General features: G+C 40.1%; 5 protein-coding genes, 4 long non-coding RNA genes and 1 other non-coding gene across 26 annotated transcripts; 7 read left to right on the forward strand and 3 right to left on the reverse strand.

Annotated features, from left to right (window-relative positions):
- Positions 1 to 1,402: 1,402 nt before the first annotated feature.
- Positions 1,403 to 145,790, forward strand: DCLK2 (doublecortin like kinase 2). Of its 4 annotated transcripts, none has more exons than XR_005292614.2 (18): positions 1,409 to 2,690; positions 19,778 to 20,112; positions 63,385 to 63,487; positions 66,663 to 66,767; positions 68,326 to 68,376; positions 71,834 to 71,928; positions 88,421 to 88,493; positions 91,428 to 91,536; positions 102,462 to 102,519; positions 116,244 to 116,363; positions 119,617 to 119,763; positions 130,772 to 130,905; positions 131,975 to 132,052; positions 134,835 to 134,931; positions 138,130 to 138,210; positions 139,803 to 139,919; positions 141,082 to 141,163; positions 144,595 to 145,790. XR_005292614.2 is itself a non-coding variant. In XM_038399843.2 (18 exons), the coding sequence occupies exons 1-18, from the start codon at positions 2,270 to 2,272 to the stop codon at positions 144,609 to 144,611; spliced, it is 2,154 nt and encodes a 717-aa protein (XP_038255771.1). In that variant the 5' UTR covers positions 1,409 to 2,269; the 3' UTR covers positions 144,612 to 145,790. The 4 variants fall into 4 exon arrangements, 3 of the variants coding, with proteins under 3 accessions (XP_038255770.1, XP_038255773.1, XP_038255771.1); XM_038399843.2 differs by lacking the exon at positions 141,082 to 141,163 and adding an exon at positions 143,100 to 143,112; XM_038399842.2 differs by lacking the exon at positions 141,082 to 141,163 and having other exon boundaries at positions 1,403 to 2,690.
- Positions 145,791 to 157,357: 11,567 nt separating this feature from the next.
- LRBA (LPS responsive beige-like anchor protein) lies at positions 157,358 to 712,709 on the reverse strand. Of its 8 annotated transcripts, none has more exons than XM_043513125.1 (57): positions 712,337 to 712,709; positions 711,543 to 711,993; positions 645,832 to 646,063; positions 645,574 to 645,674; positions 643,568 to 643,663; positions 639,774 to 639,895; positions 639,492 to 639,618; positions 636,768 to 636,887; positions 635,523 to 635,669; positions 633,929 to 634,126; positions 632,805 to 632,938; positions 629,817 to 629,925; positions 629,534 to 629,686; positions 626,273 to 626,441; positions 623,851 to 623,930; positions 622,161 to 622,223; positions 619,862 to 619,959; positions 614,287 to 614,379; positions 612,515 to 612,623; positions 611,877 to 611,958; positions 609,510 to 609,633; positions 609,009 to 609,201; positions 596,834 to 597,871; positions 595,646 to 595,821; positions 591,490 to 591,643; positions 590,920 to 591,100; positions 588,851 to 588,978; positions 586,746 to 586,853; positions 585,630 to 585,801; positions 584,427 to 584,874; positions 568,138 to 568,271; positions 557,726 to 557,804; positions 556,958 to 557,085; positions 553,533 to 553,594; positions 528,965 to 529,029; positions 507,452 to 507,560; positions 476,178 to 476,344; positions 418,117 to 418,241; positions 409,384 to 409,530; positions 406,632 to 406,768; positions 355,841 to 355,958; positions 352,636 to 352,738; positions 348,754 to 348,869; positions 345,980 to 346,092; positions 315,445 to 315,585; positions 314,077 to 314,196; positions 288,993 to 289,145; positions 234,432 to 234,599; positions 205,143 to 205,232; positions 201,614 to 201,791; positions 198,126 to 198,188; positions 193,437 to 193,592; positions 188,466 to 188,633; positions 172,410 to 172,511; positions 170,729 to 170,925; positions 163,503 to 163,654; positions 157,358 to 158,895 (listed from the first exon to the last, which is right to left on the reverse strand). In XM_043513125.1, exons 2-57 carry the CDS (start codon positions 711,756 to 711,758, stop codon positions 158,805 to 158,807), a joined length of 8,553 nt encoding a protein of 2,850 aa, XP_043369060.1. In that variant the 5' UTR covers positions 711,759 to 711,993; positions 712,337 to 712,709; the 3' UTR covers positions 157,358 to 158,804. The 8 variants fall into 8 exon arrangements, with proteins under 8 accessions (XP_043369060.1, XP_043369058.1, XP_043369059.1 ...); XM_043513123.1 differs by having other exon boundaries at positions 201,614 to 201,806; XM_043513124.1 differs by having other exon boundaries at positions 556,952 to 557,085.
- MAB21L2 (mab-21 like 2) lies at positions 399,754 to 403,541 on the forward strand. The gene has a single exon (XM_038398060.2). It carries the CDS (start codon positions 401,955 to 401,957, stop codon positions 403,032 to 403,034), a length of 1,080 nt encoding a protein of 359 aa, XP_038253988.1. The 5' UTR covers positions 399,754 to 401,954; the 3' UTR covers positions 403,035 to 403,541.
- Positions 431,151 to 451,078, reverse strand: LOC122459808. The gene is made up of 3 exons (XR_006280750.1): positions 450,888 to 451,078; positions 444,775 to 444,785; positions 431,151 to 431,162 (listed from the first exon to the last, which is right to left on the reverse strand). It is a non-coding gene; the product is annotated as an uncharacterized LOC122459808 (long non-coding RNA).
- LOC122459809 lies at positions 681,998 to 694,008 on the forward strand. Its single transcript, XR_006280751.1, has 3 exons — positions 681,998 to 682,219; positions 687,766 to 687,916; positions 693,621 to 694,008. It is a non-coding gene; the product is annotated as an uncharacterized LOC122459809 (long non-coding RNA).
- A 78-nt stretch (positions 712,710 to 712,787) lies between the features above and the next one.
- On the forward strand, positions 712,788 to 721,519 carry LOC122459810. Its single transcript, XR_006280752.1, has 2 exons — positions 712,788 to 714,710; positions 719,978 to 721,519. It is a non-coding gene; the product is annotated as an uncharacterized LOC122459810 (long non-coding RNA).
- A 12,985-nt stretch (positions 721,520 to 734,504) lies between these two features.
- LOC122459811 lies at positions 734,505 to 757,065 on the forward strand. Its single transcript, XR_006280753.1, has 3 exons — positions 734,505 to 734,515; positions 739,287 to 739,290; positions 756,381 to 757,065. It is a non-coding gene; the product is annotated as an uncharacterized LOC122459811 (long non-coding RNA).
- Positions 748,332 to 754,463, forward strand: RPS3A (ribosomal protein S3A). Its single transcript, XM_038400239.2, has 6 exons — positions 748,332 to 748,533; positions 749,330 to 749,433; positions 751,098 to 751,285; positions 752,530 to 752,738; positions 753,510 to 753,619; positions 754,301 to 754,463. The coding sequence occupies exons 1-6, from the start codon at positions 748,472 to 748,474 to the stop codon at positions 754,420 to 754,422; spliced, it is 795 nt and encodes a 264-aa protein (XP_038256167.1). The 5' UTR covers positions 748,332 to 748,471; the 3' UTR covers positions 754,423 to 754,463.
- Positions 753,913 to 753,984, forward strand: LOC119855335. Its single transcript, XR_005292837.1, has one exon. It is a non-coding gene; the product is annotated as a small nucleolar RNA SNORD73 (small nucleolar RNA).
- Positions 757,066 to 766,731: 9,666 nt separating the features above from the next.
- On the reverse strand, positions 766,732 to 907,685 carry SH3D19 (SH3 domain containing 19). Of its 7 annotated transcripts, none has more exons than XM_043513127.1 (22): positions 907,401 to 907,685; positions 907,148 to 907,335; positions 868,121 to 868,160; positions 842,188 to 842,228; positions 828,157 to 828,199; positions 825,506 to 825,647; positions 825,070 to 825,274; positions 823,309 to 824,301; positions 800,906 to 801,013; positions 797,496 to 797,608; positions 791,511 to 791,569; positions 788,391 to 788,655; positions 787,736 to 787,804; positions 787,438 to 787,578; positions 784,955 to 785,027; positions 784,411 to 784,541; positions 780,854 to 780,912; positions 777,520 to 777,707; positions 776,794 to 776,846; positions 774,884 to 775,070; positions 773,153 to 773,250; positions 766,732 to 770,404 (listed from the first exon to the last, which is right to left on the reverse strand). In XM_043513127.1, the coding sequence occupies exons 2-22, from the start codon at positions 907,236 to 907,238 to the stop codon at positions 770,297 to 770,299; spliced, it is 3,207 nt and encodes a 1,068-aa protein (XP_043369062.1). In that variant the 5' UTR covers positions 907,239 to 907,335; positions 907,401 to 907,685; the 3' UTR covers positions 766,732 to 770,296. The 7 variants fall into 7 exon arrangements, with proteins under 7 accessions (XP_043369062.1, XP_043369061.1, XP_038256424.1 ...); XM_043513126.1 differs by having other exon boundaries at positions 823,309 to 824,304; positions 907,401 to 907,675; XM_038400496.2 differs by lacking the exon at positions 907,401 to 907,685 and adding an exon at positions 829,326 to 829,366 and having other exon boundaries at positions 823,309 to 824,304; positions 907,148 to 907,169.
- Between the last annotated feature and the right edge of the window lie 49,697 nt (positions 907,686 to 957,382).

Raw genomic sequence — 957,382 nt, forward strand, 5'->3', positions numbered from 1 at the left:
TGAGATACCTGGAGGAACTCACAAATCTTAAAGCTACTATTTCTGACTGACTTCACACTTTTAAGGAATATATTACTTTTTCAAGGTTGTTTTTTGACAACTGTAAGGATTAGAAACTCTTTTTAAAATGAAATCTTAGCTTGTTATCTAGTCACATGACTCCAGGGACTGGGGCTCTAGGTACTGGTTTATAACAAAAATTCAGATCTGGGACTAAAATTATTTTTAAAAATATTAATATTTTATCCCGTCCTCAATGACAATATTTATTTCAAAACAATAAAGAAACCAAGCAACCTGAAGCTAAGTGGACTAGTGACCTAAAACACAAAGCCCAAATTCTAAGATCAATTACACTAGTAAAAAAACCCCCAGAATAATTCCATGGAGGTCATTGTTGTTACAATGTAACTAAAAGGAGAACTCAGACATAAATACTTAAGACAAATACGTTCCGAGCAATAATATACTTTTTATCGAGATAGTGAACTGGATTCTGATTTCACTTACACCACTGAAATACCATTAACATACATAGATGTGAGAGCAAAATCTGGCCTGGTGTCCTTGTGACTTGAGGGGATGTTTTACCACAAGAAGGTAATGTATTTTCCAACTATGCAATTTAATTTTCCTCCAGGACATACAGTAGGTGCGTGCATCAGCAATACGAAGGCACAAGACAAGTGGGAGAATGAAGAGATCCTTAGTTCTTCTCTTGATTTTCCCTGCTTTTTGCCAGGTTTGAGTGGCAGGGCTTGTCTTCACTGAAGTTAACTGGCTTTGACTGGGGAGCTGCTTCAACCTCCCTCCCATCCACATACACAACTTTCCTTCCTCTGTGATAGTGCTTTACACACTAGCTGACTGATCCCTACCAAATTCACAGTCCATTTTGGTCAATTTCATGGTCATAGGATTTTAAAAATTGTAATTTTCATGATTTCAGCTATTTAAATCTGAAATGTCAAGGTATTGTAATTGTAGGGGCTCTGACCCTAAAAGGAGTTGTAGGGTGGGTTGCAGTACTGCTACCCTTACTTCTGCGCTGCTGCTGCCAGTGATGCTGTCTTCAGAGCTGGGCAGCTGGAGAGCAGCGGCTGCTGGCCACCACGCTGCTGCCAGCGGCAGTACAGAAGTAAGGATGGCATGGTATGGTCTTGCCACTCTTACTTCTGCACTGCTGTTGGCAGGGCGCTGCCTTCAGAGCTGGGCATCTGGCCAACAGCCGCTGCTCTCCAGCCACGCAGTACAGAAGTAAGGGTGGCAATATCATGACCTCCTATAAAATAATCTTGCAACCCACCTGCAACTGCCGTTTGGGTCAGGCACCCCCCCCCCCGTTGAAGAAACACTGTGTAGCGTTCAGCGTATAGTGTAACGTCAAAACATACAAAAGAAAGGCGTGGGGGGGAGGGAGGCTAGGGGGCCGGGCGTCTGCTTTTCCACCGGCTAGTTCCACTAACAGCCTTCCCCAGCCGCGGCTCCCACGCGCTGGCGCTGGCGCTGGCGCTGGCGCGGGGCGGGGCCGCTGACTCGGGGGCTGTCCGCTCCCGGAGGAGCCTGGATTTCTGCCTGCCCTCGGCGCCTGGTGGGCGAGCGGCGCACGCGCGAGGCGTCCCCCGGCCGGCCCTCCGCCCACGTGACCCGAGCCCCGCGGGCTCCCGGCGCGCTGTGGTGGGCAATTGGAGCTGGGCATTCCGGATCGGGAGACGCTGGGAGCGAGACGTGCCTTCCCCACCCCCACCCCCCCCCACCTCCTCCGCAGAGGATGGCCTGATTGGGGACGTCATGGCGAGCAGCGTCCTCTTTATTGTGTGAGGCGGCGTGGGCACGGCTGGGAGGCAGCTGCCCCCGCCGCCAACTCCTCAGCCTCCCGAAGTTTGTGCCCCGTGTCCTAGCTGCTGCTGCTGCTGCGTTTGGCCGCGAGGATGCCGAGTTAGGCTTTCCTCGGGCAGCCAGCAGGGATGCGTCTGCGAGAGCGTGCATGTGTGCCGAAAGAGGGGGCAACGGTCAGCGCACCGCAGGACAGTTAGTCCCCAGGGCAACGCTGGCGCTCAGGGGTGTAAATATTGAGCAGCGGAGGTGCCGCGCTCTCGCCAGATCCTTCCAGGCGGGGCGGCTCGGCGTGATGCTACAGTAGGGGTGCGCTGTATTCGCATGCCCCGAGCCCGGCTTAGCGGCAGCTTTCTGGGGTCTCGGCCCAGTGGAGTCCGGGGGAAAAGCAGGGGGACTAGCTGTTGGAAGGGTGCAGCAAATAAAGCAATAAATGGCCAGCAACAGGAGCATCGAGCTGGAGCACTTTGAGGAGCGGGACAAAAGGCAGCAGCGCTCCGGGGCCCGCAGAGCGGGGACCGGCTCGAGTTGCAGCAGCAGCTCCGGGCCCAAGGGGAACGGGCTCGTCCCAAGCCCCGCGCACAGCGCCCACTGCAGCTTCTACCGCACGCGGACGCTGCAGGCCCTCAGCTCGGAGAAGAAAGCAAAGAAAGCCCGGTTCTACCGCAATGGGGACAGGTACTTCAAGGGCTTGGTGTTTGCCATTTCCAGCGACCGCTTTCGCTCCTTCGATGCTCTCCTGATCGAGCTCACCCGCTCGCTGTCGGACAATGTGAACCTGCCCCAGGGGGTCCGCACTATCTATGCCATTGATGGCAGCAGGAAACTCACCAGCCTGGAGGAGCTCGTGGAAGGTAAGAGAGACGCCTGCAGCAGCTGAGGAGTAAAATCCAGGCTGCACAGGATGGCTGGCTCCTAAGAGGGGCATGGCTGAGGTTGGTATGACCTCTTACCTTGCATTCCTGTAAGGCACCTTCTCTTGTTATCCCCCCAGCATGTTGTGCCTTCCCAGTCCCACCCCCTCTCCACAAGGCATTTGCATTCTCCCATTGCGTTTTCTCTGTCTAACCCACAAGGCACCTTAACAAGAGTAAAAAGAAAAAGAGTATTTGTGGCACCTTAGAGACTAAGGTGCCACAAGTACTCCTTTTTCTTTTTGCGAATACAGACTAACACGGCTGCTACTCTTTAACAAGAGTAGTTACTTAGGGTTGAATTCTAACGCCAGTGGCTTCAATCCAGCATTAGTCTGGATTTACACTGGTGTAACTGGGTGGAATTTGGCTCCTTTGCATCTGCAGAGGGTGGTTTAAAAAACAAAACAAAAACTAATGCATCTTCCAGATAGGGAAGTATTAACCTTGTTTTAGAGGCACAAAGAGGACACGGGCACAGAAAAGCTGAGTGGTTGGTCTAAAACCCTGGGCCTAGTCAGTGGAAAAGCTAGGTTTATAACTCCCTTTTTTATTCCCCTACTTACACCATTCTCCTTCCTTCCTATCCCCAGTCTTCTCTCACTGGTGCTTCCCTGAGGCTTACCCAAAAGCACCCCATGGAGGTGATTTATTTGATCAGATGTGATTAGCTAATTGGCTGATAGTTAGTTTGTTTCAACTGTAGGATTAGTAATAAATTTTCTGGATGTATTCCAGATACCTTTTTATTTGTTTGGGAAGGGAAATGTTTTAATTTAACTCCTATAACACTGTTATGTTAATATTGCTGTTTCATCTATGGCGATGCAGGCTTGTTCAGAACAAGAGAAAGCTCTTGCATTGTAAAATACTCTGAAAAAAATCATCCTGTAGGAGGCTTGATATTTATATTTTGACATTTAATGGACCAAACTAGAGGCATAAATCCCTTTTTCAGAAGTGATTTAGGGCTAAGGCCCTAATGACTTTCAGTGACACTTATGATGAGCCAAACTTTTAAATGTGTCTTAAAGATGCAGCTTGGCATCTAGTGGAATATTGAAAGTGCCTAATTCCCATTAAAATTTATGGGAGCCAGGTGCTGAGGCACTTTTGAAAATCTCATTGGGCAGCCATCTGCATTCTAAGTGCCTAAATACATTTTAAAAATATGGGCCATTGCTCTTATTGAAGAAGACTCCTTCTCTGATTTGTAAGGCAATGGCCCCTGCCTTAAGCAGGGATAGGAGAATCTTGTGGAATTCTTGCAGACCAATCCTTTTTGCAAGCCTTCTCTATAACTTAACACCCATAATCATCCTCCAATCCCCTTTTTAAACAAAAGGGACTATTCAGTTAAAAAAAAATTCTACTTAAAAGGTGCCTATGCTGCATATTTGGGTGTGCAATAGCCAGATTGGTACAAGTGGGTGCTCTGCATATGATACATAAATATACTGAAACTATGTTTTCATTAGTTGCTTGCTCTCTACTCATTTTTTTCCATTCTTTCAAAAATTGGACTTTATTCTCCATGTAGTCTCTCTTTCATGGTTTTGTCTAAGCAGAATTTTCAGTATCATTTGAATCACTCTTTCAAATGCCAGGAGTGAAATCCTGGCCCTGTTGAAGTCAATGTGGCCCGAATGTCACCTCAGATGGTTAAGTCAATATGAAATTAGACAAAAGAAGTTTTCCCATCCCTAGTCTAGATCAACTTGGAGACCATCAAAATGGGGACCTAGTAAAAGTAATCTTTTAAATAATAGTTAAATACATTTAATGCCAAAAACTTTGGGTGCTTATTAAAGTGGTTTCATGAAGGAGGTATTGCCTGTTGTAGGTGGCTTTTAGTACGTTTATTGTTAAAACTGATTGATTCCTATCAGGATCATTATAAACTTTCATCCATAGTATCTTTGTTTTTTTTTCATGTACTGGTTAGACTCATCAGGACAAATTCTGTTTCTATACCTCTGCTGTCTTATGAACTTAAGTGGGGTTTTAAGGGTGCAAATGATGCCAGCATTTGGCTCACTGTGTCTCTCTTGTTATATGATCATTGAGTGTGCCCTTTTGCTTTATTCATCAGATGCACAGCAACAATAATAATACCAGGTTTCAGAGTAGCAGCCGTGTTAGTCTGTATTCGCAAAAAGAAGAGAGTACTTGTGGCACCTTAGAGACTAACAAATTTATTAGAGCATAAGCTTTCGTGAGCTACAGCATCCGATGAAGTGAGCTGTAGCTCACGAAAGCTTATGCTCTAATAAATTTGTTAGTCTCTAAGGTGCCACAAGTACTCCTTTTCTTTTTGTGAATAATAATACCGCTATTGAAACATACTTTCATGGTTCTCTTGGTAGAATAAAAGGAAAAAAGATTCCCAATAATTTGCTCATTTATCCATGATCGACACAGTTTACAGGAATATTCAAAAAGTCTTTCAGCATCATGATTGGATTAGCATATGCTCCAATTAGCACACCAAATTGCACCAACATTAGCTTCTGTTATAGATCTGTTTACCATGCATATAGAGAAGAGCAAACCCTGGGGCCGGAAGCATGCAGGGGCAGGGAAGAGTAGAAAAAATGACTCTATCATCCATAAGAGCCCATAGAAACCTTCCTTTGCAGTCAGGACTCCATCAGTTTGTGGAGAATCACTTATTCTTTACTTGTTCTTCCCTTCTGACCAAGCAGACTCGAATGGAAATCCACAGAGGACATTGGCAGTAGGCTTGAATTGTCTCTACACCATTAGTAGAAGTGCATATGTTGTAAAAACAGTGGAAGGCTCTTGTATATGGTGCCTGAGCATCAGGTACCATACCACAGCCAGTGTAGCCACCTACCTCAGTCTTTCATGTCTCTGTTGGCAGGACAAGCTGTTTGTACATCCTGCCTGTTACTTCAACTGATACTTGGAACCACAAGAATTCTGATTTGTTGGCTGCAGCAGCCACTGTATCGGGTGAGCTGAAAGAGAGCTCCCAGCCTCTGTGACCAAGCCAGTAGGTGCTGTGTTAAGCTTGTCTCAGCTTGGAGTCACTCTTTACAGCTCTTGGAAATAGACCGATCCAGTGCAGATGAGCACTTTAAGGCAAATTTGCTATTTGTCAGTTAAATGTCTGTTTGGCATATAAGAACTGGCTGATCAAACCCTGTGTCATGATATTCTGAATCAGCTAAGTTCAGACACTACATGCTTTGTTTTGGGTTTTGGCACATACAATAAGAAATTTGACTGAAATTTTTTTAAAATGTCAATAGATCTGTTGTTGTTTTTTAATGTATATAGAGTGCCTATAACTTATCTATAGCCACAAACAAATTAAACAGCACACATCACAGCAATAAATATAACCTATAACAAATAAATATAACTGCCACTTAAAAATTTCACGTCCTTCAACAAGTCTGGTTAAACATGCTTTGCATCATGTCCTGAAGGGCATGCAAACTCATGCTCTGCTGGATCAGAGATGCTGAGGACATTCCACAGAGAGTGGTCTGTCCCCAGCTCCAGTAGATGTAACTATCTCTGGATTGTCAATTTGACAACTCAGCTGCCTGCATAGAATGTGAAGAGAGAGGAATCTCAAGTTCTGCTTCTTGGAGTTAATGGAAGCAGGACTGTGTCCTTTAATATATAGGACCCAAATGTGAGTGGCAAATTCATCCATAGTGTGATGAGCTGTTGCGAACAGGGAGAATAAGATTTTATTTGAGAGACACCCTCTTGCTAAACCCATGTTTCTAACCTCTATAGTATTTATCCTTGTTTAAGCACAGCAGGATATTGTGTGTATGTGTAAATTTCCCCCCTCCTTCTGCTGTAAATGTGATGCACGCATTTACTATGTGTTACACCAACAAAATATTCTTGGTTTGGGATAACAGGATTCCCATGTGCATTTTTATATTTCACCTTTATATAGCCATAGTGAAACAACCCTTTTTTTTTTTTTTTTAAACTCTCTCCCTTCCTCTCCCAGTGATTAATTGGTTGAGTGCAGGACATAAGATTCGTTTGCAGAAACTGAGGTATATCTGAGACGTCTAGGTAAGTATCTAGTTTTTTAATTCTTGAAATGACTTTGTATTATCACTGTTGTCTAGGCACTAGGAATGGTATGGAAACGCATGATGATTCTTCACAATGGCAGAAACTGGTGCTCATGACTCTGTTTCTCTAGCATCTTCTGTTTTACTTTTTATTTTTTATTAGTCATGCAGCCTCTCATGATCTCATACTTAGATTTTTCTGGAACTTTGGAAAATATTGAGGTTCCTTGGCCTTAACCAGGAGATTATTTTGGACTTCTGGAAGAACCAGGAAAAAGTGGTCTTCATCACTGATGAAACAGGAATTCTGATGTGGCAAGTGATAGGGCATCTTTAGTTCTCTGCATAGAACAAATACTCTTAGTAGTGTTTTTCTTTCAACAGCTATAGTTAAACCTCTTGTGATATGTCAGCACTATTGGCAACACACTCTAAGTTGTCAAGGATGCTAGGCACGTGTACAGAAGGGCTTTGTAAGGACGTAGAAAGATTCTCAGTAGGGCTGTCTTTCTCGATGGCAGGAAGCAATGTCCCAGGACATTGTTTTATCTGTCTGAGGAGATAGTGGTTTCATGTTAGCAGGGTGAAAAAGAAAGCATTGGTGGGAACCAATTAGTGTGTGATCCAAGTACTTTCTGCTTTTGAGTATTATTACTGCAATATCAAGTTAATCCTATTAAAGTACTCAAGATTATAACCAATGTATGCTTTTACCAAGTAGGTCAAGAACATCTTTACTTGTGCCAGAACAACCAGATGCTAGCACCAGCTGGCAATTTGTATCTTCGCTGCTTGCCAAAGGCACAGTTATCTTCTTGCAATGAAGGCAAAAGCCAGGGCACCTCAGAAATCATAAAGAATGTAAAGGGCAGGGATGATCTCACTGGTATAACACAGGAAGGCAGGTTTTTTTTGTTTTTGTTTTGTTTTGTATTTTTAAACAATGCTTCTAAAATATTTGCATCTCTCAAATATATGTTAACTGTCTTGGAGAAATGGTGTTTTCAGTTTACATAGGAAATATTAGGTTTCAGAGTGTCAGCCGTGTTAGTCTGTATTTGCAAAATCACCTTAGTAGGCAAAAATTGTAGTTTATCGGAGTGTTTCTCAGGGTAGGTGCTTCTTGTGGATAAGCCAAATGATAGAATCAGCAAGTTTGATAACGTGTGGCCTTAGTCCTGCCTTTCAGAAAACTGTCATCTGTACCCCCTTACAAAATGGAAGGTGAGAGCAGGGGCAAGCAGAGAAAGGAGTAGGAGAGAATGAGTAAGCATGGCATCCTAGCTTTTCAAAGGGTATGTATCTGAGGAGTTTAAGTAGCTTGAGGTCAAGAGCATGATCATTTGTAGATTGTGCAAGGACCTAAGAAATCAGGAAGGAAGGAAAATTAAGTTTTCTCCTTGTGGTATGAAGCGCAGAAAGGATACTCTCTAATGGTTCTTTAAATTGAAAGGTCAGAGGGAATAGTCATCAGTAGTATCTGGCACTACGAATGGGTGCTCTGAGAATGAGCTGAGGCTTATGAGACTGAAACATGAAGGGCAACCAGATGCCTGCTTTGACCTATGTGCCTCAAAGTGGCACACTTGTAAAAAAGGGGGATTGATGGTCTAGTGGCTCTTTGTCTAGGGACACTCATAACTGTGTCAGCTATTCTACTCTGTTGTGTAGTTTCTCACTGAGAAGCAGGACACTTTATCTCAGCCTCAGGAGATAATAGAAGCCTGTTAACACCTCATAAAGGCAGACCAAGGGCCATATCTCACCCCAAGACTCTTGTTCCAAATCTACTGTTCAGAGATTGAGTAGAATACACTTGTCTCATACACCTCTCGTATTGTCATCTCCCAGGAGTGCACATAGGTTCTTTTAACTTAATACTATCGTTAGACTGAAAATGCTGCTTATTTATAAGCTGACATCTCAGGAGTCTGTACGTTTGCAGAAAAATAGCCTTTTGGGCTGCTTTTTTGATATTGCACTCTGCTCAAAGGCAGATTATTTGAAAATTTCAGTAACTTTAGTTTAGCCACTTTTGTTACCTGAACTTAGGTCTGAATCCACAAAGGGACTTGGCACTGCATTACCTAACTTCTAGGTGCTAGGAAAATCACTGAAACAATAACTGGGATCCACAAAGCTTGTGTTAGAAACCTAGACTCCCTGGCCTATACAATACGTAGAGAGAGAGAGAGGTGTTTAAAAGGGCTTGTCTACACTACCCACTGGATTGGTGGGTAGTGATCGATCCAGCGGGGGTTGATTTATCACATCTATAGATGCGATAAATCAACCCCTGAGCGTTCTCCCTTCTACTCTGGTACTCCACCAGAACGAGAAGTGCAAGTAGAGTCGACAGGAGAGCATCAGCTGTCAACTTACCTCAGTGAAGACACCGCGATAAGTAGACCTAAGTACCTCGACTTCAGCGACTCTATTCATGGAGACCCCCTGTACAAATCCTTTGTCTACAACACTTTGCAGAAGAGTGCTCTGACTACCGAGCTATGTAACATCCCGAGTCTCCCTCAGTTTCTCCTGTTGAAGCTATTTTGTTTGGTAACAATAAAGAGTGATTGAAGTAAGGGGATTGGGCTCTGGGTCTTGGACCTCTGAAGTGCATGCCCTAACCACTGAACTCTACAGTCTGACCACTCTCTGGTCATTCAATGATTTTTGAAGCTATTCCACTGTGTATAAATATTTAAATAAGAGAGATGTTCTCCCACCAGCATAGCTGCCACCGCTTGAGGGGGTTGGTTTAATTATGCCAACAGGAGAGCTCTCTCCTGTCAGCATAGAGTGGCAACATGGGAGAATTTATGGTGGCGCAGCTGCAGCGGTACAGTTGTGCCGCTGTAAGGTCTCTAGTGTAGACATAGCCTTAGGTGTCCAGGGAACTTTTTACCCTGAACATTTAGGCACTGAGTCAGTTTAGGTGCCTGCAGGGTTAAGCAGCAGGTGAGCAGGAGTTTTGTGGATCAGAGTGAAGTGTAATACTGGAACTGAAGTGCTTAAATCGGAGGTTTAAACACCTAAGGCCCTTGGTGAATCTGGGCCTCCATTTCTCTCCATGTATTGGCATTCTGAGAACTCAAGCTTTTTTGTTTTAAAAATTTAGCATGTACTTAATCCTCAGTCAGGAATGTAAACTTTATTGACTTTGAGAAAAAAGAATACTTATTGAGAAATGTTGTAAGCATTTGAAAATAGACTGCACATACACAATGTAGCTTATCAATTTAAGTATGGGTATGCACATATTCATATCTTTTTCATATATAGACACACATTCAAATAAACACAGATAACTTTTGTATGTCTAATATTTGAGTAAATGGACTAGCCTTTGCTCTATATCTGGAGCAGTTCAGTCTTGAATCTCATGTGATGATTTAAAATAAGAGATATTTATAACCAAGGAAGAGAAGCATGAAAAGCTCCATTATTGCAATATTATGGTTGAAGTTTTAATTGCATTTAAAAAAGAAACTGAACTCTGAGGTTCTGGAAATTTATGAAAAAAGATTCTGATCTCAGTTACCTTAATGTAAATCTGGTGTAAATGAGAACTGAATCTGGCCCTTTCATTTCTTGAATTCCCTGAACTTTGTGTAGTTAAAATTTCCATCATAACTTTATTTATTACTTGATAATTGTTGTTTTTACTGTAATTCGGGGGCAGGAAAGAGGAATGTTATTAAATATTAGTATGTGTAAAATTGGAGACAACTTATGGTGGTGTCTAGGAGAACTAGATGGAAGCATCTTGTGATAGTGGATGCTGGTTCATACTTCGTTTCACACTAGATCGTTACGCAGGTTCCAACATATAGGAAGTATGGCAAAGCACTTACTGTAAGCATTTTATCCTGAGGCCTCTAAGACATTTCAACAATCCCAAGATAAACTCCTTGACACTTCAGGAAGTACAGTGAACTGCATTACATCTATTCTGAACTGAGATAGCTGAATGGGATCATCATATCTTGTGAATACAGAGGGTCACATTTTGCTGTTATTACTTGAGTAAAACTTCTATTGAAGTCTGGGGGAATCTAGAACTGTAAGGCTGTGTTCAGAATGGCAAGATTTAAATGGAATATCTGTAACTCTTCCTTTGGGAACCTGTGTTTTTGATCATGAGACATCAGAACACTTTTGGCTTGCTTCTTAAATGTGTAGCCAGTTGGCTGTGATGTATAATATTCATGCCATGAAAGGCACTGAGATATTTGGCAACTACTTTCCTCATGAACATGCATAATCATAAGTCACATACGTTTTTATTTAGTGGTGCTGTTCAAGATCGTTTTTTTCTCAATTTCATGAAGTCAGAATATTTACATAGCCAGATGTAAATATATTATAGAGTATTTATTAATTATAAGAATATTTAATATTTATATCTGCATAAAATCAGAGAAAATAGTATATCCCAATTTTACATGAATCCAGAAAATAGTTGGTCTCAAGAACTCTCTTGATCATAAGGATAGGACCCATCTCTCTCATTTTTTCTCTAATCTGTGTAGTATCAGTTTTTATAGCTGCACAGCCAAATGCTCTGAGTTTTTGTAGGGTGCTCTGAAAACTATTCCTCAAAAGTTTGAGTCTTGATCCAAAAGCCTTGGGTTAGGGCGTGACTGTTTTTTCTGTGAAGAATACAATGTTGGGAAAATTTTTAGTTTCCCAACCCAAGGGCAAATTACTTAGGAATTTAGGTCTTGCAGGCAGGTAATATTTCTTCTTCTTCTCCAAACTCTGAGGCAGAGAGTAAGAAACCATTTAAATTATTTGTTGATTGTATAATTATCCAAAATGTCAACAGATGTTCTATCTTTTTTTAACAAGGGCTCTTATTTGGGGATTTCTTATCACCAGGAGGATTTCTGCACAGAAAAGATGTCTCTTCTTGATTGCTGCAAACACTATTCTAAATCTCTAGATTTTACATATGCCCCATTGATATTAGAATCCCAACTTGTGAGGCGCTTTCATACTTCTGACAAAATAGTTCTGCAGCCTGGCTGAGCTTCCTGCAGAATAGTTTGACTGGATACAGAAGCCAGACTGTAACCTACTTCAGTAGCGCTCATGTTATTTCTGCCTAATACGCCTCTTATTGCTTAACAAAATTTCCTTTCATCAGAGTATAGCTCACTTTTTTATATTTGTAAACAACCATGTAATATCTACGTAACTAATTTCATATTACAATCTAAAATCTGGAGAGTTGATGGATTTATGCTGAATGCCAATGTTGTAGATCAGAGGTTCCCAATTTTTGTTTGTTTTTGGCTGTGCCCCCCTTTGGAGAGTCATGTGCCATACGCACCACATTTTTCTAAGAAAGAGTATTTCCGTGGATGCCTAGGGTCAGGGAGTCCATCCTGGCTGGTGCCCAACTGCTCCCTGGCCTGTGAGCATCCCCTGCTTGGGACATGCTCCAGGAAAGTGGCCCCAACTGGATGCAGACATCCATGCTGTGCACCTCTCCTCATGCTACTGTTCCTGGGATCGCCCAGAATCATTCACAGGCCACAGGTTCCTCTGATCCTGGCACAATCACCAGCACGCAGGTACAAGAGCCTGTGTGGGTAGGCAGGAACTACCTCCCAAGGGGGTGCATGTGTATCTGCCCCTGAAGAGTGGGTGATCTGGTATGGCATCCTACCCCTCCACCTCTGGCTCTGAGAGAGGCCACCAGATCCCCTTGTTCCTCATCCCTTCCCCATTCCTCCAGCCTGACAGCAGCAGGAGCTGGAGCAGGACACTCGGCTAGTGAGAAATTGTAATGTTAACAATATTTTGAAGAAAGAAAAGGAGTACTTGTGGCACCTTAGACTAACACATTTATCTGAGCATAAGCTTTCGTGAGCTGCAGCTCACTTCATCGGATGCATTTGGTGGAAAATACACTGTATACTCTTTTTCTTTTTGCGAATACAGACTAACACGGCTGCTACTCTGAAACCTGAAATATTTTGAAGAAACAAGAAAACATTCTTAACCAGTCTCATGTCCCACAGCTTGAAAAGACTCATCCTTTGTATTTTTAGCAAGGCGATTGCTATTACGTATATGCCATTTGAGGTTGTTATGCATTAGCTTAAAAGTATTTCAAAATGTAGATCAATGTAAAGTTCATTGCATATTAAAGTCAACTGCATGTTTACATACTTGGAAATACAGCTATTATATGTATATGGAATCACGCTCATCCTCTATGGATAAGTTTGAGTGACTTTGAAACTTAGAGTCTGATCCAACGGATTCCCATGATTGCTGTGGGCTTCATATCTGGCCCTTAGTCTCAGATTTGGATAATATGTATACACAGCTGAAATGGGAAAACCTTCCATAGGAAAGTTGAAAAAACAGCTAAACTTATGTTCTATTGGGCTGGAATTGCACTTTTATGTATTTGTTACATTGTGTTCAATGATATATGTAGAAACTGTTTCATTAATATGGGTTTAAATATGGAATGTAACCCTGGAGGAAAATATTTCTACACATCAATGTTTGTATTTAGTGGGAGCTAATAATCACAGCATCAGAGGATTTTTTGTTCAGGAAATCCAGAACTCTGAGTTCAAATGGATTTAAAATCAGTTGGTGTAATGGTAAATATAGCAACATATCAAATTCACTGGTTTTATACATACAGAGTAATCGGTGATCACATAATGTAAAATGTTTTCAGGCAAGTCCTACTCTTTCCACAAAAGAAAGCTACAGAGACAAAAAGGTTCTTAACACAGGAGAGTGACCTTGCTAGAATACACGGTGTTTGTAGAATGTTGCTCAAACATTAATGCTTCCCTATCTGGATGGTAGTGTTCTTTCTTATTTTACAGATGTGGAAAATGGGTGAAGAGTACTAGAGTTTGTGCTGTCTTTTAGAAACTCCACCTGTCCTCCCGCTGAAGTGAATCCTATTTGCAGGGCAGCGCTCATTGCTGGAATGAGGGGTTGCAATTTTCACTTAAACTAACTTCTGCTAGCACGCGTAACCTGCCAGTTTGTCCAAGCAAATCGGTGGCAGATGCAAGATTGTTTGAGAGTTCCTGGCTCCCAGTTCCATGCATAACCCATCAGAACATGCAAAATGGTGTCTTTAATGATCTTTAATTACACCAACTATCGGAACATTTAGCAAGGTCTCTTATGGTATTTAGGAACCTTGAATGAAATCCTGGCCCCATGGAAGTCAATGGGAGTTTTGTCATTGAACTCTCAATGGAGCCAAGATTTCATCCCTTGTCTCTTAAATTACTGAGCCAAGCACATACTCATTTATTTTAAAGAGAGAATGAGAGGGTTTTTTCCATTTTAAAATAGTCATTTCTCTTTTCTGCTCTTATCTTTGATCTTGCCAGATGTGCAGGCATGCAGGTGTGGTAGCCCAATCTGTACCCACGTGAAGAGACGCTACCATAAATAGTATAAGAAAGCAGGCATAGAACTGAAACAATTGACAAATATCTTTAATATGCTAAGGTGACTAAATAATAAGTCTGTTGCATATGAAACTGCTTATTAGATCAGCATTCATGATCTATGCCAGTTTTTGCCTCTGAATGTAAGCTATTCTTTCAAATTCATGAACCTATATGCAGCCTGTGTTTTGAAATGGAGTAAAGCTAAAATATTGAATTTTACACAATCTGAAATGGATTCTGTAACTCTTTACAATTTTCATTCAAAATACCTCCCTGACCCTTCCTATCAAAGGAAGAAAATCGTAACACCCCAACATGACCCACCTTCTCAGAAAAAATCCTAGTAAATAGACCCCAGGACTTCCCCAGATTTTCAACAGACTTGGCCTTATTCAGACCTTGGAAAATGGATCTGATTACCAAAAAAAAAAGTTTTTTCACTGTTCTGGTAGATTAATAGGTATTATAGGAGGACTCTCACTGTTGTGATGAGTGTTCCATTATAAATCTGATAAACTGTGAGTCATGTTAACTAGTGTATCCTGTAAATAAAATATCCTGTAATGATGAGCATCTGTAATGGCAATGTTGAGGTAGCACTGGGAAGATCTATAATGGTAAGCATTCTAAGAACAGGAAGTCTCTTTCTGTTCTGTTGTCCTTTAATTTCATTATAAAAATTAATGCAAGTATTTCAATTGGGAAACCTGTTTCTGTCCAATTTTCTTTCCTCCAGCTTCTTTAATTTAAGCCTTGGCCATCAGGCTTAACTCTGACTTCTGTTTGTTTTTTAGCATTGGATACATGAATGTTATTGAAAGGAAGCAAACATGCAGTGAATGTCACTTGAATTAGCATTTTGTAGCCAAAGGCCCTTCCTCCTTTCCCATTGGATTAATCCACATTAATATAAAAACCTCTATCTTTCTTCAAAGCATCTGTTACTCAAATTCTAAGTGATTTAGAAAATAAAAGCTTTTTGGGTGAAACTGTAATCACTAAAGTTCTATCTGCTTTTGGTACATTTGTGAAGATCTCATGGTGCTACTTCTAAGAATTTGCTCTCCTTGTGGCACTGTAGTGCAAGAGTTATATAGTTGCTTGACGTACTTTACCCCAGAGGTTGCTGATTTCAATGGCTTTATGTAATCACTTCTTTTGGGATATTGGAAATATTAGTATTTCTGTAATGGTTACAAGATATCCTTAACTGAATAACATCATAGAGTAGATTATTAAAAAATGATAGGTGAACTGTCCATATGTGGCTAATAAAATATTTTCCAATTTGGGTGCCTAAAGTTAGGCACCTAAATGAATGGCAGATTATTTTTCCTTCTTCCACAGAAGCTGACCTGGAGATAGTTCACTTCTGAAAAACAAGCCACTGATTAAGTGCCTAAATAATGATTTTAAGTTACTAAAATTTGAAAATGCTGCCCCAAGTGACTTACCCAAGATCACATAGTAAACAATTTGCTGAACTAAGAGTAGAAAACTCGTAATTGGGATTCCTGGCTTCTGGTTTAATCATTCAAAACATTCCCTTTCACGCAAAATATTATTTCCTTTTGTCCCATTATACTATGCCCCTTCCTCAGCAATTTCACAAAGAAATCTGCTCCTTTTAAAACAACTTCAAGAAAAAAAATCGGTCTGTAAAAAAGGTAGTTCTGTAACTTAACTATGGGAGTTTTTTTTTTTTTTTTTTTTTTTTTTTTTAAATCTAACATCTGTTTTTACAACTCATTTAGAAGTGTTTTCCTTTAGCTGCTTGGCATCTATAATTTTAATAAGCCTATTGGCAAGGGTTAAGATAGCTCTCCCAAGTTACTGGGTGTTTCTATTTGGCAATGCAATATTTAGAGACAGAGTAGCCTTATAGCTCAATAGGAGTCTAGCAGAAAATAAGCATGTACCCCTGAATCTAATAGAGTAAAGACTTAGTAGCTTCTGCAAACGTAACATGAAAATAGTGGTGGAAGAGAATGATGATTGATTAAACGAGTTCACAAATTTCTTTATGATGGGTAAAACAGTGATGTGATCTTGCCAGAAAATTGATATGACCACTTACTTTAAAACTCTTGTTATATCAGAGTCCAGATCTGCCCTCTGATACGCACATATTGTTCTCATTAAAATCAGTGGAAGCTGCATGCAGGTATTCAAATGATGAACTAATCACACAGAAAAATGAAGAGAATGGGCCAGATTCTTTCCTGCAACCAAGCTGTACTTGTTGGACATAGAGGCATGGGGTTTCAGGGAGCTGATTTCAGGTTCCTGATTCTTTTAGACTCATAGACTTTAAGTCCAGAAGGGACCATTGTGATCATCTAGCCTGATCTCCTGCACATTGCAGGCCACAGAACCTCACTCCAAAGGTAGATCTATAACCTCTGGCTGAGTTACTGAAACCCTCAAATCATGATTTAAAGACTTCAAGTTACAGAGAATCCACCTTTTGCTCTAATGCAAACCAGCAAGTGACCCATGTCCCATGCTGCAGAGGAAAATGAAGAACCCCCCATGGTCTCTGTCAATCTAACCTGGGGGGAAATTCCCAACCCCAAATATGGTGATCAGTTAGGGCCTGAGCATGTCTGCAAGACCCACTGGGCTGATACTGGGGAAAGAATTCACAGTAGTAACTCGGAGCCCTCCCCATCTATGGCCATTGGAGATGTTTGCAAGATATTCTGATAATTGATCTGCATAAGCCCTGGTACCAATGGCGAGGGCCCTATCAAATTCATGGGCCATTTTGATCAATTTCATGGCCAGAGGGCTTTAAAATTGGTCAATTTCACGTGTTCAGACTTTTCCATCTGAAATTTGAGTGTTGTGACCGTGGGGCTCCCTTTTCTGGCAGCAGGGACTCAAAGCTAGGAGCCCCCTGGCTGCGGTGCTCCCAGCAGCAGTGGGAGATTGGACCCATGTCCAAAACCTCCTCTAGCTGCAGGAACCTTTTGAGGCCCACCAGTGGAGCTTCCTGCAGCAGGGGGATGCACTCAGATGTGGGTCTGATCTACCCCTGAGAGTGGCCATGTAGGAGAAGGACAAGTCCTGTCCCTCCCCAGCCTGGCAGGGACTTGCAGCTAGTAGTCCCCTATCTGGGGTGCTCCCCACAGCAAGGGGAAGATCAGATTCATAGAGAAGGGCTTATTTTACAGTCCGTGATGTGTGTAGGGGGTATTGGGGCTCCTATGAATGAAATGACAAGGAACCAACCTCCCCCCCTTTTCTTATAGCCTACTGTAACCCTCCTAGGGGGTGGGGGATGGGGAATGGATGGTAAGGTCCCAGCAATGGGTTGGCTGGAGGACCTGGATGGAAAATGAAGTGGAGCTGGTGGAAGCCCCGGGTAGTTATTTGGATGATCATGGAGTTGCCTGCACTGTAGACTTTTATCTGCCAAGTAGTCCCAGACATCTAATAATAAAATTGTGGCCTGATTAAATCCATATCAAGAGTCTCCTATCCTTCTTTTGGTATAGCCAGTTAATGGGGCTGGGTTAGATGTTGAGATTCAAAAAGTTAAAGCTTCATAACCGTTAAAACACATTGTCAACATCATATATCAAAATATAGAAAGTAAATGTTTTTTTTAAACTCTACGTTCTCAAGAAACAATTTTCTTTGACTATCTGTAAATTTTGATGATTATCAATAAAAATATTTATTTGTGTGAGTGTGGGGGGGGCGTGAAATGCAAGCCTATGTATTAAATATCTCCAACTGATACATTTCATAGACACACCGCAGACATTGACTGTCTTATCCTTTTCATATGAAATATCATATATAACACCTTTTGGTATTAACAGAGATCTTCAAACTGTCAGCTATAAAAGGACTCTAAACTGCAATCTGCCAATGCATAGTGTCAGATATGTTCCTGTTGACCTCAATGGGATCAATTCCCAATGACGTCAATTAGTAGAACTGGGTTCCAAATTATTCAGAACAAAAATAACTAATAATTTATTTTCTTCAAATATAGCAAGTTAAATAAGCTTCCTGTGAGATTTAGGTATATCGTAAACTAGAAAGGGAAAAGTCACTTCAACTAGATTAAGAAAACAAATAAATTTCATATCATAGTAACTCAAAGGCAACCTGAGGGTTTCTGCAACCTGTAAAGGAAATTTACAGTTTCTTTTGCTATTAGGGTAAACAATGCAACTTTCAGGTCAGGTGTTTTTTCAGGTGGTGGTTTTTTGTTTTGTTTTTTGGTTTTTTTGAGTCAAAGTTATAGGGGAGCAAAGAAGAGGGTTTTGTAATGAAAATTAATTAAACTATGGATATGCTAACACACTTATGTAAAGTGTAACACCATGTATCTAATTTTCTTCACTTTTGAATTCTCTACATGTATCATGATTATCAGTCATTTATTAATAAAACTAGATTAAATGTTTACAAACACTTCATTTCCAATTAGAGAAAGGCCCATTGGGAGCAAATTTAAAACCTAGGTTTTAGCACAGAATATTCTGAAACCTTTTGAACAGATCTATTGAAAACTGGCTGTTTTGTATCCAGTGTTAATTCTCTGGGGTATTAGTATGCTAAATTATCATTATTCAGAGTTCTGTTGCTGTTACTTTATAACTCCCTCTAGCAGTTTTTCCATTTCTCTGGTGTGTGAAATGACCCAACAAAATTCTGTCAACCATGGGACACTGCTTTTTTGTTAGTTTGCATAAGAGTCGTATATACAGCATATACTGGGTTTTTTTCCCCATGAATGATTATAGACGATTGAAATTCTGGAAACTGCTGGGCTTTCTTTGCATTTAATGCCTTAAAGAGTAGGGTATACATATTTTACAGGCCATATGCTGTCAATATTTTAACTAGAGGCTTTTGTAAAATTCCCCCCTAACCACAAAGCCTAGAGTGTTTGGGCTTCAAGAGAGGGAGGAAGGACTAGATAATCTATTAATTTGTTTTCCTATTTAAACATTTAAAATGTTTCCAATAACCTGAGGTGTTAGGGAGGCAACATCACAAAGCAAGGTAACTAATATTGATGTACACTTTTTCTGCAAATTCTTAAACTTTGTCTCCTGAAAATTATCTAGTATATTACTAGAATATCACAGTGTACAACCTGTGTCTGTAGGAAAGCCCAGTTCTTCCTATTGGGTACATTCTACAGGGTGGGTTGAGGGGAGGGTGGTGTTTTTTGTGAGCGCCACAAATGTAATATTTTGCAGAGATAATGTAGAAAGGGAGCTCCGAGAAAATCTCTCCAACTCTCCCTTCGGTTTGGGTTAACAGACTTTTTAACAAGGGGCTCTTGAGGCCCTCTACTATAGCATATCACTGTGGTTTACATTGGAGTCAATTGGACAAGTAGATTGTATTTGAAACCAAATGCATAGCGCTGCTGCAGACAAGAAATTGTCAGTTTGGAGAATATATGGAATAGTTGAACAATCTGTTTAACATAAAACCCTTAATCACAATGTCTTTTTTTCTTTTTTTTTTTTTTCTTCAGGTGAAAGTTATGTATGCGCATCCAATGAACCATATCGCAAAGTTGATTATACCAAGAATGTCAATCCAAACTGGTCTGTGAATATTAAGACTGGGTCTGCTCGATCCTTGACATCTCTGACATCTATGAAAAGCGAAGTGAAGGAGAGTAAAGATTTCATTAAACCCAAACTGGTAACTGTTATTCGGAGTGGAGTGAAGCCACGGAAAGCTGTGAGAATTCTGCTGAATAAAAAGACTGCTCATTCCTTTGAACAGGTTTTGACTGACATCACAGAAGCCATTAAGTTAGATTCAGGCATTGTCAAGAGACTTGTAACACTAGATGGGAAGCAGGTAAGAGAACAAACCAACTTGGATATTGAATACTGGGTACGAATTAAGCTGCCTCTACTTTTCTATTCTGTCATCATTTTCAGTTTTTGTTAACATCTAATGCTACCCTCCTTATGAATATTTAGTATATTTTAGCAGTCATTAATTTTTCCAAAGTCCTCCTTTTTCATCCTAGAAAAGTAGGTTTGATATTCCTCAACCAGCAGATGTAATCACAATTTGGGAGGCTGGAATGGGGAAAAGGAAAAAATTGGGGTGAGTACGCTCTCTCCCTCTCCCTTCCCAATCCAGGTTTCCTGTCTCCAGTAGATGACTGCTTCCACCTACAGGATATTATAGTACAGATTCAGTAGTTGATACCAGCGTGTGCATGTGGGAGGGGGGCCCTCAGGGAAAATGAAAATATCTTCTTGTAGTCTTGCTACCTCCTCCCCCTGTTAGTTCATTTCACCCACCTGTTACCTCTTGTCTTTGACTTTTGCAGGGTCTTTGGCATGGACTAGTTTGTGTAGTGTCTAGCACAATAGGACTTCAATCTATTTCAGGCTGTTAGCCATTTCTATAATATAGATTATTAAAACTCCAGGGTACATTTATGACCTCAGCACATTAGTGATAGGGATGGGGACATTTTGGGTAATGTTATGCTGTGGACTGAGGAGAATCTTCAGTTCTTGGCCCTCTGTGGCACTTGGGAATGCTCTGAAACAGGGCAAAACACATTTGGCTCCTGCACTGACTCTCCCTCATGGTCTTGGGAAGTGGGTATGGCCAGGCTATGATTGGAGTTATAGTGAGGGGGAAGCAGTAAGTGGTCTCAGGCAGGGTAGGCAAACTTCTAGAAAAGCTTTCACTTCTCAGATTTACAGCTAAGGAACAAAGCAGCAGATTAGGAGAGCTGTCACTGTTACCTCTCCATTACTGTGCAGTTTGTTTCAACTGTGGAGGAAAGTAAAGATGGCAACTGCTCTGTTAAGTAAAGAAGATTCAGAATGTTACCCCAGCACAGACTGAGAATTGCCCTACAGGACAGTAATGCACCCAGATGGCTGGGGACAGTAATATCAGTCACTTCAGGCTGAAATTCTGTTTCTGTATATGCATTTCCCTTTTCAAAATGAAGCTGTGGAAGCAGATATTTTCAGCACAACCTGCTCGTAAAAGCTGTCTCTTCTCCTTCCCTGTTCTCCACCCCCAATAAACATAAAGCATGGAGTAAACGAAGGTTCTTAGCTGATACAATTGAATCTGAGTAGGCTTTGCTCTATTGACAGAACTATCCTTCACAGTGCAGCGTTTTTTGTTTTTTCCACTTGTACATATGGACAAAGGTAACACTGAGCCCAAATGCCACTTAACCAATTCCTGACTTCTTTGCAGGTGCAGCATTAGTTTGGCCCATCATGCATTTGAGGAAGAAGTAGGGGTGAGAAGCTGTAAGTTTAGAGTAACATCTGTTGGGAAACAGCTAAACGGTTCCTTCATCTTATGCTGTAGCATTGTTTCTGCAAACTTCAGTTATTCTTTCTAATGAGGGAAATAGCTTCTTGCCTTGCTCTACTTCCACCTGAGTCATATTCTTGGTGATTAGCTAATAATGTGGATGACTGCACAGGTAACCCTATGGGGGCACTGTCTTCAGGCACACTGATTTGGCAGGTAACTGCTCCACCTTCCTAGAGGGGAGAGATGATTCTGCCTTTCCTGTAGTAATGGCCTGACTCTCACTCATATAACTCTTACAGGTTTCAGAGTAGCAGCTGTGTTAGTCTGTATTCACAAAAAGAAAAGGAGTACTTGTGGCACCTTAGAGACTAACCAATTTATTTGAGCATAAGCTTTCATGGGCTACAGCTCACTTCATCGGATGCATTTTGTGGAAATATAACTCTGTGTGGATACGGGTTTTTGGTTTTTGTCTGTCCTTTGTTGGTATACATAGAGGTTGGCACCAAGGGCATTTGTACAGTTTGGCGGATGGGAAGGCGCTTTGGTTCCAATTAGCAGTTGATGGAGATTTCTGAGCCCATTTTCCATAATGTGGTAATTACTTATTCTTCCAAATTTGCTAGGAAGGCAATTCTTTTGTGTTGATGTCTTATTGCTGGCAAAACTTGAAAGGCAACTTAAAAAAAAAAAAGACATTTTGTAATTGTAAAATGCAATTGCTGTTGTGGTTTTTTTTTTTTTTTTTTTTTTTTTTTTTTAATCTTGTCTCCTAGAAAATACTCTACTAACCCTTCTGGCCTCTCAAAAAATAAGAAAAGTATAAATTGTGCTCTGCTAATTTGGAATTGATATAGAATGTTTGTTTTAAGTTAAGACATTCAGCTATTAGTGGCAAAATAATAGTTTTCGTCACAACATTCCTCTTCATTTCAAAGGGAATCCTTAGTTTACTTGTTAATTTATTTAATAGTTTTATTTTCAGTTGAGAGATTTACACTGTGAGGGGGAAATGATCATTAAATTAGTGATCTTTTGAATAAACTTTCCTTTTAATTTTAAGCAGCACGTTGGAAAGAAAAGTCTCAATAATTTTGTCTAATATTTTTCATCTACACATCAGACTATTATTCTTTTACTATAGCAACAACATGACTGTAGTTATGCATAGAGAAGCACTTCTTGAGTTTTGTGTATTATGAGACAGCTATGTATTTTAAGTCATAATTTATAACATCCAATTAAACGTTCTTCATTCCTTTAAACACCAATGGCCTGTAGTTATAACAATAAGATCTGGTCTTTAGATTGTTAGATTCTGTTGAGTTGTTCAACTAGTTCCTGTTTCCCAGATTCTGACAGGGCAACAGAGCAAGACAAAAAGCTCTGGTAAAAGTACTCTGGCCTAGACTTTCTTTTCCTCTCTTCTGGGGGAATTTGCTGGATGTCTTCCTACAACCAGAGTGAGAGCTGTGTCTTTCTTTACTCTTCATTCTTTGCTGGAATCCCTCATTCCTACTCTGAAGTGAGGCTAGACAGACTAAACTTTGTTTAGAAAGTTAATCCTCTGTGCCCCAAATAAAGGATTGAGTGTTTTAGATCTTGTTAGAGGATCTCAGAGTCGTTGCCAGCACAGACTGAATATTGCCCTTCAGGTCAGTAATGTATTCAGATGACTGGGGACAGTAACCTCATGCTGAAATTCTGTTTCCTTGTATGTTCAAGAAAGCTCATTCTCTTGTCAGCTGTATGGTATAGAAATAGAAAGCACATATTGTTCACACAATGGACATAAAATATTGTTTGTCCATCCTCATCTTGACTCACCTCTCTTTCTCCTTCATACCAACTGCTTGGTGGTTTTTATTAACAGTATTATTGGGAATTTCCGTAACAATTCAACAAGACTAAAAAGTTGGGATCCTCCCCCAAAAGTACTGGATAACGAATTATACTGACTGAAAGAACATTCCTCAAACAATAGTTTAATGCTTTTAGCTTACCTTTGGTCCTTGAAAACCAATGTTATCTAGGTAGCTATCTCCATGCTGCTCAGTTGAAACAAATTCTCTGCAATGTTCTTTTAGAACTGCTCCACATAAGGGTCCCATAACTTTATCTGGTGTTAAGTGACCTAGTGTGTATAAATAAATGTTGTCTTGGGGAATTTATGAAGAAAGCCAAATGTACCCGTTAAAACAGCCTTATTGATGTGAGATTAGGCAGCATTTCTTGATGGCAGAAGAAATGGATGTGCAAGAGCAAGAGGAGTAGGATTAACAGTACAGTTGGTATCCAAGATTTGTTCCTTCATTTCTCATCATCTGGTTTCCCCAGGGAATCTGAGAACCCCAGTATAATTCCCATCTGATTTGGGATTGATGCTTTGGCACAAAGCCTAATAAATAACCTTTCGATTTACAGAACATAGTGTAAAATAATTATTTTCTAGCTTTATAAAAATAATGGTGCCTGGGGGGGGAGGGATAGCTTGGTGGTTTGAGTATTGGCCTGCTAAACTCAGGGTTGTGAGTTCAATCCTTGAGGGGGCCATTTAGGGATCTGGGGCAAAAATTGGGGATTGGTCCTGCTTTGAGCAGGGGGTTGGACTAGATGATCTCCTGAGGTCCCTTCCAACCCTGATATTCTATTCTATGATGAGAGGGAAAAAATGAGAATTTTATAACTTTGAGAATGTAACTTCAACAAATACTGGTTACCTATGGTTGGGAAGGAACTGAACCAATGATAGTGCAGGGCTGTTTCTTTAAGACTACATTAATTTTTCAGTTTTAAAAATAAACATTTTTAATCATCAGTAACGCTTTACAATGAAGAAACTAGGCATAAGTTAATGTGTAGTGCTGTAGTGACTCTCATCCCCTCTGTATTTTAAGCATATTTTAATTGCACCGTTACATTGCCATCAGACATCTTACTGCAGATGTTAGAAATGACTATAATAGAGATTTGCCTCCACATTAGCTGGCATTGTAAGTACTCAAAAGCTATTGAAATTTGGAACATCCCCCATAAAAAGAGTGCTTTATCTTTCCTCTTACGTTTCAGGCTCTAAGCCAGTGTTGCCAACACTCTCAGATTTATTGTGAATAGTACAATTTTGGCCCCCTGCTGGAGGCGGTCTCATGAAGATGCAATTTTGGATGAACTGAGAAAGAGAGATGGAGAAACTCCTCATCACATTGCCCTGTAAGCCTGGGAAGTTTCAGTAAACTGGAAGCCCAGAGACAAGTTTTAGTCCCAGCTCTTCCACTGATTGCTAAGAGTTGTGAAGGGCACAGAAATAGTGTAGTGATGATGGACCCTCATGTGGCTACTGTGGTGGGGTTAACTCTCACTCATCCATTTTGCAGATAGATGATTGCAAACTTCGCTTTCATGTAAGAGGTGCTGCTGCTGGCCTGAGTGCAAGGAAGACTCCCAGTCTGAATATGATCCAAGCAATCTTAATGCAGTTTCATCACCATGAACCTGCCACAAGGGAAGCTGGACACACAGTCACACTTGTGGCTTCTCTGGCTGGTTGGTTGCTCCATGAGGAGACGAAGGTGTCTGCCTGAAGACAAGGCAATAGTAGATGTATGTAAAGTAGTGTGGAAGTCAGCCTGCAGAAGAAACACTGTTGGGCCAAGAGAAGAATCTTGGGAGCTGGTGATGGTCACTCTGCCTGATTGGTTGCCTGAGCAGAAAACATGGAGAGAGAGAGAGAGTGTTTTCCATTTAAAAAGTTAATCATTTTTGTCAGTGTTTTATTAATAACACATTTAAAAATCTAAGGATAATGGGCCAAAGTTTGCTATTGAAATTGTGCTGCAGTAACTTGCGACAGTGTCTGCTATACTGCATTTTTTCTTTTTTTGTTGTTCACGTTTGATAAAATAATCCGTCTTTTCACAAAAACTAACCAAAGCACCACCACTTATATAGCACAGACTTGCTATTTAAACAATTCAGTTTGCTTGCACTTCAAACAGATACATTTTATGGCTAATTTTTTGATGAGAGATGTTTAGTTTAGTTTTATTAATATTCCAGAGCCTATCTTAATGACAGTTGCTTTAATGACAGCAATTTAAGTAGTGATTTGCAGAAATGGATTTAGTAGCTAGCATGGTAAATGAAAGGCATGCTATTATGGGCTGCTACCTGCCATTCTGAGATGAAATCACAGAGCTGGGAATTTAAACATTGGGAATTTGTTGTGTCCCACGGACTCTGACCATTAACAGACAATTAGTCTGGTAAAAGCTTTGGAATTTATCCTGCAGCTGTCCTATATCAGATTAGGATTGGTGTCAGCTGCTGACTGTCAGATTCTAAAAGGGCCATAATTAGAACCTTTCCACCAGTAGGGAAGCCTGCCCCTGACTGAGACTTGAACCTTGTGGTGTCAGCTCTTACTAGGCCTCCCTTTGAGCCATTAGCTACCTGGAACATGCATCATTGTCCATGAAAGTTGCATTCCTTGTGGCCATTACCTTAGTCAGGACAGTAGATGAATTGGGAGCCCTAATGGTGGATCCCCCATGCACTATATTTCAGAAGGATACAGTCTCATTACAGCTACATCCCCAAGGTGGCTTCAGAGTTCTGCATAAATCAACCCATGCACTTACCTGTTCTTCACGCTTTCCTTCCCAAACTGCATGAGTTGGAGAGGCGAGAAGGCTTCATTCCCTTGACGTACAACATGTTCTCACCTTCTATCTACAAAGGACAAGATAGATTTGAAAATTTCCCAGACTTTGCCATAGCTGGACCTCAGACACTTTCTGCTATCTCCTCTGAGACGATCTCAAAGTGGATCATGGGTGTATCTTACTCTATCAGTTGTCCCCCATTCCTCCCCAAAAAGGAGCAAGTACTCACTCTACAGGAGCACAAGCGACATCGATAGCATTGCTTCAGGAAATACCTTTGCTTGACATTTCTAAGGCAGCTATGTAGACTTCCATCCATATGTTCGTGAGACATTATACTCTAGGACTGGACTCCACTGCTGACGCATTCTTTGGGACAGCAGTCCTTTATATGGCTCTGCAAACTGCATCCTTGCACCCTCTGCCTGCTTGAGTACTGCTTATCAGTCACCTACAGTGCAATACACCTAGGGACCAACACTCAAAGAAGAGGAGGAAGTTACTTACCCTGTAGTAAGTGGAGGCTCTTTGAGAAGTGTGGTCCCTCTCTGTACTCCGCTACCCACCTCCTTCCCTTCTGCTTCGGACTTCGCTTGGATTTGCAGTAAAGAAGGAACTGGAGAGGTGGTCAGCCCATACTGCCCTTTATTGTGTTGTTTGGAGGCACAAGGAGAGCCAGGGCGCACACAGGCGAACAGATACTACTTTCAAAATTCTTTGATTCTGGGCACATAAAGCATATGCATATCCCACAGAGGCATTCAGATAGGGACTACACATCTCAAAAAGCTCCAGTTACTACAAAGTAAATAACTTTTTCCCTCCCCATCCCCCCCCTTTCTGTCACCACTGCTACACACACAAAAAAAGTTAGTGAGACATGGTGAGTGGGTGGTCGTGAGATTTGTTTGTGATTTGGTTTTTAAGTTATAAATGTTCAAAATTCAGTTAGGATTCCCAAAGTAACTGTAATGTAGCTTGTTGGAGTTTTACAGTATCTGTGTTTGGTAACTTTATGAATTAATATTATTTATAATATGAGAAGTGGGGTTGTATAATGGTTGCTTTGGAAACCATATCTTTGAATAGCCTGACTTCTTTGTGTGTGATCTTCTGGGAGGAAAGGGAGGAACAAATCTGCAAGATTAATTTATTTGAATTTGCAATTACTGTACTATACATTGAAAGAAACACCTGTTGAGACTCAGAATCAGATGCATTGAGGAGTGTGGGTGATTTTTTTTTTTTTTTTTTTTTTTTTTTTTTTGTTAAATCTTGAATCATCCATCAGTCTTGCAATTTATAACAGAATATCAACAGTCTACACTGGATTCTGCACAGAGGGTACAAGATGTATATATTATGCCAATCACTGTGTTTTAAATGGCTAGAAAGTTTACCACCCTGTTTTAATGCCTATATAAGAGAATATGTAATTTGTACAGTCAACCATTCTATTTATGTTCAATAAAAATAATAAGTAATGAAAATTAGTTGGAAAATGATTTTCTAACTCCTAACTTTCTTTATCTTAGTGTATAACCAAAGCATGAGGTGGAGATTCTTCAAGGCAAAATTGAGAGTTTGGCATCAAACTGCTACTAAAGGCAATGGGAATTCAGCGAACAACTCTTACGTGTGCCTTTGAAAATGTTTTCCTACCTTGTGCTCATAAGGAATAAGCCCAGGGCAAGTTTCTGAAGTCTGAGAATCAATTTCTGTCATATTACATAATTTTTTTTAAAAAAATGTCTGAATTTTTCTAACTCGTGTTTTTTAAAAAACAACACAAAACAAAAAAAACGCACCAGCTTATGCTTGAATAGCTAAAAATATTAGTCGCTGACAATGCTGCAACATCCACGTGGATATTTTTAGCAAGCAACCTTCAGCTGAGCTAATGCAAATGTGTCTACCCACATTGGGAATCACATCTCCCATCTGCAATGTAGGCCTACCCACAGGCTAAAACTGGAGATAGCTAGGCAAGGAAAGGATTTTTCTTAAGGTGCCTCTTACAACTTTAAAAACACACTTGTGCAAGGAAGGAACAGATTAGAAGAACAACTCTTAGACCTACAATGACAACATAGGAATGGCCAAACTTGGTCAGACCAATGATCTAGGTAGCCCAGTATCTTGTCTTCCAACAGTGAGTGAGTGCCAGATGTTTCAGAGGGAGTGAACAGAACAGGGCAATTTATCAAGTGATCCATCCCTTGTCATTCAGTCAGACGTTTAGGGATACCCAGAACATGGGGTTGTGTCCCTGACCGTATTGGCTAACGGCCATTGATGGGCCTATTCTCCCATGAATTTATTTAAATTTTTTTAAACCAGTTTATACTTTTGATCCTCTCAGCATCGCTGACAATGAGTGACTGGCGATGAACATTGAGCCATGATGACTCCAAAATATCTTTGTTCAATGGTATATTTCCTGTCTTATCTATCAACTATGAAAGGAGAAATGTTCAGAGATCATAGGGTGCCCTTAAAATATTTTAAGGGTACTCTGTTTCTCTAAAGGGAAGAATTGGGCTTCTGAAAACTTTTTTTTTTTTTTTAAATTGTGGGAGGGTGACTCCAAACACCTAAAAGTGAAGAATCTGTTGAATGAGGAAAAGGACCCAAAAGAATAGGGAAAATGTATTGGGTGCAAACTAGATTGTAAGCTTTTAGGAGCAGGGACTGCAGCTTTCAGTCTTTTTGTTCATCACTTTTTACAAGGATGCCCTGTTTCTGATTGAGACCTGTGTGTTACTACAAACAGTAAATGGGAAGAATAATCTTTTTTTTCCTTCTACTCACTTATTCCCCACCTGTAAGCATTAGCATTTATTAATCTGGTTAGATTTAAAAGAAATGAGCTCCAAGTGGGGCAGTATTTTTGTCATGGTATGTTTAGGGAAAGGTCAGCACAACAATGTCAAGTCATACAAACCATGGTAAAAATTAAACATAGTTTGCTATAAAATAATGGACTTATGCAGAATTTACTTGTATCCTGGAAGGTGAGGCATAGCAATTTTGTATACCTCTTACACGTTGAAACCCCCTGTTTGATTTATTCTCAATGCATCCATGTTGCTCAGCTGTTGCTCTTGGTGGTTTTATCATGCATCAGTAAAAGCGTATGATGTCAGAGCCTATTTCTGTTACTGGCAACAGTGAATAATACTTTTCAAAATACTGTGTGCTTTTGTTTGGATGTAATGTGGAAGAAAATTAAACTGGGCTGTTTGTGTACAGTGTGTATTACACAGTATTCATAAATTAATGTGCACATACTTGAATATTTGTTTTTTGGGGTGGTTAAAACATCAGAGAATACATTATGAGAATATTGCAGTTGTGATTTTAATGCGGACAGATTTCTTGTTTTTAAATTGTAATAGATTATGAAACTATTGTATTCCAATTAGTGCAAATACACACAATTCCATCGTACTACATGGGAAAACTTCTTTTAAGCTTATTTCCCACTGGAGTCAATGGGAGTTGTACTTCTCTGCTTCAGGGCTGAATTTAGTACATCATGTTTAATGTTAATAAAGCAATGAAGTAATTGCATTTCCAGTAATTGCAAGCTGTATTTTCTTGATATAATGGAGACACGAGAAGGGCAACATGAAATAGACTAAATGCACTGTCGGGCTGTTTCTTTTATAGGACATCTGTTGAACAGTTTTATCCAAAGCTGAAACAGTTTCACCAAGTACAGCATACTCTACTTCACCTCCAAATATTGGGAAACAAATTTCAAAAATCACTTTTGGCAGCATGTAGATAGGATGATTGTACTGTAGAAATCAATCCCCCATCTTCCTCTGTAAGGACTGTAGTGTGGCAAATGCTACTGACAAAGGGAACAAGGATTTTTTTTCCTTTCTACAGTGATTCTACTTGAATGTGATTTCCGGGGGTTCTCTCCTATTTGGATTTTTCAACCAGTTGCTCTGTTATTATGATGGCCAAATAATCTCATTTTAATCACACACCATGTTTACTGAGCAGCACGGTATTTCATGCAGACACTTATATTTTAAGTGCTAAAAATCATCCAATATTTAAAAACAGAATTGTATCGAATACTTGGTCATGCAGTATGTATATTCATATATGGATTACGGCAAAGACTGTGCGAGTAGTCACAGGGTCTTGTTTTGCACTAATTGTTTGGGTAAAAGTGTTTTTACTGTGTTTATACCATGTTTCCAAACACCACACAAAATGAATCTGTTTCTGTAAATCATTGGCCTCTGCCCAAAGGTTCCACAAGACTTCTAAGTTACTTAGGTGACGTTTGGTGACGTTATTTGCATTCTCCATTATGTGAGTAATGGTGAGCAAAGCCATGAATGAATTAACTTTAAAATACTCCATGTCCTACTTCCTAGTTTCTTTGAATTCAGTGCAGTTTCCTGAGTTGAGTGCCACTCAGGCCATTCAGTGCTACTCCTGAGACCACTTTCCCCCTTCCCCCTCCAGCTCTTGACCCTTCATTAGGAAGCTTTTACAGTGTTCTGTGATGCGTAGCGTGGTGCTTGGCTTCCCAATGAATCCCGCCTTTGTAATGTGTTTCATCTCTGCAAGATCCTTGGTTGGTCGTCTTGGTACAGACCCATTTGCCTTCCAAAAGACGTGATCTTCCTGTCTAGCTGAGGTTGCCAACTTTGTGGTGTTCAGATCATTGTAGAATTTGTACAGCAGTCCTTATTACCTGAAGCAACAATTTCAGTAGCCCCAGTTTCCCTCTTTTTGATATTGTTTTTGTGATAATAAAGGACAATAAGAGTCCTGAAAAAAGAATCACCTCATGGAAAGTTATTTATTAACACTATTTTATCCATTAGCTGCCAACAGTGATATTGGAATGGAAAAATTCATGTTCTCATACAGAAGCTGTTGGTGTGTGTGCATATGGTTGGAACTGGTATGTTCATTTGGATGACTAGATGCTAGAATTGGCTGGGCACAAAATGGTGGGTGTCTTTCTCCCCTCTTCTCCCCCTTTCAGAACATAAGATGGCCATACTGGTTCAGACCAATGGTCCACCTAGCCCAGGATCTTGTTTTCTGACAGTGTCCAATGTCAGATGCCTCAGAGGGAATGAACAGAACAGGGCAGCCATCAATTGATCCATCCTCTGTCGTCCAGTCCCAGCATCTGGTAGTCAGAGGCTTAAGGACACCCAGAGCATGGGGTTGCATCCATGACCATCTTGGCTAATAGCCACTGATAGATAAATTCATGAAGGATAGGTCTAATTCTTTTTATGAACCCTATTATAGTTTTGATCTTTACAACATCCCCTGGGAACGAATTCCACAGGTTGATTGTACATTGTGTGAAGTACTTCCTTTTTGTTTGTTGTCAATGGGTGACACCTGGTTCTTGTGTTATGTGAAGGGGGAATAACATTTCCTTACTCACATTTGCCACACTTGCCATGATTTTATAGACCTCTATCATAAGCCCCCTTAGTCATCTCTTTTCCAGGCTGACTAGTTGCAGTCTCTTTAATCTCTCCTTATATGGAAGCTGTTCCAGACCCTTAATCATTTTGTTACCCTTCTCTATATCTTTTCCATTTTTCACATATCGTTTTCAAGATGGGGTGACCAGAACTGCATGCTGGATTCAAGGTATGGGCGTACCATAGATTTATATAGTGTCATTAAGATATTTACTGTCTTATCTATCCCTTTCCTTATGGATCCTACTGTTCTGTTAGCTTTTTTGATTGCTGCTGCACGTTGAGCAGATGTTTGCAGAGAACTATCCACAATGACTCCAAGATCTTTCTTGAGTGGTAGTAGCCAATTTAGACACCATCATTTTATAAGTACAGTTGGAATTATATTTTTCCAATAAGTATTCATTCGCATTTATCAACATTGACTTTTATCTGCTATTTTGTTATCTAGTAACTCAGTTTTTTGAGATCCCTTTTTAACTCTTTGCAGTCTTCTTCAGATTTAACTATCTTGAGTAATTTTGTATCATCTGCAAACTTTGCCACCTCACTGTTTATTGCTTTTTCCTTTCTGTTGCAATTCCATAAACAGATTTTTTTGTGTGTGGTAGAGATCAAGAACAGCAACAGATCAGTTGGCAAGTTGGGGTGCCCAACTTATGGCCTGCGGGCTGTACATAGCCCACAGATCATAAGGCCTGTGACCTGTTTCAACACAATATACTAATGACCGATTCATTAGCATTTTGTCATCATGTTTACATCATTTTAGTTTAGTTACGTGTATACTGTTTCTTCCTGTTTTTGTTGTTTAATTGATTTCTTTGTTTCTTTTTAAATAGACAAAACTGTACATAGGTTGTTTCTATCTAAATACATATGACACAGAATCTATTTGGCCCACACAAGGTTGTGCTTAGGTTTATGTGGCCTTCCTGTGTAATAAGGTTGCGCACCTGTGCAAAAATATATTTTCCCATGAACAGTGAAACCAAAATATGCTCTTCTCTTCGGCTCTGCAAAACTTCCTGTTAAGAATTTGTAAAATAAAATGTGCAAACTGATACTGTATGCAGCGTAGTTGTAGCTGTGTTGGTTTTAAACAGCGTGGTTTATCTTGCATTTTGCTGTTGTGCTGAGAGTACCTTTCCCAGATCATAGAATCATAAAAGGTTAGGGTTGGAAGGGACCTCAGGAGGTCATCTAGTCCAACCCCTTCTCAAAGCAGGACCAACCCCCAATTTTTGCCCCAGATCCCTAAATTGCTCCTTAAAGGATTGAACTCACAACCCTGGGTTTAGCAGGCCAATGCTCAACCCACTGAGCTATGATCTGCCAACGAGCTGTGTGTGGCTTGAAAGCTTCTCTCTCTAACAGAAGTTGGTCCAATAAAAGATATTACCTCATCCAAACTAATACTGGATTTTCAGGAAATCAGTGTCTTTTTGGGAAACACTTACCATAGCTGTTTTATATGTTTCATATAAAACAATGTATACAAATCTATATTACAAGAAAGTTAAGGTTGCAAAAACTAGGCAATGCCAGGATTAAGTTGCCCATGCAATCTTAATTTGGCCTTCTGGATTGAATAGATGCTTAGTAAGTGAGCACTAGCCATCCTGTATTGAATTGAATGAGTGTATTTTCTGCAAAAAGTAGTATGTTATTATGTAATTAAAAACTCATAATGCGTACATGCAAGGGGGCCAACTTAAGATTGCAACTGAGCTGAGAGAGGCTTGAGGATGTTCAGTGAAGACAGAATCTTTAGAGTTTGATTATAACTATAGCAACTCTGCTGAGCATGTGCAAACTGTGATTTCCCTCCCCCCCACACTAGTTTATAACTTGGCCAAATTTGGGCAGATTTTCATAAGGATGATAAAAAGCACATCCCTGACAACAAGGTCACCCCTCTGCCAGATTTTAAGTCTCTGCTATAAAGCATGGGGATGCTGGAGCACTTCAAATAATAGGTCTCAATTTTTTTTAACATTGGAAAAATGTTTTTCATTAGTCTTGTTCTCTGAAGCAAATTAAGTGTTTTGGCTGGAAATTTAAATTTAAATTAAACAAAACATCCAGCATGGAGGCAAACATCCAGCATGGAAAATCTCAGACCAAATGGTTTGGAGTTTGGCAAACTTATTAGAAACTAAAAATAGGATTTTGTAAAGGGAAGTGGTAGCCAACCTTAATTATAGGTGGTGCTGTCAACCCGACCTGTGTATAGTATGATTGCTTCTTTTCTTGCTCCATTCAAGATGTCATAAATTCTTGCCATGTCAGTTATGTTCAGCTATTGACCAGGCAGCATCAGTTTCTCACAACATAAACTTTTCTTGTTTTCCTCTATAATCTAGTTTTGAAACATGCTGTTTAAAGTAAAGCAGTTGCACGCCACAGGTAGCACTTTTGATTCCTGGAAGTTGTTATTAAGTGCATGACAATTCCATAGTGGGCAGACAACCATCTGCAAAGTTCTTGGGGGACACCTCACTAACCCATCCACCAGAGGATTGTGATGGAGCTTTTAAAAGGCCTAATCCAAAGCCCATTGAAACCAATACGAGTTTGGCCAGTGACCTCAGTGGAATTTGGATCAGACCCATGAAGACTCTGGGGCTATAAGGTCCCACAGAAAGCACTGTTTTGTTTTGGGGGTGGGTTGCACTTCACTTAGTTTAATTTCTGTGCTCAGTTAGGTTGGGCAAAGGGAGGATGCACTAATAAACTTCATGAAACAATATACTTACTTTAACAGAAGTATTTTCATTTTGCTTTTAAAGCAAACAGTCTGAAACTTCCAAAACTTAATGCTGGATATAAGCTAGGATTCATGGTAAAATCTTTGACTAGGCAAATGATTGTGAGAACTCTTTTTTGTGAAGAGCTGAATGACAAAATATATTGATAAGGGGACTGTGTGATGCATGCCTGAGGATAGATGGATTTGAATTGAGCACTGTCATGGTATCCTAAAATTAGTCCGATTTGCATTTATAATGTTGATGGTTTGCTGACAGAAATAACTAACAGTCATGGATAGTTTTGTTTGTTTTGTTTTGTTTTGTTTTTTAAGAGAAGAGAAAAACAATTGAATAAAACAAGCTGGATATCACGTAGAGAGAAGATGAAATTGTGTGATTTTTAAAAAATAAATCTATTTGATAACAGCATGGGACTCCAAAATTTGTTACACTTCTGCACACACGGCATCTGTAAGTAGGTTAGAAATCTGGGTATATAATATACAATAATTGTTAATCTTACTCCCCTTTTAACCTGACTCTCTTTTTGCTGATGCACAAGCCAAAACTTCGATTTTTGAGAAAGCAATGTGCAAAGTCAAACTCAGGGCTGCTGTATTTATTTAAATCCTGAACTTTAAGGCACACAACCAATGTAAAAAATGCACCTACTGTTGTTACAGTAATCTGAGGTGTTACTAGTAAATGAAATAGATCAGGGAAACATGAACTTTCCTTCTGTTTTCAGTGTGTTTACTTTCTGCATTTGCCAGCATTTTGTGTGATCATTTTTACCATTTCTCCTTTACTGTCAGTTGGACTCTGATCCTGCAAGGAGAACCTATATAGGTCGGCCCTATTGAATTAATTATGGCTCAGCAGTGGCATAGGGATTTTGCCTATGAGTGTTACTTGCAGGAGCTAGACCTTGGTTTTTGTTTTGTTTGGGCCTTTCACACAGCAACAGGATTAACATAAAATTACAAAAATTGCTATGTGGACTTCATGTATGTACATGAAGCTCCTTTTAACTGACTTGGTATAACTCATAACCAGATTTCAAGGTGACAACGGTCCCTTTAAGTTTTATTAATAGCTCCCAGTGACCTTGAGAAAGAGATTACTACAGAACTGCTTATTATACAAATATTTGCATTTAATACATACAAACTAGCAAGAATTTTCAACACTGCTGAAAATGCTTAAATAATTTTAGAACAAAAACTATTACAGTGGTCACCCATAAGCAATTTCAGATATTGCCTTTGATAAAATTAATATGGTATTCCCTACAGTTAGTGTAGAGAGCATCTAGGAAATACTGAGTAAGTGTGGAAGGGAGCATGGGGGCCCTAAATGGCCACACTTAACTTCTACTGTAATGCCATATAGCTTACAAATATTTTTCTAATGCAATACATTTTTATAAAAACATGCTAATATCATTCCCTTAGTTCGGAATAAACAGGCCATCTAATAGCAGTGCCTCTGGCGCTTTCCAGATATAACTGCATTCAGAAAGAATATTATTATTTGCTTTATAAAATGGAAATTGATATCAATGTGGATCCATATCTTTCTACTTTGTTGCTCATGGGATAGCCTCTTTTGGGAGTAGGGGGCCCTCAGGAGTCATACAATTGTGTTCTTAACCATCTTAATACACTGCAGACAGTAAGTGCAGGGTACTACAAAAGAAGAACTAGCAGATAATTACTCTTCTGTACTCTGGATAAGACCTAAGACTCTTGCAGTGAATCAGCTAAAAGAGTTAGGCTGGGGATTCTAAATGTGGAAAAAATAAATACTCAATCAGTGGGTCATTGATGGGGCCCCAAGGAGATCCACTTCACTCAGAGTGAAACTGTACCTAGAGCTAGTAAAAACAGCGTATGTTCTCAAAAGCTGCTTAGAAAGCTTCTTTTAAGAGCCTGGGCATATATAAACAGTAGTTTTAGACTTTGAGAGTAAAAATAAGAACAGTAGTAACCTCCTAAGGTGCCACAAGTACTCTTTTTCTCCTAAGGAAGGAATGGTTGTTGGAACTATACCCTCAATTAGGATAGCTACCAAATGGATTAAAGTTAATACTGTATTAAACAAATACAAAACTTGCTGGAACTTAAAGAAATGGCAAGGGCTTTCTCTGTGGGAAGAATCTGAGAAGAGGGGAGAGTATAAAAAGAATCTAGGTATAGTTGGCACTTAGATTTTGAGACAATTTTCCATATATACTGACACTTTTCCATATATACTATTGATTTTGTTACCCATCTGACCCTTTTTACTGTAACATAACTTGAGCAGAATTCTTGTCTGTGAAGAAAACAGTAAGTTGTTCAAAGACGCTCTTTTTCTGCTCCCAGAAATTACTGCATACCTGTAGCGAGGAGGATGAGGAGAACAACAGTCCTGGGTTTTCTATGTCTGATCCAAAGTCAAAGTGCAAATGAATGAATTTTTACCATGTACAGTATTTATTTACACTCTGTAGTGGAGGGCTAAGTGTGTGTGTGTTTGCCCAACATTCTGCAACATCAACTAGAGTTTGGACTTAGTCGTGGAAGACTGACTCTCTGCTGCACGCACACACGCTGTGTTAAGGTTATTATGGTACCCTTGTAGGCCATGCTAGGCTAACAGTTTAGAAACTTCAAAATGTTGTCTAGCAGCCCTTTCTAGTTGAAGCAAAGTGGTATTAACAAGCTCTGAGGAACCCTATTTAGCCTTGTGCTGGAGTGGGTGTGCTGTAGCATAGCGCATGGAGAGGGGTGTAGGGCCTGATTTTAGCATTCATGGAAATCGTTAGAAAGACACCCACTGACTGCCTTGGTAATTGGATGGGGGCTTAAATATGAAGGCACTTTAAGATTAATTTGGGGAAGGAGAAGTTATCAACTATAATGTGTTGGTTTTGTTTTTTTAGCTTTATTTTTGATTCCTTATGTTATGTTTCTATAGATTTTCATTTGGGGGGTGTGTGTGTGTGGTGTGTGCCTAACTGTACTCGAAGTGAGCTGTAGCTCACGAAAGCTTATGCTCTAATAAATTTGTTAGTCTCTAAGGTGCAACAAGTACTCCTTTTCTTTGTACTCCTATTGTAATATCTTAAAGAAATAATATAGACCATAAATATTTAGACAATAAATATTTTTATTTGTTTAAATAGCTTGCATGCTTCAAAATAGTTGGCTGGTTTATTTTTTATTTTCCCCAAAATACTAAAAACCCTAGCTTACCTTTGTAGACTACATTAAAAAAAAAAGGGGGGGGACCTAAAATTGACAAACTCTTAAGGGAAGTGGCCTACAATATTTTATTTCTCTAAAGCATTTGAAAACTACATCCACATATTTTTCTTTGCCACTCTAATTGGAAAAAAAAAACCTTAAAACTCTTTTTTCTAAAGAGAATAAAATATTTAGGTAGAAAATTTTATTTATCAAAATGCATAGATTTGGAACAGTCAAGCTATAAAACCTTGAAAAACCAGTGTTTATTCTGGCTGCTCAGATTGAAACTAAACTAGCACTAACTATAGTTGCCCAAATCTTGGGTTTCTGAAAAAAGCAAACTTAAGCCCAGTGTTCTAAAAGGACCCCAAAACTTTCTGTGGGCATGTTGTAGTGGAAAGCAACATGTAGGGAAATGACAAAAAAAAAAAATCAAGCACTTTAAAAAGCCATAGCATGGTTTTCAGATTGATATTCTAATATGATCTCTTTTGGTTCACAAATATTATATATGAAGTCAATGTTCTGAAACTGAATTATTGGAAGTATCCAAAATAAACCCCAAACAAAGCAAGAAAAATTACAAGTCAGTTGGCTCTCAGTTCAGAAATGTGGCTTTGACTGGTTGTCAAGGCCATTGATATATTTAGTTGGTTTGGGCCCTGAATTTGAAATAGGGGTTGTTTTTTTTTGTTTTTGTTTTTTTTAAACCTCTACAAATGCGTTCTACCATTTATACTTTGTTTTTCTTTTATCATTTCTCTCCCCTTCACGTGGATAATGAAGATAAACTGTCCGGTCCCAGTTTTGTTGCTATTCAGTTTCCTTTTGTGCTGCTTCTTCACTAGCACAATAGCATTGTTGATTGTATTTATAATTCTGCAGGTGAAAGCTAACTTTAATAATAATAATAATTAATAATAATAAAAACTTTTCATTCGCAAAAAGAAAAGGAGTACTGGTGGCACCTTAGAGTTAGTCTCTAAGGTGCCACCAGTACTCCTTTTCTTTTTGCGAATACAGACTAACACGGCTGCTACTCTGAAACTTTTCATTCAAATCAACAATTTGCTATTCCATTCATATTTTAATATCCAGATATAGGGCCGAACACACGCTCGAGTGCTACTGTTCAGATATGAGCAGTGACAAAAAATGATGACTTTTCCAGCATTTTTACGTATTCCAGTGCCATGTTCTGTTCTTTATTTTAGCCTTGGGTAGCCAATGTTCATGTCTCCAATTCTTGCCAGAGATGAGAATTCTCTAATTTCTATCTGTAAGGTTTTGCGTATTGAGTACAGAGGGTTTTTTTCTTATTTCTGGATTTACTGATTCTCAGTCTGTAAATGTTTTATCAGTGCACTGAAGATGGTGTAGATGTCTGATAAGATCTGGTACATAGTTCAGGCATGATAGAGATTAAGCATGATGAAGTGCCTGGTGAATTGGTAAATTTTAACCTAAAAATTTTTTAACCTGCAAAAAGTGGTAGTTTCCCTTTTCCCCCCACTCAAATTTTTTTTGTTAAGTTTAAATTGTTTTCAGTAATATTTTGAGGCTTCTAAACAATGTTACGTGTAGAAAAATGTGTATCTGAAACAACTGCCATTGGGTGAAAAATTTGCTTAGTGAACTGTGACTTCACTGCAGCGCGCGCGCGCACACACACACACACACACGGGAGATTGTCAGTAACAGTTATTGCCTCAAGTAGAATTTGGGGAAAGTAGAATAAATACAGTCATTGAGAAGACAGGATCAGACAAAGAATGGCCAAATGTCGGTGTCACATTGTTCCTCATGAAATGTAAATTGTTTTAAAATTACATAGAATTTGAATGTTTTTAAGTCTGAAGGGCCTTGTATGACAAGAGTAACTCTGTTTTCCATTTGCTCTTCAGTGGGTGTATTTGTTTAAAAAAAAAAACAACAACAAAACACCAACCAAACAAACCACAATATTGCTGAAGAGAAGATAGTGGAAGACAGTAAAAAACCTTACTGATATCACTATCTGAGTGTGTGCTGTTTTTGTGCATTCAGAGTATAGAACAATAAATAAACTATTTATTTTCTAGCATTTTTTTCACTTCAGTTCACGTAATGATGTGAAACTGAGCAAACCCAGCATGACACATCCTGAAACAGAATCTGCCTCACAGAAACAGATCTGAAAAGAACTTTCTTTTCATATTGGGGTGGGGAGAACTTGTTTCTAAAATTGTTTCTCTTTGTATGCATCAACTGTTACCTAGCTTTCTAGGTTTATTATCTTCAGATATTGATGGCTCATGAATTCTCCAGAGTAGGGATCATCATTCTTAAGTGTATGGAAAGCATCTACTACATAGGCACTAGTGGTTTAAAAAAAAAAAAAAAAAAGGTAATTGGAGCCTGGTACCAGATCTAAACACCTCTGAACTTCAGACTTATGTTTAGATCCAGGTATTTAATGTGCTCACAGCAATTGTATGTGGTACGTTCTTTATCCAGTTAGCTGTAAGGAGGCATTGTGTCTCTATAGGGGGCTTCCTCTGCAATTGGTGGGAGAGAGGGAGGACAGAGAATTTACCTGGACAGAGCAGGAAGTGGCTGAACCAGGTGTGAGTGGGTGGAGGGGAGGGCACTGCCCTTCTAGGTGGCTGAAGATGAGTGGGGACATACTGCGGACAGTTATGGAGAAGTCCTCTATTGCTGCAGTCGGGCTAGCAATTCCCACCTTGGAATCGGAGTAGGGCTGGCTTTCTTCATGACATGTTCTGGGCATTACACTAGTTGCCTTTATGCTTTGGGGGTGGGAAGGAATTTTTCCCTTGGTGCCAGACTGGCTAAGGCAGGATGGGGATTTTTGCCTTTACACGGCACATCAAGGAGCCTCGGGGGAGTCAGGGAGGTTAGGTTAAAACATTATAATTTAATAAGTTAAAAAATGGTGCAGATTTTCAGTGCAGGCACTTGTTACAGATAGGATACAGTTATCAGATAACATGGGTTGGAGGGAGATATAGAGGAAACCATCCCTGAAGGAACCTGGGGAAGGGGAGTTCTGGGCTCCTAACATCTAATATAGCAAAAGCTAACCCCTTTCCTTTTATAGCCCTCTTAACCCTCAAACAAAGGGAGGGTGATGGATCCAAGCAAAGAGCTAGCTGTGACCAGCTTGGGAAGGGGATGATCTGATGGCATCCCTCCCAGATACATGAAGAGGATTTAGGAAAGAGTGATGACAGGTGCTGTATGATTTATTGCAGGGTGTTCCCAGATGTATTAAGTGAATAAACTTGTGGCCTAATTAAACCCCATCCATTGTCTTCCGGTGTAGCCGGACAATGACCCTTGCCCTTTAGGCTGACTAGCAGCCATGGTCCAAACAATCCTCAACTTTGGGATGAGTGAGTTTTGCCTCTGGTTCCAAACTTTGACCTTTGAGCTCATTTCTAATTCACTATGCTTACTGTAGGTAATAAGCAGCTAGTCAGTTGTGTGTTCATACTATGTGTATATAGAAGGAGATGGCAAGCATTTGTGATGATCATATTTGAAGCTTTAAGATTGTGTTTTATTTCCACTAAGCTTTTTTTCTTCTTTATATAACATGCATGCATACATTTTTGTTAAAATACTTTTTTTTTTTTTTAACCATGTATCAAGAACGAATGTGTTGGTGTCTACTATGCTGGTTAATGAAAGCTATCTTTTTAATCTTGTTCAAAAAGACCATTTACATTTTTTTGCAATAAACAGATCAGAAGAACTTTTTTTGTTGCGCTGTAGTCGAGGAAGTGTGTTTTATGAGAAAAGTTATAACTCCAAACTGCACTAAACTAATATTCTGTACAAATAAAACTGATTGCATTACAGTGCCCTGGAAACAGTAATGTTTGAACCAATACTTTATGTCAATTTATTGGAACAGTCATCTCTTTGTGCTTATCCTTGCTTCCCTGTGTGTTTTTTGTATTAACAGTTACATGGAGTAACTAACAACTCTCTGGGCTGTTAGTAGTTTTAGCATCTAAAACTTTTTGTTGTTTTTTCCCCCATAGTTAACTTTTTAATTTGAGAGGGCCAGAATCCCAAAGCATATTTTGCACTATGCATTGAACAGTTTTTAAGAATACTTCTTTGGACTGGAAGTTAGAATTCGAGCTGCTTGCATTGTTGTCATTTCCACACAGGAACTAAATCTGTAAGGGAAGACTTACCCACAGGAAGAGAAGGAGGAGGATCAGTTGGATGGGCTCTAAAATTGACATTTATAAATTTTATGTCCTCTTAAAAACGAGTTATTTTAAAGACCATATTTGATCATCTACTCATGCCTAGCCCTTACTTTATGAAAGACAAAAATCAGTGGATCCACATCTCAGGAAGACTGGGAGACTAATTTCTTTGTAAGGCTATGAAGGAAAGAAAACTTTTCTATAATTGAAAATATGACTGGATATCCGGCTATGACATGGTCGTACATAACAGCATACCACATACTTGTATTAGGCATACCACAAATACTTAGGTTATATTATTAAGTTATCTAAGTCAGAAGCACATACACTATATTTGTGTTTGAGGAAATTGAGGTGAAAGCATCATGAGCAAAACAAGGAAGGCGATAAAAAAAACACCCGCTGAATACTCTTAGATTAGCCACTCATGATTGATCAGGACATGCAGAAGAATAAAATGCATGGATGGATTTTTAGAGCAGAAAGCTGCAACTTTTATCATCTTTAATGAAGGGGACTAACTCTGATCCCCCAAATATCAGGTATGTACTTGGTCTGATGCTATATTATTTGGCTTCCATGCCAAATAATTAATATTCAGGGTTGGCTCCTTTCAGCCTAAGCCCTAGGATTCAACCCACATCTGAATCCTTTTGCCCTCCCCCTGAAAGGGAAAGGAGGATACATGTGATGGGTACTTCAGTGTGCAAAGATGTAAGGTCTCCACTTTTCCCTCTGGCCTAATAGATCAACTAGCCGTTTCCTTGGTTTCTTACTCTGACAGCTGGTCCCTTTGAACATCTCCCCTGCATTAGCTGCAAGTTGTGACAAAATTGTATTTACATGTTTTAAAAAAAAAAAAAAAAAACCCTGAATTTTGTTCCAGGGTGCACAGCAAGCAAATGCAAGTCCCTGTCAGCGAATACCCAGACTACTATTAATATTATGGTAATAAAAATGTAATACACAGTGTAATTTAAAAATGACATTTGAAAAACCCAGTCCAATTCTTAAAACAGAGAGATTGTTTGAGCAATGAGGTTTAGCATCCTTTTTCCTAACTTTGGCTCTTTTTCTTTAATTTGTAATACTTTGTTCAAAAGGAGTACTAGGGTTTCTAGGCATCATGGAAGAAGTGTGTTTTAAAGAGCGGCTGGTGGAAGCATAGCAAACAAGTTCCAGGCACAGATCTGACACTTTTTTGTTCCTGTATTAGTGTATGAAAAGATGTTACTTCTCCCCACCTCTGTAAGTACATGCTGATTCATTTGTCTGCACGTGCAATCTGAAACATTCCTGAATCTTAAATGATTTTATATGGGTTTTCTGCCTTGTCAGTAAAGCTGTTCAGAGAGTCCTAAGAGGCAGTAATTAGGATTGCTTAGTAGTTCTGTTGCATGTTAAGGTGACAGAATGAGAAACTAAACAGAACTGAATTGCTGAAATCCTGTTAACAGGTACAATGTTTGTTTTCTGTATTCCCAATTTAAGTCTTTCCTGTTTTTAAAATGTGTTAATCTAATGAGCTGTCTGCAGGATCCCCATTCATTATACTATATACAAATAGCCCAGTTTCAGTTAGTTGGCTGCCACAGCACATGTGACTGGCAGATCTGTATGGGAATATGGTGCGCAAGTATACCTTGGGTATATTAATGAGTATGGATGTTTACTCTTTGAGTAGTACAGCATTCATAATGCATGACAGTATTCCAGTGCTGATTTTCTTTTATGTTTATCACACTGCCATTAGGTAAGGTGAAGAGAGCATCCCCAGGCTCCATTTCCCTCTTTGCATTCTTTACAATTCACAATTAAGAAAACATCTTTAAATTTTTAAAAAAGAAAAGGAGTACTTGTGGCACCTTAGAGACTAACAAATTTTTAAGTACTTTGGAGGAGAGTGCATACCACTTAAAGGATGTTTGGTAATTTCCATTTATTTGCATTGCAAAATCTTTAAGTGAATGTTATAAAAATAGAACATCATTGTGGGTTAAAAATGCAGCCATTGTGATGATGGCATTTAGAGACAAAATACTGATAAAAGTAAATGTTAGGATATTTCCATCAGAAAATATTAAAATGCTGAGATCCATAAAGGGCCTAGTTCTGAATAAAGACTGGAAATGGTTGGGTCATTAGAAAACCTAAACTTAAAATTTCCCCAATAATGATTTCTCCCTACTGTTACTCACCTTCTTGTCAACAGTCTGTAATGGGCCACTCTCTTACCACTTCAAAAGTTATTTCTCCTCCCTTGGTATCCTGCTGTTAATTGATTTATCTCGTTACTCAAATAGAGTAATATTACTCCAGAGATAGTTCCATTGATTATTCCACAATAAAACTCAGTGAAAAGTACTACTTCCCATGGTTAAAGATGGCAGAATCAATTACTTGTAGGGTTGCCATTTTGGTTGGATGTATTCCTGGAGGTTTCATCACATAAATCTTTAATTCCTGGAGACTTCAGGACAATCCTGGAGGGTTGGCAACTCTAAGGGACAACATGGAGGAAAAAAATATATCCTGTATCCTTTGCACACCCAGCTCTCCCAATCAAGGGGAATTTGAGGGGCAGTCTTGGGTGCACAAGGACAACAGCAGTGACGTGTCATTCCATATTTTTTATGAAAATTATGATATGAATGACATAACTGCAATACTTTATGAAAGATGGCTCATGTATCATTGGAAAGGTTATGATTTACTGAATGTGATTATACAACGTGTATGCCTGTATCATTTCTAAAAAAAACCGAGGAGTCCTTGTGGCACCTTAGAGACTAACAAATTTATTTGGGTATAAGCTTTCATGGGCTAGAACCCACTTCATCAGATGTATGAAGTAAAAGATACAGGAGCAGGTATAAATGCATGAAAGGATGTGGGTTGCTTTACCAAGTATTGGGTCAGTCTAACGAGATAAATCAATTAACAGCAGGATACCAAGGGAGGAGAAATCTCTTTTGAAGTGGTAAGAGAGTGGCCCGTTACAGACTGTTGACAAGAAGGTGTGAGTAACAGTAGGGAGAAATTATTATTGGGGAAATTTTAAGTTTAGGTTTTCTAATGACCCAACCATTCCCGGTCTTTATTCAGGCCTAATCTGACAGTATCTAGTTTGCAAATTAATTCCAGTTCTGCAGCTTCACATTGGAGTCGGTTTTTGATGTTTTTTGTTGAAGAATTGCCACTTTCAGGTCTGTTTATTGAGTGACCAGAGAGATTGAAGTGTTCTCCTACTCATTTTTGAATGTTATGATTCCTGATGTCAGATTAGTGTCCATTTATTCTTTTGCATAGAAACTGTCCAGTTTGGCCAATGTACATGGCAGAGGGGCATTGCTGGCACATGATGGCATATATCACATTGGTAGACATGCAGGTGAATGAGCCCTGGATGGTGTGGCTGATGTGGTTAGGTCCTATGATGGTGTCCTTTGAATAGATATGTGGACAGAGTTGGCACCAGGATTTGTAGCAGGGTTTGATCCCTGGGTTGGTGTTTTTGTTGTGTGGTGTGTAGTTGCTGGCGAGTATTTGCTTCAGGTTGGGGGGACTGTCTGTAAGCAAGCCCTGGCCTATCTCACTAGTGAGAGTGAGGGGTTGTCCTTCAGGATAGGTTGTAGATCCTTGATGATGCGCTGGAGAGGTTTTAGTTGGGGGTTGTAGGTGACGGCTAGTGGCGTTCTGTTACTTTCTTTGTTGGGCCTGTCTTGTAGTAGGTGACTTCTCGGTACCCTTCTGACACTGTCCATCTGTTTCTTCACTTCACCAGGTGGGTATTGCAGTTTTAAGAACGCTTGATAGAGATTCTGTAGGTGTTTGTCTCTGTCTGATGGTTCGGAGCTAATGCGGTTATATCGTAGAGCTTGGCTGTAGACAATGGATCGTGTGCTGTGGTCTGAATGAAAGCTGGAGGCATGTAGGTAAGTATAGTGGTCAGTAGGTTTCCGGTATAGGGTGGTGTTTATGTGACCGTTGCTTATTAGCATTATAGTGTCTAGGAAGTGGACCTCTTGTGTGGACTGGTCCAGGCGGAGGTTGATGGTAGGGTGGAAATCGTTAAAATCTTGGTGGAATTCCTCAAGGGCCTCGTTCCCCTGGGTGCACATGAAGATGTCATCAATGTAGTGTAAGTAGAGTAGGGGCGTAAGGGACAAGAGTTGAGAAAGTGTTGATCTAAGTCCGCCATAAATATGATGGCATATTAAGGGGCCATGCAGGTACCCAAAGCAGTCCCACTGACTTGAAGGTATAAATTATCCCCAATCTGAAATAGTTGTGGGTGAGGACAAAGTTCAGCCACCAGGTTTGCTGTGATGGTATCGGGGATACTGTTCCTGACGGCTTGTAGTCTATCTTTGTGTGGAATGTTGGTGTAGAGGGCTTCTACATCCATAGTGGCCAGGATGGTGTTTTCTGTATCTGAAGTTAGGAATATTGACTATGTATCTGTATTTCAACTATGCTACTTGGCCTTCCTGTGGATCCTCCATACTGCCACTGACTCATGGATGCTGTGATCTTACAGGGTCAGGTGGTCTTGTCACCTGATACTAACACATTACTTAGGACTTCTTGTAACTTTCCACTGTAAGGGAAGGGGAGTCAAACTAGGAAACAAAGGACTCCTGCCTTATGCAACTCCTATTTAAGAATGGGAAGTGAGGTAATCCCAAGTAATCTGTTCTCCCCTGCTACCCCACCCAAGGTGACTGCTGGCAACAACTAAGACTGAACAGGGGGAAATAACTGAACTCAGGCTGGAAGGGTATCTGGCCTGTAAAGAAGATTATTAAAACCACGTTTAGGGTGAGAACTTGCATGTAACCAGTTTCTTTAGTGCATTAAGCTTAGTTTGCATGCTCTGTTTTATTTTCTTAGTAATCTGCCTTGTTCTGTCTGCTACCTCTTTAACTAATTAAAATACACCTGTTTATAGTTAATAAATTTATTTCTGGTTTACAATATAACCTAGTTTATGTGGTTTCTAACTAGGGGAGGAGGGGCAAGAAGTTGTGTACACCCTCCTCTACATTGAGGGAAGAGGTGAATTTCATAATGTATCTTTGGGTCTGTCCTCCAAGGGAGGTGGACATCTGAGTGCTGGAACAAGTCCCTTAAAGTGAGTCTTCCCAGAGCTGATCTGCAGCTGGATTTGGCCCTGCCCCCCCTCCCCCCCCCCCCCCCCCCCCCGTGTGTGTGTTAGAGGAGGTTTTAAGAGCTTGGCTCAGCAAGACAGGTTAAAGGGGGCCCATGCTGGCAGAACAGGTAGACACAGTGGTATCTCAGAGCATCAGGTGGCTTCCCAGAGCTTTGGCACAGCAACACAGATAGCCGTATTTAAAGTATTACTTAACACCACAAAATCTCCTTGGCTTCTGAACCTCCTGATAGATTTAAAAAAATTAATTGTAACTTAATTTTTATTTCTTTATAGGAATCTGAATATACATTTTCTTGTACTCATTTGAATTTAGCAGATCAAATTGAAAGCCATAAAAATTAAACTTCAAAAAACCCTCCCAATTAATTGTAAAAACGTTACATTAACTGCCTTTTAAATGACAAAGGGTCTCCATGGGTTTCCACCTCTTCTTGTTGGTCTCAGTTTATTCTCCTTTCTGTGCTAATCTGAACCAACCATTCCAAGGTTTGTATAACTATGTGGAAGCACAGCCTTTGCCTGGAAAACCACTGTTTGTGTAATGTCTCCAGGGAGCAGTGTACATTTGCAAGCTCCAGGTACTTAGTATGGCAGCAGATTGTAGTGATGTTACATGTGCCACCTAAAGGAACTTGAAAGGAAATCAAGTCAGCCAAGTTCATGCTTTCATTCTTTAGAACACGGGGTGAAAGCTTCTGGTGTTTTAAAAGTATCTTGTTTTTTTGCTAAAGGCATAGGGATGATTGTATGCCTCCCCTCCCCCATCCTACTGAGTATTATTATGTCACAGTGGTGTAGTTTAAGTTTGTCTTTTAGGGGAGGGAGATCTTAAACTTATGACTCCACTAAACTGTATGATTCATCTTTCTGTATTTACACATGCTTTATCTTTTAATTTTATTTCTTAGTGTAAATAACTCTTATTTTTAGATTAGCCACTCCTGTAGTAAGATGAAATGTTGCTGTGCAAAGTCCAACACTATTTCTTGATCTGCATTGGGCTCTGCATTTAAAGCACTTTTGGAAAGAATCTGCTATGCTGTGAATTTTTTTCCCCATGTGCTGCTGTGACTAAAAGTACCTATAGGGAAGGACAAAAGACAATATCTTGGGCACATAATGTTTTCAGGGACTTTTTTTTATGGCCAATGATCACGAGCTACATGTTGTTTAATTGTCCACATCTTCTAGTCTGCACTTTTTTGGGTTTTGGGGTAATTGTCTGTTTCCTTTTGTGTAACACAAACTACTGGAAAACATGGTGTTAACTTTTATTGGAGCTTTTAAAACTAATGACTAAAGAGAGGTGATTAATATTACCCACTACTCAAAAATAACAGGAGTTTAATTCTTTCCAGAGTATGATGATAAATTGGAGGGTTTATCCCAGATCAAAATTGCTTTAAAATGTGAAAAATTGCAGTCTTTCCTTATAGAAATCCAATTGGTGCAATTTCTAAACAGCTGCACGTATTAATATATAATAAGCATTGTATTGCTTTGAATATCCAGACAGATCAGGATTGCTCACAGGAGGATTGGTGGATTGACTGTCCAGAGATTCCTATAATGTTTGGAGAGTTTGAGAGCTAGATATGCATAGGGTCACACTTAGAAATCTGTGTATTTTATTAGGGTTTGTTTTTCTTAATGCTATTCACAGCTATAGTGAGAAATAGTGTGTCTGGTATACATCCTCCCATTTCCACACGTAAGTGTTTGTGGTCTGGAGCAAGCTCAAAGATGCTTGCAAAATATATGTATAAAATCATCTGTTTTAAATTTGAAAGAAATACTACAATGTGAAATGCATTGTGTTTTGGCATGTATTCCTAAGTACAGTGTATCTCTCTGAGCAATGATGACCAACCATTCTGCTCATGAAATCCTTCTGCATTGTCATAATGTATTAGGAACTTCCTGGGCTCACTGCCAAGCTTTTCCTGATGATCAGACAGCAGGCAACAAAGATTCAGCATTTGTTTAAATTCTTACTCATTTTAGATTCCCTGGAGAACAGCAGGAGTTGTCTCTTCCCTTCCCCTGCTGTTCTTCATCATGGGTATTAATGGAAGAAGATTCATTTTCTAATGATGACTATAGTAATGTGACACAACAATTGATTAAATAGTCACTCTGGAGGCTTGCCTGGATGCATTATTCTCAATATACTCTTTGTTCCAATATTCGTCTTTTCTTTGCTTTTTTTTAAAATTTTTTTTTACTTGAGAATGAGACAATGGGCTGCATTCATCCAGAGAAGTCAGTGATTACTGATTTACTTTTAAAACATCTATTTAAGAATTTTTTTTTCAAAATTAAATAACTGCTAAAAATTCTATAGCAATAAGTTCATGAAAGTCCATTTTGACTATGAAAATTTACAAGACTCCTTAAGACTGTTCCCTCATTAAGTCTCACTCACCTCTACCATGATGATCATAAGCTGTAAGTCAGTTATGTATTTTGTGTGTGCATGATGTGACTAAGTGGGACTGTTCTTAATGTTTCCCCTGAATACTATAGGGGTGCCTCAGTTTCCCCTATGCATTTCTTAAGTCTCTAGGTGGTGGGATAAGGGGGTGTAATTGTTGCAGAGCAAAGGGCCAGTGTACATAAATGGCGGACACTCTGTCTCCTGGCAACTGATGGTCTGGGCCCTTCTTTCCTGCAAGGTATTCTCTGAATATTGTGGGGATGCCTCAGTTTCCCCTATGCAGTTCTTAAGTATCTAGGTGGTGGGATAAGGGTGTATGATCATTGCAGAGCCCTAGAGAGCAGGTGTGTCCAGGGGTCTGGACACAGAGAATGGCCACCTATTTCCTGGCCACTGATGGCCTGGCCCTTCCTCCCCCCCCCCACAAGGTGATAGCTAAAGGGTTGGAGAACAAAGGAATCAGGTGACCTCCTGGCCCTGGAAAGGGACAAAGCCCAGAGGAAGAAGGGTTGGAGGGTGAATCAGTTGGGGCTGGCTGGGGACGTGGAGTGAAGTGCAGATGTGGTTGTCTGGCTCACTACCCCCCAAAATGGACCCAGCTGAGGGGTCCTGCTCTCTGTACCTACAAGCTGTGTTTTAGATCATGTTCCTGTCATCCAATAAACCTCTGTTTTACTGGCTGGTTAAGAGTCACATCTGACTGCAAAGTTGGGGTACAGGACCCTCTGGCTTCCCCAGGACCCCACCTGGGTGGACTCGCGGTGGGAAGTGCCCAGAGGGGCAGAGGATACTGAATGCTCCGAGGTCAGACCCAGGAAGGTGGAAGCTGTGTGAGCTTTTTGCCCTGAAGACAGTCTGATCACAGAGAGGAGACTTCACCAGAGTCCTGACTGGCTTCGTAAGGAGCAGTTCCAGAGCATTATCCGGGGACTCTGTGACACACCCATGTGCATTTTAATTTAAAAAACACACACTCTTGTTCTATCAAGAAGATCATGGGGGTTAACTGGGTAACTGTGGTGTTGCTGAATCTCCTGTCACTTTCTGCTTCAGAGAAGTGGACCACTGGCCTGATCCAGTAGGTTGATTTTTTTTAATAGATTTTTTTTAGGAGTTTTTTGCATTGTGCAGATAGAAGATTTTTGTACCATAATGTTGTCATGACCAAATTAGTTACATAGAATATAAAAATCTTCCCTTCTGTGCTCCACCCTTTCCTTGCCAGTGAGACAGGAAGAGGAATGTTCTTAAAGTTAGGTTTTTTTTAACATAGTGTGAAATATTAAGCTATGATGATATCAAAATTGCAACAGTGGTGCACATTTATCCAACATCTTCCTGAGTCAGCTCTGAGAGAAGACCAGCACTTTTTAGGACAGTATACTGATTTGATATTATGTAATTATAACAGGATGCTCCACGGAAAAGCATCCTCATGTCCACAATGTGATAGGAGACCGCTTTAGTCTAGGCCAGGAGGTTTCTCTGCCTCTTTAGTGACTTTCTCCAAAACTTGAGTGGGGACACAAAGGAAATCTTAGATGTTAAGGGGGCAGTTAGGAATGACCTTAATGAGAACTTGGCCAGATCAGATATTTGATCATCATTAGTTTACCCCTTTAAGGGCCCACAAGAAAGAATAAACAACTTTTGCATAATAAATTTAAATTATATACATCTCTGAAGTTTTGGCAGCTGTAACTGAGTCAAAAAGGTACCCCTGAGATTATCTAAACCTATTTCATATGGGCCTGACTAATTAAATTGCCAGAAAGAGAATATAATTTTTTCTGGAAACATGTACAGCCACCAGTTATTGTATCCTTTTGCTCATAGTCGTCATGATGTGGTTACCCATTTTTGAAGGAAATTCTGTGACAGTTTCTTATTAGCAGTTTGATATTATGATTAATCTTGGCCAGTGGAGAAGGATGTTGGGGGAAGAGACTATTATTGGTTAATTTGATTTCCCCATGTCCTGAAATACCAACCTTGAGGATATCCTCTTCTCTGAAGTAGAAATTCTAACCTAATTGTGAGAGTTAGTCTGTTTTTGTTGCTTGAGAAGTATCCAGAGGAGCTGAAAGAAGCTAACAAGTCCTTCCTATTGTCCTTGAGTGTTCTTTACTTAATGTGCATGTAAAAAGAAAAGGAGTACTTGTGGCACCTTAGAGACGAACAAATTTATTAGAGCATAAGCTTTCGTGATGTGCATGTGTTTCTACTGACTTCACTGGAACTACTCACATACTTAAAGTTTGCATGCTTAAATGCTTTGCTGGATTGGGACCATAAAACAGTGATGTTGCAAAATTTTTTGATTGTTCCTTTCTCCTACTGCTGCTGGATGAAATAACCCCATTAATCCTAGGCTGTTATGAAGGATTGTGAAAACCAAGCAAATTGATACAATATTGCCTTTTTTTTAAAACACTGTGTGTGCAAAAATCTAAGTGTTCGAAGAAACAGACATAAAGGACACTTGGGGTCAAATTCTTCTCTCAGTCTAGAGTAACTCCACAGATTTTAGTGGAGTTACTCTGGATTTACAATGGTGAGAAAAGAATTTTGCCCCTGATCTCTCTAGATCAGGCTACAGATTTTGTCCACCCCTGGAACAGAACATTGATACTTTTATGTGTTCTTCCAGTTTTCTTCCTGAAAACTGATCTCATTTCTGTAACTATAGTCTATCACCATATTATACATATATATGCAAAATTTGTAATTTTCACTCCAACATCACTGATTGAAAGGACATCAAACCTAATCTTAACATTAAAAAAAAAACCAGAAAAATGAAGTATTCTATACCTTTTTGCTTAATAACCTTAAAAAGATGACCCTGACTGCAAGGGCAGAAAGTTCATCACTGACTTTCCCAGATAGCATGTATTATTTATTTCATCCATCTACAATCAACAGGGATGGCCTTTAATGCACGGGTGGGCATTTCTTCAGTTCAGCAGGTGGATATTGTAGTTGTAGGAATGCATGATAGAGATCTTGTAGGTGTTTGTCTCTGTCTGTAGGGGTTGGAGCAAATGCGGTTATATCGTAGAGCTTGGCTGTAGACAATGGATCGTGTGGTAGGATCTGGATGAAAGCTAGAGGCATGTGCATCGTCAAGGATCTACAACCTATCCTGAAGGACGACCCATCACTCTCACAGATCTTGGGAGACAGGCAACAAAAAAGCTTCAAAAACAGACTCCAACGAGAGACTGCTGAATTGGAATTAATTTGCAAACTGGATACAATTAACTTAGGCTTGAATAGAGACTGGGAATGGATGAGTCATTACACAAAGTAAAACTATTTCCCCATGTTATTTCTCCCCCCCACCCCACCCCCCACTGTTCCTCAGATATTTTTGTTAACTGCTGGAAATAGCCTACCTTGCTTGTCACCATGAAAGGTTTTCCTCCTTTCTCCCCCCCCCCCCCCCCCCCCCCCCGCTGCTGGTGATGGCTTATCTTAAGTGATCTCTCTCCTTACAGTGTGTATGATAAACCCATTGTTTCATGTTCTCTGTGTGTCTATATCAATCTCCCCTCTGTTTTTTCCACCAAATGCATCCGATGAAGTGAGCTGTAGCTCACGAAAGCTTATGCTCTAATAAATTTGTTAGTCTCTAAGGTGCCACAAGTACTCCTTTTCTTTTTATCAAAAAACTAGTTACTCAAGATGAGTTTGCAGGTAACTCTGTAGATATTCCTCCTCTTTCCCTTTTTTTTTTTTTTTTTTGCAGGCTTCCAGACTTGTCTGCCTGTTGCACACTTTCTTTTTTACCTTCTAGTAAATCTTGGTGCAATGGTTTTATTTAAACATTATGGAACATTTTAACCCTATATGGTCTACAGAATCTACTAAATGAATGAATTGTTAATGAAAAAGAAATGTTAGGAACTTCACAGCAGTCTTCAGATCGGGATAGGGCAAATGTTCAGCCAATTTCTGGTATACCCTGGCTATCAATTTGGCTGGTCTCTCATTACTTACTGAATCAAATTTCCGGATAAAATTTATTTAGTAATTGTAGACCTGTTGGTTGCTTTTAAGCTGATATTGAATATCCTTTGTTGTGGTCTCAGTTTCAGCTGTTAGTCTGGTGGCTTAGTGTTTAAGAACAATAATTAAACACACAAACATCCCCTTTTCTAGGTCAGGTCGATTTATGAAAGTAGAGGCAACTGAATAAAGCTTTGAGGTGAGCAAATCTGGCGTGTGTGAGGGAGTCCGTTGCTTAGCAGGAAACGGTTGAAATGTTCTTTTCACCTCCTTTTTAATGCTAGAGGCTGCCCAGAGGAAATTTTTCCTTTTTGAAGGACGGGTCTGTCCCATTGGTGGTAGTTCTGTAATAGAAGACAGGAGGCTGACCTATTTCTGTAGGAGTGCTTATCTTGCATTTTGCTTTTTGAGGCATCAGGAAAACCCTTGAACTGTAAACCTGACAGCTACAGTCATGAATTTTAATGTGACTGTTGGCATTGTGGTGGGCAGGAGATGGCAATCGCTAATTTAAATGAAGGAAAAAAAAACAAAAAACTAAGGATGAGGATTACAGAGATAACGTAGTCAGATAAATAGACAAAGAATTATTGTTTCTCTCAAAAACGAAGGGTGATGTAAGGGAAAGGGTAATGAACAATGCAGCCATGTAACTGCAATGCATCTTGTTCAGAATGGAGTGGAATTGCCCAGCAGGATTGTAGACACCCATCATATTGGTGGGAGGGGAAGGATGGTCTAAATCAACACGCTGACCCCAACAGGTTATTGACATTTCTTTGCAGCAGTGCACGGAGAATGAACACTGCTTCACTGTGAGGGTTTCTGCTTCAGCTGGTTGTCATTACTGGTCAGTTTAAAAGACGCACACAATTCCAGTTAAAAGAAAAGGAGTACCGGTAGCACCTTAGAGACTAACAAATTTATTAGAGCATAAGCTTTCGTGAGCTACAGCTCACTTCATCGGATGCATTCGAAGTGAGCTGTAGCTCACGAAAGCTTATGCTCTAATAAATTTGTTAGTCTCTAAGGTGCCACCGGTACTCCTTTTCTTTTTGCGAATACAGACTAACACGGCTGCTACTCTGAAACCAACAATTCCAGTTAATACTGTGTGTGCTATACTCCCAAGCTTCCTTTCTTTTGTCCCCTATGTCATATGCTTCCCCTTTAGAATATTTATACCATATCCTGTTTTTTTGAAGCTGGCAGTGTTGAAACTTGTTAGTATTGTTAAAACCTGTGCAAACAGAATTTTGCTATATCCTTTCTAGCTTTGATGTTTCAATTCAATTTGCAACTGTAGTAGAGGTTTTGTTTTCTTTTCCATAGAAGCTTTTTTCACAGTGAAGAGGAACTGCTATCCAGTGCTTATCTCTAAACAGTGCAGTCCTGTTGCCCTTTATTTGAAGTGGGGCAGCCATGTTAAATTGAACCAAATTGTGTTTACAGATCTGCGAGACTGCACTTTGGAAGAAGTGTGGCTCCAGAGCTGAAACGGACATAGTTTATCCGCTGAGTCCCCAGCTGCAGGATGTTTATACGATCCTTCAAGTTGCTTTAGAATGCATTCATTGGACTAAAACAATTGATCTGGGTCAATTGGTTTTTTTAAGTTTGAGTCATAAATGAGATCAACTGTGGTGCCTTGTCCAAATATAACATAGATGTATTTGAAAATTGAATTTTAAATCTGTAGTGTAGTTTAAAACCAATAAATAAAACCTTTCAAGTTGTCACAATTTCCAAAATTTACTTTTGCATGCTGCACTTTAATGTACCATACAGCCACTTCTGGGGTTAATTCACTATTCCAGTGCTTCACATGCTATTTTCTCTTGTTTGAGCTGTTTGGCAAAAAATAAATAAGACTAAGATAAAAATTACCTTGACATTTATAATGCTGTGGAGAGGGAGATAAAATAGTGTTACAGATTTAGATGTACAGATTTGCTAAAAGTAGGGGGGAGTGCTCATTTGGCTTCCCGTTCTGTTTCTTCAGTCTTCGCATTCTGCCTGTGATTTTTCTTTTCTTAAATCACTGAGTGTCACATACAGAGCTACACTGGATATATAAGTTTGAGTCCATTGAGGGATTCTGGTAAAAACATAAGAGTAGCCATACTGGGACAGACCAATGGTCCATCCACCCCAGTATCCCATCTGCCGATAGTGGCCAATGCCAGGTGCCCCAGAGGGAATGAACAGAACAGGTAATCATCAAGTGATCCATCGCCTGTCGCCCATTCCCAGCTTCTGGCAAACAGCGGCTAAGGACACTTCAGAGCATGGTTTTGCATCGCTGCCCATCCTGGCTAATAGTTATTGATGCTCCAGGAACTTATCTGGTTCTTTTTTGAACCCTGTTATAGTCTTCACATACAGTGTACGTCATAAGTGGGCATAGGTGCATTCCCTAATGAAAAAAGTCTTATAGAAATGTTTTGAAGCATCCTACAGAATAATAGAAAAGTAAACTGTGCTACAGAATTCTAATAGCACACTTAAAAATATGTAGAGAGAGGTTAGATTCTTTAGAAATTTCTAAAAAAGATTTCTACAAACTTCATTACATTTCTATAGAACCTTACTGGTCTAAATTCCTATTAAATGCTATAGGATTTTCCCAGAAGAGAGAGCGGGACACTGAATTAATATCCTGTGAGTAGTGATGTCACTGGATGTTTCTCTGCAGCTCTAAGTTAATCACAAAGGATAGTTATTCAGCCCCTATTTTACAGACTAAACATTTTCTTGATCTTCTGGAAGAAAAGGCTAATTCCTTTTTGTGTCTCAGGTTCAGCTCTAACACTGTGATGTAGTTACAAATTATATTTTTCCCTTCCTGATGACTCTGGGGGAAGCGATGTACTTAAAGGCAGCAGGTTATGTTCTGACACTGTAGCTTGATGATGTCATACTGACTGAAGAAGCTTCCCTGTGGAAGGAGCAACCTTCCCTAGTTTGAATGTAAACACTTCTCAGAAATATATTTCTTATGGTTAGATATTTAGGCAAATCCATTATGTTTGCTTTCCTTTTTAAAAGCTACACACTACAGCATGTGTTATGAATATGTATTAAATGACTTGAGAGGCAGTAGGGTCAGTGTGTCTGAGAGCTAGAGCAGGCAGCAGACATGCAGGAGACCTGTGTTCTTTTTCTGACTCTGCCACTGCCTAACTGATGTTTTTGGCCCAGTTCCTTGACTTTGTGCTTTTGTTTCTCTATCTCTAAAATGATTAGAAGAACTTTAGAATGGTGGATAAGTAATATAAATTATGAGAATGCAAATTATTACTACCATTAATAGTGTTTCCAATTTCTATTTATCCTGCTTAGCATATATTTCTGTATAGTGTTATCTATTTCATGTCCTGAGAATTTTCAGAATTTCTAGCTCATACTGTAATTAGTTCTCTCAGAGATCTGTTCAGCAAACAAGTCAGTTTTTGGTTAGTTGGCTTATGGAGCCTCATGCAGGCTTGTTTGGTTTAGCTGTAGTTGAAGCCAGTTATATTTTAGGAACGTTAAGTCTCTGGGTTCTGCTATTGGATCATGCTTTCCTCTAGACTGAAGATGACCATAGTCATACCTTTCTTGTGGTCATCTGAAAGGTGTCCCCCACTTTGAAGTGATGAAATACGGATTTATTTTGAGCCTGCTCAGGGTAGGGATGTAAATCTTGGTTTAAAAAATTAACCAGTTAAACAATTAAAATTATATTGCTAACCGTTTAACTGTTAACCAAGGTAGCTCCAGCAGGGGCGAAGTTGCTCCAGCTGGCCGCTGGGGGCCTGCTCCAGGCGGCCAGCCTGCCTGATGCAGCCGAGGTTGGGGTCCCTCCGACCCTCACGGGGCTCCTGGGTTAATAATTAAGGTTAACCAGTTACATCCCTAGCTCAGGGACACCTGTGATAACACAAGTGAAAAGGCTCTCTGAAAGAAATGATAGTCTGCATTTTTTTTTATTTAAAAAAAAAAAAGTGTTGACTTTTACTCTAACAGGATTTCCAGCACTGGATATTTTTGCTTCTTCACACCAGCATATTGACCTATTATGAGCCACTGGCTGAAAAGTCCAATCTATAGCACACAGCCTCTAATCCACTCTGCTTTGTGGGAATGCACATTCTGAAGAGAGGCAGTACAGTAGCACAGGTCTGGTGCCATTGTCAGAGAGGCACCACTAGACAGTATTTCCTCCTGGCATATTCTCCTCAGGGAAGATGGCAGACATGCACAGGCAGTGTCTAGGCTAGGCAAATTGATTATATTTAAGCACGTAGACAGGGTTTTAAAATGTACTAGTTAAAATGTGACCATGACCCAACCAGCTAATGTTTTAAAAGATGTTTAAATACTGTCTAAACTAGCATTTAAAACATGTTATCTAACACATTTTAAACATTTATTTTCCTAAGCCTAAGCATGACCTGTGACGTAGACCATCCTTGAAACCTTTAAAGTATATTTTTAAGTCCTTGTGGTGCACACCTCAATATTATTGGTTATGATAATTAGCTCCTGTGCAGTTTTATGCATGACAGCAAAAATACTTTATAAAAACTTGGTTCTGTAGACACAAAAAGAGAGCCCACATTTTATTAAAAGAGATGAACTATCTGCTATTGTCACAACCATGCAGCAGCTGGAGAAACTTTCTAAAGACTTTCTACTAGGTTTTTATACAAGACTTTATATAATGGAAATGTATATTCGGAATAAGTATAGAGCCCTTGCGTGTTGAACTAGAAAACAGCCAGCCAAGACTTTCAAAAGTGACTAGTGATTTGAAAACTCCAATTTTTGGCTGCCAATCTGAGACAACTTAAAAGAGGGCCTGATTTTCAGGCAGTGTTGATTACTCTTTTAGGTGTCTCAAGTTAGGCACCCAAAATGACTAATTACTTTTGAAAGAGCTATTCCTTGGACAATATTTATAACAGGATTAATGTAAGAATTATTACTTAACCCATGGGAGTTTTCACAGTTTGCCAGCACATCATGCATTGCTACAAGTTGCTTATATGCAGCTCTGTTGATGCCATCTTCATTGCATTGAATGACTGCACACTGACTGACCTTCTGTTGTTAATAAAAAAAATTTTAATTGAACACTTGTTTTCAGTGACACCCAGGTTTGCATAACAGGCATTTGTTCCCACAGCCAGACTGTTATCGAAGTAACAGGTGTGCATTTAACAAATGAAATGAGCTAATCTAATCATAGTATTTTTCCAGAGCCAAAACCACTTTCACAGACCACATTTTGATGTTCAAATAACATGAATAGCTGACATGCTTTTCATATTGGACTACCCACCAACACATTTCATTCAAAGGATTTTCTGCATAGTAGATGCATGAGTTTTACGTGCTGAGGAAACTGGGGAAAGTATCTTTTAAGAAAATCTCTAGGTTGATGAATCTTTCAAAAAAGCAAACAGTTGAGATACAATTAAAAAAAAAGTAAACCGTATATTTGACTTTTGGACCTTGCAAAAGGGGGGAAGGTTGAGGGGAGGAGTCATTATTCCAGATGTGTCTCAGCCATATGCTAATACAGTGGTTCTCAAACTGTGGGTTGGGACCCCCAAAGTGGGTCATGACCCTATTTTAATGGGGTCGCCCAGGCTGGCTTAGACTTGCAGGGGCCCGGAGACCAAGAGCTTCAACCCTGGGCAGCAGGGCTAGGTTATAGGCCCCCTACCTGGGGCTGAAGCCCTTGGGCTTTGGCATTGCCCCTTGTTTGGGATGGTGGGGCTCAGGCTTCAGTCCCCGCTTCTGGGGTCATGTAGTAATTTTTGTTGTCAGAAGGGGGTCACGGTGCAATGAAGTTTGAGAACTGCTGTGCTAATGGATAATTGAAGGTTGTTACTTTGAATCTCTCACTGTTGGATTATAATATTCACCGGTGTAGTAGAATGAATATCTACTATACTTGTGTTTATGCATCCGATGAAGTGCGCTGTAGCGCACGAAAGCTTATGCTCAAATAAATTTGTTAGTCTCTAAGGTGCCACAAGTACTCCTTTTCTTTTTGCGGATACAGACGAACATGGCTGCTACTCTGAAATATTTATAACTGTGACTTGATTGTGCACCTACCAGTGAATAAAAATAAAACAATGTATATTGAAACAAAATTGCTGTAGTGCTTCAGTCCCTTCTGTGACCTACGGGTGGAGGCACCATAGAAGAGGCAGGCATGCTGTGCCTATGTAGGCCAGGTATCTGCATCAGACTCTGGCTCAAGATGCATAGCTCCCTGACCAAATACACAGAGCTGAAGTCTCTCTACCCGATTCCTGCATGACCCCGCCACCAGCATTGTAGCTGGTTTATAGTACCATGCATGGTGCCACTGTTGCTGTTAATTCCTAATCCATTCAGAGATGAGGGAATTAATACTGTTTAACCAGCATTAACCATGACAGCATTTTAAGCCCTCCTTCCCAGATAAGAAAATGGATTTCCCCAACCTCTCTGATTTGTGCACAGAAAGGATCTTTTCATGTAGATCTTCCACTGTGAACAAGGAAGGAGAGTGTCTTGTCTGTGTGGCACTAACCCCCTTCCCCCCACATTTCCCATAATCCCACAGAAATCCCTCCACAGGGTGCAGGATCCAGATTTGGGGAGCCTGGCCCCTGGGGTGGGAGCAGGAAGATATGTGGTGTTCCTCTAATCACCAATGGTAATTTTTAATGAAAAGTTAATGCAGCCTGAACTGCAATACCAGGAAGGAACTCAGAATAGGGGAGGAGGAATAGGGCCTCTGTGTGGATGACATGGTATCTGTAGCAGATTCCTATAAGATGTGAGGTTTAGGGTGTAAACTTCTGTTCAGTTGTGGGGGAGGGGTAACTTTTTTCCCCAGGCCAGAACTGAAAACTCTGAAGGGTTTTCTTGCAACTGCCCTTTCACGCAGAGACCCTTCCATATTTTTCCATGGAGGAATGATTCCCCCACAATGGGAAGGATTTATGTTAAAGATGGTGGTCTCTTAAAAACATATTTTGTATGAAAAGTTTGGGCAAAGAAGCAACTTCTACCTCTTGGCTTAGGTATTTATCTAAAAAGATAAGAAAGAAGAGGAAAATCAGTACCATCTTAATAAAACTACTTTCTGAAATTTTCAGTCATTGTGATTCCAGGTGTCATTGCCTTTTCATTTAAACTAAAAGCGTCAATATTAAGTACTGGTCAAATAGTCTCCAGTCAACGACAGTAGACATTTATTGTTATCATGGTGATAAAGTAAAGATAAATAGGTTGTGTCATTTGGTAGAGGGAGTGTTGTACAACTGAGCTTTGTAATAGAATCAAACAAATGTTCTAGACAGCATGTTTTAGTATACTGAGAATCTCTTACTGTCAGAGCAACATGCTGTTATCACTGTTTTAGCTGCCATGACAACTGCACAGTTTGTGAATGCCTTGTTTGAATGATCTTGCAGGCAGCTGACTCATTGATATTCTGAGTGTCTTTCTACTGCAGGCACTAGAAACCCTTCCTGTACATCAGCCAATATTTACAGTTATCACAGTGGCCAGTATATGCAAACTTGATTGTTGGGCAGCTGGACCAGAAGGAAAAAGTCCATTCCTTAGTAACAGTAGTTTTTGAATTCTTTATTACCAATACAAAATTATTTTGGTCTTGCTAAATGGTTACAGCTTTCCTACGTGTTGCAGGGTTTGTAATGTTAAAGAGAAAAATACTAGCCATGTAAACTTCATTTCGTATGAATGTTTGTTCTTAAATCTGTTTCAAAGGCTTTCCTCCCTGCCTCCCCACTGTAATATTTAAGGTTGCTCAGGATAGGTCTAACTCAACTCCCATTTAAGTCAGTGATTCCATTGATTTCAGTGGGAGCAAAGACAGACCAATGCTAAACACATCTGAAAATCTCTCCCTATATTTTTACTTGGTTACTAGATCTGTTTATTTACCTCTGACATTAGGATTCAGGATGCGAGTGAAAGGACAGGATTTAAAATGCACTATAGCAACTTCTAAAGTTCCAGTGACACACATCTGTATAATGATGATAAGATTATCTAAAGAGAATACTCTCACATGGAGTTGCTCCCCACTACAGATAATGGTCAGATCCCTCCCCCGTTGAAATCAACAGGAACTTTAGTTTGATTCTGGTAGAAACAGAATTAGACCTAAGGCACTTGAATCTGCAGAAGAGCCTGTTGTCCTGTACGTACTTTGTCAACATGTATTTCTTGCACTCAAAGTCCTTTTTCTTTCCCTCTGCTTCTCAGGATCTGAAAGGAGCAGTGCCTGGATACATATTGCCATTTTCAATGCAATGATCCATAGCTGAAGATTTGGCAATATTTACTTTACAGGCACACATACTATTGGTTTTTATTTGTACGCTGTACCTCTATTATTGTACTCTACAGAATGTTTTGGAATACAGTTTATTTCATATTGACAGGTTTCAGAGTAGCAGCCGTGTTAGTCTGTATTTGCAAAAAGAAAAGGAATACTTGTGGTACCTTAGAGACTAACAAATTTATTAGAGCATAAGCTTTCGTGAGCTACAGCACACTTCATCGGATGCATGAGCTGTAGCTCATGAAAGCTTATGCTCTAATAAATTTGTTAGTCTCTAAGGTGCCACAAGTACTCCTTTTCTTTTAGTTTTTCATATAACACCTTCCACACAAAGAACAGTTTTTGTTTTTGTATGGTATTTTTCATACTAAATTGCATTGTTTAATAAATAGCTATTTATCTGAAATCTGAACAAGGAATAAAGTGTTTAGTATGAATATTGCTGAGAAATGTTAACTCCTTCAGTATCTATCTATAACACTTAGTTCTTCTAGTGCTTTTCATCCATAGAGATCACACTGCTGATATTGAATTTTTTAAGTGTTTTTTTTTAGTACAAAGCATCACTCAGTCTAACTTGCATTTATGATTTGCATATGATTGTACTAATTAATAGATTTTAGTAAAAAGGAAACAATTTTTAATTTGTTATAACTATTTGGTAAAAACATACTTTAATAATCTTTTATATTATTAAAATGCTATTTTGAAAACAAATGTAGGGGCACTTTGCTTATAATGGGAGTAATATGAGTAATTTCGGAAGAAGGATTTTTCTATAAAGAATTAATTTGGAAATTTTAATATAAATGTCAACTTTGGCACTTCAATAATATCTTAGTCATTTCTGTCAAAGCCATAAATATTTACACCAAATTATAAATGATATGTATGCTAGTGTCAGTGAAGACTACTTATTTAAAAATTGAGTAGTATTTTACATTTTTGACATTGAAGTTTTATGGCTTGTTTACTTTAAGGATGACTTTACAGCAGCAGTTCTCAAACTTTCCAGACTACAGAACCCCTTTCAGGAGTTGGATTTGTCTTGTGTACACCCAAGTTTCAACTCATTTAAAAACTACTTGCTTACAACATCAGACATAAAAATACAAAAGTGTCAAAGCATGGGCTTACTGAAAAATTGCTTACTTTCTCATTTTGTCAGTATGAAATTTTAGTTTGTACTGATTTTTTATGTAGTCTATTGTAAAACTAGGCAAATATCTGTTGATGTACCTCCTGAAAGATCTCTGTGTACCCCCAAGGGGACACGTACCCCTGGTTGAAAATCACTGCTCTACAGTACTTGAAAACTGGTAAGCATCTATAATTGTGGAAAAAAAACATATGATACCCAGTGTTGTAGGGAGTCACAGAACTGTGAAAAGAAAGCACAAATCTGTTTGGTTTTGTTGGCTGTCTAGCTATTGATTTAAACTTGGAAATATTTTGCACACATTCTTACTTATTTTGGCTTTTAGGTTACCTGCTTGCAGGACTTTTTTGGAGATGATGATGTTTTCATTGCATGTGGACCTGAGAAATATCGTTATGCTCAAGATGACTTTGTACTGGATCATAGTGGTAAGACTGTAATTTAAACCTATTGAAATGTTCAATTCTCCCTGAACTCCCCCCTTTTTTCCCCTTCCTGATTCAAAAATGTGTTTTTGGAGAAACTTATTGAAATAATTTTTCCAACCAAACGTGTTTCTTTAATAAAATAATTTTCCAAACAATAGTTTAGCTCCAGTCCATTTGTCAGTGTGTGTTTTGTAAACCTGGTTTATTTTTCATGGGCAATGGACCTTGTACTTAAAAGAATATGGTGAACGGCAGTGAACTTTGAAAAGGGTGCTTTTAATCTGCTCTAAGGGCCTGATCACTGAAGTCAATAAGAATATTTCCACTGACTTTGATGGGTTCTAACTTGGTCCCCATTATCTTGTTTTGAGTTTTTTCAAAAATCGCATATGTAGCTGCTGTTTGCAGACCTACAAGAATCATCCCATTCATTCCAAATGTCTATTAAAGACATGCTGCTTAGCCAGTTTATATGAACAGAACTGATTTATTACTTTGTTGTAAACTCATAGAGAAGATAGGTTTCAGAGTAGCAGCCGTGTTAGTCTGTATTCACAAAAAGAAAAGGAGTACTTGTGGCACCTTAGAGACTAACCAATTTATTTGAGCATAAGCTTTCATGAGCAACAGCTCCACGGAAGCTTATGCTCAAATAAATGTGTTAGTCTCTAAGGTGCCACAAGTACTCCTTTTCTTCATAGAGAAGAATGAGCTTGTACATGCATGCTTTCTTTACATCAGTAGATATTTATACCATGGCTGTATTAGCTGCTAAAAGTTGTTTTCCAATAAAGAGAGAAACTCTATAATGTAAATTCAATGGGAGTTTTAGAATTTCTGCAAAGATTATTCAATTTGCAATCTCAAGTAATGTGAAATTATTTATGATGAAATTTGAGACAGATTTACACTATTTATTGCACAGTTTCTCTCACTAGCACTCTCATTATGCACCTTTAATAATAGAAATATTCCAAGTCTCCAATATTAGAAATATTCCAAGGAAATGTGGTGGTCAGAATCTAGGACAGTACTGTAACCAGATCCAGTGTTAGGCTGACGAAGTTTAGTTTCTAATTATTTTTTCTCTTTATTGTGAGTGATCTGCCTCGTTGGTTCTTCCAGTGTATTGACACTAGTTCAGCTACTGAACCAAATTATCCTCCCTTGAATGAAAATACTTGTGAAGAGAGGATGCTTGGCATTGCTCTCCTTATGAAATGCCCACAGATCATTCAGGCTGTGTGTGGGGGGGGGGGGGGAACTCTTTTCCTCTCAATTTTTTTTTTCTATAAACTGAAAATTTTATTGTTGCAAAGAAAAATTGCAACCAACTCTAGTCCTGGTGGCCTTTCCCATCAGGTCTGCTCCCAGGCCTATGTGAGACTGACGGGCCAGCACTGGTAATGCAAAAAGCGTGAATACAATGTCAAGATCTAAAAATGGTTTCCTCATCCCCAACTATTAGTCTTACTTTAGTTATCTCAGTTTCATCGAACGCATTAATTCTATTTCTCCTTGCTTTCCGTTGGTCCCTCTCCCCTGAATCCATTAGGACTTGTCTGGGGTTGGATTTGGAAAGTATTAGCCTAGGGTAGACAAGGCAGCATGCCTTTAATGTGGATTGAACAGGTTGAGCTTGAAGCTTTAACCTCACAGGCCTGAGAGGAGAGCTGACGTTTTAGCTAATATTTTCCAAATCATAGTCTAGACAAGACCATAGTTTACCTTCCAGCCCCAGTCCATCAGTTCTCCCTCTCCCCAGTACCTCACACCCAGGCTATCTGGATTGGGCTCTTCGCTTAGAAGCTGCAGTAGCTCTGGGGGTTTCAGTGGAAGAGAAGGGTAGCTCAAGGTCAGCAATAGAACTTAATTGTCTGGCTGGAGGGAGGGGCAGTCACTAATCCTATCCACCCTTGGTAGCTGGTCAAAAGCTGAAGACTCAGCAGGGGAGGCAGGAGTCTGAGAATAAACCCAAAAGCTGGACGTTAGGTGGTCTGGTGTGAGAACTAAATGACTGTGTCTCCCTTGAAACAAGTGGTGGAAAGAGTATAGGGATCCTAGTCTAAGCCCTGCCACCCTTGCCTGGAGCATGTAAAGGGAAGCAGCAGAAGTCATAGAGAGGCCATTTGAATTAGGTGGGAGGGGACAATCTTAATTGGTTTGGAGAGAAGTAGTAATGTATCAGGGGACAGAATAGCCTGAGGATGGTAAAATGGGGGCCTGGAGAAATGAAGAGGGAAGGAAGGTTTGAATTGATTTGGTAATATGGGAGGAGGGTTGTTTGGCATAAGCAGGGTTGAATTTGTTTCGTGGGGATTTGAATAATTTTGTATTTGATTTTTATAAATTGATCCAGTGGCATGTTTGAATTCATTTGTTGGTGGGTTGGATTGAACTGATGGCATTGGTGGGAAATGGGGAGGAAAACTGGTCTAATTGGGAGAAATGGTGAAAGTTTAGTAATGGGTGTTAACTGCAGGAATGAAAAACTTCCCAAGATGGCAATGAGTGTGTGAATATTGGTTCCTTTCATCTTTGGCTTCCCTTTATTAATAGATGTATGTGAGGTGGGTGGGAGAAGATAACTTTATTGGCTCTGCCCTTTGGTGCCCACAGGCATTTCTCACTTCCTCTGAAAATTGGTAGGAATGGCACTGCACTTCTGGCAAAAATAACCCAACTGCCTTAGAGTTAGGCTAAAATGAAATTGGCTTTAAGAGGCAGAAGGTGCAGGTTTCAGTCCAGTTAACAAGATTTCCAGTGTGTCAACATGTGCTCCAGCATGTGTGATGCTGCATTATATATAACTGTCATTACAAACTACAGAGGTTGGTGAGGCATCAGAAGAACCCCCGTACCACTTCATCCGTTTCACTGTCTCGTATATGTCAAGATACAAATTTGAATTGTACTATATGAATCCAACTTCAAGGCACGGAGAAGTACTGCATTCAGAATATTTCAGTATTTGGCCGGCTCAAAACAGAATTTATATAGTATGTGGGTTAAAGTTTTTTGGATTCTTCTATAAATTAGTTTTATTTAATTTGGCAGAAATGTTTGGAAAATGTCAGTTTGTTTCCTGAGCAATAAACAGCTGCTGTAGGTGATCTGATTTAGAATTGAATCTGTACATTTAAATATTTTCCAAACTCCGTCTGTTTCCTTCCAGAGTGTCGTGTTATGAAGTCATCTTATTCCCGTTCACCTGGTACACCAAGGCAATCTGGATCCAAAAGCCCAGGACCCTCACGTCGAAGCAAGTCACCTGCTTCAGGTACAATTATAAGGAAATAGCTGAATAGTCGGAGCATATGAAACTTGTAATTTGTTGAATGGACTGAAAAGATTTGCCATCTTTTTATGAAGTGCAGATGTCATGTATTTCATGAATAAGAACCTAAAATGCCAAGTTATGTCACATAGATTTTATACACTAATTGATGGCATGAAATGCATTTATTCTGAACCCTGCAAAGAAAAGATTCTTTTTCATTACAAGCCAAAAAAGTTTGAATTTGTGAATGTTTACAGTGGTTTGTGCTAATTGTACATTTAAGGATAAATTTTCAGCATGGGGTTGGATTTGCTGACAACCCCTATTTACTGAAATGGGATCATCTGGTTAAATCCTCATTCATTACACTAAAAATAAACCCTTCTGTGGTTCGAATTTAGGGTTTTCCCCTTTCATATGTTGAACACTGTCAAAATATAGCAGTTTGCTTCTTTGAGCTGTTGTATGTTGCCCTGTGAAATTGCATAAACACGTTTTCTTCTCATACTTCCTGTCATTTTATAGTAATGTCCAAATTATCTCTTCACCTGCTGCTAGTCTGACTGAATAGCACATTTCCAAGCATTGGGTATTTTTACTTGAAAATGAGAAAAATGGGAAAATTTTTGCTTTTGCTTTTTACCTCACAAGTTATTGTCGTTTTCCCTCTCCTCCATCACAAAATACAGCAAAACTCTAATGGTTTTTCTCTCCACTGGGGAAAAGTGATACTGACATTGAGCCATTGAATATAAAAATATATGATGCCTTGTTCTGATTGTGGCTATATGTGCAGCTCCTGTATGTGTATCAAAACCAGAATATGATCCTATTTTATTATTTTCAAATCAATATTTACTGCCTTGCTAGAGTGATTTTCATTGTCATTTTATGTCTTTTGTGTTGCAAGTAAAAGTAGGATATTTTTTAGTTTCAGAGAACAACTGTAATCGTAAGAAAGGGCAGTACATAAAAAGCTGATTTCATAACTGATATAGACATAGGTCATGTAAGCCTGTTAACTTCATTGAAATTGTATGGGGTGTAACTCTTCAATTAATTTAGTTCAAAATGTAGTGATTAGTACTAATATTTTCATTTTATGATTTATTTATATTCTAGTAAAGCTCAGAATGTGCTAAGCAATGTTCATACACCCAAAAAGACAGGCCTTGCACCAAAGTTTTCAGTCTAAAACTTTATTCTGCTCAAACCTTTACATGAAAACAAAGGGTATAAATTTCAAAAGTTCTTAAGTGATTGAGGTGCCAAATGTCCCATTTTCAAAAGTTACATAGGAGCCTCAGTCCTACTGAAAGTCTTTTCATGGGACTCTAGGCTCTGAAATCATGACTGGGACTTGGGCACTTTGATCGCTTAGATAATTTGAGGATTTTATGCCAAATTGTCTGGTATTTATGCTTATACTTATCATATTTTCCCTTTCAGTTTTTGGTGGTGATTGTTGCTTGTGCATTTACCCTTCTTCCTTTGTGTGTATGCTCAATAACTTCTCTCCTTAATGTCTTTCTCCTTTGTGTCAAATGAATGAGTGCAGTAAAGAGGGGTGGCCACTACTTCAGTGCTTATTCTACAGCAAAATCCCCAGGTGAGCCATTATTATTATGGCTTTATCTCACCATTGTGCCTCTTACCTTTCCATTTACCCTTCTCTCCATATCCATGAATGTATTACAGTTTGCCACGCACATTTTATGCTCTGGAAAACAAAAGCATGTTGGATCTATCCTACTTGTTACTGTAGGACTTTGAGTGGGCGAGAGAGCGAGAATGTGAGTGATGTTTGTAACTGCCAGACATCTGCAGACAGTGCAGTAAAATTAGATTTATTAAGGTATAATTTGACTACATATAGAGAAGCAGCTTTATAAGCTATGAATGTATATAGGCATTCTAGAGAGTGTGATAATGAGAAATTTTAACCAACACCACCAGAGAAGATTAGCTGGAGCTGAGTCACTGAGAATTACTGAAAATGTAGCTAAATTCAGAATAATGTGGGACTGATTTGCTTCTAACTTACACCAGAACAAGTCAGGCCCTATATGTTTTCCAACTTTTTGTGAAGCAAATGAAATAAATATAATTTTTTCTTGGATTTTGCTATTTAAGGCTAAGTCCTATATCTACAATCTGGCAATGTATTTATGTGGAAAAATGGTCAGCCATGTCCTTAAAAAAACAAACAAAAAAAACAACCCAAAAAACCCAACCACCTCCTATTCCCACGTAAATATCTGTATTCTTAATTGGCAAGTGGCTTACAATATTGGACCACACTGAAAATACAAATTTTAAAAATCTTTTAGTGTTGTTTAACAACCTCGTATGCTAATGAATTGTGGCATTGTATATTCCATTTAAGGAACAGGGGAAAAGGAAATGTATTTATTTGTATTATTACTCATACTCAAAATGTGCTTGCTGCTGCCCCATGTATATAGAAAGACACAAACCATTCTCCTAAAGTGCCTACAATTGGAGAACTGATTTAGAAAGGAGAAGCTTTGTGTATAAGTGCAACAATCAGCAGCAACAAACAAGTTAGAAATACATCAAAGTATGACTGAGTCTTTTTATTGAGAATGTCAAAGGAAGGTATTGCAGTTTCAACTAGCAGCTGCTTTCCTCCTTTTCCTTAAAGTCTGTCTGTGTGAGATCTCTACTTCTTGGGAGCTGAGGGGGCTCAGCCCTCCCAGGATTGGGTCCTACGGGTCTGTCCTCACTACATTTACAACTATGTTCTAGCACTCATCCAGAGTAGTTGCAGAAAACATGGTTGAGATCTATCCACAGATCCGTCTCTCCTTGTGTTGTCTCCAGTACAATACCATGTAGCTACTAAACATGTCTGGGCAGCTGTCCTATTATTCCTCTGCAAGGGATTAGAGTTGGGGGAGAGCAGCATGCAAAGCAACACCAGCAGCCCAGGGAGCAATGTACTCTGGGATGTCTGTCTTCACAGATTGCTGGGAGGAAGGAAAACCAGTTGGCCAAACCATTGCACAGACCTGGTTAGGGGTCCTTTCCACACCTGAGTTTTATGAACAAGTTAGAGGGAGACAACCATGTCCAGGCCTAGGCCTCTGACAATGGCAAAATATGGCCAGCTGTCACAGTGACTAACAGTGTTTACCATGTTGTGCATGTAGTGGTTTAGAGAGAAATATGGTACTAACTGGTTACAAACCTACTTAAAAGTTATCACATAGGCAGAGCCTACCCAAACATACCATGGCAGGCACAAGATAGTGAGCTTCTGATGAACTAAGTAAAATGAGTTTATGAATAAAAGTGACAATTTCTGCTCCTATAGCACTACTTAGCTGATTTCAGGCAGAATTCTCTAGAAAACCTTCTTTTATGTTCTCAAGCTGTTTTTTTGTTTTTTGTTTTATCAATAGAATTTTAAAATTGAAGTTCTTGTATGGCTTTCCAGGAAGTGCAATATGAAATAATAACTAACACTTAAGCCTTTTCATATAATTTACTAAGTTAAGGAAGCATTATTCTCTCCATTTTACAGAAGGAGTGTCTGAGACACACAGAGAGAGGAGATCTTCCAAAGAGCCTAAGGGACATTCAGTGGGACTTGTGCTCCATTTAGATGCTTTTGAAAATCTTCTTCAGAGTGACTTGTCCTGGGTCATAAGGTGTCAGTCCTGCTCTCATTAAAGCCAATTGTAAAACTTTCATTGATGTTAGCAGTGCAGGATCAACCCCTTAGTGAATCAGTAGCAGAGCCAGGAATAGAACTGGGATGGTCATCAGATTCCAAGAAGACCGATTCCCTAGATAAATGGTGCTTCATTTTTAACCTAGCATCATGCACATTCAGGAGAATATTTTGTTAAGGCTGTGGAGCTGCTGTGCAATCACAGTAATCACTGAGATCACAACTATTCAAGCATTACAAAATACAACAGAGCCTGTGTAGGAAGACTCCTCAGTTCCCAGAGAAGTTTAGTATTGTCTGTTGGCTGGCATTTGCACAGCAAAAAACAATGGTGGTGCTTAAAAGAGTAGCCCATTAGAGAGATTGTTCACACATCTGAAAAAGTGTAGGTGGTTACTTGTGTTTCCATGGAAACAAAATGTCTTGTTGGCAGGTTTTTGTTTTTCTTAAAGGAGAAACTTCCTCCCACTGTGAAGCTTTCTTTTTTTCTCTCTCTTTAGTTTTTTGATCAGTTTTTCCTCTCCTCAGGCAAACAAGGATTGGATGCAGAAGCAATACATTGCATCATTTAGTAGAGACTCCCTTGGTCAATCTTATGAATGACACAGATTTAGCCCTTTTTTGGAAGAATGTAGGATCTGATCTAACTGCCCCTCAAGTCAATAGGAGTACTGTGGAGGTTTTATTAGGCCCTGAATAATTAGAGGGGTTAAAATGGGTAGATTCTTGACATCAGGGGTTGGGGGAGGGAGAATTTTTCTGTCCTCTGAGAATTTTCTTGATACTTATAGTAACTCCTTGAAAGTTCTAAAATGAAATGTTAGCTTTTTTGAAAATGTTTTTCTGACACACAATACTCTATTATTAAGGGTTTAATTGAGAACCTGTAGTCTAGTACTGTTTGGTCCCCAAAATGCACACACTTTAATTTAAATGAAAACACAGATCACTTATAAAGTATTAAGTTGACTTTGCAAATGGGAAAGAGGGAAAGGGAGGTCAAATTTTGGCAACCTGAATTATGTATCACTAATTTATGCAATTTAAAGACCCAATCCTGCAATCTGTGTGTACCCAAACCTCCCACTGGCAACAGGCAGACTGGCTCTCATGAAACTGGAACAGAAATGTAGTGTTTTGTATGTGCAAAGGATGCAGCGAATTTCTAGCCAATGGGAGTTTGAGTGAGCAAAGGATACAGTATTGGACCTTATGATTCTTTGAGATTCTGGTGTTGGGCCTGTTTGGTCTTTATGTGAGTAAACTTGGATAATACCTCAGAGAGGCACATTATATTGCAACAGGCATTTGTGGTTTTATCTTTTAATAATCTTTTCTTCCTCTTGGTTGCCTTTGTTGCTCTGGACAGTCAATGGAACACCCAGCAGCCAGATATCCACTCCAAAATCTACCAAGTCCTCCAGCTCTTCACCAACCAGTCCAGGGAGCTTTCGTGGACTCAAGGTAGGTATTGCACACCTGGATCTTTTGCAGCAGAAACTGAAACTTTCATGCGTATAACCAACCCCTTACTAATTGGACAAAGTTCTAGGTGGTGCTCAAGAAGAATAAAAATCAAAAGTATGTACATACCCACAAGAAATCAAAAACCATTTCTAGTCCATAAGCCATTCTTGCTGGTTTAATTATTGAATTAAGTTAGGTGGGAGATTTGGGGTGAGATTCTGTGATGTCTGTTTCAGAGGTGCTGCACAGAACTCTGAGTCTATGGGAAGGGGGGCACTGGTGGCTTTGAGCCATCTTTGTGCCTACTTGATCCCTCCCTTCCCATGCAACTTAGAAAGCCTAAAGCTACAGTAACCTCCCAGGGCTGCTCTATGGGCTGCAAGACTGCATGCTGCTGCCCCACCCCTGACATGCCCCTCTTGCCCCCGGCATACTCTTACTGCACCTTATATTAGGGCTTTCTCTGAGGGCAGCTGGTGGGCTTCTGCAGTGCCTGCACCAAGAGAATCCTCCCCCAGTGAAACCATGGCTTTCCCTTTACCGGGCTCTGGCCCTGTTATCTTATGTGTGGGGCTAGAATGGTGATGAGACTTTTGCTGCTGTCTTTTGTAGGAGAATTTTCTAGTGAATACATAAATTACAGCATTTCTCCAAGTTCACTAGAGGATTCACTCCCTGATCATTCTAAGTTGCAGCTCCCATTGTTGAAAATAATGGTTGTAAACAGGATGCATAATTTCATCAAAAATTGTCTCAATTTATAGAGCATAAAAAGGACAGACCACAATTAGAGTGGTACTCAGGTTTGGGTTTTTTGACATACTAATTATTATTGAATCTTTGTATATTTCAATTGCATATTGCACTGATTTCTGGCAGGCTTCCCCGGTGAGCCTGCTAGAAAGGAATTTTGATTGACATGATAAGTTCCAGTATATTCTTAAACTGGGTGGATTTGATTTGATTTAAATCATGATTTAAATCACTAAATCGAGTCTTCTGACTAATCATGGTTTTCTACATAAAAGTACATTCTTGTTGGTTGTTGTAACCTTAATACATATTCTTCACAACTCAGAGATGTAGGTTTCATTTTTAGAAGGTACACACTATACATTTTTAAACAGTGATTTATTTTGAAAACTTTTCAGATGAGTTTTACAGCTATATCTGAAAATGAATGATTGTTTGGTTATTTCGTTTACCAAAGGTAATTGAAGCAGATATTTATGAAGTCACTGGGAGGTGAACTATCTTCAATTCAACAGCTTAAATCATTTATTCTTTTTTCAAGGATTTTTTTGCCATGTGAATATCACCAGACAGACGTTTAAATTGTTTTATTTAACTAAAACAACAACCTTAAGTGTTCTGGATTTTTTTTCTTCAACAGCAAGCATATAATATTTTAAAAAAACAAGCATATGTCCCTCGCTTCTTACATTTATCTTCAGACTTCTTCTCCTTGTCCAGATCTATTCCACCCCAACAATCTTCTATTCATTGAACTTCTTGAAACTTTGAACTTTAGAGAGAGGTAAGGGATTGACTCTGTGTACACAAATTTGCAGAGGGACAATAGAGTTGAGGTCCATTATTTCTCACCTCTATGTATTATTATTTAAAAACATTTTTGCTGTTAACAAGCATGTTACCTCTGAAGACAAAAATCCACAGTTTGAGAACTGCAAAACTAAGCATCTCTGATGGTATCTTCTAGACTGAGCACTGAGTCCTATTGGGTAGATAGAAAGATTAATCTATACAGAAGCCTGTGGAACCCCATAAAATTGGGTCCCTAATCCATGAACTATTGGAACTCATTTACAAAACTTTTCTTAAACATTACATGAATATATTATCTCATACTATAGAATTAGAATTTATAATCCCTATTCCATGATGAGATATCTTTGAGCTATAACGTATTTTAATTAAAACGATCTTTAGATAGGTTGTTTTTTTCCCCCAAAAAAGCTTTTTATCCACCCTGGTCTTAAATTACTTGGTTCTTGGTTATAATTTTGATGTGCTTCTCTTGCACTGAGGCCACAATGCTGAGCTATACTAGTTCCTCTTCACACACGGGCTTAGATTGATCTCTTGCTATGCACTGTCTTGAAAAAATGGGTGTGTGTGTGTGTGTGTGTGTGTGTGTGTATAGGAGCAATAGCAGTTTTTACTTGTGAAAATGTGAACTGTGTATCTTAAATCAGAATTTGGCTCAAAAAATCTCCAGTATTGTATGCTGAAGTTGCTTATGGTATAAAACACCAATATTGGTGGAATTGAGGGTATCTTATTTATAAGATTTTTTGGCTCCTACAGTTTAACAATTTCTTCTGCTTTATCTCATTTACCTCAACAAAATTACTAATGTGGAATTATAAATAATGACTATCCTGACTGTTTTAATAGAGATAATTTCTGATAGTAGCAAGCTATTTTTAATCAAGTGGAAAGTCCTTTCTTCCTTTCACTGTCAGTTTCACTCAAGTAGCTTCTGCAGTAATTTTCCATTTTTGACTTCAATTGATACTTAGTACTAATGGATTTTTCATGTCAAATAAGCCATGCATGCTCCATCAAAGAGTTGGAAAATGGCAAAAACAAACTAATAATCCAAGAAAGCATAAAGTACCTACCAAAGTAGTAGCTACCTCTCATTTTTCCCATTGGTATGCAGCTATTCAGAAGTAGACTTCCAGCTGTGTTTTGGTCACTAGAGAGATGGGTATGGTTAGCTGGTTCATCTTGAGGTCAATGCCAAAAGGAGTTAATGCATTCTGTCACAACACTTGTTTCTGTTTCTGGGATACATTCCCAACACTCATCTGTTTCTGGGAAGTACTCCAGCAAGCATGCATGAGGGTCAAAGAATTGACATAAAAATAGTAAGAAGAATATTTGCAAAAAGAAAAGGAGTACTTCTGGCACCTTGGAGACTAACAAATTTATTTGAGCATAAGCCTTCATGAGCTACAGCTCACTTCATCGGATTCAGTTATACCTGTGCTTTTTAGGAAGCCATTACATTTGTGGTTTTTGGTTTGACCTGTCCATCTATGAAAAAGAAAAATTCAGTTTTATTATTTTGTAGGGCCTTTGTAGTCCTTACCTTATCCCACTGGTGATGTCCCCTTTTGCACACTGTTCTCTTACATGCACAGGCTGGCTTCCTGCACTTGTATAAAGCTGCAAGAAATTGCTGTCCAGGAAGTGACAGTAATTGCAGCTGAGAGAAAATGCAAATGTTGAAACAATGGAAGAACACTTATCATACTGAAGGCACAAAACGATATGCTGAGGGTTGGTTTGTTTGAAAAGTTAATGTTTTGGCTGCAGATTTAATTGTAGGCATGTGTATGATTATGTAGAATATTAACTGACAGAACTAGAAGGTATTAAAAAAAATTGCTGGTGGTTTTGTGTGTGTGCACGTGCAACCATTCATGCAATAGCTCTCATGAAATTCAAAGGGCAGTGTTCTCCTATTTCACTTTCCTTTTTGTTTGTTTTTTTTAAGGTTTTTAAAAACCAGATGCAAATACTCATTCTAATCCATAGTTTTTAAAAAAAGAGAAGTTACGATTACATATGAATGCTGTACTGCTGATTGAGCTCCCCTTTTCAATGGCAATTGATATTCTGTATAGAAAATAAACTGTCATTTCTTTGATTAAAGTGGATAACAATTCTGGTAACCGTGTCTAGTGTTGCATAATCATTGGAGACAATTATGATGAGGTCTTTTTGTGTGGAAGAAGAGAACAAATCAGGGTTGATTTTCAACTTATTGAAATGATCATGTAGGAACAGCAGCTGCAAACACATTACCCTTGCAACACCAATATCTTCTCGACCTCCAGAGCAAAGTATATGGCAAATTAAGTACATGGCATATTTCAGCACAGGATTGAAGCTGGATAATAAATGCTAAAGACCAGGGCAGCGCTTGAGTGATAATTTCAGACATCAGGGCAGAAAAATAGGAAATCATAGTGACTTTAGTGGCAATTTTTCTTTCTTGATCACAGACCTTGACCCTTACATCATATTCTTTTCATGCCACTTTTCCTTCAAAGGAAAATGAAGAGTTGTTTCACTCCCCAAGGATTTCCCTCTCCTTTTTAGTGTACTGGATCCATGGAAATGGTACTCTCAGGGACAGAAAACCAATCACAGGAAACAAACTCTTGAAGGAAGAACAGCTTATCTTTTATAGAGGGGCTTTTTTCTGCCCTGATAAACTTTCATCCAGAATGTCATTGTGCTACTAATTCAATGAGCTAACCGACCAGATCATGATGCTGTTGTAAGTCCCCATCCTGCAGTGTTTGTTCAGGCAAAACTTGCACTGGAATCTGTGGGATGATATTGAAGTCAATAGGAATTGAACCTAATAAAGATTGCAGGATTGGGCCCTCTCATAAATAGGTGAATTTGTTCCTTGATGGAAGGAAGGTTACTGTGACGCAGTGGTTTTGTGAGGATGGGTTAGTGAATGACTGGGATACCCATGGAAACAACGCATGCTATCACACACTACTGGGTATTAATATGAGTTTTAACTAGGGCTGACAGGCGATTAAAGAAAGTAATCACACGATTAAAGAATAAAAGAATACCATTTATTTAAATATTTTTGGACGTTATTTTCAAGTATATTCAATTACAACAGAGTGCTCACTTTATATTTATTTTTTATTACAAATATTTGCTGTAAAAACAAAAGAAATAGTATTTTTCAATTCACCTCATAGAAGTACTGTAATACAGTCTGTTTATCATGAAAGTTGAACTTACAAATGTAGAATTCTGTACAAAAAAACCCCAGCATTCAAAAATAAAACAATGTAAAACTTTAGAGCCTACATGTCCATTCAGTCCTACTTCTTGTTCAGCCAGTCACTCGGACAAACAAGTTTGTTTACAAGTTTGTTTACATTTTCAGGAGATAATGCTGGCAGCTTATTGTTTACAATATCACCTGAAAGTGAGAACAGGCGTTCGTGTGGCACTGTTGTAGCCAGTGTTGCAAGATATTTACGTTCCAGATGCGCTAAAGATTCATATGTCCCTACATGCTTCAACCACTGTACCAGGGGAAACGAGTCCATGCTGATGACAGGGTCTGTTCGATAACTATCCAAGCTGAGCAGACAGATGCATGTTCACTTTCATCATCTGAGTTGGATGCCACCAGCAGAAGGTTGATTTTCTTTTTTGGTGGTTTGGGTTCTGTAGTTTTCACACTGGAGTGTTGCTCTTCTAAGACTTCTGAAAGCATGCTCCACACCTCATCCCTCTCAGATTTTGGAATGCACTTCAGATTCTTAAATCTTGGTTCGAGTGCTGTACCTATCTTTAGAAATCTCACATTGGTACCTTCTTTGCGTTTTGTCAATTAAAGTGTTCTTAAAACTAACAAACATGTGCTGGGCATTATCTGAGACTGCTATAATTTAAATATATGGCAGAATGCGGGTAAAACAGAGCAGGAGACCTACTATTCTCCCCTAAGGAGCTCAGTCAAAATTTATTTAACACATATTTGTAACGAGCGTCATCAGCATGGAAGCATGTCCTCTCAAATGGTGGCCGAAGCATGAAGGGGCATATGAATGTTTAGCATATCTGGCACATAAATTCTGGCTACAAAAGTGCCATGTGAACGCCTCTTTTCTTATTTACAATGTCATTTGAAAGAGAGGAGGGCAACATTATCTCCCGTAAACGTAAACAAACTTGTTTGTCTTAGTGATTGGCTGAATAAGAAGTAGGACTGAGTGGACTTAGAGGCTCTAAAGTTTTATATTGTTTTGGTTTTGAGTGTATTATGTAACGATCTACATTTGTAAGTTGCATTTTCACGATAGAGATTGCACTACAGTATTTGTATGATGTAAATTGAAAAATATTTATTATTTTTACAATGCAAATATTTGTAATAAAAATAATATAAAGTGAGCATTGTACACTTTGTATTCCAAGTTGTAATTTAAATCAATATATTTGAAAATGTAGAAAAACATCCAAAAATATTTAATAAATTTCAATTGGTATTCTATTTATCAATGTGATTAAAACAGCAATTAATAGTGATTAATTTTTAAAATCATGATTACTTTTTTGAGTTAATCGTATGAGTTAACTGTGATTAATTGACCGCCCTAGTTTTAATCAAACCTCTGAACTTTTTGCACATCACTAGAAGTTCATTTTACCAGGGATGGGAAGAGTGGTGTTGCAGGCCCTGCATTTTGAAATGAAATGTAGTAATTGTGGGCACCAAATGGAAGATCATTGCACATAATGTGAGAGTTGGGGAGAGGCTTACTTTCACTTTTCAGCATAGATGCTGATTTGCTGAGTCATTCAGAAATTTGACAGTCAAACAAACCATGATAGTGTCTTGGATAATGCAGGATGACTTAACAAGGAGAACAGTGTTCTTTTTTAGTCTTCTATAAGTTGATGACTGACAGTTGAAAAGTGCAACCCTTCTGGTTGGCATCTCCAGTGACTCAGATCTATAATGCTCTTAAAATACATGTTTTCTCCTTGGCTGCAGCAGATCCACTACATCTGCTGCTACTAGAGAGCACTGCACCATTTAAAAAAAAAAAAAAAAAAAAGCAAACTCCCAATTTGAAAGGGTTAATCAAATCTGTCAGAAACATTCATTTAGGGAAAAAGAGGAATAAAGTACTTAACATTATGAGATTTTTAAGCATGGTCTCAGACTTCCCAATCTCCCTTGTGTGTGTTTGGTTATTAATAGACATCAGGATTTGTGAAGTGTTTTTGAAACTCATCTCAGACTGGATAATTCAGCTAAAATGTTTCATTTTCTGTCTGACATTTCAAACTGTTTTTACAATCCATGTGGTGAAAACCATGGTAGCAAACTGGTTTAGGTGATTGGTGTGTCCAGCAGACATTTTGTGTGTCTCTTCTGAAATTAAGTTCCATAAAACCCAGCCTTGCTTTGTAAATTTCTGTAAATAAATGGGCTTTAACTTTGAGGCATAGTTTTGGAAACCTGATTAAGCAACTAAATAGCACTGTGCTCTAGAGTGAGTGAGTGTGAGTGTGTGTTTTCAATGTGTTGAGACCAAATGACTACGGTCAAAGGGCATTACGGCCCACATTCAGCAAATCACTTATGTGCATGTTTAACTCATTGACACCAGTGGGACTAGTCTCATGCTTAAAGTTAAGAATGCACTTACATGATTTGCTGGATCAGAGCCTATATTCTTGTGGGGTTAATTTTTTTTTAAAATTTCCCTTTAAAAATGTTCAATTTTAAAAATGTATACTTCCACAAAGTTGATCATTTTATCCTAGTGAAATAAAAGTAATAGAGCTTGTAAGAGGAATCCTTTAGACACTGCCTTCAGATATTTACATTTAGATAGGCTAAATCTTTCTATCTGTGCTAAAAAGGGAAACATGAGCTTGATACTTAGTGTAAAGCCCATTTACAGCTATCATAGACGGGATCAGAATGCTGAACACTCTTGCTGAAGAGTTTTTTGAGCTGCATGACAGTAATGTCAGTAAAAAGAAAAGGAGTACTTGTGGCACCTTAAAGACTAACAAATTTATTTGAGCATAAGCTTTCGTGAGCTACGGCTCACTTCATTGGGTGCATTCAGTGGAAAATACAGTGGGGAGATTTATATACACAGAGAACATGAAACAATGGGTGTTACCAATGCTGGAAATGACCCACCTTGATTATCACTACAAAAGGTTCCCCTCCCGTCCCCCGCTCTCCTGCTGGTAATAGCTCACCTTACCTGATCACTCTCATTACACTGTGTATGGTAACACCCATTGTTTCGTATTCTCTGTGTATATAAATCTCCCCACTGTATTTTCCACTGCATGCATCCGATGAAGTGAGCTGTAGCTCATGAAAGCTTATGCTCAAATAAATTTGTTAGTCTCTAAGGTGCCACAAGTACTCCTTTTCTTTTTGCGGATACAGACTAACACGGCTGCTACTCTGAAACCTGAGTAATGTCAGTGTAGTTCTTCAAGATTTCTAATGCAGCCCAGCCAAGTACTTCACATTACAGTAGAAAGTGAAGAACTTAATATTTAGTGCACCAGCCAAATGTGGGACTGCTGGGTCCCATTTATATCAGGCTTTCTCCCATTGAGTTAATGATGAGAACCTGAAATCAAGCAGAAGACGAAACAAAAATAATGGAGTCTTTCACTGTAGCATGGGTTTCTGGGACAATAACTGTAATGAGGGAGCAAATATAAAGCAATATGTCAGTGACAGTGAGGATTTTGTCCTGGGACTGTCCTGGCTCAGAGCCTCAGTTTTTTTTCAGGTTTCAGAGTAGCAGCCTTGTTAGTCTGTATTCGCAAAAAGAAAAGGAGTACTTGTGGCACCTTAGAGATTAACCAATTTATTTGAGCATAAGCTTTCGTGAGCTACAGCTCACTTTTTTTTTGTCAGTTTTGTCCCATGAATCAAAATGGATTAGAGCTTAAATATGCAATAGGCTTTATTATTATTTTTTTTTTAAAGTGGGAAAACCTAAAATTACACTATGGTGGCTATTTCACTGCCCCTTTTTAGCACCACGCTTCCATATGCATATGTTTACTCATGGTGGTTATCTTGTCACCTTCTGTCGTGATGAAGACATTCTTGTAATCCTCAGACACTCCCTCATAGCCTTTAACAAATGAGCCTCCTAAAGTGCCATACTACATATTATCTATTTCAATATTCTCTTTCATACCTATCGCACTATATATTCCAAAAGTTAAAATAGTCAAATTCAAATAGTTGGCCACCAACTAGACCACGCTTTCTGCTGACTGTTAGGTGGGTAACCCTCACAGACATTAAAAATCTAGTTGGAACAGATACATCTTCGCCTGAAAGCTGCTGAATTAAGGCTGACTCATCCCTGGAGGGAACAAATTCTAGAGATGAGGACTCTTCATAGAGAATGCTTTGTTGCCCAACCTGTAGGTGCATTCCAGCCGTTTTCTAGTTACTTCATGTAGCCATGTAGGGGAATTAAATATATGAATAATATTCCAGATCCTCAGATGCATAGTTAAGACCTTATCACTCATTTCTATTCAAGACAGCATCCAATTTACATGTCATGTTCAAGTTTAAGTAAACACCTTCGTTTCTAACACCTTAAAGAAAAGTTCTTGCATCAGTGAGACGTATATAAAATTGCAGTACTTTTCTCATAGCCTCTTTCAAGAAAATCTAAACTTGGTTTTATGTTTTTTGGGAGAAGGCTGGGGGAGAGAAAAGGGTTTGTTTTTTTTTTTTTTTTTAGTCTCATCAGCAGGTATCTGCTCATCTTATCCCACATATTCTCTTGTTGGAGTGACTGACTGCATAAGAGAACTATATCCAGAATTAGATATTTACCCATAACTGGGTATGGAAAAAGTTGTGGGGGAGGGGCTATGGGAGTAGTGATAGATAATTTCATTGCTGCTCTCTGGCCTTCTTGTAATTCTGTAAGTCTTATTTTGGGTTATCTCAATGGTACCTGGCCAGATTTAAAACGGCTTTATGAAGTACCACTGACTTTTTCATCACTCCCATCGTGTTCTGTCCTTGTATTGCTGTGGTAGTCATGCAGTTGACTGTTTGAAAGAGTGTGGGGAACACTTATGTCTTTGGAAAAGCCCAGCGCTTGTCTTCACAAAGATGCTTCATTTCCTTTATAGAAATAATATATTTAAACTCATTAAAAAGCAGATTGGAGAATATCAAGAACTGTGTAGTCTTACAGACAACCTCAAAACAATATCAGCTTGTGGGAATCGGAGGGTTCCTCTTAGGTCTTTTGGAAACATTCACCATTTCACCATAATAATTTTTATGGCATGGCTGCTGCCGGGGAAGGGAAAAGGATTTCTTACAACGTAAATTAAATGTTCTTCTTTGTACAGTATTTCTAATTAAATACTGTTAGCAGATTTATGACGACATTGTAATGCAAATTATAAACTATAAAGATGCAAACCACATCCCATTCCACGTGACTCACTCGTCTCCTGAATACTGCAAATGATTATTTTAAATTCCTAGAGCCACTTCTTATGGACTTGCACAGTGGAACTATTCACTGTAATATAATACGTAGAATGTAATCAAATGATTTCACTAGCATTAATTTGCCACAGACTATAACTGTCAGTATTATTAACTCAACTGCAAATGTAGTCATAATGCAATTGTATAGTGTAGTGGCTTACTAAACACTTTCTGTACAAGATGATTTCCTTAGGGATGAACTTAAAGAAACCTTAGTGGTGCAGAAATAGTACTGTATGCTGTGGTTCCTATGTCTCTCTAATAAATAATATTTTACTGTTATAAGCTTAATTTTTCTGAGTCTTCAGTTAATTTAAAATTTCAGATGATAAGCTACAAGATGTGACCAAAAGTGACAGGTTTTTGGGAAGCTGCTGTATTAGAAAAGAAATTGGTTCTTTAAGTTAGTTTTAATATGAGGTTTCCCATGCTTTGTACACAGTACTGGTTTCTATAGGATGGTGGTCTCTCTCTTGATATTAATGAATGACTGAGAATTTGATTGATGGCGAGAATGGTTAGTCATGCCATACCCTTTAGGCTAAAATAATGTGTTCATTGCATCTTGTCACACTGAGCACCAAAATACATGCTTTAAATTCACAGTCAGATCTACAGTGAGTGTCCTTGTTGCAAAGCCATATAGCAGAATATCACCCTACTTCTCCAGCTTTGTCAAACAGCCACTATAAAATAATTCCATATACAGAACAGCATGTTGGATGTTTGTGAAGCTGTGGAAAATTAATACTCTTCCACAGAGATTTTGGTTTTGCACATTTCTTCCTGAGGAACCTAAAATGTTGTTTGGACAGGTTTATGATTTTTAGAACAGATTTTGTGGTGTGGTTTGTTTTTTGGCAGTATAAGTAACACTATATTTGGCTAGTTTTGTAAATCGTGTATTTGTTGTAAAGTGTCTTCTGTGTGTCACTGAATGCTGTGTTGCTTTGGTTTAGTGTTGATTTTGCTCTGGATGTTATGTAAAAACATGAATTGAGGATGCGACTTAAGGAAGGCAGAGGTGAAGATTGCTAAACTGCGCCAAAAAAAAAGTGCTAACTGTCACTGTGCCTCAGTGGGTCACAACTGAGAATACCAGACTCAGGACAAACTGCTGAGAAATAGGGCAGACTCGCCCCTCATCTGGTGGTTATTCTAAACTTCTGTCTTACTACACTGGTTAACAGCAAGTCATAAATGCAGTCTCCTTAGGCATTCCAGCCCTTGCTTCACCACCCAGCCACTGAACTTGATGATGAGTAGTTATTGAAAACTAATTTCATCAAACAAAGGGTTCTTCTGATCTCAAAAGATCAGCTACATACCCAGGTCAATATATAACTCGAAACTTACTCAATCGCTGTTGCCAGTCCTTTAGCATCAAATATCTAAAAGTTTATTTATAAGAGAAAAGAAAGAGGACAGAGTTAAAATGGTCAAATTCTTATACATACAATCATTACAGCGTTCTTGTATCAGGTTTATAGCAGTGATGTTACAGAGTGCTGACTTGTAAAGTCTCTGGTATCTTCCAAAAAATTGGAAGGTCCTCAGTCCATAGTCGATATGCTCCTTTGGTGTAAACCCATAGTCCAGAGATTAGAGCATGAAAGAGGCAAACTGGAGATGTTGGCTCTTTTATACCTTCTCCCATTTGGATGGAATTTTGTCTCAAACAAAGGCCCCAGCTCAGTGTGTGGAAAAGTACAGGCACAAGATGGAGTGCAGGATCACATGAGCAAATCACATGCCATTACCCATATTCTGGCCAAAGCATTCACAGGAAGGCTCACTAGGCAGGGACGAGCTTCTTCTATGGCCTATTGTGAGAGTTAAGTGGGGTTTAATGGGCCATCAATTGAATAGTCTGTTCACAATGTGCAGTCTGGCTCCAATGTGCATTTTACGTGGTGGGTGTTACTCAGGAATATAGCACATATGTAGGATGCCAGCACTAGGGTGTCCATGTGTCTGGTTTTTGACTACAGCACCCGGTCGGAAAGGGACCCTGGCAGCTCTGGTCAGCACCGCTGGCTGGGCTGTTGACTGTCCTGTTGGTGGCACCGCGCAGCAGGGCAGGCAGGCTCCTGGGAAGCAGCTAGCATGTTCCCCTTCCGGCTCTTATGTGTAGGGGCAGCAAGAGGGCTCCACATGCTGCTCCCACCTCAAGCACCATCCCTGCAGCTCCCATTGGCCAGGAGCTGCAGAGGTGGCACCTGCTGACAGGGCAGCGCACACAGCCACCTGGCCATGCCTCTGCATAGGAGCTGGAGGGGGATATGCTGCTGCTTACGAGAGCTGCTTGAGCTAAGCGCCACCTTGCACTCCTGATCCCCTCCTGGGCCTCAACCCCCTGCCCCAGCCCTGAACCCCTCCTACCCTCCAAACCCCTCAGTCCCAATCTAGAGCACCCTCCTGCACCTCAAACCCCTCATCTCCAGGCCTACCCCAGAACCTGAACCCCCAGCCAGAGCCCTCACAAACCCCTAGCATGGAGCCCCCTCCTGCACTCTGAACTCCTCAGCCCCAGCCCAGAGCCCCCTTCTACATTCCAAATCCCTCATCCCCACCCCCACATCAGAGCCTGCAACCCCATCAGCAGCCCTCACCTCCCCACACAACTCCTTGACCCAGCTTGGAGTCCCCTCCTCACCCTCAACCCGTTATTTCTGGCCCCACACCAAAACCCACACACCCAGTCCAGAGCCCCCTTCCATAGTCCTAACCCTCAGCTCCCCCCCCAACCTGGAGCCCCTCTTGCACCCCAACCCCTTCATCCCTGGCCCCACCCCAGAGCCCTCACCCCCTCTCGCATCCCAACCCACTGCCTCAGCCTGGAGCCCCCTTCCGCACTCTGAACTCCTCGTTTCTGGCCCCACCCTGGAGCCCGCATCCCTAACCAGAGCCCTCACCCCCTCCCACACCTCAGTCCCCTGAGCCAGCCTGCTGAAAATGAGTGAATTGAGTGAAGGAGGGGAGAGCAAGCAATAGAGACAGGGAATGGAGTGAGCAGGGGCAGGGTCTTGGTGAAGGGGCAGGACATGGGAGGGGCCTCAGAGGAGAGGCGGGGCAGGGAGTGTAGCAAGGGTGTTCGGTTTTGTGCAAGTAGAAAGTTGACAACCCTAGCCAGTGCATAGCCAATATTTATAACTTCAGATACAAAAATGAGCCATGCATATAAACAGGATAATCATATTTAGTATATCATAACTTTGCCATTGACACCTTACAGGATATACTTTGTACAAGATGTGTTGCAATTGTTTAAATGGCAATATTAATGGCCATATCTCAATCATACAGCATCACACTAACATACGGTACTTTTAACTAATAGCAGAAGTCATCGCAAGATACAGGAATGGAGCCTAGAGTCTAAAGTGTTGGATGTATTCACAATTTTTAAGAGAGCCAAGATATTTCTACTCTTTTAGTTATAAAAGAGATAAGCATAAGATTAAAAAGCATAAGATTAAACTACTGCATGGTCACCCTAGAAACTAGGGCCAAATTCTGCCTTTCAGTATGAATTCTTTGACAGTTGTTGCAGAAATTGGAGATCAGAATAGAGTCCTCTGGGCCAAATCCTTCTCCTCAGAGCATGGTCCATGTGATTGCACTGTGTAAGGGGAACAAGAAGTGGGGAGTTTGTGTGGGCTGGGAGTAGATGAGGATTTCTTCCCATTTCCAGGCTGCAAAACAATAATATATCCACTATATTAACTAAAATAGTCTCAGAGTTACAGGAACCTGCCATAGTTTCTGTGCCTGTTTTTTCCCTTATTACATAGGGAATGGCTGGTAGACTGGTGAGTCTTCTTGTAAATCCCGTGTCCTGGCTCTTCCCCCATTTCATCTCCAAAATCTCCATGTGCATTGTGGTGCAGGGAGTGCTTATGGAGCTGTGCCTGCTAGCTTAATTGGGGTAGCTGGCTGCTGGAATTGTCCCTAAGATCTTCACAGAATAGAAAAATAATTTTCTAATCTGTGACAGTTTTAAAAAATAATCTCTTTAACAAGACTACCCGCAGTATTGCTATTCTATCATTTTGTTGGATAAAAAGAAATTCAAGGGATATTGCAAATGCTGGTCATCCTAAAACATAAATGTAGTTGCTCTGTTTTGTAAGTATATGCATATAGACTATCTGCTTATGTCCCTTCTCTTCCTCATCAATTTAGTGTCTGGGAAGCATTGAGGAATTCTTTCCCTACCTCACTAGAATGCTACAAGGATTATTACCCAATTTTATTGCTGAGGAATTGAGTCACAGAGGATCTGATCCACAGCACATAAACTCCCATTGATTTCAGTGGGTATTGGATTAGGCCTAAAGAAGTTGACTTGCCCAAAGTCATGCAGTAAGTGTGGCAGGGCTGGAGCTAAAACCCTGAGTCCTAGTCTAGTGCCTTAATCACACACACCACCATCCTTCCTCTTACCTTTCCACTATTCTTGCCTGCATCTTTCTAGCCCAGATCACTAGAGAGTAAGATTCTAGTACACTTCTCTAGCCTGCCTCTCACAAGGATGAAGCAGTCTAGAAATGTGGATTGGAGGATGTGCTATCTTCACCTATTATCACTTATTCAATGACATATTTAAATCATAACCAAAAGAGATATTAGATATTTTTGCTGTTGACTCAGACTTTGCAGTTGTACAAAGGTGGGTCAACATTATTATCCACATTTTACTTTTGGAGAAGCTGTGGTTAAGTGACTGACTGAATTACAATCTTCTGTCAATGTCATAAACAGGACACCTGAATTCGGTTCCTAACTCCTTTATAGCAACTACATAATGCTGCTTTCGTTATGAATTAACTTATGCTGTTTAAAAGTTGTTAATAGGAAGTGATAACTATCCAGTTGCTGCTGACACTATCTGACAAGCAGCATTGTTTCTGCAGCTTCATAAAATTAAGTTACACCGTATCTAGTTAGTTTTAGCTGTTTTGGCACTTTAGATGCCACTGGAAACTTGGGCACTCATTAGCATTATGTGAGACTTTAACAAAATCTTTCTGCCAGTTCAGTTACTTCACTGACAGTAGTATTAATGACTTAAAATATTCAGTAATGTAACAAGATAATGTTAGCTGAACTTGAAAATGCTTCACTTGCATTCCCTGGTGTTGTGCAAAGCCTTGTTTCAGCAGATACTGAGCTTCAGGCAGAGAAGTATTTTAATCCTGTGTGGTGAATGGTGGGAACTGTATTAATCCATGAAATAAGCAAGGAAAAGAGCCCCAGAGAACAGGTAGAAGTGTCTTGTAAAGAGGGAAGGAAGGTGTTTTTAAATACCTATTAATTTAATAGAGCACTGTATGTTTTGAACTGAAATGGGAAGAGGTACATAAAACATTTTCACTGTTTGATTGCTTTCAGCTTATTCATTGCACAAGTCCCTGCCCCCTTTTATAATAACACTGTACTGCTTTATATATCACTGTGTGATGTGAGGAAAGAACTTTTCTTAATTAGTTGTGAAGATCCTGTTAACATATAGTACCTGTAAAATGGAGTTACTTTGGGAAATGTCATCTTGTCTGAATTTCTCCTTAAAAATTTGTTTACTCTTTATTTTTATATATAATAGTTATTAAAATCTGCATTGTACAGCTGGGATGTAGAACAGTTATCTGATTTCAGTTTCTCTGAATTCTAAGCATTCACTTCAGTGACAGTATAAAAGAACCACCACTAAATTTAAAGCTAATTTTAGTGTTCGTAGAGGTGCCAGACTGCCAGCCCAGATATCGAAGTTCTCCTTTTAGATATAGAAATTAGTGGTGGCAATGCAAGCCTCCATACACCACTCTTCCAGCATGCCTCAGTGCTAATCTAAAGAGACTATGCATCAGGATGAGAGGAAATTATATTAATGAAACTACAAACAGTACCAGTTGTGGTGATGGATTTTAGGTTATGGCCTGAGACCACCAACTCATTGTGTATTGTCCTCTGAACTATGTGTAGTAATGACTCTTGGCTACTACTGGTTTTGAATCTGGCTTTAGATGTGAAAATTTTTGTAGTCCTTGCTGGTCCCTTGGTTTGCGGGAAGATGGAATTTCCCTACCCACACCGACTCCATAAAGCCGAAGTATCACTTCACAAAAGTAGAGAGTATGTCACTCACAGTGATTAATCCCAGTGAAATCAGTGGTGCGACTCCTCGCATAAATAGGGCCTCAGGACTGGGATCCCAGTTGTTATGGGCAGCCCTAGTGCAAGGTAACAATGTTGAATAAGTATAAAAAATTAATATGTATAAAAATTAAATTGAGGGAAGATAAAATTCGTTTTCTTATTATTCATTTTAGTAACTTTAGTAACTTTGGTAACTCAGAAATAATGGATTTATGCATATTTCCATAGATTCCTCCACACTGTGGCTCTTCTTCCAATGTCAATGGTGTGCCTGAACTATTCCATTGCATAAGTCCTGAAGGTAAGCACTTAAACTGCTGTTTGTTTGCTACTAACCTTCACAAACTTTGTTCACATTTAAGTGACTTTGTTAGCTTAGTGATACTAGACAACTGCTAGCACTCTGTCAGATTTTAATCTTAGATCGGGATGGGTAAACTTTTTGGCCTGAGGGCCACATCGGGGTGCGAAACTGTATGGAGGGCCAGGTAGGGAAGGCTGTGCCTCCCCAAACAGCCTGCCCTCTGCCCCCTTTCCACCCCCTCCTACTCCCCACCCCCTTACCATGCTGCTCAGAGCAGCAGGAGCTCACAGCCCAACTGCCCAGCCAGAGCCAGCCACGCTGCCAGCGGGGCTGTGGAGGAGGGGTGACAGCAGGGGAGGGGCTGGGGGTTAGCCTCCCCATCCAGGAGCTCAAGGGCCGGGCAGGATGGTCCCGCGGGCTGGATGTGGCCCGTGGGACGTAGTTTGCCCACCTCTGTCTTAAATCCTTGACATTCCTTACTTGGTACTGAATGTTCGTTACTGCACTTGCTATATCAAGTCTGTACAGTGAGAGAGATGAATTTGATTTTCAATTTTATTGACCCTTTACCAAACGGTAGCAGATTTTTAGACCTTATAGGTTAGTTTCCCATTGGAAGACAAATCAATGTCAGGCTATTATCACAGTGTTTATTTACAAAATGTACCTACACCCTGTTTCGTTTAACAAAATGTACATAAGCAAATTCCTCTTTCAGAACTGTGAGCTAAAGCACCACTGTCCTCTTACAGAGAGGCAGCTGTCTTGAGCCTCTTTCTCTTCTGAGTTCCCTTGGAATCTAACTGCCCAAAACATTATTGGCTCAGCTCCCTGGAATTTATACCTGGGAAACCCTCTAATACAAAGCTAGGTCACAACCCCAAAGCTAGGTCTTGCAATATGGCCTGGCCATTTATCCTTCTTTTATGCTGTTGTTATGCAACCAAGATGCAGGAATTTCGGAAAAGGTTTCACTGTCCAGAACATGCTTTAATTCACACAGTCCCATTAACGACTGCCTGGATGCAGAGAGAGTTTCATCCTGAGCTTAACCTCAACAACTCATAGCGTGCATGCCATTGCAATATCTTCATTAATACACTCCTCTTATAACTTGATGTAATATGTTACAAGTGGCAGCTCTGGTCTAAAATTTTTCTTTATATATTGACTTCAGGATTGAGGCCCCCTTTAGAAGATGATTTCTTTGTTTCTAAAGATCTGATCTTAGATATTCAGCCTACCAGCATTCGAGGTTTTTCACCCAGTCCATCTTTATAGCATTATGTTAGTCCATATTTATAATCATCTCCTTGCTCCTAAGCAACATTATCCCCAGTGGCAGCTTCACCTGTCATTATGGAGAAAGCTGTAGGATGCAAAACAAATATAAGACCCTGCTCTTCAGTCAAATCCCAGTGGGCACTTTAGAGTGATACAGTCAGCCCATTAATGGAAATTACGAACATTGTGTCTGTGGTAACCCCTCCAAAGTAAGGTGTTTGCAGTTGGACTGGAACTGTAGGCTTCTTCATGATAGCCCATTTTGCTGCAAGTGGGCCCCATCAAACCATCCAGCCCACCTATTCTAAACTTACCTTTTCAGTTCTTTAGAAGATCATCTTATGGATAAATCTCTGTGACCATTGTGGGGACTTTGTTAATCTTTTTGTTTTCCATTACAAAATAAATAATCTATTGAGAATAGGGAGGCTAGTAAAGCATTGATGATCTTGTTCCTACAAAAATACTGGCAAATTGATGTCTCTTTATGTGTGTGAAAGAGTGGCTGTAATCAGGATGGGAGACCAAGGTAAGAAACTTAATAAAGAACAGTGTTTTAAGGCTGTGATCTTGTTTGTTCCTACTTTACTTCACGTCTATTTCCAATGTAGATAGAAGTGTTGGCTCTGATCTAAAATTAGTTCTTGTCTCCCTTAATAAAGTGATTAAGTCTTTAAAATGGGATGACACTATTATACTGTAGAATTAACTGGTTTTAAGGAAAGATACAATGTTATTAAAAAAAACCCTAACATTAGCAGTTATAAAACTTATCTGTAGTTTGGCACTATGACAAGAAATTTCGTACATAGAATTTCAATGCCAAATTTTCTAGATGACTGGGACCTGAGTAGCTCTTTAATGAAACAAATCAAAAACGATGAGATCCATAGGCAATATTGTCAGTAAAATGTAATGTCTCTTGAATGTTTTTGGTTTAATTGTAATACACAAGAAAAGTGTAATTGCAGTCTACAATATTTGGTTGGATATGTTGTTGCACCTTAGAAAAAGTCTTGCATAGGTGGTTTAGCCAAGAGACTTGTATGATAGCTGCTATCTGTGCTAAGCAAGAAGGAATCAAGAGTTGAGTTATGTTTTTTATGGTATAAGAAGGGCCTCAAACAACATAAAATATGTTTCATAAGTCATCTGAAATTTTCCTCATTAGTTAAATGCATAAATAGCTGTCTTTTTTCATTACCAAATTTCTACTGTTTTTCATGAATTTGTAATTCCGTTCCTTTTGAGCATGAAAAAAGGAAAACGCCAATGAAAGATAAGATTTTTAAAAAGAAAGCCCTCTTAATAAAAAGCTAAATGTGTCAGGACATAGCTGGAGTTAAACATTTAACTAGAATTTCTGTCACTTTTGGGATTTGTCAATATAGAAATGATAATATATTGATGTTTTTCCTATATGTTAATGAGGACAAGAAGGTCACACAGCTCTGATTAAGCTTTACCAATTGTTTTTGCTGTTTTGAAATAAAAAACAAAGGGACAAACTGTACTGAACACAGTTTATTTTTACATTCCTATTTTGTATCCAAGAATATATACACTGTACTCTTGAAGTCTGTGGGGATATGCCACATCGCTGATGTCTCTCTCCACCTTACATTATTGTCCTTGCTTTTTGTGCAGGTGTGAATGGAAACAAGTGCTCAGGGTCATCCACTATTCTTGAGAAATACAGAGTGGGAAAGGTGATTGGTGATGGCAATTTTGCTGTAGTAAAGGAGTGTGTAGAACGGTAAGCAAGGAAGTTTTTTAGTTATTTTTCAGTTCTATTTCTTGTAACTGTTGATTTAATTAAAAAAAATCCAGTGTGTACGTCTGAGGCAGTGTGTGTGTGTATGTAGAAAATGTACATAGTATAAATTTATGTCTATAGATAGTATGTTTGACATAACAGTGCAAAAATGAGAAATAAATATGTCTTATTCTTCTTCGAGTGATTGCTCATGTCCATTCAACTTAGGTGTGTGTGCTTGCCACATGCACCAGTGCTGGAAGTTTTTCTCTCAGCAGTATCTGTAGGGGACTGGCTCTGGCATCCCCTGGAGTGGTGCGCATATGCTGCGGCATATAGGGCACTGCCGGCCCCCTTCATCCTCAGTTCCTTCTTGCTGCCAGTGATGGTGCATGGAACTGGCACCGCTTCAGCTAGCGCTGTTGCTTTTCATTCGTTTGAATGCATTTGCCTCTTGCAAATATTACTGTATTTGATTTCCCTTTAGTTTAGTTCAATCTATTTGTTAAGTTAGAGACTTAGTAGGTCCCTAAAGGGACTTCACCTTGGGATGGGGCATGCCCTGGTCCCCAGGCTTTAAACTCTGTGATTGCTGTAAAAGGCCCAGGCCCATTAGCGATCCACATAATAGTTGTTTATGGTGCTTGAGCGAAGGTCACATTAGTGATAAGTGCACTTGGATCGCTTCAAGCCCAGGACGAAGAAGAAGCATGCCATTCATTTGAAGGCGCTCCTGATGCAGTCTGCCCTTACCCTGATGTTGGAGCAGTGCTCCAATTCGGTACTGAGCACTGTGACCTCAGTGCGCAGTGCCCCGTTGGTATTGTCTACGAGCTGGCACCAGTCTCCTTCCGTGGCCCCAGCCAAGAAGCCCAGGACGATCGGGCAAAGAAGGTCTCCAGCTTCCTGCGAGGGAAAGGACAAGTTTGGGGTGGACCAAGGCCCTGTCTCTAGTCCCTCTTCACTCTTTTGGGGATCCCGGACTTCAGCTCAGGTTGAGCAGTGTAGCCCAGCCCACTCCCCGCCGGCTATCCCAGATAGTGGCCCTCGTTATCTCTGAGTGCCGTCCAAAGCAGAAGCCCTCAAAGCAGGCACAAGACATTATGTCCCTCCCAGTGCTGCCCACTCCAGCCCCATGGGGTCCTGGCTCCAAGGTAAACTGGTGTTGGGATCACCACAGTCTCCACCTTTCTGGCGGCATTCCCTGTCACAGGGGACGTCCCACCAACAGTCGCCCTCTCGCAACCAACACGCTTCTGCTCGTGATAGGCAGAAGCTTCTTAGCCCCATCCAGTCTCCGGACGTAGGACAGAGGCAGAGAGGCGCAGACTCTGGAGGCATGCGCCCCTCCCGGTGCCTGGAATCTCCACGGCACCAGTACTGCTGCAGGGACAGGTCGAGGGACCGATGATGCCAATCCCCCAGGGTGGTGTCACTGCGTGCGGCTACATTTTCATGACGTCAAGCCCACTCTAGTTCCCAATCCTGCTCCACATCCCGGTACCATTCGTTAAGCATGAGGCATAGAGTGCTGGCCCGGGGCCATCGTTGCTCCACCAAGCGCCACTGGTCACTGAGGCCCCAATTCAGACACTTGTCAAGGTCAGCCAGATCCACCTCTGGGAGGGGCAACCGATGGGGGGAGTCCCCTGGGGGACTAACATGAAAGGGAAGGGAGTCCAGGAGAGCTGGCTGTATTTCAAGGAATCCCTGTTGAGGTTACAGGGACAAACCATCCCGATGAGTCGAAAGAATAGTAAATATGGCAGGCGACCAACTTGGCTTAATGGTGAAATCCTAGCGGATCTTAAACATAAAAAAGAAGCTTACAAGAAGTGGAAGGTTGGACATATGACCAGGGAAGAGTATAAAAATATTGCTCGGGCATGTAGGAAAGATATCAGGAGGGCCAAATCGCACCTGGAGCTGCAGCTAGCAAGAGATGTCAAGAGTAACAAGAAGGGTTTCTTCAGGTATGTTGGCAACAAGAAGAAAGCCAAGGAAAGTGTGGGCCCCTTACTGAATGAGGGAGGCAAGCTAGTGACAGAGGATGTGGAAAAAGCTAATGTACTCAATGCTTTTTTTGCCTCTGTTTTCACTAACAAGGTCAGCTCCCAGACTGCTGTGCTGGGCAACACAAAATGGAGAAGAGATGGCCAGCCCTCTGTAGAGATAGAGGTGGTTAGGGACTATTTAGATAAGCTGGACGTGCACAAGTCCATGGGGCCGGACGAATTGCATCCGAGAGTGCTGAAGGAATTGGCGGCTGTGATTGCAGAGCCCTTGGCCATTATCTTTGAAAACTCGTGGCGAACGGGGGAAGTCCCGGATGACTGGAAAAAGGCTAATGTAGTGCCCATCTTTAAAAAAGGGAAGAAGGAGGATCCTGGGAACTACAGGCTGGTCAGCCTCACCTCAGTCCCTGGAAAAATCATGGAGCAGGTCCTCAAAGAATCAATCCTGAAGCACTTAGGGGAGAGGAAAGTGATCAGGAACAGTCAGCATGGATTCACCAAGGGAAGGTCATGCCTGACTAATCTAATCGCCTTTTATGATGAGATTACTGGTTCTGTGGATGAAGGGAAAGCAGTGGATGTATTGTTTCTTGACTTTAGCAAAGCTTTTGACACGGTCTCCCACAGCATTCTTGTCAGCAAGTTAAGGAAGTATGGGCTGGATGAATGCACTATAAGGTGGGTAGAAAGCTGGCTAGATTGTCGGGCTCAACGGGTAGTGATCAATGGCTCCATGTCTAGTTGGCAGACGGTGTCAAGTGGAGTGCCCCAGGGGTCGGTCCTGGGGCCCGTTTTGTTCAATATCTTCATAAATGATCTGGAGGATGGTGTGGATTGCACTCTCAGCAAATTTGCGGATGATACTAAACTGGGAGGAGTGGTAGATACGCTGGAGGGGAGGGATAGGATACAGAAGGACCTAGACAAATTGGAAGATTGGGCCAAAAGAAATCTAATGAGGTTCAATAAGGATAAGTGCAGGGTCCTGCACTTAGGATGGAAGAATCCAATGCACCGCTACAGACTAGGGACCGAATGGCTCGGCAGCAGTTCTGCGGAAAAGGACCTAGGGGTGACAGTGGACGAGAAGCTGGATATGAGTCAGCAGTGTGCCCTTGTTGCCAAGAAGGCCAATGGCATTTTGGGATGTATAAGTAGGGGCATAGCGAGCAGATCGAGGGACGTGATCGTTCCCCTCTATTCGACACTGGTGAGGCCTCATCTGGAGTACTGTGTCCAGTTTTGGGCCCCACACTACAGGAAGGATGTGGATAAATTGGAAAGAGTACAACGAAGGGCAACAAAAATGATTAGGGGTCTAGAGCACATGACTTACGAGGAGAGGCTGAGGGAGCTGGGATTGTTTAGTCTGCAGAAGAGAAGAATGAGGGGGGATTTGATAGCTGCTTTCAACTACCTGAAAGGGGGTTTCAAAGAGGATGGCTCTAGACTGTTCTCAATGGTAGCAGATGACAGAACGAGGAGTAATGGTCTCAAGTTGCAATGGGGGAGGTTTAGATTGGATATTAGGAAAAACTTTTTCACTAAGAGGGTGGTGAAACACTGGAATGCGTTACCTAGGGAGGTGGTAGAATCTCCTTCCTTAGAGGTTTTTAAGGTCAGGCTTGACAAAGCCCTGGCTGGGATGATTTAACTGGGACTTGGTCCTGCTTTGAGCAGGGGGTTGGACTAGATGACCTTCTGGGGTCCCTTCCAACCCTGATATTCTATGATTCTATGATTCTATGATGCCGATTGGGACAGAGTCTCTAATCAGCCCCATCTTGGTCACAGGGAAGCGACCACTCATGCTTGAGCTCAGGTTCGGAGCTAGTTCCCTAGCAGCAGGACAGGCTCCGGCACCTATGGTGCAAACTACGTTGGCTGAACTGCAGCAGGGCTCATAGCCTCAGACTCTGTGGACAGCACAGTGGTACCCATAGAACCCATGGGGGTTCATTCAGCCCCCTCAGGCCACCTGCTCGGTATCCAGAGCTTTGGAGAGACCAGCTACTGCCCCCTCTAGCCCAAGAGGCCTCAGCTGCAGGCATCCTGCAGGCACAGGAGGAAGTGGGCGAGCAAGCCGCCGGGCCACCTATGGTTGCAGAGGACCCCTTGGTACTGGCTTCCTCCTCCTTGTCGCCAGATGAGGCCATGGTGGGCCTCCACGCAGAGGAGATAGAGGAACCGGCAGATTCCCTCTTTAATGTTCTCTGCCCCATGGCCCCAGCTAGGGTAGCTTTGCCCCTACATGAGGTGGTCGCAAAAATTACAAATGCCCTCTGACAAAACTCCGCCTTCTTGCCTCTGATCTCCAAGAAGGTAGAGTGCAAGTACTTTGTGCCATCTAAGGGCCCCAAGTATCTTTATACCTACCCTGCTCCCAGTTCCCTAGTGGTAGAGGTGGTCAACCAGAGTGAGAGACAGGGTCAACCAGGGGGCTACCCCTAAGAATAAAGACTAAAAGAGACTGGACTTGTTTGGACGTAAAGTTTATTCATCCTCCAGTCTACAGTTTCGGGTGGCCAACCGTCAGGCCTTACTAGGCCGCTATGATTTTAATATGTGGTAGGCCATGACCAAGTTCAAGAGCGCCCTTCCTGAGGCTTCTAGGAAGGTGTTCCAGGCAATCCTGGATGAGGGCTTGACTGCAGCCAGAGCAGCTCTCCAGGCGGCATCAGATGCCGCGGACACTGCCACCCATACAGTGGCATCGGCCATCTGATAGCACAGGGGTTCGTATCTGCTCCTCGGAGGCTCAGCAGTCAATGCAAGATCTCCCTTTTGACTGGCACGCCCTGTTCGCAGAACAGATGGACATTAAGCTCCATGGCCTGAAAGATTACCCTAAAAACACTAGGCCTGTAAGTCCCTGGCCCTGCCTGCAAGCGGTTAAGCCACAGCAGCCTCAGAGCTAGGGGAGCCACCCTCGCCAGGAGTCTCCCCACAAAAGATCCAGGTGCTACAAGAAGCACCCTGTCAACCAACCCCTGTCTACATCCCAGGTGGGCTCGACTCACAGTAAGCAGATGGGCAAGCACCCGTTTCGAGGGTATGCCTGAGGGTGACCTACCAGACTGACCCCAGATCCTTTCTCTCCTTTGTTTGCCAACGGCCTTTCTTCCTTCCTCCCTGACCTCAGACCGATGGGTCCTCATATGGTGGCACAGGGTTACGGTCTTCAGTTACTTTCCGACTGCCGTCCAAAGCGGAAGCCCTCAAAGCAGCACAGGTTTTGCTCCAGATGGGGTCTGTGCAAGGGCTCCCTTACAACACCACCTTCCTGCCATGGGCAGGAAGCCTGATGTATGTGTTCCCTCCAATTCCGCTCATTAGCAAAGTCATAGCGAAAATCAAGAGAGACAAGGCTCAGGTTCTCATGCTTGCTTCAGCATGGCCTCGCCAGCACTCATTTGGGATGCTGTCAAGCTTGTCTGTGAACCCTCCCTGGCCTCTGCCAAACCGACTGGACCTGCTGTCACAGGATCACGGCCGACTCTTGCACCCCAACCTCGCCCCCCTCCACCTCACTGCGTGTATGTTGCGTGGTTGAACCTGGATGAATGGGCCTATTTGGGAGGTGTGCAAAAGGTCCTCCGTGAGAGTAGAAAGCTCTCAACTAGGCAGATCTACCTGGGAAAGTGAACGAGGTTCTCCTGTTGGGCAGAACAGGGCATCTCCCCTTCGTATTCTTTGGTGCAGTCGATCTTAGACTACCTGCTTCATTTAAGGAACCAGGGCCTAATGCACTCCTCTATTGGGGTGCACCTGGCAGCCATTTCGGCCTTTCATCCACCAATCCGGGGGCAGACGGTATTCTCCCATGATATGACAGTCAGGTTCCTTAGAGGCTTCGAGAGGCTCTTTTCTCAAGTTGGTTCCTGGCCCCTTAGTGGGATCTCAAGTTGGTTCTGCCCAGGCTCATGGGCCCACCCTTTGAGCCTTTGGCCTCATGCTCCCTGTCTCGCCTATCATGGAAGGTAGCTTTCTTGATGGCAGTGATGTTGGTGAGGCGAGTCTCTGAGTTGCGAGCCATGACCTCAGAACTGCCGTACAGGGCTTTCTATAAGGACATGGTCCAGCTCCGGCCCCACCAAGCTTTCTTTCCCAAGGTTGTGACCACTTTCCATGTGAGCCAGGACATCTTCCTTCCTGTCTTCTGCCCTAAGCCCCATGAGACTAGTAAAGAGAGGCATCTTCACACTTTGGACTTAAGAAGGGCCCTGGCTTTCTACCTAGATTGGACAAAACCTTTCTGTAGGTTGACTCAGCTTTTTATCTCTACAGCTGATAGGATAATGGGCCTCCCAGTGTCCATGAAAAGGATTTCTAACTGGATCACATCTTGTATTCGGATCTGCTAGGAGTTAACGGGAGTCCCTCCGCCGCCAATCGTCAGAGCCCACTCAGCTAGAGTGCAGGCATCCTCAGCAGCCTTCCTGGCACAAGTTCTGATCCAGAACATCTGTAAAGCCGTGACGTGGTCCTCTGTATACATGTTCGTAGTCCTCTATGCGTTCACACAACAGGCCAGGGATGATGCTGTGTTTGGCAGAGCTGTATTGCAATCTACATGTCCGTGAACTCCTTACCCACCTCCAGGGTACATCTGGGGGTCACCTAAGTTGAATGGACCTGAGCAATCACTTGAAGAAAAGGCCATTACCTTTTTCTGTAACTGATCTTCAAGATGTTGCTCATGTCCATTCCACAATCCACCCTCCTTTCCCACTGTCAGAGTTTCCAGCAAGAAGGAACTGAGGATGGAGGGGGCTGGTGGTGCCCTATGTGCCAGGGCATACACGCGCCACTCCAGGGAGTGCCAGAGCTGGTCCCCTACAGATACTGCTGAGGGAAAAACTTCCGGCACCAGTGCATGTGGTGAGCACACACACCTAAGAAGAATGAACATGAGCAACACATCTCGAAAAACACAGTTATGGAAAAAAGTAACTGTCTTTTCTAATGTCTACAGCAAAGAGAGTTTGTGAAGAGAGAAAACAGAGAGTGAAAACAATTCAAATAAAAAAATTAACTGTTACAGTCCTGAGATTGTTAGTTATTCATATACTGTAATAGTCCATGTCTACTACTCACATAGATATGTTTATGCTGTCTATAATGTATAGAAGAAAATTTTTAAGCTTTACTTTATGAATATGAGACCACAAGAGAGGGAGAATATCATCCAAAACATTAGAAGAAATTAGGTAAGCAAGAACTATTTAGTAAGTTTGTCACATGTAAAAAGTGTGTGTGTGTGTGTGTGTGTGTGTGTGTGTGTGTGTGTGTGCGTGTGTATTTGGCCACGATTGCTAGTGGAGGGGGAACTCTCTCAACTGCTAACAATATTTCTTAGAATCATCTGACACTGGCCACTGATACAACAATTACATGGATTTCTTTGATTAGTATTATTTTGAAGAGTCTCCAACTTCGCCCATAGCAATGTTTTCTGTTCCAACAAATGCCTATGACACCCTTGGGCTCACAGAAACAATTTTCAGTGTTTAATCACTATTTGCAGGGGTTTTTTTAAGAATTCATGGGAGGCTTTATATTCAGAAGCTCCTGGAGCAAAGGAGTCTTAATTATGAAGTGAAATGTGGTTTCATAGTCTTAACTGCTAAAGAGAGAGTTTTTGAAGATACTTCTGCTGGCTATGCCTGAGTCTGATGCATCTAAGGAAATGTCAGAAGATGCTGGCTACCACTGCTGAACTAGTACCTGCATTCTCCTCTTCTTGGGTTCAAGTTGTTGATCTTAAAAAATGACCCACAACTCTGCTGCCACTATTACGGTTTCCCAGGAGTTTTGTTTCTTGTTGCTAGATCCAGTTAATTCCTCTCCATTAACCAAACAAGTACTGGCAGCCAGTACACCAAAACCCTTAGGATCTTTTCAACCTGATCTAGCCTCCAAAATAGGTAGTGACTACTTGCAAATCCTCCACGCTCTTCCCAGTTAGCTTTCTCTGCTTTCCAAAAAAGCTTTTAAATGTAAATGCATTTGGAGTCTCAGGGCTTTTCTCTGCTCAAAACTTCCTTTACGAATGCAAACACCCCTCAGGCAATGAAAATAAACAAAAAACTGGCAGAGACTAATAACAAATGAAGCAAAAAAGCAGAGCAAAAGCACGCTCTTGCCATTGTGCGTTTCTTATCTGTCACGTGATGGAGTGATTCCCCTTAATGACAATTTCATGCTTAGTTTTAATGCTTAGTATTAAGTAACTTTTTGTTGTCTTCTTTTTACTCATCAGGGAAATCTGTCGTTCAAATATCTAGGCTTATGTGTTAAAGAATAAGAGTTAGAAGGCTTCTGATGGAATTACTTCCTAAACCAAGCCAGATAGCTAAATTTGACCCCAGCATATATAGTTACTACTTTTAAAGGAGCTTTTTGTCACTCATTGAAGCACATTAGGGTTTAGGCTTAATCCTATCTCTCAACATTAACATCTCAGTTCTTGAACACTCGAATAACAATTCTTCCAAAATCCTAGGTTTTTAATAAGCTTCACCAGCTCAACGGGGAAATCAGTGTGGTGCTGCTTAGAAAGCTTAAGGCAAATATACAATCCAAAGAACTTTTAAAATTTATAAACTGAGATAGCCGGTCTTCTAATGACTAGATTTCCATCCAGCTCACTTGGCAGGAAACTATCCATAAAAGACTTGGGTCATAACTGGACACTGTTTTATGGTGTGAAGGCCCAAAATTGCTGTACTGGATGTATCCTGAATCTAAAAGCATTTCAGTGGCTGCACGTAGATTCAACAGTACTTGAAAAAAGGTTTTGAGATCTCAGGATAAAGATGCCTGATAATATTTTTGCAAGTGTCTAGATTTCATTTTCAGAATCACCTACATCCTGGTGAAAGTCGCTTAGACTTGGGCTCCTAAGTGACTTAGGTGCTTTTGAAAATAGGACCTAGGCTCCTAAGCGACTTAGACACTTCGATAATTTTACCTGAATGCTTTAGAAAGCAAGGCTCAGATAAAAGAAAGAGCCCTCTAGTTATAAAGGAAATAGTAGCTAGAAATAAACTGTTTTAAAAAAAAAAACATTAAAAAAAATCCCCACTTTTTCTGTATAAAATTTCATCTTCACATCTAATGATCAGAAATATTATTGAAATCATTTGATGATCAAAAATATCCAATCTATAATATTATTGGGAAAGGAAATGCTAATTATAAACACTCCTCGGTTTGCTGTTTTATTATTTTTGTATGACATAGCACCTAGAAGCCTTAGTCATGGACCAGGACCCCACTGTCCTAGGTGCTGTACAGACAAAATAAAACAGTCCTTGCCCCCCAAAGAAGTTACAGTCTAAGACAACAGATGGATACAGAGAGTGCAGTGCAAGGAAACAATGAAACAGTATGGTCAGCATGATAAGCAGTGGTAGAAGCACACTAGTGGGCTAGGTTATTACAGGTATCATGACAGAGGAGAATTTTAAGGAGGGATTTGAAGAAGGATAATGAGCTAGCTTTGTGGATGTTTACAAGGATCTACTCCCTGTTATGTGACAAGCTCTAAAAATTTTGCACATATCTTAACTAGATTTTGCTGTGCGTTTATCAGGCTTTTGGATAATTTACTTAATGTATCATCATACATAGATTGCAATTCTGAATTGCATGCAGTGCCCATAATAGTTTTACATGGTTCTGTATAAGAAGATGGTATTTAAATCTCAAATGCTGTTTAGATGGAATTTCTTATATGCTACACTGAATGAGGTTGTAACTATGACAACCTAGCAGACACAGCTGCACTTTTAGAGCAGAAGTGCTCTTAATAAACTGTTATGTTTAGTCAGGAAGAGATTTAATGTATGAAATTTAATTCCTTTTGTGAGACATTAGTCTTTATTAGCTGTATCTGAAACAAAAAGTGTTCGTTGGCTATAGTTAGCTATGAACTTAATAAAATATACCTGATATTTCTTATTAAGATACAAAAGCTTGTTACAAAGCAGAATTTGTATAGCACCCCTTACATTAGGTCTGATCTGGCCTGGGGCTTCCAGGTGCAATTGCAATACAAATAATAAATAGTAATAGGAATGGGCTTATTGCATTTATCTTGCTATTTGTAACTTGTTAACTGAAGGTCATTCACAACAATGAGCGGCAATGTTTTCTTAATAGACTCCAAACCAGTTTGTTCTTGTTGCTTTTCTCCATTTCATGTGGAGAACATGTTTAGATCTGGATGTGGGTCACCAAGTGTAAAAGCTTGAGTAAGCTCCTACCTTACGGGAGGAAAAGTCCTCTCGCATATACCAGAAAATGATCATCTCGGTCACTCTAGGTTTTGCAGGACCATCCTGTAAAATTCTGTCAGATAGTTCTAAAATCCTATAGAATTTAATAGCCACTGGTGTGTCTTATATAGTAATTGCTATAGAACCCTATAGTTTTCTTCCCTACTAACTTCATGGGACTTTTTCCATAAAGGCCATCGATATTCCTAGCTGCCTTCTTGCTGCTCATCCTACAAATGAGCTGACAAGCAAACCTGCAGTCTGATCTGTCTTCAAAGTGTGATTACAGGCTGCCAGTTGAACAGAGCTACATGAAGGATTTGGGGGCAAATTTTGCATATGGAATTAGAGAAGTGGCAGAGTGTATATTGGGTCACAGAGTCATTGCTATGGTTTTAGGATTAATGCATACAATAAACTAGGTACTGTAATGGTAGTCATGGAAACAGCAGGCAGGACTGTTACTTGGAGAGAGGAGAAACAAAATGAAATAATTTCTGCCATCTTTCTGTCAGCTGTTCCCCTGAGTGAAAAGATTATATTACGATTACATGTATTCTCACAGATAACCAGAAAATGGGCTGGAATTTCTGGCATTAATGAATGTTTCTCCAATTTTTCTTCTTAGATACACTGGAAAGGAGTTTGCACTGAAGATTATAGACAAGGCAAAATGCTGTGGAAAGGTAGTGTACACCCATTTACATGTGAAAAGAGTAAAAATAACGTTCACAGCTGCTCATTAGTTAAAGTGGCGTGTGTCGAGGGTGGTGGTGTTTGGGTTTGATAGAACTGTGACTGCTTTCAGAATTATCTGTTTCGCATTAGCAGGATTATTTTCCATCCAAAATGCAAACAATAGAAGTAGTAACTGTGTTAATCTAGTAGATTGTAATTTATTCTATTGGACTAACAAAGAAAATGTGCAGTATTTCCACAATTGTTCTCCCTTCATTGGGCCAAAATGGAATAAAAAGAGAAATGTGAAAGTACAGCACAGTGACTTTGATTGTAAAATCTTTGAAGGATGAACCGTGTGTGTGTGTGTGTGTGTGTGTGTGTGTGTGCGTGCGCAGCACCTAGCATAATGAGACCCAATACTGATTATGAAGGGAATTCAAATTATAAAGACCCCAAAGTATGTCATGACCCATATCAACATTAGTAACCACTGTAAGCAAAGTTAATATGGGATAAATTCCGGCAGTCCTTATTCAGTCAAAATACCCTATTCTTTTTCGAGTGCTTGCTCATGTCGATTCCATTTTAGGTGTATGTGCGTCCACATTCACAAGTCGTCTAAGATTTTTGCCTTAGCAGTATCTGTAGGGTCGGCTGTGGCACCCCCTGGAGTGACGCTTCCTTGTGCTGGTATATAGGCGCCACCGACCCTACGCCCTCTCAGTTCCTTCTCACTGCCCGTGACGGTTGGTCGGTGTGCCTTCTCTTGCAATCGCAAGAGCAATAGTGGTTCTTCAACAGCCCATTGTCTGTCATCGTTATATATAGTTTAAGTATTTAGTTAGCTTTTAAGTTAAGAGTTAGGTTAGTTTGGTAATTAGAGTCCAGGCTGGGACTTCGCCACAGAGTGGGGCACGCCCCATTCATAGATACTAAGGTCAGAAGGGACCATTCTGATCATCTAGTCCGACCTCCTGCACAGCGCAGGCCACAGAATGTCACCCACCCACTCCTATGAAAAACCTCACCCATGTCTGAGCTATTGAAGTCCTTAAATCATGGTTCAAAACTTCAAGGAGCAGAGAAGCCTCCCTCCAGTCAACCATGCCCCATGCTACAGAGGAAGGCAAAAAAACCTCCAGGGCCTCTCCAATCTGCCCTGGAGGAAAATTCCTTCCCGACCCCAAATATGGCAATCAGCTAAACCCTGAGCACATGGGCAAGATTCACCAGCCAGATACCCAGAAAAGAATTTTCTATAGTAAATCAGATCCCATCCATCTAATATCCCATCTCAGGGGATTTGGCCTATTTACCCTGAATATTTAAAGATTAATTACTTACCAAAATCACATTATCCCATCATACCATCTCCTCCATAAACTTATCGAGTAGAATCTTAAAACCAGATAGATCTTTTGCCCCCACTGCTTCCCTTGGAAGGTTATTCCAAAACTTCACTCCTCTGATGGTTAAAAACCTTCGTCTGATTTCAAGTCTAAACTTCCTGGTGGCCAGTTTATACCCATTTGTTCTTGTGTCCACATTGGTGCTGAGCTTAAATAATTCCTCTCCCTCTCCTATATTTATCCCTCTGATATATTTATAGAGAGCAATCATATCTCCCCTCAACCTTCTTTTAGTTAGGCTAAACAAGCCCAGCTCCTTAAGTCTCCTTTCATAAGACAAGTTTTCCATTCCTCGGATCATCCTAGTAGCCCTTCTCTGTACCTGCTCCAGTTTGAATTCATCCTTTTTAAACATGGGAGACCAGAACTGCACACAGTATTCTAGGTGAGGTCTCACCAGTGCCTTGTATAACGGTACTAAAACCTCCTTATCCCTACTGGAAATGCCTCTCCTGATGCATCCCAAAACTGCATTAGCTTTTTTCACAGCCATATCACATTGGCAGCTCATAGTCATCCTATGATCAACCAATACTCCAAGGTCCTTCTCCTCTTCCGTTACTTCTAATTGATGCGTCCCCAACTTATAACTAAAATTCTTGTTATTAATCCCTAAATGCATAACCTTACACTTCTCACTATTAAATTTCATCTTATTACTATTACTCCAGTTTACAAGGTCATCCAGATCCTCCTGTATAATATCCCGATCCTTCTCCGAATTGGCAATACCTCCCAGCTTTGTATCATCTGCAAACTTTATTAGCACACTCCCACTTTTTGTGCCAAGGTCAGTAATAAAAAGATTAAATAAGATTGGTCCCAAAACCGATCCCTGAGGAACTCCACTGGTAACCTCCCTCCAACCTGACAGTTCGCCTTTCAGTAGGACCCGTTGCAGTCTCTCCTTTAACCAATTCCTTATCCACCTTTTGATAAAAGAAAAGGAGTACCGGTGGCACCTTAGAGACTAACAAATTTATTAGAGCATAAGCTTTCGTGAGCTACAGCTCACTTCATCGGATGCATTTGGTGGAAAAAACAGAGGAGAGATTTATATACACACACACAGAGAACATGAAACAATGGGTTTATCATACACACTGTAAGGAGAGTGATCACTTAAGATAAGCCATCACCAGCAGCGGGGGGGGGGGAGGAGGAAAACCTTTCATGGTGACAAGCAAGGTAGGCTAATTCCAGCAGTTAACAAGAATATCAAAACCACCTTTTGATGTTCATATTGATCCCCGTCTTCTCCAATTTAACTAATAATTCCCCATGTGGCACGGTATCAAATGCCTTACTGAAATCTAGGTAAATTAGATCCACTGCATTTCCTTTATCTAAAAAATCTGTTACTTTTTCAAAAAAGGAGATTAGGTTGGTTTGGCACGATCTACCTTTTGTAAAACCATGTTGTATTTTGTCCCATTTACCATTGACTTCAATGTCCTTAAATAATTTCTCCTTCAAAATTTTTTCCAGGACCTTGCATACTACAGATGTCAAACTAACTGGCCTGTAGTTACCTGGATCACTTTTTTTTCCTTTCTTAAAAATAGGAACTATATTAGCAATTCTCCAATCATTCGGTACTATTCCTGAGTTTACAGATTCATTAAAAATTCTTGCTAATGGGCTTGCAATTTCAGGTGCCAATTCCTTTAATATTCTTGGATGAAGATTATCTGGGCCCCCCGATTTAGTCCCATTAAGCTGTTTCAGTTTCGCTTCTACCTCTGATATGGTAATATCTACCTCTATATCCTCCTTCCCATTTGTCATGCTACCATTATCCCCAAGATCCTCTTTAGCCTTATTAAAGACTGAGGCAAAGTATTTGTTTAGATATTGGGCCATGCCTAGATTATCTTTAACCTCCGCTCCATCCTCAGTGTTAAGCGGCCCCACTTCTTCCTTCTTAGTTTTCTTCTTATTTATATGGCTATAGAACCTTTTACTATTGGTTTTAATTCCCTTTGCAAGGTCCAACTCTACTCGACTTTTAGCCTGTCTCACTTTATCCCTACATGTTCTGACCTCAATTAGGTAGCTTTCCTTGCTGATCCCTCCCATCTTCCACTCCCTGTATGCTTTCTGCTTCTTCATAATCACCTCTCTAAAATGCTTGCTCATCCAGCTTGGTCTACAACTCCTTCCTATGAATTTTTTCCCCTTTCTTGGGATACAGGCTTCCGATAGCTTCTGCAGTTTTGATTTAAAGTAATCCCAGGCCTCCTCTACCTTTAGATCCATAAGTTCTTCAGTCCAATCCACTTCCCTAACTAATTTCCTTAATTTTTGAAATTCTCCCATTCTCCCAGCTTCAAACCATGCTTGTCGTACAAGAGGCCGATGCCTATTAGTGACCCCCATGACAGTTGTCTGAAGTGCTAAAGAACAAGCAGGCCCGCTGTGTAAGGCGCCGGACCTGGTGAATGCCCCAATGCCTAAGGGTAAGCTGGTCATGGGGCAGCCCCATAGGGCAGTGGAGCACTCTTGGTCTCTGGACTGCAGGTGTAGATCCCCATCTCTGCGGCCTAAGACCCTGGCACCACATTCCGGTCAAAAGGCCCAGGTCCCCGACGCCATGTTTTCTCACTACGAGACATGGGACACTGGAGTTGAGGCACTGGTCCCTGTACCACCAGTACCAGCGAGCGTCTCATCAAAGATCACCACGTTTCAAATCACCTTTGCCCAGACGGTCTTCCAGACATCTGTTCCCACCGGGGCGGGATTGCCCCGGTTGTGGCACCGGTCTCCATTCCCCCAGTTCTGCTCATTGGGCAGGCACCGATCCTCGCCTCGCTGGTCGCCAACCAGGGTGAGTCGGCAGACTCATGCCTCGATGGCTCCGCCATGGTCACTGGAAGGGCAATGGTCAGACTCTGACTGGAAGTTCAGCCGTTTGCCAAAGAGGGGTGATTCACCACTGACCCAGGAAGCCGGTGCAGCACCTGTGGCAGCAGGGACAGTGGCCTGCTCAGTAGCCATACTGGAACCCATGGGGTGTGCCTGTAATGTTGGTCCCGTATTCCCACCAGTCCTCCCTGGCAGCCTTGGACAAACTTCCCCCCCCCCCCGCACCAGAGTTGGAACTCTGTACTAAATCCAACACGGGGGGGCAGCGCATCGGACTCCAGCACCTAAGGAGCCATCCCTCCCCTGGCAGTGCACTTGTCCCTGTTGTCTTCGGATGAAGTGGTGGCGGGTCCCTCCCAAACGGGTAGTCCCCCATCCCCAACAACTTCAAGGAGCACCAGGCCCTCCTTAAAAGGGTGGCTACCAACTTGAACTTGTAAATTGAAGAGGTCGCAGAGGAGTCAGACTTCTTTAATGTATCCTCCTCCAACAGGGCCCGGATTGCGCTGTCCATCCAGCCAGGGGTCCTTAAGACTGCCAAATTGCTGTGGCAGACCCCCTCTTCCATTCCACCTACTTCTTAGAAAGTGGAAAATAAGTATTACGTCCCTGCAAAAGGGTTCAAATACCTGTATAAACACCTTCCAGCAGTGTCACTGGTTGTGTCCTCTGTTAATGAAAGGGACAGGCAGGGCCAAGTCGGTGGCAAACTGAAAAGCAAAGATGCCTGGAGACGGGACTTACTTGGCAGAAAGATTTATTCAATGGCAAGACTGTGATTTTGGGTGTCTCACCACCAAGCCCTGTTAGGCAGATATAATTTTATGCTGTGGGACTCCATTAACAAATTCGAGGCTTTCCTGCAGGATTGAGCCCAGGAGTTTGCTGCTTTGGTGGATGAAGGCACAGCAGTGGGAAGGGGGTCCTTCAGATGGCCTGGGACGCTACTGACTCAGCGGCCAGGGTGGTCGCCTCCACAGTGGCCAGGAGGCGCAGTTTCTGCTTGCAGTCCTCCAGGTTACCCCAGGAGATACAGGCCACTCTATAGGACCTCCCATTTGAGGGGACGGGCCTCGTCTCCAAGCTCATGGACTTGAGACTCCATGGCCTTAAAGACAGATTTCAGAGTAGCAGCCGTGTTAGGCTGTATCCGCAAAAAGAACAGGAGTACTTGTGGCACCTTAGAGACTAACAAATTTATCTGAGCGTAAGGTTTCGTGAGCTACAGCTCACTTCATCATATGCATACAGTGGAAAATACATGGCCTTAAAGACTCCCTTGCCACCCTCTGCTACTTTGGCAACCATACTCCTCAGCAGGCCAGGAAGCTATTATGCCCTCACCTCCTCTGCTTCTGCAGACCAGGTCTTGGGGGACTCCCCAGGTGGGCACCTACAGGAGAAAGGATAGATACAAGGGGTTTAAGTGGCGACACCTGTCGTCTTCCCATTCATCTGCTCATCCTGGATCTTCCAGAAGCAGTCATTTTGAGAGTATGCTCAAAGGCGACACCCCAGTCGCTTCCCTGGATCCACCCTCCCACTCTTTCCTCGACCACCTCCACCCCTTCCAGTCAGTCTGGTCTCAGCTGACCTCGGACCGTTTGGTTTTCAAAGTAAAATCATCATGTTACACCCTGCAGTTCATCACCGACCCTTCCTCCCACCTACCTTCCCCTCCTCCTTCAGGGACTCTTCTCGAGAGCAGCTAGTGGAGGAGAAGGTTCCATGAGAAAGGGGTTCTACTCCCATTACTTCCTGATCCTGAAAGCAAAAGGGGGCCTTAGACCCATCTTGGACCTGCGTCGCCTCAACGAATCTCTCAAAAGTTGAAGTTTTGCGTGGTCTCCCTGACCTCCATCATCCTCTCCATGGATTGGGAAGACTGGTACGCTGCCCTTGACTTGTGCGTATTTCCACATTTCCATTTTCCCAGGGCACAGGTGCTTCCTGAATATTACTCTGGGCCAGCGCCGTTTCCAGTTCATGGCATTGCCATTCAGTCTCTTGTCAGCCCTGAGAGTGTTCACAAAGTGCATAGCGCCAGTGGCCACTTACCTGAGGCACTGGGGTGTTCAAATTTACCCGTACCTCAATGAATGGCTAATAAAGGGTCAATGCTGGAATCAGGTGCGGCAGCATCTTGATCTGGTTTGTTCCACCTGTTGCGACCCAGGGCTGTTAATAAACAAGAAAAAGTTGACCTTAAGTGTAATGCATAGAGTTTATTGGAGCAGCCCTCTACTCTACTCAGGCCAAAGCCTTCCTCCCCGAAGCACAGTTCCAAGCCATGGCGGACCTGATCTCATGCATTCAAGCCCACCTCCTCACCACCGCTCACACGTGCCTGCGATTGTTGGGCCACATGGCTGCCTGCCTTTATGTGATCCGACACACATGGCTCCGAGGCCCCTGCTTGCGTCAGTCTACATCCCCAACAGACACAATATGGACCGAATGGTCAGGGTCCCAGACCATGTACTGTCGTCACTCAGCGGGTGGCAGAATCAAACATTGATGTTGGAGGGGGTTCCCTTTGCAGCTTCATCATAGAATCATAGAATCATAGAATATCAGGGTTGGAAGGGACCCCAGAAGGTCATCTAGTCCAACCCCCTGCTCAAAGCAGGACCAAGTCCCAGTTAAATCATCCTAGCCAGGGCTTTGTCAAGCCTGACCTTAAAAACCTCTAAGGAAGGAGATTCTACCACCTCCCTAGGTAACGCATTCCAGTGTTTCACCACCCTCTTAGTGAAAAAGTTTTTCCTAATATCCAATCTAAACCACCCCCATTGCAACTTGAGACCATTACTCCTCGTTCTGTCATCTGCTACCATTGAGAACAGTCTAGAGCCATCCTCTTTGAAACCCCCTTTCAGGTAGTTGAAAGCAGCTATCAAATCCCCCCTCATTCTTCTCTTCTGCAGACTAAACAATCCCAGCTCCCTCAGCCTCTCCTCGTAAGTCATGTGCTCTAGACCCCTAATCATTTTTGTTGCCCTTCGCTGTACTCTTTCCAATTTATCCACATCCTTCTTGTAGTGTGGGGCCCAAAACTGGACACAGTACTCCAGATGAGGCCTCACCAGTGTCGAATAGAGGGGAACGATCACGTCCCTCGATCTGCTCGCTATGCCCCTACTTATACATCCCAAAATGCCATTGGCCTTCTTGGCAACAAGGGCACACTGCTGACTCATATCCAGCTTCTCGTCCACTGTCACCCCTAGGTCCTTTTCCGCAGAACTGCTGCCGAGCCATTCGGTCCCTAGTCTGTAGCGGTGCATTGGATTCTTCCATCCTAAGTGCAGGACCCTGCACTTATCCTTATTGAACCTCATTAGATTTCTTTTGGCCCAATCTTCCAATTTGTCTAGGTCCTTCTGTATCCTATCCCTCCCCTCCAGCGTATCTACCACTCCTCCCAGTTTAGTATCATCCGCAAATTTGCTGAGAGTGCAATCCACACCATCCTCCAGATCATTTATGAAGATATTGAACAAAACGGGCCCCAGGACCGACCCCTGGGGCACTCCACTTGACACCGGCTGCCAACTAGACATGGAGCCATTGATCACTACCCGTTGAGCCCGACAATCTAGCCAGCTTTCTACCCACCTTATAGTGCATTCATCCAGCCCATACTTCCTTAACTTGCTGACAAGAATGCTGTGGGAGACCGTGTCAAAAGCTTTGCTAAAGTCAAGAAACAATACATCCACTGCTTTCCCTTCATCCACAGAACCAGTAATCTCATCATAAAAGGCGATTAGATTAGTCAGGCATGACCTTCCCTTGGTGAATCCATGCTGACTGTTCCTGATCACTTTCCTCTCCTCTAAGTGCTTCAGGATTGATTCTTTGAGGACCTGCTCCATGATTTTTCCAGGGACTGAGGTGAGGCTGACCGGCCTGTAGTTCCCAGGATCCTCCTTCTTCCCTTTTTTAAAGATGGGCACTACATTAGCCTTTTTCCAGTCATCCGGGACTTCACCGTCTGTGACCCTCATCTCATAGTCACACATCTCCCTGGAGCCAGGGATACTTTGGCAGATCGCCTCAGCAGGGCCTTCTCATCTTGCCACGAGTGATCTTGCCATCCGGAAGTGATCAGCATCATCTTCCAGAAGTGGAGCACTCCCAGGTGGACCTGTTCATGTCCAGGCAGAACAAGAAATGCCCCCCTCCCCTTTTTTTTGCACAATTTGGGGGATTGACAGAGGCTCCCTGTCGGATGCTTTTCTACTTCCATGGTTGGGGGCTCTGTTGTACACCTTCCCCCTCAGTGTCATTAATTCACAAGGTCCTCATGAAGATCAAGCAGGACAAGGCAAAGGTGATTCTCATAGCACCGGCTTGGCCACATCAGCCCTGGTTTGGCCCACTTCAGGACCTCTTGTTGGCTGCTCCGTTACAGCTACCACTCAGGCTGGACCTGCTGTCCCAAAACCACAGCAGTCTTCTGCATCTGAACCTAGTGGCACTGCAGTTGATGACTTGGCTGCTACGTGGTTAAATGAAGAGGAGCAGGAGTGCTCAGCCGCTGTCCTGTTGGGCAGCAGAAAACTGTCTACCAGAGCGACCTACCTGGCCAGATGGAAGTGGTTCGCTTGTTAGACCTCAAATAAAGGCATTTGCCCTCGCTGCAGTTAATCTTGGGACACTTTCTGCATCTCAGGCTCCAAGACTCATCCCTTTCATCTATCAAGTCCACTTGGCTGTTATCTTGGCCTTCCATCTGTCGCTCGAGGGTAGGTCGTTTTTTGCCTGGGACATGACTGCCAGGTTCCTGATAGGCCCCGAGCACCTCTACCCGCACATCAGGAGACCCGTCCCTCCATGGGACCTGAGTCTTGTGCTGTCATGGCTCATAGGGCCTGCTTCGAGCCTCTGGCTTCCTGTTCTCCTCTCCTCCTTTCCTGGAAGGTCATGTTCTTGGTTGCATTAACATCTTCCCACCAGGTCTCTGAGATTAGGGCACATACCTCAGAGCTGCCCTATACGGTCTTTTACAAAGACAAGATCCAGCTTCGGCCTCACCCAGCTTTCCTGCCAAAGGTGGTCTCAGTTTCATATGGGCCAGGACGTTTACTTACCTGCCTTTTTTCCAAAGCCACATAAATTGGAGGAGGAGCATAGATTGCATTCCCTAAATGTCAGGAGGGTGCTAGCTTTCTACATTGGAAGGATCAAGCCATTCCACAAGTCAACGCAATTGTTCATCACGGTGTCTGACAGGATGAAAGATCATCCAGTGTCCACTCAAAGAATTTCTTCTTGGATTACTGATTATTCGCTGCTGCTACGATCGGACACAGGTGTCCCCTCCAGCGATTGTTACCGCCCACTCAACCAGGGCCCAAGCCTCTTCGGCAGCTTTCCTAGTCAAGTGCCTACCCAGGACATCTGTAGGGCGGCCACCTGGTTGTCCATCCACATGTTCACATCTCATTACGCACTTACCCAGCAGGCCCAAGACTATGCAGGCTTCGGTAGAGCAGTACTGCCAGCCGCTAGATCTAGACTGTGAAATCTGAGCCCACTTCCATTGATACTGCTTGTGAGTCAACTAGAATGGAATCAACATGAGCAAGCACTTGAAGAAAAAATGGTTACCTACCTTTTCATAACTGTTCTTCAAGATATGTTGCTCATATGCCTTGCATTCCCCACTCTCCTATCCCTCCGTTGGAATTACCGGCAAGAAGGAGCTGAGAGGGCATAGGATCAGCGGCACCTGATATACCGCCATATGGGCACAGCACATTAGGGGACGCCAGGGCCAACCCTACGGCGAAGGCAAAAATTTCTGACTCTGCACGTGTTTGCACGCACACGTAGAATGGAATGAACATGAGCATCACATCTTGAAGAACAACAGCTACGAAGGCAGGTAACTGTTTGGGGTTTTTTTTCTTCTTTGGGGCTAAAGACTGTTGGAGTGGGCCCTCAGTGATTTGGCAAGCATGGAAGTTTTAAAATAAATAAGACATCTTACTTATATTTCCTATTTTACCTAAAACTTCTGCCTTGTCCCTTGTTTTTCCCTCTTGGTGCACCCTCTTTCTCGACCTGTATACAGCTGGACTTTCAAAATCAGCATTTTATTAACTAGTGACAACATCCCTATCCCTTACAAATAACATTTATTATAGAATTGTTGTTTAAGCTTTAAGCGGTGAATTTAAAAAGTTCAGATTCAGTCAGCTGGAAAACGCATCAAACCCCTTTCCTGTCTTATTTCCACGTGTCACAAGCAAATGTTACAGAATTGAGGCCAGTGTGTTTATGAGCATTGCAGGCACAAATTGGGAGGATTCTCTTGGCTGTTTTCTCTTCCACACTAGGGTAGGAGACTTTCCGGGGAGTTTCTACTGCTATACTGATCCTACCCAAGATCTGTTGATCTTGCCATGTCTGGTTGTCTAGTGGGTGAAAAAGAATAGTATACAGGTGTTTCAGGCTGAAGCATTATAAACACCAGCCTATTGGACTGATTGTGTGACAATTCCTAAGCAGAGAGCCTGAAAGAAACAGAATCTGGATCTACGAAAAATTATTGGACTGAATTTTTGAAAGCACAGATAATAATTAACTATAAATAAAACATTTCTGGGGGAGCAAGGCTGGTCCAGTGTTTGGGGCACTGGCCTGGGATATGGGAGATCCAGATTCAATTCCCTGTTCCACCACAGACTTCTTATGTGACTCTGAGCAAGTCACTTAGAAAAGTAAGATAAAATATAAACCAGTAGAAGTTCTTTTTCTAATGCAATTTACTTAACCCCTGGAACTCGCTTTTGCAATCTATTAAGTTTCAAGAAAGGTTTAGACGCTTTTTTTATCCTAACTATGTACTTGTAGATGCTATTCTTATCCACATAAAGATGTCAGCCCTTATGCTACAGGCACTGATCATCACTTGGGGTCAGGCAGGAATATACTCAAGACATAGTATTTTGGATAAATGACCAGATGCATGATGGAAGCCGCTTACCTTTCTCTGAAGGTAAGAAGTATAGGACACTCTCACAGGCAGGATCTGGGGCAGATAAAATGGTCTGTTCTGGTACGACAGTGTTTGTGTAGGTAGCCCAGTTTTTATGGGATGTTGCACAAAACTCTTTTTTGATGCAACCCTACCTGAGACTACAAAATCCAGGGATATTTGAAGGGATGAGCTATAGTACAATAAAATTATAAATTGCAAATGCTGCATACCATATTACAATGTTCTGCGAGAGATTTAGATAATATTCCTTCTGTTAGGCAGGAAGGTAGCAGCTGTAACAGTGTGTATGTCAATGTGCATTACCTGCTAAATGCATTAATCCTAAACTGTCTGTCAGGAACTAGGAATTTAATCTTGCCCCTACCCCATTAAATAGACACAGAATATGAGATAAGTTAGGATCTGGTAAGGAGACTTAATAATGAATGACCATGGGGAAAACAGTGCTCAAATTGCTTCTGTGAGCTGAATGTATCTGCACCCATTCCCACATGTCACAAGCCTTAAAACCGCCGTCTGGCCCAAATATGCACAACTTCTGCATTGAGGTTGGTCACTCTTGTCCAACACAAGTTTACTGTCCAGCAATTTGTATCTTGGGTGTCATACAACTTTCTCTCATCCATCAGTATACATGTTAATAGTACAATCATTTCTACCTAAATAAATCCATTTAAACTTACACTAAAATCTATTACAGCAATCTTCCTGAGGAAGAGGTTGAGGTAGTTGTGGAAACTGATGTATTTAAAAAGTTTAATGGAATACAGCAAGGACAAGATGATTACAAATGAATAACCATAAATAGGTCATCATTTCACAGGACATGTATCAGGACAGTGATGCAAGAGCATTTTGTAATCTTTTATAGAAAGGTTAATTACAGTAGATTGTTACCTAAACCTATCTAAAGAGAACAATTTAACGGCTCAGATGAGGCTAAGATAACAAAGATGGTTCTGTGCTGCAAGGGTCAGAATTAAATAATGTAATTAATTGATTATGTTAGCTATTTGCTCCTAAAGCTGAGATCTTGTTTATAGTAGGATTCCAGATTTCACTTGGGTCCTTGGCCCTGCTTTATTTAGGTTTTTTCATGAATCCCAATAACCAGCATTTTACAATGGCTCCTTTCTGTGGGTAAAGGTCAACCTTTTTAAACAAAATTGGTTGATTTGTTTTTCTTTTCTCCAGAGCAGGTTTGCTTGGAGCAGACTTAAGTTAGGTTTCAGAGTAGCAGCCGAGTTAGTCTGTATCCGCAAAAAGAAAAGGAGTACTTGTGGCACCTTAGAGACTAACTAAGAAATTTATTTGAGCATAAGCTTTTGTGAGCTACAGCTCACTTCATCAGACTTAAGTTAGTTGCTAAATGACAACTGATGTTTTTGCAAATTGTGTTTCAAAGGTGCGACCCATTTAACCAATATATGCTGCACCACTCTCACAGGATGAGATGCATGCCTTGTATGTGGGTTCTGGGAAATATTAATTCAAATTAACGAATTACACAGCCATGTAACTGAGCTTTGACCAGAAAACAAGACATCTTTATATAGCCCTGCAGACAAATGGTGAAATAATGTGAGCTTTTCAGTCACTGTTCATGTATAGTCTGTCATAATATGTACACATCTACTTCCAGTAATTCTGTTCACAAATACATGAGGTGCTTGTTACTAGTCAGTGTTTTTAATGTGAGTAAGTTCAGATTCCCAGTGAGGTGACTTATCTCCCAAAGTACAAATAACCTCTTGTTTTACACAGGGATGATTATTAGATTTACAATGAACTGAAAGGTCACTGAGGAATGTTTTCAGATATTTTAAAAATGAAAAACATTCATGAATGAAAGGGAATGTGTGGCTTTCTTTAATCTCTAGCATGCAGTTTAGTGGATGGGTGTCTTGAATTTAAAACAAAAAGGGGAAAAAAAACCCCCTAGAATTAACTTATTTTAAAGCCTTTATACCTTCATAGAAGTGGGGGAGGGGCAGGAGAAGGGGAAATAAAACCTAACCCTAGCACAAAATACAAGTTGTTGGAGTCAAACAATTTTTGTACTTAAATGGGTAAGTTAAGTAGTTTTCAGGTTCTAAATATAACTATAAATATTAAACCAAACAAAAATAAAACCCATGAAGTTGGCAGCTATTTTATAAGCGATCAGGTCTGGAAGGAAATACAGTGGTATTAAGTGAAGGTTCAAATGTGTCATTTCACCACAGTTCTGCAATATAAATAATATAGCGAAAGGGTGTGTGTGTGTGTGTGTGTGTGTGTGTGTGTGTGTGTGTGTGTGTGTGTGTGTGTGTGTGTGTGTGTGTGTAAAATAAATAAATAAATAAATACAAAAACCAAGAAAACTATCACCTGAAAGCTTTACTGGGAGTTCATTGTCAATTAAAATAAACTTTCTTTCCTCCTTTTCTTGACTAAACAGGAGCACCTGATAGAGAATGAGGTATCCATACTGCGCCAAGTGAAACACCCCAATATTATCATGCTGATAGAGGAGATGGACACTCCAACAGAACTCTATCTGGTGATGGAGTTAGTCAAGGTAAGACTCTTTCAAGGAATTTTCTTTTTCATTTATCTACACATAATGTGGAGTCTAGGAAGATTCCAATACCACATAGCTCTCTGAAGACATAATCAGATAAGCATTTTGATGAGAACTTCCAGTTAATCATGCAAATACTGTTGTTAAATTCCATTAAAATGAAAAATTGTTACCATGTTTCACCTGGCATTATACTATTCACATAGCAGGGATTTAAGATGCTTTTTGTAAGGGAAGTGACCAGTCTAAAGGGAAATACAGATAACTTCTTGTTCCATATTTGGAACTTTTAAAATTACTTTGTTATATCATCGCAACACGCACAGTAAACATGTCACCAACTTGCAACATTTTTCTCCATCAGCTTTTCTTATTTAATCATTCACATAGAGCTATGTGAATTACTTGGTTTGCAATTAATCTATATCCTCTAGACAACAGACACAATTACTAAATAAGTTACACTCCTCTTCACATACACAGTCCTCTTTCTTCAGTCCAGAAGCACAAATCTATTCACTTCAGCTAGAGGAGATATCCAACTGCTGGCAAATCTACAGCTGGTGGTAGTAATGTTGCTTATCTTCTGTGTACTGAACGCTAGATGTGCTGTCACAGAGAGAAAAATCTTGTGAGCTCCACTTCGCTGTCATTGGAGAGTGATGCTGCACTCTTGTCAATTACCAAGCCAAAGGTATTATGAAGCACCTCTATAGAAATATTTTAATGCATAGCATGAACATGTTACACAAACCATGGGTTTTTGGCATATTACTCAGGCAATTCTGTGTCACTGCGCAAGCGCAGAATTAATGTTCCTGCAGATTTTACTCTTCCCCCCCACGGAAAAATTGATTCATGTGTCCCTCCCGGGTAGTGGTCAGGGGGCAGGAGGGAGTCTGGTTTGGCCCTCTGGAGCAGCAGGGGGAGATGCAAGTCACCGCATAGGCCAGGTCCAGGTCAGACCCATCCCCAGGAACTTCTCTGGGCTGCTGGAAGCTCCGTCCCTGCTTCCTGCCATCATCGCACTCCAGCCGTGGGGGAGGGGGTCATTGTACAGAGAGCTGCACCCCCCAATGCCCAACCACCAGGCATCTGAACTCCCCCTCACCCCTTGCATCCAGACCACCTGCTGGTGAGTCACCAGCACCTCAAATCCCCACCTGCCAAGACCTACCCACCCTGCACCAAAATAATTGAAAATGGTGTGATTATATTGTTGTTTTGACAAAATATGCACAATTTTGCAGGAATTTTATTTTTTGGGTGCAGAACTCCCTCAGGAATATCATATGGAGCAGCAAAGAAGGCAGAATGACATGCACAATTATTGTTTAAAAGGAAACACCTGAAAAATATTATATAGAAGAAAAATAGATTCCCTGTTACAGTACTTAGCATAGGTTTCAGAGTAGCAGCCGTGTTAGTCTGTATTCGCAAAAAGAAAAGGAGTACTTGTGGCACCTTAGAGACTAACAAATTTATTAGAGCATAAGCTTTCGTGAGCTACAGCTCACTTCATCGGATGCATAATGCATAAATGCATCCGATGAAGTGAGCTGTAGTTCACGAAAGCTTATGCTCTAATAAATTTGTTAGTCTCTAAGGTGCCACAAGTACTCCTTTTCTTTTTGCGAGTACTTAGCATATTTTCCCATCATAAATAAGAAAATATACAAATATACTGAAACAATCCAGAAATTTCTATGTGGCATAGGTCTGATATTTCTTAGTCGTTTGTTTTGTGATAAAATAACTAATAATTTGAGTGTCTATGCCATTTGAGTTAGATTTATAAACCCATATCAAATGAGATTTCTCTCGCACATGTTTGCACACGAATGTACATTCTTATCTCTTGTATAGGAACAATAGCAAACATGCAAACTAGTCTATATGTTAAAACAACAGCAGTATACCCAGACTTTATCAGCATATTGGATAAATGTATAAATCAATATTTCAGATTGTATTGCTATCTACAAATTTCACTGTACTCAAGAACCTTTTCCGCAACATCTGTTTGCTTGAAACCCCCTGATGAGGGTCTGTAGCTGCTGGGTCAGTACCACTACTTCATTTCTGGCTATCTCTAGAAACAGTTTTTATGTGGCAGATGGCTTTTTTGTTTTTAAGATGCAACTTTTCCTCTTTTTATAAGTGTTTTTTTTTTTTTAAAAGAGGGGGGGTGGTAATCTTTGCATATATATCCTGAATTGCTGCGGCTTTCATATGTGCTACAATGCTTGGAATTCCACCCCCAGCCCAGCCAAGTCACTTGTATCCACGGTAACCATCATAGTGGCACACAACTTAAATTAACTGCTGCACATGGAAATGCCATATAAATAAAAATATTTTTTTACTACTGTTTTTAAAAATGCTGTTGCATACCCCTGAGCTATAATGGATGCTGGTAGAATATTGCACAACAGGTATGTTCAGAGAACATCAGGCAGACTCAATGCCATATATTACATGGGCGAATATGCTGTAGAATGCAGCACTGTTATCCTGCTTCATCCTTATTTATTTTTACTTTTCATAATGTTTGCACTAAGTATTTCTAATATGTAATTTTTTATGTAATTATTATTGAGTATTTGCTTTACAGCATCACCTAGAGGCTCCAGCTGCTAGGCACTGTACGAACAAATAGGTCTGTAGTACTCTGACGAGTTTATAATGTAAATAGACACAACAATAAAAAGCAGGGAGAAAGGGAAGTGGTGGTATCCTCCTCTTACTGCTGGGGAACTGAAGTGCAGAGTGGTGAAGTGACTTGCCTACCGACACACACAAGCCTGTTGAGAATAGAACCCAGTTACCCTGAGTCCCAGTGCCTCGGCCTATAAGTTCATCCTTCCCTACCATGATAGCTGTTTCCAAGGGCTTGTCTACATGAGGAAAAAGCCTGTAGTAGCTGGTGCACTTTGGAAAGGTACAAAGCTAAACCAGGTGAGGTCACTCTCAGTAAGTGAGTACACACAGGGAGTTAGTGAGGAGTTGCTAGTGTGCTTTAAACTTACACCCTAGCTTACTGTGCACCAACTTCTCCATGTAGACAAGCCTCAAATTGTGCAGCCTATCTTTCCCATATAATACATGACATAGGTTTTTGAGCATGCCTCTAGTGCAAGGATGTTGAAGTATGGCTTTATCTGACATCTTTTCAGCAGTCTGACTAGGGTACTGACACCTGATGATGATTTTTCTTGTCATTGCCTTTGATGTTTTCCCTTACTTTTAGGGAGGCGACCTATTTGATGCTATCACTTCTTCAACAAAGTATACGGAGAGAGATGGTAGCGCAATGGTCTACAACCTAGCCAGTGCACTGAAATACCTCCATGGTCTCAACATTGTGCACAGAGACATTAAGCCAGAGAATCTCCTGGTATGTCACTTGTTTTTTCATGCTTTCCATTGCCTCATCCCCCACCAAATGTAAATGTTCGTATGTAAATGTTAAGAATCCAAGGAGCTGAACAATCAGACATAGAACATGAATTTAGAATGACTGCATGCTTAAAATAAATCTCTTTCCATTAAATATTAATAGACATAGGGAAAGTGATCTGTGCTTAATGTGCACTAGCCTCTAGACCTATCGTTTACATTTTGATTACTGGCTCTGACTTGGATAAGCGCAAAACAGGGTTTAAAAATGTGTTAATGAATTGTTTACAATCCTAATTTCAATTCAAAACAAGAGTTTTAATCCCTTTCTGAAGATCCCAGGGTTATTTCAAGTAAGATATTTCCCCTCCCATTGCCACATCTGGTAAAGTCTTTTTGATGACTTCTCAGTATCCTAGCTACAAACTCTGAGAGTACATTTATTTCCTCAGAAGGAACTATATTTCATTTCCATTAGTTCCCATCAGAGACATAAATATCTACTACCTGGTAGCAACAAATATTGTGGAGTTTGTTTTACAAACTCCAAGTGGAAACTGGCAGTGGAGCGAATGCCTTATTCTCTGCAGCTTTGTACCTTACATAGGCAGAGTATGCAAAAGGTTATTAAGTCACTGACAGCAGAGGTAGTGTTTAACAACCACATTGCACAGGTGTAAATAACTACCTACAATGCAAGGCATTGGACAACCAAGTCCAGAATCCACATCACAGGCACAATGTTATCAGTAACTGGAAGCCTTATGTGATGGGTTATTTAAGCTCTGTTTGTTTGTCAGTCCTGTTAATGGTTTAATGAGATTGCACCACAGGGGAAGCTGATAGAAGGGATTTACGTCTTACTCCAGCAGTGGCATTTGAACAAACACAGACAACAAGGCTAGAATTTGCAAACTCTTAGGCTATGGCTACACTACGCAGCTTTTAGCGACATGGCTGTGCTGAGGGATAGCTCAGTGGTTTGAGCATTGGCCTGGTAAACCCAGGGTTGTGAGTTCAATCCTTGAAGGGGCCATTTAGGGATCTGGGGCAGATGTTGGGGATTGGCCCTGCTTTGAGCAGGGGGTTGGACTAGATGATCTCCTGGGGTCCCTTCCACCCCGATATTCTATGATCTATGAACCCTGCCACTAAGCGCCACACATTGTAGCTGCTGTTCGTTGGCAGGAGAGAACTCTCCTGTGGACAAAAAACTTCCACCCACCCCACAAGCGGCAGCAGCTTTGTCAGCAGGAGAGAGCTCCTGCCAACAAAGCGCTGTTCACACTGGTGCTTTTTGTCAGTAAAACTTTTGTCGTTCAGGAGTGTGGGGTTTTTTTGTTTTGTTTTTTGAACACCCCTGAATGACAAAAGTTTTGCCGACGAAGTTCCAGTGTGGACAAACCCTTACTAAATTAAAGAGTCCTTTCTTACTCCAGCAGTCCCATTGATGACAGCGAGTAAGGATTTCCAGTACTGGGTCCTTCCTTTAGCAGTGAAATTTGAGGGGGAAAAATGTATTCAGACCTTAGTTGATAAATTTTTAGTTGCAAGGTATGTGTACACTGGGTTGTTGATCTGTGGATATAGGAATTCTAACATGGGTTTTTTATTATTATTACTATTGATCATTTATTTGGTACCCTTTATTTTGTGCAAGTATTGCTATTCTTCATGGATGATACTGATTTAAAATTTTATACTAAATATGTTACTTTATGTGAAGTGGCTAGCACGTTGTATAGACACTGCAATCTAAATGTATAGTGACCCTTTAACAATAGGACCTGAATGTTTTCTGGCAAAAAAAAAAATACCCTTGGCAACTATGAGGTAAGGGAGAGAAAAATAGAGACAACCATGGTCTTATCTTCAAGTGTATCTCAAAGCTTAGCCACTCTGAAAATTGCATGTTCATGCTGAATTAATTTCAATATAGTGTGCTGGTCCAGAAGCAAACAAGAGTATGTACAGTTTTAATGGCAGCCCCTGGCATGCCATAGTTGATCTTGTTCATTTTAAAATAATAATGTGGTGACATCAGGATCTTGGATGGATTGGAGTTCTGAGGCTAATCTGACATTTTAAGCCTCCATTAGTAATCAAATCAGGTATAAATAGGCACAAACACCCTTTTTGCCTAGAAAGCTTAACGAAATTACTCAACAGTTGCCAGTCTTATTCATTGTGATTGACATCAGCATGCATATTAAGATAACATAATAGAAGTGCATGTAAATGTAAATACTAACCAACAATTCAATTCTTTAACCTGAGATCATCCAGATGTTTGATTTTCATTCTTTTTAGCAGTCATACACTAATAAATACAAACTGTGTCGTCAGTGACGTGAAATTATATCAGGGAGCACAAAGGTTTCTATTAGAGCTGTGAATTATAACAGGGCGATGACTAAGGCTATGTTTTAGTAAAAGTCATGGACAGGTCATGGGCAGTAAACAAAAATTCACAGGCCGTGACCTAAATTCCCTGTGAGCTGCTTGGCCATGCAGCAGCCTGTTTAGCACCATGCAGACGCTCAGGGAACCAGCCCAGCTGGAACCTGCATGGGGAGGGACACCCGGACCTGCTGGGGCACACCTCCCCCAGCCACAACTCAGCCCCAGATCTGCCGTGGCCAGGAGAGGGGCAGCCTGAACGCAGCCTGGACTGGCTGGGGCAGGTGCTAATTGATCCAAATCCTCGCACCAACTTGGGCGCTGTTTGGTTCGTAGTCTCGCACCTCGTTGTGGAGAGGGCTCTAGTTGGTTTAGAGCCATGAAGGAGCATGGACTATCAGGCATCGGTGGGCGGGCTAGCCTCCCCTCCTGCAGCCTGGACCTGTTGTGGCCGGGGGAGGGGCACCTATCCTGCTGTCCCAGCCCAGAGCTGCTGTGGCAGGGCGGGACACCTCTCCCTCCCAGGTGCTGCTGCGGGGAGAGAGAGCTGGGGGGGTCCTTTCTCCCCGCTGTAGTCCTGGGGCACCCTCCTGCACCCGAAACCCCTCATCCCCAGCCCCACCCCAACCCCAGAGTCCACACCCCCAGCCAGAGCCCTCACCCCCTGCACCCCAGCCCTGAGCCCCTCATCCCTGAGCCCACCCCAGAGCCTGCATCCCCAGCTGGAGCTTCCAACCCTCTGCCCCAGCCCTGAGCCCCTCATCCTCGGCCCCGCTCCAGAGCCCGCACCCCCAGCCGCAGCCCTCACACCCCTTCCCACACTCCGAACCCCTCAGCCCCACCCCCACCACATGAATTTTGTTATGTGCACCAGTATGAAGGTGATGTGTGACACATCACCTCCATATTGGTGCACATAACAAAATTCATTATACACATGTGTAGGAAAAATTAGAGGAAACACTACCTGTGACCTGTCCATGACTTGTACTATATACCCCTGACTAAATCTTGGGGATGGGGTCAGCCCAGAGGGGCGCCAGGGGTAGTGGGGGAAGGGTGGGACAGGGGGACACCATGGGTGCTGGGGTGGGGGGCGGGCATTGGCTCGCAGCTTGGGACCTATACTGTGCTGAGGGAGAATGGTGAGGGGGGTAGTGCTGTTGGCAGGGCTGGTAGCCTCCCTACCCAGCTCTGCACCTCTTCAGAAGTGGAGACATCCCTCATCTCCTAGGCGGAGGTGCAGCCGCACAGCTCTGTGCGTCGCCGCCTCCCCAAGCGCTGGCTCTGCAGCTCCCATTATCCGGGAACTGGTGCCCCTGGCCACGTCTCCCCTGGGGAGCCAAGTGATGTTGCTGCTTCTGGGGAGCCCCTCTGCCACCTCTGCCCCCCAAGGTAAGTGCTGCCCTGACCCCGCAACCCAAACTCCTCCTGCTGCTGGAAGGAAGGACGGTGACCCAAGACTGTCCTAACAGTGGCCCGTGCGGCTGGTCCAGGGGCCACCTGAGCTGCTCAGGCAGCCCCTGGGCCAGCTGCCCTGGCCACTGCAGAAGTCATGGAGGTCACGAAAAATCACAGAAACCGTGACCTCCATGACAAACTCACAGCCTTAGCGATGACTTATCAGTATTGTTCAATTGTTTGAAGAAGCCCAATGATAAATTGAACTTCTGCTGGAGAAGCTGGTGTCAGATACTCTAGCAATTTCTGTCTAAATCAAAACGCGGAAATTTTACTTGGAGAGCAAAACCGAGATTTACTTGCTTTGCATATAATATCTTGATTGTCTCTTTGGTTGTGTTTCATATTTACACAATATGATTGATTTATCTAAACAATTTGCATACATCAAAAGCAGCTCATAATACACCTAGAAATGAAGACACAATTTTCAGGATGCCTAAATCTGAGGGCCAAAATTTAGGGGAAGAGGAGTAATCTGACCATGTGGTATCTTTGCGTGTATGTAAACTGTGACTAGACATCTGCTGAGCTAGTCAAGAATTTCATGCAGGTTACAATAGTAACTGAAACAATCCCCATTTAAATGCTGGGCTTCACCAGTTGCAAGCAGATTGCAATTTCCTCATGTTTATTCAAAATTGCTGAATATTTTTAAACTATATGTATTTTTTTCTCTGTGATAATTAAGGGCCAAATCATGGCTAGACCAACAAAGGACATGAGCGGTAGTAAGACAGCCTCCCTGGACATTAGCTCTAGGTACATTGGGATAAGCAGGTGCCATGCACGTCCCTTGTCCTCCCTGGAGCAAGCAGTCCTGTACTGGGCAATCCCAAATGCACCAGCCAGCACCGTTGATCTGTTGCGCAGATAGTAATCTGCTACTGATAAGGGCCAGAGGAATATGGGGGAGCTGGGAAGAAATATCTGTCCTTTTGTGCTGCTGATGCAATGGTGCAGCTATGCACTTTTACACAGGGCAGATTGTTCACACATGTTCTAGCCTTGAGTTCAAGAACATTTAGAATATTAGGAAAAGGCCCAGAGCCACTTTCAGTTCCTTCCTTGCTACAGTCAGCTCCCAGTGTTAGAACAAACTGCAGGTGCCCTCACATTTTTCTCTCTCGTAATCTTTGGTAAATTGAGGTTTATTGGTTTTGTAGGTTGTATCTAAAAAATAAAATAGTTTAGTGTAGTTAAATGAGTTGGCAAATATTAGCAATATTTTTCTGAGAGTATTTACTCCAATTTCAAAATCTAGCTGTGCTCATGTCTCTTGTATTAATTTTGCTGTGGACGTTCAGGTTTTACTTGCAGAAAGCAAATCTGAAGCTAACACTGAGTTGTTATAAGAGAGACGCCTACAATCACAACAAGTAACACCATGTGACTTGTGACCAATAACAATTCAGATATAGAATACTTGTAGCAAGCTGTTCACAGGCATAGAAGATGGAAAAATCACACTAGAAATTAGACAACATACAAATGAGGAAATGCCCACTATGTGTGAACATTCCACAAGCCAAAAACAGCTATATTTGCCATGAATTAGTCACTCTGCTCTAGTAGTTAATTGGGGTTGAGTAGATTAGCTATGCATCATTGTTTCTTGGTAGGTTGGAGTAGTTGTCCATTCCAATTTTGGTATTCCTGTTGTTTCCTTTCTAATTCAGTTGGTTTAACTCATAGACTTCGGTACAGGTAGCCTAGTGTGGTGTAGTTGGAGTTTGTTGAGGACAGTCGTCTTTGTTGCTATGTACCGTGGGATAGAATGACTACAGATCACAGATTTTTAGAAGTAATCCAGAAGAGCACCCTTTTTCTAGATAGGGAATCTGAGTATCAGAAAGATTGTGACTTTCCACTTGATTCTAAATAGATTTAAAAAAAAACAACAAAAACCCAGGTATCACCATGAGAATTTTGTTTTTCAAACTACCACTTTTGTGAGAATTCTATAACTAATGTTTCTGGGCCTTTTGCTGGCTCTGCAAAAACAATTAACTAATGAATATTACTTCTGCTGACAATCGGCAATCCAGCTGTATAAAACTGGAAAGAAACAAAACTTCTTTGTTCAGTTCTGAACACAGGTGGGTAAAAAACCTCCTCCATGCTTGTTAAATTGAAAAGGACAAATTGGAAAATAAAGATTATCTTCAAACCTATAACCAGTAATTCCAAATCATGGGTAGTTATTTTTTTTAGAAAAATCACTTGGCAATATACTTTAAATAGGATCCTACTGATCTGCTTGTAACACTTCACTGAAAACTTGAAAATAAAATGTTCTCCCCACTGAATGTGTGTCTCTACTTTGCAGAATTGTCCTCTTGCTACCTTCCCCCCCCCCCTTTTTTTTTTGCTGTCACAAATTGACTTCATTTTGTTTGATTCCTTCCTGCATGCACCAGTATAACATATATCATAGGTGATGCTCGCAGGAATATGTACCAGTTAGTTGCCTATTATTGGAATCCTGAGATGATTATTTAGTCAACACGAGTTTTATTTAAGAAATTTAATGATCTGTAAAATATGTTAGTAGGTGGAAAATATTGTGTGAGGTTAGTAGGTGGAAAAATGAGTGGGTTTTAAAACACACTGACTTGGCAAATAAAAACATGTAGTTATATAAGTAAAGGTTGACTATGGCATGCTAATTTGTTTAACTTGCTCTCTTCCTCAATTGATTTTGTTTTGTTTTGTTTTTGTTTTTATTGTAATCTTATTCACTAGTGTAAGCAAACAGGATGGAGTAGAGCGGTCATAGATATCGCTTGCAACAATGGGCCCAATTCTGGCCACTCTTGCATAGGTATGATTTCTCTCTGAAGCTCCAGTGCTGCTAACACTCTCATGTAACTCTACCCACTTGAGTTGTTCCATTGGCTTCAGTAGGACTATTTGCATGAGTAAAGATATGCACATATATAAGAATTTGCAAGATTGGGGTTTTAGTCAGTCCTTACTCATTTTAGTCATTATTACTGCTTACATCAGTGAAGAGAGGGAAAAATTAGGCCCAGTTTTTAGGAAAAAACAATGGACATTTTGTTAAACTACGTAAAGCAATAGTTCACCCTTCATCTACATAAGTATGGGCAGGGATGGTGTCTGTAGCCTCTGTTTGCCAGAAGCTGGGAATGGGCAACATCATCAATCACTTGATGATTACCTGTTCTGTTCATTCCCTCTGGGGCACCTGGTATTGGCCACCATCAGACTACAGGATACTGGTAGAGTGACCGGATAGCAACTGTGAAAAAACGGGACTGGGTAGGGGGTAATAGGCGCCTATATAAGAAAAAGTCCCCCAAAACTGGACTGTCCTTTTAAAAATGGGACATCTGGACACCCAAGATACTGGGCTAGATGGACCTTTGGTCTGACACAGTATGGCCATTCTTATGTTCTTAACATCCTGTCATCTGTAACAATATTATTTGTTCTATACATGGCAGAACAAGTGACTAGGTAGAGACTTTTATGTCCAATCCAGATCAAGAATAGGGCTAAATTCTTTAACCTTTAGAAGATTTTCATGACTTTTGATAATTCAGGGGTAAAGAAATGTGAGTTCAGCTCTTGTTGTAGGGGCATAGAAGCTGGTAGTGTGTTTCATTAGTCCCAACTAGAGTAGCTTTTATATATACAATGAACATTAATAGTTAGAAATGCTTTATTATTGCTATAATTTTAGCCAGATTCCAAAAAGAACCCTCACAGCATTAAGGCTTATTATACATTTCAGAAATCTCTGTGTACAGAAATGATTAGAGGAACTACATGGAGGAATTTGCTCAGAGGCTGAATGTAATGAGTAGTTTTAAACACCAGTACTTCTAAATCAGATTTAAGGGCAATTTGTAAACACGAGGGGCCAATCTCTATTTCAGTTTACTCTGGTAAATTTGGTATTTACAGTAACTGAAGACTAACTCCATTTAAGTTAATGTAGTAACTTGAGGTTTACACTGGTGTAAGTGAAAATAGAGTCTGGCCCAGATTATTCTCATCTGCAAGAATAATAAAGTGTTACTGTTGTGCCTGTATATTTATTCCAGTCACTTTGAGAAGTTATTGTGTATTACTGCCTCGGTGACTTGGAAGATTTACAACAAGTGTTGCAATTCCTGTTTTATAAATCAACTGTCAGCAATCCAGGGAGCAGTTCTAATAATGTTCCAGAGTGTCTGTATACAGTGTAATGTGTTAGGGGCTCCTCTTTTCAAGTAGCCTGGTAATAGGCTTTTATTGCAATTTTGAATAGTGATTTGAGTGTGGTGGATTACAAGAAACAGTTGCTAAATGATGACTTTAGGTGACCCATTGGGATTGAATGCATATTAAGCGTACAAAAACTTTGCTATATTTTTAGAACTGTCCTTAAAGCACCTAGTGCAAATGAAAACTATTGTGTGTACACATTTCCACATAACATACATTCCTTGATAATCTATCCAATAATTCCATAAACATGGAAGTTTAGACATGCATTTTGCACCTAAACTATGGATATAATGCATTTGCATGCTTAAGTAGTCAGCAAAAAATACATGGGCAAACCTGTGGACATGGATATCTCCTTTATGTCCTCAATAGGGCCTGCATTCCTAAGTGCCACCTTTAAAAAATGCAATTAAATCACTTTTGTAATTACCTTTGGCGTCCCTTGAACGAGAGAGTGGGGAGAGTCCAGTGCACTGCTCTCTAACTCACAGGTTCTCAAAGTGGGGGATGGGCCCCGCTGGAGGGCACAGAATGTATTCTAACAGGGTGTGAGAAGCTTTAGGAAAAAGAAACTTCCTGCACACATTTTACCCACAGCAATCTCACCATTTTTGTGGGTTTGGCATGCATAAATAGCAAATTTCACAAATGTTACACATCTGTGAAATTTGCTGTTTATGCCATGACAAACTCATGAAAAATGTGAGCTATCTCCGCAGAGTTTCTCAAACTAGGGGCCTGGACTTGAAAGGGGCTCAAAAGCCTGTTGGGGATTGTGATATTACTACCCTTCTTTTTGTGTTGCTGCTGGCAGGCAGTGCTGCCTTCAGAGCTGGGTGCCTGGCCAGCAGGCATGGCTTTCTGGCTGCCCAGCTGTGAAGGCAGAGCAGCAATACCATGCCACCCTTAATTCTGTATTGCTGTTGGTGGGAGGCTCTGTCTTCAGAGCTGGGCACCCGGGTAGCTGGGCACTGCTCTCCGCTCTGCCTTCAGAGGTGGGCCATAGAGACCAAAATTCACAGTCTGACGCGATTTTCATGGCCACAAATTTGCTACATATAGAGTCTTCAGCTGGCATTTTGCATTTGACTCGAGATGGCGCTGTGCATTTTGACAGATTTCTGTTAAACTTGCATAGCGTTATACAAAGTTGTTGCCATCTGTATGTTAATCCACTTGCTACAACATGGTGTGCACACTTAATTGAAGGTAGAAAGGGATCTCTGGATAGCTGTCTCAAGCATCCAACCCAGGATGGAATTGCTCTGCTCCAAAAAACAGGCACACCCATCAGGTTAGTAACAACAGTTTGATGCAAGTAAGCAATATCTCACTTAAAATTTACATTACAATATATTTAAATGGATCTGTTTGAATCTGTGCATTACTGTTTTTAATGTTTAGTGAGAGTTGTATCTTGGTTTTTTTATCGGTATAGGTACTTGTGTGGTGGGGGAAGTGCATAAACTACTACAGACACAAAGAAGGGGTGTGATCAAATAAGTTTGAGAACCATTGCTCTAAAATGTATCTGTGTTTATGGCTGTTTTTTGGGTAGGTTTCTTTTAGGGAGAGGTTCAGTACTTTGGCAAATATGTGGAGTTGTGTTGCTTGACATAGGGAATACAGACTTCTGAGAAAGATAAGCACAGAGTTTCTATATTGGATATGGACTCTTTAAAGAAAAAGTACAGTTCAAATACTTAAATTTAAATATATAATACACAGAAGGCAAACTCAGAGGCCCAATTCAGGATTGGGAGTCCCATTATGGTAGGCACTGTATGTACACATAATAAGTACTTGCTCAGAGTTTACAATCTAAAAACAACAGAGATGGCATACCAGTAAAGCGATCAGGTTGGTGATAGGTCTTGAGCAGTTTGAAGGCAAGGGAGGCAGTCTTGCAGGTCAGACTGGTAGGGGGGAGAGGAGGGTCTGTGTGTAAGTGGCAGCATGGAAGGAAGCACGGACACATTTGTGGGACAAGTGGACATTTAAAGCTGACAGTGTTGGCTGAGTAGAGGGCAGGGGTGGCTGATGTGATAAGATACTAGATCAGTTGAGTAGCCAGGAAGGAGCAGAGATGTCAAGAACCTTGAATGTGAAGACAAGAAGCTTGAACTTGGTGTGTTGGGGGGAGGAGGGGCAGTGTGTGTTGTGGGGGAAGGGAGATTGAGTAATGTGATCAGAACAGAAGGAAAAGATTTTAGCAGCTGCATTTTGAATGCAGCGGGTGATATGGATGGCAGTGAGGCCACAGAGAAGATATTAGAAAGGCATTTTATAAAATGCAGAGCATAGTTGTCTAGTATTCTGAGGAAGAATTCCAGAATTCTAGTCCTGTCCATTACACTAACCGTTGCTCTGGCCTTGGGCAATAAATACATTGCGAGGGTGTTATGAAAATTTAATATTTAAACCTTAATTTAGAGCGTAATCTTCTCCAGGCAGGAACTTATCATCTACATCTGTCCTTCAGCATGAGTAATACATCATTCTAGAGCATGCTCAGGATGGAAAGCACTATGTAAGTGAATAGTATTACTAAAGCAATAGGAAATTGGTTCTAGATTTTTGTTTTTATTTTTTTTTAGGAGTAGGTGGGGACTAGATCAATCAAGAAACAGAGCAAAATCTATTTTAAACATCATTTAGATTTATTTCCTTTCTCAAATTGAGTCTCATCCCATCAGAACTTTCCAAGAGAGAATTAAAGCTTCTTAAGCACAAAGATGAATCACTGGAAGCCAAAGCCTTCAAGAATCATGGAACAAAACCAATGAAGTGGATAGCTTAAGAATCTCTCTTCTCATCACATTATATCATGTTCAGCCTTTGCTGTTTTACTCCCTCATGTATTGGAAAATATCCTTCAATCCCTGTTGTGTTTTTACTAACCCCAGGTATGCGAGTATTCAGATGGAACAAAGTCCTTGAAGCTAGGGGACTTTGGACTGGCCACAGTGGTTGAAGAACCCTTATATACAGTTTGTGGCACCCCTACATACGTGGCTCCAGAAATCATTGCAGAGACAGGGTGAGGATACAGCAGTTTTGTCTCCTATGTTGGCCTCTGAAAGACTCTGTCTGTCTGTCTGTCTGTCTGTCTGTCTGTCTGTCTGTCTGTCTGTCAAATTTTGACCCTTAGTAAATATTTGATTTCACTGCTCTGTGGGTATGAGTCATTTAAACTGGTCTTCAGCTGCTGGTCTGATGAGTGCAATATATCAGCCTCTTCCATTTATATTTTCTCTGATACCACTCTGCAAAATATTTGTGTGTGCACATGTAACTTGGATAAGAGATGCTGCTGCAGCTAACTGCTTAATTGGGAAGGTGGCTCTGACTTTGTCACAAAGATCCTGGAAGTAAATCACAGACCTCTTGAATGGGGAGAAGGTGATAGATGGCATGAATAATTTGGATTTTCTAATATCAGATTGTTTGATGCACTGCTGCTCTTGCATAGCACAGTTGTTGAAAAGTATTTTTGAGAGCTGAGAGAGACCATGATGTGAAAGGGTATTTGATCCACCTGCAGATCTAGAAAAATCAGACCAAATGTGACATGTTTTGACCTACAATATTTTTATTCATATGTTTAAAAAGAAAAGTCCTGGTTCTTCTTCCTAGTGTTACTCATTCATACAGGAGACTCAAGACCTGGAAGCTTGCTCCCCAGTTTGGCAGTGTCTGGGAATGATGCAGAGGCAGTTTGTCCACTGTGGCAGGAGAGGGAAAGGATTTCCCCTTCTCTCTCAACCATATCCTCCTTTGATTATTATGGGCTGGTGCTGAAAAGAATCTGAATCAGACCAGAAAGCTATTGACTGTTCCATGGAGACTGGGGGATTGAGAACTAAAAACAAAGGAAAATGTGGGATCCTCAAGGCTCTCAATACTCTGGAGGACACCAAGAAAAATATTGACTAGATGCCCCTCTTGTTATATTCCATGGTATTAACTGAAGGACAAACTCCACTCCTATGAAATGCCAATACATCTGCCTTTGGCAGACTCTCAGTATGTATCAATTTAAAAAACAACTAACTAGAGGTGACACGTTTTGGAAGCTTGCACAAGTAACACGTTCTCTTATTTTACAGATATGGCTTAAAGGTGGATATTTGGGCTGCAGGTGTGATCACATACATACTGCTTTGTGGATTCCCACCTTTTCGCAGGTGAGTTTAGTTCCAGGTCAAAGGGAAGATAGTAAAGAATTAATTACCTGAAGAATTGTTCAAATAAGGGGCAGGGGAAATCTGATTGATTGATTTCTCTCCCCATCTCCCATCTAGCAATAGTTGGCTCCAGCTGTTTCCAAACTATTATTTCCCCCAAGATTTTTTTCTCCTTTTCTAACTGGCTTAAGCTGCCCCTAGTTTAGCTATCATCCTGCCCTTTTGATAGCTGTCACTTTTTTTCAATATTTTTCTGTGCACGAGAGAGAGAAGTGCAGTCCTTCCTATTTAAAAAAACAAAACCAAAAACCAGGTGCAGGTGACCAGGTGTTTAGGGGAGGTCTTCCTGTGAGAAGCCAGCTTTCTCTGTCCCTTTGTCCTCCAATCCCATACGCAAGAGCTCAGTGCAGTGAGGATGTATTGTACACCCTCTAGTGTTTGCAGCTGGCAAGTTCAACTTACTGTTTTTATCTTGGAGAAATGGTCACAGGTAAGTGATTCCAATTACAGAGTAGCAGCCATGTTAGTCTGTATCTGTAAAAAGAAAAGTGGCACCTTAGAGACTAACAAATTTATTGGAGCATAAGCTTTTGTGAGCTACAGCTCACTTCATCGGATGCCAGTCCTTGCTTACAGACAGCTCCCAACCTGAAGCAAATACTTACCAGCAACCACCCAACAAAAACACTAACCCAGGAACCTATCCTTGCAACAAAGGCCGTTGCCAATGTGTCCACATATCTATTCAGGGGACACCATCATAGGGCTTAATCACATCAGCCACACTATCAGAGGCTCGTTCACCTGTGCATCTACCAATGTGATATATGCCATCATGTGCCAGCAATGCCCCTTTGCTATGTACATTGGCCAAACTGGACAGTCTCTATGTAAAAGAATAAATGGACACAAATCAGACGTCAAGAATTATAACATTCAAAAACCAGTCGGAGAACACTGCAGTCTCTTTGGTCACATGATTACAGACCTAAAAGTGGCAATTCTTCAACAAAAAAACTTCAAAAACAGACTCAAATGAGAGACTGCTGAATTGGAATTAATTTGCAAACTGGATACAATTAATTTAGGCTTGAATAAAGACTGGGAGTGGATGTATCATTACACAAAGTAAAACTATTTCCCCTTGTTTATTTCCCCTCCTACTGTTCTTGTAAAGTGCTGGAAATGGCCCACCTTGATTATCACTACAAAAGGTCCACCTCCCACGCCCCCCCACTCTCCTGCTGGTAACAGCTCACCTTTCTTGATCACTCATGTTACAGCGTGTATGGTAACACCCATTGTTTCATGTTCTCTGTGTATATAAAATCTCCCCACTATATTTTCCACTGTATGCATCCGATGAAGTGAGCTGTAGCTCACGAAAGCTTATGCTCTAATAAATTTGTTAGTCTCTAAGGTGCTACAAGTACTCCTTTTCTGATTCCAGTTAGCAATGTTCATTTAAATATCTTATTTCTAATACTTGAGCTCTGTAGATATCAACTCTTTTCAGTCTCATTACAAACTTAGTGCCCATCATATGACAGGGTTTGTAATCAGTGAATCAAAAATTTGTTACTCTGCATGTAATATCCATACTTAGATTTAATATGAGATCACTTTTCTTTTCTGTGATTTTTTGGGATGGGAGTAAAATAAAGTAACTGGAACTTGGGGAGGGAAGGAATCAGAAACCACATTTTAATCAGGAAGTATCTAATTTTTATGATCAAGTGACCAGAGTTATCCATTATATATCATTGCCTGTGTTTTTTCAAGGGCATGGGATACAATTACACAGCAAAGGGCACATTTAGATTAGCTTTACTAAAAGTTAAAATTCGCCACTCTCTGTGGCTATGTTGTTCCTCCCAGGTTGTTTTTAAATAATTGTGGAAAGGCAGAGAAGTTGCCATGTAGTGCTACAATTTGTTTTTCAGACACAATTGACTGGCTAGCAATGTTTAGCTCACCCTTCAAAGATGTACCATATCCATTATAATTATTCTGCCATGCTTCTGACTGCAACAATCAGGCATGAACAAATGTAAGAGAATCTGAGCAGTATTGTTAGAGATTTAAACCACTAATCAGAAGTGAGTACAATTGTAAAATTGGTCCCATCTTGTTCAACAGATCTGCTCTGTATGTATATTCTGTTCCTGCTTCCCCTTCCCCCCACCTTTTTGGGCACTATAGGAGCTATCTGTTCCTTTCACTGTTATGGATTATGCCAGTGGCACAGGTTGTTAAATTCAGCATGTGAGTGAATTTATCCCAGGTTTTCCTAATCCTCTCTGTGTACTTAAAAAAATGTCTCAGATTGGCTCATAGGAGAGGATCACATCACTGCTGCTAGTGTGCCTACATACATCACTTGCCTATTATGGCTGGTCCTCTGGAGGCATGGGGATGCTCAGACAAAAGAAAAGACTAACTTGATTTACTTTTCCTCCCCAGCACCAGCAGCAGATTGTGCCTTGTCTGTTACTGCACAGATTATTGTCCTCATGTTACCAATGCAATCCCTACTTGAATGGAAGACAGGTTGAGGCCTTTCTCCTGTGTATTCCCTCCCCATCCTCACCACTACTGCCACCATAACTATGGTGTAATACTGCAAACTTACACTCCTAGAGTACAAGGTGGCAAACTGGGGCAAACTTCTGTAATAGTTGATGTGAATTTTGCTTCTCCACCGCAACAAAAATGTAACTTTAATGCCTGTGACAAAAATTACACCTTTCTCTTGTTCTCTTCCATTGTTACTCATCCACAGTGAGAACAATCTTCAGGAAGATCTCTTTGATCAGATCCTCATTGGAAAGCTAGAGTTTCCTTCTCCGTACTGGGATAACATCACTGACTCAGCTAAGGTACTGAAATAAGTTAGGAGCCCAGGGCTTCAAGATGTGAAATTGTTTGATAAGCCAGTGGGAGTATTGTGCCCTCTTGACTCCACAGGATCTATGCTATCTTACTATTGCTGACTATATTCCAAAACATAATACTCTTCAGAGCATGGCAGTGATGAAAATGCAGGTTTCTCAACCCTACTTTCATGTTGTTTTCTCTGTGAATGATCATAACAGAATGTTGATTACATTCAGTGAGCATTGCATGTTGATTGGTTTATTTAATGATGACTGTTATACTAGGTTCAGTGCTTCAGCTGCAGTGTAAGTAAGTATCTCTCCAAGTTTTCCCCCTCATCACCCTTTTGAGAGAAGGTGCCTTGCTACGTGGACTGGACACTGTTCATTTCACCTGTTCCCGTTTCACCTTTGGACTAGAGACATTAAGCTGGCTAGAGCTCATTCAGATGCAAATAGCTGATTTCCCAGTTAAGTAAAAAAAAAATATTGGTAAGATACCATTTCCTTTTGATTTCATAGATTCAATTATTTAAAGGCAATGTTTGAAATTCTAACCCTAACTCCTACAGAGGCCCAAATGCTATAGTTAGGGCTCTACCAAATTCATGGTCATAGGATTTTAAAAATCATAAACTTCATTATTTCAGCTATTTAAATCTGAAATTTCACAGTGTTGTAATTGTAGGGGCCTGACCCAAAAAGGATTTATGGGGGGGTCGCCAGGTTACTGTAGGGGGGGTTGCGGTATTGCTACCCTGGCCTTCTGCGCAGCTACTGCTGGTGCTGCTGCCTTCCGAGCTGGGCAGCTGAAGAGTGAGCCTCTGAAGGCAGAGCTGTTGCCTGCAGAAGTAAGGATGGCATGGCATGGTATGGCCACCCTTACTTCTGTACTGCTGCTGGTGAGGTGCGGCCTTCAGAGCTGGGCACCTGCCCTCTGGCCGCCCAGCTCAGAAGGCAGTGCAGAAGTAAGGGTGGCAAAACCGTGACTCCCCTAAAATAAACTTCTGACCCTCCTGCAACTCGCTTTTGGGTCAGGATCCCCAATTTGAGAACTGCTGGTCTGGCCCCATGAAATCTGTATAGCATAGGGTAAAAACACACAAAAGACCAGATTTCATGGTCCATGATGCATTTGTTGTTCATGGCCATGAATTTGGTAGGAGCCTAGCTATAGTAGTGTGCCCGAGAGTGATATGTGAATGATTGTTCACAGGATTCATTCCAGGGTCCAGGGGCACATAGGTGCATTGTAGATGAAAATCACAGTTATCGAAGAAAGAAATTGGCTCCATTTCTCTCAATCTCCTAATGGTCCTTTGCTAGAGTGGCATTGGTGGTAGCCTCATAAAAGACCACAATCCCAATTCTTCCTTAAGGTAAACTTGTCTTGCACTCCTCTGAGAGCAAAAGCAACCCTAAAGCCAGCAAGTCTAGTTCCAGCCTAGGAGCACATTCACACAGCTTACAGTTTTCATAGCCGTGCCTTCCCCATTTCTGGATGTTAGTATATGAAGTGTGGCCAGGGGTTCCCAGTTTTCAGCTACCAGAATGGTTCCTTCCTCATGTCAATTGGCAATTTGCACAAAAGAGAACAGCTGTCAAATCAGCACCAAGCAGCCTTAAAGGTGGCCCTCCTGCTCCAAACTTGCATTGAGTACAGTGTGACTAGCATGAATCGTCTAACCCCCTATCCATGGCTCATATTCTTGCTGGGTAATTTGCTGAGAGAGTCATTTTCCAGAACTGGAGGATGAACAAAAGCTTCCTAATTGCACATGTATTGTTTCTCCAGAGAAGTTGCTGTCTACTAGAATAAGTTTCATTGGAATGTTCTTCATTCGGACATAAAGCAAGAGACATTCCTGAGGCTACAGAAACTTTCAAAAAAAATGGGACAGTTGGGTTTTAATTATGGGAATTATTTGACATTAATTAGTTTCTTCATGAGTGTTGTTTTGTATCTGCATCTGCATCTGCACCAGCCAGTTGCAAATGAGAAACTTGAATTAATAAATTCAATAAAAGTTTGAGATGAAAAGTTACACCTCGTGTTCATAACTTCACTGGCTGCCTTTTGTATGACTAATCTCTTAAGATGTACTATGGCTACAGACCCACTTGTGACAGTACTAAACAGAAGTGCCATAGAAATATGCAGTGAACCTAAGGCCATCTGTTGTATAGCCTCTGAACATTTCAAAGGCCTCAATTCAACAAAGCAATTAAGCATATACTTACAGTTAAACATATGGAGAAATCTCAGTGACTTCCACGAAACATAAGCACATCAGCCGTCTAGACAATGCCCCCTTTTTTCCTGGCCTAGCTCTGTCTGGGGATTCCCCTTTCATGGCGGGAGAGGGAGGGAGGAGGGGATCCTTAGCAGATTGGTCAGGCTGGCTAAAGATCCCTTTGTGCTTCTGGAGCAACACAAAGTAGCCATACCAAGGCAAATAATCTAGCCCATAGTATAGATAATTAAAACAAACTAACACTGGGTGCTGTCAGTCATTCCTTTTGAACAGAATTCTTAAGTGCTCTGTGCTGATGGGTAGCTTTCATTTTCTAGCTGTAAAGGAATGGTATCATCATAAATTTTTACAGATAGTTCTAGTGATAGCACTTAACATAAAAAATTATTTTTATGAATTAGTTTACTCTATACAGTTAAATCATCCCTGCTAGTAATAGCTTTAAAATTCCATGCTCATAAATGCACTTGGCTTTTGGTACAAGCTGGTGCTCTTGGCAGGTCCTTTCTGCTCTGCCATCGTCCTCATCCCCACTCAGCCCCCTTCATCAGCTTTATCCTCTGTAAATTACTCAAACACTATCTGCCCTGTCACTTGATTGTTTATAAAACATTATGGGACTTTATTTTTGCATGAGAGTATCTGCATATGTGCTGTACTCAGAGGGTTTAGTGAGGATGCAATTCCATTCTGACTGTTCTGTCCATACTGCCTGCATGTCTGTACAGAAGAATACATTTTATATTACAGCTGCAATTTAGAGTATGCAGGTGAAATCCTGTCCCGGGGGAGTCAAATAGAAGTTTTGCCATTGACTTCAGCAGGGCCAGAATTTCATCCAGGTTGTGGAGAAACACCACTTTGAATGCTGGGAAGAATTCAATGCAAAAGCTACTTCACATTTTAATATTAATGTTCCCTCTCTTCTCACTCTTTTGTTTTTCAGGAGTTAATTAGTCTGATGCTGCAGGTAAACGTAGAAGCTCGATATACAGCAGCACAGATCCTAGGCCATCCCTGGGTGTCCGTGAGTAAACTCTGCGTTGTACTTGTCCCTAATTAGATATTTAATATCTAACTGTAATAGTGCTGTCAGAAGTAGTGACAGAACTCCGCTTGCCCAATTCTGTTTATCAAGCAACTTCTATGTCTCCTCATCAACATAGAATGAATTGCCTATAAATGACACTTCAGAGTATAAGTGCCCTCTGCTGTCTACCCTTCTGTTGCACAGAGGTTATTGTGGGCAGTCTTCGAAGCAAATGAAACTGAATTTCCAAAAAAGCTCACAAGAATAAGGGATGGAGAGGATTCAACTGGGCAAGTTCTTTTGCTAACATGATTTTTCAGTGAACATGAGGATGCTTTAGAGACACAGCTAGTGTAGGTAGTCAATATGTTGGCTGTTTACCCATAGCATAGGATTTTATCATTCTATACCGCTACACAAGGAGGTGGGCTGCAACTTTATATTCCAGTAGAGCAGGGTGAGGGTTTTTTTCCCCCCTAACAGAAAATAGGTTGGAAGGCATTGATTGGGTAGCTGCTCTGACCCCCTCTGTAGCACCAAAAAGGCTTCCATCCCAGACAGTCTTGCTTGTGGCAGAGGGGCCTTATGGATAACTCAAGTGCCTGTTTTTGAAATTTGGCCCATAACATGGTGCTCACAAAATACGTACATGGCAGCACCAGCACCTGCTTTGGTGTATAATATGTAGTCAGTGACATGCTTTACATACACAGTTAACCTGTGTGTAAAATGGAGAGGCACAATGTAGGGTCCCATTTTCAAAAATGTAACTTAACACGGCTTTTGTGTCTATAGGGAGAGACTCCCCTGAGGTCCGTCTTTTGTGATACTAATGTAGAAGATGGTAATAAATAATAAACTGATCTCACCTACCAACAGTAATAATTAAACATTTATTTTCAAATTCATTTCACAGTGTGTCATTCTGTGAACTTTCAGGCTGGAGCACTAAGCAAAATTGGTGCAATTTACCTTGAAAGAGAAGAACTCAAATTAAATCCTGGTTTTCTGAGAACATTAAAAGAAAAAAAAGAAGTGTGTTGCTGGTGAATAACTACCCCCATTTGTTTAGCCACTTGACTATTTATGTCCATACAATATTTGTTAATGATATGATCACAATGAATGGAAATAAAGATCATCATTAGGCTTTATTTAAATACTCTTAGGTCATCAGCATTTTAATGGCTATTACTTTTCCTTTGCAATGTTGCTGTTTGTGTAAAAACATATATGTTACATTTAATGCCAGGAGTTGTTAGCCAGTGTCTTGTCATGGCACACTCCTATTATAGTGTCCTCCCTTAACCTGAAAAACAAAATGCCACATTTTAAACTAAAGTTTCTCCTTCCATCTGCAGCTCACTTGTTTCTCAGCAGCAGAGGACTTTAAAAAGAAAAAACAAGGTTGAATATCTCTCTATTGCAGCTCAACAGTTACATTCTATATCCTCTTAGCATGAGCAGGGATCCCAGGATGAAGGAAAATCCCTTCTGTCGATTTATTTGTAATTTTTCCATTTCCAAACACTTTTTTTTTTTTAAACCCCAAACCTGAGGAGTAGCATGTGTGTGTCTTGTTTACACAGGATGATGCCTCGCAGGAGAATAATATGCAAGTTGAAGTAACAGGTAAACTGAAGCAGCACTTTAACAACGTGCTACCCAAGCAGAACAGTACGACCGCTGGGGTCTCTGTCATCATGGTAAGCAAATGTAGCACTTTTATATGTGGATATAACTTTGTGTATATTTGTCTAACATGTTTTAAGCCAGGAGTGATTATTTAAAGAACCAAAGATACCAATGCACTAGCAAAAACAAACATGCTTGTGTGTGTGTGTGTGTGTATTCTGTCCCCCTGTCAGTCTGAGTTGTTCACTGCTCAGGAGCAGCCAGGCCTGAATTGAGGTGCATTAACTGAGCTGTAGATATTTCTTTTACACTTACACACACACACTCTCTCTCTCTCTCTCTCTCTCTCTCACTGCAAAAATAATTCATAAAGCTCACCTGCTAGTTTGAAAATCAGTGAAATCCTTTCCATTATCATTTTAATGGTGGTTTTCTTGTAGCACCTTTTGTCCCCAAGACTAAATTTGCTGGAGCAAATAGTCTATCTAAAATCCACTTCCTCATCATAAACTGGGTTAACCCTGGGAAACATCCAAAAAATTAATGATTGGCCTTATCTGATCTCTGCTAATGAACGTGATCAGAGGCCAGACTTGATGGGAAACATGGATGCATTAAGATTCTTCTATATAAAATTCATCTAAGTTGAATTTACAAAAGTTGTGCAAAAAAATATTATCCAACAACAGTGAGCTGTGTTGGTGGGCTCAGCCCAGCTCCATTTCCTAGCAAATAGAAGCACACACCACAATTCACCAGTAAACTTGTTACTGACTAGTCATCACTGCAGTGCTCTAACAGCTATGCAGACTGTTCTCACCCCTGCAAGTGGTTGTCTTTTTTCCAGCCCAAGGATGGATACTATGCACAAAATGTGTCTTCAGATACCTTAAAGAAGTTATATTGCACAACTATATATTTGCTATACTGAATATGCCACTCTGGCAACTTAAAGTTGACTCAGTTAGTAGCCAGAGGTTTTTTCCCACTGTATCAATTATATATGATGGCCTAGTAAGTGTAGTGTCACTGTCCCACTTTAATAAATATTTGTAGTTGTCTACACGTGGAAAATTTATTTAAATCTGCCCACTTACATTGTTCATGTACATATACATGAATTGAATAGGTGACAAGTTCAAAAGTAGGGATTGTAGTAACATCAGAATACTCACAAGAGTGAAGACAATACTGATTTCAGGTTGATGCTGTTATCTACATTTCATTTGACAGTTTGACTGGACAGTTTGAGAGGGACTTCAGAGCGTCATTCTTTATAGAGTTGAGACTGGGATAAGCCTGAAGCGGAAAGCTGGTACAAAATTTAATAAGAGCAATTTTAATTCTAACTCTCAGCCCCTCTCCAATTTGCATGCCACTTAAGCTTGTCTCAAATCTCTGACACAGTACGGCATCTGGCTGCTTCTTGGTGTGGGTTTTTTCTGTTACCTATGTAGCCAATGAAAACTTATTTTTGTTTATCTCCCTTTAACAAGTAGTAAGGAAAATTCATATCTGTCTAGTTCTGTAACTGAATATGCAGAGAAGACTAGGGATAATGTCTGAGTCTTCTATAAGGTACTTTGTGGAAAAAGGAACCTTATAAGAATTTAGTCCCAAACCTTTTTTCTTCCTCATCGTTGTGCTGGTTTATCCACAGTTCAGAGTTTGTGTTATCAAGTCCCTTAAATGTAATGTAGCATCACAAAGACACATCACTTTCTCTTTTACGTGTGAGGAAACTGTTCAATAAAAACCCTCTCTAGCATGATGTATCCCACAGGTCGGCAACCTGGGGCATGCGAGCCAATTTTTACTGGCACGCTGCTGCCAGCCTGGGTGAACGGACCCTGGGCCAGCAGCGGGCTGAGCGGGGCCAGTGGTCGGGACCCCAGCTGGCAGGATCTGGCAGGATCTGGCAGACGGACCCCCCGACTAGTGGCGGGCTGAGTCGCTCAGCCCACCGCTGGTCTGGGGTTCTGTCCTCCCTGCAGGAATGTGCTACTTGCGGAGCACTAGGACTGGCAGTAGTAAGTAGTACACTGTAAGTAGCACATTCCTACAGGGAGAAGTTTAATACACTACATTGGCGTAGGGAAGGCTGTGCCTTCCCAAACAGCTGGCCCACTTCCCACCCCCTGACTGCACTCATAGCCCCTGACCGCTCCCTGTCTGCCCCGCTCAGAACCCTTCACCCATCCAACCCCCCTGCTCCTTGTCTCCTGACCGCCCCCTTCTGGGACCCCCCCCACACCATCCACCCTCTTGGACCCCACCCCACGATCCAAGCTCCCCTGCTTCCTCTCACCTGACTGCCCTGACCCCTAGCCACACCCGAGACTCCCATGCCTATCCAACCACCCCTGTTCCCTATCCCTTTACCATGCAGCTCAGAGCACCAGGACTGGCAGCCGTAAGTAGTACACTGTAAGTAGCACATTCCTAGGGGGAGCAATTTAATACACTACACCTGTCCCTGCTCAGCCTGCTGCTGGTCTGGAGTTCTCAAAATATGTTCTCTCACTCCTTATCAAAAATTACACTACAATTAGCTTAAACTTTTTGTATATTACAGTAATCGTTAAAAAAGTTAATAAATACATAGGTTTGATGAAACAAAGTAGTTGTACTTATGTGCCTGTGCTTAATTTGTGTTTTCCATGATTTACCTTCTAAAAAAAAATCTCGCACCCCAGGTTAAGAACTACTGCACTAAACTGATAAGATCTGCATTTTAATTTAATTTTAAATGAAGCATCTTAAACATTTTAAAAACCTTGTTTACTTTACATACAACAATAGTATAGTTAGAGAGAGACCTTCTAAAAACGTTAAAATGTATTACTGGCACGTGAAACCTTAAATTAGAGTGAATAAATGAAGACTCGGCACACCACTTCTGAAAGGTTGCCGACCCCTGATGTAGCCACTTAGTTCTAATACAGGTTCTTTGAAAACCTTGGAGAAGAATTTCAACCACAGTTGAAAGATGGCACCATCTTGTGGTAGATAAGTGGAACTACACAAGAAATCTGGTTCCTGCTGCCTTCTACAGGGAAAGCACTATTTCTGCTGCTAAGAATGTCTTGCTGTACAATCCTTTTATTTATAGACTTTTTTTTAAAGAATTTCAGTATGATCTTTAAATCTAAATTTTGTTTCAATGATGATAGTTCTACTTAAAAGTAAGTGTAGTTTCTATCCCTTGCTTCCTTCCTTTCCCCACGCCTGCATTGCTTTCCTCTGAGTAGGTCCAAGGAAATGGTATGTACTAACTGCAATGTTTTGTTCTGCTGCACAAAATTCATGTTCTGAGTTTGACAAAAAGAGAAAAGGAGAAATAACAGCTATCCTGAAATGAGCAGAATTTTAGAACATCTTTCGGTGATGTTCCAGATAAACATTTATGCCATTTTACTTAGTGACTTTTGTATCTTTGAAAATTTTTGGCAAATCTAGGCAGAGTGGTTATTTTTCACCTTGCAAAATATCAGATTTTGTGAAAGGAAAGGTTGGAGGCAAGATGGCCCATACTGCTTCCAAGTAAACAGCTATCTTTGTGCCTTCGAGCTTGTCTACACATTAAAGCTAGTCCAGAATAAGGTAAGTGTGACTCTAACTATTCCTGATTTATTCTGGACTAACTTTCACATGTTCACAAGATGGCTTGTGAAATGAGCAGTGTTACCCAAACAACTCCCCAAGCCACCCAATTATAGCTTTGGGACTATATAGCAGAATGTAGGGCAGGAAGAAAAAGATCAACAGCACTGAAGTGGGCAAGCCTGCGAGTCATCTCATGAGAGTCAGCACCCAGTAAGCTGGATCCTGTCATGCACCATTGATGCTTATGGCCTTTGTGCTGCTCAGAACCAGTCACTGGAGTGATCTGCAGTATAGAATGATCTCCCTCAGGAAAAACAGCATTAAACCTCCTGAGCTGGGCCCCAGCCAGTTGCAAATAGGTAACCAAATACTAAGTCAGCCCTGTTCACACAGTATTGAAGCCTAACTGAAGATGTTCCCTTCTGCAAGGACCTGCTTAGGGATAGGTACTTCTGTAAATTAAACATTTAGTTACAGTTTGATTTATCTTGCAGAGGCTTTTAGCAGAAGTGTCAGGTACTTCAAAAAAAAAAAAAAAAAAAAAAAAACACTCAGGGCAGATACTCCACAATTCCCCTAGTACATCTTAATCCCCATGCTTCTGCTGCTACATTGTTAATTATCCAACAACTATTTCCAGTAAAATGCAGCTTCATGCAAATTTAATACCCACAACAAAGTATGAGAGGAAGAGTGTTCTAGTTTAAATGAGGAAACAGATTCCCGAGACCTCAATTGCAAGCTCCTGCAGCTACCTGGGATTTGTCACAGGCTAGAAATGTTTGTGCTCCATGTTAAAATATTGGTAGCACAGTCCCACTAGGAATTTTGGGGAAAAGTAATCCGTAGAAATTCCTCCCCAGCTGGTGGTATAACACAAAGTTTTAACTTTTTTTTTTTTAAAGTACTTAATCAAACTTGGTTCTATTAATGACCTGCTGGATGCCATGGCATACATAGGAGATAAGTTATCCCTCTGATCACCAAACCACCCTACAATTCATTAAGATTTCTGATGTTATTTCTCCTTTTTCTGAGTCTAATGCATGCCCCAAAGGTGTGTGTTGTGCAATGGTTTAAGGGGGCAGGTAATATGGGTCATTTGATGTAACTGTTTTTGTCTTCTACCTTCCTTTTTAGAACACAGCTCTAGATAAGGAAAGTCAGATTTTCTGCAATAAGCGCTCTCAGGACTCTAATAGAGCTGGTATGTAGAAAACTTCTGTGATTATTGCTGCAGCTGAAGATCCTCATGTGGCTGGGTCCAAGAACCTCTCCCCTGCTTCTTCTGAGCCAATCAAATCCCCCACGCAGCCTGTCCCGGCATGTCAAGACAACGCTGGGGAACAGCTCGCTCTATAGAAGTGATTTAAACCAAAGCTCACTTCTAGGCCAGTAGACCCCTTCAACTTAATGAACATCCCTCATATCTCATCACAGCTGTGGTTTTTCAGTTTGCTCCTACTCTCTTGTGGCAAGCCCCAGGCAGACTGTCAATAGGTGGGTGGGTGAAGTGTGTGCTGTAGCTTTGAGTGCTCTTCCAGCCTTTGCCTTCTGAATTTTTAGATTTGTTTTTATCATTGGAGTTGGTTTAATGAAATGCATTTCTCACACCCTAGGAATCTGAATAGCTTAAACTAACACATAGTTAAACAGTTATGAGGCCTCACTTGTGTGCAAACAGACTCTCCAAGTCAACAGAACTGGTTTCCCAGAAAAGGGGTATGCCCCCACAAAAAGCTGTATTTGTTTCCTGTCCCAGCGAGCTGAGCTGAAGAGGCAAGTTTCCATGAAAAACTGCAGTGGATTAACTGTACAATATTGAAAGACAAGCTTCTCAAAGAAAAAGGACCCCTTCTCTAATACCAAACTTCAAGTGACTTTAGATATAATAACATGAACTCTGGGCATTTATTGGTCTGAAGACTGCAGTCAAGGAAGCTTTTTCATTCTAGCTATTGTGTATCGTCCCTACACAACTACAGTATGTATTAGAAATAATAAAACTTCTTTGAATGGAAAGCTTGCTGCATGTTACATAAGCTAGGATGGAGCAGTTCTAGGGCAAGCTGACTAACAGAAGAACTACCACTAACCACCATAAATAGCTGCCAATATTTTATTACCATCCCCCTCTTCATCTAGTGCAGGAACTGGAAACCATAATAGGGGAGGCACTGATCTGTAGTCAAGGATGGAAGGTGTTTTATCTTTATCATACTACTGCGTTCAATAATGTATTTCCTCTGCTTGGTCCTAGTTCATTTTCTTTGTTAGCTTTTACTTTCTACTAGAATTGTAACACCTCCAATAATAAACTTTCTTCATGAAAAAACTATTGTCATTTATTCCTGTGAGAACTCAATTTCCAGACAAGGCTGGTAGGTTGAGTGGATCAGTGAGGAACAACTGTCCCTCTTGAGACACTTATTCTGAGCTAACAGGAGAACAGCTCAAACCATTCACAAAAGAACAGTTGGCACTCAGACTGATTGACTCAAGATGTGCTGGTTTCTTTTGGAGCCCATCACTATCCAGCCCTCCTTTTCAAAGGTAATTTGAGTTTAGGACACAGCCTATTGCTGGAAAGGAGTAGTGTTGAAAGTTGAAAAAGTGTTGGCTGGTTAAGCTGTAGAGCAGCAGTCAAGACCGTGTCTATAGTTCATTAAAACAGTTAAACTTGATTTTGTTACTGGGATAAGGTAGCTTGGCCTGGACTCTGTTACACCCTCATTTTTAAAAAAGATCTAGATTAAAGCACTGCTACTAACACAGTTTGACCCTGACCAAACCATTGTATTACACAAAAAGTATATGAAGATAACATCTCAGCCTCAAACTAGTCAAACACCATGAAGACAGTGATGTTAATTTACAAGATGTATACTAAACATGTCTTGGGTAAGGCCTCCAGGAAGAAGTGTGATTTTTAGATGAGTTGGCTATAATGCAATGTAGGGTGTCTCTAGCATAGGGGGCAGTATGCTGAAAGTGACAGATGAGTTGGACGAAGAGAATGAATTGGGTGATTGTGAAGAAGGGAAGGAGGAAGAACCAATAAAGGGCTAGACAGTTGGAGTAGCAGTCAAGGAGAGCAGGGAGACCTAAAGAAGTTGAAAAGTGGTAAAGGCCTAGCTGATTATTTTAGGTCACAGGTGGGTTGTGAAGGTAGCAAGTATTAGCAACAGTATTGAAGTAGTCTTCATAAAAAATGACATTATGGTTTTTACCCCTCATCAGCAATAGTGATGATTGAGCTGAACTTTGATCAGGTTGAGCTTGAGTAGTTAGTGAAACATCCAGAAACCAATGTCAGGGAGGCATATGGAAAGGTAAATCGATCTGTCATCATTGTAGTGGCAGCCATGCAACTAAATGGTATTGCCAAGGATAGAGTCCTGAAAAAAAGAAAAGGAGTACTTGTGGCACCTTAGAGACTAACAAATTTATTAGAGCATAAGCTTTCGTGAGCTACAGCTCACTTCATCGGATGCATTTACAGGGAACCCTGATGTGCACAGTTGCAACACTCACACTACGGGAACTATATTTACAATAGTTTACCTTACTGGGCTAGAGTGTTTGTGACTGATAGACAGAAATAATACAAAATGTACATTTGAAATACTATCACTTGCGGAACAACCTGAAATATTAGCCATTATCTTCCTCATCGCCAGTGACCAGCATTCTGGCACCGCTCAAGGGCTACCTCCCTCTCTCCTCCTTCACACAGGCTGGGATACAACTTTTATATTTTGCTTATATATGTGTCTAGTGCATATTCAGTAGGGGTTTCTTATTCGAATTTCCTCCCCCTCCTAAGATGAGGGTGTCCTCCTTCTATAGGTTAGTATATTAATGAGCTTTTAATATACTTATTATCATATAGGTCAATTAGTTGCCATGGTCCTCTTGCTTAGACATCTGAGAATGTTCTAACCAAAAGCTGGTGTTAGCTCATGTTCCTGCAGTTGGCTGGTGTCATTATGCACAGAAATCTCCCTTATACACACTATTTTCAGTTTCCCAAAACTTAGGGCTGACCGTTGGCCATTTATCTGTGCCAAAGTTGATAGGCCTCAAACCTTATGCTAACTGCTGAAGTGAATACCTCAAAGGATACAGGTCTGTAGGTTCCTTACATTATTGCTGAATAAAATAAATGCTAAAACTAGCTAGCTCTATGGACTACAATCCTTCGAACTTGAACAGGTGCACAATCCTATAAGTATCTATATGGGGCTCAAAGCACTCCTTTCTAGATGTAAAATCTCTCCCCCTCCAAAGCTAAACAGTCAGGACCAAATTCTCAGCTGGTGTAAGTCATCATTACTCTGCCTCCACTTGAAACCACAATGATTTACACTTGCTGAGGATCTGGCTCCCATTCTTTAATATAAATTAAATTAATTACTGGTAAGATAGCATTAAGATACAAGATGATTTATCTACCTGTCACCATTGACTCATGCCTATTAATATCCTGTAAGTATTTCAATAACCTAGTAAACAGACTTTTGACTATCTTAAATGTAGATATACACTTTTCCATGTCACTGATGAACAGAAAATGGGAAAGAGCAATTGCTAAAGTTAGGTATTCAAAATTAACAGATGTTTAGAACAGCTTATCCCTTTGCACCTTCCCTAGTGTTATAAATTATGCATTAGAAAATTAACGTACCAATTTTTTTATTCCTGTTTCTCATTTAGATTCAGATGATACAAGGCAGCGAATGCTGTCAGCCCCTGTTGGTTTCATGCTATTCACTGGATGTACACTTGAGACTGGAGGAAACTCAGCAGCTAGCATGATTATGCTGTTTCTAGAAATAAAAGCTAAGCTGACGAACACTTTACAGCAAGTGTTCTAAATTATTTGATGACTAAACTGTATCTTCATGCTGAGGCCATTGTGAAGCTCCCAGACATTTCTGAATTAATTATCAAATAATACATTCATTAAAATCATTGGAGAGGCAGCACTGGGGGAAACTTCTTCTCTATGCTAAGTTGCTATCAAAAACTAATTGTGATTTTACTGTGGTGCTTTGCAGAATAAACTCAGCTTACATATAGCCTTGGAATTTACTTCTCTTGACCTCTGGGGACTCAAAGTTGCAGAGTTCTGAAGTTCGTACAAACTCTTGTAGAAGAGTGAGAAGCAAATTGCATCAGACTTTTTTTCTATTTGTGCTCCTTTCAATATGAATACAGGTCATGTTTGGGGCCAGACTGAGTGCCATCCACAGTGCAAATACTTAAAGGGGGGAGAAAAAAAACTGTCTCAGAATTTGGACAAACCAACCACTTGTTTCTAGCAGAGTGAGAAAACTCTGTGCCCTTCTGTCAATCAACAGACATTAGCTACTCCTATGCACTGACATAACCTAACAGCAACAGCACTGATATAAAACAAATAGGAAAGTCAATAGAACAAGAGCCTTGCTGGCTTGTGTTACGTAAGAAAGATGGGGGAAGTCATTGTTTGTGACATGGAGAAGTTAGAAGAGGAAGACCTCTCTCCAAAGGTCCCAGTTGCACAGGATCTGTGCTCTTGACTATAAGATGGGGTGCGGGAGAAGGGGTTCTGCCTGCCTAACTCTAAAGGAGTTTGGAGTATTAAGGGCAGCAGTAGGCCCCCTGCTTTGTGGTCACATGCTGCACCAGAGCTTAATCACCACCCTTGAAACCTTCCCATCAGGTCCTTCTTGGCTATTGTGAGTGAAAACCTTCTCTACAGAACCTGTGCTCTATCATCTGGTCCCACTTTGAATCTTTTTGCTGGCCCCTGCCTGTTAGAGCCAGTCTTTTATTATTTTGGTAACCATGTGGCTCTTTGGCACATGACTGCTGAGGAGCACCAAAGGGGCATCAGTGTCCAGGCTTTGGTTACCTTGGACTCTGCGCCCCAGACATTCTGTATAACATCTCTTGGTGCTTTGGTGCCCTGAGCGGCTCATAAGATGCATGTCTCAGGGCTGCTTCCATTATAGACATAAGGAAGGCAGCCACACAGTTCTTGCTCCAAGCATTTACAAAGCACTGTGGCTTTGATTTTGCCTCTAGAAAAGAATCTTACTTCCAGTTCTGCAGAAGTGGTTTTCAACAGGGATGCACAAGCTTCTTCACCCACCTGGCAATTTTTTTTTATATATCCAAAATTTTAGGTGCTACTCACCTGTTCAGACCTGGGAGGTTTTACCACACACTTTTATTCAAATAAAACCACACAGAAAACATTTTTGTTGGCTTTGTTCTGTGGCAGTTACTGTTTCAGTTAGTTGCTCATTTTATTTTGCAACATCCTTCAAGCAGGGTACTCTTCAGAAGTAAGATTCCTGCACAGATTGTACGTTCAGAGAAGAGGATTTGCTTTCCTGAAATTCTCTGTCTCTGAGCTCTTATAGGATTCTCACTCATTCACACACACACCCTCCTTCTTTCAGAGTTTGGAGAAAACTTCTTGTGATTGTGGTTATATTTACATGTTCACTGCTCTACCTATTGAGGTACTAAAGAGAGGTGACTTACCAGTAACTGTTGGGTAGTCACAATTGTGGAATATGGTGCCCTGGCATCAAGCTGTGGATCTGCCTTGAAAAGTTGTGTCCAAGGGAAAGAGCAGGAGCGGTCCATCTCTGCAGCTGCAGAGCTTGATATATGAAAGAGGGAAAGGTAAATGCATAGAGGCAACTCTCAAAGAACAATGGTTGCTAGTAAGTAACCTTTCTTCTTCGAGGACCTCTGTGCATCATACTTGTGGGAGATTAGCAAGCAGCACCCCACCAGGAGGATGGTGAATGAGGAAACTCTTAGCCAAATATGAATAGCAGCACCACTCTCCCAAACTAGGCTGAATGGAGCACAATAATAAATTCAATGAGTAATGTTTACTGAAAGCATGCACCAAACTTCAAGATGCTGCTTTGCATATCTCCACCAGGGGAACCTGCCTTAGGCATACTGCTGAAACTTCAGAGGTTCTCATGGGATGAGTCTTTAAACCAGGAGGTAATGATTTCCCAGCTAAAATGTAACACTGTTCTATGCATTTCCTAATCCTGTAAGAGAATTTGTTTTGTAGTAGGTTTCAGAGTAGCAGCCGTGTTAGTCTGTATTCGCAAAAAGAAAAGGAGTACTTGTGGCACCTTAGAGACTAACTAAGAAATTTATAGAGCATAAGCTTTCGTGAGCTACAGCTCACAGTGAGCTGTAGCTCACGAAAGCTTATGCTCTAATAAATTTGTTAGTCTCTAAGGTGCCACAAGTACTCCTTTTCTTTTTGTAGTAGGTTCTTGCTGGCATATCTCCCCATTTGCTACAAACATCATACTGGATTTTCTAAAGGGCTTGTTTTCATGCAGGTAAAAAACAGAGCATCTTCTTTACCTCAAAGGTAGAGAGATGAGTTTCCCTGGGCATGAATGCAGTTAAGGGAAGATCAGAGAGGGAAATACAGGTGGGTCCTAGTGCCAGTCGTGCTCCCCTTCTGTGTGCTGGGAGCCTTCCTGTTTTCTATGCCACAGTGAGTGCCACCAGTGGGACTGGGTAAGTGGGGGAGTGGGGGAAATGAGGGAAGAAGGGTGAGGGGAAGAGGCAGTGGGGAAAGAAGGGGGTGGAATAGGGCAGGGGGGAATGCGGGAGTGAGGGGAGGGGGATGGAAAAGAAAAGGGGATGGGGAATTGCAGGTGGAAGGGGAGAGAGCAGGAGCCCAGCATGTGGCATCCTCTCGGCAGCAGCTGGGGCTCCCACATTAAGCAGGCCCATCAAACCCCACACCGAGCCCACTTATCCCCAAGCAGCTGCACCCAGACCCCCTCACCAAGCCCCATCTCCCCAAACCCAACCCCCCCAACCACCTTTACCTGGATCCCCTGCAGAGTCCCATTGCCCCTGCACCGGGAACCTCCCAACGAGTCCCTGTGCATCCAGATCTCCCATTGAGCCACCTGCACCCAGATTGCCCCACACAGAAACCTCTACACTTGGATCCTGCTGGGCTGAGCCTGCCCACCCACCCCTGGTGCACCTGGCACGGAGGGGCAGGGCCCCGAGGTATTTCTGGGGTAGGCCCGGCCCAGCCCTTGCCCTGTGTCAGGGTCAGGTGCAGCCTCACTGCAAACATCCTGTACTGGGAGAGGTGGGTGCTTCAGGGTGATCTTCCACCTCATTGCAGCCAGTGGCCTGTGCTCCCCACTGCCATTCTGGAGCCACATTTATTTATTGACAAATACAATTTGCACAATTTTAAAATATTGTGCACATAATTTCAAAATTTTTGGTCAGGAATTCCCTCAGGAGCAACACAGGCTCACAGCATGGGTCTTGCCCAGAAACAGAAGGCTTTGACAGGGGCATCTATTTTTGATATGATTGACAGACAGGAGGTGCATCTCTTGAAACCCTTACGAGGTTTGGACCCTAATATGGTCCACGTGAGGGTTCAAAGGCCTTTGGGACACAACCAGGTTATGTATGCTAAGCTCTCTTCTAACTCTCTACACTATTTACAAGAAAATAATAAGCTAAACTATGGAAGGTGTAGCCTGAAGACATGAAAGTGAGTTCCATTTGCTCTCTGTGGTGGTACAGAAGGAATGGAGGCAATTGTGGGGATGCACTCCTTTATACAGAGTAGGGTGATAATGTCAATCTCATTCACCCCCAAAAGATATAGTTTTTAAAGACATTTACGCAGCCCGATGCCAAGGGGGCTTTAAGAACCAAGGTGGCATGCAATGACCAGTGGGGTAGGGTGGTGCTTCTACCCACAACTGTTTCTATTCTTAATTAAAAAAATCTGTTGGAACATGGGGAGTTTTACTTGAGACAAAGGAGTGAGAATCCTGTAAGATATTATCTTCAGAAAAAGCAGACCAATGCAAATAATTCCCCCTTTCTTTTCAAGAGTTTTAGTTGGCATTATGAATGAGAAAAGAGTAAGCACACTGGTTTATACACCATTTGGAAAGGTCACAGACTATTTTTCACATAGCTCTATGCCTTTAGCTATCAGAACTACTAGTTCACTAGTTCAGACTTCTGCTCTCATAGGCTGCATGTGATCTGCAGGAGGTGATCGAACTTTGCTGAATAAAGCCTTAATTTTCTTCCTCTCACACCTTATGCATACCAACTCCAAAAAGGTATGTTTCACAATAGGTGGGGTATGCAAGTCAAATTCAACTTGCAAAAGTTGGTCTTGAAATGAACTCTGCCCTCATGGCACTCAATCCTGCAAGGCACTGAGCCCACTGCCCTGACCCAGCCAAGCACTTAAGCACATGCTCAGTTTTAAACATTTAAGTAGTCTGTTAACTGCTTTGCTGGATGAGACCAGAGAGCTCAGCACCTTGCAGAACTATGCCCAGGATAAACAGCACACACATTCCCAATGGGAAGGAGAGGAAAAACAGAAAATCCAGAAGAAAATGGTAAATAACCTAACCTAAAACTTGTTCCCTTAGGCAGACAGAAAATAACAGGAAACAACCAGATCCCAAAAGCGCATCTGTTCTTTTTATATTCCTGTGCAATGCTGTATTACTGCCAGAGAAAACCATGTTGGAAAGTTTTTAATCTGCTGTGCTACCTGGGATGCTATCATCAATTAAACCTGTATTTTCATATGCTGCAAATTTTATAAAATGTAAAAACTTCTTTGTATTCCAAGGGCATCAATTCTTGTGGAGAACACTAAGTACATGCTAGTACCTGGATAAACTCCTTTTACAAAAAAAATGTTATTACTAAATTTTCCCCATAAATTTATATTTATTTATAAGGCTTATTAGTGTCATTAAAATCTCTCTCTAAAATTTACACACATTTATACTAATAAGTCTCATCTAAAAATAAACTGCTTACAAGAGAGCATTTGTTCTTTTTGGATCAGCTTTTCAATTTCATATATTCACCCCTTGCTTTTCCCACAGGACTAGCTGTACTTCTTAAATTACAGAGCCTTAGGCCACATGCAGTTAAATTTCAATCAACATAAACAAAAATCAAGAACAATCTCCTATAGTTTTTGATCCAGGGCTTTTGCAGATCAGTCATAGATTATGACATATAAACAAACAATGATTTGGACCTTCAACTGTATCAGTTTCCCAAGTACATACTAAATTAAGTCCACCCAAAAATAAACTATTTTGCATTCCATACTAACATCATTACTGCACAGGAAGTGATGAGGGTATTCAGTTCAGGACTTACAAGATTTCCAACCAGAAATGCCAAACCTGTGAAAAAAAATGCAGAAATTGGCCTTGTTTTTTGGCTTAGTTGGCTTGTAAGTTGCTTGTTGGCTAGTTTTTGGCTTATAGCTTGTTGCTTCTTTTTTTTGATCAGCTCCCAGCAAGCAGGGGCAAGGGATGGCAAGCAGGGGAGAGAATCAGCGGTGCATAGCGAGCCAACCACAGCCCCAGACTGCATGCCAGGAGGTTCCAGTCACATAGAGTGTTGGGGTTCTTAGGGATTGACTTGTTTTGGCCTTGTTTTGAAATGGGATTAGCTTGATATTTGGCTTACTGTGAAAGTTGGGGTGCTTATTTACCACATGAAAGTTGGCAACTGTGGTTCTAATCTGTCTTGGGAAGTCCTCACTGACCTACAGAAACAGCACACCAAGGAATCTCAAATACACCCCCTTTATAGGTGTGATTCAGCCACTTTCCTAGGTGTTGAAATAAACCATAGTGTTAAATTATTTTTATCTAATTTTAAAAGAAAAGTAAAACAAAGCAAAGCAGATATGTCAGTAACAGAAGCACCCAAGGCATCATCACCATCTATGAAGGCAAAGTCCAATGCTCCATCCTGGATATTTACCATTTCTATCTCATTCTAAAACAATATGTCTAAATACAGAAATTAATAAGAGGTATGTCCCAGCCAAAATCACAATGAACTACATTCCTTTCTGTACACCTGGTTTTGGAATATCTCAATTTACTTTTTCTGCTAAAAGAAAGAAAAAATGATTACCAGTCTGCTGACACCAGCTGGTGCTTGGAAAAATAGCCTGCTTTGTGCACGGATGTAGAGGAAATGGAGCAGCCTCTCTTTGTTTGTTTGTTTGTTTGTTGGAAACCCTCAGCTTGAGCTGTGCTGAGAACACTACACCACACAGCAGGAAGGAATCTCCAGAATGTTTCCAAATAAAATACCAACCTGAACACTTTTAGAATTAGAATGCTGAACTCAACAATCATACTCATTTCCTATTGAGACGAGCTCTAAGGATTTTCATGCTACTAAGACAACTTCAAGTTCCCCTTTCAAAGTAAGCCATAGCTGCTTTTAGTGGAACATAAAAATCACTGGTTCTTAACATTTTTATTTAATTCTTTATTTTTTACAATAGCATTGATGGGCCCCAAGCAGGTTAGGGATCTATTGTGCTGGGTGCTATACAGACTTAATAGAAGTCCCTTCCCCAAAGAGACTGCAATCTTAGGTTAAGACAGAGCACTATAGGTCGATGAGGCAGACAAACTGGAGGAATGCGGGACAGGATAACTGTAATACAAACATATTTTCCATAGACTAGCTGAATGCACAATTTGTAGACAGAGGGGTTCTTTTAATTATATAATAGTTGCTGACTGCTCAGGAAAGGCTCTCAGATTGACATTACATTCAATTACCTTTGAATAGAGTACACTGCTGCAGTTCTCAGACTTCAGCATTCCATATAAAAACATAATGGCTACTCGCATACTGTAACATTCAGGCCTTGGGCTTATAAGAACCATAACTGATATGAAGCCACTGAAGATGAGTAATCTAAAATAAACTGTAAAATAAAATAAAATAAAATAAAGGTGCCACAAGTACTCCTTTTCTTTTTGCTAAAATAAACTGAAATCTCTAACTTATTTCTAATCATTCTCAGTGTTACTGGCCTTACTTTCATCAAAAGTTCATATAAAATAATAAAATATTGGTTGGGGTAACTCAGAGATCACATCCATTTCTATGAGAAAATATGTTAATATGAACTTACCAGAGTTTGAGAGAGTATGTGAACCATGCTTGACCTTTCTGAATTTAAAATTTGACCTCTTGGCAAAAATGGAAACTCACTTTCCACCTTGTAGCAGCTCCCTTCTCCCTCAGTGGTGTTCTGGGGTGGGGGGGAGGAACCCAGCTCAAAATTGTTTAATTGTAATTTAATCTCTGTCACCAGTTTACTAAATTGTGTCTAATCAAGAGGGCTAGCACAGGCTTTGCATTGATTGTACTAATGGATAAATAGTATTAGGGAATTTAACTCTTTGTTTGCACACAATATCATATTGGAGGTTAAAGAAGAGTGTGTTAAGCTGTCTTAACCTGTGTTAAGAAGGATTCATTCAACCAAGCATAAAGCTTTCTCCCCTAGCCCCCACCCCCAAGTGAAAGCATTTGGTTTGGCCACAAAATATAGTGCCTGAGAATTAAATATGTAGTCTGGTACCCTCACAACTTTGACACAGACTCCTCTGCCAGTTGGCAGAAGGGATGTTCAAGCCCACCAGAGGCAACAGGGAATGTGTCTAGAACTGATGTAACACAGCTTCAACACTGCAGATCTAGAATTAAAGTGTGTCTGTGGAAGCAGTTAGGAGAACACTGGGTGGAGATTTCTTCTTACATAGGTGGGGTGTGACAAACCTGTATTGTGCTCAAAGCAGGGCTGTAATAAAGGGAGACATCCTGATTCCCCAGGAGGCTCCATGTTACCACCACAGACCACCCAGTGTACATGCAGCAGCTTGGACTCAACCCAAAGAGCACTGGAACATGAGCAATAAATATCATATGAATGTTCCAGTTGGGGAAGGACTCTCCTGACCAACAAGGCCCCAGCAGCTACGTCTGACAGTGTTGTCTGAGATAGCTTAGGTGTTGGGACCCCAGCATAGTATCCCAGTGTAATGAACCAATGCCTATTGCCTATGCTGAAACCCACCAACCATTTTAAAATAAAGGCTGAAATCTCTACCATTTCAAGTGCCCATGAAATAGTTTAAGATCCACACCTTCTTGTCAACTGTTGGAAATGGGCCATCCTGATCATCACTACAAAAGGTTTTTTTCTCCTGCTGACAATAGCTCACCTAAATTGATCACTCTCGTTAGAGTGTGTATGGCAACACCCATTTTTTCATGTTCTCTGTGTATATCTATATCTTCCTACTGTATTTTCCACTGCATGCATCCGATGAAGTAGGTTTTAGCCCATGAAAGCTTATGCTCAAATAAATTTGTTAGTCTCTAACGTGCCACGTTCTTTTTATTGTGTCAGTGAGTAATTTTTAGTGTTACTGAATTCAGTTCTAAATTAACTAAGAAAACTAAAGTAGAAAGTTTTAAATTCTGTATTTTGCACCTGGATAATGTGATACATGATGGACATTCATCTGACCCTCACTGCAAACTTTAGTAACCAACTCATTACACAGCACTTATATATTCATTACGAACATATACAGAGAATATTCCTCCTTATAAAAAGTTCATATCTATGTCTACTTAAAATCTATTTATAAAGAGATATGAATTTTGCAAATAGCAAAAGTTTGTAAAGTACATTATTTTTATACAACCTCATTTTCAATTCAAGGCATTTTATTAGTGGGTGACTATTCCACACTTCATCAGGTGAAGATAATGACTACCACATTTCATTAACCAGATTTTCCATTCTGTTACACCTTAGTGTGTAACTCCACTGACATCAATATAGATATACTGTACCAGCATAAAAATGGTATAACACAATGGAAAATCAGGCCATTATTGTCTCAAACCCTGTGTTTGCTTTGTATTTGCAAATGCATTGGGTGATGGTGGCTGTTTTCTCTTTTGTATGTACATATTGAAAACACAGGAGCCCAATACATTGCACTGAAGGTCTCAATTACAAATGTCATTTTATTTAATTTCTTCACTCAAACTGAGTTTTCTCATTCCAAATCTTTGCTTAAAGAGAAAAATGGGAACTGCTCCAGTAGGCAGCTAGATAAATTGATACAGATATGGAATGTAAGTTTCAACTCATATAGATCACAACATACAAACAATTATTTATGCAATACAGACTTACAAAACAATACAGTTTTTTTCACAAATATTTTCACAGAATTCTGCACAGCAATTTTGTAGAAAAGTAGAATTATGCAACACCAAAATAAGTTATTGTTCCTTAGTATAAATTATTTTTCATTTCCTAAGGGAGGAGATAATTTACTAACACGATTGGACAAGACTGGATTGGATAAGATTGGATTGGATTTGGTGACAGCAGAAACTGAATGGTTTTGTTGCCATACACAGCACAAGATATGGAATCTGCTGTATAACTATGGTGGTTAGTCCTCTGAAGAAAAAAACTAAAAATGGGAAAGAAGTTTGCAAGTCTAGAGCTTCTGAAAAGATGTAGAGGCTGTGAACATTTGAATGCCTGCCTCTTAGTGCTTTCATAGTCAAGCAGCATAAGTGTGCTTTTGTTAAAAATTTAAAAAAAATATTGTGTAGATTGTTAGTTTGAGGACGTGTCCAAACACCCCAAGTTGAAGTTTTGATTTTGAGGAACAATGAACATTTTGGTGTGCTCTGAAGAAGATATCAGGTAAAAACTAGTAGGATTCACATTTGATGTAACACAGACTCTGTTGCTAATTTCTCCCTCTTAACTGCATAACAAAAACATACAACTAAAAAAAGAACTAATTGTCTAGGTCTAGAAACATGCTTGAATAGTAATATTGATGGAAACAATTCCTTGCCATGTTTAAAATTACATTTATCATAATTTAAATATTATTATTGATTCCCAGAAACTTCAGTGCTGAAGAAGTACAATCATTTGGAAAAGTATATCAAGACAAAGTGTAGCACAAATTAAAATCCCCAGTATTATAACCCACTTTCAATTTGTTAAAATCATATATTCCTCAAGGTTATAGATAAAGCTTTAGATGGGAAATGTATTTCTTCATAATATAGCTAGAATAAGAGATTTAACCATCTTTATCTTAAGTTTCTTTCCATACATGAATCAAAATAGACTTCTCAAAATGACTAAAAATATAGATTTTTAACTACAGAACGCAGCAGTCATTTTTCTGCTTCTTTGCCCTTTGCCCCCAAAAAATCATGCAAGGTCTACAAAAATAGCAATTAACTTTAAAAAATAGTTTGCTTCTTCGAGCAAATTTAAGTTACATTCAGATGTAATACAGCTATTTATACAGAACAACGCTGCGGCACGATACTGAATAGCGGCTTGCTATGTTCAGTTTCATTCTGACAGCAGCTGCCCATGTCAATGTTAGTTCTGGTCTGCTGCAACATCAGTATCTGGTTTGATATTCATGATGCCATCGGTTGAAATCATTGTAGAAAAGCACTATGCTCCCAGAAGCCATGCCAGTCATTATACACCTATGAAAAGCACAAAATTCAGTTAAGGGTTAGCCACTTTACATTCAAACACAGCTGACTTACCTTTCTTGGACAGATTTCTTCCACCATATCTAGTACCACCTTTGTAAATCAAATGTCTAAGGATATGTCTACACTTGTGCTTCCCAGCTCATGTAGACATACTCGCACTAGCTCCCATCAAATTAGCATGTGACATAGCTCTGCTAGCATGGGCAGCAGTGAACAGTGACATGGGTTAGTTGCCCTGAGCATCAATCCACGGATTTGTAGTTGGGGTGGCTAGCCCCTGCCAGCAGTGGTGGATTAATGATTTTGCCGCCCCTAGGCCCTGAAATAATTGCCGCCCCCATATGAACTTGTTTTTAGTTATTTTACAAATTTGTGCCGTCATTGGTGGTTTCAATATGCGCTATGATTGGTAGAATTGCAGCATCCATAGATGCTGACTCCGTGGGTGCTCTGGGGCTGGAGCACCCATGGAGAAAAATTGGTGGGTACAGAGCACCCACCGGCAGCTCCCAGCCCCAGCTCACCTCCACTCTGACTCCGCCTCCTCCTCTGAACGTGTCGCCAGGTCCTGCTTCTCCCCACTCCCTGCTAGCGCTTGTGCATAAAACAGCTTTGCACGGCTGGGAGGGAGTGGGGAATGCCGCGCGCTTAGGGGAGGAGGCAGGGCTGGGGCAGAGATTTGGGAAAGGGAATCAATAGGGGCAAGGAGGGGGTGGAGTTGGGGCAGGGACTTTGGGGAAGGGGTGGGAATGGGGGCGGGGAAGGGGTGGAGTTGGGGTCGGCCTGGGGGCCTGTGAGCACCCACCGGCGCTGGGGGAAATTCGCACCTCTGGCTGCTATTATAAATTTGCCGCCCTAGGTGATAATACGCCACTGCCTGCCACCACTCACCACTGCCTGTGCTACTACTGCTACTCTACTATTTTTAGTGCAATAGCTCCATGAGTGTTAGCGTACGTTTACATGAGCTAGAACTCATACCCCTAGCTTGTAGTATAGATATTGCCTAAGAATGCCACCAACTCAAACATTAAGAACCTGATGCGATTCCTACTGAAGTTAATGGAAAGACTCCCATTGACTTCAACTGACTTTGGATTAGGTCTTAAAATTTCCACAGCAATCATACAGTATATTTAAAGCATTTTATTTCCTAGATGATTTTCCTCTACTGTATCTGATCTGAACTGAATCAGACTTCAGGGAAATAGTGACTAATACCATTTTGAAGAATGTATTACTTACCTTCCTTTCCAGATTGAAGTAATATGGGGGAAAAGAATAATTAAGGTCTAAATTTTTAATTTAGGGGTGTACAATTCTAACACTTATGGTCTCATTTCCAGAGGTGCTTAACACTCACAGGAGACAACTGGAGCTGCAGGGGCTTAGCACCAGTGAAAATCAAGTCCCAGAGGCTCTAATTTTGGGACCCTAATAACTGAGGGACTCAAATTAGTGGGCACATTTGAAAATGTAGGGCAAGTTGTTTTGCTACTGGTCTAATACATGGAATTATGGATCAGAGAGGATCAAGCTCAAAGAAATTGTCCTGGCACTCTGGGCACCAAAAGGGGCTCAAGACTTAGATGACAAGAACAATTAACCTTGTATAAAACCAGGGTCACCACATACAGACCACTTCTGATTTTGTTTTCATAATGGCTTTAACTCTGCTGGTGAGAGTGCTAATGAAATAGTAAAATGGAGGGGATCCAGCATGTGCAGATTTCAATTCTTTCTTCCCGAGTTCAAGAGGGATTTAGCACAGGATCTTCATCAAAGAACCAGATGTGCATACAGAATTGAAACATCTCTATTGTTTATACATATGTTCAGCTTCATTTCATGGGCATGTAAACAACCAGAGTGCTGGTATTTGGTATTTAGCACTAAGTAGGAGTATTATTCATGCCATCCACCACAGAGATATTCTGTATTTCCACATCTTTACTATGAGTGAGCTGACTGTTGGAGACATTTTAGCTCCATTTGAACAGCTATGATCCCACTTGGGGCCATTTGAGAGCAGTCATGGCTGCGGAAGTGACATCTTGGCTTGTAATGTATCAGGAGTTGCTATGACAGTCATGTTTATTGTCTCATCTTGTGACATTACTGTTAGAGCTGGTTGGAAATCAGACTCTCTGTTCAGTGAGAAATTCATACATTTTGTAGGAAAAAAATTGTTCTGATTTGTTATGAAAAGCCAAAATTTCTAATTTGAGACAATCAAAACATTTTGTCTGTGTCAAAACATTTTGATAGTGGTGTTTCAATTAATTTCATATAGATGTTTACATTATATTAAATATACTATACATGTATACATAATATTAAATCAAATATATACATATTAAAACTAAATTTGATTATAATATAAAAGTCAAAACAAAATGAATCACTACACTACAGAAATGACATATTTCAACCTTTTCCTGTCTAAAATGTTAATCAATATCAACATGTCCACCCTTCGTTTCGATTGTGATTAAACTGCATTTTTGATGAAAAACTGTTGTTAAAAATTGTGATCAGCTCTAATTATAGTTATTAACACATTATTTCACCATATACCGAAGTGATCCAACAGGTACATCAGAAAGCCATCTGAGTAGGGCCTCAAAGGTAGAATTTGTCTCCAGCCAAAAATGACAGTACCAGTCATTTTAATATCTAGAAAGCTGCCATTTTCCAGAATGATTGCTTATGAGAACATGTACAAGAATGAAGAGGACGATTCAAGGAGACTGAAGGTTTGCAGAAGTTGAGATGGGTAGGGTTTCAAATTGGTAAGAAGTAGTGGGTTAAAATTTTGATTAAAATCCATAGATGTAATTGTTTTTGTTTTAAAGAGTATTTGATATAACATTTTGAAATGTGGATTGTGTTAAGATTGACATAATGAACATATGACAGGAATCTATCTATCTATCTAAAAACACAAAGATTTTATAAAAAGGATGCCTAAATTTTGGCTCTTGCATCCATATTTAGGCACTTCTATAAGATGTCTGATTCTTAAAGGCATTGAGGGATTTCATATTTCATTTTTAATGATTACCATTAGTATAAAAAACTCTACTTCCTGTTTAATCAAGATTTAAAATTGAGCTTTACCTTTGGTTTGTGAGGTTCCTAGTGAATGATTGACTAGCCACAGGACATGGCCGGCCTCTGCCTGTCTTTGGCACGCTTGAGAGTTCAGTAACAACTAAAAACACTTAGTCTAATTTCTTTATTCCCCACTTGGATGCTCATTTGTTTAGAAAAATTTTGTTTGTCCCAGTGGGAAACTAAGAGGACTTGCCTCATTTCATGAACGCTCAGTTTAAAAGTCGTCTCTTTTTTTAATCTCCAACATCCCAAAAAAAGCTAAAGATATTTTGCCCTAATTTGGCTGAGTGTTGGATGAGCACAAATTTTCAAATTCTCTGCTGGTGAAAATGTGTAAAACTCTATTGACAATAATGGAGTCAAGGCATTTACATCAGCAGAGAATTTGGCCCCTTATTGTTAATAATTTATTTATTATTATTAGGGTAGCACCTAGAGGGCTGAGTCAGGATCTGGCCCTACTGTGCTAGGCACATAGTAGGAGAGAGTTCCTGCTCCAAAGATTATTAATGACACATACAATTATATATAGGAGTCAAAATATTCAAAGGTGACCGAGTGACTTAGAAGCCTGAGGGTATGTCTACACTACATGTGTTATAGCTACTCTGCTGTACTGTTGACACAGAGACAGAAGGGGTTTTTCCTGTTCCTGTAGTAAATCCAGCCCCTAGAGAAGTGGTAGCTAGATCAATGAAAGAATGCTTCCATCAACCTACCTTCATCTACAGTGGAGGTTGGGTCAACTTAACTATGTTACACAGGGTGTGAAATTTTTATAGCCTGTCGCAATGTACCTAGGTCAACCTGTGTTTTAGGTGTAGCCAGGGCAGAGTCCCATTTTAAAAGTGGCTAGGATCCTAAGAGACTTTTGATAAGATTTAGTGACTTAGATGCTTAACAAAAGTCTAGATAGTAGTCTGTGAGCTAAAGACAAGCTGGATACAACTATAAACACTCAAGTTATAAACCGGAGAAAGCTATGTGCCAAAAATGCATAAAGACCTTTAACCATAGTGGAATTGGCAGGTGTAATATAGGCAGTAGTAAATATGTTTACTGTTTTTATCCTTTGTAAGAGAAAACAAAATGTAAAAGATTGATGGAAATCTGAGTGAGTGTATATTTTCTTTTTGTTAATGGCTTTGAAGACCTATAATTAGGAATATTTTTTTCCTCTGAGGAAAGAAAAAACAGTACATATTAAAAGTTCGTCAGAGTCAGATTTCCCGGAATGAGTGTTAATTTACCCACCCACCAAGAGCTGCAACTCTGAAAAAGATTATCAGACCTAAATCATAATCTTTCAATACTAAAACAGTGCACAGAATTCTCCATATTATCACTGGCACTTGTGATCAAAGTAAATACAATATTGAAAGGAAAAAAATTGTTTTCACCATAATGATGTTCCTTTTGTAGTTTCTTTATAATAGTACATTCTATGAAATACTTCTGACCCCCAACTGAAATCTCACCTTTGGTCATATGACAGGGCCATGGAACGGATTCCAGCGTCACAGCCTGGGTAAGCAAAAAGTTGCTTGAGGTCACACACTTGCCATACTATGATGACCCCATTGTCTCCGCCTGTAAGGAGATACTGTCCATCACGGCTCAGATGGATTGCCTAAAGGGAAATTACATTAATATTTCCGTTAAAACAACTTGCATTGCTTTTATTCCCCCTCTCACTTCCAGAACACCCGACCTGCACCATCGCAGCTTTATCTCTGAAGACACTTCATATCAGTAGATACAGCTTCTGAGAAGCAAAGAAGTCAATTACAACTTAAATGTAGGGTAAACACTGAAATCTACAGAATATACTGGTTTCTTTACAAGAAGTACAATAGAAAGGATGATCAAGCGGCTTAAGTTTATTTCACCTATCAACTATTCCACACACCAAAAATCAAGTATGAGGGCAACTCAGGAGATTTGATTTTCTAATTGGGTGCATTCACAGGAGGCTGCAGTACTTGCACCTCACTTTCACCCAAACAGCTTTAACCTCAGATAGTTGCCCTCATTTTTTTTTTAATATAGGCCACATTTGGAGGTCTGTTTATCGGCTTTTGTTTTCTTTCCCCCTAAGCCCTGCATAGTTGGACACACAGAACTAAGTTGCCTGGCCTTACAGCTGGAGGGATACAAAAAAGTCTGAATGAAATTAAATTTTTTAATACTCTTTTAATACTTCTAAAAAGATATGTTTAGCTAATGTGTCAGACACAGAATAAATGATAGTGTGCTCTAAAGGTTGACCCCCATTTGGGATGAACTGGGGAATTTACTCATACTTTCACTACTTGTGAGAAATAGTCCATCCCAAACTCATATTTACATAACAGAGTATTGATATTACATATAAAAACTACATTAAAAGAACATTTAGGTTGCAAAATGAAGCATTCAAACATTAGGAATTTACAGAATGAAGGCTGTTTGTGCACGGGCAACTTTAATTGTGGCATTTCCTAAACTTGAGTGTTGACTTGGCAGCCTTAATGTTCTTTAATATAGGGAGAGATGGGTTATTATAATTTTCTACAATTTTTCTATAATTTCCTATAATTTTTTAAGAAGCAAAATGAAAAAAACAGTAATTGTATCACATGGCTCCATAGTGATCCCCACACTGGTAGGCCATCAGCAAGTTTGGGACCTTTGGATCTAAAGCACAGATCTTTACCGCTAACTGCTGCATCTTCCCCCCTGCTTTCCCCCGGCTCGTGTAATCCCTTCCCTGCTTTCACCCCTCTGCATTCTAGTTAAGCTGCTGCTTCTCCTCTTCCTCCAATAGCAGGCTGTTATCTTCTATTTGGCCCAGCCAGAAGGATATGAGAAACACTTTTCTAATGAGTTCCACAGTTATTTTCCTCACAGCTTCCTGGCTGGAATCCTGGCTTCTATTCCAGTTTCTGAAAAGTACTTATAAACCCTTCTGCCCAATTCTCCATTGGGGCTCCCATCCCCCTCTGCTCCTGTTCACTCCTCCCCATCACTGTGACTCATGCCTCAACCTTCACCCTCATCTACTATCCATCCCTCCCATCCTGGCTCCTACTTTCCTCCCTCCCTTCACCTATCTCCTCCCTTCATCCCCACACTTCCTGGCTTCTTCCCCTCTTCCTCTCTGTTTCCTGGCTCCTACTGTTCTCCCAAAAGCTCCTGCAAAATTTAGCTGCCAAGCTCTGACAAGCCTAAGAAGTCTCCATCATACACGTATGACCTGAGATTTTTCAGAGGCTTCCAAAATTCACTAAATTTGGGGAGATTTTCACAAAGACAACAAAAAGCACATCCCTGATACTAGAATGACACCTTTGCCAAATTTAGAGTTTCTGATCCAAAGCATAGAGATACTAAAGTTTTTCAACAAACAGCTGTAAGAATTTAACGTGGTCAAAACAATACATTTTCCCCAAAACCTGTTTTTTGAGACAGCTGAGTCATTTTAAATGCAACTTAAAAAAAAAATCAGCCTGAAGCTGACACCCAGCATTGGAAATGCCAGCTAAAGGGTTAAAGTGAGGCAAAGTTATAAGTAAATGAAAACACAGTCTTATAATGAGAAATATTAGGCAACCTTTCTTACAGGGAAGCTCTGCTTATAATGATGAAGTCCTAACTATTTTAAAATGTGTATGCATAATATAGAAACTCAAGGTGGGTGAGGCAATATCTTTTATTTGAAAAACTTCTGTTGGTAAAAGATACAAGCTTTCCAGCTTACACAGAGCTTTCCTTCAAGTCTGTGTAATCTCGAGAGCTTGTCTCTTTCACCAACAGAAGTTGGTCCAATAAAAGATATTACCTCACCCATCTTGTGTCTCTAATATCCTGGGACCAATATAGCTACAACAACTATCCATAATATAACTTTATTGTTTAGTTCTACAATTCCATCACAATATCTTAGAAAATTTTCTTCATAAACAGTTTTGAAAACCAAAATAGTTTCTTTTGCATTTAAAGATTTCATCCACAGTTTTCAACACAGAAAACTATGGGTGAGGTCTTCACACACGAGAGTTTTCAAAAACTATTACACAGAAAGCTTAATGCTATGGTGCCTTTAAGATCTTGTGGCAATCACAAGTATTTTGCACTATAATCTGTGTTTCTGAGGTGCTCATAATTTGCAGAATTTTTAACATATGCAGCACCTGCTCACAAAAAACAGGGGGAATTAAAATTAAAATACTAAACACACCATTAATGCAATATTAAAGTGGTTATGTTGAACACTGACAAGTGTAGAAAATAAAATATTATGGTCTTCATAGTAATAATTAGTTAGCCATATATTTCCCATTTTTGTGCCTTATTACTGTTATGATGATGCTAAAAATACTCTCTACAAAGTACAGGAAGTGCAGCAGCGCTGAGTTAGGGTTCTTATCAAATAACTAACTTTTCATAACCTTAGTTTTGAGTGTTTATTATGATGACATCTTGTTGTTATGGGAACAAACTCTTTTGTTTAACATTTTATTTAACAAAATTCTTTCAGGACTAATGCTTTTTTTTTTTTAATGAAAGATAATCAATAACATTTTGTATTTACAAGCTATGAAGGAAATGGTGATCAACCCATTCCAGGCAACTGTATTTTGAACTAGGATTGCGACAAATGTACCCAATGCTTAAAAAAGGTAGTGGGCACAGTAATCATTTCCAAGCCATATATAAATATGGTATAATTAAATGCTCAAACATTCTGAATTGAAACTTGTTCTAAATGGTATAAATGTTCCAACTATCAATTATTATTTTTGTCATTTCTTATTTCCCTCTGCACACAAAGATGTGTGATGCACCTCCCAAACCAAAAAGAAGGCATGTTTGCTGCCCCAAAGAGCTTAGAATCTAAATTACACACAATATAACCAGGGTGCAACAAGGCAATAAGCTAGGGACGGAGAGGTAAGATAATAAAATCTGTAGAAGAGAAAATTGCATATACCAAGATAGCTCATCATGAGGTCTAGCAAACCAAATAAAATTATTAAAAAGATTATTCATTAGAAGTAAAATCAATATCCATTTTTTTCATTCCACAAATGGCAATCTCCTGAGGGTATTCTGAAATTGCAATGAAGGCATGACAAATAATTATTTGCTACACTTATAAAATTCAGCTGATGAAAATCCATTAACCTTCTGGTCATGGTTCACTTGTGTTTTATACTTGAGGCTTTTTACTGGAGAAATGCTATATTACAAGGCAAATTAAAGCCATTAATCTTTAACTCTTCCACTACCGGCAAATTTCAATGATTTCTGTGATCTCTTGATTAAATAAAGAACAGTCTGAGGTTTTGCCAATATCTATGCCATTTTCCTAAGTCACCTGCTTTTCAAGAAGACAAGTAGTTGATATATATATGACAAAGGTCACGCTGTCAAAATTTCAGTTTAATGACATAGCCCATAGGAGTTAACAAACTAAAGGATGCATTTACTCTCAAGTACTCCAACTATTATGGGGAAGGCATGAATCAATTTTACTGTTCAGTTTTTCTCCCAGTGAAAGTTATCCAGGATTCTAATAAGTATAAGCTCAAACAGTTCTGCCATCTAATCTTTCTCACAACATAAGATTCAGACATGCAAACGAATCCCCATAGCACTCAATTCAAGCAATGTTCTAAAAGCTTCACTTCTGACTTGTATTTCCTTGAAAAGTCTCAGAAGTTTGTGCAAACCCTTTAACCTCTCAGATTCTTGAAAGGCAGTGCTTCTTAAAAAGTAGAGCTGTCACCATGACAGCACTGGCTTATGGCAGCAAGAGGCTGTTGGGCACCTCCCCATCTCAGGACTCAGGAAAGGAAAATAAATTGGTTCCTTTGGGTGAATTAGTACACTGTCTTTGTTTAGGATAAAATAACTTTACTTCTCTGAACTGGCTGCCCACTTAGATTTAATTTATTTCTTAAGACAACTAAACAATACACGGTAGATGTGCTGGGATATGCTGTTAGCCTAAGCTGCATGAAGCAGTATTTAAAACAAACACAGGTGGAAAATGTTGATTATACCCCGAGTTTCCCCAGACAGTCAAATTTTTCTGGTAGTTGTAGAATGTTGTTCTGAATGTAACTGTAAACTGTTATTTTCATCAACTATATCTTGCAGTCTAAGCCCAAAATGACAAGAAAACACATCAGAATTTTACTTTACATAAGCAACTGCATTTCTGACCCACTATTTCTTCATCTTCTCCGGCAAGAAATAGTGATATCGTCAGTCTGCACAGCCTGTAGGCAGGTCCTACTCATTTTAAATGCCCCTACTTTAATCACACAGTTGCCACTTGCCTTCTAATATGATAAAGTGGAGAAGCTCTGGAAGAAGGTTGTGGATTATTGAAACCTAAAATCCTCGTGGGACTCTTGGGGGAAAAAAACAGTGTGTATTACTGGCCTACAGAGAGCGGAACATTCGCTGCCTCAAGCAATATTCTCCAAGCCGTGGGTACTGACTGAAACACCACAGAAATTGTTTTACCCAGCAAGGGATTTCTAGATATTTTACAGATTTACTAGCATAGTTGACAATATAATCACAACTGAAAGTGACATATTATCAACATTATTATTGTAAAAAGAAAAGCAAAAGAAAACACTCTGATGTGTGCTTGCTTTAAATGAAGTATTGGGATAGAGGCTAGGGTGGGAAACTCACAAGCATGCGTGCAAGGATAGCAAAAGGTGAAACTTGGTTGAAGAAAGCTAATTGAAGAAAGATTAAAAATGAAGCAAGAATCTATATCAATTTGGAAAAAAGGCTGGGATAGGGGCATGCAAATTCTCATGACATATCCCCTACCTCAAACAAATCTGCATTTACAGAGTATTAAGTAATAAATGTGCGTAATTCAGCATTTTGTGACTATTAATCCACTGCAGAACTGGCTATGGAAAACACACCAAATAATACAGCTATTTTAAATTGCATACTCAACAACCTATATATCCAACATTTCAAGAAAATTAGGATAATGGATTAACAGAATTTAATTTACACAAGAGTTTGACGTCAATTTCTAAAAGAAGGAGAAAGGCATAACTGAAACTCCAGTGTTAACATTAAAACATTTTGTCCCAGCTGCATATGAAATCATAAAATGCTAGTTTCTGTCATGGAAAGAGTTAAGGCTAGTAACAGTCTTTTAACATATATTTCAATATTTTCTACCTGTTTGGAAGCTAGTTTCCTTCATTTTGCTCTCTTTTGCAACACAAGTTTTAACAAAATTATGTACCTGTGGGAGTCAAGTGAGGACAAAGGATGCAAATTTAAGACTGCTCACGGATGAAAAACAAAGGTAAAGAATTCTTGAAAGACTGTAGGACAGGTGTGTGAGGGTAAGAAGAGTTCAGGAAGGATATCTTAAATATTGCACAAGTCATGTGATCAGACCTTGTAAGGAAAAGAGACGGTGCCAAAATATCCTTGCCTGCATTAACAACACTTCAGAATTGTTATTATTGTATTATGTATAGATTGTGGTAATCAACTCTTCACCATTTAGTTTACTTTTTTTCCATTGCATTCAGTTTGGAAAATGAAACTACAATGGTCAGTTATATTGTGGTTAATTTCACTTCTTATAGTGCTGCCAACTGCTCTACAAACAAGAAAGAAGACAGGGCTCTTCTTTCTTTAAAGAGTTTGTAATCTAATTAGACAACAGAGTAGGATGGGTTGTGTGACTGAGCAGTGCAAATTAACACCTGTATTGTTAGCTCTTCAAGTTTTGTTCAGTGGTGGGGTTATCTTTCATTTTTATTTTATTTCAGCTCTTTTGTTTACAGTTCTTCAGTGGCTGTTGCAAGGTTTTAGGCCTTTTGGAAGAAGAGTATTTTAGGGAGGAAGATGAGAACCACTTTCTGTTTCTCATGTGTTAGCATAATGCTGTTGTGTTGGGATTTTAGACCAGCAGGAGAATACTTATATTGACATTAAAATAAATCCATACAGTTATTTTATTAAGCATTGCCTCCACTCCCATTTTTCTTTTAAATACAAAAAACCCACTCTATTTTGGATTTAACTACAGCAGTGTTCTTCTGCTTCATCTTTTAAATTTCTACTTAATTTTTTCTCTCTTTTTAAGTAGTTAAATTAAAAATATTCTCCCTTTTTCTTGTTTCGGCTTAGTTCTACCACAGCTGCCAAGTTTTGTTCTGTTCCATGTCACATTTTATGAAAATTTTTGAATGTGTGATTTCGCATATTAGCAAAAACTCAGCCTTTGCATAATATCTCAAATGAGATGCAGGAATATGGACAGGGCTAATGACACACCGCAGTCCTCCCACTGCTGGAGTGACTGGTCATCTTGACTCTTGAGAGGCTGACAAAAATGTAACATCCTGAATTCTCCTGTGTGCGCACACCAGGTATTATTTGTATGTCCTTTTATTCAAGGGGAAAAACCCACAATATATTGCTGGCTACCTAGGCAAAGCCACTGTAAAGTTAAACATGATTTCATGAGCAATGTCTGATCCCTCAACTACATATTTCTTGGAGCTCTTCTAAATGTAGCAGGCATTAGTGAAATTGCATAGATTTCATTCACCATTTGCATGGAAAGAAACCCTGAGCAATTCCAAAATCTCAGAATTCTCCTAAGTTTATTTTAAATATTGACATACGCAACCCTTAGAATATATTTCTGCACACTCACCCTTATTTTGTCATCTGTTTCCATAGTGGCTTGAAGTTTCCCATTCACACTGAATACACAGAAAAGGCCATTTTCATAGTATATGATACAGTGGCCCTCTCTTGAAGCCTGGATAAGTTTTGGTCTCAAGCAGTTTTCAGGACCTTCTAATGTCCTCAATAGGTCTCCATTCATTGAATGTATGAGACATGGTCCTTCTGATGAAACAGAATTAAAAGCACTGGTTATTTTCATATCAAATCCATCCAAAGACATTAAAGGAAATGAGTAATGGCTTTTATTGAATTAACTCAAAATGTGTTATAAATGGAAAATTTAAGGTACATTCTTGTAATACTAAAGTTCTTCACATTGGTAGTCTCATCTCCTAAAAGTCTAGATTGCACTAGGGTAACTAAAGCAATCACCTACTTTAAGGCAATGTCCACACTACCACTCATGTCATTATAACCTAAGCGCTGGTGTGGACAGTGTTATGTCGGTTGGAGAGCTTCTCCCACTGACATAGCTGCCACCACTCATTGGGGGTGGATTAATTAAGTAGATGGGGGCAGAGCTCTCTCCTGTCATTTTAGAGCAGCTCCACTAGAGAGTTTACAGGGGCGTGGCTGCACCAATGCAGCTGCGCCCCTGTAAGCTCTCTATTGTAGTCATAGCCTTAGTCTCTAGGATCTTCCCTGAAAACTTGATAGTTACCACATTTTTCTGCTGAGTGCAACAAAATGAGTCTGTACTGAATCTGAAGGCTAGATTTTCACAGTATGATGCACTTACTTGCATGCTCACAACTGCAGCACCTAACTTAGGTGTACAAATTCCTGATATGCATTCACAAATCAGATGTGTACCCATATATGACTAGCTACATTCTTCATTGGTAATGAACATGGACAAAAACTTAATTAGTATGCACACATCAGGTATTCCCTTGTGTAAGTTACGAGCATACAAAGTGTGTGCAGTTTTGAGTGCCAAACTTTGAAAATGCAGCCTATAATAGCAATTTTTGAACACTGAAGAAGGAAGGTCTCTATTCCAAGGAGGACTGATCAATAGACAAAGGTAGGGAAGGGGGACAACTACAGGCAATTTATGTACAAGTGAACACAATTCATTGTAAGCAGCCCAGCAGAAATGGGTCTTTAAGAAAGATTTAAAGGGACCTTGTAGATGAGCGCAGGGAAGCTGAACCTAACCACTGCAAATTTTAGTTGGGAATGCAAATATATCTTTAAACAACAACAACAAAAATCACTGCTGTTCCCCATGAGGAGTTATCCATAACAAAAACAAAGCACATAATTACATTGCATTCTTGATAGTCTCAGCAGAGAACCAGGAACACATAGAGGATAGTTCGCTCTGTATTGTCTAACAACTATAGGTAGTTAATCTGAATAAACAAAAACAAGGTAACTGGAAGAACAGCGTGGGGAAGATGTCTGTGCTGTACTTCTATAGATACATGTGAATCGGCTTTAATTTTAATGTGTTATGGTCAAAAGATGTTTTTCAAATTGACTTAAAAGGAAAACCTGTGCCAATTAAAACAAGGTTTTTTAAATATGAATCATACATAATTAATATGATCTCCATCATCGTAGACTGTATTCACCTTTAAATAGGACAATAACTTTATGACCAAAATACAGTTTTAAAAAGATAACAGAAAACCTTCTACCTTTAGCACCACTTATTACCAGACCAAGTTCAGCACAAACTGTAGCACAAACGATCTCATAGTCATGTCCTGTCAAGATGGCTCGGGGAGTGGCAAAATCACCTTCAAGGAAACAAGAAAAAAGGAATCTTCAGTTACAATTCATCTCTAAAAGCAGTGTTTACAGTAATTCACATATGTATTTTCTTTGCCCTTGGAATTTACACTTTCAAGAACAGATACTCATGGTATGGACTATACTTTTTGTGTTACACTTGAGATTGACTTCTTCCAAACTGCTGAGCAACAGTACACTTGTAGCACTGCCTTTCAGAAATTCAGCCTGGCCATTTACTAATGAAGAGACACATAAACTCTATATAGACAACAAGTAGTTTGAACCTAAAGGATTCTACTCCCTCTCAGTGGACAAAGTTCACGTCAATAAATATTCTGTAAATAAGTGCAGATGTCACTATGATAAGTAACAAGGGAAAACATTTATGATGTCCAGGTTGAAGGAAGGAGTCCACCTACTGATTTCACTGTAATCTGTTTCCAGTATTGAAACCACAACTATGAGGCTTAACTGAGTTCCTCATAGCCAGTTGGAGCTTTGTCCAAAGCAATTATTTTTTCCAGAATCTGTCTTTAGAGACCACATCAAACATTTAGGGATGCTGTCAATAGAGGAGAATTGTAAGCAGACATATTGTTATGAACTGTTGAACTGGTCAGACTTAAACCTTCTGTCACGACAAATATGGGTAATTAACTTTATTCTCAAAGATCAGACATAGAAAGTGTATGCATGAGTTATCATAAACTTCTTTAAAAATACTTCAGACCTCATCTCATGGATTTTCACTAGCCCACTCTCCCAGAATGCTAGTAGTCCATGGAAAGCACAATGTTATTTTTGCAATTACTGTCTAATTATTTCAATTGGAAGCCTTTTATGAAGAGTTCAAATCATTCAAGTTTTAAGTAATATGTTTTTGATGAGGTTTTCTCACTTAGCTTAATAAAAGAGAACTACAAATAAGCTTTTTGTAGCAGGAAATATTTTTACTTTAAATTAAATTATGACTTTTTTTTCCTGTGGAATGCCAGGGCTATAGAGAAAGATGGTGGTGAAAATCAAATGTTATTTTAATTTTAAAAAATAGTACATGGATTTGCAAAGACACAGAAAGAAGTAATAGTGTCAAGTGATTCCAGCAAGGATAAAGCAGCATGTTTAGATAGCATTATTCAAAAAGTTTTGAAGTAGAAATTTTTTAAAAACCAAATATTAATAAGCACAATCTAATTAATGTGTCTATTCATTTATACTGCACTCTCCAAAGTAGTGTCTGCAAATTTCTAATAAAACAGTCAGATTGTTAGAACAGACCCTACAAACAGAGAATGTTTTCACAGGAACAATGAGTTTTCTCTATGCAGGACTGGACATGTGAAAGTAAAGTTAAAAAGACTTTACTTACTCTTACCAGTGTGCGTTTTAACTCTGGTCATTTGCAACAATTCTGAGACTGTCCATGTAGCTGTCGTGTTCAAATGGTCTTTTTAAAAAGGTCATAATCTATGATCCTATATCAAACCAGGGATTATGGCCTTTCAAAATATGATTTATTCTGCAATTACTGCTACAATACATAATTTATATTATTGTATCATACAAATTTTGCAAAGTAAACAGTATTTTTCTTAATAAATCAGGAAAATATCATTCATATTTATAAATACTTTGGAGCAGCTCAGTAAGTGATCCCTAATCCCCAAATATATAACCATGAAATGCTACAGCTTTTGTTTCATATGGAGTTTGGCAAAACACTCTAAAAATCAGGAAGCATGGCAGACAGTTCAGAAAAAAAATTTAAAAGCATAAGGGATAGACTTATGATCAATAGGTACATCTCAGCTGACTGATTTTACAGAAATATGGCTATATTGAACTTTCCTCACCTAAACACGGAACAAGCACTTTTAAAAGTAAATGAAACAATGAAGACAATCCATGACTTTGCTCAAATGGATAGAAAAAAGTTCTATAAACTTACACTGGAATCTACTATAACAGCCTCATTACCCAGTAGCAAATTCTACTTTATAGATCCCATGCTCTGTCCTATTGTCCCCAAATGAAATGTAAGGCAGTTTTGCACAGTTCCTGGTTTGGAGTATTTTTTTAATTGAGATGCACACATTAGCAACATTAAATAGTCAGTAATAGTTATTATTTAACACTGTCTTCAGAACTTGCATTGAACACAAAACTCCACAGATCATCAAAAAATTAAACTAATTAATGTATTAAATATTTTCATAAAACAATAGTTTTAAAATGGAAATCATGAGAGTTTGAAATGAGCAACACCGACTCGGGGTTAATGGGTTTATATTGTTTGGGTTTAAAAGGACATTTAAGGAACTGTTTAATGTAGTTATTAGAGGATAGAAGCAAAAACCCAAGTGGCACAAGATGTTTACTTTAAATGCTTCTAGTAGTAGTGTTATTGTTGTCTCTGTGGATTAAATGTTATGCATTTCCACAGTCCCTATCCCAATAGTATCTAGGAGTCAGGCTTCTCCTACAACACAACATGGACTGATGATGCAGGTTTATCATAATACATAGTAAAAATTCTATCTATAATACTTATGTTGTTTTTCATTTAGCAAGATTATATTAATATATTATATAAATTAGAATATAAACCTGTGTTACCTAGATTATAAGCAGTGTCTCACAAATCCATTCATCCAACTGTTTACCAAATAGCTTTAGCATTAAATAATTTCGCATCAATAAAAAAAAAGAGAACAACAATTAGAAAAGTAAATTTACAAAGAAACCTCCAGTTAGGCTATTTCTCTCACTACTGAAAAACAAGAATCCTGTGAAAAGTCAGGCTGGCTCTTTTGATAAAAATGTTAAATATTTAGAGGTTTTTAAAACACTGATTTCCCAAATAATGGGGTCACTTAAAAGCTGATTGTAGAGCAGAACAGATTTCTTTAAAAGCTTTTAAACTGTTACTGCTTCAGAAGATTGTCATGGAATGCAGAGAAAATTTTATTTTGTCACTGGTTTAAGGGGCACCTCTTCAAACTTTTCTAAATTGTTTTAGGGGAACCAGCTTCTAGACCCCTTTGAAAAGCTATGGAAATGACTTCAAAGGAAAAAAGAGTCTTTGTCCCTTAAGCAGGTTTACGACCACTGAGGCAAACCCTAACTAACGGGTGAAAAGAATACTCAGGCATCTTTTTGGAGATCCTTAAGGAAGATGAACAAGTCAAATGAGATTAAAGATAGCCCAAATCCTGGCACTAACAACCAAGACACAGCAGTCTTACAGATGTGCTTTTCTCAGCACAGTATATAATAATATCCTTAACCAATATCACTGTTGGAGGACTACTTAAATTTGAATGGTGTAGAAATTTTAGTGGCACATTCACATTGTAATAAATGTAGCCACAACTTATTAAAATCATAGTATATATAAAACTTTTTTTCCAAAAATAGGTAGGATATTTTACCTTTACAGTAACTATTCAAATTATGTCAGAGAACTCTCTTGTGTTACAATAAATAATTGCTGCAAAGTTGTTTTCCCATAGAAAATTACATAAAATATGACTCTTGCTTAAGTGACCAAAGTACACTTTAAATCATAAAACTCAAACTTCAGAAGACAAAAGAACACCACATGACATCACGTGTGCAACATTTCACTGAAAAAGTGCTGGATGCTTGGAAACTACATTTTAAAAGGAATAGTGGAATTATAACAAAGTCAAAACTTTCTTCCAGTTTTACAACATCCAGAAGAAGTCACTCCTTACAGCTAACGAATAACTGTTTAGTGTTTCTGGGATTTCCTCCTCCTAGTTTTCCAGCCTCGGTGGTGTTAAACAAAACAGAATCATGACATCTTAAATCCAGAAGCGAATTCCTTGTTTAATTGCTTGCTATGTTACAACGACTGACTGAAAGAACTGACAAATACAGCAAACTCTGAACATTTCCATCTAACCTGTACTCAACCTAAAAACAAAAGCATATCCCACATTAAAATGTGACATGCCCTTTCCTAAAACTAGCACTTGATGAGATAACATTATGCAACATATTAAAATGTAAATATTTTGACTATGGCTCCTTTCATACTCTATGCTGAGAAGGCAGCTAATTATGATAAGTCACTGACATATGAACAGTAATTCTCAAGTTATGATTCCATGATTGTAGAGGCTGTAGGGCACCTTTTTAAGTGCAAATTAATTATGCAATTTTATGTCTTAATATAAAATTCAAATTAATAAAACATCAATTAACCGAACTATCTTTTACTTACTGTTTGCTAAAATAACTGACTGAGTGCCTTCCCACAAGGATAGCCAAAACCAAACACTTTCTACAAATTTCACAATTTTTAAAAATACTGTTTCTAATAAAAACTGACAAAAATAATAGAATCTTTAAAATAAGGTTACATAACTGTAAAACCCTAATTATGAAATCTGGGAACTATGAGCACAAGCCATATTCCATCCGAATGTAAATAAGCAAAAGAAAAAAACAATCTCAAGAACTCCGCTATGCCATTAGACTTCCACGTTAGTTTTACAACACATTTCAGAGTTTATTTGCCTCAAACTGATTCCTGTTAAATATCTATATAAATACCACATTAATGGAATTCTGCAAAGTGGCTGCCAATATAACAACAAAATTTCGCTGCTACACAAATGAGACTAGCTCTTTCATGAACAACAAATCTTACTGAATGATGAGATATACATATGTTATGAAAGTATAACTGCAATTTTAGTCTGAAGGCTGATTTCTTTTTAAACGCACAATTTTTATACTATATTTTAGTTACAAGGTACATAAAAACTCTGCCTTTATTCTCCACTTTAGAGACAGGAGTTTTTTCCTCCCAACTCCAATCTTTTTTCCTTCTACAGTTGCATGCCATCTATTCAAACTTTTTATAATCTCACAAAATCTCGCACAACCTTAAATCTGGAAGCTAGTTTTGTCTTTGCACATGTTACTTAAAGCCTATAGTTTGCCCAAAGGAAACAATTTATTTGAGTAAACTCACATTCGAAACCTGAAACAAAATCCAGAAATTGAAATGCAACTGATGCGAGTAACATTTCCAACCCTGGCTAGTAAAGTGCTAAATGTATATTTACTTTATCATGTGGCTCTAGCTTACTCATAACCACTGAGGAGACCAAGAGGGCTTATTTCAATCCATCCCCTAGCTACCCCGTGCAAACATTTGAGTGACACGGAGTACTGAGTAAGCAGATGCTATTAGAATGTAACATTTTTTTATTCATCTCCCTTTAGAGTAGTTAATTAGAAACATGAATTTGAATGATTTTCTTGTGTTTACAGACACACTCTCGCTTCAGGATATGGTTCCTTGTATCTCTAAAATGGCACAATATAAAGAGCAAAACAAATATTACAACCTGTATTAATGAAATATTACAATTCAGACTTTTATGCACAAAGTCTGGACTCCCATGCCTCATAATTCCCATCCTATGTGCAATATGAAGTCTTCTGGAACCTTTTCCCCCTCATTCATAGTTTGCCAGTTGAAAGTCCTGGGAAGTCTCTTACTCCTCCCACTAAATATGAACTCCTCTCAAGTCCCTTGCAGACATCAGTGGTATGACTATCCAGTGTCTCCAATGTACATAACATTTTAACATATGCTGTGTACCCAGTTAATTAAACTATCCATCCAAAAAGGAAAATTATTAGGAACATTATAAAGCAACTATTTCAATAAAAATTATAGCAATCGTAAGACAAGGTGCTAACATATGTCTATTTTTAGCTGTATTCTTTGTGTTATATCTAAAGATCAATTCCATCACAAAACAAATACTTTTGAGTTTCTCTCTTAATCAAAAAAAAATCTCAGATGAACGACTTCATACAATTGTGTAGCTCACTTTAAATCTATTAGTTTTGGCTGTTTTTACTATTTTCTGCTTATTAGAATATATTCTACAAAAAAATCTTGTAAAATTTTGTTCCAATTAAGAAAACTTTTTAATCATTTAAAACCTTTTAAAATATACTGCCCAACAACAGTATTAAATAATTAGAGCATATACTGTAGCAATACGATCTTATTTTTAAATAGGTAATTAATTTTAAAACAACTTGTTTTAAATATAGTATTAGATACATGTTTTGAGTCCTTTCATATTGCAATGACTAGGAACGTTGTAGCATTTTAAAAAACAACAACCAGCCAATGAACGATCAGCCTTAAAAAGAAGGAGTTTTGTTTCTTCTTTTAAACAGCAAACAGTATTTTTCAACAAATTTAGTCTTCCAGCTAAGTGGGGCTCTTAATGTATATTATTCCGACTATACAAAGTGTTCTAGTGTGTACCATAGTGAATTTACATCCTGCAATTCCTATGTTACGGAAATTAATTCCAGAAACTCTTTGAAATGTTTCCTAGCTGAGCCTAAAGTATGGTACTTACCAAACATTTTTTTTACAGCAGTAATGTCCGGTTTTGAAGATACTCAAAGTATCAATTCTAGACCATAAATCATGACTTATTCTGTTTTACTCTACTCTCATATCTATGTGATACAGTCTTAGAATTGAATAGTATAGTCATTTTTCTCAGTAATCAAACAATTTAAATAAATGTGATATATTAGTACATCATCCCAACACCATGCATATGGTGCACATTAAGGTTATATTCATTTACCATATGAATACAATTCCTTTTACCACCATCTATTATTAGTTACAAGTTGTAAATATAGCATTGTTTTGCCTGGAACCTGAAGGCCTGCATTACATCATGGAGCACTAAACATCCTGATCCTTCTGGAGAATTTCATGTATATAGTTTATTGATGCCTGAAGCTGGATGCTGCCAACATAGCAGCATCAAAAACCTTTTCTCTAAATTTTTCCATTCAAGAAAAAGATAATGCCTTTGTTTGTATTTGTATAGTATCTAGAACATTGTAGGTAACAAAATATACCACCACCAATTTGATTCAAGAAGAAAACATGAAATTCATTCTCTACTAGCCAGTTGGAAATAATTATATTACAAATGCAGTACTATTTGGAGGACATATTTTTAGTTTAAACTAAAATATTTTTAGTCTGCACAATTAAAAAAGAACCTGCTGCATTTGAGAATGATTTCTGGAGCAGCTACTATTAGGATTGCAAGTTCTGTAGAGACTCCATAGAGCCACTATTGCTTTATTGGCATTATATAAACACAAAATTATAATATTTATATTATGAATGGAGTTACTAGACATACAACATTGCAAGGTCCATCCATCTATTATGTCTTGTCTTTATGACTTAAAGTTATTTGGGGTAGAGGCTGTCATTTACTGTGTGTTTACATAGTGCCTAGAACAACAGGCCCCCATGCACGACATTTTAAAACCATCACCAATACCCCTGCGCCCTTACAGCAGTATAATCTAGAGTCCCATTCTGGAGGTCAGATACATGCAGGCTGTGCCTCTGCAAAACCCCACTGACTTCAATGGTGCTTTGGAGAAGTCTGTGGGGGGGAGGGTGTCTACCCCTGCATCTCCAACAGGCCTATGATCAAAGCCTATGTTTCTTAAACTTCCATGGGAGTTTGGGGTGACCTAGGAATGCAGAAACAGACTCTAAATGTCAGATAGAAATTTAAGTGGTTACTGTAGCTTAAATATATTATTTTGTAGTTACTTTTATGTACCTGTTGCTCTTTCTTTTCTGAGAAACATACATTCCTGAGCTTAAAGTCCAAGTACAGAACATTATTGAACTTGCTAACATTCTAGTAAAAAAGAAGAAAATATTCTACTTTTCTTACAATTACACTTAAAACACTACTGACAGGTTGCACAACAACATTACATTCAGTTTGTGCCTTATTAGAAGGAGACAAACTATAGTACAAATAAAATCCACTGAGTTTCACACCAAATTTGTTGAAGAGTGTGTGTGCATATTTAATATTTTAAGCAGTAATATTTTATGGAGGATCAGTCTCCACATCATTTTCACATCTGCCAGCAGATGGCAGTGTAGAATGCTTGGTTATATACAGTAAAACGCTACTCTGCCCAGCCATTTTTGAGAAACAAAGAGTATTTATTAATGGCTGCAGTGAAACAGTGCTCAAATAAAACCGGTGGTTTTTTTTTTTTTAAAGAAATAATACAAATCATTCAGTGTGTGTGTGTGTGTGTGTGTGTGTGTGTGTGTGTGTGTGTGTGTGTGTGTGTGTGTGAAAGTAAATTTATGTATAATATCCATGGGATTGCATATAGCAAATATATAAAGGTACTCTGACAGTCACTGCTTTTAATTCGCAACATGATACTCTACCTATCTCACAGCAACACGAGGTTTTCTTAACAGAAGGAAGATAGCATAAGTCCTCCTCGGAGAGATCAACTACAATCATTCTAAACTCATTTCAAATATTTGGAGATATTATAATTTTCCAAATAGGTACATATTAAAAATCAATAGCAGGTTTTGCATTACTGACGTGATTGATGATTTATTAGTGCCTAGATACCATGTAGACTGACACTATACAAAAATCATAGTACACAATGAAGTTTTTAGTAAAGAAAAACAATGTATCTACATTATATACTACTTTTAAAAAATCCTTGTTCTTACAATTATAGCTACAATTCCTAAATAAATATTTATGTTACAAACAGTTTTTAAAAATCTGAATTAGTTTTTATAATGGCCATAGTTCTCAAAACTGCAAAGACTTAGGTGCATGCTTAATTTTATACACAATGAGCAGTCCCACTGACTTCAAATTATAGAAATATGATTTGCCTTAAATCAAGAAGACTGCTCACAGGGTATAAAAATTATGCAGGAGTATAAGCTTTTGCAGGATTGGGGCCTAAGAGATTAGGATGTCTGACTGCAAAGAAGTGATCTACAATGCTATATTTTAATCAGTCAAAAGCAGGGTATTAATGTGGTGATATTTCTGGATTTTAATCATCAACAAAAACAGCAATATCTAAATTTTTAAAAATATTTGAATGAAACATTTACAAAATTTTAATTTTCACACTGAAGAGTATTTATAATAGTAGTGGCAGAAAAATATATCTTGCTAAACACAGTAATTAATATAATAAAAAGTACATAGCAAGATACAAAACTTTAGACATGATGGCTTTTGTGAGTTTAAAATAATTTAAAAATGTAAATCTGAATAGACTATATGATGCTTGTGCATGTTAGCTACAGTTGTACTGTTCACATAAACTCTTGGTTAAATCCATTTGTCTGGTTTAAATATTAAACATCCAATGTTATATCCTGCAATATAGCTACAACAACCAGTCACAATAAAAAAAGCTGGAGTTTGTTTCTCTGATATGCCTCAGAAAACTATAGTTTTAGAAGGGCACTACCTTACGATACAACACTATTCACTGAATGCACTGCTGCGTATTGATGATCTTCACAATATATTTGTGATACATACAGAGTAACCTTTTCAAACTTTAGGTTATAACATTAAAGAGGTAACGTAATTTGCTTTATTCACATATGTGTAGACGACTGATGCAATAATTCATAGGATACAAAACGTTAGTTTAGTGGCAGCAATATAGCTACCAACTTTATATATTTCATTACTATTGGATGTTTCTGTGAGTTAACCTTTAATTTTATTAAAGCAAATCAAATTTCCAAAGTAGACATGCTTTCTTGTCTTTTACAATAGGAAAGCTTCAAAATAATTGTAAATATATCCACAGGAAATTTGAAAGCAACAGGAGAAGGTTCTCTCCATCTACTAGAGCACTGCACAGGATGACAGAAAAGCCCTCTGTTGAAAGCTCAACAATACAAACATTTTTTTTATAAGTATGTTAAATACATAAGGCAATAAAATTCACACTCTATACCTAACTGAAACATATGGAATCTCAGACAGAATATTTATAATGCAGAAATTACAACTGTTCAAGGCACAGAGCATAAAATTCAATTCACTAACTTAATTGGCCTCTGCATGAGTGAAGAATGTGGGGTGGGGGTGAGGTGGATGGAAGAATTGTAAAGGTAACAGGTAATCCCCCAATCTAAGACTTGGTGTGGGCTGTAACCAACCTCTCCCAACACCATGGCTGCCACTCCAGTTTACAAGTTGGACCAGAATTTGGTGTAACCTTTGCACACCATTTGTACTTGAATCCTGTCATCCCTTCTTTTGATGCACCTCAACTGTCACCCACTGCACTAACAGGCACAGAAAGCCCACTCCCATCTTTCCTGTTCTGCAGGACACAGTGAGTTCACTGGCATCTTTGCAACATCACTACATCCAGTGCCCTCCACACAGCCCCAAGACTAGGCATAAGTGGTGTAGACGGCCTTAGGCTGGCCCTGTATGTCAGAGTGAATTTCACGCATATGAGGTGTAATTTTCAAATACACCTGCATGGCTATCTACTATTAGCAGCTTGTGTAAAAATAAATAAATAAATAAAAGGGGAGCCCTGACTGCAATGGCTATATGGTATCAACATCATCAATGACATTTTTCAAAAAGCTTTAAACGACGTTCACAAATATTTTCTTGTTTTTAGATAAACATCTCTAAATACATTGAAAGCTAACCTCACATAAGTAAATAACTTGTCTTTTCCTCCCCTTAACTTTGCCGTAAGTGGCGGTTGTTTCTGTCACACATCTACTAGTTACTCAAGAGACTGTGATAAGTCTCAGGACTTTCCTAAAAGATGCAATAGTTACTTCAGATCTGTTGTTCCACTCTTAGTCATTTTTAGAGCTGGCTGGCAATTTTTCCATTAGAAGATGCCAATTCATCAAAAGCAAGACAGCTAGCAGAAACATGTCAATCTTGACAAAATTTCATTTAAAAATCTGACACAAAGCACTTATACATGTGACTTAATTTTCAAATGTCTTTTATTTTAGATTATAAAAATATTTCTATTTAAAAAATGTCAAAATCAGAATGAAACATTTTTTATTTTATTGTAACAAAATGTTCGGATTGACTTGGAAATTTTTTAATTTCCTTAAATTTGCCAGACTAGCCAGAAATATTTTAAAAATGTTTTCATTCCATTTAGAGCAGAGAAAAAAATTGCAGAATTTCCCATGAAACAGAAAATTCGAATCCCATCCAGATCATTTTTATTTTTTTCTTCCTGTTTATTAACTAGTCAGCAAGAAAGGCTAATTTATTACATTTTTATTAATCTGTCTACAAAGAGCCTGAATGAAATGCAGGCCTCTGTATATTGTTACTTGTAGTCTTTTCCCAACTACTTAAGTTGTTGACAATTGTCTATGCTCTTTTCCTATATTATTGCATTCATAATGTAGGAGTATAATACACTTCATCAGTGATTAGTTCAAGTTGAGTTTTAAACAGAAACCTTTTTCAGCACTAACGTAGGGAATATGACAGCGAGACAGCATTTTGTATTAAAAAAACAAAGTAAATAGAGTTTCAGACTAACATCCATCCATCTTCACCTATGTGTTTCAAATTGCTGAATATCCCCACATATAACAACTTTAGTACATGTCCTAGATAGATAGATAGATAGGTAGATAGATAGACAGAAAGACCTGTTGTTGATGATTCAGCCAAAGTAAGCAGTCACATCCCCCAGGAAGAGGACTTAACATAAAATTAAAAAAAGAAAATATATAAATGTAAGTTTAAATAATATTTATTTTGCTAACACATTTCTTCTGTAAAACAAAAAGATGAAGAATTTTCCCATACAGTAGATTTATGGCAGAGCAGTTACTGATGGAAACTTATTCTTTATAAATATTTTGATATAAATAATCAAATGGAACATTTATTTATTAACTATGCCACAACCATAATTGCTGTCAGCTTGGGTTACGTACTATTTTAAAACATTTACAAAGGCAACCAGAGCTCAATGCTTCCTGAAGTAATGAAATAAAATCAAGCAACTTAGGTGAAATGTAGTTGCTATCTGGTGGGAATATGCAAAGGGGGAGTTAAGTCATATTGGTCCACTGAGAGGCGGTTAGAGGAGGAGTAGCGTAGTGGGGAGGAAGGGAAGCAATGCTGCTGTTTTAGATGATTGCTGTTGCAACTCTTAATACTATGGTGTGTAAAGGGGGCCCCTTGAGTGCCCTTTGGTGTGTAGCTGTTATTAAGATTGAATTCACAATAAACAAACCTATTTACATTTTAAAAACTAGAAAAATGCCAACAATATAAAATGTACAATTAAATGATGGATGTAATGTCAAAATCATACATCAATTTATATTATTAAAAACTACTTTGTGGTAACAGATCAGAAGCTTAAAAATACAAAAGACCAAGGAATAACGGTCAAACGGTCAAACGGAAAAACAATCAAATATCTAGAGTGCCAATCCTGCATGTGGTTATATGGGTGGAACCCACCAACTTCAGTGGTGCTCCACACCCATGCAGGTGTCTGCCTGCGTGGAGTCACTTACAGGATCAGTGTCTATAAATCTCTGACACAAAAAAATAGACAATCATATACTTGTTGCTCTTTTCTTTCAGTGGCCGGGCTAGAATTCTCAAATTTCTGACAGAATCAGAACTGGGCAGAAACATGTCTTTTGGGTTTACCTTATTGACTGTTTTGACTAAACACAGAAGTCAATAAAGTTACACCTACAATTAATTTAGACCTCTATATTGTAAGCTTGTTGCGGCATGAACTGTCTTTTCATTGTATGCATGTATAGGCCTAGCAACAGGGGTCTCCAATTGCTGATAGAGTTTCCAGGCACAACTACAATATAAATATTAAAAAATAACAATTTAACAAGTCTAAATAGAAATTGTTGTTGTTGTTGGAAACCACCACTTGGCCAACCTCCAAAGAGATGGGACAATTTTATTGTGAAAAGACATGGCCGCACATGGAAAAGGAAGGCCAGGATACGAGAAAAATGGAAGACGTGTTGTGATCAGTGCAATCTATACGAGGGCTGAAGGACCGATCGATCCAGGTGTCAAATAGAAATATCTAGTAGTTATTATGCCCACCCATCAGGTGGAGCTTTGACAGGATTGGCAGGAGCAGAAAGAGACACCATCAGGTGGTCCTTGACAAAGTCCATAGGAATGTGGGGGGAACCCTCCTCTTCCTTATGCAGCTGGTTGGGAGAGGTGAAATTGAGAAAACCTTCCCCACCACCAGAATTAACTCAGGCTGATCCTCTGACTTTCCAGTTGGTCCACACTCATTTGGTTGCAAAAGGCTGATTTTTAGATATGCACTAGGGCCAAGTGCGCCGGTCACCCACCGAATGGGCATGTGAGCTACAAGGTCCTGTACAGAACGAAGCACCTTTCATCTATATCCATCTCACTGGAAGCAAGGATGGATTTGAATTTCTGATAATTGCTTCCTTTTTTGCCTTCAAGCAATTAAAATTTGAAATGGATACACTTTTTGTTGTTTTCATGTCTCGGTATACATCTATAATTACATCTTTAAAAGATATTTATTCTTAATTCTGTCTTAACAGATGTGGAGGGTGTTGTTTCAGCTGCACAAATCTTTTTTCCTGGAATTTGATTTAGGTTTTTTTATTTTTAAGAGGCCACATGAAAGTTTAAATCAATTCTGGCTACGTCAATGGAAGAGATACCACAATGATGAGCATAGTATAAATGCCTAGATCACAACTTTTAACTTCACTCTTTGCAACATTTGATAGCACTATAGTTGATATATTTTTCAAATGTTACATGCATAGGGTCAAATTCTGCTCTCAGTTACATCCGTGTAACCCCTATTGACTAAAATAGGTGTAACACTGGGTAGAACTGGAGCAAGTTATAGATGAGTTTTATTCCATACCTATCTGCCATGTAGTACATTTTATATTTAATTTGATCTAGAGAGGGGTGCCAAGTGTCTCCCTATTCCCCCACCCATCTGGCTCTTTTGGACATAGCTGGGATGGAGGAGAGACAAGCAGTAATCTCACAGAGCAATCTGTCCCAGAATTTTGGGGAATAGTGGAGTCCTGCTCAGAGAATCATTTTTATCCCCTTACTGGAAATCAGCTCTGAGAATTGATCTGTGAGTAAGGTCAATGGTGAGCAGATGCCTATGCCCTAAATAGGAGTTGAATCCTCAGGAGCTTATTGTAATTTACAAGAAATACCTCAGGTGAGCAAAAATACTTCCAGTTTACCTGCAGACCTTGTAAATACTCAGTCCTAAAATGATCTATTTTCAGAGATTATGAGGTTTGTGAACACTAAAAGGAATAGCTCATGGAGGTTGCCATCTACATCAGCTTCCCTTCTGAGTTTCTAAATACCGAGCCTTTAAATGTATGAAGTCTATCAGTTTATTGGAGTAGCATGTAAACTTTATAAATCCTGGAATAAGGAACTCTGAGAAGGTACTTTACATTAAAAGAGATATCTAATGGGTATACAAAATCCATGGACATAGAGTGGTTGTTAGAGGTGCTAAATCCCACTGTAGTAACTGGTTTGTAATTATCTGAATGGAGCCTACAGCCTGAAGGTCTTGAAAACACTGTACGCAAGACCTGCATGCATAGAAGCAGAGTAATTAGCATAGAGTTCATAAATTCCACAGGATGGGGTTGTAGATCAGTAAAAAATGGGCTTCACTTGTGGACTCTGTAAATATAGTAGGCAACACCCACAAATCTTGAATGTCTCATAGCAGTAAACTACTAAAGTGTTTTCTGAAGAAGACTGTTTTTCTTCCTAGAATGTAAAGCTTCTACCTGATGGGCCTGTCAAACTTTTAAGTTCCTTGAACAAGACTACTTGGGGCTTCCTAAATTTATAAGCGCTGCAAGAATAGTGCAGTGTTTGCCATTTCCCTGACCATCAGATTGCAACTTATGCATATTGTGCCCACAAAGAATCTTTTCTCCTTCAACCAAAGCTATTTATTTTAAGGAGCTTATAAAACTATGCTGGGTGCATCCATGAAGCTCTTCTGTTCTTTGAATCGACTATTTAAAATAGCTTGGTAAACTATTCATGCTATGCGTGAAGATTTTGTAATCTATTTGAGCCACAACCTAAGCAGTCTGTGGACTTCATGAATTTATTTCACAAACTTTTAGATACAGCATTGAGCTCCCGAAGTCAAATACTGAAAGTAATTCCAAAACCAACCAGTCTTTTTTTTCCCCTGAGAGTTATAGATTTGTTAGATGAACCATAAATCTTCCAAATAACTGAAAACGACGTGATTCTTATTTAATTATACTTCAGATTGATGGTTTAGAATCAATTCTGTATTGTTTCTATGTGAACAAGTATAAATTATACTAGATAGAAAGAAGTCTTTTTTGGGGGCTTAATACTTTAAAAAAACAAAACAAAACACCTGGGTGTCTTATGCTTTTATCTTTTGAGGACCCCAAATAATTATCATTATTATTATTATTTTGCCCAAGTCATTGTGTGTCAGATTCTGACACCCTTACTCCCACTGAGTAGTAGCTAACTCCATGAGTATTTTGACTGGGAGGTAAGACACTACTCAATGGGAGTAAAGGTGTCTGAATCTACACATGTATGCATATTTTTAATATATTATACAAGAACTTATAAAGAACAATCTTCACTGAATGTTAAAGTGTTTATTTAAGAAAACCGACACCTTCCAAAACTGCCTGTCCAGTTGATCTGTTTAAAAAAAAAAATCTCCACAGACCTAACAGTAAAGCCAACAAAATGTCAAGTCAAAAGGGTGAGAGGCAAAATTGTACTTGTAATGTTAAGCATCTCAAAAGCTTATTGTAAGAAGTCAGTACTGTGGCTCTATAATATATTTATGTGGTCAAAGCAAGCACTGTTTAAACTTCATCATAAATACTAAAAACCTTATACTTTGATTTTAGTTTTACGTAAAAGCACTGAGTATTTCTGTAATGACTCATCTCATGTCACATGCAGTTTACTCATAATATAGGTTTCACTTACCACTTGAGTTATCACCAATGCTATTGGTTTTGCCATTCCAGTACCAGAGCAGCAGTGTTGCATCACGTGATCCTGAGAGAATGTAACAATTTCCTCCAATGTAGGATTCAGAGCGGGCAAGACAGGTGACAACATCCCAATGCCCAAACACTACTTGTATTAGTTTACCTGAAACATATAAAATCTAAGTTTAAAACATACTGTTAATGATTTTTTGTAGACTTCACTAAACACATTACAAAATGTTTTAGTTATACTTTCACAAGCAATGTTTATAAAAGAAAGTCTAGATAAAAACTTCAATTGCTGCTGGTTGTGAAAGCCAAATTCATGTGTCAATTTTTTATATCCTGATGGGATGAAAACTATTTAAGAACACAGCAGTCTGTATAGGGGCATAGAGTGAATAAGAATCGATTACAGAATTGTATCTTATACTGGCTTGGCAGGATTTAGTGTGTTTCATTATTTTACACATTTAAACTCATGTTGCAATCATGAGTTTAAATATATAGAATAAAGAAACAATGACACAAATTCGCAACAACGGAATTTATTTTAATGCAGTTTACTGGTGAAAGTAGCAGTAAAAATGTAAATCTAAAGACAGTGCATAGAGGTTCCTGAACAGTTAGGACATAGGGAATTGTGAGCGTGACATGGAAAATGAAACAACCAGCTCTTTGAGCATTTATTTAATTACAAAAAATGCATACAGTTCAGAAAGTCTGTATAAATAGTTCCTCCATCACATTTAATATAATAGCCAACCATTTCTACCAGCTTTCTTACCTTTGAGAACACTTGCAATGCCCATAAAAGCTCAAAAGACATAGCTGACAAGCAAAGTTTCTGTTTGTTGTACAAGTATTCAAGCCATTAATAGATACATAAAAATGAATTTGAAAGGAAAACCTAGATAAACTCGACTTTACTCAGACAGTGAAAAACGTGCAATTCATGGATCTTTAAAAATATGAATATGCTTATTACTTTTTAACCTAAACTCAACAGGGTCACATTTTCATAAGTGTGTGTATGTGTACATTCACGCGGGTTGGGTTTGCATGTGTGAGCGAACACATATAAGGCCAACTACAACTCCCCTCTGAAGACCCCCACACAGAGAGAGGGAGATTGGGTGAGAGAAAAAGCTCCTTAAAGTGAGGGCATAGGCACCAGCACATTCATCTTGCTGGGGCTATTGGAACCTGTTAATAGCAGACCATATAGAGATGGGATATATTTAACAACCTCATCAATGATAAAGTAGAAAGATTAATGATTAAGCAGAAACTGGATATTAATTAAACTTACAAATGATGATAAATTGGGAGGAGTTAAAAAACAAAATGATCATGAAACATATTATATCAATATAAGGAGAAATGTGGGAAGCTGTAACACTGAATTGACCTAGGGATGATAGTGGGGGGAGACATGACTTTGTACCATGATGAAGTGTGGGGGGAGAGGGAGAGGAGAAGAAAGAGAGAGACGATACAGGTTTGGGCTGCATAAATAAAAGATTAAGTCATGCAGCTGAAAGATAACAGTTCATACTTCTTACCTATACTGTTTCTGCTGTGATGCCCCTGGATTATTGCATTCAGTTTTGCACAAAAAAATTAAAACAAAAATAATGACACACTAGAGAGAGAGTTTAGATAAAGGGATGGAAGGACAGATTTATAATAAAAGATTAAAGGTATTAAGCAATAACTACGATGGAGAAAACCTAACAAAAAAAATCAGAAGGGTGCAAACACCTGGGAGAGAGGGATACATATAAACACCTGGGGATATATATAGTGTGGTATATAGGAGTGGGGGTGGGGTAATGGGATGAAATTAAGAAAAGGAAAACGTAATCTACCAAAAAATTGCCAGCAAGATGCATTTGGCTGGAAAATCCTCCCATGGACTGTGGTGGGAGGAAGCCCTGTCAAGTTGAGACTTTTAAAACTACTGTAGAACGGACAAAGCATTAGAAAGTGTACTTACTATAGGAAACAATCTTGTTTTAAGAGGGAAAATCTCTGTAATCTAATAAATCTTTCTGTCTATAACCTGTATTATTCCATCAAGGAGGAAATTTTATATAATGAATATATGAATGGGGAATTGATGTTTATAATGAAAAATTATTTCTTGATGAGGTTGAAAAGTGACTGAACGCGATAGTGGGACATAATACTGTTGGAGGCTCACTCACAGGAGGTTATACTTTTTAACCAAGGAGCAAAAATTTTCCTATAACTTGGTGACTCCAGTCCATATTATGTTTTATTATACCATTTAAATCTGTCTTTTGGCTTGAAATGTGCTGCGACATCAGAAGTTACCCCTGTGCTGAGGGTTCTTCACTTAGGTTCCCAGGTCATGTAATTGTCTCAACCAAATTGTTGGATGGTCAACCATTTTAGTCAGCAAAAGCTATTGATCTGCAGAGTTTGGAAGGCAGCAGTGAAAAACTTTCAGCACATATAACTTTATCTCAGGCAATATATTTAACCTCATAGAATAGACAGTTGTTCCTGAACCTTCTGTTGATTCATCAATTATTTGTTTTAAATTTTGTTGTGAGTAAATTATACCATCTATTTTCCAGTTGTATCTCCTTAGTTATTCAACTACTTGGGGTGATTTATATTTTTGATATAGTAAGTTTATTCTTAAAGCGCTACGAGTTTAAGAGATTTTTTCCCCCAGATATTCTGAAGTGAGCTGTAGCTCATGAAAGCTTATGTTCAAATAAATTTGTTAGTCTCTAAGGTGCCACGAGTATTCCTTTTCTCTGTTTTTAGTTTCTGTTTTAGAAAACAAACATTCTTCAAGACTTATTCATTTGACAGCTGCTCATACCTTTGCGCTGCCCTGCTAGTTTTACTTTGTTATTGTCACGGGGTTAAGCTTCACTCAATACAACCCAACCATCAAAACAGAAATTCGCTGCTTCTCTTTATCTTTGTTAAATTACTTACTGAATCTCATAAGAGTTCTTCAACTTTTTTTTATTTCCTTTAATACCAATCCTCCTCTCCACACAGCAATATCAAATATTACCATATGCACTAGGATATCCCTTTTTTGACAGAACAAATTTTCTAGTTAATGTTTTATTTGACAGCTGTGCTACAAATAAAGAAAATTCAAACTCTGCACTAAGCACAAAGCCTCTGCACTGCTGCATCTAAAAGGCTGTCTGAAAATAATTCCCACCACTGGAGGAAGGTTTTATTGTGCCTCCGCTGTACTAACTGTAACCAGAAAGCATGATTTATGTTAAAAGTATTTCCTGTTACAAAACCCCCCTGAAATCTAATAAGAAAAAGATTCTTTTTTTGTTTAAATGCTAAAATATAATTGAATTCCACACTTGTGATAGCTTGCCATTATACATTACTGATCACATCTTTTTCTCTTGCTGCTCCGCCAAGCTCAGAAAAGGTATTTGACTGCTATACTTTTGTTTTAATATTAAAAAAAATTTTAACTGAATTTATTTAAATGAAACTACAACCAGATTTTGTTTGTGTGCTGTGTATTAACAAATTGAAGAAATTTAGATAAAACTTTCTGGTAATTTGCTTTTAATCATATCAGAATCAGTTATGTCAGAATTAAGTTAACTAATAATCTATGATTATGATTTAAATACAGTTGCAATGATTTAATTAACAAGCCATTTGCAGATGAGTTATCAAAACAATATTAGTTTCTCATCATGACACTGAAGTCAGTTAGCCTTAAAAATAAACACGTGCTCACTTTTCAACAATGAAAAAATTAAGAACACATTAGTCAATATATTTTTAATGTAAGGCAAGAAATTATGTGGAATATTTACCATATCCTGGTTATTTTTTCTAAAGATCTCTTTAAAACCATATTTCTGACTTTCACTAAAGAGTAGGACTGAACTGTTAAACTGATGGTTCTGTGTAAAGGATTGCAGTCAGCCAACATACAGTAAACTTCTCATTTACAGTAGTAGTCTATTAAATTGCACAAATGACAAATGCCCCACCTCCAAAGTATGTCGGGGGTCCAGTCCAACTGTTCTGTTGTTTTATAAAATATTTTGGATTGGTAAGTGTGAAACACATTATTAACAAATCCATTTAAGTAATGATGAAGAATATATAGGATAATAACCCTGCTGGAAGGGTTGATGTCCCAGACATATTAACCCCAACTGGTCATTAATCCAAAGGAAGTGCCCTTCAATGAGATTGCTATTCCTATTATAAGGCAATGAATGGGAAGAAAAACATACATATTCTTTCTGTACCTCCATGATTGTCTTCAGCATGCTATCATAGCATGATATGGATGTAACTTTGTCAGTCTGCAGGGATCACACATTTCCACAGAACTAAGGTCATGCATATTGGCCAATTTACATTGTGTGAGAGGATTCATTCTTCAGTCTTTTTAATGGCTCCATTTCTATCCTTGGGACCCTCAGAATTTCAGAGGTTTTCTTTTCTCAAACACCTTCACTATATGTTACTGGACTTATACACTTCGGTATTATTTCAGATGGGCTATGCTGTGTTTCTTAAAATATTTTTCTCAATTATATATAAAGCAGAACAGAATTTAATTCAGGAAAGCACTCAAGAAACAATTAATTCCCCTAGTATGCAAAGCTTTAAACAAACTCAGTAGATTGCTTTTCTTGTGAACCTAAAGAATTAAGCACAGTATTAATTTGTCCCTTAAGTTTTCAGAGACAAATGAATATGCACAAAGCAATAGTCGGTGACTTCTGCTCCTGATAGCATTCTATGCAGAGTGGAGTGGGAAGAATTTAATAATAATTCCTGCCATTCTTTGAAGAAGAAATATATTCTCATCCCCCCAAAAATGTTTCAGGGTAGTAGTGAATGGAAAATAGTACCATGCTCCCCACCTCAAACACATGCGTACTTTCTAGGTTTTTCCATTAGTTAATATTCCACTAACCTGTATCAGTAGAATAGACCCGGAAACTCTTGTCCCAAAAGCCACATACCAGGATATAACGATTGTCAGAGGTGATGACAAAACACTGGGAATGGACCTGAATGCTTTGGTCTAACAGGTCAGTGATTTGTCTCCTGTGCATACTTGTATTGCTGGCTAAAGAGAAGAATGTGAAAAAAAAGACATGGAGCATCAATGTTAGCATCTATGTTCATTGAATTCTAACACCTTTGCAAATTGATATGCATGTAACTAACTAATTTTATTGCTGCCCCTCCCCGTCCTCACTCCACACTCCTTGCATCTTGTTTGATATCTAATTGTACAAGGTCAGAAGGCACCAAGGTAATCATCTAGTCCAACCTCCTGTATAACATTGGCCACAGAACTGCCCACAAAATAATTCCTAGAGCACCTCTTTAGAAAAACCACCCAATCTTGATTTAAAAATTGTCAGTGATGGAGAATCCACCATGACCTCTGACAAATTGTTCCAATGGTTAACTACTCTCACTATTACAAATGCATGCCTTATTTCCAGTCTGCATTTGTTTAGCTTCAGCTTACAGTCATTGGATCATACCTTTCTTTGCTAGACTGACAAGCCCATTATTAAATATTTGTTGCCTACATAGATACTTATAGACTGTAATTAAGTCACCCCATAACATTTGCCTTGTTAGGCTAAACAGTCTGAGCTCTAGACTATTACGACAAGGCAGGTTTTCTAATTCTTTAATTGCTCTTGTAGCTATTCTCTGAACCCTCTCCAATTTATCAACATCCTTCTTGAATTGTGGGCACCAGAACTGGACACAGCATTCCAGTAGCAGTCTCACCACTGCCAAATATAGATGTAAAATAGCCTCTCTTTTCCTACTCAAGATTCCCAAATTTATGCATCCCAGGATCACATTAGCTCTTTTGGCCACAATGTCACATTGGGAGCTCATGGCCACTGATTATCCACCTTGATATTTGTGGATGGAAACAAATGGAAACATGGGAAACATGTCTTTCTAGATGTATTGTACAATGCCCAATATACTTTGAGGTATTCCAATAATAGCAATTTCTTGTAGTATGTATCAAAGATGCAAGTAAACCCCTCTTTAAGTAAAATGGAAAATATGAAAGCGAATAGTTGCACAAAAGGATACACAAAAATATAATGGCTAATCAAAAATGTCTGCTTAACATAGAAAAAAAAGTAGCGCCATTGTAATATAGTTCATGTGGCACAGTGTTATGCAGTGGCTCCATGTAGTAGCCAACACTACAATTTCAAAATCATATAATAGATGGAGTATATCTACCCAAGCACCAATTGCACCTCCACACAACCATTAAAATAAAAATAAATAAATAAATAGTGGTGGTAATCACAAACATTTGTAGTACATTTATATAGAACTTTAGATTTTGAGCACTGTATGAATATTAACTAATTAGTCATCAGAACATCCTTCAAAGCATATATCAGAATGTTCACGCACAAGGGCTGTCTAGGTTACCTGAATTCTGTCATTTTCTAATCTTTGAGTGCTTGACTTTGCAACCTTAATAATGTTATTAAGGTTTAGTTTGTGTGTATTTCCCTAGGTTTTTAAAAAAAGCAAACTGAATAAACAGAAATTCCATCTTGTGGCATCATATTGACACCCACATCGGTCATCAGCAGGGTTAGAACCTTTAGATCCACCACACAGATTTCTGCCATTTGAGCTAACTGAAAGCAGCTATAAGTTGTCATCCTTTATGTGGACCAGCACTAGAGGGGGAGGAGACACATTTTGCCAGTGGGTTTCATAGATATCTGCTGACAACAGAGGAACAGTGAGACTCAAAAACCTTGAGTTCCATTCCAGGCTGTGGAGGGCAGTGCTCTCCAGCAGGCAGACTTTTCTTTCTGCCCATTCCCACCAAATGTGTCCACATTACACCCCATCCCTTCCAACCTGTCCCTATATCATTCTTGTCTGTTCCCAACCCCTGGCTCCTTATTCCAGGCCCATTCTCCTCACCTACTAGTCCCAGTCTCCACTCCCAAGGCTCTCATCCCAGTTTCAGTCTCCTTGCCCAGCAAGTCCAAATCTCACTTCTCTGGACTCTCTGTCCCAATCTCCCCTAAACCCACGCTCCTTAACCCCAGTCATCTTGCCCATGCTGTCCCAGTTCTCCCTGTCCCAGCTCCTCATCCTACCTGTGTCTCTTTCCCATCCTGACCTCCAACTGCCCTTTCCCTCACCTACCTTCCCATCCACCCAGGACCCTCCCAGTTTCTCTCCCTGGGCTCTTTGTCCAAACACAGTGCTCCCCCCTGATGCCACATCCCAATCTACTCCCTCTCCTGCACCCACCTGCAAGTCTGACTCTTGCTCCCTCTGCATTTGAATTGGCAGCTTCCTCCTTCATGTTGCCTTGACCCAGCAAGCTACTGAAAGCACAGGAAAAACAGGCTCCCTGCTCTTCAGTTCAGGTGCCTGGACCTAGCTTCGACTTGGCCTGCAGCAGCCCTAAACTGCAAATGCAGGGAAAATCCTGTGTACTACGTCTAGGGCTGGATCATGCTCACTGCAGACAGATTTTGGGGCAGGGGGATTTAGCTCCTAAAATCTAAGAAGTCTCTACTGAGCATGTACAATCTGTGATTTTTCAAAGGCTTATAACTTGGCCAAATTTGGGCAGATATTCATGTGGATAGCAAACGGCACATTGATGGCAAAAAGGCCACACCCCCGTCAAATTTCAAGCTCTTGCTCCAAAGCATTGGGGTAATAGAGCTTTTCAAAGAACAGGTCATCAGAATTTTTTAACATGGACAAAACAACATATTTTTCACTAGCCTCGTCATTGGAAACTGCTGAACTGTTTTGGCTGAAGTCATCTAAAATAATTCAACCTTAGACAGACATGTGGGACGGAAAATTTCAACCCAAGTGATTAAAGTTATAAATTATAAGCCAGTACTGCAAAACCTTCCCAAAGTGAGGTATAAGTGATTATACATTTGAGTATAGGACACTGCGGGTATTATAAATTCACACATCTGAGAAGTTGTAGAAGATCCATTTGAAAAGAGATAAAGCATGGTCTTGTAGGTTAGGCATTAAATAGACTCAGGAGATCTGGGTTCACTGGGTTCCGCAGACTAAAGCAAGTCAATTAAAGGCTCCCATTGCCTTTACAAGGATTTGGATCAGGCCTTTAATCTCTTTGTGCCTTGGCTCCCCATCTGTAAAATAATGATAACACTTCCTATCCTTTGAGGGCTTGTATGCTCTTATTGTAAGCAATTCAGAGCAGGGACTGTTGCTTATTGTTTGTTTGTACAGTACCTAACACAATGGGGCCTTGATCTCCTCTGGGTCCACTAACAACAACAAACCTCTAGAAATGCTCTATGGAGAGCACTATATTACTTAGATAAACAATGGCATAGATAAATAAATAAATAAATATGTATACATTTATAAATAAAAACTAGGGAATGGTCAACGTGTACTTCCTGTGAATTATTTGCTGTGCATATTAATTTTTAAAAGTAGTTAACAACGATTTGATAGACAAATCATATCACTCTACCATGCACATGATAGTGGAGAGTCAGGCAAAAAATTAATTTAAAAATAAGTAAATCGTCTTGGTTTTTAAATGCAATTATAATTGGTCAGTTCATGTTTTTATTCAATAAACTATCAGCCTGAAATTGTCAGTTTAAAAAAAACAGAGAAATTATGAGGCTTAAAAAATAATAATATTTATTTATTGGCCTCTCAAATTAAAAATAAGGGAATATTTCTTTTCAAATTTGTTTTGTTTTTAAAGAGCCTCCAAGGCAGAATCATCATGTGCCAAGTTACAAACCATGCTTAATTAGAGCCAAATTGCAATCCTCCCACCCAAAAATAAGGGTTTATACTATGAACGACTGAACCAACTATGCTAATATGAAAAGCACCACTATAATAAACCACTCATTTTTTATAAAGATTCATTTAAATGAAAGTGAGACTTTTTTCTCCTCCCTTAACAACACAGACACACACACTTAACCACTGATGGTGATCCAAAAGACTGCAGTGCCCTAGAAAAATGAATATTAATATCTTAACACTAGAATTGGCTGGGCAATAGATTTCAACTTTGGAACTGCTTTCCAATTACGCATTAATCCCCTCAGCGTGAGCAGCAGGTCTAAGAAGAAAGGATTGATCTCCTTTAATGATGAAACCCTGGTGCCACTGTTTTATTTTTCACAACACAGTGCTGTTAAGAACCCCACTGGTATTATGAAAATTTCCTCGGCAAAGGAGCTCCATCACATTACCAGTGCACCAATTCATCATAACGTGCCTCGCTCCTGCTCATCAACAAGTCTGAGTGATGAAAAGATCCAATATTATCCTGACAGTACTTCATGCACATTCTCAATCACACATTATTACAGCATCCATATTAATTTTCACTGACACGCGTCCTAGGCCTGTTCAAATTAGGCAAACCAACGAGGGGGAGTTGATGAAATACCAGCATAGCCACAGCTCATTGCATTCCAATTTGCATGCAAATGGTTTATCAGGAAAATTCCATTCCCAGCAACCAGCAAGTGAAAAACAACCGTAATCTACACTTCAGGGCCACCATACAGAGCTTAATGAATCGCAAAGAGAGAGGAAAGTGACAGACCTATGAGAGGATCGATTTCCACTGGCAGCTGGTATGGCTGGTCCTGTACAGCACCTTGATGAGCTGAAATTCAGGAAAGAAGATTTTAAAAGTCAGCATTATTTTCATATGTTGGGCCACATAAAAATGATAAATCAAACCCTATATGCAACTGTTTAACCATTCAAGTTTCTTTCTTGATTAAATAAAAAAATTTCCAGGTGCTTTCATGGGCTGCTTATTAAACATTTATTTTAGATGAGTGCTATTCTGAATGTGCGCCTTCATCAACGGCTTAGGTCCTTAGCCATAAGCAATAGCAGATGCTTTACTGGCAACCTCTCATGTCGCAACAAAACAAAATTAAATGGTAAAGAGCACTGAAAACAAAATGTGACAACCATCTGCTGACTGTAGCAAATACTATTTTCCTCCCTTTTCAAAGGGCTGCTTTGAACAGCAAAGCATAACGGACCTTTCAAAGAATTTCAGTTTGTGATGGAGACAGAAATCTCCAAGTGACATAATATTTAATGTTTCATCTATCATTGAAAAATACTTATTTGCAAGTTTTAATAAAACTAAATAAATAATTCTGCAGGCCAACATTTTGAATAAATGTCCAAGCACCTGGCATGTCTCTGGAATATTTACCTACTGGATTTTACTTCAACATTAATTTTCCACAGCTTCAGTCAAAAACCCCCAAACCCTCTTGGAATTGGAAGCTACTATAATAGATAAATCATAGGTGTAACATCTCTCATTTCTCCAGTTACCTCATAAAGCATACGCTTTATAAAACTTAATATCATCAGATTGATTTCATAGTTCAAATGCAACTCAACAGCAGTGCTGCAATGAAACATTAATGTTTTATGAAACAGTGCCAGTTCTAGCCCTGTACAAATGTGCTTTGTTGGACACTGATGTCATAAACTGGTTGATAAAGCCACCAGATTGGTTGAGTGAGGCAGGTGTGGGATTTTAAATAGTAGTCAGTGACAAGCGATTACTTGTCAACTAAACATGCTTTGTCATGACGACTCATAGCGCAAGTATTCCCTGTGGACAGTGCTATGATCACAGTAGGAGATATGGAATAGTTGTAGTACTAGCCTCCTACACCTACGCAAAGCCCAATTTTACTACTGGATTTAAAGGTTACTACATCCAAGGCTAACTTCAGGTCCTTCCCATTCCAGGAAGCTATATCCAGCTCCCTCAAATGTGGCATTCCACAACAGCCCACAATAGACCACAATAGTAGTGGTCAGTGTACTAGCTCTCAAAGGAGTTTTTGAAGTGTAGATTTTTCTCCGGCTCTCTACACAGAAAGAACACTTCTGAAGTGCCTGACGGTGTATACAATGACAGTGGTTCAGAAACCTGTCTTACTGTGCTGCCATTTCTGGAGAACAGAATATGGAGGTAGCTGCCTGCAGGCATTTGTTGCTGGCAAATAGATCACCAACTAGCACACATATGGAGAAGCCAAAGCAACTCCTATAATTTTAGAACATACACCAGATATTTTTTCCTGAATATTACTGTTGAATTTTATGCATTCTTGTAGAGATTTTTAATCCATTGACTATTGAAAGTATGTTTAAGGTCATATAGTAGCATGGGAGGCTGTTGTCATATTCCTTCCATCCAAATGCGGAGAGTATTATCCACAGTTTTTAGTCATGTCTTTGTCAGCTATTTAGACAACATATTTTGTTTCAGGTTTTTTTAGAGCCTCTTAGGTGGATGAAATGCTGCTGGAATAAAGCCAAGAGTTTTCCAATTGGACATTGTTGATCAGTGATTTACAACAGCTGGAAAAGAGCACTGGGGTCATCTGGCTTTTTTCAAAATGTAATCAGAGGGATGCGGGTCCAAATTTCTTTACAGGAAATCAGTGATGTAGCCATTTGCCTGGTCCAAACATTAAAAGATTGTCCTCTATTTAAACTATTTGGAAGAAGCTATATTTTTCTTCACAGAAACCCTCTGACCAGCTTTACTGCAGTGCCATCAGAAATGAACTGCCTTTTGTGGGTCTGGCTTGAGGCTGCTGTAATTATGGAATGAGGATGAGTCCCCTCAAGGATTAGAAAATATAGGAATTCAAAACAGAACTGTCTGTATGTTAATGTCCAACAAACTACAAAAAGGATCATTAAGATGAGTGGTCATATTTACGGATATGTTGTTTCTTTTTTTTATTGGCAAAGACTTTCAAGTGTCTAGTGTTTTGGATTTTTTGGGTGTCCACGTTGCAGGAGATGTGGGCATTCTAAATATTTTCAGTTTTGATTTCTGGTTGTGGTTTTCATAACCAACAAGTAGGAGCTAGCACAGACCAACTCAGGAAAGTTGTGAATTCTTCTGTGGCAGCAGTACCTCCCAGACATTAGAGAGGTTCCCTCTTCCATAATCCGGGCACAGGGCTGAAAAGGAGGTCCAAGATGGACAAAAATCTCATCAGGAACAAATGAGGGCTGGCCCAGAGCCATGTTCCTCAGGTACTGGACAGCACTGCCTTGTGCTTTACAAGTCCTTTGTGATGAGTAACTGTTAGGAATATAAGAAAAGGAGTATTTGTGGCACCTTAGAGACTAACAAATTTATTTGAGCATAAGCTTTTGTGAGCTACAGCTCACTTCATCGGATGCGTTCAGTGGAAAATACAGTGGGGAGATTTATATACACACACAGAGAACATGAAACAATGGGTGTTATCATACACACTGTAAGGAGAGTGATCACTTAAGATGAGCTATTACCAGCAGGAGAGTCGGGGGGGAGGAAAACCTTTTGAGGTGATAATCAAGGTGGGCCTTTTCCAGCAGTTAATAAGAACGTCTGAGGAACAGTGGGGGGTGCGGTGGGGGGGAGAAATAACATGTTATGAATGCATAAGTATTCCTTATGAAGTACTTAAGAAAAGTACTCCTTTTCTTTTTGTGACTACAGACTAAAACGGCTGCTACTCTGAAACCTGTTCTCCATGTGTGTATATAAATCTCCCCACTGTATTTTCCACTGAATGCATCCGATGAAGTGAGCTGTAGCTCATGAAAGCTTATGCTCAAATAAATTTGTTAGTCTCTAAGATGCCACAAGTACTCCTTTTTTTTTGCGAATACAGACTAACACGGCTGCTACTCTGAAACCTGTTAGGAATATATTTAGCCTATTGGATGCTTGCAAATGTTTATGACGATAATAAAGTGGTGAACTGTTGCTTATGTTTTCTTGGATATTGCCTGTTAGCTTTGGTAAATAGCTCTTTCTCCTGAATAACTTGTGGCTTAGCAGACCTTGAATTGTAGTATTCAGTTGCACTTTAGAAATGTCATCTTTGTCTAACTGCAATGAATACAATGTAGCAATGAACTGGATTAGCATTTGCAAACAGAAATTTACAATATTTCTACTGCCAATTTTTAAACAAAGCCAACTGAAAAATACCACTTGGTGGTGGTGGCAGTTTCTAATGCTAAAATTTCTTTACTTACCAGGAAGGTTATGCCACTTGTTCACAGCAAATAGCCTGTTGGCAGTGACTGTGATCACAGCAGGAGTTGCCAGACCAGACTGGGTGTTGGCTGCTACATGAGTGACAGGGGAGTTGGATGGGAACTTTAGGACCATGATAACATCCTGTTGAGCTTGGTCTGTGAACATCAATGGACTCTGCAGGAGGAGATACTGTTGAGTGGGCAAACAAGAACCCAAACACATGGGAAAAGAAAAGATAGGGAGGGGGAAAGAAAGGCAGGACAGAACAAGAGAAGTAAGACTGAATTAAAATAAGCAAGAACCAATAGCAGCTGCAAGTAAAAGTAAATGAAGTAGCAGTAAACAAGCTAGTGTAAACAACTATTTTGAGTGGACATCCTTCATGTATGCCATTAAGGTAGCAGCACTGCAGAAAAGGAAATGATCTAAAGTCAATGTTTGCTGCAGGTTCCATTAAAAAGTTTCCAATTGCCTGTCTCTGGCAAATGCATTATCTTCCATGTCTACAGAGGTAGCACATCCAGGAAAGTAATTTCAGAGAAGGCCATAACCAAGAAAGTGAGCAATTCCTGCTCCCAGAGACCATTATAGGCTCCATTTAGTTGGCAGACTAAGATTTTGACAAGCCAAATAAAAAAAAAGCAAATAAATAAAATATATGTGCATACAGTAAATGCATGCACTGTGTGTATTTATGTTGTATAGAAATAAGATTTAAGCAATACATAGACAATTATAACTCTGTTTTTAAGCAAAACATAATTAAATGTAATTATAAAGGAAACATTTATAAAGTGGACAGAATCACACAGACATCACCCTATTATGTTGCAAATACCTTTGCTTCCTACAAAAGCCAAAGAGAGGAAATAAAGCTAGATTCTCCCTAGTCCAATCAATATAATAGTTTTGTTTTCAATTTAATTAATTAGAAAGTTTATAACTATGACCCCCAAGATCACTGCGAATGTTAAAATCAAATATTGATTTTCACAGATTTGGTAAATTCATGTAATTTGAATGTTAAACAGTTACAGAGCTGAGAAAGTAACAGAACTTAACAAGTTTGTTTTCACTAATATATGGTGCACCAAAAAAGTAAAAGCTATGATGACAGAGTTATGACTGTACTGTCCACTGTCATCCATATTCCTTTAATATTTCTTCTTCCCAATAACTAAATTAATATCTTTATAAAAATATACTGATCAGTACACTTGGCTGTTTTCTACCTGCAATGTTCCAGTACATATATGCATATATAAATGTGTATGTAAGTGCGTACATTTAATATATATTTATACAGAACTAATAAAAGAAATTAAATACATTTGCATTTTTATTATCACGCCTTTTAAAAAAGTTATTAAGAGTACTTAGAAAAACATATTGCACTCTGAATTCCTATTTAGTCTTTGCATAAAGGTGTAAATAAAAGCAACTAATAAGCTACCCACACACCCTTCTGAACAAGTGGCTAAAAGCCAATCAATATTATGAGTTAATCCTCCCTGGATGCTCATTCAATTAAAGGTGTCAGTAATGCCTCATCTGATGTGGCCTCAATTAAATCCAGCTATCTGATGGTGTGAAAACACAGGGGGATACAGCAACAGCAGCAAAACCAGACATATAGGCAGACTTCGTGTGACTGCTAATTACTACACCTGGTGTATATTATGGTTTGTGCACTTAACTGCACATGGTGGCTTTAATTTCTGCTGTATTCACACACAGAGAAAAAACCATTGAAACTTCAGTGAATAGTACAATGATTACAATGATAAAGGATTTTTATGTGTCATGGAAAAAAGCCCCTCCTCCCTATATAATACACTGTAATCCCAATTTTCCCCTCATGGAAGTCTTACACTATTTTTTAAATTATTAGAATAACAGTTTGTAAAATTATTTCTTAATAACCAAAGGAGATGGTAAAGTAAGAATGTGAACCACAACTTAGTTTCCGTATGTAAAGCTACAGAAGTTAGATATAATTAACTTCATGAACTGTAACTCCTTTCATTAGATGCCCATCATGTACTATACTCTGATGAAACTGTACAAGTCCTTATTACACAAACTGTTTGTACCACACCAAATTTATTCAGCTAAACCTGTGAGTCAGTGACAAGGAAGTCAATAGACACAGGCTGGTAGTTCATGGATAGGAAGTTTTAGGTCTATTAGGCTCCTATTGTACATGGTGTGTACGTCATGATATATAAATTTTAGGGTTTTATGTGTATTTTATCTAAAGGCTCTTCCCATTCAGGGACTTTTTTAACCCTAACAACATAAGTTTCACAGACCCTAAAAGATAGAATTCCCTTTTTTATATTTATTTTTAAAAACCACAGACCATCTTTGACCATTAAGGGAACATAACATATAGAGACTCATGAATTAATAGAATGTTTGGTCCATTCTGTCACAATAGAATTTAACACACTTAGGTTCTGAGTTCTGTGATGACACATATGAAGTTATTTTAGACCCTAGGGCTGCATATGGCATAAAATGGAAAGTAATCAGTCATAAAAAATAATTGTGTTAATAAAATTATATTTACAAACAAGTAGAGGTAAAATAGAAAGCATGTTAATACTCAGTGCCTGGACGTTATCATCCTAGTATTATTGCAAAACACATTAAAACAAATTCTTCACTATGCAAGTTTCAGCTCAAGAATTTCTAGTTTTTAGGGGAAAGGTTATGGCTTGGGAAAAGAGTAGGGACTCCATCTCCTAAATCCAGAGCTCTTGGGGGAATCTTCCAAAGGCTGGAATAGTCCCTTGTTTCCAGCCTAGCTGCCTTCCACCAGCACAAATACGCATGGAGATGTATATTTTCAGGTACTCCCTTCCCCGGGTACCAGCACCTGACATCCACCTCAGGAGTTGGTCTACATGACAGAGCATAGTGGCTCCCAGTCCTTCCCGCTCCCCACCCATAAATCTTCTACACAGGGTTCAACTTCTGGGGGCTCTTGTCTTCCCCGTAACATTTAGCCTGACTCCACTGGTAAAAGCTCCCTTCCATTCAGAGAAAAGAAGAGAAGCATATGGGCCATAGATACTAAAAGCCAGATCCTATAAGGTGCTGAATGCAATCTGAGAGGTTCTGAGACCCGTCATCTCCATTAATATTCAAAGGGAATTGTGGATGCTTGCACCTCAGTATAATCTCACAGGATTGGGTTTGAAATGCTGAAACATTTGGATCCACCAGTTCTAACACATTAGCAAATTACACTGACACTCATAAGTTTCTGTACTGTGAATTGGCACAACCTTTTTAGCAATCAGTGAATTAATAATATTCAAGCATTGCATACACTAGCAATGACTGATAACTCAAAGTTGTGTTTATAATTCAATGAACAGAATCTTAAATTCCCCCCCATCCACACCCACACCCACACCCACACACACACACCAAAAAGAAAAAAATCTGAACATTTAAAGCAACAGTGCAGAAATAAACAAAAGTGAATGGGTCACAAAGAGTTAATATGATACATACCACCTGCATGGCAGAACTTCTTGGAAGATGTGGCTCTATGAGTAGTTGGGTAGGGGTCTGTCCAAAACTTCGTATTTGAGCTTCAACAGCCTGGAAAAGGCACAGGCAGGTTTGCATGTTAAGAGGTGCTAATTACAGGCAATAGAACCATAACTGTCACCTGAAAATGTCATTCCACACTTCTGGCTTGTTTCATGTTCAAAATCAACCCCGTGTGTTCACTGTGGGGCTAAGTGCTTGGCACTGGTACTGAGAATGAGGTAATCATTTTAGAACTGTGGATGCTATTTCCATGAGAAACTCTGCAAAACCTCATCCTGCTCAGTGATATTAAACAGAAACTGGCTATTATAATCAGTAACCCTCCTTACTGGTTCCATTTCTCCTTTTTAACACTGGCTTATCCTTCTTACGTCATACTTCAGGAACAAAAGCTAATCTTTTACAGGTACTAAGAAAGCCTCCAACTTTTTGTTTAACTTCAAGCGTCCAGTTTCATGTCAATAATTAAGACAACAAAAAAGGGTAACAGCACATATTTTTTCAATATATTTTTATAAAAAAGGAAAACAAATTAATTGCAGGGCGCATTATACTACTAACAACCAATAAGAATGTAGAGGAGATAGAACTGGAAGACAAAAAACAGCACAAACTTTAAATAAGTTCTACCGTATACATTCATCAAGAAATATTTGATTTAAATTGCCAGAATCTCTCTCTCTAGACACCTAATCACTTTAAACAATCAAAGGAAATGCAACCTCATACTTTGTTATTCTTTTAAGAAAACATTTTGAGATGCAAGAACCCTGCCTGCCTACTTTGTCGATCTAGATTTTCTGTGTTTACACTATTGGTCTAAAAGAGACTATGGATTTTGAAAAACCTTAAAGCCTGATTTTCAGAAGCATTCAGAAGCAGAAGATTTTCTTCTGAAACATCAGGCCCCTTAAAGTGATCCAAACAGAGTGCCCAAAAATCAAAGCACCCAAAAACACTAGTCATCTTTGAATGTTTAGGCCGTTATGTTTATCCTCTTCAAGGCCTCTGTTTTCTAGTTGCTTCACACAAAGATCCCCCCACTGACTTCCAGAGAAAAGGCTCTTAATACTTCTACTGCTTACCTGGCACTTTGTATTTTTTAACCACTGGTTAATATTTCTGTGATGGCTGAACAACACCTACAGTGAATTTTCTCTAGTTCATTCATTTCAGATAAGGATAAATTACTACTCTGAGAGATGACATTGCTCAATGTAGAAACAACAAAAGCAAAAAATAAACGCTATTTGAAGCTCTTTCTGAAGATCTGAGGTTTAATTAGACAGACACCTTTATAGATCAGAAATGTGCCATTCCAAAAGTATTTGATCTTACTGCTAAGATAAATTTTTCTGATATATTTGAATAAGCTAAAACAAATGTTGCAAATATTCTGGGAACAGATTCTGATACCCTTACTCATTGAACGCTCCCAGTGCAATGATTTCATTGCGATTGCCCAAGGAGTAAGTGTCTCAGAATCTGATCCTAACCATATTAAAGCTCAATATCTTAAAAACCTGACTTTTAAAAATACACACACACACTTGTGCTGAGACCCAATGGGCACTTTCAAGCCACAACACAATCACAGTCCAAAGCCAAAGTGACATATCTGCCAACTGGTGACCAAACACTGCAACATGCTAAGCCAGTTAGAGTCCCTACTCTCTAGTGGTTGGACATGCTATGTTTGAATGTACTCACAACTGAAATGAAAAGTTGGACCTTTATGGATAGCAGCTCTCTTAGGTGAACCAGAAAGGAAGTGATAGGAGCAGTGCTAAGCAATCCTTGGATGCAGTTTATTATTTGCATATGAAACTATTTAGGACAAAGCTGTAGATCCTATATGAATAATGAACTCCTTATAAAAGATAAGGGTCTCCGATATAATGCAAAACAAGTAATTTGTTCTTCAACCAAAACTTTGTACTCTGACTTTTAGCCAGAAGCGAGCACTAGTTACAGTACAAGCCCACAAAAATGGGTTTCATAATGGATAAGATGATAGAAAAATGCTTCTGGCCTGTCACTTTCCTGTTACATTGTTCCACAACAGACCTACACAATTCCGCCCTTTCCCACATCACAATCCTCATGCAATGCCCAGAGGAAGGATGAAAGAGTTTTGTCATGCCCAACGTTCTTGGTGCATCCTTTAATGGCTATCCCCATAATAGGATGGCGCCACTACATACCACCCTCCCTGCACAGCATCAGAACTCACAACCTCCTCTCCCCTCACAAAGTACTGGAAACAGAAATCAAGAAAGAAAGAAAAGAAAATATCTACTACTAATGCAGCACACTCCACCTACAGCCACCACATTGAACAAAACTGCACTAATTCACACCTTTAAAATATGCTGATCAATGAAATATCAGTGGTCAAGAGCTATTCTCCAATCAAGACCTCATAGCAGTTAAGACTCCCACCTTCACTCAGCAACACAGAAATGCTGTTAGACAACACTATACATCCACTGTTCACCCACACAATCCTCTCAGGATACTTAAGATATCACACTCCCATAATACAGGCAGGGCAGCCGTCCTCTTCCCATCCAGCCTTAAAATGCAGAAAAGGATCTCCAGGGGTTGCAAAAATTATTTGAATATATCCACTTAACCTGCATGTCAACAAAAAAAAAGTCAGACTTACATCCCTCTAATCTACAGACCTCCAAACAAAAGGTTTCCTGTTGGAATGGACAGAGATGCTGATCATTATGACGGTGACTTTGCCAAGGATCATTGCCCTGGAAGACCTCAAACTGCATGCGGCCACACACACACACTTCCCTGAGGCTATGGCCCAAAATCTCCTATCGAACTCCAGGCAATATCTGGACCATGCATACAACCTGGCACACACTAGACCTGATCTATGGATTACAAGTTCACAAAGAGATAGCTCCCCTATCCTGAACCAGGCACATTTCCTCCTCCAACCAGAGACAAAATTCCAAATACCCAAAAAGTGCAACACCCCTAGGCCTATGTCTGATAGTTTATGGAGCCATCCAAATTAATATTAAAGTCATGCCCTACCAAATAGCCAAGGAGAAAAAGATCTGTTGAAACACTATACCCATACACACAGTACAACCGCCATAGACATACTGACACCACAAATACCCTCTTTTCTCCAATTTCTATGTTCTCTGAAGATCTGTGAAAAAGGAGGAAAGAAAATTTGGGTACTGATCTGTAAATTGAAGACAGTAGCAGACAGACTTCAGCACAAGAAATGCTTGCACTCCTTTTCCACAACTGTGTGGGAAGGCAAAGAAATTTTTTCTTTTCAAACACCTGCAGCCTTTTAACTACAACTAGGAGAGCTCTTCAGCACAATGAGCCACTTAGTAATCCCTGTTTGCCTCCAAAAATCACTCCAGAAGCCAGCATCACATGGTCTGAAGAACTGCAAGCTATTGCATAGTATAGATCAACTGAATCCAGGATGACCTCCCCAAACAACAGAAAGTGTATGACCTCAGGACTGGAATCAGTCTTTACTTTTTCCATTCACATAGCAAAAGAGACACTTGAAGTAGTACAGGGCATTTTAGCCATCAGTTGCAACTCAGACTTCTGCTCCTCCTGGTAAGGGAAGATCAGCCAGAATCACATGTAGCCTCTACTGACAGATAATTAATGCCTCTTTTGAAATGGAAAACTTACTACTCATCTTAGAGCATGCAACAGTTTGACCAATAGTCAAGAAGTCATCACCTGACCTTCTGGATCTAGCAAATTACAGCTCAGCATCTAACCTCACTTTCCCGGGCAATTTTGATAATGACTTTAGTCATGCTGATGGATGACTTCCTCTTCTCCGTTGACAGCAGGAGGATATATGTTCTTGCTAAATCTCTCCATGGCATACAGTAATGTGGATAATTATGGATATTAACTATTGTAAATAGAATTTAAGGAAATGACGATAGATAATTTAAAATATCTTCACAGTTATAATTTTAGGATGCTTTAGGGTGCTATTAGGTGATAAAGCTTTCGTTGTGAGATATTAGTATCAAGGTCCCATCATTTATTCATTAAGTAAAATGAAATTTGTGTAGCTAGCATGGTGAAACTTTCTCCAGCGTCATATAACTGGAAAGAAACAATCTTTGTTTGAAAAATTCTGTTAGTACCACATATTTTTATCTCTGAAGACATGTTGCAAACAACAAAGTAAAAGATTGCATTGTCCAATATTCTGTTCCACTGCTTCTCAAATATCTTAGTAAAATAGCCTTCTTCCTGTTAATCTTCTATAACAAATAACTGAGGTATGGTCATAATTGTTCCAGATGCTGTAAAGTGTAGTAATAAAGTGAAACAAGTGATGCAAATCCTTTACAACAATCCACATGATATGTCTCTCAACTTACTTTGACTTTATATCACAAAGGATTTTTCACATTAATTAGAAAACCTATAAATTAATTTATAAACACAAGTATTATGAGCAAAATTTCACCAGTCAGCGGATTCCATTTGTTTATAATGGTAACCATTTGCTATATATTCACAATCTTTTCTTTTCTCCCCCACCTCTTTCTTTGGCAAAATTAAGAGAGAGAAAAAGAGAAGAGAAAAACAAATGATGACTTAGCTTGGTTAAAATGTAGTTTTTGGCTACTGTTTAACACTGATATTTCCAGTCTCTGGACACATTCCCTGATCTAACTGGGAAAAAAGTTAATTTAATAGTATGCAGTACCAACCAAGTAGGGCTGTAAATTATTTTGGGAAGTGGTTGGGGGTTGAACACATGGATATAGTTAAGGTAAAAACAGATGTTTGTTACTTTTCTTTGCAGAAACACTCAGAAACTAAGTCAAAATTGCTTTTTTCATGTTTATGTCTGAAAACTATAAAACCGAATATGAGAGAAGGAGGGTGGAGGGGGAAATGGACGGATACAGAGAAAGAGAGGAAGAATGCAAGCAGCTCTAAAGTTTTAAACTCAAATCATGAAAATGATGAAGGCCCTTCAAATGAAAAGGCAAGTTATAACATTAGATTATCTTCAAATTTAAAGTCCCTTATGGAAACAAGTTAAGAGTTGGGTTTTATCAGTCAGAGTGCACACTCAGTCATATGGCAACAAATTGTCTACGAGTCCAACAGCACAGCATGTCCATGTGAAAATGTGCACCGCATTTTGCATGCACAATTACAATAGTTATACGCCTATTAGTCTTATTATATGATAATGCACTGAAAGGCAGAATTGGAGACCACTTTCTGAAAGTGTGCTTTTATATATCTAACTGCAAGCATTTTCAGTTACTACTATGCCAGTAGGATTTAAATGCCGAACATTTGAAAAACTAGGTGAAATAACATCAAGCATGTGTTAAGTCCAGAAAAGGCTTTGGGTTCATCCTTCCTCTTTCCACCCAGCATTTATGCCCAGGATATAACGGTGCTTGCAAAAATAATTACTTTGGCTTTTTGCCTCCCTTACCTCATCATTGAATATTCAAAAAGGTTTATGTGCATGTTCCTCAGTGATTTCTATTGGCTTGAGCAATATGCAACTATGATTGCTTGCTTTTCCTTTCCTTCCACCCAGATATTGCTTAACAGCACTAGAGAACACTGAATATTGAAGAGGTTTCCATTCAGACAGTGAACATATGTGGCCTAATGGCTGACTGACTAGCTTTGCTCCCTTTTGGGACCATGATTAAAATCAAGCTTTGATAACAGTGATTGAAAAACCATTCTGATCAGATAGTTACTTAAAGGTTCTAAGTTAAGGTTCTTAGTTAAATTCCTCATGAACTACAATCTAGATAACATTAACCATGGAGAACAAGCATGGTTCACAACAATTTGATAAACGTGCTGGAAACAGGCTGAAGATTAAAGAAGAGAATGTCCTCTCCCTTATTAGATCTCAAAACTACCAGATCACAATTATCAATAATTGGCAGAAACAAGCAGTATATTGGCTGTGTACTGGTCCTGGTGATACACTATACTTGGTCTTTAGTAACTTTAGGAGCTCAGTCCTTTTATTTTAATAATCACAATTCTTTTACCTGGAACAGCTTAACTATTCATCCAATTTTGCTGTTTTAAAAAGAATGCAGAATTTACATATTTTGGCGTAGAACTCTAAAAAGTGGAAAAAAAGGAAGGGGTGGGGAAGGAAATGATGACAGATCAAGAATTACACTGTATTCTCCATAGCTACGTGACATTCTTATAAAGCATGTGTTATGTCCTCCCTCCAGTATCTAGTCAACATAGAGAACAACAGCCTGCTACTTACACCAGGTAACTGAGTTACCATTTTAGTTCAAATAATAGAGGTCTGTACTTGGATGTGGAAACCATGTTCAAACCTCCTGATAACCTCTAAGAGTTCATTGGTAACAACACTCTCATAAAACAACTATACATTTATTTAAAATATTACAAATGCCCAAAGTCTATGGCTGAAATTCTGCATTGGGGATAAAATGCTTTTAAAAAACTGTGCAAGCCACATTACATATGAAACCACTATCAAAAGGTAGAAATGAGAACTAACTAATGTCAAATGGACCACAACGATTATAGCATAAATTCCTTACATTCTAAAAACAAAAACTAAACTAAACTAAACCCTAACCAAATCACACCACAGACTTGGTGTTGCCTTAGATAAAGCTTTTATAGAAACTCCAATTTTTTCTCTTAGCTCAGAAAAGTTTCTATACTTGCCTTTTGGGAAACTACTAACTTTACTGGTTGTGTATTATTTTTCAACCCTTAAACATTAAGGCCTAAATTTTTTTCAAAACAAGTTTTGCATTGTTGGGTGCTTTTTCTTATACCTGGTATTGTTAGTATCAAAGAGCTGTACATAAGCATATATGTTGTAACTGAAGGGGAAAGAAAAGTATTATGATGTACTCGGCAGTTTGTAAAAAACACTCTAAGCATACTTTAAAATACTTTAAAAAGTCTGCTGTGACAAAGCAACCATATATGAAAAAGTTATATATTTTTAGTTAGACAAATTATTAGTAGACTATTGTATCTAATTACATGGCAGTCATTGAGGTAAAACAGGAAATAATCACAGTTTGTGAAAATATGAATAGATTTCCCCATTAGGGTCACGTAAATTGCTCCAAGCTGAGCTTATACATTCCAGGCATATTAAACTGAGGCCTAGCACAGCCGCACTGCAATCTCCAGTTCATGCAGCTGTCCATCTACTACAGTGTAATCCCAGCTGCCAATCTGAAAGAAACCAGTTAGTCAGAGCAGACACAACCAAGAGAAACAAATGTCACTCAATAATGTTCAGAGGCACTGGGTTCATGGATAATTTCAAACAGTATCTCTGTCTGGAACACTGATGTGCTCATTCAAAACACCTAAATCTCTGGCTACTGGAAATAAGCAGATAAAAAAGTAGAACTAGAAAAATGAGTCTGGTAGTACTTCAAAGAGACTGACAAAAAATGGCACAAGAAACCAAAAGAAACTAAGTAAAAAACCAATAGATGGGGCAAGAGTGACTAGATTTAGTGCACACAAAAATGTAAATATTTGTGGGAGTGGGGCAGACTACATCAGGAGATTAGTGATCACCATATCTCTTTATATAAACAGTCACACCTTTTGCTCTTCTTAAAAAATGGACACCATCGTCCATAACATAGTTGCTGCAGGTAAGAAACCCCAAGACCATATTAATTTCTAGTATTAATCACTCAGTTTAATGAAAACCACTCTTTTAAATGGTTCAATAAAATAAAATAAAAAATGCTTCTTAAATACAATACATCTATGTGACCCTAAGAATCCCACAATGCCAACTGGCAATGGGATCACAAGAATATCCTGATATGTAAATTCTGGTTCAAAAAGATTATTATGTGAGGTCTTAAATAAAAGCCAGGATCTCACTGGTTCAATAATATTGTCGTGAAATGCACGTACAAACACTATACAAGGAAAGGAGTACTTGTGGCACCTTAGAGACTAACAAATTTATTAGAGCATAAGCTTTCGTGAGCTACAGCTCACTTCATCGGATGCATCAAGTGAAGTGAGCTGTAGCTCACGAAAGCTTATGCTCTAATAAATTTGTTAGTCTCTAAGGTGCCACAAGTACTCCTTTTCTTTTTGCAAATACAGACTAACACGGCTGCTACTATGAAACCTGTCACTATACAAGGAGTTATGTATGTATACTAAAAATATGTTCCTAAAGCTCGTATCATTGCAGCGTTGACAAACAGGTTTCTGCCATACAAAAGATATTTATCATCTGTCTCCATTGGTCCACATGTAAATTAAGCTTTGCAAATTAACGCAAAGGAGAATCATTTACATACAAAATCAGTGGGCGGGATGTGAAGTCACTAGGAAGGCAGCACAACAGAGAATAATCTGGGAGAGGGGTTGGGGGGGGAAGGAGGGAGTGTGCCATTCTGACTCTTAGGAACAATGAACTTTGGAGAACATAAGGTGAAGGCAAATAAGACACTCTTTTCTCCTACACCTAAGTAGTAAATGGACAGCACATTTCCATTCATGAAAACAGAATCTCAACAAGGCTTGTTGGAAATGCTGCAAAGGATATTTGGGTTGTGATAAACTTCTTCAGACAGATTAGCCTCTCTGTTTAGTCTCTAGTTTTCTTATGATTTTGTTTTATAGGTAACCCTGTTGTTCCTTTATCTTTTTTCACTATTTCTTGAATTTTGAACCTTTGACAATAAACTTATTGTTGTTTCCACTCTAAATATATCTCAGTGCTGTGGTATTGTACAAGGAGATGATCCTGAGTTGAATCATTAAAGCTGGCGTATTCACTGTTCCCTTGAAGCCAGCAAACCTAGTATTATTGTGAGTGTTCAGTGGACAAAGGCCTGGATACTACAGCGGAATGTTTCAAAGGGGTTTAGGAACTCCAATACACCTATTGTTAACTTGCTATGGCAATATAAGGGCTGGCATAGCTCAGAGAAGGTTATTTGGGTGGCTAACCAGCTGGTGGTATCAGGGAGCTGACACCCACTTAAGCACCAGCAAGTCTCCCTATGGCTGGGGGGGCAGGGAGGGAGAGAGTGACGGGAGGGGGAAGGGGGAGTGACACTCTGTCCCGGGCATCCCAAGAACTGTCAGAGTCTAATTACAACTAGAGTTGGTTGAAACTTTTCCAAGAGAAAATGTTTTCATCAGAAGATGCTGATTTGTTAAAATTTAAACATTCTGTTTTTCTTTCGAAAAAAGTGAAATGAAGCATTTCAAGAAGGTCAAAACAGAAGGTCAAAAACATTTGACCTTATCAGAATGGGACATTTTGATTTTTTATTTTGAAATGACTTTGTTCTGAAATTTTATTTTATAAGGCATAAAATAAAAAGTCAAAATGTGATCATTAATCTCACAACGTAGTTTGCACTATTCCCACAAATATTTACATATTCTGTGCACTAAATCTCGTCGCCATTGCCCCATCTATGGATTATTTTACTTTATTTTTGAGCTTCTTTTGGTTTCTTGTTCCATTTTTTATTCTGATTTGGGCAAAAAAATGTTGCAATAGCAGAATTTTCTACAAACTGGAAATTCCACTTCCTACACAGTTGTAGGTACAAATACTAGCCATTAACTTGCAGTTTCAGAATCTTCAGAATCCGTGAAAGCTAAAGACAACAAACTAAGAAAAGTCAAACATTTTGGTAAATACAGAAATACAGTTATTTAATCTCACATCTGCATTACGTGATAGTTTAACATCTTGATTGCAAACATTTGGATAGCTGTAATTTTTTTTTATAATGTTGGACAGAGTTTTCCACTGCCCTGAATTAACTATTTTTATCATCTGATTAATTCCACCCACTATGTAATTCCACCCACTATGATTTCCAGTATGGAAATTGCATGGGGATAAACATCTTCAGTGTGAGTGACCTCCTCACTCAAGAAACAGGTTCTTCCCTGATGCACTAAAACAAGTGTCGGCAACCTTTCAGAAGCGGTGTGCCAAGTCTTCATTTATTCACTTTAATTTAAGGTTTTGCATGCCAGTAATACATTTTAACATTTTTTAGAAAGTCTCTCTCTATAAGTCTATATATTATATAACTAAACTATTGTTGTATGTAAAGTAAACTAGGTTTTAAAAATGTTTAAGAAGCTTCATTTAAAATTAAATTAAAATGCTGATCTTATGCCACCGGCCTGCAGAGCCTGCTGCCACCCTGGGGTTCCGTTCATCTAGGCCGGCAGAAGGTCTGAGTGGGGCTGCGGCCAGGACCCCAGCTGGCAAGGGGCTGGCAGCCAGAACCCCAGACCGGAAGCGGGCTGAGCGGGCTGGCGGCCAGAACCCCAGACCGGCAGCGGGCTGAGCGGGCCGGCGGCCAGAACCCCAGACCGGTAGTGGGCTGAGCGGGCCGGTGGCCAGAACCCCAGACCAGCGGCAGGCTGAGCGACTACCTTCTCCCTGGTTCTAGCCCATTCTCTTCCTCTCTTTCTGCACTGAGCTGAGGGTGGGAATGCACTGAGCACAGGGCTGGGGGTGAAGGAGCAGGCTGGGGGTTGGGGTGTAGGGTCTGGCCAGGAGCTAGAATGAGGGAAGGGGTTTAGGGTTGGGGCAGGAGGTTTGGGTGTGGAGTGCTTACCAGGGCAGCTCCTATTTGGTACGAGTGGTGCAGGTGGGAATGTGTGTGGGGGGGATGTGCAAGAGCTCCTGTTTGGTGCTCAGGGTGGGGGTGGGAATGTGGGGGGTGCAAGAGTCAGGGCATAGGGTGTGGGGGGGGGCTGGGTATGTGTGGGGGATGCAGGAGTCAGGGCAGGGGGCTGCGGGTGTGTGAGGAGGGTGCAGGAGTCAAGGCAGAGGGCTGGGGGCATGTGAAGGGGTGCAGGAGTCAGGGCATGGAGGGACTGGGTATGTGTATGGGGTGCTGGAGGCCGGGCTGGGGTCGTGGGGGGTGCAGGGGTCAGGCCAGGAGGCTGGGGTGTGTGGGAGATGCAGAGTCAGGGCAAAGGGTGGGGTGTGTGAGCTAGGGTCCTGGGGGTGCTTCCAGTCCCCTGCCCAGAGTGGCTTATGGCAGGGGGTTGGAGGGGATATGCCCTGATTCCACCCCCCTTCCCCAAGGCCCCGTCCCCACCTCTTCTCCGCCTCCTCCCGGGAGCAGAGCGCGCTCTGCAGCTCCACTTCTCCCCCTCCCTCGCAAGGGCCATCAGCTGATTGGCAGCAGGGAGGAAGAGGAGGAGGGGCAGGAACGCAGCATGCTGGGGGAAGAGGCTGGGGAGGGGAGAGCTTGCCTGCCCTGCAGTAGCAGCCGGCAGGACCAAACTTCTTCCCCTGACCCCATGGGGGGAGGGGCGGGGGGGCGGAGAAGAGTGGGCTGGGGTGGGCAGGATTTTGAATGGCACGCTGCTGCCTGCCGGGGTCCTGGCCTGGGTTTGGCAGTGAGCTGAGCGGGGCCGATGGCTGGGACCCTGCCGGCAGCAGCATGCCATTAAAAATCAGCTCGTGTGCCATCTTTGGCACGCGTGCCATAGGTTGTTGACCCTTGCACTAAAATATTATTGCTTTTGTAAACAAAATAATGAATGCTGGGTATGCACATACAACCAGGGTCTTCATAAGTTAGGTTTTTTCATTCATAATGAACAATTTAAAAGGAAAATATACGAAACAAAGGTAATGTAATGTCATGACTATTTCTTAAAGTTTTATTATTTGTATTATTTTAATATTATTTTATTGTTTATATTATTTATTATTTTTTAAAGTTTACACTAATTTTGATTAGGTCACATTTTAAACTAAATGAAAATAACCCCAGAATGCTGACATAACAAGAAGTCAGTCTAATGTTACATAGAACTCTCCCTAAGTGTTTGATTTTAGGGACAGAGGCAGTATGTGGCTATGATATCCCACATTCATCACTCCCGCCAGCTGAAAAAAGTGGGGGAAATTAGAACATATTCATAGTTTTTGGAAAGGTGGGCAACATTCTGGGTTATTGCCTTATTTAAAACTGGCAAAAAATATACTGTGAATATCTAAAACTCACCAGCCAGACAGGAATGAAAATATGAAGAGCCTATGGGATCTGAAGCCCTCTCCTGTAATGATAGTTCCACAAAACAGATCAAACAGGAAGAGGTGAAAGAATTGGTTGAGCTGAAAATTTCTACCCCTGTTGAATTTTACACAGGGCTGAGAAAATAAGCACTCAGAGTTGAAGAGCTAATTTACATGAGCTCCATACTTTCCAAAAGCTGTGCTAATTCCACGTGTAGAGCAGTAGTGTTGGAATATTATTTTAAATCCTTGTACACCAGAACTCCTAGTCTGGCTCTAAAAGGACATCATTCTTTTCTGCTGGATGGTGACAATAATAGAAAAATAGAACCAAGGTTAATGCACTAAAGAATGAAGTACAAAGCAAATATTCAGAGTCCAAAGGGTTGTTTTTATTATTGAAGTTAAGTCAAAGGCAACTACAACTCATTCTTTATGATATAACAATGTTGCCTGCAGAAAGCAAGTCAGTGTTAAGGACCAATGTTGGTACAAGAAAAAAATGGATATAAACTGCCCATCAACAAGTTTAGGCTTGAAATTAGATGGAGGTTCTAACCATCAGAGGAATGAAGCTCTGGAACAGGCTTCCAAGGGGAGCAGCGGGGGCAAAAAACCTAACTGGCTTCAAGACTGAGCTTGATAAGTTTATGGAGGGCGTGGTATGATGATGTTGCTTCCAGTAGTGCACGGCCCATCTGCAACTACTGCTAGCAAACATCTCCAATGGCCAGAGATGAGACACTAGATAGGGAAGGCTCTGAGTTACTACAGTGAATTCTTTCCCAGGTGTCTGGCTGGCAGGTCTTGCCGACATGTTCAGGGCCAGGAAGGAATTTTCCTCTAGGTCAGATGGCAGAGACCCTGGAGGTTTTTCGCCTTCCTCTGCAGCATGGGGCACAGGCCACTTCTTGGTTTGAATTACAGTAAATGGTGAATTCTCTGTAACTTAAAATGTTTAAATCAACATTTGGGGACTTCAGTAACTCAGCCAGAGGTTATGGGCCTACTGCAGGAGTGGGTGGGTGGCGTTCTGTGGCCTGGGACGTGCAGGAGGTCAGACTAGATGATCATGATGGTCCCTGCTGGCCTTAAAGTCTTTGAGTTACAACTCCCAGGCACAGGTGTACACTCTTGCCTAAGTTCATTAGGTCTGTTTACTCAGAAGCACCACATATTGGCCACAGACCGAGCCAGGATACTAGAGTTGATGGAAAAGTGTCCAAATCATGGGGCATATCTTATGTTCTTACATAAGTAATGCTCCCATTACCAGAGTAAAAATGTTTATCTTTCAATTAAATATAAGAGTTTTACATTTAAAACTAAATTTCCCAAGCTCTAAAGAAAATGTTTTTCAATTGCCACAACTGAAAGTTGACCTGGAAGATTCCCCACCCCTAGTACTTCTCAGTCCTGACTTGATATCACAATAGCATTTACCCACCAACCATGACTAATAATCTTTTCCTTTGTGACCTGGCCAGCAGGAGGGACTTGTACAGCAAATCATTCATCTCCCTCCTACCCATGAAATCATTACCTCTGCAAGAGGACTGCTCTCCACAAGGCTTCAGAGGAAGAGATCAGAGTCCGGCACACAGCACTGTTGACAAGTCAGTCTCTGGCTGATCATGAAAACAATGTGTTTGGTTTTGATTATATTCTTTTTAAATCTGGCACCATTTTATGGAATTTTTTTAATGCTGGTTTTCAATTAAAACTAGACTAATCCTTAACATTTATTTGGCTTTTCACACACAGTTCCTGTGCTGCACTATGTCAAATATACCATCTGTGCAGCACACTTCTGGCCAGTGATGCTTCAAAGATTGTTTCTATAATACTTTGAACTGTGTCTGCATGAATTCTTCACTTACTGTATTCACCACTTCTAAATTTACTATTCCATGACAATGTTGTGTAATCACTTTATTCCATTTTTTAAAACCCACTGCAGCCACAACAAAGATTGTGCCCCACCTGCTGAAAAGAGACACGCAGATCATTTTCCCAACTATTTAGCAAACATTAACTATGCTATAAATACAAATTGTGTTTATACTTTGTGAAAGATTCACTGCTGTGTTCTCCAGCTGAGTTAGAGCTGAAATATGCTATTAACTCCCACCATGAATGTAACCGAAAGGGAGGCCAAAAATGCTTTCCCTGGGATAAGATATCAAGATCTGCTACTGCTGTCATGAAACTGGGGTCATGTAAACTAAACACTGCTGCTGCTCCTTTTGGAAAGCACAGAAGGCTCTCAAACTGTAAATATTTAAAAATAAAAATTACACTTATAAGGGGAAGATCTAAGATGCATAAAATTTACCCACAGATGATACTGAACCCTAAGCTATGGCTAAATTTCAAAGCCAGCACTCATGGAAACGGCACAAGTTTCTTTCTTTTTAAGATGTAAAAAATCCAGAATTATTTTCTCTATATGTACAATTACAATAGGCACATTAAAAAAAAGTCAAATACTCTGTCCACATTGATTCCCTCTGATTATTATAATTCATGATTTTTGAAACTTCTGAGTCTGTAAGAAAATCAATACCAATAGTCAATGGAATATAGAAAGCTGGACCTCTTATTATTATCCAGATTACCTTTAATGTATAAAATATTGTTGTCTCATTCAAGGGAGGAAATACAATCAATAGAACCACTTTAGTCTAAAGAGGAAAACTTTTTTTACTGAAAAGAATTTGAGTTATTGATTTTATGATTTTACTCATTTAGATTCAGTTTTTCAGTCCACTTTGCTTGTATTCATTATGATTTATGTAACATTTTGATAAGTATAAAGATTTCTATAGTCTTAGGATATGTCTACACTATGAAATTAGGTCGATATTATAGAAGTTGATTTTTAGAAATTGATTTTATACAGTTGATTGTGTATGTCCACACTAAGCACATTAAGTCGGCGGAGTGCGTCATCACTAACGTGGCTAGCATTGACTTACGGAGCGGTGCACTGTGGGTAGCTATCCCACAGTTCCTGCAGTCTCCATCGCCCATTGGAATTCTGGGTTAAGCTCCCAATGCCTGATGGGGCAAAAACATTGTCGCGGGTGGTTTTGGGTACACGTTGTCAGTCGCCCCTCCCTCCGTGAAAGCAAAGGCAGACAATCATTTTGCGTCTTTTTTCTATGCAGATGCCACCACGGCAAGCATGCAGCCCACTCAGCTCTGCTTAGCAACACCACCACTGTTGTGTCCTGGGTGCTACTGGCAACAGACGGTGCAGTAGGACTGCTAATTGTCATCATACACCGATTCCACTGTAACTCTATACTGATGCTATTGTCTCAATAGTGAATTTCTCCATGTTGTCTGTCATGGGCTCCCAGGTACGTGTGCTCTTCCTCGGGAAATACGCGCGGTGCTAACCGTCGTCCTCCACCGCTTCCGCTGCAACTCTGCTCTCCTGAATCCACCTCGCAGGTCTTCTCGTCGTTCTCTATAAATATCTAGTCTCGTGGCATTGGTCTTTAGCCACCGCTTTCGCTGCAACTCTGCTCTCCTGCTCTTCTGCAGATGCCGTACCATGGCAAGCATGGAGCCTGCTCAGATCACTTTGGCAATTAGGAGCACATTAAACACCACACACATTATCCAGCAGTATATGCAGCACCAGAACCTGCAAAAGCAGGCGAGCAGGCGATGGCAGCGCAGTGACAAGAGTGATGAGGACATGGACATAGACTTCTTTCAAAGCATGGGCCCTGGCAATTTGGACATCCTGGTGGCAATGGGGCAGGCTCATGCCGTGGAATGCTGCTTTTGGGCCCGGGAAACAAGTACAGACTGGTGGGACCGCATAGTGTTGCAGGTCTGGGATGATTCCCAGTGCTAAACTCTCACATGCGTAAGGGCACTTTCATGGAACTTTGTGACTTGCTTTCCCCTGCCCTGAAGCGCAAGAATACCAAGATGAGAGCAGCCCTCACAGTTCAGAAGCGTGTGGCGATAGCCCTCTGGAAGCTTGCAATGCCAGATAGCTACCGGTCAGTCAGGAATCAATTTGGAGTGGACAAATCTACTGTGGGGGCTGCTGTGATCCAAGTAGCCAATGCGATCACTGAGCTGCTGCTACCAAGGGTACTGACTCTGGGAAATGTGCAGGTTATAGTGGATGGCTTTGCTGCAATGGGATTCCCTGTGGTGGGGCGATAGGGATATGCATTCCTCTATCTTGGGACCGGAGCACTAAGGCAGCCAGTACATAAACCAAAAGGGGTACTTTTCAATGGTGCTGCAAGCACTGGTGCATCACAAGGGACGTTTCACTGACATCAATGTGAGATGGCCGGGAAAGGTACATGACGTTTGCATCTTCAGGAACTCTGAACAGACTTAGGCACCCTGGACAGTAGTAAGGAGCAGTTCAACTGTAGGCCAAGCAAGTGCAGAATGGTGGTAGAATCTCCCTTTGGATATTTAAAAGTGCGCTGGCACAGTTTACTGACTTGGTTAGACCTCAGCAAAACCAATATTCCCATTGTTATTGCTGCTTGCTGTGTGCTCCACAATATCTGTGAGAGTAAGGGGGAGATGTTTATGGTGGGGTGGGAGGTTGATGCAAATCTGCTGGCCACTGATTACATGCAGCCAGACACCAGGGCAATTAGAAGAGCACAGCAGGGTGCGCTACACATCAGAGAAGTTTTGAAAACCAGTTTCATGACTAGCCAGGCTACGGTGTGACAGTTTTGTTTGCTTCTCCTTGATGAAAACCCGCCCCCTTGGTTCACTCTACTTCCCTGTAAGCCAACCACCCTCCCACCTTCGATCACTGCTTGCAGAGGCAATAAAGTCATTGTTGTTTCAAAATCATGCATTCTTTATTAATTCAATCACACAAATAGGGGGATAACTGCCAAGGTAGCCTGGAAACGGGAGGAGGGAAGCACAGGTTGGGGTGGTGGATGAGGGGAGGAGGGAAGGACAAGGCCACATTACACTTCAAAACTTATTGAATACCAGCCTTCTGTTGCTTGGGCAGTCCTCTGGGGTGGAGTGGTTGGGTGCCCAGAGCCCCCACCCCCATGTTTTTGGGCATCTGGGTGAAGAGGCTATGGAACTTGGGGAGGAGGGCAGGCAGTTACACAAGAACTGCAGCGGCGGTCTGTGCTCCTGCTGCCTTTCCCGCACCTCAACCATATGCCGGAGCATATCAGTTTGATCCCCCAGTAGCCTCAGCGTTGCATCCTGCCTCCTCTCATCATGCTGCCGCCACCTCTCCTCTGGCTCCCGCCACCTCTCCTCTTGTTCATCCCTACTGTCCTTGTGCTTATTTTCTACTTTCCTGGACTCTGACATCATTTGTTTCCACGCATTCTGCTGAGCTTTTTCAGTGTGGGAGGACTGCATGAACTCAGAGAACATTTAATCGCGAGTGAATTTTTTTCACCTTATCATCTGCGCTAGCCTCTGAGACGGAGATGATAGGGGGAGTGTTGAAACATTTGCAGCTGCGGGAGAAAAAAAAGGGAGAGTAGTATTTAAAAAAACACATTTTAGAGAACAATGGGTAGACTCTTTCATGGTGAACCAAGTTGTTATTACATCACACATGTGCTTTCGGTACAAGGGCGCATTTTGCCTCTTATATTGAAGGCCTGCCGGTTTGGTGTGAGAGATCACACACGCAGGGCTGAGCAACAGAATTTGGCTTGCAGGCAGCCATGGTAAGCCACAGTCTTTCAGCTTTTTTAACCTTCATAACATGTGGGAATGGTTTCAAACAGCAGTGCCCTCCTTTCCCATACCAAGCACCCGTTGGGTTGGCCATTTAAAAGGAGGGGCTGTACTGGCTGCGAATGCATCCCAAGTCTTCAGGGAAAATTAATCATTAAACAAGATAGCTTTTAAAGCATGTATTATATTTACAAAGGTACACTCACCAGAGGTGCCTTCTCTGGCTTCATGGTCCGGGAGCCCGCCTTGAGAGGGTATTGACTCCAGGATGATAAACAGTTCCTCGCTGTCGGGGAGAATGGTTTCTCTGCTTGTTTACTGTGCTCTATCCTCCTCCTCATCATCTTCCTTGTCCCCAAAATCCTCATGCCTATTGCATGAGACTCCCCCCTTGCATGTGTCCACGGATGGGGTGGGGTAGTAGTAGGGGTCCACCCTAGAATTGCATTCAGCTCATCATAGAAGCGGCATGTCTGGGGCTCTCACCCCGAGTGGCCGTTTGCCTCTTTGCTATTTTGGTAGGCTTGCCTGAACTCCTTAATTTTCATGCAGCACTGCTGCCGGGTCCCTGTTATAGCCTCTGTACAGCATGCCTAAGGAGATTTTTGCAAATATTTTGGCATTTCGTCTTTTGGAATGGAATTCTGATAGCACAGATTCGTCTCCCGATACAGCGATCAGATCCAGTACCTCCCATTCGGTCCATGCTGGAGCTCTTTTGCGATTCGCGGACTGCATGGTCACCTGTGTTGATAAGCTCACCACGCTGGCCAAACAGGAAATGAAATTCAAAAGTTCTTGGGCTTTTCCTGTGTACCTGGCTAGTGCAGCTGAGTTGAAAGTTCTGTCCAGAGTAATCATAATGGAGCAGTCTGGGATAGCTCCCGGAGGCCAATACCATCGAATTGCGTCCACACTACCCCAAATTCGACCCGACTATGTCGATTTCAGAGCTAATCCCCTGGTCGGGGAGGAGCATAGAAATCGATTTTATTAGCCCTTTAAGTCGACAAAAATGGCTTCATCGTGCGGATGGGTGCAGGGTTAAATTGATCTAACACTGCTAATTTCAACCTTAACTTGTAGTGTAGACCAGGGTTTAGTTATGCATAGAATAGGACTTTTAACCAAAAAGCCTGAGTGTGGCTTACATGTAGATTCACCCTCTGTTAGATCTCCTCAGAGATGAAGGATAATTTTACTTCTCTCCCTGGGATGAACTGTAGTGGAATATTCCTGATACAGTCTAAGATCCAAAATAGCTTAAATAAAACAATGTGTATTCGAAAACCAAGAGGAGATGAAATTAAATCAAAAAGGAACAGTACCAATACACAAGAACTAAAACTCCCTAGCCCATACGTGCAGGAACTAGGGGTGCAAGGGTGTTGCAGCACCACCTGTCTCCCAGCTGCCGGCCCTGCATCCGGACTTTGCTTCTGACCTCAGCTTGGGGGGAAGAGGGGGAGTGGATAAGGGTAAGGGGGCTGGCTTTCAGCACCCCCACTATTAAAAATGTTCCAACTTTGCTGCCTAGCCTTGTCCAAATGGGCCAAAACCCTTGAAGCTTCAGAAGAGGCATCAAAAACAATTATGCCCATATTTCTCTAGTTCAGTGTCTGCAAGTTGCTAGCTCTCTCATCCGTCTCTCCATAATACATCATTATCCCTTCTTGTTAAGCCCTTGGAGGTTTTGAAGTAAAAGTGTGACCTAGCATTATCATATTAGTCAGAGTCCTACATTGTATTTGTACAGTTATTATTAATGTTTGTATTAATGCTCTAACTTGGGAAGAGAAAGGAAGCAATCTTTGTTATTTCCCCTCTCTAATAACTGCTGTATCATATTTAATAAAAGCCCCTTTGATCTTGCATCATTCTCAAATAACATATTACCTATGTTGGACAGATGGGGTTTGTTTGAATGTTAACAGTCCAACTCCACAACTTTTGGGATGTTTTTAGCTGACTTCCCCCCCAGAAATATCAGATGTAATAACGCTATTTCAGCCACACTCTTAAAGGTGACTTATGGTATGTCTACACTGCAATTAGATACCTGTGACTAGCCCATGCCACCTATCCTGGGGTTGGGGGAAGGGACTGTTTAACTGCCATGTAGACATTTGGACTCAGGCCACAGCCTCAGCTCTGGAACAGTCCCATCTTGCAGAGTCCTAGAGCCCAAGTCTGAATGTCTACACTGCAATTAAACAGATTCTTAGCCTGGGTCAGCTGGCACGGGCCAACCACAGGTTTTTAAGTGCAGTGTAAACATACCCTCTGAGGTAATATTTCATGATCATCTCATACTCCTTGGTAAAAATCAGCAAATATCGAAACTCCACTGATCAGTTGCCTGATTGAAAGGACTCAATCACTCATAATTTTTCATTCTTGTACAAACATTATGGGCACAGAATAGCACTTGTGATAAGAAGCAAGGAAACAGTGCAGAAAACTCACCAAATCGGTGGAAGGAGGCTAGCTGCACCACTGCAGCAAACTGCTTCTTGCATCCAGTGACTAAGGAAGCCTTTTCTCAACAAGTATATGGATCTGGGGCTCCACAGATCTACAAGAGGTTCTCAAGAACAACAACAGGCACTAAATGCAACATACCCCCACTGGAAGATTATAGATTTCCCAGTGCAGATCTATCTGGTGGTTACTGCTAGTTGACTCAGCAGTAATTTCCCTGTGCACCTGTATCCTCTCTGAGAGAGATGTGCAAACACAAGGATTAGTCAATGGCACTGTTGGTACAAAGAGTTAAGGAGTGGAGCATGGTCCCTTAGAAGGACAGGGTAAGGTGTGCAATGATATGCCAGTAGATTCATTTGGTTTTCCTGGCTGTGGCCCCTTTTCCCCCTGCACTGGCTCAAATTCTCCCTCTTGTCCAACCCAAACAAGAGATTTGCCTTGAAATTATGCATGTTTTTCATTCCCTTGGATTTATCTGCCAGAAGGTAACATGTGGCCCATGGTTTGCATTTTAGTTTAAGAATTTCTATTACAGCAGTCAGAGCTTTTAAAATACTTCACTTCCCCTATTCCCATAGGAAGAAAGAATGGCAGGAAAAATTGTTCACAGCAGTATGAAGAGATGTAAAAGTTGTACATTTTTAATTGTAAACAAGAATGTTAAAATATGATTTTAATCAGGTAGGTTTTCCTCCTAAACCAATGCTTCCTTTTCTTAATATATGTAACCTGACTGGCTGTAAAAATAATGGTGTCAGTTGGAGCAGCTTAGGAGTTCTAAGGAAATTTTGTATTAACCTAAACTCCTCTCCTCCTCAGTTCCTCCCACTATTATTGTGTGTGTGGCCTCCTGATGAGCCAGGTCACCAATACACAGACTGCATACAAGTGAGGATACACCATAAGGCTTAATTTTATTTTTATTTTTAATTTTAGTTACTGATGAGGCATAGATGTTGGTATGTATATTCTGACACACAATATATCTAGAGATATTTCCATGGTTTAAATAAACATCTACTATTTCCATGAGATCATTAACTCTTAGTAAGTTGTACATTTCTGAGTACGCATAAGCTTCTATTTCTTTTAAGTCTGTAACCTAAAATATCTTTCCTACTACATTTGTCATGATTTAAAGTTCAATATCTTGAACCCCTTCAAAACTACAAGGGAGCACTATGCCCATCAGGAAGTTGGGAATCTCCCTGCTGTAATGGTTTAAAACTCTTGATTTTAGATCTGTAGAGTAATGAAAAATTGGATTACATTTATGGCATTTTTTATATTTACAAAATCCACTAATAGTCCAGATTGGATATCTGTCCATCTTGGTCATCTGACTGTGGCAACTTTGGGGAAAAAAGAAAAAAAAGTTTCTTAGGCAAGATGATTAAAGGGAAAAAAACCAATAGCTAACTGAAGAAGCTCAGAGATTGGGAATGTTATGTAAGTCCTCGGGGAGATATATTACTTGGCAGGCAGAAGGTGTGGTTGTCAAAGGTACATGATAAATTAATTTAACACATGATATAGAATGATTATGCACATAGATACACACACTATCTGATTTCTCATTACTTTAATATTCATTCATGAGTAGACAGAATAACTTACCATCGGCAATGACACTAGACTTCACTTTGCACGTCTACTGATAACACATACCACAAATGATCAGCCTTGACCTATTTTTTATTATAAAATACACACCTATATATAATATAGTGTAATACAAAGATTATATATTACACTAAATAAATATATATCAGAAGGAATATCTTGTCCTCAGCTGAAAAATATGAAAGGAAAATGCTGCAGTGGAGGAAACCTCAAATAGCAACGAAGCTTGGAACAAATATTGCTAGATAATACTTGCTTTGCACTGTCCCCTAGATAAAAAGTCTCAGAAGTCTCTTCATCAATGTGGTTCTGATCAAATTCCTCTTTTCCTCCCTTTTGTTTTTTTACCGCTCAGTTCTATATTGCAGACAGTATGGAGTAACTCAAAAACAAGAGGGGCGATGAGGAGAATGAGAACAGATAAGAATAGTACAAATTCAACAGAGTTAATTAAAGAGCAAAATCTTTAGAAAGGTATTAAGTAAAGTGGATGTCACTGTTTAAACTGAGATAACGCCACATTTTTCACTTCTTTACTTCTAAATGATTTTTCCAGGCCACAACGTAAGTGAACATAGATCATGGTTATACTGATAATGCAACTGTTCTTGAAAAATTAAAAACTCCATAAAAGTTTAATGTGCTATAGGCTCTTATGCAGATTACTCCTACTTTGGTTATGATTTCCATAATTTAATGTCCTTTTACAGAGAGATTATTTTTATGCTTTCTCTGCCACATGTATTAATCATTCAGGATGTTAGCTTTGCGGGGTGAAGGGGGGGAAATATCTTGGTAGACAAAAAAAATGGTAAAACGTTAGATTTATAGCATGTTACATGTACCAAAAATACAAAAACTTACCACAATCTGTATTTTCTTTTTTAATTAAAAAAAATTCAAAGACCCATTTATACTGAAAGCTATATTGCACAGATTCAGTACAACACAAAACTAGCCACAATAAACACTCAGTAAAAATTCAATACAAATAGTTCCAAGCATTTGTGGTTGTTTTCCACCTCACATTTTAATCTTTCTAGTACTTCAGGTATGATAAACAGTCTTCCCAGGGGTTGTTTCCTAGATAATGTACAGTGAAGATAATACTGTTCATTACCTCGTGTGAAAAAATGGTTACTTACTGTTGTTCTTTGAGATGTGATGCAGACACATATTCCATATAGGTGGGTGCATGCTCAGCTCACCGGAGCCAGAGAACTTTGCTTAGCAGTACCCATAGGCGTGGCACTCATGCCCTGGAGCCACAGCTCCTCCCTCCCCTGGCCATATAAATTCAGCACTGCCCTGACCTCCTCAGTTCCCTCACGCAGAACGTCACAAGTAGAGACTCTGATGCAGATGAGATGGAAGGAGGATGGTGGAATACACGTCTGCGTGCCATCTGGAAGAACAAATGCCTTACCAGAGTTTGCATCTGAACTGGACACAGCCGTAATGGCACAGTGGTTTGCAAAAATATGCACAGAAGAACAAGCACCATAATGGCATAGTGGTTTGCAAAAGTATGCACAGAAGAACAAGTGGCATCCCTGCAAATGTCCAATACAGGCATGTCACTTAAAAATGCCACTGATGTGGCATAAGCTCTTGTGGAATGAGCTCATACCCATTGTGGAGGCACAGCCCGGACCACTTTGTATGCTGTCATGATACAGGAAGTTGCTCACCTGGAAACTGTCTGTGAAGAGACTGCTTGACCTTCATTCGGTTTGCATATGAAACAGACAAGGTGAGGAACGGAAAAGTTTACTTCTATCCAGACAAAAAGCCAATCATTGCCTGACATCAAATGTGTGAAGATGCTGCTTCTCTGAGGTTGAATGCAGCTTAGGGAAGAAAACTGGTAGACATATAACTGTGAAATCACTTCATACAAGCAGTTAAGGTGTGGCTGCAGGGTTACGTTGTCTTTGGAAAATTTGTATAAGGAGGTTCTACCATCCAAGTCTGTGACTCACACATTCTCCTGGCAGACATGATCGCCACAATGAAGGTAGTTTTCTAACACAGAAGGAAGAAAGAAGTTGTTGCCAGAGGCTTGAATGGAGGTCCCATAATAGTGGCTAATACACTATTAAAGCCCCTTAAAGGAAACAGCTCTTTTACCGGTGGATATAGATGAGTGACTCCTTTGAAGAAGCTCACTGCCATGGAGTTTGAAAACACTGATTTCCTTTGGATGGGTCAATGAAATGCCAAAATCACCAGCAGGTGGACTCTTACTGAACTAAGTGCAAGATCAGCAGACTGAATGTGTAACACGTACTCCAAGATGTCCTGGATACAAGCCAGACTTGGTTGAACTCCTCATGCTAATAACCATACCAAGAACTGCTTTCATTTGGGTGAACAGACTGCCCTGGTGGAGGACTTCCTACTATTAAGCAAGACCTGCTGGACCATTGCCAAATGTTCTTCCTCCTCCTCATCTATCCATGCAGCATCCATGCTGTGAGATGCAGGCCGCTGAGTGCAAAAACCTGATTGTGATGCTGAGTCAGGAGTTTGGGCTGAAGGAAGGGATATGGGAGACTGAACTGATAACACAAAAAGGTTGAAAAATCAACGTTGTCTCGACCACACTGGAACAATGAAAATGAGGTTGGCATAGTCCAATTTCAGTTTGAGAATGACTTACAGGATGATTGGAATTGGAGAAAAAGCATACAGGAATGCCAACGCCCACCCTCAGGTGAAAAGCATCGGTCAAGGAATGTGCACACTCCAAAGTCAGGATCTGATCAGGCTCTGGCAGTTTTGCATCAGGGAAAACATTACCCCTGTGGTCGTTCCCTTACTTGGGATCCAGAATCACCTGGTAGATCACCTCAGCAGAAATTTCTCTGTGAATCATGAGTGGTCTCTGAAGTGCAGAATCTTGTGGTCCATTTTTGAAGTTTTGGCCATTCCAACAATCAACCTGTCCGCTGTGAGAGGCAACGAGAAATGCTGGTTGTTTTGCTCCCAGTGGGGTCTCAGTCCAGACTCAAAGGTGCAGCCTGGCATTTTGGAATACCTGTGTCCATGCAGCCATATGGCCTAGCAACCTCAGTCACTTGGGCTGTGGCTGAGGGTTCAGACTGTCACTCCAGACATAAGTGATTAATCACCTGGAATCGCTTGGTCAACAGAAACACACTCAAACTCACAGAATCTATCGGGGCCCCAATTAACTTGCTTCTTTGAGTTGGAACCAATGATAATTTTGTGCTATTTTTGATGAGACCTAGATGAAGTAGGCATAATGTGAAGTGGACGTGAGGTAGGACTTCCCCTCTGGACTTGCCCCTCAGTAACCCAGAGTCCAGATATGGAAAGATATGAATTCCCTTCTTTCTGAGGTACGCTGTTACTGAAGAGCTGAAGCTGAGAAGGAGAAGACATGCTGAAAGGCAGTACAATATACTAGTAGTGCTGGCCAGTTATGACAAATGTGAGGAACCTCCCGTAGCTTGGGAGGATTGCTATATGGAAATAAGCATCCTGCAGGTCCAGGGCAGCAAACCAGTCATTGTGATTCAAGGTAGGGAGTTGGAAGGGAAACCTTAGGGAATTTCACATAACTGATATATTTGTTGAAATTGCAGAAGTGGAGGTCAGGTCATATAACTCGGGCTTGGGGACCAGGAAATACTGATGCTGCAGGGGAACCTCCTCTATGGCCCCCAAGCCAGTAGAGACTGAACCTGCTCAAGAAGCAGTGTCTTGTAAGAGAAGTCCCTGAAAAGGGACATGTAGTGGTGGTGGGGGGGGGGGGGGGGGAGGTGAGGTGGAGTTGGGAGGAGAAATGCAGAGGAACTGTATGGCAAAACCTGACCATCAAACAGTAAGTCCTCAGTGATCTGCTGCACATGGGACACAATGCCTGACTCCTGAAGCTGTAAGGCCTCTCTCATGGTCAAAGCCTATACCATAAATCTGGCTGAGGCATCCACCTCATCCAGAGCTGCCTGCAAGGAAGTCTTGGCCATCATACAGACTTCTCCAATGAATGCCATAAACTCTTAACTCGAGGGTTTTGGCAACTTCTCTGAGAACTTGGACAAGACTGTCCAATTGACAAAGTCATACTTATAGAGCAACACCTGCTGGTTCATGATGTGAATTTTCAGGGAAGAGGAGGTATAAATCTTTCTCCCCACCAAGTCCATCCTCTTGGACTCTTTGTTCTTGGGTGTGAATTTACACCTGTTCTGCCCAGCCCTGTCATTTGCTGCAGTTACCACCAGCAAGTTGGGGGCCAGGTAGGAGTTGAAACCCTCATATCCTTGCATGGGAATGAAGTACCATTTCTCTGAACACTTCACCATAGGGTAAATGAAGCTGAGGTGTTCCAGACGACCTTTGCAGGCTTCAACAGAGTCTCATTTATCGGCAGAGCTATTCTTCCTAGAGTTGATGATTGGAGAATATGCAGCAGCTATGTGTATTTTCCTGCAAGAGTTATGCCTGCATACGTAAGGAAGCAGCCATATGCCTCAGAAGGTCCTAATATGCCTTAAAAGGGGGAAAAAGGATTCCCACATGGTAGAGTTGTCTGAAGAGTATGAGGAGGTGGTTTGGTGTGCTAATGATTGGTCCTGTTCTTGCATCACAGGATCCAATTGGAATAACTCTCGAGGTCCAGAGGGAATGGGCTCAGTGGTCGTATGCAGCAAAGGTAGTTTGTGAATGGGAGTCACCACCAGGACTGGTGATCTTGTTCTAGAGCAGGTCGAGAAGCATCCCAAGGAGGCCACGGGGCATACAGATAAGGCATTGGTGGCCAAAAGGCCCAGAGCCCTTGTCCTGACTGCAGGACAGATGCCATTCTTGGTACTGATAGTGATCCGAGGGCACTCTCTAGTGTCTATCTAACAAGAAGGGAAAGGACAATCCTGACCTGGATCTTGAGAAGTCCAGGAGGTCTTTTGGTGACAATGGGGGGGAACCAGCCCCAATGAGGCAAACAACTTGTGGCCTCGATGCTGAAGAGAAATGGGAATCAGCACAAGTGGTACCAAATGAGACCTACTTCCCCCTGGCACCAGAAGAGGCATTGGCTTGGAGACTGTCAATGCCAGTGCCAACGTCATTAGTACCAGACTCAACACATGTATTGTGGTCAGAATCAGAATTGATGGTATGGGATGTCACTTCATTTGGTGTGCTACAGGGAGCGGGTGGACAGACATGTTCCATCGTGGGTGCCGCAGGGAGTACTACGCCAGTCAACACTCCTCTTAAAAGATGAGGAAGAGTTTCTCCGAGCCCTGGAATGGTCCCAACTCATATTATGGGACCTTTTCCTCACTGCACCAGAAGATGATGAATAACCAGTCTTCCTCTTAGGGGAAACACCAGAACGCAAGCATAAAACAGCATTACTTGCTGGATCTGAAGGTTACCACCGATCAGACAAGGGCCCCAGTGCCAAAGCAGGCCTCACAGCCTGCTCCAGAAGGTGCTGCTTCAACTACAGGTTTCTTGCCATCTGAGTCCTCTTTGTGGATGACTTGCAGATGGAGTACCACTCTTTAAGGTGTCCCTCGCTGAGGCACAACAAGAACCTTTATATGACGGTCACTGTGGAGAATGCCCGTCCACAACATACAGTGCTTGAACCCAGTGAGGGCACCACACAGGGCAGCCAACTACTCTAACACTAAAACTAAACCTAAAGTACTACTACTACTACCATATACAGGATAAGTTCTCAGAAAACTGAGACCGAAAGTGTGAGGTGAAGGCACCACACAGAGCTCCGACTCTAGCCACCGGCAATGAGAAGGAACTGAGGGGGTCAGGGAGACAATGCTCTTATATGGCTCGGGGAGGGGGACTAGGGCCACAGGGCACGAGTGCCACCACTATAGGTACTAGGGAAAGTTCCCTGGCTCTGGTGTGCTGGATGCACACATATCTACATGAAATATATGGCTGCATCTACTCAGAGAATAGCTATTTCTAATGCAGGTGCTAATAAATTTTTCCCACAGGCCAAATGCTCCAGTCTCTACTTTACTAGACCCTAATTTTATACTATATCTTTTCCTAAGATGTCTGGATTTTAGCTCAAAGACACAGCAAAGAAAAATCTTCTTATGTTTCCGTCAGCTTTCAGACCCATATAAGTCAGTTTCATAATCCTCTTAGACAAATTCATGCTGGAGCTTAGACTGTATGTGCAGCTTGAGGGGCAACAGGGCTACATGGAAGAATATTTACTGATTGAAATGATTATCAGTCTCCACCCTAGTATCTTTTTCAACAAATAGAAAGCAACAAAAACTGGAAGCCTAATGTAAGTCTACAATTATACAATGAACATCAAACCTCACATTTGTGAAGTGAAAATTTCATAGTTTAAATGTTTCTTCATTTGCTTCTTTGTGGCATATATCGAGCCATGCTTTTAAATAAAACTATGTTAAGTGAATATTGGTAATAATCTGTTCTCAGTGATAAATATTTTATTTTAAAACATATGATAAACTGTCACATTTATTCTATAATTAAAATAATTATAACTATATTTGGTTGTAGTTTACAGCTTTGAATAGAGGAAGCAAAACCTATCATGAACCACTTTATACTTTATACTTTTTAACAAAAGCCATACTCTTTGTTTCCCGAGAGCCTACGAAGTAATATTTGGCAGGAGTTCTAAGACATATTTTAGAAAATGGCTTTTTCCTAATGGAACTGTTGTCCCTGGATACAAGACTTCTACTACACTGATATATGGTAGTATCACCAAAGATATTAAGGATTTAGTATTTTGCCTTTTTCTTTCAACAAATGCACTACATTTTAATTTTAATTTCACATCCTGGCAAGGCCAAATAAAAATAATGGTGAATATAACTGTACAGTATTCTGTATATATGCAATAGTACATTAAAATATGCTAAAAGAAAGTTTTTAAAGTTGCAAAGTTGAACACTCAAAAATTAGGAACAGACAGAATTAAGATTATTCATATTACTTTTTTTTACAAGACTCTTGCCTCATTCAGTACCCAGCCAATGAATGGATAGTAGGATGGACAGTACCCAGCAAATTAAACAGTTGTTCAACATTTATTTTTACCTCATCATTCAATGTGTGTGAAATTTAGACAGAGAGAGATTAAGGCCAACATTTGCAGAAATGTCCACTAATTTTGTATGCCTCAGTGACAGAGTCATCAGACTGGGTTCCCCACTGGCCTGTGCCAACCAAAGTCACAAAGCTAGCGCGATGAAGATTTATTGCTGCACTTAGGCAGAACAGAATCCATTACATTCTGAGTATGACAGTGTTTAACAAAGGATTTCCCTTTCCATATTTGAAAGCAAGTTTACCTCTCTCAATACAGGATCAGTTATTGAACTCAGATTGACTGCTCCTTCATAGGTTAAGTAGTAGAATACATTCAAGGATCGGACAGCCTCTGGCCCTTGTTGTTTGTAGCCAAAAATTAGATCGATCCATTGGTGAAGCTGGCATGAAACAAACTCACTCTCCAAGGCCTGCAACAAAATGCAAAATATGTTATTCTGACTTCTGCTATTTTTCTTTCTTAAGAAACTTGAATATTCATAAATAGGACACGAAAGTATCTTTAGTAGTTCCCCTGCACCAACGCTACTAATATTTTAGAAAATGTACAAAAATTTCTAACACTTACAAAAGCATACTAAGGTGGAAAGGACCACCCATGTGGGCCACCTGCCCCTCCCCTCAAAGTCCAGATGGGAGAATTGCTCCTCATCCTATCAATGAAGAGGGCAGGAATAAGACAAACAGCCAAAATGCTCCTGCCCCTCTTTCTGTGGGATGGGGAGGGTGAAAGGATGGTATCTTAGACCAGTTGTGACATGTGCACAGAGGGCTGAAAGATTTGGGGAAATTAAAGCAACTGGGGGTGATCAGGTGAAATGCAACTAAGAAGTTCTGAATACCACACATGTTGCATATATATTCGTTTGCTATTACTTTTGTCTATATATTTATGCTTGTCCAATTTAGGATTGTATGTTTATGCCGCAATTAAACCTGTGGTTGGCTTGTGTCAGCTGGCTTGGGCTGGGGGGCTATAAAATTGCACTGTAGACATTTGGGCTTGGGTTGGAGCTCAAGCTCTGAGAACATCACATCTTGCAGGGTTGCAGAGCCTGGAGCTTCAGCCCAAGCCCAAACGTCTGCACCACAGTTTTACAGCCCGGGAGCCAGAGCCCTGTGAGCTCAAGTCAGCTGACACAAGCCAGCCACAAGTGTTTAACTGCAGTGTAGTAATACCCTTATTGAACCAGGGGCTGTCTTTTACTATGTGTTTGTATGGTACCAGGTACAACAGGTACCAAATTTTGACTGGGGCCTCCAGGAGCTCCAGTAAGACAAATAATAAACTAATTAATAACAACATATTCTTCCATATAACCCAGTTCATATTTAACATACTACTCTAGAACCATATGTTCCCTAAGGCATCAGTTATCAAGTTAATTTAGAAAACCAAGGATAGCAATTCAGATAACTCTACAAAGTGCAAATTAAAAAAAATGTTCAAACGAATTTCCTCTTCTCAAGTTGTGACATGCAGAAGACACTTTGCCAAAATAGTAAGAAAAATGTTAAAAAATTAAGAAAAAATGCATATTGCCTATTACTTACACAAATGAAATAAACATATCTGATTAAAATACAGCTTAAAGAAACCTGCCATTGGGACAGCATCTAGACACTTGATTGCCTGGGATTGTTCAAATACCCAGGTAACTGCATGTGATTGGCTTGCAGGTCCCAGTTTTGAAGTAAGGGGAGGTAAGTCTGCTGGTGATTTCACCTCAGGACATGTGCCAAGAGATCTGACCATGAGCGCATGGAGATTAGGTAAGCAGCAACTTCTAAGAAGCTAAGGAAGGTCCATTCAGATAGTGGTACTAGCAGAATATCATCAGACTTCTTTGTTTACTGAATGGATTTTGGGACCATTTCACAATTTCTTATGCAGATCAGAAGATTCATTTGTAACAGACTTAACCAGTGTGTTGCATATTTATGGCTGGGAACCTGTACTCCATGGTCTCCATGCCTCAAGTTTATCACAAAAAGCTCCAACGGAAGTGCAAGACTGGTCATATTAGCATTTCCTTCCCATTTTTGCCTCTGGGTAATCTCCACCTGCTCTCCCTTAGTCTCATACCCAATAAATTCCCTGGTGAATATATAATTATTCACCCCACCACTAGCATTTCTCAGTTAGAAGTCAATTAATTTGTAAGATTTCTTCATGCACTACTCATCTTTCAGACACACAAGCAAGCCAGACCTCCTTAACATGGAGGCAGGACAAAAGTGGAAAAACCTACTGCAGTTGCTGTCAGTGTACCAACATGACTTCAAGATATTTGGCTTCTCATTCAAAGGCCAATATTACTCAAAGTAATATCAAAATATTACTTTTTGTCATGTGGAAACTTTGGAGCATTCAGTTCTTTTCTCAAATGGGCAAAGGGCTCACAACAATTCTCTCTCTGTTTCAGATGGAGTGGTTTCAGAAGCTAGCCAGTGGCTCAAAGAGAGAGCCAATCTGATGCCAGAATATTCCCATTGCAATTTGGCAAGAAAGATTTGGTGACTAAGCGGGTTTGTTGCGACAAGTAATCTGCATAGTTATAGGGAAAGTTTCAATACATTTCTGCATTTCACCTAGACAGAGAGAGAGTTTATCCATTGCCTGCCCCATACCACTGGTATACATTGAGCAGTTCATTTTGGTCTCTAGGTCAGAGCTATTCATAGTGGTGGTCTGCAGACTGGTGTTGGTCTGCATGCACATTGGAAAAAAAAACTTGCCAGTCCCCCACATCAGATAGCTTGCTCTAGGTGACAAAATTTGTTCACTCCATCACTGACTTTCACTTGGTGGACACATAATTCTGTGCCCAAAGGACTCCACCATCCAGACCATCTGATGGTTATCTGGTGCAGGCCACACAAAGGCCCAAAATATGTTCAAAAGAGCAAGCTGCTTAATTATCACTGTAGCATCATATGGATACAAAGGGATATGTAGCAGCTCTCAACTCGCAGCAAGTGGGATATAGGCAGATAGGTCTGTGTCTCCTGCAGAGAGAAACTTTCTCTTGAGGGATGAACGCTAGCCTATAAGGGTTGGGTGCAGGCATTTCTCTAAGGGAGATCAAATATGGTACCAATAGCAAGCACCAGCTAGATGGCTGCTGTTTCTGCTCTAGGACTATATAAGATCATACACTGGGTGGGTGGGTCTCCCTGGAAGGTTTAGCAGATTTGGGTGTAAGAAAACTATGAACCCCACCCTCCACCCTCTCTTCACAGCTGTCAGGACTTCCAGCTTCTAATCCAGTTAATTTTAGTAGTAGTATAGTTCAATACTTAAAAATAATGATTTTTTTTGGTTTCTATAAAAAGACAGCGTGCCATTAAAATGTGGACCTTTACTGCTCCTAGTAGTTAAGTTTATCATCATATTCCCTATTCTAAATTTAGGGAATACTGAAATATCACGATACAGGAAAACATTGCAGTGCAGCAAACATCAAGATTTTATCATTGCCCACTGAACACATTCACTTTGGATAAACACATACAGAACCATTTTCTGCAATATGCTGGAAGATTAAAACATTGTTCTGAAAATACTTGGCTAATTCACAGAAAGTACACAATTAAATTAACAAAAATGAATCCCTGACCAAGCGAATTAGGTTCAATACATGTTCAAAGGTATTATCTAGATATATTTAATACAACTAATTTAAATTACTGGCAGGATTTGCTTTATCAATCTCGTGTAGAATTCAATTTAGTTTTATTTTTAATAAGTACAGATAAAACAATACAGAGAAGTACAATATTATTCTATGTGACCGACAGAAACTAAGAGCATTTTTCTTTTAAAGGAAATTCCTAATTTTGAACAGCAGAAGTTAAAATTAATCTGAAAACCTAAGAAACTGCTCTGGCATTTGTACACAAAATGATGGGTTGGTTTCATTAACCGATGTCTGAAAACAACATTTAAATTGACACATAAAAACAGCCATTGTCTTAATTTGTGTGGTGTACTCCACACAAAAGCCCTAAATATGTTCAAATTAGAGCAAGCTGCTTGATTGTCACTGCAGTCTCATGTCACATTAATGCATGACAAACATTAAACCATACACTTAAATGGCAATTTATATCATTTAAATGTTTACTGCCAGACCAGCTCATCACTCAGTTAAATGCGACTTTCTGACAGCTAATTTCAGTTAATTTTCCTCGATTCACTTAATTAGAACTTTCAATCAAGAAAAGACTGTACATATCTTCCAGTTCTCTTTTTTCTAATTTGAATTCTCAGCTACTGATGTGCTGAAAATATCCTCTAAAATGGATAATCAGATAGTATGTCATGTCCTACCTCCCCACCCCCCAAAATGACCACATGGAAAAAACCTTACAATATATATGCTTTGACAAGACTTATTTATGTAAAGGTAGTTTTAGTTCTCACACACACTCTCCACAATTAAAACTATAAAAAACAGCAACCAAGCAAATTAAAAATTAATGACTTCAAAATTGTTTAATAAGATAAAAATAGTCAGGAGTCTCATGAGTGACCATAGAGCTACAATGTGAGGCTATAAAATTCTACAAGGCTCAGCAAACGACAATGATGTGAATTAATTTTCTTGCTATCCTGCCAAAACCTTTTAACATTAGAACATACTTAGTTTCTTTTTTATCTATTTCATCTTACATAATTTTTGTTTTAAGGGCATATGATTTTATATGTTCACTACGCAAACTGTGTTTCACTATTTCTCATGAGCAAAAATTCCTAACAGGAATGCAAAGTGAAACATACTATAATGGTCATATTACACCCATAAAACACATGGGCATGGATAACTACTGTAATATTGTTCTGCAATCCCTTCAAGTAACCAAACATATAAATCTAACAATCTCTTAAAAATTACAGTCTCACCACTTATTCATGGAACTGCTGGTGGACATCCTGAATTTGCTTCCCTTTTGCAGTGTTAAGATAAAAATGTTCTTTTAAGTTGCATATATTTAGAATGATAAGAACAGGAAATTAACAATGGAAAGATGATGGAGATTATTTCTTGTATCATTTACACTACATTAGGGCATTTTTAGCATCTTTGTCCACTTGTCAGGACACAAATATGAGGGCTAAAAGAAAAGAGAGCAAGATGAACGTCGGTACTCAGGAGACTGCAGGAAAAGCCAAATATAACATATAATTTCAAAAAGATAAATAAGGTTTTCTGTCATTCTAGGTTAACAGTCATGGTCTTTGGGTGGTTATGAATTAAATTTAGAAGAGTAGGATGTGACTGAGTTTCTAAATGATTAAAAACAAAATAAATTTTTAAGGAAGACAGCACAGTATAATACTAAAAATCCAATTTGACTACAACTAAAATTGAAACCACTTAAAAAAAATGAAAAATATAAAGTACAGCATTCATAATGCTAAAATAAATCTACTATATTCATAACAAATTCTCTCCTTTTAAAAGTGTGGGTGTGTTTGTATTAAATTATTCTCTCAATATTTACCCAGTCAAAAAATAAAATTGAGGCCATGGAATGCTAAACATTTAGGATTATTCAGACCACTAGGACAGACAGTCCTCATTAAGGCCAGAGTTAAATACGGTATGCCGCTATGGGATACTAACATTCTTCCCATGCTGCTCTTAAAACTAGCCAATCAATTGTTAGTACTCCCATAGCAGTATGGATACATCATTTACATCCAGTGCGTGCTCTGAGTAAATTTGTACAAAAGAAAAGAAAAGAAAAGAAAAAAAAAGCCGCTACAATGTCCCACACAATACAGTAATGTTCAACTGTACTGAGTTATTATAAAATAAACCAGTGATTAATGTCCAATTGTTAAGGATCAAATAAGACCATGAAAAGACTGTCATGTGAGACTACACACAAATTGTCTGTTCAGTCCATTGGGACTCATATTAGCTTTGACAAACTGTCTTGGGGCTGATAGCTGTTTTTTTAATGAGATCTATTAGGCAGAGACTAAAACACTTGAGATATGCTAAAAAGTACAGTATACAGATGTCAAACTCAAATACCTATTAGTAACTTTCATTTGTCCATTCCCAAGGTAGAAATGCATCAGAAACATTAACCAAGTGAGGCTTTGATATTACAAGGCAAATTTCAAATTTAAAAATATATTTCAAACGCAAAATGCAATGTTAATAAATAAAATGCAATTTAACCTATCTCTTCAAATACAATTCTGAAATTTGTGATTTACTATGTGGCTTTTTATTGCCTATTTTATAAAAGGAATTAACAGAAAAAAGTATTGAGGACTGTATTTTATATATATTAAAGGTTCTATATAAAAAGCATTAGGCAAAATGTGATCAAAACACAAAAAAAATGCTAAATTAATGTGGTTAGAAACAATTTTCTTTATATAGTTACGTTGCTCACTATACCACATTTACTAAATACCATTATATTTTAAGGTTTCATAGTAGCAGCCGTGTTAGTCTGTATTCGCAAAAAGAAAAGGAGTACTTGTGGCACCTTAGAGACTAACAAATTTATTAGAACATAAGCTTTCGTGAGCTACAGCTCACTTCCGAGCTTATGCTCTAATAAATTTGTTAATCTCTAAGGTGCCACAAGTACTCCTTTTCTTTTTATTATATTTTAAGACTCTGATGCACTTTTGAAGTAACCACCTCAAGGGTTTTTCCCCTATAAAATATATTTTGTCTATTTTAGACTAGGTAACAGTGTATAGTACATGTTTTAAAAACAAATATTGGCAATTAGGATTATTCTGATTTTTCATTTAGACAAATACATTAAGTACACATCATTTCACCAGTATATACACTGTTTAGACAAACTTATTTACAGTGAAACTATTCAGAAATATAAGGCCACATTCCTGCTCACCTTACTCTCCCAATGAGTATTAAATAGCTTTTAATATAACCAAAATAAAAGATGACATCTGATGGACAGAAAAACTATTTTTTGAACATGCACTTGAACTTGTGTATATATGTTTTAGTTCAGTACATTTTTCTAGGAATACATTAATTTGGCACGTAAAAAATTAAATAATTTCAAACCTCTTAGAACATTGGTGTTTGCCAGATGTACAAAAGCAAATAAATGTCCATAGTCGCCAAAGGGTTAACGTATTTTGTTACCACTTTGAAACAAGGCATGCCATTACAATGAGTCAAAATAAAACTGAGTCATTATGAAATTCATTATAAATCTTCAACTCCCAATCAAAGAAAAAGTCTACATATGAATAGGAAAGCTCTAATTAGGTGTTCTAGAGACTGGAAACACAAATAAGAAGATATTTTGATTTATAATTTATAAAAATGTACCCATAAAGAGTATTGCAAAGGTAACAGCCACACTACTCAAGTGCCAGACAACTAATTTAAATATGTTAAGCATATTTTAGATTACACACACACACACAAAAATAAAAAAACAACTGGTTTGTTATGTTTGCATTTGCTGGATTTCAAACACTAGTGGTAATGTTTCTTTAACATTGATATATGACCTTTGTAATTTACAACGAAGAAGGCTGGTTTTTTCAGCCTAATTAGAACTGTTTCAAATTTTCCTGCTAAATATATGATAGAAAATCCTTTCAACTTTTTCTTTTTGTTATTCTAGAATTTCTTTCCATGTCAACTTTGTCCCAATCAAAATATGCTTTGAATTAAATGATTTTGATTGAATATGTGGATCACATTTCACTTCTAAGATTTAAAGTCCAAAAAGGAAAAGTTTAGCCTGGTCAAACAAAGTGAGAGCAGCCACTTTGCGGAAAGCTACTCACATTTACGAAGACTGACAAATTGTTTGTGTGCACCATTAGGTCTAGTTTTTGCAATAGTTGCCAGATTTCCTGTCCTCCTAATAAAATATTAACTCTTTAAATGCTGACCTATAAGTAAGCAACTGTATTTCAATTTTAAATGTAACTTTTCCCATATATACTCTTCTGAGCACAAGAGAAAATAGAAATCTAAAAAAAAATCTAATCTATTATTAGGCATGTATCAAACTAAAGCTAGCCCTGCAGGTACTGCAGGAAGGAAGAAGACAGCAGACCAGCTATTAATGACAAAACTCCACATTCTGTAAGGAGTGATACAAATTTCACAAATATGAAACTGACATTAAAATTTTGCATACAATCGGTGGTCTCTAACTTGCTCTTAAGTAATTTAATTTCCATACCAGTAAATTCTTGGACTTTTATTAATTTATTGTACTTTGTAATTTATTATAGACAAGAAACATTGCAGGCACGATGAGCGATTATTGTACTTTTCAGACTACACAGATTAGATCACTTAGTTTTCATTCTCGTTTTTCATAATCATGTTTAGAAATGCATTGACAATTTGTTCATATTTCTGTCTATCTAGCTAAAGTTTGTATTTTAATTTACATCTCTAAACACTACCAATTTGCCTCTCTCTGTCTCCTTTTCCCCCTGTGCGAAACAGAGATACAGATACTAACCTCTTTTGTAAAGCACTTGAAAATCTATTGATGAAAAGCACTGTAAAAGAGGTAGTTATTACCGAAAGACAAGGAAACAAGACAAAGAACTATATAAGAAATGGGCAGCTGAGGGAATACATACATGAGTATGTATGGCTTTCTAAAAAAATGCAAGTCTTAACTCAGGAGATAAATAGAAAGGTACCTTTTCTAGAAAGAATAATATAAGGCTGTGGACTGTGGAAAATAATCACATTAAAAGATCTTTATAACAGAATTTTTTTTTAATCATCCATTAAGCTAGGTTCACAGAGTTCTTTGGAATAGCATAACATAATAAAATGTGATTTCGCGGCAAAGAGAATTTGGTGCAAACAGCATTGCAATTGAAAAGACACTTTGGAATTTAGTACCTTCAAGATCCTTTCTAAATTTATATAATCTATTACCCAAATGTTAATTAGTACCACGTTTTGATAAAATTCTCAAGCACTTGTGCATTTTTTGTCAAGGCAAGTACTCTCTCTGCAATTGTTATTTTATAGTTTTAAATGGACTAGTCAACCAGCTGTCACATATTTTATACATTTAAGGCTGAATTTCCTTTGAAATTCATAGATTTAATATTAACTGAAGCTTGTATCATTACATGCCAAGATCAAAAGAATTAGGCAAACTTGCAAAACTGTCTTCAATCTGTATTCATAGTGACCGCACTATGTACAGTGGTCACCTTCAAAAATTTGCCAATTGCCTTATTTAATTATTTCCTAGTATACTAGTTTCTATTTTGGCAGCACACTAAGTAATCATAGGGAGGAGTAGGTAATCCTGAAAATATTGAAGTAATTTTCTAAGGCACAAGTAGCATGTTTTTAAGCATCAGCACTGTACACAATCATATATGCACCCATATGTTACAGTTTTACATTGTTTAACATGGAAAATGATCAAACTTACACACTGATCCTGCAAACATTTACACATATACTTAACTTTACTCATGTGGACAGTTTCATTGGCTTCAATGGGACTTCTCACATGAGTGAAGTAAAACATCTGTATGTTTCCAGGATCAAGGCCATACACTTAAGATAGCTGCTGTAAGAAAACATACAGACAAGGATATTCTATTTCTTTCTGGTTTAGTGGGAGACAGGTAGTTGGGCTCATAGGGTATGTCTACACTGCAATAAAAGACCTGCAGCACCAAGTCCCTATTCTAAAGGAAGGGAAATAACTGGGATGTTTCTTACTAACTATTTCTATGTCTTTGTACTTATTTCCTTCAGTGACCAGGGAAGAGGTTCAGCACTGCCCCGAGTCCCGTCTTCAGCTGAGGACAGCTGAGAGAAACTGAGGGGGGTGCGGGATGTGTGCACTCACGCAGATGCTAACGAGGCTGCGAGACAGCAGATGAGCACATGCGTCCCAACCAGGCACTGCTACCGAAGATTTCCGATCAAGAGGGCCGGGGCACATCGTCACCTGGAGAGGAGCACCCACAGACAGCACTCGAAGAAGAATCTGAACTTGACTGCCCCTAGAAACTGAGAACGTAGTTGTGGGAAGCTGAAGCTGGAAGAGTTGTGACAGTAATGAATTCCTCACTGGAACAGAATAATGGGATGACCAGGTGTCCGGTTTTCGAATGGATCACCTGGTCAAAAAGGGATTCTGCCATTAAAAGTCCAGCCGGCGGTGCTGCGATGCTAAGGCAGACTAGTCCCTACCTGTCCTGGCTCTGCACTGTGCCCTGGAAGTGGCCAGCAGGTGTGGCAGACAGCTGGGGGGAAGGGGCCGCACACAGGGCTCTGCGCGATGCCCCCACCCTGAGCACCGGCTCTGCACTCCCGTTGGCCGGTTCCTGGCTAATGGGAGCTGGGGGGGGGGGCGATGCCTGTGGGCAAGAGCCGCATGGGGAGCCTCCTGCCCCCCCCCACCTAGGACCCGGAACTGCTGGCTGTTTCCAGGGCAAACACAGCATGGTTCCAGGACAGGCAGGCAGCCTGCCTTAGGTGGGCTTGTACTCAGGCTGCTATCTAATGCCACCGTCTGTGCCGTCACATTCATGCTGCTATTCTTTTGTACATTAGCTCGAGCAGTACTAGTAGACGTGTGGCTAGCTGGGCTAGGAGGCATGTTGCCAGCTGCAGCATAGACATACCCACAAAGAAATGTCATTGAGCACAGAACCTTGTTTGGCTTGACTAAAACTGGTTTAAAATATGGAAAAAAAAATTGAAGGGTTTCTGTGCAACACTTGGATATCTCTAATTTAAAACAGTTTTCCATTTTGTCGTCAGAGGACTTCTGTTCTGACCTCAAGAGGAGGTGACTACATGCCATCCCTGGCCAACGAAGGTTGGATAGAAATCCCTTTAAGCATATCATTTGCTATTTCTATTTCTGATGCATGAAGTATTGGAGAGCGGCAAGGAGCTCACTCCCCTCTGAGGTTCAGCTGACTGTTTTCTCAGTGCACTTAGTACAGGCTTGCTTGAAGAGCGCCAGACTACATGTCTACACTTAACCACTGCTGCATTGCTTCAGTGTAGACCTACCTACGCTGATGGGAGTGGTTCTCCTCTTAGATCTGGTCTACACTGGGGGGAAATCAATCTAAGTTACTCAACTTTGGCTACATCGATGTACTTAGAGCTACTTACCATGATGTCTTCATTGTGATAGGTCGATTGCTGACACTCCCCCATTGACTCTGCCTGTGCCTCTCGCTCCGGTGGAGTACCAGAGTCGACGGAAGAGTGCTAGGTGGTCGATTTATCGCTTCTTCACTAGACATGATAAATTGACCCCCCGCTGGATCAATCGCTCCAGAGGTAAGTGTAGACATGCCCTCAGTGTAGGTAACCCACCTCCCTGAGAGGCAGTAGCTAGCATCGGGGCTGAAGCATCCACAGGGAAAAATTGGTGGGTGCTCTGCACCCACCGGCAGCTTCCCTCCCCGCTCACCTCTGCCTCTGCCTCCTCCCTCCTCCTTCTCCCCCTGGCTGGCTCCCAGCACAGCTATTTCATGGTGTCAAGTGCTGGGAGGGAGGGGAAGCAGGGGGAATGCGGCATGCTCAGGGGAGGAAGTGGGACCGGGGCGGAGATTTGGGGAGGAATCCAATAGGGGCATGGAGGGAGCAGAATTGGGGCGGCGACTTTAGGGAAGGGGTTGGAATGGGAGCAGGGCAAGGGTGGAGTCGGCGGGGGGGGGGGGGGTGAGTTCAAATGTAATTATTTAACCAGAATCCTCAAATGTGTAGGGAAATTAACACAATTTTTTTTCAAAATGAAAAACTACTTATTCTAACCTGGTATAAATTGATACATTAATATGGTTAGCCACCCTTCATCTTGGAGCAGGGCAGCATTGTTAAACCAGGTTTAAAAGCTGAATTAAAGCTTTTTGCATATTTGAGTAAAAGAGCCTCTTCAAATATGGAAAGTGAACAAGTGTGTGGGTGTATACAAATATTATATTGACCTTTAGATTCAAAATTTAAGCTATACAGGTTTAAGTAAGGGCAGGACTTGCCAGCCCCAGGAGACTAAATCACAACTCCTCTGTCATGTTTTGGAGGAACAGTCTGACTTGGTACTGAGGCCTAGCCATGTATGCTTCTCAGTAGCTTAGCTGAACAAGGAAAACTGTTACGCTACCCACAACAGGCTGATGTTATGCAGAGGACTGCAGACAATTTCTGCTCTAGTCACTGACTCTCTCCTGTACAGACTATAACATTACCTTTTCACATGTAGGAACCAGTTTGTAAAACATAAAAACAACAATGTAGATAACTGGCACAAAAATACAAGGTTACCATTTCTTTGTAATTAAAAGTAGATTCCCAAAGGCATATCTCTTCATGCCTTTTTTCCTATGTGAGTAAAAGGCAAGCGGGGCAGCAAGGCAAGAGTTAATTAAAACTAAAGTGTGTGTTGGGGGAGGAGGGAGAACTCAGAGTTAATCAGGGACCATATCCAGAGCCAGGCATGGATAGGCCTCACTAATGAGCCTCAAGTACCCTGCAGTGGCTTTCAAACCTAACTGGCTTCAAATGATGCCACCCCATGACAGAATGCGGCTAGCCATAAGAGGAAGGTGATTAGAATAAATGACTGGAGTAATTAACTCTGATTTGAAACCACCTGACTGGAAAGAGACGCTAGGAGCTGTTTAGCTGATGGTCTTCTGGTTAAAAAAGGAAGCTTTCCTTTGCTCTTGTGTTTGTGTGTGTTAGAAGAGCTCTTCCTTTCAAATAGGTATTTGGTGGCACTAATGAAAAGCAGCTTTCATTCAAGGGCCTCCCCATTCATTTAGAAAGGAGAAGAAAATAAAAGCTTCAAAGTAGAACTAATTTACTTTGCCCTAAAACCCCTTTGGTGAGTTTGCAATTTGTATTATCAACCAGAAAAATATAATAATATTCTCTTTTAAGAAAACAGCAATTTAAAATTATTTAATTAAAGTATTTATCATTCTCTTTACATAAAAATATTAAAGCTTTAAAGAAATTCAGCCCTCTTGTTTTCTTGAACTATTTTCAGGGCAGTCCTCCCAACATTTCTCCCCTCTTTCCCCCCACCCCAGCATGTGAATGAGGTTTATTCCCTCTGGTAGAAACTTTTTTTTGCACGGTGAAAAAAAAAAAAAAGCAAAAATTCTACATATTTCTGAAATGGGATAAGCAACCTTCAACAGCTCATAGGCAGCATACACAGTTACTTAATGTACCACAGTATCTTGCCACTTTATTTTACAAAGAAGAATTACAAAGAGTGGGGGCATTACTACCTGCTGTTTTACAAGCAATCAGCAATTCATTGTACCAGTGTTGTCCTGTACCTGCTGAGTAAATGCTTTTAAAAAAAAAGTTTCACTAACTGCCCAGTAACAACTACAGTATGGTAGCAAAAGCAATTCACCAAATGTTTATGCTGAGATTCTGATTTATTTGACAGCTTTAAGCCTTCAAGCCATGATATAATTAAATGTTTTGACAACTAAACAAAAACTGTATAAATTTGAAAGCTGTTAAAAAAGCTACAATATCAAATATGAAAATGCAATATAATGTCGAAACCACTTTTTTTAAATGCCCCCTATAAAAATCGATAAAAATTTGATGCAATTTTTACATCTCAAATATTTTCCCTCTCACATTTTCTAAAGTTTTTAAAATATTCCATATAAATAATTGTCTTTTAATCATGATATACACCTTCAAAGATCATTTTAGATAAGATGTTAAAAATAAAGTAATCAGAACACTCCTATTACTTAAATAGAAATGAAACATATAAAATAGTAATAGAATATTTTCAAAGTAAAACCCGAACATTTCTAATATTTTATTAGTAATTTTTGATATTTTAGTTATTTAAAAATACAGATCTACAGCTGTCATGACAGCTTAGCGGACCAATAATGCACTATGATGTTAATCCTGTTTCTCTAAAGGACCCTGGTTCAAGACTCAGACAACCCTTTGTGCTGATGTGGACCAGAGAGATTCAAACTGGCATTTCTTATGGATGAGAAGGGGGCACACAATGCACAAAGAATGTTGAAGACTGAGTCTGGAATCAGAAAAACTTGAAGTTGATCATTTATATCCTCACAGATCACCTAAGTGGGATTCACCACACATAATTAAAATTAATATGAGAATAAAAAGAAAAACAAAACAAAAGGTCCTTAAACTATGATTTTTCACCGGGAGGTCAGTTTACATCTTCAAAATGCAGTTTCGTTATCATTTTTGGTAGTATGTGTATAACATGTGGGCTTATTGCTGAACTGAAAAGCTAATTGTTTAAACAATGTATAATTATATAACCATTATTTAAACATTAAAGCCTTTAAGCAAATATGTTAAAACATTTAGAATCAACTTTGTAAAGCAGCTGAAGAGCACTGTTGCTCTGAAGGAAACTGTAATCCAGCTAAAGGTAACAATGACCAGTTGTTTATAAAACTACTGAAATGTTTGGGAACCAGTTCACATTCTCATGCTATGTTTATGTTTCCATTTATCATCCTTCTCCTTGAGAAGATAGCTCAAAAGAAAGAAAGACTAGAGAACAAAATCTTGTTTAAATTATACATGGAGACATCAGGTAATTTAACAAATTGAGAAAAAAACGGGATGCCGGTATACATCTAAAAACATTATTGCATTAAATCATTCCCCCCCAACACAAACACACTGTCTCTGAGGAACTCATACTTGCAGTGTAGTTTATATTTATTTTGTATATTTGGCCTTGCCAAGGACTTCTAGCTTATAAGATAGAGAGGAGGACCCAAAAACCAAATCAAAATGCTAAAATATACAATAAGTGCAATTTTGATGCAATTGTTATTAATCAAAGATCAGAACTGACCTGTGCTTATAACAGGCTGTTAATTAAATGTATTTCTTAAGTACAACATATGGAGATCTTTTTCAGTGTATTAAGTTCTGTTAGAAATGTATGAGTGTATGGGACAAAATCAGGCTGGATACAGACAGGCAGAACTCCACTGAAGTAAATGGAATAATAGCTATACCTCAAATTGCAGATGTCAGCCTGATTTCCGCAATGATGCATGTGATCACTGATTTCAGTGGAATAGCTTTTGCTTATACCCAGGCTGAATATGGTTCTATAAATTAACATTTTGTTTAATCAAAGGATTTGGTTGTACATTCTGGATACAGTTAGGTACCTCTTTTCCACCCTTCGCCCCCAGTGTTTTTAGAAGGAAATGAATAGGGAAGCTTTAAAGATCAAAGTTAAAGGAGCACTTACAATTCAGAAGTCACTCTTGTTTGAATTTTTTTTTACACTTAATTTTTATTACAATTTAAGATTATTAGAACAGAGACTGGATAAAAAAAATTCTATTTTTTCAGTATGTTCACTATACGTGGGCCCAACATCATTCTGCATATAGTCACTTTCTTTTTCTGTTTGTGTAGATCTCACACAGACAATGGGCAGAGTAAATATTTTCAAAAATTAGGAGAACATAATTGTAAAACTACAGATTTTTCCAGGAGGCATGAAGCAATTTTAAGTACCTAAAGCAACTTTCAGCGCATTTGCTGAAACTGACTAGATTTTAAGTTGACAGTTTCCCTTTAATATTGTGATAAACTGACAGGAGAACCCTTATCAGGCAAATATGGGATATGGGTGTTTGTGAATTAGAAAATGATGTAGTAAAAAATCAATTACATTATTTATTTTGACCTAAAGGAAACCAAAGTTGATGTTAAGACTATACTTCACTCATGATGTTGTGAAAAAAAAATGGTGTTAGTGTATCGACCTTAATTTTGAATATCCTTACTTGTTACTTTATTTCACAACCTTTCAATACTAAAGATCTCTTTTTTTACCTACTCAGTTATAAAAGATGTATTTTCAATAGGTTTTCCTCTAGTAAGAATATTAAGTCCATGTAAATACATAGAAACTTGTAATTTTTTAAAATTAATCAACAGACAACAGATTAAAGGCAATATGTATTTAGCCACTTTTGTACAAGTGGATTTTTGATAAAATAGACTAATTGATTCTTGAGAAGTAGTATAGTCTATTATGTTAATTATCATAGCATGCAAGTCTACAAGATAAAGATTCTTTTAATATTTGGAATGGAAATTAAGTAAAATCATTCTGGAATTTTGACTCTAGAATATATCAAGGTTCTGTAAATCACACTTAGGAGTTACAATTTCCAGATTTTTAGCTAAAAGAAAATTTATCTGTGGTCTAAAAGAAGAAGAAAAAAGGGTATAAATCACTTTTTTTAAAACACGCCCTACCTAAGGATTAGCCCAGCAAATTTTAATCAAAGTAAAAGGAGGAAAAAAAAAGATTTACAAGCCCCCAACCTGAAGCAAATACTCACCAGCAACCACACACCACACAACAGAACAACTAACCCAGGAACCTATCCTTGCAACAAAGCCTGTTGCTAACTGTGTCAACACATCTATTCAGGGGACATCATCATAGGGCCTAATCACATCAGCCACACTATCAGAGGCTCATTCACCTGCACATCTACCAATGTGATATATGCCATCATGTGCCAGCAATGCCCCTCTGCCATGTACATTGGCCAAACTGGATGGTCTCTGCATAAAACAATAAATGGACACAAATCAGACGTCAAGAATTATAACATTCAAAAACCAGTTGGAGAACACTTCAATCTCTTTGGTCACTCGATTACAGAACTAAAAGTGGCAATTCTTCAACAAAAAAACTTCAAAAACAAAGAGACTCCAAGGAGAGACAGCTGAATTGGAATTAATTTGCAAACTGGATACAATTAACTTAGGCTTGAATAGAGACTGGGAGTGGATGGGTCATTACACAAAGTAAAACTATTTCCCTTTGTTTATTCCCCCCCACCCCTCACTGTTCCTCAGATGTTTTTGTCAACTGCTGGAAATGGCCCACCTTGATTATCACTACAAAAGGTTTTTTCCTCCCCCCGCTCTCCTGCTGGTAATGGCTCATCTTAAGTGATCACTCTCATTACAGTGTATATGGTAACACACATTGTTTCATGTTCTCTGTGTATATAAATCTCCTCACTGTATTTTCTACTGAATGCATCTGATGAAGCGAGCTGTAGCTCACGAAAGCTTATGCTCAAATAAATTTGTTAGTCTCTAAGGTGCCACAAGTCCTCCTTTTCTTTTTGTGGATACAGACTAACATGGCTGCTACTCTGAAAGCTAGATTACTGTTTAAGCAGTTAGGAACCATTTAAGAACATTGAAGCTTGCTAGAGAAATCTTGTCACCTTATGAGATAAAAGTAGCACCTTACAATGAAATCACTGAATATTTACAAATATTGTAGCATCTCCAATTATCCTATAGACACAGAGAGAATCTCAGTGGGATAAGATACTTGGTAGAACCATTTTCAATTTCAGTGAATGACATTTAAAATTTACCACTATCTGTCCCAACACACACAGCCTAAGTATTCTAGGATCACCAAGAGACTATCTGGAAAATATGCTGGATTCCCAGATCCATCTGTACATGCAACTACTGTGTTTATGTGTGTGTGTATATATATATATATATATACACACACACACACACACAAATATATACCTGTTTTAAATTCGATTATGGACTGCTCCAAACAAAACACACACACACAATTAATTTCTATTACAACAGTACTCAGAGGTCCTATTAAGGACAGAGACCCCAATCTGCTAAGCCATAAACAGACATACATAGAGAAATTACAGCACATTCAGCTATTTACTAGACAAAAGCAGAATGCTCTGTATGACTTAATATGTGCACTCAGTGAGAAAGGAACCCATAATTCATTCCATATTCAGTCTTCTTTAAATATATAAATGGAAGGAGACAAGACCAGATTTACAGACTATTTTCCAGAATTGCTTTCCTAACATACAAAACCTGAAAATCTGCTCTATTTTGTTATGCATATCCCAGGAAGTCTTGAAACGTTGTATAGTCAATGGAAGCTTCCACTGAGTTTATGTACTTGCAGTGCCATTGAGATACTGGAAGTTTGCCAGTCCTACTATGAAACATAGGCCAGTGCATATACTTAAAGTACATTTTTTATATCCTAGTCACTTCGTCAAATCAAACTTGATTTCCACTGGACCAACAAAAGGCACATCTGCAAGATAGGCCAATTTTCAAGTTTCCATTGCCTTTCCATGAGGTGCTAGCATTGTTCACAAAAGAGGTTGAAAAATGTTTTTCCTTGTAGAGGAAGTTTTCTCTGTTACTCCTTCCATGGTTGAAAATGGCTTAACTATTTTTGATTAAATGTTCAGAAAATAATTGTTCCCTTACTCAGAGCAGGCATACCACATTTCAGCCAAACAGAGAACCTGAGAAACAACTATGGAAATGAAAACAGTGTTATAATACAAGAACTAGGTATCCTTAAATATGATTGTTATAGGTGACACATGTAGTGATTCCTCTACCCAAAGATTATTTTTAAAAATTTGTGCAAAAACAGATCCACTATTCTTGAATATGAAGAATACGAAAAACGCACTTTTTCCTTGTTAAAATAAAGGGGGGCAGGGGGAATATAGAATTAGCACTAAAATGACAGTCCACAATGTTTAAATTTGGCAAGGAAACAGTCCTCATTGCAGAGGGCTTGAGTGCTCTGATGAAAACTGGTGTAAATTTGACCAGTTATAATGGTTTAAAATAGGCACATTTTATATACACAGTACTTTGTCCATAAGTTTTTAGCACTTTTAACAAAAAACTTTTAACTCTAAAGTGGCATGAAATAACCTTAACTCTGCCCTTTGTGTGCATAAGCATTACACAACAGTCCTTAATTACATCATCAAAAATATTTCTTAAAAAATGTAATTCAATATCACACAATGTTTTTTATACTTTTGGATACATGTGTGGCCTCTGTGCTATTCTCTACTTGCTAAACAGAGTCAATTTCATATTCAACTACACAATGAACAATTCTTGCACAAGATAATAAAGATTAAGTATAACTACACAGAAAATTTGGAAAGTTTGCTTGCATTAATTAATTAGCTTCAAATTTATTTGGCCAATTGACTTATCTCTCAAATTGTACATAAGGAAGTTGTGTTGATGGTTGAAATAGTATTTTTTTTGGTAGTATATGATTGCTGGTTAAATTAAAATATGCATCTTAAAGACTTATCAAAATAAAATGTCCAAGACACTACAGATGCACTGGCAGACAATGAAAATTGTGTAAGTATACAAGAATAAAAGTAAATTACAAGATGCAACAAACTGCAGCTAAGGTTATAAAAACGTGTATTTTGGGAGACATGATAGTAACTCCATATTTAAGACTGCACATTGTCATGTTTTCTACACCCCTCTAATGTCTGCTTTTTGCCAGAAAATTGGCGTGGTTAAAGTAGGTTAGTAAAATAATTTTCCTGATAATTTGGTAACCAAAAAATACAAAAATAAAATAGTTCTTAGTCATAACTTAGTTATGTCTTAAATTTTACAAGTGTCATGATTGTCTGGCCACCTTTTCCTCAGAGCAGAGGAAATATTTAACCATGACAAATTTCACATTTTATAGATCTCTATGCAGAGAAGCATAGAGTAATTTTGTGCAAAAAGGCCAATGTAAAGAAGTTTTTAATGAAGCTTAGTTATGAACTGGGGCTTTACTAGGTTTTTAGTGTATCACTGTTTAATTTATAAAGATTCAATTTTTAAATTACTAACCAGTCAGCATTTAACAATTTTACTCCTAAGCACTTAACACTGTTCCACAATGGAGCTGAGCATGAATAAGCACAGAGGAGGGTATGGTGGGATCTGGAGAGGGACTTGGAGTGGGTAGGCTCTGAATTCTGATAGGCAGGAATCAATGGCAGCTAGTAGACATGCTAGGGTCCAACAAAACAGGGTATCAGAGTCCGGATATAGGCAAAGAAGGAAAGAGGACTGTGCTCCCATACTGCCAACCCCAACAGTAAAAAAAAAAAAAAAAAAAAAAAAAATCATGAGTCAGGTCCAAAAATATTAGATAGCTTTAAAAGCATCATATTTTTAAAAGCACATTGGGGTTTTTTTTATTGGCCTTTAGAATTTTGAGCCTCTAGGGGAGGATTAACATTGTCATGCTTTTATTTGCAATCATGAGGATTAGTAACTATTTTTTTTTAAAGGAGTCTCTTCCAGAATCACATGACTCCAGAAGCTGGGGCTTTAAGAAAAACAGTAAAATACTGCAAGACTTGCTGTAAAATGGCATGGTAGGGAACACTGATTTTAGAATGTGGAATAAGCCAATGAGAGAGTCTGTTGGAAGCTGGAAGCACAAAGCAGCTGTGGACTCAAACTTTCACTAACTAACGTGAAGATCTTTTCACAGAAAGATGCAGGAGCTTGGCATCATATTAAATCAGAGATTTACTAAAAACAAAAGAAATTTACAATTGTTACATGCTATACAAGGGTAGATGAGTCATTAAGCATCTCTATTAATAGTATGGAAACAGTCTGCTAAGGTTACATAAACAAGTCTAAAAGCCATTTTAGCATCCATTTCACACACAGAGACATTAAATAACATTCTTAATCATCGGTTTCAGAGTAGCGGCCATGTTCATCTGTATTCGCAAAAAGAAAAGGAGTACTTATGGCACCTTAGAGACTAACAAATTTATTTGAGCATAAGCTTTTGTGAGCTACAGCTCACTTCATCGGCACTGAAACAACCTTAACTCTGCCTAGGTAGCAAAAGCGCTAACCACAAAGCATAAATTAATCATATCCATTTGTTATATAGGATAGCTTCCTATCAGTGCAGTACCTAAATCTTCAATATCTTCCTCTTAGTCAAACATACCTTGTAACATTTTGTAAAATTTCATAAAACCAATAAAAAAATTTCAGACAACAATTTATTCCAACTGAGCAAAATAATCCCATGTACCCCTAATTAGATGAGTAATAGTGGCACAGCTATTATAAGAATATGGGCTAAGTATAATGTATGCCAGATCATAAAAATATATGTATTGGATGAAACCAGGAGCTAATCATGTTGTAATAAATCTCAAACTTGAAACTACATAGCAAATGAAACAAACACAAACACATACTCAAACATCCAAATGTATAATAATAAGAAAACATATGAGTTGAAGGTCTACCTCCTATTAAGTAAAAAAAAAAAATAATAATAAAAAAGACTGCCACTGAGAACAATGGAAGTTTAGTTCAAGCTTTAAATAATAACATAAACCCAAGGTTAAAAGTTAAAGATGATTGTTGTGTTAGTAATCCAGAATATTTTTGTTTCATGGTCTGTGAGAGAGATTTACTAGTTTAAACGTTAATGCTACGGGCCTATCAATTTAGGCAGGAATTACCATGGTTTTAAATAAATGTCCACATTTGTTTGATTTTTTTTTCCTAGACATGTTTAAAGATATACCTTCTATATATGGAGTAACACACAGAATTTCTTAAATTACAGTTAAGTCAAGGAGGTTTTATTTAATTATAGTTTTTGAGAAACCATGAGAAAAAAATTGTTGCATCATAATGCATACAAAAAGGGGCAGAGTTAAGGTTGCATGTGAAACCTTAACTTTATTATTTCCTTACTTTTGAGTGCTTAATCTTGTAAAAACAATGTCTTTATTGTCATTTTTGATCCAACATATACACAGGCTCATTATATTTATTATATATGGAAAACAATATAAATGTAGCTCAACACCAGGTTTATGTAAATAGCAGTACTAGAGTTAAACAAAATATTCTGACATTCTATGCTGTTTACCATTTATCATATTTTAACTGCTTGTGAAAAAATGAGTGAACTCTAAGTTACAGAAAAAACTGCAAATAGAAATCAGTGAATAAATAGAGATACAATGCTCTGAGTGTTTTTGCTCAGCAGTAACTAGACTGTGGGGGAAAAAAATTACAAGGTTGTTTTAAATATGCAGAAAAAATAACCAAAATGCTTTAGCTGCCCCTTCTCCCCAACCCCTCATGTGTCACTTCAAATTCTAAATTCAGTTTTTGTATAAAACATGAATGAGAGGCAGCTACAGTATGCTATGCTTGCTACTGTTCAGAGATACTTAATATGAACCATTCCATGAAACAATAACTTAACATAAATTAGCACTTTTGTCATGATTTTTATATCATTCTTGAACCACCACTATTGAGAACACTGGTGGTGCAAAGTAGAAATTTACTATATTTTCTGTAACTTTTTATATTCATTTATGAAATTTGGTGTTTAGTGTCATATAAAACACTTTTAAAAGCAGCATTTCCAATTTTAGTACAAATATTTAAAACAGTTCAGCATAAAGTTTATGTCCAAATACAATTTACTAACATCCAGCAAGCAGTGGTGCAGCTGCATTAGCTCATGTAATGTTTCACACATGGAAAACAAGATGCAAGATTACCTCATTTATGGTAACACTCAAACTACACAATACACAGTAAACATGTCTATCCAGCAAATTAAAATATCACTGCACTATGGAGCAGCTGAAACTATCCAGAACCTATTCATAATCCAATAGAAACAGAGATTTGTCTTCAGTTCTAGAAGGGGGAAAACAAAAAATTAAATTCCTCAAGTAAAATAAACTGCACTGCAAGTGTCACTTGCCCCAAGACTTCCTGCTTCCCGCAAAAGACATGAAACCCATTTTGGAGATCAAAGGTCATAGCTTTACAATAGAATACGTTGTAACTAGTTTTAAAATAATTGAATACAACTGCAAACGGAATGACCCGTTTATATTGACTAGAAAAAAGTTGAAACTGTTTTAAGTCATTCCACTACTCCAATTTAAACCTGCATTATAAAACTTTATCTGCCCCAAAACAACCAGATCCCCACACGTGTACCAGGTGGATTTGGTTACTCCCCAGCCATCTAAGTAATGAAATATCTCCAAATAAATTACATACCCTCCACAAGGTCACCACTGTTTTGACTATCTTCCTCATCCCCTCCATAAAGGGGAAAGGAGTTGTTCCAGAAGCATTAAAAATGGCAGTACTTTTCACTATCAGACTGATCAACAGTTTGCTGACTCTCAGAAACTAATTTCCTGGATCACCAATAAACATTCCAATCTTTCTATATCAACAAACATTGACATGATCACTGTGTATAATCAGCCATGTGGCAGATTCCCTTTCTTTGCTGTACCATGCAAGATCTATTGACTGCATACCCAAATGCCTAGTGTGTCAGTGCCTTTTAGCAAAAAGAAAAGGAGTACTTGTGGCACCTTAGAGACTAAAAAATTTATTTGAGCATAAGGTTTCATGAGCTACAGCTCACTTCATTGGATGCATTCAGTGGACTGAAGTGAGCTATAGCTCACGAAAGCTTATGCTCAAATAAATTTGTTAGTCTCTAAGGTGCCACAAGTACTCCTTTTCTTTTTGCGAATACAGACTAACACGGCTGCTACTATGAAACCAGTGCCTTTTAGGTTGACAATCTGACTGTGCATGAAGATACGATACTATAAGGTTTCTTCCAGCTCAAGTACTCTTTCCATTCCATAATTCTGTAATATATTCATCTAAATGTCTCTCTTTGTTTTTGAGCTTGCCATAATATATCCACTAAATTGATATCCACTCAATTTTTTTGCCCCCAATGTGATCAAAGAAACAGCTGCTCTAAACATTTGTCTTGTCAGGAACTGTGCAAATATGCCACAAGCCCAACAGGAGATTCCATAATAAGGATATTAATTAATTAATATTAATTAATAGTTATTAATTTACATGCATCTGCTCTTCTGCTTCCTTTCCTTGCTTCCCCCCCCCCTTTTTTTATGGCAACCTGACAACTTGCTAAAGAAGGAAAAGGACAGCAAAATAGATTCCAATTATATATTGCACAAACTTTTCTCTATTTGATTAATGATATACTAATTTATTTAGTCATAAAGAACAGAAAAACCTATATATATACACACAAAACTCTTGCAATTGTCTGCAAGATGCATATTTTTGTAATATTTTCACACACATATATTCTTACTGTCCTGTGGTCAACAGATTTATCCATAGTTTACACCTTGCAGTACTCTGCAATGAAATGGGAGTGGGTATGTAATCCAAGTCTAATTTCAGCATCAACAAGAAATCCTATGGAATTACTACGGCAAATACTTAGTGCTTTACATGTTCCAAACACTGTTCAAAAACTTTAATGGCCTAATCTTCTGACAAATTCTCACCCACAAGATAGGGTTCATTTTACCTGGGGAATACCTGGCATGGAATTGGTCCCATATTAATTAACAAAGCTCAAATATCTTCCTTAAGGACATAATTGATTTTGAGCTTTGTTGGGTTTTCTTAATATATCATTTCTGTCATCAGGATAAAAAAAATTAACTGACTCTAAAGTAATGGCAACACAGTGAAGATCGAAAATAATTCCAGAAAATTTACTTATATTGTTAACCTCAGTAAACCTCCACTAGCCTGGCAATTAATGCCCTAATCCAGATTCCGAAAAAAACACATCACCAGGCCCATCAGAAAACAGTTATTCTAAGGATTGAAGTGATACTGATTTTTACAATGACACATATCCATTCAATGAACAACTAACGTGCCATTTCCCTAGATAATTTTTATGTCTTCTCCCACCAAAACCATAGCTCAGAATTCTACATAATTTTTCAACTCACAGCTGCTCAAACTCTGGTGATATACAATTCCCCCAATTCAGCTAAATACAAGTTTGAAAACTTCGTACAGCTATATACTGAAGATATTTCAACACAGGTTGCTTTCTGATGGAACCCTCTGTAGAGAAGGTCCGACATACTCATTATCTTCTTTTAATTCATTTATTCTGACAAGTGTTTGTGGCTGCTAAAACAGGTCTACGTAATTATCATCTAGTAAGACAGATAAGTTGACAGCATAAGCCTCAGAGTAACCTCCATAGCACACTTCCTACCCTCGCTGACAGATTTTCCAGTTTTACGTTGGACTGACAAAATTCCTTCACACAAAGAATTTAGAGATGTAGGAAGATATGCTAAAAGATACGCTGTCATTCTCAGCTGAAAGGAATCCTAGCTCCCTGTTCAACCTTCTGAAAATGTACAACTTCCTCCCAAAAACTCTTCAACCAAGACCTACAAAGAAGAATTCATCTAAATAATAAGTCTATAAACGTTTTACAACTGGTACTACCTATTGTAGAAAAATCCTATGGTATAAAACTGTATGTATGTTCTATACAAGGCAAAACCTGATGTTCACATTTAAACCCTCCCCCCCACCAAAAAAAAATAGATTATGAATAGCTCACAGGATGCTAAATGGTAATAGCAAGCATAGGGTATATATATTTACATACCATCTACATTAGCAATAAAGTAGTTGTTTTACAGTGTGGAACCCACTTGCAATATGAGAAGTTATTCAAAATGCTGTAGTGAAAACTCATTTGACACAATTTTCAAAAATGTCTAGTGACTTTAGGTGCTGGGTTGCAGGGCTAATAATAGCAGTGCAGACATTTGGACCCGGGCTGGAACCAGGTTCTGAGACCCATGTTTCAGAGCCCAGGCTCCAGCCTCAGCCCGAACATCGACACTGTTATTTTTAGCCCTAGAGCCTGAGTCCCACAAGTCCAAGTCAACTGACCTGGGCACTGAGACTTTGCACCAGGGGTTTTTCTTTGCAGTATAGACATAGCCTCAATCTATGGGTGCCCATCTTGAAGAAGTCTGGTTTTGGAAGCACCCAAATCACAAGCCACTTTTGAAAATCTTAGCCGCTATATCAGGACATCATCTAGTTTACTGTGAATGTGAATAGAGTCCAAATTATTCTTCCCGGGACACACGATGGTCCTCACCAATGTTCACGGGCCTCCTGAACTTGTCCAGTTAAATACAGCAACACATTTTTGTTTGGAAGCATTCACAGAAAACGCTTGCATAAATGGAAATTGCAAGCATCCAGTTAGTTATCTTTACTCAAACCATACTTCTGTTTTTTTCTTCATATTCTCTTTTTAGATTCTCCTATGTTATAAAGCAAATAGATGACTTAATTACTCTTACACACACACACACGCTACAGTGAAATAACATTATTATGGCTGCAAATTAAAGCACTCTAGCGTTAAGAAATGCCAGAATTAAGGATGCCTGTGCAACCATCATTTGGTCCCTTTGTGCTTATGCACTCTGATACAGTTTTCAATTACATGATCACATACTAATGTTTTCCACAGGGCCCTACTTCTAGTAGAGGTGCTCACTTAATGAGCAGCTATTCAGTATTTTTTCTCCCTATTGGTCAATGTGTGACTTACACCATATTTACTGCACATTATTCAAACCCAGCTCAGAAGACAGAATTAATAGTTTCCTCATGGCTTTTTCTCTGAATGACTATTAATTGCCCCTGTGAATGGAAATGAAAAGTGAGAATGACTCTACTGCCTGGTAGGTCCTGCTCCAATGGCTATTTATTTATAGTGATTTAGTCCTGTTGGTCCTAGGATATTAGAGAGACAAAGTGAGTGAGGCAGTATCTTTTACTAGACCAACTTCTGTTGGTGAAAGAGAGAAGCTTTTGATCTTACATTGAACTGTTCTTCAGGTCTGGGAAAGATACTCAATGTCACAGCTAAATACAAGGTGGAACAGATTACTGGTCCAATAAAAGATATTACCTCACTCACCTTCTCTCTATTTAATTATACACAGTGGAACAGTTTCAACAGGAGAGATCATCCCATAGCCCAGTAACTAGAACACTCTCCTACGAAGTGGGAGGTTGAAGTTCAAATTCCTTCTCCACATCAGGCAGGGGGGGAATTGAACAGAGGTCTCCCACATCCTGAGTGAGAGTTCTAATGACTGGGCTAAAGGCTATATGGGAGTTGGCTGCCTCCTCATTATTTTGTTTTGGATGAAACAATTTGGCAAATTTGTAAATAGTTTTGGAGTGACTGAAACTCCATTTTTCAACGAATGAACTATTTGACAAAAATATTTTACCCAGTTGTAGCCACTACACACCTTCCAACTTCTGCAACAAATGAAGTAGGGGTTCTAAAGACAACTATGTTCTTCACTAAACAACCCTGGTTCATCCCCAAAACAGGTCCATCCTGTGCACTCAATGAGAAAAACTTGTATGTGATCATGTAATTAAAGACTGTCATAATGAATACACACAAGGGGCCGAATTAAGGTTACACATATAACCTTAAGTCTTGCATTTCCTAACTTCTGAATGCTTCACTTTGCAACCTTAATCATGCTCTTCTAATGTTATTTTTGTATGTAATTTCCTTGGTTTTTCAAAAAGCACACTGAAAGAACAAATTCCATCATGTGGTATCATATTGACACACATGGGCCATCAGCAACTGTCCACCACACAGACCTCTGACTCTGGAGTAACTGATAGCATATGTACACCAGTTTTGGAGAGGGAGGAGACACTCACTTTGCCACTGTTTTTTGCCAGATATTTGCTGATAGCAGGGGAATGGAGAGACTCGGGTATCTTGGGTTCCATTCCAGGCTCTTGAGGGGAGTGCATGCACAGTCCAGTCACATGTCAGAACTGTGAGAGGCTGGTGCACACAGAGTCTGGTCAGCACTAACCTGTGAGAGGTTCAATCATGCTCTAGTGGGCACAGACTCTTCTGTCCATTCCCCCTCCAAGCTTGATTCCCTTCTATCCCATCTTCCTTAACCTGTCTCTGTCCCACCGTCTCCTACCCACTCCTTGCTCCTTATTTTACAAATTTTGGGGATGTATTTTTCTTTTTTAAATTAGACTGTGGATAGACCAACTGTCTGCTCTTTGGCAATACTGTGTATGTTATTGACACGACTTTTAAATTATTTATTTAATTTTAAAACTTTTAAAACAATCCAGTGATTTGGAAAGGCATTGTGACACGTTACCTTGCACCCTTACCACTTATTGAGTGAGGCCACAGTACACAAATATATTCATACACAGGTATACATGCATATGTATTTTATGGACACATACTCTACAACAGAGACTGCAGGAGAGTCAGCAGTTCTGGAAGCAACAGTTTTTGTTCTTTAGTGAATTTCCAATATTCAGATTTCTATTATGTATGCATCTTTCTCATTACCTTCTAAATAAAATGTTGAAGAAATGAGGCCAGTTTTCACAAATCAATGAATTGTTTTAAAGGTTTTTTTTTAAATTAAATGAATAATTTAAAAGTAACATAATTAAAATACAAAATATTGCCAAAGAGCAGAACAATTGGTCTATCCATAGTCTAATTTAAAAAAAGATAAATACATCCCAAAACTTTGTAATACAAGGAGCAAAAAAAAAAAAACTACAAGCACAGCACACCAACAAAGTTGAGTGTGTCCCTACTCAGTCCATAACCAGAAAATTAAATAGGAAACATAACTGATTTCTAAACTCAATCAAGAAGAATATAAAGCAGAAAATGAACTATAATTATGGTTTTAAAATGACTTACAGCTGCTACAACCAGGACTCCTCTTCCTCAGAATAGTATTCCATGTTAGAGAAGTGTTTCATGTTTTTCTATTGCAGACTTTTAGAATGGTCTTTCAAGACACCAAAGCAAGCAACTGAATGTCATGAATTAGAGATTTAATGACTGTAAGGTCAGCACATGACTGTTAAGCATTCATGACCCCAAATTAAGAGGTATTAGCCTTTATCTACTAATCCTTGGGTCACAAATATGCAACCCACTCCAAAAACATTCAGAATTCCTGAAATTTGTTTACACATCACTGCTTCAAAAATAGAAAGCTAACATGCATGAAATGATCAGATAAGTGAAAAAGCAGTTATCAGTTCTCAAACTGCTTATTGAAAATGTCTCCTCTTTCAGAACACCTTTTCATTTAATAACATTTCATTTTATAAACAGTTTAATATAATTTTTTACATCTCAGAGCAAATATTAAAGGTAATCTAAAATCACCTATAACTCTAAATACACATTTGTATATCAAAGATCCTAACATTTCAAATCTGAAACAGAATTCTGAAGGACAATGAAATTAAAGGTTTACATACAATCCTCTTGCTAATAAATGTGACATGATTGCATTATTAGCACAAACTACTCAAGAACTACCAGTACTAACTTACAACATTTTTTGGCAGTGGCACTAGCTTTTAGCCACATAATAATATATTTTAAAACTACTTTTAATACCTATATGTCATATTAAGTAGCTGCTCACAGTAACTCCATTATGAAGACTACACTTAGAGTAGTAAAATCTCTTTATTTTACATCTTAATGACTAGATTCAGTTAACAAATATAATAAAATAATTCTTCAAAGGACAAATACATTTTCCATAATATTTGTTTGTTACAATATTTACTATTTTACAAAGGAAACTTCTAAAAATTAGCCCTTTTTGAAAAGTTTTCTAGGGTGTGTGCATGCAGGGGTCGGGATGGGGGGGAGGCTTGTCCTCTGGCAATTAAGAACAACTGTCACCACAAATTCCCACTTATCACATACATACAGATCCTCAAAAAATTCAGATACAGGCCACTTCTCAAACTTTGCACTTATACATAAAAATAAATTATTTTTCTTCTTTACTGTATTTAGTGACACAAAAAGCATCAACAGAACTGCCTAGACTCTGCAGCTATTTATATTATTCTGTGTGGCTTCTCTGCCTTATTAGCCACTATCTCCCTCTTTTGCTCATGCCTGCAATCTATACCAGTCCTTTATCCTACCTACCACTATATCTTCCACCATCAGCATTCATGTTGCACCCTCCCTAAACTCCCTTCAACAAAATGGTCTTTGACAGTAGGAGTCCCAGTATGAAAGACCTGCAAAGCTTCAGTAGAGCACTGTGCTCTGCCTAACTGGCTTTAGAAGCTAGCTTTATAGCACAGATTTAAGTCAGTTTTTCAATATACTTTGTCTACAGGTCTCCCCCTCGCTGTGTCTCCCCGCGCTCCCTCATATCACCATGTCCAAGACATACACTATTGGGACAGAAGAATGAGGGGACTTTCAGCCAAAATTGCCTAAGGGGCAAAGTTGTCCTCTGGCAAACCCTTCTTGTTCACCTGAGGGAATCTTAACCAGACAGTCTTTAGGCAAAAGAATAAATGGACACAAATCTGACATCAGGAATGATAACATTCAAAAACCGGTAGGAGAACACTTCAACCTCTCTGGCCACTCAGAAAAATACTTAAGGGTGGCAATTTTGCAACAGAAAAGCTTCAAAAACAGACACCAAAGAAAAACTGCTGAGCTTGAATTAATATGCAAACTACATACCATTAACTTGGGTTTGAATAGAGACTGGGAGCGGCTGGGTCATTACACATATTGAATCTATTTCCTTAAGTATCCTCACACCTTCTTGTCAACTGTCTAAATGGGCCATCTTGATTATCACTACAAAAGTTTTTTTCTCCTACTGATAATAGCTCATCTTAATTAATTAGCCTCTTACTCCACTTTTTCATGTTCTCTGTGTATATATGTATACACACCTTCTTACTTTATGTTCCATTCTATGAATCCAATGAATTGGGCTGTAGCCCACGAAAGCTTATGCTCAAATAAATTTGTTATTTAGGTGCCACAAGGTGCCACAAGTACTCCTGTTCTTTTTGCGGATACAGACTAACACAGCTGCTACTCTGAAATCTGTTTAGAAGGACCCTAGCAGGTATGTTGTACTGGGACTACCGCTGTTAAAGAAAATGGAGGGCATAGATGGGAAGAAACAGAGATTGTTCTTGGACTGATGACCGTGGCAGGTCAGTGGAGCTCCCTAATAAACCACTTGCCCTCTCTGCATATTTGTCTTTAGCCCTCCTACCTAGACCAAATCTTGTCACAATGCCAGCCAGCTATTTAGCTTCATAGCCTTACCCCATTCACCCTCTTTCCAAACCTCTCCAATTCCCCTAGCCACATTCCAGCAAAAATAAAAAATAAATTAACATTTTACAATTTTTCTTGTTTATATTAACAGAGAAGTTTACAAGATGAAAGCATCTCTGAAAAAGTAAGCAAAACATTTGGTGTAGAATGAGGAGACAGACCTGGTGAGTCTCCTTTTCTGGCATGAGACTCTTGGTTTTAGCTACTTTCATCAACAATCTTCTGATTGGAGGAGATGAGGAAACATGTAGGCCACCTCTTTATGGTGTGGCCACTCTATATGGGATTTATATTGTCCCACAGACACAGAATAGAGTATAGTCCCCAAACTCATGTATGATCATAGACTCAGAGGTATGAGGCACCAGGGAGTGCTGTACCCATCTCTCCTGGACACGGGAGAGCAGTATTCAGGGAGTGAGAGAGAGAGAGAGAGAGAGAGAGAGAGACACACAGACAAAAACAAGGAGGAGCCAGAGCCAGTAGCACAACCACAAGAGCGTACCCCAGCCAATCTCCTTCAAACATGTTTCATTCACAAAGAGAGATGCTGAATGCAAATTAAGTTGAATAAGTAGAACTTTATTAAACCCTGTGCACTGCTGCATCCATGTGGCTGAATTTTTTCCAGCCCAACTCTCCATGTTCCCTGGGGTCACATCCATAAAAGTTGCTCCAGGGAACATGGACCCTCTGACTCCAGTTCCACCGATCATGATACAAGTTCTCTATTTTACAAACATTGGAAAACAAACATTAGCACAAAGCCAAGCTGCAATCTCATCTTTACAATAGACTTAGCAAGCTACAAAGTTCTTGAGATAGTTTGTTCTCCTCAACAGATGAGCACACCAGAAAAGATCTCTGTCTCCAAAATGAGCCACCAAAAACGCCTTACAGGATATTTTTCCATAGAGAATGACATAGAAGGTATCTATAGAAAGCTCACAACTTGTCAAGATTCATTATCATTATGTACAGGTAATATTTAAGGAACAACATATTTATATTAAAAGTATGCTTTATGGACCTGGAGTAGAAAATAGTCACCAGGGAATAAAGTGTCCTGGTGATGGCTCATTTTGGCAGGGAGGCGGGGAGTTGCCATTCCAACATCTTCAATTGGTGATGCAATGCAAGGCTCAATTGTTTAGCTTTGTACAGCAGTAAGACTTTCAACTGCAAATAACTGAAACCACTTGAATGTAAAAAACGAATTTTACAACAAGACAGACATTCACCCTATTTGTGAATAGAGACAAATGGCTGTTTTCAGTAAAACAGAGGGTGGAGAAGCACTTTTTATCCATTGAACAAGGAAAACCCCTGTGGAATGGTGGCATTTTCAAGAACGTTTGCATCCTGGTTCTGGAGCAACAAGCCAGCTCTGCAACAGATCAAACTTTGGGGGGAAAACCTACTTTATTGGATAAGGAAGGTAACTATTGATAAGTTTAGACCCAAGTTTGTGTTTTGTGATTTTATTTTGTATTGTAACTATTTATTTCCATCACTTTCTCTCATTTCTAGTTATATCATTACCTTTTTTAAATAAACCTCCATTTGTTTTATTGTAAGTGCTCACAAGTGCTGTGTGATTTACAGGAGTGGTGGTTTAAGGTAAATCTGGTAAACTGGGGTACACAGCAGTTTTGGGGGCAGAGGATCTGGGATTTCTGTGAATAGCCAGTGTCAGGGGCTGGATATCACAGGGGAACAATTCAAAGAGACTGGGGCATGTCTATTGCTAACCTGAAAGGTGAAGACAGGGTGGGCATAGCCCAGAGGAGACTGCTTGAATGGCTGAAAGACTGGTGGTGTTAGGGAGCTGACACCCTACCACCATAAGAAAGACGGCCTCTCATTGGGGGGTAACAAGGTGACTTTCAGTCCTGGATGCCCTGAGAACCATCACAGTAGATCCTTGGCTGGTCTGTCAGACTCTAGTGCCTGCTTTCTCTGCTTCTTGGCCATCTCCTCTTGACAGTGAACCCATCCTTCTGGCTGCAACAGGTCTCCCCTAATTATTAGTGGTGTTTTGGTCCTTTGTCCCATCAGTTCCTACGCTGGACTATTTTGGCGCCCCTGTGATGGGGTATTTCTGTGTGCAAGAAATGCTAACAAGGTCTCTGAACAAAAGAAACAGCCTTGTGTAACAGTCTCTCAGCTATTTTCACAGCTGATTCCACTTCCCCATTACTCTGTGGGTATGCTGAAGCAGAGGTGTTGTGGTCAAACAACAATTTGTGTGCAAATTTCTTGAATTCTTCCTAGACAAACTGTGGTTCATTGTCAGTGAATACAATGTCCAGAACGCCATATCTCACAAAGTGGGCCTTCTGTTTGCTAGTCACTGATTTGCTTCTTCTATCAGGCAGGGCATCAACCCCCCATAAATTTGAATAATAGTCCACTATAATCAAGTACTGCTTGTTCCTTAAGACAAAAGTCCACTACCACCTTTTCCTAGGGTTGGGTGAGCAGCTCATGTGGTAACGGAGTCTCTTTCTGCTGATGGTTATCACATGACCAGCAGGCATCACATCCTTCTACTAAGGAATGCCCAGGTTCGAGGCATGTATTTTTTGAATGATATCCTTACATAATGAGATGGTGACAACAGCTCTCTCCTTGAAATATGATTCCATCGTTGACACTCAGCTCAGTTTTGCTCCTAGCAGTATTTGTTTTTTGTCTTCTGGCCATCCTGCTAATATCGTTCTCTTGACTGCCTGTAGTTGGATGTCCTTTACCATAGCCTCTGATTTCTATTAGCTTTGCAGTTGAAACTGGGAGACCACACAGCATGTTTATGTCCTGATCCCCTTCTTCCAACTAGCTGATTCTGGATACATATATCCTGCTCAGGGTGCCAGTTAACACTGGTAATTGTCCTGGACAACCCTTGGTAGTATAAAGGCGTATCAATGTGCACTGCAATCTCCTTGAAGCACAGAAGGAGCTTTTCCATGACTGTCTCTCAACCTTTCCAGACTACTGTACCCCTTTCAGGAGTCTGATTTGTCTTTCGTACCCCCAAGTTTCACTTCACTTAAAAACTACTTGCTTACAAAATCAGACCTAAAAATACAAAAGTGTCACAGCACACTATTACTGAAAAATTGTTTACTTTCTCATTTTTACCATATAATTATAAAATAAATCAATTGGGATATAAATATTGTACTTAAATTTTGGTGTATAATATATAGAGCAGTATAAGCCAGTCATTGTCTTATGAAAATTTAATTTGTACTGACTTTACTAGGGTTTTTTATGTAGCCTGTTGTAAAATGAGGCAAATATCTAGATGAGTTGATGTATCCCCTGGAACACCTCTGCATATCCCCAGGTGTACATATCTCCCTGGTTGAGAAACACTGCTCTATAGGTTCATGGTCTCATTGCACTATTACTGGGTGGCAACCACTTCATTCCAAATACCACAGTCAGAAGCACTTTATCTGTTTGGGCATACTCCTGTTCAGTCTCTGACATTGTGTGGAATAAGCAACCAACTGTCCTCCAAAAGAGCTATTTCCAATCCTTTCTCCCAAGGCTTTTGCTGCACACCCCATGTCTAAGTTTCTGTCTAGTGTGAGCTTGCCTTCCCAGATCAGCCTCTCCTGCAAGTGGTGATCCCAAGTGCCATAATATCCTGTCCCAAATTAAGGAGTCTGTCAAGTCCCCAGAATTGCATATAGAAGCCAGTATGTAAGCCAGCAACACAGAGGTCTATGATCTCTAGTGAAAAACCTGTGTTGCTCCAGTTTCATTCTGCTTTGGAGAGCAGAAAGTCGTTAAGACTACTGTGATGCAGGTCTCTCTGGCTTGTTCCCCAATAATGTAGAACAGTTTTATTTTCCTGCTGTTGTTGTCCTCCTGCATGGCCAGGTCTGTGTAGAGCTAGAAGCTCCACTGGTTCCATCACTGGGCTAGGTTGGTGCCTGCAAAATCCAGGGCTCCCAGGAGACCAATTGCCATGGCTCACATTGCCAGCTGCTGCACTTCATAGAACCCATAGCTGAGATGCTGCCACCATGTTTCAGTCACAAAGACTGAAGCTGAATACAGGTTATTCAAGTGAAACAAGTGGAACATTACTAAACCCTGTGGGAACTGAGTTATTCCCAGCCTAACTCCCCATGTATCCTGTTCCCCTGCTGTCCTCCAGGGAACATGGTCCCTCTGACTCCAGTTCCACTGATCATGATACAAACCCCAGGGCAAACAACAGTCAGCAAACATTTTATTGGCTAAACTATGTAGTTCCCATGATGCTAAGTCCCATGCGAGCAACCTGAGTTCAAAAATAAACTACAGACTACTGGTCCTGAAGGATTTCTGTCTGTCGAGCTGGGCTCCATAAGAACTAGAAGCAGAAAGAAGAATCTCACCTTTCTTTTTTTTAAAAAAGTTTCTAAATCTTTTCCTTGTGAAGATTGTCTTGGAAACATAAACCTTTCACTCTGGCTGAAAGAATAAAGCAGCTGGGAGAAGAAAACTAAAAATGTTCCCTACCCCCATACTACATCAGATGCATTTGTTGGATAAAATGAGCCAGTGAGATGTATCCTGTGATCTTGGTAGACAGGAATTGGTTATATTTTGGTAGCAAAAATTTTGTTTTGTATGCCTGACCAAAAAACTGCTGTCTCAACTGTATGTGGATTTCTAATATGCCCAACACCATAGTGCTTAGGCACAAATGGGGGCCAGAGACCTACCTACACTTGTCAGAGATTAATTTTAAAACATTTTTAAACAAATAAATTCAAACCCAACTCTGCTCTAAGATGACTCCATGTATAGTTTAGCTGCTAGTGTACGCAGGCCAAACTCTACTCAGAAAAGATTTCAGAAAACATGGTCAAAGCCAGGTCTGAACACAATTTGTGCTAAGGCTTGAGCCAGGCCACACTAGCAGCCAAAGCATGCTGAAAAATATTTAAATAGGAGGTCAGTTTTAACATGGTTTTGGAAAGAATTTTAAACACAGTTCTCTCATTTCTTGTATAGACAGGGCCTCAGGATGTTCCTCAAGTGATGTGATTGGCATCTGTCTGGAAAGAGAACTAAGAGAGTGCAGACATCAGGTCCATTGTTGTATGATTAATCCAAGCAGCCAAGTACTTTTAAAAGTCATTAAAACATGGGTTAATAAAACAACTCTAATTATTTTCCATATCAGTATATCAGAGAGTTAATCAACTCACTCTTTTTATTTTAACACTTTCAGTACCATATATTTACATCCTATTATTTTAAAGTTTTACTTGTTCCTACAAAGTATAATGAAAACAGAATGCATCCAATGAAGTGAGCTGTAGCTCACGAAAGCTTATGCTCAAATAAATTTGTTAGTCTCTAAGGTGCCACAAGTACTCGTTTTCTTTTTGCGAATACAGACTAACACGGCTGCTACTCTGAAAACAGAACAGTCCAGTAACTCTTGGAGCATCATTATACTCCATCTTCCATTCCCAATCCTCATTACAAAATGTTTAGTCTCCTCAGAAAGCAGATGGTGAGAGATAATGTCAGTTGTGATTAGAAGGATGCACTGCCTGTTGCCTTAAGGACTCTTCTAATTTATACCTCAAATATTTTCTATACAAAATTAGAAGCAGAACCGTTTGCCCAGTTTTGTTAGATATATAGATACACACAATATTGTAAGTGTGTATCTATATATCTTACACAATTACAATATGCACATAACATATTGAACATTTTAAAATGTGTTCTAAAAATGTTTATTAAAAAGAATTTTGTTTAATTGTGCAGAACATTGTTTCTAAAATCATACAGAAAAATACTAAAAGCATAAATTTCAACATTGAAAATAACGTACAATTTGGGAAGCCAAAAAATTTGTCATTATCTTTAAGTTGGGACTGCCTAATATTTTAAATGATTTACTTCCTCTTAAATTACCTTCATATACGACTTGCAAGCTACCGAACCCTTTAAGTTTTTACCAGCCTAATCCAATTCCTATCAAAGACAATAGCAGTTGGATTGCACTATATATTCTTCTGAAACACTGGTTCAGACAAACAGAACACATCATATCCATGGGACCTGAAGAATCTCACAAATACACATTTTATGTCTGCTTATCTACAGAACACAAATTCTGCTCAGCCTTTCATCTGTCAATAACCAATTTAGATACTGGTTACACTGCCTCCATTGCTCGTGTCTCTAGCCATGCCTTAATTTTTTTTTTTAAAGCAACAAGAGTACTTCAGCCAAGAAAGACCCAAATGTGGGACCAAGATTTGAAGACAAGAAAAATGCAGAAGGATTAACATATTTAATATAATTAATATTAATGCAGCCCCAATTTCAAGAGTCAGTATATCTGAAGTAAACAGTTTCCCAAAAAACAAACAAACAAAAACAAAAAAAACCCTCCTCTAATTTCTCCCTTCTAAATGGGAGAAGGGAAAATTTGAGTCCAAAATGAAATAAGGAACCTGTTCTGTGAATACACCTGGGAGTTGACATTAACACTAAATTTCTTAGATTTGGTCTTTTATAAGAACACAATAATAATTGTTGTACTGGATTAGACCCATAGTCTGTCTAGTTAAGAATCCTGCCTCTCACAAGGGTAAGCACCATATATTTCAGTGAAAGGTGCAAGAAACCTTGCACTAAGGAAACATGAAATAGTCTGTCATTTATAAAAGTCTCACCCTAGTCAATAATAGTTAGAATTTGTCTTAAATCCGGAACATGGAAGTTTTATATCCCTGCTAAAACTTTTGTTAGCATTGGCTATAACAACCCTGGATAGTCTTGAAATTCATATAAACGTCCAATCTGTTTTTGAATCCTGTTAAGTTCTTGGTTTCAATGACATTCTGTGGCAATGTGTTCTAATTATACATTGTGTGAAACTTATTTTTTTAAATCAATTCCCTTGTTCTCAAGAGAAAAGGAGAACAGAAGTTCCTGATCTACCTTTTCTACCATTCATTACTGTACATGTTTTTATTACATCCCCTCTTCTTTTTTCTAGAATAAACAATCCAAATCTCTCTTCAGATGAGAGTTATCCCAAGCCCTTAGTCATTCTCATCATTCTTCTCTGAACCACAGATGGTTTTAGCAACACTGCTGTTTTTCATCTTGGATTTTCACAAAGCAGAAAGTTGCCAGGGAAAAGCACTCAAAAGCAAAGTCTCAGCTGACTTTTTTTTTTCTTGTATTTCCATATAGGGCACAGATGGCCATGTTTTTGCTTCCCCTCCCCTAGTTCAGTTGAAGACCACAAATTCTCAGTTTATTTCTCCATAGCTCCATATATATAAACCCTACAAAAAGGGTTCATTTTCTTAACCAATAGTTAGGATACAGATTTATTTATGCCATTATTAGATTATGAACATAACACCTCTTAAATACAAAATTGGCAGAGTACTTTCCCATGTGACCAATAAATAACTTCAGATGACCTTGCAAGAAAAACAACAGTAAATGTACCTAATTAAGTCTTTCTCACTAATATGTTTCTACTACTTGGAAGTGCTTCCCCATCACTTCATACTATGGGATAAACCAAGTTTCAGTATTCTTTCTGCAAAGCAACTTTTTCTTCACAGTCCTCACTTTTCACTAAATGAAGTAAGAAGCTGTGACAGCATTTTCAAATGGTCTCCTCCATCACCTGAACCCAGTTCTTACTGCAATTTTTCATATATTTTCAATCTCACTCAACAGAGTTTAACAGGAAGTGTCCAGTCACAGACATTAGGAGATCAGGTAAATGTGAGACAGGCAGATTTAGCGAACACCTATTAAATGTGGTAATAGCTCAAATAACATTGTTTCCCATTTCATTTCACATAGCAATATTTTTTGTCCTCCCTGTTTTTGCTCTCAGACACCAATTTTAAAACATCTAATAACATAATAGATGAAACCAAATTTAGTTGTCTAAATTGGTCCTAATCAACCGTGTGGATTAAAGGACATTTATCTGCTTTTTATTTTCCTTTCAACATTCGTCCTTTAAAAAAATTAATATGCTCACACTTTGTTTTCATTCAGCTTTTTACATTTTTTCCTAACTGCATATCATCATTCTCCATGTTCTAATATTCTTCTTAGCTGCATTAAATAATCACCCTTCATTTCAGAATCTGGCTCTCTCCTCATCCCTTTGAACCACTAGCAGATTTTCTTTTCTTTTTTAAAAACTCCTCCATTCGCAAGCTGGTTCTTTTCACCATTTAACCAGACTCTGGCCTTTTGTTTTGTTTTGTTTCATCTTCCCCACACATCCACATCTGGTGTTCTACTCTTTCCTTTTTCCTCCAGTTCACCTTGTTTTGTATTAGCTAAAGGCAGGCTAATTTTATAACACTGACCTTCTATTTTCTATTTTAACTGTGTATTTTGATTGTAAAATACATGTATTTTTCAATAATGTTGCTTATCTACAAGCTTACCAGGAATTTTCCAAACCAGGGGCCAGATTCATCATCATTCTGCAACCTCCTTACAGCAGTTAGGCTGATGCAAAAGGGCCACAGTGGAAAATATCTTGCACATAACTTCTATGCCCTGGTGCAGAGACAATTCCAATAGCATCATGCTGCCTTCATAGCAGCCCCAGGTGCAGGGGATGTTCTGGGGAGAAGCAGAAGAAGTAGGCCACGCTTTCTTACCTGCCAGTAGTTCTATGTCCCCACAAAGTTCCATAGTAGCATGCGCAACAGTGGCACTACTTTAGCAGGGCTGCCCTGGTCTATGTTGCAGGCACAATGACTAAAGAGGGCACATATTGCCTATCCTCTGTACTTGGGCTGACGCCTGTGCCAGGATGAATCAGCCTCCAGTTAATCATAACATATGTGAGTAGTCAACTGACATCAACAGGACTTTCATGAATGCAGGATCAAGACCTAGGCTTGAGTGTTTTTAAGTTTTCCAATAAAAGATATTAAATAAGTTAAAATACTTCAGATCAAATATAATCAATTCAGTGTGGCACATACTATTTTGGGCAAAAATATAAGCAATTTTACACAATGTAATTTTTAATTTGTACTTGCTTTTACTCCTACATTTTAAAATGCATTCTAAACTATTGCTACCAAGTTTTATACTTACAGGTAAAGTGATTTTAATTTCAAAACACCAATTAATCCTCACAACACCCTTTTAGGTAAGTATTTTCTTTTACAGGAGGAAACTGAAGCAGAGGGGTTAAATGATTTACCCATGCTCACAGAGGTATCTGTTTCAGAAGTGTCATAGTTAGAATTCTGTAGTTCCTGACTCATGGTCCTGGGATCACGCCAATAGACTATGCTTTCCATAAGTGAAAGTTACACAACATTCTATATTCTTGTAACCTTTTCTAATATTTTATGGTTAAAAGAAAAAATATAATTTTATAATATATGGTTAAGGATCATAGCACTGATGCACTAGATTTGGGGAGGGAGGCACTAATGAAACAAGAAGGTGTAAGAAACAATGCAACACAGGAAAAAAATTCCCCATTTCTCCTTTTCATCTAATGGATCTTAAATAAGTGGGAACAAACAAAATGAAGTATTAGAGTATTTCCTGGAGACGCTGTTCTCCAGGAAATTAAGCTCCTGCAGCATCCCCTTGCTTGAGTAGGAAGGTGTAAGAAAATGAAAAGAACAGCTGCAAGTAAACTTAAGAACAACAAGTATATTGAACGAAAGGTTTTGTTTAAAAAGAAAAAAGCACAAAAATTTTATATAGAAAATAGTCCTGGACTAAGGGAAATGCATTAGAATACTCTCATGGAAAATGCTATTAAACTTGTAACAAAATAAGCCAATCACAGAGATGCATTTGATGAGTCCATAAAAGAGAAAAAATTGACTGCTCCAGCAGAAACAGCAGCCTTCACAGTGACTATTGATCGATATAGTAAATCATTAGGCAGCACTGGTTTATTTAATTTACATAAGCATTATTTTTACTGAAAGCATTACTAGTTTTTTTTAAAAAATTTACTGAGACTTACTTAATTTTGTTGTATCTTGTTTATAGTATTTTGTTTTTGAGAATGAATATTACGATTTCACATTTTGAGGCAGACTACTTTGACTTTAACTTCTTCTACCAAGAGAAGAAAGACAGAGACTTCCCAGGAAATCACTTTCCAAAATTTCATTAATCTTACATAGCACAGGCAATTTTGTGACTTAGCATAGCTTCATAACCGTATTAATCTAAACTCATTCATATTTGTTGTTGTATTTTGCTTAAAACACTTACATTCCTAGTTTTGCTGAACACTTTTCAGAGGGTAATCCTATTACTTAGGTTTAAGAAGAAGGTAATATTTGGGAGTAAGATATAATAGAGAGATATCAAGAGAGTACCTTTAAAAAATCCCTTAAAAATCTTATTGCTTTTACACTTAGAATTTCAATAAAAAGATTGAGAGCACTATCATCCTCCCTAGTAAATGATCTAACCTGTACAGTGACCCCTTAACTCATCATGCTCTTTAAAAGGGAAAAAAAGATTCAGAGAAATTTACTTACCTTATATAGTAACCAGAGTTCTTTGACATGTGTGGTCCCTACCTATATTCCACTGTGGATGTGCATGTATGCCATGCATGTGAAACTAGAAGATTTTTGGTAGCAGTGTCCATTGATCCACATCTTTCTCCTCCTCATGCTCGGAGCTGAATGCATAAGAGGTGGCACAGACCAATCAGTTCTTTCGATGGATACATCTACACTGCAATTAAACACTCATGTCTGGCCCATGTCAGCTGACTCGGGCTCATGGTGCTTGAGCTGTGGGGCTACAAAAACTGCAGTGTAGATATCTGGGGTTAGACTTAAATAAAACCCTTTCTCCCCACCCCATCTTGAGAGAGTACCAGCTCTACGATGATGGAGGGAGTTTACCTCTTGAATGAGTATCGTCTCATGAAAGCAGTCCCTGAACAGGGAAAGGAAAGAAGTTTTGGAGGGATAGGGGAAAGGAATTCTATTACAAAGCCAGAATTGAGGATGTTGAGAACCCATTTGTCTGCTGTCATCTGAAAAATGTTGGGGGAACAGGTTAGGTGGCCACCAATTTTTTCTTTTTATCAATTTTTTTCTTGGTTGAAGGACATGACATCTGGGTTGATTTACAGCTCTCAGAGTTCGTACTGGGAGGCTGTGATTGGAAGGAGAGCATTATATTTGCCCTGCTGCATCATTTGTTTTTGTGGTGGTTAATATTCCCTCTGATGGTAAACAGGTTGTGGTGCTGGTCTGGGTTTGTAGTCTATCCACAGGGACCAGAGAGTTTTCCTTGAGTCTTTCAAAGAGTGCAATGACTCATCCATTTTTTCACTAAATAGGTTGTTCATGTCAAAGGGCAAATTGTCTACTGCAGACTGCACTTCCCTAGGCAATCTGGAAGAATGAGGCCAAGACTCTGAACAAATGACAACAGCCGTCACCATCAACTGGGAGGACATCAGCTGCATCAACTGCAACTTAGAAGGAGGATCTGACAACCACCTACATTGCTTAATAAGAGCTTGAAACTGTGCTCTAGTCTCCTGTGGGGGACCGTCTGTAAATTCAGCAAATTTTGAGTAACTGACAAAATTAACACCTGGTAATCAGCTACCTGGAATTGCAGGCTGGTTGAGGTAAAGAATGGACTTCTATATGCCAGGCCATTTTATATACCACTATGGCTACATCGTAACCACATAATTATGCTGCTATTCATGCTGAAGTAAAGACCTTCCTCCTGAGGATGTTCAAATGTTTAGTCTCTTTACTGGAGGGCCCATGATTGATGTTGCCTTATCCTTTCAATGGCAGCTTGTAAAACTAAACAGTTTGGGGCAGGATGTGAAAACAAAATTTCTTCTTCCTTAGCTGGTATGAAGTATTTGTTTTCTGTGCTCTTAGGAATGGGGGTAGGTATTGTGGCATGTGCCAGATGGTTTTTGGGGTTCCAAAATAGCTTCATTAATAGAAAGTGCTACCTTATTGGACCCAGTGCTCTGTAAGGTGTCAAGGAGCTTGTGATGTGTCTCTTGGACTTCCTCCAGGGGGATCTGGAGTATCCTGTAGTTGTCAAGCAGAAAAAGTGACACCAGAGCACTGCCTCATCAGGATATGAAAATATTTCTATTGGGACTGCTGGTTCTGGTTCTTCCTCCTCCTCTTCCATGGTCTCCCGAGGAGTTCACATTCCTCTCTGGGAGGGGAGGGATATTGTGACTTTTGATGGGAATGTATGGATTTGATGTAGCATCTGTATGGATCTCACTGCCCACAATAAAACCTGTGAGAGGGCTCAAACATTGTTTGAGGCAGTTCCCATGGCATAGGGTACTATTGGTCCTGAGGGTACCCTGCATGGTAAGATCACCAGGGGGCCCCGGAGATTCTGGAATCTCAGTCTGGACTAATGTCCTGTCTCCGTGATGAGGTTCCTCACCAACGTCCGACTCCCCTCAGGAGTAAAACATAGGCTCTAATTCTTCAGGGAGTCCCACTGGTATTGTGGACATTGATGTATCACAGATAGTGGTAGGGACACGAGAATGGCTTCTTCTGCTGTACCAACCCTGTACTGATGGTGTTGGGTCTCCTAGTAAGGCCAGGGCCTATAAAATGGGGCACTCTGGATCCAGAGGGATAATAAGGTCCTCTGGAGTCATATATCCGTCTCCACTCATGCAGAGAAGAAGAGAGGTACGTGGTTAGGATGTGGGAAGCCCAAATTGTAAATAACTAACGAGATACTGAAACTTTAAGAACTAACACTATAAAAGCTATCTAATAATAACTATATTTACAGAAAATACTGAAGAGCAACTCCGTGGACCTGAGAGGTTCCATTTCAGACTGTGCAGCAGTAGAAAGGAACTAGAGAAGCTGTCTGTCGACACCATCCCTTATACCCTGAGTTTGGAGCACAAGGAGAAAGGCTCAGGTGCAAACAAACAGACATTGCTAGTAAAAATCTTCCGGTCTTTGGCACATGGAGCACATGCATATCCACAGTAGAATACACAAAGAAACCAGCACTCAAAGAACAACTTTTTCCTTTTATGTTGTGATTAATTTTGCCCCATTAAAAGAATATCTGCAGTGTTTTTCATTTTAAAATTTCATTTTAAAATACCAAAAGAACACTGCTTCTTGCTGTGTTTGCAAATGAAAACCATGGGGGGTTTGAACACACTATTTTTTAAAAGTTATATTCTTATGGGACTTTGTTTGATGGGTTAAAACAGTAAAATGAAACAGTAAATTTTATCCAGATTTCTGACTGGAATCAACACAGTGTTACTATCCTCATTAGTCTGATGGGAGAGGATAGAAACAATTAAATTTAGTCAATAATAATAATATTAAAAAAATAATAATTTCATCTGAAAATTTAAAAAGGAATATTTAACTGGATGAGATCTGAACAGATCTGACCTGATATCTTAGCTATGGTGCAAAGAGAAAAATAAGAAAAATAAAAGTAAGCAATTCATATGCACACAGAATATAATATAAAAATACAAACATTAAATAAACAGAGAAATTAAACTACTTTTATTTATTCCAATACTTCCAAAAGATCCTCTCACTAATGGCAAAAAGAAAAGGAGTACTTATGGCACCTTAGAGACTAACAAATTATGGGTTGCATATCAAATTACTCAGGGAAACATTTCTACTCTGCTTTTCTTTTGCTTACGTTGATGCACCGTCCTACCTCAATGCCTTTAAAATAATACAAACTCTACAACAGGATTCTACTCTCACTTGCAAAAGTTTCACACAAGTGTAATTCTACTGCTTCAATAACATTACTCCACATTTATATCAGATATGAAACATGTGCTCAAAGTATTTAAATGAGGCTACATTTTCCTTCCTTTTTTCAGGCTAATGGCCAAACCTGTTATTTTATACTAACGTCTCCATGAATTCCTTGCATAGACAAGCCTATTGGCAAAGATTTAAGGATGGGACTAGTCTATACTGAAAACACACACCAGCATGAAAAATCCACACCCCTGAAGGATATAGCTCTGCTGACCTCGCTGGGTGTAGACAGCGCTAGGTGAATGAAAGAATTCTTTTGTCAACCTAGCTACTTCCTCTTGGGGAGGTGTATTAACTACAGCAACAGGAGAACCCTTCTGAGACGGGGTCTACACTGAAGTGCTATAATGAGGTAGCTGCAGCGCTGCAGCTGTGCCACTGTATCATTTTAAGTGTAGACATAGCCTCAGGGTTTCCTGTAATTGGTCATCAGACTTGGACTAAAGAGCAGTTTAAAGCTTTAACTGCTGGGAAGGAGAAAGAAAACACAGTTCTGTGAAGTTTAAAATGTTTTATACCTTCTCTAAATCTCCCTTTCAGAATGTACAATCTCTTCACAATACTGCCAAGATTTCCCAGGTGTACACAAAACTGTATGATGAAGATTATGGAATGTACTCAAAATTTGAATGTGACCTTTTTATTGATACATTTAAAAACATGCAAAAACATAAGATTCATGGAGATTAGGGGCTCAATACTGAAAGATGCGCAGACCTTGTACTCTTATTGATTTCCATAGAGCACAAGATGCTCAGCATCTTGCATGTTTGGGCTTTACAACTTTCCTTCAGCTGCAATGAGCACAGATGACCTTTTTTCCCTTGGATTAATGAACATAGCTCTTGTATAACTTATTTTTGTTAAAATTACAGCCTCACTGCAAAGTCAAATAAATGTAGTTTACTATTTTAAGATACCACATCAATCAGTGTGCTAAAACTTTAAATACGTGTTTTGTGACAGTGTACACTATATATGCAAACAGACTCTTTTGTTTACAGACACACACTCTATATGTTGTCTAGAAACACGAAGTGATTTTTGATACCATTAAAACACTTACGGAGTTTACAGATATTGTCCCCCCTCAGCCCTCATGTTGCATGTAGATGACAGCTTCAAAACAAAAAAGCCATTGAAATCACCTATCTGCAGAAATACAAACGGATGTAACACCTACACAATACATCCCTACTTTCCATTTCATCAAATTTAAGAACTGGTAATGAAACTCCTCCTCATTTTCACCATGGTCTGTCTTGAATTGACTTTTGCTATGTCCCTCAGTAATCTGTACCCCAAGGAATCATCATGTTCCCCTTTGTTGCGTTTCCTCCTGCGGGCTGCAAACACTGGAAAATCTTGCATCCTGTATTTGCAGCCTTCATGTGTCTAGTGCAGACCTCTATAGGCTCCATGCTTCTGTCCGAGTTGGAGGACAGCGAAAAGTGCTGCGTGAGTTTGTGGATTTTTTTTAAAAAAGGCTTTAAAATAGTGGGATAGTGATGTCATTAAAAGTGATGGAGAAAGTTGCATGCTGGGAACTTGACATCTAGCTCCAGGAGATCACTGAGCCATTCATTTCTACCCATAACTCATTGCAAACATTTTCCCAAAAGGCACTGCACTGGACAGCAGTGCAGGGTACACTGGAATACCTACCTGTGGATGCACTGCACTTTGCATTGACATACCCATTCCAGGGAATATGTTCAGCACTGATGCAAGTAGCTGAGCAATATACTAACTTCAGCAGATGTGCGCCGATGTAATTTGCATCAACCAAAGTTGTAGTGTAGTCCTGGTCTAAGCCAGGAACAGAATACAGCGACTGAGTCAGTAACAGAACCCAGACCTCCAGAGTTCCAGTCTAGTGCCTTAACCTTAAGATTATCCTGTATCTCTGTTCTCTAACTCAACAAGTACCAAGAATTTTTATAGGTTACAAGTAGCATAATGGCCTCGATAATGTCTGTCAGTTCTCTAACAAATTGACTTCCTATGGATAGGGAGAGTGAAGACACAAAAAACCAAACAGGTTTTGTGGTTGGCAGCACTGAGTATTGTTGCCATGGAAGTTGGCAAGGACTGTTGCCTGATTAATGTTGTCTGGAATGAAGCACAGTAGCCTGCACTAAGGAACAATGAACCACATGGACCAATAATTATTCTCCAATTTTTGCTGTGGACTTCTTTTTACCAAACAGTGCTTTATAATACCCATTTTTCCCCCCTACTAGGATGTATGTTTGGGCAAGTCAAAGGTCTATTTTGTTCTTCTCGCCAGCTTTCTAACTCCAAATGATTGTAGTACTGCACCAGCATTTTTATAATTTGCTTGACATTTTAACAAAATTGAACAAGATGGTTAAACTACTAATTTACAAAAGGAATAATTCTGTAATAAACTAAAAATACTTAAATTGAGACATATTATGGAAAGCTGTCACGATTGATTCTGACAATACTTTTATTTCTAAAATATTCTAATTATCAAAAAGTTGAGGGTGCTATAGAAATTTCTGGATTTATGGATATTACCAGTTGATCAACAGTTTTATTTATCAGCAAGATCTAAAATTCAGCTAACACACAAAGGTGTACAAGTCAAACCTGGACTTTAAGCTGGCCAGCCAGCTTAAAAAAAAAACCAAACTCCTCAGAAGTTATAAAATATACCAAAATTAAACCTTGCCTTTTTGGACATCAGCTCCTAGTTGAAAGATTATATACATCCTCTCCATTTTGGAGCAAGGTGATCTACCTTTATAATAATGATAGTTATAACTGCTCCCAAAGTATCACTGGGAAGTACGTTATTTTAATGAAGAAGGCATTTGCAAAGCATTAGTCTTAATGAATAATAATAATAAAATCACCGATTCCCTGCTACTGTGGTTTCTGGTTTCCTTATGAAAATCATGACCAAGCGAGTATGGTTTCAGAGTAGCTGCCGTGTTAGTCTGTATTCGCAAAAAGAAAGGAGGACTTGTGGCACCTTAGAGACTAACAAATTTATTTGACCATAAGCTTTCGTGAGCTACTACTCAAGTAGGGTATCTGATCAGTAGGCAGGGCCTTGAAAATTTCGACCAAAGTTAACATTAGTAGGGTAATGTAATCAGTTATTTTAACAAGAGAAAAACTGAATTTAAAAGGTAAAATAACAATTTTAAAACAATTATAACACATGACTGTTTACATATTTATAAGACACAACCAACCAACCAACAGGAAATCGGTAGTTAAAAGGATACCTTAAATTTAAATATCTCAGTTTTGTCTGAGAATATTTACACACTATTATTACTAAGAGATTACTATAACAAAGATATTAAAAGATTTGTCTCTTTTTTCCTGATTATTTTGTACTTCCCTTGTTTGCAAAAGTCTTTCACTCAACAAGCAGAGTAGGAAAAATAGAAGACCTAAAAAAAACCGTAGGGGGATTCAGGAGTAGGTTTAATACATGAAAATACTCAAATTATTTTTTTGACATTCATTAGATTTTAAATTGATGCCTATTTAAAGGCAACATTCTTTCCTTTCCTTACATGGTTGTGCCCACATAGTTCAATATTGTGAAGGAGTTAAGTTAGTGATTAAATGACAGCCTTCATTTTGTATTTCTTGGCTTTCCTTGATTTGAATGATAACCCTGAGTATTGTTTAAAAATCTGTTGGTATTTTTATTACTGATGCACGGTTTGCAGCTGGCAATTACATGTGTGTAACTTGAAGAAATTAATTATCTTCCATTGTTGTTTGGAGTTTTGTTGTAGCTTGGTTAGTCCCAGGATATGAGAAAGACAAGGGTGGGTGAAGTAATATCTTTTATTGGACCAACTTCTGTTGTTGAATGAGACAAGTTTTTAAACCTCAGAGGGCTCTTCTTCAGGCCTAAAAGAGGTAACCAGAATATCAGCTAAATACAAGGAGAGACAGATTGTTAAGCATAAGGGGTTAACACATGTTGCAAGGAACCAATTAAAATGAAGTGGGCAATTCACAGCTCTGCAGTCATAGGACAAAGGAGAGTTATAAATGGAAATAATGAGCTATAAAACCAGTGTCTCTGTTGAAATCATGATTTTTAGGGCAGGTCTACACTAAAAGTTAGGTCGACCCAGCTACGCTGCTCAGGGATGTGGAAAAAAAAACATACCCTTGAGTGGCATAATTAAACTGACCTAATCTCCTGTGTAGACAGTGTTCGGTCAACAGAAAAATTCTTCCATCAACCTAGCTACTTTCTCTTGTGGAGATGGAATACCTATGCTGACGAGAGAATCCCTCTTTGCCACAAGTGACAGGGTATTTTTGTCTTTTATCATTTTTCTGTGTGAGATCATTCTAGAGCATAGTGATTATCTGGTTTCAGAGTAGCAGCCGTGTTAGTCTGTATTCGCAAAAAAGAAAAGGAGTACTTGTGGCACCTTAGAGACTAACAAATTTATTTGAGCATAAGCTTTCATGAGCTACAGCTCACTTCATCAGAATGCATCTGATGAAATGAGCTGTAGCTCACGAAAGCTTATGCTCAAATAAATTACTTAGTCTCTAAGGTGCCACAAGTACTCCTTTTCTTTTTTAGTGATTATCTGGTTTCACCCACATAGTTGTTCTTGGGACATTAATGCACTGGATGATTTATACCACATATTGTGATAGGAATGTGTAGAACCCATAGATTTTGAAAGTGTGTTGTGAGGAGTGTTGATCATTGTAGCAGTAAAAATATGTCTGCAGGTTTTGCCAGGACAACAAATGCAAAACCTGTGGTACGACATGTGTTAACCCCTTATGCTTAATAATCTGTCCCATCTTATATTTAGCTGCGACACTGGTTACCTATTTTAGATCTGAAGAAGAGCTGTGTGAAGCTCAAAAGCTTCTCTCTCTCACCAACAGAAGATGGTTTAATAAAAGATATTACCTCACTCACCTTGAAGAAAACATTTTCAAATATTTTAGGCACTAATATATGGCTTTAAGTACTGCTAATGTTTGATTAACTATAAGTATTTTATTCCTAAGGATATGCAACAAGCTTTGAATCAGTTCGAATATTTAAATAATATTTTGCACAGTACGCATTAGGTTCATAACTTTACTAATGGTTACTCTTTTAGCTTTACAGAGAGACTTAAATACTGGGGACAACTTTGAATTATGTCCGATTAAAACTGAAGTCCATTTAACTTTCAAATGTGTCTCCTAATTTTTTTGGTCCTGATCCTTCACAGGTCATCTATCACATCTATGGTGCATCAGTGAAGTCATAATTCTGAATTTCTGATGTGATATAATATTGCAATAACAGCCCATTGTTGTTCGACACAAAATTGTGACTACTCCACAGCATCAAGGAAAACTAGACCACATTTTAAACACTGTTAATTTATATAAATGATCCAAAACCCCTGAACGATGCTGGCCAAATACATTTGTATTCCCTCTTTGGGGGGAGAAGACTGAACAAAAACAATTTATTTTTCAGCTTGATGAAAGACTATTACGCTTTGATCAAATAAAGTCTTCTTTACCAAAAAATATTGATTCATGCTTTCTGTTGTCAAACTATACAAGATATGAAGAGGAAATAAATTTACAAGTAAAAACTGTATTTTACAATGCTAAAATATAGTTTATATTACATTATTAGACTCATTTAGCTGACTGGATGACACTGCATCAATCAAAATGTAGCATTATCCATCCACCATACTCCTCCTTCTCCCAATACCACACACAAAAGACAGCCACATATGCAATCTATTCTATTTAAAATACATCCTATATACTGTTTTTAAAAAGAGGCTGGGAATCAGTTTTAAATAAGTTTGTCAGTCAATTAATGTTCTGAACCCCTGCTATTGACCCAGTAGTGTACAATCTGTTATTATGCACTGACCTACATATCATCTGTTCCTCGTCCTGGTCTGTTCCAGGAAGACAGACAGCTGCAACACTATATCCCTGTTCAACCTGAGGACCATCTGACTTTAATTGTAGCACACAGCTTGATGTGGGTCTGCTTATGAGAAGCCAAAGTATCACACTGTAATAATCTGGAAAAGCAGAAACCTGCCAACACAGGGCTGAAAAGAGGGGCCTGGGCTGTCTGGCTGGCTGACGGGCTGCAGGAAATATGATTAATGAGCAAGGTATAATGATATCAGGAACCTGATTAGCACCACAAAAAGGTCACAGATCAAAGCAGTATGCATTTCATGAGCTCCAATCATGGCATAAAATCTGTGGTCTTGAAAAGGTAAACTGAAATGCAAGAGGAAAAAATCTGTGTGTGATATCTTACAAAAAAGAGCACTTACAATACTATAATCATAATTTAGTCTGATACAGGAAGTTGCAAGGAAATAGTAAATGAATCAGTGCTGTATTGTAACAACCATTTTTAATAATATTTCTTAGACACTGAGTTTCAGGTAACTGCTAGTAAATATACTTATTCTAATTAAAAATAGCTGTTTTGTTCATCATGCTAAACCCACAAATATTAAAAAGAAAATTAAGCTTAGTATTTTTGCATACAAATTGATGGTTTTTATTCAACTGTAAAACAGGAGATCACTAATGGCACTGCCCATAAAAATATTCATGACGGAACCAAGCCTTACTGGCAGAATAAATTTACTTGTTGTACACACCTAGCGTAAACTAGTTTGTTGACTAGTTAGTAAAGGGCTTTAATTTAACACTCCAGGGCTGTTCAAAACTTTCTTTGTTTATGAATTACACTAATATTAGCAGGGATTTATGGTATGGCAAGAAGGGCTATTATCAGAAGCAAAACGCTGAACAAAGAAATTTTATATGGTGCTGCTTTTCAAATCCCTATTTTCTCCCTCCCCAAAATGAGATTATGCCACCAAAAATGCTCTACTGCATCAAATTATAAAATACTTTCAAAATTATACCTTTAGGTAAAGAAGTTTTATTGAGCAAAACATTCTTATTTTTAATAATTAGTTTGCATTTTCTCTCTTGATGAAAGAACTAGTTTAGGACAAACACGTGGAATGAAAATCTTCATTATTAATAAATGCATTATTAATACTGCAAGTTTTACTTTCATGCCAGATATTAAGATGGATAACATAATAACTAACATAAAACCTTTCTAAACTAAATAACTTTAATAAGTCACTTTCATTAATGAACATTTACTTGAAAACTAAACCAAGTGAAAAACAAAAATTAGGTATTTACATCTGAACAATAATCTAGAGTTGTAAGAACATATTTAAGTAGTTTTTAAGATCTGAAAAATATTTAAACTCTAAGTTAAAGCAATGTAAAATTTGAAAATACAAATGATCCAAGGTTAGGAAAACACTGCCCCTTTCAAACCTGAAATAATGTTACTGTTTAATAGACAGTTCGTTATATAATAAGAAACATGGTTTTCATTCTAGTTCTTTTTTTTCTGAAATGATCTTTCAAGGAGTACCAAAATAAAGCAGCACTTACTATATAGATCCTAAGTAGATAAAGAAAAATACTACTACTTAGAATACAGACTGAGTGTATTACTATATAAGAGAAGCTCTAAGGGGATACTACATTTAGTGTCCAAGAGCTTAACACTAATAATAAAAAAGCATCTTCTTCCTACCGATCAGGCACTTCCTCTGAGAATATAGCACAAGTGAGAGATATCAAGTAGAGCTGCAAAAAGACAGAGGTTATTAGCAACAGTCTTGGGAAATGAAAGGGGGGGGGGGGGGATTGGCAGTCCTGAAGGCAGAGAGAAAAAATGGATGCTGGGGTCAGAAAGGAAGAGAAAAAGAAAGAGTGGGTACTGGAATATTGGAAAAGAGAAAGGAGTTGGGGAGTACTGTTTATGTCCCCAGCAGGAAAATTAGGATTTATAATTATCACTGGTGCAACCCTATTAGCAGTGGACAAGACAGATCTGTTGCCACAAGTGGAGCTAAAGTGTTGGATTGTAGGTCTTAATTTTGCCAGTGGAGAGACAGCTTCTATTGTGCAAGTTTAGATTATGGGGTGGTAAAAAATAACCACCCCATAATGGACAGTGGAGGCAGTCTGTCCTACTGCCTCCAATGATGGGCTTAACTTTCTTAAAGTGGAAAATGACAGAAAGATGGACATAGTATATGCAAGGATTAAAAATACTGCTGTGAGCAAATCAAGATGCTAAATTACATTGAACAAGTCTGCAATGGTGTTTTCTGTTCTTAGAATGGTGTTGAATCATCAACGCATGTTGAACTCTAAGAGTCTGAATATCATATTCATAATGCACCAAACTTCATCAAGCTCTGTAACACCCAAAGTTGCACTTGAACCTGCATTGTTTAAGAGGTAGCAGCCTTACTATCTGAAGTCTGTGCATGTTTTAATCTTAATTTGGATCAATTTCACATGTACTTTCCCTTAAAAGAATATACCTGAATTGTTCTAGAATACTTTAAAATTCAAAATCTTTATCACTTGTCCTATAAATATTGCAAGCATTAATATTCTTGATTTCCGTTACCCCAACCATACAGAGAGCCAAGCCTACACCCAATAGTATTTCCAAAGGCGATGACAGCATTACCTCATAAATAAAATGACAGTTAATGACCAATTGCTAAAGAGAGGAACCTCTGTTGAATAAATTCTTTTGCAACAGAGTAAAAAGCTTTAAGACAACCTGTAAAAAAGGTTTTTAATTATGTATATACCTTTTTGCTTCTTCATGAAGAAAAGGTTTTAAGTTTATCCTTCAACAACAGAATAAATGTATTCTTTCTGGTTTGTTTGTTTTTTAAACCTAAGAAATATTAGGAAGGTGAAGTTTGGTGTTTCCTGATCTTCTTCGAAGACATTTTAGCGTCTCTGAAGTGTACAGTGGGATTTCATATCTTAATTAAATATTTTCTATGAGGAGAAAATTTGCAAAGGAGTAGCTGAGTGGGCCATGGACAGACTATCAATTGTTACCTCAATGCTCAGCTTTATTTATTTATTTTTTTTAAAGTTTCTATGTTATGGTTGGCAAAAAAAAGTATGTCACTGATGGAAAGATCTTTGAGTCTGCAGAAAGCCTGAAACAATAGCTCTGAGGTGTGAACTGCCCCGTTCATTTCAGTGGATGCTAAACTCAGAAAACAATGATGTTACTTTCAAAATAGCTCTGTTCAATTATTTCACGGTTCCAAGCATATAAGAAAAAGAGGAAATACTATATTATGAAGACCAACACACCAGGGCTTCCCAACATTTAGGAGGGAAGGACTCCCTGGGAGGGATTAGGGGGAAGAGGTGGGACATAGACAATGTATAAATTAAGATGTGTAGGCCTTTAAAACTACATGTCACAGTTACAAGAGGGTGAGGGGGGTGATTAGTGTTATTTTCCTGAAGGGTAGCTCAGCTTTCAAATGTCTGAAAAACACTCCCTTAATGGAAGGGGCGGGGGCTCTGACTCTTTAAGAAAGACACCAATTCTCCCAAAGGTTCATTAGACACTGGAGTTAAATAAGCGTTAAAAAAAAATCCAATAAAAATATACATTTTAAACAGCCTGCCTGACTGAAAATCAATCAATTTTCAGTCTCTTGTGATAGGATAATTTCATTAGTCCTTCAATCATCGAGTCTTTTGAAGGTATACAAGACCTGAATGTAAAAAACAATTATGTAGCCGCTCCCTACTACTTTTTCTTTACAATATCCCCCCCTCTTATCTTCACAATGTACAAAGAAAGTTTAAAGCAAAGAGTGAAAGGACAAGCCTTCCCCCTCACCCCTTTGTAAGAAACCATTATTCCCTTATATTGCATCCAATTATCATTTTCAATAATAGTTTAATGCAAATTCTATCTATACACTGAGGACAAGGACAAATGGTCATAAGGTATTTTAGTAGAGAAGTTGCGAGAACTGGCCCTCAACTGACAAAAGATGATAGACATCTTACCAGCTTGTTTATGCGAACAAATTCTTCTGGGGTTTTGGCCCATGGTGGAAGTTCAACATCAGATACCACCGTTCCATCATCCATCACACCTAGATTGTAATTGTTGAGGTTGACAAACATCTCTGGGAGATAATAAAATTCAGGAATCAGCTCCTGTATACAAAGGAAAAACAATATCATGATATAAAGTCTAACATACAACATAGTTACATAAAGAATTAATGATGGGGGGCAGAGTGCAATACGGAGAACATTAAACACTCACAGGTAGAAATCCTCTCTCATTACTTCACAAACATTTAAAGCCTCTTCAGATTTGGAAAGCCCTGATCATGCTCTTAACACAATGGAAGGGAGCATTTTTCAGGAAATATATCACATATATTTTGTTGACTAAAAAACATACGTAAAATGTTTTTGGTTACAGGTTTATCTGACAAATATTCATAGACAATCTTTTAAAACCATTTAGGTGGGGAATAAATTAAAACCTCATAGTGCAAACAAATTTTGGCTGAAACCTGAGACAAAACAGCTCCTTTCAAGTTGCATACCAATCCCCATGTTTAAAAGAAAAACTACTAAGTGTACAAAGGGTAATCATAACACTACAGGCAAGCAGTGCCTGCTATAATTGTTATAATGTTGCAAAACAGTAATAATTAAGGCTACAATTCTGTCATGGATATTTTTTAGTAAAAGTCTCGGACAGATCGCGGGCAATAAACAAAAATTAATGGAAGCCTGAGAACTGTACCTGATTTTTACTAAAAAATTCCCTGGAGAGGAGGCAGACGGGGGACAAAGAGCACTGCTGGGGCTTGCAGCTGCTCCAGCCCCACCAGCTGCTCCTGCAACAGGGGCTGACTACTACTACTCCAGTCCCAGAGGGGCTGAACCAACCCTGGCTGCTGCTCTGATGGCAACCCCGGGGCTGGCTGCTGGCCAGCTGTTCCGGTAGCCGCTGTTCCGAGGATGACAGCTGCTCCAGCCCTGCCCCAGAAGAAGTCCCAGAAAGTCATGGAATCTGTGACCTTCGTGACAGAATCATAGCCTTGGTAATAATCCCATACACTCACATATACTTTCTGAAGCATTCACCATTTGGCCTGAAATTATCCATGTTTGGTCCCTGCTCAAAAGTAAATTTTCTGTAAAGTTTGAAATCTATAGAGTTATACCAGATTAAAACTAGAGTAATGCAGTAGTGGATCAGGCCCTCTATTTCTTTTTCCATTTCAAAATCCTGCTAACTCCAACCAAACAAAGGTGACAAGTCAAAAAGTCTTTTGTTGTTGTTGTTGTCGTTGTTAAGTATTCAACAATCCAGTACAACTCAACTGGTGGTGGCAACATCTGGAACGTTCAAGACAGATCCTGCAATGAACTCCATGCAGGCAGACCACTACATCCAGGGGGAGCACCTCTGAAGTCAAAGGTGCTCCTGTGGGAGTGAAGGGGTCTACCTCCATGGAGCTTGTTACAAGATTGAAACTAGAAGTTTTATCATTGTCTATATCTGCTTTGAGTGAGATTAGGACCCAGTGATTAACACAGCAGTGGACTGTCTACATTAGTGCTCTCACTAGCAGAGCTGCAACAGTGGTTACAACAGCAGGAATTTTTCAGAAAAACAATCATGCACACATAGCTAATGAAGTTTGAATTTCTAAGCTTAATTCGAACAATTTTAGTATTAAGAGGCACTTTTTTTTAAACGAAATTTAAAGCAGATAATGGACTATTAAGGGCACAGTTAAACACATGATGTCAGGAAAAGTTAAATTTCAATAGTACAGTTACCTTTATTGCAAATGTTAGAGTTTACTCCAGTAAAAAATATTACCTCACCCACTTCGTCTCTCCAATATCCTGGGAGTAACATATCTACAACAACACGGCAAACCTACTGCATATACGTGATATATATTTTTCCTTTTTAATTAAATGTGTAACTTAATATATTGCGGTCTATTCTGTAATATATATTTACCGCATAATATGTACGATGTATACAATGTGGTCTAGTTAATGTTGCTATTAGAACCATAACCAATTTTTTTTATTTCCAGATTTTTGTAATTTGAACTGGGTGATGCAAACATTACATTTATTTAGAAAATGCCTATGTAGAAATTATGGGGTTTTTTTTTGCCTTGGATGTATTTTAAAGCATTTTTTAAAAGGGGACATTAACATTCAGTCTTAGGAAACACAGCAAATAAAAAGAAAAGGAGTACTTGTGGCACCTTAGAGACTAACAAATTTATTTGAGCATAAGCTTTCGTGAGCCGATGAAGTGAGCTGTAGCTCATGAAAGCTTATGCTCAAATAAATTTGTTAGTCTCTAAGGTGCCACAAGTACTCCTTTTCTTTTTGCGAATACAGACTGACATGGCTGCTACTCTGAAAACGGCAAATAAAGGTGATAAATTTGATAGATTTAGAAAAAATTATGCTGCTAAATTGGAGAATTCCCTCCTCTGAATGGAACAGATCAATATTAATTGCTTCAGGAAATTAATTTAATAGCAAGTCACTAGTGTAAAACTAATATTCCATTTAACAAGTGGAAACTGCATGCCACTTAACAAGCAGAAAAATACAGGCTGTTCTGTTGGCTTTTATGTGCAGTGGACCTGTGTGTAGCTATGTCAGAGGCCCAAGTAGATCAGATTTGAAATCCAGTCTTGACATGGGTCAATGGATCAGTGGTCTCCAGATACCCCCTCAGGGCTAGCTATGGCAGAGCAGCTTTCCAAAGAGCTGAGTGCAATAGGGAGGTCATCAGATTGTGGACAAGGTCAGTCTGAAGTAGCCAGAGCAAAGACAGGAAAGATCTAGCAGGAATTAAGCTATTATCACCTCCATCCTTGTGTGAAACACTGCATGACTTTGAATTGTACATATTTTTGTTTATAGTCACCTTAATTAACTAAGCAGGGTGAGCTTGTATACCAAATGCTAGACAAGTAGCTGATAGGAAGAAGTTTGAAACCAGTTAATTGGACAAATAAGGAAGGAGGTTTTAGCAAAGTTAAATGAAAGAGGTCTAATACCAAAGTTTCAGCAACTTCATCATTTTACATCTCACATAAAGAAAGAAAGGCTACTATAAATTCAATAGCAGAGAAATGCATCAACTTACACCGCAAATATTAGCACATAGTATGATGCTAAATATTTTAAACATAAGCTCATCACATATAAAGAAAAGGAGTACTTGTGGCACCTTAGAGACTAACAAATTTATTTGAGCATAAGCTTTCATGAGCTACAGCTCACTTCATTGGGATGCTCATCACATATGTTACTGATGACTTTTAAAATATATAAAAACACAACTACTCATTTGGTTCTGCAAGATCAGAAAACATTTGGTTTTGTAGAATACACATGGCTTTCATTAAATTATGCAAAAAAGCTATGCTGAAAGGTAGCAACTTAAAAACAATTACTTCTGTTAATTTCCCCCAATTAAAAAACCTTTCATATAAATGATTTCATAACTTTCAATTACTAGTTTTCAGGAAGATCTCTAAACAGATAAAGCTGTTTTTCTTTATAACAAGCAAAGGCCTCTCTTAAATATCAGGGGCCTGATTTTGTTGCCCTAACCAACTGGTGTCATTTACACAGAGGCAAAGTGAGTGCAAAGTAGCTGTAAACTACCATTCTGATTGGCTAGTACTTTATACCCGCTTTACAGTCACTTTGCACTGGTGTAAAGGAGTACACACAATGCAGGGCAACAGAGAATCTGGCATCTTTGCACCTAAAGATAATTTCAACTGAGGCATGTTAAAGGACAATACTCAAAGATTACATCCTTATCACGCTTACATATTTTTACACTTCTGATGATGGCCTCATTAGCAAGCTCAGTACTTTAAAATAATGGCATTGTTTGTGCTGCTACTAGAAGCCTATTCTGGAGGACTTCTTACTTGGCCATAAATGTTTACTTCTGACTGAAAGTAAGTTCAAAAACATTGTTTATGCTACACTTATTTTTTTCTTAAAAGGATCATAGCATGTGCACAATATTGCCCTGATCCTGCAATCTCTTACTCATGTGAGTAGTTCTACTGACAACAATCGGACTACTCATGGGATTGAAGTTAGCACATACCTACCTGTGATAGGGACCTAAATTTGGTTCACCTCCCCCCCCCCCCCAGAGTTTCATACCAAATGGGCAACTTCCACACTAAACTGTAACAGCATTTTATTTATCTATTGAATGAAAATTACTATAGAGTTGTTTGATGCTTCTTTTGTTTGTAAGATTTCACAAGGGACTGCAAAATTGTCTGATTATTTTCATGTGGTAGTCCTAAATATTCATCTTGAAAATCACTTCAAGCATTTTCTTTATTAAAATACTTCCATGGATTACGAAACACAGGAATAAAACAGTGAAATCATTTTTAATGAAAATCAATTCTACAGGGTAAATTTTGCCACTCTTACATTCAGTCTCTACATAAAAGAATAAATGGACACAAATCAGACGTCAAGAATTATAATATTCAAAAGCCAGTTGGAGAACACTTCAATCTCTTTGGTCACTCGATTACAGACCTAAAAGTTGCAATTCTACGACAAGAAAAACTTCAAAAACAGACTCCAACAAGAGACTGCTGAATTGGAATTTGCAAATTGCAAAACTAATTTGCAAACTGGATACAATTAACTTAGGCTTGAATAGAGACTGGGAGTGGATAGGTCATTACACAAAGTAAAACTATTTCCCCATGTTTATTTCCCGGCATCCCCCACTGTTCCTCACAGGTTCTTGTCAACTGCTGGAAATGGCCCACCCTGATTATCACTAAAAAAGGTTTTTTTCCCCTCGCTCTCCTTCTGGTAATAGCTCACCTTAAGCGATCACTCTGGTCACAGTGTGTATGGTAACACCCATTGTTTCATGTATATAAATCTCCCCACTGTATTTTCCACTGAATGCATCCGAAGAAATGAGCTCAAGAAAGCTTATGCTCAAATAAATTTGTTAGTCTCTAAGGTGCCACAAGTACTCTTTTTCTTTTTTACATTCAGTAGTATCTCATTCCTTTTGTAGTGCTTTTGACATCAATGAACTACTGAGAGAGTCAGGTGTTATTCAATATGAATAAGGTGATGGAATCTAGCACATAGTATTTAAATAGGCCTTTCCATGATAGACTTCAGATGTTAGGGCTTACTGTGACAGGAATTTTCATTTCAATGATTTCCTAATTCCATATATGTTGGAATGCAACCTATTTTAACAACTGTCTTTTCCCAAATGGACAACACTGATTTCTAAGGAAACTTGTTTTCTTAATTTTGTTATTATGAAGCAGCATCGATGAGGATTATCAGCTGAGCACTGGGAATTGTTTTTAACATATGCTACAGAGCACAGAAAGACACACAGAATGCAATCTGTTTCATCTTATAGAAGCCCTGTTTTATTTTGTCCTTGATTTCTAGATAAGAGTAGTGGATTTTGAAAGAGAAACAGATGAACTGTAGAGGTATTTAGAATCAGTGAATCAAATCCCCAGCCAAAAAAACATTTTAGAAGAGATCAAATTTGGGACCTAAACTATTTCACAGTCCCTTTAAGCAATATTAAAGGTCTTACTATCACCAGCCAAAAATGCACTAATAAAAGCTACAAAATGCACACTAGAAGTCCAGTCCAGCACTCTCATTGCCATGATTTGTTTCCTTTGCTACAGGACCTAAATGGTGCAGTTGGTACAATTGGTTAAAATACCACTTTAGAAGCTTTACATATAATGTCTGTTTCTTCCATATCAATTGGTCACATCAATTAGTCTCTAATTACTCACAGTATCATATATTTTCTGTTACATATCATAGAAATGTAGAGCTGAAATCAGGATCTCGAGAGGTCATCTAGTCCATCCCTTCACACAGAGGCAGGAACAAGTAGGCCTAAACGAATGGTTCTCAGCCTTTCCAGGCTGATTTGTCTGATTTCTCAGGTTGATTTGTCCCCAAGTTTCACCTCACTTAAAAACTACTTGCTTACAAAATCAGACCAAAAATACAAAAGTGTCGCAGCACACTATTACTGAAAATTGCTTACTTTCTCATTTTTACCATATAATTGCCAAATAAATCCATTGTAATAGAAATATTGTACTTACATTTCAGTAAAAAGAAAAGGAGTACTTGTGGCACCTTAGAGACTAACAAATTTATTAGAGCATAAGCTTTCGTGCCTTGCTTGCCACCCCTTAATGCCGGCCGGCACTTGTGATCCCCCTAAACCCATCCTGTGACCCCCCATGGGGGCTGCAACCCCCTGGTTGAGAAACACTGATCTAGATGAGTTGAGTACTCCCTGGAGACCTCTGCGAACCCCCAGGGGTACGTGTACCCATGGCTGAGAACCACTGACCTAGACCATCCCTGACAGGTGTCTAACCTGTTCTTAAAATCCACAGTGATGGGGACTCCACAGGATCCCTTGGAAGCCTATTCCAGAGTTTAACAACCCTTATAGTTAGAAGGTTTTTTATAGTATCTAATCTGCAGATTAAGGCCATTACTTTTTGTCCTACCTTCAATGGACATGGAGAACAATTATTGATCACTTTTCTTTACAGTAGCTCTTAAAATATTTGAACACTGTTATCAGGTCACCCCTTAGTCTTCTTTTCTCAGGACTTAACAGCTTTTTTTTGAAACCTTTTCTTCATAGCTCAGGTGTTCTAAACTTTTTTCATTATTGTGACTCTCCTCTATACTCTCTCCAATTTCTTAATGTGTGGCACCCAGACCTGGACACAGCACTCCAGCTAAGGCCTCACCAGTGCTGAGTGCAGTGGAACAATTACCTCCTGTTTTTTACATACGACACTTCTGTTTATATACCCCAGAATGATATAAGCCCTTCTCATAACTGCATCACGCTGCTGACTCGTATTCAGTTTGTGATCCAGTATAATCCCCAGATCCTTTTCAGCAGTACTACTGCCTAGCCAGTTATTCCCCATTTTATGTTTTTCTTCCAAAGCGTAATACTTTGCACTTATCTTTATTGAATTTCATTTTGTTGATTTCAGACCAATTCTCTCCAATTTGCCAAAGTTGTTTTGAATTCTAAATTAGAATTCTAATTAGAATTCAAAATTCTAATTTGAATTAGAATTCAAATGTTTGGGACTCCTCCCAAGTTTGGTACCATTTGCAAATTTTATAAAGACATTCTCCAGTCCATTACCCAAGTCATTAATGAAAATATTGATTAGTACAAGACCCAGGACAGACCTCTGCAGAATCCAACTAGGTATGTCCTCCCAGTTTGACAGCAAACCATTAACTACTACTTTTTGAGTACGGTTTTCCAACCAGTTGTGCACCGAAGTTATGGTAATTTAATCTAAACCATATTTCCTTAGTTTGCTTATAAGAATGTCATGTTTCACCGTGTCAAAAGTTTTACTAAAATCAAGATATATTGTATTTTGCCCCATCTCTTAGGCAGTAAACCTGTCCATAAAGGAAACTAGGTTGGTCTGGCATGATTTGTTCTTGACAAATCCATGTTGGCTGTTACTTATTATCCTATTATCTCTTAGGTGCTTATAAACTTATTAAATAATTTGTTCCTGTACCTTTCCAGGTATCAAAGTTAGGCTATAATTCTCCTAGTTTCCCTTTTTAAAAACAAGTATTATGTTTGCCCTTCTTCAATACTCTGAAACCTTACCCATTCTCCATGATTTCTCAAAGACAATCAAAAAAGCTTCAAAAACAGACTCCAACGAGAGACTGCTGAATTGGAATTAATTTGCAAACTGGATACAATTAAGTTAGGCTTGAATAGAGACTGGGAATGGATGAGTCATTACACAAAGTAAAACTATTTCCCCATGGTATTTCTCCCTCCCACCCCACCCCCCACTGTTCCTCTGATATTCTTGTTAACTGCTGGAATTAGCCTACCTTGCTTGTCACCATGAAAGGTTTTCCTCCTTCCCCCCCCTGCTGTTGGTGATGGCTTATTTTAAGTGATCACTCTCCTTACAGTGTGTATGATAAACCCATTGTTTCATGTTCTCTGTGTGTGTGTATATAAATCTCTCCTCTGTTTTTTCCGCCAAATGCATCCGATGAAGTGAGCTGTAGCTCACGAAAGCTTATGCTCTAATAAATTTGTTAGTCTCTAAGGTGCCACAAGTACTCCTTTTCTTTTTGCGAATACAGACTAACACGGCTGCTACTCTGAAAACTAATGGTTTTGAGATTGCTTCAGCTAGTTCCTTAAGCATCTTATCGTGCATTTCACCAGGTCCTGCTGACCTGAATATATCTAACTTACCTAAATATTATTTAACCTCTTCTTTCCCTGTTCTGGCTAGTGTTCCTTCCCCCTTTTTATTAATATTGTGTTAAATATCTGGTCATAATTTATCTTTTTAGAGAAGACTGGAGCAAAATAGGCATAAAATAACTAAGCCTTCTTGATGCTATCCGTTATTAATTCTCCTTCCCTGCTAAGTAGTGGACCTACACTTTCATTCATCTTTCTCTTGCTCGTAATGTATTTATAGAACCTCTTTGTATTGCCTTTTATTTCCCTTGCTAGGTGTAACTCATTTTGTGTCTTAGCCTTTTTCGTTTTGTACACATATGCTTGTGCTATTCTTTTCAGCTATTTGTCCATGTTTGCACTTTCTATAGGATTCTTTTTTGATTTTCAGATTATTAAAGAGCTCCTGAAGGAGCCATATTGGCCTCTCTATTCTTCCTATATTTCCTTTGCATTGGGATAGTTTGCTGTTGTGCCCTTAACATGTTATTTCTCTCAACAAATTGCACTAAATTCTCTCCCTCCCCGCCCCAAGTTCTCATCAAGTTTCCATTTAAGTTCTTAATTTAACTAACAAAGTAATGAACTTTATCACTGGATTGTCATCCTGTTGAAATTCTCTTTTATATTCTTTTTCTGAATATTTGTTAGTTTAAACAAATTATATATTAACATATTAATTATGTTAATGAAAATTATACAAAACCAAAATGTATACAAAGGTACTATATGTTTTTTGATAAATGGCTTGCTATGCTTTTATAAGAACTGGATGAAAATTTCCATTAAACATTGATGTACTTAAGAGGTGATTGCTTAGCAGTTAAACATTGCTAGCCAACACCAGTTATATGAGTATGCAAATATTTTACTCTATTCTATAGGATTTACTGAGGATACATGAGAAAGTTATGCAATGTTAATCACTTACTAGGCAAAAATACAAAAAAAAAAGGTTGAATATATAATTTCAGCCCTTTTCCCCATGTCATTTTAAAAGTGTACTAAATTAGATTTTGAAAATAATTAGTGATGAGGAAATAAATTTGGTAGCCTTGTAACTTCTAGACTATGAAGCTTCTTATTCACAGAGAGTCCAAAGAATACCAGAAGGGCAATTTACATAAACATGAAAATTTTAGGGATTAAAATCCATGGACAAACTGCAAATAAAATGATTAAACTACAAGTGAAATCAGATTTTTATGTGCTTAATAGGGGAGAGGGAAGATTAAATGGTGAATCTTGCTAAAGGAGTTGTCTCTCCCAGTGGCTTGAAGTGCGGCCTACATCACAGATGAATGTATAACTAGCAGTCAGTTGTACCCTAACAGCTTTATCTGACCCAAATAAAAAAATGAAAGAACTGTTACAAATAATATGTGAGTGACAAGATCTCTTTTGGAAAGTATCATTTAGCAACAATTATTCATATAGAAGTGACTTAAAAGCAACATTTCCTGGTACTCCCATCACCTCATACATCCTCTAAGATCTCAGCAATCGTCTGAGGTCTCAGCAATCAGACCATCCTTGGAACAGTTGAAAGGACTTGGAACTTGCATGAGTAAATCCAGATGAACATAGGCTATCATATCCAGAAATCTAGGATAAGGGCAATGAGGCACTATAAGGATGTCTTAAGTACTGAATAGCCTAATTTTTCATGCATATAGGGGATCAAGCAAAAGGAGGCAGCAGGTCTTGGAGCACCATCCAGTCCCAACACAACACATTAATGTAGAAGTCAAAGACCCAAATGCAAAACCAAGGACACTTCACTGATAATGTCTGTGTGCATTCAATATAATCTAATTAATTTACTGTTGATGTCTAACACCTCCTGATTGAAATTCCAGAAAACCTAATTTTTAGGGAGTGACTGAGACTGTAGGTTGTTTTTACCTCTGAGGCATATCACCAACAGCACTACCAAGACCTTGGCAGAGCTTCTGGGGGCTGAGCAAAAGCCAAGATGTAACAATGGAAGAACTTAAAGAACTTAACTTTTGACCCAGTCAAAAGTTCAGAATGCATAGTATGCTACCTTAGTACTGTTAATACAGTGGGTTAGACAGGTTTCTCTAAGTTTTCAGAGCAAGCGATCTCATTCCAAGCTACAAAATGAACTCCAAGATTAACCTTAACTATGAATGAGAAAAAAGATTGTAATCATAATCGTAACAGAATAGCATCCAATTATGAAGTTTTGAAAAGTAAATTTTGATGAGAAAGGAAGCCCCAAATCATTAAAATACAAACAATTCATTGTAATGGATAGGGTTGTTTTGCTACTGGAAGATGTTCCCCATGATTCTGAAAGCAAAAAATACACAACCTACAATTATTTTTAAATCAGCAGCAGGTTGTGATACAAAGATACGCTTCCTCAGCTCTCGTCCCCTAATGCCCCTACTCTACTTGCGCGACATTGATGACATCTTCATCATCTGGACCCATGGAAAAGAAGCCCTTGAGGAATTCCACCAGGATTTCAACAATTTCCATCCCACCATCAACCTCAGCCTGGACCAGTCCACACAAGAGATCCACTTCCTGGACACTACGGTGCTAATAAGTGATGGTCACATAAATACCACCCTATATCGGAAATCTAATGACTGCTATTCCTACCTACATGCCTCTAGCTTTCATCCAGATCACACCACACGATCCATTGTCTACAGCCAAGCTCTGCGATATAACCGCATTTGCTCCAACCCCTCAGACAAAGACAAACACCTACAAGATCTCTATCATGCATTCTTACAACTACAATACCCACCTGCTGAAGTGAAGAAACAGATTGATAGAGCCAGAAGAGTACCCAGAAGTCACCTACTACAGGACAGGCCCAACAAAGAAAATAACAGAACGCCACTAGCCATCACCTTCAGCCCCCAACTAAAACCTCTCCAACGCATCATCAAGGATCTACAACCTATCCTGAAGGACGATCCATCACTCTCACAGATCTTGGGAGACAGGCCAGTCCTTGCTTACAGACAGCTGCAGCGGCACAGGAGCTAGCAAACAGAGCTGTAAACAGGGGAGTTTGAGTGGGAGTTCTGTTGGAAGAGAAGGTATTTGTACTTGGTTTTATATTTTTAGTACTTTGTGTGTGTGTGTAGAGGCTTGTAGGGGCTTTGTGCTGGGAGAGAAGCTGAGCCCTGATTAGGGGGTGGGGCTTTTCTGACTAGAGGTCCTATAAAGGTAGCCAGCCAGTCAGGCAGCAGCACAGACAGCTCTTGTTAGTCTCCAAGGTGCCACAAGTACTCCTTTTCTTTTTGCGAATACAGACTAACACGGCTGCTACTCTGAAAAGTAGAATAAGAACTTTAAAGACTTCTGCAACTAAAGATGAGTAGCACTCCTTTAGAGACAGAAACTAAGCAGACATTGGCTATCTAGAGAAATTAAGTTGCAGGATCTTGTTCCAGGACAGGTTTGTCTTGCAGTGGCCCAGTCAGTGTTGCCAAGTGAACAGCATGTTGGATGAAGGAGTTATTAATCCATCTCTTTCCCCTTTGTGGGTTATCTAAAGACAATCCCACTCCAGGTAAATTCTAACGGTTCCCAAATGGTTCTTCAGCTCCCTCATAGCACAAAACAAGAACAAACAAAGCCGAGTTTCCTTCCTGCATGTGGAAAGACCAACTTCTACATTTTCTTATAGATGTGTCTCCCTGTTGTGCATAAACAGAATATATTTTATTCTGCCTCTAGAGAAGAGTTCAGCTCATTTAGGTGCCCAAGGATGTCAGTAAATTAGATTAAGCCTGCTACCCAAGATGAATTATTAAAGGTCTCAGCAAGTAGATATTGGATTGTGATGTGGAAGGCTTCATATCTTCAGCAGAGAGCATTTCAGACACACTAGATAATATGGTTTTGAATCTGTGTAAAACCATTTTGTATTTTCTTTTCTGAGTCATCAGTGAAGCAATGTTCCATTGTCCTTTTCATGAAAAAAAAATAATACAGTCATTTTATATAGAACTTTTCACCCCTAGATCGCTAATCACTCTAAAGGAAGTATCACTATCCTCTTTGTACAATTGGGGAAACTAAGGCATTGTGAGGTTAAAAACAGTTTGCTCAATGGTAACACAGATGTCAATAGTAATAGCAGAGCTGTGAATAATAAATCTGGGTCTTCTGGCTTCCTGTATAGTACCCAGCAGAACGAAACATAACGGCTATTATCTTGGTCATTATCAGGGAATGAACTCATTACCTCCAAAGCTAAGCCATGGCCTCTATAGCTTAAGATAAAGGATTATGCCCCCTAGTTGGCAACTGTAATGGACTGAGGGTTTGTCTACACTTACAGTGCTGCAGTGGCCCAGCTGCACCACTGTAGTGTTTAGTGAAGACGCTAACTATGCCGATGGGAGAGCTTCTCCCATTGACATTGTGATGTCTACACTGGGGGTTAGGCGGATATAACTATTGTCGGATTTTCTAACCCCTGAGCGACATAGTTATACTGGCATAAATTGGTAGTATAAACCAAGCCTTATTCTCTGCAGAACAAGCACAGAGAGAGAGACATAACACACTCTGAACATAGGGTTATACAAATTCTAGCAATTACTGACTACCATCATGGAAGTCTCGGTAGTGTCCATGGAGCTTTGTTATTATAACCAACACATCCAATGTTTTAGTTTGGTGACATGTTTTCTATGTGTTTGGCTACTTGCACTTTGTCTACCACAATAATGATTTTTGACCTATACTGGTTTGCATACATATAGGCACATATACAGGTGCCAGTTTCATACTATTATTTGCAGAGGTTCTAGCAGCTTGCTGAGCATGCACACATCTTCTACCAGCTGTGGCACTCAAGTTACAGCAACATGGTTGTCTTAAATGGATGTGCCAATACAGCACAACTGTACAGACTTTTTTTTTTTTCTTCAAAATGTACATTTCTTTACAGTCTCCAAAGACCTACAGTTTGAGAAACCCTACCCTGGAGGTCGTTAATTGCAGGATCCTTGAAAGTTCTCACTCCATTATTTCAAGTATGACTATAGTTATAAAACTTCGCCTGCTCATGGTCAGAGTTAGAAGTTTTGAGAGAAAGAGTCACAACGTATTTTTTTGGTCTGGACAGGGGTCCCTAACTTTGAAAATTTGACAAACTCTGCCATAAGGTACCACAAGAGACTCAGTGTGACAATGAATTGCAGATTTGCTGATGTCATTTAAACAGATACGACACTTTCACTTGCGGAGAGGCAGATGAACTGGAGGTCTGAAGAAAAAAGATGTCTTTGCAAACTAGGAACTTTTTCTATTTGGCTAATAAACCTTGCAGGATCTTAGGATTCTTCAGCAACTTAGCGGAAGTTCAAGTTTCTTTACTATTCTGAAAACTCATATCAAAGTTGGGGATTCAAGTATGCACTCTTTCTCACCCTCCCTCCCCAAATCTTGTATTAGAAAAATTTTAACAGATAAAAACTAAGTGGAGGGCTAAGGCTTGGGGCCATACTGTAAATTTCCAATGGTTATACATTAAATAATTTTATTTTTAACTCCAAAATCTTATTTATAGTAAAATTGTATTAATTTTCAGCCTCTTCCTATGCTTCCTGACCTATTGAAAATAGTCTGCTGCCCACCAGGGACACTCCTGACCAGCTGAAAAATTGTAAGTTTTAAATGCGAGTTAGGTCTTGTGCCCCCTCCAAAAGTGTATCCATTTCCCAGTAGCAATTTATCTTTTAAAAAGAAAAGGAGTACTTGTGGCACCTTACAGACTAACAAATTTATTTGAGCATAAGCTTTCGTGAGCTACAGCTCACTTCATCGGATGCATTCATTGGAAAATAAGTCTTATCTTTTGTAGCTCATCCTTAAGAGCCTGAGGCAGTCCACACCAGTTACAGCAGACAATGAGAAGTATTTTGCTAAAGCACAGAGGCACTTTACCCATGAAAGCCGGGTTCAGAGTAACACTGACTCAAACTATGCAATGCTCGTGAGTTTAGCCATGCAACTAGCTCACCAAGAAAGCATTTCTGTGCATGAGCATTAAGCTACTAAATGTTTGCTGCCACCAGCCTGATTCAGGATAATGATGAAGGATGAGTGAGTCTTCTTCATATGATTCATAAAATACTCCAACACCAGTTATGAATTCAGACACCCAGTGCCAGTATAATCTTGCTTTTCCTTACAATGCTAATATGATATGACACAAAAGATACAAGACTGGCTTCCATTTCAAACAACTCCCCCCTACCTGGGACATTGGAGTAGGAGAAGTAGTTCAATCTGCCCACAAAGATGTTGGATTTCCCAAATTTTATACATGAATATAAAATACATGGTGTTTTTATATATTTTCCCCGTAGTAATCCACAACATGCATGCTGGTCACCAAAGCTTAGGGGTCAGCTAACAGAATGTCTCATAACTCCATGATTCCACGTAATAAATCAAATGCTCATCCAGAAAACCAATTTAAAGAAAGTGCATTTAGGGATGTAGCTGCTAGAGCTATATATTTTTAAATACATTTCTTCTGATTTATCAGGGAGGTAGCGGGAGAGAGGTATAAAGGGAAAAAAGATGGAAGCTCCCTGATGCTAGCTATTTCCAAGTGGCACTGGAGTTGGATTATCTTATTACAGCTTGCTCACTTGTGTGTTCTCTCTCTCTCTCTCTCTCTCTCTCTCTCTCACACACACACACACACAGTCTTAAAATTCAGGAGAAATACTATTTTTAAAATATCAGGAAAATCACAGGAGAATGTATCTTTCAAAATACCACAAAGCACTATGCAGTTTTTATGGTGCATAATAATTAATGACTATTATTATTTGTATTGTGGTGGCCCTAGGAGCCCCAGTCATGGATCAGGATTTCATTTTGCCAGGTGCTGTACAAAAACAGAACAAAAAGACTGCCCCTGCTTCAAAGAGCTTGCAGTCTAATCACTGTTGTGGAGAACCGGTAAAACCAAATTTGGAAGTGTTTTATAAATACGTATAAAGCAATGTGGTTTAAAAAGTAATTAATAACGATTCATATTATCTTTCAGTCTTCAATTATTAGAATTCAGTGTTGTACAATGTATAAAACTGAGGATGATTGGTCAGTCTAATTATCCCTTTCACTCTTCAGAGGTAACTGCAGACCAACCACTGATTATCAAACAGACTGAAGTCATGATATATTATGAATTTTCAAGATATATCGATTTATAGCTATAGTGTAGTTACAGAAACAAAAGATGACAAATCTTTTTGTACACAGGTGTGTATTCATTCATTTGTAGAAGAAACATAGTTACAGGCATGCCTCAGAAAAGGTAACTTGAATATTCACAAACCTGCTGTATTTGACATTGCATTGTGCAACTTAATGCAAGCCCAGATCAAGAACATTTTCCATCCTAAAGATTGCAGAACTCTCCTTATTTGCTATTTTATACAGCAGCTCAAAATTATCTGCACTGACAGTCTAATGTAGTTAACAGAGTCAAAGTTCATGTCTGTCCAATACTTTAAATGTAGTTTTACAAAATTAAGTATGTTTTTTATTCATCAGAACAGAATACTAGGCTCTAGATAAAAAACATACATTTCTCATTTTTAAAAGCATCAGTGCTGAACTGATAAGTAAATAACGACAGAGCAGCTTGGCATTTGCAATTTGCACTTTCTTCCAATTTACCAACCAATTTGCATTGCTTAAAGATATAGGTAGGAAAGAGCTAAGTAATAAGGTTTAATGCAATGCATCACCTCTTGAAATCAAAATTTGAAAGGTTCAACTAAAGGTTATACTGCAATTCAAGATTAGTCTGATGCTTTGATCACAAATCCCAAGGCTTTCATGGCATAATGACAAGGATTGGTTGTGACCATACATATGCTTTAGCTTTCTTTATTGAAGTGTGATACCAACTGACACAAATTGCACCAAAGCTAGCCCATATGATTCTTTCGGGTAACTTCCAATGCCTCCAAACAAGATACTATGCCTACCAAATTACATAAGGGCAATAGATACAAATAGTTCAATGCCAATGAATTATTTGTATTTATTTTCATAAGGAAGCCAACATAATTCCCTCTCTCAACTTTCTATTCAATGACTCTAAATGTTCAGTAACTTCTCAGCCAGGAAGAAGAGTAAACCCCTTTACTTTTTTGTTCTCTGTCTCAGTATCTCCTGTTGAAGCTGTTCCACTTTGTATAAATGCACACATATTCAATGGTACAAGGTCTTGCAGTTGGGGGTCTCACATCCCAGATGAGAGTCCCAACCAGAGGGCTATAGAATCAGTCAGTCACTCACTCACTCTTTCTCAATGAGTGATTATTCATTCAAAGTGGAAAAGCTTCAACAACAAAGACGGAGACACTCTACATTCCTGCCTGAGAATACCTTATAGCCCAATGGTTAAGGCACTGTCCTGGAAGTCAGAAGAATTGGGTTTGAGTCCATGCTCTATATCAGGCAGAGTGGAGACTTGAACCTGTCTCCCCCACATCGTGGGTGAGTGCTCGAACCACTGGGCTATTGTGTAAAAGATCTCCTCCTCCATAGTTTTTTGTGAGAAATGGCTGACTTGGTTTAGATGCCTATCTTCAGGAGAGGAGTCTCCAGGGGAGAGAAGTGCCTCTGCAACTAACTTCCTCCCATTAGGGCCCACCCCTACCTATTGGCTAGGATAGGTGGCAGGTTCCTTCCCCACTCTGAACTCTAGGGTACAGATGTGGGAACCTGCATGAAAGACCCCCTAAGCTTATTCTTACCAGCTTAGATCAAAAACTTCCTCAAGGTAAAAACTTTGCCTTGTCCTTGAACCCTATGCTGCCACCACCAAGCGTTTTAAACAAACAGGGAAAGAGCCCATTTGGAGAGGTCTTTCCCCAAAATATCCCCCCAAGCCCTACACCCCCTTTCCTGGAGAAGGCTTGATAAGAATCCTCACCAATTTGTACAGGTGAACACAGACCCAAACCCTTGGATCTTAAGAACAATGAAAAATCAATCAGGTTCTTAAAAGAAGAATTTTAATTAAAGAAAAGGTAAAAGAATCACCTCTGTAAAATCAGGATGGTAAATACCTTACAGGGTAATCAGATTCAAAACAGAGAATTCCTCTAGGCAAAATCTTAAGTAACAAAAAGACAAAAAACAGGAATATACATTCCATCCAGCATCGCTTATTTTACCAGCCATTAAACAACATGAAATCTAATACATTTCTAACTAGATTACTTACTAACTTATCATGTTGGCTTTTGTGAATCCCATTCTTGGGCACCTAACTATTCCCAGGCATTGTATAGGGAGCTTGGGTGCCTACCTCCAGATTGTGGATTCCACTAGGCAGCAGGTCACCTGAAAGTTTAGCATTGCAATGCTGACTCTAGGTCTCTTTTATGGATCCAGTCTTTAGCAGCTGTTCCCACACCAAGGTCTATTACTGAGACTACCGCTTTTCTGAAATTCACCTGTTCAAATGAGCTCTAGTTGGCCTTTATAAGGACTTTTCAGGTTACCACCTGACTCTTGCCCCACAGGCTCAGAAGAAAGGCAATTTACCCATCACAGGTGGGGTTGTGTCCATCTCACAATAAAGGGGCCAGATACCCTGTGACAAGTGCACAAGAAACTTTTAAATCTAAAGGGGAAATATGATGAATATTCCAGATGAAGTCTTGGCTTACTCTTTGCCTTGGGTTAGAATCTCACACACAAAGTAGTGAAAGTAATGACTGTCTGAAAAAAAAAAGTTATATATTTTTAATAATGAAGTGATATAAGATATTCCCCTTAATTGCAGAGATTTTTTGCTCCACCCCAATCCTATACCTTTTTCTGTGATCACAGTCAGTAATAATACTTAATACACATATACAAATATTTCCTTTTCAATGCGTTTCAGGTAATTTGATCAGCCTTGTGAATGAGATATCATTTCCATTTTATATATGTAGAAGCTGAGGCAGAAAGGGTGAAGAATTTGTTTGTTAGACTGAATACAGTAAAAAAACAAGCTTCACAAAACAATCTTACCCACAGTGAAACATAGCCTACATAAAGGAAGAGCACTTAAATTACTGTAATATATTTAAATGTGCACAAGCCAGTCATATTAAGTGCCCTGGAGCATCATTTATAATTTGTGAAAAAGATTTTTGTATGCGCTCTTCAGAAAGCATACAGCACACTGGAGAAATAAACATTTTGGAGCTATTCAGAAGTTTATTAAACATTGGAAAACATTTTCCATAGGAACTGAGGCTAGAACACAATGTAGGCTGCTATATGAAGAAATATGGGGAAATTCTGCAAGGGCAATAACACCATTTACTTTGTTGCTCTTGGTTTAAATTATTTAAATTTAAATTATTCATCACTTCAGTTTTGTATAATTTGCACACACAGGTACAATAATGGAAATAGTTCCTAAGAGAATATGGCATTTTCAATATGCCATTTGCACTCAGATATGATGTTACCATGGGAGTGTTATAAGAACATCGATGTAAAATTAGTTGGCGCCTACACTATAGCACATGACAATGTCTCCTTACTAAGAACACTTTAATTTTAGATTCTTTTCAAAAATACCGAAAAAGGTGGAACTGGTCCTTCAAGTAAATTGTTTTGTTAACCATACCAGCTTAAAAAAAAAAATCTCAACACTTCCAGCAGCTAAGCACGTCACATGGGGTTCAGAGAACAATAACTAATCGGACTCACGAGGAAAAATTAAGAAAGCTAAAAATTGGCTAAAAGACAACAAAGGAGGAACCTGATCACCTATAAACATATGAAGATTATTATTATTTGAATTACATAAGCACCATGGGCCCCAACCACAATCAGATCCCCACTGTGCTGGGCACTGTAGCCTGTAAGTATACAGAGTTGCTTCCTTCAAGTATAAAGATAAGCTATAGGTAGAAGGCAGTAATGCAAGGGACCTAGAGGCATTTAGCGGAAGAATATGAGGCCTATAAGCCTTAGGATAAGTTAGTTAACCAGAAGCTGCCAACCATCCAGGATTGGCCTTGAGTCTCCCAGAATCGGCATTCATCTCCCGGTGACTACTGAAAGCAATCCAGGAGATTTTAATGGGATATTTTAAGAAAATGACATTACATCATGTTGGGGGAAAAAAATCTCCTGGAATAGCTTCAGTCAGAGTTAGCAACCTTAATCAGAAGTGAGATTAGGTCAAAAGCTATAAGATATAATGCTGTGATAAACAAGTATGCTTAAAATGTTGACAGATAACTGCAAGAAATTAGTTGATTACATTTTGTATATTTTACGATAGGAACATCAGCAGATTAGCAATCCTGCGGTTGAATAAGTAACCAACTGATTATATACTAATAAATCTGAGGTCTTTAATATACTAACCTATAGGATAAGGATGCCCCAACATTATCAAAGTGACAAAATTTAGATATGGACAGATGAGGCCAGACATCCTTAAGAATATTCGTGGTTGCCAGCAAACTGTAGAACAGGATTAAGCACGGCCTAGACAGTAGAGATATTTTGGAATGCCAGAGATAGGACAGAACCTTCATGGACCACCACCTGTCTCACCATCTGTGGCTCTCCACAAGGACGGTGTGCATATACTCTTGTTATGATGCTGGATGTTAAAACTGTATTATATTATTGCTGCCAACTTGTTTGAGTTGGAGTGTTTGTGTGTTTAATAATTGCGTTAACAGAACTATTGCAAAGTCAGAAGGTTTTTCCTAAGTGTGAGTGTTGCCACTGTGCACACTAGGGTTCCCAACTTAACAGTAATTCTAGTAACACTGGGCCTGATTTTAGGACTAGACTCTACCAAATCTCAGAGTGTTAATTGGGAATTTTTAAGTAATCAATTTAACTAAAACATAATCAATAGAGAAGGCTACAAGAGACCTTGCCTCAAAGAGGTTACAATCAGAACAGATAAGACAAACAGTAGATGGGGAAGCAGAGAAGCCAAGTGACTTCCTCAAGGTCATGCAGTAGGTCAGTGACAGAGCATGGGGAGAGAACTCAGGTTTTCTGAATTCCAGTTCAGTGCCCTGTCCACTGGACCACACTGCATCAAATATAGATAAGATATATTTAGTTTCAGAGTAGTAGCCGTGTTAGTCTGTATTCGCAAAAAGAATACTTGTGGCACCTTAGAGACTAACAAATTTATTTGAGCATAAGCTTTCGTGAGCTACAGCTCACTTCATCGGATGCATTTGGTGGAAAATACAGTGGGGAGATTTATATACACACACAGAGAACATGAAACAATGGGTTTTATCATACACACTGTAAGGAGAGTGATCACGTAAGATGAGCCATCACCAGCAGCGGGGGGGGGGGGGGGGGAGGGGGAGGAAAACCTTTCACGGTGACAAGCAAGGTAGGCCATTTCCAGCAATTAACAAGAACATCTGAGGAACAGTGGGGTGGGAGAAATAGTTTTACTTTGTGTAATGACTCATCCATTCCCAGTCTCTATTCAAGCCTAAGTTAATTGTATCCAGTTTGCAAATTAATTCCAATTCAGCAGTCTCTCGGAGTCTGGTTTTGAAGCTTTTTTGTTGAAGGATAGCCACTCTCAGGTCTGTAATCGAGTGAGATTGAAGTGTTCTCCGACTGGTTTTTGAATGTTATAATTCTTGACGTCTGATTTGTGTCCATTTATTCTTTTACGTAGAGACTGTCCAGTTTGACCAGTTTACATGGCAGACGGGCATTGCTGGCACATGATGGCATATAGCACATTTAATTAATTTGCAAACTGGATATAATTGGGGAATTCTAGGGAGAGATTAAGGAAGAAACAGACACACTTTACATTCTTCCCTATTAAGAATACATCTCTTTTTAAAGGATTTCCATCACTGGAACTTAAATCCTCATCTGAGAGGATGCTGAGAAAATGTCCTTTCCTGACAAATGAAAGCTTATCCATAGACTCTGTTGGACAGAATGTCTGCAAATGACTTAAGCATTCTCAGTGGATTGCGAAAGAAAAGATAGTGTCTAATGGGAGGAAGACAGAGGTTACCGAAAGCAAGGCCCAGGACCCTGATGTGCATTTGATGTTAGTTGGGAAGCACATATAGAGTCCAGTGTACCAATGTGACGAGCTCTTCTTGATTGTCCAACTCAGGAAGGAGCTACAGCAAGCTGGACTAGTCTGAGTTTTTGTGTGGCCTCTTCATTCAGAATCATGTACAAAGAATTGAAGTAGTCCAGTACAGAGATGACAAAGACTAGGAAAACTGACCATGTCTTCATCCAAGAGGAAGAACAGCAGTCTCCTAGCTAATGAAAGATGTAAAAAAAGCATTTCTCATCACTGGTACGGGCACACCAGTGAGTTTAGCAGAATTCAGACTTCACAAACATCTTGAAAATGAGAAGCCAGATACCCTTGCTAGAGAAGCCATCATTGTTTCTGCCATTTCTTCAAAGTACTTCCCTCTTGCTATCAGCATAATCTCTGCCTTTCTTGGATAAAAGATTGGGTCAGCTACTTTTCATACACAGATTCATTGAGTGTTGTGAAAGTATTATCTGCTTCAGAGAATAAAATAAAAACTGGGTCTCATGACATATGGATGGTATTTAAATTCATGATTTCCCCAAGAGGTCTAATACATATGCTAAAAACTAGAGGAATAAGTTCTGCTCTCATGGGACTGCAAGTGTGAACATTTCGGTGGAAGAATAGATGCCATCACAACTCTATGGAAATCTAGCCAAAAACGAAATAGAGCAAGCTCAATCCTACACCCCAATGGGCCAGTAGTATACTGTGACATATATCTAAGGCTTTTTATAGTTTTAACAGTATTAGAATGGATATTTGTCCATTGTCTGGATGAGACAGTTTACTTTAATGAGCAGAATGATTTCCACATCATATGAAGTCTGATTTGGGTAGGCCAAGAACACTGGTGGAGTTCAGCTGCTAAAACTGGCTTGCCACGACTTTCTCAATAACTGGACCTGGGACAGATCATATAGGAGTCTTTCTTTTCTAACTTCTGCATTTCTATGAACTGTAAAGCCAAGGACTGAATATACACCTTTAGGTACTTGATCCTTTGACACTGCAAGGGCTGATCTCTCCAAAAGAAGGTGGGGATGGAACTTGATTGGACAATGTGAGGAAATCCCTACCGTTTCTGGGGAGAGATGACTTCAGTTCCCATTGTTCTTAAATCAGATACCTCTCAACCTTTTTTCTACACGAAGTTAATGATAATAAACACATTTTCAGAGATAGTCAAAGCTGATGAATAGGACCCTACCAAATTTATGGCCACGAAAAACACCTCATGGACTATGAAATCTGGTCTCCCACTGTGAAAACCGGTCTTTTCTGTGTTTTTACCCTATACTATGCAGATTTCAGCGTTTCTCAAATTGGGGTCCTGACCCAAAAGGGAGTTGCAGGGGGGTTGCAAAGTTATTTTAGGGGGATCACAGTATTGCCACTCTTACTTCTGCACTACTTTCAAGCTGGGTGGCTAGAGAGTGGCGACTGTTGGCCAGGCGCACAGCTCTAAAGTCAGTGCCCTGCCAGAAGTAGCGCAGAAGTCAGAGTGGCAATACCATACAATGCCATCCTTACTGCTGCTTTCAGAGCTGGCGACTAGAGAGTGGTGGTTGCTGACAAAGGGCCCAGCTCTTACCATACCATGATATCCTTACTTCTGTGCTGCTGCTGGTGGCAGTTCTGCCTTCAGAGCTGGGGTCCTGGCCAGCAGTTGTTGCTCTCCAGTTGACCAGCTCTGGAGGCACTGCCGCCACTGCCAGGAGCAGCACATAAGTATCCGTAGCAGTACCGTAAATCCCCTACAATAACCTTGCGACCCCCCCCCACATACAACTCCTTTTGGGTCAAGACCCCTACAATTACAACACATTGAAATTTCAGATTTAAATAGCTGAGATTATATAATTTATTATTTTTAAAATCCTGTGACCGTGAAACTGACCAAAATGGGCCATGAATTTGGTAGGGCCCTACTAATGAGGTATATAAAATTCAAAATATCCTACTTCTCATTAGTTGGACACCCTCCTCTCAGAAAACTCTGAGAATTATGGAAGTGCCTGGGAACAACTTAATAGTAAGAATTGTATCCTAAAATCAGCTTAAAACTGGGCATGAATTCCTGCTTTTCTCTAAAAGCAATGGCCAATTGATGTGAAATTTCACATGTGATAGTTTTATGCCCTTTGAATTTTCTGTGTAGTTTTTGTTTGCTTCCTCTTCATACATTTTTAATAGGAAGTCTTTGAATTTGGGATCTGGCTGAAATATTTCCATGTTGGTCCTACTTTTCAATGCTGAAAGATTTATTTTAAAAATATTATCTAAAAAAAATTAGTAGAGGTGTGAATCAGGAGTAGTTCTTGTGTAGTTTAAAAAACTGGATGTGGGACCAGTTCTAACTATTATTCATATTATGATTGAAAACATATGGCTTGTGCATCTAAACCTGAATGACTGGGCAAAAAAACTTTTCCACAACACAAAGTGTCAGGAGCTACAATTTTCTGACAGATTGTATCTTACAATGGCAACGGATTCATACACAGCAACTCACACAAAATCTCCAACTGGTTGCATTTCTAATCCCACACAGATCCACCCTCAATCACCCTGCCCCATCTCCACTTAACCATTTAGTAAAACAAACCAAGAAATTAATACATAAGAAGAGTTTCACTGTGAATCAGTTAGGTTTGTTACATATATAAACATATCTCACACAAAGTTACCTATGCAAGAAAGTGAAAGTGAAACCACCTAATAGTACACTCTACTCCTCCACCCAGAAAGCAGAGACTTCACTATTACTACAACTACTACCACCAGGCACCATGTCCCAATCTGTGCCCCTACCCCACCTCGCCCCTGCCCTTCCCCTCCCCTCCCCAGGTCCAGATCTTGTATCCTCTGCATTTGAATCAGGCAGCACTCTCCTCCATGTTGGCCAGTCCGAGGGAGGGTGGAAAGTGTGTCACTGACCGCAAAAGGGAGAGTCATTCTACTCTCAGTTCAGGCATCTGGACCTAGTTGAGCCCACAGAAGCCCAGAGCTGCAGTTACAGGGAATGTGGTTCTGAGCCCCAGGCTGGAGCATGCTCAGTGCAGACACAATCTTTGGGGAATTTAAATGATAAAATCTAAGATGTGTAAGGTGATTTTTCAGAGGCTTATAATTAGGCTAAATTTGGTGGATTTTCCTGGGGATGGCAAAAGGTTCCTGACACAAAGTCCCTGTTCCAAAGGAAAGGGGCATTAAAACATTTCAAAGAAAAGGTCACCAAATTTTTTTTTAACATGGGCAAAACAACATTTTTTTCCTTGCCCTGTTCTTTGAAATGGCTCAATTATTTTGACCGCAATTTTTCAAAAAAATTCAACCAGAGGCAGACACCCAGCATGGAAAATTTCAGCCCAAAGAATTAAAGTTTGGCAAAGTTATAAGGAACAGAAAACAAAGGCTAATAATGGGAAGCATCAGGCAACCTTAGTAAGCGGTACTACCTACAAAAAAAAAAAGTTTGCAGGGTTGTAGCTGTGGTGGTCCCAGGAGATCAGAAAGATAAGGTGGGTGAGGTAATTTAGGCAAAACAGAGCTCTTCATCAAGTCTGCTCTTATAATATATAATACAGTGCAATATGTGTTAACAGCTTTCACAAAAGCTAAAAACAGTATTTTACCTTGATATCAGAAGTGTCACGCTGGCTGTTGCGCCATGCTCTTGAAATTGATGAAAAAGTTCTATCTGCATGGTCAAACTTCCCACCTTGTACATGTAGGAAAAATGTCGTAAAGGGCTCCTATGAAAGAAAAAAAAAAGAAGTGATACTTTTTTAAAGAAATGTGATAAAAATGGCAATTGTGATGTCTGAAGTTTACGGTTACTCTTACTTCATTTCCTGGTCATAAATGGTTAATTGGGACAGGTAATTTCTGCTACCCACCTGATGAATAATTCAGACATGGCTGTTTTTGTGTGTGAGTAACCCTTATTTCTACTCTGCTGTGCTCACTGTAAATTAAGACAAATAAAAGCTTGTAAAAAATGGAAGGGAAATATTTATAGATCAGTTGTGACATGAATTGCTTTTAAACATATTAAGAAGAAAAAGCTGAATATTTTTATTATCTAAGGGTTTGTGTGAGTTTGTTTGTTTGTTTATATTTTTAAATAAAGTGTTTCCAAAAATAATTGCATGGCTTAATCAGCTAAGATTTTTTTCTTTTGTTCAAGTTTATCTATTAATGCAAATAAATATTTAATACTTAATGTAACTTTACCATTGTTATGGCTTAATATGTAATTTATGATTTAGAAAAGAAAAATGTTTGAAAGATTTAAAAGCCTCCTCTTAGTTAAAGAACACTTAAACACATATTAGTGGTTAATTGCTTGAAATTAGCTAAGCACTATAAATTACTTCAAGGATTTATGTATGCTTGTACCATTCTAACAAGCTTTAATTAATGATGTGATGCTAATGCTTTCCCAAAGAAATTACTTTCTAGAAGATAAATCACCTTTCAATTTTATAGAAACATGCACTGTTTAACCAATATATTGTCAATACGTTGCATCCACAATGTTACCTGCATATATACTGCAGCATCATTTAAAACAAATATGACAATATGAAATCTTATGAGCATCTTAAGATATCTCATTTTAAGTTTTAGGGATGAAAATTAAATACATCCTTAAGAATTTTAAATTTTTCAGAGTACGCCCCAATGAAAAAAAATCATGTGAGGAAGAGAAGTTAAGCCTATTTAATGTAATACAATGATGTCTACTTGAAAAGCATATTTTAAAGGAAAAAGACCTTTTATACTGATTTGAGAAGGCTACCCCATAAAAATTAAAACATGATGTTCAGAGTTTGCAACAGATTTTATCCTTGGAAATTGAAACAAGTTGCTGACAATCAATTACTTCAAAATCTCAATTGCCTTATATTCTGTTGGGTTTTAATTTACTCATGGTTTCTGATTATTTGTTGCTTTCATAATTATTTAAAAGAAATTGTATTTTTAAGGACTGTACTTACAATTCTCAACAACCAAGTGAGCGCAAAACTTGCAGTTGAGTAATGAGTGCCGTAGTGAAACTTTGGAACCTGATCATCTTCCCATGATTCATATCGCTCTGCGAAGAATGCTGCTCTCTTTGGGTTTAGAGCACCAATTGGCTAAAAGAAAGGAGACAATTGCCACATCATAATCATAACCAGTTTTCAGTGTCTTTCCAAACAAAATTATTAGCACGCATGCAAATATGTTGTCTAGGATTTTTTTTCTTGTTTGTTTTTTGTAAAAGCAGACAGAGTTGGTATGTGAGTGGAGAGAAATGTGGATCTCAGACTTGGATAACATATACACCCAGGAGATGGAAGAAGCTGTTACGTTCCATCAGTATAGTCTAATTTCGGTTGAACACTGATCATCACTAACAAGCATTTCACAGCAGACAGTATTACACAAAGTGGATCGTAGGTGTGTGGTGTTTTGTAGACTATTGAATGAGTTGTGAGCAACAGTTAGAAACATGGGTTTGGATCTTGATGTTTTAGGAAAGGTGTCAGGCTGACCAAGAGTGAGAGGGAATGTCAAGTGTAGCTGGAATGTTGATATTAGAACTAGTGTTTGATTTTTTGTTTGGTTTCTTGTTGTTGGTGCTATTTGTTTTGTTTTTTTAAATGGTAACTCATCCCAAGAGACATTATACCTAAAGAATAAGATATGTCTGCACATAATGCAGGAAAATGAGAAAGCCAAATTATATCAGAAAGTATTGATACCAAAAATTAAACTAAGTTAATTAAATATGCAAAATTACCAAAAAGACTTACCACATTTTTATAAATATTGCTAAAATGGGATTTAATTAATGCAAAATACAAAGTTTTGGTATACATGCCATGTGTTTCTTCAATGGGATTATTCCTATATCAGGATTCGGTGGTCTTTTAATAGTTTCATATGTATAATACTTTAAGAGGTCTGAAATATTTTGGTACATATGGGCAATATTTGATACATTTCTCACTATATGTACAGAGATAGATATAGAATAGTGTTTTCTTATACCATTAAATTAAATGATGCACATATAAACAGATTATAGAAGTGCCTGGTTATAACTGAAGAATACCCTTGCAGAAAAGATATTTTCACATTTATCATCTTACTAAAATAAAATTAACAGATATACTTAACAAAACATACAAGATGAGACAAACATTCAAGATAAAGCTTCTAAGCAAAAGTAATAATCAATAATACAGCTCTGAGTCAATGAAAACAGAGGTTTTCTTTGGTTAGATGTAAAAAATAATTTAGAATCCAAGTAAAGAAATAATCTCCATTGCCGTATTTATAATTTGGAAATATTTGTATTATCTGATTACTACTATAAAAGTATATATTTACTTGCAGATGGCATCTGATACACTATATCAACTGCAAGTAGTTTCTCTTCTAGATAACAGATCAAACAAGGATTTAAGATATAATCTTACTTAAAAGTAGTTTTCACTTTGCAATTTGAAAAAGAAAACATCTTAGGTTGATTACTATTTTTGCAGTTCACTAATTTGAAATGTAATCCTTTTACAAGGAGCGATTGCTGTAGAAAAGGATGTTATCTGATTTAGCAAATGTATTCCAGGGAAGAATGCAACTGACTCCAAGAACTATCTTTTTTGTTACAGAACCATTTTGGAATCTCCATCTGCACAGATTTTCCCTAAAGACTCAGCTATGCTGGAGGGTAAAAAAGGAGAAATAAGATCATTTGTAAAAAAACTGTATGAATTAAAAATAGAATCAGTGCTGTATCTATATAGTACTGTAGCATTTTAAGTATTCACTTAATTTGCTCCTCTTTTTATTACCCTGCAAATGAGTACACCCCAAATCAATAGTTATAGAATTACATTCCTTGAATATGAAGCTAAAACCAATTAGGATTGATTTCATTCTCTTTTGAAAAAATGGTATCATGCAGAGATCCATACAGCTGAAATCCACAGCATTGATTCTCACTATTATTGTTACAGTTGGTTTCTTAAGCCTGCAACAGGACAACCATCAAGACATGCCACATTTATTTTCAAGCAAATAAAAAAAAAAGTCCCCAAATGACAGAAAGCTTAGGGAGGGGAAAAAAAAAACAAACAAAAACAACGAACCACAAAGCTGTGCACTGACAATGATACACTATCAGCTTACTCAGAGAAGTTACAATGGGAATACACACATTGAATTATACATTACACGAATGCACTGATTTATTGTGGTAATAACATCCACCTCATTAAAAGATTCTGCTTTGCTGCAGTCGGAGAGCTACATATTGTTTACTGCTATAAATTAATGGCAGTGCACAAAACACTGTGGAACCCCTCTAACAATAGATCTGTAATGACAGTGCTGTATATCACAGCTTCCTCAGCAGCTTCATAATAAAATGGAGACAATGTATTGGTCTAATACATTCTACCATGCTGGCCCATATTTTTCTGACAACTGCTTTAGCAGACAAGGTGATTCAACAATGCTATAAAGTGCTGGAAACCGTTAACTAAGCTTGAGCCATAGAGGAAATCATTGTATAGTGGCTATTCAAAAATCCTCCCAAGGCTGAATTTAATTAAAAATGTTAATCCAAATTTCTCAGTAATGCATATATTTGGAAACAAATAGGTAACCATTGTTAACTACTGAGGTTGGGGATGATGGCTGATTCTTCTTCCTGATGGCAAAAAGAGGAAATTCACATGAAGCTATATAAATGTATTTATAGAAATGATGGCAGCAGAGTTGCTCACTAGCCAACATGGTTTCCCTCCAGCTACAAATCAGAGAAAAATGACAAACTGAAAGCTATAGCCTTCATCCTCAGTAATTCCATTCTTTGTTGCTGCAATGGATGGAATGGAAGAAGTAGATCTTAGTCTGTAGATTAAATGATCAGATACTCCTACTAGTGTATGAGGAGAAGCAAAAATATGGTGAGTAAGTTTTTGTTTTACTTATTTTAAAAGAGTTAATGATCTTGTGCTCAACCAGAGGTACATACAAAAGCTACATATGATGGGAACATAGAGACTCCAATCTTCCCAGGAATATTAAATTTTTAAAGTGTTTTTGGTGTAGCAGTATTTTTTAAACATAATTCTTGGTCTAGAACTGAATATAGCAAATCCCAGTCTTTGGACCACTTTAAAATTTCCTTCCTTTAAAATAGACTAAAGCAGATTTGGACTGTTGAAAAACAATCAATTACAATGTGCTGATATTTGGTGGTTTTGCTAATTTAAAATATGCCTTGGCACTATGGTGTGTTGCTGTATTCATTAGTTATGAATCTTCTGTTGATTTTACTGCTTTACATGCTGTACTTAGTAGAGCAGTTGCACATCTTGCCTGTGTTTTCAGGTACAGAAGCCTTGTCTCAGAGTCAAAGACCATTATCAGAATGCTATTTGTACACTTCTCTCATCTAGACAAATATAAGACATTTCACAGTGTCTATCACATAAGCACACATTCTAGAGTACAAAAAAGAAAAATAATGGAAGACATTCACTTTGGAGAACGAACTGCTGAAGTCCTATTTAAACAGATTTAAGGTTTACAAGATAGTATGCCTAGTTAAGGTATGTAGTGGCTTTCATCCCTATATACTTTGTTTTGATTTTTAGCTAGCCTTATTTTAAGGATGTCATCTTTTGATGTCATCTGTGTCATCTTTACATTACTTTTATAACTGGATTCCTTTTCATACTGAAATGTAAGCTTTTTCCTCATTAAAGAAATGACACACTTTTTGTTTCACTGACTGTACACCTTTTACAGAGGCAAAATTTGGAGGATTTGTGAAATCTGGTAATTTGTCTTGGTTACTTAAAATCCACAAAGGATTTGAAAGGACAATGAGATGACATTTAGAGGCCAGAGTATTAACTGTTGTAGACAATAGGTGATTATAGTGTTTTAACAGTCTCTTCGCCTCTCTGGTTCTTGGAGAAATATTCCCAGAAACTGATTTTTGGAAACCAATGGGGTCCATGAATTCCCAGGAAGAGAGGGGACAACAGTAATTAGCTAATTGAAGATTTTTGGCCAGCAATTTAATGGTCCGTAGCGTAGTACTGGATTTTTAGACCAGTGAAAAGGTGTTCTTATTCATAGGACTACATATTTCTGCTTTCCTTCATCATGAACAAGTATCATATCAGGTGCACCCCCCTTACGGGCCATCTGAACTGGAGCTTTTTTCTGATCTATTCCATTAATAGTTTCTCTAGTTCTTCTTTCAGAGTGGTAGCCATGTTAATCTGTATCAGGGAAAAAAAAAAAGAGGACTACTTGTGGCACCTTAGAGACTGACAAATTTATCTGTAGTGTTAATCAGGATGGCCCATTTCAAGCAGTTGACAAGAAGGTGTGAGTAACAGTAGGGGAAAAATCTGCATGGGGAAATAGTTTTTACTTTGTGTAATGACCCATCCACTCCCAATCTTTATTCAAGCCTAATTTAATGGTGTCCAGTTTGCAACTGTTGCAAATGGTGTCAACTGTTTGAAATGGGCCATCCTGATTATCACTACAAAAGCTTTTTTTCCTCCTACTGATAATAGCCCACCTTAATTGATTAGTCTCGTTACAGTTGGTATGGTAACACCCATTTTTTCATGTTCTCCTTGTATATGTATATATATATATATATATATATATATATATATATATATATATATATATATATATATACACACACACACACACACCCCTTCCTACTGTATTTTCCACTGCATGCATCCGATGAAGTTGGTTTTAGCCCATGAAAGTTTTTGCCCAAATAAAATTTGTTAGTCTCTAAGGTACCACAAGTACTCCTCGTTTTTTTTTTCTAGTTCTTCTGTTATTTGGTTGACGACCTGTTATTCATGTTGAAACTATCTTTTTCACTTATTTCTGCTCTTGATGACTCCATCTGTTATGTCAGAATCCTCTAACAAGAACTGTCTCCCTCATTTTATATATTTTGGATGGTTCTGAAGATTTTATTTATTTCCGTAGTACCAGATGGAAAACTCTTTGGTCTCCTCATAATGCTTTTTCTGTTTGTAAGTACTATCACTGTCCTTGAAGCAAAACATTTGTCACCCCATTACAACTGTGTCCTCTAAGTCTTGTAACTCCTGTTTTCCTTAAGAGTATTCTGAAGTATGCTGACATTATCTGATTTCTTCCAGGCATTTTTTCCCAAGGTCTTTTATTGTATTCACAACATTTTCTTGTCTTCCTGTTTTTCTTAATCTCAGTTTCTGATTTTCATTAATAATTTTCAGTCACTGCTTACTTGTTTGTTACTTCCTACATTGGTTCCATGGGCGTACTCAATGTCACAACCTATTAGGTTTTCGTTTTCTTTATTGAAGATTTTAGAATCACTCCTACGGATTAGACAACTTCTAATCAATAGGCTTTTTCTAAGAATATTTGGGCTATATTCTTACTGGTCAGTTTGAGTCTCTCCCATTTCACACTTATTCTGAGTTTGCAAAATGGCATGAGACATCATGAATGGCAGAGGGGCAGGACAACGGAGACAGAAAGAACCAGAACTTTATCAACATACTCAAAAAATGTAACTGAAAGGATAACTCTTGAAAGGAAAAAATTCATTTCTGCTTTGCAGACCTCTTTAGGTCCCAGAGAGATCCGCCACAGAACTTGTCATAGGTGATGGGGATTAAATAATGATGGCCCTCCCTTAATGGGGCATCACACGCTACTAAAGAATCATTATTTCCACCCATTCAAACCCTTGACCCACAATGTGCTCCAGCTATAATGGCTAGGATGTTTTAGTCTCTAAGTGTAGTAATGTGGCCTCACTAGTGCCGAATAGAGGAGAACAATCACTTCCCTTGATCTGCATCAAGAGATGGAGAATTCACTCTTCCCTTGGTAGTTTGTTCCAGTGGTTAATCATTCTCTCTGTTAAAAATGTGTGCCTCATTTCCCATTTGAACTTGAGAGGCTTCAGCTTCCAGCCATTGGTTCTTGTTATGCCTTTCTCTGTTAAATTAAAGAGCCCTTTAGTACCCAGTATTTTCTCCAATTACGGTATTTATTCACCGTGATCAAGTCACCTCTCAATCTTCTTTTTCATAAACTAAACAGATTGAGATCTCTAAGTGTCTCACTGTAAGGCACGTTCTCTAGCTCTTGAGTCACTTTTGTGGCTCTTTTCTGCATCCATCCTAATTTTTCAATATCTTTTTTAAAATGTAGATGCCAGAACTGTGCACAGTATTCTAGTATCTGCCTCACCAATGTGGTATACACCTCTATTCCTATTCATACTCCCCTATTTACACACTGAAGTATTGCATTAGCCCTTTTTGTCACAGCATCACACTGGAAGCTCATCTTGAGATGCTTGTACCCTATAACTCCTAAATCCTTTTCAGAGTCACTGTGTTCCAAGACACAGTCCCCTACCCCCCGCCCATTTTGTAGAATGGCCTACTTTCCTTACCCCTGCTTGTAAAAATTTGTTTTTTAATACAGCCAAATGCATTTTGTTTTAATGGGCCCAGCTTACCAATCATACCAGACTACTCTCTGACTGCCTTGTTTTCATCCCTATTTACCATTCTGCCAATCTTTGTCATCCACAAATTTTATCAGCAGTGATTTCATATTTAGTTCTTGTCATTATTCTATACAGTCTGATTCACAGTGGCTGTGAATACCCTAATTTATATTAAGCTCTGGAGCAGGCTGGCAGTGCTTAATCGCAGTGTCTTCTAATGCACTGACTTTATTTTGGGTGCATTGAAATGTCCGGCATAAGTACAGAGCAAATCCTTAAAGTTTATAACTCTGCAGTTAAAACACAGTCTATACTAAGATCCTGTATAGACATTCAGTGTTTTATTTGTTAAGTCACCTTTGGATCATGTGCAAAAACCTAACATTTAGTTCCCAGATATTAAGTGTTGAAGTCATGCTGATAAGGCAAACAGAGAGAGAGCATTTCTTGGGATCAAAGGAAATTAGGGAGCTATTACACAGGAGTTCATATCTTTGGAACATTCAAGCTCAGGGGAAGCTTTGGCTGAGGTTTATGTTGCAGTATCGGAGGACATTTTGGTTTTTTTTCCTGTTACTAATATAAGCTAAGCGCCAAAAAAGGGTTCGGACATTTAAAATATTGTCAATAGGACTATAATTGGAATGAAAAACTCATTGTCCTGGACCTGCAGGAAGAAAGACAAGATGGGTGTGGTTTCATTAGGCCACAACATTATGAATGTCCAATTCCTGTTTGCCAGGGAACTGCCCCCCCCCCCCCCGAACCCTGGACATCAGCAACTTGCTATATTGTGACAACGTGAACCTTACCTGATGCCCTACCCCACTGGGTAGGTCAAAAACTAATCAAAAACTTGATTAGCACAATGCCCACAGCAAAATAAAAAAACCCAGTCCAATGTAATCCTAGGGATGGCAGCTGCTAATCCAGGCATGAGAGTGGGTTCAGGCCAGAGGGATATAGCATATACACCTTCCCTAGAATGTTCAGAAGCCAATGGCGCACCTGAGTCTCACCAGCTTGCCCACCAGTTCTCCCTTCCCCGACCACTTCTTCCCTCAAACCCGAGGGTGGAGGGACCCTTAAAGGAGCCATAACCCCTTTTTAATGTCAGTCCAGACAAAGACCCCATGTCTTGAGGCAGCGGGAGGTGGGTGGGACAATTTGCATTTCAAAGTAACAGCAAGTTTGCTATAGACAACTGCACGTGGTTGGCTTTTGTGTATGGGTGTACCCACAAATTTGCTTACACAGGTTATTTCAGTGACCATGTATGTGACATGGTACCTTTTCTTCCCCTCACCTCTTTATCTGAATAGCGTTATTATGGCATGTTTTGTTAAAGGTCATACTCAGATCATAATTTAGTTACATAGTACTACTGTCAGTTTAGAGGACTTCATTCTTAGGACATTAGTTCTGTCATCTGTTAGAGAGCTAGTAGGGTTGTTGGGTTTGAATAACTCTACGATTCTCTGTTGGAATTGTCCCATGATTAGCATAACAAGTGAGTGTACTCAAATTATTTTACCTCAGAGTATGGCTCTCTTGCAATTGTGCTGCCTTCTTTGCCAATCACTGGAGATATGTACCTTTAACATCTGACACTAATCAAGTGAGTATCCATTTGTTCACATTCCACGTACTTAAACTTCTTCCCCTGTGACACAGGCATATCATTATGCACATGATTACAGGTATAACATATGGTTTTGAATAAAAGTATCTCAGAGAATTATTTGGTATCTAGCATTACAGTCCAACAAACAGGGGTGTGTGTGTGTGTGTGTGTGTGTGTGTGTGTGTGTGTGTGTGTGTGTGAGACGTAAACAGACAATAGTGAAAGTAATTCTTGAAGGGAACAGTTAAACACTAAGTACAGCTGATATTACAATCATTTCCAAAATATAAACAGGTTTCACATGCAAGTGAGAATAATTAAGTATCATCTACAAAATATATATACCAAAGCTCACTATACTAAAACAATTCACAAAGAGAATGGAGGAAAAAAATACCATATTACATAAATGGTCACTGAAACACGGGATCTTCCTGTGTATGCAAGTATGTGTGTATGCCCAGACATAAAAGCCAGTCAAGGGTATTCCTCTACATCAAACTTGCTGTTACTTTGAGATGCAAATGAATTTTTCACTCAGACATTTATTTTATTTTATCCTGGTAAAGAGAGACACAGATAAATGGCCTCCAGTGGGCTCATTTAAGACTTGTATGCACTGTTTAGGGTGCAGACAACTATTTCTCATCAGCTTCTTTATCTAACTGACAAGAATAACCAACAGACCGTGATCAGCATTTTTATCAAATCCAGGCTCTTCGGATATTTTTTCATGTACTGCATATGGATAAAATGGCATAGCACTATCTCAACATATTCTAAAATTAAATGTAATATAATCTAAAAAATACCAAAGCCACTGAGTTTTAGATCCGCTGGACTCTCTCTAATTTGTCCGCATCCCTTCTGTTGTGGGGAGGATCAAAACTGGAAACAATACTCCAGGTATGGCCTCACCAGTGCCGAATAGAGGGGAATAATCGCTTCCCTTGATCTGCTGGCAATGTTCCTAGTAATACAGACCAATATGCCATTGGCCTTCTTGGAAACAAGGGCACACTGCTGACTCATATCCAGCTTCTCATTCACTGTAATCCACAGGTACTTTTCTGCAGAACTGCTGCTTAGCCAGTCAATCCCCAGCCTGTAGCGGTGCATGGGATTCTTCCTTCCTAAGTGCAGGACTCAGCACTTGTCCTTGTTGAACCTCATCAGATTTCTTTTGGCCCAATCCTCCAATTTGTCTAGGTTACTCTGGACCCTATCCCTACCCTCCAGCATATCTGCCTCTCCCCCCAGCTTAGTGTCATCTGCAAACTTGCTGAGGGGGCAAATTCATCATCCAGATCATTAATAAAGGTGTTGAACAAAACTGGTCCCATGACCAACCCCTGGGGCACTCTGCTTGATACTGGCTGCCAACTACACATAGAGCCATTGATTATTACCCGTTGAGCCTGACAATCTAGCCAGCTTTGTATCCACCTTATAGTCCATTCATGCACTCCATACTTATTTAACTTGCTGACAAGAATACTGTGGGAGACCATGTCAAAAGCTTTGCTAAAGTCAAGATATATCACATCCACAGCTTTCCCCATATCCATAGAACCAGTTATCTCATCATAGAAGGCAATCAGGTTGGTCAGGCATGACTTGCCCTTAATGAATCCATGTTGACTGTTCCTGATCACCTTCCTCTCCTCCAAGTGCTTCAAAATGGATTCCTTGAGGACCTGCTCCATGATTTTGCTGGGAACTGAGGTGAGGATGACCCATCTGTAGTTCCCCGGGTTCTCTTTCTTCCCTTTTTAAAATATGGGCACTATATTAGTCTTTTTCCAATCATACAGGATCTCCCCCAGTCACCACAAATTTTCAAGGATAATGGCCAATGGCTCTGCAATCACATCAGCCAACTCCCTCAGCACCCTGGGATGCATTAGATCTGGACCTATGGACTTGTGCATGTCCAGCTTTTCCAAATAGTCCTTAACCTGTTCTTTCACCACTGAGGGCTGCTCACCTTCTCCCCATATTGTGTTGCCCAGTGCAGCAGTCTAGGAGCTGACCTGGTCTGTGAAGACCGAGGCAAAAAAAGCATTGAGTACTTCAGCTTTTTCCACATCATCTGTCACTATGTTGCCTCCTCCATTCAGTAAGGGTCCCACACTTTCTCTGACCACCACCTTGTTCCCCTTCACATCACTTGCTAGCTGCAACTCCAATTGTGCTTTGTGCTTCCTGATTACACCCCTGCATGCTCTAGCAATATTTTTATACTCCTCCCTAGTCATCTGTCATTTCTTGCAAAAGGAGTACCAAAAAATAAACAATCCAGTGAAAATTTGACAAACTGGGTGATTTTTAAACTCTTATTATTCTCTCTGTATCAATTCATTTTTTTAATCAAACCATCATGAAAAATTCAAGCTGTACTCAAAGTTTATATTTTGTTATGGTTTTGCCATTTTAATGATATTTTTCCAAAATAAAGGTTTAAAGCTCTTGTTAAAACTGAACTCATACACAGATCTAACTATAGTAAGCATCCATTGCACTACAACATAGAAGAGCAGAGGTTTAATTAGAGTATAAATTAATGTGAAGAAAAAAAGGACTTTCAAACTAAAGAAGATCTTTATTTCTAGAGTAATTCATTGACTATGTAAACAAAATTATTGAAAGTAAGACCCTGACTACCCTATATAGACAAAGTTCATAAGTGACCAGATAATATTTTAAAAATCCACACTCGCACAGCATAGTATGAGAGGGCTTGCCTAGAAATCACGTACCTCATCAAAAACTGATGGGAATAGCTTTAGTTTCTCAAAGGCCTCTCTAGATTGGTCTTGGGAGGTGCAAGAGAAGGCAAACAATTCTGACTGGTGACTTTATATCCTTCCAGTCCTTTGAATGACCACCAGCTCTCCTTCCTGGTGGATATGTGTCACCAATGGCACTGGGAGAGGGTTGTGTCACCGGGAAGGGGAGTGGGGTGCTTTCTCTAACAGCTTCATGCTATCCAAGATAAATAAGAAAGAGGCCAGGTCAAAGATTGGGTATAAGCCATCATGGCCTCTGGGGCTCCTGTTCAGAGCAGGAAACAAATCATCGTATTCTCCCTCCTGAGCCCCGAAAGCCACAATATGATTCTTATAGATGAAATCAAATTTTTTTTAGGGTCTCAGGATAACTTTGTGAGATGCATCTACTCAGACAACCACCTGAGGGCAGGTCATGGCCTTGTACATGCCATCCTACATGCTTCCCCCACTTTGGTGCTTGACACAAAGGCAGAAGTGGGTTTGACACATAATTTGGAATTAAGTTCCATAAAGCAGTTACCTTAATTGGCCTTTTTCTAGAAAGGAGAATGTGATCCTAATATATTGTGCCCTAGATCTCTGCTCAACAGAATAGCACTGTCATATCCAATCTCTGCCACTGCATCAGTGACCCACTCAATGCTCTGCCCTGTGCCTGGGTTTGTGGTAAAATAGGAGGCTAACCAACACATCAAATTGCAAAGGTTGCAATGGAATATGAGCAATTAGCATGAAAGTACCTCTCACCCTTCTGAGTAATACTGTACTGCTCTATCAAAGACAACTGACAAGAATGTCAGCACCAGATTCATACACATATGAAATCCATCGTCCCTAAAGAATCTTGGGCGATCCTTTCATAACTGTTCACAAATACTGTGATCTCAAACCTATCTTTGGATACCTACTGATTGACAACTTTTCTTGCATTTATCTACTTGTGCTGGCTTAATGGCAGCACACCAAGCCTTCCTTGGAAGCACCTGAGACCAAACCATGGGAGTCAGAAAACTGCTGATTAATGAGACTGAAATTCGCTCTGACCTAAGATTACAAGGCCTACCCTCATTCCTGTTACACAATTGCTTTTACTTGAGAACAATAAGAATCTGCAGCAGATCTAGAGGCTCTACCCTTGGAACAGACAGATGCAAGCAGCTGATCCCAAAACTTTCTGCAAAGGCTATGGCAATGATGAAGTACAGTCTGAACCACAATGCCTAAATGCAATATGATTCTTATACGGGAAATCAAAGGGAATCACGGATTTTTAGTGTCTCTTAAAATCAATCCACTTTTTAAGGTGCCTAAATATGGAGTGAAGTTCTTTAAAAGGAGGTTGAGGCTTAACTATTATTCCTGCCTGGAATCTATTCCTAATTACTTGGTGCCAGCAGCAATGTAGTCTTCCACTCAGCCAATAGCATGATTTGATTTGGAATTTGAAATATTGATTTTAGTTATTCTAATGGCTGATAATCTGGTGGAGCCCAACTGTACATCATGTGGTAAATAAGCAAAGCAAAAGATTTACATACACTTTACACTAAGTAGTTTAGGAAACAAAAAAAAGAATATTCCACCCTGATCACCTTACATGATAATGGAATTATTATCTTAACAGCAAAGCATGTGACCAGTTCACCAGAGATGTGCTATCTACAAAATTAAATGATTTGCACAAACCAGTCCATACCCCAAGTATAAATTATCTATGTATCTGTTCATCTTTAAAAGCAGCAACGAACGAGAGCAAAATCAGTTTTGTAGTAATAACTCTAGTAACTGTGTTTCTTTAAGATGATGGTGTCAGTGAACTCTATTGTCCATGATGGGAAAAGGAATGATTTTTTGTAGTTCACTAGAAGACCCAGCTGAGAGAACAGGAAGAGAACATAGCTGTCAGGAATGGTCTAGATAACACTTAGTCCTGCCATGAGTGCAGGGGACTGGACTATATGACCTCTCAAAGTCCCTTCCAATGCTATGATTCTATATGATTCTTGCCACTGTCTCCTGTTCAGGTCTGCCCTAAATCAGCCAGTCATTAAGATAAGGGTAGACAGGAATGCCCTTCCTTCTGAGGTTGCCAGTACTACTTCCAGGCACTTTGTGAAGTCTCTCAATGCTGTGCAGAGTCTGAATGACAGTACTTTGTATGGGTACTGATTAGATGCTGTGAATCTTAGATACTTCCTGTGGGCCAGATGGATGGCTAAGTGGACGTATGCATCCTGCAAGTCAAGGGACATGAACCAGTCTTGAGCCTGAAGAGATGGGATGACTGAGGCAACCATTAGCAGCCTGAATATGAGGTAGCGTATATATTTTTCAGTCTCCTCAGGTCTAGGATAGGACAAACATCCCCTTTCTTATTTGGGATGGTAAGCATCAGAAATAGAAGCCTCTTCCCTAGGATTCCTGTGGAACCTCTTGTACAGCCCCTAGATGAAGCAATCAGGCCATGTCTGTTTGTAATAGTGAGTCCCTGAAGAGAACAAGGAAGGACAGTGGGTGGAAATGGATAGGGTAGCTGTAGTTGATGATATCTATCGCTCATTTGTCAGCTGTAAAGGCCACCCAGGCCTGATGGAAAAGGACAGGGTAATTCTCAAAGTTGGACACCAGCTCCAAATTGATGGGAGCATTGAGTCAAACTGGAGTCAAATCTGCTGCTTCTTAGAGGGAACCAGGTTAGCTGAGGCAGTGGAAGACAGGCACCCTTTGAATACCTGGGTTTCTTTCTTTGTTGGTATTCTGAGTGTCAATCCCAGGAGCAGGATGTCATCTCTGCTCTACTGGAGGTGATAATTGTCAGGTTTCCTATAAGGGGCCAGAGTGTAAATCTCTAAGGACTTCAGCACTTCCCTTGAGTTCTGAGGAAATAGAGTACTTTCATTTTTTTTCTGGTGGGAGAGCTTCATTCCCTCCAAGGGCAGGTCCTATATGGTATTATGTACCTTGTGTGGTATGCCAGATGCCTGGAACTACAAGGCCTGTCTTAGAGACCGCTACATCTATTAATTGAGGAAACAGTATTGGGAACTAGGACTGGGAGTTCGCCCCCTGGATAGAGTGAAGTTGATAAATATGCTTTGTGCCCAAAGGGTCCACATTTATTTTTATTTTTGTCTTTACATGCATCTTTCATAAACTTCAATTTTTCATGTACTACCAAAACAACCTGAGATCCTGAGTCTGGATGGGCATAAGAGTGTTCAAAGCCCTTTGGGGGCACTGATACCTCTTTTCCACTATTTTCACAGTGGGAGGAAGAGTGGCCAGTGTTTGCCACAATCCTTTGGCCAGTTCCAGGATCCCCTCTTTAATAGGGAAGTCAAAAATTAGCCAGCATTGTGGTGCTCAAGATAACAAAGAGTTGATGGAACTTCTCTTTCCGATCTCTCCACAATGTGCGACAGGAAATCCTGAAATGCTTTAAAGCTATATATCGCCAGTGCTGGGACTGGTGTCATTGTGTCATCCGGCAATGAGGACAATTTTTTGAGTGAAGACAGACAGATCTCTCTTGCTCCTGGCGGCTCTCTTTGGCTCAACTGTGGGTGATTTGGTTAACGATGCCACTGTGGAATGGGATCGCCTCCTCTTTATAGAAATGTGGGAGGGGGATCTGCTCCTGGATGTGCCTGATGATGGTCCCCAGTAAGGCCCTTATATCCAAGATGGCATGACGTATGGGGGTTGGCCTGGTTGAGACTAGTGGCACTCATGCCCCATCTGGGACAGAGTTCTGAATGACAGCTACCTGGTGCCCTCCGTGGCGTAACTCTCTGAAGGGCTCTCTACTCAACACTGGCAACTAAGCCTACTTTTCCTCTTTGAATGGTGGTTCTGTCAGATGCTATGACACTGGGGCCAGTTCCAGTGCTGGCCATCTCTTCAGCACAGGAACCAACTCTGGAGGTCCCTGGTATCTTTTCTCTAGATTCCTCTAGCATGTATCTTGGGCCCTTGGTAGGGTCCATCATGTTCAGCACCAGGTCAGCACCAAGTCTTTCATTCACTGTGCCATTCCCAGGCTGGGCGAGGACTCAGATGATCTGTTCTTTGAGGTGTGATGTTGTGTCTCCTCCTTCTGGGATTCCCTTCACATCTGAGCTATATTTGGGCTCCATCTGGCTCCATGAGTGAGTATCATCTTTATTTATAGGATAGGTATTGATTTTACTGCCTGGGGTGCTAGCATAACAGCAGTCAGTGCAGGTTCCAGAGTTGAAGCTGTCAATACTAAGATTTTGCAGATGTTGAAGCGGTCAGTGTTGAAGTCTCTGGCTCTGAGGGTGAGCTCTCCATATTCTTTTCACTGTCCAATCCCGGGGTGTGATGTATGTGCAAAGGAGCACTGGCTGAAGTTGGTTTATTAGGCTTGCCTGAGTAGCAACAGTCACCTCTGGGTCTGAAATGACCTATATGGAATGTTCTGGCAAATGTTGCTTGAGCCAAGCATCTCTGAATTTGCAGAACCTGACAGAAAAGGACTTGCACGCTGAGCACCTTCTGGGATATAGCTCTCCCCTAGGCAGAAGAGAACTTTAAGGGTTTGGCATTTGCCATTAGATATGGCAGTTGTCACAGAGCCCCTTGCTCTGCTGTACACAGAAGTGTTCAGTGGAGTAGGAGTCCCTGATAACTTTTCTTCCCTTTTTCGGGAATGGGGGTGAGGGGATGGGAATTGTCCAAATAAATGGAGTGTGAAGATGAAGATTTCTTCACAAGTCTCCAAGAAAAGAAGTGGGTTAGGCATTTGCTAGATGTCATATTTCACAACCACGAGTGGTAAGAGGGAATGAAGGGAGGGTCACAGCTGCTCCAACCTTTATGCCCTCACATAGGAACATGAGGAGGCACAGGGCAAATGTGCAGCCCTGACTGACACTGATATTCAAAAGGTTTCAGAGTAGCAGCCGTGTTAGTCTGTATTCTCAAAAAGAAAAGGAGTACTTGTGGCACCTTAGAGACTAACAAATTTATTAGAGCATAAGCTTTCGTGAGCTACAGCTCACTTCATCGGATGCATTAGCTCACGAAAGCTTATGCTCTAATAAATTTGTTAGTCTCTAAGGTGCCACAAGTACTCCTTTTCTTTTTGATATTCAAAAGAATCCGACCTCATGCACATGAGACACACTACACCTACAGTGGGATTGACACTGACATAGCATCAAAGAAGAAATGTCCATTATTGAAGTTTATGCTAGGACAATGGGACAGGTACAACTTGTCACCAAAAAATCTATTACTTCTCGTCCAAGTATACTTTTCTATCTGCAGCTCCCACATACCAATTAAACACCTCAGTTCACTGAATGTGAAAGCTATTTGTTGCTTTTGTACACTTGGATGGAACAGAAGTTATTGCACCCACTGTAAAATACAAAAATTGCTGATATCTAAATAAGATGATTTATCCCATACTGCATGAAAATGATAAAAAAAAAAAAGAGTAAAACATTATGATGTACACATGCACCTGAAGTGAAGACATATGAGGATTTAAGAGAGTTTTAATAATCCTCCTCTAATGAGGTAAATTTATAGTCTTACAAAAGTAGTGTGTACTACATAAAGAAGTTAAACAGCACAGCTTACTTGTGCATTAAGGATCTTAAAAACACTTAAGGTGGATTTTCATCCATAAAGAGTCCTCCTTTGGTATCTCAGAATTTTCCAAGTAGTAGTTATTTCTATATTCTTTCTCTATCCCAAGCCCAGGGGCACATCACAATTTATTGCCTGAACTGAAGGAGGAAAAGGAAAAAAATGTACATCGGGATGATGGAAGTAATATAGAAGATGGGAATTGTTCTGCTGTAAAACACTATATGCTACATAAATAAAATATGTACTGCTTATGAGTAAAATATGTAATGTCCATTCCTAACCATAATCGTCTCTTAAGAAATAAACACTCAAGTTGGAGTGGAATAACTGACGGGTGGTATGTTGCTGGTATTTGTCAGGAGTATTAGCAACACTGACAGTAATATTAACCACAATCCATTTCAGTTGCTTTGGTTTATCATTGTGTGACTGATGTTCAAAACAATGTCGTCAGAAGCTGCTTATATAAAGTGTGGGTTTAACCTATACATTGCAGTTATTTAAATCTGTACTAATTAGCAGAACTAGTTAATATATAAACAAGGCCGTCACCTAGGTTTATCAATCAAAGTGATAAACATTTAAAGTTATAATATTTAGGCATGGATACAATAGGTAATAAATATAAACAGTGTACTATACATACTTTACTGCCAAAAAATAAAACTGTTTTGAACATAAATCCACTGTCTGATATATTATTTCACATTTTAAACTACAATTCTTTCAAGGCATTACACGATCAGACTAACACTGTAAATTCCATAGTGTACAAAACAAAACAAAAAAGGTAACTAATAACTTCTTATGGACCAATAAATCTTTTACAAAATACAAGAGATCAAAAATATCCCTTCTTCAGGTAATCTTTGCCCAAAGCTTGCATTTTTATTTGTTCTGCTGTTTTAACAAAAATTTACCTTGTTTATTCTTTTTTTTTTTTTGGTATCAAAATACAACTTCAGAATGTTTGTAGTTATTTGTTAAAACCATGTGAATGTACTAGAACCCCATAACTTGAAATATTTTCAAAAGTCTTTAACAGTTTAAAAGTTCATAATAGTAAAAAATAATTTATGCTTTGATTTTTAATCTTCCTTCCCAAAATTAAAAGAATGACATGTAGTGTAAGATCCATAATGTACTGCCTTCCCACATTATCTTCCATTAAAATAGTGGTTATTAACAATATGCTGCTGGTTAATGTTGTTTGATCAATTACTGTGAACCTACCACCAGAGAGAAAGAAAAGGTTCAAAATATAACCTATATGTGGGCCATGCAGCTAGAAACATCTATACAGCAACCAAAATCTGAATTACTGCATCTGTGACATATAGATGGCATATTCATTCTTGCTGTATCTGTTGCAGAGCACACCAAAAGCACTGGCATTCATCAGAAACAGCACTTAAAATTTAACAGATAAAGAAGTGTTGTCTGATCAACAGCAGTTAAGCATTGATAGGTAAGGGAAGATGCATGTTAGGTATATACATACACACGCTATCCAAATAGTGAATGGGAGACAATGGCAATAAATCACTACTCAAGGGTAAAATGTTACTAAGAATTTAATATGTTGCCTGAAAGTGTACTTACAACATGAACAAGACTACTTTTACTTTTTCTGTTTTAATTACCACATTACTATATTCCTAGATAGCATGTCTATCTGTTTTATTATCCTTTGGGATTATTTCTTAAAATATTCTCAAATGCTTATGCCCAGGACAGTTAAGAGGTATGCCTAGTACTCAAGATCTCCATTCCCTTTGGACTTGTATCATTTGGCCATCCAATCAGGAAGAGAATTCTTTAACAATCTTCTTCACTTTCACCAAAAGTAAACAGACCATACCATCACTCAATGCATAATCAAGAGTGATCCCTAAGAGCAGTGTTTCCAAAACTTGGGACACCGCTTGTGCAGGGAAAGCCCCTGGCGGGCCGGGCCAGTTTGTTTACCTGCCGCGTCCGCAGGTTTAGCCGATCGCGGCTCCCACTAGCCAAGATTCGCCACTCCAGGTCAATGGGGGCTGCGGAAAGTGGGGGCCGGTATGTCCCTCGGCCTGTGCCGCGTCCCACAGCCCCCATTGGCCGGGCATAGCGAACTGCGGCCAGTGAGAGCCGTGATCAGCCGAACCTGCGGACGCGGTAGGTAAACAAACCGGCTTGGCCCGCGCCAGGGGCTTTCCCTGCACAAGCGGCGTCCCAAGTTTGGAAAACACTGCCTAAGAGTGATGGGGGCTAGTACAGTGCCCAGCATAAGTTAGAGTAGCTTTAGGGTTGCTTTAAGCTGCAATGGCAGGTAAAAGCCTCCAAAGGGACACTAGCTGCATATACACAGAATACGCTTCCCTCGGATACAACCCCTCTATCCTGGAGGAATAGTGACCGACTGTGCTGACTTTATGCTCCTTAGGGATTTTTTCATACTTGAGAAGTCCTCAGCTACCCAGTTTGGGGAGTTTTACGATACTTTTATGCAGGAAAAGTAAAAAAAAGGTCCTCAGGCGGCACAACCTTACTCATTAGGTCAATGCTGAAATGGAAAACAAGTAAGCATGATGGACACATGACAATAAAATGAGATCTTTCAGTTCTCTGACCACAGTTATAGAAGCACTGGCAATGATGCCATTGTTAAGGATAAGTTTCATTTTGCACTTAAATGCAGGGATTCAACTTATATTTTACTAAGAAAAATATACTCTATCCTTCCCAAACTTAAGTATAAAATGAATTTTCTGAGAATGTACAAGTAAATCTGTCAGTTTATGAATTAAAGACTAATTAAAAAGCAGGCCCTTTAAAAAATTTAGTATTTTTGCCAGTTTTTCCTTTGTGCCAAATTATCTTAATGGAAAAACAGACATTTTCCATATAGTTAAAATTAATTGAAATATTGAGCATATGTTATAGTTGAAGAAATTAGGTTATAATTAAGAAGTTAATAATGACTGGTATCAATTTCTATGATTATATAGGCTACAGAGAGGCTCATGTAATTCTTGCATTTGCCTTTCTACCATCAGAGGTAACTCAACCAATCGCCACCCTTTCCTCCGTAATTAATTTGCATGATCTATTGGTTGTAACAACTCAGTGGTATGAGAGAGACTAATCATGTGCCCCGATGAAGTGAGCTGTAGCTCACAAAAGCTTATGCTCAAATAAATTTGTTAGTCGCTAAGGTGCCACAAGTACTCCTTTTCTTTTTGCGGATACAGACTAACACGGCTGCTACTCTGAAACCAGAGTTCTGAGTGACAGAGTAGTGTCCAACTGTCACTTCTCAGAGCTTGAAAAGTTTCTCATGGCACTTCCACCTTGGCTTTACCGCAGACTGAGGTGACACTTGTAACACTTGCCACAGGGAACCCAGAACAATAAGCCACTGAGTCACTTGTCCATGTTAGCAAGAGAAGGCATTGCTGGAGCTTAAACTATATGACAGCTCCCTACTACACCAGTCTGTCAACCTTACCAGCAAACTCCCCAAGACTCTGCCTATCTAAACTTTACCTTGTAGGTAACATTCAGTGAACTCTAGTTCTCAAGTTCCCTTAGACATCTCTCTGTAATATCCAGTCCCTCCCACTGGACACTCATGGAAATTAAGTCCATTGCATCCAAAAATACTGTATATACAGACACACACACAAGCCTGTTAGCCCAGCTGAGGACACACACTTTGCCTTAAGACACAGTACTGAGATGCTTTATAGTAAAACTAAGAATAAGTATATTAATAAAGAACATAGATTTAAGTGATACTAAGCAAGAGAAAAATAGAGACAGGTATAGTTAACAAAAAAAACAACAATAACAAAAAAAAACCCACACTTTCTAGTGTTTAACTTTAGCAAGTTACAATCTTTTCCTAAGCATCTTTCTCACTTACATCAAGCTACAAGCATGTCCAGCCCTTCAGGCAGTAGGATCTACCATTCACAGAATCAGAAGGTGCTGATTTCTTTGTCCTTTGTGATGGATAACAGGAGAGTCCCTTTTCTTCAAAGTCCAGAAACCCTTTGAAATGTATTCTTTGAAAAGTAACTCTAGAAAAAAATTCACTCTCCTGCTGCTTGTTCATGCACCAAGTCCCTTCCTAGTCCTCAGGTCAGTTTGGTTTTTCAATTGGCTTCACCACTTTGTTTACTCTAGATATAAAAGTTTTTTTTATTGTCCTTCACTTGTAATCAAGCCAGGCAGACAGAAATCTACATTCCTTTGTCAAGGGCAGGCTTGTTTATCAACTTCTCCCAAAACAGACCTCCAGAAAACATACATAACTTTATTCACAACATGTACATACGTCACACAGTAGGGTGACCAGATGTAAGGGACAAAATATTGGGACACATAGGGGAAGCAAAAAAAAAAAAAAAAAAAAGCAGCCGGAGTTACCGAAGCAAAAAACCCCAAACAAACAGAACACCATCGGAGTGGCCAAAGCCGCAATATCGGGACAAATGGCATCCCGACCATGCATCGGTCAGGACACAGGACAAAGAACTAAAAATCGGGATAGTCCCGATTTTATCAGGACATCTGGTCACCCTATCACACAATGATATTTCTTTCAGAGTAGCAGCCGTGTTAGTCTGTATTTGCAAAAAGAAAAGGGGTACTTGTGGCACCGTAGGGACTAAAATTTATTTGAGCATAAGCTTTCATGAGCTACAGCTCACTTCATCGGATGCATTCGGTGGAAAATACAGTGGGGAGATTTATATATATAGAGAACATGAAACAATGGGTGTTACCATACACACTGTAACGAGAGTGATCACTTAAGATGAACTATTACCAGCAGGAGAGCAGGGGAGGGGGGGAACCTTTTGTAGTGATAATGAAGGTGGGCCATTTCCAGCAGTTGACAAGAACGTCTGAGGAACAGTGGGGGGTGGAGGGGGAAAATAAACATGGGGAAATAGGTTTCAGAGTAGCAGCCGTGTTAGTCTGTATTCGCAAAAAGAAAAGGAGTACTTGTGGCACCTTAGAGACTAACAAATTTATTAGAGCATAAGCTTTCGTGAGCTACAGCTCACTTCATTGGATGCATTCGGTGGAAAATACAGTGGGGAGATTTATATATAGAGAGAACATGAAACAATGGGTGTTACCATACACACTGTAATGCATCCGATGAAGTGAGCTGTAGCTCACGAAAGCTTATGCTCTAATAAATTTGTTAGTCTCTAAGGTGCCACAAGTACTCCTTTTCTTCATGGGGAAATAGTTTACTTTGTGTAATGACCCATCCACTCCCAGTCTCTATTCAAGCCTAAGTTAATTGTATCCAGTTTGCAAATTAATTCCAATTCAGCAGTCTCTCCTTGGAGTCTGTTTTTGACGTTTTTTTGTTGAAGAATTGCAATTTTTAGCTCTGTAATCAAGTGACCAAAGAGATTGAAATGTTCTCCAACTGGTTTTTGAATGTTATAATTCTTGATATTGCTGATGCCACGAGTTTTTACATGACACCTTACAAGTCATTGTTTGGCTAAATATTTTGATAACAGTGTGTGGAGTATGCCCTTTGCCAGTTGACATAAGTGGCTCTTAGGTTCACAACACTGGCAGGGTAAACTGGGACAGGAGCACTACAGTGACATAATCAAAGGAAAATATGATAAAAATCGAATGCATCTTGAAAAGTCAATTCAATTTAATCAGGAATCTAAAATATTTAAAATGGCTTAATCATAATTACATGATTATTGCATGGCATCACTACAATGCAGAATTAAGCTTGTTTCAGTGCTTTAACTATGCATTTCTTAGCTCAATATGTTTGGATTTCTTTTAACTGTACCCTTATAAATCTCAATTTTGGGGGTTTATGCAGGTTAGTTTTGAAATAATTTTAACATCCCTGTAATATTTTTTAGCCTTCAATTAATATGCACTCAATCAATTCTATTTTAAGGTAGTTTTTCATCTAGAAATATCAATAAAGCATTTATTACACAACTAAAATTCCTTCAAAAATACTGATTCTTTAACTTCAAAAGAGTTGTCAAAATATAAAAATCTATGTAAGATTATTTGTGTCGATCAAACGTTTTAAGAAAGAATACAGTTAGCCAAATTAAATTAGCTAATTAGTCAAATTATCAATTCTATTGATTAATATTATAATAGCACAATATTGTCTCTACATTGAGAATGGTTTAGTTTTGCACTTGAAAGATTCCTCCCTATTTGTTTTGTACAAAGAACAGAGTGCAACTTCCCTAAATTTACAGCACAATCTGTGGGCAAAGACTGACTTTCCTTGAGATTTTCAAGCAGATCGGTACCCAGTTTAATTAACTAAACAACTTAAAAAAGGACAACATAGGATAAAAGGAAAAATAAGATGTTTAAAAATATTTTCTCCTGTGCCTCTCACTTTTTTTAGATTCTTTTTGCTATAAACTGACTGGTGCCTTTTCCTATACACTTACCATATAATTAAAACTCATCGTAATGAATATACATTTGAAGAAATCAGATTGCAATTAACTATCATTTTTTCCTCCAACTTTCCCACTAAGTTAACCAGTTTCACCACCCAAAATGGCTGCCTTTTACTCCACATCATCAGTTTTGGGTATCAGGAAGCAATTTTTCCCTCCAAGAAAGATTGGCAAGATGTCTGGTGGGTTGCTTTGCCTTCATTGCAATTCCCTGATGGCCCAGTTTTAAAGTAATAAGGAATAAAAAAGATAGCAATTTTAAAGTACTAAGTTCAATAAATTGAGTTCATAAGAGGAAGTTACTCACCTCGTGCAATAACGATGGTTCTTCGAGATGTGTCCCCCCATGGGTGCTCCACTGTAGGCGTCTGTGTGCCCTGCGCCTCTAATCCGAGATTTTTGGTAGCAGTGTCCCATTGAGCCTGCGCATGTGCCCTCCCTCCCTCGTGATCTGCCTCGAGGCTATTTAGCACTGCACGGGCGAATCCCCCTCTCTTCCTTCCCTACCACAGAGCCCTATAGAACAGTGGTTCTCAAAGCCGGTCCGCCGCTTGCTCAGGGAAAGCCCCTGGCAGGCCGGACCAGTTTGTTTACCTGCCGTGTTTGCAGGTTCGACCGATCGCGGCTCCCACTGGCCATGGTTCACTGCTCCAGGACAATGGGGGCTGCGGGAAGGGGGACCAGCTTTGAGAACCACTGCTATAGAGAACTCTGAAGTAGAGGGGAGGAGGGTGGGTTGTGGAGCACCCATAGGGACACACATCTCAAAGAACCATCGTTATTACACAAAATGAGTAACTTTCTCTTCTTTGAGTAGTGTCCGTATGGGTGCTCCACTGTAGTGACTCCCGAGCAGTACCCACCACTGGAGGCTGGAACTTCGGAGCAGAGTCTTAAGACAGAGAGAACTGTAGAGTCGAAGATGATGTCAGAGGCCAAATCTTCAGTGATTGCATGTTCTGCGAAAGTATGGGCAGAGGCCCAAGTCGCAGCTCTATAGATTGCTGAGGTAGGGGTATCCCTACGGAATGTGATTGATGTAGAAACTGACCTCGTGGAGTGTGTATGGACGATGGACAGAAGCAAGTTGCGCCCTTGATAAGTGATTAATACAACAAGAGACCCATTTGGATAGTCTTTGAGCCGATATGACAGAGCTTTGGATCTTTCTGTGGACAAAAGGAAGAGTTTAGGGGATTTCCTGAAGTCCTTAGTCCTGTCCAAGTAGAATGCTAATGTCCTTCTAATATCTAGCATATGCACAGTTGTCTCCCAGGTGTCACCATGTGATTTTGGGAAAAAACAGGGAGATGAATCTGTTGATTCATATGGAAAGTACAGAGAAAGTAGGGAGAAACTTGAGATATGGCCTTAGAGTTACCTTGTCTTTAAAAAAAGAAGGCCGTAAATGATGGATGTGCCATCTGGGCTGCTATTTCTCCTATGGGCTTAGCAGAGGTGATGGCAATTAGAAATGCTATCTTCATGGACAGGTGTAAGAGAGAAGAAGTTGCCCTGGACTCGGAGGGAGGTCTAGTCAAATCCCTGAGAACTAGGTTAAAGTCCCACTGTGGAGCGGGTGGTGTCACATGCGGGAAGAGATTCCCAATGCCCTTAAAGAATTTACACATTAGTGGGTGAGCAAACACCAAGTGGGAAGTCATTTTCACCACGAGATGTACCTTAAGGGAGCTGAGTGAGAGTTTCAAATGTAGTGCAAAATCAGAGGGAGGAAAGATGAGTTTGGGTCTGTTTGGAATGACACAAACTTGGAATCATTTCCATTTTGTAGATAAGTATGTTGAGAGGTGAACTTTTGGTTGTGTTGCAACATGTCTTTCAGTTTGTCAGAGCGTTCTGCCTCTAAGCCTTGGAACCAAGACGATGCCAAGCCTGGAGGTGGAGGACCCGTGGGTTGCGGTGAAGGGTCAGCCCATTGTTTTGAGAGAGCAGGTGAGGAATGGGCTGAAGAGAAACAGGAGGATATATTGCCATCTGTGCCAAGTAAGGGAGCCAGACTTGTCATGGTCAAGAGGGGCAATCAGAATAATTCTCGCTTTGTCTTATTGAATTTTCAACAGAATCTTGGATAGAGTAGGAAACTGGGAAAAGACATACAAGTGGGCCCTGTCCCATGGGAAGATGAGGGCAACTGCCAGTGAATGTTTCCCCAGGCTGGCCCTGGAGCAGTAACAAGGACCTTTCTTGTTCCGTTAAGTAGCGAAGAGATCCATAGTCAGGGTTCCCAAAGGGCGGATATATCTTGAAGCACCTCTGAATTCAGTACACACTCATTGTCGTGAGAAAATTCCAACTGAGACTGTTGGTTGTCACGTTTGGTATCCCTTGTAGACAGACAGCTGAGATGAGCACATTGTGATGGGTGCATCAATTCCAAAGTTTGAGTGCTGTCTTGTAAAGGGAAGGAGATGTGGCAGCTCTTCGGTGGTTTATACAAAACATACAGGTCACATTAAGTCCATCATGACCTTTGTCTGTTGTTTTTGATGAAAGGCAGAAAGTGTGCACAGGCACTCCTAACAGCCCTTAGCCCCAAAAAAGTGATATAGTCATTTCTGTGGAACACCATTTGTCCTGAACCTTGTGGTTGTGTAGGTGAGCTCCCCAGTGTATTAGGGAGACATGTGTCCCAGGGTGGTGAATGTGGATAGCGAGAGGAAAGCTCTCGCTTGTATCAAGGTTGGTGCTGATAAAGTCCAGTCACTATACCGGGGTTTGTATGCTGCTACAATGAAGAGAACCTTGGAGAATACCCTGTGTGGAGCAGTCTGTGCTGAAAATGATCCTGCCCCAAAGGTAAGCAGTAGGAAAACTTCTGTACAATGGTTGTATTGAGATATTGAAATAGACACCCTGTAAATTCAGAGCTAGAAATCAATCTTCTTGCTTTAGAGGTGGTCCTAACTGCTGTGAAGTAGGGCAAGGTGACGTCTGAGAGGTGTGACAGGTGTATAGATGGCAGCTGATGCTGTAAGGTATCATTATTCAGGCCCTCGATCAGCTCATCAAAGTGCTTACAAGAGGCAGTTTGAGAGGTCACAGACTGGAGTGCAGACTGTTCCTATTTTTGAGCCCTGGTACTCTTACACTGTGGCTCATAACAGAACTGAGATGGTGGGTATTGAGAAGATTGTGACCTGTGGTGTGGTTGAGAGGTATATCTTCTCTTCTGTCCCACCATGTAGATTCCTAAGGAGTGTAACATGGTCCGAGAATCCTTCAGGATGTGGAGAGAAAATTTGTCTTCTCTGCAAAGAGTTTGGCCCTTCAAACTGGAATTCTATAGCTCTTTGGGCAATATAGAGAGAAGTAGCCTCAGTACCACTGTCATGGAGACTGGGTGGGCAGCTGTAACAGCTACATCCAGTGCTGTCTCTAAGACCAGTCTGGCTACTAACTGACCATCTCTAAGAATAGCCTGAATCTGTTCTTTTTGTGTTTCCAGTAATGTTCCAGAAACACACTAGATTTCCCATAATTAATAAAATTGTATTTGGCCATGTCAGTTTGGTAATTTATGACTCTAAACAGAAATGTTGTCGACAAATATGCAATCTTGCCAAGCCTGATCGTATGGAGTTGACTTGGGATTATGTTGCTTGCTTCATGCATTAACCACATCCACTATGATGGAGTTGGGTTGCGGATGTTGAAAACAAAGTCTGCCTCTTTGGGTAGAGGTGTAGGGTTTTGGTTGTTGGGGGTTTTTTTTGTTGTTTTTTGTTTGTTTGTTTTTTTGGTTTGTTTGGTTGGTTTTTTTACACTGTTGCTGGTTGGTGCGATAGAGGCCAGTGTCTGCCAGATGAGTTTAGTAGGATCTAGAATCCCTTCATTAATTGAGAGGACAATTATAGATGAGAAAGTGGTGTGAAGAATTTCCACCAACTTGTGATTTGTATCTGCCACCTCCTGTAGGGGAATCTGCAGCTCGTCTGCCACCCTCTTGGTAAGATCCAGAAAGTTCTTAAAATCTTCACTTAGTGATGAGGGGTGGGCAGCACAGCCTTGTCTGGGAGAGATGAGAAGAAGTGTGCTGAAGGGGAAGCTTCCTCTTCAGGTTCTTTTTTCCTGTTCTGAAAAAGCTTCCTCCTGCCCTGACTCAGGTGCTCTGGACAGCCAGGCTGTAGCAAACCATCTGGTGGACTCTCCCTGAGAGACACCGTGGATGATTGCGACGTGCGTGTACATCACCCAAGAATTACAATATGGTCTGGGGGGGAGGGAGAGGGAGGGAGGAAGGAAGGCAGGCATGGGCGGTGGGCTTACCTCAGGGGGCCCGTACCATGATTGTAGGTTTGCTTGATGGAATTGGGGTGGACCCTTGTACTGTGACAGTGAACCGCTATGAGGGGCCAGAGAAATGATTTCCTCCTGGCCGGTGTCAGATTCGTCAGGGTAAAGGTGGTGCTGACTGGGGTATTGGAAGCATACAGCCCAGTGCCAAGAGCAATTCTGGGTGCTGGGATGCGCTCGATACCGGGGTTTTGGTACCAAGTAATGGGGATTGTGGTTCTTCCCCAATCATCAGGTCTCCAGGGTACCAGAGCTCATGCAGTACCATGGGTTCATTTGGTACCACAGAGTGTCCGTGGTATGTTATCAGTACCGATAGTTGGGCAGAGCACTTCCTAAATGAGAGTTTTGCTGTGCCCGGTACGGAAAGTTTGTTGGTGCCACTATTTTAGAGATGGTATGGAAATTGTCCCTACCTGGGTACTGAGGCCACAGGTCTCCAGAGTACCAGAGCATGTGTATTACCATGGGCTCATGTGGTACCACAGAGGAGTGTCTGTAGTATGTTGTCAGTATCAATGGTTGGGAAGGTGCAGAACACTTCCTAGATGGGAGTTCTATTGCACCTGGTACCAAAGGGTTTCTCTGTGTCGCTCTTTTAGACATGGTATGGTAATTGTCCCCTCTCCTTAAGGGGCGATATGGTTGCCAGCCTCAGAGCATGACTGCGGAAGCCCTCTCCAGGAACAGCAATGGTGCCACAGAGCAGAGCTCACAGCAAGAGGTCCCTTTTCGGGTGCCTGCTTCAGAGCTGCAGTGCCCCCGGTGCTGCAGCAGAACTCACAGAAGGGGCCCCTTCGCGGGTGCCGTGCTTCAGAGCTGCTGGTATCTACCAAGGTGGCCGCTTTTACTCGGAACCCATATGTTTGGATCAGTGCCAAGATGGCCACACTAGCTAACACCTCTGGCTGGCCAGTTGCTCAGGGGAGCTCTTTTTACAAGCCTTTCTGGGGGGAGTCTGCTGGTGGTTTCTTTTTTTTTTTTTAAATTATAAGAACCCTAAGGAATAAAATAAAATAAACACTAGCCTAACTACTTTTAAGGAGGACAAAGGTAACAAAACAAACACTACTTATGCTAATGACACAGATAAGGAAGGGAGGACTTCTCATTCTGTCTGAGGCCAAAAGCCTAGAGAAGGAAGTGAGTGGGGTTCGCCCCTGCAGTGCTAAATAGCCTAGGGCACACGCAAGGGCTCAATGGGACACTGCTACCAAAAATCTCTGATTAGAGGCGCAGGGGCACACAGACACCTATAGTGGAGCACCCATAGGGACACTACTCAAAGAAGAATAGTAACTTCTGACTACTATCCAGTACAGGTCAGAGGCTCAAAGGCACCAGATCCCAGGGTAAACATGAGAAAGAACCTATGTAGTAACTCCTGGACCCTATTAGCTTCTAGGAACAAAAAGGAGACCTTAATTCGTAGCAGTACGCCTCTTATGTGTACTGTCACTCCTTGTACGAAGGACAGAGGATTAGGAGGTAGTCAAATCTTAGCAGTTAGAGGCCTACTCTGAATGCTGCTAATATGGCATTGTTATTATTAATAATAATTTTTATTACCTAAGGGCTTTTAATAGCACACTGAACCCAAGTAAATATCTGAAATTTAAGATCATGAAAAGGTGGGGGAGGAGCTGGTTTAAAGTTCAAATGTTAATAAAGTTGTGGAATGCCATTTTAAATCCATCCCTGAGTTTGCATTTCATTCTCCTGAGTGTCATAATTGAATATCATTTTTTCCCGCTGGTATTTTTCCAAATTGGCAGTAGTGTATAATTTTGGCATTGTAGGTAGGAGTAATATAAGAAATATTTCCCAGGAAGTTTTACTAAAAAATATCTATAAACTTTCACGTTTAGAAAAATGTTACAGAATATAAACATCAGCAAGCTAAAATTAGAATTTAAACACACACACACACACACACACACACACACCCCTATCTCACCAGCTAAAACTTCAGCAATGCTCATATGTGCACACAAAATCACAAGAGAAGACCTCACAGAATCCCTCAATACTTACTTCTTAGTGTAAATTTCTAAATATAATAATGGGAGCAAACCATACTAACTGTTCTACAAGTAAATTAAGTGATACCCAGCAGTGGCTATGATCAGAATCATCTGACAGAATTCTTTTGAAGACATGACAAAACTTTGTTGAATGAAGGGCAGTGGATTATGGGATGTTTTTTACCTAGATCTCACCAAGACATTCAATAAACTAATGCACTAGAAATTTAAATAAAATTAGAATTTTTTGAGTCAGTCCTATAAAATCAAGACACACAGAAAACCAGCTTAGGATACTATACTACCATATGGAAGTTATGGTCTAGTGTATGGAAGTTGCAAATAAATCATATAGTCCATAAGGCTGAAATAAATGGAGACAGTAAGTATAAAACAAAAGAGAGAATGACTCCACTGAATAAAGCTTAATGAGACCACATTTGCAAAATGCAACATTGTACCCACATTGTTCACTTAAGAAAGAATACCTTAACAGTTTGAATCAAGTACAAAAAAAGCAGCAAGACTAATTTATGGGTATGGAGGAAGAGTTGTATGAAGAAAGGAATATTGAGTTGACAAAGTTGTCTCTGGAGAGAAAAAAAAGTTACCTTCATTATAGTAGGTACTTATGGTACCTAAAGGGGACACCTAAAGGAACAGAGAAAATAGTTTATTTACACACTGGGAATAAGGATGTGACCCAGGAAATACTTAAGGCATAACACCATCACAGGATCTACCTACTAAGAAGAAGGGATTTTCATCAAAAACACAATGAATGGACTAGGCTGATCTTTAGTCCTTACAATCCATGCTTTTCTCTGTTTGTGGTTCTAACTAATGTTCAAACTAATTGCATGTATATTCTAAAACTGAAGGCATCTTCTATTAAAAATAGTCTTAAAATGATATCAATGGAAACTATGCATATTGATAACTCATTTTCCCATAAAACACAGTTGGTCCTTTACCTATTAGCAGTACCTGTGCGTAAATATGATATTCTGCTAATGGTTGTGCATTTAACAGTATTAATATATCTCACAAACATGGAAAAAAGATATGTACAAAAAATGTAAGCTAGTGTGACAGTTACTGAAAACATATGATCTCTGATGACAAATACCTTTGACAAATCCCTGAAGTTGCTAGGAAGTGTAAGGTCCAACTCTTCTGATTCATAGTTAGTGATAACCCAGGGGAATACGGGATACTGATTTAAGTCATTGTAAGTACGTCCTGGTGAAAACAGAAACACCACTTTATTTAAAGGCAATAGAGTTAAACAAAATACTGACCCTGGAGATATGATTTATTATATAATTTGATAACCACCACAATAAATGCTTTTTTATTATAAATCTTTTACAATTGCAATGTCTGAATTTTCTTTGTTGAAAAGGATATGAAAAAGTTTTATTGGACTGCCAGTATTCCATTTTAAATATTGCAGTTCATTCAATTTTAATCGTCAACTCTCTTGCACGCTATAAAAAGTGACAGTTAAATGCATTTGGTTTTATATGTATCTTTTTATTTTTTAGTTTTTGTACAGATCTATAATCTAATCTTCTAGGCTATTCTAAACTGAACTGATTATAGGAATATAAAAGGCCAATGACCTTTGTGCATAGAAATAAAGTGTCAAATTCTCTATTCCAGTTGTGTAACACTTGGGTGCACTGGAGAAGGAAGAGGTGCAGATCTTAGATTTTGAGCTGCATGACACTGGCACAAGATAAAGTCACATCCACCAACTTTCCGTCAACAGAAAGTTCATATGCATAAAGGGAATTCTCCATTGACCATATGAACACTTAAAAACAGACTGGAAAATGTGGCCTGAAGTATTTAAGTTTCATTTCTACATTCATGCCTAATTTAGTCCATCAGTTGAACTAAACTGGTGAAAACAAAATATGCTACCATAATTGTTTCTAGTTCTTTTTTTGATGGATACATTGCAAAGTTTTAGATACGTTTATGTTTATATATCATGAAAGTATAGTCTTTGCTTTCATTGAATCATAAAAGTTAGATAATTCAAACCATCTTCCTGTCAATGCAAGATTACTTCCAACAATACATTTTTTAGTGTTTTGTCCAGTCTTCTTTCAAAAGTCTCAAGTGACAGGTTTCTACCACTTTCCCAGGGTGAGTATTTCACAGCCTAATCTATCTCATTGTCAGAAATGGTTCCTAATACTCAGCCTAAATTTTCTTTTCTTGGTTTTATTCCATTACCCCTAACAATAACACAAATACACCACATTACATATTCTTCCCAACTATATTTACACATTTAAATATGTATATAGCTCTTACTATTTCCTTATTAATCATTCCCTTCAAAGTCCCCTGAAAATTATTTTTGTTCTTCTATGAACTCTCTCAACTTCGTTAATCTCTTTTTTGCAGAATGGGATGCTTCACACAATACCACCTCGGGAAGGAGTAGGTGTACATTGTTCAGGATACTGGAGCTTCCAAAGCCCACTCTTATAGACAGGCACAGCCCAGTCCATAGCCAAGCTCCAGATTCAAGCCTTTTGAAATGCCACCTTACCTGATGGGTGTAGGTGTGTGTTTAATAAAGGTAAAGAGAGCCTTGCTACACCAAACATGAATAGTTTACCCTTCCCTTTGTTCCATAACATTATCTTTTTTACTCCTTCTAGGTTAAACAACAGGTACTACTACCTCACTTTGCTCTCTCGATATTTCATTACAACCCCTTTCCTCAGCAGTAAGGATTCTGGTGCATGGAATCATTCACTGGATGCGAAAAATTTGTGTCATGGATCCCAAGCTAGTTGCCTTAGGAAAGAGTTCAACTCATCTCATTTGGATGGGAAGCTTGCAATGAAATCAACTCAATCCTCTTATTTATAAAAGCTGCCAGGATCTTGGCATTTGTGAGGCAACGATTAATTAAGGACAGATTGATTTATGAAATGTGCTTTGTAGAAGTTGAGGTGTTTATTCCTAGCCATTATTTCCATATTATCTAGGTCTGGGGCTATGCTAGTGTAGTCTAAGCCATAAATAATGGTGACTGAGAATTGAGCGGTTTCATAATACTTTGAGAGCAAGATATTTGGGAAAATAATATTCCACATAGTTGTCTCAGCCTGTGTTCCTCTAATGATGTACTGTTCTTTTATCCCTGACAACTTACTTCAGCAAAGTGTCTTGCATTAAGTCCTGGCTAGAATCTACTGGAATGAGATATACTAAATGAAGCATATACTAAGCATAGGTAAGCAGTATTTCAGACACTAGAGCAGGGGTTAGATCAACTCCCTGATTGAGGAATAAATCAACTGTGGGAGGAGATGATTGGTCTCCCAGGACTGCAGTGGTTGTGAACTTGGCAAACCCTTTCCAAACAACAATGATATTTATGAATGCCCATGGGAGCATTCAGTCTCTCCAACTGAGTGTTCATGATTCATCAACAAACAGGAGATTGCAGTCATGTTTAGACCTTGGGATTAGGTGAACCTGTTTTGTCATAGGTAGAGCTAGATAGTTTTGAGAGTATTGAAAAAAGAATGGTCATAGTAAAGAGGCCACTATCTCCTCTCTGCCTTTCCACTGCTGCCAGGACCTTCTGCACTTTGGGTTACACTGTTCAAGTTGAGTTCAATGTAAACTTTTCTTCCTCTGATGATAAAGAAAATGCATTTTAGGGGAACTTGGATTATCACTGAAAGGTTTTAATTTGAAAAAAATATGATCTATAAGTTGCATGGGAAAAGGTCTATTTTTAGAAAGTTTACACATAGGAGTGAATCTAACACTGAGTCATTATCCTCATGTCCTGAAGATACTATGCTACCAGTAACTGATCAACTAATATTTTCCTTTCTGAAGTAGATAATTGAAGGAGTACATTACCAGCTATGGTGTTTAGAAACATCAGATATTCAAAGTTTGAAATTTCTCTGTGCTGCCACCGCTGGGTCATATTGGAAGCTTTGAAAATCTGGCGTGGACTGGCCAAAGAGATGCGTCTGGAAAACAAAATCTTTACAGTGAGAAATTAATATGAAACCTTTTAAGAAGGCTGGAATCCTCTCTTTTGTACCTATCTACTTTTATTGCAAAACAGAGGAACACTCTTTTTACTTCTGGATTTCATAGCTGTGAAACTTTGGAGAGGGATCATATAGAAATATGAATATTTGAGTGCCTAAATTCTTCTTATGGGAAGAATAAGTACACCTAAATTGTTATATCATATATAGCATATAGACTATTGTTCATATTTTAGTTTATGATTACTAAATGAGAACAGGCTTGGGGCTTGTCTACACAGCATGTTAAAGAGAGCCAGAAAGGTATGATTTGTAAAGCGTTCTGATGTTAACATGAACTAGTTACCTTTTAGAGTACACCAGCAGGTTGTACACTGGGCAATAATAGCACAACATGTTAGAGAGCTTTAAATCAGACCCCTCTAATACACTTCGTGTAAGGGGACTATTGTCCCCTTACTAACATTCATTGGGGATGTTTTGGTTGGCTAGCTCCCAGTACTACAAGGGGAAGGAAGGGTCAATGGGAAATCAGGACCCTGAGACTTGACAGTCCCCATGTATAATGGGGAGAGGCCAATGTTCCAGGTCAGCCTGAATGACAGGGTGGGCATGCTAATCAGGGAATCGGGAGGCGGGGGGGTCCTGTCTTCCATGTAAGCTGGAATTGATGGGTCAGACAGAGTGGGGCTGAGCTAAGGAGAAAGCAAGGGCCCAAGCTGAGCTGGGGAGCAGAGCTGTGCCAGATCCAGAGGGACCAGAAAAGCAGCCCAGAGACAGCAAACTTGCCCTGGGAGGAGAGCTGCAGCAACCAGAGCCAGAGGGGCCAGAAAAGCAGCCCACGAAGCAGAGGGAGCAGAGTCACAGAAGCAACCTGCAGAGCAGACCTGTCCTGCGAGGAGAGCTGTGGCAACCAGAGCCAGGGGGGCCAGAGAAGCAGCACAGGGAGCTGAAGGCAGAGCAGCAGCAGTGCTGAGACAAAGTAGTGGAGCTGGGGCTGGAGCAGTCTGGAGCCGGGTGTGGTGAGCAACTGGGGAGAATGAGGGGGACCCTGGGCAGTGGGCCCAGCACAGGGAGACGCCTCAGCCAAGAGGCTCTGCAGGCCAGGCTTGGAAGGGGATCGCAACCCCGACAGGGCAGGGGGTGACACTGGGAAGAAGGGTCCTGCCACTTAGAGACTAAGAGTGTGTGTGGCCACCACCAGAGCAAGTATCCAACCCACAGCATCTGCAGCACAGATAGGGCCTGAGAAGGAGGCCTGGGACCTACAAAGAACATTCTGTGATTAACTGCCCTGACATTTCAGAGCCACTGTTTGTGATGTTCTCTGCCACAGAGCGGGGTGATGTGTTTTCCTTTAACCTTTTCCATTTTTTTTATTCTTTTTTAAACTAATTGTTGATTAAATAAATTGTATTTGCTTTAAACCATATGTAATGATCAGTGGGTCAGGGAAGTGTCCAGTGCAGAGAGAGTAACCTGGAGTGGGGACACCCTAGCCCCTGTCTTAGGTGACCACAGCAAGATTGGGGGTCAAGCCCCCCAGGAATCCTGCGTCCAGACTTGTTGGGTTACAAGGACTCTGCCAGATAAGAGAGTGGAAGGGGGGGGGTCCTCGAGGGCAAGGAGGCCTCTTGGTAAAGGAAGTGGGAGCGAGGACTCGAATCCTTTCGCTAGCCCACCTCACCGAGGTAGTGCAGAAGCCAGGAAAGTTCCTCACAATAGTGGGACCATTCCCCCGCTTACATTTGCAAGGCAATTCTCCCTATAATGAAAACAGACCTTAAATCAGATGTAATTTACATCAAAAAATGCAACAACATGTAACTGTAGGCATGTTTTATCTTAATGGTTAAAGTGCTATGTTAGATTTGTCTGGTGAAGGTCCAGTTGCTATTTTGGAGATTTCTAAAGTTTATTTTCATGGTTTTATAACCTAATGAGAACAAAGGACTAAAAATCATTTGACAGCTGGATATTTTCATGTGCCATGATCTGAATTCTTGTGAACATTAAACACAAACCTCTATAGTTGTGCAAGTTCAACCAATCCAAGAGATTGAAATGTGTTACATCTACATGATTTATAGAGGTGGTAGATTATTAAATAAGAAAATTATTATATGGCATTTAAAAAATTCACCTTAGAATAAAGCCATCTTTTGGTGTCTGTTTCTAAGTCCCTTGAGAACAAAAGATAACAATCAGATGAAGAAAGGACTTTTATTATAAAATCCACTCTCTTGAGATTTAAATGCTGAGCAACTTTGGGGATTTAGCCATAAATAACTCAAGCAATTAAACAATTAGAGTTTGATGCCAGATTTCTTGAAGTTTGAGAAAGAATAGAAAACTATTCCCTGGAAATTATAAATCAAGCAGAGAAGGGTTGATCCCGAAATTCCATAAGACTATTCTATTCATAATAAAAACACCTGTAAACTCCAGCAGTACATTATTTAAGAGGAATCTAGAATTAGCCTTTACCCGTACCCATTAAACAGAATAACTGTGGCTCACGTATTTATTTGTGCTACTGATAAACTATTAACAATTTATATTTTATCAATATTGTTATAGTAAAAGTATTACATTAAATTACAACTGCATATGCACTAATTGTACCTTTAAAGTGGGCACATTACATTCAATTTTTCAAGCAGTAAAAACCAAATTCTTAATGAAATATCACAATTTAATTCCTAATTTCCCTTAAAGCATGATTGTATAACAGTTGTTACTGTTACAGATCAGCTTTAAGAGACTGGAGGACCTTTTCTGATCACTGTGAAAACCATGTCCAAAATATTTAACATTACTTCATTTCTTCCCATTCATACATGAAACAAAACAAAACAAAACTACAGCATTCACAAATTTGAAGAAAGAACAGTGATACAATTAATTCAATATTGCCATTTCTTAAGAAAATTCTTAGAAATTCTTTTTTTTAAGTTTACTCATTGAAAGTGATGGAGTAAAATAACTGATTATGACTAAATACACCTATAAGCAGATGATGGAACCACTTACTTCGGACCTAATCCAATTCCCATTTAATCGAATGGACATGGGATTGGGCCCCTTTGTTTCATTCAGAACATTGTTGATAACCCAGGCCTAGCCCCTTCTAAAAGGTCAATTGGGCCAGATTCTGGAGCAGTTTTAGATGCAGACAAATAGCCTGAGATCATCAAATTCTCTTCACCTGTAACCTAAGGTAAAGTTTGAACTTTGGCCTCCAGAGTTGAAAGACAAATGCACCAAATGACTACCTCACTCTTTCTTCAACTCATCCACTTCTATACAGTTGTACAGTTTCCTACTGATGAGAAACTGCCATTTTCAGCTAAGCTGAGGTGTTGTGGAGAGTTGAACGATGTCTCAGTCAACCTAACATAATTGAAAACTGCCACAAAAGCTAATCAATCCTCTATCCAGACTCCTACATTTCACAGAGTTGACAAGCATAAAGGGAAAGTGACTGTGTCTTAGTCAGTGAGAGGGCAACTTTCTCCATAATGTGACAGAAATCCAAAACCCTCAAAACTCATTCTCTCTGGTCATATGATTATATAATAAAGATGAGCTCCGCTCTGCCTTTGAAATTCTGCAGTACAACTAAACTGAAATAACTGTGTACAGCAGGTGGGCTGTTTTGTGTTTTTAAACCATTTAGTTAAAAAAAGGAAGAAAATTAAGAAAAATCATACTGTAGCTTATATCTTTCATAGTAAAATACCTGGTCTGTGGTAGCCCAAAGCTAGTGCCAATGCCAACACGTGGTAGACAATTAACCGCTTTTTTTACTGTTGCTGGGTCTGGGAAGTTGAACATGACAGCAACTGTGAATAAACAGAACAGTTAGAACATGACATTGTTTCCTGTCATTTATAGTAGGCTTCCTGGCCCAATAAAACAATCTTGAATTCAGGTGTTTAAGATACAGCATTAAATATCTTTTCCCATAATATACTGTAAGTCAAATTTTTTATACATCATGAGTTATTTCTTTTTAACTTTTAAAACTACATTTTTAGAGCTACTTCTAGTTGTAAACACTAGCAGAAGTTTCAGCAAATGCTGTCTTATTAGCATTAACATGCTAATAAGAGCATACATTACCTACAGCAATTTTTTATTTTATTATAATTGAAGTTATGTTTATTCATCTCTATTTCCAGATTCAGCTTGGCAAAAGAAAAAGCATACACAGTTTGTATAGTAAGTGCATCATACAACTGTGACTTTTGCTGGGAATTTTTATTTTTTTAAGCTAATTTTCCACTTAAGTGGAATTAGCAAAGAAATATTTAAAGATTTTCAACATACATTCATTCTTTTTTTTTCAAACCTCCGCAGGAAAACCTTCATCAGGAAATTGAATTCTTCTTTTCTGAGATATCACATGGAAATAAAAATTAAAAACTATGTGATCCTGTAATGAGATCATCAGAGGTGGACATTTATGCCCACATGGAGTTCCATTTATAGCCCCAATCCAGCAAAGCATTTTGCATATGCTCAATTTAGATCCAAAAAGGACTTGGAGGAAAAAAGCAGCTCTGGCCCAAACCAACTACATGAACAAGGCAGCAATCTATACTAATGTATTATTATATCTTAAGGTAACACCAAGAGGCCAACCGAAAGCAGGTTACATTGTGCTAGGCACCTTTAACACACTAAATCAGACAGAGTCCCTGTTTCAAAGAACTTAATCAAATCTTAATCTAAATAACAAAAAATCAGATAGACGCTGGGGGAAATGATATAGCATAGAAAAAGAGTCAATGATTTGCAAACATCATGTTAGTGCCACAAATCTTTTTTGTTAATTAAATAATTTAGGTGGGTTTCTGTTAGAATGGGACTAGCCAAACAAAAATACAAAAGAAGAGAGAGAGGACATGAGGAGTAAGTGGATGGGAGGAGTTGGAGTAAAAAGCCAAACAGCACAGGGGAGAGAATGTTGAGAGTGAAACCTACAGAAAGCTGACTGTTGACATCATCCGTGTCCCATGGTCACTGCTTAAAATGTTTCTGTAGTTGTTCTATCAGTTTCAGTCTCTCGCTGACTACTCCCTGCAGTTTCTTTCTAAGGCCACATGGCTAGGGGATAGGAAGGTGCCTCATAGGTTCTAGATCCTCTAGATCTGACCTTAAGGAATTATACCTCTAGGTGTCAGACAGTACAGATCAGTCTCCAAAATTTATTTCTTTGCCCGTCTGCTTAGAATACCAAAAATGTTTCCACCTGTGTGATGGTGATTTTTGTGAGGTGAATGCAAGGTTGCTAGGAATTGGACAGATCAACTTATTTCACATAGATCAAATCGCCATCATATGGTGTGGCACATGGATGGATTCATACTGCTGACTTTGATATGTAAAGCTTCATATTCTAGTACTAAATCCTTGAACTATGTAGGACCCACAAAGTGTTAAGATTTCTGAAAGTCAGCTGCACAATTTATAGTTTACAATTATATAGTAATTTATAAATTTATTTATAGAGAAAAAAATGTTAAGACGTGAAGAATCAATTACACTGGACCTTCGCTATATAGCACGAATTCGCATATAACACGGTCGCAGCCATGGATCCCAAATTTAATTACTTTAATTGTGATTCATTTTAACGCAGTCCCTGCTATAACACAGTCCCCACGTTAATACAGTTCCGCGCCTGGATCCCAAATCCCGTGTTCTAGCGAGGGTCCGGTGTATATATTTAATCTGTATTCAGTTCTAGTCACCCCATCTCAAAAAATCACAGGTTTCAGAGTAGCAGCCGTGTTAGTCTGTATTCGCAAAAAGAAAAGGAGTACTTGTGGCACCTTAGAGACTAACAAATTTATTAGAGCATAAGCTTTCGTGAGCTACAGCTCACTTCATCGGATGCAATGAAGTGAGCTGTAGCTCACGAAAGCTTATGCTCTAATAAATTTGTTAGTCTCTAAGGTGCCACAAGTACTCCTCATCTCAAAAAAGGGAGTTGAAAATGGGGAGAGGATGTCGGAGACTGGTGATGAAAATTATTAGAGGAATCAAGAGTTCTCTTTATGAAAAGAGGCTGAAACTATTGAACTTCACAGAGGGGATGAATTAAATGGACATAAAAGAGACATACAAAATAATGACTAGCTTAGAAAAATTCAATCACGTACTCCTGTTGACCCTCCCTCATAACAGAAGAATAAGGAGACATGCAAAAAACAAATTTAAAACTGATAAAAAGATTTGGGTTTTTACACAATGAATAATTAACCTGTGAATTGGATTGCCACAACTGTCATTGAGGCCATGAGCTTGGTAGGATTTAGCAAAGGATTAGATATTTTTATATACATGAGAAGAATATCCAGAGTTTCACTGAACACATTATTTGTTTTTATTTAAAACATTTAAATCTGGTAGATTATTCCATAATTGTCTATTCTGGGATTTCTTTGAAAACACCTAGAATTGACCACTGACAAAGACAGGATGTCAGACAATATTGGCCACTGGTCTCATTTAGTACTGCAGTTCTTATGTTCCCTTGTCCTTAATACTGCATAACCAGCAACTGTTTTCCTACCACAGGAAAATAATACTCTGTTTTAGTACAACAGATGAGAACACAGACATGCTTTAAGCAAAGTAAGTGTACAGAAGGTGCCAACTCAGCATTTGGACTGTAAATAGAAGCAAAAAAATTTACTTGAAAATAAAGTGTGATGTTTTAACCACAAGACTTCTCTCTGGAAAACTTTATACAGGAAAAAGTTATCCTTGAAATCTGAAGTATTTTTGTACATATAATTTCATTTTTTTTAAATCAAAGACACAGCCTATATCCATTAAAGAAAAACAGCAGTAAATTCTAGGCAACAACAAGTGAAATAGCAAACAGATATTGTCAAACCAAAATTCTTCATCCCTCCATTCCAATCCCTTGCTACCTCTGTTTGCCATGAAGATCTCCAATGCTGTATTTTGCAGGAGATAGCGTCGGGAAAAAATTGACCGAATCTCTGTGAACAGCCATTTTCCATGGAGTCCCTCTGTATAAGCCAGAATCTAATGAAATAAAAAGGGCCAATAAGTATTCAGAAGTAGACAGGACATTACATTATAAACAAACTATCAATGTAGGCACCATCACATTTTTTCCAAAAGTACATTTGATCCAGGAAATGTGGAGATTCTAAAACCCGTTAAATCTGCAACTCCAGTAATATTTAAGAGTAAACAAAACAAAACCTTAATTCATTGACTACATCAATAATGCACTTTCAAATTTGGAAAATATGAGAACTATATTTATGCCACTGATTTAAAAGATGAGTTATGCAACGATCAGACTTTTTGTAATTAGTATGCTAGAGGCCAGCCTTTCAAAAGTGCTCAGTAAACAACAGCTCCCAATGAAAAACTGGCCACTTCATTTAGGTGCCTAAATGAGAGCCACACTCTTTGAAATGTCTGGTACCAATTGTTGGTGCCGAGCACTTCTGAAAATCTGCCCTTATTGTTTTTCAAGATCAAATTTTTGATGTGTTTTTCCTAGCCAAGCAATTATTAGAAATTGTATGAAATATATAACATTTCAGGATTAAATGACAAAAATAGTAATTTTTATGGAGGACATTCACTTTTTACATTGGATTGAACTACATTTTATTTTAGCGTTGTAACATATAAACAAGAAAAAATACCTTTTTTTTTTAAAAAAAAAATGACCTTAAAAATTGCTCCTTACGTTTATCGTTAAGGTAATATTCATTCATTCTGGAAGTATAAAGGTTCACTGTATAAGAGGTTAAGTATCATTTTGTCAGCTAAGGTTAAACACAAACCTGCAAATGAACTCGGCATAATCTCTCTATGGAGTAAGCGGTTGTCAAAGTAACTTGTTACAATTCCTGTCATCCCAGCTGACAGACACAGATGCTTAGTCAGCCTTCACAATTCAAACTAATCCTATCTTTAGTCCTCAACCACTTTGTTTCTTTGCTGCACCAGTTTTGCCTTTTCATTTCAAAGCTTAATTATGAAGGTGTTAAGGGACAACAAGACTGGCACTTCTCTGCCCCAGTTTAACAAAGCATAAGCAACAAGAAAAACCGAATTTAGATTTGTCAAAATAATTTCAATTAACACAATTATGTCAGACTTAAATCCACAAAAGCAAGGAAGGTAAATTTAAGACTGGTAGTTGGTGCCACCACAACTCTGCTTAAGCAATATATTATGTTAAAATCACTTTTTAAGACCCTCTGCAAATATTTAAAAGTGTTAAGCCAAATTCAATGCAAAAATATGAGCAAAACTTCTAATGAAATTAGTGGTCTTCAATGAGCACGTAAGGACAGAATTTGGCCACCTACCTGGATACATATGTATGTGTGCAAGTATTATTATTATTATTTATATTCCAGCAGTGTCTAGAGACCCCAACCATTGAATACAAACATAGCATATAACATAGTATCTGCCCTGAAGAGTTTACAACCTAACAAAATACAAGACAGGCAAACAAAACAAACAAACAAACAAATAAGCAACAGCTCAGAAGCACAGAACTTGCAAGGTATGTCTCCTTATGTTTCCTCTTCAACCAGCCTCCCCATAGCTCACAATGAAAAAATTCCCCACAATTGTTATTCTTAAATCAAATTCTTGAGAGGCACATGAAAGGTAACAGTGATCGGTAATGGTTCTAAACCATTTCTGAAATTGAAGATATAGTAGACTTGGGGGACCATGTTAACCCTTTTCTTCACCTCTCCCAGCTAACTCATAATGCTGTGTATCCAGGAAACACCATGTAAGGCTTTGTTCCATTACATGTATAACAAGTACCAATGAGAAAGTATGACAAAAAAGTAGCATTGGTTGAGAAGGCAAAGCAATCAATCCTGAAAACCTTGTGAAGACAAAGATCTCATTTACTTTACTCAGATGAAACTTTCAATAATATTTTCAAATCGAGAACTATGTCTTCAGAGATCATATTTAGGAGGGGCCAATAGAGGTAGATAGATCAAAGCGTGCAATTCACAAAATTGCTTAAGCAAGAAAAGTAAAAATAATTATGACAAGCAGCATTGCTGTATGCACACACATTTTAGAGTCAAACATCAATTACTCAGATATTATGAGTTAAAACAGAAACCTAAACAATTCAATCACATTAAAAGGCTAAATACTCTTTTTTCCCCCCAACTGGAGTCACTTATGACTACATGTGTACAATTAAACCATCAAATGTGAAAGTTTCCAATACACCTAACGATGAAAAAAAAAGGATTTAAAAAGCTAACTTATAAGCATCAGAGATACTTTATATTAATGTCTTTCACAGTCATGACAAAGTTATTGAATCCTATGCCAGAAAGTTTATAATAAAAACTCAGACTCAACTACAGATACATTACGAGGCACCTCTGTAACAATTCTTTATTCATTACAAATAGTTATCAGGAGTGAGAAGCAGCTGAGGCCTAGCTGAGCAAGACCTTCATTTCTTGTTGGAATACTATCTGCCTGGTCTGTAGCTTCACTTCAAAGTCTCTGGAGTTCAATTAAAACTGGATTAGGTGGAAGCAGACCTTCTTTGGGACTTTCTGTTCTCTGAAACTCCACACATACTGACAGCACCATAGACAAAGGTCTAGCCCTCCAATGAACCAGTTGCTATGGAAACTGCATCATTACCATTGCTCTCTGCAGTCATCTTACCAACTCTAGTAGTTTGAAAGATACAGAGAACACACTCTTCTTCAATGTTTGTTACTACATATGTCTTATGAAAACCTGGACCCTTCCTTTGTTCAATCATTTCCGGCCTCAGAACATTTGATTTTACCAATAACTCACATTTCAGAAATATGAAGTATTTACAGAAATCAGTAAAGCAAATATAAAAAAAAGTCAGAATTTGTATTCTATTAAAAAGGGAGCAAAAATGTTTCATCTGTCTTACTTTCTTTGAAATTTTTAATTTTATAATTATAACTTTTGAAAATTAAAGACCGTTTCCCTTAAAAAACCAACATATCTCTTTCATTCATATGCCAGATAATATAGGATTTTGTTAATTTAAAGAAAGTTTCTTTAATGTTACACAATAACCTAAGTTTAAAAGACGACTATTATTGGTTCTAAGGCTTTTTTCTTCATTGCCAATAATTTTGGAGTAACTACTTCTAAAACAAAGAGAGGCTAATGTGACTGTGTATTCTAATTTAATCTTCACAATTGATATAACTTCCCATCTCGAGAAAAAAAAGGAGAACTATTTCTAGGATTTTACCATTTAATGGCTTTAACACATTAGAGTTTCAAAACAGACTGAATAGGCAATAAATATATATTTTATCAGACATTAAAGAAAGAGTACACAACTTAAATGAAAAGTTAAAAATGCTTATGCTAAATGATTGATTACTCTAAAATTCCATAGTTACAAAAACATCCTATGCAAGCCAATACATATATAGGCTTTAGGGATACAATGTAAACAAATAGCATGACTATGATAAACACCACCAGTTTATGTTCACCTCAGTACAATACCCACAAGTTGTCTCAAACAATATAGACTAAGGCCCTGATCCTGCAATCATATCAATTTGGGTGGACCTTTGCACAGCCCTACTGAAGTCAATGATATTCTGCATGGGTGCAGGACACTACCAGAGAAACCGAAGACAGAAGAATAAAGGGCAATTAGCCCCTGACTTGAATTTACATTTTAGGCTATGATTTTATAATTACAGTTGAATCTATATGTGCTAGTTTCACAGCAGTAAAGTGGCTGCCCCCTACATTGTTCTGTCATCTTGCAACGTGAACACAAAAAGCCCTAAAACTAGCTTCCCCCCCCAAAAAAAAATAACTGCTTGAAAGATTAAGAACATAAGAACGGCCATACTAAGTCAGACCATCTAGCCCAGTATCCTGTCTTCCAACAGTGGCCAATGCCAGGTGCCCCAGAGGGACTGAACAGAACAGGTAATCATCAAGTGATCCAACCCCTGTCGCCCATTTCCACTTCTGGCAAACAGAGGCTAGGGACACCATTCCTGCCCATCCTGGCTAATAGCCATTGATGGACCTATCCTCCATGAATTTATCTAGTTCTTTTTTTGAACCCTGTTATAGTCTTTGCCTTCACAACATCCTCTGGCAAGGAGTTCCACAGGTTGATAGTGTGTTGTGTGAAGAAATACTTCCTTTTGTTTGTTTTAAACCTGCTGCCTATTAATTTCATTTGGTGACCCCTAGTTCTTATGTTATGAGAAGGAGTAAATAACACATCCTTATTTACTTTCTCCATACCAGTCATTATAGTATAGATTATCATCATCATAGCAGTCCAACAATATCTTTCCATGTTATATTAAAACATGGGGTCATATTAAATTGTTACAATTTTAAAGATTACTATTATACTCCATAATAAAAAAATCTTTTAATAAAGGTTAAAAGAACATTTTATTTTAAATTTGAATCAAAATCAAACAACTATTGTATACTCAGTTTTAGAATAAAGTATTATTGATCTTGAAAATGTGAATACTCTAGAGGTAATTAAGTCTGCAAATGGGTTATAGAACTGAAACAGTAATTGAATAATTACATCATTTTTATGTGCAAGGCAGCTTAAGTACCACAAGTAAAATAAAAACCAAATAACTGATTTCAACAGCTGCCTCATATTTTTATATTTTGTATTCCAAAATGAAATGTCTATTTGAAACCCATTCCTAAAATAGCCATATATTGTGTGCATTCAGAATAAAGACATATGTTTGCATTTCTGTTTGTTCGTTTTCAATCAAAAGACAACCTATAGTAAATTATTCCTCTGACAAACCAAAGTATGATGGTTATAGTAACCTTAATCTTTTTATGTCAAGTTCGTATAGAAAGTCATGAGCTTACAAGCAGCTAGATTTTTACAAAAAGTGACATATGATTTTCTGAGTAACTGGCTCTCAATCACAGATTTAAGCTCTGTTAACAATATAAAATTCTGCATTTTCACATATACTCTATTTACACTACTTGTACACCAGTAAGCCATATAATTGTAGCTTATCATTATATAGGATTTGTTACTAAAACAAAGTCTTACTGTGCTTCTTGCTTAATAAAGTCCAAACACAGATGACCTAATACCAAAAAAATTACGTTAATGATAATTTAAGAATGCATAACTGCTATTAAACATCACAGGGCTTATTGGCATCATTTTAGATTTTTCATTCAACACACTGCCAGAACAAAACAGAAAACAAATCATATGGGGGGTAAGTAGCAAGAAAATGGTTTATTTTAATCAATTGTTAAATATTTACTCAAGCAGTTGATGAATGCTTCATTCTAGCAGTCTCCCCTCTACCCGCAGTACAGTCTGATATACCATTCTATTCCAAATTTTCATGGGTGACAAATTCAATTAAACATATTCATTACTTTAATGTTCCACTTGGCAGTTTTAGCCAGTATAAAGAATTAAAAATAAATAAATAAATGCTATGTGACCTTTGTATCGATCAGACTAAAATGGTTTAAGCCTGGCTGTGGGTGGTGGAGGGTTTGGGGAAAAAAAGCTCTCATGTTTTCTCTTCCAATTACTGGAGGAGATGATAAAACCACAGCAAATGATGTATCAGCTCATTTTATCTTATCGCTTTGGGGCTAGGTGACAATGAAGTTCATATTTCACTGGTTCCCATTGAAGATTGTGAAAATTACTTGCCCTTATGACCTGAAATTTTACTAGAAGACAGAAATTTCTCTTCTGCAAAGTAATGCAATTTTTCAGATGTCAACCTTTAGCCGAGCTTTAAAAATTAATTTCATTTATATTAACCAATGATATTGATATTTTCACAGAACACTCTTTGATACATGAAGCACTGACTGGCAAATTGATGTTGTTTTAGATGTGTAAAACTATTTGATTTTAAGCTGCCCGTACAGATTTACAGCAAACTGAAATTCCTATATAATAGATAATATTTGTTCTGGCCTGATGCAACTCAAAGCCCCTGGCCTGTAACTAATTCAGAGTCCTTAGTTAGGACTTTATTCCTAATCCTGCTCATATTTAGAAGAATTTGCACAGTAAAGGATATACAAATAAAAACCCTTTCTTTAAAAATAAATAAGTCATGTGCTGCCAGAGGCTGATGTGTGCTTGATAAGGTAGAAAACACCTTTAAGCCTTTAAAAATGGTAGAGAAATACTCAGCTGTGTTTATTGAGATTGAATCCCTCTCAAAATGGAAAAATTAATGCAGGTCTGAGTGTCTAAAGAGGTTTCTTCATTAAGAACAGAAAGGAACCCAATGAACAGAACCTACCCATAGGTTTGATTGTTTGTTTTTAAAATTCGAACAGGAAAATTTTATTCATAACCTTTTCTTAAGGTCAGTGGGGTGCTCCTGGCCTGAAGCACTTCACAAGGGCTCCTCAGTGGGCCTGCAAGTTTAGTACAGATGTCAGCACCCCATATCCTATCTACTCCTCTGCACCCAGTAGCTGGTGTAAAGAATTATTCCTTTAGGCTACAAGTGACCCATACCCTAGCTGGTCTGTAGTGAGCAGGACCAGTGGGTAAAACTCCTTGCCATTGATAGAAGAGGTTGATATGAAAAAACAAAACAGGTATTGATTGCTTCATGTGACTGTTAATGGGACAGAGAGCCTGCAGTTACTACATCACCAGTTCAAACTTTTCTCAGCAGAGCAGTGGCGGTTACTAAGACAAAGGATACAGACTGGTAAATGAAGACTTTACTTTTCAGCTGGGGCAAGAGAATGAAGAGTGAGGTAATTATCTATGAGTGCCATGGTCTCTTCATCTTAGTCAAGATGGTGTACACCTTTTGGATACGGGGAGACAATATGCTCAACATATATATCTTAATATAGGATGAGGTCTGGTTGCTAGCGGGGTATAACAGTTAAGACAATTTGTCCTAGGAAAAAGATGTTAGATTTCTCTCAGCAATAACAGAATTAGTCAAAGTTTTGGTTGGTTCTCCCAATTGTGCCAGGTCAGGACTTGGAGTAACACCTCTTTGTTGCAGATTAGACATCCGGCTCCTTCAAGAAGAAAGGGAGTTGGATTTTCAGGGAGCCCTAAATTCTTATAAGACCAGCCTGAGGCCTTGGTTTTGAAAGCCTCAGTGGATGTGCCAGAGTGGCACTTGAGCATTAGTAGGGTTTGCACATCGAAGGGTAAAGAAGGTCAATAACTACTTGGCATGGCTACAGCCTTCCACCTTTTACTGCTGCCAGACAAAGTTGCCTTTAGGAATTAACAGTAACAAATTTTAAATAAAAGGCTTAATACAGTTACAGCTACTTAGCCAAAAGATACTAATTTCTGTCTCCATTTTCACTGGCTTCCCGTCACTCAGTTTCTACATCACCAATTCAAAGACAGCCCAGATTGGTAGTGAACAAACTTGCTGCTATCCAACAGCTGTTCAGTGGCATATGTGAAACAAATTGGTGATCTCAATCTGCTTCCGGTGAACATGTGTGAAAGTTACAACAACCACTTGGCTCAGACTCAGAGGTCAAAAACTAATTAACAATTTACTACTACTGAGACAACTAAGTGCATCCCTTAAAAGGTGGTCTCTCTTCAACATTAGCAGATGTGGAAAAATAGGTGCTGCTTCTACCCCCATGGATAGAAGGCTTCAGTCTCTAGAGCTGTCAATGCAGCACTTACCACAAGCACTAAATGCATTTTTTATTTAAAAAAAAAACCCAGAAATTCTTGCCTGCTCTCTAGGATGTTATATTGGACAAATAGTTCTCTAGGCAATCTCCGTCTTTGCCTCAGACACAATGATATTTGTCTTATCTACAACACATTTCTGTACGTCACCAGCAAAAAAATTGCAGCAATGCTTTCGGGTCATCAGGAAAAAAAAACAAAAAACAAAAACACACTGCACCAACTATGATATTCCCAACCGGAACTTCTGTCTGTCCACTCAGACTATATCTCTAGCCTACATACACAGGGAAGAAGAATGGTGACTATATGTAGCTTTAACAGTTTCCCTTCAGTTCTTGTCACAGCATTCACAATGTTAGTTATACTACCTTCACATGTGCAATAAAAGGACTGCAAAAAGACTAACTAAAACACATCTTTTAATACACAATCAATAGTTAATCGGAATAAACTGTATTTAAATGAATGTATTGGGTTATCTCAGTTGAGACTGCCACATTAAAATAGGAATCGTTGTTTCCTTAGGAGAAAAAACATGTTTAAAACCAAAGCTGAACAAATGTATGATCATGTATGGATTCAGATACATAGAAAAATGTTTGTTTATAGATCTACATATACATTAGGTGGAGGCCTATGCTGTCGTACCGGTGTAATTCGTAAAATATAAAAAAGTCGAAAATGGCTGAGAACTTAAAAATCTGCCAGTAACACGCTAAATCCCAGTGATGACTGAACCTGGTGATATGCTGAAACAAGAGCTCTCAACCCTGCTTGTAGCTGTCTCCATGCTGACTCAACTAATATTCTAGGCTTCCAAGTGAGGCATAGAGAGTGACAGTTCTGTAATCTTATTGTATAGACATAAGAGAGGGGAAAGGGAGGAGAGAGAGAGCGCGTGCTCATGCACATGAACAAACAAGATTATGTTAATGTAGGAGGAACATAGGAATTCCCTTACTGGCCAGATCCAAGATACATCCAGTCCACTATCCTGTCTCCAACAGTGGCTAGTACCAGTTGCTTCAGAGGAAGGTGTAAGATCCCTGTAGTAGCAAATGGAGGATAATCTGCCCCTCACATTAAATCTCAACTTGGTCTCTCTAATAGTAACAGTTAGAGACTGGCTTAAGCTCTGAAGTATTATAGCACTTCCAAAATCATTATATTTAATTATAACAACTCTGGATATTCTTGCAATACATATAAATGTCCAATTCTTTTTTCTTGGGTTATGAGACAGAATGTATCTGTTAAGGCTCTTCAGGTACACTTTATCCCTAGGTAATAGTAATTCCTTAAGTTCTTTGCATCAAATGCTTGAAGCAGAGAAGTTAGACAATGCAGGTGGTACAGGTGATGTCTCACCATATATGACTCATCGTGTGGATGGGGTTGGTGGGGCGGGGTGGGTAGGGGAAAAAGAATGCTTATGCCATGATTACTCTGCTTGGATTCTGTGCCTTATCTTGTCTGGGTTGGCTGTGAGCTGCTCAATAGCCCAGGATCTCTGTAACATCAAGAATTACAACTAATTCCACACCTCCTAAGGGAGGTTCCTGTCCCCAGGGCTTCTAGAGAGTGGGAAAGAACACAGTGCTATCTATGTTGCCTTACATTGCTCACGCATTTGAAGTTCTCCTCCCTAAACCCTGGTGGCTCATTTACAGCTCCACAAAAGCCGCATATAGAGACCAGACCAGGGGCCAGATACAGTGCCTATGGTCACTAAAGAAATACAGACACCAAATATACATGAACTGAGTAAGAATCACACATCCTGCAAGAGTAGATACTTTTCTGGAGCAAGAAAACTGACCACATCTATCAACCTTAAGGTTTTTTACTATGGCCCATCATTATAGGAGCTCAGCAGCTGTCCTTTTAGGATCATTCATTTAAATAATTTGATATATTAAAAATAAACATCTCACAGAATCATAGAGAATTAAGGGCAATATGGAGCAGTGGGTTAATATAACAGCTGCTGGCTTTCACCTTTGTAGGATTTAAAATAAATGTAATAGGCCTTGATTCTTCAAGCAGATGTCCTAATGCAGACCCCTGCTCTCAGGGCTGTTTAATGCCCAGACATTATAGGCTTGTGACTAGAGCTTCTGGAGTTACATGATGAGGGGATAATCAAATCTTTCAATCTTCCAAGCGATTGGGAAAAAAAAAGAGTCTGAAAATGTGAGTGTTAGTGTTTTTGTTGTGTGGTGTGTGGTTGCTGGAGAGTATTTGCTTCAGGTTGGGAGACTGTCTGTAAGCGAGGACTGGTCTGTTTCTCAAGATCTGTGAGAGTGAGGGATCATTTTTCAGGATAGGTTATAGATGTTTGATGATGCACTGGAGAGGTTTTAGTTAGGGGCTGAAGGTGATGGCTAGTGACATTCTGTTATTTTCTTTGTTGAGCCTGTCCTGTAGTAGGTGACTTCTGGATACTCTTCTGACTTGGTCATGCAGGTGGGTATTATAGTTTTAAGAATGCTTGATAGAGATCTTGTAGGTGTTAGTCTCTGTCTGAGGGATTGGAGCAAATGCAGTTATATCTTAGAGCTTGGCTGTAGACAATGGATCGTGTGGTGTGTCCTGGATGGAAGCTGAAGGCATGTAGGTTAGTATAGCAGTCAGTAGGTTTCTGGTATAGGGTGGTGTTTATGTGACCATCGCTTATTAGCACAGTAGTGTCCAGGAAATGGACCGCTTGTGTGGATTGGTCTAGGGTGAGGTTGATGGTGGGATGGAAATTGTTGAAATCATGGTGGAATTCCTCAAGGGCTTAAGGTGCTACAAGTACTCCTGTTCTTTTTGCGGATACAGACTAACACAGCTGCTATTCTGAAACCTGTCCCAGAATGACAAGTTTCAGAGTAGCAGCTGTGTTAGTCTGTATCTGCAAAAAGAAAAGGAGTACTTGTGCCACCTTAGAGGCTAACAAATTTATTTGAGCATAAGCTTTCGTGAGCTACAGCTCACTTCATCGGATGCATTCAGTCCCAGAATGGCCATTCGTCTGTTCTTAAGTTTGAAGTACAGGATATACAGGTAGTTTATGTATTTATGGCACCTGGAAGATGAGTGAAACACTACCTCATTTCTGAGAGAGGAGCATATCATTCCCTGCACGGGTTAGGAACAAGTTCACAACTATAAACTTTTCAGACTTTACCCATGAAGATATCAGTATCTCTGGCACAAGATGTTGTGCAGTGGAAATGAGGCCGCAGAGGATAGTGAGGACAGTCATTTTGGTGGCTGTCACAGAAGCCCTCATTGTTGAGTTCTCAATGAAGATTAAGGGACAAAGAGATTAGTCCCTTCTTCCAGCGGTATTCAAGGACTACCTGTTTTGATTGTTTGGGATTTTTCAGTGTGGTAAAGTAATACAACTTCAGTGTCTAGCACAAATAGTATCATTAACATGTGTTCAGACACTCCTTTCTAAGTTTTTCAGCCACTGATTGACCGATTGATATAACATTATCTCTGGCTGGCACATTTTGCATTTCTGATTGATTTAATGATATTTATGGATTTTAAAATACAATATAATTAAATGATGAAAAAGCAATTAATTTCAGCAAGTATGAATGTTAGCTTTTGGAACTCTCGAACACTGATGGAGACTGTTGTAGCTAAGGAACCCACTGACAGCAGTAAAACATCTAAAGATGGCAACTATCTGCTTTTCAGTGTTCCATCCAAACAGAATGCCCATGTTGATAGAGTCCACTTTGTTTTAAACATGTGTTTGCAAGTCTTAAATACTGTCATCTCATCTCCCTGTTGGAGTTTGATTGATTACTCCTTTTCCTTATGTTCATTAATCTCATCACCTTATCTTTTATACCACTTCATTTTAGCAGAAAGGCAATAATAAAACCCTCATCCATTATCCTTTTACTCATCTAGTCATGCAGAAATGGTTAATAACATTCTACAAATTGAACTTCAATCACCTCATTTTCTCCTTTGTCGAATGCACATTAAAGTATATTCCAAAAGTGCAATTTGTTTTACCAGGGAATTTGTGTTATATTGCAACAGACAACTAAAATTAAGTGTTTCTCAGTTTGGTTATTAAACATATCCAACTGTCCTTTTATCTCTGATACTAAAACATTAACTCATTTTATTAGGGTATAATAATACTAGAGCCTTATCTCCCAGAACACGGAGACATCTAGTCTGCCTAATAGTAAATGTTATACAATGGGTCATTTATCTTATTTTTTTTTTAAATTATGCTTGTGGTAGTTTATGAATTGGTACATTATTGCAGATGAAATTGCTCTCCATTTAAGAAAAGTTAATTTGTTTACATGCAGGCTTATCTTCAAATGCAAGCCCCATTAGAAAAGCGGTCCATAACTGTCAGACCAAGTGAAAAGGAGGAATAGGTGGATATTGGAAAATTCAGCAGCACAATATATTAATACTTCAATCACTAATTTGTAGTTTGAAGTAATTAACAGTGCGCTAGTTTCACTTTGCAAAAAACCTGTGATCCCCAAAAGGATCTGGCAATTATGTAATTTCCAGCAACAGTCTGGAAACTTTCTTCATAAAGTTTTTTCTCATCTTTATGAACAATGATTCATCTTTATCCAACTAAACTGGACTATGGGTCCTCAAAAATAACCACATTCTAAGGATGCATGCTGGAAAGACATTTCAGCCAGATCACACCACACGATCCATTGTCTACAGCCAAGCTCTACGAAACAACTGCATTTGTTCCAACCCCTCAGACAGAGACAAACACCTACAAGATCTCTATCAAGCATTCTTACAACTACAATACCCACCTGCTGAAGTGAAGAAACAGATTGACAGAGCCAGAAGAGTACCCAGAAGTCACCTACTACAGGACAGGCCCAACAAAGAAAACAACAGAACGCCACTAGCCATCACCTTCAGCCCCCAACTAAAACCTCTCCAACGCATCATCAAGGATCTACAACCTATCCTGAAGGACGACCCATCACTCTCACAGATCTTGGGAGACTGGCCAGTCCTTGCTTACAGACAGCCCCCCAACCTGAAGCAAATACTCACCAGCAACCACACACCACACAACAGAACCACTAACCCAGGAACCTCTCCTTGCAACAAAGCCCGTTGCCAACTCTGTTCACATATCTATTCAGGGAACACCATCATAGGGCCTAATCACATCAGCCATACTATCAGAGGCTCATTCACCTGCACATCTACCAATGTGATATATGCCATCATGTGCCAGGAATGCCCCTCTGCCATGTACATTGGTCAAACTGGACAGTCTCTACGTAAAAGAATAAATGGACACAAATCAGACGTCAAGAATGATAACATTCAAAAACCAGTCAGAGAATACTTCAATCTCTCTGGTCACTCGATTACAAACCTAAAAATGGCAATATTTCAACAAAAAAACTTCAAAAAAACAGACCCCAATGAGAGACTGCTGAATTGGAATTAATTTGCAAACTGGATACAATTAACTTAGACTGGGAGTGGATGGATCATTACACAAAGTAAAACTATTACCCCATGTTATTTCCCCTTCCTCCCCCCACTGTTCCTCAGACATTCTTGTCAACTGCTGGAAATGGCCCACCTTGATTATCACTACAAAAAGTTTTCTTCTCCCACCACCACCCCCGCCCTCCTGCTGGTAATAGCTCATCTTAAGTGACCACTCTCCTTACAGTGTGTACGATAACACCCATTGTTTCATGTTCTCTGTGTATATAAATCTCCACACTGTATTTTCCACTGAATGCATCCAATGAAGTGAGCTACAGCTCATGAAAGCTTATGCTCAAATAAATTTGTTAGTCTCTAAGGTGCCACAAGTACTCCTTTTCTTTTTGCGAATACAGACTAACATGGCTGCTACTCTGAAATTGTTAATTATTGATTGTTTCTTACAGTAAAAAAGTGACAGTGCAATCCCGGCACTATTTAAGGCAGTGGCAAAACTCCGATGGACTTCGGTGGGGCAGGATTTCACCCCGTGTTTACTCATGCTTTGGCCATTAACTCAATGAACTGTGAAGAGCATAGGACTTCAGGTAAGGCCATGAAAACTTGTGTACTTTTACACAAATATAGCCACAATCATTTAAGAAGGCTATTACTGCTACTGTTCTATAAAGATATGTTCCCCAGTATTATTTTCCTTTCTCAATAATCTTAAGGGTTCTAACTACACATCTTCTGTGTGGTCTGGGGTGATCAAATTCTGACCATAATTCTCCCTTCAATGAAGGAGGGAGTTAGGTATAGTTTACTACCATAATAAATGCTTGTAATACTGATGATTATTATAGATTTTATACATGGACATAGAATACCACCTACTTTTCATGTTGAACACAGGTATGTATGCAATTTAAGTATTCTTCCTTATAAAAATGTACCTGCCCATAAATGTTGTGTTTCTTAGAATACAGAGCATCTTGACACTGCTTTGTATGTACCACACAACCACATTCAGCCCTGGCATAAGCAAGTGCTACTCCCTCTGAAGTCAATAATTCTGCCACTCAAGAGTTATGGGACAACATCTTGATGAACATACCTGAAAGTGTCAACAGCTACATTTTCACTTTCTTGGTTCGCCCTGTGTAATATGGGATCCTGATTTAAAAACAAACCAACCCGCTCCAAACCCAGTACATGCAATTGCCATATATTCATTGCAAAGCTACTGAATTTAACAGAACATTAATAGCTACCAACGCCAAAATTTCCAAATATAGGTGCTTAAGGTTAGGTTTCTAAATCCATATTAAGGCACCTAAGTGAAAGTGGCCCAATTATCACAGGATTTGATCTGAGGATTATGGTAACTAAAACAGATCCTAAACATCACCTGAAATGATGTAATTTTTTCAGTCTGCTCACTTTTTAGAATGGTACAAGTAAAGTCGCTCCGTTTAGGCATCTTCTGTTTTGAAAGGTTTCACACCTATTTTTAAACGAGTCTCATAACTGAGAGATCTTCAAGATGCTTTCTATTTCTTGAACTTCTGCCTTAATAAGATATAAGTAAAAGAGCTATTTACATACCTCATGAGAGAGTCTGGTTTTGTGAAAATTGTACAAATCTGATATAAATTGGGAATAAGAGAAAGCAGGATAAAATCCTAAGGATCCTTTAAACTGCTGACTAAAGTTTCCTAGTAAAAATTTAAGTTTAAACTGTACAAATTTAACTCATTTGGCTCATTTTATGCTTTTTCGAAGTAAACTAGTGATGCTACAGAAATCTGATGTGACAATATATTGCAGGAATATATGAACAAGAGAATAGTAAGCAAGTCTTGATTCTAATCTCTAACCACATCCCTGTATAATATAACATGTCATCACCCATAAGTAAATGAGTTCATCAATTTAATGAGGGTTCAGACAAATCGGCTGCCTAATGAGCACTCAAACTGATGTGGCCAGGGTTCTGCTCCAGTGCTGACAAAATCACTTTGATAAAACTGACAAAAGCACCAAAGCACTGTTCCTTCTGCACATTTACCTGCAACTAATCAACATGAAACGATAATCAGTATTTGCAAACTATGTAGTGAAACCCTTTTTCTGTCAGTCATTTTTGGCATTTCGGTGCTTCTGCTTGCAGCAATCACTGCTTTATTCCCCTCCCTTCAGGAAACTCTCAGTATATTACTGGAATTCATTTTGTTAGAACTTTAAACAATTTTCTTGGATTCTTTTAGAAGGCTGTATTTTGGGGGTGGAAGGGAGAGTGGGGAATGGTCTTAAACTCATTTACTTTGAGTATGTGAAGAGAATTTCCAAAAGCAGATAGCCATGCTTCCCAATTTTACAAACATGCCATGTTTTAGTGTAAATACAAAGTAAATTAAAATATTTTCCAGCCTTGGGAGTGAGTCAGGAAAGTAACACTGGTCTCTTGTTAAAAACAAATAGTAAAGATTTCACTTTAATTTTCAAATGAACAGTAATGGCCCCACACTTGTTTCCCAACTCTGTGTTCCAAAACAGCAAAATCCCAGGGGGCAGGAAAGGGGAAATGGGCCTAACAAGAATGTTACCAATCATTGCTTATGCATAAATCCTTAAATCTTTTCCCATGACCACTCAGAGGAATTTCTGATGGCCAAGACTAGCCAACTATTGTGCAGTCTAGTTTCAAAGGCAATGGCCATGATTGGCAAGACAAGTGGAGTGAAGAGTTAAAAAAAAAATGGTGGGTTAAAAATGTTAAACCATACGGTTAAAAAATGCTAATCAGCTTGCCATTATTTATATTTAAAAATAGGGCTAAAACATAGCCTGTCTCCAAGTCTCCCAGTGTGGTTTGTGTCAGACTTACATCATCTGTTTAGACTAAATTCCATAGAGCAACAAGACCATCTTGTACAGTGCTAAGCACAGAGGTGTTATTTAAATAATAAGTGACACAGAGATAGCACAGCAACGTCTTTTACCTGCCAGACCCCTAATTACACAATTACCCCCAAATGGCATTGACAGAGTCATGGTCATATACATCATACAGCCAAGCACTAACTCATTTACCAGAATGCATATCTGAATCTTCTTTTCTTGTATTCTACAGGGGTTTTGTGCTTTAAATGGTAATGCTATTTCTTTTTCATATAAAAAAGTTCTATCTTTTAATAGCTGGTTGCAATTGTACAGGTATTACTGCACAGATGGTTAGGAAATTTATCAGCAGTGTCCATCTGGGTACTTGGGAAGAAGCAGTTCTTAGGTCTTCAAGGTCTAGACACAGATTTAGGAAGCAGTAGAAAATACTGACTTCCACATTTTTTGCAATGCTGTCCTACTGCGGGCTACTTCTCCTTTACCCACTCATGCTGTCTCCCATAGTAAATGTGTTTGTCTCAGAGTCTGGAACCCTGGCTACTGCTCTCCTTTGTTATTGTCTCACTGCATGTACTTCTGGGAGCTAGGGTCCCTTCTGCATACTAGGGCTTTCATCATTTCTCTTGAGCCTTTTACTGCACACCGCATGTCTAAGCATCTGTCTAATGAGAGATTGCCTTCCTGGGGTAACCGTTCCCACAGGTGGTGATCTCAAGTCCCACAGACGATCCTGTCCTGAATCAGGGAGTCTGCAAAGTCCTCAAAATGCCTTATACATACCAGCCTGTAGCAGCCAGTATGTATAATGCGGTAACACAGAGGTCTATTCCCTCCCCTTCAGAATGGTCTCTAGTAAAAAAACCTGTGTCACGCCACAATTTTGTTCTGCTTTGAGGAGTAATACATCCCCATATCTAGGGCTTGAGGCACTGGTGAGCTTCAGAGTGCTGCAGATCTTTCTGCCATGCTCTTCAATAAGGTAAAATATAGTTACACTTTCCTGCTATTCCATGCCCCTATATGGTCAGGTCTGTGTACACTTGAACTCCTCCCTAGGTCAATCACTGGGCTAGGTTTGTATCTTCAATATCCACAGTTCCGAGGGGCTTCAGACTGAATTCCATGGCTCACACTGCCAGTTTCTGCACTGCAGAAAGCTTACAGCTCAGATGCTGCCACCAAGTTTCATCAGTAAAGAGTGAAGCTGAATGCAAATGAAATTGAACAAGTGTAATTTTGTCCACTGCTCTGTCCATGTGCCTGAGTTGCTTCCAGCCATTTCCTGTTCACCCTGGTGTCTAGTTCATAACAGCCCATCCAAGGGAAATGGGCTCTCAGACTCCAGTTCCATTGATCATGATACAGCTACTAATATCACACTACAGTTACAGACTTTGTAAAATGCATCCGATGAAGTGAGCTGTAGCTCACGAAAGCTTATGCGCTAATAAATTTGTTAGTCTCTAAGGTGCCACAAGTACTCCTTTTCTTTTTGCGAATACAGACTAACACGGCTGAGACTTTGTAATGAAAGCTAAATTTAATTACAGTTTATCTGAAATAATATAAGATTATGTACAATCTAGATGATATTACAGATATTTTTATGTCTGATCTTGGGGAGGGGGGGAATTATTTTATTACTAAACAAATGAGACTACTAGTCTACTTCCATGAGGATTAAGGCAAATATTTAAATTAAAAAAATCTTGCATTCTCAGCTCAGATAAAAGTGTTACCCCATCCCCTAACAGAATGCATTCTTAATGACATGCATTCACTCCTTTTCCCAATTAACTACTCTCAGCCAAAGATTTGTAAAGGCTGAAGCTTTATGTACAATTAACAGTCAAACTGTAACAACACAAATTACATGTCATCCTTATCACAGTTTACACATTGAACTCCTGTATCTTGTTGCCAGCAGACAGCCCTTTCTATCAGGGGAATATTGTCATGAATTTGTTCAGTGTCTGAGTACAACATCTCGCACCACAAGAGGGTTTACTACACACTCCATGCCATGCGTGCAGAGAGCCCTATCACCCCATTTCTTCATTCTATTAATAAGTAGGTTGTATGCCTATTGCACAGCACAAGGCCAGTTCAGTATTTCTACAGGCCTATCTTAATACAGATTTCCATATAGTACACAAAATGGGATAATATCACAAGCATAAATACTTCTAATCAGTTGAGAGAGATCTTCTTCTCTTGTCTGAACATACTTCCAAGGAGTCTAAGGATACCAATATGCTATTCCTGGCAAAATTATCCAACTCTAATTGAATTCCAATGATCTGCGTTCCATATTCAAGCATATATTTACGTCTAAGTATATTTGGCTTTTTGCTTGCACTACTACCCCAAACATTCTCCTTTCCCATCTGTGACTGAGCAGTAATCATTAAAAAAAGCCAAACAAACACCTAGCTGCTATTTAGGTACGAATAACCACACTCAAGAGAAATACTTCAATGTTATAATAACTGAAGCACATTAAAAAGTTAATTGAAATTTTTTTCCTAAAAACAATGCAAAAATTTTTTTTTTTAAAAAAAGTATTCTCTTACTAGCATTAAGAGAATGCATGGCTATAATTAAAATAACTAAGTACATCTTGAAGAAAAGTAGCTGAAAAAAACATTCCTTTTCTTCTTACCTGCCATAAGTAGAGGTCAAGATTCTCTATTTTACCTGCTATAGTTGAAGACTTCAACACCTAAAGCAGTGTCAAGAATGTAGCTCTCTATTATTCTTTAGGTGTTTGGGATGTCATCCACTTTCTATGGGAACTCTAGTTTTGGCAGTTAAAATCCTTTCAGTTTACTTTTGCATTTAAGTATGTATTTATCATTTTTATTGACATAATTATGGAACTGAAATATCAGTTAGTGTTGAGGCTTTTAAAATTTTATTTCCTTTGTACAAACATATTTTACAATTTGCCATAACCTAATGTATGCTTTACAAAGTTTTAAAAATATTACTTGGGGTTTGTAACCCATTCCAGTATTTTATATTTAGATATTAAATAATATATTCCATAAATATCCCTTTCCCTGCGTAAGATTTCTACAACAGAGATTGCCTGTTGTTGTTCATTTGTCTTAGGTAAGAAGCAGCTAAATGTAATCCCTTAGCATTTCATTATGTTTTTTCTAAATTCCTCTCTACAAGCTATTCTCTCAAATATATAAATATCTGTCTAGGTTTATCTGTGTAGAGACAAGCACTAATGAACTAACACTAATGTTATACATCATTTTTTCTTCTGAATTATTTACCAATTGGCAAATATTTCAGATTTAAATTCTGGTACTCATCTGACCGATTTCCATGAATATTCAAGCCAATCCAAGCTTCTGTGTTGCTTTTAGCTTCTTTACGTACAACAAACAGTATTCAATTCATGAACAATTACAATGTTTAGTATCATATTTAAAACTACCATTCAAACCTTTTCTTAAAGCTATTATCAGTTTTTTCTTCTGAAACAATTTTGTGTATAAATATAAAAGCACTGGATTTTTATTGATGCTGCCCTCTTTGTTTTCTCCTCTCTGCAAAGCCCTTTTGGGACACTAAGCCTGCATTAACCATAATACGGATTAAACTCTTTGTCCTATTTCACAGAGTTTGTTAGCAGGTTAGTCTTTTTACATTCTTCACAGCCTGCCTGCAGCTTACCCTTTAGGGCTCACAAAATACTTCTGTGGATTTACAAAAATGCCAGAGTGGTCTCAGGGTTAATTGGAAGAAAAGTGAAGCCTTTAACACATTGACTCATTAAACATTTAGCCCACTACAATCCACTATCCTAGGCAAAGAAAAAGGCTCTGTATAGACCTTGGCAATAATAAGGTAGCAAAGTAGCTGAAAATAATGACTACTGGTTGTTCTACAAAATGGAGAAGGCTTAATTTTATCTGGCAAAAAAAAAAAAAAAGGTTTGATGGCACACAAAGAAACATTTCCTGTTCAACTAACTACCTAGCTCAGTACACTGAAAAAGGAGGATAGCTTTAACACTTTGTTAACCGGAGACACTGATTAAAATGGCCAAAGTCCTTCTAAAGTAGCGAAAAGACAGACTTTAAGTTTAATTTTGAGGTATTCGCATCTTTTGAGTTACACCATACTACTGTTGCTCTAAGGTCAACCTGTAGAGGAAGGTGAGAGATGAAGTGTGGTAATGAGGCAAACAAAACAAAAGGTATGCTAATACGGTTTTGATTTTAGCCAAGTTAATTCATTTATTACCCAGCAAACTAGTTTTTATGGGTTTTCTATTCAGTAATCTCTGTAGAAGAAACATTCTAATTCTTGTTTTCAAAGTCTGTTCACTTCATTCATACCTATTATTGCAAAGTCATGCTTATTATTGGCTACACTCAGAGTTTTAAATGACATTTCTTTTCTGACAAAAGAAGAGAATTGAAATATATTTAGCAAACTTTGATATTTATCTGCTTTTATAACATAGTACGAGTTGATTGTTCTCCAGATTAACTTTTCCACCACCTCACCCCTTTCCCTCATTCCCCTCTTCAGAAAAAGAAAATGTCACAAAAATCAAACCAGCCTGGGACTTGAAGTAAAGGATTAGGTGGCATTTGTGCAAAATGCAGATAACGAAAGCAAGAGCGAAGAAAATTGAAGAGACAGCCAAACTCCAACAACAAAATGGTTAAAGAATCTGAATCATTGTTCTTCTTATTCTGAGAGTTTGCTATATTGTGAACAGCGCAAACATCAGACAAGTTAAGATTACCGACTATTATCTCTTTAATTTTCTCCGCTTTCCCTCACATTCCCTCTTGCTATCAACACACTATTTTTCCAAAGCTTCTCTTCTGCTAAGAAGTAAACTTTCCCTAATCCATCTATTATTGAGCCTTTAATTGGATTGGGAGCAGGGTGGTATATAAAATAGCCCCTATTCAGTCAGAAAGACTGTAGTTTTAGAGACTTAAAGGAGAAAGGTATTGTCAAAGAAAACCCACAGGGAATCAAGGATTAAGAGGTGGCTCTACTGAACTCATCAGCTCCACAACACATAATGAATTGTTTCCTTAAACAGGTAGCTTTCTAAATAAATAGACTCTGACTTGCAGTGTAACTGGTCTTTCAAAATACAAAGTAAATTGAAAATAAAAATCGGCTTAGCAGAGAATAAAGAAGCACATGATGTTGCTGCTTCTATTTAGCACCTTTACATTAATAACCATTTACAGTCTCTCACCTTCAGGTAAATAGCTGCACAACAATTACAAGAACATGGAAACATAATGCAAAGTGATAAAATACACATTATGCTCAACTAAGACACTAAATTTATACACCTACATTTCTTTGGGGTAAGTTATAATTTCCAAATCCAGTGGAACCTTCATCTAAAACCCTTCCCTCTCCCCACCTTCCAAAAAGTAACAAAATACTTCAAAGTGAAGTTTCGCTATACAGTAGGACTGCCATTGAAGTTAGCACTACCTGACAGTTGCCACCCACTTATATCTGAAATTATCATTTCCCCCTATATTTAGAACAGAAAATGTCTGTGTTCCTTTTGTGATAATGGTTGGCAAATGCTGATTTTTAAATACATTCTGCCATAAGAGAAGATGACATAGCTGGCCAAAAAGATCTCCCTTTACTTTAGAGAGTAGTGACAGGGCCTTGTTACCTCCTACAGTTGCTGTGGACACACAAAACATATATTCATTCCCAACAGGGAATAACTGTAGCAAACACATCCTACTCCACCTTACTCCATGCTGGAAACAACTACGAAAAATTCAGAAGCCAAGTATTTCTTCTTATCATTCCCTGCAAGGGTAGTGACAATTTCTTCTTTGTTCCTCTTTCACTGGGCATTTAGAGCAGAGGAGGAGGAGGAACAGGTGATAATCCTTTTCAGAACAGAGCAATTAATATCTTGATGAAACCACCATGAAGCAAAACCATGGTGGTTTCACCAAGGGTGTGCATGGGTACACACAGAGTGTGTGTGTGGAGAAGGGTGCCAAAGAGAGGCCAAGAAAACAAACTCCACACACCCCTGTATACCATTTTGCAATGCCTCACCATAGCTCATGCAATGTGCATGGGGATTTGCAAAGATGACAAGTGTGATTTAGGAAAGTGCAGAGGGCTCTTGATTATGTGAATATACCAGCCATCACCTCCCAGGAATGGCAAAGTACAGAGCAGGAGTCAATATTAAATATAACAGCCTATAGGTTTAAGTAGGTATGGGACAGCTGCACTACTGCTCTGTGGCCTAGCAAGGAGATGGAGAATATCCTTAACTCTGAAATGAGAGTGATTCCTATACACAGCCAGTTTACTCAAGCATTGTGCAAGGGACCTACCAAACAGAACACAAGATTATATTAGTGATCAGGAAATAACATATTAACTTCTTATCTGGTACAAACAAGATTATTACACAATAAGACAACTTTGCTTTCAACATGTATATTCATAAACTTGATTCCCAAGAATATTAGCACACAAATTATGTTAGTAGATCACATTATCATTCTTTAACATAACATTTATCAGAGATTTTGATATACAGGAAATGTGAGCTCTAACTGACATTATACTAACACATATTGTATTAGAGCTCCACATGGACAGAAATACCATAGGTGGCTATAGAAACCAGGCCAACTAGTTCACAAAATACATTAATTGATGTTTGATATCCTAACTTTGTTACCTGTAAAAATATCTAAAAACAGTGGCCTGATTTTTCAGAAATACTGAGCACCTACACCTCCCTTTTCAGCCAATGGGAGCTGAGAGTGATCAGCACTTCTGAAAACCAGGTTGTTTAAGGCAACAAATTCTGAAAATGCTTGTCTATGTACATACAGCACTTCACAACCAAAACAGAACCTTTTTCAAGGTGCCGGGTAGACACTAGTGCACTGGGAAAGGGGAAATGTTATCTAAGGGCTCCAGGGAAAACCATTACTTTTATGAAAGGTGCTACAGGATCTCTACTAAATATACAGGGAAGATAGGATCCCTGTTTAAAATTTCTCGTTTGGAAGACACTCATAGTAAAACGCCTGGAAATCAAGTTATGTACCATAGAAAAACAAAGGACTGTGTTAATACTACCAAGATTCAACTCTGTGTTTCTCTGGCATCTAGGTATTAATAATCTGATGTTAAGATACCTTCTGGTTTATTTCCCTCTCTAGCTTGCTAATATAAAGTGATACTTCCCCTATAACAGCTTTTTGAGGTTGAACAGAAAGAAGAAGGAACATACTATAGTTCACCTGTCCAAAAAAAAAAGAAAACAAAAATCTTATTCTACTGCTAAGGTCACTTATCTATCTTAGATAAACACAAGACATGGCACAGGACAAAAATCTCTAAAACTAAAGATTAAGAAAGCACTAACTATGTAAAAGTGGATCTAATGATGGATATTTTATGTATGTAAATCTTTGACACTTTTCATAATTAGATCTTTAATTGCTTTCATCATGTGCTTCTGAAGTTAATGCTTTTGTTTCTACAGATGGAACTTCATATGGGGAGAGGGATAGCTCAGTGGTTTGAGCATTGGCTTGCTAAACGCAGGGTTGTGAGTCCAATCCTTGAGGGGGCCATTTAGGGATCTGGGGCAAAAATTAGAGATTGGCCCTGCTTTGAGCAGGGGGTTGGACTAGATGATCTCCCACGGTCCCTTCCAACCCTGATATTCTATGATTCTATGTTGCCTGGTAAAATGGACACAGACTCTCTTTAATATGGGATTATATAAACACAAATTAACAACTAGATGATGAAGCACAACAGTGTACGGAAAACTGTCAGTAGGTCTTGAATCATCCACAATTCCTCTATGTTTTATATTGATGCCTAATATTTTGACCATAGAGTGGAAGAGCAAGTTTGAGGGTCACTGAATACTGACTAAGAGTGGTACATTAACTGTTTTTTTCCCTGAGGTGCCTACAATGCTCCTGTAAAGAGGGACTATGTAAATAAAAAAAAATATTTTCTCAAAGAAACACCTGCCACCTTAACAACATTATACGAAAATAGATTTTAAATGGGTAGCCCCACTATTGAAGTGAATCACATAAATGCAATACTGTCCAAGCATTCTGTAGGAACACTGTAAAGCCTTTTCCTAGGAAGTATAAAAAGGGAAAATATGAGAGGTTTTCCCAGTGAAGGGGAAAACCATCCCTGTAAGCAGGTGTTGACTAGTCTTCAATTTCCTTGACCCATCCCAGTTCACACCGTGCCAATGATTATTGTCCATTATTTGTTCTTGGTGAATGCTAGCGCTGTCACATTTAGAAGAAAGTGGAAACCACTGCACTGGAAGGGAATTCATCTGGAGTTAGGCCAAAGGCTGACAGAAAAGACAAGATGGGCCTGATTTCAAGAAAAACACTCCCCTCTGTACACGAAGCAAGAATTGCCCAGGTTCAGGGGTGCTGGAACAATGTTTACAGTGAGGGTGCTGAAAGCCATTGAATCAAACTGTAAACCTGGTATGTAAAGGAAATCACTTCAAGCCAGGGGATGCTGCCACACCCCCATCATCCCTAGTTCCAACACCTATGCACAGAGTTGGAGAAGGCCAGAGTCTTCAATAAAGCTGACCCTACACTGGGGAAGGCACCATTTTAAAATGGATGTAAAAACCCATCTCAGAGATGTATATGTATTGTATATAAGCACAAGCACAATACTATAAAACTCATGGTAATAAAAAATAGTTATTTTATATACACGTAAATAAAAGTGAAAGAAAATTGTTGAAAATCGGTCTTAGAACACATCTCATTTAGTCTCAACAGAAATTTACACTTTGAGATTATTTTTTTAAACAAACAATTGTCAGATTAGAATAAACGTTCAAGATCCACCCTTGTATTTTTTACTCAGCCTACTTCCTTCAGCATTGGGGTGTAAATTTTCTTTTAAATATATTGCCCTGTAGTAAACACTGCTTGTGAATATAAGATTTACAGCACATTAATAAAACCATATAGGCTTACTGGCCTTAAAAATATGAGGCACAGTTTAAAGTTTTCATGCCTATCTAGAAAAAGAGCTACAGATAGCAATGTTTCAGGTTTAAATCTATAGAATGGTTATACTCAGACATCAATTCACCCCTCATCAACCTGTATTTATTTATTTTCATGAATGTGGCATAAAATCCTGAAAAGTTGAAAATTATTTACTGGGAAATCTAGTTATTATATTCTTCCTCTTCTCATCCAAAAACAATTCATTACAGTAATGTTTATTTGCAAGTAATAAAAAACGGTCAGTAACCTGTTCTTTGAGATGTGTTGCTCATGTTCACTCCATGCTAGGTGTGTGCGCTCCACGTGTACACAGTTGCTGGAGATTTTTCTGTCAGTAGTATCCGTAGGATTGGCTCTAGCAGCCCCAGGAGCCGTGCGCCATATGTGCTGGTATAAGGGGTACACCACCAGTTCTGCACCCTCTCAGTTCCTTCTTGCCAATAACTCTGACAGAGGGGTAAGGAGGGAGGGTAATGGAATGGACATGAGCAACACATCTCGAAGAACAACAGTTATTTAAAGGTTTCAGAGTAGCAGCCGTGTTAGTCTGTATTCGCAAAAAGAAGAGGAGTACTTGTGGCACCTTAGAGACTAACAAATTTATTAGAGCATAAGCTTTCGTGAGCTACAGCTCACTTCATCGGATGCATGGCCAAATGCATCCGATGAAGTGAGCTGTAGCTCACGAAAGCTTATGCTCTAATAAATTTGTTAGTCTCTAAGGTGCCACAAGTACTCCTCTTCTTTCAGTTATTTAAAGTTAGTAATTGTTTTTTCTTCTTCAAGTGCTTGCTCATATCCATTCCAAGCTAGGTGACTCATAAGTAGTACCGTCAGAGGTGGGCTCAGAGTTTATGGACATGCTGACTGCAACTCCGCTCCTCCTAAACTGGCATCGTCACAGGCCTGCTGGGTGATGGCATAGTAGAATGCGAAGGTATGAACCGACGACCACATTGTGGCCCTGCAGAGGTCTTGGCTTGGTATTTGTGTGAGAAACGCTGCTGACGAGGCTCTCGTGGAATGAGCAGTCACGATGGCCGCAGGCGGAACATTCACCTGTTCATAGCAAGCATGGATACAGGTGGTTATCCAGGAGGAGATTCTTTGGGATGACACCGGCAGCCCTCTCATCCTTTTCACTACTGCTACAAAGAGTTATGTAGATTTGCGGAAGGGCTTAGTCCTCTCAATATACAAGGCAAGGACCCACCTAACATCTAATGTATGGAGCCAGTGCTCCTCAGCAGTCTGGTGAGGTTTCAGAAAGAAAACTGGAGGGTGTAACCAACTGTTATAGTGCTGAGCACTGACGTGGGTACAATGTTATATATGACCATACTGGTTTGAAGGGCGACGGCAGTCCAAAAACAAAAGGGGGGGGGTGGATCCAGAGTCGAGACTGGTATGCCATTCTCAGGCATACCTTAGAAAGTCCTGCCTGGCCCCACCAGGGTATCTATATGAGCCCACGGAGTGAAGTGTGGCCTTGAGTCTTTGAAGCTTGGAATCTGTCTGTTCAGAGAACAGGTAGGTACTCTCGAAGGGGAGGTCCAGGATGGACTGCTGCACTTCGCAAGAGAGGCCCAATGACCGGAGCCATGAACAGCACTTCATGGTGACCGCTGACACGATGGTACTGGCTGCTGAGTCCACCACATCCAGAGCTAGCCATCCTCTTGCCCTCCTCCAGGACAATGAGAACTCCTGCCTTGATTCCAGTGGCAGAGAGTCCTTCAATTTGGCCTCTGAGTCCCACAGGTTAAAATTGTACCTCCCCAGCAGAGCCTGCTGGTTAGAAATATGTAACTGGAGACTGCCTGTCAAATAAACCTTGCAGCCAAATAGATCCAATCTCTTAGCCTCTCTATTTTTGGAGGTAGCACTTGAGTGCCCCATCTGTCCCACTCATTTGCAGCAGACACCACCAGGGACCGGGGAGAGAAATGTGAGTACAGGTACTCAAACCACCAAAGCTCTGCAAAGGGACGTTTACATGCCCTAACTGGGCAACTGAGGTCTCCTTGTGCATGGGGAAATCCTCAGCTAACATAAAGCTGCTGTGACCACTTCTAGCCAGCTCATCTTGCCTACCCGCAGCAAAAGTGACCATAAGGGGGCATACTGGGGCAGGAGGGGACACGGTACTGATGATGGTTGCTGGTGTAATGCCAAAGCAGGTTAGAGCAGACCTGAAGCTTCCACAGATTGTGTTGGAAACTAACTTAGCCCCCCAGGCACCTTTCTAACTCATCCCTCAGCTATATGGAGAAGGAGCCTTTAAAAAAGCACTCCTCACCTAATGGAGGGAAGAAGATAGAACCATTCATCATTGTACAAACATTGGTGCTCTTTACTGACTTCAGTTCCTTATTTCATATGAAAATATGGGCAAAATCTGCAATTTAACACACTGGACAAAGTTTAAAAATTTCTACTATACCCCTAATATGCAGAAGGCAAAAAAACTAAGTTATCTGATATTGTAAACTGGGAGCAATCCTAACCAAAGGCTGACATACTTTCTTTATCCCACAAGTGATAGAGAGAGAGCACCTCAAAGAGAAATCATGATTCAAGGTTGAGTCCCAATGAGGGAACACCAAATCAGACTAAAACAGAACAAAGACCAATCCTAGCACAGGATGGGGAAGCCAAGAAATTCCATACTACTTACTTTATAATAAATCTCAGTGAAAGAGGCCTCCAGCCAGATAACTAATCTTTTGTCATGAATGAGCTAGATAAGAGAAAGGAAATTGTCACTGAGAAAGCAGTACTCTGATCAATGAGAAAACTCTTAAGCTGGTGCACTGCCAGAAAGTGGAGGCCTGGCAACTGGGTTTGTCTTTAGAAAAGTGCTCCTTTAAACCAATTCCCAAGGCAGTATCTCCTCTCAGTTCTGGGATTATTATACATTTGGATAAAAAAAAAAGTCTAGGAATTTGTCTTTCATTAGGAGAGAAGCAAACAAGTAGCAAAGGAATAGCAAACAGTGAAATATGTTCAACTCAGTTTAAAATCTCATAACAGCACAGTTGCCCACTATATCAAAGGCCACACTGGGATGTAATCCAAAGTCACTGAACAGACCCCAGTAAGCCTGTCAGTCAGCAAATGGTCTATTTATGTAAAGAATTAGAGCACCAGGCCAATCTCTGGGTTTTGCTGCCCCGTGATATTATTTTTCCTCATTTCCAAATTCCACAAATTAAAAGTCAACGAACAATCCTCTGGTACTAAGTACTAAATATATCATTTGGCCCACTCTAAGAACTTCCTGCTATTTCAAAGAATTGTAAAGTTGTAAACATGCATAAAGGAGGTGTAAGCTGTCTTCACACAGAGAAAGGTAAATAGAAGTCTCCCACTCAGAAGTGCAAAAAGTTTATATATATGACAATATGTACACATTGCTTAATTTTCAACATTATGACATAAAAAGTTAAACTCCTGTTCTTCGGCACTCCCTGCTTTTGTTTTATTTATTACAAATAAATTATTATTATAAAATGTACACACCTACTGAATAGCTGTTAGTCCCTGTGGTATTTTACTTTTTATGTACCAACACGGGGTTCAAGTTGGTACAGGGAATAAAATGAAGACAATCTGGGTCCCTATGAATTTACAATCTAAAAGTCAAAAGAAAGATGAGGAGACACTCACACTAGGACAACCAGAGAAAGGATTATTACAGAAAATCCAGCTCCACTCTGAAAAGTGACGGTAAAATGTAAACAGTTATTTCTTCCTGGGTGTATTCAGTGTCTGATCTGCTCACCATAGTAACGGGAGTAAGAATTTGCTACTTTTTACTACTGCAAAGACAATACAGATAAAAGATATACATCCTTGTGAATCAACAGGTCAGGAGTGCCTTCACCTGTTGTTCTCCCCCATCCATTTGTTAAACTTTTTAATACCTTGTTTTTTATTTGTAGCCCATTTTATGACTTTGATGTATGGTTTGCATGCAAGATTTATCCCTGTGATTTAAATTTGCATGCTAGGATCTGTAAATCTGCAAGCCTTGCACACACACCCCCCCAAGCCCAGCACCACAGGCGGTCGCCTGCCCCTAAATCCAGCCTTGTGTACTACCCACTTAAGGGTATTACAGGTGTAATTGATGGCATAATCTGAAGACAATGTGACTGTCCAGGTTTAACCTAGGGCACAATTGGGCCTGCAAAGTCTTTGTTAGTGGTGTTGAGATGCAAGGGGAAAAAAAAACACAGATTGACTTCCAGATACCAAGTGGAACTTCCAGGTCAGGCAATTCGGGGGAAAAAAATGTTTGCCTTGCAAAATTGAACATATTTGATCTGGAAGAAATGAAAGCTCAACATGGAACTCAACAATGACATTTTTACAAAATCACCTTAGAGAGCAGAATTGTACTTTAAGGGGAGGGATTTTAAAAAAGTGCTCTATGCTGGCCTGGAGTTAATGGGAGTTACACTATTGACTTCACTAGGAACAGAATTAGGCCAGTGCTGAGTACTTTGAAAAACAACCTAAAAGTTATCATTTTTATCTTGACGTACATAATAAGCACAGAATCAGGCAGATGCAAAATTCTTAAAAATATTTGTCAAATACAATACTTTTAGATGATAAACTCTTTGGAGGAAGGACTCATTTTCTGTATATTTATATAGCACCTATCATAAATGGGGCCCTGTATTAGTTGACCACTAGAGACTACCCAAATAAAAAGCTAAAATAATTTTATTACTATTAATACAGCCTCCTATGTTGGTAGAATAATATAATATACATAACACATTCCAGTCTATTAATTCTTAATTGAGTGCTATTGAAATAATTAATTATGGGTGAAATCATAGAATCATAGGACTGGAAGGGACCACGAGAGGTCATCTAGTCCAGTCCCCTGCACTCATGGCAAGACTAGGTATTATTTAGATCATCCCTGAAAGGTGTTGGTCTAAGCTGCCCTTAAAAATCTCCAATGATGGAGATTCCACCACCTCCCTAGGCAATTTATTCCAGTGCATAACCACCCTGACAGGTAGGTAGTTTTTCCTAATCTCCAACCTAAACCTCCCTTGTTGCAATTTAAGCCCATTGCTTTTTGTCCTAGCCTCAGAGGTTAAGAACAATATTTTTTCTCCCTCTGCCTTGTAACAAGCTTTTATGTACTTGAAAACTTATGGCCCCTCTCAGACTTCTCTTTTCCAGACTAAACAAACCCAATTTTTTTCAGTCTTCCTTAATAGGTCATGTTTTCTAGACCTTTAATCATTTTTGTTGCTCTTCTCTGGACTTTCTCCAATTTGTCCACATCTTTCCTGAAATGTGGCGCCCAGAATGGATACAATACTCTAGTTGAGCCTAATCAGCGAGGAAGAATACTTTTCGTGTCTTGCTTACAACTCTCCTGCTAATACATACAGAATGATGTGTGCTTTTTTGGCAACAGTGTTACACTGTTGACTCATATTTAGCTTGTGGTCCACTATGACCCCCAGATCCCTTTCCGCAGTACTCCGTCTTAGGCAGTCATTTCCAATTTTGTATGTGTGCAACTGATATTTCCTTCCTTAGTGGAGTACTATGCATTTGTCCTTATTGAATTTCATCCTAACTCCTATACAAACATGGTCTTATTGAAGTCAATGGCAAAAGTCCCATTGATTTAAAGGGGCCAAGATTTCACCCTATGTTAGTGTAAGACAGGAAGGAAAAGGAAAAAGAAAAGAAACAAACTGAAGCCATAATCTCTAATAGGTCTGAAATACTGACTATGAAATTATTAAAATAAATTACTATTCATCTTATTCTTTCTAGAGGATATCATTAAATGGTTATTTATGTATCTGAAGTCAAGGTACAGCAGTCTATCAAGGGAAGCAGTCTACAATGAATTTTAACAGTGAAGTCTCTCATACTAAAGTCTCATATTCCAAGCCGCAAACCAAAAATGGAATATTTTAAGATCTTGGACAGAAATCATGTCTTATGTTTGCAGAGGAGCCTTAATCCTGAATGGGACTTTGTATACTAACAATAGAAATAATTTAAACTAATAATTGTGCAGTTTTGAGGATTTCAATACTAAGCTTTCCAAAATGACAGTTTATTGATGAATCAAGATGTCCTAAAGAGGTTGGATTAACTAAAGAGAAATTCTTGATTTAAGAGCTATTTGAAACCAATCTTGTATCCAACAGCACTTGAAGGCCTGTGTAAAACCAATGTGATGTGCAAAAAATGGAGAAATTAGTTTGTGATTTGCTCACTTTCATAAAAAAAACTTAAATACACAGGAAAAAAAGGGGGTAGCTTTTAGATTCTTACTATGAAACATTATTCAAAATAGCATTGCTTTTGAAAAAGTGTATGTAATATTAATTTTGGGAAAGGCACAGGTTGACACATCAAAAGCAGTACACAACTTTCAAATAAGTATATAATCGAAGAAAAACAAATACGTAGTAAGTTCAGTTTTGAAGCCTATTCACTTGGCTTCTTCTAGAGCACTGTAATGATTTCAGCTTTGTTTGAAAGATCACAATATGCTAAGGAGTCACAGCATTTCCTCAATACAAAAAATGCTTGCTCTAAATTTAATCAGCATTTCAGTCCAAAAACTATCAAATTGTTACATTTAACTTTGTTCAATTTCTAGCAAATACTTTAAACTTTTCTTTTGTTTTAATTTTAATGCACTAAGATTAAAAGTTTCTTGGTTTTTTTTTAAAGTAACTTTGACTCATTCAATTATTTAAGGGCGCATACGAGATATTAAATTAGTGTAGCTAACTTATTGCAAACTTTGGTCCCAATCCTGCACACATTTGTACATGTAACTTCATTTACATGAGCAAAGTTACAAATGCACAAGAGTTTATACCATCTGAGCCTAAATGACTTATTACAAGCTTATTTTTAGGGTGGCATTTCTTGTACTGTTTCATTTCTCCATAACCGATTCAAGGAAGTTTCAACACAATCTGTATTTCATCTTCAGTTTTTAATATTTACCAACAGAATGAATCTCCGTGTTTAGATATTGATTTCTCAGAAAGGTAAAAACTATGCAGGTTGTCTCTTTTATAAAAATGTGCAGTTTTTAAATATATTAAAAGTTTAAATATTGCTATGCTAAGCCTATCAATTATCAAATACCTTTTCATTCCCACTTCACTCAGCACCACACTCAGACATCTAAATTATCTAACAATCCTTCTGCTGTAAGAAATTGTTCTTCGTGTGCTAATGCTATAAAGTACCTGTCTTCTTACACGTGCAAAATGTCAGGTTGTTTCAAAATGCAGCCAAGAGGTGGCATAAGTACCAAGTTTCATGGAAATGTGTTAAAATATAAATTGTTGCAGCGTGTTTAACTGGATATTTGATATAACTGATAAGGATTATTTATTTATTTATTTATGTGTGTGTTTTGTTTTGGCTTTCACTATATTAAAGGTTTTATAAGACAATGTGTATTTTTATCACAGATGAGCAAGCTTATGTGATAGACCACTAGAAGCATTTGCCAATAATACATTTTACACAGATTGCATATACTTGAATAAGAAATGCAACTCCATATGTACATTTCAAAAAATCCTAATTCTCTACACTATTATTTACTAACACTGGTTATTCCTGACTGGTTATTGCATGAAAATAACCTGACAAATCTGATGTTACAAACAAAGAGCACACTTCCTGTTATAATATTCAATCTGGAACACCATCAATGTTTTGTTCAGCTTGCATAAGTCACAACTGATTGGACACAGTCCCTGTGGGCATGCCATTTCATCCAGACTGGACGGTTCATTAGTCATAATTACTATAACTGTACAGCGGAGACTGCAGTTTTATCTCATCATACATCTTTGATAAAGCTGCTTCTATTTCTGCTTCATCAGCATGTGAAGTTACATTAACAGAGCTTTTATTTTCCAATCTGTGATTAACATAGATTATGTTTTTTACAAAATGTATATATAAACTCACACAAAACTAAGGCCCTTGTGTAATCATCATTTGAACTTTGTGTTAGAATCATGCACCATTAATTGTAACTGAACAAGAAGTTTTGAAAAGATTGCATTGCTAAGGAAAATTTAACAAAGTATTAACAGTAAGTTTTATAAAGCAATCATAAGATTGTTGTTTTTTAATCTGAACTGTGACACTAGTTCACAAAAATCTATCAGTTCCATTTGAAGCTTAGACATAGGTAATTTTTCAAGGTAACTAGGGCAATTAGTGATCCTAAGAGTTTCAAATTTCAAATGAAAGACTACTACAAAATGTAAAGTGTACTATATAAAAGAACTTTGTGAAAAGTGGAAACCTAAGTGCTACAAGAAGGTTGAAAACATATACCAATAGATTTTATCAAACAAAAGAGCAGAATGTATTGAAATACAAAGGATATTTTGCCAAAATATACATTAAATGGGTAACACTGAAGGGAAAATGACACACACAGGGATTTTTTGTTGCTGTTTTTCATAGCCTATTGTGTGACAACAGGAAACAAAAAGGCCAGTGGCACCATTTGAGTGTGCAATGTGTACCCATGATAGACCACATAAACAGTCATAATCAACGGTTACATGCAGGCACTGAGGCTGCAAAAATCCCAGAGTAATTAGTGTTGTCTGAATGCAATGACATCTGTGTTCTGATGGTCCTCTAGATGTGTCAGGCCAATAAGATGTATACGAAAAAATATGACAAGCATTGCAAATGCCCTTCTGAAAGGTCTCACTCTGGGAAAAGCTTAAAAAAAATGACATATGCCACCTCTTTTTTGCCAATATATTTAACAGCCAAAGCCTCAGAATTTGCAAAGGTCTTTTGAGACATTCTGCATTTGATTACAAATATTCTGATTTATTCCGAATATAGCATGATGATTTGAAAAGAAAATTGCTGCAGGTTTACCTCATTGTTATATTTATATTTAGTTTATTAACATGAGAAATAAAACATGACTTTTTACTGCATTTTACTTCTGATTAGTGTACTTATGTATCAGCATTATCCATATATTTTAATTAAAGCAGTTGACTAGAGAGCACTTATGTAAACATACAGTTTTTATTTTTCTTTTCCCAGATCACCTTTTTTCAACAGTGGAACTAGAACAGTTTTAAAAACTGTGGTTATGTGGCATTAGGAAAGCTCTTTCTCTTTTCTACCAGAAGACTTGGGTAATTCAGTTTGACAGCCTTTGTTTTAGGATGCACAACCTTTTTACTTACTAGTACCTATCCCTCAGATCCTTCTCTGGACTGTAGCAGTATGCTTGAGCATGCCTTTGCTCCAAGAAAGACATTAGTCATCATTAACAGGAGCACTGACACCAAATCTAAGTGTCTCTACACAATGACCAAATGGCAATCATCTTTCTCTTACACTGTCACTGCTGATTAGAGTTTTCTTTCATGAAAATTTAATTTGTTGCCTTTCTGCAGTTCTTTTTTACATTTCTGCAATTACACAGCATGCCAGCAAGAAGCTGCAAATGCAGCAAAAGATGTTGTACCTGTTCGTAACAAAAGATAAAAAGATTAGTATTATTCAGCTGCACTTTTCACCTAGTTTAACAGAAGAAAACTACAAAGATATAGTGAATGACTAGTTGCTGACAAAAGGAAAATTACATATGGAATACCTGAATCAGGCCTCAAACAACACATGTATCTTCTCATTGAGTAATTCCAACTAACTGAAGAAATTTTCCCCCTTGAAGATGGTGAACATTCTGCATCTTCAAAAGCTTTGTTAGGCAACACTATTAGTCACAAAAACGTGTTTACAAAGATTTGCAGCGTCTACTCTTAAAAAAAAAAATTCATAACTGAAAATTTCTACCTTCATTTCTTCAATCTATGTCAACATTGCTTTTTTTAGTTAAAAGCCAAAGAAAATAATTTTAGCAGCTGCAGACAAATGAAAAAGTTTCATATTTGATACTCAGCAGCTATGCAATATACAGAGTCTTAGATTTCTGCTTTGTGTAACATTACAAACATTGTTGAATAAGATACTATAGCAATGAGTTATTTTAAGTAAGATTTTAAAAACATTTACTCTTCTGTTTTATTTCAGTTTAAAGATTTTTTTAATTATAAGCATATGCTATTTTGTTAACATCTGTGCACAGCATACAACCTGACTGAATTCCAACTTCTGAAAGCAAGCAGGATAATTTACATCCCTCAAGTAAAGCAACAATATTAGAGAATTACATACTAGGATTAAATTAAGATGTTCAATTTCATCTAAGGGTTATCGGATTTTCTTCTACAAACATTAAAAAATAAACCTTTTATTACAAGTACACAGTTATCCAAATGTCTTTCAGAATACATTTACTCTTTCTTAATTAAGTGTAAACCTAAAATTCACTTCCATTTCTAGTAAATTCAGAAACTATAACCATCAAAATTCAAACAGTAAAGCTTCCTTCCCCTAGCTTGTGTAGTATACTACAATAATGAACCAGAACAGCAATGCTGCTCAGAACAGAAAGTGCTGTTACTGCTAGCAGTTCAGATTTACAAGCAAGTTTAGATCTCTTTAAATAGTCTCCACATATGAAATGTAAGAAAAGGAAAATAGGAATTAAAAGTGGATTGTGAATTGCAATCTATGATTGCTGTACTGCTATGGCAGTATACCTTGATTAAATCCAGAGCAAAAACAAAACCATACCATGGAAACCTAACCTAACTGTCCTTGCAGACTGTGTTTATCTAGGCGCTGACCCTTTTAAGCTATTCTCCTTGATATAAAGAAACACTGAAATTTTCTAAAGCATAAAATAATGCTATGTTTGATTCCCCCCCCCACACACACACACACGTCTATAAATCTGCTACCAGTTTCGTCCTGCCTGTTCTCCACAGAGCTTAGCTTAACAAGCCATAGGTGCAAATGCTGAGATCTTTTCCCAGCATCCATATCAAGTTCAAGTACAGAAGTTTAGCTCTTTGACTCCCACCTCCAAGTCACTTGTCAGTAAAAGGTTGGGCGATTTATTGACCACCTTTGGATGCATACTGTCAGTGCTGAAGGAAATATGAGGGAGGGTTGTCGCTACTGTTCTGGAGCTCATTGATAATGACATACCTGCCTCTGTCACCCATTACCCATACTACAAACTACTTAGACCTAACTGAAAAATCAATAGCCTACTTGCACTGGTTCCTGTGGCTGCCTCCTTTGATTGTCAGCTCCTGTCTAGGGTCAGCACTTACATGAAAGGGGCTGTGACTGCCTGATGCTTTCAGGACAACCTAACGATATGAAACTAGCCAACAGAACAGTAAATTCTGTCTCCCTGCCCTCCTCATCAATTAGGCTTTGACTAGGCTTGCCTGTAGAAACCTGACCTTTTAAGTTTAGGTGAATATGGACTAGCTGAACACACCACTGCCCTCAGCACTGAGCCAGGAAATCCACTGACAGGTTAAACAAAACAGAAGGTTGTAACTGTCATAATTTGCATTACACTTTCACGCCAACAAGGGTGTTATCAGTAGGGGCAAGCCCTGGAACACACAACTCAAGCACCCCTAAGTCACCCTCCTCATAAATTTTCAAGTGAAGTGAGATAAAACATAAATTCACAAATGACCATGCAGTTCAAGTCCCACTTTTTTTCAAGTTAGCACTTCGGAAAATCCACAAAGTGCATATAAACAATTCCTTGGATAGTCACATTGATACTCAAATGCCACTAATGATAAACTTCCACATAAATGACGTATGAGTAAGTTATCCAACCACAACAGTTAAAAACACTAGATTTTTGTTTTTCTTAATTATATATGTATATGCACCTATACATTTTACTTACACACATGAGTATATATGCATATATTATTTTAAAATCCCCAATGAGCTCTTTACTGTCATGGTTGAGTAATTTTTACTCATACCAATGTGACTATAACACAGGATAGAGGTTACGTATCAATACATTTTCTTTTCCTTCAAAGGATATTAAATATGAAGCAGAGAAATAAAAATTATGTAATCTTAGATCTGAAATGAAGATCTGAACTATTTCCGGTAAAGTTACATTAAGTACCTTTAATAATTGCTTGTATGTAAATTAGAAAAATGTTAATACCCGAATGCCTGCTAAAACAATTGATTAAAAGAAAATGAGAATATTTGTAAACATTTTCTCTTAGGTATTCCCTGATTACTGGCTATCAGTTTTCATGTGGTGGCCACAGTGTGTTCATTCTCAATTATTCCTTCTACTGATACTACCCATCTTCATATAAACACCAATAGGCCACAGAAAGGTCATATATGTATGTTAGGATCCATTTATGGAAGTGAAACATTGGAACGTCTTCATACAACAAAAGGATGAGTCAGTTCTGCAAGCTGCTTTTATTTTAACTCCTGTGAATCCTAAAACTTACAGATGCACTCTGCTGAATAGCTATGACTAACACCTTATAGTGTAAAAATGAAACTGAAAATCTCCAAGATCTACACTAAGATTGCAAGAAATAACGTACTTGCTGCTTCTAACCCCTGTAATTTCTGCAACCTCCTTTTCCTCCCCCAATAAAATATTCAACACCACAAATTGAAACGATTCCTTATTTAAATTAATGTTACTAATCCTGCTGACTGTTTGGCTTTCCAAAGTTAAGATCTAGCTGGTAACAGTCAAATACTTTTGTAAATTTTCTTCTGATCATCTTAATACAGGTTAGTCACTGGATGTAGGTTAGAGCATATAAGCTTTATTGAGGTTAATTTATAATAAAGAAAGCAGCTGAAGTCCATAACCTCCAAACTACTACATAATTTTAATGCATGAATATTTTAAAGGTTAATATCTCTCAATAGTTCTAATACATAACAAAGCAAAGAAAAGCACTGATCTTTGCAACTCTGTACACAGTTCTGTTAAATACAGTTAAATAAGCAGTTACAATTAATACTGCATTCCAAACGAACTACAGAGCAAACACTAGTTAAAAATGGTCGACCTAATTGTGTCTGGATGGATCCCTTTAGAGACTTAATGTGATGATTAACTATGCATCTGGTAGCATGTCAAGTCCTTTTTGTGTGCCTATCTGATAGTGAAGTGAAAGGGCATGGACAGTGTCCAGTCCCAGCAAGCAAATCATTTGAAAGCAGTCATAGCCATAGATCAAAGATTTTTCACTCTATCCAGAGTCGATTTAAACCCACCAACCCAGCCCTTTGCTGCAGACAAAACCAGTTAGAAAATAAGAAAGGCTCCTTAGGATCCAAAGATAATAAAGGAAGATAGAAGGGAAAAATGCAGAAAAGAAACAGACGGGCAGAACCTTGATATCAATAGGCCAAGACAGCTGTTTTACATCCTAGTTTTACTTCAGATGGTTAAATAAAAGGAAAAGTTTCCATCCTTTAGATCACAAAATATTATTTCAATTAGGCTATGCAGATGGCTTTTATACATTATTTGAGCCAATATAGTTTCCCCTTTCCCCGCTATAAGAAATGGCACATAACACTGCATATCAATTTTATCTCATTCATAAAGTTAAAAAGAGAGCAATCTCTGTATTATCATACTGCAGTTATTTTGAAACAAAATATGTATCTCAACAGGAAGTGCTACAACTTAATGCTCTCATTAGAAGTAGCATGAAACAAAAACAATCTGATGATTTTATAAATAGCAATATTTTATATGAAAATAATTCTTTGGGAGGGCAGGGAGGTCAATATTTTGAGGTAAAATAAGCGAAAACTAAAGTAACTTTTCGCTTTCTAACATTTAAACTATGTAATATATGAATAGGGTTGTTTTGTTTTGCTTTTGTAGTATTTTAGTTGTTAGACTGCTCAAGCCAGAAGCTTATAAAGAAATAGAATTTTTAGTCAAAGTTGTACATCTTCTATATTGTAGGCTGATTTACGACATTATAAAAAATAGCTTGTTGAATAGTGAAAAACAGTACATTTTAAGCACACAACACAAATGGGCAATGGTATTACAGGGAAGAATTGGGCCCCCTAAATCTGTCTCATATAAACTATTATAGAAAATTATTTTAATCACAAGAATAGCTTTAGTCTATGTAGTAGTTTGGGAGGGAAGTACTTTATGCTATCTGTATTAATTGACCCAATATTTTCAAAATGTTCAACATATGTACATAAATTAGAAGCTTTTACTTAAAAAGGATCTGGAAATTGAAGCTGACAAATAGTTAAAGCTTTAGATTCAGAATTCAAGGTTGATTCAGAAGTAAAGAATGCTGCATCTCAGCCAACTACACGAAGGTTCTGATCTTAGAAATAAATCAATGTCCTACCATAAACCAAGCTGGGCTACTGTCTGTGGGTGTGAGCATCTGCACATACATATGTACATTGCTGTATGCATCGAAGATAATGGATGCAATCATCAATATACACAAATCGATAATGAGGAAAGCCAAGCCAAAATACACTCTAGTTGAAACAACATTCTGCTTCTGCCATCCCCATTTTACACAGAAAACCCGTAAGTTACTTCCATATTGAATTTTTTTAAAGGATTCATTTTCATTTAATGGCATTTTAAGAACCGTGACCTAGAATATTTCTATACACCATGTACTTCAGTAATCTTTTTACAATTAATTTTAATTACATACAATTCTAGTTCAAGTTGACAAAATCTTGGCATTATCCGTGCTCTCATACTTCTATATATAAATGGACATTATGATTAATCAGTTATTTTAAGAAAAAACAGCCAAAACTCTAAATATGGTTAATCCAATCAGATACATGTGCGCACACAACCACACGTCCAAAAAAAAAATAAGGCCCACAGGATGTTCTAACAAGAATAAAATGTTATCAAAGTGTTAGAAATGTTATTCTATTGTATATTTGTTTGACTTCTGGCAACCAAACTTTTGATTTTACCTGATTGGTTTAAACTTTGGTTTAGGTGGCTAAGAAGAACTTAGTAGCTAAAACAATCTTTTAAAGCTAAAAAAAAAAAATCTCTATGACTCATCAGAAATAATAGTCTACATTTAACAATAGGTTTAGACATTTAAAGTAGGCAGAAGTTATTGGGAACTATTAGAGGTATAACTCAATGTATGAGTATTTGATGAACACCAGATTATGTAAAGCATCCTGCTTACATTTTAAGATTTGACAGGTAAGAACATATACCCAAAATTTACTTTAAAAATATTTGAAAGCCACATCATCCACAAGTGTATCCTAATTAAGGTTTTATAGCCATTTATACATTATTTAACTAGCATATCATCCAATCTGTTTACAAAACAAGATTTATATATGTTCAATAAAGGTTGATGAGATACATACATGATATCTGTAGTAATTAAACATATTTTGTTCTTCCACATAAAGAGTGCATTATAATTAACTTAGTAAACACGTCCTTACAAAAGATCAGCAGATAATGAAACCAATCCACAATTTTGAAGGGGAGATGCAAACTGTATTCTCTAGAATGTAAACAGGATTATAACTGTCAGACCCACAGAAGTATTTACTATAACCATTAGCTTGGTTTTGCTGTTGAGAAACACAATATGCACTACTGAATCATTTCTTTTTAAATCCATACATTCCCTGCAGCAGTTCAAGCTCCATCAGCAGTGCAGGAATGTATGAAAATGACAGGCAAAGGGCATTAGTTCTTTTCCCATACTGTTCTTCTATAAATGGAAGCACAGAGTTCTTCTGCGAAGCACTTTAAGCAGAGAATGTTTGGAGCCAGATCTTCAGCAAAATATAAAATGATCAGAAAATTAAATTCTGTGAACAAGTCAATTACTGTATTTTCCCCAAAACTGGTTTCTTTAAACCAAAGAATGGACAGGAAATCCAAAGCCATTACTTATTAAAGAACTGGAATATATTCACAAAGCATCATCTAGTGACATGTCAGTGACTCTAGAATGAGACTTTATATATATGTTCACACTCCACACACAAAACACATACTTCTGATCCCTCTTGTGAGCACCTATTTCTGACTCTTTTTGTTTTTTACATCAGAAACTGTTTCTTAGTCCCATGTCATGTCTTCACTTAAAATTAAATACTCCATTAATTTTGTATTAAATAAACTTGTAAATAAATTGTTTAGGAATAGAAAGCCTTTTGAAATATGTAAGCTATGCTAGTTTAATAAATTGACTAGTCAAACAAAAAGAAGCACATTAAATTATAATCTAATATAGAGTTGGACAGGTTAACAATTTTGCATTCTAGTTATTTTTCTCTACTGTAAGAATGATTTTCCCCTAATTTTCTTCTGCTCTATAAAAATTGACTTCACATTTGTAAATCATACATATCCTCCCACACAATACTTTTAGACAAATATATTTAAATACACAAAGGTTTTGTTTGTTTTTAAATTTAAGCACATTGTAACATTGTCATGGTTATTAAAGATGTTAAAACTGTATATACCATTTACATGTTTACCGGGAGGGAGAGCAAAGAAAAGAGCATGTGTTCCCCAACCAAAGTCCCCTTTCCAATATCCTTCACAGAAGCTCCTGCTAGCCAAACACTATTGCTCCAGGCAGCAGCATGCTGATGTTGGCACTGCCTAAACCAAACAAACACGATGTTTAACAATCAAATAAAATGTCCCGCAGCCTCCCTAATGAATTTGTCAAGGACCATCAGATCACCCTCCTCCCCTGCCTCATTAACTCAAGTATGATGAGACGGATTATAACGAGAGAATACAGATCAATCCCTCTGAAGACTTCAAGTGGCTTTTAGCCTTGAGAGTTTCTCTCTCACGCACATACTGTATTCTATTAAAAGGACCGAGTGTATCTCCTGCTCTTCAAGGGGCTGCCACTTCGTTTTATACATCATCAAGGAGCTGCTGATGGACTTCTATACTAACATACATAAAAGCAGAGGTGACAAGGGCTCTTCAATTACAGCCTCCTCGGATACTGTTTCCCCCTTCAATTATTCATTCCCGGGAAGAGCAAATTCCGCCACAGATAAAAGAAAAGGAGTACTTGTGGCACCTTAGAGACTAACAAATAAATGCTCAAATAAATGTGTTAGTCTCTAAGGTACCAGAAGTCCTCCTTTTCTTTTTGCGGATACAGACTAACAGGGCTGCTGCTCTGAAACCTGCTAAAGATAAAGCTGCTCTTAATGCAATGCGGCCGCAAACGCAAAGACACAGGAGAAAGGGATTTCACAAGCATTATTTGCTGGAAGTGTTTAAGTTTATTGCTCAAATGATGTTTCTAATTAGTGCTAGAGCAATAAATTAAAGTCAGCTTTTGTTTAACTGATTTATTATTTACTAGAGCGTCGACCCCAGACAGGAAAATTGGTAATGAATTGTTTTTAAATCAAAACATTAGTAACCTTTTATCATTAGTCACCTTAAAAAGTAAGTGCGGGGAGGGAGGGAATCGGTGGCTTCTTTTAACCTTAAAATCTAGGAGTGCTTTTCCCTTCTCCAACCCCGGGGCGCTCTGATCGCATTGTCACTTCTCCCGTACACTCGACACATGAAACATTAATTTCTGGGCTACACAGTCCCTGCAAGAGGTCAGGGCTGGAATTCTGAGGCGCCTGCCCAAGCAGCCAAAGCGAATGGAATCGGGATGCAGGACTATGCGACGGAGTGGGGCGGAAAAGGGACACGAGAACCGGTTACTGGAAACCCCAGTGTGATAACTAAGAAATAGACAAACTGCTCAGGAAGAACGTATGTTTGTTAAATGGATTTCTTAACGGAGCAGAAGCCCACAGGGCTGCGGCCGAATTGTGTGTAGGGTCCTCTAAAATTCACCCCACTAATAAAAAAAGCCACAGGGTAAACTGAGAAACAAAGCAACATGCTCTTCCCTCTCACCACCCCACTCCCCGCCCCTGCCCAACAATTACTCACTGCTAGGTAATTAACATGATGCGCCTTACCTCAGGATAAGTTAAAGAAAAATGTATTGGTTTGTAAAGTCCTTTATTATTTTTATTAATAAGCTACATTTTCCAGCAGGACTACGGACTCCAGGTCGTGGATTTGGTTCTTTGGTGTCAAATACCCAAGCTTCAGAGTGGAGAATTACTTTCTTATATGCACAATTACTACCGGGAATCGTTGAAAACGCCAAAGAAATTTCTTCATCCGAGTTCTATGACTTGTTATCTATAACCCGCCCAACCTTTCTTTCCCCCCTGCAAGTTACACTGCTAGACGCCTTTATTGGGTTTGTTTCAGCTCCAAAAAAAATCTTTAAACCGTGCAAGTGCGAGGAGGATCGGGTGGAGAAGGGGGGGGGGACACACAGCACCTGGTAAACTCCACCATAGCCAAAAGCATCTTCGTGCCTGAATCTCATTTATCCAGTAGCCATCATGGAAGAACAGAGATTCCGCACCCAAAAACTTCCTGAAATACGTGGAATTGGTGATGATGGAGAAGGTGCCTACAACTACCACAAGCAGCGTGATCCTGCTGCTTTCGGGCAATAAAGAGAAGATGATTTATCCCGGGAGAAGAGGTTGTAACCAGTACCAGAGCAGGGCACATTTTACATATTTTATACAACAGGTTTGTTATCGCTCACAGCCATGTTCTTAATTTAAATACACGCGAAAAACAGACGGGTGATATTTTATTTTATTAAATCTCAGTCTCTGTATTCTAACAAAGAAACAGATAAACCAAAAGAACCAAAGAATGACAAAATTCCACTTTTAAGAAATTTTAAATTGAGAATCCTAAGTGACCAATTCAATTTTTATAATCTATCTAAGCTTCTAGAAATATAAAAAGATTAAGACAACGAATTTTGACGTAACCTTTATAATATTTGAGAAACGGCTCGAGATAAACAGAATCTACTCTTCTCACACAAGAAATGTTAAAGTTCAAGGCAAAGACTCGATTTGCGTGCTGATTATTTATAGGTTCAGTGTAAAGTGTTGCCTGCTAAAAATATTATAAGCAGCTTAGCAGCGTAAGAGATCTTGACTTGTACAGTACGAAGTAGGGTGTAGGAGTTCGTTAAGAAAACATACCTAAATATCATCCAAAGAACACACAATATTAAACAGAATTATTGTATTTCAAAAATAAGATTAAAGTAATAGAAATATTTTATTTTAGCTACTTCTCCATTGATTATATTGATAGTAGTTGGCGTTGTTTCTGTACTCTAATATAAAATAAACTGCATATACATAACTGCGTAACTATAATTTTATGTATATTTGACTTGAACAAAATACAAACTTTCGCAAAAATATAGTTAGCTGCAGTTTCAGATAGTTCAATGCTGCTATTTAGAAGGGTGACAGAACTTTATTGCACAAGATTTATCTAAATTAATCAAATAAAACAAGGTGCACTATTCTGTTCCAATGACAGTCTCACTTTCACTGCTGCAGACCAGCGTTAGTGGAAGAAGATTTATGTTTGCAGCAAAGTACCACAAGTAGCCCTCGCCCCCTCCTCTAGCATTACTGCTACTTCTCCTTGCGACAACCGGGTGGAAAAAGCAAACTTAATTTTCCCCCCCTCAGGCTTCCAAGTAAAAGTGATTCAGCTCCTAGGCAGTTCGTGGCGTCTTTTTCTTGCACGACGTTAGGATGCATACACAGACTGCACACCTTTCTGATTCAATGCCACTCTCCCCCCAGTATTTAATTCCCGCCAACTCCAACACCGAGTAATTCTCATAGACCATACTCTTTTTCCTCTATCCTTCTATGGATGGGGAGGCGGCTGTGCGTGTTTGTTTGTGCGCGCGCCTCTGTGCATGTTCCTTAGCATCTCTTCTTCCCTCCCACATCCCCATATGCAGTAGCGGCGGCTGCCCGGCATCCAACATGCACATAGCCTGCCTCGGTGATTGGCTGCCCCTCTGACAGCTCAGAAGGCGATTGTAGGATCTGGAACTCCACCCCTTCGCCAGGGCCCTGGGACCATTCATAAACTAAACAACACTCCTGCAAAGCCAGCCAGACACACACACACACACACACACACACACACACCCCGAGAAGGAGAGGCGCAGAAAGTGAGAGTCTCTGCGTGCAATTTCAAGGGTTGGGGGAGGAGAAGAAATCCTGGGCACCCCTCCCTGCTCAGACAGTCTATGCAAAGAAATATTATATATATAATATAAAACTAAAGAACAGGAATGAATGATCACAGACCAATGGCAGCAGTCTACGCCTGAAGACAGAGAAAGCCAGAACGGGGTTCAGTCAACGCCTCCAGCAGGAAGAAGGAAATCAACAACATCCCTTGACAGTCGGCGAGAGAAGCAGCCAAACTCATGCACATCTCTGGTGGTGCCATGGTCTGAGAGAGTTTTCCCTCTTCCGCTCTTGGCATTTCTCGCATTCTTCTTTTATTGCGTGCGGTTTTCAACTTCGCCACTGCTCGGCTGTGCTGTGGAGACCCGCTGCGAGTCCCGGAGAGAAGTTTTTAAATGAACTGTTGAACCATTTGCGTGTGGGAGGGTGGGTGGCTGCGCGCAGAGGCTGCATACAACCTCCCCCCCTCCCGCCCCCCATCACACCGAAAAGGCGGCACATCAGACTTTGCACTTCAGAGATTTTCCCTCCGTCACCCGTATCGCCCCATTCCCATCGGCTGACAGTTGCATGGGTCTTGTTTTTTAAAAATCACCATCATCCACGATTTTCTTTCCTGGTGTTTGGGGCGGAGGGGCGGAGTGCGTGCGTGTGGCGGCGGGCTGCAACTTGGCGGGTGCCCTGTGCAAAGCTGCAGTCACCGCTAAAGCATTGGATCCCTCAACGTACTGCGAGAGCCCGGTCTATAGCCCGGACCTGTGCCCCAACATGATCGCCGCCCAGGCCAAGCTGGTGTACCAGCTCAACAAATACTACACGGAGCGCTGCCAGGCCCGCAAGGCGGCCATCGCCAAGACCATCCGGGAGGTATGCAAGGTGGTGTCGGACGTGCTGAAGGAGGTGGAGGTGCAGGAGCCCCGCTTCATCAGCTCGCTGAGCGAGATCGACGCCCGCTACGAGGGGCTGGAGGTGATCTCGCCCACCGAGTTCGAGGTGGTGCTCTACCTCAACCAGATGGGCGTCTTCAACTTCGTGGACGATGGCTCCCTGCCCGGCTGCGCGGTGCTCAAGCTGAGCGACGGCCGCAAGCGCAGCATGTCGCTCTGGGTGGAGTTCATCACCGCCTCGGGCTACCTGTCGGCCCGCAAGATCCGCTCCCGCTTCCAGACCCTGGTGGCCCAAGCCGTGGACAAGTGCAGCTACCGGGACGTGGTGAAGATGATCGCGGACACCAGCGAGGTGAAGCTCCGCATCCGGGAGCGCTACGTGGTGCAAATCACGCCCGCCTTCAAGTGCACTGGGATCTGGCCACGCAGCGCTGCGCAGTGGCCCATGCCCCACATCCCCTGGCCCGGCCCCAACAGGGTGGCCGAGGTGAAGGCGGAAGGCTTCAACCTGCTCTCCAAGGAGTGCTACTCGCTGACCGGCAAGCAGAGCTCCGCCGAGAGCGACGCCTGGGTGCTGCAGTTCGGCGAGGCCGAGAACCGGTTGCTGATGGGCGGCTGCAGGAACAAGTGCCTCTCGGTGCTGAAGACCCTCCGGGACCGGCACCTGGAGCTGCCCGGCCAGCCGCTTAACAACTACCACATGAAGACGCTGCTGCTGTACGAGTGCGAGAAACACCCCCGGGAGACCGACTGGGACGAGGCGTGCCTGGGGGACCGGCTGAATGGGATCCTGCTGCAGCTCATCTCCTGCCTGCAGTGCCGGCGCTGCCCCCACTACTTCCTGCCCAACCTAGACCTCTTTCAGGGCAAACCGCACTCAGCCCTGGAAAGCGCTGCCAAACAGACCTGGAGGCTAGCCAGGGAGATCCTCACTAATCCCAAAAGCCTGGACAAACTATAGGGTTAACTCCACAGTGATAAACCCATTTAAAAACTTTTATTTAAACAAAGCAGCTACAGCAAAAGAGGCGGCGACACAAACACCCAAAACCCCACCTGCAGTTAAGCATTTAAAAACTCTCAGACATTTACAAAACCAAAACGATCACCTCGTTGCACGAGAAGAGACTCCCCTTCCCCTTTTTTTCTTCCAATGTGAATTTTTAAAAAGTCACACAAAGAAGCGATCGGACTTTCCATCATCCAAACGAAACGCAAGGTACATTTTCAAATAAATGTATAGTAATTCTTTTCTTATTCTTTTTGTTTGCCTGAATGTTGTCACCAAGTGAAAAAAATTATTTAACTATATGTAAAAATTTCTCTTTAAAAAAAGTTTTACTGATGTTAAATGTATTTCAGTGCCAAGGTCAGACTGTGCCCCAAACTTAATTGTTGAAAACAGTAATAAAAATATTACTTTAACTTTACATTGACTTTTTTTGTGAATTGTTCTTAAATTCAGGCAAGTAGAGAGATTTTTCTTGGCTTTCAGAGAAGAAAGGATTAAAACAAAAATAAAAGGCAGATTAATCACAATATTGAACTATTGCTTTATCTATAAATTCATCAGCATTTTCTAAAGTTTATTCCAATTATTTTCGATTAAAATAGAAATAGACTGTACTTAATGAAAAAATTATCCCCATTCATTCTTTGGTTGCTTTTCTTTCTGTCACTTGAATCTTACTCTCCAAAAGTTTTAGGAATACATGCACCATCACATAGCATTTCAGCACAATTTTGACAGAACTAGGGCAGAGTGTTTCTATAATATAATCCTTAAAATATCTTTATTGTTTTTAATTAAGTTGTTGAACTATCACAATTTGTTCCTATTTTGTCCTTTTAAAATAAATAGATATTTGCTTTATTACACAAGGGTTACTCAACTATCAGTTTTACTTTGAAATGAAAAAAGTATAACATTTCTCTGAATAATACACAAGCAACAATTTTTTTCTAACAAATATTTGGTTTCTCTGGGTTTTAAGTATAGCATAGAACTGCAACACAGCAGCACTGCACATAGGGGCATACAGAGGAAAGGGGGAAATATGCTGTATTAAAAGAAACCAACCAATTTTATGTTCAAACATCTCAACCCTTTATACATGGTGGAGGGTTTTTTTGTTTGTTTTTTTCCCCCCTCAAATGAATGCTAGCTGATTTCCCCCTAATTTTCGGCTGTAGTTTTCTAAGGAAGGTTTACATTTCTAAAACTTTACTGGGAGGTTTTTTTTATTAATTTTGATTATTTGCTTTAACGTCCCGAAATATTCTGAAACTGGTTTGGAGCATTTCAAATTCCTTTTCATGCCCTTTCAGGCCAATGCAAAATCTTGTTCCAAAGAACTACTTCCGCTTCTCTGTGGACAATCCGGAAAGAAATAGCCTTTAAAGTTTGGGTTGGTTTTGTGTTTACGTAAGAATTTTAAAACAACTTAAAAAGATAACTATAAAGTAAAACTGAAACCACTTCGAAAACAATTCCATCTAGTTTACGTCGTGATCACAGAGATACACAAAGTGACCCTATAAAATGCTTATGTCAAATCATCTTTAATTTCTACCTGCAAATATACACATGCATACTCTCACCACCTCAAAATTATGGAAAAGCAAAACTTCTAGAATTGTAAAGTCTTAAAATGTTTCTTTGGGGGGTTTTTTGTTTTGTTTTTGTTTTTTTTTAAGCAACAGAAGCAGACAGCTTTTCTGAGCATTGAACCTGGCTCACCTGACAAAATGGGTTTAACTCAGTGCTTGTAGGACTACTGTGTCCTTGTACAAACAATCCTGGAGTAAGAATATAAACTCTGATCTTATCACTACTGATATTATCTCCACTGCAGGTTTTGCTTCAAAAACTTGTCACAATGTTTTCTTTCCCAGTAGTTCAGACAAATATACAGGGAAGTTGAATTTATCAAACAGATGAAGACTCATTAATTAAACAGGCATTCTGAGAAAATGCAGAATTGGGATTTTCAAGGGCATATTCTACAAAACTCTGGCTACAGATATCAACCTATGGTAATATGGAGTGGGGGCAGGGAAAGTGTCAATGATTAATGGAAAGTTAAATTGTATCTGTGTTTGTCTTTAAAACAAAAGCATTATAGGATTAGTCTTTAGACCACTATACAATGGGAAATCAAGGAGTGTCTTTAAAAAACAAAACTGAATTCCACCCCACATTTCCCCGTCTCCCCCAAACCAGGCTAACTCAAAACACCAACAGACTGACTGCCTTTCTTATAGGAATTCAAGAACAATCTCCCTGCTATAGATTTAGAAGTACAATTGGTCTAGAATGCCCATTTACACTTTGTGAGAACCACCACACATCCAGAGAGAAAGCAGATTAAACTAAGGATAGTCCCTGTAAGTGAAACAGGGTGCAGTGGTGAATGTTCCAAACTGTACTAAATGATCCTATATGCTAAACATGGAACAATGAAACATGCAAAACAGTGGAGACGCATAATTTTCTTTTTTCACATACAAAAAACGAATCAGTACATTTTCTGAGCTAAGACTCTGAAGATGTTAGATTGACATTGCAAGTACACTAACACATTAATGCTAATTATGTGGTTTTGCATTTTTTATATATATATATATAGCCAAACAAAAGAAGGTGTTTTAAAAGAAAATTACTCACAAAATAGGCAAAGATTTCGAAGGTTTACAAATCTCTTCATAATATTATAAACTGTTTCAAAGATATTTTGGCACAACCAAAGGTCTGAAAAGTTAATTTACTGCACCCAAATAAATTAATAGTTCCAGTTATCTGTACCCCACCCCACATAAATCTTTTAATACATAGATATGGTAAAATCCATGGTCTTTTTCCATGTTTATAATACAATAAGAGCATGACTGTAGTAAGAAGGCCACACATCTGTTACTATTTTTTAACATTATGGGGATCATTCCGGGGCAATCTTTATAGTGCTAATTTCATACTGCATGAGAAAGTTAAGCCCTCAAACTGAATTTTACTGCAAAGTGAATCTAATTTTAAACAAAAAATTGCTAATCTGGTAATTAACTCAGGTTACTCAAGTTTACTTATATTAACAAAGCTATTCATAGATACATTTTAAAGGGGAAATAACATTTTCTGCTTGATTATGATAAATACAATGCTCTGTAAAATCTGCTATATAATAACGGGAAATAGAAGCATTGCAAAATAAGAGTGCAGCGAGCAGAGTATTATGTTATATTGGCATTACATTAAAAAAAACAGGAAAGTAAAACAAAGGATTCAGCTAGCAGTTTTGTTGAACTTTCTAGTGTTCACAAAGGCCTTGTGGTCCAAGATGTCTTATTTAGGATGCCTCCCTGGAGCTTTATTTCAACAAGCTAATTAACATCTGAGCGGGATTTTTCCCCCTCCACTTAAATGAACTTTGCTAATGCACATAGTCAGTCACAAACTTAGAAAAACAGAAATACTTGTGACCTATAGAGGTAATGGAGGTTGGATGGAGAATTAATGGTCATGTAATTTGTCACCAGAGGGTGAAGGTCAACAATCTCTTACCTTGGGGTCGATTTTCTTAAAACTGGGATCTTCTTCATCTACCTCAAAGCAGAGTTCAGAAGAGGTGATGGAAAGAGTGCCCTTCACTACTATAGAGGGGGCCACAAGCTGTGCTGGTGTACACAGGCTAACTGGACCTGCCAAAGGAGCAAAACAGCAATAATCAAAACATCCAAACAGATTACACAACCTTGCACAGAAACAAGCATAGGTTATTTGTTTTCTAACCTCAAAATACAAAGTAAAAAGTACCAGAGATCTTAGTTTAAAAAAGCAAACTGTTGTTACTCCAATAAGTACATGTCACAGACTTGCAGCCTCTCTGCATTGCCAAACACCAAAGCAGCTACAGCTGCAACTGATGCATAAGCCAGATAGGTGGTTTTATTGTTAGATCATTTAGTTTTATTTTGACACACTTCAGTTTTGAAACACTTATATAGCCATATATCTGCTGCTATAAATAATACAGTAAGTGAAGGCTTGAAATCTTAATTTCAAATGTATGTATTAAGAACTTCACGGGTTTCAATAAAATTCTAAAAAGATGAACACAGCAGTCTGGGTTCAAAATTGTCTTAACCTGGTAAATGTGTTTCCTCCCATGAATACTGGAAATGTATTGTTAAAATTAAACAGTCAATACTAGGGATTGTAAAGTACAATGTTTTTAACATGCTTTCAATTCCATTGTTAAATACTGTTCAAGGATTCCAGATAGTGTTAGTGTAGCTTGGGGACTGTGGGAGTAAACAGCTGGAGGGTTGGTTTCCAACTGAATGAATTTTTACTGGAATAATCACATCTCCACAGGGCTTATCACAGAGACAAATCAGACTACTAGTAAAACAATAGGCTCAGCACAGATCTGACAACACACAACCTATTATGTAAGAAAACACATACAAGGGGAAAACAGGTTAGATTTGATTAAAATTGAGTTACTTTGTCATAAATCTTTGTAAAAAAAACTGAAAATATGAGAAAGTGACACGTACAACTTTGAATTAATAAAGTGTCTATAAATGAGGTACACACGTTCAGGTAATCAATGGGTGCATAACTGCCAAAAAACTCAGATGAATTGTTATTTCCATCGATTGTTAGGAGGATGATGGTCTTTAATCTCACATCAATCTTAATGTGTGCCAGTAGGACAATAGCAGAGATGCTCTGCTGACATCAGTGCAGCTTTGCCCTCTATTCCCAATGTACAAATACATTGTGTTTGCAGATGGGCATCAGATAGTTGCAGAACTGCCATGATTTCCCAAAGCTCATCCCCACAAATGGTTGAAATAAGCAGCTATGTGTTCTTTTGCTGTCTCCCTTTGCCCTCTGTACATTAGCATGTAATCCAGAGGAGAAATAACATTTTTTCAATCACTCTCAGACATTCAATTACAGGGTGAGCAGACAGCTGCAGAAGCTGGGGCAACCCAGGTCCCGTAGAAGACCCCTGACAATTTCCACTTCATTTCTAACCCACACCACTTTATTAGTGAGGATTACTTCTTAATCCTATTGCCATTGTCAAGATTAAATAATTAATCTCCCCTTTCACCTCTATTACAGTATGAATGTATTACTAGGAGCAACCAATGCATAATAAAAGAGAAGGAAATGGGTGGAAGGCTGTTGAGGAGGAGGCCAGCAATAGACAGGAACAGATTCCATTAAAAAAAATTGCATTATGCTCCAATTACTTCTATTTTATTTCACTGATTAGTATATGACCTTAACATTAGGCTATATTTTCAATGTTCTAAAAAAGAAAAATGGCATGTAGTTCAGACAATGGGTAAATGAATTGCCCTGAAATACAATTTACAATTACTTCACATAGTATCATCTTCCATTTTGATAACTTATTTGCTGCCTACAGAGTCAGAATTTAACTGAGCGACATTCTTCTGTAAATTTAATGGATGTGGATTATGAGCACACATAGAAATCCACATGTAAAGTGGAATGGTGCAAAGGAGTTCAAGTTTTCATGTAAGCCTGTGTTACTCTTTTAAAAATGGAGCTAAATTGGAAGTTGTAGTCCCTGCATATGGAGCTATTGTTTAGCATTTAAACATTATAGGTAAAAGAAGCAGGTTTACACCATTTTGATTGCAAACTCTAACAAAGAGGCTTGCATCCAACACAGTAAAAGTAATCAAGTTAATGGAACTGACCATTTTCAGGGGGAAAAAAACCCATCAGCTATGAGGACACTTTTGGGGGAAAGGGACTGAGGAGAAGGGTTAGAAGAGTTGAACTCTTAATGCAGTAAACAGACCCTTCAACAAAAGAGAAGTGACTGATGTATTTTTATGACTCAAAAATAAAGCTCTCTAAAGCCTCCAATTATAAATAACATAAAATTGCCCACTAGCCCCAGGGTTTTGAGCACTTGGACTAGTCAAAAGTAGAAAAAGGGAGCTCTTGATAATGAAAAAGGCTACTTTTCTACATATGCTTTCTTAGGAAAATGCAAAAAAAAAATTAATTTTTTTTTTAAAACTCTCCCCGGGTAAAAACAATAGGGTTATAAAAGCCGCAGAAGGAAAATTCACTAGTGTGCTAAAGCTGAGTCTCAAACCCTGAGGTGCACAGAAAATTATTTTTCATTAACTCAATTATGGGAAAGAACAATCTATCGCTGCCTATCCCAAAACAATACTCACTGCAAAAATGTATGAAAATAGAGCTAAATGGGTAAGGAAACTGAGGAGCTGGGGAGCAAATAGACAGCTGAAGTTACCAATTAAGTTCTCCAAATCTTTCTCCTCAATGGATGACAAGGTATCATCGTCGCCTTCCAAGAGAATCTCACTCTCCGAGTTCTGATTTCCTAAAACCTGACTCTTGATGGACTGCTTTCCTTTAAGAAGCACGTCTTCGTCTGGAGCTGAAATGAAAGAGAGAAACATTGCTGTCTATCAGCTCTCACAGGCAACGGTGATTGGAAAATAGCCTTTTGCAATGAAGATCAGAGAGGAGAAAACTCTGGCGGAGAGTAAGTATGCCCGGGAAGCTGTCGTTAAACCTCTAACATTAGGGGGACAAGTGGCTAGCTGAGCTAGTTTTAATCCTATTAAACCTGCCTTGAAATACACGGGGCAATCTCTGCAGTATTTAGCGCCGTTTCAGTCCTCCCAAAATCTGGGATGAGAAAACCACCAGACATTTCTCCAGAAGTGAAGAGGCTCTGTCTGCTGGAGATGGTTCTAGACTCTGCAGAGTAACTTGTCTTTAAATGCTACGCTTTAAGCGTCGATTCAGGAAAGGCAAACAGGAAAGGGGCACAATTCCTTTGCCAATCACAGGGCCACGTCGAGCCCTCAGGTTTTAGAAAAATTCCCCCTTGGAACCAATGGAGAGTCCCCATTAAAAGCTCAGGGGCTCGATTTGACCCAGAGAGCCGCGGCGACAACCGCAGCTCTTCGTAGGGCTGCTTCGCGAGCCGCGATCCAGCCTTCCGCGCCCCGCGCGGCTCCGGCCGCTTCTTTCCAATTTACCCAGGCCCCCAGCGCTGCTGGCAGGAAGCGAGAGCAGCAGCAGCCGCCGCCCGACAACTTCTCCGGCCAGTGAACTAAAGCTGTGGATCAACGCAACAGGGAAACTGCTGCGAGCCGACCAGGGTTGGCCTGGCTGTCTCCACGCTGCAAAGAGCAGCAAGTGGAGAAACGAAGCAGAGGAGGGAGGCAGCAGGAGGCCTGGAGACAGGCCGGCAGGGGGAAGCTGAACTAGGGACTGGCTTCTATAGGCTCTCAAGGGGTGCGCGCGTGTCTGCTCTCACTACACAACAGCAAATCTTTTGTAGACAGTGACAACAGCAATACACGATTTCATTTTACAGATACAAACTTGCTCAAGACAAAAGCCAATACACAGTTTACATCGTAGGTTCGCCCTATCTTCCTGTTCAACGTAACCCGATTCAGCGCCTCTTTGATCTTTTATTCTTTACATAGGAGTAATTTATTTATTTCCATTTCTTTACATCTCTCCTTTTCTCTTCCCCCAAAAACAACCCACACACACACACACACACTTGCTAGCCCGCCATGCATCTGATCTCCGCGTGTGCACAATGCTGGGGCCAGCAAGTCAATAAACTTTAGAAAACTGTCGGTGTTGCCAGAGGCTTTCAATACCCAGTTACATTTGATGGCGTCCCAAGAAAGAATTAATGGAAATAATTTCTCTACACTAGGTATTAGCTTCCAAAACAGCTGCGACTTACTAACGTTTAAAATATTTAAATGTAACTAGTAACAGCAAGAGACACACGGCTATTCCAGAGATTCACTTAGAAGAGGTCACTGAGGTGGGGAATTTATTTTAGATCTTCTTGCAAACTAATCCTTGTGAATAGTATTCTTATAATTTCATATTTTATTGTGACTAAACTCGAACTTAATATACTACATTTCAAACCGTTTGCCAATTCACTGCAGAACTAGACGCCAGATTCCTATATTTTCCATTAGTAATAGGAAGAGTGGAAATAAGGAGTTGAAAAAGTAAGTTATATGCAAATTTTACCAACTAGATACACACACCCAGCCTTACAGACATGGAGATGAGTGAGACGTTAAAAAAATCACTTTTAGAATTCTACTGAAGCGTGCACCCACCTGCTTTCATAAGGAGCTATAAAAATGAGACAAGCAAACTCTGAAAGTCTAGAGGATGTTAATAGGTTCGTGGCTGGATTACTAAATATGCCGAATAAAAAAACAAAAATGAAAAACCAACCTAATCTTTAACATCAGCAACAGAAAGCATATTTCATGCTATACCTTCTAATTAAATATTTTATGGTATAGTTAAGCAAACATTACATTGGTGTGACAATACATGTAATTGTAACGTGCCTTAAACAGTTTTCTTCCCTCTCTCTATTTAGAATAGACACAAAGGAAATGCCAATTTTATGGGGAAAATATCTGCCCTATTTTTATCTCTACACTCCCATGATTAAATCTATTTATTTACATTTCAAGCTCACAGAGGCAACAGATAGGAGGCAGTGGTTCATTATATATCAAAGGTATTCTGTGCTGTGGCTACAGAGATACTAAAGTAGGAAATAGTAGTGCAATCATACAATTGTTTTTGACTATCAAAATTCACATAATTGTATATAATCTTAAAAATAAATGATTAAATGAGAGAATACTTGGCCACACTTCTTTTAAGAAACATATGCCTAACATCATGATCAACTAACTTCAGCACATTGCTCATTGCGTTCTCCGATTACTGCCAGAGAGGATTTAAGGGTCCACTGGCTTATTTTTAAAAAAACTTTAATCTGCAAACATTTACAGAAGAACGCAATCCCTAGTGGCAATATACCATGGCTTAAAGTGTTTAAGTACATATATACACATACATTGCAAAAAATAAACTATCCAATTAAGTGAAAAGTAAAAACCCCTACTTTATGTTTAGGCCTTCAGTTTAAAAAAATGGAAGTTTAATTTATAAATTAGTTCTCTTTTGTATGACAGTTTCTTCCAGACCAAATTGCATTGCCACATTATGCATAGGATTTCGTTTACCTGGAAAACACCGAATGCATTGCACCCCATGAAACAACATTTTGTATTAAAATATATCAGTTCATATAACTAAAGAAAACTCAGACTCTGGAATTGTTCAACCTGAGTTGAAAACAGTCCTGTCACAGAAAATATGCAGCTGATATTTAGAAAGGTTTTCCTGTAATTAACTCCCCCTGGAGGATTTTAAGTTAGCAGCAGTAAAATTACCAACAGTATTCTAATGCACACCACATGCACTTGCGTTCAATTCTCAATGGCGTAATAGTACTCTGTTGACTATTTTATTTTTTAATTAGAAAAAAATGATCTCAAGTATAAAATAAAAGATAAACATTTTTTAAATGCGGCTAAATTTTATCTGTTATTTTATAAACCATACCTGGATTGTACTTTTTAAATCGCCATTCACAAGTAATGTCAGATATTTTCACTCTCTTTGGCACATTCTGCCTTAATTACACTGAAGGTCTTATTTCAAACTAAAATTGTACCTGTTGTCCATTTAAGAGTTAATCTGAAATTCAAGATCTGTATGTACCACTTTTAGACACAACTCAGGTAATTTCTGGACAAGTTACTAAAGTTTTCTTCAGTCTTTTTCTCACTATCATTAGAAAAATGAAAGTAAACAAGGGGCTTTCTATATCAAGGTGACTGGGGAATTATAAATATAGATTGGATAAATAGAAATTAACTCTTCCTTTCATCATCTCTTTTCCAATCATTGGATTTCATTTTTCCACCTATGCTAATTGTGTTATAATTATTTAAAATATATCACTATGGATACTCCAAAGAAAACTATGGAAGCAAATTGCATTAATTGAAGATTTGAGGCTATTGGTTGTTTTATTCCTTGTGGGCATTTTAACTTCTATCATCTCTCCTTACCACTCTCTCTCATATATATATATATATAATGTATGAAGAGAGAGAGAGAGATCCACATGTATATACTTATATATGTGAATATTATAACTTCTATACATGTATATACATGAATATATCTATCCATCTATCTATATATCTCCACGTGTATATACGTATGAATACAAAAAAAATGCTTGTTGCTGGAAGGCAGAAAATTGGAATATAATAAAGAATCATCTGTTAGCACCCTGCTAACCTGAATACAGGAATATATACACACACATACATACATTCAATGTACATATACATGTGTGTATTTACATAATTGTGCACAGACAAGATATATTGCACAGATACAATCTATACACACAGCATTCTAGTTCTCTCTCTACAGGTATAAATCTGAGACTTGCGTGTGCAAGACAGAGCATAGTACATATATATCCTGTCTATGCATACTGCGCGCATACACGTACATGTCCATTGCATATATGTGTGTGCATGCACATTTGTGTATTCAGTTTAGTCAAATGCTAACAAACTACACTTCAAAGTAATATGATGTTCTACCTTCAGCAGCTAACATTCTCAACTATGCAAAAAAAAAAAGTGTATGGGGAGGAAGAGATCTCTTAAGAGTAAATCTTTTTAGAAGTATGAATGAAAAGCATTCCCCAAAGTAAAAATTTAATAATTTCATATTTAGGTCCCCAATCCTGCTTTGGTACTGCTAATGCAAATCCCTGTAACTCTCTTGCAGTTCCCTGGCAGAATTTGAGCCTTAGGCCTCAGTCCTGCAGATCTAAACGCATGCTTACATCTTTTCAGAATGAGGCCACCTCTGCAAGGTAGGAGGGTCACAGAGGTTGGGCCGCAGCCCGAGCCTGAAAGTCTACACTGCAATGAAACAGCCCTGCAACTCAAGTAAGCCGGCGTGGGCAAGCCACAGCTTTTTCTTTGCAGTGTAGACATAGAGACTATGCCTCTTGGGGTATGTCTTATACAGCAAACAAGAGACCACTGGCATAATACTTATATGGCACAGTAATTATTCCATTATTTAAAATCCATATTCTTTCCTTCTCCCTCTCCATACTATAACCCTGATCCTGCAAGGAGCTCTATGGAGGCAGATTTCTGAAGCAAGTAGGGAGCCTTATTGACTTTAATGAAGCAGAGCTACTTGGAGGATAGGGGTCTAAAATCTTGATTTATCTTGTGTTGCTGGCCAAATTTCAAGTTTTCATAAAACTAGGCTTGGTTTTTTTGGAGGTGGATGCAACTATTTGTTTATCACTCATTTATATTCATGGTTTAAGGTTAGCAGCTACTTAATTTAAAAATCAGTTTGATAAATCATCAGAAAGCATTATACACCAGATAACTTGAAGTCAAGTTGTAGATTTCTGACAAACTGAAAAAAATAAAGAATTTTTAAAAGTTTAGTATGGTAGTACCCATTTAAAATCATTTAATTTTTAAAAAATAATTTAAAAACAATTTCCCCCTCTTTCACTACCATCACCACTTAGTTAAAGGGAAATATTGAAAATATAATGCTCTTTTGAACCATTTTATTTTTGTGTGTTTGATTCTTTTTCACTTGAGCTTAGAAACAATTAAAATTGATTAGTCAGCTTTGTTTTTGTTCATGGTCAGTTTCTAGTCAATTGCACAATTATGGTGTAATACACTGGCACAATCTGCAATGTTTAAGTTGACAGTACTGCAGCAGTCTATTTTACTCCAAACAGAAAGTTGTTGTTGGTGGTGGTTTTTTTTTTTAATTGTCACTCATGAACAAATTTCATAAAAGTATTTTCCATCAATTAGATTTTGTCAGACTTCAACAACAGACGATTTTTGGCTTAAATTAATTTATTTTAAAGTGTTCATCTTTGCCTGATGCTGCCAATTTCCATAAAGCAAGTTCAGTTTCTATGCCAGTTATTTTATTTTAAAACTTAGGGTTCAACTTCTAGAGAAAGAAAAAATTACATCCCCTCCCCTCGCCTCCCCCATGGGTGGACACACAGTGCCAGACTGACTTTTATAAATAACCATTTTGGAGGTTCTTCCCCCCTCCTACTTTGAAAAATTACCTGAAGCCCTTTTTCCCAAGCAAGTTAATGTGAACTTGGGAAGGGCAATTAAATTGTCAGAATTAAAAATTTGTTTTTAACTAGAAGGTAGCCAGAAGTATAGTCATGGGGCTGGTATTGATTGCCTGAACAGAGAACATTAGTCTTCAGGTATTTACTCTGCCACCTCTACACCAGAGGCTCTCCTTCAAATCAAATCAATCCATGGAAAAGATGGGGTCTTGCTACGAAAACATAACTAGGCTGCAACAGGGCTGATTTTTGTTGCTATTGTTCTTTTTATGTTTACTGTATTATGTCTGATTGCTTTTGGATCTTTTTTGCTATTTCACAGCGTGAGCTTTCTTTGACTGTGAGCTCTCTGGGGCAGGGACTACACCTAGAACTACTGTAATGCAAACAACAGTAGATACAGCCTATCTTAACAGTGATAAGTTAGATGAAAAATAAAATGCTTTTAAAAATACGTTCCATTCAACATTTGCCTTTTTCATTATTTATACTTAAACATTTATCTTAACTTTCCTATCCTCTGGCAAAATCCATATATTTGATTTCAGAGTACGGTCATGCTGTTTAAAAAAAAAAAAGGCTAAGAGGGGGTGCATTCATTATGCCAAAAGTTTATTTGCTTTAGAGAAGTGCATATTTAATTGATATAGAATGATTCATGATACATTATTAATGAGAAACTATAGAACATAAGGACAATTCCATTGAGAATTCTGGCATCATCCTAACTCATGAGAGCATAACCTGAAAGTCTCATCACCAGAATCTCCAAGGGATGGAATTTTCTGCTTTGATATTGTTCATTAATTATTGTTGTTATAATAATGAAAATGTTTTGATGTCCATATTTATAATGCTGTTTTCTTTCATTACTTCAGAAGTCTGTATTAATACTGATAGATGACTGGTTAGCCTCTTTCTAGCTAAATTATTACTAAGTTGACCCACCTATCTGGCATTTGTGTTTATGTTTAACTATGCAATGAATATTTTAACTTAAGAAACTGAAAAATTAATGTAATAATGAAAACGGCAATTAGTAATTATTGCATTAAATTAAAACTTCACGATTAAAACACCATCAAAAATTATACATAACAGAAGTTTGTCAAAGATTTTAAAAAATGTTAAACAGAGGGAATAGCTGATAGGAAATTTAATCAGCTTTACTTTCATTAGCTAGCAATAATATATTATCAAAAAGGGCTATTTGGATTTAGTTTACTTTTGTTTTGGAAAGAGTCTCTCTCCTATGTGAATCAGCTAGTAGAAACAGACAGTAAAAATTGGAGTTTGGTTATTGATAAATATTACCCATCTCTCCAGTTGGTGGAATTGTATTAATCTGTGTTTAATTACATAGGAAAAACTGTTTGTCTAAATAAAGATATGCTCTAAAGTATTAGCAATTAAAATATAGATGTGTATGTATATGTACTTTTATATATCTGATAAATAGAATATAAAGATTGGAGAAAGAGATATTCATATTAAACCACAACATTGTAAATATGAACTCAAAATGTGTGAGAAAAATCTATTTTATTGAAGCTAAACATGGTTTTAAAGGAGGCAGTTCTTTCTAATGTAAAGATCATTAGCTAAAAGGCACCTTATGCCCTTGAAATTCATAGTGTAGAAAAAATCTACATCTTGTTTCTCCTTCTCCTATAATCAAAGATATAGGGGTCTGGGACCATTATTGCTTTTAGATCACTTTATTGACTATTTTCTGTATGGTCATTTATTTTAAAGGACTGATGTCACATTTGGCATTATATCTGCTGACATATTGTAGGCATTTTCCTCCAGAAATGGCTCTTAAAGGCTGAGTGCAAGAGGGTAAGATGCTAGGCCAAGGCCAACCTTTAAGATGATGATGCTCTTCTGGAGCCATATAATAGTCTTAATGATTTAAAATTGATATTAATTGAGAGAGAGAGAAACAACATATTCATACATTAGAAAACAAAAAGAACATGGCTGCTAAATATTTTTAAAAAATACTTCTGGTTCATGAAAACATACTTTTGTGGTTTAGAGTATTCAGCTTTAATCATAACCAATTAATTTTAAATGTGGGGAATGGAATTTTTTTCTACTTAATGTATCTCAATTAGCTCTCAAAGTCATAAAATAATAAGTTTAAGTACATCATCAAACTAAATACATTTTTAAACCCAAAGGAACAATCAGTAGCTCTGCTTATTTATTCCCTTTAGTTTATCAGGGCTTTCAAAACAGTTACTAAATTAAAATTTTAGAGATACACACTATAATGGAAATGGAAACATATGTAGAGCTTTCTCCAATAAAAAGATGCAAATATGAACATATGAAAACATTAAAATCCTATCTCCCCTCTCACTCACCAGGTACCTATGTTACCCTCTAGCAATCACTTCTTTGACTCTACCTTGCACTCTGGTATTTGTTATCATCTCTCTCTGGCTGGATTCTCATGCTAAAATTTAGGAGATAGAAATACACAAGCATCTCTGGAAATCCGTATTGTTTTATAACTGCTTTCCTTTTTACATTACAGCTAACTGAAACAATTCCTTGGGATTTTTCATAGGGAAATATTTATTATTCAACTTGCTAAAATATAAATTGGTAATTTACCACAAATAATATATCAAGGGATTAGTGGAAAAATTGTATCCACATTTGCTTCAAAGTAATGAGAACTGTGTGTACAAACATTGTGTGTAAAACATTTGCACATGCAGGTTTTCTTAAGATATACTTAAGAGGTTTAAGAGATATTAACATTGTTTATGATGAATAGTGGTAAATTTATCTTTTTCTTAAACGTTTGAAATTAAGTGACAAGCCTTCGGAATGTGGTACAATGTCTTGTCGGAATGAAGGTATAGTCTTCATTGCCATGATCTGTACCTGCTACTACTGGCAAGAAGCAGTTTTTACACTGACCATGTTCTACAGCTGCTTTTAGTGTCGCTTCAGGATGTGTCGATCCAAGGGGGTTACGCACAAATCGTCGCCGGCGCCGCAAGTCATCTTCCCAGTAGTCAAGGCGCCAGAACTCACGAGGACGACTACAATGAAACAGAGGAGTCACATATGTTAGCAATTATCAAACAGCATGGTAGCGCTGAATTTCTGCATAAAGCTCTCCTTGTTTGCTCTGCTTTTTTTTTACCTCCCCCCTTTCTGCAATCTTTTACTTAGGTATGTCCTTGAAAATAACAATATCACCTTCCAGTCTAAGGAACTCCTTTCCCTTTTTTCTTGGAAGGTGAAATGAGCACTAAATACATCATTTTGAAATGAATTGCTGACAGTGTGATCAGTTTCCCCACACTCTAGTGGCATGTGCTCCGATTTCAGCCTCATTTCAGCCTCAGCAGGGCACCTTTCTCAGTGACTGCATTTATAAACCAGAATAGGGAAAAGGCTATTATAAATATGGTATAGCATTACCTATATTAATCAAAGTCTGTCCCCTTCATTTTTCTTCCTAATTTGTGCCTTTTCACACAAGGTCAGTAAATCATACCATGAATTCTTGGTCCAGAAAGTGTTAACTTTAATGAATACCTCAGTTACATGGTTATGTATGTGATAATAAAATATTACTGTGTTTAGATGTGCAGGAATTTAATTAAAATAATCTCTTAAAATATTCATTACATTTAGCCCCTGAGGCTTAGAACAACACAAGAAAATGCATTTCTTTTCCATTTACTGTTTTTAAATAAACCATTCCAGGAGAGTGAAATAGCAATCTATTTTCAAGCAAATCAGATTGGATTTCTGTTTTATGTAGTTGTATTTTTACATTTAATTAAAAACTACATGTTATGATGTGAAATAATTGCTATATTGAAGGCATACTTTTAAAAATTTCCATCTAGAAGAGGTTATATCAAATTCATTATTTTCCATTGTACACTTCAAATATTCGTAGATCTTTTTAATATGGTCATATATAAATGCCAGTTACTATCTTGTTAGATGAATGAGAACCATTGTAAAAATATTTTAACCATGAGAATGGGCAAAAGCACCTATTTCAGGTACAGCCAAAAAAAAAAAAAAAGGGCTACTGCACAGCACAATCATTAAAGGTCTTCAGTTAGAAAACCTGTATTCTTCAATTACAAAACCCTAATTTTATTTATTAACGTCACTTATGATGTAATGATAAATAGAAAAATACAGAGTAAAGTCCTACTTCTGTTTCATGAGCTAATAAAAAACTGTGTACCTGTCAAGGTAAAAAATGGATAGCCTTGACTAATTTACAGATCAAAATGTTAAAAATACAAGACATCTATATGTCCTTAGTTTTGTAAATTAAATCTGAACAAAGAAAAGATTAATACCTAAAGGTAAATCCAGCTTTCCAACAAAAATAATCAGTGCCATAATCCATTGTACAATGACACACTTGTACTTAATTTTTAAAACTCTAGATTTCGATGATCAGCTATAAAGTACATGAAAATGAAGTATATCCCAGATTTAATTGCATGGAATTATAATACCTAATTCTATTATTTAAAAAAAGAACATTGGTATCTTAGATCTTGCCACTTCTTGAAAAATATACTAATATATTAGCATTTCTTTTTATTGAAAGTCTTATTTTGGCTATCTATAGCTACGTCATAGTACATTTCAATCATGTCAAAACTTGAACTATTTGATTATAAAATCCAATGAGTTTAGAGAAATGAATAAGAGTCCAAAATTGTTAAAAACATGGGAAGAGCTACATTTACTCAAAGTTCGATTAATAACTTAAAATTCTCCATTAGTGATTATAAAAAAAGGCAGAACACAGCTGGCTATGTGCATGCCTTTGATAGTCGTAGAGCATGGATAGGCACTTCATCATTCTGCCTACATTTATCTGTTAAAATTATTATCAAATATCAGCCAGGATGCAGTCGTGAATCACAGACTGCTCCTCGTCTTCAGGGGAATGATACAATGAGGGTCTATTCATCAGTATGGCAATCGGCACAAGTAATTAGTTCCCTAGACTGAGATCTCCTACAAAGCTTATTTCAGTCAGCACCACAAACATATGACAATGAAAAGCTAATGGAAGCTGCTAAAATTTGTTAACCTCTTCTGTCATCAATCCTTCTGATGCTCTGTGCCACCATATTATGCAAATATGGTAAATTATTAATTTGTTATCCATCTATCTTTCTGTACTTTTGATAGAATTAAGTGATTCTGTTCTTTTTGATAACAATTAAAATGACATGTTAAGCAACTCTACTAAAATTATTAGAAAAATTAGATATAACAGGCTCAGGCACAACAGATCATTCTGTAACATAATTCAATATATCTTTAGCATCTAATCTTATTTTTGATTAAGTGTAAGAAATTTGTATAGGATATCATGCCCCTTACGCATCTGTCAATTATTCACAAACAACAGCAAGTAAACTATTAGGTTTGTATATTTTGGGACTAATCCTCAAGGCAAGCAAATGGAAAAAACTTATACCCTTTCACACAGAAACTACTGAGCAGTTGCATAGCAATAGACCTTCAGGCTCACAATTAAATATTACCTGTTCTAAAAGAGTAGATCCCCTGGTCATTAATACATACTGATATCAATTTAAGTCACATTTAATAGTGTTACAGTTATGGAATTAATCAAATAATTATTGAAATTTATTAAAAATCCAAACCAAAGCAATAATACATTACCTAACCTTCATACCCTTGTGTTAAGTTGAGACTGCAGGCAGGAGGAGACAGACAAGAATATCACTTTGCCAGAATCTGAGTGATAGAATTAGACTGCTAAAGGAGTGAAGCTTTATAGAAGTAAACTGCTAAGATCTCGGACTGCTAGAGAATTGATGACCTCTATAACTGGATGTCTGACTGGAAAACTTTCTGGCCCTGCTGTAGAGGTTGCTACATGGACTGAAGGTGCTATATGGACTGGAGTAATCAATTAGCAAAAATACATGTGCATATGCATGACTGTCTACTTCTCATGTATCTGAAGGCTTATGAATTGCCAGTTACATGATTTGCATAAGTTGGCTAGGGACCCTACTAACACAGTCCAGAGTAATTAGCAGCTCCTCAGTAACAGTATTGAATGAGTGTAGAAAACTACTTCAAATTAAACATTTCCTTCAAAAAATATTAATTTTTTTAAGAATTACTAAGATTCAAGATGACTGCCTGACTGTCTTCCTCTTCCTTAAGATGTCCTCCCTATTCCTGTGCAACTACTGCTGAATAGAAAATTACGGTTATTCATGGATTACATGAAATGTACAACTACTGACATAAAATACAGCACAAGATCATGAACATACTATTACTAGAAAAATTAAAAAGGAGCATTCACTTCACTGTGGTCTACAGGAAATGTTCTTCAAGCTCAGTACACCACAGATGGTCATCTTAAGAACAAGAATATCAAAAAAACCATTTGCTCTCACTAGATACAAGAAATAACTACAAATAAAACAAGATATACTAACTAGGTGAACAGTTTTGTTTCAGTGCTGCAAAACTGGAGTCCTAGGTCTGGGAGTTACCTTGAAACTCTCACACCTGAAGTAATTAAATATAATGTAAGTGACACAACTGGACAATGCTATGAGTGTGTAATGCTATTGCAGAAAAAACACTTCTTGCTACATTATCCCTGGTATAGTTGAAGCTCTTCTTGCACTATCACAAACATAGGGAGGAGCTGGTGACGACAGCTGTGGAGATAGAAAAAGGATTCATAGGAGGGGGAGGGGGAAATGTAATCCCCCAAATGAAAGGGTAGAAGAGTCTTGGAACCAAATCTAGGCCAGCATTTATTTCAAGCGAGACGTAGCACAGAAGAGGGGAAGGTTACTCACATTGCAGTAACTGAGGTTCTTTGAGATGTGTCCCCTTATGCATGCTCCACTGTGGGGGCGATAGCACCCCCTGCGCCTGGGATCAGAGATCTTTGGCAGCAGTGCCTGTTTCCAGTTTCGTGCCATGAGTAGCATCTATATAGCACTGTGTGGTCCAACTGGTCTCAGTTTCTTCTCTACCACAGTGTCCACTTTTGAATTCCAAAGCAGAGGGAAAGAGAGCTGGTAGTGGAGCACCGATAGGGACACACATCTCAAAGAACCTCAGTTACTGCACTGCACTGCACGGTGAGTAACCTTCTCTTCTTCTTCTTTGAGTAGCATCCCTATGGGTGCTCCACTGTAGGGAATTGTAGAGCAGTGCCCCTAGATGGAAGGCTGGGACTTCAAGTGACATCTACCAAGGATGATAGAACAGTGATTCCTAGTAGGGAATCTTATGTGCATGGGTAATGGCATAGCATTGGCTAAAAGTGTCTATGGTCACCCTATTGGCCACTTTGCAAAGGTCAGTAATCAGCATGCTGTTTAGAAAGGCAATCGAGGTGGACAGTGAGCGAATGGAATTTGAGTTTGAGTTCCAGGTGGGGGTTGCAATTTGTATCATTGGTAGCAAAGGAGGGTACACACCAAGATCTATTTGGAAAGACATTGTTTGGATACAGCTGATCTCATTGGTCTTTCAGCAAGAGAGAGGAATAAGCATGATGAGTGCCTGAAAGATTTAGTTCCGTCAAGATAAAAGGCTAATGTTTGTCTGACATCCAAGGTGTGTAGTGTGGTTTCATGTTGTTTGCCATGTGGCTTTGGGAACAAGGAGGGAAGGTAGATACGGTTGTTTAGATGGAAAGAGGATAGCTGGGTTCAAATGGGAAGCCAGTCAGAAAGCATAAACTAGGCTGGTATCCGAAGATAGGGTGGAGTTTCATACTTGAGGGTACAGGTTTTGAAGGCCCTGAAGGAATCTTTTTGTTAGCGTGTAGGTAAATATGGAATGACCTTATATCTTGGGGTGGAATGCAGTGATGGCAGCCAGGGTTACGCAAACAAAGCTCGTGGACAGTCCTGATTTTTAAATTCGAGAACACAGTCTAGAATGAATGGCAAAAGAGCATTCATTGTGGGGATACGTTTGGTGTCACACCAAGTCCGGAATCTTTTTTATTTATAGACATAAATATGGTGAGTTCTATCACTTCTGTGATTTAAAATAATCTCTTTTATCTCTTCTGAACAGGTCATCTCCAAATCCCAGAACCATGAAGGAGCCATGCCTTCAAATGGAGGAGTTCTAGACTGGGATGGAGGACTTGGCCTGCATCCTGCGAGAGAAGGTGTGGAGTCAACTGTAGGGTGATTGATGGACAGACTGTCATGCGCATGAGATAAAGATATCAAATCTGTCATGGTCATGTTGGGGCTATGAGAATGACTGTGGCTTATTCCACCTGTATCTTGTGGAGCTTTGAACTTTGAACAATAGGGGAAAAGGTGGAAAGGCATAGAGTAGAGGTGCATCCCATGTAACGAGGAAGGTGTCCCCCAGAGACCGGTGACCCAGACCCACTCTTGAGCAGAATTGTGGACATTTGGCATTTTTGGCAAAGAGATATATGCTCAGGAATCCCCAGTGGTTGAATATGTGCTGCTGGACTTGTGTCTAACTCTCACTTGTGGTCTTCTGAGGATCTCCTGCTCAGTGAGTCTGTGATGGTGTTCTGGCATCCAGATAGGTATGAGGCAGAGATATTAATGTCATGGTGGATCCACCTGTTCCACAGTTTTAGCACTTCTGAGCACAGACATTGTGACTTCGCTCCCTCTTATCTGTTGATGTAGAAAATGCAGGTGATGTTGTCTGTCATTACTGTTACGGTCCTTTGTCTTATCAATGGCAAAAAGTGTTGGCATGTATTGCGGACTGCACATAGTTCTAGGAGGTTGATGTGCAATGTGAATTCCAAGGGGAACCACCTGCACTGCACAGTATGGGTCTGTATATGTGCTCCCCAACTGATTAAGGAGGCGTTAGTTGTCAGTATCAAGGGTTGTGTGGGTTGAAGAAAGGGAACACCCACACAGACATTTTGAGGTTGTTGCCATCAGTCTAATGAGTCCTTGATCTTGAGTGATATCAATAAGAGTTTGTTTAGGCTATGTCTGTGGGGTATGTATACTATCTGTAGCCATGACTGGAGACAGTGCATGTGTAATCAGGCATGTTTTACCACAAACATGGCTGCTGCTAAATGACCAAGTAGCTGTGGGCATGTCCTGGCAGAGATCCATCATCCGTGGGTTGGTTCTCATGGTGGAGATGAGACTGACTACTGCCAAAAATCTGTGACTTGCGAGGAAGCCTCTGGCTTGTACGGGACACAGGTGGGTCCCCAAAAATTCCAGATGCTGTACCAACTTTTGTATGTTTATACGGAGGCCAAAGCTCAAGAAAAGGTCCATCATTTTACTTATGGCTTCGACAGCATCAACTCTGGACAGCACGTTGAGGAGGCAGTCATCTAGGTATAGAAATATTACAATCCCTTGTTTGCATAGGTGTGCCGCCACCACTGCGAGGGCTTTGGAAAATACCCTTGGAGCTGCAGAAAGGCCAAAGGGTGATACCCTGCACTGGTAATTGTTGGAACCCAGAACGAATCTGAGGAATCACCTACAGGAAGAATATCTGGTGATATTGAAGTATGTGTCTTGGAAGTCAAGAGCAAAGAACCAGTCCCCCTGTTCCTGTGCTGGGATAATTATTGATAGTTTGGCCTTCTTGAAATGTTGTAGTTTTACAAACTTGTTGAGGTTCCTCAAGTCTTGGATAGATCTCCACCTGCTGGATTTCTTTTGGACCGAAAAACAAAAATAAATAAATAAACAAACACGGGAATAAAAACCTTTTATTCTGTGTTGGAATGGGAGCAGTTCTATGGCTCCCAATTTCAGAAGGTGGTTTATTTCTTTTTGTAGAAGGTGTTCATGAAAAGGGTCCCTGAAGAGGGCTGGTAGAGAGAGGAATGAAATGGAGTACCCTTTGTTGATTATTTCCAAGACCCATTTGTCCAAGGTGATTTGTCATCATGCTGGGTAGAAGGGAACCAAGCAGTCACCAAACTGAAGGGGAAGTAAAGATGGTTCCAGCAACTGGATCAGAGGGAGGCATCTCACGGCCTCAACCAAAGCTTCAGAATTGCTGTTTTGAGGTGGAAGTGTGAGGTGGAGCCCCTTGTGCTAGTGTCTGCCTGTGCTTTGGAGGAGGCCTCTGTCATCTGGAGGGTGGAATGTGGTGGTCAAGGCTTTGGGGCAGGCTGGTATCTACCCTGTCTTCTCTTCAGCACTGTTTATAAATGCAAAGTGACTGGACTGTTGTTCTAGAGTTCTTTAAAAGTATGAGAGGATTCATCCACATGGTCTGCAAAGGATTTAGAATTTTCAACAGGGATATCTTCAACAGTGCTCTGCACCAGAAGATATCCTTCAAACTCTCAACGTTGTTACGTAACGTAAAAGGTGCTAAAGCTGAGACCTTTGATGTAGCCATTCAACAACACAGATTTTGGAAAGGATTGATTTGTAATTCTGTACTGTTCAATTCCTCAGGATCAGAAGAATTTACAAAAACAGCAGTAGACCCTCAAGAGGTGGACTGTTGTTTTGTGGAACATCATCCACAAGTTGATTTGAAGATCCCATCTTCTCAAAGTTCACCTTCTCAAGTTCCAAGCGGTCAGGAGGAATTTAACTGGGTCTTAGCATTTCATTGAACCCTCAATCAGAAGATCTTCCATGAGGTTTCATTTGCAAGGTGGGTTTATAGGCATTTCCCGTAGATGAGAAAGCCAGAGCCTGCAAAGAATTATCAGACTTTCCCTGCCTCTGTCTCACCAGAGCTTCCTTTCCACTCTGGCAAAGCAAGGAAAGCTTAAATCCTGCAGACTGATTTCTATCAGGGCCTAGAGCAGAAGAGGTTCTTTTTTTGGCTGGAGACATAACAGATTGATCTTTGGGGTGGTGCCTCACCAGATGAACACCAGGTGAAGAGAATGAAAGCTGATAAGGGTTTGAATATCCTCCCTAAAGCTTCTTCATCTCTAACAATGCCTGGTGCAAGAAGGTTCTGGAGATTGTCCTCACCTCCCAGGAATGAAAATCACATACATTGCCTCGCTATAGTAATGCAAAGGAAGGAAGGTAGAAAACAGCTATGTTAAATAATGAACAGCATTTCTCAGTGAGGGATAGACTACCTCAGAGCAGTTAACACCACAAAACTACAGGATTAGTTCAGGAACTTAATCTAGGACAGAAAAGCCTGAGGGATGTGACATAAAACTGGCTATTTGATGAGCAGCAGTGTCTTTTGTGACGTTGCACTCTATATGATTTTATGAAAAATGCTAATGAGTGTGAATATAATGTAACTGGAATATGCTTCATGCAAAAGGTCTCTTTGTAAGTTATCATTACAAATCTTATAATCTACTGAGTGTGGTCATTCTATTTGTATAAATGTATCACTCTTGTATGCAACTAGAAATATAATTGAGTCCTATTGTAGTTATGCAAAGTGTGGGCCTTAATGGTGGTTTGGAATCTTGATGGCTCCCATCAACCAGGACAATTGACTGTGGATGGCTCTGTTTGCTTGCAGGCCTTCCTATGAGTCAGGCTGGGAGGAATGAAGGCTTGAAGTCTTACAGTGACATGTGATCATGTCACCTGAACTGGAATCCATCTTTAACCTGGTGCTTTTCCATTTAGAAGGAGGAGTGGAAACCCAGAGATGGACAAAGGATTCCTGCCTTGTGCAAAAGATATATAAAGGGGTGGAACAGAACAAAGGGGATGGCAGTCATGGGGAATCTCCTAGCTACTACCTGAGCCAGAACAAGGGCTGTACCAGGGGAAAGAATTGTGCCTAGACTAGGAAGGCATCCAATCTCTGATAGAAGCTTATTGAAACATCTCCGAGGGTGAGATTTTGTCTGTATTCAGTTTTCTTACTGTATTAGGTTTAGACTTGCATGTTTTATTTTATTTTGCTTGGCAATTCACTTTGTTCTGTCTGTTATTACTTGGAACCACTTAAATCCTACTTTTTGTATTTAATAAAATCACTTTTTACTTATTAACCCAGAGTATGTATTAATACCGGGGCGAAGGGGGGAAGAAACAGCTGTGCATATCTCTCTATCAGTGTTATAGAGGGTGAACAATTTCTGAATTTATCCTGTATAAGCTTTATACAGGGTAAAATGGATTTATTTGGGGTTTGGACCCCATTGGGAGCTGGGACAGGAACACTTCTTAAGCTGTTTTCAGTTAAGCCTGTAGTTTTGGGGGACATTATTCAGACCTGGGCCTGGGTTTGCAGCAGGCTAGCGTGTCTGGCTCAAATCAGGCAGGGCATTGGAGTCCCAAGCTGGCAAGAAAGCAGGGGCAGAAGTAGTCAACACATCAGTTGGCAGTTCCCAAGGGGTTTTCTGTGATCCAACCCATCACATCTTTTTCATAGTTCCCATTAAGGCAGGGCTTTAGCAAGAGACAAACTTGTACCAAATAGTTTGACTGAACAAAGTGGAAACATTGATTGGTCATGTGTTAAGGGTAGGATACTTTGTTCAAGTGCTGGCATTGAAACTGATACATTAAATCTAACCTTACAGGATAGGATCAGGAAGAAAAGCCATAACAGGGAAGCATAAATGCAGTACAACAAGAAAGGTTGCCTACTTATATTTAGTGACTTTATTTAGCACAAGCTCCAGAATTCTCCGAAGAGTTCAGGAGTGAAAAGGCAGTATATTTTTGCTTTCATCCTTAAGGCAAACCTTACCAATGGAGTCAAGGAGATGAGCTTTCCTTTCTTGGATGGCCAGCATCTTATTTAATAGAAAGGATAAATTTATCAGTAACCCCATTCAAAAGTTCTGGGTTTTGAGCCTGACTCTCCAAGAGAGAAGTTAGAGAAGGAAAATAATTCACTCTCCACAGAGGCAACAGAGACCTCTTGGGACGCTCTCTTAGAAGCTTTCATAGAGAATTTTTGAACAATTATGGAAGCTTTCTTTCCAACAAGGACAGGGAGGAATTGATGGGATCGTTCATATCTGTGCTTGGAGGCTTATCTCCAGGAACCACCAATATGGCTGGAGAAAGAGGCTGTTGGGTTGGCAGAACCATGGATGTGGGCTCCCTCCAAGAATAATCCCCATAACACTGGTAAGGCATTTTCAGTGGATTGTAATGTGACCCCATAAGGTGCATGTCCTTAAGTTGTAGAAGCATCTTCAGGCATCTTGAATCCACTCTGTGGGCAGAGGGGTTATTTTGCACTGAGTATGGTGTTGCCAGATTTAGGGAGCCAGAGCGGAGGGTGGGGGCAGCGCAAATCACAGGTTCAGAATGGATTCCCTTCAGAGTCTGGCCATAATCCCTACAAACCCTACTTTTGTCTATGTCTGCACTAGACATCACTTCATTCTCTGAAGGTAGCACATCATTCACCTCTGACAATAAGAGCCACATACAATGAGGAGCAAACTTCAGCCAGTCCACTCAGCACCCCGACAGACTCTGCCTGGTGAGCAGTGACATCTGAGAGAGAAAGTGAAGAATGGGGGCAGCCATCACTATTTCTGGTTAGCGTACAATGCCTGCACCCAGGGTGCAAGGTTGCGACAGCACCACTAAGTCCCGTAGGCCAAAGTCCCAGTACAGATCATCAGGAAGAGTGGAAAGAACAGAGAAGGGAAGATGTTTGACAAAACCCAAAAATCAGCGGCCTAGATCCTCAAATTCAGAGCAGAGCTGCTGAGAAGAGTTGTTTACTGTGGCCAGAAGTAGCAGACTTAGGTTATGTCTACACTACGGACCTTATAGCAACACAGCTGTAATGTAGCTGCTCTTTGCCAGCAGGAGAGAGCTCACCAGCCAGCATAATTAAACCACCCCCAATGAGCAGTGCTAGCTATGTCAGCAGGAGAGCCTCTCCTACAGACATAGTGCTGTCCACACCTGCACTTTTGTCAATGTAACTTATGTTGGTCAGGGGGGTGTTTTTGTTTTTGTTTTTTTAATACCCCAACTGATAAAAGTTTTACTGACAAAAGCGGTAATGTAAACAAAGCCTTAGACTGTGATGCAATTCCAGTTTTTATAGGAGAGTAGCATTTTAAGTGCCAAAATAAAAAGTTTCAGCAACTTATTTAGGCCTTAGTTTGATGTCCAGACTGGAGGATTCCTTCTATGTGCTTGAGAATCAGATATATGCATATTTATTACGTAGCAGTTAATCATCACAAAACAAAATGATTGGGATACAGAAAAGGAGAAAGGGGAGATATCTTTAGGGATTCACCTAGGAAACGCCTCATATATATGAGTTATCAACTTAACTCCATAAGCATGAATGGGAGAACAAAACATTCTCTCTGTAACAACTATACCATCCCTTGTATTTCCCCATATGCAATATTAGTTCTTTCTGTATGTAATTTCTTGATGCTGTCACTTGTTGAAGACACTTTCACTTGTAATTTATTGGGCTCATCTTTATGTAGTAATTTAGGTATATTACATCACACCCTATACTGTCATACCCCCAAATGGGTCATTATGGTGGCCTGAATATCCTTAATTTTTTCGTGTTCGGTCATAACATTAAGTACCTGTTTGCAGATTACCACATTCAAATTGAAAAACAGATGAGATTTTAAAATGTGTATTTTCCAATAGAAATGAACAAAATTCCTGTCTTTTGAGACAAATTCAATACTAGTTAATAAGGTACATAAAATGACTTCAAAGCTCTATTAGAACACACTTTATCAGGCTATTATGTCCTCCTAAACTGAATTAGCCTCACTAATATTTACCTTAGTTATAGCAGGAAATCAGTTTTAATAATCCAAGTTATTTTATCACAAAAATGATTATGTTTCATATCTATGCACATTTACACCTATGAGCAAATGCACAGTATAGGAAGAAGACCTTCAACACTGTACATATACAAAGCACAGTGTTATAGCCAATACAAAATTGAACAGAGCAGTATAAGTGCAGTCCCTAAGCAAGGGGAAAAAAATCTCACAAGCTGAAATTTAAAACAAACACTTAGTATGTAAGGAAAATAGCTATATTTTTAAATGAATGGAATCTTGCCTTCCATAGATCTGGTCAGGAAGTTTTTTGTTCCCATGAAAATTTTTCATGAAAATGAGAACTTTCTTCATTTTTGTCAACATTTTTCTTCAAAAGTTAATGAGTTTGCAACAAAAAAACAATTTTTTTGTGGGAATGGCATTTCAACAATGGACAATTTTGAGCTCTCTTTTTTTTGTGAAAAACCTGATAAATTTGGTGAAAATTGGTTATTTCTCATTCTTTAATTAAAAACACATTTAAAATACAAAACCAGCTCTAGTATGTGTGTGTATAATCATCTATATCTTATGATTATATATAAGGCCCCATATCTTCCATAACTACTCAGCTGAAGAAATAACCATGAATGTTCTCCCCCTCCCCCCCTCAAGATACTGGAGGCCCTGTGGAACACTATTTCCTGTTCAGCACCTAAAACATGGGGGATAAAAGAAACTAGATGGAGCGACACAGCGGGGTTGGCACAAGTGTAAGCAAACGGCATGTCAGTAACCCTCCTTCCACTGGAAGAAATAAAAGGTCTAGGAACACTTTTGCAGAAGAACTGAAGTCATTTTACCATAAAATACTAGCTCTCTATTTAGGCTAGAAATTCAAGACTGTCCAATACTATACAAAAATTATAAACAATGTTTTTTCTCATTTCTAAGTTAGTTGCTGAAGCTTTATTAATGCTCCTAATGCTGCTATAAGATCAGACATATTTCATCCTCAATTTAGTTCTTTAAATATAGGAAATATTTTTTTCTGGACACATCTGAAAGTAAGGTAATTCTCGTCAAGCATAAACAAGTATCTTGCATATATGATAGACTTAGAAATAAATCTTAGTTTAGATGAAGAGAAGACTGAAGTAGAATATGAATAGAATGGTGCTTCTGGGGTTTATGGCTAGATAAATAGCCATATAAACAGCCAGTTGGTAATCAAAGTGAGAACCTACAAGAGAGGACTGGTAGATAGCATTACTGGAGGAGATACCCCAGAAGAAACTGATTTTTTTTTAAACTAATGAACAATTTTGATTCCCCATCATGTCAAGTAAGGGAGGGCAATTCATCATCTTCAGACTGAATTAACTCCTAGCAAGCATCTATGTTTATCCAACAAAAAGAGAGACCTACTAAACCATTGGAAAACTGATCAAGACTTGCACAGGCATTATCTTCTTATTTTTGTTTGTGTACATAATGTAGACCTTGTGTCCCTTTGAAAATGAACATATATACAAAGACTACTTCTGACGGCTATGTTTAACTTGTCAACTTCCACCCATCAGCAGACTTGAGCCACAAAAATAATTGAAGAAATATTGCTCTGCTATTTTAAGAAAATTCAAGTTTCAGTGTGTATTTCATATGTTTGTTCAATACAGCATGACTCCAAAATCCCAGAGATGGAGGACGCTGGAAGCCTTTAGAAAGACAGGGTTCAGTAAGACCGAGGAATCACCTATGCATTCTGAAAAGCCTACACTGAGGATTTCCCCAAACCTAGGTAACAGTGAAGAGATGATGATTGGTTGGCTGTAGAAGAGCCTGTTTTCCAATCAGCATTGACCCTTTAAAGCTAGCTAATCTACAAAGCTGGCCAACATCTTCTTCAGTATGTAAGAGTGGAAGCACAGACTTTTTGAATACAACTCCTGAGAATTTTGATTAACCAGAGTTTGGTAAATCAGAATTTTAGAGTATATTCTTTTTAAAGGTAAACATTTATATTAAGGGAAGGGAATGATACATGACTTTTAATTCAGTAGTTTATTTTCATGAATTATTTTATTCTTAATCTTTAGTTAAAATATGAACGGTTAGTGGCTGCATATATGTACTAACCTACTCAACCCCAATCAGAATTCAGAAGTCACTTTAAACACCAATGACAAAATTACTGGTATGATATCAGATCTTCTGTTATAACTTTTTAAGATCATCAGTATTCATTTTCATTTGCACCATTAAGATTTATTCTTTGTTTTTCATCTAAACTGGCACCCAATTTATAGGGAATCATGTTGCTGGACTTTGGAAATGAAAGATGTGTGAATCTGTAAGAGTAAGCAACAAATCCCAGCAACAAATACCTAAGGATAACTTACCAAAACATTTGGTATTGCCCAACAATAATTTTTGTAAATTATTTTTGAGCAAAAGGGACTGAACAACATATGTATTTGATGTAATATAATTTGACGTGGTGCTGCATGATATCTTGATTAAAAACTGGAAGAATATAAAACTAACATGGCATACAATAACTGGATTAAAAGATGGCTAAATGATAGCTCTCAACATGTAATTGTAAATGGGAAATATTCATTGAGTGGGTATGTTTCTAGTGGGGTCCCACAGGGATTGGTTCTTGAACCTACACTAACATTTTTTGTCAATGACTTGGAAGAAAACAAAATCATCACTGACTGGAGGACACAAAAATGGGGGAATGACAAATAACGAGGACAGATCTTGATACAGAGCAATATGGATTGTTTGGTAAGCAGCGGACAAGCAAACATTATGCTTTTTAATATGGCTAAATGTAAACTTGTACATCTAGGAACAAAGAATGTAGGCCATTCTTAAAGGGTGGAGGACTCTATCCTGGGAAGCAGTGACTGGAAAAAAAACTGGGCTTGTGGTGGATAATCAGTTGAACATGAGCCTTCCCAGTGTCACACTGTGGCCAAAAGATGGCTAAGGTAATGCTGGAATGCATAAGCAGAGGAATCTCAAGGAGGAGTAGAGAGGTTACTTTACCTCCGTATGTGGCACTTATGTGACTGCTGCTGGAATACTGTGTCCCATTCTGGCATCCACAAATAAAGAAGGATGTTGACAAATTGGAGAGAGTTCAGAAAAGAGTCACAAGAATGATTAAAGGATTAGAAAATATGCTTTATAGTGAGAGGCTCAAGGAGCTCAATATATTTAGCTTAAAGAAAATGTTAAGTGGTGACTTGATTACAGTGTACAAATACCTACATGAGAAACAAATATTTGATAATGGAAACTTCAATCTAGCAGCGAAAGGTATAACTCAATCCAATGGCTGAAAGTTGAATCTAGACAATTTCAGACTGGAAATAAGGTGTACATTTTTAACAGTACATGTAATTAACCATTGAAACAACTGACTGAAGGTTGTGGTGGATTCTCCATCGCTGGCCATTTTAAAATCAAGATTGAATGTTCTTCTAAAAGATATGCTCGGGAATTATTTTGGGAAATTTCTATGGCCTGTATTATGTAGAAGGTCAGACTAGATTATCACAATGGTGGTTCTTTGTGGCCCTGGAATGAACAAATCTATGAAACATAGTGTTTTATAGTACACACTCCTGCTAGGGAAATATTTATCTCCCCAATATGCATCATACATGGAGTGACTACAACATGTACCAGCTATTACAATTAATTCCTAAAGAAGCACCTAAAATACTGTGTGATATACACTGATAGAGAACCTTATAGTGTATGAGTTTGAATGCTTGAGACCTTAAGCAGCAGGATTAAAATCTATGTGAAAATCTTAACCCAAAATGTCCTTGCTTCCTCTATCTAGGTTTGTGTATCAAAGTGGTACCTAGCTTTTTTATGTTCTATTCACTTTTATGGGCTTCATCTACAGTAGATATTGCAATAATCATTTTGCAGTTATTATGTTGTATACAGAGGCAACATTAGCCTGGAGGAATGAATCAATAACTGGGAATCAGGAAGTTCTGGATTCTAATGCCAGCTCAGTCAGTGACTCATTGCATATCCTTAGGAAAGTCACTTCACCTCTCTACCTCATTTTCCCCTCTGCAGAACAGGGATAACATTTTCTACCCCAAAGAAGTGCTTTGAGAATTTGTAATGTTTGTATAACACTTACAATACGTAAAGAACATTAGAGTGTTAAGCAGAATTATGAGCGCTCAGAAACTGCAGTGAAAGGTGCTGTAGAAATGCATACAGAATCAAAATCTATCCATAAACTTCTCTCAATCATCAGAAACCATTTACACAAACCCTTAATGAACTGGAAGAGACATTCTCATTGTGTAGACAACTGATACTATGTACAAAGTTATGTTCTATAGAGCATGGACTCTTTCTCTACTTATTTTGCAAGGTGCCTAGTGTATTTTGGGGCACTTGTCAAGTAACAGATATTACTATACAGCACTTACATTTTCAAAGAACTTTCCAAACATGAACTGATCTTGCAGTCAGGTAGATAGGCAGGTATCTCTAATTTTACAGATGGGGTACTGAGGATTAGAGGCCTCTTGTCTACACTAGCATTTACTATTAAATAAAAAATCAGCATCATCATCTGTGCAGGAATAGCAACAGTCTGAGTACTAGCATAGGTAGCCACCAGAAGTTACTGGCATTTTAACAGCCATGTCGCCAAGAGTTTTTCTGAGCAGGAACAGGCAACATGGTGTTAAAACACTGGTTAGTGGCATCCACTAGCGATCTCAATTACACCACAGGAGGAGCTGCACTGTTGATAGCACAAAGCCAGGACATTTTTTTTTTTTTTTTTTTTTTTTTACAAAGATGTTTGTGTAGAAAGACTTGCTCAAGGGCACAGAGGACATTAGTGTAAGAACTAGTATTAGAACTCTCTAGTTACAGATTCCCAATTTTGTTCTGAAACCACTAGACTCTGCCTCTCTTTCAGCTGTCTTTTACACTAAAATCTCTCAGCCATTTAATTTTAAAAGTTTATCAATGGAATAGTACACACTAAACAATGAATAAACATTTATTTTTCAACTATACTCCTTAAGAATTTAGAAACAACATAGCGGTAATGTTACTAGACTGAAGTAGCAGTATTTATTGAGCCAAGTGTGCTACGTTAATAATTTTGGAACTTTAGTATTTTAGTAATTAGACCTCTACTCTAATATTTACTTTAAAAGAACTAGAACTGATAAAAACCGTATAATAAAATTCCACAGAACATATGTGATATGGCAAAACAAGTAATTACTGGAAGTCTTTCCTTCCTTTATATGTAGGAAAAAATATTCTACTGCTCCCAGCACCAATTTGTCATATATCGCACTTTATTTAAAAAACAAAACAAAACACACAACTACCCACAACCACATGCTTTTTATTTCTAGAAGTTTAAGCTTAATTAATGAGGAAGTTGACTTGAAGTCCCTTTAAAGTAGTAGGTCAGTATTCTTAGGTTTGACATAAAAAAGGATTTCCATGACTAAGTTTTCCAATTTTTGTTTATTTTATATCTTTTTCTTTGGTTCTTGTTCAGCCTTCTTTGAAGTTAGTCTTCAAAGCTCCAATATCAAATGGAATGCAGCATTAAGGATTTTACGACACTATGCTACTTAAACTTTTATTGTTTTGTGGAGAAATCAAAATCAGAAGGATTAAGCTATCCTATTAGGCTTTTTATTTCTCTTTTCTATTTTTTCTAATTTACGTTTTGTTTTTACTTCCAATTCCAGCATGTTATAAATCTGAAGTATGCCACCTTTAGTCTTACCACGTAGACAAAATAATGCATTTTACACTTAAACATGCTCCAGAAAAAAAATTAACATTCTTTATCATTTCCCAACAGAGACAGTTAATACTCTGAGGCCACATTAATAGAATCTTTCTGCCATTGTAGAAAGTTTGATAGCACTCTTATTTCAATGTCTGAATTTTTCTCCTTTTTTTGACAAAGACAAATGATTGCCATCAATCAAGATCCAATCGGGTATACAGAGAGTCAGGCAAATGCATCACTCTTTACTGGTTTTCCTGCTATTTGTGCAGGCTTTGCTCCATATTATTTTATAGAATGATCAAAAAAGCAGCCATAAGATAGATCATTCACACCCACTGTAAAATTAACTTTCATGAATAATGAGAGTTTTAAACCTCAGATAATGTATATGTTATACAGAAGATATTGCTGGAGTTCATTTCTGGCTGGAGATTATGTAAATGATACTATATGACCTTTATCATTACAAACAGGACATGCAAAACACATATTATTTCATACATCATTCTAAAGCAAGTCAGTTCCTAAAGGAGAAAGAGTCATTTATAATGTTCATGGTGAAGTGTTAAGGTTGAAAGAAAATGATATGAAGTACTTGTTATATTTTTGACTTCTCCTCCCCCTTAACCTGTTACTTATGCTCTCTAAACATACTAATAGTAACAAATATGATTTTATAAGCTTTCATTTCACCACAAAATAGAATGTTACTGATAGCAAAATTTTCTGTCCCTAGATTTCAGGTTATGCTAACCCTAACCATTTAAAATTGATGGTGATCACAGTATTTTTTTTTAAAAATTCATATTAATACATTGAACAGTATTAACCACACAAGCATTGTAGTTCTTTAAGCTTTTTGCTTTAACTATTAAGTCTAACCTTAAAAAGTTTACCTTCCTTTGTTTATTCCTTATTATTGAACAATAGCTATTCTAAGCAAATTTTAAAAACCACAAAAAAGATTTTCATAAAGATAAAATCTATCAGCAAGTCATTAACTCACTTTTATAGAAAGTAGGTTTATATGGACTTAATGACAAACTGTAGCAAAGACCTCCCCACCCAAGCTCAACTCATCAACATTGTTGCAATCTTGTCCTACTTACACGAACAAGAAAACAAAAACATATTAAAGAATCTGATTTAAACCAATTTAGAGAACTACACAACACTTAAGGATGCAAGGACCCTCATTTAAATATTTAAAAATAAGATCTTCATAAAAACACTATCCTGTTCCAAAACTGCAAGACTTTATACAAAGTCATGAAAGTGAGAAATCAAATTAAGACTGATTGTACTTTTCTCTAGTACATGACAAAACCAACACTGGTTGAAAACAATCAATCCACAATCAACTTACCTTTTCTGAGCAACACACTGGAAAAGTAAATTGCTATCAAAACACCTCACTGAATCCTTTATCCATCCCAGCTGCCATGCCCTCCAGACCTCCCCACTCATGGTGTATCAATAACTTCTGCTATTCTACTGGCCATGGCTTCTCCAAACTACTAATCTTACTTGACCTTGCTGCAACACTTGACACTGACCACGCAATCCTCCGAACGCTACCCCCTCTTTAGCCACATGTGTCTGGTGGTCCAACTGCACTTCAAATACAACATTAGGTTGTAGAGGTTTGTTTTACTTTATTGCCTCATCCTATTTACATAGACACCTCCCCGCCTTCCACAGTTCTCAATCACACAACCTCTTTGTGCAACAATAGCAACTGCTTATATAGTAAATTATGTTATGTTAATTGTTCTTCTACTGGCAGCTCTTATTTCTTCTCATGTAGCAACAGTTCTATTGAACCTCTTAAATACTGCATAATTGTGCGCGTGTGCACCCACACACCCCTGCCTGAAGTATATCAATAGCTGGGTATATTTTAATAGTCTTTAATTGATCAAGAAATATTACTTATTTTGATAGTGAAGTACTCTTTTGTTGTATCTCTAGTTCATCCATTTCCCTTCTGCTTTTCAGATCCAGAATCTTGGACTCTGACTTCTGAACTTTCCTTTTCTCCATGCATTGCTACAACCTAAAGATCTGCCTACTATCACCTCACTCTGAAAAATCATGTCTGTGCTTATTAACTTGTAATTTATTAAATGAGTTCAATACAAAGGTTTTGGGGGGCACTTATATGATTTAAAACACTGCAGAAATCATTGACAAGTGTCAGAGACAACAGAGGAAATCCGAACAACAAAACATCCCTGCCCACTTGATAAAACACTGAAACGCTCACTGAATAGTCAGCATCTCAAAATTGTTCTTATACAAACATTAGTCTTTTCAACACCACTTTTTCCACACACGTGTACAAACATAACCACATTATCAGAGTTCTGGAAGGCCACTATTGGCTCTCCACCCAACAAAGACAATTTCCTTTTTTCCTCGGTTCCTTTAGATACATGCTTGTCTATTTCTCTGAGTTCTTCTGGTTTCCTCTGCTTTGTCAATTTCAGACTCGTCTTCAGTTTTTCATTCCCTCCCTTATTGTAGATTGAGCCTGGTAGTTGATATACTGACTCCCTGAAGCTGTTTATTAAACCTCCTTCCACTGCCTTTCCAAATCAGAAAAGAAGGGAATCGCTTCATAGACAGTGCTATAAGTTTTATACTCCCATATATACACGAGAACTGCTACTAGTCATGCCTCCAAATCTGTCCATTGGCAGCCCACTCTCCAAGAACAGATTAAAGAATATTTAGATAAATGAGATGCATTCAAATTGGCAGGATTTGATGAAATTCATTCTAGGGTACTTAACGAATTGCTGAAGCAATCTTGGAACCATTAGCAATTACCTGCCTCCCAAACAGGCCACACATTCCCACTTAGCAACTTAAGACTACATTAAAAAGCTGGGTGCCTACTGGCTTGTCTTGAAATTTGTTACAAATTAAATTGAGTTATTTCACATTAAAATTATTTACATTAGAAGTGGGATCCTAAATCCATATTTAACCATTTAAATAAAAAACAGCCTGATTTTCAAAGGTGCTGAGCTCTTACAGCTTCCTGTTATTTTTTTTTTACGATGATAGCACCAAATGTCCCAATCAGGATTGGAGCCCCATTGTGATAAGTGCTGTACAGGCGGGGGGAAGACATTCCCTGCTCAGAAGAACTTGCAGGCTAAACGGACGGAAGGTGGGAAATAGACATACAAAGAACTAGCAAAGTTTTGTTGCATAATATATATTTTAAAAGGTTAGTTATATGCACTATATTATAGGTAGGGTTGGTACACTTTATATTTTTAACGTTGCCATGACACTTCCCGTTTATAAAACCTGTTTTCAATTGCTTATAACTCTCTCTTCTTTAACCGTTTTGGCTGAAATTTCCACGCAGGGTGTCTGCCTCAGGCTGAATTTTCTGGGCTATTTCTGAGAAAAAGGCTAGAGAAAAATACACTTATGCCCACGTTAAAAAATTCTGGAGACCTTTTATTTGAAAAATTCTAGTGCTTTTATGGACTTGAACCTTGGCAAGCAGTGGCTCTTGTCAGGGATGTGCCTTTTACCGTCCCTGTGAAAATCTGCCCCAAAATGGCCAAATCATAAGCCTTTGAAAAATCTCAGTCCGCACATACTCAGTAGGGACTTCTTATATTTTTAGCAGCTGAATTCCTGGAATATTCCATCTTGCTAAACATGCTCCAACTCAGGACTGAGCAGGACTTTCAGTGCAATTATAACTCTGAGCTGCTCGTGGCCGTGCCAGATCTGGACACCTCAACTGAACATAGGGAGCTCATCTCTCCTCTACTTTCCGCTGGGCCCAGTCAACAGGGGAGCAGAAGCTGCCCGATTCAAATGAAAAAGGAACAGGAGTCAGACCTGCAGGGTGGATGGGGGGGAGTAGACTGGAACAAGGAACCTTGGGGGGAGGGGAAGAAGCGATTAACACTGGAGATGTTAGAGATTGGGGCTGCGAGGGCAAGGAGACTTGAACTGGGAGCCAGAAGGAAAGTCATACCTTATGGGCTGAGAAACATTGCTCTAGAGGGACTATCGTACAATATCATCAATACAAGTACACAATCATGAAGTACTTAGTCAACATTTAAAAAAAATTTGCCAAATACTTTAACATAATTAAACAATACTGTGGTCTTCTCTCACCATAGTTAATATTGCTTTTAGGGCTGTTCAACACAGAGAATTTGTACTGGTATAACTATTTTAGTTAGAAGGCAATTGTCTATCAAATAGCATCAACTAGTTGGTTCTTTAATCTAAAAACAATTATAGAAGGAGTTAAACTTGTGTGGGACTTTATATGTCCCCCCATTTCCCTCCTTCCGATTTTCCAGTTTTCACCAAAATCAACAGGATTCTGCTCACTGATGTCAACAACGTTCTGTGAAACTTTGGAATCAATCAGAAACAACATTCAAAGGTAGTGTTACAGACAAACAGAGAAACGCCATCAAGTTGAACATAAAGCCTTGCTTTGCTCAGCCAATGAAACAAATAGCCCACTTCATAATCTCTTCCAGCAATTTCACATATGCTGAAACAAAGGTGGATAGTTCAGGCACTGTGGGACACCATAAATGAGATCCCTCATAGCAAGAGCAATTGCCCAACACAAACTTCTGGAATTGCTCCATGAGAAAACAGAAAAGCTACCATAAAGCAACTCTGGCCCCTCCTGCCACATCCATAATTAAATCAGCAAGTTGTTTCCAACAGTATCAAAGATCCCAAAAGAGGAAGAGCTTTTATCAGTTATGTAAAACAAAAATCTCTGCGTACTGGAAGGCTGCATTATAATCTAGTTACCAGTATTGAACAAGTAGATCAGAGTATTGAGGCTTATAAAATAAGTCACAGATAAGCATTCAATATAATGTAGTACAATATACTTCACAGCTTGTGTAGGTCAAATTTATTCCACACACCAGGCCTCCATTTCCCCCACCTCCACTGCCCTACACAAGCTCCCTGCCACTCTCCCATCTTCCTCTTTTTCAGGGACTCCTTCTAATTCCTCCCAATCTGCCCCCTGCCAGGGGATCTGTTTGCCCTCTTCTCTCCCCATGGCAGGGGTTCTGTGTGCACCCTTATTTCCCCTAAGCACCTTTCTCTATTACTGGATCTCAGAATCTCCCTCCACCAGGGATTCTGCGTGCCCTCCATTTGCCACTTCCTCCATTCTCATCCCTGTGTGAACACTCATTATTCCTTTCTCCCCATTTCCTCCTTCTCCCCCATGAGACATGCCAGGTGCTCTGTCTCCTCTCCATACTCCCATTTTCACCTGCCCTCCCATGATAGGGGCTGTGTGCCTCCTCTTCTCCCCCATACCACAGTCCCCCACTCTTCTCCTCCCCAACTAGCAGTTCTGTGTGCCCCATTTCCCCCATGCCAGGGTCTCTGTGCATGCCTTCATTTCCCTCTCCTAGTACCCAATGCCCTCTTCCCTGCAACACCATTATTCTTCTTTCCTTCTGGGTGAGAAGTCATTCAGGGTGTCAACATATTAAACAATTGGAAGGCTGAGCAGAAATCAGTGGGATATTTTTATGCTCAAAGGCATTAATGGGTGCCATCAACCAGTGGTTTCACAATTGCAGGGGATGCTTGAAACAGTGGCTATGATTTCATGATTCTAAGGAAAAGGAGGAGTGAAAGCTGCAGAATAAGGACAATGGAGTTAAACACAGACTGTAACAAACTTAGGGCTTGTACACACACCACTTATATCAGTATAACTTATATCGCTCAGGGGATGAATAAGCCATCCCCAAGCGACGCAAGTTACACTGACCTAAGCACCAGTATGACAGCACTATGTTTGCAGGAGAGCTTCTTCCGCCAACATAGCTACAGCTGCTTGCAGAGGTGGTTTTATTATGCCAATGGGAGAGCTCTCTCCTGTTGGTCTAGAATGTCTTCACCAGATGCACTGCAGTGGTGCAGCTGCATCAGTACAGCTGTGCTGCTGTAGCATTTCTAGTGTAGACTAGCCCTTAGAGAACTAGCAGGTAAGGTCCCATGGGAAGAAAACCTAAAGGGATAAAAGGAGTACAGGACAGCTGGCAACTTCTTAAAAGGGACAATATTAAATGTACAACTGCCAACTGATGCAAAGAAAAGATAGGAAGAACAGGCAGAGGCCAAAATGGCTCCATCAGGAGCTCTTTAATTATCTGATTATCAAAAAAGAATCCTATAAAAAATGGAAACACTGATGAATTGCTAAGGAGGAGTACAACAGAGCAGCAGAACCACAGAGACAAAATCAGAAAGGCTAAGGCACAAAAGGCAATAAGAAGAGATTCTTTAAATATATTAAGACCAAGAGAAAGATGATGGAAACCATAGGTACCCTACTTCATGGGAAGGAGCGCTAATAACAAGAGACATAAAGAAAGCAGAAGTGTTTAATGCCTATTTTGCTTCAGTTTTCACTAAAAAAACTGGTGACCAGATACTCAACACAATTAATGTTAACGACAGTCAAAGAGGGAAAGAACAGATTAAAGAATATTTAGATAAAACAGTTCTATTGAAATTGGCAAGACCCAATGAAATGCATCCTAGAGTACTAAAGGAACTGCTAACGCAATCTTGGAATCTTTAGCAATTATCTTTGAGAACTCATGGAGGACAGGTGAGGTCCCACAGGACAGGAAAAGGGCAAACGATACCTATTTTTAAAAAGGGGAACAAAGAGGACCCAGGAATTATAGACCAGTCAGTGTAACTTCAACAGCCAGCAAGATACGACAAAATTTTTAAACAATCATTTTGTAAGCATCTAGAGGATAATAGGGTTATAAGGAATGGCCTGCATGGATTTGTCCAGAACAAATCATGCCAAACAAATCTAATTTCCTTCTTTGACAGGGCAACTGGTCTAGTTGATGCAGAGAAGCAGTAGCTGTGATATATCTTGATCTGGGTAAGGCTTTTGACACAGTCCCACATGACATTCTCCTAAACAAACAAAGTGGTCTAGCTGAAATTACTATAAGGTGGGTGCATAACTGATTGAAAGATGGTACTCAGACAGCAGTTATCAACGGGTCATTTTCAAACAGAGGATGTATATAGTGGGTCCCACAGGAGTCAGTCCTGTGACCAGCTTTAGTCAATTAATTACTTGGGAAATAGAACAGATAGCATGCTTATAAAATTTGCAGATAACACCGAGATGGTAGGGACTGCAAGCACTTTGGACGCTAGGCTTAAAATTCAGAATGACCATGACAAATTGGTCTGAAATCAACAACATGAAATTCAAGCAAAAGTGCAAAGCATTTCATTTAGAAAGGAAAAATCAAATCCACAGCCACAAAATGGGAAATAACTGGCTAGGTGGTAGGCCTGCTGAAAAGGATCTGGGGGATTTATCATCATCATCATCATCATGTTCCCATTATGCCTCTGACATTTAGGGCAGTGACGAAGCTCCTTCACTCCTGTCTGTTTCTGGCAAGTCTTTCAATGTTTCCCCAGCTGTGCCCCAGATTTTTCAGCTCAGCTTCCACAGCTCTTCACCATGTTGTTTTTGGATGGCCTTGTTTTCGCTTGCCTTCCAGTGTCCATCTTATTGCATTCTGATGATGGAATTAGTTCCCTTCCGAAGCACATGGCCATTTATACATGGAGGATTTATAGTGGATTACAAATTGAATACGTCTCAACCGTGAGACGCAATTGCAAAAAAGACTAGTATCATTCTGGACTGTATTAACAGCAGTGTCCTATATAAGACATGGGAAGAAATTGTTCCTCTTTACTCAGCACTGGTAAGGCCTCAGCTTGAGTACTCTGGCCAATTCTGGGCACCACACTTTAGGAAAGATGCGGGCAAACTAGAAAGAGTACAAAGTAGAGCAGGGGTAGTCAAACTATGGCCCGCAGGCCGGATCCGGCCCCTCAGGGCTTTGGATCCGGCCCGCGGGATTGCCCCCCGTGGTGCCGCAGGCCCCGGGCTGCTCTCAGAAGTGGCCACACCACATCCCTGTGTACCCTGGGAAGGGGGTGGGGGGGGGACAGAGGGCTCTATGCATTGCCCTTGCCTCCAGGCACCAGGGAACAGGGAACCGCGGCCAATGGGAGCTTTGGGGGAAGTACCTGGAGGCCGGCGGCAAGGGCAGCGCACAGAGCCCTGTGCCTTCCCCCTCCCCCAGGGGCTGCGCAGGGACGTGGTTCCAGCCGCTACTTGGAGTGGTGCGGCGTGGGGCCAGGGCAGGCATGCAGGGAGCCTGCCCTGGCCCAAGTGCGCACCACTGCCACCCCGGAGCTGCTTTAGGTAAGTGGTGCCGGGCTGGAGGCTGCACCCCTCCTGCACCCCAACTCCCTGCCCTGAGCCCCCTGCACCCCAACTCCCTGCCCTGAGCCCCCGTCGCACCCTGCACCCCAACCCCCTTTCCTGAGCTCCCTCCTGCAGTCCACACCCCTCTTGCACCCCAACTCCCTTCCCTGAGCCCCCTCATACACCTCACACCCTTCCTCTGCCCCAATCCCTTGTCCTGAGCCCATTCCTGCACCCCACACCCCCTCCCGCACCCTGCACTCCCTCCCACACCTCAACCCCGTGCCTCGGCCCTGCATACAATTTCCCCACCCAGATGTGGCCCTCGGCCCAAAAAGTTTGCCGACCCCTGGAGTAGAGCAACAAAAATGACAAATCGTTTAGAAAACAGGTCATATCAGGAAAGGTTAAAAACTGGACATGTTTAGTCTTGAAAAAAAGATGACCGAGTGGAGATCTGATAATAACCTTAAAATATGTTAATGGTTGTTATAAACAGGACTATGATCAATTATTCTTCATGTCCTGAAGGTAGGACAAGAAGTAATCATCTTATTTCTGTAGCAAGGGAGATTTAGGTTAGATATTACAAAAAGCCTTGTAACTATAAGGGTAGTTAAACTCTGAAACAGGCTTCCAGCGGAGGCAGTGGAATCCCCTGAAGTTTTTAAGAATAGTTTGGACTAACACCTATCATGGATGGTCTAGGTTTACTTGGTCCTGCCTCAGTACAGGCACCTGGACTTGATGACCTCTCAAGGTCCCTTCAAGCCCTACATTTCTATGATTCTACCAATTCAAAAGCACTAATGACAAGCAGATGTCATTTTGACCACTATCTTACATCACCCCATCCAGCAAATTTAGTTTATAGTTCTATTTCTCTTGACTGTGCACCTGAATACCCCCATCCCTTCAAACAGAGACTCTGGAATAGCCCTTCAGACATTCTAATACAACAGCAGTTTTTTTACATTAAAAAAAGTATCTGAGTTAAAATTGACCAAGTGGCATGAACTATTTAAAAATAAATCACTGATATAATCTAATAATGGTATTTGCATATACTGCAACCAGTAATTTATAGTGGCTCCGTTCTGCTCCATTCCCTTTCCAGGTACTCTCCCTTTTACTGTTTATGTAATAAAGCAACTTGTACTATCATCAGCTCTGTTCATCTTTAACAAAAAGTTAGTAATAAACTAAGTCTGGACACTCTTCGATGCACTCTCACGATACAAAAATTATTTTCTTCCTAAGTCATAATGTACTTTCAAGATTGCCTTTTAGGGTATAAATTACCTTGGTCTGGGCTCTAGGTACAATTGCTGAACTTTAATGTTTAGTGGTTTTGTTTGTTTGTTTTGTTTTTTTACTGAAACAACCCCCTGGCTAATACTTGATGGTATATTTTAGCATACAATAAAAAGAGGGATTTTTATTTGCCAGTACTTACTTGCTTCCTTGTTTATAGATTTTACATTTTTTTCCTTTTTTTGATCAACAGTATAGGAGTAACAACCTAATCCCTAAAACACTTTTCAAATGGCACTGTCTTCACATCTCATAATTAAATCAATAAATTTTCACATCCCAGTGTTTACTTTCCCTGTGGAAAGAATTATAGCACAAGAACCGGTTACAGTCATTATACTCCTAATGTGGCAAATACTATGGAGTCAGTTAGAGTAAACTCTACAGGGTTACAAGGTCAAAATGAAAGACTGCATAATTTATCAGATCAGGCAAATCATTTTGAAAGTACAGAGTTAAGTGCGGCATTAGCCTGAGATTACTGCCTTTCATGAATAAAGGTTAATATCAGTGTTTATTCAGTTATACAGTACATGGCATGTACTATATAAACTTCATTCATTTAAAGAAATCCCTCCTGACGCTGTCACAGTTAAAATACTGGAACTAAGCTAATGTACAACGTTGTCTTAGGATAATATCTTAAAGCAATCTAGTATTGCTATTCTAAAATATCAAGTCCTACATTACCAAAATTGCATCAGATGACACCATCTCAGTCAGTCAAGAGAAAAAAAACAGTTGCTAACCTTTTGTAACTGTTGTTCTTTGAGCTGTGTTGCTCATGTCCATTCCATGCTAGGTGCGTGCACGCTGCGTGCACTGTTGCTGAAAATTTTTCCCTTAGTGGTATCCATAGGGCTGGCTCTAGCACCCTCTGGAGTCACGTGCTTATGCACCAGTATAAAGGGTGGCACCAACCCCACATGTTCTCAGTTCCTTCTTGCTGGTAACTCCAACATAGAGGTAGGAGGGTTGGTCATGGAATGGACATGAGCAACATATCTCAAAGAACAGTTACGAAAGTTTGGTAACCATTTTTTCTTCTTCAAGTGCTTGCTCATGTCTATTCCATGCTAGGTGACTCACAAGCAGTACCCTCAAACGTGGTGTGAGAGGGTTTTGGGCAAGAACTGCTGACTCAGCCCTCTGTCACGCCAGCCCCCATTATGGGAAGCAAATTGGAACTGGATAGAAAATCCTGCATCTAATTGTTGAATGGGAGACACCTGCCTGCCCAATTAGCCTGGGGCTATATAAAAGCTGCAGGGAAGGAAACCACAGGGGAGGGGAGAGGAAGCAGAGTGATAGCTCTTCCCTCCATCCGATGAAGTGAGCTGTAGCTCATGAAAGCGTATGCTCAAATAAATGTGTTAGTCTCTAAGGTGCCATAAGTACTCTTTTTCTTTTTGTGAATACAGACTAACACAGCTGCTACTCTGAAGCCCTTCCCTCTGAGGAGCAGACAATAGAAACAAGCAGTGTATGGTGAAAAGGTGGTGGGAGCACAACCTGTAAGAAAAAGCACCAGTGGTTACTGAACCCCAGAGTCTCCAAGTGACTTTATCAGCACAGCAGGGGCAGGAGCCAAGAGGGCCCTGCCGTGAACTGCTACAGGTGGGCTTGGAGTTCATGGATGTGCTGACTGCAACACTATTCTTCCAAAACTGGCATCATCACAGGTCTGTTGGGTGATGGTGTGACAAAGGCATGCACAGATGGCCAGGTTGCAGGCCTGCAGATATCCTGGATCAGTACCAGTGCAAGGAATGCTGCTGACGAAGATTGGGCTCTTATGGAGTGAGCGGTCGTGATGGCTGGAAGCAGAACATTTGTCTGCTCATAGCAAGCTCAGATATAGGCAATTATCCCGGACAAGATTCTTTGTGATGACACAGGTAGTCCTTTCATCCTTTCCGCTATTTCTACAAAGAGTTGCATAGACTTGCAGAAGGGCTTAGGTCTTTCAATATAAAAGACAAGGGCCCGCCTAACATCCAACATATGAAGCTGATGTTCCTCAGAGGTCTTCGGGAGGTTCTGGGAAGAAGACAGGTAGAAAAATGACCTGGTTGTTGTGAAATTGCAACACTACCTTTTGGCACAGAATTTTCAATTTTTTGGTGCTGAATGCCCAATTTCTCATTCAAACCATAGCATATTTGCCCATCCTTCACAGTGAGATGTAGCTAGCAAATAATTATCATGAATCTCTGAATATTCTTCCTGGAATTATCATGCATCTCTGCATATTCTTCCTAGACACATTCAATTCTATATCATGATTGACAGGCCACTTATAAGGATTTCTGGTAAGCTTCTTGCAATTACATTTGAAGTTATAAACCTTGAACAAGCATTATGGCTGTGCCATTTACTGCTTTCAATATACTTAAGCAAGGCTCCAAGTACATCCAGGATATACCATGTTATCTCCTTTGAATCTGATGTTTAGGATCCTAGAGTAAAATCTCTTTTTTCTGCATGTTGCTGAGGTGAACATGTCCAGTAATCAAATGAGCATACTATCCTGTCACATACCTCCTTGTTAAATCTCCACTCATTTTAGTCCATTCTTTTTCTGTTGAGTTAGTACACATTCGTTATTAGAACCCTAGTTACGTGTAATGCAGTCGCTGAGTTTAAATTTTATTCTGCCTAGTCAAAGGAGAGTTTAGCCTCCCTTAGTTTCCTGCTCTTCTTTTTCCCTTAGTTGTTGATGTGTGCTACTGAGGTGACTTTAGCCAACTGTATCAGCACAAAGCTCCTTCTCAGCATGGACAACATTTCCAAAGTATTATTGTCCGGGGCTTAAGACAGCTATGACTGTTCCTAGACATCACTTGTGATCAGAGAACTTGGCAGGAGTTGTCCAACTGTGCACCCTACCCAGTCAGGCTATCCTCTGTAGCAACTGCTGTCCACTGTGGGGCTCATACTAGTTTCCTTGTCAAGTGTTCTTTGGATTTTCACCAATCCAGGTCACTCAGTTTTCAAAGGAGGGGTAATCTGTTGAATGTTAAAGGCCCAAATGAGCAACTCTCTCTGCAAATGCCTACTTAGAATCCAAGAAGGTGAGAATCCTTGATTGTTCTCCTAGAGGGATCACAAACCATTCCAGTATCTCCTGGAAGATTATGTGGAGACTACCTCAGGAGGACTCAGGGTTGCTTTAACTTCTCTCCCCTCTTCTCCCCCGACCCCCAAGATGGAAGTGAATTCTTGTTTCTCTTATTCTTCTTGGTCAATCCGTTGGCTCTTGTCTTTGCCTGATGTAGGGAGAGGAGACAATATCCCAGGATGTCTGCCAGAGCTCTGAGAATTGGAGTGAAAGGAACTGGCCCACAATGAGCCTTTCCATTCACCTGATCCTGCCTGTCCTTGACTGAGTAGCAGATGTGTGTTAGATCTGCTTTTTACTCCTCCACATCCTAACTTCCTATACTGCCCGGTTGAAGGGTAAGTGGGGGAAAAGGTGGAGTATCTCCTTATAGCCGAGGCACACATGGCCTTGTTTAGTTTGCTGGTTGGCAGGGGAGGAGGAGGAGGTGCTAGGGAAGGGAAGAAACAAGAGCAGGAAAGAGAAGAAGAATACACTAAGTCCCAGAAGTCTTTTTGAGAAAACTCTGAGGAAGAGCTCAGCATTGCTTCCAAAAGGTTGGTCCCTACAAACTGAACCAGAACTTCTCCTAGTTTCAGTTCAGAACTGCCTTTGAAGACTGCAGTGGGTAAGATCCACCCACCAAATGATAAAGTTGGACATGCTCTCACATCAGAGGGATACTGTAATTCCACCTAACGATGAACATAGCAATATTTTTCAAAGTTCACCTACTCCATTTGTTTGTTCTAATTATAGCTGCACATTTCTTTTGAACACATTACTTTGTAAGTGAAAGTAAGAACTACTGTCAATGAAAAAATCACTATTTACACATGACAGTTTTACAAGATGTGATAAGCAACAGTCACTATTAATAGACTTTCTGACAAAGGAAGAAAAAAACGTTGTGTATGTTACAGATGGTATGGAAATCTAACATTTTAAACAAGTATACTTTTCAAAACTTATTATATGAGCCCATATTGGCTACATTAACACAGATAATCCTATTTTAGTTTTGTTCTTATTGATAGTAATAGTGAATTGGCTTACTACAGAAAAAGATTAGAATATATAAAAAGGAAAAAATACTCAAAATGAAAACAGGTAGAAACAAATTTAAAAAGGAATGAAGTAAGGGATATAACCAAATATTATAAAGTTGTCCTCAGCTGTTTTTCTGTGCAAATGCAAGAGGCTGGGGAAGACAGGGCACTAGAAACAGCATATCACTTCCCCTCACCATTTTATTCATATTTCACTCCTCATTTAAGTGATTAATTTCTATGCAATTAATGCCACAGAAGGAAAAAATGACTGCAAAGAGGAGCAGTAGAAATAGTACTTCGGGTGAACATGGTGGTACCACAGCAAAAACAAAAGTGAACTATGACAACGATTTAGACATTGAAAAAAGTGTCAAAAAGAAAAGTGTGTGACCTGGAGAAAATGGTCAGTCCCAAAAAGCTTTCTTATGCCCTTCAAAGCTAGTGAAGGAAGGAAGGGGTGAAAAGGGAATATAATAAAAAAGCAGCATTGACAAAAGTTTCAGACTTGGAACAGACATATGTACCAAAGACTCAGAAATAACCAAAGTTCAAAAGAAACCCAATGGGATTAAGGATCCAGGTCAAAAAGGGAAGAAAGGATTAAAGAAGAAACATGCCAGAAAGAAGGCATTTGCAAGGAGCAGCAACAGAATCAAGGAAAGAAATACATGCCCCTGAGCATCATTTCTTAGCTGCCTGAAAAGAAAACCAGCCTCATTCGTGTGGGATTTCCTCTCATCAGATAAAAGTGACAGTAGCAGCGCAATCTGATTTTTGTATATAAAGGCACTCTATGATAACTATGCAAAAGAGAAACATCTGCTCAGCATGCAGCAGACCACCACTACTGTAGCAGGGAAAAGGCACAGTAAATGGAGAGAGGACACAAGTGTCGGTAACAGCCATTGCCACTGAGTGGATAGTCTGAATTTGCTCTTTCCTAATCACTACCTCACCTGATGCAAGAGGCCTGGTCTGAAAAGCAAGAGGCCTGTAAGTAAAATGTACATCAAAACTTTTGCAGATATTATTTAATAGGACATCAAACTACAGTAGTAGTAATCCTACAGTCTACATGCTAAATGTAACAGAGATCATAATATTTGCTCTGGAACATATGTAATGTACAGCTTCAAAGAAGAAGAAATAATTGAAGATCCTGCTTTTCCAGCAAAGAGGTCCTGGGCAGTGTATAAACAATGCTGGTGTTTGAGTTTCTCAGAGATGAAAGGTTCAAGTTGAAAATAATATTTTTAATAAAATTCTTCACAACAGTTACAACGTGTACCTTAGGGTATTACTGCAAACCTTAACACATTTTGGAAAGGTATTTTTCACTGTTTACACTGTTTATTTTCTATATTTCTCTCCACTCTAACTGGCTCTTTTGTATCCGGTGTTCCAAGGTATTTACTATCCAGATATGCCAAACATTTGTATGCCGCTTCATGCTTCGGCCACCATTCCAGAGGACATGCTTCCATGCTGATGATGCTCATTAAAAAAATAATGCATTGATTAAATTTGTGACTGAACTCCTTGGGGGAGAATTGTATGTCTCCTATTCTGTTTTACCTGCATTCTGCCATGTCATAGCAGTCTAGGATGATGACCCAGCACATGTTCGTTTTAAGAACACTTTCACAGCAGATTTGACAAATGCAAAGAAGGTACTAATGTGAGATTTCTAAAACTAGCTACAGCACTCAAACCAAGGTTTAAGAATCTGAAGTGCTGTCCAAAATCTGAGAGGGATGAGGTGTGGAGCATGCTTTCAGACGTCTGAAAAGAACAACACTCAGATGAGGAAACTACAGAACTTGAAACACCAAAAAAGAAAAATCAGCCTTCTGATGGTGACATCTGACTCATGATGATGAAAGTGAACATGAGTCAGTCCGCTCTGCTTTGGATTGTTATCGAACAGAATTGGTTATCAGCATGGACACATGTTCTCTGGAATGGTTTGGAAGCATGAAGGGACATATGAATCTTTAGAGCATCTGGCATGTAAATATCTTGCAATGCTGGCTACAACACTGCCATGCAAACACCTGTTCTCACTTTCTGGTGACACTGTAAACAAGAAGTGGACAGCATTATCTCCTGCAAATGTAATCAAACTTGTTTGTCTGAGTGATTGGCTGAAGTAGGACCGTGTTGACTTGTAGGCTCTAAAGTTTTACATTGTTTTATTTTTGAATGCAGTTATTTTTTGTATATAATTCTACATTTGTAAATTCAACTTTCATGATAAAGAGATTGCACTAGAGTACTTGTAATGGGGGAACTGAAAAATACTATTTCTTTTTTTTTTTACAGTATAATAAAAAATAAATATAAAGTGAGCACTATACACTTTGTATTGTGTTGTAATTGAAATCAATATATTTGAAAATGTAGAAAACATCCAAAAATATTTAAATAAGTGGTATTCTATTATTGTTTAATTGTGTAATTAATCGCAATTAATCTTTTAATTGTGCAATTAATCACGATTAATTTTTTTAATCGCTTGACAGTCCTAATTTATTTATACCTATTTATTGACCACATCTGGGCAGGGGAACTGGATTTTTCCATTTCTTGGGAAATTCCATGAGTTCAAAAAAATTTCCATTCCAGAATGCAACAAACCCAAAATTTCCAACAATACAAAATTCTTAAAGTTTTTTTCAGGTTAATTTTTTATATATATAACATGAAGTACATTTTGAAACAAAAAGTTTTGAAATCATCATCTTCTTTGTATGGCTGATGTAAATGTAGAGCAACAACTATAATTTTACGTTCAGATGGCTAAGCCAGTTAATTGCGTCTGGAGTAGCAGAGCGTATTGCTGTGATGCCTCTTTTGTATTTTTGCATCGGGCATTGAGTTGTTTTATGTTCTATAGTCTGTTCTGGATGACCAGAGTCGCACACTGGAGAGTCTTTAATTTTCCATTTGTGCAGCAACCATAGATTTTCCACAATCCTCTGATATTCACAAATAATTGCATCATCATGGCAAATGGATGGGTGAACGATGTGGAACAGCACTGGCGGCCAAGGTGTTGGGGTTGACTTGAGGCGTCCAATGATGCACCACATTGCAGTGTTCAGTTAGACATTAACAAGTCAAGTATGGCTACTTCTGGTCCATACCGGTGCACAGTATTCAGCTATGAAGTACATTTGAAAATGTAATGAAATGAAAAATCAAAACATTACATTCCAAAAATGTCACACCAAGATGGTTCATTATTATTGACACGCTTTGTGTCTTCTTTTCAAAATGAAAATTTGTCAAAATCACTATGCTTCCACACAACAATTAGCTTTCAACAAATTCAGTTTCCAATGGAAAAATGTTCTATCAGAAAATGCCTGACCAGTTCGGTTATATAGTGCCATGTTCCTTACAATCCGCATTAACCAAACAGAGGCAGCTAGGTTTGTCACCTATGGAACCCTGTCCTTTCAGAATTTTATCAATGTGAAAAGCTGTATGACAAAATCATTGCTCAATGAATGGCTTAATCCTTATTTTTCTCCTCCCCACATTTCTCAGTTTGTCACCCTCAATGCTGAGACAAATGCCATTCCTGGTTTTTACCCATATGCCATTTTTACCCATTTTGCAATGATCTCCATTTCAAAAGTCAATGTTTACCAATAGATATATTCTATGCATAGAGGAATCCCTGGATACCACTCTGATTAGTTTTTTTTTAGATTTCTTAAAACATGAATTTCATTTCAATTCAATAACACTTTATTGCCATACCAAGATATAAGAGTGATGCCAAATTGTAAAAAGAAGCAAAACATCTCAGGTATATATGTAATTATATTGCCCCAGAGGAGGCATCACGCTTTGGGGGTTTAATCCCCATGTTCAATGATTCTTTCCAAATCACCATACTTTGCAAAAGCTGCAGATGAAAAATATTCCGAGATTGCAGCCTCTCAAGTAGAGCATAATTGCATGCTCTATATGCTCAAATGACTATGAAATAGAAAGCTATTAATGACTTCCAAGACAAGATGGATGACGTATATCTTTCCTTGGATCAACTTCTATTGGTGAAAAAGACAAGCTTTTGAGTTAGACAGAGCTCTTCTTCTGGTTGGGAAAGGTACTTAGCATGTCACACCTAAATACAAGGTAAAATGGATTGTTAAAGAAGCTTGGCAATGTGGGGCGGGGAGGGGTCACTGGGCAAAGGAGACACATGGAGCGGTCATGTGTCCTCCCCTTTAGATCGTTCCCTCCCAGTATGGGGAGTACAAGTCACCTATGTCTGAACCAGACTAGTTAAATTTTGATATTTTAAAAAGCCTTTGCTCCATCCTGAACCCTTTAAATTATCTATTCAAAAGTATAATGATGCTGATCTGCATCAGATAATAATTCTTCTTTTCCTTTTGTAGTAAATTCTGTTGCTAGAAGAGCACTTTGAAGTAAGTTAACATTGTTGCAGTACATTTAAGTATCCTTGTGCAATATATTAAGTAACCAGATTAGTGCAATCACCATATATTTTAATTACGAAATCCATTGCTATCCTCTCACAGGGTGAGGACAACATAGACTTCTGCAGACAGATTCTCTCACATTTATGAAAAAGTTACTCAAATTCTTTTTCTCAAAGAGATCATGAGCTATAACAGACTAGTGAGAAAGAGATGGAAATCAAATTTGCTTTTTGTAGAAGCCCAAATCTAGCATTTCAGTATATCTAGTGCCATTAGCCATTTATTTTTTTTCCACTTCACTTATATTACACTTAGAAGGATATGGCCCATTGCAGGGGTGGCCAACCTATGGGCTCCGGAGACGCATGCAGCTCTTCAGAAGTTAATATGCAGCTCCTCGGATAGGCACCAGCTCCAGGGTTGGAGCAACAAACGCCAACTTATCCTATGTGCCAGAGGGTGCTCACTGCTCAACTCTTGGCTCTGCCACAGGCCCTACCCTCACTCCACCCCTTCCCACCCCCTCCTCTGAGCCTGCAGTGCCCTTGCTCCTCCCTCCTTCCCTCCAGAGCCTCCTGCATGACACAAAACAGCTGACTGGAAAGTGTGGGGAGGGAGGGGGAGGCACTGATGGTGGGGCTGCTGGTGGGTGGGAGGCACTGGGATGGGTGAGGAGCTGATGGGGGACTGCCGACGTATTACTGTGGCTCTTTGGCAATGTACATTGGTAAATTCTGGCTCCATCTCAGGCTCAGGTTGGCCACCCCTGGCCTATTGCATTAATTGCCATTATATTAATTACTTTGTTCTTGGTTTCAAGAGCTCTTGGCATCGAGCATCAAGAAGGTTATAAGTTTTTTTAAATTTTGTTTTCACTGTAACAGCTACATTTCTATCAGTTGACCTTTTTATATTGTTTACAGTTCTGTACAGTAGGTGTACTGTCTGGTAAAGAGAACAATACCAAAGGAGTAGCTACCCACAGTTTGATCTCCCTCTGCCATTGGACTTACCCTCATGCATTTTTACTGCTTTGAATGCAGCGATTTTCAGAACTAATCAAGCTTCACTTATTCTGGCTGTAAGATCACTTTTCCATAATTTCTTTATACATGTTTAATAAAACAAACAAACAAGATGAGGTGGTTTCTGAACTACCCAGTTTTATATAGCTTATAGTTATATAGTGCTACCATGGTTGCTACTAGCCTTTGCCCTGTTCCATTACATTTCTTTACCCTACTGAAGTACACAGTAAACTATTACACATACATCCATTTGCATTAACTGTGCCAACATTGTGTTCTACAGTGAATGTAATTTTACAGCCTCACCTAGCTCCATGAATTTGGACAGATTTTATTAATACGATTTTTACGAGGACCATTTTCATACTGACACCATTAGTGAATCCTTCTGCAATTTAAAATATTTTCAGCAATTCTTTATTTCAATCATGCAGAACCAGAGAAGGATTTCCTATGTCTATTTACCACAAACGTGACAACGGATGAGGTAGCCTGGTTTACTAGGAATTCATAGGAAAGTATACACTGCATTCAGCTTCATGAATATGTTGAAAATAGAATCTTGCTAAATACATTACTAATTGTTACAGTTTTGTCCAAACTCAGACCAAGACCCAACTGAGATAAAAGCAGACCTTCATTACCCCCACAACAATGAAGATTTACACTCAATGCTACTATTGTTGCTTCTAAGGCAGCTTTTTTCAGTTTATTGGAAGCCAAAAAGAAAATACATCTGACACTAATACAGCTAACTAATCAATGCTATAATCCTTCCAAAAAATCATTAGGAGTGAAAAGCTAAAGGAAAAAATGGCATGTCTGTTATTACTGTGACTAAATAGGATTATCCAATCCTCCTGAGAAAAAGTTATTAATTAAATGAGGGTCTGAATACTAAGAAAATTCGTGGGACGAGAAATGCAAATGGTTTCCTAATTATCTACAGCCTATTAACAAGCAATTCTGATTACTAGCAATTAAAATCCCCTTAAATTTTATGACAAAAGTTCAGTGAAATGTTGAAAATTATATGCTAATTATTGCACTGTAATGCACATGCTTAGTGTGTATTCTGACTACAAACTCAGTAAATAACCAAGTATTACACACATACTAACTTGAAATCCAACTTAAAATGCAACATGCTGATTTCATATTGCAAGACTTCTCATAATGTTCATTACATATTAAATATTTATATAAGAGATAGGGGCTGTTAATGTTTGCCTAATACAAGGTTATCAGCACACATTAAAAACAGGCAAAGCAAAGTCTAAATAGTACTAAATGCATCAGTATTTAAATTGTTCATATTTTAAAATATTTACTGAACAGCTGAAAAGTGTATTTTAAAAGAAACACCTACAAGCTTATAAATGTCCACTCTTAGACAAAATAACTTCTTCTCAAGTAAATATATTTTTGTTTGTCTAAGGGAATCCAAGATGCTTGGAATTTGTGAACCCTTATTTTAAATGAGACAGTATTAATTTGATCTCTGCCTACATTTGAGCCAGTCATATAGAAGGAGCATGGGCTAGTGGTTTGAGCATAGGATTAGAAACCAGGATTCTATTCACTGAATATTGCGAACTTGGACAAGACATTTAAGCACGTTGCCTTGTTTCTCATCTGTAAAACAGGGTTAATGTTTACGTCATGGGGTATTACCAGGATTAAATAAAACATTTGTGATCCTCAAGATGAAATATACTAAGTACAAAGTTTCATCATTATTTCAAATCAATAGTCCACCCTATTCACAGACAGACTGCCCTCAACAAAGGCTTGCTAATTATCTGAAGAGGAAGTGCCAGTATGGATTACAAGGGGGATAGTTGCGCTGTTTGTTGTCATGTCCTTCCTCCACCTGGAGTGCCACACTTGAGCACATGGGGGGAAAAGAAGGAAACATCAGGTAGTCACTGCTGACCACTAGCTCCCTCTAATATTGATGTTTTTGTTTTCTTAGTAATGTGATGGCAGCTCTTGAGGGAGCTGCAGTCAGCAGCATAGAAGACAGAGACATTATGGGTAGAGCAGCGGCTTAATACTTTACAAGGCTGAACCTTTAGGGTAAGAGGCAGGTGCACATACAGAAGATGGGACATGAGACTATGGGAAAGAAAAGAAAAGCACAGAGAGTGGGAGAAGGTGTGGGAGGAGAGAAAAATGGGGAAGAACAATGCAGTGAAAAACTGAAAAGTCAAGTAAAGAGGATAGTTTTGAAATAGGGAGAAAAGAAATACAGGAGGTAAACTCAGGACCTGGGAGGGCATATTTGCATGCATTAGGAAACAGAAATGCTTGAGATTTCCATTTTGGCTATTAGTGCCATCCCCTACCTGCTTTGTGGCTCTCTCCCAATTGAAAGAAATGGCACCAAATAAATGCTTTTACAAATAAGGAAGATAATATATGCCTTACTTTAGATTAGTTAGGATAACATGAGTTCCAAAAATTGTGTTTTGGAGTTCTCATGGATAGGACTCATCTCTCCATTTCTCCTGCCCTGAGTCTACTATTAGTTTTCATGTTTGCCAGCCATAACTGGCCAGCCTTTGTTGGGGGCAATCTGCATGTGAATTGATGGACCGCGTTTACAGTATCACCACCAAAATTACTGAGATATTGGATGCAGTACTGTGGGCCTAAAAACTCAGCTTGTGTCTCAGACCAAAATTCTGAAATAGATATGGGGGCAGCTAGCTAGGTTGAGAACAGGGGAGAAGAGGACTGAGAATAGAAGAAGAGAGGGAATATGTAATAGGACATCACTTGACAAGCAAACTTGGGTTCTTTTACGAAGACCACGTTTGTTTGTTTTTTAATTGAAACCCATGATATTTATGTGCTCTATTGGAGATGCCTTGGGTAGAGGAAGCAGTGGGAAGGAAACAAAGAAACAACTCTTGAGGTTATTAAGTTACACAAATGTTTTAAGATTGAAGAGACCCCTGTAACAACTATACTATACAGAGCTGTATCAAGTAACCTAATATTTGGGATTTAATATATATATATATATAGCTCTCTCTCAGAATATAGCCTGCAAAATCTTTTCTCCAATTGCATTCTTCTGTGATTAATCAAAAGTGATCCTAAACTAGATCCCAATCTCAGATGCATGGCATGAATTATCATGTACCTTAAAAAATACCAAATATGTTTGATTTTGAGATGTGAGTCATGCATCTGAAATTAGAATCAGGATGTAGGTCACAAAGCTGTCTCAGCCCAAGGATTCAAATATAAACATACATAAACTGACTTATGTGTCAGAGTGAGAAAGATTTAGGACCCTGACACACTGCCACATTCTTAAAAATATGTAGGGATACTGTAAAGTAATAAATATAAACCAAAAAGTAGCAATAATTTAATATTAAAAAGAAATTCAACTCTGTAAATATGTTTGTTGTTCAATACAAAATCTAGATTCCAGTATGCTGAAATACAAGAAGTTTTATAAAAATGAATATACAAAAACAATTTTTTTTTCCTGGCTAGTGGCAATGATTTTTGGTTACATAGTGAAATGTGATGCTCAAGAAACTGACATTAATTGCACTGGGAAGAGCTGTGCACAGGTATGTTTGAGACTGAAAATGAATAAATGCAGCTCCTTAATCCTGACCAGCAACTTTCCTGCTATTCTGAACCTAGGCCTCCAAGCAGAAAACTTTCCAACTATATGATACCTTACGATATGACTGAAGTCAGAGGTCCTTCATTTGGGACCTAATCTTAATAGGAATCCATGTCTCAACTATGAGATGACATGAAAAAGTGGTAGTACACTAATCTATTGAGCTTCAGTCTTATTTAACAATACGCATTGGAAATCATGTTAAAAAATACTTTTTACACAATCAGGAAGATAAACTTAATGATTTCAAATAAATTGAAATTATACACTTTTTCCTTTTAAACTCTGAATATTTTTAAGAAGCGATACATTTAAATTGTCAATATTGTGCCTTCAAAGAAAAGTAGCAACCCTTCTATAGCATTTGCTTTTAAAATATCACAAATGAACAATTTAAGATGCCATTCTTTTAACTATAAAACACTGCTAAACATAACCAATGCCATGAAAGAGAAATTAAGTAAGACAGGAAACTGAAGGGAGAAAAAAAAGACATTGTGTAAATGAAAGCACCTGCTGTTAACAGACAAAATACAAAACAAAAACATCCAGAAATAAAAATTAATGTTTATCAGGCACATGAAAAACAGTGGACTGGGTTTGTGTGTTTTGTTCTCTAGGACACTGGAAAAATAGATTTAAAATTATATTAGGTGTTCCTAAAAGGTAAAACAGTTTTTTAAAGTTATTCTTTTAGTGATTTTTCAAACCCTTAGTTCTAGACTATAATGTTTTATGTGCCTTATTTTGCTTTTACTGCAAAAGGAAGAGCTGGCTTCCAAAGATAAAGGAGATTTTTGGTAAATGGTGAAGGTACAGAAATAAATGACCCACTTGGCTAGTGTGTAATTACACTGGCTGAGATTGTAACAATCTATCACATGAAGGAGGATGACACCACGCTAAGGGGTTAGTCAAAGGAGATAGCCTTTGACTAACTACTGGACACAGACGATCGATACTCCACAGATATTGTTCTCTCAAAAGACAACTGAGTTCTAAAAAAGTTTGAAAATAGATTCCCCCACTCCTTCCCAGATACCAATCAGAGACTCATCTTGACCTTATTCTGGAAAAGCAATACTTTCTTTAAAAGGTATATGGAACACATAAATCCTTTGGTATCCTGGAAAACTCTTTCATACAATGGAGGAGGAGGAGTAGTTCATGCTCAAGATTTGTTTTGAGGTTTTTGGTTTCATTTGTATTTTCTATGCTATTTCAATCTAGGAAAAACAGCTACTGAAATGTTCACTAAAAATTATCTCCATTACACCTGGCCATTTCATCTCATTAACAGTGATATAGAAAGTCTATAAAAATATGTTTTTGGGGGACAGAGCCTGAATGTGAGTCAAAAGAGGTATACTATTGATCAATTATTGTGCTAAATGTATTGTTTCATGGTAGGTTTATGCAGAACACATTTTGAAGCTTTATCATTAAATTGCATGGGCAATTTTCTTGTTTTTAGTTAAGGAGTACACTTTTAAAATATAGATAAAATGAATTTTTTGATAACATATTACAAGAGATAAGATACTGACATGCCAAACTAGATTAGAAAATACCTTGTTAGACACTTTCTAAGAACAAAAAACAAAGTTGGAGATTTTTTGAGGGGCGAGGGGGGAGATAATTAAAGAAACTAGGAAAGTTTTTATTTTCCAAATTGTATTTTTTCCAAATACAGCAGAACCTCAGAATTACAAACGTCTCGGGAATGGAGGTTGTGCATTATTCTGAAATGTCCGAAACTCTGAACAAAATGTTATGATTGTTCTTTCAAAAGTTTACAACTGAATATTGTCTTAATACAGCTTTAAAACTTTGCTGCGCAGAAGAAAAATGCTGCTTTTAACCTATCTTAATTTAAATGAAACAAGCACAGAACAGTTTCCTTACCTTGTCAAAAAAAATTAAACTTTCCTTTTTTTTAGTAGTTTATGTTCAACACAGTACTGTATTTTCTTTTTTTCCCCGTCTTTTGTCTCTGCTGCTGCCTGATTGCGTACCGATTTCAAATGAGGTTGTGGTTGACCAGTCAGTTCATAACACTGATGTTCTACTGTATGGTAAATTATCAGAATACTAAGAAACACTATGAAGCATTCATACATCTAAACAGTGCTTAGGATTTCAGAATCTGTGTGCACAGGTGAAGTGTCAGTCAGACACAGTATTTTGTATTATGTCACCATATTATTACTGACTTAAATCATATTGCATATAGGTAAACTCAGAGCAATCATGCACCCAAAAAAATCAATAGGCACTTTGGTACTGACTTTCATAGGAACACAGACCTCTCATACAATAATAGAATAGTAAGTGTAGTGGCCTTACCAAGGGTAAGGAAAAAATAAAAAGCAGACTTTGGAGTGATTTGGTAGAGTTTACCCAATTCCCTCCCCCCCTTTAAAAATACTTCCAGAGGCAAAGAATACACAGAACAGGGGAAACAGCCCCAGCGTAGTTACAGCTATTCTAATTTCACATGATCCTAAAATGCAGAATAGGAAAGAAAGAATATTAAATTTGCTGGGTATTCCATCTACAAATCCCCTTTCTCTGATGGATGACATGATTACTCTTGACAACATCCAGAACCATCATTAAATTTTTACACATTTTACTGCTTTCCAGATAAGAATGTATATCCTTAATCTAAAAAAGCAGAGTGGACTAGAGAAAAAATAGCATTCCCTTTGTCTCTTTGTAAAGAACTTGGTCTCCACAATACTCCAGAAGATGACTTGCCTTATTGGAGGTCACAAAATGAATGACCCATTGCTTAACATGTATATTTATATTATTCCATTTCCAACAATACTAGACTATAAAATAAGGCATCTTAATGTTACATCACAACTGGATAGAGTTTATATAGTGGAGTTTAACTACATACACTCCCTATTCTTAGGTGCCTGTAACTAGGCATACAAAGGAAAAGCATAGGGACTCAACCTGTGGGGAAGCAACATTTGTATCCATCCATTCACACTGAAAGGAGACAAACGAGGGGCGGAGGGGAGCAGAAGAGAAGAGAGGACTGAGGAGAGAAGAACTAGTGGACTACATAATTGCAGTCTGCTGGAAGGGCACACTGCAGAAAGGAGAGAGAATACTGTATCACTGGCACGTAAAAGCAACTGCTGCTGGGGAAAAGCCATTTGCAGGGTTGGAGGCAGTGTCTGTTCACCAGCACCTCCCTTTTCTTGGTGTTGGTGGCTGCCCTCAGATCAGACACCGCTTCTACCCCTTGCAGCTGCAGCAGCTGCTAGAAAGTAGCTAGGGAAACCGTATGGCGCTGTAGTTGCTGCGAGTGGAATGAACGAACCCAGTAGAGACAAGGCACTAGTTTTACCATGAGGCAAACTAGATGAGGTCAACCATAAGTGTTGGGTATAGTGTTGACATAACCTAGATACCTTATGGTAAAAGCTACTGGTGCTTTGTCTTCATTTACAGTAAAAAAAAAAACAAAATTAAAAACCATTATCTTTATGTGCAACGAAGACTTGGCCTGAGATACCCCACACTAGACAGGCACTTCCCCCAGCTCAGCTTTTTACTAGCAACCGTTTGTCAGCAGCCCAGGTCCCCTCTCTCCATGATTCTGCCAAAAGCTACACCCTTTCACTTCACACAATGGGATTATGGACTCCAGAATTCTAGTGCCTCCTTTCATTACAGCTCTGTATCTCTGTCCCACCTTCCCAAAATGACTTCTGAAGATAAGAGTGGTGATATTACTTATGCATAAGCAAATGGAACTCTGCCTTGGCTGATTGGTACTTCCAAGAACTTCTGCATGTGATGCCAAAGCAGCCTATTCAGTACCACAGTCCAAGCAGCAGTCTGAGGAGGAGTGGAATACAATCTTTACTTTAGCTGGCACTTAAATGTGTGTGCATTTTTAAACTGGTGTTTACTATAGATACATTTAAAATGTAAAGTGTGTATTGAAAAGCGAGAATCATACTTTAAGATAAGATTGACTTAGCAAACACAAGAGATGAGAGGCAGCATGAAGTCAATGTATACTAGCATAAGTATCATTCACAACTGTATACTACAGTGAATAAACTGGCAGAAAACAACAGACATGCTGTATAAAGAGACTCAGTCAGCGTACTATCCAGTCACTGAAAAGCATATATTGAATGTTCCCCATCAGGCATCTCTAATTAACGGGGTAGGTATGTGATTTATCAGAGTGTGGATTAAAGAGAATGTTACTGTATGTTACCTCTGCATACCCCGTTAAAAGAGACACTGTTGTATATTTAATTACATTAAAAGTAACTGAATTACACAGATCAAGTGGTCCTCTATTCTTCTTATGCTGCCTCTACACTCCATTAGGAAGATGTCAGCTAAATTTAATCTAAAGCCATACACAAAGCAAAATGAGTATAGGACTTGTGTGGTGATATGGAAAATCATGGATTTATCAATTGCTCTTTGCAATTTGTACAGCTGTAATTTACAGGTAGTAACAAATCCAAAAATTTTAGGTTAGGCAAAGTAGTAATCGTTAGCAGCTCTTGTACAGTATGAAATATAGGAGGCCTGATTCTTCACTGCTTGGCACTCTGCATAGTTATTTACACCTGCACAAGGTGAATGTAAAATGCTACCCAATCAGAATTCTCCACTCACACACATCAGTGTTTTATACTTATGTCTGGTCTACAATACAGACATACATCAGTATAACCACATCACTCAGGGGTGTGAAAAATCCACATCCCTGAGCAACCAACCTAACACCTGGTGTAGACAGCACTATGTCAGCAGGAGAGCTTCTCCATTGGATTTAGCTACCACCTCTTCGCGGGGAGTGGGGGTGGGGTGGGGTGGATTAACTACACCAACAGGAGAGTTCTCTCCCGTCAGTGTAAGAGTGTCTTCATTAAAGTGTTACTGTGGCACAGTTGCATCAGTACAGCTGCACTGACACAACATTTTAAGCATAGACCTGCCCTTACTTTGTACCAGTGCAAGATGCAAAGCAGTGGAGCATTAAGCTCATGCACTATAAAAGTGGTCTATTTCTTTGTTTTCAAAGTGATTCACTGATCAAGACACACGATACTCTATAATCTAATTAGAATTCTATGCATTCTTTAATACAAGTATGAGATGGCAAAAGCAAAGCTTCCCTTACCCCTCATACGTAGCGCATTATTTTCACAACCCCAGCAATAGCTCTGAATTCAAGTTCTTCAGATAGAGTTCGGCTGCGTTTTCAACTGCTGTGTGACTTCATGTAATTTACCACACCTACAAGCCATTTATTCTTTTGTGCTATCTTTGGGCTGAGGGTTTCGGGCACATAAACCTGGTCATACTATAAATGTGTCAATCAAAATAAAAAACCTCAAAGCCCACTGCCAATCCAACTGGTGTCTTACAGCTATCAGGACCTATTTCCAGTTCAAAATAAGAGGTTCCATTTTAATTCATAACATGTCAAAAGCCCCCCTCCCCTTTTGAGTAAACAGGGGCAGGTTAACACCTTGTTAGGAAGTAATGATTGTCTAGATTCAGCATGTATATATATTAATTTTGAGTGCCCAACGGTCTGCTAAATGTTTCACAAATAACGAATACTTGTTCCCTGCCATGAAGAGTTTGCATTCCAGTCATAAAGTTTACAAAGACAAGATTAGACACTACAAGTGAAAGAAATATGAGGGGATGGAGGAATTAGAGAGGACAAAGTTATAACAAAGTTAGCTAGTTAATCAGTTTAGTCCTATGAACTTTTTGGCAGAGTAACAGTATATGCATGTGGATTTTTTTCTCTTCCTTTAAAGATATTTTCCTTTCCTATGAGCATTTTTTAAATGTGTACATTATACCAGCTAGAGTTTTTGTCAAGGGGCAGCTTCATTCGTAGGAATAATTAACTGCAATCATCAAGCCTAGATGTCACAGATGTGTGGATCATCATGGCCAGGTCTGATATGGAAACTTTTGGCCGCTGCTGATGGATGTGGGAATTTTTTGCTATTTTATCAGTTTAGGCATTAATTATTAGAAGCTACATTGTGAAAAATCATGTTTTTTTTTGTTTTGTTTTTTTAAAGTAGCCTCACATTTTTCCCCCCGCGCGCTCTCTCTCTCACACCCTCCCAAAAAGTTTGATTTTAAAAAAATGCAGATTTCTCAGGCAAATTAGTTCTTAGTATAATCTGATACCTTCTGATATCTTTAGCAGTATTTTTATGACTGCATAATGCATAAAAGTAGGTAATGTGTATTTCCTTGCTTAAGCCAAAGAAACAACAGATTTTTTTTCGAGTTCCATAAGAAAATTTTCTGACTTAAGTCCTTTGTATCAAGTTTCAGCCACAAGGGTTTTCCAATTGGTTATGAAATATTTGAAAATAGAGGTTCTTGCAAAACACTGACAACTTCAACATTAGCAATACTATGACGGTTTATAGCAAAATAGTAACACACCAGATGGAAAACTTTACAAACTCTGTAGTACATTCAGCTATTCATATGCTTGTCATATTATTGTTATTCTTGGTAATCTCAGTATAATGTTTATACTTTGAAAGGTAAATGTTATCATAAAATGATTTTCTAACAATTCCTCCCACTCCTGTTTTGTACAACATGTCCATTTTCTTTAGATTCATCAACTCTCAGTCTCTCTGCAGTGTTAATCTTAACCTTTCTACAGCAAGTGATACGCCTGTATGGATACCACTTTTCGGTCAAAGAACATTTTAGCAATTTTACAGTTTTAAAATGTTGAAAGAGAAAAACTAGATTAGAAAAACCTCTGATATAATCTATCATTTTTCTCAAGAACTAATATATATATATTAAAATTAAATAAATTAACTGGCTATAAAATTAAGAAAAACATGTGCCAAAAATCCAAGTAAATCACAGAACACCCTTTTCTCTATGTTATTCTGGAACATAAAGCAATGCAAAATGAAGCAAAAAAAAGTAAAGTATCTATCCACTCTGTCTTCCTCCTCTTCTGCTGCTTTTGACCTTATTCATCACTTTCTCCTCGACATCTTATCCTCATTGAGCTTTCAATAGTCCTTCCCTGGTTCTCTCTCCTGCATCTGACCATTCTTTCAAGTCTGGTCTACACTTGAAACTCACACCAGTATAGCTATACTAGTTATAGGTATGATTATGATTATTATTATTATTACTGATATAGCTATACCAGTATAAATCCTAATATGGATGCAGTTATACTGGTGTAACCATCCATATATCACTATAGCTTATGCCAGTTTCAGGTCTACATTGAAAACTTTTGCCAGAGCAATAATGCCAATTAGAGATGTGATTTATTTATTTATTTAAACAGCAGCTCTTTACTGGCAAAAGCCAGAGTGTAGATGCAGTTATACTAGCAAAAAAGTGCATTTCCCAGTACATCTTATTTCATTTGGAGAACTAGTATAGCTAGAGAAGCAAACCTTCTCAAGGCTTCAGTATCTCTTTTGGTGGGTGTTCTTCTGCCACTCTCACATTCTTTGTGGTGGCCTCAGACCTCTGTCATTGGTTCTTTGCTCCTCTCACTTCACACTTTGTCTCTGGCAGATCTCACTTGCTCACACAGCTTTAGCTTTTGTCTCTATGCTGATGGCTTTCTGATCTTTTCCTCTTTCCATTCAATCCCACATCTCGGCCTCCCTCTCTCTCAGATAACTCGTGGAGGTCTTATTAAACTGAACGTGGCCAAAACCAAAGTACATATCTTCCATTCCAAACATCAGGATTCAATATCTATCACTGCCTATACCAGCAACCTCCCCATCACTCAGGGTTACAACTTTGGGGTTAATTTTGATTTCCCTCACATACACCGTTCAGGCAGTATCTAAATCTGGCTCTCAATATCTCCAAGATCCATCTCCTTCCTTTCATTCCAACAGGCAAATTTTTCATTCAGGCCTTTGCTGTAACCTATCTTAGGGTATGTCTACACTGCAATCAGATACCTTTGGCAGGCCTGTGCCAGCTGACTCAGGCTTGCAGGCTGGAATCCGAGCAAGGTGGGTTGGTCCCAGAGCTTGGGCTGCAGCCTGAGCCTGAAGGTCTACATCACAATTAAACAGCCCATTAGCCTGGCAGGGACCAGCTGCAGGTTTTTAATTGCTCTGTAGACATACCCTGAGCTTATAATAACCTACTCTCTGGCCTCCCAAAAACACATTGACCCTCTTTAATGGCTACATTTTGCTTAAATTGAAGTAATCTTTCTTCCCCTGACTTTTTGTTATTTAATCCATGTCACTCTCCTCTCCAACTGTCTCTAGTCTCTGTCTGCCAACAAACGAACTTTACATTTCTTACTACCACCTTCAAAGGTCTATATTAACTCTGCTCCTCCTGATTTAGAATCACAGAATTACAGAAATGTAGGCCCACAAGAGATGCCTAGAGATCATCTAATCCAACCCCCTGCACTGTGGCAGGACCAAGTATACCAAGACCATCCACAACAGGTGGACAGGTGTTTGTCTAGCCTGTTCTTAAAAACCACCAATGATAGGGATTCTACAACCTCTCTTGCAAGCCTCTTCCAGTTTTTAACTATCCTTATAGTTAGCAAATTTTTCCTAATATCTAACTTAAATTTCCCTTGCTGAAGATTACTTCTTGCCCTACCTTAGGAGGACATGGAGAATAATTGCCATCTTCTTTAAAACAATCCTTACATATTTGAAGACTATTAGGCTATACCGAAAGAAGGACAAGAGACATGTGACATGGGTTTAATCAGGCTGCAATTTTATTATTATATGTCTGGGACTACTCGGCAGAGAAAAGTCTACAGTGGAGGTAACCCCATGTTTATTCTGTAATTAACCAAGGGGCTTTTACCAGCTCCCCCTCTTTTTCCATCCAGGTCCCTCCAGCAAATCCATCGCCAGGATCTTACCATCCACCCCACTTTGTAGGAGGGTTAAGGTGGGCTACAAGAATACGGGGATTGGCTCCAGCATTCCCTCTAATTTTTTATGTCCATGTGAGGAATGAATTTTGTTATGTGCACCAATAACAAAATTCATGTGGTGGGGGTGGGGTGGAGGGGTTTGGAGTGTGGGAGGGGGCTAAGGACTGGGGCAGAGGGGGGTGAGGGCTCTGGCTGGGGGTGCAGGTTCTGGGGTATAGGCTGCCCAGGGGCTGCGATGGAGAGAGAGGACTCCCCAAAGTCCTCTCTCACTGCAGCAGCTTGGGGCTGGTGGAGAGGTGACTCTCCCCAGCTGCGGCAGCTCCGGTGGGGCTGGGCTGGGCCAAGGAAAGGCTCCTCTCCCCCGGCCATGGCAAGTGCAGGGCAGGTCCACGCTGGGGCCAGCGGGGAGGGGTGCCTCTCCCCCGGCCGCAGCAGGTCCACGCTGGGGCCAGCGGGGAGGGGCACGTCTCCCCCGGCCGCGGCAAGTTCCCCTGCCCCAGCCATAAAGCACTGTTTCCCTTCATTCAGCCAGCCAGCTGAATACCTGCCAGCTTAAAGATGCAGGGCATTCACTATCAGGTTCCCTTTTGGTCATCTTTTCTCAAGACTAAACGTACACAGATCTTTTTAACTTTTCCTCACAGGTCCAGTTTTCTAAATCTTTTGTCATTTTTGTTGCTTTCCTCTGAACTCTTTCCAATTTGTGCACATTTTTTCTAAAGTGTGGAACCCAGAATTGGACAGAATACTCCAGCTGAGGCCTCCCCAGTGCTCAGTAGATACGGACAATTAATTCCCATGTCTTATATATACGACATCACTGTTAATACACTCCAGAATGCTATTAGCCTTTTACACAAGTGCATCTCATTGTTGGCTCATATTCAATTTGTGATCCACTATAAACCCGAGATCATTTTCTGCAGTACTACTGTCTAGCCAGTTATTCCCCATTTTGTAGTTGTTCATTTGATTTCTTTTTCTTCTTAAGTGTACTACTTTGCATTTGTCTTTATTTGATTCAGGGGTGGGCAAACTTTTTCACCCGAGGGCCACAACTGGGTATGGAAATTGTATGGTGGGCCATGAATGCTCACGAAATTGGGGGTTGGGCTGGGGATGAGGGTTAGGGGTGCAGGGTGATCCGGGCTGGTAACAAGAGGCTTGGAGGGTGGGAGGGGGATCAGGGCTGGGGCAGGGGGTTGGGGCATGGGAGGGGGTCAGGGGTGCAGGCTCTGGGTGGCGCTTACCTCAAGCAGCTCCCAGTAGCAGCAGCAGTTTGTCCTCCCCCCACATGGCTCCTATATGAAGGCATAGCCAGGCAGCCCCCTCCACAGGCACCGCCCCTGCAGCTCCTATTGGCCGTGGTTCCCGGCCAATGGGAGCTGCGAGGGAGGCGCTTGAGGTAGGGGCAGCATGCAGAGCCCCCTGGCTGTCCCTATGGATAGGAGCCGGAGGGGAGGCATGCCACTGCTTCCAGGAGCTGTGTGGAGTGAGGTAAACCCCTGACCCCACTCCCCAGCAGAAGCTTGAGGGCTGGATTAAAATGTCTGGAGGGCCGGATGCAGCCTCTGAGCCATAGTTTGTCCACCCCGATTTAATTCCATCTTGTTGATTTCAAACCAATTCTCCAATTTGTCAAAGTTGTTTTGCATTTTAACCTTGCCCTCCAAACCACTCCACTCCCCCCAGCTTGGTATCATCCACAAATATTTATAAGCATATTCTCCACTCTATTATCTAAGTCATTACATTATAAACTCTCAGAGTTTTTCATCCCAGATCATTAAATCAGATAGGCAGATACTTGAAGATCCTAGACCAGTGCCCTAAAAAACATGTTAAGAGTGTGAGTCTCTTTCTCTCTTACTTCCCTGCTCCCCCAAACCTTTTAAGCAAAGTCTTTGTCAAAACCAAATTGTCTCCACAAAACGTTTTGACTTCGATGCAACAGCATATTTCAATAACCTCTCTTTTTGTCCAAAGTGTTCTAACCAGCTCCAGTTTAAACCCCAAACTTGCAGCATAGACTTCTACCACTTGAGCTACAGAACTAATTACATTTGCTGGGAGCAGGAAACAGTTGTTATCCTATACAAACTGGCTATCCAAGAAGGATACAATAAAACAAAGTGCATGCACCTCATGCACAGCTGACTCACAACTTAGTCTGAGGTCAGACCTCAGCTTCTGTCAGTGTGCTATGGACCTGTTCAGATTGTCTGCACTCTTGGAAATCAGTGGACTCTCAATGGGTCCTAAATGCAACTTAAAAATAATGCTGTCCACCATTGGGCCATTGAACTGATGGCCTAGCTGGATGTCTTGTGACCACAATCATCAATCCATCAGTCCCAGGCACCTCTGTTTAATTGGCTTTGCAAGTCACTACAGTGACTGCAACAGATGGAGTAACAGGGAATGACAAACAGTGACAAAAAATAGTCTGAAACCAATCATAGATATATAGGGCAGGAAGAGACTTCAAGACATCATCTAGTCAATTCCCTTCCACTGAGGCAGGATTAAGTACACCTAGACCATTCCTGACAGGTGGTTGTTTTACCAGTTTTTAAAAACTCCAGTGATGGGGATTCCACAACCTCTGTAGGTAACTTGTTCCAGTGCTTAACTATTCTTATAGTTAGAAAATTTTCCTAATATATAACCTAAATCTCCCTTACTGCAAACTAAGCTGATAACTTCAACTGATCACTGTCCATGTTATAATAGCCTTTTACATGTTTTATGTCCCCCCCCCCCCCATCATCCTTCTCTTCTCTGTGCTAAACATGCCCAGTTGTTTCAAACTTACCTGATAGATTTTAAAATCTATGACCTCTTATATTTTTGTCACTTTCCTTTGGGCTGTCTCTGATTTGTCCACATCTTTCTTAAAGTGTGGTGCCCAAAACTGGACACAAGCACTCCAACTGAGAGCTCATGAGTGCTGAGTGGAACGATTTCCTCCCATCATGTCTTGTGTACTATACTGCTGTTAATACTTCTGAGAAAAATATCTGCCTTTTTTTGTAACAGCATCATTCTATTAACTCATATTCAATTGGTGATCCACTGTAATCCCCAGATCCTTTTCAGCAGTACCACTGCCTAGCCAGTTATCCTCCAATCTGTATTTGTGAATTGCAACTGATTTTTTTTTATACAATATTTTATACTGAGGTGGAAACTTAGAAGCTAAGAGATTATTCCTTTTCCTCTACTACAAGATTTAGACAAGTAACACTGTTCTGAGTAATGGAATAAAGAAACTCTTATAGCGACTATTCTCTTCCCTGCCTCATCCACATCTACTTTTCAGATAAGATGAATTGGTTCACTGACAGTTTAACGTACTATAGTCAGTTTCAGAGCAGGAAGAGAAAAGAACTCCCCCTCTTCTCCGGTGGTATTTCATTCAGTTTCACCTTTGGTGGCTCTGGATCTGCTAGGTAAGCTATATTCAGCCTCTCAACCACTACTAAGATGACCTCTTCTCAGATGACTAGTGAAAGCTAAGGCAGTGGGACTGGGTCTGTTTTTTTATAGAAACAGTCAAAGTCTCCCTTTGTGAAAGCAAATTGCACATAGCCCTAAAGCAAGTTATAATTAGATCCCTGTTCAAGAAAACTTTTCCTGCACTAAAAAACTCTTGAGATGGGCTGAATTTGAATTGTTCCCTTTTTGGGAAAAGTTATTGAGAAGGTGATGATGAAAACTCCATACCTGAATCCCTTCATAGTCTCAGTAGATCTCAGCATGACATGGAAATTTTACTTACTTCTATGGTTTGCACTCTCCTTATGGTGAAAGACAGAGATCAGGTGTCCATTAGATCTTTCGGCAGCCTCTACACATTTAGTTTATTTATCCAAAAGGTATTGTGTAAGGAGAAATCTGACTGTCTGATTAAAAATTTCCATTTTCTTGGTATCCATTGTAACCCAAACATTGTTTGGGACTAATTATTATAAAATTATACAAAAATATTTTATAAAGGCATTTTAACATGATAGAATGTGATTGTGCAGGAACTTTCACTTATAGTGGCTGAAGGTACTTGGCCACAGGCCTCTATACAAATATAGAACATTGTACCCACAATTCACTGGGAGTTACTGCATATATATTGATGTACACATACTAAAATACAACATTTAAACACTAACTTCTATACACCTACTTATTTCATAAAAGTACTTCAAAAAACCTTATTTCTTTAACTGACATTTACATAGTTCCCTCCCCACCTGCTTCATTTGCTAATGATTTACATTTTTTGGAGAGGGACACAGGGCGGGAGACAAATAGGAAAAATGTTAGGTTTATTAAGCCATTTCACTATGTTATTGTCATTGTAGGCTATAAAGAATTTCCTAGCATCATCAAAGCTCCAGAGAGAGCAATGAATGTTGTTTTACACTGATGTCAAGTGTAAGATCCTCAGGGTCGGGTAGGAGTCAGAATGAAAAGCATGTGAGCCAGTAAGAAAGGGGGAAAATTATACATCTTCATCACGACGTGTTTTATGGGGACATTTTTAAAATTCTGTGCATTGATGCCTATTTAGGAAGAGTACACTGTATAAATCTATGATGAATATCTGGAAATTCTGAATTTTATTAATAAACTCAGCCATACAATTTACTAGAGATGGGGGAAAAGGTGCATCATATTTTCAATTTTTAGACTAATAAAACTACATTTGCCCTGATAAGCAGAGCTCTTAGCACTGTTTTGTTTGGAGTTTTTTCTTGTTCTTTTTTTATTTAAAAAACAAATATTTTGAAATGCATTTTATAGCAAATGCCAAAGGGAACAGGTTAAAAAATAATCATTGCTCTTTAAAGTAATATTGTGTTTTAAAACAGAACACATACGTATCTCACTTATCTACAAACAACTATACAGAGAAAGAATGTGGTTACTTCTTACAAGTAACATTAAAAATTCAGTTTAACCCTTCTCTTTCCTTGGACTCTGGATTCTAAAATGACATACTACAAGATAAAACAGTAATGCTAATATTGATAGTTTATCCATTACAGGTCAGCTAACTGTCCACTGGAACAGTTACAAAGCTGTTAGTTTCGATTTCACAAGGCCAATCAATACAGAGGCATACTGTTTCAATTTTGCCTGCATTGATTTTTTTTTTATAACACCCCAACCTTACAGCATTCATCTTTTTGAAAGAAGGAAGATTTGATTTACTGAAGAAAAATTGGAGAGAGCATCACAAAGATTTTTACCAGCAAGCCTGTGACACAGAAAAAAGATGAATGTCTCTAAGGCAGAGACGCCTCTTGCTTGAGGGCATCCATTAGAACACATTCAACCAATCTGAAAGAGTTTCTTAAGCAACCGAAACCTGAGCCTAAACTCAGTCTCCTAAACTAATCAAAAGCATTCAGAGATCTTGATATACAGAGGTTCTCTTAAAAATTCCTAAACCTTATTGCTTCTAAAATAATTTATGTCTGTAGTTCTACCTTTGCATTTTTCTGAGAAGAGTACCACCCTTTTCCCCTCTAATACCAAGAATGAATTTCCATGGTACATTAGTCAGCCTATTAGAATGCAATGAAGGACGATATGAGAAAAGGGTAGTATGTCCTCTGAGACTTTCATCCAGTGTTCTCCATCATCTCTCCTCATCCTTCTTATATTCAGCCACTTTACCAGGTGTCATCTACATGAAAGATGATTTGTCTCCTGACCCAAATAAACACAATGCCTGCTCTATGCACCAGAAAAAAATTACTTCTGCCACTCTGTTCATTTGTGTCCTCTTTCTTGCTTATTCCACCATTCTTATCAGGCTTTCTCAGTTTTCACCTGAGCCTCACTCCAGGTGACAGTAATGTATGGATGAACAGGTACTTGTCTGTCCCATTATTTCCTGAAATCTCTAAGCATTTGAAAAAATGCAATGACAGTAAAGGGCACACAGATATCAGAGCTCTGTGAAAGGAGTACTTTCTTTGCATGCCAAGGCAATAGCCAGAACTTCAAATCCAGTGGAGGAAAAAGAGCTTGCTTACTCTCTCTCTCATGTGGCAAAAGCTGGTACAATCTGGATATTAAGACACAAATTGCATTCAGGCAGGTCACTATGTGTCAAAAGATATTAGATGCCTGCTGTGAGGAAACAACAATTCACATCTGCTTCTGAGAAAATAATATTTTCATTTTCAGTTTTTATTGAATGGAAACTTTAGGGAATATGTCTGTATAAAGGGTATTAAGTCTAGCAAGTATAACATGTTCAAAATGGCTATAATCATCATTGTGTTATCCATAAAGCAGCAGATTTCATTTGGTTTCTTTAGATGGGATAAATTGGATTCTTTTTTCCCCGGCTTGCAGTTTTGTTGCAGTACCAGATGTTTCTCAAATGCCACATGCTGGGGCTCCTATACCGAATGTAGCACCTGACCTTCTCTATAATTGACTAAAAATATTGATGTAATGGCATGAGTCTGATTGTGATTTATTAAAACCACTGCCGATCCCAGGCCAGCTGCCAGCACTGCAGCCCACTGATCGTAGGGCATTAGAGAAGCCATCAATATTGAAACAAAATAAATGACATTAATGGGAAAGTATTAGGCCTTCAGAGCCATGGCTACAAGCAATTATATGGATTCCAAAGGAGGATGAAAAACAAAATACCACAAACCAAATATTAAGAAGTACTACTAAGATTGAATTTACATGACAAAAAACTAGTACAATTCTTTAAGTAAAATATTAATTTACCCCATTAATACAGCTTTTTATTAGGATGACAATCGTGTGCTTTTTTTTTTTTTTAAACAGGTTTATGGTGGGTAAATGCATTCTGGCTTCCCAATAAAGATTTTTTTTTTCCTCTCTAATGCCATTTAAGTTTCCTAGAATTATGTTAAGTGTATTGCAAAGTGCATTATGTGATATTTCCATTTCACTGTAGATCATTATTTATTATAAAATAGAAATAATCATGTCCATATTTTCTACACTACATAATTTACAAGCTGATTAAGCAAACCTCGTATGAAGAAAATCAGAGAATAGTTAACCCACTCTCTGTGTGCACTACATTTTATCAATTACAGTTCAACCTATCTTGCTATACCAGTATTATCATGATGAGCAAAACATATCTAAAAGGCAAAGAGTTCTTCATACTCCTTATTTAACAGCCATTAAGGACAGAAAGTGTTTTAAGCTAAGGAACACAAACAACTGAACAAAACACTAATGGCACACTCTCTGAAAATTGAAGAGCCACTGATGTATGAAGTGCTACACAAAGTTGTTTGAAGAGACACTGTTACAATCTTAAAATACTATGTTCATAGAAAGCAATTAACTAACCAACCGTTGTTGGAAATGTTTAAGTGTGTAATTATTTTATATTTTCTTGCAGAGTATTTTCATAAAGGCTTTCCATATTTAACACAGTTTGAGCACCACATTTTGGGTTTGTGGCTAAACTGTAATTCTAATATGCTATAATAAAAACGTCAATATTAATAGCACTTAATAGCTAATATCCATCAAAACTTATTATGAAATGAGAAATTGTTGAACATGATAAAATTGTTTTTAATACAAAAGAGCTAATTGAGATTATTGGCAAAAATAATATATTAAATTTTTCACTCATATTTCCTACCTCCAACTTTCATTGCACACAAATGACAGCATTTCAAGAAGCAAATGGACCCAGCATCGTATGTTCTAGCCAAGACAGATTCAGTTTATTTTTAAGTCCTAATCAGACATGCAGTTCTAGGATTTGAACTTTCATTTTAAATATTCAACTGAAACATCAGCTTGACTTGCGCAGAAACAATTAAACAAGTGTCAATGTAATTACTAATCCAATATTCCATAGAATTTCCCAAATGAAAGCAATGTAATTTTCATTTGGTTGTGTTTTGCTCTAATGTATGAGTAGACAATGCAACATAGTAAAAAAACATTTTCCTCTTTCCCGGAGACAAGGGGTGCAATGTTACCTCTCTTCAGAAATTTTCATTGTCAGGTGTTAAATATTCCATTCCACACTTCAGTAACAGAAAATATTTTAGGGAATATTTATTCATGTATTTTCTGTTGTTTTTTTTTTAAAGAAGTGATGCAGTTATATTGGAATTTGAAAAAAATCTGGAGCTCTACATAGTGATGAGGTTTAAATCCAACTGGGGAAGAATTTTTGTCCTATATTGTTGTTGCTTTCACATATATGTTGCACTGATTCTCTACATTCAGGAAAGCAAAATGTATTTTTACCATTTCAGATATGCCTCAGTAATGGTATTTAGAGAAGTCACTAAACTACAAATATTGCTTTGTGAGTAAACAAGACAGTTGAAAAAAAAATGGATTAAGCCCCAATTGTAGATAACATATTGCTGAAGTAAAGTTCTCTGTGTCTTCAAAAATTTTTCTTTAAATATATATTGTTTTACAATAAACAAAATTGTAATATGAAAGTTTTCCATTAGGTTTGACCTCATCTGAAGACAATCCAAATCATCCCATCATATGTGAACAAAAGCCAAATCTTAAAGATCTATCTTTACCTTGATGCAGAATTTCCCCAGGCTCCATGCTTGTCTGTCAGAATGTTGATAATTTTCTGTATGAGTTGGGATGCAGTCACATGATCTCGGAACTTGGCTGCTCGTATCAAATGATCACACATCTTTTCATCCTCTCGTTTATCTGCAGAATACTGGGCACACAGCGACTAAGAAAAATAAATAAATACTTTAATACTTTGCACTTCAACATCTTCCAACCAAGACTCTTGAAGTACTTTACAAACAACTAATTAGTTTTACTAAGCCTTCAAAAATAAGAAATTATCCCCATTTTACAGATGTGCAAACTTGTGGGACAGAGTAGTTATCTATGGTTACAATACATCTATAGCAGAGCTAAATACAGAACTCAGATTAGTTATGTATTTTAGCCACTAAACCGTGTTCCCTCAAGATTTTTTTTAACACATTACTAACCTGACAAGACAGTAGAACATGTCAGAATAACCGATTCTATCACACTGCAAGAGTGTAGATTTTATAGTACCAGTCTCAAAAGGGAGATCTTCAAAGACACAGATTGCAGTTAGACATGCAACTTGCATTAAAAGTGAATGGGGACTGGGCACCTAACTGCTCTATGTACCTTTGAAGATCCTTCCCCTAAATAAAATCAAAACCTTATATATGCTATTTGGATAGTACATTACATACAGTTTTCTTGCTGGAAGTTTCACAGAGGAAAAACACCGAATGGATATGAAGACTGAAGTAGCTTTTCACTGGCCAGAAGGCTGTGATACATTAGCAGCCAGTGTGGGAAAGCAAACACTTTAACTTTATGTACAATAACTGTTGGTAAAAATATTTCATTTTTCAAGGCTGTCAAAACGTAACACCATTAACAAAGACTAATTACATAAAAACGAAATGGTGAAAAACTAAAAACTAAAAACATAAAAACTAAAAACTCCGCTTTCCTGGGTGGTTTTTTTCTTTTTTCTTTATTTTCCTGTTAATGTGGTGTCATGAAAGTCCCCCACCCCCAACTTTAAGACTTCCTGTTCTTCAGATTTCAACCTGGCAGTTCTACAGATTGCATATGCTAGGTAGACAAAGCACTTCAGCCTTTGTAAATGATTGGATTATTCTATGATCTAGTTAGTAGAAAGGACAAATGTTTATCCAAACAAACAAGAAAAATATCTTTTTTTTTCCAGGGGGAGAGCAACCAGTGCAGACTTTAGAACAATTCTTCCAAGCGTAGGTATCAAGATATTAAAAACAAACAAAACTTATACACGTAAAACATTAAGTAGTTATGCCTTATGACACGTATGAAGTAAAGTACTTTTTAATCAGTCACTCTCTTTAATTGCAGCAATTATGCAGAAAATGACTAAAATACATCCAATATGGATTTTCATAGACACTTACATTATATAAACTAGTAGTTAACAAGCATTTAATTTTACAGACACCCTTAAATGATAAAAAAGAAAGAATAGGCTGATTACAAATTCACTTGTAAATTCTCCATCTAGATTTTGCCTTTCACCTGTTCCCCAACTCTCCTATGACTCTTACAATGCTCACCTGATGAACAGAAATCCAGAAAGTGTGAACCATAAGCAGTAGAATTTCCAGTTCAATTAAACATCAGAAATAGTCATTTGTACACCTAAACCCAGCATCCCGCCATCACCTCCCAACCAAAAAAAATAAGTTGGCTAAGTTATGACCACTTCTAAACAAGATTTTTATAGCTCCTTTTAAACACTGCTGTCTTTTCCAGTATATTAACCTATCCTGCACCCATGACAATTTTGAATTCTCTTCACCAGCACTTAGTAAATGTTTGATAAGCTGTTATATATAAGTTGCTTGAAAGGGCAGAATTCTAAGAACAAGTGTCCAAGGTAAGCTAAGTAGTAAAGTGTTTTAAAGTGCTCTTTAATGGATCCTCCTTTACAATTTGAACAGCAACTTTTCATATCTGACATAAAATCCATATATATAAATCACATTAGAGGGTTACTCTTTCCAGATTATCAATCTCTGTCTCTTTATGGAACATTAAAGTCACATTTGACCTTAAAAACATGATAAAATGGAAATCAAACGAGAACGTTTTGTAAAAGATATAATGAACTTGTACCTCTAAAAAAAATCTCTTTCTGATGCAATTTTGAACACATTCTTTATTAAATACCAATAATGAATTTCAGTGTGTAGACATGACATTCAAAAGAAGGGCGAGACCAGTGGCATTTCCTCCTCCTAAAACTTGCATGTACATAGGACAAAATAGCATAAGATCTCTCTTTCAGCAAACCAACATGATGACTCTCTTAAAATTAATTATTAAAAGTTTACTATTTCCCCCATAACCTGTTTGAAAATTGACAGGCCTTAAAATGCAGAAACATCATAATTACAACATTACACCACGCAGGAATCTTAACTGCAACAAGCTCATTAACATCGTTATTACAATAAGACGCAGAGTTGCAGCTCTCTCAGATGTTTGGCACCTGCTCATGTATAGTTGTTAACATCTGAAAAGTTTTGTCGGGGAAAATTCTCCAAATAAACCAAAGATTAGTGGGGCTGTCAGGTCCTTAGAGGCCAGATTTGGGTGCACATTCTAGTGTTTGTTCGGTAATTTTAGTTTTAGAAATGTCATGGAGAGGAGTGGGAGGAGAGGGAGAACAAAGAAAAACAAAATGTCATCAGAATATACATTAATTCTCCATTGGCCTCTGAAATCTTACATGAAAAATTATCCTTGGGAAAAGCATTGATCCTTCCTACCATGGTTCCTCCTTCTCCTCATGGCTTTCCACACCCCTATTTCCCCAAACTTTCATAGCTACCTTCATCTCCCACAATGGCTTCTCCCTCACTACCTACCACCCTGTAACTGATTTCTCTCTTTGCTCATGTGCAGGTTTACTCTCTCAGCTGTTCAGTGGCCACAGTCCCACAGTGCCTGCCAAATGCCTCTATCCCTTATTAATCTAAGCAAAGTTCTACAGAAGCAGCTTTAAGACAGTAGAGCAGAGAGCTGACTCCATGCATGAGACACAGGCAGACAGCAGGAGCTTGGATGATGGGAGGTGGGAGAGATGCTTAGTTTTTAGAAAAAGCCTCTTCCATACCATGCAGCCCAGGGACAACAGCCTGGACTACAGTTACAGATATATTTTTCAAAACCTGGTAGTATCCTGGCTAAAATGACTATTGGCAAGTATCTACACTCAATGTCAGGGTCTGAGTTTGGAACAGCCTGATGTGTTGCACAGTCTGGTAAAAACAGCTCAACACTTCAAATCTCAGACTTGATTTAGGCCACATCCCAATTCCAATTATCTTTCTCCTGATAGTTATGTGGTATGCCAATTCCTTTCCCCCCACAGCTCTTAGTAGTCCCAACAGTGCTACAAGATTATAATATCCCCTAAAAGTCTCGCATCCCAATCTTGGCTAGAAGGGGAAAAGAGAAGATGTCAGAAGGGTAAAATACACATCAAGTATTACTTATCCAATCTTCTTTATGTTCATTTTGATGTTAGCCCTGGTCTTGTATTATTCCTGGATGCTTTCTTCTTTACGCTCAATTCTTAGATGATTTACAGGAAACCAATGAAATAAAAATATCTAATCCTGAATCTGTTCCTTATTGAATAAATGCATTTAAAAGGTAGAAGATTAATCTTAATACAGTACTAAAACTATGGGGTTTCCCCCCCCTAATTTGGTACTAAGTTATATCTTTATTTACCCTCCATTCTTCACTTACAAAGTAATTGCAGAAGTGGCAGTAGCTTTCTTTTTGTTCTAGAGATAAGACTCTGTTACAGGCCAACTTGTCCATTACAATTATCCCCAATAATTAGGTTTCTGACTAGAGTTCTCTCCACCACCATGCAGCCCAAATTGGATAAAAACTTCCCAACAATTCCAACAGTAGCAGTTTGTCCCACCAAAGTAGTTAAAACTCTACAAGTAAATCAGTTTTAAGTTTTGCTTCTAACCAATTTTCACTGAGGTAGATGCTACATAATTTCTACTCCTATTTACAGAGTTTAAGGATAGGAAGAAGTAGCAAAGAGTATATGACTGACATTCTATGAGGCCAATCTGTGAAGTGTAACAGTTGTGTCATCTGCAATGGTTTAAGACTTAGGAATTGGCTAAGGAAATGATTCATTTGGTGCTGTTTCAAAGTTTGGATTAGTTTTGAATTTTGAATGAAAGATTTTGCATCTGGAAAATACATTGAAACTGGCAGATGTCAATCATCAGTTTAAATTTCATATTATCCTGCACATTGTACCACAGAAAAAATCTGAACAAGAATCTACATGACCTATAAGCAAATGACTGTATTTTCATGTGGAACATTAGGATTGGAACTTCACTAGAATCATTTGGATCATGGAAGGTGCATTTTCTAAGGTCTCTAGATGTCAGCATCCAAAGATGAGGGAAACTGATACTATAGTGAAAAGGGCGGAGAGGTCTGGCCAAGCCACTTATTGAGACTGTAAATGCAGCAAACAAACTCCTCAATGCAGGCTTGCACCATCAGTTTAACTCAAGGGAGTTTTATTTTTCCAATGCAAATTTCTTTACTTTCATAGAAGGACAAGGAGTCTGGGAGTCAGCTACCAGATGATTAGTGTACACAATAAAATTGAAGGGTTGCAATGCCTGTTAGGTTAATACTGTCTTCCTTCTAATTATCTAAACAACATATGCTCAAGTATGTCATGCCTTCCGAGACCCAATGAAATTGCCATTGTGGTGAGGAATAGTACTAAGTACCTCACCTCTTATTCCCATTCATTTTGCAACTGGGATATGGAGAATTGATCTGTCAGGGATATGAGTGGTTTAGAAGAACTGCCAGGTTACAATATGAACCATGTGTAGATCGCATGCCCATATCAATATTTGACAAATTATTTTTATGCACATGTACCAATACAGCTAAAATTCAATTACCTGAACCCCTCCTAACCAAAACTATAGGTTGCCTGAAGATCAGCTACATCAGAGATTTGAAATCAGAGGTCATGAACAATGCATATTTTGTTTTTATATTAACCAGCATATTTTGCAAATGTTCATCTTGAGTAAGCTGGTTAAACATTTTGTTTGCATGTAACCTTTTCTACGGTTCTATAAATTATTACACATTTACTTCCTCTGCTTTCATGATGGATAGCCATCATGGTTGCAAACTAGACTACCAACACATGCCTTGCAGACTTCTACATGGTTGTATGTAATTAGACCGTTACATACCTATGAGAAAATTAAACCAAATTAAACTTCCGTGAGCACTGTGGTGCTTGAAACCTGTTTTAAATGGTGTTTTGGGAGAAGGTCCAATGTAAAAACACAACAGCAATGGTTAGAGATATTAGGGAAGGATTTCACTGCCATTGGTCCCAGCCATGTTGGAGCAGGAAATATGAAAGGAGAAAACCACCCTATGTACCTAGATGTAGAAAGGTAGCATGGAGAGAGGAGCAAACAGTATATTCTATCATCAGGGATGATTCCAGATATGCTGTTAAAAACAAATGGTCTGGTGAATTAGTAGATAATCCCCCTAGACTGAACTAGAGACAGGGAGGATCTGGTATTTTAAAGATAACTTTGTTTTTGGTTTATAGAAAAACTTATCAAATAAAGCTGACAGTTAAAGATTTCCTATGCACAGTAACATTTGCATATGTATCACTACAGTTCCTAAAATTACCATGTTGTTTCACAAAAGCTACATCTAACTAACAGCATTTGATAGCAGCAAAGATTTTTAAAAAGACTACATTATCTTACAGTCCATTTTTTGTACTTCAACTTGCCACAAAGCTCTCACTAACCATTTTGAAGTATGCCAATTCCTTCACCTAACTTGGCTCAAAATTATTAGCATCATGAACAACTTGTCCTAGAAAACGTCATTTAAGAGAAAAAAATACTCCAGAAAACAAGGGATAGTCCTCCTGCCAATGCAAATTCCCTTTAAATAAGGACATTGTAGTAAATGAAGGCACTCTTCAATCTTCCGCTTTCAAAGATCTTTGCACTTGATCCCTGACCTCAGGCTTCAAGTATGGACTAAAAAAAATGCTACCCAGGGAAATCTTACAAAGACTCCTGAATAAGACTTAGAAAAATGAAAGCTTAAAAACTCAATAGTGAACAAAAGTCAACCAATGACAATGTCTGACAGCCACCTTCAATTCTGAAGTGATGCCTCTGTCATCCAGCTACTCAAAGTATTGATTTCTCTCAGCATGAAAAAAAGCCTAAGCCAATGAAATAGATATAGCATCATCCCCACGATAATAGCCATCAAGGTTAACACAGGCAGAACACTTATCTGTGTCTGTTCTATTTCTTCTTGTTTTAATCGACTGGGTACAATGTGATGGCTTTTCATCTCTGCAACCTACAATTTCCAAACCTCATTTATCGAGCCTTTTAATTGATTTGGAGATTAAGAAAAAAATCTGCATCTAACTTAATTATCTATGTCACATAATTTATTACAAAATACATGTTCATATCCAGGCATTTCTAGAAGAAAATATGCCCAATCTGCTCTGAAAATGACAAATGAATTTTAAGAAGGAAAGATCTGAAGAGGAGCTCCATGTTGCTTGCAAGCTTGTCTCTTTCACCAATAGAAGTTGGTCCAATAAAAATAATATTACTTCACTCACCTTCTCTCTCTAAAGGAAAAAAACAAAAACAAAAAAAAGTCTATTGATGACAAAATTCTAAGAGTCAGAAATACCAAGCCAGATGCATATTAGTAAAATTACGGACAAGACTAAAAAGACCCTACCAGAAGTAGTTATTTAGGTTAGTGGTTAGACTGAATAGTTGTGATCAAGAGATTTCTGATTTTAATCTGGGCTGAGCCAATTTCTCTGTGATCTTTGGTACGTCAGCCAATATTCTGCTTTAGTAAACGCAACCAAAATCTGGGCAAAGAGTAAATCCAACCAAAAATTAATGGCTGCAAATGAACACAATTTATTAGAATTAATAAATCAGAGTTAAACCAGATACTAAAATATGGCAGCCCAACATTGAGTAGGCAAGTAGTGGTGCCCGGGGAAGCTGTGGGGAGTCTCTACCTGTCTGGGAGGTGTGGGGTGAGAACAGCCACCAGCCCTCTGCCCAGGGCAGGTGGAGAGTCTGCGGCTCCCCACAGATGCCCAGGTGGCTCTTACTATGGCCTGGCTACAGCTCCGAGACCCCGCCCCCCTGTCAGAGCTGGTTAGGGTAAGAGCTGCGCGGGCAGCTGTGGGGAGTTGCAGATCCTCCACCTGCCATGGTCAGGGAGCCCTGGACACAGGCCAGGGATTACTCTCAGGCTCATGGTAGGATCATGCTCAGCCTCACTTCAAGTCCCTTCACTGGCTCCCCGAACACAATTCAATTCCTTGTTCTCACCTTCAAGGTCCTCTGCAAGTTAACTCTTATTTACCAGGTCTTTTGTTCCCAGTCCCAAACCACCTTCCCTCAGCCCAAGTTGTTCCTCTGACTATTCCCTTTGTGTAGTTCTCATCCATGCCCACTCTGCACTTTCTCTCATGTTGGCCTTTACACATAGAATCTCCCTCCTGCACCACGCACCATGCCTACACACTAAATCCATTCTCAAAACACTTGCAGGTGGATCATCCTCAATGCTTCACTTTTACAAGACCATGTCTCTTCATGTTGTTCTTGCCTTAAAATAGGCAACTATCCTGACACAACTCAATGGGCCTATGGATGCACTCCAGAATATGTTATGGCAAGATCAGGATTATCCCCAGTAATCGTCTAATTTGAGACACTTTGCATCTGAATTTGCAGAATACTTAGCATTTTTCTAGCATTTTATATATTGAAAGCACAGCACCGATAGATTTTAATTTCAGTTGTGAGCACTCAGCACTTTTATAAATCTGGTGTTGCAGCTTAGGTACCCAGAAAATAAGGAACACACAATTTGTGACCACTAGTCAAAAATTTGGTTTAAGAGGCTATGTCAATATCACACAGTAACTTTATGATAGAGGTGGGGTCGAATCCAGTTCACCATGGTGGCATTCAACTACCACAATCACTTTCTCTTCCTTCACTTTCCTGACTCATTCACTAATCCCACCAAACTTCTGCAACAAACAAGGCAGGGGTCATAAAGACAACAGCCTCATTCAATACAGCAACATGATTCATTCTCTAAACACTATCCATCCTGTGCACCAAATGAGGGAGAGGACTGTGGAAAAAAACACGTGATTGTCACAGGTGCGGCCACCCTTTGATGCCCCTCTGCTGGCTGAAATATGGCACTGCATGTGCTCCCTAGCTTAATTTCCCTTCACCAGGTTTTTTCATCTCTTCTGAGGATTCACATGGTTCAGCCTCTGGCTGGGTACCAAAGAGTTCAATCCCCTTCTGTGGTAACTAATGTCGAGACAAATAAAAGTTCTTCTGTTCCACTTCGGTTCCTCTTCATCTTGCTCTGTGGGCTCAGGTCCCAACCCCTTCTGGACTATCTTTAAGCCTCTCCACTTTGGGACAGAGCATTGTCTCCCAGCTACTTCCCTCCGCTTTTTCCAGACCTACTTCAGCACCTTTCCATCCAGTTGCTCTCAGTGGTTCTCCTCTAATCCCCATTCCTATTCAGGAATACTGGCCCCAGAGCCACCTCCCTGGAGTCTGGCCTTTTTTCCAAGGCTCACCTATGGGAGATGGGACCACTATAGGAGTTAGCTCCACTCCTGTAGCTCTCTTTTCCTCTCCTGGGCTTCCTCCCTTTTGAACTCGTACTCCCAAGACAGGTGAGGCAGGGGATGCCTAACTTATAGGACTGACTAGCCGCAGGCCTCCTGGCACTTATGGCTGTCTATACAGGCTGCAGCAGTGAGCCTCCGATCCCAGGTCAACAGATTCAGGTTCACGGGGCTCATGCTACCTCACAAAAAATAGCTGTGTAGACGCTGCAGCTCAGGTTGGAGCTCAGGGTCTGAAGCCTAGAGAATGGGGATGGGCTTCAGAGCCCGAGCTCCAGCACAAGCTGCAATGTTGACACAGCAATTTTTAGCACAGTAGCATGAGCCCAGAGAGCCCCAATCTGTCAACCCAGGCTCAGAGCCTCACTGACGCTGGCTGTGTAGTTGTACAACCCTAATGGCCAGGCCACCCTGTTGCAGTGCTCATGTAATTAAAGACTATATTGTAATGCACAAGGGTTGCACAGGTAATCTTGCTTCTTATATATCCTAAATTTTGAGTGTTTGACTTTGCAACTATAATGATTTTCTTTCATTATAGCCTTTTGTACATTTCTTCATGAGTTTAGAAATCACAAGTTAAAAAGACCTTCCATTATGTGAAGTCATATTGACCCCATATTAGTACAGACCTCTATCACATAAGTAGCTACTAGGAAATAACAGACTACTATTGCTATAAGAAAAGGAGTACTTGTAGCACCTTAGAGACTAACAAATTTATTTGAGCATAAGCTTTCGTGAGCTACAGCTCACTTCATCCGATGCTGTAGCTCACGAAAGCTTAAACTCAAATAAATTTGTTAGTCTTTAAGGTGCCACAAGTACTCCTTTTCTTTTTGCAGATACAGACTAACACAGCTGCTACTCTGAAACCTACTATTGCTATGTGAACAATGGTGTACGAGACATGCACTTTGTCAGTGGATTTCACTGTTATTTATTGACAGAACAAGAATTTTGTGATTCAGGAATCCTATGTTCAATTCCAGGCTCTGGGGAGGGGAGGAGGGGAGTGTTCTTTAGTCCCTTCTGCTCCTACCTCCCACTATTCTCCAGCCCCTATCCCTCTCCACTCCATCTATGCCCATCCTCCCACCCACCAGTTCCTTCTCCGGTCCCCTAACCACTCCTGCCCCCTCTGTTCTATCCTTGCTCCTCAGCATTTGAGTCAGGATGCTTTCTTTTTCTCTTCCATGTTGCCTGGGCACAAGCAGGAGGATCATTATAGGAGGGGCAGTTACCCTGCTCTCAGTATCAGTGTCTGGTGTCACTGTGGCCCCAGAAGCCATGAGGAACCATTACACGGAAAGTCTTTCTCTGCCCCTGTGGAGCTGTGAAATGGAACATGCTCACTCTATGGGGATGATGCATGTACAGTCTGGTCGGTATATATATAGAAGCTCCGTGGGGAGGGATCATGCTCAGTGCAGCCAGAATCTTTGGAGAGTTCAGCTGTAAATTCTAAGCCTTACATGAGCATGCACAGACTACGGTTTTTCCAATGTTCATATTGCTGCCAAATTTTTGGTGGGTTTTTACAGATGGCAGAAACCACAACCCTTGTACCAGGACAACACTCCTACTGCAAAGCATGGAAGTCCTTGTGCTTCTCAAGTAAACAGTTGTTAGGTTTTTTCCCCCTTAAACGTGGACCAAATTTTCCCCAATCTTGTTCTAGGAAACAGCTGGAGAGTTTTTGCTGAAACTTTCCAAAAAAATATTTACTCTGAGGCAGACATTTGACATGGAAAGACAAGAGTCTTATAATGGAAAAAGTGTTAGGCAACCTTAACTACAAGTCTCATTACCAGCTCTCCCTATAATTAATTGAAAGGTATTTGCAGAAGTATTTATTTAGCTTCTGTACACATCATAAATATATAGCCACAAACGTACACATCAAAAATATACAGCCACAAATACTTTACACTCTGCAATAAAATGAAATTATCTGAATAACTCAAGTTTTATATTAACCACAGTAAAATGGAAGAAACCAAATATAATATAGTTCTGGTTAACAGTCATCTACATATATGCAGAAATCTGCCTTATTATATCATATCTATGGAACAATGAAAAAAATCAGTGAATATATTTTAATTACTTACCATTTGCTACTGTAGCTGTAGCATGCATGTTCAGTAAACATTTATTTAGAAATCTTCAAAACATAAAAGAATTCTATAAAAGAATTATAGAAATGTAGGGTTGCAAGGGATCTCAAGAAGTCATCTAATGCTGAGGCAGGAACAAGTAAACCTAGACCATCCCCAATGGGTGTTTCTCTAATCTGTTCTTAAAAAGCACCAGTGACATGGATTCCACAACCTCTCTTGGAAGCCCATTCCAATGCCTATCATTATAATTAGAAAGCTTTTCCTAAAATCTAACCTAAATATCCCTTGCTGCAGATTTTGCACATTATTTCTTGTCCTATCTTCAGTGGACATGGAGAACAATTGTCCACTGTCCTCTTTATAACAGCCCTTAATTTATTTGAATACTTATCAGGTCTTATCAATCTTCTTTTCTCAATGCTAAAAATGCCCAGCTTTTTCAACCTTTCCTAAGTCATGTTTTCTAAACCTTTTATCATTTTTGCTGCTCTCCTCTGCACTCTCTCCAATTTGCTCCCCATTTCTTTCTTAAAGCGTTGTACCCAAAAGTGGACAATACTCTAGCTGAGGCCTCACTGAGTAGAGTGGAACAATTACCTCACGTCTTTCATATGCCAGGATCACAGAAGCATAGAACTATAGGGTAAGATGGGTCTGCAGGGTCATCTAGTATAACCCCCTGCCAAGATGCAGGATTTCTTGTATCTAAGAGAGATGGCTATCCAGCCTCTTTTCAAATGATATTTGCCTATTTTGTAACTCCATGATATTGTTAGTTCATATTCAATTTGTGATCCACTATAACCCTCAAATCCTTTTCTATAGTATTACTGCCTAGACAGTTATTTCCCACATGTGAAAAAGTAATTCACAGGTTGCTAAGAGATCTATGCAAATACTTTCCAAAGTATGAAAAATTATTTTCAAAGGTTCTCTAATGCAGCTAACTGTGAATAAAAAACAAGTCAAACATAATACTTGCTAACCATTTATCTAATCAAACCATCCCACACAAAAAAAAACCAAAAAAAGACATTGCTTTGCAGTTTGTTCTGTGAAACTTAGGCTAGCCAACTGCTAGAATATGTTGGGTGGGATTCTGGAGCTTGCATATCCATCCATTTTAGATAGGTACAACAACATCTGCTACCTTAATTGTTCTACTGGATCAAGAGGTTCTGGCCTTGAGCGCCTGGTGTTCCATTTTGCTTTCAGGAATACACTAAATTCAAAGGAATCTTTCTACTCTTTCCCTCCTCACAGATGGGCAGGTTAGCCCCTTCTTCCCTTTTCCGTAACCCATCCTGTTTTTTTTTCTTCCCAATATAAGCTAAATGCAAGTCATAAAATGCAAGTACCTACTTCTACCTCTGTTTTCTACACAGTTCCATTCAGAAACCCTAAAGGACCTTCAGGTCTCTCTACACATGGTCTTAATTTTGGACTACAGCGTCAGTCACCGGGTGAACAAATGAGACTCTGGAAGTCTAATTTCCAATAATACTAGCCTGCTCACTCACTTGCTTTTTGAAACTGGATCATAATGGGATGAAATTTATGCTTGTTATTTATCTCCAATACAGTGCCCTCATTTACCTTAGTTGATGAGACCTGATTACTGGCATCCACATGATTCAACCCTCCTGGTAAAAACACAGTTGAGACATATATACCCAACTGTCAAGTTAATGTGGTCCAACCATTTAGCACAAAGGATTTGGAGGTAAACTAATGTAGTGAACAGATAACCAAGAATGGAGAAGTCACATGTTAATTCAGAGGCAAGACACCTTATGCACAAGGATTTCCTATTATGACCTCTTTTGACCTGAGCAATCAAAACACCAGGGTCCTGCAGGTTGTTCCAGTTAAGAGGAGAAATTGGAGTCTGATACGTTTGATGAAATCTTATTTACAAGGAATGTACAAAGTCCTGCTTCTCTGAATGCAGAAGGGACCAACAACAAAAGGAACAGTTTTTTCACTTATAGGCCTAAGCTTTGTTCAGACAGCATCCTGACGCAGATGTCTCTCTAGGCTTTTCCACAGTCTCATTATGCTTACAGGCTACTGCTTGGCTTTCTTGTTCTGGCCCCGAGTCTCTCTCACTCTGTGTGTTCTGCCTTCCCCTCTCCTACCCAACTAAACACACAAAGTCCAAAACTCCAGGGCAGGTTCACCATGCCTTTTGTCTTGGGTGAGGATTTGTGATTAACTTATCCTGACAGTTATGTTAACTGAAGGGTGTGTCCACTCACCCAATCTCAAAGTGGTTTGTGATCAATGTCGTCAGCAGTACCTCTCAGCATAATATGCTATTCTGGCCTGTTTTATGCCAATGACAGGTACAGCTACAAAACAAGCTTCAGTAATCTTTGATACTGACTTGGCTTGAGGCTTGACTGGGTTGTACCGGAAATGGAGCACCTCAGCTAAAATCAAAGTCGATGGTATGTGACAGATCAGGCCAGATGGCTAAAGCAGAGTAATAGAAGGTAGATATATTAGCCCCAGGTTAAGTAGGTCCCTTTTCCCTGGGTAAGGTAACAGGGAAGGTTCCAGAACAATCAGGAACCTTCTGGAGACAATTAAGATAGACAGGCTGATTAGAACACCTGCAGCCAATCAAGAAGCTGCTAGAATCAATTAAGGCAGGCTAATCAGGGCACCTGACTTTAAAAAGGAGCTCACTTCAGTTTGTGGTGCGCGTGGGAGGAGCTGGGAGCAAGAGGCACTAGGAGCTAAGATTGAGAACTGATACTGTTGGAGGACTTAGGAGTACAAGCATTATCAGACACCAGGAGAAGGTCCTCTGGTGAGGATAAAGAAGGTCTTGGGAGGAGGTCATGGGGAAGTAGCCTAGGGAGTTGTAGCTGTCGCACAGCTATTCCAGGAGGCACTCTAGACAGCTGCATTCCACAGGGCCCTGGGCTGGAACCCCGAGTAGAGGGCGGGCCCGGGTTCCCCCCAAACCTCCCAACTCCTGGACAGATACAGGAGAAGTTGACCTGGACACGGAAACGGAAACAGCCCAACTGAGGGCTGTCATGAATCTCTGAGGCGAGCAAATTCGCCACTAAGCGCAAGACCCACCAAGGTAGAGGAGGAACTTGTCACAGGTATTTGTGGAGGTAATCTTTCTATAAATGTCCTTTGTGCTTTGACGGTATAATCAAAGGTAAGTCAGGCCTTTTGTAAGCACTCCTGTTCTGAACAGCCTATTAGACTGTGGGATAAATGAGGAAAGTGGTAAAGCTTTTAAAACGCAATGAAATTTGGGTATATCTCAATTTGGGACAACAATTCTATTTAGGATTGGACAGACATTAATAATGGGGTAATCCAGGAAACTGAATGCTATGAATATCAGAATAGTTACAGATGTTACAAGGAATAACTGTCCTCTGCTCTTCACCAGCTGGTTACAGTCAGTAATGTTATCTTCAGAGTTTCATTTAGTTGGTTTTACCTTAATTAGTTTGTGGCCTTTTAAGCCCTCTCTAACTTGAAGCTCTGGCTGGCGTCACTGGTACTTGCCCTCCGCAACATTAGTAACTTTGAATTGCTAAACAGGACAAACATTGTATTTGCTGTCATCACTCCATTTAGAAACATTGCTTCACAGTTTCCATTATGATGACACTGTGTGTCTAGCAGCATCTGGGCAAAGGTTTCAATTAGTTACAATACTTTTATATTTGAACTAGTATTAGGGGCTTTGATTTTCTGTCAGAGGGACTTTCACATGACTGTCAGGAACCTCTGAGGGGAAATAAGAAAAAGATAAAGGATTATATAGGATTTTATTCAAAGGTCCATCTAAAATTTAAGATTCTCAGCTGTATTAATTTGTAATTGTCTGACTCTCAATCTTTGCTTGCTTTGAGTCTTACGATAAACAGAAGTACTGGGATATTTAGTCTTTGTATGAACAGAGTATTAAAAAAATTAATGGTTTTGATTTAAGAGGAGATAGAAGAAAACATGGCTGAAAAGGGGAAAAACCCAAGAAGCAAATGGGGAGTAAGGTTACAGAAGGCCAGAACTGTTAGTTTTCAGTAAGAGTCTTCAATGATGTTCCCAGCCTTGTATTTTAAAACTTAAATGTCACAATCAAGACAACCTATAACTTAAAAGCCTTCCAGCTAAAGATGCTATCACTTCAAACTATTAAAAGTTAAATGCTTGAACATTCTAATAGTCTACCTTTTACATTTCATTCTAGCTAGAGAGTGAATCTTAATTATTCAGTTTCCCTTCTGTTTCTGGTTAATTTTGTTTATGGGTCTCATATACTTGCACAATACTGTTTTTGGTTTTCAGACCGCAGAGAAATAGTTAAGCAATTTTAAAAAAAATAATATATTTTCATTCATATTAGGTCTTCTAAAATCCTTTAAAAACCTAAGTCTTGACCTAAAGCTTGTTGACAGTTTCTTTTTAATTTAAAATACCAATGAAATAAATATTGCCAATACACACCTTAACATACATATTGTGTGAAACACTTTCATTACTCTAATGGCCAAAAAGCAACAGGTTCTGTACGTGAAGTGAGAATGGTTCAGATTTAAAATACTATTTCAAACCACCATAAATGGATCCTTTATCTGGGAGTGTGGGGAAAAGGGGTCAAACACTGATGGAATGTGAATGGTCCAAAAGTATAAGCTTTAAACCACCTGGTTTAGAAAATATAACTATGTTATTCTAATAGTCTCCTACATCAAACTATTTAACTGCCTTAAACATTTTATTCAGACATAGGTAGCATTATATGTAGCCATAACTATAGCAACCAGAATTGCTTTACAAACCCTATTTTCAAAATCTGTAAACGCTTTTAAAGTGTAATCATTTGCATGAGGATGGGAACAGTCACATATTAAATCCACTTCATGAGCTCTTTAAAATGGGAAGTTGCTAATACTGAGTATCAGAGGTACTGATAACTGCATTAAAATTAAAGCTCAGATTCTTGTCAGTGGAATGTATTTTGTTTTTAGTGGAAATGTTATTTCACACTTCCACTGGCTAGGATCTTCATTGTGAGCAGGTGTTCAGCTGCACTTATGAATTTCTGCACAAAGGTACAGGAAGAAGAATTACCTACATAAAACTGTATAATTCTGTACAATTAGATTTCAGTAACTGTCCCTAAATTTAAAAGAAATGAATTTAAAACATCATTAAGATCCAGTTTTCAAGTGTTAGAATCAACAGCCAAGCAGGATGGGAACTCTCTGTATATCTCACAAAGAAGCTGAGATTTAATGTGGGCAGATCACGGGCTAAGGTTATTGTTACTAGAAAGTACCGTGAGCAGCCTTGATTACCATCTTCTGGCATGCATGTGGGAAATGGATGTAAAATATTTTGTTTAGAATACGAATACACACACATGATATATCTGATCTACCACAATGCTTTACTATAAATGCAATTTATCATGGTACTTTTAACAGTTACATCTACACGCTGCCCAATAAGCAGCCTCTGGCTACTTCTAGTCTTCCAAACCTTGAGTTGCTCCAAACAGCTATGATTTAAAAACAATCTGCCTGAGAAATGTTCCTCCCTCCATGTCATAAATATAAAGGGAAGGGTAAACATCTTTAAATTCTTCTGGGCAGAGGAAAAACCCTTTCACCTCTAAAGGGTTAAGAAGCTAAGATAACCTTGCTGGCACCTGACCAAAATGACCAATGAGGAGACAAGATACTTTCAAAGCTGGAGGGGGAGGGGAGAGAAACAAAGGTTCTCTCTGTCTGTGTGATGCTTTTGCCGGAACCAGAGCAGGAATGCAGGTCAGAACTCCTGTAAAGAGTTAGTAAGCAATCTAGTTAGATTCGGTTTTGTTTAAATGGCTGATAATATAAGTTGTGCTGAATGGAATGTATATTCCTGGTTTTGTGTCTTTTTGTAACTTAAGGTTTTGCCTAGAGGGATTCTCTATGTTTTGAATCTGATTACCCTGTAAGGTATTTACCATTCTGATTTTTCAGAGTGATTCTTTTACTTTTTTCTTTAATTAAAATTCTTCTTTTAAGAACCTGATTATTTTTAAGATCCAAGGGTTTGGGTCTGTGTTCACTTTATCAAGCCTTCCCCAGGAAAGGGGGTGTAGTGCTTGGGGGGATATTTTAGAGGGGAGACATTTCCAAGTGGGCACTTCCCCTGTTCTTTGTGTAACACTTTGGTGGTGTCAGCGTTTAACCTAAGCTGGTAAGAATAAGCTTAGGGGGTCTTTCATGCCATCTCACTGAAAAAACGGAATTTTTCTGAAAAATTAGGTTGGACCAATGCCCAGTAATGGTCAGCCCTGCAACTGGTTTAACTCCTGTATCCTGTAACCAAAAGAAAGCCAGGATCTCACTCCCCCTCCTCGCCTCCACCCCACGCACAAAGGTTCATTGCTAGCCTGACAAATCACAAGATACTGGACTACAGAAGGTATGTAAATGCTATTTTTAGAGGTTTCTAAAGTGAATTAAGTTTCCATTTTCCTCTCTTGAATGCCTCTGCAATTGGACTCAGGTTACTAGGAAACCTGACATCACAGGTATAAAGATATGACAAACAACAACATTTTAGAAACAGTAACTTTGGAAAATTTTGGAAAGTATGTACTAGGGATAATGGTGTGGTATGAATATTTTAGTGGCACTTATCTGGGATGATTAAGTAACTCTCCAATAGCTTGTCATGCATGATTAATGTGGCCAGCCTAAATTTATGACAATAAAATCTTTATAGCACATTGTCATATACAACTCTGTTGTTATATTATAATTAATTATATAACCTCTACAATCTAGCATATTGTTTTCTATATTATTTTAATTTGCCTCCCTAAAGAAGGGACTCTTAATACTCAATGTCAGAGACAGAATATCTGACCAGATGGACCCTTGGACTGTGATAGCCAATTTCTATATGGAGTCCACTGACTTTTAGAATGACAGAGACCATCTTCTGCACTACATTTTTTCACCACCTTGAAAAAATTATTATTAACTCCACTGGAGCCTTTACTGACCCCGATCACATCCAGCACCACTGCTTGGCCCTCTGAAAGTGCTCACTGTAGCACCCCTATTAATTCCATTCAGGAAATATCCAGTATCATTAGGGTGAAACATGATCCTCTCGTATATCTGTTTACCTCTACCCCAATATATTAATTCAAATTAAAAGCTTTATTTTCTGGTAGTGATAAGAGGTTTCCAGCACTTGACTCTGTCTCTGAAGACATTTATCTTCCATGAAACAGCCACTGATTGTGCTGGGGATCAAAGAGAAAGAATCCTGGGACAACCTGTCCAAAACAAGGGACAAACAGACCTCTCCAAAAAGAGCAGTTCTGAGCACCTGACCCTGCACAACTAATCTAGGGCTATTAAAACAATCCCCACCTACCCTCCCTCTTCCCTGGTTTTCCAGAGGCCAGGTTGTAGGGTGAAAAGAAACAAGAGAGTTTTCCTGAAGTAGCTGGTCCTGTTAAAGTAAATCTTGGCAGATCTTTTCTCTTCCAGGATGTGCCATGCTCGACTATTTGAATGCCTGGGTTTGGGACAAAATGAATGAAGAAAAACAGTTTCCTATCATGTATCGAAGGAAGAGCTTATAATTCTAACAAATGTTTTTGGAGTACAAGTCACGTAATAAGGTTCATGCCTTCTAAAATGAGATATAACCTGGAAACTCTGACCCTCACCATATTCCTTGTGCATTGTGGTATCCCTGGTGAGGAGATAATCCTGGCCTCATATGGGCTTTCAACAGGGGACCCAATCACTCAATGATTGCTTCACATTGCTTTGTATTTTTGGAGGAGTAGCTACAGACTTTTAAGAGAAGTCCCTAAAACTCTCTCTTGTGTGCTCTCTCATGTCATAATCTCTGTGCATGAGATCAAAGAACACAGGAGCTGCCAATAAACAGAGGACATTCTGGTTCTGAAACACCTTGGAAATTAATGCTTGGTCTCACTGAGTCTTTTCTGCATTGACTGGATGTTGGCTTTGTACCCATCTTGAATCTTAAGAGAATGTCCCTGTGAGAGAAGATTAGGGAACTTTCTGTAGGTATGCCTGAACCATGGAGAGTATGATAAATTAAAAATAAGCATAGAGTTCCTAGACTACTCAGCCTGACTGCCATTGCTTATGAACACACTGGGGAGAAAGGATGGACAACAAGAAGATGGAAGAGAGAACATTTTGTACTGGCACAGGCAATTACCAGGTCCACCAGTCTTAAGTCTCCAAGAGAGGTTGAAGCAATAGCGGAAGCTTGAATCTTCATCCTGAATTTCAGTTTGTACCTGTTCAGCCTCATGAGGCCTAAGACCCTCCACAACCCATTATACATATTTCTGATAAGCAAATGAAATAGAGTCCTGAGCAATTTTAGCTTTCAGGGACAGGATCGATTGCCCCATCCTTTGCAGATGAAGTTCTGTGATCATTAATTTTGTATTCATTGCCCATGTACTGTGTTAAGAGGTTCCAAGATACAGTGTCTTAACATGAACTATGCTTTTCTTACTCTAATTTTTATTTCTGAGTTCTCCCTGCTATGCTGCCATGTAAATTAATTTGATTTTCAAAAACAGCCTCCATAAGCATTGGTAATAGCCTGGATGAATCAAACTTTGTTATACTTAAGTAACGTAACATCTGGAAGGACACTGCATTTAGTTGTAAAATCAGACTATCTATGCTCATGATAATTTGATTACAATGAAGTTGATTAAAAAAAAATGTATCTGTTCCTTTACACAGCCAAGTAGAACAAGATAAGATTTCTAAGTGAATAACAGCTTTTTCATACCATATTCCATGTTTTCAATGCTGTCTTGAACAGATCAGGCACTTTAGGGCTACAGGAGCCACATTAGTGTGGTTTTGGGGTGGAGTTCAATCTCTAATTCTGAGGGAGTTTACTCCCTCTTCCATCCAGTGAGTCACAGAAAGGGCATGGAATATAATGCACAAGTGCGTGTAATGAGGCTGCCAAATAAAGAATGAACTTTAGAGAGAGGAAAGTGGGCAAGGCTGAAAGTTTTAAAAATAAAATCCACACATATATTGCTTATATATTTATTTTACATAGTATCTTATTAGGAGATGGAGAGTAATCAAACAAGATAATCTACTTCATGTGACCAACTTTTAAAACACACACACTGATGTTTATTTAGCAGTGATTTGTACCTCAGAAAGCAGAAGAGTTGAGAAACCCTTAAACTGAATTAAGGAGTTTAAGGATTCTAAAATTCCAGCTAGCAAGTAGCTTAACATTTGGGAGAATGTTCGTACGCACCGCAGAGTTGCTGAGTGTTATAGGAAATCTAACTACAGCTGAACAGGGGGCCCAGGCCCCAATAGCATTAAGTCAGCTGACCACATGGTCATATGCTGTATTTGCAGTTGAAGAGTGTTAATTAGCTAGGAAAATTCAAACAAGATAGTGATTACATGCACAGAAGGAAGCAAATAGGAAAAGATACAACTACTGGTAGAAAAAATACTTTATAGTTTTGTGACAGCTTTCTTTAATAAACCTTTCATATAAAAATAACACTTTCAAAAGAAGAAAATTGTATTGCAGTAAATAGATAAAGCTCCTCAATGGTTGCCAAATGCATCTGGACCAGAAGTGACAATATGCTGGATCAAAACCTCTCAATCTAACACCACATTTAACAAACAGCTGCATATTTCATCCCTGATGAAGGCATGGAAAGGAGAGTTCACTTTATTCTGGATGCAGGTATCATAGCAGATCTCACAAAGCAACAGAGGTGCATCATCTAAGGATCTTTTTCACATTAAGAATCCTATTAGAAGGAAAACACTAAAAGGTAATTGAATTTCCCTCAGTTATCTTCATCTCTGTCAGCTCCTGCTACAATAACTTACTCTCAAGAGCAGAGATAACTCAATTCTGTCCAGCAAGCATATGTTATGAATCTCCAAAGCAAACTTGTCTAAATCATTCTGGTCTTCTATCAAGGCTGGCTGTGGATATGAACTCTGACAGAAAGCAAACAAATTTATTTTTATCTTTTCAATAATTCACTTCCTCATGCTTTGATGGAAGAATCTAAAGACATATATGTTTCCACTAATTCTGGAATTATAAAGACCAGTTGAAAATGTTACATCTGCAAACTATGTTATTAAAAATTGCTTAATTAACCATATTATTTTTAACAAAAGTGATGGCGAAGTCTTGCCATAGCACTGTTTAACGTTTCTACAGATTTGCATGAACTAAACTGTCCTTTCATGTTTTATTTCCAAAGTTTGTTTCAAAATGGTTTTGATGTTTACACTTTCACATTCAAAGAAAGTAAATCTTATTTATACAGATTAATGTCAACAGAAAAAAAATCCTATTCTTTGTTTGCTTTATTCCTTGCTTCAGTTCTCTTTTTATGTCTCAAAGTGATTTTTAAGAGTACAAAATATATTGATCAAGTAAAACAGCAAATGACTTTTATAAAAATATACTTAATCACTTTGGATAGGGATGTCTGGTTTGTATATTTTTTAAAATTACACATCTGTATTACAAAACTCTACTCTAACATCAAAGATGGAAAGAAGAAAAGCATTCCCAAAAATGTAATGAGAATACAATTGGAAAAAAATAAAATCCTTTAGATCTGATTATTATTTACTGTTAAAATTTAAATGTATTAACAGCAGTTACTGTTAAGACTTTAGTGGATAATAATAGACATCATATTCTTGGGACCTTAAATTCCTATTATAAACAATGAGTGAAGTAAGGGTTATAATCACCTCAGAACTTACTTCTTCAATGCAACAAACAATACCCTCTGCATTTAAAAAAGCCTTGTTCTTAAGATATATGCATTTGCCTTCTCAATCATACTACCGTCATCCTCGCCTTGCCCTTCTCCTGCCCCACTCGGTTTTAGTCTCCTCCTGCTCTTCTCGCCTTAATTGTAAATCTCTTTGGGGCAAGGAATCCATCTTTATCTGCATTGTGAAGCACTATGCATGTCTGTGGCCCTATGAATGTACTCATCCCAAGAAGTTCTCAATATAAGTTAACACTTTTTTTTTTCTTATTTTACATTGTCATATCTTGTGTCACCCTTGTGGCCTCATGTTGAGAATTCAACATTCCAACAGTGGAAGGGATGAGGTCCCCTCTGAAGCTCATCAATGAACTCTCCTTAATTGATCTCAGAAGTTTGTTGAGAGGCTCTATGGCAATTCCCTTCCCCATGTTCTGAGACCAAATACACTTCACTCTAGCAAGACTCTGCATGTACAGACCTGTTTATCTAACCTAAATCATTACAATGGCCCAGGGGAGCATTATAAGCTACCAAGAATACAGCATAACGGAGTCATAGCAGGGGTTAGGACATCTCCACAGGTCCATATCCCCACTGCACAATGAAGTGTATGATCACTGGCTCTGCGAACTAGCCAGTTTAAGAGAGGCCATGTTAGCTGGCAGTCCTGCAGGTATGTGTTATCTGTACACAGTTGATATATACACTTTGGTTAGCCAGAAGTTTCAGTTAACTGTTGTTAGGCAAACAAGGGATGTACTGTTGATTAGATTGAACTGTATCCCCCCATTTCTTTTCTTTGTTATCCTTCCACACAATACCGTTCCCCAAAGTGATCCAGTTCTAGCTGATCCATCCTTATATCATAAGAGCCTGGGCGTGGTTCCCTCCATAAATGGGCAACAATGATCACTACCTCAACAGAGAGAGTTGCTTAAGGAAGATATTAAAACACTTCTTTCCTAGACAAGGGACCCAGGGACTCAAATTCAGATCTCTTCTGTTGTCATTAAACTGCCTGGCCAGTACCAGTCATGTTTTTTTATTTATCATTCAAGTAATTTAATGTACCTGCCTTGTTCAGGTCAAAGCAATCCTATGCTTAAACTATTTAGCTATCCATGAAGGCTTTCTACTCTTTACAGTGACTTGTCTTCATGACTCATGTACCAAAAAAGCCTCATTAAAGAGGGAAATAAGTACTGCCCACAACTGTCCAAATGTTTTTTTAGATTGAAAACAACAAATCAAGTACAGTAAGATATTAAATACAATAACACTATAAATATGCAATATATGTATTAAAGCCAGTTATTTTAGTCAGAACATATGATCCTAAATTACCCTTTCCTGTACTAATTACCACAAACACTCATACACACATTATAAACAAGGTAAATGCTAATTATTTGTTTTGCATAAACAGTAAGATTACCAAGATTTCTGCTGGGAACGTCTATTTTTTAAGCAAGCATTCTTTCGGGGCAACTGACAGTTTTCATATTATAAGGTCACTAAATATTTTGGGAAGCTAACAGCAGCCTGTTTCATTGTGAGATGGGGGGAAATAATTAATCAACTGAAAAATTAAGAGGCTCTATCATTCCTCTGAGTGGATTTTCTTATCATCAGTACCGACAGAGTTTCTGTTCCCCTAGGGCAAAATGAAGATATACACACCATCGACAGTTCAGTCAAACTTTTCCTATCACCAGCAACCAACAGACTCTGCCTCAGATACCTCAAGCTAAATGATACACATTTTGGCTATATGAGGGTCTACCTTAGCCTTATCACAAAAGTCAGAGTTCATGAAAGAAACTACCCTTGACTTTAGCAAGACCTTAATCCTCCACACATTAATGTAGGAGTAAACTTTCAATTCTTAGATCCTTGTACTAGTTATACTCCTAATATTTTCACTCACAAAGATAACTCACATTAACACACGGAAGACGTTGTTCCAAATAAAAGGACTCTGAAAACTGATTGTTTGCCAACACAACCAATACTTATACCAATGGCAAGAGAACTTCAGGATACTCTAAAGGAATGTTAAATAAAATAAATCATCCTCATTCTGCCATCTCTTAGCCAGGTTCTGCACATACTGCAGTATAATGCGCGAGATGTTTACAATGCTCACAACAGCAGCGGTGAGGTGAGCAGCCTCCATGCATGCCGTGCTATGGCGTCTGCACGGGTAACCCAGGAAAAAAGGCACCAAATGATTGTCTGCAGTTGCTTTCACGGAGGGAGGGGCGACTGACGACATGTACCCAAAACCACTGGTGACAATGTTTTTGCCCCATCAGGCATTGGGAGCTTAAGCCAGAATTCTAATGGGCAGCAGAGACTGCGGGAACTGTGGGATAGCTTCCTACAGTGCATCGCTTTGAGAGTCGATGCTAGCCACAGTAGTGAGGACGCACTCCACCAACTTAATGCGCTTAGTGGGGACATACACAACAACTGTATAAAATCTATTTCTAAAAATCAACTTCTACAAAATCAACCTAATTTCATAGCGTACACATACCCTTAGAGCAAGCCTCTGTCACCTTGAGAAAACAATAAACCCAAATCTTCAATTTGGGGCTCTCCAACATACTGAGCAACACAATACTTAGCATGTTGAGTCCCCAGAAGAAAATGCTCCCAAGCTGTGAATGTCACCAGAATGGTTTCTAATTTATTTTAATGTAACATCAAAAATAAAACATTAAGAAACAGGGTCAAAATACTTTTTTCGTCCTTCTGACAGATGGAGCTATAATGCTTAAACTACCCAATGCAAAACATAGCATTTATTTATTTATTTAAAGCTGTACATTTGAGATGGAATTAAGTTGATTCACAGTGAAAGGTGTGATGTCATACTTTTGGGTGTGACAATACGTCCTATTGCCAGGAAACTACATTTGCAACAACACAATGTGGCAACATAAAGGAGTATGACAGTTGGGCGTCAAGTACTACATAGTCTTTATTCAAACTGGACCTGCAAATAGATAAGACCTCACATTACTGTTCAGAATATCTAGTTAGTTAAAAGTATTTCTAAATACTTTATTTCTACAAATCTGGTCACTGTCATTTAGTGCACTGAAGACCCTTGCATGCCAGGATGCTGCAAAGACACGCAATCCTTTACTTCAAAGTGTCAGCTTGATATAAAAATTCTATAATAAAGCAGCTTTAATTTTAAAAATTAACCTTGGAAATTATATGGAGAGTACAGCTATATAATTAGGATAAACTCCCCTTCTCCCAACCCAAAAAAGGTGTATGTTGCGTATGTAGATTACCAGTTACCATAAATACCTGCCAGATGTACCAAGACACAGAAAAATGAAATTTGAAACAAGTGAAAAAGATTTACAAATATCCTTCTTGGGCTCCTTGATACTCACTGAATTAAGGCTATTCTGCTTGGCTTCCAATTCCCTTTCGTTATTTCCCTTGTTACAAAAGAACATCCTTTATTACATTTCATGCTTAGCTACATGAATAGAATAAAGGGTGGTGAATACTTATGATTGTGAATCATCAGAACTACCAAATTTAGTTTTCTGCCAAAAGAAAAAACAAAATATCAAAATTACCAGAAGAAAGCCAAACAGGCAAGCTTTGCATATTACTTTAGCCAAGATACTATTCATATTAACATTAAGGTTCGTATTTCAGCATGACCCATAAAGTAAAACATTCACAGTTTATTACAGCTAAACTATGTCCTATAAATTGGTACTGAAGAAGAATTAAAACTGTGAGGAAGTCTACGTTTTACGCATGAGGAAACATAACTGAACAGAAAAGGGTAACAAATTTTACAGCAGCTAGAAATACTAGATTTAATTACTGAAGGGAAATCATGCAGAGAAGTTAGCTGCCTAACATGATTTATAAGAAATGCAAAATTTGAATGTGAATTCTCAGTTAATCAACAGAAACCCAGTAATAATCAGACCACTAGTTTTTGCAGTTCCATCTATGATGCAGACTACCACCAAGTTCATGAAAGCAAAAAACAGAAAAAAGTTACAATGGCACTCAACATTTTTAAAGGACTAAAACCAGGAAAAGCACTGGGGCACAGGGTTGGGGGGAGGAGGCATGGCAGGGGGTGGGAAGAGGTGCAGTATTTTAAAGGGCAGCTGTTTGCATCCCTGATAAAATGATTGGCCAGTCAAAGATTGCCACTGTATAGCCCTTGGATACATATTTATTTAGATTTATAGAAAAATAAAAAGGGTGCACTAGATGTGGCAATAAATTATAAAACAAAGCAAAATTAGAAACTGGAACACAAAACTTGCCCAATACCAAATCTGAGTACCTTCCAAAGCCCAACCCTGCAACAGCCTGCACAAATAAATGTTCTGAGACCGAACACAAATCACCAGATTTTCAAGGTTATTTACACAAGGATGACTGGATGGAAGCATGTAACTAACAGTTAAAGCACAGGAGTGAGAAACAGGACACCTGGGTAATATTCCCAGCTCTGTCAATTACTTAGTGTGAAATTTTCAAAAAATGCCTACGTGACCTTTGAGCACAGCGCCCATTGCCATTCAGTGGCACTTGTGGTCCCAAGCCACACATGTGATTTTAATATTTCTACTATCACTGTATAAACTGTGCAATCACACCCTCTGTGCTTCAGTTTCCCTATCTCCCATGGGCACTGGAACAATATTTATAGCAGGGTTGCTGATGATGGAAATCATGTGTTTTATTACTACTTCAAGCCCGAGCACCAGCACCACTTCCATCTGTAAAATGAAGATGATGATAATGATAATATCACCTCACTGGTCATGTCTGAGGCTTAATTAAATTGTAAGATGTGTGTATGTTCCACTCCCTCTGTGCACCACTATGCAGATCTACATAGCCATAGATATATCTTCTCAGAGCACAAAGGAACATTGTTGGTGAAGGAGGAGGACCAGAAAGAGCATAGGAAAATGGGCTGGTCTCTGTTGACTTCTTACAGCCAAAGAAAGCCTTATTCCACACACCCATCTCTCATCTCCAGTGTCTTCCTTTTCCTTATGTCTCCTTCACAACTCCCATTTGCTTAGGAGCAGATCCAGACCTAGAAGAGGCCAGAGCAAATTCTTATATGGCCAAGAGGAAATGATCCCAGTCACCAAAGAGAGGAATGACTCCTGGATTCTTTAGCTTCTCCTGATCCTGAGGGCAAAATTGTTCACATGCCTCATTCTATAACCTCTGTCACCACTCTTTTCTGCAGTGTTCACTTGCTTCTTCATCGGCAAAGAATTTCTTTCTGTATTTGTAATGGAGAAAGGATCACATACTAGGATCCCAATCCTTCTAAACATCTGGAATTTGACATCTACAGAGATGATGCATGCTCCATTACACTCCATCTCTGAATAATAGAATGGTAGGACGGGAAGGAACCTTCAGAGGTCATTCAGTCCAATCCCCTGATCAGGATTAAGTATTATCTAGACTATCCCTGACAGGTGTTTGTCTAGCGTGCTCTTAAAAATCTCCAATGATGGAGATTTCAAAACCTCCCTAGGCAATTTATTCCAGGGCTTCACCACCCTGATAGTTAGAAAAAACTTCCTACAGTCCAACCTAGACTGCCCTTGCTGCAATTTAAGCCTATTGCTTCTTGTCCTATCCTCAGAGGCTAAATTTTCTCCCTCCTCCTTGTAACAACCTTTTATGGACTTGAAAACTTATGTCCCATCTCAGACTTCTCTTCTCCAGACTAAACAACCCCAATGTTTTCAATCTTCCTTCATAGGTCATGTTTTCTAGACGTTTAATCATTTTTGTTGCTCTTTCTCCAATTTGTCCACATCTTTCCTGAAATGTGGTGCCCAGAATTGGACACAATATTCTAGTTAAGGCCTAATCAGCATGGAGTAGAGCAGAAGAATGACTTCTGATGTCTAGCTTACAACACTCCTGCTAATACATATCAGAATGATGTTTGCTTTTTTTGCAACAGTGTTGCACATTGACTTATATTTAGCTTGTGATCCACTATGACCCCCAGATCTCTTTCTGCAATACTCCTTCCTAGGCAGTCATTTCCCATTTTGTATGTGTGCAGCTGATTATTCCTTCCTACTTGGAGTTCTTTGCATTTGTTCTTATTGAATTTCATCCTGTTTACTTCAGATCATTTCTCCAGTTTGTCCAGATCATCTTGAATTTTAATCCTATCCTCCAAAGTACTTGCAACCCCTCCCAGCTTGGTATCGTCTGCAAACTTTATAAGTGTACTCTCTATGCTATTATCTAAATCATTGATGAAAATATTGAACTGAACCGGACCCAGAACTGATCCCTATGGGATCCCACTTGATATGCCCTTGCAGCTTGACTGTGAACCACTGATCACTACTCTCTGGGTTTTCCAACCAGTTGTGCACCCACCTTAAAGGAGCTCCATTTAGGTTGTATTTCCCTAGTTTGTTTTTGAGAAGATCATGCGAGACAGTATCAAAAGCCTTTCTAAAGTCAAAATACAGCACATCTACTGCTTCCCCACATCCACAAGGTTTGTTACCCTGTCAAAGCTATTATGTTGGTTTGACACAGTTTGTTCTTGACAAATCCATGCTGTTACTTATCAACTTATTATCTTCTACCTTTTTTCAAATTGATTGCTTAATTATTTCTGACATTATTGGACTCATGAAGAAGAACAATATCTCCTCTCTTACCCTGGTGTCTGTGCTTTCCCCTCTGCTTCTGCTCCTTGCCTGGCCTCTTTTCGCTCTTGCCTCCAGTGACTATCTAATACTATATACTTTACTTAATTATCAATCTCCTCTCACAATCCTTCGCTTTCCTTCCTCAAGACACCAAACCCTCCAGGAATCAAACCACAAAGTTTTAAATGGTGGGAGTGATATTTTGGCTTCCACTGAAACTGGAAGCCTTAATTTTTTAAAATGAAACCTTCTATTTCTGAAAATAATTCCACAGAAAATTCTGTCTTGGTTCCAGGATAGCCCAAATATGATGACCTTCAGAGCACATTGCAATGCCTATCTCTTTTTCCTGGCTTTGGGAAGGTAAAGATTTACGAGTGAGTAGTGGTAGGAACATAGCAGAAAGCCTTAAAAGCTGTTTTTGTGGTGGCCTATTGATGACTAAAGGTTATTGTAAGTTGTTTCAGAAGCACTAAGAATAAAAAAGGAATGTTCCTTCTATTGTTTATCCATCTAAATAAATAAAAAAATGACAGCAAATCCTTTCAAAGTTGTCAACATTTTGTGAATTCCTCTCCCTCATTATGATACATTGGGCATTCTTTCCCATTTAGGTTTGCTGCTATCTCTCAGTCCTGACCAGAAACAGTTGCCCTATTCCAGTGCTAAGCATTTTCTGAACAGACTGCCAATCACACCAAATTCTGTGGCAGTTTTGTGATAAGTGACTACAGTGGAATCTTGCCAAACAATTTCACTTGTGATTAAAACCAGGCTTGAGTCTATCTTTCTTCAAGGGAAATACTGTTGGACTAACCTACTTTGCCACAACATTCCTAGTCTTTCCCTTTCTTGGAGTTTTTATTATACACATCTGCTCATTTTCCTGGTCTGTTAAAGCAATAGCACAGTGTACTACACACACAAAAAGTCTAAAGATCAATCCATGACACAAACGTGACAAGCCATTCTGGGATTTCTGAACTTTGAGGAATGTTCTTAGAGGAGTGCATATGTGTGTAGCTAGTTATTTCTCCTCCATAGAAAGCTTACAAAGCTGATTTAACATCAAACGAAAATGAATTATATGGCACACTTCAATTTGGCATTTAAGTGTTACGGAATTCCAAAAGTTCTAACAGCTGTATTATTTTTATGCATATACAGAAATGATCCTATAAAGTTAGATTTTTCTAACACATCTTTCAGCAGCAGATGCACAGCAACAAAATTAACCCTGATAAACAAAACAAGACTGCTTTAATGTAATTCCTGGTTAAGTTCAAAATGATACGAGTTAAACCCCTCGAGCCATCATACTGAGATAGCACAGATTCAAAGCAACATCAACAAAGTGTCAGCCAACTGCTGTCCTAGAGAGATCAGGCATAAGCTATACTAACAATAAAGTTCTTGCTCAGCATACATTCCTGACAGACACCATAAAAAAAGGTGTTTTGTGACAGAAATAATGTTAATGGTGATGTTGCCATTGAATCAGTGTATTCATTCATATCCCATATTTGCATGACAAGGCCCAATGCTTTTCACATAGCTTCCCCCACACCCTCACTCTTTTCTTACAGTTTGCAACTGGAGAAAAAAAGGAAGCTGTTCTTCTAATCAATGACACCATGTCATGCATGGAGCTTCTGCTGAAATCCAGAGCATAAAATGTCAAGCATGTCCCACTCCAATGATTATCAGGCACTGAACTAAAAAGATGCAGTTTTCATCTCCACAGGACTGTTGCCAAACCCTGGATTGCCTTGATGTAATGAATGAAACATGCCTACTATTTCACCACCACAGAATGGTCCTATAGATATCTTACATCATCTTTGTTTGCAGGAGGAGTTATCTAGCCTAGATGAAGTGCAGATATGTTACTAAACAACGCACAACTTGATCTTCGGGCCAACACAGATGACCTTCAGACATAAGCACGGTCTAAAATAAATATGCTTTCATCTTTGGGAATATTTTGTTTAAATAAAGATTTAAGAGACAAACAACTTCGAAATACATTGAACACAAGCATGCCTTCATACACTTAATGTTTCACTTTAACAACAAAACCACAAGCAATATGGTGTTCCAGAAAAAAGACTAAGTTCCCTTTAAGTAGAACTGAAACTATATATGAGATATCACTAGTTTTAGGTTTAGTTTTTTTTGTTTGTTTGTTTTTTTAAACAATGGCATAATTAACAGAGTTCTTTTGTGTGTGGTTTTTTTAAGTAGTGCAACTCCAAAACTGCAGATTTGGTTAAATAGGAGTTACAAATAAGATTTGCATTTTTTGTTATAGTTCTATGAACATACATGTTTATATTTCATTTTAAAATTCTCCTAGAGTGACAAAAATAGCAATGCAACAAAACTGTATTGAGCCACATGAAAAAGTGAAATTCTTTAAAAAAGGATCCCAGATGAGTTAAATAAGCAAACCATATAATTTGCTGATGTAAGTTAACACTGGTAAGGAATTTTTTAATTGTGAATTTTATCTTGATTTATGACCCTTTATTAAAATAGTTTTGATGCTACAAAGCTTCATTAACACAAAACACTACACTATTATTTACTTGATGTAAGTAACTAAAGTATTGGTATGCTAGAGACTCCCTTTTTGCCCACCTTCCTCCTCCCAAAAAACAATATTATTTGTAGATTCTACAAGATGCTGAGCACTCCTGCTGGTTTCTGAGAATTCTGTACTTCCACTGAAGTCAGTGGGACTTGAGGATACGCAATACCTCCCAAACATTTTGCAGGACTGAACCTTAGCATTTGCTGGCACACAAGGTTTTTTACTTCTTACCTCAAATTCAGCATGTCTATGAATATCCTCTGCTCTCTGTCTACTCAGGATAAATTCTGCTTCATTTGCCACTCTCACTAAATGATCCTTCATCGTTTGGCTCAGCAATCTGTTGACATAAAATATTTAAAGATTAACCAGTGCTTATGAATTCCAAAAACTAATATCTGAAGAGGCTATTTATATACAAAATGTTTGAGCTTTGCTCCAAAATACCAGCCTTATTTTAACAAAAAAATTGAACAAAATTATTTTGTAAACAACTGATCTGCAGTTTTCTGGCAGCCTACTGAAAACATGGTTTCAAAAAGTTATCAACATGCAATACTAGAAAACACTCCAATCACAATACAAGATGCAAGTTCGTTTGGCTTCAAATATACATGTGTACAATGTAAGAAAACATCCCTGTATGCATATGCACATACTAAATGACACGGCAAATATTAAGAATGGTAATCAACACTTAACACAAACACTGTCATAGGATCACACTGGTCCATAAATAAAGAGTAGGATAGTGCACCTGTGACTCACCAGCTGACCCCAACTGGGCTTAAGAGAGGGTATCTGCAACATATAAATGGCAGAGCCTGATAACAAATGAAGTCAGGAAAAGAGCTGGTGAGACCTCTCTACGTGAGAGATCAGCAGGTGAGAACTGCTGGAGAGCAGGAGCTTGTAGCTGGTCCCTAAAGGAAGCTTTAGGTGGTTGTAGGTAGATTTGCAGCTCTGCTACCCTCAGCCTGACCCCAAGCCAGAGGAATGAGGGCCAGAAGGCAGCAGAGATAATTACCTGCTGACTTCTAATCCAGAGGGCTGAAGGCAAGGGAGCAGCAAAGGGCTTACCTGATGACACCTCCATGCTGGAGTAAGAAGGCCAGAGAGGGCTGAGGGCCAAATGTAAGAGGGATGCTCTCCTGCTTAGAATGAACTCCCAGCAGAAAGACTGTGGTTGTTCCTGCTGAAAAGAGCAAGGCTGCACTCCACTTAGAAGGGGTGGGATGGCTGCCCTTGCAGAAGGACAGGAAAGGACCAGTGAAGAGCCCAGATGTGACAGAAAACACCAGAGTGTGATATCCGATTTGCCAATGAAGTAGAGGTCATGGGATTTTAAGAACTACATGTAATGGGGTATGACAAATGGACAGTATTTGGGGGATTCTTGTTACAGATTATTTGCCCTTTGTTTTTTGTAACAACCAGCCCCAACAAGAGTTATTATTGAGGCAAGAAATCTTGTGTGGAGTTACTGGGCACTATGAAGGAGAGAAACTGAGGCAGGCAAGCCCATTGCAGTCTGCTGCTTGAGGGGGCTGTAATGACAAACATCCAAATACGTCCATTTACCTGTACACACCCAATGTAATTAATACACGAAAAGATAAAGTAATTATGAAATGCACCATTCTTCCCTCATAAATAGGGCCCTACCAAATACACAGCCATGAAAAATGCATTACAGACCATGAAATCTGGTCTTGTGTGTGTTTTTACCCTAAACTATACAGATTTCACAGGGGAGACCAGTTTCTCTCAAACTGGGGGTCCTGACCCCAAAAGACATTGAAGGTTATTTTGCGGGGGGTGGGGGGTGAGGTCATGGTATTACCACCCTTACTTCCGCATTGCCTTCAGAGTTGGGTGGCCGGAAAGCAGCAGCTGTTGACCGAGTGCCCAGCTCTGAAGGCAGCACCCCGCTAGCAGCAGAGCAGAAGTAAGGGTGGCAATACCATACCATAGCACCCTTACTTCTGCACTGCTGCCTTGAGAGCTGGGTGACCAGAGAATGGTGGCTGCTGACCGACGGTCCAGCTCTGCAGGCAGCAGTGCAGAAGTAAGGTTGGCAATACCATATCATGCCATCCTTACTTCTGCACTGCTGCTGGCAGCAGCTCTGCCTTCAGAGCTGGGATCCCGTCCAGCAGCCATCACACTCTGGTCGCCCAGCTCTGAAGATAGCGCCACCACCAACAGCAGCACAGAAGTAAGGGTAGCAGTACTACAACCCCCTACAGTAACCTTGCAAACCCCCCCCCCCCCACAAACCACTCCTTTTTGGGGTTCGACCCATACAATTACAAAACCATGAAAATTCAGATTTAAATAACTGAAATCATAAAATTTATGATTTTAAAAATCACCGTGAACTTGAACAAAATGGACTGTGAATTTGGTAGTGCTCTATTTATAAAGAATGTCTATAAAATGGAAGCTTTACATTAAATTATAAGTAATATTTTAAGGATTACAAAACATCCTCAGATTCATGAACTAAACGCTAAGACATATAGCTGTTCTAGTTTATACAGCAAATAAAGCTGTAATTCAATCTAGCATTTCTGAGGCCTTCATAAACTTTAAGAGCATAGCTTCAGCAGTTTATGAATGGCAGCAAAGCTCATGGTTGAATTACAGCCCAATTATGCAGTGAATTCATATATTGTTTCTAAAAACATTCATACAGATTCTGTTTTTAAATTAGTTAAGAGGAATTTATCAAGTTAAAATTGGCTATACAATGATGTACAATGGGGCAGGAGATATAAATTCTTTCAAGCATGCACCATATGAACCAGCAGAGAATATAGGTGAATTGTGTCAAAAATACAGTACACTATGATAAATATATTTTGTGACATTTTGTGCTTATAATATAGAAAACATCAATGCAATATCACACTTGTAAGACAAAAGGTGTCTTTGTGAAAGATAAAATAACTTATTCAAAGTTCACATTCTATCTAAACTCTAACTCACTATCCCCTTCTGAATATTCAAAACTTGCATACTATTTCTATGCATTTGGCTTGCTGACATTCTGTGAGCAAAGCAATGGTCTCAGAAGTGTTCCTCATACTCGTCAATACACATAAGGCTACAGCGGTGGGGCCCTAATCAAACAGACTGGAGCAACTGAAGATACTTTCCACAGCCTTAATGCCATCAGAATGAATAGGAGAAGAAAGAAGGAGAAACATCTTGGTCTTTCAAGAGCCAAGAGAGAGAAGCTGATATATTATTTAAAAAAGTTGACGTATCCGTGCTTATTTGACACTGGCTGCCTCTTCTGTCTCCTCCTAATTGTTCTGCTGTTGTTGTTGATCTCTCTCTGAAACTCCAGAAAATTGGGACAGCCTTTCCTCATATCTCTGCTTCTGCCTCATCTCATCTGTATGCTCAGCTGAAAAAAAAAAAAAAAAAAAACTTCTTTGCCTATTTTAACACCTCAGTGCACTGGTTAATGCCCTTGGACCAGGGGAGAAGATGAGAGAAACTTGGAGCAGGCAAAGACCTGGGAAGGGGTTCTCTGCACCCATCATGTGGATGATCTGAGAGAAAGACACCAGGATCCCGCTGGGGCAAACTCTCAGATGAAGAGGGCTACGAAGCCCTGGAAGAAGAGCTCTAAAGATGGTGAAGTCCCAGAGAAAAGACCATAAGGAGCAATGAGGCTGTCTGGGTTGCTTTGACTTCTTCAACATCACTGTTGCTGTGTTAAATAGAAGAAACCCTGAGGAAAAAACATTGAAAATGTGAAGCTGTTGGGAGCAAGGTTTCACCTTCCCAGAGGGGGTATAGTGAGGATTCCCTACATATATATCCCAGCTGGGAAGGTGAGACCAATATCTCAATTTCTCTTACCTTCCCTTGTTTTTGAATATCAATTTTACTCCAATAAGTGACTGTAAAAAGAGCTTTTTATTCAACAGATCTGCCACTGTGTGAATTCTTCTGCTTATATTAATGACAAAAATTAAGTTTTCACTGCTTTTTAATTCCAATAGCATTGCAGAGCCAAATACACCCATAGCTTTGTAATGCACATTTTATCCCTTCTAATGCTTCAAAAGAATTAACAAAATTCCAATTCCAAGGCAACGAGATTACAGAGGTGTAAAAGTGAGCACATAATTTTGGCCTGCTATTGAAAATGCATAAACAGTTCTGTTCATGCTTTAGAAGGAATAAATATACACCCTATTTTGACAGTGGTGCTACAAAAGTATAACAACTAACTGGTGACAGAATTTGAGCCCTCTTCCCCCAAATCTTTATTATTCGTTATGCAATAGCCAGAAATATTCATCTGGACTTTTAGATCAAAGGTGGAAGTCTGTAGGATTTGCTGTTGGAAAGATATCTGTACATTTATGATCAAGCTGCTGGTCACAGTGGTATCTTTGCAAGTTTGCTCCAGAGGTCACTGCAGCACAAACAGAACACTATGATGCAATTTTTAATTATTTTTCAGAGCAGACTCACACTTTATTTTCATACAAGAACATTACATTCTAAAGTTATTTGGTATATTGGATAAAGCTGTATAAAGCACAAAAACATTTTCATTGTATATATATATATATATATATATTATTTAATATATATATATTTATTATATATATATCTATAATATCCAAAAACAGCTTCAGGTTCTAGTCTTTGTCATATCCAAATCTCCCCATTCCAAGTCAAATAACCTTTGTTACTGTACTGACATACACTGGAGATTTAAAACTGGAATCTCAGGAAAATATGGTGCTTGATCTTAAGAAGTCTGATTATACTGAAATGTTCTGGGCAGGTGAAGCCTAGTTCATCTGGTGAGAAATAGGGTTGGTAGTAATTCAGAACTACATGGCACTCAAAGCAAAAGGCAACGTTATTATAGATTTTCTCAGCTGTTGTATGCTCAACAATATTTTGAGGCTTTATTGCTCTTGCATTACTCAAAAACTTGAGTTACCCTCTCCTTCGTCCTTTACATGAATGTCTCTTCCCTCTCCCCACCCCCCCGCCCCATACACACACACACAGTCCTTCAGCTTCTACAGGCACTATTCCACAGGGCAAGAAAGTGAGAGGTGGCTGCACTGGTATGGGTGAGAGGAAATGAGTGAATGGTTGTATGCAGTAAAGGATGAGGGTAAGAAAAAGTAAAAGAGGGAGAAAAAGAATGAGATACCTTACCCGGGCACACTCCCATGTTTTTCATTACAGAATCTGGTCATCCAGTTTTCATTAACAGCATGTCAGTGTTTGTCAGACTTAAAGTCTTAACATTAATGGCTTTAAAGCAGTTTCTTATAATAGTGGTTGAAAAGAAGTTTTACCAGGCCTCAGGAGTGATACACATTTATTTTCTTCACTGTAACACCTTTTTGGCCTGCATCAGTGGAATATCATTTTCTGAAATCTATTCTCAGCTGGTAGTTCATCTATCTTTTCTCCTCTGCTTCTTCACTTCTCACTAAGTACATTCTTTTCTTTGCTTTGTTAGCAGCTGGTCTTAAAGAATCTCAAGATTGTATAGTGATTTGTGGTTTGGATCTCTCTCTAGTATTACATGCTGAACTAACTGAGGTCAAGCCAGTCTCCACTCTGATGGATGAAGCTGGATGAGAATTACCTCTGCAGTATGCTAGCACTTCTAACAGAAGATTTCTAACAATTGACTTTAAATGTTATTTTTATATTGGCCTTTAAAAAAAGACAATTTTAGACTCAAAGCAGTCTTACAATTTGGACTGAGACCATAATGGAAACATTTCAATGCAAGTTTTTACTTTTACACGAAAGTAAAAAAAACAACAGAAAATCAGAGTTTAGAATAAGTGCTTATCAATATGAACTTTAAGCATATTAAATATTGTCCTAGGGATATGAAAGCAAAGATTTTATAGAATTTTTGTGAGGTGAGAGAAGGGTTAAACACATCGCTAATGTTTTTCAAATATCCATTTTGAAAACTTGAAAATATTTCCTTTGAACTACTCTTCAGTCAGGAAATTAGCCTTATAGGTTTTTAAAACTGACAGCATTGGCATACATGAGACAAATACTTTGCCCTTTCCCATTTCAATAAGTATTGATACTGGTCATGAGTATCACATGGAGATGGAAGTTAAAAATATTTGTTTAAAGGAATATTTTTAGACTGCCAGATTCACAGTTGTACCTACTACACCTAAACTATTATCTGCCACCAATACTATGTTCAAAAATATTGCCTCTGCCTATTCCCATTTGCATCTGTCCCACAAGCCTCGAGAATCTTCTGGTATGCAGTGTTCATTGGGGCCTCTCCCTCCCCGCTCACAGAGTATTCCCAGAGAATATAAAAGAAAGTGCCCCTCAATTCCTTCTCTATTTCAGGAATTTTTGACCTAAGACTGAATAAATGAAGAAAGTACGTAGGGAATGTGAATATGCAGAGGCAACACTCTCAAAGAACAAAAGTTATTGGTATGCAACTTCTCATATTTGAGTTATCTCTGTATGTTCCCACTACCAGGAGTTCATACAAGCCATACAACTCCCAGGAAGTAGTCTAAGAAGTTCTAGGTAAACAAGACAAGCATCAATTCAGGATGCTGGGTCAAAAAAGTATTAGAAGTGACAGCAATTTCACTCTGACTCTTACCTCAGTGATAGACAAAACTGCTTAAAAAGTGCCTGTAGAGGGTCAAGTAGTAGCTTTGCACAATTATATGGCTAAGACAGCACTAATGCATCATGTGAGTGCTGCTTTTGATTTAGTTGAGTACACATTAATAATTCCAAGTGGCTGATCATCTTGCAAAGTTTAAAAAAAGTTATAAGAGATGCTAGAGGAAAGAGGTAGGCTAGTGGCCTGAAAGACAGAAAACAGAGAGGATTTTAGACTGGAAAATAGGATGAGGACATAGACAAAACCACATTTTCTTTATGGAATACCTCTACTGGAAAATTAGAGGAGATTGCCCATCAGCAGGGGTGGAGCATTTTATGCTCTGCATGCACACCAACAATGCCCTGTGCAGGATGAGCACAGAGTCAGCTTTTCTTTCATTTTAGAAAGAAGACAAACTAAAAACAAATATCAATCTAAAAGGGCAGATGAAAAAGAAACTGATGAAAGCATCAAGGACAGATTATCCAGCAGGTTTTGGACTGCGTACATACCTGGTATGTTTTAGCAAAGAAAAATCTCCTGGAACATCAGGTCTCATTCAACCAAAGCCCAACCAGTCTTCACCACCTCTTTGAACAATGTCCCATGACTGAGATTTGTATGGTAGCAACCTGACAATCTGTTGGCACCTCATCCATTCCACCACACAGCAAATAGTCTCTGAGGCTCTGAACAATCTAGTTCTCTCTAAAAAGGACAATGCTCTAACAACACCCAGTATATTAAGTTTTGCTTTGGCTGGTGAAGAATGAGGTTTGAGGGAAAAGATCAGCAGATGACTCAACTAATCTAGTTGAAAGTCTCATACAACATTAGGCAGCAATTTTGGATGAGGCTTCAGGGTGACTTAATCCTTGTGAAAGAGAGTAAGGAGAATCTGCCATGAAGCCCTGGATCTCTCTAATCCTGGCGGAGATGTAGCGGCCTACGGGAAGTCTGCCTTCATGGAGAGGTGCTGGAATGAGCAGATATCCAAGGACTCAAATGGGGAACCTATTAAGTCAGACAACAGTACATTGATGTCCCAAGAAGGAGAGGGTTCTCTGACTGGTTGAAAGACATGGGTCAGTCCTTTAAGTAACTTTGTCATAGTTTGTGAGAGTACCATGTACGCTGTATTAGGGGTTGAATAGCCAAGATTGGAGCCCATCAGCGAGGTCTGTCTTCAGGTACCCCCATCTGCGGATGACTGTGTGGACGACAGAAGGTTTGAGGGACCACCATCAGCAAGGTATCTTCTGGGCTGGTCTGCTGCAGTGTTCTCATGGCCTGGCAGATGGAGAGCCACCAGGATGATATAATGCCAAATATTCCATGTCCACATGCCTATGACTTTCCAAGAAAGGGAGGAATGACAACAACCCTCCTTGTATGGTGATGCAAATACTTGCATGGTGAGGATCTGAAAAGGAGGAGCAGGAATGTCTTGGATGCCAGGTGAATATCTCCAAGTTCTAGCACTTTGAAAAGAAGCTTTCCATTGAATCTGTGGTTGACCTAGCTGTGCTCCCCACGCATTGATGGAGACATCCATAATTATAGTCTTCCACAGAAGGGATGCGGACTTGCATACTTGATCTGGATGCAGCCACCAGTCTAATGACAGGATTTCCCCAAGGAGGGAGACTGTCTTGTCCATACTGTCTGTTGAGCAGATCCGCTGATCTCAACAACCGTTGCAGAGGGTGAAGTCAAAGTATTGCACGGTAGTGTGATGTACCTGTATGCCACCATGTGTCCCAGAAGATTCAGACAGGTCCTGACCTGTACTGGACTGCTCTTGGAACTTCCATATATCTATCATTATGTGGCAACTCTGTGGAGGTATGTCTTTGCCAACCTGTGAACTCAATGTTTATTTTGGGGTCAGTGTGGATTTCTGTGCAACTCTGAGGCCAGGGAGGCAAAGAGGTCTAGAGAGTTTTTCATAGTGTGTTTGTGGCTTGTTCAGGGGATGAGCCCCATATTAGCTAGTCACCTACTGTAAGGGTACATGTGGATTTTATGTCTCTTTAGGTGGGCTGCCACTACACCAAGAACCTTCGTAAACAGATTGAGGGCTCTAGACAGGCCAAAGGGTCAGGACTCCATATTTGGTAGTGTGATGTTCCTACCAGGAATCATAGGTATTTTCTGATGGCTGGAAGTATCAAAACGTGAAAGCAAGTGTCTTGCAGGTCAAGAGCTGTCAATCAGTCCATGGGATCCAAGGAACGGATGAAAGAAGCTTACCATCCTAAATTTGGAACAACAAATGAAGACATCAGATGTCAAAGACCCAGGATGGTTCTCTAACCTCTTTCTTCTTTGGGATTTAGCAGTAGTGGGAGTAGAAACCTTTCCCACTGAACTCCTGAGGCATTTTTTCCACTGTTGTAAGAGGGAATCTATTTCTGGTATTAGAACTTGTTTCACAAGAAGAGTTCCTGAAGAGGGTCGAGGAGGGATTAGAGGGTGATGGAACAGTTTGTAACTAGACAGGTAACCCCTTGTTCACAATCTCAAGGGCCCACTGGTCCAGCCAAAACTTCTCCAAAAAATAGAAGTGGATGCCAAACTGAATAGAGAGGAGTGTATTAAAACTGGTCGTCCAACCAGGCTCGATGGTCCCATGGACATTGCTTTCTGGGCACCCTTTCCATTCGCAGGGCTGTTGAGGAGGTAGACAAACATCTTTGGAAGAAGCACGGCCTCTTCCTCCATGACTCTGAAGGATGAAATTTCAGATGAGGTCTGTATCCAAATGATGGTTGTTTCTGTCTCAGAGTTGGAACGTGTAAGTCCACAAAGCAAAGGATCGCTCTGGAATCTAAACGAGTGTAATGCCTCATCCGTGCCAGTACTGAATAGCTTGTTTCCCTGAAAAGGCAAGTAATTTATAGTTGCTTAGATCTCTCAAGGGATGCTAGACACCTGGAGCTGAAATCATCTCCTCACTGTTATGGCCATAGCCATGGTCCTGGCCACCATATCTGAGGCATCTAGTGCTGCCTGAAGTACAGTTCTATCAATGAGCCATCCCTCCACCCCAAGGGTTGATTTCAGCTCCTCTTGGTATTCAGATGTGAACATGTGTGTCACTGAGGATAGTCCATACCCCAACAAAATGTCATACATTGCAAAAAGAACTCAATAATTAATTACTCTTAGCTGAAGGCACACCAAGGAATTAACAAACTTTCCAACCAAAAAAGCACAAGTTTTTTGGATTTTTTTCCCTGCTAGTCTGTTTTTCCTGAACTGCCAGAATGATCAGGGATCTAAAGGCGGGATGATGAAAGAAAAACTTGTATCCTTTCACCAGCACTTGGTATCTCCTGCCTGTGCATCTGGAGGTCACAGGGGCAGACACAGCAGTGTGCCATATTAGCTTTAAAAGTTCTAAGAGACTTTCATTAAATGGATAGGGACATTCTACCAGACAGTAAGGGTTGAATAATTTCCAAACGCTTATACTGCTTTTCTTGGACTATCTCCAGAAGGATACCCAACGTATCCAGTAACCTTCTCAATGGATCTTGAAATACCTTCAGCTAGACCAAGGAGGCAGTGGAGGGAGGATTAGTCACCTTATCAGAAGATGAGGACAAAATGGCCAAAGAATGTTGGTGGTGGGGACAGTGTCCCCACTGAGCTCTTGTTCTACCTCCAGTAGATGTTGGTGTCCTGGCATCTGGGCTGGAACTAGTTGCAGTAGCTGTTGTGGGGAAGACAATCTCATTCTGGAGACTGCTGATGAAGCTGGTTTCCTGACATATGGGTTGATACCCCAAGAGAACCAATAAGGCCCAGGCCAGTAGGCACACTCTGGGGAAACAGGACACATAGGAGGGTACCAGCTTGATGATTTTCTTCTGGATTTTGAAGTTTTACAGGTGATTCTCCTAGGGATTCCTCTCCTCTACTGTGTCCCATTGGGTTGTAAACACAGGTGATGGGTCATATTCTGGTGAGGATGGTCTGCTGCACTTCCTTGAGGAGATAAAATCTTCCTCAATAGGTAGGGCATGCCATTCCAGCATCCCTTGCCCAGAAAGGTCTATGTCTAATACCAATTGGTGACGAGAGTGACCTGGTATATTAATTGTCTCTTTCAGTCTCTCCAAGAGTGGAGACTCTGGGTATCAGTCCCACAGCAAAGTCCACCAGTACCGAGAACAGGCTCAGTCCCAGTGAGACTTTTGCAATGAGTCTGTTAGTGCTGAATGCACTGCCTGCACCTCGGTGGTTGGTGCCAAAAGTTTCCTTTAACCCCACTGTAAGTCCTGACAATATATTAACCATTTATGTATGACAGTTGCACACTGGATTACTACCTTTGTCTATCTTGTCACTAGCCCTTCGGTTTGTTAGCCTGATCAGAACAACAAAAAATGTGATCCATTCTTTAAAAGGCCTACCTATATTCTGTTCCAGAAAGCACTCTATACAGTGAATAATTGTTTTACCAATTTCCGATATAGATTTTCCCTTTTTGTTACCAAATGAACACTTAAGTGACCAAGTATGTGATTCTGTACTAGAAAGCACTGACCACATTTACAGAGTTAATGGACTTGATCTAAGGAAATGTCAGCCATATACTTTTATACAGAAACGACATCCTCAAACAGACGAGAACAAGAAACTACATGTTAAAACAATAAACACGATTTTATAGGTAACATAATATTACATTTATTTAATTGCATTTGTTACAAAAAGGTATATTATTAACTAAAAATGTCTACAGTTAACTTAGTAACAGTCTCAGTTTATCATGACAGTCACCATTGCCATTTTAGTCTGTTTTAACCCGAGTTTGTCAAGTTAGCCTGATAGAAAGTTTATAAATAAGCTATTCAATACAATTTATTAATTTTTTGGTTTTCCTGAATCCAGAGTCTAAAACATGCCCTCAGGAAATTGACTGTACAAATGCTCTGTACTTCAGTGAATTGTTTTCCAGTGGGCTGAAAGAACGTAGTGGGATGCACCACATTTTTTATTTTCTCCAGAGAAAGGAATCTAGGCATCAAGTGTTAAAGTTTTGTTTTAGTTTCAAATAGCCTTTTTTTGGCACTGCATATGCTAAGGTTTTTTTTTTTTTTTTTTAAACTCAAAACAATGTTCATATTGTTTCTAAAACAAACGCAAAAAACTTTATCATGACCTAGTCTTTTCTGTGGTTATTCTCTGACAGGAAGGTATTCCCAAGCAGCTGTTTGAGTCTTTAAATGGCTAGGCTAAACTTTTAGAAAGTAAGTGTCTCAGATAGACACCTAAATTGATACTTGTTTATGGAAATAAAAGTGGCATTATTTTCCATAGGTGCTGAGGAACTACAGCTATCATTAATGTCAAAGGCAGCTGCAAGTCCATAGCATCTCTGCAATTCAAGGAACTTATTTAGATGCCTAAAGTAAGATTTAAAGTGTCTACTTTTCAGTACTTAATGTTGAAAATTTTGGCTTTAATTTTTAGTTTCCATTTGATGTAACAGTATTAACATTACTGGAATGCAACATTTAGCTCCAAGAATAGCCTACCACTTTCCAAAAGAAACATCACTGCTTTACCTGTGTCAGCTACATAGACCATTATTAAAGCACCAATTCTCATTCTTTTAACATTAGTTTAACCCCAAGTAGAATATTTTTCATCTCAGAGTGTGAAAATTTACAAACTAAATCAAGAAACCACACAGCAGAGAGATCGTTCAAGTATTTGCATGAGAGCAAAGGTTTTCTGCTAAGCTAAGTCAACAGTAAATTTATCAATAGGAAAACAGATTTTCTTACTAGACACATTTCAGAGTAGCAGCCGTGTTAGTCTGTATTCGCAAAAAGAAAAGGAGTACTTGTGGCACCTTAGAGACTAACAAATTTATTAGAGCATAAGCTTTCGTGAGCTACAGCTCACTTCATCGGATGCATTTGGTGGAAAAAACAGAGGAGAGATTTATATACACACACACACACAGAGAACATGAAACAATACCAATGCCATTGTTTCATGTTCTCTGTGTGTGTGTGTATATAAATCTCTCCTCTGTTTTTTCCACCAAATGCATCCGATGAAGTGAGCTGTAGCTCACGAAAGCTTATGCTCTAATAAATTTGTTAGTCTCTAAGGTGCCACAAGTACTCCTTTTCTTTTTACTAGACACAGTAAGTATATTTAACAGCTTTTAAGACCAGAAGGGACCATTGTGATCATCTAGTCTGACCTTCTGCGTAACACAGGCCAAAGAACCTCAACCAGTAATTTCTGTATCAAGCCCATAACTTCTGTTTGAGCTATAGCATATCATTTAGAATCATGTTGAAAGACTTCAATTGCACCCAGGGGCGTGCACAATGTGGGGAAAGCAGTGATGGACACAGAATAATCAGTGGGGGGGGGGACACAGAACTCCTCCTGCTTCCCCCCCCCCAAAGCGGTAAAATTTAAATTCCTGTGTGTGCCCCAACTGCACCTCTGTAGCATTTTAGTGAAGATGCTACCATGCCAATGGGCAAGCTTTTCTCCCATCAGCGTAGTTAATCCTCCTCCCAAGAAGTGGTAGCTATGTCAATGAGAGAAGCTTTCCCATCGAAATAGTGCTGTCTATATGGGAGTTAGGTTAGTATAACTAAGTCACTATGGGGTGTTGATTTTTCACACCTCTGAACAACGTAGTTATACTAATAGAGGTCTATAGTATAAAACTGGCCTTCAAGTGATTCAGAATGTACCACATCCCTAGGTTACTTCTTCCAATAGTTATTTACACTCAGTTTTTAAAAACTCTGCTTTATTTCTAGTCTGAATTTGTCTAGCTTCAGCATCCACCATTGGATCTCAATGTGCCTTTTTTTCCTAGATTAAGGAGTCATATACTATCAAATCAATTAATCTCTTGGAGTAACTAACCAGATTGACTCTCTCTCACCAGAAAGCAAGCTTTCTAAACCTCAAACCACTCTTATAGGGTTTTTTTGGTTTTGTTTTTTTTTTTAAATATTTACAATTTGTCAACATGTTTTTTGAAGTGTGGACACCAGAACCGGACATAGTATTCCAGGAATGGTCTCACTAAATGCCATCCACAGTGGTAATACAACCACCATATTCCTACTTGATATTCCCTGCATATACATCTTCAAATCTTGTTTTCTCTCTTAGCTACAGTATTGCACGGATTGCTCATGTCCAACTGGTTGTCTACAGTGACCTGTAAATCCTTTTCAGTGTCACTGCATTCCAGGATACAGTTACCCATCCTATAAGGGCGACCTACAATCTTTGTTCCTTGAAGTGTGATCTTGTATTTGGCTGTATTAAGAAGGCATGTTAAATGACTTCATCTTGCCATTGAAAACAGTTGACTCTCTGTAACTGTTATTTGCCACTTCACCAAAATGTCCACCATCTGTAAATCTTACCAGTAATAATTTTATGTTTTCTTCCAGATCATTGATAAAGATATTGAATTGTATTGGGCTGAGAGTAGATCCTTGTGGAAACCGACTAGAAACACTGCCACTGGATGATGTTTCCCATTTACAATTACTTTTTTGCAATATCCATTAACTAGTTTTTAATTCATTTAATATGAGCTACATTCATTTTATAGAGCTTTTTTTTTTAAAAAAAATCAGAATGTAAAGTGGAACTAAGTCAAATGCCTTACAAAAGTCTATTATATGAATAAAACTTGTAACCTCACCAAAAAAGAGAGTTTGACTAGACCTATTTCCCATACAATCTTTTGTGCCTCTCGTACTTAAAGTATTCTCAGCTTTTCTTGTCCAAGGAAGTCAGGCCCACTGCTCCTTAGGTTATGGGTCAGGTCCCTTCCTTACTATCATCATCGGCAGCTACAGCTGTCAGTCAGGAAGCAAGCAGAGTCATAGGACTCTTCCCCCTCCAATTCCTGGTCAGAAATAGATCTGTCATAATTACAAAAAATGTGTGTGTAGAACAGTCAACTCACCAGCCAGCATGCCCCTCAGAGCATCTAGCCAACAGCTATTCCAGCTGTAGTGGGCTGCTATTTCTCGTGACCCTCCAGCTATGTCAAATTTTAATTCCACCCCTTCCTCCTCAGATAGCTTTGCAACATCTTTGCTTGCTTCAAGAGCAAAGTGAACTACTTAAAAATGCCAAAGGTATTCTCTGTCAGCTCTCCCATTTTTATTTTTCATGTCACCGAGTGTTCTTGATTCCATATAATATACAAAAATAGCATCTCTCACGAAAAGCTTACATAATCTAAGAAGGAGATTTTCAAAAGCAACTAGGGGATTTAAGGACACATGTTCCATTGATTTTTCTGTGTAATATATGCCCAAGAAGTTTAAGAGCATTTCCAAAAGCCTCCCTCTAAGAGACTAATGCTCTGGGAAATACAGATGGAGGTGGTGTAGAGAATCCTTTTCACTACCATATTCTAACGAAGGTTTTCAGTATGTACACTGCAGGAGTGGATTTCTAGGAATGATATGCAACGAGGTGGTTCCTTAGTAAACAGATTTTGAGAGATCATTCCAAGCATAAGTAGCAGCAGTTTTTTCCCAGTTGTCACAAACATCCCTGCACCCACTCCAAAAACCATAAGATTAAAAAAAAGTCTTACAATTTTTAAGCCAAACACCACATTTGAGGTTTTTATTTACAGTATTGACCTTCTTTGTAAAGCCCTTTGAGATCTAAAGATGAAAACCACTATATGAGAAATAGGCATTGTTATTTAGGGTTTATATTCTCAAGTTTTTCTCTGAAACAATAAGGTTTAGACTTTTTTTTAAATGAAAACAGATTCTCAGGTAATATATTGATTCCAATAGTTGAAGCTAAAAAACAATGCAAAACAAAATAATGAGAGTTGGTAACACTATTCGTTCAATTACTTCCCTTTCCTGAGGGATTTTTCTTTTTAAGTTTGCTTACCTCCATAGCTGCGCTTGTGCTGTGCTTCTTTTTCTTGGTTCCAAGTTTACTGCTAAATTTATTTCAGTGACAGATATTGCACTGACAACCACTGCATGAGATGCTCAGGCAATATGGGAAGTAGAGGGGGACTGAGGCATTATGGACTTCCTACATTTCTACCATCAGCTGTGCCAAATTCAAGGTCCCAGACAGGCGCTTTTCCCTGCAAGGTGCTGGCCATACTATTCAGCAAAGCACTTGATCCTGTGCTTAACTTTGAGCAAATGAGAAGTCCCATTCAAGTCAATAGGACTACTCAGGAACTCAAAATTAAGCACATGCATAAGAGCTCTTCTGGATTAAGGTCAGACTGTTCAGCACAGGATCAAGCTACAAGTGAGGAGATCAAGCCACAAGTGAGCAGGTTAGGCACTTAGATTCTTCTGTGGTTAGGGTGAAAGGTGCCCAGCCATCTGAAGCAGAGCTAGGAATTTCCTTGCTCTGCACATTGCTCCTGACTGCACAGATAATCAGGTACAAGTTCAGGCACTTTCCAAGATGGGAAAAGCAAAAAAGAGAAACAGCAGAACAGAGAGTTAGGCACAAGTAGAAAAGTTAGAGATGGAAAGATTTTAGAAGAATATTGCCAACTTCAGATCAACAAATTATTAACTTTAGTCCAAATTCAATGCAAGGTCTAATGATGCGATATGCACAGCAACTATGTGGACAGGCATTTCTGATGAGATATTAGAGGGAGAGGTTTATGAATACTCCAGACTATGCCATAGCAGAGAAAGGACCCTATCCATGAGAGAGGCTCAGCAAACATGAGGGATCTGAGGCTAATGCAAATATTCCCATATATATATATATATATATATATATACACACACACACACACACACACATATATATATACATACAGACACCAAGGAGATTCTCTTGCTTTGAGCAGAATCATAAGTTGTACACTCATAAGTATTATTTATGTCTTTAATGAGGTCTGTTTGTATACTGTGATACAAGTTTTAATTACTGCTACAAAAAAGTCTTTAGAACCATTCCAATGGAATAAAGACTTTACAGACACACTGTTCACTCACCAATAAAAGATCTACAAGTTCCTAAATTCCTAAAGGCAGTAGCTTGAACACAATAGAACCTCATTTTTGTCCATTTAACTAAAAAGAAAACAACTAAAAAATAGCAAATGCAACCGATGAAGTGATCTGTAGCTCACGAAAGCTTATGCTCTAATACATTTGTTAGTCTCTAAGGTGCCACAAGTACGCCTTTTCTTTTTGCGAATACAGACTAACACAGCTGCTACTCTGAAAACTAAAAAATAGGTGACTTTTCAAACCAAATCTTGTCATCTTATTCCAGTAAGGAAGACCTGATTGTCAGAAGATTTTTAAAAAATTTAAGAACATAAGACATGAGTAGAAGCCTTTACATGCTTATTGTCTGGTGTAAATAGCTTCATGTTGTTCTAGTTTATTTTTAAAAAGCAGCTATTACTATAACGACCTTGCATATAAACAATTAAGAATTCTCAATTGACATTCAAAAAAGTGTTTTATGACATCACTTTCATGAGGCCAATGAATGAAAAGCATATCCCTTCCATCGAAGTTCACTCCTCTGACACATGCACATTTTTTTAAAAGGCTACTGGCATCCCCAAGCCCACTATCAAGAAGAATGATTTTTTAAAAGGTTTATGAAAGCTTCAAACTTTTTGAAATATATATATTCCATCATGAGCAAAAAGCTTCTATTTCTTCATTTAGTTGCAGCATACCTCATATGTTTTCAATTTACATAAAGATGATGAAACTTAACTCCATACAGAGACAAACAAAATACACTGAACTAAAAGCCACAGATTGTAAAACGCTCACTTGTGTTGCACATGATTTTTTATGAGTGTTAAAATATTCACTATTTGGTCTCCAGAGCTCCAAACAAAATCTCTTCTATCCCTCCCTCCAACATACTGTCAAGTTATAATTTTTAAATTTCAACACCTCTCCAGTACTGTTTGGTGTCTATGCCTTGATGATTTATTGTGGTTCTAACTCACACTTTTAACAAAGCAGCCACTACTATGAAAATCTAACGTGTTGACTGTAAAGAAAAAAAATTGCATATTACAAACCTACAATTTAAAATGGAAAGATATAATAAGCAGAGACATATTAACATGGTAGTCTTGATTTTAAAAGAGAAAGACTGGGATGAATCAGATGCAGGTCCCATATTATCACAATTCCCACAGTTTGGGGTTGGAGGCTGAGATAAAAGTCTAGTCTGGAGTCAGTTATACTATATGATGAATGCGTAATTTCTTCTTCCTAAGCCTTTTCTGGTAAAACTGGCATCAGTGTGGCTATTATTCTCCATTTCTTCATGAACTATCAATATTAACTATATTTTGCTATCGTATTTCCACCACACCATTTGCATCTATGGCAACAAATTCTCTAATACCCTTTTTTCCCTTTTGAGCCAACAGACCATTGCAAGTGAAAAGCAATTAAGGAGTTGGACAGTCTACAGCTATACTCTGTTTTCCAATAGATCAGTGTCACAGTAGCTGACTAACCAGTTTCAGGCCCAAGTATTTTAATTTTCACATTAACAAACGTATCTATGAACAGTCAGAGTGTGTGTATATATATCCTTTAGAAGAAGATACAAAGTGTTATACGTTGAGAATCTGTAAGTACAATGCATCTTGTTGATCTAAGTTAAGATTGTTATGTTAATACATAGGAATAAATACCTTAACAATGTTTGTAAGATAATGTATGGACTGGAAGAGTAAAGCAATTTACCTCAACTAGTTATTTTTTATAATTTTTAACCCTTAGGTTTTTTTTTAAAGGGTTTTGATTAATGTAGTTTTCGATAGACAAAGCTTTTTTTTTTCCCTTCAAATTAAAGTTAAACTGTTTCAGGTCAAACAAGTGTTTCATTTGAGGAATTTTATTTAATCTATTAATTTTTTTAAATAAAATTGAAGTGAATTTCAAATTGAAAATAAAAACATTTCATTTAGAAAACACTGAAACAAAATATTAGAATTTAAAATTTTCTTTTTTCCTTAACACAGCAAATTTGCCACAAAACACAAAACGTTTCTATCAACCTGAATCTGCATATTTTTTCGCAAAAAAAAATTCATTTGAAATATTTTGTGCAGCTCTAGTTGTCAGCTGATCTTTATTGGGGTGGGGGAGGAGGATCTTACTTACAAATTATTTGAGTGATTAACCTTTTTTGTCTGAGATGCACAGCAAATATCTAGTCTAAAATACTATTTGAAATTAGAGAAAGATCAGTAAAATCCCCACTGAGAAGGATCCATGGGCTCTTTTACAATATAGCCATTAATACTAATTTAAACATTGGAAAAACTGGTAACTAAAAGCTCCCATTCAGTAACGAAGTTATCACCCTAGATAGATGGAAACAAAATGTGGAATCCTCTAAAATGCAGTGAGCTCTTTCTTGTGCTAATTTTCAGAAAATACATTTGTGACATAATGACCATGTAAAGCCATATTGTACCTCCTACAACATTTAACAAAGAAACTGCTAAATCTCTCTTTTTTTTTCCACAAAAAGAAAAGGAGTACTTGTGGCACCTTAGAGACTAACAAATTTATTAGAGCATAAGCTTTCGTGAGCTACAGCTCACTTCTGTAGCTCATGAAAGCTTATGCTCTAATAAATTTGTTAGTCTCTAGGGTGCCACAAGTACTCCTTTTCTTTTTGCGAATACAGACTAACACGGCTGCTACTCTGAAACCTTTTTTTTTTTATAAACTAAAGATTGTGTGGTGGGTTCCATGGTTGTGTGTCAATTTCCAGATCAAATTTTCTTAATTTACAAGATAAGTTTTTCCTAACTAACCTCCAACCTTTAGAACTCAACCAGGAATCTAAAAATCAAGCTAGGTTCTTTTCCTCAAACACACCCCATCACCAATAATAAAGGTCTTTTGGACAAATTCTGTCCTTAGCTATATCTCTTAGCTAGATCACACGGTACTCAAATTATGCTACACTGGTACAGCTGCACAGGTAACTGTCTTCTGTGGAATTAGACAGCCCCATAATTGGTCCCATAATTTCTCTATTAAGCTTAACAACCGTGGTCCAGAATCAAAAGCTTTATTTATTAAGGTAAAGCTCTTAGGGTTGCTAAAAATAAGGTTGTTGGAAAAATACATACTCTAGAGATGGGAGATTTAGTCTGTAAATGGTAGTAGGAGGAAAGAGGAGTTATAGAATGCAGTCATATGGTTTATAATAGTATCATTTTAATGATCTTTTAAAAGCCACAAAGCATTAACAAGGCCAATTCAGCAATAACTTTAAAAAAGATTCTCTGAGTAGGAATTGAGGGAAGACCCATTTAGAGGAGGATACAGGGGACATTTTTAGGAATTTCTTTCCCTCTCCCATGAAAGTTGCATTTCCAGTTTATAAAACAGCTCAGTCATTTGAATCAGCCACAGAACAAAGTGACAATGAGACATTTTCTGCTAAACAAAAACAACCTTACTGGTCTTCAAAGAATCATTTGTCTCTGAATTGGACATGACTGTTTTGCTAAATCTAAGCCATAAATTATTAACAGAATGTATTTGGGAGGGTCCATCTGTTTACTAGGTTTTATAGTTTTTAAAAAGAAAATGGTCAAATTAACACCTTTATAGCAAGAATAGCTTCTGAAAACCTGATTTAAATGAGGTGAGTATCTACTAGGTAAATGCTACTTAGAGCACAGCCTTAGAAATTGATTTGTTAATGACACCCATCCTGCCAGATGAACCTTACATTGTTGCTTACAGGCGTGAAGGATCTAGATGTTATCTATACTAATAAAACATTAATCAAGGGCCATATTTATAGTAGGCACTCTATAAATCAGGTCAAGGCAGGTCAGAGCTGCATAATAAGAAACAACTACAGGCTAGATCTTAGTACTGTAACTGAACACCCTTGTTACTTTTCTTTGGCCCTTGGGATCAAAACTAGTAGAGTGTTCCTATCCACCTCCGAATGGTGTTTCTCTAGACATAAACCCAAGTAAACTCATTCATTACGACAGTCATTACTTTTGCACATCTTGAGAATCTCCATAAATTTTAAAAGAAAAAAAAGTCTTAAATAGCCATTTCGCCTACTCCTAAGAAGTTGAAGGATTACTTTCTATTGTACTAGGTTTGACATCTGACAAATTTCACATGACATGCTAAAAGAAAATTTTTTCAGCTGCTTTTCATTCAGTTTGTTTCATCACATCTCAGTCTCTGTCCTGCTACTGCAAAGTTCATTTTCTACTATGATTGATTCTCATTTTCTTTAGTTACCAAGTAACAGGAATCTTTTTTATTTAAAGAAAAAATTGCCTTTTTCACATTGTTCTACTGTTAACTAAAGCTTTTTAGAGAAAAGTAAATATTGCTCTTGGTCTGCTTTAACAATCAATTCCTAATGAAGGAAATATTGATAATTCTGATGAGTGCCACTGCAAGTCAAAGATCATGCTCCTGTCAACTGCTCTGTCATTTTCCATAAATCTCAGCAATATTATACAGATATTGATTGAGCATTAAACCTCATTGGTAATATTAAAAAGGGTTTTTATATATATTTAAAGTAATACATTATATTATGCACTTCTGTCCTACGTATAATGTACTTGGATTATAAAAGGACTAAGCCCTAAATAAATTAAACAAAAGTTAGTGTTACAATTCTCAATTAGAACTCGCTCCCCATACACAAAAGAGTAGCTAATAAAAATTATAGCTTCAGTGATATGAGCCCACAGAAAGAAGAAGAAAGAAAATCCATACGACACTGATGAGATAGAATGCTTATTAAAAATTACAGGAAGAAACTGTTAAGATTCTGTAAGTTGTCATATTTTAATATTACAACTATCAAGAGTATTAAGGAATGCACAATCATGTTTGTAAAACTCAAAATGATTCATTGAAAGGAGAACTGAACTACTGATTTGCATCATAAACCAGGGAAAAATACTAGTATTTGCAGATCAAAAGTCTCAAACCTCACAATGTGCTGAAAGCTACGATCAGGGAGCCATCAAATACTCTGACATAAAACACAAAAGTTACCTTCCTTCGTTGACAAGTTCAATAAATGCTAGGCCTGCATTCTTCTGTATTGAGTTCTGCCACTCCTGTAAAGTAAAAGAAAGAAGCTGAAGCACTTAGTTTTATAAAAATAGGTAAAAAAACAATTTACACACTCTAAGCAGAATTATCAGACTATAATTATTTGAGGAGAAAGCCATGGCATCAAGTCAAAGTAAGCTAAGAGATCCCTGAAAAAAACATGGACTATTACATATTTCTTTAGACTCCAGTTTATCTGCCTATTTAACATCATGTGATGTCACAATCTAATTTCAAACAGGTATCCTAATTCCTCTAGTTCACTGATGCACTAATCTCTGCTTCAACGAATCTTGGTAATGTAGCCTATGTGTTGGTCACACTTCTTTCAGTTTCATTTTTAAGCCCTATCATTTCAAACACACTATGATTTTCCTTATTGTCCAAAGGATTACTTTACATACATATTATATACTGGCAACACGGATGCCATCTTCTCACAAAGGTATAACACCACTCCCGCTCTTCGAAAATCAGTCCTATATTTTCATGTTATCAAATATTAGATCATGGAGACCTGCTATCTTTCCAGATTTTTGTACATATTAACATTTTTCTAAGGGCATGGCTAAACCAGAGAATTTACAGCGGCCCTGTAAACTGTCTAATGTAGCCACTTTAAACTGATTGGAGAGAGCTCTCTCATTGGCTTAGCTACTCCAGCCCCCACGATTGGCAGAAGCTATGTTGGTGGGAGAAGCTCTCCCACCAACATAGCGCAGTGCACATCAGTGCTTATGTCAGCATAACTTATGTCACTCAGGGGGGTGATTTATTCTCTCTCTCTCTCTCAAACACACACACACACACACACACACACAGAGCGACATAAATTATGCCAACATAAGCTGTAGTGTAGACATAGCCTAAGTAGCAGCAGTGGCAGGAATGTTACATATACTATATATTCACATTATGTTTAATGGGGCCCTAATGTGTAATAGCACACCTCCCAATATGCATTATTTTCCCTTGAAAGCACCACACAGCCCAGTAATTCATTTGCTAATTCATGCTCCTATTCATGGAACTCATAATAGTTCATCTCCCCTACAATAACTTAAGCCCCTTTCTTGACAATGCCCTATAAAGGAACCATTCTTCAATGGCAGAGGAATGGCCAGATCTCATGTGTCTTTTCCATATCTAACTTCCATGATTTTTTGCAGTTTGGTCTGGTTAGAATTTTACGTCCACAATGTTCTTAAAAATCACATTCATCACTCACTTCAGCACTGTCATCATAGTCCTTTTAATCTCATCAGCACACACACGATAGACAGAAAATGTAAAAATGAAAAGGTTTCTTGCAAAGCAATGGCATATTTCAAAGCATAGGACTTTTTTTCTGATCTCGAGTCAGCAGGTGAAAAAGTCACATTCCTTCTCAGTTTCATTTATTAAAACAGCATGTATAATTTTAAATTCTCTCTCACAATCATTGTCACAAAGATTAGATCACACAACAAAATCAATAACACAGTATTGTTTCTTTGTGCCTCCAATCCCAAGCAAGACAAAATTCAAGATTTTTTAAAATTCAAGCTATCAAAGAAAGGGAAGAAATGGGAACTCTGAACTTTTCATAGTCCTCAGGGTGCTCTTACATATTGTGTTAACATACTATAGTTTTGAAGAACTCAAGGATAAAGCTATCTTCAGTGAAATGAGTGGGATTAGCATACATTATTTCTCATGAGATGCAATGAATTTTTACTACCATAGCTCAGTACCTTACATCCATTATCAAGCAATTTTAATTATAATCTTACCAATTAAGCCTCTACTTACTCACTGTATTTGAATTTTTTTTTTGCTCCACCTTGCTATGCACTAGCTTTCATTTTTTTCACATAAATCCTGCTGATGTTGCTCCTGTGCTACTTCCCCTAGTCCTCCCTACTATCTTATTACCCTCACCACATTGTTTTAAAATACTTTGTAAGCATCTTGAGATAAGTATTACTCCTCTTTATTAGGAAACACCTAGCACACTTTTGGGTGCTGTTAATATTATCAACAAAAACCCCACAATGATGAATAAATACACAAAAGCTTTTTTCATCTTAAATCAAGCTGTAAATATTTAACATTGTATAACAAAGTTAATATAGTATATAGGGTTCTCCACAAACTTTACAGAAGCTCAGGAAAGGTAAATTAAAGAATTATTTTTCTGTTTATGATATTGTCCATCTGTTTCTTCATGCTAACAATGGCTTTCTTCTTGAATAGCACTGCAATGCTTTAAAACTTAATTGGTGAAGATGGAAGTTGCCAAAAGTGAAGAGAAAGTGCATTTATCATGATATCTTTCAGCATTTTTCTCCACATCAGAAACAATTATCAAAGGAGGCGTTAGTCTAAACAATTTCATAAACCACATCTGAACACGCCCTAAAGCGAGCTTTAATAGTTGAAAGAGACGCTTAATGGTCATCGTCTTTCATGATCAACTCAATATTTCACCACAGCATATACACCCTCTACAACAATAATATTCACTATGCATTGTTATACCAAGATCTTAGTTATTCATCTCCCAAAGGTACTGATGAAAAACATGTTAAAAGGCTCAAACTCAACCACTAATGCAACTAAATAACTACACAACACATTCAAGCACTTTGAAAAGGAACAACTATAAGAAGAGATCAACAAAGTCAATAATTTCATACTTGTTCTAAGCTCTACTTAATTGACTGTCATTTCCTGTGGCTATAAATGTTTACCCTCTAGTAGACATAAGCTACTTCTAATGCTCTTGGTCAGTGTACAATGTACAGTGAAGCAGAAAAGAACAGAAGCATTAAACACCATCATAAGCACTGGCTCCAATGAAAATATTAATAAGCATTTGCAAAAGCCCATGGGTCTGAAATTATATTTTATTCAAATGCTCTAATGAGAGAATTTCTGACCTTATAATGAATATTTCACCAGCCTTTTAATGGGAGATGTAAGCACTTTGAAAAGTATACTAAAAGTGATCTAAATTCACTGTAGTTTTTTTTAAATACTATCGCTTTTCTTGAAATGCTGTTTTATGACTTCTTCGAACAATATCAGTTTCATTAATGCTATAGATACCGGTACACCTCCCGCAGCAACATTACAGAAGGGGAACTATTTCTCTCACAATGTGAATAACATCATCAGCTGTTAGATAAAGCAGCAAGTTGTATTTACACTAATAATCTTTTAAAATATATATCTAAAATTAATTCAAAACTAGCAGTGCAGAGTCAAGTAAGCTTGACAGCACAGCAGAAGCATATAAAGGTGTACTGCTCTTTGAGTTATTTTGTTCTCACTAAAATACTGTTTAAGGGTCAAGACTGAGTTTATTCTCAGCACACTCTTCTTAGCATTAGTCTTCAAAATGAAGAACAAAGGCATAGGAGAAATCCTGGCCCTATTTCATCCATAGTGTTTGTGAGCAAACAATGCACAAATTGATGAAAAAGTTCTTGTAACAATTTGATTAAAATAACCCTGGAAAGCGTGTGGGGGAGGGGAGGAATCTTAGAAGCAGAAACAAAGAAAAAAAGAGGAAGAAAGGTAAAAACAGAATATTTCAGTAACTTTAAAAATAACATTACTACAGGACACTTACACAACTGGAATTTAATTTAATGTCTATGACATTATGAAACCTCCCATTTTAATAAAAAAGGCGAATTCATAAATCAAAATTCAGAGTATTTAATAGCAAGACATATATAAATGAATAACTCATGCAATATAGACAAAAGGGCTTGCAAATTTAAGAGTACCACTCTATACCTCTCAGTTGACATAAGTAAACTTGCAAAATAAGTTCTCATACAGAACTAAATGGAGTAATAAATTTATGATTTTTTTGCTAATTTACTATTAGTCTCAAATTAAATATATTGCGCTAACTAAAAGGTGGCTAACTTCATATTTTCATCTCATGATTTAATCAGGTACTTAGAATATGACCAATCTAATAATAAACACATATTGATAGTATCATATACTACATGCAGAAGCAGATTTATTGAAGCCACAAACACGTAACTAAGAATAAGTGACCCAATGACAATCAAAAGTTTATATATATCACTGCAATTTTTGGTACAGCTAATGGGAAGGCTCCAAAACACTTTCTTACACACCCTCTTTTCTGGATCCGATTCTAGCTGTCATATCATGCTCATGAATCCTATCCAGAGAAGAGCATAAGAAAGAAAATGTTTTGGTGGCCTTCGCACTAGTCATACCAAAAACTGCAGTGATGTTTATGTCAGAAAGCATGCTTGTCCTGAATGCTATCATATAACACAAGAAGCACATATGGGTGGAGCCTAGTGTTAGCCTTGACCAATTAATGTGTTAAAATACAAGTTGTCCTGCCAACACAAGGGTTTTTAAATGTGTTTGCTCATGCTTTCAAAAATTATCCTATTTAGATAAGGCCTAAAAGTAGGCTATCCTAGCTTCTCTTCCAACCTCACCAATTCAAGTTACTGGTGGAAGTAATTGCCAGAATCCCCGTGTCATCATTTCTTTGTTCAAGAGTTCAGTGCTTCAAATAAAGGGCCTCAATTTGTATAAAAGACATTGAAATTAACAACTCCACCCTGCATAGTACATCAGGTCCTGGCCAAAAACTTCCTGACCCTGTGGGTACCATATGCTGGCCTCTAGTCTATGGTTATCTATACACTGCAATTAGCCACACCTGGCCTGTGCCAGCTGACTCCAGCTTGGGCTACAGGGCTGTCTAACTGAGATATAAACATTCAGCCTTGGGAGCCCGAGCTCTGAGACCCTCCCCCATCATGGGGTCCATTCCCTTTGCCAATTAAAGGAGAGGCCTTTAAACATCTGTACAAACCTTTTCTTTCAAAGGTATACCAGTAGCCATTTGATAGCATCAATACCATTGTAAAGGAAATGAATACTCTTTAACACTTAAATTTCCGTACTTTCAGTAAACACAATAAAAGGATGTCTAGGAAAAAGGAGAATTCAGAAAAATGCCTCTTAGACTAGCAGTATCCAACGTTTTTGGCCTAATGGCTGAAATATTTTTTTAAATGGTCAATACTCAAAAGCAGATTCTCTGCTCCCCTTTGCCACTCAAGCAGAAAACAATCAGAAGCCACCCATAAGCCCATGGCATGGGGTGCCCTGTAGCAGACAGAGTTGGTACTGCTATATCCTACACTCCTACACTGCCTTCTCTGCAGCTTATGATGTAGCGCGCATGCCAAGGGTGAGATGTAAGTAGCTGCACTGTGGTGCCCTGAGGTTATCCCCAGCTGTTGTGTGGTCCCTAGAGAACCTTTGCTAGCCCTTAGGCTGCTGAAATCTAAACTAGGACTGAGGCAGAGAATCAGGGAAACACAACTAGTTGATGGTTCTCAACTTCTCTTCTTTCACCTTTCTGAGGCTCCCAAGCAGTTGCGTAGAGAGGGGAGCCATCCTTTGCGAAGTGCTCCCCTAGGCTCAGATACAGCCAGCCACGCTCCATTCTGCTTTCCTTGGGGCTTCAGCAGACTGGCAATAGAGCAAGCACAACTACTCTCCTACTCCTTCTTCCAAGTGTATTCTTGATATTGACTGAAAAGCGAGGGATGGCAGCAGCTCATCTGTATAAATTTTCCCATATATAAGTACGAAATTAAACCAAAACTTCATTCACTATACTGGAGAGTCAATAAGAAGTGTGATCATATCTTTGTGTGTGTGTGTACATATATATATAAAATATACATATATATACACACACACACACACACACACACAAACTTTTTTTTTTATTAGACATCTCTCTTTAATCTGGTAACTTCATCACTGACAAAGTCCAAGGAATCTCCTTTATTATAGTGATTAAACAGTTTAAAAATACTGAATATTACTTGAAACAGGGACAAAGAACATGTGTACATAGCCACAATTAAAATTAATGCCAAAATTTTTATCTCCACACTTTCAGGAAGCAGTTATTCCAAGTACATTTCAAATAAGAAGCCAAACATATAACAAGCTATAACATATACTATTAATTGTATCAAAATTCTGTATATCTAATTAAACAATTTAATTACTAAGCAAATGTGTACATCTTAAGCCAGATATACATAAATACTAGATAGATAGATAGATACTGATTTATTTTAAATTTGCAAAATGCACTACCAATAGCTTTTGGATAATTCCCCCCCTCCCCCATCAATTTTTTTTAAGTTACATGAATATCTCCACTGCTCCATATTTGTATTTTTAAAGCATTTTCCAGTGTGTTTGAAATTTAAATCCAGAAGTGAGAAAAAAAGCTGGCAAATCAGTAGATACTTCATCTTTTGCTATATAACTTATGGGAAGTTTTAATCATTTATTTCAATAACGAAAAAAGTGAGAAGCATGACAATGAAAGCATGAATGAACCACCAAAGAACAGGGTGAGAAAATGTGTTAACATATGGCTAAGACACATATTATACACTAGACTAAAGGTCAGATCTGCACAAAAAAACTTGCTCATGGAGAGATATAGTAATCTTTAAGTGCCTAAAGTAAACTATCAAGAACTTTTCAACAGTGTTTGCACTTGATGTCAGCACTCTCTCAGCACTACATCGACTACAAGCTTTGGTAAACTCGGCAATAAAGAACATAGAGCGAAAAGTAGCAGACTATCTTAGCTGATTCTTCATAGCGTAGAAGAGAAAACTATACAGTAAACCGAACAATTGTCAATCAACACAAATCTACGTACAGTCCAAGTATAGCAAATTGTTTTGACACATGTAGCTGCAACTCCACCAAGGGTGAAATCCTGGCCTCAATGAAGTCACTGGGATTTGGGACCAGGATTTCATCTTGATTTAAGCCAAATAAAACTGAAGAGGGAAACCCTATTTAGAATTTCCACACTAAAAGTAAATGTATGTATTGGTGTAAGCAGATGTTAAGCACTATAAAAGAACTGCAAAGCTACAAAAGTATGTGGTGTCTTTCAAAACAAAAGTACTGAAGAAATAAATCTTCAGATTCACTGACTGTTTAGATCATGCTTAGATACATGATAGATATAGATAGATCATAGATATATGATCTGAAAAATGTCAAGTATTGACATACTATCAAAAAAGGAATTAGACAACTTAGAACTAGATCTGAATTTTGACAATTACACAACACAAAGTACCTTGCAAGAAATATTTACTGCTGTTCCAAGCATGTAGAAAGTTGATGAATTGTTAAAAGAAATATGACCAAAAAATTTCAATAGTTTTTTTTAATTTAAAGATTTACTCATTATGATATTATTCCATACTAAACAATGGCCTCTTTATGTCAGCCTTAACTTCACGTCAATCTAGCCAAGTCAAGTTCTCTCACTAATCAGTAAAGAGGATTTGATTTCAACAAGGGTGATAAAAGTTGCTCTAACCCTACCCAGCTACAAGCTCTCAACAGATGATCATCATTAAGCCTCTATCAAGGGTCCACGTACTGAAGCTCTACAAATGTGTCCTATTAGTACATAGTCCGTCTGTTTGGCAACTCCAGTCTTCAAGAGAAATGGCAGCTGTTGCCCTCCAAGGTCTGAAGTCAAGTCTTTAGGGAATCTGAAAGCCCAACTGGAAAAAGCAAGGCCTGTTCATTAGAGACTGCTCCAGGGGAAACTTGCAGGGCTGCCATTAGAACTATATAAAAGAGCTAATTATTTTTATAAAAGACTTGAAAACTATCAAATGCACTCAGATACAATAAAAAGTATTTATTGCTTGCATTCCATTAAAAATACTTTTTTTTTTTTTTTTTTTTACAAAAAGCAAAGCAGCTAGTGACAGTGTACAACTAAAGCTTTTGTATTAAGCAATTTTAATAAGGTGGCAGAAAAGTGAATATGTCACTGGGTACAAAATTATGTAAAACATATAGATGAAATCAGAATATTTAAAATATTTGGATTTGGTATGAAATTCACATGATTCTATTAAGTACATTTGAAATAATTACATCCAAAGATATATTTTGCGCGCGCGCGTGTGTGTGTGTACACATACTTCCCTGAAAAATGCAAGAACTGGAAAAAAAAATTAAGGTACTGAGAACTGATTTGACTAACATTCTTCTCAATTCTGCTGATGTTTTTAAACCAATAGCAATATGAGTAGTTGGAAATGTTAAGGATGTGTCCAAAAATATATCAACACATCAGTTTTTAAAATTGTATTTGGCCCAATGAGTATCAAATTAACACTGAGCAAAGGACACAGAAAAGAGGAGGAAAAAAATGTTAAAACCATAATGAAACACTTGTGGAAGAGTTGGAACACAGTTTATCTTAAGAAATCAGCTATCCTTGTCCCATCTCACTTTCTGTGCGTTTCTGACAAGTAGATATATTTTATTTACATTAGAAAGGTATTTTTAACGTTTTAATCATGCTATGGAATCAATGTTTCATATACTGAAATATTTTGCCAGCTGTATACACTGATAACACTGTATGTATTGAATTCTAAAAAGGTAAAAACAGATCACTACTACAGAATATTTATTACACAGTAACAAATCTTTTAAAAGTGTTATATGAAATTCATTAGTGTTCCCTAATCAATTCCTGGATCAACATGCACATTAGCTTCTGACAGCCTAATTCAAAAAAGCAATTACAACCCCAGTCCTTATGTAAAAAGACGACAGAAAGCAACTATGTTAAACCAGTTAAAGAGAATGAAAATGTAAAGAAAACAGATTAAGAATGATTTATATCAATGCCTAGTGCTGAAGTTAATTACAACTAACCCAATAAAATAGTGCCTTTATTATTGTACAGCAAGTAATAGCCTTAGACACAGAAAACAGAACTCTTTCTGCTGACTTTTGCATGCTCAATTCCACAGCACACTACATTAAGAATTAAACAAGTAGTAAATAAGCCATACAGAAACAGCAGTTTTTAACTAAAAGCAGAAGACTCCCCTGCTGTTTAACCATTTGGGGTATTCCATTGTGAACACTGCTTCCTATAAACTAGCATTATGTTATGTGGTAAATGCCTAAGATTACCTTATAATGAGAATTTAATTTCAATACCTAAAATTAGAGTTCAACTGACAGGCTTTTATAGATTCTGAAAACAAACTTCATGCATTTAAAATTGTGTTAACCTGCTTACTGAAGTACTAGATTATTCAGTGAAATACTAAGTACAATTTCATCCTGCAAAATAATACACATCAGTTATACTATGAGAATTTTAAAGAGTAACAGGTAATTGATTTTTTCCTTGCTCTGCACAAATTTGTCCTGACAAACACTTACTACATTAAATATTCACACACACACACACACACACACACAGTGGTGACATTAATTTCATACCTCCACAAGATCTTACAATAGGTTGAGCCAGTGTAATCTGTGGTGGTGCACAATATTTCTAAGAAGAGATCTTGCAATAGGAAATGAATTAACTTTTACCACCAGAATGTTCATATAAAATTACCAAAAAAGGCAACCATGTAATACAAGGCTACTGCTCATTCAGCAGGGTGACAATCACTATAGCTCCAGGTCTGTGTCACCAGAAGTCCCTGATAAAATCCTCTATATTACAACAATTTTAAAACCTGATTTTAAAAGTTGCAATATTTATACAAAAGGCGTTTGTAGTTTAACTTATATACATTACTCTAAATCATTACTTGAGAAGTGTCATTACATCCACAAAAATAAGACCACATTGAGAAGTGACAGACTAGTATTTAGCACAGAACAATCCCTCTGCCGTCCAGAGCCAGCAACAGACTATAGATTTGGATAAAACTGAATCCATGAATCACTGGTTTTAGATCCATTGCCTGTGAGGGAAGAGGCAGTGGGCAAGCTACCTGGTCTTTCTCCCTTTCTCTCTAGTTAGCTGTTGCCATGACTCCTCAGGCAATGTCATCAGGGGGTCAGGATTGAGTTCAACTAGCAGCAAAGCTTCCCTACTGCAGAGGTTCCTCCCCAGGTTCTTTCTTCACTGGCTATTGTTAATGCTGAGAGAGGAGGCAGGAACATGAGAAGAAGAATAGCTAGGATATTAACTAAACCTTGCTGTAATCCTCAATATCAGTGCAGGACTCCAGGTGTCAAACAGTTCTACGGGAGATAAAGGTACAATGTAATTAAAGGAAAAAATTAGGGCAGGAAAAGTAGTCAGGAAAACCAATGAGAAAAAAGGACAGATTGAGTGAACATCCCACGAAAAAAAAAAAAGGTTCTATATAAAGAAGTCGTGGGTGAAACATAGTAAATGTACAATTTTTAATTTTTTAGAAAGGGAAACAAATCCAGGGCTGGCTAAATTATGTTAAAACAATTTCTGTTTGTTGATCTGAATGTTCATTTGCTAAGCAGCCAATTTTAATTTTTGAGATTTTGTAAAATTAGTCCAGTCTTCCTTGCAAATGGCAGATTATTAATTACAAGTCTTGGCAAATCATAACACACTTATAGCTGTACAATTGCATTGGTGGTGACAGACTGATATCGCCCAGAACAACTTCCAGAGACAACAGAGCAGCAGCAATTGTCCTGTCCAATGTTAAATAAGGTTTAACTAAGTAAGGCAGCATTCAAGACAGTACCCGGTGAATAGCTTAAAAATCATAAAAGTTCTTCCTTATTACCCCTTCCCTAACTCTCAAATTTTTGTCTTAATATAAATCCTTATCAACAAATTCATTAAAAATACCATGCACAAGACTGGCTGGAACACATTCATATCTGTCAGGTATCAGTATACCCATATATTTGAATGAATAGCTCTTTAGGACTTACCGGTATGCAACCCTTCCCTGGATCACTACCCTCACTGTCTCCAGCCCTCCCCCTTTCTTTTGTCTTTCAACCTACAGAACTGCAATAAAGGAATTTAAACAACACAACCAAACAAGAAAAAACTGTACAACTAACATGAGACTTGTCATCATCACACTGTTGATTCTGCCTATGTGTTCTATTCCTTTCCTCTATCCTTTGTCCGTCTTATCTATTTATACTAAGCTCTTCCATGCAACAAATGTCTCTTATTCCACATTTGTATGTTTTCTAGCACAACGGAGCCCCATTCTCGGTTAGCTTCTACATACTGCCACGGTAAACATGATAAATAATCATGCTGGGCTGTACAAGCAAGCAAGTCTCTCCTAGACTTATCTGGTACAGAGTTTAAGAAAACAAAAATTTCCCTTACATACGAGGAGAAAAATATAAGCAATTCCCTACATAAAAACAAAGGAAGTAAAACTGATTTCCCCCTCCCTAATTTTGTATCATTTTTGTGAACAGTAGGGATCTAATATGCGACACAGATGCACCCCAGTTTCCTTCTTGTGGCAGCACCATTTGTGAATTATAAGATTATGCTGCTTTTTTGAAGGATCTCAAAGCATTTTATGAAGATTAATTAACCTCACAAACATTCCTTGGGTGGATTAGATGTTATCCCGATTTCACAGATATGAAAACTGAGGCACAGAAGGTTTGAGTGGCATGACGAACAGTTAAACAGCAAGTCTAGTTTAACCACTAGACCAGTGCTTTTTCTAGCATAACATTCAGGTTGGAGACCATTTTCCATCCAATCTTGAATTTTTTTTTTTTTAACAACTGTATTGAAAACATCAAGAATTAATGTGGTCAGATAACATGCAAGAAAAATTGCTCTTTTAATCAGTGTAAAACCAGAGACAAGTGTTTCCATACTCTGGACTTTTCATAATCTTGGATTTATCCCTTCACTACCCTCTCTCTCTCTCCATAGTCTCAAATTTAACAGACTAGCTGTAAAACAGCAGGGTGTCAAATTAAAGCACACTTTATTTTCAGAGGTCTCCACACTTATAGGCTGACTTCCTCTCAGGAAGAGTTCCATTTCACTGCATAGCCCAATCAGCAGGGAGCTCACAGAATTAAGTGCCAGTTGATATTACTTTGTTTTACATTTACCACCCATGAGAATATTGTTCAAAGTTCTAGTTAGAAAGCCAGCATGATATCATCCTTCTGACTAGACTGCCAAGCCACAGGGTGTGCTCTCACTGCACAAAATTCACCTTAAATGGTGGTGTTTTTTTAAGTCCTAGTGTGCTGGTGAAGCAACGGGATGCCTTTTACTTCAGAGAAGTCTTGCTTCTATAGCTAAATTATGATCCCCTAGTTCTGAACATCTGCAGCAATGTACTTTCATTTCAAATTAAGCTGTTTTTCTCCAAGCTTCTCATTTATATAAGAGTCTACTTTCCTCCTTAAACATATAAAAATATATTATTTATGAATCATATATGTACAGAGCAGCACAATTTTACATTTTATGAGCTATAATTTCAAGTTGAATAGACATTTTAAGGTAAGTCAAAACCTAAACAAGCTTTTGGATTTCTGACTCTATTCATGTGATTTTCAATTAATAATACTTTTCTTCTCTCTTAAATGAGCCTACCATACCTAGAAAGCCTAAAACCAAAATAAGTAAACTGTATTTAATAAGTTTCAGAGTAGCAGCCGCGTTAGTCTGTATTTGCAAAAAGAAAAGGCGTACGTGTGGCACCTTAGAGACTAACAAATTTATTTGAGCATAAGCTTTCGTGAGTGAGCTGTAGCTCACGAAAGCTTATGCTCAAATAAATTTGTTAGTCTCTAAGGTGCCACACGTACGCCTTTTCTTTTTGTATTTAATAAGGATCATAACTAAATAAAAACTCAAATCATAGTCACTATGTTCACTCGAAAATGTACTGTAAGGACCAAGTGTGCTTTGGTAAGATGACTTCATAAAAGTCTCATCTATCTCTAATTTGTATGACAAATTATTTCAAGCAGGGGATTTTTTTTGGTACTGTACTTGAGACATTCTAGATATATAATCCATATTTCAAAAGCACTATTCAATCCTTAAAGCATACAGTCTCTTTTGCAGAAACAAAGCTTCAAATATAAAAACTCATTCCAAAACAAAAATGGAGCACTAGCATTACTGTGCATGCTGGTTAAAATTGCATCTCCATTTTATCCATTTTTGATACAGTTTAACTACATAATCATGTATGACCTGAAAAATAAAATACAATTATATCTAAAAATGTATCTCCTTGTAATAAGTGTTTTGTTTTTATTTTTAATAAAACTGTGCCGTTAATTACTTTTCAGCCAGCGGCAGTTTTTCTAACGTACAATTCATGTAAGCAGACCACAAAATTAACTAAGGTGACCTGTGTGCGCCAGCAAGTTTTCCTCATTAACATTACAGTTATTCTGTCCCACGCTGCAAAGAATGGTTTAGTAAATACATTTCATATATACAACACTAATAGATATGTCAAATACATATATATGGTTATAGCTGGAGAAATATGTATGCTAGTATATTGCATTAAAGACTGAATGCTTAAATGTAATGTATGGTAGATTTTTCAGGCATTCTTACTGAATTTTTACAAGTAGTTTCATAAGTTATGAATGATGAAAAAAATTCCATTGTAGAATGATTTGCTTAAAATCTGAAATGCCCTATCCCACTATTCACCTTATCAGAATATCATGACTGAGTCCCCTCTCGTGCACATTTTAGGATGCCCACATGAGAGAGGCTCTTTACCGTTAACATTCGAAGCTGTATGGCTTTTACCTTAAAAAAAAGATAGATAGCAAATAAAGCACGGAACTCTGCCTCTTCCACTGCACACCTGCTCTATTTTTTCAGTTTGTAACCGTACCCAGAGTGGCCTTCCTTAGCTGAGTACAATCACCCGCCACCACCTCAGTGCAAAATGCACAGTGTGATTTTTGGTACATCATAACTAGGTCAAATTTCAACGAGTTTTCATTAATAAGCCAGTTCTCTGCTCACTGAGGACTATTTCCTTGTCAAATGTAAACTTTCTACCCCAAGTCATTTAAGCAACAAAAAGTATGAAAAATATTACAAATATTTTTCCTTTATTTTCATATTCAAACACAGTTTTTGCTCATCTTAAAACTTTAAATTTGTATACATTCCCCATTTGGGGAGAGAGTAAGCCTGGAAAATTTCACCCTACAGATAATAGGTATGGAAAGATATAATCAACAACAAACAGAATGGTAGAATGACAACATTCATTCAACTTTCACTGCAGCGGTCACTACCAGGCATAATGTTACTGCCACATAGTCAACGCATCACTAAATCAAGAACTAGGCAATTACCATTCATGAAGTAATGGCAGATCAACCTCAGTACATTTTAACCTATTTCCACAACTTGTGTAATAGCGAGGGTTAAACTATATGCCTTCATTTATTTCTGACCAAAATCTCACGGGTTCTAAATAGAAAGTCAAAACTGTGTTTGCTAAACTTTTACTGAAAAGGTGACTGCACATCCAATGCATGAGCTACACGTTATGTCCATCCATATTAGGTGCCTATATACCTTTCTACACTAAATAGAATTGAATAATAAGGGAGCTAAAATGTTGAAAAACTATAATGTTTTAAGTACATTGTTTGATGGCCACACTGATAGTAAACTCCTCCATATTTTCCTCAAACCACCCACTCCGCAAGTGCCTGAAAAAAGAGTGACTAGAAAGTTAACAGATCCTGGCTCTGTTCAGACCAAAGTGAGAGAGAGCCTGACTGTTCTACAGCTGAGGGCGCTCCATGGAAAATGCCCTGACAGAATCCCCTTCATTTAAACTGGGAAGGACAACTCTATTTCAAGCATCTCCACTGAGCCCAACTGCAGAAGTACTGCACCATGAGAAAGATGGTTTTTCAGGTAACTGGGCCAAAAACATTGAGAGACCAGAAGGAAACCAATTCAGAAGTGAAACTCCATCCAAAAAGCAGGCAAAAACCATTTTACACTAACTTTGGTTTCTAAGTGGTCTTAGAATGCATTACAGTAATGTAGTTTTGAGGTGACAGAAATGGATGAAATTTTTCAAATAGTTTATTCACTGAAAAAATGCAATTTTGTTTGACATGAATTTGTTTGTGAATTTGATAAATAATTTCAGCCCCCATAAAATTTTTGGCCTACATTCACAAGCAGACATGTGCACCATTCACTGAATGGCTGGTGCTGGTAGCATCTTGTCCCCTTTATATTCTTTAGCTTAGTGGTTTGGGCATTCAACTGGGATGTGAGAAACCCAGATTAGACTTCCCCACTGTGGAACAGGAGGATTTGAAGCTAGGTCCCTGGCCAGGTGCTCTAAAGGTTGGGGTGGGGTTGACCTACAATCAACTTTTCTCTACTTTTTTGATTCAACATTTCCAAAAAAGTTTGGATTCAGTCTGACCCAAATCAATTTTCTTTTCTTTTCTTTTTTCACATTTTTAAGCTGTCAGCAAACAAACCAAAACCCGCAGTAATTCTCCCTGCTCTAGTGACAGATGAATGACTTGCTGTAGCAAAGTCTACATCTCATCTTAGTCACAGACAAGAAAATAAACTCAGGCCTGGTTTACACTTAAAAGTTATATCAGCTTAGCAACATCAGTTAGAGGTGTGGAAAAAACCACATCATAGACAGACATAGCCATGCCGATAAAATTCTGAGTATAGATACAGTATGTCATTTGGAGTATATAGATGCTCTTCCTATACCAACAGAAAATCTCCTTTTGTCAGCGTAGGCTGTGTCTACACTAGGGGGCTATGCAGGCACAGTTATGCCAATGCAAAGTCCATAGTGAAGACATAGCCTTAGCCATGGCTAAGGCTAACAGAGTATCTGGTAGAAGACATTACAAATGGAAGTCACAATCCAAGACTGAGGTATGGGAAACAACTCAGAGATTCTATTAGTTTTCAAAGAACAGAGCTTCAGATAGCTAACTATTAACCAAGCTCTACTCTCAGACAGACACTGCGTAACTGACATAGTTGAATCAAGTGAGACAGAGAGCAGTGTATTGTCAGCATCCTACAGACTCCACACTCCATGTGTAACTGCCAGCCGTTAAACATACCTGTTGAGTAAGATAGGTGACAATGAAAGAGCCCACAGGATGGAAGAGCAATTGTCCAGAATTATCCCCTAAAACCTCTCTCTCAAAAAAAGAAGATGCTCAAGGGTGACTCCTTCCCTTTCTGCTAGAGAATGCAGATGTATTCAAAACACCATGTCATCCCTGGTACTGACAGCCAGTTGCAACCTGAAGTGGTTGTCACCGATGAGGCCCAGAAAACAATCAACCTTATCAACGTCACAGTCTCCTTTGAGAACAGGACCCCGGCCTTCCACAAAGGCCGAGCTCATAAGCTGGAAAAATACGCCCCCTGGCTGACACCCTGAGTTGCAGATGGATGCCCTGATTGTCAGAGTCCTGGGTGCTTGGGATCCCTGCAACAAGCGTGTGCTGCGGATCTGTGGGATCAGTCGATGCTAAGCATGGTTCATGCGGCGCCTCATGGTCTTGAACACCATCCGATGGTCCAGGGACATCTACATCAAACACATCACTGGCCACTGACAGTACCAGGAGGTGTGAGCCGGAATGACATCGTGCGTCAACTATAAGAAAGGGACTGAGACTTTTTCCATTGGACCATATGAACTGGACCATAAACTGGACCATAAACTCACTGAACATTAAATCTCATCAAATGAGGGTAAATCTATCATCATCGTATCCACTCATTATACTCCACACCTGAACATAGCCATTATATGAACAACATACCCCCATACCTCAATGTCTGTACTTTGACCTGTTAACCTTTTACCCCCAATCGGGGATATTGCAGATTATGTATTCCTTATGCCACCGGATCCTAAACCAAACTTCACACCCCTTTATAATCTGTACCTTATTCCCTGATAACCAGAAACTTCTACGCTTAAACTCTGTACCATTTTTTTTATTTTAACATCTTAATAAAATTATTAAATCAAAGTGATCTAAAGAATCAGCATGGACACTTGAGCCTCTTCCTTAGCTAGGAGGAGATATCAATCAGGACAGTTTCTAACCCACATACAGTCCCAGCTTCTCAATGACTGGGTTTAAGTGCAATTCATTCATGACACTAGTGGCATTTGCAACTCAAAACAGCTTAACCTCTTCAAAACTCCAGGAGATTTTAAAACTTTCTTTGTAAAAGAATCAGTTTTGATTTTCAACCTCAATGTTAATTTCTCCACACCAGTTGCCTCTCAGGTCTCAGGCAACAGCAGACCCTACACGGAAAACTCACCATGAAGATCAAATACCACAGCATGATCTTCCAGTGCTGAGTAGAGAAAGAGTACGGGGGGACACAACTTTTTTCTACTACCAGATAACCATACAATAGTTCCTCTGACTCTGGCAGAGGGAGCCCTGGTAAAGTTGCCACCAGTGGTTGGCAGCCACCCTGGAGTGACTTATCAGAATTCCATCTTATTGCTGTGACTATGGTGTGTTCTATACTAAGCAATTTCCAAAAACATAGTAAGATTCTGTCCATGCCATGAAGAGCTCAGAATTTAAGAAAATGGGAAGCATCATATAGATCAGAAAGCAGCATCACAGAAGCCTTCATTTCAAATAATTATATATTAGTCAGATGTGCATTAATCTCCTGATTGCATTTCCCAATTGCACTATTTTCTAGCATCTAATGGAACACATATTCTACCCTGCATTTCACACACTATGATTTACATTGGCTTTAGTTAATTCTTTACTAATACCACTTCTGTGACTAGATGAATAGCACTCAGTAGTAGTGTCCCCATCCACCGTTTTAAAAAAGCATACATAATACCTCTAACATGCCCATCCTTAGTTGGTATAAATGAGGCCTGAGGTGACTTAAGCATCTAGAAAAGGAGTACTTGTGGCACCTCAGAGACTAAAATTTATTTGAGCATAAGCTTTCGTGAGCTACAGCTCACTTCATCCAATGAAGTGAGCTGTAGTTCACGAAAGCTTATGCTCAAATAAATTTGTTAGTCTCTGAGGTGCCACAAGTACTGATGAAGTGAGCCGTAGCTCACGAAAGCTTATGCTCAAATAAATGCGTTAGTCTCTGAGGTGCCACAAGTACTCCTTTTCTTTTTGCGAATACAGACTAACACGGCTGCTACTCTGAAACCTGTCATTCAGCATCTAGGTATCTTGAACAGCAGCAGAATAGGTTGCCTTCTTCCCTCAGCTATACAAACAGCTAACTCAAATTATTTTTAAAATAAACTCTACAAGAGTACAAAACTATATACAGATACAGGACACCAGGAAATCTGTAAATCACAAAGTGCTTTTTTGCCTATCTCAATATAATCTCATGGTATGACACAAAATCTTGAAGCCTCAATATGTATAATCTAAAAAGAAAGTGAACAGTGTAGGAAACATCTGTAAGCACAAGTTCTCCAACACCACTTCTGACAGAATTCAGATCCAGACTTGAGGATACATTTTTCTGTTGATTTGTCCCTTAAACTCTCAAACTTTCCTTCCTTTTGTCCAATAAAGCTGTTTCTCTTCTGTCCATTTTATTAACAAAGCAATTTATTAGAGAAGTTTTCATTTTTCTGCTACAAAACAGCTATATCTGATGAAAGCAAAGATTCTATTGGCAAATGATCACCCACAATTTAAATGGTAAAACCTCCAGTTACTCGAATTTTTAGATATATAGGGAGCTTTGAAATTTGAAATATTAATGTTGCCAAGATTACACTTTTCAGACTGAAGCTTTAACAAAAATAAGCTACTAATAGTTTCAAAGGTAATAGTTTTAAAGGATAATTAGGATATGCATTGAAATAACTTTTTACATCTTTCACAGCAAAATCTGTCGTCAGCCACAAGACTTGTGCACTGTGATGCTCATTTTCAAACTCATTTTGAACTTTTTGAATATTCAGACACAAAGGAATTACACGGAAAATATCTTGATTAAAATATGCCCATCTAACATCAATTAAAAAAAACAAATTGGAGAAACATCCAAAACCACCCCCAAGACATACTCTGACGTTGCTCTGCATCTAATCCTTTCATATCTAACCCTGAGAGCTGCTAGCTTGGGCATTTCTGGTGATCTCAACTGCTAAGGGAACACAAAGAAGTGGCTTTTGAGATAACTATAAAGTTTTAGTTGAATTGAGTCTAGGTTATCATTATAGTTAGTCATCACATTACATTTCACTTGACAGTAAAGTAGAAACAGTGCAGATCACAGAGCATGTGTGTTGTCTGCAAGAAACACTATTCAAACAACCAGCAAGTAGCCACATTCTGCACTAGCTGATGTTTCCAAGTAATTTGAGGATTTAGTCTAATGTAAAGGACACTGTAGAAATCAAAGTGGATCACTGTTGCAAAATTTGCCTCTGAAAGAAAAGGCCTGAGACACAGGATATCCAGAAGAAGCTGAAAATGCAACAAGACTTTAGGATCAGGTAATTTCCAATGTATGTGGGGAAGGAGTGTATGCCAAATTATAATACAAAACTAACTCTGATCACATACCTCCTCATGGGAAAACACCATATCAGACTGCTCACTGGTGCATAATTAGAGATATTAAGGAATATTGGAATTATAGATATTAAGAAATATTGTGTTATTATTGTGTTACTGTACATGTTGGAGATATGCGTGACTTATTTATAAGGCATTGGAGTCTGTCGGTGAAAAGTGGTGATTAAATGGTGTATGGGTTAAGTTAAAGAAAGATATTCCCTTGCTTTTGAAGATTTCCCCCTTAAGTAATCTTAAATGATTATGGGAATTTAATTATACGGTAAAATAATGGATATGATAATGGAAATAGATGGACACCGGGATTCTAACCTCCACAGATAGTAAGGTTCACCTTTTGAATATAAATATTTGCTGCTTTAGATGCTTCTAAGTTTTCTATTTTATTTTTGGTTTACTCCATGTACAATGTACATTAACATATGTGCTCTGAGCTTACTCACTACCACCAAATTAAAAATGTATCGTAAGTCAAAAGTGTGTGACATTTAGTGCATTTTCCTTCTCAGCTATGGCCCCTATTCTGAAAGCTGGTCCACAAGACAACTTGAAGGAACATAGGATATGTTAATTCCCCTACCCCACCTACCATACGAAACATGCATTTTATCCATGTTTTACTAAAAATCTAATTGCTACAGTATGTGATTATATTGAGACAAAGGAAAACTATGTTAATTTTCAGAAAAAGAAAATATCAAGATAGAGTTAGTTTTAAAATATTGGTCTTATTTTAAAAATACCTCAGAATGTGTCTTTTACTCAGAGTTATAAGAGGGAAGAGGAATAAGTAAGCACCTAGAGAATTTAATCATTAACAATGAACCATACTATAACTTTTTTTGTTTTCTTCCTAAATGGGAGTTGCAGTCTTTTGAAGGGGCTTTGTGTAGTTTTCCTGGCCAGTTCTGGTAAGTGATGCAATATCCGCATTTGAGTCTGTCAGAATAGACTAATTCTATAGTTAAATCAAGGGAAATTAGATCCACTACAACAAAGCTTCTAAGTCAATGATGAACCTGTCAGACAGAGGCTACTTACTTTTCTTGTGTATAGCCTGTGACAATTTGGTTGATTTGCTGCAAAAAGAATACTTTTAGATTTTTTTAAATATTGCAGATAGTAACAACCTACCATTTTAGAAGCATCAGAAAATTAATAGAACATATTCTATCTAATTCTCTGCTTTACCCCAGATTACTGTATACTTCTCATCCAAGTGCTACAGTAGTAAGAAGAAAGCTTATAAACATATAGAGACAAAAGGACAAATATTTTAGACAGCTTTATTAAAGACTGGAGTTTTTCCAGATCAATATAGTTATTTCAAGGAAACAACTCCATTACTGGATCTGACAAAAGAGTTGTGGCACACAGTGGCATATTTACTTGTGTATATTTACATACACACATTCATGTGGACCCCTTCAAGGGTTTAGTGATACATTCAGAGCAATTTTAGGGGGAAATGTTTATTCAATGATGATTATGTCAGACCTTTAACATGAAGGAACTTTGTCCCAAAATAGCATACACAGCCTCCTAATACATTCTGATGTCATCCATTTAAAAGGAATATCAGACTATCTTAGGACTTCACTCTTTTTGCTAGTTTAATTACTCATACAGGATGGCAGGCTAGACTACATGGTGCTTCTAGTTTCAGCGTACTCTATGCATTTCTGATAAATGGGAAAAGAATAGATGACCTGGCAGAAGGCTCAGACAATAACATGTGATTTACAGGACATGAATGCAGCTACTATAAGATTTATCTGACAGCCCTCTCCGATAGTGGACTGTTGAGTATCCGATGGAATGATTTCTAGTCTGGAAAGTCTACTACTGAGTAGCCATACACATTATTTATTTATTAGATGTTTTGGGTTGAAACCATTTTTAAATGATGCACTTCACAATGCTCAGCCATAAATTTAGCTTTAAACCCTAGAAGGGAGGTAGTGTTATTGGAATGTATGTCAGACTGAATTAGGATGAGCAACACAACGCTTTTATAAAGTGGCCTTGAATGCAACGTCGATTCTTTCAAAAATGATATTAATGTCAAATAAGCAGAAAAACTTTGCCGTAATATTAAAGGAAGGATTCTTTTTTGTTTTGATAGATTTATATAAATGTAAGTACACAAACACAAAGTCTCAAATTTAGTGTGTCAGTCAAAAACTACTTTTTGATAATTGTATGGAGAATAAGGCTTACTCTGGTACATCAATCTGGGTTTTAAATAAGAAATTTGGGTACTGCACAACATTCAATTATTTAATATTTTCATAAACCAGGGGAGATGAGTAAATTTTAATAAGGAGCACAACAACAAAATTTTTACACATAGATGCAAGGGGGATGTCTAAATAGCTGACTTGAAAAACCTGAACTACATAGAAAGATTTTTTTTCCAACAGATGTTGTTACTCCTTAAAAATTACTTTACCTAGGAAATGGTCGATTTTCTCCATTCTCCTGGATAAACAATAATAAAATCTCAAACCTTTTTGCTGCAACAACATATGATTTTATTACTGTATTGTGTGCTTCTTGGAAAAGAAGAAATGTCCCAGTCTTATACATTGAAGTTTTGTTTTTGTTTAAGATATTGGTATGTAATTGGTATTGGCGTAATACTTTAATAGGGCAAGTATTGTGAAAGAGATTAGGTACAAAACACTGAAGACATCAATCAGAACAGCCCTCCACTTTCATAAAATGTCTGACAAATTTTTGAAGTTTTAAATCAAAATTGTACATGCTTAATTTGTAACTATTGCATTATTTATGTGATTAAAAACTAGTTTTTGACCTGATCTTTCGATCTTTGGCACTCCATCCTCTCCATCTCCTCTTAAAAATTAATTATAATTTTAGCAAGAAGATACCACTTCACTTCCCATCCTATCTTGGGCCAAAATATATATAAATATATATCAATCAAACTCAACCCCATCTCCTCCCGGTATCTGTAAAATGTCTAGTTGAAATTCAATTTCATATCTCTCGTGCTCTCATGCAGCAAAAGACAGTTCACTTCTTAACAAAATAAATCACTTTTGTGATTGCCACGCTGACCTCTTTGAATTAGGAAAATTCAAAGTGAAAAATGTAATTATCACCCCCAGAACAATCGGTACACATCTGGAGCTAATTTTGGCTTCATTTCTCGCATCATTTTTCATATTCTGCCAAATATTACAACTGCTATGTAACTTTTAAGAGTTAGGTGTGACTTTATTGGTTTATTTCAACTCTTACTCAAAACAAGTTCATCCTTCGCTACTAACGCTACTAAGCAATCACCATATCCTCCATTGGATTAGATTAGCATTAAATAGCACTGTGACATGTATGACAAATAGGTGCATTAGAGTGGGTCATTTATTCCTTATACTTTCAGTTTCCAACAACCAAGTATGAGACATACTGTACAGACAGTACTATCCTCTGCAATTTTCAATGTGTTTTTTAAAAATAAAGAGATTACCTTACAAAAAAAGTAAATGGCAATTACAACATAACAGACTAATCAGACCATCTAAAAAGAAATGTTTTTAGAATCTCAAATCACTAGTTTTCTAAAAGAAAAATAGAAGAGTATAACAAGTTGTATATAGGTTTTCAAGTAACATCTATTTATTTTTTTAAATAATAAACGGTAAACTTGTATTCTAAGACTGTAGAGTGGCTAGGTACACTTTCAGAAAATAACAGCAATATTTATGATAAGCAATTATCTTCAAGTTCCCAAAGTTCCATGAAAGATTTTAAGTAAAAACTTCCAAAAAACAAATTTACACCCTTGATATTTTCTGCAGAAGATGGGAAAACAAAATTCTGATTACATCCGTGAATAATAAGCCCACTAGAAACATAACTACTCTTCACTAGTTCATTGTAAAATCCATTAGGTGTAATCTCCAGAAGTAATTGTTCTTATTGCACTTTATTGACAATGGAGACTATTGATTTTTCACACCTTCTATGATTCTTTCATTTGTATTCATGAAATGTCCATCAGCACAGTCTAAATAAATTTGGCAATATAGGCACTAAAACGAATAAATCGATATGAAGAAACATTAATTTTGCATTATCCTTATTCGTCAGGCAAGTAAACCATAAGGGTTGTAAATGAAGGTCAAAGGTTTTTAAATGGGTCAGAACCCTTGACCTCCAGACCAATACCCTTCCCATTAAAAAAGGCTATTTTAAAGTTTTAAGTAGGGGAATTTACTACCAGGTATCATTTTTAAAGCACCCAAAAGAAAAGTTCAATAAAAACATTCTTCTATTTAATTACAACAGAGAAAGCAAGAGAACACCAAAAGTACATCCATTTGATGAAGTGCATATAATTCTTTAACTACAATTGAAAGAAGGTTATCCAGGTTCTTATCAAGACTACCCAAAGAGATTTTTAGAGCATCTAAGGTGATTTTGTCTTCAGGAATGTAGAAAATCTCCAAGTGTTGACCATCACAGCCACTTTCATATATTTTCTTTCCTCAGATTCAAAAGTACTTGCCAAAAACAATTAACAACAACAAGGATTTCAAAATTATTTATCACTCATTTTATAACCTCTACACAAGAAAAAAAGCTCACTTATCCCAGAGGATTTCAAGTGCCACTATACAAGATACACTATACACTATGCAGAAATCAATCTGTTTCCCTAACCTTAATATTTTACTTTCTCTTATGAAAAGAACAGCAAAGAATTAGACTTCAAGACTGAGGTTATATAAATGATAGACATTTTTAATGTGACACAAAAACCTCAGTGTCTTAACTCACCTGAAATTTCATAATTAGTATAATGTCATAATCCATTGGCAATCAAAGTGTCCAGGATGTAGTCCTTCTAGACTACAGTTAAAAATATATTCTAATTGTAAGCATGTTTATCATAACTTCAGCTATTTATTAAAGGCAGCAATTTCAGCCACACAACTTTTCTACAGTATTACTACTACTATTATCAATTAAAACTCACCTGAGAGCAAAGTAACATGACCAACTCCACCACTGAACTACTAGATTTCATGCAGACCAGACCTACAAACGGAAAAAGGGATTTAATTATATTTAGGTTTGTATTTATGTGGTATTGGGTATTAAACTTATTAAAATCTAGAACATTTGTTTTAATATATAAAAGAAACTATGTCTTAAACAGCATCTTTGTAATCAATTAAAACTGAATTTTTACACTTGCATTTAAATGTATATTAGCTCCAAACTATATTAGCTTATAATTCATATGCTTAAATTGGAGATCATAATTCAATTACTGTTTTGAAAAATTAACTTATGCCAAAAATGCTACCTCAGATTTATTTAACTGCAATTGCATAAATATTTGTGTTTCAAAATACTAGCATAAGCGTGTATAGCACATGGTATATTGATCCATAGTATCTACGCTTTACTATTTTGGGGAGGATTGGTCGTTATCTATGCAGAGAAGGGAAATGGCTCTATGACCTTTGCTTTCTCCATTGCACTTTCTCCCTTCAACCCCCTAGCTATCAATCAAGTTTCCATTTTGTTTCATGGCAGCAGACATCCCAAACACTCTTATTAGTACTTTGACCCATGACCCCACACTAAACCTTAGCAGAAGTGCAAACAGTTACCTATTATATATATTATATATATATTGTTTATAAACTAATTTGATTATTATTATTATTTACAATTCACATTTCATTTTGGCTTGTCTACAGAACATCAAAGTTGCTTTTACGGCCTAAACGTTGTGTTTTTCTCTATTTATTTTTGTGTAAACAATGCACATGCTACGATTGTTTTTGTTGTAATCCCCTGGTGATTAAATATCTGAAATACATAAGAAGAAAAACCCATAGACTTGAAATCCTTTAGACTACTTTGAAAGGAGACCATCTTTTATCCACTTGTGTACATATAAAACCCATTGCCAGTCTGAATAAAAGTTTTAAGAACAATTTTTGCTTGTTTGTTATTCTTCTGACTACGACGATACAAATTCTGTTTGTGAGTCAAGCATGCAGTCCCACTGAAGTTCTTGATCAGCTAAAGTGAGAGACACATATATATCCAGAAGCAGAATCTGGTTCTGCATAGTTTCAGATACATAGTTTCAGAAGATACATTAATTGTGAATGCTCAAGCAATTTTCCATAGTTACGCATCTAAGAGCAGAAATACGTATGCAAAGTTATGTTTATACAATATGTAACTGTACATTCAACAGGGCTCTCAACATCTCTCTCAACTTTTGCTTTCATCTATTATAGAAAATGTTCTCTTTTATTATGCTTTTGAGTATTATGGAGGCATTGGTTGCAACCCCATAGTTAAGGGTACATTCTGAACTGGGCTTAAAATAGGGCATATATTTCTCCACTTGTAGATGGTTTTTCAGTATGAAATTTCAATATTAGAAAATGTGAAGGACAAATGCTATTTAGTACAGGTTGAACCTCTCTAGTCCAAGACCCTTGGGATCTGACCAGTGCCGAACCAGAGAATTTGCCAAACCACGGGAGGTCAATATGTAGCGAGTGGGTCTCTGTTTATTTTTATCTCACCGATGTGAGTGAATTTCAATAAATTGAACAACGCTTGCAACACTGCCTAGCCAAAGCTTACCGGCTCTCATCATAATAAAGTGTTTGTGTTGTTACACAATTTTATTGTAATGGCACAAGGAAATAAGTAGATAAAGCATAAAAAACATAAAATAAAATCATGCTGGACCATGGATGTTGACGTGGACATGGATGTGGACCAGAGAATGCTGGACTAGAAAGGTTCAACCTGTAATTCTGTTTTGTGTAATAAGGCTCAATAGGAAATGTTTGAAGTTAATTTGTGGTAGCCATATCTGTCTGTCTATATCTATATACAATCACAACAAAAACTGGTAGGGGGTAAATTATCTAGATCTGGTACAATAGGTAGTTCTTAAGAAGATATTTGAGATTAAGGATCATTTTTTTGCTGTTATATTTCAGAACTGAAATTTTATCACCAGAACCAGGCACAAAATCTTCGACGAAGCTCAAGAAATGCCCTTTTTCAAACTGACTACAGGGATCTAATGTTCCCAATACAACTGAGCCTTAGGCTGCTCTAAATCAATGTGGCTGCTATTTTCCTATAAATCTAGGCAGCCCTTAGTAAAGATGGTGTAATCTTTGCCCCATTATGGTGTCCCTGAAGCACTGTGGGTACCAACTCTTCCCTGAAACAATCCTTAATAGCATGTTCTGTGTACCTCTATTCAGACAAACACTGAAGGCACTTGACCCAATGGGTACGAAAACACTGTCTGCTACCACCATGTTTCTGCCAGAGACCCCAGACACCCTGCCTCTGTGACCCATTCCTTCTTATCTAAATTCCAACAGCCATAAACCCTCTGTCTCCAGGAAGAAGAGAGCCATAGCTAATTCACTTCCAGCAGATTCATCACAATTGCTATCCCTCCCATTATTCCTAACAGTTATGAAGTCAAGATAACTCTGAAGACAGCAAACCCTATCTTGTCAGGAGGCAGAGAGAGGGGCACTGTGAAAAGCAGGTGAGCATGCAGTGCAAGATAACATGGTGGGCTGGAGGGGGAAAACTTTTTGTGATTTCCAGGGGAATATGGAGGGCAGGAAGGGTAAGTGGGAGTGCGAGAGCACCTGTGCAGAGAGGGTAAAGTAAGGCTTCCCTCTCACCGAACCAACTGGGGGACGAGCTGGAAGAAGGGGACCAGCATAAATACTACATCACCCCACACAGCAGGATACACAATGGAAGGAGAAGCCTGCAAACCCTCTGAGGACTAAGTGGGGCCAACTGTGCAAGAAGCTTGCTAAGGCCCTACAGTGGGCTGAGTTGCAACCCAGCTCCAAGAGACAGATTCAGAGATAACCCTGGGGGGAATGGGAATAGAGTTCAAAGAACATACTTCAGGGGAACCCTGAAAGACGGAGATAACTGGTGAGTATTTGGGACTTTTTTGTTATGGCCCCTTTTGTATGAGGTTTTATAATAAACCAGCTTCAAAGAGGGTATTATTTAGTCAAGCACTCTCAAAAGTGCCTGAAGTGGAGATACTGGCTTCCTGAGAAGGAAAACTGGGGCAGGGAGTAGGCCTGGGCCATCACACTAACTCAGCAGGGGAGCATTTCAGAGCAGGCACACCCTATAGCAGTCTGAATATTGCTTAAATAATTCCACCTAGCTGAAATACAAATAAAATAAGACCTACATATAAATAGGCAAGAATTGCATGTAGCTACAGTTTCCAATTAAGTTTTGAATTGTGAAGAGGTTTAGTTTATAAAACTAGGTTATTTTAATAGTTTAAATTAGTTTATGTAGAGTTTTCTTTAGAGCCTTCACGTTCGGCGAAAAGAATTAAAAATGGAAACTTACTTGTACCTTCTATCAGCAGCTCCTGCCCATGGCTACCCAAAAGAGTGCGAGAAAGAAAGGGAGCAAAATCCACAAAAATCTCTCTCAGAAGAGGGGCAGCCTTTTCCAAAGCATGTTCAAGCCGCTCTGTAATACTAATTAGAAGATATGCAAGATTAATGAGAGAACAAGTAGTCAAATTTTCATAGGAAGAAGAATTATTTTTGACATATCAAATTTGACATGATACAAAATTTATTAACAGGAATCAGCTCCCAACCAATGCCCTTTCACAAAATTACTTTTTAATATATTCATATTAATAGCCTTGTCTATTATTAAGACATATTAATATTTAATATATTAAGAACATGATCCAGCACCCATTGAAATCAATGGAAATATTCCAAAGTTCAACAGTTCCCAAGTTCACTGAACCAGGCTTTAAATTATTAACCATGTCTTAATAAATAGTTTATAGGAACATGCCAATACATTACATCATCAAAAAAGTAAGCACCAGCAACGTTACCTAAACGAGTGGTCTCCAAACTTTTTGGCTCACGCACCCCCAGGGTGACCTGCTGCAGGCGCAGCACCGACAGAAGAAGACCAGAAGACCTGCCACAGGCACACCGCCAACGGAAGAAGTTCCGCCGGAGGGGAACACCAGCCGTGGACGTGCAGAGCTGCCGCCGAAGAAAAAAAACGGCGGAGTGCCATCCGACGGCGCTACTGCTGCCACGCATCCCAGTTTGGAGAACACTGATCTAAACATTCAATTAAAGTAGTTACCTCATATTTGAAGCAGAATCCTCTGGAACAGAAGAAACTGTAGGCACAGGTGGCAATTTTGAATTAGATGATCCACTGCCTACGAAAGAAAGTTAGAGAGAACTCATCAGATGGGAAGCATGGCAAAAAGGATGGACCACAGGAAAAGAAGTCAAACACTCAAGTTTGAACCCTAGCATACTAATTACTTGCAAACATGTGTGACCTTGGGGCCAGGGTGGCCCTAGGAATTTTATGGAGGCGGCGGCAGGGGCTGTGGGGAGGAATGACGCAGCAATGTGGGCACAAACACCCCTGAAGTTAACACCCATGAGAACTGCCCTGTTCACCTTCCCCTAAAACTGGCCCTCTTTGGGCAAATCACTTCACCTCTTTGCATCTTTGTTTTTTAATCTGTAAAAAAGGAATACCACCAACATACATTCCTACTTCATAGGTGTGTTTCAACAATCATTTTTTAATAATTCTATATTTTAAACATGAATTAAATTTGGGGGATTCTTATGGCCAGGTTACACAGGAGATAAAACTAGATGACGATTTCTCTTATAATCTATGAATGCTTGTGAAAGTTTGAAAAAAGTAAAATTGTAAGCATTATTGAGAGTGCAGGCTTCATTAAGTCCTGGTATCTTACCTAATTTTCATATATACATAAATCTACATGTAAAGTCAAATAGGAGTGTTTTAAGTATATCATATACTTTTTCTTTTTCATTGCTAAAGAGCTCTCCCATCCTCTCTGAGCACATTGAATAGAGAAGCCCACTAATTTTTCCCCCTAAAAGTTCTCTGTCAGCTCAATGTATACTAAAACCACCTTCCTTACAGTTAAGAAACATAGGAGATACAACAACAGATCTAATTTACCATATTTAGTCTAGCATCCTTCTTTTGATAGCTTCTCAAAAATTTTTTCCTGATGAACATGCCAAGCCTGGAAAATTTTGAGCCCAAATTTGACAATTGCAGCTGAAAATGGGTCTTATAATAGGAAGCATCAAGCAACCTTAATAATAGACAAGGCTACCAGCCCTACCTATACTCAAAAACATAAAACACCACCCTCTTAAAATACAAAACACAAAAAGTAAGTAATAGGTCCAGTTCAATAAAGGGAAGATAATCAGAGGGCCAACGCTGAAAAAAACTGTAAGGGACAAAATTAGCCCTGTCTACACTGGGGTGGGAATCAATCTCAGTTACGCAACTTCAGCTACGTGAATAACATAGCTGAAGTCGACGTACTTAGATCAACTTACCGTGGTGTCTTCACTGCGGTGAGTTGATTGCTGCCACTCCGCCATTGACTCCGCCTGCGCCTCTTGCAGCAGTGGAGTACAGCAGTCAATGGGAGACCACTCGGGGGGGTCAATTTAGCACGTCTAGACTAGATGCGATAAATCAATCCCTGCTGGATCGATCGCTGCCTGGCGGGTAGTGTAGACATAGCCTTTGTGCTGAATCTGAGGGTGTGTCTACACTGCAATTAAACACCTGCGGCTGGCCCATGTCAGCTGACTCAGGCTCATTGGGCTGTTTAACTGTGGTGTAAACCCTCAGAGGGCCCCAGAATCCAGGCTCCAGCGCAGGCCTGTCCCTCTATACTGCAATTAAACAGTCCTGTAGCCCAATCTCCATGAGCCCAAGTCAGCTGACATGGGCCAGCCACCGGTGTTTAACTGCAGTGCAGACATACCCAACAGTTCAATATCAGGCTCAACATAGCAAAGCTGATGCTACCTTCAGATGCAAAATGGAAATCCTAACCAGCAGGCTCTGTGAGCACAGTTACTGACAGTACAAGTCTGAAGGAATTGTTTTTAAATGAGGCCAGGACCAACACCAGTATGTAGTTGGGTTTTTTTTTTGTTTGTTTGTTTGTTTTTTTTAAGATTAGGATTTAATTTTCAAACATGGGCTTCTATTTTTTTGAGCAAAATTTTATGGCTGAGATTCATTTAAGCTTTAATTTATGTAAATTTATGATATAATTTTTTATTTGAACATTTGTACATAATTTTGGAAATTATTCAGGACAGAATGAAAGTTGGGAGGGCAGCATAAATTGGGTAATGTGGAAGTGAGTGACGAAGGTTTATATGACAGCAAGAAAATGCTGGATCCCTTAACTGCTCATTTCCAGCCATTATAAGCTTGGCAGAAGGGTGGGGTAGGGGTTAAGAATAATTTTTTAAAGTATCATGTTTTTGGATGTTAGCTGGATTTTATTGAAACATGTTTTCAACATAAACACTTCTTAAATTATTTTGAGAATAAGAAGTAGTTCATAACCATTAATTTTTTTAAAAAATAATAAAAAAGTAATAGTGTTCAGTTTCTTTGAACACTATTACTTTTACATATTCAAAAAAACCTGAAAGTGACATTAAGTACAAAAAAATCAGTCAGATGATGTGGTAAGAATTAAGAGACTAGACTGCTAGATACGATCTTCTGTATAGAGAAGCAACATACAGACAGTGATGAACTTCTTGTAACACTGAATTTCACAGATTGACTCAAATGCTCTGTAAAGGACTATATAATTTACTGTTTTTTCTTTCATTGAATGACCCCTGTTCTTGAACTATGTGGCAGGATTAAAAAAGATGGTCTAATCAGTTTTCATTATATCCTTTATAATAAAATACCTCTTAACTTTTTGCCTTTCCAGGAAAAGCAGTCTGTCTTTGCATTTTCCCCTTGGAGCCCAGCAATAGCCAACTAAGTACTTATGCAGCAAGCCCTCAACCAGTTTTCAAATGCTCCCTTCCTACTCACACCTCCAAGACTGAATACATCTTCTCTATAGCATGCCCAAATCTTGCCACTCCACAATGCTAGGCTGAACACAAGAACTCAAAATGTAAGATTCACGGAAAGTATTCTCAACATACAAAATGCATTTTCTATTAGTATTTCCTTCAGACAGGTCCATCAGCATATATTTAAAATCTAGGATAAAGAGGTTGTTAGAAGATTGCCACAAATACAAGGAGCTATTATGACCTAGTGAGGTTTTAATGTTATCATCTATCAAAGATGTGATGGTATCAAGTATCACAGCAGCACCAGTTAAGGGCTTATATAATCTAATACTAAGGTGGGATGCACATTAAACATGAGAGAGATGGGAGACATTCTAATATTTTTAGCCAAAATGAAAAATCTCTGAAGAAAACATGGAAGAACCCAAAGAATCATCTTTCAGGTTAGTGAAACGGTGTAATAAAATACCACGAGGCTACCTTTGGTTCTGGTTAACTTTCACTATTTTATACTGCTATGCACTGGCATTAGTATAAATGTTGATGGATGCAGAAAGGCCATTACTCACGACACAACTGCTGTTTTTCCTTATAGTAACTAAAACTAATCGTGCACTATAGAGACAGACTAAATGAAATAGCAAAACCTGTTCTATATACTGCATATATTCTTAAATTATTAAAATCAGTATTGAAGTTAAAATGCAAGCCTAAAATGGGGAAACAGCACTAAGCAATTTATGCGTGAGAAATAGCCGTAGGGCAGGCCATTGTATAAACTGAAAATCTATTTTAACAATGTAATGGTATGTATGGCGTAAGCTTCTCCATCTTTAAGAGACTACACTCCAAATTCAGACATGTTTCATTATAAGAAACGGCTTAGATTTGTCAGAGCAGAGATTTCCATGAGATGTAAATGAATGTGCACAGTGGTTTTTCCACCAAATGATTGTGTCATGTAAGTTTTTTGGATACATTTATTAATTTTATAAGCCAATTGGGCTTTCAGTTTCTTTAAAATGGCTTTTTGTGCAGTTAGTCAAAAATGAAGCATTTCAGAAGTATGATTTCATCTACAGCACACATGTGGGTAAGTGTAGTAGCTACTTCAAACATGTGGAACCAAACTGCCTTATCTCTTCCTTATCCTTTCACTGATAAACTGGCTCCTTCAAACTGACAGTTTTACAGACATTTGCAAGAACATAAAAGAAAATGCAAATAGATCATCTGTCTAACACCCTTCTAGTGAAAGCTTATTGTTTATTCAAGGTCCCCAAGGGTCTAAACAAATAATGTCTCTAGCAATAGCGTTATTCAAAACTCCTTATATCCTTGTGTGTCTATGTAACACAAAAAGCAATACATACACACTGCATGCTGTACAATATTTAGTGAGATATGGGACAGGGGTAGAAATAGGAAGAGGCCAATTAAATGAATAGATCTGCTTAATTTTGCCCAACAGACGAAACATTTTAAATGACTATCTAGTAAACTAATGAGCCAGTTCAAACAATAAACTTCCCACGAATACAAAGTAACTATAATGAAAGGGTTTACAAGCTAGAAGGATCTGTTACATAAACATATCTTCTGTATCCTAAGCCAAATAAATTTCATTAAATTGGTGCACTCTGATATGAGCTGCTTTTAAGAATGGTTTTTGACCCAATTAATATGTTTAACTTTCTATTGGGAATGTTTCTATGAAAATAACTGTCAGTACAGATGAAGTAAAACAAACTGACAATATTAAGTCTGTTATAAATCTTCAGCCACTGTTGCGATTAAGTCTCCTCAACTTAGCTGCCACACTTCAAGTAGCTCCTTGAGTGACTTTTACACTGATGTCAATGTGAAGTGAGCAAAACGGTTTCTGGTTCTATTTGTTTCCAATACTTAGCCCTAGTCTACACTACAAATTTACGGCAGTGTAACTATGTCAGGGGTGCATCCTGATGAATGCATCCGATGAAGTGAGCTGTAGCTCACGAAAGCTTATGCTCTAATAAATTTGTTAGTCTCTAAGGTGCCACAAGTACTCCTTTTCTTTTTGCGAATACAGACTAACACGGCTGCTACTCTGAAACCTATGTCAGGGGTGTGGAAAATCCCTGAGCAACGTAGACCTAACCCCCAACGTAGACAGCGTTATGTTGGCTTCTCCTGGCAACATAGCTTCCACTTCTCAGGGAGGTGGAGTACCTACTCTGATGGGAAAAGCTCTCCTGTTGACATAGGTAGCCTCATCACAAAGCGCTGCAGCTGCACCATTGCAGTACCTTAAGTGTAGACAAGCCCTTAGCCCTTAGTCAATACTTTCATCTTAAGACCTTAAGGTGCTTTCACTTACAAATGAAGTAGGTCAGCATTATTCCCATTTTAGAGCTAGGTAAACCGAGGAACAAAGTGATTATTTTCTCATAGCTGAGAATGGAAACCTGAAAACCAGACTCCCAGTTTGTGCATTAGCCACAAGACCATCCCATTTATTGCTGCAATCTTTCCTCCCTTTCCCTCTTTCCAACCTAGTCTCTCCACCAGTCTCCACACCTCTGTGCCTTCTCTGATCCTATCCCCTTCACACTGTAGTTGCTTCCTGGGGTGGAAGATGCTACTACTCAGGGTTGGAAGTATCTATTCTTCCCCACTGTTTCTACACTGTGAGGCAAGGTATGGTGAGAATGCAGTTGAGGGGACAAGACCCAATGGAAGCCTCTGGTAGGGCTGTGGGTGGAGAAGTTTGAGGGGAATTGCATGCATGAGTGAATGATAGCAGGGGCAAATGTGTAACTATCACTTCACATAAATGACATTTGCCAATGTAGTCAGTTCCTTTAACCTATACAGCATCCTCACTTTTTAAAAATAATGCTTGAAAAAAGAATATGGAAATGTCTAGCACTAAAAAGAAGCTAAAAGTCTCAACATTGCATTCCCTACAGTGAAAAATTGGTAACAAGTACTGTGGGTGCAGTACTACAAAGACAGGAGCACCCACAGAAAACAGGGAAGGAAATGCAAAGGGTTTTTTTGGTTTTGGTTTTTTGCACTAAAAGTCTGTGAAATTTACATCAACACGTAATAATTAAAAAACATTGACAAGGAAGACTAAGTGTCCCCAAACACAACACACAAATATCCCATCAGAATACACAAAAATAGCTTCGCTACCTTTGACTAGTCTCACCTCCCTGACAAAATGGCTAGCTGTACCAACTAATGACTAGCTTCCTAGATCATATTCTTCAACTCCACCTAGATCAATTATCTTATAATTTTTTACCACTTCCCCACCCAAGGACTCTCCAGTACTGCTCCAGGTATTTCCTCCTTCCAGGAGCGTTTTCAGTCTGTCCTTCTGGTTTCTTACCATATTACTTTTATTACAGGGATGGGCAAACTATGGTCCATGGGCTGCATCTGGCCTGCCAGCCGTTTAATCCAGCCCTCAAGCTCCTGCTGGGGACTGGGGTCTGGCACTCCAGCCAGGGAGCAGGGTCGGGGACTAGTTTGCGTGGCTCCCGGAAGCAGCAACATGTCCCCCCTGTCTCCTATACATAGGGACAGCCAGGGGGCTCTGCTCCGCACACTGCCCTGCCCCAAGCACCGCTCCCACCACTCCCATTGGCCAGGAACCGCAGCCAATGGGAGCTGCAGGGGTTGCGCCTGCAGACAGGGCAGCACGCAGCAGAGCCGCCTGGATGCCCCTATGCATAGGAGCCGGAGGAGGGACATGCCACTTTTTCCAGGAGCTGCTTGAGGTAAGCGCTGCCCAGAGCCTGCACCCCTGAGCCACTCCTCTGTGCCCGAGCCCTGATCTCCCTCCCACCCTCTGAACCTCTTGGTCCCAGCCTAGAGCACCCTCCTGCACCCCAAACCTCTCATTCACAGCCCCATCCAAGAGCCTGTATCCCCCAGCCAGAACCCTTACCCCACCCTCAGTGCACCAAGTCCTTGCCCCAGCCCTGATCCCCCTCCTGCCCTTCGAACTTCTCAGTCCCAACCCGGAGCACCCTCCTACACTCCAAACCCCGCATCCCCAGCCCCACCCGAGAGCCTGCACCCCTAGCTGGAGCCCTCACACACTCCACCCCCACTGACCTAGCCCAGAGCCCCCTCCAGCACCACGAACTCCTCATTTCTGGCCCCACCCTGGAGTCCACACCCCCCGGCCACAGACCTCACCCCCTCCTATACGCCAACCCCAATTTCATGAGCGTTCATGGCCCGCCATACAATTTCTATACCCAGATGTGGCCCTCAGGCCAAAAAATTTGCCCACCCCTGCTTTATAAGGAAAGAGTGCCAGACTCAAATCCCTTGTAGCAGTCATGAGTTCAAAATTACTTCACACAATTTTAAACTGTACAGCAGGGCCTAATCCAGCAAAAGATGTAAGGACTTGATGAACTTTACATGCTAGTGGTGGTCCCTCTGAAGTCCTCAAAGGAATTCCTCATAGTGTGCAGTTACATACATCTTTTTCAGGATCATGTCCTTGGTCTCTATATCTCAGAAGAATTTCTGAGCCTTTTCCAGCAGCCATACCACATCTGTTGACAGCCTCAAGCGTATGCACCAGCACCAATACATTGAGACTAAGAGTCCTGAGGAACAGTGATTAATGATCACTATGAAACAAAGTGACTAAACCCAAGACATTAAGATTGTGACTATCCTAGGTGGAATGTGTCTGTTGCTCAGCCTGTTTTCTTAGAAAAGCCTAGTTAATCAGGTAAGAGCAGTTATTTGTTAGAGGTTATTTTTAAATAAAATTACATGAAGAAATTAAAATACTATATACAGCCTTAGTGTAAAACATGGTAACATGCAATTTATATTCACTAAATAGACATCTAGTCTGAAAGTTTGTTGTTCTTTTTTTTTTTTTTTTTAATAGATTTAATATGCTTTTTTCTTCATAGCCAGGTAAACAGTCTGAAATTAATGTAAGGCCAAACCTTTTTCTCAGCTACTTTCTTCTACGCTAAATGGGACCTAAAAAATTATGTGGAGATAAAAAAAATTGTGATATGACCTCAGTAGAAAAACATCAATTTTCTTATTTCAGTCCTTTTAAAAAAAGAATAGATAATACTATTACTCATTTTTGCCCACTTTTTTCCCCTCGCATACCACAAGGTTAAAACCCTCATACAAGAGTATTAAAAACTGAAGTGTAGACAATTTACATAATCAACACAAACACAAATTACTTAGACTTTTAATATTTTATATCAGTGGGAACTAGTGTTTCCATTTAATCTTTATTTTTTTTAAAAATAATTTCCAATCAATAGTAATGTTTTAATCAGTTTTAGGCATGATTTCATGTATCCCTTAAATTTTTCCTTTTAATGAATTAGATTGCCAGTTCAAACAAGTCTGGTATTCTTAAATCCTACTTTGTTTCTTTTTATGCATATCGATTTAGATTAGAAGTCTCAGATTTTGCCAACACTTCCAGACATTCTGGAGGTTATACTGGTACAAGTTACATCATTATTGTTCATTGTCTGGATTTCTTGTACATTTTACAGTACAGCAGCATTCAACATAGTCCAAAATCATTTCTACAAAAAAAAGTATATCCCATTTAGAGAGCCTGCAAGTTAAATTCCATTGATGTGATCCTAGTCAAAGTGATTTAAATCATTGCAGCAGTTTCTCAATAATCTAGGCCCTATCTGACTGAGGAAAATAGGGCATGATTTACCATGTTGGCTAATAGATTTTAACTAATGTGCTTTTATTACATACAGAGTGTAAAGCCTTCAAAAACATGCTTCTTGCTCCTGGTCAACCCTAGGCTCCCTCTTGAACTGTGACATGTTTTTAAAACACAACGTATTTTCCTAGTGTAGATCTGCCTCCTAGACTAGTAGACTACTACCTCCTGGAAATTTGAGTGATGAACTCAATTTTCCTTTTTGTATCAGGCAGTAAGAAAGTATTGGATCACGAAAGCTTTTCCTTTCATGTAGCATGGTTGCAATTAAATCTGAACGACCCCCCCAAGTACTTTTGAAGAGAGCTGGAGAGAACAAAGATGAAAATAAATGTGCCCACTAGGGCACTTGGGAAGGGGACTGTACTTGTTTCTAGGTCTTCTTGTTTCTGATACATCATTAGCAACAACTAGCTCCTGCAGTACAAAGAAATGCCCAGTTAACAGGCACGGAGGGACGCTTCCTTGACATAGAGCTTCAATTCAATTAAAAAATTTAGCATGCAATTTGGTGGTTTTGGTGGGCACAGATACTTGGGAGAACACACACAGCCTTGGGACTACAAAATGGCTGACCAAAGAGAGGAGGCCTTCCGCATTGTATTGGAGCGTTGTACAGAAAGAAAGGAGAGCCTCAGGTCTCAAAATACCACATGACTGTGTGTTTATGAACAACTTATGCTAAGTCTGTCCTCAGTGAAGAGTACCACAGCAATTACTCAGATTTCATGATTGCAAATTTGTCAGGATAAAACTTTGTTGCCTTTATAGGGAACATATTCAGACTTACTTTCTGTTAGCATAAATATTCTACATTGCAATATACAAGTTTCATGATCATACCTAACTGGAGAAAGGCTTTTAAAAATAAAAGTACCCTTAAGAAAAAATATTACCTATTAGAAGAAGTGCAACATATCCCTATGCTAATTACAATTGCTTCCTACTGTATGACTTCTGCTTATTAATAATATTCTCATATTTTTTGGAATTATGGGAAGTATTGTTAAAAGCAATCAGATTCTTATATTTGCTCTGCCCTATAATGAGACAAAAAAGAACAAAATGAAATTAACTGCAAGAAACGTAGAACAAAAGTAAGCTTATGCAAATCAACAACATCACTGGTAGTCAGTAAAAATACTTTAGTTTAAAATACTTTAATACTAGTAAAAATACTTTTGTTTAAAAGGAGGTTAGCTTTATAAGAATTTCCAGCTACTGCATGCAAGCTAAGAATCATACGAGTAGTCAAATCTTGTGCTTTAAGGTGTAAGCTGATCACTGGTGAGAGTCAGAAAGGAATTCTCATGGTCACAAATCCAAGTAACACCACTGCATGATTGGCTAGATTTAACATACAGGTATTTTACCTTTTTCTGAAGTATCTGGTACTGGCCATAGTTAGAGATAGGATATCAAGCACATGTTCCCAACCCTGCAAGCTGTCACATGTGTGCATCAGCAGACATATGCAGAACAGCTTGCAGAATCCAGGGCGTCAGAGTTTCCTCTCTCTGATCTGATATAAAAAGTTCTATATTACCTAATACATACAGTTAGGGGGGAAAAAGCATCTTTCTAATATAGATTCAGATAAGTTTTCCAACAGAAAATAAAAATCAATAATTGTTAATATTCTAAGCATAGCGAGATTTTTAAAAAACTAATTCTTTGCTGTCCTACTCTAGGTAGTGATTAAAACATAAGGCCACCAACACGAAATCTTTAGTTACATAATTAGCAAATGATTCACAAATAAATGTGTTTGTCTGCAACGTTTCGGAGGTTAAAACTTTGAAAGTATCTCCCCATCACAGGGAATCTCATTACAGATGATTCCACTTCTATTATATTTTTCTGTTTCTTTTCTATTAAGATATCTTCCATTTATCCTTACTCACCAGGATATTCTCCTGTCAGGTCTGGGGCCTGTGCTGAATCTAATGAAGAAACCACGCTGACAGCGTTTGTGGGTACACTCATGGTAGCTGTAGAAGGGGAAATTGTTGATTTCTTTGGAGCTACAACAACACTCCTACATGGAGAAATACATAGTTAGTAAATAGTCCTTTTTTTTTTTTTTTTAAACATACAGTGGCCCTTTTCGGAAAGGAAAGGAACACAATACATACAGAATTCTGTTTTTCGCAAACCATGTTAGCTAGCAAGTTCAACACTTCTTTCCACATTTTCTTTTGCCAGCCTATCTAAAGATATGCACTGACACTTTATCCACGTTCTCCCTCTCCTCCTTCCAATTGTTTATAACAATTTTGTTATGTTTTTAACATTCATTTCAATCTCCCAGAAACATGGTCAGCTAAAACTGTATGGATATACAACTACTAGGGCGGGTTACTTTGGGATCTATCGCAGTTCCAGTAAAAACAGCTTTTGCCTTTGGTATTACTTATATTGAGTACCGCTTTAAGAGCAACCCCATGCTTTAATGATCTAACATAGCTGAACACAGAAAGGTAGAAAGGGGCTACAATGTCAATATACTGAAAATGAAAGATACTGAAATCTGACAATATCCACCTTGAAAACTGTCTAGATGTGATAGGCTCCTTTAATTCTGTTTTACAATACTGGAAGGCTTCTCAGTGAAGAAATCTACAGTATAAAAATAACTAAAACCATCCTGAAATGCTAATGTATAGTACATACATTAATGTCTTCATTACATTTCAAATGCATCTTATATGGAAATAAATCTATGGATATATCTGAACTTAAAGAAATACTTATTAAAACAAATGAGAAGATTCTTAGAGCTGAAGACAGTGTCACCAGTCTTTACATAAGTTAACTTTCAAGCATTACATTCAACAATAAATATAAAAAGAAAATGATGATGACATGTAAAATGTCAAGTTAGGCATGGAGATTTATCTTGTACGTAACCAAGAATCATAGAATATCAGGGTTGGAAGGAATCTCAGGAGGCCTTCTAGTCCAACCCCCTGCTCAAAGCAGGGCCAATCCCCAACTTTTGCCCCAGATCCCTAAATGGCCCCCTCAAGGATTGAACTCACAACCCTGGGTTTAGCAGGCCAATGCTCAACCACTGAGCTATCCCTTCCCCCCTAAACAAATCTATTTATGATACACCAATTTCAATTAAATTGTAGTACTTTATTCCAAATACCTAAAAGACCTTGTTAAGCATATGTTTAAGGCATTTTTAATTGCAAGTTAGCTCCATAGACATGCAAAAACCCAACTAACGAGGTAAAGAGTGCAGCCGATATATAATGCAGTCCCACAGCAGCGCTTACTTTTAATTACCTGGTGTTAACTCTAAGTTGAAAATCTTCAACATTCAATCTATTTAATCACATCTTCTATTGACAATACTATAACTACATACTGAAATTATTCCCTGAATAATTTTAAAGAATTCAGTTTCTAAATAAAATTACTTAGAAACTTGAACCAAATTCAGGCGTGGAAACAAGGTTTTTGTTAAATATTTTAAAAATAATTTTAATTAGAAGGGGAAAATGGATCACAGTTGTCTTTCTCCTTCACTCCAATGGATGTCACATAAGCTAGGCTGTGTTACTGATTAAATCAACCTTCCAATTGCTAGGAGTAAGGCAGCCACCGAACTTGGGGGTAGTGCATGTCACATCATTATAAGGGTGACTGCTAATGTTAACTATACACTAAAAAACAGACGTAACAACCACCTGAGCCCCAAGCCAAGCCATTGTGCTTGAGCCATGAATTTCTCTCATATGTACATGTCAGTTTCCACCAAACATGTACAATGTATTAGAAAAATAGTTTATATAAATATATACATAGTCTGCTAAATTACACATACGTTGCCGTTAATATACAATGGGGCCTCGCATTTCCTCATGCCTTACATTACAAAGCATAAAACAGACAATAGCCCTCTAGACATGCAATACCAAGACACTATTATTGCTCTTCTTTAGGACAAGTTCAAAAAACAAGAAGGAGGTGGGAGAGCAATATATATTTACTGGGTTTTAGTAACATGGGTATACTATTAATTTTAGGATGGGCCCCCAGCATCTGACCCACACTAGTAAATTTGATGTGTATTGCCTTGCTAGATTTAAATTGTTTTATTGTCAAAATACTCAATACAGATATTTAACTAGGGTCCAGAGATCTATATTTCATGAATTCAGATGTGTTCACATAGTCTGTATCAGACCTTAATGTAAAACATGGAGACATTTGTTTCCTTACCCGCAAAAGAGTTATAGTAGCATTTATAGTATAGAGTTATAGTAGCATATAGTAGCAAGTTCCTACCAACAAACACAAAGTGCATTACAAGAAAACTGGAATGGATCCTAATATAAAAGCAGGGAAATAGATTGGTGATAAAATTCTGGAGCCACTAAAACTTTTGACAAGGTAGTTATTGTGTAGGCGTAATAGCTTGTTGTTGAATAGCTCTCTCTCCTACATCAATGCAATTATTTTAATACTGGAAGGTACCAAAATTAACTTAAGAACAAAACATGTGTTACATTTTCTTTTTTCATTTATAGTGTCATATGTTTTCAGGATTTTTCTAAACCAGTCAGTTCTCAAGAATCATCAAAACAAGAGGCCTTCCACGTTTCACTACTGAGGGAATTCTGTGCAAAAAATAAAAAATTCTATACACAATGTTTTAAAATTTCACAAAATTCTGCACATTTTATTTGTCAAAATAACACTATATAATCACAGCAGTTTCAATGACTTTGGTAATTTATTTCAAAATACCTGTCAGCAGGTATATCTGTAATAATAGATGCACAAAAATTCCCCCAGGAGTATAGTTAAAGAAAACCCTATGACAACCCAGTTCCTGTTTCTCTGCCCCCTTTCCTCCTCCCGAGCCCAGCCAGGGGGCCAGATACCCACACCCCCTCCCCCCTCAGAGACCAGCCATGGCCCCCCCCAGCCCAGACACTCACACCTGCTACCCTTTAGAGCAGGCTCCCCCTCCCCCCGACCCAGACATTCACACTCTCTACACCCCAGAGCCCAGACGCATCCCCCACAATCCAGACACTCACATCCCCTAAAACCAGGGATCCAGAGTGAGAAACAGCCTAATACTGGGTCCCGGGTTTCCACGGAGCTTCCAGTGTGCCACCACCTTCTTCCTTCAGGGTGTGTGGAGAACTGTAGCTGCCAGGAGCCATCTAAGCTCCCTCCCCCGGCCTTGTCTTCTATTTGCAAGCTAGATTCTGCTAGGTCCAGCAGCCCCTAGTGACGGCCAACATTTCTGCAGCCCTTTTCTGTGGGGAAAAAAGGAAATTCTGTGTGCACAACATTAATTTCTGCACAATTCTGCATTGCACAGTGGTGCAGAATTCCCCCAGGAGTAATCTTTAAGATGGCTATGAAAACTACACTGATAGGCCCCTAGCAATTATGAAGCCACTGTAGCTTCTAAATCTATAGGGTAGGGAAAGCCCTGGATTCTCTGAAAGCATTACACATAAATGGTTGATCAGATTCTGTTAATTTTAGATTTTAGGATTTTCTTCTCTATCTTAAGAGCATATGCACTAAGTTTTGAGATCGAAGGAATTTTGGAAGACTTCATAAACCTTCTGTAATAATTGTCTACAAGAAATGTGCTCATTAGGGTTGCCAGGTGCCCAGTTTTCAACCATAACCAATTTTCAACCATAAGGTCCAGTTGAAAAAGGGACCTGACAGTGTTGGGTCAGATGTACTGACCAGACATCAAAAGTCCAGTTACTGCGGGCAGCGAGGGAAAGGCTGCCTCCTACCTGCATCTCTTTGGCAGGAAGGCACGCTCCATGTCAGACTACAGCTCCAAAGCAGAGGGAGACCAGTGGGTGGGGCAAGGAGGTGGAGAAGATCCAGCTACGAGGATGAGGGAGGGCAGTGACCAGTAGGGGGAGGGTGGAAGAGAAGCGAATGGGGGGCAGAGCTTCAGGGGAAGAGGTGGGATAGGGACAGGGCAGAGAGGGTCCAGTTGTCAGCAATTAGAAAATTGCTGATATATGAGTCACAGCACCAGAACTGGACACTATTCACTGCACACAACTATGATCATGCCAAGTTAAGGTTGACCAAAAGTGATAAATACCCTTCCATCAAATGCACCTATACTTAATCTTCTGTAAACCAAGGAGGGAAATTTGAAAATTTCTCCAAAACCACACCCCACAACCTCAATTCTCCCAACCTAGAACTGGCAATTAGCGCTGGAACAAAACCAGGCATGACCAATCATAAATACGAGCTGTCATTTTCTGTGTTGTGTCCAACACAATGCTACCTCATAGTAGTTCTTCATACACTGATACAAACACTACTACTACAGTGCTACGTGTAGCTGAACTTATCAAGGGTTTAGTTACACCAAGTTTCCAGAGATTGCACTGCCATTTAAGGAGAGGTGCAGCTACAGCTAAAGCAATCAGGGATCCCTTTTTTTTCCCCGCGTTGTGATGTGCAGCAGTTCAAAGCAGATGATCAAATGGGCCCTCTTGCCTCTAAAATCATCTGTAGAGAGAATGAGGATAACTATAACAGTAGTTATTTACATTCACTAAGAATATGAAGATAGTGGGATATACACACACCACCTTTAATACTCTATTACACATTCTCAGAGCTCAGCAGACAGCAAAAGAAACAATGAGTAGCTGCTTCACAAATCTGATACTATAACACACACACACACACACACACACACACACACACACAATTATCATTAGGGAACTTCACAGGCTTTTTTTAATTACAATCATTATTCCTTATTAGAATGGAAACTTGCAACTGAAAACAGAAAAGAAAATTAAGCTTTAACTAACCATGGGCTAATGGCTCAGCACCCTAAGTGATCTACTTGAATTCAAGTGGTAAGAAGTAGAGTCATTAAACATCCCAAAGTTGAGTGTACAGAAGAGCATACGTTGCAGTTCAGTAAGAGGATTCATATATATCCACCCTGGAGGATATTAGAAAAACTGCCTCTCAGTTAGGGCTGGTCAAAAACTTTCCATAAAAGTTATTTCAATAAATTGGTTTTTTTTCACAAGAACTATCTGCTTTCCACAGAAATTTTTGAATTTTTGTCAAAATAAACTCCTAATATCTGAAACAGGAAAATGTTTCAGTTATAGCAAAACAATTCAATGTATAAACATGTTGGTGTTTCATGGAAGTTGTAATTTGAGTGTCCCCATTTTCCTCTATAAATCCGGTTCTCCAGAAAAATTGTATTTACCATGATGCACCTCAATCAGGGACATCCACAGTGGCTCAGCAAGAGGGAAGACTGTAGTGCATCATGAGAGATGGAATCCAAGGAGAAAATATTTTCCCTGACCCGCTGTACTTTCAGTGTAAACTGTACCCAACACATAAAGGAGCGAGTAGAGTTCACGATGCTAAACTGGCACCCAGAGAAAATATCAATCAGACATTACCCTCTGAGATGAGCTGAGATGGGCCCAAAGACTTTATGTAGTAAATCTTTGAATGTGCTCTTTTCTCTGTTATCTGCAATTGCCACGGTCTCCTGAGTCAAGAGTTTAGCTGAGAACTCAAAAAGAATTAACTGTAATCTTTAAGTGCCTTAACATATTCCTTTTGCAACTAAACTCTGTCATATTACCCATTTATTTTAAACTGGTATTTAATGTATTTTTATGTAATCCATCTATACTCTGCATCTTTCTTTTATTTTTTATACACAGTTTAAAGAGAGTTATCAAACAAGATTATAGCCACAGGATTTATTTTTTAGAGGTTCAACTCAAGGGCCTCTTGAAGGCATGTTACCAAGGCATGCTCATTATAAGTAGATTTGTTTGCTTTCTATTATCTGGGATGCACGAAAGTACATTTGAATCATAGATCCAGTACTTAAGGGTCCTCTGTTTAAACTTTATGATCCTGTGATAAATTCTTATACAGTTCCTTAGAAAGTGATACTGATATTTTCTCATTCTGAATAGCTAAGTAGAAATATAACAACTTTCAAATAAAGAAATATATGTTACTTGTTTAACTGCTCCATAACTAGTGCAAATGGTTCTGGTGTTTGTCACAAAAAAACAGTTATTTCAATGCTAAGATACTTGGAGTTAAAGAAGTGCCAACTGACAGACCAATTCATGAGGCACTAGAAAACCCATTATTTTAAGATAAATGTCTATATAAAATAGAAATTATGTAGAAACTAAGGAATATGCATCATATTAATCTAATGTTAAACAAAATAATCTTAAGAAATATTCAAGTATTCAAAAACACCTTCTAGTCAACTAAAATTGAGGAGCACCTGCTTTGTCTTTAAGTAGGTTACCACACAAACAAGATGTTTTCCTTTCATTTAGTAAATTAATTGATGGGTGAATTATGTTTTTAAAAGTGAGAAACTCTTGGATCTACAGAAATAATCTATTTACAAGCCTCCACAGTTCCTATTTTACATTTTACCATGTTTATAGGGAATGTTGGGTTATTTTCACACACCAAATTCATGTCCTAGGTTCAAAGATGACCATCATCTTGAGTACCTTGATCACATGCAAGATTACCCATCAATTAATTTTATTCCTTTAACAAAATGGAACCACCTCATTTAATTCTATATTCCTTCATCACCTAACATTTGCAAATTATAATACTAATCGCTTCAGATATGGGAAAGTTAATATAAATTAGAAAAATACCATAAACAAAATATTCTCACACATTTTCTGAGCAAAACTCTGCCTCAACACATCTGTAAACATTAAAAGGGCTTCTGTAGATTGTCTCATTAACTCGACTACTTCAGGTGTTTTTCTTCTTTAATTTAAAACCAAATCTTTAATGTTTAAAGCAAGAATTTATAGCACAAGAACTGATAAACGTAGGTCAGATACAGTGTAGACCAGCCACCATAAATACATCTTAGCCAGAAGGTCAGTGTGTTATTAGTCCCAATTATGCTGAAGTGTAGGAAGGCTTCGTGTTGCAGACAATTATTCATTGCTGAATGAGCACAGATCACCAAACTGAGCAGTGACTTCCAGAGACAAAAGGCTTACAGAATAAGAATCCATTCATCCAAATTTTTTAAACAGTCATCTATTCCTCAATTTTTAGAATGCTTATTTTTATTTGTTTTGATAAGATGCACAATACCTCTAAATATAAAAAAAAAATTCCAAGTACCTTTTCCCCTGCTTATTTATTTGTAAAGTGATAAGCTTACACTTAATTTGAAAAATGTATTGTAAATTGCACAGGTTGCTTGGGCTTGACTCAAAGTAAAAAAATGTGACTCAAGCCTACCTGATGGCTTCTTAATAATTTAGAAATCAATATATTAATTTTTAACTCCCACTGGCATATGGAAATTTACTAGGATTTGATTTCTAGTGTCTCACTTTTCACGTTGGATAGCAATACCAGTGAAGCAGCTGTTTGTTCCCCTACAGAAACAGAAGGTCCTGAGATCCCAGACCCCAGGCTCCAGCCTCAGCACAAATGTCTACACTGCAATTTTGGAGCCCCACAGCCTGAGCCTCCCAAGCCTAAGTCAGCTGACGTGGGCAGGTGTTTTATTGCAGTGTAGACATACCCACATTGTCACCTTACTGGCTCTGTTATAAGTTGTGGATAGTCCCCTTTCCCTCTCTCTCTGCACACCCTAGGAGAAAGGTAAAAAATTAGCGCGCCACACAGCCCCATCAGGGATCAGATGGGCAAAACACTACAGTCTACAGTTGGGAAGAAGGGGGGGAGGGACAGAGTATGGGCTCTATCCCATCATTTTATGGGGGGGCTTTAAAAATCCACTTGTGAGGTGTCAGAGAGAACCTGCCATCAATTTTTTTCTACAACAGAATTTAAGTTTTCAGTTTGTAAATAATTACATCGCCAGCTCTAAATGGAATCCTGTAAGTTGCAGTAAAACACCAAAACCATTTCATGCTGCTACTCAGGAAAGCTATGATCAGAGGCAAGCACTGGAGTTATTCCCAAGAAAAGATTATCCTAAATATTGGAGGCTGAAGGAGAGAAACAGTGCAATCCCATCCTCCAGGCAGCTTGCATTCATCACCATAGATCTGAGCATTTTCACAGCAGCCAGAAGACTCTGGAGGAGAGCGAAAAGACAAAAGTCTCCTTCATATGGACAGATGCTAAATGGAGTGGAGTTTCACATACATTTGACAGAGCTAGCTCGGGGAGGATACAAAAGATGGAGCCCCCATACAGGAGCCACTGCCAGCACGCTGGTAGAAAACCTACCCACTCTCTTAGCCCAGGAGTTGGGTGGCAAGAGAGATGAGCTCCTCACTAGGGAACTACTCCTAGCCTTTGTTAGTAGAGCTCTCCCATGATCACCTTTCGTCCCTACTTCCAGTACTTCTAAGTAGATTTAGTCGTCCAGCTAAACCTTTTCCAATCTTTTCAAACCTTGCCAAGAGATATTTGCGTGTGTTTATTCTGTACATAAATTATGTAAAATCCATATAACTCATTATCTAAAATACAACTACTGAAAAAGGGCACACATGACAGTGGGAAATGCACAAACAGATTGCCCAAACTAAGCAGCTTACACATGACATTCCAAGCAGTAAGCAAGCTTATAAAAATATCTGTTTTGCAAGTTAAAGCTTAGCCTCAGATTTAAGCACCACACTGAAGAGCCATGATTTAAGCATCTGTTTCTCTTATAACCTCAATGTCTGCTTCCCCGAACTCCATGATCACTGACTTTGTCCACAAAGAATAGCAAAAGTCAGGAGAAAGTCACATAATAAAAATGGCAAGTAATAGGTTAATAGGTTGTTAGACTAGCCAAGAGAGAATTCATCAGGTTTTTTTTGTTTTTTTTAAACTCTGAAAACAAGTGTTGCTTTTATTTTTCCATCAGTCCTCTTTTCTTGAGACACTTGTAACATTTTCTTGTCTACAAAAAACTGTCTCAGGACATACTGCAATTGGACTGTGTTAATTAACTGTCTTTGTGGATCTAGTGAAAAAGCCAGCCCAGGCCTTGAACTTTATCAAGATAAACCCCTGGCACCCACTAATCACCATATTGGATCTTCACGTAAGATAAGAGGAAGATTTTTGGCATGGGAATGGACACACACACCTTGTTGTTTGCAAAAGCCTGCAACCTGGCAGCCTTTCAGCAAGGTTTCACTCACATAGCTGTTACTGTATACTCTCCAGCTATGGCTGGGAAGTTGATAATCCTTAAGATATGAGGAGAGTTTTGATTTCTGACACAGCATTCCTGAGATAAATGCAGGATCAGAGAGATGCTTTGAAATTCCCAGAGATACTCCACTGGTAAACTGCTACATGGGAACAACTTTTAACAAGGTGTCTCAAAAAAAAAAAAAAAAAAAAAAGTAGTTAACTTACCAAGCTTTGTGTTTGCCACCAGACAATACATTAAATGCAAACCAGACTCAGTAAGTTGCACAGAGCATCCTGAAATCTGCCCTTCCAAAGTTTCTCACTGTACTGTTGGTATTTTGGTGATCCCTCAGAGATAAAAGCTATTCCTTCTAACTCTGCTACAGCTTCCTGTAAAAAGGTCATAACCTATTCCACCCACCCCAACCAGAAAAACCCCAGTAGATGGGGATATCATTTCAGAGCCAAAACTTACTTTTTAAAATAGTTTTGCACTAATACAATTATCCTCAAGTGTTTGTGAAACTGTTGATTTTCTCCTTTCTACATTTTTAATGTAGAAATTACATACACAGCTACTTTATCGAGTATTATTTACTATGTTAAAAATTGATTTTTAAAACTCTTGATTTATGAGCTAGTTACCTATGTGTCACATTACAAGTAAACAAATTTACTCTAGATGTGAGATTGTGCATGTCACTACTAGATTGACATGTGTAAAGCTTTCACTTATACATTATGCACTTTTGTCTACCTTACACCACGAAAGCAAGGAAATGAAAAGTTACACAACCTAGCAATGCACAGATGCTGACCCAAGGGCTTATGTGTTGCTGCTGATGGATAAAATACGTATATCAGCAGCTACATTTCAACCCTCCACTGGCTCCTGACCTCTTCCTCACATCAGCAGCCCCCCTCAATTAAGCATAAAAAAGCACAGGAAATCAATACCCCAGAAACGTCATTGTGAAGTAGTGACAGAAATCTACAAAAGCAAGGAAAGAAAAAGTTTTGGCACCTAATTGTACACACCTTCTGCTCCTCCATTCAACAGCACACAACTTGACGCCACCGCAACCATACGCATCATAGACCTACCCATCATACACCATACATCACAACCTTAACTCAGCCACCTTTTCTTTCTTCTGCACACACCCTATTACTGGAATATTCCCTCTCTCTCCCTCCACCAACATTAAGACTTGTAGGTTTTAGTACAGTAGTCAGTTGTATTAGGTCAAAGTCATTTGATGAGGAGGTCTGGAAAAACAACAGTTAAAGAAAGCTCATCTCCTTGGGGAGAGTGTGACAGTTAAGATTACAAAGTGTGGTAGCTGTGGAAACGTAAAGGTGTGTGCATTTGAGTGGAGGAGTAGAGGGTATGTCTTGTTAGGTAGCTTATCTCTCCATTGTCTTGCTTTTTTGGGTTTGTCTCAGATGTGTGTCCATGTAGCAATCCTAACTACTTCACAGAAAAGTTTGTGTATTGATTTTCTCTCTCTTCTTTTAAAAAAAAAAAAAAAAAAAAAAATACTTGATTGGATGTCAGAGTTGTACAAGATAGAGGGCACAGACCTACAGGGGATAGAAGTACAGCGGCTGATGTAAAATATTTTATTTATCAGCGGCTGTGCACATACCCTTCTCTATTGGATAAAATCTAACAAGAACATAGCTCCTAACTGAGAAAGTTGTGCGTGTCTGGTCCATCCCCAATATATCAATCAATCAAGCTTGCATGTGGCCCAGCACCTTTCCAGATAATCAATCAGGTTTGTGAACACAGTACAAATATTCAGTTACAATGTTGGCAACAGTTAAAAATGACCGTAAATCCATCACTCACACACACCTTGGCAACAACCCACTACCAATTTTTGTGCCAGTGGACCATTTTTTCCAAGAGATATCGGTCAACAATGAAAAATAAGACTGCCCAGTAAAAAAATTCAGCTAGAGCCCAAGTTTAAACACCTCCTGTTAAAATGCAGACAGAAAAAAAAAATCCAGATAATTCAAGGGCATAAAAACTAATACTGTGTGAAATTTCACATGAGTTGGCCACTTGCTTTTAGAAAAAAACAGGAACATATGCCCTATTTTAAGAGAGTCTTAAAATGCAATTATGAGTATTGAGCAGCTATCATTTTCATTAAAAATACTCTCTAGCTGTTATGATTGTGAGTAAAACCTTCAAAATATGAACAATGTACTCACTTCAAAGACATCTGCTGAGTTTACACAGAGCCTCAAACAATAGGTACTAATTCAAATGACAATGATTATTTGTATGTCTGCTTTGTTATCTGTTTCACTGCACAAAGCACGTAGGAAAGAAGAGGAAATATATAACGAAGACCTACAGCAAATGTTTTCCAAAGTAGATGTAAAGAGCCACAGAAGATGTAAATTGAGGTAGACCTTTAATACCACATGGCAGGGCAAAATTGGTTTTGTTTTCCTGAAGAGAAGAGAAGTTTGAGAAACAATGCTTTAATTGGTTATTCCCTTGCTTTTATCAGTTTGTGTGAGTTTTTAACCAAGGTATTTTGGTTTGGCTCTGTTTTGTTTTTGTGGAAATAAATAACTCGTTCGGTCTGCTCACTGAGCTGAATAATGTATTGGCCTATAAGCAATTTGACATTAACTGAACTTACTGTCAAACAGATTTTTTGTTTAGTTTTATTTCTTAGAGCTAATTATTAAATATTCAGATTACAATATCATCCAAGAGCTCCAGTTATGATCAGGTGCTCATTCTACTAGGCAACATACAAAAATAAGGCCCAGGCTTTGAAAAGCTTTCAAATTAAGGAAGAGACAGATTAAATTGTGTTATCACTTTCTTCCAGTCATGAAACTAGTGGGCAGTACTACCTCACCCTGAGCACATGACTCCAGTGACCCAGGAATTGCTCTTATTTGCTCATTGGCTGCTAGGAGGAGTTCCAAGTGGCAATTTTTACCCTCAATGGATCTGGATTATCCCTATCTAAGACACTATTTCTCTCCTATGCTGTACTGCCACAACTGAGATAAGTAGAGGTAGGCAGCCCCTGGAAACCAACAGAGCTTATTCCCCATTCCTCATTCCCTTACATGTAATTCACTCTCCCTTCCCTGATCTAAAATAGCGCAAACCAATTTTCCTTCTGGGCATATTGTAAAACCCATTTGCTAGCGTAGAAAAAAGGAATGTAGTCATGGCAAGATGATTTCCTTTGAGCTTTGTTTCAGTTAAATGTTAAAAACTTGGGCTAAAACTGTCATCAAAGAAAACCCTCTCTCCTTAACACACTCTTATCCTATGTTAGATAGCTCCACTTTCTTGATGCAGGGTATATTCAACTGATTTGTCCAACTTATAATTTGGATAAGTAGACCAGAATCTGCAAGAATGGTCATGTGCAGGGAAAAAGCCAAAGTTAAAGAAAGAATGGTTCAGCATAACCACAAGGAATTTAGCAGAAGAAATTTTCCACCCAGACAACATAACAGAAAAATTTAATGAAAACAAAAGGTTGAAGCATTATAGTTTTACCATGTATCACAGGATAACTATTAATTTGGTACTGCTTTCAGAGAAGGAAAGACTTCATCAAGACCCAGCAGATGTATCACTGGAACAGAACAGCATTTCAACTAGTGCAGCATGATGATCCTGGGGGCCATGAGGGGGCACCTGCTGGGTTGCATGGCAACTGCTGAGGGGAAAAAGAGAGCAAAATCCTGGACACATTAAGACTCACGGGAAACTAGGACAGAAAAAGGAACAACTTGCTCCCCTCCTCCTGTTCTTATGTTGCCCTTACTAACACTTCCACCCAAATCTCAGCAATTCTTAGGCCCTCCTGTCTTCTTGCTACTAAAACGCACAGCTTCCAGAGGCTGCTAAGTCAGGTCTATAGCCTCTTAAAACAGCACTGCACTAAGTTAATTGGCACATCTGAGATCCAGCACCAATCCAGCACCTCCATTTCACACCAACACTTCCCACTCTCCATTATATCCACAGCTTCTGATGCCAAGCCAAGAATCACCATCCCTAGTACCATCTATTCCTCCAATAACAGCGCCTCTGGCAACCAAATACCATGGAGGGTTCTTGCTGTGACCTAAATGCCCTAATTCTTTGCAGCCATAGAGGACTAGTGTCTCACAGGATTCCTGTTTTTTTTAAACCATTTTACAAGTCACCAACCAAACAAGGCTGGTAAGGTATGGAGAACAATAATCTTGAATAGAAAAGCAAGGGACTGCTGTACTTTCACTTCAAGTGAGCGAAAGTGTGGATGAAGGGTGTTACTCTGAAAGGGGGATTTGCCCCACAGAATAAAAGACAGGCAGGCCAGCAATCATTAGGTAAGTAAACATTGTATTCCCACCATTAATAAACACATTTTCTTTTAGCTTAGAGCAGTTTTTCTTAACTTTGATACCAGGGACCGGCTTGCTGTCTTCCTAAAAAATGTGTCAGAGATATCAGTTACCAGTGCTGGTCCATGGACCGGTCATTGAGAAACACTGGTATAGAGTATAGACAGAACTTTCCAGCGTTGTCCTGTTGTTGGGCCATGCCTTTTCTGCAGACTCTGCAAGACGTTACATCAGTAACAGCAACAACAGGTTGAAACTGCAAGTGAGCAGGCAGCAATCAGGCAAGAGTAAAAAGAAAAAGGGGAGAAGGAATAGGCCTAAGCCAATTTTTTGGCAACACTTTAGAGATTCATAGATACTAAGGTCAGAAGGGACCATTCCGATCATCTAGTCCGACCTCCTGCACAACGCAGGCCACAGAATCTCACCCACCCACTCCTACAAAAAGCCTCACCTATGTCTGAGCTATTGAAGTCCTCAAATCATGGTTTAAAGACTTCAAGGAGCAGAGAAGCCTCCAGCAAGTGACCCGTGCCCCATGCTACAGAGGAAGGCGAAAAACCTCCAGGGCCTCTTCCAATCTGCCCTGGAGGAAAATTCCTTCCCGACCCCAAATATGGCGATCAGCTAAACCCTGAGCATATGGGCAAGATTCACCAGCCAGATACTACAGAAAATTCTTTCCTGGGTAACTCAGATCCCATCCATCTAATATCCCATCTCAGGGGATTAGGCCTATTTACCCTGAATATTTAAAGATCAATTAATTACCAAAATCACATTATCCCATCATACCATCTCCTCCATAAACTTATCGAGTAGAATCTTAAAGCCAGATAGATCTTTTGCCCCCACTGCTTCCCTAGGAAGGCTATTCCAAAACTTCACTCCTCTGATGGTTAGAAACCTTTGTCTAATTTCAAGTCTAAACTTCCTGGTGGCCAGTTTATACCCATTTGTTCTTGTGTCCACATTGGTGCTGAGCTGAAATAATTCCTCTCCCTCTCCTGTATTTATCCCTCTAATATATTTATAGAGAGCAATCATATCTCCCCTCAACCTTCTTTTAGTTAAGGAGCTTGGCTTGTTTAGCCTAAGTCTCCTTTCATAAGACAAGTTTTCCATTCCTCGGATCATCCTAGTAGCCCTTCTCTGTACCTGCTCCAGTTTGAATTCATCCTTTTTAAACATGGGAGACCAGAACTGCACACACTATTCCAGATGTGGTCTCCTTTAATCCTTTCCAATAGGGGAGTGAAAACCCCCTTTAAAAATATTTAGTTTAAAATAACTTATCAGGACATTCTATTTAAAGTGTGAAAATTATATATATTTGAAAAGTTTTCAAAAATTTGACTTGACAGCATCTATAATGAAAATTTACCATCCTTGTTGGTTTATACAAATCAGCACTTCTTAAATTATTGTAGGGATACCCCACTCAGAGAATTTATTATTGCTATGTCAGTGAAAAACATGCACAAGAGGCTTCCAATGTTTCGGCGTGTTTTAGAATTCTATAATCTGACAAATGTAAAGTAAGTTAAGCAGCCCCAGTTTTCACTAATAGCTGATTCTTTCAAGTTCACATGATTCAATATTTAATTTTAATTCCAAGTGATTTTTGTTTTAGACCTTTAGCCAACAAATCTAGCAAGTATTCCATCTTATTTTCATTTTTAATATCTACCAACACAATTTATATTCCGACTGCCTAACTGTATCTGGTTTTACAATAATGGAGAATCCAAACAATCTCAGCCAGTGCTATTAGTGAAAAAAACTAAATCCTTGTTAATAGCAATTGTAACTCATGGGCCTGAAGACAACTTTCTCCTGTCTGACACTTTTTTAAGTAATTTAATATGCTGTCAGTTATATTGTTCAACTTCCCTCACTATGTGTTTGCACAGGGTTTCCAAAGTCCAGAACTACACCAACACTTTGTAGATCACACTCCAATAGCTTATGCTGAATACCTCTTTTGCTGCAGTTTTAACACACATCTCAGGTGATGGCAATGTCACAGCCAGTGTCACACAAATAAAATAATAAGATACTTATCAGTTAATTAGGCCCAGATTTTTACAAGGTATTTAGGCTAACTTTTGAAACTGAGACTTAGGCTATGTCCACACTTAAAATGCTACAAAGACTGTAACACTTCAGCATAGATACTCACTACAGTGATGGGAGGGGTTCTCCCATCGCTGTAATTAATCCACCTCCCCAAGAGGCAGTAGGTAGGTCAATGGAAGAATTTTGTCATTGACCTAGCGCTGTCTAAACCAGGGAGCAGGACAGCCTAGCTATGTGGCTCACGCTGTGAATTTTTCACACCCCTGAGAGATGCAGCTATGCTGATATATGTTTTCAGTGTAGACCAGCTCTTAGACTAATTAGACATTCCAATGCTGAGTGGAGCAACACCTAAACACCTTTAAAAATCTGGGCCCTAATCTCATTATATTACTACAAGGTGAGATTATGCAGATTGTTCACCAGATACACAACCAGGAAACTGTCAAATTGCTATGCAGCAAAACTTTTCTGTATCTTACATTATAATTTAAGGAAAGAATACAAAATAGTGCTCTTTATACAAAATAAAAAGAAAATATATTACCTGTCAAAGGAACGGAATTGCACATGCTGCTCAGCAGCAGTATTACCAAGAGTTCCAAGGAAGGCTGGTGGCAGAAGGGTAGGATCCACTGTGGCACCATCTGCTGGGGTGCTAACCAAGCTTCTGAGGATGTCTTTTACGTTGACATTTTTTGAAGATGGTACAGAAGATGCAGTCTTCTCAGTCAACTCATTTCCTGCCTCACTCCTCTTTTCCTGAGATTTATTGACTTCTAAAGAAAGTGTGCATAATACTTCACTGATAGCGTCTGGACCTGAACTGGCACTCTGTGGTCCTGCTTCAGCAACAGCATCTGAATTGTTTGCTTGACCTGAAGTTGATTCCTCTCCAGTGCCTGAGTCTCTTCTTCGTACAGGTGCTGAACTTTCAGAATCTTCTGTTGATACTGGAGTTGAAGCACCAGTAGTAGCAGATGGGTTTTCTACATCTTGTTACCCCCAAATAAAGAAGGGGAAATTATTTCAAGTTCATTGTTAACAAAACAACATCAACCATATTACTTCTAAGGTCTATCAATAGGTGATAAAGACATTGCTAAAATATTTTATATATACTTAAAGAATGTTGTATTTATCTTCAGGTTTGTTCACAGGATTATACTGAAAATTCATTTCACAGGAAAAAAATCACTTCTACAAGTCTACAAAAACTGTCTACGAGAATAACATTTAAGACAATGAAAAGACGGAGTCAGACTCAATAGTAAAATATGAAAAAAAACAAACTAATTGCTTTTTTGGAAGAATAGAAAGAAAGAACGCACTACTACAATTTAAACAAAGTAAATGAGGCCTTGACTCTGTAAACACTTATATACATGCTTAACTTAAAGTCCTATTAAAGTTAATGATCACTATTACTTATGTGCTTCAATGAGACTAATCATGCACTAAACAGGACCTTACACAATGGGTCCTGGTCCTTGACTATGGCTCCTAGGCCCTACAGAGGTAACAACAACAACAACAAATAGACAACATCAGCAATTTGCAAGCTAGGTTTTTCTCAGTGCTGTCCGATAAAACAAATTAAATGGCACTTTCAAAAGTTTATAGATTCCAAGTGTTTATAATACATATATTTATGTACATCCTTAAGTAGAATTCTATATAGTCCTATAAGGCACTCTCAGTCATAATAAGTGACATGTGATGTGTAACCATACCCACTTGTGTCACTAACCTGTAGATGTTGCCTCACTACTTCCATTCTCTATTCCCTTGAATGACTGGCTGTGATGAGGTTGCCTCCATTCATTCTGGGGTTCCAGTATGTCTCTATATTTTGACACCATAAGGACCGAGATAAAATATACTACAGCCAAGGCCAAGAACTGAGCTTGTTTACTATCCTCCTGTGAAGAACAACATTTATTTTTCCATTACAATTTAAACAGTGGGATACTCTCTTCATATGGTAGCCCATAATCTACCAGAAATAGAAATGAGTAAACAAATGTTATACTGAAACGTCATGGGCAAAATTGACTTACAAGAATTTATACTTACAAACCACTCTTACAGAATCAATCCATTAATACAATCATGCTTATACTGAGGATATAAAACATCTCAAAGAATCTATTGCTCTAGTTTAGGTTTCCTAAATTTTGACAAAGTTTTGAAACGTAATACAGTAGGCCAAATATCCCAGTTTAATTCCACAACTGGAGCTGCATTAGAAGTGAATATGGCTTTCTAATTTAAAGCCCTAACAGAAATACAGATTCTATTGTGCCCAATTTTAAAAAGAAATGAGACTCGGGTTTTTTTTAAGTTTCCAGTAACACTTTATAAGAAATGCATGTGTGTTAACATATTTGCCTGTATTTAATAATTTCTATAAATATGCACTCAGAAGGGAGTGTTTGTGTACACGTGCACAAACACTCCTTTCTGAGTGCATATTTATAGAAATTATTAAATACAGGCAAGTGTGTGTGTGTGTATATATGTATTATATATATGCACTCACACTACACACTAATGAAAATGAACACAACATTTATGAGGAAAGCAGAATTCCAGAGATTCAGGCTCCTAAAGATTTTAACAAGTTCATGCCCCACAGGGACAGAGATTGTACCGCACATACATGTGAACATGCCCCTTAATCTGACCTCAAACCCTTGCTCTGTAACTCTCCCAGACAGGCCACAGAGTTTCATGAGTCATTTATGAACCCCATTAGATAACAGAACACATAGCAGCTGCCTAGCACGTAGCAGCAGCACAGCATTCAGAAAAATACAAAGGAAGACTTAGCAACAAAACAACTATAAGGTTTTTCATAACTCACTATATCTCTGAACACTACTGCTCGAAGCCGGTTAATATCCATATCCTGCAGAAGTCTGTCAAGGTCTCGTATTGGAGAAATTCCACCAGTCACAATGTCAACTGGACTCTATTCAAGAGAAACCAATTTTGTAACTTGTTTATAAAAGTACCACCCCCGAAAACACTAACTGTAGGATATGTAGTGCTACAATACTAGTTTTTATTTTAAAGAAACAAAATAAATATAACAACAACATACAACTAAGGAAATGTAACCTAGATGGAGCTACTATAAGATGAATGAAAACTGGGTTCAGCAGGGATCAGTTTTGGGTCTGGGTCTGTTCAATATCTTCATCAATGATTTAGGTAATGGCGTAGAGAGTGCACTTATAAAGTTTGTGGACAATACCAAGCTGGGAGGGGTTGCAAGTGCTTTGGAGGATAGGATTAAAATTCAAAATGATCTGGACAAACTGGAGAAATGGTCTGAAGTAAACAGGATGAAATTCAATAAGAACAAATGCAAAGTACTCCTTTTAGGAAGGAACAATCAGTTGTACACGTACAAAATGGGAAATGGCTGCCTAGGAAGGAGTACTGTAGAAAGGAATCTGGGGGTCATAGTGGACCACAAGCTAAATATGAGTCAACAGTAGAACACTGTTGCAAAAAAAGAGAACATCATTCTGGGATGTATAAGCAGGAGTGTTGTAAGCAAGACACAAGAAGTAATTCTTCCGCTCTACTTTGCGCTGATTAGGCCTCAACAGGAGTACTGTGTCCAGTTCTGGGCACCACATTTAGGAAAGATGTGGCCAAATTGGAGAAAGTCCAGAGAAGAGCAATAAAAACGATTAAAGATCTAGAAAACATGACCTATGAGGGAAGATTGAAAAAATTGGGTGTGTTTAGTCTGGAAAAGAGAAGACAGAGGGAACATGATAACAGTTTTCAAGTACATAAAAGGTTGTTACAAGGAGGCGAGAGAAGGATTGTTCTTGTTAACTTCTGAGGATAGGGCAAGAAGCAATGGGTTTAAATTGCAGCAAGGGAGATTTAGGTTGAACATTAGGAAAAACTTCCTAACTGTCAGGATGGTTAAGTACTAGAATAAATGCCTAGGAAGATTGTGGAATCTCCATCATTGGAGATTTTTAAGAGCAGGTTAGTCTAACACCTCTCAGGAATGGCCTATATAATACTTAGTCCTTCCATGACTGCAGGGGACTGGACTAGATGACCTCTTGAGGTCCCTTCCAGTCCTATGATTCTATAAACATGACTCTCCTGGAGACTATTTATCCACACACATCAAACTGATGGTACATTGGGCACAGTGACCAATATAGATTTCATATTAAAGGAAATACGGATAGGGGAACCTGGGAAAGTAAGACAGATTCAGACTTTTTTCAACTGGGGAATATTCCCATGTTTATATATTTAAACAATTACTTTAAGATTTAATATTCACATTTCTTTTCTGCTACATGTTAATGGAAAAAAACATAAGGACTTAGCCATTGGTACACATTAATTGCAGTTTTCAGAGTAGCAGCAGTGTTAGTCTGTATTCGCAAAAAGAAAAGGAGTACTTGTGGCACCTTAGAGACTAACAAATTTATCTGAGCATAAGCTTTCATGAGCTACAGCTCACTTCATCGGATGCATTCAGTGGAAAATACAGTGGGGAGATTTATATACACAGAGAACATGAAACAATGGGTGTTATCATACACACTGTAAGGAGAGTGATCACTTAAGATGAGCTATTACCAGCAAGGGGGATGGGGGGGGGGGGGGAGAGAAAACCCTTTGGTGGGCCATTTCTAGCAGTTGTCAACTACAAAAGGTTTCCCCCCTCCCCCCACTGGTAATAGCTCATCTTAAGTGATCACTCTCCTTACAGTGTGTATGATAACACCCATTGTTTCATGTTCTCTGTGTATATAAATCTCCCCACTGTATTTTCCACTAAATGCATCCGATGAAGTGAGCTGTAGCTCATGAAAGCTTATGCTCAGATAAATTTGTTAGTCTCTAAGGTGCCACAAGTCCTCCTTTTCTTTTTATTAATTGCAGTATTAATGTTTGCCTTACTTAATGGTGTCATATACTTGCCTTTGCTGCAGACTTCCCTGTTCCTATAAGGCTCTGCATTGTTTTCTGACTCCTTACAGTTTCTCCAATAGGTTTCATTTGTGCATGCTGCTGGCACTCCAAACAATTTCTTACTGCCACTGCACACACTTAAAGGAATGGATATGTTATGTGTTATACTGGGAAGTAATTTATCATCATCATTGGTGCATCACTGCAAGGAATACAACATGCTTGCATTTACATTAAAAATTAAAAGATTAAATAAACAAATAAGAGAAAAAGATTTACTTTTTAAGTTCCCAAAAACAATGCTCAAGAGATACTTAAATCAGAGTAATAATCAGAGTAATTAAATAGTTATTAGAATTCATATTTCACATATAAATATTTTACATCCAAAAGGATTTGTTAGCATTGCTGAGTCCTCTGATTTTCTCTTTGAAACCTTTTCATTTGCACAACTGGATACACAAATGAGCTAATTTTCTTTTGTATACTAACACTGAAGAAAAATAAAAATGATACATTAGTGTGACATACAAAAAGTACAAATACTAATATTTACTAACTACTTTGTTGCTCAATTGCTCTCAGACTAAGCCTATTCTTCCTCTAGTTTTTTTTAAACTCTTTTGTTTTATCTTCTCACTATTTTCAAATAAGAGAGTACACAGATCTAATAATTTACTTTTCTGTTTGCCCTGATGCACTTGTCCCATGATTTAATTGTTTGGAAAAGGAGAAGCTGATGGTCATGAACCACAGCATGGACACTCAGGCCTAGTAGTCAGAGAAGTGGCCATCATGCTTAGCAGTTGGAGCAGGAATCAGGAACCAGGAACCTGCAGTAAAGCCAAGGGTCACAGCGGGAGTCAAGAAAAGGAGGAAGGCTGGAGCAGTACAGGAACAAGGCAGGCAAGAAGGCAGGCATAGGAGTGATCGTTGCTGAGGGCATAAACCTTGAGCAGCCACTGACCCAGTACTGCTGCTGGGCTTAACAGCAGGTCTGGTGATGCCTCTCAGACAATCAGGGCACCTGGCTGATCAGGGTATTCAGCTGTAGATCATGTAGCTGGTCCCAAGCTCAGTGGCAGCCCTGGTTCCTGACACTCTGTCTTTAGATTTAGAGCTACATTTCAGTCATACAAAGGATACCTTATAATTCCAGAAACCCCTTCTAATATACAATTGGCATTGATGTATTTTTTTCTGAAGCAATTTTGTCAACTGGACCCAGATATTCCTTGTTTGCTGCCATTTCTAGAACATTTCCCCTTTCCCAGATATCTTCTGAGTGATTCCAACACAGACTCTTTCTGCTCAATTCAACTTTATACAAACACTGTATAATTAGAGCCCTGAAAATCTATGGATATTCGCTTTATAACCAGGGACCATAATTGTGGATCGCAGATCGGATGCGATGCAAATTTTGTATCTGCACAGGGCTCTGTGTATAAATACTGGATGCACTGGGGCTAGTATACAATGATGCATTTGAATTACACTCATTTTAAATTTGCATTTCTAGTTGTTATCTCAGTCTACACCATCTCCTGAATTATTTTTACAAAAATTTAAACCCTCCTTAAAGCTTCCTTCCCCTCAGACACTTATCTAAAGATGAATTTTCATTATATATGCTAAAGATGACATTTTCCTGAAACCTAGTATTTTTAAACCCAATTATTTGGGATGCATTTTCAACCCACAGACATCTTTATAGACACAATGAAAATATGCACCAAATATGGATTTCAGCTCACTGTGCCTACCAATACTTAACCATATTCATAGCAATTTTACTTAAATACAGAATAAAAAAGGCTTGTATGTATTATCTGAGTAGGAAAGGGAAGTCTATTATGGGGCAAACTGCAAGTAAATAAACACAACATATGAAAAAAGTCACTGAAAGGTTAGACAACTTCAGATCTAGTAGCCAAAAAGTCAGACATTTGGTTAAGTGAAGTATGATAAACATCTAAAATTATTCTCCTTAAAATATATAAAAGCAAAGTTAAATGGTTGTTAAAATTATTTTGAAGAAATCCATTTTCCTTCATTAAGCACTTTTACTTGCTTACCCAGTCGAAGGCATTGTCTCAGAATTCCTCCAGATGACATATTTTTCTCAGACTCAATATCAGTGAAGCCAAGAGAGCTTGCAAAAATTAACACATCCACAAGGCTGATTAATCTCTGAAGAAATGTTACCGAAGCTTCTATTGAAAGTCCTTGAGTTGGCTCTATATTCTCTAATTCATGCTATAAGAGGGAAAAGTTGAAAACATGTATTCCTATAGAAAAGATTCTTATAACTAAAAATTCCATGAAGAAAACAGGTTTGTAAAAAGTCCATTATTGCTCATTGGCAAAATAATTAGTCATACTTCAAGCTGAAGAATTTAACTGGAAGAATGCAAACAGAATAACCACATCATATTCCAGGCTGCACTGGGGCCTCAAGCCCTCTAGATGGCTCTTCCCCCTCTTCAGGCAATGACAGCAGGAGCCTAAATTCCTTCTAAGGGAACAGCCCATATAGATCCATGCTCTCCCAGGAGGACAGATATTCCTATTAATGTACTATATGAAGAAAGGCCCGCCCACCCCCACAAAGTAATCACTTTTTCAATAAAAAATGAATTTCTTACTGTAGCAGATGTAGCAGCAGAAAGCAATGGCAATATACCACCACAAGCCATGATCATGTTGTCCATAACTTGAGAGATGAGGTGAATTGTGTTGTGTACAAAGATGACATTGTCACTGCTGTTCACAAAGTCCATCACAGTCTTTGTAGAATGGCTGTCCAAAAAAAGTAAGATGTCGGGAGGGTGGGGGTAAAGCATCCATAGATTCATAGATACTAAGGTCAGAAGGGACCACTCTGATCATCTAGTCCGACCTCCTGCACAGCGCAGGCCACAGAATGTCACCCACCACTCCTATGAAAAACCTCACCCATGTCTGAGCTATTGAAGTCCTCAAATCATGGTTCAAAACTTCAAGGAGCAGAGAAGCCTCCCTCCAGTCAACCATGCCCCATGCTACAGAGGAAGGCAAAAAAACCTCCAGGGCCTCTCCAATCTGCCCTGGAGGAAAACTCCCTCCCGACCCCAAACATGGCAATCAGCCAAACCCTGAGCACATGGGCAAGATTCACCAGCCAGATACCCAGGAAAGAATTTTCTATAGTAAATCAGATCCCATCCATCTAATATCCCATCTCAGGGGATTTGGCCTATTTACCCTGAATATTTAAAGATCAATTACTTACCAAAATCCCATTATCCCATCATACCATCTCCTCCATAAACTTATCAAGTAGAATCTTAAAACCAGATAGATCTTTTTCCCCCACTGCTTCCCTTGGAAGGTTATTCCAAAACTTCACTCCTCTGATGGTTAAAAACCTTCGTCTGATTTCAAGTCTAAACTTCTTGGTGGCCAGTTTATACCCATTTGTTCTTGTGTCCACATTGGTGCTGAGCTGAAATAATTCCTCTCCCTCTCCTATATTTATCCCTCTGATATATTTATAGAGAGCAATCATATCTCCCCTCAACCTTCTTTTAGTTAGGCTAAACAAGCCAAGCTCCTTAAGTCTCCTTTCATAAGACAAGTTTTCCATTCCTCGGATCATCCTAGTAGCCCTTCTCTGTACCTGCTCCAGTTTGAATTCATCCTTTTTAAACATGGGAGACCAGAACTGCACACAGTATTCTAGGTGAGGTCTCACCAGTGCCTTGTATAACGGTACTAAAACCTCCTTATCCCTACTGGAAATGCCTCTCCTGATGCATCCCAAAACCGCATTAGCTTTTTTCACAGCCATATCACATTGGCAGCTCATAGTCATCCTATGATCAACCAATACTCCAAGGTCCTTCTCCTCTTCCGTTACTTCTAATTGATGCGTCCCCAACTTATAACTAAAATTCTTGTTATTAATCCCTAAATGCATAACCTTACACTTCTCACTATTAAATTTCATCCTATTACTATTACTCCAGTTTACAAGGTCATCCAGATCCTCCTGTATAATATCCCGATCCTTCTCCGAATTGGCAATACCTCCCAGCTTTGTATCATCTGCAAACTTTATTAGCACACTCCCACTTTTTGTGCCAAGCCAGTAACAAAAAGATTAAATAAGATTGGTCCCAAAACCGATCCCTGAGGAACTCCACTGGTAACCTCCCTCCAACCTGACAGTTCGCCTTTCAGTAGGACCCGTTGCAGTCTCCCCTTTAACCAATTCCTTATCCACCTTCTGATGTTCATATTGATCCCCATCTTCTCCAATTTAACTAATAATTCCCCATGTGGCACGGTATCAAATGCCTTACTGAAATCTAGGTAAATTAGATCCACTGCATTTCCTTTATCTAAAAAATCTGTTACTTTTTCAAAAAAGGAGATTAGATTGGTTTGGCACGATCTACCTTTTGTAAAACCATGTTGTATTTTGTCCCATTTACCATTGACTTCAATGTCCTTAACTAATTTCTCCTTCAAAATTTTTTCCAGGACCTTGCATACTACAGATGTCAAACTAACTGGCCTGTAGTTACCTGGATCACTTTTTTTTCCTTTCTTAAAAATAGGAACTATATTAGCAATTCTCCAATCATTCGGTACTATTCCTGAGTTTACAGATTCATTAAAAATTCTTGCTAATGGGCTTGCAATTTCAGGTTCCAATTCCTTTAATATTCTTGGATGAAGATTATCTGGGCCCCCCGATTTAGTCCCATTAAGCTGTTTCAGTTTCGCTTCTACCTCTGATATGGTAATATCTACCTCTATATCCTCCTTCCCATTTGTCATGCTACCGTTATCCCCAAGATCCTCTTTAGCCTTATTAAAGACTGAGGCAAAGTATTTGTTTAGATATTGGGCCATGCCTAGATTATCTTTAACCTCCGCTCCATCCTCAGTGTTAAGCGGCCCCACTTCTTCCTTCTTAGTTTTCTTCTTATTTATATGGCTATAGAACCTTTTACTATTGGTTTTAATTCCCTTTGCAAGGTCCAACTCTACTCGACTTTTAGCCTCTCTGACTTTATCCCTACATCTTCTGACCTCAATTAGGTAGCTTTCCTTGCTGATCCCTCCCATCTTCCACTCCCTGTATGCTTTCTGCTTCTTCATAATCACCTCTCTAAGATGCTTGCTCATCCAGCTTGGTCTACAACTCCTTCCTATGAATTTTTTCCCCTTTCTTGGGATACAGGGGAAAAAATTCATAGGAAGGAGTTGTAGACCAAGCTGAATAGAATAGAAGAATATTTTATTTTGTGTTTACCAAGTTTATTAAGTTCCTTCAAATGCAAATAAACTGACATCAACCAGAGAGAGCTGTGATGCAGCCAAAAACATCATGTAAGCATCCTCACAAGGCTCAATCAACAGTACTTAAATCTTGACCTCAAACTGCCCTTCCTTTACACTCCTAATCCTCTCTACAGTGTACCCTAGTAACTGGGTCCAAGTGTGTTGTGAATAGTCCTGTGGATAATTATTCATTATAGACTAGTCTGTGATCATCTGGTACAGAAAAAAGCACTGTATAAATCAATAAAATAAAGTTTCTCTGGGCATATTAACTAGATTTGAACTCAAGGTTTTGGAAGAACAGAGTTAATATTAACCAAGTCCTCCACATTACAATTTTAAAGCAAAGAAATTAATACAATACCACAAAAACCTAATTACTGTTAAAACACAGAAAACAGATTTTCAACGTAGTCCTAAATTATCCACAGTATCTTGAGTAAATCTGGTGCTGTACTAAATACATACTTTAGTCATGTCTTAAAACTTCAGTTCTAAAGGCAAACAGAAGTTTCATCTAAATCTCAAGGTCAATTTTATGCATCTTTAAATGGTTTGAGTTTTTTAAAAATAGTTCATCTGTATCTTCTTATCAGGCTAGCATAGCTACGTGGTAGTCAGAATCAAATTTTACCTTCACTATCTCATACTGATAAAAAATAGCACTATAGACGCACTGAAATATCAGTGGCACTACTAGCCCCAATTTTTCCTTCATTGCTACAACTGATTGATATTTTGCAGATTTTGGTTACAATATATATTTTTTTAATACATGTAGAGCAACATAATTTCTTTAGCTCCATAGAAACATACTGAATTACAGAGCAGCACCTGTTTGCTTATGTCAAAGCACTGACCAGTTTTAATTTTAGGGGAAGTTTCTTTAAAGAAATGATATATTCCTGGCTTACACATTGTGAATGCTCTTAAGAAGATGCATATTGTGAGATGTCTATTCAGAGAGTGGGACCATGGTTCCATTGAAGTCAATAGCAAAACCCCCATTGACTTTAACGGGGCCAACATTTAATCCAAAAATGTATATGTAACCCTTCAACCAATACACACATCTTTAAAAAGAAAAGGAGTACTTGTGGCACCTTAGAGACTAATAAATTTATTTGAGCATAAGCTTTCGTGAGCTACAGCTCACTTCATCGAAAGCTTATGCTCAAATAAATTTGTTAGTCTCTAAGGTGCCACAAGTACTCCTTTTCTTTTTGCGAATACAGACTAACACGGCTGCACTCTGAAACACATCTTTAAACATTCCTGAAGACTGGTAATCAATAATTCTGAGATGACCTTGATATAGACCCCAAAATAACTAATTCATACTTTAATAATAGGTTTGAAAATCTCCAAATATAAACAATTTAACCAGTGACATTAGATTTTAGTAATACTTTCTATTTCTGTTACAGTGCAATGCTAGCAAATATGATTTCCTACAAAGCACAGATTTACCTTCTCCACATCTGTATATCCGTTTCTATTGAAAAGAGTAAATCTGTGAGCAAACGTTGATGCATCTGGGACCACTTAAATTCAGGAATACGAAACATAGTCGACCTGGAATCTCTTCTCTGCCCATCAGATGCAGCAGCCAAGTCTTGTCCTGATGAATCTTCCTGCCTTGATATCTGTTTGCATAAAATATAGGCAGGTTCCAAAATAACAAAAATTCAATTTCATCAGTGTTTACTGAAAAAAGTTTCACTTTGGATTTAGTATGTCTATAAGCTTAGATATTATATAAACTCACAAATGCACATAAATTTAAAAATTGAACTAATACCATTGCAGGGCCACTACTGAGGGATTATACCAAAGCTACAAACTACAATACAACTGCACCACCATCTCTGCCAGTCTAGACAAAAATAAGCAGCAACTAGACCGTACCACATGGGGAGGACATGTTGCTGCTGACAGTGATCTCCCTCCTTTGAGGAAGAATGTTGTAGGATGAAGGGCATCAACTGGCAGGTGTCTCTGCAGGAGGGAAGTACTCAGCTACATCAATGTTTAACCATGATCAGTATCACTGAACTGGAAGCAGAAGTCTGAAGGAGCATTGCAGTAAGGGCAAAAACATAAGCCCAATTCATAGTTAAAATTTACTAAACACGTCCTTATGTTGATACTGTTAGCGATAATGAATGCGTTCTCAACTGATGTCCATTAGTAGCAGTTAGTTAAAAAAATGGCTTCTACAACTTTCATTAGAGTCTGAAAAGAATTCACTCAAGCTCTTTTCTGACTGATGGATTTTAACTACAAGACACCTCTGAGGATTGAGAGAGATAGAAGGGCTTAAGGAGTTGGAGGAAATAAGAGGGAAGTTCAGTGAAAAAATAGACGGAATTCAAGGTGAAACCTCAGAATCCACAATGCTACTTTTTATTCTTCAATTTAGAGACTACAGGTGACACAAAATGATTAAAGTTTTAGCTATTTGACTCCTGGGATCAGCAAAGTGCTTCTGCAGGAGCCTACAAAAATCCTATGAACTGTACACAATTTCACCAATTTCTCAAACTGTACTGTTGGAAAAGAGTTATTTTTTTCTTATAAATATCAAACTAATCAGTCTGACCTATTTTTTTTTAGGTACAATTTTAATTTGGCATAAGGAAGGTATATAAAAGTTACCTCAGCTAGGGGTCTAAGAGGCTGAGGTGCTTCCAGGCTTGTGCTGGGTTTTAGTTCCAGTCTCTGGGTGTCTGATGCAACACTGGAAACATCAAGCTTGGCAATTTTTTTCTCTGAGGCCACAGAAGCTTCTGAAGTATGTATGTTTGCATCTCCTCCAATTGCTTTGGTTTCACTGCCATCTGGTTTTAATTCCTCTAACTTCTCATTCACTTCTGAATTTAGTTGACTTGTCTCCTCTTGGACTTCAGAGGTCACTGTTTCTGACAAGGAAGCCAATTCTTCTCTTGTCTCATTTAAAATTTCAGCATTTTTGGATTCTACAGGTATTGACTCAGGTTCCTTCTCAACGGCTTCTTCTTTCGTTGCTATTATTTGGCTTTCACTTTCAGGTGAGGTATTCTCTTCACTGGGTTTTAGTACCAACTCTTCTGAAGATAAAGGCAGATTGCTTTCCTCTTTTAAATCAACAAAGTCATCATCTTCCACCTCTGGTGTAAATTCCTCCAGCATTTCTGGGCTTTCAGGTGTCTCCCCTTCTAAAACAGTTTGTACAGTTAGAGAAGCCCCATCAGTAGCTGCTGTTTCTTCCTCAAGTTCTTTAGCTTTACTCAGAGAATCTGCAATTGCTTCAGCAATTCCAGAAGTGATTTCTGAATCACCTGGTTTTACTGCTTCTGTCTGCGGAGGAAATTCTAAGCAAGGTGCTCTGTTTAAGTCAGGTGATCTCTGACCATTTTCTCCCTCACACTTCTTCCCTTCATTAGATGGTGAATGACTTTGTAGCTCACATTCAGATGAGGCTTTTATCTCATTTTTTTGAGCACTGTGCTCCACACTATCAGCCCCAACATATGCAGAAGCAGCAGCTTCTTTCACCTCCACATGCTGTTGCCTCCTTGCAATTTCAGCTTCTCTGCCAACTCCTGAGATAGTTCTAACAGGGGTAGAAGGAACTGTTCCACTTCCTTCACCTCCTTTCCTTTGGTAATCCCGGTACATTTGGGAAAGGCTCTCTTTATGCATTTCAAACGTTACCTAAAAAACAAAGGATTATCAAGAACATTAGAACTCAAAATTAGAAGACTGATTCTTCTACAAAGTAGATTCAGAGGCAACTGAACAATAGTAGTATCCAAACTGCAAAGTTGAAATTCAACCTTAATTGTGGTACCATCACCACCCCACCATAACGTACAAGTTAAAAAGGCAGCTTTTGAAGGACTCTTGAATGCTTATCTAAAAATTTTGATGTCTAGTACATGTTGTTTAACATCCTCCTTAGTTACTAATGGACTAGAAAACTTACTTCATCTTCTTAATAGGATACGATGACATCGTCTTACTTCTTTGCAAATACAGATCAGAAATATTTATTGAACACTTCTTTTTTTTCTCCAGCATTAACAATTCTACCATCTCCATCTAGTAATGGGACTATACCGTTGCTAGGATTTCTTTTGTTCCTAATATACTTAAACTCTTTCTTATCGTCTCTCTCTTATGGATTTTTTACCTCATGTCTTTAGCCTCCGCATCAATTTTCAACACTTATTAATATCAAATTTCCATTACCAATTCCTATTTTAAGAGTTTAATTCTGCTGTAAAACTTCATTTCAGATTAAAACTTGTATTCAGTGCCCCCAAGGAAAAATCCACAACTTTTAAAAAAATAAATAAAATAATCCTAAAATGAAAGAACATCTAAAAAATTCATGACAGTAATTTAAGATGTCCTTTCATACCTCAGATTCCAAAATGGTACACAGATATTGTGGGAGGTTGTGTCTTGAGTAAATAATATGCAATACAAAATCTGCAAAATTCCTTAAGTTTAAAGAAAGACTTTTTAGATGAAAAGTGAGTGAGGGAGGGGGACAGTGAGCGATGGAGGGAGGGGGACTGAAGTGGAGGGGTGTGGCCTCCAAAGGGGGCGGGGCAGGGCAAAAGTGTTTGGATTTGTGCGATTGGACAGTTGGCAACCCTATTAATACTTGTGTTTTATATTGAAGTCAAGTGTTAAGCTGTATGTGTTTGATGCACATCAGTTACAAAATCAGTAAGAATAAGCTTAAATACATTTCTTCATCTATCTAAGATTGTTGAGAAATAGGGAAACTACAAGTACTGAGCTGTTTGACTTACAGAGGCACTGCACAGCAGCTGCAGGTTATTCATTACCTCATTAAGGGTATTTTAAATATATGCTCTATAGTAAAAATAATGCAGTACAGTTTAGCAGTTGTGGTTTTCTTATCCAACACTGCAAAGAAATGATGGTTTTGGAAGCCAATATAAAGTGATTTGCTAAAGTATTTTGGAAATTAAACTAATGAAATTGCTTTCCAGATTGCTATTGTGTGCTGCAAAAAGTGGGGAAAGGAAGGTCAATACAGACAATTCCCATCTTTAGATGCTGGCCATGTAATCCTATGGGAAAATAAATCCAGACATAATATGGTGACATACACAGACACAAGACACAGAAAAATGCAAGGCGAGTGATACTGTTAAAGCAAGCTAGAAAGCATACACATACAGTAACAGGGAGGGTAAAGGAGGCTTTTTAAAAATAAATGGATACAATTAACCAGCCTTGTTTCTATCACAAAAATCTCAAATCAAGATTACATTTTTAAAATAAATTTGCAAATTAAAGTAGCAAAACCACAAATTTAAGCAAGCTCACTACAATGTTGGACTTTACAAAGCTGCATTTCAAATTAAGGGTTTTCTTTGTATATAAAAAAAATATAAAATGCTGCTTTGCAAAGACCAACATTGCAGCAAGCATACCTAAATTTGTGTTTTTGCTAATTTACTTTGCAAATTAGCTTAATTAACATGGACTCTACATTTGAACAATCCTGTTAAATGTGGAAGGCAAGAACAACTTTTTTCTAAACAAATATTCCATGACATTGAATTTATGAAACGCTTCTCACAAAGCAGATTGTTAGTGTTGTAAAAAATAACATTTAAAAGCTAGGGTTAGGATTAATGAAGGCAACAATTAACAAAATGCACACTCAAATAGAAGCCACCAGATTCTTTTTTAAATATGAAGAGCACAGAGCTAACTTAACTTTAAGATATAAATACTAGCTCATGTAAACTTGTAACAATATGAAAGCTAAATGCCAGCTGAAAAACTTAAATTCACCTATCTTCAGTCATTTTTTTATTTTCCTTAAAGCATTTGCAACTGTAAAGCTGATCATTCACAATTAATTATCAGAAATTGTTCTAAATTAGCAAACTAAAAGGCCAGTCATTAATCTTCACAATCATTTGATGGTTAATCCATAGTCATTTGGAAAGCACATCTACGCACTACTAGTTAAGACACTTGTGAGCTAATAACTACAACATTCTCCTCTGCCATTAATTTTAACTTAATTTGACATTCAACATTTACTAATTGCCAGACAAGAAGATTAGCATGCAAAAAGGTTAAGATGACTAACATTTGTATTAAAACTATTATGTAAAAGAGGCACTTTAGGTGTGTGTTAAGATTTAGTCTAGGTTCCCCGCCCCAACACACACAATATATGCATTTTTGAGGAGTGGAGGGAGGTGGCCGGCCAACCAGCCAGTAACAGAACTGTTGTCTGTAGCAAGGCTAATTGTAAACTAGTTCCTATGCTGCTAACCCCATCAATAAACAGTTCATAATTCCAATATATCTTACTATTTTTACTCAGAAAGCTTTATTAACCTGTTTTTCCTCCCTCCTAGCAGCAATGCTAATAGCTGAGGCCTGGAAACTCTCCACTCCATGCAAGAAACAACTCTGACTGGAGGCACCAATACCTGCCAATACCAATCCCACTTCATGAATCAGTCAGAGAAAAGGGACAGAGGTACTATATACATTAATACCTCCACACAACCTTCCTCAAAAGAACACATTTTGCCATATCCCCAGCAAGCTTCTTACAGAGGGAAAAAACTATATTCTAAACTAATTTTCTCTTATGTTTACACTCAAAATGCAAATGAATTATAGGACAAAGTTATTCTGAATGGCAAATATCAGTCACTATTGACTAATAAAAAGTCTTCATTTAAATGGAAGTTAAATTTGTATGTTGGCTATTCTTGTGATTTGGGGAATGTATCTATGTACAACTTACAAATTCTGTTTTGGATTTGGAACTCTACGTTTAAACCCTTGTGATGATCTTCACTGTTCTTTTGTCTCATACTGCTTGTGCTATGAAGATGAAGTGGTGCCTGAGAGCCTGTCTCTGAACAGGATGGTCATTAATAATTATCACCACCAGAATAGATCTTGCCAAAACAGAACAAAACGTCCACATCCTTGGTGAAACCAGTTTCTTCTCCAGCTTTTCTCCACACAGCTAGGTTTTAAATGAGTGAAAAGAAGGAAACAAACAGAAGTGACAAAGAAGGGTTTTAAAAACAAAGAGGTAGAGGCTTGGTCTACACTGAGAAATTACACTGGCATTATGATGTTGGTCAGGGGTACAAAAAACACCTCACATCCCTAACTAACATATAGACAAGGCTGATAAAACTCCAAGTGAAGACACAACTATGTCAATGTAGCTAATGTCATTTGGGAAGGTGGTGAAAAACTGCTCTCAGTTATAGGCTACATCTACAGTAGAGGGCTTTACCAACATAGCTATATCAATATAGTCTCCATAGCGTAGACATACTCTGAGAAGCTGAAGGGACATAGAGTGCCTTAAAAGGGTCAGTTTTCTAGAATGAGTGGAAACCTTTCTGACTGCTGGACCAGCCAGAGCAGAAAGTCACTGACTGCCTGGTCAGAGAGAGAGATGCTATGATTCTGGAGTATCAGAAGGGTAGCCGTGTTAGTCTGTATCCACAAAAACAACGAGGAGTCCGGTGGCATCTTAAAGACTAACAGATGTATTTGGGCATAAGCTTTCATCTGTAAAACCCCCACTTCTTCAGATGCATGGAGTGAAAATTACCGATGCAGGCATAAATATACTGACACATGAAGAGACTGGAGTTACCTTACAAGTGGAGAACCAATGTTGACAGGAGAAAAAGCCCTGAGCTGGATAAATACAGCTCAGCAGAGGGGCCCTCCCTGCCCTTTTCAGTCTAACTTTCTACATCCAAAAATCTTTTCCTGCAACTTTGACCAGGACATCTCTTTTCCCCAAATGCAGTGGTCAGAGTATATCCAATGAGGCACAGAGCTCCCCACCCACCATGGATGCTGCTTCTCAAAGGGCTCTTCCGCGTGGTTTGTACTCCTGCTTCCCACTCACTCCTGCTGAGGCTAGAGCTCCCATCACACTTAGAAGTTGGTAGTAAGTAGGCCCCTCTATCCATACCCAGGAATAGCAGGGGACTCACCTGGGAAAGAGGGGGGAAGGCGCCAGAAGCCATACTTTCTGAACATACATTACTTTCAGGGAGGCCCCATATTTTAAATTCCAACATAACTTGCATTCCACACAAATCTGGCAACCCCTTAATTTTTGTTGTTGAAAATTATTTACATCAGAAGAATCATGAAACTGAAATTTTAAAAAGAGAGATTTACACTCAATTAATTAATCCCACATTTTAAGTTTGCTGCATGAATAATTAGTCTTCCCCTCTCAGGTTTGGCCTTTATCACACATTGTGGCCCATTTGTGGGCCTTGGCAGATTGAGAGGTATGCCAGTGGGGCCAGGTGGATAGCAGAGGTTCTCCCTCATGAAGCAGTTGCAGAATAGAAGAGCTGAAAAACCATTTATCTAACAGATATTAATAGTATGAAAATATCAGATAATTCTTATACACCTTTCTAAGGAAAGTTGAAAGTTACATTTGTGGAGTCTTTACAGACTCATTCCCCTACTCCAACATTCAGTCTAAACATTCTGCTTTTTAATTTCATACCATTTTTCCTACTTAGCCTCACATCACTTAGCCTTAGCATTACCCTAAAAAAAAATCCTCATACTCCATTTTACACAATTCCAATGCTTGTAAACAGCTATCATGAATCACTGAGTCCTTGCTGAAGAGTTAAACAGCATTTTAGATCAAGATACTGTACAAGATAACTATTCCTCAGCACATCTCTGTCAGGTAGCTAAATATTATTCTCATTTTAGAAATGGGAAAACATTAAGCAACTCGTATTTTAAGCAATTAGCCGAAGACCTCATAGTAACTCGGGGGAGTACTGGAATTCGAATTTAGGAGATCCTGACATCCAGCCCCCTGCTCATTCCACTAGACGATGCTTCCTCCCTTACATATTAAGCTTTTTTAATCTTCCTACATAAATCTATTACTCCAATGACCTAATCATTTTTTCTGACCTGTCTCTCCAGTTTTTCTATACCTGCCACTGCCATGCCAGCTACATAATTCAGCTTAACTCTAGGCACATTGAATTCACTATGTGATACAATCAGTTTTTTCTCTTCTTGAAGGGGAATCCCTTTTTTAGAGCACAAAAAGAGGAAATACAAAAACGATGTATTCAGCGTCTTATCTATGCCAATTAAAATATTAGTTTATTATTTGGGTAGAGAATAATCTCTTAGAAATTAAAAAAACAAAACAGTATTTTAAAACTCATGTTTATTTTGATTAGGATTATCAAATCCCCTTTTATTCAGATTAATAAACAATATTCTGAAACATTTCCACATACAGATTAAAACCGATACAACTTCAGTCTCCAAATGGAAGTATTTTTGACCACTTATCGATTCATAACATTAATGCAAACTTCATTAATTTTATTAAAATATTCTAAGATATTTCCTTATCCAAATGATTTACCTTTAATTTGGTTACTTGGTAACATGACAACTTTTTTTAATTAAAAGATATTTCAAAATACCTGAAATACTTAAATGTTCACACTTTTCAATGTTTTAAAACATTCAAGTAGATTGTGTATTATATTGTATAAACCATTATTTTCTTTAAATCTTGGGGAAATTGAAAGGTCAAGAAGGCAACTTATCCACCATTCTTTACTTGTTTCCTATTATTAACCATGAAGCCATTGGTCCTTTTTGTAAAGTAACAGATCTAGACAGATTTAAGTTTAGGATATAGTTAACATATCTATTAGTCTAGAAAAAATACTTTAACAAAATTGGGTTTTGATCTAAATTTTTCCTGAATATTTTCATCAAACTGTAAGACTCGCTTTAAACCATAATTTTTGGTAAATCATGTTCAGCTTTGAAGAAATAGCACAAAGATATCATATGAAAATCAAGGCAGTGCATGAGCAAGACATAGAAATTCAGCTTTAAAAAGGATACCCACACCTTTTAAATTCTGGGAGCAAAGAAACCAATGTAGTGCAATTATGCTAGAAAAACCATTGCTGCTTATAAGGCATAGTGCAGCTGTTGGAAGAGAGGTTTACAGTGACAAACAGCTTCCCTGCTACAAAGGTGGCAGGAAATCTATCAAACTGGACAATAAAATTGCAATTGAGTTTCTTTGGCTTTTTATAGCAGCTGCATGTATCTTGATGTGTAGCTCTGCAAAACCTATCCAATTCTGCAACACTAGTCCGTTATACACAAGTTCTTTATCGAAGAATGGTGTTATAAATTGCGGGGGGGGGGGGGGTGCAAAGGGCTGTAAAAGGGAAAAATAAGCATGCCCTACAATTAGAGATTAAATGAAAAAAACTGGTTATTTCCTCAACAATATTAAGAAAAAAATATTTGGGTCTCTATGATTGCTGGTTCCATAGTATTTTGAAAGCATGCTAGAAATCAAACAACTCAGTGATGCATTTAGCATCTAGCAATATACCAGCTGAATTATTTCTACACAGTATTATAAAGTCATACAATATAAAGATTCTTGGTAATTTACGACTTTTTAAAATCAGTGTATACTAGAGTATTCAAAATGTAAGTTAATTAGGAAAAAACAAGTTTAAGAATTCATAACCAATTGAATATTAATATCAATACTTAAGGCACAAACCCCCCCCACACACACACACGTCATCATCTCTATCCTTATATCACTAGTTGCAGTATAAAATGTAATGATTACCTTTACCAAAAATTAATTTAATCTGAAAATACACAGAATAAGGTTTTAACCGTCTTATTTATTTTTAAAAAAAATCTTACTTCTTGCAGCATGAGACTATGAAGACAACTTTTTAGGCCCAGTATTCAACAGACTGAACTATTCCAGATCTTGTTTAATTACTTCAAACCCGGAACACATTCTGCAACCCACTCCACTTATTCACCTGCTCATCTCTCTTCTCCCCCACCACTGACCTCCCCTGCAACGCAAAAACAAAACCCCAGGGGAACAAATGTTGGGCTTTGGAAAAGTGAAGCTAGAAGTCTATTCCACAGCTGAGGATCCCTCAATAGGAATTTCCTGGCTGCAAGCCTGCTTCATGTTGGAACCTGGGCAACAGGAGGGTGGGATGGAGGCTCAAGCACCTCACATCCCATTTCGTATGGTATCCCATTTCGTATGGGACCAGTCCTATTCAACATATTCATAAATGATCTGGAAAAAGGGGTAAACAGGAAGGTTGCAAAATTTAGAGATGATACAAAACTACTCAAGATAGTTAAGTCCCAAGCAGACTGCAAAGACTATAAAAGGATCTCACAAAACTGGGTGACTGGACAACAAAATGGCAGATGAAATTCAATGTTGATAAATGCAAAGTAATGCACGCTGGAAAAGATAATCCCAACTACACCTCTACCCTGATACAATGCAGTCCTTGGGACTCAAAAAAAATCTTACCGCGTTATATGTAAAATAGCATTCTACCAAACTTGCTATGGAGGGCCGGGTAGGGAAGGCTGTGCCTCCCCAAACAGCCTGGCCCTGCCCCCTATCTTACCCCCAATCCATCCAACTCCCCCGGCTTCCTGTCCCCTGACTGCCCCCCAAGACCCTCTGACACTTATCCAACCCAATGGCCCCGGCCTGGCCCCCTTACACACCACTCATAGCAGCATGTTGCTGCCGCCATAGGCGCTGACTCCATGGGTGCTCCGGGGCTGGAGAAACCATGGAGATAAATTGTTCGTGCAGAGCACAAACTGGCAGTTGCCCGTCCTGCTGCCCCCCGCCCCCGCCCCAGCTCACCTCCGCTCTGACTCCAGCCTTGAGCGTGCCGCCGCTCCACTTCTCCCTCCCTCCCTCTCTCCCTCCAAGGCTTGCTGCAAATCAGCTGTTTGGCACGGCAATCCTGGGAGGGAAGGAGTGAGGGAGAAGCGGAACAGCGGCACGAGGAGGCGGAGCAGAGGTGAGCTGGGGTGGGAGCGGTTCCTCTGTGGCCCCGTCCCCCCTGGATTACTTGCTGCAGCCCTCCCCACGCCCCCCCTCTCCTGCAGCTCACCTCCGCTCCGCCTCCTCCCGAGCGCACCACCACTCCGCTTCTCCCCCCTCCCTCCCAGCTTGCACAAGCCTGGGAGGGACGGGGGAGGAGAGGAAATGCTTTACCGCATTATATCAGGGTAGAGGTGTATACATATAAAATGATGGGGTCTGAATTAGCTGTTACCACTCAAGAAAGAGATCTTGGGAGTCATTGTGGATAGTTCTCTGAAGACATCCACTCGTGCAGCAGCAGTCAAAAAAGTGAACAGAATGTTGGGAATCATTAAGAAAGGGATAGATAATAAGACAGAAAATATTATATTGCCGCTATATACATTCATGGTACATTCACATTTTGAATACTGCCTGCAGATGTGGTCGCCCCATCTCAAAAAAGATATATTGCAATTGGAAAAGGTTCAGAAAAAGGCAACAAAAAAGATTAGGGGTAGGGAATGGCTGCCATAAGGGGAGAGATTAATAAAACTGGGACTTTTCAGCTTGGAAAAGAGACTTGGAAAATCAGCTGGATTTGGAAAAAGAGATATAATAGAGGTCTATAAAATCATGACTGGTGTGGAGAAAGTAAATAAGGAAGTGTTAATTACTCCTTCTCATAACACAAGAACTAGCGGTCACCAAATGAAATTAATAGGCAGCAGATTGAAAACAAACAAAAGGAAGTATTTTTTCACACAATGCAGTCAACCTGTGGACTCCTTGCCAGAGGATGTTGTGAAGGCCAAGATTAGAACAGGGTTCAAAAAAGTACTAGATAAGTTCATGGAGGATAGGTCCATCAATGGCTATTAGACAGAAAGGACAGGAATGGTGTCCTTAGCCTCTGTTTGCCAGAAACTGGGAATGGGCAACAGGGGATGGATCACTTGATGATCGCCTGCTCTGTTCATTCTCGCAGGGGCACCTGGCATTGGCCATTGTTGGAAGACAGGATACGGGCTAGATGAACCTTTGGTCTGACCCAGTAGGGCCATTCTTATGTTCTTAAAAAAAGCCCTTTCAGATAACTAGAACCAATTCCATTTTAAGAATTTGCATCATCAAGATCTTGTTTTCAGAGATTTTATAACTCATCCAGAATTTGTTTTGAAATATTTAGCCCCTACCAGGTCTCCTACAAACATCTGGGTTTTCTCTACATATTCTGGAATAGCTGGGTTAGCCATTTTAAGTTATAGGTATGAAATAATATATAATTAGTGACCACAAATCCATTTCAGTGTTTGGATTTTAACACTGTATTTTATGTTTAACTTTACCAACCATTAGTTCTCATTGCAGACTGCTGCCTTCTTTCTCCACGCACATCTCACAAACAAAAACTTCAAAACAACCATAAGTTAATAAATTAACTTTTACAGGTATTGTTTAGAAACCAGGGACATACTCCTCTAGTGTGCCAAAGCTGCATGGGCAAACTTCAGGCAAAGGGGTGGCTTTATGCCACATTTCTGCTTACCCCAATCCTGGGGGCAGCCAATGGTTGGTTCAATTCCCAGAAATTTAAAGCAGCCTCAGAGCTGCTTAAAAGTATGCTAACTTTTCACAAAACTTCAGTGGCCTTTACACTGGTCACAGATTGCAGCCCACTCCAATTAAACACGGCTATGCTGATGGGAACTCTTCGGGTTTGATATAGAGCTGGCATAGCAAAAGATTAATGCACCACTATGTCACTGGCGCCACATTTTGGCATGGATTAAGATCTGGCCCCAGATCCTTTGCACCTATAATGTCATGAAATGTTCATTGACTAAATATTTGCAAGCATTTTTAGTATATGGACTTCTATTCTTCTCTCTCACACATAACCACCACACAATAGATTATTGAGCTGTTTATTGGATCAATAATCAGTGATATACAAGATAAACCAGTAGTGCTGTTGTGGTCTAATTAGATTGACAATTTCTGGGAGGAAGTTAACTCATGTAAGGACAGTAATGTGGGATTAAGACATGCAGTTTTATATGTCCTCTATAAGTGGGTAAGAGACCACTTTTAAAAGTATGTAATTTACAATTTACCAGTCTGAAAACACATAACACAAATTCCACAGCTTTTTATATTAGACTTTTTTCTTTTCTTGGTGCAGGGACAGAGAAATGAAGTAATTGCTTTTTTTAGTTCTGTATCTCAATTTGAAAAAAAAAAGTTATTAATAAAATGTGTTTTACAGTGTTGTTCAGGTTGTAACAAGCCAACAAAAGCCATGAAAGAAGGAAGGCTGGCACCTGTATTCGTTCAGTGGGATTCTCCTTCAGCCTCCTTACCTTCCTGTCTCCCTTCATGGCTTACCAGATGGATTGTCAGCCTCTACTCTGATTTCCTTAATTTTGTGAGTTTGTTTCACTGCCTTTTGATGTTACTAAAAGGTATTTTTTGTCTATGCATAGATAAGGTGCGCCACCTTGTGTTTAAAAACTTCATGCTGTTATTAATGCACAGAAATCCAGCATTAAAACAACATTGAAACTCTGATTAACCTGCCCTAGGAAATGTTTAAATGCCACTTTTACTACAAGTGAACACCATCACCAGCAACAGAAAGAATTTTGTGATTAAAGTATTCTGATAACAAAAAGTCATTCAATTTTAAAATATGCTATACAAGCCATACACACTAAACTTGAAGTATATGCTATTATAGACTATTCAAACTACTGAATTTCTACTTATTCAAATGGCTTATTTCTACTAGAAGACTTTTTTTATTTGATCCAATACTTAAAGGCTCCAAATTTCATTGGGGGGGGGGGGGGGAGTTATTACAATTTCCAGAATATTTTTCCAGGAAACGCTCACCTTTGAATGTGTGATTGACAGTGTATCCACCCAAACTCGCCAGCCACCCCACTCATATTTGACTGCATGATAAAGCAAGATTCTAAAAATGGCATACACCATTTCAGTTATCTTCTGTTCTTCAGAGTTCTTGGGGTTGAAATAGCAAAGAGAAAGCATCCACTCCTGCCACACTGAGCACTGCAACAAGCTCCTGCAAAACACATACTCCTGCTGCTAAATCACATCTCAAAATGGACAAGCATATTAAAACATACAAAGATCATTAACTTTGAGACCACACATATCAGGTGATGAATTTAGCATATGTAAAAACACTATTGCATGCAACTTCTCTAGCATTACATGTATAAGCCTAATAGAATACAGCATTTGTTAAATAATGTGGCCTAGACATGGTTGCCTAATGAGACTATTTTACTTTAGTCCTAAGAGAAGACAGATTTGTAAGACATTGTTATTTACATATGGTCTTTGTATGCACACAATGAGCCCTCTTACCTCCTATTTTCTCTGCTGTTATTAAAAAGTTTAATCATGTCTGAGAGAAAAGCTCGACGAACCTCCAAAGTTTCTGAGCACTGGGGAGAGTTACGTAGTAGAGTCGCAATTACTTTCAATACCTCTGTAAAACAGTTCACAAGTAAATTTTAAAAACTAGAAATAAAGCACATCAAGTATTGGAGCTTATTAGACTACATTCACTAACAGGAAACATTTTGGTAAGATAGTCTCTTTATGAAACACTAACTTGTAAAAATATATTTGTTTACACAAAGAAAGAAAAGTATCTCCAGCATTGTCAAAGATGCATCTGAGTAAAGAAGAATTATATTGCTTGTTTATTTCAAAGACTTCCATGACTATTCCCCTTCAGTGGGATTTTCCAACAGGGGCACACCCAGAAATTTTTCACATGGTACACACAACTTTAATTTAGCCACTCACATTTGGCCCAGATGACCCTCCATCATAATTGCAGGGATGGACAGGCCAAATTTCAGTGAGTAGCATTGCAACCCAACATATGGGGTTGTGCCCCACTCAGTTTGGGGGCCCTCAAAACAGGGCCCTAGAGCAAACTGCCCCTTTGCCCCTGCCAATGATATGCACCAGGCATAAGGCTGCCGGCACCACTGTTTACAAATGCTTTCAGTGTTGGCCTAGTTCACAGTGGGAGTGGAGTTAGGCCATTATATAAAATGTTGGAATTAATGATGATCAGGGTTTAATAATCTAATGCCTACTATGTCACAAATGACTGGTTTAAAAGGAAATATTGATATTTACTGACCATCTTTAAGAAATATGTTCTCTGGGAGACTAGGAACTAGGGTGACCAGATAGCAAATATGAAAAATCAGGACAGGGGTTGGGGGTTAATAGGAGCCAATATAAAAAAAAAAAAAAAAGCCCCAAATATCAGGACTGTCCCTATAAAATCAGGACATCTGGTCACCCTACTAGGAACATACCAGCTGATGAATCATGTTGTAAATAAACATGAAAGCCAGGTATACTCTAAGTTTCTCTCTTTGAATATCAATTATACCGAATCTATATAATCTTAAGGGTTTATTTTCAACCTTAAAAATAAGTTTCAGCGGAAACAATGGAAGTTTGAAAAAAAAATTGCATCTTTGCTGAATTTTTCACCCCCTATGTACACACATTGGTTTATACAGTATTTATGGGGGAGGGCAGAATACAGACACACATTCTGATTTTTCGGAAGTGGGGTTGATAAGAAAACCACTGTTTTTGTTACTTAAAGAAAAAACTGAATTAACTTTGAAAACAGACAAAATAGGTCAGAATTTGTGTCTAGCCACTTTCACAGTTTCAATTCAGCTTCTAATTTAAAGTTTCAAAAACATTTTCCCTATTTAATAAAATATAAGCACTGACCTTCTGAGTGCACTCAGGAAAAAGTTACCATTCCTTACATGCCTGAGTGAGTCCAGACTCCTCGGTAACAGTTCTAGGAAGTCTGTGTTAATCTAACAGGGACTCTGTCAACTTGAATGAACTGAGTATATGGGGTTTAGAAACCGACAACGCAACCCATCTCTATACCACCAAGACGACATCAATTCTCACTCCATACATTGACTACATCTACCAGCTTACAATGTTCTTTCAACACAGATCATTTTCCTCCATCTTTATTTTCCTTCCCCAGATTCTGAAGATAAAGGTATCTTCATCTTTATACGATATATTAAATGACAATGCAACTTTAAAAGTGAAAATTTACATTTCTCTATGAATAATGGAATACTATAACTTCATTATATCACAAACAGATTATATCAATACACACATCTCAAGAACAGAAATTTGTCCTGAAATCTAAAGTCTCAAATCAGGATTTTTCTTTATAAAGAAAGTTACCCTAAACAATATAGTAAGCAGATACATTTCTTCCACTCCAAATCCAGGAGTTTCTGCATTGACCGTAATTTAAGATGAATGTTACTTCCATACTTCATGTAATTTAGTCTGACATCACTAAATAATGCAGTCGGAATTGTGTTGAAACCTGAAAATGTATGAAATCAAAATACTCTGTGCATAACAGTCTTGAAAAAACGTCTCATACTATCACCACCACATAACAAAAAGGGTCAGTACTAAATTACGTATACATATAGATACACAAAAGGTCTTTCAAAAAGCTGGAGACAGGCATGTTTCCCAATTAACTCCAACTAAACATGCATTATCTCCTCTCTTGCATGAATGACTCTGTAAAACTAACAGACCACAATTCAGACTGCTGGACGTAATTAATAAGCTGTTGTTTTTTTAAATGACAAACATTTTTTGTTTAACAGTGATGTAATTTAAAAGATATATAATGCTTACGAGGATTTTGTATCTTCACTGTTGAATCTAGGTCAGGATGCTGTTTATGTATTACTAGAGTGCAAATTTGTTCAATAAGAATCTGAGGGAAGGAGGAAGAAACACAGTGTAAGACCAGCTATTCAATGTTCACTAAAAAAGCTTGCCAGAGAATGATTGATCCCTTGCTTATCATAAGGTTTTCTACAGTGCTCATCATCATATCATCTTAGTGCTAAAATTGTACAGAAGTTTCCTTGTCATAGGTTTTAGTAATTGAATCAATCTTATTTTTAACACCAATTTTTGCATTTTCTGAGATACACAATTGGTATTTTAATTATAGTGGAAGAGTTCCCCTAAATTTAATCAAGTTACAACAACCTTAAGCCACGATCTCAAGTGGAATGAAGCTCTCAGTGTAAAAGTATCTGCTTCAACCATTTAATTTAACAGTTATTTTAAAATGATTCACAATGAGCTACTTCTATATCTAAATTAAGCAGAACTTCCAAAGCAGTAAGCTTCAGAAAACTTTACTACATCCTTAGCTATGTTTCTAGCATCATCTGGAAAACATCAGCACAAACATGCAAGCAATTTTATAACATCTTCTAAGTAATTAGGAAGATTGGATTCTAACTACAGTCTATTACTACCTCGAACAGGACATTGTACGTGGTCATGGTGATTAAGCCTGTATGAAGCATCAGCCTCTCAGCCAGCAAAGAGAATAATCCATGTCCAAGCATGACTTCAGCTTTTCTCCTAAAATAACACAGGAAGGCAGATAAAGTAAATTATGGCATCTCTAACTAGTTAGGTATGTGTACACCATAGCAGTGCTAAATTGGTGAAAGTGTTTCAGCATTTTATTTTGTAGCCTCTCAGTTCTGGGGAAGTTGGGACACAGGAACCCTTATCTCCCAAAGTTAACAAGTAAGCCGCCCACTGGGAACTGCTGAAAGTGTGACTACTGGATGGTTCAGTCTCTGAGCCTCTGGGTATGTCTACACTGCAATCAGAGCTGTGGCTGCAGCACATGTAGACCTATCCAAGCTAGCTAGCTTGAACAACAATCGCCTGGAAGCCACAGCAGCACACGTCAGCCACTCAAATACATGTCCAGAGTCCTGGGTATCCAGCCTGTGCTGCTGTGCTCTCACTATTTCTGGTATTTAAATTACCTAGACCAAAGCTAGTGCAGGTATGTCTACACATGCTGCAGTCACACCTATGACTGCAATGTTGACACAGCCTGTGACAGGGGCCACTCACATATTGTGTGCCAACATCCGACCACCAGCAGCCCAAAAAGCCGGACCCAGACCTTGCAGGACCCTTGATAATGATACAGGGAAGAGCACAACCCTCCCCCAGCTCACAAAGATTACTTGATTATGAGCATTAGCTGGCAATCTGTTAACTACAGTTGCAGCAAATTCCACTGTTTAAATAAATTGGTACAACTAGTGTTGTACTTTCTGCTGCAATTGGACAACTATATAACTTCCAAGATCAACAATAAATGCTAAGGGCCAATATTTCAAGACAAAAATTGAAGACCTATGTAAAGTTCATTCTCCTTGCCACTTCTCATGGTGGAAGTCCTAATTACAGACAGATGTCTGTAGGTTAATAGAGACCAGGTGGCTATGTATTTGTGTTCTGGGTGGCTGGGGCATAAGAAAAGGGGAGCAGCAAAAGTAAGTTATGATGGATTAATTTTAAAGATAAACTAGAGTTACTAACCCCAGACTCAGTTTAGGTGGCTTAAGAATCCCTTACTTTATTCATCTTCACTATAAAATTGGCAAGAACAAAGTGAATATTTACAGAAATGTTTCTGCTGTATGCCCAACAACAGATCCTGAATACCTATGTGTTTTGGATCTGAGCTCTGGCAACATCAACTCATTAAGAAAGTATTTTACCATGGTTAAGTTTCAAATCACATAATTGGTCAGAGGTACTTTGTTAAGCATATAGCAAAAGTGCTGGGTTGCAAATACTCACCTTAATGTTTTTGCCAATTTTAAAATAAAGATAAAATAAGACACTTTTAAGATACCTTAAATTGAGTCCAGAGTTGGTAATATTTGTTGCTAATCTCACTATTCTAATTATTACTATATATTTAGTTGGAACTATGCAAGCAGGTTGTGTTAAAAACAAACATATAAACTGACATGTCACAAATCACTAGGTAAGCTTGATGGGAGAGTCTGTTATGATGCTATGACACAATTGTGAGTAATTCCACTAGATAGGGAATGGACTATGAAAAAACAAACTGAATGACACTGAAGAAAACAGTAGCTACTATGGGCTGAAGTGTGTATTCTGGCTGCATGCCAACAGAACACTTTAAATATGTATAACAACATATACAGAAACAGTACCTTTTCTTCAGATTTAAACCAATACTTACTTAGGTGCTAGATGTTTTAAAAAGTAGCCCATCACTTTTAGAGCTTGTACCCTGATCCCTTCACTTTTTGATGCTAGAAGTTTGTAGACAACCCTAAATGAAAACAAACAAAACACTAAGATTTCCTGAAATAGCAACCAAGAGAGAGTTTCCACACTGACAAATTAACTGAAGCACACTGCAGACAAGTTTGTACCTTGGTTCAAATTAAAGTGACAGATATTGATAATTTTTACAAATATGGTGACATTTTAGTACAAGATTTGTACTAAAATTTTTAAGTTATATTTGGGAATTTTGAAATCCAAATTCTGTTAGAGTCCCTAAAAGTATCAATTGATATGAAAACAGTATCTGTGAAAAGGTCATTGTAATTTCAGTACTCAAATCTGTCTTTGGCTAATATCTCACTCAGGCTACAGTACAGAAAAGCAAACAAATTATGTTTGTTGTACTGTCAAGACAGCTGGCTACAGATTAGCTGCAGAAAGCTTAAGTTTCATATATGGGTGGACGTTTGCTAACAGCATTAGTATTTGACATTTGTATCCCTTGCTAGTCCTTTATGACAGCTTTCAGAAGGATGGCAAACAACGTCAGCTGGCATTCTTTTCATTACACTTACACCAGTTTCTGCACCTCAGATTTTTTAATAAAAAACAAAGTTAATGAAACAACACATTAGAATCTTAGCAAAGCTGTCTTACATACAGAATTGCATATGCACGTATACTCCCCCTTCTTTCTGGAAGATAGAAGGTATTATTGATCTTTCTTCAGATCACAATGGAATTTACCATAAAGAAATTCCTATTAGCTCTGGAACGTGCATTGTACCTTACATAGGGTGACAATATGTCCCTATGTTGAATACAGGACACCTAGTAAAATTACTCATATCCAAGTGAGTTCAACAGCAATCAATCAGAACTATGCAGTCCCAACATTCAAACAATATCTAGTTGACTGAGCCCCTGTTAAAAAGAAATACTGTGTAGCTGGATTCTTTTTATTTACCTTCTTATCTTTAAGACTTTAGGGTTCACACAGGAAGAGATGACACACACCCCTATCCCCCCCACCCCCACACATACACACACAGGGAGAGGGGACACACATACACTCCCATACACCTCTTTCACACAGTGGGGTGACCAACTGACCCAACCCTCCCTATCTGGTGCTCTCCGCCCTCCATGCCTGGCTGGGCACCTGGGATGGACCTGCCTCTCCTGGTACCTGGTGCTGTAACTTCCCATGGTAACCCATGGGGGGGCACACAGGGTCACATGCCCCCCCTCCCCAGATTTCTGCCAGGGTTCACACCAAAATGTGGCCAGCAGCAACCTTTCGGCACTGTGCAGAAGGGAAGGGATGAAAGCTGCTTCCAGATGGGGGGTGGGGGGAAGAGGAGGATGACCTGGCCCATGTCTTTGCACAATTCATCCCCCTCCTCTTCCCCCCATCCCCCGCACTGGAAGCAGCTTGTCCCTTCCTGCCCACACAATGTCGAAAGGCAGATAACACTTCCAGGCTGCTGCTGGCCACCGACATAACCCAGCCAGCCACGTCCTGTGTCCCGGCTACAGCATGGGGAGGAAGGGGTTAAGCCCTAAGGATAATTGTGCACCATGGCCCAGGTAACCTGACGGCAGGGGCTTCAGCAAACCTGGCCAGCAGGGAAAGATGTCAGGGGATGGAGCAGCCCTGCGCTCCCTGGGGGCAGGACCCAGGGTCAGGGAGGAGGTCAGAGGGTGCTAAGCCCCTGCCCCGGGGGCTGCTATGGAGCCTGCAGGTTTGGGGTATGAACAGACTAGAAATTGCTTTCCCTCCCGCACCCGACATTCCGGAGCTTAGCTGAGGGGCAGAGAGGCTTCCCCATGCCAGCGCTGTGCAGGGCTTTGACACATGCAGAGCTCAGCTCCTCTTGGCCAGTGCACCGGGCTGGAGGTTTCCCAGGGCTTTCCCAGGACGCCGACCCAGCCAGAGGCAGTGTGGGGAAGGAAGGAGCCTGCCAACCAGGCTGTTGGTGAGCTGAGTGCTCTGACCAGGGGCTGATTCTCTGAACAGTGCTGGGAGTGGGATGCGCCCTGCCAGGGGGCATATAAAAAACCAGCAGGGCTTCAGCAGCGAAGGGGCAACCTGGGAAGAGGAAAGTGAGAGGGGGAGCACGTAAAGGGCCAATGGGCAGCAGAGGAAACACATAGCCTGCCACTGCCTGGTGCCTGCCACCAGCCAACACAGCTCACAGCACCAGCCACAAATGGAATGGGGGCTGCACTGATGGACCAGCAGGGGGAACAGCCAGCCCCACATGCTGCATCTTCACCCTGCCACTAGCCTTGCACATCCACCCCCATTGTTGGCCACTGGAACCTGCCCCACAGCGCTGGTGGGCAAGTAGCTGGCGAGCAGGGATCCAGCCAGGCGAGCAGGGTTCACACCAGAATGTGGCCAGCAGCAGCCAGTACTGGTGTGGGGGAAAAGGAAAAGGGAGCGGGGGATGACAGAAAATATGGACAATTTGCCCATTTTTTAGAAAAAGTCAGGACACCACTTGCAGGAGGACTAAAATACGGGACTATCCCTTTAAAAACAGGACGTCTGGTCCCCTAACCTCACAATACCTGCTCAAGGGGGAAAAAGGCTGGTTAGCTCTGAACAATCCGTTGTTGTTCGAATGTCACATAATTAAAAAGTGACAACATGCAAATATACTGATGAGAAATCTATGTGCAGAGTTTCCAAGTATTACTCCAGAGCATATATCTATATTTGAACTTCTCACTCAAAATTTTAACTGGAAAACAAGCAACACTCATGCTTCCATCTCAGCTAGCACTCAATCAATGCCCCAGTATGTTGCTTAAGGGCAATATGCTGCATCATTCATATGAGATACAAATGGACACTGAGCACTTTGCTTATTCCTTTCTTAATTATTAAAAAAACTTATATAATTTTTAGGTCACACTGAGAAAGTAATATACCAGAAAAACCTATATGAAAATATATACCAAAGAAACAAATGCCAGAATCAGGAAATGCCAGAATTAAGGCTGCCCATGCAACCATGATCTTTAGATGGTCACTTACTATTTATCCCTGCAGGACCTATACCTCACTCAGTGCACAATAAGGATGGGGGCTCAGGGGAAAGGTATACATTAATTATTTCTTTTTATCCTCATCATTAGGCATGCAGTTCCTGCTGCCTTCTCAGAAATGGCTGAATAGATTTTTTTCCTAAATTTTTCCAAATAAAACAATTCAGCCTGAGGCAGACACCTGACATAAAAAAATGTAGCCCATATAATTAAAATTTAGCAATATTATAAGCAACTGAAAGCAGTCTCATAGCGGAAAGTGCTGAGTATAGGCACTGTGCCAGCTGATAATGATTGGTCTGGTGGCCATGCCCTCTGCACACTACTATACTACAATTAATAAGTTAAAACTGTGTCCTGAGAGGATAAATTCTGTCCTCAATTGTACACTTAATATCTTACGATTGCTCCAATGTCGTCACCACCATCGGGACATACCTGCAACCCATTTGATTTTAGTTTGGTTGTCTATGGTATTCACTAGATTTCCTGAATTTGTATCAACCACACTTGGCTTCTGTCCAGATGAGATAAGCTCTTAAATTGTTTTTATGGATTATTTAATTCCTTAATGTTCCATGAAATTATATTCATTACGAGAATGCAGATGACAAAGTCCCACACAGTCTGTACAGTGAACATTTTGGGCTGTGTGCCTCTTTTTATGAAAATATGTTTTTAGAACTTTAAGGAAAAATTCAAAAGATTCAAAAGCATTTCTGCTAGTATCAAAACAAATGAAAAGGACAATTTTACTTAACATACCTACACCTGGCTGTGGATACTTTTAAGAACAAAATAAAATAGACTGCCTTGTTTACATACCCCAACCTTCCCAATAAATTTATTCCATAACCTCGGCTGTCCCCAACAAACCCAAACAAAAGAAGAAAGTCTCCCCTTCTCTTCAGTACCAGAATCAGAGGGTGAAGAGTCAGCAGCGATTCAAATCCAAGCAACCTGGGTGAAGCAGCTGTGGAATGTAACCAGCTAGGCAGGTGGGATACCAGCAGCAGAGTACAAAAGATGGAGGAAGATAACACAGCCCAATTTTCTCTGTCCTTACAAGATGGCAGCTTACAAGACACCATCAGGGCTATCCAGTATAATGGAAAACATTAAACTTCCATACAAGTTATTTCTGAACTAATATATATGTTATTTTTGAATTTTAAGAAAAAACACCCAAATATCTATACAGCCTATGTGAGGGGAAAAAAAATATTTTAAATATGGAAAGTATCATTTAACTCATCTTTTTAAATTTTCTGATCAATTGCACTAGACATATAATCGGCCAGTTAAATGGCTGGAGACAGTACAGGAATAAGGAATATAAAAAATGAGACAGAAAAACAAAGATTTCTCACAGACGACTCACTATTCATACAGAGCTGCCCTCTGCTATTTAATAAAAAGAAAATAGTTTATTGCCAGTTGTTAAGTAAAAACAAATACAATACGTAAGAGACCTGACATGGCATTCAAATATTTTATTATTTAGAGGTTTTATTAGTTTCCCAGAACATAACATTACCATACAAATGAAGTCAAAGCTGAACAAAACCGATAAAATAACTAGCACTGAGAAGAGGGTGGAAACAATTATGAACATGACTGCATGATTCTTGACATAGGGGAACTGGGGGAAAAAGGTAAAACCCAGGATTAACCAGTAGTTGCAACAAAATGTATGAACTGAGACTACACCTTTATATAACAAGTGGATTACTGCTGCAAGTACCCTTCTAGGAACAGTTCTTATATTTGGTTGTATGCTCACACTTTCCCCTGATATCCATACAGGATTCATTTTAAATTAGAAAAGTTCAGTTATCAGGCCACCCAGTGAGAGCAACAAAATAAAATCAAAACTGTAATTTAATGCCATTTTCCTAACAATTCTTCTACTGGGCTTTACTAGAAATAGCTACTTTCCTCAACTACTACTATCCACTCACCATAGCATGAAACAGCATTTCTCAACATATTGAGCATGGCCTCTACATGTAAACAGAAGTTGCCAACCATAGGTTACACAGCATAGGGTGGGGGGGAGGAGGGAAAACAACAACTTTTCAATAGTGAAAAAGCTAACAAGGATCAGAAGAAATCTGTTAACTAGTTTAGCTGGAATTGGCCCATTACTAAATTCTCAGTGAATTGCCGGGGAAAGGGAGGTTTCAGGCTAGATGTTAATGGATAATGATTAACATACAAATATAGACTAACACAATAAACTGACCACTACTTGTCTGAGCACGACTGACAGCTTGGAGGCATTAACAATTCATCAGTAATAAAACCAGTGTCAACTCTGGCCAAGAGAACACAAAAATCACCCAAAAGAAGGCGTTTACAGCTGCAGTACTAGGACTGAAATGACTCAAGGTTGCATGGGAATTCTAGTGCATAGCAATGTCATCAAAATATCGTTCTCTTTTGCCTACACATGAAATTTAACTTACCGTAATCCATTCCTCTGATCAAAAGCAGGAATCATAGAACTGGGATGCTCTGACATCAGAGCAACAAGTAACTGCAAGACATCCATTAGATTGTCATCCTGATAAAAAATAAATCACAGAATTTGAATTTAAAAATTAAGTAGCTAAATTGCTAGATTAGAACATTACTCTAAATTTTAAAAGTCATTGCAAATAATTCAGTATGATCCAGGCCTTGTTTTGGGACCAAGGAAGTTCTCTAGGTAGTAGCTGTAAACTGTAGAGCAGGGCCAGGGAGTTAAACCAGAATCCACATAACTAGGGCCAGGCTCAAAGGAGCCAGGAGAGAGTACTAAGGAACAGGAAGGGTACAGGGAAATTAAAGGGTCAAGAAAATTAAGAATGGATTAGGTAATAGAATTAGTTGATTTGTGCATAGTGGCGGTAAAGTTGCATCATTTCGTATGTAGTGGGAAATTTATGCATATGTGACAGGGAATGGACTATGCAGCAATTCCTCCCATGCACATTTATGTACGTACATACGTACGTGTACACACACACACACACACACACACACACACACTTCGCCCATTCAGTGAATTAAAACAGAACAAAACAAAGAAACAAAGCAAATTTTCCAAGGGGTGGAGGTTCATGAGATTTTTTTTTTTTTTTTTTTTTAAAAAGAGGTGGCCTACACTATGAAAAACTTTGAGAACTCAGGCAATACTAAGAGTGGATAATTTAGGCTTATCACCTGTCTAGCAAAGTTTTTTTTTTAGCAGTTTGTCTGAGGCACATATATTTAACCACAGCTTGCGAATTTGTTCCAAAGTAAATTGTTTTTATTTAAAGGTGACCTACAAAGAAATAAAATGCAACTTTTGTGCCCATTTCTTATTCTTCATGATGTATAAAAAACTACCTTCACAACTTTTTCAACAAAAATGTCCTGCTCATTTTATACATTAGACACTCGGGTCTTGTATATCCTGGAAGACTATGCCCTTCTAAGGTATGGCAACATTATGACCTCACAGATGTTATGGCTGATTAGCCTGATGAAGAGGGTAGGGCTATTGACCCATGGCGTGTTTAGAATATTTTGTTTTCTTTGTTTTGATTAACATCTGTGTACCTAAACCACTTAAGAGAAAAAGATTACTTCATTAAGCATTCAACTACCCTGGCTCTCAGTTTAGACCACACTGGCTCATCTGGTTAAAAAAGAGGAAGAGTGGAAGGCTAACTTCTCCTTTCCATTTACAAAATTTGAATGAAGGCTCCGTGATTTGTTTCATTCTCAGGGTTTGTCTACATGGAGATTTCATGCACAGTAAGCCAGGACAGCAGACTAACTTGCCAAGCAGTAATTGGCCATGTGGACTCTACCACCATGCACAGAAGTTCCATAACGTGCTTTGACTAAGGAACTTTTAGTGATTGGTAGCAGAGTCCACACGGTCAACTACTGCATAGCAAACTAGCACAGTGTAGATTCACCTCCCAGCTTGCCACACATTAAATCTCCAGGTAGATAAATCTTTGCTGCTACCCAGATTATCATTTCTGCATAAAGGAGAAGGATTGGATTGCTTATTTCATGCTGCAGCCAAGCACACTCAATCCAGTACCAGAGTAGAGACTAGAGGATAAATATAGGTGTAAACACAAAAGAAAAATAAATCTGTACTGCTTGAAGTGAAATTCAATTAATTCCTTATTTTACCCATTTCAAGCACCCTTAAAGAGATTAGTTCAGTTAGATTTATGGTCCCATTTTCCTTGTCTTTGATGTTACATCTGGCATAAAGTGCCTTTTCCTGGTGCTAAAATATGAAGATGCAGATATATCAATGGTAACCAACATTTTTTCCCAATTAAGTTTACAAGCTTCTCTTAGACTTCATTAACATTCTTATTTTTAATTCAGATTTTAAATGTATTGTTTTATTTAAGAAGCAGAATAAAAGCAGTGAAAAATAAAGCCAAAAATATTTCGTATGTGGCATAAAATAAGGATTACTTTAAATCACTCTTGCCATCTGTTTTTCTGATTGATAGATTAGTTTGTTGAACAGCATAGGAAACTACTTTGACTTACTACCTTAATGAACTTCAATCTATTATTAAACATAGTGTTTAAATCACTACAGGATATTGGTAATTTAACACACTGCACTCTAGGTTTGGACTCTATTTGTTATTTCTTACTGCAGAGCCATCTTGTGGCAAGAGAGGATATTTTTATTAGAAGAATTGTGAAGAAATTTTGCTTGATTTACCAGGAATAGCAAAAAACAAAACAAAAAGTTACCTCATGAATTGTAAGCAGATAATTGAGGATAGCCTGCAGTTCATCTTCTTTCACTCCATAATCCTCAAAAAATAAAATGTAAGTTGTATCTAGCATCTTTCTTTCACGGCATAACAAAATCATTATTAAAGAGCTCTATATAAGACAGTATCATATAAACAGAACAGCTACATCTTTATCTAAGGTGCCATGATAGCTTCTAAGGTAACAGCTTCTCTGGCCTAAAGGATTCACAACTGAAGGATCTAAGCTACAAAAGTTGCCACCAAAAGTAGAAAGTAACATACAAAAAAAGGGTAAGAGGCGACAACAGATGTATATGAAACAATAAGTGATACAGAGAAGAACAGAGTTTGTTATTATTCTCCCTCACAATAGGAGAGCAAACGGACATCCAATGAAGTTAAAAGGCAAATTTAAAGTACTAAATACTTCTTTGTACAATGCAAAATTAACCTGCAGAACTCACTTCCACAAGATATTGAGACAAAGAGCTTAGTAAGATCCAAAAACAATATGAGACATTTATTATAGGCATCTCTACTAGATCTGCCTGAGGCCTCATTTGTTTGTTCTAGTTTTTTAAGTTTCAGCAATATTTGTTCACTTGTTTCCAGGAAAAATAAGTCGTTTTGGCCATGCTAAAACAGAAGTCTTACAACCATTTAATTTTGACACACTTGTACCTTAATGTTTTGGACCAGAGTCTAAACGTTTGGCAGGGGTTTACCCTGGCATCAGTACTTTTTTTTTTACCCTGCAAAAATCTGCCCAAATTTGGCCTATTTATAAACTGCTGACGGAAAAAAAGCAGTTTACAAATGCTCAGTAAAGGCTCTATAGAATTCGGTGGCTAAACCACCCAGAGGTTTTCATCTGCTATTAGCATGCTCCAGCCTAGGGGCTGAGCAGGACTTTTGCTGCAATTGGTCCTCCCCACTCCAGGGGACCAGAATTGAGAGCAGGGAGTCTGTCTCCTTGGCTCTCAGTACTTCTCCTCTGGTACCTAAGGAGCATGGAGGAGAAAGAGGGAGTATGATTAAAATGTAGAGAGGTGACCAGCATGGTGGAAAGAAAAGAGAAACAAACAGAGAACCTCTGGCTCAGGGAGAGCATAGCACAGGGACATGAGCAGAAGGATTTATAACCACTAGAGAATGTTCCCCTCCAGAACCTAGAAATGAATCTAACAGTTCTCTGTTATCTGGCAAATAGTTGAGAAGCTGACAGACAAACTGTGTTTGTTGTCCTCTAGTGGCTTGTCTGCATAAAGGATAACAGCCTACTACAGCTAGTTATTCTGTCCACGCTAATGCTTCTTCTGAAGCATCTGGTTCCGTCACTATTAGATTTAGGAGATTGAATCTCATCAAATAGAGAGTATGTTTCCCTTGGTAGAAAGCACTTCATAAATTAACTACATACCAAGCAGCTCTACTTTTGACAAGAAACAGTTTAAACAAACATTTATCAATTGGTGCTACTTACATTAGCAGGCCAAATGGGAGGATCAGCCTCAGTGTTGTTTCAAGTACCTTATTTGCTTACAAAAATCACCAAAATTCCAACATACTTTAAAGACTGCTCAAGTGATATACTGCAGTAGCACACAGCAGAGATGGAGTCAGTGTTACACATTTCATGGGAAAGGAAGTACGGACAATAAAATCTCCATTTATAGTCGCCTTACCTTCATCACTAGCTGTTTAATGAACATCAGTAAGAATGCTCGCAGAGATAAAATCTCCTTCTGATTAGGGCGTGGTCCATCTTTAAAAACATACAAAAAGATGGATATATTATACTATCTACTGAATGTGAAATACTGATGGTTATCTTGATACTAAAGCATATAATATATTTTTAACTTAAAAGTTTTGAAAAAATGTAAGACATTTGATATTTTTATATACCAGAGCATTATTTCAAATGCATTGATTTTCTTGCCTTCTCACAGGAAACATATTACTACATGTTGTTTTAACATTTAATAGTGTAGTGAACTGACCACTAATTAAGGCTACAAGATAAGGCTATGTCAAAGTTTTATAAAACCTTATATTAAAAATTCTTTTAATAATTTTTCATTTAAATTAAAACTTTTGCAGTGTCTAAATCAAGCACTGAAACATCATGGATGGGGGCAAAAGAATGAGTTTAAATTGATACGATAACTTTAAATTAGTATTTCCCGATTTTGATATTTAGTATTTTTGTCTACGTTTGTTTTTTAAATAGAATTTCAGCTCCTTAATATTTTCAGGGGATGATTACACTATAGTATTAATCAATATAAAATGGCTTCTTCTGCTTGGGCCGCTACTAGCATATTATAGATAAATACATGATGTTGTGAGGTATCCCTACACCTCTTGTATACAAACATTATCTTGTAAGTTAGAGAAACCCAATTTAGAGACCAAAGACTCTCAGAGAAAACTGTCCTTTCCCTCCCCAAATAATCTGTGACTGAAATATTTTAAAGATCCAAATATAATAGCTCTTTTGCTCCTCCCCAGGATATTCATTGTATTAGCTATGACCAAGGAGAAGTAAATACAACCCCAATTTTAACAAAAGAATATACAAATTCAAACAGCTCTATGAGGCCTTGTGTTGCACCAGTTTAACTACAGATGTGGTTTTAAACCAGTTTAGTTAAACTGGTGCAAGTTTGTGTAGATACACTTTGGTTGGGTTTCAGAGTGCTTTGTTTCAATTTAGCCCAAACCAAAAATAAGCCATTCAACTGAAATAAGAGTATTCCACACAAACTTGCACCAGTTTTACTAAATCAGTAAAGAAACATACCTTTAGGTAAACCAGTTCAATTTTATGGGTAGACAAGTTCTTACCAACAAAAAATCTTCATTCCTTCCAGGGTTCAACACACTACTAAGCAAATGTAATTTCCCTTTCACAAAGTTTGTTAGTGAATTTCTCATTTGAGAAGGTGGTGGTAGTGAGAGGAACAGGATTAACGTGCCCCTGCAGGAGGACTGGCATGAGAGAACTTCCTGGGTACACCTATATGGCCTTCAGCTAACAGATCTCTCCGATCCTCATTCCCACAGTAAGCTGGTAACAAGGTAGCCAAGAAACTATGAGGAGCACAACTACCAGCTGGAGGCAACATCATAGAGAGTACAGTTCAACCCTTGCTCCAAGAAAGGGTGATAGGAACTCCCAGAGCCCCTTCTTCCAACTGGGAACAAAAGGCTGGAGAAAAGCGTGGGGCTCCCCTTGCCCATCAGGAGTTGAAAGGGGAGCTGTAGAAATCCTTCCTCCCTTCTCAAAGCTTCAGGATGGCTTGCAAAGGCAGGAGTTGCCACATTCATCTCCATGTGGTGGTCTCAACTCAATGGATTGGACTCCATGGAGATTAATACAGCCCAAAACACCTCTGAGAGGAGTTAATTTCATAATTCATTTCAATGGGAAGTTCTCTTCCCCCTCCCAATCTCAGTGATGCGTTTTCATTCTGCCAGCCCCACTTTTCAGTAGTGGGTGCCAGTATTAAGCATCAAGTCTCTATGTTCTGAGCTCCTTTGGTCTTAGTGTTGCATGTCAGTGACATGCACTGAATGCCTATTTTCAGCACCTCATCCTATCTCAGCACTGTGCATCTGTAACATGCTCATTCTCATTTCCCATCAACCACCGAGCTCTGTCTATGACATGGGCTCATCATGCCTGTTCTCAGCTCCCACATTCTCATCACTGTGTCTTATTAGGTTCTTGAAGCTTCAAGAGACCCAGTATCTGAATGAGCTCTATAAATAGGTTACGTCTTTGAGTATGTGAAATGCTGATAAGAAGCCTAGCTCTGCACTTTTAACATCATCCCCAGTATGATATATTCTAATAATGTACATAGATACTTTGGGATGAGGGAACATATTTATTCTCTTCAGGGTCTGGGAGGGTGGGGTCAAAAAAAAAAAAAAAAAGCACTCTATGGACAAAGCTGCTTGTTAGAACTGGTGTGCTAATCTTCCACCAAATGAAACACTGCCTGGGATCCCATTGATTCTACACACCACACAAAACAGTGCCCTTCAAGTGGTTCAGAATACTCATGTGTTGATGAAGGGTGAAGAATGTATACGTACCTACACCTTTTGGAGTAATACCACTGCGATCTTGAGGGTTCACGGCCCAGTAGTAATATTTTAAGGAGTGCATTACCAGAAGAACTGTCCCAACTCGCCGAACTGCATTGTATATGTTAACAGTGCCAATGAACTCAGTAGACAGGTAAGTGTACAGGATCAACTGAACCTACAACATCCAGTTAAGAACAAATTGAAAATGTCAGCTATGATTTCACATATACAACAGGGAGGTAAGTCAAAATGGTAGTAAATTAGGCAATTCCATTCTTAATTTTATCCAATTTTTAAAAATTCTAACTTAAAGAGCAGGGTAAATGAAGATAATCACAAGGGTAGCCTCGCCAAATAGTTACTAAACTCTTTTGATTTTACCACAAGTCTCATGATCTTTGGTGCAATTCTAAACGACGAAGCTTCTGGAGTCATGTGAATATGAGAGAATCTCATTTTAAAACACCACATTTTGGCCTTTGGTTGTAGTGAAAAGAAGTCTGAATGTGTGAATCCCCCACTTTTTTTTTTTTTTCATCTCATCATTTCTGGGGGCTTTTTTTTAAAAAAAAATTCTTGGGGCTGGCAATATTGATAGCTACATCTAACTGCCAGAATAAAAATTTTATGTCACTGTCCTTCCCTGGAGCACGATGAAAGGGCAATAAAAAAAGATTCCTGATGCTACTGTTCCCTAAGGGAAAAGTTCCTTTTTTGTGAAGTATCTATGTTATATAGTGCTATAGACATTAGTGTGCGTCTAAATCATACAAGGGACAATGACATTTTTAATGTTTTATTGCAGTGACATTTTTAACAATTCCCATTTCAGATAGAGCACCCAAAACACAACATGGTCTAATTTTTTTATTTTTAGAAGAGTCTTTAAAAATGAGTAAGGGTCCAAGCAGCTCACTTTCCAAAACACAGCCTCTGACACATTTTACAGAGTCAAAACTCACACCCTTACTGGAGTTTGTCTCTATTTACAAAAAAAACAGTAACAAATTCCAGCCCAAGATTTTTCCTATAGTTTCCTATAGTGGCTGTTCCTATATTTTCTTCCTAAGGGAAGATCAGTCCACACCAATCTTGGACACTCTTACTGTGCACTAAAAATGCCTGTATGTGCTTTAGTTTGATAGCTTAGTACGCTTTAAAGTGTACTAAACTAAGGTGCCCAAGTGCACTTGCAGTGTGCAGTAAGTGTCCACACAGGGAGTTAGTCCTTGTGCTGTAAACTCACATCCTATCTTGTACTAACTTCCTTGTAGACAAGCCCTTACTCTGTCTATATAGCCACTCCCACTACCTTATATCCAGGATAGGGTTAATGAACACCATGTGTTCCAAAAGAAGTTATCAGGAATCAATCAGCAGCTCTGCAAGTTCCAACATGATCAAAACAAGGTGAAGCAACAGCAGAAACCTGTCACCCTCTTGGAAAGTGTTTACTTGTTCTCCTGGTTTATGTTTGGCTAGAAAAAACTCACATACAGGGGTGAACACTGAAAATGACAATACACAAAAAGCTATCAAATGCATAAATCAAACTACACAGGAAGAAAAACATTCTCTCTACTAGCTTTTCAGTTATAGTTATCTTAAGTGTTACTAGAGTTTCTAGAAGTGGGATTTTCAAGTGGAAAGTATGCCCTTAATATGAAACAGTTTGTAAAGTTCATATAAACAGTTCATTATAAAGTTACGATCTTATAGATTTGTATTGCTTATTTCCCCTTCTGCAAACATAAAAGATGCTGCCAATACTTTTATAAAGGCTTAATTTAACTGCACCCATATAACATCATTCATTTATGATGCTTCAAAACTTATTTGTATCTAACTTTGGCTCAGCTTATGGAATTCACCACAGAATGTCAAGTTTTTTAGCCTTCTGATGATGGCACTTTTAAGTGAATTTTATGCTCTTGAAATATGTCAGTTTAAAAGCCATGAAAAAAAAATTTCCCCATGTAGCTACAAAACAGGTGCAGCACTGCCTGCAGCATCTTTAAACAACCCTATATTTCCATACTTCTCCTTGAGTACTAAATTACTTGTCTTTTGTTCTATTAAGAGTTAAAAATAATCTGCCAGTGTTCTGGCTTCAATTTTGGCACACTGTTATACCTGTATGGATTGGAAATTAGTATAGGACCACAGGCAAATATTTTTATGCCTTAATATACTTTATGTACATAGTAATTCTACAGTATTACTGAGATGATACATGTTTGGTTTACATTATAGTTAAATCTTGAATTATTTGACACCGATCCTCTAAACTCCATATTCACACCGTAGCGAAAGTGTAAGTGGAACTGAAGTTGGACTATACTATTTTAAAGGGCTGCTTTGTCAGTGGAATGCAAATAGTCTCATGCTACTGATCCAGATCTTCAATTAGAACGTTAACTATTCAGGCAGGGACTGTGTCAGCCTACGTACATACAGCATTTAGAACAATGGAATCCTGATTGAAACCTTTCTCTCCAGGGTGTCTGGGCTTATTCTCTAAGGGCAGGTCTTCACTACCTGCCCGATCAGTGGGTAGTGGTTGATCTATCGGGGATTGATTTATCGAGTCTCGTCTAGATGCAATAAATCAATCCCCGAACACGCTCCCAGTCGACTCCAGCTCGTGAGAGGTGGAAGGGGAGTCAACGGGGGAGCGGCAGCAATCAACTCGCTGCCATCCTCACAGCCAGGTAACTCGACCTAAGATATGCTGACTTCAGCTACGCTATTCGCGTAGCTGAAGTTGCGAAAATTAGGTTGACCCTCTCCCAGTGTAGACCAGGACTAAGATAGGGAGACGAGCTTGGCTATTCAGGAGGGCCTTGGAGTAGAGCCGCTACTCCTCTGGATCGAGAGGAGGCAGTTGGGGTGGTTCAGGCACCTCATAAGGATGATCCCAGGACACTTCCGTTAGAACTTTACTGGGCACATTCCACTGGGTGGAGGGCCCAAGGCTGACCCAGGATACACTGTAGGAATTATAGCTTCGGGCTGGCCTGGGAATGCTGAGGAATCCCACAGGAGGAGCTGGAACCTGTAGCAGAGGAAAAGGAAGTCTGGTCCTCCCTACTTTCCATGTTGCCACCTCAATGCTCACCAGGAAAAGCAGCATAAAAGAAAAAGGAGGATCCTGATTGGGCCTTTGGATGCCACTTCATTAAGAACAAACAGTATCATCATCATCACCACCATCTAGTGTTTTCTAACCTGAACTGATATGTGATTAACAAAACCAAAATATTTTACCTTCGCAGTTGTATGAATCCATATTGCAGGGTTAAGGAGAATGTGATCACACAGCTGTTTAAGCAACGGAATCCCATTGTGCAAATTACTCAGATATTTAGCAAAGGCAAGGCATAGTTCTAGCACAACTCTGGTAACATGGACTTTGGAAGACTGTTTAAATAAAAAAAGGTTTCTTTAGACTCATGTTTACAGAACTGTTTTTAAACTTTGACAATACAGAAAAATATTAGCAAAAAGATTCTGATAAGCTAACCATAGATCAGTAGTGATTTTGTTTTACCTTTTCAAGAGTATGTCCTATCACAAGGAAGCCCTTACAGGAAAGCATCTGCTCTTGCATAGCAATGGAGTTCTTCAGCAACTCCATGATGAAAGCCAGCAAAGTAGAACTGAAAAATACAGTGTATTGAAATCATTCAGTTTCTTAAAGAAATATCAGCTGTTTCAGAGAGTCATAGAAATGAGGTATTCAATTCCCTCACAGGAATATGTTCCCATCTAAGCTCTTTCATCTTCCAGTATATAAGTACATTTAACACAACACTTAAATGGTTAAATTAAGATTTGGAATAAAGTTAAGATTAGAATTTGAAAACATTTAAGACTGCAAAGTTACAAAAAGAACTGGAGTACTTGTGGCACCATAGAGACTAACGAATTTATTTGAGCATCAGCTTTCATGGGCTACAGCCCACTTCATCAGATGCACAGAATGGAACCGATGAAGTGGGCTGTAGCCCACGAAAGCTGATGCTCAAATAAATTTGTTAGCCTCTAAGATGCCACAACTATTCCTGTTCTTTTTGCAGATACAGACTAACATGGCTGCTTTTCCAAAGTTATCAGTCTCCTAGTTGCTACTGGATTTTCTCTACCTCTAAACTTTGAACTTGGTGATACTTTTCCAATGGCAAAACACTCCTGAAACAACTTATCACTGATTACTTCCAATTTTGAACCAGTTCTACCATACTATAGACCTATGTTCCATTTCAGCTGCCATTCTCTTGCTTTCAGCCAGGCCAAATGATGTTGGCAGCACTTCTATTTAAAGCAGGACTAACTGCTTTGAACAATTCCACTCTAGTCAGTGCCACTCCTTAACTACTATGAAGTCTCATCAATTTCTGTGGCTGGAAGATCAGAGGTTGCAAAACAGAGCTGGAGCAAAGAAAAACTCGAATATACTCAAGTTCTTTGTAGGTTTGAAGGTAACAGAGGGGTGGAGGAAGAAATAGACAAGAAGATTTTAGAACAGCAAAAGTTTCTGCATTAAATGCAGAAATATTAATGCACCATTAAGATTGTCCAGTTAAGGACTCAAAAGTCATGAACTGAGAAGCAAACATATTTGTCTTTTCTTTTTACTGTTCCACTGTGAAGATGAGCTCCCCCCCACACCCACCAAAAAAAGTTTTTTTAGTTTGTTTTCTCCCCATCCCATCACAGAGATGCTCATTTCTCTTGTAAGACCATGATAAAAAACATTATGATGTTAGGTTGCAAACTGATATGCATTCTCCCCTTTTCACTGCTCCCACTAACTCACAACCTAGGAATCAGCACATGCATTTAACGAGGTGAAAAAGTTACACTTCATTAATCATTAATTAGTATATGAGCACATAATTAAAAATGATCCTAAGGTCTAAATGCAAGAAGGTCATATATTCAAACTTAGCTTTTGTATTTCCTGATTTTAGAGAACTTAACTGTGTACCCTTAATATTCCATTAAAAGGTTTTTGTACATAATTTTAGCATTATTCTTCTGCCTCTTTAAAAGAAAAAAATTCCATAGTTCTTTAACAAAATGCACATAAAGGTCAATTAGTGCTTTGGTGTCAGTAAAATACACACTGTTAGACTTAAGCCCCTAGCTGGCTCAGGACTGGCTATTGCCTGTTAGTACTGTAGATTACATACATATTTTTGTACATGGACATTAACTGGTATAAACCTTTATCATTGTACACTACACTGATAATGGAGTACTATAAATTGCACATTTATAAGCGTATAACTTATTTCTACTGAATTTCTTTTAGACATGATTTTATGGATCTTAACACAAGAGCCAAGTGGGAGAAAAAAAATCAGTTTAGCAGTTGTGAAGTTACTAACTTTTGAAGTTGATAAAAGAGTTTTATTAATTCATATTTAAATTAGGAATTCAGGAGATTTTTTAAAATGCCTAAAGGATTTAGGAGCAGAAATAAATGGGATTAAATCCCACCCCAAATATGGATTTTTCTTCAAATACATGTCCATATCTTTATCAGTTTTCTAATGCTCATGCCCAGAATATAATTTACAAATAGTAATAACTTTACTAAATGAAAACCATTTTAATCCAAGCAAAGGTACTAGCCCTCAGTAAAGGCTATATGTATGCCTACTGTTAAGGAACGATATTGCTTCATAATGCTCCCACATTCACACCATAAAAATAAAGTAGCCAAAAAGGTAAAATGTGTTTTGGAATGTTTTGAGTTTGTAAAACAAGTGGTTCTAAAGGAAATTTCTTTGCAACCTTAACTACAGAGTCCCTCACAATTTTTTTATATCCAGCCCTTGTTCTTGACAATTCATACCAAGCTTGAGTTAGCCTGGACACATAACACATCTTTCACTCATCATGCACTATAGGTCAGGATCATCAACTTATCTTCCATGAAAATTCAAGAAGCTCGCCCCCGCCCTTATGACAGGAAAGAGCTCATGTAGATTTTTCATACTTCTAATGCCCCAAAAATGCATTATATAACTATAACATGATGTGCATATTTGTTTTCATTTGTGCAAGTTTGCACAGAAAACATGGTGCCAATAATCTTGACCTCAACTCACAGTCCTGTTCACATGAGGCTTAACAACTTCTGACCTTGAGAACAGAAATAAAGCATCCAAATAATAGTGCTACAATTCCATTAGTTGGAGTTAATTCTTTGCCTAATAGCTAAACGCAGACAGACACAGTTTCCAATTTAACCTTCAGTTATTTTATTAACTGTATTTACTAGAAGCTGTGCCTTTCTATCACTTAAGGCAGATGTAATCTTCGGTGTATTGGGTTTATGTAGAGAAGCCTTACGTAAGAAGTCTTCCCTTTACTGCTGCTCTATCTTACTGGGGGGAAAAAAGAATTGTAAACCACGAGAATTCTTTACAACATAAGGTAGCGAGCTCTGTGGCCATTTAAATTAAGCAAAAACCCATTTCACTTAAATTAAAATGGAAGATGAAATGAGGTAGCCATACGTACTCACCAAACAGTTGTGTCAACTTGGTCCAGTGAATATTGCCTATGGTCTAACTGTGCAAACAGTGGGAAAAGTACCTGCACTCCTCCAATTGAATGCATAGCACTTTGGATAGAATGTGTTAGGACTGCTTTCACATCCTGCCAAAGAAGAATTAAAAGATTAAAACTTTTTCTAAAACCACTTTAAAACAGTTATCATTTGATTTAAATATTTAAGAGTATATTTAATATAAAATCAGATTGTTACCACATAAAGAAACTATTACAAGTAATGGCTGCTACTGTTGAGAAGACAACCACTAAAAAGATGTCCCAGTCCCAGCCTGACCCAAAGCCTGGGATTCTAGTCTACTGTGCTGGTCCTCAAAGATGACTTTAGATGGGCCCATAGGTTGTAGCCAGCATCTAAAGCAAAAATGGTCTCTGGTAACAGAGCAGCTCCAAAGCTTGCTGGCCCTTCCTGGAGTGCCCGTGCTCTCCTGAAGTGGAGGAGAGCAAGGTGAGAGGCCCTGGGATGGAAGGAGCGAGAGTTACAATAGAATGTCCTCAAGAAAAAAAACATTGGGGGGCTGTGGAATTTGGGGGGGGGGAGAGAAAGGAAGAAGGCTGTTTTTAAAGTTATTTTCTAAACTTCTGCTGTGTTTCTTTAAAAAATTCTGATGTAACCTTCCTGAAGAAGAATTTAATTGGAACTCTAAGAATGGAAAAGGGAAGGGAAGGATGACATGCTTGTATACTGATGAGAGGCACAATGCACAAGTGTGATGTGGAGAAGGGTTGCTCTATGCAATGAGAAGAAGCAAAATTGGTTAGGAGAATTTGGAAATCCCTCCTTCTTGGGAGGGACCAGAAGTGATAAGAAAGGGGAGCCTGATGTAAGGCAGTAGTAGTGGGGAGAAGTCAGAAGGCTTGATGACAAAGGGAGGAGAGTTACTTTAAAGAGCTGGGAACAATTCTTCACTCCTCCAACTAAAAGGTTGAGGAAGGAGAGGAGTGCTGTTCTCCTAGCTTCTATTGATTAGTCTATTATCTGGGGCCCTCTCACCTGGCACTAAAAATCCTGGTTACAGACTTCACAAGTACAAGCCATGTTTCTCCTCTGAAAGTCTACTAAAAGTGTCAAAGTACCTGAAGCATGAGAGCATGTGGTGAATGAACAAAGATAGAAGGGTTATCCTTGGGGGATGATTCTAGACAGAGCTGTGCATCAGTAGCCCTTGGATTGTACGTGAAAGCAATAGCACTGGACAATTTGCCGTCATACAGTAACAGTTTGTGATGCTCAGCAAGGAAGAGATCACTTTCTGTCTTGAATTTAAACGTTCCCTAGAATGATGGAAGAAAGAAAAAAATTAAGGTGACTAACACAGAAAACACAACAGGAAACAAAACAATTACAACAGCATTACTCCTCTATTCCAGCAATGCATCAGAACAGCCCCACTACAACACCAGGACAGGACAATTTTTGCAGAGTTAGTATTATATAGCATTGTTGTGCCCTAAAGCAGGGACATTGTGGAAGCTAAGAAAAACATAAGAAAATATAGTGTCTATTATTCAGTGTTCACTTAGAAGCTCTTTGGGCAAAGGAAAGGACAAAAAATGTAGTATTTGTTCAGCATGTAGGGGCCACAATCCCCAACTTAGGCCCATTAGGGTTACCACAAAGCAAACAGCAAGTAAGTAAATAGCATAACAGAATTAAACCTCAGTGCTCTTCACTTTTAATATGTTAAATTAGGTATCAAGATACTTTTCTGGCATGAAGAAAGTAAATTTGGTAGCAAGCCTCAATGAAGAAAATGATCTAACCACAGTTAATAGTTAGTACTTTATCCACTTAGACAGCAGGTCCCTCCCCATCACCCAAAAATCCAAAGGCAAGACTCCTGAGAAAAGTCAACGAGAAAGTAAAGACAGCAAACAGAGATTATTATTTGCATGAGCCTTGTTTTAATACCAAATTAAATATATGCCAAGATGGCTAGGGGAAAGGGGTTGTGTTTTGTTTAATACATGTACAATCTATTTCATGTCATGGGAGTGGGATTGGAGTTTTATAGAACAGAAGAAATGGAAAACAAAACACCAGCAAACAATTCTACTACTGTGCTGCAACTCCCACTCGGACAGTGAATTTATATAAAGAATGGTTTTTAATTACATCATCAAATGCTCTCTTCTCATTCAGATGGGCTTGTAGCATTTTTATAAATCAGTTACGCAAGGCAGGCTGTGCATCATGGCCAAAATAGAAAACATTAAATATATAGAAAAATGGAAAAAGTCACAGGGTCACATTACTGAGCAAAATATTTTTTGTAATAAAATTACGCAAAACTGTTTAAAACCATTTAAAAACCCAAGTGACTATAGAAAGTTATATTTATAAAAGTTCATGCTCAGTAGCAGCTGGATGGGGTTACAAAGCCCCCCCAAAAAACCTCAACTGTCAAACTTTTCTCAAGAAAATCATGTCCATGACAAATGTATAGCATTATCTATACGTTCACTTCTTTCCTCATTACACTTTTATAAAATTGAATAGATTAATTTAAATTTTGTGATATTAGATAGTTTATTTCTACAAGTCTACGTAAATAAAAAACAGGCTGGTAAGTACATTGTATATATCATCGTCATTGACATCCTAAAATACTCTAGAAATTGACTTCTTAGAATTAATCTTTTGGGTACTATTCACTCAACTCCAAAATACCTTGTATCCCAGGCCAAGCTGATAAATGGCAAAAATCTGAGCAGCATTGAGAGCGTCACTGAAAAGGTAAACAGCTGTCATCTGCCCACAAAACACTCGATTAGCATCTGCTGTTTCTGAAGAACCCAGGAAACATTTATCAAACGTCTGAAAAGGACAACACAGGATACAGTTGTACACAATAAAAGACAAGAAAGGATTCAATGTGAAGCACACAAGTATTAATCATGTGGACTATGTATTTGTTATCCTTAAGAAAAACAATAATTTATTTTACACCCAAAGCAGCCTTTCAATATTATAACTGATCAAGGTGAAAAAAATATTTTTGGACAGGCAAAAAGCAAAATCTCCCTCTCCCAACTCAAATCAATCTTCATAGTCAAAGCAAGTAAACTGGGTGTCCAAGCTGGTAAAACTTTCATGCTAATTTTGAAAGTCTGAATTAATAAATAAAACGAATGTTTTCAAAACCTGCAGTTTAAAAAAAGGGGTGGGGGTTAAGCAAAATAACAATTATTTTTCATTTTATTTAGCTGTCAGCAATGTTTAAAATTTGTAAAATATATAATATACAATATTAATTAAAAATAAACTAGATGTTCTCTGCAATTTTTGCTCTACTCAAATACTAATAGGACATATCTGCAAATATATACAGGGCGAGAGAGTTAAGAAGCTAAGTTCTAGAATTGTCAAACATACATCATCAGAAAATCAGATATTTCTGTAGTATTAGGGTAACATTAATTGTATTGGTATCTCAATACCATGTTGGAGATCAGTAATATTCGATTCTCTTCCACATATTAGGAGAGTAGAAAGTGAAACTGCAGGAGAGTAAAACAAGTTTTTAAAAGAGAGATGATAGTGTTCACCTATAGGACTCAATCTTGCACACAGTTAAGTATACACATAACTTTACTCCAGTGACTAAGCAATGGACTGTTCATTTAAGTAAATAATGGATGTGCTTAGGTGTTTGCAGAACTGGGCCCATAACTTTTACTGGCCATCTAGCACACTGACTACATTTGCATTCTTAGGTGATCTATTGGTAAAATGCCATGTAGGCTACCAGGTATAGAAGTTTATTGGGTTTTTTTAATTATTTATTCGAAGTTCTGTTGGAAAACCCCTCTCAAGCCAGGTTATCAAAACCTAAAAATATAATCAAGTGAAAAAAACAATTTCAGCCATTCCAAGTATGAAATTAAGTAACAAAATTAAATAAAAGCAACTTACATCACTGGTATTGACAAACCACGTTATCTCTCCATATGATGCTAGCTCCCCATTCACATAGCACCGAAGTTCACTGTTCTTCCAGCGGTTATAGATATGCACTATAGTAACCATATACCACTGAATAATAAGAAAATAATTATTGATTCTTTAAGCCTGTGTAAGTATGTTTTAAAAGTTACTCAAAATAGTTGTATCCCAGAAGATCAAAACTATTGATATTAGTTATGAAAAGGCAGAAAACTTTTTGAAGATGACTTAGGGATTTCTTTAAATTAATATGGAAGAAATGCAAAGTTCACTGCTGGCATAGCCTAATTCACTGTACCCAAAGAGCGTGCCCAGTCACCCTGTGTACTGATAAATAGGTGTATAATCTTAAAAGAGACATATGGTCACAGTACACAACTTTTTCCTGACAACACTAAGGGCACTATTTATGCCAAAATAACTGACAAAAGAAATATTGCATCTTGCTTTGTTAACGTATTTACATTTTCTTGGGCTTAACGCAATTAATTTCTTGCAATCATTCCGAAAGACCAGCAAGGATGACACCAAAGCTTAAAGATTCTCCAAGGACTGTGTCAAATGGTAAACCAGAATCCATATGTACAGCAAGGGATTACTGATAAGAATTACCAAAGTGTGTTTGGAGACCTGCTGTCCCACAGATGTTTACATTTTTTTTCCTTTCAGAAACACTAGACAAATGCTCCATTTGAGAAAGCAAACATTTTTTCAAGTCTACTAAATATGCAAGGAAGCCTTGAACAATGCCATTTAATCAAGTCATGCCATGTTGCTAAATATGATTATTCAATAATGTGGAATAACTCATCATAGTTGAGAACGCCACACTTTCTGGATACACTGAATAATTACAAAGTATGATTCATTTAGTGTATTCTCTTACACATGAGTCTGTGTTCTTGAAACTGCTTGAGAAAAATGTTAAGCTTCTGATTAGATCAGGACAACAAGGTGCGTGTTTCATAACCATGTTAGCCAACACAATTTAATACATATATTTTTAAACAAACACTATCTGTCTATAGCCAGTGTTAAGTGGTGTTTAAAAACATACTAGTTAGTTGTGATCATACTAGGTAGAATAGTTATAAACAGCAAAGAGTCCTGTGGCACCTTATAGACTAACAGACTTATTGGAGCATAAGCTTTCGTGGGTGAATACCCACTTCATCAGATGCATCTGACAAAGTGGGTATTCACCCATGAAAGCTTATGCTCCAACATGTCTGTTAGTCTATAAGGTGCCACAGGACTCTTTGCCTCTTTTTCAGATCCAGACTAACTCGGCTACCCCTCTGATACTAGTTATAAACAATTATTCTTCGGGTCATCCCAGGTAATGAGTGAGGAAGAATAACCTGTGCTTTTTGTCCAAGTTGGTGTACTGATTGCTTTGAGTCCTGTCTGTCCTCATCTACACACACTTCCCTCCTGGGAAGTCTCCAGTAGATTCTTCAACACTCCATCAGCCCAGGAATTATCAGGGAAGAGGTAACATGTATAATAATGATAATACCTAGCTCTAATATAGCACTTCTTCTGTCAATAGCTTTCAAAGCGCTTTACAAAAGAGGTAAGCATCATCATCTCCATTTCACAGATGAAGAAACTGAGACATAGAGGGGAAGTGACTTGCCCAATGTCACCCAGCCAGTGAATGGCATAGTCAAGAACAGAACCCAGATCTCCTGTGCCCCACTTCTCTGCTCTATCCACTAGTCCACACCCAAACTGAGAACTGAGAGAAACTTTGGCTCATAGCACAGGACAGTGAGAGTAAATTAGTCATTTAGGATAAAGACTTTACACAGAATTTATCAGGAAAAAGGAAACAGAAAGACTAAGTGGGAGAAAGTTGGAATAGGAGCAAGAAGAGAGAATATAGACAAGAATAGGTCTTAGAACTTTCAGGTTGTCTATATGTGCTGAGAGTTCTTAGGGACAGGTCATACAGAAACATAAATTTCCCATAATAAATACGTTTTAGTACACCTATAAGTTATTATTTTGCTAATTTTTAAAGGGTTAAAAACAGTAACATTGTGGTGTATATTACTTAGTTTAACCATATAGGGGTCAGCCCTAACAAATTTGAAGTCTTCTATTTATTCACTGAACAGGATATGAATTCCATAAGAGGAACAGTGAAAGTTCTCCTACACTTTTCTAGCAAATTCCCAGATCCTGATATCTATTCAATCTTTACCATTTCTGCTGCACAAATACCAACTGATGTGGACACTTGTCCAGCAAGAAACAAAGACCATCAACTCATTTCACATAATTAAACCATCAGACAGTCGATCTAACTTTCAGTTCACTATTCACCTAGGCCACACGTGTGACTTTAGTAAATTGCATTTTTTTCTTTTACAGTTGGGAATGTATTAAATCACAGTCTTAAAAAATGGCATGTTACTATGTACATTTGTTTAAGTTTTACTTATGAAAATAAAAGTTGGTATTATTTACTTCTCTAAATAATGCCAACTGATACTATTGGTAATATTTTTGCAGACAATATTTTTCTGGGTCATTATGAAGTTAGTGATTAGCAAACAAAACAGAACGTTCCCCCGAGCTTACTAGGACACTGATCTAAATAAAAAATTAGTACAACTAATGGCAATTACACACATGTACTGTGGTAATTTATGGCACTTATTTGAATCATTTACTTGCTTAACCCACCTTCTGTGGCTTGAAATCAAATTTCACACAGTGCTGGAATCCTTTTCCTTTTGACTTTATTGATGTCACAATCAAACAGCCTCCAACAAAGTGAGCAGAATAACCAAGTCCTTTGTTTGTTCGAAAACTACAAAAAAGTTTTTTTTAAAGAAATGAAACTAAATTTGCATGTAAACAAAAAAGTTATTAGGTTATTGGTTTTTTCAATGTAAGCCGAGACCATTGAAAAATGAATATAAATGGGAAAAAAACATTAGAAATGTAGGTTTTCGTTATACATACCAATATAAGTAAGGCTTATCCTTATCCACATTGATATTATTTACAGGATCCATTCTTAACCAAGTGTGAAAAGTAAATCCATTCTGGTAGGGCCACTTGGCTATAGGAGGTAAGGCAATAGCCTAAAGGAAGTAATATAGATATTTAATATAGAAAGATTTAACAAAATCATTTATGAATTAAGATAGGACATGGTGCAAGTTAGACTTCTAATGTCTTACTGCAATAATAAAATGGTCCAAGGTTTGTTCGTTTTTTTTGTTTTGTTTTGTTTTTTTAAAGAATCTTTAGATTATAAAGATTTCATGTCAAAAATATTTGTATCTCAATAAAAATAACTTATAATGAAACTAAACTTTTTTGGAGACACATTTGGTCCAAAATTGCCTTAAGCTCATCTTGTTCTGTTGTGTACTAACAGCAAAGTGAAATTTACAGACTCGTGATCTCTACAATGCTGGCACACCAGATTGTATCCCAAAGAGGAGGAAAGTAACTGATTGTGGAAAGAAGTTAGGCATAAAAATGGAAGTCTCTAGATTTAGCCTGAAACAGTCTTATCTGCAGAAAATTCATGCCTAACTTGGCCCCACAGAAAAATATAGACATGAGAATGTGAGACTTATAACCCTGCTTTCAAAAGAAGACATTATGCAATCCTTCCAGCCAAAATTTTCCCATAAAAACACAGTACCTACATTAACTAGAAAGTCTGTAAATTGCTAACTATATGCTCAACAATTTTTATAGTATTTGCTTCTTTGTTTTGAACAGTTTTTGACCATTACCATTCACCTTTCACCATTTTGCTTCACAGGCTTGCAATGTAAATTTCAACTCAAATTTCCATAACCCTCTGATCAAAGATGCTGTCCAGATGATCAATACCAATGAACAAAAACATCAAAGAACATAAATGTTGCCAGACTCCTCATTATGCTCCCCAACTCTGTGTAGCTATCCCTGCCCAAACACAATGCTATAAATCCTTCTGTAAAGCTAAAAGAAAAGGAGTACTTGTGGCACCTTAGAGACTAACAAATTTATTTGAGCATAAGCTTTCGTGAGCTACAGCTCACTTCATCGGATGCATTCAGTGGAATTCACTAATAAGTCTATATGTCTGAGACTGACAACTTTTTTGGGCTGATATCATTACAATTGGTTTAACTCACAGAGCTTTTTAGGATAGCTTGTGCTAATTATCTAAAATATTAAGATTCCTATAATAAGTTTCTCATTGACTTGAGGCACTTGGATACGATATACAGTATAAGAATTTAATAAAATCATGTACAAGTAGCCAAAATAATGTTAATACTCCCATTATAGTTATCATATAGTGATGGTTTCAGTAATATTTCTATTTTTATCTTTATTTTTCAGTTCCTTAAATTTTTATTTACATAACATACTTAAGCCCAAAATAAATTTATGTTTAATTTCAAGAAAGAAGGTGGTTAGTGTGTGATCTTGAGTGGGGAGAATATATATGGAACGAGATTGTAAGATGATCCAATAACTATCTTTTGAGTTATGTGTGAGGTTGTGAAAACATATCTGTTACTCTTTTAACAACTAAAAGATTTGTGTTATACGAGACAAAATTTTGATTAATTTGATCCTGAGTGAGGACAACTGCATGACATTTTTGAACATATTTCAAGTGTACAAATTCTTTACCATCAATGAATGCCACAGAATTTATACTAAATTCAAGTATTTACTGTGCCATAGTTAGGACCCTACCAAATTCACAGTCCATTTTGGTCAATTTCACAGTCAGAGGATTTTAAAAATTGTAAATTTCATGATTTCTGCGATTTAAATCTGAAATTTTACAGAGTTGTAATTGTAGGGGCCTGACCAAAAAGGAGTTTTGGGGAGGTTGGAAGTTTATTGTGGCGGGGAGGGGTGGGTTGCAGCACTGCTAGGCTTGCTTATGTTGCTGCTGCGAGCGGCGCTGCCTCCAGAGCTGGGCAGCTGGAGAGCAGCAGCTGCTGGCCGGATCCCAGCTCTGAAGGCAGAACTGCCACCAGCAGCAGCACAGAAGTAAAGATGGCATGGTATCGTATTATCACCCTTACTTCTGTGCTGCTGCCTGCAGAGCTGGGCCCTCAGTCAGCAGCCACCACTCTCTGGCCACCCACCTCAGAAGGCAGCACAGCAGTAAGGGTGGCAATACTGCAATCCTCCTAAGATAACCTTGTGGCCCCCCTGCAACTCCCTTTTGGGTCAGAACCCCCAATTTGAGAAACTCTGGTCTCCCCCCAGGAAATCTATATAGTATAGGGTAAAACACACCAAATTTAAAAAGATTTCAAAAGACTAGATTTCATGGTCCATGATGCATTTTTCACAGCCATGAATTTGGTAGGGCCCTAGCCATAGTGTTAGCTTTATCCTGGTGTTTCTTATATTTTCCTTGCGGCAATATTTTAGTAGTATTTCTTATGTGTAATAGAAATTGCAATAAAACAGTGCAGTAAATGCTGATTTTTTTCCATATGGCCAGCATATAAATGAGTCAGCTCATAAAGATAGCATGTGCTGTTATATTCACACATATGATGTCTATCATTTGGGGGGGGGGGGGGGAGTCTCTGGGGAGGTTCTGTGTCTCCAGCCATAAAAAGGAACAGACACCAGAATTGAGCCAACTTTCGATTTGGTGCATTCTGGGGCTCTCTCAGGAGTGCCTCCCAAACGTGTATAATATTTGGAGTTTCACTTGTATGTTGCACACTAGGACAGACACCACTGCTAAGGAATATTGCAAGAAGAAAAAAAGGCAGACAAAGATTCTGCTTGCAACAAAAAAGAAAAGGAGGACTTGTGGCACCTTAGAGACTAACACATTTATTTGAGCATAAGCTTTTGTGAGCTACAGCTCACTTCATCGGATGCATTTGGTGGAAAATACAGTGGGGAGATTTATACATACACATACACACACACACACACACACACACACACACACACACACAACATGAAACAATGGATTTTATCATACACACTGTAAGGAGAGTGATCACTTAAGATGAGCTATTACCAGCAGGAAGGAGGGAATTAATTTAAATTAAAGTAAAACTATTTCCCCATGTTATTTCTCCCCCCCCACCCCCCACTGTTCCTCAGTCGTTCTTGTTAACTGCTGGAAATGGCCCACCTTGATTATCACTACAAAAGGTTTTCCTCCTTTCCCCCCTCCTTCCTGCTGGTAATAGCTCACCTTAAGTGATCACTCTCCTTACAGTGTGTATGATAAAACCCATTGTTTCATGTTCTCTGTGTGTGTGTGTATATAAATCTCCCCACTGTATTTTCCACCGAATGCATCCGATGAAGTGAGCTGTAGCTCACGAAAGCTTATGCTCTAATAAATTTGTTAGTCTCTACGGTGCCACAAGTACTCCTTTTCTTTTTTGCGAATACAGACTAACATGGCTGCTACTCTGAAACCTGCTTGTAACAAGTAAGAGTGAGTTAATTGAACCAATCTCACAAAATGGGCTATGAGCTATTAAGATAGGGGCTATTACGTGTACCCAATCTTTCTTTAGCTTAGATCATTTGTCCTTCCATAAATGTAGTGCATATTTAATAGTAACATATTTCAGTTAATCTTAATGTAGTTACCACCCTGGAAAAATAGTTCTCTCTAGAAACAATGTCAGACTGGTGAATATCACCGTATACATGGAACAAAAGAGTCAAATGAGAATAGGCAACAAAAAAGAGCCAGTAGTAAGAGGAGGATAACAAAGGTATAGAAAACGTATATAACTACTTACTGCAGCACTTTTTCCTGGAAAGTTGAAGAAGGCATCAGGACCATATTTATGAGGCATGTGTTTTAATACAGACAATAATTTTCCAGCATGTGGTGGCTATTAAAAGAAATTATCACAAATATCAAACATTTTTATATTATTCTAATACATATTATAAAAAAGGACGCATTTTGACACATTTCTCATCTTTCCACAGACAAACACTAGACTACCACATTACTCAGGAGAGTAATAGTCAAGGAACAGTATCAACTCAAAATTCATCTTAGATACCAACATCCCAGTTCTGCTCCAGCTAACTTTTCCTATTGAATTCAAGCGGCAATAATCTCCAAATAAAACCTGAGAGCTTACATCAGTTTAATATATCAAGTGTTATAGTTATGGTTGCAGGCCAACAGTTGTAAGACTGTTTTTTCACTTGCCTATAACTTTCCAGAGGCCTGAAACGTTTAATGATTGGGTCTTTCCCTGAGGTGGGAAGTAAAGAAATTCCTTTAAACTCCCTAGGAGTTGTGGGGAGGGAGAGAAAATCATGTTTTTCTTGCTTTCAGAAGAAACTTCAAACTGTTTGAGCCTAGGAAACAAAAAATAATAAACTTCAAACTTCATATGAAGCCACTCACTGAAGACTAATCACTGTGCCATCTTAAAAAGGTATTTCAAAAATAAAAGCTCAAAGCAAATCAAAATGGTTCACACATGTTCACAGAAAATAATGGGGGGAAGGAGGGAGAGTACAGATCACAGATTAAATTGACTGTCTGCAGCACTGTGGCACTGCACAAAAAGTTGAACAACTAGTGCTGCAGATAGTTTAAGATTTAGGGAGCTGTGCAATTTCCTAGCAATGCAGCTATGTTTTTCTCCTCCTTCTCACCTCTGTATTTGTTCTTTAAGAAGAAAATTAAATGCAAACAAGAGAGTCAGAAAATAAAAACATTAACATTACAAAGAGTACCTTAACTCACCCACACTGAACATACGCAATATTTTTAACTACATTAGCGTTAAATTTACACCTTGATACACAGTATTTTCTATGTGATCAATTTGCAGTTTTGTTTAAAAATTGAAATTTTAATTGAGTATTAGCATAGGTTTTTATATTTAATAGGTATTTGTTTTTAATCAGCAAGAAACCAGATCTGTGAAGCCTTTTCTCTATATTGAGCAGGTTATGTTGGAAGCCACCAAAGCAGGATTACAAATATGTTTTCAATGAGCTTAGAACAATTCTTAAAGCAATTGCTTCTGCCATCAAAGTAGCCATTCTGATGTTTAGATTCCACCTGGAGGAGGAAGTACATTTAGTATCATCAGTATCATATGAGGAGGGAGGTTGTCAGGGGTGTTCTGTTCTCCTATTCCACTCCAGGTGGAAACAATAAAAAATTTATGCTAGGACTTTTCACTTGGATTTCGCTTTGGAATCAAGCAGCAAGTGGTATTACAAGACTGCCTTAAATTCAGATCTTTCTACAAATTCTTGCTTCGCTAACCAAATCAGTTTCTGCAATATTTACCCAAAGGAAAAAACAAAGTGAGAAAAGACGCTCTTTGGGTTGTGTATGTGGAAGGTAGTTTTTAAATTTACCTTTTTTAAATGTCTACATTTTTTTTAATCCTCTGCTTTTTTTTTTCTCCTTGATTTCATGTAACTGGAGTTATAAAAAGAAAAACAGGTACCTACTACCATCAAATTATTTACAGGTATATAAAGAAGACAAGTGCGACTGGTTTGTCAGGGGGAAACTGGAGGCACTAAGTATCAGTATTTCTACAGTGACCAAACTTAAATGTAATTGGTAACTTACTCGCACTTCTACACCATATATTTTATTACTAATATGCAAGAAGACATCTATTGATAATACTACTGCGGGGATCCCTACATCTTTGATAGCTTTCACATTTGGTTATTAAAAATGTTTCTAAAATAGCCCTTTTTGTTTGGAAAGATTAGGAGACAGTATAACCAACATTAAGACAACAAAGTTGTTTACCCATTTTCCTTTTTCTCCTTGGAGTTTGCTGAAGAACAATTTTAGCTCCCGGACCGTCAAATTATAGCTAGCCAGCACTCCCAACATATCAACTAAGAGATCTGAAGGAAAAAATATTAAAATGATATACATGCAGCTCTGTACATAATGACCAAATGCGTATTCTTTTATTTTGTCAATAAAAGTGCTGTGTTAAGGTTTTATAATAAAGACAGTCATATTTAGCTCAAATAAATGTATTGCAATCTAAAGTCATACCTGCAATCATATTGTCAGTTTTATCAATTCTATGTAGAACTTGTTCAACAAGCCCTACTTCTGTGCAGACTTGTAGATTCCGTATACTCTTCTTCAGGATTGCTGTAAACATGCTCCATACCTCAGCCTGGCAAGTGATGTCACATTTATCCAACAAGTCTACCATGCAGATAATACTCTCTCCTTCTTGGATAATAAAGTTCATTTCCAGATCAAAATGGCCCCCTACAAGCTTTAAGGAAAAAAAGGCAAAGCATTAGTAACAATCATTTCCAAATATCATTCTACATTTAGGCCTTGCTGTGCATGTTCCCAAGGATGTGGGCTGAAAATTTACAGAGGTTGTGGGGCTGGATTTAGATTAGATTAGGGAAGAGGGATTGGATGGTGGCAGACCGTGAATCCAATTGCTACTTCTGTTATGGATTCACTGTGTAACTTTGATGAAGTCACTTGATCTTTCTGTGTTTCAGTTTGCCCATCTGTAAAAGCACCTCCCAAATAGGTAAGAGAACAGCTGCTGTGAAGAGCTGACCTATCTCACCAAAGTGTGCTCTTTACAAACATTTAGCTGCACTTCGGGTATATTAAATGAAAAGTGGATTGAAGCATCAACTGCAATTTTACTTCATAAGCAAAGGTACTATGAGGTTGGGGGGGTTATTTGTTCATTTTCAAATTATAGCACAAAACAGTTGTATCTGAGCGAATGTTAATGATCATTTAAAAAGTGAAGAACAATAGCATTGGTTGGAGCCCCACATTAATGATTATGTCTCCTCCTACAGATTTGCTAATGCACTTAAATCCAGAAAAGCAACACTTCAGAACTTTCTGTCATGGACTTTGCTTGAACAGAAACTGGTGAGTATACCACATTAGGTGGTTTCTGACATGCACAAGGGAACAGCTACAAAGAAATCACAACTCATCTTCACTTGTGACCTGAACTAGAATTTAATTCTCTTGAGATTAACATACTAACCTACCAGTCTCACCAGGCCCTCATATTTCGAGACTTTTCTGCAAGTTAGATGAATATGAATACAGTACTGTGACATCTTAGATGTAAATTCAAGTTTCTGTTATATTTCCTTCCATTTACAGAAAGACTTTCTAAAAACAAAAAAAATAATTTTTTGGTGAATTCTGTTTCTTTAGATCTTTCAAGTATTTAGGTGGATGTCACAAGGCTCTTTTACCCTTCCTTCCTCCTCTCCTCATCTACCTTCCTAAGAAAATAATGTCATGATTTCAATTTGGGACACATATGAGAAAGTCAAATATCTTGATATGTTTGGGGAAGGGGAGTGAGTAAATCTGAAGAGTTAGATGTGGATATTTTCAAAACTAACTAAACAAGTGAATTATATTATTTGGACAGGTTTGATCAGTTACTTAGAATGACAGCTTAACAGTATCCAATTAGAAATTCAGTTGATTTCCTTCCTAAAGTTATATTGTGACAGAAGTCACCCCCCCAAAATACTTATTCTCTCTTGCCGTCCCATAAGCCCCTACAGCTCCATTCAGTAGGTCAAGTATGTCAAAGAGAACAGAATTGTTGTAAGTCAATATTGTAAATCAAACTTAAATATTGTAAGTCAAACACTCAAATCACTATAGAATATCCAAAAGGTCCTAAATTTTGTTTCCAGGTTGGAAGCTGCACCTTTCAACATTCTGAACATAAAGCAGTGATGTCAAATACCATAAGAAAATTGAGAAAGTTAGCAAAGGTGATTGAGGTTGTACTAAGAAACGAAGAGTTTCTGAATGACCATTTTAAAAAATTATTTATATTTCCCTTCCATTTTCACTTTTTCTGAATTGCAATAATTTAAGTAATTAAAGAAACATCTAAGAGTATTATCTAGTAAAGTCACAGGATTGGGAGTCAGGAGATATGAATTCTATTCCCAGCTTTGCCACCAACTTGCTCTCATCTTTATCAAATAACTCAGTTTCTTTCCCTCAGTTTTCCCCTTCTGTAAAATGAGGTTCATGTCTATCTTAATCTATTAGTGGTTGCCAAGTCCTTTGAGATCCTTGGGTGGAATGGGCTAAAGTAGTAACTTCACAAAATGCATTTTTAAAAAAACTCAGAGAAAAAAGCCTGAAGACAACTGGATCAAAAACAAGGAAGCGACTCAAATTACTATTTATTTTACATTGAATGCAAGCATATCACCCACCCTAATTGATTGAGGCCTTCCTCAAAAGGACAGTCTCCCCAATGAAACTTGACTAAGAAATCAAAAAGTAAAAGTAATTCTTGGTGCAAATACAATGGCTATATGTTTGCTGTCAGCTAAGAGTCACACCATACTTTTTAATTTCATTAAGTATATAGTTTAACTAACCAATCAAGAGCTATCACATCAGAACTGTACAGGTCAACATTTAGTTGCAAATAAGACGACTCCACCTTCACCCTATTATTTCTACCATCAACCCTTCATTTTTGGCTACACACACCATTAACAGTAATCACCCATCCAGGAAGCTGTCAAATTAATTTTCCAATCTAACCAGCGAAAACAAATATTTCAGCAGGTGTTACATAAAAAGTATATATCTAGTGCAGTCACTATGTTTTAAACATTTCTCCTTTAAGCGTTTTAAGTAATACCTTTTGACAAAAAAATCGACAGAAAAAGCGGTATACACAAAGTGGACTATATTTGATATACTCTATGCATGCATACCCATTAGATACACATAAACACACACACTCTACAGTATGTCATATTAACCCTTTCTAATAGTGATTTGGAACTGATCAACCTTCAAAACACAAATTTGTTTCCAACGACAGGGATCATAATCCAGGCCCATGCACTGGCTAGTTATTATCTGAGCTGCAGTAATGGCTGTGCACAGCAAAATGTAATCTTCCCAAATGTCACAGTAAGCTATGAATATCTGAGCAGCTTAATGCACCTTACTAGCCATGAAGTGTGAGAATGTAATCTTATTACTTTTTTATGGTTGTATTTTTTTGAATAATGTAGCCTTTGAACTGATGTATAGTCTTTCCCTGCACTTTAGCATGATTTGGTCTCCTGTGTCATACAGTACATTTTTCAAAACTCTCCAATTCAACGTATTTTAAGTCTTAGGCTGAACTTCATAAACATTCTTTATAGCAACCCACAGGGTGGCATAACATTTTCTTTCTATAGGGTGTAGTATAACGTATAAGCATACAGCAATGATTTTAAGCATAGTGTTCTAAGTATTCCAATACATCTTCACAAATTTTACATTATGTCTTTAACATCTGTCAGTTATATTTACTTTCAGAAAAAAAGTCATAACATCAATAGCTGGAGCTCTTCAGTAAGCGCATGGAATTTCTGCATTTGGTACTCTGAGACTAGGGAGAACGTATACACTCTTCAACTCCAAGCCAACACAAACAGCCAAGCCTTAAGTATGTTTCTTTCTTTCCTAACCTTTCTAGAAATCAGCAGATTAGGAGTGAACTGTGCATATTAAGGTTTCCCTGCATTAGCAAAACCTAGAAATGGAGAGACAATAAAACAAATTTAAAGATGGGAATGAAATGACTGCTAAGAATTTTCCATCTGACTTAAGATGGAAGGAGAATTCACAAGATATAGGAAGAGCTGCTGGGGCTTGTTTATTTGGTGCAGCTACTGCCCTTAGATACAGAAATTTTCAGACTTAACACATTCAGAGCAACCTCCTAATTATATACAGTAGCTACCAAACTCAGCCCTACTGGAAGATCAAGATTTAAGGATCTGGAATCATAATTACAGGGCACTAATCAAAACATTTAAGAAACTTCAGGTAAATGGGGAGCTACTTTCCATGCATGGTGTAGCAAAAGTAACTAAATTAAGTCTGAGACCATGTCAGGGTTCCCTCCCCACTCTGAACTCTAGGGTACAGATGTGAGGATCCGCATGAAACACCCCCTAAGCTTGTTTCTACTACCTTAGGTTAAAAACTTCCCCAAGGCACAAATCCTTCCTTGTCCTTGAATGGGTACTGCTGCCACCACCAAGTGAGTTAGACAAAGATTCAGGAAAAGGACCACTTGGTGGTGGCAGCAGTACCCACCCAAGGACAAGGCAGGATTTGTATCTTGAGGAAGATTTTAACCTAAACTTGTAGAAATAAGCTTAAGGGAAAAGAAATAAGTCTTTCATGCGGGTCTCCAAATCTGCACCCTAGAGTTCAAAGTGGGAGGGAACCCTGACATGGTCTCAGACTTAATTTAGTTACTTTTGCTGACATGCTAACAGAGTGGTGTGATCATTTTGAATCAGAAGCACAAACCTCACGATATTAAAAGGACTTTTTTTTTCCCCTTTTGGCTGCTTGAAAAGCAGGGAGGTTTGCTTTATTTTTATTTTTTTTAAAAAGGACCTTTTTTTTTTTCTTTCTTTCTTTCTTTCTTTCTTTTAGCTGAAAGCAGCTGGAGGTTTGTTTTTTTTCTCTGCCTCACAGCAGAGTAGTTAAATCCTGCAAGAGAATTCACAAGCTGTGGGATTTTTTTCTTTCTAGCTCTCGGGTTAAGTTAGGCTAAGTGCAGAAAGGCTAGGATGATAGAAAGTGACGTCCAGAAAAAACTGGAATTGGCCAGATTTGAAGCTGAGGAAAGACAGAAGGAACATGAAAGACAGCTGGAATTCAGACAGATGGAGATTGATGCACAAGTGGCCAGAGAAAAAGCTACTAGGCAGAAGAGGCTGCCCACAAGAGAGCTGTGGAGGCAGAAACACCCAGAGAAGAGGGCTGCCCATGAGAGCGCTATGGAGGCCCAGCGGGAGGCCCAGAAGCATGCTCAGGAGGAGAGGGAAAGAGAGAGGAAGCATGTCCTGGCTGTTATGGAGTTGGAGACAAAACCCTTCAGCTGCTGACTCCACTTCCCCAAAAATTCACAAATGGGAGCAACTTTGTCCGCAGTATGATGAATCCAGTGACACTGCTGAATATTTTCTCACCTTTGAGAGACTGTGCCCCCTCCATGCAATTCCTGACGATGACATGATGACCACATTGGTAGCAAAATTGACTGGAAGAGCTCTGGACATGTTCAACAAGATGTGGGTGGGAAGAAGGTTATCACATGGAGGGACATTGGAGCACAAGTGTCGGCTATCCACCAATCCTTAGTGGATCCCAACTTAATCAACCCAGAGGTCCAAGTGAGATTCAACCCTTCAAGTCGCACTCTTTTGACTTGCCTACAGCCAAGTTGCCTGTCCAGTACCAGGGCTGGTCAGGAATGTGGACTTTTGCAGTCTATGATGATTATCCCATTCCCACGTTGCTGGGGGAAGACATAGCCAACCATGTGAAGCTAGCCAAGAGGGTGGGATTGTCACCCACAGCCAGGCTAAGCAAGCTTTCGTACCTATCCCTGTTCCTGGCCTTCCACCAGGGCCCCGTCTGTGTTACCAGAGACCCAGACTGAACAGGAAGCAGATGAAAGCTTCCAAAGAGCTTGGATGGTGGCACGGAGCAACCCACTGCCTCTCCGCTCTTATAATCGATCCAGGTTTGTTGTAGAAAGAGGACTTTTATACAAGGACACTCTTTTTGGTGGGCACCAGGAAAACTGGCATCCTCAGAGACAGTTGGTAGTTCCGGGTCAAGCTCTTGAGTTTAGCCCACAATCATCCTAGTGGCCATGCTGGGGTGAACAGTATCAAAGACCGTTTGGGGAAGTCCTTCCACTGGGAGGGAATGGGCAAGGACATTTCTATCTATGTCCAGTCTTGTGAGGTGTGTCAAAGAGTGGAAAAACTCTAAGACCAGGTCAAAGCCTCTCTACAGCCACTCCCCATCATTGAGGTTCCATTTCGGCGAGTAGCTGTGGATATTCTGGGTCCTTTTCCAAAAAAGACACCCAGAGGAAAGCAGTACATCCTGCCTTTCATGGATTTTGCCACCCGATGGCCGGAAGCAGTAGCTCTAAGCAACACCAGGGCTAAAAGTGTGTGCCAGGCCTTAACAGACATTTTTGCCAGGGTAGGTTGGCCCTCTGACATCCTTACGGATTCGGGAATTAATTTCCTGGCAGGAACCATGAAAAGCCTTTGGGAAGCTCATGGGGTGAACCACTTGGTTGCCACCCCTTACCACCATCAAACAAATGATCTGGTGGAGAAGTTTAATGGAACTTTGGGGGCCATGATACGTAAATTCGTAGATCAGCACCCCAATGATTGGAACCTAGTGTGGCAGCAGTTGCTCTTTTCCTACAGGGCTGTACCACATCCCAGTTTAGGGTTTTCACCATTTGAACTTGTGTAGGGCTGCGACGTTAAGGGGCCATTACAGTTGGTGAAACAGAAATGGGAGGGTTTTACACCTTCTCCGGTAATTAACATTCTCTACTTTGTAAACAACAAAACACCCTCCAAACCTCTTTAGCTCTTCCTAAAGAAAACCTAAAAGATGCTCTGGAAGAGCAAAAAAGCCTGGTGTGATAAACATAGCAGAGAGTGTTCCTTCAAAGTAGGGGACCAGGTCATGGTCTTGAAGGCGCTCCAGGCCCATAAGATGGAAGCATCATGGGAAGGGCGATTCACAGTCCAAGAGTGCCTGGGAGCTATTAACTGTCTCATAGCATCCCCCATCTCAAACCTAAAGCCTAAGGTGTACCATGTTAATTCTCTAAAGCCATTTTATTCCAGAGAATTAAAGGTTTGTCAGTTTACAGCCCAGGGAGGAGATGATGCTGAGTGGACTGAAGTGGACTGTATCTACTACAAAGGAAAAAGTGACTGTGGCGTGGAAGAGGTGAACCTCCCAATGACCCTCAGACGTATGCAGCGACAGCAGATCAAGGACTGTACACTAGCTATGCGCCGACGTTCTCAGCCACCCAGAACTGACTGAATGGGCATACCACTCCATTGACACAGGTGATGCTCACCCAATTAGAGCCCAACCTTACCGGGTGTCTCCTCAAGCTAAAACTGCTATAGAACGGGAGATCCAGGACACGCTAAAGATAGGTGTAATCCGCCCCTTTAACAGTGCATGGGCATCTCCAGTGGTTCTAGTTCCCAAATCAGATGGGGAGATACGCTTTTGTGTGGACTACCATAAGCTAAATGCTGTAACTCACCCAGACAACTATCCAATGCCACACACAGATGAGCTATTGGAGAAACTGGGACATGCCCAGTTCATCTCTACCTTAGACTTAACCAAGGGGTACTGGCAAGTACTGCTGGATGAATCCACTAAGGAAAGGTCAGCCTTCATCACGCATGTAGGACTGTATGAATTTAATGTGCTCCCTTTCAGGCTGCGAAATGTACTCGCCACTTTCCAAAAACTTGTAGATACTCTCCTAGCGAGATTGGGCGAATCTGCAGTCGCTTACCTTGACGATGTGGCCATCTTTTCGGATTCATGGGCAAAACACCTGGAACATCTACAAAAAGTCTTCAAGCGCCTAAGGGAGGCAGGACTAACTGTTAAGGCTAAGAAGTGTCAAATAGGCCTCAACAGAGTGACTTACCTTGGACATCAGGTGGGTCAAGGAACTATCAACCGCCTACAGGCCAAACTGAATGCTATCCAAAACTGGTCTGTCCCAAAGTCAAAGAAACAGGTCCAATCCTTAGGCTTGGCTGGATATTACAGACGATTTGTTCTGCACTACAGCCAAACCGCCGCCCCACTGACAGACCTAACCAAAAATAAACAGCCAAATGCAGTTCAGTGGACTGAAGAATATCAGAAGGTCTTTAACCAGCTTAAAGCAACACTCATGTCTGACCCTGTGCTAAGGGCCCCAGATTTTGACAAACTTTTCCTAGGTTTCAGACTAGCAGCCGTGTTAGTCTGTATTCGCAAAAAGAAAAGGAGTACTTGTGGCACCTTAGAGACTAACAAATTTATTTGAGCATAAGCTTTCGTGAACGACAGCTCACTGCATCCGATGAAGTGAGCTGTAGCTCACGAAAGCTTATGCTCAAATAAATTTGTTATTCTCTAAGGTGCCACAAGTATTCCAAACTTTTCCTAGTAACCACAGATGCGTCCGAGCATGGTGTGGGAGCAGTTTTAATGCAGGAAGGACTGGATTAAGAATTCCATCCTGTCGTGTTTCTCAGCAAAAAACTATCTGAGCGGGAAAGCCACTGGTCAATCAGTGAAAAGGAATGTTATGCCATCGTGTACACTATGGAAAAGCTACGCCCATACATTTCGGGACAGAGTTTCCACCTGCAAACCAACCATGCTGCGCTGAAGTGGCTTCATACCGTCAAGGACAATAATAAAAAACTTCTACTGTGGAGTTTAGCTCTCCAAGATTTTGATTTTGAATACAACACATATCAGGAGCTTCTAATAAAGGTGGCTGATGCACTCTCCCACGAAAGTTTCCCAGAATCAACTGGTTAAAATCGCCCTTGAAATGTGGAAATTATTGTTAGTTTTTATATAATCAGTAGTATATCTAGAGGTGCATGTGTCTTATTAACTCTGTTTTCTCCTATAGCTCCAGAAAGAAATCACAGCCAGTGTGGTACAGGCTGTCCAGCACAATCTGTGATTTGGTGGGGGGTGTCATAACCATACAGCTAAGGGTAGCCTAGAATTCCTCCTTACTTGTAAGGGGTTAAGAAGCTCAAATAACCTGATTGGTACCGGACCAAAAGGACCAATGGGGAAAGAAGATGCTTTCAAATCTGCGGGGGTTGGGGGAGGCTTTGTTTGTGCTCTTTGTTTTGTGTGTTCTCTGGAGAAGCAAAGCAGCATCAGGTCAGAAAACTCCTTCTCCTAAAATCATCCTAAAATGAGTCTCAATATTGCAAAAAGAGTAAGTAAATAACACAAGGCGCGTTAGATTATCTTTTGTTTTTAGCTTGTGAATTTTCCCTGTGCTAAGAGGGAGCTTTATCCCTGCTTTTTTGTAACTTTAAAGTTTGATGGAGCTAATGTGCTAAAAATACAGTGTATACTCCTGAGGGCATTCCGTGGCAAAAATTAAAAATTCTGTGGAAAAAAAATTCTGTGCACAATATTTTAAAATTCTGCAAATTGTATTTGTCAAATAAATGTGGAGGCTCAAGCATGGCATTGGGGAGCACAGGCTACTGACTGCACAGAGGTGGGAGATCACTGTGCAGCTTCCCCCAGGGACACCGACTCAGCGGTGTGGCTACACCCAATCCTGACACAGTGCAAGGACCGGGCCTGCCACAGAAATACGCCAGAGCCCTGCCCCTCTGTGCCAGGTGTGGGCAGGCAGGCTCAGCAAGGCAAGATTCAAGTGTGGAGGGGCTTATGTGAGAGGATCCAGTTGTGGGTTGAAAGGGTTCTGTGTAGGCCAATCTGGGTGCAAGCAGCTCAGTGGGGGATCTGGATGCGAGGAGAGGGGAAATCTGGATGCACAGGGACTTGTTGGGGGGTTCTGGGTGCAACAGCAATGAGACTCTGCCGGGGGATCCAGGTGAAAGTAGTTGGGGCTCAGCAGGAGGAAAGTCTGGGAGTGTGGGGGGGGAGATGGAGCTTGGCTGGGGGGGTCGGGGTGTGGGGGGGGAAAGCTTGGCAGGGGGGCTCAGTGATGGGGTCTAGATGCTGGGGGAGTGGGACTCAGTGGGATGGGGATCCAGGTGCATCTGGTTGAGGCTCGGTATGGTGGGGATCCGGGTGGCTCATCAGGGTGGTGCAGGGGGAGTGGGGCTCATTGGAGGGGTTTGAGTGCAGGGGGATGAGGCTTGGCAGGAGAGTCTGGATGCATGGGGGTTGGGCAAATGGGGGAGCAGCTCCCTGTACAGTGATCCCTCCCATGGCATCTGAGGAGCGACAGGTGCAGGAAGCACAGGGGTAGGGTGTTCGCAGAGCTTCCCATAGCCAACAGAGAAATCTGGAGGTGGATCTGACACAGCTCTGGATGCTGTGCAGGGGAAGAGGAAGTCCCATCTAGCAGCTGAGCCTGGCGCAGGTAGGAGCCACCAGCTGGGTCTTCCCAAGTCCTGCCTCCTGCCCACAGTGATTTACCTCTCTACTGGCTGCCCTGGGTACCCAAAACATACTGTGGGCGGGTCACATGACTGTTCTTCAGGCTTCCTTTAGCTTCCCCATCAGAAAGTTATTTTTCTGCAGAGAAGCAAAGAAATCTGAGGGGGGGCATAAATTCTGTGCATGCACAGTGGTGCAGAATTCCCCCCAGGAGTAAGTGTAGCAACACATCCTGAGTACTGTCTGTCCAAGATGCCAGGTATGTACTCAGCAGCTAATCAGTGCCACAACTTGCACCTTTACAGCTACACTACCTTTAGTGCACTAGCTGGATCAGAACTAACTATCTGGATCAGTATGTCTTCTCATTCTGGGAATTACCCCAAGGCTACTTCTACACTGCAACCAGGGGAATAATTGGCAGCTCATATAGAAAAGCTTTTGTCTAGCTAGCTCACTAAAACAGCAGTGAAGATGCAGCAACATGACTGTACAAGCCCACCTGCCCCCCCGCCCCCCTCCAGGTATGTACCTGCAATGTTAGCCTGTGTCAATGCCTGCACCGCTGCATCCTCACTCCTATATTCAGTAAGCTAGTTAAATTAAGAATAGTGCAGGTAGGTCTGCAAAAACTGCAAATTACTCCAAATTGCAGAGTAGATGTATCCTTAAATAAGCACTTTCTAGACCATTTAAGGCTTTGACTTTATAGGTGAAGACCAAACCTTAACTTTATCCCAACAGTAACTGGCAGCCAGTGCACCTCCTGGATTACCAGTGTCAAGTGCTCCCTCTCAATAAGGAATCTGATGCATTTACAACAATTTCAGTCTCTGAATGGTTTTAAGGCACATCCCAATGTAGAGCAACTGTATCATCTTGAAGTGATGAAGGCATGGATAACTATGGCAAGGCCCACATCCAAAAGAAAAAGGTTGCAACTCTCTGTCCAGGCACACCTGGTAAGATGCAGGTACGGTTTTAATATGATCTAACCACAACTGGGGGCCTAAAGGCTCCCCAAGTTGAGAATTCTGGTGACCAATGAGGGATGCAATCAGGGGGCTGATAATACCTTTGCCAACTCCTCCAACTGCTTCCTCCTTGACCTACCATCATCTCAGCCTTGCACATACTCATCCATGCCCTCAAGTAATTATCAGTTTATCCAAACAGCATCAGAAGAGATATTGGTTTTACACCAATAGTGGACTTTCTATTACTTCCCATCATGCTGCTTTTGTTCTTATCTGTACATTTCAGTTTTCAAATTCAAAAACCCCTTTGCAAGAAATCAAGGGTGATAAAGTCTTATGACCTAGCCTGTAGTAATCATCATAGCAAATGGGTACTTTCAGAGCACTATACCCACTGATCCTTCCTGACAGCATCTCCTCCAACAAGAGCAGCAAGTTTTAGTTTCAGACTCTGATCCAAGCAACAGAACTGATGCTCCCTGTCTAGCTCTACACTACTCTAACCCTCTTCAGTATTCAGTGAGCAGAATGTAATGAAGTATACAAATTTAACTATTTTTTTCCATCTTCTCTTCTGAAAGTTTAAAATGAGAGAAAAAGACATGAAAACTGAAAGAAAGTAATTTTTTTTCCTCTCTTATTCTGTTGCTTTCCTTCACCCTGTTAAGCTCCTGTCATTTACCTATCAAATTACATAGGGCTGTAAACTTAGGGCAGGTTGTAGCAAGAGTGGCATCTCCCACTCACTTCACACCCACATTTACCTACCTACTTTTGTATTGTCCATTCAATTTTACTATTATTGACAGTGTGATCAGAAGTGCTGAATCAGAAAAATAAAGTAATGTAGAAACCTTTATAGAGGTTATGAAAAGTGAATCCCACATTTAAATTTCCTCTGCTGCTACATGGGGATCTCTCTCACATTGGAGTCTTGGTAAAATAAAGGTTTTGGGACACGCATTGACAGGGGGAGAGGGTTTGAGTCTCCTACTGACAGTCACCATTGGACCTGTGATGGCCAATATGGCACTACATTTAATTTTTGAACACAGTATGGATCACTGCACAGGTAATTTTATATTCTGAATTCAAAGCCATGATTTCCCTCTCTGGGAGGGCCTTAAGCATTTGCCTACACCGCAATTTAAAGTGTAATTGAAGTGCAGGTATGCCTACCCATACCTGCTTTAAGCTAGCCTGCATAGGTAACAGCAATTGTCCAGATGCAGCAGCACAAGCTTCAGCATTGGCCAGCCACCCAAGTATTTGCCTACCAAAGATCCGGGATATATATTTGAGTCATTAGCCCCTTTTGGGGGGTCCGTGCCACCATCTTCACTGCTATTATCCACACAAGCTAGTCTAATCTAACACAAGTATGCTTATTGCGCCACAATTATACCTTACATTGCAATGTAGGTGTACTGGCAGTGACAATATATCATCTCCTCCCCCTCATCAAAAGGAAGAGGAAAGTTGTGTTTCTAAGAAACAAGACTCTTTAGGATTTCAGATCAATAAGAATGTTTAAGTGTATACGCCAATACTCATATTTGTGGTTTTATGACCAGTTTTTCCTCAACTTACATGCCAAGACTTGAGTTTGTGGTGTTAGGTTTCAACTACAGAAGCTGAAAGTACACATCTGTGTCCTGTCTAGATGGTCAAAAAAAGATGATTCTTTCCTGTCTTGTTAGTCTGTTGTACAACACAGCAACAAAATTGCTAATTTAGACTGCACTCAGAAACAGTGACCCATGAATAGACATGCTATCCTAGTTTTAAAAAGTTGTATAAAATTTTGTTACAAGTCTAATTCTAGATAAAATGTATGCCCTTTTTCCCCAAAAACCTTTTCCAATTTCTGCATTAATAGCCTTAAATATGGCCTTTATTTTAAAAATGAATCTATTTCAGCGAATTTTAATCTGAGACACCTTTTAAATATATACAAGATATGACTCCAGGATATGGTCTAATAATATGCAAATATGTGCCTCCATACAGGAGATGAAATTTCGTAAATCTATTACATCAGATTCATATATGTGCATTGAAAGCCACTAAATCATTTAAACCATGATACAGAGAACCTTTTTAAATTTGCATTTATCTACAGTAAATACTGCCATGTTCTTTAATAGCTTGCTAGTGCAATCTTGGCAAACTAGTGATTTACAGTTGTGACATATTTTAAAAATCAGAAATCTGTCATTGTATGACAGCCAGTAGAAAGTCAGTTCAAGTTACATTTAAACTCACTAGGATGTGAATTTAAACTCACTAGGATGTGAAAAGCACTATGCCATGTTACTATTTTAGTTACCCCACTATTTACCTCCCTACTTTACAGAATTGTATTATCTGTAATATTTCTAAATTTTACACACTATTTTCATTTCAATTTTCAATATTTTTATAAATAGATTATATCAGGGTCTAGGCACGCTGATGTTTTATTAAGACCACTTAATCCCACAAAGACAAATCCAGAAACAAACTCACCAGCTAACAAAAATAAACAGCAATATCCTTAGAACAGAAGATTGCGGTATGGTCTACCCTTAAAAGTTAGGTCAACATAGCTGTGTTGGTCAGGAGTCTGAAAAATCCACACCCCTGTCCAACACAGCTATGTCAACCGAAGAATGCTTCTATCTACATAGCTACCATCATTCGAGGATGTGGTTATCCTACACCAATGGAAAAACCCCTTCTGTTAGCGTAGGCTGCATCTGTACTATGAGGAGGTTATGCCAGCATAGCTATGGAAATATCGCTATAACGGTACAGTCTCCGTAGCACAGATATTCCTCCAATGCCAGGGCCTGGTCATCGGTGGTTGGTGTGCCCTGGTCAGCTGCTAAGTTATGACTGGGAAATGAGCAGCGGGGTCAAGAGCAAGCCAGGTCAAAATGCTGGGAAGTCAGGGTCAGGCACTAAATTGTAGGCAGCAGGCAATAGCACCGTTGGAGTCAAGCCAGATCAGGATACCAGGGAGTCAAGGTTTGGTGCCAGGTTACAGACAGCAATTGAATAGTGAAGTCAGGGACAAATCAGGGTCAGAAGCCAAAGTCTATGGTCCATCACAAACAGGGTCTGGAGCAGAAGCTAGCAGGCAGTCTGTGTTGTTGCTCAATCAGCTTCTCATGATGGCTTCCTTGTTGAAGTATTAGTACTGACTGATCAGTGGGCTATAAGGGTCCGCCACCCAAGCCCTAATGGGCACTACCTCCTGCTGAGCTTAGCCTCATAGGGCTCTCCAGTGGCGATGCAGAGGTGTCAGCAACCCAGAACCCCCATAATCCCAGGTTCTAGCTTTGCCAGTTCTTAAACTCGGTGCCCCATATACCAATCCTCAGAAGACTCTCTCTCCTTCCCCCTTGGTTTTTCACCCCACAGAACAACTAAAAGGATGGGGTTTGCAACATGTTACAAAAATAAGTTCACAATCTGCAGTTTCTTTAGTTTTCCCAAACAAAGCGTAGCCCCACCTTCGCATGCATGGCACTAACCCAGGGGTTGGCAACCAGTGGCTCCAGAACCCCATGCGGCTCTTTGGCTGTCCCCCTGCGGGCAGCCTTTTTTTGAGGGGGTGCAAGTTGGAGGCTTTGGCCAGGAGGCGCTTACCACAGGTGACTCCCAGACAGCAGCACAGCAGGGCTCAGCAGGCTGCCTGCCTGCCCTGGCTCCACGCCGTTCCCGGAAGCGGCTGGCTGCTGGCACGTCTCTGTGCACCCATAGGGGGAAGGGGAACAGCGAGTGTCTGTGCATTGCCCGCACCCGCAAGCACCTCCCCCTCACCAGGGGTGCACAGAGACGTGCAAGCAGCAGCCGCTTTCAGGAACGGCGTGGAGCCAGGGCAGGCAGGCAGCCTGCTGAACCCTGCTGCACCGCTGGTCAGAAGCCACCTGTGATAAGCACCTCCCAGCCAGAGCCTGCACCCCACACTTCTTCCAACACCCCAATCTCCTGCTCCAGGTCAGAACCCCCTCCTGCACCCAAACTCCGTCCCAGACCCCACGCCCTCTCCTGCACCCCAATCCCCTGCTTTGTAATCAAGGAAGACTTGCACCCAGCAGAAAAGGTGGGAGGGGATTCATCCAGGGGATTCGGAGTCTGATACAAAGGCAGGGTGAGGCTCTCAAACACATAATCCACCGCAGCATGGGTGTAGTTATTGTGTCCTCTCAGATACGCAATGCTCCTGGTACCCTCTGATTCAGAAGGGCAGAGACCATTCAGCCCCCAATACACAATATGCACACATATTGTACAGTGACATTGCATTATGGTGACCCCCTGCTTGGATACTGGCCTTATTCAGAGCCTTACTTGAGGGACTGTCGCATCACTGCAGGCCCTGTAGCAAATGCATTTTAACAAATCCAAATCGGAATGCAAGTATTTTCAGGACAGACAGTCCAAACGTATCTGTAACATCAGTATGTCCCAACTGAGATCAGGTCCCTGTTGTGCTAGGTACTGTACAAATGCAGGGGGTGTGCCTACATTGCTATCAGAAGCATGATTGCAGCTCTGCTAGCTTTAATCTAGCTACTCTGGTTAACGATATCAGTGAAGATGCAGCTTCATGGACCCAGCATGACTTAACACCATGGCTACATATCCAGGCTGTGGGCAGTCTGCTACAGTCCTTGCTGAAGCACCTACATTCTAGTCGTATTAAAAGTATTGGTGAGTAGTAGTAACTTTAATATGTTCAATTATTATTAGTTGATAAATTCTAACTCTATAAGAAGCTTTGCATGTGATGCGGCTCTCGAAATATATTGGTCAAAGACAAAAACAAAAAATGGCTCTTCTTTGAAAGGTTGCCGACCACTGCACTAACCTAATATTCAGGTGACTAAATCCCTCTAGAGAGCACAGACAGAATCAGATAGCACATGTTTAAAGATGTTAACCCTATCTATAGTAGGTGCCAGCACATTTTTAAATATCACTTAAGTAATATATGTTAGCTAATTTTAAAATTGAAAAATGCACCTTTTTTCTAGTCAACCCTACCAATTCTGCTGAACAATAAGCAACGATAAGTTAACAATAAGGTGAGTTAACACCAACTTTTGCATGTTTGGTTTTTTTTAAATGAACAAAATGAATGAATATTAGAGCTGGAGACTATTTAGCTAGAGAAGCACAAAGTAATATGAGGAAGACAAATTTTTTTAAAGGACACATTTACATTTTTAAAAAAAAGTTTTTTAAATCTTTCCTCTGCAAAACTTAGTAAATATTTTTCTAAGAAGTCTTATGAAGATGTGCACTTAGAACTAAAATTCTTCTAACTATGGAGTAGCTCTAGATGATTCCATAATTTTTATACACACAAACATTGACAACATTGTAACTAATATTGAATTATATGTATGCACACTTCTGTCCATATGGATAGATTTATTTATACATAGCATATTAATATATTACACTGGGCTGTGAATTCCAATTTTAGGCTAAGACAACTCATAAAATGTTATTATTTAAGGTAAACATATTCCTCCAAGTCTCTCGGTTGTATCTTGCCTCTATGTCCGTCTTCTAGATTGTGAACTCTTTGGGACGTAGTATTATGCATTTCTGTGTACTGTACAGCACCAATTACATTATCCACACTTAAAAAGTAAATAAGTAAAACATTTTCTAATACATTGTTAGTGAGAATTTCAGTAATCCATTTCTCCACTGTGACTCCCTGTCCTTCATTTTCATCCCATCAAAACAGTTAAATCTTAATTTCACTTAAACTTAAAAAGTTAGATCTTGAAATAAGATGTTGCCACTGGTTTCCTTTGATGAGTTGCCAGATATTTTTAGCTCTCTTCTTCATGATCCTACACCCCTCTCTGTAAAGACAAAACAGCACTGACTATAGACTAGTTCAGGAAGATGGAACTTAGATTTTCCCAGCTCTACCAATCCAGTTGTAATTCCAGTACTGAGTCTCACTATGAGGGAGGGACATTTCTCAGTTGTGCCACATTGTGTGGTAATGTGTAATATGCACAGATGGGGATTAAAAGGAAACCAAACTCATTTTCATTTATAAACTGATCAGGATATAAAACCAGGTCTGAGAATACAAAAATCCCTGAATCACATAATGTACATTATGAAAAAGGCAATTTTACTCTATTCTTATGCCACCAACAGACAAGAGATATTCTTCAGTCTGTCCCCTTTTGTCCAACTAAAATCTTTCTATCAGATTCTAAAATCAGGAAATCAACAACTGTTAGATAAGAGGCATCTGAAATAAAAACCTGACATAAGCAAACAATTAGCTAGCAAAATGTTCATTTTCTGTATCCATAATTGCCACTAAAGTAGACTTCTTGGCTTCTAACAGAAGTACTATGAAGAACAAGACAGCAGAGATTAGGTTAATTAACTGATCTGAACAGACTGCAGATCTCCACAGCCAAAAGCAGCATCTGCTGAGGCTTGACCTTTTTTGAAGCTTTATGCAACTTAATCAGCGAGTTTAAATTCCAAAACTCAGACACAAACCCAGATAATCCTGGAAATAATGTGGTTCCCAATATTGCAAGTTATTTTATTTTTTTTATTTATATTTGCAAAGAAAAAGCTTCTTCTGGAATGGCAACCAGCACTAGAATTTAGAAGGATGTTTTAACATTACTTACTTGCTCTCTCACTCGAATCAAAATGAAACGTAATCCCCTGGATGAAGCTACAACAGATATCCCAAAGAAGGCTGTAGCCAAACATAAAATGGTAATATGCAAGGTGGTGTTTCTTAGAATATCCTTTTCTTCTGAAAAGTGAGATTAACAGACAACAATCAATCTTTTTCCTCATCCACCCTTTCACTGAAATATCTGGCCCTAAAAAAATTGCTGGGATGGAACACGAAGAAAGTATCATCTTAAAAGGGAAAGGCTAATGCCACCAAAACAAAATGAAGAAAGGACAATCTCCTTAGCAATAAATTTAGACTCTGATATTCTTTGCTTTAGATTTAATTCTTTTTTAAATTTTGTCGAGAAGTTGCATGCCTACAAAATGTCTTTCATTTCTCTGGTTATTCAGGCAACTTTACATTTAATCCATCCTGGTGAAATTCTACACTTTTACTTACTGATAGCACAAGGAATGACAATTTCAAAGAAAAAAAATCACTCCATTTTATAATATCTAATATAAGCAAGACATCAGGACTTGAAGTGTAGTTCCATTGTGAAAAATACCTAAAAATGGCAGCAGGTTTTGATATTTACCATATCAATGTATCAACTCACAGCAAATATGCTTAGTTTACAAGTAAAGCAATGTTTTATTCAACTGCCCATCCCAAAAATTGAACCTGGGATCTAACAGTCAAGCTAGGTTCTTTCCTTCTGGGATATCACCACGAGCAATAAAATTTTCCAACTGAGTGCATTATCATCTTTGCAAATCCTTAGTGCTTTCAAATTAGGGTCTTGGCAATATCATTATCTTCAACTGGTTTCCACATGTGTAACAAGGTGCCACTGATGCTAGCCTCAGTAGAACAACACTTTAAGGGAAAAATTGAAGAAAAATCTGGAATTACTAACACTAAAACAAGGTATGACAAAGTGGTCTAATGCTGAGAATGACACAAATAGCACCATTATTAGATCATTGCATATATTAGAGTATTTTGATGTTCATAAATATTAGTTTCGAAAGAGAAAGAGTATGAAAAACATTTTTTATTTTAGACCTGGTCTACTAGTATCACTGTTTTGGTTAGATGTGTGATTTATTTTTACTGAAATAATTATATTGGTACAATTAGCGTAGTTATACCAGTATAGCTCATTACCATTCCCATAAAGAAAGAAGCCATACCAATATCAACACCATTATATCAATATATTTACATCCACATTAGGGTGATTAAAGCGGTACAATTTGTGCGTGTAGACAAGGCCTTATTTTATTTTTATTTTACCAATTAAGATCCAAAAATCTAGGTGCATTAAATTTTGCAAATTTCTGTAAAAGGTACGTACAAAAAGAAGGAATGACTGATTTTTCAGTTCATTGGCAGCATAAAAAAAATTTGGTTTGGGTTGAACAATCCAAAGTTTGAGAAAAATTTCAGCAAATTAAAAAAATCTGTTTGAGGTATTTTTAAAGAGCTAGCTTCATAGAACAGGAGGAGGGAAGGTGGTGGCGGCAGCACCACTCCCCTTATAGCCGTTAGCCCAGTGCTGAGGGCATACACCTGGGATATAAGAGACCCAGTTTCCATTTCCCCCACTACCTGATGTAGACACAGGATTTGAACTTGGGTCTCTCATTGCAGGAAAGCTTCTTAATCCACTGGACTATGGGACGCCATATTTAAGTAAGAGCTCTAGAGGTGCTCTAGAAGAGCATAAAAAGTAACGCCAATATTTAAGAAGAGCTCTAGAGGTGATCCCGGCAATTACAGACCGGTAAGTCAAACATCAGTACCAGGTAAATCAGTTGAAACAATAGTAAAGAATAAAACTGACACATAGAAGAACATAAATTGTTGTGCAAAAGTCAACATGGTTTCTCTAAAGGCAAATCATGTTTAACTAATCTATTAGAGTTCTTTGAAGGAGTCAACAAACATGTGGACAAGGGGGATCCAGTGGACATAGTGTACTTAGATTTCCAGAAAGCCTTTGCAAGGTCCCACATCAAAGGCTCTTACATAAATTAAGTTGTCATGGGATAAGAGGGAAGATCCTTTCATGGATTGAGAACTGGTTAAAAGACAGGGAACAAAGGGTCCGTAGGAATAAATGGTAAATTTTCAGAATGGAGAGGGATAACTAGTGGTGTTCCGCAAGGGTCAGTTCTAGACCAATCCCATTCAACTTATTCATAAATGATCTGGAGAAAGGGGTAAATAGTGAGGTGGCAAAGTTTGCAGACGATACTAAATTGCTCAAGATAGTTAAGACCAAAGCAGACTGTGAAGAACTTCAAAAAGATCTCACAAAACTAAGTGATTGGGCAACAAAATGGCAAATGAAATTTAATGTGGATAAATGTAAAGTAATGCACATTGGAAAAAATAACCCCAACTATACATACAATATGATGGGGGCTAATTTAGCTACAACTAATCAGGAAAGAGATCTTGAAGTCATTGTGGATAGCTCTTTGAAGACGTCCACGCAGTGTGCAGAGGCAGTCAAAAAAGCAAATGGGATGTTAGGAATCATTAAAAAAAAGGGATAGAGAATAAGACGGAGAATATCTTATTGCCTTTATATAAATCCATGGTACGCCCGCATCTTGAATACTGCATATAGATGTGGTCTCCTCATCTCAAAAAAGATATACTGGCATTAGAAAAGGTTCAGAGAGGGCAACTAAAATGATTAGGGGTTTGGAACAGGTCCCATATGAGGAGAGATTAAAGAGGCTAGAACTTTTCATCTTGGAAAAGAGAAGACTAAGGGGGGGGGATCTGATAGAGGCATATAAAATCATGAATGGGTGGAGAAAGTGAATAAGGAAAAGTTATTTACTTGTTCCCATAATATAAGAACTTTTGGGCCACCAAATGAAATTAATGGGCAGCAGGTTTAAAACAAATAAAAAAGTTCTTCTTCACACAGCACACAGTCAATCTGTGGAACTCCTTGCCTGAGAAAGTTGTGAAGGCTAGGACTACAACAGGGTTTAAAAGAGAACTGGATAAATTCATGGAGGTTAAGTCCATTAATGGCTATTAGCCAGGATGGGTAAGGAATGGTGTCCCTAGCCTCTGTTTGTCAGAGGGTGGAGATGGATGGCAGGAGAGAGATAACTAGATCATTACCTGTTAGGTTCACTCCCTCTGGGGCACCTGGCATTGGCCACGGTCAGTAGAGAGGATACTGGTCTGGATGGACCTGGATGTTCTTAACTGGAATTTGTATGAACCACACCTCACTCTCTGAGGCTCAATGATTATTCATTGTCATTCATACTCAGATTCCAAGGCCAGAAGGGACCATTGTGCTCATCTCACCTGACCAGTGCAACACAGGCTGTAGAACTTCCCCAAAATAATTCCTAGAGTAGATTTTAAAAAAAAAAAAAAAAAATCAATTTAAACAGGAGAGACTGATACCCACAGCAGAATATTCCATAGTCTAGTGAATAGGGTACTCTCCTGCAACGCAGGAGACTCAAGTTCAGATCCCATCTCCAGATGGCAGAGGGGGAATTGAACCATGTCTCCCACATCCCAGTGCTTTAACCACTGGGCTAAAGATTACAAGAAGGGTGGCAACGGCACCACCTCTTCCTCCCTCCATTTTGTGAATGGTGCCTAAGTTGCAGAAAAACATTTTGGTTGAAACTATTTGGTGAATTTGCATCAAATATGCAATTAGTTTTGGGTTAACCAAAGCTGCATTTATGGCAAATAAACTATTAATCAGAAAAATGTCATCCTGCTCTTTGGACAAATCCTGTAGCTTATTCACATTCTTTCACATTGCAAAATAACCCAACTTTAAAAAAAAGCACCCTGCCCTCCCCAAGCAGAGAGTCATTTTTCCAGTCCCCCAAATCTTGATTATTTTTTTCCTCTCTAATATATTATCTTAGGAGTTACTTTCAGTAACAGTAAACAAAACTATTTCAGACAAAAAAGTGTTGACTGTCCATTTAACATTAACTTTTAAAAATAATTAACTTTCAGGTTGCATTTTACCTTCCTAAATGATGAATTTTAAGATTATTTATCAAATTTGTTCCTGCATCTCACTATCCTGTTCATGTAGTTTAAAAAGCCTGACATTTCTACAAGATGATAGTTCGTTCGTTCGTTCGTTCCACAATTTTTGGGGGGGTGTTACTTCGGTGAGATAAGCTACATGGAAAGAAAAGGGACAGGAAGTGGGCCAAGGGGGTACGGGCAGGGGAGGGGAGAATAAGAGCAGGTGTGGAGTAAAGATTAGGTGCCAAGACTAAGGGAGGGGAAGGAGGGGGTTGGCACAAAATAGCCAATCAGCACAGGGCAGAGAAAGTCCAGTCAAAACTGTAGAAAGTTCACTGAATAATGGTCATGGAAACAATTTCAGACTGTCCCATAAAAAACATTAGATATTGCTCCCACTTAGCATATCTCAAGTTGCACCTATATAGCTTCTCATGCCTACCAACAGTGTGTACTCCAAACAGTCAGAAAATATTCCCATCCAGACTTTAGGTTTTAAACAGATGCAAAAGTCTTGTTAAGTTTGTAGTGATAGAACTTTACTCATTGATTCTACCATCTGGTCAAGTTGATGCTACCAGAAATTGCACAGGCTTAAATGTAAGACAGCAGCAGCATATAGGTCAGATGCAGTTCCTATTTCTCCCAAAGGTAAAGAAGCTATTAACACTGATTGACAGCCATTGATATAATGGTCTGAATCAAGCATTAACAGCAATTAATTAAAAATAATAAGTTTCAGCAAGCAGTCTTCACAGGCTGGCTAGTTTTTGTAAGACAACAGTAATTCATTACAAAGTTAACAGCTTTGAAACTAATAGTTGAGTTTTACCTAGAATATTAATTTGCTGTTTCCAGTAAGGAGAAAAAAAACCTGCTTCACAAGGGAATGTTTTCTTCAAAAACCCAGTTTAATCTTACTGTTCATCTTATGTTATTAATTTTAAGTGGTTACAGTAGAACCTCAGAATTACAAACACCAGAGATATGAACTGACCGATCAACCACACACCACATTTTGAACCAGAAATAGTATTCTGGCTAGTCACAAAACACTGGACATTAAACATAAGCACTTCTTTGGTTAATAAACATTTATTGTTTCTTCCACTAACCCTTCTGTATAGCTCGTTAATTTGTTCACAGAGAACAACTATCAGGCTGAGCTCACAGAAAGACATTAGTGAGCTGCACAAACCAATATGATCAGTACCAGAACCATTTGCTAAGGAGGAAAAATTTGATGTTGAAGTAGGCACAGCAGAGGAGGCAAATAGCAATAAGGGAAAAGAAAACAGCAAAAGGAAAAGATCAGACAAATAACTCGTCTTACACCTAACATGGAATATTTATTTTTCATTTTAAAACAGAAAGATTACGTGGTGATTTACCACCTCTGTCAATCAGCATCAGGTAAATTGAATGCCACACATCAAACTTTCCTAAAAGTAGCAAAGGTAGCATGTGATTGGAGCCTGTCCAAAAAGCACACTCCAAAATAGCATATTAAATTTATATATTCTATATCAGCACACAATACTATGAGTATATATAATTTTAAATAATCCAAAGCAAAACCACCTGCATTCTCAGTCATAATAGGATTGTACACATCTTTAGATGCTTACTAACAGGTCTACCAGTATACAAAAACACAACTGATGAGCACCATCTTATGGGCATTTGAGGTAACAGATTCTGAAGGCCAAGAAACTATTACTGTAAATCTCTAATATTCAGATGCGTGAAAGATAACCACACAACGTTTTCTCCTCCTTTTCCCAAACACATCCAAATGAAGTAATACATGAACTATTTTAAGAAGAATGTAGTTTAAATGTTTAAAGATACTTATATTTGATTTGCACTTTAATATTGCACAACTTTAATACAGATTTATCTGAAACTGAATCTTAAATTGCTCTTATTGCTAATCTGTGAATACATTTGATATGCCTATTACTTTGGCATCCAGGTTAAGAAATATTGTCCTAGTCAGTGAAGCCAGATTTTTAAAAGTATTCAGGCACCTAAAGATTAAGAGAGGTGCTTAATCAGATATTCACAAGTGCCTAGGCACTTATCTGCATCTTCAGGCACATAAATATCTTTAAAAAGCTGGCCCTACGTGAATTAGAATTTTATTACATGAGAATGAAGGGCAAAAATTAAATGTGTTGAAGAACATCGTGAGGACAGCAACACTGATGATTACATTTTAGCATCCATCTAAGGAGGTTTTCAATAAAGTTGAAAAAGGAACATATGGGAAAAAGTCATTCTGAAACTAGTTTATTTCCCCAATACTAGTTTATCTCTACTGTTACTCACACCTTCTTGTCAACTGTCTCTAATGAGCCATTCTCTAACCACTTCAAAAGTTATTTTTCCTCCTTTGGTATCCTGCTGTTAATTGGTTTTTGTTTTTAGACTGACCTCACACTTGGTAAAGCAACCCCCATCCTTTCATGTATTTATACCTGCTCCTGTATTTTCACTCAATGCATCTGATGAAGTGGGTTCTAACCCACAAAAGCTTATGCCCAAATAAATTTGTTAGTCTCTAAGGTGCCACAACGACTTCTCATTAGTTTTTAAGTATTACTATTTATTTTCCTTTACGATTCAGTGAAGGAAAGTCAACCATAATTTGTTTCGATACTGAATGAAACCATAATGACTGCTCTTTTATATCGCTCCCTTAAGTGCTGGCAGGCTACAAATGTTACTTTCCTTAAGGCAGTAGTATGGGCTATGCTAGTTTGAGTACTTGATGCCCGAAAAATACAATTATTCTGTCACCTGAAATTTTACCCAGTAAGAGCGATACCTCTGTGTCAGCTTCTCCAACAGTTCAGGATACGAAGACCCATGTGCTGAAGCTCACAGTATTTTAATCAAATGTCTTTTTTTAATGAAGAGGAAGACAAATTCAGTAATCATAAAAAGTAGTAAATGTAGGCTAAGTAAAACAAAACACACCATGCAGATGGAATAAGGGAAGTCAACTAACATGCTACTGTCATCATAGTTTGCAATACTTATTATAACACAGAAGAGCCCCCCAAAAAGGGGTGTTAATCTCTGTTTTGGTGGGATGGCGTTGAGAACTGAGTGGAGGGTTAGGGCAAAGCAAGTCTTGTAGACCTTTACGTTCTCAAAGAACAAAGATTTTAAATTGCAAAAGTATTTAAAAAGCAATAATTCCTAAAGAAACAAGGTTTTGCAATTCCCTTAGTCATTTAACAAAGGAACCATGTTTACATACTTTACAAAGTTAATTCATGAATCTATTGACAAGGATAATAGTAATGCCATTTATCTCTCAGGTTTCAGAGTAGCAGCCGTGTTAGTCTGTATTCGCAAAAAGAAAAGAAGTACTTGTGGCACCTTAAAGACTAACAAATTTATTAGAGCATAAGCTTTCGTGAGCTACAGCTCACTTCATCGGATGCATTTGGTGGAAAAAACAGAGGAGAGATTTATACACACACACACACACACACACACACACACAGAACATGAAACAATGGGTTTATCATACACACTGTAAGGAGAGTGATCACTTAAGATAAGCCATCACCAGCAGCGGGGGGGGGGGGGGGGGGGGGGGAACCTTTCATGGTGACAAGCAAGGTAGGCTAATTCCAGCAGTTAACAAGAATATCAGAAAAGGAGTACTTGTGGCACCTTAGAGACTAACAAATTTATTAGAGCATAAGCTTTCGTGAGCTACAGCTCACTTCATCGGATGCATCCGATGAAGTGAGCTGTAGCTCACGAAAGCTTATGCTCTAATAAATTTGTTAGTCTCTAAGGTGCCACAAGTACTCCTTTTCTTTTTGAGAATACAGACTAACACGGCTGCTACTCTGAAACCTAAGAATATCAGAGGAACAGTGGGGGGGGGGGAAGAAATACCATGGGGAAATAGTTTTACTTTGTGTAATGACTCATCCATTCCCAGTCTCTATTCAAGCCCAAGTTAATTGTATCCAGTTTGCAAATTAATTCCAATTCAGCAGTGATCACTCTCCTTACAGTGTGTATGATAAACCCATTGTTTCATGTTCTCTGTGTGTGTGTGTATATAAATCTCTCCTCTGTTTTTTCCACCAAATGCATCCGATGAAGTGAGCTGTAGCTCACGAAAGCTTAGAGAGTGATCACTGCTGAATTGGAATTAATTTGCAAACTGGATACAATTAACTTAGGCTTGAATAGAGACTGGGAATGGATGAGTCATTACACAAAGTAAAACTATTTCCCCATGGTATTTCTCCCTCCCACCCCATCCCACCCCACCCCCCACTGTTCCTCTGATATTCTTGTTAACTGCTGGAATTAGCCTACCTTGCTTGTCACCATGAAAGGTTTTCCTCCTTTCCGCCCCCTGCTGCTGGTGATGGCTTATCTTAAGTGATCACACTCCTTACAGTGTGTATGATAAACCCATTGTTTCATGTTCTCTGTGTGTGTATATAAATCTCTTCTGTTTTTTCCACCAAATGCATCCGATGAAGTGAGCTGTAGCTCACGAAAGCTTATGCTCTAATAAATTTGTTAGTCTCTAAGTTGCCACAAGTACTCCTTTTCATTTATCTCTCAGTGTCCCTGGAAACAAAGATGATCTGTTCATGAGCATGTGGACCAAACACCTGTGTCTCAGTTTCATCTTGCAAGTCTGAAGAGAGGTTTGATAAATAATATGACCTGGCAGATTAAGGCAAACATTCATTTACGATAGAACATTTTCCTCACTTACACAGCTAGGTTTCCACCCTTAGGAGAAACACTAGTTCAAACACTGAATAGGGACAAGTAGTAAAGTCACTAACTTTCACTTGTGTTAAGAGCAAAGAGTGGAAAAGCACAGAAGCAGGTAAACAACATGCATTTAGTGAAGATGAATATACCCTGAAATCAGAGTAGCAGCCATGTTAGTCTGTATTCGCAACAAGAAAAGGAGTACTTGTGGCACCTTAGAGACTAACAAATTTATTAGAGCATAAGCTTTCGTGAGCTACAGCTGTAGCTCACGAAAGCTTATGCTCTAATAAATTTATTAGTCTCTAAGGTGCCACAAGTACTCCTTTTCTTTATACCCTGGAATATACATATGTAGCTGTGGATTCAGTTTAGAAAGAGCAGGTTGCCCTGGTTAGAAAACCTAAGAATGAGAAAGCCAGTTAAGACCCCTTCCATTTTAGACAGCATCATCTCAGTAAAGAGACTCTAGAAGACATGGATTTGTGAATAATTAAATTGGTTCTTGATACCTACAACTTTGTTCATTATAGTTTACTATACAACTTTTTGACAAAGTGTCTTGTTCTAGTCTTAAACTGTAAACAGATAACATGGAAGGTGCTTCAAAGTAATTAAGCTAGAGCCACTGTGAAACTGGTAATTGAGAGCTGATGTTAATGATACAATACAGAAGTCATATCCATTTTAATAGGACTTTGTGCACTCTGTTAAAAAATGAACAACAGGGAAATACTATTAAACACTTAAAACACATTTGAATTTAAAAATAAAAGCATTCTCACATAGGACCCTTGTTACAGGAAGTAGAATTATGAGTTGGTGCATTCAGAACTACTGCTTTCAATTCTTACCTCTGATCACTGAGCATTTTAATTTTAAAAGAGTTAAAAACTATTAATACTGAATAGTAGAATTCATTGTGTATTAAATAAAAAGTGATGAAAATTACTGCCATGGCCAAATGTTACAGCAACCATTAAATGCAACCACATCCAATACTGTAAGTGTTAAGTCTTACCACAGCCATCTCTTTCCCCAACCCTGCTCATCTAATTAGCACTCTGCTTACTGCTTATTGTTATTAGTGCTATCCAATAAAGCTAAAAGGCTCATTCGTGGCTTTATAAGCCAGTGGAACCCTGCCCTTCTGTTCAGGGCTTGTTCCAAACAGCCTGCGTTTCTACCAACCCTGCCAAAATTTGGCCTGCCGTTTGAATTCCATGAGAACTCACAACTTTTCTTCCATTATAAAACAGGAGTACTTGTGGCACCTTAGAGACTAACGAATTTATTTAAGCTCACGAAAGCTTATGCTCAAATAAATTTGTTAGTCTCTAAGGTGCCACAAGTACAACAAATTTATTTGAGCATAAGCTTTCGTGAGCTTAAATAAATTCGTTAGTCTCTAAGGTGCCACAAGTACTCCTTTTCTTTTTGCGGATACAGACTAACACGGCTGCTACTCTGAAATCTTCCATTATAGGACACTTCATTTTTTAATGCAAAAAGAAGACATGAATCTCACAGATATATGGTCTCAGCACAACTACAACAGTATTTTTAAAATATTAAATTGCTGTATAAAAATCTATAGGCATTTTCTCAATCAAGCAATGGCAGTAAGCATTGCGGACTAGAGCCCAGCATAGCCTCACACTTGAATATCCTGACTCGTACATATCAAATCAAGAGCAAAGTATTGCAAAGAGCAAAGGATTGCTACCCCTTTATAGAATTAAAATCTTTCACTACAGGGGTTGTGATCTGTTGAATAATGTTATCCTGTTTATATATGCATATTGTCATTGTATATGAAGTTATGAATCTTTGCTATATGCTTGTAACACACACAAGATAGATTTACATAAAGCCAGCCATGGTTGATGGGCCATTAAAAAGAATCAACTCTTCCAAAGGGCCTCTCCTAAAGACAGCATGTAGACCAGGGGTGGGCAAACTTTTGGGCCACATCTGGGTGGGGAAATTGTATGCAGGGCTGGGGCAGGCAGTTGGGGTGCAGGAGGTGTTGCTATATGCAGGAATGGGCTCAGGGCAAGGGATTGGAGCAGAGGAGGGGTGCAGACTGCGGGAGGAAGCTCAGGGCACGGGGTTGGGCTGCAGGAGGGGTGCAAGGTGCAGGCAAGGGGCTTAGGGAGTTGGGGGACAGGGTGCAGGAGGAGTTCGGGTTCCAGCACCGCTTATCTAAAGTGGCTCCGGGGTGGCAGCGGCGCACACCGGGGCCAGGGCAGGCTCCCTGCACACTTGTCCTAGCCCCATGCCATGCCACGCCACGCCGGGAAGCAGCCAGCACCACGTCCCTGCGTGGCCCCTAGGGGATGGGGGGGGCCACATGGCTCCACGTGCTGCCCTTGCCATGCCTCCAGGTACCTCCCCGAAGCTCCCATTGGCGCGGTTCCTCCTTCCCGGCCAATGGGAGCTGTGGGGAGTGGTGCCTAGAGGCAAGGGCAACACACAGAGCCCTCTGCCCTTCTCCCCGCCCCTGAGGCCCCAGGGACATGGTGCTGGCCACTTCTGAGAGTGGTGCAGGGCCTATGGCACCACAGGGGGCAATCCCCCGGGTCGGATCCAAAGCCCCGAGGGGCAAGATCTGGCCCACAGGCCGTAGTTTGCCCACCCCTGATGTAGACAATAGATGCCTCATCACTCAGCAAGGGCACAAAGAACATGTGATCCCCGACTCCATGTTTGAGACAGTAACTGTCCATGCACATGGGCTGAGGATACAAATGGTGACTTTCCTGCTCCACAGCTCTAGACTATGATTTTGAACAAAGGGAAGCTTTGAACAATGGACTGAGGACCCTATATTTGGGATGAACCAGAGAGACTTATTACAAACTGGTAGATTTAACATCACTGCTATTATCCTGATCTACAAACTTTGCAATCAACTGTAATGTATATGATCTCTTTTAATCATATAATAACTTCCTTTTTATTAATAAATCTTTAGTTAATTAACTAAAGATTGACTGCAGAGTGATATTTGGTAAGATCCTGAAGTGTATATATTTACCTGCAGTGAGTGTCTGGTTCTTTGGAAATGGCAGAATCCAATGTGTGTGACTTCTGGTTTTAATAATCATTTATCACAGAAGTTTGATTTGTCTGGGTGATGCATGAAGGGCTAAAGGGCCTGAAGAAGACAGTCTGTGGCTCCACAGTAACTAATACAGTATTCTAGAAGCATACATTTGTTACTAGACTGGTGAAGTCTTATGACAGAATACACTGTGGAGTATGACCTGTATTCTGGCAGTCTGACCGGAGACTGGCAGTCTTAGCTGTGTCCCATACCAGGCAGCATGACAGTTACAAGCAGGGACTTTTTTTCCCCCAACCAGAGGATTACCATTTGCAATGTTGAAACACCAGTAGTGATTCTGGGGGACCCAGCCTACCCCTTGCTCATGAAGTCATACACTGGCCATCCTGACAGCAGCAAGGGACGATTCAATTACCCATTCAGAAAGTACAGAATGACAGTTGAATGTGCTTTTGGTAGACTGAAGGGGACACTGGTGTTTACTCACAAGATTGGATCTCAGTGAGAAAAATATCGTAATGGTTATAGCTGCCTGCTGTATCCTGCATAATATCTGTGAAAGAGGTTAAAAGTTGCCACCAGGATGGAGGTAGAGCATCTGTCTGCTGATTATGAACAGCCAGACACAAGGGCTAGTAGAAGAACTCAACATGGAGCAATATGTCTCAGGGAGGCCTTTAAGGAATACTTGAACAGTGAGCTACAGCAATGTGGTGCAGTGTACTATGCTCTATCTGGCCCTGCTATCTTGGGGCCTGTTAGGAATCGTGTGGTGCTTGGTGCACATCTATGAATACAAACACTGACAATGCACCAATTAATTTTGCAGGGCTCATACATTTATGATTATTATAGTGTATGTGTTTGTCACTGATCCTGGATTCTGTCAAACTGTACAATAACAAATAAGTGGGTGCTTTCAGAAGTGCTAGACACTCTACAGCATATGTTGTGAACTAATAAAGATAAGTTATGTTCCAAATTATAGAATTTTATTCAGTACTAAAATTAGTGAAAACAAGAGGGGGCAATTTAAAAGCAAATTCATTAAAAACTTAATATATTAACAGAACAGAACTTATCAAGTGGAAAGAACATTCATGTCCATTTTAGCAACACAGAGCTACCATGGCTTTCACAGGTCAGTTATGTGAAGCTGTGATTGTCCTTTATGTCCCCCTGTATAGAGTGGTAGGAATAGGAGGTAAGAATGTGGCCTTTGATGCCATGTAGAATATTGCAGAGCGGAAGGTGCTGTAATGGAGTTTTCCATGAACTAAAAAGGGAGATGAGCCTTACAATCTGACCCAGCACTAGCTTACAGGATGTCATGGAACAGGTCATCCCAAGCTCTCTTCTTTCTCCTCCTTATCTGGCTCAAACATTCTGCAGGGGTGGAGGGAGAACCCCTCAAGGCCACAATGGCAACAGCTGCAGATAACACACACACAGGTATTGTTGTCAGTATAGTCACAATGGAAACCAACACTTAAGATTCTGAACTCCTTTCTCTTGCACTCCCGTAAAGTTTTCAACAGGACATGCATACCAACACTTGTGCTTCAGAGCGTTTGCCACTCTCAGCACCAGCCATGGTGAATATGACCAGCCACGGGTGAGGGAAATGCGGAGGAAATTGCTTTGTTGTATTACACTGATTATACTGAACACTAGCACCATTTTCCACATGGTGATGATGTTAGCAGCTAATTCACTCCTGACGGTGTTTAAATTTAAAAAAAAAGGGGGGGGGGACCCACAGCTGCTGCCGACATTCAGAAGCCACCCAGGCCCATATGCAGCTACCCTGTGTACTGCAACAGTACCTGCAAAGTTATCATTGATTGGTGTGAGAAACTGTCCTATGAGAGGTTTCAGAGTAGCAGCCGTGTTAGTCTGTATTCGCAAAAAGAAAAGGAGTACTTGTGGCACCTTAGAGACTAACAAATTTAGCTCACTTCATCGGATGCTGTAGCTCACGAAAGCTTATGCTCTAATAAATTTGTTAGTCTCTAAGGTGCCACAAGTACTCCTTTTCTTTTTGAGAAACAACTCTGACATCATAATCAAAAAGGCTGACAAAGGAGGTGCTGTCGTCATCATGAATAGGTCGGAATATGAACAAGAGGTTACTAGGCAGCTCTCCAACACCACTTTCTACAAGCCATTACCCTCTGATCCCACTGAGAGTTACCAAAAGAAACTACAGCATTTGCTCAAGAAACTCCCTGAAAAAGCACAAGAACAAATCCGCACAGACACACCCCTAGAACCCCGACCTGGGGTATTCTATCTGCTACCCAAGATCCATAAACCTGAAAATCCTGGACGCCCAATCATCTCAGGCATTGGCACCCTGACAGCAGGATTGTCTGGCTATGTAGACTCCCTCCTCAGGCCCTACATTACCAGCACTCCCAGCTATCTTCGAGACACCACTGACTTCCTGAGGAAACTACAGTCCATTGGTGATCTCCCTAAAAACACCATCCTAGCCACTATGGATGTAGAAGCCCTCTACACCAACGTTCCACACAAAGATGGACTACAAGCCCTCAGGAACAGTATCCCCGATACTGTCACGGCTAACCTGGTGGCTGAACTTTGTGACTTTGTCCTCACCCATAACTATTTCACATTTGGGGACAATGTACACCTTCAAATCAGCGGCACTGCGATGGGTACCCGCATGGCCCCACAGTATGCCAACATTTTTATGGCTGACTTAAAACAACGCTTCCTCAGCTCTCGTCCCCTAATGCCCCTACTCTACTTGCGCTACATTGATGACATCATCATCTAGACCCATGGAAAAGAAGCCCTTGAGGAATTCCACCAGGATTTCAACAATTTCCATCCCACCATCAACCTCAGCCTGGACCAGTCCACACAAGAGATCCACTTCCTGGACACTACGGTGCTAATAAGCGATGGTCACATAAACACCACCCTATATCCGAAACCTACTGACCGCTATTCCTACCTACATGCCTCTAGCTTTCATCCAGATCATACCACTCGATCCGTTGTCTACAGCCAAGCTCTACGATATAACCGCATTTGCTCCAACCCCTCAGACAGAGACAAACACCTACAAGATCTCTATCGTGCATTCCTACAACTACAATACCCACCTGCTGAAGTGAAGAAACAGATTGACAGAGCCAGAAGAGTACCCAGAAGTCACCTACTACAGGACAGGCCCAACAAAGAAAACAACAGAATGCCACTAGCCATCACTTTCAGCCCCCACCTAAAACCTCTCCAACGCATCATCAAGGATCTACAACCTATCCTGAAGGACGACCCATCACTCTCACAGATCTTGGGAGACAGGCCAGTCCTTGCTTACAGACAGCCCCCCAATCTGAAGCAAATACTCACCAGCAACCACACACCACACAACAGAACCACTAACCCAGGAACCTATCCTTGCAATGAAGCCCATTGCCAACTCTGTCCACATATCTATTCAGGGGACATCATCATAGGGCCTAATCACATCAGCCACACTATCAGAGGCTCGTTCACCTGCGCATCTACCAATGAGATATATGCCATCATGTGCCAGCAATGCCCCTCTGCCATGTACATTGGTCCAACTGGACAGTCTCTACGTAAAAGAATGAATGGACACAAATCAGACGTCAAGAATTATAACGTTCAAATACCAGTTGGAGAACACTTCAATCTCTCTGGTCACTCGATTACAGACCTAAGAGTGGCTATCCTTCAACAAAGCAGCTTCAAATACAGACTCCAACGAGAGACTGCTGAATTGGAATTAATTTGCAAACTGGATACAATTAACTTAGGCTTGAATAGAGACTGGGAATGGATGAGTCATTACACAAAGTAAAACTATTTTCCCATGGTATTTCTCCCCCCCACCCCACCCCACCCCCCACTGTTCCTCAGATATTCTTGTTAACTGCTGGAAATAGCCTACCTTGCTTGGCACCATGAAAGGTTTTCCTCCTTTCCCCCCCTGCTGCTGCTGATGGCTTATCTTAAGTGATCACTCTCCTTACAGTGTGTATGATAAACCCATTGTTTCATGTTCTCTGTGTGTGTATATCAATCTCCCCTCTGTTTTTTCCACCAAATGCATCCGATGAAGTGAGCTGTAGCTCACGAAAGCTTATGCTTTAATCAATTTGTTAGTCTCTAAGGTGCCACAAGTACTCCTTTTCTGTTTGTGAATACAGACTAACACGGCTGCTACTCTGAAAACAGCTCAACATTGTGAGCTATCTGCTGTGCAAAAGACACACTGATTTGCATGTTTCTGTGGTGCAGAGTACTGTTATGAGACAGTACATGAAGCTTTCCTTAAGAGCTAAAACCAACAGCCTCGTACTCTACTGAAAAAAGTCTTAATCTATATCTCTCAAGAATTTTTATTCCCCTAGGTCATGTTTTAATTTCTGAAACCTAATTTCAGCTTTTAGGTCACTGCATGTTCAGTTGTCTTTTTCAAAAAACAGATTACTTTTCTATGATAAATCAAGACATCAGGCATAATTTGAATTGTTTATATATAGTAGCTAAAAATGTCCCTATATGAGTTATGTCACACCACAAGTGACTGACTTGGCATACACAAACCTAGCTACATGCTGTTCCCTCTGCATGATCTAGTTAGATCTGCTTTCCAGGCCTAGTGTTCCATATCATCATCCCTCATTGAGCTGTGGAATACAGTATTGTTAGAGGAAGTAACTTGAAAAACCAAGTTTAGACCATTTGGACTGTTGTCCATTCTCTTGTTCACACAGTTTTTATTAGTCTTGATATATTCCACTTAACACAGGACCAGTTTCGTTATATGCAACTAGATCTTAGTAACTTTCAACTAAAAGTTCTGAATATTTTTGAAAATATTTTATTAAAACTATTTACATTTGCTTGTAATGTTATACACATGTAGTGCAATGTGGAATCATGTTTATTAAAAGTTGAAAAAGAGCAAGAAGCAACAGACTTTGGAGTCTTGTACTAGTAGTAGGTCCTCTGTAGGAGTACTCAGTGAAAGTATCACAACTTCACTCTTCTGAGACACAGAGGAGCAGTTTACCAGGAGCATAAAGGTCACACGTTTGACGTAAGGGAATATAGCAGAGCAGTCCTGATCTCTTAGTGGGATGTGTAGTTTGAGGGAGACTACTCACGTAAGCATGCAAGACTTCTATCTTCATATGTGCAGCAGGCCATTCTGCTGAAGTAAAAATGGAAAACCAGCATGTGGGAGGACTCAGTCTCCTTGAAGGTCACCCAAGGGTTGCCACAGGCTGTTTTACACAATTCTATTCTAATCCATCCTTAATGTGAAAGATAATATGCAGTGTTCATTTTAATTTGACATGGCTTAGTTAAAAAAAAAACTTCCACTCAACTTTGAGGTGGTGACAGAAATTTGCAAACCTCAAAAATACAAGGCAGGCTGATCATCTCCATCCAGGACTGATGGAGATTAGTCTCCAGCCCTCATCCACCATGACTTGGAAACGTGCCCCAAACGTATGAGGTAGTGATAATGGGCAGGCACTGCTATTTCAGCACCCTTTGGGCCTGTGCTTAGCTGTTTCTTCTTGGAAATTTTGGTTTGGAAAAGACTTAGCCAAATCCTTATAGAGAAATAAGTTACATAGGCTCATATACCATACATATCACCCCAGGATCTTTATGAGAAAGCCTAAAAATAGCAAAGGGGAAAAACAACAAAAAGGAAATGCGAGTTGTCACAGAAGCTCTGGGGTAAGAAGTTCAATGGGAGCTCTGGAGCCCTAATACTAGTGCAGAAAGTAGAAAGTTCTGCCATTTTCAGCCAGTAGGTTTCAGCCTACCAGCCATCTTACTCCATCCACAAAGCTTGTGGTAGTAAAAGTCATCATACTTTTGGGACAGACAGACAGACACAAAAAGAAAGAAGGAGGTAGCAATTTAAGTACTCCTTTTTTGGGGTGGAGGGGAGGGAAGCGAGACAGTTATTTGTGTAGTCTTTGTTAAAATCATTTTTAAAGAAAAAATGTATTAAGTAAAAATACATCTCTAACTTACCATTAACTACATAAAACCAGACATAAACACAGTAATTAGTTAACAACTGAATGGGGCGTAATTATAAATGTTAAGTTAAAGTAAAAAGGGTTATCAATGACAATATTCAGCATCCACCTCCATTGCTCAAGTATTTACTGAAGATAATGTTGAATGTGAATAGTCTTTAGTTGTAAAGATGGAACACTAAGCAAGACTGAATTGCCACGAGTAGCATGGCATAGTAAGACCACAATTTATTTTTCTAGGACCCAAATCAAAAAGTCTTTGTATGCTAGATACAAATATGAATCCCAATCCACAATATGTGTTTAGTCATTTCCCTTACTGTTAGGTTTAGAAGCTTAGAGAAGCTAACCAGTTCTTTTATCCCAGGTTTCTGAGGGATGTGAAATTGAAATCCAGAGGGCAATCACCTTTTTAGCTATTAGGAAAAGCTGTTGAATATTCCCAAATTCATCGGGAATTCCAAGTAAATTGCTGCTGACTTCTGATCTTTGCACAACAGACTCTCTCAATTTGGAAATAATCATTAATTAGAAGTCCCACATGCATTATCTGGACAGTGCTGACACAGTTATGTCCAGATGGTTAGTTATAGTAGGGGAGCATTGAAGATGATGCAAAATACAGTGTGGGATTTTCACATACTTTACTCCTGGGGGAATTCTGCACCACTGCACTTGTGCAGCAATGCGTCCCACGCATCCCTCCCCCACAGATTCACTTTGCTTCCTGTAGAAAAATGGTTTCTGTGGGGAAGCAAAGAGAAGCTGCATCAGTGCTCACTCACCCCGCCCCAGCAGTATGGGTGCATCTGTTCTGGCAGGTGGGGAAGAGGTAATTCACCACGGGGGGGGGAAGGGGGAAATAGTGTCTGGGGATGCCCCAGGGACATTAGTGACGGGAAGGGGGGAAAAAAAGAGGAGTTCCCCCTCCCCGGCATGCAGCAGCCAGGGCTGGGCCAGATCAACCCCCAGCAACTTCCCCGGGCTGCAGTAAGCTCTGCACCATGGTGGGAGCTTGACAGAGGGGTCCGGGTGCAGGGGGATGAGGCTCCGCAGGGGGGCCAGATGTGGGAGGGTGGACAGGGGGAGCAACTCCCCCTACAGTGACCCCTCACCCCACTTCCTGGCCACCTCGCTCCTCAGTTATGGAGGGAGGGTTCACTGTGGGGGGAGCTGCTCTCCATCTGTCCACCCTCTGTACAGCCAGACCCCCAAAAAACCCACACCTAGAACTCCCCCACCAAGTCTCCCCTGCATCAGAAGCCCCACACATCCCCTCAGGAACTCCCACCCCACTGAGCCCCAACCAGCTGTGCCCTGACCCCCCCATCCCACCACACCCCACTTCCCCAGCACCCAGACCCCCTCCACACTGAGCCTTAACTATCTTCACCTGGACTTCCCTGCAGAGTCCCATTCCCCCTGCACCCAGAACCCCCCACTGAGCTGCCCGCACCCAGACTGTGCCACAAAGAACTTTGTACTCGAGGGAATTCTGTATTAAAAAACTGAACATTTTTAAATTCTGCATATTGTGTGTGTCCAAACAACCAAACAACAACATCATCATCATCATCAATTATTTTGGTAATACATTTCAAAACACTTGTCAGCAAATAATTGAAAAGGGTGTGGTTATATTGTTGTGTTACTGTGTTTTGGCAAATAAAATATGCAGAACTTTGCAGAATTTTAAATATTGTGCACAGAATTTTTAATTTTGGTGCAGAATTTAGTTTTTTGGCACAGAATTCCATCAGGAGTAATACTTGCAGTAAACTGTAGATTTTTGGACATTATTGAGAATGATGATCAAGAATGTCCATTGCATTTACATCCTTAAATCTTTGTTCCAGCTTATTAGGATAATATTGTACCATATTGATAACAGGTTCCAGCAGATTCTGGAGATGGCTTGGATGTTGGGAGCATTAAAATTTCTCTGTCTACTGATTTCAGGGTCAAACTCTTACACAAACAGTTGGAGATGATCAATTTTGATTAATTTTAAAATGGTATGCAAACATTATTGAGATCTTTGGGATCTTCCGTTACTGAAACATGCAAGGAACATAATAGTCCTGTCATGTATAAGGGTAGTGTAGGATAAGCCCATGCCTATATGTTGTTCTAATTTTATACCCTATGTGCAGGAGTTTGCCAATGGATTTGACCCAGCAATTTGGGGTGCAGGGCTAAAGTTTTAATGATGTGTATGCAGATTCCTTAAAGATTTATCATATGTTTCCCAAAGGACTTCCAAGAAGGGTCTGGATGGGAATCAGTAGCAGTCACATTCCAATATATTTCAAGGCAATACATAATTGTATAATTTCAAGTTTGAAAAGGTTAAGATTCCTTGTTCCTTAGATAATTGCATTTTAACAGTTTTACTACAGAATTTATACTTTTATAGAAGTTGCCTTATTTTGCTTTGTTTAGAAGGTTTGTGTCAGTTTGACAAGTAAGGGTATAAAAGATAAGGGTATAAAAGTCTGGGGAGGATGTTTGTGTTAATTAACTACTTCCCCCAATGACCGGGTGGATATGTTCATACCATTTGGCTTTTTTTGTTGCTGTTGTTGCAGGAAGGAAAATAGGGGAGACTGAATATAATGTAGGAACACTAGTAAAAAATCTGCACACCTAAAATATTTAAATTATGAGGGGGATCATTTTAATTCTAATTCTGAGAAAAAACATTTAATGAAACTTGACTAACATCGGATGCTTCTGATTTATCCATCTTTTTTTTTTTTTTAAGCACAAAGAACTTTATTACTGTTTGATCATGGAGTTTCACAAGAGATGAGCTACCCGATTTTTATTCCTGGAATACTGATACACTCCCCCATTCCCAATATCCAAATTTTATATACATATATGTAAAATGTTTGTGTATGCAGTTAAACTTATGAACATCTCCCAATCTGGTTATAAAATAAAACCATTTAGTGAAGTCCCCTTGACCCGCCCTCAAAATCTTCAAATTGGCAGATTCAACTATTCTTATTTTTAATAAATTAAAACAAAACAAGTAAATCACATTTTAAGTGTGTAAAAGATTAAAAGAACATATTACTGACTTGATTGTCAGTATTAGAAGCCAAAATACTCCAAAAAGTTTACCTTTTTTAAAGTTTTTATTTAAAACTTCAGGAAAAAAAACACCAAAGTCATCTGAGTGATGGTCCTTGCACTAAAGACATTTCATCTCCAGGCTAAACTACCTATATTACTACATTCATTAGAAGGAGGGATTAGGCTGCATAGTCAAGCCTTCAAAAGTTAGGAAATGCCAAATTTACAGCTGCTCACACAACTATTTCTGTCCCCCCCCCACTACATGTCCATATTGTGCACTGGATGGTGCAGGAGTCTGTGAGGGCAAATAGTTTGCAATCATATAGTTAAAACCTGAATCATGATTACACAAATTTTGAATTAAAGTTGAGCAAGCAATGATGAATCTGGCATTTCCTAATTTGCAAGAACTTTGCAAACTTTTTAAACATTTTTTTAAATTTTTTTATGTAGTTTTCTAGATATTCGTAAGGAAAAAGTTAAAAAATGCCAAATTTAAAATGACACACACAGACAATACATCAGAGTTTTAACCCTGAACCTTCAGCACTGCATTCTACCACTTGAGTTACAGGACTAAGAACATTAACTGACAGAAAGAGAAGGCAGTTATCCTAGAAGGGGTGTGGACTGTTAGGTCCAGAAGATGGGTTTAGGTGTGATCAGAGGGGCTAGTTCCAAACCTGACACTTCTTTGCCTGCCCACCTCAGGAGCTGGGGAAGCTCCTGACAGAAAAAAAAAAAAAAAAAAAAAAAAAAAAAGAATGGAGATGAATCACTAGGACCGTGCACTGACTAGGTCTTGAGGATGGTTGTGGGGAGCCTGGCCTGGGCTGGCCCACACAGTCTCTCTTCTCCCTCATAGAAGAGGAGGTAGCTTCAGCCCCATGTAATCCCATGGAAAGTGCAGAATTAGGATTACCATGTGGCCAGTATTTGACCAGCCTGGCCGGGGTTTCTTTTTTAAATGAATGCGCCAGTTGCCAGAAAAATAATTTAAATTTGCCAAGTTTTTTTCACCTGAGTCTAAAGATTTTCGTCATCATCAAAATACACTGGGATACCTAATGTTAAAAGTTTCCGTGTCCAGCTAAAGATGCTGCAGTGTTCCCATTTCTGCAGTTTAAGAGACAATAGATCAAAACTGTTGAAAATACAGCAGCTGTCCGCCCACCAACATGCGTGTGTGAGAGAGAGGGTTTGAGTCACATGAGAGTGAGGAGACACGAGGCATATTAAATAATGGAAGATCACGGTGAGGGTGCGAGTGATCCTACTAAACCCCTGAAAAGAAAGCTTGCATACAAACTGCACATTCAGTGACAACCTGCTAAACAAAACGGACTACAAAGACTGGCTGGCAAAATGTGCGGATAAAACAAATGCCCGTTTGTCATCCATGAGATTATTAAGCTCTCTAAATACTGTAAGTGGCTGTGGAAGGGGAGGGGTTGCGGAGTTGTCTTATGGTTGGGGTCGAGGTGGGCTTGCCTTGTGGGGTGGGGAGGTGCCATTTTTATTGCATTTCTAAGGTGGTAACCCTGTGCAGAATGGGATGCTGGAGCCAGGGGCTGGGTCCCCAGGAAGGAGTGTTAGTTTGGCCTGGTTTCCACATCAGGTAATGCTCTTAAGAAGGGGACATGGGGAGCCCAGCCCTCTCCCCCTTTTCTCCCATTTCCCCAAGCTGCTCTGGCAGTTCCTAGCAGTGTCATGAGGCTGCTCTGGCAGCAGCATGAACCCAGCCTTAGAACGTTAATGTTTCGTAATCGTTTTGGTAGACTGCCAAACTATCCTGAGGAACACAAGCAAGAGACGGGAAAGAGATTAACAGGCCACATCTCAGCATAAACTGAGCAGAATTGAACTGATGAAGAGGCCCTGCCCAAGGGCATTTTCCCAGATATCAAAGATGTGCTACAAACAATGCAATGGAGTTAAGAGCTTCTGAAATGAAAAGCTCCAAATAATTCTTTATAATGGAAAGTATCAGGGAACTTCTATGCAGGTTGCTACCACCTCCATACCATTCATAATGCATACACACAAGGAAAACTATGTTGTAAGAGCAACTTTAATTCTGGCATTTCCTTACTTCTGAGTGCTTGATTTTGCAGCCTTAACATTCTTTTAGTTTCTTGTATATAAATTGCTTACGTTTTTTAAAAAGCGAACAAATTCCATCATGTGGAACCACAAACTCCCACATGTCATCAGCAGGATTGCAGCCTTTAGATCCATATCACAGACCCTTATTTATGCTACTTGAGTAAATACTAGCCGTAGTAGATGGTTATCCTTTGTGAGGACCAGCCGTTTGGGAGTAGGGGGGTGGGGGAGGGAGAGCATTAGGACACTTCACCAGTGGGTTTCACAGCTATTTGTTGACAGCAGAATAATGTTGGAACTCAGGATTCCTTGGCTTATTTACAGTTTATGGAGAGCAGTCCCCGCACACTAGGTGAAAAATTCTGTCGTAACTACTGGCAGCTCCTTTACTGTCACTGTCTTCTGCCATAACAGAGCAGAATCTCTTCTGTACTTCTCTTAGAATCTCTTCTCTACTTTCTAATTTATTAAGTTCCAGTTACAACTTGTGCAGTATCACTGAGGCAGTGTACCGGTGTAACAAGGGCTTAATTCAGTCGACAGAATCTTTATTCCTGGAGAAGATGGTGAGAAGGAAAGAACCTAGCTTGACTCTCAGAGATCCCACTGAACCTGCAGTGCTGGTAGATAATATGGTTACCTGTATACTAAGCACCTTTGATATGGAAATCACTGAGACAACATGAAAGACTGTTACCTCTATTTTAGAGAGCTGAAATGCCTAATATCCAAACCCTTGGATGAATGACTTGGCTGAATATTGGATCAATGATTTGGATGAATTACCTTATACTTTCAAAAAAAAAGATTCTCCTCTGGCATTAGAAGTTTCAAGAAGATCAGTAGAATGCAGCAGAGTTAAAAATCAAAATCAAGTTTATAGATTAAAAGCTAGTCACACCATTAGCTACAAGATAACTGCATTAACATGAGAAATGCTATTTGGGGATGCAAAGGACATGGGAGCTGACAGCAATAATTTATCAATAATATATGTCCATCTGTTAGTACGTGCTATAGGATTACAAGACGTTAATTCAAGCGGATGTTAGCAGCACATAGGCAGGAAAGGCAACCTTATGTTCAGACAACCTAACTACTGATACTTAGAAGACAATGCTTGTGTCCATTGCCTTGAAGTTTTGCCTCTGACCATGCTGAATTCAACAGTCTTCCTTGTAACCGCAGGGTGGGGAAAATCCAATGGAAAGTGGAACAAGGAACTGGGGTGGGTGAAAACCCAGCTTCTGAAGACCAGGAAAGAGTGAGGCAGAACCTGTAGGGGTGCTGACAAACAACTCCCAAAGGTTGGGACGACTGAAATAAGCTAAGTCTACAGGTAAGGGAAATACGGGTAGATCATTTATTTTGTTTAAAACCCCTTCTCATGCTTTGTACCTACTATTGTGACTAAAAATTTTTTTTAAAAGGCTATTTCAGATCATTGTATTCACTACTGATCACACCACATGAAGAGAAGACTTGCAGGTCGCTGAACCAAGTTGCCCGGCTAAGTAATTATAAGTGGTTCACAGGGTACTGTAGCCCTGAGCCTGGTACAAAAGTGGGAAAAATCACAGGATTCCACTCTAAGGGAGGCGAAGGTGCAGGGTTCATCACTTGTGAGGGTGCACTTGGAAAGACCACAGAAGGGTTAAAAAGCGCAGTTAGCCCTGAATCATGACATAAAAAACTAAAGCAAAGGTTTCAGCTTATAATAAAAATTAGGACAAAAAACTACAGAAATCAACCAGTAGGATTGAGGACTCCTGGAAACAGGAATAAAGGATACATACTCCCTTCCTAATATGCCTAGAAAACTGAAGTCCCTCAAGTTCAGTCCCAAACCCACTTGCCATGTAGAACAAAACAACATGTTACTGACTGCCTTGGTGACAAGTGTTTTACAAATGATGGGAGCTACTGCACAAAGAAAAGTGTTGTTTGCCAGAAAGAGATCATTAAGCTCATGTCTCATCAATGCGTCTGTACTGAACTGCCAGCTAAGCCATGACAATGTCACAAAAGTTGCGATGTGTCTAAGTGTTCTGTCTAAGATTATTCTGACCTCAAATAAGGGAGCAGTAACTCACATGGAAATGAAAATCAAGGAGGTCCTATTTAAATCTAAAGAGCATGCCACAAAATGAGGATAATAAGTCTTGTATGTGTGGTTATGCTACTGTCAATGCGATGGGCAGGTGAGGGGACAAGAAAACTTAAAAGGTAATGGGAAAACTGCAAAATGTAAGACAGCCAGAGGTGGTCAAAAATGAAGTGTTTTTTTTAAAACTACAAATAAATGAACAAGAACACCACAAACAAGAACTCATTCAAGCGAAAAAGAAATAAAAACTAGTGATTGCTTCAACAATATGGTTTCAACTTCTGCAGCCTCAGAGAGTAACTACTCCATCTTCAAAAAGTGCTTAAGAGTTTACAAACTGTTGGCATTTTTCAAATTTTCAGACAAGAACTTCATTAAGGTGGAACTGTAAATGCACAGAAGTTACTTGGAGGAAAAAAAGTTAGAAAAACAAGCCAAGCCCCTCAATGTTCTCCAAAGCCATTAATAGACATTTTATTGCAGGTAAAACTTTTTGTCCCCAGTTAACTTTACCTCCATTCTCCAATATACAGCATTTAAGACTCAAATATTTATGTTTTAAAGAGTTAAATACGGATGTTATTCTTTTCTGCTTGGTTACCACTTAAAACTTCCAATACCCTCCACCATACTGGGGATATTACCTTCATGTTTTCAGATAGTTAACTCCTACAGGGGCATGCTACTTAAACACATATACTCAGACATTTTCAATTAGGGCTTCACATTAATAGGCAAATTAACAGGGATTTTTACCAAGCTAGTTTTGAGAATGCAATCTATGATGGACATATCCAATTTAAATGGACAAAATAGTGGTAAGGGTGACATAGTTAAGTTAAAGATACCTGGAGGTCTGCGTTTCCACATTCGATTAATTTTTTCCATAACTGAATTTCCAAGCTCCCTTCCCCTTTTTTTATTTTATCTCATTAAGTAGAATATAAAGACAAAAACACTCTTAGCTACTTGAATAGGGTTGTGTGACAAATTCATTAATAAGTAGGGCCCTACCAAATTCAGGGTCCATTGCGGTCAATTTCACAGCCATAGGATTTGAAAATTGATAAATTTCACATTTTCAGATGTTTAAATCTGAAATTTCATGAGTGTGGTAATTGTGGGGGTCCTGACCCAAAAGGGGATTGTTGGGGGGGGGGAGTCACAAACCTTTGTAGGGGAGCCATGGGATTGCCACTCACTTCTCTGCTGCTTTCAGAGCTGAACAGAGTGGGGAAGAAGGAGTGCGGAGCTATCTGCAGCCCGGAGAGATACCCAAAAGCAGCCCTGCAGGGAAAAAAGCAAGTCCTGTCCTGCCCCAGCCCTGCCCGGACTAGCAGATAGGACCCCACTTTACTGAGGTGCTCCTAGCAGCACAGGGAAGATTGGATCCAACTCCACAAGCCTCCTCCAGCTGCAGGAATCTGTGGGGCTGCTGCACCATTCCAGAGAGTGTCCTATAGCAGGGGGAGGCACCCAGAGGTGAGTCCAGTCTCCCCCTTCCCAGAGCAGATGTGCAGGGGATGGACAAGTCCTATACCTCCCCAACCCAGCCAGAGCTAGGAGCCCCATTTGCTGGGGTGCTCCTAGAAACAAAGGAAGATCGGACCCCCATCCACAAGCCTCCTCAAGATGCAGGAACCTCTGGGGTTGCTGCACAGTCCCAGAGTGTCCTGCTTCAGGGGGAGGCACCCGGAGGTCTCTCCCCAACCAGCAGCTGTGCAGGAGAATGGACAAGTCCTGTCCCTCCCCAGCCCGAGCTAGAGCTAGAGCCCCCTTTGCTGGGGCGCTCCTAGGAACCAGGGGACATCAGATTTCATGGGGAAGGGCTTATTTCATGGTCCATGCAGTGTTTTTCACGGCCGTGAAATTGGTAGGTCCTACTAATAAGTATCATTGGAGATAGATGGGAGTAGGTGTAGGTTTTATCTCCTGCTTATTATACCTGCATTAATATTTCTTTTAACATCCACCCGTTGACATCTTGGGCAACAGCTGGATTAAAGGATGCTAACAGCTCTGAAAGCATCCTTCAAGTGGGGTTTAGGAACTCTACTTCAGTGAGAGCTCAGTGCGTCTGAAAGTCAGGCAATTTATTTAGACGTCTAAGACTTAGATCTCTAACTTTAAGCTCCTATTTTGTTTTCTGCTGAGTCCACCTACAAATGTAAGATATTAAGTTACAGGCTACCCACTAAACAACCTTTAAAAAGTATTAGGGATGGTTCAATAAAACATTCCTACAATGAAATACTGCAGAACACATTGCAAGGAATTAGCTCTTTTCTACCAACGTACAAAACCACCATTTTAGCTAAGAATTTATACCAGATTCTCAGTGTTACCTTAGCGAGTTAGTGGTACACGGTAGTTAAACATTTATCTTCCAAATAAATTTCCAGTTATGTGACTGATGTCAGCTGAAGCATTGGCAAGAATGTGAAAAAGATGACATTGTTAGACTTCTCCATTTATTTATCCAATACTGATCCACGAATGGGCCTCCTAGTGGCTAGATTGTCTTCTTGAGAATGCTCTTTAAGAACTGTATCAGCAGCCATTGTAACCCTGCCTCATTGTTAAAAAGGGCCCATATTTAGAACAAGGGACTTACTTCTTTAAGCCTACTGTAACGCAGTTGACGTTTTCTATTTAATCATCAATTAAAGGCCATTTTCAGCATTATTTGCTTACAGGATCCTACTGAACCAATTAACATTCCTGCTGAAAACAGCAAGCACTATATTTAACTCTAGAGTTTTATACCTACAAATACTACTGTAGTCTTTTAATGTGTCTTATTGTATGCTTTTGTCCAATAATGGATTATGGAAAAATCTGGAAATAAGGCATAAAGAGGAAAATACACATAAGGCCCACCCAAGTATTCAATGATTCTGCAACTACAGATTTAACCCCTTGTCCCAAAATTGTGCTACCATCTCTCACAGTTGTGGTCACAACCTAAAAAACATGAAACAGTTTCCTGAGAGTCTGCAGATGGCCTGAAACGACAGCTCTTGCTGGTGAGGGGTTCCCCATTCATGTCAATCAGGTTCCCAGGAATTCTGCAGCAGCAGAATCTCTACCCCCGCAGCTCCCATGGGCCATGGTTCCCAGACAATGGGAGCTGCAGAGCTGGTGCTTGGGGCAGGGGCAGCGTGTGGAGCCCCCTGGCTGCCCCTATGGATAGGAGCTGGAGTGGGGACATTCTGCTGGTTCCAGGAGCCATGCAGAGCCACAGCAGGCAGGGAACCTGCATTAGCCCCGCTGCGCCACTGACCGGACTTTTAACGGCCCAGTCAGCAGTGCTGACCGAAGCCACCAGGGTCCCTTTCCGACCAGGCATTCCGGTCAAAAACTAGTCGACTGGCAACCCTAGGTACTGCCTGCAGTAATAAGTTACCACACAGTTCCTTCTAAGCAAGCACATTATTCTAAAGGCAAAACCATTACACAGCAAACATATTAAAGAATAAAGAACTCACATGCATGCTAGAAAGTAGAAATCACCCACAACTCCAGCCTAGGACTCTGGTGGGTTTTAGTCCCTTTTTTCCAGATTTTCTATTTATTGCAAGTGGGTCACTTTTTAAAAAGATGCATGCATTAAATTCAATGCATGCAAGACTGAGTTTGCCAGAATATAATCTTAAATCATCTCATATACAGAAAATTGAAGATTGGCAAGTAGCTATTTCACATCTAATAACAAAACTGTAGAGCTTGATTATGCAACAATATAATGCCGCCGTCAAATGATCAAGAATGTTTGGACTGTATAAAAAACAAAAACAAAAAACAAACTAGAAATGCCATTTCCAAATTAGATTTCTTATCCAGTTAAAATACCATGTTAAATGAGATTTATTTAGGAAGGAATTACTGCATTTATCTTTAATATGGAAAAATTGAGTATGTGGGGACAGCGCAAGATACACTATGGACATTTTGGTTTCATTATCTGAGATATGACTTCAAATCAAGACACCAAAACATATTTGGTAGTCTTCAAAAACCGGCAGCTTTGAGTGTCCATAAGACAGCTTCCAAAAATCTCATTACCTATCAATCTGATCTGACCTAACAGGTTTTAAACCTGCCTACTTCCACTTTACCAAATGCAGATTTGCTGGTCCTCTCCTTCAAAACACCCTGCATAATTCTGCCCTTTCCTAATCATCTAATCTTTAGCTCTTTCCATGTCTCCCCATATTTTGCAGCCTTCATGCCAATTTCAACAGTTATCACTGTGCCTACTTCCATTCCTCCCCCATAGGTATAGTATACCCTTCCTAGTCCACAAAACCACTACTCTCTTCACATTCAAATCCCCAGCTGACATTCTCTTAAAACATTCCTTTATTACTAGACACCTTTCTCACTGCATAGTACAAACTTGCTACTTTACCCAGAAGTAAGGAATCAGCATATAAACTTCAAAACTCCTAAAGCGAAGGCCCACTCCTATCAAAACCTGCAAGAATCTAGCTGACTGATAGTGGCTGACTAAGGGCTTGTCTGCACTGGCACTTTACAGCGCTGCAGCTTTCTCGCTCAGGGATGTGAAACCACACCCCCACCCCCACTCCCGAGTGCAGCAAGTTTCAGCACTGTAAAGCGCTAGTGTAGACAGTGCACCAGCACTGGTAGGCCCCTCATGGAGGTGTTTTTTTTAGAGCCCTAGGAGAGCTCTCCCAGCGCTGTGCCACAACTACACAAGCCACATTAAAGCACTGTCGCGGCAGCGCTTTAGCGTTGCCAGTGTAGACTAGCCCTTACTCAACTGGGTAAGTCACAATTTTAGTTTATTAGGTCACATTATTGTTTTATTGTGTACAATCTTCACCTCACACACATGATGTATCCTTTTCCTCTATTCTCTGTCTTTTTTATACTCCAAGTCCATACTGGCACTGAATGTGCCTTGTTTTAGGTTTGTACAACAGATTGTGGATGCTAACAGAAAAAGCTACATGAATAATACAGCGTGGACAAAGTCCACAGGCTATGCATACAGATACTGGAAGCTTTGGATCAGTTATGAGAAGGTAAAAGTACAAGAAAAGTTTGGTCCAGCAGATTGAGGAGGAGGGCAGAGCACCAGAAACTCCCAAAATCTGTTTCCAGTATGTTGGTTTAACATTTTGCATTCTACAGTACTGTAGGCTACTGGCCTGTCTCCCCAGCTCAGGAACAAATTGACACCACACACCAGCCCTTTGCCTCAGGGCTTCTGCTTTATTTCTTTCAAACACTATAAATTCAGCACTTCAATTGTCCCTTCCCCAGTAACCTGAGGTCTTTTGCAGTTGCATCTATTCCATACAGGTTCCCTGCTCTGTTGCCTGCCACAGGAGCCAACTTGCTTCCTGTAGCTTTCCTCCCTCAACTAAGACCTTTCAGCCTTTATTAGGAACCAAGTGCTTGTGAGGCAAACTACAAGGCCCCAACCTGTTCTTAACAGGGCTCTGCCTTAGAACAGGGTTGACTGGCCCCAGATCCGATGGCGTAAAAAGGGGCAGACTACCCTGTTTCACCCTTTTACTCATGGATCTCAGAATGCCTTAACTATGCCTTACAAGTCATCTGTCTGGTAGAAAAGCATTATCCATATTTTAAAGATGGAAAAACTAAGAATCAGAGAGGTTAAGTGACCTACTCAAAGCCTCAGAAGTCTGGTCACAATCAGAATTAGCAGCCAGCTCTACTTTCTCCTTGTTCAGTTCCTACTCTGCTAGATTGCATTGCCTCCTATGCAAGGCACAACCTTTCAATGCCCAAATTCCTATTTGCAAAACGAGGAAGCTTACCTACCTCATTAGGAGAGTTGGAAAGCAAATGTTAAGCACTTTGATAAAGAGCATCATGTGAGTGCTTAGTGTTACTTTTTTGAACAAAATCCAGAAAAACAGGGAATTCAACATTCATATAATAAATTTAAAAAAAAACAAAAAAAAACAAAAATACTGGAAAGTATGGAAAAGCAAGTAATACCCCCAAAAACCTTACCTCTGCTCTTGCATACTTGTGTACCCCTCCTTGTAAATTAGACATCTATCAAGTATCTCAGTCTTGGATGTTAAAAACCTATAGACACTTTGGTGTTAAGAAAGTGTTAAAGACCTCTATGCTATGGCAATTCACTAGTTGAGTCTTCAACCCATTCCACTACTTTACACAGGTGATGAATACAGAGTTTAGGGCAAGGTTGGGCAAACTTTTTGGCCCGAGGACCACATCAGGGTGCGAAACTGTATGGAGGACCAGGTAGGGAAGGCTGTGCCCCCCAAACAGCCTGGCCCCCACCTCCTATCCAACCCCTCCCACTTCCTGCCCCCTGACTGCCCCCCTCAGAATCCCCCACCCATCCAATCCCTCCTGCTCCTTGTCCCCTGACCGCCCCCTTCCGGAACCCCCACCCCAACTGCCCCCTGGAACCCCGCTCCCTATCCAACCCCCTCTGCTCCCTGTCCCCAGACTGCCCCAACCCCTATCCACACCCCTACCCCGACAGGCCCCCCGGGACCCCACCCCCTATCCAATCCTCCCTGTTCCCCATCCCCTGCCCCCCCGAACCTCTGCCCTATCCAACCGCCTCCTGCTCCCTGTCCCCTAATTGCCCCCCAGGACCCCCTGCCCCATATCCCATCCCCCGTACCATGCCACTCAGAGCAGCATATCTGGAGCCGCACCGCCCAGCCGGAGCCAGATGCACTGACCTGCATGAGCATGCAACCCCGCCACCCAGAGCGCTGCCCGCGCGGCGGCATAACTGCATGGGAGGGGTAGCAGTGGGGAAAAGGCCGAGGGCCAGTCTCCCCAGCCAGGAGCTCAGGGGCCGGGCAGGATGGTCCCATGAGCCATACTTTGCCCACCTCTGGTTTAGGGTGTCAACCACTTCAAAGAACTGACCACTGAAGACAGTGATGGTTAAAGCGGTAAAGTTACCAATGAATGCCTGCCATGAGAAAATCATATCAGGAAGGTAAATTTGGAGCTAAATACGACTGTGGTATATCTGAAGGAGAAGAGAAGAGAAATTGATTTTGCTGCTTGGTCAATAGAAGTTAACCTGGGGAAGTCTCTGGTTAAATAGGTGAGATTTACATGGGTGATTGAGACACATCAGCCATAATGCTGATGTATGGAAATAGCACCCCTGGAAGTTCCATTACACTTGCCAATAAGGTTTGTAGTTTTGTAGAAATTTAAAAATAATCTTCCTACAGAGCTTTAAACCATGTGTTCAAAAGGCTTACAACAAACTCATTTCTAAATTAACTTAAAAGGGATGGCTTTTTAGAAGGCAAAGTTTTAGTTGGTCAAGAAGTTTTCTTCAACTGTATTTCATCTGTCCCACAAGGTGAGGCTAGTTCCATAAGCCACATAGCTAAAGATTATTTGTACATCCCTTTTAACGTGTGCTGGGGTATTAACCACAGCCAGGCCCAGCCCTTTTCTTCAGACAAGTTCTCTGAATTCCTGCACATGCAACATGTAGCTGTGATATTTCCTTTAAAAGGAAAGAGGTGTAAAGTAACACTCTCTCCCAACACCTGGACAAGCTATATACACCATCCTAATTGTGCTTGCATTTGTAGTCAGGTAAGGTCCATTTCAATAGGGTAGTGTATGTGACTCAATGTCAGTGTTGAAAAATCAATTATGCAAATGTGTATGAATGATTTTGACCAAGCCTGTACCATGTTAGGTCTCATTTAAACTAAATACTATTACATATCTTGTAGCGTAATAGTGTCTGAGATAATCGTGTTCTGTTACTGGATTCATATCATCACTGGATTTGGAGTGTGAACAGGCTGTTCCAGTACCAGGGGAACCGAACTAAGGAGTGAAAAAGGAGAACAACACTTCACAAGCATGCTCAAATTCATTTTTGGCATGACTAAGGAAAAAGAGTCGAGTCATCCTTAGCTCAAATACTCCCACCATAATTAAGAATTAGTGGATTCATATTATGCTAAATTCAACAGAAAGAACACTGAGGGAAAATATTTTGAAAGTATTGAATTGAGTTTTAGCTCCATGCCTCACATTGACTGGTGGGAAATCAAGGAAAGTCATACAGCTGAAATTATTCATAACCATATAAATGTAGTGAGTTGACTAGTTTACTGAGATTTTTAGACTGCAAACCTAACTTAGCTAAAACCTGTTACCTTATCATGCATACTGTAAGTAGGCTGAAGTGACAGAAAAGGGGTAACTATAGCTAGAGGGGAAATCATCAGTGACCTAGAGGAGATTATGCTTTAGTTACAACACACACTTTTGTTTAATCTGAAATGCTGCTTTTGAAACTGGATTAGCACAGTAAAACATTAACAAGCTATAAAAATTCATATCAAGCTAGGCCAAACAGTGCCAGCTACTGAGGAACTAGTGGTCTACTTTGACAGCTCATTTTATTTTAATCTGCTCCAGATTTTCCTTTTTCACAATTGGGTACAAATTAAAAAAAAAAAGTTTCTAAAAAAAAAAAAACCCTGCTTTTTGCTTCATAAAATCATTATGCTTGTGTCCCAGTGGAATAAAAATTTGACAAGAAAAAGAAGCCACCAGAATTAATTTCAGAAGGAGATGGTCTGACAACTGTTGTGGGGGTTTGTTTGTTTTAATTAAGTTATGGGAAGTAACTCTGGCCTTCTTCCTCAATACACACCCAATAAATTACATCACATTCTTGAAATACTGACACATTTCCTTACCAAAAAAAAAAAACGCAGTGTTTTTCTGTCATGACATTTGCCCATTGGCTTACCTTCGTAGGTTTGCTCTTAATTGCAGTAGAAACTATGGTCAAGTATGGAAAAGATGCTGCTTTTCCACAATTTCAGCCCATGCACGTCGGCGGAAACACACTATGTAGAAGTCTAGTCTGTTTCGACCTTCAGGAGGAGTCCACCCAGAATCCTTTTTTGTAGTCTTGGTATAAAGATCTCTGTGGGTTAGTATATTGTTCAGAGGTGTATTGGAAATATTCCTTGAGTCGGAGACATCAAAAATAGGATTCTAGGTCACCACGTAACTGTATCATGTTTGTGGGGGTGGAGGGGCAGAAGGAGAGGCCCCAAGATAAGACAGATTCTTCTGCGGGGCTAAGAGTATAGTTGGATAGATTAACAATATTGCTGGGTGGGTTACGGGAACCACTGTTGTGGCCCCTTGTGGCATGTAGTAGTTTAGATAGTTTAGTGTCCTTTTTCTTTTGTAGAGAAGCAAAGTGTGTGTTGTAAATGGCTTGTCTAGTTTATAAAGTCCAGCCACAAGGAAGTTTCCCGGTCTGTATGCAAAAGTTGTGATCTCTTGTGGGCTTTCTTTTAAAGACCTGTTCTGTTTTCTGAGAGGCAGATATACTATTGGTCCTAATTCTTTCATACATTTTAAAGATCTGCCCCAAGAGATTGCAGGATCTTGACCATAGTTATCTAGAATCCTATTTTTGATGTCTCCGACTCAAGGAATATTTCCAATACACCTCTGAACAATATACTAACCCACAGAGATCTTTATACCAAGACTACAAAAAAGGATTCTGGGTGGACTCCTCCTGAAGGTCGAAACAGACTAGACTTCTACATAGAGTGTTTCCGCCGACGTGCATGGGCTGAAATTGTGGAAAAGCAGCATCACTTGTCCCTTAACCTCAGCCGTGCAGAACACAATGTCATCCACAGCCTCAGAAACAACTCTGACATCATAATCAAAAAGGCTGACAAAGGAGGTGCTGTCGTCATCAAGAATAGGTCGGAATATGAACAAGAGGCTACTAGGCAGCTCTCCAACACCACTTTCTACAAGCCATTACCCTCTGATCCCACTGTGGGTTACCAAAAGAAACTACAGCATTTGCTCAAGAAACTCCCTGAAAAAGCACAAGAACAAATCCGCACAGACACACCCCTGGAGCCCCGACCTGAGGTATTCTATCTGCTACCCAAGATCCATAAACCTGGAAATCCTGGACGCCCCATCATCTCAGGCATTGGCACCCTGACAGCAGGATTGTCTGGCTATGTAGACTCCCTCCTCAGGCCCTATGCTACCAGCACTCCAGCTATCTTCGAGACACCACTGACTTCCTGAGGAAACTACAATCCATCGGTGATCTTCCTGAAAAGACCATCCCGGACACTATGGATGTAGAAGCCCTCTACACCAACATTCCACACAAAGATGGACTACAAGCTGTCAGGAACAGTATCCCCGATAATGTCATGGCTAACCTGGTGACTGAACTTTGTGACTTTGTCCTCACCCATAACTATTTCACATTTGGGGACAATGTATACCTTCAAGTCAGCGGCACTGCGATGGGTACCCGCATGGCCCCACAGTATGCCAACATTTTTATGGCTGATTTAGAACAACGCTTCCTCAGCTCTTGTCCCCTACTGCCCCTACTCTACTTGCGCTACATTGATGACATCATCATCTAGACCCATGGAAAAGAAGCCCTTGAGGAATTCCACCAGGATTTCAACAATTTCCATCCCACCATCAACCTCAGCCTGGACCAGTCCACACAAGAGATCCACTTCCTAGACATTATGGTGCTAATAAGCGATGGTCACATAAACACCACCCTATATCCGAAACCTACTGACCACTATTCCTACCTACATGCCTCCAGCTTTCATCCAGACCACACCACACAATCCATGGTCTACAGCCAAGCTCTACAATACAACTGCATTTGCTCCAACCCCTCAGACAGAGACAAACACCTACAAAACCTCTATCAAGCATTCTTACTACAATACTACAATACCCACCTGCTGAAGTGAAGAAACAGATTGACAGAGCCAGAAGAGTATCCAGAAGTCACCTACTACAGGACAGGCCCAACAAAGAAAATAACAGAACGCCACTAGCCATCAGCTTCAGCCCCCAACTAAAACCTCTCCAACGCATCATCAAGGATCTACAACCTATCCTGAAGGACGACCCATCACTCTCACAGATCTTGGGAGACAGGCCAGTCCTTGCTTACAGACAGCCCCCCAACCTGAAGCAAATACTCACCAGCAACCACACACCACACAACAGAACTATTAACCCAGGAACCTATCCTTGCAACAAAGCCCGTTGCCAACTCTGTCCACATATCTATTCAGGGGACACCATCATAGGGCCTAATCACACCAGCCACACTATCAGAGGCTCGTTCACCTGCACATCTACCAATGTGATATATGCCATCATGTGCCAGCAATGCCCCTCTGCCATGTACATTGGTCAAACTGGACAGTCTCTACATAAAAGAATAAATGGACACAAATCAGACGTCAAGAATCATAACATTCAAAAACCAGTTGGAGAACACTTCAATCTCTTTGGTCACTCGATTAGACCCAAAAGTGGAAATTCTTCAACAAAAAACTTCAAAAACAGACTCCAACGAGAGACTGCTGAATTGGAATTTGCAAACTGGATACAATTAACTTAGGCTTGAATAGAGACTGGGAGTGGATGGGTCATTACACAAAGTAAAACTATTTCCCCATGTTTATTTCCCCACCCCCACCGTTCCTCAGACGTTCTTGTCAACTGCTGGAAATGGCCCACTTTGATTATCACTACAAAAGGTTCTCCCCTTCCCCCCCACACCCCGCTCTCCTGCTGGTAATAGCTCATCTTAAGTGATCACTCTCATTACAGTGTGTATGTTAACACCCATTGTTTCATGTTCTCTATGTATATAAATCTTCCCACTGTATTTTCCACTGAATGCATCTGATGAAGTGAGCTGTAGCGCACAGAAGCTTATGCTCAAATAAATTTGTTAGTCTCTAAGGTGCCACAAGTACTCCTTTTCTTTTTGCTAATACAGATTAACACGGCTGCTACTCTGAAACAAGCCAAATAACTGTGTCAGCTTTGACAGTGTTATATTTAACAAGTGATTAAGAAATGCCAAAAAGTGGTCCTCTTCCTTTATACATGGGCAAACCAGCTCATCCTCTTCCTTTTTATAACTTACATATGGTAAGGTGACGCATCAGATCACAGCAACAAAGAAATACCTGAGTGTTTGACCTGTCTTTGTTTGCTGGAGAAATGCTTAGTCAACTTAAACTCGTGAGCAAAACCCTGGCATGAATTTCCAGTCCCTGATCATTCACACCACCACTGTTCATCCCATCAAAAGGGATGAACACAAGTGTGCTATGCCAGTTGCTTAAGACAGTCAGGGATCTTGCCATATAGATGTCTATTTCTCAACACAAGTTAATGCAGCATACCTTTGTAACATGCTTTGAGATCTACTGAAGAAAAGTGATATCATAACTAGGGACTAACAACAAATACTGGCCAGTGAATAATATTTCTGACAGTCTGTTACTGAAGTTGCCGAAAAGATACCCAAGACAGCAGTTATATATAATACTGCCTCATGATAGGAAGGAGGCATCGTACAGAGGACTGTAATTGATATTGCAAGATGCACGTCTATACAGCAAAAGATGAATCAAGCGCAAGCTTCTGACTAAGCATGTCTACTAGTTTCATATCCGGTACCATTTTAATCTCAAAAGTTAATACTGCAAAATGTTATGCAACTTGGGGACACTAGGTAGAAAAGTAGAGTCTCTGAATTGGAAACTTCATATTCTTCCAGGTCCTAAAAATCTCTGCCTCCATTGAGCACAAAAATTGTAAATTCACATTCTGGCCAGTCTTACATTTTGTATGCTGCCAAGTGTAGAATAATTTCTGCTACTCTTTCAAGAGTTTCTTGACTAGTAGGTAGTCAAACTGTGCTTCACATGAAGCTGTTTCCTTGTCAGAAAACCTGTATGTGACAGTGTGATATAAACTGTCTTTTATAATTGTCCACTTTTCTTTTTGACTGCAAGAGTATCAATAGAAATTAGTTCTCTGGTGTTCTACATGCTATTGTCTCCCACTCTACTCTTTCCCCCTCCTATTTGTACAGCACGTACAGGTGTTTTTGTTTGTTTGTGTTTTGTTTTCTAAGTTTGCTTCAAGGGGGCCTACACCCTCTTAATATTGGTATGTTAATTAAACATCTTGCTTTAGCCCTATTTTGTCCAACCTTAATTTAAAAAAAAAAAAAAATAAATGAAGACCCTTATCACATTACATAAGCAATACAAACTCAGCTCAGCCTATTGGATTTCAAAGGTTTCCATGATTTCAAAGACTAATATTTGAACTGGAATGACATTTCCAAGGATTGTCATAATTCACAATAAAGTTTTTGTTACACTGTGATAATCAGCATTTTTTTCACTAAACTATTTGCAGTTAAGGCATACTGAAACAGGTAATACCATATGCAATATGGGCTGAACTACTGGGCTCTCAGAAAACACTGTCTGAAACTGAACAGATCTATTTCAAAGTTTCTAAGAGTGTAGTCATGTCTCAATGGTGGTAAAGGGATGAAAACTCCTTTGACAAGCATGCTGGAAGTATAACTCAGATATTGGAATCTTCCAATACATTAATGTGCAAAGGTTAAAGATTTTTGTTCTTGGCACACTTGCAGTTACTGCATAACTAGACTGAACTATTGTTACTTAGGCCAGCAATATCACTTGACAGGATTTATAAGTGACCTTCAAAGGATATTTAAAAATTGGACTTGTGAATTTATACTTCTTTATAATGTATACTGACAGCCTCAAAAGTGGTATTTAAAACCATGATTATTTCTTCTTTTTTTAAATCTTACTTATCAGGAATGTAAAGTCTCTCTTATTTTTGCTGGGACAGATGAACCTCATAGGGTTCTCCCTTAACCAGCTAGCACGTGGTAAAATACAAATTGCCCAGTCTACACAAAAGTCTAAGAACATGTTTAAAAACCCAAATTTCATCCTACTTTAGACATTCCTTTAGAGTTTAGTTCTGCTATGAACAGTGACTACGTAATGACATTTCTGTTCAGCTCTGCTTCCTGTGCATGTTCAAAGCCTGCTTGCTTTGCTAACAAAAATATGGTTTCCCTTGGTTTTTTATTCCTATCATTGCTGCTGAACTAATATAGCTAGGAGTTAGTGAAATGAATGAAGCCCAGTTCAGGGGGGAAATATTTGTCCTCATTTACTTATGTCCAACCCCCTACTGAGGGCTAAAATTTAACCTGAAGAATCTATTACTAGTTATGGAACACAGTAGGATTTTCAGATCCCAAGCTGAATTTGCAGGACTGACAGAAGGGCAGACATCTTGTACCTTGTAAAAGGAGAAAATTTGCTCTGGAAGTAATTGAGACACATAGCACATCACAACAATATTCTTAAAAGTCACTTTTCAAATTCGATCAGCACAAGAGAGTAAGTGTCAGAACATAAGAATGGCCACACTGAGTCAGACCAAAGGTCCATCTAGCCCAATACCCTCTCTTCCAAAAGTGGCCAATGCCAGATGCCCCAGAGGGAATGAACAGAACAGGTAATCATCAAGTGATCCATCCCATTGCCTATTCCCAGCTTCTGGCAAACAGAGGCTAGGGACACCATCCATGCCCATCCTGGCTAATAGCCATTGATGGACCTATCCTTCATGAATTTATCAAGTTCTTTTTTGAACCCTGTTATAATCTTGGCCTTCACAACATCCTCTGGCAAGGAGTTCCACAGGTTGACCATGCGCTGTATGAAGAAATACTTCCATTTGTTTTAAATCTACTGCCTATTAATTTCATTTGGTGACCGCTAGTTCTTGTGTTATGAGAAGGAGTAAACAACACTTCCTTATTTACTTTCTCCACACCAGTTATGACTTTATAGACCTCTATCATATCCCCCCTTGTGATCTCTTTTCCAAGCTGAAAAGTCAGTCTTATTAATCTCTCCTCATATGGCAACCATTCCATACCCCTAATCATTTTTTTTGCCTTTTTCTGAACATTATCCAACTCCAATACATCTTTTTTGAGATGGGGCGACCACATCTGCACGCAGTATTCAAGATGTGGGCATACCATGGATTTATATAGAGGCAATATGATATTTTCTGTCTTATTATCTATCCCTTTCTTAATGATTCTCAACATTCTGTTCACTTTTTTGATTGCCGCTGCACACTGAGTGACTGTTTTCCGAGTCACTATCCACAATGACTCCAATATCTCTGAGTGGTAACAGCTAATTTAGACCCTTCATTTTATATGTATAGTTGGGATTATGTTTTCCAATGTACATTACTTTGCATTTATCAACATTGAATTTCATCTGCCATTTTGTTGCCCAGTCACCCAATTTTGACAGATCCTTTTGTAACTCTTCACAGTCTGCCTGGGACTTAACTATCTTGAGTAGTTTTGTATCATTTGCAAATTTTGCTACTTCAATGTTTACCCCTTTTTCCAGATCATTTATGAATATGTTGAATAGCACTGGGCCTAGTACACACTCCTGGGGGACACCACTATTTACCTCTCTCTATTCTGAAAACTCACCATTTATTCCTATCCTTTGTTTCCTATTTTTTAAACCAGTTACAAATCCATAAAAGGACCTTCCCTCTTATCCCACGACAGCTTACTTTCCTTAAGAGCCTTTGGTGAGGGACCTTGTCAAAGTCTTTCTGAAAATCTAAGTATACTATATCCACTGGATCCCCCTTTTCCACATGCTTGTTGACCCACTCAAAGAATTCTAGTAGATTGGTGAGGCATTATTTCCTTTACAAAAACTATGTTGACTCTTCCCCAACAAATTATGTTCATCTACGCGTTTGTTCTTTACTATAGTTTCAACCAATTTGCCTGATACTGAAGTCAGGCTTACCGACCTGTAATTGCCAGGATCAACTCTGGAGCCCTTTTTAAAAATTGGCATCACATTAGCTATCCTCCAGTCAGAAGCTGATTTTAATGATAGGTTACAGACTACAGTTAGCAGTTCTGCAATTTCACATTGGAGTTCCTTCCGAACTCTTGGGTGAATGCCATCTGGTCCTGGTGACTTATTACTGTTTATCCATTTGTTCCAAAACCTCCTCTAATGACACCTCAATCTGGGACAGTTCCTCATATTTGTCACCTAAAAAGAATGGCTCAGGTTTGGTGATCTCCCTCACATTCTCAGCCGTAAAGACCGATGCAAAGAATTCAGTTAGTTTCTCCACAATGGACCTTATCTTTGAATGCTCCTTTAGCAACTCTATTGTCTAGTGGCCTCACCATTTGTTAAAGCAGGCTTCCTGATTCTGAGCTACTTAAAAAAAAAAAAAATGTTGCTATTACTTTTTGAATCTTGGCTAGTTGTTCTTCAAGTTCTTTTTTGGCCTTCCTAATTATATTTTTTACACTTCATTTGCCAGAGTTACTGCTCCTTTCTATTTTCCTCAGTAGGATTTAACTTCCACTTTTTAAAGGATACCTTTTTGCCTCTCACTGCTTCTTTTACTTTGTTGTTTAGCAACAGTGGCACTTTTTTGGCGCTCTCGCTGTTTTTTAATTTGGTGTATACATTTAAGTTAAGCCTCTATTGCAGTGTCTTTAAAAAGTTTCCAGATTGCAGGGATTTCACTTTTTGCGCTGTACTTTTTAATTTCCGTTTAACTAAGCATCCTCATTTTTGTGTAGTCCCCACTTTCTGAAATTAAATGGTACACTGTTGGACTGCTGTGGTGTTTTCCCCACCACAGGGATGTTAAATTTAATTATATTATGGTCACTATTACCAAGCAGTCCAGCTATATTCACCGCTTGGACTGGATCCTGTGCTCCACTTACGACTAAATCAAGATTTGTCTCTTCTCTTGTGGGTTCCAGGACTAGCTGCTCCAAGAAGCAGTCATTTAAGGTGTCTAGAAACTTTATCTCTACATACCATTCTGAGGTGACATGTACCCAGTCAATATGGGGACAGTTGAAAACCACCATTATTACTGAATTTTTTATTTTAATAGCCTCTCTAATCTCCCTGAGCATTTCACAGTCACTATCACCATCCTGGTCAGGTGATCAGTAATATATCCCTACTGCTATATTTTTATTATTCAAATAATTATGGAATTACTATCCCTAGAAATTATATGGTACAGTTTGGTTCACTTAAAATTTTTACTTCATTTGATTCTACGCTTCCTTTCACATATAGTGCCACTCCCCCACCAGCACAACCTGTTCTGTCCTTCAGATATATTTTGTACCCACTGATTATCCTCTTTCCACCAAGTTTCTATGGTGCCCATTATATCAATATCCTCATTTAATACGAGGCACTCTAGTTCACCCATCTTAGTGTTTAGACTTCTAGCATTTGTCTATAAGCACTTTAAAAACTTGTCTTTTTTAGTGACACGTAGGTCACTGTTGGCCACCATTTCACATACACCAAGTATTAAACAATGTCGTTTTAAAGATACTATTCTACTACAACAGGAATTATCAAAAAAAGGTCTACTTGGCTGGAAACCAGCTACAACATCCTCTCCTGACCATTCATTCACTCTCTTATGGCCTTAAGTCAATCCCTTGGGACAACAAGAATTTTGGGATTCAGTCATAGCAAGAACTGAAGAGAAACAGTCAAACAAACAAACAAGTCCGATTCAGTTACATCACATGAAGACAGATACTAAATAGTGAAATTTCAAGTGCTTTCATACAACTGCAAGAAGTCTAACTGCTAAGATGGGTGCATTTGAATGCCAGGTATTAAATGAGGATATTGATATGATAGGCATCACAGGAATTTGGTGGATCACAGTAAATCCTAAAATATATAGGAATGACAGAGACGGTCATGCTGATGGGCACGTGGCACTATATGTGAAAGAAAGAATAGAGTCAAACGTAGTAAAAATCTGAAATGAATCAAACAGTACCATAAACTCTCTATAGATAGAAATTCCATACTTGAATAATAATAGTATACCAAGAGAAATAAACTACCAACCACCTGACCCGGATGGTGACAGTGACATGCTCGGGAAATTAGAGAGGCTACAAAAACAGAAAACCCAGTAACAATGGCGAAATTAAACTATACCCATCTCAGGATGGGGTGCAGAGATAAAATTTCTTGGCACCATTAATGACTGCTTCTTGGAGCAGTTAATCCTGAAACTCACAAAGGAAAGGCAATTCTTGATTTAGTCCTAAGTAGTGAACAGGATCTGGTCCAAGAGGTAAATATAGATTAATCGCTCAGTAATAGTGACCATAAAACATAATTAAATTTAAACATCTTTGTGGGGAGGGAGGGGGAATGTCAAAGAAACCCACCACAATAGCATTTAACTTCAAAAAGGGGAACTACACAAAAATGAGGAGGCTAGTTAAACAAAAATTAAAAGGAACAGTCAAGAGTGAAATGCCTGCAAGATGCATGGAAACTTTTTAAAAACACCAAAATGGAGGCTCAAATTAAATGTATACCCAAAACAAAAAGAAACAATACGAGGAACAAAAAATACTTTCAGGGCTAAACAGAATAAAAGAGGTGGTTAGGGGAAAAAAGCATCATTTAAAAACTGGAAGTGAATTCGTGCTGAGGAAAATAGAATGGAACAAACCCTGGCAAGTTAAGTATAATATGGCAGGCCAAAAAAAGAACTTGAAGAGAAACTAGCAAAAGACACACAAACTAACAGCAAAATAAATTGTAAGTACATCTATGCAGAAAGCCTGCCAAACAATTAGTGGGGTCAGTGGACAATTGAGATACTAAAGGAGCACTCAGGGAAGACAAGGCCATTCAGAAGCAGCTAAATGAATTTTTTGCATCAGTCTACACTACAGAGGATGTGAGGGAGATTCCCACAGCCATTCTTTTCAGGCGACAAATCTGAGGAACTGTCCCAGATTGAGTAATCAATGGAGGTGGTTTTGGAACAAAGTGATAAATTAAACAGTAACAAGTCATCAAGACCAGATAGTGTTCACCAAGAGTTCTGAAGGACTTCAAATATGAAATTGCTGAACTATCTGTGGTATGTAACCTAACACTTAAATCAGACTCTTACCAGATGACTGGAAGATAACTAATGTGACATTGATATTTTAAAAATATCTCTAGAGGTCATCCTGGCAATTACAGGCCAGTAAATCTAATTTCACTAACAGGCAAATAGGTTGAAACTACAGTAAAGAATAGAATTATCATACACACAGATGAACACGATATGTTGCGGAACAATCAACACGGCTTTTGTAAAGGGAAATTATGCCTCACCAATCTATTAGAATTCTTTGAGGGGGGTCAACAAGCATGTGGACAAGAGGGATCCAGTGGATATAGTGTATTTGGACATTCCTCGCCTTGCCCTTTGCTTTCCTAAGCAAAGTAGGCAGTCATAGATCAGTAACCGGTTACAAGACAGGAGACAAAGGGTAGGAATAGCTCAGTGGTTTGAGCATTGGCCTGCTAAACCCAGGGTTGCAAGTTCAATCCTTGAGGGATCCATTTTGGGATCTGGGGCAAAAACTGGGGATTGGTCCTGCTTTGAGCAGGGGATTGGACTAGATGACTTCCTAAGGTCCCTTCCAACCTTGATATTCTGTGATAGACAGTCCATTTTTACAGTGAACAGCGGTAAATAGCACAGTCCCCCAAGGATTTGTAGTGGTACCAATGCTGTTCAACATATTCATAAATGATCTGGAAAAAGGGGTAAACAGTGATGAGTAATTTTGTACCCTCTGCAAACTTTGCTAAGATTGCAGTCTGCTTTTGACGTAACTAAGAGTTACAAAGGGATCTCACAAAACTGGGTGACTGGGCAACAAAATGGCAGATAACTTTCAATGTTGATAAATGCAAAGTAATGCACGTTGAAAAACATAATCCCAACTATACATCCGAAATGATGCAGTCTAAATTAGCGGTTACCACTCAAGAGAGATCTTGGAGTCATTGCAGATAGGTCTCTGAAAACATCCACTAATGTGCCACAGCAGTCAGAAAAAGCTAACAGAATGTTAGGAACCATTAGGAAAGGGATAAGACGGAAAATATCAATGCCACTATGATATTGTGATATGATATCCATGATATGTCCATACCTTGAATTTTTCATACAGTTCTGGTTGCCCTGTCTCAAGAAAGATATTAGAATTGGAAAAAAACTCAGAAGGGCAATAAAAATGACATGGGGTATGGAACAACTTCAACATCAGGAGAGATTTTAAAAACTGGGACTGCTCAGCTGGAAGAGAGATGACAGAGAAGGATGTGATAAAGATCTATAAAATCATGAATGGTGTAGAGAAAGCAAATAGGGAAGCGTTATTTACCTCTTCATATAACACAAGAACTAGGCGTCACCCAATGAAATTAATAGGCACAGGTTTAAAACAGACATAAAGGAAGTACTACTTCACACAACGCACAGTCATCCTGTGGAACTCATGCTGTGAAGGCCAAAAGTAGAACTGGGTTCAAAAAAGAATGAGATAAATTCAAGGATAACAGGTACAACAACAGCTATTAGCCAAGATGGTCAGGGATCAACCCCATGCTCTGAGTGTCCCTAAACCTCTGATCACTAGAAGCTGGGTCTGCATGACAGGGGATGGATCACTTGATAAATGGGTCTGTTCATTCCCTCTGAAGCACCTGGCACTAGCCACTGTTAGAAGACTGGGCTAGCTGGAGCATTGGTCTGACCCAGTATGGCCATTCTTAAGAAACTGTGGCTTTGGGCAAGTGAAGCTGTTAAAGGGAAGAGGGTGTGGTGCTAGGGTGCAGCTTCTCAGTGAGGATTAACAGTGGTTTAGCTCCTCAGCTTCCCCTGAACTGCATTCTGATCCAGGGAAGCCACATGAAAAAGTGTGTTAAAAGCCATCTAAGCTCTGTGAGCAGTAGAGACCATGAGTTCAAGGCCACTGGCTCTCCACTACCTTTAAATGATGCTTCCTTGTAACAGAGTGGGCAGGGGCGGATTGAGGAATTCAAATGGAGCTAAATAGCAACAGGAGGGAATAGTAGCTTCTACATTCCTGCAATTTTGCTCAAACTCTCCCATCCACTCCCTGACAACTCACCTTTGGCTAAGGATACTCAAAGTATGAAAAGCAATGTGCCTGAATATGGTGGAACTTCAGATTTGGACAGTAAGATTTGCCCTTTAGAGCCCTAAATAAAGAAGATTCCACTAGTCATTCCCTGTGAGCCTTCCCCTCCATGCACTTTAAAGATGAGTTTACTTTAGAATAAGCATTTGCAAAGTATACATTTAAGAACTGAATTCAGCTTCCCTGGCCGAGGCATTTATGGAAACTTACTGATTATGGCTTGCCACTACTCCTCTCTGAAGTTTAGGACGTGTACATTAATCACACAAATATTTTGATGCTCATTTGTTCTCTCTCCTTGATCCTGTAACTTTTTTAATACTAAAATAGCATGTCAATAGGAAATATTTTATTAATCTGAAAACTCAGACACAAATGTATTGAAAACTATACATTAAAGAATGACCAGTCAAATTAAGATACTGTCAAAAGCCATTAAACAGACCTAACAAATGTAGATAAGATTATTAGCTCTGAAGTACAGGCAAATGCGTATTGCTAACAAAATAACTGAAGTACAGATAGTAATTAACACCTAACATACTTTCTGCAGTAACAGTGACCTTTTCTTGCTACAAGTTTTACACTTGTTGCATGTGCTCCCACTTCCTGGTTTGTCAGAACAGAAGCCTCATTCAGTCTCAGACATCTATCTAAAGCAAGCACAAAAAACTAAGACTACCATCAATATGTTCATTATCCATATTCTAGCACTTCCTAGAGGCCACAAGCAAAGTAGGGCTCCATTTGTAAAAATGTAATAAGAAAAACAAACAGCTACACACAGCCCCAACACTTGGGCACCCTATATAGTACAAATTAAACATTCGGGCAAAACTGGTCCAACTGTTTGCATAACATGGTATTGAGAATTCATTACAATATTGTGCTGTTGATTACTCAGAACAAGAAATACATTCAGTTTTCAGTATTGCTTGTTATGCACTATTAAAAATGTCTATGCTAAAACCACATCATGGTAGTGTAAAGATGCTCACTCTAAGATGGTAACACTCTAACAGAGAGAGATCTGATGATTAATATTACTGTTTTACTATATTGTTTTGCTAAACTCACTGTTTTCCTAATTGTTTTCTCTCTAATGTTTGCATGGCAAGAATTTGTAAACTTGTTTAAGTATTTATTTAGGAAGTTTTATTTATTCAAGCTACTACTATTTTGAGCTGCAGAATCAATATGGCATACATCTGGTTACTTTGTTAATTAAAAGGCCACTTGAACAACAACTTTTGCTAATAATCAAAGTATGTGTGACTGACACCTATATTTAAATGAAATAGCTTTCCCACTACCTTAGAATATGAAAATTCCATACATAAATGGAAAGAAAAAGGATTATCCAGTCACAGCCTTTAGAGGCAGGCCCATAAACATTACATCTTCATGGAAAAGTTTTTAAAAAGACTTAAGACAGTTTGCCATATTGTCTTTTTCAATTAAAAACAAACACGTTGAACAACAATGTATACTACATTACACTTTGATGCGTTTCTCAATTACTACTGGGAAAAGCTACAGCTGCCCTGGAGGCAAATGAGATTGACAGCTGTGTAGAATTTTTTAAAAGCGTAATTTATAATGGATAGACATTTTCCCTTTAACATATGCAAAAGTTGTAAACAGCAAAAAAGAGAATCTAGCCAGAATCTATTAGTAAGTATTTCATAAGAATGTAAAGTGAAAAGAAGAGAGTCAGAAAAGGAAATAATGCAAGTGTGCCCAGAGTTTTTCCTTGCTTCTCCTGCCTGGGTATTTTGTTACTTTCCCTTCCACCTCCAGAAAGAACGTTAGAAAGATGATCTCTCGGCTTACCAGGTTAAATACAGTTTCTACAATGTCCCTGTTGGATACTTCGCCAACTTCAACCAGTCCCGTCAGCACTGCAAATTTCATCCTGATGCCTCGGATAGGGACTCCTGGGTTCAAGGGCTGCAGCGTACTCCCCACTTCAGCAGAATTCCCTCCTCCTCCTCCTCCTCCTCCTCCATCACCTGTTGGCTGAAGAACCTGTTTGTCTTCACTAGCCATAGCTAGCTAAGTTCAAGTTACCACTAGCTGAGATGCCGGAGGCACAGCCGCCACAGCCAATGAGGAGTGATTTCAGTGGCAGGGAAAGAGGTCTCTTGCTCACTCTCTCTTCAGGTCTAACTTGCGAAAAAACCCCAGTACAGCGGGTGTGGAGAGCGCTCGCCCAATCTTGGCTTTTCCCTCAACAGCAGGGTTGGCTCAGCTGCCCACTGCCCCGAGGCAGGTACGGAAAGCCCTGAAAGGCAACACGTCCAGTCGTTTGAAAGCCCCTGCAAGGCAGACGACCCCCCAAGTTACCAGGGGCCCACCTCCTCCTTGCCCCCACAAAACAGGGACGGTAGCAGCCGGGGAGCAATTGCCTCTCTCCCGCCCCGTGGAATCTGCCCCACAGTCAGCGCTGGGTTTCTAAAGGGGAGTCACGGGGTCGCGCCCCGTGCTCGGCTCTATTCCCGCCGTGCCTCCCGCTCCCGGGCTCGGACCTCCGCCGCAGCTGAGCGTGCAGAGCCCGCTGCCCCTTCGCCCGCCCGTGCACGCACAGGTGCCGCGACAAACCACTCAGGAAGGAAGTTCAGGCTCACCCAGTTCTCCTCCTCGCGTCTCGCGCGCCGCGGTGGGGGGCGGGGAGGGGGAGCAGGGGCTCGCTTTAATGCCCGGCGGAGGGGCGGGGGGCGGGCTGCTCGGGTACCCCCCCCCCTCGCGAGCCCTTGCGCCGCTAGCCCCCCTGGCGCAGAAGCACCCGCCGCTCCTGGAGCGCGCAGGAGCCGAAAGTTTCAGCCGCCGCTGCCTCACCCCGCGGTCTCAATTAGCCCCATCTCTTCCTGCCTCGGCTGCAAACGCGGCCGCTCTCTGCCGCCATGACAGCGCTGAGTCCCTGGAGAGCTGCTGGGCGAGGAGCCGTGCGCCTGCGCGGCTAGGAACTGGCAGGCGGGCGGGGCGCAGAGCGGGGCGCGGGGGCCGCGGGCCGCGCACGCCCAGGTGAGCCCAGGTGTGCGCAGGTGAGCGGCGCGCGCAGCGGCCCCGCCGCCCGGCCAGGAGCTCCCGGCTGCAGCGGGAGGCGGTCGCCGGGCCGGAAGCTGTTGCGCAGCAGCCACCTAACCCTGCTCCCCGCCCCGCCCCGCCCCGGCCCGGGGTTAGCGGCCGGCGGAGCGGCCGGGGAAGCTCCCTCATGGGGGATTCATTGTCAGTGTTAGTTTATTGGTCGCCCAGCGCCCAGACGCGTGTGAGGCCCCCACGGGCCCCGCAGCGTTGATTGACCTGATTTCCAGAGGTGAAGCTGCACGGCTCCCAGGGGACCGGAAGGTGCCCGCACCTGTGGAAAGCAGGCCGCTGCAGTGTCCCGATGAGCAGAGGGGAAGGGGTGCAGTGTGTAAATGCAGTGAGTCAGGAGAGGTGTGAAACCTGGGTCGCGCCTGCTGCTCATTTCCCCCTTCTCTCAGCTGTTTTTCTTTCCGATCCTCATCCACAGCTCCTTTCTCTCTCTTCCTTTCCCCCAGCCTGGACTGAGGCTGCAATCCTGAAAAGGATCACCTAGCTTCAATAGGGTTAGTCATATGTTGAGTGTGTGGGAAATCTTTAGAGGCTGTGGGCCTACCCATGGGTCAGGTTACTTGTGGTCCACGTGTATGTCAGATACACAAACTTTTGCAAAACCTTAGCCCTGCCACAGAGATGTTTCCATGATTGTTTTAATTCTAATGGAAACACTTTTGAAGAATTAAAAACACTAAATAATTTCCCTGCCCTGTGCAAAGTGTGAAACTGACTAGAAAGAAAAGTGAAATCAACTGGTCTGTATTCTCTGGCCAATCTGAGAGAAATGCTACTAGTAAGCAGCATAGTAAATGTAGATTGTCTCAATTATTTCAGCTCTCAATCATGTAATTTAGTAGCATATATCATTTAGAAATATGTATATGGCTTAATTCAACTCTGGATTACACTGACCTCTAATGTTTTAAAAATCAGCCTGAAGGGCAGTGACACAAAGCACCTGCAACCACCGTTCCAGCAGGAGGGCCACAGCAAGTCAGTGCAGTCCCAAATGCAGTAGAGGGACAGGGGAGAGGATATGGTGAAGGCAACCAGGGATACACAGGTTGAACACATGCCCCAGAAAGGCTGTCTAAGGCATCTGGATGGGAGTTCACCTGGGAATCCAAAATACTAGTTAGGCCTGGAACTGTTTAGTTTCTGACATCAGACAACATTGAGTGCAATCAGTGTAGTGAACACATGCCTGGGCCTCTGATGGTGGCTGCAGTTTAGAACTGCCCTCCAAAAGCAGAGCTTTAAGGGGCACAGGGGTCACAGAGCAACCTCACACTTCAGGAGAAGCTCCTGCAGCTTCTGTTTCATGGAACTAGGCCCAGCTCCAGGTATTGTGACCTTGCCCATGGAGTCACAGTGGTGTTCAGGTTTGGCCCAGGCTCCTCTCCTTCATCAGGAATGAGGGGCAGCTGGGCCAAATTTGAGTGAAGGGCACCGCAGCTCCATATGCCAGGTTGCAGCACTCAAATTTGGCCTGGCTGCCCCATCCACCTCAGTGGGAACAGACCCAACCTTAGGAGCATTGTCACCCTGTGTATGAGATTACAATGCCCAGAGAGAGAGAGTCAGTCCTAGCCCCACAGGCTACAAGCTATCACTGTGAGGTGAATTTTTTCATTTTATGGGTTTTTTTTAATGTTCTTTTTCATTCTCTGTTGTTTTACATTTGTGAAAAACACAGGGCTCTACCACTAGCAGTGCTTCCATCATATATGGGGCAGGAAAGAGACTGAAGTCCAGATCCTCAAAAGTATGTATGCTCCTAACTTCCACTGAAATTAATGGAAGTTAGGAGCCTACATATCTTTGAAGATCTGGGCCTGAGCTGCTTATCCCATCCCAACCATTAGTTTGGTCACATGTGAAATGAAAGACACCACCTCTCCTGTAGCAGCACTTCCTCAGGTAATCTGAATACAAATATAGGTTGTATGATTTGTAGGTTGTATGATTTATCAGGTGTATTTATTAAATTAATGTAAAAAATTAGATGAAAGAATATAATAGTCCTTTGTTTTTGTTTTTTCCTTCAGGGGTTATTTTTATCAAATAGTTTTGGGGTGTGTCAGGTAAAATCTGATAATTTGACATAGAGGTTGAAAAGATACATTTCAAATGCCTTCAAGTTGACGTTGCATAATCGTTTGAATGTTCCACCATGTTGCTTTGTTCAGGTTATGGATTACAGTGATTTTTAAGCAACATTATTTATATGCAACATGCAAGAAGGAGAGCTGCTCAGTCCCTCTGTTCTACTCCCATTTAAGTCAGTGGCAAAACAAGGATTAGGACTGAACCCTAGCAGTTGGGGCAGGAACAAAGCAACTCCTTTTGGTGTGCAATTTGTCTGACAGCTAGCATTAAAAATATGAACCCCAGTCCTTCTGACTGGCCTGAGATGCAATGGCATCAACACACAGCCAGTTTTTAAGAATCCCTTTTTCAGTGTAATCCCACAGTTGTCATATAAATTTTGGAGTTTGAAATAAGGGGGAGGGATTTAACCTGAAAAACAGAGAACCTAGTGCTCTTCAATCTATTTACACAGATGGTGGTGAGCAAAGCTCAGTGGAAACATGTCTGTGATGCAGAAATAGTGGAGCAGTAGCTCCTACATGCCTCTTTTCTCTCTTTGGAAGCCCATAGAATTTCCCTTTCTTTCCAGGGGCATTCTCTGGGGTTGTGACTCTGTGGGTTGCAAAGAGCAAGACAGGAATGGAGCAGAACACGAAAACAGCCAATGAATTTCTGCTGCAAAAATTAATGCTGGTGTAAGTTTTACAGCTTCTATTCCCCCTGGGAGATGAGGGTAGTACAGCTACAGATGGGAGTCAGATTCAGCCAATAGCAGCATGGTTTCTAAGGTATAAAGACATCACTCACTACTTAAAGGCAGCCATTTATGGGGTGGGACATAACTATTATAATAGCAGCATTATACAACAGTCTAGAACACCAAATGAAGAAAACCTTATACAGTTGGTGTGACAGAGGAATTTATTCTGCAAAATGCTATTATCCAAGGTGGAATTTGATCAGTCTTACCACTGGAAAAAAGCAACATAGGATCTTTGATAAATATGATTGGTCAGGAGGACCTCAGTTTCAGCCTTCTGAAAGTTAGTCTTGTATCTTTTCTTCATATGATTCTTTTATTTTTGAGGCAATGAGTGGAGAAGATTTGCTCCTCCTTTATGATTGTGCTAAATAATAAACTGTCAATAGAAATGCTAAGTAATTGCAGCCGTGTTAGGGTTTTAACATTGCCCATTACCATAGTATCTGAGCACCTTTCATGTAAAATTCATAGCAATAGTAAAGTCCCTAATGGATTTAAAGTAGTATATCTCCTTTTTAAGGCTAAAAACTCTGCTTCAAGTAGGGATTTTGTTTTTGAATCTGTTTTGTTTTGTTTTTAGGTTGATTAGTTTCAGAGTTTTGTTTTTGTTTTGCCTGGTTGGGGTTTATTTGTTAGGAAGAGGTGTCAATATCTCATTTTTATGGTGAAAAGAAGAGGAAGGTTTTAAAAATTTTATCCTAAATGCGATCAGATTCTGGATTTGCTTAATCTCCTCCGAATATATAATTGTCAGTGTAGATGTTGAAGCAAAACAAAAACAATCCAAGGCCTTCTCTACATGGAGCAGCAATGTGCACTACAGTGTTGTGATTTCTGAAGCACGCTAATGAGTCACACATTAGTTGGTTTGTAAAAAGAAAAGGAGTACTTGTGGCACCTTAGAGACTAACAAATTTATTAGAGCATAAGCTTTCGTGAGCTACAGCTCATTGTGTAGACTCTGCTGATGTGCCCTAAAGGTTCCTTAGTGTATTACATTAACCTGTCCTAGGGACCTTTAGTGTGCACCAGCAGAGGCTATATGAACCAATTAATGCACAATACATCAGAGCACTTCAGAAATCACACCTTTGTAGTACACATTGCTGCTCCGTGTATACAAGCCCCCAGTGAGTAAAGACAATCTATGTGTATTTTTTATTTACTCATAACATAGTTATAATCAGATAAGTTTATTTTATATTGCACAGTCACAATATCTTTTTTCCTCTCTTCTGCTTCAGAGTTCAATTCTGGGTACCTGCTGGGAGGAGGGAAATTCATTATATTTTTGAAGCATTTTTATATTATTTTTATTTGTTATTATATGCATAAATAGTACCCAACTTTAATATAAATGAAAATGGCAAACAAAATTAGCTATGTTGGCTGGAGTAAGGACTTCTATGTGTTCCATAATATTCAGAAAAACATGTATTAGGAGTAACTTGGTTTAAGATATTAGTATGCATATAGTAGTATGATGTTGGCTTTATCCAACAGCTATCCCCACCTAAGAGTGGGTAAGTACTAAAGCTCCGAGCTATTTCTGAAATAATCTTGGGAGGAGTTATTTCTAATTTTGTTCTTACTAACAAGCAGCATGGAGATGGATATATCCTTTGGACTAATAATAACCTCTTAGTAAGTGTTATGTCTGACTACTTATTAATATTTGTCATCTCATTTGGAATAATACTAGAGAAATAATATTTTTAAGGTGAACTCCATATATAGCTGTTTGGCAGCAGTTTCTGCTTTAGTTACCTAATCTAAATTGTGCTTCAGTTTCTTTCCATAATCTTAATATGCTTTTTCTTTCAAATTTTCCTTATATATATCATTTTTATTATTTTTCTTAGTGCATAAAGTGTATATCTGCATTCATCAGAATTACAATCAAACATCTTTAAGAGTGTTGCAGTTTGTGGAGGTTTTCATTAGACTTAGTAATGCTGCGTTTCCAGTAATCAAATACCTACAAGAAAGCATATAACATAGCATCTATATGTTTTAACATTAAGTATGTGAGGTGGCCATTCCTGCTCATTAGCACCGAGGCTGATTAAGCCAATGTAGCTAAAGAATTGCTTAGTAAAAAGTGCAGAGTATAGACAGGAGCAAAAATAGGGTGGGGAGATAAGAAAACTGGGACTGAAAAAAGAGAAAGTTGTGTAATTGGACTTATGTATGAAATTTAGAAACTTGTTCTCTCCCACCTCTTCCCCGTCTTCTTTAGTGATTTTAGGGCTCAATCCTGCTCTGGTTGATGACAGTCGCAGAACTCCAACGGGCTCCAGTGGGAGCAGGATAAACCCTTAATCATAATGAAACTGTTAGATTCACAGTCACACAATATTCTCTTATCATGGGACAGTTGTTTATGATGCTCATCTTGTTCTTGCTCTTGTTCATCACTGTTCAGCTGGGTTCACAGGTTCTCTTTTGGATGTATGTTTTTAATAATGGAGAAAACATACTGCATAAAGTTGTTTTACTTTTTATAAGACTTTTTAGAAATTATATTTGAGAAATCTGGTAGTGTTGCAGTGAATGGAGCTAGGAAGTAGTTCGTACAGATTTGTCATTTGCAAAGGAAGTTCTCATAAAGCTGAGGAAAAAGCAAATTGTGGTTCTCAAACTCTGTCTGGAAATATATGTTCAGTCTGAGCCATAGGGGTAACATGCTGGGAGTAGTTTGACAAGTGATCATGTTATTTTTTTATTATTATTTTTATAAAAGTTGCCTATTTGGATTTGCCATGCAGTTTCCCATGGTGAGGAGAGTCCTAATAAGCAGGCATGAGTTAAGTGTATTCGTAATGTTTCCTCTTTACACTCCTCTCTGCTGTGATGCATACAAAAAACATGGCTGTGATTAAGCAGCTGATGTGCTATGACCACGTTTATACAGTCCAGAATCATCTCACTGTTACCATGTGCATTCCATCTGCTTTTTGTACCCACCTGTTGTCTGTCATCTTATACTTAAATTGTAGGCTCTTCAGGGGAAGGACTGGCTATGTGTTTGTAATGTCTAGCACAAAAGGAACCCTGATTGAGGACCCCAGGTGCTACCACAATACAAATAATAATCATTCTTTTTTGTCAGAAGAGCAGCTGTGTGCAGATTGATGATGTTTGTTCTTTCCACAGGTTTGTTTTTTCTTACCGTTAGCTGCCAGTAAAATCATCACAGATTAAACTGATACATTTGTATTTGGGGGGGAAGTAAAGCTTTAAGCTCTGATCCCATGATGAGCACTGCGCTGGAGTCCTCCATCCTGAAGGTTATTACAGGATTGGACCCTCACTTATTAGGATATGTGTGTGTATATATGTATATTTATATAAATAAAAATTGTACTTGCAGTTTAAATGTTATTGGAAACTGTAATAACTAAGCAAACTAAGAAATCATGTGGTATGTTAGAGATCAGATCAGGAGGAGAGCATCTGTTTACAGACTGTAGGTTTCAGGTCTTTTCTGTACAGGCAAAACTACCATTGACTTCAGTAGGAGTTTGCCTGACCAAAGAGCATTAGTGAACATGGTGGCAAAAACTACTGGTCTGCACTTATCCTACCATCAATAGTAGCATTAGAGGAGCTGCACCAGCACTAGTGCAATTGTGGGTGATTTGGTCCAAAAAAAAAAATCTGCTGGTGTAGACTCCGCAATGGAATATCAACCATATTAACCAAAACCATGATTATAAATGGCTATTGCTAGATGGTGTTAACACAGTTTATAATCCCAGTCTGGATAAGACATAACCATATTTCAAAACCGATTATAAGATTACATTATTAGCAGTTTTCTTGAGGACACATTTTTGAACATGACTAATGTGTTTTGAATTATAGTTCACAGTTTATAAAGTTAACCTGGTGTAGTTATGACAAACACCAAAATTAATTGAAATTACGTTGTATTTACTACTTTATATGTGTATAATGCAGCATAGCAGAATAACAGCATCAAAGTCTTCCAAAGGAACACTCATTTCAGAAATGTAGGTGTGGTCTGTCTGTATGCATAGATTTTTAAAAGATCCCAAAATATGTTTCATAACTTCCTCCAATCAGAGGGGACTGATTTTATTTTGTTTTTCTGAGAAGCAGGGAAACAAATATTCAAATCTCTTTCCAATCTTGAAGTCCTGACTCAGGCAAAACTCCAACGGGGCCAATGAGAGTTTTACCTGAGCAATGAGATGGTCTTAAAATAAATGACATTTCATTGGTTTGATTGGTCATTTTCACTTCAATGGTAGACACAAACTTTTGGCCATTTTAGCTTCAAAGACAATTGACTGGATTGTTGTGTTAGGTCCGTCTGGTGAATTGCTTCAGTGGATGGCCAATCTGGTCAGGCAAGAAGCAGCGTGCAATTGGTCTGGATACTAATACAGACAAAATGAAGTCCCTTACCATTACCATCAAGCAGCCTCCAGGCTCCAGATTACAACTGCTCAGTGTTAACCTGTCCAGATGGGATATGAAGCAGCTGGCAACTGTCAAACACTTTGGAAGCTCGATAGACTGTGTTGGTGGAGGAAGTTTTTTGAAAGATGTGGATGTTCATATAGAAGCAGCTACTGGCATGGTCCAAGCCCTTCAGCAGCCTCTGAGAAGATGTCTGGACATCAAGTTTACTTCAGAGCTGTGGCCCTGATAGGTTGCTCTAGAAATTCTGTAGAAAGGTTCTAATTCTCTATTGAATTCTTGAAAACTTTTCTGTGAGAGACCTCTTGTATCACTACTGAGGCCTATCTCACAAATTACCCTAATTGTTGTCTGTAGCATTGACCATATTGCAACCCATCATTCCTCTTATTGAACAGAAAAGGAACTGCAAATGAAATATACAAATAAAAAAGCAGTGTGGTAAATGATGTAAATAATGTGTGTTTTGGTTCATGAGGAGCTCATCAACCATTCCCTAAAGTGATTTTGGCTGCCCCTTGCAGCTGTGTTAGTCTCTGAGATTCTTAAAATTGCACCAAGACAAAATTGAAGCCCTTGTATGTGAGCATGGAAAGTTCCCATTAAAATCAATGAGCAAACAGTCATCTTTTCTATGGCTGCTTCTGGGAACAGGAAACCACACAAGTCCTCACTGATCTCTGACTATCCAGTGTACAATATTCCATTTTAACTCAGTCTGCAAGATAAGCTAGAGAAAATTGAATGTAGTGCACATACAATAATGCTGTTCTGCAAACAGAGTTGAGAAAACAAATGTTCATAATCCTCCACAGATTATATGCTCTTTCCATGGGCAAAGTCCAAGTAAACGGGTGTGAGTGGTTGTGTCGCTTCTCAAGGTACACAGGCTGTGAGTCACTTTGTTGCTTCCTGCTTTTACAGCATGAGTCTTGACTGTGCCAGCTAACTTGTGTCAACTCCCTAACATAACCACCCTATCAGCACTCAAGCACTCTCCTCTCGGTTATGCCAGCCTTACCTTTGCTCCTGCAGGTTGATATAATCGAGTCCTCAGAGGGCCAGGTGGCCTAGTGGGTAGCACACCCAGTTTCCTGCCTTGCCTCCCAGCAGGAAGGCTTTTCAGTCCAGTTCCTAACCCTTGTATGGGGCTTAGCTTCACCTCAGGGTTTTCAATGTCCTTGTCCTCTCCTTACTATTAGGAAAGTGGAATGGAAATGAGACTTATGCCTCTCCAGTTGACAGTAGATGCATCCCAACCCTTGGGTCCCTTGAAAGTGTCCCTGGATGGTATCCAGCCCCGATCACGGGGTACCCACAGATATCCCAGATCCTCCATTTTCAAAAGAACTGTGTACGCCAATTTATTAGATTTTACTTTACACATCACTACACTAGAGTTCAATTATAGTGTTAAAAAAAAATACAACCACACATTGATGATTCCTCATTTACTGTTACATTTTGAGTCTTATCAGTTCTCCAGTTTTTAATCCCTTTAATATGTGACATGTTAATTTTATATCATTCTAATTTTTTAATCAAAATGCCATGCAGTACCAAGTAAAACGCCTTACACAAGTGTAAGTATATTACATCAGCACTATTATCTTTGTCAACCAAATTCATAATCTCATCAAAAGTAGATATCAAATTAGTTTGATAGGATCTATTTTCCATAAACCCAGGCTGATTTGCATTAATTATATTGCCCTCCTTTAATTCTTTATTAATTCAGTCCCTTATCAACCTCTCTATTATCATGCCTGGGGCTGTTATCAGGCTGATGGGCCTATAATTACCCACGTCATTCTGTTTACTCATTTTAAAAATTGACCCAACCTTAGCTTTCTTCCAGTCTTCTAGAATTTCCCTAGTACCCCAAGACTTATTCAAAATCAGTGTTAATCATCCAGCTAGCTCCTCAGCCAGCTCTTTTCAAACTCTTGGATGCAAGTTATCTGGACCTGCTGATTTTAAAATGTCTAACTCTAGTAGCTTCTGTTTAACATCTTCCAGATATACTGGTGGAATGGGAAGAGTTTTATCATCATCATATGATGAGACTAGATCATCTGTTTTCCCCCAGATGCAGAACAGAAATATTTATTGTACTCTTCTGCCTTTTCTGCATATTATTGATAATTCTACCATTTCAAACCTAGTAATGGACCAATACCATTGTCAGGATTCTTTTTTTCCTAATATATTTTAAAAACTCCTTCTTCTTGTCCTTAACTCTGCTGGCCATAGATTTATCCTTGCATTCCTTTACTTCAGATACGGTGATCCCTTCACTGTCATATCATTCCTTTTCACTTTCAGGTGGTTTCAATCTTTATAGTTTTGTCTTTGATGATTTTCCATTGACTTTTCTGGATTGTTGAAATGGTGGACAATTGAGCAATACATTATATAATCGGCTAGCGAGGGTGGGTGACAACTCCTTCCCTCTTGAATGGCCTCTCACTGAGACATGATTTCCTGGTGACTAACTTTTATTCCAAGACCATAAGGGCATAATTTTAAATATAGTTATATCATTCCTTAAATATTATCTACACACAGAAACACCTTCCAATGATTAGGAGTATTGATAAGTTACAAGCTTTCAGTAGAGACCTCACATGCCTTTATGGATAAATACCATGAAAGCAGTGTATTAGGTGTAGTGAGTTTGTCAGGTCTGAGACAGGTGTTGCTTGTAAAGAACAGTGAATCCTTTGCCAGCTGGCACCAAGAGGCCTCTGTGTTACAGCGACTGTGTTTTTTGAGGTCACTGTACCTGCAGAGAGATAGGGAAAGATTTAAACCTTGGTGAATAACTATAGAATATTAGCCCTTTAGGAAAAGAAAAAAGATTTATCACAACAAAAAAGTTGTCACACAATATTTTGAGATCTCCAGTATGAGGAACTGCTGTGGAAGCACTTTGCTAGAAATTAAAATCCAGATAAAAAAGCATCTGTTAAACTCTGATATGAGCATGCCTCTCTGTTTTTACTAAGAAGATAATACTCCAAGAGAACAACTTAATTTTGAAATAGAGATTTGTCTTTGTCAGAAGGAAACTCTTGATTTGGTAAGGAGATTTCTGCAGCATGTGTTAAATAACTTGATTTTGGTTCATATTTCATAATGCTATCTCATTTAAATGAGCATTTAAGATATTTTTCATCAACTTAAAGCATTTTATTTACTTTTGTTTTTAACTGAAATCTGAGTATTTTTCTTTCATGTTCCAGCATCACATATTTGGTGTTCATGATTAGTGGCTTATGGATATATTTTTAAACATCTGTGAATTAATAAATGAATTTACAATGAGAGCCTGTCATTGGTGGTACTAGAATTTGAATAGTCAGTGTGTCAAGAAATTATGTTGATATTGAACAAAACAAGCTGATTTAGCTCAACTTTTCTTTAGCTTAAGCTTTAGATGTCACCCATAATTCCTTGCAAACTCCAAGGCATGTCAAGAGATACCTTGTCTGCATCAGAAAGAAAGGAAATTTCAGCTGCATTTTACCAAAATATATTCTAAGTAAAGATACTGCATAACCAATTTTGTCTTAATCAGTATCAATTATCCCTTCTTATTTTCCCTTCATTTGAGTCATACACCAGTGTCTCATTAACCTATCCCCATCCCCTCACTTGTACTGACATATTCATTGGTTCTTCCAGCAATTTTCATAAGAATCTGCTTTCCTATAGTGCACAACCTGTAGACAGCATGTGGCCCCTCAAGCTGTTTTTTCTAGCATGCTGGTGGCCCCTCAGTGTGGTTGGTTTGGACAAAATGGTGGCATAAAACATCGGAATACAGAAGAGAAGACAGATCATATCCCCTCACTAAGGCCCTGATTAAGCAATCCATCCCTATTCAGCAACACAATTAATTAAGCATATGCATAATGCTGAATAAGCATATTCAGCAAAACACTTAAGTACATGCTTAATTAATTGTTTTGCTGAATAGGGATGGTTTTAAGCATGAGCTAAAATGCTTTGCTAAATTGGTGAAACACTCTTATTAACTTCAATGAGTTTTAACATACGCATATTGGTAATCTGTCTTATATTGCATCTGAAAAGTATTTTGAAATACTTGTCATATGCTCGAGTAGAAACTTCTCTTGCTGAACAAGCAGCAAGTATTAAACATGCATCCTGGAGTCCATTCTGAATACGAGAATTAGAAATGACACCAGCTCCTATGTTTTTAGGGGATTTTGTGAGGAACCATGGAAGTTTAACTTCAGGCTCTTCTACAACAGGTCACAGAAACCCTTTTGAAATCTCCTCCAAGTTGCTGTTTCAGGGAGGTGTGCTGGGCTCTGTGGGATAGGTGTCTAAAGGGCAGTGGAACTATAATAGTGTGGTGCATCAAAAAATGGATGTGGGATAAAACTGCAATGGAAACAGCATGGCTAGTGTGGAAACACTGCACTAATTAGCTCTTATTGTGGTGCTCCTGCATCAATTCACTTACCAGTGGTTCAATTCGCTAGTGTAGATACAGCTGGAAACTATTGGTGCCTCTGAAAAGCATACATAGCCCATTTGTTTTCCCCTTAGCTTTCCTTTGACTGAATAGCAGCAGCTGAATAACTTCAAGCAAATCCCTGCCCAGACAAGACACACAAGCAAGTGACTAAGAAGATATAAGACAAAGGTAAAGTTTGGAGATTGTTGTTGTTGTTGGGATAAAGTATTTTTATTTCCTACTCTGCAACCTGGCTCCTTCTCATTGCAGCTACCAGTAGAGAGAAGCTTGGGAAAGATTCAGATGGGAGAGATTAGGATTGAAGGAGACCAGACTTCAGGGTTCTGTGAGTGGGGAGACAAATAGTACTGTGGGGGAGGAGATCGGGGGCTCCAGAAAGGAGGAGACTGCATCTCTGGAGTGAGGTGAAGGCAGATAGGAGAAGAAAGAGACCTAAGTGGTGAGGACCAAGGGGAAGGGGAACACAGATTAATGAAGGTAGAAAGAGACAAGGACCAGTGGACAGGAGAAAGAAGGAAACATAAGGGGTGTGGAGGGGGAGGGAGAGAGAGAAGACCTGGAGGAAATGAGAAAGGATCAAGCGGGGAATGAGAACTAAGGATGCAGAAGGCAAGAGAAGAGCAGGTGTTGCTTGGCTCTGCCAAGATTATAGTGTCTCTTGATTGAGTTCTATAGTCATCACATGTATTTTCTACTCTGCCTGTGATTACATCTGCTGAGGAACCTTCTTTTTCGACACTTCCATGATTATACTTGGGGAGGAAAAACCCATAGTAAAACTAAAGTGACTAAGGATCATCTGAATGGAGCAGGTTAGGTATTTTGTTTTAAGCATTTACCCAAGCCATTAATAAATAGATAGGAAAATTACAACTGGCCACTTTGCAAGGCAGCCAGGATTCTGAAGATGGTTGCTTGTGTAAAACATCAGATATGCAATTCACTCTTTCATGAAGATGCAACTCATTTGCATAATTGTTTACATACTGGTCCCACCTATCTCCACCCCTGTTGTGAAATCATAAATCCACTGGTGATCTGGTAAACTGCATTGGGATTAACTGAAAAAAAAAACTGCATGGTCTGGGAGCCTAGCCAGCTATGGAGGAGGTGTGAAATTTAGGGAGCCCATGGGAAACAAAACATAAGAGGTCTCTGGAGAGATGTTAGAACAGAGCCAGAAGCAGGTCAAGGCTGAGCCTAATGTCATGAGGTAAGGGAGTGTCAAATTCTGTTGTGCCATTGCCTTTGTACTCCTTGTTGGTACTGCCAAGCAATCTCAATAATTACCAAAGTTAATATTGTATGTACCATTTTTTTGTGTCATACATATGAGAGTAGAGAGATGTTCCAATCTCCCATTTCTCTGGGGTAATTTGACTGAATGCCATATAATGACTCAAATGCCATGTTGGCATATTTTCACCCAAAGCAATTAATTGTAATGCTATTACCAGAAATTAGAACAACAATACTTAACTGTGACATTTGTAAGGCTGCCATTCAGCACCTACAGACTTATGGGCTCAGCTGAACCAGTTCCGTTTGTGAATATCAGCAAGAGCTATTGACCAAAATCTTTGGAAAATGTAGTTGGAAGGAAAATTAGACTTCTGAGAGCCTAGGCCAGTTTACACTAGAGAATTCTGGTGTTTATAGTACTATGTGAACACCTGGAAGAGGCTGTGAGGGGCATGGCAGATCAGAGCTCTTTTATGCCTGATCGCCCATTGGTGTAAGGTCACTGGGTGGCTATAAGCTGATGGTGTATGTCAGAAATGCTCCTTAGCAGCTCTAACTGGTGGCTAGTTACATAGGATCAGGAAACAGCAGCAGACTCCCTGATGACCTCCAGAACCCAAGCTCAGGAGTGCTGGAACAATTTTAATAAGTGGGGGTGCTGACAGCCAAACTGTAAACTCTGTATATAATGGAATCCACTTCAAGCCAGGGTTTGTAGAAGCACCCCTAGTTCCAGCACCCAGGTCCAAGCTCTTCTTGTACATAGTTCAGAATCCAACCTGCTGTATTTATTATGAAAGCGCTCTAAACATTTCACAAGCATTACAAGAACTGTTACAATTGCATAAGCACCAGGCCTCAACTCTTTCACTGCTAATGTAGACAAAAAGTACAGGCAGTAGACATGAACCTGCACCTGCTAATTTGGTCCTTCCAGAACAGTCCCACAATGCTCCTCTATGCCTCTCAGCAACCACTTGGACAAAAATCTAAGCTGTGCTTGGGGCAATTCTCCATAACATCCCATACCATGCAAAATGCCCTGCACTCACTTAGGCCACAGTAGCTTGTCATCAGAATCACTTTTGTGAGACTGCTTTGTTTTGGGGCACGTTACTTGCCACTATTGAATCCAAAGTTTTCTTGGGGACCTGGAACAATTAAGAGATCCAGAATTAACTGAACTCCACCAACCAGGTTGGCATGGTATATAGCAAAGAATTCCAGTTGCAGGCTGAACTCTGTATTAATTACAGCTCCTAATCAAACAGGGACCAGATCAAGAGTCTGAAAATGAGATTTATTAAGTCTTGGCACAATAAAGAGAGTTCTTGGTCAGTAAGGCATTCCTACAGCTTCTTTAATGAGCTAGAACATATCCTCAGCCTCAAAACATTGATTTTGGACAGCAAAAATGCCCCCAGATAGCATAAGCATAGTTTGACTTCTTTATTTTGGGTGGCAGCTCCAGTCAGGCCAATGCATAGGGGGGCAAATTCTGTGCCTGCCTGAGGCTTTCAGTTTGTGGGGGAAATGCCTCCTCCCCCCCACCAAAAAAAAATAAAAAAGACGTCCATGCTCAATAGCATGCCTGTGAGGGAGCAGAAGGGTAAGTCTCTGCCATTTTCTATATTTTTTGGGAAGACAGATTATTCACCTGATATTCCAAAATATCCTCCTGCTCCCACAGAATCTTGCACATTCTTTCACAAACCCCAGGATCTCTGTCTGGTACTGTAGGTTAAGTAGGTCTGGATACTTTCAGTTTATTGGTACTTTAACACTGGTAATTACAAGAAGACCTTGCAGGTACAGGGTTTCTCCAGGCCTGTCAATCTAGTAGCCTTCATAAATTCCTACAAAAGATTTTGAGAAAAAATGTTCCTTGTGGACTCTGGTCCTAATTTGTATTTTCATGGGTTCCCAGTTCTCTGATGGGCCCAGGGCTGGCTCCAGGCACCAGTGAAGGAAGCAGGTGCCTGGGGCAGCCAAGAGAAAGAGGCGGCACTTTATCTGTGATTGGGGCGGCACATCTGCATCTTCAGCAGCAATTCGGCAGCAGGTCCTGCTTCTTCCTTTTTTCTTTGCTGCTTGGGGCAGAAAAAAGCTGGAGCCAGCCTTGGATGGGCCAGTGAGGTATTCTGTGACTTCCTTTTAGCCAGTGGTCTGTAACAGATAGAGATGTACTGCACTTCAGAGGATTGGATAGACAGATGCCAAGGGAAATCACAATAAGAAATCAGGGCACTCCAAAAGAACAAGATAAATCAGGGATTAGTAGAGCACAAATTGTTTTCTTTAAATCTAGTCCTATAAGGTATCCTGGAGTAGCAGTTTTTCATAAGGGGGAGGAGAGTGAGTGCAACTATTGTACAGTTTTGGTTATCTAAAGGTCCTGGTGGGCACTGGAAATCTTTACATAATAAAGGGGTTCAGATAGCCAGGGTGCTGGTCTGGCTCAGAAGGACACAGCATGATTTCAGCTACAGCTTCACTCTCTTGTGTCTTCTGGGCCAGATAGCCTTAAGGTCACTAGCTAGTGGTCCTTGCACATCAAATCCTCATTTACCTTAATCCCCATTTGAGTACATGATTCTATCTGGATAACAAGATTTCATATAAGTGAGATACAGATAAATGATATTGATACCAAATTTTACACTTCTGTAAATTCGGGGGAGGGGAGAAGTATCACCAAGGAGGATATTTTTCCAAACACCGCTACCATTGTAATATAAAAATAGATTTTGTTAGTGCTAATTAAAACTCTTGCCTTTCTTAACTTTTAAATTCTTTTTGATATTCTGGACAATTCCTCTGTCAAATTTAAACAGTAAAGAGCCCTCTAAATCATAAAACAAAGTTTGCTGCCTTCTGTATATTTCAATTTCTTTGTTTTTATGAGCTTGCAAATCAGTAAGCACTTTGTGCTATTTGCAACCCAAAATGAGCAAGGTCAGGATGTTTACAAGGGAGCCCCAGTTATAAAAATTTCAGTTTGTATTTTAATTATTATTATTTCCACTTAGTCAGAATGTAAAAATCCAGCCAATTAAAACTTCCATTTCAGTGGATATTGCTTCTATGTTTTAGTAAAATACTGCTAATCAAATTACTATGAGCAATGCTTCTATAAATAAAACCTTAAAAAATGAGGTGAGCAACTTTCTGTTCTAACATGGCCATCTGTCATATGTAAAGACATCACCCCATTAACCTGTCTACTCAACTCCATTCTCCTTTCAAAGTTGGTTAAGCAAGTTTATGGGGAGGCCTAGAAGTTCTTTTGTTTAAATCTGTTGTAAAACCTCCTCCCTAGTGTTCTGCTTTCTGTGCATTTACATGTGTAAAGGTGAAGTGATTATAAACAGACATGACTACTGTAAACTCCATGCCCCTGTTACATTACCATATGTGACATTTTCATTTCCTCCTGGCAAAAATGAAATCTGATATTTTCTTTTCATGGAATCATGATTAATATAGATTGTTATATTGATGGCTGTCTTAAAAATACTACAATTCCTGTTTTAGTTGGTTTGTTCTTTTTTCATTTTGTTCCAAGAATGTAGAATTTTTTTCCAGTGTGACAAAAGTGGTTCTAGATGTTATAACGTGACCTGCAGGCATGCTACCTCAGACCTGGCTATTGCTGGGGGATCTCCAAAGAGAATCCAAGGTGCTGCAAGAACTGGTGTTGACAGGAACATAGCTGAGTTTAAATTTTGAAGTGAAGTGTTGAACTCATCGTCATCTCCCCTGACAACCCCCAGCAAATCCCCAGCAGATACCTGCCTCTGATCTTTCCACTGTTCCCTCCTTACAATCTAGTTTTTAACCAAAGACAGTATGGTCAAAAATTAGTCCTGATGTAAGTGAACATAATTCCACTGAAGTTGCATCAATTTACAGTGGTCTGATGCCTTCAACCAGGAATCTGCTGTTGTAGTAGTAGGATTTATTGTTTGTATTTTGTATAATTTAGAATAAAGAATAATAAAATGTAGCATGGTGTCAGAAGTGTGCTTCTTATAACCATAACATTATGTGTGTTCCACCAGTAACAGAAGACCTGGAGTTTAGCATGGTCCAAAGGGTAAAATGAAGGCACTTATTGAATTGTGTTATTAGCAAAAGAGATTTACATACAATTGCTAATATAAGATGTAAATTCATTACCAAATCAAGGAAAAGCCTAAGAATCATGGCATACCAGAAGAATCATGATATAAGAATATTAGTATGATATGGCAGCACTGTACTGTACTTTGGCACAACATTTATAGTATTCTGTTACATTATTATGCATAGGAATCTTGCAATTCCAATGGTCCCATTTAGATAAAAAAGATGCACTAATGAAGGGCTAGATCCTGAAAATGCTTTGACTCGGTGGGTGCGCACCTGCACAAATCATTTAATAGAACCTACATGAAAATGTCAGAAGCATTTTGTTTAGATTACATTTTCAGCATGGTGGAAACTGTCTTTATCCTTTTAACAAAAGATGTAGTCAAACAGATACAAAATTGTAACAGATTTTATAATTTTAGCTGCGCTACATTTGCTGATCAATTTTTAAATACTGAGGATGGGACTCTTGCCTAAGGCCTGGTCTACACTATGGGGTTAGGTCGAATTTAGCCGCGTTAGGTCAATTTTAAAATGAATGTGTCCACACAACCAACCCCGTTCCGTTGTCTAAAAGGGCTATTAAAATCAACTTCTCTACTCCTCTCTGACAAGGGGAGTAGAGCTAAAATCGACCTTGTGGGGTTGAATTTGTGGTAGCGTGGACGCAAATCAATGGTATTGGCCTCTGGGAGCTATCCCAGAGTGCTCCATTGTGACCGCTCTGGACAGCACTTTGAACTCCGATGCTCTAGCCAGGTATAAAGGAAAAGCCCTGGGAACTTTTGAATTTCATTTCCTGTTTGGTCAGCGTGGTGAACTCAGCAGCACAGGTGACCATGCAGTCCCCCCAGAATCGCAAACGAGCTCCAGCACGGACCAAAAGGGAGACACTGGATCTGATTGCTGTATGGGGAGAAAATCTGTGCAGGCAGAACTCCGATCAAAAAGAAGAAATGCAAATATATTTGCCAAAAACTCACAGGGCATGTTGGAGAGAGGCTACAACAGGGGGGACACAGCAGTGCCACGTGAAAGTTAAGAGGCTGAGGCAAGCCTACCAAAAGACAAAGGAGGCAAACAGTCGTTCCGGGTCAAAGCCCCATACATGCCGCTTCTATGATCAGCTGCATGCCATTATAGGAGGGGACCCTACCACTACCCCACCACTGTCCATGGACTCCTGCAAGGGGGAGTCTCATGCAACAGGGAGGAGGATTTTGTGGATGAGGAGGAGGAGAAGGAGGAGAATGCACAGCAGGCAAGCGGTGAATCCGTTCTCCGCGGCAGCCAGGACCTTTTCATCACCCTGGAGCCAATACCCTCTGAAGGTGGGATCCCCGACCCTGAAGCTGGAGAAGGCACCTCTGGTGAGTGCACATTTGTAACTACAGTACAGGGTTTAAAAGCAATAGTGTTTAATGTTTGACTTGCCCTGAAGAATTGGGATGCATTCGCGGCCAGTACAGCTACTGGAAAAGTCTGTTCACGTGTCTGGGGATGGAGCGGGAATCCTCCAGGGACATCTCCATGAAGCTCTCCTGGAGGTACTCTGAAAGTATTCTGGAATCATTGCAGCACAAAGCATGGTAGCGAATGGTCCTGGGTTTGGGTCACATTCAAGCAACATTCGGTCTATATCATTCTGTGTTAGCCTCAGGAGAGTGATATCATTCATGATCACCTGGTTGAAATAGGGGAATTTTTGTAAGGGAATAGTAAAAGGACCCCATTCATGCTGGGCTGTTTGCGCTTGGCTAAAAGGGATTATCCTGGAGAATAACCACGAAGTGGGGTGGGGGGAGGTGTGTGCTGCACATCCACCTGAAAACCACAGTCCATCCTTTTTAAATGTGAAACCCAACCCATTGCTTGCTATAGGAAAGGATGGTGCTGTAGTTTGAAACCATTCCCACATGTTATGCATAAGAAGCCAACCCCACACACCCTTTGCCTTACCATGGCTGCATGGAAACTGAATTCTGTTGCCCAGCCGTGTGTGATGTGTCACCATACCGGCAGGTGTTCAATATTGAAGGCAAAATGCAACCTTGTACCTAAAGCACATACGCTGTCTGCTGTGAATTGCTTGATTCACTGTGAAAGAGTCTCCCTTTTGTTCTCAGAAATGTATCATCTTAAATTTTACTCTCCCTTTTTATCTCCGCCCAGGTGCAAATGTTTCTAGGTTCCCCCTGTCATCTCCGTACCTGAGTTTATCGCAGATTAGAGAGCAAAAAAAATGCACTCACGATGACATGTTTTCCAAGCTCATGCCATCCTCCAGCACTGATAGGGCACAGCTGAATGCATGGAGGCATTCAGTGTTATAGGCTAGGAAAGCATTAAGTGAGCGCGAAAAGCAGAGACAGGAGAGTGAAGGGTGGAGGCAGGAGGCGATGCTAAGGCTAGCCAACAAGAGCACAGACCCCCGCTGCATCCATTGTACAAGTGCCTGACCTCCTCCCCAAGTTCCATATCCTCCTCACCCAGATGCCCAAGAATGCGACGGGGAGGAAAGGCTCCGGGCACCCGGAGACCCACAGACCTCTGCTGCATCCATTGTACAAGCGCCTGACCTCCTCCCCAAGTTCCATATCCTCCTCACCCAGATGCCCAAGAATGCGACGGGGAGGAAAGGCTCCGGCCACCCAGCCACTCCATTCCAGAGGATGGCCCAAGCAACAGAAGGTTGTCATTCAAACAGTTTGATTTGTAGTGTGGCTACAATAAGCAATGTGGCCTTGTCCTTTCCTCCTCCACGACCTGGGCTACCTTGTCAATTATCTCCCATTTCTTTTTCTTTTTAATTAATAAAGAAAGAATGCATGGTTTCAAAACAATAGTTACTTTATTTCGAATGGGGGACGGTGGTTGACTTACAGGGAATTAAAATCAACAAAGGGGACAGGTTTGCATCAAGGAGAAATACACACAACTGTCACACTGAAGCCTGGCTAGTCATGAAACTGGTTTTCAAAGCCTCTCTGAGGTGCAGCGCACCTTGCTGTGCTCTTCTAATCACCCTGGTGTCTGGCTGCTCAAAATCAGATGCCAAGCGATTTGCCTCAACCTCCCACCCCGCCATAAACATCTCCCCCTTACTCTCTCAGATATTATGGAGCACACAGCAAGCAGCAATAACAATGGGAATGTTGGTTGCACTGAGGTCTGACCTAGTCACAAACAGCGCCAGTGAGCTTCTAAATATCCAAAGGCACGTTCTACCATTCGGCACTTGCTCAGCCTATAGCTGAACTGCTCCTTACAACTGTCCAGGCTGCCTGTGTACGACTTCATGAGCCATGGGAGCAAGGGGTAAGCTGGGTCCCCAAGGATAACTATTGGCATTTCAACATCCCCAATGGTTATTTTGTGGTCTGGGAAGTAAGTCCCTTCTTGCAGCTGCTCGAACAGCCCGAAGTTCCTAAAGATGCGAGCATCATGTACCTTTCCCAGACGTCCCACGCTGATGTCAGTGAAACGTCCCTTGTGATCCACCAGTGCTTGCAGCATCATTGAGAAGTACCCCTCGCGATTTACATACTGATTGGCAAGGTGGTCCGGTGCCAAGATTGGGATATGCGTTCCATCTGTCACCCCACAACAGTTAGGGAACCCCATTGCAGCAAAGCCAATCACTATGACCTGCACATTTCCCAGAGTCACTATCTTTGATAACAGAACCTCAATGATTGTATTGGCTACTTGGATCACAGCAGTCCCCACAGTAGTTTTGCCCACTACAAATTGATTCTCGACTGACCGGTAGCAGTCAGGCAGAGCAAGCTTCCACAGGGCTATTGCCACTCATTTCTCAACTGTCAGGGCAGCTCTCATCTTGGTATTCCTGCGCTTCACGGCGGGGGAAAGCAATTCACAGAGTTCCAGAAAAGTGGTCTTATGCATGCAAAACTTTCACAGCTACTGTGAATCATCCCATACCCGCAACACTATGCAGTCCCACCAGTCTGTGCTTGTTTGCCGGGCCTAGAATTGGCGTTCCACTGTATAAACCAGCCCTACCGCCATCATGATGTCCCAATTGCCACAGCCCATACTTTCAGGAACATCTGTATCCATGTCCTCATAAAAATCGTCCTTGTGCTGGCGTCTCTTAGCCCGGTTCTACATATACTCCAGGATAATGCACGAGGTGTTTACAATGCTCACAACAGCAGCGGTGAGCTGAGCAGGCACCATGCTTGCCATGGTATGGCGTCTGCAGGAAAGCCGAAGAGCAGGGTTGCAACGGAAGCGGTGGATGACAACGAATGCCATGAGAATACATATTTATACAGAACGATGAGAGGACCTGCGAGGTGGATTCATGGCACCAGGAGAGCAGAGTTGCTGTGGAAGCGGTGGATGACGACAACATGGAGAAATTTGCTATTGAGACTGAGGTCATTTACAAGAGCAGGAGAGCAGAGTTGCAGGAAGCGGTGGATGATGACGGTTAGCAGTTGTACTGCACCATCTGCTGACAGCAGCACCCAGGACACAACAGCAGCGGTGATGGTGAGCTGAGCTGAGTGGGTTCCATGCTTGCCGTGGTATGGCATCTGCATGAAAAAAAGGTGTGAAACAATTGTCTGCCATTGCTTTCACGGAGGGAGGGAGGGGCGAATGCCGACGTACCCAAAACCACCCGCGACAATGTTTTTGCCCCATCAGGCATTGGGAGCTTAACCCAGAATTCCAATGGTGGAGGCTGCGGGAACTGTGGAATAGCTACCCACAGTGCACCACTCTGTAAGTTGATGCTAGCCACGGTAGTGAGGATGCACTCTGCCAACTTAATGCGCTTAGTGTGGACATATGCAATCGACTTAGATAAAATCGACCTAATTTCGTAGTGTAGACATACTCTGTTTTTACTGGTTTTAGAGTAGCAGCCGTGTTAGTCTGTATTCGCAAAAAGAAAAGGAGTACTTGTGGCATCTTAGAGACTAACAAATTTTTTACCTTCAGTCCTTTCGGTATGTCTAAGGTGCCACAAGTACTCCTTTTCTGTTTTTACTCATTCCTTACTTAGGGTAAGGACTTTAGGATTTGGCCCTTAGAAAATAACTGTACATTCCATTGCTCCATAAATATACCTGTACTATTAGAGGCCTAAAACCCAAAGTTGTTAATGATTCCGGGAGTGGATACAATGTGCAATGTCATACCCCTCGTTGTGCTATTTGACAATGAACTCTCATTGAGGAAATAACCCTTTGTGCCTTCACTTAGCAAATCCATTTAACTAGTTCCATTGGCAAGAGATACTGTGTGCCATTAGTGACCACTGAGAAAAAATATATCCTTTATTTTGAAATATTCCTAAATGAAAAAAGAAATTACTGGCATTGAAATGTGTTGATGTTAACTGTGATGACTAATCTATTCCTTTCCAGTGTTTACATTATAGCTGAACAGCACAATCTGCAATTAGGCAAATTGGTATCATCTATATATGTCTCTTTTAAAAACGAAAAGGAGGGGGGCAGGCCACATTTCCTCCTCTCAGTTTGAAGGGGGTGAAGAAGGATACGTATGAAAAGTGTCAGATTTTTTCTGTGCCAAACGCTGTATGTTGGAAACCATTCCCATACAGTGATGGAGTAAATAATCAATGCTATTGCAGAACTATTTAAAATATGATTCTATTATCAAAAGTGACAGTAAAAATAGCTGGGAGGGTGGGGGCTCCATATCGTGGTGGCTGAGTGATTTCCGTATCAGATTTGCTGAGTTTGTAGTAAAAAGATGTTTTTACTAACTGCCAACTCCACAAATTCACCCTGGGCTCAGACAGTCAAGATGGGTTCTTTTCATCTTGTGTATCATTACCAGTAATAAAGCATCATGAGGCAAAATTGTACCATTAGCTCCACCTGGGCAGGCCATTAGGAGAAATAAACTAACACCCCCTCCCCAGTTCTTAGCAAATATGATATGAAATCAGTGAGAAATAATAAACGGGTGCACCACAGTACCGTTTTCATAGTCATCCTTTGGAGCAGTATGAGGCTTTAAAGAAAATGTAGAACATAACTTTCACAGAAGTCATAGAGCTCTCTTAAAGAGGTATGTGATCAGCAAAACTTGTTCTGGTCAGCGCAACGGTAGTCTTACAGAGGAAAATCAACACTGTATTTCCTTCAGTAAAAGCACTAGATAAAATACATAAATGTTAATTATTTGGTCAAAACAAAAGCAAAATCCTGCAAGCGTTTTTTTAAACTGCGGGTTGGGGGTAAAATTTCTAGTGGAAAATACAGTACATAAAAAACAAAAGAAAAATACCTCTAGGAACAAAAAAAAGAGAAATCTGCATACTAGCAGGCACCTAAGTAGAATTTATAATTGGTACAAGATTCTCCACCACTGGAACCAATCATGCCCACCCCCCCGTTTAATTTGCATATCAATGAACAAGTTGAAAGTAACAATTAAGAGACACCATGTACCCATTCCCTGTGGAGCACTATTTAAAGCACACTTTTTTTCCAAGTACAATTAAAAATCAGAGTAAGAACATGCAAGGAGACAATGCATTGCAATTAAAGCGATAAACACTGTGCCAGCTCATACCAAAACACTTCTACTCCAGCAACAAAGCAGAAAAGGAATGACTGTATTTAGGACAATGCCAGAACATTGTGTGGCGTTCCAAATTCATAATGTGTCGTTCAACTTTATTTTAGAATTGATTATAAACAAAAAGTTTTTTCCAGCATAATTGGGAATACTGTTTTCTTTAATAAAATTGACATAAATCCATCTGTCTTAGGCCCCTATTACCAGAATGCCTGAGCACCTCACGATCTTTAACGTATTTATCCTCATCTCACCCCTGTGAGGTAGGGGAAATGCTATAGGGACTGAAGCACAGAGAGGTTAACTGGTTTGCCTGTGGTCACCCAGGAAATTGGGAGCAGAGTAAGTGACTTGAACTTGTAGACTCATAGATATTAAGATCAGAAGGGACCATTATGATCATCTAGTCTGACCTCCTGCACAATGCAGGCCACAGAATCTCACCTACCCACTCCTGCAATAAACCTCTCACCTATGTTTGAACTATTGAAGTCCTCAAATCATGGTTTAAAGACTTCAGGGTGCAGAGAAAGTGAACTGAGGTCTTTAAAGTTCTAAATTACTGCCCTAACAACCTAAGAATCCTTCCTCTCAGTCTATCAAAGATATGTATATGTATATATGTGTTGTAACTATTTCATACAGATAAGATACAGAGAAGTTGTTGATCCTACGACTACTTCTGTGAGGTGGATACCTATAGGCGCCAACTGCATGGGTGCTCTGGGGCTGGAGCACCCATGAGGAAAAATTAGCCTCCTTCTCCCCCCGGCCCAGCGCGCCGCATCCCTACTACTCCCCCTCCCTCCCAGTGCTTCCTGCTACCTAACAGCTGTTTGGCGGCGCTTAGGACTTTCCCAGAGGGAGGGGGAGGAGTGGGGACGCAGCATGCTCAGGGGAGGAGGCGGAGAAAGGGCGGGGACTTGGGGGAAGGGGTGAAATGGGGGTGGGCCGGAGGGGCGCGGCGGGTCCAACACCCACCGGGCAGAGGGGAAGTCAGTGCCTCTACTGTAGGGTGATCAGGTGTCCGGTTTTTGATCAAACACCCAGTCGAAAAGGGACCTTAGTGGCTCTAGTCAGCACCACCGACCAGACCGTTAAAAGTCCAGTTGGCAGTGCTACAGAGCCAAGGCAGGCTAATCTCTGTTTGTTCTGGGGCACCGCACTGCACCCCGGAAGCAGCCAGCAGGTCCGGCTCCTAGGCAGGGCGACAGGGGCGCCACACTGCTCCACCCACTGCACCGGCTCTGCACTCCTATTGGCCAGTTCCCAGCCAATGGGAGCTGTGGGGGGGCTGTGCCTGTGGGTGAGAGCGGCGCGCACTGCCAAGCCTCCTTCCATGCCTCCCCTTCCCCCGCCTAGGAGTTGGCCACTTCTGGGGTGAAGCGCGGTGCCCGAGGACAGGCAGGCAGCCTGTCTTATCCCTGCTGCACTGCTGGCCGGGAGCCACCTGACGTAAGCCTATGCCCCAATCCCTTGTCCCAGCCCTGAGCCCCCCAAAATGTGGAGCCCCCCAAAACACGGAGCCCCCTCCTGCACCCCAAACCCCTCATCCCCGGCCCCAGCTCAGAGCCCACACCCCCAGCCCAGAGCCTGTACCCCCTCCTGCACCCCAGCCCTGAGCCTCCCAGAGCCCGTACCCTCCACTCAGAGCCTCACCCCCCCTGCCTTAACCCTCAGCCTCACCCCCCCACCCCTGGAGCCCCCTCCTACACCCCAACCCCCTGCCTCAACCTGCAGCCCCTCCTACACTCCAAATCCCTCAGTCCCAGCCTGGAGCACCCTCCTGTACCCCAAACCCCTTATCCCCAGCCCCACCCCAGAGCCAGCACCCCCAACTCAGAGCCCTCATCCCTCCCACACTCAAACTCCCTGCCCTAGCCTGGTGCCCTCTCCAACACCCCGAACCCCTCATTTCTGGCCCCACCCCAGAGTCCGCACCCCAATGTAGAGCCTTCGTTATCTCCCGCAGCCCAACCTCCTGCCCCAGCCCAATGAAAGTGAGTGAGGGTGGGGGAATGTAGTGAGCAGGGGGTTGGGCCTCAGGGAAGTGGTGGGGCTAGGTGTTTGGTTTTGTGCCAATAGAAAGTTGGCAACCCTACCCTGCTGTTGTAAGTGGGACTCCAACTGGATGTAGAGAGTATACTCCTTTAAAGGCAATTGCAAGATCAATGTCTTACATCTGACTCTCAATAAAGTCGTGGAGTTTAAGGCCAGAAGGGACCGTTATGTCATCTAGTCTGACCTCCAGTATATCATAGGCTACTAACATCACGCACACACTAAACCCAACAACCGAAATTAAACCAAAGTACTTAAACCACAGGAGACTAGACTACTCTGTGCCATAGGCAAAGATTAGAAGGGACTGAGGTGCACCAGTGCCTGAGGCCCCTGCAATAGCAGGGAAATGACTAAATGAGATATACACTGATATTCCTGGCAAGTGACCTCCAACTGAATGCTGCAGATTCATGCCAAAGTATCTTTGGAAACTCTGTATAAAAAAGGAGATGTGAAAACGTGTTCTGTTTCACGAACACATTTGCTCCATTGGAAAATTCCTGTTTAAGTAGTTGAATCATATAAGCAAAATACTTAAAATGAAATCACATGGAACACTTATACAGCTCTCAGGATGTGAAATTGTGCATATTCACATTGGTTAGCACTGTAGAGAGAATGTGTTTCATTGATGGGATTTAGGAGTCATGTTTATTAGTATTGTCCATCCCTATCTTGATGGATTAAAACTCATCAAATATGACTAGCTTAGAAACACTGCATTTGGAATCAGTATGAACAGTACAGGTAATGTTGGATAAGAGGAGTCCTGATATAGCAGTGGACTTGAACCAATACTTGGTATTTACATTCTCTTAGTATTCTATCACTGCAGAATTCAAAGACTTTTTTTTTTTAGTGGTGCCTCATGCAGGAAGTAATAAACTATACCCCCAAACAAGGAGATGTGAAGATTCTGATGTACTTGAGAGAGATTTCCAGAGCCACCCAAGGAGGTAAGACAGAATTTCACCAGAGGAAAGATAAAAAGGTTTTCTATATCAAAATTCAGACTACAGTAAATTCTCATAGTCAACTAAATAAATCAGGGTTTGGAATGAAAACTATGATGACAGAACCTTAAATAGTCTATGGCAGTGACAGAAGGATCCCTTATAATGATCTCAAAAAAAAAAAAAAAGAAAAGGAGTACTTGTGGCATCGGATGCATTCCTTTTTTTTTCTTTTTTTCATCCAATGTAGTGAACTGTAGCTCACGAAAGCTTATGCTCAAATAAATTTGTTAGTCTCTAAAGTGCCACAAGTCCTTCTTTTCTTTTTTGTGAATACAGACTAACAAGGCAGCTACTCTGAAACCTGTTAAATGATCTCAAATTACTTGTGGGGCTTTCCTGAACATTTATTTTTTGATGGTTATAGTCATATCTGAGATGTTGCTATCCATCTAGATCAGTGTTTCTCAATGACCGGTCTGTGAACCAGCACCAGTCCCTGAGATATCCCGAGCCCAGTTTAGGAAGACAGCAAGCTGGTCTCTGGTATCAAAAAGGTTGAGAAATACTGATCTAGATTACAGATGCACAATACCAATATATCTGACTCGTAAATCCTATCAATATTAATACCTGCCACATATAATACTAACACAAGTGAATGTGCCAGGTACTCATTCTTTAAAGTACACTGAATGTCGAGTTCTGGCAACCTGTACAGAGGTCTTCTGTGCCTAGACTAGTTATTTCTGTTGACTTGCCCTGGCAGTCGGTCAGACCAGGTGAGTCTCATTTGCAGGATTTTTATGCTTTTTGTCTGAGGTACTGGGACTGAATTATCAGACAGGAGGCTTTAGAAACAACCAGATGAGATTTATATTGAACTGTTCTTAAGATCAGAATAAAGGGAAACCAGAGGAAGTTGTATGTCCTTGTGCATATATACCTGTGCTGTGTTGAGAGAGCGGTAGGGTTCTGTTCACATTAGAAGAACCTGGTCTGTTCACATTAGAAGAAATATCTTACTATTTTTCAGTAAATAAGCAAGATACAAACAGGTACAAAGGAAGGCCCATCATTGCAGTTAGGTTTGCATCCAGGGGGCTGAAAAATATATGTTAAACAAACCACGGTTTCTACTGGTTAGTGTGGTAACTGTAGAAAAGGTTCTTGTATATTTATACACCACTCTCACCACTGTAGCTCAGATTCTGCTAGCACTTCTGTCATAAATATAAGGGAAGGGTAACCCCCTTTCTGTATACAGTGCTATAAAATCCCTCCTGGCCAGAGGAAACATCCTGTTACCTGTAAAGAGTTAAGAAGCTCAGCTAACCTGGCTGGCACTTGGCCCAAAGGACCAATAAGAGGACAAGTTACTTTCAAATCTTGGGGGAAGGAAGGCTTTTGTTTTGTGCTCTTTGTTTATGTGGTTGTTCTCTCTTGGGACTGAGAGAGGCCAGACAGAAATCCATCTTCTCCAACCCATCGTAATCCAAGTCTCCAATATTGCAACCAGTATAGGTAAGTCAGGCAAGGCAGATTAGTTTATCTTTTGTTTTATGTGAATTTTCCCTGTGTTAAGAGGGAGGTTTATTCCTGGCTTCTGTAACTTTAAGGTTTTGCCCAGAGGGGATCCACTATGTTTTGAATCTGAATACCCTGTATTTTCCATCCTGATTTTACAGAGATGATTTTTACCTTTCTTTTTTTTAAATAAAATCCTTTTAAGAACCTGACTGATTTTTATATTGTTCCAAGATCCAGGGGTTTGGGTCTTTGATGATTTTGTAACCAATTGGTTAGGATACTATTCTCAAGCCTTCCCCAGGAAAGGGGGTTTGTAGGGCTTGGGGGGATAATGGGGGAAGACGTCTCCAAGTGGTGTCTTTCCCTTTTCTTTGTTTAAAACGGCAGCATACTGTTCAAGGACAAGGCAAAGTTTGTACCTTGGGGAAGTTTTTAACCTAAGCTGGTAAGAATAAGATTAGGGGATCTTTCATGCGGATCCCCACATCTGTTCCCTAGAGTTCAGAGTGGGGAAGGAACCCTGACAACTTCCATTAAGAACCTTATTTTTACACATTCATATATTGTCTATGATTAAAAATTCACCATGGACTGAAACTTATTGGACAAGATTTCTGAACAATGTTACTTTATTTTAAAAAAGCAACATTTAACTGCTGTAGCAGGAATGAACTTCAGAGGTTAGGGAGTCAACACAAACTGTGTGAGAGGAGGATTTCTATGCAAGAATGAGATTCTGAGAACGAATAATACTGGGGCCCAAGAAGAGATCAGGGTATGGAGAAAAGAACTCAGAGATACTGTACTGTAGAGAGATGTTGGCAAATTAGCAGGGGAGGATGGTTAAATTTGAAAGAAGTATGTTTAAAAAAGAATTCCAACCATTTTATTCAGGCTGGAAGTCCAAAAGGATAAGAATGACCAACAGTGGAAGTGTATTTGAAAAGAAAATACCTGCTGATTAAATGCTGTACACAAGGGCAAGATTGTATCCTTGAGAGCTGTGTGTGTAAAGGGCCTTCCCTATGCTTATCCATCTGTGCTGTGCAGGGATGGGCCACCTTCCTGTTAACCTACAGAAGGTTCTCTGGTCAAGGACTGAGTGGCTCTGGGTTCGGAGTAGGTAAGTCTGGGGTGTGTGTGTGATGCTCTCACCTGCCCCAGGAAAATTACTAGAAACAGTTAGCATAGAATTCCAAGGATCCCAACTATCATGGTCAAAGTACCTGGGGAAGATCTGTAGAGCAATTTCACTAGAAGAGTAGTGCCAGAAATCTGGAGTGGGAGATGCCCCAGAACCAGTGTGGAGGCAGAGAGCATACTTCCTGCAGATCTCCAAAGGCCTGCACATACCTTAGTGGAATTTTTTCTGGAGGAGACACCTGAAAACCTTCCACAGTGGGGATGGCAAACTTCACCATCATGGAGGGCAACTCATTAAGCGTGTCCCCCAGAATCCCTCCTTTCCCTTAGGGGAGGAGATGCTCTGAACATTTGTGGTTACCATAGGCACTTTTTTCCACCCAGCCAGCTAATTGCAGCTAGTTTCCTAATGAAAGTGATTTTATTTATAACACTTGCAATAGAGCACCCTATAGACAGAGATCATAAAACTTACTTTAATTCTGGTTTACAATAAGCAGTAATGCTTAGAGGAGTCTCTGATTGTTCTATTTGCAACTTAGGGCATGTCTACACTACAGCCATAAGTTGACCTATGTTAGGTTGACTTACAGCCACTGCAGCTGCTTCCACTGACGGAAGAGGGGCAACGTGGAGAGCAGAGAACCAGGGCTCTTTGCTCATTGCAATTTCTGCCGGGAGCCCAGCTGTTCCCCGGGCTCTCAGCTCGCAGCTGGGAGTGGCGGTGCAGCCTCCCAGGCTTTTTAGCTCCCAGAGGGGATCCTGCGGACTGCAGCCTGTCTGGGAGTGGGGAGCCGGGGATAGCTGGGTTCTAGCTGCCAAGGTTTCTTAATCAATTTCATGGATCCAGCTTGGGTGATGTTAAGTAATGCAGTGCCTAAACAGATGCTACACCAACATAAGCCCAACGCCTCTTATGGAGGTGGAATTATGATGCTGGTGTGGTAGGGCAGTTACATTGGCGGGAGCTCAGTGTGTACACTGACATAATTAGGTTGACATAAACTGCCTTACATCGACCCAACTGTGTAGTGTAGATCAGGCCATAGTCATGGTGAGAAGTGCTTTTTACTGTTTTGAAATACCAAACTGTCTGGACAAAGAGCATGCAGTTTTCTTCAGCTTATTCTTGCCCCTTACCCTCCTCCACACATTTGTCATGTCTGTGGAATGCAGAATCAGCTCATAGGAAACTGAACAAGGACCCATGGGCAGCACATATAAGAGGCCAGGGGAGAATAAACCTCCCAAAAAAGGCTGGCCATGCAGGGGGGAGATGCCATGGATGTGGCGCAGGTCACCTGTCCAGAGGTGCGCTGGCCTGCCACTGCTTTTGTAGTGCCGGAAGCCAAGCTCCATAGAAGTCGGGGGAGGGCAGGACACCAGCACATGGACTGTGGCCTGCCTGCGCCCTGCCCTACCTCGCCTCTTTCCCCAAGGGGTGCCCCCTTCCCCAAGTCTCTTCTCCCGCGCCCGCTGCTTGCTTTTCTCACTGGCCTCCAATCGCTAGCCTAAGACAGAAATAAGTGATGAAGCCATGCCTCCTCTCCCCATCCCCAGAGGGGCGAGCAGCAGGTGGGGGGGGGCTTTGGGAGGGGGCAGGAAAAAGCAGAGCAGGGGTAGGGCCTTGGAGGCAGGGCCATGGCTCAGATGCTGGAGGCCCCCCAGCATACTCCTAGGTTGTTTCCAGCACTCATGGATGAGTCTCCCCAAACGGAAGACACCTGCATGTGCCACCTATGCAAGGACCTGAAAATATGTGAGAACTGTGTGATGCCCTAAAGCGGACAGCAATACACCTGATATCAGGTATTTCCTAGAAATGGACAATTATTTTGGGGGGAGGGGGATACTAACAAAAAACTTCCACAACAACCAAACAAGACTCTGTGAGCTCTGCTTACCAATAAGAACTCTTCGTGTCTGATGCTATGCTGCTTGCATCTTGTGCAGCTATATACACTTGTGCAAAGTGGGAATAAAAAGCTAACCAAGGTGCAAAGCAGTAGAGAATCAGGCCCTTTAATTTAGAAAGATCCTCCATAGATTTGACTGGGGAGAATCAAAGAGTCAGAGTTTACCTGGAACACTTTTATAGTACCATTTTGCTTGAAAGACTAATACAGTAGCTCATGGGCTAGGTGCGTTGTCACCTACTAACTCAATTACAATTAAAAGTAATAGACTCACTTTAAAGTAACTCCTGCTAACTGTTTAAATACATTTCGTCTGGCCAACGCAAGCAAAGTATAACTGTTTTAAAATAATTGTATTAAAACCTGCCAACCTGTGGCCCCAAGAAGCCATTCCAGAATCAGGGCATTGCTAGGATATAGGACTATCCTGGTCACATTCTCTTTCCCAAGGAATTTTCCCTGCACTTGATGCTGAGACGGGAGTGTCACTGAGCTGCTGCTGGATCTGTCACTTGGGGACACTCATTACACAGGGATAATCTTCTTAGGGCCCGATTCTCTGGCTTTACAGGTGTTTTGTCCCCTGGAGCCATTAACAACATAGCCATAGCAGAGCCAAGAATCAGGACCTATGTGTTAGGAAGTTGGCTTGAGGGGAGTGAAAGGGCTCACTAGAAGATCTTGGAAGAGGAAAGGCAGTATGGCATTATGTAAACAGTCCACTAAAAATGGTCCTGGATTCAAATATGGGTTCTGCCAACTTGTTAATTTCAGTGGCTCTGCTGGTGCATGGGTCCCTCAGGCAGAGTCTGGAGGTGGGTTAGCAAAACCTGGGAACAAAGTTAGTTTTACCCCCCAAAAAAGACACCAATATGTGTGTTCAAAACCAGGACATGCCTCAACATTCAATACACAAAAAGAAAAGTACTTGTGGCACCTTAGAGACTAATAAATTTATTTGAGCATAAGCTTTCGTGAGCTACAGCTCACTTCATCGGATGCATGCAGTGGAAAAATACACAGACGCTCTAGATCTCTAGTATTGGGGGGGAGGAACAGCAGGGCAGATGAAATTCTAACAAATCACCAATTGCATATATGGACCCTTTAATATTAAATTATATATTGCTGACTTTGCTTACTCTTCCCTGTGGTGTTATGTAGACTGCATAAGTTAAAGCAGAACATGGGACTTACTGCAACTGGATACCTAACATCTGAGGGCATGAATTTTCATGGATGAGATGAAAGTATAATAAAGAAAAGAAGAGAGAGTTTTGAATTATAGAAGCCCCATCAATAATAGATTTCCTGTGAGTTGACTACTGAAATACTGGTAAGGAAGCAATGTATTCAGTCCTGGATAGGAACATTGAGAATAGTGATAAGAGGTAAACTTCTTGTACATAGTGGCTATTATTAAATATCATTTAATTCTGTATTTGTTGGTTTCTATTACTGATTGAGAACTTAGAGTTTAAAGAAGTTTATTAATTAGTGGCAGATAAGTATTTATTTCTGCTCCAAGAAAATCCCACTTGTCTATCTGCCTGCAGTTTCTGGTTGACACCTGCAAATGGGATATGTTCATCCAGGTTCCCATAAAGCTCCCTTTGATGAGCTACTTGCCAATATTAAAGTAATTAAAATTAAAATGGACTTTCCCCAAAAAATTTGGGGGGCAGGTAGCAGGCTCTTAGATGTCAAAGACTGGGTATACATTGTAGTTGTCCATCCAATTCTTCCTTCCTGCCTCAGGGTTCAACCAGTACTCTGTTGAAATTCTGACTCCTGTCGTGGTCTATACTACAGACTTATGTTGGGTATCCACATCATTTTGGGGTGTGGAAAATCCACACTCCTGAGCGGCGTATTTATACCCCTGGTGTAGATCATGCTGTCGATGGGAGGGCTTCTCCCATCAACGTAGTATCTGTCTCTCAGAGAGGTAGAGGACCTACACCAATGGGAGAAGCTCTCCTGTTGGCGTAGGTAACATCTTCGCTAAGTACTATTGTGTCTCAGCTGAACCGGTGCAGTGTAGGCAAGCCTCTATTAACGATAGTGTGAGGCTGACAGCATCAGGCCAACTGGGATTTCCTTTTCCAGATGGCCTGCTCAGGGCTCCCACTGCCTCTTCACTCCTGGAAGTCTCTTGTTTCTCTGCAGAGCCCCCTTCTTTAAAAATTGATTCCAGTCCCATTTGGGGAAGGAGTTGCAAGGCAGACAGCCTTAAGATATATGGAGAAGTCTTGCCAAGACTTGGATGCTGGCTTCTTGCAGATACTGGGCAGGCATGAGAGAGCAGGAAGTTTTTGATAGGTGAATATAATCTTTGGAACTTGATGCAGAAAACTGCCAACAGTCCCAGGATGGTGGCCAAGACTGAAATTTATTTTGGCTAGTTGTGCATTGTTCTTTATTTGTGTGAGTGGGAGTTTAAAGTTACCTCAGGCTGCACTAGGGAAGCATCAATCAGTAACACATGAGCAGAAAAGAACCACTTAGCTAGAGATCTAGCTAGCTTTTCTGCTGGGAACAAGAAAAAAAGATACCTGCTGTATGGCTTCTCAGCTACCTTCATCTTCCCCCATCCCCCTCCCCCACCTCAAGGAAGAGTGCAGATTCCCTTGTTGGACACTGGACATCTTTCAGGGGAGAAGAATGAAGATTTCCCTCATTTTAGACTGATCCCTGAGGGAAAGGAAGATGAGAGCTCCCTGCCTCTCTCTCTTGTCTGACTACATTCTCTGGTCTTCTGGGTCAGGTGGTGGTGAAATCCAGTGATTTTTTTTTTTTTTAGTTGTGTGTGTGATTCCTGGTGGGGGTGGAAATAATGGTGAAGCAATAAAAACATGCTGTTGTCCTAATATAGTTAGTAAATGAGTAAGTAAATTACTGAGAAACACAGCTTGAACATCTTACTCATGGCAATTCAAACTCTACTTACTTGCAACAACTGTATTTAACAAGGCTTTGTGTGTCTGTGGACTGGGCTAATGGGGTGCTCATATCTGGGGGCTTGATTTGGGTCTCACTCGGCTAGCATAGGTGGAGATTATCTTTTCTGAAACAATGCTATATACTACATACCATGATAAGCGGCGATTTAAAAGTCTGGCCTTTATGTGGTGGCCAAAGATCAGTATCAAGTCAATATTGGGTTTTCTTTGTCCTGCATTACAGCAACAACTGTGCCCAAGATCTTACCTAGTGATAAAAATGCGTAATTTTTATACTATGAAAAAAAATATGTTGACGTGTTGCCCAGGTCAGGCTGAGGCATAGATATGTGCAGCAAAGCTTCTGCAGTCATGTGATCTAATCTTTCATTTAAAATGTTTCTAGCTGGCATGGTTGTGAAGACAAGTTTGAAAGCATGAACTGAATGTACTGTAGCAGCCGTGTTAGTCTGTATTCGCAAAAAGAAAAGGAGTACTTGTGGCACCTTAGAGACTAACAAATTTATTAGAGCATAAGCTTTCGTGAGCTACAGCTCACTTCATCGGATGCATGCGATGAAGTGAGCTGTAGCTCACGAAAGCTTATGCTCAAATAAATTTGTTAGTCTCTAAGGTGCCACAAGTACTCCTTTTCTTTTTGTGAATGTACTGTCTACGGCAGTTGCAGAAGGCCTGATAAAACAGCCTTAAGAACGGCCCTTTGCATCTCCATGGGGTCTTAACTCTGACCCCTGATGCGCAAGGAGGCCACCACTGCTCCCACCCCAGCAATCTAAACAAAGGGTTTGGGGGCCAGGGGATTCTTTTCAGCTGCCACCTCAGAGGAATGGCAGCGGTGGACTCAGAACTGCTGGAGGACGGGGGGGGGGGGGTGGGAATCGAATTATTTGCTGGGCCGGGGGCCAGGCCAGCGTGGGGCTGAGCGCTCCAGCAGCGGGGAGAATCCCCCTAGCCCACAGCAGCGCTTGCAGCGCCCACGGCGGCGGGTGGGGCAGCCGCAGCGCACAAATCAAGGCACCCCCCAAGCCTCGCTCTCTAGAGCTGTACTTTACATGGCCGGGGGGGGGGCCGTGCGGCGCGCGCGGCGCCAGGGCCGCTGGGAGCTGGCTCGTAAGGAATCACTAGGGTGAGCCCATTCTGTCCCTCGCGTTGGCCTCCCCCGCCACCGCGCTTTTTGGTTCACCCCAGGAACCTGAGCTCTCTCCCGCGTTGCTCCTGCCCCTTCCGCTCTAGTTTCTCGCGAGAGGTCGGTAGGCGGAGTTCTCGCGTGAGACTCGCGCTCTCGTATAATCTCGCGTTGCTGGCGGGCTTCGGCCTCTTTGGCTCCAGGGCGGCACCATGGCGGTCGGCAAGAACAAGCGCCTCACCAAGGGCGGCAAGAAAGGCGCTAAGAAGAAAGTGTAAGCGAGGCCGGCCAGGGGCGAGGGGTGCCGGGGGCCGCGCCGCGGGGGCTGCTGGGCTGCGGCTCGGCAGGATGCGCCGGATGCCGGGCGGATTGGGGCGGCCGGCGCAAGGCGCGGCGTTGACATGGCGGTGGCCAAAGCTGGGATTGGGCCGGGGGTTGTAGAGCGCGCGCGCGCGCGCGGAGCCCCGCTGCACGGGACGGGGGCGCTGCGGCCGGGGCGGGGCCGGCTCCGCTGTGAATCCCCCTGCCCGAAGTGGGGGGCCGGGGCCTGGCCGCACGGAGTCCCGTCCCCCAGCACCAGCCCGCGACTCTTGGGGGAAGATGGGAGTTAGGGAGCTGGGCTGCCTCTGCCCCACGTGCTGTGCGGAGCCGTCTCTGGCTGCCCCCGCAGCTCGGCGGCTGATTTGTCCCCACCTCCGGCGCCATCCCAGTGCAGCCGGGACAGAGCCTCACTGCTAGATAATGTGGGCTGGGTCCTTGTCTCTGACTGTCCCTGAATGTGCAGGGCCTGGAGGGCTGACACTGAGCAGCACGTTGGGATGGATCAGTTACTTATTTGTTGGTGTAGTGTCTCTATCACTTACTGGTGTTTGCAAGCTTATGCTGATAATAAGAAAACAAGGTTGCACTACTTTGGGAATGCATAAATTGCAGTAGCCTGTGGTATTTGAAGTATTTGGTAACTGTACAACAGTTCTGGTGCACGTGATAAATATGGAGGAAGGAGACCAGATTTTTAGGCCAGATTTAATCCAAAAAATGAGTGGAAATATTTTTTTTGGTAAACTAAGGGTCGATCCCTTCTCAAAGAAGGATTGGTACGATGTCAAGGCACCTGCAATGTTTAATATCCGAAACATTGGGAAGACACTCGTCACCAGGACCCAAGGAACCAGTGAGTATCTAATGTGTTGCAGTAACGCTTGATATCTGTTAATTTGTTCTGTTTTTAAAGACTGTGCAATGCAGCATAAGTTGTAAGCAGTTCCTGCTTAAACTAATGTGATTTGCAATATTATACGATAGATAGACGTTAAAAAAAAAAGTGTTTTGACCTCACTGTTGGGTAGTACTAAGGCTTTTGTTTCCTGTAGACAAAATCAGATTATGCATACAGAATATGCTTTGGTTCTTGCCCATGCAAGATGAACTAACTGATCTCTATTGGAAGCTATCGGATAATCTGTGGAACTGAAATGCAAAGGAAGACCCAATAAAGATTAGAATTCTGGGGTGGAAATTACTTAGTTACTTCAAAGCATCTGGGGAAAATGACAAAAAATTATTATCTTTTATAGGAGAAGAAGATCTGGAAAGCAGTGATGCAGAAAGATCTTGGGAAGGACATAGTGGGCAGATCTCTATATGTGGGGTTTCATTGTATAGAGTAGTGAAACCGCTAATTTTTTGGGCAGTGTATGTGCAGAGGCACCCCTTAGTAGAGGGAGGTGGTTATCTTTCACATGGTCAGGTGACACCAAACTTGGAATACTATATTCCGTAATACGTATATACTATACGTAAGGGAACCTTAGTCTCTACTATTCAGAGATGAACAATGGGATCTGGATAAGTGCAACAGAATTATGTAAATGTAGGTGTGCAGCTTGACCAGCTTTACAAGTGTTACAGGGTTTAGATACAGATTTAGAAGGACCTGAATTATTTAGCATGGGTATAATTAGGAGCAATGGAGTGAAATTAAGGAAAGAAAAACTTTGGTCGTCTTATGATTCATAAAAGTGAAATCTAGGAGATCATGGAATAATGTCCCCTGGTAGCTGTGGACATAGAGAACCTACTGTAAGGACAGTTGTGCATTGGCAGAGGTATAGCTGTTAAGTGATGTAATGAGACTTGTAATTTGCTCTGCTCCCTAATTTCATTTCTTAATCATTATATCTTTAGCTCTTATTTTGCATGTGCATATGTTTTTTTATATATGTTTAAAAAAACCTAGTTCTTACATTTTTATATGTATACTTTTCTCAAGACACTTTGATCCCAGTTTCTAAAGGTATTGCAGCACTGAAGGTACCAACACCTAAATGCCTTTTTAAATTGTTGGCTGAATCTAGATTGAATCTTCAGGCCTGAACATAGAATTTATTTTTTGAATTTTAAATATAGGGCACAGCATGGTGTCTTTCACTGCTGTGTATTGATGCTTTACTAGTTCATTGACTAACTTTATTACAAAAAACTTCTCTGCAACAGTTGAAGTTAAAGTAAATTTTTGTATTTCTAAACTTACATGAATCTGTGTTCAAGTCTAAGTCTAATGTGTCTCTTATACACCGGATCCTCACTAGAACGTGGGGTTTGAGATCCATGCTTGGTACCGTGTTATCGCCCGGGCCATGTTACCATGGATCCCAATTTAAATATTTAACTTTGGGATCCATCGCCGTGACCACGCTATATGTGAATCCGTGCTATAGCGATGCGCACTCTAGCAAGGGTCCGCTATATTATAAATTCATATCAAATGAGGGTTCAGAATCTGACTCAGCTAGTCCTTTTAATTTTTAATAAAAATATTATTTCATATGCATATAGAAATTGCCTCTGATGGACTTAAGGGCCGTGTGTTTGAAGTGAGTCTTGCTGATCTGCAGAATGATGAAGTTGCCTTCCGTAAATTCAAGCTGATTACAGAGGATGTTCAGGGCAAAAACTGTCTGACCAACTTCCATGGAATGGACCTCACCCGTGACAAGATGTGTTCCATGGTCAAAAAATGGCAGGTAAGTGGTAATGATATGTATCTGTGAAGCTGCAAAAATATTACCTTGATAGTAAACTGCCTCTAAAAATTGAGATGAAATAACTTGATCTTTGATACTCTTTGCAGGCTCATCTTTGCCTTGATCAGACCAGCCAGTATTGTGTTTGATTATTGATTGCTGTTTGCTTATTTTTTCTTTTTGAAAACCAATAAGATAAAGCTTAAGGGGTCACATTTTTAAAGACCAGCATCTGCAGAAATTGCTGTTTCCTGCAGAGGCACACAGTTGCAGAAATTGTACACAATACTTCTAACACATGGACTTCAAGCCTAGTTTGTTTTTGTTTTGTTTTGTTTTTAAAGCAAAACCTATTTCTGAGGCCTTATTTACATTTGTTGTAGTTAGTCAGTTCGTCATTGGCTCCCCTGGGCAGCTACACCGTGATTATTTGAAAAATCCCCGAAACCTCTGTTGTTAATGGTCAGGGTTTGGGAAGGCACCTTAAGGAAACAGAACACCTTGTTGCACATATCATAGTTACTAGGCTTTCAGATTACTCTTAAATACAAACTTTCAATATATAGGATGTAGGCATCATCCTTATCCCAAATTTAAGAAGCCACAGAAAATTGGCTTCTTAAATTCTTCTTTATTCTAATTGGTGAATGTTAGTGTGCTTGTAAAACTAAATAATGGATGTTGACTAAAAGCAAGCTAAGATTTTACTGGCTCCAAGTTGCCCCTGCTAATGAGGCAGAGAGTTGGGTTGTTCAATAGAAGTGTCAATACAAAAAGAGGGGGGGCTGGAAGGAAAAGTTGGTGTTGGCAACTTGGAAACCACTTGGCAAGGAGAGACTTCCCACTAGTAGCAAGGGTGGTGTATAAAATCCCAACCTGGGATGGAGGAGGTGCATTATAAGAATCAACACCTTTGTGCTCCCTGCTATTACTAGTGTAACTGAATTATCTCTCCTTTACTTAGTCTGCTCATTATTAGGGTGCCAGATGTAAGAAGTACTGCTGGTGTCATCAGTTAGTGCCCTCCCAAACTGTATTTAGGAATTGGAAGTGTCAATAGCAGTTTAATATTAGGTAGAATTTATAATTTAGGGGCTAACTATTCGCACCTTAATGTTGGGATCAAGTCCAGCAACATTAGAGTATTTTAAGGAATATGGAAATGCTTAGAAGCTGTTACTTGCACTGTGGTGTCTTTCTGTGATGTTAGAAGGGACATATGTATTCTGTAACTTCTTTTCTAGACAATGATTGAAGCCCATGTTGATGTCAAAACTACCGATGGCTATCTACTGCGCCTCTTTTGCGTGGGTTTTACCAAGAAGCGCAATAACCAGATTCGCAAGACCTCATATGCCCAGCACCAGCAGGTCCGCCAAATTCGCAAGAAGATGATGGAAATCATGACACGGGAGGTGCAGACTAATGACCTGAAAGAAGTTGTCAATAAGCTGTACGTCTTGGTTGTCATTAATCAAGTTTTAACTTAGGAATCAGTTGCCATTCTACTCTGGTTTAATTGAGTTTAAGTGTTGGTTTAGAGTCACAAAGAGGGTTTAATAGCAATTCATGTATTAACCTAGTTTAAATTTCTGTGAGGACAGTACTATCATTGTTAGCTTTTTTTTTTAAGCTCGTCTGTGGGCAGTAGTAAGGGAAGAATCTGATTGCTAGAGTATCTGGATGTACTAATTAATTAATATTTGCTAATTTAATAACTTACTATCTTGTAAAACAATTTAACAGGAGCCTTAGTCATTTTCATTCCTGGTTGGGGGCTCAACAACTACTTTTGTTGGGGAACCAAATATTTAACAAAATTATGGGAAGCGCAACATACTGTTCCCCCACACATGCTCTTACCACCTGTACCACATATGACATCCACCAAACTCTTTGATTATGTAAATCTAAAACCAGAATTTGTGAAGAGACTGCATGACACGCATCTTTCTGCAGACTTGAGCAATGTCTAGTTTTATAAAGACTCCAGTTCTTAACTCACTCATAGGAGTGGGTGGGTGAGAGTCTGTGGCCTGCGTTGTGCAGGAGGTCAGACTAGAGGATCATAATGGTCTCTTCTGACCTTAAAGTCTATGAGGGAAGGTGGGGTGGACTGCTGTTGAGAATATTAAATAACAAATAATTTGAACTTTGTGTATATTGATCAGAAAGTTGATTATCACTTGAAAATCTAATACTGAAAACCTTTGATTATTTTCAGGATCCCAGACAGCATTGGCAAAGACATAGAAAAAGCTTGTCAATCCATCTACCCTCTTCATGATGTGTATGTCCGCAAAGTGAAGATGCTTAAGAAGCCCAAGTTTGAATGTAAGTTAATTTCTGCTTTAAATGTGGAGTTTAACTGAGTGGTAGGCTAAGTTAAAGCAATATTTTCAACGCATGTGTTTGGTGATTTTGGAACTGAGGGAACCTTCTGAAAGCAGCATTGTATGTTTGGGTGCTTAAAATTGATAAATGGCTTATCCTAACAGTCTGAGACTTCAGTAACAAATCTGAATTCCTGTAAATAATATTTCATTTTGGAATATTTTTCTTGCTTTAAGAACCCAAATACAAATGCTGAAAAGAAGCAACTAAATGTTTGACGGTTTTGTTTTGGGAATGAATGATGATAACATGTTTCGGTCCCATATGACATTGAATGATTATACTCTTTCCCACATTCTGACATTCCCATGTAATGCAGGACTGAGTTATTAATGGCATCTTTGAAAGACTTTATTTAATTACACAAAACTCTCATACACTTCACTATTTGCTTTCATGTCTTTGTCTAAATACAAAAGTTATGCAACTCAGTGTAGCCTCCTTGTATGGGCACTCTTAAATGGGCAAGTCTTATTGATTTAGCTGTGGTACAATTTTGATGTATAGAAATGCCCTATTTAAATGATTTGGACATTTAACTTGTCTCGCAGTATAGATGACGGGGAATTTAATACAAAAAATACTCAATTCTTAACAATTGCAATATTGTGCTTTTTTTAGTGGGCAAGCTGATGGAACTGCACGGTGAAGGTGGTGGCACTGGAAAACCTTCTGGGGATGAGACAGGCGCTAAAGTAGAGCGAGCCGATGGATATGAGCCCCCTGTGCAAGAGTCTGTCTAGAATCAAAAATGGATGCAAAAAATAAAAAATTTTAATATACAGCAGTAGTCGTATTTGGTTTCATGCAGTGATACTAGACACTTGCACCATATGTGGTATAAGATACTGGACAGTTGTACCTATTACCCTTATTAAGTATGCCACTTACTGCTGTTGCTTCACGTGCTAAAGATGTGAGCTGATATGGACTCTGGCTCTTAATTTATCTTGGTTAAGAGAAAGCAGGTTGCTTGTCCTTTTTAGAAGTTGGTGTTTAAAAGTACCAGGTTGATTTTCAAAGAATTGAGCATCTAAAACCCAAACCTCTTCTAATGAGTTCCTGAAGTAAAAGAGGCTTATATTGTGTCTATATACAGAATATATAGCATTTGTCAAATGCACTAACTTACACTTAATATTACCTTTCTTCTCAAAGCAGTCTGAAATAGCACCCAGCCACCTGGTGCACAGTGGGGTGGCTGGGGGAGGAATGAGGAAATGTTGTCCAAGGACTTGAATTTCCATGGTGTCTTTAAAGGTTTACACAGAGTAGATGGGACTCTTGTTTAAGGTCTTATTTAGATTTTAAATTTATCCTTTTGGTAATATTTTACTTTATGGTAACTTTTTTTCCAATAGGCAGTTTTGATGTCTGATCCCAAAATGCGTGTTAACACAACTATTTTATTGTAGAAACATACTCTTAATCAAAATTTAACCTGTTTTCAAACGAATAGCGTACAAAGAAGATTTCTCACTTTATCTCATTACAAAAAACAGTACTAGTTGCAATGTCAGTTCACAAATACAGTACCATACAATATAGTTCGCATTCTATGAAATAAATTTGAAGCAGAAATACTTTAATAAGACGCAAATAAACTTCCAAACTCTACAAATGAACCTTAAACCTATATTCATTCTACTCTGTTCTTTAGGATGATGTGATGCTATTTTAGCTTTTTCTAGCAGTAGGTATATGTAAAGGCTCTGAAATGATTTCTTAAGAGCTCTTCCAAATACTTCAGACTTGCACTATTATCTGGACAATGTGCTCTGAATTCCAGTACTTTGTTTTAAACAGTATAATTAGCACACCAAAAATAACTTCTTCAATGAGGCTGGGTTTTTCCCTAGTGAAATGAGTCTACGAGTTACATAATTACTATAGCAGTAAGCAGCTTTGACTGAAAGTTGGGAGGGGGACAGACTTGTTAGGTTTGATTTACCAATCTTGTGTTCCAATTTAAAAAAAAAAAATTTGAAGATCATGTAGTAGTGTTTGGAAGACTAGACTACCAATTTCTTAATATGCAAGATGCTAACCATGAACTATTGTCCTTCAATGTGACCATATAAATATCCACATATTAGCTAAAAAAATGCTGTATCTCTTCTGTTTACAATAGTCTTAATGTTAATCTGATTTAATCTTTAGCTCTATTTATAAAACATTTTAAATTAAAATCAAACCCATATATGTTTACCACCAACTTGATGATGCAAAATTACATTAAGAACCAAGTGGAATTGACACAACTGCCCACTATCTGGCTCAGTGGTGAGGCATGTGCTTCTGGTTTTTGTTCCTAGCTGCTTATGATCCTATTGGGAAAACTAATGAAGTGACTTGTTGGCAGAGGGACATGCTGTGTTTTCAAAGGGGAAGCAAAGTGGCTCAAAAGACCCTGCAAGAAAGTTCAAGAATAACCACTTGTGATTGCCTCAGAATCATCTAAATCTAAATCTCATATCCTAGTTGACCTTGCCAACTGTCTCCAGGAGGCAGTGTGGTGTAGTGGACAGAAGAATAGATTGGGACTCAGGACATCTGGGTTCTATTCTTAGTTCAGCTCTGGGCTGCTAGATGACCTCATATAGGTCACTTCACCTCTGTGCTTCCATTTTCCCATCTGTAAAATGGGGATAATGATGCTTAACTCCTTTAAAGTGCTGTGTGGAAAAGTGCTAAATAAGAGCTGCATTAAAAATGAGTTGCATTAATTGGGGTCAGTCACTATTCTCTTCTTACTACCCCACAGTTCTCTATTCTAATAATTCACATCTAATTCTCATGTTCTGTGCAATACCTTTCTAATGACCACATTTTATACTGTTCTCATATATAATGTTTGAGTGTTCCTGACTTTGATATACACTTCAACTTACACCAGAAATAATCAAACGTGTTCTAATTCTCCCCTGTTTTGGTTCAAGAGTGAGTGGGTACTTACTGTGAAGTGCCCTATTTTGATTACTCTTGAGTTGATAAAATAATAACTTGTTGGCACATTATAGGAGTTAAGAGTGAGGTGTTTTTTTTCCAGTTGATCATCATACTCCCATTTTGTCAATTGACCTATTTGCTATGTGGGTGTAGTTAAACAATTATGAAAGTGGCTCAAAGTAGGGTTGGTCTTTTTTTACAATAAGACTTAATACTGATTCATAACACATTCTGTACATTTGAGTTTAACTGATCTCTAGGAATTACAAAATACATGAGTACATGAACATTGTTGAATTTATGCTGCTTACTTTGGCTTTCCTGCTGATGGGTCCATGATCAGTTTGTCCTAAAGTAAGCATTGTAGGTGCTATTGCATCCGATGAAGTGAGCTGTAGCTCACGAAACCTTATGCTCAAATAAATTTTAGTCTCTAAGGTGCCACAAGTACTCCTTTTCTTGTTGCATTTAGAGAAAGCCCAATACTGGATTTGGCCGACATTAAACAAATGCAGATTTTGGGTGAAATGTAGATTTCCCTCATAGACCTAGTGTGCTATGGAGGCCATGCTACACAGATGTTAACATCCAGTTATGGAAACCAATAAAGTAACATAAGCAGAGAATCTAAGGCCAGGTCTAATCTATAAATTTATATTAATATAACTAGTCAGACCTGCATGAGGTTTTTGCACAACCTAAATACTGTCATTGATAAGTTAGCACTCTTACATCTTTAAAATCTGTACAAACATTAGACCAAACTTAATTTCTCCTGAAATTCTAAAGAAGTGACTGGAGGATTGACACAAGAATTAATTTGGCCCATTTGTTAACACTGCTGTGTGGTAGAAAGTAAACCTCTTCTGTTTGCTGGGATCTTGTGTAGTGACAAGAAAAGCAATCAAAGGAAGTCTTCCATGTTATGTAAATAGCAGCAGAGTATAAACACTCATACTGCTATGCTCCTCACAGGTTTCCACATGCTCTGTTGCTCTTCTATCCAACAGATATGGACTTCTCTACATTCTAACTCCATGGGCAGTTTACTGCTTTCCCTATAACTCTATAAGGCACTGTCATTCAGAATTCTGATTTTAAGATGCTGTTTGCAATGCCCTTTCATTGATTTCAAGGTCCCAAGTGACCTCTGTGATCATCTAGTCTGACCACCGGTATAACAAAGGCCATAAAACTTCCCCAAAATAATTCCTGTTTGCTTAGAGCTTATCTTTCAGAAAATCATCCAGTTTGGAAAACTTGCCAGTGATGGAGAATTTATCAAAATTATCGGTTAACTGCCCTCACTGTTTAAAAATAATTCTTATTTTCAGTCTGAATTTGTTGAGCTTCAATTTCCAGCCATTGTATCTTGTTACCTTTCTCTGCTAAATTGGAAAAGCCTATAATCATGTATTTATTTCCCATGTAGGTACTTACAAACTCTGATCAGATCACTCTTCAACCTGCTCTTTGATAAACTAAAGATAGTGAGACTACCAGGAACTCAGTCTCGGGCATGTTTTCTAATTTTCGTTTAATCATTCTCATGGCTCTTCTCCAATTTATCAACATCTTTCTTAAATTGTGAACACAGGCACTGGACATAGGATTCCAACAGTGGTCGCACCAGTGCCAGTACAGTGGTAAAATAACCTTTACTATTTACTTCTACTATTCTCCTGTTTGTGCATCTAAGGATCACATTGACCCTTTTGGCCACAGTGTTGTGCTGGGAGCTCATTTTCGGCTAACTATCCAGCATGACCCCAAAGTCTTTTTCAGATTCACTGCTTCCCAGGATAATCCTCCATTTTGTAAGTATGGCCTTTGTTCCTAGATGTTACATTTGGCTGCATTAAAAAGTCATTATAAAATGACTCAGGTCACTGTATCAGTGACCTAGTCTCTTCATTATTTATCACTGTCACAATTTTTGTGTAATCTGCAAACTTGATTAATTTTGTTTTCTTCCAGGTGATAGATAAAAATGTTAAATAGTGGAGGGCAAAGAACAGATCCTTACAAGACACCACTAGAAACACATCTGCCCCTCACTGAAGTTTAGAGGATCTCCTTGTCAGTTTGGTCCTTTTGCATTCAGAGAAAACTTCTACGGTGGAGTTGAAAATTAACAAGTGGCCTATAGTAAATTTTCAAATAAGTTTCCAATTATATTCCTTTTGATACCCAATCTTTCAGACTTTGGCACCAATACTCATTCTTTATTTGAAATCCCTGGTAGTGTTGTATTAGTACTTTATTACCATGCTTTGAGGGCTTTCGGTAGATCTGAATAGAAATGGATTTCTGAATAGGAATGGAGGAAAGGAAGCATGGAAGAAAATAATTAGCGACTGCTCAGTAGACCTACTCTGCTCTCTTCCATGAACTAAGTGCAGAAAGCCTACATAGTGAACATTAGAGTAAATGGGGTAGGATCTGAGACTAAAATAAGGAAAGAACAAGTTAAGAATTACTGAGACAGGTTAGCTGTCTTCAAGTTGGCAGGGCCTGATTGAATACATCCTAGAATATTTAAGGAACTGACTGAAGAGATTGCTGAGCCATTAGCAATTATCTTTGAGAACTCATGGATGATGGGAGGGATGCCAGAAGACTAGAAAAGGGCAAACACCTTTCTATCTATAAAAAGGGGAATAAAGACAACCCATGGAATTATAGACCAGTTAGCTTAACTTTGGTTCCCAGAAAGATAATGGAGCAAATACGTAAACAATCAATTTGTAAGCACCTAGAAGATAAGTGATAAGTAACAGTCAATATGGATGTGTCAAGAACAAATCATGTCAAACCAACCTAATACCCTTCTTTGACAGGTAACAAGCAGTGTGTATGGGGGCAAGCAGTAGATGCCATATATCTCAATTTTAGTAAGGTTTTTGATACTGTCTCACAAGATCTTCTCATAACCCAGCTAGGGGAAAAAAAGCGTTGACAAACATACTATAAGGTGGGTGTGCAACTGTTTGGAAAACCATAATCAGAGAATAGTTATCAATGGTTCACAGTCAAGCTGGCAGGTGATACTGAGTGGGGTCCTGTCAGGCTCTATCCTGCATCTGGTTCTGTTCAATATCTCCATAAATGATTTGGATAATGTTGAGGACTTGTCTACACTGAAAATGCCGCAGTGGTGCAGCTACACCATTAGTGCTTCAGTGAAGAAACTACCTATGCCAACAGAGGGCTTCTTCCATCAGTGTAAGTAATCCACCTCCCAGAGTCATGGTTGCTAGGTTGATGGGTGCTGTCTACTCTGGGAGTTAAATCGGTTTAACTGCATTGTTGAGTGGTATGGATTTTTTTTTTTTACACCCCCAGAGTGACACAATAATATTGACTTAATTTCCTAATGTTGACCAGGTCAAAGAGTATGCTTTAAGTTTGTGGACGATAGCAAGATGGGAGGGATTGCAAACCCTTTGGAGAATGGAATTAGAATTCATGAGCTTGACAAACTGGAGAAATGGTCTGAAATAAATATGATGAAATTCATAAGGACAAATGCAAAGTACTACACTTTAGGAAGGAATAATTAACTGCCCAAATACAAAATGGGAAAAACTTCCTAGGAAGGAGTATTGCAGAAAAGGATCTGGTGACTATAGTGGATCACAATCTAAATACGAGTCAACAATGTAATACTGTTACAAAGAAAGTGAACATTCTGGGATGTATTAGCAGGAGCAGTAAGACAAACATGACAATTAATTCTTCCACTCTACTGAGCACTGATAAGGCCTCAACTAGAGTACTGTCTCCAGTTCTGGGCATCAGACTTCAGAAGAGATGTGAACAAATTGGAGAAAGTCCAGAGAAGAGCAACAAAAAATGATTAAAGGTCTAGAAAACAAGACTTATGAGGGAAGATTGAAAAAAATTGGGTTTGTTTTGTGTGAAGATGAGAAGATTAAGGGGGGGACATAAGTCTTCAAATACATGAAAGGTTGTTATGAATAGGGAGGGTGATAGTGCTCTTAACACTCAGGACAGGACAAGAAGTAATGGACTTAAATTGCAGCAAGAGAGACTTAGGTTAGACATTAGGAAAAACTTCCTAACGTAAGGGTAGGGCAGTTAAGCACTGGAAAAAACTACCTAAGGAAATTGTGGGATCTCCATCATCAAAGATTCTTTAGAGCAAGTTAGACAAACCAGGGATGATCTAGATAATACTTAGTCCTGCCTCAGTACACGGGACTGGACTAGATGACCTATCAAGGTCCCTTTCAGTCCTACATTTCTATGATTTTTGTGACTGAGAAAACAAAGCTTCCGAAGTGGCATAATTGAGATGAGTGAGCTCTGCAGGTTGACTTGCAATCCTTGGTAGAAACATTCTTACTAAATACTTTAAAAGGGCAACAACTATATTTAAGCCAGGGAAATCAGATTGCCATTTAGCAGAAAGAGACATCCAACTATATTGTTTAATTATGATAGTAGCAATGTTAAAATAAACTTCTTATTTCCTTGTGTGGCACAAAGCAGGGCCAGCCAGAATTTTTGAGTAAGTAGGTAACTTTACAGATACCGGAACTGATAGACTTCAGACCTGTCTGTTTGAAACAGGATTGAGTTGAAACTGCAAGAGTTCAGGGTACTTGGCTATTTGACAGCGGCAAGGGTGTTTGCCAAATTAGATCTTAAGAATTGTTCTCAATTCTCAACAGCTGCATGGTGGAAGTTCAGAGAATTCTGAGGGTACTGTTACAAAATTTCTGCAGGCTTTATCCAGGATATAGTTGCTGGAATACCAAAACATTTTGAGTGCTGACTGGTCTCTTCAAAGTAAATCTGAAGTGTGCCAAAAGTTGGGCTATTCTGGTAAAATGTCTAGAAGATACCACTACAAAGAAGTGGTTGCAAGGTAATCTCGCAGACATAGGTGAGGTTTTTCGTAGGAGAGGGTGGGTGAGATTCTGTGGCCTGCGCTGTGCAGGAGGTCGGACTAGATGATCAGAATGGTCCCTTCTGACCTTAGTATCTATGAATCTATGAATAAGAGCTGTGAACCTGATGTTATCTTGTCAATTATGTGGAATAGAAATGATTACCTTTCTTTCCAAAATAAAAATGTTAACATGAATTTAGTGTTCACGGGGTGCTGGATTGATAGTCCTGGGGATCATAGTTGTCTAAACAGAACAGAAAGTGGTAGTTCAAGTTTATTTCAATTGCCCTGACCCTTTCCATCCTTGCTATGTGTGCTACTAACAAGGGTGCTAATTGTAATGGCTTTAGAGATGCCTGTTTACTGGGAATTAGAGTGAAACTTCTCCATCCATTCCATATAGGCCACTCAGGTGATAGTAATCTCCAGTTGTTACTAGTGAAGGATGCTCTGTATCCTGTTACCAATCCCCTGGACCGTCTAGTTCTACTATTATTGTACACCATTATTGTACTATTGTACACCAATGCGAGGAGTCTAGGTAACAAAATGGAGGAACTAGAGCTACTGGTGCAGGAAGTGAAACCAGATATTATAGGGATAACAGAAACATGGTGGAATAGTAGTCATGACTGGACTACAGGTATTGAAGGGTATGTGCTCTTTAGGAAAGACAGAAACAAAGGTAAAGGGGGTGGAGTAGCATTTAAATCAATGATGAGGTAGAATGTAAAGAAATAAGAAGCAATGCAATGGATAAGACAGAGTCCGTCTGGGCAAAAATTACATTGGGGAAGAAAACTAGTAAAGCCTCTCCTACGATAATGCTTGGGGTGTGCTATAGACCTCCGGAATCTAATTTGGATATGGATAGAGCCCTTTTTAATGTCTTTAATAAAGTAAATACTAATGGAAACTGCATGATCATGGGGGACTTTAACTTCCCAGATATAGACTGGAGGACGAGTGCTAGTAATAATAATAGGGCTCAGATTTTCCTAGATGCGATAGCTGATGGATTCCTTCATCAAGTAGTTGCTGAACCGACTAGAGGGGATGCCATTTTAGATTTAATTTTGGTGAGTAGCGAGGACCTCATAGAAGAAATGGTTGTAGGGGACAATCTTGGCTCAAGTGATCATGAGCTAATTCAGTTCAAACTAAATGGAAGGATTAACAAAAATAAATCTGCAACTAGGGTTTTTGATTTCAAAAGGGCTGACTTTCAAAAATTAAGGAAATTAGTTAGGGAAGTGGATTGGACTGAAGAACTTATGGATCTAAAGGTAGAGGAGGCCTGGGATTACTTTAAATCAAAACTGCAGAAGCTATCGGAAGCCTGTATCCCAAGAAAGGGGAAAAAATTCATAGGAAGGAGTTGTAGACCAAGCTGGATGAGCAAGCATCCTAGAGAGGTGATTAAGAAGAAGCAGAAAGCATACAGGGAGTGGAAGATGGGAGGGATCAGCAAGGAAAGCTACCTAATTGAGGTCAGAACATGTAGGGATAAAGTGAGACAGGCTAAAAGTCAAGTAGAGTTGGACCTTGCAAAGGGAATTAAAACCAATAGTAAAAGGTTCTATAGCCATATAAATAAGAAGAAAACTAAGAAGGAAGAAGTGGGGCCGCTTAACACTGAGGATGGAGTGGAGGTTAAAGATAATCTAGGCATGGCCCAATATCTAAACAAATACTTTGCCTCAGTCTTTAATAAGGCTAAAGAGGATCTTGGGGATAATGGTAGCATGACAAATGGGAAGGAGAATATAGAGGTAGATATTACCATATCAGAGGTAGAAGCGAAACTGAAACAGCTTAATGGGACTAAATCGGGGGGCCCAGATAATCTTCATCCAAGAACATTAAAGGAATTGGCACCTGAAATTGCAAGCCCATTAGCAAGAATTTTTAATGAATCTGTAAACTCAGGAATAGTACCGAATGATTGGAGAATTGCTAATATAGTTCCTATTTTTAAGAAAGGAAAAAAAAAGTGATCCGGGTAACTACAGGCCAGTTTGTTTGACATCTGTAGTATGCAAGGTCCTGGAAAAAATTTTGAAGGAGAAATTAGTTAAGGACATTGAAGTCAATAGTAAATGGGACAAAATACAACATGGTTTTACAAAAGGTAGATCGTGCCAAACCAACCTAATCTCCTTTTTTGAAAAAGTAACAGATTTTTTAGATAAAGGAAATGCAGTGGATCTAATTTACCTAGATTTCAGTAAGGCATTTGATACCGTGCCACATGGGGAATTATTAGTTAAATTGGAGAAGACGGGGATCAATATGAACATCAAAAGGTGGATAAGGAATTGGTTAAAGGGGAGACTGCAACGGGTCCTACTGAAAGGCGAACTGTCAGGTTGGAAGGAGGTTACCAGTGGAGTTCCTCAGGGATTGGTTTTGGGACCAATCTTATTTAATCTTTTTATTACTGACCTTGGCACAAAAAGTGGGAGTGTGCTAATAAAGTTTGCAGATGATACAAAGCTGGAAGGTATTGCCAATTCGGAGAAGGATCGGGATATTATACAGGAGGATCTGGATGACCTTGTAAACTGGAGTAATAATAATAGGATGAAATTTAATACTGAGAAGTGTAAGGTTATGCATTTAGAGATTAATAACAAGAATTTTAGTTATAAGTTGGGGACGCATCAATTAGAAGTAACGGAAGAGGAGAAGGACCTTGGAGTATTGGTTGATCATAGGATGACTATGAGCTGCCAATGTGATATGGCTGTGAAAAAAGCTAATGCGGTTTTGGGATGCATCAGGAGAGGCATTTCCAGTAGAGATAAGGAGGTTTTAGTACCATTATACAAGGCACTGGTGAGACCTCACCTAGAATACTGTGTGCAGTTCTGGTCTCCCCTGTTTAAAAAGGATGAATTCAAACTGGAGCAGGTACAGAGAAGGGCTACTAGGATGATCCGAGGAATGGAAAACTTGTCTTATGAAAGGAGACTTACGGAGCTTGGCTTGTTTAGCCTAACTAAAAGAAGGTTGAGGGGAGATATGATTGCTCTCTATAAATATATCAGAGGGATAAATATAGGAGAGGGAGAGGAATTATGTCAGCTCAGCACCAATGTGGACACAAGAACAAATGGGTATAAACTGGCCACCAGGAAGTTTAGACTTGAAATCAGATGAAGGTTTTTAACCATCAGAGGAGTGAAGTTTTGGAATAACCTTCCAAGGGAAGTAGTGGGGGCAAAAGATCTATCTGGCTTTAAGATTCTACTCGATAAGTTTATGGAGGAGATGGTATGATGGGATAATGGGATTTTGGTAAGTAATTGATCTTTAAATATTCAGGGTAAATAGGCCAAATCCCCTGAGATGGGATATTAGATGGATGGGATCTGAGTTACTATAGAAAATTCTTTCCTGGGTATCTGGCTGGTGAATCTTGCCCATATGCTCAGGGTTTAGCTGATTGCCATATTTGGGGTCGGGAAGGAATTTTCCTCCAGGGCAGATTGGAGAGGCCCTGGAGGTTTTTCGCCTTCCTCTGTAGCATGGGGCATGGTTGGCTTGAGGGAGGCTTCTTTGCTCCTTGAAGTCTTTGAACCATGATTTAAGGACTTTAATAGCTCAGACATGGGTGAGGTTTTTCATAGGAGTGGGTGGGTGAGATTCTGTGGCCTGCGCTGTGCAGGAGGTCAGACTAGATGATCAGAATGGTCCCTTCTGACCTTAGTATCTATGAATCTACTATTAGCCTTTTTACCTGTTGTATTCAAACACCTAAGAGTGATCACACTTTGTATTCTTACCTATTTACAACAATCCAACTACAACTGAGATTGCTTTTGGGGCTTGCCTAAACACTCAAGTTATACTGTTTTAATTATACAAGTACAGATAATGTTGTACAACCCCAATAGTATTGATGCAGTTAAACCACTATAAGAGTGCTTTATTCCCGTATGGGAAGGGAGATAAGCCATCCAGGTGTGACGGATGCTATAGACACATGCAATATCTTTGAGAGTATTGTTTCAACTTTATAAAAGTTATCTGCATCTCTGAGCCAGGGATTGTATGCTAGCTCCAGGGGTTGCTAACTCCCTCCAGGAATTAAAACCAGTGTGTGTCGGGGTAATTACTACAGACCCTGGGACAGGTAAGCAACTCCAGAGAACTACTAAATGCTTGGTGAACTGCATATAGCAGTTCTGGCTGAGTTCCAGAAGCTACAGAGAGGCTTTTTTGATATAAAGGCTCAGCTGAAATTGACTGAGAAGTTCTTGATCTAAAAACTGGCACAAACTGTTAACCAAGAGGGCAAACTCAGCTGAAAAGTTTGAAGGAACTTTGGAACTTATCAGCGTTCCCCTGTGGAAGTTGGGTGACATTTGGTAAGCTTAGCATTCATTTAGACAATTTATTATTTTGTTTTTAGAATTAAGACATTAGAGAATTCATAAATATACTTGGCTTTGTAAAGGCTGGCAGGCCCTTGAATTGCAGCTTAAATCTCTGGGCTGGATGGAGAGTGTCATGTGTAAGGCTAAGATTTTATCATGGATATTTTTAGTAAAAGTCATGGGCAATAAAGAAAAATTCATGGAATTGTGACCTGTCCATGACTTTTACTTAAAAATCTGATAAAATGGGAAGGGTGGGGTGGCTCAGAGATCCAGGTTCCCCCTGCCCCCTCCCTGGTGGTGGGGGGGCAGATCCCCCTTCCCTGCCATGGTGGGGATACCTCACAGCTCCCTTTGCTGCAGGTAGTGATGGGACCCTGTAGCTCCCAGCTGCTGGGGCTGAAGTCACAAAGGTCTTTGGAAGTAACGGATTCCATGACTTCTGTGACAAAATGGTAGCTTTAGTCATGTGACACTTCCAATAGCGAGAGGATTGCTAGAGGCATGGTCTATTGAACAGACCGTGGAGGGACAAAGGTGCAGTTAATTCCAAAATGGTGACTACTGGTGTATGGCACATTTATACCAGTATACTATTTTGATTTTTTTTTTTTTTTTTGTAAATCGCTAATGGAAATACTTATACTGGTATAAGATCTGTGTAGACCAGACAAAGCAATTATTGCATTATAGACCATGTTCACTGAATATGACCTCATGTATTTAAAGATATCAATCCTTTCATTAAATCAGAATTAGTGAGAGTTAAAGGTAAATACAGCATCAAATGCGACTCAGACATGCATATAAAAGTTTATTGGTTAAATACAAATTGAATTTATATTGGTACCGTATTGCTGGAGACAAATTTGGACTTGCAGAATGTTTTTATTTTGTACTATATTCACTATATATAAAAATCATGGAAAAATGTGTTCTGATACAAAGATGCTACTTTCACTGTGGATGATTTCACAAAACACTAGCAGCCTGGAGTTTAAGAAGATCACTCTATATCATATTAATGAATCATAGTCCCTAGTTGAATTTCAAGATAGCATAATCTTTCGTATTAACTGCAAACGTAATTTAGGATTTTCACAGGAACTTTCCCTTTTCACTTACCCTTTCTGCTGAATTACATCCTTGTAAACAATAGGGATTTCAGATTATTTTCTGTGTAAACCTTTGTGGTCACAGATATTGTCTAACAGTAAAGCAGATATTTTTTGCAAAACAGATCAGTTAATTTAATTTTATCAAAGGACTGAAATTTTAAATGATGACTTTCTGAGCTGGCAAAGCTACAATAATGTAAAAAGCCCTTAGATGGCACTATTGTTCTGAATTTGAAGCTTCCAACAATGTTATCCTTTTATGACTTAAACATTAAGTATAATACATAAGTGGTATTATGTTTGCTATATTTAGTATTTGGAGTTACAAAATAAAATACAAGGATTATTCAATTAAACAGATGTTTATTTAAAAAGTATGAAATGTAATGATGTCACTCATTTAATTAAAGTAGTAAAAATTAATAGGCCAATATAGCCAAATCTTCACACACCCTTTTTCTTTTGGAAAAATCTATGAATTCAGCACTATTGGTTCAAAAATATTTGTATCAAAGCTTTAAAGAACTGACATAATTAAAGGGTTGTCTACAGAGCAAGGTAATGTGAGCTATGGGGGGAGTGTGATATTTCTAAAGCCCATTAACATGGGCATATTAATGTCTCCATGTATACCCTGCTGGTGCATGCTAAAGGTTCACTGTCTACACACACCAATTAATGTACAGCACATTAGCGATCTGATTTCTGAAGTGCACTATAGAGCTCATTACCCCTCATGTAGACAAGCCCTAAGTCAATAGTAAGTAAACATTGCACACTAATACTTTATCTGCCTCCTCAATGATTTAGGTCTCTCTTTTGGAGGAAGTAAGTTGAGTAAGTCTTTTTTTTTTTAATAAAGTTCTTAAATTTGTACTAGTTCTGCTGTTCAAAATATTTATAGGTGGTTTACCAATCGCCTTGGCACAGAGCCATGGTGAAAGGAGTCCATTTTGCTTAAACCTTTGACATGATATCCATACTATAAAGCAACACTATTTTTTTTTCTTCAAGGGAAAGGGGACAAGACATTTCCAAGAGAGAGTACATGCAGGTTTATCATTCTTAAGTGGCATTAGAATTTACTTTTTGGGCACATAAAATAAAAATATCCTTTTTGTCCCATGAACTAAAAATTAAAAAGGCTAGTTTTTCAGTGCTAATGTCTATTGTATTTTATCAGGGTTTTTATATTAGTTCCTTGCTATAGTATCTGAGCATCCCTTCTATAAGCCCAGAGGAAAGCAGCATCATCGGATAAGAGATAGAAGTAGAGAGGCCTGTGTTAGACTTCAAAATTAAATCAAGATATCAAAGATGGAACTTTCTAAAAAGATCTCTATAGGCTCCAAACTTTAAATGATCAATGCTGAATCAACACCTTGCTGCTCTGACTTTTACACTATGCTGTGCTTTTCTAATGGAAAGAGATTCTGAAAGGCCTGGCTTTTTTTTATTTGCCACCTGCACATATTAGTCCTCTGATATAATATACACACAGTTTGCTCAGTTGCCTTGTTCTTCAGAGAATACAAAAGAGACCAGTTGCTCATGTGGAAATAGGATGCTACTGAACATGTATAGAACAAACTGTAGCATAATAAAGATTAATTTTTTTGTTTTTTTACAGTACCCATCAGCCAAGAATGGGAGGTGGGTTAACAATTCACTTGTTTAATATGGAGCTATTGTCAAACATTCTGGAAAGTGTTGGTTTCCAGAATGCACTATTCTTATCTGGAAATATGTCTAATATCAGACTTATTTAGTCTATGTAATTTAACTTGTATAATTTTGCATTGTTTTTGCTTTAAAAAAAAACTTTGTGCCTGTTTAATTTCTCTTGGTGTCTGCTGCTTTCTGCTTTGACAGATAATTTATAATGCTACATCTTATATGTTATTTATGTGATTTAAAGAAAATAACTTTTAGTGGATACCTCAATTAGCTGTCCTCACTCAGACATAAGGCTGGGTAATATTCCTATTTAAATGAACTATTTAACTGAAGAAAAAAAAAACAAGAATGGCAGCTGGGGTGAAGGATGCTGGGGGTTTATAGAATGGATTGGTAAATTTATTTTGCTAATTTGAAACTGTCAGGTTTGAATGGTAAACTGAAATGGGAATGGAATTGGGTTTGTTCCTATGTAGGAGAAACAAAAATTGACAAAGGAAAAAAACCTTTTTTTAAAAAAGAGCAACGAGCAAGTAGACAAACCCAGAGACAGGATCAGGGAGGGAAAGAGAGGAAATTTCTAATGGGAAAACACTCTCCATAGGGCACTAGCTTGAGCCAATCCCAGGGTGAGGGTTTTTTTGTTTTGTTTTTAAATGTTGATTTCTAATCTATTCCTTAACACACACAACAGGTTTCCCTTTAACTAGAAAAATGTGTTGGGGGGCGGATGTGCGCAATCACTCTTCAGTAAAAAGACTGATGAATGTGCTCTATTTTTATGAACTCTACAAGTACAAAAACCTTAAGCTTCACAAGTTCACTCAGCCCTATATTCAAAGATTGAGAAACTATTAAGTGAGTGAAGTGTTCTTAGTATTTTGATCCTCCTGCTTGTTAGACTTTGGTATCCCATATATAAAATGAAAAACTCTACAAAGTGTAGATCATACATTAGGGCTTGACATTTTTCCGCAAGATAATAAACGGTACCTTTATCCTCTCAGTCCTAAAATAACTGCTTTTTACTGCTAATGAGGATATTAACTCAAGCAGTAGTGAAATCTGAAAATAAAAAATATGGTATACATATTTAACATATAATACTTAAATCTGCAAAATAAATGCATTTCTAAAAAGCCTATTAAACAATCTTAATTTATGCAAATTGTATGCAGGATAAATGAAATATCAGATCAGGTCAACTACTAGAATGCAGTTCACTTAACTTGTAAGAAGATATTGTACCACATTTAATTTCCCTAGCTGGAAGCTATTAAAAAATCCTGTGTAAATTCTGTTTGCTAGCTCACGTGGAATCTTTACAAAGTATGACTAAGTTTTCTTGTCATGGCAAACGTTGATATTTCAGGAAATTAATATAATTATATATGACGTGGTTCTCTTTCTAGAGAAAATAGTGCAAATTATATTTGATAGTCAAAGTATTAACTCAAGTGCCAACAAAGATGGTAGTTCTTTGTTTGCTGAAGTATATAATGTGCCTTTGTGCTAGATAAGCATTTGCTTCCATATGCCTTGTGAGCAGAACTGGACTCCATCCTTATGATGCCTATAGAACTTGAACAAAGTTCTTGGGAAATATTCCAGATTTGTCTTGTACTTCTCCACTCATCCAGTCTTCATCTATAGATTCCAACTCTGTTATCATATCACCTGCCTGTAAGAAAATGAGCAATGATTAATCTTTTCTGTTCAAATACAGCTTGATATGTGAAGTTGATATGGAATTAGAGGGAGAAGCAGTAACAACAATTCACCTTCATAAAACTTTCATTGTTTTATTTTTCTCTATATAAATCATAAATGTAAAGTTAGTAAAAGATGACAATCTAAGTAAAACATCTTCACACACTTGGGAGACCCCGCTCTCAGAATATCCCATAGATAGGGGTCTGTTCTGAGAAACAGGAGCTGCAGGTTCAAATTCATGCTCCAAATCAGACAGGCCTTTGAGCATGTCTATCACATTGGGCCCCTTAAGCAAGATAAGTAGGGCAATGCCTAACTGGAGGATCCCACCACGGTTTAGGCTTGAGCTAGGTGAAGCAGCTGTGTACCTGACTAGCAGTGCATTTTTAGGCATCTAATGAACTTTATCACTGGAAGTTTAGGTGCCAGGAAACAAGGCTATAGCAGCTGAGCAGGGATTTTGAAAATCTAAATTTTTTTGACTCAGGTGCCTAAAGTTACAGTTACTTAAAGAGTATATGCTGCTGAGCTACTTAAACTTCTTTGATATCATGGAACGGGAAGTATATTCTTCCTTAACTGTTTTTTTCTCTAGTAAGCACGATTCTTTTTCAGCGCTTTGCTACAAGCTAAGTGTCTTACACCCATTGTTCTTGTTATCCATCCCACTTGTTACCAAAAGTGGGCACAATGATCTGAGCAGTTTAACAGGTTGTCTGAAGTGGATTAGAATTAGTACTACCTGTCTGATCTACTGTTCCTATTTTCATCATGTTGTGCCCCATGCTTAATCTAAAATATTCTCCCATAGCCTCGTCCTTTCTTCCAGTGCATTGATTCTGCTTTTATTATAGAATACTCTGCTCCTATAGTCTCACAAGAACGTAAAACCCAAGTGCTCACATAGGATCTGCTTTAGGCACAGTAAAAGGTAGTATTTTTGAGATTACTCTTAATCTGATCTTACTTTGAATGTTGATGCAGTTCTTGCCAATTTAAGTTTCAGGTTCCCTCAGTATCTAGATCATTGGTTCTGATATACTATAGACCCACTGCTTCTTGCTAACTTCCTTTACCTCTTTAAATAGTGACAGGTTTCAGAGTAGCAGCCGTGTTAGTCTGTATTTGCAAAAAAAAAAAGAGGACTTGTGGCATTTGTTAGTCTCTAAGGTGCCGCAAGTACTCCTTTTCTTTTTTTTCTTTAAATAGTCTGTCTGAATACCCAGCAAGCAGTATGTCATTTGATTTTCTATGTCACAACTGCATGCTGTGCTGTGCAAACTTCTCAGGAAACCCAAAACACATGCTGTATTAAACATATTTTAAAGAGCCCACCATCATAGGGTGTAGGTGCTACTGCTACTCCTGCTCTGTTCCAATATTTCATCCTGTCTTCTGCTTCCTAGGCCCAGTGGGATAAATTCTATGGTGCCCTATTTGATCAGATCTCTAATTTTTGATACAACTGAAAATGAATGCATCTGGTCAGAAAACTTAAAATTAAGAAGTGTGACAAGGTAACAGGATCTATTTGTCAAAGTAAAACTACTATCTGACTTTATTCAAGATATTTTGTTTATTTTAGAACAGCTGTACCCTGACTAAAGTCACAGTAAGAAAAGACAAAAGCATCCACATAAACAGAGGTACAGACAAACATCTGGAACTTCTGATAGTTGCTACTATTTATATTTACCATACTCATCAAAAAGTTAACTTTATGGAAAGATCCCCAGTAAACAGACAAAGATCCAGGAGCAAATCCTAGTTTGACTAAGTGATGCACCCTTATGGTGTCAGGTATGCAGCTGGGACGTACTGTAAAATAGCCCTTCCAAAAAACTGATGAGCTCTTAATACTTATTTTGTAGCATGCAGATTTTCAACTTTTCTCTTTGGACACGTTGTGGTCAGTCCATGTATTGCAAGTGTTGAAAATGAATCAATTGTTTCAGGACAAGTAACTTAGCTGCTGAGTCTCAGGTTCATCTAATATTCTAGTGATCTTACTGGAATGTTGATGAAGAGCAGGAAGAGTACCTGGATGTTGGCTTTCCTAGTACTATTACTACAAATATATCTGCACCGTTAGCAGAGATGGAAATACTAGCTCTAAACGCTACAGAGGCTGAGCAGATGTTTGATATGAGGCTATTATGAACTGTTACATTATTTACCTTGTAACTTTCAAATCTGAATGTGATAACTCTTGCCTTGCAGCCTGGGGTACAGCACACTGACATTCTGGCCCAAAAATCAACATAACCAGCCAAAGGAGGATCAGATCACTGCAAAGGGAATCTTCCTGTGGTATAGATTTATTGTAACTGCTCCTATGCCAACCTCCCTACTGCTACCATTGCTGGCATGGATGGGGCTTCCCTATCCTTCATGGATTCATAGAGCTGTTATTTCAACCCCTTGGGGCTGGTTGATAACCTGCTCTAATTTATGCCATGAAACTGGACTGACACTGGGCAGCAGATTTCAAAGGTGGGTGTTATGCCATCTTTGTGCTCCTTTCACTCCCCCACTCTGTCCCAGGATTTGGCCTTATTTCCAGGGTAGTAAAAGTTTTTTACCTTTTCTAGCTGTGTGTTCTAATATAGATGAGGTCCAGCTCAATTGGTCTGCTCCATACAATCTGTTTTCTCAATATTGTGCTGCCCTAACTCTTTAGAAGTTTGTGAGCTAAAGCAATGACTAAGATATTTACCTTGAATGAGAGCTCATCCTCATTCTCTCCCTGGAAGTCATACAAAGCCTTGGCTTTTCCTTTCCTCCATCCTGGAGACTGTGCTGTCTTTATCCCAGCTGTAGAATATTGACAACACACAAGTGATTACAAAATATTTGTTTAAAATAAAATTTTTTGTAAAGAGAGTTCTACAAGAAGAAGAAACTTTTCAGTGCTTGGATTCTCTCTCCCTACATTCACAAATAATGCATTATTAGTACATAGTGTGGAACACAACTGCAATAAATCCTCCATGTTGGGTTAACTGCATGGGTCACAATAATATAAAATAATCATAATGAGAAATGAACTTCTAGCACTATAAAACTAAACATCATTCACTTGAAATCTACTGTTGATATTCATTCAGACAGATTGTTCCCTCTGCAGTAGAAATGAGTTCATTTCATAGGAAGGGAATTTCAGAGATTGAGTCAAGAGCTTGTCCCACTGCTTACCTACCCAACCCTTCTCATTAACTGAAGTGTTACAGGGAGCAGTTGGACTTTCTTCTTCCTAACTGGAACCTCAGTCAGTTTAAAATGTTATGCAGGAATATTCAATAGGTGGACTGCAGGCCAAATCTGGACTTCTAGATGTTTTTGAATGGACCCTGAAAACTTTTTATTATGATAATTGTTGTTTTTAAATTTTCCTGGAGCCTGGAACTTGACAAAAAATAATTGACTATGCTGATGTAATGTATACAATAATGGAGTAGTAGGTAACAGTATGAAACTCTGAAACTGACTAAGTAAAGCCACCTTACTTTCTGTATGTTCTGAGTCATAGGTATTTGAGTGAAAAAAACCTAAAATTTTACTGCTTTTGGCTACTGTTAGCCATAGAGAACTAACTCCATTCTTAGAGAGTGAACTAGACTGGTTTCTTGCTCATGTTTCTTCAATTAAACAGAATAGAGTAAGTTAGTTTTTTGGACAGGGCCATCAATGCAACTCTACTGTCCACAAATTATGGGCCAAATCTTCAGTGGAGTTACACTGATTCACACCAGCTGCCAACCTGGCCCAGTGCCTTCAGTTACACCTGTGAAACTCCACTGAAGGTTACAACACTGGACAGCTGTAACTCTAGATTTAATTTGAAGACAACGGTTTTACTGCAGTGATAAAGCTCAGGCCAGAACTAACCTGGCTTTCCACTCGGATGTTAGCATTACTTTAGAGTACAGGGAACATTAAACATTCCAAGCACTAATTAAACCTGGACATTGTTTACTGATATGAAGATCAGTTTCAAATGCAAACTAAATTAGAACAAAGTTCTCATCTCTAATGGTATCTCTTCAGCTGTAGTGATTGGCTCTGTGCCATTATTTGGAAAATTTTGGTTCAAGGTCTAGTTTAATTTCTAGGCAATGGCACGTCACTGTAGTATTGCTTAGTGTTACAGATATTATACCTAGCTAATTACATCACTCTAGGAACCAGAACACCAGTTGTCATTATGAGCACTTCAGATAAGTGTTAGGTTTCAGAGTAGCAGCCGTGTTAGTCTCTAAGGTGCTACAAGTACTCCTTTTCTTTTTGCGAATACAGACTAACAAATTTATTTGAGCATAAGCTTTCGTGAAATTTGTTAGTCTCTAAGGTGCCACAAGTACTCCTTTTCTTTTTTCAGATAAGTGTGTTTGTTACCAGAGATGTGGGTTAAGAAATGAGAATTTGTTTTCCACTAGAAATACTGTACCAGAGCATGTCTGAACAAAAACTGCTGGAAAAATGCCTTCGCTATCATTCAGTCTCCCTCTGCACCACTCTGAGTCCACATGCTCCAATATCTGGATGCAGTCTCCCTTTTTAAAGGATAAGTCTTCATTCGTTTCTGCTGTAAAATCATGAAGCGCTTCACACCACTCTCCAGAACATCTATCAGTCTGTCAAAGTAAACAAACACAAGACCTGTTTGCAGGAAATGTCAAGTTTATTTTAAAATAGAGACTTGGGTGGTGACAGAGATTTAGACAGGGAGGGTAACCTGCATGAATACTATATTTTTTTTTTCATAATGTTATATTTGCTTAATTGGCTTAACACAGATTAGAGTATTGAGGGGGGCGGGGCAGGGAGTTTTATAACAATCCTGACTTGCAAAGTGTACAGAGGAGATCGTGAATCCACAGGTTTGGTTTACGATGCTTGTAGAGGTGCACAATCCTTTTCTTGGCCCGGTGCTTTGAAAGGACGAGAGTCAAGCAAATTTTGAATATGATCTTTTGGGTGTGCATGTTTTGCTTCTGTAATTTCTCCCTGTTAGATATCTCTGAGAGGCCTGACAAGGAGATTTTGAAAATACTGTTATTTTGTCCCCCTGGTCACTTCTTATTAACTCAGGAAAGTGCCACAGAAGCTGGTTTTCAAGGAGGCTCTGCTGAATGAACAGGAACTGAGGAAAGTGAAGGGGTGATTTGTACCAAAGTCACACAACCACTGGTTCAACTGAATTTAAACCTCATGATCTCCCTAACCCCTACTCTTTTGTTTTAACCCAGGGTTGTGAAACGTATGGCTTGTATAATGTATTGATAGGACCTGCCTGGCATATTCAGATTGTCCGTAATCTAAATTTTCATAAATTAAATAAATTCTCTCTGCAGCTGTGAGGACTAAAACTTTCCAAATGGGAACAGTATGTAATTGATTCAGCGCAGACTGCTCTATCCCATATTAATCTGATTGAAGTGTCATCTTCAAAGCCCAATGATGAAACTTTCCTCCCACCATTAGCTATGTAATCACTAATATTTTTTTTTCATCTAAGGGATAAATGGGGGTAGAGTCCACTTGGTTGGGAACTGGGAGTTGCTATAGGGAAGGAAATGTGGAAGAAAGAACAGAGAAGACTCACAAAGGCAGGGAAAGAAGATAGACAAAGGGCAGGAATAGCAGCCTACTTTCTTACTGCGTGATGAATGTAACAGTAAGGCACTGAACCAGTAAGAGATAACTTTAGATATTACATACAGTCCATATGCTCCCCCTATTGCTGTCCAAACTACTGCTGAAAGCAGCAAATATTCCACAGTGCATTGTGTGGGCACAGAGTCCTGAATTTATAACCAAGCCCACAGACCTTAAATAAGCAAGGAATTAATCCCTTCCCACAAATGAATCTGACACCCCTGTGTTAACCATTATACTCTAAACAGTTGTAGATTAGAATAATATTTCAATGATCATCCAATTTGAGAAACTTTCATGTGCGTTTCTCCTGTCTCATACCGTCTGCCTCCCCTTTTAACATATTTAGTGGCGGGATAACAGAAACAAAAGACACTATCTAATGCCCATTACAAATTAAAAGCAGACTAAACAAATCACAATAGACTGAACAATAGAAATTACCTAAACAAAGGAAATAAGAGTAGGAACGATGTCTGATGACTTCCTACTACTAATCACTTCATCAATTGAGATAAATTGTAATTTAGCTTTCTATGAGTAATTTACACAAAGCACTGAAAATAGGATGCTTAATAATGCCTACTAATTTCGATGAAAGCTGTGCAACTGACCCCCTGTGCATCACTATGAAAATTTACCTTATGCAATTTACCTCATGTTAATTTGGCTTCAGTCTATTCAACTCCAATAACCTACCTGAGAAAGACAAGCAGAACTCTCCTTCTTGTTCTTCAGTTGTGCTCCTACACCTACATAATAAAGTATAAACAGTTCAAATATTTGCTCTTGCTCTTCATAATTTCACGGGTGATGTAAGTTCAACATGTTGGAGAGGAAGTAAAAATCAAGAACAGCATTTTGCGATACCAAATTACACTAAAAGCTTTTTACCCAGCATGCTGGAGGTATTGGGGGTCCCGGTAAGTGAAAAATTCCGGTTAACTAAGATGGAGGAGCCCCACAAAACCCAATCTCGCACCCCTTCCCACACTCCAAACCCCTCATGACCATTCCTCTGCCTAGGAGCGGCGGGGACATGTCGCTGCTTCCATGGAGCCACGCAGAGCCAGGTAGGGAGCCTACCAGCCCCGTGCCAACCGGACTGCCAATGACCATCAAAAATGCCGGTTTATAGAGCTTCCCTGCTGGTAAAGTGACGGATAACACAGCTTTTACTGTATTCAAGAACTGGCTTCTCTTCAAAAGGCTAATTTTCCTTTCAATTTTCACTTGTTTGTCCTCTTTCATTTTTGTCTCTTGTCTTCACTAATCCCTTTCCTCATTTTTTCTAGTCCTTATAAATGAAGTGCATTTTTCTTTCCAACTCATACATTATGTCATACTGCCTACATGCAATACTAAATGTTATACGCTGTGGCTCTATTCTAGGTTACATACTTAGAGAGTGCTGATATATTGTACCTAATCCAGGCAGATCTTCAATAATTTCCACAAAGTTCAAGGGGAAAATTCCAGATGTGCCTTTCAGCTCTCCACTGGCCCATTCTTCATTTACATATTCCTTAAGAAGAATAATTTCACCTTCTGAAAAACTTAGCTCATCTTTCTGGTCTCCAATATATTCAAACCGAGCTATGCATCTCGGGCCCCTGCACAAACACAAAAGAATGAGTTGGCTTTACATATTCCTTTTAACATTTTTGTCATTGTATTTCTTGTCTTGGGCACTACATAGCCAGAACAAATGGCATAGGATATCCGCAATAGTTAGCATGAAGCAAAAACCACCATATTTATATTTTTCTGGCCAGAATGGTTAAAAATGGACCTAAAGGTTGTACTTAGCACAAAGCTGGCAGAAAGCTGCCCTAATGGGGTACAAACTATCCACTGGCCTAACTCTGCATTATCTAGTCCCCACCTCTCAACAGGGTGTATATCATGGGTGGGGAGTAGCAGGCTGTAGGACACTAGGAGTGGGAGGGAGTGAGGCAGAGTGTGCAGTGCTGTGGCTGATCCCTAGCTGGCACCGTGATCCTGGAGAGCTACTTTAAATTGCTTCAGGTCTATTTTCCTGGCTGGCCTGCCCAGGATCAGGACTTGAAGCCACCCTGCTCCTGTGAACTCATGTTTTGCACAGTTAAGAAGCTGGCCCATTGAATATTTCCAAGTTAAGAAATACACAAAGAAGGAAAAGTAATGCTGTCTTATTCAGCTGAAGCCACATTAAAAAACAAAAAAATGAGCAACACAGGCTTTTAAAATATTTTTTTTATAGCAGGACAGCCTGTAGTCCATCTTTGGGGGGGGTGCGGGGGCGGGGGGAAGAGAGACACATCAGCAATGACTGCAATCACATTTTTATTTAGTCTGTTTGATAGATAAGCCACCGTGAAATGCTAGCTTCACATACCCCCACCCCAAAAAACCTTGAAAATGCAGCATGATGTTTTGTATGAGAGAAAACAATTTTCCTCTATTGGGACAAGCTTTATTTTTCCATGGTGGATTTCAGAAAATATAAACTCTTAATCTAGGGGAAAAAAATCAATGCCTCTGACAACTTCACAATTTACAGCAGGATACTACACAGCTGAATTCCATTTTTTTTCATTTAACTGGAGCATAAAGTTGCTGTGTAGCAATATTTAAAATCACTGAATGCACCAATTATTTATCATTTAGTACCATCCCAAAAATACAGGGTGAAGGAGGCTGTGACCCTAAGAGCCCCGCCAATGCCAGATGGCACTCTGTTGTCATGCTATTTTCCCAAAAGGTGGCACGTAATATATCACTAGAAAACTAATAACTCACTGATCATGAATAGTCTTGCTCATTGAAGGTATGGTTAACCCACAAAGAACTGTACAGATGTGCTGGAAATATGTGACTAAAATGTGTTTAAACCAGGGATGTCAGAGAGAGTTCAAAAACAGGTTTTCTCCTGACAAAGGAAAGAGGCCAACGTCTCAGATCAGGTATGGCCAAATTCATTGGACTAGTCACTTATATCAGAGGTTGCAGGATGGGATAATTTGCATTGTAAAAATCACCAGCAAGGGAGGAACCAGCGCAGAATCTACACCAGACAGCATGATGTCCACACCCAGAAGGGGAAAGGAACTTTATCTGAGGATGCATTTCAAAAGAATACATTTCCAAGGTTTACTGGACTATAAAGAGGAGGGAAGCGAACACCTGAGTTATCCTTTACCATCGGAATCAAAGAAACCAAGCGCTTTCAGCTCCATGTGTTGGGTCCTAGCTAAAGATCTAGCCAGCCATGCAGGAAGAAAGACTATGGTGAGAAAAACCGCTTTGAAGAAAAAACACTAGTACGTTAAGGTGTTTTAGGCTTAGAAGCATATTTTTACTTTGTTTGTTTGTAACCATTTCTACCCTGATTCCTTATACTCGGTATCACTTAAACCTGTGTCCTTTTGTTAACAAACCTCTTTTACTTATTCCATAAACCAACTCAACGCTTTGATTGAAACAGACTGTTGGTTAACCCCAGTGAAGGTAATAAGCCTCTGTGTACTGTCTTGTTAAAGGACCAGTTAACTTGATTTTGTGAGTGTTGCAGAAAGACGTCTCTGAGGAACTTGGGAATGGGGTTCACTGATTGTTACTGTCGAGTCAGGGTTTGGACTGGCAGAGTCCTAAAAAGTTTGCTGGCAAGGCAGACAAGCCAGTGTGTCAGAGAGCTGACACATAGCAAGTGGGAATTTTGCTGCTGCTATGCTGAGGCTGAGAGGGGTAACACAGAAACTCATAGTTCTGGGAACCCCAGCAGATTGTCAGACAGGTGTAAAGAGGAATTCCCACCTACTCCCCACCTCTTTCTGTGATACCATTTGAACTCTGATCACGTATTGGTCAACCTTCTTTACAATTTTAAATTTTCCAGGTTATTTCACTAAAATTTAACCCCCTCCCCCCCCCTTTTTTTTTTTTTTAAAAGAGGGTGATATGGAGGGACTTTTAAAATCAGATTGCTACTGTTGATCTTTTCTAGTGGCTGTCATAGCTACCAGAAAAGTTTGAATAGTTCTACTATTAATTTGAAATTAAAACATTATTTTTAACTTTACCTTTAAGGGAAAGGCTCAGACAGTTTTGTGTAACCCACCTCTGCCTCATTTTGCTTTTCACTTTGCAAGTGAACAATCATGTAAGTCAACAAACTAGCACTGTCCAAAAATGATACTATGGAATGCAACTGAAATCAAGTTGTATCCATTTGAACCAGGAAAGATACTGCCTCTCGTAATCTTTCTGTATTAAAATAAGTCTATAATAATTTTCAAGCCTGGTCATGTGAGGTGCTGAGCATGTACAATTAATGGGAATGGTGGTGCACAGACCTTCTCAGCATCAAGCCCTAGAAGTAGCTATTCTCAGTATCTCAAAAAAGCAGATTTCAAAAAAGATTTATTTCAAAGTCAATGTCATCTGCCATTTCTTAAATCCATGAAGTTCAGTCTGTTGTTTATACTCCTGCCAAAAATAAAACTGCATTGTTTTGAGGCATCTTTCAGGAATATTTGTTCTATTTTACAGTAATTAGTGCTTAATTTCATATGAATGAGACAAAAAATGGAAAGATTCTTATTCAAATATTCCTAGTTTGCAAAAATTAAACAGCATAAACTAAAATATTGGTGCATCAGAGTTAGACTAAATTAACGCTAATGCCTCTGTAAATCTGAAGTAAACATAATCCTTCTGCTTATTTGTTTTTCATATATGTCAAGATGAACAAGAGAGCAACAATGTGTATGAAACTCACTTAATACATGTTGATGAAAACAATACTTTTTTCCTGTTCTCTTCCTCTGGAACATCAATCTAATAATGAGAAGACCACAAAACAAAACAAAATAAAAAACAATACACACTCAATCTTAAAATTACAGTGGCATAAACTGAGCTTATTTAATGTCAAAATTAGAATATTCTCCATTCAAATTAGTCAATTACACTGCAGTTTCAGCTGCAGATGCCACACATAGGGTGACCAGATGTCTTGATTTTATAGAGACAGTCCCAATATTTGGGGCTTTGTCTTACATAGGTGCCTGTGTCTTATACAGGCATGTATTACCCCTCACTCCCTGTCCCGATTTTTCACACTTGCTATCTGGTCACCCTATCCACATGGCACTACATAATCACTGGAATGTTCTGATCATTGGCTACATGGGGGAGGGCGCTCTTTTGATATAATCACTAACTCTTTGATGCCAATGATGCATCATCATTGCTATTCAACATTATGGAAACAAACAACAACGTTTCATAATTTACATTACTGTGTTTTAATAGCAACAGTCCTCTTTGTTATCTGCCTCTTTGTTCACTGGTAGAAAATGGAATTGGATACTACTACACACAGTTGCTTTTGGCTCCAGGCTCAGAATTGATATTGTAATCTATTATCTGCTAGCGCAATTCACAATTATCAAGATTACTGTTTAGAAACATCCATTCCTGGCTTTGATCGTCCAGATTTTACCATCTGTACCCCCAAACAAACAAACACGTCTCAAATTGTACTTCGGTCTGCATGCAAAGACAAAATGTATAAAGAGGTTAAGTGTCACCAAAAGCCCTCTTCCTTATCACATTTGGAGCTGTAAGCTGTAAACTAACCAAGGGACCCTGGATGTATATGGTTTTAAGTTTTCATTTAAAAATAGCATCACAGTCATCATTTGATCTCTTATCACACAAGAGTACTGCATAATATGCACCACATCTTAGTGGATTAAACATAAGATTGGGAGCCTAAAGACCTTGTTTGTAGTCCTGGCTCTCTCATTACTCACTGAGGGCCTGACCCAACTCCCTCACTAATCAATGGGAGTCTTTTCATTGAACATCTGTGGGTGCTGGATTGGGACATGATTTACTTTGGGATAATGACTACCTGACAAGGGAATCATGGGGATTTATTAGTTAATGTTTGAAGTGTACCATAGATGCTAAGTATTATTATTTGATGCCTAGACCTCATGCTGATATCCAGCTTAACATTATCAGACAGAGACAGAATTGGCCCTTGTATCAATACTGAATGTCTGGCCCCAATGAACTGATTATCTCTGTTAACTGCTTTTTTTTTTTTTTTTTTTTATAAAGCGTTCTCTCTTCCCAACAGATTTTTTTTTAAATTTCCAAAATGCAAAGAAAATATTTTTAGCACTAAGAGTTTAATTCACTTTTAAAAATAAAATAAAATTTCAAAATTAAATATTAGTAAGCAAGAATCATTCCTGAGTACACAGAAAAATTTAAAATGGGAGCAGCTCAGGAACACGTGCCTAGGTTCATTTTCGCTTATTTATTAACTACTGGAGCCCACAGTGTGTTGGTCTAACACTTCCAGTATTCTCTGACAGAGTGAGCCAAATGCAGGCCTGGCACACTCCAGTGACTTTGGGCTTGTCTATATGGGGTCCCAGTGCAAATTAGAGGATCATGAGTATTCTCTACCTGCTCCAAGTAGACCCCACTGATGCAAATGAAAAGCTACCTAATTCATGTTAACATAATCTTGTTTCAAACAGGATTGTGCATGTTTACACCAGTGCTGAATTTGGCCCATGATGTTCACTCCACTGTTTTAAAACAAAATAAAACTTTGTTTTAAAAGTTAGCCACCAATAGAAATCAAATTGTGGATTACATAATGTTTGTTTGGAAACATGAAGAAGGTGAAGGGTGCAGTCTGTTTACCTAACAAATCTCAGTATTAGTCCTGTGTTGGAGTAACACTCCCCACCTCCCCCCCCAGCCCCACTATTCCCAACTAAGACAATATTTTTCATTCAGTAATGGTATTCAGCATATTATAACTCACAAACCTAAACTGTTAAAAACCAGAATCAGAGCCTCTGATGTACGACTGCCTCACATTAATATTGAAAATTATTCATGTAGCAGGCAACAATTCCAAAAGTAAGTTGTGCATGTGTAACTTAAGGTGTGATTTTAACCCAATTTAGTTAAACCAGTGTAAACAACTGTATAAACATGGTTATTTTGGACTAGCTAAAGTTGATTGCTAACGGACTTGAGCTAAACCAAAATCACCACATCCACAAAGCTTTTGGCACCATTTTAACTAAACTGGTTTAAAATCACACCTTAAACACATAAACAAGCCCACAGAAATGTGACATTGCTTTCCCTAGGTCACATATTGAAACAATGGCAGGGCTGGGAATGGAATCCAGATCTCTTAACTTCCTTGATCAGTGCACTATCCCCAAGATGACTGAAAAGATACATAAATGAAGTGGAAGTTTCTATACCACTATCAGTAGGCCCTGGTCTACGCTACAAATTTATGTCTGTATAACTACATCTCTGAGGGGTGTGGAAAATCCCCTCAGCAATGTAGTTATACCCACCTAACTCCCAGTGTACACAGTGCTATGTTGACGGAAGGGCTTCTCCCGTCAACATAGCTGCCACCTCTCAGGGCGGGGGAGTACCTACGCTGATGGGAGAAGCTCTCTCGTTGGCATAGGTAGGATCTTCACTTACTGCTACAGCGACCCAGCTTCTTCTGAGCTGTAAGTGTAGACAAATCCTTAGAAATATGGTGTCTGTTATGTCCTGTGTCTCAGATTCCCTTATCCAGGTCTCTTTGCACTGATCAGGCTATCCAGTAAAAATTAACAGCCATGGTGTTATCTCCTCAATACTTCCTCACCACTGGTTTGATTACACTTATTGTACAAAGTAACCCTTCCTTTTAGAGGTTCTAATTTGTTTTCTTTTGGGAACTTTTTTATTGGTGACGTGTATTATTCAAGAGGTTTTGTTTTTGTTTTTCTAAAATAAACTTGTCTTCTGCAATTTTAAAAACATACTTCAGTAACAACATACCATGTCAGGGTGCACATCTTGAGAGGGTTGAAGGCATCCCAATACTCTCAATCCATTTAATGCAAATCCTTGATGGGACTTTTTGCTTAAGTGTAGTTGTTTAAAATAATCTGCTCTGTAACACCAGGGAAACTCCCATGGGAATTTGCCCAGATGAAACAGAACAGAATCTGGTCAGGGGTGATTTATGGGCATTTCTTAAGTAACAGCTGCAATTCTCTTACTTGACTCTAAATTAACATGAGAATCATACCTATAATGGCTGGGCAGAGTTGCAAGATTAAGTAGATTTCTAATATCACACAAACAAATTGATCTCTCTTCTGTGCACTGATGCAAAATTTACCTAGATAACAAGTGCAATAAAATGCACAGGAGAGAAAGTAAATTAGGCCTGGAGCATGAACATGAGTGGAATACACTATATTTCAGTGGAAATGGGTTACATACAATTACTTTAACAAAGTTGGCAGGAAATATCCCTATGCGATTCTCAAGTTTTCCTCTGTACCATACATTATCTATTTTCTCCAGAAGATAAACAGTCTCTCCAGAATGGAGGTCCAAATCATCAGCATGCTCTGTAAGACAGCATCATTTCAGTTACAGTCAGTGTCAAATGCAGTGAATTTCTCTAAGTAAAAGCTTATTAAATATACACCATACCCAAAAGTTGAATCAGTTTTTAAAAGTCTTTATTAACATGGGTATATGATTTGATATGTAACCTTTAACTCAAAATTGGTCTCAGCTAAAACCATGGATCAGAACATCCACACATTCAGGGTAAGTTTGGATCCAAACTTAGCAACCTGGGCTCTGCAATTGTATCACATTTCAAATTCCTGTGAAAATCAAAATGCTACATGCCTTTAAACCTCAGTGTTCCAAAGAACAGAAGAAAAGTTTTGACTATTTTCTTCTCTGCTTTGGAAGCACATTTTACACTATTAGTCAAACTATACACTTATTGGTATTATTTATGTGCACTCACCTGCTGGAAAATCATGCAGCACTACAGCATGAGGAGCACTTTTGTCAGAAACCCTCTCAATATTGTTTGAATCCTTACAAAAAACACAAGCAATTTAGAAATCATGAAAGATATTAACATGAACATTCCATTATTGATTCTGAAAGATTTTTGGCTTTGTACACAATTCCATCATGCATGTATGATTCCAGACTGTCACCTTTAAAGAAAGGAGTTATTATTACTCATACATTAATGTGCCTATTTTTCTCTCACTTATACTGGTTTAAATCAAAAGTAATTCCATTGAATGCAGTCACCCGGGTGTAGAACCAATTTAAATGAGAGGAAAATTGATGCAATGTATTCATATCCAGTACCTCTTATCCGACTGTATTACAACAATTTTGAGTTTTGCAGCACACACTATCTGGAGACTTTTGCCATGTTATTCTAATGGTACCTCCTTTATACCCCTTAAAATCTCTATAGCCCTTTTCTGTCATAGTAATGACTCTCACAGTAACTTTTCCTTCTTCCAGGAGCGCCAGACTTTGCTGCTTGATAGCAGTTATATCTTCCCCCCTTTTTTGTTTATGGCCATCAGTTATGTCATCTCCATAACACACTTGGCTCATGAAATGTTAATCTAGAGGTTTTTCTACATTGCAGTGCAAATAAAGATACTCTACTGAAATGATTTGGTTGGGGCGGCACATGATATTCAATGTAAAACTAAACAGATATTAAATTTAAACATTTGCAGTTTTTTGAGTTTACAGATTCCGTGAACATGTGATGTTTCACTTGAACATTTATTATATCCATGAAATTTTGGTTAAGTTGGGGATGCATTTTTACATTGACTAGTTCCTTTTCTACACTAGGAAAAGTTTCTAAAAAATTTCTCATTGTTTCTAACAAATGTTAGAATGAACAAATGTTAGCAACATTGTGAGCCCTAGTATAGATGGGATATCAGCTGTCCACACATTAAACATCACATCAATAATGCTCAGAGCAGTTGTGGGGAATATATATATTATATATACACACACACACACACACACACACACACACACACACATATAAATGAAGTTTCCCTAGGGAAGACAAAATGTTTTCATGCATTTTGAAACGCTGGTGAATTTTGAGCTGGGATTGGCTGCATGGTTAAAGTCAAATAGCTATAGTCATATGATATTCCTACTGGCTTCCTGATTGGCTAAGCACTTCTAGGTGCTTGAATCAGGGTCAGCAGAAGTCATTCTGACTTATTCTCTCAGGGCTTGTCTACAGTACAGCATTCAACTAGTTGCGCTTTGGTTGCTTTTATTGCACTAACTTGAAGCACCAGTGATTGAGTGTCTCTATACTAGTCACCCTCAACCATTTTAAGGTTTGCCCTTAAGTCCACACTAAATCAGCCCTAAACTGATTAGAGTGGGCTATCATAAATTCATTCATAAACCTTAGTTCACCAGCTGAGAGCCCCCACTCTGCCCTTTCAGCAATGCGCCGCATGTTAGCCCTGCCTACACAGAAATATCCTCCCAGTCATACCTCCACCCCTGCAGTGCAGGTCCTCACACAGTGATCTAGCCATGGATTGCAAACTGAGACTACCTCAGCCCACTGTGATTCGTCAGAGTAAGATCATCAGCTAGTAGCCCATCAGTGGTTCACTAGTTAAAGAGCAGCACATTGCTGGAAGGATGTGTATATATAGGAGTTGGGGGGAGAATGGCTGGGTTAGAGGGGAGATTCCATAGTAGGGTATTGCAACAGAGAGAGAGAGAAAGAGAGCAGTTTCATCAGATGATCCAAAAAGGTTGGGAGACTGGTTTTTCTGAGTGTATTGGGGTAAGTTTATAGGGGAAATATTGAGGGCTGATGAATAATTGCTTTATCTGAATGTAATTCAATTCAATACAAAGAGTACATAACATGAACACAGTGCAAAAACTGAGCAATGTGAATAACAATGTACTGGAAATAAATGTATTCTTAATATGTATTAAATAAAAAATGCACACGTTTCATAAAATCATAGAATATCAGGGTTGGAAGGGACCTCAGGAGGTCGTCTAGTCCAACCCCCTGCTCAAAGTAGGACCAATCCCCAACTAAATCATCCCAGCCAGGGCTTTGTCAAGCCTGACCTTAAAAACCTCTAAGGAAGGAGATTCCACCACTTCCCTAGGTAACCCATTCCATTGCTTTATCACCCTCCTAGTGAAAAGGTTTTTCCTAATATCCAACCTAAGCTTCCCCCACTGCAACTTGAGACCATTACTCCTTGTTCTGTCATCTGGTACCACTGAGAACAGTCTAGATCCAATCAATGTGTTGCTGAGAGCTTGGAGTTGCTATTCTTATTATTAATCATTTTACCACCATTGTGCCTGAATTGTGCTAAGCATTGTACAAATGCATAGCAAGGCACAATCCCTGCACAGATGAGTTTACCATCTAAAAAGATTGAATTAATTCTTAATGTTTACCTTTTGCTTGCTTTTCAGATGCTCATCTTGGCGGATGATTATCTTCATATGAGACAAGTGCACTTTGCCGGTTTCCCCTCCCTTTTGGCACTTGAAGTAATTGCTGTCGATCTGCTCCAGCAGCACAAGAACATCCCCACGCTTTAAGGTACAGCAACATTTTTTGAAACCAAGAGATTTAATAAACCAATATTACATTTTTCAGAGTGTCACCTTTAAAGCTTAAAGGAGTTGATGCTTTAACATAATAAAAAGACTAATGATTTAGCGTTAGAGAGAGAGAGAGAATTTCTTTTACCTTGCAGCTGAGTTCTCCAGGATTTCTAGGAGAGAAATCTTCCTTGGCAATTCCATGAGGCACCGGCAGCTTAAACAAAAATCCAGACAAATTACTCACGAATCAAATGAGCTCTCATGCTACTAAACACCTGAAATTCATGCTGCATGAGCACAAGAGCCTATACAGTGATGCAATGTAATATAGATACACCCACCTTTCCCTCCTATGCATTTTGGCCACTGGACAAACAATTTAGAGAGAGATTTTCAAAGGTTTTTTTAAATGAAAATGGGTATTTAGCACTTAAGTGCCATTTGTGCCTTTGAAAAATACCACCTATACAATGCAAGTCAGAGTTTAAAACCAGCTAAGGGTGCATGATCAGAGGGGACAAGAGGCCTTTCACATATCTCAGACCTTGTTCACCCCACAGTGTAGCTTCCATTTCCTCCTCGAACCCCTGGTTCATTCACAAGACACCCAAAGGCTGTGGAGAAGGTCAAGAAGGAGGCAGATATATATATATAGATAGATAGATAAACACTACCACCACGAAAATATGCTGAAGGTGAGGAGCAGCAGACTCCTCCCTCACAATAAAGCACCTTATACTCTGTACTGGAAACAGCTCTATCCTATATGCAAAAGCCAGGCACAATATCTCCACTCTCACCATGTATTTATTGTACAGACTATGTCCTGGTTTAGGTCGAGGCGGTAATGCTGGGTCTTGATTTTTTAAAACTTGACTCTTTGCTCTCTTGACTCCAATTCCAAAGATGTCATGTCTTTTATGGAGTGCCAGGTCAGATGAAGATCGACAAAAAGGGTCCTTTTGGGAAGAGGTCTTGGTTCCAGAGTGTTTTGGTGGAGGTGGCCTTCTAGGAATGCCTTTAGGTGCAGGCAGTCGAGCTGGTACAATTTTTCCATCCACAGGCCTAGAGATTGGTTGAATGATCCAGAGAAGTGTGCATTTTAAATGAGCATATAAAACCCTCTAATCTCTGAGACAGCCACACATCATTCAATAGGGAAATATGATTAATTGAAACAGGAAGAACAATACAGTAGAATCTGGATTATTTGAAGCTCTCTGGAAACACCTGAAACCTTTGGATAATTGGGGGAACTGAATAATCAAGGAAACCTTCTCAGTAGGGTCCCTTGACTGCAGATTTCAAATTCTGCTGGCCGGTTCCAATTACAGGGAGCTGGCTCGTTGGCTGGCTTCCCCAGGGCCCTCTAACTAGGTAAGACTTCAGCCAGGCCACCTACCATTAAAGTGCTTTGTCTGAAGCCACCCAGAGCTGAAGTGCTTTCAATGAGGTGCTTTAGCTGAAGACCTGATGAGCATTGCTGGTTCACCTGGACTTAGGGAATCAGTCTGGCTCATTTCTTGGGATCTCACTTACCTGAAACATCCTGTCATGTGAACCAAGTCATGCCCCCAGCTATACTGATGGGACAAGACCCTACTTTGGATAACAGACATCATCAACCATTTGCCACTTGTGAAATGAGATTATTCTGTACAGAAAGCTACATTCAGAATGTCCAGGCTTCCTGGTTAAGTTCTAAGTACAAATTTTCAAAAGTGCCCAAGTGATTTAGGAGCCTACCTCCCATTGAACATCTATAGGACTCAGTCTCCTAAGTAACTTGTACACTTGAAAATGTAAAAGAGCTAAAAAATGGTGCTGCCTATACTGTGTATTCAAGGAGTGTGATTTTCAAAGGCTAAGAATGTGGCTAAATTAATAACTTGTGTACTCAAAGGTACCACTCTGCTTTCCTGTCAATAAGGACTGCTTTCCTGTCAAATTTCAGCTTTGTATCCCTAACTGGATAGGCACTAATGCTGTTCAAAAACAGGATGTGTTTTTTTATTTTTTTTTTAAATAACGGAGAAATCTTTATGCAACCTTGAATATAGTGACACTGATATTATAAACACCACAATATTACATGTTTCCTTTACAATTTTCTCTGGCATTTTTTAAGAGGTTCATTAGTTCAACACAAACAAGTATTCACTAGCATGAATTCTCAAAAGGTCTGTAATAACAATAAGCCACAACAAGATGTGTATTAATAGGCTTTTAGCCTGTGCTTCTGGTATTTTCATCAAGTGCCTTCAACCACTCGAGAAGAGTATTAATAAGCTTATTAATGCACCCTCCACATGTTCCTTATTGCTATTACAAGATGGGTCCTAGTCTATACACAGTTTTGTGAGGATTTATGCCAGATATCGTTTCATTATGAAAATAACCTTCTAAAAGAGTAAGTGAACCGAGTAGGAAAATGGTTATATACTACTTTTCTCAACTATTTTGAATATATTTATTCTACCCCTTTCTCTCTTTTTTCAGAATTTCCTATTCTTGTCCCTAAGAAACCCAGCTGTCATTTCAGCACCAGTTAATAGGCCTTACGGCCCCCTTCAACTCACTTTTGTTTAAAAAAAATATATATATATGAATGAGATAAATCTTTCCATCTATGTTCAATTTCTCCCCCCACCCCACCCCATCCCTAACCTCCCTCCAAATAAGTATTTTAATCTAAAACGGCAAACACAATTAGGACTGTTCCAAATCTGAACCACAAAAATAACCAGATTTTCAGCCCACTTTTTGTGAGGCGATATTATCAAATATCCAGCCTAAGAGATCTCATGTCTGGAAAAATCACAGGGTTGTTATTAATCATAGGTCTTTTGTGAACTTGAGCAGAAAGAGAGGGGACAGAATTTCTATCTACTGGGTTCACAGAGAACATAAGGGAGAGGTCAAGAGTGATCTAAAACTAAATAAAGGCAAAAAGTGATCACATATAAAGAGAAACAATGAGTCATCTCATTTGCTCTCAAGGAAATTCTTCTGATAAGCATTCTAACATTAGGAGATGCACTTAAACTTTCATAACAGAAACAGAGCTTTATTATCATGATACCCTAAGCAGAGTAAATTTAGTTCGAGGATCAGCTCAAGCCTCCTGATATAGGAAGAGGGAGAGGGTAATACAGTAAAACTCTGTGCTTTGGTACACTACCAACTATAAAATCCATACATAGATATCAGTGCCTAAATGGCATGAGCTTAGCAGCAGATTTTCTACCACCCACCAACCTGGCCCTGGCAGTCAGTAGAGCCCTGATCCAGGGCTGGCCTGCTTCCTTTTGCCTGTGGGTGCTACTCCTCTTCCTGTTGCTGAAGGGGTTAGGGAGGCTGTCATTCCTCCCACAGTTCTACTAGGGTCTTGGGACTGAAGAGTAAGCAAACAGTGGAGGTATTATACATAATGCATCTAGAACTTCAGAAAGGCAGCTGACCTGGCTCCTTTCCTCTTCAGCAACAATTCTTAGAAGGGCAACGGGTCCCTCTTTGCTCCCACAGCCCAAGCCCAGCCACAAGAGCAAGTGAAGATAGCTGTTGATGATCTTTTCTGTGGAGGAGAGGATGGTCTCCCGTTCTATCTGCTTTCAATTATGGGCGAAGGGGCTAAAGCTGAGAGAACAGAGTGGCAGTCAAACAATAAGAGAAGAGCTAAGTTGCAATCTTTCTAAAGGCCTCTCTTCTCCACCATACCAATTAGCCACAATGTTGTGTACATTAGTTGGCTATTGGGGTGCATGCCTAATTTATTAGTGATTATATCAAAAGCACAACTTACACAAGCCTACTGTCCTAATAATATACAGTTGATAAGTATGCATACTAGACCAACTAAGCAAAACAATCCAGTAGCTAATCTCAGACCCCTGAAATTGTTACTTAGAAATTCTACTCACCTGAGGGGCAGCACAAACTCTGCCCAAGTAGTACCTATTGGATCTGAATGTTCAGATTCCTACAAGAACACAAAAATGCAATTTCAGTTTATTTTAGAGACATTAACAGGTTACTGTTTAAAAAGATGCCTTTCTTATTTAAATTGTACTAAACAGAGAAGAACTTCAGATCAGAGGCCAAAAGAAGTCTACAAACAGGAACTTTTTAGGGCAATGCTGTACAAGGAGATATTAATAGGAGCCCTGGGATGAATTTAAGAAGGGGAAAATTTAGGCTGAATATCAGGAAAATTATAAATATAATAACTCTTAGCTTGAGGGATAATATTTCTCTCTCAAAAAATGTGGTGGGAGCACCATCACTGCGGACATATAAAAAGTAGATTGAACAATGCACTAGAAAAAAATATTGTATGGAAGAAACCTGCACTGGCAGGGGATGGCCTAGATCAGAATTGTGTTGTCTCGAAGTTACTTGACTCTTCTCCATTCTCTTTCAGACAATGGCTCTCTTTGCCATGCAGCTAATGGGGCGATCATGTCATCCATGGTGGTGAGGATTTTTTCTTATTAATAATTATTGGTATTACCATAGTGTATAGGAGCCCTAGTCATGGACCAGGACCCCATTGTGCTAGGTGTTGTACAAACACATAATAAAGACACAGCCTCTGCCCCAAAGAGCTTACAATCTAAGTATAAGACAACAGACAAGAGAGGGATACAGACAGATGGGGGAATATAACGAAACAATGAGTCTATTAATATTGGTCAGCATAATGGTCAGCCTACCTATTGTCAAGTTTTTTGCAGACATCATGGCAAATTAGAGTTTTAAGGAGGGATTTGAAGGAGGATAATGAGTTAGTTTTGCAGGTGTTTATGGGGAGCTACTTCAAAGTATGTGGGGTAGTATGGGAGAAAGCACAAAATGTGCTTGTTTGAAAATTTATCAAATGGGCGATGGAGGCTAGCATCATGGCCTAATCGAAGGCAGGAGTCAACTTTTCAATACTGAATGAGAGAAAATAGGTAGGGTGGGAATAGGTAGTGAAGGGCCTTGAAAGTGAAGACAAGTAGCTTAGATTTGATAGATAGAGAAGGGGGTGCCTGGGAAGGGATGCAAAGAGAGGGATGACATGGTCAAAGCAATGGGCTAGGAAAGTGATTTTGCAGCAGCATTCTGAATGGATATGAGCAGGGCAAAACTGTATTTGTCAAGGCCAGAAAGAAGGATGTTGCAGCAATTGAGATGGTGAGAGCCTGACAAGGGTTTTAGCTGTGTGGGTGAATATGAAAGACCACGTCTTAGAGACGTTATGCAGAAAGAATCTGCAAGACTTAGACATAGCCTGGATGTGAGCACTTCAAGAGAGGTTTGAGTTGAAGATGACAACCCAAGTTATGGGCCTGAGTGACAGGCGGGTTAGTGGTATTATCCACAGTGATCAAGAAAGGGGGGCCTGGGTGGGGGAGATTAAAAGCTCTGTTTTAGCCATATTGAGCTTGGCAGCAAGACATCTATGAGGAGATGTCAGACAGACAGGCCAAGATTTTAGTTTGGACAGAAGGAGACAGGTCTGGAGTAGAGAAGTAGCTCTGTTAGTTGTCAGCATAGAAATGGTAGTTGAACTTGTGTTGGTGGATGAGATAAGGTATAAAGGGAGAAAGAAACCAAGAACAGAGCCCTGTGGAGTCCTCCTGGAAAGCCAGAGGGGGGATCAGGAGGATCCACTGAAGGAGCAATTAAGAGAAGACCAAGTCACAGGAGCCAATTGAGAACAAATTTTCAAGAAGAGCTTGGTGCACTGTGTTGAAGGTGGCTGGCAGGTCAAGAAGGATGAGGATGGAGTACTGGTTTTGAGCCTTGGCTAGGAAGAAGCGTTTAGAAACTTTGGTGAGAGCAGTTTCAGTGGAGTGCAAGGTGCACAAGCTGGATTGGAAAGGGTCTAGGCAGGAACTCGGGGAGAGGAGCTCCAGACTGTGATGGTAAGTAGTATATTCAATAACCTTAGAGATGAAAGGGAGAAGGGAGGCAGTAATTGGAGAGGCAAGTGGGATCAAGGGTGGAATGTTTTTGTTTTTGTTTTTTTTGTTTTTTTAAGAGAGGAGAGACGAAACCATGCTTGTATTGTGAAGAGAAGCAATCAAAAGAGACTGAGAGGTTAAAGAGAAGAGTAAGGGAGGGAATGAGAGGCACGAAGGAGATCAGGAGATGGGATGGGGTCACTCAGGCAAGTTAGAGGGGTTAGAGGAGGAGAGCAGATAAGAAACTTCTGAATCTATGACCATGGAGAAGAGAATCAAAGCAAGGGGAAAAGAAGGCAAGACATTGGTTTTTATTTTGCCTTTCTAAGCCACATCCTTTTATAGATTACTCCATGCTAAAAAAAAAATCTCTGCAATATGAGGGTTTGCTATCTTTGCTATAATGGCCTATGATGCTTTGCACTCATCCCCAGGGGTACAGGAATTCCATGCCTGACAGTACTGGATTTACCATGGTGTCATTGGCGCCATGGTGCCAGGCCCATGCTCCAAAGGGGTCCCAGCCTGGCCACTCTTTTCTGCCCCCCACTCTCTCCTGAGGGGACAGAAGCTTGGTGCTACCGGCTCCTGCTGCACCAGGGAAGGCTCTGCCAGCAGCCAAGCTCCTCCCCTGCCTCTTCCCCCAGCGTGCTGCATTCCTGCCCCCGCCTTCTCCCTGCCACTGAACAGCTGTTTGTCGGCGCGAGGGACGGGGAGGAGCAGAGCCGCAGCACGCTTGCTGCTCAGGGGAGGAGTCAGAGAATAGATGGGGGTGGGGCCTTGGGATCAGGGCATAGCCCCTTCACCTCCTGCCATGAGCCACTCAGGGCAGGGGGCTGGGGGTGTGGGCTGGGATTATGGGGATGCTCCCAGCCCCCTGCCCTGACTCCTGCACCCCCTAACACACCCCCAGCCCCCTTAACTCTGGCACTTCCCACACATATCCAGTCCCCCCACACCCCTTGCCCTGACTCCTGCACCATCCTCACACACCCCCAGCCCCCTGGCCTGACTCCTGCACCCCCACACATACCCAGACCCCACATCCCTGAACCCCCCTCACACACCTGGAGCCCTGATTCCTGCACCCCCCCCACATGCCCAGCCCCCCCATATCCCATGCCCTGCCCCCGCCCCCTCACATCCCCACCCCAACCCTGAGCCCCAAATGGGAGTTCCTGTACCCCTCACACCAAATGGGAGCTGCCCCAGGTAAGCGCTCCACACCCCAGCCTCCTTCCCCAACCCTGAGTCCTCACCCTAGCTCCTGGACAGACCCTGCACCCCAATCCCCAGCCTGCTCCTGCACCCTAACTCCCTCCCAGACCCTGCATCCCCAGCCCTGTGCTCAGTGCAGAGAGAGATGAAGAGAATGGGCTAGAACCGGGGAGAAGGTAGGTACCCGCTCTATGTGGGCAAGGGTGGGAGATCCTGTTTACCCTCTCCACAGCCCTGTTGTGCTTGCAGTTTACTCCCGGCCCCTGCCTTGCTCCAGGGACCAATCCGGCTGTGCTTTTGCCCCCAACGCCTGCCTTACTCCAGTCAGCAGGTACTAATCCTCCCACCATGCCCCACTGTGCTCATCTTGCCCCTGGCCCCTGCCTCACTCCAGATGGGGACCAATCCTTCCCCCCACAGCATGCCCCGCTGTCAGGGTGAATAAAAATCAATCACTTTTTAAAAAAATTAAAAAATTGGATTTTTTTTATTTAAATCGGATTTTTGAGGGAAAAAAACCTATCTAAAGATAGTTTTAATTAAGATACATTATATGTCATCATGGAATACGTATTATAAATTCTAATTCTATAGTATGAGACAATATATTCATGTAATGTTTAAAAAAAGTTTTGTAAATGAGTTCTAATAGTTCATGGATTAGGGACGCAATTTTATGAGGTTCCAGGAGCATCTGTATAGATTATTTAGGTTAATCTTTCTATCTACACAATGGGACTCAGTGCTCAGTCTAGAACAGTGGTTCTCAAAGCCGGTCCGCTGCTTGTTCAGGGAAAGCTCCTGGCGGGCCAGGCAGGTTTGTTTACCTGCTGCATCCGCAGGTTTGGCCAATCACGGCTCCGAACTGGCTGCGGTTCTCCACTCCAGGCCAGTGGGGGCTGCAGGAAGTGGCACGGGCCAAGGGATGTGCTGGCCGCCTTTCCTGCAGCCCCCATTGGCCTGGAGTGGCAAACCGCGGCCAGTAGGAGCCGTGATTGGCCAAACCTGCGGACGCGGCAGGTAAACAAATTGGCCGGCCCGCCAGAGGCTTTCCCTGAACAAGCGGCAGATTGGCTTTCAGAACCACTGGTCTAGAAGAATACCATCAGAGATGCTTAGTTTTGCAGTTCTCAAACTGTGGATTTGTGTCTCCAGAGATAACATGCTTGTTAACAGCAAAAATGTTTTTAAATAAATACATAATATATAGAGGTGAGAATAACAGACTTCAACTCTATTGTCCCTCTGCAAATTTGTGTACACAGAGTCAATCCCTTACCTCTCTTTAAAAGTGCAAAGTTTCAAAAAGTTCAATGAATAGAAGATTGCTGGGGGTGGAATAGATCTGGACAAGGAGAAGAAGTCTGGAGATAAATGTGAGAAGCGAGGGACATATAATATTTTTAAAAAAAGCATGTTTGCTGTTGAAGAAAAAAATCCAGAATACTTAATGTTGTTGTTTTAGTTAAATAAAACAATTTAAATGTCTGTCTGGTGATATTCTCCTCCTCATACAGCCTGGCAAGAAAATCCTCCATATATTAATGATTAACCTGTTCAATTGGAGATAGTTCACCTCCCAATGACTTCATAAATATCTGCTTCGATTATCTTTGGTAAATCAAATAACCAAACAATCATTAATTTTCTAATATAGCTGTAAAATTCATCTGAAAAGTTTTCAAAATAAATCACTTAAAAAATGTATAGTGTGTACCTTCTAAAAATGAAACCTACATCTATCTGAGTTGTGAAGAATATGTATTAAGGTTATAACAACCAACAAGAATGCACTTTTTTCTAGAAAACCATGATTTAAATCGAGTCTTCCTGACTAGTGATTTAAATCCTGATTTAAATCAAATCCACCCTGCCCACTGTGCTCTTGCCCCTGGCTCCTTCATTCCCGAGGGGGACCCACAAAAAGTTAATCCAGCCCTGATGCCTGATGGCGCTCTGTCTGCTGTTCTTGTCCATATGGGCCTTTTGGTTTCATCTCTTTTCTGCTCGTTGCTTTAGCTGATTTCTCTTCCATTTTTGTCATCAAGACTCTAGATTTAGACTTTTCCCCTGCATTTTCAAAGGGGTCACAGCTGATGGGATATGCAGAATCCCCATTTTCACAGCTTTGTGGGACGTACTAGTATCTTCTGCTACTAGCACATCACTGATCATGAGTGAAAAGTAGAAGAGATGCATTTGAGAATAAATTATTGTTCTCAGGCTCTGGATAAACTGGTGGAAAATGTCTATATAATGCAGCCAGAGGTGAGAAAAGACTGCTGTCAAGTTCCCCTTTACCATCTGAAGCAACTTTTTACTTCTCAGACTGGCATACAGACAGAGAGGTGCCTCCTTTCTGAAGACAGAAGATGCATTTTCAAAGGGGTGTGTGGGAATTTGGCCATGTTAATCCTATCAGTTTAATGCCCTCTGCAAGGCTTTGAAAATTTACCCCAGGGAGCATGACTACAACTGCTAAAGTACAGAAAACAGAAGATAAACATGATCAAAGCATAACAAAGTGTAAATCTAAATCAACCAAGTGTTTTCCAGCATTGACAACAACCTAAATGATGTAGCCTGATTAAAAAATAAAATATGGAAGAAAATAATATGAAATGCTTTATAATTGTGAGTAACATCCCCACCCCGAAACTACTTATTTCACAATGAGCAATTTGTTACAAGAGACTGTTTGCTTTGCTAACTAAAGGATGTAATAAAGGTACAACTTACCCCTTTTCTTGTTTGTTTGGCATTACTAGGCTTTCCAGCAACAATCCCAGAGGTGCTCCCAATTGGTTTTTCAGCAGGAAGGGGTGGAGGGATATGTGGAACTTCATTTAAGGCTGGAAAAGTATTAAATTGTAAATCTAATAAGTTCTTTGTAGGGACCAAAAGGGAGTATAAAAAGATAGATATTAATGATCAAAACAGATTCCCCAACACTTCTTTGTGAACACAACTCCCTTAGCCAGTACAGGTAGGATATAAGCAGGGACACTGGAAAATAATGAGGAGGTGCATAGGAAATGTCCCTATTTTGAGAAACATTGTAGGACTTTCCTTATTGTGTAACTGATCTGCTTTTAAATCCAAGGACACTGGCTTTTTCCTCAAGTATGGTGAGGTAAGGGCAGTCTGGAGAGAGTCTAGTGTGGTAGAGGTGAGAGAGCAGGAGTGAAGAGAGGCAGGTATGGTTCCTGCTATTACAAGATGGAGGGGTTCATCTCTAGTCCATCAATAAAAGCCACTAAAAAGAATTTAATGATTCCACACATTGGCTTTAAATGCACTCTCTGATTGAAATCTGTTAAATGTTTGCACAAGTTCTGTCAATATACTTATCCATAATGCGTTCGTACAGACTGGCACATTTTCCACCCTATTTTACAGGGTATTTGTGTATTCAAATAATGCACCTAACAAAGTCTGAGGCAGTTCTTTAAACCCGCTGGGCTTAAACCCATGCTCAGAACCATGTAAAAAATGCTTAATGTCAGCCTAGACAGTCTAAACATTTAAAATCTTTTAAAGTTATTTTTAAAAAGACCAAGTGAGAAGTTACCATCCAAATGAAGGCCTAGAGTCTTATCTTACGAATCAGCTGATCACTGCATGAAGGAAGCTCTCAGGAGAGAATGTGGGGTTATTTTATTTAGCATAGAACATTTAACTGTATCTCAGTGACCTGAAAGTTTGGATTGGAATTTAAAAAAAACAAACAAAAAACTCCAAAGGCAAATCCATCCTTTAGACACTGAGTAGTTGGAGACTGAGCAAAGAAGAGCTAAGTTAATAAAGCTTTTTTGCTTATCTAAGCCAGTGTGATGGGGACTAAAAGAAGGCTTAACTGCAAGAGAGAAATCTTTTCTTAACATACTGATTTTAAAAGAGCATTAGAGAGTTATTTTTACACACCTCTTTCAAATCCTTATACAGATGTCTTAGTTTTCCACTCACATCCCTTCCACAAACAATACTGCCAACCCTAAGAGTTCAAAAATCAGAAGACAGGTGATGTTTTCACCTCTGTTCCTTCTCAGGTTTTACACTTGGGGGGAGTGGGTGGGGGAGCAGCTTTAACTCCCAGTTGGACCTCCACAGATGCTCAGTGACTGGGAGTTGCTGAAGGGAGGTGCTGAATCAGTAAGTTCCTAAGAACCTGGCCCTTTCCTTTTTTTGACAGTGCTATTCATTTGTTGTGCTGTGTTGGCTCCCTACAGGAGCCATCTCCCTCCATAGGAAGTGGGGCTGACTTCACCTTGAACCACTGCTGCCTGATCTTTTCTGGTGGCAGGGCCCTCCAACGAGGTTTGTCCAGCACAATCCCCTCATGATGACAAGGCCTTTGTGCAGTTACAACTGAGTCAGACTGAAACCCATGACAGCCTAGGTTGCTGGCTTGGCATAGGGTGGCTGAGTGGCATTGGTAACCTGGTCAGAATGGATGATCTGGTGGTCCCTTTTGGCCTTAAGCTCTATGACACTAAGGCTACATCTACACTATGAGCTAGGGGTGTGCTTCCCAGCTCACATATACATGCTATACTCATCGCATATAAAGAGCAGTATAGCCACGGTAGCGTGGGTAGCGGCAGCGGAAGGATGGCTTAGCCATGTCTCTGCTACTGCTACCTGTGCTACCACAGCTACACTATTACTTATACTCATGCTAGTTCAATGAGAGCTAGCACGAGCATGTGTATATGAGCAGGGGAATCACACTCCTAGTTCATAGTGTGGACGTAGCCTTAGTTTTTGCAACAGCTCGCATTTGACAATAGGGATAGTTGGCTCCACTCTGGGATCTGAAGAGCTTCACAGGCCACTCTGCTTACTGCCCACTTTCCCCCTTTACCTCCATTTCTTTCCCAGTTGCATTCTCTTGCTGAGTGGATCTTCACACCCCTCTACCAACTGAGAGAGCATGACTGAAGCCCCTGGGGGGCAGTTCAGTTGCCACTAGAGATCAGCAAGAGACTGTATTATTTGTCTTGCAGCTAAAGAAAAAAAATCTGTCTGCACATACATATTAACAATCGAAACCTGAGAATTACACTGAGAAGGTGGAACACACCTATCTGCCTTCATTAGACAGGCTCTTATGGCCAAGGGTACATATGATTGTGCAAACCAAAAATGTTATTACAAATTTTTAAATAGATTCTTTTTTTTTACAGCTTTTCTCTGTATTTTTCTAACTATTTCCACTGCATTTCTTATCAAAAAACCTAGAGTTTCAGAGGAAAATTAAACACTCTTCTGGAAGTAGTGATGTAAACATAAGGAGAGGCTAAACACCACTACTGGGGTACCGTGCTACTACAAATCTGACACAGTGTAGAGATATGTGGGTTTTGAGATGCTTTTAATAATCTCCTCTTGTGTAATTTCTTTCTTTTGCTTGTATTTTTGGGCTCATTTACTAGGGATGTGATGATTCCTCTGTTTTGGGAAGCAACCCCAGGGTGAAAATTTTTAGTTTACGAAATCTGAATCTTGGCAACATGCAATAAAGCACTCAACCGATTGAAGATTTCAACACTAAGACATCTAATGCTTCTCCTCTGCAGCTTTCCTGCTTTGTGAGAGCTAATCAGTTCCAGCTCTTGGTGGCATGGGTTGGGAGATGGAAGACATTGTGATTAATGGTCAAGATGGGACCAAAATGCCACTTTTGGTATCTAAGGTTTGTGGTGCTATTTTTTTTTATTATTATTATTTCTTAAAAACACCAGCAAAATTCCAGTACTTGAACAGCTGTGCATTTTAGAGCCAAAGTTATTTAATCCCTGTCAATATTAAGCAATGAAGTCATGTTTGCATCTTTTTCTAGAAAACTAACTAACAGTTTAATACAAAAGGCGTGAGCTTCCATAGGAGATTCTACATTTGCTAGAGAAACAAAGTTAGCATCTTTGTATTAAACTATTCTTTAATTACCGTTTTCTAGAAAGATGTAAATATGACTTCACTGTTTAATATTGACAGGGATGAAATTATTTTGGCTAAGATTTTTCTAGCAGTTAATGTAACTAACTTTAGATAATTCAGTATTTCAATAGTGATTTCTGATCAAATGATTTATTTATTGAAGTCTCTCTGAAAACTTCAGATAAGAAATAGAAGTGTGAAGGACTTACATTTCCCTGGTTTAGATGGGATTCTGATCACAGTAGGCTTTCGTGCTATAACTGGTTGAACTGTCTGTTCCTTTGCAGGCTCATTTTTGGAGGGGAATTGAAAGGGATCTAATGAAAAAACAACTTATTTAGCATGTCTTTGTTAAACACACACCTTGACAGACGCTTCATTCATTATTAAACCACTTGTATATTTCATGACTAAGGGAAAAATCACCATGTCGCTATCGAGAGACAATAAATATAGAGCTAATGAAAGCAGATTACTCTGCCCTTAGTAAATACTTTTTTCTAAATGTGCATTGAGAAGAGATTCAAAGATGAGTTAACTTAAACCATGTTCCAAATGTTTTCCAGGACTATTAAAATCATAGTCCAACAGCAAATGCACCTCTTGATAACACTGATTATACTGGATAACACTGGATAATACTGATTTGGGAAGTCAGTACAGCTCTAGGGAAACATCATCCAAAGCAGTTGCTCTAATATGCCCACATAGCTGTGAATGTATCTGTAAAAGAGCTAGGTCATCACCCAGAAGACAAAAGATCTACCAAAAGCAAGCAACATATTCCATTGCAAATATTAGGCTCTGGTTACAAAGTCCTTTTTGTGCCCCCTCCATCTCTTAATAAGTGGCTAAGTCAGGTTTTCCTTGAAATTTGTGTTGCTTTTTTACAGATCATAATCCTGAAGTAATGCGGAAGGCTTGTCTTAAACAAGGCTTGGTTAAAACATAAGACTAGAGTCAAAGCTGGGTTCTATTCCTGGCTATGCGACAGACATTCCTTGGTGACCCTGGGCAAGTCACTCAACCTCTCTGGGCCATTGTTTCTCTATCTGTAAAATGGGATTACTTCCCATTCTTAACAGGAAGTTAATGCTTAATTGATTACAGTTTATGAATTGTTCTGATACCATGCAGAAGGCGGTCATACAAACGTATTGGGATAAACAAATAACTCCTTATTCTGGCAGGACTCCTATTGTCTCCATGCCAAGGAACATCTATCTATTTTATATCCACTCCATATTATCAAGTACTATTTCTTCCTCTGGCAGTATCCATCCCCATACACAAAGATGCCAACAATTACTGCACTAGAATTGCATCTATGGAAATGGGAGATGTATTCTGACCAACAAATTCACCATGACCCCCATCCACCATTCACACAGAAGCCCCTGCAAATAAGCACTGATCTCATGTGGCAGCCGTTTCAGATGTGTGCTAGCTAGTCAAGATGTTATTGTCAGAGGCACTTAAATAAGGAAGCACAGTGGGTGTTCCTTTAAATTCTCCAGTTTCTTCTTTTCATTGAAGGCAGAAAAGGACAAAGTAGAATTAAAGGAAATGCACTCACCAGAAAATGACAGCCTCCCTGGGGTAAAATATAAAATCATTTCTTTAAGTTAACTGTTCAAAATTTACATTAATAAAAGACTGTGGGAGGACAGCATTTCTTATAAAAAATTGTAAATAACAGAATCTGATGCAGTTTACCAAGAAACTGAAATACTTGCTACCTGAAGATTTAAATTAGAGTTTTTAAACATTAAAAAAAAAAAGTGTTTACCTCTGAATGGTCTTGTTAAAAATCACGTTTTCATTTAAATGCTTTCAAATTTGGATTATGGATGGGGAGGGAGAGGAGGTATATTCTAACTACATCATTCCATTAAAAATAGGCCCAATTAAGGTAATTTCACTTAGAGAATATTCCCTGTGGTAGCCAGTTTCTATATTGGAGCTGAACAGGTCACTCAAACACCCCCTCAATATATACTGTTTTGTACTATGGATCTCATACACATATCTACATCCACACATTGAGCTGTCTTTGTAAATGGGCATTTTGTTGAGGTCACTAAGAAGGATTTCCCAAAAGCTGTATATTGACGCCCCAATCTTGCAAAGATATATGCAGAGTTAAGCCAAATGGGAGTACTCATCTGCTTAAACTGAAGCCCATGCCTACATTTTTATAGGATGGGGACATAGGTTGTAACAAGCCCCTAGTTGTCAACAGTTTCCATTTTTCTCTCTCCATCCCTTTTACCAATAGTTAGTGCTGTTCTAGAGAGACTGCTCTACACAGGTAACCCTGAAGAAAAAGTCACCATTAAATCTTCATCTATGTGATATTTGTCACAAGGCTAAGAAAAGCATTTATTGGAACATGAATTTTCCACTCATTATCTTATGTTCAATAATACTATTGTCACCTCATAATTAGTTTAAACCTCATTAACTTGTTTGTGTCATTCCTTTCCCCAGAGTTGTGTTAGTGAAAATTGTCTGGTACACTACTATGCTGCTTTGTGTAATGGGACTGACAGCATATGGATTTTTTAAAAGGTATTTAGCAATTGGGCATGGTTTGAGCATGATTCAGAAAAGTGTGAAAATAGAAAATGCACTTACAACTCCAGTAAATTAATCTTCTAGTCCATTCTTCAGATAACAGATAACACCAATATCAATAGACTACTATCATTTTTCTTTAATAATCCTTTTATATACTTTTCACAGCCTGTATTTTCCAGAGTCTGACTTTTCTGACTGAAAATAAAAGAGTTTATTTTATAACCTCCCTTTGATAACATATTCCCCTACATATGTGCTTAAGTTGGGGGAAAATGCAGTGTACATCTGACTACCATATATATTTTCTCTTGGTTCTACTGGCTTAGAAGAGACAGACATATTTCACCAAGCCATACTTTACCATCCTTGTTCCACATCAAACAATAAAGGGATGATGTAGCAGATATTTGCCTTTATTTCGAGGAAGATGGTGGCTATCTTTCTGAAACTGTTATTGCTAGTTCATAGCTAGAAGACAATAAGATGAGCTATCTGTTTTATGTTCCTTTCTTCTAAGAAAAGTAAAAGATGTGGCAGATACCTCAACAAAAATGGGGGGAACCTCCAAACAGGTAGGTCGAGGAAAATGGGAAATCTAATATTTATTATGTATTTTTGAAAAAGTCACCCTGTTTTGACTAAGTCCTGGAAATAGTGCTCTCAGTACATCCAAGAATGACATAATAGCCCTGGGAATGCTGATCAGTTGGCATCATAAACATTACTATTACAGAAGTATGCACTGTGTCTACTTGAAAAGTTTAATTATATATTAAATAAGCTACTAAACTGAGACACACACAAAATCAAGATGGCTATCTGGGTCTTCTAGGATTAGTCCACTCTCTTTAAAAACACAGAGAGATTTATTAAAATCTCATCTTGGTGAAACCACTTCACAGCCTGAGTAGAATCATGCCTATCCACACTTAAGGGGAGACTTTCAAGATAAACCTAGGTGCTGCTGGAAATATGGTTGGAGATTCAATAGACAGAATTCCAAACCAGAATGGAACCAATACAGAACCAACGCTAGTATGGTGATAGGTGGTACAGTGCTAATGGAACTACCTGGTGGATATGTTAAACAAAAAGGGTCTGACCGCTCAGACATTACAAATTGCCCCTATTTGCAAGATTTGAGGTATTAACATAGGTGTCCTGCCTAAATTTCAGCTTGGTTAATCACACTCTGCATACCCAAAATTTCCCCTGCATTTTGATTCATAGAAGTTACTGTTTTTGTTTTTAAAAACCATTCCTGTCATCTTTCGGCTGCATAGTCCACACTAGACTTTCACTGGTGGGTGAGTGACCCCTAATATACACCGTTCTCACTGTGCTTTGACCCCTCCAACATGATAGTTGCTATGGGCAAGTTCTGCCCACACCTCTCCCCACAATGGTTGCAGGAGGCAGGATTTCAGGAGCTTGCACAGGGGTGTGTAACATATGCATGCTCTGGAGCCCAGCTGTAAGAAAATTTCCTGTGGTGCTCTTCATTCTGTGGCTTTTGGCATTAGTTAGGAGAGGAAGTCAGCTGATTCATCACTGTGCAGATCTGGGGGGAGGGACAACAGGGATGCAGAGACTACTCCAGATCAAACACTGGAGTAGCAGCCATAAAGTTGATCTGCTGTCACTCTGGGTATGTCTAAACAATGAAAATCCTGTGGCTGGCCCATGCCAGCTGACTCGAGATGCGGGGCTGTTTCATTGCTGTGTAGATTTTTGGGCTCAGGCTGGAACCCAGGCTCTAGGACCCTAAAGGATGGGAGAGTCCTAGTGCTCGGACTCAAGCCTGAGCCCAGAAGTCTACCCAGCCCCACAACCCAAGCCCCATGAGCCCAAGTTGGCTGGCACGGGCTAGCCGCTGGTCTCTAGTTGCTGTGTAGACATAGGGCCAGTGGCCTGGAAAGGAGGATTTCATCTTTCCCTGCCCACATAAAGACTTCCAGCAGCCAGCCCAGTTATTCAGGAAAGCATACTAGGAACACACCCTATGGCCCCAGTTCAGTAAAGCATTGAAGACTTAAGAACATGCTTCAGTGCTTTCTTAAATCAGATTCGAGATCATCTCCTCTCATAAACTGCAGGATGAAATAGACAAGAACTCTCACTTCCACAATCACTAAGAGAAGCTACAAGAAAAGGAGTACTTGTGGCACATTAGAGACTAACAAATTTATTAGAGCATAAGCTTTCGTGAGCTACAGCTCACTTCATCGGATGCTAACACGGCTGCTACTCTGAAACCTAAGAGAAGCTACATTCTTCTAAGGCTAGGTCTGGCCCATACTAGGCTAGAAGCATGTATAGAAGTTGCCAGATCTCCTATTACAAGGAAACAATTAAAAAGAAGAAGCCAGGCAATGTCCCGTAGCAGATAGGTCCCAGACTATATATATTTTAATGACAGGTTTCAGAGTAGCAGCCGTGTTAGTCTGTATTCGCAAAAAGAAAAGGAGTACTTGTGGCACCTTAGAGACTAACAAATTTATTAGAGCATAAGCTTTCGTGAGCTACAGCTCACTTCATCGGATGCATTTGGTGGAAAAAACAGAGGAGAGATTTATATACACACACACAGAGAACATGAAACAATGGGTTTATCATACACACTGTAAGGAGAGTGATCACTTAAGATAAGCCATCACCCACAGCAGGGGGGGGAAAAGGAGGAAAACCTTCCATGGTGACAAGCAGGTAGGCTAATTCCAGCAGTTAACAAGAATATCAGAGGAACAGTGGGGGGTGGGGTGGGGGGGAGAAATACCATGGGGAAATAGTTTTACTTTGTGTAATGACTCATCCATTCCCAGTCTCTATTCAAGCCTAAGTTAATTGTATCCAGTTTGCAAATTAATTCCAATTCAGCAGTCTCTCGTTGGAGTCTGTTTTTGAAGCTTTTTTGTTGAAGTATAGCCACTCTTAGGTCTGTGATCGAGTGACCAGAGAGATTGAAGTGTTCTCCAACTGGTTTTTGAATGTTATAATTCTTGACGTCTGATTTGTGTCCATTCATTCTTTTACGTAGAGACTGCAACAAAGCCCGTTGCCAACTCTGTCCACATATCTATTCAGGGGATACCATCATAGGGCGTAATCACATCAGCCACACTATCAGAGGCTCGTTCACCTGCGCATCTACCAATGTGATATATGCCATCATGTGCCAGCAATGCCCCTCTGCCATGTACATTGGCCAAACTGGACAGTCTCTACGTAAAAGAATGAATGGACACAAATCAGACGTCAAGAATTATAACATTCAAAAACCAGTTGGAGAACACTTCAATCTCTCTGGTCACTCGATCACAGACCTAAGAGTGGCTATACTTCAACAAAAAAGCTTCAAAAACAGACTCCAACGAGAGACTGCTGAATTGGAATTAATTTGCAAACTGGATACAATTAACTTAGGCTTGAATAGAGACTGGGAATGGATGAGTCATTACACAAAGTAAAACTATTTCCCCATGGTATTTCTCCCCCCCACCCCACCCCCCACTGTTCCTCTGATATTCTTGTTAACTGCTGGAATTAGCCTACCTGCTTGTCACCATGGAAGGTTTTCCTCCTTTCCCCCCCCTGCTGTGGGTGATGGCTTATCTTAAGTGATCACTCTCCTTACAGTGTGTATGATAAACCCATTGTTTCATGTTCTCTGTGTGTGTGTATATAAATCTCTCCTCTGTTTTTTCCACCAAATGCATCTGATGAAGTGAGCTGTAGCTCACGAAAGCTTATGCTCCAATAAATTTGTTAGTCTCTAAGGTGCCACAAGTACTCCTTTTCTTTTTATATATTTTAAGTAACTTAGGGAATATTCAAATGTAATTGTTAATAGATCTTCTTAATTATTTTTTGCTCTAATGATCATATCCAAACCACAGGTCACATCTAGTTACCATGCATCCCAAAAATACAGAAGGGTCCATTCTTGACTGACTGAAAGAAGATGGTGGCTGTTTGTTTTCCCTGCAGACAAAATTGAACTTTCCTACTATATTATGAGAGAAAGAGACATAATATGAAATACAGCAATAGCCATGCTTGTATAATGGAAATACACTAATGCAATGGAGCTCATGAAGGAAACCTCTCAACTCCAGATGTATGATATGCTATTTCTGTCTACAAATCAAGTCAATTCCTCATAAAGTGCATGGGCCAAATATAGCTCTGGTGTATCAGGAACATCTCAATTAGTGAATGGGAAGACATTTTTTGAAAAAGATCTGAATCTAACCATCCTATCAGGAAGGCAAAAAATAAAATAATTAGCAATTCCATTCCATATAAAACTCCCTACAGCATAAAGGATTTCTATGTAAAATCATTTGAAGGTCTCTAATTTAAATACGTTTTAATAACTCAACTGAATTATTTCCCCCATCTTAAATAAACTTGCATTAGACTTTATTTGGTTGTTTGTACACCCTTCAAGACAAGGGGCATGTCTCCTTGCTCGTCTGTTCAGCATCAATGCTGATGCTGTAACACAGCAGTTCTCAAACTGTGGGTTGCCACCCTGTTTTAATGGGGTCACCATGGGTGGCATTAGACTTGCTTGGGCCCAGGGCCGAAGCCGAAACCTCATCCCCACCACCCAGGGCCAAAGCCCAAGCCCAAGCCCAAGTCCAAGTCTCACCACTAGGGACTGAAGCTGAAGCCTGAGCACATCACCTGCGGCCGAAGCCTGAGGGCTTCAGCCCTGGGTGGCGGGGCTCAGGTTACAAGCCCCTGAGCTTTGGTTTTGGCCCCCCTACTTGGGGTGGTAGGGCTCAGGCTACAGCGTTGTCCCCCCACCAGGACAGTGGGCTTGGGCAGGCTCAAATCTCAGTCCCTTCTCCCGGGGTCATGTAGTAATTTTTTTTGTTGGAAGGTAGTCATGGTGCAATGAAGTCTGAGAACCTCTGCTAAACATATTATAAACAGCAACACATACACATACCAAAGTGTGCAGTAAGAGATGGTGACAACATCAACCAATGGTTTGCAGTGACAACGGGAGTAAGGCATTATGTCCCCACTGTTGTTTGCACTGGGCATTGACTATGTCATGGAGAAGGCAACTAATTAATTTTATGGATAAATGATTAAGCACTATTGGATGACCTCATTTTTGCTGATGACATTGTTCTGTTTAGTTCAGCGCATCCTGTAATTGAAGAAAAGTCCCAGCTTTTAGTAGACACAGCAAAACAAGCTGATTTGTTTATCAACAAGAGGAAGACAAAATATACTCCTATCAATGTCCCAAAAGCATCCATCAGAGTAGATGGAGAAATGCTAGAAGAAGCAAATCATTTTACCTAACTAAGGAGTGAGGAGTACAGCAATGACAAGCAATGAATATCAAAAGCAGCATTTTTCAAAAGCTTGAAAAGATTTGGAAAAGTAGCACGATTGGCACTGATACCAAAATACAAATTTTTAATATAAGCATTATGTGTCTCCTTCTTTATGAAGCAGAAGCATGGAAATCCACAACGGAAATTGATAAGATTAACTTGTTCCAAAGTAAATGCCTAGGGAAAAGCTTCAGAATACAATGGAAAGAGTTTCTTGCAACATCAAAAATTCTAACTAAAGCAAACGAAACTAAATAATTTAAAATGGTAAGACGACGATGATGGACATACTTAGGACATGCTTTAAGGATGCCACCAACATGACTTCCACCTGGGAAGAATTCAAGAGGGTGATCTAGAGAAACATTATGCACAACAACGGAGAAAAAATGAAATCCACCAACATGACACTCAGAAGCCTGAACAGACCATCACAAGACCAAAGTACGTGGCAGAAAGTTTTGGACACCCTATGCATATGAGGGTGCAGGAGGATGAACACCATATACATGCTATGGGTGAAATGGGGCTAGGATTCCCATGCTATGTCTTTGTAAAAATGGCCTTGTCAGATGCAGAATCCAACTGGTTGATTACTGATACCTCTGACTATATGAGGTCACAAATGCACAGATCATAACTGGGAAAACCATAAAAAAACCTGAACACCACAAACCTTTATTAAAGCACTAACACTTTAAGAACTACACTCAAAATAGATGCTTGCACATTTTGAGTGGTTAACTTTTGGCCTGTCTCTCTTCCTGAACCCTGAGTCATTTCATTATGATATAAACACAGGCCTTGTCAAGGAAAGTTTAGGCTGGATTGGGACTCAGGAGATCTGGGTTGGAATTAAGGCTCTGCCTCCTATATGGCCTTGGGAAAGTTGCTTGGGGTTTGTTTTTCGTAAGTGCAGAACACCCAATGCCTCCATCTGAAGTTGTGGGTGCTGAGCACTCTTACATGTCAGGGCTTTAAGCTTTCTGTACCTCAATTCCCCACTTGCAAAATGGGGATTGAACACCTCTCTACCTCACAGGGATGCTATGAGGATAAATTCATTAATGTTTATATTAGTTTTTAGCAAGCCAGTTGAATTGCTGTGATGCCACAGAATCTGTTTCATCACGTGTGCTTACATTTGTGTTTGACTCACTCTTTCTGTAGAACAGTTTGCTGTGTTATATTTGTGGCAGGCTCTAACTAAAGCAGTGATGTATCTGTACAGTGCTAATTCATAGGTCTAAGCACCAGACAAGCATATTTTAGCTGCATTTCAGAAATATTAAGTTTCTGTACATTATAATTTGTGATGTAAAACTGTTCTTTTACAAACAAGTGGTAAGTGCTGTATTCCAAGCACCACCTACAAAAGCCCTTTCTTCTGTTCTAGGGTTGCCATAGCAACAAGTGTGGAGCCCTGGCATTTTGCTATGTCATTATTCATTACAAATGCAAAGGTCTGGGGAATTGGGAGCAGATATTAGCTGCTCTTCATGTCTTTACAAAGCATTTTACTGTGAATTCATCTGGCTAACCTAAAGCTGTTCCTATGGGAACATGGAAAGCACCTAATGTTAGTGCAATATGTCACCATATTTTTTACTGCGCAAATGCTTTTTTTGTGGATGCTTTGTTAAGTCATCGTGCCGCCAATAGTAACAAGAGATAGGGGGCACGATTCTGAACTCACCAACACCTAGGCATCTTTACTGATTTCACTGGTGTTAATCCTGATTTACACTGGTGTTGAGTGAGACCACAGGCAAATCCTTTCGTCTTCTGCAGATAAGAGGTAGGGTATGCAAACAAACCTACTTCCTACATTAACAAAATCATTACCATCTGACTACTGGAGAAGTCAGACAACTAAAGTCTAGTTCTTCTATACTGAATTTTTGAGTTTGTAATTAAAATGTCCACCTTGAAAAATTGAACCTGTGTTCTTTTCATATGTGTCCATAGGATAACTGTAAGCTATCAGAAAGGTAAACAGAGTGGTAATCTTCTTTTCTGGTGGAGAGTTGATTTTTCTGGCAATTCTCTGTGTTAGCACAGGATTTCTGGTTCAATATTTATTTAATTTCTCTTGGATTGGTGGGGCAATATGTAGGGTATGTAGCTATGATTCTTCTTCAAGTGATTGCTCACGTTGATTCCAATCAGGTGGGCGCGCGCGCCGCGTGCACGGTCATCGGAAACTTTTCCCCTCAGCAGCTCCTGTCAGGTTGGCCAGGGAGCCCCCTGGATTGGCGCCCTCATGCCGCTCAATATATGACCCTGCTGACCTGACCTCCCCTTCTGTTCCTTCTTACCATCCGTGGCGGCGTTCAAACTACGTTTCGCTTGCTTGCTTGAGAGTGTTCCCTTAGCCATTACGTAGTTCTACACAGTTTTTCTTTTGTTTTGTAGTTAGTTTATTGTGTAGTAGTTAGGATAGTCTTGGTGAGTGGGTTGTTCTCCCCTCACCATGCCTTGGGCTCCAGGGCATGCCTCAAGCCCAAGGATTTAAATCTTGCGGTTAATGCAGGAAACCTATGCCAAACAGCGACCCTCATGACTTGTGCTTGAAGTGTCCAGGGGAGGCGGACCAGTCTGAATGTTGTAAGATCTGCAAGGCTTTCAAGCTGAGGACTAGGAAGGAACGCAACTTCGTTATAAGGCAACTCTTAATGGAAGCTGCACTCCGTCCAGCGGCACCCGACTGCCAACTCCCAGGCCCCAGCTCAGACTGTTGAGTCTGGCACCCAACGACTCTCCGGTGGGGCACCACTTGGTGGAGGATTTGGAACCCTCCTCCATCCCAGATACTTTTGAGGCTGCAAGGGAGCTGATAGAAAGTACTTCACCTCAGCCCCTTGCTGTTAGTGACAAGCCTCTGGCACTGCCTAGACGGGTGCCATCTAGAGGCAAACTTGCAATGATGAGGCCCTCTTCCTTACCAGACCGGCACTGTTCACGGCACCATTCCCAATCTACATCGCCGCAACACCCCCCTGCACCAGTACAAGATTGCACGGCACAGGGAACGCGACGTTCTGTTTCTCCGGCACCGAGGAGTTGGCACTGATCGCGGTTGCCCTCTATGGTCTGGTGCTGAGATTCGGCACCGGAACACAGGAGCCGTTCCCCAGCACTGGACTCGCGGCACCAGTCTAAGTCATGGGAAAGCCGGCACCGATCATCTACATAATCGTCACGGCTCCAATGCTTGACTTCCTCTTCTTGGCACCGACCGCCAGCGCAGAGCTCGTCGGCACTGCCAGGGTCATCACCCTAGGGATCCTCGGACTCTGAGGCCGACTCCTACTGTTCACATCGCAGTAGGTGCAGATTGGACAAGTGCCGGAGGCGCACTCAGTCGACCTTGCAACCACAGTGGACACCCGCTGCACAATGGCCCTTCTGGACTCACCATCAGGCCCAGGGTACCTCTTCCAGGGTTTCTAGGTCCATTACATCGGGGCATCATCCGGCACGGTCAAGGCAGATAGAACCGCCCCTCGTACTACAGAGGCGACACTATCCAGACCATCCCCTCATACTACAGAGGTCAGAACGGAACTGGCTCCAGACCCACCCATATCTGACCAGGCCAATCCACTTGACACCAATGCTACCCAGGACCAACCTGAGCACATGGTGGGCCACAACAACCCTGTACCTCCACTGGCCTCTTCGTCATCTTCGCCTGATGAGGCAGTGGCAGGAGCACCGCTTCAAGTTCTCCGCCCATTGACTATAGGGCCCACCAGGACCTACTCCGCTGCATTGCCCGTAATATGGGCCTACAGGCGGATGAAGTCATTGTGTCAGAGGACCCGGTGGTGGACATTCTTGCTCCAGAGGGTCCTTTCAGAGAGTTGTTGCTGGTTATGAAAACTATTTGTAACAATTATAATACTCTATGGCAGACTCCAGCCTCCATTCCGCCCACTGTCAGGAGTATGGAAAGGAAATATTTTGTTTCCTCCAAGGGTTATGAATTCTTGTTCTCCCGTCCACACCCTTGCTCCCTGGTGGTCTGAGTGGTGAATGAGAAGGAGCGCCAGGGGCAACAGGCACCTGCTCCCAAAGCCAAAGAGGCCAAATGGATGGACCTTTTTGGCAGAAAAATTTATGCCGCAGGGGAGTCTACAGCTAAGGATAGCTAACCAGCAAGCTATCCTCTGCAGGTATAATTTTAATTCGTGGAACTCCATGTCTAAATATAAGGAGCTATTCTCCACTGAGTCAAAGGCTGAGTTCTCGGCTCTGGTCGAGGAGAGGAAGGCAGTTGCCAGGACATCCCTGCAGGCCTCACTCGACTTGGCCAACTCTACGGCATGTGCCATCGCCTCAGGGGGGTCATGAGGAGAACAGCGTGGCTCCAAGCTTCCAGGCTTCCACCGGAAGTTCAGCAGACCCTGCAGGACCTTCCCATCGAGGGCGCAGGGATGTTTTTGGACCAGATAGACTCGAGGCTTCACAGCCTCAAAGACTCGAGGGGAACAATGAAATCTCTGGGGATGCACACACCTGCTACCCAGAAAAAGCCCTTCAAGCCTCAGCCCCCACAGCAGCAGCAGCAGCAATACCAACCTCACCTGAGGCAGGATACATACCACTGTAGGGGCAGGAATTCCAGGCGTAGACTCTCCAACCCTCCCTCAGGCCAAGGGCAGGGACTGACCAAGCCATCGTCGGGATCCAAGTAAGGGTTTTGAAGGGACCCCCGAAGATAGCATACCAGCCACCACTAAGGATCCTTCCCCCCATTTTTTGAACCGTCTATCCCACTTCTACCATGCATGGTCCCATACAACATCGGACTACTGGGTTCTTCGTACGGTAGAAGTGGGATATTATCTCCAATTCTGCTCTTCCCCTCCCTTCTACCCCCCTTCCCTGTCCCTCTTCAGGGACCCCTTTCATGAGCAACTCCTTATCCAGGAGGTGCAGGTGCTCCTCACCATAGGGCAGCGGAGGAAGTTCCTCAGGAGCTATTGGGAAAGGGATTCTATTCCCATTATTTCCTAATCCCCAAAGCAAAGGGGTGTCTCAAACCCATCTTAGATCTGCGAGGACTCAACCAATTCTTGATAAAGCTAAAGTTCCGCATGGTCTCCATAAGCACAATTATCCCTTCCCTGGATCTGGGGGACTGGTACGCTGCCCTCAACATGAAAGACACATACTTTCATATAGCCATCTGGCTACCCCACAGACATTTCCTGAGGTTTGTTGTCGACCTCATACATTATCAGTTCACAGTGCTCCCATTTGGGCTATCAACAGCCCCTCAAGCGCACACAAAGTATATGTCCGTGGTCATGGCTTTTCTTCGAAAGAGGCAGGTGAAGGTGTATCCCTACCTCAATGACGGGCTGCTGTGGGGACATCCTAGGAAGCAGGTGGAGTCCCATGTCTGGTTAGTCAGAGAGACCTTCCAGACACCAGGTCTCTTCCTCAATGTGGACAAATCAACATTGTCACCCACCCAATGAATAGAATTCATTGGGGCAGTGCTGGACTTGGTTCAGGCAAGAGCAATACTACCAGATACTACACTGGACCAGAGTCCAAATTCCAAACATTGTCATACGTCATTCAGACTCTCAGACAATCCCCACCACTACTGCAAGGACATGCCTCAGCCTACTGGGGCACATGGCAGCATGCACCTATGTGGTCAGCCATGCCAGGCTAAGGCTCAGGCCATTCCAGGCATGGCTCACCCCACTTATCACCTGGGTCAAGACAGTTTAGACTCGGTAGTAACAGTACCATCATGAGTCTTAGATACCCTAGGCTGGTGGTTAGACCCTTGCATGGTCTGCAAAGGAGTCCCTTTCACCACCCCTCAACTGTCCATGACCTTAGTAATGGATGTGTCAGACCTGGGTTGGGGGGTACACCTAGGAGACCTACAGACTCAGGGCAGGTGGTCGCAGTCCAAGATCTTGCTCCACATCAATATAAAGGAACTCAGAGATGTGAGACTAGCCTGTCAGACCATATTGCAAGGTCAGTGTGTGGCGGTGATGACTGACAATACCACCCCCATGTTTTACATAAACAAGTAGGGCACAGCCCGCTCCTCCCCTCTCAGTCAGGAGGCTCTCCACCTGTGGGAGTTTTATGCCACTCCATTCACCTGGAGGCATCCTATCTCCCTGGAGTACAGAATGAGCTTACGGACCACCTCAGCAGGTCATTCCGCAACCACGAGTGGTCCATCTGTCCGGACGTCATACATTCCATCTTTCAAAGGTGGGGGTTTCCCCGGGTAGACCTATTCGCCACCAGGAGCAACAGGAAGTGTCCAACGTTTTGCTCCTTCCAAACACACAGTCCAGGCTCTATCTCAGACACGTTCATGATGCACTGGGGAACGGTCTACTGTATGCCTTCCCACCCATACCACTCATCCACAAGGTTCTCCTCAAGATCCGCAGGGACAAAGCGGATGTAATTCTGCTCACTTCAGCATGGCCACACCAACATTGGTACACCATGCTTCTGTCAGTGAGCAGCCCCATCACACTGCCGCTCCTTCCCGATCTGATTACACAGGACCATGGTTGCCTCCTTCACTCAGACCTCCAGTCCCTCCATCTCATGGCTTGGAAGCTTCATGGTTAAAGCCACATGCTAATGCACAGGAGCAGAGGTTCTACTCCTTAAATGTACAGAGCACGCTAGTGTTCTACATTGAGCGCACAAAGCCTTTCAGAAAGTCAAACCAGCTGTTTGTAGCAGTGGCAGACCAAATGAAAGGTCTTCCGGTCTCCTCACAATGCATCTCTCCCTGGATTACAGACTGTATCAGGACATGTTATGACCTCTCCAAGGTCCCAGCCCTGGCTATAACGGCCCACTTGACAAGAGCGCAATCCTCATCCGCCGCTTTCCTGACCCAGGTACCCATCCAAGAGATCTAAAGAGCAGCGACCTGGTCCTCGGTGTACATGTTTGCCATCCACTATGCCATCACCCAGCATGCTAGAGACAATGCAGCTCTTGGTAGTGCGGTGCTCCAGTCAGTGATTCATTAACTCCGACCCCTCCCCTGTGAGAGAGTTTGGGAGTCACCTGATTGGAATCGTGAACAAGCACTCAAAGAAGAAAAGACGGTTACTCGCCTTCTTGTAACTGTTGTTTTTTGCGATGTGTTGTTCACATCCATTCCCACCCTCCTTCCCCTCTGTCGGAGTAGCCGGCAAGAAGGAACTGAAGGGAAGTCAGGTCGGCAGGGTCATATATTGAGGGTGCCATTCCAGGGGGCTCCCTGGCCAACCTGACAGGAGCTGTTAAGGGAAAAAGTTTCTGACGACTGTGCACGCAGCGTGCCACACCTGATTGGAATGGACATGAACAACACATCTCGAAGAACAACAGTTACGAGAAGGTAAGTAACTGTCTTTTCTGTTTAGTTTGTACTGGACCTTTAAATGTAAGAATTCTGCCTGACTGCTTGTCAGCTGGACTCCAGAGTATTTATATTTGTTAGTTTCCTTTAATCTCTGAAGTACAAATTTTACTTTGAGTGTTTGGAAAAAATTCTTATGCTCTGCTCTGCATTGCAGCAACACCCCTCTAGACAAAAAGAGCTAAAAATAACTCTATTCAGAGTCAGTCATTTCCAGTCCCACTACATTTCCTGGAGTGGACTAAGAAGCAATTCTCAAGTCATTCAAAAGTTCTCTCTTCCCCCAGAGAATGATACTGCTTCTGCAGCGTTCCAGATTCCAGCAGTCCACGAAGAAAAGGGCTCATCCTACATTGCAGCACATTTCATTGCCAACAGAATGCTGGGTCAGCCCTATTTCATTTCTTTTAAAACCAGTCTGTTAGCAAATGATTCAAAGCAGTTCTGAAAATACATGTATTGCTATCAGTAGTACTGAACTTAATATACAAGGCGCTTCTATAGTTTCCTTCCTAAATCCACCCTGGAGTTATTACGTCAATACAAGAAAGGAAGAGGTAGTAAATCAAAATTCCATCCAATTATGTGCAAAGCACAAGTTATAATGGAACACATTACCATTAATAAATATAAACTTAAAGTGACAACTATGCACTATTTATGTATCAGTTTCTAAATAGCTGAACGTTTTTAATGCTAAGTGAAGCAAACAGCTAAAGAAGTGCTAGACCCTTCTCTCTGTCTCTCCCACACCCCATCCCCCTCACTCCCAAATTCACATTTTCAAAAATATATTTCATTCACCCTGGGCTTTATTGTATCATCTGCTTTTAAGAGGCACTCCTTATGGATTGCAGTTGGGAATTCTGCTTAAAAAATGATGGTATTGTAATGATAGCTAAGCTGGAACTCTGGAGTAGAAACCAAAGTTACCCATAGTGTTGTATGTAATGAACCTTAACAGCAGAAGGACACGGCTTGCACTTGGAGCTAAGCAGGCAAGCCAGCAACAGCTATCTGTACAGTTCTCAAAAATAAGTTAAGTAAATTGCTTACTGTTTTTAAAAGTCTCCAGTATGTTATTTTATGTTAGCAACAGCTATTACAGTACTATGTGGCCCATGAACAGGCTTAAATCAGCACATGCTTGAATTCTTATCAAGAAAAACCTGTTTTTGTAAGGTTATCAAAGTTCAAGAAAGAAAAATTTAGCAAATAAAAGCTATGTAATATTAATTAGTGTGTGTAAACATAACTGAAATAATATATATATATATATACACACACACACTACATTTTTGCATAGTTCCTAGCACAATGGACAATTTAATCCTGTACAAGGAACTATACAAAAACATAGAAAGACAGTCACTGCACCTCATGGAATTTACAATCTAAATTCCCAGTTCTGTGAGGAGCTCTGTGTGGGCATCAGGGTCCATTCATTGGAGAAACAGGGCCTATGAGCTAAATTCTGAGGGCCATATTTTCAAAGATATTTAGATATCTAAAGATGCAGATAGGGGCCGAATGGGATTTTCAAAATGGCCTCAAATTTTTCTGACAAATAGATTATTTGCTATAATATGCAGTTTCAGGTCAACCAACACTATTTGCAGATTTGGTCAAGTTTGCCAAACAGTTTTTGACTAAACCGAAAAAGTCAAAACCTTTTGTGGTGGCTGCTGATAGTGGCACCACCTCCCTTATAAACTTTAATCCAGTGGTTAGAGCACTCACCTGGGATGTGGGAGACCCCAGTGCAATTCTTCCCTCTGCCTCATGAAGAGAAGGAATTTGACCTTGGGTCTCCTGCATTGCAGGTGAGTGCCCTAGCCAAAAGATTATAGAATATTCTGCCATGGGGTTTTCTCAATCTCTCCCCTTGAAGCCGTTCTACTATTTATAAATAAATAAACAGTCATCAGAATAGGGATTTGACCTCACGTCTCCTACATACCAGGTGAGTTCCCTAATTACCAGGCACTATCTCCAGCCAAATGACTATCCATTGTCATCATGAATGACTACAAATAGGCTTGGATTAGATTTTTATTGGTAAATGTCTACTTCACTGTACACAATCAAAAAATGACAAAAAATTCCATCAATAAATCATCAAAATTTACAGATAAGCAAAGTTAGAAAAATTATGCTTGTGAACTTATTGGAGTTCAAATTAAGGATATTTACATTGAATATTTTGACATGATGTTGAAGATTTGCATTTGAACAGTCAGAACTTTATAACAGTTTTAACTTTTTCTATCTCAATGTCTACCATCCTTAAATAATTATTGGTTTCAGAGTAGCAGCCGTGTTAGTCTGTATTTGCAAAAAGAAAAGGAGTACTTGTGGCACCTTAGAGACAAACAAATTTATCTGAGCATAAGCTTTCGTGAGCTACAGCTCACTTCATCGGATGTATCCAATGAAGTGAGCTGTAGCTCACGAAAGCTTATCCTCAAATAAATATTTTAGTCTCTAAGGTGCCACAAGTACTCTTTAAATAATTGTCTGACCCCATCCATTGCTGGACCCACAATTATGAAAATTTAAATAGATAAACATTTTTAAGAAGCTTAAACCCCACAATATGGCACACCTGTGAAAATTTAAATTGATAAAAATCAGGGAAAAAATGCTTAAAAATAAATATTGATATTATCTGTCAAAATTATAACAGAATCCCCCCGCCCAAAATTCTGCCAAGCCTAACTATGAGTTGCCACTATAAATGACAATGGATAGCCACACATCCCAGATAAGTGCTTACCCACCACACCTTCTTTTCCCCATCTACTTTTCCTTCCTTTTCTCAAAACGTCTGAAAGTCGAAACAAAATTTGTCAGGTTGAAATGTAACATTTTAACATTAGTGTCATAAATATAAAGGGAAGGGTGACAACCTTTATGTATGCAGTAACATCAAATCCCTCCTGGCCAGAGATACAGAATCACTTACCTGTAAGGGCTAAACAGTTCAATTAACCTAGTTGGCACCTGACCAGAAGGACCAATGGGGAAAGAAGATACTTTCAAATCTGGGCGGGGGAAAGGCTTTGTTTGTGCTCTTTGTTTTGTTCCCTCTCAGGACAAAGAGAAACCAAACAGGTAAACCAGCTCCTAAAAAAATCCTGAAATGATGCATCTAAAATTACAGAAATTGTAAGTAATAGCAAGGAAATGCATTAGATTATCTTTTGTTTTAGCTTGTGAATTTTCCGTATGCTAAGAGGTAATTTTACTCCTGTTTCGTAACTGGGAAGTAGTCAGAGGGAAATCCTCTGTGTTTTAAATCTTTTTATTTACCTTGTAAAGTTACCTTCCATCCTGATTTTGCAGTTGTGATTCTTTTACTTTTTTTTTAAATAAAATTCTTCTTTTAAGAATCTGATTGATTTTCGGTGTCCTAAAAAGCAGAGATTTGGTTTGTGCTTACTTTGTTAACCTATTGGTTGGTATATTATTCTCAAGCCTCCCCAGGAAAGGGGGTGAAAGGGCATGGGGGGGATATTTTGGGTGGGGATAGGGCTCCAAGTGACCACTCCCTGAATGTTTGTTTAAATCACTTGGTGGTGGCAGCAATACCAGGAAAGGAATTTGTGCCTTGGGGAAGTTTTTAACCTAAGATGGTGGAATATAAGCTTAGGGGGCCTTTCATGCGGGTCCCCACATCTGTACCCCAGAGTTCAGAGTGGTGAGGGAACCTTGACAATTGGCAAAATGTTTTGTTTTTACTTGAAATTTTTTTGACATTTTGAGTTACTGAAAAACTAAATAAAAGTGTTTAGTTTGATCCAAAACATAACTTTTTTCTGATTTTTTAAAATTGTCAATGAACGAAAAAAATCCCTTATTCACTCAGCTCTAGCCCTAAGAGCTTAGCTGAATCAATCAAATTTTCTAAAATTCACACAGTAGCTTTTAAGTGAAAAATGATTTCACGTGGATGTATTAACTGACAAATTTACAGTTATATGAGCAAACATGCAGTCCATGTAACAAAGTAATATGTGCACTGGAAATACAATGTGTGAAAGTCACCAGGGCCTGATGAAACACATCCTAGAATACTCAGGGAGCTGACTCAGGAGGTATCTGAGTCATGGAAGATATAAGGAGATCTTTGACTCAGGAGGTATCTTTGAAAAGTCATGGAAGAGAGATTCCAGAGGACTGGAAAAGAGCAAATATAGTAACAATTTATAAAAAGGGAAATAAAGACAACCCAGGGTTTTATAGATCAGTCATCTTAACTTCAGTACCCAGAAAGATAATGGAGAAAATAGTTAAGCAATCAATTTGCAAACATCCAGAAGATAATAAGGTGATAAGAAACAGTCAGCATGGATTTGTCAAGAAGAAATTGGGTCAAACCAACCTAATAGCTTTCTTTGAAAGGGTAACATGCCTTGTGGATAGCGGGGAAGTGGTAGATGTTGCATATCTTGACTTTCATAAGGCTTTTGATACTGTCTCACATGGACCTTCTCATAAACAAACTAGGGAAATATAACCTAGATGGAGCTATGATAAGGTGGGTGCATAATCGGTTGGAAAACTGTTCCCAGAGAGTAGATATCAGTGGCTCACAGTCAACCTGGAAGGGAATGTCAAGTGGGGTCCTGCAGGGATCAGTTCTGGGTCTGGTTCTGTTCAGCATCTTCATCAGTGATTTAGATAATGGCACAGAGAATACACTTATAAAGTTTGCAGATGATACCAACCTGGGAGGCGTTGCAAGTGTTTTGGAGGTAGGATTAGAATTCAAAATGATCTGAAATGATGAAATTCAATAAGGACAAATGCAAAGTACTCCACTTAGAAAGGAACAATCAATTGCATACATACAAAATGGGAAATGACTGCCTAGAAAGGAATACTGCGGAAAGGGATCTGGATCTGGGGTCATAGTGGATCACAAGCTAAATATGAGTCAAGAGTGTAATGCTTTTGCAAAAAAAGCAAACATCATTCTGGGATGTATGAGCAGGAGTGTTGTAAACAAGAACCGAGAAGTAATTCTTCTGCTCTACTCTGCACTGATTAGGCCTCAACTGGAGTACTGTGTCCAGTTCTGGGTGCCATGTTTCAGGAAAGATATAGACAAACTGGAGAAAGTCCAGAAAAGAGCAACAAAAATGATTAAAGGTCTAGAAAACATGACCTGTGAGAGTAGATTGAAAAAATTGGGTTTGTTTAGTCTGGAGAAGAGAAGACTGAGAGGAACATGATAACAGTTTTCAAGTGCATAAAAGGTTGTTACATGGAGGAGGAAGAAAAATTGTTCTTGTTAACTTCTGAGAATAGGACAAGAAGCAATGGGCTAAACTTGCAGAAAGGGTGGTTTAGGTTGGACATTAGGAAAAACTTCCTAACTGTCAGGGTGATTAAGCATTGGAATAAATTGCCTAGGGAGGTTGTGGAATCTCCATCGTTGGAGATTTTTAAGAGCAGGTTAGACAAATACCAGTCAGGGATGGTCTAGATAATACTTATTCCTGCCATGAGTGCAGGGGCCTGGACTAGATGACTTCTCACGGTCCCTTCCAGTCTTACAATTCTATGATTCTATGATAATGGCACTCATTTCCTCCACTCATGGTGCATGGTGTTTTAGCATGCTGGGTCATGATTTCCCAAAACACAATGCACACTGCTGCTTCTCTTGCTGACATAATGGGGAATAAATATCTATACACATACTACTGCACTACCCAGGAGCTAGATGCTATGAACCACAGGTGCTCAGATATTAGTACTAGATAGATTAGATAGCATAAGGCAAGATGTCACTGTTAGGATATAGATATTCAGGACTGTCTGTAAAGGCCTGTACTCTAAGAATTTTAGGTGTATTCCTATCACTTGGCTAGTTCTAGAGGTATAAAAAAATCAAAATCACTGTCTGCCAGCGTAAGGTCCTTCTTTGTAGCATGGGGCACGGGTCACTTGAGTGAGGATTCTCTGCTCCTTGAAGTCTTTAAACCACGATTTGAGGACTTCAATAGCTCAGACATAGATGAGGTTTTTCGTAGGAGTGGGTGGGTGAGATTCTGTGGCCTGTGTTGTGCAGGAGGTCGGACTAGATGATCAGAATGGTCCCTTCTGACCTTAGTATCTATGAATCTATGAATCTTACTGTGACAATCTGAGGCCCCGTTTTAGGCTAAGGCCTTTGGCTAAGCAGCAGGGGCAGCCATAAGCTGGGAAGCGACCGGTCACCTCCTCACATTCCAAACTAGTCACATTGAAATAAGGTGCTATTGGGCTGTTAGGATACAGTCCTGTCCTGATAATGCCTGTCGCCTCCAGAGAAAGGGAAGTGCCTAGAAGATGTAAAAGGAAACTTAGTTTGATAGCATCCTCTCTGGCAAGAACTCACTTATCAATAGCTGGGATGTGAAATACTCACTTCTGTATTGTTTTGTCATTATAGTTCCCACTTTGCCATTGTTTGTCTGTATAATCTCTGTCTGGTTCTGTGATTGTTTCTGTCTGCTGTATAATTAATTTTGCTGGGTGTAAACTAATTAAGATGGTGGGATATAATTGGTTACATAATCATGTTACAATATGTTAGGATTGGTTAGTTAAATTTCAGGAAAATGATTGGTTAAGGTATAGCTAAGCAGAACTCAAGTTTTACTATATAGTCTGCAGTCAATCAGGAAGTAGGTGGGCGAGTGGGTGGAGATGGCAACAGGGAATGGGGGTGGGGAAACTGGAATCATGTTTGGCTAAGGGCAGGAATTGGAACAGGGACACAGGTGTAAGGCTCTGTGGTGTCAGAGCTGGGAAGGGGGACACTAAGGGAGGAAACTGGAATCATGCTTGCTGGAAGTTCACCCCAATAAACATCGAATTGTTTGCACCTTTAGACTTCGGGTATTGTTGCTCTCTGTTCATGCGAGAAGGACCAGGGAAGTAAGCGGGTGAAGGAATAAGCCCCCTAACAGTCACCAGCGCCTGAGAAGGGATCATGATGCATTCTGGAGGTGGCATCTGGAGTATAGTGTTGAGCTTATTGTATACTATTTTAGCTATTAAGTTATAAATCCAGCTGGCATCTTCTCAAAATTGCACAGCCTGGGAACAATTATCTCCGAGTCCATGTAATTTCACATGAAGCTTAATACAATGACAAGCATATAATTTTACATACACATATACCAATACCACTGTAAATATATACAATATCATGTGCATGCAAATTTGTAACCATGTTTACAATTTATCTTCTTACACTTGTTCTTACCTGCTTCAGAACTGGTACATTCTTGAACTGCACTTACTGAACTAGGGGGCAAAACGTCATCATCAAAACTGATAAGATCTCCTTCCCCAACTGGTTTACTTTGCAAAGTACATGTTGAGAGATTTGTTGGAGCTGATGACTCTCTCAGGGACTTGAAAGCTGGTGCTTGGGCAGCTACCGGGAGACTGGGATCAGCGATGACTGGTTTTAGTAAGGTCGAATGTGGGGCAGGACTTTCTACAGAAAGAGACTTTTTAGGAACGAGTGGCCTTGGAGCAGGAACTGGAAATTTCTTGTGTCCATCATTGTTCTCTGAAGCTGACCCATTCCTTGCATCAAGCAAATTAGTACTAGTACTTTTTACAAGGCCATGTTTTGGTTTCTTTGGCAATTCAGGTTTGGTTATGACATTGCTCCCGGCTTCTTGAGGTTGAGGGTACCATTTCCTGGATGCAGCTTTTTGTGTGTTTTCTGTCCATGAACCTGACTCTCCTGAAGCTCTCCTGGCCCCTAGCTCTGGTTTTGGAGCTACTATTGGCTTCTTTGCAGAAACAGTTGGTCTTGGGACAAATGACCGTGGAGCAATTTCTGGTTTCTTTGATAATCCTGAGATATCAGAATTTGCTTGGGATTCAAAAGCTTTGATCCTTGAACCAATGCTATTTTGGCTTTTTTCTGTATTCATACTGTTCATCACCATGTGATTGTCCAATAAGCTATTATCTAAGAGGGATACTGGCTGACTTGGAGATGGCTCCCTTTCAGCTCGAGGCAGTCTCAGTTCTTCTTGATTGTCTTGTGATTTGATTTGAATATCTCTGACCACAGGTCTGAGATTGCCTTTTGATCTTGGTTTTGGCAGTGGACCTGTCACATTACTGGGATTTTCTTGGCACTTCCATTCTTCAGACACTTCAGAGACAACTAAGGGAGCCTCATTTTCTTGAGAATTGCTATTTAAAAGAGGTCTGGGAGGTTTGAGAGGACTTTGCACTGCTGACAGAAAAGAGAAGCTTTCAAATTGTATTCTGACACATTTTAAACACAAATTTACTTTGTCATTTGGTCTTGCTAACCATTCTGACTGAAAATCCACCAACTATTTCCACTTAGAACTCACTGTTTCTTGTGTTACATTTGTCATTCTTCCTTTTTCCAGGGGACAAAAATACATTGCACTCCAGAAAGGAATTGATCTTTGCACAAATGCATAGAATTTACAAGTAATAGGTCCAAAATTATTTTGCTGGCTTGCAGCACTTTCATTTTAACATACTCAAAGATCCATCAAATAAAGAAAAATATTTTTTTTAAAATGTTTCATGACATTGAGGGTTTCCCAGCACTGGCTAGAACAAGGAATAGTACAGCAGCTTCTCCAACCAGCTTTGCGGACATCTCAGTCCTGACCTACAACTTCCCTGCTTTTCCATTAATTTTTTTCAGATTCTCTGGCCAAAAAGGATTGCCAGTACAGCTAGAATGGAAAAATACTTGTAATGATTTTGTGGGGGGGCAAAAAATTAAATGCATTATAGCCTAGGATGATATTAAAGAACAACACATCTTTACTTTTGACCCAGACCAGAATGGAATATCAAGTCATCAGAGGTAAGAAGCAAATGCAGTAATTCATAGCAGCACTTAGTACATAAATGAAATATTTTATTGGATGTAGACAGGATTAAATTGATTTTTAAAAGTATACCCAGAACACAATCTGTAAAATCTTTGATAATATGAAGTCCATAGATCATTTACCTGGAACAATTTCAGATTCACAGAGAGTAGGTAGGTTGTTTTTTACATTACTTCTTGGCAAATGGCTGATTATTTCCTCTGGAAAATCAGTCTGTGTTGCAGACGTAGCAGTGCATCTAGAAGCAGCAGCAGCATTATTGTTATTTGTTGTATTGACTTGCACTTGGTTAATTTCTTTTATCACCTGCTCATAAGATGGTGGAAGCTACAAAATAAAAAAGATAAAAATTTTAATTTCTCCATATATGAAAATTAAAAAAAACCCCTATATGAATTCAGAAATGCTACACTGACATGTACAACAAAAATACAAAAAAACCCATAGTAGTTCTCTTTTAAGAGGACAATGAGTTCTGGTGCTGTTATTGTTTCTCTTTGCACTTTAAAATTAACATGAATTACACACGTAATGTAAATATGTCCATTATCTGCTCACCTCAGTTGGAACAAGCTCATTTGTCCTCCAGTTAGCCTGGGAAGGAGGAGGGAATCCTAATCCCTGTGGAGTGACATTTCCACCTGGAAACCAGGAGGATGGTCTGAGAGGCTCAGCAGCAACTATTGTAATCTCAGGACGTCTGCAAAGAAACATAATAACGGTGATGTGCAGGAGAGGGAAAGAATGACTGACTAGCAAGTTTTACAATAATGATTTAAATAAACACTAAAATAATATGTTTTTCTAGTAGTTTCAGTTCTATTCCTGAATTTGCAAAGATGCCTTGTATGATTTCATACAGTCACTTAACCTTTCTGGCCCCAGTCAAGCAAGCACTCAGGGTCCCCATTCAGCAGAGCACTTAAGTACATGCCTACCTCTAAGCAAAAGAGAAACTCTATTGACTACAACAGGATTATTCATATACTTCAAGTTAGGCATGTGCTCAGGGCCAACTTTACCGTTTTTGCTGCCCCAATCAGCACATCTGAAGACGGAAGCTGTCGCCGAATTGCCACCATGGTAGCCTGCAGACTAAAGCTGCTGCTGAATTGCTGCGGCAGCAGCCTGAGGAAAGAGGCTGTGCCGAATTGCCGCTGCCGCGGAAAGACGAGACACCACCCTGACGGCACACAGACTGCTGCCCCTTTCACAGTGCTGCCCCAAACACCTGCTTGGAATGCTGGTGCCTGGAGCCAGCGCAGCATGTGCTTAAGTACTTTACTAGAAGGGGTCTTTGTGTTTCAATTTTCCCATAAGTAAAATGGTATAAAGTGGTTTGGGAATCTTCTGATGAAAGGCACTAATAAATGCAAAGCATTATTATTAACTACTGTGTAGAAATAATGCAAGGCAACAAAACAAATTTAAGATTTTTTTTTTAATTAAAATGTCTTAGCCCAGATAGTGCAAGGATTGGGCTAAATTTATACTTTTTCACCTGTTCAGCCCAGCAAGAAAACAAATTGCAACATTCATGTCACAATTTTTAATTCATATTTATTGATTTGATTTGATTTGATTTTGTGGCACATTACATGTAGAACATGTTGAAACTGCAACAAACTTTTTGTGAATATTTAGGCTAATTTTTTTAATGAATTTACTTCAGCCGTGCTATTTGTATTCATTTCCTGAGATTATTTACAAGACTGAGTTTTAACTAACATGAATACTCACAGAAAGCCAATTGAAGGCTACACAAGTGAATTTTCATGCTGGGAGTTTTTGTGTACTAATCTAATCAGAAAACAAAAACATCACTATGTTATATATCTGACCAATTACAACTATTCTTAGTTTGAATACAGAATATTGAATATTCATGGAGAATTGTTCATATTGAATCCCACAGTTTTAAAATTCACAAAAAGATTATAAGTAATTTGGAGTGAAGACCAAATCTGAGGAAAAGAGGCTAAAGTTTTCAACCAATTAATTTGTTCAAATTTATGGCCATGGATCAAATTACTGCTGTTTTCTTTATTTTTGTGTATGCCGTTGTTCACATGTGATTCTAGGATCACTTATGCTGCCCCTCCTAAATACATTTAATAAACAGTTTATTCACTTTTCAGAATATCTGGTTGGCAGTGGACAGTTCTCAACATCATTAATAATAATACTAAATGTTACCACACTGCACTGGTTACCTACTAACAAGTGGGAGAAGGTGGGGGGAATTTAATGTGCTGATTTAGAAAGCCTTACCTGGTTTGGTTTTTTGATACCTAAAGGATTGTCTATATGGAGAATTTTAGGAAAATCTCCCACCAGTGCTAAAGCAAGGGTAATCAAACCTCAAACTCTGTGGGGCAGAGACTGTCCTTTTGTTATATTTGTGAACAATGCTTAGCACAATGGGGCCCCAATCTCTGATTCCAAACTCTAAGTGCTACCACAGCATAAATAATGATAATGCTTCCAAGTATAAATCAATTGCCTACAAGAGTAAAGTATGTATTCCCTATCCCCCAATATTCAGTATTGCACAACTGTGCTCTGTGGAACCTTTCAAGATATTCTGTATAATAAAATATTTTGAGACCCAAACAGTGTTGAGAGGGGGCGGGATCCAGAACATCTCTCTATTGTGAAGCTGTCCATAGAATAAAAAGCTTGGTGAATGCTTTGCTGTATTAATGAGTTGTGTGTCTTTCTTGGCCATTGCGGGATGCTGGATATCTGGCTACATGGACCATTTGCTATGGTAGCTTCTTCTGTCAGTTTGCCATCAGAAAATGCACAATTATATGTTTAAAGGATACTTTTAAAAAGGATAGGAAGGGATAGAATGTCAGCACCCGTTATGACTGGTGAATTGGGGCTCCCTTTCTGAGAAGCTGTAGGGGTCTGTGTGTATTTAAGTTTGTATTTTCAACCTGAAACGATCACCTAAAAATGGAGGCCATACGTTTTTATTAACATTTCAGACCAAAAAAATTCATCTTCTTAAAATCTCATTATTTTAAAAAAAAATTTATTTATTTATTTGGTTCCAGTCATTACTGTTTTCACACAGAAAAATCAGAAAGGAAAAAAAAGCAGAAGAAAAGGACTAAAGTAGGATCCTGACACGGTCAGATAAAATGAACTCTAAAGCCAACTATTAGGATGACGTGGTTGAAATATAAATGACCATGTTATACCTTCTATCTCTCTGCTGTTCGGTATGAGAAGAAGTCCGAGAAGCTATTAAAGTAAAAGAAAGAAAAACAAAGTTAATCTGGACTTATACAGCAACAAAATAAAGATAATAATACTAAAATTCTCACCAAGCTATCATAAATGTAATTGACTGTACACAGCATTTGATCATAAACTACAGATTTCTAAGAATGGCCAGATCTAAATAAAAATTATCTGTATTTAACACAAGAGAAAAATTTTAAAAGCTATTCTTTAGCAATACTTTGAGATTGAAACAGAATATACATATTTACACACACACAGGAGTTCAAGAATCCCCGAAGGCAAGTTGTGTGGTTCAGACAACTTGCAGAGAAAAGAAGGAAAAAATCCAAAACAGTTATCAGAATATTAAATACATATCATTATGCTTAAAACAACATGAAAGCTGTGAAAGAAAAGAACAAAAGCAAGAAAATTAATCAAAGCAAGACTACCACATCCTAACACATACTTTTGTGCCTTTTTGTTTTTCACCACTCCATGAATTAAGAACAGAGTAATAAACCTTAACTCATCTTTTGACAATTTGTTTCCTAGACTTTGTGTAAAAAACTTATATGTTTTTTAGTTCAAACTTTTGGTTTTGGTTTAATAATTTTTTTTTAAAATCTAATCCAATACAAAAGATATTTACCTGAAAAACCTATTTCAATCTGCTGGGTAAATATTTAATAGAATTGTGTGCAGGAGAAATTTACTTAGCATTGCTTATTAAAAAAATTAATCCAATGTCCATTTACCAGAGTTTAAATTCTCGGGCATTTAATTCACACAAATAATGAGACCATTTCTGGGCTAATAGTTATCAACATTTATTTTTTTATAACGACTGCATTTTCAATTTTCACAAGCTCATTAAATCCTCAACTCTCTAATCCTGTATTTGTCATATTTACATTCATTTTTTTTAAAGGCCACACTAACTTTTTAAAATGTGGTTAAATAACCAAAAAAAAAAAATTAACTTTCAGCTGAATCTTTGCATAGCAGATGTGATTTAGGGAGAAGTAAAGTTTATTATGTAAAAAGCTGACAATTGCACCATTATTATGCCATCATAGATTGATAGCTGAAATCAGCAAAGCACCACTTGAAATAGAACAGCATAGTATTTTCACAGACATACCTCTTCCACGGGGCATTTTTGATGTGCACTATTCATGAGTGCTAGAGGAAAAAAAGAAGGGGTTAAAGTAGAGAAAGAGGGTGTGAGGAAGAAAAAGAACAATCCAAGGTTCCTACATGTCAACAGACAAGATTAATTGGATTTTTGTTGTTAGTCACACAAGAATAGTGCAGATTTCAGGGTTTTTTTTAAAAAAACCTCATCGTTCAAAATAAATTATTTTAAAAAATCAAAAGCAATTTAATTGACTTTTTAATTTCTATTCTTGCACTGAATTTAATAGGAGTTTACTTATTGCCTGGCAATGTCATCTTAATTGTGAACAGGAAAACTGAGAAAGAAAGGACCTCTGTACTGTTGATTTCAAATGGGAAAAGCGACATAGTTTGAATGCTCTTTTTAGGTATGTATTAAATGGTGTCTGTTTTGATATAAACTCTCATTTTATTTACTTTATAAACAGATGGGATACAAGATTTGTACATTGATGGTTTGACCCAACTCCTAAAAGTCGGATCAGAATCTTCAATAATATGCATCCTACCCATTCCAAGCTTACCCTTTAACCCCCATGTATGCACAAATATACATTTCCCTTGTTAGATTTCCCTTTCACTAAGAATAGAGAAAACAAGTAAATCTCTCCAACCGGTATGAGACACCTATTTGCAATAAGTGTTTTTATAACCATGCTGGTCTCAGGATATTACTGAAACCAAGTGGGTAAAGTAATATCTTTATTGGAACAACCTCTATTAGTGAGCGAGAGAAGCTTTCAAGCTTTCACAGAGCTCTTCTTCAGGTTTGTGAAATATATTCAGTGTCACAGCTAAATACAAGGTGGAACAGATTGTTTAGGATAAGTAGTTACATATTTCAAGGGACCATTCAAGGTTAAGTGGCACTTTAACACCTCTCCAGTCATGGGGGAGAATAGGGATGAGGCAGGGGGCTGTAAGTGGGTTATAGATTGTTGTAATAAGCCATAAATCCAGTGTCTCTGTTCAGACCTTAATTTTTAGTATCTAGAAAGGTTATGAACTTAAGTTCCCAGGGTCGTCTTTTGAAGGTGTTGTGCAGGTTTCCTTTGAGGATGAGGACTGAGAGGTCAGATATAGAGGGATCACTTTGTGAAAAGTGTTAGCAATAAGTGTTCTACTCTCTGCACTGCCTCTCTATAAGATAGCTGGCAACTGTCTGTCTTGAGAAATCATAGAATCATAGATTTTAAGGTCAGAACGGACCATTATGATCATCTAGTCTGATCTCCTGCACAACGCAGGCCACAGAATCTCATCCACCAACTCCTGTAACAAACCCCTAACTTATGTTTGAGTTATTGAAGTCCTCAAATCGTGGTTTAAAGACTTCAGGGTGCAGAGAATCCTCCAGCAAGTGACCCATACACCACGCTGCAGAGGAAGGCAAAAAACCTCCAGGGCCTCTGCCAGTCTGCCCTGGAGGAAAATTCCTTCCCAACCCCAAATATGGCCATTAGCTAAACCCTGAGCATGTGAGCAAGACTCACCAGCCAGACACCCAGGAAAGAATTCTCTGTAGTAACTCAGATCCCACCCCATCTAACATCCCATTGCAGGCCATTGAGCATATCTACCGCTAATAGTCAAAGATCAATTAATTGTCAAAATTAGGCTATCCCATCATATCATCTCCTCCATAAACTTATCAAGCTTAGTCTTGAAGCCAGATATGTCTTTTGCCCCCATTGCTTCCCTTGGAAGGCTGTTTCAGAACTTCACTCCTTTGATGGTTAGAAACCTTTGTCTAATTTCAAGTCTAAACTTCCCGATGGCCAGTTTATATCCATTTGTTCTTGTGTCCACATTGGTACTGAAATTAAATAATTCTTCTCCCTCCGTGGTATTTATCCCTCTGATACATTTATAGATAGCAATCATATCTCCTCTCATCCTTCTTTTGGTTAGACTAAACAAGCCAAGCTCTTTGAGTCTCCTTTCATAAGACAGATTTTCCATTCCTTGGATCATCCTAGTAGCCCTTCTCTATAGCTGTTCCAGTTTGAATTCATCCTTCTTAAACATGGGAGATCATAACTGCACACAATATTCCAGATGAGGTCTCACCAGTGCCTTGTATAATGGTACTAACACCTCCTTATCTCTACTGGAAATACCTCGCCTGATGCATCCCAAAACCGCATTAGATTTTTTCACAGCCATATCACATTGGCGGTTTATAGTCATCCTGTGATCAACCAATACTCTGAGGTCCTTCTCCTCCTCTATTACTTCCAACTGATGTGTCCCCAGCTTATAACAAAAATTCTTGTTATTAATTCCTAAATGCATGACCTTGCACTTTTCACTATTAAATTTCATCCTATTACTATTACTCCAGTTTACAAGGTCATCCAGATCTTCCTGTACGATATCCCGGTCCTTCTCTATATTGGCAATACCTCCCAGATTTGTGTCATCCGCAAACTTTATTAGCACATTCCTGCTTTTTGTGCAAAGGTCAGTAATAAAAAGATTAAATAAGATTGGTCCCAAAACCTATCCTTGAGGAACTCCTCTAGTAACCTCCTTCCAGCCTGACGTTCACCTTTCAGTGTGATCCGCTGTAGTCTCCCCTTTAACCAGTTCCTTATCCACCTTTCAATTTTTATATTGATCCTCATCTTTTCCAATTTAGCTAATAATTCTCCATGTGGAACTGTATCAAATGCCTTACTGAAATCGAGGTAAATTAGATCCACTGCGTTCCCTTTGTCTAAAAAATCTGTTACCTTCTCAAATAAGGAGATCAGGTTGGTTTAACACGATCTACCTTTTGTAAAGCCATGTTGTATTTTGTCCCAATTACCATTGACCTCAATATCCTTAACTACTTTCTCCTTCAAAAATTTTTCGAAGACACTGCATACTACAGATGTCAAACTAATAGGCTTGTAGTTACCCGGATTGCTTTTTTTTACCTTTCTTAAAAATAGGAACTATGTTAGAAATTCTCCAGTCATACGGTACAACCCTGGAGTTTACAGATTGATTAAAAATTCTTGCTAATGGGCTTGCAATTTCATGTGCCAGGTCCTTTAATATTCTTGGATGAAGATTATCTGGGCCCCCCGATTTAGTCCATTAAGCTGTTCGAGTTTGGCTTCTATGTCAGATGTGGTAATATCTACCTCCATATCCTCATTCCCATTTGTCATCCTACCATTATCCCTGAGCTCCTCATTAAAGACTGAGGCAAAGTGTTTGTTTAGATATTGGGCCATACCTAGATTATCCTTAACCTCCACTCCATCCTCAGTGTTAAGTGGTCCCACTTCTTTCTTTGTTTTCTTCTTATTTATATGGCTATAGAATCTTTTATTATTGTTTTTAATTCCCTTTTAACTCTACATGGCTTTTGGCCCTTCTCACTTTATCCCCACATGTTCTGACCTCAGTAAGGTAGCTTTCCTTGCTAATCCCTCCATCTTCCACTCACTGCTTTTTCTTAATCACCTCTCTGATTATTCATCCAGCTTGGTCTACAACTCCTGCCTATGAACTTTTTTCCCCCCTTCTTGGGATGCAGGTTTCTCATAGTTTCTGCAACTTTGACTTGAAGTAATTCCAGGCCTCCTCCGCCTTTAGATCCACAAGTTTTTCAGTCCAACCCATTTACCTAACTAATTTCCTTAATTTTTTTAAGTTATGGTGGTGTAAGAAATGATGATGTAAGTGCCAAGGCTGTTCAGTGACTATGCATCATACTGCAGTGTTGTGAATGGCTAAAAAGTCCAATTCTCGTGCAACAGATTGTGTAGGGGTGAGGGGCAAGTCCAGAAGATGAAACTGGTGCACTACTGGCACTTAAGGTCTGATGCACTTTCCTCTTTGCTCTACTCCTTTGTGCAACACAGTCCTCCAATGTAGTCTGTTGCTCCCTGTGTTTTCTGGGCTTGCAGTGCAGATGTTGAAAGTTTTCAGCTCGCTCTGGCAAATATTCTTGAACTTGAGCCTACGATGGCCCAGTGACCTTGGAGCATCCACAAGTTCTCCATACAGGAGGTCCTTTGCAATGTGTCTATCATCCATCCAATATAGATGACCAAACCAACAAAAATGTCTCTATTTAAGAATAGTGAATAAATATTAGACTTGGCAATTTTGCTTTCTCAAATACTTTGGTATCAGGGACCTGTATTTGAAATCAAACTAGACAGCAGGTGTGGAAAGTGTTAAGCCTTCTTTCGTGCCTTCTGTAGATAGTCCAGGTCACTATACAGCAGCATGCTCGGGACACACCTTGTGCCATAATCAATGTCTTCTTTAGACTAATGGTTAGACCAAATTTATCACAAGTAACACAAAACTATTGCAAAGTTTCTGGAGTGAAACAAGCCCTGAGCTGTTGGCAAAAAAAAGTTTTAATTCTACTTTTAAACAAGCAATGTTGAAGAGTTTTCCATCTGATCTTGCAAGGCGATGTGTACCCTCGATGCTAGATGAGAAATTTTGATGAATCAGCAGAGCAAAAAATATACCAAAGATTGTTGGTGCCAAAACACATCCTTGTTTGACACTGCTGCAGATTACAATGCTGTCTGGCTGATCGACATGGTACTGGACTGTAGCCTTCATGAAACTATCAAATAAAACTAAGGAGGACCCCGTTATCTCTAGCAACTGAAAAGGACTCTTTCTGCTGAGCAGGTTGAAAGTCATAGTAAAATCTAAGGTCATATAGAAAGATTTTCCTTATTTTTAACGCTTCTCTTACAGTTGCCTTAGTACAAAGATCATGTCAATAGTTGCTATCTTGCATGGATGCCACACTGACTCTCTGGCTATATATGTTCAACAAGAACTTGCAGTCTGTTGAGAATGACCCATGCAAATGTCTTGCCAGCAATGCAAAGAAGAGTGATTCCTCTGTAGTGGTTACAGACCTTCAGGTCTCCTTTATTTTTATACAATGTTATGATCCTTCATATGTTATCATCCTTCATGTCTTGCAGTACACCTCCTTCCTTCCCTCCCTCCTGCCTCAAGCAAGCAAGACACTGTGCAGATATTTAAGCAAATCCTGTCCTCTTTGTGTCAGTACTTCAGCTGGTATTGCATCTTTTCCTGTGGCCTTTCCTGATACTAGAGGGGTTATTGCCCTTTTAAGCTCATTTATAGATAGTTCTATATCAGAGATGGCCAAACTGCAGCTCGTGAGCCACATGTGGCTCTTTTACAGTTAAAGTGTGGCTTGCGGAGCCCCACCCCATCTCCCATTCTCCACCTAATAGACTTGGTGGAGGGAAGTGCTGGGGGTTTCTGCCCTGTGGTGGGGTGGTGGGGCTAGAGGCTTCTGCCCTGTGGGGAGGGGGTTCTCTGGACTTTAGCCCTGCGCCCCAGCAGGCACTGCCCCACGGGGCAGGTTGTGCTTGTCTTGCAGCTCGAACTTCTGAAGATTATTGTACGCGGCTCAGAGGGTCAGTAAGTTTGGCCACCGCTGTTCTGTATCAAGCTCTTCAATAATCAGAAGCCTGGGGAACAAATTTAGCACTGCTTTTGAAACAGTGGTTTCACGAGAATAAAGTTTGTGATCCCATTTTCTACCTAGCATTTAATCTAATTGCTTCCGTCAATTACGGTATCTCTATTAAGATATTTGAGAGGAGTAGTCTTCTATACAACCAATAGCTAAAGGACCTATTGCTTTCTTGATTCCATCATACATACCTTGTACAAACACCCTTTAAGAATGGAGATCTATCTTCTCACACAAATCGAGCCAGTATGACAGAATGCATTGCCTTGCTTTTCATTGCAATGCACTCTTGGCCACTCTGACGTTAAAGAAGAGGAATTCATGCTGTGGGAGAGGTATGCTGTGCATTTTATTTCAGTGACTAGGAGCATTTCTTCAAGTTATGCTACAAACCAGTCCTTATCTTGTGCTGTCTTTTTACCAAAAGCTACCAAATATTCATCCAGAATGCGCTCAATACTCCATCAGCATTCAGGGAGGGACAATCAAAGACAGTTTCCCTGAGATGCTTAGTGAATTGGAAACACCTTCCTTGGTTTCTGATGTTAATTTTGTGCAATGGCTTTGTTTAGTTCGATGGAATTTCTGTAATGAAAGCCCGACTTTGCAGCATACATGTGCATGGTCTGCATCACAGTCTGCACTACGAAAACTGCGAGTATGGATGACATCCTGCAAGTGTTTTCTATAACTAACAATTAAATCCAGTTGGTGTTAGTGTCCAGATCTGGAGTATTTCAACAAGACCTTTCGATGATGACTGCATTGAAAGTAAGTGTTGGTAATGCATGCTCCTCAGCTGGTAGAGAACTACACCATTTGTAATTAATTTTTTCCACTCCATGGTGGCAAGAACCTAACAGCCAAATCTCATGATCTGAGCCGACTCTAAGATTGAAATATCCCAACAGATAGTCACTTGCCTGATGGTAGCTTACTGATGATGCCATCAAGGTACTTATAGAACAAATCCTTCTCTTTAGAAATGGAGGAAAGTGTTGGGGCACATATATTGATGATATTGGCAAAAACACCTGTCATAGATCATCTTAGTGATATAATTCATGTGGATGTTGCAAAGGGACATTTGACAAGGAACTTTGTCAAAAACTTTGCTAATGAGTTTTTGACTCCAAATACCACCCCATGACCAGAACACTCTTCTTTGCTTTTTCTATGCCAGAAGAGGGTGTAATGCATCTTGCATAGAGAGCCTGTGTCAGCTAGTCTGGTTTCAGAGAGAGTGTCAACCTTCTCCAGCTCTTTATCAATGATAGCAGACCTTCTAGGATCACTGACCTCCTCGAGGTCATTTAACGTACCAGGGCAAATTGTCCTCACATTCTAACAAGCAAGTTTGAAGAGTATGATCATTGTACCTGGAACTTTGGCACATATGCCTGTGCAGCAAAAATAAAGAAGCAGATACTTGCCCTAGGACAAAAAGTCCCCCTCTTGGTGGTACTGACTGGACACAAAGGCTTGGAGGTCAACATATTTGGAAGCAAGCACAGCTCCAGGAGCTACATGAAAAAGCTGAGTTGCAATGCCAATCACCTGATATTTTCTCCACAGTGGACTGGGTGCAGGGTTTCCTCTCCTAGCCTTCATAAAACAAAAAACTAGCTGCCAGGTGGTAGCACCAGATGGTGTTATTCTTGTGGATATTGTTTTTCATTCCAACAAGGATCTGGCATTACCCCCACCAATCAGTGAGAAGTGGGATTCCAGGTTTAGTCACTTGACCTGCAGAAGGTTGTACTGGGTTATGTGGAACCAGTAGCAGGCCATGCATGCCTGGCCTGACCATATCCCTGTGAGATACAAAGTCTTATTCAAGCACCCCTGTAATATAAATATCACAATCATATTTTTCAATTCCCAGGAAATTGCAGTTTGGGCCATTTTTTTATTTCATTAAAAAATCAATATGAAACACTGATTTGTTTTTTATAGTGGCAGATTCCACTATTTTTATAATTTCTAATTTTAATGATAATTTATAATTATAATTGTAACTAAATTTCATTTTTAATTAGAGAAGCCAAAACCTCAGACACGAACATCCCCAAACTTTGGAGGAAGTCCAGGTCCAAACTGTGCAGCTCAGACTCTTTTTAGTCAATTTTAGTCCTAGCAATTACAGTTTCAGAAAATGAGTTCTGTCTATTAAATCTGTCAATAACCTTAGCCAATGTGAGTATGATGAATTTTAAAATACTGCTAATTGTTTTAAACAGCAAGGATATTTACTAATCATTCTAACTGCAGATTCTCATAGTGCTTTCACACCACATGTCAGACATTCTTGTTCTCAGCCCAGTATAAAATGCAATACATTGGCATTTCTAAGAAATTATTCTTGTCACTGTATATCTGTCTAGGTACTTATATGGCCCCCATCACTGTAGTATCTGAACATTTCCAGATAATTAAAACAGAAGAACAAACCATACTCTCTCTGTTCCTTCTGTAGGAAGGAATACTCCACCTGTAGGAGTAATTTAGAATAGTTAGTACAGTGTGTGTGTGTGTGTGTGTGTGAGCATGTGCGCAAGCAGGTTGTGTGTCCATAAGAAGTGCTTATTATGGGAAAGCTAAGTTGAAGAGACAAGTTAAAAACAGACAGAGAAACTGATTTCACAAAGGTTGTACTGGATAATTTTAATAAAACAAGAGATTCAGATAATTGGGAGCTTTGTTGTTATGAAGCTCTTTAAAACCAGAGTGCTGAAGCTAGCACCTCAATATGCTCCTAAACTTCACTCATGCAGAGTTTAGGAGCCTCTATGATGTGGAATATAGCTGTTCTGCAGGACTGAAACTCCACATGGGAGGCATGCTCCAGTCAGACAGTTAATACAGTCCCAGGGAGCATAACCAACTTTTGGTCAAACCTAGTGTTTTGGTTAATTGCAGTTGGAATGTAATAGTGCATCTGTGAAAGAAAGACAGTGAAATCTTAGGCACTTGTAGCTACCAGCTAGTCAGATTAATGCAGAAGTATAGACTGTAAACCTGGAAGTGTACCAGGAATGCTAAAAGGAATATAATCAGAAAGTACTGCTTGCAGATAATCAGCGTGAAGAAATTTTCATGGCAGACATTACTCCAAGAGATAAACTAAGTTGCCAAAGCTTAAAACACAAACTGTACATCTGCTGCCACAAAGAAAAGGGCAATTGTTAGCTTCTGGCTCATTTAGCTACAGCCCTACCATTGTGGGAGGGCCTGTCCAGACCGGGACATTCCTCCAGCAGCTGCTGCCAATCACTTAGCTTCCTCACCCCACCCAGGAAAGGATATTAATAAAGGTGAGTTAGAAAATCTACTGTCCACAATACAAAGTACTACTGCTTCTCTTACCTCTAGCCACATTCTTGCCTAGCGGATGACATCAGTGGAATGAGCCATAAAACATCTTCCAGCACCAGCCGCTGCTATACCTGTACACTTTCCCATCCTTACGCAAGGCCTGAACCCCACTATCCTCCATCTCATTATTACAAACTTTCACCAGTCTGTTTGGGGTTTTCCTTGTCTGACATAAGTCTTATTTTCAGACAGCTGTTTTGTTTAAACTAGAGGACATATTGGGCTGGCTGTTCATTAGCCAATGTTTCTTTATAGTTCAGGTAGTCACACATTTTTATTTTTATATATAAATACTGAATTTCTCTGAATAGTCCATGTGCTTTTTTATTATTTTTGTTTGTATTATAATAGCATCTGGAGGCCTCAACCATAATAAGGACCCCTCTGTGCTGAGCATACAATACATAGAGCCTGGCTGTAGAGCAATTATTAAGGCTAGGAAAGGTAGCAATGGAGAGGAAGAAATTGTGGGTTGTACTCCTTACTACTATTTCTCTCCGTCCTCTAATTCGTAACATCCTAACTTTACTAGGGAAATCAATCTCAGGAAAAAGGGATTCTGCTGAGCTACCTAGCCATTTGAAATTATATATTTTTTATCTCCCCAGCTAGGGCTACAGTCAGGGACAGCAGGAGAGAAATAGGACTCCCCTACTTCTCTGCTAAAAGCAGAGAGAGAAGGAAAGCGATAACTCCCACTTTCAATCCATTTCAACCACTGTCCTAAGACTGCAAACTTTGTTGACACCTGTCATGAGGCCTTGCAAATGGAAGCTAATGAGATAACAGATGCTGAGATTCAGAAAAAGAAAGAGGTCTCTAAGGTGCCACAAGTACTCCTTTTCTTTTTAAGGAAATATTGTTACAGTAGATACTGTACATTCTTGAGATTAATGTTAAGAGTAAACTGGGGAGCATTCAGATCTAGAGTTTTCATTCAGGCCTATCGATAACTACGATTGTTGGCATCCAGGGGACTATGTTTTTATATATTCTGTCTACATAAATATATAATGGCTGTTTCACCCCTTTTTAATCATGGGATATGTCTCTCTGAATATTTTAAACACACCTGATCATATACTAGTACTATATTATCATTACTTATTATTTATATTGTATTTGCTTGATTTCTCATTGAGAGAAATTATACATGTAATTGCCATAGGTGGCGCATGAGTCTTTCCTTTGGGATGGCTATGGTGTGCCAGAAGCTCCCTAGAAGTGGCGGGGGGCATACCAGCACCTGGATTGTGACCCCTCCCCCATGAAGCCCCATCTCTTCTTGGCCTCTTTATCCTAAGCCTGCCCCCCCTCGCGCAGCTGCTTGGCCCCAGGCCTTATGCTCTGCTACAGGGCTCCTCACTGCCCCCCACCCCCATCCTCATTGCTCTCCCTGGATTCCTCACTGCCCCCTCTTACCCCCTCCTGACTGCCCTGCCCCGCTCCCTGCATTTCTTACTGCCCCAACCCCCCCTCCCCTTCTGGCTCCACCCAGGCTCCTTACTGCCCCTTTCCCAGGGCTCATTGATGCCCCACCATGCCCCCCCAGGGCTCAGTCCTGTCCTTTCCTCCCACTCACACCCTGTGAGGCCCTGGTAGAGGAAGGGGAGAGGCCCGTGCTGTAGCCGGGGGGCAGGGTGGCTCAGGGGGTATGGCTGCCGGGGGAGCTTGGGGGCGGCAGGAGGTCCACGGCCACCACCACTTCCCCTTGTAGTGGGGAGAGCAGTGCAGCTCATTCGGTTCCCCACCATCAAGGGGCACAGGGAAGTGAAAGCAGCTGCACTGACACCACCCCACTGGCATTCTGCTCTGCGATCCCTGCCTGGCAGAGCACAATGCTGTCGACAGCCTGGAGACGTGCCTGTGTGTGAGCAGAGCCAGAGCACCATGCCAGAGGCAGGCAGGGGGGAAGAGGCAGAGTGGGGGGCGGGGCCTCAGGGCAGAGCGGGGCAGAGCTCAGGAGAGGAACGTAGGAGGTGACCCATGCTGCATCCGGCATTTGCCCCCTGCATGGCCAGCCTTTCTTATTTTGAGGAGGCTTAACCTCCCCAAACCCTTTATACATGCTACCTGTGGATAACTGCCTTAATATGTCTAGGATTTGTGAAACTCCATAATTGTGTAATGCTTTTGTGGATGGTTTTGTAACTAAAACAAAGGACTGAGGCTTGGACAATCTGGATTCAATTCCTGGCTCCAGTAGACTTCCTGTGTGACCTTAAATGAGCCACAATCTCAGTCCCTCAATTTCCCTTTTGTAAAATGGGAATAAGGATGGTAGCACCAGTATATAAAAGGTGCTGCATTTTAAGCATCATGAAGACTAGTTCTGAGCAGTTAGCAACACAGTGCTTACAGCGCTGCTGAGCACCTCATGCCCTGTCTACACTAGAGATCCCATGCTTGTTAGCACTGGGCGGGAGATGGATCAGTGATAGCGACAGTGGAGAAGTTTAGTAGGAAAAAAATACACTAGTGTACATGTAGCTGAAGAGAAGATAGCTTTCTGAAATGCCAGTTATGGTAGGCAAAAGACAAACATTAAACACGGGGATGAAAACATTATCTTGGATGATTCCAACTGAAGTGAATATCTGAGAATGTCATGGGTGGAGTAAGAGGACAGAAAGAGAAGATAAAGAGACAAGTGAGGAGAGGCATAGACTAGACTTTCAAACAAAGCTTAAAAACAAAATCTCTACCCCAAAATGAAACCACATTCAAGGGTCCAAACCTAGCTCCCACTAAAGTCAATGTAAGTTTTACCATTGACTTCAATGAAAGTAAGAAGATGCTCAAACCAACCAACCAAGTTAAAGTAGGCAACTAACACCCAGATTCTTCAGAATCAGATATACACAGTTTACAGCACAAATGCACAGATTAGAGAAATGCTAGTGTTCTGTAAGAAGAAATAACTCAGCAGCAACTGGGAGACATGGTCTAAAATGGGGTGGGCAAACTATGGCCCACAGGCTGGATCTGGCCTGCTAGTCATTTTAAGCCGGCCCACAAGCCGCACCACACGGCTCGGCCCCACTCCAACACTCTGGCCGGGGCGCTGGGTCAGAAGCCGGACCACATGGCTCGGCCCTGCTCCGGCACTCTGGCCGGGGTGCTGGGTCAGGGGCCGCACCACGCGGCTTGGCCCCGCTCCGGCCAGGGCACAGGGGTTAGGGGCCCAGCATTCCAGCTGTGGAGCAGGGTCGGGAGCTGCACCATGCAGCTGCCGGAAGCTGCAGCACAGCCTCACTCTAGCTCCAATGCACTCCAATGAGAGCTGCAGGGGTGGTGCCTGCGGATGGGGCAGCGTGCAGAGCTGCCTGGCTGTGCCTCTGCATAGGAGCCAGAGAAGGGACATGCTATTGCTTCCGCAAAGGAGCCACTTGAGGTAAGCGCCGCTCAGAGCCTGCACCCCGAGCCTCTCCCCAGCCCCAATCCCCTGCTGCAGCCCTGATCCCCCTCCTGCTCTCTAAACCCCTCAATCCCAGCCCAGAGCACCCTCCTGCACCCCAATCCTCTCATCCCCAGCCCGACCTCAGAGCCTGCACCCCCAGCTAGAACCTGCACTCCTTCCTGCACCCCTGCCCAAGCCCTGATCCCCCTCCTGCCCTCCAAACCCCTCAGTCAGAGCCCAGAGCACCCTCCTACACCCCAAACCCCTCATCTTCAGCCCCACCCCAGAGTCCACAACCCCTCCTGCACCCCAACCCCAATTTTGTGAGCATTCATGGCCCGCCATACAATTTCGATTCCCCAACATGGCTCTCAGGCCAAAAAGTTTGCCTACCCTTGATTTAAAATGAAGCAATGCCAAAACTGTTACAGTCTGTTAGATGATTAATGATTCTATAAACTTACCTTTGTTAAGTCATTTAATCTTCTCAAAAAAGTAGTCACTTGCTGGAAATGAAGATGCAGCAATTTGAAATTAAGATACCCAAGAGTAGAAGAAAAGTAGACTTACTTCTCTTGATTGCTGCTCTAATGGATGACAGGGGTCCTTGCCTTAATAAAGAAAAGAAAGGAAATTAAGTACATCACTAGTCCACAGGGAAAAAGACAAGTAGCTCATGTTATTCAGAGCTTCTGTACCAGGTGGAAAGTACATTGTCACACACAAACTCACAGCACAGTATCTGGTTGTCCTTTACAAAAATAAAAAAAGCTTTGTATTTTATACAAGGTTCATGTTTGTCCACATCTGTTAGGCTACAGATACCACACGGTTTGTTTTACAGTAAATGTGCCACTGCTGAGGACTGGTAATATGGTCCTGCCACTTACTGGAGCAGAAGCATAGTTTACACAAAGGTTCTAGATCCCATTAAATTTTACAGTAGAAATTAAGGTAGGCCATAGAAGAAAGTTACGCAATGGTTGCTTTAAGCCACCTTTGCACCAACCTATTCCTGGGTTATTCCAGGTCCTGGAGAAGGTCCATGCGTAACTTGGGCTCCCAGGGCTGTCTAAGTTATGGCAGCCTCCTGGGGCTTCCCTGTGACCTGGAAACTCTGCATAACTGCACACTGCAGCCCTGCTTACACATGGCATCTCCCATCACAAGCCCCTTCTTAGCACACCACCTATGCTGGGCGTGCACGGATGTCCTCAGAATCCGATTGGAACTGAGCTTTTTATCTCTCCTCTGTACACAGTACACAGGACTGAAGTGGGAGTGAAGATCTCATCCCAGATCTACAGTGACACGTCAAATAACATTCCATATACAAAACTAATTAAATTGTCCTTTTAATACACCACTCTGGACATGCCAGAAAGTGAGAAAACATATCATGAAGTATATACTGAAATCAATGATTTTATTATTATATTTACACTATCTGGTGTTTTTCTTAAAGCCCCATCTCTTGCAGTCATGTCATTATGTCAAAATCCCAGCTTTCATTATAAAAAATTATATATAGCTGTAATGGTTTCTTAAAAAAGAAAAAAAACAAAGAAATTCAAGAGTACTAAATGTTTACTATTTTTAAAATCTCATGATTTTGGGGGGGCCTCAGACACTATTTTTAATGCTTGGGATTGACAATACTGTGAAGATACAATATATTCTTACTGTACAAGGGATATATTATGTCTTCTAGTTACTTTAGGAGCCACACCACCTTTAAAACACATTTTGCATTGCAGTATGATAATTTTTCACTTATAACACTTCAAAAATATTTGGAGGACTTCAACCCACCTTTACATGTTTCAAATACTTTCAAAGTGACATCATTACATTCTGAGTTGTAGAAAAAGGTAGAAATTGTTAGCAGAAAATCTGAAATAAACGTATTTTTAAATTAATTAAATGGTGGTCAAAGATATCACATTTGTGGCTCTCAAGACCAAGTGATCAAACCTGGATCTATTGGAAGTCTTCAACGCTATGGACAGCGAGAGTCTGCTATCTTATCTGTGTGATGTGGCAGGGGTAGACAAAATCACATTAAGCTAGATCTACTAGTCTCTGAGAATGTGGTCATGGGCAACAGTTTATAGATTCATAGATACTAAGGTCAGAAGGGACCATTCTGATCATCTAGTCTGACCTCCTGCACAACGCAGGCCACAGAATCTCACCCACCCACTCCTATGAAAAACCTCACCCATGTCTGAGCTATTGAAGTCCTTAAATCATGGTTTAAAGACTTCAAGGAGCAGAGAAGCCTCCCTCAAGTCAACCATGCCCCATGCTACAGAGGAAGGTGAAAAACCTCCAGGGCCTCTCCAATCTGCCCTGGAGGAAAATTCCTTCCCGACCCCAAATATGGCAATCAGCTAAACCCTGAGCATATGGGCAAGATTCACCAGCCAGATACTACAGAAAATTCTTTCCTGGGTAACTCAGATCCCATCCATCTAATATCCCATCTCAGGAGATTTGGCCTATTTACCCTGAATATTTGAAGATCAATTATTTACCAAAATCTCATTATCCCATCACACCATCTCCTCCATAAACTTATCAAGTAGAATCTTAAAACCAGATAGATCTTTTGCCCCCACTGCTTCCCTTGGAAGGCTATTCCAAAACTTCACTCCTCTGATGGTTAAAAACCTTCGTCTGATTTCAAGTCTAAACTTCCTGGTGGCCAGTTTATACCCATTTGTTCTTGTGTCCACATTGGTGCTGAGCTGAAATAATTCCTCTCCCTCTCCTGTATTTATCCCTCTCATATATTTAGAGAGAGCAATCATATCTCCCCTCAACCTTCTTTTAGTTAGGCTAAACAAGCCGAACTCCTTAAGTCTCCTTTCATAAGACAAGTTTTCCATTCCTCGGATCATCCTAGTAGCCCTTCTCTGTACCTGCTCCAGCTTGAATTCATCCTTTTTAAACATGGGAAACCAGAACTGCACACAGTATTCTAGGTGAGGTCTCACCAGTGCCTTGTATAACGGTACTAAAACTTCCTTATCCCTACTGGAAATGCCTCTCCTGATGCATCCCAAAACCGCATTAGCTTTTTTCACAGCCATATCACATTGGCAGCTCATAGTCATCCTATGATCAACCAATACTCCAAGGTCCTTCTCCTCTTCCGTTACTTCTAATTGATGCATCCCCAATTTATAACTAAAATTCTTGTTATTAATCCCTAAATGCATAACCTTACACTTCTCACTATTAAATTTCATCCTATTATTATTACTCCAGTTTACAAGGTCATCCAGATCCTCCTGTATAATATCCCGATCCTTCTCCGAATTGGCAATATCTCCCAGCTTTGTATCATCTGCAAACTTTATTAGCACACTCCCACTTTTTGTGCCAAGGTCAGTAATAAAAAGATTAAATCCTTCTCTCCCTAACTCCCTAACCAGCAGAGTCCTGATAGACTCAATCCCGCCAGTGCTCTTTTCAACATATATGTGAGACTGAGTATAAGAAATGCCTGTTCAGATTCTCCCTCACACTACAACTTATTTGTGTGGATCTGACAGTGCAAATGGGGTAGTAAATCTACCTAGCAATTCTCATCAAAGGCAGCGACTGTGATTTCCTATTGTCTGGACAAAGCAGTGATCTGGATGAAAAGCAGCTGAATCCAGCCACTCAGTCTAGGCAAAGACAGAGCTCAAGTTGGTCAGCAGAGGCAAACACTTTGCGGAAAGAGCTCTCTCTAACTAGTTCTCCAACTGAGGGCATTTGTTCACTATTTATCTTAGTACTCCTTGCGTGACTAGCTTTAGCTCATTTCAGAACCATACTTTGGTCACAGATTCTTAGATTTTAAAGTCAGAAGGGACCATTAGGATGATCTAGTCTCCTGCATAACACAGACCACAGAATCTAATACAGCAATTCCTGCATCCAGCCCATTAAAGTCATCAGATGGTAACAACTTTTACTCACAACTTACCTGGACTGATTCTGAACCCAAAACCTAAAGGCTCCAGATCCTGTTACCAATCCACTGAGTGATTCAGTCCTTAGGTGTCCTGACAGACTCTTCTCTGGTCCTGCCTAAAAAATGTGACTCAGTGGCCAAGAATATATTTTTCACCATTTTATATCAGATAAGAAGGTAGCCATGGTGATCCATGCCCTTGTCATCTCCAGGATAAACATTATAATATGCTATACTTAGGGCTGACCATGCCACCACCCATTAAGCAAGACAGATCCATGGAGTATTCATAGGCATAGCGTGACTTCTATATTTGGGGGTGGGGGGGAGGAGGGAGTGGCTCCAGTCAGGCCAACAGGGCTGCATGTGTGGAGAGTGGGGGCAAATTCCATGCATGACCACAGGAGCGCCATTTCAGATTTTTCGAGGGGGTTGGGTACTTTAATCATGATGCCAGGGCTACTTAGGCAACTGAAAACTCTAGGGTTGTGGGGTGTTTTTTTTTTTTTTTTTTTTTTTTAGATAATAACTTAGATATTATCTGACAGGAGTATTGTATCTGATTCCAATATCAAGAAAGAAAATTAAATATTAGATCCACTCAGCTCTAATACTAACATATCTGACATCTTGTGGTAAGTCACTTAAAGGACACTGGATAGGTTTAAAATTGCAATGTATATTCTTACTCAGATACACTTACAGAAATCAGAGAGGACCATTGTGATCATCTAGTCTGACCTCCTGTACCTTGCAGGCCACAGAACCTCACCCACTCACTCCTGTAATAGACCCCTAATCTCTTGCCAAGTTACTGAAGTCCTCAAATCATGGTTTAAAGACTGAGGAACTCCACTAGCAACCTCCCTCCAGCCTGACAGTTCATCTTTCAGTATGACCTGTTGCAGTCTCCCCTTTAATCAGTTCCTTATCCATCTTTTAGTTCTCCAAATTAACTAATAATTTCTCGTGTGGAACTGTATCAAATGGCTTGCTGACATCCAGGTAGATTAGAGCTACTGAATTTCTTTTGTCTAAAAAATAAGTTATCTTCTCTAAGAAAGCTATTAGTAACTTTGTTACTACCTCTTAAATACAATAATTAAAACAACTATAGAAAAATCCACAATTACTTTTTATCATTTAGGCTACTTACCTTTTGCAATTCACCAAGCTTGGAACAGATCATTTAACTATAGGAAACATCCTAACAGCCCTTTCTTATCTTAATCACCTGTTAATCACTCTGTTTATACACAAAATTCTGACCCCCTTCCTCAGGGTGCAAGTTGGGAGCTGCACTCTCTGATCTCCTCTGTAGAACTCATTACATTGCACACTCAGGCTGCCTGCCTGAGGCTTGCAGTTGGGGGCGGGGGGCAATGCCCCCTATGTGCCCCCCAAAAAAATCTGCCTGTGGGAGTATTATACCAGTACTACTCACTTTGCATTGGACACCTATCTAGTTTAAAGTCCAGATCAGGGAATGATCCTTCCAATATAGCAGTCATTTTCCTACTGGATAAGCAGGGCTCTCAGTTATTCCTGGAGTTTGGCCCTTCTAATAGCAGGCTAAGAAGGAGGAGAGGATGCACAGTTATACTATTGATCAAAGTATTTGCACTGAACTCATCACTGTGATATTCCAGAGGGCATTCCTTGTAAAGGAATAATCTGAGATCACACCAAGATGCTTTAGAAACTGGTGTAAAATTACTGTTCCGAATAACCCTAATACACATCTATTATTTTAAATATGAATTCATGGTGACAATGATAGTGTAAAAATTTCAGGTCAAGTTAATTACAACAGTGCAAATGTGTACATGTAAATACAAACCACATTAACTTCATTGAGTTGAACAGGTGATACTGACAGGAAAATTTGCCCATGCAAGATGACAAGAAACAAAAGGTTAAAAAAAAATCCTAAGGGAAGAGCCAACACTTTTGAGATAGCAAAACAGATGGGAAATATTTACCATTTAATACTATTCACAGGTTCTTGCGGGAGCGGGGGTTTGTTTTTGTTTGTTTCTTTTTGGTTTTTTTTTCATAATACATAAAAAACATTATTAGATTATTACAGAACAAAAATGTTTACACAACGTTTTTACATAGAGTGACTTCTGCAAAGTAGGGTTTATCCCTGTTAAGCTTAGATTGCAATTTTAATCAAAACTATTAAGGAAAAAGAACCGTCCGCATGAGTTTATAAGCTAGTTGTCTAAGTCTTCCTTCTTTCATGCTAGGCTTTTGTTTACAGACAGGGCAACATGACTGTGCAATATCTACTGATGTAGCTAAAAGATATGGAATGACGTTTATATCTGACAGAATGGTGCATTACTCCAATTGCTTGTAGTACTGTTTTCATAAATATTTTAGTGGATAAACTAAAACACCTTGAAGCCACTATACAATACTTTCATCTTGACATATATTTCCCTGAGCATTCAGATGAGACTGTGGATTTGTCTATACTTACAGCGCTGTAGCACTTAGTGAAGACTTTACCTATGCTGATGGGAGAGCTCCCATTGGCACACACACTCCTCCTTCCCAAAAGGTGGTAGCTATGTTGACAGGAGAAGCCCTCCCATTAACATAGCACCACCAGGAGTTAAATATAATAGTATAATAGTGTTGCTCGGGGGAGAGGGGATTTTACACCCCCTGAGCGATGTAGTTATACCATCATAAGTTTGTGCTGCAGACCAGGGACAAGTAGCTGAATGGAATACAGCGAGCAGCTGAATGGATTTTGCTTTGAATCATTATGATTAGATATAAACGATGAGACCCACACAGGAAAGTCAATAGGTCTGGATCTACAAGTGTTACCTAGCAGCCCTGTGTTCTTGGGGAACCAGGGCACAGTACTCAGCCTGTCTGACTCACTAAATATCTCCCCCTACCCTACCCCCAGCCTCTGCTTGAACCAAATCTGCATCAGAAGAAAGATTTACAAAAAGCAATGAAAAGGCAGTGGGAGACACACCTATATCCTGGGATAAGGATAACAGGATTAAGGAAACACCCCTAGCCTCATTTGCATCGAAGATGGGACAAGGAGGATTCTCATTAGCATAGCATTAGAATGGAGAACAGAGATTCCAAGGCAAGAACCGCATGGAACTCTGGGACCAGAAAAGCAGGGAAGCACAGGGAAGCATGCTCCAGATGTTAATGAACCCATGCCTGCCACCCAGTTCAGTAGTTATCAGACCAATTCTAGTAATAAATCTTTCATTGGTATCCAAAATACTGAAGCTCCCTAATTGCATTTTGAGCTCCCTCCAAGGAACATCTCCCAAAGCCAGGAATGATCAGCTCCCATGTCTAGCCTGAACAAAACAACTTTGGTATTCTCCCTCGTTTACACATAAGCAAATCTAGTGTTCTCCCTTGATCCACTGTTGTTTCTCTACAAAAATTCGTACCTATGCTCAAGTGTTCTGATGCCTGGATTCAAAATCTGCATCAGTCCCATTGGGACTTCATCTTCTCCTGACTGATCATGCTGGGGGCTCTACCTGTCTTCAGCACTCCGGACCCTCAGCTACCACCTCCACCTAGGACCCCCGATCGATTCAAGCATCACGGAGTGGTGAGAACCCAGCTCTCTCGCTCTCTAGTTATAGCCTTCTGACCCTGGCTTGTGTGATCAGTTATAGTTTTGTAAACCTGACTTTTATAATCAAATTTAGGTTAGATTTAATATTATAATTGTTTTGTTTGGCTCCCCTATGGTTATTACCTGGTAATAAATAACTTTCATGATTTAGCTGATTGCTTCTCTCTGTCTCTCTCTCCCCACCATGGATGAGGTTTTTTTTGGTTTCCTCATTCGCTCTGCAGCAACGCTCCTCATACCTAAGCTAAAAGATCCCTGCAGCGCCCAAAAATCCTGCGGGGTTTGCTCATCAAGTGGATTACTACCAGAATAATTGTAACGTGAAAGTGGGGATAGAGACATGCTGAACCAGAAACATACGAGGGTGGCAGCTTGAAAGTGCTGCTTGACCCAGCCTGCTCAGGCATGCTCTGTTCTGGTGCGGTACCGATGGCATATGAGGGTAACAGCTTAGAGGTGCTCTTCAACCCTGCCTACTGAGTCCAGGGACATATAAGGGGTCAGCTTGGGAGTGCTGATTAACCCGGTCCTCTCAGACGCACTCTGTGTGTGCGTGTGTGTGTGTGAGTGTGAGAGAGAGAGAGAGAGAGAGATTGATTCTAGGGCTGGAAGAACCCAGCCTTGGGGAACCTAGGTCCTACAGGATAGCTCCATTGGGAGGGAACCTGCAGCAGGGAGAAGTAGAGCTCCGTATGAGAACACAAGGGATACAAGCAGTACATTGATAGAAGTACAGACACCCTCCACCCCCAGAGGAGTAACCCTAATAAATGAGCATACCCCAAAGTAACGGGCAAAGCTGGTAACACAAGAGGCCACGTCTATACTAGGAGTACTTTACTGGTATGGGAAATTGTATACTACAGTGGTAAAGCACTCTTGCTGTGGATGCAGCTTACACCAATAAAATTGTGCTTATACTCATATATCTGCATCTACACTAGGAGCTTCTGCCAACACGGCTATGACTGTCAGGGATCATGCCTCTTCATACCCCTCACTGACATCTGTGCTTTCAGAAGTCTGCAGTGTAGTCTTTGCTTAATGGAGTACTTGTGGCACCTTAGAGACTAACAAATTTATTTGAGCATAAGCTTTCATGAGCTACAGCTGTAGCTCACAAAAGCTTATGCTCAAATAAATTTGTTGTCTCTAAGGTGCCACAAGTACTCCTTTTCTTTTTGCAAATACAGACTAACACGGCTGCTACTCTGAAACTTTGCTTAATGGCTTATCTTCACTGCAATGTTAGCTCAAGTTATCTACACTCCTCTCAAGTTAACCTAGTTCAAACAAGACTGGTCACACTATAAAACACACAAACTGCACAGAATCTCTGAGTCCGCATTGCATTACTAGCTCCAGGATCAGCAGCAATCAGCTTTAACCCATAACCTGTGACAGGATAGCAACTTGAGTTTAAAGCACCAGTTAACTCAAGCTAGAGATTTTGTGTATGCCTAGGAGTCAGGTTAAGGACAACACTCAAGTTATACCTTGAGCTAACACTGCAGTGAAGACAAGCCCTAAAGGAGTCTTAACTATCACCAAATGCATCCGATGAAGTGAGCTGTAGCTCACGAAAGCTTATGCTCTAATAAATTTGTTAGTCTCTAAGGTGCCACAAGTACTCCTTTTCTTTTTATTTAATTGATAGTAAGGTTGGGATTTTCTGAAGTGCTCCATGTTAGCCTAACTCTGCTCCCAGTAAAATCAATTTACTTCAATGACAGCAGAGTTAGGTCAATGCGGAGTGCTTTAGAAAATCCCATCTCCAGTGATTCTCTGTCTTCCTCCACCTACTTAATCTATATTCAGAATGTGTCACACAAAATATCAATGTGAAAAAGCTGAAAGTCTAACTTTAGGTAAACGAGTAGTATTTCTAAAGGGAAATGAGCCTTTAGAAGACAAACTTTGGTTTCCTAATTTTTTTAATTCTAGGTTTACTCTCCTTCAGCTCACTCACATTAATATATTCACTGGGACTGTCTGTAAAATAGCAGATTTGTTAGTCCATATGCACCTTTAACTCTAATATGATGAAGCCTATTATCTAATCATTCCCCCCACCCCAAAATCTTATCACATAGTAAATGTAAACCAACAAGCAAAAAAGGTGTGTGATAATATAAATACACACACACACACTCACACAGAGCGTCTCTCAATTTAGTTACTTATATGCTTTAAAAACCAGTTTCCAGGTAGTAGAAATACTAATTTTTAAGTATTTCTCAATATGTTAAAGTCTTACAAAAACAAAACTATCTTCATATACGATCACAGCTTGCTCCAAGTAACTGCTGACTCATTCAGTTACGCCCTACAGTACATTAGAAACACAAACTTTTAACAGCGGCTTCTAAAGAATGTGCACTGCACAGAAATTCTAAATTTCCCCCACCCTGCACCAAACCTGTCTTTCCAGATATGACAACACTGTATGCAGAGCTTTGCCAAAGAAATGCCAGAGTTGCCTGCAATAATTCCCCCAAACCACTGCCATTTCTCTCAGAGTATGTTGGACACTGACACTTTACTATAAGAGATGCACCAAATGATGATCAGGGATGATTCCATTGTGGAGAAAAAAGAACGACTGTAGTTGCAAAACTTTTAGAGCCAAGTTGAAATGCATTCCTGAAAACTGCTTATATTCACTGCTCGCTACTCATACATGAAAATTCAGCTGTTTGGAGAATGAGGTCAGCCAGAAAAAGTCTAAAACTCAGAACTTAAAAAGAGAGAGAGAGAGAGGGAGGACATTTAAGAATATTAATTGCTTTTTAATAGATATTTTCTTCTTGATTTTAATTTAGTAATCTCCAGGATTATTATTTCTTTTATGGTAGTTTCCAGAAGCCCCAGTCAGGATGAGAGCCCGTATTATACTGAACACTATACACCCATATTAAAAGACAAGTCCCAGCACTGAAGGGCAGACACATTTTAAACAAACATCACAAAAAGTAGATAAGGGAAGTCTACAGATCTGGGTAACCAATTCAAATCTGTCCCAGCTAGTAATAACTAAACGCCTCTACTTATTGAAAGCTGTTGGATAGCGATCTGGAAAGTAGTTGATGGTTTCACTCCAGTTCACTGTGGACAGGTGTCCACCCAACAGAACTGGTACCCTTATTACCAATTTTGCCAGAGAGAAGAGGGATTGATCAGGTATGAAGACTGAATTTCTGTGTTCCCCAAAGCAGTAGGGGTGTGATGGGAAAGTTTGTACTGCTGCTGACTGTTCTATGGACTTTAAAGCATTTATGAGCAGCCCTAAAATAAAGCAATAAACTTATGGAAAAAAGCAGTAAAAATAGATTCCACATGCAAGTTTCCCAGGAACAGTTTTAAAAGTGTAGAAATAGTATTTTTAGAAATCAAAAATAGCTGAAACTGTCTGTTTAAAAACATGTTACTCAGAGCTTCAATCTTCTGCACAATGAGCACTATGCCCAGACACAAAGCAACAAGTCATCCAAGCCCCCTTGAGCTACATAAACAAGGAGAACACTGCAGAATATACAGTTGATTCTTACTTTCTGTTTAGAGCTAAAAATACATCCTTAAACCAGTGCTTCTCTCTGTCAACTGCAACATAATAGCTACATTTCATTATTGCAATTACTGCACCTTACTTATTATGCAAAACTTTAGCAATTCAAAACAGAATTAAACGGCTAGATGAAGGGGAAACAGCATTTTTTGCATTACAATTTATTTTTCTTTTGTTACTAACAATGAAAAACATCCACTAAAAAGTACATGCATTAAAAATATCATTATTCCCTTAGAATGGATTTTGTGCATTATTGAACATTAGCAGTTAATATCTATGACAATTATGTCCTTTCATCTTTTTGTGCCAAATTGATAATGAATGGCAAAATAGGAAATGAGGTGTCCAGTGAAGCTTTATTTATTATTTAAAGGGATCAAAAAAAATTTATTTAACAAAAAAAATCCATAAAAATAACTTGCAGTTTACCATTTAAAAGAAAAGTAGAATCATAACATGTTCAAATCACAAACATACAGAAAAAAATATCAGATGTCCAAATAAATGTTTATTCCTCATGATCTTAACCCTTCCCAGCACTCAGTTAAGTTTCTTTTGGGGATACTCTCCAGCCACTACATTTCTGTTGACATATTGCACCTTCATATGCACCTTCATAGTGTGAAACAAAAGTAAAATTTGAGATTATCTGCCTTAATGGATAGGCTTGAGGGATACAGGTTAGATCTGTGAAAATGAGGAATGTCTTGCATATTTCAGTTTGTTTGCTGTGTTGTTGTAGCTGTTTTGGTCCCAGGATATTAGAGACACAAGATGGGTGAGGTAATATCTTTTACTAGACCAACTTCTGCAGGTGAAAGAGATAAGCTTTCGAGCTACTCAGAGATCTTCTTCGGGTCTGAGACAGGTGTATTCAGGTCTATATGTCAGAACAGATGGCAGCCTCTTTTAGCAATGGGAATTTTTGAGTAGCCTAACATCACCACTGCATCTAGACAGAGTTAAATCCTATACTTGCTGCAAGGACTTGTCTGTGCTGAGGATTTGCCTTAATTACCACTATTTGCCCCAATTTCGGCCATCTGGTATTCTCCCTTGATATCCTGCTGGCAATTGAATTATCTCCTTAGACTGACCTCACACTTGGTAAGGCAAATCACATCTTTTCATGTATTTATACTTGTTCCTGTATTTTCCACTCCATGCATCTGATGAAGTGGGTTCTAGCCCACAAAAGCTTATGCCCAAATACATTTGTTAGTCTCTATGGTGCCACAAGGAATCCTCATTGTTTTTAGTGTATGCAGTGAACACAAGAAAGGACAACACATGGTGATAGAATAGCACGCTGAATAAGCATTTTAATGAAGGGGAGACATAATAGATAAAAGTAAAAATCTCTCCTCCATCTGTTGAAAACAAAACCAGAGGCAATGGAAACTAATGTAATATGCTAACAGCAAGAACAAATCTAACATTTTAATTGAGATTCCAAACAAGAAGCATAAATACAAAGACTAACCTTAGCCTAAGTGAAAGAGAACAGAAGTCTCCAAACCATAAAAATCTTTAAAAGATAAATCAAATGCCTGCTCAAGCATGGAGTTTGGCATTGTCCATAATGTTGGTAGAGAGTCTTTCAAACAAAGAATCGCCTGAATATTCTCCTTTATTATGGCAATTTAGAAATAGCTAGACCTGCCAGTTCAGTTCTAAAATCATCATTAGGCCTTTAGGCTTCCTTGTTTGGCTGGCGACAGTGGCCTCCTGCTCTTTCTGGAGGTATTTATGGTTTCCCTAAGAATATTAAAAATAAAATCTTTAGAAACAATGCTCCTCTATCCCTCCTCCCCATCTGTTGGATGATTTTCACTTTCTCTCTATTGCAAAATGTTTTCATAAAACGAAGAGCTAAAAAGAGACAGCTGGAAGTTACACCCAGGCATGATTAATTTGGCCCATTATTATACACAATTTATAATCAGATCATTCCATTTCTTGACATCAGCTTCCATCAGCCTCAGAGTTGCTTGTTATGGGGACTATAAATCCTTCCAGTTGTTTTTAAAAGTGACTGTTGTTTTCCAGAAATAAAAATGAAAATCCTTCAAATCTCAATTGAAATGGCGGGGGGGAAGGGGGGAGTGTTGTCATTAGTAGACTGAAAATGTCACTGTGTCTTCCAGGAAACAGCCCTGCCTAGAACTACAGCTGCCATTATGAACATTTTTGCCAGACAATTCTCCTAATAAGCAGGGACCAGAGGGCTGCCAGGCCCCTGTTGCTGGACAGTTCTGTGCACATTCTACTAGATTTGATTTGATTTTCCTTTCAGAAAGGTGATGGGGGACAGAAGACAGAAAATTTACTCCAGTGTATGTAAATCCCTTCAGTAACATCTTGGCTTATTTCAAAAGTCATCCACTGGGGAAACAAAGGTGATCCCCTTTTCCCTGTTCCCCCAATGGTTCCCTCACAACTCTCCCTCTTCTCCATCATGATTTCTCATTTCCCCCTTCCAGCTCCATGGCACTCCTTTTCTGTCCCCATGAGTGTTACTGTGTCTGATCCTCTGTCTGACACTCCTTCCCCCTTCCAAGCATCTAGCCCCACTGTTACCTTGGGGGAAAATTGGGCCTTTCGATGTTCCTCCTGTGCTTAGGGGTGAGCTGCATGCTCCCAGGTGCTCTCACTGCCTGGCTGTTCTCTGCTTCTGGTGATGCCTGCAGGTGTAGCAGGGACCAGAGAGCCCCATCAGTAAAAGTGGCTGTGTAGAGTATTGAGGAAGCCAGCCCAGCAGACAAGAGAGATCTTCCCTTCCCTTGCAATGGCAGGGGGTGAGGGCTCCGGATTCTGGGGTGGAGCCAGGGATGAGGGATTTGGGGTGCAGGCTGCCCTGGGGCATGGTGGGGAGAGAAGACTCCCCCTTGCTTTCTCTCCCTGGAGCAGCACCTGGGCTGGGGGGGGGAGAGGCACCTCTCCCCACCACAGCAGCTCCAGAGCTGCTAGGTTGGGGCTGAGGGCCGGGAGCCTCTCTTCCCAGCCACGGCAGGTCCAAGGCTAGGCTGGGACCAGGGAAGGGGGCTTCTCCCCCGGCCCCGGCAGGTCCGGGCCAGGCTGGGTTGGGGCTGGGTAGGGGCGCCTCTTCCCCCATCTGCAGCATGGCTGGACCAAGCTGAGCTGGGGCTGGAGAAGGGGTGCCTCTTCCCTGTCCACGGCAGGTCTGGGGCTTTGGGAGATGCCTCTTGCCCCGCCACAGCCCTGAGCGCTTGCATGGCCCTTAATAGGCTGCCTCATGGCTGCGCAGTTCAGAGGAATCATAGCTCATGAACCATGTTGCCATTAGCTTCTTCACTAAGGGATTGTCTTCACTCCAAAGCTAAATTGGTGCTGGTACAATCGATGCAACAGCATCAATTGAGTGGGTCTAGTGAGGACACAGTCATGATGGGAGCGTGTTCTCCCATCGATTTCTATACTCCACCTCAATGAGAGGCGGAAGCAACGTTGGCAGGAGAGCCTCTCCCATCAACATTGCATAGTGTGGACCCCGCAGTAAATAGATCCAAGCTACGGCGACTCGAGTTACGCTACTAATGTAAGTCAAATTGCGTAGCTTAGATCGACCCGCAGCAGTAGTGTAGATCTGCGCAAGGTGTGTGAGCTACTTCCCCTTCTGAGATGGATAAGAACCGTTGAAGGAAAACTAATATTGCTGTGTTAAATGAGGCGTAATGTCAAAGGAGCACATTGCATCAAACAGCTCCACCCTACTCTTCCACCTAAGCAGACCTCTGAGGTTAACATGGGACCTAAGTTTATAGATGTACGACATGCAGCCTTTCCATAACAATATAGTGATAGTACCCCATTTTCTAGGATTAGTGAATATTTGCTTCCTCTACAGAGGAGAGGGGCTCTATGTGTTAATTACCATAAATAGAAAGCTAAACTTATGGGAAAAAAGATGTTTGACTAGATTCTGGTCTCACACTGGGTTAAATCAGACATGCCAAACAGGCAAAAATAACGGCAGAAATAGGGTTTGTTTTTGGCTTAATTGGCTTGTGAGTTGCTTGTTAGCTAGTTTTTGGCTTGTATCTTGGTGCTCGTTTAGCTTGTAGCTTGTTGTACCTTGTTGCTGCTTCTTTTTGATCAGCTCCCAGCAAGCAGGAACGGGGGTGTGGGAGGAGAGAGTCAGGGGCCCACCACAGTTCCAGACTGCACACCGCGGGGATCTAGTCACATAGAGTGTTGGGATTCTTAGGGGTTGGCTTGTTTTGAAATGGGATTAGCTTGATTTTTGGCTTATTGTGAAAGTTGGGGTGCTTATTTACCATGTGAAAGTTGGCAACTGTGGTTTAAATCCATATTAAGTTACTCTGTGTTCACAAGCATGACTGAGACCAGACTTCAAAGTATATAATTTAAATGGATTTATCTTTAGTTATTGCAGTCCCGTTGATTAGGCACTGGAACAGGAGTCAGGAGACCTGGATTCTGTTCTCAGCTCTGCTACTGACCAGTTGTGCAATCCTGAACAAGTCACTTCCCTTCTGCTGCAGTTTCTTCATTTGTAAAATGGAGACAACAATATTTACCTCCTTTGTAAAGTACTTGAGGATCTACTGAGTAAAAGGCTAAGTATTATTATTCACACTGTGAATAGTCTCTATGGAGAGTTTCTTGGTCTTGTAACTATCATAGTCTTGAGAACTTCAGAATCACAATTGTATTTGTTCATTCTACACATAATTATAAAAATTGCATTAAATTTACCATAATAATTGAGCAGTCATTGGAAACTACCTTTAATCTCTCACTTCACCCGACCCCATTCACAGAGTACACTGAATCCAACATTCACCTCCAAGAGCTATTACCATTATTATAATAATTATAGTTATAACCCCCATTGTGCTAGGCACTGTATACACAAGATTTCTCACCAATTTCTGTATATTGTTAGAAGTCTATTTATGGACTTCAATTATATTAAAAGAATGTTTGGATTTGAAACCCAATGTATTATGTGAAAATGAACAAGTCTGAAATGACACAATTTTTTCTAATATAATTTCTCGATGAAAGTATTTTCTAAATATATTTTTCGTGCTTCTTTTCACAGATATTCAGTGTGAATTCCCTTCCCCCCCATCCTACCATAAATACTATTTTGCTCCAATTTTAAAAAAGCATGTTATTTTAGTGATTCCATATTACCAACCCAAAAACTTCAAAAACCGTGAATCAATCCACCCAAAATTATGAGTTTTTTTTTTTAAATCATATTATTTTGGAGACAAAGATTAAACCATGATCTTTGGTCTGTCTTCTGAGGCACAGGGTTTTTGTTTTTATTATTCTTCCTGACCACTATCAGTGAGTGTGAGTGTGTCAAGTATCAGAGATCCTGCTAGTAATGGTACTTATCCAGTATTCCAAACTTGCTTCAGAATGAGAAGAGTTTCTCTGTGTTGTCAGGCCTGTGGTTTGAGTGGTTTCCTGCCTGCCTGGCTAAAGGTGCAAGGACATGTGTATTCATAATGGAAGGCCTCTCTTGTGGAAAATGTGCTTCAGAGCTGCACTGAAGGAATACAGCCTTAAATATGAAAAAAGAAAAGGAGTACTTATGGCACCTTGGAGACTAACAAGAAGTGAGCTGTAGCTCACGAAAGCTTATGCTCAAATAAATTTGTTCGTCTCTAAGGTGACACAAGTACTCCTTTTCTTTTTGCGAATACAGACTAACACGGCTGCTATTCTGAAACCTTAAATATGAAAGAAAATTATAAATTATACAGTTTTAGAAGCACAGAATACAAAAGTGGAGCATACATAAAGGCCACATTTCTAAAACAGGCAAATAAAATGCTGGTATTGCAACTGGAAAGCTTTGTTACACAGAAAGATAAAAACAGAATTTAAAACAAACACTATTCAAAACACCTAACTCATCTCAGGACTCTCTGACCAGCTGTGAAAGAGAGAAAAGGAAACCTGTGGCCCCCTTTGTTTTACCTCTTCAAGCATCTCTTTCCAAAGGACCAAGAAGAAGGTTGTGCTCACTCATCTGATGATCCAGGCACATTTTAAATTAAATCTATCACAGCTTTGGTTGCCTAGAATTGGCCATAATGACTGTAACATGTTTTGGAGTAACCAGAAGATAGCCCTCCTACTATTCATGTATAAAGTACCAGCTTGTAGGAATGTCCAGTTGTTTCCAGACTTTTTGTCGGCAAATTTTCTCACAACAGATCCATGGAGCTGAAGGCTAAACGGGACCATTATGATTAAGACTATGACTCTGATGCAGAAGTCATGGTGTTCATGGTAGGCATGAATTTTAACAAAGTCCATGACCCCCACAAAGTGGGCCCAGATCTCTACCCCTGGCACTGTGACTTGGCCCACAAGGTTGCAGTCTCACTCAGATTTGGTGGGTCCACCCCTTCTCAATTAGAAATGGAAAGGCCAAAACTTGAGCGGTGCTACAACCTAGTACATGGGGTTGCAATGCCTAGAGCAGGGAAATGGGGCCAACCCAGCAAGAAGCAGACACCACTGCAGGGTGAGTGAGCTCTTTGACCTTCCGCCATGATTTTTTATACATTCTTGAAATTCTTGATTCTTGGCCCGCCTGGCTCATGATTCTTCTATGACTCTGGGTTTTTTCCCATACTCCTATGACATTAAATTGACTAAAAGTTTTCATGACAAAACTGTAGCTTTTGTTATGATAATCTAATCTAACCTCCTGTATAGCCAGGGGCGGCTCTACCAATTTTGCCGCCCCAAGCAGTCGCCACCGAATTGCTGCTGCCGCAACAGCAGCGGAGCTGCAGCCTGAAAGCCGCCACGGCGGGAAGAGCATCAGAGCTGCAGCTGAATTGCCGCTGAATTGGAAAGCTGGTGCCTGGAGCCAGCCCTGTGTATAGCACAGGTCATACAACCTCACCCAGTAATTTTGTGCATCTAGCCTATAACTTCTTTTTGAGCTATAGCTTGTCTTCTGGAAGGACATCGTCTTGATTTAGAAATAGAAGTAATGGAGAATCCGCCATATCTCTAGGTGGGTTGTTCCAATGGTTTGTGACCCTCACTATAAAAACTGGATGGTATACGAGGCAGCTGCAGGTCATCAAACCCTTGCTCCAAGGTAAAATCTCTTCAGACCATTTGACCAGCCAGTTTTTTCCTCTGGGACAGTTAATTAAAAACTTCTCCCTTTGACTCCCTGAGTCAAATGAAACTGATTACAAGTCATAGGAGTAAAGACTAAAAGCAAAATAATTACAAGGAAGAGTTATATCATATTACAAGATTACTCTTAAAGGAATTTTTAATCCCTATCCCTTGCCATACAAGAAAATGAGAGAAAATTAATCCATTTTTTTCCTAGCAGATTTATCCATGTTCAGGGATTAATTATAAAATATGTGGATGCCCAGAATCAGCTGTTAATTACCATCTAAATGCTTTACATTTTCAAAGCAAAAAAATACAGACAGTAAACATAGGGAATTTGTTTCTTTCGGCCTAAATCTGAGATTGCTACAATGGTATAATATCAGGGAAAATTCCATCAAAGTCAATGGAATTACTTAAGTGACAAACTGGCCCTTAATCTCAAGATAACACAATAATTACAAATCATCATTACCAATATAAAAGACATCTGTTTCAATATTTCCTGAAGTTTCGCAGTTAAAGGAATATAATAAAAGATCGTTTCAATTGAGTGGAAAGTCATCACAAGATAATGATTTCCTGTAGCAATTGGCAAACTGCTCATTATTTGGATTCAGAAAATCAATACTAGGATCTTTGAGGATACTAATATTTAGGAAATAAATCAGAAAACTGTATTAGTAAAACCACGGGCCCTCAGATACCCCATCTCATCCTAGCCTGGCCATCTTTAGTCGGTGGAGTCAGCTTTCTCCTCCTGCTCCTCCAATTCCTCTTGTAGGTCTTTCAGGGCCAGCTAGTTGACCACTTCCTGGGTTCTTTGGAGAGCCATCAACTAGTTATTTCCTGCCCTTCTTGAATTCTTAAGGTACCGGTCCACCTCTTCACAAATCCAAGAGATAGTCCTATGCCTTCTACCTCTATTCAAGAGCCCTCTAATGGTCTCTGGTACTGCAGCACCTGTAACTGATGGAGTCTTGAGGGTACATCTGCTGCAGAAAGTGAAACAGGCAAATGACCTGCTTCCCCATAAGACAGCTCCTCACTTTTGGGATGAGCAGACCTACCTTGCTAGTCCCTTCCACATGCAAGATTGGGGAGCTGACCAATTGAACGCACCCGGAATGACCAAGGGATCAGCCAGAGGCCCTCCAGCTGGGCATCCTCCAAAGATAAAGGTAGGGAGTGAGTGAGGAAGAGGCCATTTTCTGGCTAAATATGTCCAATATTTACAGTAATTCAGGCAAAATGTAATTTACTATTTGATTTGCTCATCCTCAATTTCTTGCAACTACATCCATTTTAAGGCAAAGTGCATTCGGTTATTTTCAAAGCAGGTGACACTGACTTATAACAGTGTTCCAACACCATGGTTTTCTGTTATAAGAAATGGTTGATATGCTGTAGATTTAACTATTTTATCTGATGCATATTAATGCAGAGTAGAATGATAACGTGCTATTATCTAACTGCTACAGTCTGAGAGACTTAGAAAAGAGACTTGATATTTCGGAACAATCGTATCCAGAATTAAAGATATGTGAGAAGGACTCTCCTTAAAAATTAAGAGAAAAATATTGAGGTTAGGGAAGAACAGAAGCCTTCTTTTTCTAATAGCATTGTAGATTTTTCTAAAACTGCTCCATCTGAAAGATGACTCACAAGAGATTGGGGTTTTTTTAAGCTCTTCCTTTTAAAAAAAATCTTTATGATGAATAAAGGCATGAAAGGTTTTTGTCAAAAAGGAGGGGGGTTTCCCCCCTTTAAAAAAAACAAAAAAAACCCTTAGAACCAGCAAGAATGTCAATTCATATTTTCCTGTTCTCCTGATATCTCAGTGATGTATGCTGTGAGCTCTGAGACACTAATTGAGGAGATTGGGATGGAATGGTGGGGAGAAGGAATAACAAAAAAATCCCTTCTCCCAAGTGTTCATTAGAGATTGGAATTAAATGTGTGTTTTAAAAGTTTTTTAAAACAGTCTGACAAAAAAGCCCCTACACTCTCAAGTATCCTCCTTCAAATCTCCTTTCATGTCACCATTTCTCTCATGTTCCAGCTGCAGTACTATCTTCCAGGACAGATAAGATCTTGAGATATAGTTTACAAGTTTTCAAGCTCAAAAAGCTAGATATGGAATCACAAAAATGACTGCCACAAACATGGTCCTTTTGTGTATACTCAGCACCAACTCCTGCTATCCATCTTCATCCTTGAAAAGTCTTGTCCATATTCTTGCCACAATTTCACTGTGTTCCTAGCAGTATCCCAGATTTCAATATCATTTCCTCCAATCACTGCTTCTGCCAGCACCTCCCCCATATCAAAGATCTGATTCTGCTCCTATCCATACGAAATCACAGTTAGTACTGGATGATTCCAACAAAATCAAGAACCATCCCTGGATAATCTATGGCTTTATCATATACATTTAGGTAATGGTGTTAAAATGCAGTTTAAACAGTTTCATCTAAACCAGTTTCTTACACACCAGCCACTGGAAATGCAGTCAAGCTGTGTTAGAAGGTCTAAAACTATGCTCTATTCTAGGTTTAGCTGGAACTGTGTTTGGGCACTGTTCCTTTACTCAGTTGCTGGTCCACTGTGCATGGGCCCGTAAACTCTGATCCTGCAAATACTTAGGCACAAGCTTACCTAGAAGTACATGAGTAGTCCCATCAATGTGCTTAAAACCAAGAACGTGTGTGTTTGCATTTCAGCAGTTATCTTACTGTTCTCCTTAAAAGTTGTATCCAAGAGGCACTAGGGTGTTCACTGATAACCAGGTAAATGTATCTAAGAACATATATAAATAGCTAACATACTCACTATTAAATCTAAACTTAGTTTCAGTCTTCAGTGCTTTTTCTAAAAAATAGTTGTTCCTGAAAAATCATGTTAAAAACTGAAAATTAACAGAAAAAGCAAGTTTTACAAGGACACAAAATTGGTAACTGAATCTAATCCCGGAAAAATTGAGATAAGGCTTTTAACTAATATGCTTCACATGTATGTGTTAGGCTGGGTCTTTTTCCAAATGCCTAATTTTTACCCACAGTTTTTTTACAGAACAACATACTCTATTCATTTTGGGCAATCACACTAGCCCTGAGCAATTCCACCGCTTTATGTATTTGCTTCTAAAGCGATCCTCACTCCTGACACACTGAAGTAAATTTGAATATGTTACATATGATCCTGGTTGGAGACAGGACATTTCTTTGTCCCTGCCCTCCTCGCTCATCTTGATGTGTTCTCCAAGATTCACGTTAGAGGCCCTATTTCTGCTGCAGAAAATAATTAAATGTGAACCTTTAAGGACCTGAAGAGGTACTAAATCCAGTGGTTTAAAGTAGTATATTTATTATCTAGCACATGTAGCATCTTTTTTTAAAGTTTATCTATAGCAATTAAAATTTCAGCAAGTCATCAACCAAGGTATTTATAAAACAACCAGGTTTAGAACTTTGAGGATTGTACTAGATTCTGGTTTGACCAGCTATTGTCAAACACTTTGTTCTGGGGAACTAATATGCAACACTTCATGGACCACCTCCCCTCTCAAAACCTTCTTCTTTTCAAACTATTTAATTCTCAGTCCACCAGCAAAGACTCTCTGGGTGAGATTTTGTGTTGCACTCCTAAGAGACGCAGCACAGAACTTGCAGTCCAGGGGAAGGGGAAAAATAAGTGACTAAGAAGCCACCTTTATGCCCTCCCAAAGGGCTCTGGGGACCACAAAACTCAGACAGCCCCAAAGAGATGTCCTATTATAGCAGCACTGCTGCCCAGAGTCACCACAATACTATGTGTGTGGCTCTGCCCATCCCTAGCTTCATCCCTTATACCAGAGACTCTGAGGGTGATCCTTAGAATACAGCCTATGGCTGCCTTCCTCAGTTCGTATGTCAGGGAAATTCTCCCCAGCCCTTTACACTAACTGGTACAGCATGCCAGCTGGACTAGTGGGACTAACACAGGCACAAAGGAAGAGGCAGAATAGACAGGCTAAAAACACTGTCCTTTCAAAAACGTCCCTCTCTTTTTCCATAGGCCACATGTGGAAAGGAAGAGTAGGAGGAAAGTGGCATGGTAACTAATGAAGTGGAGAGAGAGTCAGAGGGTATGTGGATATTATTGGGAATCAGACTGTCTGGAATGACAGGAATAGAAGGTTAGCAGGAGTTTCCCAACCAGCAGTTTTTCTTACAATATTAGCAACTTGTCATAAATCTGAGATGTAGTTTCTAAAACAACTTAAGCCACAGTGCACTCAAGGTCTTATATTGTTCTGGGGGGAAACAGCAAATTTTATGGAAAGTCTCTAATTCTATCAATGTTTATGTGATCATTGTGAAAAATGGCTATTGTTCATCAGATCTGAATTAAAATGCATACAAAAGAAAACACATAACCACACAGAGAATGGGAGAAGAATTTAAAACTGAAAGATGGAAATGGGTGGGCAATTAAAACAGTTAATTTATCCATGTTATGCAGGTGAAAATTCTGAAAGTGTTACTCATCAAAATGAGGGCAGCTTTAAACAACATTATATCATGGATGGATATCACGGGAATGGATCACTTGATGACTACCTGTTCTACTCATTCCCTCTGAAGCACCTGGCATTAGCCACTATTAGAAGACAGGATATGGGCTAGATGGACCATTGCATTGACAGCATGGCCATTCTTATGTTCTTATTAGGGCCAGGGCTGGCACTAGGACTTTTACCACCCCAAGCAAAACAATTTTTTGGCTGCCCCCACTTCTTTTTTGTGCCTCCTGCTCCAACTCCGCCCCTTCCCAATCCCTTCCCCAAATCCCCAGCCCTGCCTTCTCCCTCGGGCGTGCTGCATTCCCCCCCCATTGCTTCCTGAGGCTCCCCCCCACGCAACCCCCTGCCCCAGCTCACCTCTGCTCCGCCTGCTCCCCTGAACATGCTGCCGCTCCGCTTCTCCCCCCTGCCTCTGAGGTGAGGGAGAGGCAGCACGTTCAGGGGAGCAGGCAGAGTGGAGGTGAGCGAGGGTGGGGTGTGGGACAGCAGGGGGGGGAGGAGGTAGAGGAAGCACTCCCTTGCCCCAGCTCGCCTCCTCTCCATCACCGCCGCCTCCCCTGAGCGTGCTGCCGCTCGGCTTCTCCTCCCTCCCTCCCAGGCTTGCAGCACGAAACAGCTGTTTGGCGTGTGGCAAGCCTGGGAGGGAGGGCGGAGAAGCAGAGCGGAGGTGGTGCACTCAGAGGAACAGGCGGAGGCGAGCTGGAGCGGTGGGGGCACATTTCTAGGGGAGGCTTGGCCGGTGCCGGAATGCCACCCCTAGAAATGTGTCGCCCCAAGCACCTGCTGGCTCCAGGCACCAGCAAAACAAGCCCTGATTAGGGCCAGTCATTAGGAATTTCCATTCAGTTCAAAATTCAAACATTTCAAATTTTTCTTCATTCCAAATTGGAACAAGAAAACGAAAATGTCAAAACATCTTCAGAACTGGAATTCCAAAATTTCATTTGAGAAAAAAAATGAAACATTTTTGTTTTGACAAGGTTGAAATAATTCGACATAACTGATACGATTTTTAATGTCATTATCTATATTATAATTTATTACAGAATACAAAAATCAAATGTTTCAATTTATATACCAGACTATGTCATTGTCATAATCTAGTCAAAATATTTCAGCTTTTATATTACAAAATATAATATTGTATTTATATTATTTTTATGTTAGGGTTTAATAATTATTTTTAAATTATAAAATAAAAAAATGACGATTGATAATCGGAAAGTTCCTGCTGTATTTGGAATAATATATAAAGGACATGATATGTCACATCAGTGAGCTAGGCAGCCAGTAAGCCACCCATACAGTTGTGGAGCCCTGCCTGTCTGCTGGGAGCAAGAAAGCTTTCTAGCATGCCCGGCTTAATGCCCACAGCAGTCTGGGAACCCGGCCCTCTTGCCAACCAGGCATCCAGCCAAGAAGCAGGCAGAACAGCCAGTATGTCTGCTTTCCTGCCAGCCTACTTGGCTGGCAGGTGGGCTAGCAGGAAATCAGCAAAATAGGCAGGCAAGTTTAGACAGCCAGTCTGCCTGCCAGCAAAACACTTTGATTCCATCAAACCAGCATTTTCTAATGGAAAACTGTTCCATCAGAAAATTTTCAACAAGCTCTATTTATCGTGTTTGAAAATAGCTGTGAACAAGTGACTTTGGTGACATGGTGCCATCTAAAAGTTTACAGTCAACGCAGTCTGGGACAAACTGTGTTCTGTGTCATGCCTGTGCATTAGGAGTAAGTCCTGGCCTCAGCAACCAGTTGGTGAAGGAGGATGAGAATGGACAACTTGCCCAAAATTTAACAAAGAAGAGGTCACTAGAGACTTAGGGAAAAGAACTGTATTCTTGGAGTATGGGGGAGAAAAAACAAATTGGACAGGGTCTAGAATAGAATTGAAGGAAAGGAACACCAGACAGCAGTTGTAGCTGACAGGCTCAAAAGAGTTTAGCTTTGTTTCAAGTCATTATCCTCAACTGCTCCATTTACTCTCTGGTAGCAAGAGGGAGTTCAGGAGAGGGAATTGGAGATAAGGGGATAGGCAGAAATTGAAAAAACAGAACTGAAGAAAAGGTAGCAATGGAAAATGGATGGGGGGAAAAAAGAGGAAAATGGTGACCAGAGAAGATTCAGATAAACTTCAGGGGCATCAGACTTTTCAGGGTTTTATCAGAATCTAATGGTTTGAAAGTTTATGGCTTATCACTAAGACTGCAATTTGGGCACAGAACTTTTTAATAAATTTCACAGCAGAGGTGTGGATAAAATAAATAAATAAATAAATAAATAAAAAGATGGAAAGACAGATCCTGGAACGGGAGGTGCTGAAAGGTGAGGCCTGGGTGGTGGAGTTGGAGAGCGAGCCAACCCTGCATTCACTTCACAGCAACAGCTCCAGTTTCTGGAGGGCTGGGCCTAGCTTCCTACTCTGGATATTGCAGCCTAGAGCATAAGGTTGCAGCACAGCTCAAGTTTGGCCTGTCCAACCCTTCACAGATGGAAAAAAAGGGTCAGACAGGCCAAATTTGATTGGCATTGTGACCTAGTGCACAGGGTCATAATGCCACTCCAGTTTGGCCCATCTGCCCCTGCACAGATGGACCTAATTCAAAATCATGATTTCTGTAATCATCATGACCTCCATGACAAAATCATAGCCCTGCCCATCATTAATGGGAATTCTGAATCAATGAGAGTTCTTTTGTATAAGAAGGATGTTGATAAATGGTTCAGAGAAGAGCCACGAGAATGATTAAAGTATTAGAAAACATGCCTTATAGTGATAGACATAAGACGCACAATCTATTTAGATTAAACAAAGATAAGGTTAAAGGGTGACTTGATAACAGTCTGTTGTACCTACATGGAGAGCAAATATTCAATAATGGGTGTTCAATCTAGCAGAGAAAGATATAATATGATCCAGTGGCTAGAATTTGAAGCTAGATACAAAATTACACCTACTTTTCAGTCTAAATTTAACACAGTTAGGGTAATTAACCACTGGAACAATTGACCAAGGGTTGTGGTGAATTCTCCATCACTGGCAATTTTTAAATCAAGATTAGATGTTTTACTAAAAGACATACTCCAGGAATTATTTTGGGAAAGTTCTATAGCCAAGGTTATACAGGAGGTCAGACTAGATGATCACAATGGTCCCTTCTGGCCTTGGATTCTATGAATCTGTAATATCCATAATCCTTTTCCAGCTCACGAACTTTTACGTGTGCTCACATCTAAGCTCTGGTAATATTTGGATGCTCATGTGTATGAACTGAGAGTTCTTATTCCTGTCACAGAAGCAAACACTGAGAAACTTAGGGAACCTGGGGCCTTTTGTTTTTTAAGTCATAGTATTATCAAACAACCCAGTATGTATTTCATAAACAAGCCTTTTGCAATTTTATGTTTGAAGTACAAAAGACAATAGGGGAAAACCTGTTAAATCTATTAAGATTTTAGACCATTAGAAAAATAAAAAGTGAATTTTAATGCTTTCTTACTATTACTGAAGGAGAGTAGATTGGCTAAACTCCCTAACCCACACCATTAAGAGGGGGAAGGAGGGGGGGGGAAGGGAAGGGAGTTGAGAAATAAATACAGGAATAGAGTTCTTACCCTGAGGAATGGTAGTCTGGTTTATTTCTTTCAGAGCGATCTGAGAAGAGAGGAAACATTATCAGCACAAAAATGTTAATGTTCTTTAGCAACACTTGTACAAAAATCTGAAACAACTTTCACACCATATTATTAAATATTATAAAGGGACTATTCAAAAATAGAAGCTGGATTCTTTCTTTTATGGGACTGTTTGTCTGCATTTAATTGGTTTGCAAGACAGAAGATAACACAACTAGAAATGTTTGTTTGTTAAATTCCCCTTCTGAAAACACAGTGTTTTGCATGCTTATTCTTTTATCTATTGTTTATCAAGCTCCTCGCTAAAATGAAAAGGACTTTAGTTTAAAGAAGAAAAGTGGGGGGGAGGGGAAGAAGATAAACCACAGATTACTCAGCGCAAAAAAATCATTCCATGATTCATAGCTGGCCGAGTTCCCTGACAGGATGGAGGGGAAAAAATCAGCAGTCAGTTGTTGCAACATCTGCAAATACACTGAATTCAGTACTGCTCTAACATTAACTCTTTGCTTTCCTTGCAGTTTTAGGTGTGGAGTTCTTTTATGCTCTCCATCAGGGTTTTGATTATTCAAAGTAGTATTAGAGGAGGGAGTTTACTGGTGTCTAACGAAATTGAGCAGCAAATTTAAATGAAGTCTATTAGGTGCAGTCATGGACTTAGCTAAATTGTACTGAAAAGTGCATATATTTGTTTCTTATATAGACCCACACGCATTTTTAAAATATGAATTTTCACTTATTTGACTTTTCAAATATTCTTATATGCAAAAAAATGAATATATTACATTAAAAACAAGTAGAGGTATCCTGTCTAAAGTAAAGAGTTAGAATTATCATTCAAGCATAGCAAATATTTTATCTAATATACTTGAATATACTAAAGATACTTGAACTCCTTGAAAGAAAAGTAAATGAGATTCATATACTATTGACAGGTTTCAGAGTAGCAGCCGTGTTAGTCTGTACTCACAAAAAGAAAAGGAGTACTTGTGGCACCTTAGAGACTAACAAATTTATTTGAGCATAAGCTTTCATGAGCTACAGATGCATGCATCCGATGAAGTGCCACAAGTATTCCTTTTCTATATACTATTGAGATACACATATTCCAAAGTTAGAGCTTTCTTGATTTATTTATAATAAGGGATCCAATTTATAATTAGAAGCATGTTCTTACTGATTATATCCCCAGTGATCACAGTTATTTTGCCTTTTACATTCTGTGTGCGCCCTTTAGGATCAAAGCTTCTTTATTTGTACTAGTAAACTGTTGTTTTACTAAAAAGCCTGTCTAACCCTAAGAAATACAGATATCAATGAAGATCCTCCTGTCCATTTGACATGTATTTTAAGATTTAAAAGATTGTATTTGAGCAACAATTTGTTCTCTGGTAGAACAAAGACAAACAGCACATATTTGTGTCAATTGTTCTGTGTAACGAATGCACAGTGGGAAAGTGTTTCCCTCTCCTATTTCTGCACAGGTTTGCATTTGATTCTATCTTGCTGCAGTTTATCAGTAAAACTGATTACACGACACTTATTTCCACATCCAACTCATGTTCAGTTTACAGGTGCTCAGCTCCGATTCTCACAGCCCTGCAGCACATCAGCTGTTAAATTTCTACTCTACTTTGATCTCCATTTCCTCACACCCCACTGTGCTCAGTTTGCTAGCTAGAATCAAATGTAATGTCTCAAACCAGAGCCACAAAAGCAGTTGCTCATACACACAAAGAAAGTCTTGCTCATTCCATCCTTAAAATTTCCCAGGTAACCGCCTTACCTGTGGCTATTCAGGGACAGGCAGAGGTTCCCATTTAGTCTACTTGCCATCTGTTGCTGGGATCCCAGTTTCCCTGCCATTTTTGCAACCATTTAACAGCAATATACTGACAGAACATTCCAAGTTGATACAACATGAATGTGAATGTGCCAGCAACAGTGGAGAAAAAGAGTCAAAGAACATGTAAACAACAGCACCAGAGCTTTCCTCCAGAGCCCACTTCTGATTGGCAGATTTTCCATGGCCAGTCCCCACAAATGGAATGCTGTCATTCAGGAAGTTAATGCAAATCCCTTCTCCCTTTAATTCTTTGTTGAAACAGGAAATGGTACAGTTGTTTTAAAGCATATTTTATTTACTGCTTAAAATAGAGAAAGATCATCGACCATACTTCTCGACTGAGCTTTATTTAAAAAAAAAAAAATCCAAGGGAATGTACTACTTCTAAGTAGCATAAAAATAATAAAAACACTGGTCTTCTTGAGATTATAGGCTCATTAAGAAGTAAATAAGCTCTGTTTAACATCATTTGCGGCAAGAAACTCGGTCACAAAGAGTTTAATTTCAAAAGTGGCTTTACCCTAGCTTCCAATTTTGTTTCTATAATTTTGTAATTCTGGGCAGAATTTTACGGTTACAAATAACCGCAGGCCCAACTGATGGCATTTAGATCCCTAGCTATCGGATTTGTGAGCATAGAATAGAAGGCTGATTCTAAAAAATTCTGAATAAAATGAAGCCCCAATGTTTGTGCTGTTCCCTGCAGGTGAACTCCTGGCTCATAAAGGGCAGCATACAGGATTGAGGCCCTCAAAATAGGATATATTTTATAGAAAACATGCCATGTAAGATGACATATGAGAAGTCATGATTTACTGAAACCCATTGTTCTGTCCAAATATGTATATAGTTAGTGTGTATGAAGTTGTGAGATTTTGCTGTATGGTTGTTACTGAAATATGTTGTAAGTTTGAATGCATCCAATGAAGTGAGCTGTAGCTCACGAAAGCTTATGCTCAAATAAATTTGTTAGTCTCTAAGGTGCCACAAGTACTCCTTCTCTTTTTTTTAGAGTCTCTGCTGCTAGTTCCCCCATGACAACAAGGGTGGTGATGAACCCCAAGAGCATGTTAAGCGACCATTAATCAACAGGGGAGTTGTAAACAAGGGATTTACAATGCTATAAGAGGGCTACGCAAGCATAACACAATAGGGGATTGCTCTACTCTGAGTCAGCAAAGCCCCCCAGGACATATATTGCCTAGTGTTTTTCAGGCTTATGGACTGAGGGCATAAAATAGGGGGCAGTGGCATCATACCTTTGCCTTTCTCCTCTCCCACCTATTCTGTAAGCAACAAGAATGCTGGGAAGACAAAAGACTTGAACTGAGAAGACTGATCCCAGGCTTAAAGGGGAAGACTGTGTATTAAGCAGGGTGGATAAAAATCAAATTTTAAAAAAAACTGGATTTTTTTTTATTTAAATACGTATTTTCCTCAAAAAGCATTTTATCGAAAAAATCCAATCTAAAGATAGTTTTAATTAAGATACATTACAGCTCAAAGATATCTCATAATGGAATAGGGATTATAAATTCTAATTCTATACTATGAGACAATATATTCATGAAATGTTTAAGAAAAGTTTTGTAAATAAGTTCCAATAGTTCATAGATTAGGGACCCAATCTTATGGGGTTCCAGGAGTTATTTAGGTTAATCTTTCTATCTGCCCAATGGGACTCAGTACTCAGTCTAGAAGATACCATCAGAGATGCTTAGTTTTGCAGTTCTCAAACTGTGGATTTGTGTCTCCAGAGATAACATGCTTGTTAACAGCAAATATGTTTTTAAATAAATGAATGAATGAATAAATAAATAAATAATATAGAGAGAGGTGAGAAACTGCAGAGGGACAATAGGGTTGTGGTCTGTTAATTTGTGTACCCAGAGTCAATCCCTCACCTCTCTCTAAAAGTGCAAAGTTTCAAAAAGTTCAATGAATAGAAGATGGTTGGGGCGGAATAGATCCGGACAAGTAGAAGAAATCTGGAGATAAATGTGAGAAGGGAGGGACAGGCAGAAAAAACAAAGTGAAACTGGTTGAGCAGCATATTCCAGAAGTCTTGAGGTCTTTCTGAGTGTAGCCTTCATTGATTTGAGATCTACCATACCATTCTCTCACTAGAAGGGAAAACCTATCATGGCAGCAGGCTGTAAAGGAGACCCAGTTTGGGAATATTTTAATGAAGTTCCTCTACCTGTAAGACAGGCATGCATGCAAAATGCAAACAGTGCAACAAAGAAATGCAAGGCCTGGTTGTCCATATGAAACAACATTATGAGAAGCGTTCCTTCTCAAGAGGAAGCTGTGTTGAAGATGATGAAAGGAACATGTCTGAACATGCACGATCTTTAGGTTGGTAAACTTTTTTTATTTCATATTTTCTTTTTTAAGGACTGCCTGTCTTCCTTCTGGACTATTCTTGAATTCTCATGTTTGACCAAAAATATAGTTGTTACTCTATGGTACTATCATTTTAGATGCAGTTGTGATAGAACATAAATAGATGAAATATGCAGATCTTCCTTTTACAATTTCACCTTTAAAGTAGTACTGAGTGTCTGTGAATGCAATGAGTTACACTAAATGAGCAATATGGTAATAATAATTAAATAACTGCATTGACTTATTTTGTTTAGGAGAATCCATCCTCAACATACAGGATTCTGAAGACTATCCACCTTCAAGATCACCATCATTTTCTGTAGTTTCAGAGTTAACTGCCAATGATAGTGTTTCAGTCACATTACGTATGTCACATAGCCACAGTATATCACCTGTAGCAAAAAGGAGAAAAAAATCTCCATCATCCAGAAACAACCATAGGTAAAAAGAAAAGGAGTACTTGTGGCACCTTAGAGACTAACAAATTTATTAGAGCATAAGCTTTCGTGAGCTACAGCTCACTTCATCGGATGCATGTGGTGGAAAAAACAGAGGAGAGATTTATATATACACACACACACAGAGAACATGAAACAATGGGTTTATCATACACACTGTAAGGAGAGTGATCACTTAAGATAAGCCATCACCAGCAGCAGGGGGGGGAAAGGAGGAAAACCATTCATGGTGACAAGCAAGGTAGGCTAATTCCAGCATTTAACAAGAATATCAGAGGAACAGTGGGGGGTGGGGTGGGGGGGAGAAATACCATGGGGAAATAGTTTTACTTTGTGTAATGACTCATCCATTCTCAGTCTCTATTCAAGCCTAAGTTAATTGTATCCAGTTTGCAAATTAATTCCAATTCAGCAGTCTCTCGTTGGAGTCTGTTTTTGAAGCTTTTTTGTTGAAGGATAGCCACTCTTAGGTCTGTGATCGAGTGACCAGAGAGATTGAAGTGTTCTCCAACTGGTTTTTGAATGTTATAATTCTTGACGTCTGATTTGTGTCCATTCATTCTTTTACGTAGAGACTGTCCAGTTTGGCCAATGTACATGGCAGAGGGGCATTGCTGGCACATGATGGCATATATCACATTGGTAGATGCGCAGGTGAACGAGCCTCTGACAGTGTGGCTGATGTGATTAGGCCCTATGATGGTATCCCCTGAATAGATATGTGGACGGAGTTGGCAACGGGCTTTGTTGCAAGGATAGGTTCCTGGGTTAGTGGTTCTGTTGTGTGGTGTGTGGTTGCTGGTGAGTATTTGCTTCAGATTGGGGGGCTGTCTGTAAGCAAGGATTGGCCTGTCTCCCAAGATCTGTGAGAGTAATGGCTCGTCCTTCAGGATAGGTTGTAGATCCTTGATGATGCGTTGGAGAGGTTTTAGTTGGGGGCTGAAGGTGATGGCTAGTGGCGTTCTGTTGTTTTCTTTGTTGGGCCTGTCCTGTAGTAGGTGACTTCTGGGTACTCTTCTGGCTCTGTCAATCTGTTTCTTCACTTCAGCAGGTGGGTATTGTAGTTGTAGGAATGCATGATAGAGATCTTGTAGGTGTTTGTCTCTGTCTGAGGGGTTGGAGCGGTTATATCGTAGCGCTTGGCTGTAGACAATGGATCGAGTGGTATGATCTGGATGAAAGCTAGAGGCATGTATGTAGGAATAGCGGTCAGTAGGTTTCCGATATAGGGTGGTGTTTATGTGACCATCGCTTATTAGCACTGTAGTGTCCAGGAAGTGGATCTCTTGTGTGCACTGGTCCAGGCTGAGGTTGATGGTGGGATGGAAATTGTTGAAATCATGGTGGAATTCCCCAAGAGCTTCTTTTCCATGGGTCCAGATGATGAAGATGTCATCAATGTAGCGCAAGTAGAGTAGGGGCATTAGGGGACGAGAGCTGAGGAAGCGTTGTTCTAAGTCAGCCATAAAAATGTTGGCATACTGTGGGGCCAAGCGGGTACCCATCGCAGTGCCGCTGATTTGAAGGTATACATTGTCCCCAAATGTGAAATAGTTATGGGTGAGGACAAAGTCACAAAGTTCAGCCACCAGGTTAGCCGTGACAGTATCGGGGATACTGTTCCTGACGGCTTGTAGTCCATCTTTGTGTGGAATGTTGGTGTAGAGGGCTTCTATATCCATAGTGGCTAGGATGGTGTTTTTAGGAAGATCACCAATGGACTGTAGTTTCCTCAGGAAGTCAGTGGTGTCTCGAAGATAGCTGGGAGTGCTGGTAACGAAGGGCCTGAGGAGGGAGTCTACATAGCCAGACAATCCTGCTGTCAGGGTGCCAATGCCTGAGATGATGGGGCGTCCAGGATTTCCAGGTTTATGGATCTTGCGTAGCAGATAGAATACCCCAGGTCGGGGTTCTAGGGGTGTGTCTATGCGGATTTGATCTTGTGCTTTTTCAGGGAGTTTCTTGAGCAAATGCTGTAGTTTCTTTTGGTAACTCTCAGTGGGAAACTCTCAGCAGCCAAAGTGCTGCTGAAGTATCAGGGGTGGCGCCTTTTTTTATCTCCGCTCCCCCTGACGAAGATCCGGAGCATTGCCGGGTGAGTAAAAATTTTAAAGGCCCAAGTATTTAAAAAGGCGCCACTTCTGCTTGGTGGGGGAGCAGCCGCTGCCCCACTTCTCGCCTAGCTACGCTACTGGCTTCCAAGGGAGGTTTTGAAATCGCCATGACTGAAGGTTTTTAAAAACAGAGTGGACGAACATGTGTCAGGTATGGTCTAAGTTTACGTGGTCCCGCTTTAACACGGGGGGGGGGGGGGGGGGGGGGGCTGGACTTGGTGGCTTCTTCCAGCCCTACATTTCTGATTCTATAGTCTTTGTACGGATGTAACTCTTAGTAAAACAAAAACAGAAAACAATAAAATCACACCACAACAAAAGACAGGTTTCAGAGTAGCAGAAGTCAGTAGCAGAGTGAGCTGTAGCTCATGAAAGCTTACGCTCAAATGAATTTGTTAGTCTCTAAGGTGCCACAAGTACTCCTTTACTTTTTGCGAATACAGACTAACACGGCTGCTACTCTGAAACCTTTTTGGAAGATAATTCTCATTATCACACCTTATAAATGCCCTGTGCTTTGAATGTAGACCCCATTCTACCTAATTTTCTATTGTTTTTTGGCTTCTGGGATTTAGAAATCACTAATAGCTTTCTAACAAGATCTAGAGTATCATGTCTCCTAAGCACTATAGATAGGGCCCTCCCAAATTCATGGTTCACTTTGGTCAGTTTCACTATTTCAGAACTACATCTGAAATTTCACGATGTTGTAACCATGGGGGTCCTGATCCAAAGGGGTGGGGGGTCCCAAAGCTGTTGCAGGATTGCTATACTCACCTCTGTGCTGCCTTCAGAGCCCAGTTCTGGTGAAGGCTTCCAGAAGTGGAGGTAGGTCCAATCTCCCCAGTGCTGCTGGGAGCACCCCATGCGGGGCTTATAGCTGGTCGTCAGGGCCAGTGGTAGATTAATGCATGGGGCATGGGCCCATGCCCAGGGACCTTGGACAGTTTGAAAAAGCCCTGGCAGCAGCCACAGAGTGGAAGCCCTGAGCCTCAGCAGGTGCTGTGGGGGCTGAAGCCCCAAGCCCGGGCAGGAGCCATGGTGGGGAGAGGCAGTGGAAGGTCCGGAGCTCGAGCGCCCTGAGCCCGGGCAGGAGCCATGGGGCAGAGGTGGTGGCAGCAGCCCTGGAACTTGGGCATCCGGAGCCTGGACAGGAGCGGGGGGAGGGTAGAGTCCCAGTTCGGAGCTGTGGCAGGAGCTGTGGGCAGGTGGCAGCAGCCCCCAGCTCCAGCAGGAGCCGTGAAGGATGGCAGCCTGGATCCTAGCTCTGGGGCTACTGCAGCACAGAAGTGAGGATGGTACACCCTCACTTCTGCACTGCCTTTGGAGGTGAGTTTAATCCCTCTCCGATAACAGCTGTGCAGGGGAAGGAAAAGTCCTGTCCCACCCCAGCCTGTCTGATTATGGGGAGATCAGATTTCAAGGGGAGAGGCTTATTTCATGGTCTGTGACATATTTTGCACGGCTGTGAAGTTGGTAGGGCCCTAACTATAGGACAAACAAATTAATTCTTTTGTGTGGAGACAGTGCATTACAGTGCATTTTAAGATATTCACATCTTTTTCATGTAACAATACTGTCACCTAGCTCTATTGCAATGCCAAAGATTATTTAGAGACTTTAAAACTCTGGTCTGACAAAACGGAGTAAAATGGATTTCACTTTGGAGCCCTAATCCAGTGTGCTGTCCTGTGTGAGCCAGGGATTTGCCTTCAGGGGGCAGCACTGTGACAGGATAAAACCCCACAGTAAAACCTGAAACTGGGGTACCACTGTGCCCCCTTAACTCTCCAGCCTGGGCTTTCTCTCACAATGCTTTGCTAGAGACAAGCAGCAAACCCCTCCAGGTGCTCAGTACAACAGCCACTCAGAACCTACTCAGTACAACAGCATGTGGAGCCTCACGTCAAGCTAGATTGCATGAATTACTCTTGGGGGAATTCTACACCAAAAAATTTTAAATTCTGCACACACTTTTAAAATTCTGTATATTTTATTTGTCAAAATAACACAGTTTAAACACACTGGTTTCAACTATTTTGGTAATTTATTTAAACTACAATACAGTGGATGGAGAATGGGAGTGGGGAGCATTGGAAGAAATATCCAGCCCCCCCTTGCCTAATAGTAATGTAGCTAGCTTTGACCCTTTATTTCTAGTTATTAGTCAACAAATATATGCAGCCATATGCTCAGTGTTACATCATAGGCAACTGAAGAGCAAGTGAAGGCTGGGGAATCAAACTCACAATTTATATTGGCTACTGACCATCTCCAGAAAGGTCAGTAGCAAACAGTTCATGGGGCACATTTTAACTGGAAATTTTTCAGTTCAAAAATTTAGACCAGTTCTAATCACTAAAGGACCATAAGCATTTATAAGGTTATACTGTCCTTTACACCACTCTGGCAACATAAGGAGCCTTAAAACTTTTACACCTGTTTTATACTCCTGGGGGAATTCACAGAGACAATGGGAACAATTCACCAAGCAAGCAGGCTGCTACATTCTGCTCTGCCTGAGGGGACAGAGCCTGCCCCACCCTTATCTTCTCAGAAACACCCCAAAGCCATGCCCCTCCATGCCAAGGATGCCACAATAGCGAGTGAGAGGGACAGAGTGTGTGTCTCTCTCTCACATTCACAACTGCCCATCCTTCCCTCTGGCCGTGATTTATGTCTCTACAGACTGCTCCGGGTGCCTGAACCCATCTGTCTGTGCTGCCAGGGAGGGGAACATGACTGCTTTTGTGGCTTCCCTTTGCTTCCCCATCAGAAGTCATTGTTCTGTGGGGAAGCAAAGAAATCTGCGGGGACATGAATTCTGCGCATGCACAGTGATGCAGAATTCCACCAGGAGTAACTGAATGCTCCCTGAGCCATTCACAAATTACACAGAGAAAGGCACCAGCAAATCTCCCAAGCTCCCAGCAGATTTCCGAAGCACTTCAACCAAAACACACTGTTTTAGGTAAAATATAAAACAGATTTATTAACTACAGACAGATTTTAAGTGATTGTAAGTGGGAGGCACAAAAGGATAAAAATAGTTGCCAAAGAAAATAAAAGGTAAGCACATAGTCTAAATCTTAAACCTTATTACACTAGGCAGTATCTGATCAAGCAGTTTTTATCATCCCACTGTATATTGCAGGGAGGTAACAGTTCTTAATACCAGGGTGGATCTGATTTAAATCGCTAGTCAGGAAGACTCAATTTAATCATGAATTTCTACATAAAAGTGCATTCTTGTTGGTTGTTATAACCTTAATACATATTCTTCACAACTCAGAGATAGATGTAGGTTTCATTTTTAGAAGGTACACACTATACATTTTTTAAGTGATTTATTTTGAAAACTTTTCAGATGAGTTTTACAGCTATATCAGAAAATGAATGATTGGTTATTTCATTTACCAAAGGTAATTGAAGCAGATATTTATGAAGTCACTGGGAGGTGAACTATCTCCAATTCAACAGGTTAATCATTAATATTTGGAGGATTTTCTTGCCATGCTTTTAGGAGGAGAACATCACCAGACAGATATTTAAATTGTTTTATTTAACTAAAACAACAACGTTATGTATTCTGGGATTTTTTTCTTCAACAGCAAACATATAATATTATAACAAAACAAACATTAATTTTTGAATTTAGTTAAACATTCAAGTTTTTTAAAATCAGGTTTGTTTTTGTTAAAATTGTTTTTAAAATTGTTAATTGAAATATTTTTTTAAAAAAACAAAAATCAGCCAGATCAACATGAGAAACTTAAAATATTGGCTTCTGCAGCTAACTCAGTCGTCTTTCCCTGTTAAAAGTGAGATGGTCACTTCAACAGTCTCTGAATTGAAGTGCTTAAGTGACTTACACCAGTTCACTGGTGTGACTTTTTCTTTAAAACATCATCAGCAAATATTTCTTGAATGGTTCACCCTTAGCTCTGAAGTTTATTATAGCTGGCATTACAGAGGGATGATTGCTGGATGTCCATGTCATAGCCAACTCCTCTTCTTCAGCAGTTAAGGTTTGTCCTTGGTGCCAAGTACTGAGAATATTTGCAAGAAAATGAGCTGGAGATAGTGCTTGTCCAATTCATTTTTTTTAATGCTTGTAATTTAACTGTCATTGCATATTTCTCTTTTTAAGAGCTCACTCAGTTCCTTCCAAATTTCAACAGCAGTAAAACAGCTATTTCCCTGCATTTTGTTCCAGGCTACAGAAATAGGCTTCAGGGTACTCAGCATGTATTCACCATTTCTTCTAAGTCCAATGCTGAGAACTTTGGCTGTGACAGTGCCATCTGTTTTTTCACGATTTTGTTCACAAACTGTAATTGGATTAGGCCAGTTCTTGATATAGTGCTCAAAACAGTCCACTGCTGAGTTCCACTGCACCTCTTGTGGGAGAGTTAGCTTGGTTCCTCCCACTTTTTCAGAGCAGCTGCTGCAAAGTGGTTGTTAAGAAAGTATTTTGCAATTTCAACAACATTAGTCTTTATTTCTTTGAAGTCTTTGGCTAGGAGGCGCCTCAAATGAGCACTGCAACCATATGTTATTAGTTTGGGACTCTCTTCACTCTTCTAAATAATTTCTTCTCATCTTGGATACATTTGCAGCATTGTCTGTGACCAAGTTGTGTACTAGATATTTGAATTTTTTTTCACAGTTTGTTATTGCTTTTACTGCTCCTTCTTGTAACTATTTTGTTATGTGCATTTCCTGATGTATCAATTGTTTCTGTAAGGAAGACATTCCCTTCTTCAGTTGTCACACAAGCACATACAACAGAATCATTGTGAACATTGCTCCACCCATCAAGACTCAGGTTAATAATTTCACTCTCTAGATATTTTGCACACTGCTCAATTTCTCTTTGATACACTTTATCCAGCAATTTGTCTGTGACATCTCCTCTGTTGGGTGGACTGTATCCTGGTCTTAATGACTGAGAACCCACACTTCATTAACATGGTTCAATCATACAGAAGGGAGAGTTTGTTGCATAAACAAACTGGGCAATTTTTTCATCAGTTACCTCTTTGTGTAATCTGCTGGTTGTTATCACAAACTTACGTATGGTTTCAGAGTAGCAGCCATGTTAGTCTGTATTCGCAAAAAGAAAAGGAGTACTTGTGGCACCTTAGAGACTAACAAATTTATTAGAGCATAAGCTTTCGTGAGCTACAGCTCACTTCATCGGATGCATTTGGTGGAAAAAACAGAGGAGAGATTTGTATACACACACACAGAGAACATGAAACAATGGGTTTATCATACACACTGTAAGGAGAGTGATCACTTAAGATAAGCCATCACCAGCAGCAGGGGGGGGAAAGGAGGAAAACCTTTCATGGTGACAAGCAAGGTAGGCTAATTCCAGCAGTTAACAAGAATATCAGAGGAACAGTGGGGGGTGGGGTGGGGGGCAGAAATACCATGGGGAAATAGTTTTACTTTGTGTAATGACTCATCCATTCCCAGTCTCTATTCAAGCCTAAGTTAATTGTATCCAGTTTGCAAATTAATTCCAATTCAGCAGTCTCTCGTTGGAGTCTGTTTTTGAAGCTTTTTGTTGAAGGATAGCCACTCTTAGGTCTGTGATCGAGTGACCAGAGAGATTGAAGTGTTCTCCAACTGGTTTTTGAATGTTATAATTCTTGACGTCTGATTTGTGTCCATTCATTCTTTTACGTAGAGACTGTCCAGTTTGGCCAATGTACATGGCAGAGGGGCATTGCTGGCACATGATGGCATATATCACATTGGTAGATGCGCAGGTGAACGAGCCTCTGATAGTGTGGCTGATGTGATTAGGCCCTATGATGGTATCCCCTGAATAGATATGTGGACGGAGTTGGCAACGGGCTTTGTTGCAAGGATAGGTTCCTGGGTTAGTCCTTCACTCGCTCCCGTCTTGGGCGGCATTGCGGTGGCGGTGGGGAGTGTCCTTCATTGCCGAAGACCGGAGCGAGAGAAGGACCCGATGCCAAAGTGCTGCTGAAGACCCAGAGTATCACCAGGTGAGTACCAGAGGGTGGCACCTTTTATTATCTCCGCTTCCCCTGGTTTTTCCCCCGGTTACACCACTGTTGGAAGCCTATTCCAAAGCTTAACTACCCTGATAAAAAGTTTTTCCTAATGTCTAACCTAAATCTCCCTCGCTGCAGATTAATCCCATTATTTCTTCTACACCGAGACGATTGATCCCCGTCCTTCTAACAGCCCCTCACAAATTTGAAGACTGTTATCAGGTCCCCTCTCAGTCTTCTTTTCTCAAGACCAGACATACCCAGTTTTTTAAAACTTTGCTCATAAGTCAAGTTTTCTAAATCTTTTATCATTTTTGTTGTTCTCTGGACTCCCTCCATATCTTTTCTAAAGTGTAGTGACTCAAACTGAACACAGTACTCCAGCTGAGGCCTTCATCCATGCTGAGTACAGGGCAACAACTACCTCCAAGGCCTTATATACAACATTCCTGTTAATATACCGCAAAACGTTATTGTTTGCAACTGCCTCACATTGACTAATATTCTATTTGTGATCCACTAGAATCCCCCAGATCCTTTTCAATAGTACCACCAGCTAACCAGTTATTCACCAGTTTGCAGTTGTGCATTTGATTTTCCTTCTTTAGATGTAGTACTTATCTTTATAGAATTTCATCTTGTTGCATTCTGACCAATTCTCCACTTTGTCAAGGTCATTTTGAATGCTAATCTTGGCCTCCAAAGTGCTAGCTATCCCTCCCAGCTTGGTGTCATCTGCAAATTTTATAAGCACATTCTCCAATATAAGTCATTAATGAAAATACTGACTAGTACTGACCCTGGACTAATCCCAATGGGACTTTAATAGAATCACCCTCTCAGTTTAACAAGTGAAGCATTGATAACTACTATTTGAGAAGGGTTTTTCAACCAGTTGTACACCCACCTTATAGCAGTGGTTTTCAAACTTTTTCTCTGGCAACCCAGTTGAAGAAAATTGTTGATGCCCGCAACCCAACAGAGCTGGGGATGAGGGGTTTAGGGTGTGGGGGAGCTCAGGGCAGGGGTGCGGGAGTGAGGGCTGTGAGTGGGGCTATGAATGAGGGGTTCAGGGTGTGGGAGGGGGCTTTGGGCTAGGGCAGGGAGGTTGGGGTGCAGGAGGGGGTCAGAGCTCTGGGCTGGGGGTTCAGGCTCTGAGGTGGGGCCGGGGATGAGGAACTTGGGGTGCAGGAGGGGGCTCCAGGTTGGGGGGGCCTCAGGGCTGGGGCAGCCCCATGGCCCCCCACATAGCAGCCGGACCTGCTGCTGGTTGCTTCTGGGGTGCAGCACGGTGCCGGAAGAGGTAGGGACTAGCCTGCCTTAGCCAGGCAGCACCAATGATGGGACTTTTAGTGGCTCGATCAGCGGTGCTGACCAGAGCCACCACGACCCAGTGCCTTACATTCTGCAACCCAGTACTGGGTTGCAACCTGCAGTTTGAAAACCACTGCCTTATAGTAGTTTAATCTAAATCACATTTCCCGAATTGCTTATTAGAATGACATGTGAGACTGTGTCAAAAACTTTACTAAGATCAAGATGTATCATGTCTATTGCTTCACCTCTCTCCACTAGGCCAATAATCCTGTCAAAGAAGGAAATTATGGTGGTATGTGTAGACGAAGCCTTGAAGGGGCACTACCAATCAATTGTGATCTCAGCAGAGATTCCAGTTTTACACTAGCATAAATGAGTGCAGAAACGGGACCTACCTCTTTTTAACAAATAAAATCTAATATATGATTCATGAGTAAAGCATTTGATAATTTTTTTGGCTTCAGAGTTTACTAGCTGACCTCATGAAGGCCTTACAGTCAACTTGATGACACTTTGTTGTTTCAGAGTAGCAGCCGTGTTAGTCTGTATTCGCAAAAAGAAAAGGAGTACTTGTGGCACCTTAGAGACTAACAAATTTATTAGAGCATAAGCTTTCGTGAGCTACAGCTCACTTCATCGGATGCAAATGCGATGAAGTGAGCTGTAGCTCACGAAAGCTTATGCTCTAATAAATTTGTTAGTCTCTAAGGTGCCACAAGTACTCCTTTTCACTTTGTTGTTTGTCTGTCTGTAACATGCTAACACTTAATGCCACATCCAATCCAATCAATTCCAAAATTTCAGGGAATGTTTTAGGCACCTATGGCCAGAATACTTTTGATTTGGGGGGGAAAAATCAGAAAATTAAAATAGGCAAAATGGGGCACACATGAAGCCCATGCCAGCTTTTTTGCACAGCCACAGCTTCAAGCACCTCTGCAATTGTCTATAGATCAAAGAACTGGTTGATGGCATCCATTAACACCTTCCAACATAACTATATCCCTGCTCATCTCTGCTAGTCCTCCCAATAGTTTACATATTCACATGCTGAATGATTTGTTTCCCAGACAGAAAGATGAATAAAAATTGGTGGGGAGGAAAACTGGGGCCAATAGGGTTATGCACACAACCCCTGGCAAGCAATTGTGGGGAAATGAGGCACACAAAAGCCCTCAGATCACTGCAACTCCAGTGGGGGATGGGAGCCTGAGGGGGCACTGAGGGATGCAAGGAATCCCTGGCATGTGCAGTAAACTCATCATTCTTCTCTGTATTTCTTCTTGTGTTTTACAGAGAGATGTTAAAACCTGATCTTTAGAGGTTACTTACTAAGTTTTGCTGACTTTTGTCTCCTGTCCTCCCTCCACCCTTCATATTTCTCACAAAATATGGCCCTGTGAACTTCTTTTGTCATATACATGTTGTGTGTGTGTATGGGTAATTTTTTGGAGAAATATGAGGTGAATTGGTGAAATAGTTTTGACATGGGTTTAACAATGGAGGTGGGGAAAGTTATGTTTTTAATTCTCTTAATATTACTTTGTGACACATCACTAAAATGGCTCAGCCTAGAAACTTCTAATTTGCTTCATTCCAATAATATCTAGGGATCTTCAGCGTTCCTAAGAGATTTTCAGGAGTTCCTAGTCCCATTTTCAAAAATGAGTCAGGCACTTAGGCGCTTAAATCCCATTGACTTTCCATGAGATTTAGGCTACTAAATCACTTAGGAGCTTTTGAAATTTTTCACCCTGTGTAGTAGAATTATGTTTTGAAGTATCTATTGTTGGAGTTACCCATCTCAGAAATAGAAAATGTATCATATTATATGAAAACTTCATCAGGCTTCTGAAAACTTTGTAAAGCTTTTTAAAGATCAGATCAATTTTTTGTAAAGTTGCTTTGAAGTTTCTACACCTTGAATAGATTCCTACAGTGCTTTATAAGCTACTCCTGAGGAGGACTAAAGTGATTTACACTGTTTTGATACCTCATAAAAGCAGAGATTTCATCCTTAAAATACAATAATGTGCATCAAAGTTAGGGTGACATTTCATGAAAATAAAAGATTACCCTATGAAATGTACGTAACAAAACTTGTTTTTAAGTGACACCACCACCCAATGTTTTATTTAGAGTACAAAATCATACATTTGTAAAAACGTGTGATTCTTTGCATGGGTATTACCTGAAAGCACATTTTTCCTGGCTGGGTGCCATTGGTGATCTTCCTAAAAACACCATCCTAGCCACTGTGGATGTAGAAGCCCTCTACACCAACATTCCACACAAAGATGGACTACAAGACATCAGGAACAGTATCCCCGATAACGTCACGGCTAACCTGGTGGCTGAACTTTGTGACTTTGTCCTCACCCATAACTATTTCACATTTGGGGACAACGTATACCTTCAAATCAACGGCACTGCGATGGGTACCCGCATGGCCCCACAGTATGCCAACATTTTTATGGCCGACTTAGAAAAACGCTTCCTCAGCTCTCATCCCCTAATGCCCCTACTCTACTTGCACTACATTGATGACATCTTCATCATCTGGACCCATGGAAAAGAAGCCCTTGAGGAATTCCACCAGGATTTCAACAATTTCCATCCCACCATCAACCTCAGCCTAGACCAGTCCACATAAGAGATCCACTTCCTGGACACTACGGTGCTAATACGCAATGGTCACATAAACACCACCCTATTCCTACCTACATGCCTCTAGCTTTCATCCAGATCATACCACACGATCCATTGTCTACAGCCAAGCTCTACGATATAACCGCATTTGCTCCAACCCCTCAGACAGAGACAAACACCTACAAGATCTCTATCATGCATTCCTACAACTACAATACCCACCTGCTGAAGTGAAGAAACAGATTGACAGAGCCAGAAGAGTACCCAGAAGTCACCTACTACAGGACAGGCCCAACAAAGAAAATAACAGAACGCCACTAGCCATCACCTTCAGCCTCCAACTAAAACCTCTCCAACGCATCATCAAGGACCTACAACTTATCCTGAAGGACGACCCATCACTCTCACAGATCTTGGTAGACTGGCCAGTTCTTGCTTACAGACAGCCCCCCAACCTGAAGCAAATACTCACCAGCAACCACACACCACACAACAGAACCATTAACCCAGGAACCTATCCTTGCAACAAAGCCCGTTGCCAACTCTGTCCACATATCTATTCAGGGGACACCATCATAGGGCTTAATCACATCAGCCACACTATCAGAGGCTCGTTCACCTGCACATCTACCAATGTAATATATGCCATCATGTGCTAGCAATGCCCCTCTGCCATGTACATTGGTCAAACTGGACAGTCTCTACGTAAAAGAATGAATGGACACAAATCAGAAGTCAAGAATTATAACATTCAAAACCAGTTGGAGAACACTTCAAACTCTCCGGTCACTCGATTACAGACCTGAGGATGGCTATCCTTCAACAAAAAAACTTCAAAAACAGACTCCAACGAGAGACTGCTGAATTGGAATTAATTTGCAAACTGGATACAATTAACTTAGGTTTGAATAGAGACTGGGAATGGATGCGTCATTACACAAAGTAAAACTATTTCTCCCACCCCACCCCCCACTGTTCCTCAGATGTTCTTGTTAACTGCTGGAAATGGCCTACCTTGCTTGTCACCATGAAAGGTTTCCCTCCTTTCCCCCCTCCCCCCCCCCCGCTGCTGGTGATGGCTCATCTTAAGTGATCACTCTCCTTACAGTGTGTATGATAAAACCCATTGTTTCATGTTCTCTGTGTGTGTATATATAAAAATCTCCTCACTGTATTTTCCACCAAATGTATCCAATGAAGTGAGTTGTAGCTCATGAAAGCTTATGCTCTAATAAATTAGTCTCCAAGGTGCCACAAGTACTCCTTTTCTTTTTGCGAATACAGACTAACACGGCTGCTACTCTGAAACCTGTCAAATCACCCAGCCAGTCCAAATAAACATACCTTAACAAGGGAAGGTTTTTATACTTAAAGGATTTTCTAACAAGTATTGTGTGTGAAGTTAGTCCATTAACAAGATTTTCTAAGGTGAAATGGAACTGTATTTTGCCTAACAGCCAAATGAGAATAAAAGACACTGAGCCTTTAGGTAATAGAATGGGTTGTCATTTGTATTGTATTTTTCCTTAAGCACTCAGGACCCAGGATGCCTCGTGACCCCTCTGCCTTCTCACAACTCTTAACAGCAGCAGCAGAAGAAATGCTCTGTGGGATAGCTGCCCAGAGTGCACCACTCCGAATACCGCTGCAAGGGCCGCAAGTATGAACATGCTATCGTGCAGGCAGCTGACAGTGTAAACAGACAACAGTGGTTTCCCTTCAGCGCTCTCTGAGCAGCACTGTACCTGCCGGTGCTGTAACTCTGCCGGTGTAAACATACTCATAGACTGGGTTATATTGAAAACCGTTAAGGCCTCTCACACTTTATTTTAAACTTTACTCTAAATTATCAAAGCTTATAGGATCTAAGGATACTCTGAAAGGGATCTGGCTAGAAGGGCAGAAAAGTGAATTGTTAAATTATATTGGTCTACCCAAAAATTGCCGAGATATGAGCCAGCTGAGCTCCATTAGCCTTGCCAAAATATTAAGTTCTGCGGCCACAAACCTATATTTCAAAATTAGAAGAAACTAAAAGTGCTCCCATTTCAATATAGGGACACAGATAGCACATGATAAATTTTGAGTTTGCCTTCTTAAAACAACTAAAACCACTTTAATATTAGCACAAAAGGCCCTCCTAAAATTCAAAACAAATGTTATACTCTGAGGAACAAAACTAATTAAGTGGCTTTTTTTGCATGTTTTGCATGTTTCTCTATGTAAAAGGGAAAGAATGGATTACTTAGATTATGTGAGCATATATTTTAAACGTATCACCATGTAAATATATATTTTTGTTTTGTTTTTAAAAAAGCATACAAATTGAAAATTTACTCAGTGTTAATCTATACAAATTACTGTATGCCCCAAACTCAGTTAATAGGACACAGAGTAGAGATAGGTAAAACATTAACAACATATGCTAATAAAATTATTTAGGTTTAATTTAACCCAAAATAGAACTGCAAAAGCACACAAATTGGAAAAGACTGAACAGTTGACAGGAACCTGTGAAACCACCAATTTTCACAAAGGGAATAGTTGTGAGTGGAGCTGATAGAAAAATCTGACAAAACTTTTTTCGGTCAAAAACACTGTTTTCTTTAAACTGAACTGTTTCATGGAAATAGATCTATGTCAACAAGATGGAATTGAGAGAGAGAGAGAGAGACCGGCCCTTAAAATAGCCAACAGCTTAGTAATTAGGGATCTGATTCAGACAGAGCAGGGACTTGAATCTGGGTCTTCCATATTAATTTGCAAACTGGATACAATTAACTTAGGCTTGAATAAAGACTGGGAATGGATGAGTCATTACACAAAGTAAAACTATTTCCCCATGGTATTTCTCCCCCCCACCCCACTCCCCACTGTTCCTCTGATATTCTTGTTAACTGCTGGAATTAGCCTACCTGCTTGTCACCATGAAAGGTTTTCCTCCTCCCCCTCCCCCGCCCCGCTGGTGTTGGCTCATCTTAAGTGATCACTCTCCTTCCAGTGTGTATGATAAAACCCATTGTTTCATGTTCTCTGTGTGTGTGTGTGTGTGTGTGTGTGTGTGTGTGTGTGTGTGTGTGTGTGTGTATATATGTGTGTATATATATATATATAAAAATCTCCCCTCTGTATTTTCCACCAAATGCATCCGATGAAGTGAGCTGTAGCTCACAAAAGCTTATGCTCAAATAAATTTGTAAGTCTCTAAGGTGCCACAAGTACTCCTTTTCTTTTTGCGGATACAGACTAACACGGCTGCTACTCTGAAACCTGTCATGCTCCATCTGAGTGTCCTAACCAGGCTATTCTGAGGTGGTTCTCTCTCCGATGTGGAATTAAAACAAATTTTGAAATGTTTAAATTTTTCACAAATCAGAACTCTTTTCCAGTCAACCCTTGCTATAATAGGAGCATTAATCCCAATATGAAGGCCAAATTACAAGGCAGCTAACAGCACTGCAAGCTGGATGAATAGCATGGAATGTGCCAAATCACCTGATAATCATGTTTAAAAAATGTTTAAATGCATCCGATGAAGTGAGCTGTAGCTCACGAAAGCTTATGCTCTAATAAATTTGTTAGTCTCTAAGGTGCCACAAGTACTCCTTTTCTTTTTGCGAATACAGACTAACACGGCTGCTACTCTGAAACATGTTTAAAAGACACATTCTAGCCTAAGTAAGAACCTAGGGTAGAATATGTTTTTTAAACAGGTTAAAACCAACTCTAAACAAGAGTACATATCTCAAGCCCTGCCTATATATACACAAATTACAGAGGCTTAACTAAAATTGATTAATCAAACAGGCACAAACCCCTCACGAAGGGCCTCAAATTGTTTTACACCTGGTTTATATCAATTTTGCTTACATTGTAAAGGCAGGTGTAAGACAGTATAAGAGCATTCAACATTCAGGGTTTGCACCAGGTTTATCTATACTCATTTTTTAAAAAAAAAAATGGGTGCAACTTTAGGCCTTAGTTCTCAATGCTGTATAGACAATCAACCTACTGTCTTATCTAAAAATGCCAGTGCTTCTTTGACTAGACATCCTACAAACCTACAGCAGTTTAAGTTTTTTAATTACATCAATGTAAGTTGGTATATAGACAAGGTCACTTGTGAAAATCATCATTTATCAGCCCTGCAAGATGGGAATAGAACAGTGAATGGCTGCTCTCTAAAAGCAGGTGGGAGTGAAGTGAGAAAACTTGGTTTACAGACAGCTACCTCACTAAGCCCTGGTCTACACTAGGAGTTGAGGTCGAATTTAGCAGCGTTAAATCGATTTAACCCTGCACCTGTCCACACTACGAAGCCCTTTTTTTCGACTTAAAGGGCTCTTAAAATTGATTTCCTTACTCCACCCCCGACAAGGGGATTAGCGCTGAAATCGGCCTTGCCGGGACAAATTTGGGGTACTGTGGACACAATTAGACGATGTTGGCCTCCAAGAGCTATCCCAGAGTGCTTCATTGTGACCGCTCTGTATAGAACTCTCAACTTAGATGCACTGGCCAGGTAGACAGGAAAAGGCCTGCGAACTTTTGAATGTCAATTTCCTGTTTGGCCAGTGTGGCAAGCTGCAGGTGACCATACAGAGTTCATCAGCAAAGGTGACCATGATGGAATCCCAGAATCGCAAAAGAGCTCCAGCATGGACCGAACGAGAGGTACGGGATCCGATCACTGTATGGGGAGAGGAATCCGTGCTATCAGAACTACGTTCCAGTTTTTGAAAATGTCAAAACATTTGTCAAAATCTCCCAGGGCATGAAGGATAGAGGCCATAACAGGGACCTGAAGCAGTGCCACGTGAAACTTAAGGAGCTGAAGCAAGCCTACCAGAAAACCAGAGAGGCGAACGGCCGCTCCGGTCAGAGCTCAAAACATGCCGCTTCTATGATGAGCTGCATGCCATTTTAGGGGGTTCAGCTACCACTACCCCAGCTGTGTTGTTTGACTCCTTCAATGGAGATGGAGGCAACATGGAAGAAGGTTTTGGGGACGAGGAAGATAATGATAAGGAGGAGGAGGAGGTTGTAGATAGCTCACAGCAAGCAAGCGGAAAAACCGGTTTTCCCGAAAGTCAGGAACTGTTTCTCAACCTGGACCTGGAGCCAGTACCCCCCGAACCCACCCAAGGCTGCCTTCCGGACCCGCCAGGTGGAGAAGGGACCTCTGGTGAGTGTACCTTTTAAAATACTATACATGGTTGAAAAGCAAGCATTTTTAATGATTAAATTTGCCCTGGCATTCGCGGCTCTCCTGGATGTACTCCCAAAGTCTTTGCAAAAGGTTTCTGGGGAAGGTAGCCTTATTCCATCCACCATGGTAGGACACTTTACCACTCCAGGCCAGTAGCACGTACTCGGGAATCATTGTAGAACAAAGCATTGCAGTGTATGTTTACTGGCGTTCAAACAACATCCTTTCTTTCTCTCTTTGTGTTATCCTCAGGAGAGTGATATCATTCATGGTCAACTGGTTGAAATAGCATGCTTTTCTAAGGGGATATTCAAAGGTGCCCATTCCTGCTGGGCTGTTTGCCTGTGGCTGAACAGAAATGTTCCCCGCTGTTAGCCATGGGGAGGGTGAAGGGGCTAGCCATGCACTGGGGGGAGGCAAAATGCGACCTTGGAACGAAAGCATATGTGCTATGTATGTAATGTTAACAGCAAGGTTTACTGTGAAAGAGTGTACCCATTGTTCTATAAAATGTGTCTTTTTAAATCCCACTGTCCTTTTTTTTTCCTGCACCAGCTGCATGTGTTTCAAAGATCACAGGATCTTCTCCTTCCCAGAGGCTAGTGAAGATCAGAAGGCAAAAAAAAAAAAAAAAAAAAAAAAAAAAAAAAAAACCCAAAAAAAAAAAAAAACCTGCACTCACGATGAAATGTTCTCTGAGCTCATGCTGTCCTTCCACACTGACAGAGCACAGATGAATACGTGGAGGCAGACAATGTCAGAGTGCAGGAAAGCATAAAATGACCAGGAGGAGAGGTGACAGGCTGAAGAGACTAAGTGGCAAGCTGAAGAGAGGGCTGAAGCTGAAAGGTGGTGGCAGCATGATGAGAGGAGGCAGGACTCAATGCAGAGGCTGCTGGAGGATCAAACTAATATGCTCCAATGTATGGTTGAGCTGCAGGAAAGGCAGCAGGAGCACAGACCGCTGCTACATCCCCTGTGTAACCAACCCCCCTCCTCCCCAAGTTTCATAGCCTCCTCACCCAGACGCCCAAGAATGCGATGGGGGGCCTCTGGCCACCCAGCCACTCCACCTCACAGGATTGCCCAAGCTACAGAAGGCTGGCATTCATAAGTTTAAAAGTGCTGTGTAGCCTTGTCCTTCCCTCCTCCACCACCACCCCTCCTGGTGCTTCTCTCCTCCACCACCCCTTCTGGGCTACCTTGGTATTTATCCCCCTATTTGTGTGTTGAAAAAATAAAGAATGCATGAATGTGAAGCTACAATGACTTTATTGCCTCTGCAAGCGGATCGAAGGGAAGAGGGGAGGGTGGTTAGCTTACAGGGAAGTAGAGTGAACCAAGGGGGTGGTGGTGGGGGTTTCCATCAAGAACAAACAAACAAACAAAACGTTCACACCATAGCCTGGCCAAATCATGAAACTGGTTTTCAAAGCTTCTCTGATGCACACCGCACCCTCCTGTGCTCTTCTAACCGCCCTGGTGTCTGGCTGTGCGTAACCAGCAGCCAGGCGATTTGCCTCAACCTCCCACCCCGCCATAAACGTCTCCCCTTTACTCTCACAGATATTGTGGAGTGCACAGCAAGCAGTAATAACAGTGGGAATATTGGTTTCGCTGAGGTCTAACCGAGTCAGTAATCTGCAGCAGCGCGCTTTTAAATGTCCAAATGCACATTCTACCACCTTTCTGCACTTGCTCAGCCTGTAGTTGAACAGCTCCTGACTACTGTCCAGGGTGCCTGTGTATGGTTTCCTGAGCCATGGCATTAAGGGTAGGCTGGGTCCCCAAGGATAACAATAGAATCATAGAATATCAGAGTTGGAAGGGACCTCAGGAGATCATCTAGTCCAACCCCCTGCTCAAAGCAGGGCCAATCCCCAATTTTTGCCCCGATCCCTAAATGGCCCCCTCAAGGATTGAACTCACAACCCTGGGTTTAGCAGGCCAATGCTCAAACCACTGAGCTATCCCCTTCCCTAGGCATTTCAACATCCCCAAAGGTTATTTTCTGGTCTGGGAAGAAAGTCCCTTCTTGCAGCTTTTGAAACAGACCAGAGTTCCTGAAGATGCGATCATCATGTACCTTTCCCGGCCATCCCACGTTGATGTTGGTGAAACGTCCCTTGTGATCCACAGTGCTTGCAGCACTATTGAAAAGTACCCCTTGTGGTTTATGTACTCGCCAGCTTGGTGCTCCGGTGCCAAGATATGGGTTCCGTCTATGGACCCACCACAGTTAGGGAATTCCATTGCAGCAAAGCCATCCACTACGACCTGCACATTTCCCAGGCTCACTACCCTTGATATCAGCAGACCTTTGATTGCGTTCGCTACTTGCATCACAGCAGCCCCCACAGTAGATTTGCCCACTCCAAACTGATTCCCGTCTGACCGGTAGCTGTCGGGCGTTGCAAGCTTCCACAGGGCTATTGCCACTCACTTCTCAACTGTGAGGGCTGCTCTCATCTTGGTATTCTTGCGTCTCAGGGCAGGGGAAAGCAAGTCACAAAGTTCCAGGAAAGTGCCCTTACGCATGGAAAAGTTTTGCAGCCACTGGGAATCGTCCCAGACCTGCAACACTATGCGGTCCCACAAGTCTGTGCTTGTTTCCCGAGCCCAGAATCGGCGTTCCGCCGCATGAACCTGCCCCATTAGCACCATGATGCCCACATTGCCAGGGCCCGTGCTTTGAGAGAAGTCTGCGTCCATGTCCTCATCACTCTCATCACCGCGCTGACGTCGCCTACTCGCCCGGTTTCACTTTGCCAGGTTTGGTGCTGCATATACTGCTGGATAATGCGTGTGGTGTTTAATGTGCTCCTAATTGCCAAAGTGATCTGAGCGGGCTCCATGCTTGCTGTGGTATGGCGTCTGCACGGAAAAAAGGCGTGGAACGATTGTCTGCCGTTGCCCTGACAGAGGGAGGGGCAACTGACGACATGGCTTACAGGGTTGGCTTACAGGGAATTAAAATCAACAAAGGGGGTGGCTTTGCGAGAAACTGAATGGCCCCCTCAAGGACAGAACTCACAAGTAGGTTTAGCAGGCTGTTGATTTCACGGAGGGAGGGAGGAGAAAACGAATACAAAACAAATCTGATCTATTTCTTGTTTTGCTCTACTTCATCTATCTTTATACATCTTGCTGGCAGCAGACTGTGCAGTATGACTGCTAGCCATCATCATCTCTTAGGTGCTCGGCAAAAGACAGTGCAGTATGACTACTGGCCATCATCTTCTGCTGGCTGCTGATTAAAAGACCGTGCATTGCCGGTAGCACTCCATTGCCATGAGACGAAACTTAAAAGGGAAATGACCTGGCTGAGTCACTCCCATGTTTGCCCAGGCACCCCCGATCTCATCGAGGTCGGTTAAAAGAGAACCCAGGACTACGTCGACAACAGCTACCAGTCATACTGCACTGTCTGCTGCCAAAAGGCAATAAACTGCTGCTGTGTAGCAATGCAGTACCGCATCTGCCAGCACCCAGGAGACATACAGTGACGGTTAGCTGAGCGGGCTCCATGCTTGCCGTGGTATGGCGTCTGCACAGGTAACTCAAGAAAAAAGGCACAAAATGATTGTCTGCCCTTGCTTTCACGGAAGGAGGGAGGGAAGGGGGGCTTGACGATATGTACCCAGAACCACCCACGACAATGTTTTAGCCCCATCAGGCACTGGGATTTCTACCCAGAATTCAAATGGGCAGCGAAGACTGCGGGATAACTACCCACAGTGCAACGCTCCGGAAGTCGACGGTTGCCTCGGTACTGTGGACACACTCCACCGACTACATGCACTTAGAGTATTTGTGTGGGGACACACACAATCGACTGTATAAAAACACTTTCTACAAAACTAACTTCTATAAATTTGACCTAATTTCGTAGTGTAGACATACCCTAAGCATTATTTCTCTATTTTACTACATCAGCATCAATTACTTCAGACCCATTTGAAGTTTTAGTGATGATGGTAGGAGTAAAGGATGGGGGCTGGTAACCAGAATTACTGATTAACTGACAATAGTAACGTCAGAAGGTTTTAGACCTTTTCTTACCTAAGTCACACACATTATATGCCCCTTTACAGCAGCCAGGAGGAAGGAGAGGAAAATGCTCCTTTGTTTCAGCAGCCAAATGGAGTTTGAAGACGACTTCACATTATCAGCTACGTGCTAGCTGGATGGTACAAAAGATGGAGCTTCCTACCAGGTACAGAAATAGCATCTTTGTGAGAATTCCAACTTAACCCTTAGCTTGGGAGTCAGGGTAAAAACGTAGCTTTCACCTGGTTCCTCACCTTACTTTAGTTCTCTGGCTATTAGGCATCATCTCAATTTTCCATGCCCTATGTATGATAGGGTGTCAAGAGCAAGTAATCATCTGGAAGAGGCAATATGTGTTTCACTATGTAGATATAGGTGGGTAGGAAAGAAATTGATGGGATAAGTTAGACTGTGTCTCCATTACTGAGACTATACCGGCATAGCTATGTTGGTGTAGCTATACCAGCATACCTCTGTAGTGTAAATGCAGGCTACACTGATGGAAAGGGTTTTTCCTTCAGTGCAGGAACACCACCTCCCTGAATGACATTAGCTATGTTGACAGAAGCATTCTTCCATTGACGTAACTGCATCTATACTAGGTTGGCATAGCTATGGGGTCAGGGAGTGGATTTTTCACACTCCTGAGCAACATAGCTATGCTGACTTAACAAACATTTAAGTATAGTCAAGCCACAAGAGCAGCAGTGTGAAAGAGAACTGGGGAGGAAGTGAGAGGTTAGAAATGTAGGAGAGTAGGTGGACCACACAATGGAAGGAAATGAATAGAAGAGAAAATAACAGATGCTGAAAACAATATAGGAAAAAATGTATAACTGAGGTTGTAAGAAAGCAGTAAATTTTTTTGGTTCAAATGTTGAAGCCATGGTTTGCTAAAGTTTTGGTTTTGGTGTGCGGCTATTGTGCTAGGTAGTGGCATCGTATACAGACACAGTAAGAGAAAGGCACTGCATGAGGAAGAGGTAAGAACCAGCTTTGTCAACTCCCCTCACACTGAGGTCTCTCCCATGTTGGGGAAATCCCCGACAGGGGACTCAGAAGTGATGCAAAGTGAGCAGATTGAGGCACAAAAATCTGCTCCACTATTTCGAGAGCTATCCGTTTTCTGGCAGATAAGACTGAGGACACACACAAAACACATCAATGGGCTGCTACTTCGTCCTCGATGCAGCTAAAATGAAATTTATTTATAAGAGATGCAAGAAGGTGCCTCCTACAATGGCATGTGTAGTATGTTCCAAGCTCAGATGTAAAGGTCAATGATGCATAGACAGCAAAGTCACCAGAACTGAACTATATTGGTTTTTGCTCCATTAGAAATAAAGAAAAATATTGTTAGCCAAACTGAAAAGAATAAATCACTGTGCCCAATCCTATGAGATCTCTTCACAGGAAACTCCCAGTGACATCACTGCTCAGTACTAAGAAAAGGAGTACGAAAGCTTATGCTCAAAGAAATTTGTTAGTCTCTAAGGTGCCGTAAGTACTCCTTTTCTTTTTGCAGATACAGACTAACATGGCTGCTACTCTGAAACCTGCTCAGTACTACTGAGTTACAGAAAAAAAGGAATATTGGCTATACCAAGGTACAGACTTAGCTAGTCCACAAAACACATTTCAACAAATGCCATTACTTATTATAGTGCAAACAAATTAAACATTTAATATAAAGCATCTATCTTGCTGTAATACAGTCATAATCATTGATCTGGGCACCCATCCAAAATGGAAACCTAAGCAAGAATACTGTTGTCACAAGAGAAAGACTGGTAACAAACATCAACCTTACCCACTCAAGAAGTAGCAAGTCCCCAAATGGAAAGAACACTGACAGCACTTCCACTTCATTATCATATGTCTACTGCATTTATTCTCTGGTTTAGTGAAGTCTATTTATTTAAAAAAAAAAAAAAAAACAACTTTCCCTCTTATAACATTTTTTTTTAATATAAATTTCATAGGGCCTAATCCTGACAAATGCTGAACACTTTCTGCAGGGTGCTGAGGCCCTCAGTGTCCACTTGATGGGTCAATTAACATTGAAGGAGCTCATAGGTTCGCAGAATCAGGCCCCTACATTTCAAGAACTGACATATCTTATTATTCTTTTACTCTTTGGACCAAACAGATATTTTACATAAAAATAGAAATAGAATGCAGAGCCTTCTCATATCACATTCATAATTTCTTTGGAAACAGAGCTGGTTAACTGCAAAATTGTTGTTGCACTCAAGCCTGAGCTGGATCAACCTATCCCACACAAACATATCCCAGCAATTTCCCTAGGTGTTGTGACAAAGCTCTGTCCTTGCCTCCGTGGGTCCCACATTTCCTGGCAGATTTCACTAGCCTCAGAGGCTCACTGTGACCCTCCAACATAACCCTTCTCTCTATAGAGACAAGGATCTACTCCTGTAAACTCAGGAGTTGTACCGAATGATTGGAGAATTGCTAATATAGTTCCTGTTTTTAAGAAAGGAAAAAAAAGTGATACGGGTAACTACAGGCCTGTTAGTTTGACATCTGTAGTATGCAAGGTCCTGGAAAAAATTTTGAAGGAGAAATTAGTTAAGGACATTGAAGTCAATGGTAAATGGGACAAAATACAACATGGTTTTACAAAAGGTAGATCGTATAAAACCAACCTGATCTCCCTCTTTGAAAAAGTAACAGATTTTTTAGACAAAGGAAGCACATTGGATCTAATTTACCTAGATTTCAGTATGGTGTTTGATACCGTGCCACATGGGGAATTATTAGTTAAATTGGAAAAGATGAGGATCAATATGAACATCGAAAGGCGGATAAGGAATTGGTTAAAGGGGAGACTACAACGGGTCCTACTGAAAGGCGAACTGTCAGGCTGGACAGAAGTTACTAATGTTGTTTCTCAGGGATCAGTTTTGGGACCAATCTTATTTAATCTTTTTATTACTGACCTTGGCACTAAAAGTGGGAGTGTGCTAATACAGTTTGCAGATGATACAAAGCTGGGAGGTATTGCCAATTCAGAGAAGGATCGGGATATTATACAGGAGGATCTGGATGACCTTGTAAACTGGAGTAATAGTAATAGGATGAAACTTAATAGCGAGGAGTGTAAGGTTATGCATTTAGGGATTAATAACAACAATTTTAGTTATAAAGTTGGGGATGCATCAATTAGAAGTAACGGAAGAGGAAAAGGACCTTGGAGTATTGGTTGATCATAGGATGACTATGAGCTGCCAATGTGATATGGCTGTGAAAAAAGCTAATGCGATTTTGGGATGCATCAGGAGAGGCATTTCCAGTAGGGATAAGGAGGTTTTAGTACCATTATACAAGGCACTGGTGAGACCTCACCTAGAATACTGTGTGCATTTTTGGTCTCCCATGTTTAAAAAGGATGAATTCAAACTGGAGCAGGTACAGAGAAGGGCTACTAGGATGATCTGAGGAATGGAAAACTTGTCTTATGAAAGGAGACTTAAGGAGCTTGTCTTGTTTAGCCTAACTAAGAGAAGGTTGAGGGGAGATATGATTGCTCATATCTGATATGATATATCAGAGGGATAAATACAGGAGAGGGAGAGGAATTATTTAAGCTCAGAACCAATGTGGACACAAGGACAAATGGGTATAAACTGGCCACCAGGAAGTTTAGACTTGAAATTAGATGATTTCTAACCATCAGAGGAGTGAAGTTTTGGAATAGCCTTCCTAGGGAAGCAGTGGGGGCAAAAGATCTATCTGGCTTTAAGATTCTACTCGATAAGTTTATGGAGGAGATGGTATGATGTGATGTGATAATGGGATTTTGGTAATTAATTGATCTTTAAATATTCAGGGTAAATAGGACTAATCCCCTGAGACGGGATATTAGATGGATGGGATCTGAGTTACCCAGGAAAGAATTTTCTGTAGTATCTGGCTGGTGAATCTTGCCCATATGCTCAGGGTTTAGCTGATTGCCATATTTGGGGTCGGGAAGGAATTTTCCTCCAGGGCAGATTGGAGAGGCCCTGGAGGTTTTTCGCTTTCCTCTGTAGCATGGGGCACGGGTCACTTGAGGGAGGATTCTCTGCTCCTTGAAGTCTTTAAACCACGATTTGAGGACTTCAATAGCTCAGACATAGGTGAGGTTTTTCGTAGGAGTGGGTGGGTGAGATTCTGTGGCCTGCGTTGTGCAGGAGGTTGGACTAGATGATCAGACTGGTCCCTTCTGACCTTAGTATCTATGAATCTATCTATGAATCTATGATCACAGTCTACTGAGCCATTTTCATCTTAAGCCAGCAAGGGAGGTGAGGAGAAGCTATCCTTCCTTGCACAGTCTCTGTTGTCTCCCAGTCTCAGTCATTAATCAGGGGACAAAGGATGGGGGAGCCCGGGCCCACCCTCTACTCCAGGCTTCAGCCCAGGGACCCTAATAGTATCAGCTATGGTAGCTGACCTTTTAGAAACATGACATGTACAATTCCCTGGACTACTTCCCCCTTACTGAGCAGCCCTCACTTCCTCAAGCTCCACTTCACTCTTATCTCAGGGCCTCCTTCCTTGTGCCTGATATGGTGTGTACTACTCAGTCTCTCCAACAGCACAACTTCCTTTCACAGCTCCTGACATCCACACCCACCTGACTAACTGGGAGGCTTTTAACTAGTTTCAGCCAGCCCCTGATTGGCTTCAGGTGTGCCAATCAACCTAGCCTACTCCCTGCCTTGAGGAAAGTTCTTAATTGGCCCCAGGTGTCTTAATTGATCTGGAGCAGCTGCCATTTCACTTATCCTGGTACCAGGGATTTGCTTAGCCTGGAGCTAACCTATCTCTCTCCCACTTCTTTTCTATAGCCATCTGGCCTTGCCCCGTCACACTGTACATTGACTGGTGAGATGGTATGCTTCTGATGCACTCTTGATTTGTTCTACTGGACCCATCTTATTGTTCTAAGCTTCCAAAGCAAGTCAGCACAGGTTTGGTGTAAGAGTGTAAAGGAAATAGGGCTGTTCTGAACTGGGTCTAGACACAAGTAGAAAGCTATGAATTTTTTCAGTAGCCTAAAATGGACCAGCTGCACTGAAGAAATTCCACTAAACTGAGTCTGAAACACTTGAAAAAAAATAATAAAAAGAAACAGAGTTAAAAAAAATATAGTATAGAAAGGCTATTGATCCATGTAGCAAGAAACTTATTTGCCACATTTACTGTCAGCCACCCTGTGGGAATAAAATCATTTCCAGGAGTCCTATGACAATCTTTTAAACATCAAAAGCAACTTCAGTAGGACCTCTCTAATCCACACGGATGATAACACAATGCATTGCAAATTACAGACATTTGTGGTTAAGCAAGTGGGCAAAAAAAGGGTAATATTAAAAGTCAAAATCCTTTCCTCTATCACTGGAAAACATTACCAGGACACTGCAGCACAATCATGACAGCTTTTTACTATGAACTGGATAAGCCTAGTCATAGGCGCCGACTCCATGGGTACTGCGGGGTTGGAGCACCCACAAAAGTTTGCGGGTGCTCCGCACCCACTGGCAGCCAAGCTCTCCCCGCTGCCACCCCCTCCTCGTCTCCTCTGCCCCCAAACGTGCCTCGTCCCCCACTCCTCCTTCCTCCCAGCACTTTCCCCCCAACTAACAGCTGTTTGGCGGCACTTAGGACTTTCCGAGAGGGAGGGAGAGGAGCGGAGACACGGCACGCTCAGGGGAGGAGGCGGAGAAGAGGCAGGGCAGGGATGGGGACTTGGGGGAAAAGGGGTGGAATGGGGTGGGAAGGGGGCGGAATGGGGACAGGGTGGAATGGAGGTGGGGTGAGGGAGGGGCAGGAAGAGGCAGAGCAGGGGCAGGGCCAGGGATGGTCAAGCACCCACCAGGCTGTGGGGAAGTCGGCGCCTAAGAGCCTAGTTACTAGGGTTACCAGATATCCCAATTTTATAGGGACAGTCCCAATATTCGAGGCTTTGTCTTATATAGGTGTCTATTCCCCCACAACTCCCTGACTCAATTTTTCACATTTGTTATCTGGTCACCCTACTAGTTCCTGATTTTTCACAGCTTGTAAATTGTCTTGAAATTTAGGGAATATCTGCAACATTTGTAGCTATCCAACTTCCCCCCTGAAGAAGTTAAAATGAATTCAGGCTGAATACAGTAAGTTAGCTTAGACACTAAATGTAGTTTGAAGTATGAGATTATGAACACATTAGATTATAGAGGCTGTCTCATGATCCTCACTCTCTATTATTGGCCAAATGGAGCTCATTGCAGAACTAGATTCTTTTCCCCTCATAGAATATTCATTTTTAGAGCTAGCCAGGAAACAGACTTTCAGGCCTGCAAAAAACTTCAAGTCTTGGGGGAAAAAAAATTGTTCTGAATCAGGATGAACCTCCAAAAACGCAAAAATTTTCACAGACCTGGAAGTTTGCAATACTTCATTTTAGAATCACCATTCTAGAATCTGTCAGAAACCTGCCTGGCTTCTGCTGAATATTCATCAAAATCAACACGTTCCAATGGAATGTGTTGATTTGACAAATCAGCATTTTCCAAAATTTCCAGATGTTCACTATGTTTTCCTGCCCTCTCAACAGTACACTTATTATAAGGCTTGCTTGGTATTTCCAAGAAGAGATTGTCCCTTTTCTCCATAACTTGTAATGTGGGTAATGCAGTGTAAGAAGTATAGTTTGGTGTTTCGTTACTCTTTTAAGGCCCCATCCTACAAACACAATGGGGCAACTCATGAAAGTACATGTCCTCACAGATACAAGTGTTTACTGGGTCAGACCCTTAGGAAGCATACCTGTGCTTTTACCTTTCATACCAGTTCTTTATTTCCATTCACACACCCCTCCTTTTCTCTTCCACTTTTACCTATTTAACTTCTTAAAATCCACGTCTCTAGGTTCTCAACACTACTTATAAGCGAACCACACCTTATACATGCAGGGCAGAAAGCATACAGGGAGTGGAAGATGGGAGGGATCAGCAAGGAAAGCTACCTAATTGAGGTCAGAAGATGTAAGGATCAAGTGAGACAGGCTAAAAGTCGAGTAGAGTTGGACCTTGCAAAGGGAATTAAAACCAATAGTAAAAGGTTCTATAGCCATATAAATAAGAAGAAAACTAAGAAGGAAGAAGTGGGGCCGCTTAACACTGAGGATGGAGTGGAGGTTAAAGATAATCTAGGCATGGCCCAATATCTAAACAAATACTTTGCCTCAGTCTTTAATAAGGCTAAAGAGGATCTTGGGGATAATGGTAGCATGACAAATGGGAAGGAGAATATAGAGGTAGATATTACCATATCAGAGGTAGAAGCGAAACTGAAACAGCTTAATGGGACTAAATCGGGGGGCCCAGATAATCTTCATCCAAGAACATTAAAGGAATTGGCACCTGAAATTGCAAGCCCATTAGCAAGAATTTTTAATGAATCTGTAAACTCAGGAATAGTACCGAATGATTGGAGAATTGCTAATATAGTTCCTATTTTTAAGAAAGGAAAAAAAAGTGATCCGGGTAACTACAGGCCAGTTTGTTTGACATCTGTAGTATGCAAGGTCCTGGAAAAAATTTTGAAGGAGAAATTAGTTAAGGACATTGAAGTCAATGGTAAATGGGACAAAATACAACATGGTTTTACAAAAGGTAGATCGTGCCAAACCAACCTAATCTCCTTTTTTGAAAAAGTAACAGATTTTTTAGATAAAGGAAATGCAGTGGATCTAATTTACCTAGATTTCAGTAAGGCATTTGATACCATGCCACATGGGGAATTATTAGTTAAATTGGAGAAGACGGGGATCAATATGAACATCAAAAGGTGGATAAGGAATTGGTTAAAGGGGAGACTGCAACGGGTCCTACTGAAAGGCGAACTGTCAGGTTGGAGGGAGGTTACCAGTGGAGTTCCTCAGGGATCGGTTTGGGGACCAATCTTATTTAATCTTTTTATTACTGACCTTGGCACAAAAAGTGGGAGTGTGCTAATAAAGTTTGCAGATGATACAAAGCTGGGAGGTATTGCCAATTCGGAGAAGGATCGGGATATTATACAGGAGGATCTGGATGACCTTGTAAACTGGAGTAATAGTAATAGGATGAAATTTAATAGTGAGAAGTGTAAGGTTATGCATTTAGGGATTAATAACAAGAATTTTAGCTATAAGTTGGGGACGCATCAATTAGAAGTAACGGAAGAGGGGAAGGACCTTGGAGTATTGGTTGATCATAGGATGACTATGAGCTGCCAATGTGATATGGCTGTGAAAAAAGCTAATGCGGTTTTGGGATGCATCAGGAGAGGCATTTCCAGTAGGGATAAGGAGGTTTTAGTACCGTTATACAAGGCACTGGTGAGACCTCACCTAGAATACTGTGTGCAGTTCTGGTCTCCCATGTTTAAAAAGGATGAATTCAAACTGGAGCAGATACAGAGAAGGGCTACTAGGATGATCCGAGGAATGGAAAACTTGTCTTATGAAAGGAGACTTAAGGAGCTTGGCTTGTTTAGCCTAACTAAAAGAAGGTTGAGGGGAGATATGATTGCTCTCTCTAAATATATCAGAGGGATAAATACAGGAGAGGGAGAGGAATTATTTCAGCTCAGCACCAATGTGGACACAAGAACAAATGGGTATAAACTGGCCACCAGGAAGTTTAGACTTGAAATCAGACTAAGGTTTTTAACCATCAGAGGAGTGAAGTTTTGGAATAGCCTTCCAAGGGAAGCAGTGGGGGCAAAAGATCTATCTGGCTTTAAGATTCTACTCGATAAGTTTATGGAGGAGATGGTATGATGGGATAATGGGATTTTGGTAAGTAATTGATCTTTAAATATTCAGGGTAAATAGGCCAAATCCCCTGAGATGGGATATTAGATGGATGGGATCTGAGTTACTATAGAAAATTCTTTCCTGGGTATCTGGCTGGTGAATCTTGCCCATATGCTCAAAGTTTAGCTGATTGCCATATTTGGGGTCGGGAAGGAATTTTCCTCCAGGGCAGATTGGAGAGGCCCTGGAAGTTTTTTGCCTTCCTCTGTAGCATGGGGCATGGTTGACTTGAGGGAGGCTTCTCTGCTCCTTGAAGTCTTTGAACCATGATTTAAGGACTTCAATAGCTCAGACATGGGTGAGGTTTTTCATAGGAGTGGGTGGGTGAGATTCTGTGGCCTGCGCTGTGCAGGAGGTTGGACTAGATGATCAGAATGGTCCCTTCTGACCTTAGTATCTATGAATCTATGAATCTATGACTGAGGTAGTGTTCATTCACACATCTGTATTTCCATGTATGAACTGAACTTTTATTTTATAACTGTGGCCTATGCGTATCCATCACATTTAATGTTGCAGACCCATGTTGCCTGTATTGCTTTCAACAAAATGTAAAGTTTTAAATTGGTAGATACAGCATAACTCACTACCCTATTTCTCAATTTAAACAGTCCCATTGTTTGCTTCACCCTTACTTGCATGATCATTTCCATCATTAGACGTTTCGCCTGTAAGGTGCAGTTAATTTTTTAATCCAAAATATATATATAAAAATTAGGAAGTGGGAGGAGAAGAAAACTCGGTATATACAGCTCAAGTGATTTTCTCCAACAGATCTTTAAAAATACTGGGCCTCAGGATATGTCTAGACTTCTCCCAACATAACTATGTCCCTGACCAACACAGCTGTACCAGCAGAATTCTGTAGTGAAAACACAGCTATATTGGCAAAGCTGCGCTTTTATTGGTATAGCTTATTTCATAGAATCATAGAATATCAGGGTTGGAAGGGACCCCAGAAGGTCATCTAGTCCAACCCCCTGCTCAAAGCAGGACCAAGTCCCAGTTAAATCATCCTAGCCAGGGCTTTGTCAAGCCTGACCTTAAAAACCTCTAAGGAAGGAGATTCTACCACCTCCCTAGGTAACGCATTCCAGTGTTTCACCACCCTCTTAGTGAAAAAGTTTTTCCTAATATCCAATCTAAACCTCCCCCATTGCAACTTGAGACCATTACTCCTCGTTCTGTCATCTGCTACCATTGAGAACAGTCTAGAGCCATCCTCTTTGAAACCCCCTTTCAGGTAGTTGAAAGCAGCTATCAAATCCCCCCTCATTCTTCTCTTCTGCAGACTAAACAATCCCAGCTCCCTCAGCCTCTCCTCATAAGTCATGTGCTCTAGACCCCTAATCATTTTTGTTGCCCTTCGCTGTACTCTTTCCAATTTATCCACATCCTTCCTGTAGTGTGGGGCCCAAAACTGGACACAGTACTCCAGATGAGGCCTCACCAGTGTCGAATAGAGGGGAACGATCACGTCCCTCGATCTGCTCGCTATGCCCCTACTTATACAACCCAAAATGCCATTGGCCTTCTTGGCAACAAGGGCACACTGCTGACTCATATCCAGCTTCTCGTCCACTGTCACCCCTAGGTCCTTTTCCGCAGAACTGCTGCCGAGCCATTCGGTCCCTAGTCTGTAGCGGTGCATTGGATTCTTCCATCCTAAGTGCAGGACCCTGCACTTATCCTTATTGAACCTCATTAGATTTCTTTTGGCCCAATCTTCCAATTTGTCTAGGTCCTTCTGTATCCTATCCCTCCCCTCCAGCGTATCTACCACTCCTCCCAGTTTAGTATCATCCGCAAATTTGCTGAGAGTGCAATCCACACCATCCTCCAGATCATTTATGAAGATATTGAACAAAACGGGCCCCAGGACCGACCCCTGGGGCACTCCACTTGACACCGGCTGCCAACTAGACATGGAGCCATTGATCACTACCCGTTGAGCCCGACAATCTAGCCAGCTTTCTACCCACCTTATAGTGCATTCATCCAGCCCATACTTCCTTAACTTGCTGACAAGAATGCTGTGGGAGACCGTGTCAAAAGCTTTGCTAAAGTCAAGAAACAATACATCCACTGCTTTCCCTTCATCCACAGAACCAGTAATCTCATCATAAAAGGCGATTAGATTAGTCAGGCATGACCTTCCCTTGGTGAATCCATGCTGACTGTTCCTGATCACTTTCCTCTCCTCTAAGTGCTTCAGGATTGATTCTTTGAGGACCTGCTCCATGATTTTTCCAGGGACTGAGGTGAGGTTTCATTTATAGGCACTGGTTTTACTATATGGCATTTTTCTTACTTTGCCTACACTGTCTTATCAATGGAAATATATTTTGTTGGTTTGCAAGTGTACAAACTGCAGCTTTGCCAGGATAGCTGTGCCCACACTAGGTATACTTTACTGGCATAGTATAAGGCAGTGATACTCAGACCTCTGGTTCAGGAGCCAAATTAGCGATCAGTGTTACCCAAAAGAGCCACAGTAGTGCGAATGACAGGAAATATTTAGTTTTTATATATTATTCTCACAGCTAGTAAATTAATAACTTAGCGCAAGCTGATAACTTCACTGGTTGATAACATAGTAAAAGCATCCCGATTGGTTAATAACTTAGATTTAGTAATAATTAAAATCACAGTGTTTCAATATCATGTGCTGCAAAGAGCCACAGGAGACACATTAAAAAGCCATTTTTGGCTTGAGAGCCACAGTCTGAGTATCACTGATACAAGGTATTTCTATAGCAGTAAAGTGCTCCTAGTGTAGACATGGCCTGAGCCTTCATTCACTGCAATGCATGTAGTCATTTACACTAGTGCTAAGTAGATGCAGAACACCACTAAAACACATAGTAGCAATTTACACTCCCTTTGCACTAGCATAAGCAACTATACAAAGTACAGGGCAACACAGAATCCAGCCCTTTATTTTTTGTATAATCATTTTGTACCTTAAAGTGAATCACAAGAACGTGATTTGCAAACTGGATACAATTAATTTAGGCTTGAATAAAAACTGGGAGTGGATGTGTCATTACACAAAGTAAAACTATTTCCCCATGTTTATTTCCCCCCCTACTGTTCATCACACATTCTTGTCAACTGCTGGAAATGGCCCACCTTGATTATCACTACAAAAGGTTCCCCCCTGCTGATAATAGCTCACCTTACCTGATCACTCTCATTACAGTGTGTATGGTAACAGCCATTGTTTCATGTTCTCTGTGTATATAAAATCTCCCCACTGTATTTTCCACCAAATGCATCCGATGAAGTGAGCTGTAGCTCACGAAAGCTTATGCTCAAATAAATTTGTTAGTCTCTAAGGTGCCACAAGTCCTCCTTTTTTAATAAAAAAGTTATTCCCTCACATGGATCTCCCAGTACACTGCATCTTCTCTGGGACTGTAAGCTCTTCAGGGCAGGGGCTGTGTGTAATGTTGTGTCTGGTACAGCATTAAGCACATTGTTGACACTTAGGCCTACAACCCCAGGCTGACAGACGCCTGTGCCCCTGAGGAGTTCCATTGCACAAGAGCACGCAGAATCCGGGGCTTCCCACTGCCAACACGCAATGTGGGGTTTGCCTGTCGGGGTGGCGATCCTGAGGGCATTTTAAGTATTAATCAATACAATTTATATTTAACCATCCCGTTTCGGCAAACAGCACTCTGAGAGTTAAACTGTTGGAAGCTGGACCTTGCACCTTTCCTTTTAATATTAATGACTATCCTTTGCTTCATCAAGGAGATAAGCATTCAGTTGAGCCTACTAAGCTAACAACACAGTTAAGTGACTGTGCCTTGCCCTGTCTCCCCGTCCTGCTGTCCTCCCCCCCCCCTTTAAAAAACCCTCCATTTCCAGGTAGGATTTTAAACATAAATGTAAGGGGAAATCCCATTTGTTAAGTAACGGTCAATCACAGATTAACACATTTCTACTTAATCTGAAGCCCCGCTTCTTATTAGCGAACACAGCCCCCCCCGGGGGCACTCGCCAGTGAGACCGGTAGGTGGACTGAAGGGAACTCCGGGGGTTAATGGCTTTGTCTCCGCATTCAGCCCAAAGCCTCCTGCTTACCTGCTGCCGAGTTCAGGTTTCCCCTTCTGCGCCTGCTGCCGAGCTCCCTCAGCTCCCCTTCTTCGTCCTCCAGTCTCCAGGCTTCAGCCATCAGCGAGGGGGGGCAGGAGGGGGCATTTAGAAAGCAGGCACCCCCATGCCCCAGCGCAGAGAGCGCGCGACCGGGGGGTTCTTTGTCTCGCTCAGTGAGTGAGCGAGCGGCGGGCGCCCCCACCGCTGGGGGCCTACGCTGCCGGCCCCGGGGCAGAGCAGCCCTTCCGAGCCGCCCCACTCTACACCTGCACCTCTCCTCCGCCCCGGCAACTCCCTGCCGATCTCTCTCCTTTTCACTCCGCCTCCCTCTTCTCTGAAGTTTAAGCCCAGGCGTGGAGGGTCCCCTTTGGGCCTTTTCCTCTCCTCCCTTCCCCAGCAAGACTCAGCCGGACGCAGGTTGAGAGAGAGAGAGAGAGACAACGACAACCGCAGCCGCACCACGCAACCAGGTTGGGGCGGGAAGGGAAAGCCAAAGGAAAATGAAAGAAGGTGGCGTTTGCTTTTCCTGCCTATTCACAATATTCCGCTGTCAACAGGAAACGCCACTGCTGCCTGACACTAAAACAAAAGGAGGTGGGGGAGGTACCTGGAGCAGAAAGCAGCAATCGGGGCTGCAGCATGCAAGGGAAGGGGCGAGCTTCAGCTGGGGAAGAAGATGGACTCGCACTTAAGGTTAGAGTAGCTGAAAACTTTTATTTAGGGAAAGGGACTTGATTTTTTTTTCTTGTGGATCCCCGTATCTCCAGGGCTGTCTCAAGCTGGTAGCATTTTGAAGGAGGGAGAGTTCTAAACAGCGCAGCATTGAGTGGGATTTTAAAGGTCCCTTCAAGAATGCAGCACATTCTTCCTCATCAGCGGGAAAGACCTTTAAAAACTGCTTTAAATAATCCAAAAACAAGAGCCTCTGTTCAAATGAGGCTTGGCTGATTTATGACTCCCGTCCCATTGTTGAAATTGCGAGCTGAGTTATACCCAGTACAATGCCACTGAGCAGTATGTGGCAACCAGGGGTGTAAATCAGGGCAGAAAAGAAGAGACTGGTGCCTGGATATAGAGCAGCACACCTGTTTTAAAGGGTTAGCTGCCTTTATCCTTTTATTTGCTATGACGAGCACTACAGCTCCGAAAAACACTTGCACTTTATGGTTAAGGTGAATTAAGTAGTAAAGGTTCTCACTGTGAGAAGTTAAAACCTACTCTTCTTATTAGCATATGCGCAATATGCCTCAAGTGGCACATAACCAGGATGCATCTCTGAATTTGGTCTGCTGGCTGCAAAAAAAGTTGGTGATGCTTAGGTACCAATATGATAGGCACCTTAGAAGTGTCCAAATTATAGAGTCTTTGGTTTCAGATTGTTATTATACACAGCTAAACAAACACTCTATCTCTGCTAACCACAAAAGGAACACTGAGGCTGCCAAATTCCTAAACTAGGGAAACAGATTTGAAAACAAATAAGAGGGCCCTATCTGCATACCTAAGATAAAACTGCTGGAGCATTCTGTTTCAACAGTCATTCAAAAGAAGCAATAAAATCAGAAACAATGGGCGGCGGGGGAGAATCACATATTGTGTTGTTAACCATCACCAACAACATGCTTGTTACTGTACAAAACAGAATAAGTCATGGTTCCTGCCCCCATAAGCATACAATCATAGCACCCATCTTGCAAGTTGCACCATGCAAAGCTGGGACAGAAGGGAGTTCCAGGCATAAGGTGTGGTATGGAAGAAGGCATGAAGACAAGTGAGAGATAAACAAAGAGGGAGTGGTGAAGCAGACAATGAATAACTTGAGAAACAGTGTTCCCTACCACTCCTGAAGCAAAAAATTAAGGTATAAACAAGCAATTTATACAACTGAAAGCACAAGGACTAATCACACACACATCCTCCTCTGCTGAACTAAGAGCTCAAAACCAACATCCTCAGATCAACCAGAAGAAAAAGTGCAGTTAGGCTTGGATTGGGCTACAGAGAAATTTCTCTAGAACCCCCAGGAAAAAACAAAAAGAAAAGGAGTACTTGTGGCACCTTAGAGACTAACAAATTTATTAGAGCATAAGCTTTCGTGAGCTACAGCTCACTTCAGGAAAAAACAGTAACCTTTTCCGTAACTGGTGTTCTTCGAGATGTGTTGCTCTTGTTTATTCCACAATAGATATGCGTGCTCGCCAAGTGCACCGGTGCTGGAAGTTTTTCCCCTAGTAGTACCCGTAGGGGAGCGCCCCTAGCAACACCTGGAGTGGTGCCTCCATGGCGCGGTATAAGGAGTGCTGCACGCTCCCCCCACCCTCAGTTCCTTCTTGCAAACAACTCTGACAGAGGGGAAGGAGGGCGGGATGTGAAATAGACAATAGAAGGGTCAAATCCTGAGCCAACTACAGACCTTGGGTCTGAATGTCACCACATGGGCCCCACATCCCAGCTCCAATGCGTCGGACACCAGTTCCAGCGACGGGACCCCTTAGAGCATATTCCCGGGGAGGAGCACCATCTCAAGGAGGCAATCACTGACTCGGGCACCGTGAGGACTTTGTCCATCCTGTCCCTGGCCTGGGAAAACTCTGAGGCCAACCAGAGCAGAAGGGTCCTCATCCAGAGTCTGGTGTGACAGACCACATACATGCACACTGACATGTGACCCAGGAGCTGGAGGCACACACTGGCTGTTGTCACTGGAAATCTCATGACCGTGTCGATGAGCCCCTTCAGGGTCTTGAACCTGTCCGGTGGGAGGGACACTCTGGCCAACGAGGCATCCAGGCCGCCCTGATAAACTCTATGCATTGTACCGGGACTAACACGGACTTGGTGTTGTTTACCAACAGGTCCAAAGTGGTGCACATGTTCCCGCACCTGCAACCGGGAGCTGCCCTTGACCAACCAGTCATCCAGATAGGGGAAGATCTGGACCCCCGCAGCATCTGAGGTAGGCCGCCACCACTGACGTACATTTTGTGAATTCCTGGAGGCAGTGGACAGGCCAAACGGGAGGACTGTAAATTAGTAGTGTTCCTGTCCCACCGTGAAACGGAGGAAGCATCTGTGCCCCTCAAATATATGAATGTAGAAGTACGCGTCCTGCAGATCGGGGGTGGCATACCAGTCCCCAGGATCCAGGGAGAGGATGATGGAGGCCAGGGAACTCACGTGGAACTTGAGCTTCATCATGTACTGGTTCAGGCCTTGCAGGTCCAAGATGGGCCTGAGCCCCGCTTTGGCCTTCGGGATAAGGAAATAGCAGGAGTAGTACCGCTTGCCTTTGAACTCCCCCGGTACCACTTCCACCACTCCTAGGTCCAGGAGTCGCCCCACCTCCTGCTTGAGCAGAGCCTCATGTGAGGGCTCCCCAAGGAAGGATGGGGGCAGAGAGTAGTTGGGCGGGGTGGAGGTAAACTGGAGGGTGTAGCCCCAGGATATGATGTCGGTCCAAGGTCATCCACGACCAATCCAGGAGGAAAGCACACAACCAATTGGAGAAGGGAAGCTTTATTTAGGGTGGATCCCTGATGAGAACTGGCAGGGCACCCCCGGGCGTCCCGTCAAAACTGCCTTTTCCCCGCCTGCTTGCCCTTGGAGGACCCAGGCTCGGGGGCAGGCAGAGACTGCCTCTGTGGGCGCCTCTTATAGTCCCGTGACTTCTAATAAGCAGTCTCGTAGTTTGAATGGTTGGCCTGAGCAGGAGTCTGCTGCGTCTTGAACTTAGGTTTAGCCGGAGCCGGAACATAGAGACCCAGAGTCTGGAGGGTTGTGTGGGAGTCTTTCAGGCCATGCAGCTTTGTATCCATTTTTCCGCAAACAGAGCTTTGCCATCAAATGGGAGGTCCTGCAGGGAGGTCTGCGCCTTGCTGGACAGCCGAGAAAGCAGGAGCCACAACGCCAGCCTCATGGACACCTTGGAGGCCATGGACCACGCGGCCATGTCTGCTGCATCCACAGCTGCCAGCAGGGTTGTCCTGGCAGCCGCTGAACCCTCCTCCACCAGCGCTTTGAACTCCTTCCTGTCGTGCTCCTGGAGGGAGTCCTCAAACTTGGGCAAGGAGCCCCACAGATTGAACTCATACTGGCCCAGGAGAGCCTGGTGGTTTGCCACCCATAACTGGAAGCTCGAGGACGAATAAATTTTCCTTCCAAATGAGTCCAGCCTCCTTGAATCTTTATTTTTCGAGGTAGGGTCTGGTTGACACTGCCATTCCCTGTGGTTGACCAACTTGGCCACCAGGGAGTTGGGAGCAGGGTGGGTGTATAAATATTCATGCCCCAGGGCGGGCACAAAATACTTGTGTTCCGCTCTATTAGAGATGGGGGCCAGTGAAGCCAGGGTTTGCCACAGGGCATTTGAAATTTTTGCCACCCCTTCGTGGAGAGGCAAGGCCACCCTGCCTGGTGCCGAGGAGGACAGCACATTAAACAGGGAGTCCGAGGGCTCCTCCATCTCCTCTGCTTGGAGGTGGAGGCCTGATGCCACCCTTTTTAAGAGTTCTTGGTGGGCCCTAAAATCCTCCTGCAGGACGGAAGGAGGAGGGGCCGTAATCACCTCATCCGGGGAAGGTGCGGAGGCCGGTGCGGTGCTTTGCATGTCTACTGGTACCGGAGGGTCCACCACCTGGTTGGTCTCTGGGCACAGTGCCGAGGATGTATGTCCCACTGACTCCTTCCTCAGGGGTCTGGAGAGGGAGACTGTCCTTCTGAGGCTCTGGCCACCGAGCGAGCCCCCACCAGGGGCTACTTCGGGGGCCATGGTGCTCACTGGTACCCTTGGGGTGGCTACAGGGCCTGGTGCCACTGCACCTGCTGTGGAACCGGCGAAGCCATTTGTTCAGCGTGTCTGGCCTGGCCCATCGATGGACAATTACAAAGGGAGGCCAGGCTGACATATGACCTGCTGCTCTCCCTGGTCTGGGAGGAGCGGTGACGCCAGGAGTGGTGCTGACCACAGGACCGTGAACCCAACATGGAGGACCAGTACCGTCAGTAATAGCTGCTCTGTGATGGCGAGATGCTGGCGATCGACACCCAGGGCGGCGGTGCCTAAGAGGGGTCCTGGAGTGGGGACAAATGGGAATGATGTTGACGTTCATGCCGCGACCAGCTGTGATAGCGCCTCCTGGGCGAGGATCTTTGGTGTCATCTGCCTCAGTCCTGCCGGTGTTTTGCTCCTCAAGGTGGAGCAGTGCCGAGAGTCCTGATCGGACGGAACCCAACCAGACAGTCTGGTGGGCGTCGAGAGTGATCCACGTGGACTTTGCCCTTAACGGTCACTGCGCGACAAACGGCATTGGGAACATTCCCACAACCGAGACCGGTACCGAGCCGGGGGTGACTGCAGAGATCCCAGTGGCGGCTTGCTTCTGGAGCGCAAGACCGAGATTGGCGGTGCTCCTGGTACCGGCATAGACATAACATCCTGGGCCGCTTGCAGGGCCTCCGGTATGGAGGGCATCTGGACATCTGGGAAGGCCTGCTCTGAATGAGCTGGGTTACTCTGCTCAACTTGAGTCAGAGGCCTAGAGGCTGGTGGGGATCGAGGACATGGGTCTAGCCTCTGTCCCAGGTTTACTCTGGTGCCATGGCGAAGAAGGCCTCTTCCTAGCCTTCTTGGCGTGTCCTGTGGACGGGGAGTGGTGCCGAATAGTCAATGGCACCCAAGGGTCGCCGTGCACCAACAGCATGGTGCCCAGTGCTGACTCGGAACGATGCCCTGGAGCCAGGGTCAGTGCAGGGTTTACAATGGCTCCAGTGGCTCCATGGAGCCAGGCCCATGCTCAGACGGTGCACTGGCCTACTCCATTTGCACTGCACCCCGAGATCCTGCTGGCTGCCCCCCCCCCCACCACTTGCTCCTCTCGGCCTGCCTGCTGGCCAGCCAAGGGTTCCTCTCCGCTCCCTGGCCCCACCCCCTGTTCCTCTCAGCCCTCTGGCCAGACCCCAACGCACCTCCGACTCCTGGCAGTTTCTGCTTCCCACCAACTGTGGGCCCACCCCGTCTTCCCGGAGCTGAGCCACCTGGGACTGGTGCAGAAGCCTGGCCAGTCTCAGCCAGTTATGGGGGGGACAGTGTGAGGGGCTTGGCTGGGCCCCTCCAGGCAAATGCGTCTTGAGTAGGGTGATCAGATAGCAAGTGTGAAAAACCAGGACAGGGGATGTAATAGGTGCCTATATAAGAGAAAGCCCCAAATATTGGGATTCTCCCTATAAAATCGGGACATCTGGTCACCCTAGTCTTGAGGGACCCTGGCTGGGGCAAGCCCTGGCTTGGCTGATCATGCCACTCCTGAGGGGCTGGAGCGATTCCCAGCCCTGGGACCAGCCCTGGCTGCACTGCCTGCTCAGCGTGGCAGACAGTTGCCTCCCAGCAGGGCCTGTGAGTGTGGCCAAGAGGCAGGGCTTGGGGGAGGGGATCTGTGGCGAGTCTGGGGGGTGCTGGGCTGTGAGGGGCGGGGAAGATTTGTGTGTGTTGGGGCACTAGGGAATGGGGGTTCTGTGGAGGGTGCTGGGCAGTTGTGGTGGGGCTGTGGGCAGGGGGGCACTGGGCAAGGGTGGTGGTGTGCAGGGTACTGGGCATTTGTGGGTGGTCCTGGGGGGGTGCTGGGCATAGTGGGTCCAGGGGGGCTCTGGCCATAGGTAGTCGGGTGGGGGTGTTGGGAGGTGGGGGGGCTGTGTGGTATGACATGGGCCTGCCCCCCGAGGGGAAGGGCATGCTAGCAGCACAGGGCCAGCGGGCCACTGTGCGTCTGGCAACTACCAGTTCATAAATAGTGCCCTTGCACTGGGCTGGGCAGAGCAGGGCTGCCCCTGCCATGCCATGCCCCATTGCCCCTGGCCCACCCCTCGCTCTGGGGATTGACTTCGTCGCGCCATGCTCCACTGCCCCCATGGGGGCCCACAAATATGTTTGGCGCCGGGCCCACAAAAGGTTAATCCGGCCCTGGCCGGGCTCAGCGCTAACTCCATCAGAATAGCCCAGAGCCTAATGTCCCTTTCTCTCTTGGTCCAAGGCTTAAACAATTTGTAAATCTTGCAGCAACCGCTGAGATGGGTTTCCCCAAAACAGCGTAAACAGTCTGCGTGTGGATCACACTGGCATAGATCGCCTACAAGTGTTGCATGACTTAAAACCTGGGGCATGGGGCATGCCCTGGCCCAGGAGCTCCAGCTAAACTAAACTAACTAAACAACTAACTAACTACAGGTACAAACACTGAACAAACAAGCAGTTCTGGGGATGAGCTACAGCAAAGCTGCAGCAGAGCAGTTTGACGCACCTTCATTGGCGGCAAGAAGGAACTGGGGGGGGGCACACAGCGCCCCTTATACCGTGCCATGGAGGCGCCACTCCAGGGGTCGCTGCGGTGCTCCCCTACGGGTACTGCTAAGGGGAAAACTTCCTGCACTGGTGCATGTGGCGAGCACGCACACCGATTGTGAAATACACATGAGCAATCACTCGAAGAAGAACGGGAAGATACCCTGCCGCCAACTTCTCCAAGAAGTAGCAGAATAAGCATAGTTCTCATTGATCTGTGGATCTGAAGTCCTGGCTGGCAGGGGGCCCAGCCTCCAGCAGAGATTAAATTCTGTTACCTTGAAGTAGAATGAGGCCAGGAGATGAGAGATTAAAGTAAGGGTGGAGCTGGCTCTGGTTGCTCCCTGTCACCTCTTATTTGAATGTAATGAATCTCAGTCTCATGCCTTATGAGTAATGATCTGAGACACCCCCCAAATGTGAAGCATAGTAGCTTACTAAATTCAAACACAAGGGGTAGCAAATGAAAAGGGGGCAGAACATCTGGCCAACCAAACACTAGCTTTCCAGGGACTGAAGCAGCATTTCCAGTTCCCTTAGCTAAAGAGAGAAAAGATTGAAAGAGACATAAGGAAGCCTTAAAGCTAAATAAACAAAATGGAAATTCAGTGACTACAGGTTTCATAACATTAGAGATAAGCAGTCAAAATGTCTAAATCTGTCAATATAGAGGAGTAGAGGTCCCTTGCCTGATCATCCTACCCCACAGTTCTCTGAGGGCTTGTCTTCACATACAGTGCTACAGCAGCACAGCTGCACTGCACTTTAGTGAAGACGCTCCTATGCCAAGGGGGGAGAGGGTCTCCCATTGGTGTAGTTAATCCACAAGAGCTGTTAGCTATGTCAACAGGAGATGCTTTCCCGTTGACACAGCGCTGTCTACACAGAGGTTAGGTTGGTATAACTACATCACTCAGAGGGTGTAGATTTTCACACCCCTGAGCAATGTAGTTACAGGTCTATAGTGTCTAGATATAGGTATGTATGTAGATCTGGCCTCACTGTAGAGGCTCTGGTAAGCCTTCTTCAGGGAAGCAAGACTGTGGGAAAAAAGTCTCTAAATCAGATTCATCATAACTTTGAAGCCTCAAATATTCTTACATATTTCCTTTTAGATACCAGGAGCACACATTTACCTTTACAATCTAACAAATCTTGCACAAATGTGGGTGTGTAGGAAAAAAAAGTGTACCACAGTATACTAATTTATTCAAAACTGTATTATTCACCACAACTTAAATACTTTAGATTTTGTCTTCCACAATGGTAGGTGAAGAGAAGCATGTAAGGGCAGGCAACTAGGTAAACATGTCGTGGTACTCTCTGCAGAACAACTATAATTTGTTACCTTTCCAACTGTAGGCTCCACTGAGATCTTTTATTCTGATACCCCTCTCTGGAGTTGGTACTTTAAATGGCCATATAGAAATAAGCTGTTCTTCCACCAAAATATTTTTGCTAAAGAATTGCTCATATGGTCAAATATCAATTCAGGTTTTGACTTTAAAGCAGCTGAAGCCTGAAACTAGTGCATTGATATTTGGATGGGATCCAAGGGTTCCTGACAACAAAAGAACAACATTAAGTGATTTTGTAAAAAGTGTAAGGAATGAAGTAGAGTTTCCAACAGGGGAAACATAGCTCCTGGATACTACAACATTATTTCTGTTCTGATCAAAGATAACAAGAATGTTCTCAATAGATTGATGCACGAAATACAAATAGATAATAGCCTTAGGGCTTGTCTACACTGGCAAGTTTTGTCACCAAAAACTGCCTTTTGGAGACAAAACAGTGAAAGCGTACACACTGCAATGGGACTTTGTAAAAAAAATGCCCAGTTTTGGCGACAAAAAACTTCCACCCCTGCAAGAGACTTTTGTTTTTTCCCCTCCCTTTATTGTCAACAAACAGGCAGTGTACACACCACGCCATTTTTTTTTACAATTTTATTGGCCGCCAGAAAATGTCCCACAATTCACATACTGCCGCTCTGGTCAGCGGTTTGAACTCTGCTGTCTTGCAGCCAACCCATCCCTCCCCCCTTGCAAGCCCCAGGAATTTTAAATCTCATTTCCTTCTTGCTGGCTTCCCATGTGAGCTTCCCAGGTGGCTTCCCAGGTAAGCATGGCTGGCTATCGCACCAAACGCGCTCCCGCTTGGACCACCGTTGAGCTGTTAGATTTGATGAGTATATGGGGAGAGGAGTCTGTTCAGTCACAAATGCGATTGACCCATAGGAATCGGGACACATATGGGCAAATTTCTTGAGGCTTTTACGAAAAGGGCTATGATCGGGGCACGCAGCAGTGCAGAGTGAACATAAAGGAGCTGAGACTGGTGTACCATAAGGCGCAGGAGGCAAACCATCGCTTTGGTGTTGCAGCTAAAACCTGCCACTTCTATAAGGAGCTGAATGCTATCCTCGATGGTGACCCCACCTCCATCACTGATAGCCCCGTGGATACTTCAGAAGCAGCAGAAAAAGGGGGTAACCCGGAGGCTGAAATTCTGGATGAAGAAGTGGAGCTGGAAGAGGATGTGGAGCTCTCAACGGGGTCGCCCGGTGGGTCAGGCAGCCAGGAACTTTTCTCCACTCCAGAAGTGCTCTATGGGGAGCAGGAAGCAGATGAGACACCGGGTAAGTTGCTGTGGCTTGTGTAGGGAATCGAAAAGTGGGAGGCAGGTAGTGTTTTATGTGAGCTGGACATTGCCCTGTACTAATCTGCATGGCCAAGTAGGGTGTTGATGGACATCGAGACCTGCAGAGAATCCTCCAGAGAGAGGCTCTGGACAGTTTCCAAGAGGTACTTGTTAATCCTCTGCCGCAGATTCCAAGGGATTGCAGCCTTGTTAGTTCCCCCATTATAGGAAACTGTACCATGCCATTTAGCAATCACTGGAGCTGTGACCAAAGCGGCACACAGATGAGCTGCATATAGACTGGGATGAAAGCCGCAAGCATTCAGTAGCTGTGCCCTGGTTTCCCTCCTCACCTTCAGCAGTAAGATGTCAGCAAGCAGGTTGGCCACCTGTGAAAAAGTGTGTGATAAATTTGGAATGAGTTCCCTGCAAAGCTGCCCTGCAAACTGCGACCATTTTGTCTATACGCACAACCACCTTCTCCCCACTCCTGACACTCACCATGATTTGGGTGTTCACGGAGCTGTGTGCCTGCCTACTCAGTGAGAAACTGATTGCTACTAGTTGCAAAAGGCCCTTTTCTCAAATGTTTCAATCATTTGCTGGAATGTAACAATCCCTCTTCTGTGCATTACTCACAGCAGCCAAGACCTTGAGGAACACACCACGCACCCCTGCCAACCAGCTTCGGCAGATAAGGCAGAAGCAGAGATGCAGCAAAGAAGACATGTTCAGGGAGGTGCTGCAGCGTGATGAGAGACAGATCAGGGAACACAAAGAGAACTGGGAAGCCAAAGCAGCGTTTGCTAGGCAAGCAAGAGAGCGGATGATAAAAGTGATGGAGGATCAGTCAGAAATGCTCTAGTCTTTGATACAGCTGCAGACTGAGCACTTCTGTGATCGACCTCCACAGCAGCACATGCATATGTACAATTCTTTGCCAATCCCACCCCCCTCTATGCCCACACATTCCTTTTCACTTCACAGACTCCTGAGTTTCCCATCGCTCCACTCCCTCTCACAGCTTGAACAATGATAGCTGGAGCTACACACAGTTGTGAGGTTTTACCCTTTTTAACAATAAATAAAGGCTAAGGTATTTAATGGTACAGCGTTTTTATTCCGTGTTCTTCAAAAAGCGTATAGCAATCAATTCACTTGTGGGAACAGGCTTCTAAAGCATTTTGTTGCATGGAGATTGGGCCCCAAAATTGTACATGGATGCACCAGAGAAGCAACTCCAAAGCAGACGTGTTAGTGCCCCTCATTGTCAAAGTGGTTCCTTAAAGCCTCTCTGATCTTAATAGCAGCCCTTTGGGCTCCTCTGACAGCCCGAGCATCGGCTGTTCAAACGGTGCAGCCAAGAGCTCTGCCTCAGCGCTCCATACCTGAGCAAACATTTCACCCTTAGATTTACACAGATTATGCAAAGTGCAGCACGCGGCTATGACTGTGGGAATATTATCCTTGGTAAGGTCTAGCCTGCCACAGACAGCTCCAGCGAGCTTTCAAACAGCCAAAGGCACATTCAACTACCATCCAGCACCTGCTCAGCCTGTTGTTAAAACTCTCCTTGCTGATGTCCAGGTGCCCTGTGTAAGGTTTCACTGAGCCAGGGCTGTAAGGGGTAAACCAGGTCTCCCAGGATTAGTATGGGCATTTCCAATCCCCCACTGTGATCTTCTGGTCTGGAAAGAAAGTCCCCACCTGCAGCTTTCTGTACAGACCACTGTTTCTGAAGATGTGTGCGTCATGCACCTTTCCAGACCAGCCTGCATTGATGTCTGTGAAACAGACCCCGGTGATCCAGAAACGCCTGCAACACCATGGAAAAGTATCCCTTTCTACTGATGTATTCTGAGGCAAGGTGATCTGGCGCTAAAACTGGAATGTGTGTGCCATCAATCACCCTGCCATGGTTAGGGAAACTCATCTCTGCAAAGCCATCCACTATTTCATGCACATTCCCCAGAGTCACAGTCCTCTGCAGCAGGATGCAATTTATTGCCCTGCACACTTGCAGTAATACAGCCCTAACAGTGGACTTCCCCACTCCAAATTGATTTGCAACTGATTCGCCAGCTTCCACACAGCGATTGCAACACAATTCTCTATCGAAAGGGCAGCTCTCATTCTAGTGTCCTTGTGCTGCAGGTCGGGGGCAGCTCAACATATAGCTCCATGAAGGTTGCTTTACCCATCCTAAAGTTCGGTACCCACTGGTCATCATCCCACACCTGCATGACAATGCGATCCCACCAATCAGTGTTTGTTTCCCTATCCCAAAAGCAACAGTCTACTGTATGCAGCTGCTCTGTGAATGCACAAAGCACTGATACGTTGCTGCTGTCCATATCACACTTGGGTGCTTGCGATTCAGCCTCTGTAACTTTGCGAGTAACTCTGCTGCCATGCACAATGCCCTCACAACAGTCAACAGCACATAGAAGAGAAGTGCGGGATCCATCCTCTCTCACTGCAGACGCTGGCGCGCACTACAAAGACTGACAGTTGGACAGTTTTTAAAATGTCACAGAAGGAAATCCAGAACAGCACAAAAGGAAGCCAGAAACCATTGGAGGGCTGGGACACAAAGCGGTGCATGACGGGACATTTTGCATGTCCCATGATGCGCTGCACTCTGTTTCCGCCTTCCCACAACACCTAGTGACAGATGATGTCACCAGGCACCATGGGATACATACCCACAGTGCATTGCTCACACTGTCGACAATGGTGTCCCAAATATGGACACAATCTGTTGACAGAGGGAGCAAATGTAGACTTGCTTTGGTGACTTTGCTTTTGTCTATTTTTTCATGTCAACATTAGTTTCATCAGCAAAACTTACCCGTGTAGATAAGCCCTTCAATTGCTCAGAGCCAGGAGCTGATGACTTAACCTCCATTTGTGTTCAGTGGATAGCTGGTCCACTGGAATTTGATATAGCTGGAAAATGACATACCACTAGCCTGCAGGCCCTCTGAAATGTCTCCAGTTAAGCCTGGGTTCCTTTGCATCTTTTTAATTGTCTGTGGCTCCCTCCATCATCATGACAAGGTTCTAAAAGTAGATGGTTTTATGATGCATGACATTGATAATGTTTAGAAAATTAATTTTCTGAAATGGAAGAAAACTATCTATACTGTGAAGGAGTTGTGAGAAAGTGGCCTCAAGCCATAACTATATACCCTGTCCCCATGGTTCTTCAAATGGATACATCCAATATGTTAAAGAAGCCAGAGTGTGTAATGCAATCTACCCAAAGTCCAACAGCCAAGCTAGCAGTGGATGTCAACTTGAAGTTCTTCAGGAATTTTTACAGAATGGTTTTTATAGATGTCAGTTTTTAATCTAGGAGATAGGATTGTTAATTGCATTGTTTTTGAACTTCAAGCTTTTAGATGAACCATAAACTTTTTGTTGCCATCTGAGCCAATCAGGTTTTCTTAATGCTCCATTCTCTTTCATTTGGTATTGCTCACTGGAAAAATCACATATCTATTTAAGTTCTAAGTACCTTGAAGGAAGAAAAGTTTTGCTTTATATATAGTTCCAATTCAGTCACTGTGACACCTTGGGCAAATTGTTTAAGCTCTCTGGACCCACATTTATCCATCTGTAAAATGGTAATAATATGATTTACCTCTGAGGGGCAGTGTGATAATTATAGAATCACAGTAGATTACACAGTTAAATCTGTAAAACAATGTCAATTCTAAACCACATTTTGACTCCTTCTTAAAAATTCACATACTTGATCTCTGAAAGAAGTAAAGTTACTGTGGCTAATTTTAACAAGTTGTTGACAAAAAAGAATGGATTTCCACTTGTTTAAAATTATTCTAACTTCTTTTGTGCAGTCATAACTCAAAAATGTCTTAATCTGAAGATCTCAGCGTTGTTTGATACACTGATCCGCAATGAAATCTGAAGTTTCCCATCTATTCCATATGGGCACAAAGCCACTGAAAACCTGGTAGATCTTTCCCTTGGGGGTTCCCACACTGTACTGGCTCCTCACCATCCCCTCTTAACCTCCAAAATATGTGGGAAAGAGTTTCTTGGAAGAGGAGTACAGCCAGGGTACTCCTATGCTCCTCAGACACTCACCTGCCAGAATAGCCCTTGGGCTATGGTCTTGAATTTAGCTGGGCTGCTCTAAACTATGTCTTGGATCCACTTCCAGCCTGGTCTAGGATTAAAGCGCCAGAAAAGTGGTAGGAGTCTCCTCTTTGCCATGTCCCCCATCTTTGGAGTTTAGATATGTACGTGAGCTAGTGAATTCCAAAGCATATTATGGACATCTGAATCTCTGATTTTCACCTCCATCTAAGTCCAAATTTAAGGATGCACTGTTCCTTGTGGGAGTGGCTTTTATTAACAGGGGATATTTCCATACTACAGTAGAAACTCAGAGTTACAAATACATTGGGAATGGAGGTTGTTGGTAACTCTGAACAAAACATTATGGTTGTTCATTCAAATGTTTACAACTAAACATTGATTTAATACAGCTTTGAAACTTTACTATGCAGAAGAAAAATGCTTCTTTTAATCAGCTTAATTTAAATGAAAACAAGTACAGAAACAGTTTTCTAACTTTGTCAAATCTTTTTTGGAACTTCAATTTTTTTAGTAGTATACATTTAACACAGAACTATACATGAGTTTATTTTTGGTCTTCGCTGCTGCCTGATTGCATACTTCTGATTCCAAATGAAGTGTGGTTGAGTGGTCAGTTTGTAACACTGGTGTTCGTAACTCTGACGTTCTAATGTACCAGTAAGCCCTATGGTAAATACAATAGTGAAATTTACATTTTTTAAAAAAGTCTTAATTTTTCTCTAACACAGTGTTGCTGTCTTCAGATGAGGAGAGACCTTGTTCAGGGCAGTATCATATCTTGGAAGGGTACATAGTGGAATGAGAGGTTTCAGAGTAGCAGCCGTGTTAGTCTGTATTCGCAAAAAGAAAAGGAGTACTTGTGGCACCTTAGAGACTAACAAATTTATTAGAGCATAAGCTTTCGTGAGCTACAGCTCACTTCATCGGATGCATTTGGTGGAAAAAACAGAGGAGAGATTTATATACACACACACAGAGAACATGAAACAATGGGTTTATCATACACACTTTAAGGAGAGTGATCACTTAAGATAAGCCATCACCAACAGCAGGGGGGGGAAGGAGGAAAACCTTTCATGGTGACAAGCAGGTAGGCTAATTCCAGCAGTTAACAAGAATATCAGAGGAACAGTTGGTGGCAGAACTTTGTGACTTTGTCCTGACCCATAACTATTTCACATTTGGTGACAATGTATACCTTCAAATCAGCGGCACTGCGATGGGTACCCGCATGGCCCCACAGTATGCCAACATTTTTATGGCTGACTTAGAACAACGCTTCCTCAGCTCTCGTCCCCTAATGCCCCTACTCTACTTGCGCTACATTGATGACATCTTCATCATCTGGACCCATGGAAAAGAAGCTCTTGAGGAATTCCACCATGATTTCAACAATTTCCATCCCACCATCAACCTCAGCCTGGACCAGTCCACACAAGAGATCCACTTCCTGGACACTACGGTGCTAATAAGCGATGGTCACATAAACACCACCCTATATCGGAAACCTACTGACCGCTATTCCTATCTACATGCCTCCAGCTTTCATCCAGATCATACCACTCGATCCATTGTCTACAGCCAAGCGCTACGATATAACCGCATTTGCTCCAACCCCTCAGACAGAGACAAACACCTACAAGATCTCTATCATGCATTCCTACAACTACAATACCCACCTGCTGAAGTGAAGAAACAGATTGACAGAGCCAGAAGAGTACCCAGAAGTCACCTACTACAGGACAGGCCCAACAAAGAAAACAACAGAACGCCACTAGCCATCACCTTCAGCCCCCAACTAAAACCTCTCCAACGCATCACCAAGGATCTACAACCTATCCTGAAGGACGAGCCATCGCTCTCTCAGATCTTGGGAGACAGACCAGTCCTTGCTTACAGACAGCCCCCCAATCTGAAGCAAATACTCACCAGCAACCACACACCACACAACAGAACCACTAACCCAGGAACCTATCCTTGCAACAAAGCCCGTTGCCAACTCTGTCCACATATCTATTCAGGGGATACCATCATAGGGCCTAATCACATCAGCCACACTATCAGAGGCTTGTTCACCTGCGCATCTACCAATGTGATATATGCCATCATGTGCCAGCAATGCCCCTCTGCCATGTACATTGGCCAAACTGGACAGTCTCTACGTAAAAGAATGAATGGACACAAATCAGACGTCAAGAATTATAACATTCAAAAACCAGTTGGAGAACACTTCAATCTCTCTGATCACTCGATCACAGACCTAAGAGTGAAAAGAAAAGGAGTACTTGTGGCACCTTAGAGACTAACAAATTTATTAGAGCATAAGCTTTCGTGAGCTACAGCTCACTTCATCGGATGCATTTGGTGGAAAAAAACAGAGGAGAGATTTATATACACACACACAGAGAACATGAAACAATGGGTTTATCATACACACTGTAAGGAGAGTGATCACTTAAGATAAGCCATCACCAACAGCAGGGGGGGGAAGGAGGAAAACCTTTCATGGTGACAAGCAGGTAGGCTAATTCCAGCAGTTAACAAGAATATCAGAGGAACAGTGGGGGGTGGGGTGGGAGGGAGAAATACCATGGGGAAATAGTTTTACTTTGTGTAATGACTCATCCATTCCCAGTCTCTATTCAAGCCTAAGTTAATTGTATCCAGTTTGCAAATTAATTCCAATTCAGCAGCCTCTCGTTGGAGTCTGTTTTTGAAGCTTTTTTGTTGAAGTATAGCCACTCTTAGGTCTGTGACCTCCTGCTGAGGTTCTGGCTGCACTTTTCCCCCACACTTGTTCATTTTTGCACTCCCTTTCCATGGCCCCACTAAGTCTCAAGACCTCCTCGTCAACCTCCTCCTGGCACTAGCCAAAGTAGCCATTTTCACCACCAGGAAGAGGATGGTAGATGGGGGGGTGCTCTGTGACTGTGGGTCCTACTTCTGCTCCTCCCTGGTCTTATGCATCCGGGCAGAGTTCCTCTGGGCAGCATCCGCTGGCTCCCTTGATGCCTTCGAGGAGCAGTGGGCGCAGTCCGGGGTTCTCTGCTTGGTGTCCCCGTCCGGTTCCCTTTGTTTAGCCCTGTGACCTCACTCCTGTCCTTGTTCTATCTTTAGTTGTCCCCCTTACTTAATTGAGCTCCCGGACCTTGTGGATCCTCCCCTTAGGCTGGGGAAGGTCCTTTAATAGTGAGCAGGCTCTGCCCGCCCATCCCCAGGATCCCAACAGACTGAGAGGTGAACTCCTTCCCTGAGTACAGTAGTCCTTGGTAATGCCACAAGCAACATCTTGCACTAGCAGGGTTGAACCTAGTCTTTTCCTACAGCCTCAACTTTCTAATGGCCCAACTCTCACACCCCCTCCAAGTGAGTTACCCCAACAAAGCTTTTGGGTAACAATTTTAAATATTCAAAACTTTATAATCTACAAACAAAGGTGAAAATTTTGTCTGTCAAAGGGAAATGGGAAGAGCTGTTAAATGTGCATTTCTAGTGCATCCATCACTGAGTCTGAGGCATCTAGGAATCATATTATAATTAAGTAAAGCATAATTCAAGGCATGCACTCGTCTCTCCTTTCGGATTGCAAGAGTGGAATTCTATGTGTCATACATTTGAATGTGTTTTTATGCATAGTATCATTCCTGTTTATCTCTCTCTCTAACAAAGATCTGATGCACGTGAATGGTGGTAAGAGGGTGGACTTATTTCCTGGTCCTGGTTATATGACACAGGCCATTGTTACACAAAGTGAAATGTTATATGATCGTGTTTAGCATCCATTGACTGGCTACTGTTAAAATTTCCAGTGAAATTTTGCAAGTCATCTTCTAGTCCCCTCATTACCATATCACACTGACATTAATTAATTGGTCTCTGAAATTTCATTCCCCTTTCCCAAGAATCCCCTGTAAAAATTAATACCAAAACTACAGTCAGAATTCTTGGGTAATCCATCCAAATTTCAGGTTTTGGTTCTCGTTATGATTGTATGTTTATATGCATTGCTTGTCTTGCTGTGACTATCTACTCTGAGCGTTAGAGCTGTAGGAATATTGAAAAGCCAGCATACTGCTTGTACATAAAGTGACCAGGCACATAAAGTGAAGGGTGCTGAGGAAAAATCCACTTCTTGCATATATCTATGGTCCAGCTTGACACAATTAAATAAATTGGCATAGTGTGATCCAAAACACATTTGATGGATGGACAATATACCCTTTCAGCCCTGTCATCATATATAACTAATCCTTTTAAAAGGTCATCTCTTTCTGTAGCAGGTGTTATCTGAATATGAACAGTGGACCAAGAGGAAGGAGGAAATTTCTGAGTACACACTGCACATAATAAAGCAAACTGAATAAAATCCATTTAACCAAAATAGAGCTTCAAAATGGTGTCCATTGGAAATTGAGTTTACTTAATTTCTGATTTGTCCTATACCATGGTTTCAGAGTCCTACCACTTCAATCCTTTAATACTGGGGGGTGGGGAAATCATTGGCAGACTTCAGATTCCAAAATATGATTTTCACATATCCAGTCCACTTGCAACCTGGTTGGGTACTAATCTGTTAATTTAAGGCCCATTTCACACAAAATATTCATAGCCTGCCAGAACCGTTCCTTACCCCCACTCTCCTCCCCAATGAGAAATCAGGATAAATGCAGGGTTGGAAACTATTTAAAGGGAGCATCTTCTAGGAGCAATTTCCAACTTTTAAGGTTACGTAAACAATATTCTGTAATCTGGCCAAGGTGTGCTGAGAACAGAACTGGGGGCGGGGGTGGGGACATGAGTGCAGAAGAACAAGGGTCAGGGCCAAGTTTGCAGACATTCTACTTTATGTATGGCTGCCCATTGCCCCAACAACCTGTTCTGGCATCCGAAGATCAACAAGATGCAGTTGCACTCTGGTCACTCAGTTGTGCCACGGACAGAGCTGGCATAGGAACTGCCAACAGTGGCCCTGTACCATCAGTGTGTGTATGCTCCTGTACAGACGAGTCCATCCATTGTCAGAATTTGCCAGGTTTATGTCTGCTTTGTACTAGTGAACAATTGCAAAGCAGCCACAGCATAGCTGTGATGCTTGGTATATATTGCTTGCATGTAGGCTTGTGCAGGGTATTACGGTGCACAACAGATCAAGAACAGATTTCTTTTTTCAATGTAAGTATTTGAGCTGCCACAAATAGGTTACATGAGCATCAAAGCCACCAATAAGTCAATTAACTAGTTGGGAAAAATAAATACATGAAATCCCACCTCAATTAAGACTTCTGTGGAAGACAGGTTGTTATTTCAGTGATCAAGAATCTGGCTCTCTGTTTGATCATAGAATATTAGGGTTGGAAGGGACCTCAGGAGGTCATCTAGTCCAACCCCCTGCTCAAAGCAGGACCAATCCCCAATTTTTGCCCTAGATCTCTAAATGACCCCCTCAAGCATTGAACTCACAACCCTGGGTTTAGCAGGCTAATGCTCAAACCACTGAGCTATCCCTCCCACTTGTATCAGGGTTCCCATGACTGTGTTGAAGCTATTTGGTTAAGATTGATCTGTTCTGATTATACATTTTCCAAATCCTTCACTTTCATCTCTAATCTACCCCATTTTGCCATTGTCGAATGTAATACAAGTCTTGCGTATGTTCCATCCACTCCTCTGTGTATAAATTATCTCGGGTGAGATATCCTCACCTTCACTCTGGCCAGGTAAAATTGCTAGAGAGGCATAAAGGGACTCTAAAAACCCCATATCTGGTAACGGGAGGAGTCCCTTGGTTCAGGCTGTCCTCTGAGGAACCTCACACAAGCTTAGTGTATGGAGCACGCCATGGGCAAAACGAAAAGGAGTACTTGTTGCACCTTAGAGACTAACAAATTTATTAGAGAATAAGCTTTTGTGAGCTACAACTCACTTCATCTGATGCATACAGTGGAAAATATAGTGGGGAGATTTTATATACACAGAGAACATGAAACAATGGGTGTTACCATACAGACTGTAACAAGAGTGATCAGTAAAGGTGAGCTATTACCAGCAGGAGAGCAGGGGTGGGGGCCGGGAACCTTTTGTAGTGATAATCAAGGTGGGCCATTTCCAGCACTTTACAAGAACAGTAAGAGGGGAAATAAACAAGGGGAAATAGTTTTACTTTGTGTAATGACACATCCACTCCCTGTCTTTATTCAAGCCTAAGTTAATTGTGTCCAGTTTGCAAATTAATTCCAATTCAGCAGTCTCTCGTTGGAGTCTGTTTCTGAAGTTTTTTTGTTGAAGAATTGCCACTTTTAGGTCTGTAATTGAGTGACCAAAGAGATTGAAGTGTTCTCCAACTGGTTTTTGAATGTTATGATTCCTTATGTCAGACTTGTGTCCATTTATTCTTTTACATAGAGATTGTACAGTTTGGACAATGTACATGGCAGAAGGGCATTGCTGGCACATGATGGCATATATCATATTGGTAAATGCGCAGGTGAATGAGCCTCTGAGAGTGTGGCTGATGTGATTAGGCCCTATGATGGTGTCCCCTGAATAGATATGTGGACACAGTTGGCAACGGGCTTTGTTGCAAGGATAGGTTCCTGGGTTAGTGGTTTTGTTGTGTGGTGTGTGGTTGCTGGTGAGTATTTGCTTCAGGTTGGGGGACTGTCTATAAGCAAGAACTGGCCTGTCTCCCAAGATCTGTGAGAGTGATGGGTCATCCTTCAGGATAGGTTGTAGATCCTTGATGATGCGCTGGAGAGGTTTTAGTTGGGGGCTGAAGGTGATGGCTAGTGGCGTTCTGTTATTTTCTTTGTTGGGCCTGTCCTGTAGTAGGTAACTTCTGAGTACTCTTCTGGCTCTGTCAATCTGTTTCTTCATTTCAGCTGGTGGGTATTGTAGTTGTAAGAACGTTTGATAGAGATCTTGTAAACGTTTGTCTCTGTCTGATGGGTTGGAGCAAATGCAGTTGTATTTAGAGCTTGGCTGTAGACAATGGATCGTGTGGTGTGATCTGGATGAAAGCTGGAGGCATGTAGATAGGCATAGCAATGAATAGGTTTCCGGTATAGGGTGGTGTTTATGTGACCATCGCTTATTAGCACCGTAGTGTCCAGGAAGTGGATCTCTTGTGTGGACTGGTCCAGGCTAAGGTTGATGGTGGGATGGAAATTGTTGAAATCATGGTGGAATTCCTCAAGGGCTTCTTTTCCATGGGTCCAGATGATGAAGATGTCATCAATGTAGCACAAGTAGAGTAGGGGCATTAGGGGACGAGAGCTGAGGAAGCGTTGTTCTAAGTCAGACATAAAAATGTTGGTATACTGTGGGGCCATGTGTGTACCCATAGCAGTGCTGCTGATTTGAAGGTATACATTGTCCCCAAATGTGAAATAGTTATGGGTGAGGACAAAGTCACAAAGTTCAGCCACCAGGTTTGCTGTGACATTATCGGGGATACTGTTCCTGACGGCTTGGTGTCCATCTTTGTGTGGAATGTTGGTGTAGAGGGCTTCAACATCCATAGTGGCTAGGATGGTGTTTTCAGGAAGATCACAGATGGATTGTAGGTTTCAGAGTAGCAGCCGTGTTAGTCTGTATTCGCAAAAAGCAAAGGAGTACTTGTGGCACCTTAGAGACTAACAAATTTATTAGAGCATAAGCTTTCGTGAGCTACAGCTCACTTCATCGGATGCATTGTAGTTTCCTCAGGAAGTCAGTGGTGTCTCAAAGATAGCTGGGAGAGCTGGTAGGATAGGGCCTGAGGAGGGAGTCTACATAGCCAGACAATCCTGCTGTCAGGGTGCCAATGCCTGAGATGATGGGGCATCCAGGATTTCCAGGTTTATGAATCTTGGGTAGCAGATAGAATACCCCTGGGTTCAGGTGTGTCTGCGTGGATTTGTTCTTGTGCTTTTTCAGGGAATTTCTTGAGCAGATGGTGTAGTTTCTTTTGGTAACTCTCAGTGGGATCAGAGGGTAATGGCTTGTAGAAAGTGGTGTTGGAGAGCTGCCTAGCAGCCTCTTGCTCATATTCCGACCTATTCATGATGACGACAGCACCTTCTTTGTCAGCCTTTTTGATTATGATGTCAGAGTTGTTTCTGAGGCTGTGGATGGCATTGTGTTCTGCACAGCTGAGGTTATGGGGCAAGTGATGTTGCTTTTCCACAATTTCAGCCTGGACACGTGGTGGAAGCGCTCTATGTAGAAGTCCAGTCTGTTGTTTCGACCTATTTCCCCTTATTTCCCCTCGTACTGTTCTTGTAAAATGCTGGAAATGGCCCAGCTTGATTATCACTACAAAAGGTTCTCTCTCTCCCCTCCCGGCTCTCCTGCTGGTAATAGCTCACCTTTATTGATCACTCTTGTTACAGTCTGTATGGTAACACCCATTGTTTCATGTTCTCTGTGTATGTAAAATCTCCCCACTATGTTTTCCACTGTATGCATCCGATGAAGTGAGCTGTAGCTCACGAAAGCTTATGCTCTAATAAATTTGTTAGTCTCTAAGGTGCCACAAGTACTCCTTTTCTTTTTACAGGCACAGACTAACGCGGCTGCTACTCTGAAATGGGCAAAATGGTAGCCTGCAGCATTGCAGAAATTCCAACCAGGGTAACCTGCTGTAACTTATATAGGTCCTCGGGGCTGTTTGAATTGCTCTGCGGGCCACTTCGGCCCCCAGAGCAACCCAGAATTGGAAGGACACAACTGATACTTAAAGCCACCTTATTTTCCCCCTTTCTCCAAGCTGCAAGTTTGGTGCTGTGATTTATACTGGTGCTCCACAGAAACTCACCCTTAGCCTTTCAGTTGCTGCATCTCTAAAGTTTTCCAAGCTCTCTCCTAGATTGGGATAGGATTGCACCATTTCAACAAACATTAAGGCCATCCCTATGTTGCAGTAATTACCTTTATTTTAATCCACTATTCATGGACAAGAACATGCTTCTTAAGTCATTACAGTCAACAGAGGGCCTTTCCCTTATTTCATTGGGCTTTGGATCAGGCCTGAACTTCTCGGTTTATCCATAGAACACATTTAGTGTGAGCAGCATCAGCGGAAATTCTTACAGCCTCCCTGACAATGTGCTTCTGCGCTGACCTAATGGGATCATATCCGGAGTGAAATGGCCTAATGCCATCCATTCCATTCCTAGGCCTCTCTGCTGAAAATGATAACAAAACTGCCAATTACTGCCAACTATGGCAATATTTTTGAGATGTAAATACTTATCCATTAATGAAGTGGACAGAGATGACTAAATCTATTCTGGAGTGAAAATTCCAAGAGTTGACACTCTAAAATTCACTTGAAATTTTTAAAAAGAAAAAACATGAAACAAAAATTATGGCAGGTATAAGGTCAAAGGGAAATCCAGATAGCTGGTAATGTGAAAATTAATAGCTTTTTTAAGGATAAGATTTAATATATTGCTCACAGAAATCCACATTCATTTATTTTATGACAGACAGTATAACTTCACATTTGTCTGACAGAGAAATATACCATTCTGAATTCCCAGAATATTGCATTGTTAAAATATTCCTTGAACAATTCTTCTCTTTACCCTTCAATAAATTACTACTACTGTGAGCATAAAATAGCATCCACAAAATATATAAAATATGCTATAAATACTATTTTAGATCTATTTGTGCCTGAAGTGCTTAACCGGGCTCCATGAATACTCAAGAATAAGACATGCATTAAGGCTAAAAAGGAGGAGAAATGGTAGGCTGGCAAGAGATTACATATAGATACCCAGCTTGCAACACAGAAAAATCAAATACACGATTAAAACAGAGGCTATTTTGCTGTAAAATATGCTGTGAGGAAGGCCAGGGCAGAAGATGAGTGGTAACTAACGAGGATGTCACAGTAGGGATCCAAGCATCTGGCTGGCTAACCTGTGAGGAGGGCTTTAAACTAGGTTCACCGGGGGAAGGAGACCAAAGCCCTGAGGTAAGTAGGGAAGTGGGATACCGGGAGGAAGCATGAGCAGGAGAGCGCAAGACGGGAGGACTCCTGCCTCATACTGAGAAAGCAGGAGGATCAGCAAGTTATCTTAAGCGCCTATACACAAATGCAAGAAGCCTGGGGAACAAGCAGGGAGAACTGGAAGTCCTGGCACAGTCAAGGAATTATGATGTGATTGGAATAACAGAGACTTGGTGGGATAACTCACATGACTGGAGTACTGTCATGGATGGATATAAACTGTTCAGGAAGAACAGGCAGGGCAGAAAAGGTAGGGGGAGTTGCATTATATGTAAGAGAGCAGTCTGACTGCTCAGAGCTTCAGTATGAAACTGCAGAAAAACCTGAGAGTCTCTGGATTAAGTTTAGAAGAGTGAGCAACAAGGGTGATGTCGTGGTGGGAGTCTGCTATAGACCACCAGACCAGGGGGATGAGGTGGACTAGACTTTCTTCAGGCAACTAAAAGAAGTTACTAGATCACAGGCCCTGGTTGTCATGGGGGACTTCTGTCTCCCTGATATCTGCTGGGAGAGCAATACCGCAGTGCACAGACAAACCAGGAAGTTTTTGGAAAGTGTAGGGGACAATTTCCTGGTGCAAGTGCCGGAGGAACCAAGTAGGGGCAGAGCTCTTCTTGACCTGCTCACAAACAAGGAAGAATTAGTAGGGGAAGCAAAAGTGGATGGGAACCTGGGAAGCAGACACCATGAAAAGTTGAGTTCCGGATCCCGACAAAAGGAAGAAAGGAGAGCTGCAGAATACGGACTCTGGACTTCAGAAAAGCAGACTTTGACTCCCTCAGGGAATTGATGGGCAGGATCCCCTGGGAGGATAACATAAGGGGGAAAGGAGTCCAGGAGAGCTGGCTGTATTTTAAAGAATCCTTATTGAGGTTACAGGGACAAACCACCCCAATGTGTAGAAAGAATAGTAAATATGGCAGGTGACCACCTTGGGTTAACAGTGAAATCCTTGCTGATCTTAAACACAAAAAAGATGCTTACAAGAAGTGGAAGCTTGGACAAATGACCGGAGAGGAGTATAAAAATATTGCTCGGGCATACAGGAGTGAAATCAGGAAGGCCAAATCACACCTGGAGTTGCAGCTAGCTAGGGATGTTACGAGTAACAAGAAGGGTTTCTACAGGCATGTAGCAACAAGAAGAAGGTCAGGGAAAGTGTGGGCCCCTTACTGAATGGAGGAGGCAACCTAGTAACAGAGCATGTGGAAAAAGCTAATGTACTCAATGCTTTTTTTGCCTCTCTTTTCACGAACAAGGTCAGCTCCCAGACTACTGCATTGGGTAGCACAGTACGGGGAGGAGGTGACCAGCCCTCTGTGGAAAAAGAAGTGGTTCAGGACTATTTAGAAAAGCTGGATGAGCACAAGTCCATGGGGTGCTAAAGGAGTTGGCTGATGTGATGGCAGAGCCATTGGCCATTATCTTTGAAATCTCATGGCGATCGGGGGAGGTCCCGGATGACTGGAAAAAGGCTAATGTAGTGCCCATCTTTAAAAAAGGGAAGAAGGTAGGATCCTGGGAACTACAGGCCAGTCAGCCTCACCTCAGTCCCTGGAAAAATCCATGGAGCAGGTCCTCAAGGAATCAATTCTGAAGCATTTAGAAGAGAGGAAAGTGATCAGGAAGAGGCAATCAGCATGGATTCACCAAGGGAAAGTCCATGCCTGACTAATCTAATTGCCTTCTATGAAGAGATAATTGGCTCTGTGGATGAGGGGAAAGCAGTGGACGTGTTGTTCCTTGACTTTAGCAAAGCTTTTGACATGGTCTCCCACAGTATTCTTGCCAGCAAGTTAAAGAAGTATGGGCTGGATGAATGGACTATAAGGTGGACAGAAAGTTGGCTAGATTGTCAGGCTCAACGGGTAGTGATCAGTGGCTCCATGTCTAGTTGGCAGCCAGTATCAATTGGAGTGCCCCAAGGGTCGGTCCTGGGGCCGGTTTTGTTCAATATCGTCATAAATGATCTGGAGGATGGTGTGGATTGCACCCTCAGCAAGTTTGAAGATGACACTAAACTGGGAGGAGAGGTAGATATGCTGGAGGGTAGGGATAGGATACAGAGGGACCTAGACAAATTAGAGGATTGGGCCAAAAGAAATCTGATGAGGTTCAACAAGGACAAGTGCAGAGTCCTGCACTTAGGACAGAAGAATCCCATGCACCGCTACAGACTAGGGACCACATGGCTAGGCAGCAGTTCTACAGAAAAGGACCTAGGGGTTACAGTGGACGAGAAGCTGGATATGAGTCAACAGTGTGCCCTTGTTGCCAAGAAGGCCAATAGCATTTTGGGATGTATAAGTAGGGGCATTGCCAGCAGATCGAGGGACGTGATCGTTCCCCTCTATTCGACATTGGTAAGGCCTCATCTGGAGTACTGTGTTTAGTTTTGGGCCCCACATTACAAGAAGGATGTGGAAAAATTGGAAAGAGTCCAGCGGAGGGCAACAAAAATGATTAGGGAACTGGAACACATGACTTATGAGGAGAGGCTGAGGGAACTGGGATTGTTTAGTCTGCGGAAGAGAAGAATGAGGGGGGATTTGATAGCTACTTTCAACTACCTGAAAGGGGGTTCCAAAGAGGATGGATCTAGACTGTTCTCAGTGGTACCAGATGACGGAACAAGGAGTAATGGTCTCAAGTTGCAGTGGGGGAGGTTTAGGTTGGATATTATGAAAAACTTTTTCACTAGGAAGGTGGTGAAGACTGGAATGGGTTACCTGGGGAGGTGGTGGAATCTCCATCCTTAGAGGTTTTTTAAGGCCTGGCTTGACCAAGCCCTGGCTGGGATGATCTAGTTGGGGATTGGTCCTGCTTTGAGCAGGTGATTGGACTAGAGGACCTCCTGAGGTCCCTTCTGCCCTGACATTCTATGATTTCTGGTTCTAACCTGTGAAGGTAGTGTCCCTCCTCCTTGCCCCCACTCAGGCAGAAATACTTCCTGTCACTGTGCCTAAAGCAAGGAACTACAATTATGGGATCCAGAGGGAGACCAGTCCCACCACCTGTGCTGAAGGGATGGCCAGAGCAATTATTAATTCTATTATGTTGTCACCCAGAGATTTCACTGAGCTTCACATTTTTCTAGGTGCTGTACAGACACGTGGTAGTAGACAATCCCTGCCCTGAATAATTTACACTCTAAACAGACGCAAGAGACAAGGTGTGAGACAGGACATGACATAGCAGCATTGCCTCTATTTTACAGATGGGAACTAACACACAGTGAAGTGACTTGTCCGAGGTCTGTGGCAGAGCCAGAAATTGAACCCAGACCTACTGAATTCCCAGTCTGGTTCCTTGACTACAAGACTGGGGCCTTTGGTGGCAAGGGAGAAATAAAAGGGAAATACTTAAGGGATCCTCCAGACCCTGAGGTACTACAATGATAGGTACAAGTAATACACTAATTAGCCAGCTAAATACACTCTGAAGACCTCACTATAAGGCTGTAATGTAAAATCAGTTATTTAAGTTTCCAGGACCTGAAGATGATTTGCCTTTCTAGGCCTTTTCTCCAAGCTGGTATTAGATCTAACAATTGGTATGTACAGCACTTTAGACACAAGAAAAGATTACAATCACTCAAATTGCAGTGAGACATACAATGACATACAGAGTACCCAGAAGTCACCTACTACAGGACAGGCCCAACAAAGAAAATAACAGAACGCCACTAGCCATCACCTTCAGCCCCCAACTAAAAGCTCTCCAACGTATCATCAAGGATCTACAACCTATCCTGAAGGACGACTCATCACTCTCACAGATCTTGGGAGACAGGCCAGTCCTTGCTTACAGACAGCCCCCAAACCTGAAGCAAATACTCACCAGCAACCACACAACAAAACCACTAACCCAGGAACCTATCCTTACAACAAAGCCCGTTGCCAACTGTGTCCACATATCTATTCAGGGGACACCATCATAGGGCCTAATCACATCAGCCACAATAACAGACGCTCGTTCACCTGCACAGGTACCAATGTGATATATGCCATCATATGCCAGCAATGCCCCTCTGCCATGTACATTGGCCAAACTGGACAGTCTCTATGTAAAAGAATAAATGGACACTAATTATAACATTCAAAAACCAGTTGGAGAACACTTCAATTTCTCTGGTCACTCGATTACACACCTAAAAGTGGCAATACTTCAACAAAAAAACTTCAAAAACAGACTCCAACGAGAGACTTCTGAATTGGAATTAATTTGCAAACTGGATACAATTAACTTAGGCTTAGGCTTATAGAGACTGGGAGTGGATGGGTCATTACACAAAGTAAAACTATTTCCCCATGTTTATCCTGCACCCCTCCCCACCCCTCACTGTTCCTCAGACGTTCTTGTCAACTGCTGGAAATGGCCCACCTTGATTATCACTACAAAAAACACTCTCCCCCTTCCCCCCGCCACTTTCCTGCTGGTAATAGCTCACCTTAAGTGATCACTCTCTTTACAGCGTGTATGGTAACACCCATTGTTTCATGTTCTCTGTGTATATAAATCTCCCCACCGTATTTTCCACTGAATGCATCCGATGAAGTGAGCTGTAGCTCACGAAAGCTTATGTTCAAATAAATTTGTTAGTTTCTAAGGTGCCAAAAGTACTCCTTTTCTTTCTATCAAGAAGGTGGCTCCCAGGGTTTGACATCTACTTATGGGGTGCTCCCAGGTAGAAAAATAAATCAAGTAGACCCCATCCTATTCTCCTCTAAGTTAATAATGATTTTTTGCTACAAGCTATACAGAAGGGATGAAATATCCTTCCGATGAGCTATTTCTATCACATACTCAGTTTGCAAGCAGTTAATATCAATGGAGTTTGTTTCAGTCAAGTTTCAGAGTAGCAGCCGTGTTAGTCTGTATTCACAAAAAGAAAAGGAGTACCTGTGGCACCTTAGAGACTAACAAATTTATTCGAGCATAAGCTTTTGCGAGCTACAGCTCACTTCATCGGATGTTTCAGTCAAGTTGCAGTTCAACACATGGCCATTGAGGGGCAGGGTAATAACAAAAAAGATTTACTCTTGAAAGTTCTAAGTATAATAGGTATAGTGTGGTATTATAACTTTGCAACAGAATTTTTAAGCTCCAGAGTTTAAAATAAGTGAGGCACGAATATTCCCTTGAGAAAAATTGTATTCTGTTCTTGATGAAAGTGGGGGTGGAAGGAGTCTGATGTATGAAAATTAATGAGAATTAGATGACGGGGGTTAGATTACATGCAGTCATGAGCAAAAGTGATCAAAGAATGAGAAACCAGAACTTAAGTCTTAAAAGTCAGATGCTGGATCAAACCCTTTTCTCTCCTTTGATTCAGCTAGTCAGTACTTCCCATCATCTACAAAAGCTAGTGGACAGGATTATGTTAATATAAGTTAATTTCCAGCTAAGTGGTTTCACAGACTTCTTCATTGGTAAAAATAAAGATCAAGAAATCTGTGAATGTCTTGAGCAGTACTGCAACACAGAAACATTAAAGCACAGGAGATAGTTTGCTGCCCAATTATGTGCCTTAGAGATTTGTGTGAAAAATTAAAACAATTAGATTTCCACAAATGGTATCCTTGATTTTTTTTATGTGCAGTTAAGTGGATTTAGCAAACTTGAAAAAGTATGATTTCAGCTAAACATTATTTAGGCCTGATTCTCCTCTCACTTATGCCAGGATTAATTCCATTGAGTTACACCAGCATAAATGAGCATAAGAGAAGAATCAGTCTCAGCAACTTTTTAACAACTCTGGTCTCAATGTATTGAATTATGACTGTGTGTGATTAAAAAAATTGTGATTTACACTTGTATATAATTCACATCTAGTACTAGTTCAAATAACTATAGTTATTTGCCCTCATTAATAGAATAAATTTCTGCTTGTTGCAATTCTGTATAAATATGTGCTATCGTAGGTGCTGGAACTAGGGGTGCTACTGCACCCCCTGGCTTGCAGTGGTTTCCATTATATACAAGGCTTACAGTTTGGTTCAATGTCTCTCACCACCCCTACTATACAAATTGTTCCAGCACTCCTGTGTGCTATCATACTGCCCAAAAACTTTTGTGGTTCTGTTGATTTTGGAGCCATGACTGTGTAACCCCTTGGGTTTTAGAGAGCATGGCCCTTTTAAATCTTTTTCCTATTGCGGAGGGGGCGCAGTGAAAGAAAAGAGGGAAACTTGGGGGTGTGGCTCTGGAGCCCGAGGAGAGAAGGGCTGCAGCCGGGAGGCCCTGGACAAAGTGAGAGAGAACCTGCCTGAAGCCTGGGAAGGACGGGGCGGCCGATCGGGGACACCCCAGGACAGGAACCAGGAGGAGCACGGTGCCAGGGAGGAATTGCCTTAGAAGGACAGGCCGGAGCTGGGCTCAGTATCACTGCTGCCCAGAGCTGCATGGGGCTGTGAGTACTGGGGCTTGTGACATTACATTGGGAATAAGGAGGGAGGCTGCTAGTTAGTTAAGTGGAGAGGTGATCGCTCTGTGTGGCTTTGCAGAGAGCGACAGAAGAGGGCACTGGAGGGGTTTGTTGGGGAAAGTTCACTGGCGCTGAAGATGACCAGGAGCACCCAAGACTCACCATTGGACTGGAACTCTGTTCAGGACTCCTGACTCTGTGTGCAGACCCATTGCTCGGTGTCTGCCCTTTCAGACTGTGCTGCCACTGGGCCTCTGGGGCCTTAGTTTGGATGCAACCCTGTTCTACGGCTCCCCCTACATTTCCCCTTATTTTTTCTCCTCTCATCCCTCTGTAAATAAATATCTCCCTTTGTTATATCCCTTGTATTTTCCTGTGGGTGGGTGGGTGTGTTCACTCTGGGGGGTTTGGAACAGGTGCCCCTGGGGTGGAAGGGATTTTTCCTGCTGCATTCCTGCGCGCGCCATCTCTTGGCCAGAGCTGCCTGCGGCGCAGACTCCATCTTGGCCAAGTGGGCGCTAAAGTTACAACTGAAAAGAAATTAGGAAACTAAAAAAGACTAACTTCAATCAATTCAATAGAAGTTGCAGCTATCATCAGGCTAGTAGCTTTTATTGCAGTAAGCATGGAACTGCTGTGTCAACATCAGGACTGTTAGCTACCAGGAATTGTCTGCACTTCACTGTATCCCTCCCCTTCGGTGCATGCACCTTTCAGCACCCTAGTATTCTCCAGGGATGAAGGGAGAAATGGGAACTTTGACCATCCTCAGCTCTCTTTACGCTACCAACACAACTCTTCTGACCGCTTTGTTTCCTACAGCTTCTTGGAGGGGAGTATCCCACTTGCACCCAGCCCTCTGCCCCTTTGGCTCCCTATCCACTCCATATTGGGTGGCACACACTCAAACCCCAGGAAGAGGGGATACTCCACTGACTAAAAATTAAAGAAATAAGTGTCATCTTCCTCTCCTGCAAAGCGCAGAGCAGCTCCACAGCTCCCGGAGCCATGCCACACTAATGAACTTACATGGTATGGTATGGTATGGAGATGTCCTCAGGGCTGCACAAGAGCTGTGGTAGAGGGACCACTGGCCAGTTCTGCTATCAGAAATCCTGCTTCTGTTAGAAGCAGCTCTCTGTACATTGGAGGTTCAGGTTCAGAGCAGTGAGAACAGCTTGCATAAAACAGCTGTCTACTCTACATAGTTATTTTCTTAAATACATACGGCTTGATTCTGATCTCAGGGTAGAAGCAATTCCTCTGAAGTCAACAGATTTACACCAGGATAAATGAGAGGAGAATCTGACCTTTAGTGCTGGTGAGGAAATTTATTACCAGAAGTGATCTACAATCTCGCCAAAAAAAGATGTTAACACACTGGGCCTGATTTATTTACACTTGTTTTAGACAAGTGCAAAGACACTGATTTCAATTGAGTTAGTTCTCAATTAGAGTGGCATTAGTGACAACAGAATGAGGTCCACTCATTTACAAGCTTTACTAAATTCAGAACGGATTCAAGAGAACAACTTGGAAGGGAGAGGAGAAGCAGGTCCTTTCAGGTCAAGTTGAAGAGTCATAGATGTAGGTCACCATGCTTGTAATTTTCTCAGCAGCTCATCAGTTACTTAATACTCAACATGTTTATCTGATCCCCAGTGCTACCAGACAAAAAGACAGCTGTTTGAGAAATTGGAAGGTATCAGCATTGGGGTTGATGTGCATTGTTAATGTGAAGTCTTGATTGGCTGAGTCCACATGACCATCAAGGTGATGGTGGCAGGAAATGTCCAATGACAAGTATATTAACTAACAGTTATCCAGATGCAATTCTGGTTAGAAGTAAAGTGGGTTGATCCAGGGCCCTGATCCTCCAATCAGATTTGCATGTGCAAACCCTTGTACCTGTGCAGAACTCTACTGAATTCAGAGGTTCTCTAGACTGATGTAATGGTCTGCCTATGACCGTAGCCCTGGTGAGTAACCCCCACTGGGTACCTAAAGATTTCCACAGACACATCAAAATTTCCATTCACAAGGCTAAACTTTGCCAACAGTTATCTCCATACATCCCCCACTGAAATAAGTGGGGTTGTTCTGGTGGAACTCGGGGCAAAATTTGGCTGATTAGGGAACCAATTTTGCACTTTTTATTCCAGCAGAACTCCTAGGTTAGGGCATGTCTTCACTGCAGCTAGGAGTGTGCCTCCCAACCCAGATATACAGACTCACGCAGCTCTGCTCGAGCTAGCATGCTAAAAATAGCAGTGTGGCTGTTGCAGCCAGGGCAGCAGCACAGGCTAGACATCCCATTCCAAGCCTACCCGACTAAGTCTGAGCTCAGATGTCTAGCCCAAGCCACCACCATGCCACAGAATGGTCCATAGTTAACATGTGTCTGTCTATTCAGGCTGGGAGGCATGCTCCTAGCTGCAGCACATACATACTCTTATTGACGTCAAAGGGAGTTTTGCCAGATTGAAGTGGGCATGGGCAGGAGGCTCTTAAGGCTGCTCTCTTGAAGTTTGTTTTATGTAAATTCATAGATTCACAGTGTTTAAGCCCAAAAGGGACCATTATATCACAGGTCCTTAAATTTCACTCAGTTACCCCTGCACAAAAATTTGTGTTTGACTGAAGCATAACTTGAGTTGTTTGGCTAACGTGTATTTTCCAGAAAGGCATCCAGTTTTGATTTGAAGACATCAGGAGATGAAGAATTTACCACTTGCCCTGGTAGTGTATTCCAGTGGTGAATCCCCTGTTACAAATTTGTGCCTAATTCCTAACTTTAATTTGTCTGGCTTTAACTTCCAGACATTGGTTCTTATTATGCTTTTCTCTGTTAAATTAGAGAGTCCTTCAGTATCTAGTATTTTCTCCCGTGAAGGTACTTATGCACTGTAATCAAGTCACCTCTTAGTTTACTTTTTCAAAACAGATTGAGCTCTTTAAGTCTGTCGAGCCCTTGAATGGTTCTTCTCTGCACCCTTTCCAGTTTTTCAATATCCTTTTTAAAACGCGTACACCAGAACTGTAAGCAGTATTCCAGTATCTGCCCCATAGATGCCATAAACATTGGTACAATCACCTCTCTTACTCACTACTCCCATTTATACGTCCAAGGATCACATTACCCTTTTGGCCACACCATCATACTGGAAGCTCATCTTGAATTGCTTGTCCACTATGACCCCTAAATCCTTCTGAGTCGCTGCTTTCCAAGATACAGTCCCCCATTCTGTCATAGGTGCCAAATTCCGCTCTGCCCGGTGCGTGCTCGACCCCACCCCCACCCCTGGCGCCACCCCTGCGACATGCTCGCCTGCCCGCATTCCACCCCTTCCCCAAAGTCCCTGCTCCCTTCCTGCCCCCATTCCACTCCCTTCCCCCAAGTCCCCATCCCTGCCCCACCTCTTCTCCACCTCCTCCTATGAGTGCACTGCGTCCCCACTCCTCCCCCTGCCTCCCGGAAAGTCCTAAGAACTGCCAAACAGCTGTCAGGCGGGGCAGGGGAGTGGGAAGTGCTGGGATGGGGGGAGAAGCGGGGATGTGGCGTGCTCGGAGGGGAGGGGAGAAGGAGGCGAGGAAGGGGGAGGGAGCTTGGCTGCTAGTGGGTGCAGAGCACCCGCTAATTTTTCCCTGTCAGTGCTCCACCCCGGCGCCTATGCATTCTGTAGGAATGGCCTGCATGCCTTGCCCCTCAATGTATAACTTTGTATTTGGCTTTAGTTGAACATTCTGTCAGAATAAACCCAGGTTTCCAAGCAATATGTGTGACACTGAATATAATAAAGGATGCTGGGCCCAAATAAATGGTATTGGGAGTTCTGTCTGAGTAAGGACTATAAACAAAAATAGAAATCTGTAGGATTGGGCCCTCAAACACACTGCGAACTCAGACTTCTTTTTTTTTTAAAAAAAAGATGCCAGCTTACATCATTTTCCCTGTCCTTACATATAAAGGGATTTCTACTCATATGGATAACATAAAATAGATGCTAAAGAACTATTGGAAAGTTTGACAATATTTCTAATCATTTGCATATTTTAACATTTAAACTCATTCTTCAAAAACATATAATCTTTCAGAACAGCTGGAATGCTATGGTGTCACAAAACACACATTTGTAGGGGTTTAAAAAAGATTTATGTTGGTACCGGGAACAAATACTGGTTATCATAATCTGGCAGGTGAGATAATTTCCCACAGGTCCCCAAACTCCCCATATTAATTTCTAGTAAATACATCATCTCTGCTAAGGAAAGCAGAATTGATCAGCTGAAGGTTCCCATCCCATCAAACACCGATGAACTCCAGCAATAAACCTCAGGTGACTGCAGCAGATGTTGCTGTTTATTTGTTTTATTTATTTTACTAATGCACAGCTTCCAGGGCTGACAAATGAAAGACACTGAGTTCCATCAGGATTATGATCTCCAATTATTACATTTTAAGGGATGGAATCTCTAAAAAATGATGGATTTAAAAAAAAAAACACACAGGTGTTTAATATAAGACTTTAAAAAACAACTGGCCTGTTGTAGAGATTCTCAAGACCATAGCATTTGACAACATACATTGGTAATATATTGTTCTAGATAATGGTTAAATAAATCTGATTTTAATTTGTAGGAGACAGTTTTGTACAGTTCATGCTGTAAAGATAGGCCCTATTTCTTGAATAGTAAGAGACTGGATTATAAAATGAAATTTTGTAAATGCTGAATACAAACTGTTTAGGGCACTAATTAGATATTCTATTCTTTTGCTAGAGATGGGTAGATTGAAATCATAAATAAGTAAATTTCCCTTCTATCAAATAATATACTACAGTAATTCATTTGGGGGACGACACACACAGTGGATAGAAGAGGGAAAGCAAATCAAAACAACTAGTAGATTGATCTGAAAGGCAGAACATTCTGAGCTTCAATACTGACTCCACTACGGATTCTCTGTTTTGCCTTTCACAGGTCAGTGGGGGCTAGATATTCAAAGGTATTTAGGTGCCTAATGATGCAGATAGGCACTAGTGAGATTTACAAAAGCAACTAAACAGAGTAGACACCTAACTCTCATTGATTTCATACTTTACTTCAGTGGGAGTTATGTGCCTAACTTGCTAGGCACCTAGTACTATTTTCTAAAGCACCTATCTGCTAATTAGGTCCCAAACCTGTAATAAGCTTTGCCTGGGCACATCCCATTATAGTGTATTGAAAACTGTACTAAAGATGTAAGCTACCACTTTAAATAACACTGGGTTTTCCTGATACTGTTTGCAGGCTAAGGGGCTCTGTAGGGAAACGTGTTTGGAGTCTAGACTAGAGCATGGTAACTGCCATAAAGAGCAGCCTGCTTTGTCTCTCTCTGTTTTTGGTTCTTGTGTGGTCTTGTGTGTTACAGTTCTGGATTTTAGTGTTACTTTTCAGCCTTCCTGAAAGAATATGTTATGTTTTTATTTAACTTCTCTGTTGGTATGCCATCAATATGAAACCCATACATCTGTTTGGAAGAGAAGACGTTGGTTTTTTTATCTCATACAAAAGACAATGTGAAAGTTGTCTTCCATTTTGTTTTTTCTTTAGAAAAATCAAAAATGTCAAGTCTGGAGTACATTGGTTTAGCTGGAAGACATGGAAGTCTTGTGTATTACATTTTCTCAATCCTTAACTGAAGAATTGAAATGATTAACCTTTAACAAAGGCAGTTTTTTCTCCCCAATTGTTTATTTGGGTTAGATAGTTTATTAGCAAAAGCAGAAAAAAGCAACGTGTTTTAAATAGTTTAAATAAAAATAATTTCTCCTCTCAGTTAACTTGGTTTTACTTGCATACTATATAGTACCTTTTGATGTCATAATCTTACCAATTGGCTAGTTGTCCATAGAGTCACTAAGAAAAACAGGGTGGACAAGATATAATGTAGAAAACCAAGAAGAAAAATAACTTTGTTTTTGAGGGGAAAAAATAAAGTTTTCCTTATATATCATAAAGAAGCAAACAAAACAAAAAAGTGCAAACAATCATTCTCATCCTCCACAAGTCACCTTTAACATCTGTGTCTTACTTTCTCCATAATAGATAATACCTACTGACATCACAAGATTTGTGACAATAGTAAAGAGTCGCTTTCTTCTAGTACTAAACAAGTAACATTATTAGAATAAAGAAAACACTATTAGCCGAAAAGCTACTCGGTCTCTCTCTGATTAACTGTAGAGCTTCTGCCTAGAATTACTCCAGTCCCCTCATTCCCACATCCTTTAAAGAAACATTATTAATATACGAACAGAGAGGTGTTTTGAGGATTGATTAATAATTTTTGTACTGTGCTTTTAGAGTGCTATAATAGTGGCATTTATTCTTAAATAAGCACCATCTTTTGCTGTCAGTTGACCCCCTTTTGTCTATTCCACTTTTCAGATATACCGCCAGACAGTAGCTCTCATAGGTGTTTGACAGTCGTGGCGAGAATTCTGTTTGCTCCTCAGGTACAAAAACATCTGGGTGTTTTTTCTTCAGCAATAATCCCAGGCAGGCACAAAATTGCTTTAGTTCAGCAAAATTCCAGAATATCTTAACCCTGGTCTACACTTACAATAGTTGAAATCAAACCCTTAACCAACATAGCTATGATGGCAAATGTCCTAGTGTAGGTATACTTATACCAGCAAAAAACACTTACTTTGTTCAGGGAACTCGTACATGCTATACTCTTGCTGGAATAAGCTGCGTCTCCACTAGGAGGTTTCAGAGTAGCAGCTGTGTTAGTCTGTATTTGCAAAAAAAGAAAAGGAGTACTTGTGGAACCTTAGAGACTAACAAATTTATTTGAGCATAAGCTTTCGTGAGCTAGGATTTGCCTATATAGCTGGCAAACCCTTTCCAGTGTAGACAAGGCCTTAGTGACTCTAATTTCAATTCCTGTCATAGATGGCCTCAGATCACCCCTCTATTACTATCTTCTTTGTACACCAGGTGGGCTTGCTACTAGACAGCTTGTATGTCTCATTCATTTTTGTGACACACCTGCCAGTTACATTAAACATGGTCACCCTTATTGCTGTCAGTGCTTGGGAAGCTGGTCCATTAGGAGCACAAAGTGCGAGTTCTTCTGAAGCCAGGCAAAAATGCAAGAGCTCAGTTAGAGCAGCAGATTATTGCTGAAGTAGATGGATGCTATCAGAGCAGGGAGCATGCTGTACAACTATCAGTGAGAAACTCCTCCCAGACAAACTGGAGTAGTGTCTCATTGTAACCAGCCTGGAGTAAACTTTTGTCTTTTCTGTGGAGGCATGTATTATAGTTAGCATTTAACACAAATACTTCTTGGTTTTCTCATGGTTTCCATACTGACAGACTTGCCAATATTTTGTTTTTGAAAACACAGACAATTCAGCAATAAATCTAGTTTGTCGAAGAAGATTTCATAGAGGCCTGGGATAAGGGACTTGGACATGTATTCAGTGCAAACCCAATGTATCACATGTGCATGCTGGAGACATGGAGTAGGGGCTCAGGCATGTATCCATTTAAATAAAATGCCAACCATAACTAGGAAAGAAAAGTGACACTGCCAATCAAATTTACATTAAAAACTGTATTCTGTAGTTCTTAGACAAAACTCCCACTGGCCCTTAGAGCAATTTGTAATTTGAAGAGAAGGACTGAGCCCTTAGAGAGGGTTTTTTGATATTTTCTCCATAGGAAAAGTATTTAAAAGCATCCCTTTAGTGTTTTTTTAAGGCAAACAACTTACTGTTAAGCATCTATATGGGCCAGAGAAAAATCTTACCTGGCAGGAATGGTTTAGAAGTACCCAAAGAGGGAACAAAAATCCACCAGAGGCATGAGAATCTCCTACCCTCAAAGTGAAACTGAACACTGATATATAAGCCCACAGAGGGATTTTGTTTGTAAGGCAAAGAACGATCATGTGTCTACTTCTCTCACACACAATTTGAAGGATTTAAAGCACAAGGCTGGGCCTCAACTATGTGTCTATTCAAAACATGCAGAGAAAAGGAAAAGATAAAGTATCTGTAGAGGACAAAGAGAAGCATCCTACACCATGCAAAAGTTATAGAGTATGTGCTCTAGAAACATGCTCTACTGTAAAAACAATGAGGAGTCCTTGTGGCACTTTAGAGACTAACACATTTATTTGGGCATAAGCTTTCGTGGCGGCTGATGTCCACACTGCCTTCCTTCTGTCAATGGTGTGCGTCCTCACCAGAAGCACTTCACCGACTGAAGAGGGGCAGTGTGGGCTGAAAGTCAGGGCTCTCAGCTCTATGCAGCACCCACTGGGAGCCCAGCTGCCCCTGGGGACTTCTGGGCTCTCTGAGCAGAGAGCCGGGGTCAGCTGAGTTCTAGCGGCTCAGATTGCCTGTCAATTTCACAGCTCCAGCAGGGAGCCCTCAAATTGACAAGATAGCCAACAGCCATATAAGTAACTCAGTGTCTGCACAGACACCGACATAGGCCCTACACCTCCCAGGGAGATGGAGTTATTAGGACAGTGTAAAAGGGCACTTTCACCAGCGGGACAAGGCTGTAGTGTGTCCACTGACATAATTAGGTTGATGTAAGCTGCCGTACATGGACCTAACTGTATAGCGTAGACCAGGCCTCAGTTAAGAACTCCCAACCAATTGGGGGTTTGTGGCCTGTTTTGTTAACAGTCTGCCCTGAGGTTGGTACTCACACTTTTGCACCATTGTTGAGAGTATCGTCTATTATGAACTGTTGTGTAAATGACAGTGAGTTCAGCTAGGAAGTCTCAGACCTCCAAATGGATAAAAGTCCATCAATATACTGTGACAAAGCTCTGTCCTTGCCTCAGTGGGTCCCGCGTTTCCTGGAGGATTTCGCTAGCATCAGAGACTCACTGTGAAACTCCACGTAACCCTTCTTTCTCTAGAGACAAGGGTCACAGTCTACTGAGCCATTTTCATCATAAGCCAGCGAGGGAGCTGAGGAGAAGTTATCCTTCCTTGCACAGTCTCTGTTGTCTCACAGTCTCAGTCATTAATCAGGGGCAAAGGTGGGGGGGAGCCCAGACCCACCCTCTACACCGGGCTCCAGCCCAGGGACCCTAATAGTATCAGCTAAGGTAGCTGACCTTTTAGAAACATAACATGTACAATTCCCTGGGCTACTTCCCCCACAGCAGCCCTCACTTCCTCAAGCTCCACTTCACCCTTACCTCAGGGCCTCCTTCCTTGTGCCTAATATGGTGTGTACTATTCAGCCTCTCCAACAGCACAACTTCTTCCCACAGCTCCTGACATGCACACCCACCTGACTGACTGGGAGATTTTTAACTAGTTTCAGCCAGCCCCTGATTAAATTCAGGTGTCCAATCAACCTAGCCTTCTCCCTGCCTTCTGGAAAGTTCTTAATTGGCCCCAGGTGTCTTAATTGACCTGGAGCACTGCCATTTCACTTACCCTGGTACGGGGGATTTGTTTAGCCTGGAGCTAATCTATCTCCTACTACTCTTTCATAGCTTTCTAGCTTGGAGGGAGGTGGGAAGCTGCTACTCCTCCTGCTGCTAGGCCCTAAGCTCTCCCTGCTGCTCCCCTGGCTGGGTCAGACACCCCCCATTCTCTGCTACTTGGCTGCTAGACCCCCCACTCTTGGCTGCTACTACTGCTGCAACTGCAGCCCTGGGGGGGGGCTGCTAGCCCACTCCCCAGAGAGGGGGAGTGAGGGACCCCAGCCACTGCTGTTGTGGACACCACCACCACCACCTGAGAAGGTCCTTTCTGCCTGCCTGGATCACCACCTGGAGTTCCTGGAGCTGCTGCTGCTGCTGCAGAGGCCGCTGCCTGGAGCTGCTGAAGCCCGAAGAGGAGAAGAAGAGGATCATCTGCCAGTGGGGCAGCACCTAGAGACTTTGCAGACGACCGTGGAGGGGGCCCTAAGACTGAGTAATTTCCAAACTGTGCTCTTGTGGTGGGGGTTTTGACTGTGTTTATAGGGACACAGGGGGTGTGGTGTGGAGCTGCCCCCCGATCCATCTGTGTGTCCCCCCCAACCCCCACCACTGTTACCACCACCGCTGCCCCCTCCACCACCCCCACTGGCTGTATACCATCTGCCTCAGCTCCTGCCTCTGGACTCAGCTGCTTGCTTGGCTTGCCATGCCCTATTTCCACCCTTTGGGCCAGAAGCAGCAGCCAGCTAAAAAAGACTTGTGCATGGGCACATGTGCCTCCCGGACTGCCTACCCCCCAGCTTTGCCCTTTATTACCTGCCCCATTTGCCACTTGCTTTGCCTCCTCTTTTGCTCCAGCCCCCCTTACTAGCTTCAGTTTGTTTGCCTGCCCCACCCATTTCCTTCTGCAGCCTTTGTTTGTTTGCCCCGCCCCAGCCTCTGAAGCTAGCCCCTTGGTTTCCCTGTTCTACCTCCAGACCACTTAGCCCCTCGCTCCGTGTGCCCATGCCCCCTCCCATGCGCTTGTGCAACTCCCCATTTCAGTTGCAACCCTCTTCACTGCACCTTGAATGTTGTTGAATCTCCCCCCCCCATAGTGCACCAAGAGGAGCCGGAATTTCCACCTTGTGTCGGTGACTGACCCCTAACCCCTGATTGCCCCCCGTCCAGCCCCCCCCTTTTGGCGCCCTCCTCCCCTGCCTGCAGCCTAGCGGGGAGGAGTGGTCGACCTGCTTCCCCTCTCCCCTCCTCCTTTTGATGTCCTCCCTTTCCTCCTTGCTCATGATGGCGGGGGGATGAGACGGGTGAGACTTCTCCAGTAGCCCGAGCTCCCCCTCCCCCGCCTGCCCCTCTGTCACCCCCCCAAGCTTCTACCTCCGCTGCCAAACCATCTGCCATCGCCCCCGCTGGGGCACCAGCAGCGACGGGCACCGGGGTAACCTCCACTGCTGCCACGTCTATCACCCCCTCAGATTTGGGGGTAGTCCTCCCAGCCGGCGGGAAGGGCCAGGGGAAGAAGAAGGGGAAGGGCCCCGCTAAAAAGACCAGGCCCTCCATGGCAGGGGCTGCCCCCAATGCCCCGGCCCCATCTCCAGCTGGGGCGCCCCTCCCAGCTGTTCCCTCCACCAGCTCTGCAGGTGTCTCTCCACAGGCCCCCAGAGCCCCCCCGCCTGCCGCTACATCATTTCTCCAGCCCACCGCCTCCGCTACCATCTATAGCGGCCGGGGCCCCTTTCCCACCATGACCAGGAAGCACGGCGTCCGTTGCCTCCTGGTGCCCGCCTCACCCCACGTGGAGACCTATGTGCGGGCGTTGGCGAGGGTGGTGGGGCCCACGGCCATTGTGGCGGCCTCCAAAATGTATGGCAAGGTCGTCTTCTTCCTAGCATCGGAGGCCGCCGCCCAGGAGGCGGTGGAGAAGGGCCTGGCGGTGGGGGGCATGTTCGTCCCCTTAGAGCCGCTAGAGGACCTGGGCGTCCGCCTGGTTCTGACCTCCGTCCCTCCCTTTCTGCCCAATGCCGCCCTGTTACCCGCCCTTTCTACCTTAGGGAAGCCCATCTCTGTCATCAGCCCTCTCCCGTTGGGCTGCAAAGACCCCGCCCTCCGTCACGTCCTCTCCTTCCGCCGGCAAGTGCAGCTTCAACTGCCGCCGGCGGCGCGCGACGGAGAGGCACTCGAGGGGTCCTTCCTAGTCCCCTACCAGGGGACCCATTACAGGGTGCATTATTCCACGGGGGAGGCCCGGTGCTACCTCTGCCGGGCGATGGGGCACGTCCGGAGGGACTGCCCCCTGGCCCGGGAAGGAGGGGCATCCAGGACACCCGAGCCCCGGCAGGGCACCGGCCCCGTCATCGCCGACGCCCCTGGCTGCCCGGCACCCGAAACTGCCCCTCCTCCTTCCCAGTCCATCATTGGTCCCGCTCGGGCCCAAGGGGTACCTCCCCCACTATGCCCAGACGAGCGGGAGAACCCCGCCCCCGCTGTTTGCAATCTGGCGGGGCCTGTGGAGGAGGCTGCAGCAGGGACACTGCCAAGTATGGGAGAGGACCCGCCCCAAGGGGAATCTTCCCTCCCTTGTGCTGCCCCACCGTTACCCCCTCGAGTCCCTGAGCCATCGCCTCTGCCCCCTGACACAACCCCTGCTAGCCAGCCCCCGGATGATGCCATGGAGGGCTGGGCCCTAGTCCAGGGGAAGCGGGGCAAGCGGAAGGCTCGAGCTCCGCTCCTCCCATCTGATGCGGAGGCCCCCCGGAAGACCAGGAAGGGGGGCACCGATGCCGAGCCTTCCGCTCTACCCACGGGTGTGTTCCACCCACCAGAGCCGGCTGGGGAAGACGTGGCAGCACTGGAAGGCGGTATCTCCCCTCCACGGGAGTCCCTCCCCTCCAAGACCCCCGAGGCACCATCTGAAACCCCAGTGTGCCCCAAAGTAACCATCGCGTCAGGTGCCGGCGGGGAGAATCCTGGGGTAGCGGAAAATAATTTCCCCTCTATATATGAGGAGATCGAGGCCCTGGGTCTGACCCCGGTCACCCAGGGGGAGGACGATCCTATGCCAGCGGGCCTCGATCTGGGAGACTTCTTTCCAGCCCCCCTTTCCCCATACTCCCTCCCCCTAACCGTTGCTTCTGCTCCCACCTCCGAGGAGCCCCTGGACTCCTCCATCAACCCGGCTGCAGAAGGCACCCTGCTGAGAGCCACCGAGCCAGTTGAGGCGACGGCCAGTGCCACGCGGCTGGAACCTGAGTCACCAGGGGCATCCCTCGCTGGTGAGGAGCATTCGACCTCCTTTCCGGGAGAGGACCCTACAGAAGAAAGTCCACCTCCTGATGCCGTGGCTGCCAAATCCACCAGAGAGCTTGCGCCCGGCATCGGTGAGAGCCCTCTCCCGACCCAGAATCTCATCTCTACCCCTGCCCCTGCCCTTCTCCCGCCCACCTCCCAAGATATTATTGCCACCCCTGGGACAGTCTCCTTCCCCTTTCCAACAGATGACTCCCAGGGAATGGCCTTTGTGTTTGCCCGTCCCGACCCACCAGGGGCTGCTATCCTCCCTCCGCTGCCCCCTATCGCCCCAGCACTCAGGTCAACCCATCAAGAGCCCCGTCGGGGGTCCGCACCCTGTCTGCCCGTCCCGCTGGGCCAGGGGGCTGTACCAAGGGCCCCATCGGGAAGCAACCAGACCATAACCCCAGCCCCCCATGCGCTGCGAGAGGAGTTGCGGGAGTTCCTAGAAGACGTCCGTGGCTCCCGCAACAAAGTCCAGCTTGCCCTCCAGCGATGGGGGGACTTTAATCAAATCCTCCGGGCCGCAAGGGCCCTCATGGGGGAGGGGAAAAGGACCGGGAGACAGGGCGCCGCGGCCTACCAGCGGGTCCGCCACTTCCGTGACTCCTTACTCACCTACGGGGTGGGTCACGGACTGCTACGCGGCCCGCCGGGAGCCACGAGCATTCCTGCTGGCGAGGATCCCCCCAAGCCCTCCTCATGGCACCCTTTACCATCGCAACATTGAACACCCGTGGCTGTAAGATGGGTCTCCGCAGGTCCCAGGTGCTCTCCTTCCTTCGAGAGGGGAGGTACTCTGTGGTTTTCCTGCAGGAGACCCATACGGATCCGACCGCCGAAGACAGCTGGCGGCTGGATTGGGGAGACAGGGTCTACTTTAGCCACCTCACAGTTCATACGGGTGGAGTGGCGACCCTGTTCTCCCCCGACCTACGGCCCGAGGTGCTGGGGGTCGCCGAGGCTGTGCCGGGTCGCTTGCTGCACCTCCGGGTCCAAATGGAGGGGCTCGTAGTCAACCTCGTCAACATCTATGCCCCAGCAGCGAGCCCAGAGCGGCTGCAATTCTATCAGCAGGCATCCGCCTTCCTCGGCACCCTGGATCCTCAGGAGTGCCTGGTCCTGGGAGGGGACTTTAACATCACCCTTGAGGAACGGGACCGCTCGGGGACCGAGAAGAGCCCGGCCGCCGTCGCCGTCCTCCAGGAGATAGTCGAACACCACTCCCTGGTGGACGTCTGGCGCGACCACCACCCGGATGACACTTCCACGTTCACCTTTGTCCGGGTGGAGGCCCATCGGTCGCGCCACTCCCGGTTGGACCGCATTTATTTATCACGCTTTCATCTTACACGAGCCCACTCCTCCAGCATCCGGCCGGCCCCATTTTCTGACCATCACATAGCCACCGTGACAGCCTCCCTCTGCGCGGAGAGGCCGGGGCCGGCCTATTGGCATTTTAACAACAGCTTGCTGGAGGATGCGGGCTTCGTGGCGTCCTTCCGGGAGTTCTGGCTGGCCTGGCGAGGGCAGCGGCGTGCCTTTCCCTCGGCACGGCGATGGTGGGACGTAGGGAAGGTGCGCGCTCGGCTCTTCTGCCGTGACTACACCCGGGGCACCAGCCGACGGAGGGATGCGGCGATAGAGCAGTTGGAACGGGAGGTCTTAGAGCTGGAGAGGCGTCTGGCCGCCAGCCCCGAGGATCCACCCCTCTGCGGAGCGTGCCGGGAGAAGCGGGAGGAGCTCCGGAGCCTCGAGGACCATCGGGCCCGGGGTGCCTTTGTTCGATCCCGCATCCGTCTCCTTCGGGAGATGGATTGCGGCTCCCGCTTCTTCTACGCCCTGGAAAAAAAGAGGGGGGCTAAGAAACATATCATCTGCCTACTGACTGAGGATGGCACCCCCCTCACGGATCCGGTGGAGATGTGCGAGAGGGCGAGAGCCTTCTACGCAAGCCTTTTCTCCCCGGAGCCGACCGATCCTAACGCTTGCAGAGTGCTGTGGGAGGAGCTCCCGACGGTCAGCGTGGGCGACCGAGACCGGCTAGAGCTGCCTCTCACTCTGGCCGAGTTCTCGGAAGCCCTCCGTCGCATGCCCACCAATAAATCTCCGGGCATGGACGGGCTGACCGTGGAGTTCTACCGTGTGTTCTGGGACGTCCTGGGCCCAGACCTAGTCACCGTCTGGGCCGAGTCTTTGCAGAGCGGGGTCCTCCCTCTTTCGTGCAGGCGAGCCGTGCTCGCCTTATTGCCGAAGAAGGGGGACCTCCGCGATTTACGAAATTGGCGTCCCGTCTCGCTCCTCAGCACGGACTACAAAATCGTGGCAAAAGCCATCTCCCTGAGGCTAGGGTCCGTGCTGGCGGACGTGGTCCACCCAGACCAGACCTACACCGTCCCGGGCCGCAGTATCTTCGACAACCTCTATCTGGTCCGGGACCTATTGGAACTTGGGTGTAGGGATGGTCTGTCGTTCGCCCTCCTGTCCTTAGATCAAGAGAAGGCGTTCGACAGGATGGATCACGGGTATCTCCTGAGCACTCTGCAGGCATTTGGCTTCGGACCCAGATTTGTGAACTTTCTCCGGGTGCTGTACGCTTCCGCAGAGTGTCTGGTAAGACTCAACTGGACCCTGACCGAACCGGTCAACTTCGGGCGAGGAGTACGGCAGGGGTGCCCCCTCTCAGGCCAGCTCTACGCTCTGGCGATCGAGCCCTTCCTCTGTCTCCTCCGAAGGAGGTTGACAGGGTTGGTGCTGAGGGAGCCGGAGCTGCGGCTGGTCCTGTCGGCGTACGCTGATGACGTGCTCCTCATGGTCCAGGACCCGGGCGACTTGGTGCGAGTGGAGGCTTGCCAGGCCATCTATTCAGCAGCCTCCTCTGCGCGGGTCAACTGGGTCAAGAGCTCTGGCTTGGTGGTAGGGGACTGGCGGCAGGCGAGCCCCCGCCCACCCGCGCTTCAAGCCATCCGGTGGAGCACGGGTCCGCTGCTCTATCTGGGCGTTTACCTTTCTGCCACGCATCCCTCTCCGCCGGAGAACTGGCAGAATTTAGAGGGCGGGGGTGATAGAGCGGCTCCGGAAATGGACAGGACTGCTCCGGTGTCTCTCCCTTCGAGGGAGAGCGTTAGTGCTTAATCAACTAGTCCTGTCCATGCTTTGGTACCGGCTCAACACCCTGGTCCCAGCCCCGGCTTTCCTGACCAACCTGCGGACATCGATTCTGGAGTTCTTTTGGTCAGGACTGCACTGGGTCCCTGCAGGGGTTCTCCATCTACCTGTGGAGGAGGGAGGGCAGGGCCTCAAATGTCTGCTTACTCAGGTCCATGTCTTCCGCCTCCAGACCCTGCAGAGGCTCCTTTATGGTGCAGGTAGTCCGGCGTGGAGCATACTGGCGCACGCCTTCCTGCGCCGCTTCCGAGGGCTCCGATACGACCGGCAGCTCCTTTATCTCCATCCGAGAGGTCTTCCGCGAGACCTCTCCGGGCTGCCGGTCTTCTACCAGGACCTCCTCCGGACCTGGAAACTCTTTACAACAAGCAGGTCCGTGGCGGCCACCGAGGGGGCAGATCTCCTCGCGGAGCCCCTGCTACACAACCCCCAGCTCCGTTTGCAGGTGGCGGAGTCCCGCTCGGTGCGCCAGAGGTTGGTCCTGGCAGAGGTCACAAGAGTCGGAGACCTCCTGGACTATGACCGGGGAGACTGGCTGGATCCCCTAACCTTCGCTCAGCGCATGGGGCTTTCCAGACCTTGTACTCCCCGATGCATACTTCAGGAGGTGAAGGCCGCTTTGCCGCCCGCTGCTCGGGTTTATCTCGACCGGGTCCTGCACGAGGGCACGCCCCGCCCACCCACTACCCCAGGCCCGCCGGACCTTTTAATTGGACCCCTCCCCCGTGGACCCAACCGATCCCTTCACCCCTTCACTAGAAGCCGGCTGCACGAGATGCAGCCGGTCTGTTTTCAAACCGCGCCAAGAAAACATCTCTACACGCTCGTGTTCCACACCCTTCACGCCCGCACCCTCGTGTCCCGCCCCGATACAAAATGGCGGGACCTCCTGCCACCTTCAGAGGGTGAGGAGCCCCGGTGGGCCAGCCTATATTCCATCTTAGTCCCAAAGCCCGCCGGGGATGTCAGTTGGCGGCTCCTTCACGGAGCCGTGAGCACGGGCGTGTACTTGGCGCGGTTCACCACAATCCCAGACACCTGCCCCTTTTGCGGCGTGAGGGATACCCTGGCACATGTCTACCTGGAGTGTGCCAGGCTGCAGCCCCTATTCCGGCTCCTCACCAATATCTTATTACGTTTTTGGTTGCACTTCTCCCCTCACCTTCTCATTTATGCACTCCCTATCCGTGGCCCCACAAAGCCCCGGGATCTCCTGGTCAACCTCCTCCTGGCCCTAGCTAAAATGGCCATCTACAAAACCAGAGTGAGGAGGTTGGCCGATGGAGTCTCCTGTGACTGTGGGGCCTATTTCCGATCCTCGGTCCGTTCACGTATCCGGGCAGAGTTCCTCTGGGCGGCGTCCTCTGACTCCCTTGACGCCTTTGAGGAGCAGTGGGCTCTGTCCGGGGTTCTCTGCTCGGTGTCCCCGTCCGGTTCCCTTCTTTTGACCCTTTGACCGCACTCCTGTCCCTGTTATTTTATTAGTTGTCCCCCGGAATTTTTTGGGTATCTAGGTCCTGTGGATCCCCCTTTTAGGCTGGGGGGGACCCTTTAGCAGTGGACGGGCTTCGCCCGCCCACTTCCCGGATCCCAATAAGACTACTCTTTCATAGCTTTCTAGCTTGGAGGGAGGTGGGAAGCTGCTACTCCTCCTGCTGCTAGGCCCTAAGCTCTCCCTGCTGCTCCCCTGGCTGGGTCAGACACCCCCCATTCTCTGCTACTTGGCTGCTAGACCCCCCACTCTTGGCTGCTACTACTGCTGCAACTGCAGCCCTGGGGGGGGGCTGCTAGCCCACTCCCCAGAGAGGGGGAGTGAGGGACCCCAGCCACTGCTGTTGTGGACACCACCACCACCACCTGAGAAGGTCCTTTCTGCCTGCCTGGATCACCACCTGGAGTTCCTGGAGCTGCTGCTGCTGCTGCAGAGGCCGCTGCCTGGAGCTGCTGAAGCCCGAAGAGGAGAAGAAGAGGATCATCTGCCAGTGGGGCAGCACCTAGAGACTTTGCAGACGACCGTGGAGGGGGCCCTAAGACTGAGTAATTTCCAAACTGTGCTCTTGTGGTGGGGGTTTTGACTGTGTTTATAGGGACACAGGGGGTGTGGTGTGGAGCTGCCCCCCGATCCATCTGTGTGTCCCCCCCAACCCCACCACTGTTACCACCACCGCTGCCCCCTCCACCACCCCCACTGGCTGTATACCATCTGCCTCAGCTCCTGCCTCTGGACTCAGCTGCTTGCTTGGCTTGCCATGCCCTATTTCCACCCTTTGGGCCAGAAGCAGCAGCCAGCTAAAAAAGACTTGTGCATGGGCACATGTGCCTCCCGGACTGCCTACCCCCCAGCTTTGCCCTTTATTACCTGCCCCATTTGCCACTTGCTTTGCCTCCTCTTTTGCTCCAGCCCCCCTTACTAGCTTCAGTTTGTTTGCCTGCCCCACCCATTTCCTTCTGCAGCCTTTGTTTGTTTGCCCCGCCCCAGCCTCTGAAGCTAGCCCCTTGGTTTCCCTGTTCTACCTCCAGACCACTTAGCCCCTCGCTCCGTGTGCCCATGCCCCCTCCCATGCGCTTGTGCAACTCCCCATTTCAGTTGCAACCCTCTTCACTGCACCTTGAATGTTGTTGAATCTCCCCCCCCCATAGTGCACCAAGAGGAGCCGGAATTTCCACCTTGTGTCGGTGACTGACCCCTAACCCCTGATTGCCCCCCGTCCAGCCCCCCCCTTTTGGCGCCCTCCTCCCCTGCCTGCAGCCTAGCGGGGAGGAGTGGTCGACCTGCTTCCCCTCTCCCCTCCTCCTTTTGATGTCCTCCCTTTCCTCCTTGCTCATGATGGCGGGGGGATGAGACGGGTGAGACTTCTCCAGTAGCCCGAGCTCCCCCTCCCCCGCCTGCCCCTCTGTCACCCCCCCCAAGCTTCTACCTCCGCTGCCAAACCATCTGCCATCGCCCCCGCTGGGGCACCAGCAGCGACGGGCACCGGGGTAACCTCCACTGCTGCCACGTCTATCACCCCCTCAGATTTGGGGGTAGTCCTCCCAGCCGGCGGGAAGGGCCAGGGGAAGAAGAAGGGGAAGGGCCCCGCTAAAAAGACCAGGCCCTCCATGGCAGGGGCTGCCCCCAATGCCCCGGCCCCATCTCCAGCTGGGGCGCCCCTCCCAGCTGTTCCCTCCACCAGCTCTGCAGGTGTCTCTCCACAGGCCCCCAGAGCCCCCCCCGCCTGCCGCTACATCATTTCTCCAGCCCACCGCCTCCGCTACCATCTATAGCGGCCGGGGCCCCTTTCCCACCATGACCAGGAAGCACGGCGTCCGTTGCCTCCTGGTGCCTGCCTCACCCCACGTGGAGACCTATGTGCGGGCGTTGGCGAGGGTGGTGGGGCCCACGGCCATTGTGGCGGCCTCCAAAATGTATGGCAAGGTCGTCTTCTTCTTAGCATCAGAGGCCGCCGCCCAGGAGGTGGTGGAGAAGGGCCTGGCGGTGGGGGGCGCGTTCGTCCCCTTAGAGCCGCTAGAGGACCTGGGCGTCCGCCTGGTCCTGACCTCCGTCCCTCCCTTTCTCCCCAATGCCGCCCTGTTACCCGCCCTTTTTACCTTGGGGAAGCCCATCTCTGTCATCAGCCCTCTCCCGTTGGGCTGCAAAGACCCCGCCCTCCGTCACGTCCTCTCCTTCCGCCGGCAAGTGCAGCTTCAACTGCCGCCGGCGGCGCGCGACGGAGAGGCACTGGAAGGGTCCTTCCTAGTCCCCTACCAGGGGGCCCATTACAGGGTGCATTATTCCACGGGGGAGGTCCGGT

This window comes from Dermochelys coriacea, chromosome 4 (genome assembly GCF_009764565.3).
Source record: "Dermochelys coriacea isolate rDerCor1 chromosome 4, rDerCor1.pri.v4, whole genome shotgun sequence".
NCBI lineage: Eukaryota > Metazoa > Chordata > Testudines > Dermochelyidae > Dermochelys > Dermochelys coriacea.

Bases quoted from the DNA above. Each gene is read 5' to 3' on its own strand.
- SH3D19 (XM_043513126.1), bottom strand. From the start codon at position 907,238: ATGGCTGAAGCCTGGAGACTGGAGGACGAAGAAGGGGAGCTGAGGGAG. The intron at 825,275-825,505 runs GTGAGCAGATAA...TTTATTTTGTAG, and splicing joins ATGAGCTTGTTCCAACTGAG to CTTCCACCATCTTATGAGCA. The intron at 791,570-797,495 runs GTAAGTTGTACC...GTGTTCTTGTAG, and splicing joins CCAAACAAACAAGAAAAGGG to GAATCTGAACATTCAGATCC.
- MAB21L2 (XM_038398060.2), top strand. From the start codon at position 401,955: ATGATCGCCGCCCAGGCCAAGCTGGTGTACCAGCTCAACAAATACTAC.
- RPS3A (XM_038400239.2), top strand. From the start codon at position 748,472: ATGGCGGTCGGCAAGAACAAGCGCCTCACCAAGGGCGGCAAGAAAGGC. The intron at 748,534-749,329 runs GTAAGCGAGGCC...TGGTAAACTAAG, and splicing joins AAAGGCGCTAAGAAGAAAGT to GGTCGATCCCTTCTCAAAGA. The intron at 753,620-754,300 runs GTAAGTTAATTT...TGCTTTTTTTAG, and splicing joins TAAGAAGCCCAAGTTTGAAT to TGGGCAAGCTGATGGAACTG.
- LRBA (XM_038398054.2), bottom strand. From the start codon at position 711,758: ATGGCTAGTGAAGACAAACAGGTTCTTCAGCCAACAGGTGATGGAGGA. The intron at 629,687-629,816 runs GTAAAACAAAAT...TTATTTAAACAG, and splicing joins TAGGACATACTCTTGAAAAG to TCTTCCAAAGTCCATGTTAC. The intron at 595,822-596,833 runs GTAACTTTTATA...TTATGCAAACAG, and splicing joins CTCTTAGACCCCTAGCTGAG to ATATCAAGGCAGGAAGATTC.
- DCLK2 (XM_038399842.2), top strand. From the start codon at position 2,270: ATGGCCAGCAACAGGAGCATCGAGCTGGAGCACTTTGAGGAGCGGGAC. The intron at 71,929-88,420 runs GTAGGTATTGCA...ATATTTCCATAG, and splicing joins GGAGCTTTCGTGGACTCAAG to ATTCCTCCACACTGTGGCTC. The intron at 116,364-119,616 runs GTAAGACTCTTT...CCTTACTTTTAG, and splicing joins TGGTGATGGAGTTAGTCAAG to GGAGGCGACCTATTTGATGC.